Raw genomic sequence first — 1,153,433 nt, 5'->3', positions numbered from 1 at the left:
TGTTTGTTTTTTTGATATTGAGCTGCATGAGCTGCTTGTATATTTTGGAGATTAATCCTTTGTCAGTTGCTTCGTTTGCAAATATTTTCTCCCATTCTGAGGGTTGTCTTTTCGTCTTGTTTGTGGTTTCCTTTGTTGTGCAAAAGCTTTTAAGTTTCATTTGGTCCCATTTGTTTATTTTTGTTTTTATTTCCATTTCTCTAGGAGGTAGGTCTAAAAGGATCTTGCTGTGATTTATGTCATAGAGTGTTCTGCCTATGTTTCCCCTAAGAGTTTGATGGTGTTTGGCCTTACATTTACGCCTTTAATCCATTTTGAGCTTATATTTGTGTATTGTGCTAGCGAGTGTTCTAATTTCATTCTTTTACATGTAGCTGTCCAGTTTTCCCAGCCCCACTTATTGAAGAGGCTGTCTTTTCTCCATTGTATATTCTTGCCTCCTTTATCAAAGATAAGGTGACCATATGTGCATGGGTTTATATCTGGGCTTTCTATCCTGCTCCACTGAACTATATTTCTGAATTTGCACCAGTACCATACTGTCTTGATTACTGTAGCTTTGTGGTATAGTCTGAAGTCAGAGAGCCTGATTCCTCCAGCTCCATTTTCTTTCTCAAGATTGCTTTGGCTATTCGGGGTCTTTTGTGTTTCCACGTAAATTGTGAAATTTTTTGTTCTAGCTCTGTGAAAAACGCCATTGGTAGTTTGATAGGGATAGCACTGAATCTATAGATTGCTTTGGGTAGTATAGTCATTTTCACAATGTTGACTTTTCCAATCCAAGAACGTGGTATATCTCTCCATCTGTTTGTATCGTCTTTAATTTCTTTCAACAGTGTGTTATAGTTTTCTGCATACAGGTCTTCCGTCTCCTTAGGTAGGTTTATTCCTAGGTATTTTATTCTTCTTGTTGCAGTGGAAAATAGTAGTGTTTCCTTAATTTGTCTTTCAGATTGTTCATCACTAGTGTATAGGAATGCAAGAGATTTCTGTGCATTAATTTTGTATCCTGCTACTTTACCAAATTCATTGATTAGCTCTAGTAGATTTCTGGTAGCATCTTTAGGATTCTCTATGTATAGTATCATGTCATCTGCAAACAGTGATAATTTTACTTCTTCTTTTCCTATTTGGATTACTTTTATTTCTTTTTCGTCTCTGATTGCTATGGCTAAAACTTACAAAACTATGTTGAATAATAATGGTGAGAGTGGGCAACCTTGTCTTATTCCTGATTTTAGCGGCAATGGTTTCAGTTTTCACCATTGAGAATGATGGTGGCTGTGGGTTTGTCATATATGGCTTTTATCATGTTGAGGTAAGTTACCTCCATGCCTACTTTCTGGACAGTTTTTATCATAACTGGGTGATGAATTTTGTCAAAAGCTTTTTCTGCATCTGTTGAGATGATCATATGGTTTTTATACTGCAGTTTGTTAATATGGTGTATCACATTGATTGATTTGCCTATATTGAAGAATCTTTGCATTCCTGGGATAAACCTCACTTGACCATGGTGTATTATCCTTTTAATTTGCTGCTGGATTCTGCTTGCTAGTATTTTGTTGAGGATTTTTGCATCTATGTTCATCAGTGATATTGGCCTGTAGTTTTCTTTTTTTGTGACATCTTTGTCTGATTTTGGTATCAGGGTGATGGTGGCCTCGTAGAATGAGTTTGGGAGTGTGCCTCTCTCTGCTATATTTTAGAAGAGTTTGAGAAGGATAGGTGTTAGCTCTTCTCTAAATGTTTGACAGAATTCGCCTGTGAAGCCTTCTGGTCCTGGGCTTTCGTTTGTTGGAAGATTTTTAATCACTGTTTCAATTTCAGTGCTTGTGATTGGTCTGTTTATATTTTCTATTCCTTCCTGGTTCAGTCTCGGAAGGTTGTTCTTTTGTAAGAATTTGTCCATTTCTTCAAACTTGTCCTTTTATTGGCATATAGTTGCTTGTAGTTATCTCTCATGATCCTTTGTATTTCTGCAGTGTCAGTTTTTCATTACTAATTTTTCATTACTAATTCTGTTGATTTGAGTCTTCCCCTTTTTTTCTTGATGAGTCTGGCTAATGGTTTATCAATTTTGTTTATCTTCTCAAAGAAAGAGCTTTTAGTTTTATTGATCTTTGCTATTGTTTCCTTCATTTCTTTTTCACTTATTTCTGATCTGATCCTTATGACTTCTTTCCTTTTGCTAACTTTGGGGGTTTTTTGTTCTTTCTCTAATTGCTTTAGGTGTAATGTTAGGTTGTTTATTTGAGATATTTCTTGTTTCTTGAGGTAGGATTGTATTGCTATAAACTTCCCTCTTAGAACTGTTTTTCTGCATCCCATAGGTTTTGGGTCATCGTGTTTTCACTGTCATTTGTTTCTAGGTATTTTTTGATTTCCTCTTTGATTTCTTCAGTAATCTCTTGGTTATTTAGTACCGTATTGTTTAGCATCCCTGTGTTTGTATTTTTTTACCTATTTTTCCTGTAATTGATATCTAGTCTCATAGTGTTGTGGTCAGAAAATTTAATTGATACAATTTCAGTTTTCTTAAATTTACCAAGGCTTGATTTTTTACTCAAGATATGATCTATCCTGGAGAATTTTCCTTGAGCACTTGAGAAGAAAGTGTATCTGTTGTTTTTGAATGGAATGTCCTATAAATATCATTTAAGTCCCTCTTGTTTAATGTGTCATTTAAAGCTTGTGTTTCCACATTTATTTTCATTTTGGATGATCTGTCCATTGGTGAAAGTGGGATGTTAAAGTCCCCTACTATTATTGTGTTACTGTCGATTTCCTCTTTTATGGCTGTTAGCATTTCCCTTATGTATTGAGGCGCTCCTATGTTGGGTGCATAAATATTTACAATTGTTATATCTTTTTCTTGGATTGATCCCTTGATCATTATGTAGTATCCTTCTTTGTGTCTTGTAATAGTCTTTATTTTAAAGTCTATTTTGTCTGATATAAGTATTACTACTCCAGCTTTCTTTTGATTTCCATTTGCATGGAATATCTTTTTCCATCACCTCATTTTCGGTCTCTATGTGTCCCTCGGTCTGAAGTAGGTCTCTTTTAGATAGCATATATACAGGTCTTCTTTTTGTGTCCATCCAGGCAGTCTATGACTTTTGGTTGGGGCATTTAATTCATTTACATTTAAAGTAATTATTGATATGTATGTTCCTATTCCCATTTTCTTAATTGTTTAGGGTTTGTTTTTGTAGGTCGTTTCCTTCTCTTGTGTTTCCTGCCTAGAGAAGTTCCTTTAGCATTTGTTGTAAAGCTGGTTTGGTGGTGCTGAATTCTCTTATCTTTTGCTTGTCTGTAAAATTTTTAATATCTCTGTCAAATCTGAATGAGATCCTTGCTGGTAGAGTAATCTTGGTTGTAGGTTTTTCTCTTTCATCACTTTAAATACGTCCTGCCACTCCCTTCTGGCTTGCAGAGTTTCTGCTGAAAGATCAGCTGTTAACCTTATGGGGATTCCCTTGTATGTTATTTGTTGTTTTCCCCTTGCTGCTTTTAATATTTTTTCTTTGTATTTAATTTTTGATAGTTTGATTAATATGTTTCTCCTTGGATTTATCCTGTATGGGACTCTCTGTGCTTCCTGGACTTGGTTGACTATTTCCTTTCCCATATTAGAGCAGTTTTCAACTATAATCTCTTCAAATATTTTCTAAGTCCCTTTCTTTTTCTCTTCTTCTGCTGAGACCCCTATAATTCGAATGTTCGTGTGTTCAACGTTGTCCCAGATGTCTCTGAGACTGTCCTCAACTCTTTTCATGCTTTTTTTCTTTATTCTGCTCTGCGGTAGTTATTTCCACCGTTTTATATTCCAGGTCATTTATCCATTATTCTGCTTCAGTTATTCTGGTATTGATTTCTTTTAGAGAATTTTTAATTTCATTTCATTTATTGTGTTGTTCAACATTGTTTGTTTGCACTATAGTTCTTTTAGGTCCTTGTTAAAAGTTTCTTGTATTTCTCCATTTTATTTCTAAGATTTTGGATCATCTTTACTATCATTACTCTAAATTGTTTTTCAGGTAGACTGCTTATTTCCTCTTCATTTGTTTGGTCTGGTGGGTTTTTACCTTGCTCCTTCACCTGCTGTGTGTTTCTCTGTCTTCTCATTTTGCTTAACCTACTGTGTTTGGGGTCTTCTTTTCACAGGCTGCAGGTTTGTAGTTCCCAGTTTTTTTGGTGTGTGCCCCCAATGGGTAAGTTTGGTTCAGTGGGTTGTGTAGGCTTCCTGGTGGAGGGGACTGGTGCCTGTGTTCTGGTGGATGAGGCTGGATCTTGTCTTTCTGGTGGGCTGGACTGTGGCCAGTGGTGTATTTTGGGGTGTCTGTGAACTTATTATGATTTTAGGCAGCCTCTCTGCTAATGGATGGGGCTGTGTTCCTGTCTTGCTAGTTGTTTGGCATAGGGTGTCCAGCACTGGAGCTTGCTGGTTGTTGAGTGGAGCTGGTCTTAGCGTTGAGATGGAGATCTCTGGGAGAGGTCTCACCGATTGATATTACATGGGGCCAGGAGGTCTCAAGTGGTCCAATGTCCTGAACTTGGCTCTCCCACCTCAAATGCTCAGGCCTGACACCCAGCCGGAGCACCAAGACACTCTCAGCCACATGGCTCAGAAGAAAAGTGAGAAAAAAAGAAAGAAAAATAAAATAAAATAAATAACGTTATTAAAATTAAAAATTAAAAATATATTTTTTAAATAAAAAAAGTAATTAAAAAAAAGAAAGAAAAGAGCAACCAAACCAATACACAAATCCACCAATGATAACAAGCGCTAAAAACTAAACTCAGATAACCATATAAATCAGAAACTAGTCACTTGCAGACAGCAAACCCCAAGTCTACAGTTGTTCCCAAAGTCCACTGCCTCAATTTTGGGATGATTCATTGTCTATTCAGGTATTCCACAGGTGCAGTGAACATCAAATTGATTGTTGAGATTTAATCCACTGCTTCTGAGGCTGCTGGGAGAAATTTCCCTTTCTCTTCTTTGTTCGCACAGCTCCTGGGATTCAGCTTTGGATTTGGACCTGCCTCTGCATGTAGGTCGCCTGAGGGCGTCTGTTCCCCGCCCAGACTGAACGGGGTTAAAGGAGCAGCTGCTTCGGGGGCTCTGGCTCACTCAGGCCGGGGGAGGGAGGGGTACGGAGGAGGCAGGGCGAGCCTGCGGCGGCAGAGGCTGGCGTGACATTGCACCAGCCCCAGGCGTGCCGGTGCCGTGCATTCTCCCGGGGAAGTTGTCCCTGCATCACGGGGCCCTGGCAGTGGCGGGCTGCACAGGATCCCGGGAGGGGCGGTGTGGAGAGTGACCTGTGCTCGCACATAGGCTTCTTGGTGGCGGCAGCAGCAGCCTTAGCGTCTCCTGCCCATCTCTGGGGCCCGCGCTGATAGCCGTGGCTCGCGCCCATCTCTGGAGCTTGTTTAGGCAGCGCTCTGAATCCCCTCTCCTCGCACACCAGGAAACAAAGAGGCAAGAAAAAGTCTCTTGTCTCTTCGGCAGCTGCAGACCTTTTCCCGGACTCCCTCCCAGCTAGCTGTGGCGCACTAGCCCCTTCAGGCTGTGTTCACGCCGCCAACCCTAGTCCTCTTTCTGCGATCTGACCGAAGCCCGAGCCTCTGCTCCCAACCCCGCCCGCCCCGGCGGGTGAGCAGACAAGCCTCTCGGGCTGGTGAGTGCTGCTCGGCGCCGAGCCTCTGTGCGGGAATCTCTCCGCTTTGCCCTCCGCACTCCTGTGGCTGCGCTCTCCTCCGTGGCGCCGAAGCTTCCCCCTCCACCACCCGCAGTCTCCGCCCGCGAAGGGACTTCCTAGTGTGTGGAAACCTTTCCTCCTTCACGGCTCCCTCCCACAGGTGCAGGTCCCGTCCCTATTCTTTTGTCTCTGTTTTTTCTTTTTTCTTTTGCCCTACCCAGGTACGTGGGGAGTTTCTTGCCTTTTGGGAGGTCTGAGGTCTTCTGCCAGCGTTCAGTAGGTGTTCTGTAGGAGTTGTTCCACATGTAGATGTATTTCTGATGTATTTGTGGGGAGGAACATGATCTCCACATCTCCCTCCTCCGCCATCTTTAAGGTCCTCCTACATGGGCATTTTATTAAATCCAGAAAACCTGAGTGTTGTCTTTGCTTCTTTAAATAATAAAGCAAAGTTTTTTCTGGACAGGTCTTTAGATGCCTCTGGCTCTGCCCTGTGATTCCCTTTCCTCCGTGCATGTCCTTCACCTCAACTGCTCCTTGGAAAGAAGATTAAATTCAGTACTATTGTGAATTCTTTCCGCAATTTAATTCTCTGGCATAGAAAGAGAAGTATTAAAACATAAAGCCACTTCTTCTTTAAATTCAACCTTAAGAGGGTATGTTTTTTCACATTTAAAAATTATGTTAATGAAGGTTAATTGTATGTACATGTAAATATTCATGCCAAATGTGTTCATCCACATATATCATTATGTATGTTTTCCATTAAGTGGGTGACTCATCAGATGGGACGTGGGGCATCCATATCCCTCCAGGATAAATAGAAAGGACCAAGCGTGGCAACTGTGTAGTGAGGAGTAGCACGGGAAATGAGGAGGAGACAGAGTAATTTGGCTGATTCTCAACATGATTTTGAAACCAACTCTCCATTTTAAAGCTGCAGATATATCCCTAAAATGCTATGTAAAATGTAAGACATTCCTTAATTTATTAATTCTGGAGTTCACACAAAGATTATAGCAGATTCTGAAAGAAAGTGTCTATTTGCCATCTTATCATCTAGTGAATGTCATGGTGATGATAAAAGAAGCACACATTGTTTAATGTTTGGAGTTCAATCCAAAAGATATTAAATAGAAATATCTAGTGTGTGGGAAGCACAGTAGATTAAAGTTAATTTACTCATTTATTTTCAAAATGCATTTATTAAAAACTAATTACATATGTAGGTTACTTCTACCAATTCTAACAGCAACACATTTCCAAAGACATCAGGGTTTTCCCTGAATCTAAATATTAAAATACCAGTACCTATTTAAAAGTAACTTTAAGAAATTTTGTTTATGGCATAATCATATGTGGCACAGGACACAGTAACCAATGAAAGAAGAAATAAAATTCATCCAGGACCCATGGTGCTAAATGGGGTTTTTAAATGAACTATTAAAAAGCAATAAGGAACTAAATATACATATTCTATTTCTTATGTATCATCATAAGAAATTTGGAAGAAGTGAAATCAGCAACTGAATTGGTAGTTGTCTTGTACTGTTGTGCCTTAGTTGTCTATAAAGAGCTTTATTGCTATATAAATATACGATGAAATTTGGAATGATAGTCCCATTAGGCAGTGTAGTGAATAATTAGTAAACTCAGGAGTACAAATTGAGTTACACTTCTGCAGAGATTTCAAGAAAGCAGCAGCAATGAAAAAAAAATCATCACACTGAGAATGTTTAAGATCTAACTCACACAAACAAATATATTTCACCCAAAGTCATAAAACAAGGAAAAATATGTGGGGTACCAGTGGTATTGGTACTCAGGGGACAGTCAAGGTAAGCAAGAAAAAATGGATGAAATCACAAAGTCATGAAAATAAATATTTTCAAAGGACCAAGTTCATGATATGTAAAGCTGAAGGCCCATCAGTGGCCTGGGTTAACCCCAGTGAGATGTGAATTTCTAGAGGATTTAACAACCTTCACACGTGCTGGTGAGTCCTAACCAATCAGTAGGAAATACTGTGTGATGATCAGGGGACTGTATAGCCTGACACAAGAGTAGACACGATGCAGGGGGTTATAAACAAGGACAAGACAAATCTACAGTGCGATGCCCCTACCTTGCGTCACTTTCATTTTTAGAGAAGACCTAATAACGAGAGAAATCACTCATCTCTTGACTTGAGGAGAATAGAATAAGATATTTAATTGATATACTAGTGTTTTCTTTGTTAAAAATCTTAGATTTATTCATTCATTCATTTTAAACTTTGGTTGCCTTTCTTGTTCTTTTATTGTGACAGCAGAGGCAGGTGTGCCTGGTCCAGTCATGAAACATGAGTAGCCAAGGAATAAAGATGCATGAGATGGGAACAGGGAACAGGGGCTGGTTCTGCTCTCAAGATCTTTGCAGCTCCCTTCCACCTGCCTTTCTATTTATAGCCATATAGAAGTATTGATATAACTCAGAGGGCCTGTTAGTATATTTCTTAATATATATTAAGCAATATATTGTGGGAACATCAAAAGCATTTTGCATCAAAGATCAGCTACTTGGAGGTTCATAATAATATCTATCCTATGTTGTACATTCATGCCAACAATCTAAGGCTTTCCCTAGCATAAGGAAATAGAAGGAAAAAAAAAACAGTTAGGAAAAATATTTTTATTCCAAGCTTAACATTTTTTTGTGTGTGGTTAAAACACAAAATTATCAAGAGTGGCATTTTTCACTGGGAAAGGGAAAAAATTTGGTGTGGATGGAGTTTAAGTTTTATGAGAGAGAATGGCCAAGGAAGAGCCCAAAGGTGATGGTGAGTGGCAGACCTTGAAAGTTTTCCATTCATAAGCCAAGAAATCTAGGCTTTAATCTTGAGCCTGAGTGAGGGTGGGGACAGCCAAAGTTATTGAAGTGACAGATTCCATTTTGGTTTAGAAAGATATCTGCTGGTTGTGAAAGAATAGGTTGCAATGGGGAGAGGCAGGAAGACATCGGTTTCAGTGGTCCTTGTGAAAGGTGACTTGTGATCATGGAATTGAGAAAAAACAGTAAGAGAGCATGGGCAGTATTCATTGGCCAGTTGGGTATCAGTGATGATATATGAAAAATGTCAAGCAGTAACAATCTGGGCAGTGACATCATTAGCCACAATTTGAGAATGTCCTTTTGATAGAATGGATTCAAATAAAATTGATCATATGAAAATTCAGTGCTATGATTTCAGAGAACTAAGATCTTTACATACCAAAAATAAAAGTTGAACGTCCTTTTAACTGTGGTTCTCCCCACAGAAACTGGTTTAAACAATAAAAACAAACAAACAAAAAGAGTGGCATTTTCATAAAGTTAGTGAGAGTTATAAGCTACAATCAATTGATTTTTAAAAAAGTACCATTTACAGGTGTCCATGTTAACCACTTTCTTCTTTTCCATTTTGTCCAGTATCTAGTAGAATGGCTTCAGTTCCTCATTTGTCTAGGAAGAAGCTAGACAAAGATTGTCTGCTTGAAAATTGTCATAAAATATTGCCCAGTATTATAGTGTTCTAGAGTGATAATTCTTTATATGTTTCTCTTATTTTATTTATATGCAATACATTTCCCAGATGGATATATCTTAGGAAACATCCTTTAAGTTTCCTTGATTGGATTTAAAACTTTGTCAGTACTTCTATACCCTTTATATCTTTATACCCCAAAGCAGTAAAATTACCAAACTACAGAGAATATATACTTAGAAATTGACATTATATACATAATTATATATAATATAACAATTATAGTTATTATATTTGTATATAATTAACATTAATGTGTATATTAATATTAGATGTATATCTTGTGGGAAAGCATGCATTTCCTCTCAAGAGAACCCCATACGTCTTGGAAACTCTTATCGTGTACGTTGTGTTATACTCCACAGTAGATGCAGGGAGTGGGTTAAGGAAAACACATCAGTAGAAAAACAAATGTAAAATTTCTTTCCTCCAGTTTCCCTTCCAATTCAGCCACTACTGAACCAAAGGCAAAAAGACTGAAAAATTAAACACTTTCTCTGACCCTGTCCCACCCAGCTAGTGGGAGACAGAACTTTGATATCTTTGTCAAGATTTGAGATATGTATGAAAATCTAGATTGTCTATGCTTTTCTTTGTTTGGTTCTAAAGATTTACATCATGACCCACTTATTAAGAGCTCTGAGGTGGGTCATTATAAGTTCAAGTGCAAAAGAGGATCTCCATTTGCATTTGAATTGCCACTATCCTCAAATAACCAATCAAGAAATGTCTACTTTTGAAGGGCAGGTGGGTGGGAAGAGAGATTAGTAAATATCATTTAATTCCAGATGACATGCCAGACCTTCCCCCACATACAATTTTTCAAACTGGGGAAAGAATGAAGGAGTTGAGTGATTATTACTGTCCTTGCATTTGGAAGACAAGGAACTAGCCATGCAATCATCTTCCCCAGTTCATTTCCCTGAAGGAGAAGATCAATTAGTGTGGTTATTTTCTTTGGTGTATGGTAATCCTACAGAAAGTATGAATGAGTCTTGTCACTAGCTTAAATGTATACCACATATTATTCCACAAGATGCTCCAGTACGATGCATCCGAAAATTTTATCATTCTTGTTTAATACGAAAGCAGAAATGATGCTAGATTTTATTTCCCATCTGATCCCCTAATATTTCATGTTAATGATTAATGTTAAGATCATCATTTAATCATAATCAGTGAGCTAGAATTAAGTGGGGGAAAAATAGATGTTTTGTTGTGCTCTGTGTCAGAGTAAGTGTTGAAATGTTAAACAATTTTTCATCAGTGACTGAAAGGGAAAAGTATAAAAACCACACTCAATAGAAACGAAAAGAAGCATTTATAAAACTTGACAGTTTTCAGGATGCAAATATACAACTTGGCATGCATTAAAAAGATCCTAGTATGCATTATAGGATTAGTATACATTGCAGTGTATTCACTGATACTAATAACCATAGTGGCATTTAATTAATAGACTGTATTCCTATTAGTTATATTGAAAGTGAGAATAAAATTGAGCTCAATCTCTGGCTTCTTTAAAAAGACTGTGTAGGAAATATAATGAAGAAGCACAGTCCCTACAGCTTAACCAAATTGATCCATATATGGTTATATTGATGTTATTATAACAGCTAATTAATGAGCAGTTAATAATTGCCATTTGATCACCATAGGGCCAAATCAAATGCATTATTTCAAATGGCCCAAATAATGTGATAAGCCATTTCTTCATTTTGTTTATTAAAACCTATGTAAACAGTTGATCAATAATGCTATCAACAGGGTCTTAAACTTCAAATACTGCAATAATATCTACTTCTTATAAAAAATATTAAATCTAAATGATCTCAACATTGTCCTCATTCTACCCCAGAGCATAGCATGGCTGCATTCCGTACTTGAGTGCCAGATTTGTTGTCTGGCTGCTCTGAGATTAAGGTGCACCCAAATAAAAGCAAATGCTTAAAATATGTGGAGGTCTACATTCAAAATGCAATTATCTGTAGCGTTAAAAATGAATAGGACTCTCCATGAAGAGAACCACAAGGCAGCAGGAGATTTTGAACATCTATATGTAGCCACCGAGCGAAGAGCCATTTTTACTCCACACATCTCTTTAATCACGTTTGTGGAAATCAGCACTGAAAGCCATGCGGTGATTAAGCTGAGACTCAGACCCCAAATTTTCACAGTCAGTGCACATATATGGCATTTTGGCTACTTATATTCCTGACCATCTGTCAGAAATGGCAAAAGGCCCAATTCAAAGTTGCTGGACCCGAGCAAGTAGGAGTCAGATGGTTATGAGTTTCAAGGGATGTTTTAAATCATAAATAACACTTGTCAATTAAGCATCTCTGGCATTCAATCAAAAGGTAAATAGTATTATACTTCCTTTTGCACCAAACTAAGTAGTGTCTAGATAATATCATATTACCTAGCAGTGAAGTAAATAAATGGGAATATCTTGAAACAGTGGCTAAGAGTATTACTTCTGGATTTTTGCTTTAGTCATTACCTCCTTTAAATAGTTAAGTTTAAGTATTTTCCTGTTCAATAATGAACCTACGTTAATTAGCCTGAATTGGGCATAGGGGTGGGATTCGTGAAGGGGGACACTGATTTGGGGCCACAGTCTAAAATGGAAAGTCCAAGGGACATCCCTGGTGGTCCAGTGGTTAAGACTCAGCGCTCCCAATGCAGGGGGCACGGGTTTGATCCCTGGTCAAGGAGCTAAGATCTTGCATGCCTCATGGCACAGCCAAAAAAAAAAAAATCCAGGAATCTGGAAATCAAGCCCCGTGGATTCTTACATTTTTTTTGCCTTTATAAGTTTTTCAGCAAATCATTTAACAGGTCCAAGTCTCATTTTCCTCATCTTTAAAATGAGGTAATTAAGCTTAATAATTGCAAAAGTCTTTTTAGCAGTAGTACTTTATGATTCTAGAAAGCATAGAATACTCTCCATTCCTCATTGCCCACCTCAAAGCTCTTCTCTGTGTATTTTTTAAACTCCTTCCCCTCTGGGCCAATCAGGCGTAGTCCCTCCTTGTCATTCCTGTAGCACTTTGTTTATAAATCTGCAGTAATTTCTCATGTAAATTCATGGATGTTATGATCTGTCCCTGCTAAATATGTTGTGAGCTCTTTAAGAGCTGACACTAATGTTTTTTCATCCCTATATTTAATATGGTGCTTGGTGTGTAGTAGGTATGGAATAGATATTTATTACAGTAAATATAGATAAATACAAATAGGTGAAACATTAAAATGCAAATAAATAACTTTAGAAAAATAAAATAAAACCACATGCACACACATTATGAAATTTTTTGCAAATTTCAACACTCTGGGATGAATATATCTTGCCCCTAATTCCCAGGGAGTGAGTTTGTGAAATGATAAAACGTATTGCTTTTTTTAAATTTATGCATTGATAATAGCTTCTAAGATGTGTCCCTGCCAACATTTTAATGAGGTGAGAATTCTTACATTGTTTTAGAAGCTGTAACTAGTTATTGCTTTCTTCACAGAGACCTTTATATCCCTCTTTCTTCTTTCTAGACCTCATCAAAACTTGCTTGGGTTCCATTTCCAGACAAATGTGTGACCTTCTCCTACCTGCTGTCAACCCTGTTCTCTCAAGGATGCCGTATGGTCAACATCGCTGCGTTCGTTCTCATCACCTGCATGGTGGCCAGACCAAAGGGTCCTGGGCACATCACCAGACGCAGCCAGCCTCATACGCAGAAACTTACAGACCTCCTCTGAGTGTGGCATCCCTTGTAACAGATTTTACTGATGACACTAATTCCTAATATTCTGTGATATGGGAAAATGCGGTAAGTGATACAGGTGGGATTTGAACCCAGGTCGTGCCTTTCTCACAGCACAGACTTCCTTCTACTGGTTGTTCTTTCAACCATTGGATCTGTTGACAGTTGTCTGTATTATTGGAAACAAGCTCCTGTGTGGTAGTCGTGAGCTTACTCACTTGGTATCTGGCAACCTCAGGTTCAAGATGAGAAAGGGGATGATTGAGAACCTTGTAGGTCACACTAAAGGAATAAGCCTGGTGAGACCGTGGTATGAAAAGCATCGTGCAATTCTCATGAGCACAGTTCAAGGTGTAAGATCAAATATACACACTACTAAACATAAAATAGATAAACAACAAGGACCTACCGTACAGCACAGGGAACTATACTCAATATTTTGTAATAACCTGTAAAAGAAAAGAATTGGAAAAATAATATGTGTGTGTGTGTGTGTGTGTGTGTGTGTGTAAAACTGAATCGCTTTGCCATAAACCTGAAACAAACACAACATTGTAAATCAATAATACTTCAATTTAAAAAAAAGTGCTTGGGAAAGCAAAAAAAAAAAAAAAAAAACCAAAATGAGATCAAAGTACAGCATTACTTGTTGAATAAAATAATAAATTCGAATGCTTCCAAATTATTTTCTTGAAGAATATAATTATTAAATGGAACTATGCTTTCATTTCCTAAATAAATATTTCATAAAGGATCTCACAAGCCTTTCTTTGCATTATGTGTTACTGAAGGTTGGTCAAACATGTTGAATATTCAACAATAATGGGTCTGTGATGCAAAATGGTAATTTTGCTAGAAGCCGTGTTTTCTTTAGAGTTCTTCCTTATTGAGATAAATTCCCTTATCCTAGGCTTGATTCATTTTATTTTTACTCTACTTTCTTAAATGGCAATAAGAGAACTTTGGAGGCTAAATTATGAGGTTTGTGTTATAATATGCCTTATCATTTTTAGTCTCCCTCAATTTTTCTAAATAGACATAATCTATAACCGTATAGAATTTGTGGGGGTTTTGTAAAGAACAGAAAATATGAATCTAATTTGAGCTTGGATCAACATCTGAAATAAAATGTGGGAAAACCAGAAGTATGCAGTTTAAGCCAGAACCTGAACTTTAGCTGAAAAACTTTGGGTTTCTGAGAAGGAAATATCAAAACTTCAAGGAAGCAGAAGTGATTTAATCTAAACAATTTCAGTTTAAACAGATAGTAATTGAAAAAAAAATTAAAGAAGGAAAAATATGGAAAAGACTATGAAATACCTTTCCAGAAATTTTACTTCCCCTCGAAGGAAGACACCCTCTTGTCTTTCTTTCCATGATGTTAACATCGTGAAGTTGCCTAACTATTTACTAAGAAAAAATATGCCTCCTGGCTTGTGGCACATAATTTTCCAGATAAAATGGAATGTGGGCTATAGGCCAATGTTTTCATTTATTTCCTAAAATAGTAACTTCCTAAAATCTTTACAATGTACTTCAGGTTATTTCCAAACAAGGACCATGTTCCAAATAACTTAGTAGAAAAACTTCTTCAATTCTTCTATGAGAAAACGTGTTAGAGGTATTGGCACACAAATATCATTTAAAGTAGGCAAATGTACATCAAGAATTGACCTTTAAGTGGATATTATTATTTTTATTAGGCAAATATTAAAAGAAACTCACTCAGGGTTTCTTCTTTTAATAAAATCATGCAAAAGCAAATTACATATAAATGTATTTGAGTGTCTTCAAGTGATAATGAATTGTGTAGCTCAACAAAGCATCCATTCAAACGGGCCCAAGGCATTTCATGATGTTGTGGAGTGATGTTTAGGATTTGGATAAAAATGGGGTTCTACAAAGCTCTAGTTCTTTGCCCAGTTTTTTTATTCTTTCTTTTTTTCTTCCTTCCTTCCTTCCTCCCTCCCTCCCTCTCTTCCTATCTACCTTCCTTCCTTCCTTCTCTCGCTCCCTCCCTCCTTTCTTTCTTTTTCCTTCTTTCTTTCTTTTGTGCCTTTTCAAAGAGATTTAATCACCTTGAGTCTGATTAATTTACCTTCCTTTCATCAGAATGCTCTTTTGCAAGAGTTGGATATTTGATATCCAGTTATCTATTCTGGACCTTTTTTCTTTATACAGGGAAATGAATATTTTTGCCAAGAGCAAATGGAAATTGAATAGGAAGAGTTTGTGGGTTTGGTCTGCCGTTTAGTACGTTCCAAAGTTATAGAAATAAAATATAGTTGTGGTCTGAAATTTGTCCATACTCCCCATCCTCAAGGCCTCATGTAAGAAGTGGTCTTTTCCATAAATCTGTCTTAATCATACTTAGAAAGCCTTTAGCATAGACCACGCACTGCTCTGAACACTTGACACTTGCTAACTTATTTCATGTTCCTACCAAATCTGTGATGAGGACACCATTATGAGACCCATTTTATAGACGAGGAAGCGTTTAGTAACTTGCTCACGTCCACACAGATCTTACGGGGTAGAGGTGTCCCCAGGAGCTGTGCTTTTAGGCATTTTGCTGTACCAATGCTGGCCCGAGTTTTCAGGTTGGGAGAGTGATGCCTAAATTTGCTTCTGCAGTGAAGCGGCTACAGTGGGCAGCTCGTGAATTCCACTCAGCCACGTGGAAGTGTTCATTTGACCTGAGTCGTGCTCAGGAGTGGGCAGTAATTCCAAGGAAAACACGGAGCTTTGAGTCAATAAAATCAGGACCCAGGACCCCCCCGAGCCATCTCACAGTTCCATTAACACCTTGCTCTGTGGGTGCCTATTCCCAGCACAATCTTTTACATTACTTTCCATAATTTGGAACGTTTAGCAGACATCTCATTTTACCGCAAGTTTTGCCCATTTCAGGAATCTAGACAATTCCTAAAGGACTGTTCATCGAGAGTAGGATAGGCAATGTGCATAATATTTAAGGCTGGTGAACTACTTGCCACCTGCATGATTTGGGCCAAGTTGTTACACTGAAGTTTTTCACTGTAAAATAAAGATGATAGGAACACCTACATCATCAGCTTCTTCTGTGGTTCAAATAAGAGATGTAAAGACCTTCAAACAAGATAACATGCAATACTAAGTACAGAAGGACATTTGCATAAAGGGAAAATGTTTGCAGAGAGCCACCCAGCGGAAAATGAAATGTGCAGGGAGCAGCATGTGGTCTGGTCTGCTGTGGAATGAACTCCCGTCTGGGTCAGAAGGGAAGCCAACAGTTCCACGTGGGGCTTTTCTAAAAGACAGGGCCTAATGAGTCTTGTGTGAGGCAATGCCTGGCACAGAGGGAAGAACAGGGAGGGCATTTCCCCCGTTGCTTTAGCATAGGAAGAGCAGTAGGAGGTCCAGAAGCTTTGGGAGCCTCAGTGCTGGGGAGCCTGGCGTGTATGGAGGGGTCAGCCCTTGGAAGGGACATTGGATTCTCTCATGGGGGGAGGAGACTGATGGTAACAGGGAGGCCCCACCTTCCAGGGACGTGTAGGGAGGAGGAGAGATGTGGAAGAAGGGGGGCGGGGATGCAAGGACATGCAAGGGCTGTGCAAAGAACAGGGGAGACTCTCCTCTGTAATTTTCTAGAAATAGCAAGATGAAACCTTGAGGAAAACAAGCTGAGAGTTCTACTTTTTGTAGATAAATGTATATCTGTACACATTAGACAGTGATCCTATTAGTACCTGCCTCGAGGCTAGTAAAGTATATTAGGCATTTGTTTTGTTAGGCTAACTATATTGCAATGTCTTCATATGTAATGTGATTTCATAAACAGCCCCCAGTATGGACCCAGCACATAGATGGTTGATCATTTTTCCCTGCTCCGTCCTGTACAGTGCTTTGCATAGCGAGCCTAGAACCACCTCAGTCCTCAAGGAAATCTCGCAGTGGTAAGTTATCGTCTCAGGCTCCATCAGGGCTGATTTGGAGCAATTTTATTTTATCTTTCCTGTTTATTTTCTGTACCTCTCACCAGGTTTTGGGAAGTAAATGTTCTCAGGTTCTTTCTCAACCTCTCACTCTCAGCTTTCTAAGATCTCTGTTTCTTTATCATTCAGGGAGGGTTTCTTTGGGGCTTTTTTTTTGCTAGCTTAAGGTATTTTTCTATGATACAACATGTGTTCTAACATAAGTTTCCCTAATGCTGTGCAGAATATCCCTGAAAACAGTCCAAATTTGCAAAAAAAAAGGAATAAGAAAACTACATGGTGAGGTGAGGGTGATAGGAATGAATTCTATTTTATTTTTTCTTAAGCTGAAATAGTTAAAATTAACATCTTGAACTGAAGGTGTACAAAGAAGGGCTTACATAATTAATATAATTAATATTTTGGGGCTTTTCCTATGTGAAAGAGGTGACACAGTAGTAAAACTTCTGAAATGAGTTGGATTTACACCCAAGTGGAGGAGGATTATGGCACAATTAAAAAGAAGTATCTTCCAAGACTTTTTCTCTCAACATTGGATAAAATGATCATATTATCAGTTTTAACTGTAATAAATGCCATAAGAGGAATAAAATTTTAAAAGAAGAGGAGGAGGAGGAGGAGAAGCTGGGAGAAAAACCAGAGACTTCCATACATGACAGCAGTTTTAGGTCGATGCCGATTTTCTTCATTTCTGTACTGTTGTGCGATTGTTTTCTGGGGTCTCATATCACTGAGGCAATTCAAACTTTGCTTTCCTTTTAGGTGGGGGACGGTTATATTAAATCAGTGTACATTTTCACTTTCTTTCCTGGGACTTTCAAACAGTGGGAAAAAAGCTAACACTCTTTTCTCAACGTGAATTGCACCCGCCTAATGCATTTTTCTGCGTTCTTTCTTCCTGCATTTCTAACGGGGTTGCACCAACCCAGAGTACTTTCCCCAGTACATCCAAGAAGTACAGTGCGAATGCGGGCTGGCCCAATCATTTACGACTTCCGCTGCCTTCTTTTTCAGTTTTGCCTGTTCCCTCTCCCCTGTGTTGGCAAATAGATCAATTCGAGGTGTCTGCTTTCTTTCTCATGAGCATATGTAAGCATTTATTTATGGGTTTTCTCTTAATGCATTCCATATTAGAAAAGGCCAAGAGTACAACATTTCTTGAAAAATTCAAATTTCTTGAGAAACAAGGAGGTGCCGCGCAGGAGGGACTGTTAACTTGGCAGACGGTGCTTAAAATATTTTGCACACGGAGCCCCCTGAGGGGTCGTTCATTCAACTCCCACCATTTTGCTATGAGAAGTGAATGTTTTTTCTGGCTCTCGATTGATGGGATTCTTAAAGGTTCTCACAGGTTGAAATAAAGAAGAAATCACTGTTTGAATGTATCCTTGACTATCCAGGACTCAACTGTCTCCGTTATAAAGAGGATTTGGTTTTTGCTTGAACTTCCCACTTCCTTTTTTATTTTCCCTGTAGAAAGCATAATATATGGAAAGCTTTCATCGATATTCTAAGAATAACGAGAAGGAAGGAACCTCGGGTTTACGCCATAATTTTTTTCCCCTTGTTTGCATTTGCTTGATTTTGGAATACTATTCACTATATTAGTCACTGTCTCAGGAAAGCAACTACATCTTTGAAAAGCACAAAATAAATTCTGTTCACTGAGAGGGTGATTGTTCAAGGTCACCCTTTCCTTGTTCTGTCTTGATTGTTTGAATTAGAAGTTCATAATGGTACTGAAATGTGAATGAAGTATAAGCAATGGGGCATATTTTGGGGAGTGTCAGGAAATATTACAGGGCAATTAATGTTATCCAATAGCAAAGCTGTGTTCCCAGCAGATGTCCTATAATTACTGTGTTTAAAGAGTGTAAGGCTTAAACTAAGATTATAGCTTTTATATTGTCTGCCTTTAGAAGTCATATTTGGAATCTATTCAGTTTATTCTCCTGCCCTTTCTCTTTTGTTCTGATTCTGTCACTTACGTTTTAATTTAAATGTAGTCTTTTCATGAATTAAAATAAGTATCAGCAGATGGTACACAGTATAGGTGTTTATAAAATAGGAAAATTATTGCAGAGATATGTTAAATGACTATTGATAAATAGTTTATGTTAATATTATTTACTTGCTACTCATTTCTTAATTTCTGTAATTCAAATGTTTTTACATCTTAAAGAGTTCACAATCTGATATTTCTGAAAGTGTTGTCTGAATTTGTTCACTTTCAGCAGGGTAGTAAAAAATCATTTCAAGAAACGTTGAGTTATATATCATATATTATCTAGGAACTCCTAATTTTTAAAAGCAACACTCACTGCACATTTAATTTTTCCTTTCAACACTGACCTTCCATGTTGGCTTTGTTTCCTTAAGTTTTTCAGGAGAAGATTTCAAAATGAGTAGAGTGAAAATTCTTCCCTCCCCTGTAATAAGCAGTTTTGATTTTGCAGTTGGAGCCTCTGGAAACGGCAGGCTATGCATTGGTTGTTTCTGCTGTGAGTGTATTTGATGCAGCTAAGGTGGGGAAACGCTTTAAAAGCTCACTGCAAAACATACTTGGTCTCCTTTTATTGACGTGTAGATATGTGTCATTACAAGGCCAAGTGGACTATTTGGAAAAGTATTCTTATTTATACCTCAAGGTCGATTTATTTGGCCAACTATAAGTTATCGGAGGACAAAGATAGTGAGTGGATAGCAGTCTAGCAAAGACTGCTTATTTGTAGATCACTATCATCCTGAACCATATAGAAAGTTTAACAGAGTTAAAAAGACATAAACATAAATAAAGGACGAGGGTTAAGAAAAAAAATTCAAACATTATATCGAAAGATCTCCAGCTGACAATTAGAAAGGTTTGCTCACTTTTGTGTCTTCCACTGAATCCAGTAGATTATTTTGCTAATACAAAGGCTGCTATGGTTATCACCAGTGAGACCTGGAAATTTTTGTTGTACATAATTTTTCATTCTAATGTATTTGGGGAATTATAATTAGGGCTTTCCTAAGTATTTCTGAATAAATTATTCAAAAATAAATATTCTCAGAATTTTTGAAATAATTCTAGGAGTCATTTGAAGCCTTAAACAATTGGTTCTTGGGTCTTGAATTTGTCCTAACAAATGGCACAGCACAAAAAATGTTTACAGTCAGAACATCATGGCTGCTACAATTGACAGACTCATTGTGAGTATTAACAGTGAAGACGCATGTGCAATTTGACAATTTTTAAATATATTGTTTAAAAGTCAGCGAACAATTCTTGGGTACCTGCTCTGTGTCTGCACTGTGATAAACCTTCACAGAATGACAGTTCTACATAAGACACAGATTCTCCCCTCCAGGAAAAAAAGAGGTGCTCTCCTGTGGAGCAGTTAGGCCTAAGGTACATCCCGGGATCCAAAACAGGGCACGGCAAGGGCTATGATGGAGGCTTAGTGCCCACTGGATGCACGGAAGAAAAACTAATAGTACATCCCTTGGGGTAACAGGAGCAGGGTTTCATGTATGGAAAAATGGCCAGTGAGGTGGCTGAAGGAGGGAAAGAGGACCCTCCAGACCTAGAAGCTGGCATGAAATGACAGTAATGTGGAAAGAGTAAAGAATCATTTGTACCTAGAAAGGAGATGTATGACACTGACGAATAAGAGATAAACCTGGATGGTTTGCTTTGAGTTAGACTCTAGGGATTTAAATGTCACATACAGGAGTTTAAAGTGGTCCATCAGTAGTTGTGGGATTTTGAGCAAGAGAGTGAATGACCAAATCTATGATTAGGAGGTAATTTGGGAAGCTGGGTGAAGGATGGGATCAGAGGGAAAGGTCAGTGACAGAAATCAACAGAAACCTAACTGAAGCATTTCAGCTGAGTGATGGAGTCTTAGAAACCAGCAATTGTGTCCTTCAACATGGTTTCGAATCTCCTCACATCATCGTCTCATGTAGAAAACCTTTTCCTTCTCAACCCCATGGTCTTCACTAAAAAAATGTTTAACTTTTTCAATTCTTAAAAAAATTAAACTTGTATGTGTTAAACTTTCAAAAATGGATTAACAACTCAAGTTTATAATAGAAAACTGTGGTGTTCAGAGGCCAAAAAAAACAGAAAAAGAAACATTGAAGTGTCATTTAAATAAAAATTGTGAAATGGTGATTTGTGATATAATTTTATTGAGAGGAGGAAAAGAGGAGAGGTGGACATTTGGCATCATGGTGTAGAAGTGCACCACCGGTACTTATTATTTAGAAATTTTGACTACCTCTTTCTTCAGCCTCCATGTCACTAAATATTAGGTAGCACTGCAGTCAATGACTTCCTATATGTAACACTAAAATTAGCACTTTCAGTCTACAAAACACAAATGCTAGAGAGAGTGTGGAGAAAAAGGAACCCTCTTACACTGTTGGTGGGGATGTAAGTTGGTGCAGCCACTATGGAGAACAGTATGGAGGTTCCTCAGAAAACCAAATAATAGAATTACCATCTGATCCAGCAATCTCACTCTTGGGAATATACCCTGAAAAAACTATAATTCAAAAAGCTACATGCATCCCTATGTTTGTAGCAGCACTATTCACAATACCCAAGACATGGAAACAACCTAAATGTCCATCGACAGATGAATGGGTAAAGAAGATGTGGCACATATATACAATGGAATACTACTCAGCCATAAAAAAGAACACAATAACGCCATTTGCAGCAACATGGATGCAACTAGAGATTACCATACTAAGTGAAGTAAGTCAGAAAGAGAAAGACAAATACCATATGATATCACTTGTATGTGGAATCTAAAATATGGCACAAATGAACCTATCTATGAAACAGAAACAGAATCACAGACATAGAGAACAGACTTGTGGTTGCCAAGTGGGAGGTGGGATGGGGGAGGGATGGATTGGGAGTTTGAGGTTGGTAGATGCAAACTAGTATATATATATATATATATGTATATATATATATGTATAGAATGGATAAGCAACAAGGTCCTAATGTATAGCACAGGGAACTATACTCAATATCCTGTGATAAACCATGATGGAAAAAAAACTTAAACATAAGGATGTATATATGTGTATAACTGAGCCACTTTGCTGTAGAGCAGAGATTGGTACAACACTGTAAATAAACTATACTTCAATTTAAAAAAAGAAAAAAAATAGACAAAAAAATTAGCACTTTTGCATCATGATACCAAATGCCCACCACTCCTTTCTCCTGACTCTCAATAAAATTATATCACAATTTTTATTTAAACCTCAGTGCCCCCCTACACACTTTTTTTTTTATTTTATTGTGTTAGTATTGTTCTCTTTTGACCATGGTTGTTTACTAAGATCTGCACCCTTACTTAAATAAATCTTTGTTTTTCCTGGGGTTAATGATTGTCTTTTCTTTTTCTTTCATGACTACCTCCCCAAAACTAAAACACCTACAAACACTGTTTTGTGTATGTTTGGTTATGGTGGGTGACATCAGGTAATTTACTATTAATTTATTGGTTTCTTTTTTTTCCTGGATATATTCATTCTGGAGTCCTTCGTGTTCATGATCCCATATAGTCTGGGAGCTTCTAGGTCTTCAACATGTCTGCTGTCTTGGGATTTCTCTTCATCCTTATCCTAGGAATTCTTATCTCCTCTCCCTATTGTGGAACCATTTTCCTTGATCATATGTCTTCTTTATTTATTTACTCTGTTACTTTGGTGAATTATCTTTCCATGAAGTGTGTATCATAAATACATAATTTGAGATCTAATATATCTGAAGTTGGATTTATTTAACATTATCCTCTAATTTTTCTTAATGAAGCATAAAACTCTAGATTAAAATTAGTTTTCCTTCAGAAGCCTAAATGTTATATTCTAGTTCCCATTATAGGTGATCCAGTTTATCTCCCTAGAAGTTTTTTAGTATCATCTTTTCATATCCAGTGTCCTAAAATTTCACAGTAATGTATTTTTGAGTGTACATTTATTATGTTGGCTCTTCAGCTGCATTTTCATTTATTTATTCAACAATTATTCATTGAGTACTGTCAACATGCTAGGTACTGTCCTAGATGTGGGGAAAATTAGAGATTCATATTTTTAAATTCTTGGAAATTCCACTCAATTATTTCCTTTATTTTACTAAGGTTCTACTGCCATGGGAGATGAGAAATCCCCAAGAAGAGAGTACAGAGGGATAAAGAAGAGTCTGAAGGCAATGCTAAGGGGAAGGAAGGTCATCTGTTAGAGGCTGATAAGAAATGTCCGATAAGTGAGGTGAGGTTCATTCATTCACTCAGTCACTCAACAAACCTCTTTCTTCTGCACGTGGGTCCTGCAGTGGCTGGAAGTCAGCTGCTTCCCCTGCTCCCTCTTGGGTGGTAGCAGGGTGCCTGTGGTCATGGTGTGATCAGTGTCCCAGCTCTATCTCACCCCCAAGGACAGTGGCTATTCCCTACATCCACTCTTCCTATACTCTTTAGAATTTTTTTACTGCCTGTTAGCAAATCTCTCATTACTCCAATCCTCTGCTACAGTTAAAAACTATATTAAACATTTCCTGTTCAAATCACTGTGTGGTTCCCCTCTCCTGATTGGATCCTGACTGATACAGTGGATAAACAAAAATCAAATTATAAACGTGAATGAAATTATACTTCCCAAAATTATATTAATGGTAGTTGTCTCTGGACATATTGTCATTATTGTGTTAATCTGCATATTCTAAGTCCTTATAGCGAAAATGAATTATGCTGTAATAAGAAAAATACCAACTTACTTTTCTTAAACCTAAAGTAAAATATTTTAACCTACCTGTAGGCAGTAAAGAATGATCTTCAATTACTTCCAATTATTCAGGATGATTTAATTTAGGCATAGTCACATACTGCATGATAAATTTAGAGATAAATAATCACCAGAAAACAGAGACTGTGTCCTGTTTCCAGTACAAATTTATGATCCAAAATTGATTTACTGATGCACTAATGTTCATGGACCATTGTAACAAATTATTTTCAGAAGTAAAGTAGATGCATGCTCGGAACTTTAGGGTTTCAGCTTTCCCATTCCATGGAAAATTTTATTCCAATAAAATTTCCCATTTCCATGGAAATTTTATTCCAATAAAACTAAGTATTTCTTCATTGGTTTCAATGTCTAGTACATACTTAGGGAGGTTGCAGGGGAGTTTTAAACTTTTTGACATCTCCATTTGGATTTTAGTTGGCATGTTATAAAAATCAGCAATTGTACTCATCAGAAATACTCTAATTTTGAAAAAAACCCATCATTTAAAACTTTAGTTTCTATTGATGATATTTGTTTTTGAGTTCCAGGGCACAGAAACTCTGAACTGACGAAGCTCTTACCCCAGGAAAAGTTAGGAGTTGTACTTTATGCCAGTGTAAGTGTTAGGGAACACCACACAGTGAAGATAAAGTAGCTCTTTTAACGGTTGGTTCAGACCATAAAATGGTTTAGAAACATGGCCAATTGCTTCCTCTCAGAAAATACATTACTTTCGCCTTTGACTTAACTCTAAATTAACTTGCCTTATAGCTTCCACATTAGTGAAATCCAGTATTGCTGTATTTTTTAAAACTCCATCATTTCACTGTTGGAAAAACTTAATGGCTGCCACATCCTACATTTTCCTTTGCAATAAAACTGAAAATTACATTATTTGCATTTATGTGGTTCACTATTTCTTAGAGGTAATTATATTACAATCACCATAAGTGTGTCACTAGCATGTTAGCAGTTAATCTGGCTTTCCCTGATTTAGCCTGAAATTTCTGCTAAGAAAATTTCTGGAAAGAAAATTGGTGGATTTTTATCAGGGTACTTGATGGCAGCATTATGAATGCAGCAAAGGTGGGTTCTGGGATTAAAACACAATGTTTTCTTTCAAGAACTGAGAATTTCAGGTAAAATTTTAAAAATATGAAAAAGACAAATGACTAAATGAATTTTGATAACACGTCATTGTGCAATATCACGTATGAAATGTGTAGAACTGTTAAGGGGGACCAAGAGGACAATTTAACTTTTATATTATGAATTGTGCCAAACATCAGCTGTTCTTGACAATATTGAAACTCAGATCGGAGTCATTGCCATAGAGACTTGATAGGAATAGTTTCATTTTTGTCCCCTTGATTTGATTGCTGTTTTCAATATTTTCTACTTCTTAACTTACTAGAAAAATAACTGAGAATATTTAAGAGCTTATCTCTTTTTCCTGGAATAGCAACATATTTGTTTTATATTTCAACCTTAATTTGCTCATATTTAGTTACTGGCCTGATTTTTCCTAAATTTAAGATAATAATATCTTGTCCTCTCTGTTGTCATAATAGAAAAGATCATTTTATACACAATTTTGGTTGGCTTCTCGTTGGCTTTGTCAAATTTAGAACCACTTGAACATTGTGGTTTCTAAATTTAGTCAAACCCTTTGAACTTTAAGTTCCGTTTGGCACTGGCTGAACATAAGCTGCTGCTTTGAAAAAAAATTCCCTTGTTACCATCAGAATCGAGATGTGTGCAAGCACAGACCTCTCCTTATTTAAAAGAAATACATTCACTTTTATTTGAAAGTTGGGAGCTCCAAGGGGATAAATAATAAAATATGAAAGAAAAAATGGGTCATATTTTAGAACAGTTCTCAAGCAGAACTGGGCTCTTGGGCTTAGGGCATGGCATTCTAAAAAAAGAAAGCAAGAAAGCAAGCAAGCAAGCAAGAAAGGGGCCTATTTTAGTCTTTTTAAAATCGACTTGTTTTAACTTGATTCCATGAGTTAAAGCAAAATTTGTCCATTAAGTGCCATTCACTTGGTTTTACTAAAGAGGGTCTTGGTGAACAACTTTTTTAAAGAATGAACTCTTCTCCACTGTATGAGAGATAATTAGGGTATCTCAAAGTCAGACGGATTTATTTCTCTTTTCACATTTTTGCTACCAACTTAAAGTATAATGGTCATAAACTATAACATTCACATAGGAGACATGTCAGGCCATGTCCTGTTTACATGTATTCATTCATTTAATACAAGCATCTTTTAAGATATGCACTGTTGCCCCCAATTCACAGATCCGGAGACAGCTCTGAAGGGACTTTCTAAATGTCACACAGCTGGTAAGTGGGGGGAGCCAGGGTCAGAAGAAGAGACGCCATTCTGCAGAGCCCCCCCTTTTAACCCCAACTGTGCCATGTCTCAGAAAGCTGGACTAAGTTAAAAACCAGTCTCAGGGATCCAAGTTCTCCCCAGTCTGTGCACATCCGCCACGTTAGCCTGTGTTTAGGTAGCAAGGTTTTCTTCCCCTCTTGTGCCCTCAACCTTCACTTCAGGCTCAACTTCATCACACCTCACGTTCCAACTGTAACGGAACATGAGGTTGTGAAGTACTGACATCTTCCTGGTGGGCCTCGTTTGCCTACGAAACGTTGCATAATCTGTTCACTTACTTGGAAGTCTGTCTCTGGGAACCCACCAGCCCCGCCCCCTGCCCCTCCCCCCCCCCCCACACACACCTTCACGTGATTCCTCTCGTGTTTCCCTACACACCTTGTGGTCTTCCCCCAAAGGCATAGTAGATTTCAATACGTGCTAGTTGTGAATTCATGAACAGCCAGAGGAAGGACTGTTGATTCCCAGAGACCACGTCTCATGGTCCCTGAGATATTACTCTTTAAACACAAAGAGGGTGAGAGACTATTTTGTGGGCACATTCCTGAAAGCAGATTAAGTCTTCCCTTTGCCCGAGAACAACCACAATCTTGCTGGGGGTAGGGGCACAGACATAGTATTTTCTCTGTGCCAATTGCCCATCTTACAAGAAAAATTCAGAGTGGCCCCTGGAGAAATGGGAGGATCGCACTGAAAGGTCCCCAAGAATCCTTCTGAAAACACTTTGGGATAAAGCTCCCCACCTCCTATGAGCCTGTCTATAGGTAGCAAACAAGACAAAACACTTAGCTCCATTTACTCTTTCATGGGAGTGTCAACCTGATATGTAAAATTTCCTAAATCGTATTTTCTTTTGTTATTTTTGTCTTAGCTTTTTTACTCTTGTTTTTCCTTCATAAGGATAATGGAGGTCCAAGAGGTTTGTGAGCACCATGTAAAGGAATTATTTGACCGCAACCAGCCTTGCCCAGCAAAGAGGTACCCCCTTCCCCCTTTCTGTATTTAATCTGTGTCGTATAGTACTTACCAGAAGAACTTTTTGAATGGTAGCCCTAACACTGGGTACTCAATACATGTTTGTTGAGCTCCTATGGATTGAATATTTAAGCACTTAACCTTGATGACCTTGGAACACTATTCTCATAGCAGCAGATTGAAGTGCACAAGTTGTCTCTGTTTTATTCTGGATTATACATGACATTTCTAGGAAGTAAAAAATGGAGAAAATTGTAGAGGCAATACTTTTTTGAGTACTGGAGATAGAAATACCAACAAAAGGGTGCACTCCTAGCTCATTCTCTAACTCTGGGTAGTTGAGTTCTATTCTGTATCTTTAAGTTATTATTATTGCCATGTCAAAAATTATAGTGACCTTCCTATAGTTATTTCTTACATCCCTCTGTGGCAGAGGAAGCAAAATCACCAATGACACATTCTCTGTGCAGATTCCTTAGATGGGACTTAAAAAAAATTAATGGGAGTTGAATGAGAATAAAGGATAGAAGGGCTACAACAGCCAAAAATAAACACATTTGTAAAACTCTATCATCTTGCATCCATCTTTTTCATGCACTCCAATATACAAATCTCTTTTTCCCCACAGAGATAGATGACAGATTTCGTAAATGTTTAGGTACCATTAAAACAGTCACCATCTCAATATATGAGAAGAATAATACTAAGGAGTTAGTATATGACTGCAGCCAGGAGGAAATCGAGAAATGCCTACCCACCCTTCAAATCAGCGATATTTCCTTCTACTTCTCTTCCTTTTCCCTTTCTGAATTCTAATTTTCCTTTTTTTAACCTGGAACATACTGATTTCACAATAGACTTTATTATTAGCTCTTCTCTGCAAGTTTTGTTTGTTCCTGAAAAATTAGATTTTCATGGAAATTTGCTTTGGTGAGTGAACAGTAGTTAGAATATCATCTTGCTCAAAGTAGGCCTTCAAAATGTGATGGCATAAATTAATGAATGTGTTTTACTTCATGTAAATGCACCTTTTCAATTATACAGCTTTGAATAAGAAAATTTTAAGAAGAGATTATAAAGAGAGGGATCACACTTGAAATCCATTCTAGCTCTAAGCTCCTTTTCTGCCATCCTTTTTGGGTCATCTTGTCTAAAACGTCAAAATTAGTCTCTGAATATAGCGTGAAACAAACCTAATCTCTACTTAGTGAAGAAGAAAAATGTAGCTGTCAGAATGTGATAAAACTATCCAAAGTATGTTAAATCTGAAAAACAGTTGGCAAAACACACACAAAACTGCTAAATAGTTTACCGGGGGGTGGGGGGGTGGAGTGTGTGATGGGGGGAAGTTTGGGGAGAATTTAATCTCTCCCACTAGATTATGAATTTCACAGGGCAAGAGTCATATCTATTTGCCTCTATGGACCTAGCTGCTGGTAGAGGGCCTGACTCATGGTACAGACTCAAGAAGTACTTGCTGATTAAATGATATTTTATTCATTTTCTTCTGTTTTGGTTCCCACAAAGAGCAAATATTACTTTTCTAGTCATAAAAATCAAGATAATAAAAAATGTGCCATATGGTGTATTGTAGGACCTCCATAAATCTTTGTTGAATGACTGAATCCAAGCAAAGAGCATGAAATCACCCAGGCAAAATGTGACACATGAGTCACCGTTCTTTCACGGTATGAAAACCACACATTTTTCATCAGGATAAAATTGAAAACCTAACATGGGTATGCACAGATAATCTGTGATCCTGCCCTTCCCAAAATTTTATGTGATTGTCCTGGTGTTGAGGAGCCCAGAGCTTTCCAGTATGAGCTTAGTCAATGCATCTCTGCTCCACTCCAGATGTATCTCTATCTCCATGCACTCGCTTCTCTTTCCCTCCAGTTAGAGAAAGAAGTGCTTGCTGTTGTCTCCAAAGCTGATCTTTTCTCCCATGACCCTGATTCCAACCCCTCCTTCCCATTCCAGGCCTTGATTCTCTCAAGACCCCTCGTGTTTCTGGAATGCAGCTCCTTCACCATGGCTGCTGTCATTCAGTCCGCAGCCGTGCACAACTCATGTCTCCTAAAAATAAAAACCCAGACCCCCAGCATCCAAATAGTTGATCAAACTATTGCCCATTTGGCAACTTCTCTTCACCTTCCAGAAGTAAGTTATTCACTGAAAATCTGAGTAGTATTTAAAGACTCCGGGGAGACTAGCAAGGTGGATGGATAGCAACTTTGGTAGTCTCCTGGGACACGGCATGATGCCACCCACTAAGTTCGGCTGCACTCTCCTCCCTTGGGTACAGCTGCCAATTCATCATTTGGGTTTCCTATTCACAATTCTGATTAATTTATTGGCCTCAGGCAGCTCTGTACTGTCCCTAATTGGGACAATTGGTAATTAGCCCTGTCACTCCCCTGTGGTCCATGACCAGCTATGACCTGCCCCCTAGCTGCCCCTACCTGAATCAGTTTTTCCCAGTCTTGGGTTGCTGATAAAATAGGACAAAGTTTTTGTTTCCTGATCACACATTTTTGCCTTAAATCTTATGCTTTGGTTTCTGCCTTCACCACTTAATGAAATATTTCTAAGGTAACCAATGAGCTCTTAATTTCAAAATCAATGGTATTCTTCAAATTCATCATAATTCTCCTCTCTCAATCATTTTTTATTCGTGATGAAGTGGCATCCTGTAGATGAAATTAAGATTTCAAGTGTATTTTCTATATGGGCATTGTTTTACAAAGTGTACTTTTTAAGTCAATGATTTGATATGGGGCGCACACCGTTCATCGTGCCTCTGCCCCATCCCTTATTACTTTACACTTGGCTTGCTTCCATGATTATTTGTCTGACTTTTCAAGGGGTTTGAGTTTGTAACTCTTATTTAGAATATCTCTCCTTCAAGGTACTTTTCCAAGGTACTTAGGGTATTACTCTTGGTTTTTATTTATTTATTTATTTTTTAAATTAACTTTATGACCACTCTGTTCCTTCTCTCTCAACTTCTTCCAATTCTGCTACCTCATTACATCTTTGAAATGTAGATTCTTTCTAAAGATTTGCTGGTACTCTATTATCTTCACCCTTGGTGACCTCACCCAATCTTACACACCCAATGGCCACCTTGACCTGGAGACTCTCAGGAGTCTGCTTGTCCAAACTTGGTGGCCCCCCATGGGTTCCGCTGTGCATTTCACATCTTCACTCACAATCCCGAACATCCTTTAAGTTCAATATGTACAAACTAAATTTTTTTCCTTTTAGCCTTAAAACCTAGCCTTTTCCCAACATTCCTTATCCTTCTAGTTATCACTAATATCTTAATCACCTGGGTTTAAATATTGATTATTCTTCTCTTTCTCTGATGCCCCTTTATCATCAAGTTCTGTTTATTTCCATTTGTTACTCTTTTTTATTCAGAATTCCACTTGTCAAGAGTTAGCAAACAAAAGTTTAAATCCCCTACAAAATAATACATACCCAATATTTTCCTAGACCGGCTACTACCAATCTTTTTTTTTTAATTATTTATTTTTATTTATTTTTTTAAAAAAATTTTACATTGGAGTAGAGTGTATTAACAATCTTGTGTTAGTTTCAGGTGTACAGCAAAGTGATTCAGTTCTACATATACATGTATCTATTCTTCTTCAAATTCTTTTCCCTTTTAGGTTATTACAGAATATTGAGCAGAGTTAAGCTATTACCAGTCTTTTTAAGTGTATAGCCTTTGGAGGATGCTAATTTATGTACAGTCTGTCTTCCCTTCCTTTGTTGAGTATCATGGGAGCTCATCTCCCACACCTGAGTGTCTCACAGCCCATCTCTCCTTCTTACAGAGGCATTTCCAAAGAGCATCTTCCATTGTATCTGTGTGTAAAGGGAAGCCTGTAATTTTGATGTATTAAGGAACTGTTGAGTGATGGATCACCCTTCCTTTGCATATTGCAGTTTAACAGACAAAAGTTTTATTTTAAATTCTGAATCTGTGGTCATATGCTCTCCACCAATAATCATTATTTAATTCATTCTTTCAACAAGTTAATAAATGATTCACATTTCTCCCAAATCAATTCTTTTCTCTCCTTATTCATTTTAGAAGCCATCTCCAGATTAAATTTTCTGAAGTCTAGTTACATTAATATTTCTCCCCTGTTCAAAAATACCACCATGCTCTCCTCTTGTATATAAAATAATGTCCAACTCCAGAGTAAGCCATTCAGTTCCTCCTATGATCTCAATCCAAACTTCTTTTCCAACCTGATTGTATTGATGGTCATGTGTCACACTTTACAGCCAGACCAAATATTCACCTCCCACCCTGTGGAAGACAGACTCTAAAGTGGCTTTTCATAATCCCATCTCCTGGTGTTCACAGCTTTGCCCAGTACTGTCCCCAAGAACGTGGGCATGACTTGCGATTCTCTTCTAACAATAGGATACAGCAGTGGGTGCGAAAGGTCTCTGAGGACATCTCTGGGTCATCAGAGACCTCTCTGATGACATGTGTCACATGTAAAAACTGTGTCACTACCATGCTAGAGTCTATCTTTCCCTGATATGTTGCCATGTTGTGGGTTCCATGTTGCCTGGTCCAAATGGGAAGGAACACAGGGTGCCCTCCCTAGGCTGAAGGCCATTAAGAAACTGAATATTCAGTCCTTCAATGCAAGGAACTGAATTCCACCAACATAAGTGGATTCTTCCCCAGTCGAGTCTCAGATGACATTGTGGTCCTGGCCAAACCTGTCATTGCAATCTTGTAAGACCCTAAACAGAGGACTCAATTAAGCCATTCCCAGACTCTAGGCCCATAGAACTGAACCGTGGGATAATGTGTGCTGCTTTAAGATGCAAATTAGTGGTAATTTCTTACACAGCCACAGAAAACTAATACACATCCTATACCCCAGGCCTGAAAAGTCTTTCTCTATACAATCAGGAATTTTAATTCTACCATATCTCATATCTCAGTGCCACTTACCTTGAGGAATTCCCTCATGTCTGAGAAAGCAAACTTTTTTATTTCTTAACCCCAACACCACCTGATTGGACCTGCTTCTATGGAACATATTTCTTCTATATTTTTATATTGGATGTGTATCTTCTCTTTTAGACCAGAACCTCTCAAAAGGCAGAACTTGTGTTTGATTCATCTTTAGTATCAAGGAACCTAGCATATTGCCTTGCATGTGTTAGTAGATTAATAAATATTTTTAATAAATTAATAAAACTTTATAAAATAACTGAGCCTAAAAATGTAGGTACTGGGAATACTAAAATATGTACTTAACTTTCTGTTTCAAAAAAAATGACACAGATCAGTGGGTATCTGATTGGACTAGAAAATATTGCAGAGAAATAGACTTAAATTTTCAATCATTTATTTTTCCTAAATCTGCTCTAACTGCTTTGCACTATGAAATATAAGACGTTTTAGAAAGAATGATGGAAATGTACACTACTGGAGAAAACATGTGAATGTTTAGAAAATAATATTTACATAAATGGCAACAGTTATCCTAAAAGTTTTACAAGGCCCTAAATATTAAAACAGAGGCAGAGCAGTCTAACTTCATTTCCTCATGGTTTATGATTTTTTTAGTTTTCTATTCATAATGAACTTTCTATCTGCCCTACTCAAAACTCTTGCCTGTATCTGTAGGGTGATTTTAATTAACAAACACAGGAGCAATGATTAATAATTTAACTTTTTTCAATTCTGCAAAACAAAATGTGTAAAAGTAGAACGTGACATGAAATAAATATTCTATTTAACATGAAGACAGTCTAGCATGTGTGTATGCTTTGTGGAACATCGACACTGTATATGAAAGGTAGCTATGGTTTCATAAGAATTGCTAAATATTAAAGGAATTGTAATAACGTTTAATATTACATATGGTAATGCTGTTATAATATAAGGGGATTAAGAAATGTATTCTGCTAGGAATGTAGTTTCATGTGTCAGCTCTGCCTGTATTGTGAATGCATGATTATGATATCCATATTCTACACTAATTGGCTAATTCCCTAATAGTAGCAAGTGCCAGTGTATCCAGGGATATTAAATTGTTCTAAAAACTGCTTAAACGTCATTGAGATTCAGAACACTGTTCTAAACATTCAGTGATTTAAAATTATTCATTTGTAAGACTCTGTTTTAACAAAAGAACATTTTCAGATCTTCACCATATAAACCAGGAAGAACTAGTATCACAGCAACTTTGTTTTACATACAAATCTAAAGCACTTACGATAGGATGAAAATGATCTTTTGTAATCAGAGATTTCAAAGTGGAACTCTTTATCTCAAAAATCTCTAAAAATAAATAAAAAGGACAAAAACCCCACAACAAATTGATGCTTTAGTTTTAATATGCTTCTTTCTGGCATGAAACATGCCATTAGCATTCAGAAACTGCAATCAAACCAGCCTATATCAAAAGCATGTTCGCTTGCTAGAATTTATGTTGTCATTTTGGAAAATTATTTTAAAGCATGCATCCTATAGCATAGGAAATGCTATTGTCAAAAAAGTCATAATGTGATATTTAAAAGAACACGTTAAATTCTATGCTATTGGAAATATGTTTTTCATAATGGTGTTTGCTAAAATACTTATAAAATATCTTTGAGTTTTCAACAGTTTTTCATTGAATGGGAGAGTTTAAAAGGATATACTTTAATTTTGTGCATTTCTGCAAGGTGATAATTTCAGGATTATCATTATAATGAATACATTCTTTAAAATGTAAATGTCTAAATGCCAATATGCTTATAGTTGTCTGTGAATCTACATATACCTGTATCCACACATAATTCTTATGAATATAGATTTTGTCTGCTTTCCTGTCCTACAATTCATTTTCCTAAAAAACAATTAGAGATATGCATTTAAAATGAAGCCTAGGTCATGCCATTCTCCTACTCAAAATACTCCAATATCTCCCCACAACACTGGATAAATCCAAATTTATCTTATATGACTGCTCCCTCCCTGACCTCTCTCATCTCATTTCTATTATTCTTCTCCACTTTGGGTGCAGTGGTTACAGTGGCCTATCTTCTGGTCCTGGAATATCCCTCAATATCCCAAGATTCACCTCTTCGTTATCTTCTTGTGCTCATTTCCCTCTTGACATGCAAATCTTAGCTTCAATGTCACCTCCTCAGAAAAGTCTTTGTGGGTCAGCAACACTAAAGTAGCTGCCATCACCCAACCATTGCCCATAGGGTCGCCCTGTTTAATTTTTCACTTAGCTATCACTGTTTGTGTATGTGGGTGTGTGTGTAATTATTGTCAGTCACACCCAATCAGGCATAGACACAATGCCTGGAATTGAGCAGGTGTTTTGAAGGAATGAGTGAAGTATTAGGAGAAAAGGGTTTATGGTAGAGTTCTACCTCACTCTGAAAATGTGCCTTTCTCTTGCCTTTGCTGTATAACCTTAGGCAATTACTCAGATTCTCTAAGTTGATTCCCTATGAGCAGAAATGAGATCATAATATTTATAATATTTCCTAAGGACTGTTTGACTAATAAATGAGATAATACATATTCCATATTTAACCTGTTGATTGACACTTAGAAGTCAAAACTTGGTTATCATTTCATTGTTGGACATTATATATGCATATATGTATATATAGAGAAACAGTGACAGAGACAGAGATGGTAGACAGAGGAAGAAAGAGAAACAGAGGGACTCATTCTCAAGTTAACAAATAATGATATCTCATCTGAAGCTGATATTTTATGGCATTTATGAACATTTTAAAATTTATAAAATAACATTTATGAGAAAAGATAATAGTTTGATTTGTAGACAATATTAAAGGCTGTATTAGGATTTTAAAAATTTTGTCAACTTATTTTCAGGTTATTTTTCTCCTTAAATTTTGACCATATTTTATTACAAATATAAAAAAATCAAATAATACAGAAGTATATGAAATAAACTTCCAAAAGCACCTCATTACCATCCCAATTGTACAATTATCAGCTTCATCTTATATTGTTTATGCTTTTGTGAAAGCATGTTGATTCAAATGCTCTATTGCCTTTATTACTTCATGGCCTATTGGAGGTTAACATAATTTTTTAAATTGACCAGTGGGCAGACAATAAATGTTATTTGATAAAAGAAAAATATTACTTTTAAAATTTTTAAAATATGACTGAGAATTTGTTTCTATAAAATATATTGAGTTCTCATTTCCCCAGAAAATTTGAGTATCTCACATTTAGTTTGCTATGCTTCTATAAGAGCCTTCTGTTTTGTGATATCATTGGATACAGATTCTCTTTAAATATTCATTTAGAATGTTGATTTTAAAATTGCAAAATCAAACAAAAATAGGGCTTTGATAAAGACCTCTGGAGTTGTCAAGGGAAGAAAGTTTACAAGAATGAATGAATTTACAATATTCTGAGACAGGTAATTGTAGGTTGCCTTCACCAAAGTACAAACTGTGCTGATCTGTTTAAGTCAGTGTGCAAGTGTTGACTTGGGAATGAGATACAGCATGAAAGCAAGAGTCTTATACACCAACCAGCCACATGGCGGTCTGAACTTCTAAGAGATGGGTGGGGTCACCAAGCCTTTAAAAAAGCAAAGTCATCCCGCTTTTGATACGTCATATATGGCTTTCTTTAGTAAAAAATGTGGAGTAACAGCTATAAAAAGAAAGACTGATACCAATTACCTGACTGTTTTATACCACTCGGGAAAAGTTCTTAGTTACACTTATTCTTTTAGAAAAGTATATGTCAGACTGTAGAAGGAACCACAAGGGTTTTGGCATTCTTCTCTCCCCTCTTGCCAAACGAAACATGAAAGGTTTTACTGAAAAGAAGATCAAAATAAAGAACAAATTGAATTTTGCTTAAGTTTTTGTTAATAATCTCTAATAATTCTTTCTTCTTGCAAAGTTTAAAGACTAGGGCTAATTCAGTTCATGGCATTTGGGTTACAAGGAGATATTTCAAAAGTATCAAGTTCAACGAGTGTAGTAGAACTGAGTTCTGAAATACAGAACTCTTCAGATTCAAACTTGCATTCCATCCATGCTATGTTAAATTACTAATTCAAAAGTAAATATAGAGAGAGTACTCTATATATTTGCTTGTATATACGTTCCAGAAGGAAATTTATTGCTTGTTCATCATAAAATGATGGAAATTGGCTTTTGGTTCATTTTGAAAAAGAATGTGAATAACAAGTATGGGAAAAATTTGGGGACTTCTTCTTTTAAATGACGGGCTATTGTTCTATTGTGGATATGGTGAGGCTTAAAGAAGTTCCATATGGCTGGAGTATGGTAACACCACCAATGATTAAAGGCTGCACGATGTCTCTACTTAGCTATGGTACGGTACTATAACCATAATTATTTTAGGACTAGAAAGAATTATAGTTTTTCTCCAGTCCAACCCTATCATTTAACAGTTGAAGAAACTGAGGCTCATTTGGATGAATTTGCTCATTCAAGGCCACTTGGCAAGTTTGGCAGGGGAAGAGGGAATGGAACCCACATCTCAGAAGAGGACCTTTCCCTTGATTGCCTGACCTCTCCTGATAATGAAAATGGCATATATTTTAACTGCTTTATTGACATTGACTTTTATTTGTTTTCTCTAGAATGGTAGCTCTGAAGAATTAAAATGAAGGTGGCGATGACAGTAATTTGGATTAATTTTACTTTCAGTTACATGTACATTCTGATATGTCTAGAAATTCATCTTCACCCCTGAAAATCCGCTATATTTTTCTCTTCCACTTACAAGTTATAGCAGATAATAAATGAGTATCTCAGAAACATACATTTGTACATTAGTACTTTTTCCATGGTGTGTTTTTCATATCACTTCAAATTTTCAAAGTAAAACTCATAATTAAAGTCATTTGAGTAATATAACATGTATGATTTTCTTCCCATCAACTCTTCTCAAGCATCTGGCAATTGGATATACTTTAAATATGATTTTAAATAATTAACATAAAAGTAAACATATTCACTTTACATAAACACACTGTCTCATAGATTAGCCATCATAGAAGTTGTTTGTTCCTTCTTTCTTTCTCCTTCTTTCTTTTTTCTTTCCTTCCTTCCTCCCTTCCCCCCTTTCTCCCTCCCTCCCTCCTTCCTTCCTTCTTTCCCCCTTTTCTTCCTTCCTTCTTTCTTTCATCTTCCCTTTCTCTGTCCCTCTCTCTACCTCTAAGCCAGTCGTGTGTTCTAAATAAATCATTTTACTTTTATCTCCCATTTTTAATCTTCACAGTTCTCTTCCTTATGAACAAAAGTCAATGGCTTTACATCAAGCAATTAACTGAATGGATGGAAATGGTTTTATTTTAGTCAGGTTAACTCTAAAGCAGAAAAAGTGGATTTATGCTGCCTCTCCAGTTTGAATAAGTTAGGCTAAAAAATTCCAATTGTATTATCCAATTATTTGTAAGAATTAAGATAAATTATTACTATAAACTATGACTTCGTTAATCAGATTCGTTTCCATTCCCTCCCAGGTTTCTGATAAATAGAATGAACAGCATTCATGGCTTCCTTCTGAGTTGGTGGTTTACTGGGCAGCAGAATGGGGGTGGGGTAGCAGCACTTAACTAGAGGCAGAAGTGACAGAGAAAAAATTGTCAGCTCTACTGTTTTGCCTGAGGTTGGCCCTTAACATGAGGGAATGGCCTTCCTTCTTAGACTTTTAGGACACATTTTCTTTGGGCATGCTTCAACCAGACATGCCCAAATAAGATGTTTCTAACATGTTTTCCTTCCCTGGTTGTATGCAACCGTGGAGCAGACTAGTTAAAAGGACTCACTTTGCTGCCTTAAACATTTCATCAAGTCATGTTGGACTTCTCTTCTCCACCAAGACAGGGAACCCATTCTGCCCACGCCCTAGACCTGCTCTGTAATACTTCTTCATAATTTCAGCGATTACTTCTTGGTTCATGCTGTTCCAGAGTTTGGTGCCCAGTAACTATTTGGTTACTGTTAAGACTTTTCAGCATATAGCATCTTTTATCATTATATAATGCCCCTCTTGAATCATATCTTTCTTTTAGCCTAAATGACACCTTTTCCAATATTAATATTGAGTCTCCTACTTTTTTATTGCATTTTTTTCTTATTTTTGACTCACTCTTTTACTCTCAAACCTCCTGTGTCAACCGTTTTAAGTGTGTCTCATGTAAACATTGTGTACATTGGTATTATATTTTTACTTAATATAGTAATCTGCCTTTAATGGCAAAATTCATTCCATTCACATTTTGAGTGAAGATCAGCGTATTTCATGTTTATCGCTCATTTTAAATTATTCTCTTTTTTCCCTTTCTCCTGTTTTTTATTTGGCCAAATTGCTAGTTATTTCATTTTTCCTCTTGTCAGTTTGTATTTAAATCATATTTTCCATTCAGTCAGTAATGTTTATCCTTTTTTACTTGCTCTTCTATTTAGCTACCTATGCCTCTACTATTATTTGAAAAAGACAATCAACTGTTTTCCCAGTTGAGATGCACTGTCTCACCCAGCACAATATTCAATTTTCTTTGACTTCACCTGCACCCCTTACAACACCAACAAAAATGTTAAAACTTTAGAAGAGTTATACCAGGTCCTTATACTCCTTGCAATATGTCATTTCAATTTCAAGAGTTTTTATTTAGCATTAAGTCACCCACTACTAGATGTTTATGTATTAAATATAAAGATATAGATTGATAAAGAGATACAGTAGCAGACTGATGGATGGATATGTATATAGATCATCACCTTCTTTCCTCTTCATCTTCCTCCCTATAGAATTATTTTTTGATTGGTTTGAGTCTTTTTTTCAAGTTCATTTTTTTTTCATGCAGTGTACTTGGGTAATACATTTTCTAAATTCTTGTGTATTTTCGGATAAATAACATCTCAGCTGATTATAGGATTCTTGAGTTGTAGCTCCTTTTTTCTCTTTTCTGGCTGCTTCAACCATTACTAATAGGATAATAAGACAATGTCAAACACACTTTTTCCCCTTGTAGGTAACTTTTACTTCTGCTTGGAGGCTTGTGTGCTTTTAATCTTTTGACTTTAGGAATTTTACCAGGATGTGTTTGATGTGTTTTCTTATTCATCAGTTTGGTTTAGAAGTATGAAAGGCATTTCATTCTACAGACTTGATTCTTTCTCCATGTCAGGAAAATTCTCTAATCTAGTTTAATTAACTGTTGCCTCTCCTCGTTCTGTTCTTTTTCTCCTTTTGGAAATTCTATCATTTATATTACATCTTCTGGATCTCACCTTAAATTCTTTATCTTTTCTCTCATTGATTGACATCTCTCTCTCCATTTTTGCTTTGTGATTTGAAATTTTATTTGTACTCGATCTCATAGACCACTTATTGTGATTTCTATACTGCCCATCTTCTTTTTCAATTTAGATAATATATTGCTTACTTTGAAATAATGATTTTTGTTTTCTTTTTGTTATTGTTTTAGCACAAGAAAACTTTTGTATACTGAGTGTTCTGAATATGATTTTGTTATTTCAGATTTTCATCTGTCCCCACCAGCAGTTCTAATTCACTGCAAATGTGTTCTCATTATTCTTCCTGATATTTTCTCCCTAGCTGCTGGGAAACTTTAAAGAGGTTGCTATTTTTTCCTTGCTATGTCATGGATCTTAGGACTAGAGGTTGGAATTGCCTAAATGATTAGACTCCTGTTGGTAAGAAAAGCAGAAGAGTTTTGGTGCCCAGTCTAGAGGCACAGATGCCTGTTCTTTGTCAAAGCACCTGGAGGAAGGCTCCTCACTCTGTAGTTTCACTGAACTCTCCCAGCCTCCAGGACACATCAATTTCCATCTTGATCTTCTAGGGCTCTGGAACACCTTGCATACTCACTCAGAATGAGATCAGCTTTCTTTTTATGAGTTCCAAACTATAAAAAGATAGCAATCACAAGAGAAAAAAGTAAAAGAATTGTAGGCTAAGTCCAGAAGATATAATGTTGTCAGCCTTCTACCTGTGGGTACACATATCTCTGAAAGGTAGGGTCATCTTAGGATCTACTGTTTTGTGGTCCTTTCCCCTAGGCAATAATTACTTTTCCAGTAGCTTACCCTGGCCCAGTTCTTTCTGCTGTGATCCTAACAGGCCAGATCCCAATTATGCCAGTTGTCTGTGAGTTCCAAAATCTCTTTGGTCAACAGAGTCAAATAGCTTGGAGTGGGAGTTGATAGGAAGGGCAGGTAGCCCTACTGCCAGAATCTCTGCTCATGGCATTTATTTTCTATTACAGTCAGACAATGAGCTGGTAAAATACGACATTCACTCATTCAAGAAACATTTGGCCATTTGCTGTGATACCAGAGAACTATGCCTCGATTTTTTCCCCCCTCAACTAACATGTACGTTCAAGAAAGACAGGTGTAAGAGTCTATATTTCTTTCACAGCATAAGTGGTACTTTTGTGAGTGTTGAGTGTTGGAGGACCTAGTAACTGAGCTGCTCCAAGGATGTTCTATAAAGATTTATAGTGAAGCCAGTGAACGAGAGATGTTAAACATCTATTCTAATTAAAGAGAAAGTAATTATAACACAGTCTAGAACAATAAGAATATGAAAAAGATGCAGTGTGTGTATATATATACATATATATATATATATAATACACACACATACACACACAATGGGATATTAGTCATAAAAAAGAATGAAATAATGCCATTTGCAGCAACATGGATGGACCTAGAGATTGCCATACTGAGTGAAGTGAGTGAGACAAAGACGAATATTACATGATATCACTTATATGTGGAATCTAAAAAAAATGATACAAATGAACTCATATACAAACATACATAGACTTATAGACATAAAACAAACTATGACTACCAAAGGGGAAAACAAAAGGTGGGAGATAAATTAGGAGTTTGGGATTAACAGATACGCACTACTATATATAAAATAGATAACCAACAAGGACCTACTGTATAGCACAGGGAACTATACTCAATATCTTGTAATAACCTATAATGGAAAATAATCCCATATATATATATATATATATATATATATATATATATATATAAATTACTTTGCTGTACACCTGAAATTAACACAACATTGTAAATTAACTATACTGCAATTTAAAAAAAAAGAATATGATTCTACAGTGTAGTCATTCATGGGCAAAGTGTACTTCTACTTGTACACTGGTAATGCTTGTACCAGTGTTTCTGAGCATTTATAACCTATATCTCCTTCAAATAAATGTAAAACCTTCATACCCAACTTCATAAAACTTTTCCAGGTAGTACCCATTGAGAATTTATCCTACGTAATTTTCTCTTGAGTTTTGTTGAAGTTTGGATTTTAATCTTTTTCAAAATATAAAATTGTAACATGGAATATATTTTTCAAATTCTATTTCTGTCCTTCACCCACGACAATGGGTTTAGAATCAGTGACTCATGTCATAATCATTCGTTTAGCTTGTTAGTAACCTGCTACATCATGAATAAATAGATAGCTGTTGTGACCAATTTATGTTCTTTACTCTGCTGAAATTAGAGCATCCAAACACATTATGGTTTCAGGTTATTGTAGAGTTGGAAAACATCTTTGATAGCACATAGCGAGAGCTCAGATATAATGCTGTATAACTCTTATCATTTCTGTTTGGTTCAATATTTGCAGCAATGATTTAATATATGATTTAGAAAGCAACTTTAAGATGTGGCTCTGAATCAAAACCTTTGTGGAATAGGGGTGCTGGTGAAAAGTCGTTTTAAGACATAGAAACTTAAAGTAAGTCAACGCTATCTCTGGCTGTCAGACAAACAAGCCAAGAAATTACCCTAATTCATTGTTAGGCTGCAAGGGTGAGAAAATATCACATGGAAAGATGATGGCAGGTCTCACATCTAAAGAAGTATATTCACAGCATTAAAAACATGTATAGCAGGATGTCAATATTGCAAAACTAGAAGTAAATTTAAAGTACTTCTACTTTCACAGCACTTCTGATGTTGAAATTCCCTCTCTAATCAGACACCCAGACCACTTTGGGATCATAAATCATGTTGATGAATCAAACAGTCTCTAAGCCCTAAGCAGTGCTGGCTGAGGCTCTGCAGGCAGAAAAGGCAGCCCATACCTACAATATGTGTCAGTTCCAGCCAAGATAAAACGCTGTCCCTTCCAGGGTGGAAGAGGTCCAATGCAATCCATCTGCTACCAAGTAACTGGTTCCCTTTGAGGGTGATGTCGTATCAGGGCTCTGCACTGGTTCTGTTGCTGCCAGGCTGAACACTGGACAGCAGCAGTTGCTAGATCATTCTTGGTGAGTGGGAGCCCATGCTGTTGGGCCAATGAATAGCCTTCCTCACTGTCAAAACAGCTATTTTGCTCATGAGCCTCTGTGCTAGCACCAAGGCATCTGAAGTCAAGTAGCTGAGCCATTCTCTCTATTTTGTTTTTTTGTGTCTCTGATCCCAAATGTACCACTTCTGTCTTAAGATGCAATTGTGTGGGATTTTCCAGACCTTATGAATTTGTGGATCTGTGTCAGAAACCAGCTCATGGTGAACATCTCTGGTCACATGATCATTTGACCTTCCACACTCAGGTGTGTGCCTGGAGCAACCTCCCAAAAGGAGGCATCCTTTTGTCCAAGAACCATGGGAATCTACAATGTGACTCTCTAATTGGGACTTTTCATAAATTCCTCCATGATGTATTTTTATAGAGCAGTTTTCTCCAAAATAATAAGGTCTACCAGGTCTTATGGCTCCAGTAGCAGGGTCAGTTGTACTGCAGACAGGACCTTCTGTGGAACCATTTACTGCTCTAAGCCCTACTCAAAGCCTTTAGGGTCATTCAGAGTTGTATGGATTGAGTAGCACTCCCAAGTGCTAGTAGTTGGATGGGAGGTGCTACATGTAATAATCTTCCTTTATTTTGGAGAGACTATCTTGTCATGCTTAAGACCACTGTACCCCTAAGACCTTCACTGATGTGGAATTCTCCTCAATCTTTGTAGGTTTTGTCTCCACCTTCTGAGTATCATGTGACTTAAAAATTCTTCTGATGTATTTGCTCCTCCATGTGCATCCGGTCAAATTAACATGATGCCATTGATAGAGTGGACCAATGTCATGTTCTGAAGAATATCAAGAGGGTCAGACTCTTTGAACTATACTATGACAGTAGACATAAGAATTAGCATAGTATATAAGATATATGTATACTGTTTTCTGTCCCAGGTGGATACACACCATAAAGATGGAAAAGATTGCCTTTGTCAAGTTAATGACCACATAGGTTATGTGCATAGGGCCTTGCTCCTCTCCTCTAGCAAAGACATTTTATATGGTGCAGGGTCTGTAATTGAGATAAACTTACTCAAGTTGTAGAAGTCCACTGTCAAGCTCAAAGATCCACCTGACTTTTGTAGGTTTGTAAATAAATGGAGATATTTTGGCAGCTGCCTCCCATACATTCCTAGGTCTTGAAAGGTCTTGAATAGTGGTAATAATTGTTGCCATTTCCCAGAAAGTAGCATGTTTGGGATTTACTATCTTGACGGGAGAGTGGGACTGTTTCAGAGGTTTGTTTATATTAAGCCTTCCTTCTCACAATAGCTATTCCCCAACAGGCCAAGGAACCAAGGTGGGATTTCCTCCAGCTACAAAGTGTGTCTACTCTAATTCTATATTCGAGATCAAGGAAATGTCCCAAGGTGAGTCCATGGGCCTCACACCCCCACTGTGAGCTGGACCAATCCCTGGACCCAGGTTTAGGATGCAGCCCTCATTTGCTCTGACTCCAGTAGGACGGTGTGAGATTGCTTTCAGGCTCTGTAATGTATGTCAACTCTGGTCCTGTGTCCACCTGTGCTTGACATATTTGGATGCTCCCTTTTCCCCACTGAATATTTACCTGAGCAAATGGTCACAGGCCTTTTGGGGAAGGACTGGGTGATTGTTACCTACACACTTGCCAGGCTAGTGCAGGGTACTTCAGGCCGAGGACCTGGCCTCTGATCTGGTCAGCGAGTTCCAGGCCTGAAAACTGCCTCAAGTCCTGTAATAGACAAGAGATTGTGACTCTTTACTGAGACAGGCACCCTTACTCCCCTGATCATCCCTCCCTGAGTTTTGCAGCTTGTGCACACTGAGTTAGACCTTGTATCAGATGGATATCAGAGGTGTGATGAGAACATTCGGAAATACATGGTCTTATCAATGTCCTCTTCTGGTTGAGTGGAGAAGGTTTTGCAGCTCTCTGCATCTGAACCTCAGGTCACCTTGCCCACTTGGAAGTAAGAACATCGTCATGCTGGCACTGGATATGGCCACTTCTTACCTCCTCAGGAAGCCTGATCTGGCTTTGCCCTCAGGAGTCTCCACTCTTAGATTATTCTCTAAAGTGACACGTTTCCACTTTGCTTGGTTCTGAACAGCCTCAGAGTCCACTGTGTAAGATACAGTATCACCTGCTCTCAATCATTTCATCTCCCCACAAACTGACTCACTGAATTAGGCTGTGCCTATGTCCACATCAAGAGTAAGAATAAGCAGTGGAAACAACCTAAGTGTCCATCAACAGATGAATGGATAAAGTTGTGGTACATATATACAATGGAATATTACTCAGCCATAAAAAGAATGAAATAATGCCATTTGCAGCAATATGGATGGACCTAGAGGTTATCATACTAAGTGAAGTAAGTCAGACAAAGACAAATACCAAATGATATCACCTATATGTGGAATCTAAAATATAACACAAATGAACCTATCTATGAAACAGAAATAGACTCACAGACATAGAGAACAGACTTGTGGTTGCCAAGGGGGAAGGCTGGTGGGGGAATGATGGATTGGGAGTTTGGGATTAGCAGATGCAAACTGCTATCTATAGGATGGATAAACAGCAAAGATCTACTCTATAGCACAGGGAACTATATTCAATATCTTGTAATAACCTATAATGGAAAAGAATCTGAAAAAGAATATACATGTGTATAACTGAATCACTTTGGCTGTACACCTGAAACTAACACAATGTTGTAAATTAACTATACTTCAATAAAAAATGGTTAAAAAATAAAAACAATTTTAAAAAAAGAATAAGAATAAACAGAAGTGTGAGTGTATGTGTGTATGTGTGTGTGTGTTTCAGGTGGAGTGGGATGGGAGAGGTTGTGGTGGAACATCTCTCTCAAATATCTTTTTTTCTTTTTTACTGAGGTACAGTCAATATATAATATATAAATTACAGGTGTACAATATAGTAATTCACAATTTTTAAAGGTTATACTCCATGCATAGTTATTATAAAACAAAATATTTGCTATATTCCCCACGTTGTACAATATATCCTTGTAGCTTATTTTACACCTAAGAGTTGGTATCTCATTTTCTTCTATACAGCACCTCTGACTCACCTGTCCACTGTATTCTAGAACTGAGACAAATAAAAGGTAACTCTCTGGGTTTTCTTCAGAGCTCTTTCAGAGCTCTGACAATGCATACTGAACGTAGCTGTCAGAATGCATATTGATTTCTCAAAGGCATTTAATAGGTTTCTCATGATATTCTTGCCGATAAAATGAGTGACTGTGGAGCGGATGCTAATAAACTTATCACGGTAGCTTTGAGTAACCACTCCCAAAGTTTGTCCAGCTCTGAATCACTGTCACCCTAGTTAGGTTTCTTGTGACATGCCTTGGGTACTGTCATCTTCAATATTTTAATCACTGACTTGGATAAAAATAAAGGTATACTTATCAAAGCAGGGGCAGAGGGTAAATATTTAGGTTTAAAAATGGATTTAAATCGTGGTACAAAATTAATAAGGTGGACTTTAGAGAAGCACACTGCCATTAGAATTCTAGTGGCTAAAAGACCGGACAGTTCAAACCACCGATTTTATGGATGAGGAAACTGACACCCCGAGAGATGAGGTGATTTACCCACAGTCACTCAGCCTGCTTGGAACAGAGCCAGGCTTGAACTCCGGGTTGTTTTTCCAGTGCTATCCACACTGTTTTCATTTTTCTCACTCTTCAGATGTCCTCAAAAGTATTCTCAAAACTTGATTTTTTTTGTTTTCAATGTGGTCCTTTTTTTTTTTAAACATTGGGGTTTATTTATTTATTTATTTATTTATTTATTTATTTATTTATTTTTGGCTGTGTTGGGTCTTCGCTTCTGTGCGAGGGCTTTCTCTAGTTGCGGCAAGCAGGGGCCACTCTTCATCGCGGTGCGCGGGCCTCTCACTATCGCGGCCTCTCTTGTTGCGGAGCACAGGCTCCAGACGCGCAGGCTCAGGAGTTGTGGCTCACGGGCCTAGCTGCTCCACGGCATTTGGGATCTTCCCAGACCAGGGCTCGAACCCGTGTTCCCTGCATTGGCAGGCAGATTCTCAACCACTGTGCCACCAGGGGGCCAAAAATTGATTTTTGATTTGCTGAATTCTGAATAGATTTCAGAAACTCTGCTAATGAATGTAGAGTCCTCTATTTTGCCCCAGACAAACACAAATTCCTTGCATTCGTGCACGATGGACACAGCAAATATGGGGAAGACATGGGTTTTTTGCAACAATAAGTCTCTAAAATGTGATTTGACTTCATAAAGAGCTAATTCCACTTAGCAGACGCGAAGCGTTTGGATTGAGAGTGGCTTTTGTGCATTTGGTTCTGCTGTGAGAAGCCACTGTATCTAGGGTTGGGCTGCACCTTCCAACAACTTCACAAAACAGAACTTTCATCACAGGACCATCTGCAGGGAGAGGATCTGAAAATCATGACTGAAACCGAGTATTTGTTAAAACTGGCAATGAGATACTTGGCCTGGGGAAAACATGTACTTTAGTTACGTGTGTGCTTGCTTATTTGTTTGGTATAAGACATTGTGAAACAGCCATGAAGTGAACAAGTGACTTCCTTTTAATCATGTTCAGTTCTGTCTGAAGTGATCTAAATTTTCTGTAATAAAGACACTCTGGTAAAGCTGAATTCTTTCTGATAAAAAACACCGTTAATCCTCTTTGTTTTTATTAATCTAAAATGACTCAATGCCTCTTTTTTAAGAAACCACAGAGAGTTACATTTCTTTGTTTAGTACCTGAATATGTTACCCACTGAGCCAAAAGATATAAACCCCAAAGCACTTTTATTATTTTGGCTGTTGGGCTGTACAAGAGATCTGCGGTAGAAATTTTATTGGAGAGTTTCTCAGTTAACCTCGCCTGAATGTCTGTAGATTTATGAGTTGCCCCCTTGTAGTCATAGGCTTGTTTTAAATCTGTGAAGGGATTTTATTTCAAAGCATAACGTATTTTATTAATAAATAATATCTTATTTCTACATGGTGTTAGCAGGTAGCTCAAAAAGACACTGAAAATAAAGTATGCATTTTCTCTTTATTCTCTTGAAATATCTTTTCTCTCACAATGAGAAACATTTTAGATCTATTAGAAAAATTGGGTTGAACATATTTTATTAGCCAAAACATTCAAAGGCTATATGCATTCATATAAAGAAAGCTGTGATCAAACTTTCCCTAAGTGGAAAATTTTAAATATTGCTATGAACTGTCTAGAAAGCCAATTTTTCCAGTACAATTAGTATTGAAATAAAAATATAACTCACACTGATTTTTGTCAGTGATATAAGAGAAGATAGCGAAAAGAGTTAAGTTTAAAAACAAAGCCTAAACATTGATAAATGGCCTTTGACTCTGTTATCTAAACTTTAATGATAAAAGTACCATGTGCAGGGATGGCACCCAGTGCATTATATTTGTAACATGAACAATACACCCAACGAATCATTTAGGTATAAAAATTGTAAATTTCTTTATTTTTGTAATTCAACCAAATCTCTGTTTGCAGACCCTACTTAACTCATATCAGAAAATATAACAATTGTTGACTTTGAGGAAACTTAGTAAATACAAGTTTAAACCCAGTTATTTCAAGTTTTCCTACAAGCCTCTTTCTCCCTTGGATGCACCTAATTTGGGGAGATTGCGTGCCAGAGCCTCGGGGTGTTGTTGAGGGACATCGCTGGCGGCCACAGGCTGGGTGTGCTGGTCTCCAGAGTCCTCTGTTCCCTCCTGGAGCCATTGGGTCGGCCACGTTGCTGTTAGCCCACGCGTCCTCCGTCCTCCTCAGTCTAATTTCTCTCCCCCACCATTTCTCCCTGCCCTCAGAGGCAGAGGAAATTTCGGGGTGCAACCCAAGAGCACTCAGGACAGTGACAGATCAGGTTCCATCTGTCTGCATTTGGCATGCCGACACTTCAGACCATTTGCTGAACCATTTGGGGTTCAGGATTATCTGGAACTTACCCCACGTATCTGGTCCCACGTGGGAAAAGGCAAAGTCTTCTCTCTGAGTTCCTTACGCTCTCCTGACATCCTACCATTCATTCCCCCGGGGGCCGGTGCCTTTGCTCTTTCAAGAGATCCTCAGCAAAGTCTGACTTTCTGACTTTCTTGCTTCCTACTCCCATTCTTTTTCTCCAAGCCCTCAGAGGTTTTTAAATTTTACTTTACTCTCTTCTCCATTTGGAGCAAAAGAAATGACTTAGTGTTTTCCCAGTTCTTTCTCTCCTAAACCTTGATCATTATTTTTTTCATAAAGCCTAGGGTTTCCTGCCAGCATTATTTTCTGGCTCTGCCACAATACTTCTCCCTTGGGGAAAGAGAGTGTCAAGTCCCCATGGCAGCAAAGTGGAGAGCAAGGCATCACTATGTTGAAGGTGAAAGCGGGAAGGGGGAGGATGGATGAGTAGCAAAGCCCACTTTATACTTTATAATATTGTCTGCTATACATTTGTTTTCCTCTCCTTTTCTTATTTCATTTCATTTCTTTTCTTTTTATTTTCTTCTGTATTGGAGTATAGATGATTAACAATGTCGTGTTAGTTTCAGGTGTATAGCAAAGTGAATCAGTTATACATATACTTCGATCTATTCTTTTTCAAATTCTTTTCCCATTGAGGTTATTACAGAATATCGAGCAGAGTTGGAGATGATCATACTAAGTGAAGTCAGACAGAGAAAGACAAATGTCATATGATGTCACTTATATGCAGAATCTAAAAAAATGATACAAATGAACTTATTTGTATCAAATAAGAAACAGACTCAGAGACAGACTCAAATAAGAAACAAAACAGAAACAGAATCACAGACTGAGAGAAAGAATTTATGGTTACCAAAGGGGAAAGGAGGAGGAGGGATAGATTGGGAGATTGGGATTGACATGTACACACTGCTATATTTAAAGTAGATAACCAACAAGGACCTTCTGTATAGCACAGGGAACTCTGCTATACCTTCTTTATAGTGCTTATTGGTTTACTAAGGAGGTGCCTATGTGGAGAGAACACTGGTGTCTCTCACCAGGACGCAGCTCCCTAAGGGCAGGGAGCTGGCTTTGTCTCCTTGCACAGCTCTTGAGCAGTGCCTGCTGCAAGCACGTGCTCAGTCAACACTGGCTGAATGTCTGAAGGAAATGCTCATCCCATATCTCCATTGAAAACATTCTTCAGCTCAGCCCTGTGCTTCTCTGTGGACCTGAAAACAAATCAGATGAATGACAGCTCTATCTTAAAGCCAGACTGAAGCTTTGATCATTTCAAATTGATGAATAGGTCCATTTTAAGACTGCATCTTTGACATTATAGGTATCTCTAGTGGGTCATTTTGTGGTTGAACTCTCTGACAAATGTCTCAAATGTGAGTGCCTTGCTGAGTGATGAGAATGGCTATCCCGTCTGCCACGTCCCTAGACCCCGGTCACCTGGAACCGGCCCATGAGTGCCACACCACCACCTGGGCCCAAATACACAGAACAGGCAGGGTTGGGTCTAAAGGAAAAAGTCTGACCTTTATTCAAGTTACCTAACCTCTCTGAGCCTCAGTTTCCTCTGATGTTAAATTACCAGATATTGAAAGTAATGTATAGAGCATATGAAATCACCAAGTACATAAACCCATATATATATATATATATATATATATATATATATATATATATATGTAATGTTGACTGCCCAGCTATAATAAAATATTGACTGCCACACAGGTGCTGTTCAGTAATACTGGTTGTTATTATTACCTTATATGTAGAAGGGCTGATTTTGAACAAAGCTGTTTATGTTATTGGCATGTTAGTTCTGAAATGCACGTCAAGTTAAGCAGGAAAGAATTTCTCCCCATTTTAAGATATTAATTTGCAACCAATGTATCAGCTTCTTAAGGCTGCTTTCTGGAACCTGAAAAGGAACTCTGTTATCAGGGTATAGGCAAATCCAGATTCTTTTAGCCCATCTTATCTAATCCAGTAGCTATATCAAATAATTTAGAAGTAAAAAAAAAAAGTCCCAGAATAATATATGATTTTATACTTTTTCCGATCGAACCATCCTGTATGGTTCTTATCCGCTCTGCTTTTAGCAGTATGCTGAGCTATGCGCCTTGAGGAAATATTAATGACCTATAAAATTAAAAGAGTATTTTGAACCAAAGGCAGTTCCTGACTATGGAATTGCACATTACTGAGAGATTAATGAAGACTTTCAAAAGACGTGTGCATTGCTCATTCCTTTTCTTAGCTAGATTTCAATTGTTTATTTCTGCATAAAATTGTCCATTTCTCTTATAACGTGTTAGATTGAGAATCCCGGGCAGCAATGTGTTTTGAAAGCTGGAAGACGGTATTTGAGGGATGCAAAAGAAGGTTAGAATTTGCGTTCTTATTTTGGAAGATCGACTAGAAGATTCCAGGACTTCATTCTGAGAGATCATTGAAGATTTAATTAAGAAAATAATTTGGCATGAGAAAAGAAGGTCATTCAGTGATGATATCTAAATAATTTTGGCAGCTAGGGATATATTATCAGTATTATTTTTATTTTGCAGCACGTGATTAGCTGTGTTACAGTAGGGTGGTGTAACAGGATCCCTAATTTAAAAAAAAAACATATTCCATAATGTGGAGAGATTTTGCACAGGACCCAAGTGAAATAGAGGGTTTAGTAATCAACAGATTTATGCTCCCGTAATTTTTCTTTCAGAAGCCTAATAGTATTTACAAAGTTTGCATTTATAGGTACCCCTGATGGCTGAAAGAAACACTATTTGTTGAGACCCATTATTATCTCCCCCTCCAAATTATTTGGATTATCTAAATTGTAAATTAATGTTTATTCATTATCTAAAATCAAAATTCCATCTTAGATTTTAAATCACTTTTTTTTTTTCATTGTTCTTTTTCTTCCTGGCTATCTTTTTAAAACATAAAGATTAAGTGACATTTAATTGTCCCAGAATGGAATAGTCAAGACTGCTTGCTACCCTTCTACAATCTTAGGCTGTAATCGAACGTGAGGCTGTATTTCTCCTTGCACTGTTTGGAAAGAGTGCTATAAATTCTTCTTTAGACCTCAACGTATTATTTTTATTAAATTAGAGCTTGTCTTAACCATCTCATTCCTCGGTTTTACCTTCTCTTTGCTTATACTGTCCAAATCACTCAGGGCAGCAATGGGGACAGAGTAAGTTTTAAAAGAAATAAATCACTTATAATCCATCTTAAAATATTTACCTCGAGACAAGGCATAAGTGCGAGAGGATGGGTTTTAAACAATAACATTGGCCCCTTCATTAGAAAATAAATGAAATTCTCTTAGATTTCCCACGGCTGCCATTTACCGTTATGTTGTTTTGATAATGAGCTTGACCTGGTATTTTTCTCTTTGATTCAAACTGCTCTCCCCAGAGAAATAGTCCATAGGGAAGTAATCTTCTCAATCCAAATTTCCCATACCAGGACCATTGACAATCCTGGCATCCGAAACCACTAAAATCATTAAGTCAGATAATGGCTATTTACGTAAAGTTCAGAAGGTTGTTAAACTGATTCCAGATGTCTAAATAATCTGCATTTACATTATCTAGAGGCACATCATATATATATATACACATTAACCTACCACCTGTCAACTTTATCAGGAGAGTAGAACAGGATCAGGAGTAATAAAATCTTATTAGATGTAACCTGTAACTCTGAAGCTGATCTTCTGAAATGAGCCAAAATCATATATGATTAACTCACCTTTATCAAAATTGGTTTGAATTAAGGATAAGAGAAAAACCTTGGACATTAATTCCATTATAATCATGTCTATTCTGAACCTAAGGTAAAGTCTGAGAGGTATGTTGAAAAGTGAGGTGTCTGCTTTTCATTACTCATTCCCAGAGAGGATTTTAACTGTTGGAAACTTAGTATAATGCATTTCCTAAGGGTTCCTCAAGAATTGTGGACATTCCTAGGTATCTCTTTGTCTAAGAGAACGTGGATTGTTTGGGAAGATTTGGCCCATGGCATAAACTATCATGGGTTGGAGATATTGATGTGTGTTAGTGTATCCCCTTCCTCCGCCTCTAATAACCAAATGCTCCTGGAGATAAGATGGTCCCCAGTTCTGGTAGGGCCCCACTGTATGTCTGAAGTTACCACTGTCTTAGGCAGAATTCTAAATCACAATAATGTCTAACGGTTGTAAACAGAGATTTTAGATGTGATACACTCAGATATTCTCCCAGGAGTTATTTTTAAGATTAAGTCACCTACTTGGGGCTAGAATGATTTACGTTCTTGAAGGACCGTGGTAGCATTAATAAAAGGGGAAAAGAAATATGTGCTCCCTTAGGGCATAGGATTTTCCCCCCTATTTTCTGTTCAACAGGTCAGAAACAAATCTGAAGATACATAAAATATTTGAAAATCCACACTCTAAAATTTGGCATATTGCAATGAAGTAGAAATGATAAAATAATAAAAGCTGGTCTGCTGAAGGTAATATGTGAGCATCTCATAATTTTTCCCCTAAAGCAGTGATTCTTAATTTTTTTAGGGTTGTGGTCACTGAGGTAAGGAACTTTCTCACCATGAATGGCCCTGACCCCATTTCACATATAATTGACCACCTCCTAAAGTCAATCTCTGAGCTTCCTAGCAGAAACCCTCCCCCACACTACATCTTCCACATCCTAAAATATTTTACAGTTCAATCAAGCAGTTGAGACAACCACAAACAAATGTGATTTATGCCTCAAAAGGTTTGCAAGGAACTTTTATGGCAGTGTAAGTGAGGGGATTGTTATATACTGATAGAAGGATGTCAGAGTTTCATGCTGAAGATCTCATTTAAAATCAAACCAGGGAATATACTGGATTTCAGAAGAAACAGACTAGTTGAGCATATTCCAGACAGATGAACTCATGTGAGGACCAGACCAGAGAAAAGACGTCTCTGCCATGTTTAGTGATCAGGTTAATTCCTTAAACAAATGGGCCATGAAATGCAGTCATTTGAAAAAATGTTGGAAAGTTGATTGGGATCACATTCTTGGATATCAGATTACATTAAAAAAATTTTTTTTATTGTTGGTAAAGGCAGTCCATCGTAAATATTCAAAAAAAAAATCTGCAATGTTATTAGAGCTGCACTGGAGAGATTGATGTGATGAAAGTCATAGGATGGGACAAGAAAAAAAAATTAGAGGTGGGTAGAGAGATAAAAATCCAAACTAAGGTAATAACACTGAAGAAAGAGAGGAGTCAAACTGTGAAAAAACCCACAATTTGTGCTTGCTTAAATGTGGTTATTTAACTAACAATTGTAGCAGCTGCTTTGTGTAACAAAAGAGCCCAAAGCATGATAAAGTTTTAGAAGGAATTTCAAGGGATCTGAACTATTCTGCTCTGGAATGTTCAGAGCATTAACAAATTGAAGTCTAAAAGAAGCCCTGCTTAACTTTATCTCAGAAAGAAATTCCCAAACTTATTAGACAGTAGAAACTTTGACATGTGTGTAGTTGTGTGTGGGGCTTCCATGAATATTCTAAAAAATGAGTATTCCTTAGTACACACATTCTGCTGCTTATAGCCATAATAAACATTAATCCACAGTTCTGCCTTTTGTTGTGACATAGACTTATTTGCTTGTCATTTTTATTCTACACATATCATGGCTTCTCAATGTGTGCATCTTGGGAAGGGGGTAATTCTGAGCCATGTGGATTTTTGAATCATCAAATATTTTGAAATGGAAGATTTTTCAAGTCTAGCTTCATACAGGTGAAACTCATCTATTTGAAAATATCTTGGAAACTCATAATAGAGTGAAAACCATAAGAGCAAAGACTATAAAACAAGCAAAGATTATAAAAAGCAGAGCTCCTGTAAGTACTAGATTCATGAAAAATAATTCAAGTAAATCTAGCATTTTAAAAATAAGCAGGTAATGTAACTATGAACCCTAAGGATTGTATTACAATACTCTTTATAAAGAATGTAGACGTAGATCTACTAGTTTGTTTTTCCAGTTAATATGGGGTAATTTTATATTTAGATGAAAATTTTAAGGCATGTAAAAGACGCCTTGGCAAGTCTTATTTTACTAGAATAAAGACATCATAATTCTTTCATTTCTTACACAAAATGTAAATCTATGTCTTCATGTTTGTCCATCTAATTTTAATTTCTATTCTTAGGTCTATAGTTGCTACTACAAAATAATACATTAATTCATAAAGTATATGATTTAGAATCTAATTATCTTAAAATTCTACAAAAGTTAGCAAATACATAGGTAATGAAATGTTCTCGTTTGGATTTTTAGAAAAATGTAAAGAGTTATATTTTCCAAAAGAGCAAAACAAATAACCATCATGTTGTGACTTTGGGACAGAAAAGATTTTGTTTTCATTTTTGGTATTATCTGCCGATGTTCAACAGTTGCATTTTTTTTTTTCCCCAGATGAGAGTTGTGCATCAAAGTTCACATCCCAAGAGATGTTATCAGTCTGAACAGCCCAGTGAACAAATATTTGTGAACCTCTTTCTAAATGAAATGTTCTATAGAAAGGTGGAAGTGGTGAGAAACCGTTGAAACAGTGGTTAAGAAGGTAGGTCTTTGTGGTACTGATGGGAAATAGTCGTTAGGGAAAGCTGCTCCACCACACAGGAAACAGAAAAACTCTTGAAAGCATCTTGTCCAGCTGTGGCAGACAGAAGAATTTACATAGATAACATTTTCAAGCCCCAGAGTTTGTATGTACTCAACTGGTGACCAAGAAAGGAGGAGGTGCAGGGGGAGAGGGAAAGGAAAAGGTTTTAAGGTTACAAGAGCAGTTTGGTATGCATTTTGCAAATCACGTACCTACATAGCTTCCCAGAAAAGACATTTAAAATAAAGACCTATGCTTCATCATATTGAAAAGCTAGATGGGCTCCGATGGAGGTTAAAAAAAAAATAGGTTTGCAAGACAGATTCAAAGAAGCATTTCATAATTGAATAGAACTATTGTTGAATGGCTTGAAATTAAAATATTTATATTGTCTTTTATAGGTATTGAAAATATAGCAAATACAAAGATTTATAGTAAGAATGAAAAATGACTAAAACAAAGGTTGCCAATTTTTTTGCTCACTTATTAAGAGCTGCTTTGCTTTTGTGATTTCATTTAATTGTTTTGAAAATTAAATTAAATTACACCCTAGATGAGCAAACAAGGCTCAGAGTGGATGAGGTTCTTCACCGAGATCATAGACCTCAGGGCTTGAACCCAGGTGTGTTGAACTCTGAAATTTGTGCTTGTGAAACATGCTGGGCTATATCCACCATAATATTCTGAGCCATAATCAAGATCATTACATTCTGTTTTTGCTTAGTTATCTCTTCTATTTTTAGGGATTTTTTCTTCCACCGTATCATATATATCTTCCACATACATCCACATATTGTATCCTTAGAGAAAACTTTGGGAATGCTCTCTTGGAAAAGTGTTTTTGTGGTTGCTGATTTTCTTCATCACTCTCTATTTTAATGATTATTCTTCCGCAAGATTTTGATCATCCTACCCAATTCATTTCATTTTGAACACTTTGAAAATAAATGTGCTTCAACAATAATATTGTGACTGCACCTCAAATTCTCACCCTCATGTAAATGACTATGTATTTTGTTATGAAATATGCCGAGGGAAAAGAAAGCAGAAAATGACCTAGAAGTGAAACTCTTTAGCAGCTTGATGCAGTGAGTTTTCATCATGTTCTATTCGCCCAGTGAATTTATAATAGTTTAAATGTGCTGATAGTTTGTTTAAGCAATTCAGGTACCATTATCGGGGGGAAAATCCCAAAGGTAAAACCCTGATATACTGATCTCTAACTTGAGGCCATCTGCACAGACAAATAACCAGAGTGCATATTCCTTTTATCTTCTTGCCTACTTCATGGGTCTCCTTTTGGTAGGAGTTCTAGCCTAGCAAGAAAGCTGCCCCCTGCCCTCCGCCAGCTGACTTTTTCCCTTGCATCTAAAATCTACACAAAAATGTTGCACACTAGCCCTTCCTTCCCTTTGGCCCTGATCTAAGTACTTCAGGAGGTGATACTTGGTTTGTACGCCTGCTTCACCCATCACCCCATGTTTCACTGAAACACTGCCTAGTCCATTCCTAAGTCTTCTTTTAACTCCCATCACTCTGCCAATGACTTCTTGAACACATGAAAAGTCAATCTCTCTCTTTTTAAATAGAAGAGTTCTTCAGTACTTTTCCCAATGTTGCTGTGTATTTCTATATCATACTCTAATGGAACTTACATCAGCCTGAAAGCTAATTTCAACACTATTTTACTGCTTTTCTGTTTTGCTAAATGACTAGTTTCTAATAACACATTTTTGTGTGTTTTACAAGCATTCACAATTCATGTGTGATGTTTAGCTAGGCTTGTTTGGGCTTTCTTGAGGCCCAAGGTAGGCCAAAGATTGATGATAGATCACCCTCTGAGAAACAACCTTTTGTGCTGGAAAAATGGCTATACTTGTAAACATTTAATGCTTGTCTAAAACTCTCTGCAAGGTCCATAGTCACATTGTCATCAATTCCTTTAATGCAGCTCTTTTGGATTTTGAAATATAATAGATTCCCAGGATTAAACTCTTTAAATGAGAGGGACCATGTGGAGTAATCTAGTCCAATCCCCTCATTTTACAGCTGGGGAAAGTGAGACTCAGCCCTTTAAGTGCATTGAAGATTGGGTCAAGGATCCAATTGTTTTCTGATTTCCAATGCTGCGTACTTAATTTAGTATAATTACTATCAATTGGTTTCAGTCAATAAGGCACTGGGCCCAAGGGCTCAGGCCAGATTAAAAATAAATGTTCAAAATAGTCTGAATGTCTTTTAAATGCCCACATATTTCCATTTTAAAGAAAAAATATGAGGACATCGGAGGATTTGGTCAGATGCAATGTTTGGACGTCCTCATGGCCACCGATTGACATACATTCAAACCTTGAAGGCACAAATCTTTAACAGCATTTAGAGATGACCATATTCTTTTGCTCCAGTTGGATCCTTAAGGCAACGTCTAGAGAGAACCATATGAAATCACTAAAATGGAATAAGCCCCAGTTATTAGGAAGGACAGCACACACAGCCAGGAGTGAATAAATATAAATTCCATGACTAATGATTGAGGACTTAATACTTGACTTCTGTAACAGTGTCTTTCACAGAGATATTTCTTGTACTGCCCTTTAAATGTGGTTCTTTGTCTGGTCTAGAACAAGCTGGAGAAGAGCTGGCCAAGAGCCTTCAGTCTTCACAGTCTTTGAGTCCTCATGTGGTCTGTTTTCTAACTCCTGCCCTGTACTTTGTTGTGTTCCTTTCCTTAAGCCCATGAGGAAACACCAGCGGGATGACCTCTGCTGCCTTTGAAAAGAGCGTTCATTGTGATGTTTATAGTTGCATGCTCTTTCTCTGCATTCCACATCATAGGGAGATGTTTTGTTTTTCACTGTCTATATTATTTATCTTGATCCATTCTGAACAAATAACTGGCCTCCTCCTGCCAATTTCAATTAATTTCTTGTCAAATTAAAATGGCTCACACACCCACACAGGGAAGTTATGATCACTGATTGTATTCAAGGTTCATCTTATTCATGTGCACAAATAATAATTTTTGTGCTATGTATTTTCAGACGTGCATTCTTGGGGCCTGTGTGTATTTTGGAAAGCGATTGTGAATTTGCTATTGCTGACTGGTTTTATAGACATTACTGCTGAGACCAAGTACTTTGGAATCTAGAAGCTGAAATATGATGGAAATGAGTTTGACTAGATAGCTCTTGTGGACAGAATAGGGTAGAATAGCATAGAATAAGGCAAAGAGAAAGAACTTTATTGAGATTTTTTAAAACTGAGGTTTTAAAATTTAAGAAAGAATTGCAATATGCTAGAAAATACAAGAGGAATAAGTTGGGAAAGGACTAAAATAGAGTTAGAAGGAAATGCAAATTTAAACAAGTACAAATCTGTTAGGCAAAATGTAAGAATATTGGGAAAAAAGATAAGCAGACTGACTACTTTGGCTGTATAAAATAAAATATCTCTACCCATCTATATACCTATCTCTATAATAAAGAGCAGAGAGAACAAACCACAAGTCTGAAATATTGCTGCATGAAGAAATGAGAAATAATCACTGCCATTGCTATTTCTTTTACTTTTGGTCATATTAAACACAAATCATTGACTACAAACTGAATACAGTATTATTGTATTAATCAAAGTAATTCATATTTAATTCTACATCTTTTCTTCACTTTCACTCTTATAAAATGTTTATATTGCATTATTGTTCAGTCAATTTATTGCATAGTGATTATTATTCCCAGTCTTGTTTACATTTTAGACATTTCTAAAAGTGCAGAAATTTGGATTACTATGTAGTATCTGTTAGGATTAAATAAAGATCATTTCAAAAAAATATCTAGAATGTTTATCAAAAACACACCAACTTGTTTCTAAATCCCAGAGCTGCCTTACAAACACCTTCTTCTCTGTGAATGGGAAACATTTTTAAGTGTTTAGTTTAATACTTGAGATGTTTAAATTATCTAAATTAATTTTAGTTTATGTTTATTTGGCCACCAGCTCTTTTCTCGTGATCTGAATGACAATGATGATAATGAGGAGGAGAAGGAAAAGAGGAGGAAATTTTCTATAACAGTCACTTTAACTCATAACAGACCTCATTTCTGAATTATGAGGTTGTACTAAATAATCTCTAAACTCATCCAGTGGTCTAAATGTATTGTCATAGATATGGAGAACAAACGGATGGTTGCCAAAGGAGGGGGGTTGGGGGATTGGGTGAAATAAGTGAAAGGGATTGAGAGGTCCAAACTTCCAGTTATAACATAAAAAGTCAGGGGGATGTAATGTACAGCATGGGGAATATAGTCAATAATATTGCAGTAACTTTGTATGGTGACAGATGGTTATTAGACTTATAGAGGTGATCAACTCATAATGTATATAAATGTTGAATCACTATGTTGTATACCTAAAACATAATATTGTATGTCAATTATATTTCAATTAAAAAATTAAAAACAACAAAATAAAATAAAATTATGAGATTTGTTATGCCTATGTTTTAATTCCCAATTTTTATTTAATATATATGACCTAATTTTAAAAATCAATTCACAGGTAGACTACCCTAAGTGCAAACAGTTCAACCAGACTTGCTCACATTCAAAGAAAATCTTGATCTGTGGTTTTTTCTCTGTGGTTATTTTTGAAGTATTTGGCTTTGGGGATTAACAGATACACACTACTATATTCAAAATAAACAACAAGAACCTGCTGTATAGCACAGGGAACTATATTCAGTATCTTGTAATAACCTATAGTGGAAAAGAATCTGAAAAAACATATATATATGTATATATAACCGAATCACTTTGATGTACACCTGAAACTAACACAACATTGTAAATCAACTATACTTCAATTAAAAAAAAAAAACACACTATACTAAATCCTCATTATTTGAGTCAGCTGATTTTAAGTTATAGTGCATGGTTAGTCGAAAGAGCCCATCCCTTATTCACCAGAAAACTGTGAGTCTTCTCAGAGAAACTCAGTCACTTATTATCTCTCAGAATTTAAGGAAGTTTATCTATATTGCTGAGCACTTGTCTTTTTAGTTTTGAAAGGGAAGTTATAATATCAACTTTGAAATATTTTGGCCAGTTAAAACAGATTATACATGGATGTTATCTAGTGAAATTCAAAGATAAATAAATAATAGCTATTGTAAGTAAAAATATGTACATTTGTTTCTTTGTCTTAACATTACTAAAATTTATTAAAAACTGATTTTCAAATGTTATGTTCCTACAGTCCTAAATCTACCTCCCTTTTGCATTTCGTTAGGGTTTGCATGCTATTTCATAAATGGGGTTACATTTCAAATAGTGCCAAGTGTTCATATGATTTTACTGTGTCAATTACACAAACTTTTAATATTTGAAAAAAGTTATTTTTAATAAAAAATATCATTTTCAAAAAGATTATATTATTTCAAAAGTTGGACTGCTATTTGTTCATAATGTTTCCAATTATTATAAATAACCATTCAGTTCTCATTGAGATATGAATGAATCTTCATCTGTCTACTGGTAGAGATAAGAAATATGAATGTGTTTTGAGAGGAAATACACCATGCTGTTTGAGATTATAGTAACTGATTTTGAGTCTATAACATCCGAGAATATACAAATGAATAGATGTCTGTCAAGACATAAACAGATACGATTCTAACTGACTTGAGGTTCAGTATAAAACATGACTGAATCTAATTATGCGGTTTTGCGTAAATTGTGACCATGCTGCTGTTACTGTTTTTGATGATGAGGTTGCCTGAAATATTCCAGGTTTTTAAACTACAGGGGTAAGAAGGAAAAGGTAATGAGTTTTCTTTAAAGAGATGGTTGTGCTGAACTCAGTTTTTATCTGTCAGCCAAGGCATTTCCAAGCACGTTAAATTTTGGTTAACATAGGATAAATGTACTGAATTAGAAGAAATTCCACACTCAGAGACACTTACTGTAGGAATGAGCATCCTTGCATATACATTATTAGAAAATAAAATTGATGGACCCACTGCACGGTTGAAGTGAACACACTAATGCAAAATCTTAATGGAATATGCCAATATAGGAAGAAGCACTGAAACAGCAGAGGTGGCCACATCATACCAGCATTTCTGGTTTGGATGGTATGATGAATGGTTTTCTGGAGAGAAAAAGAGAGAGAGAGAGAGAGAGAGAAAGAGAAGAATTTGAAAAAGATATTTTGTAGCAGCACTGTTTACAATACCCAGGACATGGAAGCAACCTAAATGTCCATCAACAGATGAATGGATAAAGAAGATGTGGTATATATACATATATATATGTAATGTGTGTGTGTGTATATATATATACATATATGCATATATATACGTGTATATATACACACATTGTATATATATATATACATGTATATATACACAATATATGCATACACATTGTACATATATATATATATATATATATATATATATATATATATATATACAATGGAATGTTACTCACCCATAAAAAAGAATGAAATAATGCCATTTACAGCGACATGGATAGACCTAGAGATTATCATACTAGGTGAAGTAAGTCAGACAGAGGAAGACAAATACCATATGATACTGCTTATATATGGACTCTAAAAAAATTGATATGAATGAACTTATTTACAAAACAGAAATAGACCCACACACATGGAAAGTAAACTTACCAATGAAAGAAATTAAAGATAATACAAACAGATGGAGAGATATACCATGTTCTTGGATTGGAAGAATCAACATTGTGAAAATGACTATACTACCCAAAGCAATCCACAGGTTCAATGCAATCCCTATAGAACTACCAATGGCAGTTTTCACAGAACTAGAACAAAAAATTTCACAGTTTGTATGGAAACACAAAAGACCTTGAATAGCCAAAGCAATCTTGAGAAAGAAAAACAGAGCTGGAGGAATCAGGCTCCCTGACTTCAGACTATACTACAAAGCTACAGTAATCAAGACAGTATGGTACTGGCACAAAAACAGAAATATAGATCAATGGAACAGGATAGAAAGCCCAGAGAGAAACCCACACACCTATGGTCACCTTATCTTTGATAAAGGAGGCAAGAATATACAATGGAGAAAAGACAGCCTCTTCAATAAGTGGTGCTGGGAAAACTGGACAGCTACATGTAAAAGAATGAAATTAGAACACTCCCTAACACCATACACAAAAATAAACTAAGAATGGATTAAAGACCTAAATGTAAGGCCAGACACTATAAAACTCTTAGAGGAAAACATAGGCAGAACACTCTATGACATAAATCACAGCAAGATCCTTTTTAACCCACGTCCTAGAGAAATGGAAATCAAAACAAAAATAAACAAGTGGGACCTACTGAAACTTAAAAGCTTTTGCACAGCAAAGGAAACCATAAACAAGACAAAAAGACAACCCTCAGAATGGGAGAAAATATTTGCAAATGAGGCAACTGACAAAGGATTAATCTCCAAAATTTACAGGGAGCTCATGCAGCTCAATATCAAAAAAACAAACAACCCAATCCAAAAATGGGCAGAAGACCTAAATAGACATTTCTCCAAAGAAGATATACAGATTGCCAACAAACACACGAAACGATGCTCAACATCATTAATCATTAGAGAAATGCAAATCAAAACTACAATGAGGTATCATCTCACACTAGTCAGAATGGCCATCATCAAAAAATCTAGAAACAATAAATGCTGGAGAGGGTGTGGAGAAAAGGGAACTTTCTTGCACTGTTGGTGGGAATGTAAATTGATACAGCCACTGTGGAGAGCAGTATGGAGGTTCCTTAAAAAACTAAAAGCAGAACTAGCATATGATCGAGCAATCCCACTACTGGGCATATACCCTGAGAAAACCATAATTCAAGAAGAGACATGTACCCCAATGTTCACTGCAGCACTATTTACAATAGCCAGGACATGGAAGCTACCTAGGTGTCCATAGACAGATGACTGGATAAAGAAGTTGTGGCACATATATACAATGGAATATTACTCAGCCATAAAAAGAAATGAAATAGAGTTATTTGCAGTGAGGTGGATGGACCTAGAGTCTGTCATACAAAGTGAAGTAAGTCAGAAAGAGAAAAACAAATACTGTATGCTAACACATACATATGGAATCTAAAAAAAAAAAAAAAAAAGTTTCTGAAGAACCTAGGGGCAGGACAGGAATAAAGATGCAGATATAGAGAATGGACTTGAGGACACAGCGAGGGGGAAGTGTAAGCTGGGATAAAGTGAGAGAGTGGCATGGACTTATATACACTACCAAATGTAAAATAGATAGCTAGTGGGAAGCAGCCGCATAGCACAGGGAGATCAGCTCAGTTCTATGTGACCACCTGGAGGGGTGGGATAGGGAGGGTGGGAGGGAGATGCAAGATGGAGGAGATATGGAGATATATTTAGATGTATAACTGATTCACTTTGTTATAAAGCAGAAACTAACACACCATTGTAAAGCAATTATACTCCAATAAGGATGTTTAAGAAAAAAAAAAGGAAAAGAAACTTACCAAAGTGGAAAGGCAGGGGAGGGATAAAACAGGAGTTTGGGATCAATATATACAAACTACTATATATAAAATAGATAAAAAAGCAAGGTCCACTGTATAGCACAGGGAACTAAACTCAATATTTTGTAATAACCTATAAGGGAAAAGAATCTGAAAAATAATATATATATATATATATATATAAGATACATATTTATAATATATATAATTGAATCATTTTGCTGTACACCTGAAGTTAACACAACATTGTAAATCAACTATACTTCAATTAAAAAAAATATTTTTTTCATTGCCAAAATATTTAAAGATGAATTACACATAGATTGGAACTTAATTTTCAGGATATGACAGCACGTGGAGCATTCCCTGAAAGCTCAGTTCAACCTTTGATAATAAATTAGAAAAGTCGACATCATTTCTGAGGTAAGAGCAGGACTCTCTGGAGAAATTTGTGAATGACAGAGGACGCTCTAGTTCATCATTTGGCCAACCACTGAGTCACCAGCTGTCACTCCAGCCAGCTCGTGTGCAGGCTGATGAGTGTGCCTTGGGTTATCACAACAGGAGCAGCGAGAACAGGCACCACAAAGACAGGGTCTCTCGCTACAGAACCCATTCTGACAACCATTTGATCTTTTAGGAAAATAGAGATGGAAATAATTTGGGTAACACTCATATATTTAGCCATTCATTCTTTTTAATGACATGTTAATCAATGTGCAATGAGGAAAGTAGTATAAAAGGAGATGGAACTCACCACACTTAAATTATTCAGCTCAATGTCTGGTGAGTAGTCCATCTTTTTTCAGTTAATTTTCCCACAGAGCTGTTCCAAGAAAGCCTACTCATATCTAAAAGGTTCTTGAAGGTTACTTTTAATTTCCACCCTTGATGGAACTACTTTTGGCAATCAAAAACTTCCTATAGCTGAAAAACCTGAAGGTACTCTTAAAGACATAAAAATGCTCCATAGCAGTAACTACAAACACTGCTGAGTATTTGTATATTTGGGGAAGGATGAGATAATGTGAGAAAGTCAGGATAGCCTTTGCAGACATCTGCCTAAGTTAATATTTGCCATGGTTATCTTTATCCATGCATACAAATATATTACACAATACATATTATATTTAGGGCATAGTATGACAGTTCAAATATTTTGGGAATATGGAAGAATCACATATAATAAATACATTACAAATTCTATATTTAGTATTACTCCACATTCATACTTCATACTGTGGTTTTTCTGTGATATTTATATCAATAAATATATGTGTGTATGTACAAATACATATGCCAAAGGAAAAATGTCCAAATATGTACATCTCTTAGCTATAGTTTCCTCCAAAGACTTTATAAATATTCTCTAGTTATATTGTACAAAATGTTTATACAAAGAATCATTTCCTTTTTTTTCAGAGGATAAAAATTAGGAATTGAAATTCTCCTGTTTAAAAAGTGTAGTAGCACTTTCTTATTGTTGAGTTTTGCCTTGAATACATCCTTTTCCTTGTCAAGAGTTTTGTAATTTCCTCATAGCTATTCAAATACAATGAAACATGGTTTAGGTGTCTCATCATTTAGAATAGAAACACTGACAGGGAATGTTAGTTTATATGATTTATAATAAAACATAGGTTGTGATAATAACATTTTAAATTAGAATCTGATAAGTTCATAATTTTTAGACCCTTATTCAATATTGCTTTCAAAGCCAGAATGTGTAGGATGGGCAAATTCAGTGTGTGGTTAATGTCACAGTGATAGAAGAACTTAGATTAAGATTAACAGAGTTTAGGTTAATTAATTTAGAGTTAATCATATATGTGAGTATATGTGTGTGGAGGACTATAGATCTAGATTGGTCTATCTATCTGTCTATTTCTCTGGTGATTAATCAGAGATGGCAATATCAGATCAGCCATATCCTGGCTAGTTGCTTATCTCCTGTGTCACTTAATCACAGGAAATGTCTCACGTGGGAAAGACATAGTGGATAGAATAATTTAAATCTGCTCAGATAACTGTTTATAGGAACCCTTTTCTGCGTTTTTGTGTCTGGGTATACTTTCTATGTCAAGTTGGATAGGGAACAGCACCCTATTTCCTTTAGCATACTCAATTCATTTCCTGTAAACTTGTCTGTTTCACACCACTAAATCATTTGTTGAGTGCCTACAGTTTACACAATGCTAGGTGCTAGAGCCTACATATCCCCATTATATCCCCTAGGACTGAGTACAGTGCCTAGCCCATAGCAGGACTCAGAAATATTTACTACAAAAGTATAAATGAATAAGTGATGAAACAAGAAATTAGGCAGAAGGAACAGACATGCTCTCTGAATTCTGAGTTATCTAACTATAATCCTGATTTTTAGATTTAGAAAGCAACTGTTGCTCAACTGCTGGCCATAAGTGACTTTGGACCTCAAGAGTGGTGTGTCCAAAGTCACATCTGGATGACGTGCAGAGAAAGGCTGTGCTTGGTGTTCAAGTCCCAGCTTCTTATTTATCAGAATTGTCTTCTCCTAAGAGGGGCAGAGACCCAAGCTACAGGGACCATGACACGCATTTATTCTTTCTGAATTTCTGTGCTACTCAGACATCTGAGTTTTACACAATAAAGATGAATTTCTTGCTCCACTCACAGTCAATGCAGATCCTGGAGGTGGAAGTCTCTCTGTATATGCTCTCCACGGGCCAAGCTTCTTCTATTTGTCTCTCCCCTAAAGTCTGGAAGTTCTCGGTGGAATTGTCTCCACCCAGCTGGGTAACGAGCAAAGAGAGAGAACACGGAATGTGGCATGAAAGTGTTCAGAGGTCAGATCTGGGAATGGGGCCCATCCGTCTCATTCATCTACCTGCCAAGGTCTTTGGGAGATGAGTTTTGCAATGTTCCAAGGAAGCAGGAAAGCATGGCAGCCGCCATGATGGGCAACTCTCCAAGGTGGAATTGCACATCTAGGATAACTAACAAACCTGCACCATGTTATGAGTTTATTTTAATAATATGTATCTGTCACTACCAGGCTTAAAAAGAAAAAGGAAAGGAAAGGGTAAGGAGAAAGACATGTACAAACTGTCTACTGGCAAATGACAGCTGATTTTTCTTTTCCCCACTGCAATAACATTGGTCCCAAGTCTTTGGGAAGAGGATAGAAATTAGACTTACATAGACTGCTGGAATGAAGTTCTCCATAGGTTTATAGCTATAGAAAAATGACTTAAAGTAATTTATAATATGCAAGTGTTTATAACTAAATATACATATATATATATGAGTATATGTGTGTGAATATATATCTGTACCTATCTGTCTATCTATCTACCTACCTATCTATCACACACGTTCATATACTTCTTCTCAGGAGTTGCATACTTCTTGTATTAATTAAGGAATGAAGGTGTAATGGGTATTTTCCAGATTAGGAATAAGCAGTTCAGTGAGAACTTCAATCCCCAGTCAAAAGCAGTGCTTTATTCCCTCCTATTCTGGTGCAAACTCTCCCCTGAAGTCTAACATTTCTCTTTGAATTCTTTTTCCTTTTTTCTACGGAAGGAAAAATGTGTCCCCTGGAGGCATTCTCACAGGGTTAAAGCAACAGCTGAAATGTCTCACCCTTGCCTTTTTCAGGCCCTTGAAATCTCAAAGGCAGGCAAAGTCAACAGAGAGGTTTTGTTGCTTATGGTTCAGTGGTCCAACCCTTGCTCTGGGCAGGCCATGGTGACAGTACAAGTTTAAGAGGCTCAGCTTGTATTGAAAGTTTCCTAACACCTGGACAGCTAGGAGAGAATTAAGTAGAGTGTCATCTGCAAATACATCAATGCAACATTTGCCTAATACATGACATCTCTCTTTATAAAGGTTCCCTTGTACGCTGTGTGGTTTTATCCTAAAATTATTCATTTGCAGAAATGTCACTTTAGAATTTATTTTTCACTTTTATTATTTCCCCTATAGATTTCCAGATCTTACATTTATTATGATTTAACCTGTAAAAATAATGATATATTTAATACCAAAAGTAATTCAAATAATCCTTTTAATTGGTTTAGAATGTATTTGCTTTCTTTTTCTTTCAGTTATACCAGATTTAAAGGTTTAACTCCAACAAAAAAATTCAGTGTGGAATAAAAGGACTATACTAAGAAGACTTTAATTATTTGCCTGTGTTTTCATATAGTTGAAGTCAAGAAAGGCTATTAGCACTAGTTACTCTAGTAAAAACCCAAACATCTTTAGATCAAAGCTACTGCATTGTTGTTATGCTGTTGATCTGAAGTTAACTTACTATAAAATTTAATGAACTATATAGACTTTAAGAATATTATAGATACTTAAAATAACATTTATAAATATAGTCAATGAAATGAAATAGCGTCCTATTACATAATCTAATAAAAAATAAAGTTATAGTTTATTTAATATAGAACAATTACAGGTTAGTTATTAAATGTAGAACTTACCACATTTATTTATTCATCAAATATTTATTGATAGTCTATTATGTTTCAAGTATTACACAGTTATAATTTATAACATGACATATTAATAATTATAATGTAGTATAGTTGTTTTTTACAGTGTTCAGAGAATTTTCATATACAGTATCTTATTTGAGTCTGAGAACAACCAAATGAATTTCTTAAAAAAAATTCTGGGACCAAAATCTATGATTCTTTCTTCTAGTATATCAGGCTGACTCTATTGAAAACCCTCAAATTTCTCGAACATTTTATATAAGTAATCTTCTAACCAGAAGATATTATTTAGTCCACACTTTCTTCTTTCACTTGTCTAGACATAAGAAGTTCCATAGCTTGGAGAAAGGGTAGGGCTAAAGAATATCACCCCTAGGAAGGGGGTTTAAATTAATTGCAAAATCCATCTTCTGCTGTATACCACATGGTAGCATAAAAGTTTCATCATGTGCAAAATAGTAGGAAAAAATAGTTTCAGAGTTCATTTACTGCTTCAACATCCATAGCATGCAGTAGTGGAAAGAACACCAAGCTTGAAATCAGGTGGCCTGGCTTGGAGTCTTCCTACACTTACCAGCCACTGTACTGGACATGTCACTTAACCAATGTCCACCCTTGTGAATAAGGTTGTTTCTGTTGATGATGAAAATAATGATGTGATGTTGACAGGCTAATGATGACTGGGAGTTTCTCTCTGAAGTTCCTCACCTTGATGCTTAAAAATGTATCCCATTTAATAAAACTTATTTCATGGTAACTTGGTGTGCCTATCTACCATATACATATGTAAGTGTACTTTGACAAACACAGATCAAATGTCACTATATCTGAAGGTGTATTTAAAAAATATTAGGGTCTAAAGTTTATAAAGAAAAGTAAAAGATCCAGAATAGTCAATACAATATTGAAGAAGAGCCACAAACCTGGACAAATAACATTACCCAACTTCAAGACTTACTATAAAGCCATAGTTATCAAAATGGGGAGGTAACGGTGAAAGAACAGACAAGTAAATCAATGGAACAGATAGAAAGTCCAGAAATAGACCCACATAAATATACTCAACTGATGTTCAACACAGGAACAAAGCAATACAATGGAGAGAAAATAGTCTTTCAACAAATGATGGTGGAACAACTGGAAATCCACATGCAAAAAAATGATTATAAATATAGACCTTTCACAAAAATTAACTCAAAAAGAATTATAGATCTAAATGTAAAATGCAAAACTGTAAAGTTCCTAGAGGATAACATAGGAGAAAATTTAGATCAACCTTGGATAAGGTGATGCCTTTTTAGATATAACACCAAAGGCACGATCCATGAAAGAAATAATTGAAAACGCTGGACTTCATTAAAATTAAAAAATTCTGCTCTGCAAAAGACACTGTCAAGAGAATGAGAAGACAAACCACAGACAGTGAGAAAATGTGTGCAAAAGACATATCCAAAAGAAATATTGACTTCTTTTCCTGATATAGCACTGTTATCCAAAATATACAAACAATACTTAAAACTCAACAATAAGAAAACAAACAACCCAGTTTAAAACTGAGCAAAAGACTTGAGCAGACACCTCATGAAAGAAATATACACAGATGGCAAATAAGCATATGAAAAGATGCTCCACCTCATTAATGAATTGCAGATTAAAACAACAATGAGATACTACATATTAGAATGGCCAAAATCCAGAACACTGACAACACCAAATGCTGGTGAGAATGTGAAGCCACAGAAATTCTCATTCACTGCTGGTGAGAATGCAAAATGGTGTGGCCACCTTGCAAGACAGTCGGTCAATTTCTTACAAAACTAAACATACTTCTACCATATGATCCAGCAATCATGCTTCTTGATATTTACACAAAGGAGCTGAAAACTTATGTCCACACAAAAACCTGCACATGGATATTTGTGGAAGCTTTATTCATAACTGCCAAAACCTGGAAATAACCAAGATGTCCTCCAGTAGGTGAATGGAAAAATAAACTGTGTAATTGCAGGCTATGTAATATTTTTCAGTGTGAAAAAGAAACTAGCTATCAAGCCATGACAAGACATGGGGAAACTTAAATGTATATTGCTAAGTAAAAGAAGTCAATGTGAAAATGCTACATACTGTGTCATTCCAAATATACGGCTTTCTGGAAAAGGCAAGACAGCGGAGACAATATATATAGGGTGGATAAACAACAAGGTCCTACTGTATAGCACAGGGAACTATATTTAATATTCTGTGATAAACCATAATGGAAAAGAGTATGAAAAAGAATATATATATATATATATATATAAAAAACTATATATATATATAACTATATAAATAATATATATATAACTATATAAATATAATATATATATATATATAAAACTGGATCACTTTGCTGTAAAGCAGAAATTAACACAACGTTGTAAATCAACTATACCTCAATTAAAAAAAAGATCAGTAGATGCTAGGAGTTATGGGGTTGGTGTGGGGAGGAATACATCGTTTGAGCATAGAGGATTTTTAGGGCAATGAAAATACTCTGTATGATACTGTAAATGATGGATAAATGTCATTACACATTTGTGCAAATCCACAGAATGTACAACACCAAGAGTGGACCCTAATGTATCGACTTCGGTGAATTATAATGTGTCTTTGTAGGTCTGTCAGTGATAACAAAAGTACCACTCTGGTGGGGGATGTCGATAATGGGGCGGGGGGACGATGCATGTGTGTGGACAGAGGGTCTACAGGAAAACTCTGTCTTTTTCTGTCAGTTTTGCTGTGAACTTAAAACTGCTCTAAAAACTTGGTCTTTTTTAAAATGTCCACAGTGCCTGCTGTGTATAAAATGAAGACAAAGATAGAATCCCAGAAAACAGTTAGAAGGCAACTGCATTGGCTGAAAGGAGAAATAACCAAGGCTTAGACTAGAGTAGTGACAGTGGAAATAGACAGAATTGAATAAGTTGAAAATATCTTTTGGAAGTAGAGAGAAGAGAATGTTGCAGATTCCACGCAGAGGGTGTGGGAAAGAAAAATATCAAAGATAATGCCTAGCTATTTGTTAAGTAGGCAACTGGATATGAGTCTAAGTCAGGTACAGGGTTGCCAACATATAGATCTGTGGTTCATAGCAAGCATCGTATTACCATCCTAGAATGTTTGGAAATTTTATGAGAGCCTTTCCTGGATGTCACAATGATTGGCAGGTGCTACTGATACTTGGTTGGCAGTGGCTGGGGATACTGGATGACCTGAAATATGGGTGACAGTTTGGCAAAACAAATCTTTTTCTCATGTCCTGTACAACTTTTCAATGTTCGCCTCAATTAAATACCCTATAAAGATAAATTGGCATATATAACTGAATCACTTTGCTCTATACTTGAAACTGTCACAAAATTGTTAATCAACTATACTGCAATATAAAATAAAAAGTTAAAAATAAAGAAGGGGTATTAAAAATAAAGGGACCTTGAATAACCTGCAAACTGGATCACATATTACTAAACATTGGAAAGTTAATGGTAGTATTTTTAGAAGGACGTGATCAAGTTCTTAACACAGTATATGGATTAAATAAAAAATAGATATTACAAGTTTAAAAAAAAGATAAATTTGCCATAATTAAGTACATGATAATTTTTACAAGAAGTTACATAATAAGCCTTACAATTTATAAAAATGTTGTTAGGGAGAGGAAAACCTAAATAAACATAATGTCTGAAACTCATGAAATAAGTTTACCCTCTCTGTTTATCTGTCTCCTCCGTGTGTTATTGTACTTCCATCCATATATTTAGTGATTAAGGGTTCCGGTGCAGTAGCAAAGCTATTTAAAATTCCTGCCCTGCAAATAGGTTCATCTGTACCATTTTTCTAGTTTCCTCATATATGCGTTAATATACGATATTTGTTTTTCTCTTTCTGGCTTACTTCACTCTGTATGACAGACTCTAGGTCCATCCACATTGCTACAAATGACCCAAATGACTCATTCCTTTTTATGGCTGAGTAATATTCCATTGTATACATGTACCACATCTTCTTTATCCATTCATCTGTTGATGGGCATTTAGGTTGGTTCCATGTCCTGGCTATTGTAAATAGTGCTGCAATGAACGTTGGGGTACATGTGTACTTTTGAATTATGGTTTTCTCAGGGTATGTGCCCAGTAGTGGGATTGCTGGGTTGTATGGTAGTTCTATTTTTAGTTTTTTAAGGAACCTCCATACTGTTCTCCATAGTGGCTGTATCAAATTACATTCCCACCAACAGTGCAAGATGGTTCTCTTTTCTCCACACCCTTTCCAGCATTTATTGTTTGTAGATTTTTTGATGTTGACCATTCTGACTGGTGTGAGGTGATACCTCATTGTAGTTTTGATTTGCATTTCTCTAATAATTAGTGATGCTGAGCATCTTTTCATGTCCCTCTTGGCCATCTGTGTGTCTTCTTTGGTGAAATGTCTATTTAGGTCTTCCACCCATTTTTTAATTGGTTTGTCTTTTTTTTTTGATATTGCGCTCCATGAGCTGTTTGTTTTGGAGATTAATCCTTTGTTGCTTTGTTTGCAAATATTTTCTCCCATTCTGAGTGTTGTCTTATCATCTTATTTATGGTTTCCTTTGATGTGCAAAAGCTTTTAAGTTTAATTAAGTCCCATTTGTTTATTTTTGTTTTTATTTTCATTACTCTAGGAGGTGGGTCAGAAAAGATCTTACTGTGGTTTATGTCAAAGAGTGTTTTTCATATGTTTTCCTCTAAGAGTTTTACAGTGTCCAGTCTTACATTTAGGAATTTAATCATTTTGAGTTTATTTTTGTGTATGGTGTTAGGTAGTGTTCTAATTTCATTCTTTTACATGTAGCTGTCTAGTTTTCCCAGCACCATTTATTGAAGAGGCTCTCTTTTCTCCATTGTATAGTCTTACCTCCTTTGTCATAAATTAGGTGACCATATGTGTGTGGGTTTATCTCTGGGCTTTCTATCCTGTACCATTGATCTATATTTCTGTTTTTGTGCCAGTACCATACTGTCTTGATTACTGTAGCTTTGTAGTATATTTTGAAGTCAGGGAGTCTGATTCCTCCAGCTCCATTTTTCTTTCTCAAGGTTGCTTTGGCTATTCAGGATGTGCATGGACCTAGAGTCTGTCATACAGAGTGAAGTAAGCCAGAAAGAGAAAAACAAATATCGTATATTAGTGCATATATGAGGAAACTAGAAAAATGGTACAGATGAACCTATTTGCAGGGCAGGAATAGAGACACAGACATAGAGAACAGACATGTGCATGTGGGGGGGAAGGGGAGGGTGGGATGAATTGGGAGGTTAGGATTGACATATATAACTACCATGAGTAAAATAGACAGCTAGTGGGAACATGCTATAAAACACAGGAAGCTCAGCTCTGTGCTCTGTGATAACCTAGATGGGTGGGACGGGGGGGGGTGGAGGGAGGTCCAAAAGAGAGGGGATATAGGTATACATATAGTTGATTCACTTCTTTGTACAACAGAAACTAACACAACATCATAAAGCAATTATACTCCAATAAAAAATAAATAAGTAAATAAATAAATTAAATTAAATAAAATCAATGAGACCGGTTGCAAGTATGCAACAGATGAAACTCCTTGGAAGAGACTCAGAAGTGAATATTATTTAAGAGTTCAGTTTACTAAGGAATTTCATTAATAAATGTTAGAAAATATTTCAGATCCCTGCCAAGAATCTACTACAGTGAAAATTACATTCGGAAATGTGGTATTTGTTTCTGGGTTACATATTGTTTCTCAGTTTTGCTGTGATTCTGTCCCCTGAAGTCTAATATACAACTTTTCTATTGCCTCTTATGTGGCCACTTCTTTTCAAATCCGTCCTGTACTCCCAGTTGCCTGCTGAAAGTGAAATTCTGGATCTCTTAGAGTACTGTGGACTGACTAAATGTGTGCCTCTATTTGTGGTGGAATTTCAAGACAGGAAATATACTTGAGATTTTGAGATACTTTATTGCTACCTCATACCATGCAATAACTTAGGAATTCTTTTGATACTATCCTTAGAGAAAAGGCACAGCTCCTTTATAGGATATCAAACTTATTGCTTTATCTTGGACAGTTTTCTTACTTCCTTTGGGGTTATTTCCCTCTTCTTCTTATCATATATAAATGAATCATATTTATTGTAACTTATTCGAAACTAGTTTTTATTCTCATGCCCATTTCTACCTCTTTGTACTTTTATTTTCTTTTACTTCTCGTGTGGAATGGCTTCTGATTTTATCATTTCTCCTAAATCCAAACCTATTCATTATAAACAGGCATAAGCATTACCTATGCTATGTCTTCCAGTAAAGACATGCTTAAACATTTCCATGTGAAATGAATTATTTTATTTTAAATTAATTTCCTTTGATATTTTTCCTTTATCTTTGAGTTAGTCACCCTATCGAACTTTTGCCTAATTAAGTCTGGGGGTAAGTTATATGATCTACAAATTTTATGTGGGGACAGTAGAGAAGGCAGTGTTGTAAAATACGTCATCTAATAGAAAGCATTAAGTTCAGTAGGAATGAGATGTACTGATAAATGTCATTTTAGCCATATTACAAGATGAGATCATCCAGGAAATGTCATAGCTAGAAAAGAGAAGGAGGCCGACACCCCACTCTAAGGCACTCTAACACAGAGATTTGGGGTCAAAGAGGCAGACCAGCAAAAGTGATGGGGAGGGGTAGCCAATGAGATAAGGAAAAAACAGGAGCTATCAATTCATGGAAGCCGAGGGAAAGGGGTCTCCCCAAGAGGAGACGTGGTTTTCTTTGTTAAAAGCTGCCACCGTGACGTCAAAGATGAAGGGGCAAGTGTCTTTAGGATTTGGCAAGATGGCGGCTCTTGATGACCTTAAGAACAGTTTCCATGAAAATGTGGAGAAGCTAGATTGGAGTCATTTGAACAGTTACTTGGAGGTAGAAGCAGGAAAAAAAAAATTTTTTTTTACAATGGAAATAAAAATTATATCTAGTGAGGATTTCAGAACAGGGGAAGAATTTCCTAAGATGTGAGATATTAGAACGTAGTGGAAGTAAATTAAATTTTAGCAGTTGAATCTTCTGATTTTTTTTTTTTTTTGATTACACATTGAGCTTATAAAGGAGGATATGTTTGTTATACATGTTAACTAAGATTTTTAAGATAGTACAATTTTGAATTCTGGTAAAATAGGCATAAATATTAAAATGGAAAACTTGGAATTGAAATAAGAAAAGAAAGTCCCTGGCACATAAAAGTCACTCAATATGTTTTCAAACAAATAAACAGATTATTTGTAAATGATCGACATATTACTGTCCTTTGGAAAGGATGTAAATCCTGACTCTACTTTAGATGGTTTCAGACTTTCTGTTGGGACTGTTTTTCACTTTGCTACTTAAAGAGCAAAAAGACTCCCCTTATTTTGTTTTCTTCAAAGAACAAGTAGGTACTTGGTGAATATTTGATTAGCCATCTAAGTAAACATCATAGCTTAAATATCAAAACATTACATAGAAAATCATGTGTCTACTTGAAACTGGAAGTGGGAAAACTATACAATGACATTTCTTTTACTCTGAAGCACCTCACTAACATTTAGTGCAAGTATTTTAAGTTCTTGTCATAACAATATAGAACTTAATTTTAATTTATATTTAAAATTAATATAAATATAAATGTTAATTTGTATATTTAATATAGATGTATAATATAGAGTATATATGATATTAAAATTCTATATAAAATATAGAATAGTAATATAGAATTCTATATATTATATATATTATAAAAATTCTACAATTCCAGTAGAATTTTCACCCAATGAGATTTTCTCTTTAAGCAGAATAACTTAAAATACAATAATAAAACCTGTCTTTCCAGGCAAAGCAGCTTCTGTTGATCACCATAGTGCAGCCTCAGAGAGAATGGCTTTTTATGACACCTGTGTGCTTGGAGTTATTTTAAGATGCAAAGCCAGGTCAGCTTGGAACTTGGAAGCTAAGCTGAAAATTGATTGGAAGTAAGAGATTCTCCAGATGCCTTTGTCAAATCTTGGAGACAATCTTTCAAAAGCTTACTTAGTAGGGAGCTATATAAGTAGTTAAATAAGTAAATCTATGTGAACAGAAGGTGTTTCCCTAAATGGTTATTATTGGAACATACATTTCACAAGTCACTTATTCCTAAGGCACAGTGGTTTATCAACAGAAAGGCTTTAGTTTAGGTCATCCTGAAGCATGTGCCTGCTTTCAAGTTGTTTGCGTCGCTGATCTTGGCCTCATCATAATATTTACTGCTGGCTGAGGGGCGGTGGAGGTGGCAGTGACGCTGAAAATTGAACTGGATTCTTGCTTCTGATGACACTGTGAATATCACATTCCCATGAGAAGATCTGTAACATGTCTTGCTCCACAGGTCTTTCAATCAAAATCATAGAATCAGTCTATTATCTGCCACACCCTCCCAGGAATTCTCCATATGGAAATGACAAATTTATTCCTAAGAGAAAGTTGACTTAGACTGTTTTTGTGTGAGTCCAGTGAACTTGTTAAAGGTATGATTATTTTTAGGGAGAAGATCATAAACTCAAACATAGGGAAAAATATTTCCTCAATTACTGACTTGAAAGACAGTGATGATAATTAAATTTTTATAATGTAATAATAGTAATTCTTGCCCTACTATGTGTAGATCCTACAATAATTCAATTTTGTTCTTTGCTAAATTTGCTACTCTTAAAAGCAGTCCTTAAAATATGCATTATCTCTTTTTACACTGGCATTTCACATGTCTCTTTTCCCACCCCTGGGACCACAGACATGTCATCCATCAGTAGACAGTCCCTTGATCTTAAAAGTTCTCTCTGTGTCTCTCTCTGTCTCTCTGTCTCTGTCTCTCTCTATCTCTGTCTCTAAGGAATACCATATACTCTGATACATAATGTACTACACCTTGGGAAGTTCTTAACTTCAGGATCTCACATAATTGAAAATGAATTAGTTCCTTCTTTAACAATTTTTAAAGTTCAATTTTCTGCAGTTTAAGTTTGTCGATAATGAGTAATAGTTGTATTTATGAACACTCTGGAGAATACAATCCATTCTATTTAGAATGCTAAATTATTTATAAATTTATTCTAGACAATGTATCGGGTTTTTTCTGTAAATAATCAATTGTTCTGGGGATAGAAGCATATTAGTCTCCGTTCCATATGCTGTTGTTTGCAGTTTATGTTCAGATTTTCAAGTTCAGCCCTCAGGGGTTACTTTTTGGTTTCCCGTGTTTGAAAAAGTGGTGATTTTTCTTTCTATAAGTAAAAATGAAACGTAGTCATCATTCAGTTTGTAATTTTCCTAGCAACTTCTACTGTTTTCACAAAATGCAGCAGGTGATTTGTGAATCCGGGTCACTGTAGTACTTGGAAAATCTTATATAAATCACCTACTCTATTTGATAGATGAGAAAACTAAGTTCTGACAGGTGAAATGATTTCTTCAAGATCATAAATTTGGTTAATAGAAAGAGAATTTCTCAAAATTAATTTTCAAAACAAAGCACGTTTCATCACCTGAAAAAAAAAAAACCCTGAAAGTTGATTAATGAAACAAAAACACTTTAAGCAGGATGAAAGTCATTTCTTGTAGATGCATAAACTATTTAGAAAAATATTATTATTATTATTTCAAACACACACACTCATATATATGCACTTGAAATTTTCATTTCAGTTAAAGTTTCAACATTCTTTTCCTTCTAAAATTTACAGGAGCAGTGGTCTAGCTGTGCTCTTAAACATACCTCTGGCTATTTCTGCAGCAGAATCATTACATAACTATCCCTATTCCAACTGTGATCAGATGATGACCTTTGTCCATTTGTACTACACTTGAAAAATACATTTATACTGAGTTGCCATGTCACAGGACAACGATGATGGGGTCGAGATAAAACTCAGAACAGCACTTCAGTGAACTTGCTGCCGGCTATGAAGAAGTAGCCTTAAATTAAATCAAATACACTCTTGGTCTTACTGTAAATTGAGAGGAAAATTCTCATTTGGATGCTCATAGTTTAATTTAGTCCAAGAAGAATAAATTTCTAGGCACCATCTTTATTATAAATTCTCATTGCTACCTCTTTATTCCCATGTAAATCATTTTGTTTTATGGCTGAAATAGATGCTTTAGTATATAAATATTTCAAGTATTGCTAGAGTATTTCGGAAATGCTTAGATGTAGAATTTCATAGGCCGCTAACAAAGTTGGGATTTTTTTTTTTTTTTTTGGCTGCGCTAGGTCTTGGTTGCTGCACGCGGGCTTTTCTCTAGTTGCGGCGAGCGGGGGCTACTCTTCGTTGTGGTGCGTGGGCCTCTCATTGCAGTGGCTTCTCTTGTTGCAGAGCACGGGCTCCAGGCGCATGGGCTTCAGTAGTTGTGGCACTCAGGCTCAGTAGTTGTGGCTCGCGGGCTCTAGAGCGCAGGCTCAGTAGTTGTGGCGCACGGGCTTAGTTGCTCCGTGGCATGTGGGATCTTCCCAGACCAGGGCTCGAACCTGTGTCCCCTGCTTTGGCAGGCAGATTCTTAACCACTGCGCTACCAGGGAAGCCCCAAATTTGGGATTTAATCTTTAATAATCGTGCATCATAAATTGAATTCATCTGGTTGTTGGGTGGCTCAGTGAATGCTTATATAGTTTTAGTATTCAGTGAGTAGCTATGTGAATTTTGTTAAGCAAATGACCTCTGGAATGCAGAGTGGTGTCCATTATGGAGGTGACATAAATCTGATTGCTACACGGATAAAGGGCAGAATCAGCAAGGAAATATATGTATCAAGCCTTGAATCACTTTTTGAAAGAAAAGGTTAAAGTTTTTCAGTTTTATTCATGACTGGAAAATTTTATTGTATTAGGTTCAATGAACGAAATGTGAATAAAGTAATAGCAAGCCATGTTACAGATGTGTTTTGAACAATCAACAGTTTGAGAGAAAAACAGGAAACTCTAATGCTGGTCTCCTGCTGATGTGTGCCATTTTTTTTTTTTTTTTTTTACAAACAGGAAAGGTTATAGTCAGTTGATCTGACCTGTCTTCTGTGTAAGACCACACCTCTTAACTGCCTCATTCCCAGTTTTACTCAAAAGAAGACATTGCTGTGTCCCACCCAGCTCTTCCACATTATACAGTATCAGTTTGATGGCTCAGTTTATTAAATTTCCACAACTCGATGATTTTTGTTACCTAGATCTTAAAGATACATATCGTTGTTATTTTAATGATGGGTTTATTGCTTAGACTCTGAAAAATACATTTAAAGCCACTCAAAACACACATGCAAAGACCACATTATTCAATGGCACTTAATCCTTAGTTGGATATATAGACTCTACCTCACCAGTCTCATCTTTTTGTAAAAGGCTAAAAAATAAAACTTAAAACTTCCCTGCCATTTTTAAATTGCATTTAGACATTTATTAAAAGCAGAAACCAATCTTTTTATTATTTTTTTTAAACAGCAACTTCAAAAAAGCAGATAAAAGTGAATGCCAGGTTGTTTATCAAATGTGCTTGTTTCTAATCTTGGTTTGGTTTATCTGTAGTGTACTTCCTTTGGAGACCATTACCAGAAGTGGCTACCCCATGCACTTTAATCTTTCTAGTTTGTGATATGGTGTAACTGAATGTGAGATTAAGTCATTATATTATCCTATCTTCACATCAGGTGAAGAATTAACTTTGTGTATAAATAGCTTAAAATTTTAACCCTTTCTATGTAATATTGATTTAAAATTTTGTTAGGCTTTCCCATATATCAAATGTGAAATGTAATGAATAATTTAAGTTTGTATGGCTCAATTTCTAATCATAGATATGTAAAAGTATGTGGAGGATTAAACATATCTATAACTAGGAATATTAACTATAGGAAAACTGAAATGTATCTTTTATACTTCTGCTTCTTTGATTTACTGGTACATCACTTTGAAAAGACATCCTCAAAAGTAGATAACTTACAGGGACCTATGAAGGCCATCATTCATGCTGCATTGCTAAAACTACAGACTTGATAATTTGTTGCAAATGTGACTATAATGCTATGAGCTTAACCAATAGTTTTTTGGAGAGTTAGAAAGGATTCCAATAATCCGCTTCCCATCCAATTCAGAATGTCCATTCTGTACAGATTATCTATTCTGTTTGTACACACACTGAATATATTTATCTCAGCTTTCACATAAGAACTTTGAGAAAAACCAAATAGTCGTTATTATACCCAACCAAAATATTTATTTACAGTTGAACGATCCTGGTTCTTCTAAGCTCTCATCTATGACAATTTTTCTAGGATATCTTTATTCTAGTCATCCTTTCATAGGTAAGCGATAGTTCAAAACTATGTTTCAAAATCCTTTTGAAGAGAGTGTAGTATAGATAAACGTAGTATTTGTCATTTTCCTCTAGCTATGGAATATAGCTCTTCCTTTAATTAAACAATATTGAAGTAGTTGGATTTTTTCATTAATGTCCCTGTTGCATGAAAAGCATGGTTCCTAAAATGTTTAGATCCCAGTGTGGCAAGACACTCACATCGTTTGACGTCATCACAGGTGTCCATTTCCCATATCACTCACTCAAGGGGATATATTGAAATTGTGGAATGGCAAACACGATCATCCACATTATTTAAATTTTAATTCTCTACCCCATTAAAATTTTGAATGAGATTCTAGTGAATATATGAATGCACATTTCCTATCAAAAGTGACACCTTGAGAAACTGTTATTGAAACAATGCACTCAGTTTCTAAAACAAAGTGATAATGCCTTCATGTATATGTAGTCCTCCCACTTTAAGGAGGTAGTTTCTTTCTATTTTCTACATCCCGCCACAAGAAATCCATCCTCTTCTTACTTCCCCAGGTCCCTGAAAAATAGCACCTGTAAACCCTTATTGCTCCTCAGGGCCCTTTTTAAACTATCATCTCAATGTAAAAAAAAAAAAAAAGAGGGGGGAACTCCCTTTTTCTGCAATGTGCCTTTTCTGAATCTACATTTCTATATCTTACACCAGCATTTCTATCTCATAATTTGCATAGTATATATTTATCTTAACACCTAATTAATTGTCTTACTTTCTGCCCTGTCTGTCCACTGACATTAACTTTGGATGTTAACCATACAAGTTCAATACCTAGCTGAGGGGTAGTAATGGTGAATTAAAACAGCGTTACTTATCTTCCTTCCAAAAATCTCACTAAAATAAAAGCAAAGGGGTTTTTAATGTGGGAACATATAAGAACAAAGATAATGGGACTAGAGACAATTATAACTATATTTTGGAAGACAGACAGTATATGGATGGATAATAACTGAGCAATCTGGAAAAACTGAGTCCTAAATCTGTGATGGAAAAGCCAAGAAACAACTAATTTATGCTATAGAATATCGCTCCAAAATCATGAATCTGTAGTATTAGTTTTCTGTAGAAGTAAGAGTAAGGTGGACTAAAAAGAGGATGATTAGTTGAAAACTTTAAGAATTAAAACTACACAGCCAGGGCTTCCCTGGTGGCGCAGTGGCTGAGAATCTGCCTGCTGATGCAGGGGACACGGGTTCGAGCCCTGGTCTGGGAAGATCCCACATGCCGCGGAGCAACTAGGCCCGTGAGCCACAATTACTGAGCCTGCGCGTCTGGAGCCTGTGCTCCGCAACAAGAGAGGCCGCGATAATGAGAGGCCCGCGCATCGCGATGAAGAGTGGCCCCCACTTGCCGCAACTAGAGAAAGCCCTTGCACAGAAACGAAGACCCAACACAGCCATAAATAAATAAATAAATAAAATAAATAAACCCAAAATTTAAAAAAAAAGAGCACTTCTAGCTCTTAAAAAGAAAAACAAAAACAAAACTGCACAGCCATTAGAATGGCTAAAGTTATAAATATAAATACCATCAAATGTTGACAACGATGTGAAATACATGATGGTACCACCAATTTGGAAAACTGACAATTTCTTAGAATTAGAAGCACACCTAGATATTTATGAAAAAGAAATGAAAGCATATGTCCACATGAAGACGTGTGCATGAACATTCACAGCAACTTTATTCGTAATGGCTAAACCCAGAAATAGCTCAAGTGTCCATTAGTAGGAGAATGGATCAACTAAAAGAGGAACATTTATGCAGTGGAATATTATTCAGCAATAAAAGGAACAAACTACCATAAATGTAAGAACATGGTGAATATCAAAATAATTATGCTGAAAGAGAGAGCAGGAGACAAAAGACTACACACCATATCTCATGTATATAAATTGCAAAATCATCTATAGTAGTTGCCTGGGATAAAGACAGAAAGAGGGGTTGACTGCAAAAGTGCCAGGAGGACTGTTTTGTGAATAGCAGGTGTATAATGTATCTTAATAGTGTTTGTGTGATCATGGGTGAATGCAATTGTCTAAACTCATTGGACTGCACATTTTAAATAGATGGGGTTGATTGTCCACTATTCCTCAATAAAATTGAGAGTTTAAAAAAGTAATTTAACAAAGAACAGATGCAGACAGAGAGAACAGAAGTGTGGACACAGAGGGGGGAAGGGGAGGGTGGGATGGATCCGGAGATTAAGATTGACATAAATACACTACCATGTGTAAAATAGATAGCTAGGGGGAACCTGCGGTATAGCACAGGAAGCTCAGCTCGGTGTTCTGTGGTGACCTAGATGGGTGGGATTGCAGTGGGAGGGAGGTCCAAGAGGAAGGGGATATAGGTATACATATAGCTGATTCACTTCATTGTACAGCAGAAACTAACACAACATTGTAAAGCAATTATACTTCAGTAAAAAAATTTTTTTTAAATACTAAAAAAAAGTTAAACATCCAGAATAAATAAAGAACTGAGAAACAACTAGAACCTCAGATCTTCTCAATCATCGCATGTTGCCAAATGGCTTCTTTGCTTTTGTGTCAGCAGAAGACTGGAGGTAAGTAAGATAGAAGGTCTCTGGCTGGGGGATGCCAGGCACATTCCTTTGAACACGGGAGGATTAAGCAAACATTTACAATACTGAGTAGTAAGCCCCTAGCTTTCTCCCCAGTTTAGCTTCCAGAATGACAACAGCCAGAACTATATCCTCTAGGCAAGCTGTGGGAAGATCTATATATGGAGAATCAGCTCAACCAAGAGAAACAACATAAATATACTTATATTTTTTCCCCAAGGAAATGGCATAACCTATAGTGAAGATCACTGTAACAAGCTCCGTCAAGTTCAATATTCCCAATCAGCTTTAAAATTCCCCACTTTTATTTTTATGTATATTAATTTTATATATTCATTTGTTTATTTTTAATTTATTGAAGTATAGTTGATGTAACAATATTTTATTAGTTTCAGGTGTAAAACATAGTAATTTGATATTTTTATAGACATTCAAGGATCACTAGCCATTTACATAAAGCCTCCAAATTAAAAGACAGAGCTCAAAATAAAGAACGAAAACAAAGAAATCTGTGGAAACAGAGACTATGCATGGAAAAAGATCAAAATCTTTTATTTATATCCTTAGAGAAACACATTTTTTATGAAAAAAAGAATAAGGTGCTACTAAAAGTCAGCAAAAATTCTACAGAAATTTTAAAGACAAAGTTGAGGAAATCTCCTGCAAAGTGAGACATACGAAATTTAAAAAAAGGAAAATTAAGAGGAATAAAGAGAAGAAAATGAGAGGAATGGTCGAGGAGGTACAACATCCCAATAACAGAAGTGCCAGAAAGAAAGAAAAATAAAGACTGAAGGGAGAAAATGATCAATTAAATAATTCATGCATATTTCTCACAACTGTAGGACATGGGTCACCAGAATGAAAGAGGCCCCCTGTGTGCTTAGCAAAGTAGATTCAACATTGACCCCTATCAAGGCATATTAACATGAAATTTTAGAACACTGGGGGCAAAGATAAGATTCTATAAGCTTTCTCAGGGAGGGAAAAATATCAATGGGTCACATGAAAAGGTGCCGGAATTAGAAAGGCTTCAGGCTGCTTAAGAACAACTCTGGAAATGGGAGACAATGGAGCAAAGTCTACAAGATTCTCAGGGGAAATTAATTCAGACCTAAGACTTGACACCCAGCCAAACCATAAATCAGGGGTGACGGAAGTGACATTCAATGTCGCCAAGGTAATCTATCTTGTACCCTTTCTCAGGAAGCTACTGTACACTCTGCTTTGTTAAGACAAGGGTCTGCACCAATGAAAGTGAAGGCATTGGATGTAGGGGGAAAGAAGAGAGGAATCTGGGGTCATGATAAAATGGAAATTCCAGGGAGATAGCTGTGTACCAGGCATAAGGGAAAATCAGTGCAGAATGGGGCAGACCATGAGTCTTCAGAACAGATGTCACAAAAGATAAATTTTATTGCTTAAGTGATAAGTACTAAGAGGAGATTCAGACAATTGGTGGAGAGTGTGGATTTGAATTAGTGTTAATATATGAAAAAAAAATACACATCCAAAAGTAGGACAACTATTAACTCTAGAGGACAAAAAATTGATTAAAAAAGGAAAATATTTTTAGCGTACAATATGGGTCAGAATAGCATTTACTTCTTCATAATTATGTAAACATTGGTATAATCAAAATTACGTAAACTATATGAAGAGGATGGGAGAAGATTGCGTGTGTGTGTGTGTGTGTGTGTGGTGTATATTTGCGGTAAGAGCAAAGGGCATGAGAGTGAAAGTCAACAAAAATTCATCTTTTCTGGAGTGGAAAAGAAATAGGTAATACCTAAACTGGGACAAAAAGTCAAGAAATAGCAATATAATCCTCTATTTAAAGTATGAAAGTATATACCAAAACAATCAGCTAAAATTGTTGAAAATGATTGCCTCTATAGGTAGGCAAACTGGAGAAAAAAGGCACAAGGGTTATTGCCTATTTTCTTATGAGCCTGAAAGGACTTCTTGACTTTTCTGGCTTTGTCTGTGTACAAGTAAGTTTGATAGACATTACAGCCATTTTATTAAAAACCAAAGCTGCCATCCTGGCTTCAGGATTTCCCAACCATGTAATTTTTAAAGCCTCTCATCTCTACTTTAGCCATATATCATCATACAATCACACTTTTTACTTGGTCATCAGGTGGGGAAAATTGTATTTTCAGTGTTTTGATTTTAGATCTAAATCCAAAATCAACCTTTTAGCTTTTGATCACATATTTCTTTCAAATATCTGAGCTTGTTATCCTCATTATGACTTACAGTACTTTCCTATTAATTCTTTCCTATTCCCTATCCTTCAGAGCTTTCTGCTTTTTCTTGACCCCTTAATCACCCTAAGCTATGTATTTAGCCATACACTTTTGCTTCTGTAACAGCCAAGGGTCCCTCAGCTGCTCGAATTTTCTCTAGTATAAACCTCTAACTCCTTCTAGCTACATCCTTGACAGGTTCCAAAAGATCTTCAGAGAAGAATGGACTTCTTTACTAACTTATGTTGATTACCAGTTCTATCCTATGGACCTCAAAATACCATTTTCATTCCTGTCTTTTTCATATTTGGTGAATAATTTTAATTTCTCAACTTCTCATTTTCAGTTGATAATTTTTCAACTTTCCTCTTTTTTCTATAAAAGTGTCCCTAATGTTTCATCATTTTCTATCCAATAAAATATCCCTGACTTCCCATTTTTAATGAGGTCAGTTCCTTCTCTGTGTGCCATGGGCAGAATTCGAATAAGCCACCTCCTCAGCCCCAAGATTCCTTGTCCCTGGCGTATACACACTTCGTCCCAGGTATTCAATCAAACACTAATCTAGGTCCTTCTGTGAAGGGATTGCAGGATGCAATTAGTGTCCTAGGTCTTAATTAGTTGAGTTTAAATAAAGAGATTGTAGGGGCAGGTTGGGGGCTTGGGGACTGACCTAATCACCTGACTTCTTTAAGAGCAAAGAGTTTCTTCCATTCTGGTTGCAGAACAGTAAGTCAGAGATTTGAAGCAACATTGCTTGAAGATGGAAAAGGATGCATGGCCAGGATTGCAGGTGGCCTCTTGGATCTTGGAGCAGTGAGCTATATTTTAACTGACAAACCCTATTCTTTTTCTTCACTCTTTCTGTTTCTCTGCAGTGTTAATTCCTGGTTGACATCTCTGGTCATCTTGTCCCCCACAATGTTCTCTCCACTTCTGTTGACATGGAATTTTATACCCAGCAAACAATCTTTCTAAGCTAAGGACCAAATAAACACATTTTTATATACCAAAAAAAGAGAGAATTCCTTGCTAGCAAACTAAACCTACAATAAATTCTAAAAGACATTTTTTTAAACAGAAGGAATATAATACCTGTTGGAAATATGAATTTCCACAAAGGAATGAAGAGCACTAGAAATTGTAAAAATGTAGGTAAGTATAAAAGAGGTTTCCTTTCCTTATTCTTAATAAGGAACAATTGACTGTTTAAAGCAAAACTACTGAAGACTTCCCTGGTGGTCTAGTGGTTAAGACTCTGTACTTCCAATGCAGGGGGCACGGGTTCAATCCCTGGTCAGGGAAGTTTCACATGCCACACGGAGTGCAGCAAATAAATAAATAAATAAATAAATAAAATAAAGAAAACTAGTAACAATGTATTGAGGAATTTATAACATGTATAGTAGCAAAATGTATGACAAAAATTGTACAAAGGACGAGAGGAAAGGAATGGAGACAAACTATTGAAAGATTCTTATATATGAAGTGAGGTAAAGTAATAAAAATGAAAAACGTGCTAGGAAAAACACAGAGCAACTGGAGTTGTCATACATAGTAGAAACGCAAAGTGGAATTACCATTTGGAAACATTTTGAGAGTTCTTTATAAATTAAAATATTCACTTGCCTTATAACCCATCAGTTCCACTTCTAGATTTTCACTGAAGAGAAATAAAAATATGTATCCACACAAAGATCTGTAAGCAAATTTTCAGAGCAACTGTATTTGCAATAACCCAAAACTGGAAACATGCAAGCGTCCATCGATTGGTGAACGGGTAAACTGTAGTACATCCTTACAACAGAATATGACAGCAACAAGATGCAATTACTGATACAGGCACCAATATGGATGGGTGTCAAAAGCATCACACTAAGTGAAAGAGACCAGACACAAAAGTCAACACACAGTATGAGTCCATTTTTATGACATTCAGGAAAAGGCTGGTAGGAAACTCTACAAACAGAAAACAGAATAGTTGTTGTCAGGCGCTGGTGATAGGGTAACGGAGTATTGATTGTAAGAACTGAAATGTCTGGGGTAATACAAATGCTCTATGCTTTGATTGTAGCATTTGGCAAACTGCATTGAACTGTATATTGTTAAAAGCTGATTTTATTGTATGTAAATTATACCTCAATAAATGATGTTAAAAGTTAATGTATTCAGAAAGTTCATAATTCCACTTTTATAGATTCAGTCGATACCTGTATGATCATATCAGCATATTACTCTGGTCTGTCCAAATCTATTACTAAAATTAGAAACACAGAATCTTGAAATGAAGAAGTGTTCAAAAAATTGATTTTCCTAGATTTTCTAAAGAGGGTAGCAGTGCTATCAAAAGTGTATTGAGGTATTATTATTACTAACATTGGACAAGGTGCCATATAAAACCTATGGTTTTGTCTTCAGATTTCTGCTTTCCAACATGTTTATAAATATTGTGATTTTTTTGTGGCATCAGGTATTGGTGGAGCATATCAGCACCTTATTTTTCAAAGTGATTTTGACATAACTCTGATCATCCCATTTCAACTTTCTCCTTCGGAAGAATATGCTGCATTTTATTGCAAATAAGGAAGAGGAGACGTTCATGAAGAGAAAGGGAATGGGAGAATCATTTTATCTGCACGTAAGTGCTGGCGGTTAATTTTCCCAGTGAAAAGGACAGACCCTCAGAAATATACAGATAAAAGAATACCACTCATCTTTCTCCTACAAACTAACAAAAGCAAATCAGCATTTTAACTCCATGCTATGTGAAAGAGTAACTTTTCACTTCAAAAGATGCCTAGGGACACTGAACATTTGGTATCACTTATTTTCTTGAACATATAGAATAGTGTATATAAATACGTATACAGGTAATGGCTTACTTCCTTCATATAAATTTCAGCTTTAAAATATTTCCCAATTCATCCAGTTTCATAGTACTTTAAAATTATCTTAATAACTTTCATCCAACTCTCCACTCATAATTTGTGTTCATTTTAAATATAAAACCTGGGACTTCCCTGGCGGACCACAGGTTAAGACTCCATGCTCCTAAGGAAGGGGGCACAAGTTTGATCCCTGGTCAGGTAACCAAGATCCTGCATGCCGCAAGGCGCAGCCAAAAAAAAAAAAAAAAAAGAAGAAGAAAGAAAAGCTTTGTCTTAAAAAGAGTGTAAAACCTAATTCTAACTTTACTTAATTTTTGATGGTGATATTGGGTTGAAGTTGAACTAATTCCATTTTTTAAATGTATCTTCCCAGTGATCTAGAGCTGCATTTTGTATATGAGATGTTGACCGCTGTGATTTTTAAAATTATCATTATCTGGATTAGAGAGTCTAGAAATAAAACTTATCCCCATTTAGAATTCTTCACTTACCAAACCAGCAAAACTCAAACAAAACATATTGTCGTCATGTAAACAAGATTTTCATTATTGTTTTGCTGTCAAATTTCAATCCATTTTTCAACATAACAAGTCTTTTGGCTTGTTTCAATCATTTGTACACTCAAAGGCCTTATTATTCTGTCTTTAGCATTCATTATACTTTTTTTGTATTACACTGCAGAAATCTGAAAATAAATGATCACTGCATGTTGCTGAGTTTTCAAATCAATTCCCTCTTTGATCTGAACATCCAGTTTACAGTTAAATCACTACATTTCAATATTTCATGCAAATATCCTTTTTATTGACATGTAAAAAATGTGCAGTAGCTGATTCTTGCCTCACCTTTCATCACTTGACTGCAAGAGAAGATTCCACATATGCAACTTTTCCAGCATTAACCTCAGTCACTAAACCATAATGATCTAAGTAAAACTGGGATCTCCAACACAGGAAACGGATGTTTAATTAAAGATGACTTCTGCCATTAAGTCATTCTTTACATGGTGGCCAAAACCACGGTATTCTCCTGTCTCTCCATAATATTCACTTTTCTCTCCTCTACAATTTTTAGCTTTCAACTCTTTTTCTGGGAATATGGTGTGTGGACAGTAAATGTTAATGACTCTGAACTTACCAATACTACTATTTCTGGTGGCATCTTCTCCTGAGAAGTAGAACTGCTTCCCTGTAGAGCCTCTGTGGCTCCTTCACTTTGATTGCAGCCTAATTCTCCCTCCTGCCCTTTATCACCCCATCTCTAAGTATGCAGTGGTGTCTAAAGTCCATGAGATTTTGCCTTTTGTATCCCAAAGGGAGTCTTTGCACACTTCCTCATCTGTCCTGCTCTCGGGTTGAGGTTAAAACAAATACGTAGGAATGCAATGGATCCAAGGCCACCAAGAGTGTTGGTAGGTGTTGCTTTCCTCAAACTACTACATTGTATCGCTTTTCCTTTTCTTTTATCATGCAGTCACTTTGACCCTATTCTCAGTAGATATCTTCCTAGGACATCTCCTGAAATAGGTTATTTTTTTTCATCATTTTAGACATGCAGAGAGTCACGATTCCTAGCACTTTCACAGTCTTCAAGTTTTATAATCTGACTTTTGAAAGAAACTCCAATCCTAGTTTATTATTTTGTACATCATCACACTGAAACCGATCATAATGGTCCCCTTTATATAAAGGGAATAAATTATTCTCAATCTGTCATTAGCATCTACACTTCTTTTAGTATGAATATTTGAGAGACTACTTATATGTGAAATACTACGCAGCCCACAAAGAATTTTAACTGGTACCAAACTCGGAAAATAAGATATGTACAAATAAAATAAATAACCAGGAAGTCAGGGAAAATTTGATAACACTAAAATGAGTGTTGAGGTCAGAAAAAGATTTTGGCTACCAAATTCTAACTACATTTGTCATTTCCCCAACCTTACCAAAATGCTTGAAAATGTAAAATGGACTCAGGACTTGCCTTGTTCTTCTTTGAAGAAAAAAATCTATCGGTGTTTTGTATTCCAGTCGTGAGAAATAACTTTACTACTGCAAAGGAACAGCCACATGACTGAAACTACTCCTTTTTAATGCACCGAGATTCACAATGTCTAGCCTCACAGGCAAAATGTGGGCATAACTCCTAACCCTTTCCACTGGCCACATTTACATAATGGAAATGCTTGCCAATTAGAGGCACCAAATTAGTAGGAGGGATAACCAGAAAGGACTCAGCCAGGCATACCTAACAATTTCAAATCCATTCCCAAACTATTTTTAAAATGTTTACAAGTAATTAGGTTCCTAGTTTCACCACATTTTACCCAACAAAAATCAAGACTAAACGTTCCCATTTCTATTTACAAACAAGTATTAGCAGATAATAAGAGCAGTTTTTGCTAAATGTGTAAGATGTTGGATAAAAACATACCCAATAAAAACACTGGAGAATTTTACTGTGAGATAATCACCACTTTAGAGTTCATCTCACATTTTGAAGGACACCGCTGAAGCATCTACGTCCGCGGGGTGAGGAATGGTTTTTCCTGAGGGTTGTGTCAGCAGTTAGGTTTTCTGAAGAGTTCTGGTTTATGGCCACTAGGATGTCACACCTTGAATTTGCATTTTTTCTCAACATTCTACTCACCATCTTCCAATTTCAAAGTCAAATTCTCTATGTAAACTCTCATTATCACTCTCCTTCTTCTCTATTTGGGGATATTTTTGACAATCTTTATAATAGTTCTAATATCACTTCTTTTACAATTGTACCCAATTTTTCTCTTTCATTTTTTACACTCAAAGCTCCTATTTTATATTTCTTACATTCATCTATATATGTGTGACTTGGGGAAAGTTATTCAACCTTTCTGAGTTTTTTTCTTTTTCTCATTTGATGAAAAAATTAATAATATCTAAATTACAAGGTTTAATGAAAATTAAGGGGTTAAATGAGATAAGGTACTAAAAAGCAGAAAACTGAGAATGTCTCTTTCAAGCCAAATACTCTTTTCTGGTTTTCTTCTTTTCTCACTTTCTTTTATTTTTTTCTTAATTAGGATATTCTTTCTATAATACATAATACATTTACATTTCTCATTTGTGCATTTGATTCAAGTAGACTCCAATCAACTAGGTTGCACTCAGAGGTCCTGTTTTATATTTTTTTCTATTTCTTTATATGTCTGTGGTCTTATTTGTTTTACCTCCAACAGCTAGGAAATTCCAGAAGACCAGTGTATTTAAAATAGGCTTGATGGTGGCCAGGGCTGGTCAGCTGCCACAGCCTCAGCTCCATCTGTTTCAAAAGGCCTTTGCTAGAGCTGGGTGTTTCTGCCCCCCACTCCCCAGGGGAAGGGAGGGGGTGAGGGGTGTCCAGTGTATGTGTGGTATCACGGTCAAAGGCATTTTCGATTTCACGGCTCATACCTGGCCTACCATTCCTTCATATTCTTGATCATTGCCAAGTCACCCCCTCAAGACTGTCCCCTCCTGCCTCAGACACAGTTCCCCAGCTACTAAGTCACTGATTTGAGCTGCTTGGGGAGAAAAATGTGACCACACTTAATTCTATTATAGATCAACGTTTTCATCAGCCACGCAGGCTTTTTTTTACTTTAGCAAGAAAGAAGCAAACAAACGTGCTCTGTTCGCTTGTTTAGTCCCATAGGTCCCAAAGCTCTCTTTCGAGTAAGAATAAGAGCTCAAGTGTTGTGTTTTCTGTTTTTCGTTTTTGTTTTTGTTTTTCTCCAAAGAGACACCATCTCATGCCATTAGTTAAAGAATACTGAGTTTCATGGATTGAATTTAAAAATATGGATGCTTGCGAAGCATGAACCCTATTTATCCTGGTCAAACGTTGGGATGCCATTGAAATTGAAGTGGTATTGTGTAAAGTTTTTGCTGGATGGTTGTTTTATTTATTTTATTTTGCATGCAGCTTCTGCAAAGTTCGAACAGTAGCAGTTTGTGATGTGGCAACCACTCTTTCCAACAATACCAAGAATTAGTCTTTTGTCCACACACACCGAGGGCAATGCCGTCTCTGTCTGAGGGCACACTGAGGCTGTTGCCTATTTTCAGCTGGGTTGATGACTACATTCCAGACTCAGGAAAACTAAGCACTGCTGTTATGGTACAAACCCTGGGTTTTCCTCTTGGCAGCCCCTAAAAATAACCCAACGAATTTGTAATTTTCAAGATAATTTTGGCTTTGGTTTTATAAGTGATGGTATGTATCTGGACTATGTCTTTTACCCTTAACTTTGTTTCAAGCACTATCTCTGAATACATCAGCTCTCAATTGGGACTAAGAAAATGCATATTAAATTATTTTGGTTTAGTAGCTACGTGAAAAAAATATAAGTGCAAATATTTTAGAGTTTATTCAGCATATAGTTTACCTAACACTCATTTCATTTAAGAAAAATGAGGTGGAATAAATCAATGACTAGATTTTCGTTGTCATTTAATGCAATATTTTATCTCCAGCTACTTTTCTGCTGCTTCAGACATAGAAAAAAGAGGTGTCGTTGAAAGTAACTTAAGGTATTTTTAGGCTCTGTCAAATTTTCAAACTTTCATTCTTGTGGGGTGCTAATTATATGCACGGGAGGGTGAAAAGTCTTCCTCTGCCACCTTTGGGATCCTGTGACCACCAGGAAAAGGGATTTACAGCTGTCCTGCAGTCTCTGCTCAGTGGGAGGATGGCACATTGTTTAACAAGGAACTCGGGGCCTTTCCTGGCAAGCGGAGGAGGCGGCTGACACATCACCATCTGTCCCCGTGACCACAGACTCTACACAGATATGCTCCACCGGGTCATGTATGTCACCTGCGTGCATGATGAGAAAGGCTGGGGGTGAGACCAGAGGCTGGACAACCATGGACTTGCCCTCAAGGCCGGAGCAAAGCCAGTCCCTGCCCTGGTTTGCCTGATGCTGATCCGGAACTTTTCACGCTACCCATTCACGTACTAGATGGCTGTCCTGTCCTGAACAAGGAAGGTCAAACCACACGCAAAACGAATCTGGAATTTCAACTTGGTCAGAGTGGGTGGTGAAGAACAGAATGCTGTATTCGGACGTCAGGAAAGATGTATTATCTACAGAGAAATATTCAGCAAAACGGAGAAGTTCCTCCTTTAATAGCCCTTATCTCTCAGTAAGCTGGGAAAGCGTATAAGCTGATCTTTCCACATTTCGTCAAGCACTTAAGTTATGTTTTTATTGTGAGTATCTGGTAGGAAATGACAAATCTGTAAGTAGGTTTATCAGTGTTTTTGTTTTTCAAGTTATATGGTGATGAGTAAGAAGTGTAGGGTGGGGACCATCACCCTCAGTCAGTAATTGATCTTATCGCTAAGTCAGAGAAAGTCTGGTTAGGAAACACTAATGCCAGGATGAAGGTGAGAAGTGGGAACATCAGGGGGATGATGGAAGGATGGGCCTAGAATTTTCTTCCCTACTTCTTCCACAGGTAAGAAGTCCCCTCCAAGACACAATGGAAGCACCACTTTGTGGATCTACTTCACCTACCCCAAAGCAAAGATTTTTGCTTCCTCTGCGAGTCTCACAAGACATTATAGAGGTATCATTCCAACCTGACCTCTTGACACAGAAATTATTTTGTTCAGTCTCTCTCCTGTGGCTTCTCCAGAGCAGGACCCGTGTCTTGCTTATCTTTTCAAAAATGATTTGTTGTGTTGAGACAGTAATTTTTCTCAAAAGTAATGTGGCACAAAGAATGATTGTAGAAGCTTATGAGATGCAGAGAGAAAAATATCAAGAGGCTTTCAGAGATTATCAGATAAAACTTGACTAGCATAGAAAGGAAAGGGAAGATATAAATTAAGAGGGTTGAAGTGGGAGTGTGTTTAGGGAGAGGGGAGTGGGAGGGTAGGTTAGCGGAGTAGAAATAAGGAGGTAGAACATGGGAACGAGAGAAGGGGCAGCATGTGAAGCTGGGAGATGATGCGGGGAGACTGTAACTTGAAACTGTGGGAATCAAGTCGAGAAGAAAAGTTGGTTACTTTTCGTGAGGAGGGAAGGAAGGATTCGTGGGAAAAACATTGAAGGCTACACAAAAATGTTGGTTTGAAATGGAGTCAGTGGCCATGTAGTGAACTGGACCCCGCTGGATACAGTGGAGAAACACCAATAAATAAAAGATCTAAAAATGGCTCACGTTGTTACTAGGACTTCAGTCGTCAAAGGGATTTTTTTGAGCATTATTTCATTTGGTCCTTGTAATGGCCCTATAAAGAAGACAGAGCAATGATCAGTAACTTTAATTCATAAATGAAGACACTGGTCCTGTTCTCAAGACACTTACAACAAATTAGGTGAGAGATTGCAAAAAAAGAGGAGGAATTAAAAAATAACAGCAAGCAAGGGCAGTGCCTAAATGACAATAAATGTTTTATGTGTTCACAGCTGGCTGGCGGGGTGCTGCCACTGGCATCCAGAGTAAAGAGGTTAAGGATACAGCTAATCAAAAGTACAGAATAGCCCCTACAAAAAAGTACCAGCCAGTCTAAAATGTCAGTAGTGCCATGGATGAAAAATCTTGTTATACAGAAACCCAGTGAAGATACTTATTTAGACAAATTGTTGATAAAAATAGGTACCTTTGTTATATAAGCATTAGGTATTATTAGCACAAATTTCAAATGGCACTCTTCACTTGGGTGATATGGAGATAACTTGTTTTGGTTCAGTATCTAAAAAATCAGGAATTTTTAAAAAAATGTCATGTTTAAATAGGAAATAATCATTGTTTAAAATAACAAAATCCAAAATATGGGGCTCCCTACAGAATGAATGAACCAGTTTCTTCAGCAAATACATTATGGGGAAAACACACACAAAAGAGAAGGGGAAAACCATCGATAAGAAGAGACTGAAGATTATCGGCCAATTACAATGCATAAACTTTGTTTAAATTTTAATTTGAACAAAAACCTCCTTGAAAATTTATAAAACAATCAGAGCAACCGAGCACTAAATGGACGTTTGATAGTATTAAGGGGTTTTTGGTTTTTAGGTGTGATGATAATATAATAATATTATAGTATATTATAAAAAGAGACTTTCTCTTTTAGAAAGATATATGGAAATAGCAAAGGATAAAAGTATATACTCTCTGGGATTTGTGGGAGGAATTATGTGCTGGTGTATATGAAAAGTGACTGGTCATGAGTTGATAATTTTTGAAGCTGGGTGATGCACAATTTGGGTTTACTATACAGTACTATATTCTTTAAGTTTGTATATATTTGATATAATCACTAAAATAGTTTTTAAAAAGCACTTTTACCCATACATATAGGTCAACCTAATTTTTCATAAAAGTGACATCACAGTGCAATGGGAAATGTATAGTCTGGTCGATAAACGGTGTTGCATCAATTGTTTATCCATTTGAGAAAAAGAAAAACAGTATCTTAACCTCTACTCACCCAAGTCACAAAATTCAATTAAAACTAACTGTGATATAAGTGTGAAAGGTAAAACAATAACAGTTTTAGATGAACACATGGGTGACCATCTCCATGACTTTGAAATAGTATGATTTTTCTTACACAAGACATGCAAAAATAGCTGTAAACTAAAAAACAAAGTTAGATTGATAACTTCTGTTTGTCAAGTGACTAAATTAATAGAAAAGAAAAGGAAGATATTTACAAGATATTTACCCTACCAAAAATCATGTCTAGGCTATGTAAAGAACACCTACAAACCAACAAAGACAGAAAACCTAGTGGGAAAATGAGCAAAACACTTAAGCAATTCACATAAATGTAGGAGACGGTACTCATCTTTGTCATTTACTAATAAGATGCAAATTAAAACTACAGTGTTCTATGTCTACTACCTCGCTGGAATTGCTAAGATGAAACAACATACAGACAATATTTGACGTTGCTGAGGCTCTGTAACAACTCTAAGTTTTGTACATTGCCAGCATGAGATATAAGTTCATACAACCTCCTAGGAAAGCTGTCGGGCAGTGTCTTCTGAAGCTGAGTGTATGTATACCATGTGACCCAGCAACACAAATTCTAGGGATGGATTGCCCTGATAGAAAAGTATATGCATGCTTACCAAATTCCTATACCAAAATGTTCAAAAGTCTAGTGAAACCCTACCTATCAATAAAAATGAACTAATTACAACCATAAGCAAAACCGTTATCAGTCTCCCAAACATGATGTCAAGCAGGAAGCTACACACAACAAAGGAAATACAATATAATTTCATTGTAATAAAAGCTTAAAGACAGGCAAAACCAAGCTACGGTTTTAGAAGTTGAGAGCTGTCATCCTTGGGCAAGAGAATAATAAGCGGGGTGACATCAAGATGGTTCTGAGATGCTGGCAATTCCCTCTTTCTTGGTGGAGGTGGTGGTTAAACAAGCACATTCAGTTTCTGAAAATTCATTGAGCAGCACATCTAAGATATACATATGTTTATGTAAATATGTTATATTTCAATAAAAAATTGCCCCACAAGCACTCCCGGCTTGACTTTGTGTTAAAGCCGAGTAATTAAATATCCTAGAGGAAGTATTTCTTGTGATACTTCTGACAACGTGATGTGATGATAGAATAAATGTGTCCTTAAAAATAGAAAAACTAAACCATGATAAAAAAAATCAAATATTGCCATAGAGCGATGACGGATATTAGTTTTGATAAAATATCAAAAAAAACTGGAAAGAAAATTATTATTGTATTCTCATGATTTTAAAGTAATATTTCAATATAAAATGAATCAATCCACATGTGCAAAGATGTACTTGATTAAGCTATGTAATATCCTATGTAATTTGAAATATTAAAACTTGGAATATTTTTTCTTTACAAGTTCTTACTAAAAAACAAAGCAAAAGAGAAAACATTGTAATTGAAGCGGCATTTTGCAGAAATGCCATTATTTACAAACTAGGGATTACTCTTTTGGGGGGGAAATAATGCTTTGATATCTATCAGTCGGTTCTCAATAATATTTTTAATCTCAGCAGTGTGCTATCATGGCAGGAAAACAATGAAGTACATATTAAAAAGTATGTCATTAAGAAATAATTTCTCTCTAGAAAAAGACTGGTTATCATAAAACTATGAAATGGGAGGCACAATTTGATTAATAGAAGGGAAAAAATAAACTATATTGGGCGTTTATCATGTTCTAGACTTAATTCTTGGCCCCATATACGGTTTTTCTTTTAACCCTTAAAACAATCCATTGAGGTTGATAACATTGGCCTATTGTGCAAATCAGTAAGTTGCCTAAATATGAAAAACTAGTAAATGGTTGAAATATTGAGGTGTGAATCACACAGAAGGGCATGATCAGTGTGGACCAGAATGACCAAGGATATTTTCATAACTAATTGATTCTGAATTGGACCCTGAAGCACAGGTCATATTACATTTTGGAGAAGAGTTCATAGCAGGAGTAGGAGTTATAAAAGTAGATATAAACTGTGTTCACCTTACCTTGGAGGTTTATGGCAGGATGAAAACTGGTCCCCAAAGATAATCAGATCCTAATCCCTAAAACCTGTCAATGTTACCTTATGTGGGAAGAGGGTCTTTGCAGATGTGATGAAGTTAGAGATCTTGCGATGGGGAGATTCTCCTGGATAGTCTGCGTGGACCCTAAATGTGACCACAAGCATCGAGGGAGATTTCACGCAGAAGAGGAGAAAGCAACCACAAGACCAGGAAAGCCACCAAAACTAGAAGAGACAAGGAGTGGATTCTGCCCTACAGCCTCTAGAGGGAGCCTGGCCTGCGAAGACCTTGGTTTTAGCTGATAAAAATTATTTTGAACATCTGGCTTCCAGAATTTTAATAGAATGAATTGTGTGTGTGTGTGTGTGTGTGTGTGTGTGTGTGTGAGATGTTTTTAAGCAGCCAACTTTGTGGTAATTTGTTTATAGCTACCACAAGAAATAATACAAGGCTTAAATAACCTTAGTTTGAGCCCAGTGACAGGTCCAGAATTTCTACATTGTAGGGGCTGACACACAACAGTCTGATTGGAATGGGCCCTCGAGACTTCCCTTACTCTGTTTCGCAGTGTGGATGCTATTTTCACTTGAATTATAGGTTTCATGGGGAGGGATTGGCAGGAGAGGAAAAGAGTTTCTGGTCCCTTACATAGAGTCATGAAGAAGGCTCCAGATCTGTGATCCTGGGATAACACCCCCATCACGTTTTCATGTCTCCTTGGAAATCTATGTTTCTGCTGGGAAAAACACCACAGGCAACAGGGCTCTGTTCCCTGCATCTACTTGCACCTCAACTTATTATTGGTTTATTCAGGCTTCATATTGATCCAGAAGAGTGAAGGCAATTTACATAAATGCATACATAATAAAATAAAGCTTAAAGTAAGGGGTACTTCTGAAGTGTGTATAAATGTTGACCCTTCCGAAGTGTTCATGCCTTTTGACTTAGCAATAATGTTTTGAGAACTTTATCCCAAGGATAATACTTGAAGTCTGCTCAAAGTTTTATCTTTGTTTTTCATGTACTTGTAACTTCTTTTCTCTGCTTTTTAAATTGTGAAGTATCTTAATTAATAGAAGAGTGTAAAAATGTATATGTACTGTTAAAAGAATAATAATGAAGCAAACACTTGTGCATCCATCACTCATGTTAAGATAAAGAGCACTGACAGTGTTTTAGAAGCGCCCTCTGGGTCCTTCTACAACTGTATCCCCACCTCCGCTTCGCCACCAAATCTCTTATACATTAATAATATTCATATTATTAATAATATTATAATTATAATGTAATAATATTAAAACTATCATTTTGTGATGATTATTCCATTGCTTTTCTTTATAACTTTACCATTTATAAGTATATCCTTAAATAATATATACTTTTGTTTTGCCTTTTTTGAATTCTATAATTGATTTCTTATTCTAAATATTATGTTATTGAGATTTTAAAATATTGATACATATAACTGAATTTCATTCATTTTCTCTGTTCTATAGTATTCCCATATTTGAATATACCACGATTTATTTTCCAGTCTACTATTGATATTTGGGTTATTTCCATTTTTTCTATTATAAGCAATGCAGCTATGAGTATTATTGTATGTGTATAAGAGATTCCCTAGGGTATATACTTAGGAGTGAAATTAATGGGTTGTAGAGCACATGGTCAACTTTACTAGCTGGGAAGAGACAAGTGTGATTGTCTGATAAATGTGCTTGGGGATCAGGTTGCCCACCTCAAGGGAGCTGGAATCAGAAGCTCCCCCTTAACCCAGAAGGAGGGGCTGTGCTTTCACCCTGTCTCCCATAAGATCATGGGAAACGTGGCAGTGATGTTGCCTGATAACTCACTGAATAGCTGGCATCTAAAATTCAGATTGCTTGTGGCACAGTGGTTAAGAATCCGCCTGCCAATTCAGGGGACACGGGTTCGAGCCCTGGTCCAGGAAGATCCCACATGCTGCGGAGCAACTAAACCCGTGAGCCACAACGACTGAGCCTGTGCCCTAGAGCCCGCGAGCCACAACTACTGAGCCTGCGTGCTGCGACTACTGAAGCCCGCGTGCCTAGACCCTGTGCTCTGCAACAAGAGAAGCCACCGCAATGAGAAGCCCGAGCACCGCAACAATGAGTAGCCCCCGCTCGACACAACCAGAGAAGACCCGCGTGCAGCAACGAAGACCGAACGCAGCCAAAAAATAAATTAAAAAAAAAAAAAATTCAAATTGCTTGACTCACAGATATAGAGAACAAGCTAGTGGTTACCAGTGGGGAGGGGCAATTTAGGGATAGGGGAGTGGCAGAAGAGGAATTCTGAAGAATAGGGGGTCCTAAAGAATCCCATGGGCTTCTTGATAACCAAACTGTGGAACTGCCAATCCTAGTTCTCAAAGAGAAACTGCTTTCTGTCTTGACTTTCCTCAACTACCACTCGTGTAAGACAGTTGTAAAGATGGAGCAACTGGGCATGTAAACAGCACAGGTCACAAAAGCCAGACTGCAGCTACACTATTAAGGCATCTCTCTTCCTGCCCCGACTGCAAGCAGGGGAAGAGGCATCGAAGAAGATGACCTGCGGGAATGGCAAAGCTGCCCATCACCACCCAGCCCACCCCTCCACGCCCCACCAGCCTGAGCCTGGCAGGAACTAGGAGAGGAGAAAACACTCCTCCAAACTGATTGAGAGATGCAACCTTTAGGGCTGACCTTTCTTAACACGTCGAAGCCTAGAATGTCTCTGTCGTTTGTCCAGGATTTCATCTTGGGAGGGGAAGGAAACTTTGACAGTGTTTATGTAAAGAAGAAATAGTGAGAAAGAATAAAGTTGGTTTATGATTAGATTATTCAGTTTAACCTGTTACAAAAAAGTATTCCTCTGCATACTTCATTTCATTTGCACAACACTGAGTTTAAAAAGTTACAGAGTTAGCAAGGTTAAATAATTCAAAGTTATGCAGAGAGGGAAAAACAGTAAGAGCTACTATATGCTTTCTTAACCTGTTCTGTTCTTTGTTAAGCAGGGTGCTAGCTAAGGGCTTAATGGATATTATCTCATTTAATCCTCATGTAACCCCCAAAGGTAGGTAGTTTATCTCCAGTCATCATATGAAGAAACAGCCTTAAAGAAATTAAGTGACAGCTGACTGTAACAGAGCAGGGATTTACCTGCTTTACCTGTTTATCAAATTCCAAAGAACATGTGCTTTCTGCTTTGAAATGTGTAAAAAAATCTAACTAGATCTGAACTTTCAGCAGGACATAGGAATTCTCTGTCGATGGATGGGCTTGATTAGATTCATAAAAAGAAAGGATTAGGACTTGTGAAAGTCTGTATGGGAAAGGATTTATTTTGTGACTCTGGTAAATAAAGCCATCGCCAACTTCTACCTGGTTCTGTTTGAAAGAAAATCAACAAATGTATTTCAGAAAGGGAAATTCATTTAAAGTCGATTCATGGATACCTGTAATATTGCTACCGAGGTTTTGGTACTGCTGCAACACACTCCCATAATCTACTTAAAGGACAGGTAAGAGCATTAATGTTCTATCTGCAGAAAACTGGTGGGAATTGGATGATCAGTTCTGGATAAATACCCTCCCCCTTAGACGCAGATCAATGCATCAATGCAAATGAGGACGAGTCTGTGGGCAGTTTGCAAGCCCCTGGACCCTTGTCATGCAGGGTGTAACTTGCTAGCAGAAGAGCTGGAATCCAACGTTTCTAAACCCCTTCAATTCAGGACTGAAGCCGCTGCTCATGAAGGTCTTGGAGAAACTGTCCCATATGAAAGGCACAAGCCACCTTCCAGGTGGACACAGAATGCCTGGGTGTTTGCTGCTTGTCTAGGGAGCCATGAGGGTCTAGAGGAGAGAGATTTATCACAATACAGAGGATCTCCTGCAAATGAAGGAAGATTTTGTAGTAACACAAGACATAGATTCATCTATTTTATGATGAATATTGCAATCAATTTGCTCAAAGATAGTTTAGTGCCATCAGACATGGGATTGAAAGACCCAGCTTAACGTTCTTCTGCCGCTCCTTAGTTGGGTGATTTTTGACCAAGTAGCTTCTATCTTCTCAGTTTTCATCTTCTAAATTGAATATGTTAATGCTTATTTTCTACAACTGTGAGTAATTGCCACATGACATACAGATACTTTTAAAATGTTGACATAGCTGTTAGATTGGGGATTCCATCTCCCTCTGCAAAATGTTGCTTTTCTATTTCCCAACAGGTGAGAAGAAAAATGTAAATGTGACAGGATAAAGGAAAAGAAATGTCCTTGATGCATCAAAAAAAGGGATCCCGCCTAGGGTGATGGCAAGCTGCCTCGCAAATGGGAAATTTGGCTGGTGGGAGGCTGCATAGACATTGACCTCCCTTCTCAGCATTTGTACTGCTTTTTAAATAGCAATTACTACACATATTAGCATCAATTTTTTCCAATGTCATACATGCTAGTTCTCTCTTTCTAGCTAGATCATTAAGTCTTCAAGGTTTTGTTTCCTGGGTTAGACTTTTCTTTTCCTGCTATGTGCTAAACAGTGCTAGGCACATAGAAGTATGCAAGAGGTTTGCCATTGTCTTTCTGAAATAAATTTTGAGGAGAAGCACTATATACAGAGGGTAAGGGCGTGTTTTGACATTAGATAAATCTGAGTTTAAACTATGCCCCTCACAGCTTCCAGACCTTAGATGAAATGCATAATCTCTCTAACTCAGTTTTCCCATCTGAAAACTGGGGATAATGTTATAAACTAACTACGCCTACTACAACGAGGAGTAAGTAACATAATGCATGTCACATGCTTAGCCCAGTGTCTGGCACAGATATAGGCAAATGCCCAATAGATGTTGGATTTTTTTTTTTAATTTAATTTTATTTTTTATACAGCAGGTTCTTATTAGTTATCCATTTTATACATATTAGTGTATATATGTCAATCCCAATCTCCCAATTCATCCCACCACCACCACCCCACCTCCAATGTTGGATATTATTTGTTGTTTTCACCAGATTTGGCAATAAAAAGTGGAATGGTCACATAAGCCAGGGAAAACTTCTACAATAGCAACAAAACCCATTTCACACTTGCTCTAATTTCATCTTATTGCACTTCATTTGTGTTTATCGTCTGCCTCATGTTCTTTTGAAAATGCATAGTTTTAAATAAATAAAGTCAAGGAAAATGCAAGGAGCTATTTTTAAATAATTAGTTAATTTTAGGCACAAGCATATTAATGTTGTGAAATTTGGCGTATTTTGGGGTTCTGAGGTAATTAACAGTGAAAAAAATGAAGAGAAAACCATAAAATTTTTACTTTCATGTCTCTGTGAATGGGTAATATTTTTAACCTCCGTAAAATAAAAAATCAGTAATATTTCTAACAGAAGAGCAATATATGAAAAGAATAAACTTATCAAAAAACTTTTATAGCTAAGAAATCCAATCAGTATTGTAAATCTTAGTAAAAATTATAATTATGTATGTAATATATAATGTATATGTTACATTCTTCAAACCTATGTTTTACACATGTTTTGTTCATGCTCCATTACACTAATATTCAGAATAACATAAGGCAGAGACTTAGATATCATTAAATTTTATAGTCTCATTTCATAGGAAAGAAAACTGAGGGAAAAAATGGCTGAGACCCACCCAGATCATATTGGAAATTAAAAGCAGTTCTAGGGCCATAATCTCTTTTAATTCATGTTGTCATCGGTTTTTTTAATGATTTATTCACAACCACAGTCATACATCTAAATGTTAACATTCAACTAACCTAGTGCTTTTGAGCTCCCAATGTGTCTAGCAGTCCTGTGTAATGAAAAAGAGGGTGGATAACAAATGATTTATTCACTTGAGTCTATTTGTCAGCAAGTAAGGAGCCATCGAAGATTCCTTTTCAAAAGAATACCTTCCTATGCACCATGGATCCTGAAATTGTATTATTAGAGGATGATTTATTTGAATTAAATTGATTAAACATTCTGAAGATCTACTAAGATGAAAGAATTGGTTAGAGAAGAAAAAGCTATATATTTAGGGGTTATCAATCATTTACATTTGAAAGAACAAAGAGACAAAATTGGATCCATCAACTATATGATGCCTGCCTATCTCTATTACTGGACAATGGGCATTTCTGAGGACAGAGCTCAAACCTATTCATCTTTGTGCCATTCCCAACTCCCAGTATCTGGTACCAAGGCAGAGGTTAATTGTTGGATGATTTTTTTAATTGCTATTCATTGGGCCCCTACTATGTGCAATTCACAGTGCTTGGTATTTTTCAGTATGTTATTTCTTTTAAATTTAACAATACTTTGAAGTAGTCATTATTTTTCCCCATTTACAGATGAGCAACCTAAGACAAGGAGAGAACCTTGTCTAAGCTCATACGATTAGCAAACGGAGGTGCTGGAATTTGAATTCAAGTCTTTCTCTTACGAAGCATTTCTTTCCCTACCTCACGAACCACCACAAAGTCCAGAGAACCACGGACTCTTAGAGCTTGAAGAAATCTTCAAATTAGCTAGACACTCAAAACTAGTCATATTGGGGATTAAAGCCAGTTTTCTTCACTTCTTGCCCTCTCGTTTCTCCCTAATACTAGTGGAAATGAACTGATCAAATTGACTCCTTTCTCATTGTTCATTGAAAGCACATAAGTAAATTAATGATAATTTTCAAGTGGAGGAAACAAAGTGGAATAGTAGTAGCAAGCTCTCTCCATTTATATTGCAATTAATATGTGTGAGGGATATGTATTAGTTCCTTCCATCACCGTAGCAATGCTATGAGGTAGAAATTATTATCATCCTCATTTTATACACAAGTAAACTGAAACTTGAAAATATTAAAGAACTTTTCTAAGTCCGTATGTGTGTAATAAAGAGTTTGACCTCACCCAAAGAGAGGCCGAGCCTTTCCACTGACTGCTGAGAGGTAACCGCTAAACCCTTGGATTTCCCAAGTGATAGGTGTGTCTTCTTTATTCATAGTAGGTCCCTTGGACCACACCTAGTAACTGATTCTAATGATTCTAATGCCACAGAGTGGAGGAGGGGTGACTGAAGATTGAGTTCAACCACATGGGCAATTCATCAATCAATCAAGGAAATGCAAATTAAAACTACAATGAGATATCACCTCATGCCTGTTAGACTAGCCATCAAAAAGGTAAGAAAAAATGCTGAGGATGTGGATAAAGTGAATGCTTGTGCACTGTTGGTAGGACTGTAAATTGGTACAACCACTATGGAAAGCAATATGGAGGTTCTTCAAAGACTAAAAATAGAAGTATCTTATGATCTAGCAATTCCACTTCTGGGAATATATCTGAAGAAAATGAAAACATTATGTCAGGAAATATCTGCACCCTTGTGTTCATAGCAGCTTATTTACAAGAACCAAGGCATGGAAACAACCAAAGTGTACATCATCCACAGATGAATGGATAAAGAACTTATTTATATTATACATATAACAGAATATTGTTCAGCCCTAAAAATGGAGGATCTTGCCATTTGTAATAACATGGATGGAACTTGAAGGCATCATGCTATGAGAAATAAATCAGACTGAGAAAGACAAATACTGTATGATCTCACTTACATGTGGAATCTAAAACAAAGAAAGAAGCAAAACCCATAAAACACCCAAAACTCATAAAAAAAAAAAAGAAAGAAGATTGATTTCTGGTTATCAGAGGCAGAGGTGGAGGTGCGGGAATTGGATAAAAGTGGTCAAAAGGTACGAACATTTAGTTAGAAGATAATTAAGTCCTGGGGATGTGACGTACAGCGTGATGGCTACAGTTAGCTCCACTGTGTGGTAGATTTGAGAGCTGCTTAGAGAGTAAACCCTACGAGTTCTCACAAGGGAAAAAACATGTTTTTTTTCTTTTTCTTTTGTATCTTTTTTTTTTTCTTCAGATTTTAGGCCTATCCAGCCTCATTCACTTTATTTTTTAAATTAATTGTTATTGGCATATAGTTGCTTTACAATGTTGTGTTAGTTTCAGGTGTACAGCAAAGTAAATCAATTATACATATACTTATATCCACTCTTTTTTAGATTCTTTTCCCACATAGGTCATTACAGAATATTAAGTAGAGTTCCCTGTGCTGTACAGTAGGTCCTTATTAGTTATCTATTTTATATATAGTAGTGTGTATGTGTCAATCCTAATCTCTTCTATTTTTATGAGATGATGGATGTTAACTAAATTTATTGCGGTAATCATTTCACAATATATATAATCAAGTCACTATGTTGAACTCCTGAAATGTATACAATGCTGTATGCCAATTACAATTGACCCTTGAAAAATGCAGGGGTTAGGGGTGCCAACCTCCTGCACAGTCAAAAATCTGCATATATCTTTTGACTCCCCCCAAACTTAACTACTAATAGCCTGCTGTTGACCAGAAGCCTTACTGAAAAGGTAGGCAGCCAATTAACACATATTTTGTAAGTTATATGTATTATATTCTGTATTCTTACAATAAAGTAAGCTAGAAAAAGAAAATGTTCTCAAGAAAATCATAAGGAAGATAAAATACAGTATTGTACTTATTTATCAATACAGTAAATTAACATCATCTGTTTACAAGACAAATCATCTGTCAGTACTTACATCAATATTGTCTTATATAATACAAAACACAGTAGACTTTATACGTATTACTAATACTAGACATCAAAAATAAAAAGATAATGTGAAAAAAATTCATATTTATTTACAGGTGTAACCATTCATGCATTGATAATGTAGAAACAGCAATATGATTGCTTCATAGTAGCCTAGAGAAATCGGTACAATTACTTCAGCTTAGCCTATACACTAATGAATAAACCATTGTAAAAATTTTATGGCACATAGTAATACATATTCATAATACAGTATTGGAAACACTGTTACATTTTCTAAAACTGTATCACCTGGGATAACACAGTGATATGCAGTTTCTCTAATTATAAGACAGAGAGGCATACTGTATGCTAATGTAATTCTTTGAAAGCAAAGTTATAAAACAGTAAGAAAACTAACACATTATTACTTTTATTTTAAATATCACTCACCTTATGCTTATGTAAGGATAGACTAGTATCTACATATATTTTATGCATTCATGACATATGTAATATTTTCTTATTTTTTTCGATATTTCTAGGCTACATGATTCATCTGCAAGTTGTTTCCAACTGTTGCAAATCTCAAAAAAAATCCAATTATTTATTGAAAGAAACTCCACATATAAGTGGACATGCACAGTTCAAACCTGGGTTGTCCAAGGGTCAACTGTACATCTCGATAAAACTGGAAAAAGATCTACCAATCAACCATGCCTACATAAGGGCACTCCAGTGGAAACTCTGAACACTGAGGTTCATGGGAGTCTCTGGCATTGTCACCATCAGTACCGGGAGGGTGCCTTGTGTTTTGGACAATGGAAGCTTTGTACTTGGAACTGTCCTAGACTCCATCCTATGTGTCTCTTCCTTTAGCTATTTCTAATTTGTATCCTTTCCCTGTACCAAATACGACCATGAGCAGAGTGGCTTTCAATAAACTTTAAGAGTCTTCTTAGTGAATTACCAAACCTGAGGGTGATTTGGAGAAACCCTTAAACTTGCAGTTTTCTGAGGTTTGGCCTCAGACTGAAATGCTATGCTACTAAACTGCTCTTGGCTTACTGGTTCCACCAGACATCAGCAGTCACCTGGAAGTCACCACTGCTTCCTGGCACGCACTTGGGCTGTGGCTGCAACAGCTGTTTGCTGCATTTGCCAGTGTTGCTATGAGTTCCCACCCTGAATTCGGAACTCGAAACATCCCTGGGTTCTAGGCTGAGCTGAGTTCATTGCCTAGCTTCTAGATGACACTCTTGGGGATACCCCTTTATTGATGAACTTAGCTTATAATAGGATCCTCCAACGGGATTGAGATATGACTTCCCTTCAAGTGCCATGGGACTGGCTTGACCAGTTCACCAGGTGACACTGACAAGCGAGAGGTAAGCTGAGTTGCTGTTTTCGCATATATGTCACCTGCCCCATTGAGAGAGGGTGTGTGCATCTCACAGGCACCCAAGTGTCTGGAGCCATATGTGGAGTCAGAGTGAGGGCATTCACCTCGGGGACCATGGCATGGCGCCCACAAAAGGTGTGGTTCTGAACATAAACTCATGTTGTTGCTTGCCTTGCTGCTCTCCCACTTTGTCTCCTGACCCGGGGGGAACACGGGACACCAGTGCACAATGCTAATGAAAAAGGAAAGGGGGAGTGAGGAGGTCATGCAATTGATTCGGGAATGTAAGACACCCAGATGAGGCACAAGGACCTTATGAAGCCCTGCCTTTACCAGTAGGCTGAGGGCCTTATGCTCAAAACCCAGAGCCTCAAAAATACTGATGAGGCCACTGTCCATCTCCTGGAGGTGGGTCCAGACCCCAAAGAGATCGGTTAAGACAACCTAGACAGGAAGGTTACCTCCTATGTGTAGAGCCACTTGAAAACAACAAGGGATGGTCTGGTAACCACCCAGTGGGTAAAAACAGAGTCAGGAAATGTTTCAAACTTTTACAGAAAAACTGTCAAATGCAGCTACACACCGTTCTGTTGACTGTTGGTCTCATTCCGATTACGCTGGGTACTTTCACAGTTTTGTACTCCAGAGGCCCAAACCCTCCAGTTAAGCCATTGCTTCAACCAGACGTGTGTGGGCAGATACTGAGGCCCACATGCTACAGAACGTTACATCCCAAAGACCTCATCAGATAGCCTATCACCAACAAAACCAACAACTGAGGCAAAAGGCCTTATAGGAACTGGCTACAGACTAAACCTGGAGCCCCAAACTCAGGCACAGATATTTTAATTGATGCAACCTGACACCCTATTAACAAAATACTCTCAGATCAGGCCATATGATTTAAAACTTAACTGCAGCAAAACCCCTCTCACCACCTTTCTAAACCAACCTTGTACTGTTGGAAAATTTTAGATTTGTTCACCCCTAATGGGAGCGTTAGTGGTGCCAGTCGGTTCTGACAGTCCTTTATGACAGCATCAAGGATGCCAAAGTGATCTTTGCTAGCTGTGCAGCCACAGCTCCCTTGATTTAAAAGATATTTACAAGCTAACTGATTTGTTGAAATAATTCCAATGAATTGGGACCACTAGTACTAAGGATATGCAAAATTTATATTTTGAGTCCGAACTACAGATTTCCCTCTACTATATATAGACGGGTCCTCATCAGTCTTGGCCCCAGTGTTTGTTTATGTGGGTTTGTTTCCTAAAACTGTACAAATGTTAAATTTTTAATCTTTGGTGATATGATATTAAAAAGAAATTGCTTTTCTTCTGTTATTGTTCAGCTCAGTCATCTTCATATATGCTTAATCCTTACTAGTCACTTGTGCTATTTCATTTTCTTCTTCTTCTTCCTTTTTTTTCATTTCCCTTGGAACACCAGTGTCATTGTTACTAGTTTCTAAGAACCCATTTACGACTAAGGATGGTAACCATTTGTCATGCAATGCACATGAAATACCATGTTTTATTGCCACCAACTTACTATGGTGTTTTTTATTTTGGTTCTGTGTTAAAATATAATTATGGTGTGTTAATAAATAAATAAACAAACAAGCAAACAAATAAATAAATAAATAAATAAAATTTACAAGTCAAGATCCCAGGCCCAATGTTGCCTTCAAATCACACAAGTGGATCAGCCTCTTTATGATCCTACAGAGCCACAAAACAAGACCCCCCCATTAACCCGAGTGTGTATTTACTTGAAAAGGTTTCCCAGTCCCACAACCCCTTTGATATTACCCCAGCCTAAGACCTCATGGCTGGAGATGGCTTTGGCCCCTGCACTGAGGCTGATTCTACCCTGGACACTGAAACCTCTGCCCCAGTGACACCCGTGAACTGCCACTCCTCAGACACTGATGAATTGGATACAGGACATGGACTGATTTTCTTCCTGTGACATAACGGATTCTGATATGTTTCCTGAGCTTACTGTCTGTTTAGCCCATGATCCTAATATCTTCCCTGCACCCTGCCAAAACGCACACCCCTTCTCTCCTACCTGAATCAGGTTACTACTATTTGTGCCATTCTAAAAATCAATGGGAATTTTTGCTTTTCCCAGGAGACAACTACCTCCTGAAGGTCAACCACTGGACCTCCTGGGGAGAGGACTACTCACTCGAGTCAGTTTTCCTACTGCCCCGTCAGACTTTCCATTACTACTTCCAGCCCTGCCCTGTGTCTCCAGCCATGACCAATATGACCACCCTTTTCCCTTGGTCACAAGCAAATGTCAGTAATCTTTACATATACTTTACTAAACTACCAACCACATGCCCTCCACCACATAACTGCTGGACTTTCCAACATGACTCAAGAAAAACAGCAAGATATTATATAAATATGTGTGTGTAGATATATATTATACTTTATAACTCCACCATATTGCTAGAGATCCCAGAATTTTCATTTATTTTTTTGGCTAATGCCATGCAAGTGGGAAACTTAGTATGGGCCATCCTCCAAGGACTCTTTAAGCTTCGACTTGTATTCCTTCTTTCTACTCTCCTAATAAAATGTTTTATATGCTGTTGGGGGCAACTTATGTCCTAATCTTGACAGATCTCTTCTATCATTACCCCAAAGTTCCCTTAATGTAATGTCAAAGCATCACAGAGCCAACTGGGTTACCATGAATTTTATACTTTATTATCTGATGCTTTGATATCTGGGGTCTTATTGACCCTGGAAGGGACTGTCTCCCCACAAGGTTTTCCAAGTCCTAGAGACAGTAAACAACCCCCCACCCCACCCCGCCCCCTTGCCCTGAGAGCAGGGAGCACGCCTTTCAAATGCAAACCAACTAATGATCCAAAGCACAAACCCACCACCACCTCCTTTACCGGGCTTTTGATTTCTGAGCTGTTATCCACCTGCCCTAATTACACCTGGGTCAGATACCAAACATCTTGGTAAGGCCCCTATGCACCAAAGCCCCCTGAAATCATTCAAAATAGTCAACCTTAATCCTCCTAAGCCTGCCTTGCCTATTCCTTCCCACAAAAACTAAAATAAAGGCTCTTTCCCAAGTTTTCCCTTCTGAGCCTCCTGACCAACCCGGCACTTTCCTGTGCGCTCCCCTCTCCCTGGATGTGGTGCCTTTTCCTCATGGGAACTGAGAGAAGCAACAACTGTTTTTTCAATGGCAGTCATCTTCTGACCTAAATAATAATAAAACCTATTAAAACAGGAAGCTCAGCTTTTCCAAAGCAAAGGACTATGTTTATCACCCTTTTGCCCAGAAACACTCAATGGCTCCCAAGTTCCTAACTGATAAAACTCCCAATTTCAACACCCTCCATAACTGTCCCCATTTTCCTTTCCAGCCAGGCTGACGTCCACTTGGTTCCCTGTGCAGTCTGCGGAGAGGGACGAAGCCAAACTAAGTCTGAGCAAAGTTGTCCTAGAGACAACGTCTAGACTGAAATTTAGAGAATGAGTTGATACAACCAGGTGAGGAAAGCGGGGGTGGTCTGGGCAGAAATAATGGCAGAACATCAGAACTGGAGGAGGAAGAAAGATATACACGGGAGCCACAGAGAACTCAGTATTTCTAATGGGAACTGAGAAGTGGCCGGAAGGGAAATAGAGGGAGAGGCCAGATCATGAATGCTGTAGAGTAACCTTCAAGTGACCTTGGCCCATAATCAGAGGAAAAGGGTAGCCATTGTGGAGTTTTGTACATTAAAACAATCTGGTCAAATGGGAATTAGTTGTTGTACTCTGGAGTTTTAATTAAAGAGACAAAACAAAAGACCATGAGCCACTTAGTGGTTATTCCAGGAAAAACATACGTTACAACAAAGGTGTCAAATAGGTTAATGATACTAAGCATAGAGAAAACGTGCTGATAGAAATAGGTTCCGCCTTCCACAAACTTTTTTGAGAGGTACTGGGGAGAGATGGAGAGAGATAGTTAAGGTGGGATGCTGGGCAATACTTTTTTTTTACCTGGATGAGAACTGAAGTTTACAACTGTGCTGTAAAATTTCAGCAGAGTTGGAAAAGTTGGAAATAAGTGAGAGATGCAAAGCACGTGTGGGAAAGAAGAAGGGAGAGGAAAAACTCAAGAGCATCAGCTGGGCGTTTGAAGCAGGAGTGTTTCCTCCCTCCAGGGGCTATGTTGTGATTGGTCTGGGGTGGACATCAGGGGTCTGAATGTGCAGCCAGACTGGGAACCACTAGGGTAGCTTATTCAGTAGTTATTTAGCACCTACTGTGTGCAAAGTACTGTGTAAAGTCATTTGCATCCATTCAAACTCTGGCTCACACAAAATTTTGGTGTTGTTTTGGTCTCAACGGCAATGTGTTACCTTAAAGAACATACTGTTTAGTCATCAGAGCAAGACTCTCAATGTTAGGATTTTCCATTTCCGCTCTTGGTTTTTTTCTGCAAAATTGCTGAATACATAGTTGTGGACAAACCCTTAACCTCTTAAATAGGTCGTGTATTTTTTTCCTTATGAAAAAGACACATGTACTTATCTCTTCAGTAAAGGTTTTGAAACAATTTTCAGTAGTGTTTCGTCATTCTTGAATGAATGAAAACTTTCAAAACGGACCACATCTCAAGACTCCTGTTCTTAGAAAGTCCCCAACCAGAGGTTATTTTTTTTTTTTTATTGCAAAGTGAGGAACAATGCTGCGTGCGATAAGAGATGCCAGAATTAACATCCAAGGACCGATAGACCAAAGCAGACACCAGTTGTAGGGTGTTTTTCTGTAGAACAGCTTCCATGGTTCCAAAGGTGCCCTCTCGCCTTGGTGTCCTGCGGCTGTGTCTGTGGTGTTAATGTCTGTTGTCTCCACATCTGTTGACCACTGCTAACGTGTTGCTGTGGTGCAATGGATTAACTAAACAACTTGTAGTAATTTTTTTCAAAGATGACGATGCTACAACAGCACGATGCAGTCATCCTTTCTTTCTCTTCAAGCCCATATCCACAAGGATGACGATTTCGCAAATCATAAGATAAAATGACGGGGAACCAAGACTGACTCTTATGACGTTCAAGAGTGCATACCATTTAACTACGATAGGAAACAAATACTAACGACTTGTAAAGGTACCAATTTAATGATAATTTTCACAGTTTTCCTTTCCTTCCTTTAAAACTTTTCAATCAAGTTTCATTAGATCGACCCATTAACTTCATTTGTCAAATATTCACATGAATGTATAATAGAAGAAGATGAGGTAAGCAGCCGCAAGCAGCCAAGGGACAGAGTTAGAATTCCAATCCAAGGGTGTCTGACTTAAAAACTAATGCTTTTCTCATTATGCTGCATCCGTGAATAGGGTATTTGAAAGTATCCTGCATATATTAAGGGTAAATTAAGTGTCATATTTCTTTATTCTTCAAAAAAAAAAAAGATTCAGGCATGAACTGATAGCTTACTTTATAGTATCCTGGGCTTTTTTCTTTCCTGGTCCAAGTGTCTAACGCCTCCCATAAAGACATGTATCTTTACTGTTTGTTATCAGTTCAAGCTGTCATTCATAGAAATTCTTTCCAGTCTAAATAAGATTATATACATGTTCGCAAAGAAGTAGAGACATACTCTTCTCACTCCTTCTAAAAATCACAAAGTTTTGTATAAATAGTAGCTATGGGATTTTTACATGGATTATTCAAGTACAAAACAAAATATATGAGGTTTTGCTTTGTTTAAATAAACCATCTATTTTTACTACAGTAGAGGATCAAAGACATTATGTTTCTAATGATGACATGGAAAGGGATTAAATCATGGGTTAGGTGAAAGAGATTAAAGGGAGAGGCATGGCTTTGTAGGCTAATTGGTACCTAGATTCTGTGGACCTATGTTTTGAATGGTAATACTGTTAAAATTCTGCAAAAGGGTTTTAAACTTAAGATACTGGAATGAAACTATGTTATTTCCTTTTCTAAATTGCCTGCTTTGCGTCTCAATACAGAAGCTAATAAAAGCTAAGAGCATCCTAGTGAAATACCTACACTAGCTTTTTTTTTTCTGGCCTGGACCTACTCAACAGTAAATCAGAACAAAAACAGCTATTTCAATGAACATTAATAGCATACCAATGTTAAACATTAAGCTTTTGCATAAGTTCAAATGTAAAAGGTAAACAGAAAGCAACTATGGCAAAATGTAGTTGAAGGGTATTATTGTTCAGCAACATTTCGTACAATTGCCCAGGTTGCTACAGTTTTAGTCTAAGTGATTTCTATTTAACAATTAACCAAAATCTGTATTCTTATGTGAAACTTACATAAGGAAAGGTACACTAGTACCTGAACATTGGCCTTGATGGAGAAATTGTGTTGATGGTTCTCATTTTGCAATTAATAAAAATTGTTTCTATACTTCCACATGGATTTCATATTTTAAAATGACATTATTCAGATTAACCATGGTTGAGTACTAATTCCAAAATGTCCCTGTGAAAGAGCCAGGTTATATGAGCCTGGACCTCACCTCTATCTTTCTCCCCAGTCTTGCAAAATGAAACCCACACAACTTCAAACAACTCTAAATAGGTTTTAAAATGTTTCTTCAGTTAAACACCAGACTAATTGGAGCATAGCTTTCTGATTAGTTTACTTCAATATTTATTTGTTTTTGTTAGTACTTAAAATATTTCATAATAAGATGACTTTCCCCATTACCTTGTTAGCAGTCTGGAGCCAGAGCTTTCTCAAGTTTTGAAAAAATAAATTTAATAAATAACTGTTCTTGGGTTATACCCTGCTATTTTCTAAGTTGCTTTTATTTTTCAGAATTAGACTGATTATGTGTGTCATGCTCAAAGTGGCTTTGAGAGAGCAAATGTAATAATCTACCTGGAACTGAGCCAACCACTTTAGATACTACACTTCCAAGTGGCCATAAGAGTCTGCTCTCTGTGGGCACCTAGCAACCAGTCCTCAATGACAGGAGGTATTTTTGACTCTGTGGCTATAGAAAACCATTAACCAAAACCACCGTCTGAAAAGCAAGAGGAGAAAGACAGATAATTTTTTACATTCTATATAGTATATAAAAAATGACACAATCTCCGTTTTGTTCACTAGGGTGACAGACACCTGCTCTCATTGCTTTTAACCCCTTGGCAGATTTTTCATGAATTGATACTTTTTAATGGAGGAAAACCAGACGAAGATATCACAAAAAAGAAAATTATAGACCAATACCATGGATGAATATAGATACCAAAATCCTCAGCAAAATAGCAAACAGAATCCAACAGCACGCTAAAAGGATCATACACCATGATCAAGTGGGATTTATCTCAGTGTTGCAAGGATTCTTCAATATACGCAAATCAATCAATGTGATACACCATATTAACAAATTGAAGAATAAAAACCATATGATCATCTCAATAGATGCAGAAAAAGCTTTTGACAAAATTCAACACCCATTCATGATAAAAAAAAAAAACTCTCCAGAAAGTGAGCATAGAGGTAACCAACCTCAACATAATAAAAGCCATACACGACAAACCCACAGCAAACATCATTCTCAATGGTGAAAAACTGAAAGCATTTCCTCTAAGATCAGGAACTAGACAAGGATGTCCACTCTCGTCACTATTATTCAACATAGTATTGGAAGTCCTAGCCACAGCAATCAGAGAAGAAAAAGAAATAAAACGTATACAAGTTGGAAAAGAAGCAAAACAGTCACTGTTTGCCGATGACATGACACTATACATAGAAAATCTTAAAGATGCCACGAGAAAACTACTAGAACTAATCAAAGAATTTGGCAAGGTTGCAGGATACAAAATTAATGTACAGAAATCTCTTGCATTCCTACACCACTGTAATCAATGTAATAGGCATATCCATCACCTCCCAAAGTTTCCTGGTGTTTTGTTTTGTTTTTCTAAGAACACTCATGAGATCTACCCTCTTAACAAAATTTTCAGTGCATGATACGGTATTGTTGACTATTGGCATTATGCTGGACAGTAGATCTCTAAAACTAATTCATTAACACTAACAAGAGAAGATCAGAAAGAGAAAATAAGGAAATGATCCCATTTACTATCACAACAAAAAGAATAAAATACCTAGGAATAAACCTACATAAGGAGGAAAAAGACCTGTACTCAGAAAACTATAAAACACTGATGAAAGAAATCAAAGGTAACATAAACAGATGGAGAGATATACCATGCTCCTGGATTGGAAGAATCAATATTGTGAAAATGACTATACTATCCAAAGCAATCTACAGGTTCAATGCAACCCCTATCAAATTACCAATGGCATTTTTCACAGAACTAGAAAAAGAAATTTACAACTTGTATGGAAACACAAAAGACCCTGAATAGCCAGAGCATTATTAAAAAGAAAAATGGACCTGGAGGAATCAGGCTCCCTGACTTCAGATTATACTACAAATCTACAGTAATCAAGACAGTATGGTACTGGCACAAAAAACAGAAATATAGATCAATGGAACTGGATAGAAAGCCCAGAGATAAACCCACGCATATATGGTCACCTTATCTTTGACAAAGGAGGCAAGAATATACAATGGAGAAAAGACAGCCTCTTCAATAAGTGGTGCTGGGAAAACTGGATAGATACATGTAAAAGAATGAAATTAGAACACTTCCTAACACCATACACAAAAATAAACTCAAAATGGATTAAAACCTAAATGTAAGGCCAGACACTATAAAAGTCTTAGAGGAGAACATAGACAGAACACTTTATGACATAAATCACAGCAAGATCCTTTTTGACCCACCTCCTAGAGAAATGGAAATAAAAACAAAAATAAATAAATGGGACCTAATTAAACTTAAAAGCTTTTGCACAGCAAAGGAAACCATAAACAAGATGAAAAGACAACCCTCAGAATGGGTGAAATATCTGCAAACAAAGCAACTGACAAAGGGTTAATTTCCAAAATATACAAGCAGCTCATGCAGCTCAATATCACAAAAACAAACAACCCAATCCAAAAATGGGCAGAAGACCTAAATAGACATTTCTCCAAAAGACATACAAATGGCCAACAAATACATGAAAAGATGCTCAGCATCACTAATCATTAGAGAAATGCAAATCAAAACCACAATGAGGTATCACCTCACACCGGTCAGAATGGCCATCATCAAAAAATCTAGAAACAATAAATGCTGGAGAGGGTGTGGAGAAAAGGGAACCCTCCTGAACTGCTGGTGGGAATATAAATTGATACAGCCACTATGGAGAACAGTATGGAGGTTCCTTAAAAAATGAAAAATAGAACTACCATATGACCGAGCAATTCCACTACTGGGCATATACCCTGAGAAAGCCATAATTCAAAAAGAGACACGTACCACAATGTTCATTACAGAACTATTTACAATAACCAGGACATGGAAGCAACCTAAATGTCCATCAACAGATGAATGGATAAAGAAGATATGGCACATATATACAATGGAATATTACTCAGCCATAAAAAGGAACAAAATTGAGTTATTTGGAGTGAGGTGGATGGACCTAGAATCTGTCATGCAGACCGAAATAAGTCAGAAAGAGAAAAAATAAATACCGTAAGCTAATGCATACATATTGTATTTTAAAAAGCAGTACTGATTAACCTAGTAGCAGGGCAGGAATAAAGACTCAGACACAGAGAACGGACTTGAGGGCACAGCAGGGGAAGGGGAAACTGGGACAAAGTGAGAGAGTAGCATTGACATATATACACTACCAAATGTAAAATAGATAGCTAGTGGGAAGCTGCTGGATAGCACAGGGAGATCAACTCAGAGCTTTGTGACACCTAGAGGGATGGGATAGGGAGGGTGGGAGGGAGGCTCAAGAGGGAGGGGATATGGGGATGTACGTATACATATAGCTGATTCACTTTGTTATACAGCAGAAACTAACACAACATTGTAAAACATTTATACTCCAATAAAGATGTGGAAAAAAAAAATGATGCAATCTTCTTTTTCTCCACTAGGGTGACAGACACCTGCTCCCATTGCTTTTAACCCCTTGGCAGATTTTTCATGAGTCGATACTTTTTAATGGATGAAAAATGTTCCCTGTGGTTGTTGGGTTAGTAATTTGAGACCATCTTTCATATGCATTTAAACAAGCATATTTTATTTATTTTAATTTTTATTATCATTATTATTTTTGGAAACTGGGTTAAGGAAAGGAAGAAGTAAAACTGTCACTATTTGCAGATGACATGATACTATGCATTGAAAATCCTAAAGACACCACCAGAAAACTACTAGAGCTCATTAATGAATTCGGTAAAGCTGCAGGATACAAAATTAATATACAGAAATCTGTTGCATTTCTGTGCACTAAGAACAAAGTACCAGAAAGAGAAATTAAGGAAACAATCCCATTTACTGTCACATCAAAAACAATAAAATACCTAGGAATATATCTACCTAAGGAGATAAAAACCTCTACTTGGAAACTATAAACTGATGAAAGAAACTGAAGATGACACAAACAGATGGAAAGATATACTATGTTCTTGAATTGGAAGAATCAATATTGTTAAAATGAACATACTACCCAAGACAATCTACAGATTCAATGCAATACCTATCAAATTACCAATGACATTTTCACAGAACTAGAACAAATAATTTTAAAATTTGTTTGGAAACACAAAAGACCCTGAATAGCCAAGACAGTCTTGAGAAAGAAAAACGGAGCTGGAGGAATCAGGTTCCCTGACTTCAGACTATACTACAAAGCTACAGTAATCAAGACTGTATGGTACTGGCACAAAAACAGACTTATAGATCAATGAAACAGGATAGAGAGTCCAGAAATGAATCCACATACTTATGGTCAATTAATCTTCCACAGAGGAGGCAAGAATACACAATGGAGAAAAGACAGTCTCTTCAATAAATGGTGCTGAGAAAACTGGACAGCTACATGTAAAAGCATGAAATTAGAACATTCTCTAACACCATATACAAAAATAAACTCAAAATGGATAAAATACTGGCTAAAATACCTAAGCTATTGGTGTCACAAACAATGTGGACATAATTACTGGTATGTGACCTTTGAAGAGTCCCATTCCCAAATAGAGGTGGCTATTTTTTCCTAGGTAGATAGTCTTATTCTGATAACAGCTGAAAACTAAACTACTAGCAAAGTGGTAGCCTCAAGGATTCTCATCAACAATCATTCTTTGCTTTGAAACGCCTAGAACTCTGTTAAAGCACCATGGATGACAACAACGAGAACTGTTTCCTAATTCACTCACTATTTTACTTGACTTTGAGCAAATTACTTCCCTTCATGGTTCTCAGTTTCTTCAACTGTCATATGAGGAATGTCAAATTAGAAAAACATCAAGGGTTTTTACCTCTTAAAACTTCTAGAAAACCATGATTCTAAAATCTGCTATTTGATTTCCTCTCTACCTAAACGTTTTGAGTACTTATTATGTGCTAGACACTTTCTAAATGTTTTAAAAGTATTAAATCATAATATCTTCACAAAATCCTTATCAGGCAAATTATATTTGATACCCATTTTATAAATATTAGGAAGCATGTAGAGCTTAAGTATCACGCCTGCAGTCACAAAGTTAATTTGTCCTGAAAATGGGGTTTGGATCTAGTCAGTTAAACCTATGCATTAACTATTCCACTATACTTTCTCTAGATTTCTCCAAAGTGTTCTGTGAAACACTAGTTCTCTAAAATTATTGTGAAAAAAAAAGTTGTGGTCTATTAGTTAGGACTGTTTCGGTTTTAAGTGACAGAAATATTAATCCAAATCTACTTAAACAAAAAAGAAATTAGCTCAAGAAGCCAACATGTCCAGGGTGGAGGGTGACTCTGGCTTGATTCAGATTATATCATGATGATTTGACTACCCTGCCTTTACCTTTGGTGCTTCCTTGGGCTCCAGGCAGTGGGAAGATGGAGATAGCAACTCTAGTCCTTATATCCTTAGACCTTCTCAAAATTATGTCATATTATCTCTGATTGGCTCACATATCCATATCCAAATCCATCACTGGGAAATGAGTTGACTGGCTTTAAGCCTGTATCTGATGCTCCACCCTGGGATTCTTGGAGGAATGACATCACCAAAACCACATGGATGAAAAATGGGAGAGGAAGAGTTTTTCCAGACAGAAGTCAGGGTGTGATCACTAACATTGTTTGATAGATGTCAATAAATGTCCAAGACATGTAATTAAGCTTATTTTAAAAATATTTTATAACACATTTTTATTTCATAATACATTTCTATATAAGCATCTTAAAACCTCCAAGAGGTTCTGTAACAAAGAATTTGTTTCAACTCATTGTTTTCCAAATGTACTTGGCATGGTACAAATTATTCACGTAAAATTTATTAGCATCCCTTTGAACTAGTGTTTATGCAGAACTTATTTTGGGGGATGACACCAAAGTTCAGCTTCTGACATTTAGAAACTAACATAATATATAAGACATGCAAATGATCCCTCATTTCATGTTTCCTGCACTATCAACTTCCCCTGACTTACATAAATCTGCCTTATATTGAGCAGTATTAAAAATAAAACTCCTCCAGTATATAATATTTTTAACAATACAACTCATTAAGCCCTTCCAAGAGGTGCCTGTATGATTATAAAGCAAAATCACAAGTTAGAATGCAAAATTACAAAGTGAATCACAAGTTAGCAAAATCACAAGTTAGAATGTCTATATAATTTATAGGGAGTTTGTATTAGCTTTTGCAAAATTTGAACAAACTTTAGTGGTTTAAAATCACAAGTATTTATTATTTGTTATGACTTTGTAGGTTGACTAGGTTGTTCTTCTGGACTAGGTAAAATCAGCTGGACTGGGTGATCTAGGATGGTCTCAGGCTTTCATCTGGTCTTTGGTTGACTGGTTGATCTGCAATGGCTTATCTCTGCTTTATGTGGTCTTTCTTGCCCAAGTAAGCAAGCAGGGCTTCTTAGTATGGCTGTTTCACGTTTCAAAAAGATCAGTAAGTGGGGGAAAACATCAAAGTGCAAACACTCTCCTAACCTCTGCTTTCATCATCTGTATTGTCTTGGTTAATATCTCAATTGCTAAAGCAGTGACATGACCAAATCCAGCTCCTGATGAAAAAGGCTACAATGGCACATGGGAAAGCGGCATGAGAGCAGACTTGTAAATTGGGAGGAATCAGTGGCCATTTTTATAATCTACCACAAAGCTCTTAAAATCTGCTTACCTGAATCCTAGCTTTAGTTTGTTGATCAAATGGGTTAACTGCTTCAATTAGCTGTTAAATATCAAGCTTTCGTTTATTATCAGAAAGTATTTATTAAGCATATATTTGTATTTCTTCTTATGCTGATTTTCCAGCAGATTACAATAACTAGACTGGTCTTCACTGTTCTGTGTTTACAAATAGATATTGCTTTAGGCAATGTCTGTTTGTTATACGGATTTGATCAATTTGTAGCTAAAGCAGTAATTTTGAACAATATTACCACTAAGTACTTAGTCATCAATATAGGGTTCAACTGACAGTTTCGTCTTAATGACTAAAATGTCTATTTGACCAATTCAATTTGACCATTTATAAGGTAATCAATTGTTATCATTATTGACCTGTAAATTACATATCCAGGAAATCAAATAAACCTAGTCTCAGGCTCTTTATATTTCAGATGTACTTTTAGTTAATGTCTCTGATTCACAAGGTACCTATGTAGATTTGGGTCACATGAATAATTAAAGAAAATAAAAGTTTCAAGTCCTTTAGTTTGATTGTTAAGGTTGAAAATACAATTGGAAGTTTTGTGTGTGTGTGTGTTTGTGTGTGTTATAAAAGAATTTGAATTGAAACTCCAAGGACATAAATTCACATTGTTCTGGTTTGGCATGGAAATTCGAAGTTACTTCCAAAACTGAAAAATTCCATGTGTCCATCCTTATCTTTAGTTTGTAGCAGAAGTTTGGGTATTTAATAATCATTTATGCACCTTTTAAAAAATCAAATGCCAAGTACAATTGACTGTAACTGATCAAGAAATGAGGGAATTTCTATTTTCACTTAATTTACTTAAAATTTTATTTATATTAGGAAGAAACTATTAATTACAAATAGAACTTTGGGGAAATGGGGATTACAAAAAGAATAAGGGCAACAAAAGTCTATCAAAGTATTTTTCTTAATAAAAGTAGACTTCTTTCCTTAGGAATATTCTTCTATCCTCCTAAAATAGCCAACTAAAACTCTAGCCAGTATTTTTTTTACATATTACTTGTAGTCTCTGCTATAATGGGGAAGAGAGAGAGTTCTGGATAGACATACACTAAGATATTTTTTAAAGTTTAAAAGTATATTTCTGGGAAGGGGTACGTTACGAGGATCTTTTATGTATTACTTCTTTGTTTTGTACTTTCTGAATATTTTTTGTGCAATGAACAGGTATTGATCAGAAAAGGAAACTATGAAAGTACCAACAAGAAATGGGTGGATGATGCCTTCGAAAGAAAATTTACATATTCATAACAATAACTTGCATTTTTTTCAAAATTGCTTGATGTTTTTATCTGCAATTTCCCTGTGAAATAGATAGGGTACATAGTATTAACCTCATTTAATTTGTCAAGATATGGGCATATCAGTGATTTACTCAGAGTAGTGCATTGAATTGGAGGTGGGCTTGGGGTAGAATGGAAGTATTCAGTGTTTCTCTCTCCCCAGACATTGAGGTGAGAATCATAACTGCTACTTGATGTTTTTTGTTTTTTTTTTTTACTTTAATAGATCTTTATGGCAGTATAATTGCTTCGCAACACTGTGTTAGTTTCAGTTGCACAACAAAGAGAATCAGCCATTTGCATACACATGTCCCCACATCCCCTCCCTCTTGAGCCTCCCTCCCATTCTCCCTATCCCACCCCTCTAGGTCATTGCACAGCACCCAGCTGATCTCCCTGTGCTATGTTGCTGCTTCCCCCTAGCTAATATTTTACATTCGGAAGTGTGTATATGTCGATGCTACTCTCACTTCGCCCCAGCTTCGCCCTCCCACCCCATGTCCTCAAGTCCATTCTCTATGTCTACCTCTTTATTCCTGCCCTGTAAATAGGCTCATCAGTACCTTTTTTTATTTTTAGATTCCATATATATGCGTTAGCATATGGTATTTGTTTTTCTCTTTCTGACTTACTTCCTCTGTATGACCACACTAGATACATCCACCTCACTACAAATAACTCAATTTTGTTCCTTTTTATGGCTGAGTAATATTCCATTGTATACATGTGCCACATCTTCTTTATCCATTCATATGTCAATGGATATTTAGGTTGGTTCCATGTCCTGGCTATTGTAAATAGTGCTGCAATGAACATTGTGGTGCATGTCTCGTTTTGAATTATGCTTTTCTCAGGGTATATGCCCAGGAGTGGGATTGCTGGGTCATATGGTAGTTCTATTTTTACTATTTTAGGGAACCTCCATACTGTTTTCCATAGTGGTTGTATCAATTTACATTCTCACCAACAGTGTAGGAGGGTTCCCTTTCCACCACACCCTTTCCAGCATTTATTGTTTCTAGATTTTTGATAACGGCCATTCTGACCAGCATGAGGTGATATCTCATTGCAGTTTTGACTTGCATTTCTCTAATAATTAGTGATGTTGAGCATCTTTTCATGTGCCTGTTGGCCATCTGTATGTCTTCCTTGGTGAAATGTCTATTGAGGTCATCCACCCATTTTTTCACTGGGTTGTTTGTCTTTTTGATATTGAGCTCCATGAGCTGTTTGTATATTTTGGAGATTAATCCTTTGTCTGTTGTTTCATTTGCAAATATTTTCTCCCATTCTGAGGGTGGTCTTTTTGTCTTGTTCATGTTTTCCTTTGCTGTGCAAAAGCTTTTAAGTTTAATTAAGTCCCACTTGTTTATTTTTGTTTTTATTTCCATTACTCTAGGAGGTGGGTCAAAAAAATCTTGCTGTGGTTAATGTCAAAGAGTGTTTTTCCTGTGTTTTCCTCTAAGAGTTTTATAGTGTCTAGTCTTACATTTAAGCCTTTAATCCATTGGAGTTTATTTTTGTGTATGGTGTTAGGGTTGTTCTAATTTCATTCTTTTACATGTAGCTGTCCAGTTTTCCCAGCACCACTTATTGAAGAGTCTGTCTTTTCTTCATTGTGTGTTCTTGCCTCCTTTGTCATAAATTAGGTGCCCATATATGCGTGGGTTTATCTCTGGGAATTCTATCCTGTACCATTGATCTATATTTCTGTTTTTGTGCCAGTACCATACTTTCTTGATTATTGTAGCTTTGTGGTATTGTTTGAAGTTGGGGAGCCTGATCCCTCCAACTCCGTTTTTCTTTCTCAAGATTGCTTTGGCTATTTGGGGTCTTTTGTGTTTCCATAAGAATTGTAAAATTTTTTTTTCTGATTCTGTAAAGAGTGCCATTGGTAGTTTGATAGGGATTGCATTGAATCTGTAGATTGCTTTGGATAGTATAGTCATTTTCAAAATATTCATTCTTGGGGCTTCCCTGGTGGCGCAGTGGTTGAGAGTCTGCCTGCCAATGCAGAGGACGCGGGTTCGAGCCCTGGTCTGGGAAGATCCCACATGCCGCAGAGCGGCTGGGCCCGTGAGCCACAATTACTGAACCTGCGCGTCTGGAGCCTGTGCTCCGCAACAAGAGAGGCCGCGACAGTGAGAGACCCGTGCACCGCGATGAAGAGTAGACCCCGCTTGCCACAACTAGAGAAAGCCCTCGCACAGAATGAAGACCCAACACAGCCCTAAATAAATAAATAAATAAATAAAAATTTAAAAAAAAAATATTCATTCTTCCCATCCAAGAACATGGTATATTTCTCCATCTGTTTATATCATCTTTGATTTCTTTCATCAGTGTTTTACAGTTTTCTGGGTACAAGTCTTTTGCCTCCTTAGACAGGTTTATTCTGAGGTATTTTATTCTTTTTGTTGCAATGGTAAATGGCAGTGTTTCCTTAATTTCTCATTCTGATTTTTCATTGCTGGTGTATAGGAATGCCAGAGATTTCTGGGCATTAATTTTGTATCCTGCAACCTTACCAGATTCATTGATTAGTTCTAGTAGTTTTCTGGTGGCATCTTTAAGATTTTCTATGTATAGTATCATGTCATCTGCAAACAGTGACAGTTTTACTTCTTCTTTTCTAATTTGTATTCCTTTTATTTCTTTTTCTTCTCTGATTGCCATGGCTAAAACTTCCAAAACTATGTTGAATAAGAGTGGTGAGAGTGGACATCTTTGTCTTGTTTCTGATCTTAATGGAAATGCTTTCAGTTTTTCACCATTGAGTATGATGCTTGCTGTGGGTTTGTCATATATGGCCTTTATTATGCTGAGGTAGGTTCCCTCTATGTCCATATTCTGGGGAGTTTTTATCATAAATAGGTGTTGAATTTTGTCAAAAGCTTTTTCTGCATCTATTGAGATCATACGGTTTTTATTCCTTAATTTGTTAATGTTGTGTATCACACTGATTGATTTGCGTATATTGAAGAATCCTTGCAACCCTGAGATAAATCCCACTTGGTCATGGTGTATGATCCTTTTAATGTGCTGTTGAACTCTGTTTGCTAGCATTTTGTTCAGGATTTTTGCATCTATGTTCATCAATGTTATCAGTCTATAATTTTCTTTTTTTGTGATATCTTTTTCTGGTTTTGGTATCAGGGTGATGACGACTTTGTAGAATGAATTTGGGAGTGTTTGTCCCTCTGCAATTTTTTGGAAGAGTTTGAGAAGGATGGGTGTTAGATTTTCTCTAAATGTTTGATAGAATTCACCTGTAAAGCCATCTGATCCTGGACTTTTGTTTGTTGGAAAATTTTTAATTATGGGTTCAATTTCATTACTTGTGATAGGTCTGTTCATAGTTTCTAATTCTTCCTGGTTCAGTCTTGGAAAATTGTACCTTTCCAAGAATTTGTCCATTTTTTCATGGTTGTCTATTTTATTGACATATAGTTGTTTGTAGTAGTCTCTTATAATCCTTTGTATTTCTGCAGTGTCAGAAATAATGATTTCTGATAAAAAATAAAATTTAACACAATCTCAGGCTTTTTTGATAGATTTAACAAAGTAAGGGAAGACACAGTTTTCCCCTCTTTGATTTTGTGCTAGTTGGACTGCTTCTGGAGTTTGGTTAAAGGTTGTAAATGCCACAATAGAATGATGACATTGACAAATTGCATTGGTTACTAAGGAGTTGACTCCAAAAGGTGAGGAAATGTGATACCGTGTCATGTGAGGAGTAGATGAAGACAAGGCTATGTTTAGCCTAAAAAAGAAGTCAGTGGATATGTGATAGCTATCTTTTTAAATTTGAAAGTCTACTCCATAAAAACGGGATAGGTTTATTTTATGGGGCTACAGAGTCTGAATTAAAAACAGGAGTGGAAGCTATAAAGATTCCAGATCCACATAAGGAAGAATTTTTTATAATAATTAGAGGAATTGAGAAACACAGGAAATAGCAGTCTCCATACATATCTACTTGTTCAGGGTGTTGCAGAGGGTCAAGCATGATATCTGATCCCTTTTGCTCCATCATGGCCAAAATCTTGCCTGTCTTGATCTCCATTTTATCCCCAGTATTTGGTACAAAATCATCTCTTAAAAAATATTTTTCAATGCATCAGTGCACAAGATTCTAAGATTCTGAACAGTCAAATGTCTATTCCACATTTACCCGTGTTATTAAGGAAGAATTAAATTCATTTTTCTGCCACACTCAAGTTTCATCCACTTTAGACAACTAGGGAAAAGCCTGCCTCAGTCTGGTTAACTGTGATTGATAATTGAGAATTTGTTTTTACTAGTAAAACTGTGCTACTGAGAAACCTTGAGTTTTTACGATTTTTGCAAACAAATCACTCTTGAACGGTCCAAATGAGCAGGTCAATTGACTAAAGTCCAATAAGCTACTAGTAAGAACACATGTCAGAAAAAAGGCAAATTTCAAAAAGAATAAAGAAAATGAGGCAATTAGAAACAACCTTTACTGGTTGTGCATAGGGAAGTTGAAATATCTCACCCGCAAAAATGTACATAAGTATTTTTAAAATGGATATCCAAGGCCAATGCAGAACTATGTCTAAATATACATATTATATAATATATAATATATAAAACATATATTATATATATATAACTGAATCACTTTGCTGTACACCTGAAACTAACACTAACATTGTAAATCAACTATACTTCAATTCAAAAAAAGAAAGAAAAAGAAAACCTGTGCCTAAAAATGAAAAACAATAATAACCTCCCAGCCAAATGATGCATCATTAGAATTTAATTTACTTTAATTGTTATTATTTTTTGATCCATGTTAACATCTTGGGCCAGAGGAGGAAAGAAGGTTGGTGCTTTAAGCCTCTATGAAATATCTACCTTATTGTTCTACAGAAAACAGCACTGCATCAGTTAAGGCAGAGCAATAGGTGGTTCCAGTCAACACTGGGTTCCAAAATATTATAATTCCTCATGGTAAACATGCATTAGACTTCCCCAATAGGTAACTGATTTGGAAGCACATCATATTGATTGAGTTACATGTTAATTGAGATTTGTTTCTCTTCAGTAGATGTCCTACTTTTATTCAATTCCCAACAACAGGTATGCAAGTTTTCAGGATTTAGATTTAAGTTAGTGTCCTCATTAAGTACTGGTTAGAGATGGTCTTTCTTCTCTGCCTCTCATTCACCCTGGAAGAAATTGTTCTGATTGGTAATATTCCCAAATTAAACCCCTTTGTTTGTTATCCATTACAAGTTTCTCAGTTTCAGCTATTTATATGCTCTGTTTAACTTTTCTTAAGCATAGGGTAGTATAAATATATACAAGATCCTTCAGAATGTTTTGTTCCAGTGATTTATCTTCTGTAATACAGCTGTGGTTGAAAAGTCATAATGGTAACTAGATAACAAATTATAAATCTCCTGTAAACACCTATACATCTTAAATCACAAAACATTCCTGAATGCAGTACGTATTGAAAACAGGTAAATTATCCAGTAATAATTTGATATTCACTGGTAAACAAAAGCTTTTTCCAATTATTTTATCACACAGAATTTGTCTGATGCATCAGAACAGTCTGGGGAAATATTGAGTAAAGGCATCTTCCCTTCTGTTCTAAAATTAGGGAAATTAAGGCAAGAAATGAACAATTCATCTTTAGACATGCTTCGTCTATAACATTAACAGCTTATTTTTACTATACATTAAACATAGCTGGTGGTATATAATTCAGTATTTCTTTCAACAAGCTTTATATCATTGGACATTTATCTTATTACCTTGTGAACCAAGAATGTTATTAGTCGGTTCACATCATTTTAAATATTCTTGCTGCTTGACAACATTGGCATGCAACTGGGACTCTACTTTTGTGTTGGGTCCCATATATTTCAGGAACTAGACCAATGATGTGAAGTCTCCTGGTTTCTGTTTTCTTATTAACATCAACTTTATAGTTGGCTCCGCATTCTGCTTTCTTAGGAGGACCTGCACTTTTTTGCGCACACACACACTCACACTCATATGCACACTCACGCTCACACATTGCCCAGATAACTGGTTGGGGTATCAGGTTCAGAACCAGTGGAAACATTTCTCCCAAGCAGGAGGGATTTACTTGTAGGGTCAAAATATAATGCTATGAACGTGAGTGAGCAGATTGTCATAATGGCTTAAGAAAGTAGTGTGGTGAAGGACTGACCCAAGAAGTAGCGACGAGTAGGAGAAAGTTAATTTAAAATTATATGGATGGTAAATTGACATATCTTAGTGATGAGTTGCAAGTGGGGATCTATTACCCTCTCCTTTGCTCTCAAATGTGTTTTCCCTTGATTATTCTCTCCTCTCTAATATTTTCAACTATGCTTTATGTTTCTTTCAATTAATTGCAATACTACGTTTATCCTTTAAGTATTGATATTTCCCATGGATTTTTTCCTCAGTCTGAGTATTCACTGCCGTATTCATTCCTTCACTTATTATTCATAGTTACTGAGTACACACAACCCATTTTCTAAGGTACTCGAAATACAAAGAGTTATAATATTCACTTTCCATCTTGAAAATAAGCATCTAATCTCATAGGTGATAAGATCAAGTAAAAAACAAGGTAGTAGGTAAACATGAACTTGCACCCAGATATATCTCTCCTCTTGCTTCTCCATGTGTTCCCTGAAAGCAAGGTTTACATATGGTTTTCCTTTCCAGCCTAAATGTTAATATCATGCTTGACAGGTAAGAAACTAAGTAAACTTATTTTTCTGAATTCTTCACAATTTGTTGCTTTATTCTCATGAAATTGATTTTAACTCATTCTAAATAATTGGTGAGTTGCTTAAGTACTTACTAGTAAAGCTCAATGTCATTGGTCTTCATTAACTATTTGTGTTTCCTGGGCCACTTTAATCAATATAATCATAATGGCAGAAAAACAAGATGCCCATTGAATGTTTTTCTATTAAAATATCCAATGCTATTATTTTCCAAATGAAGTAATGATTATTATAATTACCTATGGAGTTATTCACATGTTTCATCACTACATCATCTTAGTGTTGTGTGTTTTCTTAAATATTGAATTGATTCTCAGAAGTCAGTAGAAGAGCCTATTAAGTGGTCATTTGGCCATTTGTCTGGTAGCTTCGTATTAGTTCATGCTTGATGAGTGATATGGAAAAAGGAGGACAATTTATTGTGACTAACAGTTGGTTGATTTATTTCGTCGTTTCTGTCCTCTTTCCTTAGCAGTTTAAATATGGAAACCGATGATTGACATGCTTTGATTGACAAATGGTGCACTGGATAACACAGTTGAAAAAGGAATGATTTTTTTTAGCACTACCATGTCTGAGACGCTCTATTGGACCCCTCTGAGATGAAGAAAAAGATACATGCTGCACATGTCTTGCATGTTAATATTATACAGAGACACAACCATAAGTATTTCTTCATAAAAGATCTTACAGCCACATCATGGATTTGATCTCTACTCTGAGGCCTCTTCTTAATTTTAAAATCTCTGAGAGACTAATAATGAGACTATTATGTTTAAAACCTAGCAAGGGCCCTGGATCCTTTATATTTAAAAGTTTTTCCTTTAGTTTACCTTTTTTTTTTTTTTCTCCCACACTTTACTATAAGCAGTAAGAAGAAGCCAAGTAGCACCTTCAATCCCCTGCTGGATGTCAGCTAGAGCATCCCATCCAGTAGGGTTATTTTTTATTTTCCTGGTAGCCTCTGGTAACAGTGTCACTAACGTTTGCCACTATATACCAAGCTTCCCTTCAGCTTCCCAAAATCTTTTCCTCACTTACCTTTTAGTCCTCACTAGCAGTTTCCTTGAGGGTCATCAAACATTAACTAACAAACAGTCTTTTTGCAGCCCTTTAAAATTTCTCTAACACTTTCTTCAAGGTCCTTCCAGCTTCTTTTCAGCTTTATTGTGGTCCCAAAGTGTCATGTTTTCAGTTGTGTTCAGGCAGTTTTCTACTCCTACTACAAAAATCGATTCCAGATACTATGAATCCATAACAATCTACCACAAAACTTAATGGCATAAATCAACCCTATATTATGGTCCTGGGTCAGGGTTTCAGACAGGACACCTAGGAAAAGGCTCATCTCTGCTCCGCTCGGTTTCAGCCAGGGATGGTCAAAGCCCAGAATTGAAATCATCTTAAGGCTCACTCACAAGTCTAGCAGGTGGTACTGGGAGGGTCAGACAGCTGAGGGCAAGAACCCCTGGGCTTCTCAGGGTCCTCCCTCAGTCTACACGTGCTCTGTCTGTGTAAGCTCTCCATCATGTGTCCTCAGGATAGCCACACTGCTTACATGTCAGCTCAGGGCTCCCAAAGCACATGTCCTGAGACAGAGTTGGGCAAAGGCTCTATCATCTGTCCTAACCTGTACTAAGAGGTCACACAGCATCATCTCTGCCTCATTCTATTCATTCATTCATTCATTCGTTCATTCTCACTTTCTCTGAATACTTATGTATTTAAAATTATGATTACCAAGTATATCATTCTGTTTTCACACTCTTTAATATTCTCTTCCATTATGGTTTATCATACGATATTGAATATAGCTCTTTATGTTTATATATATGTCCTATATGTTTATAGAGTAGAACCTTGTTGTTTATCCATTCTCTATATAATAGCTTACATCTGCACACCCTATTTATTAAAGGTAAGTCACTGAGGCTGGCCCGTATCCACAGGAAGGAGAATCAGACTCCACACCTAGTAGCAGAAATGTCAAGGAATTTGGAAACATGTATTAAACCAAGACATATAGGTATGATGCAGAAAAAAGAAACATGAGAATTTGACAACAAGAAAGCACACAGAATTACAGTACACAGCATGGAAAATCATGGTCCAAAACTGGGATCAATGACAGTGCAGTTTGGCTGCATGTAGTGTGCCCGTTGAGAAGTCTTGAGAGACAGAAATGCTGGTGGTGTTAGGCAATGCCTCTCTTACCAAACTCTCTATCTCATTCCCCAGAGCTGTCCCTATTTTTCCTTCCACATGTAGGCTCCCTCCTCTGCACGTTCGCAGGGCAAGCCTGCCGTAGGACAGGAGGTACTTAGACCTGGCAGTGTTAGCAACCATCGCTCGTCACTGCTTCACTCTTGAGCTATGAGTTGTTGAGACAGAATCCCTGGTCCTTATCTCCAGCCTCAGGTCTTATACATGGACTCTTGTTTTTATTTCCATTGTATCATTTTCTGAAGAATTTTTACTCTGAATTATCTTACCTATAGTTATGCTGGACTCTCAAATCAGACTTCTAAGGAGGGAAAGTAGTTCTGGTGAAGAGCATAGGAGGGAAGGCAGTTAATGCTCATTGAGTTTGGTCTCTGAAATAGACACTCACAGACACTATATTATTTAGGCTGAGAAACAGGGAAGTGAGTCCGTCTCCTTGGGTGAGGTTGGGCAGGGTTGGGAAATCAAAGAGGCAGCCCGGATTAACAGGAAAAGCTACAGTCTCCACAATGACCATGGCAGAAAGGGATCTGGGAGAGACACTTAGTCACAAAGACTGGATAAAATGGGAGATGTGTGGACTAGAGTTGTGTATGTGTGTAGATCTGTTGTCTATCAAACTTTGAAATCCACAAACATTGTTGAATTCATATTCATATCCCCAGGGCCTGGTTCTGGCTTTCAATAAACTTTTATGGAACTGAAAAAGAACTGAATTATTGAGCACATGGGTGCCAGTTCAGAGAAAAAGAGAGAGAAGGGGATCTATATAAGGTAAGCAAACACAGATGATGCTAAACTGAAAATCTAAACTGTTGAGTGAATTGGGTCCTTTCTATATTGTGAGGGTCGCTTCTCCCCGCAGAAAGTCAGCGGGACCGTGGTTATAGGTTGCAGGGCTGTAGTTCTCACAAGGAACAGGAAGAGGACTGCTCATGAAAGATCAGAGCCCTTGCCTTTCCTTTTCATTCTCCCTGAAAACTAACTTCTCTCGGAAGACTAGAATTCTGCTTCTTGTGAATGGAGACAAATACAAGAAAAGCAGGACATCACTCTAACGTCTTGCTGGCATGATGTACCTAGAAGTCGAGATCCCTTCAGCTGAAGTCCTCTGTTCCACTCTTGACCTGGGCTGAGATCAGAGGTGGTAATAATTCCCAGGCACATAGAGCGGCCTGAGTTCTTTCTTCAGTTCCAAAAATTCAAACACCAAAGTGAGCTTTAGAAAGGTGGGGGACTCAAGACAGAGGAGCAATTATACCCTGGAGATGGGACAGAGACGGCAAGCTATTACAATTTTCCTTTTACAGGACACACAGCCAGACTCTGTTTCCCAGCCTCCCTGCAGTTAGGTGTGCCCATGTGACTAGGTTTAGACAACAGACTGTGAACAGTGATTCAGACATAGTAAAACCCCTTCCAGTTTGATTTTGTCTGACACGGTGACCTTGGAAAGGTGTTGAAGATGACAGAGCCCTAGATGGAAGGTGACTGACCCCCTGGGTTGTCACTTGAAGGAGAGCTGCCTAAATAATTAGAATTCTTGCTTGAGATACTTGTAAATTAGAAATAAGCTGAAATGATGTGAAGCTTCTGAGGTTTGAGAGTATATTTTTTACATCAGTACCCATTCCCTTAACAGATAGAGAAGGTGCTTTTGAGTTAGGAAAACTAAATATAGAACTTCTGTCCTCCATGAGCTTTTAACATATTCTTGGAAGAGAAGCGTGACCATCTGGTAAGTTAATGAACAAAGGGGTATTAATATATAAAAAAAATACAAGTTCTGTTGTATTGTTTTCTTGGGTAGGTAGGATATTAGCTAGGGTTTTAAAAATTGGCAAAGTTTTTTATAGTAAGAAAGAAGGAAGGAAGAGTATTTTAGGATGTGGTACTGATGAAGGCACGTAACAAGAAGGGATGCCGGGTTCAGAAAATCATCAACAGATAAGGTTGGCTGGAGCTCATAGTGTGTGCATGATGGTAGAGCTCAGTATGTATGTAAAGGTATATTGAAAACAGACTTCAGAGATGCTTTTGTACAAAATAGGGAACTTATAATATTTTTATATGCAATAAAAATATTTTAGATAGGACTGAAATGGTGATGGAAACATTTTGGAAAAGGGGAGGCATGGGACAATGGGTATCTTGAATACCAGTGAGAAAAATATTGAAATTCTTGTAATATTGGCAGTAAGTTCCCAAACTAAGTTTCAGGACACTTCCTCTGTTAGACGGAGTCATTTGTAAGTGTCAATTTAAAAAATGCACAATGTGAGGGTTGTGAGTTAAGTTTTATTTGGGGCAAAATGAGGACTATAGCCCAGGAGACAGCATTTCAGATAGCTCTGAGGAACTGCTCCAGAGAGGTGGGGGGAAGGTCACTGTTATATATGATTTTAGTGAAGGGTAGACGTGCAGTGAAGCACACACATTGGCAGAGGCTTGCTGCTGGTCATGAGAAGCAGATGTCACCGTTAATGATTTTAGTGCTTTTCTAGGTAAGAAGAAATGCAAGAATTGGTCTCATAAAATCTCCTGAAAATATCTATCTGAAGACCTGTTCTGCCAATTTTCCCCAAAGCACAGATTTCTCATTCCCGATCTCTGCCCTGAACTCCTTTCAGGGGGTGTTGAAGGTCAGCAACCGCAGCAACTCATGATCTTGATCCAATTTGTAGCTAGCATATGAGACTAAGCCTCCCCCCCATAAGCAACTGTAAGACTTGGGGAAAAAAATATGAGAAATGGCTGTTTCAGGCATTAGACAACAGAGCGAACAAGAAGAGATTCCTGTAAGAAAGATACTGGTCTCTGGGAGTGCCACAGTGCTCTGACTGAGGACATTCTATCAGTGACAGTACAGCAAGCTGGTGTTCGAGAAGAATAGCGTGGTCTTGTTGAGAAAATAGAGGCAGAAACCAGAGAATGGAGTTGCTGATGTGAATGGAATCTATGCAATGAGGATTAGGAGCTGAGGATCTACACAGAGGAAGGGCCTCACAAGTCTGTGTGGAAGTTCCTTGAAAAATCCCACTTCCTGACATGAAAGCAAGAAGAAGGAAAAAATTCCAAACAGCTATCTATAGAGAAATAAAACTCATTACCAAACCTTCCCACAAAAATATCTCCAGGCCCAGGTGATTTCATGGGTGAATTCTATCAACATTTAAAAGGGAAATAATACGAGGCTGACATAAATTCTTTCAGAAGTTAGAGAAGGAGGAAACTAAGAGCAGAATCCCAATAACACACCATGAGAATGGGATTATAAGAAAAGAAAATTGCAGATTAATATCCTTCAAGAACATAGGTTTTGCCAATATCCTCAACCAAATATTAGCAAAATGAGTCCAGCTACCTAAAAAAGAATAAAACATTATAACCAAGTGGAATTTATCCAGGAATACCAGATTTGTTCAGCATTTGAAAGTTCAATAACATTCACCAAAGTAACAGAATAAAGGAGAAAAAGATCATGTAGATCAATGAGAAAAATAATGTTGATCAATAGTGTCCATAAATGGACCTACTTAATTGATTTTTGACAAAAGCTCCAACATATGCAATGCTAAATCTCTTGTCTTTTTCAACAAATGATGCTGAAACAACTGAATATTCATATGGGAAAAAGTTGACTTTGAATACTACCTTACAACACTTGAAAAATTAATTTGAAGTGGTCATAGACCTAATGTTAAGAGTAAAAGCTATAAGGCTTCTGGAAGTAAACACGGGAAAAAATCTTTGATTTGATGGCAAAGATTTCTTAGATGTAAAAAAGAACCGAAACACAGCATTAACCACTAGAGGTGTATCAAAGTTAAGGTGGTGACAGCGATTGCCCCTGAATTTAGGGGTTGCGTTATTTGTAGAGAATTTAAAAACAATAATAAAACTAGCTAAATTTAGTCTGCTTTTTTTTTTATCACCATGTATTCACAATTCTAATCGATGTCTGTGATAAAATATTCCTCAGGGGGTGGGGGGATGTCTTTTTATGGTTTAAGTTCTAAACAATCGCTATGATTACTTTGAGTTTTAATAATATCTAAGTAAGCTTCATATTAGCAATACTAATTATGGATCTTTCAGCAAACATTATATTCCACGTGGAAGTTAATGCAACACGGAATCATGAAACTCCTAATTATCCAGTCAGCCACACACACAGAATCAGCTACACGTGTTCACTTCAGAAGTAAGTTCGTTTTGTTTCAGAATTGTCCATGCTTGCATTGAGCTGAAATCATGATCACCCTTTGATATTACTCATACTCTTGTGTCTAAACAGTAGCTTTGAAATATAAAATGATAGCAAAGTGATTGTAAGACCAAGAAACTACCTGAGCTAATTCAATTCTGTCACTTCATGTGAACATTTTGAACTTCATTTGTGATAAGAATTTAAAACAGCGAAACAGATTGCGAATTGTGTGGTGTAATATTTTTACTTGTAAGTGAAAATTTTAGTTCATGAATGAGATATTTTCTGAATTTGAACACTACCTTTAAAATTAAATATTTCTTCTTTTAGTTGTTAATGATTTGTATTAAAACTAAATGATGACTCAAGAAAACAGAGATTGTAATATTATTAATTTCTGCAACAGACCAATAGGTTGATTAAGTTATTTTCCTTTTGTAGAAAACCTACTTTTGTATAGTTAAATGTACTGAGGCATTACGCTTTCCTTTTCTGCACTGTAATATTTATTTTTAACTTTATTTCTAATTGCTTATTTTTACGAGTATTGATATATATCAGTACTATATATATATATATAATATATATATATATAATTTATACTTTTAAATAGATACAAACACACACTGTGTGTGGTTCTATGCTAAGGTAAGAGTATACTAGGATAAATAAAACATAGTGTCTGCTTATACAGGATGGAAGACAGTGTCTATCCTCTAAGGAAAAGAGCTTTATTTCACCTTCCCCAAGTAGATACATAATAACTTCCTTAAATGCTACCTCTCTTGTGGTTTACATGTGACTATAGCATCTTTCACTTAACCTCTTCCTTTATTCAATGGAGTTCATGTTCAGAAATCAGTTATTATACACATGAACAATGAAGGCGTGGCCAAAAGGCATAAAACCCTAGGTTTGGAGACTAACATTTTAAAAGAACCATACAATCATGTTAAATAGAAAATGCTTTAAAAACATTTGTTCTTAATTTGCTTCATCTGTAAACTTAGTCTATCGGACAGGTCTCTGTCCATATTCACACGCTCTCAGCACAGCTTGTCACTCCAGCAAGTATTGTGGGAACCAGCTGTGCAGATGGGGATCCTCATAGCACGTCAGCCATGCTGACCACTGGAGTCCTGGAAACGAGAGACAGCAGATACCCAAGTGTTGGCACTGTGCAAGGGACAGGACCTGGTAACACTCCTGTCCTTTGGGCTTGGCAGGCCATGGAGATCTTCTACTGGGTTCCTCAGAAGGTCTACAGTGGGACTGGGCACCAGTGGTGTATGGTGGTGAACAACTCAGACACCAGCTCTGAACAACACACTCTTAAACTTTACTTGGACAATCAATTGCAACTAATGTGCAAGACAGTACAGAATAACATTTTCAATTACGTGATCCACTCCATGATTTCTATAGGAATCAAAGAAAGAGGCAAACGTGAGCTGATATATTCTAGAAAATCTTTGTGATTGTAATATTACTTGGATCTAAACCTTACAGAGTAAGAGGTGAGTGTAATCATTCCAGAAAAAATAATTCAAGAACATGCTTGATCAACAAAGATTCAACAGTATCATCCATGTGTCAATTCATTACAGAAATGGACAATTAATAGGTCTTGTCACATTTTTGCACACTTTTGTTTCCTATGGCATTTCTTTGACTCACGATTTATTTATGCTGTATAGCTGTATTGAGGCTAACAATTATAACCGATAATTTTATAAAACACAAGTTATGAACAACATAAGAAACAAACACTCAAACAGCTCAGACAGAGCCCAAACAGCAGTCAACAATCGGAAGACAAGTAAACGCTGAATTTTGATTATGTGGAGGAAAACTAAGTGCTTTTTTTTTCCGTTGGAGTATGGGGACAGTGTTCATTAGAATTAATTACATGAACAAAACATGTGTTTACAGGTTCGAATATGATTTTCAACAGTGCTTAACTTTTATTTTTTTGCATATGTTTTCAAAAGACCAGAAGACCTATAAGAGCAACCAGTGATTAAGTTGTGGCACAAGTCACAATTCAGAATGAACAGTGAAATATTATATTTACAATGGGTTTAACCCCACATGACTAGAATGGGAGAAAAAAAGAAATAGCATCTTTAATTAATTTGGGAAACTTTACTAACCTTAAAGCCATGATCTGGGAAGATGAGAAATGGACAGAATGGAAGAATATGATCCCTAAAAAAACTGCAGAGGAAAACAATAAGGAATATATATAGGGATATAAAATTTAACCTTACTATTATAGGAACTTCATACACAATGCCAAAAATTAATGCGCCAAAAAAGAAACAGAAGGTTTCTGGCTGTACATATAAGGAGTTTGAAAATTGCCTCTGTCTTAATAAGGAAAAAGCTGACCAGACTTAACAGCCAGCAACTCTTTTTGGATCTTTAAGAGAGAGGAGGGCACAGGGAAAAACACTATCCCCAAGACTGGAGGAACAGGACAGGCAAATAAGTGGATTAACAGCTCACAAGAGCAGAGACTTGAGTTAGAACCACTGTGAACAGCAGCGTGGGGGTAGAAAAATTGGAAACATAATTGACAAATTACTGAAGACCCAGCACAGACGACTCTTTGAGAGTTAAAAACTCCAGGCCGACCCAGTCACAGGCAGACCCCATAATACTGTGAGACTTATTCCCAGGAGCTCAATCAGGCTCCCACAGTAAATAGCAGAGAAAAATTCCCTTGTGCTTCCAGCAGCGGGAGGAGAAAAGGAACCATTTTGAAATTTGGCAGAGAACTGTTTTTTTAACAAGTCTGCCCACAGGGGAAGCTAGTTAACCAGAGCCTGACCTGCTGAGTGATGATCAGACCTTAACTACCTGCAAAAGGGAAATACCAAACTCCAGCCCATCCTACCCAATCTGTCCCATCAAGCTGTGAGAAAAAAAACAAAAAAACAAAAAAAAAAAACAAAAAATAAAAACTGAGAAACTCTTGTGAAGTTTACACCCCAGGGCAAAGGCTCACTAAAAGACTGAGACCTAATTATAGGAACAGAGAACACATCCCCTCCCCCTGGACTTCACAACCACATTACTAAAGGGCTATTTAGAGCAGTTCCTTTTACCCAGTACCTCATGTATGGCTATGAAGAAAAAATTACTATGCGTGCCAAAATACAGAAAACACAATTTGAAAAGACCAAGCAAGCATTAGAACCAGACATGGCAGGAATGTTGGAATTATCAGACCAGGAATTTAAAATAACTATGATTAATATGTTAAGGGCACTGATGGATAAAGTAGACGACATGCAAGAACAGATGGCCAATGTAAGCAGAAACATGGAAATTCTAAGAAAGAACCAAAAAGAAATGCTAGTGATCAAAAATACTGTAAGAGAAAGAAATCCTTTGATGGGCTTATTAGTAGACTAGATACAGCTGAGGAAGGAATCTCTGGTCTGGAGGATATATCAACAGAATCCTCAAAAACTGAAAAGCTAAGAGAACAAAGACTAATATAAAACAGAATATCCAAGGATTATGAAACAACTACAAAAGGTGTAATATACACGTAATGGGAATACCAGAGAAGAAAGAGAGAAAGGAAGAGGAGAAATATTTGACACAATAATGACTGAGAATTTCCTTAAATAAAGGTCAGATACCAAACCACAGATCCAGGAAGCTCACAGAGCATGAAGCAGGATATACGCCAAAAAAATACACACCAGCATATCATTTTCAAACTACAGATAATCAAAGATAAAGAGGGGGAATTGCTCTTTTGGGCCCCACAAGAAACCTTCTATATAAGGTTACTCCTTCAAGACCAGGAGACATACTGATCCACCTGATACATAGAAACAAACACAGAAAGTTAGGCTAAATGAGGAGACAGCAGAATATGTTCCACATAAAAGAACAAGATAAAGTCTCAGAAAATGAACTGGATGAAATGAAGATAATCTATCTGAAAAAGAATTTAAAGTCACAGTGATAAAGATGCTTACCGAACTCAGAAGAATGGATGAAGACAGTGAGAACTTCAACAAAAAGGCAGAAAATATAAAAAAGAGCCAATTAGAACTTAAGAATACAATAATTGAAATGAAAAATACATTAGATTGAGTCAATAGCAGAATAGATGATTCAGAAGAATGAATCAGCCGTCTGGAAGACAGGGTAGAGGAACTCGCCCATTTGGAACAGCAAAAAGAAAAAAATAATTTTAAAAAATAAGGATAGTTTAAGGGATCTCTGAGAGAACATCAAGCATACTAAAAACTGCATTACAGAGGTACCAGAAGAAGAAGAGAGAAAGACACATAAAACTTATTTGAAGAAATATTAGCTGAAAATTTCCATAATCTAGTGAAGAAAACAGATATCCGAGTACAGGAAGCACAGAGTCTCAAACAGATGAGCCCAAAGAGACCCATACAAACAAACATTATAATTAAAATGTCAAAAGTTAAAGATAAAGAGAGAATCTTAAAGGCAACAAGAAAAAAACAACTAGTTACATACAAGGGAACGCCCGTAACAATATAAGCTGATTTTTTCAGCAGAAACTATACAGGCCAGAATGGAGTGGAACTTTATCAAAGTGCTGAATTAAAAACAAACAAAAAACAACAAAAAAAACCCCCTACAACCAAGAATAGTCTACCTGGAAATGTTATCATTCAGAGTTGAAGGAGAGATAAAGAGGCTCACAGACAAGCAAAAGCTAAAGGAGCTCACCACCACTAAACTGGCCATACAAGAAATGCTAAAGAGACTTCTTTAAGCAGAAAAGAAAAGTCCATAGCTAGAAATAAGGAAATATATGAAAGGAAAAACCACATTGGTAAAAGCAAACATATAGTCAAGGTAGTGGGTCAACCACTTACAAGGCCAGTATAAAAGTCAAAAGGCAAAGTAGTAAAATAAACTAAAACTATAATAATTAGTAAAGAGATACACAAACAAAAAGATGTAAAATATGATGTCAAAAAGTAAAATGTGGGGTGAGGGAATAAAACTGTAGTTTTTAAAAGGCATTCAAACTTAAGTGATCAACTTAAAATAGACCGATATATATATAGATATATACATATATCTGTATCTATCTATCTATATATATCTAGTTATACACAAATCTCATGATAACTGCAAACCAAAAACCTATAATACACATAAAAAAAAAAGAGAGAAAGGAATCCAAACATAATACTAAAGAAAATCATCAAATCACAAGGGAAGACCAAGAGAAAAAAGGAACAGAGAAGAACTACAAAAAACAACCAGAAAACAATAAAATGAAGAGATGGAAAAAGATATTCCATGCAAATGGAAACAAAAGGAAAGCTGGGGTAGCAATACTTATATCAGCAAATTAAACTTTAAAACAAAGATTGTGGGCGGAGCGGGAAGATGCCAAGTTAGTGTCTCCCCACAACTAGGGCTCATGCTGGCTGCTGGTGGGGGGACCCTAACACCCAAGGAGATGGGAAGAACCCCCAAGTGAAACAGTAGGATGTGGGGGGACTGAGGAGGGAGGAGAAGTGGCGGCCAGACAGGATCAGTGCCCCTGAGGCCGGGGAGATCAGGAGAGGCCAGCAGGAGGGACCCTCCGGGAAGAATGGGAGAGGAGCGGAGGATGACTGCCCCACCCATTTGCGCCCAGGGAGACTGCTGAGCTCCCAGGCTGGTCCCCTGCCCGCCAAGGCCCCCCCTCCCCCTGGCTGCATTTATGCCGGGGGCATATGAAGGAGGCTGAGGGGAGACAGAAGAGGGCCCTCCGAGAGGAGCAGGATGTCCACTCTCGCTATTCTTATTCAACATAGTTTTTGAAATTTTTTCCACGGCAATCAGAGAGCAAAAAGAAATAAAAGGAATACAAATTAGAAAAGAAGTAAAACGGTCACTGTTTACAGATGACATGAAACTATACATAGAAAATCTTAAAGGTGCCACCAGAAAACTACTAGAACTAATCAATGAACCTGGTAAGTTTGCAGGATACAAAATTAATGCACAGAAATCTCTGGCATTCCTATACACCAACAATGAAAAATCAGAAAGAGAAATTAAGGAAACACTCCCATTTACCATTGCAACAAAAAGAATAAAATACCTCAGAATACACACGTCTAAGGAGGCGAAAGACTTATACTCAGACAACTATAAAACACTGATGAAAGAAATCAAAGATGATATAAACAGATGGAGAAATATACCATGTTCTTGGATGGGAAGAATGAATATTTTGAAAATGACTATACTACTCAAAACAATCTACAGATTCAATGCAATCTTTAACAAACTACCAATGGCATTCTTCACAGAATTAGAACAAAATATTTTACAATTCATATGGAAACACAAAAGACCCCGAATTGCTAAAGCAATCTTGAGAAAGAAAAACGGAGGTGGAGGGATCAGTCTCCCCAACTTCAAACTATACTACAAAGCTACAGTAATCAAGAAAGTATGGTACTGGCACAAAAACAGAAATATAGATCAATGGTAGACGATAGAATGCCAAGAGATAAAGCCACGCACATATGGGCACCTAATTTATGACAAAGGAGGCAAGAACACACAATGGAGAAAAGACAGACTCTTCAATAAGTGGTGCTGGGAAAACTGGACAGCTACATGTAAAAGAATGAAATTAGAACACACCTTAACACCATACACAAAAATAAACTCCAAATGGATTAAAAACTTAAATGTACGACCAGACACTATAAAACTCTTAGAAGAAAACATAGGAAAAACACTCTTTCACATAAACCACAGCAAGATCTTTTTGACCCACCTCCTAGAGCAATGGAAATAAAAACAAAAATAAACGGGACTTAATTAAACTTAAAAGCTTTTGCACAGCAAAGGAAACCATAAATAAGACAGAAAGACCACCTCAGAATGGGAGAAAATATTTGCAAATGAAACAATAGACAAAGGATTAATCTCTAAAATATACAAACAGCCCATGGACATCAATATCAAAAAGACAAACAATGCAGTGAAAATGTGGGTGGAAGACCTAAATAGACATTTCACCAAGGAAGACATACAGATGGCCAACAGGCACATGAAAAGATGCTCAACATCACTAATTATTAGAAAAATGCAAATCAAAACTACAGTGAGGTATCACCTCACACCACTCAGAATGGCCATCATCAAAAGATCTAGAAACAATAAATGCTGGAAAGGGTGAGGTGAAAAGGAGACCCTCCTGCACCATTGGTGGGAATGTAAATTGATACAACCACTATGGTAAACAGTATGGAGGTTCCCTAAAAAAGTAAAAAAAGAATTACCATATGACCCAGCAATCCCACTACTGGGCATATACCCTGAGAAAACCATAATTCAAAACGAGACATGCACCACAATGTTCATTGCAGAACTATTTACAATAGCCAGGACATGGAACCAACCTAAATGTCCATCAACAGATGAATGAATAAAGAAGATGTGGCACATATATACAATGGAATATTACTCAGCCATAAAAAGAAACGAAATTGAGTTATTTGTAGTGAGGCGGATGGACCTAGAGACTGTCAGAGTGAAGTAAGTCAGAAAGAGATAAACAAATACTGTATGTTAATGCATATATATGGAATCTAAAAAAAAAATGGTACTGATGAACTTAGTTGTAGGGCAGGAATAAAGATGTAGACATAGCGGATAGACTTGAGGACACTGGGTGGGAGGGGAAAGTTGGGTTGAAGTGAGAGTAGCATCGACATATGTAGACTACCAAATGTAAAATATTAGCTAGTGGGAAGCAGCAGCATAGCACAGGGAGATCAACTCGGGGTTTTGTGTTGACCTAGAGGGTTGGGATAGGGAGGATGGGAGGGAGCCTATAGAGGAAGGGGACATGAAGACATATGTGTGCCTATTGCTGATTCACTTTGCTGTACAACAGAAACGAACACAGTATTGTGAAGCAATTATACTCCAATAAAGATGTATTTAAAAAAAAAGGAATTGACTAGTTATTCTGGAAGCAAAAAAATAAAGGAAAATATAACTGAAAAAATTAATAAAACAAAGGTTACAATAAGAGACAAAGAAGTATGTTACATAATGATAAAGGGATCAATCCAACAAGAGGATATAACACTTGGAAATATTTATGCACCCAACATAAGAGCACCTAAATATATAAAGCAGATTATTAACAGACATAAAAATAGAAATTGATAGTAATACAATAATAGTGGGGACTTTAATACCCCACTTACAACAATGGACAGATCATCCAGACAGAGAATCAAAAAGGAAACATTGGCCTTAAATGATACATTATAACAGATTGACTTAAAGACGTATACAGAACATTCCATCCAAAACAACAGAATAAACATTCTTTTCAGGTACACCTGGAGCTTTAATATGTGATAGATCACATATTAAGCCACAAAACAAGTGTCAATAAATTTAAGATTGAAATCATATCAAGCATTTTTTTCTGATTTTGAGAGTATGAACTAGAAATCAACCAGAAGAAGAAAACTGGGAGAAAACACAAACACATGGAGGCTTAACAACATGCTACTAACAATCAATGGGCCATTGAAGAAATAAAAAGGAAGTAAAAAAAAAAACTTAAGTGAAAATGGAAACAAAACCTTCTAAAATCTGTGGGACACAGCAAAAATAGTTCTAAGAAGGAAGTTTATAGACATATGAGCCTGCCTCAAGAAATAAGTAAAATCTCAAATAAATAAAGCTTACACTTAAAGGAACTAGAAAAAAAATGAACAAAGCCCAACATTAGTAGAAGGAAGGAAATAATAAAGATCAGACAGAAATAAATGAAATAGAGAAAAAAAGTTAGAAGAGATCAATGAAACTAAGAGCAGATTCTTTGAAAAGATATACAAAATTGACAAACCTTTAGCCCGATGAGAGAGAGAGACCAAATAAATAAAATCAGAAATTAAAGAGAAGTTACAACTGATACCACAGAAGTAAAAAGAGCATATGGGACCACTACAAACAATTATACACCACAAACTGGAAAACATAGAGGAATTGGATATGTTCCTAGAAACATACAATCTTCCAAGACTGAATTAAAAAAATAGAAAATATGAATAGATAAATTACTAGTAATGAATTTGGATCAGTAAACCAAAAAAAAAAAAAAAAAAAAAACTCAACAAACAAAAGTCTAGGACCAGATGACTTTACAGGGGAATTCTACCAAATATTTAAAGAAGAGTTAACATTTATCCTTAAACTATTCCAAAATATTGACGAGGAAGAAAGCTTCCAAATTCATTCTATGAGGCCAACATTACATTGATACCAAAACCAAACAAGGACACCACAAAAAAAAAATTATAAGTCTATATTCCTGTTGAACATAGATGCAAAAGCCCTCAATAAAATATCAGCAAACCAAATTCAAAAACATGTTAAAAGGATCATACACCATGATCAAGTGGGATTTATTCCAGGGATGCAAGGATGATTCAACATCCACAAGTCAGTCAGTGTGATATATTCTATTAACAAAATGAGGATAAAAATTATACGATCATCTCAATAGATGCAGAAAAAGCCTTTGACAAAATTTAAAACTCATTTATGGTAAAAAAAAAAAAAAAAAACCTCTCAACAACGTGGGTATAGAGGAAATGTACATTAACATAATAAAGGCCACATATGACAAACCCAGACCTAATATCAGACTCAATGATAAATGGCTAAAACCTTTTTTCTTAAGATCAGAAACAAGACAAGGATGCCCACTCTTGCCATTTTTATTCAACATAGTATTAGAAGTCCTAGCCACAGCAATTAGACAAGAAAAAAAAGATAGCCAAATTGGACAGGAAGAAGTAAAACTGTCACTCTTTGCAGATTATATGGCATTTTACATAGAAAACTCTAAAAACTCTACCATGAGACTACTAGAACTAATAAATGAATTCAGTAAATTTGCAGGATACAAAATTAATATACAGAAATCTGTTGCATTTCTGTGCACTAATAACAAACTATCAGAAAGATAAATTTAAATAATTTAATTTATAGTTGCACCAAAAAGAATAAAACACCTAGAAACAGATTTGACCATAAAGATGAAAGACCTGTAATCTGAAAACTATAAGACATAGATGAAAGAAATTAAAGATGCCACAAATAAATGGAAAGATCCTACCCTCATAGATTGGAAGAATTAGTATTGTTAAACTTCCCATAATACCCAAAGATATATACAGAGTCAATGCAAACCCTATCAAAATATCAATAGCATTTTTCACAGAACTGGAAGAAATAATCCTAAAAACTGTATTGAACCACAAAGGATGACAAATAGCCAAAGCAATCTTTAAAAAGAACAAAACTGGGAATATCATGTGCCTTGATTTCAAACTACACTGAAAAGCTATAATCATCACAGCAATATGGTACTGGTGCAAAACAGACACATTGATTGATGGAATAGAATAGAGAGCCCAGAAATAAACCCACAGACATTTGGTCATTTATGATGAAGGAGGCAAGAGTATACAATGGGGAAAAGACTGTCACTTCAGTAAATGGTGTTGGGAAAACTGGACAACTACAAGTAAAAGAATGAATTTTGACCAGCATATTACACCATATATAAAAATAAAATCAAAATAGGTTAAAGACTTGAATATAAGATCAGAAACCACAAAACTCCTAGAAGAAAGCAAAGGCTGTCAGCTCTTCTACATTAGAGTTTGTGAAATTTTTTTGGATCTGTTTCTTCAGGCAAGAGCCTCAAAAACAAAAATAAACAAATGAGACTACCTGAAACTAAAAAGCTTTTTCACAGTGAAGAAAACCAGTAGCAAAATGAAAAGGCAATCTACTGTATGGGAGAAGATATTTGTAAATCATATATTCAGTAAGGGGTTAATATCCAAAATATATATAAAGAACTCAGGAAACTTAATATAAAAAATTGATAAAAACTGGGCAAAGGACCTGAACAAACATTTTTTTCCAAAGAAAACATACAGATGGTCAACAGTGACATGAAAAGATGGTCAACATCACTAATGTTCAGGAAAACACTTCAGAGTCTAGAGAATAATGAAAACACATGGAGATTAAAGATCTTAATTTAAGGTTAGCTTGGTTTCCATTTACACATCTTATTTGGCACACTTGAGCTGATATAAACTCTTAATTCTATTAAAACCATAGTAGTTCATGGCCACACAGGGAAAGACTTTGGGGAAAATATAAGGGTAATGGAGGAAATTACTGATATTTTCTGACAGCATGTCCTGCTATAGGGTAAAGGGTAAAACTTAGATTCTTTTTCTTTAGCAGCAAAAAAGCTCTGCCCTAGAATATTCATCAGCAATGTGAACAAAGCTTGCTTTGTGAAACAACTAAACACAACCTATTTTTGTTTGTTTGTTTTACTTTGGTGGATTCCTCACTAAAAAGGATTCCTTTCTATGGCTTCAACATAACAAATTTCCATGATTATTAAGGGTGAGATGTATTAGCCTTTTAGGCCCCTAAATTAAGGACAATTATTGTGGTTAATTTTAACGTTGACTTATATGATATTTTCTTTTTCCCTGTACAAATTAAGTCACAGGATTTTGCTTTAACTCCAAATCAGGTGAACTGGGTCTCGTTGCATCTAATTCCTCTAGCTAAATCTAATTAAATATTACCTAAGAACCCACTAGATGATGGCAAATCATCTATCAATTACCCTTTTAATATTCTCTCTCTAAAATTAAGTATGAAAGCATTTTTCCATTGCTGATACATCAGCTATTTACAGAAGACTTTTGAGGAGGTTTACAAATGAGGGCACCCCAAAAGGCATAAATCAGGAGAGTTAATTTTTCCTGTTTTTACTGTGAAACAAAGTTAATTTCTCCCTATCATGAATACCACAACAGTTTTTAGGTTGTAAATCATTTTGTGATCATCCCTCACCTATTTTCCTCTCAGATGTATACACTTTACATTTCACATCCATTGCTTAGATTAGCTCTTTCTTTTGAATTTTATTATAATAGACACATTGGGGTTGGCTAGTCCTTGTTCTATCCTTTCTTGTTAAGAACCCTGTCATCCTTGTGCAACGGCTTTGTATACAATTCAAATGTTGCCTTTCACAGAAGCAACTTTTAACCTGTGATGCAAACATCACCATTACGGGAAGGATGGGAACAAATGACAGCATGAGCTGGCTGTCTTCTGAACTGTGCACTCATTGACCTATTTACCAATTATAGCCATCTCGTTTTAACAGTGTACGTGAGGGGTATGCTCAAAGGACAGCAGATAACTCAGCTCCTATTTAAGAAGAATCCATATTAGCATGAGGTGAATTTACTCTATTTCCTGTAAAAATTTACCAAAGGCAAGCCTTAAGAACCCGTTGTGAGACTGAAGATCTGAATTAATCCGTAACTGTTTCTGTGCTGCAATGGTGGATGTGATGGACTAATTAGCATTTCAGTACACATTCGGTATACATTAATACAGGTATTAATGTTATGTACCTATGCTGCTCTTATAAAATAAGGGATGTTTGCCTTTTTCTTCTCAATGGTTAACTGAATAGGACTCCACAATTATCAAAAACATTTCAGAGCAATGTTACCGGAGTCATCTGTCACAAGCAGTTTCCAAGTTCACAACATGAGTAGTAAGGGAACCATGTTAATCAGCAGTGTCACATCTTTGCCATTTCAAATAAGACAGATGCAAATAGGTGTGTGCATGTGTGTGTGTGCATGTGAAAATAGATTAAAATGCACTTTGTACAATTAAGCTCAGTGAAGTCATCAGATGATATGAAAATGGATTAAAAACCAAACTCCATAATTCTCAAAATTTGAAACTATATTCATAAGAACCAATTTTAATTTAATTATCTTGCCTTAGAAAGTGCCAATAATACCTTAAATTAATTCAGGATTTCTTATACTTTGAAGATATTTTGACGTATACATTCATTCTTATTTTTTAGTCTTTTCAGAGGTATACAGTGGATGGAAATTACTCATGAAACACATATTATAATGTGTCTCAATAGTAGAGAAATATAGATAATTCATTATTTTATTATGAATATATAAAAAAAGTTAGCTTTATAAATATGTTAGCTAAATTATCAATAATCCTAGGCAAGAAACACATCTACCACCAAGAAAAAAATAAACTTTTGATTTTTGCCTAGAAAGGTTAGTAGTCATTGAAAAAGTAGGTCAGTGAAATAACTGGATTACTGAAAATAATCAGAACTGACAGGTAGACTACCAGAAAGTCTATAGGCTATAGATTTTTGGTATGAAATTTTTTGTAAAGATGGCACTTCTTTGGAGATAGATGAAAATTAATAAGATTATGCTAATTTACAGCATAAATTAAAATGTTTTATAAAACTAATAACATTGAAGATTTTTACTGAGCAATGTTAAAAAGTTAAGTAAATTTAATCATTCTGATTGTATATTCATTTTATATTTTTCAAAATCATTAAACTTCCAAAATTAATGCAGTTATTTGTAGATGCAAGTATCACTGGGATGAAATATTTTATAATGCTTAACCTCAAAATGATGGTAAAATTTCAATACTATATTTTCAAGTTCATGCAATGCAAGTAATCTAATTGATATAAAGAAAATAGGTATAAGCAAGTGTAAACATAATGTGTTATTAAAAAAGTTTCTATGTAGATTTAATACTTCTGTATTGTTATACTTTACAAATTTAGCATATTTAAAAATGTATCAGAAGGCTAGAATTTAGAGAAGAGTGATAATGGATTTACTTATGCAGGTCAATTTTAAATTCTGTATTATTCTGAAATGACTTCTTATGTTACTTGATGTGTCACTACATTCTCTGGATTTCAAATTGATGGTTAATGTCTTTACCCCCAATTGAAGATACCATGTCAAATATGTTGTCTGCAAAAAAAAAAAAAAAAAAAAAAAAATGCATCACTCTAAAGTGTGTTTTAAATATATTAGTAAGGGCACTTTCCACCCTGGTAATTTACATAGAACACAGTGAAGCAAAGAAGCATGCAATGCTTTCCAGCTAGATGCTAATAATGCCACAGGGAAAAAAAAGTTATTTCAAATATATTCTGCATAATACCCTGTGTCTTTCTCTGAAATAGGCTCAAGATTCCTCTATAGCTTATACTGAAAAAATTTAGAACACTTCCAAATAAAATATATCTTTACCACTTTTCTGAAGGAAATTATTACATGTTGCCCTTAACTGATCTATTTTTAGGAGCCAAAAGCAGCAGGGTATGTCAGAAAGGGCTGCTTCATGAATTACGTATTTATCCTTTTTCCACTTGGCCACGTTCCCTTTATTTTATGAATCCTTGAAATCCTGAGAATGGTAAGTTTTAGGTTGAAATTTTCAAAATTTTCTATCCACATGTTTCATTGTCCAGCTACATCTTTCTACTGGTCACTTGCTCCTGAGAGAGACCCATTGCAGACCTTTTCTCCACGAAGTACACTAAATAGATTCATTCCCTGAAGTGAAGGTTGTAGATCACTTGAACTTCTTTTGTTCACCTCACAAAGTTATTCATTCCTCCTCTTGTCATTTTCACCTTCCTAAAGTTGTAGTTAAGGGTTCATTCAAAGTGTATGAGCTTCTCAAGGCTTACGTGATATTATATAGCTCATATTTTAATATTGCCTTACTGTTTTGCCAGAAAACAACAACTTACTGAAAGTAAGTAAAAATGGAAAGGAATCGGGTTGTACAAATCCTACAGTTCCCATTAGTATAATTTTGTAGCTACAAAATTATAAAACCCATATGCACAGCTCCTCTATAAAACTTTGTTCAAGTAACACAGATAATTCTGCTAACATATGTGACTAATACTTCAGAAACGAGGGCCTTTTTTCTGCCCCCAAGCTGAATATTGAACACAAAAAACATTGATTTCCTCTTCATATTCGCATAAGAGCATTTACTCAGATGTGAGCAGGAAGGACTGCCTTACAGAAAGAAGCTCTCCCTGGGCCACTGCATCCTTTTGTCTTTATCTGATTCTGTCATCTCAGATACCAAAGACTCCCTTTCACAGTGGTTTGCGGTTGCTTGTCATGCATGGCCTTCTGTATTTTGCCTTCTCCTTTTTCTGTCCCTGGAAAAGCTAAAGAGGGAGGAAAAGTAATAGTTTTACTGCCTTTCCCAAAGCCCGTTCATGTTCACTGCTCTCACTGGAGCAGGTCAAAGGTGAAACTCCTTTTCGATAGACTGCGTTTTTTAACCTTAGAAGTCCACTTCGTACTTGATAATATATCAAATGTAATTTTAGCCTTTTAACCATGATTCTGAACAACAAAATTTGAAGAAGTTGGTTAAGATTTATTACAACTATTTTTTATAATAGTATTATAAACTTAATATGGTGGTAAGACTTTTTGGAATCATCTCTTTAGAGATTGGGGATTATGTTCGTTGATAATTTGTTTGAGAGTATTAGAAACATGACTTAAAATAAAAGTGCACTGTTTAAAATGAATAACGTTTTTCTTGCAGAATGATTTTCTCCTGTTAAAAGTCATTTAATTTGCAACAAATAATTATTTAATATTCAATAAAATAATTTTCTGGAATTGCTTTCCAATAAAAGTAAAATTTGTACTCAATTTTTTTCTATTCAAAATGTTAAAACTTTTGTAATTTCTGGTGACTTTAAATATAGCAATGATATGTCAAAACAAGGGTTAAGTATGAGCAGAAGTCAGTAATGTGAAAAGACAAAAAACAGAGTGTGTAAAGAGGAAATTTACAAATTATGACTCCTATAATTTAAAAATTATTGTTGGAGAAAAAGAAGTTATTACTTGTGTACACTTATTTTATCTTTTAACTAATGTTTATTGATTTTAGAATTTCTTCCAAGTATTTCTCTATTCTAATCTACAGTACTTCTCTGTGAACTTATCATACATTTCCTATCTTTAAAGTGAAAACAAAATTTCAAACTAGGATGGGCTATTTTTCACACATTATAGGTGAATGATTCATAATGAGCACTTACTTGATGGCTTTAGAAACTTTTCATCTACTTTTATTTGTCAGAAAACAATGTTTGTAACCAATGCAAGAGAGAAGCATCCCTCTTGGTCCCAATCTCTTATCTTTACAATACTCACACTTAATGTATATGATAAAGTTATGAGATATTTACAAGTGATTTACAGGCCCAAAGCCAGTTACTAACTTGATGTCTATTGGCCCATTTCATACAATGTATGTTCCATCAGTGCTTAAACTTTCTAGAAAAAAATAATGAAGTTCTTCAATGTAAGTACCAACAGAAGTATTCATATCTATTCATAAATAAACTCTTAGATTATTAAATTGAGATTGTTCTCAAACTGAGTTTTAAATTATACATTATTAATTGATTAGGAGAATTATATTTCTAAAGGAATAAATCACCTGTGGTTTATTAATTACAAGAATGTATTATGAACTGGTGGTATATACCTCCTTCTCTACCCTACTTTTTACTAAATTAAAGTGAATCAGAAAAAGAAAGCAGGTGGATAGTTGTAAACATTTTTCATTAAAAAAAAAAGCCACACTGCAGCACATTAAAAGGATCATTCACCATGATCAAGTGGGATTTATCCCTGGGATGAAAGGATAGCTCAACTGAGGCATACCAATAAATGTGATATATCACATTAATAGAAAAAAATCATAAAATCATCTCAATTGACAGAGAAAAAGCATTTGACAAAACTCAACATCTGTTCATGATAAAATCTCTTAATAAATTACGTATAAAGAAACATTCGTCTACATAATAAAGGCCATGTATGACAAGCCTACAGCTAATATCATACTCAGTGGTGAAAGATTAAAAGCTTTTCCTCTAATATCACAAACAAGACAAGGGTACCCACTTTCATTAATTCTATTCAACATAGAGCTGGAACTCCCAGCCACAGCAATTAGGCAAGAAAAAGAAACAAAAGGAATCAGAGTAAGGAAGAAAGAAGTAAAATTGTCTCTGCTGATGACAGGATATTATATACAGAAAATCCTAATAATGCCACCAAAAGACTGTTAGATCTAATCAACTAATTTAGTAAAGTTGTAGGATAGAAAATTAACATACAAAAATCAGTAGTATTTGTATACACTAACAATGAATTATCTGCAATAGAAATAAAGAAAATGATTCCATTTACAATAGCATCAAAAATAATAAAATATTTAAGACTAAATTTAACCAAGAGGTAAAAGATCTCTACACTAAAATCTACAAAATATTGGTGAAAGAAATTGACACACATAATTGTAAAAGTACCCTGTGCTCATGGATTACAAAAATTAATATTATTAAAATGTCTATACTACCCAAATCCATCTATAGATTCAATGTAATCTCTATCAAGATTTTAATGGCATTTTTTATGGAAGTAGAAACAACAATCATAATATTTATATGAACCAAAAAAGACCCCAAAGAGCCAAAGAATCCTGAGAAAGAAGAACAAAATGGGAAGTATCACACTTCCTGATTTCAAGCTACAGTAATCAAAACAGTATGGTACATACAAAAACAGGCACATAAACCAATGGAACAGAATCGAGAGCCCAGAAATAAACCTAAGCATTTACAGTCAACTAATATCTGACAAGGGAGCCAAGAATACTCAATGGAGAAAACACAGTCTCTTCAATAAATGGTGCTGGGAGAATTGGACATCCACAAGTAAAAGAATAAAATTAGACCTTTATACCACTCATAAAGATTAACTCAAAATGGATTAAAGACTTAAATTAAGACTAAAACCCATAAAACTCCTCGAGGAAAACATAGGGCAAAAGCCCCTTGACATGGGTCTTGGCAAGGAATTTTTAAATATGACACAAAAAGCATAAGCAACAAAATCACAAATAAACACATAGGACTACATCAAACTAAAATGATTCTGCACAGCATTAGAAATGATCAATGAAAAAGCAAACTTGAAAAGCATGCTACAAAATGGGAGAAAATATTTGCAAATCATATATTCGCTAAGGGGTTAATGTCCAAAATAAATAAAGAATGTACACAATTCAACAGCAGAAACCCACAAATAATCCACTTTAAAAAATGAGCTAAGCCTGAATAGACTTTTTTCCAAAGAAGATATATAAATGGCCAGCAGGTACATGAAAAAGTACTTAACATCACTAATCATCAAGGAAATGCAAATCAAAACCATAATGAGATGTCACTTCATGCCTGTTAGAATGGCCATCATCAAAAAGACAAGAAATAACAAATGCTGGCCAGGATGTAGAGAAAAGAGAACACTTGTGCACTATTGGTTGGATTCTAAATTGGTGCAGCCACTATGGAAAACATAGTATGGAGGCTCCTCAAAAAATTAAAAATAGAGCTCCCACATGATCCAGCAATTCCACTTCTGGGTATACTTCCAAAGAAAACAAAACACTGTATCAAAGAGACATCCACCCTTCCATATCTACTGCAACATTATTTACAATAACCAAAGCATGGAAACAACCTAAGTGTCCACTGATGCATTAGTGGATGAATAGATCAAGATTTGGTATATATATATATGTGTGTGTGTATATATATATATATATATATTATTCAGTCATTAAATATCAAGGAAATCCCATCATTTGTCTCATTTGTGACAACATGGATGGACTTTGAGGGCATTGTGCTAAGTGAAATAAGTCAGGCAGAGAAAGACAAATACTTTATGATCTCACTTATATGTGGAATCTAAAAAGAAACAAACTTATACAAAGAAATCAGCTTTGTGTTTTCCATAGGGGTTGGGTGTGAGGGGTGAGGAAATTGGATGAAAGTGGTCAAAAGGTACAAACTTCCAGTTACGAGATAAAAAAGTCCTGGGATATAAGGTCCAACAAGATGACTATAGTTAACACTGAAATGTGGTATATATAAAAGTTAAGAGAGTAGGTTCTAAAAGTGTTCATCACAAGGCAAAAACTTTTTTTCTTTTTTTCTATGTCTATATGAGATGACGGATGTTAATTTATTGTGGTGATCATTTCACAATATATGTAAGTTATTATGCCGTACACCTTAACTTTGTACAGTGCTGTAGGTCAAGTATATCTCAATACAACTAAAAAAACGAAAAAGAAAAAGTCACAATATCCAGAAAGAACATTATGTTCTTTGAGTAATAAGTTCAAGATTCTCTAATACTCAGACCGTTGCTGAATTTTATGTTATGTAGGATGTAAATGTGATAGAAACAGGTGAGCTTGCAGTAACTTTGCACATCCACTCAAAACAGAAGCATTATTTTTCCTAATGATATTCTTTATTATTAATCATCAATTGTGAAATGAGATTCTTTTTTGTTATGCTATTTCAAGTTGTAGTTTCTTCATTTCCTTAAACAATCCATTTTGCATACTGAATATTGCACTATATTCCCTGCTACAGAAATATAAAGATGAAACTGTTCATTATGTCCAAAGAACCTGGTTTTTTCAAAGATTACATAGATTGTTATCTAAAGCCACTCAGCAGTTATTTGTAGTGAGGTGGATGGACCTAGAGTCTGTCATACAGAGTGAAGCAAGTCAGAAAGAGAAAAACAAATACCGTATGCTAACACATATATATGGAATCTAAAAACAAACAAACAAACAAACAAACAAAAAAATGGTCATAAAGAACCTAGGGGCAAGACGGGAATAAAGACGCAGATGTAGAGAATGGACTTGAGGACACGGGGAGGGGGAAGGGCAAGCTGGGGCAAAGTGAGAGAGTGGCATGGGCATATATACACTACCAAATGTAAAATAGATAGCTAGTGGGAAGCAGCCGCATAGCACAGGGAGATCAGCTCGGTACTTTGTGACCACCTAGAGGGGTGGGATAGGGAGGGTGGGAGAGAGGGAGACACAAGAGGGAAGAGATATGGGGATATATGTATATGTATAACTGATTCACTTTGTTATAAAGCAGAAACTAACACACCATTGTAAAGCAATTATACTCCAATAAAGATGTTAAAAAAAATTGCCATGGCAACAAATGTGACATTAAAAATGCATAAAGAGGATGGATTGGGAGTTTGGGGTTAGCAGATGCAAACTATTATAAGTAGAATGGATAAACAACAAGGACCTACTGTATAGCACAGGAAATTTATTCAATATCCTGTGATAAACCATAATGGAAAATAATATGAAAAAGAATATATATATATGTGTGTGTATACACATACATATATATGTATACACACACATATATATATATATATATATCACTGAATCACTTTTCTGTACAGCAAAAATTAGCACAACATTGTAAATCAATTATACTTCAATAAAATACATTTCTTAAAAACTCAAAAAATAAAAAAATAAAGCCACTCAGCAAGTGTGTAAGGAAAGAGAAACATTGTTCTGAAAGTAAAAGCTATCTGCTTTGTAATTTTTAATATCATTTTTAAGGAGAGCAAATTATGTGTGTATATAATTCAAAACTTGTAAACAAAAAGCCAGAAATCAAGTAAAAAGGTGGAGTTGTTTTTTGGTTGTTTCTTTTTTTGGGGGGCCGCGCTGTACTGCATACAGGATCTTAGTTCCCCAACCAGTCTCCCTGCATTGGGAGCACGGTCTTAACCACTGGATCACCAGGGAAGCCCCCAAAAGGTGGAGTTTAAATGTTGAATCCAGTTCTCACTGAATTATTGAAGAAACAGCACAAAACAGGTGGCGAGAAAAGATGAAATCAGTAGTTAGGAAATCAAGTTGGTTTTGAATTAGCCATGGGAGTTGGCACTTAGCTTCTTGCGAGGTCGTCTTCTCTGAGTCCCACTCCCAATGAAGGGCCAGTTCAAGTGGTATCTTCTCTGTGGTCCTTTTCCACATTCCAAACAAGTCACTCACTTGATCATACTCAGCCCTTCATGCTAACACTGCAGTAACTAAGTGTGCATGTCTCCTCCATTAATTTATCGGCTTCTCAAAGAAAAGGACTATGTATTAGTCTTCTCTGGTGCTTCTAGCACCCAGCATAGTGTATTGAGTACCCATAAACGTATAGAAATAGAATTGAATTGAAAAGATATCATTACCGACCATTCATATGGGCGTGGGAAAACTTACTACTCTTGAATCTTGGCCAAAGATGTATTTTAAAATGAATGCCTTCTCTCCATACTTCATGTACATATACCAAATATTATCTTCAAAGAAGAAATAGGGACGTCAGCAACAGTAATTTAATTATTGCCAACTTCCTTGGCCATGAAACAACTTCTTTGCAAACTGGATTTACAGACCATAAGGAAATTTGGTCTATTTGATACCATTTTGTGTAAGAATAACTTAATGGCAACACTGAAAAAAGAATTCCACATAGAAGTCATGAAATCACCCTCTTTCACCCCTGTGCCAATGGCTCATGGTGTTTCTAAGACGAGAGGAAGGAAATAGTTATCCCTAATTATGTCTTGTTCAATTGTGTCATTTAAAGCATTAACCTGTTTTTAGCAAGGCTGTTTTTAGATATTCTATATTTACTAAGCAAATGCTGCTCTTTTTTGCAGTGTTTTCCCTGTGGAAAATAGTTTAGATTATTTGCCAATCATTAACATTAGACAAAATTAAAATATATGTATTAGCTTCAATTTCCAAGGTTTGGAGAGAACATGTCTGCGATAATAACTTAGGGATAAACTCAGGAAGCCTGGTGCATGGTAGAGCTCCAGTGTCTGTCAGATACGTATGTATTCAGAAAATATTGTTCACTGTAGCCTGCTTTCAATCTTTTACTGAGCCAACTGCATGTTAATGGCTGAGAGGAGTTATACTAAGAGAATACATTTGATTTGATTTGATTCTGGACTTCTCAACCTTGGCACTATTGGCATTTAGGGCCAGATCATTCTTTGTAGGTGGGGGATGAAAGTGGTGGCCGTCCTGGGCACCACACATGTTTAGCACCTCCTTGACCTCTACCCACTAGATGCCACTAGTGCTGTCTCCCCTCCCCCAGTCATCATGTTTCCAGACATTGGCAAATTTTCCCTGGTGGACAAAAATCACTCCTGCTTGAGAACCACTGATTTAATCCAAATTCTTCCCAAAGGCTTTTATCTAAGAATTTCTCATAAAAGTCGTATTAACACCAAAATAAGGCAATTGGAGAAATGTTACTGGAAATACCTTAATTCCTTTTGTACTACTAATAATGACTAACTCTTATCTACACCCCTAATTATGAGAACTTCACTCTTCTAAGCAGTTTTCACTAAATTCATGAAACTGACACCACAGTAACTCAAATATTTTAGTTCCTGTTGCTTTTGGATAGCTGTCTTACACATGAAGATGGACACAGAAATACTTATCTTTTTTTTTTAGTTTGTCTTAGACACAAAAAGGAGAGGGAGCAAGGGAATGAGAAGACAAGCCACAGACTGGGAGAAAATATTTGCAAAAGACACACCTGATAAAGGACTGTTATCCAAAACATACAAAGAACTCTTAAAACTCCACCTTAAAAAAAATGAACAACCCAATTAAAAAATGACCAAAATGAGATCTGAACAGACACTTCGCCAGAGAAGATATACAGATGGCAAATAAGTATACGAAAAGTCCCTCTACATTATATGTCATTAGGAAACTGCAAGTTAAAACAACAACGAGATAATGACACACCTATGAGAATAGTCGAAAGCTGGAATAATCAAAAGCTGTAACACTGACAACACCAAATGCTGGTGAGGATGTAGAGCAACTGGTGGGAATGCAAAATGGTGCAGCCACCTTGGAAGGTGGTTTGGCCGTTTCTTATAAAACCAAGCACATTCTTACAATACAACCCACCATTTGGGCTCCCTGGCAATTACTCAGAGTTGAAAACTTATGTCTACACAAAAACCTGCACATGGATGTTTATAGCAGCTTTATTCATAATTGTCCAAACTCGGAAGCAACCAAGATGTCCTTCAGTAGGTGAAGATATAAATAAACTGTTGTACAACCAGACAATGGAATATTATTCCATACTAAAGAGAAATGAGCTATCAGGCCATGAAAAGACAGAGAGGAACCTAAAATGCACATTACTAAGTGAAAGAAACCAATCTAGAGAGTCTACATGCCATATGATTCCAACTATATGATACTCTGGAGAAGGCAAAATTATGAAGATAGCAAAATTAAAAAATCAGTCCTTCTTAAGGGTTGGTGGCAGGAAAAGATGAATAGGCAGAGCACAGAGGAATTTTAAGACAGTGAATGTATTCTGTACAACACAATAATGGCGGATAACATGCCATTATACACTTGTCCGAACCCATAGAATGTACAACACCAAGAGTGAACCCTAATGTAAACGGTGGATGTGGGGTGATAATGACGTGTCAGTGTAGGTTCATCGATTATAACAAATGTACCATTTGGTGGGGATGTTGATCATTGGGAAAACTGTCTGTAGGTGAGGTCAGGGAATATATGGGCACTCTCTGTACTTTTCTGCTCGATATTGCTGTGAACTTAAATCTCTAAAAAATAAAGTCTGCCAGGAAAAAAAAAATGCAAGGTGTGTGATAGTTGAAGCCTGAAATCTTCAGGGATAATTACCATGCATCACCGTAAACTAGCCTTTCTGCATGCACGTTGTACCAAGTGTGCTTTCCATTTATAGGGACTCACAAGGAGCAGGTGGTTACTCTCAGGGCATGCACGGGGGGCCATGCACTCAGGGCCAGATGACTGCACAGTCAGAGAGGGCTAGAAAGGATCGCAGTGCCGAGAAAGAAGGACACAGAACTGAGCCTGCCTCCCAGGTACTCTCTGGCTCCTCCCAAATATCTCTTCAAAACATTACCTTTTTTCCCCCTTTATTATTTTTCTTCCCCTATTTCTCTCAAATGCTGAAAAAAAGAAGGATGACTATAGGCCCCATAAAGTGTAAAGGGGAAGACGTTTATGGCTGGGAAAATGATAGGTGTAGTTGGAATCTGGAGTGCTGTTAAATTTTTAACTCATTCTCCTAATTATAGCCCTCGTGACACTTTCTGCTTTTGAGCTCCATCAATGTAGGGTGGAAATGACCTCAATACATTTTGTTAACTAGATCTCAAAATTTTTTTTCCTTCTTTAGTCACTTAAGCAAAGCATCTCTCAATCCTGTCTCTCCTGTGAAAGGTAAGATCTCCTTCATGAATCTGAATGACTCCCTTGAGGTTTGAGGGTCATTTACCTTTGGTTAGGACAGCAGATGGAATGTCACATGCTTGGCTTGGGCTTCTGGCTCAGTGCCCTGGGCTGGGAGGCCAGTGGCTTCACTCAGAGGGTGGCTTCAGATTCATCCCTATCCCATCCTTCCAGGGCTCTAGGCTACCGGAGAAAGCTATGAACTACTGTCATTAAAATGTAGGTCCAGAAGTGGTTTCAGTAATAAATAATTGTTCAGGTGTTCAATAATAAATTATTGTCGTTTCATTTCTACAACTTAGAAATGGTGGGCCAATGTCTTAGAGAAATGAGAAAAAAAGAGTTCCTTATTTGGATACTTATTTCTTCTGCTTTTACTGTAGTTACATCAAAGCATCGGTACTAAACACCATATGTTTACCAAACAACTTAAAAGTCCAGAGAGAACATAACGCATGCCTCACAAACGATCAGAATTAGCTGAAATAGATGAGGTGATGACACTTATTGGGTGCCTGCTGTGTGCCATGGGTGGTGTTGCACTGTTTATAGGGTGTTATCATGTTTATGTCTCATAGCCACTTTATTGTTTTTCTCTCTCGTGGGCACATGAGAAATTGGAGACTTAGAAATGAGATGACTTTTCCCAAGTTTACACAGCTGGTAAATGACAAAATTGGGATACGAGCTCATCGTCTGTCTCTTATTACCATACTATCAACAGAAAAATGCAAGATGGCAGAATTTGAACCCAAGACTTCTGACCTTGAGTGTATTTTTCTTGTTTTTACTATGCCTGACATAGTCCTATAAAATATCTGAGAACTTTCTTGAGGATTCAATACAAAAATGGGAGTGAACACCAGAGTGTACTGAAAAATTCATGGATCTTTTGAACAAGACTCACCTGGGTCTAAATCTCAGTGCAGCAACTTAAGAGATATATGATTTGGGGCAAATTATTTCATCTCTCTAAGCCTCAATATCTACCTCTGAAAACCAATGATATCCACTTCATAGGAAGAAATGGACATAAAATCTGTAGTATGTATTTGATACTGTGAAAAAATGAACATAAAATCCTTAACGTGGTACTTGGTGCTCAGTTGTTCAATGTTCAATTATAGAGAATGGGTAATTTTCAAAATATCATTCTAAAATTGGTATAATATAAAAATATCTTGAAAATATAGTTGCCTTTCTGAGTCTATTGATCCAAGTTGGAGCCCAATAGCCTACAGGATAGGGGATGATCTGAAAGCAAAGATAACAACAGAGGTAGGAAACGAACTTATGGTTACCAAAGGGGAAAGGGGGGAGGGATAAATTAGGAGTTTGGGATTAACATATACACACTACTATATATAAAATAGATAAACAACAAGGACCTACTGTATAGCGCAGGGAACTCTACTCAATAACTTGTAATAACCTATAATGGAAAAAAAATCTGAGAAAGAATATATCAGTATAACTGAATCACTTTCCTGTACACCTGAAACTAACACAATGTTGTAAATCAACTATACTTCAATAAAAATTATTTTTTAAAAAAGGAAACTATTTTCTCAAATGCAAAATAGGAAGTGTAGGAAAGTAGTAACATTGTAAGACAGGCTAATGTCTTGAGAGAAAATTATCCAAATTTCTTCATCCTCCCTACCCTCTCCCATTTGAACATATTAACGACTAAACCGTCTCTGATGTGGGTGGAGAAAATGCCTCCACGCCTGTGACAGCCAGGCACCAGCAGCAGTGAGACAGTAAGAGAACCCAGAGGAGGCTGGTGCATTGCATCAGTAGTGCGGACGAAGAGCAGAGGCAGTCCTCCCATACCTCCTCTCCCAGCCCAGCCTGGAGGGAGGAATTGTGATCTGGATTTGAATCACCTGTGCTCTCTTGATTCTCTTTCCTGTGCTCCTGAGCCCATAAAGTAACACTCTTAGTTTACATTTTTTTTATCTTTTGTTTTTTGGTTATGCTCTTTTTTTTTGGATCCAATGATCTCTTCTTAAGCAAACTTTAACACCAGGTTTGAATGATTTTGCCCCAGGTTGGTAGTGTCTTCCTCAACAACAACAACAAAATAAATAAACAAAACAAAACAAAACCTAGCAAGCTATAGAAGGCCAGGGGCCTGGGAGTAAGCTCTGATTGGTCATGGATAAAATTTAAAAATCACATTTTCTCTACATAGTCTGGTTAAGTAGGAATAAATTTGCAAGTCTCTAAGAAAAGCTCTTTTCCTCTTCCCCCATTCCATCTTTTTTACATCTTTCAAATCAACTATACATTCTAATAGAGATATTTTATTTAGGTAGCTAGTGAGTGGTATTTTGATTGGTATTAGATGATGCTTTGAAATAACTCACCTGGCTGGATCATTTAATATTTTAATTATTTCTTTTTCTTCCCACCACCTTTTGCTTTCCTTTCTCTTCCTCTCATCAGCATGTAGTCAGCTCTGTGCTCAGTGCCTCAGGAGAGGGATGAGGCAGAGAACACAAAAGTCAGCAGCCATCGTTTCATTCGTTAAAAAAAAAAAAAAAAATTTCACTCTTTCAATATGTGGAACTCCTGAGAGAATTCCAAAATAGTAGCATCTTTTCCCTGTAAAATATGTTGGAAGAGTCATGCCAGCTCATTACACATGCTCATATTCATTTATTCAACAAGAAAATTTGCATGTGTGTGCATTCCTACTATGTGCCAGAGCATTCTGGATGCCTGATGCTAAAGATAAAGAGCAAGGGAAAAAAGTTCCACTTCATGGAGAGTAAGGGACCAGACAGTAAAAATAAAAACAAATATATATATGACAAAATATGAGCATTGAGGAAGGGACTGCCTTGATAAATTTTCTTTACCAAAAGTCAACCTCGAGGAGGGGAAGAAAAGCTGGGACATAAACACAGGAAGACAGAGCGACCTCAAAAGAAAACGATTTTCTTCAGAGAATGATCTCTCCTCCCATGAAGAGAAAAAGGCAATAATGAGTAGGCTGGTCTCTGTGGCAGAAGGCATCTCATCTCCTATTTCCTAGGAGAGCACATCAAAGAAACAAAATGGCTCATACTACTTCCAGGCAGAAGAGAACATACACCTTCTCCCCAAAGTTTTGCCAATGAACCAGAACAACGCTGATCCCGGCTGCTACCTGTGTACTCTGATGACCAACAACCAAATGGGGCATCCCCAACTCCTTAAGTAAGACCTCAAAACTCTAGCACAAGCCTGAGTAGAGGGACCTCAATAAGGTTTGGGGTTTTGGAGTTGGGGCCTTTTTCCTCCAACAGACTAGTGGGATTTGGACTGGCATCAGAAATTAGATAGTTTGTAAAAATAAAGTTATATGTCAGTGCTCTTGATTTCATGCATTGAGATTCACATCTAGCACACCAGTATTGTGCCTGGGTGAGTTGTCTTGACCTCTTTCTAACTCTCAAGGCCACTTTAAGGCAGTCGTCAAGTCTTGTGTGTTCATCCAAGTATCTCTCACCACGCTTTTTAAAAAAATTTTTATTGGAGTAGAGTTGATTTACAGTGTTGTGTTAATTTCTGCTGTACAGAGAAAGACAAATATCATATGGTATTGCTTATACGTGTAATCTACAAAAAGGGTACAAATGAACTTATCTACAAAACAGAAACACAGTTACAGATGGTAGAAAACAAACTTATGGTTACCAGGGGGTAAGCGGGGGGGCGGGGGGGCGGAGGGGGAGATAAATTGAGAGATTGGGATTTGACATATTTCTCAGCACTCCTGCTGCCCATCTTCATCGCTGTTCCCTTGGTTCATCTCTGAATCCCTACAATAACTCCTTAACCAGGTTCTTGCTTCCAAATCTTAATGTCCTTCAATCAATCCAATACCCAGAACATTTAATTGATGATCTGTATCTCATAACGTTACATCTCTGTTCCATACCATCCATGGTTTCAATTTGCCACAGCATCAAGGCATTGACCCAGAAGCCCTGCAGGGATGGTTCCTCTGTTCTCAAGGTGTCTCTAACCTTCCCTCACTCTCCACCTTTCACCGTGACTTCTGTTCCGGCAACAGCGAATGGCCACGTACTTTTCCCAGTTTCGGCTCCTTTGCTCATGCTGTTCTCTCCGCTTGGAATCATCCACATCCCCCACCCAGACACCCATGCTGACGACAGTAAGCCCCCTACATACGCACCTTCAAGTTGCGAACTTTCAAAATGTGAACGTGCGTCCCCATGTCCTGTCACGTAAGGTAGCTCACGGGTCTGGTGTATGTTGTCACGTGCGTGCATCCCCTACAAGTGGTTGTGCTTCTGTGTACTTTACTGTACAGGACTGTGTAGAGTACAGTAGTACAGTATCTTTATTTCAAGCCCAGGATTTCCGGAAGCAGGCGTAAAAGCAGCAGTGATGTAGCTGGTACTACTGTACTTTTCAAGGTACTGTACTGTAAGATTAAAAATGTTTTCTTTATTTTTTGTGTTTGTTTTTTATGTATTATTTGTGTGAAAAGTATTATAAACCTATTACAGTACAGTACTCTATAACCGATTGTGTTAGTTGGGTACCTAGGCAAACTTTGTTGGGCTTACGAACAAATTGGACTTACGAATGTGCTCTCAGAATGGAACTCGTTCATATGTAGTGGACTTACTGTATCTAATTTCTACTTACATTTTAACATTCAACTCAGGCATCCCTTCCATCAGGAAAGGCTCTGATCTCACTGAAGACCCCTCATGGAGTGCCACTATAATTTATGTAGTAATTGCACATAACTCCACTTTACTTTCTGTGAACATCTAATTGCGTAGCTATCTCTGCCCATAAACTGTGAGCTCTCTGAAGGCAGCAACCATGCTCACTTCTCTGAGTCTCTGTTGACTCCAGCAATGCCTGGTCTGTAATAGGCATCCAATTCATGTTTGTTGAGCTGGAGAAAATTATCTACACAGAAATCTGGTGACACTTCAGGAATCAGGAATCTAAATTTAGACAATCCAGATGTTCCCAGGCAAGCAAATTAATGTGCCGATAATTCTTCAGGGACCATCAACGTATACTTCGTCTGATGAGTTTAAGGACTTAGATGCTGCTTCCCAGATGGGAACCGTGTATAGCTGTTCCTAAGGCAGATGCTTTCATTACATGGATGTGCCTTCAGGTCCGCGCTCAGCTGTGCTCTTGTCATCACAACAACAAGAACCCCTTGCATTTACATAGCATCTCATAGCGTGCAAGGAATTTTCTTATCCATAAGACCCTTCAGAGATAAACAGGGTAGGCATCATTATCACCGCTTTATAGATAACTGAGGTTCGAAGTGATTGAGTGTGTCGTCTAAGACCTCAAGTGTATCAAATTGCAGAGCCAGGATCGAACTGCCTTGTTAATCTTTGATTCATGATGACTTTTGAAACTCAAATCAACTCTCCTGTTTTCCAGAGGAACTAGGAGTTTCTGATGCAACTGACTTTTTCTAATTTTAAATTTAGATGCAGGATGAACCTACAGAAAAATGGATAAACAGCTAAAGATTTCTGGTACATATCACTGCTTTGAAGTTCTCTAAATAAATCAGTTAAACTTCAGTCAATTTCTAGTAAATAAATGAGTAATATACAATAACTGCTGCTGAACATCTGAAGGCAAGGTAATGGCTACCTAGCTGTTTTCAAACCTGAACATAATATTTGCACAGCTATATTGGGACGAAGAAAGCAAAGTCTTCTGGGGGCTTCTTGATCTTATTTGTTGGTGTCTTCTCTCTAACTCTACATGATAAACTTAAAGCAACTAATCTCCCAATAAGTCTGTTCTGTGCCCATGTCTTATTTCTTGTCTTAATTGTCAAGCACCCTAAAGGTAGCATTAATATCTCATTCACTCTCATTAACATACTCAATAAAAATGAACTGAAAGTCAATTGAATGCCACAATTCTCAGATACTCTGGCCAAGGTGAGTAGGACCTAGCTAGTCTCAGCTCTTGTGTAGAGCATACCATACAGTGGGAGAAACAGGCCATAACAAAAGCAGTGTTTTTGCAGGTCGCAGAAATGTGTGATATCATAGCTATAGCCCAAAGAAGGAAGGAAATAATCAGTTCAGCTTGAAGAATCCCAGTAAGACATCAGAGAGGATTCCTATGACCCTCAAGCTTCAATTCCACCGAATCTCACCAAGAACATGGCATGTAGTAGGTGGGCAATAAATATCTGCTGATCAAATAATGACATAACCTGGCCCAAGTTAGCTATCAAACCATTATATTCCTTCTCCTAGAGGTGTTAACCTTGTAGCTCCACCTGAGTTTGTGGACTTAGGTTTATCTCTCTATAACCAACAAGGGCCTACTGTATAGCACAGGGAACTATACTTGATATTTTGTAATAACTTGTAAGGGAAAAGAATCTGAAAAAAATATGTATAAATGAAGCACTTTGCTGTATACTTGAAACTAACACAACATTGTAAATCAACTATAAAAAAAGCTTATCTCTCTATTCTAGAAACTTCAAGCATCTGCAAAGGAAGAGAGGATGATGATCTAGTGAGACATCCTTCCAGCTCTATTTGGCAATCACCTCCACACCTGTGAGTAGATGGGAATCCCTGTCTCACAAGCTCTTCACTCTGATTGAATTCTGCATCACTTTCCTGGGGACTGAGCACCCCCTACACAAAAGAGGTCTGTTTCTTATCCGATTTAGTTATTTTTTCTACTGTTCTAAGATTAAAAGTGTAGTAAATAGACGAGCTTCCCACCTACCCATTTCTTAGTCAGATGAATCAACATCTTTTGAAACAACAAAGGATTGATAATTACTTAAAATACTCTGTGATCTTTCAGAGTTGAGCCTAAATTTTTTTAACATCTTTATTGAAGTATAATTGCTTTACAATGGTGTGTTAGTTTCTGCTTTATAACAAAGTGAATCAGCTATACATATACCTATATCCCCATATCTCTTCCCTCTTGCGTCTCCCTCCCACCCTCCCTATCCCACCCCTCTAGGTGGTCACAAAGCACTGAACTGATCTCACTGTGCTATGTGGATGCTTCCCACTAGCTATCTATTTCACATTTGGTAGTGTATATAAGTCCATGTCACTCCCTCACTTCGTCCCAGCTTACCCGTCCCCCTGCTCGTGTCCTCAAGTCCATTCTCTATGTCTGCGTCTTTATTCCTGTCCTGCCCCTAGGTTCTTCAGAAACTGTTTTTCTTTTTTGAGCCTAAATTAAATATGGCTTCTCTAAATGAAGGCCAGAAAAACAAATGAACTGTCATCTATTATATTTCTCCTCCTTTGCTGACCTTCCCTAAACATTTGCTTTAAAGCAGATCTTTTTAGTAATGTTTATAAAAAAACAGTAGGAGGACCTTCAAGATGGCAGAGGAGTAAGACGTGGAGATCACCTTCCTCCCCACAAATACATCAGAAATACATCTACGTGTGGAACAACTCCTACAGAACACCTACTGAACGCTGGCAGAAGACCTCAGACCTGCCAAAAGGCAAGAAACTCCCCCACGTACTTGGGTAGGGCAAAAGAAAAAAGAAAACAAAGAGACAAAAGAATAGGGATGGGACCTGCACCAGTAGGAGGGAGCTGTGAAGGAGGAAAGGTTTCCACACACTAGGAAGCCCCTTCGTAGGCGGAGACTGCGGGTGGCGGAGAGGGGAGCTTCGGAGCCACGGAGGAGAGCACAGCAACAGGGGTGCGGAGGGCAAAGCAGAGAGATTCCCGCACGGAGGGAGGATCAGTGCCGACCAGCACTCACCAGCCCGAGAGGCTTGTCTGCTCACCCGCCGGGGCGGGCGGGGCTGGGAGCTGAGGCTCGGGCTTCGGTCTGATCGCAGGGAGAGGACTGGTGTTGGCAGCGTGAACACAGCCTGAAGGGGCTAGTGCGCCACGGCTAGCCGGGAGGGAGTCCGAGAAAAAGTCTGCAGCTGCTGAAGAGGCAAGAGACTTTTCTTGCCTCTGTTTCCTGTTGCGCGAGGAAAGGGATTCAGAGCGCCCCCTAAAGGAGCTCCAGAGACGGGTGCGAGCCGCGGCGATCAGCGCGGGCCCCAGAGATAGGCATGAGACGCTAAGGCTGCTGCTGCTACCACCAAGAAGCCTGTGTGCGAGCACAGGTCACTCTCCACACCACCCCTCCCGGGAGCCGGTGCAGCCCGCCACGGCCAGGCTCCCGTGATCCAGGGACAACTTCCCCGGGAGAACACATGGCGCCTCATGCTGCTTCAATGTCACGCTGGCCTCTGCCACTGCAGGCTCGTCCCGCATCTGTAACCCTCCCTTCCCCCGGCCTGAGTGAGCCAGAGCCCCCAAATCAGCTGCTCCTTTAACCCCCTCCTGTGTGAGCAAAGAACAGAGGCCCACAGGTGACCGACATGCAGAGGTGGGTCCAAACCCAAAGCTGAACCCCGGGAACTGTGCGAACAAAGAAGAGAAAGGGAAATCTCTCCCAGCAGCCTCAGGAGCAGTGGATTAAATCCCCACAATCAACTTGATGTGCCCTGCATCTGTGGAATACCTGAATAGGCAACAAATCATCCCAAATTGAGGAGGTGGACTTTGGGAGCAACGATATATATATTTTTTCCCCTTTTTCTCTTTTTGTGAGTGTTTATGTGTATGCTTCTGTGTGTGATTTTGTCTGTACAGCTTTGCTTTTACCATTTGTTTCAGGGTTCTGTCTGTCTTTTTTTTCTTTCTCTTCCTTTTTTTTAGTATAGTTTTTAGTGTTTGTTATCATTGCTGGATTTGTTTTTTCATTTGGTTGCTCTCTTCTTTCTTTCTTTCGTTTTTTTAATATTAATTTTTAAATTTTTTAAAATAATTATTTTGTTAATAACTTTATTTTATTTTATTTTTATCTTTTTCTTTCTTTCTTCCTTTTTTTCTCCCTTTTATTTTGAGCTGTGTGGATGAAAGGCTCTTGGTGCTCCAGCCAGGCGTCAGGGCTGTGCCTCTGAGGTGGGAGAGCCAAGTTTAGGCCATTGGTCCACCAGAGACCTTCCAGTTCCATGTAATATGAAATGGTGAAAACCTCCCAGAGATCTCTAACTAAAGGCCAAGACCCAGCTCCACTCAATGACCAGCAAGCTACAGTGCTGGACACCCTATGCCAAACAACTAGCAAGACAGGAACACATCACCACCCATTAGCAGACAGGCTACCTAAAATCATAATAAGGTCACAGACACCCAAAACACACCGCCAGATGTGGACCTGCCCACCAGAAAGACAATAGCCAGCCTCATCCACCAGAACACAGACACTAGTCCCCTCCACCAGGAAGCCTACACAACCCACTGAATCAACCTTAGCCACTGGGGACAGACACCAAAAACAACGGGAACTATGAACCGGCAGCCTGCGAAAAGGAGACTCCAAACACCATAAGTTAAGCAAAATGAGAAGACAGCGAAACACACAGCAGATGAAGGAGCAAGGCAAAACCCCACCAGACCTAACAAATGAAGAGGAAATAGGCAGTCTACCTGAAAAAGAATTCAGAATAATGATAGTAAAGATGATCCAAAATCTTGGATATAGAATGGAGAAAATACAAGAAACGTTTAACAGGGACCTAGAAGAACTAAAGAGCAAACAAACAATGATGAACAACGCAATAAATGAAATTAAAAATTCTCTGGAAGGGATCAATGGCAGAATAACTGAGGCAGAAGAACGGATAAGTGACCTGGAAGATAAAATAGTGGAAATAACTACTGCAGAGCAGAATAAAGAAAAAAGAATAAAAAGAATTGAGGACAGTCTCAGTGACCTCTGGAACAACATTAAATGCACCAACATTTGAACTATAGTGGTCCAAGAAGAAGAAGAGAGAAAGAAAGGGACTGAGAAAATATTTGAAGAGATTATAATTGAAAACTTCCCTAATATGGGAAAGGAAATAGTTAATCAAGTCCAGTAAGCACAGAGAGTCCCATACAGGATAAATCCAAGGAGAAACATGCCAAGACACATATTAATCAAGCTATCCAAAATTAAATACAAAGAAAAAATATTAAAAGCAGCAAGGGAAAAACAACAAATAACACACAAGGGAATCCCCATAAGGTTAATGGCTGATCTTTCAGCAGAAACTCTGCAAGCCAGAAGGGAGTGGCAGGACATATTTAAAGTGATGAAAGGGAAAAACCTACAACCAAGATTACTCTACCCAGCAAAGAGCTCATTCAGATTCAATGGAGAAATTAAAATCTTTACAGAGAAGCAAAAGTTAAGAGAATTCAGCACCACCAAACCAGCTTTACAACAAGTGCTAAAGCAACTTCTCTAGACAGGAAACACAAGAGAAGGAAAAGACCTAGAATAACAAACCCAAAACAATTAAGAAAATGGTAATAGGCACATATATATCAAAAATTACCTTAAATGAAAATGGTTTAAATGCTCCAATGAAAAGACATAGACTGGCTGAATGGATAAAAAAACAAGACCCATATATATGCTGCCTACAAGAGACCCACTTCAGACCTAGGGACACATAGACTGATAGTGAGAGGATGGAAAAAGATATTCCATGCAAATGGAAATCAAAAGAAAACTGGAGTAGCAATACTAGTATCAGATAAAATAGACTTTAAAATAAAGACTGTTATAAGAGATAAGGAGGGACACTACATAATGATCAAAGGATCAATCCAAGAAGAAGATCTAACAATTATAAATGTTTATGTACCCAACATAGGAGCACCTCAATACATAAGGCAAATGCTAACAACCATGAAAGGAGAAATCGACAGTAACACAATAATAGTAGGGGACTTTAACACCTCACTTACACCAATGGACAAATCATCTAAACAGAAAATAAATAAGGAAACACAAGCTTTAAATTATACATTAAACAAGAGAGACAATTGATATTTATAGGACATTTCATCCAAAAACAACAGAATACACTTTCTTCTCAGGTGCTCATGGAACATTCTCCAGGATAGATCATATCTTGGGTCACAAATCAAGCCTTGGTAAATTTAAGAAAATTGAAATCATATCAAGTATTTTTTCCGACCACAACACTATGAGACTAGATATCAATTATAGGAAAAAATCTGTAAAAAATAAAAACACATGGAGAATAAACAATACACTACTTAATAACCAAGAGATCACTGAAGAAATCAAAGAGGAAATCAAAAAATGCTTAGAAAAAACTGACAATGAAAATACGACGACTCATAACCTATGGGATGCAGCAAAAGCAGTTCTAAGAGGGAAGTTTATAGCAATACAATCCTACCTTAAGAAACAAGAAACATCTCAAATAAACAACCTAACCTTACACCTAAAGCAATTAGAGAAAGAAGAACAAAAACCCCCCAAAGTTAGCAGAAGGAAAGAAATCATAAAGATCAGATCAGAAATAAATGAAAAAGAAATGAAGGAAATGATAGCAAAGATCAATAAAACTAAAAGCTGGTTATTTGAGAAGATAAACAAAATTGATAAACCATTGGCCAAACTCATCAAGAAAAAAAGGGAGAAAACTCTAATCAATAGAATTACAAATGAAAAAGGAGAAATAACAACTGACCCTGCAGAAATACAAAGGATCATGAGAGATTACTACAAGCAACTATATGACAATAAAATGGACAACCTGCAAGAAATGGACAAATTTTAGAAATGAACAACTTCCGAGACTGAACCAGGAAGAAATAGAAAATATGAACAGAACAATCACAAGCACTGAAATTGAAACTGTGATTAAAATCTTCCAACAAAAAAAAAAGCCCAGGACCAGATGGTTTCACAGGTGAATTCTATCAAACATTTAGAGAAGAGCTAACACCTATCCTTCTCAAATTCTGCCAAAACATAGCAGAGGGAGGTACACTCCCAAACTCATTCTATGTGGCCACCATCACCCTGATACCAAAACCAGACAAAGATGTCACAAAGAAAGAAAACTACAGGCCAATATCACTGATGAACATAGATGCAAAAATCCTCAACAAAATACTAAAAAGCAGAATCCAACAGCACATTAAAAGGATCATACACCATGATCAAGTGGGGTTTATCCCAGGAATGCAAGGCTTCTTCAATATGCACAAATCAATCAATGTGATAGACCGCATTAACAAATTGAAGGAGAAAAAACATATTATCATCTCAATAGGTGCAGAGAAGGCTTTGACAAAATTCAACACCCATTTATAATAAACACCCTCCAGCAAGTAGACATAGAAGGAACTTACCTCAACATAATAAAGACCATATATGACAAACCCACAGCCAATATTGTCCTCAATGGTGAAAAACTGAAACCATTTCCACTAAGATCAGGAACAAGACAAGGTTGCACACTGTCACCACTATTATTCAACATAGTTTTGGAAGTTTTAGCCACAGCAATCAGAGAAAAAAAGAAATAAAAGGAATCCAAATCGGAGAAAAAGAAGTAAAGCTGTCACTGTTTGCAGATGACATGATACTATACATAGAGAATCCTAAAGATGCTACCAGAAACTACTAGAGCTAATCAATGAATTTGGTAAAGTAGCAGGATACAAAATTAATGCACAGAAATCTCTTACATTCCTATACACTAATGATGAAAAATCTGAAAGTGAAATTAAGAAAACACTCCCATTTACCATTGCAACAAAAAGAATAAAATACCTAGGAATAAACCTACCTAAGTAGACAAAAGACCTGTATGCAGAAATTATAAGATACTGATGAAAGAAATTAAAGATGATACAAATAGATGGAGAGATATACCGTGTTCTTGGATTGGAAGAATCAACATTTTGAAAATGACTATACTACCCAAAGCAATCTACAGATTCAATGCAATGCCTATCAAACTACCAATGGCATTTTACACAGAACTAGAACAAAAAATTTCACAATTTGTATGGAAACACAAAAGACCCTGAATAGCCAAAGCAATCTTGAGAAAGCAAAATGGAGCTGGAGAAATTAGGCTCCCTGACTTCAGACTATACTACAAAGCTACACTAATCAAGACAATATTGTACTGGCACAAAAACAGAAATATAGATAAATGGAACAGGATAGAAACCCCAGAGATAAACCCATGCACATATGGTCACCTTATTTTTGATAAAGGAGGCAAGAATATACAATGGAGAAAAGACAGACTCTTCAATAAGTGGTGCTGGGAAAACTGGACAGCTACATGTAAAAGAATGAAATTAGAACACTCCCTAACACCATACACAAAAATAAACTCAAAATGGATTAAAAACCTAAATGTAAGGCCAGACACTATCAAACTCTTAGAGGAAAACATAGGCAGAACACTCTATGACATAAATCACAGCAAGATCCTTTTTGACCCACCTCCTAGAGAAATGGAAATAAAAACAAAAATAAACAAATGGAACCTAATGAAACTTAAAAGCTTTTGCACAGCAAAGGAAACCATAAACAAGACAAAATGACAACCCTCAGAATGGAAGAAAATATTTGCAAATGAGGCAACTAACAAAGGATTAATCTCCAAAATTTACAAGCAGCTCATTATCAAAAATACAAACAACCCAATCCAAAAATGGGCAGAAGACCTAAATAGACATTTCTCCAAAGAAGATATACAGATTGCCGGCAAACACATGAAAGAATGCTCAACATCAGTAATAATTAGAGAAATGCAAATCAAAAGTACAATGAGATATCATCTCACAATGGTCAGAATGGCCATCATCAAAAAATCTACAAACAATAAATGCTGGAGAGGGTTTGGAGAAAAGGGAACACTCTTGCACTGTTGGTGGGAATGTAAATTGATACAGCCACTATGGATAACGGTATGGAGGTTCCTTAAAAAAGTAAAAATAGAATTACCATACGACCCAGCAATCCCACTACTGGGCATATACCCTGAGAAAACCATAATTCAAAAAGAGTCATGTACCACAATGTTCATTGTAGCTCTATTTACAATAGCCAGGATATGGAAGCAACCTAAGTGTCCATCGACAGATGAATGGATAAAGAAGATGTGGCACATGTATACAATGGAATATTACTCAACCATAAAAAGAAACAAAATTGAGCTATTGGTAGTGAGGTGGATGGATCTAGAGTCTGTCATACAGAGTGAAGTAATTCAGAAAGAGAAAAACAGATACTGTATGCTAACATATATATGGAATCTAAAATAAATAAATAAATAAAATGGTCATGAAGAACCTAAGGGCAAGATGGGAATTAAGACGCAGACCTACTAGAGAATGGACTTGAGGACACGGGGAGGGGGAAGGTTAAGCTTGGACAAAATGAGGGAGTGGCATGGACATATGTACACTACCAAATGTAAAATAGATCGCTAGTGGGAAGCAGCTGCATAGAACAAGGAGATTAGCTCGGTGCTTTGTGACCACCTAGAGGGGTGGGATAGGGAGGGTGGGAGGGAGACACAAGAGGGAAGAGATATGGGGATATATGTATATGTATAACTGATTCACTTTGTTATAAAGCAGAAACTAATGCACCATTGTAAAGCAATTATACTCCAATAATGATGTTAAATAAAAAATAAAAAAAAAAACAGTAGGAGAGCAAAAAAAATTCCCAAGGTTTAAAAGTTTCATGTTCCCCAAAATGGAGTCAAAAACTTTTGACAACATATATTTGTGGTTCCAGGAAATTCAAACAAAAATACAAGTGTTTGAAGACCTCAATAAATTCCCAATGAAGCTATGGTCTTATCGAACAAATGTGAAATACTTTTTGCCCTTAGGGTATATTTCTTTTGCACAATTCCTATTTTAAGAATTTTCTAGTGACACTGACTCTACTGCCATAACATTAGTTTCCTAGTATAAATAAGTCTGAAAACCAAGCCCACAAACAAACACTGGGCTGGATGCTTAAATGCTGAAATTAAATGAACCCCCATTTGCCACTTGCCTTCACCACCCCCCAGCCCCTCTCATCTCATGCCCAAACCAAGTTTCACAGCCTGAGAAACAGAGCTCAAACAACTGAAATATTAGTGATATTTTGGAAGTAAAAATACACAGATTCCAAATAGATGGAAAACTTTATCTGATTCTTGCATACATGACCACATTTAACTATTGCATTAATTTCTGTCAGTGGTTTTGCTGTTCTTTCAGCTTCATGACTTCTGCCAAAATAACCTTTCCAAAATGGGGAAAAATTCTTGTAAAATGATTAATATAGTATTTAAATAGAAAACCTTCAGAAAAACACTCTTCTTCCCCAAAAAGTTTATGTAAAAATCTAAAATATTAACTTGTTGAATATTATTCTAAGCCAGTGAGGTAAATAGCAAATAAAATAACCCTACTTTCAATTTTTATTTATGTCAGGTGAAAGCTGAGAGATTTGCTTCACATCAAAATTCAGGTTAGTGACATGACAGCTAGAAATGTTTTTTATTTTCTTCTTCCTTATATGAATAAACATTCAACTAGTATTATTATTCTATGATTAGTGAATTCAGATACAATTCAACTGTGCTTTCATCATTTAAATAAGGATGTCCAATGATCACATACTAATCTACAGTAAATTCTCCAGAATAAATGAGTTTAAATTTAACGATTTGGAATGTCAGTCATCAAAAGTAACATATAATATATTAGAAAAAGATGATGAATCAAAAAGAGCAAGACTTTAGTCTTATATATCTGCCACTTTTTAGCTGTTGGGGTATAAGAGAATTACTAAATATCTGTTTAAAAACAAAACAAAACATGAATATAGTTATTACTTCCTAAAAATCTCATTGCATTTTCATTGCTAGTATGATATTGTATGTAAAGGAGCTGTTGTATATACTTTACAGATAGTAGAAGGAAAATCTAAATCCATTTATAACACTTGAGACTGATAGAATCGAAATGGGCATATTATCCACAGAAATAATGGTTAAGACTTATTGAACTCTATCTGTATGCCAGGTATTAAGCACAACCTACCTACTAAATTATTATTCCCCAGGACAACCCTGATTCTCATCAACAGCTGAGGAGACTGATGTTAACAGTTCTTGGTTCTTCCTACTCTTCTGTTTGCAGAATCTCTACATTTGAGTATGGCTGTCAGATTTTCAGTCATTCACTAGTTAACACCAAGGTCTTCCTACAAAATAATCTCTAGTTGAATGAGGCTAAAGTTTCAGGTAACAAAGTGTTAAGTTTTATTTGTGGGTTTGATTCCTACTTCTAGATATCTACTTTTCTCACTTCCTCTGTCTCTGTTGATAGATGATAGATGATAGATAGATAGATAGATAGATAATTGATGGATAGATAGATAGATGATGTTTGGGTGGATAGATACATATAAAGAGAAATAGATGATAGATAGGGAGATAGATAGAAAGATAGATAGATAGATAGATAGATAGATAGATAGATAGATAGATAGATAGATAGATAGAGATATCTGTTTGTGTCCTGAACATGTCTATAAACAACTGAGCTGACCATCCTTGAAGAAACTATGGATCTCTATATATGTGTGTGTTAGAAGTGACTTTCAATTTCTTTCAAGCTAAAAGTTAATTCATATACATAATGGATTATTGTGGCATCTAAGAATGTTTTTCTCTAGACTTTTTCCTAAATTATATTTTATAACTTAGGAAACAAGAAAAACAAAAAGTACAATGTTGTTTCATCGAGAAGGCAATATGATTGAATAGCTTACACCATCAGATACATTTTTCCTTGTTGAAAATGTACAAATTGTCTTAAAACAAGAGATTCCATTGGCTTTGGTTGATGCATTATTATACTTGGCATCAAAATTCTGAATTAAAAATGTTTCTCTATATTTATTTTAAGGTATCTAATTTTGTGCTAAGTAAAAACCAGCTATTCAGAAATTTTGAAATAAAGATGTCATACTCTTTAATATTGATGCTTTCAGTAGTGAAAGGACAATTGATGTAACCACTTAATACTTTTAAAATGTTACCTTATTTTGAAGAAGTAAAGATTTCAATTTTTACTCAGGTATCTTGGTTCCAAGGAGACCAAACTTAAAGTGAACATGTAGGTTTGGATAAATGTCACCATATTATTTACAGAGTGTTAAATCTCTACATAGTCTAATTAAAAAATATGTTCAATATTTAGAGTATGTATTATAATATCAATATTATAGCGATATCAACCTGCTGGGAATCTTACATAAAACGTTCAATCAACTGATCTATGTGTATTCAATGGACTCAATATTGTACTAAGTGCCAAGAGGGCGATACAAAATATTTAAAAAGCCCCTGGCCTTCTGAGCTTGTAATGGAAGGAGGAAACATTGTAAATATGAAGTCATTTCAGCACTGTACTAAAGTATGTATAATTAAGTGTTCACCCTAAAGAAGTTGCCCATAAATAGAATATAGAGACAAGAATCTGGGATGGAATAACTTTTCAGATACATGTAAAATTTATCTCATCTCATTCTACAGAGTCTCTAACAGAAATAAATTATAAATTCTAATATTCACTAATCTGAATTCATGCATTCAATAACCATTTTAAAAAATCTATTACGTGCTAGGCTTTAGGTAATGCACTGTGGGGAAAACAAAGATAATTAAGCTAACCAGCTATTTGGGAAGGAAAAGAAAAACATGTATAGCAGTAAGTATCACACAGGTCAGAATGTGTCAACTGCAGTGAATGGCCTATGGAATTCAGGGAAGGGAGAATCCACTTCTAACTGAAATAAAAGAAAGTTCCAATGACATTTGGCTGAAAACTACAAGTGATGGAAAAGATGTTTTCAGGGATGGATACACGAAGAAGGAAGAATTAGAACAAATATACAGGGAAAGCAAACAAACTTATTTGGGGGAAGTAAAAGAGGTGAGATGAAAATCTCTTTTCATCAAGTAAGCAAGAAGCACAGAATTTTGTCCTTTGCTACCTGATTCCTGATTCTCACTAGGTCACCAGAAGACATGTATGCACAGAGGCAATGACCAACCAAAGAATAATCTTTATTTCCATGAGGCTGTGACTGTAATCACAAATGTAATGCCTTAGTGAACGAAATTGACCTAGGTAGAGAAATCCTTCCCCTAGGCGAGAGTCAGTCTCAAACTCAGGGCCAAAGTATGCAAAACTGTGTTTTTACCCTTTCCCCAATAAGATCATGCTCAGGATATGGGTCTTCCAATGACACAGAGAAAGGACTATACAGAGAATACCTGCAGAGTAAAGAATTAGGAGACAGTGAAACCATCAGAGGGAAAGCGGGAACCAGTGCTCATGGCCGTGTGTCTCAGCCTTCTGAGACGAGGGCCTTACAAAGAGGAAGCACAAAACCTGGCCCTTCTGGTTATTCCAAGCACATAAGAGAGTCCAGAGAGCAAAGACAGAGCCAAGGAGAAAGAGAGTTGGCTCTTCTAGCAAAGATTACTGGCTCAAAACAGGCTTTTGCAAATTACTTTCCTAGAAAACAAGGCTCAGTGGGTACCCTTTAACTTAACCAATTCATTCATTCAACAAACATCCATTAAACCCATGTACTGTTCAGCAGACACTCTTATAAGCCCTTGGGATATGTAGGTGAAGAAAGTAAAGATCCCTAAATGTAGTGTAGTGAGTTTAAAATTTATATTTGCAATATAGACATGCAAATATAAAAATTTTTCTTTAATTTTTACTGGAGTATAGTTGATTTACAATGTTGTGTTAGTTACTGCTGTATAGCAAAGTGAATCAGTTATACATATACATAAAAAAATCTCTTTTTTAGATGCTTTTCCCACATGGGCCATTAGAGAGTATTGAGTAGAGTTCCCTGTGCTATACAGTAGGTCCTTATTAGTTATCTATTTTATACATAGTAGTATGTATATGTTAATCCCAATCTCCCAATTTATGCCTCCCCCATGCCCCTTTCCCCCTCGGCAACCATAAGTTTGCTTTCTACATTTGTGACTCTATTTCTGTCTTGTACCACTTTTTTAGATTCCCACCTTCAAGCAATATCACATGACATTTGTCTTTCTCTGTCTGGTACATATAGACAATGGAAATTCCTCAGACATAAAAAAGAACGAAATAATGCCATTGGCAGCAACATGGATGGATCTAGAGATTTTCATACTGAGTGAAGGAAGTCAAACATAAGTTTCTTTATCTCTATATAATTTAACTAATCCATGAACTCACATGCTTTTCCCTTTCTGATCCAAGATATTCAATTTTCTAGCCTCCGTGGAACTATGTAGAGAGATTATCCTGCAGTTCAAGAGAAATGAAGAGCTCAATCTGATTCCAGCTAGAGAAACTAAAGTAACCAGCAGGGATGGGCCAACCAGTTGCCCCCGCAGGAGAGTAAAGAGAAGACCCTGCTGCTGGAGTCTTGGCTTGAAGGTCTTGGCTCCAAGAGACATCAAGGCAAAGAAGGAATGAAAGTTTCCCAAGGACAGAATGTGGGCTTTTCCAGAAAGAGAGCTGACCTAGTGTGATTTTACTTCTGCCAAGAATCCAAAGAAGGAAGTCTGCTCGAGTAGATCACTAAAGAGTAATCAAGGGTTAACTGAGAAAAATACATCATCTGTGTCATGTGAAGCACCTTTGATTATTCTAAATGAAGGAGAGATCTTTTAGAAAGGCATAAAAATACCCAGGAGAGAAAGGATCAGCTTTAAATACCTGCCAGGCCCAGAGGGAGTGAAATCATTCTATGACAGCACTGGTCCTGTAGGAATTCACCTGCCACCCCACACTTCCTCCCTCCCACATCTTGTGTTGACCCCAGTGGGAGGCAGAAATCATGGTTACCCAGGTAAAGTTGAAGGCACAGAGGTGGCAGGTCTGTCCATACCCCTATCCCCTGCCTACAGGGGGGATATCTGTAGGGGGGATGGAGGGGATATCTCCATCTGGGCAAAAGAGAAATTTTAATTTTAAATAAGCTTTGAAATGTTGAAGATTAAATGGCACTGAACATAATCAATGACGTGCTTTTCTGAAATTGACCATAAGACTTATTACCTAAGTGTGATCAGAAAAGTCATAAGCTTGCCTAAGTTTTCATTTAGGGGCAAAGAATCCCTGGATAAGCATTCAGTGGTAAGTGGGAGAGGGTACAATATTGATTCCTTTTCCCATCCCACAAGTCCTGCTTGGTTCAGCCTACAAGGTTACACCTTACTCTCAAGTGGAATTCAGAATTAACATAGACTTGTGTAAAACCGAAGCTTCTGGGCTTCCGCTGTCCTCCAGCCAGTGCTAGTCGCCCTTGGACTGTGAGATGCTCACCTTGCTGAATCAGCGGCTGAAGCAATTCACTACCTTCTCTCAAAGCCTGGGACCTGCACATTCATCATTTCAGGAGGGGCTCAGCAGCCCTTCCTACTCAGCCAACAACCTAAGAACAAGTGGGAAAAGCCTTCTCAGTGGAAGATCCCTTGATGTTGAAGATGGTGTGAATTCCTAAGACATGGCGTGACTCCCGCTCAGTGCCTGAGTGGTACGGCCCACTCTGCAACTCTGCGACAGCATCGTTTTTCTGCTTATTTCAGCTCCCATTCACACCCCTTGCTGGGGCACCTGACACATCGGATCTTCTTCACACATCATTGAACTTAGGAAGATGAGCAGAATCTCTCTGTCTCCATCTCTCTCTGTCTCTGTCTCTCTCCCCCTCTCTCTCACACATGTAGAACATTTTTTAAGGCTGCTTCCAACCAGATAGTAACATTTTCTCTAGAAAAAGATGTATGAACCAGGAGTACCAAGATTAAAACTTTGTTCAGTATGTACCATGAATTGGAGGTAGATAAGAAAAAAGATTCAGATTAAGTGAATATTGATTGACTGTCTTCTCCAGGAGAGGCAATATAACAAGAGAAAGGTACTAAAGGACTGGCAAAGAAGCAAGCTGAGGCAGAACTAGCAGGACTTGGGTCGCTGTTGGACATGGGAAAGAGGAGAACCAGAGGACTCCGTTTCTCCCCGAAGGAGCTGGGAGAAGGCTCAGGACATTAGCAGAAACATAAAGCCAGGAAGACGAGCAGATCTGAGTTCTGCTTGAAAGTGTGGGGTAGGAGGTGTCCGAAGGGCAGCCAGCAGGCATTGGAAATCAGGCTCTAAGTTTGGGCATGAGGTCAAGGCCGGCAACCTGCTCTTGACAGTTATACTAGAGCAGGTCATGTGGAGCGGAGGGAGAGGATGAGATCACTAACGGAGGAGAGAGCTGAAAGATATGGCCAAAGTCAGAACACTTGGAAGCCTCTATAGTAAGGGAAACAGGAGGAATAAGAACAAGTGAAAAAGAAAGAGCAACATAAAATGGTATCAGAGCCTTTTGTATGAAAGATACACTAGAATATCCTTCAGGGACCTTTTCCTCAGACTTAGATTGCATTCTGCAAACTGATTTTTAACAGACATGTTAAACACAAGATACACACCAATGAAATGCCCTGTTTTGGTTAAACAATAAAATGTGTCTATATCAATGTAATGTACATCTTTATGACAAATAATACGGTTTTTAAAAATAGTTTTCCTAAATCAGTGTGTCATTTCTTCTTATTTTTCCTAGGGATATGAAGTCGGCTCATTTCATCATCCACATCACTGGAAAATACGGGAAAGTAGGAAAAAAATGGAGAAACTAATTTCATATTTATAGTTTGTAGTAGCGTGTAGTGAAATGATCGTTCTACAGTCTCTCCAAGTTATTCTTGTATCTGACAGAGGGATGGTTAGGGAAGTAAAATGACTCATAGGATTTTGTTAAAGATGTGTTAAATAACTTTTCCTTTTCTCTTTTATATTTATGCCAAATACGTAAAGCCATATGAATGGAGAACAGGATGTGCTGCTGCATTTAGAATAGTTCCCATCACTACGTCTCCAATCACTGGGTACGATAATAAAATATATCACAGAAATTGAAAGAGGACATAAACACTACCAAGATTGATGCAAACATTTCATTGAGAGCTATAGAGATCAAGTGTGAGGGCTTCAAAATGGATTTCTTTTTCTTTTAAATTTAGAAATTATGGGAAATCCTCAAAAATAATTTCCTCTAGATTTGGAGGTTGAAGTTAGATTTTGATAGGATTAAGCTGGGGGTGGGGATAGAAGAAATGGATGTAGAAGGTATAGAATATTCTTTTATAAGGAGTAACACTGCAATGAAGAGGAAAATGGGATTTTAACTTAATGAGGTGACAGTGTTGAGGAAAGGCTGTTTTTTTTTTTTGTTTGTTTGTTTGTTTTAGCATACTAGAGATTTTTAAGACGTTTGTTGAATGAATGTCTGATTGAATGGATGGAGTAAGTGACCATGTGATAGACAGTGATGTCCACAGAGAATTACATGCACTTCCCTGTTTCTCCCAGCCTCCCTTGAGGTTAGGCTAGGCTCACATGACCAGTTCCAGCCAGTGAGCTGTGGGTAGGAGAGATGTGTGTCAATTCAGGAGGGGACTCTCCAAAGCCAGTCTCATGTTGCTATGGTGATACCACAAGATGGAGAATCCCTGGATCCCCAAGCTGCCAGGTGTATTAGTTATCAATCGCTGCATAACAGATGACCCACGAGCAAACATTTATTATGGCACAGTTTTTGTGGGTTAGGATACCAAGCACAGCTTAGCTGGGTGCCTCTTGTTCAAGCTCTCTCATGAGATAGCTGTTAGGCTGTTCTCTGGGGTCATCGTCTACTCTGAAGGCTCAGCTGTGGTGAGACAGGATCTATTTCCAAGCTCACTCATGTGTGTTGACATGCCTTGGTCCCTTGCTATGTGTGCCTCTCCCTAGGGTCCTCTCATAACATGGCAGTTGACTTCCCCCAGGGATAAGTGTTCCAAGAGGAAGTGAGAGATGAAAGCTATGGTCTTTTATAACCTAATCTTGGAATTGATACTTTGTACTTCTGCAGTGTTTTATTCACTGATGTGAGTCAACAAGTCCAATCTCTACTCAAGAAAAGGAGATGACTTATGGAGATGTAGAGGGCATAAATACAAAAAGGGACCACTGGAGACCATCCTTAAGGTTACCTATATTACCAGATGAAGGAGAGGACCCAATACTATAGTCTGAATGTTTGTGACCTCCCAAAATTCATATGCCAAAATCCTAGCCTTCAAAGTGATGGTATTAAGAGATGGGACCTCATGGAGGTGACTAGGACATGAGGGTGGAGTCTTCATGAATGGAGATTGTGCCTTTATAAAAGAGACCCAAGAGAGCTTCCTCACCCCTTCCACCCTGTGAGGTTACAGATAGAAGACAGTTGGCCACCAGTGAGGAGCCAGCTCTCATGAGACACCAGATCTGCTGGTGTGATGATCTTGGACTTCTCAGCCTCCAGAACCATAAGAAATAAATTTCAGTTGTATATAAGCCACCTAGTGTATAGTATTTTATTTTAGCAGCCCAAACGGACTGACATCCACCAACATGCAACTTTGTAGGAGTAAGAAGAAAAAATTTGTTTTATGCTTTTAAGATGTTTGTATTTGTTACTTCAGTGTAGCTTCATCTAACAGGAGATGGAATTGAACTACACAGAAACAAATCATGAATGTAGATGGAGATGATAGGGCAAATAATACATCCAAGTTGTATTCAAATATTAGGCTCATAAGAGACTTAAAAATAATTTGTATACCAATGGAATACTACTTGGGCATAAAAAGGAATGAAATAATGCCATTTGCAGCAACATGGATGGACCTAGAGATGATCATACTAAGTGAAGTAAGTCAGACAGAGAAAGACAAATATCATCTGATATCACTTACATGTGGAATCTAAAATGTTGCACACGGGAACTTATCCATGAAACAGAAACAGACTCACAGACATAGAGAACAGATTTGTGGTTGCCAAGGGGGAGAGGGGCTTGGGGAGGGAAGGATTGGGAGGTTGGGATTAGCAGATGCAAACTATTATATATAGAATGGATAAACAACAAGGTCCTACTGTATAGCACAGGGAACTATACTCAATATCTTGTGATAAACCATAATGGAAAAGAATATATAGAAACGACTGTATACATATATGTAACTGAATCACTTTGCTGTACAGCAGAAATTAACACAACATTGTAAATCAACTATACTTTAATAAAATAAATTTTTAAAAAACTGTATGCTACTTTAGACTACTATACTACTTTATACATATGACTATGTATACCTTTCTTTTTTAAAAATGATTCTTATAGAGTATCAAATACCACTAGCCCTCCTAAGTGACATTAATGTGATAGAATCTTTTTCCGTGGTGAAGATCTATGGTTGCTTGTATGTATGACTGTTAAAACATATCTAGAGACTTTACAAACAGATGGTTCCTTGGATCTTCCTACAGACTGCCAGCATGAGAGTGCAACTAACAGTTTTCTGTGATCTTCTACACCTCCACTTCCTCCTTTTAGTTACCAAAATTGATTTTACTTTTTTTTCACACCTCCAGTTTTGGTAATCTAAAGTAGGTCACTCTGTAGCATCTGAAAAACTCACAGTAGCTCTGTTCAGAGAGGGTGTGAAGTCAGACACTTTTAACTCATTCAAAGTGAAAGCCAGCACTGGGAACAGAAACATAAAATGTGTTTAAGTAGTTCTCTAACAAAGCAAGATACAACCTAGATCCTTTAATATAGTAGAATCTGCTAATAATTTTCAATGTGATTTCCATACAGCTTAGGATATACCTTGGGTTTAGTCATTATCAGAAGTCTTATCAACATCCTCTTGTTGGTTAGCTGCTCTCCCATACCTGTCATGTTTCTTGGCCCTGGAACGTGAGTCCGAGCCCCAAAAGACATATCAAAGAGAGGTACTGTTTTGAATAGTATTCCCCCCAAATTCACATGCAGCCGGAACCTCTGAATTTGGCCTTATTTAGAAAGACTCTTTGCGGATGTAATGGAGTTAAGATGGGGTCATGCTGGATTAGGATGAGCCCTATAAGATGTGGAAAATTTGGACACAGACACGCGCAGACACAGAGGGAAGGTGCCAATCCAAGATGGAGGTGGAGACTGCAGTGATGCACCTACAAGCCAAGGAGCACCGGAGAGTGCCAGCAACTGCCAGAAGCCAGGGGACAGGCCTGGGCCTCCAGAAGGAACCAACCCTGATGGAACCTCCATTTGGGATTTCTAGCCTCCAGAACTATAAATTCCTCTTGTTTTAAGTACCCAGGTTGTGGCACTTTGAAATGCCAGCTCTAAGAAACTAACACAAGAGGGGAAGAAGAGCCTTATGCCTGGGGGATGTTTGGCCACCTTGTCTCCCCGCAGTCCTCCACCCCCGCCTCAGCCCTGGTCCCAAAGGCCAGCACCTTCTGTAGCTCCAGCAGCCTCTCTGATCCTCAGGGTTGGCAAAAGGAGCAGTGAGAAAAAAACGCTTCAGGCACAGTCTCTCTTCTCTAAGGCCCCCCGAGCCTTTAAAAGCAAGTTAGTTGTTGTTCTCTGGAAATTCCCATCAGTTAAATAGCTTCAAAAGGGTCCCGCAAAAACACACTTCCTGCATTCAAAAGGCCTATGATGTTTTTTTCTTTCCTTCCTTTTCCTCTTTCTTTACTTTTAGTATTTCTCTTCCTTTTCTTTCAAAGAAATCCTTCTTTCTTCTATCTTGATTTTAAATAAAATCAAGAGAGTACAACTCTTAGAAGAAAATATAGGTGTAAATTTTTTCAATGTTGGGTTAAGCAATGGTTTCTTAGATGAGACACCAAAAACACAAGTGACAAAAGAAAAGAATAGATACATTGGCCTTCATCAAAATTAAAAAAAAAAAATTGTCTGCAAGCTATACCATCAAGAAAGTGAGAAAGTAATCCCTAGAATGGGAGGAAGTATTTTCAAATCATATATTTGATAAGGAACTTGTATCCAGAGCATAGAAAGAATTTCTTGCAACACTATAATAAAAAAAAATAAAGAAAAATAACCCAATTAGAAATAGGCAAAGGATTTGAATACATATTTCTCCAAAGAAATTATACAAATGGACAATAAGCATATAAATATTTGTTCAATATCATTAGACATTAAGGAAATGCAAATTGAAATATCAATAGTCTACCACTTCATATATAATACAATAGGATGACTATAATCAAAAAGACAAACAGTGTTGACAAGGATGTGGAGAAATCGCAACACTTGTACATTGACAATGGGAATGGAAACTGGTGCTGCCATTTTGGAAAACAGTTTGGCTGTTCTTCAAAGTGTTAAGTGTTAAGTTGCTGTATGGCCCAGCAATTCCCCTCAGAGGCATATTTCTATGAGACATAAAAAATATGTCCACACAAAATGGATATATACATGACCATTCTTATTGACATTACTCATGAAAGTCAAAAAGTGGAAACACCCAGATGTCTATCAGCGGATGAGTGGAGAGATAAGTGATGAGGTATATCCATACGATTGAAAATTATTAGGCCATAAAAAGGGGTAGGAATGAAGTACTGATAAGTCCTAAACATGAACGAAACTTGAAAACCTCATACTAAGTAAAAGAAGCCAATCACAAAACACCACATACTGTATGACTCCATTTATGTAAAATGTCCAGAACAGGCAAATCCATAGAAAGAGACAGTAGATTAGTGGTTGCCTAAAGCCTGGAAAGGGTAGGGTTGGAAGAAATAGGTAGCAGTTGTTAGTGGGTACAGGGTTTCTTTGGGGGATGATGAAAGTATTCCAAAACTGGATCGTGATGATTGTTGCACAACTCTGTGAATGTACTAAAAACCATTAAACTGTTTTAAAAAATCAAGAGATTATAGTTGAAGCTCTTTGTTATTTAAATTTAAATATTACAGAGCAAAATGAATTGTGAATAACATTCAAATTAAAAGTTTTGTGCAGCTTATGATGTTTTAAATATGACATTAAAAAGAAATTATCTAAAAGGCCTTATCTTTAGCACTCTTTTGGAATTAGTAGTGGAAATAAATTATTTTAATAAATATATTTAATGTGGTAAAAAAGTATTTTTTCAAGTGAAAATAATTTTTATAAAATTACCATTGTTTAGCTGAAGTTTCAAAATCAAACTTTTCTTTGCACTTATCTAGTGGGCATGACCTAACTACCAGTTTGTACATCAGCTGGTTTCTGCACATCAGCCTTCTCAGATTCGTAGACACCCACATGTGAGAGATTTTGTTCCAGCTTTCCTTTTCCTGTCGTTCTTACTTTACTTTTGCCTTGAGGTAGTGAATCAGAACAGAGAAAAGACAATTTGCTTCCCCTTGTTTAGCATTGCTTGGAAAACGGCATCCTGTGGTATGGAGCTAAAAATACTTCATTCAGAGTGATGCCATACTTTGACAGGGGCTTCTGTGGTTTTGTGTTTGAAATGGGAATCTGGAAACCAGAGCGTTCTTTGTAATATTCCTACATTTTTTAAAAAAATTGTGATTCAATGTAACTTTATTTCAAGGTATTCGTTTGTTCAATTTACTTAAAGCATTTTTGTGTTCTTGAGTTATTTTAAATTATGTCTCTCCAACTTGAAGAGTACTTTTGGTTGAAGATATGTGAATTTTCTTGGTAAGAGTCGACATGAATTGAGAGGAATCATTCTGTTTAAAAATCAAGGACCCTCCCGGTGCCTGGTGTGATTTTAAACTTATGCACAATGTAAGAATACCCACCGCGAACAGCATCCGTCATGGGCTTGTGGCTGAACCCCATACACCACATGCTAGAATCACGGTCCCCTGGCTAGGGGAGGCTGAGAGTAGTCATATGCAGTGAAAAGAGAAAAGGAAAAACCAAAGGATTCTTTAATAGAGATAGAGGCTACGGGTACTGAGTATTATGAACTCCCTAATTCCATAAAAACATGCAAACAAATTATTTTCCTTTCCCTAAGAATTTGTGAAACACTTCCTTCTCCGTTCTTCTGAAGTCCTACTGGGGAATTTTCCTTTTGAGGCTTTAGTGCCTAAGTTTTCCAGCAAAAGCATCCGTTTGAAGTCAGTCTGAAGCAGGTCAAACCATATGGGCAAGAACCTAAAACACTGAAGACTCTGTTTAAAAAGGGTCCTCTTTAAAATAATGAGTTGAGAGGCAGTAAGATGCTCACACTGCAAACGTTGGCGGTGTTTTTTTTGTTTTGATTTTGGAAGGTGGAGGGCTTATAACCTGTATTACTTTTGTTCTTAACTAGCACCAACGTAGGGCTCTCACATAGCTCTGGTTTAGAAGTGAGCATTTTCAGATTTATGCTGTATATGTTCCTTATTATAGCTTTTCAATTCTGAAGACAGATGATTTCAGGAAGTGTTTACATTTTTATACACATGTAAAGATTCCATATTTGATTTACACATTATTTTATACACTATACCTCCAAATGTTCTAGAAAATTCAGAGAACAAAAAGATTAATGACTGATAAAATCAAATTACAGCCTACATGAAGTTCACTAATATATGAATGTCACTCTGAATTGGTTGAAAAGAAGAGTCTGGGAATTTATTTATTTATTTATTTATTTATGGCTGTGTTGGGTCTTCGTTTCTGGGCGAGGGCTTTCTCTAGTTGTGGCAAGCGGGGGCCACTCTTCATCGCGGTGCGCAGGCCTCTCACTATCGCGGCCTCTCCTGTTGCGGAGCACAGGCTCCAGACGCGCAGGCTCAGCAATTGTGGCTCACGGGCCCAGTTGCTCCGCGGCATGTGGGATCCTCCCAGACCAGGGCTCGAACCCGTGTCCCCTGCATTGGCAGGCAGACTCTCAACCACTGTGCCACCAGGGAAGCCCGAGTCTGGCAATTTTTAATGACCAAAAGCTCTGGTTTTGTGTGGGTGTTTGGAAAAATACATTCGTATTTATTCTTCTGGAATCTCCTGTTAATTATTAGAGAAAGGATCATCCCATAATCCCTGTTTGCCGATTTGGAAAGATAATTGAGTAAAAAATGCAAAAGAGTAAAGACTTGTGTAATATATCATTATTATATCCAAGTCCTGCTGAGTATTTCCATCGTCATATTCTACTGGCATCTGAAATTCAAAATATTCCAACTTGCTATAATTTTATATGCTTCTTATTCCCAATCCCCAAATTTTTCATTCTAATCTTTATCTCAGTTAATGCTGCCATTTTTCTCTGACACGTCAAGCCTAGAAACTTTGAATCATCATTAATTCTTCTTTCTCTCTCCCCCACTCTATACTCCTCATTATTCTCCAAGTTCTACATATTCTATTTCTGTGTAGGTTTCACATGCATTCCCATCCACTCATTCCCACTGCCACAATTATGTCATACTCACACTATCTCCAATGTCTCTTCCCATACAAAACTGACATTTGTATTCTTTCCAAATATGAGTCAGAGGGTCCTGCTTTAAAAAAATTCAAAAAACATTATTTAATTTGAAAAAACAATGCCTTCAGCATCTGGTTTCATTGTATCATTCTAGCCTCATACTCTTTTAAATCCATCATGTTTTCTATGTTTGCCTTTATGCCAGAAATTTCAATCTCCTTTAAGTCTCTCTTACATTTGTCCATGGAGTTCTCTGACTCTGGAAGTCTCTGCCTATCAAAGTGTTACCACATTTTAACACGTTTGTTGGATAAGATACTTTCATCATTAAGCAACAAAGTATCAACTAAATATGATTTTAAAACTAAGGACCTCTATTATCTCACATATCAAGAAGTCTGGAAGGAAAGAAAGTCCAGAGTTGCTTCATTTAGTATCTCAAGGTGACGGAACGATACATTAACTTCCCTGAATCCTCCCAGTTTTTCCCTCATGGTGGCAAAATCGCTGCAGCTCTAATCATCACATCCTAACACGACTGTATTTAAAAGCAAGAAAGGTCACATTTGTAGCTTACATCTTTTCTCAGGGTTACGCTTGTAGCTTACTGACCACTGCTGCGTTACCTGCCCTGCCTAAGGAAAGGAAAGGAATTACCACGATTGGTTTTAAACAACAGGAATGATATTACCCCCACGCAAGAGGGCAATACCTGGTGGTTGGGAGGCAAAAAATTCTTACTCTCCTTATGTTCAAAGTATAGATGTACATGCAGTATACAAACAGATACACAGCACGTTGGTGGTATTAAATTTTCATGTGGAAGGGTAATTAGTATTAGGGAAAAACAAGTCTGAAAAGCCTCCTGAGGGGGTAAGATATTGAAAGAAAAGGTTGACAAACACTGGTGTAATCAGTATTCACCCCTTGACCAGAGGGTAAGGCCAGGGAAGCCCATGGCAACAAAACACTGAAATTAATCAGAATCTTATTTGCAAATAATGGCCATTGGTGATTTCTGCTGCAGACCCGACTAAAATGGTATAACGTTCGGGAAGGCGTCGTTTACCTCCTCCACCTGGAATTAATTTTGTCTATGCTTCTCTGTCATAAGCATGTATCTTGGGCCATTGCTGTTGTATTTAATTTATGCTGCTCTGTGTTATAGTGAGTTGTCTAAAGAAACTTCCCACCCCCACTCCAGCTGAATAATAAGCTGCCTTTTAATAAGGTACGGTGTCAATAATTCTTTTAGATTTCCCAAAGAGTCTTTAAAAGGCCCTAAAATATTTATAGAATTAAATTAAATAGATTTATTTATTTATTTATTTATTTTAATATATTTATGGGTATTACCTCCTAAAGGCCCCCATCTCCAAATATCATCATATTAGGGGTTAGGGCTTCTATATTCCTATTTATATAGATCTGCCTCAATTTAGGATAGGATTACATCCTGATGAACCTATTGCAAGTTAAAAATACAATAAGTGAAATAATATTTTTGAATGAAATAAAGTGGAAAATTAAAAAATTCATTTTTACCATAAATGAAAAAAATCATTTCATTATTATTTCATATTATCATAATAAAATTCGTTTAATGCACCTAACCTACTGAACATCATAGCTTAGCCCAACCAACCTTAAATGTGCTAAGAACACTTAAATTAGCCTACCATTGGAGAAAATTATCTAACCGAAATCCTATTTTACAATAAAGTGTTGAATATCTCATGTTGACTACTGTGCTGAAAATGAAAAACAGAATGGTTGTCTGGATACAGAATGGTTGTAAATATATCGGTGTTTACCTCTGTGATCACCGGGCTGCCTGGAAGCTGAGGCTGCTGCAGCCCAGCATCATGAGAGAGGGTCATTCCACACATCACTAGCCTGAGAAAAACTCCAAATTCAAAATTCAAAGCATGGTTTCTACTGAATGTGTATCACTTTCACACCATCATAAAGTCAAAAACTCATGAGCTGAATGATCACTGTAAGTCAGAGACCATCTGTTATCTATCTTGTCTGAACTGAATTGCTATGTTGAATCCCTAAACCCTGAGTGTGGTGATATTTGGAGATGGGGTCTTTGGGATGTAATCAGGGTTAGATTAGGTCATGAGAGTGGAGCCTTCATGATGGGATTAGTGGCTTTACAAGAAGAGGAAGAGAGAGAGGAAAAGGCCAAGTGAGGACAGAGCAAGAAGTCAGACGTCAGCCAACCAGGAAGAAAGCTCTTCCCACAAACAGAATTGGCTGGCACTTTGATCTTGGACTTCCCAGCCTCCAGGACTGCAAAATAAAGTTCTGTGGTTTACGTCACCACAGAACATGGTACGTTACACCACTACATGCTATGTAGTGTTACATCACTACATGCTATGTAGTTTTGGGATCCCAAGCAGACTAAGATGTATACATACATGTACACATATATTCATAAAATTATGTATACTTATGCTCATTTATAAATATACTTAATAATCTTTGTTATAATTCAATCATTTAAAGTAGGCAGAGCAAGTAGCATTAACCATACTATTTTTTACAGCTGAGAAAACCAGAGGTCTGAGAAAGTAGGTGACAGAGCTAGTCCATGGCAGAAGGGCTCCCAGTCCTAATTGAATTGAATCTTAGTTGAGAAAAATCACATCTCACACAAATGTCCATGTTTTCTAAACTACTATGCTTTAATTACTAATGATACTGCATCTGAAGGTAGTGAATATATGAACTACGTATTATGGATTATAAACTAGACAGCATAATTAGGGAAAGAAGTGGTCTTTTCAATAGAATATTTATATCCATCCCAAGACCAAGCAAAATGTAAATATTCAAAAATGTTTACTGACTGAATTTCCAATTAAAAGAAAACTCCTATTTTTTAACTTCTCTTAGTCACACATTAATTCCAACATATCCCAATTGTTGAACTGGGTCAAGCAAAGGCTCTGAAGTTAGTCCTGAGCTCTAATTAGAACATCACTAGTAACAGCTGTGTGACCACAGATGCGCACCATACCTGCCACATCGACGTGAAGGATGCGAGGTGCAATCATAAAAGCACCTCATTTTTATCCCTCCTGGTCCCATCAAGCTTCTTCAGTGGGGCTAGAACCTTTCTTGTCTCTTGGAGGAATCTAGAGCAAGTGTCAGGACTTTTCTTGCCACTCTCTATTAATAAATAGTAGCACCCTACTCCATGTCATAGTGAAAATCACCAACCTCGTTTGAAGAAAAACTTCTCCCTTTCCTTAACTCAGCTAATTTTTGGCCTGGCTATCTGCGTGGGCAGGTGACACTGTCGCCTATCTCTTAGTGCTTTCTATTGCTACTCCTCCTCCTCACTGGGCTGCACTGGCTCCTCCAGGGTGCAGGAGCTGAGGGGAGGTGGGGAGGTGAGGGGCAGCAGCCACGTCCACGTGGTCTGGATGCTCTCTGGGAGAGTACCAGAGGGGCTCTATTGGCCCACAGTCACTGATGAACTTCCACTTGCAGCCCCACCACAGGGGTAAGTAGCACTCCTGGGCTGTCACTTAAGACTCCTTTTGCTCCTAGGCTTTCAGCAGTACACTGGCAATTCCTTTTGTCCATCAAGGAGAAGGATGTGAAGCAACATTTTCTGATTTCTTTTCTTTTTCTTTTTTTGGAATGACTGAAACTTTGCCCCAGTGGTAAAAATCTATTGGAGGCTTGGTTACACTTGCTGACTCTTTGGGAGCATAAAAACACTGCAATAAGGTGGCATTGAAAATACTGTAAGAAAACAATGATGGATTTGTGGGCATCTGAATATACCAGCCTAGATTGTCAAATTAAGACAAAGTTTTCCTGGGCTAAGTCTTTTTCAGTACGTTAGCTTGTTAACAACAAACCCCATTTACTTTATGCCTTCAAGGACTGGCACAGCACTTCTCAGCCATTAAGATTTTACATGCAAAGTTTATTCTAAAAGGACTTATAAGAACAAAAACTGGAAAGCTCAAAGGGAATGCTGTATTGTTGACATACTACCGCTCCTTGGGTTTAATCTACTCAGCAATAGATGATTGTAAGAAATAACAAAATTATAGTTTTATTCTAAAGTGATCACTCCTAGACGAGAAAAATTCTCAGTTAAAATAACAGTGAGAAAGCAAAAGTATTTACAAGCTTTTTATTGACATTACTGAGTGTGTTTCTCCTAGACATGGCATTGAGTAAAATACTGTATTTTGAAGAATATAGCCTAAGAAATGTTCGTAAGAACTAAGCTTGAAAATGAGGAGGGGGCAAGAGGAAGCAGAGTGACCCTTCTCCGAGGTCTGCAACCATGGTCATCTAAACTCCTTTCTTTATGAAACTGGCCTGTAGAGTGAGTTCTGAAGCTCAGTCTGCATTTGCCATACTTCCCTATCCCTCGAAACATTTAAAATTAGGAGAAAACTAACGTACAGATGTTTATGTTGACAAAAAGTCAAAAAATGAAGGAGAGAGAACAAGACACAAGTTAACAGTAAAGAAAAAATCTTCCGTGCTGAGTTGGCTCATTCATTTCACCCACCTCCAACACATGCAGGCAGGCGCAGTTAATCCCCCAGTCAGGCATGACTGCAATTCTCGGTGCGCGTATTTTAGTCCTTAATGCACTTCATCACTCCCCTTCCTCACTAGACTATGTACCAGCCAGTGTGTGGCAGCACACAAGTGTGTCAGTAAAATGTTAAGGTTACAACTATTTTATAATGACAAAAAAAAGCTTAGTTTTTAAAATATAATAAATGCATTCAATTGGTCATTAAAGTGACCCATAAGCCTTTACATTTTCAGATTATATGTTTTTAATATTTGATAAAACATGAATGAAAATAATATTTCTATCTTATGAAATGTTTATAATTTGCTAATTTGATGAAAATTAATGTTCTAATACTATTTTCTCTCATATTTAAGTTCAAACTTTCATGGATTTCTTTTACAATATTCTTAAGAATGTTGAATATTTTAAAATAAATTTTCTGCCACTATAATGACCTATATATTTCTTAGGTACTTTATATTTAAATCTATGTATTTCATTAAAATATATATTTTCCAAAAATAATGACAACTTTTCTATTAAAGGTGGTGAGTCATCAGATTCATAAGACAGACATGGTAATCTAAATGAAAAAAAAGTTAAACTCACTAAATAAGCAACATAATAAAGATAATTTAGATAAAGTAATCTAAATGAAAAAAAAGTTAAACTCACTAAATAAGCAACATAATAAAGATAAGATGAAATTTGGATTTATGTGTCTGGTGAATATTCTCTTCCTCAGATGAAATATCTTATTTTTTCTTATTTGCAAGGGAAGGTTATCAAAAAAAAAATTAATGGGATCAAGAAAACTATATACATATTACACAGAAAATGATGACAAGATTTTTTGAAAGATGGAAAATGCAAAATAAGAAACAAAGTTATTTTCAGAGTTTAGTTATTTATAACATTATTGGAACAAGCTCCAGAAATGAGATACAAGGTCATTCAATTGTATCTGAAGTCAAAATGCCTCACTCAATCACAGAATTGCTTATTTTACAAGCCTGCCAGGAAACTGTCAACACTCTAATATGGGACTAATAAACATGAAATAAATAAAAGAGACAATGCTTGGTTAATAGCACAGTAAGTTCAACTTTCCCATTTAAATTTTTAAAACAGTTTTACTTGGATTTGTTATACAAATTCAGTATTCAGTATACCCCCTAATCTTTTGAATTTTATTTCCCTTTTCAAAAATTATTATTTAAAGAAAATATAATAATTTTTTCCCAAGCCTCATGTAGACGTTCCAAATCTACTACATTTTATCCCCACTGTGCTGTAGAAATATTACTATTTTCTATATGGTATTATATGGAAAAAAGTTCATTAATCATTAGAAAAGTGCTTCTCAATGGTAGGTATGTAGCTTATTAAGTAATCCATGCTGAAACCTGTAACCTATAACTCCTCAAACATAGTAATCAATAAATATTTGATAAATAAATGCAATGAATATACAAATGAATAAAAGAACACATCCTGGGGCTTCCCTGGTGATGAAGTCATTAAGAATCCACCTGCCAATGCAGGGGACACAGGTTCGAGCCCTGGTCTGGGAAGATCCCACATGCCGCGGAGCAACTAAGCCCGTGTGCCACAACTACCGAGCCTGCACTCTAGAGCCTGCATGCCACAACTACTGAAGTCGGTGCGCCTAGAGCCCGTGCTCCACAGCAAGAGAAGCCACTGCAATGAGAAGCCCGCGCACCGCAACGAAGAGTACCTCCCCTCACCGCAACTAGAGAAAGCCCATGTGCAGCAACGAAGACCCAATGCAGCCAAAAATAAATAAATAAAATAAATAAATTTATAAAAATAAAATAAAATAAAATGATATGAATAGTTATCTTTCAATTAAAAAACACACATCCTTTTATCTCTTATATAAAAGGTTTTCCAATGATCATCAATTTTTCCAATGGTTCTTTATTTCTTTAACTTTTTATGATAAAATTTTTCAAATATACAGTAAAGTAGAAAAGTAAAATAAACACCCATATGTTCACCACCCAGATTCAACATTTGATAATAATTTGCCACATTTTTCTTATGTGTGTGTATATTTAATGAACTACTTAAAGCAAATTAAACGAAATTTTGACACAATCTTCCTTACCCCACCAAACACCAAACATGCCTGGTAAGTCACAGATACATGAAATGAACGCTCAGAATCAGGATTAAAGAAAGAGTTTTGTTTTCTTCACTTCTACCATATGTCATCACTGTCTCTCTTTCTCTCTGTTTAATTATTTGATTTTTCTCAGTGCAAACATCTGTACGTTTGTTTTATTCTAATTTTACATGTTTCAAGTGACAGGAAAATATGGAAAACTTAGACTGAGCTTCAGAATCTCATGCAAACATCTCCAGCAAATAAGGGTTTTCTCCTCCATCATGACAATATCATTTTCAAATTTGACAAAGTAGAATTATTTAATATGTAATCCATATTGAAATGTACTACTTCTCCCCAAACATTAATTTTTCAGTTATTCAAATCAGGATCCAATCAATGCCACAAATTACATTTGATTGTGCTCCTTTTTTTCCATTAATTTCAGCTTTATTGAGGTAGATTGACAAAAAAATTGTAAAATATTTAAAATGTATATCATGATTTATAGGTATATGTATATAATATGAACTATGTATACTTCAATATATATATAGTGAAAGGATTCCCTCCATTGAGTTAACACATCCATCACCTCACATATTTATCTTTCTTTTTTTTTGGTGAAAACATTTAAGTTCTACTCTCTTAGCAAATTTCAATTATAAAAGACAGTGTAATCAACAATAGTCGCCATGTTTTACATTAGATTTTCAGACCTTATTCATTTTACAGCTGAAAGTTTGTACCTTTTTACCAACCTCCCCCTGTGTCCCCTACCCTCTAGCTCCTAGAAATCACTTTTCTACTATCTGTTTTGATAAGTATGACTTTTTTTAGATCCCACATACAAGTGATACCATGCAGCATTTGTCCTTATCTGCCTGACTTATTTCACTAAACATAATGCCCTCCATGTCCATCCACGTTGTCACAAATGGCAGGATATACTTCTTTATCATGGTCTCCCCTGAATACCATTCCATATATCATATTGATATGAAACATATGGAATGGTATTCAGAGGACACCATGATAAAGAAGTATATCCTGCCATTTTATATATAAAAGTATCATCTACTGTATCCATTCATCTAATGACTGGCACTTAGGTTGTTTCCATATCTTGGCTATTGTAAATCATGCTGCGATAAACATGGCAGTGCATATACCTCTTTGATATCCTATTTTCATTTCCTTTGCATATATACCCAGAAGTGGCATTGCTGGATCATATGGTAGCTCTATTTTAATATTTTGAGGAACATCCATATAGTTTCCCATTGTACTTGCAGTAATTTACATTCCCAGTAATAGTATACAAGGATTCCTTCTTATCCACATCCTCACCAAAACTTCTTATCTCCGTCTTTTCGATGATAGTCATTCTAGAAGATGTGAGATGGTATCTCATTGTGGTTTTGATTTGCATTTCCCTGATGATTAGTGATGTTGAGCACTTTTTCTTCTCTAGAAAAATATCTATTTGATACCTTGGTTATTTTCGTATCTGGATTGATTGTTTGGTGTTATTTGTTTTGTTTTGCTTTTTGTTATTGAGTAGTATAAGTTCTTTATATATTTTGGATATTAACCCATATGAGATAGATAATTTGCAAGTATTTTTCCCATTCTGTAGGCTGCCTTTTCATTCTGTTGTTTCCTTTGCTGTACAGAAGTTTTTTTAGTTTGACATACAGTTGACCCTTGAACAATGCAGGAGTTAATCTGCATATAATGTATAGTCAGCCCTCTGTATCCAAGGTTCCTCCACATCAGAGAATTCAACCAACCATGGACTGTGTAGTACTGCAGTATTTTCTATTGAAAAACTCCACATATAAGTGGGCCTGCATAGTTCAAACCCACGTTGTTCAAGGGTCAACTCTGGTCCCACTTGTTTAATTTTACTTTTGTTGCCTTTGCTCTTGGTGTCCTATATAAAACAAACAAACAAACAAACAATCATTACCAAGACTGATGTCAAGGAGCTTACCCCTTATGTTTTTTCTAAGAGTTTTATTGTTCAGGTCTTATGTTCAAGTCTTTAATAAGTGCTTTGTTGATTCTTATGTTTGGTGTAAAAGATGTCCAGGTTCACTCTTTTACATGTGGCTGTCTACTATTCCCAACACCATTTATTGAAGAGACTATCCTTTCCCCATTGTATATTCTTGTCTCCTTTGTTGTAAATTTATTGACCATATATGCATTTGGTTTATCCCTGTGCTTTTTTCTTCTGTTCCATTGATCTGTGTCTGTGTTTATGCCAATACTGTACTGATTTAATTACTACAGCTTTGTGTTATAGTTTGAAGTCAGGAAGCATGATGCCTCAAGACTTGTTCTTTTTGCTCAAGATTGCCTTGGCTCTTTGAGGTCTTTTGTAGTTCAATAGAAATTTTAGGATTGTTTTTTCTATTTCTGTAAAAAAAAATGTCATTGGGAGTTTGATAGGGATTATATTGAATCAGTAGACTGCTTTGTGTAGTATGTGTACTTTAACAACTGTAGTTCTTCCAACCCATGACCATGGAATATCTTTCCATTTATTTGTGTCTTCTTCAATTTCTTTCTCCAGAGCCTTATAGTTTTCATTGTACAGATCTTTCACCTCCTTGCTAAATTTATTCCTAGGTATTTTATTCTATTTGATGCAATCATAAGTGGTATTGTTTTCTTAATTTCTTTCTCTCTGACAGTTCATTGTTAGTGTATAGAAATGCAACTGATTTTTCTATATAGATTATGTATCCTGCAACATTATTAAATTTATTTATTAGTTCTAACAATTTTTGCTAGAGTCTGTAGGGTTTTATGACGTTTCCAAATAAAGACAGTTTTACTTCTTACTTTCCAATTTGGATGCCTTTTATTTTATTTATTTATTTTATTTTAAGATTTGCTTATATTTGTTTTTATTCCCATTACTCTAAGAGGTGGGTCAAAAAGGATCTTGCTGTGATGTGATTTATGTCATAGAGTGTTCTGCCTACGTTTTCCTCTAAGAGTGTTATAGTGGCTGGCCTTACATTTGGGTCTTTAATCCATTTTGATTTTTTGGTGTGTGTATGGTGTTAGGAAGTTTTCTAATTTCATCCTTTTATATGTAGCTGTCCAGTTTTCCCACCACTTATTGAAGAGGCTGTCTTTTCTCCATGGTATACATATTTTTAAATCTTTATTGGAGTATAATTGCTTTACAATGTTGTGTTAGTCTCTGCTGTACAACAAAGTGAATCAACTATATGTATACATATACCCCCATATCCCCTCCCTCTTGAGCCTCCCTCCCACCCTCCCTATCCCAAATCTGTAGGTTGTCACAAAGCATCAAGCTGATCTCCCTGTGCTATGAAGCAGCTTCCCCCTAGCCCTCCATTTTACATTTGGTAGTGTATATATGTCAAGGCTACTCTCTCACTTCCTCCCAGCTTCGCCTTCCATCACTGTGTCCTCAAGTCCGTTTTCTACATCTGCATCTTTATTCCTGCCCTGCCACTAGGTTCATCAGTACTGTTTTTTTAGATTCCATATATATGCATTAGCATACGGTATTTGTTTTTTCTCTTTCTGACTTACTTCATTCTGTATGACAGACTCTAGGTCCATCCACCTCATTACAAATAACTCAATTTCATTCCTTTTTATGGCTGAGCAATATTCCATTGTATATATGTGCCACATCATCTTTATCCATTCATCTGTCAATGGACATTTAGGTTGCTTCCATGTCCTGGCTATTGTAAATAGAGCTGCAATGAACACTGTAGTAAATGACTCTTTTTGAATTATGGTTTTCTCAGGGTATATGTCCAGTAGTGGGATTGCTGGGTCATATGGTAGTTCTATTTTTACTTTTATAAGGAACCTCCATACTGTTCTCCATAGTGGCTGCACCAATTTACATTCCCACCAACAGTGCAGGAGGGTACCCTTTTGTCTACACTCTCTCCAGCATTTGTTGTTTCTAGATTTTTTGGTGATGGCCATCCAGACTGGTGTGAGGTGATACTTCATTGTGGTTTTGATTTGCATTTCTCTAAGGATTAGTGATGATGAGCATCTTTTCATGTGTTTGTTGGCAATCTGTATGTCTTCTTCGGAGAAATGTTTATTTAGGTCTTCTGCCCATTTTTGGGTTGGGTTGTTTTGTTTCTTTGATATTGCACTGCATAAGCTGCTTGTATATTTTGGAGACTAATCCTTTGTCAGTTGCCTCGTTTGCAAATATTTTTTTCCCATTCTGAGAGTTGTCTTTTCATCTTGTTTATGGTTTCCTTTGCTGTGCAAAAGATTTTAAGTTTCATTAGGTCCCATTTGTTTATTTTTGTTTTTATTTCCATTACTCTAGGGGGTGGGTCAAAAAGGATCTTGCTGTGATTTATGTCATAGAGTGTTCTGCCTATGTTTTCCTCTAAGAGTTTGATAGTGTCTGGCCTTACATTTAGGTCTTTAATCCATTTTGAGTTTATTTTTGTGTATGGTGTTAGGGAGTGTTCTAATTTCATTCTTTTACATGTAGCTGTCCAGTTTTCCCAGCACCACTTATTGAAGAGGCTGCCTTTTCTCCATTGTATATTCTTGCCTCCTTTATCAAAGATAAGGTGTCCATATGTGTGTGGGTTTATCTCTGGGCTTTCTATCCTGTTCCATTGATCTATATTTCTGATTTTGTTGGATGCCCTTTATTTCTTTTTCTTGTTCAATTGCTGCGGATACAAATAGCATGTTGAATAAAAGTATTGAGAGCAGGCATCCTTCTCTTTTTTCTGATATCAGAGGAAAAGCTTTCAGCTTTTCACCATTGAGTATGCTGTTAGCTGTGGGCTTGTCATACATGATCTTTATTATATTGAGGTACATTCCTTTTATACGTACTTTGTGAGAGTTTTTATCATAAATGGATGTTAAGTTTTGTCAAATGCTTTTCCTGCACGTATTGAGATGATCATATGATTTTTATCCTACATTTTGTTAATGTGGTGTATCACACTGATTTACCAATGTTGAACCATCCTTGCATCCCTTGAATAAATCCCACTTAATACTGGTGTATGATTCTTTTAATGTTCTGTTGAATTTGGTTTGTTAGTATTTTGTTGAGGATTTTTGCATCTTTGTTTATCAGACTTATTGGTCTGCAATTTTATTTTCTTGTAGTGTCTTTCATTTTGGTATCACGGTAATGGTGGTCTTGTAAAATAGGTTTGAACATGTTTTCTTATATTTTTTGGAAGAGTTTGAGAAAGAATGGTATTAATTCTTTTTAAAATGTTTGTTAGAATTCACAGTGAAGCCATCTAGTACTGGACTTTTCTTTGTTGTGAGGTTTTTGATTACTGATTCAATCTCCTTACTAGTAATTAGTTTGTTCAGATTTTCTATTTCTTCATTGTTTAGTTTTAGTAGGGTGTCATTTCAAGTAATTCATCCATTTCTTCTTTGTTGTCTGATTTGTTGGCATACAGCTGTTCATAGTAATCTCTTATGATCCTTTGTGTTTGTGGGGTGTCAGTTGTAATGTTCCCTCTTTTGTTTATAATCGTATTTATTGAGGACTCTCTCTTTCTTGGTAAATCTAGCTAAATGTTTGTCAATTTTGCTTATGTTTTCAAAGAACCAGCTCTTAGTTTTATTGATCTTTTCTAGTGTCTCTTTAGTTTCTATTGGATTTGTTTCCACTCTGATCTTTGTTATTTCCTGCCTTCTGCTAAGTTTGGGCTTCATTTGTCCTATTTGTTGTTGTTGTTGTTGTTGTTATTTGAGGTGTAAAGATAGGTTGTTTGAATTATTTTTCTTAATATGGGCATTTATCACTATAAACTTCCCTCTTAGAACTGCTTTTAAAGTGCTCCATAAATTTTGGTATGTTGTCTTTCCATTTTCAATTGTCTAAAGGTTTTTTTAAAATTTCTCCTTTGACCCTGTTGTTCAGTAGTAAGCTGTTTAATCTCCACATGTTTGTGAATTTTCCAATTTTCTTTTTGTAATTGACTCCTGGTTTCATACCATTGTTGTCAGAAAGGATGCCTGATATGATTTCAATATTCTTAAATTTTTTAAGACATATTGTGGCTAATGTGTTCTATTCTGGAAAATGCTCCATGTATGCTTGAGAAGAGTCTGTATTCTTCTGGTGATAGATGGAATGTTCTATAAATGTCTGTTAAGTCCATCAGGTCTAACATGTCTTTTACATCCAATGTTTCCTTACTGATTTTCTGTCTGGATGATCTACCCATTGTTTAAATGGGGTATTGATGTCCCCAACTATTATTGTATTTCTGTCTATTTCTCCCTTTTGACCTGTTAATCTTTGCTTTATATATTTAGGTGCTCCTGTGTTGAATGTATAAATATTTACAAATGGTATATTGTCTTGCTGGATTGACCCTTTTATCATTATATAATGACCTTCTTTGTCTTTTATTGCAGTCTTTGGCTTAAAGTCTATTTTGTCCTGTATAAATATAGCTACCCCCACTTTCTTTTGGTTTCCATTTGCATGGAATATCTATTCTCATCCCTTCACTTGCAGTGTGTGTGTCCTTAAAGCTGAAGTGAGTCACTTGTAGGCAACATATAGTTAGTTCTTGTTTTTTGGTCTTTCTGTTTGTTTTTTTAAATCCTTTCAGGCACTCTATGTCTTTTGATTGGAGAATTTAGTCCACTTACATTTGAAGTAATTATTAATAGGTATGGACTTATAAATGCCATTTTGTTCAATGTTTTCTGGCTATTTTGTAACTTCTTTGTTGCTTTCTTCTCTTTGTCTCTTCCTTTGCAATTTGATGATTTTCTATAGTGGTATGCTTAAATTATTTTCTCTTTACCTTTTGTGTATCTACTACAGGATTTTTGCTTTGCAGTTACCACAAAGCTTATATAAAATATCTTATGTTTATAGCAGTTTGAGTGCATGCTAAAGCTCTATACTTTTATTCCTTCCCCCACATTTTATGTTTTTGATGTCACACTTCCATCTTTTTACCTTGGGCATCCATTAACAAATTATTGCATTTATAATTATATCTACTATGGTTTTTAACCTTTATAATCAATTTATAAGTGATTTATTCACCACCATTACATTAGAGTAATTTAAATTAACCTTTACTGATGAGATTTATTTATTATTTACCTTTACTGATGAGATTTACACTTTTATATTATTTCCTGTTACTAACTAGGATTCTTTTATCAGCTTGAAGAAATCTCATTAACATTTCTTGTAAGACTAGTCTAGTGGTGATGAATTCCTTCAGCTTTTTATTTTTGATTGACAGATTTTTTTTCTTTCAGCACTTTGGATATATCAAGCCCTTTTGGCTTGCAAAGTGTCTGCCGAAAACCCTACTTTTAGTCTTATGGGGGTTACTTTGTAAGTAACAGTTGTTTTCTTCTTTCTACTTTTAAGATTCTCTCCTTTAACTTTTGACAATTTAACTACAATGTGCTTTGATGTGGGTTTCTTTCAATTTATCCTAGAATTCTATGGGTTTTTTGGATCTGGTGTACATTTCTTTCTCCAAGTTAAGAGAATTTCTAGCCATAATTTCTTTGCATAAGCTCTTTGCTCTTTTCTCTCTCTTTGCTCCTTTTGTGACCCCATCACATGTATATTGGTCCACTTGATGGTGTCCTATAAGTCCCTTAAGCTATCTTCACTCTTTTTTATTTTATTTTTTTCTTTTTGATGCTCCAACTTGATGCAACCCACTTCCCTGTCTTTAAGTTTGTTGATCCTTTCTTCTCCTTAGTCTTCCACTGAATCACTTTATTGCACCTTTCAGTTCAATTGTGATTTCTGTTTGGCACTTTCTTATATTTTCCATCTCTTTGCTGAAATTCTCACTTTGTTCATGCACTGTTCTCTTGACTTCAGTGAGCATATTTATAACTGTTATTTTGATCTCTTTATCTGGTATATCATTTACCTCTGTTTCATTAAGATCTGTTTTTGGAGTTTCATCTTGTTCTTTTGTTTGAAACATAAACTCTGTTTCTTCATTTTCCTTGACTGTGTTGGTTTCTGTGCATTAGATAAGACAGTCACCTCTCCCACTCTGACAGAGTGGGCTTGTGTAGTAGGTGAGCATCATCATTTAGCTTAGCTTAGATGTTTCATTCAAATCCTTTGCTCCTCAGGGAGAAGCTGGGAGTTGAGAGTTCCTTCCTGACGGTATGTCACTGTGTCAGGAGGGGTGTTTATGGCAGAGTGCCTCTAAGTCTTTCCTACTTGTTTTGATGTAAGTATTTTCTCATTTGCCCAATGTGGAAGATTCACTCAGCTAGTTTCTGGATTTATTTCTGAGAGAATTGTTCCATGTGCAGCTGCAGATGTGGTGTGCCCATTGGAGAAGGTGTGTTCAGGAGCCTCCTATGTTTCCATCTTGGACCAGATCCTAAGTCTTTAATGGGGTGAAATTTTAAGGGTACTTGCCCTCTATTATAAATAATAACATTTGAAGCATATTTAATTCAAAAAATCATGTTAGCTTTCTAGAGTCAGTTATTAATACTTCTGTTTATGTTTGTCACTCTTAAAGATTATAGTTATTACACCAAATCACATTAAGGTGTTATTTTCTATATTTCCACCAAACAAGGGAATCAAACTGAAAGCTTACCAATATTTTTGCAGTAATAATTCAAAGGACCTTGGAATATGCATTTTGCATGCAAATGATTCTACTGTGAACCTACTGTGCAATCACATTTGAAATGTACTTCCTACAACACACATGATGCCATATAAAAGTATTATATTTGGACAAACCATAATATAACCAACATAATAAACTCAGATCCTCCAAGTAAATGAATCGAATTCAACTTACAATAAAGGAAAGCGATATTATGAGATGCTAACTAAATAATACAACTGATGTTAAAGCACCAAATACCCAAAATTAGTTTAAATCACTAGACCCAGGGTATGGATTTACCTGGTGCTTTTAGCACAACAAAGTTTTTTTTTTATGATTTGCTAATAAATAATATTCAACCTATGGGACCTTATTCTCTCCCTACAAAGTAAAGAAGTTTTGAAGGTTAGTAAAAAGTGGAATAGTGTCAATAATTGTAAATGAAGTACCTGCCATGAAAAAGAGGAAAAACAGGTGTTAAGAGTTTAAGTCAAAAGAAAAGGTTAGTGAGCCCCATGTTGCGCAGCATCAGTTATCAGGTGAGTTTACGCTGTGAATTTTGCAAGTCAGATTTACAATGTGATGGGTAAGAGTAAGTGGACCAGAAAGCAAACTTCCTTTGTCCTGCTTCTAACCCATCAATGGATTAAGAAGAAGTCAGGGCAACGTATGGAGGATTTTGTTTCCTTTTTTATTCGTCTTCTTCTTCTTCTTAATGCTATAGATACTTAAGTCAGGAAAGGTTTTTGAAAGAATTTACTGAGTTAATTCCTGATCAAGGACTTTTTTTTGAATAAACTTTTACTTAGGGACCCAAAATGTCAGCCACATAGCAGCTTTCAAAATAAAGCATTCTTAGTCATCTGGCAAAACTCACCAAACACAGAAAACTTAAACCTGCACAGAAAACAAGAAAAGGGTATTGTTGACCTGTATATGAAAGTGCATGCATTCATATTCAAATGACATTGTAGATTAAACAGATGTCACTGAATTATGGATTCTGTAGAATGCCCAGCTATTTTGGTGGAAATGAGGTCAGAGTTTCAGAATAGATTCAGAGTTTCATGGGTATACTCATGCTTAAGGTTTCTGAGCTTACATCTGGGATAAACCTTTAGGATAATTCTGCATTCTAATTATATACGTCATCAGTGTGATCTAGTTTCAAATTAAGTACATAAATTAAAAGCAAATACTATCTTTAAAAAAGTAAAACAATACAGTCTAACTTGAATTTGGGAAAGGACATTATTAATTGTAATGTAGCCTAACTAAACATGTCCATTAGTATTTTAAGATGAATTCAGTCTCTTTCATATTATCTTGAGAATGAGTCTGTTTGTTCACTGCTACCCCAGCACCTAGCATAGTACCTGACACCAGAATGTGCTCATGAAATGTGTTTGGTATAAAGGAGTGAATAAACTAATTAATTAACATTAAATATATATTTTTCCTAACTGGAACAAACCTATTTGATGACCAACTTCCTCTCCTTAACTGTGCACTAAAGTATAAACAAAGTTGATTTAATTGTTTTATCCATATTTTGAAAAGTTGAAAGGCTATCTTTTACTACTATTATGAGCAAAATTTGCAAAATATGCAAAATAGACATAAAATAAATTTATGGTCATATGACCAAGTTAAAAACACGGGATCCCTAATGGAATTACTTACTTCTAAATACTCAATAACACAAATTGGCTGTACATAATGAAAATGACATGGACATTTTAAATTTTAAGCTTTGCTTTCAGTTTGGTGATTTAAATAAATGATCAGTAGTTACTTTATCCTCTGCTACTATGAGAGAAAATCCATAGCAATGATCATATATACGAAGCCAAAAAAGATTATATAAAATAATTATAAACATAAATGTAATATTTATATTTTTTTCTATTCTGATCCATTATGTACCTTTTTTTCCTAATCCTGGATTTCTAAAATATATTATTTCTCATTTTCTTTAGTGTATCTGTGTATATCTACATCATGTCTGTATCTATGTCTATCTATATAGATACAGAATGAAAAAAATAAAAGGTAAAAGCTCAAAACAACCAAAGCTTAGTAAAATGACATGAGAAAACTTAGTTTACAATGAAACTAATCTGCTTCTATATAGATAGATCTATATAGATAGATAGTCATAGTTATAGGTATATGTGCAAATATTTTTATGTGTGTGTGTGTGTGTATATACACACACACACACATATGTATCTCATCATGTACCAAAGTACAGTACAAAAGAAACCAATTTCTAAGACCTCAGAGTGGGTCCTTTGGTACCAGGATGACAATAGCTAAGCTGATGGGAAGGGAATGTTCTTTTTAAATGCTCAAAAATTTGATAAAATTCAGCAGTTCCACACACATAATAAAATTCTGATTAGTATATTGGCTTAGGCTGGGAATAAGTCTGTATAACTTGCCATTAATAGATCACATAAGTTTGTTAGGACATTCCAAAATTTTAAATGATTCTAATTTATCACACTGCAGTTGTTCCACCTGCATTTTATAATGGAATTAGAATCTCACTTGGAATTTTTTTTTTTTTTTTCATTTGGTTGAGATTCCCACTGTAAGTAAAATCACAGCTACCACCCCTGAGGGCTGAGATACATTTTTAATGGGGATGCACGAGCTATTTAAAAAAGAAAGAACAGGAATTGTGGGGGTGGGCCAGACCAAAAAATCCATTGCGGGAGTTAACTGCCTCAGCCATGTCCAGATAAACTCATCAGCAACAGGTTCCCATCTAAACACAGAAATTATTTTCTCTGTGTGAGATTATTTTTTCAAAAGAACACAGTTTTCCAGAGAATAATAAGTACAACCTAGAAGAATATGAATTGATTCATCTTTGCCACATTACAGCTATCCATAGAGCATAAAAAATAAATTTAAAAAAAAAGAAAGGGTAAAAGCTCAAAACAACCAAAGCTCAGTAAAATAAGACTTGAGAAGAATTGTTTTATAATTGAACTAATCTGCTCCTAAACCTGTCCTGTTGCTCTTTGGTCAGCACCCCTCCGCCACTCCAGAATATGCACTTAAAAATAAAAACCAAGCTGTATTTACTGTATTGGGGGCGTCCTGACAAGAAAATAGTCACCAGAATTTTCTAAAAGATAATCCATTTTTAAAGAGAATCACACACATTTGCGTGTTTAGGGGATTTCCCATTACTCAAAATAAGGTCCCAGAGAAAGTATAACCAAGAGGCCATGAGGGCAGCCATTCCTCCACCCACAGAACAGCCTGGACACGTCATGTAACTTCTCCAAGTTCAGTGTCCTTATCTGCTAAATGGGGACCCTGATGACCTTACTGCAGTCTTATAGAGATTAAATGAGATAATTATCATCACGTGCTGAGTATAGTGCCTGGCATATATATAATCAGCAAGTGTTCTTTTTATTATTTGAAAGCAGAAGAAAAGTGCTGGGTTTTCTTTATTGAATGTGTCATAGTCACCTCTCTAACTAGCTGGGCACCATATGCAAATCTATTATCTATTTTTCCCCTTAGTTTTCACACTTGTAAAATAGAAACATTTTCTAGAAACTAGAGTTGTTGAGAGAATCAAATGAGAAGATGCATCTAAAATTTATCTATCAAATCTCAAGTGAACTACAAATGTCAGTGATTATCTCATATTCAGTGTCCACTGCCCTGATAAGTGACCTTTGACTAAACTGAAGAAATAGAAACTGACAAAACAGAGAGTGACTCTTTACAGGGGAATGTGAGCAAAGACGCGAGGTAAATGCTGAGTTATGGCTATCTTACTTCTCAAAAATTTTTATTTAATTACATTTAAATGACTCCTTTTGTTTGGAATAAATTTAATTGGAATGTGTAGCCATGTCCTCCCTATATTCTGGATTATACCTTTCTTGAGGTTGCAGAAAATATGCTGATTCCATATAACAAAAAGGCTGGTGTTCTCCTTCTCAGATCAATTTATGCAACTTTCCTGTTTTCTAAGGTAATGAGGAGAAGAGCATGCATTATTTCACATCTGTAGGTAACATTAAGTTGCTGAATTATTTTCAATTTCCTTCTCATTGAGCCCCTTACCAGACTTGCACACAGGTAAAAGATGAACTTAAATTTAGGTTTGTCCCATTTCATTCTCTTTTTAGGTGACGATGCAGTTTAAGAACCAAGTGAGTGAGTAAAATACTAGTGCTCAAATATTTCTGAAACTGAGCAATTAGTCCCTGAATAATTTAAAATGTACCATCTTTATTTTTTATTTATTGCTGTTTATTTTCAGTTTTCAAAAGGTTTAAAAATTATAAAGACCTAGCCTCAGTACAAAGAATAGGATATACTCAGATAATACTTACTGTTTTTCTCAGGTGTTCCAGAGTAAAAGCTATTGATGCTTGAATCGGCCATATTTCTGCATTATGGATATTTATATAGCTTGGTGCTCTGTTCTTTATAAGCAAAGGAATTAAAATTTCAAAAGAAGCTTGAGCTGGGAGCTTGTAATACAAGCTTCTTGGGACAAAAAGTTTGCACTGTGTGACCGTTTTTTATTTTAAATGAAAATACATATTTTCCCAACACGCCATTTCAGTTCCACAAAGAGAGGCAGTCAGGAGACTTTATGGTGAAATATTTAAAGAGAACCTTGAACCTTAGCCAAAAATATGCCTGTAAGCTCTCTTAAAACAACTCAGATCCAGGATTTTATTTGCTCGTTAGGTTTGTAAGGGGCTCAGGCAGACTTTTATAAAGAAAGAAAAATTCCTTTCTAGGTTATGACTCTAATGGCTTTGTGAATTATTTAAAACAAAAGCTATAGCAAGAGGGGCTTGTGGTTTCAAAAATGACCCTGGAAAGACAGGTAGCATACTTTGGAAGAAAGAATTCAGCAAGAGTATGCAAAGAGAACTTAAATGGGACGTAAATAAAATACACTGAATAAAAGAAATATTTTGCAGACAGTGAATTAAAATTAAATGTCCCAAAGAAGACTCTTTGTATGACCAGAGCTACACAGGAGCTGCATATAGATCTGGTAGATCACAGTTGGAACAGGGACAGTTAAGTTCCTGGCCTTGGTAACCATTAGAACTGACCATTCCTTGAGGTCAGTATGCCGTTCCAGGTGGTGAACAAGGAGGGATTCATAGTAGCTCTGAGATGAAAACCAGGATCCCATGAGCCGAGGACAGTATCACATCTTCGATCACTCTCGATTCAATGCCTCAGCTCTACCCACCCCAATCCCTTCCACCTCAAAGTCAACTCAGATGTTACTTCTCCTGTGAACACTTCACTATATTCCTGCAGAGCATTAGCCTCTGACCCATAAAGTCCTCCTTCAGGTTACTTGTATCTCTATACAGTGTTGTGCTTCATTAACTGGTCAATGCCTTTAGGGCCGGGGCCTATGTCTTCACGTTTTCATCATTTTCTCCCCACGGAGAGATTAACGCATTAGTGTGCATGGAATAGGTGTTCAACACGTTTGAGTTTAATCACATTAAATAAATTCAACCCAAATTTAAATAGAATAGCATGTCCTGTAATGAAGCATTTGAATATAAGCCCCAGGAGGACAGGAGCCTTCTGTGCAATTCTGCATCCCCAGCTCTTAAAGCTATGTCTGTCCTATGGGAAGTATTCTGTAAGTATTTGTTGGATGAATGTCATTAAATGTGTGAAAAATATTTACCTAATTTTTCCTGTGTGCAGTCAGAACTTGGTCCTGTAAGGAGATTCTGCATAAATGAAATTTGGTGGATGTTCTCAAGAAGTTTAAAAGCCCAAGAGTTAATACACATGACAACAGCAGAAATAATGTGGTGAAAGAAGGTAAAAAAAGCTGGGAATAAAGTACTGAGGGAATTGTCATGAAAAGGAAGAGAATAAGGCAGAGATAATAATGCATGGTTTTCTGAAAGGAGTCCCAACACCCCCTTAACCCTACACTCCAGAGTTTAAAGAAAGGAAAGATAGAACTGAAGGAAAGAAAAAAGAATGAAACTCAAGAGAAAAGAATATTTTCAAACCTGCAGAAGGAGAAGCTAGATTACCATCATATATAGATGGTTTGAGAAAAGCAGGAAATATAAAGAACATGTGTGTTTGGGTAATTCTTTGTTTATAATTTGATGGAAAGATAGAAGGATTAAAGTTTGTTGTTGGATAACTGAAAGCCTGGAGAGAAGTTGAAAGCAATACTTAAGGATTATTATTTCAGTGGTTTGATTCAGATTGACTCAAAAACAAACAAAATGTCCCCTCTGCAGAAGAGAATCTAATGAATTCATGACCAGTGGTAAAAGTTAATAGAAGAGTATGGCAAACCCACCCAACTGGGAGCATGAAGGGCTCAGATCCCTTAAAAAATAAAGGATTGGGTCATCTCTCCAGATAAAGAAGAGACAACTTGAGAGATTTTTTTTGAAGGCAAATGGATCATGAAACAATTAGTGCAGGAAGAAAGCATAAATATCAGCTATAGCTTTTTGACCAATTGCAGAAATAAAGACCGTGGTACCTACCTACCCAATATCCTTTCGGTGAATTTATTTTCATTAATAGCAATGACAATAATAATAAGCTGAAGTCAACTGAAAACATCAAATCAACATAGAAGTAAACAAATTTTTAAATGAAAATAGCTCTCCAGGTGCTAAGTAGAATTGCATTGTGGAATTTTATAATTTGGATAAAAAGAAAAGACCCTAAAACCTTCCAGAGGAAGAGAGAGAACAGAGAAAGGTCACCTTTAAAGGAACACGGGTCAGACTGGCATCAGTCTTCCATCAGCATCCTGAGAAGCACTGTTAGGATGCAAAATACACCATCAAAACCACAACCAGGGGCTTCCCTGGTGGCGCAGTGGTTGAGAATCTGCCTGCCAATGCAGGGGACACGGGTTCGAGCCCTGGTCTGGGAAGATCCCACATGCCACAGAGCAACTAGGCCCGTGAGCCACAATTACTAAGCCTGTGCTTCTGGAGCCTGTGCTCCGCAACAAGAGAGACCGCGATAGTGAGAGGCCCGCGCACCGCAGTGAGGAGTGGCCCCCACTTGCCACAACTAGAGAAAGCCCTCGCACAGAAACGAAGACCCAACACAGCCAAAAATAAATAAATAAATTTAAAAAAAAAAACCCACAACCAACAAAATCGTCTTCAAGGTACTTAGGTACCTTCAAGGTAAATGATCGTAAGTGCAGAGTTCCATGCCTTGGGCAAAGTATCAATTAATTGTGAGGGCCATATGAAGACATTTTAAAACAATCAAGGACTGTGTAAAATCACCTCCTATACATTACATTTCTGAATACTTAAGGAAGTATTCAGAAAATGATGACAACATTTGGAAGAGAAAAGTATTTGGAGTATAAAAATAAGAGAAAGTAATAGGCAAGAAGTCAGTGACCTGTAAGAAGATCTTAAGGAAGAAGAACTGAATGGACTTTAGAAAAAAAAAGAGAAAATAATCAAGGTTCTGGATAACTTTGGAGGCACAGTGAAGAAAATATAATGTCTTGTATTGACCAACAGGAAGAAAGCAATGAAAAACCCTAGAGGAAAAGAAAATTTAACAGCCTATGTAAGAAAGTAAAATATGGAATTAACCAAAAGAAGAAAAGAGAATTCCTTTTTGCTAAACACTAGGAAAAATCTTTCAGTTGGCAGAGGGGTGGTGCATTAGGCAGAGAAGGTAACTAGCACACACTGGACATTGCAGTGAACAATACTTATCTAGACCTAATATCATGTCTAGCCAATACATATCTAGACATAATAGTGTAAATGCTATTTTTATTTTCAACATTTACCTTCTAGAATCAGCACACATCTAAGAGATGGAAAACTTAAGTGTGGCTTCAGAACAGAATGAAAATTTTAACTTCCATAACAATGTGGAAAAATTTATAGGTGCCTAAAAATGGGAAGTGGAATGTAGGGAGGTGTGGTGGGCTGAATGGTGGCCTCCAAAATATGTCCATGTCCTAATCCCTGGAACCACTTAATATTACCTTATCTGGCAAAAAAAGAGTGTGATTAAATGAAGGATTTGTGGGAGAAGCTTATCCTGGATTATCTGGGTGGAGCCTAAATGCAATCACATGTATCTGTATAAGAAGGAGGAAAGAAAGTTAAGAGGCATCAGGGGAGAGGCAGTGCCATGATGTGAGGCAGAGATTGGGCTGATGCAGCCACACCTGGAGAGGGAAGAAGCAAGGACCAGACTCTCCTCTAAGGCTCTGAAGGGAGCCCAGATCTGTTGATACTTTGATTTCAGACTTCTGGTCTCCAAAACTGTGAAGGAATGAGTTTTGTTGTTTTAAGTTATGCAGTGTGTGCTAATTTGTTACAGCAGCCAAAGACAACAAATGCAGGTGGAGAAACTTGTATTTTGATGTAAATCAGAGCCAAATGTCACATGTTTAACCAAGAAAATAACAAGACAAACACACACACACACACCAACAACAACACTGAAAGTGAGAAAAGGTGCAGAGCTATCACTATGAATGATATTTTAAAATAAGATTATACTATATATAGAGATTATATGAATATGTTTGAAAATTGGGAGGAAATGGATAATTTTTAAAAACCTGTATGTTCCCAAAATTTTGTTAGAAAAAGGGATGAAGAGACTGGTATATATAAAATAAATTGAAAAGATAGCCAAACACTTATTTCTAAATAAGCACCCGTTCTGGATGCCTTTCAGGAAATTTTGTAAAACATTAAATATAGGTAATATCTATGGAAGTTAAATCAATGCATAAAAAATAGTATATTTTCTAAAGGTCTAACAGAACCACTTGTGATTAATACATTCATTCATTATTTACATATACACTAAATTCTTAAATAAAACATTATTAAAGGGAAGCTAGCAGTTATATCAAGAGACTAATATGTCCCATTCAAGTAAGGTTTAATCATAAATATAAAATATGTTTCAATAGTAGATAATAATCACTAGATTAAAACATTTGGAAAAATAAAAATTGGAAAACATGGCACAAAAGTTTGATAAATTTAACAGCCATTCATGATTCTAAATTAGTAATAACAAAGACTGGAAGAAAACTTCCTTAGATTGATAAAGCATATCTGAAATAAACCTATAGCAAACATCATTATAATGTTAAAATATCATGGTTAAAATAAGGCAAAAGCTATCCTCACTACTGTTCAACTTTCCACTAAGATTCAATAAGTACAGGGAAAAAAAAAATAAAGACTATTTGAAAGGATTATACAAAACTGACATTATTTGAAGAAAATATAATTATCTTGAAAAATTCAAGAGAAAAAACTTTTAAAAAATTAATTAAAAAATAATAGAGCTCAGTAAGTTGGCCAAATGAGCACAATAAAACTATATAAAATATTGGATTAAAATTGGCAAAAATGTTCAGGAGATATGTATAGAAAATTATTAATCTTTATTAAAGTAGAGAAATGAAGATCAGAATAAGTGAAGAACCATTTAAGTTCCCAAATTAAGTGACTCAATAATGTTAAATGTTTAATTTTTCCCAAATAAATGTGCAAGTCTAATAAAAATCTCAATAAAAATTCCAAATCTTTATATAACTTCACAACCTGATTCCTAAGTTCATCTATAAGAAGTAACATAATTAAAGAAAAATAATTAAAAATAATAGAGAAGAACTTGTTTTAGCAGATATTTATAAAAATATGTCAGAAACTGTAGTAATTAAAACAGCATGGTGTTGACACAGGTATAGATATATAGACATATATCATTTGTATAAATGTGAAACTATTTTATTCTGAAGGTAGCATTTTGAATCAGTGGTAAAGATGATTACTCATTAAATAGTGTTGAGATGTTGGCTATCTTGGTAAAATAGTAAAGTTAGGTTTCTCTCTCACATTGCATGCAAAAATATATTTGATTTATCAAAAATAGATGGAAAATATTAAAAGTAAAAATTATTAGAATGAAATAAGAGTGAATTTACTGTTTACCTAGTGAGGGAAAAAAGATCCTTTTTTGGAAAGACAAAGCCCCAAACACATTCAAAAACTGTTAAAGGAACCTAAACTGTTACAATCTTTTTGAAGACCTGTTATTTGACATGACATTATCAAGACAGAAAATGTACATATCACTTTTTCTCAGGAATTCTACCCTTATGAAACTACAAAGTCATCCTACAGAAACACTCATATACAGATTCAAAGATACCATTCACCAGAGTGTTCATTTCAGCATTGCTTTTAACACTGAAAAATTAGAAATAACCAAATAACTAAATGTGGGAATAGTTGAATTAATAATGGTTCATTTATACTATGGAATACTTAAAATATCTGAAGAAATAAAAATTGGAAAACATGCCACAAAAGTTTGATAAATTTAACAGCCATTCCTGATTCCAAATTAGTAATAACAAAGGCTGGAAGAATGCAGTCATTAAGATCAGGAAGAAGATAAAGGCGCCTACTCAGTCACTTTTATTCAACATAGTGTTTGAAGACCTAGACAGAGCAATTGGGCAAGAAAAAGAAATAAAAGGCATCTCAATTGGAAAGGAAGAAATAACACTATTACTATTTGCAGATGGCATGATATTGTATATGGAAAACCCCAAAGTCTCCCTCTAGAAACTGTTAGAACTAATAAACAGTTCAGTAAAGTTGCAGAATACAAATCAGTACAAAAAATCCGTGCATTTCTATAAAATAATAGTAAGCTGTCAGAAAGAGAAATTAAGAAAACAATCTCATTTACAATTGCATCGAAAGAATAAAATACTTAGAAATAAATTTAACCAAGAAAGTAAAAAACCTGTATATTGAAACCTATAAGATGTTAATGAAAGAAACTGAAGAATATACAAATAAATGGAAAAATATTCCATATTTATGGATTGGAAGAATTAATATTGTTAAAATGTCCATACTACCCAAAGCAATCTACAGAATCAATGCAATCCCTATCAAAAGTCCAGTGGAATTTTTCACAGAAATAGAACAAGCAAACTTAAAATTTATATGGAACTATAAAAGACCACAAATAGCCAAAGCAATCTTGAGGAAGAAGGGCAAAGCTGGAAGCATCACACCTCCTGATTTCAAATTATATTACAAAGCTATAGTAATTAAAATAATATGGTACTAGCATAAAAACAGATTCATAGATCAAAGGAACAGAATAAAGAGCCCAGAAAAAAACCCATGCATATATGGTCAGTTAATTTGTGACAAAGGAGTCAAGGATATACAATGCGGCAAGGATAGTCTCTTCAAAAAATGGTGTTGGGAAAAATTGGACAGCCACATGCAAAAGAATGAAACTGAACCACTCTCTTACACCATGCAAAAAATTTAACTCAAAATGGATTAAAGACTTGAACGTAAGACCCAAAAACATGAAACTCCTAGAAGAAACATAGGTGATAAGCTCCTCTACATAAGCCTTGGTGATGATTTTTTGGGTCTGACACCAGAAACAAAAGCAACAAAAGCAAAAATAAACAAGTGGGACTATATCAAACGAAAAAGCTTCTGTACAACAAAGGAAGCCGTCAACGAAATGAAAAGGCAACCTGCTAAATGAAAGAAAATATTTGTAAATCATATATCTGATAAGGGACTAATATCCAAAATATATAAAGAACTCATACAACTCAATAGCAAAAGGCCCAAACGATGGGCAGAAGACCTGAATAGATATTTTTCCCTTGTGCACTGTTGGTGGGAATATAAATTGGTGTAGCTACTATAGAAGAGAGTATGGAGGTTCTTCAAAAAATTAAAAATGGAACTATCATATGTTTCAACAATTCCACTTCTGGGTACTTACCTGAAGAAAATAAAAACAATAACTCAAAAAGATTTATGCACCCCATGTTCCTTGCAACATTATTTTCAATAGCCAAGATATGGAAACAAACTAGTTATCGTTGGAGAAATGGATAAAGAAATGGTTGTATATATACATATACAATGTAATGTTATTCAGCCACAAAAACAAATGAAATCTTGCCATTTGTGACAACATGGATGGACCTTGAGGACATTATGCTGAATAAAATAAGTTAAACAGAGAAAGACAAATACCAGATGATCTCTCTTATATATCGAATCTAAACATAGATAAATAATTTTTTATAAACAAAGCTCGTATATACAGAGAACAGATTGGTGGTTGCCAGATGTGGAGGGAAGGGGGGAGAGGGAAAAGTGGGTAAACTTTTTGTTTTTCTCTAGGTTAAATAAATTGAACTTTTAAAATGGCAAAAAAGTAATGTACTTAAGTAGGTAGGTATATATGGTCTAACATAGAGTCCTTAATATACTTAAAGGAAATCCATATGATATGATTTTATTTATGGTTAAACATCAAATCAGAAGGTGTGTGTATGTGTGTGCAAATGTAAATATATATATATATATATATATATATATATATATGTACACACACATATATGTAAGTGGAATAGGAAAAGAATTCTGTAAAAAAAATACACCAAACTGTCAAGTTTGTGGAGTGAAATGCAACAGCCTGTCAGAGCAAGTGTGAAATAATGGATAATTTCCGAGATTTTTCCCTAATTTAATGCTCCTTAAATGCTTCATGAAAATGCATTCTTTTGTTATTTTGTAATTTAAAAAATGAAAAGACAAAAACTAAAAATGGATCAAGAAATACAAATGGAGGAACAAGAACTACACTTTGTAGCAATGCTGATCTAAGCCTGACATGGCGAGTGCCCCCTTGATAAGACCATCTCTGAGGACGTCAGCGGCCGTTTGTCAAGCACTAACTCCAATCCAAGCAAAATAGGCATTAGATTAATTAATTCCCACAAAACAGTATAAAAATAGATGATGATTCTCATTTTACAGATGAGGAGATGGAGTTTTAGAAAAATAAATTATCCAGGATCACACTTTCATGGATTAAGTATTAAAATCCAGATTGTAGGACTGCCAACCCCTTTCCTTTCGCTGTGCTGCGTGGTTGCCAGCATAATAATCACTTAGGGTGACGTGTATGGAAAGTTGACTTCACTTCAGAAAATCTCTTTCTTGTCTTTATCTTCAAAAACATAGATAGGAACCCATATGTACCAGTACTGCTGAAACAAGAGCGTGAAGAAAATGTATAGTCTCAAGGAAAGAAACAAAAAGTAAGTTAAGAACTTATATTTTGCTAACAATCATAAGTGTTTTCCAACATTCAAGAAGTGAAACTCAAAACTGTTGTATTTTATATTTTACCATTGACCTATAACCTTGAGGGTATTTTTATAGTTTTATTAAAATAATACATAAAAATGTCATGTGTGACATATACATTTCAAAAATGTTATTTACTATTCTTTTTATTATTGTTGTCATAGATTAAAAAGCAGCAACTATAAAGGAAATACGTTGAGAAATAGTTTTTTTCAGAGCCTGGAAACATATACTAATACTGTCAAAAATCCAGAAATAGTAAAAAATAAAACCAGAGCAGTAAAATAATATTTAGTAAGAGTTTATTGTGCATATAATGTCACAGACTGGGAGCTTTTAAACTCAAAATATATAGGAAGCTCAGAGGCATGACTTAGAGGATGGCTGATAATGTGAAAAAGAGGAAGTTGTTTAAACTTTACAATGATTGGTTATTATAATTGGGTTTCCAGATGGCAGAGGATTGGTTAAAACTGATTATCTTATACCACTTTAGGAAAATGACATGTCTCTTTTATGATTATCAGAGACATATTCTAAGTTAATTTTTTCTTAAAGTTATAATATAAGCTAGATTTAGTTTTGTTTATGTGGCTTACATGGTTTTGTCGGCTCAGGGAATTCTCAAGTCTGATCTCCATTTTGCATTTAATTTTAACAATACAGTAAGTTACCAGCAATCTCAATATTATTTTTTTCTTTTACTTGAAAACTATCCATAGTCAATCAGCCTATCCTCTACAAAACTCTTGGAAACTTACCACAATTAATGGATAATCTGTTTTTATTAACTCTTTTTAAAAGATAGGCCACTTTCTGGAGTATCAATTTGGTTTTCTTTTTATCATCTTTATTAGAGTATGATTGCTTTACAATGTTTTGCTAGCTTCTGCTGTATAACAAAGTGAAGCGTCTCCCTCCCACCCTCCCTACCCCAACCCTATAGGTGGACACAAAACACCAAGCTTACCTCCCTGTGCTCTGCAGCTGCTTCCCACTAGCTACTATTTTACATTTGGTAGTGTATATATGTCCATGCCACTCTCTCACTTCGTCCCAGCTTACCCTTCCCCCTCCCCATGTCCTCAAGTCCATTCTCTATGTCTTCATCTTTATTCCTGTCCTACTCCTAGGTTCTTCATAACCTTTTTTTTTCTTAGATTCCATATGTATGTGTTAGCATATGGTATTTGTTTTTCTCTTTCTGACTTACTTCACTCCGTATGACAGTCTCTAGGTCCATTCACCACACTACATATAATTCAATTTCATTTCTTTTTATGGCTGAGTAATATTCCATTGTATATATGTGCCACCTCTTTTTTACGCATTCATCTCTTGATGGACACTTAGGTTGTTTCCAAGTCCTTCCTATTGTAAATAGTGCTGCAATGAACATTGTGGTATATGACTCTTTTTGAATTATGGTTTTCTCTGTGTATATGCCCAGTAGCGGGATTGTGGGGTCATACGATAGTTCTATTTCTAGTTATTCAAGAAACCTCCATACTGTTCTCCAGAGTGGCTGGACCAATTTACATTCCCAACAACAGTGCAAGTGTACCCTTTTCTCCACACCCTCTCCAGCATTTATTGTTTGTAGAATTTTTATGATAGCCATTCTGGCCGGTGTGAGGTTATACCTCATTGTAGTTTTGATTTGCATTTCTCTAATGATTAGTGATGTTGAGCATCCTTTCATGTGTTTGCCAGCAATCTGTATATCTTCTCTGGAGAAATGTCTATTTAGATCTTCTGCCCATTTTTGGATTGGGTTGTTTTTTGTTTTTTTTTTTTGATATTGCACTGTGTGAGCTGCTTGTATATTTTGGAGATCAATTCTTGTCAGTTGCTTCGTTGGCAAATATTTTCTTCCATTCTGAGGGTTGTCTTTTCATCTTGTTTATGGTTTCCTTTGCTGTGCAAAAGATTTTAAGTTTCATTAGGTCCCATTTGTTTATTTTTGTTTTTATTTCCATTACTATAGGAGGTGGGTCAAAAAGGATCTTGCTGTGATTTATGTCATGGAGTGTTCTTCCTATGTTTTCTTCTAAGAATTTCATAGTGTCTGGCCTTACATTTAGGTCTCTAATTCATTTTGAGTTTATTTTTGTGTGTGGTGTTAGGAAGTGTTCTACTTTCATTCTTCTACATGTAGCTGTCCAGTTTTCACAGCACCACTTATTGAAGAGACTGTCTTTTCTCCATTGTATATTCTTGCCTCCTTTATCAAAGATAAGGTGACCATATGCACGTGGGTTTATCTCTGGGCTTTCTATCCGGTTCCATTGATCTATATTTCTGTTTTGGTGCCAGTACCATACTGTCTTGATTACTGTAGTATTATAGTATAATCTGAAGTCAGGGAGCCTGATTCCTCCAGGTCCGTTTTTCTTTCTCAAGATTGCTTTAGCTATTCAGGGTCTTTTGTGTTTCCATACAACTTGTGAAATTTTTTGTTCTAGTTCTGTGAAAAATGCCATTGGTAGTTTGGTATGGATTGCACTGAATCTGTAGATTTCTTTGGGTAGTATAGTCATTTTCACAATGTTGATTCTTCCAATCCAAGAACATGGTATATCTCTCCATCTGTTGGTATCATCTTTAATTTCTTTCATCAGTGTCTTATAGTTTTCTGCATACAGGTCTTTTGTCTCCCTAGGTAGGTTTATTCCTAGGTATTTTATTCTTTTTGTTGCAATGGTAAATGGGAGTGTTACCTTAATTTCTGTTTCAGATTTTTCATCATTAATGTATAGGAATGCAAGAGATTTCTGTGCATTAATTTTGTATCCTGCTACTCTACCAAATGCATTGATAGTAGTTTTCTGGGAGCATCTTTAGGATTCTCTATGTATAGTACCATGTCATCTGCAAACAGTGAAGTTTTACTTCGTTTCTGATTTGGATTCCTTTTATTTCTTTTTCTTCTCTGATTGCTGTAGCTAAAACTTCCAAAATTATGTTGAATAATAGTGGTGAGAGTGTGCAACCTTGTCTTGTTCCTTATCTTAGTGGAAATAGTTTCAATTTGTCACCATTAAGAAGGATGTTGGCTGTGGGTTTCTCATATACGGATTTTATTGTGTTGAGGTAAGTTCCCTCATTGCCTACTTTCTGGAGGGTTTTAATCATAAATGGGTGTTGAATTTAGTTGCAAGCTTTTTCTTCATATATTGAGATGATCAAACGGTTTTTCTCCTTCAATTTGTTAATATGGTTTATCACATTGATTTATTTGCATAAATTGAAGAATTCTTGCATTCCTGGGATAAACCCCACTTGATCGTGGTGTATGATCCTTTTAATGTGCTGTTGGGTTCCACATGCTAGTATTTTGTTGAGGATTTTTGCATCTATGTTCATCAGTGATATTGGCCTGTAGTCTACTTTTTTGGTGACATCTTTGTCTGGTTTTGATACAGGGTGTTGGTGGCCTCATAGAATGAGTTAGGGAGTGTTCCTCCCTCTGCTATATTTTGGCAGACTTTGAGAAGGATAGGTGTTAGCTCGTCTCTAAATGTTTGATAGAATTCACCTGTGAAGCCATCTGGTCCTGTGCTTTTGTTTATTGGAAGATTTTTAATCACAGTTTCAATTTCAGTGCTTGTGAGTGGTCTGTTTATATTTTCTATTTCTTCCTGGTTCAGTCTCACAAGTTGTGTTTTCATAAGAATTTCCATTTTCTAGTTGCTTGTAATAATCTCTGATGATTCTTTGTATTTCTGCAGTGACAGTTATTCTCCTTTTTCTTTTCTAATTCTGTTGATTTGAATCTTTTCCCTTTTTTTCTTGAAGAGTCTCACTAGTGGTTTATCAATTTTGTTTATCTTCTCAAAGAACCAGGTTTTAGTTTTATTGATCTTTGCTATCGTTTCCTTCATTTCTTTTTCATTTATATCTTATCTGATCTTTATGATTTCTTTCGTCTGCTAACTTTGGGGTTTTTTGTTCTTCTTTCTCTAATTCTTTAGTTGTAAGGTTAGGTTGTTTATTTGAGATGTATCTTGTTTCTTGAGGTAGGATTGTATTGCTATACACTTCCCTCTTAGAATTGCTTTTGTTGCATCCCATAGGTTTTGGGTCGTAGTGTTTTCATTGTCATTTGTTTCTAGGTGTTGTTTGATATCCTCTTTGATTTCTTCAGTGATTTCTTGGTTATTTAGTAGCGAATTGTTTATTCTCCATGTGTTTTTATTTTTTACCGATTTTTTTCCTGTAATTGATATCTAATCTCATAGTGTTGTGGTCGGAAAGGATAGTTGATACAATTTCAATTTTCTTAAATTTACCAAGGCTTGATTTGTGACCCAAGATATGATCTATCCTGGAGAATGTTCCATGAGCACTTAAGAAAGTGTATTCTGTTGTTTCTGGATGGAATGTCCTATAAATGTCAATTAAGTCCATCTTGTTTAATGTGTCATTTAAAGCTTGTGTTTCCACATTTATTTTCATTTTGGATGATTTGTCCATTGGTGAAAGTGGGGTGTTAAAGTCCCCTACTATGATTTTGTTACTGTTGATTTTCCCTTTAATTGCTGTGAACATTTGCCTTATGTGTTGAGGTGCTCCTATATTGGGTGCATAAATATTTACAATTGTTATATCTTCTTCTTGGATTGATCCCTTGATCATTATGTAGTGTCCTTCTTTGTCTCTTGTAATAGTCTTTGTTTTAAAGTCTATTTTGTCTGATATGAGAATTGCTACTCCAGCTTTCTTTTGATTTCCATTTGCATGGAATATCTTTTTCCATCCCCTCACTTTCAGTCTGTATGTGTCCCTAGGTCTGAAATGGGTCTCTTGTAGACAACATATATACAGGTCTTGTTTTTTTATCCATTCAGCCAGTCTATGTCTTTTGGTGGGAGCATTCAATCCATTCACATTTAAGGTAATTATCGATATGTATGTTCCTATTACCATTTTCTTAATTGTTTTGGGTTTGTTATTGTAAGTCTTTTCCTCCTCTGGTGTTTCCTGCCTAGAGAAATTCCTTTATTATTTGTTTTAAAGCTGGTTTGGTGGTGCTGAATTCTCTTAGCTTTTGCTTGTCTGTAAAGGTTTTAATTTCTCCATGAAATCTGAATGAGATCCTTGCTGGGTTGAGTAATCTTGGTTGTAGTTTTTTCCCTTTCATCACTTTAAATATGTCCTGCCTCACCTTTCTGGCTTGTAGAGTTTCTGCTGAGAAATCAGCTGTTAACCTTATGGGGATTCCCTTGTATGTTATTTGTTGCTTTTCCCTTGCTGCTTTTAATATTTTTTCTTTGTATTTAATTTTTGATAGTTTGATTAATATGTGTCTTGGCATGTTTCTCCTGGATTTATCCTCTTTGGGACTCTCTGCACTTCCTGGACTTGATTGACTATTTCCCTTCCCATATTAGGGATGTTTTCAACTATAATCTCTTCAAATATATTCTCAGTCCCTTTCTTTTTCTCTTCTTTTTCTGGGTCCCCTACAATTCGAATGTTGGTGTGCTTAATGTTGTCCCAGAAATCTCTGAGACTGTCCTCAATTCTTTTCATTCTTTTTTCTTTATTCTGCTCTGCAGTAGTTATTTCCACTATCTTATCTTCCAGGTCATTTATCCGTTCTTCTGCCTCAGTTATTCTGCTCTTCATTCCTTCTAGAGAATTTTAAATTTCATTTATTGTGTTGTTCATCAATGTTTGTTTGCTCTTTAGTTGTTCTAGGTCCTCGTTAAAAGTTTCTTGTTTTTTCTCCATTCTATTTCCAAGATTTTGGATCATCTTTACTATCATTACTCTGAATTCTTTTTCAGGTAGACTGCCTATTTCCTCTTCATTTGTTTGGTCTGGTGTGTTTTTACCTTGCTCCTTCATCTGCTGTGTATTTCTCTGTCTTCTCATTTTGCTTAACTCTGTATGTCTGGGGTCTCCATTTCTCAGGCTGCAGGTTTGTACTTCCCATTGTTTTTGGTGTCTGCCCCCAGTGGGTAAGGTTGGTTCAGTGGGTTGTGTATGCTTCTTGGTGGAGGGGACTGGTGCCTGTGCTCTGGTGAATAAGGCTAGATCTTGTCTTTCTGGTGGGAAGGACCGAGTCTGGTGGTGTGTTTTGGGGTGTCTGTGAACTTAGTATGATTTTAGGCAGCTTCTCTTCTAATGGGTGGAGTTGTGTTCCTGTCTTGCTTGTTGTTTGGCATGGGGTGTCCAGCACTAGAGCTTGCTGGTCATTGAGGGAGCTGGGTCTTAGCATTGAGATGGACGTCTCTGGGAGAGCTTTTGCCATTTAATATTATGTGGGGCCAGGAGGTCTCTGGTGGACCAACGTCCTGAACTCAGCTCTCCCTCCTAAGAGGCTCATGCCTGACACCTGGCCAGAGCACCAAGACCTTGTCAGCCACATGGCTCAGAAGAAAATGTAGGAAAAATAAGAAAGAAAAAAATAAACAATAAAGTTATTAAAATAAAGAAATTTAAAAAGTGATTTAAAAAAAGTAAGAAAGCAAGAAGAGAGCAACCCAACCAATAAAAAAATCCACCAATGATAGCAAACACTAAAAACTATACCAAAAAACAAACAAGCAAACAAACAAAAAGAAAAATGGACAGACAGAACCCTAGGATAAATGGTAAAAGCAAAGCTATACAGACAAAATCACACAAAGAAGCATATACATACACACTCACAAAAAGAGGAAAAGGAACAAAAAAAATGTATATATTAAAAAAAAGGAAGAGAGCAACCAAATCAATAAACAAGTCAACCAATGATAATAAGCTCTAAATACTAAACTAAGATAAACATAAACCAGAAGCAAATTAGATGCAGAAAGCAAACCCCAAGTCTACAGTTGCTCCCAAAATCCACCGTCTCAATTTTGGAATGATTCATTGTGTATTCAGGTATTCCACAGATGCAGGGTACATCAAGTTGATTGTGGAGATTTAATCCACTGCTCCTGAGGCTGCTGGGAGAGATTTCCCTTTCTCTTCTTTGTTCGCACAGCTCCTGGGGTTCGGCTTTGGATTTGGACCTGCCTCTGCATGTAGTTCGCCTGAGTGCATCTGTTCCCTGCCCGGACAGGATGGGGTTAAAGCTGCAGATGATTAGCGGGCTCTGGCTCACTCAGGCCGGGGGGAGGGAGGGGTACGGAATGCGGGGTGAGCCTGCGGCGGCAGAGGCCAGCATGACGTTGTAACAGCCTGAGGCACACCATGTGCTCTCCTGGGGAAATTGTCCCTGGATCACAGGACCCTGGCAGTGGCGGGCTGCACAGGCTCCCAGGAGGGGAGGTGTGGATAGTGACCTGTGCTTGCACACAGGCTTCTTGGTGGCGGCAGCAGCAGCCTTAGCGTTTCATGCCCGTCTCTGGTGTCTGCGTTGATAGCCACATCTCGTGCCCATCTCTGGAGCTTGTTTAGGCGGCGCTCTGAATCCCCTCTCTTCGTGCACCCTGGAACAATGGTCTCTTGCCTCTTAGGCAGGTCCAGACTATTTCCCAGACTCCCTCCCAGCTAGGTGTGGCGTACTAGCCCCTTCAGACTGTGTTCACACAGCCAACCCCAGTCCTCTCCCTGGTGTCTGACCTCCGAAACCCGAGCCTCAGCTCCCAGCCCCCAACCGCCCCAGCAGGTGAGGAGACAAGCCTCTCAGGCTGGTGAGTGCTGGTCAGCCTGATTCTCTGTGCGGGAATCTCTCCACTTTGCCCTCCGCACCCCTGTGGCTGTGCTCTCCTCCTCGGCTTCGAAGCTTCCCCCTCCTCTCCCCACAGTCTCCGCCCATGAAGGGGCTTCCTAGTGTGTGGAAACTTTTCCTCCTTCACAGCTCCCTCCCAGAGGTGCAGGTCCCGCCCCATTCTTTGTCTCCATTTTTTCTTTTTTCTTTTGCCCTACCCAGGTACATGGGGAGTTTCTTGCCTTTTGGGAGGTCTGACGTCTTCTGCCAGCATTCAGTTAGGTGTTCTGTAGGAGTTGTTCCACATGTAGGTGTATTTCTGATGTATTTGTGGGGAGGAAGTTGATCTCCACGTCTTACTCCTCTGCCATCTTGAAGGTCCTCCCTGGTTTTCTTTTATACCTAAGTGAATCTCAGTGACAAGCTATTTCCTTCTGGTTTCCATTTCTTATATCTCAAGTCCTAAACCCACAGGAGATAAATGAGTTTTAAGACTTTGGTATCTATCTATCTATCTATCTATCTATCTATCTATCTATCTATCTCTTGTGTGTGAGTATTCCTGGATTTAAATTTAAAATCCTCTGAGTTCAGAATTCCAATTGTCTTGAGCTTTTAGGATGCCATTTTTAATATCAGAATTGTGCCTACCATAAGAACATTAGCAGACATAGGATAGAAATTAGGGTAAAACTCTCCTTGACCATTCACCAAAGTGTAGAAAACATAGTACATGTGCTTAATTTCTCCCAGATCCCTTCTATTACTCAGGGAATGTGCACACTGGGCCAATTATCTCTAGCTGATTTATTTGGCCAGTGCTTTACTGAGTGGTAAGTGCAGGATATTAGGGGATATTAAAGTTATTAAAAATATAACAAATATCAAATCAATAATCACAAATTTCAAAATATAACTATGGAATGAGGTGAACATAGTACTGTTTAAAAAGTCACAATTGTAATTCCCCAGATACACCTGTATTTCATTTTATTACTAAAAATAGAATAAAGTGAAAACGGATTATATTTAAGATTTGATTTATTTCGCAACAGTGGCTAAGCGTTTGCCAAATGCATAGAACACACTGAAAATATGGCAGACTTAAATTTTCATCATAATTAGATCCTTTTGGTTCTGTCTGAAATTGCTTACACAAGAAGCACTTAATTTTTCAGAAGGCCAAGGAACTAACAAAGTGTATTAGTAATTAAGAGTTACTGGCAAAAGAAGTAGATGGGGTGTGTAAAAGGAAGCATTTGTGGCTTAGTATTTGCAACCAAGCCAGGAAAGAAAATCCTCTCATTTAACCTCAAATACAAGTTTGATTTTTAATTAACATAATGATGTTATTCAAATTAGCTTCAAACATATTAACACGTGTACACTGTGCAAAGCTCCCAGTATCTATCGACACAAATGCTGATGACCTTCTCCAAGACTTGAAACACGTTTTTGCCTCTCGTTCAGAGAAAGGGGATCTTCCACAGTGGAGTAATAGCCTAAGCAGATTTCTCAGTAGAGCACACATTTCCAGGAAATAGTCAAACTTGGGTACACGTTCCTGGAGTGGATATATATTTATATATACTGGATGAATTTCAGAAACGCCAGGTTTCAGGCAGCAAAAGATATCTGCTTTATATTCAGAGAAAATGGAGGACATCTAAAATAAAATCGATTTAGGACCTAATGTAATGCAAAATTTTATTATGTGCAGGCTTTGTTATAACCCAGGTCCCCACTTCGTGGTGTGGGGACCATGATCTGTAAGTCTATAGACACAGAGTCTGTAAGAAGGTGTAAGACTATTGTCTTACACACTTGGTGTCAGGACTTAATTAAAGAAGGGTAAACTTTAAAGGTTGAGGAGTTTAAATTCCCTGGAGGTACAAATGCTTCTTTACTGCTTCTTTGAACCCATGAAAAATTTCACATAAGAATATTTAACGTTTTAAGACAACTTACATATTACTTACTTATAGAAAGCTTCTAGATTGTAAATTAACAGCATCCCAACCATTTTAAGAATATTTTTTAAAAAGTATTTGACCAAGAGCCAGCCTGTGGTTAAATCTAAATTGTGTAACATAGCAAAGAACCCTTTCAGTCTTAATAAAGTAGTGTGACAGTCACTGCCCGAAGTAAGAGGCTATGTCACCCCCAGGTACTTCCCCTTCAAGGAGTTCCTCATAGGAGCTAGGATATTGGTGAGAAAATTGTTTGGCAAGGTAAAAGGAAGTTAAATATGAAGGAGACCACAAAGCTAATGTGTTAACTCTTTGAGTCTTATCAACATCCAGGGAAGTTTATCTGCCAAGACCCTGTATTACCTACATTAGAAAGTCCTAATTTCTTGGCATGCGACATTCAAAACCATTGGCTTCATAATTGTCACCTGAAGCCAACTGTAGAGTCTTAGTTCCCATCTCCTCTCTGTAGACCCACCAACTACTCAGTGGGGATGTGGTGGGCACATTACATCAGTTCATACACCCATGAGATTGGTCCCCCTCCCTGGCCTCTTCCTGAAACATTCTCTGACATTCCTGACAACTGCTCGTCACCCTTCCAGGTTCAGATCAAAGTTTACCACCTTGATGACACTTTCCCTGAAACTTAGGCAGTATTAGTCACTTAGCTTTTTGTGTACTATTTACTAGAGCACTAGTTACATTTTTACTGTAACTATTTATATTTTTTCCTGAAAATACCAGACAGTACAAAAGGCAAGGACATTATATTATTCATCTTTGAATCCACCAAATTTAGCACAGTATTTATCAATGTGGCCTTTAGGGTATCATTAGGGTATATATGAAAAAAATTCAAAGTATTCTTGAAAATTATTCTATTAAACAAAATTAAACAGGTTTATTTCCTATAGGACTTCTTAGAATCCCCAATATGCTAATTTACACTAATTTATACTTAATATGCTAGGTAGCATAACATGCTGGATTTCAGTTCTTTGGTTATGGAGTCCTATTTAGAAGAAATCTTTCCCATAGAACATACCTTGCCGGTTGCCTTCTTAGGACATGGTAGATACCCTGAAAATGTTTGTTAAATAAATAAGTAAATAATTATTTTTTTATACTATAAGCTATTTATTTTATCATAGAGTTTGGATTTCTCTGTGGAAATACTGCTCAGTGGTTAACCTGTTCACTTGGAAAATTACTATTTCTGCCTTTTCTGGGCAATGGGATTTATGGCAAATCATACAACTTGTCTGCATCTCTATTTTCCTATGTTTGGAGCAGGTAATAATCACCTCGACAGTGCTTGGGAATACTTTTGAAGTGCTCTATCCTGCTGAAGTGCAACTTGCAGTGAAGACATATGATGATTGACTGAAGCCATTATATAAAAAATAACAGCTTGCTCGGCTATGGATAAAAAGACCTGGTCTGTGTCATTTTGCCTGAGATATAATCACTATTTTTGGCCATCATGAATAAGCCTTTCATTTTGGTTTAGTGGTAGTTCTTATATAGAGCAAACCATTTCCTTGAAAAAAAAAAAAAATGTCTCCTTACCCTAAACTGTCTACCATAACTAATTCTTTCAAAGTCATTGGGAAAAAATAGACATATTTTCTGACTTTGGTGTCTGGCTCAAGATCTCTCTAAGTTCCCTGAATATATTTAATTAAAACCTTCATATAAAAATCACATGAAACAGATTTTTGAAGCCCTATAATCTGGGCTATTTGTAGGAGCCATCACCTTGCTATAGACAGACTTCTCTTGGTGGAAAAACCCTCTTAACCAATTGTCAACTAAGGATCACTTAGAAGTATGCTGGGCCCAGTTTTTCATTACTTCTTATTTCACTGTGGGTTTTTCTTATACTTTTAAGCTAGCCATTAACCCCATAATTAAAATGTCTTTCAAATAAGGAAAAACAAACGTTTGTGTATTTTTCACTCAACTACAAATTAAATGCATATTTCTTTCTGTTGTTGATAAAAATTTTAATATTTTAGTTAGTTCTTAAATGCATATTTCTAACTAGATAGATTAGATGAAGTAGAACCATTTCACACTAAGGGAGCTTGTTGACAAGAATATCTGACCCTGGATATTTCAATTCCCCACCTGGAGGCTAAACTTCTGAACTGTTTATCCACTGTCATGGTCTTTGTTCTTTGTATTTCCTGGCAAGTGGTATCCATGGAGAATAACTGTTGCAACAAAACAATCTAATTCTATTGTATTTTTCTATTGTATTTGGTGAACTTTGTCGGGGGGGGGGGGTGTCCTGTGAAACCAACATATTCATTCATACTAACTAAATGAAAATTATTAAATTTGGATTCCATGACTCATTCGGTAAGTATTTACCACAGACCTACTGTGTGCCGGGCAACACTCTAGACACTAAAGATACAGCAATGAACCAAACTGACACAATCTCTTCCCTGATCAAACTTGCATGCTGCTCTTTTGCTCAGCAAAATATGATTTTTCTTCTGCTTCTCCTCTAGACCTAAGTATCCCTTTCCAACTTGTTACTTTTCTCCTGTGAAGTTCTTCAATTTTCTCTTTCTTTGAACCAATTCAGCTCTGGAATGAGAAAAATAATAATGCTAAACTCCATGAAACTGAGCAGAGACTCAGGTGATAACTTATAGGGGGAAACGAAATGATTTCACTCCATTTACAATGGCTTGAACTTAGTATGTATCTAAAGTAAGCTCACATGCCTGACCATGATCACTAAGGTAAAGAGACTTTATACCCAGTCTCCCAGCCTCCCAAATCTCTCCAGTAAGAGACAACCCTTCGTAACATTTTCACTCAAAACTATTTCTGAACCTTGTTCTAATTTCTCATGCATAAAAATACACAGGAATGTACGTGTATGTGTCAATCCCAATCTTCCAATTTACTGACACATACAAACTACTATATATAAAATAGATAACTAATAAGGACCTACTGTATAGCACAGGGAACTCTACTCAGTACTCTGTAATGACCTATATGGAAAAAGAATCTAAAAAAGAGTCAATATAGGTATAAATAAATATAATTGATTCACATTTCTGTACACCTGAAACTAACACAACATTGTAAATCAACTATACCTCAATAAAATTTTAGAAAAGAATACACAGGAGACTGGGAATTCATAGAGTGTAATTTTGCCTCAAATAAGTCCCTCTAGTATTGGTCTGAACCTTGCTCCCTCATGAAACACACTGTGTTAAAGGAGACCTTATAACCTTGTAGATTTAGATTCATCATTTTAGAGCCAGAGGAGACAACAGGGAACTTGTCCCCATCTCAGTTCTTTGTCCAGGCTGTATCCTCTTTATTCCCAAGTGTCCTTCATCAACATGGAGAACACTCTGCAAATCTCTGCAGCAGCCTATTATTATGATGAACCACTGAATCATCTGCATTTGTAAAACTAGTAGTTCAAATGTACATTTTTGTTTTAAAAACAGTGAAAGTTTAATTTCACAGAGAGATGATAAAGTTTCTTTTCGCCACCTCTGACAGTGCTGGCTTCAATCTACTAAGCAAATAAGCTGTTCAGTTATTTAGGAATATATCTTAACACCAATCCGAAGCCTTCACTTTTTCCTTCTCCTTTAGAAACCTCTCTCTGTTCCTTCATGCTCCTCCCCTGCTCAACTGGAGGATCTAATTTGTCTTCTTTCAAAGTCAATTTCCCTCTGCTCTTCTCCAGCCCCCAACCAATTACACCACTTCTCAGCTACTTGACAATTATAAATAAGTGCTTTGATCTATCTGCCTTTGTGTTTGCTAGGAAATGGGTCACACTTCCTTTAGAAAGTATAATTAAAGACTTGTTCTAGTCAAAATGAAATACTCCATAACGAGCTTCCACAAGTGGCTGGCCAGTAACAGAGTGCGTGTTTGTGTGTGTGTGTTCGGGCGCGCGCACGTGTGCGTGTGTGTGTGTGTGTGTGTGAACTTTAACACCCTGAGAGTCACACAAACATTCTATTAGGGATGGCTGGAAAGGCAAATGGGCTTTGGGGATGTATAAATGTGCCGCTTACCTCTACGGACAGCACTGCAATTTCTCTAACGCTCATTTCTAAGTAAACAAAAGCGGCTGTGACAGAAGTTCACAGTGATTGGTTGGCGATTTACCAATCCATTTTCTTTTGAATATCCAGCTCCATGTAAATGTGGATTCTATATGACTTAATAAGATCATATGGTCCTAGGAAGAAAGGTGTGCCTGGTTCTAGTTCTATTTATTCATATGTTGTATTCTAAGTAAACACCAAAAAAATTAATTGTGCTAACAGCGATTACCATTATTGAGTATTCGCCATATGCTTTAGAAATTGCATCAGATTGTATACATGTATATATAATAGTACACTTAATGTATCTTTTTTGTGTGTATATTAATATAATTTAATAAAATAAAAAATTATTAAAAATATTTAAAATTTGTAATAAATATTTAATAAAATATTGATAGATATTATCTCCACACCAACTTTCCTAAGATGAATTACTATCCTCATTTCACATTTTATATAGGAAGGGTAGGCTTAGGGATTTTAATAATTCGCCCAGGGCTTCCCTGGTGGCGCAGTGATTGAGAGTCCGCCTGCCAATGCAGGGGACACGGGTTCGAGCCCTGGTCTGGGAAGATCCCACATGCCACGGAGCAACTAGGCCCGTGAGCCACAATTACTGAGCCTGCGCGTCTGGAGCCTGTGCTCCACAACAAGAGAGGCCGAAATAGTGAAAGGCCCGCGCACAGAAACGAAGACCTAACACAGCCATAAATAAATAAATAAATAAATAAAAATTAAAAAAAAAAAAAAAAAAAAGACTGAATAATTTGCCCAAGGTCACAAAACTAGTAAGTGACAGAGCCAGGATATCAATCCAGGTAGACTCGGCCTGAAAGTCTTCGCTTGTTTTCCATTATTATGCTTGGGAACCCTCACCCACATTTCGTGGGTGAGTCACTGAATCTCATATTATTTTGCCTCCAGTAGCAAATCATCCAAAGTGGAGTTGTTAGAAACTAGGGTTCTTGGATGTCCTGAGCACTCAGCTCATAGCCACGTGGCTTTTCCTGTCATAGAAAGGCTCAAATATATTTTAGATAATAATAAATCTACTTGGCAAAATAGGTCTCGTAAGAATAGTGCTCTTTAAAGGCCTTGCATTAACTCGTTATCTCTCTATCTGTTAGAGTTGTATATATCCTGATTCTAGCCTCATACATGGAGAGTGTACGAGTTACTTCTGTTGACTGTGTTTTTAGGAACCCAAAGATTAAAATCGCATTGTGCAGACAGGATATAAACAGGTGAAAAGTTCACTAAATAAATAGCAATCAAAATAGCAATAAAGGACCTAGAACATTCACCGTGTCCAGATATGGGTGAGAGAGACATGGAGGTCAGCAGAGACGGATATAGACTGAAAGAGAAATACATCACTGGAATAAACTGATCTGACCATTTAAAAATTTAAAGGTGTGGATAAAACTTTGACAGGTAAAGAGGGAGGGCTAAAAATGTGGATTGAGGCCAGAATTTGGAGGATCTTCAATATGAGGTCAAGAAGTTTGGACTTTGTCCTATAAACTAGGAGACGTTAAGTGTGACTAAGTAGGACTGAAATTATCAAAGTAATACGGTAGGAATATTAGTTTGGTGACAATGTGGAGGATTACTGGAAATGGAAGAAATAGGGAATTTATGGTGGAGTGGAGGTGCCAGCCTGAGTGTAACAAGTGATGGATGGACGGCTCTCTAAGGTGAGTCCAGGGGAAAAAGGTATAGGTTTGTGGGTCTCACAGATACACTGACTTCTCTAAATGTTAATCTTGTGAAATTCAAATTGCTATTGCCTTAGATTAGCAAGGATAACTGGCAACATCTGGAGAGATTTGGGTTAGTCACATCTCCGGGGCCATTATAGGCACCTCGCTGGTAGAGGCCAGGGATGCTGTTAAACATCCTACAATGCACCGTACAGCATGGCACACACTCCCCCCCCATCAAGGGAGAATTCTTGGTTCAAACTATCAATAGTGCTGAGGTGGAGAAACCCTGCCTTAGAGTGGAGTGGTCTGCATTGCTGTTCTTTTGAGCTTGCTGTATTTACCACGTACATTTTTTTTTTTTCTCAAGAAACTCATACTTTAATAGAAGCATAAAATTATCTAGTTTGGATAAATATTTCATAATAAATTCTAATAGAAGGAGAGTGCTTTTAAAAACCTACTTATAGGGAATTACTGGAGTGAGGCAAGGAAAGAATGATTTTTCTGGTCCTTCTTACAATGGTCACTTATATTAAAACATCTCAATGACACTACATGAGGAAAATGTATAAAAAGGAGAAATCTTGACTAGGTCTGTTCTATAGGAACGGATCCATCCTCTCTTTTTATGGCAAATCAAATGTCCTTCGCAGCTCCACCCTTGACATAACCCAAAAGCTGTGATAGATAAGGAGACAATAAGTGTATGAGTGGCACTGCAGATTCTTTGGTCCAACCTGAGGCAAAATGATGCCCTGACTAAAGGTTTGTTTATTTCCCCGAGGTCAGTCCCCATCATAGATAACTCTTTTGCCCTTGTATCTGCCCTTCTCACCCTCCTGCAAAGATTTCCCAGATAAAGTACAGAAAAGAAACTGAGGAAGATCTGGGGTAGTGGAGGTAGTGTTTCTCATACGTCAAGAAAGTCCCAGGCCATTTCCATCTTCTGAAACCTCTGCTTCATTAATAAAATAAAATAAAATAAAAATGCCAAGACAACATTACCAAAAAAAATTGTTTTAATGTAATAATTTAGCAAACTATGACATTTTGTCCAAATAATACAATATTGTTCACAGGGACATTAGATTTATAAAACTATTAATTTATAGTCTATCTCAGAGAGTATGATCTGATAATGGGATGATGGGACCAGGTTGAAAGTTGTACAATAAAAAATGTCTTCTTTCAAACCTGAGCGTAGATCTCTGGAATGTATCTTTATCATTTCAAGATAGTATCAAAATGTCTAAATTTGTTAATTGAGTTAGTTACTAGTGAACTCTAGACACTCTCTCCCACCCGAACCCTCACGGTCTCTGAAGGAAGGAGGAAAGATGGAGAAGAGCACTGAGAAATGGCAGGTGAGCAAAGAGAGACTCCGTGGTCCTCCTCCAGACTCCAAGTGTGTGGTGAGTGCACAAGATCACGTTGAAAAGGGAGTGGCTGTCAATCACTACCTAAGTGGATGTGTCTGGTTTGATTGCCTAAGGGGGGAACACCCTAAACTGGAAAAAAAATCAATTTGAAAACTAATATCACTCTTTTATTCATTTAAGCTATTTTAATTTTCTAAATTACTGTTTTAATTTTCTTGATCACTATGAATAGTGACTTTCATACTATTAGAGATGTGGGAGATTTCCCACTTTCATTGTATTTTTCTAGATCTGGGAACACCAACTCCCTGCCCTCTCAGGATACCCCATGATGGAGTATGGGGTATGGAGTATCCTGATGGAGGCTTGTGTTCGAGCAGCCTTTCTTGGAAGCCCAGTTTCCAATCCTTCAGACGTAATCAGTGCTGATGTAACAGCCTCTGGGTCCACCAAGAAGAGCTCCTGCCAAAGCCTCCAGAGCCTCTGCTGTCGCACTCACCCAAGTTTTCAATGATTGACTCATTCATTCATTCATTCATTCATCCACTCATGAAATAAGTATTCATCAAGCACCAACTATATGTGTCAAGCAGTAAACTGATTCAAGACACAAAGATAAATAAGTTACAAGAAATAAGATATCAAAGTATTGTCCTTCTTGAGTGTTGGCCTGAGTAGACATTAGTAATATCAGTTGGTCCCAAGTCACCATCTTTGGATCTGGGTCATTTGTAATAAGCTCTCAGTGGGCCATAGTGGAAAGTAGTGAGATTTGCATAAGGCTAAATATATTAAATTTAAAAGACGGTTCTTTGTTCTGAGGGTATGTCCACTGTTTCTCTTTGGGGACATCAACTTTATTTCTTCTTTTATTAAATAATGGTAATCAGAGAGGGTAGTATATATTTTTCTTTGTTTTTTAAAATTTGTTCTTGACAAAATAAAAGTTGACACTTTCTGTTGAACGGCTTTTCTTGTTTTTAATTGTGTGGACCGTGAAATCTCAGAGTCTGAGAACCACTGATTTATACCTGAGGTCAGGCTCCAAGCTTTCCATAAATTCTGGGAAGTTGCCCCTTGGATGCCGTTGACACAGTAGATGTTTAATATCCCCCGGCACTGGCATACCGCGTTTAGTCGACAGGCGTAATTACACCTTTTGGTTCTCCTAAGTTTTCAGAATGTAAGTACATATTTTTGCCTTTCTAATTTACATCTTATAGGTTTATGTCCAATTCTTGCAGCCAGGGACTATAATTATACTATATTTAGCAGACATCTTAATTAGGAAAACAGCTCATGAAAGTTATTATGAGGGGAAATGCAATATATTCAGAATTAGCAAATTAAATGTAAAATAGCATAGGATAGCAAATGACCCCATTTTATAGTGTCTGAGGTCCTGATGCCAGTAGCTGTACATTTTACCTGATATTTGGAGAGATTTAAATATTTTGTCTGGGGTTTGAAGTCTAGTTACTGGAAAACTGAAAACCTGGTAATTACAACTATGTTTCTTCTCCCATCTAATCAGGTATAAAGCCCTGGTCACTGATCTTCCCTAGTGCCCCACTCCCACCCCCTTGCTCGCCTGTGTCACTCTATGCCACCCTCAGCATCCACCCTGACAACTGCACCCACATGATAGTCTCACACCAGGCAACGTCTCTCTCCTGTTTGCCACCTGCCTTGTCTGTACAGTCCTACGTCCATCCTCCAACTTGTATTTAGACGTCTGTAAACACGTCTCTCTCCTGTTCAGAGACTTCAAGGACTCTCTGTTACTGCCTGGATGGCGTTTAATCTACATTGCCCATCATTTAAAGCTCTCCCCCAGTTTAACCCTGCACACATTTCTGGACCTCCAACTATAATTTCCTCACTTACGATACAAATAAAATTATTTTCATTGAAAGAACAGGGGAAAGGAAAGCGATAACGATTGAGTCTCTCAGGTGCTGGACCAGTTTCGGCACATTGTCACATTTATCCCGCCTCAGAAATCCATGAGATGGCTGTAATTAGCACTATTTTGCAGATGAGGAATCTGGGGCTCAGAGACGGATATGTGAAACTTTGTAAAAATAATGAGTAGTGTGGCTAGATTTAAGTCTGTCTGCCCCTCCAACTTCTGCTCTTTCCACTTTTCAGCACCCCCTTCTTTTAATTAAGGAAATAAAACTTCTGTTCCAGCCTAAAGGAATGACCAGCATCAGTGGGTGGACACGGAGCATTTAGAAAAGGAAATGAAAGCTTTCCTGCAGCCTCTGAAATCACGGTGAGTGGCCGGTAGTGCACTTGCTGCAATGCACACAATAGCTCAGAAATTCCATCCCTCAGCTGGAGAATCTTCCCACGACACAGAGATCCGGGGTTGTTTCCATCTGACATTTCGGTGCCTGAGGAGGGAGCCTTAATGATCACGTCTGCAATTGCTGGAGGTTCAGAGCTCAGCTTATCTAACCCTTCACTTAACAAACACAGCCAATGGGATCCAGTGGGGCGAAGTGACCTCCTCAAGGTCACACAGCTAAGAAGGAAAGGGGCAGACAGGAGACCAGGAAGATCAACAAGCTTGATATATGTGGAAGTTCTCTATGACTACTGTATATGTTAATATGACACTTTGCTGAAACAGAAAATCAATGACCACCTGAGTGTCTTATATAACACAGAACATAAATGTATTTTAAAGTTTTGATCATGATTTTAACATTTAAAAGTTTAAAGCAGTAAAAATGCTGATAAAGATCAAATACTGTAATCCAAAAAAATTCATTAAATACACTTGGAAGACTTAAGAGCGTAACCTGAACAGGATCTTGAAGACGCCTTGGGACGTGTATAGGACAAGAACAGGAAACGTCTGCCTGGTGCCAAATGTCCCTCCTCCATCGTCCATGGTGACAGCATCAATTATGACCCTCGTTGCCCCCGAGACCTCACATGACCTCAGAGTCCTTCTGAACACTGTTCTCCAGGGCTCCACTAAGAAATGAAGTGATTTGGCATGCAAGATGCAAACTGTTTTCATCCCTGAGCTACCAGCGAGAGAAAATGGGCCAAAAAGACATCCACGTGGGACTACATGGGCCGGTCAAGGAGAGTAAAGTCGACTAGGGTACCTGCATCCAGCTTCCAAACAGCAGAGTGTGAAATTAGCATGGGGAAGGCTCTGACCAAAAGCTTCGAGCAGCTTTATTCTTTGATAAGTCTTCCCCGTGTTACAAGTCATCTCTCCAAGAATCTCATAGCACAGTTTTGAGAAATGTTTGAATTCCTGGACCATTACCCCTTCGTCCGTCAGTGAAGACACGGTTTCCCCTTTCCTTCCCACATTTTGAACAGGGCAGTTTGAAAGATTTGAACGTGTGCTGAGAGATTGGGGCAGGAGTCACTTACAGACTGAGGCACTCAGACAATTCTACATCAAGCTACTCCTCAGCGTCTGCACATGCCCAGATGTCTGAACAAGTAAAGACCTTTTTTTTTTTTTAAAGAGCGTTTTCAGCAGCTTCAAATTTCTATGCATTATACATTCCTGGAACCCTGATAACTTCCAAATTTAAGCACTCTGGAAAAATTTGAAGAGCTTGAATAATTTTAAATTGCTCTGTACATGGCTCAGAGCTTCTATACTTCACCAGTTGGAGAACCCTCTAGGATTTTGAAGCATTTCAATGATTTTAAATCAAAGCATGTGCATCTAGGCTTAATTTTGTATTTGAAGTTTGACTTGTAGCCACCTCACACAGGCCAACTGAGAAATAAAGACAATTTTCATTCTGAGACATTTTTCATCACTCACTTTCATCTTCAAGTGTGTTTTTAGTTGGGTTTCTCTCTTCTGTTTGTGATTAAATCAACATGGCCGAAGTAACACAGGCTGAAGAGGTATGTTTGCTCCACAAACAACTTAACCTTGACTGTGTCTGCTACACTTGAACTTGAAAATGTCAGTACAGCAATGTGCTTTGCTCAAAAAATTAAAGCCATATTAGCACTAAGGTTGACATTTGGCTGTTACACTAAATATCACAACTGGAGAGATTTGACAGCCATGATAAAACTTCACCTGGTTCTTAAATTGAACTAGCTATGATCATGAGAGACGGGGAGGGGGATATTCAAAATGTGAGACACTGAAGAGCTTTTATTTTAAAAGGTACAAATGATTGAATTTAGGGTAAAAAGAAGCCCCTGCGGTTACTTATCAAGTCTACAGAGTTATACTACCCGCCTAAATGAGTGAATAAAAGCTGTGTACATTGTAATTTTGGATGCACTGAATTAGCTAGCCTCCCACACCCCTTAAAAAGGAAAGATGTTTAAAGTAAAAGTGAAAGAGTCTGCCATTGAATCTCACAGAATAACTCCATGGGAATTCTCCACATGAACTATTACAGGATATGACCTGTACAATACATCGCCCTACACAGTCATAAATTAAATTTACTGTAACAACCATACAAACAGAGAAAAAGGAATCACAGCATCAAACAATAAAAGCAAGACTAAAATTAAGGGTATTGATCATTTGACTCAGAAGTGAGAGCACAAAACCGTAAAGTGATTAATAGTATTATTATTAGTTGAGCTCACGCAGCCTCCTATATTCCCAACAGAAAACTGACATTGTTTTAAAGGTTCCACCAACTGTAATTTTTTAATATGTCTTCCAAATGTTTTGTCTAATCAGAAATAATTTTTAATTCAATATAAGGATTTATTTAAAATAAGTGTTTAAGTTTCATGTTCGGTGGAGGGAAAGCCCACAGTTCATCTAATTCTGGATTTTTTTTTTTTTTTTTTTGGTTGCTTTCCTCTTATGTAGAATTCGTAGACAACATAGTGGAGTTGTTTTTTTTTTTTTTTTTCCTAAGTAAACATGAGTAAATCAAACCCAGACTCTATTCCCCAAATTGAGAAGATTGGAAAATGTCCTTTCCCACTCCAAGTTCTCAAATGATTAGCCATGGGTGCTTCTTAGCAGCTAGGACAAGGGGAAAAAGAGATACGTGGAAAGTATACCTCTGTTTTTAAATAAAAGTAAAGACTTGATTTTAAGTAGAGGTTAGGGTCAGGCCAGGTTCCCCCGGTCAGGCCTCTTCAGCCTGTGACCTACCAAGACAGGCGTCATGTTCTAACTCTTCCCTGACAAAAGCAGCAAAAACAAAGCATTTTAATACAATCGGGACTAATTAGGCTTCCAAGTTAGAATAAAGGGACACTTAAAAAAAAAAAGACATAAAGCCTTTCTTATTTTATGGCAATTAAAAAGTGCATTGTGATTAAATATGGCATGTGTGAAAAGTGACATGAAGCAAATTATCCTTGTTTCCAAATTTCAGGAAAATCATTTTCCCAAACTAATAGGATTACTCATCACAAAGAATGTTGAAACTCTGCTGTTTTATATGCCAGCAAATCCAACCATGGAAAAAAGAAAACAGAATGAACAGCCTCAAGAAGAAACATAATGGAAGAGGCTCATGGGGGGTTGTATTTGGCCCATTATTTACAAGTGAAAAATCCCTTTGTTAGCTGTATGTCTTCAACAGACTTTATGGCAAAACCTGACAGACCAGTCTCTGACCAAACAAAATCCCCTGTATTTGCAGGAATTGGACTTGTGTACACTTAGAAGATCTTGGTCTCAGGCTCCATTATTTGCAGGAAAGAAGTTTTTGTGTATATTATGAATAAAAATTATGCATTATTGATTATATAATGAACATTCCAGCATAAAATGCATGCCACCTCATTTTGAAATTTGAGACTTTCATGCCACAGAATTTCTTTTGTGCCCTTGAGGCATATTTAATACTTGTGAGGTTCAAGAAATGTTTTGTCTCTTTACTCTGAAATTCCTACTATGCTAACACTTTAATTTTCAGTAAATGAAGTTGGTCATATAAATCATCCAGTAAAATAATATTGAGGAAATAAACATTTTAGAAAATACTCAAAATAAAACTGTTGAAGGAATAACTTATATCCTATTACCATATACATCTTTATAGATAATGCCACTGCAAATATTTTAAAGAAATAGATAAAAAGAAATTTAAAAGTTATTTTTTCTGGTTTCATTATTTCTTTTCATGTCCAAACTCTGGGTACATTATTAAAATAAATTGTTTATTTCTCCATTTGCCTGAGCTGAATTATAATATAATTTTAGTCAAACCTCCCAAAACAGTAAAACCTCACTAACTATGTGATCATCTCCAACAAACGTGCTGGTGTGGTGTGTGTGGCGGGGGCTGGGGGCGGCAAGCTATCATATTCCCTCATCACACGGTTCAGTTAACAGTATAGAAAAGGTTCACAACTCAATGAGCTAACGCAGACCCTGATTTTTTCACACATTTCAGAGTCATTTCTGAATATGGTTGACACAACATAGAACGTAGTCAATGGTAGTAATGATTCCCTTTCTATAAAATGCACACCGGTTCTTATATTTATACGCTAGGCATAGATAAGGACAGTGTAAGTGAATGTAGAAAAAGAAAAGATAGGGTAGAGGAGCATTTCGGAAGGCAAAAAAAAATAGGTCTTTGTGATGGAATGAACACCCACAAGAAATAAATGGAGAAATCAACATTTAACTTGAAAATTTCAGGAAAAGAATATAAAAAAAGGAATGTATATATATATATATATATATATATATATGTATAACTGAATCACTTTGCTGTATAGCAGACATTAATACAACATTGTAAATCAGCTATACTTCAATAAAAAAAGTCATAAGAGTGGAAAAAAATTTTCATGGATGGAAGGTTGATATTAAAACAAAAGAATGAACTACAAGTGTAGCCTGAGGTATAAGCAGTACATGCGAAGTGTTACCGATATGTGTGCATTTATATTTCATTTCTTTTTCAGGTGGAGATTCTGAGATACATTTGAAAACCAGGAAACAAGTCAGTGGACAGAGGGAAGGGCTCAGTAAGCCCAACCAGAAAACCAGAAAACCAGAGAACATTTTTTTGCATTTTTCACAGATAACAGTGATTAAACCACAAGCCCAGAGAAAGAGTTTTTGGAGTAGGTGGCATGTAGATTCCTAGTTCCCTTTCAGTTGTTGGACCAAAGAGTTTCCAAGAACAGGTAGGAGAATGTCTAGCATCCTTTTGGAGATCCTAAGAGAAACTCCTTGGATTGTCCATGGGACCTACTGGAGCATTATCTTGGCACACCCCACAGAATATTTGTGTGACACAAATTAATTGGCTTATCTACTCCCACTTTGGGAAGTCACATATACACTAGACTCTGGCCTAGGTAAAAAGAAGACATTTTATTAACATGATGCAGGTATACTTTGCAGGTCAGGTTGGAACCCCACACTCTGTTGCAGAGATGACCATAAGTAACATGAAAAATTCATGAGTCTCTTCTATGTTGTATTAAGAGAGAAAGAAAAAAAAAACACTTCCAATTTAGATAGCATTGGTTCAGTGGTTTAGTGGAAGTTCACAATTTAGAATTTCAGCCTAATTAGTTTCGACGATCAGATTAACATTAGCACTAGCTTATATACATTAGCTTTCCTAATATAACTAAGCCTAGAGTGTTGATTTGAACCTCACCATACAGAAGCCTATGCAATGCCAATAATATCTTGACATTATTAGGTTGATTCTAATACAAGTGATTTGGAATGCTTTGCAAACATTTTGACCATTGATTACGATTTCAGATGAAGAACCCACAGCAAAATGAGATGTCATCACATTACTTACTTTAGCTACTCAGGGATAAAAGAAAGAATGGGCTATAGGCAGAGACCATATAGGATGATTTTTCAGGTCCTGAACATCTTGCAACATTCCACACCTCCTTCTTCAACACTTAAAAATATTTTCCTCAAAAGATCTTCACTCTATCCAAAATCCAAACATTAGTCAATCTATTTTGAGTGCCAATTTAGAAGATTTTTAAAAGGTATTAATGTGCCTCTCTAGAAAGAGAAACGTATTAAGATATCAATAACCATAAAGTCTTTAGGGCAAATTCATTTACTCGGTTACTCAGCCAATTATCTCGCAAATTCCAGTGAGCCAGGTTCATTTCAGGGTATGTGAGGAAGTCCAGGCACGATCTGGGCAGAGCAGGATTAAGACGTCAAGACTACGTGAAGGACCACGTATTGTCCCTCTGTTAGGAGGGGAGAACGAGTCTGGGCGGAGAGGAGATAATGACTAAGAGTTTTCCTAAAGTAATGAAAACACATTGACCCACAGATTCGAGAAGCTCAGAAAACCCCATGAATGAAAACTGGAAAAAAAATAACACACTTAGGCACATCAAAATTCAAATGCTGAAAACCAAAACCAAAGACAAAACCTTAGAAGCAGACAGAGATAAATGACACGTTACTTTTTAAAATGTGACGTTATATCTGATGACTAACTTTTGAAGATAAATAATAAAACCTAGGAGAAGGACAATGAAATTACATCTGCTAAGTGCTTAAAGGGGTGAAAATCTGCCACTTTATAATTCTAATCCCTCAATAAACATCCTTCAAAAACGGAGGCAATATAAACTTATTTTCAGATACCTCACCACCCAAAAAAGAGCTAAAAAAATATGTGCCAGTTGACCTGCACCATAAAAATTATTTAGAGTTCCTTTAGACTGAAATGAAATGATAATAAGTGGAAGAAGAAAATTCCAGAAGAAAGGAAGACCAGAAAAAGTAAACTTGTGGAGAAATATGTCACTGTGACTTTTAAAGCAAGAGTGATAACTCTGCCTTGTGAGTTTATAACATAAGAAAAAATAAAATATATATCAACAATACCAAAAACTGTGTGTGGGTAAATCGAGTTAAACATTTTTAAATTTTTTTACATCATTCAAAAAGTAGTAAATATTCTAATTTAAGGGAGATTGTAAGAAGTCAAGGATACATATTTTAAACCATGAAAATAAAAATGTAATATAAACAGCTAACAGAAGGTATAAAATGAGCAAAAAGTCACTAAGAATATAGAATATTTAAACATTATTAGCCAAATGGACTTAACTGATATTTATAGAACCTCACATATAAGAGTTGAAGAGTCGATATTATTTTATGGTACACCATGGACTATTCAAAATAATAGATCAAATTAGTGTTAGGACACACGTATGAACACATTTTAAAATACTGGAAGCAAATAAAGTATGTTCTGATAACAGAAATTAAATTAGAAACCAACAAAAATTTTAAAAAAAAACATAAAAATCGAATGGAAATATAACTAGAAAATTCCCACATGACGAAATTTAGCAGCACATTTCTAAATAACAATGAGTAAAGAAGATATCAAAATAAAAATTAGAAAATGAATGATAATGAAAACCTGCAGATCAAAATGTGTGGGATGCAGCTTAAACAGGGCTTAGAAGAGGATTTATAGAAGCAAACGCATATATAGAAAAAGAAGATTGAAAATCAATCACTAAGAGACCATTTCAAAAGACTAGCTGTCAGTGTGGCCAAACCCAGCTGTCAGTGTGGCCAGCCTCCCCCAAGAGGCTCGGGGGACAATATGCCTCTTTTTTTCTTCCAGCTTCTGGTGGCTTCAGCATCTCTTGGCATCCTTTGGCTTGTGGCTGCATCACTCCAACCTCTGCCTGTGTCTTCACACAGCCTTCTCCCTTGTGTCTCCATCACCCCCGCCTCCCTCTTAGAAGGACATTTATGAGTGGATTTAGGGCCACTGGCATCATCCAGGATGATTTTCTCATCCAAGATCCTTGATCACATGTACAAAGATCCTTTCTCCAAATAAGATTTACAGGTTCCAAGGATTTGAATGTGGACATATTTTTGAGGCCACCACTCAGCCCACTACAAACCTCAATAGGATTTTTTTCTTATAAATTAATAAGCTGATTCTAAAATTATACGGACATGCCTGGAATAGCCAAGTCAATTTTGAAGATGAACGAACTTGGAGACCTTCCACTATCTGATATCAAGACTTACTGTAAAGCAACAGTCATTAAGACAGAATATGTACAAAAATAAACCTATGAAACACAACAGAGAACACCAGAATGGTTTACAGTTTATAACAAAAGTTCCATGACAATTCAGTGGGGAAAAAAATAATCTTTCAACTAAGTGATTCTGCAGTAAGTGGATATCCATATAGGAAGAAACAAAGAAAGAAAAAGCAAATGACTCCTTGTCTTAGATCAGGCTTCAATAACAGAATACCACAGACTGGATGGCTTATGAACAACAGAAATTTATCACTCACAGTTCTGGAGGCTGGATGTTCGAAATCAGGGTGCCAGCGGGGTCAGGTCTGGTGGGGTATTGCTTCCTGCTTGCAGACTGCCAACTTCTCATTTTATCTTCACATGCTAGGAAGAGAGTAAGAGGGCTCTCTGAGTGTACTAATCCCATTCTTGAGGGTTTTTTAAAAGTCCTTTTTGTGCAAAAAACAGCAAAACTATGATAAAACGATTATTTTGTGTTGGATAGAACAGGAAAAACTGCAGAATTTACCTGACTTTCAACTTTCTTGTATTACTGAATGCATTATGTTTTTCAAATTGAGAAACTTAGCATTTTTTTTTCACAGGCAAAGATAGAAATCAGATGTCTGCTCTAATGCCTAAAACAGTTGATTTGTTCCAAGTTTTATTCACTGACCTAAGCTTACACTGGCTATGAATGCAAGGTGACAATTTCACATATGTCATTTTTAATGATTTATATTCAAAGCATAATAAAAAATAATCTTCAAAGCAAATTCATGAGAAAACTCTCATTTCTTAAGTCAGCACTCAAAACAGACAAGGAAGAAAAAAATGGAGGAGCATTTAAACTACATGTACCACAACAGGCACTGTAATAGGTATTAATTATATTTACTGTGTTTCATAAAGTTATGGATAAACATGGTGACCTGATAAAAAGGAAGGAAGGTCAAGAGACTTAGATGTTAGACTTTTCTCTCTACTAAGCTGTGTTACTCCAAGCTATTCAGTGAAATTGCTATATAACTTAGCTATCGCTTAGAAAAGGCCTCAACATACAACTGCATTACAAAATTTTTGTGATGTGGGCAACCAACATGCAAGCACTCTCTGTGTTGACGGGGATCTTCAAATGGTGTTAAAGCAGGGTCCTAACGCCCACCCTAGAAGCCAAACGGAAGGAAACGATTCTATTTATTCTCTGTCGATTGAATGACTGGTTTGTGGCTTAGGCTCTTGATCAGATCTTTGAATCTTAAGGAAGCAATGTAGAGATAAGAGTCAGCCCGATGTTTTCATGGGACAATGGTGGATTGGGAGCAATAAGGCAGCAAGAGTCCAGTGGTGACACCTGCTGATTTCTTGGCTGCTTTGCCTCAATTATTTCTAATACAATTTTCTGTAATGTGTTCTCTTGCCTTTCCATTGTTTCTGTGAGCTACTATAAATCAAGTCAATGTTTTTGCCTTTACCACTTCCCATAACAGGCATTGGCTTTTGCCATTTGCAGCCAAGAACCTTAGCAGGGAAAACAAAACATTTGTGGCATTCAACTCAGAAATGAAGCTGATAGAACCGTTTAAATGAAGAGTTACAATCTATAAAGAGTTTAATACCTAAAAAATTGAGACTACTTGCAACCATTTGCATTCTTATTTAATAATAATATATTATCAAGTGACTATTTTTTCAAATATTTTCACATAATCAATTCAAACTTGTGAGCTGTGAAGGGAAATAGATCTTAGCATGTATGTATGGCTTACTAATTTTTAAAGAAAATTTAAAAACAATAAAACTCACTATTCAGACACAAAATTCTCATTTCTCAAATCAAAGTTCTACCATATGAGTAGATTGTGATCTTGGAAAAATGACCTGCCATCTCTAAACTTAATTTTCCTCATCTTCAGAGGGGAAGTACTAAAATTTAATATTGGCCATGCTAATACCTGTTTTAAATAGTAAATATATTATGAATTTGAAAATCAAGCAAAGTCTAGAATATGGAAAGTCACTAAAAACAACAATAGTGATGATTTTCCAACGTAGTTGTGACTTAGTCCTCTTTTTATTATATGAACAATGAACTCACAGAAACCAGCTTTGAAATTAATAGCTGAACATGGCCTCTTTGTAGTTCACCACGACAAAGCTCCATGACAGACATCCTCTCTGCACTAATCTGCATTTTTCCCCAGAAGAAACCCTTCGTTTTATTTTTGCTCGTAACCCCTCAAAAATCAGTCCCACTTTCCCTCACTGAGATGCAGCCCCTCCCCCAGCACTTTCACAAAGACCGATTTCCTCCCAGAGCTAAAATGAACACCCAGTTCCCAAGGTGGCCATCCTCCATGCTGCCCTTCCTCCCCATCTGCCAGGTGAACTTGACCACTTTTTAGCTCTCACCCCAAAAGGTAGTACCCCCAGGCCACTTGGCTTCCTTTTTTGCTTATACTCTATGGGTCCATTCTGAAAACCCTCCCTGCCTTACCCAGAGCAGCCAGCATATTTGTTCTTTTGAAAATTTACAGTATTTCTGCCTAGCTCCCTGTCCCTGCTTCCCTATTCTAACCCACGGCCTCTCTAACCCCCACCAAGAACAACTGGCAAGAAAGCACTGATTGGAAATTCAACAGACCAGGTTTCCGAGCTCTACCCTGCTCCCTGGATCCCCTGGTGGTCTCAGTTCCTCAGCTGTTACTTGAGGGATGTTGATGTTGATTAGGACCAAACATTCCATGATTCTGGATTCTGAGAAGGGGGGAGGAACCAGATTCAGGCATGGGCAGGAGAGCAGACGAGGATAAAACCAGAGAGAGAGAGAAGAGGGGAGGGGAGGGGAGAGGAGGGGAGAAGGAATTTGGAATGAAGTAGAGGCAAGCAGTGATGGAGGGACTTCTCCCACATCAGCCCCAGAAACAGACGAGCCAGATCTGAAGACCAGCTCCACCCCCAAAGCCCCCACCCACCAAGCCCTGGCTTGTCCTCTGGCTTCAAACCTCCTACACCTGATGAGCAGGTCCCTGACTTGCTGGACCTCTCGCTCCACACGACTCAGGCCTCTCGCTCAGCTCCTGGTCTCCTGACTCCAGCCCCTGGCTGTCGGCCTCTGCCACTTCCTCCATTGCGTACCTCTGGGCCCCTGACTTGTTCTGGTTGCTCCTTTTCCTTGTGGTCCCCTTGGTGGTGGTAGGATTGGGGTGGGGGCCAGATGATAGATAGACATAAAGTATCAACACAGAACCTAGAGTTACAGAGTGTATCTCTACGTGCTAAAGGAGACTAGAGGGAAATGCCGTTACATCCGCCTGAGAGAGGTGGCAGGGGGCGTGTGAGAAGAGGAGATACAAAGTCCAGAAAAATGGGTCTTGCTGTAGCTTCAGCATTTCCACTTTCCCTTCTCTCCAAGTCATCCTCCAATCTACCACCTGGTCAGTCTTTGCAAAATGTTGCTTTAGTTTTGCAAGTTAAGCAAAAGGGAAAGATTGCTGTTTCCTAGATGCTAAGTCGGGCATTTTTATTTTTATTTGGAAGCAATGCATAGTCATTGTAAAAAATAGACATGAGATAGTAATGTTAAGTGGAAAGACTGCCTATAAATCCAAAGATTTGTGTCCTAAACTTGGATAACTGAGGTGTCCTGGAGGGGGTGAAGAAAAAAATTATATGTAAATATATATTAATTCTCTCCAGGGAACTCCAGTTATATATATGTATGGAATCTAAAAAAAAAAAAAAAAAAGGTTCTGATGAACCTAGGGGCAGGACAGGAATAAAGACACAGATGTAGAAAATGAATTTGAGGACACGGGGAGGGGGAAGGGTAAGCTGGGACGAAGTGAGAGAGTAGCACTGACATACATACACTACCAAATGTAAAGTAGATAGTTAGTGGGAAGCAGCTGCATCACATCACACGTGGAGATCAGCTAGGTGCTTTATGACCACCTAGAGGGGTGGGATACGGAGGATGGGAAGGAGATGCAAGACGGAGGGGATATGGGGATATATGTATATGTATAGCTGACTCACTTTGTTATACAGCAGAAACTAACACAACATTGTAAAGCAATTATACTCCAATAAAGCTGTTAAAAAAAAAAGAATAAATGAAAAGTAAATGATTGGATGACAGGCATAGGGGAAAAAGGAACAAAGAAGATGAATAGAAAGAAAGGTACACTAGAGAGGAAAATAAAGGGAGAGTCCAGCATTGAAATTTCTAGAATTAACCATTGGGTAAGGAAAGCCATAGGTCTAGATACTGATGTCTTCCAATATCCAGTGAAATGACACCATATACAATTGTGTTGATTGTTAAGTCAGGCATAAGAGTAATAACCACTTTACAATGAAGGATGCATTGAGTAGTCCCATGTTTTCTAGCTCTTTAACATTTTTGTATAAGGCACCATCTGTGAGATATTGTAAAACAAGTCATCACCTAAAATTACATGTCCTTATCATGAATGCTATTACATATATGTACATATACCAATTGTACATCTATACATATATGCAAATGGAAGCAAATTGTTGAATTTAATAAAAGAACTAGACATTTTTGCAACAGTTAAAAGTCCTTATTATAGGTCAATAGAATTCTATGGGAAAAAAATCTCCTTTCCTTAATTCCATCATTAGGAAAAAAGAATTCTGAATGTAGAATCAGTTTCTGAAACTGAATGTATGCAATGATTGATAATCATATTGGAATAAAAGTATCATTCCTCGACTTTATAGTGCACATGACTAAGTAACAAAGCTAACGCTACAGTATGGAAAATTTTCTTCTGCTTTCTGACATAAATTCCTCTAATGATTTGCCTGGACTGGAAAGCTATTTTTTCTAAGCTTTCCTCCTCATGTCTTATTCAGCATACATTTTGAAGACAGCTGGAGAAGCCTATAATGAGTTACATTAATAACCGAAGACGGGAAATGATGGGCATTCTTAAAGGGAGGGGAAGATAAAAACTGAGAATATGCAGATGTTTGGGTACAGCCAGGAGTGAATTAGTAATGAGTGTGGCATAACTAAGATCAGAGATGAAGATATAGTGAAAAGGATGCCTGTGGATGTGACTCTTCACACCATATAGCAACATCAGACATCCTGGAATGCCACTGCCTTGAAGCCACACAGCACATCAATTCAATTACTCCACCTGGGGTAGAATGGGAGCAAAAACTCACTCAAACTGATTCTTGTTTTTTTACCTCTAGGAGAATTTTGGTCAATGGGAAGCGGTTTTTATTTAAAAAGTCAGGCAATCTAGAAGAAGCCAGTGTTTCATTACATAAGAGGGTAGACCAGAAGGTAAAAGAACTTGAAAGAAAATTAATTTTCCATAAAAACTGGGATGGGGGTACATAGAGTAAGAATTTCACTTAGGCTTTCCATCGTAGTCAATATTTAATAAGAAAATGACAATCTCTTGTTAAATGATATAAAAAATTAAGCAAAAATTAGACTTTTATAAAATTATTTTTTAAAAGATTTCTAACCAGTAAACTTTGATAAAGGCATGCTATTTTCTATGCTTTTTTATATTTTGCTTTTAATATTTCTATTTTCTATAATGTATTTGTACCCTTGACTCCAATATTATCTGTCTTAATTTTATCTATTCTACTTAAAATTATATTCCTTGTCAATGCTTTGGGTTTTTTTATCCCTGGTATTTTCTTGGTTCAGTAAGATACTACCTATGATAAGGCGAAGATCTATTCATGCTCATTTAAATCTCATATAACTACTAGACCAGAGGTGAGAAGTTGGAAGCAGATAAATATTGATTTAAGTGTAATTCTATGTGCGTAGAGCATCAGATGACCATGCAGATTTTTACCAAACTCGATTTTCAGTTGTACTTTTAGGCCTTTTGCAGAGATAAAGGGGAGGAGGGAATGTTGTGCAAAGCATAAGTGCATGTATGTCTATGAAAAGCCCTTCTTGAGTGTGTCATGGAGGGCAGGAGGGATGTGCTGGGTTTATGTCCCTACCTGAATCTATCACTAATTGTATCCACTGCAAATGCAGGCGAGTGCATCTGTAATGGAAAATCTCAGGTTGATATTCCTCTGTTCTGGTTCGTTAAGGAGGATAAGTAATGCTCTGGGGCCAGATGAAAAATTAACCCAAGAGGAAACTCAAAAAGAAAAACATTCTCAGGGACTGAAGAACACTCGAAAGGACACGACTCAGCAGAGAAAGAGGATATAAAATAGATCTGGAAACTCTCCTATGGAGTAGGATTTGGGGCTTTCTGAAGGAGCTTCATCTTGCTTTCTAAGACAGTCAGTCCTTTATCTGTTCCAGCACAGCACATACAATTATTCTCAAATGAATCTCCTAAAGCATCCCTAGTTGTGAGCAAAGGCAGCATGTGATGGACTCTTATCACCTGTGTACCTTTAACTCCACCTTTTATTCATAGCTCTGCCACACACCCTGGGGGGGTTAGAACATTATGATTGAATTCCAGGCCTTCATAATCATATGCCAGATTCACAAACCCTAGCAACAAGAGGGAAGAATATTGCTACTTCTCCAAATTGAAGAAAAGCTATGCTAATTCAGTGACAGATACGAAAACGCCATAAGTAAATGGACATAACTCTGAAGCGGGCTGTGAAGTGTGGTGGCTGGCCTGCCGAGATGCATCTGACCAGTTAATTACTACCCGCCTCCGCTGTTCCACATGAGGGATGCTTGTAGGCAAATCTGAAATATGTGTCTGAAGACATTTACATTTTTGTTAGGGAATTAAGTAAATGGCTGCCTACATATATGGCGTGGCAGAGCAGGATGTAGTTTTTTACACATACCATAAAAATGCCATAAGCACAGACTATTGGCAAAAGATGCATTAGTGCATCTCAGGAAGCCTGCAAGAATGTGTTTGACAAATTCTTTCATGTGCTGGCTTGATCAAAATGTGTTTAAGGGCTTCCCTGGTGGCGCAGTGGTTGAGAATCTGCCTGCCAATGCAGGGGATACGGGTTCGAGCCCTGGTCTGGGAAGATGCCACATGCCGCGGAGCAACTAGGCCCGTGAGCCACAACTACTGAGCCTGCGCGTCTGGAGCCTGTGCTCCGCAACAAGAGAGGCCGCGATAGTGAGAGGCCCGTGCACCGCGATGAAGAGTGGCCCCCGCTTGCCGCAACTAGAGAAAGCCCACGCACAGAAACGAAGACCCAACACAGCCAAAAATAAATAAATTAATTAATTTTTTTAAAAAATGTGTTTAAGATGAATTTAGGTGTGGAGCTTCACAATGACCAGATAAAAATGCAAATATGAACAACGGGAATAGCTACAGAAAAAAGTAATTTGGTGAAGAAGAGACTCAGGAATTTCTGATGAGAATTAAAAAGATGAAAGTTGGAAAACAAATGTTATCACAGGTCTATAGACAAATATACTCAGGTCAGATAACAAAGTAAACAACAAAGGAAAGGAAATGAATCTCATTAGATGCCATTGAAAAGGTGCAATTTAGATTTGACTAAAATAAACTCAAGACTGGAATCCATCAATAAGGAAATATGCAATGTTTAAAAATAAAAATATCTTGGGACTTCCCTGGTGGCACAGTGGTTAAGAATCCTCCTACCAATGCAGGGGACACGGGTTCGAGCCCTGGTCCAGGAGGATCCCACATGCTGCGGAGCAACTAAGCCCGTGCGCCACAACTACTGAGTCTGCACTCTAGAGCTCATGAGCCACAACTACAGAAGCCCGCATACCTAGAACCCATGCTCTGCAACAAAGAGAAGCCACCGCAATGAGAAGCCCGGGCACCGCAACAAAGAGTAGCCCCCGCTTGCCACAACTAAAGAGAAGCCTGCTTGCAGCAATGAAGACACAACGCAGCCAAAAAAATAATAAAATGAATAAATAAAAATTAACATATCTTTAATAAAAGAAAAATAGTTTTTTTATATAAATAAATACCCATAAAACTGAATATGGGAGCATGGTGAAGATTATTTGTTTATGGATAAAAATAGAAAGAACCATAGGCATTCTCTTTGGAAAGTAAACTACACACACGTCCGTTAGAATTAAAGGGATGAACAATGTTTTGTAATATAGACCACAGCATGGGCACAGAAGTAAATAGTGACAGGAGGCTTCGAGAATTTATCAGAAAACATCTTTAAAGACAGTGGATCAAAGATTGCATTTTCCTACTTTTCTTTTAGAAAATATCCCAAAGCAATTTGCACAACTCATCTTTGATGAAATTAGGAGATATCTATAATATCAAATCCCAATATATAAAATATATGAAAAAAAGGCTGCCGAACTTAGTAAAAGGAAAATGGAGGTGCAGGAAGGTCTTTAAGGGGTGTAGATGTTTCGCAACTCAGGTATAGCTGGTAAGAAGCAGGAGAATTGTGTGCAGTGGCTGATGGTAGCCATTTTCCTGGATCCAGTTGGCATGACAAAACAGGTAGGATGCAGCGAATAGGGGATAGTACCTAGAACTCCTATGTGTAGAAGCCATCAGGAAGCAAGAGGATGGAGCTGAGAGAATCTGCAGTGGGAGCAGCTGCAGTCTCAGTTGGCCAAGACAAGAAAGTCTGAAAGAACTTCTTGCTCTTGCAAGAAAACCCACTTTCAAAATAACTAATCATCCAAAAGGAGCAGCTAACGATCTCTGCACAGTGACTAAAAAGTAAAGGAAAGGAGATACCATGGTATAAAACAGAAGTGATAACAAATAAGTAGAAAAACAGTTTAATGAAGGAATTGCCTTTACTGGAAAACAGAAGAGATACAAGAGCTCAAAGAAGATATGGTAAAAATAACAGGAGCTGGCAGGGCTCAAGAAAGATGTGGAATTGAAAAAAATCAATCTATTGCAGAACTGAAGACCACATTGAAAGCAACACAGCAGAGTATAAACCTGGCTGAAAACATAGTAACACATATGTGGACAAAGTGATGAAAACAGATAAGCTACAAGATAGAAGAACCATGACTGAAAAATGGTTCGAGAGAATATATAAGTATGCAAGGCTGATAAAGGAGATCCAACATATATATAGTTGGTGTTCCTGAGAAGAAAACCAATACAATAAATAAAAAATACACAAAATTCAAAGACATTTTCCAGAAATGAAAGTACCCACCATGTCAGAGGAAAAACTGACATAGAATGATCAGCATTGAGGCATATCCTAATAACGACACTGAACTTCAAAATTAAAGAATTCTTTTAATATCCAGACAAAAAGATTAAGTCACCCATAAGGGGAAAATAGTCAGGTGGGCCTCATGTTCTTCCACAGCAATAGCTGATGCGGAGATAACCAGTAGAATAAGATTAGAATTTTTCCAAATCAACAACAATAAAATATGTGGGCAAACAAATTGGAGTCAGCAGAACATACACACAAAGACTATCTCTATCTATATCTATCGGCCTATCTATCTATAGTATCTTTATATATTTATAATTATATGTATTATGTATATAGCATATATAATCAAATATAAAATATGATAGATGAATAAAGACTTAAGTAGTGTAATATCAAAGTAAATTGACTAAACTACACTTTTAAAAGTAGAAGATTCTCATTATTAGCTTCCAAAGCCAAACCGCAGCTATGCGTTATGTACGTGTGCTACACTTAAAACATAAGTGATCAGAAAGTTGGAAAAGAAAAGGGTAGGTAAACACATAGCAGCAAATGTGCACAAAAAGAAGATAGGGTCATGAACTTCATGATAGCCAAGGTCAGCATGTAACCAAACAAAAGGGCGCTTTACAATGGAGACTAACAGTTATGGATACACACACACACACACACACACACACACACACACACACACACACACGTATGTATATATATATTTATATTTCTAATGATGATATATATCAATACCTAAATATTACATAATATAGCATCAACATTAATAAAACAAAAATTATAGAAAAAAAAAGTAGAGAAATGTTTCTTGTAGGAAACTTCAGTTCACTTTTCTGAGCCATAAAGAAGAGGAAACAAAGAGAAAGGTGATAATAACAATAGCTAACCATTGTTAAGTCTTTCTATGCACAAACCACAAATTTAAGTGCATTAAAATATGTTAATGGGTTTAATCATTTTAAGAAACTAATGAGGTAAGATCTCTAATCATAACCAGTTTAAAGATGAGGGAAATTAGACACAGAGAGGTCAAATATCATATTTAAGGTAAAACGCTAGTAAGTAGTAAAGCTGGAAATTTACAATTCACTAGTTTCCTCCACAATTTGCCCTTTTAACCACTGTTACCTTCCATGGGAAAGAGGCAAGGGAAGTAATAATTATGTAGATATATTTGCTATGTGAAAGCTTCTTTCTGCCTGGAATACCTTCTTTCCAAATGCACATCTGTCACAAATATTGAACACATATTACTAGATCATGAAGAAAATCTCTAAACATTCCCCAAAGTAGACAGAGTACAGATAAAATTCTGACCACAAAGCAGTAAATCTCAAAATTATATTAAGCTATGAAAAAAACTATAAATATTTTAAAATAACATTCTCTTACATACCTTTTTAGATACAGAAGAAATCAAAATCAAAATAAAAACTGGAAATAATACCGATAATGAAGCACCCTTATCAAAATGTGTGTGGAACATTTAAATCAGTACTAGAAGAAAACTCTCTGGTCCTTTATTTAAAGCTAACTTTTTCATGTATACCTTAAATCATATCCCCCTTGCATTCTCAGAAATAATCCACTGTTGATTATCCCTTTTCTCTGTTGTATTTTCAAGCCCACCTTGCCCTGTAAGGCTTCTTCCCATTGGCTTTTAAATATGGACAAGATTTTCCCATTGGAGTCGACCTCTCAGCCCCTTCAGCTACTTGCCTCCTGTTCACAGCCAAACATCTTGAAAGAGTTGAACATATTTAATATTTTAGGTTTGCTATTCCTCAGCCCATTAAAATATGGCTTCCAGTGTCAATATGCCTTGAAACGGCAATATGCCTTTATACTCTGGAACAGCTTCTACAGCCATCTCCATGTTGCTAAACGAACATATTTAGGTCTTCTTCATTTCTTAGTCACAAGAATGCTGCTGATCATTTCTTCCCTCTTAAAATACTCTCTTCCTCTGGTTTCTGTGACACAGCACTCTTTGTTTTCCTTCTACCTCTCTGACCACTCCTCCATTTCTCCTGTAAGCTCGTCCTTTCATGCCCTGTTGTCTCTAGACTTGGATCCCCCACCCCCCTTCCTAGCTTCCAGCTTTTCCTTAGCTCCCAAGTGCTCTCATTCTACAGACTCTTCGTAGAAAACCCAAACCACATTCATGACTTTCGTCATCACGTTTATGCAGCTAGCTCACTTTTTTTTTATGGCTAGCCCAGAAGGCATTATCATAGGCATCCGAGCTGCTGTAACAGAACACCACAGATAGAATGGCTTATAAACAACAGAATCTAATTTCTTACAGGAGGCTAGGGGCCTCCTGTAAGTTCTGGAGGCTAGGACGTCCAAGATCAAGGTACCAGCAGAATTTCTGTCTGCGAAGGGCCCACTTCCTGGTTCTCAGGCAGCTGTGTTTTTGCTGCGTCCTTACATGGCATGATGGAAGGGCCCAGGGAGCTCTCTGGGGTCTCTTTTACAAGGGCACTAATCCCATTCATGAGGGCTCTGCCCTCATGACCTAATCACCTCCCCAGGGACCCACTTCCAAAACCATCACATTGAGGATTATGATTGCAGCATATGAATTTAGGGGGGACACAAATATCCAGTCCATAACAGTCATTGAGTTTCAGATCTATATACAACACTGCCTAATTTCAATGACAGCTCGAATTCAGTATGTCCAAAACCAAACCCACGATCTCTCTTCCTGTTCAACTGTCTCAGTGAAAGACACTTTCACCAACTCAGTTTCTGAAGCTAGAACTTAGAAGTCATACTGAATAGCTCTCTCTCCCTATACTTTTCCATGCTTAATCTGTTACAGAACTCTGTTGATTTTATTCCTTAAATGTGTTCTAAATCTCTCCAATTCTTTCCATATTCACAAGTTCTGCTATACATCAAGCTTAAATTGTTATAAAGCACTTAACATATATTACTAAATTCTGGATAATAAAAATTAAATAAAATATGCAAATTTGAAATAAAATATCACATGAAATCAGTCGCCATTTTCTTAATCTCAGGAAAAAAACAAAAACAAAAAAAACCTATTCTCTAGCAGTGATCAGCACAAGTGCAGCTCATGGGGGTAGATAAACTTTAACCAAAGGCATCTCAGGACACACTATGTAGTTAAAACAAATAAGCCATAATATATTAGAAAACTGAGCTTTAATACAGGGTTATTCTTGAGTTTGATAGCCCTTATACAATTTTTCCTGTTACCTTGTTGGGAATTTGCTTGGAAGGAGGAGTAGGGGTTAGAACATATCTGTGAGGCTCAAATATGTCTAATTTGCAAAGTAATTGAAGGATGTGTTCAGTCCTCATCTCAAGAGGTAAATGTATCCTGAACATAGTAGAAGAAATAATTTCCCAGGGAAGCTCCGTAGATAACATAACCCTTTTCTGGTTAAATGGCATCTCTTAGTGACAAAATAGGCAGCACAGACTTAACATGCTTGGCTTCCAAGTTCTGTCCTTAACCACTGTGCTGTAATATACTACTGTGGATGAAAAGTGTCACCTGACATATCAGTAAATAAAGGATGTCGTGGCCATCAAGCCAGCATCCACCACAGCCACCCCCAACTGTGCACCTGAGGGGACTCAGGATGGAGAGAAGCAGGATACTGGCCCTAGAGAGCTGAGGTGCATATCAAAAGAATGATTTCAATGAGCCCAGACTCTTGCATCTTCCCATACATAGAAAAAGCTCTAAGTTCATTAACTTGATATCTGATTTTCTTTAATTAACAGTAATCTTTTGATGTTCTGACTACCCAGTTTTTGTTGCAAAACTCGTATGTATTCTGGCTCCTCCCTTACCTCTTTGGAGCCGTCCCTCAGAGCTATCGGAGAGGTGGTCTTCCAGGCTTAAGACGTCAGTTTTGTCCACCAAATAAAACATAATCCTCAAATTCTAGGTTGTGCATTTTTTTTCAGTTGACACTACCTACCATTCAAAATAAAAACATGTGAACTGAAGGCAAGGACAAACCCTAAGGCAGAAAAGAATGTCATCAACTATTGAATACGCCGAGTGAGAGTGGATAGGGCTTAGTCTTTGGTACACGCAAAACATGTCCTTGGTAGTCCCAATATAATGGATCCTTTCAGTAAAAGTGAGGATAGGATGCTTCAGGAAAAAGCAACCCCAAGTTCTCAGTGGCTTAGAAAACAATGGTCTTTTTCTCATTATCTCTCTACAAGTCTACCATTGTCCTCTTTCAAAAACTCAGGCTAAGGGAGCCTCAATCTCTGTACCTTCACCATTGCTGAAGCAGGAGAAAAGGAAGATGACAAATAGTGTCCTGATCCTTGAAGCGTCTTCCCAGAAATGACATAAATTATGTCTATTGCAAAGCAGGTCCCCACAAAAGCGATGGAGAAGGAGGAGACTAAGGTATATTTGGTGAACAAAACTGATGGAAACAGTAATGACAATTACAACTTTATAGGATGCTGGGGTCCCAAATCAGCATGTTGTTGCAACACTCAGTGTAGGATAGGGAAGATTAGGGTTCACCCTGGGTATTTTTCTGTGCACTGTCTAGGCTATGGCTGCCGTGTACATCAGGGCCTGCAGCCGAGAAGGCAGAGCCAGCATGGTAGTAACCTGAGTGAGAATTTGAAAGTTGCTTGGTACCCACGAAATTAAGACAATGGGAATTAGTTAAATGGTTCAGATATTTCACAACTTTCAATGAAAATAACTTAAAGCATCCATTTCCACATTATGTTTTACCAGGGATATGACAAATTGAAACTTTAACATTGTCTTCCCTGGAGAGTGTGTGATTGGAACTTTTAAGCTTGGCTTTTGTGATTTGCTTTCTTCCATATCCAATGTCTGACCAAACTAATTTCAGAGCACTGCATTCCTTAGATATAATAACTCATTCAATCAGGTCATAATTTACTGTGGTATGTCTGGAAGCTATTATGTTTTTCTAAAATGACTGCACATTTTTCTGCTCTAATCCTTATACTTGATTCTATAGTTTATCTCAGGATTCAGTCCTATTCATTTCTGAATTATTGAGGAGCACCACGTGATATTCACCAATTCTTCTTTCTCTCTCTTGCAGTGCCTCTCCCTGTCTGTTCTACCCATCAGCATTCAAACATGCCATGATTTCTCCTATCTTTAAAAAAAAAAAAAAACTTTCTTGATTCCATATCCCCCTCCATCTACTGCCCCATTTTTCAACTCCCCATTTTTGCAAAAATCCTGTATTTCCAATTCCTCTCAAGGACAATTCCTCTGTCCTTGATCCAAGTCGAATCAGGTGTCCATCTGCATCTGACGGTGTCTACATGGTGTAAATCTAGCTGGCAGTCCTGAGTCTGCATTTAACTTTACTGCTGAGCAGCTGTTGACCCTTGATCTCTCACTGCTTCGTGAAGCGCTTTCTATGCCTGGCTTCCAGGACACATTTGCTTAGCTCTTGTCTTGGTTCATTGCCCACATTTTCCCAGCTTTCTTTGCTAGTTCTCCCTCATCTACTGACTTTTAAATGTTGGAGAGCCCCATCTCTCCCTCCCATCTCTAGCTACGCCCACTCCCCAGGTGCTCTCATCAAATCTCATGTATCTCAATGTCATCTCTGTGGCGAGAATGACCAAATTTTGATCTCATCCTTCAATCTCTCCCCTAAACTCCAGACTCATACTTCCAGCTATGACTTGACATCTCCTGTTGACTGTCTAAATAGGAATCTCAAACTTAAAATGCTCAAAACTGAACTTCTGATGACCACTAAACCTAGTCCTTTCAAAGATGCCCCAATCTTCCAACTGTTCATGACAAGAACTGTGGAGTCACCATCACTACTCATTTTCTCTCAACACCTGCATTCAGTACATCGTGAAGTCCTAATGCAATGTTTTCCGAATTTATCCAGGATTAAACCTTTTCTTCCACCATCAAATCTATTGCCTTGATTCAGTATGTTATCTTACACCAGAATTATTGTGGTTGCCTCATAATTAGTCTCCCCCCTTCTCCCCCTGCCCCACGCTCATCTATTCTCAACATGGAAGCCAGAGAGATCCTATTTTAAATGTGCTTCAGAGCATGTTATTCTTCTACTGAAGACCGTTGCATCTTGCTCACTGAAAAAATCAAAAGTCCACACAACGGTCTATGATCGAGGCTCCCCTAAAGTTCTGACATAACGCCCTTCTTCGCCTGCCCTCCACTCCAGTCTGTGCTGTTCTGTTCCACACAAAGTGGTTGCTGCCTCAGGGCCTTGGCGTTTCTGGTTCTCTTTTCCTAGAATGAACTTTTCTCACATAGCTCACGGCACATTCTCTCACCTCCTCCGAGTCTTGTTCAGATTGACCTTTCAGCAAAGTCTTTCTGAAAACCTTATATAAAACAGTAACGCTCCTTGGCACTACTTCCACACCTTCTACTTCTCATCCTGATAATTTATCTAGAGTGGCATCCTAGATTGTCGTTTGCTTATTTATTAACTTTTTCCTCGATCACAAACTCCGCGAGAGTAAACTTATCTGTGACCAGCTCATAAAACAATACCTGGCACTTAATAACCATTTACTGAATGAATAGATGAAATACTAATGACGGGAATAAATCAGGGCTGAGCCATGTCAGTGCTCAGTAATCCCCAGCAGCAGCCTTCTGTCTTCTCCTCACTTCCCTTGGGCTCAGAGTCTTTCTTGCAGCTTATTCTCATCACAGACATGGCAGTTCAGTTATACACAGTGAACTGTGGTCCCCAGTGCGCCACAGACCACATTTCCCAAGAGGATGATTCTGGCTGGATGCAGGTCAGAGCATTCCTGCACCTGCACCAACACCTCACTCTTTCTTATGAGTGCCCTGCAAATCTGCATCATTCTGGGCATTGACTGTTTTGCTGATGGGACCAGTGATGAATGAAGATTTCTCTGCCAAATTCACAAGACAATACTTCTTCTTCCTCTGGATTAGGGTTGATTATGTCCCCCCAAAGGATTTTGGTGCCCTCACCCCAGCCTGTGAATGTGAACTTATTTAGTAGTACAATCTTTACAGATGACCAAGGGTGGACCCTAAGCCAAAATGACTGGTGTCCTTACAAAAAGTGGAAATTTGGGACCAGACACAGACATGCACACAGAAAGAACACCATGTGAACAAGACAGAGGTTGGGCTGATGCATTTACAAACCATGCACTAGGGGTTCAGTCTTCTTCTCATCCTTAACCTAGGAAGGTCAAGATGCAACACTCAAGATTCAACTGTGTGCTCAGTTGTGTGACCTAGGATAATGTAAAGGAAGCTGCAGAAACAGTTTCACACGCACGAAAATAATTTATTTGGACTGTCCCAATTCTTAGGAACTGGGGAGATATCAAAGCTGTTGCTTGGCAGCCTGTCACCTCACAAGGGAAGCCTCATTATCATAGACAATTTTGTTCTTCTCTTTAAAGAAATCGGGCCATATCATCTCTCAGGAGGCTGTCCTAACTCACCTCTGTATCCTCGTACAGCCCTAGACTACAGTATTCATCTCCCAGAACTTGAAGGATTAGGAGTATAGAGATCGTAGCCTGCCTATCCTAATCTGAGTTCTGTCTTGTAATTTAAGAGTTCCATCCTTTTGTGGACTTGTTATGGGTTGACTGTGTCTCCCCAGATGATGTTGGTGTTCTCACCCCAGCCTGTGAATGTGACCTTATTTGGAAATAGAAACTTTGCAGATGATCAAGGGTGGACCCTAACCCAAAATGACTGGTGTCCTTTTAAAAAGTGGAAAATTGAGACCAGACACAGACATGCACATAGAAAGAACACCATGTGAACAAGACAGAAGTTAGGCTGAGGCATTTACAAGCTAAAGAATGCCAGAGGTTGCTAGCAAACCACCAGAAGCTGGAAGAGAGGCATGGAACAGATTCTCCCTCACAGCCTCAGAAGGAACTAAGCTTGCTAACACCTTGATCTTGGACTTCCAGCCTTCAGAATTGTGCGACAGTAAATCTCTGTTATTTAAGCCACTCAGTACGTGGTATTTGGTTACAACAGCCCTAGGAAACTAATATAGCACTGCAAATGCATTTCTCCCCTAAACCGTTAGGCATGGAACCTGCATTTGCCTGGAGCTGGTTTTCTAAGACCAACCAATCCCACTTAATTTGAATTAATCTTGCTTTGAATTCATAAATTTTTCCTTCAGAGACCAGATTTTCCTCAGTCTCACTTACTAAGATCTGATAATATCACTATTTCAAGAATTTCAGAAAATTCTTCCTAAAACTCTTTGATAGCATAATTTGTAGAAATCATTGTGACAAAAATAAAAAATATTCAGTAATAGAAAAATTGAAATTATATTGATAAAAGTCTACTGTGCACAACATATTCAAGATTTCATGAGCCAATACCTTAAGCTATGATTTTTCAAAATGCCTGGTCCCATTTAAAACAGGTTGAAGAATCAATGGATTGCATTAAACATATAGTAATAAAAACACTATTATCCAGATTATGTCGATAATACCAAAAAAATTGTCTTTAAATAGAAGTATTCTGGAAAGCTTTCTAGAAAGAAAAAATTATTTGGTCATAACTTTTGTGCTTAAAGTTTCATGGGTTTTTTTTTGTTCTCTGCTTTTTAATCTCACTGATTCCTTTTTTTTTTTTCTTTTTACTCCATGGAATATAAATTGCCTTGAAGGTTTCAATCAAAATCACACAAAGCAATATCAATAAATGATTATATCTGTCTATGACAAATATTTAATTTCCATGTGTCTGAAATTACATATGGTTTCGTAGAGAAGAAATCCCATGGACTGTAAATTATATTTAGTACAGGAGGGATCTCCACCTAAATCTGATCTGAATCTCTTCTTTAAAATCACTCCTGGGGGCCACTTGTTAAATAGCAGACTGTAGTAACAGACTACAAACAAAGTGTGTGTGTCCCCTCGTCCAGTGCATGTCCCAGCTCTTTCTCTGACCTGCACATGAGTGGAGAGTCCTGGGCCCAAGCCCCCAGGGTCAACCGCACTGTCTAGTCTTGGGCTGGCCCCCTGAAGCACACAGGCTGCTCCCCTGGTTATGCGTGCTGGCTGAGCAGGCAGGCCTCCACTGCCTGGGCTGAGCCTCTCAGGTCTGCCAGTTTCCTACCTGTGTGACCTGAGGAGGTCACTTACCTGAAAAGTGAGTGTCATATGGTATCATATGACTAGCATACTGCCGGGTACACAGGAAGCAGTGACGGGTATCAACTCAAATTACATGTCTGATATTTACCAGGATCCCAGTGCATCAGTCACTCGGCTGGACCTCAGAGATATGAAATGAATGAACTGATCACCAGCCCGACATTTTCCAGGGAATAGCTATACTTAACGCATTCCTTTGTAACCACTTTTTTGTCCCTGTAGTAACAAACCAATGGTTAAGTGCTATCACAGGTGTAGACTAATACAAGCAAGTTCATAGACACATGAGTGGCAGGTCAGTGTCATGGTTGAAAGCGTGAACTCCAGAACCTCCCCGACTGGGCTTGAACTTCAGCTCCTTTGCTACTGGCTGTGTGACCTCGGGCAGGCTGTTTACCTTCTCTGCACTTCAGTTCCTTCACTTGTAAAATGGGAGATAGAACCCACTTCACAGACCTCTTCTGAAGGACAAAAGGGTGAATTACGTGGAAAGCCAAGAACAGTTCTGTCACACATGGGGTGTGTTAGGGAAGGGTTTGTGGATCTCATTATGGACTAAAGCTGAAGCTACACAGAGGAGGAATACAATTCAGTCACCGTGAGGAGTTCAGTGAGGACTTCTGAGAGGAGTTTGAGGAGGGTCTTGAGGAATACAGTAAGCCCCCTACATACAAACCTTCAAGTTGTGAACTTTCAAAGATGCGAACGTGTGTTTGCATGTCCAATCACGTAAGTTAGTTCACGTGTCTGGCGTACGTTGTCACATGCATGCATCCTCTACAAGTGGTTGTGCTTTTGTGTACTTTACTATACAGTACTGTATAGAGTACAGTAGTATAGTATCTTTATTTCAAGCTTAGGATGTCCAGTAGCAAGTGAAAAAGCAGTGGTGATGTATCTGGTACTGCTAAGAAGCACCAAGAGAGACAAGAGGAAGAAGAAGTAACTGAAGAACCGAAGAGATTCAGGACGCAGGAAATGGCAAGGAGATTTTCTTTATTTGAGGAGGCACTGTTAGTTTTTGAGGCACAGGACCCAAACAATGAATGGTACACGAATATTGCAGCAGCCGTTCAGAATGCAATCCAGTGCTACTGTGTCATCTACGACGAGAAAAGAAGAGCTACTAACCAGACATCACTGGATCATTTTTTCAAGAGGGTGGATAGAATTGAATCCAGCAAGGAACCAGAACCTGTGCCATCAACGTCAGGCCTGAGTGAAACCGCAGCTTGCCCTCTGTCTCCTATTGCTGACGATCCTTCAGCCCTACCATCTCCCACCTCCTCTCCCTCCTCCAGTCAGTAACTCTTCCTGCTTGTTCCCTCGGTGCCAGCCCCTGTATACCAGCTATTGTAACTGTAATATTGTCCTTTTCAAGGTACTGTACTGTAAGATTAAAAATGTTTTCTAGGGGCTTCCCTGGTGGTGCAGTGGTTGGGAATCTGCCTGCCAATGCAGGGGACACGGGTTCGAGCCCTGATCTGGGAAGATCCCACATGCCGCGGAGCAACTAGGCCCGTGAGCCACAATTACTGAGCCTGCGCATCTGGAGCCTGTGCTCCGCAACAAGAGAGGCCACGATAGTGAGAGGCCCACGCACCGCGATGAAGTGTGGCCCCCACTTGCCGCAACTGGAGAAAGCCCTCGCACAGAAAGGAAGAACCAACACAGCTAAAAATAATAAATAAATAAATAAATTTAAAAAAAAAATGTTTTCTATTTTTTGTGTTTGTTTGTTTTTTATGTATTATTTATGTGAAAAGGATTATAAACCTATTACAATACAGTACTACATAGCTGATTGTGTTAGCTGGGTACCTAGGCTAATTTTGTTGGACTTAACGAACGAATTGGACTTACGAATGCGCTCTGGGAATGGAGCTCATTCATATGTAGGGGACTTACTGTAATTAGACAATGGGCAGGGGCAGATTTAGGAGAATGGGTGGGATGCATCGCAGGTAGAAGACACAGTGCTTGCAAGGACAGATTTGAAACACTGTAGTTTAAAGCAATAGCAAATAATCCCAAGGTTTTGGAACACAGAATGCTCAGTGCAGGGGAAAGACAGCAGGAAATTATGTTCAGAGCAGTAGAAGGTAGACACAGTACATGATGTCTGACAGCCCGAGGGGTGTGGATTCTATTTTACTGGCAGCAGGGGTGGGTATTGAAGGTGTTTGAGCAGGACAAATGCATGTTGATTCAGGACTCAATACATATTTACTGAGTGCCTCTTATTTTAAGCAACAAGGATACAAAGACTGATCAGTGAGACCAGGTCCCTTCTGTTTATAAATTTGCATTGTAGCAATGGGAGTTCTTCAACAAACAAGGTGCAAGTACATTAAGATAATTTGAGATCCTGTAATTAAGCAGGATAATGTGAAGGCGTCTCAGGGGGTTGGGATGTTTTGTATTGAGTGGTCAAGACAAGATTCTGTGAGAACATAACCTTTGGACTGGCACCAGGGCCAGCTGGTGCCAGCCATGCACCTAGAGAAAGGATGCAGCCAAGTAGAAGAGCAGGCAGGCAGACTCTAAGGTAGCAAAGGGCTCAGCGTGTTCAGGGAACAAGGCGGCCGCCATGGCTGAAGGCAGGTGCGTGAGCAGGTGTGGTAGGTATAACTAGCTGCCCTCTGAGCATGTCCCCTCCACAGTGTGGAGTTACAGCGAGGAAGCCACGGTCACTTCATTGCCTCTCGATGGGGCCAAGTGAGCTGCTTCCATCTGTCAGCTGGGTGTTCGTGCCCAGGGCAACCTTGGAAGTTTCCTGTTGAAGATGGATGGAAGAGCTTTGCCACGCTGGGTGCCTGAATGTCTGGGTAGGATAGAATCTTCTCCGACCCACCCACCCCATTGTCTTCCCTTAGACGGCTAAGTGAGCAAGAAATCAGTTTTTGGGACTTCCCTGGTGGTGCAGTGGTTAAGAGTCCGCCTGCCAATTCAGGGAACACGGGTTCGAGCCCTGGTCCGGGAAGATCCCACATGCCGCGGAGCAACTAAGCCCGTGCGCCACAACTACGGAGCCTGCGTTCTAGAGCCCGCGAGCTGCAACTACTGAAGCCCGCGCACCTAGAGCCCGTGCTCCGCAGCAAGAGAAGCCACCGCAATGAGAAGCTCGCGCACCACAACGAAGAGTAGCCCCCACTCGCCGCAACTAGAGAAAGCCCGCGTGCAGCAACAAAGACCCAACGCAGCCAAAAATAAATAAATAAATAAATAAATTTATTTTTAAAAAAAAGAAATCAGCTTCTATTACGTTAAGCCACTGAAATATTACGGTTTGTTAGTTATGGCAGCTGGAAGCCCCTTAACCAGTACATGGGGTGAGCAGTACAAACTGAGATCGGAGAAAGACCAGATGGTGTCAGGCTTTACAGGACACAGCAAGGACTTGAGAGCTATATTTTCACATTTCTCTGTGGGCAGAGTCCCATGAAATCCTTGAATTCACATCATAACCGACGCATCATTTTTTCTAACTCCCACTAGCTTTTCCTCTGTACTTTCCTCTTTTCCATGAACACAAAAATATGGAAACCTACTGGTTCCCGACGGAAGAGAGAGGATTGATGCAAGACGATGAAAGTGAATAAAATGCCTAGAAGAAGCATCCCACAAGAGCAGAATGCAGTGTGGTGTACTGAAAATTACTTTGGCTTTATCTTTATTATCAGATGCTCCTGTGTTGCTATCCTGATTCTACTACTTATCGGCTGAAGAATGGTGGCCGTGTACTTAACCTCTCTGGAGACAAATTCTATTAAATGTTCACCAGTGGCCTTTATGTCTAGGCCTGCTAAAAACCACAAGTTATACGTTGTGAATTGACTGCTCTGACTTAATTGGACCAATTTCAAGATGCTATCTATTCATTTAAAAGCATTAATCCAAATTTTTCAAAATATTTTAACTATGCCAGGGATTCTTTATTCACTTTACTTTTTTCTTAGATGAAAAGATCTATGCGATTCTGGAAAATTATTAACTGCATTTTCTCCTGATCTCATATCGGGAGTGCCCAGGTGACCTCAGAGCTAAGTGATGTCAGGCCTTAGTAGAAGGATTTCAATGTCAAGCTTAAGTGAGGCATTCTGGCCTTTTCTGATATCTAGTAATTTGTTTAAATGTCTCATATGTGCAGTGACCATCCTGGCCCTGAGGGTGCACAAGGAGTCTTCTCTAACAATTCTGAGCTGCAGGTAGAAGATTTTGCTTTTAATGTTTGGGAGCCTGGAATTTAAACATATACCGTCTTTCACCTTCTTCAATTGTGCTAGTCTAGTGTTGGCATACGGAAGACAACTGTTTAAACAAAGATGCTTGATAAATAACTTGTCTTTAGTATCAAGTAAAAAGGAAAATAGTTTGGGAGGTAAGCCATCAGAAAGTTGTTTTACGTTGTAATTAGAGCGTCATGTATACTTTCCATCTCTGACTTCTGTTTACATGCACGTTATTAACCTACAAAACACTAACGCAGCTACGTGTACAATCTTGAGTTTGGTTTCCTAGTGTTCGTAAGTGTCCTTCTCTTTCTTTCTCCCTCCTTTCCATTTACCACCTCTGCTCAGGTTAGCATAAAGAAATCTGGGTTTCGGGCTTCCCTGGTGGCGCAGTGGTTGAGAATCTGCCTGCCAATGCAGGGGACACGGGTTCGAGCCCTGGTCTGGGAAGATCCCACATGCCGTGGAGCAACTAGGCCCGTGAGCCACAACTACTGAGCCTGCGCGTCTGGAGCCTGTGCTCCGCAACAAGAGAGGCCACGATAGTGAGAGGCCCGCGCACCGCGATGAAGAGTGGCCCCCGCTTGCCGCAGCTAGAGAAAGCCCTCGCACAGAAACGAAGACCCAACACAGCCAAATAAATAAATAAATAAATAATAATTAAAGGTGCTAATAATTTAAAAAAAAAAAAAAAAAAAAGGAATCTGGGTTTCCTTTGGGGCTTCTCTACTAAGTAGCTGTGCAAATGTGACCAAGTTACATTAAATCTCTGGGCCTTGGTTTCCTCATCTATTGGATGTAAGGTCTTTCCAAACCTTAATTTTTTTTTTTTTTTAATTTTAAGAATGTCCATAAAGGGCAAATGAATAGAGGGGCAGTAGAGCAGAGTATTTAAAAGCATGTTTTCGGAATCACATTCAGTGAGTTCAACTCCCGCCTCTGCCAAGAGCAAGTGATGTGACCCTGGTCAAATTCCTTAATCTCCCCGGGCCTCCTTTCCATCAACAGTATAGTGTGGATAAAGACATCGTCTAGCTTGTGGAATTACATTCATTACCTGGTGCACATACTCTAGTGCCTGATATGGAAGAAGTACCCTTAAATATTGGTTTTTACCATTCTTATTGAGAGGGCTACCCCTCTGAGTAGATGATGCAAAAAAAGAGAGAAGAGTTTCCTCTGTAGGCAGGTTCGGTCCCTGGAGTGCAGTTTAGCCAGAGGACTGGGCATCCCTCCCCTGGGCGCTCAGTCCTGTGGGAGATCCTGACCATTAGGGATGGTCATGAAGCAAACAGGCTCCATGGATCTGAGGTTGCCGTGAAAGCAGGAGTATTTGGAGGGGCAGAAATGGAGGGCCTGGAAAGTGCACTTCTTTGGAGAGTGGACTGAAAAAAGACCCTTTGTTATTTGGAAGACTTCCTCTTAAAATTTAGAAAGAGGAAGCAATTATTTTACACATCTCTCTCATCTAATTGAACCCTCTTAGAATCTGTGATCTTTTCATCTGAGTAGAAGGTTAGAGAAGGGGAAAAAGATGGTAAGAGCAATCCTTCCACTGTGGATGGACGTAAGGAACCGGTATAAACGATGCAAATTGTAACTATTTAGAACTCAGAAAAGAAAAGCTTTCTGAATTATACAGTTTTCCTCATAGAAATATTAAAGAAAAAATGAAGTGTAAGACATGCATTGCTCATATTTAACACCCTTGTGAAACACAAGCACTGCCAAAGCACCCCAACCTTTTTTTTTTTTTTATGTAAAGAAAACAACTATTAATTGTTTCCTGTTTTCTGAAGATGCTGTGGTAGGCACAGTTTCTAAACTGGTCCCACCCAAATGTACCATCCTACTTCTGGGAAGCTGTGACTGATGACAAAGCTCTCCCATGATGATGGTATGCTACTATGGCACATTTGGCCTTAAAATATGGAGACCATCTAGGTGGGCCTGATATAATTACAGAAACCCTTAAAAGCAGAGAGCTTTCTCCCACTGATGGCAAAAGAGCAAATCAGAGATTCAGAACACTAGAGGGATACCCTGCAGCGCTGCTGGCCTGAAGGTGGAAGGGCCCCATGACAGGGAACTCGGGCGCTCTGCAGGAGCTGGGCCCTGGCTCTCCACCAGCAGAGAACTGTGGGCCTCAGCACCACGACTGCAAGGACCTGCACTTGGCCAACGATTGAATGAGGCTGGAGGCCACGTAGCCCCAGACCCTCCAGACAAGAGACCAGGCCTGCCCACACCTAGATTTCAGTCTTGCCTCTTGAGTAGAAAATCCAGCCATGGTGTCAGACCTCTGCCCTAAGGAAACTGTGAGATAATATATCTGTGCTGTTTAAAGCCTCTACATTTGTGACAGCTTATTATGCAGCATTCTCATCTAGGAGCTTGATTAGAGAAAAATCCACTTCCAAGATCATTCAGGTTGTTGGCAGAATTCATTTCCTGGAGACTGTCTGACTGAAGATGCCAGCTTTCGTCTGGTTGTCAGCTGGAGGCCACCCCCATTCCTTCTGGGCAGCCTTTAGTTCCCCGATGTGGCTGTTGCTTTCATGGAGCTGACAAGGGAGAGTCCCCACCATGGTCTGCTAACATAACCCACTCCGGTCTTACATAACGTAACGTAATCACAGGAGTGATATCCATCATCATCTTTGCCAAAATATATAACCTAATCTCAGGAGTGACACCACCTTTGCCACATTCTATTAGTTAGAAGAAAGTCACAGGTCCTGCCCACACTCAAGGGTAGGGGGCTATACAGGGTGTGAGCATGGCTAAGGTGTTAGCCAGCCATAGGCTCTATGGTCCCAATTATTCATAATGCTCCTGTGGGCAAAATACATTCACCGCTGGCAAGATCCAAGAGTCTCTTCCCACCATGCATAGGCTTAATGTCCAAAATCGCATCTTCTAATTCAGGTTCAGGGAATTCCCTGGTGGTCCAGTGGTTAGGACAGCACACTTCCATTGTCGGGGGGCGCGGGTTCGATCCCTGGTTGGGGAACTAAGATCTCACGAGCCGTGCAGCATGGCCAAAAGAAAAAAAAAAAACCTAGATCAGGCGCAGGTGTGAGGAGACCCCTGGTTGTAATCCATTAGGTACAGCTCCTGCATACAATTCCTCTCCATCTCCAGGCCTGTGAGACCCAGAGACGAGTAATCTGCCCCAACCCACCCATATACACTAGGAGGACAGGCACAGGGTGACATCCATAGACAGCCCAGTTCCAAAAGCAGGAAATGGGAGGTGAAAGGAGTCAGTTCGGAAACGCAGCTGGTTCAGGTCCAGCCAGGGTACCTCGGTTAGGTGTCAAGGCCTGGGATAATCCTCCAGGGCTCTTGGCTCTGCCTGGATCCCTCCTTACATCCTTTGATCACCCTTCCTTCTTCTCACATGTTTGTACTGAGTAATCATCAGTCTGACTGCAGGCAGTAGAAATTCGGAGGCTTGACAGCCTCTTTTCCTTTCATTCTCTCTGCGTCTTTCAGTCCAAGCTTAGCACTGTTTCTGTTGAAATAATTTTCTAAACAACTTTGTGGGGTTCACACCATTAGACAAAAGCCACATCCACAATTCTCTTTGAGATAAACCCTTCTGTAGGGTGGCCTCCTTCTTAGATGGCTGAGGAACAATTCCCTTCAACTTCCTAGAGGTTCCCTGGTTTGATTGAGGGCCTGTGAAGCACACCCTTCGTCCCTTGGGACTGAATACTCTGACCTTTTGATCTTTCTGCGGTTTTACCAAAAGTTTGTATCATCACATTCTTGGCCTTTTCTCTAATGCATGCTTTCCTGCCAGGAAAAAAAAAAAAAAAAAAAAAGGAATTCTTACTTTTAGCATCTTTTGCCATCTGGAAAGGCTAGGAATTTTCAAATCATCAAGCACGGGTTCCTTTTTGTTTGACAATTCTTTGCTCCATTTACTTATCTCCTCTTACATCTTACTATAAGCAGTGAGAAGAAACCAAGTAGCATTCCCATAGCTTTGCTTGGAAATCTCCTTAGCTGTGTATCCAACTTTACCACTTACAGGTTGGGCCCCCCAAACAGCTGAAGGAGACAATTGCATCAAGCTTTCTGCTACTACGTAACAAGGATTCCCATCTCTCTGGTTTCCAATACCGTGTTTCTCGCTTCCTCAAGCGTTCTTAAAGTCCAGGTTTCCATAACCAGTTTATTCAAGGTAAATCGGGTTCCCCATCACACTCCTCAAAATTCTCCCAGCCTCTGCTCACTGCCCAGTTCCAAAGCCACTCTCACATTTCAGGGGTTTGTTATAGCAGCACCCCACTTTCAGAAGCCCAGACCTGTATTCGTTTTCTCTTGCTGTGTAACAAATTGCAACAAATTTAACCGCCTGAAACACACACACATTTATTATCTCACAGTGTCCATGGATCAGTGGTCTGGGCAAGTATTAACTGGATGCTCTGCTCAGAGTCTCGGGCTGCAATGAAGATGTCAGCGGGACCTCATTCTCATCTGGAGACTCTCCTGGAAAAGAATCGCCTTCCAAGCTCATTTGGGTTGTGAGCGGAATGCACTTCCCTGCTGTCCTCTGATGGAGAGACAGGCTTTGAGCAGACTGTCAGCTGCAGACCACCACTAGGTCCTAGAGGCCGTTAAGTCCCCCCATCCTGGGGCTGCCTGCAGGTCTTTGAAAAGTGAGCTTTGTCAACCAGACTCCGTTACTCTATCAACCGAGCAAGAAGGATCTCCCACTGCAGTCACCTAAGAAAGAATCTTCTATAACATAATGTCATCACAGGAATTCTAGCCCATCACCACCTTCTGATTCTGCTAATTAGAAGCAAGTCACAGGTCCCTTCCACATGCAAGTGGTGGAGGTTATCCAGGGCATGGACACAGGGGCCATTCCAGGGTCTGTCAGCCGCACCAAGGCTCTTCTTCATTCCCTTTATTGTCATTGTTTGCACTATGTTATTAGAAAACAAGTACTTTGATATAGAAGGTGCCAGAGTCCCATTTGATCTGCTATAACAATTTATTGTAGACAGGGTGGCTCATAAAAAAAGAAATTTATTTCTCACAATTCTTGGGAGATTAGGGTGCCAGCATGATTGGGTTCTGGTGAGAACCCGATTCCTGGTTCATAGCGGTCTCCTTGCTGTGCTCTCACCCGGCGGAAGGGGCAAAGGAGCCCTCTGGGGTCTCTTAATAAGGGCACTAGTCCCATTCATAAGGGCTCCACCCTCATGACCTAATCACCTCCCAAAGGCCCCACCTCCTGATATCATCACGTTGGGGCTAAGAATTTCAACATATGAACTGTGGGGAAACACAAACATTCAGTCCATTGAAGAAGACATAAGAGGAACCGAAATTTGAGTCTCCTTTTTCCTCCTGGCAACCTCTACACAAGAAGTTGAAACTTTAAGAAATATCTGTTTATTTTCAAAAGTTCAGCTATCTGTGTTTTTCCTGGGCCCCATGACCACAGGTAACTGAGGTGATTACCTTCAATTTTAAGAAGCTTATTCAAATACATCACAGTCTGTACGTGCTGTGAGTCACATCCTTCAGGGTATCATTAGGACACTGTGAATATCCTTCGTAAGAAAGAGAAAGCACCTTTATTGGCTAAGAACTTCAGTTCTGAATGTTCATCATAAACACTATCTGGATAGAAACAGCTAGACTGTTAAAGCACAACTAGCGATTATAGAGAACCACATATGTTTGGGGTCCAATCACGTTCCTAAAGCATACTACCCAAAATAAAATGCCCTTTAGAAACCAAGAAATTGGATTTCAGTCCTTCAATCATCAATGCTAATTTAGAAGTTAGCTTAATCTTTAGTATTTGTTTGAAAAGCCCAGGGTCAGGGCTGTTTTAGCACCATTCTTTGCTTTTTGAAGATAAAGTGTAAAACATCAAGGTGATAGCAGAATAGCCTTACAGGAGAGATTCCTTTCCTGCTGGGTTTACATGGCTTAACTTCCTGCCTAGAGTCTGCTAAAGGTTAAGCACTGGATGGCCAGTGCCTGTTATCACACCCCTTCTCCCCACCTCCTCCTCCCTTTCTTCATTCATCTAACATTTATTGGGTACCTTTGATTCCTGGTGACACCTGGTAAAAAGTTTCACACATAGAGTGGGTACCCTCAGGTATCCCCCTGGGCACCTTTGTATGGTAGTTTCTGTGCTGTTCTGTTCTCTTAGCAGAAAAGTTTCATATCACAAAAAAGGTTCTCTTCAACATTTTATTGTTCTGAGATCTGGTTACCAAGTGGTTTTTGGAAGAATGAAATGCCAGCCATCCTAGTTCTCAAGTGGAACATTTGAAATCAAGGTTAAAAGTTCTCAAATATCATTGCTGATTGCTTGGCCATATTCAAATATCTGACCTAAGTTCAGAAGACTTTGCCAAGAAATTTTTCTTTTAAATTAGTACTATTTATGTCAATACAGAATTGTGACACAAACAGTGCTATTTCTTCCATTGTTTGATGCCCTATATAGTTCTGTCTCTCTAACAAGACCACAAGTGCCAAATGTCTGTGTAGGTTCAGGCCACGTCTTATTCTTATTAGAGCAATGTTGAGCACACAGTAGGCCCTCAATAACGCATCCACGGATAGAATGAATCTCTAACGTTCTAGTCCCACTTACTTTTTCCACTCTTAATTGTAGGACTAAGTCTACCTTGACATTGGAAACTCTTTGAAATATATGACATTTTTCCCTTGACAAGGTGAACACTTTAATGATTCAAACTAGAATAACAAAGTACAGGACAAATCTCCTAATCCAGCCTAGAACTTATAGTGTTTCATACAGTATTAACACTCTATCACTAGAAAACCATCAGGCAATAATGACTAATAAGGAAGGTATTTCCTGGCAGCTAAGGGCCAGCATAGGGGAGCTTGTTCTTGCACATGGGCCAGCAACCCTCAGCCCTGCTGGCTACTACCAAAACCGGACATGCCAGGCCGCCCTCAGAGGTTACTGTGTAGTTATTTATAAACTGTTAGTATAGTCACAAGGAATGGAAAATGAAGTCACGTTTAGGTGCCGTTCAGTTGAAAGTATCTGTGGGTGTATTATGGCACTTCGCTGTTGCAGTTGTATGCCCCAGATTTTTCTTCCCCTGTCTGGGTGACATGATATATATTCAACATTTAGGACTTTGAACATGAAATGAAGTTTGCTTTTGGAAGTGCACAGGCTATATAAAGGCAAGAACAACAACAACAGTATATAGCTAGCACTTCGTGAGAGTTTACAACCTTATGGGTGCCAAGGTCTATGAGAAGCACTTTGAATTGATGGATGGAATCCTCAGAGTGGCTGTAGAACACAGGGGCTGTGATTGCACAGGAAGGAACCAAGGCACAGATAGGAGAAAGCAACTTGCCCCCAATCCATAAGCACTCAGCAGCAGAGCCTGGATTTAAGGCAACGAAGTTCAATTCTACATTGCTTCAGGCTAAGTGACATTCTGCATGATGACATCTCCACCAACGGCAAAACAAAACAAAAACGCTTAAACAACTATCAACAAATTGTGAAAAAAACAAAAATCTTGCATGCCCCATTCTTGTTTCTATATAAGATCGCCTCAAATTTTTCAGTGGAAAACTATTCAGAAGTTATGAAAATGTTCTTCAGTTCATTTAGATAGCGCCTAACAAATGAGACAAAATAAACACTTGTTTCAATTTAAAAAGCACGTTGTCGACAAGACTGTTTTCACAATCTATGAAAATTCTGCAAGGTGTTTTCATCTCACCACGATCATTTTTCCAGAAGCTTAGAGTTAAAATTTATAAGTAGGGGGACAGAAGAATGAGACTTAGGGGACACAGAGGAAGTTTCCTTTCTGGAAAGATTTCCTTTCCTGAATGAAAACTTTCTTTACTCTTTTCCCAGCGACACTGTCCACTAATTGGCAATTCACTAGAGTTAACGAATTTCCATTATTGAAATACAAGCGCCCCTGGAGAGGCAAGATAGCCTGCTTATTAGTTCCTCCCACCAAGGTAAAAGTTATTCCAGTGAGCTTTCTCTTAATATCGAGCTAATGTCTCGCCCTGGGGTAATCTGAGTTGTAAATGATGGTCGGGACACAGAGTGAGAGCTGAACTCTTTTGGAACATGAGAATTTGAGTTGCTGTGGCTGTTGTGAGACGACCACAGTGGAGCCTCCAGCAGGATTGCAAGGTAGATGGGGACCAAGAAATGGAGAGGAGGGAAGATTTTATCAGGTGGGCAGCATCGTGGCCTCCAGATACATTTTTTTGTTTTTTGTTTTTTTTGAGATTCAAGACATTCAGACCCTTCTCTACTTTTTTTTTTAATTGAAGTACAGTTGATTTACAATATCATGTTAGTTTCAGGTGTACAGCACAGCGATTGTTATACATACGTGTGTGTGTGTGTGTGTGTGTGTATTCCTTTTCGGATTCTTTTCCCTTATAGGTTATTACAAGATATTGAGCAGAGTTCCCTGTGCTGTACAGTAGGCTCTTGTTGGTTATCTATTTTATTATATATAGTCGTGTGTATATGTTAATCCCAAACTCCTAATTTATTCCTCCCTCCAGATACATTTAGAAGCAAGGGCTTATATCTCCTCCAGACTCTCGACACTGGAAGCAGGTGACAGCAGGGCCACTGGGCTAGAAGGTCTCCTCCGACTTGGCCTGGTGTTACCGCAGCGGAGCCAAGGCCAGGCCCGCATGCTCTCCTGGCCCCTCCACCGTGCCCTCTGCCACCTGCCACCTGCTCCAGCCCATCAGGTATTCTCAGCTGAGCTGCTTTCAAGGTCCAAAATAGTTGCCAGTTGAGCTCAGGACCTGAGAAACTGTGTTGCCCTTTCTCTGTATCTGGAGCTTATTTCATTGCATTTAAAAAATTCAAAAGAGTCTTTGCTTGACTCAGAGCAGTCTACAGCTATGGCACAGGGATTTTATTTTTTTTTAACCTAAATGGAGCATAAGGCTTATTTGGGTCTTTGTATTTTCTGGTGTGTTCAAGCACAAAGAAGGACCAGCCCCCTGACATTAATAATGTTTTAGCTATAGGGCTGCTACTCATTGGTTCCTCACCTTTACTCTGCCATCACATACTTTGTGGATGAAGGTCACACACACGTCATTGCCCCACAGACATGCTGGATTTAAACATAAACAAACATTAGAGGTGACTTGTAATGCCGACAGCAGCTGTTGGTACAACGGCATTGGGCACTCCAGTGACAGAGCAGAGTGAAGCCGTGAGCTACGGGCAGCTTCTCAGGGGCATGATTGTAAAATCATTCTTTTCTTTAAAGGAAAAATATTCACCAGGTGTGAGTGGGTTATAGGATCAACTTTAAACCCACTCTCATTTTAGATTTTTTTTAACATGACTAGAAAACCTTTTTAAAATATGCCAGTTATTTAAATACTGATGAGATTTAAGTCAGGTAGTAACAAATTAGTAACAGATTACTTTCCACACCTCTCACCAAATATTGTCACTCACAGCATGTCATGACTCATCATTTGAAATCGCTGTGCTGACAAGTTAAAAGGCCAGCACCAAATCCGATGTGGGTCACTTTTCTATTTCAAAAAGTGTAAGTGAATCCAGAATTAATCAGTTTTGGGGGGGTCATTGTTATAGGTTGAACCGTGTCCCCCTCAAAAAAAATCCATGTTAAGGTCTCAACCCCCAGGACCTCAGAAGGTGGCTGTATTTGGAAATAAGACCTTTAAAGAAGTAATTAAGATAAAATAGATCCTATGGGTAGGCCCGAATCCAACAGGACTCGTGTCCTTATGAACAGAGGATGTTGGGACACAGGCACACACAGAGGAGAGGCCATGTGAGGACACAGGAGGTGACCATCTACAATCCAGGGAGAGAGGCCTCCAAGGAAACCAACCCTGCAGACAGCTTGACCTTGAAGTTCTAGCCTCCAGAACTGCGAAAAAATACATTTCTGTAGTTTCAGTGGTACTTTGTTATGAAAGCTCACACAAACTAATACAGTTATTGAATCTAAATGATCTAATTTTCCTATTATCAGATATCTGCTCTAGATTGATCATAATTTACTGACAAAAAAGGTCTGGATCGAGAATCAAACAACACGTGTTTTATTCATAGTTTTCTTACTGATTTCTTTCGTAAACTAAATGCCTCTCTGAGTCTAAATCCCCTCTTCTGTAAAATCAGAGATTTGACTACATTTGACTCCTTATCCTGCTTTAACCAGAACAACTCTACTTTTATTAATATTTTATATCATGGCCTTATGTAAGTTTTCATTTGAAAAAGATGACTTAAATTACTTAAGACATTTTTGAAAACCACTGAACTAAAGGATCCTTAAGACCAAAGCCAAATTCTACAATTCATTGTGCCAACCATCTACTCTAATTTCATTGTCATATGATGAGTGTCAATAATTTATTCTGAAACATATAAAATGCACTTCGTGAGTCTGTGATAGCGCCAGTATAAAGTTATTACTTCAGTGACTCGAGCCCCTTATATCCACTTAGGATTTCACTTCTGAGTCGGTCAATAGGCATTTTATAATTAGCAAATAAATGGAAATTAGATTCTATAAAAGTCCTTCTTACCCTCATGACTAATTCAAGATAAATCTGTAGGGCTGCTTCTCGTTTATTCCGTGCTTTTCATGTTTAAAAAATCATGTGGGCAGGGCAGGACTTTTAGGGACACTTTACATATGAAAATGGTTTACTCTGTTGCTTTCTGGATTTACTGGCCTTAAAGCAAAATGCAAAAGTCTGTCCCCATCTCCAGTATTCTCACTGATTTCCTAAAGCTTTGAATAGTCATAAAATCTAATAAATGTTGCTAGTGGCCTCTTGAATCTGGTTCAGTACATTTAGGTGCGGCCAGGGATGCTTTATTTTTTAAGCGCTTGTACCAAGTGGTCCTGCTATGGTATGAGGGTTGGTTCCAAGGAATCTCTGCATTTCACACAGCTGGTGATGGGGTGGGCCAGGGAGGTTAGGCAAGAGAGATGAGAGGTCAGAAAAACACTTTCTCCTGGGGTGGGTGGGCACAGTAAGGTACAGAAAGGGAAGTGCAGAGGGAAGGAAATAACATCGCGTAGAAACAACCTCCAGCTTATTCAACATTCCAACCTGAATTATTTTGATTTATTAGTATCGCACTGTGCTGAATTCTCCAAAAACAGTGAGCACTGAGATTCAAGTGAAGGTTCCATGGAATGACGCATCCTTTAACAAATCTTCCTTAAAACATGTTCCTCCCAAGGAAAGCTGATGTTTCGAGATTTTAAAGTTGCTGTTTTGGCTCTGATTCTGGCCATCGAGGGTTGCCGAGATGCAGATACAGAGTATCCTATTAGGTACCCAAGAGATGTTTTTAATGATTAATGTACACATAGATTTCCTTTTAATTTCTTAATCTTTCAGAATGCTAGACATCTAGAAATCGTGGAATGAGTCAAAATTCCCATTTGGCAGGAAACATTACACGCTGCTTGAGTTTGAGTTGAAAAAGTACACCCCCCTTGCACATGGAAACGTGGGTGACAGGACACTTCCTGGGTGGCACTGTTGACACCGCCCTGCAGCCCAGAGCGGCATAGTTACTATGTAACTTTTATGCCCACCATGCATCACGTGGGTGCAAGCATATAAGTAAAAGGAAGGGATAAAGAATCTCTATGCTGTATGCTTGAAACTAATATACTATTATATGTTAATCATAACTCAATATAAAATTAATTAATTTAATTGAGACAGATATTTAAAAAATAATCTTGCTTCCTCTCTACCAGGCATTCAAATCCAGATCCCTGTCAATTATAAACACTTCCATCTCTCTTCTTAGCTCTGCTCTCTTCTTTGACACCTTTTGGTCCATATTTTTCTCATCCATAATCATATTCTTCTATTATTTTGTCTAGAAACTCAACCAATCTGCAGAGCTGCTTCCTGGGAATTCTGTGCTTTTGGAGAAGCTCTTTACTTTGCCTCAGGAGTTGTACCATTTAACCTGTGGATAATCCTCCACAAACAACTCCTGTGACTCTAAAGAGACCCCAGCAACCTGGATGTGTCCTGCCCACATTTTCTGGGTTCTTTTATCCATCAGTAAGTCTCTGGAAAGAAGGGTCCAGCATTCTGTGGCCCTTGACACACTAGGGATCAAAAAAGAACAACTGACAACAAATATTACACTAACAATAGGTAGAGAAAGCAATTATTATTTTCCCATTATGCAAAAATTTATGTTATTGTGGGAGATTTTTATTTTTTAACCAAGTGATTTTAATCTACAGACCAGCACTCTTATGGTTGGACATACTATGTTCTACTTCATCTAAGTCACACTGATGTCTTCATGTATTTAAAATTTGTTCATAAAGTTCCCACTTTGTCCTAATTTAATGGTCCTTTTCCCAGACTCTAAAGAATTTTGATTACCTTACACTGGAACCAGTAGAACAATGAACGGGTTGAAATTCATTATTTTCTAGTCATCAGGTTTCCTATTTCTTCTAGTTCAGACTCTAAATATCTGTGTGCTCTTTTTGATTTGGTGTTTAGTCTAGTACTCTTCCTAATCCTGAGTTGTTGGCAGGCACATTTGGAAAATAAATAGTTGATCATATTATGTCTTAGACCATTTGGAGAAGTAGAGCGTCTCCACTTAGAATATATCAGCCTTGCTCTTCTTGATAAAATTCTTTAATTACTTAATCCCCTTTTCAAAACAGTGAGTTTAGCTTCTCAGTTTGCAAAATGAGAGCCTCTGCAGTTCAATTAGGAATTGAACCAACAATTCATTATATTTATTTACTGGCATGTTTTGATCTCAAAGTAATTTAGACTCCACTATTTTTAAATTGATTGCTAGAGTTACAATTTAAAAGCTACAGAAGAGTATAATTTAGGAAGATGTGTTGTTTGCCTCTGAAGTAGAAAATAAGTTATGAAACCATATGTAGCCCTATGTTCTCTATTTGTCCACACATGCTCTAATCAATTATCAAAAGTATGCAGGACATAATTACTATATCCTTGTTTTTTTCATATATTAAGAAAGGTATCGCCAACTCAGAATTTTGAATATTAAAACTCAGTATGTATTATCATACCAAATAAAATTTGAAATACTTTTCCAAAATTTAATCGTAGAAACCATAGCATAAAATTTAAAGCAATGTTTGCAATCAACGATTAAATGCAGTAAATATTCCTTAAATGTCCTTCCCATGATTTGTGTTGTTTCTTGAACATTTGAAGAAACTATATATTATATAGATCTTGGAAACATGTTTTAATAACTGATTTCAGTTTGTTAGTACATACTTTGCAGTTTAAGATAGATAATCCTGGAAATAATAAAATGCATTTCATTAAATATGTTCTCTTATCCAAACTTAACTCCACACTCCACTGCCAATCAATGTGATTTTATTATTATAAAATCAATGTGCTTTTATTAGAGTTATGTACCAAAAGACATTCACTTTCATAATGTAAAGGAATTTGAGCTGTAGAATTTTGTTTTAAAGTTAACCTTCCAAAAATATCATGTGGTCCCTATGCTCCATCTTTCTCCCCATTCATTTATCCATCCAACTAATATTTACTGAGTTTCCATGTGGAGATGACTGCTCACTTCTGGAGGTTTACACAGGAAAGACATGGACAAAGATCTTGCTCGATGTTCTTATAATTGGGTAGGTAAGACATGTCCATACTTCACCTTAATACATATTAGAAAATAACGACTGTCAATAAGGTTGTGTATGAATTTAGATGCGCTTCAAAGGTAGGGCCCAGGGAGGAAATGGAGAAAAGGTGGGCAGAGGAGGTGGTATCTGAAGCAAGTCTTCCAATTTGCATGAGAAGTAGAGATAAGAAAACAGTTCGGGGGGCTTCCCTGGTGGCACAGTGGTTGAGAATCTGCCTGCCAATGCAGGGGACACGGGTTCGAGCCCTGGTCTGGGAAGATCCCACATGCCGCAGAGCAACTAGGCCCGTGAGCCACAACTACTGAGCCTGCGCATCTGGAGCCTGTGCTCCGCAACAACAGAGGCCGCGATGGTGAGAGGCCCGCGCACCTCGATGAATAGTGGTCCCCGCTTGCCACAACTAGAGAAAGCCCTCACACAGCAACGAAGACCCAACACAGCCATAGATAAATAAATAAATAAAGTTTAAAAGGCTTTATGGTGCTGCTGTACCTACTATAAGTTCCTCAAGAAAAAACTGCTTTTTGAGATCTCTTTAAAAAAAAAAGAAAAAGAAAAAGAAAACGGCTCAGGAAAGACAGTAGCAAAGTCAAAAAGAGAGGAAAGCTTGTGTATGGAGGAAATAATTAGTAACCCATTTGGCTGTGGTCATGAAGAAGAGGCAAGGAAAGCACACCTGAAACGTTTGGAACGGCAGGCACAGGGTCCTTCCTGCCAGCCTGAGGTACCAGCGGGATAAGGCCCCAACTCCCACTTTCAGCTTCCCAGTGCCTGCAAGGCTTGGTCTTCACCAACTTTTCCAAAAGTGCCTGTAGTTGCTCAATTAAGTGTGTTGATTTGCACTGAGAGCGACTCCCCAACGGTGCACCCATGTTCTCTCCAGCCTCCGGGGACCGCCCCGAGTTTCCCACACACAGCCTGAGATCTCTGGCTCTGCGTGCTCGCTCATAGTTTACACCGTTTCCTGCCCATTTACTTATTAACGGGCTCTTTTATTCACCATCCATGGTTCATTCCTGATCCCCCAACTAGAAATAAATATCTCTGTGCTCTCTTTCATTTTTCCTAAACCATCTGTGATATCCTGCAATACAGTGCAATACCTTGATTATATTTTCTACCTTTTCTATAGGATTATAAATCCTTAAAATGCAAAGAGGAGGAAGTTTCCAATACTGTCATTGATTTTCAATGAAAGTATGCCAACAGTTATCAGTTGAATACCTGAGAAGATGAAAAGAACTGGGCTGTAGCTGATATGGGTCGAACAAGCACAGAGACGTTGAGCTACGGGATAGAGCACAAATGCCTTCAACGCTCAAATATGGGACAGAATCAAGACGTGTGCTGGGAAAACGTTGTGTTATGATTTAAACCTTCCAGAGAAATTGAAATCTACACTATAGAAACATAGGAATTCTATCAAAGAATCCCCAAACTATTACCTAGCTCCTCCTTTCCAGGAGGAGCAAAGGCAATCAAAGAAATAAAACAAATTCTACAGTTCTGCCACTTACACTCATCCAGGCCCAGTGGATGAGGAGTAACTTGCAAGTCTGCTATATGAACTCCATCTTTCCTGAGATAGGTTTTCATTGCCTGTGCCAGGAAACTGGGAAATCATTTAACTTATGAAAACTGATTGATCCAAAAGTGTGGCAAGGGTTCTGCTCTCCAAAAATACCAGGTGAAAGAGCAGACTGCCAGATTCGCACAGCTGGATGTGTTTCGCCTCTTCTGGGTCGTCCAAGTTCACCACATGTCAGTTCAGCAATTTAGGGTGGATTGGAGACAGTCCAGTAGAAAGAAAGGGAAAGCTGTGTCGGTTGCAGCCAGCAGATTTTCTCCTCCTCATGTTAATTCATCTCTTTCTCGGATGTTTGTGATTTGTTTGTCTTTTCAGCTGTGGCAGTGGGTAATACAGTTGATAGGAAGATAATGTGTCCAACCTGGGCAGATCTTTTGAAGTTGTAAGTTTACTGAATGTTAATCTACAGGTGCCCAAATATTAGCTATTTGAAAATCTGTGTCACCATTGCATAAACTCTTTAAGATTTGCATCCATCAATGGGATTTGCCAGGTTTTATTTTTTTTTAAATCCTTTACTACCCACTCAGAGTAGCTACATTTAGATTTGTTCCACTATCTGTTCTACTCATTTAAATAACTGCATTTGCAAGTTAACCTACAAAATAAAGACCTAGAATACGATGCTTATTTAGATCAAGCAATCTTAAATGTGTATAAGAAATAGGAATTTTCTAAGGGTCCTTAACAAGATAAGGGCAAGGCCGAATTTGGAGGACAAGGGGGAACCATGGTATCTGCTACTACCCCAGGCCTGGATGGTTCTACTTGTCTATAATTCCTCCACTGTAATGTTAATCTATTTCACTGGCTATTTAATCTCTTTCTCTAATTGAAACTAACCATCATTTTTTTTCCATTACCTTTTTTAGCACGTATGCTTTCTCACCTCAAAAAAATATATATATCTATCATTGTCTTTTTCTGTTCTCTCTATCACAGTGGTAAGCATCAAACAAATAGTAATGCTTGACAGTAGGTCCTTACTGATTATTCATTTTAAATATCACAGTGTGTACATGTCAATACCAAACTCCTTAACTATCCCTTCCCCCCTGGTAACCATAAGTTCGTTCTCTAAGTCTATGAGTCTGTTTCTGTTTTGTAAATAAGTTCATTTGTATCATCTTTTTTAGATTCTGCATATAAATGATATCATATGATATTTATCTTTCTCTGTCTGACTTACTTCACTCAGTATGACAATCAACCTAAAGGGGAAAAGAATTTGAAAAAGAATAGATACATGTATACATATAACTGAATCACTTTGCTGTACACCTGAAACTAACACAACATTGTTAATCAACTATACTCCAATATAAAATAAAAAGTTAAAAAAAATAGTAATGTTTGTATTTGGTTGTGTAGCTGAAACTTAGAGTAGTTTATTTGCTGTTCTGACACAAGGAATATAAAAACAGGGCATTCGGCTTGAAAAGGGCATTGCTACGTTGCTGTCTTTCCATGAGCCAACTGTATAAACCTGGGCAAGACATTTCACCTGCACAGGTTAAAGAACTCTCAAATCTAACATTTTCTTCCCTTTTTCCTGACAGCAGGGCCAGGGAGGTGCGGTCCTCTTCTACTTTTGATGGTTTCCATATACAAAAAGTGAAGATATGTCCAGAGAGTTATGAAAATTATAATACAGATTCATGTTTATACTTAAAAAATCTAACACCCATATATTTGGTATAAATTCATTTGGAAATAACACGGAAAGTCTAAAAATGTAGGCTCTTTGTGAATGTGAGACTTAGGCAAATGGCTTTTCCCCTTGTCCTCTAGTTTGGGCTCCACGTCCCACTGACCCATCTGTCTTCATCTGGGTTACTGGTTTGTAATGGTACTGCCTGCTTCTAGTCTGGTCTCCAGGCCAGATCTGTCCTTGATGCTGAGCCAAGCATCATAATAAAAATGTTTGACATTCCCCATTATTTGCCTACAACTCAATCATGATGAACTGCCTACTGTAGGTTTTAGGCCATCTCAATCTTTCAAACGTACATCTTCAAATAAGTTGTTCCTCTTCCTAGAATGTTCTCCATCAGGTATCTCCTTCTGTTTGAGATTCAAGACATCAAAGGCTGGAGGACACCTTTCCTGACACCCCATTCTTAGCAAGGCCACGCATCTACAAACATGGTACCGATGAACTTATCTACAAAACAGAAATAGAGTCACAGATGTAGAAAACAAACTTATGGTTACCAAGGGGGAAAAAGGGAAGGAGGATAAATTGGGAGATTGAGATTGACATATACACACTACTATATATAAACTAGATAGCTAATAAGGACCTACTGTATAGCACAGGGAATACTCAATACTCTGTAATGACCTACATGAGACTGGAATCTAAAAAAGAGTGGATATATGTATATGTATAACTAATTCAATTCAGTGTACACCTGAAACTAACACAACACTGTAAATGAACTATACTCCAATAAAAATTTTAAAAATAAACTCACCTTTGCATAAAATATCATTCTACTTCCCACCCTGAATTGTGTTGACTCACCACTTGCTTGTCTTCACACTATACTGTCAGCTCTTTAAGGAGAGAGCCTCTGTCTTCGATCTCTCCAGCCCTACAACCTTATTGTTTCCATCATTCATAGAGGTGATGAGGAAATGTCTGTTAATGATTTACGGTGATTTTGAGATACCCTGAGAACGTGCTTGACTCTCTCCTACCAGCCCCCAACCACCTTTGAGATAAAGTGAAAGATTTGGAAGGTCTGTAGTATAGGACATAGTTATGAAATAAATTCATGAAATACACATTTTATTTCAATTTTCTCCTCAGCCTTACCTCTGGCCAGTTACCTTTTCAAAAAGATTGTCGTGGTTCACACTTTAAATGCTACGTATAAAATTGTCTCATTTGTGTTTTGTCATGGGCATTCTGTTTCATTCCCTTCTGAGAATGAATAGAAGTTCTCTGAAGCCTGACATTACACATTACACAGCCCAAGTGATATTAAGTGTTTTTGGTTAGTACAGGCATCTTATGCTCCAGAATAGAATGCCTTTTATAAATCTACAGCTAACTAACGATCTAATCAAATATATATGAAAAAGTCTTTGGAATTTCAGTGATCAGATTGTTCACATTTTACCATATTTACATCACAATATGCCTTTCACAATTGGTATTCATTAAAATGATTTGGTGGCTAAGGAGAAAAATCAAATTAGAGAAAGAGTAGTAGGATGAGATAGATTATTCATAAATTAAATTATGTGGCAACAAGAACCTTGCCAAGCCATCTCATGTCCCCAAATCTGACTCATCGACTGGGCTTCCGGATTCTTCTTCAATACAGTCAAGCCCACCCACACCAGAAGCTGACTGTTATTGAGGATCAGAAATTCACTCGAGGGGCAAGTAAATGAATGATGCCAATGTGAACCTTTAGCTCCTCCCCAAGAGGAAGGCACATTTCAGTGGGGCTCAAAGTCTTAAGCCAAACTTAGAAATCCAAGACTAGCAACCAGGGTAACATTTTAAGCATTAGAGAATCAAGAAGGGAAAATGTGTGTGTGTGTGTGTGTGTGTGTGTGTGTGTGTGTCCACCCCATTCTCAGCAGTCTATAATGATTAAGTTAATTTTAAAATTTTGCTTATGTGTAATGCCTGATATTTGAGCATTCTCTTTTGACAAATTAGAATTGAATCTCTCGGAGGACCTGGACTAAGTCTTCTAATTCCCTCAAATTCTCCAATGTCGCTTGGCACATAAACATTTGATAAAATTATTGGATGAGCTAATTAATTAATTATTACTGTCTACTGCAACAGTAATGGTCAAGAAGAAAGTTATATTCTAATGCTTCGAAAGTTGTTTCCCCAGCAACCTAAGTGTCCATCAACAGATGCATCAATAAAGAGGGAGACGCAAGAGGGAAGAGATATGGGGATAGATGTATATGTATAGCTGATTCACTTTGTTATAAAGCAGAAACTAACACACCATTGTAAAGCAATTATACTCTAATAAAGATGTTAAAAAAAAAAGATATGGTACATATATACAATGGAATACTACTCGGCCACCAAAAAAAAAATGAAATAATGCCATTTGCAGCAACATGGATAGACCTAGAGATTATCATACTAAATGAAGTAAGTCAGACAGAGAAAGACAAATATAATATGATATCACTTATCTGTGGAATCTTAAAAAATGATACAAATGAACTTATTTACAACACAGAAATAGAATCACAGATATAGAAAACACATTTATGGTTACCAAAGGGGAAAGGTGGGGGGGATAAATTGGGAGATTGGGATTAACATACACACAATACTATATATAAAATAGATAACCAACAAGGTCCTACTGTATTGCACAGGGAACTAATCAATGTCTTGTAATAACCTATAAGGGAAGAGAATGTGAAAAAATGTATATATGTATATATTAACTGAATCACTTTGCTGTACACCGAGACTGCCACAACATTGTAAATCAACTGTATTTCAATCAATCATAAAAAATAACCTACAAAAAAAAGTTGTTTCCCCAAGTTACAAGCCCCATTTTTCTCTCTCAATGAGGGAAGACTCAAAGGCTAGCGATTGAACCAAGTGAACTTTCAAAGTTTCTTTTCAACTTTCAACACTGTGTGTTGGAGCGCCCAAGCTGTGACTTGACCACGACCCTGAGCACCGGCTCCTCTAAGGACCCTCACAAGAATCGCTGATTTGCAGGGCACAGGATCTAGATCAAGTACCTTCAAAGTCCCCTCAGTCAAACACAAATAGGATTGACTACCTTAAAGATCCAGCTTTTGACTTTAAGAGCCAAGAAATTATTTCTGGCTCTACTTTCAAGGAAAACCAGAAAACTTAAAAAGAGAGAGAGGGTGATAGAATATAAATATTGTTTCAAAATATTTATAAGATATAACATTGCTTTTGGCAGGACCAACGTTTCTTTTACAATAATAGAAGATGTTTTGTCGCCTTCCAAGTTGGCTCTGAGACGAGAGATGCTCGTATTCATGTGTCATTTGGGAATGTCGGAGCTGATGTCTCCCACATTGGTTCCTATGTCATTTCCCTGTGTTTCCACGCCTGCAAAATAATCTAACATGCACAAGGAAACAGGCAGCAGGAACAAAAGTTTTGGATACAATGACCCAAGTGCAAAACACCTCCCTAGCCTTGGGTGGAAAACAGCAGCAGCCTGACACTTCTCTAGAATGGCTCTGACGGTGACCAGACAAGTAGCCAATGGCATGCAAAGAACCTGAGAGCAGGGGGTAAATGCCAGGAAAAATACAAGCACAGGACACTACTTTGTACTTTATGGAGTCATAAAAGCTTTATTCTGGAAAGTTCAAAGCCCTTGACAGACCTTTCATTCATCCTCCCTCTCTCCTTTGAGGTACACAGGTGGCAAGTGTAATTACTGTCATTTTTACGAACAGGAAAAAAATGAGGCATGGAAGGTTAAGCAGCAGAATCAAAGTTACATAAAATCACAAACACAGAGGACAACACCAACCCCCTGCCCAATGCTTCCTTCAATGCCTTATGACCTTTTTCACTGTGTTGGGCTTATTTCATGCTTTTCCTCAAAGAAGCTGCCTTAAAAGACCTCTTCTACTCATATGTTGTTTCTCAAGTTAAAAACCGGGGGGTGAGGGAGCAAAAATCCCCCAAGGTCTTGGCATGTCTCCAACAGCCAAATCATTCTTTCAATGCTACTGATATTCCTCCTCATCTATCAAGTTTATTATACTTTCAACAAAACTCACAGTTTAGTTTCCTGTGCCACTATTTCATCTAAAAGCCTCCCTCAACCTCTGTTGCTCTGTCGCATCCTCAGATTCTAAAATCTGTATGTTAAAATAAACTTGTCACAACCCTGCTAAGCATCTGAGAAAAGATGAGTTGTAGGACCGGTTGTAAATGCCAGGAAAAGAGAATAAGATCCCCTTTTTCTTGACGACTGGCAGGCAACCACCAAGTGGAGATATTGTAACCCCGCACTGGTGCTCCACCTCCATGCCCTGAAAAGACATCTTTGCTTGGCGGCTCTTCCAGTTGAAACATAAGAAAAATAAATGGTAATAGCAACCAAATGGAAAAAGCTGGAAATTACTAGAGAAGAGGAAAATTTTAACTTCTAAGAAGACATTAGAAAGTGGAAACATTACAAAAACCCTTTTGCCAATGAGGTTGTCCAAAAATCAACCAAATTTATTGTAGAATAATAATAAGCAACATTGTACATGAATCAGTGATGATGTAAAACTATGCAGTATAAACATTGCTGCAGATTTTTTTTCTATTTCATTTACCTTCAAAGGAAGGCTTTAGAATGAGGCTCTGCACTGCATTTCATTATGTAACATGTTGACTTGTATATTACCTCGGATATGAATCTAATATAGTTTGATTTGTTATGATGAGACTAAACTGAAACATGTATTATTTTTTCATGCCTCTTTCATATAAGCACAAGGTGTAATAAATAACCAATTTAAATATGGGGAGTGTTGAGTTTGAGTTTTAAAGATACCTTTGAGGAGATGATTTTTATCTACTAGTTAGGAGAAATACTATGTAGCCAAACCCCTGTCTCTGTTAGTCCTAAAATATCAGAGTTGAAAACAAAATGTTTGCTTACCTCATGAGGATAATTTAATGGAATTTATACTGCCTAGTAATATGGAGTGCTTTTTCTTTATAAATGTACAAAATGGAAGCCATTAGACAAAAGAAAAAAAATTGGTTTAGCTTTATCCCATAGGTTACTAATTGCTCTCATATCAATATATGAACGTGTTTTTGTGTAGAAATACCACATTTCCCCTTTGTCTTTTGATATAGTAAAATAAATACAGATTTCTGGAAACTCTGACATTGAAGTTAGTCATAGACTATTTGAATAACTGTCAAATGTGATACTGATTTATTAATGACTCCCATATGGTAAAGAACAATCCTTTCCAGACCTTTAACATCTTCCAATTGCTGCAGCTAATTGTTGTGTTGAAATAATTTTCTTGATCATTCTTACCTAATTCCTCTGTATGAGATTGTACGTACTTATTTTACTTCCTAACAATTCACATTGCTTTGGAGTTCATTTCTTTTCTGCAAGAAAATACTTTATTCCTGTGGGAGGGAAACACAGTACTTATATATAATGCAGCTGTGAAACAAACGTAATACTTTATGCTCTATTGTAAAGAGGCCTTCTAAAATCTAATTTCCTGGGCTGATAGTGAATGATATCTATTTCTACACTTAACAATCTTTCAAAATACTTTCCTTTTCCTAACAAAAGCGTCTATCGGTATTGGCACATGTTATGAAAGAGCCTATTACAAGTTTCCAGTACATGATTTATAGTAGTAGTAATGCTTGGTGTGTTTTGTTACCACTACAACTGCTACTACTATTTATAATTAAATTTTTATTTCATGAATGACACAACTTGGAAATTTAACTTAAGATGACTGACAGATGGAAACCCTTAACCATTGAAACTCATTCTCCACATTATGAGGATAGCATTTTGATTTTTCTTTTGTACTTTTTTCTTTTTTATATTCCTAAATATACAGGCTTGGAAGTAATTGCTTCCCTGCTTCCTGGTGTGTGTCTCTCTTTGCCTGTGATATATTAAAGCATCTGCTCAATCTCAAGGTTCTTCTACAATACATTCTTTCTTCCATCTTGGCCATGTCCTCCTCCTCCTCACAGGCTATTACTCCAGAAAGACACTTTTTGTCCTCGTCTTCCATCTCCTTGATGTCATTGTCTAAATTCCTGAATCTATTTTCTACTGCTCGTACTAGATTCATTCCTCATTCACTTTTTATGTAATATTTCTAATGTGAAAAGTTATTTGGTGAACCCAAAATTATTTCAAAATTGACTAGATTATGAGCCATAGCATGGAAGAAGATACCTTTTATTTATCTTGGTAATGTAGTATCTTCTGCACTACCTGTCACATTGCAGGTTCCTAGGAATAATAGCAATAATAACAATAATGGTAATAATATCTAACATGTAAAGCACTTACTGTGTGCCAATACCATGGTAATCATACTATTATGATAATAATAATACTATTTAACACTTAAAGCACTTACTGGGTGCCAGCACTATGATACTAATAATAACAAGCACCTAAAGTACTTAATATGTGCTTACAGTTTACTGAGTGTTTTTCATGGAATGCTTACAAAGTCCTTACAATAGTACTTAGTATATGGGGTAAATAATATTATTATTCCCATATTCTGGATGTGGAAACTGAAGTTCAGAGCACATAAGCAATTTACCAAGGTGGCAGAGCTTGGTCATAAGTCGTCTGATTCTATGTTCTAATAGAATGTTCTAATCACTATAAATTTTGGTCGGAGATTATGTTTAATTGCTCACCATACTTCTCTTTGAGTCACACTCCCACCACCATGTGTTTGCTTTGTTCATTAATTCTCAAGATCAGCTTCTATCCAGAAATAAATAATCCAGAGGAAGGAAGGCAAATATATTTTAATTTTCTTGCTAACTGCCCTTTATGGCAAAAGATACCTTTAACACTTTACTTAGAAGAATTCTGAGGTTATGTAGAATGTCTGAGGAAAAGACACTATAGGCATAGAAAAGGGAACAACAACCAACTATTTGCCTCCCTAATCAATGTGTATCTCTATTTCCTGGTGTCAAAAAATTCTCAGGTCTCTGTCTACAATGGAAGCTGGACACCAGTACAGGTTGAAATGCAGCCAAATTCAACCCGCCAAGATAAAACTAGTGTCACATTAACATCTTCGCTAAGCAGCCAGGTAAAATAAATATGTTTGTCTAAGGTAAAACTTACAGCTTCAGACAAGCCATAGGAAAATAGGCTGATCGCCTCATCTCTACATAAAGAAATACTAAGATAACATTTTAATTCAGTTGCTAATCTTTAAATTCCCATGGGCATATAGAGTTTTGTTCTTGATAATAAACAGTGAAACATCAGTACAGATGTTGAATGTGGACATTTTCTAATATAAATAATAATCTGGTTTACTGGGAGATAATTTAAAACCAAAAACACATCGACTATGATGCTGACAGCATATTAACTATAACTTATCCTTCGATTCAGGATGTTCATGCCATCTGGTCATGCTATGAACACTGATTATAAAATATGATCCTGACAAAACCATAATTCGAAAAGATACATGCACCCCAATATTCATTGCAGCACTGTTTACAATAGCCAAGACATGGAAACAACTTAAATAACCATCAAAAGATGAATGGATAAAGAACAGATGGTACATATGTACAATGGAATATTACTCAGCCATAAAAAAGAATGAAATAATGCCATTTGCAGCAACATGGATGAACCTAGAGATTATCATACTAAGTGAAGTAAGTCAGAAAGAGAAAGACAAATACCATATGATATCACTTATATGTGGAATCTAAAATAGGACACGAATGAACTCATCTATGAAACAGAAGCAGACTCACAGACATATAGAACAGACTTGTGGTTGCAAGGGGGAGGGGAGGGTGGGGGATGGAAGGATTGGGAGTTTGGGATTAGCAGATGCAAACTAGTATATATAGGATGGATAAACAACAAGGTCCTACTGTATAGCACAGGGAACTATATTCAGTATCCTGTGATAAAGCATAATAGAAAGGAATATGAAAAAGAATGTATATATGTATAACTGAATCACTTTGCTGTGCAGCAGAAATGAACACAACATTGTAAATCAATTACACTTCAAGTTAAATAAAATAAAATTAATTAAATTAAAATAAGGTTCTGAAACTGAACAGAGGCAGTCTGCATGGTGGCAAAGAGCCGGAGCCATAATTCCTGGGTTGGTTTCTTTGCGCCACCATTTTTATCAGCTCTGGGTCTCAGTTTCCTCATAGGAAAAGTGGAGCTGATAACAATATTATGTACAATTCTTCAAACACAATCTACCACATAGCAAGCACTCCATAAGTATTAGTTATTATTGCCACTGTTATGTTATAAAGTAGAAAATTCACCCGAATTACTTTTGTAACTGGAAGACAAATACTGAAGTTGTATGTGTGTGTGTGTGTGTGTGCGCGTGTGTTCATGTGCAGGTGTATGTGTGCATATGTATTTATTTTATTTTGGCAAATCCATATTTTTGCCCATTTTCTTATCATGTTTCCCTTGTGACTACAAGAAAATTTTTTTCATGCACTATAGATATTTGCACTTCTTGATATTTGAGCCACTGAGATATTTTACTGTTTAGTTTACCATGTTATGGACTGAAAGTTTTTGTTCCCCCAGAACTTACATGTTGAAACCCCGCCCCCCAATGTGGTAGTATTAGGAGGTAGGGCCTTTGGGGAGTAATTAGGATTAGGATGAGGTTGTGAGGGTGGAGCCCTCATGAATGGGATTTGTGCCATTACATGAGTCATTAGATGAGCTTGCTTCCTGCCTCTGCTCCCTGACGTGGGAAGACAGAACACGAAATCATCAGTCTGCAACATGGAAGTGAGCTCTCACCAGAACCCAGCCATGTGGACACCCTGATCTCAGGCTTCCAGCCTCCAAAACTGTGAGAAATAACATTCTGTCATTTATAAGCAACTCAGTCTATGGTATTTTGTTACAGTAGTTCTAACTAAGATACTATATCTTCATTTATAGTCAGAAGGAGACAAATTTTTATCATATCTTTAGCATAAAGAAATGAGCAGGAAGTTTTAGAATGACAAACACTGATTTTTATAAAGAAATTATTTTTGTAAGTGTCAATTAATGGCCAACAGGTACATGAAAATATGCTCTACGTTACTAATCGTGAGGGAAATGCAAAAAACCACAATGAGATACCACCTCACACTTATTAGAATGGGTATTATCAAAAAGACAGCAAATAACAAGTGTTGGCAAGGAAGTGGAGAAAAGGGAGCCCTCATGCACTGTTGGTGGGAATGTAAACTGGTGCAGCCACTATGGAGAACAGTATGGAAACTTCTCAAAACAACTAAAAATAGAACTACCATACAATCCAGTAATTCCACTCCTGGGTATTTATCCAAAGAAAATAAAAACATTAACTCGAAAAGATATAGGCACCCCTATGTTCTTTGCAGAATTATTTACAATAGCCAAACTGTAGAAGCAACCTAAATGTCCACTGATGGATGAATGGATTTGTTTTTTAAATTATGGTATATATACCATAATTATATATATATATATATATATATATATATATATATGTATATATACACACATATATGTAAATATATATATATGAACATATACAATGGAATATTATGCATTATGCACATATACAATGGATTATTAATAAATAAATATTTATTTATTTTATTAAAAAATAAATATTACCATTTGCAACAACATGGATGAACCTCAAGGGCTTTAAATAAGTCAGAGAAAGACAAATACTGTGTGATCTCTCTTCTATGTGGAATCTAAAACAAACAAACTCATAGATACAGACAGAGAACAGATTGGTGGTTGCCAGAAGTAGGGGGTAGGGGGTGAGAGAAACAGGTGAAGAGGGTAAAAAGGTAAAAGAACAAACAAACCTGGGGTGGTAAGATGTGGTAGTACATGAAAGAAGACTGGCCATGAGTTAATAGTTGAAGCTGAGTGATATTAAATTGGGTTCATTATACTATTCTTAAGGGAAAAAAAGTCAATTGACCTCCCTTCCTAAACTCTAAAAATACTATTTTCACACTATTTCCCCATCCAGTGAGATGCTGTTTTATATGTTCTACTTCAAGAGGGGAGGACTTTTATTTTAGATGTCATGGGTTGAGCAGTGCATACGTGAGGTAAGTGGAAATTTTTACCCTGCTTGGGCTCTTTGCTGAAGGGTGCCGAGAATGATATTAGAACCGGTCCTGTATGCCTAATGAAGAACAGATTTTGATGTAAAAACAGAATTCTGTATTTGGTTATCTTTGATCTAAGACCACTAAAAGGAATAGTAATTGTGGTTACAGGCAAGTGTCTGTTAAAGATGGGCAAATTAGAACTTAAAAAATAATCACTGACTTCAAATATCCAAACCAATTTCTACAAAGAAATACATTATTTAAGTGTGAAAATATTTGACTTTTTTTCTTCTCTTGCCAGGGGTTTTTCTCATATCTGTCAGCACTCAAAGCCCTGACACACTATAAAAGTCTGTTTTGTCAGTCTCCAATCCCAAGGGACACTACGAGTACTAAATTCTTCAGTCTAGATATGTAGGTTTAGATAAGGTTTTGATAAGCATTCAAACACTTTGTTGATTAACCACATCAAATCAAAGCTGTGCATTTAGCCAATCACTAATGATTCCAAGGAACCTGGATGAGATCATTGTATGCAAATCTCCAGGGGGTTAGGGTTTAACCTAGCACCCTAGAACATAAAAGGCAAACTACCTCTTGGCTGAGTTCGCCTGTTGGTTGTGTGTAATTGTCAGAGGCCCTGGGAATCTGTCCAGCAGTCTTCCAAAAAGAGAAGCGTACACACTTCACCTACAGTTAGCACTGCAGCTACCTTGGAAGAGGAGAAAGTCAGGAGGTTTGCTTATGTTAAGATGCTTTGAAACTTTAACTCTGGACCAGTCCAATGACCTTTGGCATTGGGATTGTTGAGGTGTTTAAGAGAACTCCAGCTCCAAGTGCTGCATCTGGGAATGGCAGAGGAATGAATCGATGAGGCAGCGAAACTCAGAAGCATTCTCTTGGACGCTGCGTTGGCGAGAGTGGGAGGGGAAAATGTCGCTCTGCCAATGGTATTGCTGTAACTCACTGGGAGTCTTTTAAACCAAGGGCTCGCGGAATTCCAAAATTCCAGAAGCAGGGAGCTTGTAAGTGTGCACTGGTCACATGTGTCACAAGCACCCATGTGTGTAACCCAATAATTAGAAATCTTTGTAGGAAAAATAATGCCTTGTAGGCACAAGGTTCTAATTTGTACCTTAAATGTTTCATTGGTAGATTAGAAAGGTGGATCTTCTTGATTTTTAATCTTACTATAAGCCTGTAAAAATTGGCTGGCGACAAATGCAAAGTAACCTTGCCCCACTTTTATGTGGTGATTTCTGTGCACAGAAGGAAATAGGTATCATGGTCATTGGCCTTGTTTTGTGTTTGAAGCCAGTTATTTACACTATTCAAATATAACTTTGGATGAACCACCGAATTTGATTTGTTAATAAGTGACTTTATAAAATATACTTTTAAAGCTTTTCTGCCACAACTTAAGGAAGAAACGGTATTTAACAACTAAAGGTGGGCTTCCCTGGTGGCGCAGTGGTTGAGAATCTGCCTGCCAATGCAGGGAACACGGGTTCGAGGCCTGGTCTGGGAAGATCCCACATGCCGCGGAGCAACTAAGCCCGTGAGCCACAACTACTGAGCCTGCGCGTCTGGAGCCTGTGCTCCGCAACAAGAGAGGCCGCGATAATGAGAGGCCCGCGCACCGCGATGAAGAGTGGCCCCCGCTTGCCGCAACTAGAGAAAGCCCTCGCACAGAAACGAAGACCCAACACAGCCATAAATAAATAAATAAATAAATAAATAAATAAAATTTTTTAAAAAAAGAACTAAAGGTACATGATGTATATCAATCAAGTGATGTGTCAGTGTAAGAATGTATGAAGAGTTAGTTCTTAATGAATTAAAACTCAAGAACGTGAGTGGCGCATCTTCACAACTTTGTGATTTATTCTGAATTCCCCACAATAAAAGAGCCAAAGACAGCAAAGGCATCCTAGAATCACATTTTCTTTAACTCAGCAGTTTTCAAACATCCTGATTTGCTTTAAATAAAGCAGCGCCCACTGTAAGTGCCTTTTATTTTTCAACTTTTAAAAGAAATGCCATGCTTTCCAACTAGACAATCCCCAATCCTGAGTGTGCCAGGACAGGAGATTTCTCCCCAAAATATCTGAAAGACATAAGTGTTTCAGGACGTTTCCAGCAGAAATAAATCCCTGACTGTCTTAAGACATCATGAACCCAGCCAAGCCAGGATCAGCAGCAGCTGCTCCAGGGCAGGTGGTTCATTAGGTACCGTGAGTCCTTCCCCACACACCTCCAGGATCGAGTGCCTTCCATTTCTGAAAATTTAAACAATTTGACTATACTATGAGGGCATCTCAACAGAATATTCTTTCTTTTTTTTTTTTAACCAGTAAAATTGAGCACTGTAATTTATTTTATGGTTTTTTTTTACCACCTTTATTGGAGTATAATTGCTTTACATTGTTGTCTTAGTTGCTGCTGTATGACAAAGTGAATCAGCTATATGTATATGTATATCCCCATATCTCTTCCTTATTGCATCTCCCTCCCTCCCACCCTCCCTATCCCGCTCCTCTAGGTGGTCACAAAGCACTGAGCTGATCTCCCTGTGCTATGTGGCTGCTTCCCACTAGCTATCTATTTTACATTTGGTAGTGTATATATGTCCATGCCATTCTCTCACTTTGTCCGAGCTTACCCTTCCCCCTCCCTGTGTCCTCAAGTCCATCCTCTACATCTGTGTCTTTATTCCTGTTCTACCCCTAGGTTTTTCAGAACCATTTTTTTTTTTTTTTTAGATTCCATATATATGTGTTATCATATGGTATTTGTTTTTCTCTTTCTGACTTACTTCACTCTATATGACACACTCTAGGTCCATCCACCTCACTACAAATAACTCAATTTTGTTTCTCTTTATGGCTGAGTAATATTCCATTATATATATGTGCCACATCTTTGTCCATTCATCTGTCGATGGACACTTAGGTTGCTTCCACTTCCTGGCTATTGTAACAAGTGCTGCAATGAACATTGTGGTACATGACACTTTTTGAATTATGGTTTCTCAGGGTGTATGCCCAGTAGTGGGATTGCTGGATGTTACGGTAGTTCTCTTTTTAGTTTTTAAAGGAACCTCCATACTGCTCTCCATAGTGGCTGTATCAATTTACATTCCCACCAACAGGGCAAAAGGGTTCCCTATCTCCACACCCTCTCCAGTATTTATTGCTTCTAGATTTTTTGATGATGGCCATTCTGAACCATGTGAGGTGACACCTCATTGTAGTTTTGATTTACATTTCTCTAATGATTAGTGATGTTGAGCATTCTTTCATGTGTTTGTTGGCAATCTGTATATCTTCTTTGGAGAAATGTCTGTTTAGGTCTTCTGCCCACTTTTGGACTGGGTTGTTTGCTTTTTTTTGATATTAAGCTGCATGAGCTGCTTGTATATTTTGGAGATTAATCCTTTGTCAGTTGCTTCATTTGCAAATATTTTCTCCCATTCTGAGGGTTGTCCTTTCGTCTTATTTATGGTTTCCTTTGCTGTGCAAAAGGTTTTAAGTTTCATTTGGTCCCATTTGTTTATTTTTGTTTTTATTTCCATTCCTCTAGGAGGTGGGTCAAAAAGGATCTTGCTGTGATTTATGTCATAGACTGTTCTGCCTATGTTTTTCTATAAGAGTTTGATAGTGTCTGGCCTTACATTTAGGTCTTTAATCCATTTTGAGTTTATTTTTGTGCATGGTGTTAGGAAGTGTTCTAATTTCATTCTTTTACATGTAGCTGTCCAGTTTACCCAGCACCACTTATTGAAGAGACTGTCTTTTCTCCATTGTATATTCTTGCCTCCTTTATCAAAGATAAGGTGACCATATGTGCTTGGGTTTATCTCTGGGCTTTCTATCCTGCTCCATTGATATATATTTCTGTATTTGTGCAGTACCATACTGTCTTGATTACTGTAGCTTTGTAGTAGAGTCTGAAGTCAGGGAGCCTGATTCCTCCAGCCCTGTTTTTCTTTCTCAAGATTGCTTTAGCTATTCAGGGTCTTTTGTGTTTCCATACAAATTGTGAAATTTTTTGTTCTAGTACTGTGAAAAATGCCATTGGTAGTTTGATAGGGATTGCATTGAATCTGTAGATTGCTTTGGGTAGTATAGTCATTTTCACAGTGTTGATTCTTCCAACCCAAAAACATGGTATATCTCTCCATCTGTTTGTATTATCTTTAATTTCTTTCATCAGTGTCTTATAGTTTTCTGCATACAGGTCTTTTGTCTCCTTAGGTAAGTTTATTCCTAGGTATTTTATTGTTTTTGTTGCAGTGGTATATAGGAGTGTTTCCTTAATTTGTCTTTCAGATTTTTCATCATTAGTGTATTGGAATGCAAGAGATTTCTTTGCATTAATTTTGTATCCTGCTACTCTACCAAATTCATTGATTAGCTCTAGTAGTTTTCTGGTGTCATCTTTAGGATTCTTTAGTACAGTATCATGTCATCTGCAAACAGTGACAGTTTTACTTCTTTTCCAATTTGGATTCCTTTTATTTCTTTTACTTCTGATTGCTGTGGCTAAAACTTGCAAAATTATGTTGAATAACAGTGGTGAGAGTGGGCAACCTTGTAGTGTTCCTGATCTTACTGGAAATGGTTTCAGTTTTTCACCATTGAGAATGATGTTGGCTTTGGGTTTGTGATATATGGCCTTTATTATGTTGAGGTAGGTTCCCTCTATGCCTACTTTCTGGAGAGTTTTTATCATAAATGGGTGTTGAATTTTGTCAAAAGATTTTTGTGCATCTATTAAGATTATCATATGGCTTTTATGCTTCAGTTTGTTAATATGGTGTATCACATTGATTGATTTGCATATATAGAAGAATCCTTGTACTCCTGGGGTAAACCCCACTTGATCTTGGTGTATGATCCTTTTAGTGTGCTGTTGGATTCGGTTTGCTAGTATTTTGTTGAGGATTTTTGCATCTATGTTCATCAGTGATATTGGCCTGTAATTTTCTTTTTTAGTGACATCTTTGTCTGGTTTTGATATCAGGGTGATGGTGGCCTCGTAGAATGAGTTTGGGAGTGTTCCTCTCTCTGCTATATTTTGGAAGAGTTTGAGAAGGGTAGGTGTTTGTGAGCTCTTCTCTAAATGTTTGATAGAATTTGCCTGTGAAACCATCTGGTCCTGGGCTTTTGTTTGTTGGAAGATTTTTAATCACAGTTTCAATTTCAGTGCTTGTGATTGTTCTGTTCATATTTTCTATTTCTTCCTGGTTCAGTCTCGTCAGGTTGTGTAGCTGTGGCACATTAGCCCCTTTCAGGCTGTGTTCACGCAACCAACCCCAGTCCTCTCCCTGGGATCTGACCTCCGAAGCCTGAGCCTCAGCTCCCAGCCCCCGCCTGCCCCGGCAGGTGAGCAGACAAGCCTCACAGGCTGGTTAGTGCTTGTCAGCACCGATCCTCTGTGTGGGAATCTCTCCGCCTTGCCCTCTGCACCCCTGTTCCTGTGGTCTCCTCCATGGCTCCAAAGCTTCCCCCCCACGCACTCCCCGTCTCCGCCAGTGAAGGGGCTTCCTAGTGTGTGGAAACTTTTCCTCCTTCACAGCTCCCTGCCAGAGGCGCAGGTCCTGTCCCAATTCTTTTGTCTCTGTTTTTTTCTTTTTCCTTTTGCCCTACCCAGGTACGTGGGGAGTTTCTTGCCTTTTGGGAGGTCTGAGGTCTTCTGCCAGCGTTCAGTAGGTGTTCTGTAGGAGTTGTTCCACACGTAGATGTATTTCTGATGTATTTGTGGAGAGGAAGGTGATCTCTATGTCTTACTCCTCTGCCATCTTGAAGGTTTCCCCCTGGAATATTCTTTTTAAAATTTATTTGTTTATTTATTTGGCTGCACCGGGTCTTAGTTGCGGCACACATGATCATCATTGCTGCGTGCAGGATCTTTAGTTGCAGCATGAGGGATCTTTTAGTTTCATCATGCAGGCTCTTAGTTGTGGCATGCAGGATCTTAGTTGCAGCATGCATGCAGGACCCAGCTCCCCAACCAGGGATCGAACCCGGGCCCCCAGCATTGGGAGCACAGAGTCTTAACTGCTGGACCACCAGGGAAGTCCTAGAATGGAATATTCTTAACATTAAAAATATGTTCCCTTTATAGAGGTGAACTTCTGTTTTTGGTTTACCTGTGTGCTTAAATATTCTTTTTTTTTAATTCACCTGTTAAATTTTCTCTTCTATTCTTCAACTAAATTATTTAGTAGATGCATTAATCTGAGGCCTTGTTTGTGCCCTAAAATTTTTCTGATGGGCTCTGACTCTGCAGATGCCTTTTTTTTTTTTAAAACATCTTTATTGGAGTATAATTGCTTTACATTGTTGTGTTAGTTTCTGCTGTATAACAAAGTGAATCAGCTGTACGTATACATATATCCCCATATCCCATCCGTCTTGCGTCTCCCTCCCATCCTCCCTATCCCACCCCTCTAGGTGGTCACAAATCTGCAGACGCCTTTCAAAAGCTGCATGCTGTACTGCTCTTTAGAAGTCTCCTGATAAACCAGACACAGGTACGGCTGGAGTCAGCTAGAAATGCTCACCATTTAAGTGGAATAGAATTGGCTTCCATTTTTACCCTGTGCTTTCCCTGCCACTAACTTTAATACTTCAGTGACACGTGATAGTGACAGGGACATTAGGTGGCCCAGATTCCTCATCACTCAAAAGGCTGCCAATGACAACTAATATTCTCTCTACTGGCCTCATTTCTTCCATTCTTGCTCCTTCCCTATTATTGTTCTCAGGTTGGTGGTCTTGCCGCTGCTTCTTCTCTTTTTCAGTACCATTTCCTTCTGTTTGATTATCTTACCCAAAGAAGCTCAGGGTGAGACAAAGCTTATGAGGGGCCAGAGATTTGGGGGAACAACTTTGTAGAGTTTTCCCCACCTCCCAGACAGTGGGAAGGGCCATCAACTACTCGCACAATTTCCAGGGTCGTGGATGTGTACAATTACGTTTAAAAGACTAATAGGCAGTTATCAAACAAAACTAGCTATGGCAGGGTGGAGGGAGTTCTCAATTTTAGGATTTACATAGATAGTACATCCTTTTCCATATCCTCTCAGCAGGCCAATAATGAACATATTTTGACAATTGCATCTATCTGATCCATTCTAAGGATATAGTCTATGATCCTTTCTAATCAGAGATATTACTGGTTGATGTCACTAACTGAAACCCTCAAAGTGGATATTCGCCCTGGACTGCCCACCTGACTTCTTTTCCCATCTGCATGAACCCAAATGTGTGTTTTCTATTTATCACAACCTTCTCTTGCCCATCTTTCTAGGTATTCACTTCATTTTTCTCCTGAGGTTAAATATAAAATCTATTCCATCTACAAATTCCTTGATTTCTGTGTGCTCTGCTATCAATGTCTCAGTGTTGCCTTCTTAATTCTCCTCACCTGTGCCCTGGAATCTTACTTTTCAGGTTTACCACCATAAGGACTGCTCCCCCGTTAATCTTTCCAGTAACTTCTGTCCAATGCCTGTTTGCTCGCATGCCTACTACCACTGTCACCTGGATTCACATGTTGAAGTCTCTGTCTACCCAGGTTCTGTACCTCAGTGGACACAGATTTTTATTTGCAGACATGCAATCATGGCATCTCCTTGCAGCTTCCTCTCTAGAAAATCCAAGAAACCACTTTTACTGGACATCCTAGAGCAGGTGCTCTACTGTCACTAGAATTATCCAAGCTCGTCAAGACACACACAGTACATAAGTCTTTTGTACAAGTTTTACTGATAGGTCACCCAGAGCTATTAACTGCATAGAGGGCCATTCTTCCTCTATGAAAATGATGGTGTTTTTTTCCTTCTGGGGATAGTGTTATAGCTCTTGTGGTTTTGTCCTTTTGCTTCCAGGTGGTTTTGATTCCCCACCCCCCAAAAAATCCCCCATATCTTTGGTTTACAAATAAATGTTTCTTTGCTTAGACAGTAATTACTGCTTACTAGTTATTTAAACTAATGCTACTCAAAGGTCTTTGGTGTGTCTTTGCAGCCTTGATTTAGTCTTTGTTATTTTTTTTTTCCCAGTTTGAGGCACACCTGTTGGCCTTTTAGGCCATGTTTACATGTGTGTTACCGCAGCGTGGAATTGTTGACAGTATTACAGCAAGGCTGGTGGACCGGCTGCATTCCAGAGCTTTGTTGTGGGTGGTCCTATCTCGTCATTGGCTGGTGAACATGACATTAAGATTATATTCGGAAAACGACTCCAGAGGCAGTGAGTGTTTTCTATGACAGGTCCAAATCTCAAGCACCGTTTGGAAAAGCATGGGTTAGATGGCCTGTGAATACTATTATCTAGCCTCCTGCATGCTGGCTCTTATGACACGATTTCCAAATTCTTTATTTGTATATATTTGTTAGTCTTCTTCTAAACCTGCGGAAGCTGTTGCTTTTCGATTCTTCTGCTTAATTGAAGTTATGAATGTGAAATGCCTGTTATGAACTCTGCTGACTTTAAAGTAACACCATGTGTTTTGACCATGGGGGAAAGAGGAGAGAAGCATATAATATGTAATGATTTTCTAATTTTGAGGCCTTTATGTAGTGCTTTTTGTGTGCTTACTTACAGAGATGAAAGTGCTAAAGAGAGTCTGAAGTTTATATAGACACCCTCCTCTGGGTATCTTGCTTTAGCTTAATCATGGTTCTGTGAAATAGTTGAATAAATAGGTAACTATATGATTTCTTAGACTCTTCTTCAGTTATTCACATGACATAATGATTGATATCCATCTTTAAGCCAAGTATGTGCCGGGTGTTGGGAGAACAGAGCTGGGCTACAGTATGATAGACTCACCTTGGTGGACCCAGGAAGGTTTCATGGAGAAAATAACTAAGCTGAGTATTGAAAAATGGAAGGTTTGAGAGAGTTGGAGGTGGGGAAAGTGGAGAAAAATCGAGTCACAGGGGACATGTGTAAAAGTTCAGAGATCTGATTCAGAATAAAATGTTTGAGAAAATACAAACAACAATAGTGATTCTATTTACTTGTTGCTTATTATGTGCTGTGGTCTGTGCTATTGTGTGTGATGAGTTAGACTATTGATAGATAGATAGATGATAGATAGATAGATAGATAGATAGATAGATAGATAGATAGATAGATAGAGGATATTAATAGATAGTACATGTATATTTAACTCTTACAATACCCTTACAATCTGGATAAAATTGTCTTCATTTTATAAATAATAAAACTAAGAATCAGAGATATTGAGATACACATACAGTACATGTCAAGACTATCTCCAAAGCTGATGTTTTTATTCCTGTCCTGTACTATGCTTCTGTCAAATCATATCCATATGTGAAATCATAGTCACAACTCATAAAGATAAAGCAAGTTGTAACTTTTTCAAGGCAGTAACTGTATCTTGTAAGCCCTTTCAATTCTCATAGTGACTTTAACAGGACACAATAATAAGTCCTTTTAAAAAACTGCCTTTCAACTCTGGGTCAAATACAATAACTTTAAAAGTTTTAAGTAAATCTTTCGATTAGAAGCAGTTTTGCTAATCCAGTGATCTCTCCCTGGTACACACACACACACACACACAAACCAAGATCAACAGCTTTTAGAGACAGGTAAAATCTGGAAAACAAGACAACAAGGTAAAAATAAATTATAGTAGTACTAAAAAACATACCATGGACATGTAATAGGTGAATTCCCTGGGCTAGATTAAAAAAAACTAATTGGAATAACATATTGGTAGTAAATGCAAATACTTTTCAATATAAAATATCAAAATTATATAGGGACCAATTACTTCCTTTATTGGGAATTCATTTTAAGGGCACAGCCCCAACAAAAAAGACAACAAACTCTATGATTTATAATATTAAAATATTATACATAAATCAAATGTTTAACAATGGACCAACAATTAAATGATGACTGACCCCCTTCTCTACAGTTTGCCCCTCTGCTAGTGTTTACTATCTCAGTTTTCACAAAAATAAAATATCAGACACTTCATAATAAGGCAAAGGGAGGACAACTTGTCCTTTCAATGTCATCTTGGAATATTGTTGGATAGACTCACCCAAAGAGGTGCCTTGGTATGATTCACATCTGCTATTTATTAAAGGCTCACATTCTATGAAAGTACATGTTAACTTGAAGATTTTTGTTTTATCAAGATGCAAGTAGTTACGATTTTATTGAACTTGAGGTCATGAACAAGTTTAGTATCTAACCTAGTGAACCTATTCCAGCCTTCCTTCTCTGAGCCTATATAACCCCCAGCTCTTTCATTGTCCTTCAAACCAGGGTTACCTGTCTCCTGATTTTCTCACCCACAATATTTGTATGTTTTTAACTTTTTGAAAAATATCTTTTAACATAGTCAATGGCATGACTTGCCCAGGCTCAAAATCTTGAAGTTCCTTAATCTTTCTTTTTCTCGCATCTTACAGTTAACCCACGAATAAATCCCGTTGCTTCTAATTTTCAGTCTCACTACTTTTTTCTGCTCAGCTTCGATCATTACGAGAGTTGCCTGCTGGCTTTCCCAACATCACCTCTTGTCTCAGTCTCTGTAACCAACCTTCTACAAAGCACTCAATGTCTAGGTCAGGAGAACGATGCCCTCAGACCTCCAAAGACTTCAGACACACTAAGAAATACAAAGTCCCAAGTATGTGTCCTCAGCTCCAGACCGGTACAACTTAGCCTCCTGTTGACTCTGACCCTCTCATTGGGCCAACACATTCCATTTGGGCTGACTTCCTTTGGATTTCTCCAAACTTTAAGTGTGATAATACCTCAGGGCTTCTGTACTTTCTCTTCCCTCTGCTTAATGCTTTTTCCCAAGAGATTTTCATTCCTATCTCTATTTAAAGGTCTTCACTTCAGAGAGATCTTCCTGACTATCTTACCTAACAGAGCCTCTCACTCGCTGGTTTTCTATCCCCTTTTCCTGATACACTTTTCTTTTTTCCTTCAAAACACTCATCACTCCCCATCGTCTTATTACATAATTATTTACATATTTATTTACTTATTGTCTGTGTCTACTACTAAAATGCCAGCTCTATGAGAACAGAATTTTGAACCTTGCATTCTCTGCTGTAAGCCCAGTTCCTAAAACAGTGCCTGTAATGTGGTGAGCATTAAATAAATATTTGTTGAATAAATGAATGATTGGTTTAACCAGACGATGGAATCTTTTGCAGCCATTTAAAAGTTTGAAGGTGAAGTGAAATCATGTATAATACTTATATCATTTAAATGCAAACATACTAAAAATATGTTAAAATCATATTGCAAGTGATTTGTACATCCTATGCTTGCAAAAATAAATATAAAGGAAAATGCAAAAATGAAAATTGCTTTGTAAGAATAATAGTAGAAACAGAGGTGAGTCCCACTTTCTATTTTCTGGAACTTTCTTTTATTCTTATAGTGATTTTATTTTGTTTCAGGAAAATCATTATATAATGCCTTGAAAAATCCACTTTATAGCTTTACTCTCTTGCGTTTTTCTGCTTTCTTTCCTTGCATTTCTTTGGTTTTGGATGCCTTAGGCTATCTCGCCTACTATCCAGGACCACTCTTGGCAAAACTGTAAACCAGGGTAAGTTCCTTTACCCTCTTTCTGTCTTTTTCCCATTCCCTTTCCTTGAACCTACCGAGAAGATATTTATCCCTGCTTTTACTAATGACTGCATTCTGATAATACTAAAAACTTAATTTATCATGTTTCCTTGTGGAATATTTACTTAAGGGAAAAATCCAAATCTTAAAACAAAGGACTGACTTTTAAAAGATGGAATTTGAGGATCTGGGCTTATTCATTAAAGAGAGAGCTTGATCTTCAGGTTGTCCTTCAAGGACACTGCCCTTGTGCCTGTATCGAGGTCAGAGTTTTCTGTTTCCCTGAGAGTCAATCACACTGGCTTTGTCTGAAATATAAGTCTGTAACCTAAATTGCCACTTTAGTCTCAAATTCACTTGAGGAGGGAGCGAGCTGAGCATTTTTAGTAGCCATGGCTAGCCTCCCAATTTGTGATCCTCATAGAACTTCAACTTCAGACACGCAAGCATGTCAAAATACTTTATCTTTGACAAGCAATGCTTTCCAGAATGATGCCTAGTTCTAGCCAGTCAACGTGGTCTTGAAATGTAGTGTCATTTCTGGCAAGAACTTTCAAACCTGGTTAATGTCAACATCAATTGCCATAATGCACTTTGACACTATTTGGGATTTTCCTCTAGGTAATCTGACATCTCTCAAGTCAAAATTGAAGCACCGGAGAATACCTTAGAAACTGAAAAGTTCACATATAATCTTGAGTCTACTTGACTTTGGTATATGCTATAGTCACTATTGTGAGAAAAATCTATGACTTTGATATATGCTATAGTCAGTATTGTGAGAAAAATCTGACTCAAATATTTACATACTCACCATTTTGTCGGGGAGGGGTGCCTGATTTTATAAAAGATTTGAGGTTTTTTATCCCATTATATCACATTTTATAAATTCTCTTACATTCTTTTCTGGAGTAAAGTGGGGTATGAATAAATGAATATGTATTCTCCTTCCTATTTCTTTACTATATGTTTCCCTTAAATTATTTTACTGCATCATTTTGTTTTGTTTTTCTTTCCAATTTGAGGGTGAAGAGATTGATGGAACCCTCATTCTGATCTGTTCTTATTCAAAAGTTATGGATTTTTTTTTAAAAATTTATTGGAGTATAGTAGATTTACAATGATGTGTTAGTTTCAGGTATTCAGCAAAGTGAATCAGCTATACATATACAGTTTTTCTAGATTATTTTCCCATACAGGCCATTACAGAGTATTGAGTAGAGTTCCCCATGCTATACAGTAGGTCCTTATTAGTTACCTATTTTATATATAGTAGTGTGTATATGTCAGTCCCAATCTCCCAATTTATCCCACCCTTCCTTATCCCCTGGTAACCATAAGTTTGTTTTCTACAACCATGAAAAATAAAAAGTTATGGGTTAATAGTCTCTGTGATCTCATATATTTTCTCTGTGAAACAGTTACTGGGTCTAAGTACATCTCTTACACAGTATATGAGTTGATAAGATAATCGAATAATAAAGTGTCTCTTCCCGTAAGACAATTTGGGGGGAATGTAGAGAGTGGGTCAAAGTGGGCAGTCCTATTGTTTGACTGATTTATCAAACAAACAAACAAAAAATCCACTTGACTCACACAGCCTAAAAGGAGTCTAAATAAGCCAACTGCTAACATCCAGGTCCGCCCAAATGAAGGAAGACCAATCTTATGGCCTTAAGTCTTTTCCACCTCTATGAATAAGTAATTCTAAGATCTGATGAATATTTCTTGGATTTGACAAGATGGAGTTGGGCTCTATTTTGGAGGAATCACTGCTAATTTCTATATTCAATATCTGCGTGAGTAAAAACTGCCTCTGCACAACGTCCACTGTCACTTCTCTCCCTCTGGTACATCATTTTATTTTTTTCCTTATTCCTTTTTCCTTGCCTCTCCTCAATCTAGGAAGCCCCATTTCTAGGCATGTACATGTGGTTGACAGGACAGGGAGAAAAGAGTGGCGAGAAACTGAAGAAGAATAATTCCGGTGCCTACCTATTTCCTGATTGGTATGCCATCTTATTCTGCTGAAACACATGGAATTAAATGTTGAGATTTAGGGGCTAGTTTTATAGCCCCATCTGGCCTTAATTTTGCATATACAATTGTACATCATGAATTGGTCTACATATTTGGTTTATATCCCTCTATTTCTGTTTGATCTGAAAATGAAATTTTACTCTGCACTAAATGAAGAATTTGGCTACGAGTAGCGTTTATATTATTTTAAAATGAAACAGATAAAATTTTAAATCTTCCAGATTATGTGTGAAATAAAGGAATATTATCCTTGAAAACAATGAATCATATCTTCCAACATGTATCCACTACTGGATTGTCTTGAGATCAGTTCTTCCTTTTTCATTTATTATTAAATTTAGCAGTATTAATATCTATTAAACACCTTTGGGGTGCCAGTAACAATTCAGAGCATGTAACAGAGGTGGTCCCTAATGTCAAAAATCTTAAAAAAGCTGTTCTATGCTCTTCTGCTTAATCACATGCTGGCCAGAGAGGAAACGCTTTTACCATCACCCGTCAGAGCCGCTGCTTTTGTTTTCTTTTGTCAAGATGTATCCATCCTACAAGTGTAATTCTGGTTAAATGCTATGAAATCTATAGTAAATGATTTTGAGGATGCATATCTACATCCCAACAGTCAATTTTTTTCAACATTAAATTTAAAAAAAGAAAAGAAAGAAAAATGTTGAAAGCTTGTTAACAATAGCTGGGAAGGAATGAATCACAGGGATTGGTAGGACAGACCCTTCTTGCAATGGAAATGACACATAAGATCTAACTAAAGTGCACAGAATCTAAGTGTAGATAATGTAGGTTGCTTTTCCCTTTCAGCTTATATAGCACAAAGAAGCTTTAATGAAAGTTAGGGGAAAATAAATTTAGCACAGACATAAGGAAGTACTTTTTCATTCTGCAAGTAATAAATGTTTGGAATGGCCTTCTGGGCAGGGTTTTTGAGGTGAAGGACACTGGGGTTATTCAACAATTGGATGTCTTGCTGTAGTAAATTCTAATCTGCTAAATAGTTTTTTTCCCCCACTTCTTATGTTGCTATGACTGTACAATCAAGCAACAATTTTCAGGCCCTAATTAGAACCAAACCTAAACCCATGATGTTCGCAAGAAAGGATATGGGGGAGATGGCAGGAAATGAAGGGAACTGTAAATGCCTGAAACAAATCTATGCTCTTCAAATCTTAGTTATTAGGAAGACAATGTACCAATTCTTTACTTTAAGGACCATGAGAGGAATTTCAAGTGTATTAACTTTTCATCACTCAATCTATGGCTTTAGGACACTTTTTACATCTTTGCAATTTGGTAATTATATCAGCGCTATAGAGATCTGTCTTATTTATCCATCTATCTCCTTGTTTATTGAATTGTGTACATACTCTATATATAGAGAGTGATTGATTTATGATATATGTCACATCCAAATTAACAACAACAACAATGTAAATGCATGTGGAAAAGGAATTAATGAGACAACAGAGTTGAATCAAGTCCCCCAAGGTCACATTTGCCATGCAAACCCACTCACCTCCTGCCCAACACACATACACAAACACACACCAGGGCTGCATTATACAATTAAATAATGCTTACTTTTTGGTTAAAAAACCAGAATAGAAAAGTTGTCATCATCATAGTTCACACTCTATGTTACAGCTTGTGATGTTTGCCCACAGTGCTCTGAGGCTGCAGCATGGCTTTATTTTGGTTCTGGAAGTGTCTTCTAGGTCTAAGTAGTAAAGCTATCCTTCATTCATTCTTCCTTCTTTCCATGGGTGCTTCATGAACATTAACCAGGCTAGCCAGTAGGGATATAAACATGATCAAAACACCACCATTGACCTTTAGGAGTTTAATTGGCAATATACACAAATAAGAGAGTATAGAGAGGTGAATAATAATGATAGTAAGCAAGCAAGTACAGCATCATGAATCTATGAAAGAGGTCTACACACATTGTCCTGGGAGCACCAAGGAAGGGCATATAAATCACACCAGGAATTCAGAAAAGGATTCCTACCAGAGATAATGCTTATGCTGGTCTTAAAGGACAAGTAGAAATGAACTGAACAGAGACTGTAGCCAAGGACATTTGAAGTAGAGGGAACAAAATGTGAAAGAAACACCATGGTGTATTTGGCAAACTGTTAGCTTTCAGAGCATCAGGTGCAAAGAATCTGCCTAGGACAGTGGCAGGAGGCTGGGTTAGAGAGATGCAGAGTCTAACAGTAAAGGGCATAGTGTGAAACTCTTTCATTGACCTTTATCCTGGAGAACCATGGAGTCACTGAAGGACATGGAGAATGCCCAGATGTGAATTTGCCTGAGACAGAAAGGATAGTTTGGAGGAATGTTAGCCTAAGTCAGAGTTGTATTTATGATGATGAGAGATGAGAATTCTGAAGGACAGAGGTCTTACTGGGCACAGAGGGGAGCAGACAGATCCCCTGAGGTCTAATCTATGAAACTTGGTGACTAATTGCTTACCCAGATTATATGAGAGAAAGAGACCTGGTACCATTCTCAGTCTTCTTAAATGAGAAATGCAGGAACAAGAACAGATTTGGGGAAAATAATGACACATTTCCTGTTCCATTTAACGTTTCTGTGGCGTCTCCAGACAGAGATGACCAGTGAGCTAGGTACATATGAAGGATGTTTTAGGAGTCAGTGCTCGTTAATAGCATGGCTTTGGATAGGAGAGTGCATAAATGAGATGAACCGGAGTGCTGAGGAACGATGGCTGGAGATAAGGGTATGATGTTTCAATATGGTGGACTATTTCCAATAGGAAAAGAAATAATTCTACACAGTGCAATCTCAAAATTGAAGAGTACGGACAAAGGAGCGTGAATGGCCTCTCTTGTTAACACATGCTAATATATTTTATAGTTACACCATTTACAAATGGATTCCATTGTAGCCTACTCAGAAAGATTGTACTGGAAAGACTTCTGAAATACGTAAATGAAAAAAAAAAAAAAAAAAGCCTGATTGAAGTAACTGAGGCTAACTTAGTTTCTAACTAGGTGAAAACGACTCATGATCCCTTAGAAGGGGCAAACTTTAAGAGGTTTATAACCGCTTAAGGATTGAGGATCCTTACCAAGTGCAACTGTTCTCTCGTTTTCATATTTCTATGGAATGATGACCCTCTAGGGTTTAAGATGTCATATCTAGAACACCACCGAAACACCTATGCTTTCTCCGTAGCAGTGGTCTATTTATATATTCATTCATCTACACATATTTGTTGAGCACGTTTTAATGCCAGGCACTGTTGTCGGTGCTGGAGATTTACAATGACAAAAATCAACCTTGCCCCTGATCTCATGTAGCTCACATTCTAGATAAGGGTTTAAAGAGAGATTGCAGGATTTTGAGAGGGAGGGAGCTTCTTTTAGATAAGGTTGTCAAGGATGGTGTCTCTAATGAGATGACTTTCAAATGTAAGACTTTTCAAATGAGACCTACATGAAGTGAGAGGGAGAAGTACCTAAATATCTGATGCAATGTGTTCCAGGCTGAGGGGACAGCAGTGCAGTGGCCCCATGGGGAGCATCCTTGGTGTAGTCAAGAAATAACAAGAAACTCAATAGGATAAGAACTCAGTGATCAGTGGGGAGGACGGCATGAGATGGTGGCCAGAATCCAAATCATGTACGTCTTAGGAGATGCGGGGAAGACTAGAAATACCAAGAAGATGGGAAGTCTTTGGAGGGCAGAGTGCATCAGAACTGATTTTATTTAAGTCCCTCTGGCTACTGAGTATAGAATAGACAGCAGGTAGCCAAGAGTTGAAACCAGAAAAAATAGTTCAGAATTGATAAGCGGTCCCTACAAGATATTAAAAGACCTGACCTTAGAGGGTAGTGGGTGCAATTAGCAAGAAGCAATTAGGTTCAAGGTATATTTTAAAGATGGAAGTGACTGGCTAGGTGATGAGTTTGCTGTAAAGTAAGAAAGAGTCGAGAAAGGTGTGAATAGAGTTTACTAACTTAAACTATATTAGAGCCTAGAGGAGAGGGGGTGGGGAATGGTATAAACTAAGTCATTCTCTATCATAGCAGACATAAATAGTGACTAACAGTTGATAAATCAAAGAAGGTCAGTGCAAGCATATGTTAAAAATATGGAAATATCTTCTGGAAGAAACAGAAAAAATAAAAATATTTCTCTTGGCAAGTTGAAGTAGGTAGGTTGGAGGTGAAAGAGGGAATAGAGTTTGTAAAGTCTTTCTTTATAAATGTTTTACTGTCAGCTGATTTTAAAAATTAATGAGTATGTATTCATTTAATAAAAAAAGTGATTACCTATGCATATATAATGAATATATTTTTATATTTGTATAAACTGAATAAATGAACAATGGCAGCAGCAGATATAGATGACACATTTTAAGAAGTTTGACAGAAATAAGGAGAAAGATTGGATGAAGAAGTGAGGGTGGACCCAGAAGAGCCACCACAATATTGAAGAAGACCAGCAAAGTTGGAGGACTGACGCTATCCAACTTCAAGACGTATTCTAAAGCTACGGTCATCAAGGCGGTGTGTTGCTGGTGAAAGAACAGACAAACAGATCAATGGAACAAAATAGAGAGCCCAGTGATAGAACTCCGTAAATATAGTCAACTGATTTTTGACAAAGGAGCAAAGGCAACACAGTGGAGCAAAGATCGCCTCTTCAACATAGAGTGTGGCTGAAACCAGACATCCATATGCAAAAAATTCATCTAGCACAGACCTTATACCCTTCACAAAAATTAGCTTAAAATAGAGCGTAGACCTAAATGTAAAACACAAAACTATAAAATTCCTATGAGATAACATAGGAGAAAACCTAGAATGATGATGATGATTCTTTTTCAGTTGTAACACCAAAGACACAATCCATGAAAGAAATAATTGATAATCTGGACTTCATTAAAATTTTTAAAACTCTGCTCCTCAAAAGAAAATATCAAGAGACTTAGAAGACAAATCACAGACTGGGAGAAAATATTTGCAAAGGACACATCTGATAAAGCATGTTATCCAAAATATACAAAGAACCCTTAAAAACAACAATGTGGAATAGACAACCTGATTTTTAAAAATGGGTTAAGGACCTTAACAGACACCTCAACAGAGAAGTGCTACAGATGGCAAAGGAGCATTTGAAAAGATGTTTTACATCTTATGCCATCAGGAAAATGCAAATTAAAGCAACACTGCGATACCACTATATACCTGTGGAGAAAATCCAGAACACTGACAACACCAAATGCTGGTGAGGATGAGGAACAATAGGAACTCTTGTACAATTGCTGGTGAGATTCCAAAATGGTGCAACGACTTTGCAAGATGGTTTGGCAGTTTCCAACAAAACTAAGCATACTTTTGCCATACATCCAGCAATCGTGTCCCTTGGTATTTCCTCAAAGGAGTTGAAAACTTATATCTATGCAAAAACCTCATACATGGATGTTTATAATATCTTTATTCATAACTGCCAAAACATGATCGTGAGTAAGATGTCCTTCAGTTAAGTGAACAGAGACAATGGAATATTATTCAGCACTAAAAAGAAATGAGCCATCAAGCCATAAAAAAGACATGGAGTAATGTAAAATGTGTATTAATACGTGAAAGCAGCCAATCTGAAAAGGCTATATACTGTAGGATTCCAACTATATTACTTTCTGGAAAAGGCAAAACCATGGAGACAATAAAAAGATCAGAGGCAGGGGTGGGGGGAGATGAATAGGCAGAGCACAGAGGATTTTTAAGGCAGTTAAAATACTCTGTATGATACTATAAAGATGGATATATGTCATTATACATTTGTCCAAACCCATAGAATGTACAATGATAAGAGTGAACCCTAAGGTCAACTACGGATTTGGGTGATTACGATGTGTCAGTGTAGGTTCATCCTTGGTTAAAAAAAAAAAAAAAAAGTACCCTTCTGGTGAGTGATGTTGATATTGGGAACATCTATGGATGTATGGGGGCAGGGGGTGTACGGGAAATCTCTGTACCTTCCCTCTCAATTTTGTTGTAAAGTTAAAGCTGCTCTAAAAAACCTAAAGTCTTTAAAAAAGAAGCTAGAGTGAATAGAGCATGTTTCCTTGCATTAAAGAAATCTGAGGAGGTATTCATAACCCCATCCCATGTGGAGTTTAGAATGGACAAAAATATGTTTAGAATAGCTAAAAACATCAGAGTGATAAAGTTCAAACTACCCACTTTATCACTGATTAAAGCTGGATTGGAAAGTGTGTATCAGCCACCTTTAGGCGACTGTTAACACTCAACTCACGCCTAATCCAGAAGACCCATTCGTTGCTACATACTTGTTGAGAGCCAGGGGAGGAGACTGAAAGAAGTTGGCAGATAGACCTGCCTTTAGAAGGTAAGATATGCCCTGACTCTGGCTCACTTGCCATCTGGAATCTGGAGCAGAACCAAATATACATTCCTGCAGGCAGGCAGATAAGAGAAGAAAAAAACTCCAAAAGAATGAAAACATGTATCTCTATTTCCTTCTCCCAATCTGAACCAACTATGAGAGTTGGTTAACATCAGAGAGAAGACTGGAACAAACTTCCCAGACAGTAAAGAACAAATGGACTTCTCTACATAAGAAAAGCCGAAGACAATTTGAAAGAAATTAGAACCCAGAGAGGTGAAGGTGAAAAGAAGAACTTGAGAGTTTAAAACTGGATGATTTTCGAAGTAATGTGACTCAGTAAACCATTGAAAATGTTGCTCAGAGAGAAGAGATGCTTTTCTTCCTTGAGTTTGGAGAAAAGATAAACACAGGGATGATAAACGTTGAGAGGAAGCCCTGTTAGAGGGTTCTATGAGATGTTTGCCGTTTTCTCTCCAGAAAAAGGAGAAGCAGTCACCTGTTGTGTTGAGGGGGAAGGTTTGGTGGGGCTGGAAAAGAGACGTTTCAGAGAAAACATGTACTTATGAAACACTGTAAACAAGATACAATTCAATTAATTTCCACATTAGGTAAAAATAACAGTGACATATTTTCACAAAACATATGGATCGTAAGACATAATGAAAATAACATATACGTTGAGCATTTCCTTTGAGAGCAAGTGTGCCTCTCTGCACATCTTCTGTATCTCATTCTCCCACATGAACCAGGCAAGAAATCTCTTCCTACAGAAAGATCAATCTTCAAAGGGCTTGCATGTTTAGGAAGAGCACAGTTTCTAAAATGTGCCACACGGTCCTTTCCCGGGGGGCTCACGAGGAGTTAAGCCCCACACTCCCATCCCTCTGCTCTGTTGTTTAGCAAACACCATGGCTTCACGAAACTGAAGGAGTCCTGCTTTGCTCAACACTTGGCCCCATGTGTTACCCAGAACTGACTGCACTCATTATCTTATAAGCTGTGTCATATAAATGTCGTTTTCAATAAAAGAAAGATCCTCTCTGCATGTAGCTAACACTGCATCCTTCCAAGTGCTTATTAGAACTTGCTCAGCTAAACACAGCTGCCCTTTGACCTCCAAGGGAAGCTCTGAAGTGTATCGGGTCCAGGATTTGTGTCGTTTCTTTGATATTGGGCTTTGGTTTATCACGTGATGAGTTAACGTGTATTATCCTGGTCTGTTAACTAACTCATGGCTTTAGTTGATTAAATGTGTAAATATGTCGCATAATCTGCACTCCCCAAAAAAATGTGGTCTAAGCAGTCAAGATAAAGCAGCAAGGAATAGAGTAGAAGTATGGGAAGTTTTGCTTTGGAAGGAGGATGTGAGGACGGAAAGAGGGCAGAACTGCATCGTCGGTGAGAGAGAAGGAAGGATGGAAAGTCAGGCAGGAAACTGTAGAAGTGCTATCAACACACTTAGGACTCGTGGACGCCTTTAGGGTCTTATAGAAGAACTGAAATCCCTTTCAGAATAATACATATCTCCATCAATACAATTTTGCCTATAAGCTCATAACTGGAAGTTGAGATGCCTCACCTAGGGCACAGACACAAATGATGCATTTTAAAGACAAGCCATGGACCAAAGTACGTGGAAGACATAGCCGTGTTTTAAAGGGCGTATTCACGGTTGCAGAGATTAAGCTGCGATTTTTTAAATTTTTAATCCGAGGGTAAGAGGTGGTGAAAAATACATAGTCATATTCCCCTAAAGAAAAATGAACCTGAGTGTGGTGCTTCTGGACCAATGCCTACAGGCTAGTTAGGTTTCCCATCTCTAGAAATGAAACAAGTTATTTGAAAAGCCCTGCCAGACTCAATCCCATTTGCTTCACTTCTTTTCTGGCTGCACAGAAATTCCCGGAGGCAGTAAGAGTCTAACCCTAACCCTAACCCTAACCCTGGAAAAGGAAGCTTCTCGGGAGGACTTTGCCTGATGCTCACGGTCAACGGGGTCAATTTGGCATCGTTCCTGGTGACGATGACTAACGACGTCTAACCAGTTGTTACTTTCCTAATATTTCTATCTTTAGATACATGTTAGTATCAACCCAGAGTGACCTGTTTCTGGGTTAATGAACATGCAGACATAAATAGATAATCACAAAGAAATAGCAATTTTTCTTTAGGGAACAACCGTAAATTTAAGAGCTTTTTATGGTCCTGGATGCTAGACCCTCCTTTTTCTCAGTTAGCTAACATCTTCTCTGTCGTGTCTAGTAGAAATCATCTACAAATTGTAAAGTCACTCCTTAGTAAATTCGTGCGCATCTTGTAAGAATATCACACTTTGACTTTTACAGCGAGCTGTAGAACGCTGAGGTATAGGCAGTCTGTTCAGAAAACTGGTTGTCAAGGAAACTGCACCTTCATCCAATGAAAAACCAAAGGGATTTTCCAACAACATATTGGGGAGGAAATACTTAAGCTTTTACGGCCCTCATGCATGTTTTCCTTTGATCTATAGGTGGTTGATATGTGTGTCTTTATTAATGTTATTTCATAAATCAGTAAAAAGATGCTTTTCTCCATTTAATCATAAGTAGGAGAAAAAACTGATGTGGTCACAGGTATTAATACTTGTTTTACATTTCATGGTTTTTCTCAGAGCATTTTTAGTATATGAAGAAAAAGAATTAAACAGAAAAAAAATATAAATCTCTTTTATCTTACATGGTGAGCATTATGACTATTTGATATTCTAACTATCAAAACATCAATACAAAACTCCAGCACACTGTTGCTCTACTATCTTTTCTTCCTGACTAGCTCCATAGTTCTGACGTGTACAAAGATCAGATAATGAAAGCAATGCTGAGTGAAACAACTCCAGAGATATCTTGAGTTCAAGTCCCCGAGACAACATTTATTAAGTATCCCTTCATGGTGTAAGCCTCCCTTTTTCATCTGAAAAAGGAAAATAATTAAGATTTCATCAGATAATTGAGGGAATCAAGAGAGAGAGTGTAACTTGACAGTATTTCATAAAGCACAGGAGACCAAAGGCTATTATGATGGGAGGCACGTGCAAGGCAGTGTAGTCTAGGGGTTAGGAGGGCGCATGCAGAAGCCAGGTAGACTTGCTAGAACCCTGAGTCATCCACTTCCTGTGTAGCCCCAGGCAAGTTTTTCTCTGTGCCTCAATAATCCCACCTGAAAAATGACACGATAATATGTATGATTACTTCATAGGAGTGTTGTGAGGCTTTCATGAGATAAGGTACGTAAAGCCATTAGCAACACCTAGAGCGCTGATCACTTTCAGAAGCAAAGAGGCAGGTCAGGAGATCTCATTTCAAGTGGAGCCAACCCGAGTAAAATCATTGGGTCTTACTGCTTAAAAACCTGTTCTCAGGAAATAATGCGATAAACACATTCGAACTGAGGCCCTGAGAACACCCTCTTACCACCACCCGGACTGTTACCAAACTTGCGTCCCCTCACCCAACTCAGCAAAGCCAGTCTACTGACACCTGGATGTGATGAAGGAAAGTACAGTGTATATTGCAGGTGCCAAGCAAGGAGAACAAACAGCTCGTGCTTCCCTGAACTCTGTGATGGCTTCTGGGAAAGGGTTTTTAAAGGCAGTGTCAGAGAGAGGGTCACAGGGGGCCTGATCAGCTTGTGGACATTTGTCTGATTGATTTCTGGTTGGTGGTGAGGTAACTCGGTGTTGTTTTGGGAGTCAACATTATCAGTGTTACGGTTCCAAACGGTCTGGGGTCTGTGTGCTTTTGTCAGCACTCAGTTCACTTCTTCCATCTGGTGGTGGGGGGGGATTAGTATCTATAGAACAACTCACGGATATAGCTCAGAATATTATTTATAGCCCTTGAGTAGGAACTAAGGGTCCTTGACTTTTGTTTTAAAGCTAAACTCTTACTTTATCTTACTTGACTGTTTTCCTTTGTTTCTGCATTTTCTCACTTCTCTGATTGAATCTGCTCTTTGGAACTGGGGGGAGGCCTAGGAGGCTAAAGTTTTCTACAAACAAGAGGTGAGAGACATGGTGGTGGAGGGGAAGTCTGTCCCCTGCAAGGCCTCACAGGGTCCTGCTCCGGTTTAGGATCATTTTTTATTAGAATGGAAATTTAATGCCAAGTAATGCTGGCAGAACCCCAGCATCTAGATGCCTCTAGTCTAAAAAATAAATTTGGGGAAGGAAGAAAAAGGAAGAAGCAGAAAGATGCATTAGTCTTTACATCCAGATAGGGGAAAGAGCTCTGTGCTGCTGAAAGAATGAGGCTTCTTACGAGGGGCAATGAGAAGGGAGTTGTTTCATTTTGAGAGAAAAACTTGGGTTTAAGTAGAAGTCATCAAATGTGAAAGTTCTTCAAATAGCAGCGAAAGCCTTGAAGGAAGGGGTGGCTTTTCCATAGGATTTGGTTGTTTGGAAAAGACTATTGGCTTTTGGTTTGCCCTTCACAGCAACAAGTGCATCAGGGTGGCATTGTTGAGAGTTATGTGTAAATTTGGAAAGATGCCTTGTGTATCACACTTTTAAACACTTTCCCCTGCTGCCTCCCAATTCCAAATCCAGGTTTATTGCACTATCTTCCTTATTTTTCTCGTCCTTCACATCAGTCTTGCAAATGATTATCATATTAATATTACTAAAATAACACTTCTTACCATGGGATTCCCTGGAAAAGGAAGGAGGTTCTGCCATGGGTCCCATTATGATCAAGACCTGCTACAATCCCATCCAGCCCTGCCTTTGTAACCCTGTGTACTGCTTCCATCTGACAGGAAACCCCACCTCCTCCAGGTTATCCCAAACTGCCCATAGCATCCTTGGTACCCTTACGCCTTTTCCTCATGTATTCAAATTCCACTCATTCTGTTAAAGCCCTGATTCTGCCTTCTTATTAAATGCTTCCCCAACCTTCAGTCCCCTCGTGGTCTCACATCCTCTGACTTCTGATAGCACTATCTCCCTTCCACCTGGCACTCGGTCAGATATTTTCTTTCTTGTTTTTCAAATATTTTTGCCTAATCTCTCCAACGAGAGACAGTAACCATTTATTATTATTTTTTAAATGCTCACTGCTAGCACAATGCCTGGCACATAATAAGTACTCAAAATACATTTGTGGATAGATACAGCATTAGGAAACATAGCCTCTCACATTGTTTACATACCATCTATATTACATTTTCAAATAAATAGAATTCTCTCCACCCACACTAAAATTAACTGAAGTCTTCTAAATAAGTGTCTGAACAACAGACACTATGCTTTCAGACTCAGCTGTCAACTCTTACTTTGGAATAGCTAAATAAGCGAGTGATCTGACATTTCTAACATTTCAGTACGTATCCTACTTTCTTGAGTACAAGAAAAGGTCTGTGAACCTAAAATTCCTAGCTGTGAAATTCCCCTCTTTGCCTTTCAGCTCAAGTTTTCCTTGAATGAAATGTTATCTCCCACACATTTAACCTAAGAATAAAATAGCGACACATTAGAAGCCAGGCAAAGAGGCAGTCTTTTTATTCATGAGAGCAAAGGGCAAATTTAAGATCTTTTGCAGAAAGCAGGGTTTCCAGTAAAATTGTAGAATTAGAAATTCTTAGCTCCTAAGATAGGTCTTGTCTGACCAGTGCCTTCTTCTATTTCTTCACATATAAAATGGTGGCAATCAGTTTTTCCTACTTCTATTAGGTGAATTCTAAAGGGAATTGTTATGGCGCTATCTTCTTACACCTTGTAGAAAATTAGATTTAAATCAACATTTATTCAGTTTCCATACTGTTCTCTGGGATTTTTGACACAATATATAATGTGGGCATTCAGAGAGCTATCAGTCTAAAATGGGTATGGGTTAAATGAGATTAAAGAATATGGCGGGTAGAGGGTTGGATTGGGAGTTTGGGATTAGCAGATGTAAACTGGTATATACAGAATGCATAAGCAACAAGGTTCTACTGTAGAGCACAGGGAACTATATTCAGTATCCTATGATAAACCATAATGGAAGACAATATGAGAAAGAATGTATATATATGTAAAGCTGAGTCACTTTGCTGTACAGCAGTAATTAACACAACATTGTAATGCAACTATACTTCAATAAAAAAAATTTAAAAACATATATTAAAGAATATGGTGGGTAAAAGAGAAAGCAAAAGCAAGTTGGTGTGGACCAAAATTCTTCTAATATTAATCCCACGTAACATTTGCATAAAACTTGTGCTTTACAGAGGACTTTATTTATCCCATTTTGATCCTCATAAAGACTTTGTGAGGTAAGCCTTGGCTGTATCCATCTTCTCCCCACCCACCCCCTACTCCCGAAATTTTAAACACCTGAGGAAAATTGTGGTACCGAGAAGTTAGATAGTTTTTCCAGAATTTTCCAGTCATTAATAGCTGAGGCAGGACACCGGCTCATGAATGGCGACCCACAATCTTTTTGTGACTCAAGTGGCTCTGGGTGCAATGCTCTAGAATCAGAGAGACTGAAGGTGTACCTATTGCATCCTCGAAAGACAGCCCCTGACTCCACCCCTGCCCCTGACCCACCAGGTCACTGTTTAAAGGGACCTGGTTGATTCACAAAGGGCCGCTGTCGTTTTCTACCCTCCTCATCTCCCAACTCCCAGGAGCGGGGAGAAAAATAACCTCCGTATGAATTCAATGAAATGTTATGTTCACATCTAGACATTTCTAGAAATTTTATGCAGCAAGGTTATGACTGCAGAGCAGAGTGAGAGAGGGCAGACGTGTATGCTTGGGACATGGGAAGAGTCTGCCGCAGACCCAGCCCCAGACAGAGCAGATCCTTCTCACCTTCTCCCTTGACTTTCCTTTCCAACACTGGCAGTGCAGCAGCACACTGAGGCTGGGAGCCAACAGTGCCCAAATAAGGACAGTTCGTTCATAAGAGGGGAAGGAAGGACTTTTTTTTTTTTTTTGGAATAATGAGTAATTCTAATTTTCTTCTTCATGCCTTTTTTTTTTTTAAACATCTTTATTGGAGTATATTTGCTTTACAATGGTGTGTTAGTTTCTGCTTTAGAACAAAGTGAATCAGCTATACATATACATATATCCCCATATCTCCTCTCTCTTGCGTCTCCCCCCCACCCTCCCTATCCTACCCCTCTAGGTGGTCACAGAGCACCAAGCTGATTTCCCTGTGCTATGCGGCTGCTTCCCACTAGCTATTTATTTTACATTTGGTAGTGTATATATGACAATGCCACTCTCTCACTTCGTCCCAGCTTATCCTTCCCCCTCCCCGGGTCCTCAAGTCCATTCTCTACATCTGCATCTTTATTCCTGCCCTGCCCCTAGGTTCTCCAGAAACTTTTTTTTTTTTTTTAGATCCCATATATATGGGTTAACATATAGATATAGTATTTGTTTTTCTCTTTCTGATGTACTTCACTCTGTATGACAGACTCTAGGTCCATCCCCCTCACTACAAATAACTCAATTTCATTTCTTTTTATGGCTGAGTAATATTCCATTTATATATGTGCCACATCTTCTTTATCCATTCATCTGTCGATGGACAGGTTGCTTCCATGTCCTGGCTATTGTAAATAGAGCTGCAACGAACACTGTGGTACATGACTCTTTGAATTATGGTTTTCTCCGGGTATATGCCCAGTAGTGGGATTGATGGGTCATATAGTAGTTCTATTTTTAGTTTTTTGAGGAACCTCCATACTGTTCTCCATAGTGGCTGTATCAATTTACATTCCCACCATAGAGTGTTCTGCCTATGTTTTCCTCTAAGAGTTTTATAGTGTCTGGCCTTACATTTAGGTCTTTAATCCATTTTGAGTTTATTTTTGTGTATGGTGTTAGGGAGTGTTCTAATTTCATTCTTTTACATGTAGCTGTCCAGTTTTCCCAGCACCACTTATTGAAGAGGCTGTCTTTTCTCCATTGTATATTCTTGCCTCCTTTATCAAAGATAAGTTGACCATATGTATGTGGGTTTATCTCTGGGCTTTCTATCCTGTTCCATTGATCTATATTTCTGTTTTTGTGCCAGTACCATACTGTCTTGATTACCGTAGCTTTGTAGTAGAGTCTGAAGTCTGGGAGCCTGATTTCTCCAGCTCCGTTTTTCTTTCTCAAGATTGCTTTGGCTATTTGGGGTTTTTTGTGTTTCCATACAAACTGTGAAATTTTTTGTTCTAGTTCTGTGAAAAATGTCATTGGTTGTTTGATAAGGATTGCATTGAATCTGTAGATTGCTTTGGGTAGTATGGTCATTTTCACAATGTTGATTCTAAGGAAGGACATTTGAAGGGCATTTAGCCTTCAGGGACTTTACAAAAACAGAGTCACCACTGAGAGGTTTATGTGATGCTTTCTAGTCACACCCAAGAATGAGGCTGCTGGCTCTTGTTGCTGTTTGGAAGTGATTTTCACTGCTGTGAAATTTAGAAGCTCATCATTTTTAAAAAAATGGACACTCCTAAGAAATCCCTCTGTAACTCAAAATGAGACTTGCCATACCAGCATAACAATGGGAAGGTCGTATTTTAAATAAAGGGTATTCAATTCTTTCTTCAGCCTGCTGAACCCTGAAGGGTTGTGTTCACTGTAGTGGGGATTCAGTACTGCCAAGATTAGCAAAGGACCAGAAGTTGATGTCCTATCGTGAGCAGTGTATGGACCAGGCACAGCTCATAGGTGAGTTCATCCCAGGTGCTAGCTCATCCATCCTCCCCAGGTAACAAGACCAGAACTAGGAAGTGGCAGAGTCAGAATTCCAGTCCAGGAAATTTTTCTCCAAAGACTTTGCTCCCTGACCCTCACCATTTCTTTCATCCATGAGATTGTTACAGGACACCCTTCTCTCCAAAGTTTTGTTGAGATTTTAGGAGGCTGAGGGAGATGAGGAAAAAGTAGAAGACCTAGTGATGACCATCTCCTGTGGATGATTTCCGCCTATTTCTGCTACGCTCACAGAAGACCAGAGAAGCAGTGAGGACTGAACTGATCACCTGGAAAATCAGCTTAGATTAAGAAATGGCAAATCAGTGGGACTTGAGATGAAAGCAAAAAGGATTCTCCCCCACTCCTTTCATTTTCTATTTTTATTTTATAACATGAAAGGGAAAGGGATGGTATCCAATTTTCTGTAACAAACCATGCTTTGCTGTACACCCAGCAAGCCCCATTTACTCATATCATTTGCATTGTACATGCAAAAACTGCAATTCTTATAGAAAAAAAAAAAAAATAGCAAGAAGCTCCAAGACTACGGCTAGTATTTTGCAAAGATATATGTAATACAAGTACATCAGAGTCACTAATTCATATCTCACTATGCTATGAACCTTAAAATTCTCATTAAAAACAGCATTTCCTGAAGTGCCACCAGGATATATTGACTGTCAAAGGGCACTTTTTGATTGTCTACTGAAGCCCAAGAAAAGTATTTATTACACTGTTACATTCAGGTCTTTTTTTTTTTTTTCAGAGTATAATGAAAATACATTAATCTGCAGTAGCAGCCTTGATTCTTTCCTATTATATTTGTTCATCTAATCACCTATCTGCCAAATTTAATAGTTTCCTTGCCACTACAAAAATGTCTTCTGAACTTAAGTTGGAATAGGGATAAGTTGACTATTCACACTTCAGGAAAATGAATAGACGTCTGTAAATTCCAAGAAAGATTTTGTGATGCTTATACATTTCTGTAATTTGGTGTGAGACCTTGTTGTTTCCAGGATAATGTGATTTAAAATAATAATCATAGCTAACTTTTATTAAGCTGCTCCGTGTGCCAGGCACTGTTCTAACTCATTTAATCCTCACACTAACCTTATATAGACGGTACTATGGTTATCCCCATTTTACAGACCCAAACTGTAGATGATCCAGTGAGTTAGGAGCCTGCCTAAGATTCAAATTCAAACAGTCTGTCTCTCAAGTGGGTTTCTCAACCTCAACACGATTGACACTTGAGACCAGATAATTCTTTCTGGTGAGGGTCTGTCCCGTACAATGTAGGACATTTAGAAGCACCCCTGGTTTCGTCCCACTAGCTGTCTGTGGCATCCCTCTTCACACCCCACCCTGCAATTGTGACAATCAGAAATGTCTTCAGACATTGCCGAATTTCCCCTCAGGGATAAAAATGCTCCTGATAGCAAACCATTGCTCTGGAATATACATTCTCAAAGGGAGACAATATCACCCTCAAGAGGGAAAAATTTGGCTCTGGGAGGTACAAAATACTCCTAATTATGAAGCGAATATATAAGCAGATGTACAGTACATTGGTAGTAATAGAATTTTATGGGAGGGATCAGAAAAAAATTGTCTAAAGAGACCCCTTAGGAAAGAAATAAGGAGAAATGGATTGAGAAACAATGAGCTAGAGCTTGTGCTCTTTATCTCTGTGCTGTAAACTCTGAAAGGAACGTTTATTTGAATGACTCTCCCAAAATGATCAAGGCAATACACTCTCTGATCTCCTCCTAGAATAAGACCATTACCTTCACCTTCCTGAGGGTTCAACATCATCACCTTTGCCCTATGACTTCGAAAATTTGGGACTTTGAAATTTCGGTTCCACAAAACACTTCAGACTATTTTTCAAACACTTTCATTCCAGCAAAACCTACAAAAATATATTTGCCAAGAGCTATTTTTCTTAAACTTTTTAATCCTGGGTGTATTTCAAAGGATATTTATCCATATGGTTCTCATTCATTTACTCTTAATTCATCAAGATGGTGTTTTGTAAAAGCCAGTTGACAACCAAGGAGCCGTATGCATGTTTTTTTAACTTGAATGAGGAAGTTGGGTTTTGCGTGTGCTAAACAGAATTTAAAACCCCTTAAGTTTTCTATACTTGGCTAAATGTAATTTTTCCTCTTTCCTAATTATTAATTTGGAGTCTACCTTTTTGATGTAAAATGTTTTATGGTAGAAGAAATAAGAGAGATAGAAAAAAAAAATACACTCCACTGAGAGAGACAGAAACTTTAAAAACTGGAATATAAGACCAAGGATGTGGCCAGAAAATTGTATGTTTGCAGAATATATTGCTTCTGTAATCTGACTGGCACTAGGTTATACTTAGTAATATAAGAATTGCATACCTCTTTTAGAAGATGGGGTTGTAATTGCCAAGTATTTCTCTGTTTGGGCTAATACTGTATATTTAGGAGACTTGCTGGAAGACCCTCTCCTTCTCCCCCAATTCATGTTCCCCACAACCTTCTAGTTTTTCTTTACTTTGAACATAGACCCACCGTCACCACTGAAAGTAAATAGTGGGTTTAATTAAGATGTGCCAAATATAGTTGTGAAACATATGAAAGAAACAGGATAAAAATCAAACATTCATCTTTAAAAGGTGCTTTATATACTGCATGGAATAAATTGTTCAACATTGACTCTAACTGTAAATTTTAAACGTTTAGACATCTTATTAAAAAAAAAAAAAGACCAGTCAAATGCTTCGGAAGGAGTCTTTCAAAATCCTCAATAACTTAACTCTTAGTAACCCTTTTGTGAAGAAATGCACTATTTTATGTGACAGGAGACTGGGATCATCTCCTCTTTCTATTTCTATCACTAATTCAGCTTCTGTGTGTTAGGCAAATACAATAATATAAGCAAAGGCAAAAAAATTCAAGGAATAAATCATAAAACACTGAAGATATTTTTAACGCAATGAAAAAGTATAGAATTATGCCAACATAAGATTGATTTAGAGATATTTACAAATCTTTTTGTCACATACACATTTCTAAGTTAAGAAACAGGTACTCGTCCCCTCTCCAAATCTACCCAATCAACAGCTCTAGGAGTGGAGGCCAGGAATCTGCATTTTACAAGCTCCCCAAGTAATGTTTATGCATAGTCATGTTTGAGGATCACTGATTTAGGTAACAGTAGTAACTGGTTACCGGACTAACACAAAGGATTGAGTTATCAAATCAGACTTAGATGACACAGGTATCTTACCCAGTGTCCACTTCACTTAATTATTACAAGGATACAGGCATTCAGAAATCTTCAATGGAGCAGAGAGTGGCCTGGGACATTTGGGATGGGCCCCTCTGACCCTGAATAGATGGGTCTCTCAGTGAGGTCCAGGGGGTCACTCACACAGTGAGAGCAGTTCAGCCATAAAGCATCTCCATTCTGCCTCCAGAGAACTGTACAGACTACATGGCTGTCTAGGAGCTGTAATCTATAGCCAAGAACATTTTCAGAGACAAGGTCTCTTTCTCCTAATAAAATTATTAGTCTCTTCACCCAGAGTTCAGTTGAAAGGAGAAATGGCTCTTTGTTTCCCCTGGGGGTGTACCCTGGTAAAAGGAATAACTGGACCACAGCCTGGCTGCTTTAACTCCCTCTTCCCAAATATATACATAGAATATTCCTCAGCCCTGGGTAATCAGGCTTTAGTAATACTGGGACCCAGGACTGGACCTTCTCTACTCTGATTTCCATTCTCAACATTCATCCAAAGTTTCTTGGAATGAAGACTTATGATGTAACTAGGCTCCTTCTCTGACATTATTTCTAATATTTAGTTATGGTTAAGTTTTCTCATCTAAAGGCTAACTGTTCCTGATCAATAACAGCTTCCATTTATTGATATAACATCTGAGTTGGTAGAAATAGAATGAGTTAAATTAATCATCATTTTAAGATTTTGGTGATAAAAGGTAAATATTGTTGCTCTTTTCAGAGCTTAAATTAATTCTAGACATGATAGAGGTTCTCAATATGTTTGTAAGATAATTAAATACAAATACAATTTTTAAATAATTTTGAATACTTTCCTCTTGAAATGAAAATACCACCTTTTCATTTTACTAAATAGATAATATTAGATTAACATGGTGTAATTCCAATCCATTCATTATAAAAAGATTTTGGTTTCAAGCTTGGAAAACTTATGCTTCAACCTCACTGCATTTTAAAAATTCAAAATGACAAAACTCATTTAAGACTGACAAAGTATGTGTATGGCCACAGTACTACAGGAAGTTGTTGGAAACCATCATGATGATTCTGATCAATTTTTCAGTGGCAACCACTAACCCTGTAGTTTTTTTTGTTTTTTGTTTTTTTATATTGGAATATAGTTGATTAACAATGTTGTGTTAGTTTCAGGTGTACAACAAAGTGATTCAGTTATACATATACATGCATCTACTCTTTTTCAAATTCTTTTCCCATTTAGGTTATTACAGTGTATTGAGCAGAGTTCCCTGTGCTATACAGTAGGTCCTCGTGGGTTATCCATTTTAAATATAGCAGTGTGTACACGTCAATCCCAAACTCCCTAAAAATCCTTCCCCCCCACCCTTACCCCTGGTAACCATAAGTTCATTCTCTACGTCTGTGGGTCTGTTCTGTTTTGTAAATAAGTTCATTTGTATTATATCATTTGAGATTATCATACGAAGTGAAGTAAGTCAGACAGAGACAAATATCATATGATATCGCTTTTATGCAAAATCTAAAAAAAAAAAACAAAAAAAACCCCTGTACTTTATTATGTAGGAAAACATCCAGGGGAGCCTATGTCAGTGCAAATGGCAAGTGCAGTGTACACCTGCTTGGAGAAGCAGCAGCAGCAGCTAGTGACCACTTAGAGAAGTACTAGGTTATGGATTAGAGTTTGTCTCTCAGCACAGGGTTCCCCTGAGCAGTTCCTGTGTGAGCCCTTGGATGGCTCAGTTACTAGCATCATATAGAAAGCTCACAACATACATTCAAACATGACATGACAGTTCAGATGAACACTTAGAGTAGCATTCACCACAAAATTAGAAGGAAATATACTAAAGCACACAATTGTATGGTAGACTTGCCATAGAAGATAGAAGAAGGGTGAATTCAGGAGAACTGGGGAGAAGAATTGGGGAAGGCTGTATGAAGGTGAGGCTGTGCTAGGTCATTCAGACATTCTGCCCTTTTTTCTCACATACCTATCTGTTTTTCTTGTAGCCTGATGATGTGACATGAAACCGTTTTTCATATCGAATCATATGTTTTTTTGAGTTTTCTGCTTCAATGTCCACCGTAGGGAATTTTTACTAGAGAAATATATAATCCTCTTCTGGCCCGGTTTCTGAACAAAATGATACCTAGAACCTTAAGCTTTCTGTTGGAGACGTTGTTAGTACCAAAAGGAACTATTGGCTGGAAACTTCTAGCTCGCACAAGACCCAGCAAGGGAAGTTTAAAAAAAAAAGGTCATGACAAAGGGTTGTTTTTCAGTTTTTATCTCAAAAACATTAACTGTCAGGGAGACATGATCAAGAAAAAGAAATTAAAGTTGTTTACCAGCCCTGATAGAGTTACATGACTAATATATCTTAGGGTCGCTTATATAAAAATTGGAGCTAAGTATCATTCATAGAGCAGAAGTAAGATGTGAGTTTTCAGCTCTGATTCTGGATCTTTATCTTTCTACCTGAGAAAAAGGGAAACTGAGGTATAATTAATTCATCATTATTTCTGTAAACGAAACGACATAAGGGTTTTCATTCCAAATGCGTCCAAGGACAAATCTTGGATAAAATGGATATTTTTGACTAAGTGGAATAGAAAAGAAGTATTAATGGTTGTTTTCTTTTATAACTATACAGGCATAAAAGAGAAAAGTTATGAACATTAGAAACATAGGGAGAAAATGCACTTTTATCAAGGTGTTTTTCTTTAAAAATTTTTCTTGTATTTATACCCAAATATAGCACGGAAGACTCATCTGGAAGCTATTTAGGCAATCCAGGTAAGAAATGGTGGTGGTTTGGACCAGGATGGTAGTAACAAGGTGGTGAGAAGGATTGGTCAGATTCTGGAGAGATTTTGCTTTAATTTTTTTCCCTTATAGTCTCTTCTCAACAAAACTGTCTAAGTGATCTTGTTAAAATGAAATCAGATCATGTTACCCCCATGTTGAAAGTCCTCTGATGGCTTTCCAATTATATAAGCAAAACCCCAAGTCTTTACAAAAAGTCCAGTAACTCTATATTTTATTATCCAAACCAGAGCCTTGCTGAATGGTAAAGGCTGACTACTATTAATTACTCCAGAACGATGAGCTTAAATTTGGGCTACTCCATACAAAATGATATGATGCTGTATAAGCTGGGCTTTCACTACCTCTCTGACCTCATTTAGTGCTTTTCCGCTTGACAGCAGTAACCACACCTGGCCACCTGGGTTTACCCTCTGCTTGGAATGTTCTTCCTCCCCAGGTCCAAATGGTTCACTACTCAGGTGCCCAGATTGTGTTTCAAAGTTACCTTCTTAATGAAGACTTCTCTGGCCAACTTATCTCATACAGTGATTCTAATTACATTTTTATATCTTCTTTACTGCTTATTTCTCCCAGTGGTACTTTCCACTATATATTTTACTTCTTTTCTTTCGCCTGTTTCCTCTACTTGAATAGAAGAGCTATAAGAGCTGGGATTTTGTTCACTAATGAATCTCCATAGGCTAGAAAAATATACGACACATAAAGGGCACTTAATAAATATTTGTGAAATGAATGAATGAATAAATGAGTAGGAAATTTTGCCATTCTCTCTCTGTAAAATTTTTTTTAGGATTGGCCAATCTTAAGACCATGAATATTGGATTTCTATATTTCAGCACTAAAATATTAACACATTCCACTGCTTTATCAGAATATTAATTACATAGAAATTAAATGCCCCGACAGAAAACAAACTATATAGAAAAGACAAGGAACTGTTTTCTACATGCACCTCAATACATGTGTAGATTCTCCCGGGTGAAAAGAGGCATTTCTCTCTGTGAACTCTCAAACAGATTAACAAAATGATAATCAACAACTAAAATCTCTGGGATTTGAAGTAAAATGGTCATAGAATCTTTGTATTTTAAATTTACAGTGGTTGACTTGGTCGAACACACTCTTTTCTTCTATTTGATACATGCATCTCAGTTAATAAATTTCCCTGTAAATATCACTTAAGCTGCATTTCACAAATTTGAATATGTATTCCTTAAACTCTTGTTCAGTTTTAATATGTCTTCATAATACTTACATTATTCTTTATTTTAGTTTTCCATTTTTTATTTTTCAGGTATTTATTTTTGGTTATATTTTGGTTATTGGTTTTCAATTTTATTGCCTTAATGTTCTATAAAATAGTTTATCTCTATTGATTAGTTTTATAATGATTGAGATTTCTTGTGACCTATGGCCAATTTTTGAAGATATTCTATATGGATTGGAAAGAATTCATGTTTCTAAGCATCTGTTACTTCAAACTAGTTAACTTTATTGTGCAATACTCTATATTGTAATTGATTTCTATCTGATCTATCAATTTCTGACAGAGCAGTGTGCAATAACACCTCACAATTTATTAATCTACTAATATCTTGTCTGTCAATATTTTTTTTTAATTTTTAAGTTTTCTGGTTAGGTACTGTGCCAGTCATCCATTTACTGCCTCTGAACTCTGAACCCACCTTTCACTGTGTGCTTGTGATTCTGGGACATGTTTACCTTGCCAGATGACATGATGTCAAGCTTTATCAGTAGAGGGAAGTGGACAACTATCAGAGGAGTTTCTTCTCCTGGTTCCCTGTGCTTTGCTTCTTTTGCTCCTGAGTGCCAGGCTGGTGTGCAGGACACTCCATAAGCTCACTCCCCACTCCAGCTGAGTTTGGTCCTCCACCACAGGTGGATTCCCAGCAGCAAGTGGCATCCCTGGGGACAGTTTCTGGAGAGTTCTGTGGGTACCCAAACAAGTCTTCCAGCAACAGCTTCCAGTGAGTTGAATAGCACCCACTACCTCCACTGTTGGCAGGTTCCAAGCAGCTTTCCAGAGGGTACAGCACCCGTCCACAGGCAGCTTCCCAGGCAATCTTGTGGGCTCCCTCACAGCAATCCTCTGCCCTCCAGCTGTGCTTCTTTGACTTTGGACCAGCTCAAGGACAACCTGGTGAACTTCTCCTGTAACTGTCCCCTCTCTAGTGAAGTTTAAATGTCAGCCATGGGAGGATCCACTCCCATGAAGCCCGCATCTTCCAAGATTATTTCTTCCTTGGGTATTCTTCCTCAGTCCCAGGGTATTCTTAAAGGAAATTAGATTTTATTCCCTCTTAACTAATTTTTTATAATAAATCTTCTGTGTTAAAATTACCATGTTATTTCTGTCTCCTCAGTGTATCTGACTGATACCAAAGTATACATGTTAAGACTGAGATAGCTTCTTGTTAAGATGTTACTTTTATTATCAAGTAATGAATCTATTTACACTATAGTCATTGTTTCAAATAAAATTTATTACACATTAGTATTACTAAACAAAGTTTCTTTTGGATAGTTTGCTTACTACCATTTTCCATGCTTTCCTTTCACCTCTCTGCCATTATGTTTTATTAACCAGTCCCAGAATCTCCACTTATTTACAGATGAATTTCATCCATTTATATTTATTGTAATTACTAATACACTTTGTCATCCTATTTTAGTATTTCTACTTATTAGGACCATATTTTTTTTTATTTCTTTCCTATCTTAAAAATTATACTGAGTTTTCTTTTCTATGCCCCTTTCCACACTGTGGATATGAAAGTTATATATATTCTTTTTAACTTTTCAATCAAAACCTCAAATTATAAACACACACAATTAACAAAGAACAAAGTTAATCTCTAGCCTCATCCTCCTTGCTAAACTTATGATGACTTTAGAACACTTTAACTGTGATTTCCTCTTCTTTCCTATATCCAGTTAGTATTATCTGTTACTTCAGAGAAGACTTAATTTTTAACATTTTACCCCTTCACCTATGGCTGAATTTCCACTTAAAATCCACTTAGATTGCCAAATATGTCTAAAAATCCTCCCCCCACCCCCAACCCCTGGTCCCATTACTTCTCGTATTCTATTTTTTTCTGTTGGGTGGAACTTTTTTCTTACTAAAACTCACCCTTTCGGCAAAAGTCTGTCAGTAGTAAATTCTTTGTCTTTTTATTTATTGTTTTCTCTACTACTGAATGATTAGTTTAGCTAGGATTAGAAGGCTGGATCTGCTTTTGATCTAAATTTCGGTCCTTTCAAAATGATATGTTTTGGAATGTGACATCAGCAAGATGGCAGAGTAAGAAGAACCAGGACTTGCTCCTTCTCTGAAACACCAACTTAACAAAAATGTATCATTCAAAAAGCCTTTATGAGAATGCCAGAAACCAGTTAGGAATTCACAGACCTCAGGTAAGCTCAAAACTGAGAACAACAACATTGAAAGCATAATAAAAGCCATTTAATTTCATCTATATCAGTCCTTCCCTCAAGTCACCACATCTGCTCCCACTGGAGGTAAAGGAAAGAGTGAAACATCAACACTCCAGATTTTCTGGGGGTTTCCTGTCTCACCTGACTTGGAGCACTGACAGGGAACCAGCATACTTTGGATGTCTGGAAGTCATTTAGAACAAAAGTAGGTTCAGTAGCTGTGGTTGCACCAGAGAACCTGCAGTACTGCAAACAAGCACCAGAGTGAACAAGAGACTACAAGCTCCTGAAGAAGAAGCAGGGAACCTCCTTAATTGGGAAATTACACACATGCTCTGAGAAGATGCTTACCTTAGTAAAGATTCATTTCTAACCTCTCAGAATACACAGCATACATGGGTCTTCTTCAATCTGAAGACCCATGTCTTTCTTCAAGTATAATAATTCTTAACCATTTTTCCTTCAAATATTGCCTCCTCCAAAATTTTTTCATTATCTCTTCTTGAAACTTCTTTTAGAAATACGTGATTTCTCATTCTTTCTGTCATCTCTATTAGTGTTTCATTCAGATTTTCCTGACCTTTATCTTTCTGTGCTTAATTCTGAGTGATTCTTTCACAGATTTATGCTTTAATCCAGTAATATTCTAAACTGTGTTTAATCTGCCCTTAAATATACTCAGTACACTTTAATTTTACTAACTATATGTTCCTTTTCTACAAGCTCTATTTTTTATCTTATTTTCATTCTAATTTTATAGTTATGTTTTCAAGCCCTTGTTTTGTCTCTTTAATCACTTTAAACATTATAATTTTATTTTATAACCTCTCTAAATTTGTTCCATTATTTGGAGATTTGGGGAGCCTAATGAATAATCTGACTGCCCTTTGGGTGTTTTATTCTACATATAAGATTGGTAAATTGTTTCATGTGCAATCATATTCAACAGATTGGTTGTTGGGTTGTTTTTTTTAAATTTTCTTTTGCTTTTTCTGTTGGAGTTTCTTGTGTCATAGGTTTTACATATATCTTTGCTCTTACCTAGTGGTTTTTAAAGTCCTAAATGTATTGTTATTTTCTTGTTTTACTTGAAGTTCCTATAGTTTAGGAACAGATTGCCACAAACATTTTCAAATGAAGTTATGATATAAATTTTAGGAGAGACTGGGGGAACTTAAACATTATTGCTTAGATATCTGGAATTATTTTTAAGATAATTAAAATTTCCAGAAATCCCAGCAGCTTTGGGTAAACACAGGTGAGGGTGAAAAAATCTTATTTTTTTTTCCTTTTTGGCTTGTCAACTAGATGATGTAACAAGCACACTGAGGTCAGGTCTTTCTTGGTTAATCTAGCTAAAGGTTTGTCAGTTGTGTTCTAATGTTTAACTCACAGGACTATGTGGTTTCACAATACTATTCTTATTAAGCAAAATCCTAAGAGTTATGGGAGCTTTTACTTGAGAGTGAGTAACAAGCTTTGGGAAGTAACCAGAGTTTCATGACCATACTTCTAAATGACCCTTCTGACTACCAAAGGGAAGCTTGTGCGATGGAAGAATATTTTTCATTTTACAGTATGTAGAATAACATTAACTGCAAAATCTAATACTTCTATTACTTTTCTTAGGTATCAAAATCATAATCAAGCATAAAAGCTTAAGTTCTGGAATACTGTACAAGAATAACACAAGAATGATTTTGTATTGGTACCTTTTAAAACATGCATACATCTGATTTTTTTTTTCCAGTAAAAGGTATTAAAGTAGTAGTCTCTCCTACTACCATTGATTGAGTTATTACCATTTTCCAGGAAGTTTACCTTTTTACTGTATATATTTTACCTTCTTACTGTATATATTTTACCTTCTTACTATATTTCAGGCACTTGATTTAATTTCATAACTCTATAAGGCTGGAAAATGCCCTTTTCCTGCATTACAAATGAGAAAAGTTTTACCAAAAGAGAAGGATGGAGGAAGAGAGGGAGGGAGAGGGGGAGAGAGAGAGAGAGAGAGAAAAGAACAGATTAGAAGCTTATCCAAGTGCACATGGCTTGTAAGTGATAGAACCAGGATTTGAATCTAATCAGTCTGACTTTATTTAAAGCTTCAGTGATACATAATGTTAACGAATCAATGAATTAAATATATATATATTTTATACTTCATCAAGATATCTGATATAATATTTTATGAATACCTTATAAACTCCATGGAGTCAATAGCATAACTAGGTAGAGTTAAAACTTTGTAAGCTTTCATAACCAAAGAGTTCTAATTCATCCATTCAATACATGGTTACTGAGCATCTACTGTAGCCCCAGCTACTGTGTGGGGGTCTGGGGATATAGCAGGAATAAAAGAGGAAAAACGACTCCTACCTTCGTGGGGATGTTTAGTGGCAGGACACAGCCAACAGAAATAGTAATAAGTAAACTAGAGTATAAGCCAGATAATCAGTGTTATGGAAAAAAATAAAGCACTAAAGGGGGTAAGGAGTACCAAGGGTTTGGAGTGATAGGTTGTCATTTTTAAAAGAATGTTCAAGGAGGACCCAGCTGAGATGACACTTGAGCAAAGGCCTGAGGCAGTGAAAGAAACAGTCGTGTGCATCAAGGCAATTATGAGGGTGGACTCAACACTTTGGGTGAAAATACAGACGACCTATTGTTCTTACTTGCAGCCAATATTAAAGTATTTAGTAGCGATTTCTAGTATATTGTTTGATAAAATTAAGACATAAAGTATCACGGCATTTGAATATGAACCAGATTTAACTCAGTAAACTTTAGAATGAATAAACACACAGCCCTTGACTTGGGTAGAAAAGTTAATAACTACCTAACTATAGAAACGTGGATTATCAGTGACATATTGAGAAAATAACTCATAACTGTAGTCTAAGTTTGAGCTAGTTGACACTGGGATATGACTGCCAAAAAAAAAAAAAAAAAGCTAATTGGTTATTAGGCATCATTAACAAAAGTGATATCCAATAATATCAGATTATACTCACATGTCTTTGAATTATGTTTTAAAAGATGTGCAAACTGAAGGATGTTCATTCACAGAAAAGTGACAAAAAGTGTATCTTTACATTTAGGTTTCGATGCAGTTACATCCCAAGAGGAAAATCTCCCTCCAGAAAATATACTGGGTTGGTAATCCTGAAAATATTAGCCTTACAGAGTTTAGAATTATACAAAATTATAGACACTAGTTGATTAATTCAATCCCAAACAGGCAAACCTAGTTTATATAAGCACAAATAGAAGGAGTCCAACCTAGTTTTTGGTAGAAAAGTCTTCTTCAGGCTTTCTCAGTCAAGATTCCTACAGAGGGGAACACTAATTGTGAAATCAGCAAATGTAATTAGATGAAGCAAGAGAAAACTTGGATATGATTTGGAGAGTAATCATAAAACAGGCCCAAGTTGACTGACTGATAGGATTTCCAATTAGAAGCATTTCACTCAATAGAGAAAGCTTTCACAAAAATAAGGTCTCATCATAGAAGACTGGGAACTGAGAGATGACAACAATGGGGAGAAATGTACACAATGATCTATAATCCAATTCTCTTAGGAAGATGGTAAAAACATTTTTAAAACTAGATTTTTTTTTTCAAGGTCTGAAACTTGTAGTCAGAAAGGGGAACTATTTCGTGTGAAGTTTCAGCATTATCTATAGCTCTAGGCTCTCCATGAAAGATCTGTTAGTGTCTATCAGTAGAATTAATTAATTTTATCCTAAAATTCTGCTACCTGAAATTCAGAGCTAGTAAACTTCTTAGTCCACATAAGAATACAGATTTGGGGCAATCTACGAGTAAAAATTCTCCTGTAATACTGTCAGCAGGCTTTGTTTGACTCCAAATCCCAAGATTCTTCCCACTTCACCCAGATGGCAGATCCAAAAATGGTCACTGCAGTGTCAACTGGAAGAGTTATAAGCATCTAATATCTTCCAGTTAGAATATGGACAGAGTTCTACAACACTACCACCATACCACTTGCTGCTTACCACTGTTAACTAGGAAATAAGGCTATGACAGAAAATAATGCACTAAGATAAGATGATAGATTAAAATGAAAGAATCATAAAAATAAACTACAAAATAAAGCACTATAAATCCCACTTCCTTTCCTTACTGGCATATAAACTTGGACAAGTTATTGAAGCCTCTCTATTTCCTCATCTGTATCATGAAAATAATAATAATACCCACTTCAAAAGACTGTTGTGAGGATTGATGAGGTCATCCATATGAAGCCCTTAGACTAGTATCTTGTAGATAGATAACCATCAGCAAATGTTAGCATGCATTGCCTCTATTGTTTTAATATGTTTTCAAAAATACCACAAAGCAAGTGAAGAGCAACTGAAATATAATAAGTAGGTAGACAGATAGATAAATAAATAAGGTAATTAAAGCCATAGGAAAACAATAAACACCAAGATAAAATCAAAGATGATAAAAGCTAAGAAAAATTGAGACAGAAACTAAAAGATATAGATTTGAGCTAAAATTATGAAAAAACCCTTTAGGATGCGAAAATGTAAGACTAAAACAAGCTACCCACAGAGTGAAATAAGCAGAAGTACTATTCCAGTATTTTTAAACTCTTCTTCACAACTCTTTAAGCTGGGATATCGCCCACAGCTTAGTCCCTCTTTTAAATGATAAGAATGACTTAACCTTATACGTTTGAAAATCCCTCAAAAAAAATGGCAGCTAACATTTATTAAGTTTTTACTGTATGACAAGCAATGTTGTAAATTTACATTTATTACCTCACCTAGTTCTCACCACCATACATATGAAGTATGTATTATTAATATCTCTCTTTTACAAACATGGAAACTGAGGAAGGTAAGGAACTTGCCCAAGGTTAGACTTCTAGTATAGGATAGAATCAGGATTTCAATAGTCAAGTTCAAGATAAAGGAAAAGAGGCATGGAAATATGGGAGTGCTGAAGACTAGAACTTTAAAGGAAAGAGACAGTTATTTAAAGAGAAATTTTGAAATCTTTATGATTTGTCAGGTAAACACCCTTATCATCGCTCCAAGAAACCTATTGTAATGATCAATGCCAGTTTTCAGGGGCTTAGCATCAGATTTGTGGTTTGGGTGTGATTTGATGTGGACTGCAATGAATGGGAATGTCCAGATTGGTCTTTAAATTACAGCAGGACGACTCCACAAGGCTTATTACATGAGGTCACACAAAGATTAATGAAGGTTGTCAAAGCATAACCACATATTAAAACCAAGATGTTTGCACACATTCTCCACTTCTCCCTCCTTTTAAAGTAATCTCTATTTTAGAATGAATAAAATTATGCAAGTTAACATGACATGTTCTGTGATTTCATCAATAATGTATAGGAAATCCTTTTGCTATACAGTAAGCTCTAAACAAAAGGAAAAAGAAGGTCAAGGAGAGGAGAAGTGACAGAACTGATTGCATTCCGTTTTGAAATGAATCATGGGCAGAAGTTGCAAAGATGGGTGACAAAGAGTTTTGTCAAAGCATTTCTGTATATCTTCAGCCTTCCTGACACATTTTGTTTATAGCTAAGGAACAATGATAACAAGAAAAACCATCTCACATTTGGTAAACAAATGTAAAAAAAAACTCTACAAATTAAAATATAAGATATTTCCTTCCAGGAACAGGTTGTTCACCCATTAATTAAGTGAGCTCTGTATCATCACGGAATCAGAATGTTTTTGGTAAATTGCATCCTTAGATGAGAACATATTCTCTAATTTGTCAAGAGTTAAATTTTGGAAAGAATTTTGCGTTGCTTTAATCAATATAGAGTCATGTAATTAATAAAATAATTTAGTAAAGAATGTAGTGTTTCCTCTCCTTAAACTTTTCTTTATAATTACTTCTTATTTCTGCCTTTTCAAGTCAGCATTTGAAAGACAAAATGAAAAGAAAGATAATAAGATCATTTGATTCTTGGACCTGTCATATAAATGAACCTTTTCCAAGTTTGTAAAATAATGTCTATTATTATAATTAGGGCTTGGAAAGCTAATTCAGAGAATAACATCAAACTGAACCTTTTCCTGAACTGAACTGAACCTTTTAGGGTTCATAGGAATTCACTTCTTCTCAGAACTTTGAAAAATGTGCTGTTTTTAATTACAATGGCTATCAGAAGTAGTTCATTGTCATCATTCTGTATTAGCCAGGCATGTGTCAGACAAGCACAGTTCGATGCAGTATTTCAAGCTTCTTGCCTTTTGACCTCCATCATTTTCCTCATGCTTAGTGTCTATAAGTGATTAATTGATACACCAAGAAGATTGATGAATATAAATAACAACACTAAGATATGGAAGGTTAAGAACTTAAACATTTTTTTTAAATTCAGTAAAAAAATGAGTTTATACAACCTAAAGGAGGCCAAGAATCCTGAAATGAGTTGATATGCTTCCCGACCCCCTGGGATGCTCGCTGTGTTTTTGACCATGTGATTCCAATGGCTTTTATTTCCAGTTTGGGATTTTACTCCTAGCACCAAATTCTGAATTTTTTTATTCAAAATAGCCCCATTTCTGAAATTCCCCTTTTGATTTCAACTTCTTCATGTCCACATCTTCCATATCTTCTCTTGCATAAAAATTGTTCTTTAACCTTTCATTATGTCCAGTTGTTTGACCTGTCTAGCTAGTTGATATGATGGCAATAATGACTTTTACTAAGAATTTTTTTTTTTTTTTTTTTTTTTATTATTTATGGCTGTGTTGGGTCTTCGTTTCTGTGCGAGGGCTTTCTCTAGTTGCGGCAAGTGGGGGCCACTCTTCATCGCGGTGCGCGGGCCTCTCATCATCGCGGCCTCTCTCATTGCGGAGCACAGGCTCCAGACGCACAGGCTCAGCAATTGTGGCTCACGGGCCCAGCCGCTCCGTGGCATATGGGATCCTCCCAGACCAGGGCTCGAACCCGTGTCCCCTGCATTGGGAGGCAGATTCTCAACCACTGCGCCACCAGGGAAGCCCTAAGAATTTTATATATAGTTCCTCATTTAATATTCAAAGTTTTGTATTTTAATTTTCCCCATTTGGCCAGTGGAGAAACATTGGTGCAGAGAGGTTAAGTTTATCAGCAATGCTCTCTCTATGCATTAGGTCTGCCCAACTACAAAGCTCATGTTCTGTGCCACCATAAAATATGCCCTCTGTCATTTTTACTTTCATCCCTATCCATCCCTGATGTCACAATCAGCTCACCAACACAATATATAGTATCTTCAAGTTTTTCTCTTTTCTTTTCAAAGACTCACTGTTGCACTACTCTCAAATCCTAGATCAACCCATTTGTTTTCTCTGCTTTTGCTCTCAGCTCCTGAGAAATGTTAGAGAAAATGAAGTTCCTGTGTTCAAAGGCTATGTTATAAAAATATTATTTCAAACTTCAGTTAGAGGCTTAAATATACACAGCAACATTTTCACTAATTTTAAGCTACTTCCCTTTCTCATGCTCCATGCCAGCTGTCCAAAATCTACAAGTTTCTCAAGACCTCCAATTCTGCACCAACTTATCTTACTCTTAGAAGAACTTGGGTTCTTAACTTAAAAAAATTTTTTTTAAGTTAGGAAGTCCATAAACTTTCTTTCTTCCTCTAAAACTTAAAATAGAGGCTATCAGGAATTCTTTTTTTTTTTTTTAAAGTTTTTTTTTTTTTTTTAATTAATTTTTGGCTGTGTTGGGTCTTCATTTCTGTGCGAGGGCTTTCTCTAGTTGCGGCAAGTGGGGGCCACTCTTCATCACGGTGCGCGGGCCTCTCACTATCGCGGCCTCTCTTGTTGCGGAGCACAGGCTCCAGACGCGCAGGCTCAGTAGTTGTGGCTCACGGGCCTAGTTTCTCCACGGCATGTGGGATCTTCCCAGACCAGGGCTTGAACCCGTGTCCCCTGCATTAGCAGGCAGATTCTCAACCACTGCGCCACCAGGGAAGCCCGTATCAGGAATTCTTAACCCCTGCTTCAGGGACTTCTTCGACTTACTAAAATGTAAGCAGAAATTTGCGTTTATGTACAGTTTCTTTTTTTTTTTTTTTTAAGAAAAAGACAATAGTATCTATTAGATTCTCCAAAGGAATCTGTGATCCAAAAAAGATTATGCAGATTTTACCTAAATCTTCATTCTTCCTAACCTTCTCTTTAATTTCAGAAGCTCATGAACTTTTTTCCGAATTTAGAATTATTATATCTTCCTGGTAAATGGAAGTTTTGTATTATAATGAAATGCCTATTTTTAACATTAGTAATGCTTCTTAGGTTTGAAGTGCTTTTTTAAAAAAATTAATGTAGGTATACTAGCTTTCTTTTGATTAGTGTTTGCATGCGTAACTTTTACCATTCAATAATATTCAACTTACATTAAAGTTATGTGTCTTATAACATGAGTTGAGTTTTGAATTTTTTACAATCTCTCAGTTTTTGTCTTCAATTGAAGTATTAACTTAATTTCAAAAATATTGAGGCTTAACTCTGCCACTTACTTTTTCTTTTTATCCTATCTGCTTTTATCTCCCTCCCGCTCTTGCCTTCTTAAGGAGTATATATTTTATTATTCTAATTTTCTTCTCTACCATCATTTTACACACTTCTTTACAATTCTTTTTGGGTTGTCATGGAGATTTTGTATGAAGTCTTTACTTATCGAAGTCTAATATAAATTAGTACATTTCCACTTCTCAGGCAATGCAAAAATTTTAGAATAATCATTTATCTGTCTCCCAACTTGCATACTATTGTTTTCCTGAAACTCCCCAGACATCATTTCTTATATTTACTTAGATTTAAACACCTCTTTACTTTTTCAGTGTTCTTTAGGTCTTTTTATATCTCTGAGCATTCATCTGGGATTGTTTTCCTCTGCCCAAACACACTTTTCAGTACTTCTATATTGCACATCTACTGGAAACAATTTTTTTTATTTTTTATTATCTAAAAATGCCTCTATTTTACATTAATTTTTGAGATACATTTTTACATAGAATTCTGCATTAACAATTCAATGTTGACATTTATATTCTTTTCAGCCCCTTGAAATTATCATTCTACTGTTCCCTGGTTTCTATAGATCCTCTTGAGAAGTCCAAAATTGCTATTTTGAGGACAATATGTCTTTTCTTCTCTGTCAGCTTTTAACTCTTTATCTTTGTCTTTGGTTTTCAACAATTTATCATGAAGGTGTGGTTTCTCAAAAACTGATGAAAGACATCAAGCCATAAATTCAAGAAGTACTGTGACCTCTAAGTAGTATAAATACAAAGGACATCACTTCATTACTTAGGCAGCTTGTTAAGTTCTCAGCAGAAGTTTGTTCTGAACCATTGTTCCAATTACCATTGCCAGAAGTACTGTGAACTTCTTCCCACATTAACCCTGCCATCTGCATTTAGTTTCTTCATTTACTTTATCTCCTACTCAGGCTTTAATCATACTCAAATCTCTCCCATAGGAAAAATATTTTAAAGTCCTACCTCATCAAAGTCACCAAAGGCTTTCTTCATGATTGCCTAGCCAATGGCCTTCTTCCAGTCTACAATCACGTGGGCTTATCTACATGATCTGATGCTACTGATTCATCCCTGTTGTTAATCTCATTCATCCCTTGGCTTCTATGACTCTGCTTGTTCTTATTTCTCTTCTTTCCTCTCCAAATACCCTTTGTCAGCTCCTCTTCCTCTACTTACCTCTAAAATTTGTGTTTTTTTGGTTCTTTCCTCAGTCACTTTCACTTCTCACTATTTTCTTCCTTATGAAAGGTTACATTGCACATGTAACTTTTCAATTCTTTCTTCTGTGTTGCAAGTCTCAAATGTCCACATAAGTCATTTAAACTTCAATTTTATCATTACCTACCTCATCTTAAAAAGTCCCCCAAATAATGTACTTTCCTTTCTTTCTTCCACCAAACTAGTGATGTAGAGCTAGGTAAGAAACCATACTTTGTTCATATTTTTTTTCAACATTTAGCACAATATTTGGCACTGTGTATAAGCTGAACAAATATTTTCAAGTTAATTTGAATTAGTTGTCTTGCTACACAAGGGGGTAGTGTCACCTAGGGTGTACGTGAGGATAAAAAAGGGTAGGAGAGCATAGTGGTGAGCGTGTGGTTTCTGGATTCAGACTACCTGGTTCACATCCCAGCTTTACCACTTACTAGATCTGTGACTCTTCCTATATCTTCTTTCCTTAAGTATCCTCTTTGCGACATTAGACAATTCACAGTAACTATAGTACCTATTCAGAGGTTGTTGTGACAATTGAATGACAATACACATAAAAGTGTAGTCCCCGACACAAAATAAGCAATCGTTAAATTTTGTTGTCTTCGACTATTATCAAAGACAAATGCCTAGAGAAACAGAGATTTATATTTTTTAATTTTTTAATTTTTTAAATTTTTTATTTTATTTTATATTGGAGTATAGTTGATTAACAATGTTGTGATAGTTTCAGTGATTCATTTATACATATACATATACATGTATCTATTCTTTTTCAAATTCTTTTCCCATTTAGGTTGTTACATAATATTGAGCAGAGTTTCCTGTGCTATATAGTAGGTCCTTGTTGGTTATCCATTTTAAATATAGCAGTGTGTACATGCAAAAAGTTAAGGGACAGGTAAAAGGAGGTGGTGGGGCGGGTAGGCTGGGATGAGAAAGAAGCCTGTACAAGAAACTTAAGAAAAGCTGCTGGAGAGGTAGGAAAATGTGCACACACACACACACAGGAGTAGATAGTTATGGGACCCAAGGGAAGGGTGTTTCCAGAAGGAAGTGAGTCAATAGTACTGAATGTACCCACAACATCAAGAAAGATGAGCAATGGAAATTACTCCCTGAATTTAGGGAAAAGGGGGTTTTGTGGACTGGGAAGCAGTAGTATAAAACCAATTCAGCAGATTGAGAAATGAACAAAAGAAATGGAAGAAGTAGAGGTAGGTATAATAGACAATTCACTCAAAAAGTCCGAGTCTGAAAGAAGAGAGTATGATAGTTGAAGGAGAATGGTGGACGAACTGAGGGTTGTACTTTGTGTTTTGTTTTGTAAACGGGAGAGACTATTAATAGACTGAGTATCTTTCTTTAGGTGTTTTACAAATATCAACTCTTTTTTTTTGCACATATTTTAGGTAGATTGTGGTAAAAATAACCCAATACAAACTTGGAGGTTCAGGAAAATACAGGTGGAGTATTTCTGTGAAATAATTGGTTAACATAGCTGCCTTGTAAGGTATAAGAAAACATTTGTCTCTCTCTTTTATAAATGTATATATAAATATACATGTCCTGATTTGAAACAGGTGAGATATATGAGATATATATATATATATATATTATATATATATATATAATATATATATATTATATATATATTATATATATATATCAGGATCAAGGACATGTCATTCAAAAAAGACTGAAGACAAATGCCTAGTAAAGCACTGTGTTACAAGAAATCAATAGGGACTTCAGTGATGTATCTTCTGTATCACGGGGCTTCTAATCTAGAAGAAGAATATAGGAAATGCAGGGACATAGGGAATGTACATTAATAAGTTTAATACAAGGTAGTGAGTAAGAAGTGCATAGTAAACGCTATTGAGTTTAGAGAGGGAGAGAGCTGGGGTGGTCAGAGAAACTTTCCTGGGACAAGTGACCTTTGCCTTTGGACTTGATGAAAACTAGGATTTGGAAGTACAGGTCGTGGACTTATTTTATTCCAGGTAAAAGAGAAACGTTTCATAGAACACAAGAGATGAAAAAGCTATAAAAAGAGGAAATTGAAGAATTCCAAGAACATATATTTTCATATTTTACATTATTTCCACAAAAGGGTATTTCGAGTGTGAGTCACTTGAACATTAAAAAAAAAAGAACGAAATAACAACAAGCAAGATGATGGCCAACATGTGGACAGTGCAAATTACTGTCACACTTTTTGAACTGTCCTCTCCCACAGCTTGGAGAGCAGTAGACACCAGGAGTAACAATACCATAGGACCACGGGCCCTTAAAATTGAGAAAAGTTGCATCAGAGACTTCAAAAATCGTGGCAATAGAAACTCTAGGCATTATTATTGATAGTAATAATAAATATTAATATCAACAATATTAATTTTAATATTAGAGTTGATAGCATTCGTTTAATACTATTAATAATGACAGCGGTAAGCATCATAACATTAACATTAATGATGGTTAACAAACCAAAACATTGCCTGGCAACAGCCATAGCATGTCTTCTGAGGATGGACCACTAGAGCGTGTGCAGGGGGCACATAACGTCGGAGGTGAGGGCAGCTGGCTAGACTGATATATTTTACAATATCGGAACAAGTGTAGACCAGTCAGCATCTTAAAGACATTTCAAGACCTTTACGTAAAGGCTCTCATTGGAAGCCGTTCCCAACCCAGGCTGTATAAACCAATTTAGGTGATGAAGGTAACAGGGGCAGCAAGCACAAGGGATTTATTCATAAGAATATTTATAGCAAAAATTCTCTCTCTGTCTGCCCGTCCCTCTTTCTGTGTGTGCAGAATTATAGAAAGGACTAGTGCTCCTTACGATACTGAATTCAGAACTCATCTAATTTTTTAGCCATATATGGAGCGGCTGATATATTCAAAAGATTAAGGGCAATGTCTAAATTGCTTTTCTTTAATCAATTCACAAACGTTTGTTGGGACATTTAGAAAAATTGGAAACTGTAGGTTTGCCCGGTTTTGCACGGCTCTGAGCTTGGGAACTGAGCCTGCTGCCGTGTTCAGGTTTCATGAGAAGCGCGACTCAGGGTGTCTTGAAGGTTGATCCAGCATAAAGCTTCCTCCCACCTCCCTCTTGCAAGGCTGACTGGAGAAAAGCTTAAATAAGAAGGCAAGTGGAAGATGGGGGTGGCAGAGGGTAGAGGTGGGGAGGGGGAGCGTGTACAGCTGTGGGTCATTAGCAATAATCACAGCCCGCCAGCAGGAAAGGAAGCCGAGTGTGAGTATCCCTTCTTTTTCCCTTTCCCTGTAAGAAGCCATCTGGCCAAGGCAGTTTAGAATAAATGCTAGTAAGGGAATTTTATTCTGTTTGACTTTATTTAAAGTCCTAATGTAGACCACGCCTCGGCTTTGGCTTCGGCTTTGAAATGTGGGACTGAAATAAAAGCACACCTCTGGGTTTGCAGCACCACGACGTTGTCCTAAATGAAAGTTCACGGCAGGATGGGGAGCTTCTTGCCCTCACTGGGTGACAGACAGGAGAGTGAGTCACTGCAGTGGACCCGGCCCAGCGCCAAGCTGCATTCTGTTTGGGGTTGACTGACCAGCCCTATCTTTGCTGTCTGGTAGAAATGTTAATATGCTTATAATTGCCTCTTTACTTAAAAATCCAGCCCTAATATTTATTTAGAAATAAAAGACACTGAAGGAAATATTTTCAAGGAAAAAAAAGGGGGGGGTGGGTGGAGAAAGAACCAACTCCCAAATTTCTTCTGGAGTGTAAAATCTACTGATGGCTTCACATTTTTTGTCTCAAAAGTTGTCTTTATGTCACTCATCAAAGTCATTCTATGTGAAACTTCAAAATAAGCAAGCAATTGTAATTATTCACTTAATGCATGGAGTAGGGCTCTACTACTTGAAATTCATTTACCATCTTTGACATTTTTATTACACTTTGAGGAGTGCATAGAAATATGTGCAGTTGGGACTTCCCTGGTGACACAGTGGTTAAGAATCTGCCTGCCAATGCAGGGGACACGGGTTGGATACCTGGTCCGGGAAGATCCCACATGCTGCGGAGCAACTAAGCCCGTGCGCCACAACTACCGAGCCTGCGCTCTAGAGCCCGCGAGCCACAACTACTGAGCCCACACGCCGCAACTACTGAAGCCTGCACACCTAGAGCCCGTGCTCCCCGACAAGAGAAGCCACTGCAATGAGAAGCCCACGCACCACAATGAAGAGTAGCCCCCGCTCACCGCAACTAGAGAAAACCCGCACGCAGCAACGAAGACCCAATGCAGCTAATTAATTAATTAATTTAAAAAAAAAAAAAAGAAATATGTGCAGTTAAAACAATCCGTTTGAAGACACTGATTTCAATTGGCTATTTTCATTCCTTCTTACAGAGAAGTGACTTGTTCCTCTATGAAAGTCACACAGAATAATATTTTATAATGAAATCATAGAGGAACTTTAGTGGCCTCTTATTAGGAATTGAGTTGCTTTCTTATTATATTTTACAATACAATTTTTATTGTGAGTTTGACATTGAGAACCGAATGATGTGGTGAAGATTATTTAAATACTATAAGGATACATATGAATACTCTAAGTTAATCCTTCAACTTCTCATGAGTTACATGTTGGCTCAAAATTGTTGGCCATAAAGCAGCATCTTTGAGCCAATGGGTGAAAAACAGGATGCTGTATTGTGGCATGGTAGATGCCCACAAATAGTCAAACATGCAAAGCCCAGCTGGCAAATGTTGTATAAAATTAGCAAAAAACTTAGGCATTCTCACCCAAAAGGAGTAATTTTAGTTCCCAAAAGAATTCCATCTGTCTTTTGGTTGAGCATATAATATATGGTTGAGATTAGAGCAGTAGTATTGAAGATGAGAAAGGATTGTGACATTCAGAGAAAAAGATGATTTTTATACATTTTTACTCAGGAAAAAAGTATCCTTGTGGCATCTTCTGCTTTATGTAATTTTATAGCATGTTTGTTGTGTAATTTAGAATTTAAAATAGTGTAAGTTTTGTAGAACGACAGAGTATATATTTGGTAGAAAGAAATAAAGCAAATACAATTTTAGGTTTGATTTTTTTAAGACATTACTTAAAAGAGAAGAATAGATTTTGTTGTTGTTGTTGTTTTGGTTTTAGCACTAAAGAACACATGAACTTTTATTTTCCCTACTCTTACTTGATGTCTTTATAGAGTTATATATTTAGCCCTGTTTAAACCGATCAATCAAGACATGAGGCTAGAAAGCTGCTGATGGTGCCTTGACGTTCAAAACCTTTTTGTGTGAGGGTTGACTTAGTGAATTATGTCAGTTAGATTTTTCTCTTCAAGATCTAACTGGAGCTCGGTTTACAAAACTCAAAATGAATCCAACAAAAATAAGCTGAAAAAAGACTAGCTGTCCTCATTTGTCCTGCTGTCCTCTTTTCAAGTTATTTTTTTCCTTCGGTGGTAAAGTTTTTTACTTTGAGGTTTCTAAAATGCCATAGCTGGCTGTATTTACATTTTGAATACCTAGTCATGTGGAAGCTTTAATTCTCTACTGATACAGCTTTGAGTGACGTGTTTCTTTGAGAACAGTCCAAAGAGAATGTTCTGGATTCACAAACAGCTGATGCCACCCCTTATGTCTAAAATGGAAAAAAAAAAAAAAAAAGAATAAAGTCTTCACAGTAACAGAATGGTTCTATTGCTGCTAGAATAATTTGTACAACTAAAAATGATAGGCTTATTTTAAAGGCAATGTTGCTAGAATAATTTACTCAGTTCCTGTTGTGGTGGATGCCCTACCAGAGGGAGGACCCTGACAGAAATGAATGGTCATTGTCCAGAGATGCCATAGCAACACGACAGAATAAAAAGAAAGGACTTCACCTTGGCATCACCTAGGGAAGCTTTTTCTGGGAGGCAAGGCCACTGGCGGCCATTGAAGGGAGGTAAACACAGGACCAGAAGCTCTGCCAGGAAAAGAAACACCACCTGAGAATTTGGGGGTTACCAGTGAGTTTAAAGGGATGGCCTGTCTGAGTCTATGAGGTGTCTGGTACCAGATTCAACTGTATCACCAGCCCTTGGGGCAGTTTCCAACCTGAGCAAAAGCTATATCCAAACAGAAATAGCTGATGCTACAGCTGAAAATTTTCTTGCTTCACTTGTATTGAACTTGGTGCTGGGCATTCTTTTTTTTTTTTTTTTTTCTATAAAAACGGCTGTGAAGGAGCTCTCACCTCCACTTTGAATTCCATGACCTGATCTTGAGGGACAGTCTCCCCTGCAGGGCCCTTCACTCCTGCTAACCGAGACTCATACCCCAACGACCATTTCTGTGACTTCTTTCAGGGAGATACAGAATCCTAGCTTCCGTGTTTCGACCATGTACTACTTAAAAATCTTCTCTTGGATGTTTTAAAAAATACCCCCAAAATGTCCAAAATCCGAGCTTTTGATCTTTCCCTGAGCTTTTTCTGATCCTAATCTTTCCCATCTCAATAAAAGGCACCAGCAGCCCTTTACTGTCATCTCAAGGACTCATTCTTGACTTTTATCTTCCTCTGATGCCTTACATCCAATCCACTGCCAATTCCTATTGGCTCGACTCCCAGAATGTATCTTGAGTTCACCATCTCCTCTTTAGTGAAACCAATCATCTTAGATGCATGCAATAGCCTCCCCACTGGGCTCTCTGCTCCCTGCCTTGTGCCTCTACAACAGGGGTCCCCAACCTCCGGGCCATGGACCAGTACCAGTCTGCAGCCTGTTCAGAACTGGGCTGCACAGCAGGAGGTGAGTGGCGGGCTAGAGTGCGAAGCTTCATCTGTATTTACAGCCGCTCCCCATCGCTCGAATTTCTGCCTGAGCTCTGCCTCCTGTCAGCATTATGGTGAGTTGTCTAATTATTTCATTATATATTACAATGTAATAATAATAGAAATAAAGTACACAATAAATGTAATGCACTTGAATCATTCCAAAACCATCCCCCGCCCCCCGGTCTGTGGAAAAACTGTCTTCCACAAAACCAGTCCCTGGTGCCAAAAAGGTTGGGGACTGCTGCTCTACAACACATTCATCAGGCAGCATTCGGGGTGATGTCTTTCCTCTACTCTTAGAATAAATCCAGCCCCCTGAGCACAGCCTACAGCGCCCTCCATGAAACTAACTCACCTCTTCAGCTTCCTTCTGTTCTATTCTCCCTCTCATTCATTTTGTTAGAGCCCCCTTGTCTTTCCATTCTGACGTCTTGCTTCCTTAGATCCTAAGCATTTCCAGGAACTGAAACCAATCAGAGCTCGAGACCAAACAGACTCTGTACAGCCATCACACTTTTGTCTTTTTCTGTCCAACTCTGAGCACGCTGTTCTCTAGCGTTTCTCTCTCCAGTGTCACTCGTGCTCACATCATCATCATATTTAACGTCCATTTCTTTCAATTTGCATCCTTCTTAAGCCTTACTGAAGCAATGGATGTTCTCGTATACCTCCGTCCTTCAGAAACTCCTTTTTTGATGGCTTTGAATATTAGAGGAAACTTACCATGTTGAGAATTTTGCTGCCAGAGCTGCTGGGTTTTATGTCTAGTTCTATCACTTATTAAATGTATGACCTTGAGAAAGGTACTTAAACCCTCTGACTCAACACTCTCACTTATAAAATGAAGCAACTACTTGGTGATGTAACACACATAAGGTGTTCAGCACGGTTCCTGGTACAGAGTGAGCATAAATAAATATAAACTGTAATTTTTACATGCTTCAATAGGCAACTTTAGGGGAAAAAAGTACCATTGTGTATAATCGCAAGAAATCCTGAAATAATTATTATTTGATATGGGAGGAATACAAACTAAACCCTTTCAGGACAGTCAAAACCCATTTATTCAGCCATTGTGCTTTGTTGTCTCTGCACTTGAACTCTGGGTTGAGAACAATTTGCTCTCAAAATAATGACAAACTAGTGAATGCCAACAAGCCAAATTTTCCCCAGGCTGTAATTGTGATAAATTTAAAATGTGTTCTAAGAGAGTGATACATTGACCCAAATTCATTGAAGTCGTTCTAATTATGCTGTTGTTTATTACTATGACAAGTGTTTTAACCACAGGATTGATATTAGAAACAAGCAGAGGCTTTATTAACTGGCCATAAATTTTTTAAAGTATGTGGGCTGTGCTCTGAACAAAATGTGCAGCTCTTGTAATAGCAGGATCATGTTTTAAAAGTTCCAAGAAATACATAGATAGACAATCATTTTTATTTAAAAGGTATAAAAGGATAAAAAGGCTTAGAAAGATAAAAATATTTTCTTTGGTTTTTTTTTTTTTTTCATAATGAGAAAACTGCTCAGAGGCTGAGATAATCTATGAGCCTATAGGCTTCCAGCAACCCTGAGAGAATGATGAGAGGCCTCTGGGAGGTGGTAGATCCAGTGCAGGAAAAGGTGGGCGGGATTCACCGAGAGCCAGCAAGGTGTCAGCACTCAAAACCTAAATGTCCATCGATGGATGGATGGATAAAGAACATGTGGCACATATAGACAATGGAAGATTCCTCAGCCATAAAAAAGAATGAAATCATGCCATTTGCAGCAACATGGATGGACCTAGAGATTCTCATACTGAGTGAAGTCAGTCAGAGAAAGACAAATATCATATGATATCGCTTATATGTGGAATCTAAAAAAATGGTACAAATGATTTACGAAACAGAAATAGAATCACAGATGTAGAAAACAAACTTATGGTTACCAAAGCGAAAAGGGTGGAGGGAGGGGTAAATTGGGAGACTGGGACTGACATATACACACTATTATATATAAAATAGATAACTAATTAGGACCTACTGTATAGCACAGGGAACTCCACTCAGTACTCTGTAATGGCCTATGTGGGAAAAGCATCTAAAAAAAGAGTGGATATATATAAAACTGATTCACTTTGCTGTACACCTGAAGCTAACACAACATTGTAAATCAACTATATTCCAATAAAAATTAATTTTAAAATATTTTAAAATGAAATTATAACAAAAAACAAAAAACAAAATTAAAAAACCCACTTTGTTGATGGCTTCTTTTGAGCGTTGACCACTTGCAGCACCACCAGGGTTTCTCTCAGGGATTTGACCCCAAGATTTTCAAAACAAAAGAAGAAAGAAAGAAAGAAAAAGTATATACTGATTGAATACATTCCCTGGAGGCGCTTAAAAGCAAGGAGGGAGAGGGAGTTGAGACTGCTGTGCTGTCCTCCCAGACGTGGGGAGTGTGGACTGAGCCTCAACCAAGACTGAGAGGAAGCAGCATTTGGAGGGGGACCTCCCCACACACCACCCGCTCTCCCAGGGTGCGAAGCTGACAGTTCCTGGTATTGCCCATGAGTGCGTCCAAACTCTTATCTTTGAATCTAGACCTGAGCCTTTACTCACGTTTCATTAAATGGGCTAAAAACAAACAAACAAACAAACCCTACCTAATTTGGAATGGTAACCATAGCTCTCATAGCATTCTTCTATTTTTCCCTTTGTAATTTCTTTCCTCCCAAGAGGTCTTGTTTCCAGCTACAAATAACCTTCCATAAGCAGTAGAGAAGTATTTCTCAAGGCGGGATCAGTAACATCAGAGTCACCATGGTAACTGGCTAAACATGCAGATTCCTGGGCCCTGGCCCAGTTAAGTCACCTCTACAATTTGAGAGCTACCAGCTTCAAAAAAAAAAAATCTTAAAAACTTGAAGTCTCAGGACAGTAGGGTCTGTGTCTTGTTCATTTTTAAACCCTAAAATGCCAAGCAGAGTTGTTGGCATGTAAGAGGCAAACAATAAATGGTTGTGAAATAAAATGAATGAACAGTAGTTGAATTTCAGACACAGGGCAATCAGATGGGTCTCCCTGTGGCCCACAATTACTGTCTGGCTCAACCTTCCCACCAAGCAGGACGTGGATGTCTGCAAGGGGGGGCAGCTCCTTTACAGCAATGCTCCAGGGTCCCAGTTAAGTGACACGATGCGGCTGTTCTGATTTGCAATGTGAATGTCGAGGTACCTCCCCCAAGGACAGCCCTACAGATAGCAAGAGGAATACGCTTGCAGGGGAAGCATATTCATTTTCAAACTTGCACAGTTGATTGGGGAGTTCTTATTTGCTCCCAGAGGAATTAACTAAGTACTTAGTTGTACACTTCCGTCAACTGCTGCTTCCTGTGGGAGGATTTCTGTACAGTCTACTTCTAATAATTTTCATCTAAGGAATTTTGTCAGTTACTTTTGGCTCTCAGACACATCCAGGGTAATCTTACCTAATAGGAAAGTGTTTCGATCTGGGAATGATTTGCTAATAGAAATGTTTGCACAAACCCAATGGCTGATCTTACATTTGTGCAGCACTTTATGGGTTTTTCAAGAATGTTCATAAAAAAGATAGGAGAGTTTCCATTTCAAGGTAGAACCCCTGAAGTGTAGCTGGTTCAGTTGGGGTACCTTTTATCTTTCTCCTCCATCATGCATTCTAATTTCCCTTTCCCCTCAGCTGTCCCCTCCATTGGTCTCGGTGGTTTAGCTGGTGGAGTGACCCAAGTCCCCATTGCTCATGTCACCAGGACAAGATCGACATTACTACGTATAGAATGTGTTGTCTCCTGTACCAACAGCACCCTTTAAGAGATAAGTTTTTAGCAATACAAGACTACCTCAGGAAACAAGAAAAATCTCAAGTAAACAAGCTAACCTTAACCTAAAAGAAATAGAGTAGAAACACCAAAATCTGAGTTAGTGGAAGGAAAGAAACCATAAAGATCAGAGCAGAAATAAATAAATTAGAGACTAAAATCAATAGAAAAAATTAATGAAACTAAGAGCTGGTTCTTTGAAAAGATAAACCAAATTGATAAACCTTTAGCCAAACTTATCAAGAAAAAAGAGAGAGGGCCCAAATAAATAAAATCATATATGAAAAAGAAGTTACAAATGATACCACAGAAGTACAGAGAATCATAAGAGATTACTATAAACAATTATACACTAATAGAATGGACAACCTAGAAGAAATGGACGAATTCCTAGAAGTGTAAAATCTCCCAAGACTGAACCAGGAAGAAATAGAAAATATGAACAGACCAATTACCAGTAATAAAATTGAAATTGGTAATAAGAAAAACAAAAGAGAGCAAATATTCTATGACTTCATTTAGACAAAATGTCCAGCAAAGACAAATTTATACAGAAAGAAAGCTGATTTGTGGTTGCCTGGAGCTATGAGTGGAAGAGCAATTAACTGTGAATTGGCATAAATGGTATTACTGGGACATGGAAATGTTCTAAAATTGATGTATTATAATGGTTGCATCACTTGGTAAAGTTACTAAAAATCCTTAAATTGTACACTTGAGATGGGTAGATTTTGTGATATATAAAATATGTATTAATAAATTTGTTAAGGAATGTTCATTTGCTATTAAAAACCAAAAATATAACATTTTTATTGTAGGATTTAAAACAGATGTGGAAGTAAAATGTATGACAATAGCACGAAGACCTGGAGTGGGAAAAGAAATGTATACTGTTGTAAGGTTCTTATCCTGTACATAATGTGATATAACATTGCATGCAAGTAGACTGTGATGAATTAAATATGTGCACCTCAAATCCTTAAATAAGAACAAAATAAAACATTATAGCTGGGAGGAGCTTCAAGATGGCGGAAGAGTAAGACGCAGAGATCACCTTCCTCCCCACAAATACATCAGAAACACATCTACATTTGGAACAACTCCTACAGAACACCTACTGAACGCTGGCAGAAGACCTCAGACCTCCCAAAAGGCAAGAAACTCCCCACGTACCTGGGTAGGGAAAAAGGAAAAAGAAGAAACACAGACAAAGAATAGGGACGGGACTTGCACCAGTGGGAGGGAGCTGTGAGGGAGGAAAGGTTTCCATGCACTAGGAAGGCCCTTCGCGGGCGGAGACTGTGGGTGGCGGAGGGGGGAAGCTTAGGAGCCACGGAGGAGAGCGCAGCCACAGGGGTGCGGAGGGCAAAGCGGAGAGATTCCCGCACAGAGGCTCGGCGCCGAGCAGCACTCACCAGCCCGAGAGGCTTGTCTGCTCACCCGCCGGGGCGGGCGGGGCTGGGAGCTGAGGCTCGGGCTGCGGTCGGATCGCAGGGAGAGGACTGGGGTTGGCAGCGTGAACACAGCCTGAAGGGGCTAGTGCGCCACAGCTAGCTGGGAGGGAGTCCGGGAAAAGGTCTGCAGCTGCCGAAGAGACAAGAGACTTTTTCTTGCCTCTTTGTTTCCTGGTGTGCGAGGAGAGGGGATTCAGAGCGCTGCCTAAACAAGCTCCAGAGATGGGCGCGAGCCACGGCTATCAGCGCGGGCCCCAGAGATGGGCAGGAGACGCTAAGGCTGCTGCTGCCGCCACCAAGAAGCCTATGTGCGAGCACAGGTCACTCTCCACACCGCCCCTCCCGGGATCCTGTGCAGCCCGCCACTGCCAGGGCCCCGTGATGCAGGGACAACTTCCCCGGGAGAATGCACGGCACCGGCACGCCTGGGGCTGGTGCAATGTCACGCCAGCCTCTGCCGCCGCAGGCTCGCCCTGCCTCCTCCGTACCCCTCCCTCCCCCGGCCTGAGTGAGCCACAGCCCCCGAAGCAGCTGCTCCTTTAACCCCGTCCTGTCTGAGCGAAGAACAGAAGCCCTCAGGCGACCTACACGCAGAGGCAGGTCCAAATCCAAAGCTGAACTCCGGAAGCTGTGCGAACAGAGAAGAGGAAGGGAAATCTCTCCCAGCAGCCTCAGGAGCAGCGGATTAAAGCTCCACAATCAACTTGATGTACCTGCATCTGTGGAATACCTGAATAGACAACGAATCATCCCAAATTCAGGAGGTAGACTTTGGGAGCAACGATATATATATCTTTTTCCCTTTTTCTCTTTTTGTGAGTGTATATGTGTATGCTTCTGGGTGTGATTTTCTCTGTATAGCTTTGCTTTTACCATTTGTCCTAGGGTTCTGTTTGTCCGGTTTTTTTTACATAAAAAATATTTATTCTTAACAATTATTTTTTTATTTTAATAACTTTATGTTATTTTATTTTATCTTCTTCTTTCTTTTTTCCTCCCTTTTATTCTGAGCTGTGTGAATGAAAGGCTCTTGGTGCTCCAGCCAGGAGTCAGTGCTGTGCCTCTGAGGTGGGAGAGCCAACCTCAGGACACTGGTCCACAAGAGACCTCCCAGCTCCACATAATATCAAATGGCAAAAATCTCCCAGAGATCTCCATCTCAACACCAAGACCCAGCTCCATTCAAGGACCAGCAAGCTACAGTGCAGGACACCCTCTGACAAACAACTAGCAAGACAGAAACACAGCCCCATCCATTAGCACAGAGGCTGCCTAAAAGCATAATAAGGCCACAGACACCCCAAAACACATCACCAGACGTGGACCTGCCCACCAGAAAGACAATAGCCAGCCTCATCCACCAGAACACAGGCACTAGTCCCCTCCACCAGGAAGCCTACACAACCCACTGAACCAACCTTAGCCACTGGGGACAGAGGCCAAAAACAACGGGAATTACGAACCTGCAGCCTGCGAAAAGAAGACCTCAAACACAGTAAGTTAAGCAAGATGAGAAGACAGAGAAACACACAGCAGATGAAGGAGCAAAGCAAAAACCCACCAGACCTAACAAATGAAGAAGACATAACAGTTGTAAATATTTATGCACCCAACATAGGAGCACCTCAAAACATAAGGCAAATACTAACAGCCATAAAAGGGGAAATCAACAGTAACACAATCATAGTAGCAGACTTTAACACCCCACTTTCACCAATGGACAGATCATCCAAAATGAAAATAAATAAGGAAACACAAGCTTTAAATGATACATTAAACAAGATGGACTTAACTGATATTTATAGGACATTCCATCCAAAAACAACAGAATGCACATTCTTCTCAAGTGCTCATGGAACATTCTCCAGGATAGATCATATCTTGGGTCACAAATCAAGCCTTGGTAAATTTAAGAAAATTGAAATCATATCAAGTATCTTTTCCGACCACAACGCTATGAGACTAGATATCAATTACAGGAAAAGATCTGTAGAAAATACAAACACATGGAGGCTACACAATACACTACTTAATAACGAAGTGATCACTGAAGAAATCAAAGGGGAAATCAAAAAATACCTAGAATCAAATGACAATGGAGACACGATGACCCAAAACCTGTGGGATGCAGCAAAAGCAGTTCTAAGAGGGAAGTTTATAGCAATACAAGCCTACCTCAAGAAAAAGGAAACATCTCAAATAAACACCCTAACTTTGCACCTAAAGCAATTAGAGAAAGAAGAACAAAAAAATCCCAAAGCTATCAGAAGGAAAGAAATCATAAAGATCATATCAGAAATAAATGAAAAAGAAATGAAGGAGACAATAGCAAAGATCAATAAAACTAAAAGCTGGTTCTTTTAGAAGATAAACAAAATTGATAAACCATTAGCCACACTCATCAAGAGAAAAAGGGAGAAGACTCAAATCAATAGAATTAGAAATGAAAAAGGAGAAGTAACCACTGACACTGCAGAAATACAAACGATCATGAGAGATTACTACAAGCAACTCTATGCCAATAAAATGGACAACCTGGAAGAAATGGACAAATTCTTAGAAATGCACAACCTACAGAGACTGAACCAGGAAGAAATAGAAAATATGAACAGACCAATCACAAGCACTGAAATTGAAACTGTGATTAAAAATATTCCAACAAACAAAAGCCCAGGACCAGATGGCTTCACAGGCGAATTCTATCAAACATTTAGAGGAGAGCTAACACCCATCCTTCTCAAACTCTTCCAAAATATTGCAGAGGGAGGAACACTCCCCAACTCATTCTACGAGGCCACCATCACCCTGATACCAAAACCAGACAAAGATGTCACAAAGAAAGAAAACTACAGGCCAATATCACTGATGAACATAGATGCAAAAATCCTCAACAAAATACTAGCAAACAGAACCCAACAGCACATTAAAAGGATCATACACTATGATCAAGTGGGGTTTGTCCTAGGAATGCAAGGATTCTTCAATATATGCAAACCAATCAATGTGATAAACCATATTAACAAATTGAAGGAGAAAAACCCTATGATCATCTCAATAGATGCAGAAAAAGCTTTCAACAAAATTCAACACCCATTTATGATAAAAACCCTCCAGAAAGTAGGCATAGAGGGAAATTTCCTCAACATAATAAAGGCCATATATGACAAAACCACAGCCAAAATAGTCCTCAGTGGTGAAAAACTGAAACCATTTCCACTAAGATCAGGAACAAGACAAGCTTGCCCACTCTCACCACTCTTATTCAACATAGTTTTGGAAGTTTTACTCACAGCAATCAGAGCAGAAAAAGAAACAAAAGGAATCCAAATTGAAAAAGAAGAAGTAAAGCTGTCACTGTTTGCAGATGAGATGATACTATACATAGAGAATCCTAAAGATGCCACTAGAAAACTACTAGAGCTAATCAATGAATTTGGTAAAGTAGCAGGATACAAAATTAATGCACAGAAATCACTTACATTCCTATACACTAATGATGAAAAATCTGAAAGAGAAATTAAGAAAACACTCCCGTTTACCATTGCAACAAAAAGAATAAAATATCTAGGAATAAACCTACCTAAGGAGACAAAAGACCTGCATGCAGAAAATTATAAGACACTGATGAAAGAAATTAAAAATGATACACATAGATGGAGAGATATACCATGCACTTGGATTGGAAGAATCAACATTGTGAAAATGACTGTACTACCCAAAGCAATCTACAGAGTCAATGCAATCCCTATCAAACTACCACTGGCATTTTTCACAGAACTAGAACAAAAAATTTCACAATTTGTATGGAAACACAAAAGACCCCAAAGAGCCAAAGCAATCTTGAGAAAGAAAAACGGAGTTGGAGGAATCAGGCTCCCTGACTTCAGACTATACTACAAAGCTACAGTAATCAAGACAGTATGGTACTGGCACAAAAACAGAAATATAGATCAATGGAACAGGATAGAAAGCCCAGAGATAAACCCATGCACATATGGTCACCTTATCTTTGATAAAGAAGGCAAGAATATACAGTGGAGAAAAGACGGCCTCTTCAATAAGTGGTGCTCTGAAAACTGGACAGCTCCATGTAAAAGAATGAGATTGAAACACTCCCTAACACCATACACAAAAAGAAACTCAAAATGGATTAAAGACCTAAATGTAAGGCCAGACACCATCAAACTCTTAGAGGAAAACATAGGCAGAACACTCACTCTATGACATAAATCACAGCAAGATCCTTTTTGACCCACCTCCTAGAGAAATGGAAATCAAAACAAAAATAAACAAATGGGACCTAATGAAACTTAAAATCTTTTGCACAGCAAAGGAAACCATAAACAAGATGAAAAGGCAACCCTCAGAGTGGGAGAAAATATTTGCAAATTAAGCAACTGACAAAGGATTAATCTCCAAAATTTATAAGCAGCTCATGCAGCTCAATATCAAAAAAACAAAGAACCCAATCCAGAAATGGGCAGAAGACCTAAATAGACATTTCTCCAAAGAAGATATACAGATTGCCAACAGACACATGAAAGAATGCTCAACATCATTAATCATTAGAGAAATGCAAATCAAAACTACAATGACATATCATCTCACGCCAGTCAGAATGGCCATCATCAAAAATTCTACAAACAATAAATGCTGGAGAGGGTGTGGAGAAAAGGGAACCCTCTTGCACTGTTGGTGGGAATGTAAATTGATACAGCCACTATGGAGAACAGTACGGAGGTTCCTTAAAAAACTAAAAATAGAACTACCATAGGACCCAGCCATCCCACTACTGGGCATATACCCTGAGAAAACCATAATTCAAAAAGAGTCATGTACCAAAATATTCATTGCAGCTCTATTTACAATAGCCAGGACATGGAAGCAACCTAAGTGTCCATCAACAGATGAATGGATAATGAAGATGTGGCACATATATACAATGGAATATTACTCAGCCATATAAAGGAATGAAACTGAGTTATTTGTAGTGTGGTGGATGGACCTAGAGACTGTCATACAGAGTGAAGTAAGTCAGAAAGAGAAAAACAAATACCGTATGCTAACACATATATATGGAATTTTTTTAAAAATGGTCATGAAGAACCTAGGGGTAAGACAGGAATAAAGATGCATACCTACTAGAGAATGGACTTGAGGATATGGGGAGGGGGAACGGTAAGCTGGGACAAAGTGAGAGAGTGGCATGGACATATATACACTACCAAATGTAAAATCGATAGCTAGTGGGAAGCAGCTGCATAGCACAGGGAGATCAGCTCGGGGCTTTGTGACCACCTAGAGGGGTGGGATGGGAGCGTGGGAGGGAGGGAGATGCAAGAGGGAGGAGACATGGGGTTATATGTATATGTAGCTGATTCACTTTGTTATAAAACAAAATCTAACACACCATTGTAAAACAATTATACTCCAATAAAGATATTTAAAAAAAAAAAGTTAAAAGATGGAAAAAGATATATCATGCTAATACTAATAAAAATAAGAAAAAAAACCTGGAGTGGCTATATTAATCAGAAAAAGTTGATTTGAGATCATAGAATATTACCAGAGATAAAGAAGTTCATTTCAATACAAAGGTCAATTTGTGAAGAGGACATAACAATCCTAAATGTTTATGTGCTTTATAACAGAGCATCACAATATATGAAGGAAATACATCATGGAATATATGATAGAAATAAGAAGACATGAGGCAGCCAGCAGGTATAGTCAACAGTTTCCACATCCTTCTCTTAATAATTGGTAGACAAAAAATCAGTTAAGGCATAGAAGACTTAAACAATACTATTAATCAACTTGACCTAATTGAGATTTACAGAACATTTTACATAAAAATAGCAGGATGCACACTCATTTCAAGTGTACACAAAATATTTACCAATGAAGACTATATTCTGACTCATTAAAAAACAGTAAATTTAAAAGGACATAAATCATCAGGTTTATTATCTGATCACAGTTACTAAGTTGGAAATCAACAGCAGAAAGATATCAAGAAAATATCTGACTATTTGGCAACAAAATAACACGGGTCAATGAAGAAAGCAAAAGGAAAGCTGAATGAAATGAATTTGTGGGATTAAATTAGTATATAGATGAAAACTTATAGTACTAAATACCTACATTGGAAAATAAAGGTCTAAAATCAATTACCTATGCTACCACCTAGACATACTAAAAAAAAAAAAAAAAAGCAGAAATAAGGAAATAAAAATAATTATAATAATTATATATAATTATATATTGTAATGTATAATAAATTTAATTATATATTTAATAGTTATAAATGATTATCCTAATTATATATTTAAATAAATATACATTATATATAATAAAATGTAAAACCTAATGTTCTCTGTTGTTTATAGAGGAAAATCAATAAAAAACCTACAGTTGATTCTTTGAAAAGATCAAGAACATTGATAAACCACTAGCAAGATGTTAAAAAATAAAAAAGACGCAAATTGCCAATATCAGTAATGAGGAGGGGTCATTACTACAGAGCCTACAATTACAACTGTTAAAGTAATTGAATCTATAATTAAAAACTTCCCAAAATGGAAACCCCTGGCCTACATAGTTTCATCAGTGAATTCTATCAAATATCTAAGGAAGAAATTATACCAATTCTATACAAACTCTTCCATAAGTTTGAGATAAGAGAATACTTTTCAAGCCATTCACCAAGGAGAGAATTAACTGGATACCAAAATGAATCAAAGAAAACACAGGTTAAATAAGACTTCTTATCATTAGCCTTCGTGAAGATAGAGAAATTCCAAACTAAAATTTAGCAAATTGGATCCAGCATTATATTGAAAGGATAATATTCACGACCAAGTGAGATTTGTCATGGAATGTAAGACTAGCCCAATGTTTAAAATTTGATTAATATAATTCACCATATCAACAGCCTAAAGGCAAAAAAAATTCAGCCTAATGGAAGAGGAACAAACATCTGATAAAATTCAACATCCAGTGTAAATAAAAAAATCAGTCAGCAAACTAAGATAATAGAAGCTTCCACAATTTTATACAGAGAATTTGCAAAAAATCTACATCTAATATCATACTTAATTGTGAAAGACAATTATTTTCCAATAAGATCAGGAAAAAGCAAATACATCATCTTTCACTACTCCTGTTCAATATTGTACTGGGAGTCCTAGGCAGGAAAAAGGCAGACAAATTGGTAAGAAATAGAATTATCTCTATTTGTAGAGGAACAGTTGTCTAGGTAGAATTTGTTTTTAAAAATTACAAAATTGCTTCTAGACTTAGTTAAAAACGTTTCACAGTAAAAAGTCAAGTAAAAGTTCAATAGTATTTCTGTGTACTAACAATGGATAATTGGAAATTTAAATTAAAAGAGCATCAAAATATATGACATACTTTGGAATAAATCTAACAAATTCTGTGCAAAATCTGTACACAGAAAACTACAAAACACTGATGAAGGCAATCAAAGTTATAAATAAATGGAGAGACATACTTGGTTGATGAATCAGAAAACCCAGTATCATTAGTATGCCAATTCTTCCCATGATTATCTATAGATTCAATGTAAATTCAATCAAAATTCCAGCAGAACTTTTTGGTGGAAGTTGATGAGTTAATTTAAATATTTAGATAAAAAGGCAAAGGAACAAGAAGCGCCAAAACAATTTTGTAAAAGTGAAAAGTTGGAGAATTCACACTACCTCCAACTTCAATCATTTAAGATAGACTACAAAGTTGTATTAAGCAAGATAGCCTGATATGATGAAGGTAAAGATTTATAGGTCAACGAAATGGAGTAGTGTCCAGAAATAGATCCACATATACATGATAAATTGATTTTGAACAAAGATTCAAAGGAAATTCAATGAGGATAGTTTTTTCAACAAATTATGATGTATCAATTGGAAATTCACATATTTTTAAAATGAGCCTTCTTCTACCATATACATATTTCAACTTAGTATAGAGAAAATCTTCAAGACCTTATATTAGACAAAGCTTTCTTAGATACAGGAGTAAAAGCATTTGCCATAAAGAAAAACAGTTAAGTTGGACTTCATCAAGATTTAAAACTTCTGTTCTTCAAAAGATACTTTGTAGAGAATGAAAAGATAAGCCACAGATTAGAAGAAAATATTTGTAATTCACATATCTCATAAAGAACTTATATCTAGAATATATAAATACTCTAAACACAATAGTAATAAAAGAAACAAACTGATTTTAAGATGGGAAATGATTTGTACAGACACTTTACAAAAGAAGATATATCAATGGTAAATAAGCACATGAAAAAAATTCTAAATATTAATAGTTATTAGAGAAATGCAAACCAAACCCACAATGAGACACCACAGCATAGCTATTAGAATGGAAATATTAACAAACGAACAAAAACTGTCAATATCAAATGCTGGCAAGTATGTTTAGAGCAACTGAAACTTTTCAAACATTGCTGGTAGAAATACAAAATGTTACAGCCACTATGGGAACAGTTTTGCAGTTTCTGGTAAAATTAACATACACTAATTATATACATCAACAATCCTATTGCTCAGTATTTACTCTAGAGAAATGAAAACTTACATCTATATAAACATCTGCACATCAATGTTCATAACAGCATTATCCATGGTAGCCAAAACCTGGAAACAACCAAAATGTCCTTCATGTGGAGAATGGGAAAACAAATTGTGACTTCATACAATGGAATACTACTCAGCAAAAAGAAAAAATAAAGTACTGATATGGATAACAATATGGATGAATTACACATATATGCATATATGCAAATATGCATATATGCAAATATGCATAGTAGGTGCATCATGATAAGTGAAAGAAGGCAGACTCAAAAGGCTTCATGCTATAGGATTCTGTTCATATGATGCTCTGGAAAAGGCAAAACTATGGGGACAAAAATCAAATCAGTTGCCAGAGACTGGGGTTAGGGGAGATGGTGAAAATGCAAGATCATGGGGGAATTTTTGAGGGGTGGTAACTGGTCTGTATCTTGATTTTGCTTGCATATTTGTGAAAATTCACAGAACTGTACTCTTAAAAAGGGAAAATATTATACCTTGATAAAACAAGAGAAAAAGAAAAAAAGCCAGCTGAGTTTTTTTACAAAGTCATTTGTATGAAAATAAAGTTCTGATAAATATAATTAAAAAATTAAAAATTTGCTTTCTCACTAAAAGATATTTGTAACCCCCAATCTATACCAATGATACTTTTGTGGTCACAGGTGGACATGTGTAGGTGGCAAAAAATCTGAGTCGCCCAATGAACACGTTCCCAACTGAGGTCAAAGAGGGTGATGCTCCGTCTTCTTGTTTCAGGTGTCATAGTTTAGACAAGGGTCCTTTTCCTGGTCTATTTAGCGACGCGTTTTTCACATTTTTTGTGTTTTGTTGGTGATTTTGTTGTTTAAAATGACTCCTAAGCATAGTGCTGAAGTGCTGTCTCATTGATTCTGAACTTAGGAAGGCTGTGACGTACCTTTTGGTACAATCTTCTTATATGCAATTTAAAGAGCATCTCTACCTGTAAGTCAATTCTTGAATAAGCATGTAATACACATACTCTAATAAAATTAATGACTATAATCTTTCCATCTTTAAACTTAAAGAGCATCTACTTAATGCATCCTTCATTTTACCTCACTTTGAGATCACTGTGTATAGTGGTAGAAATAATACAAATTTAATAAGTGCTTTTATTGATACTTAATTGAATGCATTTTGCAGAATAGAGTTTAGTAATAATAGAAATTTTTAAAGTAGCTTTTTAAAATTTTACTTTTACAATCATTTTATGAAGCAGGCAAATTATTATCCAGTTTTAGAGATGAAGCATCTAGGTTCAGTGCGATAACACCTTCAAGGTGAAAGAGCCAGTACCTGAGAGAACTTGTTTTGTAAATGAATAAAACTTTGTTTTGTAAATGAATATTTATTCTTTAAAAAATAGTCCGGAATTTCAAAGTTTAAACTTCTTATTCCTAGGAGTTCACATCATCTTGGGATCACAGCCAACAAATTTAGTTGGGGACAAAGTATATATTAGAAAGCTGTTCCTATAGTATAATTATGTTGAAAATTAGATAATTCATTCTGTTTACCATTCTATTCATGCAGGAACATTCCCATGTGTTGTTTTTATAACAATTAAATGTCTTTTTCTTTCTAAATAAAACTTTCCATAATGCATTTTTTTCATGGGGATGGAGGTAGTGAGAGAATGATGTATAACCATCTAAATATATAATGTTTTCCAGTTTACACAAGGAACAAATAGCAAACTTGTTAGTCCAAGTTTCTGTTCATTGTATATGTAAATCTTGTTGGGTCTGATCAAAAAATGGACCTGGCAGTTCAGAAAATACCTGAGTTGTTCTGGTTGCTTTCCTGAAACTTACCCTGTAGTGTGCCAGCCTCTGTTGAATTATACAAAAAAATACACAAAAAAGGAAAACAGTTTATCATTTTTTTGTTTTATTTGGGCCTTATATGGTTAGTTTTGAGAGATAAATACAGAACATTCAATATAGAAAATTAAAGTCATTTTGAGAAGCCTGGGTAACATTAAGGAAACTGAAAATTGTTATTCTGAACTTACGCTTCCCTGGTCAGTGTGAATCCAAATCTGTAAACTTAGTGGTTGGGTGGGAGGAGAGGACCTTAACTCTGACTCTTCCTGCATGTGTCCAGTTATAAATTCTTGCATTCTCTCATCTCACTTTAAGCTTGGAATTGTTCATAACTGTCAAATGGGGAAACACTATTTAAAAATAAACCAATAAATACCAGTTATCAGAAGAAGTAATAAGAATTAACTCACAGCACTTAGGCACAGTGGCATTAATGCCCTAAAGGGAGCCCTTGGTCACTATCTGCCTTCATTACCTACTTCTTCTGGCTACAATATTTCCATCTTCGAATCATTTCAACCTATCTGTTGGCCACTGAAGTATTTTGCCAAATAAAGCCATTGACTTTACAAAAGCAGCACCAATAGTAATACATCAATAGCCAATAAGATTTTTTTTTCTTTTTGCAGTTGCAGAAAACATACAACAGCTGTGTTTATAATGGCAGAAAAATTGGGTCTTAGGTGGCGGGGCTGGGAATTGCAGATGTATAATATCATTCAGACATAGGGTGTTTACAGTCCATTTCCAAGGGAACATACTATTTATTATTTCCTTTGATGTCATTACTTTCCCAGATGTATTTCTATATCCCATCTTGTCCTCCTAAATCAATTTATCTTGAAATCCAATTAATGACTCTTCAAATCCACTTTGAAAACAAAATTGTGTTCAGATAGTAGTTATTTTTCTTAGGAAAATACAAATTATAGTAATGTCTAATTACTATACAAAGTATAGTAAAATATAAAAATGGAACTCTATAATACAAGAGCAAATAACTTGTTTTGGACCCAAAATGCATTTCACTAATACTGTGATATTTTGAAGTAAGCATTCTGTTAAAAACAAAACAAAACAAAACAAAAAAAAAGAGAGTCAAATAGAAGCAATGGTGGGGGATTAGATTTTTACATATTTTATAGAACTTCTTTCTTTTTTCTTCATGTAGACAGCTGCTACATTAAAAGCTTGCCCTTCCATTGGGAGAATGTATGAGGGGGCATTACCCCCAGGGAAGAAAGAACTCTAGTTTCTCATGCTTCTCCTTTGGCCTTGCATAATGAGACCATACACAGGGTGATTTTTGGCCTTTGGCAGGCTAGCAACTTTTGGAGTGAGACCAGTGAGTAGATTTGATTTTAAAACTTACCACAACTTTTCATTGACATTTATAGGCAGAGAGACAGATGCTAACTTGTAAAAACTTGAAAGCATAAGTCCATTCTCAGAGCCATGAACCAAATCTGAACTTTCCATGGCTGTTCTATTCATTCAGCCATAACTTTTCAGTATTTAATATAATTCAGTCTGGTAATTTACTGGAAACTCTTCCAATTTAGATTAGTTGAAATACTGCAATACCATCTTTTCACCTGTTTTACTGAGATATAATTCAAATACCATACAATTCACCTATTAAAAGTATACAATTCAATGTTTTTTAGTATATTCACAGAGTTGTGCAACTGTCACTGCAATCTAATTTTAGAATATTTTTATGACCCCCAAAAGAAACCCAATACTCATTAGCAGTCACCCATATTCTATCCCCCATCCCTGGGTAACTTATTAGTTTCTATAGATTTGCCTACTCGGGACATTTTATATAAAGAAACCATACAATTTGTGGTCTTTAGTGACAGACTTCTTGTACTTAGCATAATGTTTTCAAGATTCATCTATGCTGTAATATGAATCAGTAGTTCATTCCATTTTGTAGCTGAGCAATATTCCATTGTGTATATGTATATAGCTATAGATATATAATATTTTATGTATCCATTTATAAATTAGTGAACATTTGGGTTGTTTCCACTTTTTGGCAATTATGAATAGTAGTACTATATGTACTCATGTACAAGATTTTGTATGAATGTAGGTTTTCCTTTCTCTTGGGTATATCCCTAGGAGTGAAATAGCTATAGTAACTCTATGTTTAACATTCTGAGGAATGTCAAACTACTTTCCAAGGCAGCTGCACAATTTTAAATTTCCACCAGCAATGTATAGGAGTTCTCATTTCTCCACCTCACCAACACATGATATTGTCTACCTATTTGATTATAAATATCCACGTAGGTGTAAAGTGGCATTTCTTTGTGCTTTTGGCATGTATTTCCCTGTTGACTAATGATGTTGAACATATTTTCAGATGCTTACTATCCATTTGTATATCTTCTTTAGAGAAATGTCTGCTTAGATCTTTTGTGCATTTTAAAATTCTGTTGTCTTTTTATTGTTGAGTTGTACGAGTTATAAATATATTCTAGATACAAGTCCCTTATCAGATAAATGATTCACAATTGTTCCCATCTTGTGGGTTTTCTTTACACTATCTTGGTATTTTCACTATTATGGTATTCTTTTGTTGTACAATGGTTTTTAGTTTGCTTAAATCCAATTTATCTACTTTTTCTTTGGTAGGTTGGGCTCTTAGTGCTGTATTTAAGAAGCCATTACTTAACTCAGGGTCACTAAGATTTACTCCTATGCTTTCTTCTAAGAGTTTTATAGTTTTAGCTATTACATGTAGGCCTATGATCCAGTTTCAATTAATTCTGTGTATGGTGTTTGGAAAAGGTTCATTTTCATTCTTTGCATGTGGATATCCAGTAGTTCCAGCACCATTTGTTGAAAAGATTATTTTTCCCCATTGAATCATTTGACGTCCTTGTTGAAAATCAATAGACCATAAGATAACGGTTTATTTCTGGACTCTAAATTCTGTTTCATTGATCCGTATGTCCATCCTTATGCCAACACTATTCTGCCTTGATTTTTCTAGCTTTGTAAAAAGTCTTGAAATCATGAAGTGTGGTCCTAACATTTTTGTTCTTCTTTTTCCAGATCATTTTGGCTAACCTAGGTCCTTTGCAACTTCATATGAATTTTAGAACTAGTTTGTAAATTTATGCAAAAGAGGAAGCTGAGATTTTGACAAAAATGGTGTTAAGGCTGTAGACCAATGTGGTGAGTATTGACATCTTGACATCTTAAGTCCTCTGATCTGTGAACACAGGATGTTTTTCCATTCTTTTAGGTCTTCTATAATTTCCTTCAACAATGTTCTGTAGTTTTCTGAGTATGAGTTTTGCACTTCTTTTATTAAATTTATTCCAAGTATTTTATTCTTTTTGATGCTATTGTACATGGAATTTTCTTAATAATCATTTTCAGATTGCTTATTGCTAATGTGTAGAAATACAATTGATTTTTATATGTTGATTTTGTATACTGAAATGTTGCTGAATTTATTTACTAGTTCTAAATTTTTTTAGTGAATTCCTTATTTTCTATATTCAAGATCACATCATCTGTAAATGGAGATATAGTTTACTTCTTTCTTTCCAACCTGGGTCTTTTACTTCCATTGCTAGTCTAATTGCCCTGGCTGGAACTTCCAGTAAAATATTGAATGGAGGTGGTGTAAGTGGACATCTTTCTTTTATTCCTGATCTTATGGGGAAAGAATTCAGTCTTTCACTATTAAATATATTAGCTGTCAGTTTTTCACAGATGCCCTTTATCACTTGGGAAAACTTCTATTCCTGACTGTTGAGGATTTTTAACATGAAAGTGTGTTTAATTTTGTCAATTTTTCTGTCTATTGACATGATTATGTGTTATGTGTCCTTTATTCTATTAACATGGTATAATTAATTTTCACATTTTAAATCAACCTGGGATAAATCCCACTTGACCATGGTATATAATTTTCTTTTTTTTTTATGTTGCTAGATTCAGTTTGCACATATTTTGTTGAGAATTTCTGTGTCAATTATTATAAGAGCTACTGGTATGTAGTTTTATTTTCATGAGTTGTCGTTGTCTGGTTTTGGTGTCAGATTAATGTTGACCTCACAGAATGAGTTTGGAAGTGTTCCCCTTTCTCCTATTTTTTCAGAGGAGCCTGTGAAGTATTGGTAATATATCTTTTAAATGTTTGGTAGAAATTACCAGTGAAGCTATCTGGAAGTGGGACTTTCTTTGCAGAAGTTTTTAAATTTCTAATTCAGTTTCTTTACTGATTATAGGTTTGTTTACATGTTGCATTTCTTACTGAGTTTGTTTTGATTGTTAACATCTTTCTAGCACTTGGCCATTTCATCAAAATTATTTCATTTATTGACATACAATTGTTCATAGTTTTTCCTTGTAAACATACTTATTTCAGTGAAGGCAATAGTGATATCCACTCTTTCATTCTTGATTTTAGTAATTTGAGACATCTCTTTCTGGCATGGTCATACTAGCTAATCAGTTGTCAATTTGTTGATCTTTTCAAATAAATATCTTTTGATTTTGTTCATTTTCTCTATTGTTTTAATCTACAGTTTTTGGCATGTTGTGATCTCATTTTCATTTATCTCAAAGCATTGATATTTCCTCATTTCCTTTGTGATTTCTCCTTTGATTCATTGTTTATTTAGGAGTTCATTCTTTAACTTCCACATATTTGTGAGTTTCCCAAATTGCCTTCTGTTACTGATTTCCAGTTTAGTTCCATTGTGTTGGGAGAACATACTTTGCATGATTCCAATACTGTAAAGTTTGTTAAATAAATAAAATAAAATTCAAAAAAATAAAATAAAATAAAATTTGGGAAGAAGAAATAGGTCTTGAAAAAAAACTGTGGGGGCGGGGGCACCTTCAAGATGGCAGAGGAATAAGACATGGAGATCACCTTCCTCCCCACAAATACATTAGAAATACATCTACATGTGGAACAACTCCTACAGAACACCTACTGAATGCTGGCAAAAGACCTCAGACTTCCCAAAAGGCAAGAAACTCCCCACATACCTGGGTAGGGCAAAAGAAAAAAGAGAAAACAGAGACAAAAGAATAGGGGTGGGACCTGCACCTCTGGGAGGGAGCTGTGAAGGAGGAAAAGTTTCCACACACTAGGAAGCCCCTTCACGGGTGGAGATGGGGGTGGGCGGGGGGGTAAGCTTCAGAGCCATGGAGGAGAGTGCAGCCACAGGGGTGCGGAGGGCAAAGCGGAGAGATTCCCCCACAGAGGATTGGTGTGGCCAGCACTCACCAGCCTGAGAGGCTTGTTTGCTCACCCACTGGAATGGGTGGGGATTGGGAGCTGAGGCTCCGACTTCAGAGGTCAGATCCCAGGGAGAGGACTGGGGTTGGCTGCATGAACACAGCCTGAAGGGGGCTATTGCACCACAGCTAGCTGGAAGGGAGTCTGGGGAAAAGTCTGGACCTGCCTAACAGGCAAGAGACCATTGTTTTGGGTGCACAAGGAGAGGGGGTTCAGAACACTGCCTAAATGAGCTCCAGAGGTGGGCTCAAGCCGCGGCTATCAGCGCAGACCCCACAGACAGCTAAGGCTGCTGCTGCCACCACCAAGAAGCCTGTGTGCAAACACAGGTCACTATCCACACCTCCCCTCCTGGGAGCTTGTGCAGCCCGCCACTGCCAGGGTCCCATGATCCAGGGACAACTTCCCCAGGAGAACACATGGCATGCCTCAGGCTGTTGCAGTGTCACGCTGGCCTCTGCTGCCGCAGGCTCAACCCATATTCTGTACCCCTCCCTCCCCCAGCCTGAGTGAGCCAGAGCCCCCTAATCAGCTGCTCCTTTAACTCCATCCTGTCTAGGCGGGGAACAGATGCTCTCAGGCAACCTACACGCAGAGGTGGGGCCAAACCCAAAGCTGGACACCAGGAGCTGTGCGAACAAAGAAGAGAAAGGGAAATTTCTCCCAGCAGCCTCAGGAGCAGCGGATTAAATCTCCACAATCAACTTGATGTACCCTGCATCTGTGGAATACCTGAATAGACAACGAATCATCCCAAAATTAAGGTGGTAGACTTTGGGAGCAACTGTAGACCTGGGGTTTCCTTTCTGCATCTAATTTGTTTCTGGTTTTACGTTTATCTTAGTTTAGTATTTATAGGTTATTATCATTGGTAGAGTTGTTTATTGATTTGGTTGCTCTCCTTTTATATATATATATATATTTTTTCTTTCTTTTTCTCTTTTTGTGAGTGTGTATGTGTATGCTTCTTGTGTGATTTTGTCTGTATAGCTTTGCTTTTGCCATTTGTCCTCGGGTTCTGACTGTCCGTTTTTTGTTTTTTTTCTATTTTTCAGTTTAGTTTTTAGCACTTGTTATCATTGGTGGATTTGTTTTTTTGCTGTGGTTGCACTCTTCTTTCTTTCTCTCTTTCTTTTTCTAAATTTTTTTTTATTTTTAATAATTTTTTTCTATTTTAATAACTTTATCTTATTTCTTTATTGTTTCTTTCATTCTTTCTTTCTTTTTCTCCCTTTTCTTCTGAGCCATGTGGTTAACAGTGTCTCAGTGCTCTGACTGAGAGTCAGGCCTGACCCTCTGAGATGGAGAAGCCAAGTTCAGGACATTGAACCACGAGAGGCCTCCTGGCCCAATGTAATATCAAACGGTGAAAGCTCTCCCAGAGATCTCCATCTCAATGCTAAGAACCAGCTCCACTCAACAACCAGCAAGCTACAGTGCTGGACACCCTACGCCAAAAAACTAGCAAGACAGGAACACAATCCCACCCATTAGCAGAGAGGCTGCCTAAAATCATAATAAGGTCACAGACACCTCCCCAAAACACACCACTGGACATGGTCCTGTCCAACAGAAAGACAAGATCCAGCCTCATCCACCAGAACACAGGCACTAGACGCCTCCACCAGGAAGCCTACACAACCCACTGAACCAAACTTACCCACTGGGAGCAGACAACAAAAAAAAATGGGAAATACGAAGCTGCAGTCTGCAAAAAGGAGACCACAAACACAGTAAGTTAAGCAAAATGAGAAGACAGAGGAACACACAGCAGATGAAGGAGCAAAACAAAAACCCACCAGACCAAACAAATGAAGAAGAAATAGGCAGTCTACCTGAAAAAGAATTCAGAATAATGATAGTAAAGATGATCCAAAATCTTGGAAATAGAATAGAGAAAATACAAGAAACGTTTAACAAGGACTTAGAAGAACTAAAGAGCAAACAAACAGTGATGAACAACACAATAAATGAAATTTAAAATTCTCTAGATGGGATCAATAGCAGAATAACTGAGACAGAAGAAGGGATAAGTGACCTGGAAGATAAAATAGTGTAAATAACTACTGCAGAGCAGAATAAAGAAAAAAGAATAAAAAGAATTGAGGACAGTCTCAGAGACCTCTGGGACAACATTAAATGCACCAACATTCGAATTATAGGGGTCCCAGAAGAAGAAGAGAAAAAGAAAGGGACTGAGAAAATATTTGAAGAGATTATAGTTGAAAACTTCCCTAATATGGGAAAGGAAATAGTCAATCAAGTCCAGGAAGCACAGAGAGTCCCATTCAGGATAAATCCAAGGAGAAACACACGAAGACACATATGAATCAAACTATCAAAAATTAAATACAAAGAAAAAATATTAAAAGCAGCAAGGGAAAAGCAACAACTAACATACAAGGGAATCCCCATAAGGTTAACAGCTGATCTTTCAGCAGAAACTCTGTAAGCCAGAAGGGAGTGGCAGGACATATTTAAAGTGATGAAAGGGAAAAACCTACAACCAAGATTACTCTACCCAGCAAGGATCTCATTCAGATTCAATGGAGAAATTAAAATCATTACAGATAAGCAAAAGCTAAGAGAATTCAGCACCACAAAACCAGCTCTACAACAAAAGCTAAAGGAACTTCTCTAGGCAGGAAACACAAGAGAAGGAAAAGACTTACAATAGCAAACCCAAAACAATTAAGAAAATGGTAATAAGAATATAAATATCGATAATTACCTTAAATGTGAATGGATTAAATGTTCCAACCAGACTGGCTTAATAGATACAAAGAGAAGATCCATATATATGCTGTCTACAAGAGACCCACTTCAGACCTAGGGACACATACAGACTGAAAGTGAGGGGATGGAAAAAGATATTCCATGCAAATGGAAAACAAAAGAAAGCTGGAGTAGCAATTCTCATATCAGACAAAATAGACTTTAAAATAAAGACTATTACAAGAGACAAAGGACACTACATAATGATCAAGGGATCAATCCAAGAAGAAGATATAACAATTGTTAATATTTATACACCCAACATAGGAGCACCTCAACACATAAGGCAAATGCTAACAGCCATAAAGGGGAAATCGACAGTAACACAATCATAGTAGCAGACTTTAACACCCCACTTTCACCAATGGACAGATCATCCAAAATGAAAATAAATAAGGAAACACAAGCTTTAAATGATACATAAAACAAGATGGACTTAATTGATATATATAGGACATTCCATCCAGAAACAGCAGATTACACTTTCTTCTCAAGTACTCATGGAACATTCTCCAGGATAGATCATATCTTGGGTCACAAATCAAGCTTGGTAAATTTAAGAAAATTGAAATATTGTATCATGTATCTTTTCTGACAACAACGCTATGAGGCTAGATATCAATTACAGGAAAAAAATCTGTAAAAAATACAAACACATGGAGGCTAAACAATACACTACTAAATAACCAAGAGATCACTGAAGAAATCAAAGAGGAAATCAAAAAATACCTACAAACAAATGACAATGAAAACAAGTTGACCCAAAACCTATGCGATGCAGCAAAAGCCATTCTAAGAGGGAAGTTTATAGCAATACATTCCTACCTCAAGAAACAAGAAACATCATAAATAAACAACCTAACCTTACACCTAAAGCAATTAGAGAAAGAAGAACAAAAACACCCCAAAGTTAGCAGAAAGAAAGAACTCATAAAGATCAGATCAGAAATAAATTAAAAAGAAATGAAGAAAATGATAGCAAAGATCAAGAACACTAAAATCTGGTTCTTTGAGAAGATAAACAAAATTGATAAACCATTAGCCAAACTCATCAAGAAAAAAAGGGAGAGGACTCAAGTCAATAGAATTAGAAATGAAAATGGAGAAGTAAAAACTGACACCGCAGAAATACAAAGGATATTGAGAGAATACTACAAGCAACTATATGTCAATAAAATGGACAACCTGGAAGAAACGGACAAATTCTTAAAAAGTACAACCTTCCAAGACTGAACCAGGAAGAAATAGAAAATATAAACAGACAACTCACAAGCACTGAAGTTGAAACTGTGATTTAAAATCTTCCAACAAACAAAAGCCGAGGACCAGATGGCTTCACAGGGGAATTCTATCAAACATTTAGAGAAGAGCTAACACCTATCCTCTCAAACTCTTCCAAAACATAGCAGAGGGAGGTACACTTCCAAACTCATTCTACGAGGCCACCATCACCCTGATACCAAAACCAGACAAAGAGGTGACAAAAAAAGAAAACTACAGACCAATATCACTGATGAACATAGATGCAAAAATCCTCAACAAAATATGAGCAAACAGAATCCAACAGCACATTAAAAGGATCATACACTATGATCAAGTGGGGTTTATCCCAGAGATGCAAGGATTCTTCAATATATGCAAATCAATCAATGTGATAAACCATATTAACAAATTGAAGGAGAAAAACCCTATGATCATCTCAATAGATGCAGAAAAAGCTTTCAACAAAATTCAACACCCATTTATGGTAAAAACTCTCCAGAAACTAGGCATAGAGGGAACTTTCCTCAACATAATAAAGGCCATATATGACAAACTCACAGCCAACATCGTTCTCAATGGTGAAAAACTGAAAGCATTTCTTCTAAGATCAGGAAGAAGACAAGGTTGCCCACTCTCACCACTATTATTCAACATAGTTTTGGAAATTTTAGCCACACCAATCAGAGAAGAAAAAGAAATAAAAGGAATCCAAATTGGAGAAGAAGTAAAAATGTCACTGTTTGCAGATGACATGATACTATACATATAGAATCCTAAAGATGCTACCAGAAAACTACTAGAGCTAATCAATGAATTTGGTAAAGTAGCAGGATACAAAATTAATGTACAGAAATCTCTTGCATTCCTATACAGTAATGATGAAAAATCTGAAAGAGAAATTAATGAAACACTCCCATTTACCATTGCAACAAAAAGAATAAAATACCTAAGAATAAACCTACCTAAGGAGAGGAAAGAACTGTATGCAGAAAATGATAAGACACTGATGAACAAAATTAAAGATAATACAAACAGATGGAGAGATATACCACATTCTTGGTTGGAAGGATCAACATTGTGAAAATGGCTATACTACCCAAAGTAATCTACGGATTCAATGCAATCGCTGTCAAACTACCACTGGCATTTTTCACAGAACTACAACAAAAAGTTTCACAATTTGTATGGAGACACCAAAGACCCCGAATTGCCAAAGCAATCTTGAGAAAGAAAAACGGAGTTGGAGGAATCAGGCTCCTTGATTTCAGACTATACTACAAAGCTACAGTAATCAAGACAGCATGGTACTGGCACAAAAACAGAAATATGGATCAATGGCACAGAATAGAAAGCTCAGAGATTAACCCATATGCATATGGTCACCTTATGTGTGATAAAGGAGGCAAGAATATACAATGGAGAAAAGACTGCCTATTCAATAAGTGGTGCTGGGAAAACTGGACAGCTACATGTAAAAGAATGAAATTAAAACACTCCCTAACACCATACACAAAAATAAACTCAAAATTGTTTACAGACCTAAATATAAGGCCAGACACTATAAAACTCTTAGAGGAAAACATAGGCAGAACACTCCATGGCATAAATCACAGCAAGATGCTTTTTGACCCACCTCCTAGGGAAATGGAAATGAAAACAAAAATAAACAATTGGACCTAATGAAACTTGAAAGCTTTTGCACAGCAAAGGAAACCATAAACAATACCAAAAGACAACCCTCAAAATGGGAGAAAATGTTTGCCAATTAAGCAACTGACAAAGGATTAATCTCCAAACTATACAAACAGCACATGCAGCTCAATATCAATAAAACAAACAACTCAATCCAGAAATGGGCAGAAGACCTAAATAGACATTTCTCCAAAGAAGATATACAGATTGCCAACAAACACATGAAAGGATGCTCAACATCACTAATCATCAGAGAAAAGCAAGTCAAAACTAAAATGAGGTATCACCTCACACTGGTCAGAATGGCGATCATCAAAATATCTACAAACAATAAATGCTGGAGAGAGTGTGGAGAAAATGGAACCTTCCTGCACTGTTGGTGGGAATGTAAATTGATACAGCCACTATGGAGAATAGTATGGCGGTTCCTCAAAAAAGTAAAAATAGAACTACTATATGACTCAGCAATCCCACTACTGGGCATATACCCTGAGAAAACCATAATTCAAAATGTGTCATGTACAACAATGTTCACTGCAGCTACATTTACAATAGCGAGGACATGGAAGCAACCTAAGTGTCCATCAACAGATGAATGGATAAAGAAGATGTGGCACATATATACAATGGAATATTACTCAGCCATAAAAAGAAACGAAACTGAGTTATTTGTAGTGTGGTGGATGGACCTAGAGACTGTCATACAGACTGAAGTAAGTCAGAAAGCGAAAAACAAATACTGTATGCTAACACATATATATGGAATCTAAAAAAAAAAAAAAAAAAAAAAATGGTTCCGAAGAACCTAGGGGCAGCCCAGGAATAAAGACGCAGACATAGAGAATGGATTTGAGGACACAGGGAGGGGGAAGGGTAAGCTGGGACGAAGTGAGAGAGTGGCATGGACATATATACACTACCAAATGTAAAATAAATAGCTAGTGGGAAGTAGCCGCATAGCACAGGGAGATCAGCTCGGTGCTTTGTGTCCACCTAGACAGGTGAGATTGGGAGGGTGGGAGGGAGAGGCAAGAGGTAGTAGATATCGGGATATATGTATATGTAGAGCTGATTCACTTTGTTATACGGCAGAAACTAACACACCATTGTAAAGCAATTATACTCCAATAAAGATGTTAAAAAAATTTTTTTTAACACTTGCTTTAAAGCTCAGCATGGGGTCTATCCTGGATAATGTTCCATGTGTGCTTGAGAAGGATGTGTATTTTGCAGAGTGGAGTATTGTATATATGTCTATTAGTTCTAATCGTTTCATAGTGTTTTTAAAGTCTTCTGTACTCTTAACTGATGTCCTAAAGAGTTGTTCTATTTATTATTGAAAATGGGTTATTAAAGTCTCCAACTAGTTTAATTGTCTATTTCACACCTTCAGTTTTGTCAGGTTTTGCTTTATGTATTTGAGAGATCTGTAGTTAGATGCATATGTGTTTATAATGTTTATATGTTCCTGGTGAATTGACCTTTTTTCATGATAAAATGTCCTTCTTTATCTTCAGATACTCGTACTATGCAAGTGTTGGTGTACTACATTTCTCAGAGGCTCTGTTCATTTTTATTCATTCTTTTTGTTCTCTGTTCTTCAGATTGCATCTTTATATATTTCCAAGTTCACTGATTCTTTCTTCTGTCAGCTTAGATCTATTCTTCATCCCCTCTTGTGAATATTTCATTTTGATTATTATACTTTTCAGTGCCAGACTTTCCATTTGGTTCTTTCTCATAATTTCTATCTTTCTTTAATAGAAAGAGAGATAAAAATTATGTCTACTTGATGAGACATTGTCATTCATACCCTTTATAAAATTCTTTAATCATAGTTTCCTTTAGTTCTTCTAACATGTTTATAACAGCTGCTTGGATGTCTTTATCTTCTAACTCCAAAATCTAGGCCACTTCAAAGGCAGTTTCTCTTGTCTAATTTTTTTCCTGTGTATAGTTCAAACTTTCTTTGGATATTTCACATTTTTTGGTAAAAACTGGACATTTCAGATAATATATTGTAGCCAACTCTGGATGCTGATTTCCCCATGAATTTTTGTTTGTTTGTTTTCTTGTCTAGGGATTTAGATGGACTAGTTCAGTGAAGTCTGTCTCCCCATCTTTGCGTGGCCTCTGAGGTTGTTCCTCAGAAGGGGCTGGGGTAGGTGTAATCAGACCCCAGTGTTCTCAGTCTGTCATGCTTGAGGTGGAGCTTCCACCCTATGAGTGGGTCTGGGTGGAAGAAGAGAGCTCTCAACCTCACCTACCTGAAATAGAGTTTCTGCAACTTGGGGCTAGGGGTGATGACAATTCTGGTATCTTGACTCTCCCAGGGAGAAATTGTTGGCCTAGATTGGAAACTAGGGATCAAGTGAGCTCCATCTTCTTGACTAAACCCACCCAGAAGAGTGTTTCAATCCCACTGAGCTGGTTTTGGGGCATGCCTTAAATATTGCATGCTTTCACAGTTCTTACTCAGATTAGTAGATTTTCCTCAATACATAATTTCACTGTCTGCTTATATTCTTAGCAAAACTTCCAGAGACTTTAGTTGATTTTTAAAATAATTTTCACCAGTTATGGTTGTTTCATTGGGAATACGGTTCACAGAGATACTTACCTCTCCATCCCACAAGTGTTGCTGCCAGACCACCTTGCTTGTCTTCATTGGAACTTGAGAAAATTTATAAGTTTTTATCAGTGGCAAAACAACACAGTGCATGGCCAATATATGCTCCTTGGATTACTCATCTCTGACTCCTAATTTCCTTTCTGACATGGCAAGATGTGACGAAAAGAGGGAAATATAACACTTTTTTTTCTCACTTTATACTTTCAATTGCTGACTTGGAAAAGATGGTGCAACTGAAGGACCCTAAGCCCTCCCAGCTATATTCAGCTTCTCATAGCTCTTACTAAACAGACTGCTGTGTAAGCATAAATCATATCCATAGCAGCACTCTTATTGGGTAAATTGATGATGCTTTTAGACCACTTTGCTTAAAGTTCACATGAATGTGGGCTGAATATATCTGGATTAAAACATACTTAAATATATCAATGGCTGAGAGAAACTCATTATGTCAGTCTGAATAGTTTGGATGTTTTTCTCCCAGTCTTCCAATAAAAAAAAAAAAATCTTGTCCCCAACCCTTTGAGAGTTCTTGAAAATTTATACCACAAATATCATCTGTACAGGTTTAAGAACCATTACTGTGAACTACATGTGTTAATGTTGCCAAGAAACAATATTAGAAGTGCATAAAACAATTTTACTACATACATTAGCCACTATTGCCTCTATTATGGTAGCTATTAGGAGTGTAACTCATAGACTAATACAAGACAGGTGATAATGTAGTTAATGTATGTTTTTTGTTTAAAAAAATTGGGACTTTCAGTTTCAACTCCAACATATAAAGAGCTTTGAAGTAATCACTCCAGATCTTACAATAAGAAAAGATTTGAACAAATTGGAAGGAAAAAAAAACAAGAATATTCTTGAGGTTGCAGGGCAGACTGGCATCCAAAAATCTAGAGAGACGAGAAGTACAGCTGAGTTCCGCTTAGTTGCTGGAGCCATAAGTTTAAAGGCAAATTTACAGTTGAATGGAAATTTTGATGAATTGCTGGAATCTGAGCGTGGACTTCATTGAGAGTGAGAAACTCCTCAGGGCTGTAATTTTAGGGAATTCCCAATACTTTCACAGATGTTTACCTCCAGAAAACCCACCAGGTTTGAAGAATGAAGAGAAATCACTTCCTATCTTTGGCAGGAGGGTGGTGAAAATAACCATTTTGAAGTATAACCAGTGCTACCCCATAACAAAGTCGATTCTCCGTTGAAAACGACTTTACCAGAGCCTTATCTCACGGAGGCAAGAAGGTCACTTCAACACCCTGTAGCCTTCCTAAGGGGTGGTTGTGGGGAGGAGACAAAAGATAAGAAACACCCGGGAAGGTCATAGCCCAGGGACTTACCATCAGAGGTTTCATGCCTCACTTGCCCGTGGAGCCAGTTAATGGCAGAAGTAAGATGTCAAAGCATTTTTAGTAGTAGCAAAAGGGACATTCTTGAGGACTTTAACAGAAACAACCAGGTTTAAAATAAAAATATTTCAGGTTTGGAAAATAAAAATAAAACAATTCCCATTTATCAGTGTAAATAATAATAGCTCAAAATACTTAACTGTATTTTGAGACAGAGCAGCAAATATTTGTAGATTGGCAGAAGTCCCTGGAACCAAATCTTTCTGGAAAGAAGTGTTGAACAAACTATTTTTATTTGGTCAGTGGCAAAAGGTAGCTATAAAGTAATACAACAAATTTTCAAACATGGGCTATAAATTAGTTCCAAAGGAGTAAAAATTCTAAAAATAAGTTAGGTTTCAAAAGTAATTGGTGTCTTTCCAGACTGCATCAATCTAGAGAATATATTAAAGTCATTGTAATGGAAACAAACTGTTCTCATTGGCTCAGCTCACGTCTTCAGAACTGCTGTCTCTGCTGACACTCCTACCCTCTGTTCTGGTCCCACTAGAACAGTGAGAAACCCCAAAGGATGTCTCATATAATGGCCATCACAGACCTCCAGCGACTTGCCCTTTATTATGCTCCTATCTAATCATCCCCAGGGATGATTCCAGGGATCCAGGGCCACTGCCTGTAGAGGTCCCAGGCCTGGCCCAAGGGGCAATGTCCCTCCACAAAACAGTAGTTCCTGCTCCTTGCTCAGAAGTCCTCATTATGGCGGTATTTGTTTAAACGGCCACTGCCTCTCTCCAGGGCACTGGGTCAGATCTTGAATTGTGGATGATGAATAAAAGAGAGAAAAAGGTCCACACTAAATCTGAGTAATACACGGTATGATTTTCTCAGTATCTTTCCATCTGTGCTTGGATGCGGATACATTTCTCTCTCTTACAGCGAATTTCTTCCCATGAAAAGCTTACTCCTTCCTACAAATAGAGCTAAAGCTGTCTTAGAGATAAGGTTAGTTAAAGCTGTATTGTCAGTAGTTTATATTTTTAGATCTGGAATCTTTTGATATATTAATACAGATAAAAAAAGTAAGATTAGAAGTTACTGGATTTTTTCCAACATGAAATGTGTGCTATTATTTTCTTAACAGAAATATTTATATTTAACATGAGCAAAAACCTGTACAAACAGAAAGGAAATAAAGAAGTTTGTTTTGCTTTAGAAGTTTCTGACTTACCAGCACATACTACCAAAAAAAGTTATTTTTCCAGAACAGAATAGAAACAACTCATTCAAGGTTTTGAAGATTGTCTTTACAAAGCTTCTTCTGAATCACAAATTAATACCTTAGATTAAAATTTCTCTACTATTACTTTTCCCGGTATTAAATGCTAAGCACTCATCTGTTCAAATGAGACACATCACTGTAGTCCTAGATTGACCTATAAAGTTTACATTTCTTAAGGTTTATTTATACTATGACTTGAATTCAAGACGGCTAGTAGGTAGGAAAGAGCACTTAGATTCCTTTCATTTCTGAAATTCTACATTCCGAGACCTAAAGTAAATCTCCTACGATCAAGGGAAAAAAATATGTTGCTTTTCCAGGCCTATTTAGCTTAAAGCATTTATTGAGCACAAACTGTGGGACCAAATTACTTTCCATAAGATGCAGTAACTTGCAGATCTTGCAGTCAGTTTGGAAATAAAAATGCGCATGTAGGTAAAATAATTTGAAGTATTGTATCGCGGTAGGAAAAAATTGTCTATTAAGAAATGATAATGCTATAATGAATGGGTGGTAGAATAGAGCATATTTTCTTTCCAAAGGACAAATTCCACAAATATTTTCTGTAAACAAAATTTTTTTAAAAAAGCTTTCTATTTTGAAATCTCATGGGAAATGAGTATTACTTATATCTCCTTTTCATTTTTGTCTATAATTACTTGCTTGAAAATAGTTTCTTATTATTAATTGTTAAGGTTAGGTTAACTCTCTTAGTGCATATATAAATATGGAGGGTTAATAGTATCTCATTTCAGTATTGTGAGTAATGAGAATTTCTTTCTCCTTATTGTTATTAAAGGTGCATCTGTTGCTTTAACAGTACTGCTCTCTAAACATGAAACCAATTGTTTAGACTGAAGATGTGAAGGTCAAATGTTGACCATATTGTAAGTTAATGTCAGAATTGGAATAGACCTACTTATGCCTATTCCTCTTACTAAGAACAACTAAAAACCCTTGGACATTATGTGTAAAAGAAACATAAGAAGACTCTGTACATGGAGAGGAGACTGACTAAGGACCATGGGAACCAAGGAATGACATGGTGGTGAGTTTCTTGGGTTTCCTTGTTGTCTCATATATCCTAGATTGGGTGCTAGATTCTCTAGCACCCACAGATACCATCAGACACAGGCACAGGTATCCCAGGAAAAGTCTGCTCTCTAACCAAAGGACCAGGAAAGGGGCCTGGCAAGGCCAAACACTTTTAGACAATAACCTCCCACTCCAGTGAAACATCAAAACAAACAGTCCTTCAGCATCCCCTGCCAACTCTATCAGCAAAGGCTAAGAAGGGATCCTGGACTCCACCATCCTCAGACTATAACAAAGTGTCCAAATTCCCCACCCATTAGGGTGTCAGAGAAGGATGAGTAGCAAGGAGCTGGAAATTTTATTCCCACCCCAAAGTAACACCCCACCCCTCTGTGGTGTCAGTGGAGGCCATGTGCAGAGGCTGGACTTACACTCTGACATGGGAGTAATGAGATGCCCAATTCCCTCCTTGCTGAATTAGTGTCAGAGGAGGTTAAATAGGAATCGAGGGCTTTCATGACCTCCCAGTGGTAAGGAAGACTGCCACCCCATCCCTGTATCAGTAGAGGCCACATGGGAAGCAGTAACAAGGCATCTTTCCTCCTCAGGGTATCAATGAAGGCCAGGTGGTGAAACATTCCCACCTGGCAGTAATGAGGTATTGCTACATTTCCTCTGCCAGGGCAGTGTCAGAGTCGACCTGCTAAAATAGAAGATTTAAATATGACCCAGTCTCATAGCATAATACTCCAAATGTCCAGAACACAATAGAAAATTACTCATCATACCAAGACCCAGGAACATCTCAACTTGAATGAGAAAAGGCAATCACTGTCCAACTGAACAGAACCTCAGGGATATGTGGGGCTGTAGCAAAGGTTGAACTTCCGTTTCATTATAGTAGAATCCAGGAAGGAATGGAGAAAGAAAGTGGTACTGAAAAGAGTACTTGAAGAAATAATGGCTGCAAGTGTATCTAATTTGGCAAAAGATATAAACTACAGATTGGAGAAACATGGTGGAACTTAAACAAGATAACCCCCCACCACCAAATTCTATGCCAAGACACAACATAATATTACCTCTGAAAATTAAAGAGAAAGAAAAAATCTTGAAATCAGCAAGAGAAACTACACCTTAGCTATAAGGTAAAACAATTTGAATAACAGCAGATTTCTCATCAGGATTCATGGGGACCAGAAGAAAGCAGTACATTCTTCAAGTGTTGAAAGAAAAGTACCATCAAATAGAATCCAATATCTCATGAAAATATCCTTTAGAAATGAAAGATAAATCAAGACATTCTTAGAAGGAAAACTAAGAGAATTTGTTGCCAGCAGTGCTATGCTGGGGAAAAAATGGCTAAAGGAAGTTCTTGAAATAGAAAGAAATAATTTGTTTTAAAAAATTTTGAAACATCAGAGCAATGGAAAGAGCAACAGAAAGAGTAAAAATATGGGGAAATGCAATAGACTTTCCTTCTCTTCTTAAGTTTTCTAAATTATGTTTGATGTTGGAAGCAAATATTATAACACTGCCTGAAGTGGTGCTCCATGTATGTAGAGGAGATATTTAAGACAATTTTATTATAGTCACAGGGAAAAAGGGACTTAAAGGAGACAAAGTTACTATACCTTATTCAAACCGGGTAAAATGTCAACTCTGAGAAGTAGAATGTGGTAAATGTGAGATAAATAGATAGATAGATAGATAGATAGATAGATAGATAGATAGATATCCAGAACAATCACTTTAAAAAAATCTATACAAAGAGTTACAATAAAAAATAAAACACAGTAAGTACATCAAAATGGAAGTCTACAAAAAAGTTCAAGTAACCCACAGAATAAAGAAAATAGAGAAGTGAAAAATAGAGGGAACAAACAGAAAATAAGAAACTAAAATGTCAGATTTAAACCCTAACAGATCAATCATATTACAGCAAGTGTAAATGGTCTAATTACATCAACTAAAAGACAGAGATTCACACGGTGGATTACTATTGATACAAACAACCACTTGATGAATTTCAAGGACAGTATGCACCTCCACAGAACGCCAGTGAATGCAGCTGTCAAGGTGCCTTAACTACCTGTCCCAGGAAACAGCAGCTTTGGCAATGTCATCATGGGTCTCACAGAGCCACCAACTGTGGTAGCAGTGATGAGGAAGAACACTCAAGTGGCCTCCTAAGTGGCTGACAGTAGTAAGGGGGAAGGAGTAAAAATGACAAAAAGGAGTGAACATAACTGAGACCCTCATGGTTTTCCATATAATGACTAGGATGTATTCAGCTTTAATTAAGTTAATGAGGCACAAAGAAGGCTATGATGACATGATACTATACATTTTATTGGTGTTATTTTTCACTTTCTTCCATCAAATTTTTTACCAGAGGGGAAGATGGAGAAGAAAAATTCCCAGATGAGTAAACATACACTGGACTCTGAAAAAAAATATGCAAAAAATAACACACAGTTTCAGGAGGTGTTACCTTGTAGACAAAGTTGTCTATAGACCAATATATATATTATGAGTAATACATTAATAATATTAATAAGACAGTTAATTAAAATACATTGAGGCTTTAGTTCAGCACAATAATAAGCTTCAGAGGATTCATTGTAACTTGATGTGATTAGACTCCTGGTCAGCATGAAATGATAGGCGTGTAACTTAATTCAAACAGGCATAATTAATGTAGGTGAAACATTACAGTAGCCCAATTTAAGAAATTATAAGTCTTCAGTTGAAACCCCATGAATCTAAGCATAGATGTATTTGCCCGGTATTTATGAAAGGATAAAAAAGGAAAGATGCATAGGACTAGTGTACTTCAGGCATACACTACAAAGCCAGATACAAAAAAATAAAGGTTATTTTCTGGATGCAATGCACAAACTTCACAAATTAATGTAATGTTGCAGAGATTCAAAACTAGCTGTATGACTCCTTTTGGAAAAAATCAAAATATTTAAAAAATCCTTTCCTTGTCTTGCTGACAATTTTAACTCTTATGAACTATATTTTAGTGGGGAATAAAGGCAATAAACAAGTAAACAAATAAGACAAAACTAGTTAATGATAAAGTTCTCTGAAGAAAATAAAGGTATGCTGATAGCAAAAAAAAATACATAGCTGCTGTTTTCACTGACAAGAGATTATACAAAGATATCTGTGTTTTTTAATACTTTGCTTCTAATATCTCTGTCAAATAAAGTTATTTTTCACACCAAAAAGAATGAACACACTTTGATAGAATAAATTTAAGTCTAAGATTGGTAAGATGATAATAAAACAGCATTTTGAGTCTCTCCTTTAAATCTCCAAAATACGTTATAAATGGAATGGAACATGTTATATACCAGATTAATATGTTGTCATCAGGGTAGACTGATGATGAGTCAAACCTAATGTGATGTAATCTAATGGCAATACATATAAAAACTTCCACTTGTGGCCAAAAACCCCGCAACTGAACAAGAACAAGATAGGGAAGACATGCTGTCTTTTATATCCTATTTCATCACCAGGCAAGGTCATTATAAAATGTGAGTGATGAAAGGCTAAGAGCAAAGATAGTAATAGCAACTGTTGTGTTGGATTATAGGGAATGGGGTGATATGGACTTTGGTAAGAAGCCAAAACCTTGTCAATGATGAAGTAGAGACTGGTTTGGTCAGATACTGTGTTCCCTTAAAGAGACGTATCAAACTGAAGGATGGAAACCCCAGAATCAGAATCCCTAGGAAAATCAGTGATCAAACTATAAGAGGACAAAATACAGGTCCCTAAGCAGGCATGAGAACAATCTGTACAAATAGCTATGAACAGCATTTCTGCTGTGTCAGTAATTTTCTTAAGGACAGAAAGCTTTATCACTGTACCTAAAATTTAACATGACCACAGAAAATCTTTAGAGGTTTTGATCCTAAGACAGCCTAGTTTGAGTTAATATTGGGATGCAGATACCAAAAAGTAATAATAATAAATGATAATAATATTTATTAGTATGTATTAAGAGAAATACAGTATGAAGAACTAGAGTGTGCTGCTGGTGTTTCACTACTGTGTTCTATTTCAAAGATCCGTGAAATTTGTACTGGGAGCCATAACTTAAGAGAAGTGAAAACCAGGAGGGTTTTCACAGGACAGTAAACTTAATGAAGAATGAAATCAAACGTTTACTCTGGATTAAAGAGACCTCAGTAAAACCAGGTAGCTGTGTTCAAATACTTGACTTATCATAAGGGGGTATGATTTGTTCTATATAATCTCAAGGAGAGGATCTAAGACTAGTGGTTGATCTAAAATAGGTACCTATCTTAATTAAAAGTGAACTCTGAGGATTTTTTATTTCAAAATTGAATGAACTAGATCAGGATATAGTGAGTTAAAATAAAAGCATAGATTGTAATAAAAACCTTATAGGGAGAAGAACTAAAATACTGAATAAGGAGATTCAAGTAGACAACTAGGACCTTTTTGACCCTAAGATTCCATAATTGTAGTCATTAAGTGTCAAAGTGACCAATTTGAATTTTATTTTAGGCCATTGACTCAGCATTTGAAGAAGTATAGAAAGGGAGACTATGGAGAAAAGAAAGTACATGAAAAGCAGAAGTAATTCCAAGAAAAATCAGTCTGTTCTCACGGTCTTTTTTTTTTAAATCTTATCCATCATTATCAATACTATAATCATTTAATTCTCCTTAAAATTCTTGAATGGTACTAGACTTCTCATTCAGTAGAACTTCTCAGCCTGGTGTTCAAATGTTTCTAATAATTAATCTATAACAACTCTCCAACCCAAGTTTTTAATTCAAGTCAAATTCATTCTCATGTTTCAAACCTTCCTTCCTCACCAGTGTCCTCTATTCTTACCTAATTTGTTCCCACTAAGATACGTAGCAAAATACTGGTCAGAGAACAGATTTTTTCTTTTTTTTTTTAATTTTTTAATTTTATTTTATTTATTTTTTTATACAGCAGGTTCTTATTAGTTATCCACTTTATACATATTAGTGTATATATGTCAATCCCAATCTCCCAATTCATCACACCACCACCACCACGACCCTGCCGCTTTCCCCCCTTGGTGTCCATACGTTTGTTCTCTACATCTGGGTCTCAATTTCTGCCCTGCAAACCAGTTCATCTGTATCATCTTTCTAGGTTCCACATATATGCGTTAATATACGATATTTGGTTTTCTCTTTCTGACTTCACTCTGTATGACAGTCTCTAGATCCATCCACGTCTCAACAAATGACTCAATTTCGTTCTTTTTTATGGCTGAGTAATATTCCATTGTATATATGTACCACATCTTCTTTATCCATTCGTCTGTCGATGGGCATTTAGGTTGCTTCCATGACCTGGCTGTTGTAAATAGTGCTGCAATGAACTTTGGGGTGCATGTGTCTTTTTAAATTATGGTTTTCTCTGGGTATATGCCCAGTAGTGGGATTGCTGGGTCATATGGTAATTCTAGTTTTAGTTTTTTAAGGAACCTCCATATTGTTCTCCATAGTGGCTGTATCAATTTACATTCCCACCAACAGTGCAAGAGGGTTCCCTTTTCTCCACACCCTCTCCAGCATTTGTTGTTTGTAGATTTTCTGATGATGCCCATTCTAACTGGTGTGAGGTGATACCTCATTGTAGTTTTGATTTGCATTTCTCTAATAATTAGTGATGTTGAGCAGTTTTTCATGTGCTTCTTGGCCATCTGTATGTCTTCTTTCGAGAAGTGCCTATTTAGGTCTTCTGCCCATTTTTGGATTGGGGTTCTTTGCAAACAACTGCAAAGTAGGCAATAACTAACCATGCTCTATAGCCTGAAGCTGCATTGCAGAGTGGAATCCTTATAGGGTTCACTTTTCCTCCAGCCTTATGAATCCCTAGGAACATCTATTTAGCTGTGGAATCACTGATGAACTTATAATGCACTTTTCCATCAGTTGATACCTAGGCATAGCCAGTTTCAACCATAGAAACAAATACTTACTGAATACCTTAATATCAGAGATACAACAGCACGGGCCCTAAAAGGAATGCATAATCAAAGAGGGAAGAAAGAAAAGAAAACAGAGTGTAAAGTTACAGCAGGAGATCTCAGTGTGCACTGAGGGAGTCCCTAACAGTGGTGCTTAAACATATTCTTATGATAATCAATCAAGGTCTTATAACATGAGGTAAATCTAAGTTGATCTGAAGGGTAAGACTTAGCCAGGCAATGAAAAATGGTACAGAGTCTGGAAGCAAGGGGAACTGTATGTACGAAGCCCCAGGAACAAGAAGAGGTGGCATATTCAGTGATCTGCAAATTTTTTAGTATAAAGGAGAGATAAGAGATGAGGCTGAAAAGGTGAAAAGGAGAGTGAAAGATATTTGATGCCATGCTAAAAAGTTTCTTTTTTGTCTGTAAAAGATAACCCGTAAGACAGTGTTAACGTAAGAAGTTTTTGATCCATGGAGGAAGACGCTGTCTCAGTGTCTTGTTATTAGAGATTTGTGTCTTTAGGTCTTCAAGACTTAAGTTCAACTGTTTATATCATGGTGTCACTAGTACTAAGTCAATACTGGTAACACTTCAGTCAGTGTACAATGGTTGCAAATAAGGCCAGGCGATAACATAACTCAGACCATGTACATAGGGGTCAGGGGTGGTCTTCCTGAGAGAAATAGAAGGTTAATGAAAGAAAAGTGAAAAGTTTTGTTCTTCTGTGATTTGTAGGTCATTGGTTGGAACTCACAAGCATTTCTTCATGTAAACATTGTGGCAAACCGTGGTAAAACCTTCTGCTTCTTCCCTCCTTCCAACAAACAGGAGCCAGGAACACTGGCTTCCTGGACCTAAGGTGATGCTTTATCAGTTAAGACAGAAAATGAGATGGATAGAGGGTATGGAGAGAGCAGGTTAAGAAACAGAAGGCAGAAGAGAGAACAACTACTCCAGGGAGAGGTACCAGTAAGTGCCCAGAATGTGCTTCTTATGTAACTCTCTGGGGACCTTTCTCTTCCTCCAGCCCCCGTCTTTTGCTTCTGATCATCTATACTTTCCCACCCAAGCCAATCTGATATTGGAAACAGTCAGCCAGCCTTATGTACCTCTGAGAGAGTGTGCTGTGTATATGTGTGAGATTTTCTAAGGGTGTTGTTATTGTTATGCTGTCTTTCTGTCTTCAGAGAATGAGATAAGGCCAATTCAGTAGACTAAGGCACAGAACATCAACCCTGTTCTGTTTCAAGGGTTTTTTTTTAAGATTTTTACTGGAGTAGAGTTGATTTACAATGTTGTGCTAGTTTCAGGTGTACAGCAAATTGAATCAGTTATACATATACATACATCCACTCTTTTTTAGATTCTTTTCCATACAGGCCATTACAGAGTATTGAGTAGAGTTCCCTGTGCTATACAGTAGGTCCTTGTTAGTTTTCTATTTTATATATAGTAGTGTGTATGTGTCCAAGGGTTTTTAATCTAAGGAGGAAGTTATGCAAGGTGTAAACAGGGAAAGGGTATGAAAGAGAAAGTTCAACTTTTTCTTTTTCCCTCCCCTTTCTTTTTGTCATAACTAGTCTTTCTGCCCAATTCCCTGGCCTGAACTCACCTTGGGGTGGAATGAGAAATTCAAACTACACTTCTATGGAAGGCAGAATTAGAAAATTGTGCAATTAAACATTGAAAACTAAAGACTTAAAAACAGCCTTAAATACTGATTTTTTTTTTTTACTCTAAAGGACTGTTTAAAATACACTTAATTTCAAAATTATTCTGCTTTTAATAAAACATACAATATAAAGACAAAGATCAAGATAAAAAACAAATTCATGGTTTATAGCTGTGTTTAAGTTATTTTCCTTGCATAAATAGGCCTTAGTATCTTTATAGTTTTGGTCAACTTTTATTAACTGGAACATAAGCTCTTATTTTTGGCTACAACTTCAATAAAAATGCCTTTTTAATGGGGGAAAGTATCTTCCTGTCTGACAAATGCACAATGCATAAAATATTAAAGATCTTAAGATAGAAAAGTGGTGTGATCCCAGAGAGAGGACTTCTTTATACACATGGTACTTCCCTGATCAAAACAGATATATTCTGTCATCTCTGAGCTGGGATTTGGTCTCCTTGACCTTACCCAACCTGTGCAGTAAACCAACAATGTTTTAAGTGATGTTTCCAGTAGCTACAACATTTTTAACATGTAAGAAATCAAATCCCAGATCCAATTAATAAAATGCAACTTCAATATTGAACTATTAAACAAAATTTCCAAAAACCACGTGAATCCAAAGAAAAAGAAATTATCTTAATCAAAAACATCATTAGTATAAATTAACTAATTCTATCCAAGGGACCATAAGCTCTTTAAAAACACAATTTTAATAAAATGATAAAACATTGATTTAAAAGATATATATAATTAATCACAAATATCAGCTGTTAAAGTGGTATTAAGGGAAACTAAATGCTTTAAATCACAAATTACCACCATTTAGAATCTAACACAGTAAAATTAAATGTTTAAGAAGCAAACTGATATCTCCAAAGTAAATAAGATGTTAGTATTTTTATTTTTAACACTTTCCATACAACAATGACGTTCTGCTTTTCTTTTTCTAATAATATGTCTGTTTAATTTTTTCTGGGAAAAAAAGCTTTAAGAACCAGGAGAACAAGCATGAATTAGATTCAATTCAATTTATGGAAATTCAGTCTTATGATACTCTTCAAAGATAGCTAATACTCAAGAACCATTTTCCCTGGTCTCTTTATTTTGTTATACTCTTTACAATGTCTTCTCTGTTAATAAGTTGCTACAGGCCTTTCAAGTTTTTTTACCATTTAGTTTTGACTTCCACGTCACATTTCTTGACATAAAGGCTTCATCAGGTATACTGCAAGCTGAGTTTCCCACTGCAGTATTGGCCAAGATTACTACTCAGCTGCCATAATTGAGGGTTCCATTCCTATTCTCTGAAGATAGAGTATGGTACTCTCTGTGGGTCAGTGATGTTGAATAAGTATGTTTGTCACCACTTGATTGAATAGTTCAGTATTCTTGGGATTTCGACTCCCATATTTTCTGTGATGTGGACACATCAAGAGCCGAATTGCTCTGTTCGATGAAAGAGATCACCCTGGCAGCAGTCATCAAAGCTACCACTGAGCAAAAAGACATGCTAAGCACATTGCCCGGAAAGTTTTCAGATGTGTTAGAGGAATAAAAGGAGTTCCACTGGTTAGGATTCTGCAAATATTGGGTTGGCCAAAAAGTTCATTTGGGTTTATCCATAACATCTTACGAAAAACCTAAACAAACTTTTTGGCCAACCCAATATTTATACCTACTTATTCTTTCTCAATGACTACATTCACAGTCCTTACCCCTTCTTACCTCGTCCTATGAGGAGCTTCCAATCTTGATCAGTAATTAATATTCATTCAGCAGAGAATAATTTGTGCATGCTGTAAATACGGCAGGTAGAATGATTTTATTTTGGGGAAGACTGACAACAATATAGCACTTCTGTAATGCTTGAGGTCAGGGAGAGACATTAGATTAATATTTATTTAGTTCTAACTATGTGCCAAGCACTTTCACATATAATATTCCATTAAGACTTTCATCTGAAGAGTAGCCAAGATGGTGGAGTAGAAAGACCCTTAACTCACCTCCTCCCATGAACATACCAAAATCACAAATATCTGCAGAACAATCATCAATGAAAAAGACTGGAAACTACAGGAAAAGATCTTCTACAACTAAAGACATAAAGAAGGAACCACAGTGAGACAGGTAAGAGGGGTAGACTCACAATATAATAAAATCCTATACCCCCTGGGGTGGGCAACCCACAAACTGGAGAATAATTATATTGCAGAGGTTCTCCCATAGGAGTGAGAGTTCTGAGCCCCATATCAAGCTCCCCAGCGTGGGGGTCCAGCACCAGGGAGATGAGGCCCCAGAGCATTTGGCTTTGAAGGGTTTAGCAGGGCTTAACTGCAAGAGCCCTACAGGATTGGGGGAAACAGAGACTCCACTCTTGGAGGTCACACACAAGATCTCACATGCATCAGGACCAAGGGCAAAGCAGCAATTTGATAGGAGCCTGGGCAGACCTATATACTGGTCTGGTCCAGGCTCCTATCTCCTGGAGAGGTGGGGGGTGTCATAGGCTCACCCTGGGACATAGACACTGGTGCAGACATATTTGGGAACATTCAGCTGCGTGAACCCTGCTGCTGCTGGCAGCTGACATCTTGGCTCATTAGCACCAAGACCTGGCCCCACTCAACAGCCTATAGGTGCCAGTGTTGCCAGGCCAAACAACTAACTGGGGAAAAACAGCCCCATCCATCAGTAGACAGGCTGCCTAAGACTTTCTGAGCCCAAAGCTGCTTCTAAGCACAACACAGACATGGCCCAGCCTACCAGAGGGCCAAGACCCAGCTCCACCCACCAGTAGGCAGGCACCAGCCGCTCCCACCAGGAAGTCTGCCCAAGCCTCTAGACCAGCCTCACCCACCAGGGCACAGACACCAGAAGCAAGAAAACTATGATCCCACAGCCTGCAGAACAAGTCTGCCAACACAGGCCAGACCCTACCCTGTTACCAGGTGGCCCCTGGCCCTGCTCACCAGCAGGCCATTGGAACTTTCAGGATACCCTGGACCCCATACCCAACTGTCTCAGGAACATTCCCCCCTACCAATGATCTGAAATGAGCTCTGGAATCCCTGGGCCCTATAGCCAGACTCCAAGAACCACCTCTGCCTGCCAGTAGTCTGGCACTAACCGCAGGATCTGGCTCCACCTGCCAGTGGGTGGGCAATAGCCCCAGTACTTTAGGGAATCTGACTCCACTCAGCAATGATACAGAACTAGCCCCAGGGCCCCTAGGGTTTCACAACAAGCCTTCTCTTGACGAGGTCCCACACAACAGCAGCCAGCAGCATACGAACAAAGTAGGGCCTGGCAACCAACCGGACTAGGGATCAACTAAGCCTACCAGACCACCCACATAGTCAGCCCACCACAAAAAAAGGCCCCATGCAGCCCTCTTAGGGGGAACCCCTAGAGCTCTTAGGGGGAACCTCTTAGGGGGAACCCTTGGGTGATAAGAGGGGAGTGCATGGCTGGGATGCATAGGACATCGTTATAGAGTGCCACTTCTCCCAGATTGAGAAACATAGCTAACCTACCACATACATAAAAATACAAATAGAAACTTTGACAAAATGAGGCAGCAGAGGAATATGTTCCAGACTAAGGAACAAGATAAAACCCCAGAAGAACTAATGGAAGTGGAGACAGGCAATCTACCTGAGAAAGAGTTCAGAGTAATGATCATAAAGATGATCAAAGAATTTGGTAGGAAAATGGATGCACAGAGCGAGAAGTTAGAAGTTTTTAACAAAGAGTAGGAAAATGTAAAGAACAACAAAACAGAAATGAAGACTACAATAACTGAAATAAAAAATGCACTGGAAGGTATCAATAGTAGACTAAATGATGCAGAAGAACGGATCAGTGAGCTGGAAGACAGAGTAGTGGAAATCACTGCCCCCAAACAGAAAAAAGAATAATAAGAAATGAGGAGTATATGAGACCTCTGGGACAACATCAAGGACACTAATACTGACATTATAGGGGTCCCAAAACGAGAAGAGAGAGAGAAAGGGCCTGAGAAAATATTTGAAGAGATAATAGCTGAAAACTTCCCTAACCTGGGAAAGGAAATGGTCACCCAATTCCAGGAAGCCCAGAGAGTCACATACAGGATTAAACCAAAGATGAATACACCACAACACACTGTAATCAAAATGACAAAAATTAAAGATAAAGAGAGAATATTAAAAGCAACAAGAGAAAAGCAACAAATAACATACAAGGGAACTCCCATAAGGCTATCAGCTAAAGATTCAACAGAAAATGCAGGCCAGAAAGGAGTGGCACGATATATTTAAAGTGAGGAAAGGGACAACCTACAACCAAGAATACTCTACCTGGCAAGTCTCTTGTTCAGATTTGATAGAGAAATCAAAAGTTTTACAAACAAGCAAAAGTTAAAAGAATTCAGCAGCACCAAACTAGATATACAAAAAATGTTAAAGGAACTTCTCTAGGAGAAAAAGAAAAGGCCACAACTAAGAACAAGAAAATTACAAGATTAAAAAGCTCACTGATAAATGCAAACAAACAGTACAGCTAGGAAATCATCCACACACAAAGCTAGTAGAGAGGTTAAAAGACAAAAGTAGTAAAATCATCTGTATCCTCAATAAGCAGTTAAGGGATACACAAAACAATTAGATGTAAAATATGATATCAAAAACAGTAACTGTAAGAGGAGGAGCATACAAAAGCAGGGTTTTTAAAATGTATTTGAAATTAAGAGATCAGCAACTTAAAACAAGCACGTATATATAAACTCCTATACAAAAACCTCATGGTAACCAGAAACTAAAAATCTATGATAAAAATACACACAAAAAGAAAAAGGAATCCAAACATATCACTAAAGATAGTCATCAAGCCACAAGTTAAGAGAACAAAAGAAGAAACGGGAAAAAAAGACCTAGAAAAACCAATTCAAAACAATTAACAAAATGGCAATAAGAACATACATATTGATAATTACCTTAAATGTAAACGGACTCAATTCTCCAGCCAAAAGACATAGACTGGCTAAATGGATACAAAAATAAGACCTTTATAAATGCTGCCTACAAGAGACTCAATTCAGATCTAGGGACACATACAGACTGAAAGTGAGGGGAGGAAAAAGATATTCCATGCAAATTGGAATCAAAAGAAAGCTGGAACAGCAATCTCATATCAGACACTCATATCAGGCAAAATAGAATTTAAAATAAAGACTGTTACAAGAGACAGAGAAGGACTCTACATAATGATCAAGGGATCAATCCGAAAAGAAAATATAACAATTATAAACACATATGCATGCAAAATAGGAAAACCTCAATACATAAGGCAAATGTTAACAGACATAAAAGGAGAAATTAACAGTAACACAAAAATAGTGGAGGACTTTAATACCTCACTTACATTAACGGACTGATCATCAGACAGAAAATCAATAAGAAAACACAGGCCTGAAATGACACATTAGAAAAAATGGACTTAACTGACATTTATAGAACAGTCCATCAAAAAGCAGCAGAATACACATTCTTTTCAAGTGCACATGGAACATTCTCCAGCACAAATCACATGCTGGGCCACAAAACATGCCTTGATAAATTTATAAAAATTGAAATCTTACCAAGCATCTCTTCTGACCACAATGCTATGAGACTAAGAATCAACTACATGGAAAAAAAACTGCAAAAAGCACAGACACATCAAGGCTAAACAATATGCTACGAAACAACCAATGGATCACTGAAGAAATCAAAGAGTAAATCAAAAAGTACCTAGAGGCCCTGAACCAAGATGGCAGAGTAGAAGGATGTGCTCTCACTCCGTCTTGTGAGAACACCAGAATCACAACTAGTTGCTGGACAATCATCGACAGGAAGACACTGGAACTCACCAAAAAAGATACCCCACATCCAAACACAAAGGAGAAGCCACAATGAGACAGTAGGAGGGGAGCAATCAGAGTAAAATCAAATCCCATAACTGGTGGGAGGGTGATTCACAGACTGGCTAACACCTATACCACAGAAGTCCACCCACTGGAGTGAAGGTTCTGAGCCCCACGTCAGGCTTCCAAACCTGGGGGGTCCGGCAATGGGAGGAGGAATTCCTAGAGAATCAGACTTTGAAGGATAGTGGGATTTGATTACAGGACTTTGACAGGACTGGGGGAAACAGAGACTCCACTCTTGGAGGGCACACACAAAGTAGTGTGCACATTGGGACCCAGGGGAAGGAGCCGTGACCCCACAGGAGACTGAACCAGACCTACCTGCTAGTGTTGGAGGGTCTCCTGCAGAGGCGGGGGGTGGTGGCTGTGACTCACTGTGGGGACAAGGACACTAGCAGCAGAAGTTCTGGGAAGTACTGCTTGGCGTGAGCCCTCCCAGAGTTCGCCATTAGCCCCACCAAAGAGCCCAGGTAGTCTCCAGTGTTGGGTTACCTCAGGCCAAACAACCAACAGGGCGGGAACCCAGCCCCACCCATCAGCAGTCAAGTGGATTAAAGTTTTACTGAGCTCTGCCCACCAGAGCAACAGTCAGCTCTACCCACCACCAGTCCCTCCCATCAGGAAACTTGCACAAGCCTCTTAGATAGCCTATTCCACCAGTGGGAAGACAGCAGAAGCAAGAAGAACTATAATCCTGCAGCCTGTGGAACAAAAACCACATTCACAGAAAGATAGACAAGATGAAAAGGCAGAGGGCTATGTACCAGATGAAGGAACAAAATAAAATCCTAGAAAAAAACCTAAATGAAGTGGAGATAGGCAACATTCCAGAAAAAGAATTCAGAATAATGATAGTGAAGATGATCCAGGACTTCAGAAAAAGAATGGCAGCAAAGATCGAGAAGATGAAAGAAATGTTTAACAAAGATCTAGAAGAATAAAAGAACAAACAGACACAGATGAACAATAAAATAACTGAAATGAAAACTACACTAGAAGGAATCAATAGCAAAATAACTGAGGCAGAAGAACGGATAAGTGACCTGGAAGACAGAACTGTGGAATTCACTGCTGTGGAAGCAAATAAAGAAAAAAGAATGAAAAGAAATGAAGACAGCCTAAGACACATCTGGGATAACATTAAATGCAACAACATTTGCATCATAGGGGTCCCAGAAGGAGAAGAGAGAGAGAAAGGACCAGAGAAAATATTTGAAGAGATCATAGTTGAAAACTTCCCTAATATGGGAAAGGAAATAGCCACCCAAGTCCAGGAAGCACAGAGAGTCCCATACAGGATAAACCCAAGGAGAAATATGCCAAGACACATAGTAAACATTGGCAAAAATTAAAGACAAACAAAAATTATTGAAAGCAGCAAGGGAGAAATGACAAATAACATACAAGGGAACTCCCATAAGGTTAACAGCTGATTTCTCAGCAGAAACTATACAAGCCAGAAGGGAGTGGCATGATATACTTAAAGTGATGAAAGGGAAGAACCTACAACCAAGATTACTCTACCCGGCAAGGATCTCATTTAGATTTGATGCAGAAATCAAAAGCTTTACAGACAGGCAAAAGCTAAGAGAATTCAGCACCACCAAACCATCTCTACAACAAATGCTAAAGGAACTTCTCTAAGTGGGAAACACAAGAGAAGAAAAGGACCTACAAAAACAAACCCAAAACAATTAAGAAAATGGTCACAGGAGCATACATATCGATAATTACCTTAAACGTGAATGGATTAAATGCTGCAACCAAAAGACACAGGCTTGCTGAATGGATACTAAAACAAGACCCATATATATGCTGTCTAAAGGAGACCCACTTCAGACCTAGGGACACATACAGATTGAAACTGAAGGGATGGAAAAATATATTTCATGCAAATGGAAATCAAAAGAAAGCTGGAGTAGCAATACTCATATCAGATAAAATAGACTTTAAAATAAAGAATGTTACAAGAAACAAGGAAGCACACTATGTAATGATCAACGGATGAATCCAAGAAGAGGATATAACAATTATAAATACATATGCACCCAACATAGGAGTACCCCAATACATACAGCAACTGCTAACAGCTCTAAAAGAGGAAATCGACAGTAGCACAATAATAGTGGGGGACTTTAACACCTCACTTACACCAATGGACAGATCATCCAAAATGAAAATAATAAGGAAACAGAAGCTTCAAATGACACAATAGACCAGATAGATTTAATTGATATTTATAGGACATTCCATCCCAAAACAGCAGATTACACTTTCTTCTCAAGTGCGCATGGTACATTCTCTAGGAGAGATCACATCTTGGGTCACAAAACAAGCCTCAGTAAATTTAAGAAAATTGAAATCATATCAAGCATCTTTTCTGACAAGAATGCTATGAGACTAGAAATGAATTACAGGTAAAAAAAAGAAAAAACACAAACACATGGAGGCTAAACAATACGTTACTAAATAACCAAGAGATCACTGAAGAAATCAAAGAGGAAATCAAAAACTACTTAGAGAAAAATGACAATGAAAACACGATGATCCAAAACCTATGGGATCGGGCAAAAGCAGTTCTAAGAGGGAAGTTTATAGCTATAAAGCCTACCTCAAGAAACAAGAAAAATCTCAAATAAACAATCTAATGGTATACCTAAAGGAACTAGAGAAAGTAGAACAAACAAAACCCAAAGTTAGCAGAAGGAAAGAAATCACAAAGATCAGAGCAGAAATAAATGAAATAGAAACAAAGAAAACAATAGCAAACATCAATAAAACTAAAAGCTGGGTCTTTCAGAAGATAAACAAAACTGATAAACCATTAGTCAGACTCATCAAGAAAAAGAGGGAGAGGACTCAAATCAATAAAATTAGAAATGAAAAAGGAGAAGTTACAACAGACACCGCAGAAATACAAAGCATCCTAAAAGACTAGTACAAGCAACTCTATGGCAATAAAATGGACAACCTGGAAGAAATGGACAAATTCTTAGAAAGGTATAATCTTCCAAGACCGAACCAGGAAGAAATAGAAGATATGAACAGACCAATCACAAGTAATGAAATTGAAACCGCGATTAAGAATTTTCCAAGAAACAAAAGTCCAGGACCAGATGGCTTCACAGGTGAATTCTATCAAACATTTAGAGAAGACCTAATACCCATCCTTCTCAAACTCTTCCAAAAAATTGCAGAGGAAGGAACACTCCCAAATTCATTTTATGAGGCCACCATCACCTTGATACCAAAAGCAGACAAACATACTACAAAAAAAAGAAAATAACAGACCTATATCACTGATGAATATAGATGCAAAAATCCTCCACAAAATACTAGCAAACAGAATCCAACAACACATTAAAAGGATCATACACGATGATCAAGTGGGATTTATCCCAGGGATGCAAGGATTCTTCAATATATGCAAATCAATCAATGTGATACACCATATTAACGAATTGAAGAATAAAAACCATATGATCATCTCAATACATGCAGAAAAAGATTTTGACAAAATTCAACACTCATTTATGATAAAAACTCTCCAGAAAGTGAGCATAGAGCGAACCAACCTCAACATAATAAAGGCCATATACGACAAACCCACCACAAACATCATTCTCAATGGTGAAAAACTGAAAGCATTTCCTCTAAGATCAGGAATAAGGCAAGGATGTCCACTCTCACCGCTATTATTCAACATAGTTTTGGAAGTCCTAGCCACGGCAGTCAGAGAAGAAAAAGAAATGAAATGAATACAAATTGGAAAAGAAGAAGTAAAACTGTTACTGTTTGCAGATAACATGATACTGTACATAGAGAATCTGAAAGATGCCACCAGAAAACTACTAGAGCTAATCAATGAACTTGGTAAAGTTGCAGGATACAAAATTAATGCACAGAAATCTCTTGCATTCCTATACACTAATGATGAAAAATCTGCAAGAGAAATTAAGGAAACACTCCCATTTACCATGGCAACAAAAAGAATAAAATACCTAGGAATAAACCTAGCTAGGGAGACAAAATATCTGTACTCAGAAAACTATAAGACATTGCAGAAAGAAATTAAAGATGATACAAACAGATGGAGAGATATACCATGTTCTTGGATTGGCAGAATCAATATTGTGAAAATGACTCTACTACCCAAAGCAATCTACAGATTCAATGTAATCCCTATCAAATTACCAATGGTCTATTTTACGGAACTAGAACAAAAAATCTTAAAATTTGTATGGAGACACAAAAGACCCCGAATAGCCAACGCAGTCTTGAGGGAAAGAAACGGAGATGGCGGAATCAGACTCCCTGACTTCAGAGTATACTACAAAGCTACAGTAATCAAGACAATATTGTACTGACACAAAAACAGAAACATAGATCAATGGAAAAATATAGAAAGCCCAGAATTAAACCCACGCAACTATGGTCAACTAATCTATGACAAAGGAGGCAAGGATATACAATGGAGAAAAGACAGTCTCTTCAATAAGTGGTTCTGGGAAAACTGGACAGCTACATGTAAAAGAATGAAATTAAAGCACTCCCTAACACCATACACAAAAATAAACTCAAAATGGATTAGAGACCTAAATGTAAGACTGGACACTATAAAACTCTTAGAGGAAAACATAGGAAGAACACTCTTTGACATAAATCACAGCAAGATCTTTTTTGATCCACCATCTAGAGTAATGGAAATAAAAAAAAAAATAAACAAATGGGACCTAATGAAACTTCAAAGCTTTTACACAGCAAAGGAAACCATAAATAAGACGAAAAGACAACCCTCAGAATGGGAGAAAATATTTGCAAACGAATCAATGGACAAAGGATTAATCTCTAAAATACATAAACAGCTCATGCAACTCAATATTAAAAAAACAAACAATCCAATCCAAAAATGGGCAGAAGACCTAAATAGACATTTTTCCAAAGAAGACATACAGATGGGCAAGAAGCACATGAAAAGCTGCTCAACATCACTAATTATTAGAGAAATGCAAATCAAAACTACAATGAGGTACCACCTCACACCACTTAGAATGGGCATCATCAGAAAATCTACAAACAACAAATGCTGGAGAGGGTGTGGAGAAAAGCGGACCCTCTTGCACTGTTGGTGAGAATGTAAATTGATACCGCCACTATGGAGAACAGTATGGAGGTTCCTTAAAGAACTAAAAACAGAATTACCATATGACCCAGCAATCCCACTACTGGGTAATACCCAGAGAAAACCATAATTCAAAAAGACACATGCACCCCAATTTTCATTGCAGCACTGTTTACAATAGCCAGGTTATGGAAGCAACCTAAATGCCCATCGACAGACGAATGGATAAAGAAGTTGTGGTACATATATATACAATGGAATATTACTCAGCCATGAAAAGGAATGAAATTGCGTCATTTGTTGAGACGTGGATGGATCTAGAGACTGTCATACAGAGTGAAGTACACCAGAAAGAGAAAAACAACATGAAAAGGAATGAAATTGCGTCATTTGTTGAGACGTGGATGGATCTAGAGACTGTCATACAGAGTGAAGTACACCAGAAAGAGAAAAACAAATATCGTTCGTATATTAATGCATATATGTGGAACCTAGAAAAATGGTACAGATGAACCGGTTTGCAGGGTAGAAGTTGAGACACAGATGTAGAGAACAAACATATGGACACCAAGGGGGGAAAGCGGCAGGGGGTGAGCATGGTGGTGTGATGAATTGGGCGATTGGGACTGACATGTATATACTGATGTGTATAAGATTGATGACTAATAAGAACCTGCTGTATAAAAAAATAAATTCAAAAAAATCAGGAAAAAAAAAGTACCTAGAGACAAATGACAATGAAAAAAACGATAATCCAAAACCTATGGGACACAGCAAAAGCATTTCTAAGAGGGATGTTTACAGTAATCACAACTTCCCTCAGGAAATAAGAAAAATCTCAAATAAACAACCTAGCCTTACACCTAAAGCAACTAGAGAAAGAACAAGCAAAACCTAAAGTTAGTAGAAGGAAAGAATTCATAAATTTAGAGCAAAACAGAAGTAAATGACATACAGATTAAAAAAAAAAAATAGAAAAGAGCAATGAAACTAAAAGCTGGTTCTTTGAAAAGATAAACAATACTGATAAACATTTAGTCAGACTCATGAAGAAAATAAGGAGAGAACTCAAATCAATAAAATTAGAAACAAAAAAGAAGTTACTACTGACACCACAGAAATGCAAAGGATCATAAGAGACTACTACAAGCAACTATATGCCAATAAAATGGACAACCTAGAAGAAATGGATAAATTCTTAGAAAATTACAATCTCCCATGACTGAACCAGAAAGAAAGAGAAAATATGAACAGACTAATTACCAGTACTGAAATCGAAACAGTAATTTAAAAACTCCCAACAAACAAATGTCCAGGACCTGATGGCTTCACAGGTGAATTCTACCAAACATTTAGAGAAGAGTTAATATCTATCCTTCTGAAGCTATTCCAAAAAAATTGTAGAGGAAGGAATACTTCTGAACTTATTCTATGAGGCCACCATCACCTTAATACCAAAACCAGACAAAGATATTACAAAGAATACAGGCCAATTACAGGCCAATATCACTGATGAACATAGATGCAAAAATCCTCAATAAAATACTAACAAACTGAATCCAACAATACATTAAAAGGATCACACACCATGATCAAGTGAGATTTATCCCAGGGATGCAAGGATTTTTCAATATCCACAAATCAATCAATGTGATGCACCATATTAACAAACTAAGGATAAAAACCATATGATCGTCTCAATAGAGGCAGGAAAATCTTTTGGTTTTAAAATTCAACATCCAAGTCAGGCATATTTTTAAAAGGCATTTTTCTCTTTGTTATTTCTCTTTATTTTTGACAAGGATGAACTAGCTACAAAAAGAATGTGATAGATAAACAGTATATTTTAATCCTATATTAATGAATTAGAACAAATAGGAGAATTTCTATTTTTACATATTGTGTATATACCCACTTATACGTCAGAAATATAATGGCCAGAGATAGATGGTACTTTATTCTTAATTGAAGCATGAAAATTATAAACTAAGAAATGTATAACTCTTCAAAAAATAGAATATTACTTATCATCAGCATTATGGACTGAACTGTATCCCCCCTCAAATCCATATGTTGAAGACATATCCTCCCCCAGTACCTCAAAATGTGACTGTATTTGGAGATAGCCCTTTAAAGAGGTTATTAGGTTAAAATGAAGCCCTTAGGGTGAGCCCTAATCCAATCTCACTGGTATCCTTATAAGAAAAGGAGATTCGGATATACGAAGAAATACCAGGGATTCAGGCACACAGAAAAAAGACCCTGTAAGGAGGCTGCAAGAGGGCAGCCATCTGCAAGCCAAGGGCAGGCTTCAGAGGAAACTAACTCTGCAGGCACCTTGTTCGTGGACTTCCAGTCTCTATAGCTGTGTTTAAGCCTTCTGGTTTATACTGCTTTGTTATGGCAGCCCTAGAAAAGTCATATGGTCATCAAGCCAGAAAGAAGAAAATTTGCCTTGAAAAGGAAAAATGAGGCAAAGAAAAGTAAGCAAAAAAATGTTAAAGAGAGTTATTTTATCTTGGCAATTGTTTGGTTATATGCCCTTTCAACTCTTTCATACTATTGGTCTTTCAAAAATAGTGGAGAGAGTAGAAATGGACCACAAAGTCTTCCCTCAACTAGTAAGTTCTTCTAACAAATCTCTCTTACATTCACAGTGTAATGAGGCAAGTTAGAAGTGAGAGTGAGTGAAAGAGTCAGAACCAGTGTTTCTCAATACTTGTTGGGCTAATTTTTATCACCTTGAGGCAGGGCTGTAGATGGAGCGAAAGCACACAGCTGATGCCTCTTCTTGCCTTGTGAACCTTATCAGACTTCACCAAACCCCTGCCTGGTGTGAGACAAAATATATTCAATCAACAGTAGAGAAACCACACTGAATTTGCTAATGTTCTTTTAAGACGCTCATCACATCAAATGTTAAATACTCCCTACACTTCAAAATTGCACTGTCCAATATTGTAGCCACTTGCCAGATATGACTATATCAATTTAAATTTATTTTTATTAAATTTTCAGCACCTCGGTCCCACTAGCCATATTTTAAGTGCTCAATAGCCACATGTGGCCAGTGGCTGTCATATAACATTCCCATCATCACAGGAAGCTCTGCTAGCACTGCTTTAGAATATAAAATTTGGCCAACTTTATAGCTATAGCAGCCATCTCCATTTAAATTAATTAAATATCTGTATGATGTGTACCTTTCTTGTAGTTTTTCCTCTGTTTCAGGGAACATATGATTTCCCTCTGCTTGGGTTTAAAATAGAAATACAAGTTTTAATCTGTACACAAAAATATGTCAGCAACTTCTGAGTGAAAGCAAATGTGGTCCGAGTGCCTCCTGCATTTGTCCCTCCCCAGAAAGATGGTCTTTCACACAGTGTTAAAAATCGTTCCAGTTGGTTGAGTCCAGACTATTCACTTACAGACACCTGCTGGCCACTCAGGGCCATCAGAGGGGCTCGTGGGGTGGGTGTTTCCGGTGGTCTTAGCTTGTCCACCGGCACCTTTGGAGAAACAGAGGGTGCAGTGCCCTGTCCTGCAGCACCTGCATCGGAGCATCAAAGTAAAGCCCACATTCCTCACCACACATTTAACTCTGCAATCCTACACCGGGAAGTGTTTTCCCTGACCCAGACTGGTGATCAGCTTCTGCCCTAAAGCATGAGAAAAGGACCATTAATTCTACAATGAACTGGGTTTTACAAGGATCACTTCAGTATGAAAAACAGAATACAAACAGCCTTTAACTCGTGTTTCTATGTCCCTCCCATTAACATGGAACATGGGAGGGTTTATACTTCTTTTTATTTTAAAAAGAAAGCAATATTGACCCCAATCTAGAATATTGCTGGATGCTGTGTAGAGAAATGGAAATGTGAGAGGTTCAAGTGGAAAGTATCTAAGTGTCTTGCAAGGGGCGCACTGTTCTTTCTTCTCTTGTAACTGCAAAATGTATAAAAGGTGTTAGGGCTTACAGAACCTTTTTATTGTTTTGTTTTACAGCTCAAAGAATGGCCCACGGAGATTTAACCCCCTTTACCTCTAAGAGAAATGTGAACCTTCCCATCTGAAGGAGGGGGGAGGGGAAGAGTCAGGAAGAGAAGGATCGCTTTCTAGTCCTTGGCATGAACTGCCCCAAAGCTGGCGTGGGTGGCCGCCACCCAGATGGCTGTTCCCTTTGCCGGCGCACTGGAGAGCAGACCCCTAGGGCTGCTGTGAGAAGGGAGAGCTCCCGTCCCACCCGGGGCAGGTCAAAGTGCGCTGATGTCAACAGTCTCAGAATCTATAGGGAGGCTGGGCCAGGCCTGGCATGCGGGGGAGATAGGGGAGCCTGTTGTCTTTGGCAAAGCTCTGTCTATCTGAGGAGCCACCACCGCCTCTAACACCCTCCCCGTGGACATAGTGCGACTTAGGGGGAAACGCGGGCCTGAACGCTGCAGGCATGGGGCCCGCACGCTGCCTGCTGTAATCAGCCGGAGGTCATTTAGGCTCCCTGATTTCCTCTAGTTCTTCAGCTGCAAAGCAGGGATGATAAGATCCATCCCATCACATCGCTCGGAGGAAAACTAAAATACGTAAAACTCCCGGGCGCGTAGTAGGTTTCCAATCAGTGGTGGCTCCGAGGGTAGTCACGACTCTGGGGGTGCTTTTCCTGGACCCACAGAGACTCTGCCCTAGATTCTCAGCGTCACCTGCACCCAACTACTTAGGGCTCTATGTTCAGCTTTCGGAAGTGACAACTGTGCTGGGGCAAAAATTAGTTTTTGTCCAAAACGTCAGATGTTTAGAGTGTCCCTCTCAGGGCCCTCCGCTTCTGCACCCCCGCAGGAGAGGTCTGCCGGCTCCACACCAGCTCTCTCACTTTGGGCTCCCGTGACAGGATGTCGTCATGAAGCGACTGCACGTGGTGGTGAAGCAGAGAAAGGGGTCTCTGTGCAAAGGCAGGAGTCATGGCCGGAACTGGGAGAATTTTGCCGCCGAAGGTAAGGAGCAGCTGTGGGTGCAAAAGAAAGAGACGCAAGAGGAAAGGGGGCTTGTAAGAAACGTTGCAGGGAGTTTAGAAATGTCAGGTGGGGGGGAAGCTACTACTTTGAACGTCCTGCTCTATTTGCCAGGGTGTGTTCTGACTACATCACCACACCAGCATTAAGCCCCGCCCTCACCTTTTCAGCTGGGTTTACGGCTGGGCGCGGCCCGCTGACCGCTCTGCGCAGGCGCGTCTGAGGGGGTGGAGCCCTCTCCGCTCTCCTGCCGCTCAGGCCCCTCCAGGCGGACGCGAGGCTCTGCGGGCTGACGCGCCCCGTCTCCCCTGACCTCAGCGGGGGCTACTTCAGACCAGGAGAAAGGTACGAAGGGGGTCTTTGCACACTCTGGGTACCCCTGGTGCACCTCAAATCCGTGCTGTTGTGCGTGGCATGGGGGAGACGGGAAGGCTGGGGGCCAGGCCCCTTTCAAACGTGGGACGTGTTATTAGGAGACGGGAACCGCCCTGCGGGCGGAGAGCTGCTGCGTGCTGGTGCCGGCGCCCACAGGAGTGGCCTCAGGTTTGCAAATATCCTTTCCTGTCCGTCCAGCACCATGTGTCCGCCTTCGGGGTCCAGGGCAGACATGCTCAGAGAATGTGGCGTCCACTCTTCCCTCGGTTTACGGGAGTTTAGAACCGCAGGAAACTGTGAACGCGCTTTGAAACTCCCAGGTGGGGCATTGACGACCCTTCGGGAGCCTTAAGCACAGAAACATTTGTGGTTCTTCTCCCACGTGTATTAAAAAGAAAAACAATTCTTAGTTTATAAATGAAGACTGAGATAATGCAACGGAGGGTTTTGTTTAATGTTTAACTTCTTTGATGCTTCTAATTGAAATATCAAATAACATCCTTCAAAAATAGTTTTGGGGTCTCTAATTTGTTGGCACCCTAAGTCTGGGTGTAGGCTAGCCGCTGGGTAACTTTTTGCGCCGACCTGTGGGTGGAGAAAACATGAAGGATGAAGCCGCCTTGTTGAAAAAAGGGAGCGGTGGCTGGACCCCGAAATTCCGGAGCGTGACAACCAGGTGGAGATCATTGTAATTTCTAAACTAGATGAGAGAATCTAGCCTGTTATTCTGTCTCTCTAGTAACACAAAAGGACTTTTCTTTATGGCAGAGTTTTCCCTAATAAACCTTTTTTTGGAAGTATTCACTATGGCATAACAAAAATATTTCAAAACCATTTGTATTTTTTAATTTTCTCCCAGTTATATTGCCAGAGGCCAGAAAACTGATACAATAATCCTTATTACAGTAAGACTGGTATTACTATGATAGGAGTGATGGAATCACAAATATCTAACAGTTGCATTGTACTTTATAATTGACAAAAAATGTGATTTTCCAAATATCTTATCATTTGAACCTCATATCAGTTGTGTGATGTAACAGGAGAGTTATTAAAAGTCCTATAAATTTGAGTTAATGAGCCAACCTCTTTCACATTTTAATAGGGACTTTCTGGAGATGGAATTTCTTGACACCCAAGATCAAAGCATTGTTGCTAGCTTATAATCATGATTTGAGATTTGATTTTTTTTCAGGGGAAAACGGAGAGGCCCCATTTGCCCAATAAAGAACACACTAGAAAAGGTACCAGTACTTCTCACAGAATCCTCATTCTTTAGGGCCTAGGGAAACTGTTACCTCCACTGGGAAGCCTGCCTTGCTGCCCAAGGAGCATTCTTTGTTCTCTCCCTTGCTGCCAGAGGTACTTGATCAAAGCTTCTATGTCTGTATCCTCTGTGGATTGTGAGTTCTTTCAGGATTATATTATCCTCTCGTACATGAGCAGCATGTAAGCCAGTACTTAGAGCACAAAGTAGATGCTCAGTAAATAATATTGACTGACTCATGATGTAAATGAGGAAATGAATTAATAAATGATTCATAAGTGGAACCACTTCTGTTTGTTGAAGATGGTTCACCAAGTGAAGGCTTCTAAATTTAGCAAGGATTTATAAACTGGAGGATCAGGAGGGGCTCTGAAGTTTTAACTCAGAACCCCACTTGTCAGGGTCAAGTGTAGCTTGACATCAGCACCCTGAAAGCTGCATCTTTTGAAATGCTTCAAAATATGAGTAACAGTCTTAAGAGATATGCAGATATACAGAAAATGATTAGAATATTAGATGTGACTAATGTTCCCTACGAGGACACCTTATAATTCCGTCCTTTCCATAAACTAAGAAATTCATAAGGAATGGAATGCATTCTGGTTACTTTTTTAAAGGCTTGCAAACATCCTCAAAGGCAGCCACTTGCCGGCAAGGCTCCTGACAACAGTCTACTGATTTCTTAAGTATTCAGTTCTGAAAAAGGGAAGGCAAATGTGGAAAGCGTCTTCTGATCCTGGCTGCTGAAACACAGCGGTTATCATTAGCGCTGATAAACTGCTTGTCAGCACTCTTGACTCCACGTTATACCAAGCTGCAGGCTCTCCTTTCTGATTAGCATGAGAGCTAGTAAAAGGCTTAAATAGCAACATTCGAGACAGATCTTCTGTAGCTTCAAACACGGAGTCAACAGAGTTCTTTATGGAAGCCCAGCTGAAGTTCATACTTCACATCTTGGTAGATTAAAAACATTAATTTCACTCAGCCTTTATAATCAGAGAGTCCCACCTACAGACATTTATTTGAAGATGTCTGAGGGCCTGCACAAGTAGGGAAGTAATAATACTTCTTCTAAAGAAAACTGCTCCATGGAAAAGGTAGAGATTAGGAAGAGTAATAATTACACCTGAAATGTTAATAACTGGATATCTTTTTCTGAACTCTTACAAGTATTTACATTTAAAAAGATAAAATTGCTAAAAAAAAATTAGAAGAATAAGCAGTATCAGTGAAAAATGGGCAATTTTCTTTTTTGTTGTTGATGTTACTGCCTAGTTTCCTTAGTAATTCTTCTATGTGAGCCTGGAAAACTGAAGGAGACCATTATTATGCAAAGCATTCTGGCACAAATGGCATCACATATCTCATAGATTGGGGATTTCTTGAAAAAAAAAAGAGAAAGAAAAGAAAAATGAAGCATTCAGTGTTGGGGGTTTTCAGTGAAAATTCATTGCTGTGCTTGCCAATACTATCCTGCAGCTGGGTGTATGCTACTGCTACATCCCGTTTCATCCCCAGGAGGGGAGAAACTAGAAATTCAAACAGCTTCATATTAAGCTCTTAAATTCAAGTTAGGGGACAATAGAATATAACTTTTAATAAATTTTAACATTTCTCCCTTCACAAAGATCACGTAAGAAATATTATTCAGAGATTGGAGAGTATAGGTAGAAAACATCAAATGTCTTTAAAATTATTGTGAGATAATGTTAGTGAAAATGAGAAAAGCAAGCACTGTAGGTTTTTAAATTCAATGTAAAGGAAACAAATGATGTAGTCCCATTAACAAAGCAATGAACTCAGCTACTAAGAACTCTACAGCTGTAATATTTGCAACATCTATCTGTAGCTTCCCTCTTGGCCCAAATGAGGGTTGGGTTTACTCAACGTAAAAAGAAAATCAATCATGTCTACTTCAAATTTAGATTCAAGGCTAACCTGTCTCAGAAGAGAAATTCCTGGAGGGCTGCTGGGTTATGACAGCTCTTCCCTTTGACCCTGTGCCAAGGCTAAGCTAATCCTGTCTCAGTCCTTTGTTGCCATCTTCCTCATCCATAATCGTCAGTCTGGAAGGGGGGAAGGAAACATAGTTAAGAGGGAAATGTTCGTATATTGGGATCTCCAATTCTATATACATTATATTCCAAACTACTTAGAGATCTTAAAATGCTTCGTGATGTTATTCAGTAACACTTATAGTAATCTTGAAGAACGAAATAGTCATCAGAAGGCTAGAGAAATGCAAATACTATTTGGATTTTTTAAAAATCTTTTTTATTATTGAGAATTTCAAACATATTTGAAAATAATATAACAAAATCCCGAAAACTTATCACACAGCTTCAGCAATTATCCACTCTTGTACTCTACCCCATCGCCTATAATGTATCTACTTTCTCCAGCCTGTAAACTTTTGAAGTAAGTCCAAACATCTTAGTATTTCATCTCTCCATTTCAGTATATGTCTCTAAAACAACTCACTTATTAATATAATGAAAATATCAATATCCTAGCTAAAACATTGAACACTTTAAAAAATATTATCAAATATCCAGTAAGCGTGCAAACTTCCCATTATCTCATAAATGCTATAAATGGATTTATTTTATAGTTTATTTGAATCAGCACCCAAGTAAGTCCATATGTGACAGAGGATTTTTTATGTTTCTTTCAATTGTTGGTTTTCTTCTCTGTCCCTACTTCTTTCTCCCTCTTTTATTTCTCTCTCTTTTATTTTTTGTTGTGTTGTTGTTAAAGAAACACAGGTTTTTTTTAATGTACTTGACCAGCTTCCTCTGTCTTCTGTATATCCTGAACATTGGTAGTTGGATCTAGAATTTTGATCAGATTTGGATTAGATATTTTTCCAATACAGTTTCATGGGTGGTGGGGTGTTTTATCAGAAGGCAAAAAATGTCTGATGTTCTCTCTTTTGTGATGTTAGCAGACATTGATATTCAATGCTTAGATCAAGTAGTTCTTTAGGGAAGAAAATAGTAATATTCAAGCTCTGTTCGTTCTTCTTCATTTATTAGGTGGAATACTAGTATAAAGTGAAACTTCCTCTGATCTACTCTTAGGTTATCCAATGGTATATTAGTATGGGAAAGGCAGGATAAATGTTTGATTCTTTCTCTTTATGTACCCATTTCCAAAATAATGATTTCAGTTCCTAGCATATTCTGACGATGATCAGTTAGGTCTTTTTATTGGTATTATAATAAAGTCATGGAAGTAAACATTTAATATATTTCTGTACATTGCACCTATTATTTTCATTGGTGTTCAAATTAAATCACGTTAGCCCATGGGAGGCTCTTCAATTTGGCTCTTGAGATCTTTTGAAACTACTTGAATAGTTGTTGATAGATTCATGGCTATATTGTATTACAAGATATTTCAGCCATCTTTGCATGTTTCCTGTCCCAGACCTGGAAAACCTTTTTGCTAAGGAGCCTCAGGTTCTTTTCCATAGGAAATGGTCCAATCCGTAGAGAACACAGCTTGGATTTTAGGTACTAGTTGCATGTGTCACACCTGGGTTGTCACACTCATTGTTTCAGTAGACAGAAGTAGGTGTAAGTTCTTGCTTTTTAAAGAGAAAGTATTTCATGCCTTTTCAGTAGACAGAAGTAGGTATAAGTTCTTGCTTTTTAAAGAGAAAGTATTTCATGCCTTATATCAAATTTTCTTTTAATATTCAGGTTTTTACATTTGTATTTCCTTTCTCCTATGCTATCAGTCTCAATTTTAAGGACAGTAGTTTTTATGTCAATGTGTTTCTAGTCATTTTTATTCTTTGAAGTTCATTTTCTGGAAGGTTCCTCAGGAATGGTGTAAGGGTATTCATCATGAACTTGTATGTTGTTAACAATTTGTTGGTAACTGGATATAAAATCTTGTCTCACACTTTGTTCTTTGGGCATCTTAAAAATTCACTCCATTGTCTTCTGTCATTGCTGCCCTTCAGTAGCATTGCCATTGTAAAGTCTAATTGTGTTCCAAATTTCTTTCTTGCTTGGAATTTTTATCTTTAAGGTCCAATGATTTTATTAAATATTTTTGGTGTGTTAGATTTTTATTGTTGCTGTAATAAAATACCACAAACTTAACAGCTTAAAGCAACACAAATTTATCCTCTTACAGTTCTCTAGGTCAGATATCCAAAATGGGTCTCACTGGGATAAAACCAGCATATCAGCAAAGATGCATTCCTTTCTGGAGGCTCTAAGGGACAATCTGTTTCCTTGCCTTTTCCAGCTTCTAGATACCGCCCACATTCCCTGGGTCATGGACCCCTTCCTTCCTCTTCAAAGCCAGCACCATCATATCTCCCTCGATCCGTTTTCAGTAGTCACATTGCTCTCCCACCACAGCCAGGAAAAGTTCTCCTCCATTCAGGATTCGTGTGATTAGATAGGGCCCACTCAGCACAGGATAGTCTCGTCTCAAGGTCCTTAACTTTAATCACACCTGTAAAGTCCCTTTGTCATGCAAGGAAACATACAATTCTGAAGATTAGGGTGCAGACATCTTTAAGGGGTCATTATTCTTCTACTACACTTGATACTGTTTGTTCTGGGTCAATTTCCCAGGAACATGGTGGATCATTTCAATATGGAGTTTCAAATCTTAACCTTATGTTTGAAACATTTTTTTGAATTACAGGTTTTTATTGTCACTATTGTTCTATTCCACTGCATTGCTTTACTTTTGCAGAGACTCCTGTTATATAGGTTGAGCTTCTTTACTTGCTTCTAATTTACCAATTTCACTCTAATACTTTTTATTTCTTTCTCCATTTCTTTCATTTCATTTTTTTCTTTTCACCTATTTCTCTTAAGTTATTATATATTGTGTTTATTTACTCTTGTGTTCTTTTGGTTTAATCTTTATTTCTGAATTTTTTTCTTTTATTTTAATCCTCTTCTGGGTTCTACCACTTAATTTATATTAGACTTCTTTTTTAGAATAGTTTTAGATTAACAGAAAAACTGAGCAGATGATAGAGTTCCCATAATCTCCCCTCCATTTATTAGCATCAAATATTAGTTTGTTATATCTATCACAAATAATTAACCAATATCAATACGTTATGACTAACTAATGTCCACAATTTACATTAAGGTTCATTCTTTGTGTTTTATAGGTCTTGGGTTTTAATAAATGCATAATGTCATATATCCTACATTATAACACCCTTCAGAATCGTTTCTCTGCCCTAAAAATCCCCTATGAATAGGTGTTCCATCTATTCAGCTCTCATTTCTTCCCCTAATGATTTGGAATGGTTTCCAAACCATTCACCTTTTACGTTCTCTATAGTAAGTTCTGTCTCCAGAATGGTCATGTAGTTGGAATTGAAGAGTATTTAGCTTTTCAGATGACTTTGTTCATGTAGTAATATGCCTTTAAAGTTCCTCCATGTGTTTTCACGGCTTTGTAGCTCACTTCTTTTTATTGTTGCCTAATATTCCATTGTATAGATATACCACAGTTGGTATATCCAGTCACTTTCTGAAGGACTTCTCGGTTGCTTCCAGTCTCTGACCCTTATGAATAAAGCTGCTATAAACATTCATGTGTAGGCTTTTGTGTGGATATAAGATTTCAACTGCACTGGACAAATATCTAGGAGTACAATTGCTAGATAGTAAAACTATGTTTAGCTTTCCAAGAGACTGTCAAATGGTCTTCCAAAGTGGCAGTACCATTGTATATTTGTACCAGCAAAGATGACAGTCCCTGTTGCTCTGCATCAGGGCCAACACTGTCAGGTTTTTGGAATTTAGCCATTCTAATAGGTTTGTAGTAGCACTTCACTGTTGTTTTAATTGGAAATTAGTATATGCTGTTGAGCATCTTTTTTATGCATATTTGTAATCCATACATCTTCTTTGTTGAAGTGTTCAATTCTTTTTTCCATTTTTCAGTTGGCTTGTTTTTTGTTTGTTTTTTCATTATTGAATTTTAAGGGTTTGTTGTATATTTTGGATGCAAGTTCTTTATCATATGTATGTTTTGCAGATATTTTCGTCCATCATATGGCTTGTCTTTTTATTCTCTTAAGAATGTCTTTAAGTAGAGCAGAAGTTTTTATTTTTAGTAAAAAGTATAAATTATTAATTTTTTTCAAGGAAAGGGCTTTTGTTGTTGTATATAAAAACTTATTGTCAAATCCAAGGTCATCTAAATTTTCTCCTGTGTTGTTTTCTAGAAGTTTTATAATTTTGTGCTTTACATGGTCTATAATGTTCTATGATGTATTCTGAGTTAATTTTTTGTGAAAGGTGTAAGTTCTGTGTCTAGATTCAACTTTTTTTTTTTTTTGCTTATGGATGTCCAATTGTTTTAGCATCATTTGTTGAAAAGACTATCCTTTCCTCCATTGAATGACCTTGTCTCCTTTGTCAAAGGAGACACATTGTCACACTATACTTGTCACACTAAACTTGTGTGAGTTTATTTCTGGGCTCTCTATTCTGTTCCATTGATCTAGTTGTCTAGTCTTTAGTGAGTACTAAGTTGTCTTGATTAATTTAACTTTGTAGTAGGTCTTGAAGTTAATTCTCCAATTTTTTTTCAGCATTGTCTTGACTCTTCTGGGAATTTTGCCTTTCCATATAAACTTCAAAATCAGTTTGTCATATCCACAAAATGAGATTTTTGATTGAGATTACATTAGATCTAGTTAGGAATAATTGACACCCTAATATTATTGAATCTTTCTACCAGTGAACATGGAGTATCTCTCCATTTTTTCAAATGTCTTTGATTTATTAGAGTTTACAGTTTTCTTCACATAGCTCCTGTATAGTTTTGTTAAATTTATAGCTAAGTAATTATTTTGATGCTAATGTAACTAATTATGATTTTAATATCAAATTCTAATTGTTTATTACTGGTATATAAGAAAGAAATTGACGTTTGTATATTAACCATATGTCCTACAACCTTTATATAGTTGCTTATTAGTTCCAGTAGGTTTTGTTTTGTTTTTCTATTCTTTGGTTTTTTTCTTCATAGGACACTCATGTCATCTGCAAACACAGCTTTATATCTTCCTTCCCTATGTGTACACCTTGTGTTTTTTTTAAGTCATATTGTATTAGCTAGGACTTCTCACACAGTATTGAATAAGAATGGTGAGAGGGATTATCCTTGCCTCATTCTCATATTTAGGGGAAAGGCATCTAACTTCTCACCACTAAGTATGATGTTAGCTATAGGTTGTTCGCAGGTGTTCTTTATCAAGTTGAGGAAGTTCTCCTCTGTTCCTAGCTGATTGAGAGTTTTTATAATGAATGGGTGTCTAATTTTGTCAAATGCTTTTTCTGTATCTATTAAGTTTATGATTCTTCTTCTTTAGCCTGTTGATGTGATTGATTACATTGACTAATTTTTGGATTTTGAACCAGCTTTGCATACCTGAAATAAGCCCCACTTGGTCATGCTGTATAATCCCTTTTACACATTGTTTGATTCAATTTCTTAATATTTTGTTGAGGATTTTCACATCTACCTTCATGGGAGATTGGCCCCTTCTTTTCCTTTCTTGTAATGTCTTGATCTGGTTTTGGTATTTTGGTAATGCTGGCCTCATAAAATGAGTTAGAAAGTAATCCCTCTGCTTCTATCTTCTAGAAGAGATTATAGAGAATTGACTTCATTTCTTCCTTAAATATTTAGTCTAATCACCAGTGAAATCATCTGGGCCTGGTGCTTTCTTTTGGAAGATTACCAATTATTGATTTACTTTCTTTCATAGATATAAACATATTCAGATTACCTCTCCTGTGTCAGTTTGAGTAGTTTGTGTCTCCCAAGGATAGGTCCATTTCATCAAAGTTAGCAAGTTTGTGATCACAGAATTGTTCATAATATTCCATTAATGTCCTGGGACCAGTAGTGATCTCCTCTCTTTCATTTCTAATTTGAGTAATTTATGTCTTCCCACTTTTTTCTTAGTTTATAAATTTTATTGATCTTTTCAAAGTATCAGATTTTTGGTTTAGTTGATTTTCTCTATTGAGTTTCTGTTTTCAATGTTATTGATTTTTGCTCTAAACATATTGCTTCTTCTACTTGCTTATATTTATATTGCTCTTCTTGCTCTATTTTCCTAAGGTGGAAATTTATGTTACTGATTTTAGATTTCTCTTCTTTTGTAATATATACATTCAATGCCATACGTTGTCTTTAAGCACTGATTCCACTGCATATCACAATTTTACATATGTTTTATTTTCATTTTCATTTAATTAAAAATGTTTTAAAATTTTTTTGAAACTTCTTTCCCACCCACGTGTTATTTAGAAGTAAGTTGTTTAATCTCCAAATATTTTGGGATATTTTTTTAAATTTTTATTTTATACTGGAGCATAGTTGATTAACAATGTTGTGTTCGTTTCAGGTGCACAGCAAAGTGATTCAGATACAACTATGTTTGTTATTGTTTTCTAGTTTAATTCCTTATGGTCTGAAGGCATCCCTTGCATTATTTGTATTCTTTTTAGTGTCTTAAGGTGTGCTTTATGGCCCAGAATGTGGTCTATATTGCTGAATGTTTCATGTGATTCCATTGTTGTTGAATCTAGCTGATTGATGGTGTTGTTAAGGTCAACTATATCCTTAGTTATTTTTTGCTTATTGGATCTATTAAGATCAAAAGAAGCATATTGAAGACTCCAACTATACTTGATAAATTTGCCTATTTCTCTTTGAATTTCTATCAGCTTTATTCACATGCATTTTAGTGCTGTGTTTTTAGGTATATGCATGTTCAGTATGGTATTTTACTCTTGGAGAATTGACTCCTTTAACATTGTGTAACGCCTGTCTTTTTTCCTGATACTTTTCCTTGTCCTGAATTCTGCTTTATCTGAAGTTAATATAGCTATTCCAGCTTTCTTTTGATAGTGTTAACATGGTATATCTTTCTCCATTCCTTTACTTTTAAGCTATCCCTGCCTTTCTATTTAAAGTGGGTTTCTTTTAGGCAATATATATATATATATATTAATGCACTTTGACAGTCTCTGCCTTTTAATTGGTATAGTTCGGCCATTGACATTTAAAGTTACTTGTATAGTTGAGTTGATATCCACCATAATTATAATAATTTTATATTTATTGCTCTTGTCCTTTATTTTTTCCCTTTGTCTTTCCATTATCTGCTTCTCTAATGTTGTTTGAACACTTAATATATTTCCATTTTCTCTGTTCTCTTAGCAATGCAATTATACTTCTTTTTAAAATTTTGTTAGCACTGCCCTAGAGTTTGCAGTATACATTTACAAATAGTTTAAGTTCACTTTCAAAGACACTAGTATTTCACAAGAAATGTAGGTACTTTATAACTGAGTATTCACAGTTCTCCCCTCCCAATATTGCTGTCATTACTTATCCATGTAATATAATCATCCAATACATTGTTTCTCTTATTACTATGAACAAGTCACCATCTGTTAGATCAGTTAACACATTTTTGACCAGAGACCTGTTATGGCCACAGGCATTAGTTTCTGCAAAAATCCCCTGGTCAATAATGTGTTAAGAATCCAAAAAAGAAAGAAAAGATTTAATTTATCTTTACCTTTATTTATTCCTTCCCTAATGTTCTTCTTTTGCAGAGATATGAATTTTTGACCTGTATCCTTTTCTTTCTTTCTGAAGAATTTTAATTTTTTATAAAATTCCAGAAAAGGCATTCTTCATTCGTTACAGTGTTTTTGATTTGTAGCACTTCTTTTTGTTTCTTTTTTAAAGTTTCCACCTCTCTGCCCACATTACCCATCTGTTCTTGCATGTTGTCTACTTTTTCCATCAGAGTCCTTATTATATTAATCATGGTTGTTTTAAATTCCTTGTCGGATATTCTGAAATCTACATCAAATCTAAGACTGGTTCTGATGCTTGCTTTGTCTGTTCAGACTGAGTGTTTTATGCTTTTCAGCATGCCTTGTAGTTTTTTGTTGTTGTTGTTGAAAGCTGGAAACAATATATCGTGTAATAGAAACTGAGGCAATTAGGCTTTTTGTGTGAGGTTTTATGTTAATCTGGCTAGGAGCTGAGCTGTGTTTACCGTTTGCTGTAACTGTAGATGCCAGAGGAGTCAGTATTCTCTAGTTTTCTTGTTTTGTTTTCTCCCCTGGTGTCTTTGGATTTGCCTGAGAACTTCTTGAAGAGTGTTTCCTGCAGCTCTTTCCGTTGTAACTCACTGTCTAATTATCCTGGAGCCCTATCAAAATGGTGGGAAGGTGATGGGAAGGAGAAATCATGACATTTAATCTTCTGATTAAATCTGTTATTTAGTGAGCCTGACCTTCATAAGTGCTTCTTAGCCTTTTTTTGTGTGTGTCACCCCTTATTTGAGATAGGAAAGCTGGAGGAGATTAGAGCTGACCAGGTGCCCCTCCTGCATGTAGATAAGACTGGTGATACAGTTTTCTTTGGAGGGCAGGACTTTGTTATGGAGAAAGATCTGAGTATATTTTAAAATGATTACTTTTCCCTTCTTCTGCCAGAAACAGGAGAGGATTTTTCTCTAATTGTAACCATGAGAACCTAGTTGGGTTTTTGGACATTAAACTCACTCAAGTGTGAGAGTCCACTGGCCCCAGGAGTTTTTAATCTCTCATGCTAGCCTACTCTTGCCCTCCAGAAATTCATCAAAATTACCATTTAACTGTTTCTGGCAGTTGCTGGCTCCAAAAGCTTCTGTTTCAGGTATGCTGATCTCCACTTGATTTTCTGTGTGCACATATCTCTTCAGAGTTTAGCTAGGCAGCCCTGTAATCTCAGTTCTCTGATGAATCTAAAAAAATCACTGATTTTCAGTTTGTTCAGCATTTTTGTTTCTGTGAGGGAGTGATAACTTCTAAGATCTTTGCGTATTGGAGATAAAACCAGAAGTCTTCCTTTATTTATTTTTAATTCTGATTTATGTTTTTGTTTTCATATCTTCTATAATTGTCTTAATTTCCTTTAACTAATTTTGAAATATGAGGTTACAGTTTTTAATTTATTTTGTGAGCATGCCTTTCTGGCATTTTTCTCTTCTTGTAAGGGTGTTATCTTGTTTCTTATTATTCTTTTACCTATAGTGAAATTACTTAGGATTCAACCATGTTTATTTTTTTTTTAATTGGAGTATAGTTGCTTTACAATGTTATGTTAGTTTCTGCTGTACAACGAAGTGAATCAACTGTATGTATACATATATCCCCTCCCTCCTGGACCTTCCTCCCACCGCACCCCCCCATCCCACCCATCCAGGTCATCACAATTATTTTCTGTTGTTCATTTTTGCTTCCTAAACTTTTAAAAGGGAGAGAATGGGTCAAGATAGCCATTTTAACTTTATGACCGTTCTGTGTTCTATTATTTTCACAAAATGTTAAACTTCATATAATATGTAGATGTATGACCCTGGACTTCTTGAGATTTCTTGTCCTTGTTCTTCTTCCCAAGTGTTTTCTAGGACCTCTATTTCGTTTGACTGATGGACTGAATCATGTCCCCCACCCAAATTCATCTCTTGAAGCCCTAACACCCAAAATGAATGCACTTAAATGTAGGACCTATAAGAGGGTAAAAATGGTTAAGTGAAGTCATAATTGGGGCCTTACTCCAATAGGACTGGTGTTCTCATACCAAGTGAGAGAGACACAAAGGATCCGTGTTTCTTCATGTGCACACGGAGGAAAAGAAAGGTCATGTGAGGACACAAGAAGCCAGAAAGAGAACTCTCACCAGAATCAAATTTTCCAGCATCTTGATCTTGGATTTCTATCCTCCAGAAAATAATTCCTGTTGTTAAGCCATCTCATCTGTGGTATTTTGTTATGGCAGCCCCAGCTGACTAATATACCCCCTTATCAATGTCCTATTCAATTTATTTTCTGTTGCTATGAGTTTCTTCTTAGTGTAGGACTTTGTCTTAGAGGGGAGATTTGGATAGTTAGTTTTGGGACATTATAGGGCCTGTACTGCTTTCATTTCTGCACACCTCACTCACAGTTTTAGCTGCTACTAAAATTGGCCCATCACACTGTACACAGTGTGTAGCGTTGGCTATTTGGGGTTCTCCAATTTTCAGATTTTTCAGATATCCCATTGCTTCCCTCTTCTTTTTTATGCACAGATACTATATGGTTCTGCCCTACACCTACCCCTAGTCTAGTTAATATGTTTGTTTTGATGGTTAACTTGGAAATATTAAAAAATGATATGGCCATTCCTATATTTTCAGAATTTTCAATTTTTAAAAAAAAGGGGACACTGTAAATTAGTTATTACTGGACTTAATATTAATAACCATTGATATTTTAGAATTGAACATTAAATACATTTTTTCCAAGCACAAGGCAAAAGAAGTAGAGATTAATAGGTGACAGGAGTTGTCATACTAAGTTTATTTTTTAATATGGTTATCAAACTATTAAAATACCTTCATCAAAGTGTTCTTGATATTTTCAGTAATATATGGAAAGAAAATATTTCATTATCTCAACGACAGTATGATATACTAGACCAGATTTGTTAAATTGCAGCGGACAGAAATTTAACTCAAGCTAACATAACAGAAAGATTTTTTGGCTCGGGAAACCAAATTGGTTTTCCTTACAGTGAGCTAGGTCCCTGTAGGGATCTTACAGAAGGAAACCAGAGCCTCAAGGCAAAGAGAACTCTCCCTTTTTTATACATTTGCCTTTGCTTGACCTTGTACTCAGTATAAATTTTCCTGATATAATAAAAAAAAGAAGACTGCTAGCAGTCCCCAATTTTCATCTTTCCAAGAATATACTCAAAAAAAAAAAGTCCCTTGTCCTCCAACTCTAGATAAAACAACCCTGGAGAAGCACTCTCTTGGCCTAGACTGAGTCACCTGCCCATGCTGGAACTATCACTGGACAGAGAAATTAAATGCTTTGCTTAGACCTGGATCAGTGGTTCAACTTTGTGTCTGTGGAGGAAAGGTATTGCAGCTCCATTTAGCACCACAGCTATAGAGGGAGAGGAGCAGATTTTGGATGGAAACAACCTCCTAATAGAACTAGGCATGATTGAGTTTTCAGCCAATAACTAAACATGATGTATTTGAGATTAACATAGTAATTGTACACTAAAAGTGTTGATTAGGATTCATGACCTGTTGGAGGTTAAATTCTAGTGGTGACCAAAATGATGTAGTGCTTACCAAATCTGATTCCAAAACTTTACCAATTGCAGTGGAATTAATAAAGGTATTTGAATAATTTGCAGAAGCCACAAACCTTGAGGGGCATAACTAGTGTGCTTGTAGATACTAGTCTTTATTTTTATATTTGTCACTACAGATTGATATTTATTCATGGAAGTATAAATACAGTGATAATGGACACATCTTAAATATACAGGTTGATAAGTTTTGACAAACATAACTCAAATTTTGGTCAAAATATAGAGCACTTTCATGACCCAGAAAGGTTCTCTTCTGCCTGTATCCATTCAGTTCCAATACTGAGAGGCTGCTGCTTCTGCAATTTCCATCACCATGGATTAGTTTTGCCTGTTTCTGAACTGCACATGAATGGAATTATATGTAAGCACTCTTTTGTGTTGGATTCTTTCTCTCAACATAATGCTTTTGAGATTTATACATATTATTCTGTGTATCAGTTGTTCACTCATTTTTATTGCCAAGAAGTCTGTTCTCATAAATTTTGTTTCTCAATTTTCCCATTGTTGAATGCAGAAATTGTTTCCATTTTTTTGGCTTTGAAGAATAGTACTTCTTGTACAAGTCTTTTTGTGGACATAGGTTTTCAGTTCTCCAGGAGTAAAATTGCTAGGGCATGGGCATGTTTAACTTTATAAGAATCTACCCAACAGGTTTCCAAAGTGATTGCACTCCCACCAGCAATATATGAAAAATCCAGTTGCTTCACATCCTGTTGTCAGTTTTCTTAAATTTAGCCATTCTTGTGGGCATGAAGTATCTCATTTTGGTTTTAATTTGTATTTATCTGATAACTAACACTACAGTATACCTCACTTAGTACTTAGTAGCGATTTTATGTTTTTTTTTTAAATAAGTGTCTGTTTAAGTGCTTTATTTACTCAGGAGTTATTTATTTTAGACTTAAGTTCTTTATTAGATATTTGTAATATGCATATTCTTTCAGCAGACAATGAATTCTTTAAGGTTTCATTGACTTTAAAATGTCTTTATTTTCAAAGGATATTTTTGCTAGATATGGATTTCCAGGTTGATAAAGTTTCTTTCTTTGACACTTTAAAGATGATGTTTCATTGCCTTCTAGCTTGCATTTTTCTGATGAGAAGTTAACTATCATTTTTGTCATTGTTCACCTAGAGGTGAAGTGTTTTTTTCCTCTGAATTCTCTTAAGACTTACTCTTTATATCTTATTTTCAGAAACTTGATTATGATGTGCCTGGATGAGGCTTTCTTTGCATTAACTATAATTGAGGTTTATTACATTTCTTGAATTTCTGAGTTGAGATTTTAAATTAAATTTGGAAAACTTCTGGCTGGCATTTCTTCAAGTCCTCTTTTACTTCCTCATTCAGTCTCTTCTCTCCTTCTGGGACAGCAGTTACAAATATGTTAGGTGGTGTGATATTATCTCACATATCACTGAACCTCCCTTAGTTTTCTTCAATCTTTTCTTTTTATCTTTGCTTCAGTATGAATAATTTCTATTGTCTGGTGGGTTTTCTTCGAATAACTATGTTTTCTCTTGTTTATGATCACATTTTCCTGCTCTTTGTATGTCTCATAATTTTTTAATTATATTGTGTATAAAATTATAGTGGATATTGCTGTATAGTTTTGCTTTGTTGTTCTCCTTATTTCATAAAAGAATGCAAGTCTTCCTCTGTGTCTAGTGGTTAGGGTGAGGGTCTATGAGAGCAAGCATTCTGGGCACTGGGTCTGACCTTCACTTGGATTGAGCTCAGTGACTGGCTGTGCTAAACCCCTATAGCGCTATCGCCGCCTTTTCTACAAGTCAGTATTTGAGCTGAGAGGCAACTGGGTATCAGTTTTTTGTTTTTTTTTTTCTTTTGCTCATCTCTGGATTCAACTCCTCACAATCCAAGAATTTTGAGACTGTGGAGGTGTTGCTATTTCCCTCTACTTTTGAGCCTGCCCTCCATTGCTCCTTTCCTGGCAAAATTCAGTGATTGGTTAGGGCAAGAGACTAGTTGGGCCACATAATTTGTACATTTGTCACTCTTCCAGATTCCCCCAAGCCCCACCACTCCACACTGTCCTCTGAAGTTCAGCTTATTTCTTCTCATTCCTACACAGTCTCTTTGTTTATGTGAGACTTATCCCACCACCATCCAGGTGTTCTCAGACCTGAGAGTTCTGAGAACTCTCAGGTTTAGAAGGAGCTGAGGTTCTCTCCTCACTGTGAAGGGCTCATTTCTATCTAGAGTTCAGTTTGACAAGGATCCTTGCATCCTATTCTTTGCTATTCTCATAGAAAAGTATTATTTCTATGTTGTCCAGGATTTTCTTATGATTACCGTGGGGCCACAGGTATTTACATTCTACATCCTAACTGGAAGCAGAAGTTTGATAAACAGTATAAAGATGTTAAAATGTCAGACTGAGCTTGAAATATAACCAAAATCACCAAAAATAAAATTTTCTATGTGAAAACAACACTTTTTTCTTACTAAAAGTCTTAATAGAAAATTTACAAAACACAGAAAAATTAAACTTGATACAATCCATAATCTCATCTTGCTAAGTAAATTGTTCTTAATATTGTAGTAGGTTTATCTAATACAAGAACACACTCAGATACCTACAGCTACATGTTTATAAAAATTGGGATAATATTATTCTTACAATTTTGTTAATATTTATTAAAATTTAGTTCAATTTAATTTGTTTTAATATTTTTAAGTACAAATATATTAAGTACTAAGAGTGGAAACGTGCAAGACCCAGCTCCTAATCTCCAGGATTTTGCCATCTGATGGGAGAGAGATAGATATGGATACAACAAAGTGTATGACAGTATTTGTCCTTGTCTATCTCAAGGACATTTGACTAGACTTTGATGTCACATTAAGATTCCATGAGCATGGGTGTGGGCGTTGTATTGTGTGTGCGTGTGTGTCTGTGAACACCTGTGTGGTGAGCAGCTGCTCAGAAGAGGGATGAAGACATTTCAGGTAGGGTGAGTGATGTAGAGGCAGAAACATTTAGGATATACTCAGGGAGCAGCATGCCGTGTCCTGTATGGCTGGAGGAGAGAGTCTGTGAAGGGGCTGGTGGGAAAGTAGTAGATGAGGGTGGACAGGAAGATCAAAAGCAGATTGTGAGAGGGTGTGGAAGCCTGGCCAATGATTACAGATTATTCCTTATAATAAAGACTTCGCATCCCTAGGGAGACATCTCAAGTTTTTAAGCCCAGGAATCATATAAATATATCTGTAACCTAGAGATGTAGCTCTGTCTACAGTGTGAATGTCCAGGTCAAATGAGAAGAGACCAGACTGGAGGCAGGGAGGTTCATACTCAGGCTGCTTCAGTAGCTGAGGGTGAGGATGAGGAGACACTGAACTAAGAGGCCATGGGGCATAAGGGTTAAGATGTACTCAGAGCAGACTGCCTGGGCTTATACCCATACATTAGACGGTGACAGCGGGAGCCCCATGTAGCCTCTCTGTGCCTCGAGGATAACAAAAGCATTGTTCCTTGTGGGGTTGTTAGGAGGATAAAATGAGTTAGCATTTTTAAAAATTTATTTAATTATTTTCTCATTAGTCATCCATTTTATACGTATTAGTGTATACATGTCAATCCCAATCTCCCAATTCATCCCACTACCACCACCATGCCCCCCACTTTCCCCGCTTGGTGTCCATACGTTCTCTACGTATGTGTCTCAGTATCTGCTCTGCAAACCACTTCATCTGTACCATTTTTCTAGGTTGCACATATATGTGTTAATATACAATGTTTTTCTCTTTCTGACTTACTTCACTCTGTATGACAGTCTCTAGATCCATCCACGTCTCAACAAATGACTCAATTTCGTTCTTTTTTATGGCTGAGTAATATTCCATTGTATATATGTACCACAACTTCTTTATCCATTTGTCTGTCGATGGGCATTTAGGTTGTTTCCATGACCTGGCTGTTGTAAATAGTGCTGCAATGAACACTGGGGTGCATGTGTCTTTTTGAATTATGGTTTTCTCTGGGTATATGCCCAGTAGTGGGATTGCTGGGTCATATGGTAATTCTGTTTTTAGTTCTTTAAGGAACCTCCATACTGTTCTCCATAGTGGCTGTATCAATTTACATTCCCACCAACAGTGCAAGAGGGTTCCCTTTTCTCCAAACCTTCTCCAGCATTTGTTGTCTGTAGATTTTCTGATGATGCCCATTCTAACTGGTGTGAGGTGATACCTCCTTGTAGTTTTGATTTGCATTTCTCTAATAATTAGTGATGTTGAGCAGCTTTTCATGTGCTTTTGGCTATCTGTATGTCTTCTTTAGAGAAATGTCTATTTAGGTCCTTTGCCCATTTTTGGATTGGGTTGTTTGTTTGTTTAATGTTGAGCTGCATGAGCTGTTTATATATTTTGGAGATTAATCCTTTGTCCATTGATTCATTTGCAAATATTATCTCCCATTCTGAGGGTTTTCTTTTCGTCTTGTTTATGGTTTCCTTTGATGTGCAAAATCTTTTAAATTTCATTAGGTCCCATTTGTTATTTTTGTTTTTATTTCCATCACTTTAGGAGGTGGATCAAAAAAGTCTTGCTGTAATTTATGTCAAAGAGTGTTCTGCCTATGTTTTTCTCTAAGAGTTTTATAGTGTCCGGTCTTACATTTAGGTCTCTAATCCATTTTGAGTTTATTTTTGTGTATGGTGTTAGGGAGTGTTGTAATTTCATTCTTTTACATGTAGCTGTCCAGTTTTCCCAGCAGCACTTATTGAAGAGACTGTCTTTTCTCCATTGTATATCCTTGCCTCCTTTGTCATAGTTTAGTTGACCATAGGTGCGTGGGTTTATCTCTGGGCTTTCTATCCTGTTCCATTGATGTATATTTCTGTTTTTGGGCCAGTGCCATATTGTCTTGATTACTGTAGCTTTGTAGTATAGTCTGATGTGTGGGAGCCTGATTCCTCCAGCTCTGTTTTTTTCCCTCAAGGCTGCTTTGGCTATTTGGGGTCTTTTGTGTCTCCATACAAATTTTAAGATATTTTGTTCTAGTTCTGTAAAAAATGCCATTGGTAATTTGATAGGGATTGCATTGAATCTGTAGATTGCTTTGGGTAGTATAGTCATTTTCACAATATTGATTCTTCCAGTCCAAGAACATGGTATATCTCTACATCTGTTGGTATTATCTTTAATTTCTTTCATCAGTGTCTTATAGTTTTCTGAATACAGGTCTTTTGTCTCCCTAGGTAGGTTTATTCCTTGGTATTTTATTCTTTTTGTTGCAGTGGTAAATGGGAGTGTTTGCTTAATTTCTCTTTCAGATTTTTCATCATTAGTGTATACGAATGCAAGAGATTTCTGTGCATTAATTTTGTATCCTGCAACTTTACCAAATTCATTGATTAGCTCTAGTAGTTTTCTGGTGACATCTTTAGGATTCTTTACATATAGTATCATGTCATCTGCGAACAGTGACAGTTTTACTTCTTTTCCAATTTGTATTCATTTCATTTCTTTTTTTCTCTGATTGTCATGGCTAGGACTTCCAAAACTATGTTGAATAATAGTGGTGAGAGTGGACATCCTTGTCTTGTTCCTGATCTTAGAGGAAATGTTTTCAATTTTTTACCATTGAGAATGATGTTTGCTGTGGGTTGGTAATATATGGCCTTTATTACGTTGAAGTAGGTTCCCCCTATGCCCACTTTCTGGAGAGTCTTTATCGTAAATGGGTGTTGAATTTTGTCAAAATCTTTTTCTGCATCTATTGAGATGATCATATGGTTTTTATTCTTCAATTTGTTAATATGGTGTATCACATTGATTGATTTGCATATATTGAAGAATCCTTGCATCCCTGGGATAAATCCCATTTGATCATGGTATATGATCCTTTTAATGTGTTGTTGGATTCTGTTTGCTAGTATTTTGTGGAGGATTTTTGCATCTATATTCATCAGTGATATAGGTCTGTAATTTTCTTTTTTTGTAGTATCTTTGTCCGGTTTTGGTGTCAGGGTGATGGTGGCCACATAGAATGAGTTTGGGAGTTTTCCTTCCTCTGCAATTTTTTGGGAAGAGTTTGAGAAGGATAGATGTTAGCTCTTCTCTAAATGTTTGATAGAATTCTCCTGTGAAGCCATCTGGTCCTGGACTTTTGTTTGTTGGAAAATTTTTAATCACAGTTTCAATTTCATTACTTGTGACTAGTCTGTTCATGTTTTCTATTTCTTCCTGGTTCAGTCTTGGAAGGTTATATCTTTCTAAGAAATTGTCCATTTCTTCCAGGTTGCCCATTTTATTGACAAAATTTGCTTGTAGTAGTCTCTAAGGATGCTTTGTATTTCTGCGGTGCTGTTGTAACTACTCCTTTTTATTTCTAATTTTATTGATTTGAGTCCTCTCCCTCTTTTTCTTGATGAGTCTGGCTAATGGATTATCAATTTTGTTTATCTTCTCAAAGAACAGCTTTTAGTTTTATTGATCTTTGCTATTGTTTTCTTTGTTCCTATTTCATGTATTTCTGCTCTGATCTTTATGATTTCTTTCCTTCTACTAACTTTGGGTTTTGTTTGTTCTTCTTTCTCTAGTTCCTTTAGGTGTAACGTTAGATTGTTTATTTGTGATTTTTCTTGTTTCTTGAGGTAGGCTTTTATAGCTGTAAACTTCCCTCTTAGAACTGGTTTTGCTGCATCCAATAGGTTTTGAATCATCGTGTTTTCATTGTCATTTTTCTCTAGGTATTTTTTGATTTCCTCTTTGATTTCTTCAGTGATCTCTTGGTTATTTAGTAACGTATTGTTTAGCCTCCATGTGTTTGTGTTTTTACGTTTTTTTCCCTGTAATTGATTTCTAATCTCATAGTGTTGTGGTCAGAAAAGATGCTTGATATGATTTCAATTTTCTTAAATTTCCTGAGGCTTGATTTGTGACCCAAGATGTGATCTATCCTGGAGAATGTTCCATGCACATTTGAGAAGAAAGTGTAATCTGCTCTTTTTGGATGGAATGTCCTATAAATATCAATTAAATCTATCTCGTCTATTGTGTCATTTAAAGCTTGTGTTTCCTTATTAATTTTCATTCTGGATGATCTGTCCATTGGTGTAAGTGAGGTGTTAAGGTCCCCCACTATTATTGTGTTACTGTTGATATCCTCTTTTAGAGCTGTTAGCAGTTGCCTTATATATTGCAGTGGTCCTATGTTGGGTACATATATATTTATAATTGGTATATCTTCTTCTTGGTTTGATCCCTTGATCATTACTTAGTGTGCTTCCTTTTTTTTTGTAACATTCTTTATTTCAAGTCTATTTTATCTGATATGAGTATAGCTACTCCAGCTTTCTTTTGATTTCCATTTGCATGGAATATCTTTTTCCATCCCTTCACTTTCAATCTGTATGTGTCCCTAGGTCTGAAGTGGGTCTCTTGTAGACAGCATATAGATGGGTGTTGTTTTTGTATCCATTCAGCAAGCCTGTGTCTTTTGGTTGTAGCATTTAATCCATTCACGTTTAAGGTAATTACCGATATGTATGTTCCTATGACCATTTTCTTAATTTTGGGGGGTTTGTTTTTGCAGGTCCTTTTCTTCTCTTGTGTTTCCCACTTAGAGAATTTCCTTTAGCATTTGTTGTAGAGATGGTTTGGTGGTGCTGAATTCTCTTAGCTTTCGCTTGTCTGTAAAGCTTTTAGTTTCTTCATTGAATCTGAATGAGATCCTTGCTGGGTAGAGTAATCTTGGTTGTAGGTTCTTCCCTTTCATCACTTTAAATATATCATGCCACTCCCTTCTGGCTTGTAGAGTTTCTGCTGAGAAATCAGCTGTTAACCTTATGGGAGTTCCCTTTTATGTTATTTGTCATTTTTCCCTTGCTTTCAATAATTTTTCTTTTTCTTTAATTTTTGCCAATTTGATTACTATGTGTCTTGGGGTGTTTCTCCTTGGGTTTATCCTGTATGGGACTCTCTGCGCTTCCTGGACTTGGGTGGCTATTTTCTTTCCCATGTTAGGGAAGTTTTCAACTATAATCTCTTCAAATATTTTCTCTGGTCCTTTCTCTCTCTCTTCTCCTTCTGGGACCCCTGTAATGCGAATGTTGTTGCGTTTAATGTTATCCCAGATGTCTCTTAGGCTGTCTTCATTTCTTTTCATTCTTTTTTCTTTATTCTCTTCCACAGCAGTGAATTCCACCATTCTGTCTTCCAGGTCACTTACCCGTTCTTCTGCCTCAGTTATTCTGCTATTGATTCCTTCTAGTGTAGTTTTCATTTTAGTTATTGTATTGTTCATTTTTGTTTGTTCTTTTATTCTTCTAGGTCTTTGTTAAACATTTCTTTCATCTTCTCGATCTTTGCTGCCATTCTTTTTCTGAGGTCCTGGATCATCTTCAGTATCATTATTCTGAATTCTTTTTCTGGAAGGTTGCCTGTCTCCACTTCATTTAGTTGTTTTTCTGGGGTTTTATCTTGTTCCTTCATCTGGTACATAGCCCTCTGCCTTTTCATCTTGTCTATCTTTCTGTGAATGTGGTTTTTGTTCCACAGGCTGCAGGATTGTAGTTCTTCTTGCTTCTGCTGTCTGCCCTCTGGTGGAATAGGCTATCTAAGAGGCTTGTGCAAGTTTCCTGATGGGAGGGACTGGTGGTGGGTAGAGCTGACTGTTGCTCTGGTGGGCAGAGCTCAGTAAAACTTTAATCCGCTTGAGTGCTGATGGGTGGGGCTGGGTTCCCTCCCTGTTGGTTGTTTGGCCTGAGGCAACCCAACACTGGAGCCTACCCGGGGTCTTTGGTGGGGCTATTGGCGGACTCAGGGATGGCTCACACCAAGGAGTACTTCCCAGAACTTCTGCTGCCAGTGTCCTTGTCCCTTGGTGAGCCACAGCTGCCCCCTGCCTCTGCAGGAGGCCCTCCAACATTAGCAGGTAGGTTTGCTTCAGTCTCCTATGGGGCCACTGCTCCTTCCCCTGGGTCCCTATGCGCACACTACTTTGTGTGTGCCCTCCAAGTGTGGATTCTCTGTTTCCCCCAGTCCTGCTGAAGTCCTGCAATCAAATCCCACTAGCCTTCAAAGTCTGATTCTCTAGGAATTCCTCCTCCCATTGCCAGGCCCCCAGGTTGGGAAGCCTGATGTGGGGCTCAGAACCTTCACTCCAGTGGGTGGACTTCTGTGGTATAATTGTTCTCCAGTTTGTGAGTCACCCACCCAGCAGTTATGGGATTTGATTTTATTGTGATAGCGCCCCTCCTACCGTCTCACTGCAGCTTCTCCTTTGTCTTTGCATGTGGGGTATCTTTTTTGGTGAGGTCCATTGTCTTCCTGTTGATGATTGTTCAGCAGTTAGTTGTGATTCTGATGTTCTCGAAAGAGGGTGTGAGTTAATATTTTTAAAGCACTTGGAAGAGTGGCTGGCGCTCAGTAAGAGTTATGCATTTGCTAAACAAAGTATAAATAAATACAACTAAACAAATAAGGCAGTAAATATTAAAGAAGTCAGGTATGGGGCAATTTCAGGAGAACGGACAGTATTTGTTGATTTTGTAGATATGGCTATGACTCTGAATTTTCTAGCTTCAAGTGTAGATTGTGACACCAGGACATGAGAAGGAAAGCAGAGTATCCCATGGTTTAGAGGAATGAAAATAAGTTCAGCTGAATGTACTATTTTACATTTGTTTTTGTCTTTGTTTTTTGATCATTCCTACAAGGCCAGGATTGAAGAGGCTTGTTGTGAAAATAATTTACATAACAAACCCACAGGGGTTGGGTGACCACAAGCTTCTGTGAGCAGCACTGAGGCTTGGCTTAGTCTGAGTTAATAGACAAGTGATGTTTACCCTGGACTCGACCTGAGCTGGACTGCATTCTAAGGTACAGTGTTGGAAATTTCGGGCCCCACATGAGGTCTGGCATTTACACTCTGGAATGTAGCCAGAGAAAAGTGGCAGACAGTGAGAAAGTGATTTACAGTTGTGTATGTTGAATGTTTAAATGTCCTGGGAGTATTTGGTCTATGTATCCCCATAACACTTTGCTTCTACCACTTGTATAACATAACAAACCTCACATTATGGTGTAGTTAATTACATTTGTATCTGCCACTTCCAGTTTATTATAATCCTGTTTTTCATTACTGAGCACCTACTATATACTTGACATAGTCATGGGTGGTTCACAAAAATTATTGTATTCAACTCCTACAGCAAACTTATGTGGAAAGTATCATAAATAATCAGTCATGGAATGGATTTTCTCTGAGTATACAAATATAAGATAAACACACAATACACTAGAACTGAGATTAGCAAAATCATCTGAAAGAGGTAGAGGGTTATATGGGCCTCACAATTAACACACTTAAAGAGATGGAATTTTAGTCAGAAGAAAGCTTGATTGTGGAGGTATAGGAAAAGAAATATTACAGAAGTGAGGAAGTCTTGAATTTTCTGGTCCCAGTGGCTCAGGCTCTCATTAGGGTAGAGATGATGTAAAGTTGGCAGCATTAGCCTTCAACTGTTTCTGCTCCCATGTACATAACCACCTTTATGGTATATTGAGTGCATCCAGAGTCTTTGAATGGTTTGATGCCATTAAATATCCTTGAGGACACGGGTAGTGGGGGGAGGGGAAGCTGGGGCGAAGTGAGAGTAGCATCGACATATATACACTACCAAATGTAAAATAGCTAGCTAGTGGGAAGCAGCAGCACAGCACAGAGAGATCAGCTCAGTGCTTTGTGACCACCTAGAGGGGTGGGATAGGGAAAGTGGGAGGGAGACGCAGGAGGGAGGGGATATGGGGACATATGTATACATATGGCTGATTCATTTTGTTGTACAACAGAAACTAACACAGCATTGTGAAGCAATTATTCTCCAATAAAGATGTATTAAAAAAATTAAAAAGAAAATATAAAAGAACTTATACTGAAAAAAAATATCCAGTTCTTTGTACTTCCCTTATTCTGTTTCTGCACTCAACACAGCATTCTCATCCCCACACACGTTTACCTACAAGGAAAAAGCACTAATCGTATAGGTATTTTTGTCCTGCTTCACGGTAATTTTTCCTGAGAAATCAGTAAAGTGGTTCTGATTAGGTTTTGGCTTTCCTTGCAGATTGACTGCAGGAGAGCATTGCCGAGCAGATGGCCGGCACATATTTCTGGTCTGTATGACAGGAGTTTCTCACTGTAAATCAGTAAGTTAGCATCCTGATGTCTGAGCCCATCTTGTGTATGTTTCTGTGCTCATGAATCAGGCTGTCAGGGTCTGATCACCCCTTGATATGACAGGAGTTAGTCCCTGGGTCTTCCAAGCAGTAGGTCAGAACACACTACTGATTTCCTTTAGATCACATTGATATATATATTATAATATACACACACACACACACATACGTATACATATATGTATATCATATATATTCTTTACTTTTATTTTTTTAAATTTTTTATTGGAGTATAGTTGACTTACAATGTTGTATTAGTTTCTGCTGTACAGCAAAGTGAATCAGTTATACATATACATATATCCACTCTGTTTTAGATTCTATTCCCATATAGGTCATTAGAGAGTATTGAGTAGAGTTCCCTGTGCTATACAGTAGGTCCTTATTAGTTATCTGTTCTATATATAGTAGTGTGTATATGTCAATCCCAGTCTCCCAATATATCCCTCCCCACAACCCACTTACCCCCCTGGTAACCATAAGTTTGTTTGCTACATCTGTGGCTCTATTTCTGATTTGTAAATAAGTTCATTTGTATACTTTTTTTAGCTTCCACATATAAGCAATATCATATGATATTTGTCTTTCTCTGTCTGACCTACTTCACTAGTATGACAGTCTCTGGGTCCATCCATGTTGCTGCAAATGGCATTATTTTATTCTTTTTTTATGGCTGAATAATTTTTCATTGTATACATTATACCTCATCTTCTTTATCCATTCCTCTGTCAGTGGACATTTAGGTTGCTTTCATGTCCTAACTATTGTAAATAGTGCTGAAATGAACATTGGGTGGTGTGTGTCGTTTCGAATTTTGGTCATTTTGTTACATGAAATAAAGCACGATATAGACTGTAAGCTGCATGAGGCCCACATCTATTTTGTTCGGCCTGTTTAGTCTGTGGTTTGTGAAACCCTGACTTGTGTCAGAAGCTTCATGCCTGTGTTTTCCTGATTGACTAATCAGCATGTTTGCTAAAGAAAAACTAGAGAATGTGAATAAGCAAAGAGAAGACAAGAAAACAGAGTTCAGATATGTGGAGACAAGACCAGAGGCAGCCTAGGCCGGGGGGCAGCAGAATGTCTCTGTAAAGGGCTAGATAATCAGTAGTCTTGCCAGCCTGCAGTAAGGTCTCTGTCACAGCCACTCAGTTCTGCGGTAGGGATATGAAAACTGCCACAGATAATATGTAAATGAAAGAGCATGGCTATGTTCCAATAAAACTTTAAACAGGTAATAGGCCATATTTGGCTCATGGGCTGTAGTTTGCTGACCCCTTGTCTAGACTATTGCATCCTGGAGTAAGGATGATGAGAAGTTGAAGCTTATGTTCATAGATGCTAAATACACAATGTACCAGCAGGAATCCAAGGTTTAAGAATGTTGGGGTATGTTTATCATGTACAACCTCACATCTACTCACTCTACTCTCTCCCTTATCCCTTCCCCACTCCATATGAATTCCCTGAGAGGGTCCAGAGGATACTTCACAAAGCCATTGAGGAAGGCACCAGGCAAGGACACTGACATTCTTGAAAAGCTGTGTAGGGTCTGTCCTCTGTAGAGGGAGAATCTGCTTTGGGGATGGGCTCTTTTACTTCATGGGGATCATGGGGTCCTGGAGAGCCCAAGACCAATGTGGCAGCACTTAAGTGCCAGGAACATGATGGCACATTGACCATAAAGGGAAGCAGGGATGAAATGGTAATAAGAGTTTGTGACCTTCAGTGGAATTCCACGTTGTCTAGTTAGTTACAGTTTCCCTGTGGACTTGTGACCCTCTCTATGGATGTCAGTAACCTTTTCCCCCAGAATCCCCAGTGTTGCTCAGTGGGCTCAAGTACAAATTATTCTTTGTAGGTGGGATAAAGTTCATGTATGTATTTAACAACAGGGACATCCCTTCACAAAGGCTTTATATAAATACTGTCACTTGCCAAGTGCCTAACTAGCCTACAGCATAGACCAGTGCTCAACCCTTGGTATGGACCATTCTCTAAGGAAACCAACTAGCCAGCTGGTGGCAGGTTGAGCAACTTCCATCATGCAAGTGGAAGAAATTCCTTACTGTAATAAACATTTATTTGGAATATAGATTTTCTTTCCTGTTAGCAGTACTTTTTGCCAGCATAATTGCCCATGGACTTGAAGAAGTTCTGATTCAGTGTCATGGTCTTCCACACAATGTTGCTTCTAACCAAGAAACTCATTTAACAGAAAAAGAAGTACAGCAATAGACTAATTCTCAAGAAATATCTTGATATCAGTTACATACCTGATCACCCAGCCATAGTTCGACTAATAGAAGATTCAGTTAATATGCTGATTAGAAGAAATACTTGCAGGATTGGGGCATTATTGCATACGATATGCCTTTAACAAGCAACCAGTAAAACACACGGGTCTGAAAGCAAACAATGAAAGTTGGAGAAGCACCTCTTGTTATTACACAAAATGGACCATTTGAATAACTTGGACTTCCTAAACCTGCAACTTCAGGCTCTAGTGATTTATATAGCTTAGTCTTCAGGAGAGAAAAGCTTCTACCAGCAGACTCAACAATTCAATTCCATTGAGTCGGGGGTTGATACTCCACCTGACCATATTGGTCTCCTCATGCCACTGAAATCACAGGCAAAGAAGGGAATGTCTCTGCTGGCTGGAGTTGTTGACCCTGATCATTAAGGAGAAAGTGGGTGCTTGGAGCAAAATGGGAGTAGGGAACACTATATCCAGATTCCAGGAGATCCTGGGTGGGGAACTTCTTAGTCTTTGCATTTTCCTTTTTCTGTAGTAAACTTTAAAAGACAACTAGAGCAACAAAATAAATACAGTGCTTCTGATAATTCATATTCTTGCAAATAAAGTTGTGTGTCACTCTACCAGGTATAGAACTATGACTGGCTGAGGGCAAAGGGACAGGGAATAGATAGAAGAACAAGGAAGGTATGAATATCATCTGTGTTCTTGAGACCAGATTTACGATTGATGACTGTAACAGCTAAGCATGTTTTCCTCATCATATTTCATATATAATAACTAGAATTTCCTTTTATTAACTTTTCCCCTATCCTTTTATGTAGTGGTTGCTTTTGGTGGCAAACTTAGTTGTTGTGTTACAGAATATTCAGGTGGGGGTATGAGTGAATTAGAAGAGGAATAAACATCATCCAGAGATGGGAGTGGTAAGTCTTGGAACTTTGTATCTTCTCTTTGTGGGGAGATGAGAGAGGTTTTGTCTTTATGAAGGATCGTTGCATCTTGTTAGGAAGATGCATGCACTTGTTGTTGCTCTACAGAGGTTTAAATAAAGGTGAGAGAATCCATAGGAATGCTGAGGAGCCAAAAAGGTAGATTTTGCTAGTTATCTACCTGTTGTGTCTGAGTATCAAGCTGACCCTTACATACTTCACTTTTTGACACTGGGGTTGGGATTCTATAAGTTACATTTTCCAGACTACTTTGTAAACCTCTTTCCAGTTGATTTTTGCAAATGGTGGTCACTGATAGCAGGCGGGAGGGAGAGAAAACAGGAAGAAGGATTTATGTTCTGTTCTGAGCTCTGTCAGATTTCTGCAGGCAGTCAAGGACAGCTGTGGCTTTAGTCTCCAGCTTCATTGCACCCTCATTACCAGTCGTGCCGGGCCCCTTCCGAGTTCCAGAGCCAGCTGGGCACTCAGCTTTTGGTGGTCCATGAACCAGTTACACAGCATCCTTACCCCCAGGGAAAGCTGAGCACCAGCTATGCTGTGCTGCCCGCAGAGGTCTGAGCGCCCACCACGAGGTGGCACAATTCTGTTAGCTCCACCTCTTCCTAATGGTGACCACTGCTTCCTGCAGTTACTAATGTCTGAGTTAGCTGAGCCGTAGGGGTAGTAACTGCTTCCTGTAGATACTAATAACTGGTGACCTCAGCATCCTAACCCTTTTAGCCTTTCAACCCTTAGTAGTCAGTTCCCTGTATTAAATCCTACTGGCTTGAAATTTCTACTATACTTTCCATCTCAATTTTTTACTTCGGGGGGCTAACCCCTGGCTGGTATGCTACTTGAGGACAGGCATTAGCTCTGTTTAATCTTTAATTCTTGGCACTTAGCCCAGTACTTGACACATAACATCGCTGAATAAATGCAAAAGGTGAGGCATCACAGGTTTTCAAAGCACTGCCAGATAGATGAGGGAATAAGGTTTTCAAGCATTTTGTCTGGTTTTACTAGAAATTAAGGAGAAGATTTCAATTCAACCTAAGGAGCAAATTTTTATTTCCATTAGCAGAATAAAGTACCTAAAAATCACCAAATTGCCCATCACTGATATAATTGAAGCAGAAGTTAAGTGACCCTTTGTCAGGGATGCTGTAGAGGGCGATTCCTCAAATGTGTTGAAGATTAGAAAACATCATGTTTGGAGTACATTCTAGACTAAGATTCTATGATCCTTGTTTATGAAATATATCCTAATTCAACACCAATATGCTCTTTCTCTTGATAACAACGCTGACACTGTTACAGCACAGGAATATGATAATCATTTATATATTTGTAGAGTGCTTTACTATTTGCAAAATGCCTTATATTCATTTTCTTTAAATTTCACTAGTTTTTGTGAGGTATAAAGAACAGTAATTATATGTTACAGTTGAGAAGACTGAGGTTCTGAAGGTACAACTCATCCCTTGTTTGTTTACCTTAAAAAAGGTCAAGATTGCAACTAGAGCTTTGTGTTTGGACTCTAAACTCTGTCCCTATGGGTGAGTAGGGGTGTGTGTGTGTGTGTGTGTGTGTGTGTGTGTGTGTGTGTGTGTGTGTGTGTGTGTGTGTGTGTGTGTGAGAGAGAGAGAGAGAGAGAGAGAGAGAGAGAGAGAGAGAGGGAAGAGATGAGAGTCAGAGGGCACCAAGATAGAATTTGGAACTTCTGGATCCCTAGAGGCTTTGAACTTTGATTTGTAAAAATTTTTTAATGTCACTTTCCAAACCATTATTCCTGTTTTCCGGTACAAAATACATTTTAAGATCTAGCCGTTTGCCCAGAATTCCAAGAACGGCTGAGTTTTTGTTTAAAGAATGTTTTACTAAAAAGCAAATTTCATACTCCACACTTGGGGAGTATCTGTTTTTGAAATATTGAGGTTAGGACTATTCCTGGTTTTTGACCTTTCTTCTGCCTTTGTCTCAGTGGTTCTCTGAATTTAGTTTTACATCTGAGAGCTAAACGGTGTAACCCTCTGATGATTCTATGTATGCAAAAACAAAGGAATGACACCAAGCAAATATTTCTGCTAAAATGCAGAGGCTATGTAAGCATTCTTTGGCACAAGTATCTTCAGAAGTCAGACTTTTCTGCCTTCCCCAAACAGTGTGGCATTTAAACACTGAATGCACACAAGTACTTAGTGTTCATTAAAATTAGTAACAGAAAACACAGAGCTTTGGAAGTCTGCTCAATGCTGAACCCAACACTAGGAGTTTAATATGCACTTGAACTAGGAAAGATACCAGAAAATGTAGTTTTAGGCCCAAGAGACATCTTGTAGGTTAATAAATATTCCCTCTGGTTCAGAGATACCCTCCTAAATTTAAACATTGAACTATATAAAATTATATATATATAAAATTATATTTGTGTATTTCCCTGGGCATTAAACAAATATAAGCATACACCTCTATTCCATAACTTTTTCTTTAACATGTGTTAGAATTAATAAGCACTGATGTCAGGAAATAAGCCAGTTGGCCCAAATCTATATTTCACTTGCTGGTTAATATTTGAAACTGCTTCTCCTCACTGTTCACAGTGATGTAACAAATATATGAGGTATTGCTTGTCCCCCTGGGGCCTCTCTGTGCTACTCTTAGTAGTAGGATGATAGGCTACTACTAAGAGAGAAATGGGTCTCAGGGATTTTAAGTCAGTGACTGGACCAAATCCATGGAGTTATTAAATGGTGGAGCAGGAATTAAAACCAAAGGCTTGAGAGGTCTCCAATAACTTTTGAGTTATTCTGCCATACTCAAGTTCTTCCGTCTATTTTCTTAAATTACCAAGCAAATATTCATTGCCTCTTCCCATTGAAAAGTAAGTGATTTTGGCAGTTTGTGCTGGGTAATACATGAGTTATCGTTCTTCTAATTCTTTCCATTTTGGAATTACCTTTGGGCTATTTTTGTTTCAACTCATAAATATTTATTGAGTGCCTACTCTTTTTGACACTAAGCGTACACTAGCGGATAAAATAGATCAAAGAGAGGGAGAGAGGCCAAGCTGGTGGAGCAGGAAGACCCCGAGCTCACCTCCTCCCACGGACACGCCAAAACTACAACTATTTACAGAGCAACTATCAATGAGAGTCACACGAAGACTAGCAGAAAAGACCTTCTACAGCTAAAGATATAAAGAAGAAACCACAAGGAGATGGGTAGGAGGGGCGGAGATGTAGTACAGTCAAGACCCATACCCCTGGGTCGGTGACCCACAAATGAGAGGCTAATCACAATTGCAGAGGTTCCTCCAAGGAGCGAGGGGTATGAGCCCCACATTGGGCTCTCCAGCCAGGGGGTCCTGCACTAGGAAGACAAGCCCCCAGAACACTTGGGGCCAGCAGGGCTTGCTTTTGGGAGACCCAGAGGGCTGTGGGAAATAAAAGAGACTCCAGTCTTAAAGGTGCACAAAAATCTCATGCACTCTGAGACCCAGGGTAGATGCCGTAATTTGAAGGGAGCTTGGGTCAGACACATTTGTTGATCTTAGAGAGCCTCCCAGAGAGGCAGGAGGCAACTGGGACTCAGCTGGGGGGCAAGGGTGCTGGTGGCAGCCACTTTGGGGAGCTTTGTCTACCACGAGGACAGTGGGGCTGGCAAGTGCTAATTTGGAATCCTCCCTCTAGCTTATTAGATATATGTCATAAGCATGGTATATCTTTCAATTTGTGTAGCCTTCGATTTCTGAGTACAGGTCTTTTACCTTCTGAGTTAGATTTATTCCTAGACCTGTAGTCAGAAATCGAAGGCTACACAAATTGAAAGATATATCATACTTATGGATTGGAAGAATTAATAATGTTAAAATGATCATAGTACCCAAGGCAAACTACAGAGTCAATGCAATCTCTTTTAAAATAACAAGCATTTAAAAAAAAGAATAACAAGCATTTTTCACAGAACAATAACAAATGATTCTAAAATTTGTGTGGAACCATAAAAGATCTCCAACAGCCAAAATACTCTTGAGAATAAAGAACAAAGCTGGAGGTATCATGCTCCCTGATTTCAAACTATACTACAGCTAAAGTAATCAAAACCATATGGTAGTGGCAGAAAAACAGACACATAGATCAATGGAACAGAACAGAGAGCCCAAAAAGGAACCCAAACTTATATGGGGCAATTAACCTATGACAAAGGAGGCAAGAATATACAATGGGGAAAAGACAGCCTCTTCAATAAATGGTGTTGGGAAAACTGGGCTACTTTATTGCACCGTATACAAAAATAAACTCAAATTGGATAAAGACTTAAACGTAGACCTGAAACCATAAAACTTCTAAAAGAGAACAGGCAGTATGCTATTTGACATCAGTCTTAGCAATATTTTTTGGATATGTCTCCTCAGGCAAGGGAAGCAAAGCAAAAATGAACAGGTGGGATTACATCAAACTAAAAAGTTTTAAACAGTGAAGGAAACTATGAACAAAACAAAGAGGCCAACTACTGAATGGGAGAAGATATTTGCAAATGATATATCTGATAAGGGGTTAATATCCAGAATATATAAAGGACTCATACAACTTAACATTAAAAAAAAAATTTTAAATTGGGTAGGGAACCTGAATAGATTTTTTTTTTCAAAGAAGAAAGGAATGGCCAAAGGGCACATGAAAAGATGGTCAACATCACTAATCATCAGGGAAATGCAAATCAAAATCACAATGAGATATCACCTCACACCTGTCAGAATGGTTATCAAGCAATTATACTCCAATAAAGATGTTAAAATAAATAATTAATTAATTAATTTAAAAAAAAAAAACCACAACAGTTAACAAGTATTGGCGAGGATGCAGAGAAAAGGGAACCCTGGTGCACAGTTGGTGGAAAAGTAAATTTGTGCAGCCACTATGGAAAACAGTATGGAGGTTCCTCAAAAAATTAAAAATAGAACTGTCATATAATCTAGGTATTTTCCTCCTGTGTATTCATTCAAAGAAAACAAAAACACTAATTCAAAAAGATAGATGCATCCCTATGTTTACTGTAGCATTATTTAAAATAGCCAAGATATGGAAGTAACCTAAATGCCCATCATTAGATGAATGGATAAAGAAGATGTGGTATATATTACAGTAGAATATTATTCAGTCATAAAAAAATGAAATCATGCCATTTGTAACAACATGGGTGGACCTAGAGGATATTATGCTTAGTGAACATAAGTCAGAGAAAAACAAACACCGTATGATTTCACTTATATGTGGAATCTTAAAAGAGCAAACAGAAACAGTCATAGATACAGAGAACAAACAGGTGGTTGCCAGAGGGGAAGAGGGTGGTGGGGGGCTTAGAGAAATAGGTGAGGGAAATTAAGAGGTACAAACTTCCAGTTATCAAATCAATTAGTCATGGGTGTGAAATGTACAATGTGGGAATATAGTCAATAATTATGTAATATCTTTTTAATCTAAGATAAAAAAGATTGCTGTACAAGCAGGTTAGAGGTAAATTGCCATGAGAGGGATATGCTTTGTAATCTTTTCTGAACATTTTGACCACAGAACTCTTTTAACATGAAGCGATTATTAAGATTAATTTGCAAGGCGTACACTTTGAGAAATGCTGTTCTGGGTTTCATACTTTCTGGTAACACACAGTGTCATCCCTAAATGCAGCTCCAGTCCCAGCATTAGCACACCCCACTGAGCAAAGAACCACTGTAAAGTCCTTACCTGACCTCTACAATTCCTGTAGGAGGCAACTGGCTTTTGAGTGCACGTGATAGCTAATATCAGCGGGAATTTCACATATGAGAAATCAGTTGAGAATTGGTTCACTCACTTTTCCAGTCTTCAAACCTAAACTGATGACAGCTATTTTTTACTCTGTCTACATGGTTCTCTGGAGTAAATATAATAGTGATAAAGATAGGAATAAAGTCTAAAACAGGAGACAGTGGGACATTGGGTGCCCTGTTGGCATTCCCCATCCATCTCCTTAATGCATTCTCTTTCCTATTTCTAATTTAGTCTTAAAGAGGATGTCCTACTATTTTTCAAGGATGAGGCGCCATCTCCTTTAACCATGAGACATTTATTTGCTTTTTATGTAATTTTTCTGATCTTTGCAACACTTAAGCCATGCTTAGTTCGGTACGCCCCTCTTATTATCAAAATAATGCTTCAAAAGATATATTTATCAGATAGAAAATAAGGACAATATGGCCAAAATCATGGGCAACATTCTTTACAATGTATACATGGAGCAATGCATAAATAACATTCCTATTTGCAGCCAAAGAAGTTGAGTGACAGAGGACTTAAAGGACTTACTTTAGGTCAAACAGAAGTCAGTAAATGAATACCTGACATAGTAAAATGGAGGGTTGTGATATATAGTACAAAATGATTAGTTATTCACCTTGTGTCCTGCTATAGCAACACCCGAGCTCCCAACACCAACCAGATAGAGAGTTAGAATATTAAATAATGACATGTAATATAAAAGTGAGGCTTAAGATAGGTGTTCAAATGGGTCATTCCCTTCTCTGCTTTAAAATCTATATATGACCCTGATTCAATTCGTTGTGCTTAAGGCAGACAGTGGAGCCAGGAAATAACCATATTTAAAGGAAACTGTGTCCCACAGGCAGAGAAAAGGGAGGATGTTCAAGGGGGACAGACCTTGGGAGCATGAGGAGAGCAGCTCTGGGAAAGAACGGGTGGTTCAGAGGGTATGTACAGAGTTCAGGCAGCATTATGAGCATTTCGGGCACCGTTTGCCATCCTAAGCTCTTGGGATCCTTACAAAACCAGAGTCCAATTGTAAAGTGAAAAGTTTAGGATTCATTTGGCTTTGTATTCTTTCTCAAAGTGGAAAAGCCAAGCTTCTAACGTACATAGCAACACAGTGATAATTCATTATCAACTCTTTCTCTATTATATTGTGTTGCCATTTTGCATTTTAATATTTTAGTTTTATTCATGCATCCAGTCTGTTGAATTAAAGACCTTTAACGTCTTAGAAGGAAACGTGTGGAATCCAGATCTACTTAACCGTCTGTGAAAGCAGGAAACGTACACTGCAGATAAAGTCTATCAATCTAGATACATGTCTTCTCCTTTAGATTTATGAATAAATCACTGATATCAGTAATACAAATATCTTCACGACAATATTTACTTAGCAAGATTTAGTTCTACTTGTGAAATTCTACCAAAAGATCCTCTTGGGGAAGGTTTTGAAAATTATTTCTTATGAGGAATCTCTAATAAAAGCAAAACTTTGTAGGATGAAAGGCAGTTTTGGTCACTAAATTTCTTATGGATGTGTTTTTTCTCTGGTTTATGTGAAATAAAAACTGCATGTGCTAAACAGAATAATGACCCTCTAAAGATGTCCATGTACTAATCCCCAGAGGTTTGATTTTGGTATGTTACATGGCAAAGGGGAATTGAGGTAGCAGCTGGATTAAGGTTGCTAATCAGCTGAATTTAATACAGGTGGATTTTACTGGATTATCCACATGAGCCCGATGTAATCACAGGGGTCCTTAAATGTGGAAGAGAGCCAGGTGAAGAGGTCAGAGTGGTGAGATGTGAGAAGGACTCAACCTACTGTTGCTGGCTTTAAAGATGAAGAAAGGGGGTCATGAGTGAAGGAATGTGGGCAGCCTTTGGAAGCTGGAAAGAACAAGTAAATGAATAAAATGCAACTCTGCAGTCACCTTAATATTAGCCTAACGAGACCTGTTTCTGTCTTCTGACCTCCAGAATTGTAAGATAATAAATGTGTGTGTTTTTTAATTGAAGTATAATTGGCATAAAAAGTTGTATTAGTTTCAGAGTACAACATAATAGTTCCACATTTATATCAATACATTACGAGATGATGCACCATGATAAGTCTAGTACCATCTGTCACCATTTAAAGTTATTACTGTATTATTGGCTATATTCCCTATTCTGTATTTTACATTCCCATGACTTATTTATTTTATAACTGGAAGTTTGTGCCTCTTAATCCCCTTCACCTATTTTGCCCAAACCTGCCCCCTCCTTTCTGACAACCACCAGTTTGTTCTCTGTACCTATTCATCTGTTTCTTTTTTATTTGTTTTTAAAATTGCACCTATAAGTGAAATCATATGGTATTTGTCTTTCTCTGTCTGCCTTATTTCACTTAGCATAATACCTTCTAGGTCCATCCATGTTGTTGCAGAAGGCAAGATTTCATTCGTTTTTATGGCTGAGTAATATCCCATTTTGTGTGTGTGTGTATGTATTACATCTTCTTTATCCATTCATCTATCAGTGGGCACTTAGGTTGCTTCCATATCTTGGCTATAGTAAATAATGCTGCAATGAGCATTGGGGTTCATACCTTTTCAAATTAATGTTTTTGTTTTCTTTGGGTAAACACCCAGGAGTGGAGTTGATGGATTGCATGGTAGTTCTACTTTTATTTTGGTGGGAACCTCCATACTGTTTTCCATAGTGGCTGCACCAATTTACATTCCTACCAACCGTGCAAGAGTGTTCCTTCTCCACACCCTCATTAACACTTGTTATTTATCTTTTTGATAATAGCCACTCTGACTGGTGTGAGGTGATATCTCTTTGTAGTTTTGATTTGCATTTCCCTGATTAGTGATGTTGAACATCTTTTCATGTGCCTGTTGGCCATTTCTACTTCTTTGGAAAAATGTTGGTTCCGGTCCTCTATCTACCCATTTTTTATAGATTGATTTTTTGGGTATTAGGTTCTATGAGTTCTTTGTATATTTTGGATATTAACCTCTTATTAGATATATTGTTTGCAAATATTTTCTCCTGTTCAGTAAGTGGCCTTTGTTTTGTTGCTGGTTTCCTTCTCTATGCAAAAGCTTTTTAGTTTGATGTAATCCCATTTGGTTTTTGTGGGTTTTTTTGCTTTTGTGGCCCTTGACTGATGAGTCAAATTCAAAAAATTATCACTAAGACTGATGTCAAAGAGCATACTGCCTGTGCTTTCTTCTAGGAGTTTTATGGTGTCAGGTCTTACATTCAAGTCTTTGATCTACTTTGAGTTTATTTTTGTATATAGTGTGAGATAATGGTCCAGATTCATTCTTATGTATGTAGCTGCCAGTTTTCACAACACCATTTATTGAAGAGGCTGTCTTTTCCTCATTGTACATTCTTGCCTCCTTTGTCATAGATTAATTGTCCATATAAGTGAGGGTTCGTCTCTGTGATCTCTATTCTGTTCCATTGATCTATGAGTCTGTTTTTGTGCCAGTACCATATTGTTTTGACTACTATAGCTTTGTAATATAGCTTGAGGTCAGGGTGCATGATACCTCCAGTTGTGTACTTCTTTCTCAAGATACTTTTGGCTATTTGGGGTGTTTTGTGTTTCCATACAAATATTAGGATTATTGGTTTCAGTGAAAATGCTTTTGGTATTCTGACAGGGATTGCATTGACTCTGTATTTGCTTGGTGCAGTATAAACATTTTAACAATATTAATTCTTCCAGTACATTAGCACAGTATATCTTTCCATTTATTTGTGTCATCTTTGATTCCTTTCATCAAAATCTTATAGTTTTCTGAGTATAGGTCTTTCACCTCCTTAAATTTATTCTGAGGTATTTTATTCTTTTGAATGCAATTGTAAATAGAATTGTTTTCCTAATTTCCTTTTTCGATAGTTTGTTATTAGTGTATAGAAATGTAACCCATTTCTGGGATTTAATTTTGTACTCAAACTTTACTGAATTCATTTATTAGTTCTAATAGTTTTTTGGTGGAGTCTTTAGGGTTTCCTATATATAGTATCATGTCATCTGCAAACAGTGTCAATTTTACTTCTTCCCTTCCAATTTGGATGCTTTTTATTTTTCTTTTATGACTGCTGTGTCTAGGACTTCCAATAATATGTTAAATAGAAGTGGTAAGAGTAGGCATCCTTGTCTTATTCCTGATTTTAGAGGAAAACCTTTCAGTTTTTCATCGTCGAGTATGATGTTAGCTGTGGGTTTGTCAAAAATGGCCTTTATTATGCTGAGATATGTTCCCTGTATACTAACTTTGATGAGAATTTTTATCATAAATGGTATTGAATTTTGTGAAATGCTTTTTCTGCATCTATTGAGATGATCATATGATTTTTGTCATTCATTTTGTTAATCTGGTGTATCACGTTGATTGATATGCAGATGTTCAACTCTCCTTGCACTCCTGAAATAAATCCCACTTGATCATGGTGTATGATTCTTTTAATATTACTGAATTCAGTTTGCTAATATTTGTTTAGGACTTTTGCATCTGTGTTCATCAAGGATATTGGCCTGTAATTTTATTTTTGTAGTGTATTTATCTGGTTTTGGTATCAGGGTAATACTGGTCTCATAAAATAAGTTTGGAAACTTTCCTTTTTTCTTCAATTTTTTGGAATAGTTTGAAGATAGGTATTAACTCTTCTTTAGTTGTTTTGTAGAATTCACCTGTGAAGCCATCTTGACCTGGACTTTTGTTTGTTGAGAGTTTTTTGGTTACCATTCAATTTCATTACTAGTTAAAGATCTATTCAGATTTTCTATTTCTCCCTGACTCAGTCTTAGAAGATTGTATGTTTCTAGGACTTCATCCCTTTTCTTCTACATTTTCTAAATTGTCGGCATATAATTGTTTGTAGTAGTCTCATGAGCTTTGTATTTCTGTGGTAGTGGTTGTAACTTCTCTTTCATTTCTGATCTCATTTATTTAGTCCCTTTCTCTTTTTTTTTTTTTCCTTGATGTGTCTGGTTAAAGTTCTCCCAATTTTGTTTATCTTTTCAAGGAAACACCTCTTAGTTTCATTGATCTTTTCTATTTTTTTTTTTTTTAGTCTCTATTTCATTTATTTCCATTCTGATATTTATTATTTCCTTCCTTCTACTCACTTTGGGCTTTGTTTTTTATTCTTTTTCTAGTTCCTTTAAATATAAGCTTAGATGGTTTATTTGAGATTTTTATTGTTTATTGAAGTAGGTTTGTATCACCATAAACTTCCCTGTTTGAACTGCTTTTGCTGTGTCCCACATACATTGGAATGTTTTGTTTCCATTTTCATTTTTCTTCAGGCATTTTAAAATTTCCTCTTTGATTTATTTGTCAATTCATTGATTATTTAGTAGTATATCATTTAGCCTCCACGAGTTTGTGTTTGTCTCCAGTTTTCTACTTGTAGCTGTTTTCCAGTTTCATACTGTTATGGTCAGAAAAGATGCTTGATATAATTTTAATCTTTTAAAATTTATTGCGAATTTTTTTGTGACCTAACATTTGATCTGTACTGGAGAATGTTCCATGTGCACTTGAAAAGAATGTGTATTCTGGTGTTTTGGGATGGAATGTCCTGTATATATTGGTTAGGTTCATTTGCTCTAATACATCATTTAAGGCCAGTGTTTCCTTATTGATTTTCTGTCTGGATAATCTATCCATTGCTGTAAGTGGGGTATTAAAGTCCCCTACTATTGTTGTGTTGCTTTCCATTTCTCTTTTTATGTCTGTTAATATTTGTTTTATGTGTGTAGGTGCTCTGATGTCCAGTGAATATTTACAATTGTGATATCTTATTGTTGGATTGATCCCTTTATCATTATGTAACATCCTTCTTTGTCTCTTCTTACAGTCTTTATTTTAAAGTCTATTTTGTCTAAGTATTACTACTCTAGCTTTCTTTTTGCTTCCATTTGCATGGAATATCTTTTCACATACTTTTATTTTCAGTCTGTATATGTCTGTAGGTCTATAGTGAGTCTCTTTTAGGCAGCATATATGTGGGTCATGTTTTTTTTTTTTAATCCAGTCAGCCACCCTGTGTCTTTTGATTAGAGCATTTATTCCATTTACACTTAATGTAATTTTTGATATATATGTACTTATTGCCATTTTGTTAACTGTTTTCTGGTTGTTTTTGTAGTTTTCTCTGTTCCTTTTTTCTTCTCTTGCTCTTTCCTTTTGTGATTTAATGACTTTCTTTAATATTATATTTGAATTTCTTTCTCTTTATTTTTTATGTATCTATTATAGGTTTTTGGTTTATGGTTGCCATGAGGTTCATGTATAATGACCTATGTATATATTAGCCTATTTTAACCTTAAGTTTGAACACATTCTAAAAACACTACATTTTTACATCTCCCTCCATGTTTTACATTTTTGATGTTATAGTTTACATCTTTTTGTTTTGTGTATCCCTTAACTAATTATTGTAGTTATAGTTGATTTTACTACTTTTGGCTCTTAACCTTATATTAGCTTTGTAAGTGGTTGATCCACTACCTTTATTGTCTGTTTGCTTTTACCAGTGAGATTTTCCCTTTCATGTGTTTTCTTGTTTCTGATTATGACCTCTTTTTTTCCTGTTTAAAGAAGACCCTTTAACATTTCTTGTATAGCTGATTTAGTGGTGATCAAATCCTTAGCTATGTTCCTCAGGAAAGTACCTTATATTTCCTTTAACTCTGTATGATAACCTTTCTGGGTAGACTACTTTTGTTTGTAAGCATTTTTCCTTTCAGCACTTTGAATATATTGTGCCATTCCTTTCTGATCTGTAAAGTTTCTGCTTAAAAATCAGCTGATCATCTTACGGGGGTTTCCTTGTACCTAACTAGTTGTTTTTCTCTTGCTACTTTTAAGAATATCAATGTTTAACTTTGAAATTTTAATTTTAATGTGTCTTGTAGTGGATCACCTTAAGGATCCACTCATTTGGGACTCTGTGCTTCCTAGGCTTGGCTGTCTGTTTCCTTTACCAGGTTAGGGACGTTTTAGGCCATTATTTCTTGAAATAAGTTTTGTGCCCTTTTCTCTCTTCTCCTTCTAAGAACCCTGTGATGAGAATGTTAGTATACTTGATGTTATTCCAGAGATCCTTTAAACTACCCCATTTTTTTCTTTTCTCTTTGCTGTTCAGTTTGGTTATTTCCACTTCCCTTTCTTCCAGATTGCTGATCCATTCTTCTGCATTTTCTAATCTGCTGTTGATCCCATGTAGTGCATTTTTCATTTCAGTTATTGTATTCTTCAACTCTACTTGGTTCTTTTTTATATTTTTAACTCTTGGTTGAAGTTCTTACCATGTTTATCCATTTTTCCCCCAAGCTCAGTGAGCCGTATTTATGACCATTATTTTGACCCCTTTATTAGGTAGATTAGTTATCTCCATTTTGTTTACTTCTTTTTTCTGAGGTTGTGTCTTGTTCTTTCACTTGGAACATATTTCTCTGTCACCTCATTTTGCCTAACTCTGTATGTTTATTTCTGTGTATTCAGTAGATCAGCTACATCTCCTGTTCTCGAAGGAGTGGCTTTTGTAGGTTTTCTGTGGGGCCCAGAAGAGCAATCCCCATGGTCACTAGAGTCAGGGGCACCAGGGGTGTCCCCTGAGTGGGTTGCATGCAACTCCCCCCCTTTTGAGGTGGTGCTGTGGTTACTGCAGGTGCATTGGTGGGTGGGGCTGGCCTCCATCCTGTCTGGCAGTGAGGCCTGGCTGCAGGCACACTGGTGGGCAATAAATGTGTTCTTTTAAGCCACTAACTTTGTAGTAATTTGTTATGTCAGCCATAGAACACTAATAATATAACACATAATCTTCAAAATGACATTGATGATAACTTTAAATAGAAGTCTATAATGGAGTGTTCCTTCATGAAGATATGTATTTTATAAATAATGAAGTATTTCCTCATAATTAAATCCTATTTTGTGTAAGTTACAATTAAACTATCATATATAGACCTTTGACATTTTTTAGTTTAAAAGTTTTGTGCACTCTGTAGTTCAGTACTCTTCTTTTGGTTCATAGAAGGTGAAATTTCCAAATCTTATGTCCTTTTATTACTAGTAAAATAAAAAACATTGTCCAGATCAAAGCTTATATTTCTCTCCTAGTAATATCAATTTCTACTTGCTCTGTCATGAACTAATTCACCTACCTTCCCAGGAATGGAAAATGAGGCAAGGGAAACTTTGCAATGTTACAATTAAGATATTCATTCAATTTCTGAACTTTCATTCCATTTCTTAAAAAAAGAGCAAGCTGGGTATGGGGGATGAATTGGGAGATTGGGACTGACACATTATTGATACTATGTATAAAATAGATAACTGAGGAGAGCCTAATGTATAGCACAGGGAACTCTACTCAATGCTCTGTGGTGACCTAAATGAGAAGGAAATCCAAAAAAGAGGGGACATATGTATACATATAGCTGATTCACTTTGCTGTACAGCAAAAACTAACAAAATATTGTAAAGCAACTATATTCCAATAAAAAAAAAGAGGAGGCAAAGATGGATTTTTTAGTTATTTTTTCAATTCATGCTTTCAAAATATCATAATTACCTACAAAATCCTGTTTTGAACCTCAAAACTAACTTAAGAATCCCTTAAATATTGAGAATTGATTTTTTTGGATGCTGTATTCACTAACAAATTTACTAACAAATAAATTGAGAAAAGGCACTTTTTTGTCTCAGATTCTCATCCTGCTTCCTCTGAGACTAAGAAACTTGGGCCCATCATCTCCAGCTCTTGGATAAAATCCTACCAATGCCAGGAGGGAGCAGCCCCATAAAAAAAGGCTGTGTCAGCGGTTCTACATGTATTCTTATTTTCAGTGATTCCTAAATTTGCCATAAAAAATCTACTGTAGGTTGAAACTTGACACACCAAAACCTCAGTCTGGGAGCAGTTTTATTTTTCTTCAATTTGCAGAAAAGCATCTCAATGGATTGAATTTCTAGAAACATTAGAAGTTAGGTGTTTCAAAGCTGTCTTGTGTTTTCTTATAATAAAACGCCTTTCTTCTTTTAATTATAGAAAACAGGGACGATGCTATCAGTGTGAATCCCTCCCACCCAGCAAGGGCCATAGGTTGGCTTATTTATTGGGTAACTGGTGGCTATGAAAACACTCCACTGCTGTCTCTTAGTTAAAATAATGATTAAATGACATGAAGTTGCACTTTTCAAAGAAAGTCTTTTACTGTAAACCCTCCCATAACAAGGCCATTCAAAATCCTATCTGATAATCTGTGGCCAAATGAAAATAGCGTCTAAAATGAAACACAACAATGTTACTAACTTGAACTAAATGACAGGGGGCAAAGGCCAAACTGAATTAGTCTGAACTTGCAATCTTTTTAAAGAAATGAACATCATTAAGAGAGGAATGAAAGCTCAAAATAGGCAAGAAGATTAAAAGAGACAGTTGTTTTAAATGAATTCAAGACTCTAGGCCCACGCAGATTATACACCAGGATATGGAAAAAACCTGGATATGGAGTTGCAAGACCGCTGTTTGTATCTGAAGAAATGTGGAAGTTGCCAGAAGTCTTTAAAAGGGCCAGTGTCGTACAGGCTTCAAAAAAGGAATAGATGGGTTTAGAAAATGACAAATCAGGAATAGGTTGTCTGCCTTCAGAAATATTAGAGAAAAAATTTAGCAAAGATTTGTGTGACCTTAGAAAATAACCAAAGGAAAGCTCTACTCATTAGGAATCCGTATGAACAGTCCACCTGCGACTCCACTCGGCCTTTCATCTCCAGCTCACCTGCTGCCCCTCTGCATCCCCCATTTCTCTGAATGAACCATCGTCCGCCCTCCGTTTCCAGGCTCAAAGCCAGGCCTTCCTTAGCTTCTCCTTCTCCATATTCAGATCAAATCGCTTGGAAGACCCTCTGAGAGTTATATGATCCAGGGCCTTAGAGGACATTTTTTAGAATGTTTTAGGACAATTTTCTGTTCTCTCTGTGAAAACCTTAAAGACAACAATTTCTACATTTCACAAATTTTACTACAGGCATTTGAAAATGCTACTGTTATGCTAATTTTTTTCATGACCATTTGAAGCCTTCCTGGGTTTAGTTAAAAATCAACTTTTATTTTTCCTTTTGATTCTTTATGAACCTAAGAGAACAAGTAATCAACATTTTCCTCCTAAGAATCCTTTTTTTAAGGATGCCATCTACTAGGGTGTTCTTTTCTACTCCTTCCTTAACCTTCTGTAATCTTGCTCCTGTTCCCATCATTCTGATAAAACTGCTTTCTCAGCACTCACTTATGACTTCATTATTGCCAAATTTGGTACATTCTTCCATCTTAATTTTTACTTTGACTTTTCTGTAATATTTGACACATTCTTGAAGTAGTCATTAGCAAGTGCTTATCCTAGACTATTAACCTCAAATTATAACCTCTATGCAGGTGGGGACTACATCTGTTTTTTTCATCAATGTACACCCAGTTTCTTACTTTAACATGTGGCAAGGTCTGAGTAATAATTGTTTAACAAATAAATTACGTTCTTGACACTCACTTAAGCTCTAGTACTTGTATACTTTTCAGTTGAACAACTCGCCATTGCCTTGAGTATACATATTAAAATTTAATTAATGAATACTTGTCCCTTTCCAACCCAGTTTCTCTTCCTCAATTTATCATCTTATCCAGTGACATAATCACACAGTATATAAAATTTAAGACTAGTATTTAATTCATGACACAGAAACTTTACCTTCGCCAATAGTCTTTCATTCACCAGATCTTGCTGATATTTTACTATGTTCCCCTCCTTTCTAGTTTTATGGACATTTTAGACCACTGGTTTCTATTCTACTAATCTACAAGGATGAAATCTATCCATTTATGAATAAACTAAAATTAAAGAAAATACAAATGAATCCGACAAAATTTTGACCACTTTTTATTTTGAACTATAGAATAAGATAATCAAAATAAAACCAGCAAAAAAAAAAAAACAAAAAAACAAACTATCATCTATCTACCTTTGTCAATTTCATTTTTTTTTAATCTTGGGTTTTTTTAGATTTTTTAAAAAATTTTAGTTCGTATTGGAGTATAGTTGATTAACAATGTTGTGTTATTTTCAGGTGTACAGCAAAGTGATTCAGTTATACATATACACATATCTATTCCTTTTCAAGAATTTGAAAGAATTTGAAAAAATCTCATGTTGAAAACCCTAAGCCAATTTGACCTTTCACAGTTGTAGGTCCTTTGATAAATGTCGGTAGCCTGTGATAATTGGAAGCAAGTAGGGAGTGTGTGCCCCCTTGCCCACACTCTTACCACCTGTTATGATGTTATGAATCCAAAGTCTAAGGATCAGTTTGCTATGAATGCAAACATTTATTAGTAAACAGCCCCCCAAACAATCATAAGGCCAGTTCCAGGAGGAGGGCAAAGCCCTCTGCTTTCTGGCTTTTCAGACATTCCAATAAGCACTTGGCAACAAAGGTTACTCCAAGGCGGAAGCAACATGACGCTTTTGGCAGGACCAGTGGACCTTTTCTTGTTCGTCCTCTCTTCGGTGGAAGGAGCCAAAACCAGTTTTCTCTAAAGGTGCTAGGTTGTTGAATTTGCTATTCTTATATTTTTTTCATGCAAAGATGTAGATACCTACACAATCTTCCCAGGCAATGACATGTCTTGAATACTGCTCAGTTGACCAATTATTTCTAATATCCTTTAATTAACAAGGCTTCTCATTCAGTCATTCATATTTAAAACAGTTGCCCTAGACTCCTCTGTGTTGTGGATTCTTGATTGCCAAGAGCAAACTATGCACCTTGTAGTGTCGATTCTGGATTAGGGTACTTTATATGCTAACAACTTATACAGATCCTCAGCTAGGGTACAGATTAAAGAAAACTTATACATCTATACATACTGTTTATACTGAACTATTTTAAAGGGAAACAATAGACCATCATGTTCTAAAAAAGTTTTTAAAATGTTGTAAATAGGATTGCCATATTATTTATTAAAACCAGGATATTTAAAAAAAAACAGCAACAAATAGTAACTTGTAAGATCTCAGGGAAATTGTGTCTGGTCACTCTACATACAAAGGATAGTTCTTTAAATAACATTATATATGTAGTAGTATCTCATTTGATAAATTTTATTAATTTGGTTGTTTGTTTTCTTATTATTGAGTTGTAAGAGTTCTCTCTATAGTCTCAATTTAAGTCCTTTTTGAGCTATATCTACTATAAATGTTTTCTTCTGGTCTATGGTTTGTATTGTCCTTGTCTTAACAGTGTCTTTCTAAAAGGAGAAGTTTTTCATTGTGATGATGACCAATTTATCATTTTTTTTTATTTTATAGTAATCATTTTGTGTCCCAAGAAATCTCTGCCTACTCCAGAATTACAAAGATTTTATCCTATGTTTCTTTTTAAAAGTTTTATGGTTTCAGCTTTCACATTGAGGTCTGTGGTCTATTCTAGTTAGTATTGTGAAGGCATGAGGTAAGGGCCAAAGATTTTTTCTCCATGTGAATTAGTAGTTGTTCCAGCTTCATTTGTTGAAAAGACCTATTCTTTTCTCCATTAAATTACCTTGGCAACTTTGTTGAAAATCAATATAAGTATCAAGTTATTTCGGTACTCTCTATTCTGATCCATTGAGCTATACTTTATCTTACACCAATACCACACTGTTTTGATTACTGTAACTTTATTATAAATCATAAAATCAAAAGTGTAAAACCTCCAAATATGTTCCTTTTCTTTTTAAAAATTGTTTTAGCTATTTGAGGTCCCTCCAGTTGATTCTACAAAATAAAACAAAACAAAACGAAACTGAAATTATATTGAATCTAAGGATTAATTTGGAGAAACTGTACCTTAATAATATAATCTCCCAATGTCTAACCATGATACAGCTCGCCACTTCTTTAGGATTTCTTTAACTGCTTTCAGCAGTGTTTTATAGTTTTCAGTGTAGAGTTCTTATACTTCTTTCTTAATTTATCATTAAGAATGGTATGTTTTTGACTCTATTATACATGGAATTATTGTATACATTTAATTTTTTATTTGTTGATAGGATACAGGAAAAAAATGGCTTTTGTTTATTGACCATATATGCTGTGACCTTGCAAAATTCAGTTATTAGTTACAATAGCCCTTATGCAGATTTCTTGGGATTTTCTACATACATAATCATGCTGTATATAAATAATGAGAGTTGTACTACTTTCTTTCCAGTCTGAAAGCTTTTTCTTTTTCTTGTTTTACTGTTCAAGGGCATCCAGTGCAATGTTAAATAGCAGTTGTGAAGGACAACATTCTTATTTTTCTTAATATTAGGGTTTCATCTTTAAATATGGGTTGTCTCTTGATTTTTATAAATACTCCTTATGAGGTTGATGTAATTCCTTTCTTTATCTAGTTTACCAAGAGATATTATCTTGAATGGATGTTAAATTTTGTCAAATGCCCCATATCCATTGAGATGGTTATGTTTCCTGTTTATTCTGTTAAATGTAAAGAATTACATTAATTTTTGTTTGTTTTTATTTATTCATTTATATTTTGCCTTTATTCTGATGAGGTGATAAAATACATTGATTATTGATATATGATTATTTTTTAATGTTAATATTTGCATTAATGGGATAAATTCCATCTGGTCTTGATACCATAAATTGTATTGCTAATATTTTATTAAGGATTTATGCAACTGTGTTCAGGAAGGATGTTGACCTCTAATTTTCTTTACTTTTAATATCTTTCTCTGGTTTTAATACTGGGATATATAGGTTTGAGAAATGTTTCCTTCTCCTCTACTCTCTGAAAGGGTTGCAGAAAGATTTGTATAATTTATTACTTAAATGTTTGATAAGTTCACCAGTGATTCCAACCTGGACCAGAAGTTATTTTGAGAGAAGATTTATATTACGAATTCAATTTTTTTCTTAGGTATGAAGCTAGTCAGAATTTTTATTTTTTAATCTTCCAGTTTGGGTAACTTGTATCTTTCAAGAAATCCATTTATTTTATCTAAGTTGTCAAATTTATTGGCATAAATTTGGTCATAAAATCTCTTATCTTTACATGTCCATAGGATCTGTAGTGATGTCCTATCTTTTATTCCTGATATGGGAAGCAACATATGTTAGAACACTTGATATTGTTCCAGAGCTCACCAATACTCTATTCATTATTTTTTCCAGTTTTTTCCCCCCCCTGCTTCAGTTTGGATAATTTCTATTATAAAGTCTTTAAGTTAACTGATCTTTTCTTTTGAAATGGCTAATCTAGTAATCCCATCCAGAATATTTTTTTACTTCAGATTATTTTTTTTTTCAGCTCTAGAAGTTTCATTTGGTTATTTTAAATCTTTCATTTTCCTCCTAATTATGTTAAATTTCTTTTAAATCCTTGAAATTTATAAACATTCCTTTCATTATACTTGGGTCTGTTTCTAGTGACTGATTTTTCTCACATGTCTAGCAGTTTTGGATTAGATGGTTGACATTATGAATGTTACATTGTTGAAGATCTGTATGTTGTTCTCTTTTAAAGATCTAGATAGGTTTTGTTTGTCTGGTAGGCATGTAACTTATTGTGGGTCACCCAAATTTTTTGAGGCTCATTTCTAAGCTCTATTAGGAAGGTTCTATAGTAGTCTTTAAAGATAGTTTAGCCCTATTAGGTTTACCTTTTTAAAGCCTCTATTTAGTATTTGGCCAAAGACTCAAGACTCAAGACTATTTAGTATTTGGCCAAAGACTCAATCACACTCCATGTGATTTTGGATTTTCTTTTTTATGTACCGCTTTCCTTTCTGGTGCTCTGCCTTTTAAATGCCAGCCATGTTGGCCTCCCCACACACTCATTACTCTGCTATATGCAACGTGCTCTGTTTAGATCACGCTTCCTTGCATTGCACTGGAAAGTGCCTCCAGCCAGAAAGCCAGGGTAATATTAGGGCTTGTTTTTCCTCCCATCTTAGTAATCACACACTTGGGCTGCTTGTTGTTCAGTGCCTGTAAACAGTTGTTTCATATTGTTGACCTGAAACAATTAGGCTGTCAGATTATTTTTCCAGCAAAGACGGGTTTATTCGGGATCAGCAGAGAATTGCAATTTGGGATCTGCAAACATGGTGAGCCACCTGCAAGCCCCCACATGACAAGGTTAAGGAGATTGCTTTTACAGAGAGAAAAAGGAAGTCGGGAGGGCTCTAGTAAACAAGTAGTCCGTGGCTTTTCATTGGCTGAGTCCTTGCGAGTAAGGACTCTTTCTTCTTCCTGTTGGGCTCTGCTCTTGTCACAGGGTGTGAGAGCTCCCCCTTCTGGTCTCCCAACCCTATTTAACTGAGGTTTCTGTTTATTAACTTTTTAGAATATTTAGTCCAGTTTTCCAGTCATTTCCTATCAGGCAAATCTGGTAACAGTTACTCCATCATGACTAGAGGTGAAAGTTAAAATTATCTTTTAGAAATACATACTTTTCATGACACTATTATGAGGGAAATAAAATAATTTATAAATCTGTATGTTCATTTGCATAGTAGTTTATTAATATGTACTCACAGAAGACAAGAAGCATGTATATAAAAAAATAATGATTGTGGGGATTGGTAGTGAAATTTTTGTTGTCTTTAGTTTTATTTTGCAACTTTTCAATAGCCATTATGCCTTTATTTTTCAATTAGATGCTTTTTATGGAAATGTAGTTGATTTACAGTTTTTTAGGTATACAGCAAAGTGATTCAGTTATATATAATTTTTCAGATTATTTTCCATTATAGGTTATTACAAAATATCGAATATAGTTCCCTGTGGTATACAGTAGGCCCTTGTTTATCTGTTTTATACATGGTAGTTTGTATCTGTTAATCCCAAATTCCCAGTTTATCCCAACCCCCCTTTCCATTTTGGTAACCTTAAGTTTGTTTTCTATGTCTGTGAGTCTATTTCTGTTTTGTAAATAAGTTCATTTTTATCATTATTTTAGATTCCACATATAAGTGATACCCTAAGATATTTGTCTTTCTCTAACTTCACTTAGTATGACAATCTCTAGAAAAATGTTATTTTAAAAGTTCTGTTTGATATAGAATATGGTATGGTCTTTCTGTATCATCCACTTTTTAGTAAGCATTATTAACATGACGTTAAATAAATAAATAGATGCTTATGAATTTCAATTATTAAATTTAGGGAGACTTTCTCTACACACCACATTTGAAAAGTTGCGTCATTGTTAATTTAAGATTAATAACGGTCATGGACTTCAGAGTTGACAGGAACTTCAAAAGCTCGTCTGGTTCAATCTCTGTAAGTAACTGATGTTTTATGAAGTAAAGTGATTTCGTGGAGGTTTGATAGTTAGTTAATAGCAGAATCAGGACTAATTTCCATTTGTAGGGTTTTTTGATACTACTCCAAGCTGCGTACTTCTTTGAAGAGGTCTGGAGGTAACTTATAGGTTAATAGGCCATTACTAAATTAAAGATTTAGGGGTTCATTAGCATTAAGTAAGAAAGGAAGCAGGACTAGATGCTACTAGCTATCTACGATTGTAAAACTGGGCAGAAATTTAAGATTTCTGTTGTTGAGCCAAAATTGAAAACACTTCCAGCTAGAATAAGCATGCATTTTTATATTTATAGAGGCACACTTTGGGGGAGTATTTATCATAAATAGGATTTTACTGTGTGAAAATGCACTCATATATATATTTATAACACATTAAATGACTCATTTGTAGTTAACAGTATCAGTTTAACACATTTATGTGCAAATGTCACGGAAAGAGTACTTCTAAGTAAGTTAAACATCTGCAATATCATTTGTATTAATAATTTGCTGAGCAAACCTTATCTTCAAATAGCATAAAATAGTAAGCTCTAGTTCAGCTCAGATCAAAATAAGACAAATTCTAAATCAATTTATTCAGAATAAATGAGATTTTTTTAAGGGTATTAGTGATTCATATTCTGGTGTACCCTTAATTCTCTGTGTAAGTCCCTCTTGTAGCTTCCACACTAAACTCAGCCAAGTCAGGCAAAGGTGGGCAAAGGTAGCCCATTTGGGTCAATCACATTTGCACTCCACCAGCATTTCCACTTCATCAAGAATGCCACAGAATTCTTTTTGTTTTAAATTTATTTATTTATTTATTTATGGCTGCATTGGGTCTTTTTTATTTTTTTTTTATTTTATTTATTTTTTAATTCAGACAGAAAGTCACAAAAATTATACTCATCCTCATCAGTTCACTCAGTCCCATGTAATTAATTTTTTTTTTCATCTTGATCTTTTGTTAGCACTTTTATGAGTTCATCAGTTTTTCATTAGAGTTCTGAAAATGCTTATTCATTCAGTTCAGCAGTACAGTCAGTTACCAGAAACCTGTACTTGTCAGAGTCTTTTCCATGAATTTCTTGAAGATGAAACCCTTTTATAGGAACATATTTGCAAAAGCATCAGAGTACACCCAGAACTGTCTGTAAATGACAAAAGACTTAAAAATGACCACGGTTAAAGATTTGATGAAAGTTCATAATAATGCAGTTGACTGCATTGGGTCTTTGTTGCTGCATGCAGGCTTTCTCTAGTTGCAACGAGCGGGGGCTACTCTTCGTTGCGGTGCGCGGGCTTCTCTTTGCGGTAGCTTCTCTTGTTGCAGAGCACAGGCTCTCGGCACGCAGGCTTCAGTAGTTGCAGCACGTGGGCTCAGTAGTTGTGGCTCGCAGGTTCTAGAGCGCAGGCTCAGTATTTGTGGCACATGGGCTTAGTTGCTCCGTGGCATGTGGGATCTTCCCAGACCAGGGCTCGAACCCGTGTCCCCTGCATTGGTAGGTGGATTCTTAACCACTGCACCACCAGGGAAGTCCCAGAATTCTTGATGAAAGGAGGTAATAATTAGAATTGATTATTCATCTCATCTCAAGATGCAATCAGGATTAATCCTATTATTCTCTTCATTCAAAATTATTTTAATCTTCACAAGAAGCCCAGATTCAGTCTCATCCTCAGACCCCTCCATTGTGCCTATGAGACACATTACTTTTCACGGGTAAAATCCCTATATGCTCATCACGATGGGTCTGTGAAAGTATCTTTACCTTCTTCTACCTGAGCGTGGATGCTCCCTGAGGACACTGATTCCACAGAAAATGATTCCTTTCCTTTCACACTCACATACAGTTGAGTTGGGGGAAGGGAGTTAGTGTTCTTATTCTTAGTAGCTGCTTCTGGAAGGTTGCTTCTTCCTTTTTCCGTAAAATGCCCAGAGACTTTGAATTTTCGTCATCTACTCCAACCAGATTGTGCAGGGGCACAGGAGTGCCTGCACAGTAATTTCCAATCTGACGGGAACGCCGGACCTCTTCTTGCTAAGCCAGAAGCCCTGGCTCAGGGACGCATCCTGTTGAGTGAGATTCCTGTTTCTAAGGGGCTCAAAGGAACCATTCACTTCCAAGTCGACCTTCTGCATGGCAATGTCTGTCCAGAGGGGGTGCTGGGGTGTTTGTTTTTTTTCTAAAAACAGAAAAAGAAAAACAAAAGCATCGTATGGGCTGGTGGTTCTGGCTTGTCATGCACAGATGTCTGGGTCCCTCCCCAACTCTCCTCAAATCTTTTACGATCTGGTTTATGGCTGGTCTCTCCAAAACTACCACTATCATAATCTTGGTGATTCTTCACCTCAGATTTTTCCTTCCGTGCTTATTATTCCAACATCTGCACTGGTTCCACAATCTCCAGACATTCCCCTCTCTGACTTCTACTGCCTGCGCTTCAAGCACATTCACTCCAGTATCTAAACTCCAAAAATGTTTGACTCTGCTGGGATTTCCAGGCCACTGACCATTCTTTACCTTATATCCTCTCTTCCTTCCTTACGCAGTTTAGATTCCGTGATCCATCATAGAAATCACTCCTTAAAGCACATCTCTGATTATCTTACCCCTGTCTCTCTTTGTCCTACTTTCTGGTTGAAACGCCAACCCTGGCTAAAATTCAACTCTCCGTTTGTTCTTCACCTTCACCCAAATAATTGAATATAACTGAAGAAAAACAAACTATGAGACCGATTAGTCTCACTTTCATATGATGACCACAAACCTTACAGAGGCCTTAGGGTTAACCGTGATCCTACTGCATTTTCTTAGTCCAGAGATTGGCCCTCTTCTAAGTGATTCTTTCCCGTTATCTCCAACCAAGCAACACCTCATCATATCTTCACATGTTCAACTTCTTATTTCAGGAGAAAATAGGAGCAATCTGATGAAAATTCATACAAGTTCCCACCAATAAATATGAAAACCGTATATCGCATCTTTCCGTGAGTTACAATGCCATGCCCAGATTTGAGTCCAACTTTTCCACTTGTGTACTAGATCTTATCCCTTCACCTACTAAAGGGCTTTACAGATACACTTACCTCCATTTATCCTATATCATCCATTGTCCCCAATACACTGGATAATTCTCACAAGAACACAAAAATGTGATACATCTTATTTTAAACCTTTAATATTACCGTGAGGCTGGGTTAAGGGAACACGGGATCTCTGTAATACTTTTGCAGCATCTTAGGCATCAACTGTCATTTCAAGATTAAAACTTAAAAATATAATAATCTTTCGCTTTACCCAAATCTATGTCTAGCTGCACCTTATGTATCTACTCCTTTTATAGTAAATCTCCTATAAAGAACTGTACATACTTACTGTTTCCACTGCTCCTTCAATTCTCCTGAACACACTCCAATGGCTTTAGTCCCCACTACTCTGTTGAAACTGATTATGTTAGTGTCTTCAATGGCCACCTTATTGCCAAAGTCAATCCATAATTCTCAGTCCTTATCCCATCCTGCCTTTCAGCATCGTGTGACCCAGCTGAACACCATCTAAAAACTCCGACACACTTTGGCTACCTGGACTTCAGAGATAGAGGAGCAACACTTTTTCTTTTTCTCCATCCTCTTCTCTTCAACTTATTTTGACTAAACTTTGAAGTGCCCAGGCCTCAATCCTCGGATCCCTCTCTCTCCCTTTCTCTCTCTCTCTCCCACTCCCTCCCTCTTTCCCCCAAGCTCCCTCTCTCTCTCTCTCTCTAATCTCACCCATTTTCTTGACTTCTAGATTCACAGCCCCAGTGTCACATTCTACCCTACACTGCTGACTCTCATTTTTACCACCTACTCCACACTTCCACCTGTATGTCAAATAGACACCTCAAAGTAAACATGTTTATAGGGCTCAGGACATGCTACCCCAAATAGGGCACCTTGACATATTAAATACCTTAAGCCGCAGGAATTTTCTAAAAGGCAGAAGCAGGAAGGGCACTCTGACCTGTTCCCCCCTCCCCTCTTCTCTGAAACAGGTCATGAAACTCCCACGTGAAATATACCGTCCCTGTATCTGGAGGAGGGAACACATTCTTATCACCAGAGACAGGGAATTGCGGGCTGAAAAATCTTGCTTTCACAAGATTAGCAAACCTTGTTAAACTAACCTTCATCTTCCTAGCTACCACTTCACCATTTACTACCCCTCACCCAAATGCCTTAGTCTTGTCAGTTCTTCACAAATGGATTGTTTGTTTGTCTGGAAGGTATAAAAGCTTCCTGCTGTGGTCACTTCTTCAGGTCTTCATTGTCTTGTGAAAACTCCCATATACATAAAAATTTAATACAATGTATATTCTTTTCTCCTGTCAATCTGCCTTTGTCAGTTTAATTTTTGGACCCAACTGGGGACCCTTAGAGGGTCAAGGAAAGCTTTTCCTCCCCAATAATGTCTAGAGCAGAGCTCTTGATTCATCTGCTCCCTTCCTTACACCCCCAAACTAGCTCTTTCCTCGGTGTTCTCTTCATAGGATGGAGCAGGACCACTTACCAAGTTTGTCAAGCCCCAAATCCCGAAGGAATCTTTAATTCAGATGTGCATCTCACCATCCATTCCATTCCGTTAGGAAGTCCTGTGTTCTCTGTCTTCTAGATGAATCCAGAATCAGTCCACTTCTCCCAGCCTGGGTCTAAGCCCCCAGCAGCTCTCTCCTGCACGATCGCGGTGGCCTCCTAGCCAGTGCTCCGGTGGTCACCGGGAGCCCATACAGGCTTTTCTACACAGCGTTCAGAGTGATGCTTTAAACACTAAAGTCATGTCAATCATGATTTAATATCATATCAATCTTATGTTCCAAAACCTTCTAATGAAATCCCATGACACTTAGAATAAAATCCAAAACCTTTGTCATAGACTAAAAATACCTGCATAAAAGACTTTTCAGACCTAATTAGCTGCCATCCCCCTTCTTTACCTACACTGCCTCAGTACTGTTCCTTAAACACAGTGGGTACCATTTTGCCTCAGAACCTTTACATTTATTGTTTCCTCTGCATGGAATGGTCCCTCCTCCCCTCCAGCCCTGATATCTGCATCATCTGTTTCACATATCCTTTTAGATCTTTGCCCAAATATGACCTTATTTGAGGTGGTTAGACCTTTTGGAACTGCTCTCTGTAAAAGACAATACCCTCCCAATCTGGGGTCCCTCTCTTTCTCTACTTTGCTTTATTTCCTTCAGACGACTGATATTTTCTCTATTTATTTGTTTTTTATTGTCTTCATTCTCTATTAGAAAGTAAGCTCAATGGGGAATTTTTCGCTTCTGTTCACTGTACTAAAGCTAATGCCTAGGCGGTGCTTAGCATATAGTAGGTGCTCAAGGAGTATTTTTGGATGACTGATTCACTAATTGAATGAATGAATGAACTTTAAGGCCCAGCTCTACCAGGACACAGTTTACTCTTTACCTGCCTTTTCCCCCACACTTAACATTTAATGAACATCCAAATGCTACTCTGGGCATCAGTGATACAAAAGTAAAAAAACAGTAAAAAATTTATAAACAGACTATAGTAGAGAAAAAGAGAAAATTGACATCTATTGAAATAAATGCAACTTGTGATTCATTCTAACAGTGACACAAGGTACTTGGAAAGCCTAAGGAAAGAGATAACTAACTTAGCCTGAGGAAGGAAGGATTCTAAGAGGAACAAATATTTGGCAAAGGGCAGTTGATGAAGATGATTATAGGATATAAAATCAGAGAAAACAGGATATAAAAAGGCATTCTACATGCTTGTAAGGGTTGATAGGGTCTCATGATATTTACCATAGTTGGAAAAATAAAGTAAAATCAGTGCTGAAATCTAAGCAGCCAAATATAATTTGGTCTTTGGCCAATTTATATCCTTTTATTCCTTCTTCATCTTTCTGCTTGTTATTTGCAGAGACTCGTTTTCAAGAGACCTAATTTGGGAAAATTGATATTCAGAGTCAGAAAATTTCAAGGTCATTTGGAATAAAGACCTAAGAGACCTAATATTTAGGATTCCCTTTACCTATAGGTATCTAAATACTGACTTTTTTTTAGATGTCTGTGCTTCCTTAGGGTACCTTGCTCTATGCTTTGTGTTTTTTTTAAATTTTTAATTGAAGTGTAGTTGATTTACAACATTATATTAGTTTCAGGTATACAGCATAGTGATTCAATATTTTTATAGATTATACTCCCTTAAAAGTTATTACAAAATAATGACTGTATTTCCCTGTGCTGTACAATATAGTCTTGTTGTTTATTTTGTACACAGTAGCTTGTATCTCTTAATCTCATACCCCTATTTGCCCCTCCCCTCTTCCCTCTCCTCACTGGTATCGACTAGTTTGTTTTCTTTATATATCGTTTTGTTATATACATTTGTTTGTTTTATTTTTTAGTTTCCATATATAAGTGATGAAACAATATTTGTCTTCCTCTGACTTATTTCACTAAGCATAATACTCTCAGGGTCCATCAACGTTGTTGCAAAGGTCAAAATTTCTTTTTTTTTTTTTTTAACATCTTTATTGGAGTATAATTGCTTTACAATGGTGTGCTAGTTTCTGCCGTATAACAAAGTGAATCAGCTTTACATAAACATATTTCCCCATATCCGCTCCCTCTTGCGTCTCCCTCCCACCCTCCCTATCCCACCCCTCTAGGTGGTCACAAAGCACCGAGCTGATCTCCCCGTGCAATGCAGCTGCTTCCCACTAGCTATGACTAATATTCCACTGTGTGTACACGTGTGTGTGTGTGTCTGTGTGTGTGTGTGTGTGTATACCACATCTTCCTTATCCATTCATCTGTTAATGGACACTTGGGTTGCTTCCATATTTTGGCTGTTGTAAACAATGCTGCTGTGAACACTGGGGTGAATGTATGTTTTTGAATTAGTGGTTTTGTTTTTGGATATATACCCAGGAGTGGGATTGCTGGATCATATATATGCTAAAAATAAGGTGTTCTATAAAATATGAAGCTCTCTTAAAATTTTGTTAATACTTAGCATGACACATAGTTAAAACAGTAATATTTAGTGAAGTGTGACAATATTTGGAAATAGAAACCAAGGTTTTATACCTGTGTTTCCTTATATTAGTTAACCTTTCTCTAATTTGAGTACTCAGGCCATTAAGCTCTCAATGCCTCAGGGAAGAGATTTAATATAATACAAGTGGAGGGAAAAAGAGCCATCTCTACCTTTTTATCGCCAAAAGCAAAAGCTTCCAAGGGGAGGTGTGGCCCAAACAACAGATTCAAAACACCTCTGAAGAACTCAGAGTAGGGCTCCCTGTCTAGAGACAAATTTTACTTTTCCCACATTGGGGTGGGAAGCTCGTTAGAAGGAAGCCAGGAGAGAGTAAACTGCTGGATTTGTGAGGAACTGCTCTCTCCATTTGGTGCGAGTCCGACACCCATTGCAGAAATGCAGAATCCTAGGTAGTTTTGCAGAGCCAACAGGAGCAGAAACTATGCCGCTGCAGCCTGCTACAACAGACAGAGCAAGGGCAGTCATACACACGCTCAAGGGTGACCTACAAGTCAGTAGGGTGTTAATTCCAGAGGATTTCCATGGCTAGTGTTATCTGGGAGCAAGAAAACGATGCTCATGCACTAAAGAGAGGCACCAAAATGTCAAGGGCAAAAGCCCACCAGGCCTTGAGGTTAGGAATGAGGGACAATGCAAGTCAGCCTTCCAGCCTTACAAGGGACAATGCAAGTCCTGGATGAAGGACCAGAGGGCATGAGGATGTGACAGTGGATACATAATACAGTGGATAAGCAATTTTAAAACCGGTGACCAGATCAGACCTCCCCCACCCTCAACCTTTGATCTCCTCTTAAAGAACTAGAACCAAAATGAAAACTGAGGACAACTGAGGTTAAAAATAGAAAGTGAATTCAGTGACAGAGAAGGAAAGGAAGTTCTACTTCGTACGCCTTTGAGTTGTGGGCTAAGAATTGGACTTGCTACGTTTGTTTTCACACACACACACACACACACACACACACACACACACACAGCCATAAGCAAATGTGTAAACGTTTATAAGTCGTGTCTGTTACAAATCCAAACATACAATCGTCTCTTACTTTGGGAATTGAGCACAAAAGATAGTAGGGATTTCCTCAACTTGGCTCATTCATTATCTTTTTAAATCTACATGTTCTTAGTGATATTTGAGAAACAGTCAATGTTTTTTGACAGAGAAACTCACTAGAGTGGATACAGGAATGCAAAGGGCCTCCGAATGTTTTCCTCTTAAATGAGTTTTAAGCACTTAATTTATATAAAAATGGTATGAGACCAGCTGAGAAGACAGGTCTAACTTGCCGTCATGAAAAAAAATTTTTTAAGTTCCCAGAGCTAAGATCCTACTTAAAATACAGACCATCGAAGATTGAAAGCATTTGTCAGGCTTTAGGAGAAACATATTCGAGTGTTTGAAGAGCTTTAGCGTATTATTATTACTAACAATGCAGCATTTGAATGCTGATCTCAGAGAAGCCATCCACTTGGCAAACAAATCAGCAACTCCCATTTCCAGAGCAGCTGAGATGAGTGTCAATTCCCTGACGAGGCAGATTAGTTTCCCGTGAACACGTCATTAAAGCCAGCTCTGTATGCAACACGCAATGTCTCGGCAATCAAAGATCTGTGGCGTCCCGAATATGGAAGAGCAGCAGCTAAGATACAGTTTACTCCTAACTAAAGGAAAAGTGATCACCCAGGCACAAAATCCTGTGGGAAAGAAAACATGCAGGATGGGGCCACCTGAGGTTTTGAGTCACTTGCTTTTATCGTATTTCTTGGGACTCGGCTGCTGTGTTTTGTATTTCCCTTGAGATTAGCTGTGACGGACCACTGGGGAGATTTGGAAGGTGTCCTCTAAGTATTTATGCAGAAAAGCATGGAAATGTCAAAAAAGTCAAATGGTTTTTATGTGCTTCTTGCATGTTCTCATATAGTGCCGTAATTTAAAATAGCATCTACTGCACAGTATGCAATGTATTAACCAGCTGGAATCTATGGTCCTTGAGATTGAGAGAAAAGAGGCAGCCACATGAAAACTGAGAAGAATAGAAGCCTAGTGTGCTGCCCATCCAACAGAGAGCTGCCTGGGGATACTTTATCAGAGGGGTCCATGGAGCTCTATGACCACAGATGAAGTCCCCCAAGAAAAGCCACACTGTGGCTTTCACTACGTTTTGTGTCTTTCATGCAGAGGATCACATTTGTTGCTGTGATTCAGTGCACTCATTGCTCTGTCATTAGAAAAAGGATTTCGGAGTAGCTCTTATACTTGAACTCTCTAATTCACTGTTATGTGATAATCTATAACTAAGTTATTGGGAAAAGGAGGGGCTCTAATTTATTGAATACCTGGTATCAGTCAGATCTCTTGCTAAATATTTGCATGTGTTAATTCCTTAAGCATCTGAAGTAGATATTGCCTCCTGCTTACAGATAAGGAAAATGGGGTTAAGAATGTTCCTGGTCACAGAACCAAAAAAATAACAATGCTGAGTCTCAAAGGCAGGTCTCTTGGACTCCAAAGTCCTTGTTTGTGCTACTGTGCCACATTCTTCCTTTTCTTAAAGACAGAGTAGTAGTAAATATCATGCTAACCTTAACAGCAGAGACACCGAGTTGAGGGGAATATGTATACCTTGGGGTGCAGCGTTAGATGAGCTCTGTGGGAAATCAGACACATGCTCATTTCCCAGGAGCCCCACTGCCAGCACCCCCTGCCTGGTGGGTTGACATCTCTTGTCCAGATTGTTCAGAGGAGCTAATATTATCCCTTGAGCGGGCCTCACAAGATACCAGCTGAAAAAGGAACAGAAAACAAATCCACTGAACATTTAAACACAAAACTAACAGAGGAATAGGCATCAGGGGCTCTCTGTAAAAGGAAATTACACCGAACTAACCTCTGTCAGTTCTTGGAGTAGGTCAATAAAATGCAGATAAGGGAGAAAAAGGGGCCCTAGTTGGAAATGGATTTGAGGCTTTCAAAAATCTGTCTCCAGGGCTTCCCTGGTGGCGCAGTGGTTGAGAATCTGCCTGCCAATGCAGGAGACACGGGTTCGAGCCCTGGTCTGGGAGGATCCCACATGCCGCGGAGCGACTGAGCCCGTGAGCCACAATTACTGAGCCTGCGTGTCTGGAGCCTGTGCTCCGCAACAAGAGAGGCCGCGATAGTGAGAGGCCCGCGCATCGCGATGAAGAGCGGCCCCTGCTCGCCGCAACTAGAGAAAGCCCTCGCACAGAAACGAAGACCCAACACAGCCATAAATAAATTAATAAATAAAATTAAAAAAAAAAAAAAAAAAAATCTGTCTCCAGTGACAACTGTTGGGCAATAGAATTACCGTAAGTCCTGCGGCCTATTTTGCCATGCCTAGGGAGCCTTAGCAAAGATGGAAGCCAGTGGAGGAAAGAAAGAGATACTTCATATAATGGAGAAATGTGAGTGGTATGGTACCCCAAGGATTAATGCTTGGAAAAACTTTACTTTTAAAATTTTATGCATAATCGTAAGGAATAAAAACTCCACATCGCACACAACAACAGATTCTAATTTGAAATACTAAGATAACAAGCTGGCGAATTTCTCCAAATCATGTGAATGGGCTGGAAGACGAGAGATGAATTTGAAGTAGTCAAGAATTAACTAACATATATTCAGTCATTCATGTTTTAGGTTTGAGGCCAGACACTAGAAATAAACAAAAGGTTCCAGCAACAAATTAATTCATGACCCTTGGTTTGTAAGTACAACATTGTGATCTGTGGTGCCAGCTAATTTGAATAAAGTGGATAAAAGTTTCTTTCTCTAAAGGGTATAAAGTATAGATACAAACAAAGAACTATAATACAACGTGGTAAGTATAAGGACAGATACACATCTGATAAAGAATGCTTTAGCACAAGGCTTCTCTGCCGTAGTATTACTGGCATTTTAAGCTGGATAATTTTTAGTTGTTGGGGAGTGTCCTGTGCATTGTAGATGTTTAGCAGCATCCGTGGCCTCTGCACAACAGATGCCAGTGGCAGCGCCTCCCTACCACATTTTGACAACCAAAAACGTCTCCAGACATTGCTAGATGTCACAAAGGAGGGATGTGAAATTGCTCTCCCTTGAGAACCTCCATTGCTTAGCCGTTTGTACAAGGGGCATCTAACTCAGCCCTGAGATGATTGTGGGGAGGGGGAAAGAGAGGGGTCGGAGGCTGGAGGAAGGCTTTTGGAGGTGATGCCTAAGCAAAGGTGTTGAGAGCGAGTAGGTGGTAGCCCGCCAGAGGGAAGACATACCAGATCAGAAGCATTCCTGAAAGCAGAAGGTAAAGAAAACTCCGGTTCCTCAGTTTGGAAATTCAATTTGCTCTACTTTGTTGGACATTTATTGAGCGCCTACCATATGCCAGGTGCTCAGAAGACAAAAGTTCAAATGAGCTCCCAGCCCAGTTCAGCGATCCCCAGTCTCAACATCTCCCCACACTTGTGTATTGTAATGTTGTGATTGTCTGTGGGGTTTGTCTTACATAATTTGTTACTAATACTTCATTTTAAAAAATGTTCGGTAGTGGTTTACTATTACCAATAAGTTATCTCTGGAGTGAAATCATTTTCATTCCCTGGCTTTCTGATATTTGTTTTGAGTGATGGGTAAAGGGGTGGTGTTCAAGGAAGGCTATCTTACTGGGAAACATGGTTCATCCTAAATTTGCCTCATTTAAGATACAGCTCAGAGATGGTTGCCCGAGTGCTTATTATTAGTTTTGGTGGACAAAAGCCTGAAATCTATTTAAATTAGGGGAAAGAGACAACTAAAACAGAGTGTGATAAAACAGAAATAGACTTGCAGACATATTATAGAAAACAAACTTATGGTTACCAAAGAGGAAAGTTGGGGGGGAGGGATAAATTAGGAGGTTGGGATTAACAGATACAAACTACTACTGTATATAAAACAGATAAACAACAAGGACCTACTGTATAGCACAGGGAACTGTATTCAATGTAATAATAACCTATAATGCAAAAGCATCTGAAAAAGAATATATATAACTGAATCACTTTGCTGTACACCTGAAACTAATGCAACATTATAAAACAACTATACTTCAATAAAAATAATAATTAGTTAAAATAGAGTATGGGCAGAAGATCTAAATACACATTTCTTCAAAGAAGACATACAGATAGCCAATAGGCACATGAAAAAATGCTCAACATTGCTAATTATTAGAGAAACGCAAATCAAAACTACAATGAGGTACCACCTCATACTGGTCAGAATGGCCATCATTAAGAAGTGTACAAACAATAAATGCTGGAGAGGGTGTGGAGAGAAGGGAACCCTCCTACACTCTTGGTGGGAATGTAAATTGGTACAGCCACTATGGAGAACAGTATAGAGATTCCTTAAAAAGCTAAAAATAGAGTTACCATGTGATCCAGCAATCCCACTCCTGGGCGTATATCCACAGAAAGCCATAATTCGAAAATATACATGCACCCCAATGTTCACTGAAGCAGTATTTACAGTAGCCAAGACGTGGAAGCAACCTAAATGTCTATCAACACAGAAATGGATAAACAAGATGTGGTACGTATAGACAATGGAATATTACTCAGCCATTAAAAAGAATGAAATAATGTCATTTGCGGCAACATGGATGGACCTAGAGATTATCATACTAAGTGAAGTAAGCCAGACAGAGAAAGACAAATACCATATGATATCACTTACATGTGGAATCTAAAAGTGACACAAATAAACTTATTTACAAAACAGAAATAGACTCACCGACAGAGAAAACAAACTTATGGTTACCAAAGAGGAAAGGGAGTAGGGATAAACTGGGAATTTGGGATTAACATATACACACTAGCATATATAAAATAGGTAACCAACAAGGACCTACCATATAGCACAGGGAACTACACTCAATATTTTGTAATAACCTATAAGGGAAAAGAATCTGAAAAAGAATATATTATATATATATATACACACTTGTATAACTCAGTATCACTTTGCTGTACACCTGAAACTAACACAACAGTATAAACCAACTATACTATAACATAAAAAGAACTTATACCCCACTAGAAAGAAAAGTGTGATAAACTCACCTACATATGTTTGACAGTTTTTATCTTGTTTTTATCTCTTCTTTTGGTTTCTTTGGTATCATCTTTCCTAGTTTTCCTTCTTCCTCTTCAACCATTTTCTATCTGAGTCTCTCTTGGCATTTTCTATGGTTCTGGTCTGTGTTCAGCACATGATTTTTTGAGAGCCCACTGTGTGAGGCTACTATTTTAGGCAGTTTTGGTGTTTCTCAGGGATGCCTGCGTTTACGAATCTACATTAGTGGCTCAATAACTTGGGGGTGAGATGGAGGCTATGAAAAATGTGTCTATTTTGTTTTGGTGGTGTTGCTGCCCCCCTCACACTCACTGGGGTGATCTTGCAGCCACGCTCAAACCCATGGCAGGAGGGGAGAGCTTCTGATGAGGGGCATATGCCTTAAGCTTCCAGAATATTGGGCAAAACAACAAGAACAAAAGAGGTTTAGAATCCTAATTGTTTGAAATATGCTTCTAGAACAATCATCCAAACCTCTGGCTTCAAATACCACCTACACCTTGCTGACTGACTCTCTGACTCATCCAGACCTTCTTCCCAAGCCCCAGAACCATCTCTACATGCTCTGGGATGTCCCCCAGGCACCACTGCAAACTGAGCACATCTGGAAATTCATATATTATTTATTACCCAAATCTCCTGTCTCCTCCTGCAGTTTCTACATCAGTTAAAGTCACAACCCTCCATCTAGTACCTCAGCCAGAGATCTGCTCATCTGACATTCCACCCTCCGTTGTTCCTACTTGTCACTCATCGAGAGCTGAATATTCTATCTTCTTAATATATTTTCTGTCATCATATCCTCTCTTTCTCTTTCTCATTGACTTATTTTTTAAAAATCCAGACTGCCTTTGCTCTTTTGGTCTTCTACATGGTTCTCATAGAATACTCAGATCAAGTCGCATCCCAGCTTAAAACCTTAAAATTCCGTATTTCCCTATAGCTGTAAAATAAATCGATCCTTGCCACCCAAATTCTCTTACATTTTGCCATTCCTATCATATATCTGTCTGTCTTCAACACCAAGACCACAAACTTAGCCCAAATCACTGTCATATCTTGCCTGGGCAAATAAAGCCTCGCTTTTGTTTTCTCTGTGGTCATGCTTGTCTCATAATCTGTCCTCCACATGGTGCCCAATGTAATCATTTAAAAATATCATCCCTCTGTAAAACCCTTAATAGCTTCTCTGTGAACTAAGGACAAAATACAGTCTTTAACTTGCCCACAAGTCGCTGCATGGGCCAGCCCCTCCCAGCCACCCAATCTGACCTGCGTTCCCTCTCCTGCTCCTCGGGATACTCCAGCCACAATGCTTCCCTTCAGGTCTACAAATGTGCCTCTGGTTCCTTCTTTCCCCAGGGTCTTCCCACACACTGTTTTCTCTGCCTAAAATACTCTTCCCTCCACGTTTTCCCCAGCTAAGTCTTACTCATCCTTTGGGTATCATCAGACCACATAACTTGTGGTTTTTCAAAAATGCTGGGCTATTTATGTCACCATTCCTTGCTTTTTTTTTTTTTTTTTTTTTTTCATTTGAAATAGTCTTTCTCCCACCCAACATCGCATTACTCTGTCCTAAAGAACTTGGTTCATTAGTTTTCTCATTTGGGAACACTTTCTGGAAACCTTAGGCTGACATAGATATCCCTCCTCCGTGATCCTGTGGATTGTGATCTAACTCTACCCCGTTTCAATTAAAGTCTCCAGAGACATTTTTCTGTATTGAACTTCTCCTTAGTCGTGAACATACTAACCAGCCACGTTCATTCAGTAAATACTCCAGTAAGAATGCAGTGCCGACTTTCCTGGGAATTTAGTTTTAAAAGTTGGAACTTCGCTTTTATGGCTCAAATTTAGTGACTTTTCTCCAGCGACCCATAGCACAAAAATCATAAGGACCACTTGCTTAATTGAACTTATATTTCCATCTCTTTGGAGTAAAATTATTTTGGATGAATCTGAGTTTTGCTAGATTCTTTTTTTTTTCTTTTTAAGATTTGAAGAGAGTTCTAGGAGAAGGGGAGAAATTTTGTTTTGCTTATGTTTATTATTGTTTTTGTTTCAATAACTTCATATTTTGGGGGCTCTCATGAAAAAATCTTTGCTCTCCCTTGTATTTCACCACCTTTGAGTCTACCAGGAGTCCCTGCTGGTCAGTCTTCACAGGGATGCAGGGCTTGTTTCTCTTTTTGCACATGACAGAGGCCCTGGAGCTTTCTGCGGGAAGCACTCCTGGGGACAGCATTTCTCCCAGGGATGGTGGGACTGGTTTTCCTCAGGCAGCCCCACCACGTGGTTGGCATTTTCAAAATGCTCCACCTAAACTGATTCAGTGACCCCCTCTACTATCTCCAGTATTCAGTAACAATTATTAGAATGCACTCAAACAAGGATCATACTGGTAAAACATATTCTGATTTATCCTTAGAAGTCATTACAGCTTTTGGCTCTGTCACCCTCTCTCCTTCTCTTTCTTTTCCTTCCTAACTCTTTGGCATCTAATCAATGTATGAGACTTGTATCTGTGTCCATTTTTCAACGTTTGTTTTTAGTTCTCTTTAAATATGTTTTCTGTCTCAGTACTTTTGTTTTCTTTCTCAGGAATATCAATTTTATATACATTGAAGCACTTCTGTATATTTTTCACGTGCTGTTATTTTCTCTGCTTCTGTTAAACTTCTTGTTCATTTCTGTTTTACTTCTTTCTAAAATCTCTCATGTCTTCCTGGCTTGGGGCAGTGTCATTTCTCCTTTGTGCTGATGCTAGCGTGGCCTTCACATGTGTGATCACTTTGTTTCCCCCCCCCACCCCCCCCCCGATCTCTTGACGGCTCATCTGCACAGATGCTTCTCCACTCAGCCTCTCTGACTCACTGGTTCATGCAAATGTGGCTTCTTTCTCTTGACACTTGCATTCATCACATGAAGCGTGATACTTTCATCAAGAATGTGGTTCCTGCTGTCAATTACCATTTGGGAATCAGTCGAACAATGTGTTTTGAAAATGCACATTCTATCACACCATGGTTTATCCTCTCTTGCAAGTGATAGTTTATTTTCTTTCTTGACAAATTGTTTATAAATTCTCCAGGATGATTGTACTGTGAGAAGGAAGCAGAGAAGGTTTTACAGACGAGGAGACATCTAAATTTGATTTTGAAAGATTAGGAGTTTTCCGGGACAATAAAGCTGGACACAGGATTGCTAAGCCAATAGAACATTGTAAACAACCCCGGCACTTGTGCTTATCGGATTTTAATGATTCCCCTTGAATCACGGGCCATCTTTGAACTGGTCACAGTGTTCTCCATGCCTGAGTCTGGTTTATGTAGCTGATGCTGTTTGGTTCCTGGGATGAGGCAGGTCTCACCCCAAATGACATGGAAAATAAATGGGAAAGAAATGACTTTATAATAAATAGTCAACTAGAAAAAATGGGAATGGACGTTAGGAAGGAAATAACGGTACATATCTAATGTGATCTAACTCCTGGCTACTTACCATCCACATAAATTCTTCTTTCAATATATAGAATTTCAAAAACTTTTCCATCTAATTTTATGCAATTGTGCCATCTACAAGAGATTATGTATTCACTCCCTCCCAAGCAGGAGAAAACCGAAGTCATATCCAGGGGCATTGAACTCCAAGTCTAGGAACTCAAGGGAACGTTCATCCACCTTCATCACAGCCAGTGTAGCTCCTCAGAGTCTGGGGACCTGTGGAGAGAAAGCTCAGTGCCACCACTGCCAAACCACCCACCGCCTGGTAGAGGGAAGGCAGGCATATGCAAATAGAAACTCACATTTGCAGTTCACAGCTCCACAGATCATTGCATATGCTGCCACAGTGAGCAAACAAAAGTTGACCAACCTTGATTCTCATAATTTTTCTTCTTGTTCATTGTTCTCTGTGCCCACATTAGAGATGGGCACTGAGAAGGTGCTCGTCTGAAGACTCTGCCTCTTTGGGTGCAGGTTTGGAAGTCTGAGGAGGACCTTAGCGTTTCAATAATTAAGCATAGGTCTTTGTTTTCTAGGCTCTGTGTTTACCTGGTGGTTTTAGTCAATTTTCATTTGTTGACTCATGTTAACCAAAGTCAGATCTTATCACATGGTTGTCCTTAAACAATGGCTTGGGGTGATCCATCTCTTAAAAACTAGGCTCAGCGCCCTCTGTGCAAACCTCAAGCCCTTAGAAGAATGGCTTCCATGTTAGCCAACATCTCGGGTCAATGGAACGCCTTCTGGGAAGAAAGATAGACTTACTCGTAACAAAATGTATTTTCTTCCATTTTGCTGTTCTTCAGCTCACGTTTTGTCTTTCCCGTTGGATTTTACTGAAAGCGTCAAGGAATTATAATCACAAACCTGACACTCTTTATGAAATTACTCAAGCGCCAGGCTCAGTGAAACACAGGGTTTGTATCTCCAGAGACAGCAGGCATCAGCTGAATCCATTTTTCCCCTGACACATAAAGGAACTGCCCATTTCCCAGTTTGAGACAGGAATATTCTCACTGCCCAGAACTTCATCTTGATGTAGACAAGCCTGTATTTTAGAAGCCATCATGTGTAACATTCTACTTCCAAGTACTAATTTCTGTACGAAGTTTTTTAAAGACGTAAATGACAGAAACTCAACTCAAACTGACTTGCACAAAAAAGGCTTTAAGCTGAATCCAGATGTGCAGTGAGGTTTTCTCCATCTACTGCATCCACTTTGTCCATGATGACTTTATTGTTTGGCAAGGTGTCCCCTAGTCATGGCATTAATAGTCTGGTTTGCATCACCCAGATTAGCAGCTTCAGCAAGAAAAGGTTCCCTTTCCCAGTGGTTCTAGAAGAAGTGTTCTGACATTTCCTAGGTGTATTAGTTCCCTATGACTGATATAACACATGACCACAAACTGAATAGCTTTAAGCAATAGAATTTTATTTTTCTCATAGTTTAGGAGGCTAGAAGTCCAAAGTCAAGGTACTGGCAGGGCCATGTTCCCTCTGAAGTGTCTAGGAGAGCATCCTTCCTTGCCTCTTCTGACTACTGGTGATTCCTGGTGTTCTTTTGCTCGTGGCAACATAACTCTAATCTCTGCCTCTGCCTCTGATAGCAGATGGCCTTCTTTCCTGTGTCTATGTCCAAATTTTTCTCTTCTTACAAAGATACTAGTCATTGGATGAGGGCACACCCTAATCCAGTATGACCTCATTTTAACTTGATTATATCTGTAAAGACCCTATGTCCAAATAAGGTCACATTCTGAGGTTCTGGGCACATATGAATTTTGGTGGGGACATTGTCAACCCAGTATTTGAGGTATCACCAGACTCTTTCTCTGCCTAGAGCCTTTGCACCTGCAAATAACTAAAATTCTCTAATTCTATCAGAACATATTAAATGTCACATCCTCAGAGAGGAGTATAATCTAAGGTAACCTCTTCTCATTATTCTCTATAGTGTATCTATTTGGCTTCTTTCTTTGCATTTATCACAACATGTAATTATTTGTTTGTTTACTTTCTCCTTCGGAAGAATACAGTATCCCTGAAATTGCAGAGCCCATGTCTGTTTTATTTATTCTTTTATCCTTAGCATCTGGCATTATTCTTGACACATGGCAGGACATCAATAAAAAGTGATGAAGAAATAAATCAATGGATGAATGAATGTATGGGTGGATAGAAGGGTGGATGGATAGAATAACTGATTATAAACAATAGGCATGTTCTACTTAATTATATTCATTCAATCAACATTTGCCTTTTGCAATAAATAATTATTATATTTGTATACTTATCTGTTTGTATCTGAGTTAATATCTGCAGAAAATATTGAGGGCCTTCGACAGGGGCAATGTCCAGGAGAAAAAAATGAGAACAACCTGGATTCAATACTTGCTCCCAGAAGCATATGATTTAAGATAGAAGAAACAGATTAAAAAAAAGAAAGAAAACAATAATCACCCTTAGGATTTTTATCTTAATGATGGTATTAATTCAGCATATTCAAAAACACTGCAAAGTTTTAGGTTCATATATAGTTCACATTCTTCTAAAGTTTACACTGAGTAGCAATAAACAAGGCTCTCTCAAAGGGTCTGGCACATAATAAACACTCAGTAACTATTAGTTGGATAAATTAATGAATGAATATTTTGTAAAGAGGCAGAGGAATCCAATCCTTATCTCTAAGGAACAGGCACAGTTTTTGCAGAGCTTAAACTGGCAGGAACCATTAATACTTATACTGTTCATGAGGGCCTTTCCCACCAGAATGCCTGGTTAGACTGACTTGTGGCAGAGTTTGTCTTGCTGTCTGAAAATTTGCAAGAAAGAATCCAAAAGTGACAACCGACTTAGCGGGGCTCCTCTCTTTTTAATTTGGGAACATTCCATGATCCCTTTCAAAGAGGGATTGATTAGTAGATTTTTTTTTTTTTAGTTAATTAAATCCTCCATCTTGATAAGCAAGGAAAAGCTTGGTAGTAAACTGAAAAATCTGTGATCTGAAAAATAGCATGTTTCATATAACCTATGGGCTAGATTGCAATGGGGCATTTTAAATATACATATTTCTTGTTCTCCACTAGATAAGGAGAGTGAAATCTGACTTTTTTGACGTACTACATGACAGACACGTCCCATGACAGTTTGAGCCACGGTGTTGGCAGTTTTCTTGGCAAAAAGCCTGAGGCTGTATTACTAATTTATCAGCATTGCCATGCACATCTGAGCTGGCTTTCTGCAGTTTTCTTGCTCTCATTCTCTTGGACCCTTACATGTATTCTCCATCTTGGGAGTTAACAGTGTTTCTCCTTTTTACTGCACCTGCCTTTGGATGAATAATTTTATCCATCACTCTCCAGGAACCCTTTGAAAATTCCTTTGTTGCTCAGTCACACAGCTGTATCCTGAGCCTCGGACCACATGGGAAGCCCTTGGAAACCTGCTCTCACAAATCCTATTGTCCATCTCGGGAAGTGCCTCTCCTTGCATGTATGTTTCTTGCAAATAGTGTCTTCTTGAGTTTCTGACATGTTCCCAAACAGTCAAGCTGGCGCTTGCTTTATTCTGGGGATGAAGGAGCAGGAGTGATTAGTTTCTCTGTCCTCCACCCCTCCCAATTTGCTCAAATATGTGAGCTGCTAAGAGAGGAGGTCGGCCTACACGTGTCACAGGCACTGCCAATTAGGGTAATAGACAAGCAGGCAGGACCCCGGCGTTGAACTGTGTCATGTGTGACGCTGGTTTACACATAATGAAAACAGGAGAGGCAGGATCTCTCTGACTCATGATGTGTTCTTTTCGAAGAGGGCATTGTGATTTTTGACAGAGGAAGGAAGGAATTCGGACAAAACAAGGGAAGGAAGAATTTGTTATTTCCTTCCACCAGCCAAGTCTCTGGTTCCTGTTGCCAAGAATATAACGTTAATTTATAAGACAAATACAAACCTAATTATATATCATTTAAAATTTAATTCAGAGTAACACCATATCTTTGGAGTCAAGTTCTCTATTTTGAGGTTAAAAAAAATAGGAACATGAGACAGATAAGAATTCTGACGGGTCCCCTAATGCAAATTCCATCACCTGTGTGTGTGCTTAATACAAATATGGGTGTTAAATAAAATTTCATTTCATGAATTATATCTATTTTTAAAGTAAGTCTGCTGAATATATATACCATGCTACAATAAGGAATATGTTCTGATTTTCAGCAAAATACATAATAGGAAGAAGGAAAGTAGAAGAAACAAGGTAAATATAGGCTGGAATTATTATATGACAATGTTGTTGTCAGGATACAGCTTAAAACCTAGGACCATGTTTCACTGTGTCATCTGCAAATAAGTCACAAACCATTACATTAAAAACACATGAGAAACCTGAAATCATGCCAAAGAGATTCTTTCCTGTTTTGTTCATCCCAAAGTAAAACATCCCTACCAAAGCTCACCATTGAGAAAATGTCTGTAAGGAATATATTTCAGTGGAACTGGCCCTTATTTTCTTCATGCAATAGTTTGCGTGTCACCACGAAGGCTTTCTGGCATGAACACTTCTAAGTTGCGAACAATTAGCTTCAAGAACAAAAGAGTGAATGTGTGCACAAGCTACCAGCTAGTCAGTCTCAGTTGACAGTTCATACAAACGCAGCCACCTGAAGCAAATCAACTTGTTTTTGAGAATGAGCTTTAGGGCTAATGCTCTACTGACTTCCATTGTTAGTGAACATAGGTGTTGGCTTTTCATCTTTCTGTACACATGTGAATAAAATCATAGAAGATGTGAGCAAAAGATATTAAGACAGATTTTATGTTCAAATAACATATTCAGGAAATATCACCATTAAGGTCATTTTTAGCAATGTTAAATTGAGAACATTGTACACTGCCTTTTCCCGGAATTACATATTAGAGTGTAAAAATTATTCTAGCATACTGTGTAAGTGGAATGTGATCAAATTAACACTCCACTAACAAGAAAACCCAATAGAGAAAGAGATAAAACAACCATAGATGATCCAGTATTTATTTTACTTTTACAGAGAAAAGTGAGCAAAAATGATAACTATTTTGCATTTTAATAGTAATGTTCAGTGTTCGTGTCTCCCCATAGATCTAAAAATACTTAGGAGTTTCTTAAAGTTAGTAAATCTATGGTGTTATATTTTGGATTAAAAAAACATTTATTCTATGGTTATGTTTGTTTATTTTGAATAGAACAAGAGCAAACTCTCACTGCATTTTCCTATGAGAAATTTCTATTTCTAAAAGAACAATATATTTTCCCACTTGGTAATTCAGCAGTTTTCCAGGGGTCCTTGTGTTCTCAGACATTTTTGTGGTAAAAGGGCACTTCTGCTGCCCCATCACTTCATGCAGCAGAAGCAGAACACAACACTCCTGTTTGTAAGACAGCAATGCACCTTTGGACTGGTGCATGGAAAAATCCATCAGTTAAACACACTGCTTAGAAAGTTATGAAACTTAAAACAAGCTATAGTATTTGGGTGACTGGAATTTCTAGATTAAGTCAATGGCAACAGGAATCATATGTATTTGTGATTGAAACAAGGTTTCACCAGAAAAATCCTCTACGAGGGCTTTCCTTGTGACAGTGTCCCATGTGCTTCCTGCATATATCTTTAAAATTTCCCTTTTAGCTGAATCAGACTATAACCTTATAATAGTTTCTGTCATGAGGAAGTCCCTCGACCTCCCATTCTCCTTCCAGCCTCTGCCCCATTTCTCTGTCCTGCATTACAAAACTCATAACAAATATTATCCCTGTTCCCCGTGTCCAGCTCTCTTCATCCGCAGCCTCTTTAACCCACCAATCACACTTTAGTTCCTGCGGCACCCCTGAAACTGCTCTGCGGAGCTCAAGGTCACCAACGATATCCACATTCTCCATCTGAGTGTTTCATTCTCAGTTGCTGACATTATATGCCCAAAGCACCATTTGCTAGAATGGATCACTCCTTTATGAAAAACTTGTCAGCATTTGTCTTGCATAAGCAAGTGCTCTCTGACTTCACTGAATGCTTCCTGTCAATGTTCTTTTAGGGAATCCTCCCTTTATCCACTCTGGCTTCACAGATGATTTTATTCAACCGTGTCCTTCCTTTTTATTTCTCCCACATAAGGGCACTACTATTCTGACACCTGTCACATAAACCTTAGGACGAGATTTGCTTGATTTCTTTCACTTATCATCGTGGCACTGCGAGTCATTGCTGCTTTTGTTGCATTATCAGTAGTTCGTTCTTTTACATTGTTGTGTAGTACTCTGTTATATGAATATTCCAGTTTATTTCCTCTGTCGCTGATGAAAATTTAGGTTGTTTATGACTTGGGGATATTATGAGTAAAGATACTATAAATATTCTTGACCATGTGTTTGGTTGGATATAAGCACTTACTTTGGTTGGCAATGTGTTCAAGAAAGGAATTGCTCAATTCCATTCTTGGACATAGGTATATTTATTTTAGTTGGTACTACCAAAGAGTTTCCTGAAACATTTGTATCAAGTTACACACCTATAGTCAATGTAAGAGAGCTTCATTTAATTCAAATTTACACCAAACTTGATACTGATTTTTAATTTTAGCCATAGTGGATGTATAGTGGTATCTCGTGATTTTAATTTGCATTTTTTCCTAATGCTGAATGATACTGAGAATTCTTTCGTATGTTTAAAGTCCATTTTTATAACTTCCTTCCTGAAGTGTCTTTTTAAGTCTTTCCTTATATTTCTTTTGAATGATCTTTTTTATTATTAATTTGAAAATTACTTTTTAGCAATCCTAAATGGCTTTATGTATTTTATATAAATATTTGAAATATCTTTTACTGGTCTGTGATGTGCTTGCCTTTTACTTTTTTAATAGTGTTTTTGATGAATAGAAATTTTTAACTTTAATGAAGTCCAATGTACTGATTTTCTTTTATCATTAGTGATTTTTATTTTTTATACTGTTTTATTTCTTTTTTTAATTGAAGTATGGTTGATTTACAATATTAGTTTCAGGTGTACAACATAGTGATTTAATATTTTTATACATTATAATCCATTTAAAGTTATTACAAAATAATAGCTATATTTTCCTGTGCCATACAATATATCCTTGTTGTTTATTTATTTTATACATAATAGTTTGTATCTCTTAATCCCCTACCCCTATCTTGCCTCTCCACCCACACAGTCCTCTCCCCACTGGTAACCACTAGTTTGGTCTCTATATTTGTGAGTCTGTTTCTGTTTTGTCACATATATTTGTTTTATTTCTTAGATTCCACATATAAGTGATAGCACAGAATATTTGCCTTTCTCTGTCTGACTTATTTCACTAAGTGTAATACTCTCTAGGTCCATCCAAACTGTTGCAAATGGCAGAATTCTATTCTTTTTTATGGCTGAGTAATATTCCACTGTATATATGTACCACATCTTCTTTATCCATTCATCTGTCGATGGGCACTTACATTGTTTCTATATCTTGGCAATTGTAAATGATGCTGCTTTGAACATTGGGGTGCATGTACCTTTTTGAATTTGTGTTTTTATTTTCTTTGAATACATACCTAGCCATGGAATTGCTGGATCACATTGTATTTCTATTTTTAGTTTTGTAAGGAAACTTCACACTGTTTTCCACAGTGGCTGCACCAATTTACGTTCCCACCAACAGTGTACGAGGGTTTCCTCTTCTGCACATCATCACCAACATCTGTTATTTGTAGACTTTTGATGATAGCCACTTTGACAGGTGTGAGGTGATATCTCATTGCGGTTTTGATTTGCATTTCTCTAAAGTTTAGCAATATTGAGCATGTTTTCATGTGCCTTTTGGCCATCTGTATATCTTCTTTGGAGAAATGTCTTTTCAGGACTTCTGCCCGTTTTTTAATTGGCATCTTTGTTTTTTTGATATTGAGTTGTGCGAGCTGTCTATAAATTTTGGATATTGATGCCTTATCAGTTATATCATTTGTAAATACTTTCTCTCATTAAGTAGGTGGCCTTTTCAGTTTGTTGTTGGTTTCCTTTGCTGTGCAAAGGCTTCTAAGTTTAATTAGCTCCCATTTGTTTATTTTTGCTTTTGTTTCTTTTGCCTTAGGAGAAAGATTCAGAAAACATTGCTACAATTTATATCAAAGAGTGTTCCACCTCTGTTTTCTTCTAAGAGTGTTATGGTTTCAGGTCTTACATTTAGGTCTTTAATACATTTTGAATTTATTTTTGTATGTGGTGTGAGAAAATGTTCTAATCTCATTTTTTTCCGTGTAGCTGTCCAGTTTTCCCAGCACCACTTATTGAAGAGACTGTCTTCTCTCCATTGTATTTTCTTGCCTCATTTGTCATAGACTAATTGACCATAAGTGTGTGGGTTTATTTCTAGGCTCTGTTTTCTGTTCCACTGATCTATGTGTCTGTTTTTATACCAACACTAAGCTGTTTTAATTACTGTAGCTTTATAGTATAGTCTGATATCAGAGAGCGTGATACTTCCCCGCTTTGTTCTTTTTTCTCTTGGTTCGGCTGTTTGTCTTTTATGGTTCCATATAAATTTGGATTATTTGTCCTAGTTCTGTGAAGAATATCATGGATATTTTGATAGGTATTGCATTTAATCTGTAGATTGCTTTGGGTAGTGTGGCCATTTTAACAATAATAATTCTTCCTATCCAAGAACACAAGATATCTTTCAATTTCTTTGTATCATTTTCAAATTTCTTTATCAATGTTTTGTAGTTTTCAGAGTATAGTTCTTTCACCTCCTGGGTTAAGTTTATTGCTAGATATTTTATTCTTTTTGATGTGATTGTTAATGGGATAGTTTTCTTAATTTCTCTTTCTGATAGCTCATTATAAGTGTATAAAAAAGCAACATATATGAATCTTGTATTCTGCAACTTTAATGAATTCATTTATTAGTTCTAACAGTTTTTTTGGTGGAGGCCTTAGGGTTTTCTATGTATTGTGTCATCTGCAAACAGTGGCAGTTTTACTTCTTCCCTTCAATTTGGATGCCTTTTATTTCTTTTTATTGTCTGATTGCTGTGGTTAGAACTTCCAATACTATGTTAAATAGAAGTGGTGAGAGTGGGCATCCTTGTGTTTTTCCTGATTTTAGAGGAAAAGCTTTCAGCTTCTCACCATTGAGTATGATGTTAGCTGTGGGTTTGTCATATATGGCCTTTGTTATGTTGAGGTATGTTCCCTCTATATCCACGTTGTTGAGAGCTTTTATCATGAATGGATGTTGAGATGTGAGATGCTTTTTCTGTGTCTATTGAGAAGATCATGTGATTTTTTATCCTTCCTTTTGTTAATGAGGTGTATCACATTGATATGTGAATATTAAACCATCCTGGCATCCCTGAAATAAATCTCACTTCATGGTGTATGATCCTTTTTATATATTGTTCAATTCGATTTGCTAATATTTTGTTGAGGATATTTGCATCTATATTCATCAGAGATATTGGCCTCTAATTTTCTTTTTCTGTAGTGTCTTTGTTTGATTTTGGTATCACAGTGTAATGGTGGCCTTGTAGAATAAATTTGGGAGTGTTACATTCTCTTCAATTTTTTGAAATAGTTTGAGAAGGATAGGTATTAGCACTTATTTATGTTTGTTAGACTTTCCCTGTGAAACTGTCAGGTCCTAGACTTTTGTTTGTTGTGAATTTTTTTTAATTACAAATTCAACTTCACTATTCGTGATCAGTCTGTTTAGATTGTCTATTTCTGATTCAGTCTTGGAAGGTTGTATGTCTCTAGAAATTTGTCCATTTCTTCTGGGTCGTCCAATTTGTTGGCATATAACTGTTCATAGTATTCTCTTATAATTTTTTGTATCTCTGTGGAATCAGTTGTTTTCTTCTTTCATTTCTTATTTTGTTAATTTGGGTTCTCTGTCTTTTATTCCTGATGAGCCTAGCTAAAGGTTTATTAATTTTGTTTATCTTTTCAAAGATCTAGCTCTTGGTTTCCTTGATTTTTTCTAATTTTTGTCTCTATTTTGTTTCCTCTCTGATCTTTATTATTTCCTTCCTTCTGCTGGCTTTGGCTTTGTTCTTCTTTTTCTGATTCCTTTTGATGGAAGGTTAGGTTGCTTATTTGATATTTTTCTTGCTTCTTGAGGTATGCCTGCATCACTATAAACTTCCCTCTTAGAACTGCTTTTGCTGTATCTCACGGATTTTGGAAAGTTGTATTTCCATTTTCATTTGTCTTGAGGTATTTTCTGATTCCCTCTTTGATTTCTTTATTGACCCATTGGTTTTTTAGAGCATGTTGTTTAGTCCCCACATGTTTGTGTTTTTCCCATTTTTCTTGTATAATTGATTTCTAGTTTCATACTATTGTGGCTGGAAAAAATGCTTGATATAATTTCTATCATCTTAAATTTGTTGAGGTTTGTTTTGTGGCCTAGCATGTGATATGTCCTGGAGAAAGTTCCATGTATACTTGAAAAGAATGTGTATTCTGCTCTTTTTGGATGGAATGCCCTGTAGATATCAAGTCCAACTGGTCTGTTGTATCATTTAAGACCACTGTTGCTTTATTGATTTTCTGTCTGGATGATCTGTCCATTTATGTAAGTGGGGTGTTAAAGTCCCCTACTATTACAGTATTGTTGTCAATTTCTCCCTTTATATCTGTTAATATATATATATATTTTTTATCTGTTAATATTTGCTTTATATAATTAGGTGCTCCTGTATTGGGTGTATACATGTTAACAAGTGCAGTATTCTCTCCTTGTGTTGATCCCTTTATCATTATATAATGCCCTTCTTTGTCTTTTCTTAGACTTTGTTTTAAAGTCTCTTTGTCTGATATGAGTATTGCTACCGCTATTTTCTTGTCATTTCTATTTGCATGAAATATATTTTTCTATCCCCTCACTTTCAGTCTGTGTTATGTCTTTAGTTCTGAAGTGAGTCTCTTGTAAGCAGCATATAGATGAGTCTTGTTTATTTTAATCCAATCAGCCACCTTATGTCTTTTGACTGGAGCACTGAGTTCATTGACATTTAAAATAATTATTGATAAGTGTGTACTTATTGCCATTTTGTTAATTGTTTTCTTGTTTTTTGTTTGTTTTTGTAGTTCTTCTCTGTTCTTTCCTCTTTCTTTTACTTTCTTCCCTTGTTGTTTGATGATTTTCTTTAGTAGTATGCTTGTGTTCCTTTCTCTCTTACTTTTTTGTATCTGTTGTAGGTTTTTGATTTCTGGTTACCATGGGGTTCCTATATGTTGACCTATATCTGTTTTAAACAGGTAGTCCTTTAAGTTCAAACACATTCTAAAAGATCTACATTTTTTATTCCTTTCCCCCACAGTTTTTTTTTTCTTTTTATTGAAGTATAGTTGATTTACAATGCTATGTTAGTTTCTGGTGAACAGCAAAGTGAGTTAGTTTATACTATATATACATAAAAGTATATATATACTTTTCCATGTTCTTTTTCATTATGGTTTATTATAGGATATTGAATATAGTTCCCTGTGGTATACAGTAGGACTTTGTTGTGCACACTTTGTATTTTTGATGTCATATTTTACATCTTCATTTTTATGCCTTTACTGATTATTGTAGTTATTCTTGATTTTACAACTTTGTATTTAAACTCCATACTAGTTTATTTAAGTGGTTGATCCTCAATCTTTACTATATATTTGCCTTAACTACTGGAATTTTTCCTTTTATATAGATACTTCTTGTTATACCCTTTTCCTTTCCAGTTAGATGACACCCTTTAACACTTCTTTGAGGGTCAGTTTAGTATTGATGAACTCTTCTAGCTTTTGATTGAGTAGTTTTTTTCTCTCTCCTTCAAGTCAAAATGATAATCTTGCTGGGTAGAGTATCCTAGATTGTAGGTTTTTCCCATTCAGCACTTTAAGTATATCATGCTACTCCCTTCTGGCATACAAAGTTTCTACAGAAAGATCAGCTGATAGCCTTATGGGGGTTTCCTTGTATATGACTCTTTGTTATATATGACTCTTGCTACCTTTAGACTTCTCCATCTTTAACTTTTGCCATTTTAATTGTGATATGTCTTGGTGTGGGTCTGTTTGGGTACATCTTGTTTAGGACCCTCTGTTCTTTCTGTACCTGGATATCTGTTTCCTTCTTCATGCTTAGTTTTCAGCCTGAATTTTATTAAATACATTTTTAGCCACCTTCTCTTTCTCTTCTCCTTCTGGGACCCATGTAATGTGAATGTTGGCACACTTGATGTTATTCCAAAGATCCCTTAAACTGTTTTCATTTTTTTAAAATTTGTTTTTCTTTTTGATTGGGTGTTTTCTATTATTCTACCTTTCAGATCACTTATGTGTTCTCTGTGATCTAGTCTGCTGTTAATTCCTTCTAGTGTATTTTTCTTTTTAGTTATTGTATTCTTAAGTTCTGCTGGCTCTTTTTTATATTTTCTAGTTCCATGTTAAAATTCTGTGTTCATCTGTTCTTTTCCTGATTCAGTCAGCATTCTTATTACTAATGCTTTGAAGTCTCTATCCAGTAAACTGTGTATTTGTTTCATTAGTTTTTTTAGGGGTTTTCTCTCTGTCTTTCAATTGAGACAAATTCCTCTGTCTTTTCATTTTGCTTATCTTTCTCTATCTCTATGAAATTAGGAGAAACTATTACCTATGGTGCTCTTTAAGGGTGTCCTTATGTGGGAACATCCCTATATAGACTGTGTGTGCCCAATGCCTTTGGTGGGAGAGCTGGATTTGACATGAACACAAGTCACATCTTCCTCAGGGTGTGCTGGCAGCTATCACCTTGGTAAGGAGCGGGGCTGGAGAAGGAGGGGCTAGGGCTGGATCCAGGTGTGAACTAGGGCTTTTCCTCTACTCAGTGGCCATCAGTGCCCTCTAGGAGGCAGGGTCAGGTCCCAAGTTGCTGGACCAGGAGAAACCCTGAGGGTCAGGTCCTAACTAACTCAGTTCCCTCTAATTGTGTGCTCTTCCCTCTCCCAGCACCGGTATCCTCAGCTCTGGAGAGGAGCAGTGCCGGAGCAGGAGGGTCTGGTGCGGGTATTCAGCAAGGGTCGGAGCACCGGGTGTGGCGATCTGTCTGCCATTAGAGATCTGGTCTGCCTCTGACGCATCACCTGTGCAGTCACCAGTAACGGCTGCCCCTCCCTGCGCAGACGCCGCTTAGGGTTTGTGCTGCCACAGCGTCTCATGGTCAAGCTTTTCCCTCAGTCATGGCAGCCGCCGCTCCAGTGTGGAGCTGCAACACGAGGCAAACACTGCTGGAGAATTCGTTCAGCTCAGGCTTGGATGTGAGTGGGGTGGTTGTGGGAAACCAGTCAGACAGCCAGGTGGTTTCAATCCACCCTTTCCACCCTCTCTGCCCTGCTTCGGGGGCAAACATGCATCCGTGCACTCCTCACAAGTGGAATCCATGCTTCCCACACAGAAGACCTCCTGTTAGTCCCACTAGCCCTCCACCCAGCCAAGGGGGCTTGCCGTTCCCTGGTTGGACCCCAGCTCTGTGGGGACCGATATGTGGCTTGACTGCTCGCTCCCCTGGGAGGGTCACCACCTGTGTAATCTCCCTTTTCCTCTGAGTCCCCTCCCAGGGGCATAGGTCCCCTCCTGATCGCTTCTCTTCCCTTCCTACCTGACCAAGCATGTAACTGTCTTACAGCCTTGGTTGTACAGGAGTCTTTCTGCCAGTCTCCAGTTCGTTTTTGAGTGAGAATTGTTCCACATGTAGATGTACGTTTAATGTATTCTTGTGGGGAGGTGAGCTCTGCATCTTCCTACTCTGCCATCTCGATTCCTTCCTTGTCCTGTTGAAAAAAAAAAAAAAAAAAGCCCATTCCAAGGTTATGAAAATATTACCCTATGTTTTATTTTAGAAGAGGTCAGATATGGGTCTATTTGTGTTTTGGTGGGGGGGTGGTGGCTCAGGTAGTGATCAAGGTTCATTATTTTCCACATGGATGTACAATTGGCACAGCACTATTTATTATAAATAGCAGCCTCTCCCTCAGTGAATTGCAATGGAGCCTTTGTTGTAAATCAGATAACTGTATACGTATTTGTGTTTCTCTCCATTTTGTCCCACTGGTGTATTAGTCTATATTTGTGGCAGTCCCGTTATTTTAATCACTGTAGATGTAAGTAAGTCTTGATATGTGCTAATGTAAATTATCCTGCTGTTATCTTCTTTGATGCTGATTTTGCTGTTCTAGGTCCTTTGCCTTTCCATATACATTTTAGAAACAGCTTGTGTATTTTCACAAAAAAAGAAACAAAATTAACAACAACAGAAAACCACTTGTGACTTTCACATGGATTGCATTGAATAGAGAGATGTGAAGAGAACTAACATCTTAACAGTTTTAAGTCTTCTAATTCACAAGCATAGTAATAAACTACCACTTATTGAGGTCTTTAATTTTCTTAATAATATTTAATAATTTCCAGGGCAGAGTTCTTATAAATCTTTGTTATATTTACTGTTAAGTATTTGATATTTTTGATGTTATTGTGTTACTGGTTTTTAAATTTCATTTCCATTCATCCATTGCCACTACCTAAAAATACAATTAATTTTTGTATATTGGCCTTGGGTTCTGAGACCTTGCTAAATGGATTTAATAGATGTAGTAGCTTGTTTTAGAATTATCAAGATTTTCTAAGTCTATGAATAAAGTCAGTTTTACTTTTTGTTTTACCTTATTTCAGTAGCTAGTTTTTCCAGTACAGTGTTGAATAGAAGTGATGAGAACATATTGCTTTGTTCCCAATATTAGGGAGAAAGCAGTCAGCCTTTCAACATTAAATGTGGTGTTAGCTGTAGGTTTTTCATAGATGACCACTTTAGAAAGTTTAATTCTGTTCCTATACTTCTGTGTGTTTGTGTGTGTTTGTGTTTTAAAATCATGAATGGGTGTAAATTTTGCCCAATGCTTCATCATCTTTGAGATCATCATATTTAATTTTTAAAATTCTGTTAATATGATGAATTGCATACCTTTTTAAATGTTAAACCCACATTCTTGGACTGAACTCTACCTGGTCATTTTATTAGTCAGGGTTCTCCAGAAAAACAGAATCAATAAAAGACATATAGAACAACAAAAGACATATATATATAAAATAAGAAATTAGCTCACACAGTTATGTAGTCTGAGAAATCCCATGATCTGCCATCTGCAAGCTGGAGTCCCAGGAAGGCTGATGGTAGTAGTTCTGAGAATCAGAGTGCGGACGGTGTAAGTTAGTTTCAGCCAAGGGCAGGAGAAGACGTTGTTTCAGCTCAACTAGTCAGGCAGAGAGAGAATTCAGCCTTCCAAATTTCCTCCACATTTTTTTGTTCTGTTTGTGCCCTCAGTGCATAGATGATGCTCCCACATACTGGGAAGGGTGGTAGCTTTACTCAGTTCAATTCAAATGCTAATTTCTTCTGGAAACACCCTTATAAATACACCCAGAAATGACATTTAACCAGATATATGAGCATACTCTGGGCCAGTCAAGTTGATGCATCACAGTAATCATCACAGTCTTTAAATACTATAATTTAGGTATTTTAGATATTGTTGGATGTGATTGTTAAAATTTTGTTAAAGATATTTGTATTCGTGAGAAATATTTGTAATTTCCTTTCTTGTAATGTCTATCTAGTTTTTGTATTAGGGTAATACTAGCCTTCTTTGATTTTCTGGAAGCATTTGTGTAAAAATGGCATCATTTCATCTTTAAAAACACAGTAAATTCAGGACTTCCCTGGCGGCCCAGTGGTTAAGACTCCACCCTCCCAATGCAGGGGGCACAGGTTCAATCCCTGGTTGGGGAACTAGGATCCCACATGCCATGTAGCACAGCCAAAAGATAAATAAGTAAAATAAAATAAATTTTAAAAATAAATAAAGTTTAAAAAATAAAAACGTGGTAAATTCACCAGTAAAGCCTAAAGTTTCCTTTTTTGGAAGATTTTTAACTATGAACTCAATTTCCTTAATAGATATGTAGCTATTCAGATGATCTATTCCTTCTTGACTGAGCTTTGGTAGTTTGTATTTTGTTATAGAAATGCATCAGTTATTTGAGTTGTCAAATTTATTGGTATAAAATTATTTACAGTTCCCTTATTATCTTCTTACAGTTTGGAGGATCTGTGGTAATAACCCACTTTCATTACTGATATCGGTTCATTGTGTCTTCTCTTTTTTTCTGACCAGTCTGACTAGAGGTTTATAACATTATTGATCTCATTAAAGAACTAGTTTTTGTTTTCACTGATTTTTTTCAGTTATTTTTTCTATTTCCTATTTTTTTATTTTTTCTTCCCATATTCTTATTTTAAGTTTATTTGATCCTACTTTTCTAGTTTCTCAAGGTAGAAACTTATATCATTGATTTTAAGTGTTCAAGCTTATAGATTTTCCTCTAAGAACTGCTTTGGCTGCATTTCACAAATTTTTATGTGTAGTTTCTTTATTTCACTCAATCCAAAATATTTTCTAATTTTCATTGTGATTTCTAAATATTTTGATCTATTATCTTATTTAGATGTGTGTTGCTTAATTTTCAATTATTTAGTGATTTTCCAAGTAACATTCTATCATTAATTTCTAGATTATTTCCATTGTGGTCTTAGGATAAACTCTGAATGATTTCAGTTTTTTTAACTTATTTTAAAACTTTTGATGGTCCAGAATTTGGTCTATTTTGTGACTATTCCAGGTGTACTTGAGAAGAATATATATCCTGTTGTTTTGGAGGTAGAATTGTGTAAATCTCAATTAGATAAGTTGGCTGATAATGGTTGGTCAATTCTTTTGTATACACTTAACAGATTTTTTTTGCCAACTTCCCGTAACTATTACTGACAGAGGAATACTGAAATTTTCTACCAGAATTGTGGATTTTAAAAATTTCTTATTTAGTTTTATTAGTTTTTGTTTCATGTGTGTTGAAGCTCTGTTATTAGCCTTGTATACATAAAGATTGCTATATCTTCTTGATGAATTGATACTTCTCTTATAGAATATCCCCTTTTATAATAATCTTTGTAAAATAGACCTTGGCATCCAATTGTCTTTTCTTCCATTCACTAAAATTCATTCCACAGTAAAATTCACACATTTTATTGTACAGCTCCATAATTTTTGACAAGCACATATAATTGTGTAATTTCCACCATAATCAAGACCTAGAATAGTTCCTCCCCAAATTTCTCCATGTGTTTTTTGTAGTCACCTCTTCCTTCCACCAGCATCTGGTGACAGCTGACCAGTTTTCTGTCATAGAATTTGCCTTTTCCATAATGTCCCACAACTGGAATCACATAGTATGTTTCTTTTTGATTCTGCATGATTTCCTTAACGTAATGATTCTGGGATTCATCCATGATGTTGCATGGGTCAGTAGTTCTTTTTGTATTTCTGGGAAGTACTCAATTGTAAGGATATGCCAGGCACCACTGCCACCTATTTTCAAATTATGCTCTTTCCAAATTCTTGACCATCCAGCCAAACTTTTAGCCACTGGACATAAATCAGCATAGATCTGTACCTCTGGCCACCTTTTCCTATAGGAAAATGAACAGATATCTGTATTGCTTGAAATTCTGCCCATGGGAAGGATTTCTCTTCACAATTGTCCTTAAGAGTTACTCCTGGTTGGAGCTCTAGTGCTCCAGCTGTTCAGTTTGGGTAGTGCCAACATTTCATGCAGAACTATCTATAAACTAAATCTGACTTTTTAATTCTCAGTCAACTGGTTATAGCAAATTCCCCTGGAGGTCATAGGTGTAGGTTGAAAAAGAGAAGAAAATCTAGCAAGAGTTGAAAATCTGGGCTACTTTCTCAGTAACTTGCTTGTGCTTTCAGTATCTGCTCATATGTGATTTCATATGAACCACTTCTTAATGAAGAAGTTCAGTGATGCACACCCAACTTTATGGCTTTGGTGATGGGCAGCTCATATTGCAGGGTAGCTCGGTGACCTGTGATCAAGGGTTCAGTCTTCAGTAGGATCCAGTAGCAAGTCAGAAACTGTATCTTTAAAAAGTAGAATAATTATCTCCAAAGAAAGGCATAACTTTGCTCCCAAATCTTAAATGTCTGTACAGGTTTATTCTGCGTCCATGCTTTCCTCACGCTGCTCCCAGCAAATGTTGAGTGCTGCATATACACTATCGGGCCCATTCCTGAGAATAAAACTCTGAGAGCTGGCTTTAGCTTGAGATCTTCTTGACGGCCTTGCTGAACTTTTATTAAAGTGTATGGCTATTTAGGGCATTTTCACCAACCACCCTTCCCTCTCTCCTTTAACTGGGGTCAGATTTGCATTGTGGTTGGACAGACTGCCTCCCTATTTTCTCTTACACGGCATTTTCCTCATAAAATACTTGCATGTTTAATCTTGTCATGGGATCTGCTCTCAACGGTCTCTTCTTAGTTCAAACAATTGTCTTCCCAACCTGGGCAACTGCAGTAGCCTCCTAACTAATCTCCGTGTTCTCCTCCAGCCCCCAAAATCTATTCACTGATATTTTCACATTTCTACAGTCAAAACCAAAAGATCTTATATAGTCATGAAGTTTATGATTTTCTTCCAGACATATAAATCGATCAGTTAGTGCAACAATTCTGACTGTCTTATTCTCATCAAGGTGCTTTGTGGCTGTACAAAAGTCATGGTTTCTTTCAGAAATCTTACTCTTTTTACAGAGAGAAAAAATAATGTATAATAACCAAAAATAATGTGGATTTTCATAAAGTCAGAGACTTTGCCCTTTATGTTCCTTACTCTTTCTCAGCTCCTAGAACTGTGCTTTGCACACAGAAAGTTCTCAATAAATATTTGTAAAATGAGTCACTAAGGTAATACACAGCCAATTGCAGGGTTATTCCTTCCTTCAACAAATGTATACTGAGCACCAACTCTGTGTCAGGTATTATTCTAAATGCTGGAGATAAAGCAAGGAATAAAGTGGGCAGAAATAACTGTCTATAAAGCTTATGTTTGTGCATTTGTGTGCCAGACAATAAATCAATAAAATAAATCAATAAAAGAGATAGGTTAGATAGTGATCAATAAACATTATGATGGAAAAAAAGCAGGAAAGAGGGATAGGGAGAGTGCTGACGGTGGTGGTGGACCTTTCTGAGATGATGACATTACAGCGAAGCAAGAATGAAGAGGAGGTGAGGGGGTAGCTGAGCAGGTATTTGGGGGAAGATCATTCCAGGTAGAAGAAAGAGCAAGCACGAGTGCTCTGAGGGCGGGCACATCTTTGGATGGCTTCCTGGGCCACTGTAAGGGTGTTGGTGTTTACTCTGAACGAAACAGGGAGCTTTTGGAGGGTTTAATTTAGGTTGATGTGGTCACACAAATGTAGCAGAGCTTCACAGACACGGAAAATCAGCAGCAGTTGGGCCATCTTTGTGGAGGAGATCAATCTCCAGTGAACGGGGGTTCTGGTTTACTTCTTCATACCATATACCAAGCGCTATTAGTCTGCATCAGCCACAGGATGAGGACTCATACTGCAGAGCCAAGTGGCAGTTCCTACTGATGGGAGAATTTAGTAGGGTGAGTGGTTAAAGTCAGCAGAGAAGGCTTGCAGGCTAACAGATGCAGATGTTTCTGAGGAGGCCGAAGGGAGATTGGAGGCACAATCTCTCAGCACAGGCTTGGGGTTTGGGGAGTGAGGCTGAGCAAGTGCCTGTGTGATGGCATTATTTTCTCTGGGAAGCAGGAGACGAGGTCTCTGCTGAGAGTGCAGGAGGACGCTGAATGTGCTGATAATTTATTCATGTGCTCAGTGATTGAAAAGTCTCTGAGTATGAGTCTTTGTGGTGGCCAGTTCTGTTGGCGCCATCTGTCTCCAAGCATAAGGCATTTAACAAAAAACAACAAAAAAACCCTCTGTGATCTTTATAATGATGACTGTGGTTAAAAACTAGGAGCTGAGTAAAAAAGCATTATTGGATGGATGGATGGATGGGTAAGCAGACTTAGATTTCCTCACAAGTCCTGGCTACTGTGGTGTTTTCCATGGAGTGTATTTTTAATATCACAAAAATTCTGTAAGATAGTCTTTTACTATCCCAGTTTATATATGAAAACTCTGAGGTTGAGAAGGGTTGGTAACTTTCCACACTTCACCACAGCAGAGTTAGAATTTGAAACCACATTTGTTTGACCCCTGAGCCAGTTTAATTGTCAACTAATTATATGCCCAGAAAACTTGACCCAGGGTGGAAAATCCTAAATAGGAGAGAAACATAAACGATTAGGAAGAAGGAGACCAGAGGAGAACAATAAAGACTACTATGGGGTAGGGACACAAGCTCTGTGGGGAAAGGCAAAGTGAGGCCCACAAGGGAAGATGAATTCCCCCAACAAAGGGATGGCTCATAACAATTTTCAAACACGTGGACCTTTTTCTTAAGGAGAGAATCAAACCATCATTGCTTAAATGTCAATAATCAGAATAGAGTAACTCACCATTGTTATATGGAACGTAACTGGCTACTGCAAACGTTAACTAGCCCGGTTCCTGTTGACCATGTGGATGCAGAGACTTCCCACACAGCCTGGTAATGCTGTGAAAGAAGCCATTATGGGGTGCCAAGGGAACACAGAATGGGAACCCCCAAGCCAGACAAGGATGGAGGTATCAGGCAGTCTCCCCATGAAGGTGAGGGAGTAGGGCACATTTAGAGAACTGCGGTCATTAATTAAATAAGGCTGAGAACAGGATTCAGGCAGAGTGGCAAATGAGCCAGAGGTAGGCAGGGGCCAAGTTCACAGGACATTTGTTTAAGACTGTGAACCCCTGAGGAGCCAGGACCGTATCTTGTTCGTCTTTGCCCAGCCCAGCACTTGACACATGGTTGACTCTACAATCGTACCGATGAAGAGATTGTCTTATTCTAAAGGCAAAGGGGCTATTGCAGGATGACGTGCAGGGAGCCGCGTAATTATAATAGATTTCTATTTCACAAAGTTTGAGGGTTTCGTCCAGTGCCCTTGGGATGTGGTGGGGTGAGGACCCCAGGCTCGGGAACAGAGGGGTCAGGGCTGGTAGCAGTGAGAGATCATTTGGTGGGGGGCTGCTGATGGTGATCTTTCAATGCCAGAATGAGCAGTTTGGACTAAACTGACATAAGGAAATCGAAAGCCATTGTAGGGTGATAGATTGAAAATGTGTCTTAGAAAACTTGATTAGACAATGAATTGTAGGGGCAGGAGCCTAGAGGTTGAATGTTCAGTTTGGGGGCTTCAGGGAGGTGATTATGCACTAGATGGTAGAAGTTCAAGCTGGGGTCTTGAGCAGGAATAAAGAGTGAGAGAAATTTTTATAGAAATAGAACTTGGTAATTACATTCATTTCCTCATAATTCTTCAATTTATTCATTAATATGCCATATCATTCAATAAAGAATTTAAGTGACATATGAACAACAGAAAATAAGTTAAAGAAACCTTCAAGGTTTTCCCAGAGAAAACCATAATTCAAAAAGACACATGCACCCCAATGTTCACTGCAGCACTATTTACAATAGCCAGGACATGGAAGCAACCTAAATGTCCATCGAGAGGAATGAATAAAGAAGATATGGTACATATATACAATGGACTATTACTCAGCCATAAAAAGGAATGAAATTGTGTCATTTGCAGAGACATGGGTGCATCTAGAGACTGTCATACAGAGTGAAGTAAGTCAGAAAGAGAAAATCAAATATTGTATGTTAACACATATATGTGGAATCTAGAAAAATGGTACAGATGATCTTATTTGCAAAGCAGAAATAGAGACACAGATGTAGAGAACAAATGTATGGATACCAAGGTGGGGGGTGGTGGGATGAATTGGGAGACTGGGACTGACATATACACTACTATATATAAAATAGATAACTCACAAAAAAATTAAAGAGAAAAGAAAGCTTCAGGATTTTGATCCTGGGGAGAAAAGTGCCACTGTGCTGAACAGAAATTTACATGTGAATAATGAGGAGAGAGAAATTTAATTTGTGCATAATAATAATAATGATAATGTAAAAAGATAGAAAAACTTTTATCAAACACGTGCAATGTTCCCCTCACTCTGCTGTGCCTTACGTACATTATTTCCTTCCCGTGGCTCGGTGATATGGGTTCTCTTACTGGTCCTATTTTGCCCTTGAGGAAACTCAGTCTTGGAGGTTATCTAAGTTGCCCAAGGTCACAGAGCTATAAATGGTAAGACTGGGATTCAAAACAAGCTAGATGATTCTAGAGCCACACTTTGAGCCAGTGTGTGACACTGTTCTCCCCTACACCCGTGGTTCTTAGGTGGTAGCTAGGCATCCGAATGGAGATATTCTGGAAGAAGCAGAATATCTGGCTGAAGGGCTCAGACAAGCTTTTTTCCCCTTAGTTGTCAGCAATATGGTGATGATACTTGATGTTGAAAGTGTGGATTGTATTTTCAAGTAAGTGGGAGAAACAGGTCAGTGGAAACTAGATCTGAAACTATTTACAGCATTGCCTTTTTAGGGGTTGCAGGAGGTTTCTACGTTTTAGGGTACACGTTGGTTTTTTTTTCCTTTCTGGGAGAGGTCCCTTCGGAATGTGGTTTCAGTCAGACGGCTGTAAGTTAAGTACATAGTGGTTTGGAAAGCTTCCTTCAGAATTAGTAATTCAAGTCCTCTGCTTAGTAATCTATATTGGGTTGCTTAGCAGAGATACTTTTCTTAAATATGAGCTTATATTTCTGTGTCTGTGGAAATTACAGTTTGGGAAGAGGTGTGTGTGTGTGTTCTGAGCAGCAGGCCCCAGGAAATCAGGCTTACAGACCAACAGGAAAGGACAGAAAAGCGGAAGGTGCATCTTCTACCTATTCTGGTAGCAAGAGGCTGGACATGCAGCCCTGGAATCTTCACCTGGGTGATTTGCTTGTGCCCCAAATACACTGTGATTTTGAATAACTATATTAAACTTTGGGATGGACGGACTCGTGGGTTTTGTGATTGCATTCTCAGGAAGAGAGCAGAAAACTAAACACGGAGCTTTGTTTTCCAATCTCAACCCTGATCTTGCAAAACCCACTTAACGTCTTCTCTGTACCTGCAATACTATCAATAATGGTATTTACCTCACAGGGTCAAACACGTGTGAAGTTCTAACACTGTGCCTGGCACAGCACAAGCACTCCACAAATGCTTGCTCCTGATTGTTAGTGATACCTCATATGTAGAGAGTGCTTATAACAAGCAGGCACGATACCAAGTACTTGAAGTGCATTATCTCATTCACCCGCTGTATCAGCCCCATGATACGGATGACATCATTTCCTCATTTTAGTCGTGGAGACACTGAGGTCCAGGGAGCTGCCATGACTTCCTCACCGTCACACAGTTATAAGCAGGAGGCCTGGGATTCAGACTCATCTGAGCTCAATCCATGTTCATCATTCTCTGTTAACCATTGTTCCGCAGGAAAGAGACCTTGACATGGAGTAGGCAGTGACTTACACTTTTCTCTGGGTCCCAGGAAGTTTGGTTCTTTCCCATTGTAGATGCTGAGCTACGTGAAAGCCCCGAATGCTAGGCTTGGAACAGTGGGCCCTAGGACTAGCCTTTTCTTAGAGCCACTTCCGTTGCTACTCTATGTGTACTTCAGTCATCCCCAAGCCTTCTGGAGGAATAGGTTAAACCTCCCAGTGTGTCTTGGCTTTCCTTGGGTGGGATAATACAGGTGTACACCAGGCAACATCAGCCTGGAGTAACCAGTTATCAGATGGTGCTGAAGGGTCTGCAGGACCCTATGGCTATAATTGCTTAGGCTATAAGAGCTGCAGCTATCGTGAATTTGTGTAACATTATAAACACTGATGTAGCGAGAATTCCCAGAAATTATATGAGAAGGGGAAAGTAAGAGGATCGGATTTCCTGCCATTTTAGACTTTGAAAATGGTGTGCTACAGTAGCACAGCTCTAAAGGCAGCGTTCACATAGGCCTTGTGCTTCAGAAAGAGCCAATATTTAGAATGCAATGTGAGTGGTACTCTCCAAAATTGTATAATGCAGCACCCCCGTGTAAAGAAAAATATTACACTCTGAAAATTGGAGTGATTAGGGACATTTGAATTGCATCATTATTTAGTTCTGACTATGAGCTGGGCCTTGTACATTCATTATAGTGCTAATCCTTATGACAATGCCTCTGTATTATCTCTGAAATACTGAAATAGAAATGGAGACTTCAAGGGGTTAAGTGACTTTCTCAAGGTCACATGGCTAATAAGTGTTCAAGATGGAATTTAAACCTAGGTCAACTCATTCTATGATCTGGCCTTTTTTCATCATACTCTCTTTAGGACTGAGCCTTGGGCAGCAGCAGAAGAAGCAAAACAGGGGAGAGTCTTAGACGAAGTAGGAGAGGCAGAGAAGTTGGGAGCAATGGAAGCTGTGGGGACTTCAGGATGGAGGCCATGATCAGTGCTGGGAGATGCCACGGAAGGTGAAACAGCACCAAATAAAGGCAGGAACAACAGACCATGATTGCAATTTTCAACGTGAATAAAACCATATTTACCTTAGAAGTGGCAGGGTAGTCAGAAAATAGCGGTAACGTCTAAAAAAACCTTCCATTTAAGAGATTAGGAATTAAATAAACTAAAAACAAAACAAAAAAACAGAACAGTAAGTGTAGCCATCAGAATAAGCCACAGTAACAGCCTTCAAACCTTAATGGATTAGGGACTTCCCTGGTGGTCCAGTGGTTAAAAATCTGCCTTCCAATGCAGGGGACGCAGGTTCCATCCGTGGTCGGGGAACTAAAGATCCCACATGCGGCGGGGCAACTAAGCCCGTGTGCCACAACTACTGAAACCCGTGAGCCACAACTAGAAAGAAGCCCGCGCACCGCAACAAAAGATCCCACATGCCGCAACTAAGACCCAACGCAGCCAAAAACAAATAACTATTTAAAAAAAAAAAAAACGTTAATGGATTAACCAAAGTTTTCACCCACCATCTGTCCTTTGGCTGGCATCCTGCTCCACGGCTCCTCTCTTTGGGTCCCAAGTTGATGGAACATCCACTTTCTCAAGTATTGACAGGTATCAGCAGATGGAAAGGGGGTTCTGGGCAGTCTTGCTTGGACAACTGTGTATCCTGGCTCAGAAGTGACATATGTCCCTTCCACTCGCAACTCCTGATCCTCGTGACTGTCATCACATGGCCCCACCTAATCATAAGACTTTCAGCCGGGGTTACAAACCAGACATAGGCAGATGGTCCTAGTACCTCTTTATAACATGGGACCTAAAAGGGATGATAGTACCCAAGATTTTCTTTTCCAAAGGCAAGCTTTATTTTCTTTTGGCTTTGGATACTTGAAAGGAAAAGGAAAAGAGCCAGTTGATTGAAATAGGAAAGATTGTAAATATAAAAAAGCACGTGTCAGTGACGGAGCAAAGTCCTTAAAGCTGGAAAGGAACACAGGAAAAGGATCAGCCTGAGAATGGACAAGCCTCCGAGACCCTGGAGACTATGAGAGCGAGATGTATATAAAGAGAAACGTTGGAGGGAGGAGAGAAGAGACGCCTGAAGCAGTTACTGTGAGAAATGGACTGGAGAGCCTGGTGATGCCTTGTCAGCCCAGCCAGGGCCACACTGAGCACACGCAGCTGAAAGCCGAGCCCCAAAGGACAGATGAAACTGTAAGTCTAGCTGGCACCTGAAATAGTGTCTTACTTGCATTTTTTGCTTAGGAAAAAAGAAAGGCATTTTAAAGTTATATGGTTGCCTTCATGTTTGAAAATGACAACCACAGCCAGAATCCTGCAGCTTATGATATTTTATCCATGTGCATAAATGTTCAAAAGGAGACCATTTCATGGGTACGAGAATTTTCCTCCGTGGTCCCATCCATCTTCATTGGGCCACATCTTAAGGTAAGACTGGACAAGCAAACACTCTGTATGTTGGTTTTCTTAGATAGCATGAGAATTTGACTCATACTTCTAAGGAAAAGAGTTCTATTTTTAAATGTGAGCAGAAAATTCCATAAAATAGTTTAATCAATGCCTGGGAACATATTCTTTTTCCAGAGTCAGAACACAAATGTGATTTGCTATATATATATTACTCAAGACTTAGTTCCAAGTAGCAGAAAACCCAGTTTATACTGACTTAAGCAAACAGAGAATGTTTTGTGTCGTACAACTAAAAAATCTTGGGGGTAGAATGAGGCTCCCACAGCATCTAGGGGTCCTTTTTCTTCTCTCCATCTCCCTCTCTCTCACTTCATCTCTGAAACCTTCTTTCTACTCTTTTGGCTTTATTCTCAAACAAGCTCCCTTACATGGTACCAAGATGTTCACCAGCATCTCATGTTTACATTCCATAAACTTTAAAGAAAAAGACATTTCTTCCTAATAACGTCAACAAAAATTCCACAGTTGTGTTTCACTGGCTCTGATTGGCTGGCTTGGGACACATGACCATCCTGGATACATCCTGTGATGCATCCTCATTAGGCAGATCCAGATCACATGCTCCCCCTCCAACTAGGGGTGGGGAGAGGGCAGGGATATTGTCCTAAGTAAAAATCAGTGTCAATAGTAGATGATGAAGTAACAGATGCTGTTTAAGTCAAAACAATGTCTACTACATTGAAAAAAATTTAAGTATAATTTCAATACTTTCATCTGTTCTGCAAAATTTTGGACTCATGGTAATGATGTCTCTAGTCAAAGAGAATAACATCCATGGTTTTTAAGACTCACCTACTTTTCTAAAGGTGGCTCTTTAAATAAGGACTGTATTGAAATAGTCAATAGACAAGCAGAAGGTAATAAGAAAAAAAAAGTATAACCCAACATAAGTTAAAGTCAGAATATTTTCAAAGATGGCTAACTAGAATTATTCTATAATTACTCCACCATGGCCCTGAAATTGTCACCAAGGACTGAATATTTATAAGCTTTCTGACCTCAAAAAATTCAAAATCTTAAATGAGGTCACCTAAGGAGACTGTGGAAAACTTCCATGCAACTTATTGGCAGATGATTTTAGTTCTTATTTCAACAAGCTTGGTATGAAATGCATGCCATCTGGTTACTGGGAAAATTCTAGTCCGTATTAACTGCTTGTGTGAGAGACATTCCTGCCATTTAGTTGTAAATGATTGCACCTGCAAATGAAAAAAAAAAAAAAAAGCACGTCTTGTCACTTGCTCCTGGGGCTGGAAGATTTGATGACACAATACTGCTATTTTATCCACTTTTAGAATCTGTGTCTGATCAGTACAGCTGTTCTCCTGCACTATTTTGAATATACTGTGTTGTATGATAGAACATAGGATTGTGGGGGGGGAATTTTCAAATAGCACAAAGTAAAGATTGCAATGGTCCCGTCTCATTTCTTGAAGGCAATTCTAACTACTTCAGATAAAATGCAGGTACTTCTGATTTTGATTTTAACCCTGTCAAAGAAGTATATTTCAGGAAAGAAGGCTTTGCATAATTCTATGCTTTCCAGACTTGATTCACCTGAGATTGTTGGGAGATCTCTGCCTAAGATGAGGTCATGTAGGCACAAGAGAAAAATCCGCATGGACATCATCACTTTCCCAGTGAGACAATGGAGATAATCCAGGCAGCCAGCCTAAAACTGGGAGATTCACAGACTTTAAAACTGTAAACCCTGTTACAAAGAGCCTGGCAGTACTACAGTCCATTTTGTGGACCCAAACTTTATTGCATTGGTGATGCACTGTGCATTGCCCTCAATATTGCAAACCCATCAGAGAGCAAAGGAGTTCTTGGTACAGTGGAAAGATGATAGAATTTAGAGTTTAAATAGAGTTTATTCATATCCAAGCACTGCAACTTATTAGCAGTGTAATCATAAGGAAAGAGGAAGAAATAAAAGGAATCCAAATTGGAAAAGAAAAAGTAAAACTGTCACTGTTTTATGCATAGAAAATCCTAAAGATGCTACCAGAAAACTACTAAAGCTCATCAATCAACTTGGTAAAGTTGCAGGATACAAAGTTAATACACAGGAATCTCTTGCATTCGTATACACTAAAAACAAAAGATCAGAAAGAGAAATTAAGGAAACAATCTCATTTACCATGGCATCACAAAGAATAAACTACTTAGGAATAAAATTACCTAAGGAGGCAAAAGACCATTACTCCAAAAACTATAAGATGCTGATGAAAGAAATTGAAGATGACAAACAGATGGGAAGATATACTGGATTGGATTGGAAGAATCAATATTGTTAAATGACCATACTACCCAAGGCAATCTACATATTCAATGCAATCCCTATCAAATTACCAATGGCATGTTTCACAAAATTACAACAAATAATTTTAAAATTTGTATGGAAACACAAAAGACCCCGAATAGCCAAAACGAGCTAGAGAAAGAAGAACAGAGTTGGAGGAATCACACTCCCTGAACTTCAGAGTATACTACAAGCCTACAGTAATCAAAACAGTAGGGCACTGGCAGAAAAACAGACACAGAGATCATCGGAACAGAATAGAAAGCCCAGAAATAAACTCACACACCTATGGTCTATTAATCTATGACAAAGGAAGCAAGACTATACAATGGAGAAAAGACCATCTCTTCAATAAGTGGTGCTGTGAGAACAGGATGGTTACATGTAAAAGAATGGAAGTAGAACATTCTCTAACACCATGTACAAAAATAAACTCAAAGTGGATTAAAGACCTAAATGAAAGACCTGACATTATAAAACTCCTAGAGGAAAACATAGGCAGAATACTCTTGGACATAAATCACAGCAATATCTTTTTGGACCAATCTCCTAGAGTAATGGAAATAAAAACAAAAAAACCTAAATTGCACCTAAATAAACTTAAAAGCTCTTGCACAGCAAAGGAAACCATGAACAAAATGAAAAAACAACCTATGGGATGAGAGAAAATATTTGCAAATGATGCTACCGACAAGGGATTAATTTCCAAAGGGAACACTCCTACACTGTTGGTGGGAATGTATATTAGTACAGCCACTATGGAGAACTGTATGGAGTTTCCTTAAAAAACCAGAAATAGTTACCATATGATCCTGCCATCCCATTCCTGGGCATATATCCAGAAAAGATGAAAGCTCTAATTCAAAAAGATACATGCAACCCAGTGTTCATAGCAGCGCTATTTACAATAGCCAAGACATGGAAGCAACCTAAATGTCTATGAACAGATGAATGGATAAAGAAGATGTGGTACAAATAAACAATGGAATATTACTCAGCCATAAAAATAATGAAATACTGCCATTTGAGGCAACATGGATGGACCTAGAGATTATCATGACAAGTAAAGTAAGTCAGACAGAGAATGACAAACATCATATGATATCACTTATGTGTGGGATCTTAAAAAGTGATACAAATGAACTAACTACTTACAAACCAGAAGTAGACACACAGACATAGAAAACAAACTTATGATTACCAAAGGGGAAAGTGAGGGAGAGGGGAGAGATAAATTAGGAGTTTGGGATTAACAGATACACAGTACTATATATAAGATAGATAAACAACAAGGACCTACTGTATAGCACAGGGGACTATACTCAATCTCTTGTAATAACGTACAATGGAAAAGAATCTGAAAAGAATAGATACAGATAGAAATAAACAGACATAGATATATCTGAATCACTTTGCTGTAGACATGACACTAACACAACATTGTAAATCAACTACAATTAAAATATATATATACCTAGCTTGTATAATTTTAAATTAATTTTTCTTAAGGGAAGAAACAAAATTTTCTGTAAACATCTGATATTCCAATAGTGTAGATTTATTAGGTGTGAATATCTTTAAGGATTTAAACTAGCAATATAATATTTTTCAACCACTTATGCAATTCTTCCTACAAATTTTTCAGAGATTCTCTGACATTAATAAATAATGATTGTGAAATACAAAAAAGAGTAAAACATTTTCTAACAATCACGGAGGTACTATTTTGCAATTTATGAAATGGATACCATGGTGTAGAATTGATATACTTAATTAAATTTTTCAAAAGCAGCCCAAAGAAATGGTCAAAACTCAACAATATATATTGAATACATACTGTTTTCCATACAACAAAGAGACATACAAACAAAATAGAGGTCTTTTTGACTGAGAAAATAATTTAAGTTAAAACTGAAAAAGAAAAAAATCTAAATTATTTTTATAACTTCTCTGCTGAAACAAGTTTTGGTAATCAACTTAACCAACATCATTTGCCTATGTCAACATAATGGAGTTGGTGGTTCTCAACTTTTCCCAATCCCATATCCTAACTGCTTGTCTCATTAAGAAGTCAGGAACACCAGACTAAACAAATGAGAAAAAAGGCAGTCTACCTGAAAAAGAATTCAGAATAATGATAGTAAAGATGATCCAAAATCTTGGAAATAGCAATGTGATACCATTTCATATCCACCAGAATCCCCGAAGTCCAAAAGATCAAGACCAAGCATGCCAAGGGTTGGAGATAAGGAGTGACCAGTATTCTCCCATTTTGCTGGTGAGAGGACAAAATGGGTAAACTATTGTACTATAGAGAACAATTCTGCACTTTCTTACTGTTAAAAAAACTACCTTATGACCCAGCAATTCCATTCCTACCCACTGATCCAAGAAAAAATATATATATATTTTTATAAAATATATAAAAGTCTTAAAGTTTTATAAAAAAGACTTGTACAAGGATGGTCATATCAGCATTATGCATAATAGCCAACCATTAGAAACAACTCAAATATTCACCAACAAGGATATACAAAGTCTCCTGTATTTATAGGATGGAATGCAACTCAGGAGAAAAGGAACATATTTCTGATACAATAAGGTCGAACCTCAAAACTTTTCTTAAGTGAAAGCATTTGGACACAAAAGAGAACATGCTCTATGACTATTTATGTTAAGTCCAAGAACAGGCAAAACCAACCTGTGGTGATAGAAATCAGAATATGGTGCTGGGAGGATTTCAGGGGAAAGGGAACAGCTCACAGGATAAGGAAACTTTATAGGGTGATGGTTTATATCGTGTTTTGGAAGTGTGGGAAGTTACACAGGTGTATCCTAACTGAACACTTAGGATCTGTTATTTTATGTAAATTCCATCATTTTTAAAAAATATCTGGGCTTCCCTGGTGGCGCAGTGGTTGAGAGTCTGCCTGCCAATGCAGGGGACATGGGTTCGAGCCCTGGTTGGGAAGATCCCACATGCCGCGGAGCGACTAGGCCCGTGAGCCACAATTACTGAGCCTGCGTGTCTGGAGTCTGTGCTCTGCAACAAGAGAGGCCGCGATAGTGGAAGGCCCGCGCACAGCGATGAAGAGTGGCCCCCACTTGCCGCAACTAGAGAAAGCCCTGGCACAGAAACGAAGACCCAACACAGCCATAAGTAAATAAATAAATAAAACCCAAAGTTAAAAAAAAAAAAAATCTTTATTGGAGTATAACTGCTTTACAATGTTGTGTTAGTTTCTGCTGTACAACAAAGTGAATCAGCTATATGTATACATATATCCCCATATCTCCTCCCTCTTGAGCCTCCCTCCCACCCTCCCTATCCCAGCCCTCTACGTGGTCACAAAGCACCAAGCTGATCTCCCTGTTCTTTGCAGCAGCTTCCCACTAGCCATCGATTTTACATTTGGTAGTGTGTATATGTCAATGCTACTCTCTCACTTCATCCCAGCTTCCCCTTCCCCCCCGTGCCCTCAAGAAAGTTCTCTACATCTGCGTCTTCATTCCTGCCCTGCCACTAGGTTCATCAGTACCGTTTTTTGTAGATTCCATATGTACGTGTTAGCATATGGTGTTTGTTTTTCTCTTTCTGACTTACTTCACTCTGTATGACAGACTCTAGGTCCATCCACCTTATTCAAAATGGCCATCATCAAAAAATCTAGAAACAATAAATGCTGGAGAGGGTGTGGAGAAAAGGGAACCCTCTTGCACTGTTGGTGGGAATGTAAATTGATACAGCCACAATGGAGAACAGTATGGAGGTTCCTTAAAAAACTAAAAATAGAACTACCATATGACCCAGCAATCTTACTACTGTGCATATACTCTGAGAAAACCATAATTCAAAAAGATACATGTACCACAGTGTTCACTGCAGCACTATTTACAATAGCCAGGACATGGAAGCAACCTAAATGTCCACTGACAGATGAATGGATAAAGGAGATGTGGCACATGTATACAATGGAATATTACTTGGCAATAAAAAGGAACAAAATTGAGTTATTTTTCATATCAATTTTTTAAACTCTGCTTTCAGAGTGGTTTTGAGTTTGGAATTGCAGGTGAAGGACTATGGATCTGTATTAAATGCTTATTTCCCGACAAATCTTGCCTTTGATGGAAGAAGTTAAATACTTTCTGCAGCACAGAGGAATTCTGTTGCTAGAACTTCTGGCCTGGTGTTTCCATACTTAGTGACTGTTTGACTTTTCACAGACAAACCATACATAGTTGGGTTTGGTAAACTGTCTAGGCATACTTCAAAGACAGAAAATGTGCTTTAGCATTTAAAGCCTCAAAGTACACCTGAGTCTAATAAACCTCATATTGAATATTTACATCTTCAAGAAAAGGCCCAGAGACTTTTCTAGCTACTACATCTCCTGCACTCCAAATCATAGTTTATTAGCTTTCCTACTGATTGGGAGAGTGAAACTGAGCAATGACACTTCACTTGTTCACACTCATTACTGAGGGGTCCACAGATGGGGCACCTGCTGTTCACTTCTCCTGTGGTCCTATCAGCCTTCTACATGCCCAGTCATACAGCAATGCTAGGCCTTAAACTTCCTTTTTGGATTATGTTCCATATTGTAGAATAAACACACGACTCCAATGGGAAAACTCTTCCAGCTGGCAGGTAGAGCAGTTGCTGCAATTAAGATTCTTTGGGGAATGTCCTAATGAAGACTTTCAAACCAGATATTGCTGTCTTCATTTAAATGTGGCTTTGAAGAGGGTGGAAAGCTAGGAGCACCTCTTATACAACTGTCAAAAGTCTAAATGTTTGTATCTCTGCTAAAGAAAATTCAAACTTGGAATAATATTAAATCTTCAAATTGTGTGATGTGTTTCTTAAAGTTCATTGAGAAAAATATCCTTGTTTACTTTATAATATCCTTGTCCTCATTTAGATTGTAATCTGGGTGAGTGGTAGAAAAACTATATATATATATATACATACTAATGATAATTATGTTATTAATTACGTTAGTTATACAAATCTTAAGACAATTCACTCTTTACTCCTGAAAGTAAGAGGCAGTGTGGAATAGAGGAAACCACACAAGTTTGGTGGTAGCTATCTTTCTAGCTATGGAACCAGGACACTTTTCTGATACTATTTGAGTCCTAGTTTTCTTATTTGTAAAGTGAGGATGATAATATTTACTTCAATAAGTACTTTGAAGTTACTGAAAGAACTGATGAAGAACCTGTTTATAAATGTCAAGCAGAGAAATGTCACATTTAACTCCTCCTGGCAAATTCTTAAGCAAATGATTTCATTTCTCTTTGCCCCATTTTCTCATCTGCAAGATAGGAATAATATCAGTACCTGACTTGTAAGGTAAAATTGATATATGTAAAGCAGTTGAAACAATGGCTGACCCCCAAAATAAATAAATAGAAGGCACTTAATATTAGCACAGTTTCTCTCCATCCCTCCCATCTGTTGTGACATGAACAGTCTAATGTTAATTTCCTCACCACGATTGCTTTGGCTCTTCAGCCATCATTGAGAATTAAGGTCCAGAACTGCTCCAGGTCTGAATAAGTATTAGACTGACACTTCAGTCCTCATCACACAAAAACAGGGTAATAACAGTTGACACTTATTGCAAGTCTGTTATGCATAAGACACAATACTGCTTTACGTGCATTATGTCATTTAATCCTAACAAAACTCATGTGATGTCAGTGATATTATTATCCTCACTTTACAGAGGCAGAAGCTTTAAATGTTATCCTATCCATGAATAGGCAGCAAAGAATTAAGCTCCAACCCACGTCTGATAACCCAAGAAGCAGAATGTATAACCAAAATGTAACAAGTCCTCATCAGGAAAAAGATGCTTTAACTGGGAGTTGGGTTGGGGGATCAGGGCAGACCCCGAGCATGAGTGGAGGAGAGGAGAATCACAGCACCTCTCCTGAGCACATCTGATTGGGAGAAAAACTGCCTTTTCATCTCTGATGATCCCCAAAGCCCAGCGGAGCCCTTGGTACCTACTATGAGTTATGATAATGGGTGCTAAGCTTAGTATCCTGTTCAAAATTCCCTCACCTAAGGAGAGCTTCCCTGAATCACCCTGATAGGATTAAATACACCTAAACACAGTACAATTTAGTGATTTGCATTAAGACTTTTAAAGGCATTCATACACTAATAGAATAATGTCTCTTCCCAAAACACACTCTTAAAGAGACAATCAGTTGTGAACCAAATTTGTTGTAAAAGGGTATTTCATGCAGAATTACTTAAAAGAGAATAAAATCTAAAACACAGGATATTAATGCTACTGATCTCTGGAACACACTTTGAGTATTTAAGGGCATTCCCAGGTGAAAAATGTTAAAATCATCTTTGCGACCTGGATCCTGGAGGTGACCTGATTAGAAAGGCATTTCTTCTACAGGACTGGAAGTTTGAGCTGAATTTTTGGATGGGTTTGGAGAAGAAGGACTTCAATGATTAGGACAAGAAAGATCCAGGGCACAAAGGAATGGCTGTGATAGGGGGTATTTCCCCTACTGAGAACTGGAAATCTCGCAGCCCACAGTAAAGCAGTGTTTTAAAGTGGTCTGCACACAGTTGTGACAGAAGGATGCAACAGAAGGATGTGAGCTCCCCTCTTCTTTCTATGAAAACACAAAATCACAACTGAACAACCACTGACAAAAAAATGCTGGAACCTACCAAAAAAGATCCCCTACAGCCAAAGGCAAAGAAGAAGCCACAGTGAGACGTTAGGAGGGACACAGTCACAATAAAATCAAATCCCATACCTGCTAGGTGGGTGACCCACAAACTAGAAAATAATTATACCACAGAAGTTCTCCCACAGTAGTGAAAGTTCTGAGCCCCACATCAGGCTCCCCAGCCTGGAGGTCTGGCAATGGGAGGAGGAGCCCCCAGAGAATCTGGCTTTGAAGGCCAGCGGGATGTGATCACAGGAAGTCCACAGGACTGGGGGAAACAGAAACTCCACTCTTGAAGGGTGCACACAAGGTCTGGTGTGCACCAGGACCCAAGGAAAAAGCAGTGACTTCATAAAAGCCAGGGCCAGACCTACCTGCTAGTATTGGAGGGTCTCCTGCAGAGGTGGGGAGTGGCTATGGCTCAGAGTGGGGACAAAAGCACTGGCAGCAGTAGTTCTGGGGAGTACTCATTGGGGTGAGCCCTCTTGGAGGCTGCCATTTTCTCACCAAGACCTGGCCCCGCCCAACAGCCTGTAGGCTCCAGTGCTGGGATGCCTCAGGCCAAACAACCACAGGGCAGGAACAAAGCCCCACACATTAGCAGACAGGATGCTTAAAATCTTCCTGAGCACACAGCTGCCCACTAAACACACCCCTTGACATGGTCCTGCCACCAGAGGAAAAAGACTCAGCTCCACCCACCAGTGGGCAGGAACCAGTCCCTCCCACCAGGCAGCCTGCACAAGCCTCTTAGATCAGCCTCATCCACTAGGGGGGCAGACAGCAGAAGCAAGAAGAACTACAGCCCTGCAGCCTGCAGAACAGAAACCACAATCACAGAATGTTAGACAAAATGAGATGGCAGAGGAAAATATTCCAGATGAAGGAACAAGATAAACCAGAAGAACAACTAATTGAAGTGGAGATAGGAAATCTACCCAAAAAAGAATTCAGAGTAATTATAGTAAAGATGACCCAAGATCTCAGAACAAGAATGGAGACACAGATTGAGAAGATACAAGAAATGTTTAACAAAGACCTAGAAGAACTAAAGAACACACAGAGATGAACAATAAAATAACTAAAATAAAAAATACACTAGAAAGAATCAATAGCAGAATAAGTGAGCCAGAAGAATAGATAAGTGAGCTGGAAGAAAGAATGGTGGAATTACTGCCATGGAACAAAATAAAGAAGGAAAAGAAATGAGAACAGTCTAAGAGACCTCTGGGACAACATTAAATGCACAAACATTCACATTATAGGTGTCCCAGAAGGAGAAGAAAGAGATAAAGGGCCTGAGAAAATGTTTCAAGAGATCATAGCTAAAAACTTCACTAACATGGGAAAGAAAACAGTCACTCAAGTCCAGGAAGCACAGAGAGTCCCAGGCAGGATAAACCCAAGGAAGAACATGTCAAGGAGCATAGTAATCAAATTAACAAAAATTTAAAGTCAAAGAAAAAATATTAAAAGCAACAGGAGAAAAGCAACAAATAACATACAAAGGAATTACCATAAGTATATCAGCTGATTTCTCAGCGGAAACTCTGCAGGCCAGAAGGGAGTGGAAAGATATATTTAAAGTGATGAAAGGAAGACTCTACAGCCAAGAATACCCTACCCAGCAAGGCTCTCATTCAGACCTGATAGAAAAATCAAAAGCTTTGCAGACAAGCAAAAGCACCACCAGACCAGCTTTGCAACATATGCTAAAGGAACTTCTCTAGGTGGAAAGAAAAGGCCACAACTAAAAATAAGAAAATTACTAATGGAAATGCTCACCAGAAAAGGCAAAGATACAGTAAAGGTAGGAAATCATCCACAAACAAATATGATATCAAAACCAGCAATCGTGAAAAGAGGAGAGTACAAATGCAGGATATTGGAAATGCATTTGAAATTAAAAGACCAGCAATCTAAACAATCTTCTTTACGTATAAACTGCTATATGAAAACCTCATGGTAACTGCACACCTAAAATCTACAATAGATACACACACAAAAAAGAAAAAGGAATCCAAACACAACACTAAAGTTAGTTGTCAAATCACAAGAGAACAGAAAAGGACAGGGGAAAAAAAGACCTGCAAAATCAAATCCAAAACAATGAACAAAATGGCAGTAAAAACATACATATCAACAAATACCTTAAACATAAATGGATTAAAAGCTCCAACCAAAAGACATAAACTGGCTGAATGGATACAAAAACAAAACCCGTATATATGCTGCCTACGAGAGACCCACTTTACATCTAGGGACACATATGGACTGAAAGTGGGCGGATGGAGAAAAGTATTACATTCAAGTGGAAATCAAAAGAAAGCTGGAGTAGGAATACTCATATAAGACAAAATAGACTTTAAAATAAAGCCTGTTACAAGAGACAAAGAAGGACATTATGTAATGATCAAGGGATCAATCCAAAAAGAAGACATAACAATTGTAAATATATATGTACCCCACATAGGAGCACCTCAATATATAAGGCAAACATTGATAGCCATAGAAGGAGAAATCAACAGTAACACAATAATAGTGGGGGACTTAAACACCCCACTTTCATCAATGTACAGATCATCCAAACAGAAAATCAATACAGTAAGGAAACATAGGACTTAAATAACACATTAGACCAGGACTTAATTGATATTTATAGAGCATTCTATCCAAAACCAGCAGAAAATGCATTCTTCTCAAATGCACATAGAATATTCTCCAGGATAGATCACATGCTGGGCCACAAAGCGAGCTTTGGTAAATTTAAGAAAATTGAAATCATGCCAAGCATCTTTTCCAACCACAACACTATGAGATTAGAAATCAACTACAAGGAAAAAAAAAAAAAGTAAAAAGCACAAACGCATGGAGGCTAAACAATATGCTACTAAACAACCAATGAATCACTGAAGAAATCAAAGAGGACATCAAAAAATGCCTAGAAACAAATGACATGAAAACACGATGACCCAAAACCTATGGGATGCAGCAAAAGCAGTTCTAAGAGGGAATTTTATAGCAATAAAATCTTACCTCAGGAAACAAGAAAAATCTCAAATAAACAACCTAACTTACACCGAAAGCAACTAGAGAATGAAGAACAAACAAAACCCAAAGTTAGTAGAAGGAAAGAAGTCAAAAAATCAGAGCAGGGATGAATGAAATAGAGATGAAGAAAACAATAGGAAAGATCAATGAAACTAAAAGCTGGTTCTTTGAAGAGATAAACAAAATTGATAAACCATTAGCCTGACTCATCAAGAAAAAAAGGGAGAGGGCTCAAATCAATAAAATTAGAAATGAAAAAAGAGAAGTTACAACAGATACCATAGAAATACAAAGGTTCATAAGAGACTACTAGAAGAAACTATATGCCAATAAAATGGACAACCTAGAAGAAATGGACAAATTCTTAGGTACAATCTCCCAAGACTGAACCAGGAAGAAATAGAAAATATAAACAGACCAATCACAAGTGCTGACATTGAAACTGTGATTTAAAAACTTTCAACAAACCAAAGTCCAGGACCAGATGGCTTCACAGGTGAATTCTATCACACATTTAGAGAAGAGTTAACACCTATGCTTCTGAAATTGTTCCAAAATATTGCAGAGGAAGGAACACTCCCAACTCATTCTATGAGGCCACCATTACACTGATACCAAAACCAGACAAAGCTACCCAAAAAAAAGAAAATTACAGGCCAATAACACTGATGAACATACGTGCAAAAATCCTCAACAAAATACTAGCAAACCAAATTCCACAGTACATTAAAAGGATCATACACCATGATCAACTTGGATTTATCCAAGGGGTACAAGGATTTTTCAATATCCACAAATCGATCAGTGTGATACACCACATCAATAAATTGAAGAATAAAAAACATGATCATCTCAATAGATGCAGAAAAAGCTTTTGACAAAATTCAACACCTGTTTGTGATAAAAACTCTCCAGACAGTGGGCACAGAGTGAACCTACTTCAACATAATAAAGGCCATACATAACAAACCTAGAGCAAACATCATAATTGTGAAAAGATGAAAGCATTTCCTCTAAGATCAGGAAAAAGACAAGGGTGTCCACTCTCATGGCTTTTATTCAACATAGGTTTGGAAGTCCTAGCCATGGCACTCAGGGAAGAAAAATGAATGAAAATTGGAAAAGAAGAAACAAAACTGTCACTGCAGATGACATGATACTATACACAGAAAATCCTAAAGATGCTACCAGAAAACTACTAGGGCTCATCAGTGTATTTGGTAAAGTTGCATGATGCAAAATTATACACAGAAATCTATTGCATTCCTATTCACTAACAACAAAAAATCAGAAAGAGAAATTAAAGAAACAACCCATTTACCATCTCATCAAAAAGAAGAGAATACCTAGGAATAAACCTACCTAAGCAGGCTAAAGACCTTTACTTCAAAAACTATAAGATGCTGATGAAAGAAATCGAAAATGACAAAAACACATGGAAAGATATACCATATTCTTAGATTGGAAGAATCAATATTGTCAAAATTACTATACTACCCAAGGCAATCTACAGATTCAGTGCAATCCCTATCAAATTGCCAATGGCATTTTTCACAGAACTAGAATAAAAACTTTTTAATTTGTATGGAGACACAAAAGACCCTAAATAGCCAGAATAATCTTGAGAAAGAAGAACAGAGCTGGAGGAATCATGTTCCCTGATTTCAGAGTATACTACAAGGCTACAGTAATCAAACAGTATGGTACTGGAACAAAAACTGACATATGATTAATGGAACAGGATAGAAAGCCCAGAAATAAACCCATGAACATATGGTCAATTAACCTATGACAAAGGAGGCAAGATTATACAATGGAGAAAAGACAGTCTCTTCAATAAATGGTGCTGGGAAAACTGGACAAGCTACATGTAAAAGAATGAAATTAGAATATTCTTTAACACCATACACAAAAATAAACTCAAAAGAATTAAAGACTGAAATCTAAGACCTGATACTATACAACTCTTAGCGGAAAACATTGGAAGAACACAATTTGACATAAATTGCAGCAATATCTTTTTGGATCCATCTCCTACAGTAATGGAAATAAAACAAAAACAAACAAGTGGGACCTAATTAAACTCAAAAGCTTTTGCACAGCAAAGGAAACCATAAATGAAACGAAAAGATAACCTACAGAATGGGCTAAAATATTTGAAAATGATGTGACCAACAAAGGATTAGTTTCCAAAATATACAAACAGCTCATGTGGCTCAATATCAAAAAAACACAAAAAACCCAATCCAAAAATGCGCAGAAGACCTAGAGAAACATTTCTCCAAAGAAGACATACAGATGGCCAACAAGCACATGAAAAGATGCTCAACATCGCTCATTATTAGAAAAATGTGAATCAAAACTACAATGAGATATCACCTCACACCAGTAAGAATGGCCATAATCAAAAAATCTGGAGAGGGTGTGGAAAAAAGGGAACCCTCCTACACTGTTGGTGGTAATGTAAATTGGTACAACCGTTATGGAGAACAGTATGGAGGTTCCTTAAGAAACTAAAAATAGAACTACCATATGATCCAGCAATCTCAGTCCTGGGCATATAGCCAGAGAAAACCATACTTCAAAAAGATACATGAGGAGCATTAACCAAGATGGTGGAGTAGAAGGACGTGCTCTCACTCCCTCTTGCGAGAGCACCATAATCAAAACTGGCTGCTGGACAATCATTGACAGGAAGACCCTGGACTTCACCAAGGAGGACACCCCACGTCCAAGGACAGAGGAGAAGCCACAGTGAGATGGTAGGAGGGGCGCAATCAGAGTAAAATCAAATCCCATAACTGCTGGGTGGGTGACTCACAGACTGGCGAACACTTATACCACAGAAGTCCACCCACTGGAGTGAAGGTTCTGAGCCCCACGTCAGGCTTCCCAACCTGGGGGTCCTGCAACGGGAGGAGGAATTCCTAGAGAATCAGACTTTGAAGCCTAGTGGGAATTGATTGCAGGACTTCTACAGGACTGGGGGAAACAGAGACCCCACTCTTAGAGGGCACACACAAAGTAGAGTGCGCATCAGGACCCAGGGGAAGGAGCAGTGACCCCGGGGGAGACTGAACCAGACCTACCTGCTGGTGTTGGGGGGTCTCCTGCAGAGGCAGGGGTGGCTCTGTTTCACCGTGGGGATAAGGACACTGGCAGCGGAGGTTCTGGGAAGTGCTCCTTGGCGTGAGCCCTCCCAGAGTCTGCCATTAACCCCACCAAAGAGCCCAGGTAGGCTCCAGTGTTGGGTTGCCTCTGGCAAAACAACCAACAGGGAGGGAACCCAGCCCCACCCATCAACAGTCAAGTGGATTAAAGTTTTATTGAGCTCTGACCACCACAACAACAGTCAGCTCTACCCACCACCAGAGCCTCCCATCAAGCCTCTTAGAGAGCCTCAACCACCAGAGGGCAGACAGCAGAAGCAAGAAAAACTACAATCCTGCAGCCTGTGGACCAAAAACCACAGTTACAGAAAGACAGACAAGATGAAAAGGCAGAGGGCTATGTACCAGATGAAGGAACAAGAAAAAACCCCAGAAAAACAACTAAATGAAGTGGAGATAGGCAACCTTCCAGAAAAAGAATTCAGAATAATGATAGTGAAGATGATCCAGGACCTCGGAATAAGAATGGAGGCAAAGATTGAGAAGATGCAAGAAATGATTAACAAAGACCTAGAAAAAATAAAGAACAAACAAACAGAGATGACCAATACAATAACTGAAATGAAAACTACACTAGAAGGAATCAATAGCAGAATAACTGAGGCAGAAGAACGGATAAGTGACCTGGAAGACAGAATGGTGGAATTCACTGCTGCGGAACAGACTAAAGAAAAAAGAATGAAAAGAAATGAAGACAGCCTGAGAGACCTCTGGGACAACATTAAACGCAACAACATTTGCCTTATAGGGGTCCTAGAAGGAGAAGAGAGAGAGAAAGGACCAGAGAAAATATTTGAAGAGATTATACTTGAAAACTTCCCTAACATGGGAAAGGAAATAGCCACCCAAGTCCAGGAAGCACAGAGAGTCCCATACAGGATAAACCCAAGGAGAAACACGCCGAGACACATAGTAAACAAAGTGGCAAAAATTAAAGACAAAGAAAAATTATTGAAAGCAGCAAGGGAAAAACGACAAATAACATACAAGGGAACTCTCATAAGGTTAACAGCTGATTTCTCAGCAGAAACTCTACAAGCCAGAAGGGAGTGGCATGATATACTTAAAGTGATGAAAGGGAAGAATCTACAACCAAGATTACTCTACCCCGGCAAGGATCTCATTTAGATTTGATGGAGAAATCAAAAGCTTTACAGACAAGCAGAAGCTACGAGAATTCAGCACCACCAAACCAGTTCTACAACAAATGCTAAAGGAACTTACTCTAAGTGGGAAACACAAGAGAAGAAAAGGACCTACAAAAACAAACCCAAAACAATTAAGAAAATGGTCATAGGAACATACATATCGATAATTACCTTAAACGTGAATGGATTAAACGCCCCAACCAAAAGACATAGACTGGCTGAATGGATACAAAAACAAGACCCATATATATGCTGTCTACAAGATACCCACTTTAGACCTAGGGACACATACAGACTGAAAGTGAGGGGATGGAAAAAGGTATTCCATGCAAATGGAAATCAAAAGAAAGCTGGAGTAGCTATACTCCTATCAGATAAAATAGACTTTAAAATAAAGAATGTTACAAGAGACAAGGAAGGACACTACATAATGATCAAGGGATCAATCCAAGAAGAAGATATAACAATTATAAATATATATGCACCCAACATAGGAGCACCTCAATACATAAGGCAACTGCTAACAGCTATAAAAGAGGAAATCAACAGTAACACAATAATAGTGGGGGACTTTAACACCTCACTTACACCAATGGACAGATCATCCAAAATGAAAATGAATAAGGAAACAGAAGCTTTAAATGACACAATACACCAGTTAGATTTAATTGATATATATAGGACATTCCATCCAAAAACAGCAGATTACACGTTCTTCTCAAGTGCGCACGGAACATTCTCCAGGATAGCTCACATCTTGGGTCACAAATCAAGCCTCAGTAAATTTAAGAAAATTGAAATCATATCAAGCATCTTTTCTGACCACAACGCTATGAGATTAGAAATGAATTACAGGGAAAAAAACGTATAAAAGACAAACACATGGAGGCTAAACAATACGTTACTAAATAACCAAGAGATCACTGAAGAAATCAGAGAGGAAATCAAAAAATACCTAGAGACAAATGACAATGAAAACAGGATGATCCAAAACCTATGGGATGCAGCAAAAGCAGTTCTAAGAGGGAAGTTTATAGCTATACAAGCCTATCTCAAGAAACAAGAAAAATCTCAAGTAAACAATCTAACCTTACACCTAAAGAAACTAGAGAAAGAAGAACAAACAAAACCCAAAGTTAGCAGAAGGAAAGAAATCATAAAGATCAGAGCAGAAATAAATGAAACAGAAACAAAGAAAACAATAGCAAAGATCAATAAAACTAAAAGTTGGTTCTTTGAGAAGATAAACAAAATTGATAAGCCATTAGCCAGACTCATCAAGAAAAAGAGGGAGAGGACTCAAATCAATAAAATCAGAAATGAAAAAGGAGTAGTTACAACAGACACTGCAGAAATACAAAGCATCCTAAGAGACTACTACAAGCAACTTTATGCCAATAAAATGGACAACCTGGAAGAAATGGACAAATTTTTAGAAAGGTATAACCTTCCAAGACTGAACCAGGAAGAAACAGAAAATATGAACAGACCAATCACAAGTAATGAAATTGAAACTGTGATTAAAAATCTTCCAACAAATAAAAGTCCAGGACCAGATGGCTTCACAGGTGAATTCTATCAAACATTTAGAGAAGAGCTAACACCTATCCTTCTCAAACTCTTCCAAAAAATTGCAGAGGAAAGAACACTCCGAAATTCATTCTATGAGGCCACCATCACCCTGATACCAAAACCAGACAAAGACACTACAAAAAAAGAAAATTACAGACCAATATCACTGATGAATATAGATGCAAAAATCCTCAACAAAATACGAGCAAACAGAATCCAACAACACATTAAAAGGATCATACACCACGATCAAGTGGGATTTATCTCAGGGATGCAAGGATTCTTCAATATACGCAAATCAATCAATGTGATACACCATATTAACAAACTGAAGAATAAAAACCATATGATCATCTCAATAGATGCAGAAAAAGCTTTTGACAAAATTCAACACCCATTTATGATAAAAACTCTCCAGGAAGTGGGCATAGAGGGAACCTACCTCAACATAATAAAGGCCATATATGACAAACCCACAGCAAACATCATTCTCAATGGTGAAAAACTGAAAGCATTTCCTCTAAGATCAGGAACGAGACAAGGATGTCCACTCTCACCACTATTATTCAACATAGTTCTGGAAGTTCTAGCCACGGCAATCAGAGAAGAAAAAGAAATAAAAGGAATACAAATTGGAAAAGAAGAAGGAAAACTGTCACTGTTTGTGGATGACATGATACTATACATAGAGAATCCTAAAAGTGCCACCAGAAAACTGCTAGAGCTAATTAATGAATATGGTAAAGTTGCAGGATACAAAATTAATGCACAGAAATCTCTTGCATTCCTATACACTAATGATGAAAAATCTGAAAGAGAAATTATGAAAACACTCCCATTTACCATTGCAACAAAAAGAATAAAATACCTAGGAATAAACCTACCTAGGGAGACAAAAGACCTGTATGCAGAAAACTATAAGACACTGATGAAAGAAATTAAAGATGATACAAACAGATGGAGAGATATACCATGTTCTTGGATTGGAAGAATCAACATTGTGAAAAGGAGTATACTACCCAAAGCAATACACAGATTCAATGCAATCCCTATCAAATTACCAATGGCATTTTTTACGGAGCTAGAACAAATCATCTTAAAATTTGTATGGAGTCATCAAAGACCCCAAATAGCCAAAGCAGTCTTGAGGGAAAAAAATGGAGCTGGAGGAATCAGACTCCCTGACTTCAGACTATACTACAAAGCTACAGTAATCAAGACAATATGGTACTGGCACAAAAACAGAAACATAGATCAATGGAACAAGATAGAAAGCCCAGAGATTAACCCATGCACCTATGGTCAACTAATCTATGACAAAGGAGGCAAAGATATACAATGAAGAAAAGACAGTCTCTTCAATAAGTGGTGCTGGGAAAACTGGACAGCTACATGTAAAAGAATGAAATTAGAATACTCCCTAACACCATACACAAAAATAAACTCAAAATGGATTACAGACCTAAATATAAGACTGGACACTATAAAACTCTTAGAGGAAAACATAGGAAGAACACTCTTTGACATAAATCACAGCAAGATCTTTTTTGATCCACCTCCTAGAGTAATGGAAATAAAAACAAAAATAAACAAATGGGACCTAATGAAACTTCAAAGCTTTTGCACAGCAAAGGAAACCATAAACAAGACGAAAAGACAACCCTCAGATTGGGAGAAAATATTTGCAAACGAATCAACGGACAACGGATTAATCTCCAAAATATATAAACAGCTCATTCAGCTCAATATTAAAGAAACAAACACCCCAATCCAAAAATGGGCAGAAGACCTAAATAGACATTTCTCCAAAGAAGACATACAGATGGCCACAAAGCACATGAAAAGCTGCTCAACATCACTAATTATTAGAGAAATGCAAATCAAAACTACAATGAGGTATCACCTCACTCCTGTTAGAATGGGCATCATCAGAAAATCTACAAACAACAAATGCTGGAGAGGGTGTGGAGAAAAGGGAACCCTCTTGCACTGTTGGTGGGAATGTAAATTGATACAGCCACTATGGAGAACAATATGGAGGTTCCTTAAAAAACTAAAACTAGAATTACCATATGACCCAGCAATCCCACTACTGAGCATATACCCAGAGAAAACCATAATTCAAAAAGACACATGCACCCCAATGTTCATTGCAGCACTATTTACAATAGCCAGGTCATGGAAGCAACCTAAATGCCCATCAACAGACGAATGGATAAAGAAGATGTGGTACATATATACAATGGAATATTACTCAGCCATAAAAAGGAACGAAATTGAGTCATTTGTTGAGAAGTGGATGGATCTAGAGACTGTCATACAGAGTGAAGTAAGTCAGAAAGAGAAAAACAAATATCGTATATTAAAGCATGTATGTGGAACCTAGAAAAATGGTACAGATGAGACAGTTTGCAGGGCAGAAGTTGAGACACAGATGTAGAGAATGGACATATGGACACCAAGGGGGGAAAACTGCGGTGGGGTGGGGATGGTGGTGTGCTGAATTGGGCGATTGGGATTGACATGTATACACTGATGTGGATAAAATTGATGCCTAATAAGAACCTGCAATATATATAAAAAAACAAAACAACTAATACTAAACTTTCATTGGGTTATTTGTATGTAAATATGTTAATATAAATGTTTCAGACATTACATGAAATTTCTAAAAATCTTATATGTTCTGGTATAATGTTATAAGTAATAATCCTAGTTATTACTTTAAAATGTATATCTCAGAAATAACTAATTTTCTTGTCAACTGCATTATTATGAACTTTCATCAAATCTTTAACTGTGGTCATTTTTAAGTCGTTTCTCATTTACAGACAGTTCTGGGTGTACTCTGATGCTTTTGCAAATATGTTCCTATAACAGGGTTTCATCTTTAAGAAATTCATGGAAAAGACTCTGACAAGTACAGGTTTCTGGTAACTGACTGTACTGCTGAACTGAATGAATAAGCATTTTCAGAACTCTAATGAAAAACTGATGAACTCAAAAAAGTGCTAACAAAAGATCAAGGTGAAAAAAAAAATTTAATTACATGGGACTGAGTGAACTGATGAGGATGAGTATAATTTTTGTGACTTTCTGTCTGAATTAAAAAAAAAAAAAATCCCACAAGGACTCAGAGGCAAAGAATATACAAATCAATTTTCACTGCAAAGTAAAGGAGCTGTTACAGTGGAGGATTACTGGACTGAATGTCAATATTATGACATAGTATGAGTGTGTTTCAGGTTTGGTAATTGCAATCATTGTTGCTTTTGTTGTGGTCATCCAAGTACAATGCTTCGTGTCAGTCTATTTATCTCTTGTAAAAATAAAATACAGTGTGTGTGTGTGAAAAAAAAAAAATACATGAACCCCAATGTTCATCGCAGCACGATTTACAGTAGCCAAGACATGGAAGCAACCTAAATGTCCATCGACAGATGAATGGATAAAGAAGATGTGGTACATATATACAATGGAATATTACTCAGCCATAAAAAAGAATGAAATAATGACATTTGCAGACACATGGATGGACCTAGAGATTGTCATACTTAGTGAAGTCAGACAGAGAAAGACAAATATCATATGATATCACTTATATGTGGGATCTAAAAAATGATACAAATGAACTTATTTACAAAACAGAAATAGAGTCACAGATGTAGAAAAGAAACTTATGGTCGCCAGGGGGGAAGGGTGGGGTAGAGGGATAGATGGAGTTTGGGATTGACATGTACACACTGCTACATAGCACAGGGAATGATGCTCAATATTCTGTAATAACCTAAATAGGAAAAGAATTTGAAAAATAATAGATACATGTATATGTATAACTGAATCACTTTCCTGTACACCTGAAACTAACACAACATATACCTACTGTATAGCACAGAGGATTATACTCAATATTTTGTAATAACCCATAAGGGAAAAGAATCTGAAAAAATATATATATATAACTAAGTCAATTTTCTGTACACTTGAAACTAACACAACATTGTTAATCAACTATACTCCAATATAAAATTTTAAAAAAACATAAAACCCAGCAAAAGTAAAAGAGTTACATAAATTGTGGGAACACCTTAACATGGGATATTATAGAAATTTTATAATGATGCCTTCAAAATTTATTTCATAACTGAAAAAATTTATGAAAAACCATTAAGTGAAAAAGAACTTCTATATACAAAATGCTGGTTGTATAGATAACACGACCACGATTTTAAACCACAAAATATATGCATATAAAACATAATTATATGGACACAAGCATATAAAGACAAATAAATTATTCTAAAATATGAATGGTGACTGTATCTGACAAGCTCTCAGGTAATTTGTATTTTCTTCTCTTCCATTTTTATGTATTTCTAATTTTCTACAGTTTTATAAATAAAAAGAAAACACTCAAAATCAGAAACTACATTGAAGAGCTAGAAAATTAAAAAATAATTTATGCTGTGAACTTGCCTGTGTCTCTATTGCCAAACAGGGAGATAGATAGATAGATACATAGATAGACAAAAATAGCATCCAAGGTTATTTCATGAAGAATTACTTTGTGTATATATATATGCATACACACATACACTTTACATATGTATGCATATATCTATAAGTCTCCACTTCATAGAATGACAGTTTAGTGCTAGCTTTGCCGTTTTTACCACATAACCATAGCCTAGTTGTCTAATGGCCTAAGGCTTTTATTTCTTCGTTTTTGAGAACAATTTCTGCTATTCAGTGTTGTTGACAGGATTAGAGATAGTACATGGAAATATGGAAACAGTCTAGAATAGTATGGTTGCTCAATGAATAGAAGTTCTACTCATTATCATTACATTGTCTTACATTATTGTAATTTGATTTTTATGTCTAAATTAATTATAATCCCAGTGAGGAGAGGGATTATCATATTCCCCACAGCACTACGCATAAAGTTTTGGTAAGAACAAGTCTTAAAAAAAAAAAAAGAACAAGTCTTCAAATGAATCCACAAAATAAAGACTAGGCAATTAAAGAATACTTGAAAAATACTCCCAGTTTAAATTTGTCATATCTACAGCCACATATAACATAGAAAGGATCTCACACACAGGGATACAGGTACAGTGACTCACAGTATTCTCTCCTCTCCCAGTAACTCAGAATATGATTGATAAGGCTGGGCTTAGAATTCTTTCTCTGAAGCAAACTTGAATAAGTAGAGAGTACAGTAAAAAGCAAGCCAGTTCCATCTTTCAAAATATATATAATTGAAGATAGAGAATTTTGTATTTTGGGGTAAGGCATTTACCAATACAAATTATCTTTCAGCTTCCTCTCCTAAACCATAGGTCTTTCTACTGATTTTCAAAGTACATATATATATTTCAAACTATGATTACCTTCAAGGTCTTACATGTTAAAGAAATCTCAGAAACAGAATTAAAGAATAAAATTATATTTGTCATAAAAATTTCCCACCAAAATATATACCTAATATTTTAAACCATGATTGTATTTTCTTTTTCCATTTATCATTAATTTTCAGATTATTTCACACTTTTCTATGTTGTGTTATAAAGCTTATATTCACAAACCATCTGTCATTTTTGCACATTTTAGAAGATGTTTACTAAAACCTGGTTTAGTGGCAAGAAGAGGGGTTTTGGAAACAGAGGCTGGGATTTAGACTGCTGCTCTCCACTTACTGGGTGTACTATCGTGGCAAGCAAATCCCTTTGAGTTGTTTCCTTAACTGTAACATATAAATTTAAATGTCACATTTTAAGCAATAAAAATCATTTAGTCTGTGAGAACTAAATGAGATTGTATATGTGGAAGCATTTTAACTGACATAAATGCTTTTATTACCATCAATGATTTAAATATGCACTCATCACCAGTCCCTCCCATTAGGAAACTTGCACAAGCCTCATAGGTAGCCTCATCCACCAGAGGGCAGACAGCAAGCAAGAAGAACTACAATCCTGCAGCCTGTGGAACAAAAACCACATTCACAGAAACACAAGATGAAAAGGCAGAGGGCTATGTACCAGATGAAGGAACAAGATAAACCCTAGTAAAACAACTGAATGAAGTGGAGATAGGCAACCTTCCAGAAAAAAAATTCAGAATAATGATAGTGAAGATGATCCAGGACCTCGGAAAAAGAATGGAGGCAAAGATCGAGAAGATGCAAGAAATGTTTACCAAAGACCTAGAAGAATAAAAGAACAAACAAACAGAGATGAACAATACAGTAACTGAAATGAAAACTACACTAGAAGGAATCAATAGCAGAATAACTGAAGCAGAAGAACGGATAAGTGACCTGGAAGACAGAACTGTGGAATTCACTGCTGCAGAACAGAATAAAGAAAAAAGACTGAAAAGAAATGAAGACAGCCTAAGAGACCTCTGGGATAACATTAAATGCAACAAAATTCACATTATAGGGGTCACAGAAGGAGAGAGAGAGAAAGGACCAGAGAAAATATTTGAAGAGATTATAGACGAAAACTTCCATAACGTGGGAAAGAAAATAGCCACACAAGTCCAGGAAACACAGAGAATCCCATACAGGATAAACCCAAGGAGAAACACGCTGAGATACATAGTAATCAAATTGGCAAAAATTAAAGACAAAGAAAAATTATTGAAAGCAGCAAGGGAAAAATGACAAATAACATACAAGGGAACTCCCATAAGGTTAACAGCTGATTTCTCAGCAGAAACTATACAAGCCAGAAGGGAGTGGCATGATATGGTTAAAGTGATGAAAGGGAAGAACCTACAACCAAGATTACTCTACCCGGCAAGGATCTCATTCAGATTCAATGGAGAAATCAAAAGCTTTACAGACAAGTAAAAGCTAAGAGAATTCAGCACCACCAAACCAGCTCTAAAACAAATGCTAAAGGAACTTCTCTAACTGGGAAACACAAGAGAAAAAAAGGACCCACAACAACAAAAACAAAACAATTAAGAAAATGGACATAGGAACATACATATCGATAATTGCCTTAAATGTGAATGGATTAAATGCTCCAACCAAAAGACACAGGCTTGCTGAATGAATACAAAAACAACACCCATCTATATGCTGTCTATAAGAGACCCACTTCAGACCTAGGGACACATACAGACTGAAAGTGAGGGGATGGAAAGTGAGGGGATGGAAAGTGAGGGGATGCAGCAAATGGAAATCAAAAAAAGTTGGAGTAGCAATACTCATATCAGATAAAATAGACTTTAAAATAAAGAATGTTACAAGAGACAAGGAAGGACACTACATAATGATCAAGGGATCAATCCAAGAAGAAGATATACAATTATAAATATATATGCACCCAACATAGGAGCACATCAATACATAAGGCAACTGCTAACAGCTATAAAAGAGGAAATCGACAGTACACAATAATAGTGGGGGACTTTAACACCTCACACCAGTGGACAGATGATCCAAAATGAAAATAATAAGGAAACACAAGCTTTAAATGACACAATAGACCAGACAGATTTAATTGATATTTACAGGACATTCCATCCAAAAACAGCAGATTACACGTTCTTCTCAAGTGTGCACAGAACATTCTCCAGGACAGATCACATCTTGGGTCACAAAACAAGCCTCAGTAAATTTAAGAAAACTGAAATCATATCATGCATCTTTTCTGACGAGAACGCTATGAGATTAGAAATGATTTGCAGGGAAAAAACCATAAAAAACACAAACATATGGAGGCTAAACAATACCTTACTAAATAACAAAGAGATCACTGAAGAAATCAAAGAGGAAATTAAAAAATACCTAGAGACAAATGACAATGAAAACACGACGATCCAAAACCTATGGGATGCAGCAAAAGCAGTTCTAAGAGGGAAGTTTATAGCTATACAAGCCTATCTCAAGAAACAAGAAAAATCTCAAACAATCTAACCTTACACCTGAAGGAACTAGAGAAAGAAGAACAAACAAAACCAAAGTTAGCAGAGGGAAAGAAATCATAAAGATCAGAGCAGAAATAAATGAAATAGAAACAAAGAAAACAGTAGCAAAGATCAATAAAACTAAAAGCTGGTTCTTTGAAAAGATAAACAAAACTGATAAACCATTACCCAGACTCATCAAGAAAAAGAGGGAGAGAACTCAAATCAATAAAATTAGAAATGAAAAAGAAGTTACAACAGACACCGCAGAAATACAAAGCATCCTAAGAGATTACTACAAGCAACTCTATGCCAATAAAATGGACAACCTGGAAGAAACGTACAAATTCTTAGAAAGGTATAACATTCCAAGACTGAACCAGGAAGAAACAGAAAATATGAACAGACCAATCACAAGTAATGAAATTGAAACTGTGATTAAAAATCTTCCAACAAACAAAAGTCCAGGACCAGATGGTTTCACAGGTGAATTCTATCAAACATTTAGAGAAGAGCTAACACCCATCCATCTCAAACTCTTCCAAAAAATTGTGGAAGAAGAAACACTCCCAAACTCATTCTATGAGGCCACCATCACCCTGATACCAAAACCAGACAAAGATACTACAAAAAAAGAAAATTACAGACTAATATCACTGATGAATATAGATGCAAAAATCCTCAACAAAATACGAGCAAACAGAATCCAAAAACACATTAAAAGGATCATACACCATGATCAAGTGGGATTTACCCCAGGGATGCAAGGATTCTTCAATATATGCAAATCAATCAATGTGATACACCATATTAACAAATTGAAGAATAAAAACCATATGATCATCTCAATAGATGCAGAAAAAGCTTTTGACAAAATTCAACACCCATTTATGATAAAAACTCTCCAGAAAGTGGGCATAAAGCGAACCAACCTCAACATAACAAAGGCCATATATGACAAACCCACCGCAAACATCATTCTCAATGGTGAAAAACTGAAAGCATTTCCTCTAAGATCAGAAACAAGGCAAGGATGTCCACTCTCACCACCATTATTCAACATAGTTTTGGAAGGTTTAGCCACAGCAATCAGAGAAGAAAAAGAAAAGGAATCCAAAGCAGAAAAGATGAAGTAAAGCTGTCCCTGTTTGCAGATAACATGATACTATACATAGAGAATCCGAAAGATGCCACCAGGAAACTACTAGAGCTAATCAATGAATTTGGTAAAGTTGCAGGATACAAAATTAAGGCACAGAAATCTCTTGCATTCCTATACACTAATGATGAAAAATCTGAAAGAGAAATTAAGGAAACACTCCCATTTACCATTGCAACAAAAAGAATAAAATACCTAGGAATAAACCTAGCTTGGGCGACAAAATACCTGTACTCAGAAAACTATAAGACACTGCTGAAAGAAATTAAAGATGATACAAACAGATGGAGAGATATACCATGTTCTTGGATTGGAAGAATCAATACTGTGAAAATGACTCTACTACCCAAAGCAATCTACAGATTCAACGTAATCCCTATCAAATTACCAATGGTCTTTTTTACGGAACTAGAACAAAAAATCTTAAAATTTGTATGGAGACACAAAAGACCCCAAATAGCCAAAGCAGTCTTGAGGGAAAGAAACTGAGCTGGAGGAATCAGACTCCCTGACTTCAGACTATACTACAGAGCTACAGTAATCAAGACAATATGGTACTGGCACAAAAACAGAAACATAGATCAATGGAACAAGACAAAAAGCCCAGAGATAAACCCACCCACCTATGGTCAACTAATCTACAACAAAGGAGGCAAGGATATACAATAGAGAAAAGACAGTCTCTTCAATAAGTGGTGCTGGAAAACTGGACAGCTACATGTAAGAGAATGAAATTAGAACACTCCCTAACACCACACACAAAAATAAACTCAAAATGGATTAGAGACCCAAATGTAAAACCAGACACTATAAATCTCTTAGAGGAAAACATAGGAAGAACACTCTTTGACATAAATCACAGCAAGATCTTTTTTGATCCACCTCCTAGAGTAATGGAAATAAAAACAAAAATAAACAAATGGGACCTAATGAAACTTCAAAGCTTTTGCACAGCAAAGGAAACCATAAACAAGATGAAAAGACAACCCTCAGAATGGGAGAAAATGTTTGCAAACAAATGAACGGACAAAGGATTAATCTCCAAAATATATCAACAGCTCATGCAGCTCAATATTAAAAAAAACAAACAACCCAATCCAAAAATGGGCAGAAGACCTAAATAGACATTTCTCTAAAGAAGACATACAGATGACCAAGAAGCACATGAAAACCTGCTCAACATCACTAATTATTAGAGAAATGTAAATCAAAACTACAATGAGGTATCACCTCACACCAGTTAGAATGGGCATCATCAGAAAATCTACAGACAACAAATGCTGGAAAGGGTGTGGAGAAAAGGGAACCCTCTTGCACTGTTGATGGGAATGTAAATTGATACAGTCACTATGGAGAACAGTATGGAGGTTCCTTAAAGAACTAAAAATAGAATTACCATATGATCCAGCAATCCCACTACTGGGCATATACCCAGAGAAAACCATAATTCAGAAAGACACATGCACCCCAATCTTCATTGCAGCACTATTTACAATAGCCAGGTCATGGAAGCAACCTAAATGCCCATCAACAGACGAATGGATAAAGAAGTTGTGGTACATATACACAACAGAATATTACTCAGCCATAAAAAGGAAAGAAATTGGGTCATTTGTTGAGACGTGGATGGATCTAGAGACTGTCATACAGAGAGAAGTAAGTCAGAAAGAGAAAAACAAATATCGTTTATTAACACATATATGTGGAACCTAGAAAAATGGTACAGATGAACTGGTTTGCAGGGCAGAAATTGAGACACAGATGTAGGGAACAAACTTATGGACACCAAAGGGGGAAAGCTGTGGGCGGGGTGGGGGGGTGGTGTGATGAATTGGGCAATTGGAATTGACATGTATACACTGATGTATATAAAACTGATGACTAATAAGAACCTGCTGTATAAAAAAATAAAATTAAAACTTTTTTAAAAATAAAAAATTAAATAAATATGCACTCATCCCACCCAGTATTTGTGCTCATGACACTAACTACTTGTATTGATTGATTGATTGATTGAAGTATAGTTGATTTACAATGTTGTGTTAGTTTTAAGCGTACAGAAAATTGATTTATTTATACATATATATTTTTTCAGATACTTTTCCCTTATAGGTTATTACAAAATATTGAGTATAATTCCCTGTGCTATACAGTAGGTCCTTGTTGGTTATCTATTTTATATATTAACTACATGTATTTAAATACCAGTAGTATTTAAATACCAGTTAGAAGCCCTGTGATCTGGCTTCATCTGTGTTCCATGATCATCGCATGTCAAGTTCCTCTGGAGTCTCTGCCCAGTTCTCTAGTCTTCACTACACCCTCAAACGATGGCCAATATTGTTTTTAATGCCTCAAATGCTTCCCCGCCCCTCCTTTTCCTTCTTCATCCCTCCCCATCCTTTCGCTCTCAGCTTAGGTGTCACTTTTTTTTTTTTTTTTTAACGGTTGTACACAACATTTATTGTTTTTGCATTTGCTGCCAGGAATGTTTGCCACGAGTTCGGGGCCAAGTTGTAGATAGTGACCTGTGACTCTTGAAGCATGACGGTGTCCACTCTTCCTGAGTTCATACCTAGACTCAGTCTCCACTTGGCTTGTTTGGGTTGGTTTAAGCTGTAAGCTGATTCAAACCTTTCTACACAAGCTGTGTATACATTCCAAACACAGACCATCTATCACCCTGGTGGTGAAATCTGACAAGAACAACATAAAGTGTTTTATAGCACTTATTGATTTTAACTTGGCTAATTTCCCAAACTAGTTAGGAGACAAGGCAGTGCTCAGCAAACTTCTGTTATCTGCCTACCATAGTCACAGTTTTTGTTGCATGTATTACTATTGTTTATAATCAATATTTTTCTTTAAATCTATTTCTTTTTCTTTTTTTGAATTCTATTTTTATTTTTTTATACAGCAGGTTCTTATTATCTATTTCAGACATATTAGTATATACATGTAAATCCCAATCTCCAAATTCATCCCACCACCACCACCTCCCCCGCCACTTTCCCCCCTTGGTGTCCATGTTTGTTCTCTACATCTGTGTCTCTATTTCTGCCCTGCAAACTGGTTCATCTGTACCATTTTTCTAGGTTCCACATACATGCATTAATATACGATATTTGTTTTTCTCTTTCTGACTTACTTCACTCTGTATGACAGTCTCTAGATCCATCCACTTCTCAACAAATGACTCAATTTCGTTCCTTTTTATGGCTGAGTAATATTCCATTGTATATATGTACCACATCTTCTTTATCCATTCATCTGTTGATGGGCATTTAGGTTGTTTCCATGACATGGCTATTGTAAATAGTGCTGCAATGAAGATTGGGGTGCATGTGTCTTTCTGAATTATGGTTTTCTCTGGGTATATGCCCAGTAGTGGGATTGCTGGGTCATATGATAATTCTATTTTTAGTTCTTTAAGGAACCTCCATACTGTTCTCCATAGTGACTGTATCAATTTACATTCCCACCAACAGTGCAAGAGGGTTCCCTTTTCTCCATACCTTCTCCAGCATTTGTTGTCTGTAGATTTTCTGATGATGCCCATTCTAACTGGTGTGAGGTGATACCTCCTTGTAGTTTTGATTTGCATTTCTCTAATAATTAGTGATGTTGAGCAGCTTTTCATGTGCTTCGTGGCCGTATGTATGTCTTCTTTGGAGAAATGTCTATTTAGGTCTTCTGCCCATTTTTGGATTGGGGTGTTTGTTTCTTTAATATTGAGCTGAATGAGCTGTTTATATATTTTGGAGATTAATCCTTTGTCCATTGATTCGTTTGCAAATATTTTCTCCCATTCTGAGGGTTGTCTTTTCGTCTTGTTTATGGTTTCCTTTGCTGTGCAAAAGCTTTGAAGTTTCATTAGGTCCCATTTGTTTATTTTTGTTTTTATTTCCATTACTCTAGGAGGTGGATCAAAAAAGATCTTGCTGTGATTTATGTCAAAGAGTTTTCTTCCTATGTTTTCCTCTAAGAGAGTTATAGTGTCCGGTCTTACATTTAAGTCTCTAATCCATGTTGAGTTTATTTTTGTGTATGGCTTAGGTGTCACTCTTTAAAGAAGTCTCCCTAGATATTTCTGACCTAAGGGAATCCTCCTACTATAACGTAGCAATGCACAAAGTAGCTCTCCTTCACTGATGTTGTCACATGTTTCCTTTTTACCATGCAATGCCTGTTAGTCACTCATCGAAAAACTGTGAGAATGATGAATAAGAAGCTCTTTACAGGCTCGAGTAAGGTTAGACTTGGGGTCCAAAATAACCTCCAAGATCCAGCTAAATCCAGTGCCACTCCATTAACACTGTGCTGTACCATGAACTCTATGACTTTGGGGAAATTATTTAACTTCCCTTGCTTGTTCTCTCAAGAGACACTTGGTTATATCTGGAACTAGTAGAACTGGCGTAAGTCAAATTTGTTGGCTCAAGTAATAGTGAAGAGAATTTCCCCACAGTGCAACCTCCTACGTCTAAACCATAACAGCATCTGTTGCCCTAGACTCTGCCCTCCTTCCTGTTACTATCTATTTTCTTATAAAACTAGAGATGAACTATACATTTCCTTATAAGACCATTCTGTGCTTATGCCCTCAATTCCATCCTTCTCCCTCCTGCTTAAGGAACTGGATCCAGCAATTCTTCCTTCTCACTCATTTATCACCAGTTTTTCTTTCTTCTAGATCATCCCCATGGACCTAAAAATATTCTATGATTTCTTTTGTCTTAAAAAAGAAAAAGAAAAAAAATTTTTTTTAATTGAATCCTTCTCACCAGCCAAATGATGACTTATTTGTTTCCCTTTGCAGCAAAAATCTACAACAAAGTTGTCCATCCTCACTCTCTGCCTCCCTCTCCTCCCATGATCTCTTAGGTACACTTTAGTCAACCTTTTGCTCTGGCTACTTCACTGAAACCACTTCCAGGAAATGTCTCGGGTCAAGGTCAACAGTGGCTTCCACACTGGCCCACGTGACATAGCTGATTATTCCATCCTCTCTGAGCCACTGTGGTCACTTGCCTCCTACTTCACAGCTCACTCCTTCTCAGAGGAAATCTGCAGCTCCAAGACTTCTTAATTTGGACTACCCCAGGACTCTGTTCTCCTGTCCTCTCTCCCTACATGTATTGCTTTGGCAAGCTCATCCATTTTCATGTCATCAAATGCCAAATTCATTCCTCTGAGAGACTCATTCTCCTAACTCCAGACTCAGATATCCAATTCCTCACCATCATAGCCACTCAGGTATCTAACAGATGCCTTACTCTTAGCATGTCCAAAACCAAACTGCTCCACCCACAGCCTTCCTCACCTCAGCTGATAGCAATACCACTTGCTAGTTGCTCAGGGGAAAAAAATGATATCATCATTGATCCTTCCCTTTCCTTCCTTCCTTTTCCATCCAATCCCTGGGGAAATGCTGCTGGCCCTGCATTCAGATCCGTCATCCAACCACTTCTTACAACCATGTCCGAGTCACCAGTAATTATGCCTTCCCTGAATTATTGCAATAACTTACGTATTAGTTTTTTACTTCCACTGTTGTTCACCCTCATAGTCCTTCTCGAGAAATCCTTTAAATGTATAAGCCGGATCATTTCACTCTGCCACTCAAAACCTCGCAATGGTTTCACATTTCACAAAGATAAAAACAAAACTCTCCCAAGGGCTGCATGGCCCCACATCATCTGGACCTATCCCCCTTTTGCCTCTCTGACCTTCTCTCTTTCAATTCTCCCCTCAATCAATTCCAGCCACACCAGGTACCTTGTCACTGGGCCACACCGGGCACGCTCTCACTGCTGGTTGCGGCACTTGCTATTTCAGCTCCCTGGACCACTCTTCCCCCAGATGCCTCCCCAGATGCCTGCTTGGCTCACTCCATCCCCTTTCAAGTATTTCAAGTATTTGCTGAAACACCTACCTTGACTCTTATTTAAATTGAAAGCTGCCTACTTCCCGTCCCCCAGCCTTGTTAATTTCTTTACCTTCCTCTATTCCCCCCACCCCAAAGGATTATCACCCGCTAACACATGATGTAATTTACTTAATTATCATGTTTATGGTCTGCCTCTCCCTGCTAGATTGTCAATCGCATGAGGTAAGTGCTTTTAACTCTTCTGAATCCCAAAAACCTAAATAGTGCTTGGCCCTTGATCTAGTAGGCACTCAATAAGTGTCTGTGGGTGAGGGGGTAGATTAGAGGTAGGCTGGGCTGCAGGGACAACTGGTCCCACATCAGAACCTTGTTGTCTATGAAGGCTTTCTGTATCCCCTGTCTCTGTTGTGTGTCTGACTCATTCCTGCCTACCACCGATAAATTTCATTTGTAGTGTGGTGGGGGGGTGTGATGTGGACACAGTCACAGAGAGTCCCATGTTTATCTTGTCCCATCTATTGATCGAAAAATGAAGAGACAGCTTTTCTCTTTAGGGGTCAATAGAATTCCAGGGAAGGACTCTGATTCATTTGGTCAACGGACAAAACAATTGGCCATGTCTGGGTCACAAGGCCACCCTCCTGGGGGGTAGAACCTGTGACTGACAGCCTCATTGGAACCACATGCAGGCCAAGTGGTATCACCAAAATATCATAGAATCGAACAGGCTAGAAATATCAAAAGATGATCGCTCCACTGTCTCATTTCTCTGAATTTTTTCTATTAGCCTTTTCCTAATTTCATTTTGTTCCCTCTTCTATTAGGGCATATGTTGTTTGTTAAAACCATGTCTCTAATCAGAATATTGAAAACCTGGAAAATATCACACGAGCCTTAAGATACAGAAAAAAAGAGTGTGAAGCTCAACACTGGAAAAGGGGGTATCACACTTTCACGGGTGGTGCCTGATAAATACGTGATGACAATCACAACAATAACTTCAAGTGTACAAAGGATGCTCACATACTAATTATAAAGATTTTTAAGATAAGTTATCATTAACCACATTTTTATGGATGACCAACCTGAGGGATAAAATGTTTCTTTTTCCAGGATCATGAAGCAATGAACTGGTGGATCCTGGATTGAAGATCTGGCCCTTTTGAGTCTTTATGTTACAAACTTCTTACTACACAGCACTGCTTGCTCAGAAAAATTCTACTAGCGAGTAACATTTTTTCTATCACTTTCAAGTTTTCACAGTGGCCACATTCTTAGCACCCAATTATCATCATGAGTAGATAACTCTCCACGCCAGACCAAGTGCAGCTCTTGGTAACATAGCCAAACATATGCTTTTATTTTTTCCACAGAATCCATACAAGAGACACTGACATGCAAGAAATATGTGGGCATTCTATGCTTTCCATTCAATCTTCATGATCAGTACCCTTAGAAAATATTTTTTCTACTGTGACTGAATCAGTCCCAAATCATTAAGAAATGGAAATTCTTTCTAAGATGAACTAGAGGAGAGACTGTTCAGCCACACTGTCCTATTGTTGTCCTCTCTGTTGCAATGATGCATCATAGTTTCAAGAAAATGTTTCGTGAAAGACTTTTAGACACAGATTCATACTGGCTTGGTGTATGAATGTATACTTCCTACTAATTCTGGGCAAGAAAATGAATTTTATACAAAATTAAGTACTAGTTTTTAGAGAACATTTTCCCTTCCTACACAACAGTGAAAATACAGTCACTGAAGTGCTCAAAGGAGTATAGGATAGGGATTAAGAACATAGGTCCTAAGGCCAGAATCCCCCAGTGCAAATCTCAGTTCTGTCCCTTACTAGCTGTGTGACTTTGAACAAGCTACTTCTCTTCCCCTTCCTCTCTCTCTCTCCAGCTATAAAAAAGAGAATTGATAATAGATCCTACTCCATAGGAATGCTCTGAGCATTCAACAAATTATATGAAAAGCATTTAGAACAGTGCCGGGAAAAGAATAAACGCTATATACGGGTGGGCTATGACTGTATCCAACCCCGTCATTTTACAGATGAGGAAACTTGGCAAAAAGAGGTAAAGTAACTTGCCCAACATCATAAATCTAGTGTATAAATGTCTGCCAACTCTTAATCCAGTTGTTTTTAACATGGATCTTCTTTCCTTTTATAGCCTATCTTTTAACACATCAAATATTTTCCATTCATTAAAGCAAATGTTAAAAAAAAACACCAAAACTGTACACTACATGAGAAGCAACTTCGTCCACCTGAGTATATACCACACTCTAGGTAGTAAATGCTTCCAGATATGTAACTGAAGGACTCTGAGAATGATGCACAAGCCCAGTCATATTTTAAAACCCTGTTAACCATCTTGATGAGGTCAGTGAGGGACAGGTGTCTGGTGTTTCTGGGATTCTAATTTCATTGCTTTGCAGGAGTAAAGTCCTATTCTTTTCTTATTCGTTTCAGTTAATTTGCTCTGCAGATGGACATCAGCAGAGGTACACTTAATAAAGTGTGAGACATAAAAATGGACAACTTACTATTCATTCCAGCCACATAGATGGGAGAGAAACAGGGCACTCATGGCTCTCGCCGTGCATCCATCAAGGTGCAGTGTCAAAATCAAGTGTGTTACAGTGAAGAATGTTGCCTTCAAAGGCTGGCCTTGCCATATAAAGCAGAACATGAAAGCCCAATATGCCATCCAGGCTGTGAATTACCTTTCCCCTTCCTGCTCACCTCCCCTTCCCTTTTATCTTAATGATAATGAAACTCTGAATCAGGTATTCTGTGTCAACCTAAGGTATGTGTCTTCAATGCCCTTGCATTTGTCACAAAACACCCCAATACACACTTGCAGGCTGTGCTGCCTTTCTGCCAGGGATGATGCATGAGGACAGAGCAGACAAATCCGAGGTTGACAATCAGGCACACTGACGTAATGTATATAATGTGTCACGTTGACAAGTCACCCCGGGAAATACTGAAGAGCCCAGCCGACACTGTTTTTGCTTTTTAGAGGGAATTTATGTGCAGACAGAGATTGATCTCAAGATGGGCTGAAGGTAAAAGAATTGATATCACTTCTGAAGAAAAGCTAATACTGTTCCCTTCACTCTCAAGTAGTTAGTTATGCTTCAAATAGGTAGTTTTTCTTAGAATACTGGCTTAGTTTTATTTTATAATATTAAGCAAATGATATGTTTGAGTGTAAAGAATCATAAGAAAGTTGACCTGGACATCTACAGCCTAAGAATGCATCTGAATTGACCAAAGTAACCTTCAGTGACATTCACTCTCTCTCTTCATTTGCACATTTATTCACTCACCTATTCACCAGGTACTTATTTAGAATTTGTAGTCACTGTGTGAGGCCCCAGAGTCAGACACCCATCATCTTCTCCACGGGGCTCACTGACTAGTGAAAGACGTGAGAATGTTCAGGTAACTTCACTGCACCATTCCTGATGTAGCGAGTGTACTCAAGCATGTCTTTGAATAGATGACCATCCACAATTTATTAATACGACTTCATACCTGATATAATATAGGCACAAATATGGTGCTGAGGGAGGAGAGACTACTGCCCCCAGGAGTGAGAGAAGGGGTCAGAGAAAGGGTGACCTATGCGATGAGTCTTGAAGGACTAATAAGGTCCTTCAAGGAGAAGACGGAGGAAGCACATGTCACACATAGGGACCAGTCTGAGCAAAAACCCGAGGGGGTAACGTGCTTGCGGCCTGGGGAGGAGCTCCTTCGTGGTACCTTTGCTCACATCATGGAGAAAACAGAGCCAAAGGGGCAGGCTAGAGTCGGACCTTATTCCACATGAAGAACTTTTTTATTTTATCTTATGGTCATCAGAGGACCACCAAAGAGTTTAAGCAAGAGTGGGCTTTGCCATTTTGGGGAAAAGTAGTCGGCAGCAGTAGACAGTCCAATGAGATACAGCAACATCAGGAAGCCACGCACAAGACAAGTGCAAGAGATGCCCCAGCCAGACATGCTCAGAGTAGGCACAGGAACATAAGAGCTGAACTCAGAGAAAAAATAATCCCCTTTCCCAAGAATGTGATTTCATTCTTCCAAATAAAGACATCTCCATGACAGTGCAGCACCTGGTTTGAGCAGACTGTTTGGGGAAAAGATATTATAAAAACATTAGAAAAACAGAATGTGAGGAGTTTTTAGGTAAGAGTATCATATGCTGGGAGGCAGGAAGCTATAGCATCTGATGGAGTGATGGGATGGGTTATGCAAATTAGACACCTCACAGCAATGTGTAAAACGAGGGAGGATACTCTCAATAATGCTCACCCATTTCCAAAATGCTTAGTGATGAATTTGGGGGCCAGGGAGGTGTAGCAACACCCTGAAGGCTGAGGGCTGCCTGAGGCTAGGCTGGGTGTTGTCTCCTGGGGTCATGGCAAGATTAGAGCAGATCTCAGATTCGAACCACAAACAAGGAGAAGGAGAAACAGAAGCGTACACCCTATGACCAGAAGCTGTTAATGACGATTAGCCCAGTGGGTCAGAGCAGAAAAGAACAGGAAAACAGGGGTGGAGGGAGCAGCCATCGGATGCAGAGCTGATGGTCTGTAGGCTGATCATCCTGGGTCTGGTAGGCACAGGTGGCCCACAGCCATAATGAGCTGAAGTCACAGTACAGTAAGTACCTTACTTATGAACCTTCAAGATGCGAACTTTCAAAGATGTGAACGTGCTACGACCCAGACATCCCTGGATTGTTTTTTCAAGAGGGTGGATAGAACTGAATCCAGCAAGGAACCGGAACCTGTGCCATCAACGTCGGGCATGAGTGACATTGCAGCTTGCCCTCCGTCTCCTGTTGCTGACGATCCTTCAGCTCTACCATCTCCCACCTCTTCTCCCTCCTCCAGTCAGTAACTCTTCCTGCCTGTTCACTCGATGCCAGTCCCTGTATACCAGCTGTTGTACTGGACTACTGTACTTTTCAAGGGACTGTACTGTAAGATTAAAAATGTTTTCTTTATTTTTGTGTTTGTTTTTTATGTATTCATTTTGGGAAAAGTATTATAAACCTATTACAGTACAGTACTTTATAGCCAATCGTGTTAGTTGGGTACCCAGGCTAACTTTGTTGAACTTAGGAACAAACTGGACTTCCAAACGCACTCTCGGAATGGAACTCGTTCATATGCAGGGGACTTACTGTACAAAGACCCTAAATTCTTGCCTTTACAGACACAGCATCGTCCCTACTTCCCAGAACCTTTCAGTTTCACTCTTGGGCGTGATCAGACTGGAAGGTGTTCACTGTAAAGATGCGTGTAGTGGGTTGAATGGTGGTTCCCCCAAAGATATGTCTACCTGGACCCTTTAAATGTGGACCTTATTTGGAAAAAAAAAAAAGGTCATTGCAGATGTAATTAAGGACCTCAAGATAATCTCATCCTGGATTAAGGTACGCACTAAATCCAACGACAACTGACCTTAGAAGAGAAGGAAAGGAGACACAAGGGGAGAACCTGGGAAGACGGAGCAGAGGTTGGAGGGAAGCATCTGCGCCCAGGAATGTGAACATTGCCACAGCCACTGGGAGCTGAGAGAGAGGCAGGGAGCAGACTCTCCCTCAGAGCCTCTGCAAGGAACCACCCCTGCAGACACCTTGACTTTGGACTCCTGGCTTCCAGAACTGAGAAGGAATACGTTTCTGTCGTGTTAAGTCACCTACTTTACAGCAATTTTTCACAGCAGCCACAGAAAACAAATACAGTGCGCAGTTCTAAGGCATCAGTTGGCATTCCCCAATTGAGAAGTCATAGTTATGCTCGGCATTTGAGGTGTTCAAACTTGAATCTACCTGGCTTGTCCTAAAATGCAACTGCAGGTTTTAATTTGAGGACAATAATTTTAAAAAATATCAGATGAAGTATTTAAATGCCACTCTGAAAACAGTTTTCTCCATGTACGTTAGAAGAAAACGCTGCTGTGGGTCCATTTTGATTTTCTAGAAGTTCTAGTTGAAGTAACATTCAGTCTCCACGGAAGGACAGAAACGAGACTAAACCATTGGTCCCATCAGCACCTAAGCTAGCCAAAGCAGATCCCTTTTGTGACAAGGTTGCCCTCAATTTTACTTCTACATTTATAATGACTCTCATTACCCTTTCCACTTGTGACATTCCTATTTGCCACTAATTGACCAAATTAATCAGTGGGACGGGAAATAATCGCTCACTAGCTGTCAAGCAAACCTTGTCACTTCGTGACTTCTAGGGGCTCAAAGCCATTCAATTCAATTAGCCTCAGTGTTTTACATGAGGCGTTATACATCCATTTGGAAAATTCCTTAGTGTTTTGTTCCTTTTTTTCCCATTAGACTATGATACATCTTAATAAATATGCTAAAAACAGATACAGAACCAACAACGGTAAAAAGCGCTGCTTTTGAAAGAGTCACCATCCTCTGCTTCAAAATTAACCACTACAGAAGTTCTATCCTTTCTGAGTGCCCTTTTCATGTCTGGAGGAAAAACCAGATTTTCTGGTTGTCCAAAAAGATCAGTAGCTAATTACAGCTAATTACAGTCAACTTGCACCTCTCCTTGCTAATGGAGGGAAGCACTGATGCAGGCAATCCCCAAATGGCAAGTCTTCCATTAGGTTTCAGCAAATGAAAACACAACAGACGTTGCACTTCAAGGTTTTTCTCACAGTTCTTCGAGAAAACTCCCGATCAAATCAGGGGTTGACTTTTAGATTGTCTGAAGGTAACATGGACATGTTTCTAGGACCCACTGGACGTACCGTCACAGTTGCACTTATACGAGAATTAAAATGTAATTTATATCCTTTAGCAGGGCTGAAGAATGAATGGGAGGAACTCAGAGAGCTCCTGGCACATAGAACTCGTAACCTGCACTTGGACCACTAGTAATTAACAACAACAACAACAATAACAATTCCTGTTACTGAGTACCTGTTGCCTGCCAGGTACGTTATCTTCATTAGCTATAATCGTGGTAACAGTCCTGCAAGGTGTTATTATCTTCATTTTAGAAACAAGAAACTGAGTCCTGGAGAAGTTATGTGACTAACTTTGCTACCTGAACAGTAAATAACCAAGGTAGGTTCAAGCTGGGTCCTACTCCACACTCCACACCTCTCCCACGAGGCTGTCTGGATGACGCAAGTGGACAATGTTTACTGATCAGTTTAAAATTCTCCTGTTACAATTACAGGTGACTGGTGCCTGTGCTAGTTAAATGGCTTTACAAACCTAGACCTCTGAGTGATAAAAATATACTAATATCTCTCTAAAGAGCAGAATTTATTGTAAGACAAATGCAACTTAAGGGTTCAATTACTGAAATTTTAAAAGAACCTAGTTAAAGGTTTTTTTTTTTTATTTAGAAGGCAACTGATGGTAAAAGACCAGTGAAAGGCCCTTTATATCGGTAAACAGACAGTGACAGGCCTGCTATACCAAGACCCTGGGTGTACAAAAGTGTCATCATCTTGCCACAGTAACTTTATCCACTGCCTGGTTGAGTTCTAAATGAAAAATATTCATCAAGTTTAATTCATGTCTTCTAACTTTGTAAAAATTATTTTCTAAAAATGAACTTTTCTTTTAAAATGATTTTAAAAGTAGATATGCTATAAAAAGTTAAATATAGGAATCCTCACTAAAGAGAAATTACACTTCTGCAAAATAAAAATTATGATAAAGACATCAATGTTTTCTGTGTTCCTCAATCAGCTCATTATCCTTGAATAATACTGACTCAATTAAAAATTTCATGCCATGATGGTGGTGATTAAACTATTATCAGTAAATGCCATGCCTATCCACACGTGTGGATTGAGTCAGGTGCCATGCTAAGTGCTGGAATACAGAAATTATTAACAGTCTCTGACAACATTCTAGCAGAGGAGACACACCTACAGATGATTATATGCAAAAGTATAGTTTCTGTTGACAGCACCTCTATCCATAATGCCCCTAAAGCAGAAATTTAGAGATAATGATTCCTTACCCTCTGAAACCTCTGCTTTCAGTCATTCTCAATGTCTTGATAATTTTACTTCATAAATGTTTTCAACTCTACCTCTTCTTTTCCATCTGCACTCTCACCACCTTGGGCCAGACCTGTGTCATCTCTCACCTAGACTTTCATTGGCCCCTTGTCCAGTCTTCCTATCTCTAATATATGATCCATTCCCGTATTTTTCTCCATAGATTTATCTAAGTTGAACATCTGACCATGTTAATTCTCATGTTTTCAGTCAGTTAATGAATGTCTTTGTGATACAAATGGGATTTAGCCGCAAAAAGAAGTTCAAATCCTGGATTTTCCATGGATGAAATGCATGATCTTGGGCATTAGTTGTTCTCTTTGAGCCTTGTTCCTGATGTGTAAACTGTCAATAATAATACCTTGGCACCTTCAGGGATAAAAGAGAATATTATAAATAAAACACAAGGCATATAGCAATCACTCAATTAAAAAACTCAATAAAAAACTCAATCACAGTCATTATTTCAAGCTCTCTAGCTTTGCATGCACAAGTCCTCCAGCATCTCTCTGCCTTGTACTCTGTGTTCTAGCAACATATAAACATTTGCAGTCACCGGAAAATGCCATGCTTTCCCACACCACCACAGCTTTGCCTATTCTAATAGTTTAGCTTGGAATGTCCTTTCTTCTTGGGAGAGCAGTCAGCAGAGAGCCACCTCACCTGAGGTTACAACTTTCCTTAAGCAACCTACAGCTTGTGCCTAGGCTAAATGGAAGTATTAAAAGCCCAGCCATTATGGCCCAAATTCTGTCGGGCACAAATAGTCATAGAAATGGCTGGAACCAGAATCAGTACATTGTAGGACAGAAATGTTGCATCTGAAATCAAGCCCAAGTAGGGCCAGAGAGCACAAGCAGTTAGTCCAATCGCCCAAGTCACATCCCAAAGTTGCACCAGTGCCCTTCCCTCAGCTCACACCGAAAACCATATGGGCATCCCATAAGACAAGCCAATGGAGGAAGGGGCAGGGGGGTGGAAAAACAATTTTTGTTCACATGGTGATTGGCCAAGTATGTGAGTAGAAGCCAAAAACAGATAATGACTTCATTCTAGCCACACTCATGGGTGGCCTTGAAGGAGAGTAAAGAGGGGGATTCTTCTTAGTGGGTGGAATAGAAAGTGGCATATCTGGTCATCCATGCTGTGTGGAAGCAAAAGTGGGTCAGGTTAGTATACATGCAGCTTCTGGGCAGTAGCCAATAGTCTGATTGTCCGATCAAGGATGTAGAAAGAAGAAATGGAAGATGTGGGCGTGGCACATGGAAATGCAATGAAAGTGTGAAGATTTTTGTATCACATCTTAATGTCCACCAGAAATCATACACCAGGGGAGAGGCAGTAAAGAACTAAGAAAACAACTCACCCCACTGATACTATCCAGTCATCATAACTGGCAACCCCAAAACTAACAAGGGCAAATGACAGGAACAGCCATGGTGGGAGAGGTGGAGGCTATGCATGGGTCCAACAGCATGGACCTACACCTCCGAAGATTGATCTAGCTGCTGATCAACTGATCTCTGAATGCCCAACCTGCTAACCATATAGACCAACAGTCCACCCCCAATATGACACTCTTGCCTAAGAAGATCAGCTGGTCTGTTGGTGGCCAGTTGACTACATTGGGTCCCTTCCATCCTGAAAGGGCTAGTGGTCAGTATTCAGAGGGACAGATACCTCTCCTGGGTATGTTTTCGCCTTTTCTGCCCAGAGAACCTCAGCCAGCACCACAATTTGAATGCTTATAGAGTCCCTGATCCCCAGCCATGGGATCCCATGCAACATAGCATCTAGCAGGGGATTCACTGAACAGTGAAGGAAAGAGTAGACTCAAGACCATGAGGTTACCTTGTCAAATCATTTACTGCACCATCCAAAAGCAGCCACCCTCATATAGTACTGGAACTGTCTTGAAAATGGGACTGAAGTGCCAACTTAGAAGCAATACTCTGTAGGAATACACACTTCATTAGAGAACCTCAATACGGTGCTGTTTCTAATAGGAAGGATACATGAGTCAGGGAACCAAGGAATAGAAGCAGGAGCAGCCTTAACTATCCTCACTCCTAATGACCCATTGAGGGACTTTATGATTCTCACAACTGCAACTCCGGGCTAGAAGTCCTGGTTCCCAAAGGAACACACTCTTGCCAAGGGACACACCATGAGTCCCACTGAACTACAAATCATGGTTGCCGCTGTGCACTCTGGGCTTGTTGCACGCAAAGACCAGCGGACAAGAGGAGGAGGCATCATTGCGGCAGAGACATTTGATTTTGATCACCATCAGAACACAGTGCTTTTTTCACACAGTTGATGAAGTGAAGAACACAGGTGGAACCCAAGTGACCCACTTATTTCACTTAGGATGAGCCACTCTTTGCCCAGTTGGAACTGTGAACGTGCAACAGCCCTGACCCAAGAAGGTTATGATTACCAGGGGTTCAGCCCCTCAGGAATGATAGTCAGGATTACACCATAAAGCAAAGCACCAATACTTGCAGAGGTGATGGCTGAGTCAGGGAGAATTTGGAATGGCTAACAGCCAAGGGAGATGAGGAAAACCCAGCACAGCCCTGAGACCAACTACAGTGGTGGGGGCTGCTTTCCTCCACACTAACCTCCCTCTCTCTGTCTCCCCCTCAGGAGCAGAGGTACGCCTCCATGGCTGAACAGGGCTGTGGACATGTTGCTGTGGGAGGGGTATACTGAGGCAGCTATGGGGTAACCACTCAGCTCTCCCTTCAAGATGGAATTTGCTAAAAGGAGAGTCACTAGTTGGTTCACAGCCTCCAGTGCTACACCTTAGGGGTCCACCACAGCATTCACGAAAGCCCCACTCTCCCAGGGCTGCTTCCAGCCAACGACCGAGCACAGTGGGTGGCTGGGCGGGGAGTGCTGGATCCCGACCATTTCTGCCCCCTGTTGGGACTCTGGGACTCTTCCAACAAGTACTTGTGCTCTGGAGCCCCCACAGACCTGGTCAAGATGGAGAGCTTCTCCAACTCTGTCCTTCTTCCTCTTTACTCTCACAAGCGTTAGGTTTGCATCAAGCTCTGAGACTCTTCCCCAAGGCTCCTGCTTCCTCTCCTCTTTATCCTACACAAGAATTTCCCTCGATAAATCTGTTTCATATCTGCCCCTATCTTGGCATCTGCATTCTGGAGGACTCAGCAAGCATAATCCATTTTATCTGTTTTGCATTTCTGGGTCCTTCAGGGTGCTGTTTTGCCTGCCCAAAGAGCGGTCCTCCCCTGACCTAGCTGGCTTTGACTTTTTTTTTTTTTTTTTGTATTTTTTCTGGCTGGCTTTGACCACTTTGCAGACAACAGATATCAGTGTAGGCATCACCTCCTTCAATAAACCTTCCCTGGCCTCTCCACCACCACCAAAATCTATGTTGGATGATACTGCTAGGGGTTCCATAGCACCAGGTACACTCCCATCCAGCCCTCATCCCTCTGATTTGAAATTTCTTTTTTTGTGTGTGTCTGCATCCCTCCGCAAACTATAAATGTCATGATGAAAGGGTCTGTATCTATTTCTTCACCATTGTATGCCTATCATCTATCACAATGCTTAGCATTTTTTAGGGACTCAATAAATATTTGTTGAATGGATATCTAGACACAAAGCAAGAGAATGAAAACCACGGAAACCAATCAAGGGAGCACCCTGGGAGGAAGGGCCCAGCTAGAACTTAGAAGAATTCCACTGAATTAAAAACACTCTTCAGACATTTTTAAAAGGTATCACATAGAAGATGGCAGAGTAAGAAGACCTGAGCTTACCTCCTCCCATGGGCACACCAAAATAACAACTATTTACAGAGCAACTATTGATGAGAATGACATGAAGACTAGCAGAAAAGATCATCTACAGCTAAAGATATAAAGAAGAAACCACAATGAGACAGGTAAGAGGGACAGAGACGCAGTACAGTCAAGACCCACACCCCTGGGTGGGTGACCCACAAAGGAAAGGATAATCAAAATCTCCCCAGGGAGCAAGGGGCCCAAGCCCACATCAGACACCTCAGACCAGGGGTCTGGCACCAGGAAGATGAGCCCCCAGAACCTTTGGCTTTGAAGGCCAGCAAGGCTTGTTTTCAGGAGTCCCAGAGGCTGTGGGAAATAGAGACTTCACTCCTAAAGGGCACACACAAAACCTCACACACTCTGAGACTTCGGACAGAAAGAGTAATTTGAAAGGAGCCTGGGTCAGACCCACTTGCTGATCTTGGAGAGTCTCCCAAAGAGGTAGAAGGCAACTGAGACTTACCCTGGGTGGACACAGATGCTGGCACAGCTATTTTGGGGAGCTTGTTCTACCACGAGGACACTACGGCTGGCAAGTGACATTTTGGAATCTTCCTTCTCGCTTATTCGCACCAGGACCTAAACCCACTCACCAGCCAGTCAGCACCAGTCCTGGTGCTCCCCCCCAGGCCAAGCAGTTAGCTTCATGGGGACACAGCTCCATTCGCCAGTAGGCTGGTGGCACCCATAGGCCTCCATGAGCACCCCAGGCACCCCAGGACCCAGCCCCACCCATCAGAGTATCAGGACCTGGTCTTGCCCACCAATGGACCAGCACTAGCTCCAGTTCTGGCTTCACCCACCAGTGGGCAGGCACCATCCCCCCGGGTCCTGGCCATGCCCACCAGAGAGGGGACATCAGCTCTAAGATACCTTGGGCCCCTCAGCCAGCAGACCTGGGACCCAGATGCACCCACCAGGAGGCCAGCACCAGCTACAGGACCCTGTGTGCACAGGCAGCCTCCCTGGAACACAGCTGTACCTACCAGCAGGTCAGCACCAGGTTCAGGACCCCCAGGCTCCCAAAGCCAGTCACCCGATGACCTGGTCCCACCCATCAGCAGGCTGACACCAGCTCTGGGACCTCTGGACCACAGCCAGCCACCCCAGGACCCAGCTTTGCCCACCAATGGCTGACAGCCTCTGCACTAGGTGGGGCCTGGCAACCAACCAGGCCAGGAGCCACTCAGGCCTACCAGTGTGCCCACAGTAGTCAGCCCACCACAATAGAGGGGCCCATACAACCCACATAGGGGGCACCCCTAGAGAATTTAGCTCTGGTCACCAGAGGGGAGTGTGCTGCTGGGCCCCATAGGACATCTTCTACATAAGGCTACTCCTCCAAGATCAAGAAATGCAATTAACCTACCTAATACATAGAAATAAAAACAGAGAAAACAGGCAAAATGAGGCAACAGAGTAATATTTTTGAAATGAAGGAACAAGATAAAACCCCAGAAGAAGATCTAAGTGAAGTGGAGATAAGTAATTTACCTGATAAAGAGTTCAAGGTAATGATAAAAAAGATGCTAAACAAACTTGGGAGAAGAATGGAATAACAGAGTAAGACGTTTAACAAAGAGTTAGAAAATATAAAGACAAATCAAACAGAACTGATGAGTACAGTAACTGAAATAAAAAATACACTAGAAGGAATCAACAGTAGATTAGTTGATACAGAGGAACAGATCAGCAAACTGGAAGACAGAGTAATGAAAATCACTCATGAATAGAAAAAAGAAAAAAAAAGTGTTATAAAAAATTAGGTCAGTTTAAGAGACCTCTGGGACAACATTGAGCATACAAACATTCACATTATAGGTGTCCCAGAAGGAGAAGAGAGAGAGAAGGGGGCAGAGAACATATCTGAAGACATAATAGCTGAAAACTTCCCTAACCTGGGAGAGGAAACACATCCAGGTCCAAGAAGCACAGAAAATCCCAGGTAAGATCAACCCAAAGAGGTCCACACCAAGACACATTGTTATTAAAATGGCAAAAATTAAAGATAAAGACAGAATATTAAAAGCAGCAAGGGAAAAACTACCAGTTATATACAAAGGAACTCCCATAAGACTTTCAGCTGAATGGAAACTCTGAAGGGCAGAAGGGAGTGGCATGATATATTTAAAGTGATGAAAGGAAAAAAACGTATAATCAAGAATACTCTACCCAGTAAAGCTATCATTTAGATTTGATGGAGAGATAAAGAGTTTTACAGACAAGCAAAAGATAAAAGAGGTTATCACCACTAAACTGGCTCTACAAGAAATGTTAAAGGGACTTCTTTAAGTGGAAAAGAAAAAACCACAACTAGAAATATAAAAATTACAAAAGAAAAAATCTCATTGGTAAAGGCAATAAAGGTAGTAGATCAACCACCTACAAAGCTAATAGAAAGGTTAAATAACAAAAGTAGTAAAATCATCTATATCCACAATAAGCAGTTAAGGGATACACAAAACAAAAAAATATGTAAAATATGATGGCAAAAACATTAAACGTGGGGGGAGTAAAAAATTCAGGGTTTTTAAAATGCATTTGAACTTAAGAGATTATCAACGTATAAAAATCATATATATATATATAGAGAGAGAGAGAGAGAGAGAGAGAAAGAGAGAGAGAGAGGGAGAGCTATGTATAAACCTCATGGTAATCACAGGCCAAAAATCTATAACAGATGTACACACATAAAAGAGAAGGAAATCCAAACATAACACTAAAGATAGTCATCAAATCACAAGGGAAGAGAAAAAAGAAGAATGGAACAAAAATGAACTACAAAAACAAAATGAAAACAATTTACAAAATGGCATAAATACATACCTATCAATAATTAAATGTAAATGGACTAAATGCTCCAATCAAAAGACACAGAGTAGCTGAATGGATACAAAAACAAGACCAGTATATATGCTGCCTACAAAGACTTACTTCAGAGCTAAAGACACACACAGACTAAAAGTGCACTGCTGGTGGGAATGTAAACTGGTGCATCCACTATGGAAAACAGTGGAAATTCCGCAAAGAACTAAAAATAGTACTACCATACAATCCAGCAATTCCACTGCTGGGTATATGTTTGAAGAAAACAAAAACCCTAATTCAAAAAGATATACACACCCCTATGTTCACTGCAGCATTATTTACAATAGCCAAGATATGGAAGCAACATAAGTGTCCATCAATAGATGAATGGATAAAGAAGATGTGAGACACACACACACACACACACACACACACACACACAAAATGGAATATTACTCAGCCATAAAAAAGAACGAAATCTTGCCAAATGTGACAACATGGATGGACCTAGAGAGTATTATCCTAAGCGAAATAAGTCAGACAGAAAAAGACAAATACTATATAATATCACTTACATGTGGAATCTAAAAACCAAAATAAGTGAATGAACAAAAGAGAGACAGACTCACAGATACAGAGAACAAACGTGGTTGTCAGGGTGGGGAGGAAAGAAATAGGTGAGGGAGATGAAGAGGTACAAACTCCCAGTTACAAAATAAAAGAGTCACAGGGATGAAATGTAGAGTATGGAGAATATAGCCAATAACAATGTATGGTGACGTATGGTAACTAGACTTATTGTGGTTATCATTTTGAAATGTACAGAAATATCGAATCACTATGCCATGTACCAGGAACTAACATAGTGCTGTAGGTCAATTATACTTCAAAAACAAACAAACTCACTCATAGAAAAAGATATCATAATTGGGGTGTGGGGGATGGAGGAGTTGGATGAAGGTAGCCAAAAGGTACAGAATTCCAGTTATAAGACAAACAAGAACTAGGGATGTCATGTACAATATGATAAATATAGCTAACACGGCTGTATGTTATAGATGAAAGTTAAGGGAGTAACCCTAAGAGTTCTCATCATAAGAAATTGTTTCTTTTTTTTTCATTTTGTATCTATATGAGAAGATGAATATTCACTAAACTTACTGTGGTCATCATTTCACGATGTACATAAGTCAAGTCATTATGCTATACAACTTTTAAAGTGCTGTACAGCAATTATATCACATAAAACTGGACAAGAAAAAAATGTATCCTGAAATTTCAGAAGTTGGCAGAGTGGAAAATATTAAGGGCACTGACCCAGCTCAGCACAAATCTTCACAACGCTGGATTCCAACCATGACATTCCTTTCATTGGCAACGTGATCAGTTCTTACTGAGCTGGAGATTGATGCTATCTCTGCATTCCGGAAATAACCCCCAGCCAGATGATGCCACGTACAAGAACTGCCAAGGGTCACTCCTCTATTTTGGCCAGTGATAAGAGTCACTCTGTGTATAAGCAGGTTATGGCACCAAGTCAAACTCACGGATTTACATATGCAACTTAGAAAAAGATACAAGGAAGCTCTCCAGGAAGATGAGCCTTGGGACCTTCTCTCATTTCATCTTCCAATTTGCTGGACTCTTGTCCTTATTCCCATCAACTTGATCCCAGATTCCATACCTGCTTCTAACACTATAGGATTTAGTGACTCTGAATTCCTTCCTTGCCTTTTCTACCAAGGTTTGTATTCTCCTATGGATTGGGGCTTTTTCTGTTCTAGCTATTTCTGTGTCCATTGTTACTTTGAGAAGATCCTCCATTCTTTCCCAAAGGAAACCCGGCCCTTGTCTTCATAAATAGACTATATCATTTGAGGCAAAGAAAATTATCATTGTAATAATATTTACTTTAAAATCTTATCATGTAGAAGCCATAAAAATTACATTCATTTTTCTGAGTTAAAAAAATTACATGCATGAGTACATAGGAAAGTCTACTAAATCAACAATGGTTTGAAGGTAGTCACATGAAATCCTCAGAAGCTGAGGTCACTTCAATTAGACATCAAAAGTTGATGTCCCAAGACATACCCAAGAATGTAATTTATGCAGTAAATTTTGGTCTTAATGTATCACTTTCAAAACACCTTAAATTCTCAGAGGAATGTCTGTTAAAAAGAGAAAGTGTGCCTGATGTAGAAGATTTTCTAACAGCATCCTTTCTTACTTGCCAATCTATCCTCCTTCCACAGCAAGGAAGCTGTGTAGGTTCACCAGGAGGCCACACAACTGATAGAGCTGAACAGGCAGCATAAGCTCTTAAGCTACCTCAACACAGAGGGCAAGATCTAGAAAAGCGTCTAAGCAGGCTTTCAAGCACAGAGATCTTAGGGGGCAAGCAGCGCAAGGGTGTCTGGGGTTGAGGAGGAAAACCAGGGACTCAGAAAAGGAATAGCGGGTTTAAAAGAACAAGTAAGAGGAGGACCAGAAAAATAATACAGACAATAAATTACAGCCCACAGCCCAACCCAGATGTCAGTTTACAGCCTTGCAGTAGCCGCTGCATGGAGAGTTTAGTGAACTACATTTAACATGTGTGCATTTCACTTTATTTAATGTTTAAGCTCTTTAATTCTTTGTGTCTATGAACAGTCACAGTCAGAAAGTCCAGATGGGCTATATTAATCAGAGCACATAATTTTAGTGGTAGACATGCTTATTCCCAAAGCCTGGATATATTCCTAGAGCCTTTGCAGTGCCCCGTTGTCTCGAGGTAAGAAATATGGTTGGCTCAGCAGCATTTGTTAATTTATGTAAGAAGGAAAATGAATCACATATAAACATATGGAAATATCCAAATGCCAATTTTTTTTTTTTAGGTTAGCTCTTTGCGTCCTCATTTTCCTTCTAACCTGGGATTTATGCTATCAACTATTAACACTAAACAGATTCCTAGCTTATTCTTAGTTTTCAACTTATACATATATAAATTTAAAAGATATATATGTATGCATGCATATATATATATATATATATACACATATATATATATTTTTTCAGACTAAGTAAAATTAGTGTTTTATTTGGATAGAAAACTGACAAAGGACGGGAACTCCTTCCTTCAGGATATTGCAATTAAGGGTTGTGAACATTTAAGCAGGAGTTACTGCCATCCAGAGGCAGAAAGCCATGAGCTGCCATATCCTGTTACAGTTTTACTATAAAGGAAGTAAGCCAAGAAAAAACGTGTGTATTGTTGCAGTTTGGCTCATTAAATCATCAAAGAATGGGAAATTAAGACCCAGAATCAGGTGTCACGGGGTCTGCAATCCCACTGCCCTCATGAATGGCGGAACATACTTTGGATTCTTCAAAGCTAGTCATAGTGAAAGAGGACGCAGCTTTCTGTGACATAAGGCCAACCATTTCCAAAGACTCCTCAACGTACAAAAGCATAAAATATCTTGAAAATGAACTCTTGTACATTTCTTAGGAAATCTATATTTTTCTTGTTTTGAAGCCATATGATACTTCAGTGGAGACACTGAAAAGGATGCTTCTAGTGTCTGATGAAGGCTGCCCATCACCCTCAGCAGAGGTAAAATATAGGGTTTCCTGGCTATGAAAAGTCTATCGGGACACTAGGAGACCTATCACAGAAAGTGGTGCTCGGCCTTTGAATATGAGCGTCCAAAAAATATTTGCAGTGTATGCAGTAAATAATTTTAGTAGAATTAGTAAGTAACATCCTGAAAGACTTTGCATAGCTGAAAAGTGTTGGGATTACACGAAGAGAGTCCCTTATTATACAGGCTCTGATTTAGAGAAAATATGTTATTCTTCTAGGACTTGATCATTTGACGTTACTATTTGACCACTTAAGTTTCTGTAGCCATTCCATAGGCTGAGTTCCCTCTGTCAATAAATGAATAAACAAATGCACTAACTCGCGAATATTTCTGCTTGTTCACGTTTTGTTAGAAACCCAAATTCAAAACATGCATCAGTTTGGGTTTTTAACAACAGGAACAAATAATGACTCCAAATTACACTTGCTATTCACAGACACGTTACACACCCATGACAGGTATAGATATAACCTTTTGAATATGTTTTAAAACATTGAATACACATACACACACAATCTGAAAAAATAAACCAAGTAAAAATACGTCTCTTAACCAAGCCTACCTCAATTTTCTAACCAACTTACACAGCTCAAAAGATTTCAGTCTGGACTCTAATGAAAAACTGATGAACTCATAAAAGTGCTAACAAAAGATCAAGATGAAAAAAAAAAATTAATTACATGGGACTGAGTGAACTGATGAGGATGAGTATAATTTTTGTGACTTTCTGTCTGAATTAAAAAAAAAAAAAAATCCCACAAGGACTCAGAGGCAAAGAATATACAAATCAATTTTCACTGCAAAGTAAAGGAGCTGTTACAGTGGAGGATTACTGGACTGAATGTCAATATTATGACATAGTATGAGTGTGTTTCATGTTTGGTAAGTGCAATCATTGTTGCTTTTGTTGTGGTCATCCATGTACAATGCTTGGTGTCAGTCTATTTATCTCTTGTAAAAATAAAATACAGTGTGTGTGTGTGAAAAAAAAAAAAGATTTCAGTCTGGGAACACTTTGAATCAAATAAAATAGTTTATAATTAGATGAGAAAATATTATTAAATTACTATTTTTCACCTCTACCAAGATCATTTATTGTGTATATTAAAATATTTTTTAGAAGCCCACATTCAAATGCGCTAAAGTCAGGATGGGGAGGTCCTACCCATTAGGAGTATAAATAGTTTTGACTTTCAAAAAGAAAACCCCAAACTGCATTTCTGAAGTTGCACTGTACTATGATCTCTGTCTTAAAACCCTATTCCACTTTTTGTTTGTTTGTATCTTTACGTGAGACTTCTTGCATCTACAGGGTTATCAGTGCCCTCTACTGGTTTTCAGCCTGAAGTTTAAAATGGAGAAAAAGAAGAAAAGGGATGAAACAGTCATTCAAATCCTGGGAAACTGCACTATCCTAATGAAATGGGGAAAAAAGGGGGAGACTTACCTATGCTAATGTTATTTGTTTACTTGCTTGTTGTCTTAATAAACTATTATACAAAACATTGGTTGTGACGTGGGTTGTTTCTGAGGAGTTCCAAATCATTATTAATTCTTAATTCAGTTCCAGGAAAGAAGTTAGCAACATAAAATAAGGGGGGGGGGGGGGGAACTGAAAATAAATTGCAAAAAATATATTATTTTTTAAAAATTATTATTTATAAATTATTTATAAATGACATAGGAAATGGTTTGATGACACATACACACTAAACTGTTAACAATGGTTACCTCTGAAAAGAAGATTGGCATTGGAGACAAAGGTATAGAAGCCATATTTTCACTCCTTACTTACTATAGACATAGTTTAAAATTTTAACCAAGAAAATTTTAACCAATTTTAAAATTGGTTAAATTTAAATTTAAATTTAAAATTTAAAATTACCAAATTTAAATTTTACCAAATTTAAAATTTTAACCAATTGTATCCTGAATCCCTGCAATTCTCACCTGCTCTCCAGCTACCATTCTCTTCCAGGCTACAGTCACCCCTCATCAGGTCTCTTAACTGTTCTCCCTGTGTCCTTCATTATCTTCCTCGAGTCCAGTGTCCGAGAGCAGGCAGTAATTCTTCTTACATATGACTTCCATCATGCCTTTCCCCCAACAAAGCCAGTCAATGGCTTCTCATCATATTTAGAATAAATTTCAGCCTGTTTTGTTCCCTGATTCCCCAGAAGCTAGAATTATGCCTGGCCCATAGTAGGTGCTTTAAAAATGAGTCTTTACTGAATAGATGGATAGATAAACAAGAATGTACTGAGGTATTATCTGTGCAAAATGTTAAAAGAAAGAGCATTCAACTTGGAGAATAGGTGAAAACTGGTCACTAAGAGTTAGGCTTGAGTAAATTTTCTTTACCTTTGGATCTTATTTGTCATATGGATGAATAATGGCCCTAGTTATAAAATTTTAATGGTTCAAGGTCTCCAGCTTTTGCACCTAAACACACACACACACACACACACACATAATGTGTGCTTAGTATAGAAGGAATCCTATCTTGAGCTATTTTCTGATGACATTACACTATACAAGTGATAGAACTCTGAAGAATATAAGTGACATTAAATACTTGCTATATGCCAGTGCTATGCATTTACAAATAAATTTAGAACTTATGATATAGTCACTTATTTATATTTCAAACAACCACTGTTTTGGTGCTATTATAATTATTAACTTACAGAGAGGGAAATGAGACACAGAGTGATAAAATATCATTCCTAGAGTCGTATAATTAGCAAGTGACACAGGGGGATGCAAGCCCCTTCTGTCTGACTACATCACCCTAAGCCACCCCAGACCAGTGATATTCACCAAAGGAATGCCAGGTGCCAATTAGCTTTGTCAAACCCGTCTCCACCCTGAGGTTAGGGATGGACAGATTTTCCCGAGTCACACAAAAGATGTGTGGATATTTGTACAAAAATTAGGGTTCTGTTGGAAAGGAAAAAGAGGTAAATGGATGCTGTATGAATAAACAGTAGTGCTTCATGCAAAATGAAGACTTCCTAACAACATAAATGTTCGTCACTAACAGAGAGTTAAGTAAATGATTCTACATCACAAAGGTAAAATATGATGAAGCCACTAAAAATGAGGACAACATTGAACAATAAGAGAAATGCAGAGAGAAAAATATGGAAAGCACTATAATTATAATTATGCAAAATTGTACATGCATACGAACAAGAGGAGAAAAATTGTGTTTACCTTTTTATTTTTAGATTTCCATTATTTCTGATTTATTATTGTTTGTGCAGCAAAGAAAAAGAAAACCAGTAATCAACATCAAATTTCCTGAAAATCTACTCTAGACCAATGATCTAAATATAATATAGCCTGAGCAATAGCACAGAGAAAACTATGAAGAATGTTTACCACATACTGAAAATACGGGTCCCCACGAACAAGAATTTGTTATATTCCTCCTGCATCTTCCCTCCTATCATTTCCTTAGAGTGATTTTTTTTTAGTACATCTCATTCCTCAATACCAGCGCCTCTCATTATACTTATCTCGAAATTTAACCCATGTTTTCCCTAGTTCAAACCACCCAACAGAGTTTATTCTACATCCTGTTGGCAATTCAGTGTATGAAATATTTCACACTCATAGAATTTATCATTAATGAAGTACTATGAAATCTTGAATATTGTATAGCAACTGTAACTGAATGAAAAGCCCACAGGTAATATATTTTGTTTTAGAAATATGAGGAAGAAGTGGGTTTGGTGTACAGAGTGGAAGTGTAAGATTACTTCCTGGAATTTTAAGCTATAATTTTTAAAAATGAAAATTACATGATTTTCCTGTACTTTATTAAACTATATGTCTATGTATATATGTATACACACATGTGATGTATCAGGTTATGAATGTTTTTATTTGTGCTTAAGTGTGTGTGCTCCACAAATAGATCCATTTGAGTTACAATTAATTCGGCTTGGTGCTTTGTTGCTGTTTTCCTCCCTCCAATGATTAAAACTCAAAATACAATCAGTATCTTCACACTGATCAGGGTGAAATTTGAATCATACCCACACCAGAAAAATATTTTCAACCGTACAATGTTTGGCTCAAAGGATTCTTTATCTTTCAATATTGTTTCAATATTCTTTATCTTTCAGTATTGTTTGCCACAAAATGGTGAGAAGGTCAGAAAATACTTAACCGGATTTGAAAGAGAAATTCTCCTAACTAGAAAAAGCAAAAGTTCACACACCTGGTTCAAATATTTGCAAAATGAGGTTGATAAAATTATCCATTAACAAAACAAAAATGTATATTTAGGAAAAATATTGTGAAAATAACAAGGTATTGTATAATTTTATATTTAGTGTTTATAAACTTGCAAAAGCAATAAATCTAAGTCTTATGAAAAACAAATAAAACTTTAAATCAACACAAGAAGCAAACAACAGGTTTTGACTCCCAAAGATTTTAGATCATGGATAATCAGTTGCAAAACATAAAATAGAGATGCTTAAAATATTTTTTAAAAACAGAGATTATTCACAAACACAAAAGCCTTAAGCTACTACTTAGAATGCCATTTACATTAAGGCGGGAAAAAACCCTAAAGAAAGGAAAAAATACAATCACTGAAATTAAAAACTTAGTGGAAAATTATACAGCAGATTGCATTAGCTGAGAAGTAATGAATTACAATCAATCTAAATACTAACCCAGAGAACCGCAGAGACAAAAAGATGTAAATTATGAATAAGAAGTTAATAGTTATGGAGAAAGGGACATTATGTCTAACTGCAGTAACAGAAGTATAGAATAGAATAAACTGGGGGACAGGCTATATTCAAAAAACATATACCTGAGAATTCAGATTCAAGAACCACTGTAAAACACAAGCAGGAAAAATAAAAAGTCCACGCCTAGACAAATTAGAGTGATACAGCAGGACTCCAAAACAAACAAACAAAAAAGACAGATTTTTAAAGCAGTCAGAGAGAGAAGACATATTACTAGAAAGGTATGATAATTAAATCAACAGCATAATTTTTAACGGCAAAAATACAAGCCAGAGGACCACAGAAACATCTTTAAGAACAAGGACAAAATAAATACTTTTTATTCAATTAACATCTCTGAAGATTTACCTGTAACAGATCTCCCCTAAAATAAGTTTTAAAGAAGTACTTCAGGAAATTGAAAATTATTCAAGAGAGAACGAATAAGAAACAAGAAGGAATGGAACAAAGAAACAAAAGTAGATAAGATGGAGAAAATGTTGACTACATAAGACAATAATAATAACAATTAATATGGGACCTAAATGAAGACGATATTAAAACTTGAAACAAAAATATATGCAAGAAATGGGGGTTCATTTAAGAGTTTAAAATCTTATATTGTTCATGAGGAGAGTGAGGAAAATTACTAATTTCAGACATTGTCAACATAAACATACATCTGTCACAAGTAATAAAATTTAAGGATAAGCACTTTGGTAGATTGATTGATGGCCTCTAATGTTTTAGACCTCCCTAAATCCATAACTTTGGTAGTACCCTCCCATACTTATTTTGGATTTTCCATGTAACTTTCTTTGGCCAATGAGACAATAACAAATTTGATGAAAGCAGAGCCTTTAAATGGGCTCAAGTGTTTCTTCCTATTATTATTCTTATTTTCCTCCTCCTCCTCCTCTTTTTTTTGCCTCCACCACCTGTATCTCTATGTCTCTTTCTTTCTCTCTCTCTCTCCCTGACTTCTCTGTAGTTGCTATAAGTACATGCATGAGCTAACATGAAAATATGCTCAGACTAGCCTGTTGGAGAGAAGTAAGAACTTCATGGAGAAAAACTAATTCATCCCCAATAAAATTATCCCAGACCAACCAGGCTTTCTCCTCCCTCACCCAAGCAACCTACCAACTTACTTTAGAAGTGTGAGGCAGGCTGGCTAAGTTGAGACCAGCTCAAATTAGCAAACTACTCAGCTGACTTGTAGAATCATGAAAAATAATAAATTTGTGTTGCTTTAATTTACTAAGATTGGGGGTAGTTTGTTGTGCAGTAAATCCAACTGATGCAACCAGAAAAGAAAAGAGAGAGAGAGAGAGAAAATTCCAAACTAATAGAGAAAAGAAGGGATTTTTTTAATATATTAATATGAGATTATCAAAAGTTATAAGGTGCATGTAATTGGAAATAAAGAAATGAAACGGAAAAGAGAGAAAAGGGTAGAAGAAATACTTGACATAATAGTGACCAAGAACTTTCCAAAATTAATAACAGATACAAAAGCCACAGATCCAAGAAGCTCAGAGAACACTGAGCAGGATAAATACCAAAAACATCACACTTAGACATATCATATTAAATGTTCAGAAAGCCAAAGAAAAAGAGACTATTCTAAAGAAAACAGAGGAGAGGAAAAAGACATTTAATCTATAGAAGAACATGGATAAGAATTACAGCAGACTTCTTGTCAGAACTATGCAAGCAAGAAGAAAGCAAAGTAAATTTTTAAAAGGTTGAAAGAGAATAAACATAAGTCTAGAGTTCTATATCTAGAAATTACTTCTAGATTTCCTCAACCTATAAATCATCTTTAAATGTAAAGGAAAATTAGAGACTTTCTCAGACAAACAAAAACTGAGGGAATTCACCACCATCAGATCTTCCCTTCAAGAAATATTAGAAGAAGTTCATTGGTCAAAGAATAATATAGGTTAGAAACTTTAATCTACATAAAGAAAGGAACAGCTTCAGAGGAGGAATAAATAAAGGTAAAATTGATTGTATTAATTTTCTATTCTAAATTGATCTAAAAGATAAATATTTGTTTAAAGTAATAGTGATAGTATAATTGGGTCATTATAGTATATGGGTAATGAAATAAAAGAGCAATAGCACAAGAAATAAAAGGAGAAATTGGGAATATTTAATTATAAGTTAGCTGCACTATACTTGAAGTGGTATAGTGTTATTTGAAGATGGGCTTAGAATAGTTAAAAATGTATATTGTAAACTTTAGGACAATCACTAAATAATTTTAAAGTAAGTATAACTGATATTGTATAAGGGGATAAAATGGAATTATATAAAATACTCAGTATAAACAAGAGAAGTCAGAAAAAAGGCTTTTCAAAAGAAACAGAGAATAAGGGCAATGAATAGAAAACACTTACAAACATGGTAGATATTAATCCAACTATGTCAATAATCACTTTAAATGTGAATAATCTAAAAGACATAGATTTTCAGAGTGGATTAAAAAGGACAACTATATTTTGTCTACAAGAAACCCACTTTAAATATAACTCAAGCAAGATAAAATAAAGGGATGAAGAAAGATATACTATGCTAATACTAAACAAAGAAAGCACTATACTAATTTAAGGCAAACTTTGGAACAGGGAACATTATCATGAATAAAGAGTGTCACTACATCATGATAAAGGAGATAATTCTCCAAAAAATCACAAGAATGCTAAATATGTATGCACCTAACAACACAGTGTCAAAATACATTAGAAAAAACCTGAAAGAAGAAATAAACAAATCTACTAACATAGTTGGAAACTTCAACCCCTCTCTATCAGTACTGACAGCTCAAGCAGTGAGAAAATCAGTAAGGATATAGAAAACCTGAACAACACTATTAATCAATTTCATCTAATTGCCCTTTATGGAATACTCAGTCCAAGAACAGCAGAATGCACATTCTTTTCAAGTTCACATAGAACATTCTACGATAGACCATAATCTTTGTCAACAAAGAATAACAGATCTAAAAGATAAAACTCAAACAATATATGTTCTCAGACCACAATAAAATTAAACTAAGAATCAATAGCAAAAAGATAATGTAAAATTCCCAAATATTTACAGATTTTACAAAACACTTTAAAATAACACAGGGGTCACTGAAAAAAAATCTCAAAAGAAATTAAAAACATTTTAAACTAAAAGAAAATACAAACTAAATTAAATTTGTATTGAATGCAGTGAAATCAGTGTCTAGAGGGAAATCTGCAGTATCAAATACAGCTAATCATGGTCTTATCATACAATTCAGCTATCACATTCCAAAATATTTACCCAACTGATATGAAATCTTAGGTTCACACAATAATCGTCATGCAAATATTTATAGAAGTTTCATTCATATGTAAAGTATACAACAATAAATTTGATTTTAAAAACAAGTATATAAAAATAAATTTCATTCCTATACAATAAAATTCTCTTTTTAATAGACCCTAAATAAGTGGCAAGATATACCACATTCATGGATTGGAATATACAATATTGTTGAATTGTTCACAAGATATCTATAATTCAAATAAATGCAATATTAATACAGTCTAAAATCATATGGAATGTAGGAAAAATCTAACAAACGATATGCTATATCTTAAGGAATAAATATAAACCTTTATTTAAGTACTTTGTTAAAGAACACAAATAAAATGAGTGCTATATTATGAGTGATATATTATGTTCATAGATAGGAATATGTAATATATCATTTCTCTCAAAATTAGTCTATAATTATAATACAGAATCTCAATAGAGGTTTTGTGAAATTCTGCAAGTTGACTTTAAAATATACATGTAATTTGCAAATGAAGCAACTGACAAGGGATTAATCTCCAAAATATACAAACAGCTCATGTGGCTCTATTTCAAAAAAAACCAAACAACCCAATCAAAAGATGGGCAGAAGATCTAAACAGACATTTCTCCAAAGAAGACATACAGATGGCCAAGAAGCACATGAAAAGCTGCTCAACACCACTAACTATCAGAGAAATGCAAATAAAAACTACAATGAGGTATCACCTCACACCAGTCAGAATGGCCATCATCAAAAAGTCTACAAACAGTAAATGCTGCAGAGGGTGTGGAGAAAAGGGAAACTTCCTATACTGTTGGTGGGAATGTAAATTGGTACAAACACTATGGAGAACAGTATGGAGAGTCCTCAAAAAACTAAAAGTAGAGTTACCATATGATCCTGAAATCCCACTCCTGGGCGTATATCCAGAGAAAACCATACTTCAGAAAGATACACAAACCCCAATGTTCATTGCAGCACTATTTATAACAGCCAAGACATGGAAGCAACCTAAATGTCCATCGACAGAGGGATGGATAAAGATGTGGTACATATATACAATGGAATAATACTCAGCCATAAAAAAGAATGAAATAATGCCATTTGCAGCAACATGGATAGACCTAGATATTATCATACCAAGTGAAGTAGTCAGACAGAGAAAGACAAATATCATATGATATCACTCATATGTGGAATCTAATTTTTTTAAATGATATAAATGAACTTATTTACAAAACAGAAACAGACTTACAGACTTTGAAAACAAACTTATGGTTATCAGGGGGAAGGGTGCAGGGGAGGGATAAATTAGGAGCTTGACATTAACATACACACACTATTAGATATAAAATAGATAACCAACAAGGACCTATTGTATAGCACAGGGAACTCTACTCAATATTCTGTAATAACCTATACTGGAAAAGAATCTGAAAAAGAATGAATATACATATATGTATAACTGAATCACTTTGCTGTACACTTGAAACTAACACAACATTGTAAATCAACTATACTCCAATAAAATCTTAAAAAATAAAATAAAATATACATGTAAGAATGAGAGTCAACAGTCAAGGTATTCCTGTAGAAGAAAATGTTAGGGGTTTAGCCCTTACAGATATCACATTTTATTATAAAACTAAAACAATTAAGATATAGTGGTAATGGCACATGAATGATGAAATAAACAGAAGAAAAAGTTCAGAAATATATTCATGTATATATGTATATTTGACACACAATAGCTCTGGCACTGCAAATCAGTGTAGAAAAGGATGAAATAATCAGTAAGTAGTGCCACGTCAATTGTTTCTGCATAAAAAATTAGGCCTCAGTGTCTTATCTTATGCAAAGATAAATTCCAAAAAAATTAAAGAACTAGATGTGAAAAGCAAAGTTAATTTTTAAGAAGTAATGTAAGAGGAGAGATATAACATGTTCTTGGATTGGAAGAATCAATATTGTGAAAATGACTATACTACCCAAAGCAAGCTACAGATTCAGTGCAATCCCTATCAAATTACCAATGGCATTTTTTACGGAACTAGAACAAATCATCTTAAAATTTGTATGGAGACAGAAAAGACCCCAAATAGCCAAAGCAGTCTTGAGGGGAAAAAAATGGAGCTGGAGCAATCAGACTCCCTGACTTCAGACTCTACCACAAAGCTACAGTAATCAAGACAATATGGTACTGGCACAAAAACAGAATCATAGATCAATGGAACAAGATAGAAAGCCCAGAGATAAACCCACGCACCTATAGTCAACTAATCTATGACAAAGGAAGCAAGGATATACAATGGAGAAAAGACAGTCTCTTCAATAAGTGGTTCTGGGAAAACTGGACAGCTACATGTAAAAGAATGAAATTAGAACACTCCCTAACACCACACACAAAAATAAACTCAAAATGGATTAGAGACCTAAATGTAAGACTGGACACTATAAAACTCTTAGAGGAAAACATAGGAAGAACATTCTTTGACATAAATCACAGCAAGATCTGTTTTGATCCACCACCTAGAGTAATGGAAATAAAAACAAAAATAAACAAATGGACCTAATGAAACTTCAAAGCTTTTGCACAGCAAAGGAAACCATAAACAAGATGAAAAGACAACCCTCAGAATGGGAGAAAATATTTGCAAATGAATCAACGGACAAAGGATTAATCTCCAAAATATGTAAACAGCTCATGCAGCTCAGTATTAAAAAAACAAACAACCCAATCCAAAAATGGGCAGAAGACCTAAATAGACATTTCTCCAAAGAAGACATACAGATGGCCAAGAAGCACATGAAAAGATGCTCAACATCACTAATTATTAGAGAAATGCAAATCAAAACTACCATGAGGTATCACCTCACACCAGTTAGAATGGGCATCATCAGAAAATCTACAAACAACAAATGCTGGAGAGGGTGTGGAGAAAAGGGAACCCTCTTGCACTGTTGATGGGAATGTAAATGGATACAGCCACTATGGAGAACAGTATGGAGGTTCCTTAAACAACTAAAAATAGAATTACCATATGACCCAGCAATCCCACTACTGGGCATATACCCAGAGAAAACCATAATTCAAAAAGACACATGCACCCCAATCTTCATTGCAGCACTATTTACAACAGCCAGGTCATGGAAGCAACCTAAGTGTCCATTGACAGACGAATGGATAAAGAAGTTGTGGTACATATATACAATGGAATATTACTCAGCCATAAAAAGGAACGAAATTGGGTCATTTGTTGAGACGTGGATGGATCTAGAGACTGTCATACAGAGTGAAGTAAGTCAGAAAGAGAAAAACAAATATCGTATATTAACGCATATATGTGGAACCTAGAAAGATGGTACAGATGAACCTGTTTGCAGGGCAGAAATAGAGACACAGATGTAGAGAACAAATGTATGGACACCAAGGGGGGAAAGTGGCGGGGGGGGTGGTGGTGTGATGAATTGGGAGATTGGGATTGACATGTATACACTGATGTGTATAAAGTGGATAACTAATAAGAACCTGCTGTATAAAAAAATAAATAAAATAAAATTCCAAAAAAAAGAAGTAATGTAAGAAAATTTCTTTTTGATTCTAAAGTAAAAGAGGAAAATTTTTTTAAAACAAAAATTTTAATTTATAAAGAAAAAGACTGATTTGACTGTATTCATATTTTAAAATATCTGTTCATCAAAAGACATCAAACTCAAATTGAAAAAATAAGCCCCAGTCTTGAAAAACACATTTTGGATACATATAATTAATAGTCAGGACAAGTAAAGAACTTCTACAAATCAATAATAAAAAGACAAATAACTTAAAATGAGCTCTCATTCAGAAAATGAACAAAATATATGACGAGGCAATTCACAGAGGAAGAAAACAAATGGCACATACCTTTGAAAGGACGCTCAATCGGTGACAAGGAAAAATGTGAATAAAAATCACACGAGGAATCACTTCACACAGTCAGATTTACAAAAATAAATGTAAAAAGAAGTTTGACAATACAAAGGTACGTTATAGGACAACAGGAATACTAGTGTGAATATACATCAATACAAGTGCTTTGCAAATTCATTTAGACCTATAGCTGCCCTTCCTATCCACGGATGGGGAACCCATGGATACAGAGGGCGGACTGTACTGTACCATTTTCTATAATGGACCTGAGCATCCATGGATTTTGATATCCACAGGGGGTCCTGAAACCAACCCTCTTCAATACTAAGGGATGACTGTCTCTTAAATTTGAAGATGCACACCTTACCACTTGTCATTCTACCCCTAGGAAACTTTAAGATATGCATGAAGAAAACCAGCACATAAACGTTCGCAATAATATCCAATAAATGGAGTCAATAAGAATACCTACCAAATAGAGGATGGATAACTAGTTTATACCATATTCTTGTAGCACACTATATAATTTAAAAGTGATGAAAAGCAACTCTTGTATCAACATGGATAAATCTCACAAAAATAATGGAGCAAATTCCAGACAGATACATACAGTATTTATACAAAATTCTAATTTAAATAATGTTTTTAGATATTTAATTTAAAGCAATAGGATATATTGTTTAGAAATAAATTAGTATGCATTTAAGAAAATAAATATATGGGAAAGATAGTCACAAAATTCAGACAGTGGCTACTTCTAGTGGAAAAAAAGGAACAATGGGATTAGCAAGAGCAAGAGCAAAGAGGGTTTCAATTATCTCTTAAGCTACTTTGTGTAGCTTTTTGTGTACTTTGTGTGTGAGTATTATATTACTTTTGTCAGCTTTTTATATCTAAATTTTTTCACTAAAAAAGTAAAGAGTATATATATATATATATATATATATGTAAAACCGAATCACTTTGCTATACACCTGAAACTAATACAACATTGTAAATCAACTATACTGCAGTAAAAAAGAACATATAATCTAGAATCAATGTGTGAATCCCAGCTCCATCATGACCATGTTACTTTGAACCAGTTAATCAACTTGTTTGAGCCTCACGATCTGACATACATACAGTTGCACTAATACCTGACTTACGGAGTTATGGTGAGGATTAATGCACTATTGTTAACATATGTGAAGCACTTACCATAATGCCAAATACAGAAATCACTCAATAAATGGGAGCTATTATTACCTGTATGTGTTTCATCCCCTGGGGAGTTGTCTCTTGAATCTAATTATTATGAAATCATGTGTATATTGTAGTGCATTCAGAGTTTTCTCAAGAGGATACACACTCGTTTCCATAAAGCTTCTGGTGCATTTAACACCTTGTCAATTGTGTCACAGGGAAAAAAATAGTTATTGTGAGTACTAAACATTGCACCACATTTAAGCAGACTACTGACATTGAGCTAATGTATGACTATATTAGCAAAATTATCAGAAAAATCTCACTTCTTTGCTAATTGCAAAATAAGCAGCTCTCTAGTCAAGAACTAATTCTAGACTAGCATTTAAGCAAAGTAGGTAAATGAGCTATTCACGGAGCCTTAGAGGTTTTTAATAACTTTCCTCTTCTCCAATAAATGAATGTGTTGCTCTTGGGAGTACTTAAGCTTTGCATTAACAGGGAGCTTGGAGTTTCTTACTGCACTGGATTTTCTACAGAAATGAGAAAATAAAAATACCTTCTAAAGATAAGCAAGTCAAAATCCAGTATAACTTCTGTCCTTTTAAGAAGAGAGGGAGAGATACCAGGATGATTGCACACAAAGAAATTGCCATTTGAGGACACAGCAAGCCAGTGGCCATCTGCAAGCCAATGACAGAGGCTCAAGAGAAACCAAACCTGCCAACACCTTGATCTTGGACTTCCAGCTTCCAGAACTTTGAGAAAGTAGCTGTTGTTTAAGTGACACGGTCTGTGATATTGTTATGGCAACCCTAGCAAACTAATAAAAATGTTATTTTATTATATCACCAAAAAAAAATAATAAAATAAAATAAAAATAAGCAAGTCAACAAAGGATATTCCCTCTGCTCTTTTGACCCGATCCAGTTCCCAAAATACCTTATAGTGAAAAAGAGAAAAGTCCTTTTATGTGCTTCATCAATACTGCCAAATTTATGATTTTATGTCATTATATTTCACTTCTACTTAAAAAAGAAAAAAAAGGATTTTTGAATATTAGCATGCCAACCACCACAATACTCTATTTGTTCTTGCTCTATCTAGCTGTAAACAAATATATAAAATTGCTGGATAAAAATATTTTTAATGAAAATGAACACTAGATTCATCATTGTAAAGTCAAACTCCAGAAACAAAAACAGACTCTCTTGCTGGCCGGTGGGCAAAACACATCACTATTATTTGCAAAAGTCCATTTATATCTCCCTTCCGAATCCAAAGAAAATAATCAATTAGAATCCTCCAAAGATTGTACATGTTAAATTTTAAAAATTCATTATTTTTCTCTCCTCTTCACCTTTCCAATGTTTTGCTCTTCTGAGAGAAAACAAGACTTTCTGTCCTGAAGTTGTGTAGTCTGGTTAGAACATGAAACCAAACAGATTATCTTTAGAGGTTAAAATAATGCAACCTGTGAGTACTCTGGCTGAACTGGAAAAAATGTCACCTCAGGGGAGGCCCTCAATATGTACATCCCAAATGGGAACGAGACATGTATTTACTCCATCACTTTGCGCAGTCTGCTCTTGAGCCAGACTTCCTCTTGTTTCAAGAGGAGCTCAAGGCAGCCTGAGTTCCTCTTCCGTCTAATGAATCTGCCATCTCAGTAGGGCAAAGATGTAACAGGCAAATGCAGTTTTTAAGAAGCAGGGATTGTTATATTAATATTAAACAGAAAGAATACAGACAAAGGTATTAAATGACAATGAAACACATTATAACGTTGAAGACTACAACTCACAATGAAGGATAAATGAGTCAATATGTATACACCCCAAACACAACAGCAACTTACATACAGAAGCAACTGCAGGAGATGGAAAAAATGGAGTGAAATGCAAATTATAAGGGATTTTAAGTACCTCTCTCAGTCCAAGACAGATTTAGGGGAACGTCAGTAAAGATAGAGAAGACCTAAAAATCAAAATCAATAAGGTGTATATTATACGTAAATACTATAACCTGATACTTTGACAGTAGAGAATATATGTTCTTTCATGTGAACATAGAACATTCATAAAAATGGACTACATATAATTCCACACCCAAAAATTAATAAATTCAAAAATAGAGCTAGTTTTAAAATATTAAAATAAATAGTACAAACAGTATACTTTGACGATATACAATAAACCAGGAACTAATAACAAAAATTTTTAAGTCTCATCTACTTGCAATTTTTTTAAATGATATTAAAGAACCCTTGGATCAAAGGGAAAAACAAAATGAAATTACAGAGTTTCTCAAAAATAATGACAATGAAACAGCTTTTGGGATCTAGTGTGACATTGCTAAAGCAGTGCTCAGAGAAAAGAATGAAATACTTACATTTTTCATAATTATTTATTAACAAAAAGCACCTCAAAACAATAGTAAAAGACCAAAAAACTAACAAAATAAACCATAAAGGGCAAAAGGAACAAATTTTCAAAATGAGAGATTAATAAAATAGAAACCATAAGGGGAACAGAAGTCATAAACCAACCAACCTAAAATTGGATCTGATCTTCACACACTACAACAGAATAAATTCCAACTGGAACACAGGTGTGAATGTAAAATAATTACAACTAAACAAGTTCTAGAAGAAAACATGAACATATCCCCTTAAAATTGATTGGAAAAACATTTCTAACCATGCTTTGAAATCCAAAAGCCACGGAAAATAGTAACTCTGACCATATAAAACAAATACCATTGAATAAAGGCCAAAGCTAAATTATCAGTGACAAACTGGAGAAGAAATTGTAATTTTATCACAAAGGGATTATATCCTCCAAGCATAAAGGACCCCTAAAATCTGAGAAAACAGCTTGTTAAAAAATGGGAGGGGGGTAAAGGTGCTTAACAGTATGGACAGATGGAAACTAAACTTTCCAGTGTGTGTGCTGGGCACACTGCAGTGTATACAGAAGCCAAAACATAATATTGCACATGTGAAACAGATAATACCATAAACCAATAAAACTAAGGAAAACAAAAGGTAGGGAACGCCAGTTTTCTGGTTCTACACGTAAGGAGCTTGGAAGACGCCATTCCATCCTAACAACAACAAAAAGCTAAACAGACTGAAAATCAACAACCCTTCTTGGATCTATAGGTGACGTGAAAACACAGGAAAAACCACTGCATCCCCGGTTGAAGGTAGAAAGGCAAAAACAGGAGTAACAGCTTACCTGAGCAGAGACTCAGGAGTGGAAATCACTGTGGGGCCCAGGCCGGGGCAGGAACAGCTGACGTGTGACTGACGAGATCCTGGAGGCTCAGGAGGACACGTCGGAGAGTTAGAAACTCCAGGGGGACCCAGTCGTGGGGGGGCCCTGCAATCCTGTGGGATTTACCTGCAGGACTCAACCTGGCGGCCGCAGTCAGTACCAAGGCCTCTCTGGCTTCCGGCTGGGGGCGGGGAGAAGGAGACGCTTTGAAAGTTCCCAGAAAGCTCTGCGCTTCTTAACAAGGCTGCCCTCAGGAGAAACCAATTACCCAGAGCCTAACCTGCTGGGGGTTATCGGAATCTAATTCACCTGGGGAAGGGAAATACCCAGCTCCAACAAGCTCTACCCTTCTCGTGGGAGAAGGGAAAAACACAGCCTTAGGCCCTCTGGCCATCTTCTCCCACCTACAGGGGAGAAAAAAACAGCAACACCTGTGAAGGTCACAGTCTAGGGGCACAGGCTCACTAAAAGACCAAGACCTAATCACAGGACTATTAGACTTAGTCATAATAATTAATACTATTATATGCTTACCCTCCCCCAACACCTCACCACAATATTTATTAAGGCCCATTTATAGCAGTTACTTTCACCCAGTATGTCGTGTCCAGCTATCAGGAAAAAAGTACGAGGCATACCAAAGGCAAATAACACTATCTGAAGGGAGAGAGCAAGCGTCAGAACCAGACATGGCAGGAATGTTGGAATTATCAGATCAAGAATTTAAAACAACTGTAATTAATATTCGCAGCACTCCAACAAATAAAGTAGACCACAGGCAGGAACAGGTGGGCCGTGTAAGCAGAGAGATAGAAATCCTAGAGAGAAACCAAAGGAAGTGCTGGACATAAAAACACTGTAAGAGAAATTAAGAATGCCTAAGTAAACTAGACATGGCTGAGGAGAGAATCTTTGAGCTATAGGCTATATGAAAAGAATCTTTAAAAACTGAGAAGCAAAGAAAATAAAGACAAAAAACAAAAAAACAACAACAACAAAAAACAGAACAGAATATCCAAGGGCTGCAGAACAACTACAGATGGTGTAAGGTACACGTAACGGGAATATCAGAAGGATAAGAAAGAGTGAAAGGAAGAGCATAAATATTTGAAACAGTAGTGACTGAGAGTTTCCTTGAGTTAATGTCAGACACCAAAGCAAACCGTGGATCTAGGGTGCTCAGAGAATACCAAGCAAAAAATGAGATAAAAGAAAACAAAACAGAAACAAACAAAAAAACCTGCACCTAAGAATATCATCTTCAAACTACAGAAAACCAAAGATAAAGAAAATATTCAGAAGGAGGAGAGAAAAAAAAAACTTACCTATAGAGGAGCAAAGATAAGAATTATATCCGATTTCTCAGAAACCACGCAAGCTAGAAGAAAGTAGAGTGAAATATTTAAAGTGTTGAGAAAAGAAAATAAGCACAAATCTAGAATTCTGTACTCTGTGAAATTATCCTTCCAAAGTGAAGGAGAAATAGACTTTCTCAGACAAAAATTGGGTAACTGTTATAAGTAGAACTGCCTTGTAGGAAATGTTAAAAAAAAATTCTTAAGAAAGAGAAAAAAATAATATAGATCAGAAAGTTGGATCTTCATAAGTAAAGGAAGAACATCAAGGAAGAAGTGAAGGTAAAATAAAAACTTATTTTCCTTATTCTTAATTTATCGAACAAATAACAGTTTGTCCAAACTAATAATAGCAACAATGTATCTGATTATATATGCTTATGTGAATACATATACATATTACGTATACTATGTATAAGCATGCATTATATATGTGTATGTGTGTGTGTATATATATATATATATATATATATATATATATATATGTTTTTCTATACTTGTATGTAAGTGGACTGAATGACCTCAATGACACGAGGAATGAGAGGAAGAAATTAGGATTATTTTGTTATTGGAAGGTACTCACATTACCAGTGAAGTGCCGTAGTGTTATTAGAAAGTGTACTTGGACTAGCTGTAAATGTACATTGTAAAAACTAGGGCAACCATTGAAAAAAAGAGTATAAAAGTATACTTTTATTGAAACATAAAAAGTATAAAAGTATACTTTTATTTTTTTATTAAAGAAGTATAAAAAATAAAGGCGAGAAAATGGAATCATATAAAATGCTCAATTAAAACCACAAATGATAGTAAAAGAATGGGAAACAAAACTGAAACAAAGAATAGGAGCAACAAATAGAAAATAGTAACTAATATGGTAAATATTAATCCAACCATATCAGTAATTACTTTGAACATCAAAGGTCTAAATGCACCTATTAAAAGACAGAGATTTTCAGAGTGGATCGAAAAACAAGACCCAACTATATGTTGTCTACAAGAAACCCAGTTTATATATATAGACACATAAAGATTAAAGGTAAATGAATGTATAAACATATACCATGCCAACACTGATCAAAAGAAAGCTGGAGTCACTATATTAATTTCAGGCAGAACAGACTTAAAAGTCAGGAAAATTATCAGGGATTAAAAAGGGGCATTGCATAATGATAAGGTTGTCAATTATCCGGGAAGACATACAATTCTTAATGGCTATGAGCCTAGCAACACATCATCAAAATACATGAGGCAAAAACTGACAGAACTGCAAGGAGAAATATAGGAATCCACTGTCATAGTTGGAGGTTCAACACCCCTCTCTCAGAAGTGGACAGACCCAGTAAGCAGAAAATCAGTAAGGACACAGTTAAACTCAACAGCACCATGAATCAACTAGATATAGTAGGCATTTGTAGACTACTTAACAAACAGCAGCAGATTATATGCATTTTTCCCAAACTCACTTGAAACATTTACCAAGATAGATCTCATTCTAGACCACAAAACACACCTTCACAATTTGAAAAGAACATAAATCATACAATGTCTCTTCTCAGACTAAAATGGAATTAAACTATAAATTAATAACAGAAAGATAACTGGAAGTTTCCAAAATACATGGAGATTAAACAACATATTTCTAAATAACACATGGGTCAAAAAAGAAACCTCAAGTTAAATTTAAAATACTGTGAACTAAATTAAAATGAAAACAACTTATTAATATTTGTGGAGTGTAGCAAAAGTAGTACTTACAGAGAAAAGTATGGCATTGAATACATACATTAGAGAAGAAGAAAGATCTAAAATCAATAAGCTAAGTTTCCACCTTACAAAATTAAATCCAAAATAAATAGAATAAAAGAAATAAGAATTAGAGCAGGAATCAGTGAAATTGAAAACAGGGAATCAAGGGACTTCCCTGGTTTTCCAGTGGTTAAGACTCCACTCTCCCAATGAAGGGGGCCCGGTTTCCATCCCTGGCCAGGGAACTAGATCACGCATGCTGCAACTAAAAGCCCACATGCTGCAACTAAAAAAGATCCCACATGCCTCAACTAAAAAAAAAGATCCTGCACACTGCAACAAAGATCCCACATGCAACAACTAAGACCTGGAGCAGCCAAATAAATAAATAAATAAATTTTTTTTTAAAAAAAAGAAAAGAAAACAGGGAATCAACAGAGAAAATCAATAAAACCAAAAGCTGTTTCTTTGAAAATATCAGTAAATTGATAATCCTCTAGCCAGGCTAAGGAAAAAAGAGAGAAGACAAAGAATAGGAACATCAGGAATGAAAGAAAGGACATCAGAACAGATGTTATGGACATTAAAAGGATAACAAAGGAATACTATGAACAACTTTATATGCTCAAATTTAATAACCTGGACACAATGGACCAATTCCTTGAAAGATATAGTCTACTGAAACTTACACAAGAAGACATAGGCTATCTTAATAGGCCTATATCTATTTTAAAAATGGAATCAATAATTAATAACCATCCAAAACAGAAAGTACCAGGCCCTAGATGGTGATGATGTCTTTATAGATACAATACCAAAGACACGATCCATGAAAAAAATAACTGACAAGCTGGACTTCGTTAAAATTAAAAACTTCTCCTCTGTAAGATAAGATCAAGAAAATTAAAAATCACAGACTGGGAGAAAATATTTGCAAAAAATTCCTCTGGTAAAGGACTGTTATCCAAAATGTACAAAGGGCTCATAAAACTCAACAGTAAGAAAATAACCTGATTAAAAAGTGGGCCAAAGACCTTAACAGACACTTAATCAAAGAAGATATACAGATGGCAAATAAGTATATGAAAAAATATATCATATGTATTTTGAGAGAAATGTAATTTAAAACAGCAGTGAGATACCACTACACACCTCTTATGGTGTGTGGTCATTTGAATGACCAAAATCTAGACCGTTAATGACACCAGAGGCTGACAAAAATGTGGAGCAATAGAAATTCTCATTCATTGCCAGTGAGAATGCAGAATGCTACAGCCACTTTGGAAGACAGTTTGGTGATTTCTTACAAGACTAAACACACTCTTAGCATTTGACCCAGCAGTCATGCTCCTTGGTATTTACCCAAAGGAGTAGAAAGCTTATGTCCACACAAAAACTTACTCTTGGGTGCTTATAGCAACTTTATTCATCATTGCCAAAACTGGGAGCAACCAAGATGACCTTCAGTAGATGAATGGATAAATAAACTATGATACATCCAGACAATGGAATGTTATTTAGTGCTAAAAAGAAAGGACCTATGAAGGTCAAGTCATGACCAGACATGGAGGAACCTTAAATGCATACTACTAAATGAAAGAAGCCAATTTGCAAAGACTACACACTGTATGATTCCAAGTATATGACTTCCTGGAAGATGCAAAACCACAGGGACAACAGAAAGATCAGGGGTTGCTGGGGATGGGGGAGGGGAGAGAGATAATGGGCAGAACAGAGGATTTTTAGGGCAGTGAACATACTCTGTATGATATTATGTCATTATCCATTTGTACAAATCCACAGAATATACAACACCAAGAGCAAACCTTAAGGTAAATTATGGACTTTGGGTGATTATGATTTGTCAATGTAGCTTCATTCTTAGTAAAACATGTACCATTCTGATGAGTGATGTTGATAGTGGGCATATCTATGAATGTGTGGGGCAGGGGGTATATGGGAAATCCCCGTGCCTCCCTCTCAATTTTGTTGTAAAGCTAAAACTGTTCTAAAAAAATAAAGTATTTTTAAATGGGGGGGGGGTATGTATAGCTAAATCACTGGAAAAGAAATAAAAATGTCTATTAAATATGTGAAAAGATGTTCAATCTCACTCACAAGAAAAATACTATTTAAAACTACACAATGATACATCTCTCCCTGTCAGACTGACAAAATGCCAAACTATGAACTATGAAATCATACTCCATCGATGAGACTGTGGAAGCTTCTTTTACATTGTTGGTGGGAATAAAAACTGGTACAAGTTTAAGGAGGGGAATTTGGCAATATCTAGCATAATTACATATAGATAGATAGATAGATGATAGATAGATAGAGCTCCTCACCTTCAGTAATCTACCCAAAAGTTCACTGGCAAAAATACTAAATGACCTATACCCAAGGCTATTCATTGTAGCATTATTAGCTATAGCAAAAGCTAGGAACAACCCAAACATCCATCAGCAAGGTACTAGTTGAATAAACTATGGCACATCCACCCAATGACATAATATGCAATATAAAAAGGAAGGAAAACCCTCTATAAGTGATATGCAGTGATCTCCAGGCTACATCGCTAGTGAAAAAGCAACCTGGAGAACAGCATCTCACTTCCAGGAGCAAAATCTGTTATAGTTATCTATTGCTACAAGAAATACTACCCCCAAATCTGCTGGCTTACCACAAATATTTCACAGCTTCTCTCCGAGTCAGGACTCTGGACAGAGCCTAGACTCTGGCTTACAGTCCTCATGAGGCTGCATTCGAGGTGTGGGCAGGCATCTCAAGGCTGGGCTGGGGATGGTCCACTTCAAGCTCACTCACATCGTCCACAGGCCTTTGATCTCTGTTAGCTGTTGGCTGGTGACATCACTTCTGTGACACAAGGACCTCTTTCCTTAGGGCTGTGCATAGCATGGCAGCTGGATTTCTTAAGAGCTAATCAGCTATCTTTTATGAAAAGGAAGGTATGTGAGTGAGTGCGTGCGTAGAATTAGAGAATAACCATTTTGCAATCCCAAATGAGTTAATGGGTTGAGGCAACAATTGAGGAATTTTGAAATGGAAGGATCAGGCAGACAGCACCTAAAAAAAATGCTTAATTTCAGCGTCATTAAAAGTGAACAATCAGACATTGTGTTCCTCATAATGTATTAGATACATTTTTGAAAAATGAAATAATGTAAAATGAAATGAAATGAAACTAGTCAAGTCTTTAGATTTAACTACCAGTTTACATAAAATACAGGAATGGAGGAGCAAGATGAAAGACGTAACAAGGAAACAATCAGCATAATGCAGAACATGGGATTTTCTAAAAAACGAAAGACCCATTTTTCTCCAAAAAAATCATGGGCATGAAAAAAAGGGCATGGTAGTAGGGACTGTTGTAGAATAAGAAACTTTTGAGACAAAATAACCAAATGCAGTATGTTATTGTTGGGATTCTGATGCAAACAATATTAATTGTCTGCCAAATTTTCAAATATTCAGAGAAACTTAAACACTCTATTTGCTGTTTCATGAAATTAAGAAATTATTAACTCTGTTAAGTGAAATAATGAAATAGTACTTATATACGTAAAGAGAATTATTCTTATTGGTTAGAGAAGAATATGATGTCTGGAACTTGCTTTAATATAATCCAGAAAGAAAAGTATACATGGGTGAGGGGGATTAATGAAACAATATTGGAAAGATGTTGGTAATTATGAAAACTGAATAATAGGTAAATACAGCTTTATTTTACTATTCATTTATTTTTTTGTGGGTTTGAAAATTCCATAATAAATAGTATAAAAAAAATTCTAAAAAAGCATTTTGTTTGCCTTCTTTTCAAGAAGTTAAAAGTACTTTAAGAAAGGAATTGTGGGGTAAGGAAAAAATAGAGTCTTTATAATGTTCTTCATGGGCTCTGAACTCTGTGTCACTAAAAATTAAGAAAGGGGGATATATGAAGATTTCATATACCTTTACTAGGCATCTCTTAATGCAGTTTTACAAAATAGGTGAGAAAAATAATTACTTCATGGTTAATAAAAAGATGTATCAATAATATGATTCTTTTTCTCTCAGTGTGATTGGAAATGTTAGGTCAAACAGCTAAGGAAAAAATTTCTAGATTGCAAAATGCATTAGTCAGAAGAGGTTAGACTGTGTGGAAGTAACAAACAGCCTTAAGATCTCATTGATTTAACAACAAATGTTTACTTTTTGCCCATACTTCATGTCCAGTAAGAGCCAGTGTGCTCAGGGAAGCAGCTGCTCCAGTGGGAGCACTGACCTTCTCAGCCTTCATGGGGTTGGGGGTAGCCTAGCGCACCTGTCACCATGCGCTCATCCTAAAGTGACACGGACAGCTGCTGCATTGAGCCCATGGACCAGAGTGCATCCTGTGTTCAAACCCAACTGAAGGGGATGCGAGGAAATAAAGTTTCCCCATGCATCCAATAAGAATAAATTAAAACAGAACTTTGAAGATACATACTATATCTGCTCTAGTTAGGACCTCCTTCCTGGTATAAACTCAATATTGAGGTACCCCTCATATGGAAACTTACAAACTTTGAAATGGAAAGAAAAAAATTATTCTATAAAATGAACACTGTTGTGATTCCAAGTAGATAATCAAGAAAGATATGGACACTTCCCAGGTCTGCAAACCTTGGGAAGCTCATCTCAGCATTGTCCCAGATGTTCGATTTAAAGATTTATTTATTTATTGTTAATTTATTTATTTATTTTGGCTGGGCCGAGTCTTAGTTGCAGCATGCAGGATCTTTGTTGAGACCTGTGGAATCTTTAGTTGCAGCATGCAGACTCTTAGTTGCAGCTTGCGAACTCTTAGTTGTGGCATGCATGCATGCGGAATCTAGTTCCTGACCAGGGATCGAACCCGGGCCCCCTGCATTGGGAGCACGGAGTTTTACCCACTGGAACACCAGGGAAGTCCCTCAGATGTTAGATTTATACTGTCTTACTATGAGGATTGTATTTTGTCTTTGGGGTATGTGTGTGTATGTGTGCGTGTATACAATCATTGAAGACATAAGTCAGCACATCTTTCTTTCACTCTGGCAAAGACCTTGATGGACTCTCCATAAAAAATACCCAAGTCCACCTGGACCATTCTGCTGAAATGCCCTCCCATCCACGAATTACCATTCATTTCGCAAGTACATGTGCCAAGCATCCTTCTAGGTGCTGGAGGTACAGTGAACAAAGAGAAGACACTCATCCATTGATGATACTCTAATCTGCTTAAATTTGGACTTTAAGAAATACCCTGCAGGGGCTTCCATGTCTGCAAATTACCTGATGGTGGGATGGAATTGATTCCAGGGTGAGACCAACTCCTGTGGAGAGAAGTAGAGGGCTTTTCTACAGAGGAGTAGAAATTTATACGGTGAATAATTCAGGAAAATGTTATGCATATTAGCATAGTTCCATCAAGAAGTCAGATCTCCAAATCTGTTTTCCTAATTAAAGAAAATTAAAGGTCTCCCCACACCATTAATTTTTCTGAATGTTTCTGCTTACTGTATGCTATATTGTCACACCAGTTAGCTTGTATTTTGCACATGTATCAGAAAAGCATAAATCAAAATGTGTTAAATCGTTCAATATCCACATGCTATTTCAATAGGGAGGCTTTCATTCCCAAGCAGCAAAAGCCTTTCAGAACTCTTGAAATAAACTCTCTCTTTTCTGCTTGAAGAATAATTTTTTTTTATTCAGCATATTGTTAATAGCCAAAGAGCTCAACAGTTAATTCTACATGCCATTAATGTAATAAAGAGGAAATTAAGTGATTTATGTAACTAGCAGTGTATGTGGAAAATACGTAGCCCTTTGTGACAGTAACAAGTTAGAATAGACACACACTGCTTTTCACATTGAAAAGAAAAAGCATATGCTATTCCCGGGACACTTTGTAATTATGATATATAATATGGAAAGATAAATGGGAATATATTTCCCTTTCAGAAGGGAAACTGCTGTGTCTATTCTAAATTGTTCCCAGGCTAAGATTCAGATGGTGGTGGATTCCTGGCCTCATTTTCCCCTTCCTCTCCCTTGTTGTTTTGATATGTCAGGAAATGTAATCCTAAAAAAGAGTAGGGGAAAGGTAGGCTATTTTTCTACTTGATAGCTGATCTAATAAAAACCTTTGGAGATTTGTCATTTACAGACAGTTCTGGGTGTACTCTGATGATTTTGCAAATATGTTCCTATAAAAGGGTTTCATCTTCAAGAAATTCATGGAAAAGACTCTGACAAGTACAGGTTTCTGGTAACTGACTGTACTGCTGAACGGAATGAATAAGCATTTTCAGAACTCTGATGAAAAACTGATGAACTCATAAAAGTGCTAACAAAAGATCAAGATGAAAAAAAACTATTAATTACATGGGACTGAGTGAACTGATGAGGATGAGTATAATTTTTGTGACTTTCTGTCTGAATTAAAAAAAAAAAAAAAATCCCACAAGGACTCAGAGGCAAAGAATATACAAATCAATTTTCACTGCAAAGTAAAGGAGCTGTTACAGTGTAGGATTACTGGACTGAATGTCAATATTATGACATAGTATGAGTGTGTTTCATGTTTGGTAATTGCAATCATTGTTGCTTTTGTTGTGGTCATCCATATACAATGCTTGGTGTCAGTCTATTTATCTCTTGTAAAAATAAAATACAGTGTGTGTGTGTGGAAAAAAAAAAAAAAAAAAAAGAAGCAAAACGACAGGGTGACAAGCATGCCATAATACTCACATTGGCCCTACCAGCCCTCCACAGTGATTTATCCAGGGCTCTGGGTATTAAGAATACATGGAAGAATCCAAAAAATAAAAAATAAAAAAAAATAAAAAATAAAAAAATAAAAATAAATCCCAAATAGATTAAAGGAAAAAAAAAAAAAAAAAACCTTTGGAGAGAGGAAGATTATACCTTTTGGAGAAAATAAGATCAAGGAATTTAGGTAGATTCAATGTGTTTTCATCACTTCAGATATATTCTACATTTGTATTTATATTAATTCAAGTAGTTGTCATTTTTTAAGCTCTTGTTCATACCCAAGGATGGATCATGTTTGAGAAAGAAAATCTTTCAATGGTCCCCTTTTTATCTGTTGGTTATTTCTATACACCTATTTTGTGACAGTTGTAAATGAATATACATAATATGTATTTTTTGAACCATGTGAAATTTGCAGTTAAGTTTATATCCCTAGTCTACTGTTTCCAAGAGATTATTTCTTTACACCATGCCTCACAAGATGGGTAGACTTCTGCAAATGGGCTAGAAGAAAATAATAAAGCACTTTGCTGTTTAGGTTGTTAGATGAGGGCTAGGAAACCTTAACTTAGTCTCTAGATTTTCATTTTCAAGCTCCTACATTACATTTGTTTCATCCCTTTTCACCTGATTTTTTTAACATTAGGCAATATTCATGAAAAGAAGCTTCAAAACTCTCATTCATCTATTCTGTCTATTAGTTGTTTCTTTTTTTATTGACGTATAGTTGATTTACAATGTTGTGTTAGTGTCAGGTATACAGCACAGTGATTCAGATAGATAGATAGATAGATAGATAGATAGGGATAAAAGAATCTTTTTCAGATTCCTTTCCATTACAGGTTATTACAAAATATTGAGTAGAGCTCCTGTGCTATAGAGTAGGTCCTTGTTTTTCATCTATTTTATACATAGTAGTGTGTAGTTGTTTTCTTTAAGGCAGAAGTTGTATGGAGGAGCAATTTGTGAATGTTTCTAATAGCATTTTTTTCAAAACAGTGAGACAAATTTTAAGGAAGGATCTTGAGGCTATTTGTTTCATCTAATGTTCTGATAAAACTCTTTCAGGTGAGGGGAAAAGTGGCCATTGCACATAATTCATCTCTTCCACTCAGTAAGAAGTCCAGTTGGATATCTTATTGCTTTCACTGAACTACCTACCAGAAAGATATTTAATGAAGTTGGTCATTTGAGAGGACAAGTCGCAGGCTATGTGCCACCAAACCAAATACCTCCAGTGGAACATTGTGTCAGCTCTGCCTCTATCATGAGACGATCTATTTCAATAGCATGTGAGAAACAATTGATCTTGAAGGTAATAGATAACTCCCAAGTAATAGCATCCAAGAAAAGCAGAACAGAAATCACTTGAGTACCAGCTTCTAGTGCCTGGGATTGAAAATGAGCTTTTGTGTGAGCCTAAACCTAAAAAGGTTTTCCAGGATATTTATATAATCTGCTACATTTTAAAATCTATGTATCTTGATCAAAGATAGAAAAAGCAATGGATTTTGTTATATGTAAACTGTGGCCATGCTAACACTGTCCACAAGATTGATGGGCTGATTCTCAAAATCCTAGATGTAATTTTCCACCACATTTGACCAGCTAAATACACATATTATAAAGAGTTTTGGCAACAGTTTTCACTTCATTGTCGGTGTTTCTTTTAAACACAGACAGAAATAGAGAGGAAATCCTCAAAAGAATGAAATCATTAGAGTAAGTTCTATTTGTATATTTTTAGACAATCAGAACAATTCTTTGAAGGCAGTTTGTGGTAGTAATTTTATGCATGTTTCTTTTATTGCCTGTGCCTGGAATCTGCCCTGATCTGGCTTCCTGGCTGGCTGCCCTCCTGTAAACACTGCAAAAATGAAATGCTGCCACAAGGAATTGTCCCCGAAACAGGCCACTCCACGGAAGCACATGCCACAGTGGCAGTCTGAGTTAGGAAAACAAACCACTTCATCAGACTCAAGAAATTACTACTAAACAAATCGTGAGCCTTTTTTCCTCTAACTAGAGCAGTGACGATTAGGATGACTGTATACTGAGTACCTAGGATCAAGCACTGAGTTAAGCACTTAACCTCTTCCTCTTAACAGCGCATCAGTACTGATGACCTTCTCCCAACTTCACAGGTGAAATCAACAAAGGCCAAAGAGGTGAAGATGCTTGTCCAAAGCCTCCTGGCAAGTGACATGTCCCCTACCCAGCACCCAACTAGAAGAGCTAGAATTGTAACTCATCCTGCAGTCAGCCAGATGACAGGCTCCTAAAGTCAGCAGCAACAGTCAGCTGAGTCCGGAACAAAAATAATGCATGATAGAATAGTGCTTCCCTCAGAGAAGGAGTGATTTATATTGTCAATTCTCTTTTAAGCCTGTTAACATGCCTCCCAGAAGTTGCCTGGGTCTGAACAAAAACTAGAGAAAAAATAATAAGAGAAAAGTGTGAAATGATGTGTGACGTGAAAACCACAAAGAAGAACATTTAAATCTACTTTGAAAAATAACATTCAATTCTATCCAAGTTAATTGCATATCTCTTTAGTGAATGTGAGTGACTTCTGATGCCCAATTATACGAACAGGGAAAGAAAGGTATAAAAGACAATTTGAAATGAAATAAACTGTGACATGACCTTCAGTGCATGTAACAAAATACTTGTTTTCAATATAAAATTATGTATTTTTAATCAATACAAAATTACTACTGGGGGGACCTTCAAGATGGTGGAGGAGTAAGACGTGGAGATCATCTCCCTCCTCACAAATACACCAAAAATACATCTACATGTGTAACAACTCCTACAGAACACCTACTGAACACTGGCAGAAGACCACAGACTTCCCAAAAGGCAAGAAACTCCCCACGTACCTGGGTAGGACAAAAGAAAAAAGAAAAAACATAGACAAAAGAATAGGGACGGGACCTGCACCAGTGGGAGGGAGTTGTGAAGAAGGAAAAGTTTCCACACACTAGGAAGCCCCTTCACTGCTGGAGACAGGGGGTGGCGAGGGGGAAGCTTTGGAGCCACGGAGGAGAGCAACAGGGGTGCAGAGGGCAAAGCGGAGGAATTCTCACACAGAGGATCGGTGCCGACCAGCACTCACCAGCCTGAGAGGCTTGTCTGTTCACCCTCGGGGGCGGGTGGGGGCTGGGAGCTGAGGCTCGGGCTTCGGAGGTCAGATCCCAGGGAGAGGACTGGGGTTGGTGGCATGAACACAGCCTGAAGGGGGCTAGTGCACCACAGCTAGCCAGGAGGGAGTACAGGAAAAAGTCTGGACCTGCCTAAGAGGCAAGAGACCATTGTTTCAGGGTGCGTGAGGAGAGGGGATTCAGAGCACAGCCTAAACGAGTTTCAGAGACCCGTGTGAGCCACGGCTATCAGCTCGGACCCCAGAGATGGGCATGAAAGGTTAATGCATTTCTCTAAGCAGGAAACAGAAGAGAACGAAATGATGTACAAAAACAAACCCAAAACAATTAAGAAAATAGTAATAGGAACATACATATCGATAATTACCTGAAATGTAAATGGATTAAATGCTCCAACCAAAAGACACAGACTGGCTGAATGGATACAAAAACAAGACCCGTACATATGCTGTCTACAAGAGACCCACTTCAGACCTAGGGACACATACAGACTGAAAGTGAGGGGATGGAAAAAGATATTCCATGCAAATCGAAATCAAAAGAAAGCTGCAGTAGTAATTCTCATATCAGAAAAAGTAAACTTAAAAAATAAAGAGTATTACAAGAGGAAAAGAAGAACACTACATAATGATCAAGGGATCAATCCAAGAAGAAGATATAACAATTGTAAATATTTATGCACCCAACACAGGAGCACCTCAATACATAAGGCAAATGCTAAGAGCCATAAAAGGAGAAATCGACAGTAACACAGTCCTATTAAGGGACTTTAACACCCCACTTTCACCAATGGACAGATCATCCAAAAAGAAAATAAATAAGGAAACACAAGCTTTAAATGACACATTAAACAAGATGGACTTAATTGATGTTTATAGGACACTCCATCTGAAAACAACAGAATACACTGTCTTCTCTAGTGCTCATGGAACATTCTCCAGGATAGATCATATTTTGGGTCAAAAAACAAGCCTTGGTATATTTAAGAAAACTGAAATCATATCAAGTATCTTTTCAAACACAATGCTATGACACTAAATATCAATTACAGGAAAAAATCTGTAAAATATACAAACACATGGAGGCTAAACAATACACTACTAAATAACCAAGAGATCACTGAAGAAATCAAAGAGGAAATAAAAAACTACATAGAAACAAATGTCAATGAAAACATGAAGACCCAAAACCTATGGGATGAAGCAAAAGCAGTTCTAAAAGGGAAGTTTATAGCAATACATTCTGACCTCAAGAAACAAGAAAAATATCAAGTAAACAACCAAACCTACACCTAAAGCAATTAGAGAAAGAAGAGCAAAAAACCCCCAAAGTTAGCAGAAGGAATAAAATCATAAAGATCAGATCAGAAATAAATGAAAATGAAATGAAGGAAACAATAGCAAAGATCAATAAAACTGAAAGCTGGTTCTTTGAGAAGATAACCAAATTGATAAACCATTAGCCAGACTCATCAAGAAGAAAAGGGAGAAGACTCAAATCAATAATAGAATTAAAAATGAAAAAGAAGAAATAACAACTGAACTGCAGAAATAAAAAGGATCATGAGAGATTATTACAAGCAACTATATAGCAAAAAACTGTACCACCTGAAAGAAATGGACAAATTCTTAGGAAAACAAAACTTTCCAAGACTGAACCAGGAAGAAATAGAAAATATAAACAGACCAATCACAAGCACTGAAATTGAAATTGTGATTAAAAATCTTCCAACAAACAAAAGCCCAGGACCAGATGGCTTCACAGGTGAATTCTACCAAACATTTAGAGAAGAACTAGCACCTATCCTTCTCAAACTCTTGGAAAATATAGCAGAGGGAGGAACACTCCAAAACTCATTCTACGAGACCACCATCACCCTGATACCAAAATCAGACAAAGATGTCACAAAAAAAGAAAACTACAGGCCAATATCATTGATGAACAAAGAAGCAAAAATCCTCAACAAAATACTAGCAAACAGAATCCAACAGCACATTAAAATGATCATACACCATGATCAAGTGGGGTTTATGCCAGAAACGCAAGGATATTTCAACATACACAAATCAATCAATGTGATACACCATATTAACATATTGAGGATAAAAACCATATGATAATCTCAACAGATGCAGAAAAAGCTTTTGACAAAATTCAACACCCGTTTATGAAAAAACTCTCCAGAAAGTAGGAATAGAGGGAACTTACCTCAACATAATAAAGGCCATATATGACAAACCCACAGCCAACATCGTTCTCAATGGTAAAAAACTGAAACCATTTCCACTAAGATCAGGAATAAGACAAGGATGCCCACTCTCACCACTATTATTCAACATAGTTTTGGAAGTGTTAGCCACAGCAATCAGAGAAGAAAAAGAAATAAAAGGAATCCAAATCAGAAAAGAAGAAGTAAAGCTGACACTGTTTACAGGTGACATAATACTATACATAGAGAATCCTAAAGATGCTACCAGAAGACTACTAGAGCTAATCAATGAATTTGGGGAAGTAGCAGGATACAAAATTAATGCACAGAAATCTCTTACATTCCTATACACTAATGATGAAAAATCTGAAAGAGAAATTAATGAAACACTCCCATTTACCATTGCAACAAAAAGAATAAAATACCTAGGAATAAACTTACCTAAGGAGAAAAAAGACCTGTATGTGGAAAACTATAAGACACTGAAGAAAGAAATTAATGTTGATATAAACAGATGGAGAGATATACCATGTTCTTGGATTAGAAGAATGAACATTGTGAAAATGACTGTACTCCCCAAAGCAATCTACAGATTCAATGCAATCCCTATGAAACTACCAATGGCATTTTTCACAGAACTCGAACAAAAAATTTCACAATTTGTATGGAAACACAAAAGACCCCGAATAGCCAAAGCAGTCTTGAGAAAGGAAAACGGAGCTGGAGGAATCAGGCTCCCTGACATCAGACTATACTACAAAGCTACAGTAATCAAGACAGTATGGTACTGACACAAAAACAGAAATATAAATCAATGGAACAGGATAGAAAGCCCAGAGATAAACCCACGCACATATGGTCACCTTATCTTTGATAAAGGAGGCAAGAGTATACAATGGAGAAAAGACAGCCTCTTCAAAACCTGGTGCTGTGAAAACTGGACAGCTACATGTAAAAGAATGAAATTAAAACACTTCCTAACACCATACACAAAAATAAACTCAAAATGGATTAAAGACCTAAATGTAAGGCCAGACACTATAAAACTCTTAGAGGAAAACATAGGAAGAACACACTTTGACATAAATCATATCAAGATCCTTTTTGACCCACCTCCTAGAGAAATGGAAATAAAAACAAATGGGACTTAATGAAACTTAAAAGCTTTTGCACAACAAAGGAAACCATAAACAAGATGAAAAGACAACCCTCAAAATGGGAGAAAATATTTGCAAATGAAGCAACTGACAAAGGATTAATCTCCAAAATATAGAAGCAGCTCATGCAGCTGAATATCAAAAAAACAAACAACCCAATCCAAAAATGGGCAGAACATCTAAATAGACATTTCTCCAAAGAAGATATACAGATTGCTAACAAACACATGAAAGGATGCTCAACATCACTAATCATTAGAGAAATGCAAATCAAGACTACAATGAGGTATCACCTCACACCGGTCAGAATGGCGATCATCAAAAAATCTACAAACAATAATGCTGGAGAGGGTGTGGAGAAAAGGGAACCCTCTTGCACTGTTGTTGGGAATGTAAACTGATACAGCCACTATGGAGAAGAGTGTGGAGGTTCCTTAAGAACTAAACATAGAACTACCATATGACCCAGCAATCCCACTACTGGGCATATACCCTGAGAAAACCATAATTCAAAAAGAGTCATGTACCACAGTGTTTGTTGCCGCACTATTTACAATAGCCAGGACATAGAAGCAACCTAGGTGTCCACTGACAGATGAATGGATAAAGAAGATGTGGCACATATATACAATGGAATATTACTCAGCCATAAAAAGAAACGAAATTGAGTTATTTGTCATGAGGTGGATGGGCCTAGAGTCTGTTATTCAGAGTGAAGTAAGTCAGAAAGAGAAAAAGAAGTACTGTATGCTAACACATATATATGGAATCTAAAAAAATAAAATAAAATAAACTTCTGATGAACCTAGGGGCAGGACAAGAATAAAGACACAGACATAAAGAATGGACTTTAGGTCACAGGGAGGGGGAAGGGTAAGCTGGGACGAAGTGAGAGAGTGGCACTGACATATATACATTATTAAATGTAAAATAGATAGCTAGTGGGAAGCAGCTACATAGCACAGGGAGATCAGCTCGGTGCTTTGTGACCACCTAGAGAGGTGGATTAGGGAGGGTGGGAGGGAGATGCTAGAGGGAGGGTATATGGGGATATATGTATACATATAGCTGATTCACTTTGTTATACAGCAGAAACCAACACACCATTGTAAAGCAATTATACTCCAATAAAGATGTTAAAAAAAAGATACTACCAAACACCACTTGATGAAGGATGAACAATATTTTGTAAATGTCACTTTGGAGGGGTTCCAAATTATTAGGAAAGTAGGGATAGTTTACATACCTTGTTTTATTCATCTACTTATTTATTCATTCATCCCACAAAGAGTTATTAAACACTAGCACCTAAGGATAAAGTAGTGGGCATATAGCGTAAATCATGGTCTCTGACCCAAGGATATATAAATGTTATTATTTAAACATTTATATAAAAAGTGTTCATTATGTTCTTCTGTGTGCAAAGTACTCTGTCTTGTCCTTAGAATGAGAAGGTGGAGTACACAGGGCGCCTCCTTCAGACCATTTGAGCTAAGGACAGAAGGAAGGAAATCGAATTGCAGGGGTTCAAGTAGAGAGAGCAGAGATGGTACACACTGAGCTTACAGCGGGTGTGGGCCGTCCAGGGTGTAGGTGAGCAGGCTTGGGGGAGACCGTCCACTCTTCAGCCCGACCACTGTCATGGTTGACAATGGGCAGGAAACCGTACTGCACAGGAGTTTTGAACGAGGAGGAAGGACACCTGGCTCCGGTCCCAGGACCAGGGCTCACCTGCAGGTAACTTGGCTGCTTCCTTCTCAGTCTCCTCATCTGTAAAGTGAGAGAATTTGGATCAGGTTGTCTGTGCATTCCCCCCAATTAATTTAGGCAATGCGAAACTTTTTTTCTACTTTATTCTGGGAAGGGATTATCAATGGTAAATACATTTTTATCTCTAAATTCAGCAACTTAACTTTCCTCAGTGGAAAGACTTAGTATTCCAAAACATGTATCATGACCATCTCCCAAAGCATCTTTTAAACACTTCTTTGCCAGTGGCAGCGAGCTGATCTTGGGAGCTTATTATTCAGGTAAAAATGATAAATAACAGGCATATAATATCCATCTATATGTTATTGAAACCTGTGTGTGAAAAGTAAAAGATTCGATGGACGATGCCAGTATTTTCTCAGTGCCATGCCTTCCATGAAGGAACTCCTCCTATTGGGTGCCTTGACAGTCGCCCACCTGCTGTGATTTGAGGACTCTCTATTTCTAAATTATATCTGTCACTCTATCTGCAATTCTACCATTACTGGTTGATGTCTTCGTGTTAAGACATTATCTCTGAGATTTCTCATTCAAGATGCAAATATCCTTAGAGAGTTTACTGCAATAAGCCATGAGCCAAGAAGAGATTAAGGAGAGAAAATGTTAGGTGTATACATTTGATGAGTAAGAGAGAAAGAAACTCAGTAAGAAGTGGGCTGCCTTGGGGAGGCCCTCCCTCCACAAAGAGAACCCCCAGTGATCAGAGGCCAAGTGAAAGCCCTTCGTTAGGTCAGAGTGGAGATTTGGCTGCGTCAGGAAAAGAAACGCTGAACAAGGTGGGAGAATGCAGAAGACAAACTTCATTCACTTTATAATTTTTCCAAGGGTTAGTCCTAGTGCCAGATGTTGGTCATGTAGTCAGTCAGACTTGGGGTGATTGAACTTTTCATCTTTATGCTTGAAAAATTTTCATTGTTTACATATGTTCATGGACATGTCAAGAAAGGTTGAAATTAAATGAGATATTGCACATGAAATGACTTGTATCAACTCTAAAGTATGAACCAGATGTGATTGTTTTTATTTGATAGAGAAAGCAAGGGCAAGGGGCTTTAGAGGATAAAGGGTAAGGGAAGTAGCTATACAAATACATAAAATTGTATCTGGCAGCATAAGCTAATTTAGCCCCAAAAGCATTTTTCCCTCTCTTCATCATAACATCCATCCCTCACTTCAGAACAGAAACATAGGTAGGTCTTTTGGAGAAAAGCTTTCCCTGCCTGAACATAGCAGGGCAGTAACAGAGCAAGATGGTCTCTGGTCAGGAAAAGAGGGGATGCAGGAGCAGTTAACCCCCAGCACATCCAGAAGACATCAGGGTTTCACCTGAGAGAAACTCTGTTCTCTATCAGGAGGAAAAAATGTGATCCAGAGTAAGTTCCAAATGTCAGAAGAATTAATCAAATTATTCCAAGTCCATTTACGCAGTGTTATGTGAAGGACACTAACAGTGGGCTGATTATGAGTCTCCCATATGGATAAGCTGTATCCTGCTTTTGTAGCCACAGTATCTGCAACAGTTAGAGAATGATGGCAAAGCATCACCATTTCTGAAAGTTGATCACAAGGCCAACTTCAGCAGTAGTTAAGACTAGTTCTCCACTCTCACTGTCTGCAACGATCACATAAAGTCTTTTGAAACTTCTGGCTCACAAAAGCAAAATGAACAGAAAGGAGATCCAACAGAAAGAAGAGACGAATTCTGGTTCCTATAGAAAAATCTCAATAGTTTTCTTCCACAGTTTTATGATGCTTCAAACTTAGGCTCACGAAACTTGATTCCCCAACATAGTTCCAAGAATCAGATCCTATTATTCCAGGTTCAGTTTCCATTTCCCAAACCACTGCTCCATCCTCCATTCTATTTGCTCCTTTGTTTTTATTTTTTTTCACAATCAAGTAGAAGGAAACCAGGTGTTCACCCTGATTTCAGAGAGAAAATAACCAGAATGTTCCACCTGTGAATCCCCATACAGTCAAACTCTCCACCTGAAGATGCTTTTAGCACAGCAAATACCCCAGAGACAGAGGTAGTGCTAGAAGCAGTTAAGCTGTGACTAGAGAAACATACAACACTGAAGTCTATTGCAGACAGGTCCAAACTCAGCACCAGGTCTCCTCAGAATTTCTGGCTCTGATTACTAACCTAAGTCCCCAGAAGAGAGTTCACCAGCTGCTGAGGTTTTATGGAGGTATTACCCACGTGACACCAGCCTGGCAAAGAGTAGCCTATGATGACTCAACCAGAGTGTCTGGGCGATTCCTAGCCATGCTCTGCAAGCCATAATCACCCCCAAGTAAGCTTGTGAGGGGACAGGGCCCAAAGAAGGAGAATCCTCCCACACCACACCCCTCTCTGATGGCCACACAGAATGAGAGGAGAGACATCCTCAGGGAAATTAGAATGAGAGGCAGCTGGGTCAACTATTGTCACTCTTCTGTCAGGGCCCTTGCAGACCTGGCTGGTAAAAACAAGGAGAAAGCACTTTACACCTATTAGACTAAAAAAAAATGGAGAGCTGATAATGCTAAGTAAAGAGAGATACAGAGGTATGGGGAGAGTGCAGAATGGTATAACTTTTCTAGAGAACAGTCTGGGAGCACTTAAATTACACACATTCCTCACAGCCCATTGGTTTCAATTATATAAACATGCCACACACACACAAATACATGTATATGCCATATAGGTCCTTTTAGGGATAGTTATTTCCATGGAAATTGGGAGTCAGGAAATTGATGGCAATTTGAGTATCTATTGGGATACGAGAGTGAATAGGAAAAAACAGTGGATGCACACATTCATTTAAACAACAAATTAGAAGTACATATATTAACATAAATAGATCTTATACATACATATGGGGGGAATTAGCAGAATGAAATAAATAATGCAACGCCATTTGCATAAGTTAAAAATATAGGCTCACAAAACCACGGTATCCATTTGGGAACAACGATGGCAAACAAAAGCAGCCACATTAAACACTACAGAAAGTTGTCTATGGGGAAGGGGAGGAAAATGAAAGTAGGAAGTGGGTATAAAAAATAAGGAAGGAAGGAAATGAGGGAGGATCCTTATACAGAATTATGATAATTTTCCATAACTGGAAAATATGATTAATGCAATCATCTGTATCTGAGTCCAAACAAATCCTGTCTGTAGAGTCTGACTAACATGTACTGCGTTTCTCCTCTCTTACCTCCTCCTCCATATCAAGAGTCTTGTATGGTATAAAACCATATGCTTCGGGGAATGGGAAGGGTAAGCTGGGATGAAGTGAGAGAGTGGCATGGACATATATACACTACCAAATGTACAATAGATAGCTAGTGGGAAGCAGCCACATAGCACAGGGAGATCAGCTCGGTGCTTTGTGACCACCTAGAGGGGTGGGATAGGGAGGGTGGGAGGGAGACGCAAGAGGGAGAATATATGGGGATATAAGTATATGTATAGCTGATTCACTTTGTTATACAGCAGAAACTAACACACAATTGTAAAGCAATTATATTCCAATAAAGATGTTAAAAAAAAACACAAAAAACAACCATATGCTTATTACAGACATCAGAAAGGAGAGGTACTACACCAGATGGACCCCCTTGCAGATCCACCGGCCTCCCTCCACACACTGGGATATCCAGAGCCACACCCAGAATTCTTGTATAGACTTTGTAAAAATCACTGCAGTTTAAAGCTGAATAAGAACTTAAATATCAGTCAAATTTTACATTTTACAGATGAGGTGGCTGGAACCCCTCAAGATGACAAGTGACCCAGAAAGAGAATGCATGTCCCTTAACTCCAGCTGGGAGATTTCCCACTACATCCTTCAACTACACAATTTAGCACTGAATGACTTTACCTTCTATAAATTTTTTAAATTAATTTATTTATTTGTTTTATATTTTTGGCTGCATTGGCTCTTTGTTGCTGCACGTGGGCTTTCTCTAGTTGCAGTGAGTGGGGGCTACTCTTCATTGCAGTGCGCGGGCCTCTCATTGCGGTGGCTTCTCTTGTTGCTGAGCACGGGCTCTAGGCATGCAGGTTTCAGTAGTTGTGGCACACAGGCTCAGTAGTTGTGGCTCGCGGGCTCTAGAGCACAGGCTTAGTAGTTGTGGCACACAGGCTTCGTTGCTCTGCAGCATGTGGGATCCTCCAGGGCTCCAACCCATGTCCCCTGCATTGGCAGGTGGACTCCTAACCACAGCACCACCAGGGAAGTCCCATCTTCTATAACTTTTTGAGGGCAGTGGCAATGTCTTATTTGCCTCCCTAATTGGATCCAACTCAAGAAAAATTTATATCACTGAATAGAAATTTATTTATCCCTGTATGTCTATCCGTCTAACCTGCTATTGACAAGGTTATACATTCAAAAACTGCAAGGATCAATTACTTCTGTTCAAAAATGGATTCTACTGGTCATGATGAGATCTGGGTCCATAGCAGACCCTTATGAATTTTAGTTGAATCTCAATTAAATCAGTGAGTTTTTACCATAATGAGGAACAAAACTGTCTCTCTAAGATGATTTTTGTTTCACCCCAGTTCTCACCTGGAACACAGCAAACTAATTAAGCCGCAACGCAAGATAGAGTTCAGTACTTTCAATCTGCTAAATCCCTTGATTTAATATTGAATTAACCTCCCTGGAGCCCTGCCATATTGATTTTTCCGTCACATCACACCATGGAATGGGAGGTAGCAAACAAAGCGTTTAAACACACTCTAGTAATAACATTATTCATTCTCATGGACGCCATATTGGTTCACACCTGTGTGTCTCTGCCATGTCCCCCAGCAGCCAGGAGGATCCCATCCTTCCAGACTCAACTCGAGTTGAGTCCAGGAAAACTCCCTGAGCCCTCACGACACATCCAAACAATAATCTATTTACATGTCTCTTATTCCCATCAGTAGAGCTACAGGAGTGCAGGAACTGAGCCTTTTTCTTTGTTCCCAATAATATCTACCCAATTCCTGACTCAAAGTAGGGGCTCAAGAATTGAACACAATAAGGGAAAAGAATCCAAAAAAGAGTGGATACATGTATATGTATAACTGATTCATTGTGTTTTACACCTGAAACTAATACAACATTGTTAATCAACTATACTCCAACAAAAAAATTTTTTTTAAGTTATTCAGTAATCAATATTAGCAAGGTGTCTGGACTATAGAGAGAATATTTAAAAATTTTTTTAAGAAAAGAATTGAACAAAATGGATATAAGAGAGGCAAGATAGGGACCCAATTAGTTTTTTTCAGATATGTTAATTAAGAGATTATAGTCCACAGGACAGAGTAGTAGCTTAGGTTCAGGCAGGCAGAGGGTACAGCTCTATGTAGGGAAGAAGGTTCTATTGGTCTCTCGGGTCAGAATCTAGGAATGGTTGATGAATGTAGACTTTAAACAAGAAGAACAGTTACTCAGGCTATGAGCATCAGCAGCAAAATGTCAGGATGCTGGGCAGTAAAGGGGTGGGGTACCAGGAAATGAGGGCTGGAGACAACACCAGTGACTCTGAGCTGGGGGTTCTCTATAAGCTGTAAGCCAAGTACAGGGGCAGGTCTCAGAATACCAGCCAACCCCAAATCCAAGTTGGCAGCAAGTCAAGATAAACTTTAGTGTGGACACCAAAGAGACCAAGAAAAAACTGGTTTGGAAATAACTTACACGTAGCTCAACATGAATTCAGTAAAACAAGGCTACATCCTAATATCTCTCTCAAAAGTGTGTAAGATTGAAGCTCTTATAGAAATACAACATAAGCAGAGTATAGCCTTATAAAACTCCCAGTTTTATTTCACTGCATATTCTAAAATATTAAAATAATGTTATTATTCCAAAATATCTATATTTAAGACCTACAGAAAAAAAATGTTGTTAAGTCATTCAGAAGTAGTATATACATTCTATAAGGTTTCTGATATGATTCTAGCACATATAATTTTAATTCTTATATGATAAAACTGCTTATTCAAATCAATAATGTTAACTTAAGCTTTTAAATTTTATCTCCATTTTTATGTGTTTAAAAATGTGCCTTTAAATTTTTTGATCTACATCTACAGATTTATCAGAAAATCTAGCTCAGAAGTGAAGAAAACGGCTTCTAAGGATATTCTTTAATAGCCTGCAAAGTAATTCTTTTTGCAATGTTGTCTTCTTCTACTATCACCTGAGTATAAACCTTTGCTGGTGGATCAGTCCTTTCTCCAAAGTCCAGTACAAGGAAGTTTCTCACACAACTGTCAGACAACCTTGACACTTTTCCAGAATGCCAGGGAGTCATATCCTTTCCAGAAAATATTTTGGGAGAAGAAAATAACCTCTATCTCAGCGTATAATGTAGTAGCAATAAAAGAAAAAATGATTTAGAAATCTTTAAGAATGGGGTTTTTTTCCAGAAGTTTCCAGAAGCCATTACCAAACTCCTTTGCCCAAAAAAAGTATTCTGACACAAAAAGAACTGCTAACATGCATATCTTGAGCTTTGTTTCATAGGGGACTGGTTTAATGCCCTTTTAGAGCAGTTCACCAATATTCCAGCAAGAACCTTCTTGAAAACTACAGATTACAGAGGATAGGTGATTGAAAAATAATTTAAAATGTTAGAATGTTTACTGGGTTATTAGGGATGGGAGAAGGGGGATAGAGTTCAGGGCTTCAGAGAGTCACTCATGTGTGCAGCTTCTTCTTCCTGCGCACTTGCATGAATGAAATGAGGAAAGCCAGAAAAAGGTTTAAAATTATCTCACAGACAGTACAAGTCGTTTCCTCCAAGGCTCCCTCTCACAGGAACAGGTGTTCTTCCTCCACTTGGACTTGGATCTGGGGTTACATATACACAATGCACTCTTTATGGAAGGCAGACATTTGTTCCTAATTCTAAAATTTTATTTTAATGAAAATTTTGTCTAAATGCAATGTGGTATCCCAGATAAAATCATGGGGAAAGGATATTAGTGAAAAAACTGGAGAAATTTGAAGAGTCTGGAATTCAGTTAATGGAGTGTACAAATGTTGGTTTCTTAATTTTTCCAAACATGCCAGGGTATCATAGGATGTTAACAAGGAAAACTGGGTGAAGGTTGTATGGGAACTCTCTGCACTTTCTCCAAAACTTTTTTGTAAATCTAAAATTATTCAAAATTAAGATGTATATTTTTTAAAACCCTTTGATATCTTTGTTAATAAGCGTAGTATTTACCATTCCATGCAAAACTTATTTCACTCATGCTGCCTTTGAAATGCACATAAAATAAAGCTCCTAGTAGCTAAATTCATGACTCTAACTTGTCTTGGAAGAGCAGATATTTACCAAGGTTTCTGGAGATTCTGTAATCTCATTGTAAATCAAGTCGTAGAGAAAAGAGGATTCATAAAACAGATGATAAAAAATGCCAAGATATTCATATGGCTCTTGAAATTCAATTAATGGGGATTGTGAATTTCATATTTCTATTAAAAAGTAACTTTTATAAAAGGTAATTGAAATTCTTTTTTACTATGACATGCTAAACAGAGCAAATTATTAATTTATTTCAATTTAATCAAGATGTATTGAAGGTGGGAGACTCACTGCTCTGATTTGTGGTGGGGTACTAAGTAATCATGAAAACAGAATACTAAACCTTCATTGATTCAGAAAATCTACAAGGGTTTTTCCCAGTATATGTCTATAGCTTGAGCCACTGAAAGAACAAACTTGATAAATAAAAATAAATAACTATATAAAAACTATTTTAAAATGAATATAGAAAAGTCAGATTTTATATTATAAATTTGCTTTTTAAATCTTCACTCCAATGAGTTCCTATTCTATCAAAAGGCAAGGGGAAAAAACTGTATTAAGGTCTAATAGAGTGATGATTGGAGGAACGACAGTAAAAGCAGTGATAGGTATTGACAGATGCCATCCGCAGTAATCTGCTCATAGCAATTCCCCACGAAAGGCCATGATTCATCTTCCTGTTGGAAATGGGTTTGTCCATAATCACCCTAGATAATTCATCTTCCTCCCATGTTTAAAAGATCTCCAGGAAGGACACCAAGATGGCCTGTACCTTCCAACATTTAGCAACCCTCATTGCCAAGGAAGTTTTCCCTGTTTAGCTTCCAAATTACTACGTAATTCCAGGTAAGGAAAACAGAGAAGATATTAGTCTATTAGGTTTTCTAGCAATCTTTTATCTACTGGTAAAGAATGAATTAATCCCTCAAAGATGGGTGCTCCCTAGATGAATGAAGAAAATAGTTTCTGAACTAAAAAAAGAATTACCATATGATACAGCAATTCCACTCCTGGGCATATACCCAGACAAAACTATAATTCAAAAAGATACATGCACCCCTATGTTCATAGCAGCACTATTCACAATAGCCAAGACATGGAAACAACCTAAACGTCCATGGACGGATGAATGGATAAAGAAGATCTGGTACATATAGACAATGGAATACTACTCAGCCATAGAATGAAATAATGCCATTTGCAGCAACATGGATGAAACTAGAGATTATCATACTAAGTGAAGTAAGTCAGACAGAGAAAGACAAATACCATATGATACAATTTATATATGGAATCTAAAATATGGCACAAATGAACCTATCTACAAAACAGAAAGAGACTCACAGACATAGAGAACAGACTTGTGGTTGCCAAGGGAGAGGGTGGCGGGGGGGAGGGAAGGACTGGGATTAGCAGATGCAAACCAGTATATATAGGATGGATAAACAGCAAGGTGTTACTGCAGAGCACAGGGAACTATATTCAGTTTCCTGTGATAAACCAAAATGGAAAAGAATATTTTACAAAGAATGTCTATATGTGTATAACTGAGCCACTTTGCTGTACAACAGAGATTGGCACAACATTGTAAAGCAACTATACTTCAATACAAAAATATTTTAAAAATATATTTTCTGTGGTTTATTCCCCTGGATGGTGACAAACAGACTTCTCCATATGAGCCCAATTCTGACTCATTCCAACACATTGCAAAATATAACAACAGACCTGTGAAATCCACCATGAAATAATCAATTTAGTCTTCCTAACATCATACTGCTCTTTAACCCAATGTACATATTTATAAAAGACATAGACAACATTTACAAAAGGGTTAAACATGGCTGCCTTTATTGAGATTTGGATTAGGACTATGGCAAGACAACCCAACCACTCTGTGATATCTAATATGGCATAGGCTTCTCATTAACCAAATTCCACAATAATACCCCAAAGAAGGCAGCTTATTAGGCAATTATTGTCCCATAAACCACTTTTCTGTATACGCTGTAATCTTCATGCAAGCTTATTATAGTTTCTTTAAAATACTTTTTCATATTAAGGAAATTGAGAAATTTACTTCAACACTAAAATTAGCAAATTACCTTGGATTTGCAATTCTATTAATTGCTCTTCCCTTGTATTTCTTGGCAGACTCTGAAAACTTTGTAAAATTTAGCTCTACCTCACATTAATGAAATATTTCAGGCCACTGAAAGTGTCACTAATGTCATTTTCCAGGTCAGTTTCAAATTGAAAACATGTTCATACTTTACACTCAATTTTGTCACCCAACTGCTCCTCAGTGAACTTGTAGCAATTCCAGGATATTCTTTAAATAAGGTTATTTGTGGGTATGACATGTGACCATTTTTGACAGACTGAGTGAAAAATAGATTTATTCAAAAATGCCCATTTCTTTTTATTTAAAAATGTTTTAAATGTTAACTTTATGCAGCAAACTATATTTTCAAGCCATTTCTAAATTATTATTTCAGTGTCCAGGTTACTCAGTATTTTTTCCACTTTATCTATGGAAAAGTGAGATTAAAACACATTGTTAAATGCATAAAAAAGAGGAATAGAAAAGTGATCTTAAACTTTGAATTCTAGCTCAGTGTTATGCCCATAAGACCTTTTTCGTAGTAATAATCCACATTTTTCCATTATAGTGAAACTTCTCTATAGTTGGAGCCATCTATGACTAGAGCCATTGAAAGAACAAACTTGGTAAGTAAAATAAACAACTGTATGAAAAATAATACACAAAGAAAAATAAAGGGAGACGAGATGTTGGAATAGAAGGACCCTAAGCTCACTTCCTCTCACAAGCACACTAAAATCACAACTAACTGCCGAACAACCATCAGTAGAATGACTGGAACCTACCAGAAAATATGTTCTACATCTACAGACATAAAGAAGAAACCCAACGAGATGGTAGGAGGGGTGCACTTGTGATATAGTCAAATCCCATACCCTCCAGGTGGGCAACCCACAAACTGGAGAACAATTATATCACAGAAGTTCTCCCACAAGAGTGAGAGTTCTGAGCCCCATGTCAGCTCCCCCAGCCTGGGAGTTTGGCATCAGGAGGACGAGTCCTCAGAACCCCCCAGTGGGTCTTGATTGTAGGAAGTACACAGAACTGAGGGAAACAGAGACTCCATTCTTGGAGGGTGCACACAAGGTCTTGTGCACACCAGGACCCAAGGGAAAAAGCAGTGACTACCTAGGAGCCTGGGCCAGACCTAACTGCGGGTCTTGCAGGGTTTCCTGGGGAGGCAGGGGGCAGCTGTGGCTCACTGTGGAGACAAGGACACTGGTGGCAGAGGTCCCAGGGAATATTCATCAGTGTGAGCTCTCCTGGAAGCCGTCATTTTGGCACCAAGACCTGGCCCCACCCAACAGCTTGTAGGCTTCAGTGCTGGGATGCCTCATGCCAAACAACCAACAGGGCAGAAACACAGCCCCACCTATCAGCAGACAGGCAGCTTAAAGTCTTCCTGAGCCCACAGTCACCTCTAAACACACCCCTTGACAGGGCCTTGCCCACCAGAGGGACAAGACCCAGCTCCACGCACCAGTGGGCAGGCACTGGACCCTCCCACCAGGAAGCCTGCACAAGTCTCTAGACCAGCCTCAGCCACCAGGGGGTAGACATCAGAAGCAAGAGGAACTACAATCCTGCAGCCTGCAGAACAGAGACTGCAAACACAGATTAGAACTTACCCTGGGATCAGCTGATCCCTGGCCCTTGGGTGATGAGAGGGGAGTGTACTGCTGGGACACATAGGACATCCCCTACAGAGGGCTGCTTCTCCAAAACTGAGAAACATAACTAATCTTCCACATTTGTAAAAGTACAAGTAGAAATGTAGACAAAATGAGACAGCAGAGGAATATGTTCCAGATGAAGGAACAAGGTAAAACCCCAGAAGAACAACTAAGTGACATGGAGATAGGCAATCTACCCAAGAAAGAGTTCAGAGTAATGATTGTAAAGATGATCCAAGAACTCAAAAATAATGGAGGCACAGACCAAGAAGATAAAAGTAATGTTTAACAAAGAGCTAGAAAATATAAAGAACAACCAAACAGAGAGTAACAATATAATAACTGAAATGAAAATCACACTAGAAGGAATCAGTAGCAGAATAAATGAGGCAGAAGAATGGATAAGTGAGCTGGAAGACAGAGTGGTGGAAATCACTGCTATAGAACAGAATAAAAAAAAAAGAATGAAAAGAAATTAAGACAGTCTGAGACCACTGGAACAATGTCAAACATACCAACATTTGCATTATAAGGGTCCTAGAAGGAGAAGGGAGAGAGAAAGGGCCTGAGAAGCCATTTGAAGAGATAATAGCTGAAAACTTCCCTGACATAAGAAAGGAAACAGTCACCCAAGTCAAAGAAGCACAGAGAGTCCTATACAGGATTAACCCAAGGAGGAACATGCTGAGACACATAGTAATCAAACTGACAAAAATTAAAGATAAGGTAAAAATATTAAAAGTAACAAGGGGAAAGTAACAAATAACATTCAAGGGAATCCCCATAAGGTTATCAGCTGATTTTTCAGCAGACACTCTGCAGGCCAGAAGGGAGTGGTATGATACATCTAAAGTGATGAAAGGGAAAAACCTACAACCGAGAATACTCTACCCAGCAAGGCTCTCATTTAGATTTGACAGAGAAATCAAAAGCTCTACAGAAGAGCAAAAACTAAAAGAATTCAGCACCACTAAACCAGGTTTACAACAAATGCTAAAGGAAATTCTGTAGGCAGAAAAGAAAAGGCCGCAACTAGAAACAAGAAAATTAAGAAACGGGAACTCTCACCAGTAAAGGCAAATTACAATAAAGGTAGGAAATCATCCACACACAAATATCTAAACCAGTAACCATGAGAGGAAAAGAGTACAAAAGCAGGATATTTTAAATGCATTTGAAATTAAAAGATCAGCAACTTAAAACAATCATGTATATATCAATATATAGACTGCTATATCAAACCTCGTGGTAGCCGCAAACCAAAAATCTGTAATAGATATACACACAAAGAAGAAAAATGAATCCAAACACAACACTAAAGATAGTCATCAAATCACAAGAGAAGAGAACAAAAGAGGAAGGGAAGAAAAAAGATCTACAAAAACAAATCCAAAACCATTAACAAGATGGAAACAAGGGGACTTCCCTGGTGGTCCAGTGGTTAAGACTCCATGCTTCCACTGCAGGGGACATGGGTTCAGGCAACTAAGATCCTGCATGCCATGCAGCACGGCCAAAAAAAAAAAAAAGATGGAAATAAGAACATACATGTTGATAATTACCTTAAGTGTAAATGGATTAAATGCTCCAACCAAAAGACAAAGACTGGCTTGAATGGTTACGTAAACAAGACCCATATATATGCTGTCTACAAGAGACCAACTTCAGACCTAGAGACACATACAGACGGAAAGTGAGGGGATGGAAAAAGGTATTCCATGCAAACGGAAATCAAAAGAAAGCTGGAGTAACAATACTCATATCAGACAAAATAGACTTTAAAATACAGAATGTTACAAGAGACAAGGAAAGACACTACATAATGATCAAGGGATCAATCCAAGAAGAAGATATATCAATCATAAACATACACGTACCCAACATAGGAGCACCTTAATATGTAAGGCAAATGCTAATGGCCATAAAAGGAGAAATTGACAGTAACACAATAATAGTAGGGGACTTTAACACCCCACTTACATCAGTGGACAGATTGTCCAGACAGAAAATAAATAAAGAAACACAGGCCTTAAGTGACACATTAGAACAGATTAACTTAATTGATATTTATAGAACATTCCATCCAAAAGCAGCAGAATACACATTCTTCTCAAGTGCTCATGGAACATACGCCTCGATAGATCACATGCTGGGCCACGAAGCAAACCTTGGTAAATTTAAGAAAATTTACTGAAACACAATTCATGTTCCAATTCACAGACTCACAGACATAGAAAACAAACTTATGGTTACCAAAGGGGAAGGGTGGGAGGGAGGAATAAATTAGGAGGTTGGGATTAACATATACACACTACTTTATATAAAAAAGATAAGCAACAAGGACCTACTGTATAGTACAGAGAACTGTATTAAATATCTTATAATAAACTATAATGGAAAAGAATATAAAAAGCATATATATATATATATCTTTGATGTATACCAGAAAATAACACAGCATTGTAAATCAACCATAATTCAATTAAAAAACAGCAAGAACAACAAAAAAAGAAAGTGTGGTGTGCAGAAGCCATGTCTCGAAAGCGGAGTGGTCACTGTGACAGGATGCTGAGCAGCCAGGAAAGGTGAGGACTGAGAACTAAATTGTTGGACCAACTTGGGTGTCTCATTTATCTCTGAATCTGCTGCACAGGACCTGGTAAGCAGTCAGAAGTTCTTTCTGGTGTGTGTATCACAAGTGTATTAGATAATACAACACCAGAAGTGATTTGGAATGTAGTGGAGGTGGGAAAGGGGCAGATGATTTATACTACAAGGTACAATTCTTAGCAGTGTTTTGATATCTGATTCATCATGATGTATATGCCTGTGCCATGTCTAAATGGGCAAAGATGATTTGTATAAGGGCAATTTATTTATGCACATTACTTTTATATTGGCTAAAAAACCTTACTAAATATTTTCATATTGCTTTTGGAGAGCTCTCACTGGCTTTCATTGATATAATTTGCCTGCCTTTGTTACTTTTTAGGTTCTCCAAAAGGAATCAGATCATTATTGAAAAACATAGTAAAACCCTGAGCAAAGGGGATGGATGAGAAATTAGAAAGTGCAGTGAAATTTTAAAATACAAAACTTACCAAACATTCATAGACTTTAAGTTGGGAAAAAGCAATGTCGGTAAATAACAAACTCAATAGAGGTAAGGTATTGAGTTTTACTAGGACATTTGAAACACTGCATTATAAAGTCCTCTAGGAAGATGTTTCTTAACATCTTAATGCTTTGGTTAGGCAACCTATCACTGACATTGAAATAAGTAATGAAAAATATCAACACCATGAACTGAGAGAAGATAGCTAATGGGATGACAAAAGGCCAGGGGTAAGTCCTGTTTTATGTAGCTTGATTTATGTATTTGGAAAGAGGCGTAAACATTTACAGATTACATTCTTAGACGGCACTAACTTTGATGATGCTACAAAAGTGATTAATAGAGGAAAATAAAATGCACCAGAGCTTGGAAAGTTACTTTTTCTACTTTGGGGTTCTAAGACTTTGTAGATGTATAAATTTGGATGCTCAAACCACATCATGTGCACAGTGGCATTGGTCAAGGGAGTTGAAGTGGTAAGGAGAATTCCTCCAGCCACCTCTCCTCTCCCAAAACCCAGGCAGAGACAAGCTTCCTTGTCTTTTTGTGCTGGTGGTAAATTTTTTTTCTAGCCCCCTCTACTCGAGAGTGCAGATTGTTGTGGATTTTAGTTTTATTTGGGGGTTCTAATTTCTAACTCTGTTTCAGCTGGTTCTGAGAGAGTATGTCTTCTCCTCTGAGACTAGTACAGTTTCTCTCTCCCTGCTCCCTGCCCCACCCCAGGTAGTTTCCAATGAGCAATAACGTCACAGCTAAACTTTCTTTTTCAATAGAGAAAGGGAAAAAGACATGGTGTTGGCTTAAACACTAGCATTTTCTGCTATAGCATATTCCTTTGGCCCCATGAAATATACACTCCCTCCTCAGAAAAGATGATCCCAGGAACTCATCTAATAACATGCAGCTCAGAGCTCAAGATTTCTGCAATGACTGCAATGACTGATTTCTGCAATTTCTCAATGACTGGTAAAAGACAGTCATTTACAAGTCTAAGTATGGTGCTTCATGTCCCTATAAACCAAAGCACAGTTTATCCACTCCTCTCTTATATGTCCAACATATATTGCTGGAGAAAGAACAGGATAACCACAATAAAAACATTTATTTAGGGAAAGAAGGAAGGAAAATCAGAGCAGTCATTGGTCTATAGAAATTTTCTAATGCTAAATGGCTGGAATTTCCAAACTCCCTGGTGATAAGTTCCTTGGTCCTGGTCTCCTTAAGGGATCTCCTTGTCTACTGTCTATCATGGCCCCAGTGTTTTCCCTCTGAGAAGTTTTCCTTTTTCCCTAATGCTCCATGACCACATCTAATGTGGATATTTAAGAGTATGCTCTTCTTAGGGGCTGTGCAGTTTTTTTTTGGCTCATTTACTGCTAGTGCAGGACTATAGTTTAGGGGCTTCTTTAGGAATCAGGGGGAAAACACCATAGTTTTTGCTAGCCAGGCTCGTGGTTCCTTTGAAAATACAATTTTCTGAAAAAGAAATAGTGGGTTTTTAGTCTATTTTGTATCCATCAGTTTCATATGCAAGCCCAAAATCTTATGTAGACTTAAAAAAAAAAAAAAACAGTCTTATTTCCTGACCTCTAGCCCCTACCATCTCCTCTTCTCAGTTTAACAATGGTTCCCTTGATCCATGTAAAACAGTAGACTTGAATAGGAAGACATTGTTCAGATGATCTTTGCAATAAGAGTAGCTCAAATTGTCTGATCCAGAAGTCTGAAAAGGAAGTGATTTTTTTAATGCAAAATAAGTTGTTTGAACATAGTTACTTCCTATTTCTTGCTGCAGTTCCTAAAATAATTAAAATAATTTCTTTACTTCTTGTAGTACTTCTCACCAAAAAAAAAAAAAAAAAAGTGTTTTCAAAGTGGGTCTTTGTAGGCAAAATAAACTGAGTCTTTGTATGCCTGAAAATATTTTTATAATACCTGAAGTTAAATGAAAATTTGGCTAGGTATAAAATTATAGATACAATGTGGATTTTTTTTCTTTATAGCTTTAAAAATACTACTATTTTTTTTCTTCCAAAAAAAGAGAGAGATCTGTGATTAATGTGATCCTCCTCCTTTGTTCATGGTCAGCTTTATCTCTTTAGAACTTAATAGAAGTTTCTCAATATAATGTTTTAAAATCTCATTATAATGTGGTTATGTTTGTATTTCTCCTTATTCACACTTGTACACTTCGTAATCTATGAAGCCAGATGTCATTCATCTTTTCTTTCTTTTATGGGGGAATTAATTTTTAAATTGAAGCATAACATAAAGTGTACACATCTTAAGTGTATATCTCAATGGTATCTTTTATTTATTTATTTATTTATTTATTTTTGGCTATGCTGGAGCTTCATAGCTGCGTGCGGGCTTTCTCTAGTTGTGGTGAGCAGGGGCTACTTTTTGTTGAGGTGAAGGGGCTTCTCATTGCGGTGGCTTTTCTTGTTGCGGAACACAGGCTCTAGGCATGCAGGCTTCAGTGGCAGGTAGTTGTGGCACACGGGCTTTGTTGCTCCGCGGCATGTGGGATCTTCCCGGACCAGGGATCGAACCCGTGTCCCCTGCATTGGCAGGTGGATTCTTAATGACTGGACCATCAGAGAAGTCCCTCAATGATATCTTTATATGGTGAATATACCCACATAACCACCACCCATATCAAGGTATAGAATATCCCCAATACTCTAGAAAAGTAACTATTTTTTTACTTCTAGCACAATTTATTAGTCTTTCCTGTTATTTATACAAATGAACTCACACGATGTATACCTTTTCTATCTGACTGTTTTTTTACTTAACATTATATTATGTCTGAAGAATTCACTCATCTTGTGGTTACAACAGAAGTTCATTACTATCATTGCTGTTTAACATGAATATATTGCAATTCATTATACTTTCCTCTTTTGATAGACGTTTGGGTGGTTTCTAGTTTGGGACTATTATGAGTACCGCTCTAAGCATTTCTGTTCATGTATGTTAATGTACATAAGTGTGAATTTCTGTTAGGTATATACCTAGGAGTGGAATTGCTGGATATGCATATGATTTAGTAGATACTACTTTAATATATATTGTCAAACAATTTACCAAAGTGGGTATACATTTACACTCCCACCAATCCCATATAAGAAATCAACTATAGCAAAATGTTGATACTACTAATTCTGCATGGTGGATACATAGATTTTATTAAATTATTGTCCAATACTTTTCTTATGTTTGAAAGTTTTCACAATTTTTTAAAAATGTAAAAATATAAAAATTAAAAGTAATTTCAGGATGAATGTTCAGCAAGATGGGGCAAGATTATTTTAGGCTGATAAATTATTAATACTAAAAGTGTTCCATATTCTTTTAATCATGCTGAGGTTCTAAAGTGAGCTGTTTAAATACTTTTATCCTTTGCAACCACTTCTCTGTATTACTCGTGATTTTCTTGATACAGTTTAACCAAAACAAAACACAGAAATCAATAGGATGGTGACCCTGATGTTAGTGTACAGCGGCCATCCTCAGCTTCTAAATATAATTTGTGCACGCTCAAAAATGATTTTATAAATAAATGTTATCAATTTCAACTACTAAAAAGACATTTATACAAAAGAAGTAGCATTGTTATCTATTCTGTATAATGGGGCTCCAATTAGAGTTTTCCTTGAAAAAAAGGATCCTGATGCTTTGAAAATTTAAGGATTAGTCTACTACACCAAGCCATTTAGCAAATAATGGTACCTGGCTGTGAAAGAAAAATGAACATTTATTGAATAAACAGACTACTTTGTAAATTTCCATTGTAACAAACTGAGGTAAAAATACATTTTATTGAGCTCCATTATTCTCCAAAGCAAAGTCTTAAGAGAAATACTATTATATTCTCAAAGGATACTTCATCTGTAGCATCCTCAAGTGAAAGAAGAAAGAATTTAAAATGGGGTTGAGTTTATAAAACTGGATCACTTTAGTCAATATGTCATTGCATATTTCATTGTCCATTTGTAGCATTATTTATAATAAAATATGAGGAAGCTTGATGCATTCAAGCACAAAGCAGTCAATACCATGAATGTGTAGAATATTATTTAGAAATAGCCTCTTACCAATATAAAATATCATGGTATATTGTATTTAATGAATAACACAATCTACTCTCCTTCCTCAAAGCTCAACGACTCCAGACTGTTTCTTCACCTGTCAAATATATGTGATAGTTCCTCTAGAGCCAGTCTCTCCACTGGTACCCAAATCCCATCCCTCCCACCCACTCAAGGACATCCCTGCATCAATTCTCCACACCCTCTTCTGTGCCATCATCTCTTGCTCTCTACTGTGTCTTTCTCATCAGGATCTTTATATTTGTCTCACTGAAAAGAAACCTCTATCCTCCATGTCCCCCACTAGCTGCCACCTCACATTTATTTCTCCTTTTTACAGTAAAACTCCTCCAAAGAATGGTCTGTATATGCTATCTCCAATTTCTCTCCTCTGTCCTCTGTTAAATCCTCTCCACTCAGCCCAACTGAAATGATCGTGTCACCATCAGTCCATCCCTCTTATCAAAGTCACCATCACCTCCACATTTTATATCCAGTGGTCATTCTCAGTCCTCATTTACAGACTCAGCAGCGACATTTGACAACACTTCTACATGTGGTTTCCAGGACATTGGAGTTCCCTGGACATTTTCCATCTCAAGGCTGTTCTTTCTCAGTTTCCTTTGTTAGTTCTTCCTGCCCCTCTTCCTTACCTTGTCATTTGTCTTTTCTTCTTTACAATAATTCCCTTGGAGATTCCATTCAGTCATGATCTTAAATAATATCTATGTGCCAATAACTCTCAAATTCCTATCTCCAGCCCTGACCTTCTCCCAAACACCAGATTAGTTATCCAGTTGCCCACCTGAAATCTCTCTTTGTCTGTTCAACAAATACATCAACTCATGGATTACCAGACCTACTCCACCTACAGTTTTCCCCTTTTGCACTGATGGCAGCTCCATATTTTTAAGATGCTAGTGCTAAAACCCCCAGAATCCTGCTGAATTCTTACTTACAGCCATTTGATCCTAGAAGTTCTTCCCATCTTGTTAACAATATTTTGACCTATGGGGGTTATTACTTTGAAGACATTTGACCTAGACTATATATGGTTTTTAAGTGCTGTTGAGTACTTTTAAAACTCGTCCTTTCAAACATTGTGTTTTTACTCAAAAGCAGCACTATTTCAGGGAAAGTATGAGCTTTGAAGATAGGCAAACTGAGGCTTTGTCAATTATTAGCTGAGTGGCAATAATTATAAACTAAATTTAAATTATATATAATTTGTTCAAAAATTATTAAGAATTTTAAGACAATGAGAGCAGAGCATTAAGCCAAGCATTGGGCCCATTAGAACAGAGAAAGATTACATAAACTATTTGACAGTCAGTTTTGTCATTTATAAAATTTGTAAAAGTTTACGACAAAGTTTTTTAAAGTTTCTAGCGCATATTTTTCAAAATCACCTATCACAATAGGTGTGTCATCACATTGTTACAACCTAACACAATTTCCAACATTCTAGTTTAGGGTCCCACTAATTGGAAATGACATTTTGACATCTGTAGTGGATTTGGAAAGGCTCAAATGCATTTGTCTGTAAAACTGTAGCTCTAGATTAGAGTGAAAGACAATTGAACTATAGGTACCAAATATTAGTAACTACGGTAACTAAAAATTAGTAAGGATATAAACAGAGAAGCATAGAGCTCCAGAGTATTTATTTAATTAGACCAATTGTTGTACCTTCCTGCCTGATTTTCTTCATGTATAAAAGTCAGAGGATTGAACTGAAAATCTTAAAGCCTCTGTTTCCATCAAAGGTACCACATCCAAGAAGGAGAGGACTCAGGGTGCCCCCAAGTAGGTACTCCCTTGGTGGAGATAATAGGTTCCAGGTCCTGCTCCTCAGCTTTTCAGATTCAGAAAGTATCTTTGATTAGTTAAACTCAAAGAGATTTATTCACGCAAACTAAAATTGCAGGAGTCTGTTTCATAAAACAAAGTGCCAATTGTTAACTTACAATAGAAGAAGTAATACCAAGTTCACCGCCTTTGGTCATTAGCTCAGGGTGTTTCTTCCTGGTGGACCAATTCAGAGACTAAATTATAGGTCAGAAGTTTGCTTGAAGAGCCCAGAATCATTATATAGGGGTTAAATTTTCATCAGTGAAGGAGAGCTATGTGAATTTGATTGGGGGTATTCTTGCCCCAGGAATCAATATTAGCCTTTTGGATGTAGAAGGACTTCTCTCCTGCACTAACCTGAACAATATTTACTATCTGCACATCCATCCTTTTTCTTTTAACCTCTATGTATGTTGTTACCCTTCTATTAATACTTTTCATCAGATGGTTATATTTGGTATATTTAAGTCACTTCTCAATTATGGAAATATATTCTAGTCCCATTGGTTGACCTGAGCTTCCTAATGCACACATTTACAAATCATCTTTAGGGAAAGAGAAACTCCATAGTTATCTACTGTAGACAGATTCAGAACACTTGCTCTGGGATCAGACAGAGTTGAGGTAATTTATAAGTAAATTTAGGCAAGTTAATTACCTTCTCTAAGCCTCAAAAATCCTCATTTGTAAAATAAAGTACAAATACCTACTCTTCAGTTTGGTCAAAAGGATAATGAAGTAATATTTATGAAAGGCAAAGTAAGGACTCAACAATGAAAAGATATGGTCATCAATACTTTCAAACATTTTACATTGTGTTTCTACTCTTGTGGGATTTTTTTATTCCTTTGTCTCAAAATAGGAGAGGCTCCTATATGACCCTTCATGTCTTGACTACACATTTCAGCATTAACTTTCTGTAAGTCAATGTGGTATAAAGTCAAAGGCAGGTGAACTTTCAAAGGCAATGTACTCTTCATAAACTTAATTGCAGTGAACTATACATTCACAAGCTAATAACTAATTATAACTCTTTGTTTTGCCAGTATGGCAATGCGTTACGCTATTTCGTCACACTGCAAATGTTACAGAATTGAACCCATCATTTCATGAACACAAGTTCGGCATCCCTTTATCATACTTAATAGAAATCAACTGTACAATGAAATTCTGTTTGATTTAAGCTCGTGATCATTACCAGTGTGGACCATGCAAACTTTGGCCTTTTAACTCCAAGACCATTTTTATTATAGTTCTTTGTTAGAAGGATCTGTTTGTATATAATTAAATGTGGCTTCCTTAAACCTTTACAGTTGGTAGCTTAATGTAGTTTTGTTTTATTCTGAGTACAAAGGCTATATTATGCTTTTGTTGGCTTCAATGCTAGTTAGTATGGCAGCTAAATAATTTTGTTCTCTGCAATATGTCAGTATTTGAGTGCCGTGGGCCCAACAGGTGGTGCTAGATAAAGTTCTGGCAAATCAAACAGGTAACGTGGTTATTTCTTTTGTCAAATTATAATTAAAAACAGAGTCTTTGTAAAATGAGACATACTTTTTCCTGTTTTAAAAATGGCTCAACATCCAGTACAAATTACTTTCTAAAACAGAGACCCATTAGGAAGGAAGCATATTGTCTGTATAAATGTGTAACACCTTCTCACCTATCTTTTTAATGCTCTTTGTAAAGTTTACTTTGTAAACCTGAAGTGTAAGCATTGTTACATAAGGTCGTGATGTTTCCACCCTTCTGTAATTCAAGACTATGTATTTAAGGCCATGCCAAACATCTATCAGGAAATTTAAACATTGTTATCTACTATTTTATAAAATATGAAGAAATTCTTTTTTTTATTTTATTAAAGTATATTTGATTTACAATGTCGTGTTAATTTTTGCTGTACAGCAAAGTGATTCAGTTATATATATATATATATATATATATATATATATATATATATATTCTTTTTTATATTCTTTTCCATTATGGTTTATCACAGGGTATTGAATGTAGTTCCCTGTGCTATACAGTAGGACCTTGTTGTTTTGAAGAAATTCTTTGATATTTTATTTGAATGATCTGCTTAAAAACATTTCCTTTGTATGCTCTGGTATCCTCATCCTTGATTATAGCAGAGGAAAGACCAGTTCTTCCATGATCAAGAAACGGGGAACTATATTCATTTTCCTGTTAGATATATATATAACTGAATCACTTTGCTGTACAACAAAAATTAACACAACTTTAGTAGAAATCAACTGTACAATGAAATTCAACTATACAATGAAAATCAACTATACTTCAATAAAATAAATTTTAAAAAATAAAGGCCATGTGTAACTAGTAAAAAATTAAATTTAATTTTAAACATTGTATTTTCTTAAAAGAAAAAGAAACTGGAAAGACCCTCAGCCCAAGAGTTAGGGTTCCTCTCCTACAGTCTAAAGTCCAGCCTGAGGGAGAGGGGGCATTTCCCCACAGTGTGATGAGAGACTCATACACCTGACCATGTCTCTGAAAGTTCTCGCTGATGAAAGCTGCTTCTGCAGGACAGGCATATGTGCTGCTTGGCTAGTTGCTTTTGTGTGCTCAACATCACTCCAGAAGGAACAAACCAGATGGTGGCTATGGGCTGCCTTTGTGCCCAAGAAGAGGCCACTGTGGTCCTCCTGCAGGTCAGAGTATATTTAATATTCTGGTTTGGGTTTTATCATACTAAAATCAAGACCTGTTAGAAAAGGAACCTATTGTGTAGTTCTTTCATTTCAACAAAATTTGATCCAAGAATAGTAATTCACTTATCTGCACCCATATAGCAGATTATCTGAAGAAAAGTCAAAGGAAACCAAAAATATTCATCTAACTTCTTATCTCTGTACAAATGTCTTGATACTTAGGAACACTGGATATTTGACATCATATAGACACGACACACAGAAGGCCAAATGAAACTTCTCCAGGAATTGGAGAAGTTTTTCTCCTTTCAACTGAATTTTCCTTGTGCCCCATAATAAGAGATAACTCATTTCAATATATTTTAATTTCCTCTAAGTCAGTAAGTTTTCTAAGGTCTTCATATAACTAACACTCATGAATTATTATGTATAAATATTCTTTAGTTCTAAGATGAAGGTATATAGTTTTGACAGACTATGCAGTATCTATTTGTATTGTGTGTCTATATTTGGCTTTATTTATAAAGAGATGTCTGTATCTGGCTACAACAGAAAATCAGCTTTCCAGACTGAAAACCAAAGATAATTAAATTTTGTATAGATTTTAAACTAGTATAGATTTTAAGTTAAAGGTTAAGCAGATTGAATGTATATCACAACTAGTATAGATTTTAAGTTAAAGGTTAAGCAGATTGAATGTATATCACACATTAAACATTAGACCATGCTTCTGGTTTAACACCACTATTATCAAGCTGAGCACATGGGAAAATCCTCTGCTGTTCATCAGTTTCTTCAGCTATAAAAATTAGGGTCTAGGGGCTTCCCTGGCAGCACAGTGGTTACGAATCTGCCTGCCAATGCAGGGGACATGGGTTCGATCCCTGGTCTGGGAAGATCCCACATGCCGCGGCGCAACTACGCCCGTGCACCACAACTACTGAGCCCGTGAGCCACAACTACTGAGCCTGCATGCCGCGCGCCTAGAGCCCGTGCTCCACAGCAAGAGAAGCCACCGCAATGAGAAGCCCGCGCACCGCAACAGAGAGTAGCCCCTGCTCGCCTCAAGTAGAGAAAGCCCACGCTCAGCAACGCAGACGCAACTCAGCCAAAAATAAATAAATAAATTTATTTTAAAAAATGAGGGTCTGGACTAAAACTAGAGGTTTTCAGTGTTTGAAATCAGTACCTCTCCTTCTTCAAGCTTAAAAAAAAAAAAAAAAAAGCATAAGGCGTAAACCTAATCCATACAGCCGAATGGCCAGTGTCCCCTGCTGCATTTTCACGTCTCCCGCTCAGGACCCCAGTTCTACCCCTGGCTCCAAGAAACACATAGGAAATACATAGAATTCCAAGGACTAGCGGACTAGCTAATCTCTGAGGTCCTGGTCCAGCCCTACAACTTCATTACTCCAACATTACATAATATCAAGCATTTTGTAAAACACTTTACAAAGTATATCACGACAGTTTATGTTCTTCTCAATCCTCTGAAATAAGTAGTGTGGGTATCATTATTCCTATTTTAGAGATGAAAAAGTTGAATCTCAGAGAGTTAAAGGAAATCTCTATTCCACAGTGAATAAGGGCTAAAACTAAGAAAATAGAGTGAAAAACTCTCAGTGTTCTGTTTCCCACTTGAGTCTTTTCTATATAGCTCACTGTCGTAGGTTTTAATGCTTTATATTTTTGCAAGATTCAAATAAGCTCCTCCAGCTTTGACCAGAATAATGAAGACAAGACTTTACAGAAGCTTAGAAAGAGACACAATCAAAACTGATAGTTAGTGGGAACCTGCTATATAGCACAGGGAGCTCAGCTCGGTGATCTGTGATGACCTAGATAGGTGGGATGGGGGATGGGGGTGGGAGGGAAGTCCAAGAGGGAGGGGACATATGTATGCATATAGCTGATTCACTTCATTGTACAGCAGAAACTAACACAACATTGTAAAGCAACTATACTCCAATAAGAAATAAAGAAAGAAAGAGATACAATCAAATTACCAAATTCAATAGGCTGAAGAAACTCTTTACCATTCACTGTTACACTAAAAAACAGTTGCTGGGATTAATGACTCTCGGTATCCTCACAGGGTTTTAATGCAGAGATATGGCCTTTAGATACTTTATATTGAAGGTGTACAATACTTCATTAACCCTACTCCATTAAGGAGGCCGAGAGGCCAAAATTTTTGTCCCACTTTCTCAGATATTGGGGTAATATCGAAGAGAAAAATTGATATTGTAATGATTCTCTCCACATATCTTTATAAACAATACAATTCCCCCAAAATTCTAACAGGATGCAGTTAAAACAGTAAAAATTATTTTAAATTTTAACTGAAAAAATGTGTGAAAATAGCTACAAAACTTTCGGGGGGGGGGCAGGATAAGGACATTATAGTACAGAGTGTTAAATGCACTGTAAACATACACTAAATTCAAACAGTGAAGTACTAGTTAAGGAGGTAGATAAATAAACAGAAGAGAATAGAAAATTCTGTAAATAGACTAAAGCAGCTGTTCTTAAAATGTGGTCCAAAGACCCCTGGGGGCTCCTGAGACCTGTGAGAGGTCCTTCCTTTCCCAACTATATATCTATGTGAGCCCAGATTTTCTTCATATTCTTCAAGGAAAACAAGATATCACAGCAGATTGACTGAACAAGCAGATATGAGAATCTAGCTATCTTCTGTGAAGCCAGACATTAAGATATTTGCAAAAACAGTGAAACAATGCCACTGTTCTCACTAGTTTTGTTTTCTTTATAGGAAAATAGAGGCTTTTCTCATAAATAGATGTTATTTACATTAACATGTAATAGCCATATTATTTTAATGAATTAATAAATATTTTAAATACTTCCCAGTTTTAATTTCTAATATGATAAAAAGCAATAGATATAACCTACATAAACCAAAGCTCTTTGAGATCCTAACAAAATGTTAAGAGTATAAAAAGAACATATAAAAAAAGAATGTATATATATATGTATGTATAACTGAATCACTTTGCTGTATAGCAGAAATTAACACAATATTGTAAATCAACTATACTTCAATTTTTAAAAATTTCCAAAATGTTAACAGTGCAAAAATGTCTGCAGCCAAAAACTTTGAGAACTACTTGCTTAATAATATATCAAAGTTTAATATATGACAACATTTCAAAGTAGGGAAAAGGATGAAGTATTTAATATTGTTGGAACAAGAAGCCAATTATTTGGGGAAAGTGTCTCTGTGTCTAACTAGAGGCAAACGACTATCTAAAAGGAATTTCCTTCTCAGTGTGAGGTGCTCTCTGCACCACTCGCTGAATGGAAGTTGGGTGGTTAATATTCAATCAATCACGTGTCCCCATTCTACATCTGTTTCCACAGATGGATCCAATCCCACCTCCTGTTTAAATGACTGTCACACAATAACATGTACCACTGTAGCCCACCAAATTGGGTATTTTCTAATTTTCCTTAATTTCCAATTCTGAGTTTCCACCCGCAATAGGCTGATGAGAAATTTAACCTCAGTCACAGTTGGGGCTATCCCCCTTTTTCCCAGGGTTCTGACAACATCCTGCAGTGTCACTAGTGCCAAAGTGTCATCCTTTCATACCGGGTACCATGGAAACAACCGCTAGCTCGGTCCACGAGGTCCCTTCAGGGTCAGTGCCTTCAGACACAGACCACTCTTCTGTGATATCCAGCTACCTCCCCAGCATGCTGCCAACACCACTCACCTGGACCCACACACATGTGAGACCCTCCTCCCTGACCCATCTCAGGTGTAATAACCATCATGTTATTTTCTGCATTTAACGCTTCTCATCCTTTTATAGGCCCTCCCCCAACTGCCGCCCTTGTTTATCACTTTGGGCCCAGCCGTGCATCCCCGCTCTGTGAGAGATGTTGCTTATACTGTACATTTCAAACATCTGTGCACGTCCTGTGTACAACAGTGAGGGGCTTCCCTCTACCCACTTCTCACTGACCACGCTCAAGAAAAGACCCAGAGTTCTTTTTCTTCTCTAACCCTGTGTGTTTCCCCGTGAGGTCCTGTGTTGCAGGCCATGCCTCCCACATCCAGAAAGCTGTGAGTATAATAACTTCTGTGTCTGCGTGTCTCAACACACCTAATGAAAACAAATCCTGAGTACCATCTAAAACACGAGAGAATTCCCTTTCAGTCTAGAAGTTCTTCCTCTCTCTTCAGGGCCCCCTTGGAAGCAACCTGATGCTTCTTGCCACCGACCTGGTACTCACGTGAAGCCAGATTTTGGTAACGGCCTTCGTTATCACACCTGAGTCTGAGCCCAGTGACCTCCTGTCTGTCTTTTCTGCCTTCATCCTTGGATTTTGGTATCAGCCTGGGATCTTTCACCCTTACCAGCTCTACGCACTGTCTTGTCTTCTCCAGTCTCTCTTCCATATTCCATTGGTCTTATTACCCAAAAGCAAACCTCCCCCACTTCCATCTGTTGCTCTTAGCTAGTCTAGTCTCCAGCCTCTTCCTGATTCACTGGTTGAGAAATATCTCCTGGGCACATACTCAGTCCCAGACATCATGCCAGGAGTTGGGTATTTATCAGTAAAACAAAGAGACATGGTCCCTGCTCTGTGGTAAGATTGAGATTCCCAATCTTGAGCTCCATGATATAATCTTTCCCTGTCTCCAATCTGCGACATCCCCTGGTTATTTGCCTGAGCTTGATGGGATGGTGGACATGTGTTTGGGGTTGATATTTCATGTTTTCCTGTCCACGAAGGTAATTATAGTTTCCAATCTTGACATCACTCCACCTCTCAATCCCACTATAGATCAATGACCTGGCCAAGCAGAAGCCCAATCTATGCCAAGAAGAGGTGATATTCTGTATCTGAGGAGAGTGAGAGAGGTTTGGAACAGCAACTTTAAGGAACAGAGTAGGAAATTAGCTGCGACTGGCAGCTCAGCTGAGGTTGGAAATATGAACATGTTATTGACATACTTTTCAATAGAGTTTAATTTGTTCATCTCGACGTCTTTGTGGCTTAACACAAGTTTGATATGGAGTCGGGTGTCATGAAGAAAAATGAATTAAAGACTAACAGTTATTGAGCTACAGTTATATTACACAATCTTTGTTTCATTTGATACATCATCCCAATGAGATTGATATTGCTAGATATGACTATCCCCATTTCACACAAGAGAGCAAAAATTAAATAACTTACCCAAGATCACCCAGGGAGTAACTGGTAATCTTGGGATTAACCTAAATCTGTAGAGTGCCAAGTCCATGTTGTAACTTTTTAGGACATTTTCCATCACTTTATACGTGGATATTTCTATGTAAAATGTCACATTGCTGACCCATTTCACAGGTTAGGAATGTGTTTATTATGTATTGAATATTCAAACTAAAATTGCTGCTAAGCATAATTTACTACAGAGCTTGCAAACAAATTACACTCATTTTATGAAAATGCTTGAATTTGCATTGTTTTGTTTTTTTACTTAAGATACTGTTTCACTTGTGAAAGGTTTTTATGATGGTCACAGCCAAGCTCTTTCAGTGTCTCTCATACTATCACGAGCAGGGGAAATACTTGTGGGGGTTGTTAAAATGCATATTCTGATTCAATAGACCCAGGATGGGAGTAGAGAAACTGCATTGCTGTATTCGTTAATATTTATTGAATTGTAACTATTTTCCAGGCAACGTTTTAACCACTCCATGTGGATTGATATCTTTAATCCTTATGACAACCATATTGTATAGGTACCACTAGTGTATCCATTTTCCAGTGGAGAAGAGTGAAGCACATAGAGGTCAAGGAACATGCTCAAAGTTATAGCTCTGTAATAACCTAAATAGGAAAAGAATATGAAAAAGAATAGATACATGTATATGTATAACTGAATCACTTGGCTGTATGCCAGAAACTAACACAACATTGTTAATCAACTCTACTCCAATATAAAATAAAAATTAGAAAGAAAAGAACCTGCATTTCTAACAAGCTCCCAGGTGGTGATGACTCTACTGGTTCACAGAATATACTTTGAGTAGCAACATCCTAGCCGATTCCCTTAGATTTTGCAGATTAAAAAAACCAAGGCTTAAAGCAATATTGAGAACGAAAAATGGAGCTGGAGGAATCAGGCTTCCTGACTTCAGACTATACTACAAAGCTATAGTAATCAAGACAGTATGGTACTGGCACAAAAACAGAAACATAGATCAATGGAACAGGATAGAAAGCCCAGAGATAAACCCACGCACATATGGTCACCTTATCTTTGATAAAGGAGGCAAGCATATACAGTGGAGAAAAGAAAGCCTCTTCAATAAGTGGTGCTGGGAAAACTGGACAGGTACATGTAAAAGTATGAAATTAGAACACTCCCTGACACTATACACAAAAATAAACTCAAAATGGATTAAAGACCTAAATGTAAGATCAGACACTATCAAACTCTTAGAGAAAAACATAGGCAGAACACTGTATGACATAAATCACAACAAGATCCTTTTTGATCCACCTCCTAGAGAAATGGAAATAAAAACAAAAATAAACAAATGGGACCTAATGAAACTTAAAAGCTTTTGCACAGCAAAGGAAACCATAAACAAGACAAAAAGACAACCCTCAGAATGGGAGAAAATACTTGCAAGTTAAGCAACTGACAAAGGATTAATCTCCAAGATTTACAAGCAGCTCATGCAGCTCAATAACAAAAAAAACAAACAACCCAATCCAAAAGTGGGCAGAAGACCTAAACAGACATTTCTCCAAAGAAGATATACAGATTGCCAACAAACATATGAAAGAATGCTCAACATCATTAATCATTAGAGAAATGCAAATCAAAACTACAATGAGATATCATCTCACACCGGTCAGAATGGCCATCATCAAAAAATCTAGAAAAAATAAATGCTGGAGAGGGTGTGGAGAAAAGGGAACCCTCTTGCACTGTTGGTGGGAATGTAAATTGATACAGCCACTATGGAAAACAGTATGGAGGTTCCTTAAAAAACTAAAAATAGAACTACCATAGGACCCAGCAATCCCACTACTGGGCATATACCCTGAGAAAACCATAATTCAAAAAGAGTCATGTACCAAAATGTTCACTGCAGCTCTATTTACAATAGCCAGGACATGGAAGCAACCTAAATGTCCATCATCGGATGAATGGATAAAGAAGATGTGGCACATATATACAATGAAATATTACTCATCCATAAAAAGAAACGAAATGGAGTTATTTGTAGTGAGGTGGATGGAGTAAGAGTCTGTCATACAGAGTGAAGTAAGTCAGAAAGAGAAAAACAAATACAGTATGCTAACACATATATATGGAATCTAAGGGGGAAAAAAAAAAAGGTCATGAAGAACCTAGTGGCAAGACGGGAATAAAGACACAGACCTACTAGAGAAGGGACTTGAAGATATGGGGAGGGAGAAGGGTAAGATGTGACAAAGTGAGAGAGTAGCATGGACATATATACACTACCAAACGTAAAATAGATAGCTAGTGGGAAGCAACCGCATAGCACAGGGAGATCAGCTCTGTGCTTTGTGACCACCTAGAGGGGTGGGATAGGGAGGGTGGGAGGGAGGGAGATGCAAGAGGGAAGAGATATGGGAAAATATGTATATGTATAACTGATTCACTTTGTTATAAAGCAGAAACTAACACACCATTGTAAAGCAATTATACTCCAATAAAGATGTTAAAAAAAAAAACAAAACAAACCAAGGCTTGTATAAGATGAATAGACTCTTGGATAGCAAATTTGTTAGTGGCAGAGAAAAACAAGACCCCAAACTCTAGTTTCCTTTTTACTATACTACACTCTTTATATTACAAAAAATAAAATATTACTTAAGATTACAAAACACAACATCAAATACATTCATTTGATATATTTTTGCATTTGGTAATGAATAAGGAACTAGAAAAACATTATGTATTAATGATAAAACTCCCTTCCTTATATTTCTCAAAAAGAATAAAAAATGTTAAGTGTAATAAAAACCATGGGTATAATCTTCTGGAGAATGTGTTTATTATGTATTGAATACTCAAACTAAAATTGCTGCTAAACATAATTTACTACAGACCTTGCAAACAAATTACACTTATTTTATGAAAATGTTTGAATTTGTATTGTTTTGTTTTTTTACTTAAGACAATATTTCACTTGTGAAAGGTTTTTACGATGGTCTAAATCTTTCCCTCAACAATAAAACTTTATATGCTTTTTTATAAAAATGATTTTCCAAGTCTCAAGTCACAAGGTGGGTAATGTTAGAAAATGTGGTAAGCCAATATGAATATGCATAAATAAGCAAATATGTAAATGTAATTGTTTCCCAGTTTTTACGCATGTTGTATATTAGAGCATAATAGTTTCCTATTTTTCTTGGCCCCCAGGAGTAATTTTTTTCCTAACATTGTTTGTTAGAAATAAATACAACATCAGTTGACATCCATAACAAGGAAAGAAAAATTCAATATATAATAAACTGTGGGGATTTTTCAGTGATTTATATTCAAATGTTTAAATAAAGGCATTGCCATAATAGAGCAGTCATCACATTAAGGTATGATTTTTAGACTAGTGTAATTTAAAATGATGTACAGTTCAAGTAATGATGTGATACAATCAAGCCAAACTCCTTTTTATGTAAAAAGGAGTTAGCTGTATAATCAAAAGCGAAATTGAAAAAGAATGTATTGATTTTAGTTTTTTTTTTTTTTTCTTTTTGGAAACATTCATTATATTTGCCTTTCAGCAGTATCATAACTAGCCTCTTAAACACATGGAAATTGTCAGTTACCAATATTTTAGCACATGAATTGTCCAAAACTGACTCTACTCTTCTTATCCCTTTTGAAGTTCCTTTTTGGTGCCATTGCTGGTTAAAATGTTGACCAGCACGTTGGACAGCTGGAGCACGGCATGTCCCTGTCATTGATTTTGTTGTTTAGCCATGAATTTTTATTCTTTATCTGTTTTCGGTAAAGATCTGTTTGAGGAAGATTTCAAAAAGTTGCTGAACCATTGTTTGGGGAATTATCTCTGGCTTTATTAAAATGGTAGAGTGGGACATCCCTGCAGTCCAGTGGTAAAGAATCTGCCTTCCAATGCAGGGGACGTGGGTTTGCTCCCTGGTTGGGGAGCTAAGATCCCACATGCCAAGGGTCAACTAAGCCCGCACGCCACAACTAGAGAGAGAGAACCCGCGTGTCACAACTAGAGAGAAGCTTGTGTGCTGCAATGAAGAGCCAATGCAGCCAAAAAATAATAATAATAATAAATAAATAAATTTTAAAAAATAAATAAGTAAAATGGTAGACTGCAGTAATTACGTAAAGAGTATGTACTCTTGAACCATATGGCTAGAGTTTGAATTCTGGCACCACCAATAAGCTCTGTGTCCTTGGGAAAATTGTTTGAACTCTTTATTCCTTAATGTTCTCATCTATAAAGTGGGTTAATAGTGATAATACTTACTAATGCAGTTATTTTGAGAAATAAACCAGTTGATAAATAATTATGTAATAGTTTGAAAACTTGGACTTGAGTCTTCTTAATTTGAGCTATTTATATTAAGAATTGAATTCTTCTTTTGGATGATAACTTTTTAAGGAAAAAAAGGAATATTAGGGCTAGAAATAACATCTTATTAAGTTTCTACTACCTAGAGCAGTAACTAGTGAATTTCAAGCAACCAGAGGCTTAAAAAAGAAAATGACAACCATAAACAAAATGAAAAGACAACTACAGAATGGGAGAAGATATTTGCAAATTATGCGATGACAAGGGATTAATTTCCAAGATGTACAAACATATCATACAACTCAATAACACAAAAGCAAACAACCCAATCAAAAAATAGGCACAAGATCTAAATAGACATTTCTCCAGAGAAGACATACAGATGGCCAACAGGCACATGAAAAAGATGTTCAGCATTGCTAATTATTAGAGAAATGCAAATCAAAACTACAATGAGGTATCACCTCACTCTGGTCAGAATGGCCATCGTAAAAAATTGTGAATAATAAATGCTGGAGAGGGTGTGGAGAAAAGGTAACCCTCCTACACTGTTGGTGGGAATGTAAATTGGTGCAACCAACATGGAGGACAGTATGATGGCTCCTTAAAAAACTGAAAATAGAGTTGCCATATGATCTTGCAATCCCATTCCTGGGCATATATTGGAGAAAACTCTAGTTCAAATAGATACATGCACCCCAATGTTCATAGCAGCACTATTTACAATACCCAAGACATGGAAACTACCTAAGTGTCCATCAACAGATGAATGGATAAAGAAGATGAGGTATATATATATACAATGGACTACTACTCAGCCATAAAAAAGAATGAAATAATGCCATTTGCAGCAACATGGATGGACCTAGAGATGATCATACTAAGTGAAGTAAGTCAGACAGTGAAAGACAAATATTATATGATATCACTTATATGTGGAATCTAAAAAAAATGATAAAAATGAACTTATTTACAAAATAGAAATAGACTCACAGACATAGAAATAAAACTTATGGTTCCCAAATGGGACAGGGGATGGGGGAGGGCTAAATTAGGAGTTTGGGATTAACATATACACACTACTATATATGAAATAGAGAATCAACAAGGACCTACAGTATAGCACTGGAAACTTTACTCAATATCTTGTAATAACCTATAACGGAAAAGAATCTGAAAAAGAATATATATATGTATAACTGAATCACTTTGCTGTACACCTGAAACTAACACAACATTGTAAATCAAATATATTTCAATTAAGAAAATTAAAAAATTAAAATTTTAGAAAAGACTACATTCAAGACTTTGCTTCTTCACATTTGTTCCATTTACTATAATACATTCAGCCTCTAATATTACTGATATTCAATTTAGTGTCACTAAGTATTCTGTGTATTGCAATGAATTTTCATATATGTATTTAAATATTTAATGCTGAATGAAATGAACAACATATTTAGAGTGTGTTTGTTTAATGCAAATCGATCCAAAAATATTTGTCACTATATATAGTCTGATAATATAACTATAATAGGTAATTATTATGCAACACGTATTTATTTCCTAGAGCTGTGTTCACTAAATCCTTCCTCCCTTCTCCAGAAGTGAGGGTAGATCTTTTACGTATGATATATATTTATTTCTACTGTGCTATTCCTCCAAAGGGGTTTAGCCTTCTTAAGCTATAAACCGTAGTTCCAGGGAACATACCTTACAGTCTGGATGCGGTTTGGGTGTGTTCCCTGCGACTATGGTTTATGTAGATTAAAAATCTCTGGGGAATCGGACTATCTCAATCATACTAGTTTCTCTCATCAAGGCTCAGCCCTGTGCCTGCCCAAGGGAAACACACATTAATGTTTCACTGAGTTGACTGCTTCAGCTTAGTCCTTTGGGTGAGGAAGAATTACCGAGAAATGGGCCGCCTAGTTTCTTTTTTTTTTAACATCTTTATTGGAATATAATTGCTTTACAATGTTGTGTTAGTTTCTGCTGTATAACAAAGTGGATCAGCTGTATGTATACATATATCCCCATATACCCTCTGTCTTTTGTTTCCCTCCCACACTCCCTATCCCACCCATCTAGGTGGTCACAAAGCACCGAGCTGATCTCCCTGAGTGATGCAGCTGCTTCCCACTAGCTATCTATTTTACATTTACTATTGTATATATGTCAAGGCTACTCTCTCACTTTGTCCAGGTTATACTTCCCTCTCCCTGTGTCTTCAAGTCCACTCTCTAAGTCTGTGTCTTTATTCCTGTCCTGCCCCTAGGTTCATCAGAACCTTTATTTATTTATTTTTTTAGATTCCATATATATGTATTAGCATACAGTATTTATTTTTCTCTTCCTGACTTATTTCACTCTGTATGAGAGACTCTAGGTCCATGCACCTCACAACAAATAACTCAATTTCGTTTCTTTTTATGGATGAGTAATATTCCATTGTATACATGTGCCACATCTTCTTTATCCATTCATCTGTTGATGGACACTTACATTGCTTCCATGTCCTGGCTATTGTAAATAGTACTGCAATGTACATTGTGATACATGACTCTTTTTGAATTATGGTTTTCTCAGGCTATGTGCCCAGTAGTGAGATTGCTGGGTCATATGTTATTTCTCTTTTTAGTTTTTTAAGGAACCCCCATACTGTTCTCCATAGTGGCTGTATCAATTTACATTCCCACCAACAATGCAAGAGGGTTCCCTTTTCTCCACACCCTCTCCAGCATTTATTGTTTGTAAATATTTTGATGACGGCCATTCTGACTGGTGTGAGGTGATACCTCATTGTAGTTTTGATTTGCATTTCTCTAATGATTAGTGATGTTGAGCATCCTTCCATGTGTTTGTTGGCAATCTGTATATCTTCTTTGGAGAAATGTCTGTTTAGATCTTCTGCCCATTTTTGGATGGGTCGTTTGTTTTTTTGACATTGAGCTGCATGAGCTGCTTCTATATTTTGGAGATAAATCCTTTGTCATTTGCTTCATTTGCAAGTATTTTCTCCCATTCTGAAGGTCGTCTTTTCGTCTTGTTTATGGTTTCCTTTGTTGTGCGAAAGATTTTAAGTTTCATTAGGTCCCATTATTTTTGTTTTTATTTCCATTTCTCTAGGAGGTGGGTCAAAAAGGATCTTGCTGTGATGTATGTCAGAGTGTTCTTCCTGTGTTTTCCTTTAAGAGTTTTATAGTGTCTCATCTTACATTTAGGCCTTTAATCCATTTTGGGTTAATTTTTGAGTACGGTGCTAGGGAGTGTTCTAATTTCATTCTTTTACATGTAGCTGGCAGTTTTCACAGCACCACTTACTGAAGAGGGTGTTTTTTCTCCATTTTATACTCTTGCCTCCTTTATCAAAGATAAGGTGACCATATGTGCGTGGGTTTATCTCTGGGCTTTCTATCCTGTTCCATTGATCTATATTTCTGTTTTTATGCCAGTACCATACTGTCTTGATTACTGTAGCTTTGTAGTATAGCCTGAAGTCAGGGAGCCTGATTCCTCCAGCTCCATTTTTCTTTCTCAAGATTCCTTTGGCTATTCGAGGTCTTTTGTGTTTTCATACAAATTGTGAAATTTTTTGTTCGAGTTCTGTGAAAAATGCCATTGGTAGTTTGATAGGGATTGCATTGAATCTGTAGATTGCTTTGGGGAGTATAGTCATTTTCACAATCTTTGTTCTTCCAATCCAAGAACATGGTATATCCCTCCATCTGTTTGTATCACCTTTAATTTCTTTCATCAGTGTCTTATAGTTTTCTGCATACAGGTTTTTTGTCCCCTTAGTTAGGTTTATTCCTAGGTATTTTATTCTTTTTGTTGCAATGGTAAATGGGAGTGTTTCATTAATATCTCTTTCAGATTTTTCATCATTAGTGTATAGGAATGTAAGCGATTTCTGTGCATTAATTTTGTATCCTGCTACGTTCCCAAATTCATTGATTAGCTCTAGTAGTTTTCTGGTAGCTTCTTTAGGATTCTCTATGTATAGTATCATGTCACCTGTAAACAGTGTCAGCTTTACTTCTTCTTTTCTGATTTGGATTCCTTTTATTTCTTTCTCATCTCTGATTGCTGTGGCTAAAACTTCCAAAACTATGGTGACTAATAGTGGTGAGAGTGGGCATCCTGTCTTGTTTCTGCTTTTAGAGAAAATGTTTTCTGTTTTTCACCCTTGAGAACAATGCTGTTCTGTGGGTTTGTCATATATGGCCTTTATTATGTTGAGGTAAGTTCCCTCTATGCCTACTTTCTGGAGGGTTTTTATCATAAAAGGGTGTTGAATTTTGTCAAAAGCTTTTTCTGTATCTATTGAGATTATCATATGGTTTTTATCCTTCAATTTGTTAATATGGTGTATCACATTGATTGATTTGTGTATATTGAAGGATCCTTGTATTCCTAGGATAAACCCCACTTGATCATGGTGTATGATCCTTTTAATGTGTTGTTGGATTCTGTTTGCTAGTATTTTGTTGAGGATTTTTGCATCTATGTTCATCAGTGATATTGGTCTGTAGTTTTCTTTTTTCGTCACATCTTTGTCTGTTTTTTTTTTTTTTTTTTTTTTTAAATTTTATTTATTTATTTTTGGCTGTGTTGGGTCTTCATTTCTGTGCGAGGGCTTTCTCTAGTTGCGGCAAGCGGGGGCCACTCTTCATCGCGGTGCGCGGGCCTTTCACTGTCGTGACCTCTCTTGTTGCGGGGCACAGGCTCCAGACGCGCAGGCTCAGTAGTTATAGCTCACGGGCCTAGTTGCTCCGTGGCATGTGGGATCTTCCCAGACCAGGGCTGGAACCCGTGTCCCCTGCATTGGCAGGCAGATTCTCAACCTCTGCGCCACCAGGGAAGCCCTGTCTGGTTTTGATATCAGGATGATGGTGGCCTCGTAGAATGAGTTTGGGAGTGTATCTCCCTCTGCTATGTTTTGGAAGAGTTTGAGAGGATAGGTGTTAGCTCTTCTCTAAATGTTTGATAGTATTCGCCTGTGAAACCATCCAGTCCTGGGCTTTTGTTTGTTGGATGACTTTTAATCACAGTTTCAATTTCAGTGCTTGTGATTGGTCAGTTTATATTTTATATTTCTACCTGGTTCAGTCTCGGGAGGTTGTGCTTTTCTAAGAATTTGTCTATTTCTTCCAGGCTGTCCATTTTATTGGCATATAGTTGCTTGTAGTTATCTCTCATTATCCTTTGTATTTCTGCAGGGTCAGTTGTTACTTCTCCTTTTTCATTTCTAATTCTGTTGATCTGAGTCTTCTCCCATTTTTTTCTTGATGAGTCTGGCTAAGGTTTATCAATTTTTTTATCTTCTCAAAGAACCAGCTTTTGGTTTTATTGATCTTTGCCATTGTTTCCTTCATTTCTTTTTCATTTATTTCTGATCTGATCTTTATGATTTCTTTCCTTTTGCCAACTTTGGGTTTTTTGGTTCTTCTTTCTCTAATTGCTTTAGGTGTAAGGTTAGGTTGTTTATTTGAGATTTTTCTTGTTTCTTGAGGTAGGATTTTATTGCTATAAACTTCCCTTTTAGAACTGCTTTTGCTTCATCCCATAGGTTTTGGGTCATTGTGTTTTCATTGTCATTTGTTTCTAAGTATTTTTTGATTTCCTCTTTGATTTCTTCAGTGATCTCTTGGTTATTTAGTAATGTATTGTTTAGCGTCCTTGTGTTTGTATTTTTTACAGTTTTTTTCCTCTAATTGATATCTAGTCTCATAGCGTTGTGGTTGAAAGGATTCTTGATATGATTTCAATTTCCTTAAATTTGCCAAGGCTTCATTTGTGACCCAAGATATGATCTATCCTGGAAAATGTTCCATGAGCACTTGGGAAGACAGTGTATTCTGTTGTTTTTGGATGGAATGTCCTATAAATATCAATAAAGTCCATCTTGTTTAATGTGTCATTTAAAGCTTGTGTTTCCTTATTTATTTTCATTTGGGATGATCTGTCCATTGGTGAAAGTGGGGTATTAAAGTCCCCCACTATTACTGTGTTACTGTCCATTTCCCCTTTTATGGCTGTTAGCATTTGCCTTATGTATTGAGGTGCTCCTATGTTGGGTGCATAAATATTTACAATTGTTATATCTTCTTGGATTGATCCCTTGATCATCATGTAGTGTCCTTCCCTGTCTGTTGTAAGAGTCTTTATTTTAAAGGTTATTTTGTCTGATATGGGAATTGCTATCCCAGCTTTCTTTTGATTTCCATTTGCATGGAATATCTTTTTCCATCCCCTCACTTTCAGTCTATATGTGTCCCTAGTTCTGATGTGGGTCTCTTGTGGACAGCATATATATGGGTCTTGCTTTTGTATCCATTCAGCCAGTCTGTGTCTTTTGGTTGTAGCATTTAATCCATTTACATTTTAAGTAATTATCGATATGTATGTTCCTATTACAATTTTCTTAATTGTTTTGGGTTTGTTTTTGCAGGTCATTTCCTTCTCTTGTGTTTCCTGCCTAGAGAAGTTCCTTTAGCATTTGTTGTAAAGCTCGTTTGGTGGTGCTGAATTCTCTTATCTTTTGCTTGTCTGTAAAGGTTTTAATTTCTTCTTTGACTCTGAATGAGATCCTTGCTGGGTAGAGTAATCTTGGTTGTAGATTTTCCCCTTTCATCCCTTTCAATATGTCCTGCCACCCCCTTCTGGCTTGCAGAGTTTCTGCTGAAAGATCAGCTGTTAACCTTATGGAGATTCCCTTTTATGTTATTTGTTGCTTTCCCCTTACTGCTTTTAATATTTTTTCTTTGTATTCAATTTTTGATAGTTTGATTAATATGTGTCTTGGAGTGTTTCTCTTTGGATTTATCCTGTATGGGACTGTCTGCGCTTCCTGGACTTGATTGACTATTTCCTTTCCCACGTTAGCGAAGTTTTCAGCTATAATCTCTTCAAATATTTTCTCAGTCCCTTTCTTTTTCTCTTCTTTTTCTGGGACCCCTATAATATCAATGTTGGTGCATTTAATGTTGTCCCAGAGGTCTCTGAGACTGTCCTCAATTCTTTTCATTTTTTTTTTTTATTCTGCTCAGCGGTAGTTATTTCCACTATTTTATCTTCCAGGTCACTTATCTGTTCTTCTGCCTCAGTTATTCTGCTATTGGTTCCTTCTAGAGATTTTTAACTTTCATTTATTGTGTTGTTTATCATTGTTTGTTTGCTCTTTCATTCTTCTAGGTCCTTGTTAAATGTTTCTTGTATTTCCTCCATTCTATTTCCAAGATTTTGGATCATCTTTAATATCATTACTCTGAATTCTTTTTCAGGTAGACTGTCTATTTCCTCTTCATTTGTTTGGTCTGGTGGATTTTTACCTTGCTCCTTCACGTGCTGCATATTTCTCTGTCTTCTCATTTTGCTTAACTTACTGTGTTTGTGGTCTCCTTTTCACCAGCTGCAGGTTCATAGCTCCTGTTTTTTTTTTGGTGTCTGCCCCTAGTGGATAAGGTTGATTCATTGGCTTGTGTAGGTTTCCTGGTGGAGGGGTCTGGTGCCTGTGTTCTGGTGGTTGAGGCTGGATCTTTTCTTTCTGGTGGGGAGGACCATGTCTGGTGGTGTGTTTTGGGGTGTCTGTGAACTTATTATGATTTTAGGCAGCCTCTCTGCTAATGGGTGGGGTTGTGTTCCTGTCTTGCTAGTTGATTGGCATGGGGCATCCAGCATTGGAGCTTGCTGGCCGTTGGGTGGAGCTGGGTCTTAACATTGGGATGGAGATCTCTAAGAGAGCTCTCACCGACTGATATTACCTGGGGCAGGGCAGTCTCTGGTGGTCTGATGTCCTGAACTTGGCTCTCCCACCTCAGAGACTCAGGCCTGACACCAGTCCAGAACCCCAAGACACTGTCAGCCACACGGTTCAGAAGAAAAAGGAGAAAAAAGAAAGAAAAACTAATAATAAATTAAAAAGTAAAATAAAATAATTTAAATTTAAATTTTTTTTAATTATTAAAATAAAAAAATTTAAAAAGTAATAATAATTTTAAAAATTCAGAGAGCAACCAAACCAAATTGCAAATCAGTTGCAGAGAGCAAACCCCAAGTCTACAGTTGCTCCCAAAGTCCACTGCCTCAATTTTGGGTTGATTTGTTGTCTCTTCAGGTATTCCACAGATGCAGCGTACATCAAGTTGATTGTGGGGATTTAATCCACTGCTCCTGAGGCTGCATGGAGAAATTTCCCTTTCTCTTCTTTTTTCGCACAGCTCCTAGGGTTCAGCTTTGGATTTGGCCCTGCCTCTGGATGTAGGTTGCCCTCTGGTGTCTGTTCTTTGCCCAGACAGGAGGGGGTTAAAGGAGCAGTTGATTAGGGGGCTCTGGTTCACTCATTACAGGGGGAGGGAGGGGTACAGTAGTTATAACTGGAACGCAGGGCGAGCCTGCAGTGGCAGAGGCCAGCGTGATGTTGCAACAGCCTGAGGCACGCCATGTGTTCTCCTGGGGAAGTTGTCCCTGGATCACGGACCCTGGCGGTGGCAGGCTGCACAGGCTCCCGGGAGGGGAGGTGTGGAGAGTGACCTGTGCTTGCACACAGGCTTCTTGGTGGCTGCAGCAGCAGCGTTAGCGTTTCATGCCCATCTCTGGTGTCTGAGGTGACAGCCGTGGCTCACGCCTGTCTCTGGAGCTCATTTAGGTGTTGCTCTGAATTCCCTTTCCTCACGTACCCCAAAACAATGGTCTCTTGCCTCTTAGGCAGGTGCAGCCTTTTCCCTGGATTCCCTTCTGGTTAGCTGTGGTGCACTAGCCCCCTTCAGGCTGTGTTCACACCGCCAACCCCAGTCCTCTCCCTGCAATCTGACCTCCGAAGCCCGAGCCTCAGCTCCCAGCCCCTGCCCGCCCTGGTGGGTGAGCAGACAAGCCTCTCAGGCTGGTGAGTGCTGGTCAGCACCGATCCTCTGTGTGGGTATCTCTCTGCTTTGCCCTCTGCACCCCTGTTGCTGCGCTCTCCTCCGTGGCTCCAAAGCTTCCCTCCTGCCCACCCACTGTCTCTGCCAGTGAAGGGGCTCCTAGTGTGTGGAAAATTTTCCTCCTTCACAGCTCCCTCCCAGAGGTGAAGGTCCCGTCCTTTTCATTTTTTGTCTCTGTTTTTTTCTTTTTTTCTTTTGCTCTACCCAGGTACGTGGGGATTTTCTTGACTTTTGGGAAGTCTGAGATCTTCTGCCAGCATTCAGTAGGTGTTCTGTAGGAGTTGTTCCACATGTAGATATACTTTTGATGTATTTGTGGGGAGGAAGGTGATCTCCACCTCTTAGTCCTCTGCCATCTTGAAGGTCCCCCCGGGCTGCCTCTTTTATTTAATGTGTTTTGCTTTCAGGAATGATTGGATTGCCTTTTAATTTTGGTCTGAAAGTATGGTAGGTTTTTCTCTAAAAGCATAAAGTATTACTTTCATAAGAAAATCCAGAAGAGATTTATCACTGTGGCTATAAAAGTGAGCTTGGCCATCATCCCTCCCCTTTCTCCATCCCATTGTCTGGCTCTTTCTTGTAAGCACATTGGTAGCATGAAAATACGAACTGTCTGCTGCACTGATTCTCCCTTCTCATGACCCTCTCTTTCATTGCTAGTGTTTCCATGGAATTGGTAGTGAGTGGTGCAAAGAGAAATTCTTTAACAAATAGAACGTTTATTTTTTAAACATGATATTTATCAAAGGTTCCTAGCCTTCAATATTATACAGACCCAGTATGATGTTAATACTGAGATGTATTCTACAGTGACAAGGTTGAGTAGCTGTCTTGGGATGTCTTTCCCAGTGTGAGAAGCTTGTTTTACGGACTTAGTTATGTGCAGACTGTCAGCTGTCAATCTATCAAGTTCCGATTACAAAGACCAACAGAAGCAGAAAACAGGAATCATCTTATGCTTTCTGGTTAATGTACTGTATACAAATTAAAAGAGCAAATGAAGGTGATTTTAGGGGGAAAAATGGGTCAATATACTGTTAAGTTTTCCATGAAAATTTGTTGTAAATAAACTTTAATTGGATTCATATTGTATTTAGTCAGCTATATTTGAAATATCTTTGAAGTGAAGAAGATCACTGACTCACATTTTTAGAAGAAATGATTGAAGAGTAACTTTTTAAAAAACTCATGAATACAAATGGATTTTAATGGGGGTCTAGTATCGCCTCAATGCTTGTTTGAAACTTCATTAATATTAATGAGAGTTAGACATACACATTTATGTGAGATGAATAGACTCATTGTGTTTACTACAGGATTGTTTGGCTTGTCCACAAATCTGTAGTGTTGAGATTAACCAGATTTGCCAATAACAATGAATATAAAGAAAAAAGGAAACTTCCTTTAATATTTACCCCTTTTGCCCTCACTCTTTCTTAAGACATTTCCCATTTCCTACAGAAATGGGAAGCTTTAAATATCTGCATTTATTGGTTTGTAAAATTTTGCTTCAAGTGGCAAGCTCATATCCTGCATAAATAATTAATAAGATAGAAATGAATATGTAGTAGGCTGTTTTCATTCCTCTAAGGGTTAAGTTCCACTTCTGTAAATTGGTTTGTACCCAATTTCAGTTCTTATGTGTCTGCACATCTGGGCATTTTCCTTGGCTCTTCTTTGCTGCACTGAGACCACCAGAGACTTGCTAGTAATTGACCTGTTTGGATTACACATGAGTGACATCTGTTAAAAGACAATGCCATCCTGCATTTCACTATGCAGGTCTGGCCACATTATTAACTTGTGGCCAAACCACTATAAAGACTCCTGAAGACATCCTCTTCCTTTAGACGACTTCATTTTGTTCTCATTGTTATCTCCATCATAAATGAAGCACTTTGGCCCAGAACAAAGATTTGCACGTCCTGCAGCTTGTCAGCCCCTCATACGAGGTACTTCATGATCCAGTCCTTATGGCTTCATGTGTAACCACCCTCTTCTTCCCTCCACGGGCTCCCCACCCCAAGAATGACAACCACTGAGAATCAACACAGCTCTTCCCAGGAGAGAAAGGATCAATAGAAAGTGAAAGTCAGATGAGTTAACCCCCACCACTTAACTTAAATGATGAAGTAGCCACCATTCACAGATCATTTTCGTGCTTCAGAGTACGGGTGCATCTCGCAATTTCTTTCCAAATGTCCAGACGTGCCTTGTTTAGTAGGAAGCACGTGTCAGAGCAATCCTTGCTTTCCTTTTGTCATACTAAGGGATGTCAATCTGAGCTAAAATTTGCACCGAAAAGCCAGAGGTTAATAAGGAAACACAGACACTCTCTTGGATAGAACGAAACAGCAAAATTGCTGATCTACGCATTTAAGAATAGCAACCCAAATAGAATAGTATGAGGTTGGCGATAATCTAGAGCTGAATTAACTGTACCTGAAGGGAGAGCACTCTTTTAATACTGGTAAACTGAATTCAGTTCAAGTCCCTTTAGACCAATAACCGTGTTTAGACAACCTGACTAAACATTGCTCAAAACAGAGACAACTATGTTTAAGCAAAAAGATAAATGACGTCATATCAGTTATAGTATAATTTCTATGTCAACTGATTATCAGAGTGATACAGAGGTAAACTCAAATTTCTGTTGAAACTAAGCAGAACCCTGTGAGGCCCCCCAAGTACAAGGTCCCTCGGTGCCCCCTGCCTCTTTTTTGTAGAAAAGCTGAAGTCTCCCAGGCCTCCCTGAGTCACAAAAGAACAGGTTCAAGCAGTTAATAATTAGGACAATAGAGTCACAGACTCAGCATCTGATGAACATTCCTGAGTTGTTTTACAGACACTATAACACCAGAGGAAAAAGCTAACTGCATGATAACCAGACTGTAGCCATGACATAAGCTGCTCCAACTTGAGCAGTACTGAACCTATGGCCAGCACAACTCCAAGAGCTGGCCTCAAGAGAATGGGATTAACACTATTGCTCATAATAATCTGTATCTTTGTGGGCATCAAAATAATTGTAGTTTGCTCTGCCCGTATATGTAAGCAGACAACTAAAACTGTCAGCAAAGAGGTGCTACAGACCCAAGTCAACATATTCCACTCTGAGAATATGGTGCCCTACGTCAGCATAAAGTAGTTACAGAAGAGGGACCTTTGCCCCTAATCCCATAGAGATGGAATGATGTCTGACAGTGGACTTGTAGGCAGCTTTTTTCAGTAAAGAGCTCTCTGTAGGAGGCCCCTTTTGTCTTGTCACTTTAGCAAGGCTATATATTAACTCACCTCCAGCCCAAGCACATCTTTCAGATCTTTTGATCACATAATACCTTGCCTAACCTGTTGATTCCTTCCACAGATCAAAGAAGTAGAAACAAAGAATAAGTAATTAACAGATGACTAGATCTTTTCCCCAGGTTCCCCTTCAGTTATCTTGTGAACAAGCTGTGAATGAGACAGTATCTAAAGAAAGATCACAAGGAGTCGACAGGCCTGCACACAGTGGGGGACGGTGACACCTCTGACCCCTCGCCTCAATGATTCACTGAGATTACCTCCCCTTTTTTCCTTTAAAACTTTCATGGCTGAGCAGACTCTTCAGAGATGGTTTGGGACGTGAGTCCACCTTCTCCCCAGATTGCCTGCTTTCTGATTAAAGCAAACTCTCTGTTTCTACCAGCACTTGCCTTTTGAGAACTGACTTTCAGCTGGCAAGCAGCCGGACCTGAGTTTGGTAACACTCAAATTTAACTTCACTCAAGTTTAACTTTGTTTAACTTCAAATTAAGAGACTAAAAAGTGATAGTAAAAAAAAAAAAAATTAGTTAAAAATGACCTGGTCTCTAAGGAAGCTATGTGTGTATCTATCTAAATAGAAATAATACAAATTATATATTATTTTTTTAATCTTTCCAGTTTGAAGAAATATGTAGTGGGACATTTTAAATCACAAGGTTTTAAAACACCAATTATAACATCATTTTGAGTGAAACTGATATTTTAGTATATTTTGATTAAATAATCTGTAAAATACTTAAAAGTATAAGACTTAAAGTTATTGATAACTATTAATTAATAATAATAATCCCTTGTGGATTCGCTGGAAGGGAAGAAGCAGCCTTGCCAGCCCTCTAGCAGGATAAGGGACTTTTCTCTCAGAGGATATGACAATAATCAGACCATTTAACAGAGCATCCACAGGATCTTGGGAAGGTCAGATGTTCAGGTCCAGCAGGTAAGTGGAGAATCAGGAAAGAGGAACTAATAACCTGTGGGGTTGTTCCATGCAGGGGGCCTGAGGTTCAGATTACAATGTCCAGCACCATGTGTTTGGACCGCTGGAAGGTGCTATTGGGGTTCTGGATGAGGATGGGGATCCAGCTGGTTAAAAGTAGGCACCCAGACAGCATCTGGGAGACCTTGTGCCTAAGGAAGACTGTCATGTCTGAAGCCACAGATAGAAAGAGCCTGGGACCCCAACTGACCATGAGAAGCAGAGTTCACACAAATTCACCCCCATCTGGTACCGAGTGAGTGCATGAGTGAAAGTAAACATCTATCGTCTTGGGCCACTGTTACAGCAGCCTACATCATCACCTCGCCCCATATGGCCCCAATGCCCCTGTCAAGCTCCCCATCCAGAAACACTGGTCCATGCCACACACAGAATTCAAGAGTGGGGTGGGAAAGACAGTGGCCCCACGTGTCCCCCTGCCTGACCAGATTCTGCCAGCAAGTCTACTTTGATCCTACCGTTCCCGTGATGAAGTGCCAGTCAAGACACCTTCCTCCCGCACCCCCAAGGGGAAAGTAGAGGTAAAAACACCCCCCAAGCTGCCCTCATTACTCAAAAAACTCCCCTATCAGACTCTAGAAATCAGAATGCATGTCTGTCCCTCGTGTTTTTCTACCCAGAACTTTCTTCTTCAGAAAAGGTATATTTCCCTCTCTCTTCCTTTTCCTGGGGACTCCCTTTTATAAAACATTATGGTTGACCTAGAGGGGTGGGATAGGGAGGATGGAAGGGGGGCTCAAGAGGGAGGGGATATGGGGACATATGTATGTATATGGCTGATTCACTTTGCTGTACAACAGAAACTAACACAGTGTTGTGAGGCAATTATACTCCAATAAAGATCTATTAAAAAAAAAAAAAAAGTTATGGTTTCACCAGCAGCAGCTATAAGAGGAGTTAGAAATTCAGATGCCCTTTTTGTCAGGTAATATCACTGCCTGCAAAACTACCATTCTGATGCAAAATCATATTTTCTTTAAGAGTAGCAATTAATTATCCCTTAATACTTTTCCTTTGCAATCCTCCCATAACACATTTTAATCTACCCCTAGGCAGAAGGAAGTTTTCCAAAAGGCAAATCTATCTTAATTTTCAAAACAGTTGTGTATGTAGATTGTACAGAATAGTACAAATAAATTTTTAATGAAGTATCATTTGATAATGTTATAAATAAGTCTTATATGAGTATAAAGTCATTTTATTTTATCAAAATGTGTTAAGTGGTTATCTAATTATTAATGGAGTTTGAAAATGAGAAAATCATAGCTGACGTTAGTTTTCAATTCTTGCAAGTGTTGCTGAAAATATTCCTTGTTTTGCCATCAGACTGTTTTTTAAAATCAGGAAATACCAATTTTTCATTCTTTGAGTATAAGTTAAGCTTTCTTATAATTGCTGCCACTCCATCTTCCGTACAGAATATTCAAATTACCATAAATCTCTCGCTTTTATACTGTACTATGATGTAATTTGACTTTCATTTAGCACTACTATAATTGTAAACACAAATGCTAATGTGGGCACTAAAACTGCATCGTGATTCTAGGTTATCTAGATTATGCCTTTTTAATTCCTCTATATTGTTTTTTAAGTAAAAACAATAAATTAAAATTTTTTCACCAGGAACTCACAGGTCCCAATAAACAGTAAGATATCTCACTGAAACCTTAACATATAAAACCTTAACATCCTGGGGTGAGCATCTATTATTTTCTAGGCATTATACTGGTATTTTAACATACATAACTTTATTTAACCCTCACATGAGCTTGGTTTAGTTATCTTCATTTTATAGGGATTCAGAAAATTCTAATAACTTACATATAAATGGCAAAGTTATGAATAAACAACCTCAGATGCCAAATACCGTGCTTTTTTGCACCACAATTCTATGCCTTCTGTTTCGTATTATCATATGCATGCATGATAATACTATAAGTAGCATACACATTAGAATCTGGAAAAGAACAGCTTTTTTTACTATGTCAACATCTAGAATATATTCATGTAGAATTATTTCTACAAGGACCCAGTGATTAAAGATGTGATGCTAAAATTAGTATGATCAATATAGATTTGGAGAGTGTTACCACCAAATTTAAAAAATACAATCACTACCATGAGCTACGTAAGTATTCCAACAACACAATCTTATCTCCCTAAACTTGAACCAAAGGCATTCTGCATAGAAGGTTATAAAATCTGTAACCTTGCTTACATGAAACAGATCACCTTGTAAGAGTCTAAGGAACACCTACAGTATAAAACTTCCACCTTCCTGGGACTTCCCTGGTGGCACAGTTGTTAAGTCTCCGTGCTCCCAATGCAGTGGGCCCAGGTTCGATCCCTGGTCAGGGAACTAGATCCCACATGCATGCCAAAACTAAGAGTTCGCATGCCACAACTAAAGAGGCAGTGAGCCACAACTAAGGAGCCCATCAGCCACAACTAAGAAGCACACGTCCCGCAACTAAGGATCCCACTGGCTGCAACTAAGGAGAACACATGACGAAACTAAGGAGCCCACTTGCTTCAACTAAGACCCAGCGCAACCAAAATAAAATTAATTAATTAAATAAATATTTTTTAAAAAGCAAAAAACAAAAAATCTTCCACCTTCCTTAACAGTGTCAATCACAGTTCAAAGCCAACCTCCAGCTTTTACAGTTCAGCAAAAGTACTGAAATAGGATTGAGATCAATTTAATAAGATTTTCCTTAAACTGTGAGAGAAAAATATCTTAAAGTCTGTCTGCTAATCATTAAAGAAAAAGCACATTACTTGTGCATAGCAAATTGCATTTTAAATTATTTGCTCTGGATTTCTAGATAAAACGGTAAAGTTCAAGCCTGGGTATAAGGAAAGGAAAAAAGAATAGTTAGCAAATTTAACCTGCTCCCATGGTGAAAAAGCATCATTGTTGAAGTAAGATTGCATTTCTTTTTTTTTTTTAATATAAATTTATTTATTTTTTATTTATTTATTTTTGGCTGTATTGGGTCTTTGTTGCTGCGTGCGGGCTTTCTCTAGTTGCAGCGAGCGAGGGCTACTCTTCGTTGCAGTGCATGGGCTTCTCATTGCGGTGGCTTCTCTTGTTGCAGAGCACGGGCTCTAGGCGTGCAGGCTTCAGTAGTGTGGCACACTGGCTCAGTAGTAGTGGCACACGGGGTTAGTAGTTGTGGCTCGCGGGCTCTAGAGCACAGGCTCAGTACTTGTGGCGCATGGGCTTAGTTGTTCCGTGGCATGTGGGATCTTCCTGGACCAGGGATTGAACCCATGTCCCCTGCATTGGCAGGTGGATTCTTAGCCACTGCACCACCAGGGAAGTCCAAGATTGCATTTTTTGATTGCAGTAGCAATATACAACAGTGGGCTATGTCTACATCCCAACTATGAAATATAGGAAGAAAACTACAATAAATTTATAAGAAATATAATTGATTACACATGGACACTATTGCCCTTCATTGAAGAAGAATAGCTTGGATAGAATAAATAATTTACTTTGACAAATAAATGCAGTTGAAGCCCTAATTAATCAGTTTGCTTGCTTTTCACTCCTGCTGCAGTAAAGAGTCACCTATCCATCTTTACCCATACATGTACCTATGTCTGGGTTCTGGTTTTTAAGTCAATTAGGAAATGAAGTAACCATCCTGTCAAAAAGAGAAATGCGTATACCTCTTGAGTAGCTTTCTAGGCACTTGAATTGCAGCATTAATGGAAAGTAATTCTCTTTAGTTCAACATAGATAAATAAGAATCCCTGATTGATAAATGGCATTATTCTCTTTTTCTTTCAATACTCGGCCTCAGTCTGACCTCCAAGAGACCTCCCTTCACATCATCTCTACTTATCCCTTATTTTAAAATATGGATCCCCTAAATCCATCTGCATTTATACTTTTGCACACTATTAATTTCTGTTATGTAGATGTGTTTCTATTATTGCTATTGTCACTAATGGTTAAGTATCTGTTCTCCCTCCAACTACAAAAACTTACATTAATTTCATATTCATGTATTGTACTACTGAGCATAGTGCTATGACACAAAAGTCACACTTTAGATGTTAAAATTGTCACAATATTGGGAGATATTGCTTGCTACCATCAAAGGGACCTAGCACAGGTAGTTTCATTCCTAGTGGGAATCCATGCTTCAGTAGAAGTTTCTTTACAATACACAAACCTTTGAATGATGTCAGGTCCCTCTCTCTGTAGCCTAATGATTGTTTTTTTCATTGATAAGCTTTATCAGGAAAATACTTGATCATTTAGCAACATTTAAATGGATAACTTGGATGACAAATCTTACTAAGGTTTCCAAAGAAGGCTTTTCTATCTCAAATTATCAGAGACAAAAAGACAATAAGCTGAAATCATGATGTTAGGAAGGTTACTGGCAAGAGAAAATTGTCTTTAAAAACATAGGAAGCCTGAGGCTTCTGATTCATGTTTAAATCACACAGAGAAAAAAATGTATACAGCAAATAAAATCTTACTTAAAGTGACTCCATTTAACAATTTAATCCAACATAAATTATCAGTGGTAATCCATGGAAGAATGTGTCTCTACTACTTGTTCAGAATTTTATTATCGCCTAAAAAAAAACCAAAACAAAACCCTTTATCTATCATCCTTTATTCCACCTCCCTCCCCAGACCTGACCTAAGAAAAGACTAATTTACATTCTATCTATGTGGATTTCCCTATTCTGGACTGTCACATGAATAGAATCATATAATATATGGACTTTTGTCTGGCTTCTTTCACTTAGCATGTTTTTGAGGTTCATTTAAGCTATAATGTGTATTAGTACTTTATCCCTTTTTATGGCTGAATAGTATTCCATTGTTTGGATACACCACATTTCATTTATCTATTCATCCACTGACAGACAATTGGGTTGTTGCCACCTTTTGGCTATTATGGACAATGTTGCTATTAACATTTATGTAAATTTTTTTGTGCAGACATATATTTTTATATCTCTTGGGTACATACCCAGGAGTGAAATTGCTGGGCCATATGGCAACTCAATGTTATTATTTGTTTGAGGAATTGCCAGATTCTTTTCCAAAGCAGTTTCACCATTTTATATTCCCCTCAGCAATCTAAGAGAATCTGACTTCTCCACATCTTCATCAAAACCTGTTATTGTCTGACTTTTTGATTCTAACTATTCCACTGAATGTGAAATGGTGTCTCATAGAAGTTTTGATTTGCATTTCCCTGATGACTATTGATATCAAGAATATTTTCATGTGCTTATTGGCCATTTGTATATCTTTGGAGAAATGTCTATTCAGATCATTGGCCTAATTTTTAAAAGGTTATTTTGTCTATTTATTATTGAGTTGCAGGGGTTCTTTATATTTCTAGATATAAGACCCTTATTAAATATATGATTTGTGTATGTTTTCTCCTATTTATGGGTTTTTCACTTTCTTTTTTCCAACTTTATTAAGATATAATTAACATATCACATTGTGTAAGTTTAAGGCATACAATGTGATGATTTGATACACATATATATTGTGAAATGTTTACCAAAATAAGCTTACTTAATACATCTTTCACCTCACATAATTACCATTTTATTGTCGTTATTGTTAAAGTGAGAACGTTTAAGATCTACTCTCATAGTAACTTTCAAGTATAAAATACAACTTTGTTAACTATAGTCACCATGCTGCACATTAGATCTCCAGAACTTATTCATCTTATAACTAAAAGTTTGTACCCTTTGATGGATATCTCCCCATTTTCCCCAGCCCCAGGCCTGGTAACCATCAATCTACTCTGTTTCTATCAGTGTGATGTTTTTAGATTCTACATATCAGTGAGACCACATAGTATTTGCCTCTCTTTGTCTGACTTATTTTACTTAGCAAAATGCCCTCAAGGTCCGTGTTGTCACAAATGGCAGGTTCTCTTCTTTTTTATGGCTGAATAATATTCCACTGCATATGTGTACCACATCTTCTTTATCCATTCATCCATTAATGGGCACTTAGGTTGTTGTTTCCATATCTTGGCTGTTGTGAATAATGCTGTAATGAATGTGGGAGTACAGATATCTATCTGAGATACTGATTTCATATTCCTTTGAAATCAGAAGTGGGTATGTAATCGGAAGTGGGATTTCTAGATCATATGGTAGTTCTATTTTTTATTGAACTATAATTAACATATTATATCAATTTCAGGTATACAACTTAGTGATTCTATATTTTTATATGTTACTAAATGATTACCACTAAGAGTCTAGTAACCATCTGTCACCATAAAAAGTTATTACAATATTATTGACTATATTCCCTATGCTGTACATTACATCCCTGTGACTTATTTATTTTATTGCTGGAAATTTGTACCTCTTAATCCCATTGTAATTCTATTTTTAATTTTTTGAGGAACTTCCATACTGTTTTCCATAGTGGCTGCACCAATTTACATTCCCACCAACAGTGAACAAGTGTTCTCTTTTCTCCACATCCTTGTCAGCATTTGTTATTTCTTGTCTTTTTAATAATAGTCACTCAGGTGTGACATGACAACTCATTGTAGTTTTGATTTGTATTTCCCTGATGATATGTGATGTTGAGAGCCTTTTCATGTACCTGTTGGTCATTTGTATGTCTTCTTTGGAAAACTGTCTGCTCAGGTTGTTTTCCCACTTTTAATCAGATTTGTTGTTTTGTTATTGAATTGTATGTGTTCCTTATATATTTTGGATATCAACCCTTTATCAGATATATGATTTGCAAATATTTTCTCCCATTTGGTAGGATGTCTTTTCATTTTGTTGATGGTTTCATTTGCTGTGCAGAAGCTTTTTAGTTTGATATAGCCCCATTTGTTAATTTCTACTTTTGATGTAGTCCCATTTGTTAGTTTCTGCTTTTGCCTCTGGTGCTTTTGGTGTCATACCCAAAAAATCATTGCCAAGACCCATGTCAAGGAGATTTTTCCTTATCAGGTCTTATGGTTACGTCCTTAACCTACTTCAAATTAATTTTGTGAGTAGTGTAAGATAGGGGTCAAATTTCACCTTCTTTTACATGTGAATATCCAATTTTCCCAGCTCCATTTATTGAAGAGACAATTATTTTTCCTTTGGAGTATTCTTTACTCCCTTGTCAAAATAAGTGACCATGTATGTGAGGGTTTATTTCTGGGCTCGTGATTCTGTTCCACTGGTTTATGTCAGTGCCATACTGTTTTCATTACTATAGTTTTATAATATAGTTTAAAAGCAAGAAGTGTGATTCATCCAGGTTTGTTCTTCTTTCTCAAGATTACTTGGCTATTTGAGGTCTTTTGTGGTTCCAAATGAATTTAAAATTGTTTTTTCTATCACTGTGGAAAAAAAATGTCATTGGAACTTTGATAAGGATTGCATTGAAGCTATAGATGGCTTTGGGTAATATGCCATTATAACAATATTAATTTATTCCAATCCATGAACATTGGATAGCTTTCCATTTATTTGTATCTTCTTTAATTTCATCAATGTGGTATCATTTTCAGTATATAAATCTTTCACTTCCTTTGTTACATTTATTCCTAAGTAATTTATTGTTGTTAATGCTATTGTAAGTAGGATTTAAAAATTTTTTTATATAGTTACTTGTTAGTGTATAGAAATGCAAATGATCTTTGTATGTTGTTATTGTATTGTTGTCTATTACTTTCTTCAGTTCTATTAGCATTTGCTTAATATATTTAGGCACTCTGATATTGGGTGTATTATATATTTACAATCACCACATTCTCTTGTTCCCTGTGAACCCATCAAAATAAGGTTTCCTCTTTATGATATTACCATTTTGCTTAAGCCATCCAATAATTTGACAGGATCCCAAATCTGATATAAAGGATGACAATGCAAAGCCTCAATGTACACAACTCTATTCTTCTAGCTGATTTGAGAAGCAGAGGTGTGTAAACAGTGCTAGATATTGAGGACTAAAAGCATAAATGACTCCTTATTTGGGTTTATTTTTGTTCACAACAGGACACAGGATGAGCCATGTTGGGTAAGGATGGAGGACACAGGATGAGCCTTGGGGATGAGGCTAGAGGGACACAGGATGAGCCATGGTGGGTAGGGATGGGGGACACAGGAGGAGGCTTGGGGATGAGGATAGAGGGACACAGGATGAGCCATGGTGAGTGGGGGTGAGAGACTCCTGTGAATCTAGTTAAAGAAAGCAGAGGTAGGAGGAACAGGTAAGGACTAATGGAGAAGATTCTTACATGAGGCCCTCCTTTGACCAGTTCTTTGACTAGAAATTGAGAGTGCGGATCACGGTCTCTGGTGTGGATTCCCTGACCACCACCTTTCTGGCTTTATTAGATAGCATTTATTTGAGGGATGATGAAAAGAGATAATTATATATTATAGAAAGAGGTATTTAATCAGAAAGGAAAGAATCCTCCTCTAAATTACACATGCAATGTCTTGTCAAATTTCTAAGATTCAATAGTTAATTTTATACTTAAAACTTCAAAGGAACATTTTTTAAGTTGTAACTCATTTGCATTCATGCATTGTTCCTTTGCTTCCAGGGCATAATTATAATAAATTTAACTTCCCACAATTACAGGTGGGAATTAATCCCACAATTAAAACAGGTGGCATGTTGTTTAGGGTATATTTTAATATCGAGTTTTTGCCTTTAACAACAGGTTTGATATTTGGAAACAGCAAAAGTTATTCTGGGCCAAATGTACTCAAGAAAGTAGGTAATCAAGCCACCCAATACTGTTTTGACAAAAAAGAAAAAAAATAACTTTATTCACACAGTATTTGACAAATATTTCTTGAGTCCTAGTAGGTGCCCAGGTACTGTCCTAAGTGCTGGGGACATAGCTGAGGACAGAACAAAGCTCCTGTTTTCATAGAGTTTACATTCAAAATGGGGAAACAGACAATAAAATATCAGATGTTGGGGAGTTCAGTGAAGAAAAATGAAGCAGAATGACAGGACAGAGAGTAGAAGGATAGGGGGTATTTTAAGTAGGGTGGAGGGTCAGAGGAGCCTTCTCTGATGAGGTGACATAAGAAGGGACAGGGAAGGGACTTCCCTGGTGGTCCAGTGGTTAGGACTCCGCGTTTCCACCGCAGGGGGCACAGGTTCAATCCCTGGTCAGGGGACTAAGACCTAGCATGCCACGCCAAAAAAAAAAAAAAAAAGGAGGTAAAGAACTATGGTGTTTGTGTGTATATATGAGCAAATCCCATCCGTTCAATATACTGGCTACACTTCTCGATTCTATATATACCAATTTCACTATTAGAATGCATTGCTGTGGCACCCCTTTCTTAACAACCAAGCCCTGACTCCTTAGAAATATTTTCACATTCACCCAGGAAACCAGATTAATATTCAGGCATTCCCACCACTTTGTCCAAGCTGCAACAATCTGGAAGAGTTTTATTTCATCAAGTACAGATAAATAGATAGTCACAAGTAGGATCTGAATTTTATTATTAGCCTTCTGCCTCCCTAGTTATAGTTTTCTGAAAGTGTTATGATGGAAATTTCCCAAAAATGAAAATACAGAGCTTACTAGAACTTTAAAAAAGCATCTTTTTCTCGCTCTTCTCAACCCATCTGAGAAAGGTATCTGTCCAAACCTTTGTCTAATCATTTGTTTAAATTCCCTAGAAGAGACTGTACCCACCCCCCCTTCTCCTTTGGCTTTGCCATAAATAAGGACATAACTAGTAACAGACACTTTGGCCAACTGAAACCATTATTTTGGGTTTTCTAAAAACATGCATTTTAGATATACTCTTCAAACAACAAATTATTTATGAAAAGCTCTATTCTGAAACCCTGCTTTGTTCAAAGTCTAGCAAGTCACCATTTCCACTGAGGACTCAGTTATTGCCAGAACTGTTTCATCCATTGCAAACCATATTAGGCAGAAATTTGGCTCTTAACATTTTAGACCAGATGCAAGTTTCAAAGTTTTTTTTGTCTGAAAATGCATTAACTATTTTCTGATTTGAGAGTTGAAATGAATTTATATTTCCCACCCTTCAGACTTAAAGTCAGAACTGTTGCCTCAAGAAGCAGCTTTGAAATTCTATTAATTTGATATTTACCAGTATATTTATAAATGCAGTGATCAAAGCAGATATCTTTTTAAAAATTCATTATTATATTCTGGAACCAGTGAAAAATTTATCCTTGACTAGTGACTATCTCTGTTGCCTAATTAGGGTTTTGGCCTAGTTATTGGTTGGTTTAAGATGTGTTGCTGTGTGTAGCTGATGTTACATTATGCTGTTTTCCTTTTTACATGTCTCTGTTCCTCGCTGCATGCCACAACCCTACCCCTCACTCTGTACCTTCAGAAATCACCGGAAGCCTTGAAGACGGGGGAAACCAGGAGTTTCAGAGAGGAACAAAAGAAGTTCTAATCTGTAGCAACATCATAGCCAAGTGCTGTCGAAAGGAACTACATAAATAGTTATAGGTGGCTTTTGCTTTATTATTATTTATAGTAAAATGAGACCACTTGTTTATCTGAACTATCACCAAAACTATTCTATTCCAGGGAAATTACCTCTATAGATGCAGTTTCTATAGATGCAGTTTCTTTGCATCCATCCTTAAATAGAAATGAGCATGCATAAAAGATTGGGAAAGATTGGCTGCATGGATTACACTGAGATCTAGCATTTTCTTGATTAGTCATATATGGGCTCCCAAACAAAAAGTAAATCTCATTCACATCCTATTCTTTTTTCTAACAAACATATGATCCTCTCGAAAATTATTTGCTCTCCACGAGGAAATTTATGGTGCAAAATATAACTCAGGAGAGAAACTAAGCAAAGAAAACCCTAAGATAAAAAGGAAGAATAAAAGGCTATTTTTTTTACATGCATTTTAATTCATCCCCCTTCTGTAAAGCAGCCACTAGCTTTGCCCCTCGCTTCAAATCTCAGGACAGGTACACCAACCATGGACTAAGGGGCAACTGAGACCACAAGAAAGCAGGGTTGGGTCTATAAAGAGTAGAAGTCAAGTCTCCCTACTAAAAAACGTCAGGAATGCATTTGTACTATGTGGATACCCACCATAAAACATTATTTGACACATTTTAAGCAAGTCATCCTCAAATAGGAGTTTTTTCTTCTTCTTGAAAATATAGAAATCAACCGAATTTTTTTAAATGACCCTTTTATTCAATGTCTTCTTCCTTGTTTAGGGCCTAGCTTTATGCCTCCAATACAGATGGCAGATGTACAAGCCTTCTCTTCTACCCACAGAGCCAAATGTGAAGGGAATGGGGGGCGGGGAAGGGGGACCGCAGGAAATCAGTTACTCCACCCATTCTGAGTCTCCTGAGACTTCATTATGAAGCCCTACATATACTTTGCATACATCTTATCAAGCATAAAACATTACTCAGATTTGTTCAGGAGCAACGTATTTTCTCACTTCTACTGACAGGTAGTTTTTTGTACCCCCTGAACCATCATTATCAACATTTTGTGAACCGCCCGCAGGGCGCCCAAATCCAACGTAATTTAAAGTTGCACATCCTTCTCCTTAAGCAATGTTTGGGTGTCACCAATATACTGCAAGACAGATGAGCCGCGCTCATCGCAGCACAGCTTTTAACCTTTCCTCCCCTCTTCCACGATGCGGGTGAATTACCGTCCATGATGGGGGCCCCGTCTGCAGCGGGGACAATTGACTTGACCTGACTGCCTCCCGAGTGCTAATGGACTTTGTGGCCTAATCCCCCAAGATATAAAATATGTCGAAATGAATTGGGGCAGGTTAAAGAACAGATCGGCTTTCCATCGGAGCTCCAGCGATAATACATCTCCCAGTTGTTCGGGGAAAAAGATTAAAAATGATCAATACCCAAATCATTTTTTTCCAAGTGTTGCCCTCAGTAAATCTATTTTGGTTATTTTTCTCCCTCTGCCAAGCCTGATTTTACAAACCTTGAAAAGATCCTTTTCTTCAGACACAGAATTGCATACACGCTCTCTTTTCACTTTATTTTTATTTAATTTATCCTCATCTATCCAGTATATTGATGACGGGCTGTACAAAACTTCTTGGGATTTAGATAGTGAATTTCTCGTTCTTCGAGTTTACACTGAAGTTTCTATTTGCAGCGAGAAAAAGCTTATCAAAGAGGAAGGAAATATGGAAGGAAATACGTTGGGCAAACAAAAGAGAAAGTAATAAAGAAAAGGTGGTCCAGATAAAGTACAAGACATAGACAAAAAAAACTAGATTATAAAAAAATGATTGTTTTCCAGGTTGAATTTTTTTTTTTTAATTCACATGATATGTAAGAAAAAGAAAAAGTCATGGCCAGGGTATTTTTAAAATGCTAAATTAATTCATTAATGGTATAAGAAGTAAAGAACAATAACAAAAACAAAATTTTCATTGTTTCCAATGAAAATGAAGCCCTAACACTTGTCTCTCGTGGCCATTAGAAGAAGCGACACATACCCCAAGGGGAGATTCATGTACAGAGAAAAAAATGGAAAAGAAAACATGCAGTAAACCAAGGAAAGGATACTTTGATGAGATGCTGTGTGAATCAAGAGAAAAGCTGGTGTCTGAACAACAATGTCATTGGGTCCAGAGCTTCTTAAAGGGTGTTATCCAGCTCTGTGTTCTGGGAAACAATGTACAAGGTGGCTTTTGTGTCATCTTGAAAGTATATCGCAAAAAGTAACCTCCTAAAAATAAATTTTCTTTAAAAATGCAATTAATGAGGTCAGTGATGTTCATTCAACGATTATTGAGCAATGCCCTTGACAAAACGCTGTGCTGGATGAGAAGGGAGAAAGTAGGGTGAGAGACACCTATCCTGTTCCTTGAGGAGACTGTAATCTAGCTGAGAAAAATATAAGCACTAATGATAACATTAAGCCAAAGCAAATATTGTGAGTGCTCTAAGAGTTACAATGTGTTCTGAGTGTCAGAGTAGGGAGGAGTGTCACTCCCTTGTCAGAGCAAAGGAAGCTTCGAGGAGTCTGCATATTGTCCATAACCAATATGCAGCTCAAACAATTTGAAAGAGGCAGATATTTTCAGAAACAAAGTATACGAGAGAGAATGATCTCCATAAGTGAGCTATGTTATGTGTGTAATTATACTGCCTTTCTATGGCTGAAACACTGAGCCTTCAATTAGGGGCCAGTAAACTATTCTACAAAGGGCCAGATAGCAAATATTTTATGCTGGGTGGACCAAATACGTTCTCCATTGTACCTGCTCCACCTTAGACAATACGTAAGTGAATGAGCATGGCCGGGTTCCAATAAAACTTTACTTACGGACACTGAAATCTGGATTTCAGATAAATTGCACATGAAACACAATATTATTCCTTTTTATTTTTTCCACTATTTAAAAGTGTAAAAGCCATTCATAGCTCCCAGGCTGCAAAAAATACAGATGGTGGGCTGCATTTAGTCTATAAGCTGTAGGTTGTCAACCCCTGTTATGCTTTAGAGCTTTAGTATCTCATCCCAGGCACACACATTTCTTGGTAATTTTCTACCTGTCACATCTTCCTCAGAGCTCATCTTTCCAAATCATCTTCATAGTACATCCAAAGAAAAAGAAAAACCACTTCCATTTCTATATATGTTTGTAGTTATACTTTTTGGAAACATTTCAGCTCTTTTCTGATTTTCTTGGAATGAGCTGGGAGTATGTACATGGTATATGGCATATTATATTCTAGAGTTTTTTTAAAAGGGCAGTGCTCCAATTTTTGTTTGGATTTTACACTCCAATGCCCTTCCAGATGACAACCAATATTTTTCTGAATTTTTTAAGCAACAACATATGGGTCAAAGATGATACATGTTTAATATGCTGAAGTGCTCATTCGAAGCACAGAATGAGATGAAGCACAAAGGATATATGGACCCTAAAATGGTATTTGAAAGAACTTTCTCGCATGGATGTTCATCTTATAGGTACCTGAGGACCCACTCCTGTGACCTTCAGAAAAGAACATTTATGGGATCTATGCTATGAATCACAGTTCTAGGTTACCTCGTTTGCTCTCATCCGATCCTCACTTTAACCCTTTGAAGGATATGTTATATCGTTTCCACTTTTAAAAGTTTGAAGAGATTAAGTGACTTATCTAAACTGACATAGGAAATGGTAAAAATAAACTGTAAAGCTGGACCTCCTGCCTCCAAATTCCAAAACCATTTTGTTTTGCTGTTTCACTTCTTCTGATCTGGAAGAAATCAAGGTTATCTTAGCCTGTCTTTTTATATAATTAAATATTAAGAAACTAACCAAGCAGATGGAATGCACACATAAAAGCAAATCCATATTTATTATAGTCAACAGGTCAGTCATTATTGAGCAAATATTTAGTACTTAATAAATATATCGTGTTATATGGCAGATGGATAAGCATCTCCTGAACTCCAGTAAAGAGGTTTAACTCTCTACAGCAATTCTAATTTTCTTTACAAAGTAATTCTGACTAAGAAAGAAAAGAGTTTATGGTTCTGATACTTTGTTACTAAATAAATCACCTCCTCTCTGCACAATGATTCATTCATATATATATATATACACACACACACACACACATAGACACATGACATCATTTTCACCTGTAACAAAAACTAAGCTCAAAAAATAAAATTTTCAAGGACTACTTCAAGATAACATTAGAAATATGGTATAGATATGAGGAACAGAAATATGAACTGCCACTCCTCCTGGGATAGTGCCTGAAATTCCACGCAATCACAGAGTATCAGAGGTGCAATAGCTAAAGGGGATTTCAGTTCAATCATTCTTGAAGAGAAGCTATGAGCTTAAATCAGAGAGTCCAGAATTATTAAAAATTTAAAAATAATATTGTACATGTTAATGAAAAAGCATAATCTCTACTTTCCAACAATGTTAAAGGGATATGGAGTTACAGAATCTATCCTAGAGGCCAGTAAACCAAGCCAGTAGGAGCCATTTCTTGAGATTATAGGACTTTAAGTGTTTCGGCCCTTTTGATTTTCAGAATACTTCAATAAAGTTCTTTTAAGGGAAAAAGTAGATTCTCTTCAAATTTCTAATTGATTAATAACATTATGATACATGAGGAAGTCAAAAGTCAAAATAATGAGAAACTTTTAACTCAGGAATAAAGGAGTTTCCAGATGTTCCATTCCTCCTCTAATTAGTCCCATTGCATTCCTCCAGAAAGGTTACAGCATTTATTAATAATTTATGGGTATTTATAACTTCATAATAACTAGATAAAATTATTCAGTTTGGTTTAATTCTACTAAATGTAGGGTGCTGTTTTGTTTATCTTATTGTCACTTTCTCTACAGAATCCAGTGGTACCTATACACAATGTTTCCATAACGATATTTTGCTCCCCGGTGATGTAATTCACAAAAAAGAATCATTTTCTTCTATTGTATACCCAGACTTCTGTGAATCAATTGCTTTTATATAATTTGCCATACGTCTGCTTAAAAATTAGAGATCCAGTAATCAATTAAATTTCTTCAAACAACCTAATAGTAACCAATTAGCTGTACATTTGATAGAATTCTAGACTATTTACCCAGATATTTAGCATAACATTGATACAGATGTTTTCCATTTCTGATTCATCTTCTTCACCTGGACTACATGTGCCTTTTTTATATTATCTCTCACTTCTCCTTTTTTATCCCAGGACCTCACGATGTAGTCTCTAGAAGTCCTTTCCAGCAGGGCGGGGCAGGCATGGAGAAGGTAGCATAGAGATGGAGAAATCACTCTTAATGGCTGGAGGTTGTGTGGGTATATTTGAGCGGGTTTTTTAACTTACTTTGTTCCTTAACTTGTTTTAGTGGACCTCTTTGACAGACCTGGATGCCAACATGTAATTTTTATAAACTTCTTAACTGAAATATAACCTCCGTCCAGAAAAGATATTAATCTTCAGTGTAAGCTTAATGAATAACAGTGAACACACCCATGAAACATCCCCTAACGAGATACACAGCATCACCAGCATCCTAAAACATGCCCTCTGGTCCCTCCCAATCACTACCTCATCCATCCTCTCCACCAAACAAGCACCACTGATATCAGTGCTTGGTCCTTTTTAATGTTATTTAAATATACTCATCCACCATCATGTCATTGACACATCTTGTAACACAGCATATTGAACTATTAGTAGCTTGGCCTCCAGTAAGAAAGATGTGGCTCTGTCTCTTATCAATTTTGTGACCATGCACAAGTCCCATAACTCTCTAAGATTCAGTCACTTCCTCAACAAGATGTAGACCATCATAGTATCTACCTTTGCCAGGTTATCATGGGGAGTACATGAAAGACCGCATGTAAAGTAGTTAACACTCCGTCTGTTGTTTAGTAAGAAAACAACAAATAACAATTTTTATTATTATTTGACTTTCTACTAGTCTGGCATAAATATGGACAGTCAAGAAATATCAGAGTCCCTACCCTGGACTCTGTGTAACTTGGCTTATATAAACTATATAAACCTCCATATGTACATAACCTGATTCACGCTCTAATTTCAAATGTAATCAAGACAATTCTTAATCTTAAATATCAGAAACTCTTCATTATTTCTAAAACCTAGTTCACAACACATATATATTTGTGTGTGTAGCTCTCCTAAAATGAAATACCGTCCACCTGGTTTCCTCCCAAAAATCTAACTATATTTTAAGACTCATCTCAAATACCACCTCCCTCTGTAACACTTTTCTTAATCCTCTGATCATAGGTAACCTCTCTGTCCTGTGGATTCCTAAAGCCCAGAACTTCCATTGTCTGTCTCAGATAGAGAGGTTTACAAGTGACCATATTGCACCTGCTACAGGATGGTCACCTTGAGCACAGAATCTGTTTCCAAATCCCTTGCAGCCAGCCCAGCATTATATTTTACACATAGTAGCAATAATATAGTAATAAATATACTATCAAATAAGTGTATATGAGTTTACATTTTGCTTTATTTAATTCTGATAGCAACCCTCCCAAATATGCCAGTTAAGTATTATAATTATTCTCAGTTTACAATTATTTGATTTGGGAAACACTTACATAGCACCAAGTATGCCCAGGCAGTGTTCTAAGTGCTTTACACAGTATCAATTCATTTAATCCTACTGCATGAGATAAGTATCATTATTTTCCTATTTTGCTGATGAGATTGAGACACAAAGTGATTGAGTGGTCCGAGGTCACCCAGTGCCATAGACTAGATGTCTATGTCCCCCACAAATCCATATGTTGAAATGCTAACCCCCCCCAATGTGATGGTATTAGGAGGTAGTCCTCTGGGCAGTGATTAAGTCATGAGGGTGGAGCGCTCATGAATGGCACCTTTTAAAAGATGCCCCACAGGGACTTCCCTGGTGGTCCAGTGGTTAAGACTCCACGTTCCCAATGCAGGGGGCCTGGGTTCGATCCCTGGTCAGGGAACTGGATCCCGCATGCCTGTCGCAACTAAGACCCGGCACAGCCAAAAAAATTAAATATTTAAAAAAATAATAAAATAAAAAAATAAAAGACGCCCCACAGGGCTTTCTCACCCTTTCACCATCTGAGGACCCAGAGAGCCATCCAAGAACCTGGGTCTTCATGGACGGCCGTCTGTGAACAGAAAGGGGTTTCTCACCAGATGCCGCAACTGCCGGCACCTGGATCTTAGACTTTCCAGCCGGCAGAGCTGTGAGAAGTAAACGCTGGTCGTTTAAGCACCCCCGGTCCAGGATATTTTTGTAATAGCAACCAAAATGGACTAAGACACCCAGGTAGTATCAATACATTGCACCCCTGGGGTTCACCTCCAGGAAAGCCAGCTCTGGTGGCAATACACCTAACCACCACGCCCAATCTGTCATGGGCTGCTGCCTGCGTGTGGTAAGGGGCCAACAAATAGGTGAAGAAATTGATTGAAGATGAATAACTAATGCTTAGTTGTATACTTCAGGGGAGGAGACGGGATGGCGGAGTAGAAGGACCTGAGCTCACCTCCTCTCACGAACACACCAAAATCACAGCTGACTGCTGAACAACCATCAGTTAAAAAGGTGTATAATTCAGCGTGTGAAAGAGAGAGATTTTAAGTGTTTGTGGGGGGGAGGGGCCGGGTCTCTCTTTCCTGCCTTAACCTCACCTTCACCTGTCTCCTGCCCAGGTGGGCCCGGCGTACTAGTGAGCCGGTCCCATGCACAGCGCTGTGGCAGGCACACAGAGCAGACACCTTGGGGTCCTCGTGCCCTGGAAGCAGGTAGATCTAAAAAGCATTTACGTGCTTTTTTAAAAAGACTTTAACAAATACTTCTTCTTTTTCAAAAATCTAAGACACTTGGATGACAGGAAGAGTAATCTGCTTTCATGTTCAGTATTTAATGATGATAATTTTTCAGATCTGTAGCATTTCCAATTACCAGGTATCTCCTCTGTACATTAGCTTTTTTTAGTATTATCATCAACACGTTTATGAAATACCTGCTCTGTGCTTTGCACTATCCAAATTACCAGCGATACAGACATAAGATATTATTTCAAGTGGCTTATTATCTAGTTTTCTCTTTTATGCTATATCTAGAAAAATAAATGCCATCTTAAAGTGAAAAAAAGTTATCTTTTTGCCTTAATTAACTGGTTAATTAAAATCAGATCTATCAAGCATTTTATATTTCTTTGAAAGGAGGTGATATAATGTTTTCTGTAAGCATTGCATTATTTTAAATGTCTGGGAAGAATATATTTTAAATTGCTATTTCTATTTGCCTCTTTCCTCCTGTTGAAGTGAACACCAATTCTTTATAACGGCACGTTTGTTCTGTTCTGTGGGCTACAGTGGGTGACCTCTTGGGCCTCTGTTCTTGTACCAGAAACAGTCGGGTGTTGCTGGCCTCCTATCCCCTTAAAGGCCAGGGCTGAGCCCTACATTATCTGGGCAGACGACACCTGATTCTTATTCCTCAACAATTCTAACAACTCATAGACCCCTCTCAGCCCCTTTATGAACACAGATGTCATTTTAATGGGGGGAGAGCTGAAGTGACAAGAAGGTGACCTGTGAGTGAACCCAGGAGTGGGTGAGGCCTGTCAGTTTTTAATCTGAAACTGGTGTCAGGTCTGAGGAATGGCTGGTATAATCACGTTTGTAACTGATCTCCTCTAAACTCAGCAAACCTTCACAGGATGGCCATGGTGGGCAATATGAAATTAACAATTCATGCAGGTCTCTGGGCACCTAACTAAATCACACGGAGCATTGAAAACGGTATAAACATCACGTGTTTCCCAGGTGACAAGACTGGCATCGCAAAAAAGTACTGATTGTGCTTTTAATGAAAGATTTTGGGGGGCATCAATTTATAAAAATGGCATTTTTAAGAAGACATTTGCTGTTTCAAGGCATAAATTTAACTTATCACATAGTCCAATAGAAAATGTGTGTAAAATTAAACTCATTTCTACCATCACATAATATTCATCTCCAAAAATTACACCCTAATATATAATTTTACATAGTGTTACCTGCTTCAAATTTCTTCTATTCAGTCCCTCAAGACTTCCTTCAGCAAAAATTGATTCTAAATATTAGTAGTGCTATTCAATAATTGTACCTTAGACACAATTTCAAAACTTTACATTTAGTAGAAAATTATTCTAACTGGAGACTTGCCTACAAAAGTCAAATTCAAATGTTCTATAAGATTATGATGTATCTCTACCAAACCTAGAAGTATCGCAAAGCTCTCCAGGGTGGAACGTCCTTATAGGTTTAGAGGGTGATGTGGTATTTGACATCGAGCAATGTCAACTGATATTGGAACAAGACTGTCAGAGCACATGGGATTTGTCCCTTTTCTTCCACTGATTTAGGATGGGAGAAGAAATAATAATAATAATAATAGTAATAATTGGTATTTTTAGTAATTGTTTGCCAGGAACTGTTCTAAGCCCTTCATGTCTTGATTCATCGATCTTCACAACAACCCTATGAGAAAGGTCTGTTGTTTATTATTATTATTATTATTATTATTATTATTATTTTACAGGTCACGGAAGCTGAGGCACCACACACTTAAGACACTTACCCAACCGCCAAGAGTGGAACCAGGATTTGAACCCAAATCTGACCCTAGAACCTTCATTCTTCTCTTCTCTTCATCATGTGCTTGGTCAGACACTGCAGACCGTGAACATGTGGTCTATTACCAAAACATCTTAAACTGAGGGACATGTGAGAGGCACTGACAATTATGTACTTCCATAACATCCATATGTACATAACGTCCATATGTTCACAATGTCCATAATATTCCCATAAGAACAATGACCTGTTCTTATCGTACCTCCTTAGAACTTGGTCTTCTGAAGCATCGTGTCAGGTGACACCACTCCCTAAATTTTAGACATGTGGAATCCCCTTCACTTCCAGGTACTCAATCCCATGATCTCACCTCTCCCAAGCTGCTCATATGTCTGACAGAAGAAAACATGGTATAAGGAAATGAGCCTAGATTAAAGGGTCAGAGAACCTAGCTCTGAATCCCAGATCTACAGTAGGTTATTACTCAGATTTACAGTAGGTTATTGCTCACTCATTAATCAATGTATTCATTCATTCAATAAGCATTTTTGAGTACCTGCTATATGTCATTTAATAGTAACTCATAAAAATGAATAGGGTATGGTTTTCTTCCTTGAATAGTTTATTGTACTATAATTTCATATGAAGCATTTGTAGAAAACATCGTAGCACAAAACCAGAAGAGTAGTCTGATGGCTAAATGTTTATAAACCACTGGGTCAGGTGTGTATCTGGAGAGCACACAGCCAAGAAATCAATGAAGCACCTTCACTCCTCCTCTCATCTTCACGATACTCATCAGGCAGAGATCTAAGTCCCGAGGGTGCTTCAAAAGGATTTTCCTTTTCTTTTCTTTTCTTTTTTCTTTTCTTTTCCTTCCTTCCCTCCTTCCATCCTTCCTTCCTTTTCTTCCTTCCCCATCCTTACAATCATTTTGATTCTTGTATTTGTTTGCTAGGGTTGCCATAAGAAAGTATCACAGATCAGGTGTTTATTTTCCAACAGTTCTGGAGGCTGGAAATCTCAGGTCAGGGTGTCAGCAGGGTTGAGTTCTTCTGATGTCTCTCTCTTTGCCTTGTAGCTGGTCCTATCTTCCATGCCTTCACACGGTCTTCCTTTTGTGTGACTGTCTGTACCCTAACCTCCTCTTTGTAAAAAGACACAGGTCATTTGGAAGTAGGACCCAACCTAATGACCTCATTTTAACTTAATTACCTCTCTAAAGACTCACCTCTAAATACAGTCACATTCTGAGGTCCTGAGTGAAAAGGATTCAACACATGGATTTTGCAGGGACACAATTTAGCAGATACCTATCTCTGTCCTATATCCTCCTACAATCAACTTGTTTAAAAGCCTGCAGCCACAGAGCCACTCCTCCCTTTGACTGGGCACAAATCTACAATACCAGCTCCATAAAGAGAGTTTAGAATAATGAATGCACTTTGGAGAGACTTGGGAAGTTTAAAATAACAACAAGAAGAGTGGTACTGCATCTTGTACCTGGAGATCTGATTTTACTGGTTTGGGAGGCAGCCTGGGCATGGAGATCATTAAAATCTCCACCAAAAGATTAAAATAGGTAACCAGGGATGAGAACCGAGGAAGGAACTCTTCAAGTTAAGATGGGTACGAATTTCAGATATCAATTCCAGAGGGGATTCTGTGGGTTCAGATAAAGAGAGAGCCAGTTGAACATTTCTATTATACAACATACTTCAGGAGAATTAAGACCTAACTCACCTTACTAGCATCTACAGCTGTTTCCCACAATCAGTACTGACCTGATCACTCCCTAGTACTAAATTAATCAGTAAGAAAGCCTGCCAGTGAGGAACCCTGTTGTAGCCGACACTCCACAAGATGCTCTGGCGTGAAGAACCAGAAGTTGGAGTGGGAGAGGGGAGGGGACAGTACATCCACTCTTGTGGTCCCCCCACTTCAGGGAAATATGGATGCCAAACCCAAAATAAAGTATTTTGAGAGAGTCCTTTTTTCTTCCATTTTTCCCATTCCTGAAAGTGCTATTTTTAATCAATGTCATAAAGTTAATTTAATAAAACATTGTTGAAACTCTGATGCCATTTATAAAAAACTAGGTTTTTAACCGATTCGTTTACGCTGAATTCTCATTATACCCTTCACTCAGCTGGTACATAAGTAGGGCTGGTTTCTCCCAAAACATCAGCAGATCCTTGTGAGTCAAGGTCGGATGCTACATCTGAGTTCAGAAAAACGAAACAGAATTTACAGAAAAAAAAGAATCAGATGTATAAAATTGTTAATGTCTGCAAAAACTAAAATTCCTGGCTTCCAGAGTATCTGACTTTGAAATAGTTGCCATTTGCTTAGAACTCTTTATTCATTTCCCAGACAACTGATAGTCGAAATAGAGGTTGGAGATGTGGAGGAAGACAAGAGAGAAAAGAAACTTTCTTTTAGTTCAGCTTAGTGGCAATGAAACGCACCTTCATAAATAGGAAGAGACGCTTGAAAGTTTTGAAGAAACTTCAAAACTTTAGTGTTTCTAAAAGAGCTTTGAACTGTATCACTATAAGGTTTACAAAGGCTTCAACATCATATTTAATTTGCATGTAATTCATGTTTTACCTTCAGAAAAACTTAGGGAAATATTCCTGGCTCCCGAAATTCATATGTTTCTTCCTCATATTACATATGAATTGTGATTCTCAAATGCCACCTTCTTCACTGGGAATTTCTGTCCTCTGTTCCATTTTACTTCCATACTTATACACACACACACACACACACACACACACACACACACGAGTCTACCAAAATTACCAAAATGAGAATTACTTCTATATACTAGGGCGAAATATAATTGCAACCTGACAAGCCAATGTAGGCAATCCTCAACTTACAAACTAGTTTTTGCTTCAAGGTCCATGTGTGATGTGATAATAACTTGAAAACTATTTTCCTCTAGAAATAGCTTATAAACAGTTGTCATAATTTCAGGCCTGTCAACAACAACAACAAAATAATTGAGACCTGTGCTTTATTATTAGACATTATCATGCTAGTGTGGACTTGGTTAGTATACAGTGATGCCAAGGGCTATATGAGAAAAAGGAAGGGGAGACTTGCTTCCTCCTTCCTAAGTTCCAGAATCACCCATCTATCCTCTCTCTCAGTCAAAAGGTACATCCTCTCAGTGTCATTCACTTTAACCAGAAAGCACAGGTTACTTCCCTTCATCCTTGCAGCAGCAGTGAGGATTTACTTCCATCTTACACTTGAGTAAACTATGGGTCGGAAAACTTGAGAAGCTTGCCTGAGACAAAACCATCAGAGCTGGTAGAGCAGGGATTCAAGTTCACGTTGGTCTGACTCCCAACCAAATCACAGGAACCGAGTAGGACTTCCATACACTAATGTATGAACAATGGCCTTTCCTCACCTGGTCTCTGGGCATCACAGTTCCCATATCCAAAGGCCTCTTTTTGGTCCTTATTTGAGGCATGTGTTACTTTTTGTTAATCCCTCCTTGTTGGCTACTACAACAACCAGGCTGAGTGTTTTCCTCCCTCTTTTCCCCGTCTTTCTCCTCAATCTGTTGACCTCCCTGACCTCTCTACGTCTGTCAGGCCAGAAGTTAACAATTTTTCATTTTCCCTAAAGTTAAATTAACCACATTCTTGTCTTCTCACCCAACATACTCCATGTTGAGAGTCTGAACCATTCCGCTATTTCAATTATCATCCGTGGGCTCATTATTATGAATACTACCTCTAGCCTAGATTGATGAGTTTTAGAACTTTCTTTCCAACAACCTACTGGAAGTTTCCACCTGATAAGTCATAATTACCTCAAACTCAACATTTTCAAAATTGAACTCAGTATCTTCCACTAAATACATCTGTGCTTCTTGAGTCCCAATTTGATTTAATGGCATTATGATCAGCTATCCAGTCTTCTAAAAACCTAATCTGATTCATTCTTGACCTCACATCCTCCAGGCATCAATCCTATCAAACCTACTTCCTGGATAGATACCTCCTGAATGTATCTTATTCTGTTTATTCCCACTGACTACATCATTTCTCATTGAAACTATTTAAATTTTCTTTTAAGTGGTGTTTCTGCTTTCAATCTCACTTCACTCCAATCAAGCTATTTCGACACTATGACATTTATTAAAATATTAAAGATTGTATCCAACAAATATTTGTTAAGCACCTATTACATGGCAGCAGTGCACTGGGTCCTAAGGATACAACGTAGAAGAAGGCATAATCCAATCTCTCAAAAAGCTCACAGGTTCTACTAGAAAAAAATATAATAATAAGAGAATATCTTTTAGGAAGTATTAAAATAGAAGTAAGCACAGGTTTCAGGAGGGTCAGAGAGAGAGGGCATTTGACCTCCACGGGAAGCAGGTTTTCTTTCTTATGTTCCCAACACTTCTCACATATCTCTATTTTAGTTTGTTTAGCAAGGTCATTGTTAGAAGAGCTTGGAGCTGCATCCAATAATCATAAGTAACAAGAATCAGGCAATAAATAGACTAAGAGAATCTAATCAAGTGGTTACAGAAACTGAGTGTGGGCAGTAGAATTTCATCCATGCAAGTGATTAAAGTTGTATTAGGTTGGGAAATGTTGAGTAAGAGGATAAAACCCAGGGCATATAGGTTGCAAAAGGAATCTCATCCTGAAGGCTATATAGACTTGGAGTTTTCCTTTGTCATAGTGACTACAAAATTGTTCCTTTGTCCATTTGTGTTCAGGATAAATCAATAGCCAGGTTTTCCTTCTCAAACTCAAATCCCATGGCCAGAAACTGCCCTAGGTGATAACCATGTGAGAGTCATGAAATGCTGAACTAGCAACCCCAGCTCACCTATGACGACACTTGTCTCTTTTAGAAGGTAAGTATCTGGGAAGGCTTGGAAATAAACACAACAATTATGACATAAAGAAATCCCATATTACTAATTATGTTTGGTCAAATTGATGATAATCTGTGTTTTTAAGTATTTGCCATATTTAAAAGATAGATCTATTAGAGAATCTGACAGATTTATCTTGTGATTCTAATTTAAATAAATGATTGAGTTTGAAGTAACAATTTTTAAGCTAAAAGGTATGCAGAAACTGGTTAAGTTTGCTTAGAGTGTCAAACCATTTTTTTAACTTGATTTTCTTTCCAAGTGTAATTGATTAGATTTTCAAGAGTTGTTTAAAGTACTTGGGAATTTTTATTACTAGAATTCTAGTTTCCCAATTATACATTTTAAATGGTTAAAAAGAAAATATATTAACTTTACAAATTATTTTAAAATATTTAAGGGAATTCCATTAACAAAATTCCTAAAAGAGATCAAATTGTTAAGGGGATTTAATCTGTTTAAGATAATCAGATAGACACAAAGAAAAAGTGGAAAAGATTGTAAAACAGATTTGCTCAAGCTTTGTGAGTTAAACATAAACTTTAAAGGAAATCCATTTTAATTTTAATATAAATTTAAAATAACTGCAAATAGTTCTCTCTGATACAAAAGCTAACCTCTGACACAATAAAACTTATTTTGATAATTATATTATGAAGTTTTATTATGTGTCTGTCTCCTCAATAGACTGTAAGCTCCTTGGAGACCAGAGCTGAAACTAGAAAATGCCACATTGCCTGATAAAATTGATACCTGCTAAATATTCACAAAAAGACAATTCCCTAGTCCTACCCTGTGGTAAGCTTACATGGGTCTCCTTCCTGAATCTTATATTCTCTAGGGTCTTATCATTCTTTCTGCTTCTGCTGCTATGTCCATCTGGACTGTCATTTCTACTTACCCCCAACTCTCGACTTCACCTCTGTACATTCATACTCCAGTCTAAGCATAGTACCACCATACAACCATATAATGATCCAAAGCAGAAAGTACATATATACATATGTATAAGTATAGTGTGTATTAATACTCATGACATAAGTGACAAAACTATTCCTTGATTGTTTAAATCTTATTTCCAGAAAAACACTCTTGTTTGCTTTTACAAAAGAAAATATGATGAGACATTATTAGTCAGCTGCACCTTTTCAAGAAGAAAAAGCATTCATGACACTAATCCTACTGACAAAAGCACATGATTAGGAAACATCAAATTATAATTCTGTTTACAACATTTGTATCATTAAACCATCCTACCTTTATTTTCTTATCTTTAAAATGTGAGTATTTTAAAGGCTTTCTAATACACTAAATCTAAAAAATCTTACAATTATAAAATGCAAGAAATGTGTGAAAAGGAAGTCCTAAGTTCACAATGTTTCATCATGAAATATCTTTGTGTCATTTTCTTTAATAAGAGTTTTAAGTTCCATTTTTGTCACTTTCTGGGGTTATACACATACATGCCAAGTGTTTAGATGTTGGAAATTTGAAAACCTTTGTACCCCTAGTGTTAACTTACTTCTGTTACCAAAGAAAACTAGGCTGTATTAGGCAATGTCCAAATGGAGTTATATTGTTACTAAAATTCCCAATGCCATGGAAAATTCTTAATTAAAAATAGTGGCTGGTCATGCAGCTCAATATTAAAGAAACAAACAACCCAATCCAAAAATGGGCAGAAGACCTAAATAGGCATTTCTCCAAAGAAGACATACAGATGGCCAAGAAGCACATGAAAAGCTGCTCAACATCACTAATTATTAGAGAAATGCAAATCAAAACTACAATAAGGTATCACCTCACACCAGTTAGAACGGGCATCATCAGAAAATCTACAAACAACAAATGCTGGAGAGGGTGTGGAGAAAAGGTAACACCCTTGCACTGTTGGTGGGAATGTAAATTGATACAGCCACTATGGAGAACAGTATGGAGGTTCCTTAAAAAACTAAAAATAGAATTACCATATGATCCAGCAATCCCACTACTGGGCATATACCCAGAGGAAACCATAATTCAAAAAGACACATGCACCCCAATGTTCATTGCAGCACTATTTACAATAGCCAGGTCATGGAAGCAACCTAAATGCCCATCAACAGACGAATGGATACAGAAGATGTGGTACATATATACAATGGAATATTACTCAGCCATAAAAAGAACGAAATTGAGTCATTTGTTGAGACGTGGATGGATCTAGAGACTGTCATACAAAGTGAAGTAAGTCAGAAAGAGAAAACAAATATCATATATTAACGCATGTATGTGGAACCTAGAAAAATGGTACAGATGAATCGGTTTGCAGGGCAGAAGTTGAGACACAGATGTAGAGAACAAACATATGGACACCAAGGGGGGGAAAACCACAGTGAGGTGGGGATGGTGGTGTGCTGAATTGGGCGATTGGGATTGACATGTATACAGTGATGTGTATAAAATGGATGACTAATAAGAACCTGCAGTATAAAAAAACAAACAAACAAACAAACAAAAAACAGCTAATACTAAACTTTCTTTGGGTTGTTTGTATGGAAATATGTTAATATAAATGTTTCACACATTACATGAAATTTCTAAAAATCTTATATGTTCTGGTATAATGTTATAAGTCATAATTCTAGTTATTACTTTAAAATGTATATCTCAGAAATAACTAAATTTCCTTGTCAATTGCATTATTATGAACGTTCATCAAATCTTTAACCGTGGTCATTTTTAAGTCTTTTGTCATTTACAAACAGTTCTGGGTGTACTCTGATGCTTTTGCAAAAATGTTCCTATAAAAGGGTTTCATCTTCAAGGAATTCATGGAAAAGACTCTGACAAGTACAGGTTTCTGGTAACTGACTGTACCGCTGAACTGAATGAATAAGCATTTTCAGAACTCTAATGGAAAACTGATGAACTCATAAAAGTGCTAACAAAAGATCAAGATGAAAAAAAAAATTAATTACATGGGACTGAGTGAACTGATGAGGATGATTATAATTTTTGTGACTTTCTGTTTGGAAAAAAAAAAAAAATCCCACAAGGACTCAGAGGCAAAAAATCAATTTTCACTGCAAAGTAAAGGAGCTGTGACAGTGGAGGATTACTGGACTGAATGTCAATATTATGACATAGTATGAGTGTGTTTCGTGTTTGGTAAGTGCAATCATTGTTGCTTTTGTTGTGGTCATCCATTTACAATGCTTGGTGTCAGTTTATTTATCTCTTGTAAAAATAAAATATAGTGTGTGTGTGTGTGTGTGTGTGTGTGTGTGTGTGTGTGTGTGAAAAAATAAATAAATAAATAAATAAATAAAATAAAAAGAAACTGTCAAAAAAAAAAAATAGTGGCTGGGAATTTCTGCTTTTAGCCATGGTGGAGTTAACTAGAAACAGACCAGCTTTCCTGCCATGAACTAGGACACTGGACAAAATCTATGAAGCAACACTTTTCAGATGTTGGGCAGCAAGCAGCACAGGACTGTGATCTCTGAAAGAAGGAAAACACACATACAAGGTAAAGCCCACCGTATTTTCTGCCTAAAAGAACTTTCCAGACTGTGGCACAGAGTGGTGGAGACCAACCAGGACACGGTGGTCTTGCTAAACTGAGAAGGCAGGAACCAGAGTCAGGGCTGGGGAAGCAGGCGTCATTCACAGAGCACACTACCAGAGAGGAAGCCTCCGTAGGAAGAAGGAATTCCAGAAATCGCCAAGATCAGGGAGAAAAAACACGGTGGAAGCTCAGTGGTATTTCTGAAGGCTAAACAGTATTGAGAGACATAGGATTTCTGACCAACCAGACAGGAGAGATCTCACCCCAGGCATTCAAATGAAGTGCCAAAAACTCCCAGATACTAGGAGTAGGGCCACATTGACCCTAGAGTAAAGACTACTCCGGATTCACCCTAACAAAAGTTAAAACAAGTCTCACATGGAAGCAACCTAAGTGTCCATTGACAGACGAATGGATAAAGAAGATGTGGCACATATATACAATGGAATATTACTCAGCCATAAAAAGAAATGAAATGGAGGTATTTGTAGTGAGGTGAATGGACCTAGAGTCTGTCATACAGAGTGAAGTAAGTCAGAAAGAGAAAAACAAATACCGTATGCTAACACATATATACGGAATCTAAAAAAAAAAAAATGGTTATGAAGAACCTAGGGGAAGGACAGGAATAAAGATGCAGACATAGAGAATGGACTTGAGGACACAGGGAGGGGGTAGGGTAAGCTGGGACGAAGTGATAGAGTGTCATGGACATATATACACTACCAAATGTAAAATAGATAGCTAGTGGGAAGCAGCCGCATAGCACAGGGAGATCAGCTTGGTGCTTTGTGACCACCTAGAGGGGTGGGATAGGGAGGGTGGGAGGGAGACGCAAGAGGGAAGGGATATGGGGATATATGTATACATATAGCTGATTCACTTTGTCATACAGCAGAAACTAACACACCATTGTAAAGCAATTATACTCCAATAAGGATGTTAAAAAAAAACAAGTCTCAAGAGGAACATGTTGATCTACCCTTAAATCAACTTCTTGCCAGAGCAGAGCTTAGCACTCCTTAAGGGTAAACTATAAAACACAGACTCTCAACAGTGTAGTAGCCATGCTTTCCACCACCACTAAAAAATGACTGGATGGATAAAGAAACAGAAAAAATAACCGATACCAGGAAAGGAAAAAGAAAAAATTCAATAGAAACTGACCCATAGATGACAGAGCTGTTGGAAATGGCAGAGAAGAACATTTAAAAAGGCACTGTGAATATATTTAAGTACTTCAGGTGAAATACAGACACATCAAGTGAAGTCAAGTAGTTTCTCAGTAGAGAAATGGAAATTATTATTTTTACAATACAAATTAAAATTCTACATCTGATGTATTTTAACAACATTGATAAAGAGAGACCAGGCCTTACATTTCTGTGGTTATTAGTGTGTGAATTTGGAGGCGATGTGAACTGTTACTTAAAGGAAAACGCACCGTGGAGGCTTTTAGCAGCTCATTTCTCTGAATAGAACAGAAACTGACTTCTACAGGATGTTTGTTTGAAGGATTCTTTTTTTTTTTTTAACCAGGGCTGTTCTAAAGAACCCTTGTGATTACACTGGACTCACCTGTATAATTCAGGCAACTCTCCCTATTTTAAGGCAAAAGAGACAAGCCAGTAATCGGGTGCTAAATGCAGCATAAAATTAAGTCTCCTAAAGAACACACAGAGTGTCTCCTTCTCCAGGGCCTCACCTGGCTCTCCCCCTGTTCCAGCTGGTAACAGTTTATGAGCCCACTGCAGTGTTAATACCTTGTTAAGGTGGTTTCAGCTGTTGGGTCTTTGAGACATCAACATCTGGACTGTTTTACCGTGAATCCTTAATGGGTAGGGTAAATCCTGGGATATGCTGAACCTCCACCTTCTCCCACTGCACACATGTCTTCCCATGAGGTGGTGTTGCTGGCAGGGAGCGGGAGGAGACAAGATGGTGGAGTAGAAGGACTTGAGCTCACCTCCTCTCATGGAAACACCAAAATCACAACTAACTGCTGAACAACCATCCACAGAAAAGACTGGAACCTACCAAAAAGGATACTCTACATCCAAAGACAAAGGAGAAGTCACAACAAGATGGTAGGAGGGGTACTTTCACAATGTAATCTAATCCCATACCCGCCAGGTAGGTGACCTACAAACTGGAAAATAATTATAGCACAGAGGTTCTCCCACAGGAGTGAAAGTTCTCAGCCCCACATCAGGCCCCTCAGCCTGGGGATCTGGCTTTTGAGCTGGAGACGCCACAACATTTGGCTTTGAAGGCCAGCAGAGCTTGATTGCAAGAGCTTGACAGGACTGGGGAAAACAGAGACTCCACTCTTGGAGGGCACACAAAAGGTTTCACATGCACTGGGACCCAGGGTGAAGCAGTGCTTCCATAGGTGCCTGGGCCAGACCTACCTGCTGATCTTGGAGGGTCTCCTGGGGAGGCGGGGTGGCTGTGGCTCACAGTGGGGGCAAGGACACTGGAGACAGAGGCCCCAGGAAATATTCACTGGTGTGATCTCCCAGAGATCACCATTTTGGCACCAAGACCTGACCCCACACAACAGCCTGCAGGCTCCAGTGCTGGGGCACCTCAGGCCAATCAGCAGGGTGGGAACACAGCCCCACCGTCAGCAGAAATGCTGCCAAAGTCATTCTGATCTCACAGACTCCTCTAAACACACCTCTTGACATGGCCCTGCCCACCAGAGAGACAAGATACAGCTCCACCTACCAGTGGGAAGGCACCAGTTCCTCCCACCAGGAAGTCTGCACAAGTCTCTGGACCAACCTCACCTACCAGGGGGCAGACACCAGAAGCAAGAGAAACTATGACCCTGCAGACTGCAGAATGGAGACCACAAATACACAATGTTAGACAAAATGAGACAGCAAAGGATTATGTCACAGAAGAAGGAACAAGATAAAACCCCAGAAGAACAACTAAGTGAAGTAGAGATAGGCAATCTACCTGAAAAAGAATTCAGAGTAATGATAGTAAAGATGATCCAAGATCTCAGAAAAAGAATGGAGGCACAGACAGAAGATACAAGAAATGTTTAACAAAGACCTAGAAGACTTAAAAAACAAACAGAAATGAACAATACAATAATTGAAATGAAAAATACACTAGAAGGTGGACTTCCCTGGTGGCACAGTGGTTAAGAATTTGCCTGTCAATGCAGGGGACACGTGTTCGAGCCCTGGTCCAGGAAGATCCCACATGCCATGGAGCAACTAAGCCCATGCACCACAACTACTGAGCCTGCATGCTGCAACTACTAAAGCCCATGTACCTAGAGCCCGTGCTCCGCAACAAGAAAAGCCACCACAATGAGAAACCCATTCATTGCAACGAAGAGTAGCCCCTGCTCGCTGCAACTAGACAAAGCCCATGCACAGCAATGAAGACCCAACACAGCCAAAAATAAATAAATTAATTAATTTTTAAAATAAGGACAATTATTTTTAAAAAATACACTGGAAGGAATCAATAGCAGAATAAATGAGGCAGAAAAACAAATAAGTGAACTGGAAGACAGATTGGTGGAAGTCACTGCCATGGAACAGAACTTTAAAAAAAAAAAAGAATGAAAAGAAATGAGTACAGTCTAAGAGACCTCCGGGATAACACTAAATGCACCAACAATAAATGCAACATTAAATGCATTATAGGGGTCCCAGAGGGAGGAGAGAGAGAGAAAGGACCTGAGAAAATATTTGAAGAGATCACAGTGGAAAACTTCCCTAATCTGGGAAAGGAAACCCTCACTCAAGTCCAGGAAGCACAGAGAGTCCCAGGCAGGATAAACCCAAGGAGTAACACACCAAGACACATAGTAATCAAATTGACAAAAATTAAAGACAGAGAGAAAATATTAAAAAGCAACAAGGGAAAAGCAACAAATAACAGACAAGGGAATCCCTATAAGGTTATCAGCTGACTTTTCAGCAGAAATTCTGCAGGCCAGAAGGGAGTGGGATGATATATTGAAAATGATGAAAGGGAGAAAACTACAACCGAGAATACTCTACCCAGCAAGGCTCTCATTCAGATTCAATGGAGAAATCAAAATCTTTATAGACAAGTAAAAGCTAAGAGAATTCAGCACCACCAAACCAGCTTCGAAACAAATGCTAAAGGAACATCTCTAGGCAGAAAATAAAAGGCTACAACTAGAAACAACAAAATTACAAATGGGAAAGCTCACCAGTAAAGGCAAACATACAGTAAAGGTAGGAAATCATCCACACAAATATGATATCAAAACCAGAAATCATGAGAAGAGGAGAGTACAAATGAAGGATATTGGAAATACATTTGAAATTAAGAGACCAGCAACTTAAAACAATCTTGTTTATATATAGACTGCTATATCAAAATCTCATGGCAACTGCAAAGCAAAAATCTACAATAGATACACACACACACACACAAAAAAAACAATCCAAACACAACACTAAAGATAGCCATCAAATCACAAGAGAAGAGAACAAAAGAGGATGGGAAGAAAAAAGACCTACAAAAACAAATCCAAAACAATTAACAAAATGGCAATAAGAAAATATATATCGATAATTACCTTAAATGTAAATGGATTAAATGCTCCAACCAAAAGACTTAGAAAGACTGAATGGATATAAAAACAAGACCTGTATATATGCTGTCAACAAGAGGCCCACTTCAGATGTAGAGACACATACAGACTGAAAGTGAGGGGATGGAAAAAGGTATTCCATGCAAATGGAAATCAAAAGAAAGCTCGAGTAGCAATACTCATATCAGATAAAATAGACTTTAAAATAAGGACTGTTACAAGAGACAGAGAAGGACTCTACATAATGACCAAGGGATCAATCCAAGAAGAAGATATAACAATTGTAAATATATATGCACCCAACATAGGAGCACCTCAATATATAAGGCAAATGCTAACAGCCATAAAAGGAGAAATTGACAGTAACACAGTAAAAGTGGGGACTTGAACACACCACTTACATCAATGGACAGATCATCCAAACAGAACATCAATAAGGAAACACAGGCCTTAAATGACAAATTAGACCAGATGGAGTTAGTTGTTATTTATACAACATTCCATCTGAAAGCAGCAGAATATACATTCTTCTCAGGTACACATGGAACATTCTCCAGTATAAATAACATGCTGGGCCACAGAGCAAGCCTCAGCAAATTTAAGAAAACTGAAATCATATCAAGCATCTTTTCCAACCACAAAGCTATGAGATTAGAAGTCAACTACAAGAAAAAACTGTAAAAAACATAAACACGTGGAGGCTAAACGATATGTTACTAAACAACAAATGGATCACTGAAGAAATCAAAGAGGAAATGAAAAAACACCTAGAGACAAATGAAAATGAAAACACAACAGTCCAAAACTTATGGGACGCAGCAAAAGCAGTTCTAAGAAGGAAGTTTATAGCAATACAGTCTTACCTCATAAAACAAGAAAAATCTCAAATACAACCTAACCTTACACCTAAAGCAACTGGAGGAAGAAGAACAAACAAAACCCAAAGTTGGTAGAAGGAAAGAGTCATAAAGATCAGAACAGAAATAAATGAAATAGAGATGAAGAAAACAATAGCAAAGATCAATGAAACTAAAAGGTAAACAAAATTGATAAACCTTTAGCCAGACTCACCAAGAAAAAAAGGGAAAGGGCTCAAATCAATAAAATTAGAAATGAAAAAGGAGAAGTTACAACGGACACCACAGAAATACAAAGGATCATAAGAGAAAACTACTAGCAACTTTATGCCAATAAAATGGACAACCTGCTGTAGAGCACAGGGAGCTCAGCTCAGTGCTCTGTGATGACCTAGATAGGTGTGATTGGGGGGGGGGGGTGGGCAGTGGGGTGGAGGTCCAAGAGGGAGGCAATACGTATATACATATAGCTGATTCACTTTGTTGTATAGCAGAAATGAACACAACATTGTAAAGCAAATATAGCCCAATAAAAAAAAATTTTTTTAATGGACAACCTAGAAGAAATGGATAAATTCTTAGAAAGGTACAATGTTTCAAGAGTGAACCAGGAAGAAATAAAAAATAAGAACAGATCAATCATAAGTACCAAAACTGAAACTGTGATTAAAAAACTCCCAACAAACAAAAGTCCAGGACCAGATGGCTTCACAGGCAAATTCTATAAAACATTTAGAGAAGAGTTAATACCTAGCCTTCTGAAACTATTTTAAAAAATTGCAGAGGAAGGAATACTCTCAAACTCATTCTCTGAGGCCACCATCAACCTCATACCAAAACCAGACAAAGATATTACAAAAAAAGAAAATTACAGGCCACTATAAATGATGAACAAAGACACAAAAATCCTCAACAAAATACTAGCAAACTAAATCCAACAATATCTTAAAAGGATCATACACCATGATCAAGTGGGATTTATCCCAGGGATGCAAGGATTTTTCAATATCTGCAAATCAATCAGTGTGATACACCACATTAACAAATTGAAGAATAAAAACCATAAGATCATCTCAATAGATGCAGAAAAAGCTTTTGACAAATCCAACACCCATTTATGATAAAAAACTCTCCAGAAAGTGGGCTTAGAGGGAATATACCTCAACATAAAAAAGGCCATACATGACAAACACAAGCCAACACCATACTTAACAGTGAAAAGCAGAAGGCATTCTTTCTAAGATAAGGAACAAAAGAAGGATATCCACTCTTGCCACTTTTATTCAACACAGTTTTGAAAGTCCTAGCCACTGCAATCAAAGAAGAAAAAGAAATAAAAGAATCCAAATTGGAAAAGAAGTAAAACTGTCACTGTTTGCAGATGACATGATACAATACATAGAAAATCCTAAAGATGCTACCAGAAAACTACTAGACCTCATCAATGAATCTGGTAAAGTTGCAGGATACAAAATTAATATACAAAAATTTTTGCATTTCTATACACTAACAATGAAAGATCAGGAAGGGAAATTAAGGAAACAAGCCCATTTACCATAACATAAAAAAGACTAAAATATCTAGGAATAAACCTACCTAAGGAAACAAAAGACTTGCACTCCAAAAACTATAAGACGCTGATGAAAGAAATTGAAAATGACACAAACAGATGGAAAGATATACCATGTTCTTGGATTGGGAGAATCAACATTGTCAAAATGACTATACTATGTAAGGCAATCTACGATTCACCACAATCCCTTTCAAATTACCAATGCCATTTTTCACAGAACTAGAACAAAAAAATTTTAATTTGTATGAAAACACAAAAAAACCCAAATAGATAAAGCAATCCTGAGAAAGAAAGATGGAGCTGGAGGAATCAGGCTCCCTGACTTCAAACTATACTACAAAGCTACAGTAATCAAAACATTATGGTACTGGCACAAGGACAGAAATATAGGTCAATGGAACAGGATAGAAATCCCAGAAATAAACCCACGTACCTATGGTCAATTAATCTATAACAAAGGAGGCAAGAATATACAATGGAGAAAAGGCCATCTCTTCTATAAGTTGTACAGGGAAAAATGAACAGTTACATGTAAAAGAATGAAATTAGAACATTCTTTAACACCATACAAAAAATAAACTCAAAATGAATTAAAGACCTAAATGTAAGACTGGATACTATAAAACTCCTAGAGGAAAACATAGGCAGAACATTCTTTGACATAAATCACAGCAATATTTTTTTGGTTCTATCTCTTAGAGTAATGGAAATAAAAACAGAATAAACTAACAGTACCTATTAAACTTAAAAGCTTTTGCCCAGCAAAGGAAATCATAAATGAAACAAAAAGACAACGCACAGAATGGGAAAAAATATTTGCAAACAAAGCACCCGACAAGAGATTAATCTCCAAAATATACAAAGAGCTCATTCAGCTCATTATCAAAAAAACCCAATCAAAAAATGGGCATAAGATCTAAATAGACATTTCTCCAAAGAAGACATACAGATGGACAAAAAGGACATGAAAATATGCTCAGCACAGTTAATTATTAGAGAAATGCAAATCAAAACTACAATGAGGTATCACCTCACACCAGTCAGAAAGGCCATCATCAAAAAGTCTACAAACAATAAATGCTGGAGAGGGTACTGAGAAAAGGGAGCCCTCCTATACTGTTGGTGGGAATGTAAATTGGTGCAGCCACTATGGAGAACAGTATGTAGGTTCCTTAAAAAACTAAAAATAGATCATAATCCAGCAATCCTACTCCTGGACATATACCCGGAGAAAACCATAATTCAGAAAGATACACGCACCCCAATGTTCATTGCAGCACTATTTACAATAGCCAGGACATGGAAGCAACCTAAATGTCCAGCAATAGAGGAATGGATAAAGAAGATGTGGTACATATATACAATGGAATATTAGCCACAAGAAGGAATAAAATAATGCCATTTGCAGCAACATGGATGGATCTAGAGATTATCATACTAAGTGAAGTAAATCAGACAGAGAAAGACAAGTATCATATAATATTATATATGTGTAATCTAAAAAAAATGATACAAATGAATTTGTTTATAAAACAGAAACAGGGGGCTTCCCTGGTGGCGCAGTGGTTGAGAATCTGCCTGCCAATGCAGGGGACACGGGTTCGAGCCCTGGTCTGGGAAGATCCCACATGCCGCGGAGCAACTACGCCCGTGAGCCACAACTACTGAGCCTGCGTGTCTGGAGCCTGTGCTCCGCAACAAGAGAGGCCGCGACAGTGAAAGGCCCACGCACCGCGATGAAGAGTGGCCCCCGCTTGCTGCAACTAGAGAAAGCCCTCGCACAGAAACGAAGACCCAACACAGCCAAAAATAAATACATAAATAAATAAATTTAAAAAAAAAAAAAACAGAAACAGACTTCAAACTTATGGTTACCCAAGGGGAAAGGTGGGAGGAGGGAGAAATTAGGAGTTTGGGATTAACATATACACACTACTATATATAAAATAGGTAACCAACAAGGACCTCCTATATAGCACAGGGAACTCTACTCAATATTCTGTAATAACCTATATGGGAAAATAATCTGAAAAAGAATATGGATATATGTATATATATAACTGAATCACTTTGCTGTACACCTGAAACTAACACAACATTGTAAATCATCTGTACTCCAATATAAAATAAAAATTAAACTAAAAAAATAAAAATAAAATTCTCCATCTGGAAAAACAACTGATAGGAAAAATGGCGAAACAGGAACACGGGAAGGATAAATGAGAAAACAATGAGGTAGTTACTTAGAAGACATAGTGGGTGGTGGGAAACAGGTGGGAATATAGGAAAGGGAGTAGAGCTTCTAGATATATAGGAATGGATGCTTAATAAAATTCTACATATTCTAAAAAAGTATTGAAAGGGGAAAATAACTAAAACTAAATGGAAACAAACCATTAAATTCAACTGAACTGCATTTAAATTGAGTAAGCTAATCACACTTAAGAAAATAATTCCTAAGATTGCGTTTATATTAAATCCTAGAACAGGTCATAAAGATGAAAGAAATCAGAAGAGTGGCTGCCTGGAAAAAGGGGGGTCGGAGCGGAGTGGGGGGGTTTGCAGAGTTTGCCTGGGAAGAGGTTGGAGGAAACTTTCTGGGGAGATGAAAACATATTGAATCTTGATACAGGATGTGGATTACACAGGTGCCTACAGTTGTTAAAATTCCTTCAACTGTAACACCACATTTCAACAGTGTGTAAATTATACCTCAATTTTTAAAAATAAGAGGACAGATAATGGCCTGGCTTTATAATTGCAATGTAATAATAATCAGCTTTTTCACATCATCACCGAGGAAGCTCTCCTCAGTCTCAGCCCCTGAATGTATATAAAAGACACAGTTAGCAAACTTGCAGTCTTTTCCTCCTCAGTTAGTGTGAAATTGCTTGTAAGTATTCTTTTCACTTTCGCCACTTCCTTACACCTGCTAAAAATTTCCACCATGGCCAGCTCCTCCCTCGCCATTCTAGAGTAAATGATGAGCTAAAGGAACAGGAGTAAGGTCTGTCTGACCTGCTGTTAGCTGTAAAGAGAAACATGAGCCATCTACCTTGAGTCTTAAGCCACATTTCTTTTTCTTAGTGTGAATACTATTATGTGGTATATGCAAGTCCCATACAATGCAATTTACACAGCCGGGTTGCTCTCACTGACAAAATGCCTTTTAAAACAATGATCTATCTCTGCTGGAAGTTTCACATACCCTAAGAGAGCGGAGGGAATGAAGAGGAAAGTCATTTCTTCTGAAAAAAACTTCTGCAAGGAAACTCGCATGTTAAAAATCTAGCAGATCGCATGTCGAATTATCTCTTACTACTGGCAGTTAAAAACTACTTTGCCCAGGAATGGCATTCTGCAAAACAAATGACTACCTTTATCACATTGTCTGGTCTGTTGTTCTCTATGTGCAATAACTCCTTAAATAAAAAAGTCCAGGACTCTTCCCTAAAGATGATTTCAACTTTATAACCTGCATTGTATTTCCTAAATCATCTGGACTCCACTACCTTAATTATAACAAAACAGTCACCTTTATAACAAAATATTTTGTGCTTAAAATTTCCTATTGGCGCAGTCAATTCTTTTGCATAATTTTATGGTAATAAATGAAATTTTGCTGGGAGTCAAGATAAAAACAAAAAATTTAAAATCCATTCTACTTGTCAATTATCAATACTTGAGTCTTACAACAATACCACAGTTTCAACACTTTTACACCATCACATGTAATAGTTCATATCAGAATAAGCAGATGAGAACTTTCCCAGAGTACCTCTCAAGCAGATAAGTGAATATCCAAAAAGAAATTAAGGTAAAAAAATAATAACAAGCGTTACAATTCTGTACAGATATTTATATATTTTCAAGCTTTTACTATCACGTCAGTGTATTTCAATCCTTTCCAACAAACTAAATAAAACTAAATTTTTATATGTGGTCTTTTCTTCACTTCAAGCTACTGTACATTCTTTCAAAGCTCTATAAAGGGAGAATTCTTCATTTCCAGAAGCTTCCCATTCCTATCATTTTACTACTATCTAGTGTTAAAACTCTGTACTTAGGACAATGGTTTCTCAAATGTGATTTTTTTTTTTCCATATAAATAATATTCTGAAGGGGGAAAAAGAAAACATGGCTGTAAACAGCACCACTGGCTTATATCCACTAGATGTCAGTCATGCTGTTAACATCAATTTACATTCTTAATCCTGAACGACACAGACAGAAATTCTATTAAATCTATCCCTGATTCCGTATGAATATACCACACAGGCACCTAGGATTTGACACGATGTGAACTAAGCCTTGTGCCTAGAAAAACTACGGTTCTGCCATCAATGAGATACAGGCTTTTGCTAACTGCCATTGTTAGTTGAGGACAGTTGGGTTGGGGGCACTTGTGACAGTAATCAGTTTACAAGAAAGAGTGATGTGCTGATAATTTCAGAGAGAAATGTTTTCAAAGACTTGGCTTGTAGAAACAGGGACGCAAAAAGCCGATCATTTCTTATATACGTAAGAAATTCAGAATATTTAGAATAGTTCATAGAACAGCCTTCCTTCCCCCTCAAAAATGCTGACTGTATTGAAAATAAAACGTTCCCTGGGAAACTGATTTAAGAAGATAAAACATCCTTGATTGTTGCCACCAAAATCACAAATTAGTTCTGTTCTTAAAGATACCTGAATTCCTCTTCCCAGTAAAGTAGTGTGAGTGAGGTTTGTAAGAAAAATTCTTAAGCATTCTCACAGAAAAGAACCATATAAGGCACTTACTGTCTCTGGGAAGGCAGTAAAATGACTGTTTACCCAATTCTCGGATCATCCCAGGCCAGTTCAACACATTAATCGTCACCGTGGACTTTGCAGTCTCACCATAATACCAAACATTCCACACCATCCCCTAAATAAATGTGGGAGGTGACATTAAAAGAAAACCCATAAAAGTCTTTGGGAAAGTCCTGATATCAGCGACAGTAAAATTAAGAGACTGAATGAGATAGTCTCGCATTTTCTTCTAGCTCTACCATTTTGTGCTTCTATGATGCAAACATGCTCTTTTCCTCAAAATAATCATCTTTTCTGAGGACTAGCTGTAACATGTTAATTGTTCCTGAAGATAGAAAAATATAAATATATGTTGTCAATTACGTTAACTCAGCGCGATCCCTGGCTTTTGTGATCGCAAAGTTTATAGTTCTTCCCCCCACCCCACATCCAATGCAAGTCAAGGATTTCTTCCCCAGAATTCTCTTCATGTTGCCTCGACTCCCATTTCTCACCCCCTAACCACCCTTCTTACACACCCCACACCACACAGGATCCTCTCTGAAGAAATATTAGTTTGCAGATTTAGGGAGATCCTACCCCATCTAAATTGTGCTGCAGGTAAATTCCCAGTGAGGACCTATTGTATTGTAGTATGTTTTCTACGTGTTGGAAGCAGCATCGGATGCCTTCGGTATAGCACTGCTTTCATCATGACATGGCCAACACCTGATTTCATTACTGAGAATGAAATAAGCACGCCATCTGAGTGTCACATATGCTGGGAGGAACAAGAAGTGGAACTGGGAATTCTAAGATGAGTAGATCCAACACACGCCCTTGGTCTGGGTATCACCCCATTTCTGGGCACACCGTTAATGAGATCGTGTATTCATTCAGTTTTTCAACAAATATGTCGGCCCGCTCTATGCCAGGCGTTGTGCTAAGCATTGAAGAGGGAGCTGTGAAACGGGCAGGTGCAGTCTGTTCTCAAAGAATTTAAAGTCTAGTAGAGGATAGTGATGAATTAAATCACATAAGGTTCTAATGAGAAATACAGTCGCTGGAAGAGTTACTACAGTTACAATACTGCAAATTCTATGGTTACCAGTATAAATGTAACATAATCCTGCACAGAACAGAAATGTAGACGCTCCCAAGTAATGTGCCCTAAATTGCGGGATGATTCTAATATAGATTCCAGAACTATAGTTCTGGTGAGTCTAGGGTGCATGGACCTGGCACTTCTAGAGCATTCCATCGTTTCAGTCACTCCTTGTGAATTCTGGGGGCCTGGATGAACCTAAGGAAAAAAACTGCTCAGGGGACAGATTCTAGCCCACTGTTTTCATTATTAATTTAATTTGTATTTCCTCAAAAACCTTATCAAAGGATGTTACCAACTGCCAGAGAGAGAGAGAGAGAACTGAGATGAAAAGCCATCCCTCTTTCCTTTATACTTTTGATGTTAGACTCCCTAGAAAAGACTCTAAGGAGAAACCCTGGAAGACCTCAAAACCAATACTGCTGTCACTTTGCACAACTTATAGGGGAGAAAAGTAGCTAATAGACTGTCAGAAGAGAGAGGTTTATTAAACCAAGCAATTAGCCCTTTAAAGGGATGTGGTGAGACTCAATGAAGTCAAGCACACAAGGTGATTTAAGCTTTTTGAAAGGAAGGACGGAGCATTCAGGGCTGTAGGAATAAAGGCTCAAAGATTTAATGAACGTCTGTCTAGCACTTTCCACTTAGTAAGTGGCTTTCACTTATTTTATTACCTTCTCACAGTCGCCCTGTTAAACAGCAGGGAGGATACATGTCTTTCTGTGATCCCTGAAGGTCACAGTGAAACACACACTCCATGAGTTTATATAAACACACAACGAGGGGGGCGGGCACTGATGGAGACCCAACCAGTTACCTTACAAGGCTCAGCAACCTGAAGGATGTCGGCGAGAAACGGGAAGGGGCAGACTTCTGGGCGAGTGTGACCCTCAGGAGGCAGATTCAGGATGTATTAGCCGTACGTGAGCCATGTCTCAGGCAGGTTAAAGTGACTTGGTTAAGACTGGACCCAGCCTACAGACATAGAAAACAAACTTAGGGTTACCAAAGGGGAAAGGGGGAGGGGGAGGGACAAATTAGGAGTTTGGGATTAACAGATACACACTACTATACATAAAATAGATAAACAACAGGGACCTACTGTATAGCATAGGAAATTATACTCCATGCTTTGTAATAATCTATAAGGGAAAAGAATCTGAAAGAATATGTATATATATATATCTGTATAACTGAATCACTTTGGTGTACACCTGAAACTAGCATGACATTGTAAGTCAACTATATTTCAATTAAAAAAATTAGACACAGCCCTTAGTCTTTCCAATATACAATATTTTCTCTTAAACAGGTCTTAAAGCAAGGAAAGGGGTGAGGGCATTAGCCTTTGTTGAAGTCCTACTATGTGCAAAGAGCATTCTAGGTGCTGGGCATCCCTGACCTCATTTCATTCCCATCACAACCCCATAAGACACCATTATGGACTCAATTTTACAGACAAAGAAACTGAGTCTCAGAATTTAAGTAACTTACCCTAGGTTATTTGGCTCAGGAAGATATGAAGCCTAGATCTGAGTACAGTTCTGTCTTTTTGAAAGTTTGTGATTTTTGTGGGAATGTAAATTGGTGCAGCCACTGTGGAAAACAATATGGAGGTTTCTCAAAAAAAACTAAAAATAGAATTACTACATGACCCAGTGATTCCGCTCCCGGTTGTATATCCAAAAAACACAAAAAACAAAAACACTAATTTGAAAAGATACATGCACCCCAATGTTCATAACAGCATTATCTACAATGGCCGAGATATGGAAGCAACCTAAGTGTCCATTGACAGATGAATGGATAAAGAAGATGTGGTACATATATACAATGGAATATTGCTCAGTCATAAAAAAAAGAATGAAATTTTGCCATTTACAGCAACATAGATGGACTTGGAGGGTATTATGCTAAGTGAAATAAGTCAGACAGAAAAAAACAAATACTGCATGAGATCACTTATACGTGGAATCTAAAAAATAAAACAAACTAGTAAATATAACAAAAGGAAACAGATTCACAGATAATAGAGAACAAACTAGTGGTTACCAGTGGGGGAGGAGGGAGGGGCAGCATAAGAGTGGGGCAGTGGGAGATACAAATTATGGGTGTAAGACAGGCTCAAGGATGTATGTACAACACGGGGAATAGAGCCAATATTTTGTAACAACTGTAAATGGAGTATAACCTTTAAAAATTGTATAAAAAATTAAAAATAATAAAAAGTTTGTGATTCCTTTAAACGATGTTGTTGCCCATCCTACTATGTTTACTTTTTGTGTTTATCTCATAGTACGTCTCTCCACTTTAAGAAGTGTAATATACATTTTCAGAGCTAGAACCATGTTTGCTAGACCTTGAGATACTTGAGGCTGCTTCCTGCCAAGTTATCCAAACGGACATTGAAGAAAACATTAAAATACATAATTCAAAAAGCAAATGAATGCGTGGACACAAGATATTACATAATAGAATTAAATAGGTAATTGAATAAATACCTAAATCAGAGATTGAGCAACTTGGATAATCTAAACTTTTAGTTACCTAAACAAATGCATGCTTTTAAGAGATTAGGCAATTATTTTGGCATCAGCTTGTTCACATCACTTAACTAAGTTGATTAACATTTCTAGGAAATATGAAATCATATTGATAATATTAGAAAAATTTGCATTTATCATAAAATCTATCCACAAGGAAATGTTTTTGGCAATATACACTGCTATATCAAAGGTATCTGAATATTCATTTTTCTTAAAACTTAAATTATATTTTCAGTGCCCTGTAGGAAAAAATTCCTATTGTCAATTACCTTAGAAAGTGAGAAACTGTGTTATGAAGCAAGTAGTTTACTCCTTATCCCAATTTACCTTCCATTGTCTTTAAGTGAACTCTTCAGATGCCAGTCACATCCTGGCATGAAAAACAATTTGCCCTTAGAAAAAGGAAATTATAAACTGAGCCCCTACAGACCCCAAAAACACTCTACCCAAGAGCAAACAACCTGAAGCTTATTCCCCATCCGGAAAATTGTTCATTCACATCCCCTCCCATTTCCTCAATACTGTGACCTTACCCCAGCTGGTGAGCTAGCCCCACAATCCATTTAGACTCCACCGCAGAAATAAAATGCACACATACTGTGGCTGTAATTCAATTAATCTTCTCCTTGGGTTTCCTCTGCTCCGTGCCAGGGTCATTTGTAAGGCCATCACTCACTCCAAACTGTTGCACCTGTGATTCTATGGAAACACCCCCTTCCTCCCTCCCCGTCTCTATCCTCCCAGGCACCCGTGCCCTAATCACCTTTTTCTCAGGCACAAAAGCTTTCCTCTGCAAACGAGGAAGGCTAGAATTCCCCCAAGCATTGGCAAGGAAATATTTAAATGTAATCAGAGGATCTCCCTTTGTTTTATTTTTTTTTTCCTGGGGAAATTAATCTCTCTAAGGTATTCGATGTATTCTTTTGCTCTTCCGTGAGGCCACATCATCACACAGTGCCCGAGTGGTCACAGCTTGCAAAGGCTAAATATTTTCTTCTCTTTTCGCTGCGGACACAGATGATACGTGCCTGCTTCCCTCAAGCATTTCTAATTGAATACTTTGCTTCATGTAAACTGTTTTAAACTTGGCTGTGAGGAATGTGTGCTTGGGCACCCTACTCCTCCCCCAGCTAGACTGTGGATGCAGAATCCCCGGCAGCTGCTGCCCCCCTGACAGCCGCCCCTCCCGGCCCGCGGTTCCCTTGCCTCCAACAAGCTTGAGAAACTTCTCAGCTCACTTCTCCCAAAACACTGCGCGTCTCGGGACCTTGCAATTTCATGGAGTTCCTAGTAGAAAACCTCAACTCGGTTATGTATTTTTATAAGGTCGGAGGTCAAACTGGCCTTCAGTTTCTGCTCTACCACTTTGGAGCTATGTGAGCTTAGACAAATTGCTTGGCATTTCTGAATTTCAGGTTCATTATTTATAAAGTGGGGGGATAACGTCCACGACATGGGGTTGCTGTGAGCATTAAATGGGATAATGGATGGATATGAGGTGTCTGACATAATACCTGGCCCATACTCTGCACTTAATGGATGTGACAGCCCTCCTTCCCATATTGTGACTTAATTCCTGGGTGTCCTCAAATTATGATTAGATAGAGCAGGCAAAGATGCAGACAGATCTGACCCCATCACTCTCAAAACAAGAAGCAGACAGACCTGAGGGTTCTGGGGGTCAAAGCTCTGGGACCGGGGGTCCTCAGGCTTCAGCCAGCATTGCAATCACCCGGAGAGCTATGAAAACACGGGCCACCGGGCCCCTGCTCCGGACCCTCGGATTCAGAAGGCCTGGGCGGGCCTTTGAGAATCTGCATTTACAAGAAGTTCCCTGTGTTGCTGCTGCTGGCGTAGGGACCGTATTTTGAGACCCATCGCTTTACAGGATGTGACAATAAGCAGTTTGGGGGAAATAACTGACGTGATGGGATAAACAAATATCTCATGTTGGAAAGAATCAACGTTTTGGAGATTCGAGGGAGCCTTGCCAAAGGAGATCCCCTGCTTCACAACAGTGCCTGGATTACCGAGGCAGAGCTCCCCGAGTGAAACACACTCTCCCAGCCCCAGCAGAGAGACACTAGGTTTTCGTTTTTCTTTTTTTTTTGGAGGGGGGGGGGGGCGGTGCTGGTGGTTGGTGGGCGGAGTGTTGTTTTTCAGATGAGCATTGTTTATTTCCTCTCCCCTGCATATTTTGGCCATTAGGGCCAAGGTTAAAGCTTACCATTAATCCTGCAAAGTGCTCTATACTCTACTTTGATCATAAACAGAGGCTGACGACCATCACCTCCGACAACCTAGTGTGGCAGTGATGGTGGTGGGACCCCAGGCAGGCCTCCCAGCTACCCAGCTGCTGGGAGAGAGCAGGGAAGCAGCGGGTGGGATCCCCGGGACAGCAGCTTTGGGGCTTCTACGGACTCTCAATTTAATCTGGGATTCTGTGAGGCAAATGCGACCATTTCCACTTTAAAAATGGAATGGAATAAAAAGATGCATGCACCCCAGTGTTTACAGCAGCACTATTTACAGTAGATAGCCAAGACGTGGAAGTAAGCTAAACGTCCATCGACAAAGGAATGGATAAAGAAGACGTGGTACATATAGACAGTGGAATGTTAGCCATAAAAAAGAATGAAATCATGCCATTTGCAGCAACATGGATGGACCTAGAGATTGTCATACGAAGTGAAGTAAGTCAGACAAAGACTTATAAGTGATATGATATCACTTATATGTGGGATCTAAAAAAAAACGATACAAATGAACTTATCTACAAAACGGAAGTAGAGTCACAGATATAGAAAACAAACATGGTTACCGGGGGGAAGGGGGGAGGGATAAATTGGGAGATGGGGATTGACATACACACACTACTATATATAAAATAGATAATCAACAAGGACCTACTGTATAGCACAGGGAACTCTACTCAGTACTCTGTAATAACCTATATGGGAAAAGAATCTAAAAAAGAGTGGATATAAGTATATGTATAACTGATTCACTTTGCTGTACAGCAGAAACTATCACAACATTGTACATCAACTATACTCCAATAAAAAATTTTTAAATAAAAATAAATAAAATGGAATAGAAATTAAAGCTCAGACAGCATAAGTCACCTCCCCATTCCCCCCCATTATTAAGTGATATAACCTGGTTTTTTCAGGTTTGAAAAAGCTACTCTCAGTAGCTTTTCTGTAAGATGAAGGGGACTGAACTCGGACTCTGTTTCCTTCTGGCCGGTTCATTCTGTGATTTACCAGCTTTCCTTTCCAAATTTACAGTAAAAATTTTTTAAAAGTCCATACATTCCCAACACAGCAACATAAAGAGTGTCACCCTTTTAAACTATCAAACATCAACTCAGAGTGTTTAATAACAACAGAATTTTTCCCACCTGTGCTTGGTCTTAAGCCTCTATCCTTCCCTCAGGTTGCTGAGACTGAACCAAAGGAACTTTTTGCCTCTAGGTTAGTTAATGACCTCTAAGGAAATTATGTGGGTTGTAAGTGGAGTTGTCAGATTTAGCAAGTAAAAATACAAGACACCCAGTTAAATTTGGATTTCAGATGAATCACAAATAATTTCTAAGTATGTGTTTACCTCCGTGCAGTATGTGGAAGACAGTCATACTGGAAAATTCTTCTTTATCTGAAATTCAAGTTTAGCTGAGCATCCTGTATTTTATCTGCAACCTGCCATAAAGGCTTCCTCATTAGGCTCTGTATTGTCAGAAGACAACATGTGAGATAAAAACAGGGGATGGAGGGAAGCCCCTTCCCCCTCTGAGGGCTGCTCCTTCCTTCTGCACGTCCCATGTGGTCAGGAGACATGTTAACTTCAGCTCCAACACAGGTTTATAAATCATCACTCGCTTCCTGTCCGTTAACATTGTCAACCAGCAGAGACAACTTGTGACCTATTATCCTCCAGTCAAGCCCTTGCTTAGAGGTGCATCAGGAATGTTAGCTCGCTAAGTAAATTTGTACATTTTAATACAGACTCGCTCTTCCCTAAGTCAAATCCTAACCGCCCCCAACTGTTACTACTTTTTTTTTTTTTTTACCCATAGATGCCCTGACTTATTTTCCTCTTTCACTACATCATTATCAAATGACCAAAGTTTCTAATTTTTATCATTTTCCTCATCAGCAGCAATAAAGCAAAGATGTTAAAACACCTAAAACCATCAGATAATGCATAAAGTTAGTTCCAACCAGGAGATCTGCTCTCAGGAACTGGGTTGAGTGCTGAGGATATACAGATGAATAAAATACCTGCCAGGGACTGAATAGCCCCCCTCCTCATTCATATGTTGAAGCCCTAACCTCCAATGTGATTGGATTTAGTATTTGGGAGATAATTAGATGCAGGTAATTCCCAATGAGGTAAATCTTCATGATGGGATTAGCGCCCTTTTTAGAAAAGACACCAGAGAGCTTGCTCTGACTCTCCATCTCTCTTGCTACTGAGCCGAGCAAGAAGGCAGCTGTCTACAAACCAGAAAGAGAGCCCTCACCAGAACCTGGACCTCCAGCCTCCAGACCTGTGAGCAAACACACTTCTGTTATTTAATCCACCCAGTCGGTAGTATTTTGTTGTGGCCACCTGAGCTACCTAATGCAATATCCTTTTGTGAACCCCTTTAAAATATGTAGGAAATTTAAAATGATTTGGAAAGTATCCATCAGTCCTCTTGTTGGTCCCTGATGCCCATTCAATGCACAGTTATACTTTTCTTGGAATTTCCTCCCCCTTCCAGAAAAGCAGATCCTGGAAACCATCTTAAGTGGCTTCTTTGTGTCCCCAGCAGCTTGGCCATGACTAGTTGGACTGGGTGCACTCCTGATGTAAGTGGCATCGATCTGATCTCCACACCTGGAAATTTGGGGGTTGAAACTGAGAAACAGCAACTCAGCCTCTGAATGTGGTCAGAGGTAGGATGTGGAAACTAGAGTGCTGGGGAAGGAATTCATGCCCTCACTGTGCTAGAAACACAGAAAACGTCAGTTACAGAGAAAAGGTGGAAGCAGACAGAAAGAAGAGAGGGTGGCTATATTTTTTTTTTTTTTACTCATCCATCCATTCAAGATACATTTGTTAAGTGCCTGCCACAGGTCAGACACAGCTGTAGACTCTAGGAACAGAGCAGTGATGAGACAGCTGCTGCCCAAGGCTAACAATAAATAGATAGAAGGAAGGAAGGAAGGAAGGAAAGAAGGGATGGAGGGAGGGAAGGAGGAAGGAAGAGAGGAAGAAAAGAAAGAAGGAAGGGAGGGAGGGAAGGAGGAAGGAAGGATGGAGTGAGGGAAGGAGGGAAGGAAGGAAGGAAAGAAAGAAGGGATGGAGGGAGGGAAGGGGAGGAAGGAAAGAAAGGATGGATGGAGGGACGGAGGGAGGGAAGGAAGAAAGGAAGGAAGAAGGAAAGAATATGATATGTCAGATAACTGCTAAAAAGAAAAAGAAAAATCAAACAGAAATAAGAAGCTCTAGAAAGGTGTAGGAAAATTTCGAATAGAGTGGTCAGGAAGACCACTCGCTGAGAACAAGATGTTTCAGAAGAGACCTGAGAACGAAGCAGTGAATGCCTTAAGGGGAGATAATTTGGCACTTTGGAGGTATTCTGAACTCAACCAGCTGAGACGGCCAGCTTCATCATTTAAAGTCTAAAGTACCTTTGCAAACACCTTGCAGTAGGACAGCCATCTCCTTTGCCTTTGGCAAGTATTCAGCAAAAACCCACTGTGTGTCTACTGTGTGAAGTCAAAACAGGCAGCTAGATGGAGTGGATGTAACACAGTGACCTGGAGTGCTGACATCAAGGACAAGAAGAGGCAGAGTGACACATGGCAGAAGGAAGGGCTTTGGGTACTCAGTGCTGGGCACCAGCTCACAGCCCCCTACAGATCATACAGAATCCGTGTCCCAGTCCAGAACTATGCAGGACATGAGAAAAAGGGCTGCCACCACTCAAGCCTGCCCATCAGAGAAGCAATATCCTGGGGGACATGTCAACGTTCAGTTAAAAGATAGAAGTGGTCCAGAACCAAGGTCAGCAGAAGACACCATCATGAAAGACCTTGTATGAATGGGCAGCTGAGAATGTTTCATGCTGCTAATGATCTAAAGATAAAATATATTTTGTGCTCTGCTTTATTTAAATAAAGATGCATTAAAAGAAAGCCTGCCTCTATTTGTAGATCAGACTATAATTCAACCTAAAATACGTTTTTATGATGTTATGAAGTCAAAATAATTTGCGTAAGCAGCAAGTAACATTTCCTTTGGATGAAAAAATAACGGATGGCAAACTTGAGTCTTCATGGGTTAATAAGCGAGTTACTGAGAGCAGAGAAGAGGGGGTGATAATACAGTAAAGGAAAGCAAATAATGAGAAAGAGCAAATCATTTAGACAAGAGTGGAGGGGCGAGCCTGAAATTGAGGTACTAGGGCAGCTGCCAGCAGCCGGGCAGCCGGTCATGACTGCAGATGCTAAAGACGGAACAGTTCCCTTTCCTCTGGGTGTCTACCAGTCTCAGGAGCCACCACAAGCAAGTGATCCATCTGAATTATTATGCAGCATGCAGTATTTTCAATCATTTCAGGCTTCATTAGGTTACAGTATCACATAAGTCATATAATGCTGTGCTTGGGAGAAGTGGCTCATATTTGTTCCTTTTCTAGGAGTTAAAATATGGGTTTCTCCCCGTTTCTTTTAAATATGTAAATATCAAAGCTCAGATGACTTCACTTTATCCAATATATCAACATAAACCTTTGGCATAACTATCACTCTATCACAGTGAGGTCAATATGAACCAATGGTGTAATCCCTCCAATCATGTTTTGCTCCAAATAATCTCAGGTTTAGGATGGAGTTGGGGGATGGGGGAAGGTTGCAGCACAGAAAGAAAGGAGAGGACATTACTGGAATGAAGGAAAAATCAAGACTGGAGGTAGCAGAATTGGGGGGAGGGAAGAATAGAGACCACCATCACACAAGAGTGTGACACCAACATGGCCTGGCCGATGCAGGCAGCTCCACCCGCCTCTTGTCAGAATGACACACTGCAGGTGTTGTTGCACCTGAGGATTTCAAAATGTCTCTCACATCCGTATAGTTAGTTTTCCTGCTTTTTCTTTCCTAAATGACCTGCCCTGTTGTGCACTCACAAACACTATCTCTCAAGATACAGCTCAATCAACAACCCCCTAGAATTTTTGAATCATTTTCCTCCCTCCCCCGAAATGTAGAACTGACCACCCCCTCTGCTGTGCCGGTACACAGTCTTAACAAAACACCAGTTATATTTTACTAAACTCAGATGTCAATTCTCTTCCTACCAGATGGAAAGCTCCCTGAAGGCAGGAATGGTGTCATTCTCATTATGACATACTTAGCAAGATCTATCAACTAAAAGACAAGCGATTCAGTTATATTCAGTCTTAATTCTCATGAAATCAACTGGTATCTTTTAGATAATTCTCTGATCAATAGAGAATTCAAGCTAAAACACACGATGCCTTCTTTTCAAGCCAACAAACTGAGCTTTAACCTCCAAATGATCCCGAGCACAATACATCTGGAAATATGCTGTTAACAAGCCAGATTCCAGCTACAGGAGGTCACCCTGGGCCTCTTCAGCCCTTTCTGGAAGAACAGCAGTAAAGCAAAGAATGTTCAACTTGTCAGTTACTTACACTTGAAAGACTGGAGGAGGGACTCTGTGTGGTCAGAGAGCGAGCCCCTAGCTTTTCCGAGAGGAAATTCATTTCAAATCTTTATCTCCTTAATTCTAATTCCGTTGTATCCGCTAACTATTGGGTATTTCCATGTGGAAGCTCTGTAGTTACTTCAAACACAGCTGTTCCAAATTCAAGCCCATCATTGCCTCATTTAATCATCTCCTTCTACCAATAACCTCCACTTCTTGGACCACCTGGCTCAGATACTGGGATCACTGTTAATTTTCTCTTCTCCTTCACACTAGTCTCACACACTATCATGTTTATCTTGCATTTGCGTGAGGCATTAGAGTTTTTTAAACTGGCATATAAATTGCCTCATTTAATCCTTACAGTAAACCTGTTAGAAATAAGGAAAATGAAAATTGGAAAAATTGATCAATATCACTAAGTTAGTAACAATGGCATATCTGAGATTCAAAACTTGCCTTCTGACTCCAAACTCAAGTCTCACGTGCAAGCACTAATAAGGCCTATTTCATTCTCTTTGAAACGCCAATCTCTCCCGTAGACTCCTACTGCTATGCAACTACATTGGTGTTGGCTCTCAGATCCTCAAGCCTGGATCTCAACATGTCTCCATGCATTAAAATTCACTCATCTCCATCCATCCTCTTAATGGTAATGCCAAACTAATATGCCTCAAACACTGCATTTGTCATATCCATAACCATACAAAAGGTTTCAGCAGAATCTTATTGCCCTGAGAATAGGCTCCAAGGAAGAGCAGTGTTTGGAAATAGGGAGAGGCACTCCCATATGCTTCTGGTGGTAATGGAGATGGGTATGACCTTTCTGGGAGAAATTTGGAACTATCCATCAACATTCAAAATATGAATACCCTATTCCTTAGCAAGTTTACTTTAAAGATTTATCTTATGGAAAACTTGCTTAAGAATACAAATATATATTACAATTCATGATTGTTGCGGAATGGTTTTTTTATGTAAAAGAAATTTTTAAATTAATTTTTATTGGAATATAGTTGACTTACAATGTTGTGTTAGTTTCTGCTGTACAGCAAAGTGAATTAGATATACATATACATATATCCACTCTTTTTTAGATTCTATTCCCATATCAGAATTGTTTTTAACAGTTAAAAATTAGCAATGTAAATTTCCGTCAATGGTGAAGTCATTATTTAAATAAGGTTTCATCTATACAATGGAATACAATGTAGTTACTTAAAAGACTGTTATAGATCTACACGCATCTACATGACAACATGGTCTATATAAAGTGAAGTAGGCAATAAGGGAAGTGTATTATGACCCATGCCCTTGTGTTAAAAATACATGTATGTGTGTCTGAATAAGATATATGTATTATGGTTATATTCATGTACATAATATTCATTAAACTAGAAATCAATAACAGAAAGATATCTGGAAAAAACCCAAATTTTTGCAAAATAAAGAACACACTTCTAAATAACCCATATGTCAAAAAGAATATCTCAAGAGAAATAAAAATATTTTAAACCGAATGAAAATTAAAATGCAATACATGAAAATACGTAGTTTTGCAGCTAAAGCAGAGATTAGAGAGAATTTTATAACATCGAATACATATGTTTTTAAAAAAAGGTCTCAAATCAGTAACTAATCTTCTCCCTTAAGAAGCTAGAGAGAAAGCAAATTAAGAACAAGGAAATCAGAAGGAAGAAAATAATAAAGAAACAGATAGAAATCAATAAAATTGAAAAAAGGAAAACAATACAGGTCAAGGAAACCAGAAGTTGATTATTTGAAAAGATTAATAAAATTGATAAACCTCTAGACAGACTGACAAAGAAAAACCAGAGAAGACCCAAATTACCAAACCAGGAATGAAAGAGAGGACATCACTACAGACCTTGAGACATTCAAAGGTTAATAAGGGAATACTACCAAAAACTTTATGCCCATAAATTCAACAACTTAAATGAAAAGGATCAATTCTTTGAAAGTCAAAAACCACCAAAATCAGTCAAGGAGAAATAGATCATCTGAATATTCTTATATCTATTTAAGAACTTCAATTTGTAGTTTAAAGCTTTCCAAAAAAAGAAATTTCTAAGTCCAGATAATTTCATTGGTGAATTGTACCAAACATTTAATGAGATAATAGTAACAATTCTGCATAACGTCTTCCAGTAAAAGGAAGACTTCCCAACTCAGTTTATAAAGCCATCATTACCCTGATACCAAAACCAGACCAAAGAATTATTTTTAAAAAGTATAGATTAATGTCCCTCATGAACATACAGGCAAAATAGTCAACAGAATGTTATCAGTCAAAACAAGCAATATGTAAAAAGAATGATAAATATCAACTAAGCAAGTTTTTCCCAGGAATACAAGGCTGCTTCAACATTAAAAATTAATATCCGCTTTCCGTCCCTGACGCCGCTGAAGTCGCACGCGCGAGGCTTCTCCGCCGCCGCCAAGATGCGCTACGTCACCTCCTACCTGCTGGCCGCCCTCGGGGGCAATTCCTCCCCCAACGCCAAGGACATCAAGAAGATCCTGGACAGCGTGGGTATCGAGGCGGACGACGACCGGCTCAATAAGGTCATCAGTGAGCTGAACGGAAAGAACATCAAGGACGTCATTGCCCAGGGCATTGGCAAGCTGGCCAGCGTGCCTGCTGGCGGGGCTGTGGCCGTCTCTGCGGTCCCAGGAGCTGCAGCTCCTGCTGCGGGTTCGGCCCCAGCCGCAGCAGAGGAGAAGAAAGAGGAGAAGAAGGAGGAGTCAGAAGAGTCAGATGACGACATGGGGTTCGGCTTGTTTGACTAGAGTTCCCCTCCTGCAAATAAAACCCTGTTTACGTATAAAAAAAAAAAAAATTAATATCCATGTAATTCATATTAGTCAAGAAAAAAGGCATATGATCATCTCAATAGATGTGGAAAAAAGCATTTGAAATCAATAGCCATCCATTATAAAAACTCTCAGCAAACTGGGAATAGAAGAGAATTTTCAAAACTTGATAAACGGAATCTACAAAAATCTACAGTTAACATTATACTTAGTCACAAAATACTGAATATCCCCCCAAGATAGAGAACAAGACAAGAGTGTCCTTCCTCACAACTCCTATTGAATCTAGTACTAGAAGTGCTAGTCAGTGCAATAAGGGAAAAAAAAAAAAAAAGGAATAAAACATTGAGATGCTAAAGGATAAAATAAGACTGTTTCTATTAGCAGACAACATGACTGTCTATAAAAAAAAAAATTTCCAAATAACCTACAAAACCTATTAGAATTAATGAGAGTTTATCTAAATCATAAGGTCACTATACAAAAAGAATTTGCATTTCTATATAATGGCAATGAATAATTAGAATTCAAATTTATTTTTTAAAGTGTCATATATAACATCACCAAAAAGCAAAAAGGAAAAACAATACTAAGATATAAATCTAATAAAATATGTACAGAATCTATATGCTGAATACTATAAAATACTGATAAAATAAATCAAAGTAGACCTAAAAAAATGGAGTCCTAAAAATCTGTTCGTGGACTGAAATACTCAGTATTATAATATTGTATTGAAATATTATATAATACTGTAATATTATACAGTAATGTAATTATATTATAATGCATTGCATTATATTGCAAGTGAGTTGTAATTTTATTATAATTACAAAATATTATAATATTGTACAATATTGTTTCATAATGTTGGACTGTATTGTAAAGATAATATTGTGGAGACGCAAAATTAATCTATCAATTCATTACAGTCTCAATCAAAATCCATGCAAGATGGGTTTGTTTTTTGCTTTTTCTTTTTCTTTTTCTTTTTTTTTCTGGGGCAGTGGGGTGTAGAGATTGGCAAGTTGATTTTAAAATGTTTATGGAAAGAGAAAGGAACCAGAAGAGTCAAAACAATTTGGAGAAAGAACAAAGTTGAGGACTCACACTGCTCAATTTCAAGACTTATAAAGTGTCAAAAAAGAAACAACAGGCCCCAAATGGAGTCTCTTGTGCTCAGCCCCACATCAGCAAACCAAGACTTAACACCTAACCTAACTGCAGTTTCAGCCTCTCCTGGGGATGTGACCTTTAACCAATCAGTCTGGAATTAGCTGTTCAGCACTAGTGAGGTAATCTGCCTGATAGACCCTATCTTACCCCAAAGGAAGGTGACCTTGCCTGAAACACTCTTTGCTAGAATAACTTCCTTGCCCCACCTTGTACTGCCTAGAAAAGTCTTCCATTTTGTACAGCTCCTCAGGGCTTCTTTCTGTTTGCTGGGTGGGATCCTGCATGATTCATGAATCTTTGAATAAAGCCAATTAGATCTTCAAATTTACTCAGTTGAATTTTTTTAACAAAAGTGACAGTAATAAAGACAATATGGTAACAGTGAAAAGATAGACTCAGCAATCAGTAGAACAGAAGTCCAGAAATAGATCCACACAGATATACTCAACTGTTTTTGAAATTAAAACGTTAAAAAATACACTTAGAATCTGCACTTAGTTTTACCTTAATATTCATTGGATTTCTGTACCAGCACAATTCTCATAGTGATACATACAGTTGTTCTGAGGAAAGCTTGTTTGATTTGGTAACAGCATTTTTCTATATATTCTTCCTGAAACGTAAAGGAAATATTTCCATTTCAAGGGAATTGGTAAAATGGCCAGATTCAGAGAGAATGATACAGATTCTCTCCTAGAAACCTCCAGCACCTCAGAAGAGTAGATAAAACCTTGGGAAATCTTTCAAGAGTTTCCTAAAATTAGACTTGTTGAATGGCATACATGTTTTGGATATGTATTATTTGTGTTTCTTCTCAAAGGGTTTTTTGTTCATTACCTTAGGGAATTGAGGACAAGCTTCTTTTTTTTTTTTTTGAGAAGTTACACTGTACGTTTACAATATAGCTTTCAACAACATCATTGGTGAGATTTTATAATTTTGATAAATGCATGGAAGTCTCAATATGCTTGATAAAGGTCCTTACAAGACAATATAATGGAATTATTAACATATTACAATGTCTATCTTGTACTTATGGGCATGTATGAGTACTATTGCAAATATTTTTGTATCCTGGGTACCTTTAGTGAAATCCTCAGCATATTCTGTAATTCCCAGGCCTCCATTTCCTATGAATGTTCAAGATCATCTAGCAGCGATGGTGTGAATGAAACACTATGACAAGACAGTTAATAAAAATTATGCTAATGACTTTGCAGGGCACAGTCTCTCTGGGTGGTCTTTTGGTCTTTATTCTTATAGAACCTTTAGCTCACTTTCTTAAACATTTAAATCAGTTGCTATTGTAACTCTACAAAACCTGCACAAGAATTGGCATCTCTGAGCTGGTCTGCAGGTATTCTGGAGCATGGTTTTCTGGTATTGAGCTGTCCCTGTTACACCATGCAGTGTAATGTATGAAATGACCAGGGGCTTCCCTGGTGGCGCAGTGGATAAGAATCCGCCTGTCAGTGCAGGGGACACGGGTTCGACCCCTGGTGCGGGAAGATCCCACATGCCACGGAGCAACTAAGCCCGTGCGCCACAACTACTGAGCCTGCGTTCTAGAGCCCGAGAGGCACAACTACTGAGCCCACACGCCTAGAGCCTGTGCTCCGCTACACGAGAAGCCACCGCAATGAGAAGCCCGCGCACCGCAGCAAAGTGGAGCCCCCACTCGCCGCAACTAGAGAAAGCCCGCACTCAACAACGAAGACCCAACACAGCCAAAAAATTAGTAAATTAAAATTTAAAAAATATTAAAAAAAAAAAAAAAGACCAGTGTTTCTATTAAGTTACTCTCTTAATTATTCTCCCAGGTATTGGTGAGGGTCCCTAACCAAATCTCTGACTCTTCAAAATTTTATATTTGTTTCAGGGAAAAGATGAGCTTGGAAAATATCAATTTCACATTCACATTTTAATGATCAGGCAAAGTAGCATTTTTTTTAAATCTACAAAATTAGAAATGCCTATGCCTTATAAGTAGCAGTATTCTCATAAGGCTCTTAGTAGTGATTATGAGATATTTGCAATGAGAGGTGATGCTGGCACTATTTATAATTATAAATTTATAAAATATTATAATTATGGAATTTTAATTTCAATTATATCTTAAATATTTTAATGCCTTAGCTTTGAGGGTTCCACACAAGTAAGTATCACAAAGTACTTCTTTTCAGTGCTTACTGTTTTATCTCCTTTGGAGAGAAGATCTACAAATTAATCTAGAAAACAGGATTAAGCAGAATCACTATAACCACACACAGCCCAAGCATTTTAAGCACAGAGTATCAGCAGTTTCAGAGTAGAGATTTTATTCAATAGTTGGTTACATTTTTGTTAAAGAATTTATACTTTCCATTTTCTTCAGATTCCCTTTGATCAGGATCCCATTCTTAATGCCAGAATACCTACCGGGATAGAGAAATGTAGATTTTGAGGAACAAACATGAGATAACTGTGCTTGTTTAGATGAAAAACACATCAGGGCTAATCACATCTTAAAATCTTCAAGTCTACAAGGTAGCAACTCAGAGGAACAATTCACTAACAACATCATTGTTTCCAACGTGTGTAACAATGATTCTTGAGACAATAAGAATCTTAGAGGAAACAGTAGCCACTAACTTTGTCAAGGTAGGTCATACCCTATGCTGTCAGGTCTCCTGGAATATTTACCTAAATTCAAACCCAGAAGCTGTCCAGCAAAAGGGAGAAAGTCTGGCTTTGCAGATGCAGATGAGGATTGGCATTTACTTATGTTCAGAAAATAAACTCCCATCATGTCATACTGGGCAGGACTTTCCCATAAATTCAACTCTAATTGTATTCAACCCACAAGTCAACTTTGTTTCATTTTCCACGTTTTTGTTTTTCATCTAAGTTAGAGCCTCTGTTCCCTGGGGTGTGGCAACCTCAGTGGTCTTACCATCTCAAAATGCCCCCCCCCCCGATCCCCTTAGCTTCAGCAAGCACCTTGAACCCTTTCTCCAATGATCTGTCTTCAACAAATACATAACTCACGCTAAGAAGACCTTTTCCTTCTGATTTTTAAATCCACATCTTTTTGAAGAAGTTTATATATGCCTGTTTACCCTCAAATCACCAAGAGAATTGATAGTGGCAGTGATTTGATCACCAGGAAAGCTTTGTAAGCCATTGATACATTTTCAGAAAACTTTTAAAGACATTTTTAATAGAGGAAATTGGGTTTCTTTTGACTGTAGCTAATGTGAAACTTCAAATCTCAGCTCATCTGCATCTACGTGATTGAAACAACCTCTAAACTCGGAGACAAGCATTTATTTAACCCACAAGGCAATTTCTTTCCTCCATATTTTCTAATCAAATTTTAAAATGTTTCACAGAGATACGGTGGAAATACTATTTCCAGAGCAGCCCAATTTAGACATATGCAGACCTACAATACTCCTTCAGTGTGTATTTTTTTTTATCGAAGTATAGTTGATTTACAGTGTTGTGTTAGTTTCAGGTGCCCAGCAAAGTGATCCAGATATATATATATATAGATATATATAGATATATAAAATATTCTTTTCCAGTGAGTATTTTAAATGTAGAAAAATCTGACCTCTGAACTACCAGTTCCAGTGAGAACTGTGAGATACAAAACACCAATCTCTGGTCTTTAAAATATAATTTTGGGTGAACTCAGTACTTAGGAAATATGAGTGAATTAATGGAATTAACTCAAATGTATAAAGACGGTTGAAGACACCTTAATTAGAAATCACACATATGCGTCAGGTTCTCCATTTCTGAACTTTCTTAAAGAATCTACTGTTTTACCAGAGCTGAGATGTTCTCCTTTTAATATAACAGCAAAATAACAATTCAGTATGTTCCTAGAGTAAAAACCAGGATTGTGCTGATACCATATTTACAACCACTGCTCCCCCGTGTTATTCTTTTCTCTCTTCCTCTGCTAGAGTCTTTCATCAGTCAGTCAGCGAAGGTCAGACTCACCTCAATGGCTCAGCACCCCAGTCTTCTTTCCATTCCATTTGGAGGCAAGAAATCTGAATCTTTACCGTGCTGACCTTATTGTTTTAGAAACTATTGATTTTGGCTACCAAGTCCCAACAGTTCACTGGCGTCAGTCTCTGGAAAAAGAGAGGCAGAAAGAGAAGCCACATTCCTCTGCCTTCTCCGACCGTACTGACCCCTCCATTAGTTAGGTTTGGGTGTAATTAGACTGACTCACCGCAGGGTGCAGCCCCTTGTCTCTTCCAGCCCTCCACTCTGCTTCACCTGGATTTTTGGCCATACATCAGAGTACATGTCTGGTATGTAATGAGGAATGTACAGAGCCGATAGGGGAGGTCAGCGAGAAGTGGATGGGTCCTCCGTAGCGATGATTACGGAGTTACTGACACACAAATAAATGGCATGTATCCCACTCCAGAACACTCAGGAAGCGTAAATCTCATATTTGACGTACCCTTTGGCGAGAGATAGACTATATGAATCTTTTTCACATCACTAGAGCAGCTTTATACAAGGATACCCTGTCCTGGCATAACTCTCAACCTCAAAATGCTTTCCTTATCTATCAGGAGTATGCTTTTTCACTGTAATTTTTTCAATGTATTAAACATTTCATACAATAATCATTAAGCCACAGCACTTCTGCTTCATGTGTGATCTTCTTCCTGGGCCACTTGCTTTCTAATCTTGTGATTCCTTTAATAATACTACTACTTATTGAATGCTTGCAATATTCTAGGCATGGTGCTAAGTGATTAACATAATTATGTCATTTAAACCTCAATAATCCTACAAGGAAGAGTTGTACTATTATCTCCACTTCATAGATAAGAAGGCTGAGGTACAGTGGGATTAAGTGTTTGCTCACAATCACACAAGCATTAAGTGTCGGAAACCAGACTTTTAACCCAGGAAATAAGTCTCTGTACCCGATTGCCTCCTTTTCGTTAAATGAATGAATGAATGAACTAAGCAACTACCACCCTCCCACCAACTCTGTGCCTGATCTGGTTGCTTGGTGCTGGGAATACAAAGGTGAATCTCTCATTGTCCCTGAAGTATTCCCCAGAATAACAGCAGTGTGTGCCCATGCAGTTTTATCACAAGGGTACAATTATAATAAACTAGCTAACATGCATTGTTTGTTACATGCCAGACACTGCTTGAAATGCTTTACCTTCCTTTCCTGACACAAACGTCACAACTCACCAAGGCAGGCAGTACTGTTATCCCCATTTTACAGGTAAGAAAAACAAAACACAGGAGAGTATAGCTGACTTGTCAAGGACAGCTAGCTATCAAGGTGTGGATGTGAGACACAAGGTAAAGTGGAAAAAGCCACAAAACATGTAGATAATGGGGTCGATTTCATAAAAGAACATGTTTTCCTTCAGTGGAGAAAAATCAAGGAAAACTTCATGGCAGAGATGGCATTTGATCTAGACCTTGAATTCTAAGAAGAAATAAGAGGATGAGCTAAGACATAAATGTAGAAAAATAGGGCAAATACTGCGAACAGTAAATACTCCAGAGTGAACCATACAGAAAGCAATAATAAGTAAAGGCCATGCTTATATGAAATCACATGTGTGAAACTTTTGAAAATTGTAAAGCACTATAGAATTTTTTTAAACAAAAATAAAATAAAAATAAAGCCATCTAGGTAGATTTTGATCCTCATGGTATCCTTGAATTGGTGCTCTTAAATCACACAAAGGTAAACAGATTACAGAATTCAACTTGTAATCCACCTGTACAAACAGAGATGAACATGCTTTTAGGAAATGATTACACCCGTTTTCCACATTTGACCTGGATTCTGATGTGAGTTATAGTGGAGTGGCAGCTCAGTGCCTCCCAGCTGCTATCTCTGTCACTGGTGTGATCTCAGGGCAGATTTTCTCACCTTGTTCTTATCAGGCACTGTATCAGTCAGGGTCCCAACAGGAAACCAAAGGCACAGTCCAAATGGGATGATTTCTTGGAGGCTTTGTTTTCATGGAGCCTATTATAAAGCTGTGAGCGCAGTGTCAAGTCAGCAGTAGGGACAGTGCCGGAAACTGAGACCAACAGTCCCAGAATCTTTCCCTGGCTCAGCTTGCAGGCACGAGAGGGAGAACTGAGGACCCAAAATGTGAGACAGCCCATAGAGGAGGTGACCTTGAAGGCAGCAGTGACCTTCAGTGGAGGGCAACAGCCAGTCTGAGGAAAACTTGAAGGGAACCAAGGGGATAAATGCTTTATTTCCTTCCCACCTTTAGATCTGGCGGTGGGTAGATGGGACTGCCCACTGGCCTGAGCCAACCGGGAACCCTAGGGCATGGGTACCACAGGTGCTGTCCAAATAAGTCAGCAGTGAGAGGATGTGATGGGGGTGCCTGGAGGGGCAAAAGGAGCACATCTTGTACATGTACATAAAAACGTGCTCTGCGTGTGTGGAATGACTGTCGATTTTTCAGGAATATGTGGTTTGAATAATCATTAAAATATGAGGAGATGGTCCTGATTTATATCGACTCTTTTAGATGATTACATAGGATCACTTGAACTTAATGACTGACTACCCTTTAACAAATGACTTCTAATGCTTCCAAAGTAAATATACACTCCAGGTACGAAGATATTCAAGTAATTATGTTGTAACTCTTGATTCAGACAAAAGAAACTCCAGAAAAATAATTTGGCATTTGATATTTATTTTAATGGTTGAAGGGTTTTTGAAATAGGTATGGCGTTTTGTATGAAAACATTCACTTAGGCCAGTGGTTTGTAAACTTGATTATACATTGAAATCCCCTGGAGAGCTCTGAAAAGCACTGATGCCTGGGACCCACCCCCAGGATTCAGTTCTAGGGATCTGGTTCCAGCCTAGGCAAAAGAAGTTCTAGATATTCCCCAGCAGAGTCTAATTTACAATCAAGGATGAGCATCACTGATTTAGCCTATAACGATGATTTACATAATATGATTGTATTATTTATCAGATTCTCGTAATATAATTGTATTATTCCTGTTAACTCATATGACATTTAGTCTTCTTCAAATATCAATCATAAGACAGTTAACTGTATATTCAACTCAATCATGAAATAAATTGAAAGTAGCAAATGAACCCTGCCACCATCCCTTTAGTTTCACTCCATGTCAACCTCACCTGAATCAAACAATTATATTTTACATGGAGAGCCTACATTTTATCCTAAAGTTGCTAAGGAAACAAGTTATTGAAGAATTAACATGTTTAAACTATTATGATGATATTCGGGGTATAAGGAGAAATTACAAAAGTGAAAATGCTAAGGGAGATTGCTAGACATAAATGAAAAAGCATGGACTTTGATATCCAAAAGCCCTAGGAACTAATTCTGATACCAGCTCTTTCTACCTTGCTCTTCCAAGTGTGGTTCATGGACCAGCAAGCAGTTTCAGCATCACCTGGGAGCTTAACAGAAATGCAAATTCTCAGATCCCACCTCAGACCTACTGAGTCAGAATCTACACTTTAATAAGACCTCCAGGTGATCTGAATGCACATGACAATTTGAGAAGCAAGGATATACTGGATATAGAGTATATTGATCAGGGTTATGTACAATTGCAGGTAGAAATATGCAAGCAATAGTGGCTTAAACACTATAAAAGTTTATATTTCTCTTTTATTCAAAAGAATTCCAGAAGTAGGTGGTCCAAAGCTGATATCATGTTCTGTACTGTAGAATCTATACAGTCAGGGCTTTTCAGTTCTTAGTAATGGTTGTCTCCTCACAATCTAAGAAGGCTGTTGGAGCACCAGCCATCGTATCTATGTTCCTGCCAGAGGAAAGAAGAAAGTATCGGGGGGAGGTGTCAGAGATACAGTCTTCTGAGACACTTCTCTGAAGTCACACACATTTGTTAACAGCTCATTGGACAGAACATAATCCCATGGTAACACCTAAATGCAAGGAATGCTTGAAATGTAATCATTATTCCAGGTATTCTTATAGCCAGTTAGGAATCAGGAGGGTTTATTACTGATGAAGTTGGAAAGAGTAAATATTGGGAAACAACCTGCATTTCATGTAACTTTGGGCATATTATTTAACCTCCCTGAATCTCATATTCCTCTATGCAAAATGTGAATAACAAAACCCACATAACAAAGTTATCACGAAGATGAAATGAAATGAATATAAAATATCTCACACATAGTAAGGACTCAGTAAGTAATAGCTCTTATTTTAGAAGGAATGCTTCAAGAGCTCACTCTTTATACAATATATAATGCTGGTCAAAAAAGATAGCAAGTAAACGTTAAACGTTATTGCAAATATTGAAAATTGATTACAATTTTGTCTTTTAGAAAATTCAGCCACAAGCAGATCCCAAGGGAGGTTTTATCGACCACAGTGGTATTCTTCCCTGGGCCACACCACAGCAGTCCTATCCAGCATCCTTTATCACTTCTAGATGAGGGTCCATGCATGAGAAAAAGCAGCACAGCATAGGAGTTAGGGGCTGGACTCTGAAACCAGAAAGTTGAGGCTGAATTTGGCTCCATTGCTTTACAGCTACGCTATTTTTGTCATCACTTTTCAGCTTCTGTAAAGCTGGAATAATAATTCCCATCTCACAGGGTTATTGTGAGGATTACCTGAGTTAGTATAAGTAAAAGCACCTAGAAAAATGCCGAGCTCATAGTAAGAGTGAAGTGTTAGCTATAACTATCAACCATGCAACTTAGGGTGAATTGTGTGCTAGGGAACAGTCTTTTTCTACAGTAGGACTTGTCTCTTAATAACGCAGCAGTTTACCAGCTAGGATTTAGTTAACATGCAAAGGTCATTCATACAGCTAATTCTTGGCTTTAGAAAGTATAGGGAAAAAATCAATAAATACACAATTAAAAAGAAAAGGAATTAACGTTTTCATGTTTACATGGCTCTCCCTCTTAGGAGCCTTCTTGATAAATACTTGCTGATACTGCAATCGATAAAGGGAAGGATTTGAAGATCACACCCTGCAAGAAATAGGCAGCAAATGGAGAAAAAGTTCACTCAAGTCCTCTAGGATATGAAAGAATAGAGTTAATTTCAGATAAAATATTTAATTGAATGAGGGTGATTCAAAAATTGCCTTGGTTAGAACACTTTGAAGTTTGTCCCACTGTGAGGAGACAGGTTCCTGCCCCATTTGCATTCATGTGGTTTATATTGTTCTTACCTAATGAGATACAGAAAACCTCCCAAACACTGACACATTTAAAGCATGCTTCACTCAGCATGAAGGTTTGAGACGTCAAGGATACCCTGAGCATCCTCAGATTCCAACAACTTGTCAGACAAATTAACACCTTCTCAACCAAGGGTAAAATTGAGTTTCACATTCCTCCCTGGTGGGGGAGAAAGAACGAAGGGGAAAATCACCCTGGTTTAATGCTTCCTTTGTTAAGACAAATACAGAGAGCCTTATCATCTCTGTATGGCTCTCCCCAACCTCCTGATTTTTAATTCATTGGTTTTAAATGATCCTGGACAGTCAAGATCCTTTTGTCAATTCTTATGTTCTTACCCCAGAAGACAGACTCTCTGACTTTTATCAGTCAAGCTTATTTCTCTTTGTGTGCGTTTAACAAGCTAGTCTTAAAGAAAAATTTAAATTGTGCTAACGTGATGAAAAAAGTAGGTCATAAATCGTAAATAAGATCTTAAAATGTTATACATGGTCACTTTTTAAATTTTACAGACGTTTTAAAAATTCAGTTGCATCCAGTTCGTGGTCCAAGTTAACCATTTCAGGGAGTAAGAGGGTCACACTCATTGCTTTAAAATTTCTCCATGCGAGCTTGAGAAGAATGCCACCTTGCACTTGTGTACAAAATTTACCATGTTCCTCCTTCCTTTCTTTTTTCTACAGTAACTTTTCATTTTGTAAACTGGGATAAAATACATGAAAAAAAAAAATGCTTTGAAAAGTATTTTGTGTGTTATTGTCATTATAGTAAAAACTATATCTTTCTAGAGACTAATCTCGTAAAACCTCTAAGCTCCAGAAAAACTTCAGAAACCCCTCCCAAAAAGAACCTCTTTAGTGATTAATCAAACCCTACACACCTGGCAAGAGATGGACATTAAAAAAGCAAAGCTGGTGTCATCAGGGAGGACCTGGCGGGGGTCCATCTCTGACACCCTGACTGGCCCACTCACTCTGGGGGAAGAAGGATGAGCTTCACCAATGGCCAGGATCTATTCTTAGGAAGACAGTTTTTCAGTGGAACCCAAAGCAGGTAGGAGAATGAATCAAATGCAGAAGAGGCAAGAAGAAGAATGAGAGAAGAAGAATCATAGAGTTAGAAAACTGGAAGAAATCTGGGAAATCACCTCCTCCAATCCCCTCATTTTTCAAAAAAATAGGAACCAAGGGCCACTAAGTGACTTTCCCTTGGTCACATCACTACCCTGACTCCCAGTAGCAGGAGCTGCAGGAAAGGCACTATATGAATGTCACTAGTGGGTGTTCCCCCACTTCCATGGCAGAGAAGATGACCAGCGACAGAGGAGGAGGCAGGAGGGAGGCTCCCGGGTGAGGAGGCAGGATGGAGGCTCCCGGGTGAGGAGGCAGGAGGGAGGCTCCCGGGTGAGGAGGCAGGAGGGAGGCTCCCAGGTGGGAGGCAGGAGGGAGGCTCCTGGGTGACAAAGCAGGATGGAGGCTCCCGGGTGAGGAGGCAGGATGGAGGCTCCCGGGTGAGGAGGCAGGATGGAGGCTCCCGGGTGAGGAGGCAGGAGGGAGGCTCCCGGGTGGGAGGCAGCAGGGAGGCTCCAAGCAGGTGGCCCCCCCTCATGTGGGCGGGTACACAGTCCACACTCTCATCCTGAATAGAACGAAAGGCTGAGAAAGAGGGAAATCCTCCTGCCTGACAATTGAGCTCGACATAGGTCTTTTTTGGCCTTTAGCCTGTAAAACATCGACTTTCCTGGTCTCCAGCCTGCTGACTGCAGGTCTTTGGGACTTTGCAGCCTCCATAGTCATGTGAGCCAATCCCTTATAATAAATCTCTCTCTCTCTCCCTCTCTCTCTCTCTCTATATATATATGTATATATATACACACATATATATAAAGAGTATATATAGTGTGTGTGTGTGTAGAGAGAGAGTATACATATTTATAGAGAGAGTATATGTGTATATATGTGACTGTGTGTGTGTATATATATATATACATCCTGTTGGTTCTGTTTCTCGGAAGCACTCTAATACATACAACGTAATTAATTTTTAGCTGAATATATACTCCCTTTCCTATGAGAGTTCAGCTCTTTGTGGCTGGAACCAATCTACTTCTCAGAATATTAATTAGTCCAGTGTTATTCACACAACTGGTACCCCAAAACTCCAACTACACTGATACAGGCTGAGAATTTGAACAGTTGATATGTCAAAGCAAAAGGGGTTAAAAGGTTTTTGGAGGGATAAACCCAAGGCTACTTTTGGATGAAGATAGGAGTCAGGTAATAATATTAGAACTCATCAAAATGATTTAAAAATAGGAGGCAATTCTAATTTGGCTTCTGACCCAGTTGACCATGGGAAGTGCTGGCCTGGCAAAATGCTCCCAAGACTATAATAGCACTTCCCATTTAAAATGGGTGAGAAGTAAATGTGCTCGGGGAGATGACTTTTTGTTTTCCATTCTATCTGGAATAAGCACATCAGGGCAGTTATTTGAATTCACAATCAACAGGCTTGGACATTTTTACTGTCATTATGACATCATTATACTTAAGCTTCCTAATTGCTTAAAATTTAAAATTAAAATTAAATATGTAGGCGGTACAGCAAACTTTAAAAGTTATTTTCCAACCATTAAATGTAAGCTGTAATCCTGGACTGGATCCTGGGCCTGAAAAAGATCACAATTAGCAAATTTAACTAAGATCTGAAGGCGACTGAGTGGAATTAAATCCGCGTGAATTCCCCGATTTTGATCATTGTATCAGGCTCAGGTAACGTTAACATTGGGAGAAGCTGGGGGAAGGGCATATGGGAACTCCTCGTTTCATTTTTGCAACATTCTTCTAAGTCTAAAATTATTTCAAAATAAAAAGGTAAAAGTTTTAAATTAAATCACAAAGGCCAAGTTAACCACAGAGTTGTGGCATTAGGTGCTCCATAAGTTAGCTCTCTCCAGAGCTGTTGCCCTCAGTGAGGCTGACCACACTGCAACAAATTCATTATCCTCATGGTGTTTTCCTTAATTTACTACTTCCCGCTTGCTGTGACTGAAGTATCCCAGTTGAGTTCATTTCCAATTCCGCGAAAGAGAAGAGGAAGCTGTTGAAAGCAGGACGTGATTGTGATACCACAGCAGCCTCGGTGTGCTGACCGGCTGCCAAGGATGCACTGCATTTGGGAAACAGGGGCCCGCCCTTTCTAATGTGTGCACATCCTAAGCAATTACAAATTTAAAAAAGAACAAAAAACACAAAAATCTCAGTGGTGTGAATTTCCTGAGGAATGTCAAAATGTCATTCTTCAGCAGAAACCAAGCAAGGAGAGTTATAACAGAAACATGGAAGCAGTTTCTTTCTCTGCTGTTTTCCTTAGGTACCACACTGCCATTTCTTCTTTTTTTTTTATAATTGAAGTATAGTTGATTTACAATGTTGTGTTAATTTCTGCTATACGTATACATACGTTCTTTTTTATATTCTTTTCCATTATGGTTTATCACAGGATGTCGAATATAGTTCCCTGTGCACCCAGTAGCACCTTGTTGCTTATCCATTCTACATATACTAGTTTGCATCTGCTAATCCCAAACTCCCAATCCTTCCCTCCTTCACCCCCACTCCTTGGCAACCACAAGTCTGTTCTCTATGTCTGTGAGTCTGTTTCTGCTTTATAGGTAGGTTCATTTACATCATATTTTAGATTCCACATATAAGTGATATTATATGATATTTGTCTTTGTCTGACTTACTTCACTTACCATGATAATCTCTAAGTCCAACTATGTTGCTGCAAACGGCATTATTTCATTCTTTCTTATGGCCGAGTAGCATTCCATTGTATGTGTGTACCACATCTTCTTTGTCCATTCATCTGTCCACAGACATTTAGGTTGTTTCCATGTCTTGGCTATTGTGAATAGTGCTGCTATGAACACAGAAGTGCATGTACCTTTTGAATTATGGTTTTGTCCAGATATATGCCCAGGAGTGGGATTGCTGGCTTATATGGTAACTCTATTTATAGTTTTTTGAGGAACTTCTCTACTGTGTTCCTTAGTGGCTTCACCAGCTTATATTCCCACCAAAAGTGTAGGAGGGTGCTTTTTCTCCACACCCTCTCCAGCATTTTTTATTTGTAGACTTTTTTAAAATTTTATCCCAAACAATCTAAATTCCACTCACCATGACACTATCAAAATGTCCTCAATGAGGTCAAAATTTCTTTTAAATTTTCAGTTCAAATGAACATATTTCAATCCTAATTCTGTTTGCCAGATGACAACATTTTCTCCCATTTACCAGTCCTATCGTATCACCTTCCTAGATGTCTACAGTCTCATTCCCTCCTGAGAATTTGTAGACTTTTTTAATGATGGCCATTCTGACCGGTGTGAGGTGGTATCTCATTGTACACACTGCCGTTTCTGGCTAGAAGATTCATACCACAAACCAGGATGTTCATCGTCTCCTGGTTTCAGGTGACACAGTCAGACTCTCTGAACCTCATACCATTCTGTCAACTACATTCTATAAACCAACAATCAAACTGCTAGAATGCTTGTACATCATTTGTAGCATAAAAAGTTTTTGAGTGTTTTTTTGCATGCTTCTCAGGGGAAATAAGTGAGTGGTGGTATGCGAGGAATACTTGAGCCTCCCTCCCCACCCCGACTGTTTTAGAAGAAATAGGTATCGTTTTACACCTCCTGCACTATGGAGAGGACCCCTCATCAGGTGCAAAAGTTACACCCATGGTCTGATCCTAACACTGGCCAGAAAGTCTTGGGTAGGGTTACATCTTATAAAGAACAAGAGACAGTTCGTTAACTAGATGAAGACATACAGCCTCTTAAACTGTGGGTCCACAACTGTGCTATTTTGACCCAAACGATGCTGCAAATTTCTATCCCGACAGTGGGCTGTCTCTTGGTCAATCTAGAAAAATAAAGAATCAAGAGGAGTCTTCCAAGTGAAACCTTAGCAAGGGTAAAGGACTTTTTAGGTCATCTGTCCTCTCATGATTTAAATGTGTTTGGTAGAGCTGGGGAAGATTATGTTTTGAGAAAGGAAGGTAAAAAATGCAAAGGTACATTTTGAACTGTTGCAGAATGCCAGGAGTGTTACAAAATGGTCCGTGGTTCTCATGTAGGTGTGGGTATCTAGTAAGGGCACAACCTGTGGAACTTTTGCATGCAGCTTTGTCTGTACACAGATGAAGACAACTGGAACAGCCACAAGCAAATCATAAAACAAGGAAATTTGCCTTGAATGACTCTGTCTTACCTCTTCTGCCCCAGTCCCTGCACTTCAGGAAAACTGGAGTTTTCTGTCCCCAGAGAGCCTGCCCCCATCAAACCAGAAAAGCTCTGACACCCATATTTACCTCCCTGCCCATATCCCGTTACATCAAGATGTGAGCTTTTCTAAGTGTGTTCAGCCTTTTAATTCTGTGGACTAGGAAGCTTTGTTTTCTTTTAAAAGGACAGGGGTGGGGAGAGGCAGGGACTAGTTTTGCTGAGAAGCAAAGCTTTCTTTCCTGACTCCATAGAAGCAAAGGTTACACACTTGGCTTCTTTTAAGGAACCAGAGATGCTGAATCAACAAGTGAGTCTCCCTAACTCCTTTCCTGGAAAAGCCTTAGCTCCTCCCCCAACCCTCATTCTCCAGCTCCCTTTCCTGTTAGCTCACCCCTCCTCTCTGTCCATCGCTGTCTGGGCTATTTCCTCTGCTTCCCATGCTCCAGCACCTAGAAAAACCTACAGATTAAGGTGGGAGAGAAGAAAAGGGGCTCATGAGCTCTGCTCAAAAGCAGAGGCTCTCAGGAGATTTGTAAGATGACAGAAAGAACCCATGCCTTTTAAGGCTGGATTAAGAAATTATTAAAAAGTGATTGAGGTCAAAGTAACCCCCATTGTGAAAGAGTAACGTAAAAATTTTACCAAAAAAAAAAAAATTGGGTATACCTGAGTGATAGTAATGATAGAAGTCAGGATGAAACAGAACAGGTTATTTGGAGAAATTTCTTGATTATGAAGACGAAGTTACACAATGAAATTGGACTGGGTAAAATGTTCATGATCTTATTAGATTTTGAAAGAATTATAGAAATTATCTCATTTCATTTCTTATCCAAAGGAGGAAAATTGTATATTCTAATTAAAAACATTTATTTCCAAACTGAGGAGGTGAAGAGGTATGAATCTTTCCTAGCTGTGTGTTCTCAGGCAAAAGCTTACCTTCCCTGGGCCTGAGAGAAAGCTAGGGTCATCTGAATCCAGCCAGCCTCTCAAATTCTATGGTAGGACGCACATAGCTTTCAATCTATGCTGATTTATAAGGTGTTACAATGGTGTTTATAAATTTTACTAAATATATATTAGACTTAATGTACATTTAGTTCAACATAAGAACAAAATCTTCATCGTTTAAGGTTCATTACTTTGAGTATCATTATCTGCTGTTGTAGCAAAATGCACAATCAAAACAAAAAGAATCCTGTATTGTGTGTAATGTTGCCTTATTGACACATGTTAATGATGTTGAGCTCCTGACCATAAATAATTCATATTTCTGGAGGAGACCAAGAGTCTCTTGGAGACCCCTTCTGTGAGTTTCTGAGTTCTCACCCAAAACTTTGAGATAACCAACATCAAGTCTCTAAATACAGATGGCCAACAGGCACATGAAAAGATGCTCAACATCACTAATTATTAGAGAAATGCAAATCAAAACTACAATGAGGTATCACCTCACTCTGGTCAGAATGACCATCATCCAAAAGTCTACAAATAACAAATGCTGGAGAGGGTGTGGAGAGAAGGGAACCCACCTATTACTGTTGGTGGGAATGTACATTGGTGCAGCCACTATGGAGAACAGTATGGAGGTTCCTCAAAAAACTAAAAACAGAACTACTATATGATCCAGCAATCCCACCCCTGGGCATATATCCAGACAAAACCAGAATTCAAAAGGTACATGCACTTCTGTGTTCATAGCAGCACTATTCACAATAGCCAAGACATGGAAACAACCTAAATGTCCATCAACAGAGGAATAGATAAAGAAGATGTGGTACACATATACAATGGAATATTACTCAGCCATAAAAAAGAATGAAATAATGCCATTTACAGCAACATGGATGCAAATAGAGATTATCATACACAGTGAAGTAAGTCAGAAAGAGGAAGACAAATATCATGATATCACTTATATGTGGAATCTAAAATACAACACAAATGAACTTATCTAAAAAGCAGAAACAGACTCACAGACATAGAGAACAGATTTGTGGTTGCTGAGGTGGAGGGATTCAAGGAGTGATGGAGTGGGAGTTTGGGGTTAGCAGATGCAAGCTAGTATATATAGAATGGATGAACAACAAGGTCCTACTGTATAGCACAGGGAACTGTATTCAATATCTTGTGATAAACTATAATAGAAAAGAATATGAAAAAGAATGTATATGTGTGTAAAACTGAATCACTTTGCTGTACAGCAGAAATTAACACAACATTGTAAATCAACTATACTTCGATAAAATAAATTTTTTAAAAATTCTTTCCTCTTCTATCTCCTCTCTGCCAAAGCTGTCAAACAAGGAGGGACCACCCATTAGCCAAAAAATAAAAACTAAAAAAACACACACACATTTGGACTTCCCTGGTGGCACAGTGGTTAAGAATCCGCATGCCAACAAAGGGCACATGAGTTCGAGTCCTGGTCTGGGAAGATCCCACATTCCGCGGAGCAACTATACCCATGTGCCACGACTACTGAGCCCATGTGCCACGACTACTGAGCCCATGTACCACAACTACTGAAGACCATGCACCTAGAGCCTGTGCTCTGCAACAAGAGAAGCCACCGCAATGAGAAGCCCGCGCACCGCAACGAAGAGTAGCCCCTGCTCGCCACAACTAGAGAAAGTCTGCGTGCAGCCACAAAGACCCAACACAGCCAAAAATAAATAAATTTATTCTTAAAATACACACACATTTAGCTACCGGAATATGTGTCCTTTACTTAAGAATGTATGTCAGATGAAGGGGAAAAAATACAAAGAAATTCCATGTATATGATACAAGCTCTCCACCTTCACTGGACGCTGATTGTGATTGACTCACAAAACACCCTCTCCAACTCAAACTGAGCAAGGCTACTTAAACATGACACTTTTAGAGCTTTTTAAGGAGCTAATTAATTCATTTGTTGGTTCCATACAAATAAGGTCCATTTTTATTTTCTTAGCCTCAGGCCTAGACTCTCTGAAGGCTGTAAAGCCTGCATAATGACTTCATCTGAATTTCACTGTTTTGGAGCTATTTTGGAACAATTACATGACCAACTTATATTGGTCATCTCAGAGAAATCTCAGATCAAGTTCCCACACGTACCCCTGCTCATCCTGCTTCCTTCTGTGTCACCACCGAGATGAAGGAGTTGAAAATTCCAGCATTATGAGTTGATGTTATTGGCCTTCTGGATCTTTTTACGGTTCTGTTCCTGGTAAACTAATATAAATTATCGTATAACCAAAGTTTAAGAAATTTTAGTGCATTACACAACATTGTTAATCAACTGTATTCCAACATAGAGAGTTTAAAAGAGAAAGAAATGTTAGTGCATTTATAAAGCTAAAATTAAACTGAGTCTTAAAAAATAAAATTACACTTACTTCGACTCGCATCATTTGGAAATAGTCTACTATGCCAGCTACCCCTTCCTGATCTGGCCTGAGTTAACTCCAATTAGGAAGTAACTGTTAGTGGCCTTTCACACTAGTAATTGCTAATGAGCAACTCACTCCAGATATATTGGGAAACTCAAAGAAGTCAGGTTATTTGGTTGGGAAGTTACCTTTGTTGTGAATCATTCTATGAGCCTCCCAGACAACAGAACAAAGTGGCTTAGATATTAACCTAGCATCCGCCTGACTCAGCATAATCAGTGTCATTTTTGAAAGGGAGAAATTGGTTTTATAAGCTTTCTTGCTTTCAGAAAAATAGTCCCAGGGACTTCATTCTACCATAACCCAATCAGACTCTCTTATTTTCTTTTTTCTTCTTATTTTTCTGCTCCTCTTTCTGTTCGCCCACAATCCAGCCCTGTCTCCGGAACAGCAAAGGACTACACTGGTAAAGAACAATGAACATACTTTGTAGCAAACTGGGAAGTAACTTTATTCATTAGGTAAAAGCACTGCCTTCCCCACCCTTCAATAAAATTGCACCAGGATTCTTTATTATTCCACCCTGCATTTCTAGAAAATACCTAAGTCTAAAAAAGTGTCCCTGCCTTGTGAGTTCCAAGAATGGAATACTTATTTATTTTTTAAAATTATGACTAAAGAGTCTACAAGTGCAGTTGCAAATCACCTGGCGAATATTTTACTGAGGCATGAGAGGAGGATTTGTATAATGTTTACAGCAGAGTAATAGTTTAAGTTTCATCCTAGGCTCCTGGATGGCCTTTCTGAAATCAGAATCTGTTCTTCAAACATCCCCAAAATGATAAACACCAAACATCTATCTATCTTAGAGACAGAGGGTGGGAACACCACAACCCAAGAGTATTCTAATAGGGAAGAAACTTTGTATTCCATTACAAGTCAATCACTAAAGGGATATTGCCTATAAGCTTAAATTATACATAATGGCCCATTTCTGGGAACCCTACCTCCCAGGTAATGAGTGTTCAGCTAAAATAACTTTGTTGAGCTCACAGGAAACCTCCTGACCAGGCCCACCTGTGAATGGCTGCAGGAAGAAAGAAATTAACACGTCCCCTCTGAGTCTGGCCAGAACTAGGACTTTAGCCACACCCCCCCTTTTAGAATAAAAGAAGCCTGAAGTCTAACTCCAGGAGATGGTTCTTTGGGACACTAGTCTACCATCTTCTCTGCCTGCTGGCTTTCTGAATAAAGTCATTGTTCCTTGACCCAGCAACTCATCTCTCGATTTATTGGCCTAATATGCAGCGAGTGCTAGGAGCTTGGACTCGGTAACAGGATCACAAGTTCCTGGAGGAGATGCAGGTGTGTTCGCATCTGTGGCTCCTGTTCTAAAATACGGTAAGCTTCCTGGGCAGATATCTAAACCACTTTACTCATCAAGATATGACTGCCCTGGGCTAAGGAGTCAGGAGGACTTTCTGGGGAAAATATTCACAGTCTGAAGAATGGGTAGACGTGAAAAGTGAAAGATGGCCAAGGGTGGTGAGGATTTTAGACCTGGGGGAACAAAATGTGCAAAAGTCCTGTGGCCAGCAGAGCAGGGACGTGGCACATCCTCGGGGTCGGAGAGGAGGCCAGACCGCAGAGGACAAAGGGAAGTTGCAAGAAGCCCCTGGTGATGTGAGTAGAGACCAGTACATGGAGGTTTTGTGGTCATTCACCCCCTGGGAGTAAGACCACACTCGACCTCACGTCTTGTCTCCCCTGTCGTCGTGCCCCGTTAGACCTAGCACCCAGCCAGGAGCGGTTTTCTTCCTAGCTGATTATAAATTCCACAGAAAAATGCTGCACTAGCAATTGCCTTAGGTACCAGAAGTGACAGCTGAGGCTAAAAGGGGCTGGGCATCTATCCAGCTGCTAAGGGTTTCCAAAGAATCCTTGGCCTCTGGCTCCATCTAAGGAGGAAAATTGGACTCCAGTTAATGAAGGATAAGATTTCTGAGGTATTAGCCCCTGCTCTTTTTTTTCTGGCATTTTCCCTTTTACCTTCAAGCAGTTCCCAAATGTGTTCTTTGTCTCTGGGCAGGGAGGTACCAGGCAGAAGACAGAAATAAAACCTGCAAAGATATACACCTCCTAAAAGCACATTCTTCTAGGGAAACCTAAAGAACTAGAGTTTGGCTGATTCAATGTGATATTAAATAGATTAACCTAAATGAAATTAAAAATTCAATTCCTAAGCCACACCAGCCACATTTCAAGTGTCCAGTGGCCACAAGTGGCTGTGATATTGGACAGCACAGATGTAGAGCATCCCCACACCAGCTGCACTGGTCAGTGCTGCCCTGGAGCAGAGACAAAATATCTGTGAGAAGCAGAGGCGCAAGACAGGTAGTTTATCCTCCGATAAACTACCAACTTCTGTCTTTAAGAGAGCTGGAAAAAGACATTTATGCTCCCTTCTTTCCTCACTAATCACTCTAAAACAACAACAAAAATAAGCAAGTGAGATGTAATTTCCACTGGAGGAAAAGATTGCGAGAATCTAACAGGTCCATGGGATACACCAGAACAAGACATCTGTGGCTGGAGAAAGCCTACAGAGAGTGGCTCTCAAGGTGGTGAACAAGGCTGTGGAGTGATTCCAAGTTCTCTCCCTGAGTGAGAATTTGGGGGAATTGGATGGGGACCTCCCTAGGATCACGTCTGGCAAAGCGGAGGAGCAGAGTGTGGGCTGCATAGGAACACACAGATGCTTGGTCTTTGTTGAAAGTCATCTGCCAGGAGGCAAGGCATGAGGAGAGGGGCTCTGGGTAGACAGCAATCATGTAACTGCTGGTCCCCTTCCAGGGGGAAAAATAACTTTAAAAGAACTCATTCAACCACATAAACTGGTGCCATGAGGAAATTTCCTAAGAGCCAGAGAGAGTACTGTTCGCATAGGAAACCACCCCGGACCGTTCCCCATAAACCTACTAAGAGCTGGTCCAGAAAGAACTCATCTCAGTTCAAGATTAGTAGTAGTGGCCGCGATAGTGAGAGGCCCGCACACCGCGATGAAGAGTGGCCCCCGCTTGCTGCAACTAGAGAAAGCCCTCACACAGAAACGAAGACCCAACACAGCCAAAAATAAATAAATATAAATAAATAAATAAATAAATAAATAAATAAATAAATAAAAGAAAGGAATTCCTTTAAAAAAATGCATATTGTAATCCTCAAAGCAACCACAAAGAAATAACTCAAAATAATTCAACATGGATGAATCTCAAAATAATTATCTGAGTGAAAGAACCCAGAAAGAAATTACATAAGTGTCATTCCATTTATATAAAACTAGGAAATATAAACTAATAAAAAATAATAGAAATCAGATCAATGGTTGCATGGGGATAAGGAGTGGTGGGAGGGGTGAGAAAGAGACATGAATATATTCACTATCTCGATTGTGGTAATTGTTTCACAAGTATATACATATGTAAAAAGATCAAATTGTATATTTGATTTATATATGACAAATATACCACAATAAAGCTGTTAAAAAATGAAAAAAAAAAAAGATTATTAGTAGTAGTAGTAGTAGTAGTAGTAATAGAACAAGCACAGGATCTGTATACAGATAATATAAGGGGAGAAAAAAAGAAGGAAAGGAACAGAAAAACAAACAAACAAATAGTGGAAAAAGAAAGTTTGCCAGAAAAATGTTGCCACGTAGCTGATAAAAATTAGGACTGAATGTACTTCTATAAATTAATAATAATAATTATAATAATTCTTTAAAACAAGAGCTAAAGCAAGTTCAGATAAGACACAGAAAGAAAATAAAAGATGAGCAACTAGAGTTCAGGAAAAGTTGGAAGGAGAAAACCCATTATGTAAATAAAAACCATGATGGAAACAAAAATAGACAAATATGCACTGCATACAGCATGGTATAGGACAAGAAGCACAGAAGCTTTGTAAAAAGTGGGCAAAATAAATGGAAATGAACAAATAGCTTTAAAGGAATGGAGAGAAATTAGTAAATACAAAAGATAGACAGAAAAGATGAATTATACATAATTGGTGCCACCAATAGAGAATAAGACAAACAGAAAAAAAATACAAAAAAACACATAATTCAAGAAGACATTACTATACTTAGGAAAAAATATTGTTGGAGAACAGCATCATTTTATAAATTAAAAAGAAGGGTATTAAATGACCTTTAAAGCATGCACAGTGTCACAGATACTGTCATATTCCTTGGTCCTCTGTGTGTGCTCACTGACCTCTAGCCATCGGTACCAATGTCTCCATGCCTGAGGGCATTCCTCCAACCGTGAAGGGCTTCTCTGTCCATGCACAAGGCAGGCCGAAAGTGCCAGAGGATTAATATTAATTATTAATGTAATATTTTATTATTGTACTGATTAATATTTATATCATAATTAAAGTGAAAGGTTGGTGGGAATGTAAATTGGTGTAGTCACTATAGGAAACAGTATGGAGTTTCCTCAAAAAATTAAAAATAGAATTAACATCTGATCCAGTAATTCCACTTCTGGGTATTTATTTAACTGAAGAAACAGAAAACACTAACTCGAAAGATATCTGCACCTTATGTTCATTGCAGTATCATTTACAATAGCCAAGATATGGAAACAACCTAAGTGTCCACTGATGGTTAAATGGATAAAGAAAATGTGGTGTACATATATATATATATATATATATATATATATATATATATATATATACACACAATGGAATAGTATTTGGTCATAAAAAAGAAGGAAATTCTGCCTTTTGTACAACATGGATGGACTTGGAGGGCATTATGCTAAGTGAAATAAGTCAGACAGAAAAAGACAAATACTATATGATCTGACTTATATGTGAAATCTTGAAAAAAAAGAAAAAATGAGCTCATAGATACAGAGAACCAGATGGGTTGTTGCCAGAGGTGGGGCATGGGAGGTGGGAAAAATGGGTGAAGGTGGTCAAAAAGTACAAACTTCTGGTTTTAAAATAAATAAATCCTGGGGAAGTAGTGTACAGCATGGTGACTATAGTTCATAATACTGTATTGCATATTTGAAAGCTGCTAAGAGAGTCTTAAAAGTTCTCATCATAAGAAAGAAAAAATTTTGTAACTATGTATGGTGACAGGCGTCAGCTAGACTTATTGTGGTGAGTATTTTGCAACATATACAAATATTGAATCATTATGTTGTACACCTGAAACTTATATAATGTTATATGTCAATTATGTCTCAATAAAAATTTTAAAAATTAAAAAATTAAGTGAAAGGTGATGAATATAAAAATCAACTGGCGAGCACAATCCCAAGATTCCCAAAAGAGGGCACGCAAAAAAGCTCCAGGTCATGGCTGGTCTTTATATCTTCTGAGAGTTTACAAGAACCTTCCTGGGAAGATCTGTGGGCAAGGCTGTGAGTAAGTCCTGGAAAAAGGGACTCATCACAATTAGGGGATCTGTCAAGGACGACATGTGGTCCTGGTACAGGACATCCAGCAAGAACATGCATGGGAGAAAGATCCTGTCCCTTCTCAGCGTGCTGTGGTCTTTGGTTCTCAGAAGGGCAGATCACAATGGGACAAACAGTGAAATGAGTACCCTCAGCTTATCCGGGTTGCAGGAATGAACACAAGGGGAGTTAGCTTGTTCTACCAGATATCAAGACTTACAAAGTAGTAGCATGAGAGGCAGTGTGGTATTGGGACAAGAAGTATCAAACAGACCAATAAAACAGACAAGAGAAACCAGACACAGACTGGAGAGTTGATTCATTATAAACTTCAATTGCCGAGAAATGTCTTCATTTAAGGACAGTGGTGTCTTCAACTAATGGTGCTGGGTCAATTAGATCAGCAGTCCCCAACATTTTTGGCACCAGGGACTGGTTTCATGGAAGACAGTTTTTTTTTTCCATGGATGGGGGAGGCAGTGGCTTCAGGCAGTAATGTGAGCGATGGGGAGTGGCATGAAGCTTTGCTCACTTACCTGTGGCTCACCTCCTGCTGTATGGCCCGGGGTGGAGAGCGGGGAAGGGCGTTGGGAAGCCCTGAATTAGATATTCTTATGGAAAACAATTAAAACTAGACAGCTGACTTAATAGCTAAGAATATATATTTTAAACAAAATTTCAAATGGATTGTAGACATAAATTTCAAGGGCTAAACAAGTGTTTAAAACAAAATGTAGAATATTTTCAAGATTTCAGGGTGGGGAAAGTATTTTTTTAATGGAACACAAAAATACCAGCATTAATGTTGGTGGGAATGTAAATTTGTGCAGCCACCATGGAAAACAGTATGGAGGTTCCTCAAAAATGTAAAAACAGAGCTACCATATGATCCAGCAATCCCACTCCTGGGCATATATCTGGAAAAGGCAAAAACTCTAATTTGAAAAGATACAGGCACCCCAATGTTCACTGCACCACTATTTATGACAGCCAAGACATGGAAGCAACCTATGTGTCCATCAACAGATGAATGGATAAAGAAGATGTGGTACATATATACAATGGAATATTACTCAGCCATAACAAAGAATGAAATATTGCCATTTACAGTAACACGGATGGACCTAGAGATTATCCTACTAAGTGAAGTAAGTCAGACAAAGACAAATATTATATGATATCACTTACATGTGGAATCTAAAAAATAATGCAAATGAATCCATATAACAGAAACAGACTCATGGACATAGAAAACGAACTTACGGTTACCAAAGGGGAAGTGAAGGGAGGGATAAATTAGGAATTTGGGATTAACAGATACACAGTACTAAATATAAAATAGATAAGCAACAAGCCTTTACTGTATAGCACAGGGAACTATATTCAATATCTTGCAATAAACTATAATGGAAAATAACCTGAAGGAAAGTTACATATATATATAACTGAGTCACTTTGCAATATACCTAAAACTAACCCAATACTGTAAATCAACTATACTTCAATTTAAAAAAGAACATATCAAAAATACCAGTGTTAAAGAAAATTTGATAAATGACACCAATTGGGAAATAAAGAATATACATTCATTTTCAAATTCTATTAATAGAGTATAAAAACATACCATGAAATTGGAGAAGGTATTTATGCACAAATAACTCTTTAAAAGGCTCATATCCAGAATATTTAAATAAATTTTACAAATCAATAAGAAAATAACAGAAAAGTGGGGGCAAGGGGAATCCCTGGTGTCTTAATCCAGTTGGGCTGCTATAACAAAACACCAGAGACTGGGTAGCTTACAAAGAACAAAAATTTATTACAGTTCTGGAGGCTGAAAGTCCAAGATCAAGGTGCCAGCAGGGTCCTATTCTGGTGAGAGCTGACTTTCAGGTTCATAGCTGACACCTTCTTGCTGTGCCCAGAGCTAGGAAGCTCTGTGGGGTTTCCTTTATAAGAACACTAACCCCATTCATGAGTGCCCCACCCTTACGACCTAATCACCTTCCAGAGGCCTCACCTCCTGATGCCATCACCTTTGGGGGTTAGCATCCTAACATACGAATTTGGGGGGGATGGTAACATTCAGACCATAGCACTTGGTCAGGCACTTCTCAAAAGAAAAAAAACAACCATTCAATTGACATGAAATCTTCATAACGGATCAGGGAATTGAGACTGAAAGCCACAATGAGCCGCCAGCACAAGTTCACCACGATGGTTAAAATTAACACATCTGACAATACCAAGAACTGACGTAGAAGGTGTTGAGCAATGATTAGTTTCATACATTGCTTGTGGGACTATAAATGGGTGCAACTACTTTGAAAACCAGTTTGATATTATTTAAGTTAAAGATATGCTTACCTTACAACCAGCAATTCCATTCCTAGTATATACCCTAGATTAAGGGTCAGGAAACAAGGACCTCAGGTCAAATCCAGCCTGTAGCCTGTTTTTGCAAATACAAGTTTATTGGAACACAGTCATGCACATTCACTTCTGTATTATCTGTTATGTCTATGAGTGCTTTCTCACAGATTTCAGTAGTTGTGACAGAGACCATATTACCTGAGAAACCTAAAATACTTACTATCTGGCCCCTTACAGAATAAAACTTACCAACCCCTGCCCTAAAGAAAGGCATGAGCATATGCAGCAGAAGATATCAGAATATCATGGGAACATCATTCATAATAGACCCAAAGGAGAAACAGCTCCAGCATCCATCAAAAGTATAATGGAGGGGTCTGGGCAAGATGGCGGAAGAGTAAGACGCGGAGATCACCTTCCTTCCCACAGATACATTAGAAATACATCTACACGTGGAACTGCTCCTACAGAACACCCACTGAATGCTGGCAGAAGACGTCAGACCTCCCAAAAGGCAAGAAACTCCCCACGTACCTGGGTAGGGCAAAAGAAAAAAGAAACAACAGACACAAAAGAATAGGGACGGGACCAGCACCAGTGGGAGGGAGTCGTGAAGGAGGAAAGGTTTCTACGCACTAGGAAGCCCCTTCACGGGCGGAGACTGTGGGTGGCAGAGGGTGGAAGCTTCAGAGCCGCGGAGGAGAGCGCAGCCACAGGGGTGCGGAGGGCAAAGCGGAGAGGTTCCCGCACGGAGGCTCGGCGCCGAGCAGCACTCTCCAGCCCGAGAGGCTTGTCTGCTCCCCCGCCGGGGCGGGCGGGGCTGGGAGCTGAGGCTCGGGCTGCGGTCGGATCGCAGGGAGAGGACTGGGGCTGGCGGCGTGAACACAGCCTGAAGGGGTTAGTGCACCACAGCTAGCCGGGAGGGAGTCCGGGGAAAAGTCTGCAGCTGCCGAAGAGGCAAGAGACTTTTTCTTCCCTCTTTGTTTCCTGGTGCGCGAGGAGAGGGGATTCAGAGCGCCGCCTAAACGAGCTCCAGAGACAGGCACGAGCCGCGGCGATCAGCGCGGAGCCCAGAGATGGGCATGGGACGCTAAGGCTGCTGCTGCCGCCACCAAGAAGCCTGTGTGCGAGCACAGCTCACTCTCCACACCGCCCCTCCTGGGAGCCTGTGCAGCCCGCCACTGCCAGGCTCCCGTGATCCAGGGACAACTTCCCCGGGAGAACGCACGGCGCGCCTCAGGCTGCTGCAACGTCACGACGCCTCTGACACCACAGGCTCGCCCCGCCTCCTCCGTACCGCTCCCTCCCCCCGGCCTGAGTGAGCCAGAGCCCCAGAAGCAGCTGCTCCTTTAACCCCGTCCTGTCTGGGCGGGGAACAGACGCCCTCAGGCGACCTACACGCAGAGGCGGGTCCAAATCCAAAGCTGAACCCCAGGAACTGTGCGAACAGAGAAGGGGAAATTTCTCCCAGCAGCCTCAGAAGCCGCGGATTAAAGCTCCACAAACAACTTGATGTACCTGCATCTGTTGAATACCTGAATAGACAACGAATCATCCAAAATTCAGGAGGTGGACTTTGGGAGCAGGCTATATTAATTTTTCCCCTTTTCCTTTTTTTGTGAGTGTATATGTGTATGCTTCTGGGTGAGATTTTGTCTGTATAGCTTTGCTTTTACCATTTGTCCTAGGGTTCGGTCTGTCTGTTTTTGTTTTTGTTTCTTTTTACTTAAAAATTTTTTTTCTTAATAAATTTTTTTTTTATTTTAAAAAATTAAAAAAATTTTTTTCTTAATTTTTTTTATTTTTTATTTAAAAAAATTTTTTAAAAATTTTTTAATAAATTTTTTCTTAATAATTTTTTTCTTATTTTTATTTTTAAAAATTTAAAAATTTTTTTCTTAATAAATTTTTTCTTAATAATTTTTTTCTTATTTTTTATTATAAAAAATTAATCAATTTATTTTTTAAAATTAAAAAAAATTTCCTTAATAAATTTTTTCTTAGTAATTTTTTTCTTATTTTTTATTATAATAGCTTTATTTTATTTTATTTTATTTTATCCTCTTTCTTTCTTTCTATTTTTTTCTCCCTTTTACTCTGAGCCGTGTGGATGAAAGGCTCTTGGTGCTCCAGCTAGGCATCAGGGCTGTGCCTCTGAGGTGGGAGAGCCAACTTCAGGACACTGGTCCACAAGAGACCTCCCAGCTCCACGTAATACCAAACGGTGAAAATCTCTCAGAGATCTCCATCTCAGCATCAAGACCCAGCTTCACTCAATGACCAGCAAGCTACAGTGCTGGACACCCTATGCCAAACAACTAGCAAGACAGGAACACAGCCCCATCCATTAGCACAGAGGCTGCCTAAAATCATAATAAGGCCACAGACACCCCCAAACACACCACCAGACGTGGACGTGCCCACCAGAAAGACAAGATCCAGCCTCATCCACCAGAACACAGGCACTACTCCCCTCCACCAGGAAGCCTACACAACCCACTGAACCAACCTTAGCCACTGGGGACAGATACCAAAAACAACAGGAACTACGAACCTGCAGCCTGTGAAAAGGAGACCCCAAACACAGTAAGATAAGCAAAATGAGAAGACAGAAAAACACACAGCAGATGAAGGAACAGGGTCAAAACACACCAGACCTAACAAATGAAGAGGAAATAGGCAGTCTACCTGAAAAAGAATTCAGAATAATGATAGTAAAGATGACCCAAAATCTTGGAAATAGAATAGACAAAATGCAAGAAACATTTAACAAGGACGTAGAAGAACTAAAGAGGAACCAAACAACGATGAAAAACACAATAAATGAAATTAAAAATACTCTGGAAGGGATCAGTAGCAGAATAACTGAGGCAGAAGACGGGTAACTGACCTGGAAGATAAAATAGTGGAAATTACTGCAGAGCAGAATAAAGAAAAAAGAATGAAAAGAACTGAGGACAGTCTCAGAGACCTCTGGGACAACATTAAACGCACCAACATTCGAATTATAGGGGTCCCAGAAGAAGAAGAGAAAAAGAAAGGGACTGAGAAAATATTTGAAGAGATTATAGTTGAAAACTTCCCTAATATGGGAAAGGAAATAGTTAATCAAGTCCTGGAAGCACAGAGAGTCCCATACAGGATAAATACTAGGAGAAACATGCCAAGACACATATTAATCAAACTGTCAAAAATTAAATATAAAGAAAACATATTAAAAGCAGCAAGGGAAAAACAACAAATAACACACAAGGGAATCCCCATAAGGTTAACAGCTGATCTTTCATCAGAAACTCTGCAAGCCAGAAGGGAGTGGCAGGATATACTTAAAATGATGAAGGAGAAAAACCTACAACCAAGATTACTCTACCCAGCAAGGATCTCATTCAGATGTGATGGAGGAATTAAAACCTTTACAGACAAGCAAAAGCTGAGAGTTCAGCACCACCAAACCAGCTTTACAACAAATGCTAAAGGAACTTCTCTAGGCAAGAAACACAAGAGAAGGAAAACACCTACAATAGCAAACCCAAAACATTTAAGAAAATGGGAATAGGAACATACATATCAATAATTACCTTAAATGTAAATGGATTAAATGTTCCAACCAAAAGACATAGACTGGCAGAATGGATATAAAAACAAGACCCATATATATGCTGTCTACAAGAGACCCACTTCAGACCTAGGGACACATACAGACTGAAAGTGAGGAGATGGAAAAAGATATTCCATGCAAATGGAAATCAAAAGAAAGCTGGAGTAGCAATTCTCATATCAGACAAAATAGACTTTAAAATAAAGACTATTACAAGAGACAAAGAAGGACACTATATAATGATCAAGGGATCGATCCAAGAAGAAGGTATAACAATTGTAAATATTTATGCACCCAACATAGGAACACCTCAGTACATAAGGCAAATACTAACAGCCATAAAAGGGGAAATTGACAGTAACACAATCATAGTAGGGGACTTTAACACCCCACTTTCACCAATGGACAGATCATCCAAAATGAAAATAAATAAGGAAACACAAGCTTTAAATGATACATTAAACAAGATGGACTTAATTGATATTTATTGGACATTTCACCCAAAAACAACAGAATACACATTTTTCTCAAGTGTTCATGGAACATTCTCCAGGATAGATCATATCTTGGGTCACAAATGAAGCCTTGGTAAATTTAAGAAAATTGAAATCATATAAAGTATCTTTTCCGACCACAACGCTATGAGACTAGATATCAATTACAGGAAAAGATCTGTAAAAAATACAAACACATGGAGGCTACACAGTACACTACTTAATAATGAAGTGATCACTGAAGAAATCAAAGGGGAAATCAAAAAATACCTAGAATCAAATGACAATGGAGACACGACGACCCAAAACCTATGGGATGCAGCAAAAGCAGTTCTAAGAGGGAAGTTTATAGCAATACAAGCCTACCTCAAGAAACAGGAAATATCTCGAATAAACAACCTAACCTTGCACCTAAAGCAATTAGAGAAAGAAGAACAAAAAAATCCCAAAGCTATCAGAAGGAAAGAAATCATAAAGATCAGATCAGAAATAAATGAAAAAGAAATGAAGGAGACAATAGCAAAGATCAATAAAACTAAAAGCTGGTTCTTTGAGAAGGTAAACAAAATTGATAAACCATTAGCCAGACTCATCAAGAGAAAAAGGGAGAAGACTCAAATCAATAGAATTAGAAATGAAAAAGGAGAAGTAACCACTGACACTGCAGAAATACAAACGATCATGAGAGATTACTACAAGCAACTCTATGCCAATAAAATGGACAACCTGGAAGAAATGGACAAATTCTTAGAAATGCACAACCTGCCGACACTGAACCAGGAAGAAATAGAAATATGAACAGGGCTTCCCTGGTGGCGCAGTGATTGAGAATCTGCCTGCCAATGCAGGGGACACGGGTTCGAGCCCTGATCTGGGAAGATCCCACATGCCACGGAGCAACTGGGCCCGTGAGCCACAATTACTGAGCCTGCGCATCTGGAGCCTGTGCTCCGCAACAGGAGAGGCCGCGATGGTGAGAGGCCCGCGCACCGCGATGAAGAGTGGTCCCCACTTGCCGCAACTAGAGAAAGCCCTCGCACAGAAACGAAGACTTAACACAGTCATAAATAAATAAATAAAAGAACGTGAATTTCTTTAAAAAAAAAAAAAAAGAAAAGAAAATATGAACAGACCAATCACAAGCACTGAAATTGAAACTGTGATTAAAAATCTTCCAACAAACAAAAGCCCAGGACCAGATGGCTTCACAGGCGAATTCTATCAAACATTTAGAGGAGAGCTAACACCCATTCTTCTCAAACTCTTACAAAATATTGCAGAGGGAGGAACACTCCCAAACTCATTCTACAAGGCCACCATCACCCTGATACCAAAACCAGACAAAGATGTCACAAAGAAAGAAAACTACAGGCCAATATCACTGATGAACATAGATGCAAAAATCCTCAACAAAATACTAGCAAACAGAATCCAACACCACACTAAAAGGATCATACACCATGATCAAGTGGGGTTTATTCCAGGAATGCAAGGATTCTTCAATATATGCAAATCAATCAACGTGATACATCATATTAACAAATTGAAGGAGAAAAACCATATGATCATCTCAATAGATGCAGAGAAAGCTTTCGACAAAATTCAACACCCATTTATGATAAAAGCCCTGCAGAAAGTAGGCAAAGAGGGAACTTTCCTCAACATAATAAAGGCCATATATGACAAACCCACAGCCAACATTGTCCTCAATGGTGAAAAACTGAAACCATTTCCACTAAGATCAGGAACAAGACAAGGTTGCCCACTCTCACCACTATTATGCAACATAGTTTTGGAAGTGTTAGCCACAGCAATCAGAGAAGAAAAAGAAATATAAGGAATCCAAATCGGAAAAGAAGAAGTAAAGCTGTCACTGTTTGCAGATGACATGATACTATACATAGAGAATCCTAAAGATGCTACCAGAAAACTACTAGAGCTAATCAATGAATTTGGTGAAGTCACAAGATACAAAATTAATGATCAGAAATCTCTTGCATTCCTATACACTAATGATGAAAAATCTGAAAGTGAAATTAAGAAAACACTCCCGTTTACCATTGCAACAAAAAGAATAAAATATCTAGGAATAAACCTAAGGAGACAAAAGATTTGTATGCAGAAAATTATAAGACACTGATGAAAGAAATTAAAGATGATACAAATAGATGGAGAGATACACCATGTTCTTGGATTGGAAGAATCAACATTGTGAAAATGACTCTACTACCCAAAGCAATCTACAGATTCAATGCAATCCTTATCAAACTACCACTGGCATTTTTCACAGAACTAGAACAAAAAATTGCACAATTTGAATGGAAACACAAAAGACCCCGAATAGCCAAAGCAATCTTGAGAACGAAAAATGGAGCTGGAGGAATCAGGCTCCCTGACTTCAGACTATATTACAAAGCTACAGTAATCAAGACAGTTTGGTACTGACACAAACACAGAAACATAGATCAATGGAACAGGATAGAAAGCCCAGAGATAAACCCATGCACATATGGTCACCTTATCTTTGATAAAGGAGGCAAGAATATACAGTGGAGAAAAGACAGGCTCTTCAATAAGTGGTGCTGGGCAAACTGGACAGGTACATGTAAAAGTATGAAATTAGAACACTCCCTAACACCATAAACAAAAATAAACTCAAAATGGATTAAAGACCTAAATGTAAGGCCAGACACTATCAAACTCTTAGACCTAAACGTAAGGCCAGACACTATCAAACTCTTAGAGGAAAACATAGGCAGAACACTCCATGACATAAATCACAGCAAGATCCTTTTTGACCCAACTCCTAGAGAAATGGAAATAAAAACAAAAATAAACAGTGGGACCTAATGAAACTTAAAAGCTTTTGCACAGCAAAGGAAACCATAAACAAGACAAAAAGACAACCCTCAGAATGGGAGAAAATATTTGCAAATGAAGCAACTGACAAAGGATTAATCTCCAAGATTTACAAGCAGCTCATGCAGCTCAATAACAAAAAAACAAACAACCCAATCCAAAAATGGGCAGAAGACCTAAATAGACATTTCTCCAAAGAAGATATACAGATTGCCAACAGACACATGAAAGAATGCTCAACAGACACATGAAAGAATGCTCAACATCACTAATCATCAGAGAAATGCAAATCAAAACTACAATGAGATATCATCTCACACTGGTCAGAATGGCCATCATCAAAAAATCTACAAACAATAAATGCTGGAGAGGCTGTGGAGAAAAGGGAACCCTCTTGCACTGTTGGTGGGAATGTAAACTGGTACAGCCACTATGGAGAACAGTATGGAAGTTCCTTAAAAAACTAAAAATAGAACTACCATACGACCCAGCAATCCCACTACTGGGCATATACCCTGAGAAAACCATAGTTCAAAAATAGTCATGTACTAAAATGTTCATTGCAGCTCTATTTACAATAGCCAGGACATGGAAGCAACCTAAATGTCCATCGACAGATGAATGGATAAAGAAGATGTGGCACATATATACAATGGAATATTACTCAGCCATAAAAAGAAACGAAATGGAGGTATTTGTAGTGAGGTGGATGGAGTTAGAGTCTGTCATACAGAGTGAAGTAAGTCAGAAAGAGAAAAACAAATACAGTATGCTAACACATATATATGGAATCTAAGGAAAAAAAAAAAAAAAAAGGTCATGAAGAACCTAGTGGCAAGACGGGAATAAAGATCCAGGAGAGTGGCATGGACATATATACACTACCAAATGTAAAATAGATAGCTAGTGGGAAGCAACCGCATAGCACAGGGAGATCAGCTCTGTGCTTTTTGACCACCTAGAGGGGTGGGATAGGGAGGGTGGGAGGGAGGGAGATGCAAGAGGGAAGAGATATGGGGACATATGTATATGTATAGCTGATTCACCTTGTTATAAAGCAGAAACAGACACACCATTGTAAAGCAACTATACTCTAATCAAGATGTTTTAAAAAAAAAAAAAAGGAAATGGTCAAAAGTAATGAAATCTAGGGACTGGTTGTAGAACTGATAGTATGAGAAAAGTATTATTATTATTTTGATTTTGATTGTTAATGTCTTTTTCACTGTTTATTTTTCTGTTTATACTATTATTTGGGCAATAAATATTAATAAAGTCATATTCAGATCATATTGAAAAAAATAAGTGTCGAGGACTAACAAGCCCCGGGCAGTGGGTGCCAATTGACATCCAGCTTTACTGTAGGGTGATTGGCTGGTCCATTTGGGGGGCACCCTGTGACGTGGAATCTTTAGGTCTTTTCTCTGGGGCTGCTCCTGCTCTGGTCCCCCTGAGAAGGCTCCTCCGATCTCCTGCCTGGAGGGTAAGGGCTGAGCTGCAGAGTTCTGGGATCCAGAGCAGGCTCAGGAGGCCTGAAGGTGTCAGCTTCAAACACAAAGGTCTACGGATCCCCTGGGCTGGTGGAGCATCTGCTCCATCACCCACTCCTGGGGCGCCCAGCGACGGGCTTGATTTCACTTCCTCCCGAGCCTTGAAGCATTCATGGGAGCCGCCCAGCAGCAAACCGTGGAAAAGGGTATCTGAGGATCTCACAGTTTTCAGTAAACTCTTCTTGCTTTGGCCCCCAACGCCCTTTTACCCCACTTCCGGGAACACCTGGTACTGAGCCTTTCTGAGCCTTCTGAATATTCTGCATCTGATTGGACCTTTCTTTCCACCTTTTGAGTAAGGATTTGGATTTCTGGGGTCTGTCAAGCCCGTTGTCACCCACCCATCTGCTTTCCAGATTTCACATGTTCTACCTTCTCCCATTTTCTCCATCCCGGTGGTTTTATTTTTCAAAAATCTCTTTATTGTCTTTTCACTGAGGTTTCAAAAGAAGTAAAGTTATATTCAATATGTTCAATCTTCCATCTTTCCACAGAAGAAGTTTTCATTTCTTAATTTCTAAAATGAACATAAAAATAAAAGATGTAAGCTATTATGTACGGAATGGCTAAATGACAAGATCCTACTGTATAGCGCAGAGAACTATATTCAATAAAAAGAATATATATATGTATGTATAACTGAGTCACTTTGCTGTACAGCATAAATTAACACAACCTTGTAAATCAACTACACTTCAATTTTAAAAAGTAACCATCTCATGGGGTTGGCTTGACTACTAAAAGAGATTTATGTATTTAAAGCAACCAGTTTCTTTCTTTATGGCTATTAAAAAAGAAGGACTTGGGGCTTCCCTGGTGGCGCAGTGGTTGAGAATCTGCCTGCCAATGCAGGGGACACGGGTTTGAGCCCTGGTCTGGGAAGATCCTACATGCCGCGGAGCAACGGGGCCCGTGAGCCACAACTACTGAGCCTGCGCGTCTGGAGCCTGTGCTCCACAACAAGAGAGGCCGCGATAGTGAGAGGCCCGCGCACCGCGATGAAGAGTGGCCCCCGCTCGCCGCAACCAGAGAAAGCCCTCGCACAGAAACGAAGACCCAACACAGCTAAAAATAAATTTTTAAAAAAAAGAGAAGGACTTAATGCAGGTGAAACCACCGCCCCAGCCCCTACACACACACACCCATCCTCGCCTCTCCTTCCCCTGCCCAGGAAGACCATGTACATGGAATCAGTTCAGATGTGGATTATTCAGATATGGAGCTTATTGTGAAGATGGGACATTCTTAATCCATGATGAGGAAACATAATTGACTACAGGAACCCTGAGAGGACATTTAGACAAGAAGCATCAAACTTTCTCTTGAAAGACACTATTAAAACAGGATGCACAATCGTAATCAGTTGGGTATCTGGGGAGATACTGGGACTTGAATAGGGCAGTATTAGTGAGTGTTAGAATGTGGTCTATTGCCTGACTTGTGAAATATAGCAGTAAAAGAAGATCACAGTTCCCTGTTAATTAGGACCAATTGCAGTGTTGGAAACCTTTCTGGGTGATCAAAGAGGAGGCATACTTAACACGGGAGATGTTGACAAGCTCTCCAGCTTGTTAGCATAATAGAACTTTCGACTGCATGCTTGATGTACAAACTCTTTTATGCTCTGCCATGGTTTGGGTTTAACAGTTTTTAAAGAAACTGTTACCTAAACAATAAAAGTTAAATGGGAATTTGATTTGTGCCCGTGCCCATTTATGTATCATTTAATATTGAGTGTATTTTTGGAATATTTCTTCTCACGACAAGAATCTCAAAATACTTTAAGATAGTAAGAATGTTATTTTCATTTTTGAATCTGTAACTGAATCCATAAAGATCCAAAAGGGACAGGCTCAGATTACATAGAAGATCACCTGTTTCCCCTCATCTTCTTCACAACAACTCAAATACTGGTCTCTAATGTGAAAACTTCAGGGAATTGAGAAAAATGCATTCTTGGCAAGGAGTCTCATATCAATGATTTCCTGAGCTTGAGAGAAAATTTTTCAAGCCTCTGGTTTATATAAATAGTCTGTGTGGCACAACAGAAAGATGATTTCCTTTGGATGAAATAAACATGACTCAACTGCCCATGCCACCACTTACTTCCTGAGTGCTTTGGGGTATGTTGCTTCATCTTTCAGCATGAAAAACAAGGGTCATAATACCAACTTTTAGAATTGTGTGGAGGCATGAAGAAGAAAATAATAAACCACCTGGCCCATTTGGTCCCTCCATAAGTTGCAGTTATTACTAATAAACAGACACTCGATCTGTGTTCTTTTTTCCCTTAAACCAAGAATAAAAGTATCATAGAAGGGGTTGAGGTACTAGTAGAAAAGAACTATTATGTGGTATTTAAAATAAACTTGTACATAGTATCATTTAAATGATTCCACTTCCTTCAACCTCCTAACTACTAAAAGACATCAATCAGTGAAGTTCATTTTGTTAACAAATATCTCTTGAGCACTGAGGTGCCAGTCAGTGTGTGGAGCTGGGTTGTGGTGGAGACCCGGGCCGTCCTGATTTAGCAGACAAAGGGGGCTCCCTGGCCATTCTCCTCGTGGCCGTGCGTCGGTCCTCTGTGAGCTTATGGAATGGGTACCAGTCCCTTTCCACATCCACGATGTAATGTATAAACAAGGGAAGGGAGCGCTAGTCTATTTACTCTTTACATTTCTCACGAAATGTTGACTGTGGCTTTGTGATATCTCCGTTAGAGAACAGAGATGGATGAAATGAAAAAGTAATATAAAAACGGTGCATCATAAACTGCCTATTATCTTGAGTATAAAAGAGGCGGCAAGTCACCTCAAGGGAAGAAGCCCTGCTGAAGGAGTGCCTGTGAAGCTTCTCCCCTCCCTCTGGGTCCCCTCTGCTCCACGTCTGCAGTTCAGGGGCCAGAGGTTAAGGCATGGGGGCCAGTTTGTCAGGAAATGGGGCTGGAGGAACAGGCTGGGGCCAGGCTGGGGAGATAAGGCCTCATGCTTGAGGCACTAGGGGGCCCACAGAGGTCTTGAAGCAGGGAAGCCATGTGATGAGATTAGCTTTTGGGGACAACTCTTTATTGTGGAAAATGGAACAGGGGGTGGACTGGGGTGGTGGAGATGTGCTAAGGGAACCAATTAGGAGGCCGTTGCCTTACTGGACTCTTACACAATAACTATATGTTATTCTATAAAGTATCTCTAAGGACCTCAGAATCCTGTAACTTTTCATGTTTATTTAATATTCGACACAATTTTATTCCCTAAGCATTTTCCTTCCCTCCTCATTAGTATATGTTGAAATGCTATCCTAATAGAAAATAAAAATTCAATCCAACCTCAACTTTAAGATATGCATGCTAATCTCCACTCTTTCAAAAGAATTAAGTAAATAAAATATGCACGTTCACTCTGTACATGGACATGAAAGTCTTAACTTTGAATTTAAAAGATCCTATATCATTCGCAAAGATGTTTGCTTCGTGTTGCATGGTACGATGTGTCTATTTTCCAACATAAACTAATGTCATAGATTTAGATCTTAACTAGATGTTAAATTGTACAGCATCAGACTATGCTAAGCTGGCCATCTCCGTCTAGAGCACTCTGTAATAAGTCTAAATATACTTGTGTGTATATACTGGCGTATCTGAGGGTTCCGCTGAGCCTAAACCATCTAATATAAAATTACCAGCAGAATTTGCTCAAGTCGCACTTTGGAAATTCTTTCTTTTTAGAAGTTGTAAAGTATTCATAAAAGCTGAAAAACTGTGCAGAAATTTGCATTGATGGATGTTTCCTTATCCTCCATCAGGAAATGATGTACTTGAAACTCATTATAGATCTTCATAGAAACTCGGCTGAACGTGCCTTGGGCTTTGTGCTCGTCAGCACATACTGAGTTGACTGCATAATTCATATCTCTTGTGTCACATTTAGTATATAACATGTATTTCCTGTTAATTATGAAAATAAAAACACATCATATATTCTAAGAGCATAATTACAAAAAGGCTGTAAAAAGTTGCAAGTCTGAAGTCTATTAGCCAATTTCTCTTTTAAACTTACAAGGGGAAAGCCGTTATTTTCTTCCGCTTTTGTAAAATCAGTTTCACAATGCTTCCTTTTTCCCTTCCACCTGACTCTGCAGAATGATATAGAGGCTCCATAACATAGGAAACAGGAAATAATAGAGACAGAGGAGCTAACAACTCTATCATCTCGAAACTTTTAGACAAATAAATAAAATGAACTCAGGACTTTCCAGGACAGAACTGAGATTGTTCGCTGGATAGGAAGACCAAAGCAATTCACCGATTAGTGATTAATTATTTTTTCTCTTTCTCTTTCATAGAGACATCATTTTTTAATATGTTTGTAGTTCATGGAAAAACAAAATTCCACAGAGGCCCTGATCCTATAAACCTCCTGCAGTCAACGCTCCCTTAGATAACATCTTCCTCTATAAGGAGGAAATATATCATGTAATTAAAATTCTGACTACTTAATAATTATAATTTGTCTTGAGAGGACTTTTTAAGTATCATGTAGGGTTCATAAATCTTGAAATGCCTGTGAAGTTATAACCCCTAGTGTAGTCTAAGCTTTCACACCTACATGATATACAAGCTCTGCCATGTGAGGCAGGCATCACTCTTTGGTTACTAATTAAACAGGCATGATATGAAAAATTAATTAGCTACACAATTAATATTGCATGCTTGTCATTGGTATCTTTTCCCTTGACTCAGGAGGGAAACTTTTCAGCATTAAACTTACTTTGAGACACTGCTTAAGAAGCGGGCTGGATTATTAGCAGACAACAACTTCCCCACATAGAAGCTGAAGAGACAGACTCTGAGTTCCCTAAAATGACTGTTTTGCCACCAAAAACCCTCTCTAAGAAAACAGTGTGACTTGTTTATTAACGTATATGACATTCATAAACATATTCACTCATTGATTTGTTGGTTTATCTGCAAGTGCCATCAGAAGCTAACATGTTTATAAAAGTGAATATAAAAATTTTTCTTTGCAGAAATGGTGAACAGGTTTTATCTGACCTCTTACTTCTGATCTCTTGGCATTAACTGCCTACCATACTCATCCGAGTTCAGCAAATATTAATAATAAAAATAGCTATTATTAATATTTTATAAGAATTAGGTCCTATAAAGGAAGAATGAAGATGGTGATCTGTGAGTCAAATATTTGCAGACCTATAATAAAGATTCCAGAAGCTTGTACAACATACAGTAAAGGTACCAAAAAGAGAATAATCTAGTCTCCTTATGGGGTCATATTAAAAGTATCTCTTGGTGAGTTAAGACGCCCCAGAAGAATTCCAGTAGAGATGACCAGTGAGCAAGAGCTAAGGAGAGGTTTGGGTTTGAGATACAGATTTATGAGTTACAAGCAGATTCTTGAAAGATATGGAAATGTTTTCTAGGTGGGCCAGGCTGGAAAGATATCCCAGGCAAAGACGCCAACTTGAGCAAAAGAACATCCTTCTCAACTTAGTTTAGAGTTCGTTACCATAGAAGCATTAGATGTATTTCCTGGGTGATGGGAAGCAAGTGATAAAGCATTAGAAACCTATTTGTCTCAAAGAAAACATTAATCTAGAATTTTGCTCTTCATCAATTTGTGTTTCTCAGAGATGAAATGTCACCACACTTAGATCTTAGTGTATTTATATTATAGATTTACATACTTTGGCGCTCCTCATTGTTAACTTAAATAAGTATGAAATCCCGTTACTCAGTAAACTATTCTCTTTATTCAATTATAACTGCTCTTTTGTGAACCTTGTCAACTTAATATATATTTGAGATAATAACTCCAGTGTATCACCCCCATTCAATAATGAAAAAAACTTGAATGATATTTTAATAAAGGTTTTCAAATGCACTTATATACTTAGGGTTTTCTAATTAATAGAATTCTTGAATACATGTAGGACAGATACACAAACCTTTAAGGGTTTGCTTCAGTGTGTCAAGGCACAGTTCAAAAAAACAAGTGTAGGGGTTTTTATTGGACAAAATTGGTTTCTAAGCCTGGGCAAATGGCTTACAGTTCCCTAACATCTGCTCCTTCTCAATTGAAAAAAATAGAATGTAGAGAGGATAAAACAAGATAAAGCATGTGCAGCGTGAAAATGCTAATAAATGATGACTGTACTCTTATTGGAGCATCTTATTATGAAATGATGTACATGTGCTATACAAAAAGCCAAGAATGTGCTCAAATCATCCTCAGGTTTAAATGCAGCCTACATTAGAACCTATATCGTGTAGTTCCTTTTAAGCAATTTACAATCGAGTGATGTAATAAATAAAAGATGTCAAAGCCGGTTTGCCTTAGGAAAGCGACTAGTGTACACGATATTGTCCAACCAAAATCTGGTCTATCAGCACTTTACGGATGATGGCTTTTGTAGTGTAGGAAAAAGACCTACAGAATCAAATTTTTAAAAATTTCTTTTAAAAGAGTAACTTTTAAAAAAGTGATTTCAAAATTTTGGAATTATGTGATTGCATGAAATAGTGGATTTTAAAAGGCTTACAATATTTGCGTAAAACCAATTATCTCTTCGACTCAAAGAGTTTTATATTTGTAAGTTATTTTTAAGCCCCCAGTGGAGACACACTCTCATTAGTCAAATGAGAGATTGATTGCGGTTAGGAACATTCTAGTTTGTCCTCAGAATGGAACCCTCTCTCCCCCTGTTTCCCTTTTTCTCCTCCTTCCTCCACAGATTTATTTGGATTTGTTTCCTGCTTTCCCGTGATTGATCATCCAGGGCCTGGTGTTTCACATTCATTACACCAGGCTGGGTGCAGCACCGGCAGAAGACATGAGGAACTTAGCTGAGGACTTCCAGGTGGAATTGGGGGTTCTTTTGCTTTTGTTATGTCACAGTCGGATCAAGGGACTTGCTTCACTGTCACTTTTCTCTCACCTTCTCCGTTAATATTTGTTTTTTGACATGATTTAAATACATGATTTTTTTTTTGAATTACATTGCCTTTTCTTTTTTTTTAACATCTTTATTGGAGTATAATTGCTTTACATTGTTGTGTTAGTTGCTGCTGTATAACAAAGTGAATCAGCTTTATGCATACATATATCCCCATATCCCCTCCCTCTTGCGTCTCCCTCCCACCCTCCCTATCCCACTCCTCTAGGTGGTCACAAAGCACCGAGCTGATCTCCCTGTGCTATGCGGCTGCTTCCCACTAGCTATCTATTTTACATTTGGTAGTGTATATATGTCCATGCCACTCTCTCACTTCGTCCCAGCTTACCCTTCCCCCTCCCCATGTCCTCAAGTCCATTCTCTACATCTGCGTCTTTATTCCTGTCCTGCCCCTAGGTTCTTCAGAACCATTTTTTTTTTTTAGATTCCATATATATGTGTTAGCATATGGTATTTGTTTTTCTCTTTCTGACTTACTTGACTCTGTATGACAGACTCTAGGTCCATTCACCTCACTACAAATAACTCAATTTCATTTCTTTTTATGGCTGAGTAATATTCCATTGTATATATGTGCCACTTCTCTATCCATTCATCTGTCAATGGACACTTAGGTTGCTTCCATGTCTTGCTATTGTAAAAAGAGCTGCAATGAACATTGTGGTACAAGACTCTTTTTGAATTATGGTCTTCTCAGGGTATATGCCCAGCAGTGGGATTGCTGGGTCGTATGGTAGTTCTAATTTTTGTTTTTTAAGGAACCTCCATACTGTTCTCCATAGTGGCTGTATCAATTTACATTCCTACCAACAGTGCAAGAGGGTTCCCTTTTCTCCACACCCTTTCCAGCATTTATTGTTTGTAGATTTTTTGATGATAGCCATTCTGACTGGTGTGAGGTGATACCTCGTAGTTTTGATTTGCATTTCTCTAATGATTAGTGATGTTGAGCATCCTTTCACTGGTTTGTTGGCAATCTGTATATCTTCTTTGGAGAAATGTCTATTTAGGTCTTCTGCCCATTTTTGGATTGGGTTGTTTGTTTTTTATTACTAAACTGCATGAGCTGCTTGTAAATTTTGGAGATTAATCCTTTGTCAGTTGCTTCATTTGCAAATATTTTCTCCCATTCTGAGGGTTGTCTTTTCGTCTTGTTTATGGTTTCCTTTGCTGTGCAAAAGCTTTTAAGTTTCATTAGGTCCCATTTGTTTACTTTTGTTTTTATTTCCATTTCTCTAGGAGGTGGGTCAAAAAGGATCTTGCTGTGACTTATGTCATAGAGTGTTCTGCCTATGTTTTCCTCAAAGAGTTTTATAGTGTCTGACCTTACATTTAGGTCTTTAATCCATTTTGAATTTATTTTTGTGTGTGGTGTTAGGGAGTGTTCTAATTTCATTCTTTTACATGTAGCTATCCAGTTTTCCCAGCACCACTTATCGAAGAGGCTGTCTTTTCTCCATTGTATATTCTTGCCTCCTTTATCAAAAGTAAGGTGACCATATGTGCGTGGGTTTATCTCTGGGCTTTCTATCCTGTTCCATTGATCTATATTTCTGTTTTTGTGCCAGTACCATACTGTCTTGATTACTGTAGCTTTGTAGTATAGTCTGAAGTCAGGGAGCCTGATTCCTCCAGCTCCGTTTTTCTGTCTCAAGATTGCTTTGGCTATTCAGGGTCTTTTGTGTTTCCATACAAATTGTGAAATTTTTTGTTCTAGTTCTGTGAAAAATGCCATTGGTAGTTTGATAAGGATTGAATTGAATCTGTAGATTGCTTTGGGTAGGACAGTCATTTTCACAATGTTGATTCTTCCAATCCAAGAACATGGTGTATCTCTCCATTTGTTTGTTATCATCTTTAATTTCTTTCATCAGTGTCTTATAGTTTTCTGCATACAGGTCTTTTGTCTATTTAGGTAGGTTTATTCCTGGGTATTTTATTCTTTTTCGTTGCAATGGTAAATGGAAGTGTTTCCTTAATTTCTCTTTCAGATTTTTCATCATTAGTGTATAGGAATACAAGAGATTTCTGTGCATTAATTTTGTATCCTGCTACTTTACCAAATTCATTGATTAGCTCTAGTAGTTTTCTGGTGGCATCTTTAGGATTCTCTATGTATAGTATCATGTCATCTGCAAACAATGACAGTTTTACTTCCTCTTTTCCAATTTGGATTCCTCTTATTTCTTTTTCTTCTCTGATTGCTGTGGCTAACACTTCCAAAACTATGTTGAATAATAGTGGTGAGAGTGGGCAACCTTGTCTTGTTCCTGATCTTAGTGGAAATGGTTTCAGTTTTTCATCATTGAGAACAATGTTGGCTGTGGGTTTGTCATATATGGCGTTTATTATGTTGAGGAAAGTTCCCTCTATGCCTACTCCATTAATATTTTGGTTCACAGTCACAAACACCTTGGATATTCTCTGCATGGAGAATTAGGCAAATAGTAAGAAATCATAATTTTAAAGCAATGGGATAAGAGAATTATTCCCAAGCACAGGATAGTGGGGCATAAAAGATGGGGTTAACCCACCAGCATCTTACATATGAGTAGGAATTACCCAGAAGAAGTGTGGGGGGCAGAGGGTGGGCTGGGTTAGGAGCAGAGTTCAACCAAGAAATGCATGAGCTAAGACACAGCAATTTTTGCTGTTTGGTGCAGCTGAAACTGGCCAGTGAGTAGATTGGTCAGATTATGGAAAGAAAGCCTTGTATGAAATGTTCATGTGTATAAACCATAAGTCATGGATATTTATATATAGAGAGAGAAAAGACAGGAATCTCAGCTCCTAAATACCCTACCCCACCATTAGAGGTTCAACGACAGTCATATCCAAAAGTTCAAGAAAAGAAACACACTATATTTATTTTTCCTCCATATTCATTCCCTAGGTGATCTCGTCTGATCTCATGACTTTAAGCACCATCTGTATTTAAATGACTCGTGGCTCCCAAATATCTATCTCCAGCCCCAGCCTCTCCCCTGAGCGCCAAGCTCACATCCAGCGTCCTACTTGATTTCCCATCAAATGTCTAAGGGAGACCTCAAACTTGAGGTCAGAGCAGAAGTTCCAACACCCCCTCCTGAGCTCCCCCTTCCCCACTGTTCTCCTATCTCGTTAGATTGAAACTCTGACCTTCTAGTTGCTCAGGAGGAAACACTGCCTCTCATCACCTTATCTCATCTGTGAGGACAGCCTGCTGGCTCTTCCTTGAATGCCTGAGCAGAAAACAGCTGCGTCCCACCTCTGCAGTGGCCAACCTGGTCCAGCCACTCTCTCTTACCCCCATCATTCCAGCCGTCTCCCAACCGAGCTCCTTGCTTCCAGGTTGTTCTAAAGCAGATGCTCCACACAGCAGAGAGAGGCTTGAAAAACAGGAGTCAGATCACACGGCTCCTTCCCGTGCCCCCCACTCCACTTAGGGACCAAAGTACCTACCGTGACCTACAGGGGCTCCTGGTGGGCTCCTTCCACCCCTCTGCCCTGTCTCCCTCCTCTCTGCCCACTGCGTCCTCTACTGCAGCCCCACCGGTCTCCTGGTTGTTCCTCAGACACCCCAAGTTCTCCCCGGCCCCAGGACGTGTGCACAGATACTCTCTCTGCTGGGATGCTCTTCATGAAGCGCTTTCCTCCTCACTTCTTTCAGGCCCCTTTGGGAGTGTCCTCTTATCAGCGGGGTCTTCACACACACACACACACACACACACACATGGAACTGATGATTCTCCTGTAACTTACTTTATTCTACTCCCTAGTACTTCTCATCACCTGTCCACATACTCATGTGCAGGTATGTGTCTAAATCTAGGTCTGAGTCTCTACAAATGGATGAATTTGAGGCTCCATCTCAAATGCACACTCTCCTAGTGAGATGCTCTAGACTCTTTCTGCCTCTCCTCCCAACCCCCATCCCCAGATGTGAGCTTTCTCATTCACTCTTCATCTCTGCACCCAAGTTCCCCCCAGTGTCCGCTGTATCTGGCCCAGAAGACACAAGCGTGATTTCATGGATCCCTTTACACTTCTGAACCACTATAATAAGACAATAATTACTACTTCAGACAGAAATAACTCTTTCTTCCCCTAAGCCTAACTTACCCTTCTGATGAAGAGGATACACTGACCCAAGTCACTCCACGTAAGAAGGTGGACCCTATGCCCCCTGCCCCATGCAGCAGCCCAAAGCCCCCTTCTCTCCCTGCTCACATGGGACATGAGTCTCCAAAGTGGCCTGGAGGTGAATTTAGTGTGAGGCTAATGAAGTACGAAACAGGGCTCCTCAATTTCACGGACACCTCCTAAGGCCCCAGGCCTACTTGTCTATTCATAATTTTGTATTTTCTCTCTTAAATCTTTTAAACTTCAAACCTTGCACCACCTGGATGAGGTGGGAATTCTCCTAAGACACAATGAAAGGAGAAAACGTCACCCTTTGGGCTTGATATGTGCACATACATGTCACTTTCCTACCTCTCACCTCATCAGCCCCTACCTGTTCATCTTTCCACTTGAAATCCACCATGTTTGGGACTTCTGTGGTAGCGCAGTGGTTAAGAATCTGCCTGCCAATGCAGGGGACATGGGTTCGAGCCCTGGTCCGGGAAGATCCCACATGCCGTGGAGCAACTAAGCCCGTGAGCTACAACTACTGAGCCTGTGCTCTAGAGCCCGTGAGCCACAACTACTGAGCTCACACGCCTAGAGCCCATGCTCCACAACAAAGAGAAGCCACCGCAATGAGAGGCACATGCACCGCAAGGTAGAGTAGTCCTCGCTTGCCACAACTAGAGAAAGCCCGCACGCAGCAACGAAGAACCAACGCAGCCAAAAATAAAGAAATTAAAAGAAAAAAACCCACCATGTTTGAGAACACCTGTCCTTGACATTTTTAAAACCTAAACTGATTTCGTCTCTTTTCTTATCATTATACATAATAATTTCCATTCCCGATTTTTTTTCAAAACTCTTTAGCTACCTTATTTCTTACAGACTTTGTGTCCCACAATCAGACAATGATTTTCATTGTATTGCAGGTTTTCTTGTGCTTCGTTTTTCTCATTCTCTGAGGCGTGGTGGGTTTCTCACTATTGTTTTCATTTCCTTCTTTTAAGTTTCTTTTTCTAATGTGTAAGCTTGATGGTCAGTGTCTGTCCATGGAATCTATGATTTATTGAGGAGCCTACCATTTGTCAGCTTTATCGCTCCTTCTCTGGCCTGTTCTCCACTGTGATGTTTCCTTTCAAGGCCTGACGCAGCACTTGGCATTAGAGGCCCAAGATGAATACACAAAATGTAAATCTAGAGGAAATTACCTTTGAAAGGCATATGCTGCCAGTTCCCATAAGGACTTCAAAGCTGCCTGTTCATTCATAAATTCAGAATCCCCAAATTGTATTATTCATAGACTCACCCACGACATAAAGTTGTCATAAATTTAACATTTATGGAGCGGAAGCCAGAACCTGGATTGCCCCACAGACTTTAGGGTCGAGAAACTCAGAGAATTCACAATTTCTTAAAAATATTTTTAAAAAGAAGAACTGAAGACCTTCAGAGTAAAGGGCACTTAAACTTATAAAGTTACACATTCAATCAGCCAGGACTTTATTTACTGATGCCAAAGGCTTAACAGGAGTGGATCCAACGTCTAAAAGGTGGGATCTCTGGTTGTCCCAGCATTTTCCATCCCTATAAACTTCCTTCTAGAACATGATCTGTATTTTAAGCAATGTGATTTTTGTGATATTTCAGGAGAGAAAAATGATTTTACCTCCATAATTTACAGATCAACACAGAGAACTTCACATAGAGCCAACCCCACCATTTTCCTTAGGAAGAACTCATATTTAATACGTGCACAACACATTTCCATGTGTTAAGTAGACTGCCGCATTCACTCGTTCTACTTTCTTGACAATCCTTCTCCACGGAGCCTCTGGTTTGCTCGGAAACAGCTGAAATAATAGAGGAGAAACAATGGCAATCACTTCTCTCTGAATCTTGTCTCCAATGGAGGAAGTAGGTAGCCCTTCCTCACCAGACGCTCGAGATTTCTTTCTTTTCTAGCTTGACATCTGCATCTTTTAGAGTCTTGTTTGGGACTGGACCACTGGGGTATGGGTGCCACCAATGATATGCAGACACAAAATTGAACACTATAGAAATTACACTAAGAGGAGCATTCTCTGTTTAAGTCTTTTCTACTCTTTAGGAGTGAATCAAGGGGAAATTCTCAGTTTGGTGCTAATAGGATGTGAAGTCCTCCTACCTCTCACTAATACTCCTTTTTCGCGAAAAGAGTAACCCTCAGGCTCAAAGCCCTCAGCATGTCACAGTTAACCAGCTCGAATTCAATGACATGAGTCACTCGATTGACTGCTCATATCTTTTTAAAAGAATTTTATTGGAGTGTAGTTGATTTACAATGTTGTGTTACTTTCTGCTGTACAGCAAAGTGAATCGGTTATACGTATACATATATCCCCTCTTTTTTAGACTCTTTTTTCATGTAGGTCATTGCAGAGTATTGAGTAGAGTTCCCTGTGCTATACAATAGGTCCTTATTAGTTATCTATTTTATATGTAGTAGTGTGTATCTGTCAATCCCAATCTCCCAATTTATCCCTCTTCCCCTTTCCCCCCTGGTAACCATAAGATTGTTTTCTACATCTGTAACTCTATTTCTGTTTTGTAAATAAGTTTATTTGTACCATTTTTTAGATTCCACATATAAGCAATATCATACGATATTTGTCCTTCTCTGTATGACATACTTCACTCAACATGACAATCTCTAGGTCTATACATGTTGCTGCCAATGGCATTATTTCATTCTTTTTTATGGCTGAGTAATATTCCATTGTATATATGTACCACATCTTCTTTATCCATTGACATATCTTCTATTGAAAAGAATCTGAAAAAGAATGAATATATGTATATGTATAACTGAATCACTTTGCTGTGCACCTGAAACTAACACAACAATGTACATCAACTACACTCCAATAAACTTTTTTTTAAAAAAAGAAAAACAATATTGGTTTCCCATTTGTGGGAGCAACTGAAATTTTCCTTTAAATCAAAATCTAAGCAAACATAAAAAGTTAATTTAAAATAATATTACAGAAGTAATAGACCTGGCAGAAACCCTGAAGATTGTCTGGGAATAACAAAAAGTTAAGAAACAGGAGGCTGATTCAATGGCATTATTCATGGAGGTCTTTAGGAAAATATTCTCTACCTGGAGTGGGAAAATGGCTTTTGTGGCTCCAAATTGTCCTGATCACCTGGATTACTTTTTCTTGTAAGTGATTGGTCTTTTTGCAAGGAAAGCAACAACATCACCCTCATAACTATGGGAGGGAAAGTGCTTTGGTTGTGATTGAGGAGGAGACAAAGGAGCATGGGTAGCATGGGTCTGGGGGGGCAGCAGCAGTGGGAGGACCAAAGAGGGCACCTTCACATCCTGCCCTGGAGAACGTGGCATTGTGCCCCCTGGGAGTGGGGAGATGGTGGGCTGTTTGGGAGTAGATACCCCAAGGTTCTCCCCTAGAGGTCAGTGTGCCCTGGAAGGCGGGAGACTTGAAAATAAAAAGATGCCCATCTTCAGGGTGGAGAGGCAAGAGCAGCGGCATCCAGACAACTTCCAAGTCACTCCCTACTCTCAACTGCTCATCTCTTAATTCTCAGTCATCTCTGCGGACCCCAGACTCTACATAACCCCCTCCCTGACAGCCTTCACTGCACACGTGGACCAGGAGACCCCAGCTCTTATATTCCCACTGCATTCCAGGAAGCCTTCCAGAAACGTAAAAATCATGAGTAACCATCTCTCTGCCACACATGTGCTGTCTCACTCTGCCTTCTCAGCAGCACCGTGTAAACAGCATCCAAACCACTGGGTCCCCCACCCCACCTCGAGAAATTACCATAGACTTCATGGGGTGGGGGACAAGGGGGGCAATACAAATCGAGCTCTGACAATAAAACACAAATTGATGATCTCTTAGAGAGAGTGAAGCCTGTAGGTTTGCCCAAGGTCTGAAGTTTACAGATGAAGAACAAGACTTACAAACTGGGACCTCTCCAATAAACATGTTAAAAAAAAAAAGAAAGGAAAAGAAAAGAAATAGAAACTGGGACCAGAACTAGGGGAAAGGCAGCAGGAACAGAATTTTAACTGAATTGGAAGGTTCACCGAGACCTCGAGACATCAGTTAGTCTTTTTCTTACCGCGGACTGTTTCTAGAATAAAATTCAACCATCTGCAGGTTATTTCAATGAGCTTTGCACTTCAACACCTAAAAAAATAATAACAACGGTTGCTGATTGGATGTGTTATTCGAGCACTCTTTAAAATTCTTTCCAAAATTAATGAGGGCACATAGTACATAAAGTTGCACAGAGCGAGACATTTGAACATCTCACCTAAACACAGCTGGTAAACAAGTTCACTACACGCATAAAAATGGCAGTGGGCTCCTCTCTGTGAGAAGACCTCAGAGGGATTCGCAGCCCCGGGTAAAATTAATAAGTTTTGCCACAGACTTTCAGGCCTATTGTGATATTAAACTGACTCTTGGTGCCTGCATAAACAGTTCATTTTATTTTTCCGTTTAATTACATATGGTGATGGCTGAATATTAATCTCTTCCCCTTTTAAAAGGAGAATGTCTATTTTTGCCTGTCATTCAGAGTTTTTATAAATTCTTCAGATTTGAAGCAAAGTCATCCAAAAACATGCCCCTACCCCGACTACCTCTGGGTTGCCAACAGTCCATACGAATAGGAGGTAGGATGACAGCAAGGGACCTTGGACTCACTAAGTGTTTTATGAGTGATCCCATTTCCAAAAAAAAGGATAAATTTGTTTTCCAGGTCCACTCTCTCTCCACATGTGTCCATGATGAAAGAGGCAGGCGTTCTTTTATCTTACCGAGAGCTTTGTTTTATAGAAGATACGGAAAACAGAAGACAATTTTTAACAATGAAGTTAATGCTTCCAATGTTAAATTACATTGTAAACTCCTGCACCAATCGAAAATTACCTAAAATGAATGTAGCTATGAAGATAGCAATGACACCATCACATATTAGTTTATCCCTGACAGTAGAGTATCCAAACATGTAAGGAAGCAGTTTTTTCTGTCTCTTTATTAGCTCCTAATAGTTTACTTTTTCATGGAGAATGTAAGAATCACTGAATTCTGGTGAGTTCTGCTATCTTGCAGTCAGTAAGTTTACTGCCCCTCTTTTCCTCCATTGCTACCTATAAAGTTCCATGTCCCCAGGACCCAGCAGAGGTATAAGAAAGGATCTGGGGTGTGTACCAGGGAGTTATCTAACACAGCACACAGAGAAGAGACAGGTTTATAGAGCACAGCACGGTCAGACAGTTAGAAGTGACAGAAAGAATGGTTTAAAGACGTAACTTTGGCTCTGGACTCAAACAATAATGAGAAAAAAAAGAAACCTCATCTACAACTTCGAATATGCAGACCGCCTTTCCAGTGCTTGGCTAAGTTCCTTGCAGCCTTTAAGGATTCGCAGACATAGTATTTTCATTACTAATAAATGGTTTGTACAATTCAAATTGTTTTTCTGACAGCCCTTTGAGCTGGAGAGCACACAGAATTACCGTTTGCCTGGTCCTGAATCAGAGCCATCAGGTAGAGTAAGGTTGCATGTCAGCGCGCGGATCCTTTGTTTTATGATTTACTCAATTCACCCTAATATTTCCCTCTACTACGTGACTCTCCAACAGCATTGATCTGCTCTTTCCCAAAGCAGGGAATCCAGATCCGAATCGAACCTGTCTCTGGCAGTCACAGTCTCTCCAGGAGACGGTTCTATTTAGACTGTTTCGTGGGCCGTCTAGTTATTTGTTCATTGTTAGGGATGGTGGGAGAGACTGTAATAGCCGAGCAGCCTCAGCTGGCTGCTGGAAGGAAGACCAGGGCTGGTATTATTAAAAGGATAGATGGTATATTCTATGCCCTATGGAAAATAGTTTGATAATACATCTTGACCCAGAACTTATTAAAAAATCCATTACCTTTTTAATTCAAGTTCATAATGCCCTTTGGAATTTCAATTTAGGCATTTCTTACCAAAATAATAGGTAGCTTTCTTACTGGACACGGGAAATAGAGTGTCTCCCACTGACAATTCTAACATGATGGTTATTAATTTATTATTGACGAATTTGTGTTCTTCAAAAAAAAAAATAATAATGGGGGTGCATATTCTTTTCTTGGGAATATACCTTAGATCAACTTGGCCGTTTCCTTGTGTTAACCTTATGGTGGTGCACAAATTCTATTTATTGGGCTGTTAATCTTTGCCTAACAGGACCGAGATCAATCCCTCGGATTGTTCATAAAATCCACACCCTGAGGACAGTGGACTTTGAAAAGAACCGTACACAAATATTGAGAAAGGACGGCAACGTACACGGAATCTGGAAGATCATCGTTTCATTTGCGATATCAAAGATGGCGCGTGGCCACCTCTGTGGCCAGAAACCCAACACCTACACCCCTTCCAACAATACACATACAAGACAAACACGTGTCCCACCGAAAATAACACCACTGGCTCTGACCTGTTGTCTTCCCACGCACCTGGCTTCAGACTGTCCTTGTGTTGGGGGGTTGGGTCCTTCAGTATATCTTGGTACCACTGCATGGTGGACCTCCTGGAAGCCCAGCTGGCGGACTGGCCATGACATCAGCCACTCAGAGCATCCTCCCATCTCCAGAACCAGGTTGATCTCAAGCCTTTTTCCCCCACTGTGTTCCTGAGTCTTTTAGGTCCCTCTTGGATGTGCTGACACAACTAAACATTCTCATAACTGTGGTTAAAATCAGCTGAAGGCAATGTGGTACCTTCCCCACCCTGTACCATCCAGCTAGTGAAGGTCTTTTCGAACTGATTCTCCCTCCTTCTTTTAAAATAATCTACAAGCAGAAAATTGTTTATCTCAGTATTGGGTGTTCTGATGATTGTTCTAACTGACCCAAGGAACTAATGAATCCAGTCTAGAGATGTAGCGTGATTACGCAAACTTTGCTTATTACTTCACTGAATTTGGGCCACAGATTCTACACATGCATCTCATGGGTCAAGCGTGATTATAATTTTGGGCACAGCCTGGAACCCTTGGAAGGGCTTCGACCCATCACAAATGTATCGTTATTAAAAGGAAAGCATCAAAACAGCAGGTACATCTCTACGGTGATTCTAAGAAATATGTAAATTATCATTTAAATGACTCTACCTGTCTTTCGGGGGAGAAAACCTGAGGCAATCGGTTCTGTGTTGGAGGAACACGTGTTCGACACCCTCTCATTTCTGGGCTTTTAATGAGTGGTCAGTGGCCTTTCTTCACGTCTCAGCCCCAGCCTTTCCCAGGAGGAAACGGTGAAGAAAACAAGTCCATTTAGCATGAGTTCCCCAGAGGCAGGGTCAATGATGCCTTTTGGGGGAGGGAGGGAGTGCTTCAAACAGTTAGCACTTAGGGACACATTAGCTTTGTCTTAAAGGTTCCTCCTTAAAATGATGGGAAAATTACCAAGGGGGAAGAGGAGGGGAGGGATAAATTGGGAGATTGGGATTGACATGTACACACTACTATATATAAAATAGATAACTAATAAGACTCACTGTACAGCACAGGGAACTCTACTCAGTACTCTGTAATGACCTATATGGGAACAGAATCTAAAAAAGAGTGTATATATATATATATAACTGATTCACTTTGTTGTACAGCAGAAAGTAACACAACATTGTAAATCAACTATATTCCAATAAAAATTAATTTAAAAAAAATAAGGGACTTCTCTGGAGGTCCAGTAGTTAAGACTCCAAGCTTCCACTGCAGGGGGCACGTGTTCAGCCCTGATTGGGGAACTAAGATCCCACATGCCGTGGCCAAAATAAAATAAAATGATGGGATAAAAGAGAAAGTACCCTTTTGCCTTAATTTTTTTCTTCATTCATGTTCTCGTAATGTTCCACCATCACTACTGCTATTTCTTGAAGAATGTGGTTTTCAGCACTTTTTCAGCCTTTTCCATTCTTTTTCCTTACAGTGTCCTTTTATTGTTATTGAAGTGCAATCATCCATTTCCCTTCTAAGAAAAATGACTTTTAAAAAATTAATGAGGCAATATTTTCCCCTTGTTAATTTAGAGAATAAGAGAGTGAGAAATTCCCCAGTAACTCTGCAGAGAAAGTCAGAAATAGGTGAGGTGCATTGAGAGTAGGTCTCATCACATTTAAAGGAAGCTTAAGAAAATGTTTAAAGAATGGAACATAATAGCAAAAGCAGGTCCACCAGCGGTGGGCAGATGTGATGTGTGTTAGAGAGCCTGGGAGAGGTTCTAGCATCAGAAGGCCAGCATTTTTTATTTTTTTATTTTTTTTAAATTTAACTATAGTTGATTTACAATGTTGTATTAATTTCTGCTGTGCATCAAAGTGATTCAGTTATACAAATATCTATCTATCTATCTATCTATCTATCTATCTATCTATCTACATTCTTTTCCATTGTGGTTTATCCCAGGATATTGAATATAGTTCCCTGTGCTATACAGTAGGACCTTGTTGCTTATCCATTCTATATGTAATAGTTTGCATCTGCTAATCCCAAACTCCCACTCCATCCCTCCCCCAACTCCCTCCCCCTTGGCAACCACAAGTCTGTTCTCTATGTCTGTGAGTCTGTTTTTGTTTCCTAGATAGGTTCATTTGTGTCATATTTTAGATTCCACAGATAAGTGATATCATATGGTATTGGTCTTTCTCTTTCTGACTTCACTTAGTATGATAATCTCTAGTTGCATCCATGTTGCTGCAAATGGCGTTATTTTGGTTTTTTTTATGGCTGACTAGTATTCCATTGTATGTATGTGCCACATCTTCTCTATCCATTCATCTGTCGATGGACATTTAGGTTGTTTCCATGTCTTGGTTATTGTGAACAGTGCTGCTATGAATATTGGGGTGCAGGTATCTTTCTAAATTATACTTTTGTCTGGATACATGCCCAGGATTGGGATTGCTGGATCATATGGTAGCTCTATTTCTAGCTTTTTGAGGAACCTCCATACTGTTCTCCATAGTGGCTGTACCAACTTACATTCCCACCAAAAGTGCAGGAGGATTCCCTTTTCTCCACACCCTCTCCAGCATTTTTTACTTGTAGACTTTTTTATTAAACAAATATGTAAGACCAACAATCGAGTATAGGGGATAAAGAGCAGTCAGCCTCAAATTTCTGTGGGCCTGGAATTTAATACATATGCTTTAAGATTCAGAAACCTAATAAGAAGGCAAATGACCAGCACTAAGTATAATGTTGTAAATTGCTTTAAAAATGAATTCTTATCACAGCTAAAATAGTAAGTCTAGCAGAGCAACATGAACAATTTAATTGGTAAATTGGTAAATGCTGTGAAAGTCAGAAATACTCACCTATATTGACAAAGAATATTTGGAAAGGAAAATATAATTTGAAGATATTTCTTTAGCAGATTTGCACAAAGCATTCAGTAATACCAGATCTTCTCACAAACCCAGTCAAAACATTTCAATCTAAGTAGTGATTTCTTTTTTTTTTCTTTTTTGTGATTTCTTTTGAGTCATGTTATTGAAGAAGGTATTCTAGGGTCTCCTGCAGCCATGCCTCAGAAACACTGGCCCAACTACTGTGCACATGAAGAACTGAGGACCACGGCATTGGAAAGGAACCACACGCCAGGTGGCTAAGCAGATAGTAATAACCATAGCCAGCTCTTGTACAATATTACTGTGCACAAGGAGCTTTTTAAAGCACTTCTCATATATTAGCTCATTCAACCCTCCTAACAATTCCATGAGGTGTATATTTTTATTATCCCTATTTTCCCAATAAGGAGATGTACCACCCATAGCTTAGGCAGCTCACCATGTTTAAACAACTAGTCTGTAACAGAGCTAGGATTCAACCCCTGGCAGGCTGGCTCCAGCGTCTGTGGTCTTTCCCACTATACTATGTTGCTTTTGAAATTTGTCATAACCTTTTTATACAGCAATATATCTCTGAAAGTTAACAAATTAAAGATAATGTTTCTTACCCTGTTGACTTCTTCTCAATGCTATTTTCCACTGAAATTAATAATTAAATGGTTTACTTCACTGGCAAATATCCACTAGTATGCATTAATGAGAAGTCACATTACTAACAGTTTTTTCTCTAAAATAAACATTAAATACTCTATGAAATGTAGGTATGGCAAGTTAATCCATACAAGAAACGGGTACAATTTACTTTAGAATAAATTAAGTGATATTTAATCCATTTGTTTGGGTCAATATGCAGTTCTGTGTAATTTACCAAAATTACGGGAAAAGTGGAAAACAGAATAGAAAAGAAAATCTACCTTCATACTAAGATAGAACATTATTAAAAAAATAATAAAATGAAACTAGAGACGGCATCTTCCTCAGGACAAAAGGCAGTTCTGCTCACAGACAGGAGGGAGAGTTGACGTCTCCCTGACCCAGCGGCGGTCAGGCACGCTTGCTGCCCATCAGGGAAGACCGGGGTTTCCTGAGCTTAAGGTCCCTCTCCTAGAACAGAAGCCACTGCACGGCCAGCTAGCTCTTCCTTGGCTGGAGGAGTCGGGGCTCTGGGAATGAGGAAGACAGTGGCTACTTGGTGACTTGCTGATGCTGTGACTTACAGACTGGTCTTCACCTCTAACCAGGAGTCATGACGTTGCTGCCTGTCACACAGCCGTCACAGTTGTTGACCACCTTCTACACATCCGCCGCCACACGCCGGACACGTAAGCTCAGTGGGAGCCAGGTCCTGGCCCATCTGTTTACTGCTGCATCGGCAGTGTCTAAACACTGCGTGTTCACAGTGGGCGCTCCATAAAAGCTTGTTAAATGAATAGAAAGAGTTATGTATTTTCATTGACTCATTGAAAACTAATCAACAACCAACCATAGGACTAGATCTGTAGACTTCCATACAATCAAACCAATTTTACATTAGACGGTTTTTGACTTTTTTTTATTACTTCTAAAATACATATTCTAACGATTAAACCAAAAAAATAATAATAATAATGTAAAAGTATGGAATTCTTATCACATCACTCATTATTTAAGAACTTAAGCACAATGTAAATATACTTTTTTAAAAAAATTTTATTGGAGTAGAGTTGATTTACAATGCTGTGTGTTAGTTTCAGGTGTACAGCAAAGTGCATCAGTTATACGTATACATATATCCACTCTTTTTTAGATTCTTTTCCCATTTAGGTCATTACAGACCATTGAGTAGAGTTCCCTGTGCTATACAGTAGGTCCTTGTTGGTTATCTATCTTACATATAGTAGTGTGTATATGTTGATCCCAAACTCCCAATTTATCCCTCCCTCCTTCTCCCCCCTGGTAACCATAAGTTTGTTTTCTGCATCTGTGACTCTATTTCTGTTTTGTAGATAAGTTCATTTGTACCATTTTTTTAGATTCCAAATATAAGCAATGACATATGATATTTGTCTTTCTCTGTCTGACCTACCTCACTCAGAACAACAGTCTCTAAAAAATATGGAACACTTCACGAATTTGCATGTCATCCTTGCACAGGGGGCCATGCTAACCTTCTCTGTATCATTCCAATTTTAGTATATGTGCTGCTGAAGCGAGCACCACAATGTAGATATACTTAACACTACTGCATCCTTAGAAGCAGTTGGGATGGTAAATTTCAGGTTATGTGCTTTTTACCACCATTAAACATTTAAACTTTTATTAAAAAAAAAAAAAAAAAAAAACACTTGGACACCCTCAAGAAGTAAATCTCTTTAGTATTGCATGCTGCCCACAGAATCGAGCTGACATTGCCCGGCGCTTTCGTCACCCACACACCCCCAGGGCCCCTGAGCCTTTACAACAAGGAATCAAGAAGCCCTGGCTTCTCAAGAGAACTTTCTGGATTCCCCTTAGGCTTAACCACTTTCCCCTATTTTTCCACTGGTCACCTTGATCAGACCGTACCAGCTCTCATCCTGGTCTCTGTGGGGAATATGGACTATGGGAGATATGGAAAATATAAAATATGAAATATGGAAACTACTTGTCAAAATTCACTAATCAGCAAAGATATGGTTCCCTCTAAGCAGTGCTGTAAAATGTATCAGTGCTCACAGATACATCAAACTTTGGGACCTATACACAGCTTTGTTAATGGTATCAGAACTGGCAGGCATGCGCCTACACGGGAAAGGACGCGGGCAAAAAGAGATGTGGAAGGAAGGAAGACAAGGGGAAGGAAGGAGAGAGATCATAAGAAGAACTGGGGCAGCAGGGCAGCAAGTCAAGGTTTAATTTCCTTTTTCTCAGAGGTACAAATTTGCTCACTCTCCTGTACATGCTAAAATCAATGGGCACTTCATAAAAAGGAATGAAATAGTGACATTTGCAGAGATGTGGATGGACCTAGAGACTGTCATACAGAGTGAAGTAAGTCAGACAGAGAAAAGCAAATATTGTATAATATCGCCTATATGTGGAATCTAGAAAAATGGTACAGATGAACTTATTTGTAAAGCAGAAACAGAGTCACAGTTGTAGAAAACAAATGTATGGACACCAAGGGGGGAAGGGGGGGGTAGGATGAATTGGGAGATTGAGATTGCCATATACACACTACTATGTATAAAATAGATTAACTAATGAGAACCTACTGTATAGCACAGGGAACTCTACTCAGTGCTCTCTGGTGACCTAAATGGGAAGGAAATCTAAATAAGAAGCGAGATATGTATATGTATGACTGATTCACTTTGCTGTACAGCAAGAAACTAACACAACATTGTAAAGCAACTATACTCCAATAAAAATTAATAAAATAAATAAATTTTTTAAATTAAAAAAAAAATAAAATCAATGGGCACTTTCAAAAATGAAAAGGTCCAAAGGGGACCCTTTTCTCACTGAGCCTGCATCTCCCTCACCTAATGGCCTGGTTCCTTCAGCTGCTTCCAATGGCAAAGAGCCCCAGACTGGGCACCTTAAACAACAGGTGCTTATTTTCTCACAGTTCTCGAGGCTGGAAGTCCATGATCAAGGTGTAAGCAGCTTTGGTTTCTCCTGAGGCCTTTCTCCTTGGCTTTAGGCAGCCAACTTCTCTCTGTGTCCTCACATGGTAGCCCATCTGTCTGCATGTTGTCTGTGCCCTAATCTCTCCTTCTTATAAGGGCACCAATCATATTGGATTAGGGCCCACCCATATGACCTCATTTTCCCTTATTTACCTCTTTAAAGGCCTTGTCTCCAAACACAGTCACATTCTGAGGTGCTGGGGATTAGGACTTCAACATATCACTTTGGAGGGACACAGTTCAGCCCACACCTGCCTCATCAGAGTTACTGAAGGGGCCCAGGGCAGGGTTACAGGTCAGCCTGTAGCACCTGTCTGAGCCTCCCTGGTAAATATACTTATGGATAAATTTTTTTCTTCCTCTGGACCTATTCTGCAAGCCAAAGAAAAGAAAAGAAAAAACTAAATTAAATTAAATCAGAAATAATGTAATAGCCTGATATAGGTGAATTTACTATTTTGACTATTTTCTATTTTCCCTATTTTGAACTATAATATATGGACCTGGATTCTTCCCTAGAATTTTACTCTTTTGACATTTTCTCCTCCAGACCTAGCACAAGTAGATTGTCTCTTTTGTATTGAATACAGTAAACACAAACAGGTCCTGTCATCTACAAATATAAGTTTTTCAGTCCTCCCTAGATATAGACAGATATAAGCCCAAGTTACGGGATATTCTGTTTATGGCTCTCTTCTGAAATGATTTGGATATTGAATGGTTCATGCAAGAAATATTGTAAAATAAAATTTCTGTATCAATAAAGCATTTTGATAGGATAATTTACATTTAGACCTATTAATCATCAAACCAACTTGTTGAGACATTTCATGAAATTGAAGATACATAGACCCAGCTATAAAGATTATATCATTTGTTATTAGCATTAGAATAGAGTTTAGGAAAGCAGATCCTTTTTTAAAAACCAGTATATAGTTACATGTATCATTTTACTGTTTTGTGGTCAGATAATGAATTTACCAGTTCACACATATATTTTTATTAGACTTCCTTCATCTGAGAAGACACAGATAAAGGAAATTGCTCATTTTTTCTCTTCATGTAGAGTAAAATGTAGACCAGTTATTTGAAGGGGTGAGTATACTATATTCCATATTTTCTATGATGTAAATTAATTGTGTACAGTACCTAAAGGAGTTGTACTGATGTATTTAATGACACTGCATCTTGGGATGCAAAGTATTTAAAGGAGAGGAAAGGAGAGGGAAAGGAAGTGTGAAATATACACATAACATCTTTGTTCCGTTTGAGTAATCAGGCAAAACAGAGAAAAATCGTGCTATTGTGTTATTGTAATAAGCATTCTTAAAATTAAAACAAAAAAAGTTTTCTTCTTAAATAACTAAAGTATTTCTGCTGCAATTGTAAGTAACCTGCAATTTTACTTGGGGCGGTAGTAGGGCGGGGGGTGGCGTGAGGAGTTGCAAAAGTTCCAAGAGGCTTGAAGCTTCTGCCCTCGGGAAGCCCACCTGTAGTCTCCTGAATTGCTTTATTTTCCCTCCATCTTACCCTGTAACGTATCCTGTTCTATGTTAGGTGTTCCCTCTCGTACCACAAAAAAAAGTGAGAAGTTTCAGAGTCAAACAGACCCCTTCCTGAATCTCAGCTCCACCTCTAGGTAGCTCTGTCACCTTCATTAAGCTTCCTAGTCCTCAAATTCTCAGTTTCTTCACCTGCAAAATATGATTAATAAAAAAAACTTAACATTTCCCGAAAACATAGAGTCCTTACCTTACTCTTCTTTAAAATTTTACTTTAATTGTACCTTTCCAAAGCCCCCAAGGCTTTTGTTCAATAATCCTCCTTCAGTTATTCAAGAGTCAACCATCCCATTTATAGACGGTTTTAAATTTGTAGCTTCGTCCACCTGCTTTGCTGTTACTGACCCACTGGCCTGAGTCACCATCAGGTACACAGTTAGAGCAGAGGAAATTAATCAACAATTGCATTCAAAGCCGGGAAATCCTGAGAACAGGAGCCAAACTATCTTGTGTGTTTCACAGACACTATCCTCCCTAGAACCCATTACTATTCTTCACAAAACTTCAGAAAATATTTTTCTTCTTCACCTTCTCAGACCCCGTCTTCTCTTCTTACGCCAACCGCAGTGTGCAAAATCTGCCTGTTGGTTCCTGTCTCAAAGTGGATTCCTCTTTTATTATATCTTTTGTCCGTTTGAAACATCTTGCTTGTGACACAATATGTTATCATAAATGTCATCATCAAGAAAGCATCTCCAATGTAAGAATGACATTAACACATAATGAAAAGATAAATACACAAAAAGAACTGACTTGAGCCATCCATAAAAGCTCCTCTTTTCTCTCTGGGCCATTTAAGCGTTTTTATTTTCACTTTGTATTTACATAGTTGTCAAGTGCACCCAAGAGGAGCTCTCCAGGTTGAACCTGGAGGATCTAGGAAGCTGTTAGTCTCTGCTCTCACTACAGGTGGAAAAGCCAGATCCACATAAACCAACGAGCCACCACACAGCCACCTGACTCAGGACCCTGTTCACCAGCATCACTTAAAGATGGCCCACGCGGGATGTAAGATAAAGAGCACGTTTTAAAGGGGCCATGATCTTCACCCAAAAATAAGACCAGATCTCTTTGAAATGGAGGTTCATAGCAGACGGTGTAGGTAGTGGGCAGAAAAGACCCCTACCGTCTCGGAATGCTGCCTTCTTCTCTCCACCCCTGCTTCAGCTCCTTCCCAGGCATTGGTTTCTCCTTCAAAGAAAACTGACTTTTCACTGAAGTGGAAATAATCAGGTGTTGTACACCTTATTGTCCAAGTAATGTATGCCTACTTACATGCCGAGGAAAGTCTTGCCAATATTTTACAATAACTATAAATGGAGTATAACCTTTAAAAACTGTGAGTCACTATATTGTACACCTGTTAACATATAATATTGTGCATCAACTATACTTCAATTAAAAAAAATAGATATCTGAAAAGATCATGGCTTTGGCTTAGGAAAAAAAAAAGAGTCTTAATGTAGGCACTTTGTGTTCATCTCTAAAAAGGATGTTATTGTCCGTATCTGCTGTATCAGTGGAGAAAGAAGTCCTTCCACACAGAAGCAAGTTTGTCTGAAACTTGCTCGGAGCTGGTGAGTGAGGATGCGGAGGGTCCCCTGAGCTGTAGCCCTTCAGTCTCACCATGGGGAGACATTCAATATAAGGGCTGAGTTATCAAATCAAATGATTTCTTTAAGAGTGAGTTCAGGGCAGCACCATCAACGTGGTGCCACAGCAGCAGTCCAAGACTACACACCTGTGAGTGATGCGGTAACCATGGGAACCGTGTGGGGCTAGAAGGAGTCTGAGTCATCACCCCAAGTCCATATCTGAAAAGGCGTTGACCTTGGATAAGTCAGTCACTTGGAGACCAAGCCTCTCTTCTAAAATGTAAAATCATGGAAGTTGCCCTCTAGCTGACACTGATATTTTAAGTGAAGCACAGTGACCTTTAGGAAAATAAGTTAGACTCTAGGGAAGAAAGGAGCTGTGTAAACCCAGGGTTCTAACACAACTAACCAGTGTAGATTGATGTTGTTACACAAAGGCTAGGTGATCATGTCCCTGGCACCATACAGGATACTTTATGGAAAGTATTCTACAGATTCCTTCAAACTCACAACAAGTTGAAATGACCTGAAAGTGTCTCAGCAGAGACTTAGAGAGGCATAGATTAAATTGCAATACTTAGAAAGAATCACAAGTGCCAGATGCCTCATAGGAATTGTACTCTAAATTCTCCATCAGACAGGGAATTTCCAAACTGAGAGGGGGACAGAAAGGGAATTCAGTATAATTATGATTACTTTGTAGCTTTTGTTATGGTCCTAAGTTGGAACACTGATGTATTTAAGACATGTGGGGCACAGTCCTGGGCCTTTTGGGGGTTTGAGGGAGCTCTTAGAACTATTACATCACTCACATTTGATCCAATATGGCACGGGGAGAATTGACCATCCACATGGTGCTTTGGGATATACTGTGAATGAAATAGTAAAATTCAATCTGGCCTAGTGCACAGTTTGGCAATCTTTCAGCAGAGACGGACGCTAAGTTGCTGACTACAGGCCCTGAGAAATAGAGGGGGTTAGAGTGGGGAAAGCAACGGGTCCATGGAAGGTCCCTCTGTTCAGAAATCCCTCCCTAATTCAAGTTTCATTTGCAATAAACGTTCTCCATTTTTTTTTTTTTTTTTCTTTTGGCCTCGCCACTCAGCATGTGGGATCTTAGTTCCCCGACCAGGGATGGAACCGGCGCCCCCTGCATTGGAAGCACGGAGTCTTAACCACTGGACCGCCGGTGAAGTTCCATTTTGCTTTTAAAATACAAATATTCCTTGAGAAGTAGTTCCTTCGATCAGCTCAATTTCTGGCTTGGTATAGGTGGGTCTCAAACTGAGAGGAGTTTTGCTCGGGGACCGCTGGGGTGAAGGGAGAAGGATCATTTGGAACGTGAGTCACTTTGGAGGCAGCGAAACCTGAAGGGCTGTGAAGCATTAGGGGCTGTGAACAGCCAAGGACGGCGAGGAGAGGGGGACCAGGCAGGGGAAGGGGGTGTCGAGCCCCGGGGGACGTACAGTACCAACCCGGCAGGATGTTCTAGTACAGCTGGCCTGGAGCCACTGAGAATCCTTCCCTGTGAGTCCAGGGTCCCCCGAACGGAGGGATGTTGACTCCTGTCAAAACGAACCCCTCACAGCTCTTGTGTCTGTCTCACCCTAGGCCTCTGCCAGGTAGGATGGTTCAGATACGCTTTCACCAGTCTGACTGGGGTACTTGAAGAACAAACGATTGAATTAGAGACACAGACATAGAGAACAAACGTATGGGCACCAAGGGGGGCAAGTGGGGGGCGGGGGGTGGTGGTGGGATGAATTGGGAGATTGGGATTGACATGTATACACTAATATGTATAAAATAGATAACTAATAAGAACCTGCCGTATAAAAAATAAATTAATTAATTTAAAAAAAGAATTTCTGAACAACGCTAGAAATTTAAAATGAAAAGCGAAAATCCCATACGTGACTATGTTCTTGTAACCTCTTCTGTCAAATAAAAGTAAGCTGCTTTTGTGTACATTTTTAAGAAATAAGAGTCTTGGGACTTCCCCGGCGGTCCAGTGGTTACGACTCCACGCTTCCACTGCAGGGGGTGCGGGTTTGATCCCTGGTCGGGGAGCTAAGATCCCACATGCCTCGCCGCCAAATAACTAAAGCATAAAACAGAAGCAATACTGTAACAAATTCAATAAAGACTTTAAAAAATGGTCCACATCAAAAAAATCTTTAAAAAAAAAAAAAGAAGTAAGAGTCTTAATGCCTAGAAATTCAGTGTTATTGGGAAAGTAACATCGTCCTCTGCAGAATAAGATGCAAAGTGATTTTAGTAGAGATCTAGACCCTTTTTGGGAGGTTTAAGAATAGGGGAGCAGTAGAATAGATTACTCCCAACCAGGCAGACTCCTAGGATAATATGCATTATCTCATAATCTTTTGGGAAGAGACATAAAGCTCATCTTTTTTTAAGTATATGAATAAACAGAAGGAAATAAAACAGCAAGCCTTCATAAAACTTTCATTTCTTTTTAATCTCACAGAAAAATATTTAATTATTTGTATAAAAAAGAAAAATTTTGCAAGTAAGAAAAAAAATATGCATTATCTCATGTAATCCCCACAGCAGCCTGTGACATTGCTATTAGTACATCCTTTTTTTTTTTTTAATGAGAATAGCATTTTAATCAACCAGTGGCTATTTAAGCCACCTCAATTTCAATTTACCAGCATAAAGTAATACACTTGATCTACACAAAAGCAACACAAAATAAAATCTTATTAATTTCGATGCATTAATACAACAGGATAGTTATTTACTTATATTTTACAGGAGTGTAGTTACTGTATCTTCAGATATATCTTTCCATTCCTGTGAAAAACTTATTTTTGAATGTGTGCTTTCTTCTTTGTCTTTATTTTTTTATTAATTTTTATTGGAGGGATTTCCCTGGTGGCACAGTGCTTAAGAATCCTCCTGCCAATGCAGGGGACACAGGTTTGAGCCCTGGTCCGGGAAGATCCCACATGCCTCGGAGCAACTAAGCCTGAGCGCCACAACTACTGAGCCCGCATGCCAAAACTACTGAAGCCTGCGTACCTAGAGCCCATGCACCGCAATGAAGAGTAACCCCTGCTCACTGCAATTAGAGAAAGCCCACACAGCAATGAAGACCCAACTCAGCCAAAAATAAAAATAAAATAAATAAAAATTTTATTGGAGTATATGTATAAGTGTGGCTGATTCACTTTGCTGCACAGCAGAAACTAACCCAACATTGTAAAGTAATCCATTTTTTTTATAGATCCAGAAACTGAAGCCTAAAGAATACCTGCACCAGGTACCACAGCCAGTAAATGCTGAAGTCAGAATTCAAATCCAGAGAGTGTGAGACAAAAGCCCACACACTTAACCAGGGGTTGGCAAACTTTTCCCATAAAGGGCTTGATAGTAAGTATTTTCAGCGCTGCAGGACATACAGTCTGTCTCACAACTATTCGAGTCTTTCATGGCAGTGGGAAGGCAGCCACAGACGATACATAAACAAATAGGCATGGTCGTGTCAATAAAGTTTTATTTACAAAAGCAGGCAGACAGAGGACTAGATTTGGTCCATGTGACTCTGGAGTGCCTGACTTTAACCACTATTATCTGATGCTGCCTCTTAGTATATTTAATTTTATTCTGAAAAGCTGAAATTATTTGTTGCTTCTGTATCTTGGTTGCTATGTGGCACACACTGACCTCCTGATTTGTTATTCTGCTAAGTAGCCCAAGATACACTGGAAATGCGTGGGTCCCTTTTATAAAAGCTTGGGTTTTAGCAATTGCTGCCATTTGAAGTATCTGTTGGGACATCCCATAACTTACCTTCCTGAAAGAGAAGCACAGAGGCTATATTTTATACATGAGCAGTCCTCCAGGACGTTTGATGAGCAAGAAAACACTCTGTTAGCTCAAAAGCCTGCCTTCCCATAGGGCATCCAGCTTGGTCATTAGGGTGTTTGTTTCCAAAGATCAAGCGACAGTGTAATACAGCCTGATGTTCCAGGACAGATGTGGGGATAAAGTCTAAGCTGAAAATATTACTGGGGAACTTAAACTAAGATCAGAGGCATTTCCACCAGGCATGTGGTAAGTTGGAGTTTGGAAAATGTGCTCTGTCTCGGACGATTTCCACGTCCCACTGAACTCCCCACCCCACCTTTGACACTTACAGCTGCAGCAGGAGGAGGTCAGATTTACAAGTGGTGTTGACCTCGTTGTCAAAGGAAGTAAAGTCGATTTGGTTGCTCTCTCCTCCCTTTAACCTGACAGAAGGGAAAGGGCTTCTGCCAAAAATCATGAAGCTGACCCTCGTGTGCCTCCTGCAATTTGGCGTTGTGTATTTATACCTCTATTCTTCACTATCTCTTCTTTGAAGATGGCTGCATTCGTTTTGTTTGGGCGCTGCACATATGCCTATGTCCTGGAGAAACCAGGCATTAACAATAAACTGTTCACAGTGACAAACTAGCAAAGACGTTGGCCAATCTACTTCCCAATGTATTAATTCCTAAATCATGATATTAGTATTTAAGCATTGCAGCTAGGTTTGCAGTTTTCTTTTTCATATTCTATTTCTCTCTCTCTCTCCCTCTCTTTCTCTTTCTCTCTTATTCACTACCTGGTTACCTTGTTTCTATAGCTACTAATAGCAGAGCTACCTTCGGAACTATAATGGAGTTTGCCTCTTTCATTCTTATTTTAAAGAAAATAGAAAATTGAGTCCTTTAAAACTTAGTGAATTTCTGCTTTTTAATTGCCCTGCTTCTGATGGAAAATCTACTTTACCATACCTGATTTTATATCATTTGAAATGGGGTTGCCATCTTATACGCATTTAGATGATGGGACAGATAAAGTTATCTTTTCTTGAACTGAATTCTGGAAAATAAACAATTATCCTCATTTCCAATAGGAAGTGGTAGATAATAAAATCCACCTGTATTTGCACAAATCTTTTAGATATCACTCTGAATTAAGAGAAAATCTGTTATATTCACTTGGGCAATTTCAAATTTCAATTAAATGTTCTTTTTTCAAAAGTGCCACACTGTGTACTACAAATAAAAACGGCCCTGTTTTTGCCTGGAAGGCAGAAAATAGTCCAGCAAATTTATGGGAAAGCAAATTTTTTTCTATCGATCAATCCCTAGAGGGGCATTAACTACTCTTAAGGGAGCTTATTGCAGAAGATGGCATAAGTGACATGCACAAAAGACAGGCTAAGGATGCTGAGAAGTGGAGGAGAAAATGGAAGACTTTAACATTAAATCCTGGTCGTACCAAGGTCCATTGACCCTGTGTTCATTCCAGGTAATTAATTTACAACACGTTAAAACCTCGATGTGAAGAAGGCTGTCACGCGTCAAATGTGTAGGAATAAAAAGTGTTATTGATTTAGGATTTCTATTGTATCATATGCTGACAGAAAAACCTCCTCCACCGAGTTATGGCTCAACGATGGAACAAAGCTTTGCTGAAGGACGAAACTGCCCAAGAAGTGCTCTCTGGAATACACTCAGCTGGAACAACACAGCCTGCAAGGGATTCTGTGGGATGAATTAGGAAACATCATTAGAACCAACCCATGCATCTAATAAATATTGATAAATAAGCACTGTAGAAATCAAATTTGGGGACGTGATAATGATCTTCTTTACAGTAAAGGTCTAAAATAGCCCCCCTGCCCTCTGCCAAAGCCAACCATTAATATTTATTAAATAAAATATGAGTATACCATTAATTTTAAACAACTGACATAAATCGAAGCTCTCTTCCTTTTGAAGTGTAGAAATTATAAGGATGAGGCCACACAAGCTTGAAGCCATGATGATTTGGAGAGACTAAAAGAACCAGTTCTAATTTTAAAAATTAAGTGGCTTCATTAACTAGTAGAACTGGCATATTGGGGGAAAAAATAGACAATGACTATTTGGGGTCTTTTGTGTTTCCATACAAATTTTAAAATTTTTGTTCTAGTTCTGTGAAAAATGCCATTGGTAATTTGATAGGGATTGCGTTGAATCTGTAGACTGCCTTGGGCAGTATGGTCATTTTAACAACACTGATTCTTCCAATCCAAGAACACGGTATATCTTTCTATCTGTTTGTGTTGTCTTTAATTTCTTTCATCAGTGTCTTATAGTTTTTGGAATACAGGTCTTTTGCCTCCTTTAGGTAGGTTTATTCCTAGGTATTTTATTCTTTTTGATGCGATGGTAAATGGGAGTGTTTCCTTAATTTCTATTTCTGATATTTTGTTGTCAGTGTATAGAAATGCAACAGATTTCTGTATGTTAATTTTGTATGCTGCAACTTCACCAGATTCATTGATGAACTCTAATAGTTTTCTGGTAGCATCCTTAGGATTTTCTATGTAGAGTAAATCTACTATACTTCAATTAAAAAAATACCAATGAGTAAAATTATTTGTCAACTCCTCGGTGACCAAGGACAAGTCGCTGAGCATCTCTGAAGCCTCAAAAATTGCATCTAACAAAGCAAAAATAACACCCACTCTACTTGACTCATAGGGCTAATGACAGGAATAAATGAGATAATACATATGAATGCGATTGAAAATAGTATTCAATCCTATTTAAATGTGTTACTGAAATTATTTTATTTGAAAATTGATTTTTAAAGAAAATAAAATGACAAGGACTTTTTTTTTAAAGGTGAAACATTCTACATATGGCTTTCTAACGTATCACATATTCTCTCCATCTTTTCCTAATGATAATTTAATTTCATCTAAAAGGACTTATATGGGAATTTCCTGGCGGTCCAGTGGTTGGGACTCCACGCTTTCACTGCCGAGGGCCTGCGTTCAATCCCTGGTGGGGGAACTAAGATCCCACAAGCCATGCAGCACGGCCATAAATAAACAAATAAATAAATAAATGGACTTATTTTAGATAGAAAAAGTAGTACAGGATGAAGGTGTACATAACAGAGGCAGAATAATAAAGTTACAAAAAATATTACTTAAAAATTTGCGTGCCCATGACTCCATGGGTCAAATTAATATGACCTGAGTTCTTTCATTAATTCAAGGTTCTCTGTATGTATTAAAGTACTCCATCACATGTAATTTCCCAAATGGTTTTTTCTTCTTCTCCATACTACCTATCCAAATACCTTTTCTGCATGTAGCATTTTCAAATCTACAATAGAAAAATGACAGGACCATCAGTAGGGAATTATACTGATCCTTACAAGTTCTTCCTATACTAAAAATAGGATTACTATAGAAATGCATTGTCCAATATGATAGCTGCTGACCACGTGTGGATATTTAAATTTAAATTAATTAAAAATTAAATTTAAAAATACAGTTCCTCAGTCACCCGAGCCATATTTCTAGTGCTCAACAGCCGGACGTGGCTGGCTGGTAGCCATAGTATTGAATGGAGCAGATATAACATATCTGTCCTCACAGAAAGTTCTAGTGGATAGTGCTGCTGTAGAGGGTCTTTGAAGTCATCGCCCCAGCTCAGCATCTCTGGGTATCCAGCCTCAGCCATTTCTACGGCAGTAAGCTCTTCTCCCGCTTCTCTGAGGAACATTGTGAGGCCCTGCCCTTCCAGATCCTCAAAGCCCAAGTTTCTTGCAGGGTATGAAACAATTAAATAGTTTTATTTAGTTTTTCTAATAGTCATAGCACCTGGTTGGAGAACCATGGTTATGAGGATAGGAGCATTTATGCAATGAGAAAAAAATTAGAAATAAAAAAGGAAAATCGAGTAAATAAATGGTCTACCTAGGTTTTCTGGGGTCCACCTTTTAAATGGCCTCCTAAAACTTAGGTGATTTTTTTGAACACTGAATAGATTTCCCTGAGATGTTAAATGGTTGTGTCCACTGTACTCACAGACTTGGTGACATCACCGAGAAATTGTAGAATTTGCAGAGAGATTAAGAGTCAGAATAACATCCAAATAGCTGAGAGGATGCACTTATTAAAGACCTACCAGCCAATGAAACCAATGAAAGCATGGCTACTGGCATAACCAGAGTGAACAATTTAGAGAGGAGCAGAAGAGAACTAGCATTTACTAAACACCTAGTATGTATTCACATACTATGAATTGGGTACAATAAATCCCATTTAGTAGAATAGAAAACTCATGTTTGCAGTAAAATGTTCTCAAAGTCACACAGCTATCTGATGTATATACTATTTAAATCTATATCTATCCAGCTTCAGGGCTCTTATTTTTCCATAATACTTTAAAGACCTCCAAAGGGAATACTACTGTCATTGAAATCTGGGATTCCTGCCTTCTAATCATGGATGAAATTAGACCTAAGACTTTCCTCAGAGGACAGTTGGCTAAGAACAAAATAAACCGTAAGGTGAAAATGTAAGGGCAATCAAGTGTGCAGAAATAGTTCACAAATATGTAGAGTTGTTTAAAAGCAAGATACTTCAGGAGCAAAGAAGCTTTCATAACAAAGGTTTCAAGGTTTGTATAATAGTACTTAGATGCTGATCAAATTCAGAGGGGATCTTTCATTGTAGCCAAAAATGAGGATTGACATAGAACTCAAAAATATCTAATAAGGCAAAAGGGTATAAGATAAGGAGATGGAGTGAGCATCTGATTCCAGGAAACACACTATAGTCCCTGGTAAGTGGATATAGAAATGAACAAGACAAAAACAATAATACCCCAAATGCCTCGTAAACATGCAGATTAACCATAGCAGTTTGAGGATCTTCTCAAGGAATTTATATTTTTCAAGTTGAAGAACTCATTTCTGCTTGAAACCATCATGGAGTAATTGGAATTGCCCTCCCACTGTAAACAGTTAGAAAACTGGGCAAAGTACATGAAATAACCGTTTTCAGTCACTGGACATGGAAAGCACTGGACTGTGTCTCTGAGAAAAGGAAACAAACAAGGTAACCCCTACAGTTGTCCCAGCTGTCTCTCTAGAGGTTCTTTTTAGATTGTAGTGCAGAGAGGGGAAACTCAAGCAGATTATAGTGGTTGTCTAGTTGAAGATATAGAAAAGGGATTTCAGAGAGGGTGAGGTGCCTGGAGTTTGAGAGGCAGAGAACCAGAGAGCAAAAAGATCAAGCTGAACTGCAACAACCTCCCAGAAAAAAATACAACATTCTTCAAAGGAAGACAGAAAATCAAATACTTAATAAACTAATATTTATAATCCTGCACCCAATAAAAAATTATTATACAGGCAATGATGCAGGAAAATGGAATCCATAACCAGGAGAAAAGTCAGTCAATTAAAACAGACCTTAAGATGGCAGAGATGATTAAATCAGCAGATAAGGACATTAAAATTTATTATAAATATGCTTAAAGATTTAAAAGAAAACATGAACATAATGAGGAGAGAAATGGAAGGTATAAGAGGGAAACAAATGGGCCTTAAAGTGGTGAAAATTACAATATCTGAATTGAAAGATTCACTAGCTAAACCAAACAGCAAATTAGATATTGCAGAAGAAAAGATTAGTGAATTTGAAGACATAGCAGTAGATTCTATCCAAACTAAAAGACAGAAAGGAAAAAACCTGGGGAAAAAACTTAAAGTCTCAATAACTTGTGGAATAATATTAAATGGTCTAACAAATATATAACTGGAATTACAGAGGAAGGAGGAGGAACAGAAAAAAATTTGATGTGTGGCATAATTTTTTTCAAATTTGATTAACATAAACCTAAGAACCTCAAAGAACCTCAAGCATGATAAACAAAAACACACCAAGTCACAACATAATCAAGTTCCTAAAAACCAGTGATTAGAGAATATCTTCAAAGCGGAGACAGAAAAAAAAGACATATTATATACAGGAGAACAAAGATAATAATAATCTCACTTTTCTCAGAAATAATGCAAGCTAGAGGACAATGAAACAACATATTTAAAGTACTGAATTTTTTTAAAGTCCACTAATATAGAAAAAAAATGGCCTTCAAAAATGAAGGGTAGAAAATCTTTATGACATTGAGTTTGGCAATGATTTCATGAATATTACACCAAAAGCACAGTCAACAAAAGATAAATTGAACTTCATCAAAATTAAAAAAATGTATGTATCAACAGATAATATCAAGAAGCAACTTACTGAATGGGAAAAAAACAATCTACTGAATGGGAGAAAATATTTGTAAATCATACATCTGATAAGAGATGGATATTAGTATATAAAGAAATCCTAAAATTCAACAACAAAATACAAACAATCCAATTTAAAAATAGGCAAAGAACTTGAGTAAACAATTCTTCAAAGAAGCTATTCAAATGGCCAATAAGTACATCATTAGTCATTAAGAGAATGCAAATCAAAAGTACAATGAAATATCACTTCACACCTACCAGGATTGTTATAATTTTATAAAACTGGAAAATTACAGTGTTGGCAAGGATGTGGAGAAATTGGAATACTTGTGCATTGCTGGTGGGAATATAAAATGGTATAGCTGTTTCTCAAAGGCTTAAATATAGAATTATCATATGATCCAGCATTTCTACTAATAGGTATATATCCAAAAAAATTGAAAACAGGGACTTGAGCAGATATTTGTACACCAATGTTCGTAGCAACAGTATTCACAAAGGACAAAAAGTAGAAACACAGAAGTGTCCATAAACAGATGAATGAATAAACAAAATGTGGTGAACACATGCAACAGAATACTATTTAGCCATAAAAAAGACTGAAATTTTGATATATGCTAAAACATGGCCGGACCTTGAGAACATTATGCTAAATGAAATAAGCCAGATAGAGAAGGAAAAATTTTGTATGATTCCACTTATTTGAGGTACCTAGAATAGGCAAATTCATGGAGACAGAAAGTAGAACCGAAGTTGCCAGGGACAGGGGAAGCAGAAGATGGGGAGTTATTGTTTAGTGTGCAGATTTTTGGGCAGATGATGAAATGGTTTGAGTACAGATAGTGGTAATGTTTTTGTTTTTTTTTTTTTTAAATAAATAAATTTATTTATTTATTTATTTATTTTTGGCTGTGTTGGGTCTTCGTTGCTGCTCGCGGGCTTTCTCTAGTTGCGGCGAGTGGGGGCTACTCTTTGTTGCGGTGCGCGGGCTTCTCATTGTGGTGGCTTCTCTTGTTGTGGAGCACGGGCTCTAGGCCCGCGGGCTCAGTAGTTGTGGCTCTCCAGCTCCAGAGCGCAGGCTCAGTAGTTGTGGCGCACGGGCTTACTTGCTCCACGGCATGTGGGATCTTCCCGGACCAGGGCTCGAACCCGTGTCCCCTGCATTGGCAGGCGGATTCTTAACCACTGCACCACCAGGGAAGTCCCCAGATAGTGGTAATGTTACACATGACTGTGTATTTAATGTGACTGTATTTAATGCCACTGAATTGTACAGTTACTAATGGCTAAAATGATAAATACTATGTTATGTACATTTTATCATAATAAAAAGGGAAAAAATGACAAAATCAAAAAATGTAGATGAGCAAAAGGAAGTTAAAAATCATCAGTTATCAGATGAACCGGTTTGAAGGGCAGAAATTGAGACACAGGTGTAGAGAACAAACGTATGGACACCAAGGGGGGAAAGCAGAGGTCGTGGGACGAATTGGGAGATTGAGATTGACATATATACACTAATATGTATAAAATGGATAACTAATAAGAACCTGCTGTATAAAAAAATAAATAAAATAAAATTCAAAAATTCAAAAAAAAAAAAGAACTACAAATGTTTTGTGGTTTTCAGAATATAAGTTTTGCACTTATTCATTAAATTTACTCCTAGGTAATTTATTCCTTTTGGTGTGATTGTGAATGGAATTGTTTTCTTAATTTCATTTTCAAATTGCTCATTGCAAGTGTACAGAAATACAGTTAATTTTTAAAATAAAAATAAAATCATCAGTTATCATCCTGGCATCTGAAGATAACTGCAGTTATATTGTTATTTTTATGTAAAAATCTTTTTCTGCATGTTTATAAGTTTAATAACAAAACTGGAAACATACTCTAGGCATGAATTTTTATTAAACAATAAACATATTCCCATGTCATTAAAAAATGAAGGCTAAATAATGATGTACTCAGATAAGCCAAAACTGAGGGAATTTGATACCCACAGACGTGCCCTGTAGGAAACATTAAAGGAAGCTCTTCACGTAGCAGGAAAACAATGCATGATGGGAACTTGGATCCATACAAAGGAACGGAAAGTGCCGGAAAAGGTAAAGATGGGGGCAAAGACGAAAGCCTTTTCCTCTCACTTTTAATTGCCTTTAAATTGAAGAAGTCACTTTGAACATATTAATCCAAAATACATAAACTTGTGTCACCCCATCTGCCCATTGGTGTGTTCTTCATTCTTTCATTTACTTATTTATTCATTTATTTACTCAGTACCTGCTATTCTGGGAGATCCACTCTGCTAGGCACTGACTTGTTAGTGCAGAGTAAAACTGACAAAGTTGCTGTACTCACAGAGCTTTCAATCTACTGGCCAAAAGCCAGTTATTATTTACAAACACACAATTGAAAAATATAATTAGTGAACGAGATAAGCGCTGTGAAGCTGAGAAAGAGAATAAGAAGTTTGGAGAAGAAAGCGTAAGAATGGATCCCAGCGCATCTCCTGCTGCCCCGACTTCCACTTCGTGGTCCAGCGACGCCCATCAGCTCTGCCGTCCACGCACCTCCTACTCAGTTTCTCACACACGTGTTTTGGGTCTTCTCCAATAATTTGTGTAGGCGAAGCTGTCTCTGATTCCTCACTTTACAATTCACTATTCCCACCTCTCATATAGGTTTTAACCCTAACAGACGTATTCTTATTCAGATGATGTCTTGAGTGGATTCCCCAGGAGCAGAGCCTGAGATGGATATTCCTTGCAAATGATTTATTCATGGAGTGCCCTCAGGAAAACGGAGTGAGAGAAGCATGATAGGGCAGAGAGGGAAAAAATCTAAGCAGGGAGCGTCATCTCCACTGGAGATGAGCTTTAGCCAAACCCACAGGGATTTCTGCCTGTGGCCCCACAGAGACAAGAGGTGGGCAACAATGAGGGAACATCAGGACAGATGTACCGCCTCCCAGACTCCTATCTCCACTGCCATCCTTCCTCCCATATTTAAACAGACAGGGATAGGTTTCTCCCCTTCCTCTTGTGTGCCAAAGAAATGCAAATTAAAACAAGATAACTACTTTTTTTTTTTTCCTGCCAAACTAGCAAATTAGTTTTATTTGAAAATACTCATTGGTGATGAGAACGAGGTGGAATTAACATTGTCATATAACATGGCTAGGAGGGTGATAGGATACCATCTCTCTGGGGGAAAGTATCTGGCAACCTGCATCAGTCACTCCAATGCAGTAATTCTACTTCTTTGAATATATAGTTTTTAAACCTGCAAAGCACAGATGAAGGTTTATGCACAGCAATACTCATCATAGTGGCATTGACAAAATCCAAAATTAAAAATGACTAAATCCCAACCAGTATGAGATCGGTAGTAGACCATATGGTATATCCAGACCAGGGAATATAATAATTTAAAAGGTTAAATAATTTGGAATCGCTTACATTGTAATATTCAGCTAAAAAGAGAGAATTATACTTTTCCCCAAAATTCTACATGCTACATTGTTTCAACTAAGTAAAAAAACCGTATACCTAAAAACTCTGAAAGTCAATGTAGCAAAATGTTACTTCTGAGAGGTAAGCATATGGGTGCTTTTCTTTGTTCTGCATTATACTTTCTGTAGTTTTCATATTTTTTACTTTCACTTACTCATTCTATACAGTATTAAGCATTATTATATACCATCCATTGTTGTAGACATTGGGGAAACAGCAATGGAAAAATAAAACACTCTGATTCAAAAAGTTACATGTACCCGGATGTTCATAGCAGCACTATTTACAATGGCCAAGACATGGAAGCAACCTAAATGTCCATCGACAGATGAATGGATAAAGATGATGTGGTACATATATACGATGGAATATTACTCAGCCATAAAAAAGAATGAAATAATGCCACTTACAACATGGATGGACCTAGAGATTATCATACTAAGTGAAGTAAGTCAGACAGAGAAAGACAAATGTCAAATGATATCACTTATATGCAGAATCTAAAACAAATGATACAAATGAACCTACTTACAAAACAGAAGCAGACTCACAGACATAGAGAACAAACATGGTTCCCAAAGGGGAAAAGGGGGGGAGGGATAAATTAGGAGTTTGGGATTAACAGATACACACCACTATATGTAAAACAGATAACCAACAAGGACCTACTGTATAGCACAGGGAGCTATATTCAATATCTTGTGATATCTTCAATCTTGTAATAATCTATAATGGAAAAGAATCTGAAAAAGAATATATAGATAGATATATATATCTGGATCACTTTGCTGTACACCTGAAACTAACACAAACATGTAAATCAACTGCACTTCCATTAAAACACAGAATGATATGACCCCTTGCTCCAGCCCTACTGACCTCTTTGCTGTTCTTTGAACACCCCAGGTACCCCTCTCAGAACTTGGCACCTGTTGTTTCCTCTGCCGACAGCACTTCCCAGCCCGCCACCTGGCTCGCCCTCATCTCCTTTAGGGCCCTGCTCAGATGTTTCCATCTCAGGGAGGCCTTCCCTGACTGTCCTATTCACACTCACACTCTTCACCCTCTCACTGGCGTTCCCAAAGCTTCTCTCTTGTTGTCTTGTTCATTACAGCATTTAATTATTTTCTCTGGTACTATATATTTGAATTTTTTATTTGTTTTGTTTCTTTTGTCTTGCTTTGTTTGTTTTTCTGTTTATCTTCTCAAAGAGGCAGAAGTTCCATGAAAGTGGGAATTTTATCTGTTTTTTGTTTTTTGGTTTTTTAATTCATGTCATGGCCAAGGCACCATCAGTCTGGGGGAAGCAGGGTCTTTTTCTATGGGAGCAGCTTTGCACAAGGTGCTGTCAGTGATAAGGAAGGTTTCTTCCCTTCCTTCCCTCCGTTCTCCATCCTTTCTTCCATCGTGATGGGCCACTATCTGCCTAGGTATTAGATATGCAATGGTGACCATGGCAAGGTTTCTACACTCATGACTCTTACAGCATAGTGGGAAATGGGAAGAGATAAAGTATAACACCAGGAGGAAAATGCAGTGCTATAAATAAGAAGTAACATAAACAGAATAATTAACTCAGCCTGAAGAGAGAGAGGAGGACGGTGGGCAGAAGAATTCACTTTGGAGCTGGGTTTGAAGCACCAGTTGGAGTTTGCTGGATGAAGGAGAATGAGGAAGAACTCGGGAGAGGAAACAGACACGCAGAGGGTGAGAGGCGTGAGCCGCCCCTGGAAAGCACTTCTGCTCCGACCCGAAGGAATTCTCCTCGTCCTGCTCTGCACCTGGCCTCAATGTGGGCCCACAGACTAAAACCAGTTTTGAATAAAGATTTGAAAACCATGTTATGTTCCACATCCAGGAAAAACATCATTCATGTAGCATCAGTAAGCTACATTTTCATCTAGAGTCTACCTCAACAGAGGCAAAATTACGTGGCATTAGAATCGCACATAATCTAAAACCAGGCAGGGGTCAAGCAAAAAGAGGAACAAGTTTCATTTTAAAGCAGAGTCAAAGCAGAAGAAAAAAATGCATCATTTAAATTGGAAAAAACAAGGAATTCCCTGGTGGTCCAGTGGTTAGGACTACGCACTCTCATGGCCGAGGGCCTGGGTTCGATCCCCGGTCCAGGAACTAAAATTCCACAAGCCACAATGTGCGGCCCAAAAAAAAAAAAGAAACAGTAAATTGGAAAAAACAAAGCAGTTCCTTTCCTTCCACTTCTCCCTCAGTCTGTATCCTAATTACCCAATCACTGGAGCTCTTCCCAGCTCTCCTGTTGTGTGGAGACAGCTGTCTCTGTGCATCTTAGCTAAAGCTGGGTGGAGGTTATGGACCACATTTGTTTGTGGATCTCTTCAACACACCTGAGAAGTGTTTGCTTAGGGAAGAACCCGGGGGCTACCAACACAAGAGCTCAGCCACCCATCTCTTCATACTACAGGCTGGTCCTCTCCAAGTGCGGTCTGAGGTCATTTGTGGGCCACCAGAGACGATGAATACATGACTGATTTTATGAGGGCTGCCAAGAGATAAGGACCAGCCTGCAGCTTAACTGCCGCAAGGTCAAATTCTTGGCCAAAAGTGAAAACAAAAATGAAGTTAGCAGAATGCTGCAAATGACAGAAGGAAGAAAAAAAAAAGAGAAAGAGTGAGGAACTCTTAAAATAATATGATATAAAGGATGCACTGAAAAATAATCCTATTAAGGTCACTTTCTGAATCTTTGTGTGGTTTCTATTCTGCCCTTTTATGATCATCTCAAGTAACTAAGTACATATGGCATGTTTGTAAGTAAAGCAGTCGATGAAGTTGGTTACACCTCTGCATTTATTACCAGGCCCCTGAGTATTATTAACTTTTACACTCCCCATAAAATATAATTTATCACTTAAATAATTTGCTTTGTGTCAGGGTTCAGTGTGCTCCAGTGCTTTTCTGCTCATTAAATGAGATATTTTTACTTAATGAGCCAAGGATGTCCTTTGTATTTAACATTTGAATTGATTTCTAACACTTCATTTATATAATAGTTCTGTGTGTAATTCCGAAAAAACGTGGGTTTCATTTCACCATGTCAAAGGACAACAATTCAGAAAACTATTAAATACATGTGGCATTTCCAGTGATAAATGGTCTTATCCTTAACTAACCAGCAAGATGGAGCGTACAAAAATCATGAAAGTATGCAATCATAAAATAATTCTTTCTTTACATAAGCAAATCTGGAATTTGAGAACTGAAGTATGTATTGATTGTTCAAAACAAAATTCAAAGCCACTCAGAAAAAAAAGTTAGGATGTGATGGGAAATAAGAGAGTCTTAAGTCGAAGCTGCTCTGGTTAACTGAGCAACTGGGATTGTTTTCAACATGACAGCTGCATTCCAATTCAGGATGGTGCATATAAAAAATGACTGGCTGCTTGGACATTTCTGTCCACTTAACAAACTAAAGCTTGAGAATTGAAACCCCATGTTTCCTCAATCGTTTTCCACTCCTTTAGTTTTCTACACAACTGAGGATACTTACTGTCACCTTGTCACCAGGCAAGGGAAGAGGGGAAAAGTTCTTGGATCTGAGTACTACGAACAGAAGTGCTATATTAATCTAACCTATTTACAATTCACAATACATACATATATGTATATCTCTTAATTTAGAGCTTCAATGTTGGGTAACTGCACACTGGATGTATCATTTGTTAAGCATCTATTATGATCCTTTAAAAAGATACAGGTGAATATATCATTACAGTACATTACAGAATCATTAAGGAACACAGGACTTAAAAAATCTGAGAATAAAGCAGTCCAATGCCCATTTTCATCTTATAGTTTACAGAACTTGAGTGCTCTGTCCTTGTTCCTTACTCAGGATTCTCTCCCATTTCCCCCATTTCCATGGTGGGATAAGCTTAGGAAGTAATGCCTAACCTAGTCCTCATTTATAGATTCACAATACACATTAGCATTTTTTAAAAACTGAGAGGTCCTACGAAGGAAAAACTTGTTTATCCCAGAGTTTCTCAAACTTAGACTATAGAAACTTTGGGTCCAAAAACACCTCTGAACATCTCTTTGAACTACCTTTTCTTCTAGAGACTTTGGGAAAGCTAAACAGTTGAAGTAAAGTAATTTAATAACCAGTTGATTCAGTGAGAGTCTATTTTTTAGAGGACATCCTTCCCCAGGCCCTACATCCCAGCCCCAGGGCAGCCACTGTGCCCAACTCCAAGGATCATTGCCTTTCAGATTTTATTTACATAAATGGTGCCCCCCTGGAGTTGCCCCATGTAGGGCCTGAGGAGCAGTGTGCCTCCAACCCCAAATCTGATTTTTCTAAACCTTGGGGTCTGTAGCATATAGACGATATCTGTTCTATATGCAATATAGAAATCAATTTGTTTTAATATTTCACTAGAGAAATAAAGTGTTAATAGATTGAAAGGTAAATATGACTTGGAGAAAAGTTTAAATTATGAAATATTTCAAAGAAATGTAAATTTATTATTTGAAAGAACATAATTTGTATCTTTGGGATCCATGCCCTGGAGGATCCAACTTTAATAAATGGAACGGTAGTTATTTTAATTAGTACATAAACTATCTTCAATTAATTTACTATTAACACTATTATTCATTTAGAAAATTACCCCAAGTCCTAATGTAGTATTAATTCCAAGTTGACACAGTCCAAAATAATACAAATTTTGTAAATCTTGACATCTTGGGTAAAAATGTACATTAAAGAGAAACAGAGCATTTATAAATAACTTGATTCACTCTTTAAAAAGTGATTCATACAATTTAGATTATTTGAGTCATTGATGAATCACTTTTCTCATACAAACAGAGGCAATGAATGAGACTTTAAAAGATGTACAATAATGTAGTTCTAGAAAATGAAGTTTGGTCCCAAAAAAATCTTTCAGTTCTCTAACATATTGAAATTCAATCCTGTCAAGTGATTGTAACTCTTTTTTTTCATTCTCATGTATATATAATCTTTAAAATGTATTCACATTTTAGTTTTACATCGAGAAAAATTACTTTGAATGGCTGTCATTGGAAAAGCCCACACACTGTGAGATGTCCCAGCCCAGAAAGGACATTTTATCTCTCATCCCTCCTGACACTCTTTGTCCTCCAGCAAAACCAACACTCCTCCAGGAAGCCTTCCTTGATCAACTCTTGCTCCATGCTGGACTCAGGACTCAATCTATAACTCTCAGTAATATCTCATGCATATCTCTTTTATTTTACTTCCCACAATTTATCAGAATTATCTCTTTATTTGTTAATCTGTGGAAGCTCAAAACAATGGTGCCTAAATGAAGGATGGAACAAATGGCAAAACTCTTAGAAATAAAGTCAACATGCAATAGTCCAGGTTTGAGTAAATTGATCAAAGGAACCCAACGCTGATGATACCTCATGGAATAGAATGGAAGCTGTTATTGTTTCTCTGGAGGTTTTGGCTTTATTTGTTTACTTTTATTTTAAACTAAAGTAAATGCTATACTCATTTTTTTTTTTCCAGAATAGTTTCTATTAAGTTGTACTTTAAGTCAAAGGCATGAGTTTGGTCAAATTCTCAAGCTTCCTTTAAGAGTATAAAATGCTACCACCTGCCTTCATGTCCTCTCAGCATTTCACAGACTTTCTTGCATTACCATAATATAAGAAGCCGATGCTGATTTAATTTCTCTACATTGTCTTTAAAATTGTGGCCCAATGTAATACTCTCTACTGACCCCTGATTTTCTCGACTATCCCCCAGGAGTTTCCAATATCATTATCCATGTCTGCTTAGGAGGAGGTCCAGCATATTCAGTATCTTGAACTGAAAAAGAAAATTATCCACAAACTTGTTTGCTTGAGAAAGTGTAACCAAGTTAGGTCCTTGGAGAAGAAGAAGGCCTCAAAAGCAGAACACGTCACATAGTCTTTCTCTGTTACCCAGTTTCTTCCTTTCTAGAAATGGCCCCTTTCCTGAAGCCTCAACAGAAGCAGTAGTGGGTACAGAACCCAGGTTTACAAACTCAGCCGTGGTATCTTTCCATAAGCCCTTATTTCAATGGATGCAAAAAGAAAAAAAAAGGATATTCTTAGCTATCATCAATAATCAAAGGTCTCCTATTAAAATTACAGCTTTGGGACTTCCCTGGTGGCACAGTGGTTAGGAATCCGCCTGCCAATGCAGGGGACACGGGTTCGAGCCCTGGTCCAGGAAGATCCCATATGCCACAGAGCAATTAAGCCCTTGTGCCACAACTACTGAGCCTGCACTCTAGAGCCCACAAGCCACAACTACTGAATCCTGCACACCTAGAGCCTGCACTCTGCAACAAGAGAAGCCACCGCAAAGAGAGGCCCACACACTGCAACGAATAGTAGCCCCCACTCTCTGCAGCTAGAGAAAGTCCACATGCAGCAACGAAGACCCAACGCAGCCAAAAAGTAATTAATTAATTAAAAAAAGAAAAGATTGACACAGGCATCTGCCTTAAAAAAAAAATTACAGCTTTTTGATATCGCTAGATATTTCCTCTGGTGTTTCATAAAAAAAATACTGAGTCCCTGTGGTATCTCTTATTTATATACAGAAGATGCAGTTTGCAGTTTGCCCAGTCCAACATCTGGGAAAATGTAAGGGCTTTTTATTGTATCAGAGCAAATATTCATTGTAAAAAGCAGGCGAAAGAAGCTTCAACTTTCAACCATCACCAAGTTCTCACCCTTTATCTGCACCTGGCTTTCAGGTAAGGATGCACTGATGGAGGAGGAGGATGCTGGTCCTTCTAGCTTTCAGGTGAAGATGCAGCCATGGAGATGGATGAGGCTGGTCCTTGTATTGCACCCCCCACACAGCATCACTTTCATGCCATCGTCTTTGGTACAACAGCTCCATGTGAAAGCATAGTTCTTCCAATAAGAGCGAATGTGGCCATACCTTGGCAGAACTATGCCGTTTACAAGGGAAGTGGTGAGATATTACTGTGGAAAAGCTAAGCAATGTTGTACCAGCCTTCGGATCCTGCTCGTTCACTCTCCAACATGCAGTTCTCAACTCTGCAGGAATAGTAGCTGTGAAATACGTGGGGGGCTTAGAAAAGTATATAGCCCAGGTCTCAACAGAACTTTGCAGTCTTTCATTCTAAGCTTAGTCAAAAGTGAAGTGTACGCTGCTCAAAAATGAAATTTACAAATCAGATTTTTGCCAGATTTGAATTTTTCTTCACAATAGTCCATCTTGTGATTTCATTAACAAAAGTGATATGCTAGTTCAAGTCAGATATTTTGTACCATTAAAACATCCACAAGCAAATTTGTTTTACATAGCAGTTGAGTAACCCTGTAACGAATGAAAGCCCAGGGGAACAGAAAGTGAAAATATAGTTTTAGCAGCATGATTTAAATTAATTAAACAAGCATTAATACCTTCAAGCAGTGGCACACTATTGCTTCAGTCTTTGGTGGGAAAAAGCTATAACTTACATGTTCAATCATTTTAATACTGTCTCTGAATTAGATATCTACAGTAGCTGTGTTAGCTGATGCTATAAACAAAGGATACAGTCGAGAACACATGCTATAATAATTAAAATGTTATTATGCTGAGCCATCTTTCTTCTAGGATCCTGTAACATCTGTATTGACTGTGATAAGCATTGATTATCTCGAGTGATATAAATATTTGGGGAGTTAATAACAATGAGGAATTCAGTGCATGCTGAGACACCAAAGATAAATCACAGGAAATTCAGATCAAAGCGGGTTTGCGAATAAGCTTGTTTTTATAGTTAATGACCAACTCTAAAGTGCATATACACATTTTTCTCTCCAATGAAATGCACAAGGAAATGTCATAAAGAAACATCCCATTCTGTGTGGCATTTCTGTACATCTGTCGAACTTCCATATGTAGAGAGGAAGATGTCAACGCAGACCTACTTCAACTACAAAGAAGGAATTGATCCAATCCATCAAGTACTTAACAGGCACTTTTCAAATCATTAAAAAGTTCTTTGAATTATTAAGACCTTTTTTCAAAAGAAAAGAAAAGCCCACAACTTATAAATCTTGCATTTCCTGAGAGGTTAATTTAAGGATGCTGGGGTCAGCAGTTATCGAGTTCCAGCAAAGATTCTGAAATGTCCCTTCAAGTATGACCCAATAACTAAGTTGTTGGTTTGGTTTTTTTTTAAGAAGATCTCATGCAGCCTCATCAATTGGACACCTTACACTCAAGGGAGCCCTATTTTGAAGACGGAACCCATGTTTAAGGCACCAAACGGGGGCCCTTTTCAGTTTATCAAAATTAGTACAGAAATAACTGGTGGTCTATGATCTACTCCTCACATGCATACATGTAAGTGCACAGAAGCTTTACAGAATATAAAGTAGCTCTAAAATGAATCTAAAACCCCACCACGATCTATCTCCTTCCTCTCTCTATCCTCACCCGTGACCATTGAGCTTCTTTCAACAGGGAACAGCCTGGCATCTCCTGAGTGACCACCCAGTAGCCTCCTTCCATCTTCTCCTCATAACCTGTTCCTCTTTCTTGGCAGTGAGGCAGGGCCCAGCCTCCTCTGGAGTAGCTTAGTTTCTGCATAATTTTAACTGATCTCAGGGAGTGTCCGTGAGGTGCAGAGGAGGAAGGGACAGAGGTGCTGAGGGAGTAGGGCTGAGAAGTCACCCACACCCTCCAGCATGGCCTTTGAGCCAGGCCTTAGGGACCGTGCCTGTCACTTGTGGGTGCCCTTTGTTACCATTTGTGTGTTTGAATAAAGTCTGAAATGCTGTGACCCTTTTGTTTCTCTCCCGTCAATAAAGACGTGAAACAAACAAACAAAAAAAGCTATTTACAATCTCCCGCCCCCAACACCTCATAGGAAACTCTCTGCCTGCAACACACGTCCCTCTACGACTTGCTGTTTGACTGTTCCTGGGTTCATTATAGCATTACTTAGTCTTCCTCTCCTCATTTTGGGTCAAGTGCATTTTCAAGGTACCTGTTTGTCTCTACCGCATTGCATTGAAATAGCCATTTGTCCTGTCTGTCTGTCCACAGGCCTATGAGCTCTTCAAAGCAGGGGCCGAGCTTTATTCATCTTCACATTCCCAGGGCACAGCATAGAGCGTCCACTCAGTGGAGGGGAAAATAAGCCAATGACACATTTATCCTCATGATATAATTTGACTCTGAGAAAGACCCTCCCAGAAGTGTCCCCAAATCTGGAATAGAACGTGGATTTATTCTAAGCAAGTTTCAGGGATCCAAAGTGTCCTGGAGGGTCCTAGCCCTTGAGAGAGGATGTAAGTCCTTGTGAGCTCGAAAAGCAAAGTAAGAAGGAGCCATGAGAAAAATTAAGATCAGTCTAGATTTGTACCCTAGAACAAAGCTGGTAGGTAATCAGTGTGATAACCAATATTTTCCAAAATAACATGAGCTACTAAAATGCTTCCCAAAAGCAGCCGCATAGCACAGGGAGATCAGCTCAGTGCTTTGTGACCACCTAGAGGGGTGGGATAGGGAGGGTGGGAGGGAGACGCAAGAGGGAGGAGATATGGGGATATATGTATATGCATAGCTGATTCACTTTGTTATAAAGCAGAAACTAACACACCATTGTAAAGCAACTATACTCCAATAAAGATGTTAAAAAATAAAATAAAATAAAATAAAATAAAATAAAACGCTTCCCAAATCTGGTTGATTCCACTCCTGAGTGTTTACCCCAGAAGTAGGGGATGGGAGGAGGGGAGGGGGAGGGGCAGGAAATATGTCCACAAGGAGACATATACTAGAATGTTTACAGCCACTATATTTATAATAGCCAGGAATTGGAAACATCCCAAGTGTTCCTCAAGAGGAGAACGGTGAAACCTTCTGCAGTATCTTCATAGTATGAAATGCCACTTGGCAATAAAAAGGAAAAAACTACTGATACAGCCAACAGCAGGAATAAATCTCAGAACACTATGCTGAGTGAAAGAAGCCTTACACCAAAGAGCACACACTGTGTGATTCTATTTCTATGAAGTTCTAGAATAGGCAAAATTATCTGTGGTGACAAAGAAAATCATAAGAGCAGTTATCTGTTCTGGAACAGGTGATGAGGAAAGTTTCCAAAGTGGTGAAAACGCTTTATATCTTACAGACATCATCTGTGTCACCTGTAGTTTACACCGGTGTATATATTTGTCAAAATGTACCAAATGGTACATTTAAGAGTCGTGCATTTCACTATATGTAATTTTAACCTAAAAGTCACAAATAAATGAGTTCTAGTTGGTGATACGCCTGCTGAAATATTTAGGAGTAAAGTGAACTAATGTTCACTTACTTTGAAGTGCAAGACGAATTACACGGCAAAATGTTCATTGCTGACACCTGACCATTGGTACCCGGGCAGTCACTATAATTCTTTCAACTTTGCTGTATTCAAAAATTTTATAATACAATATTGGAGGTAAAGTATATATTCTGGGTCTTCCGTTCCAGAGTTACTGGGGCAGAAATGGGGAACTGAGGTATAAACCTGCATTTATCTACATTTTGTTCAGTTTGCCAAGTGGCATTTCATAAGGCCATCAGCTACAAGTTTACAGTATTTAATATTTAGGACTTACTGAAATTTGGCCGAATCTAATAATATTTTGAGGACACGCACCCCAACCTCACATTTTTTCTCCCACCTGTCACTAACTGGTACCTGAAATTTCACCAATATAGATTCACTTCATGAGGGGAAGGTAAATAGGCCAGTAAATCAGTCATTTACCCACAATGGCAAAATAATATCTATTTATCTGCGAATGTATTGTCATGGCAAGTATGGCAGACCTAGAATGGAAAACATCAAAGAGAATCAGAGCACGTGAAAATGCCCGTGATAATCTTGCCTCCTCTGCTTCTGTTCCTGAAAGGTGCCATCAGTGAAATAACCAAGCACAGCAACTCACTGGATTATTGTAGAAAAGCTATTTTACCCCTCAGGGCCTTCATTACTCCGGCTGTGGAAGAGAGACCATCTTTCCTAACTGTTAGCCATCATGGTTCCAGGACAGGGCTGCCAGATAAAATAGAGGATGCTTGGTTAAATTGGAATTTTGCATAAACAGTGAATATTTTTACCATAATTATGTCCCTACTATTAATGGTACATACTTACACTAAAAAAATAAAAAAAAAATCCTGAAAACCAGGATTTACCTGGTATTCAAATTTAACTGAGCATGCTGTTTTGTTATTGTTGTTTGTCTTTTGCAGCATCCGGCAGCCCTGTTCTGAGGGAATGCAAGCATTAGAGCTTTAGCCCAGAATCACTGGTATTTTGATAAAAAAATGCCTTTTGACTGGGCAGCCAGAGATTCATTTGGAAAAATGAGATTATTGTGTGTGCAGAGGATTTCGTTGCCTGATGCAGATGGCATTTCAAGCGGTAGGTCACTCAGATGAGGCCTCCTGGTTCTCCTGAAGCCCAAGGCTGGATCCTTCAGAGGCCTCACTGCGCTCAGCCCGAAAGCAGCAGTGAGCGCTTCTCTGCACGTAGGGAAGCAAAGATGTGCCCCAAGATATGGGAATCCATGCCGCTGTCTCCGTGGGTAAAACTTGGCATATGACTGGTGAGAATGAGGGGCAATGCTTGACCTGAATCAGATGTACATCTACTTCTTGCAACCTGGAGAAGGATTGCTGTAACGGAGCCCAGCTCCAGCTAAACCCCTTTACCCCAGCTGAATGCAGGAGCAGGAAGATGCTTCTTACCTGTCTGAAATCACAGTGAGTCCAACTGACCATCGACCCTAAATACCCACCTGGAATCTGGAAGAGGTCACTGGGGCTAACTGAATACTCCACTGTTGTATTTTAAAATCCGATGTGAAACGGTGACCACATGGATGAAAAATGAGGTTTTTCTAAAATGCTGATGGAGGGACTTCCCTGGTGGTCCAGTGGTTAAGACTCCACACTCCCAATGCAGGGGGCCTGGGTTCGATCCCTGGTCAGAGAACTAAATCCCGGGTGCAGCTAGATCCCACGTGCCACAACTAAGACCAGGCACAGCCAAATAAATAAAAAATAAAATAAAATAAAACTCTGGGGCTTCCCTGGTGGTGCAGTGGATAAGAATCTGTCTGCCAATGCAGGGGACATGGGTTTGAGCCCTGGTCCCAGGAAGATCCCACATGCCATAGAGCAACTAAGCCCGTGCGCCACAACTACTGAGCCTGCACTCTAGAGCCCGCGAGCCACAACTTCTAAAGCCCATATGCCTAGAGCCCGTGCTCCGCAACAAGAGAAGCCACCGCAATGAGAAGCCCACGCACCGTAAGGAAGAGTAGCCCCCGCTCGCCACAACTAGAGGAAGCCCACATGCAGCAATGAAGACCCAAAGCAGCCAAAAATAAATAAATAAAATAAAAATTAAAAAAAATTTTTAAAACTCTGATGAAATCTGTTTTGGGAGGAAGGGATGGGAAGCAAAGGCAGCTGAAATCTCTCTGCTGGACCATTCAGCAACAGGGTGGGGAAGCTGACCATTTCACATTTCACAGTTGAGACCAAATTTCCAAAATCAGGTCGGTACCTGATTTTGAGGCCTCTGGGATAGGCGTCAGATCCAGAAGTGTCTTATTTATTCTTGTTTATTCTCATGAATATAGGGCAAGGTGAAAGAAGTTTGAAAAGCGTTGAAAGTCATATAGAAGTTGCTACGAGATAAAAGCTGGCCATCAGAGGGTACACCAGCAATTTCTTCTGGGCTCCTCACTCCTTTATGTGGTGGGTGAGAATTCTGAGTCAGGAGTATGTGTCACGTAGTCGAGACTTTTGAAATCTTGCCTCCACACCACCTGCAGTCACGCCTAAAGAAATAAAAGTGTTTACCTACCTGCCATCTTGTCTTCACATATACCTCGACACAAATTTATTTCCTATTTTCTACAGACGTTTGCAATTCCTTTTCCCCGTCTTTAGAGCACAATGCGTTGTCTTGTGCTATTTTAATTTCTCAGCTATTATTCATTCTACTGACATATGCTCTACATCTAGGCTTTTGATTTTCTTTTTGAAGACTATGCATTAACTTCTCTTTCTATAACCTCTGTGCAGCTTTTCCTTTGCTTCTCCTAACAGTTCGTACTGTGCAGAGGCACCAGGATTAATTGTGTCTCCAGTCATTATCTTGTCCTTGTTTTTTTCAGACTTGAGGTCTCGGAAATTTTTCAAAACAGCTCACGGCCTAAAAAGACATCATCTTCACAATAGCATAAACGAATGCTCGGTAGACCCAACAATGGATGTTTATTGCACCTTACAAAACAACTTTAATTACCTTCAGATTGCTGGTTTTATTCAAATAGATCCATTCTCATCTGAGGACTCCTGTGGACATTTACTAAAAAAAAGTCTTTACAAGGCAAATGCTCAATGAAGAGCGACTGTAATATTCTCCCCTGGCTCATGTTTTTTAAAAAATGAAAGAAGGAAATGGATTTGTATTAAGTTAAAAAAAAAAAAAAAACTTTAGGTATTAATGTAACAGAGAGGCTTTATCACTGTATATCATGTGAGTTGAAAGCCTGGTACCTTAAGACTTAATTTTGTCTCGGTGGGTCCTGACCTTGTTCCCCAACAACATCATGATCAGGTTAACACATATCAGTCTGTTGAGCTTAACCAAGCCTCCCATGTATGCTGACCCATTTATTTAGACATAATATAATATATATGTATTTCTTTACCCTTGGCATCAACCGAAAAGATAAGATGTTTGTGTATATCTACCCCCATGTTACTTGAGTGTATACTCCACATCACTGCAAAAAAGAAGCAGTTTATTTTAATTTCTTATTTTATAAATAAAAATAAGGTGGCTAATGTGTATTGAACACTTAGTATGTCAGATGCTGTGCTACTTGCTTCATTGGCTTTACTTCATTTAACCTTTACAGCATCTCTATGGAGGTATTTCTGTTATCCCCGCTCTACAGATCAGGAAACTGAGTCCTAGGGAAATTCAGTAACTTGTCCAAAGTCCAAAGCAAGTGGCATAGTTGGGATTCAAAACCAGGACCCCAAAGCCTACTACGCACTCAATCGTTTTTTAATTATACAGATATTCAATTATATATCTACACATATATTCAACTATACTAATTATAAAATATTTAATTTCTAAGTTGGCTAATATATGATATAATTTTACAACTGCATATTTATTTCTATTGTATAGAAATGAATACTGATAATGCTAAAGGGGATCTAACTTTTCTTACAACTCTAAAAGCCTATGATTTTAACACTGTAGCTAAAAATTAATTTATGTGTGACCCAGTTCATGTAAAAGAATCTCTATAGATGTGTGAATCTGAAGGTCTTCTCTGGCCACCATTCACTGTACCATGAATTAAAATCAATTCCAACATAGGCTTAGCAGTTGAGAGCTGTGCTTGCCTTCAAAGCAATACCTGTGTGTGCATATGCTGTGTGGCATCGCTTTGTCAGAGAAGCAATAAAAATGATTGGGACACATGAAAACGTGCCCCTCAGAGGAAAATCATTACTAACCATGGTCATCCTGCACTGACATTCCTACCTTTTAAAAGGTGGCAGGTCAATTGAGATGAAAAACGCTTCAACTCTGTTTAAATCAGCCGTCCCCAACATTTTGGGCACCAGGGACCGGTTTCGTGGAAGACAATCAATTTTTCTACGGACGGGTGGCAGGTAGGGGCAATGGTTCAGGTGGTAATGCCAGCGATGGGGAGCGGCAGATCGCTGCTCACCTCCGGCTGTGCGGCCCGGTTCCTAAGGCCCAGGGGTTGGGGACCCCTGGTTTAAATGGTCAAATTGGTTTTGTCTCCAAACACAATCCACACTGTCCCTTTTCAAAGGTTTCATGATAAGACACAAGAAATTCAAGACTTCCTTAATATATAAAAATATTAAATTGCTCAAATGTCTTGACATAAGAGCTTCACTGAAATTAGTTTTCAGATATCAGGAGTCACATCTAAAATTTCCTGTCTGCATCGCCTGCCCTGATAGAGATTTTAATCTAGCACTAGGCTTTCTAATGTACAGTAATAGTTTCACAGTTAGTCTGAGGCAAAATCGTGAAGTCGGATTGCTTAGTGTTTGGCCTCTGTGATCCTGTAATGTATAAGAAATATATATTTGGTCATTCTCATATATATGTGGTCTCTGCTCACAGCTCCTGGCTCACAGCTTGGAATTTTGTAAGTGAGGAAAGCTGGAGAGGTGTCTTTTGTTATGTAAACAAGGTGACTTTTGGACCCCATCTAGGGAAGGGAACTGGTTGCCATGTGAACCAACTTTTAGTCCCACCTCTCTGCCCTCCAGGGAGAGGTGAGGCGCTAGATGTTCAATCAATCGCCAAAGGCCAGGGGTTTAATCAATTGTGCCTGTGTAATGAAGCTTCCATAAAAACCCAAAAGGACAGGGTTCTGAGAGCTTCTATTTTGGGGAAACACGTGGAGATTTGGGGAGCTTGGTGCATTCAGAAAGGGCAGGGAAGCCCCACATTCTTTCCCTATACCATGACCTATGCATCTCTTCCATCTGGCTATTCCTGACTTGTATCCTTTTATAATAAACCAGTAATCTAGTAAATAAAATGTTTCTCTGAGTTCTGTGAGCTGCTGTAGCAAATGATCCAAACCAAGGAGGGGGTCATGGGAACTTCTCAGGTATAGTCAGTCAGGGCACAGGTAACCTGGTCTCGAGACTGGCATCTGAGTTGGGGGCAAGGGGGCTGGGGGTACAATCTTGTAGGACTGAACCCTTCGCCCATGGAATCTGGTGTTATCTTTGGGTACATTGTGTCAGAATTGAGTTAACTTCTGGGACACACTGCTGGTGTCTGAAAATTGCTTGGCCTTGTGTAGGGAACCCTATCACTTCACTGGTTGAGAAAAGCAACAAGATTACTAGTCAAAGGCAATGCCAGCTTTCAGGGAGATTTTTAGGCACTAAGGCCCTGAATAGGGAGGCATTTGGGATTAAGAGAGTCTCAGATCAAAATAGTCTCTACCAACCTCTTATATTATTCCTGCTGGGATCAGTCTACTGATAAGTAGCTGTAGTCAATACCTCCTGCCCTTAAAGTTGTGGAAGAGGGAAAAAACCCTTGCCTTTAATATTTCAAATAGAAATCAAAGTCAAGGGAATTTGCAGGAAGTATAAGTAATCCTTAGTTGGCCTTCATTCTAAAGTAAGAAACCCTCCAAAACTAAAAGCAAAATAACGAGTCCCATTGCAGTGTTTGGCAGCATTAAAGAAGGAGTCAAGAGAACCAGATATCTCACTAGGTGTAGCTCACATTCCTACCGTGAACTTCTAAGACAGAGATCTTCAAACAGGGGGCCAGTTAATCCCCAGTGGAAGGCATATTAATTGCACAATGATTAGTAAAAAGCTTTTAAGTGTAAAGGATAAAATGTGAATTTAAGTGAGAAAATAAATGGTACATTTCAACTATAAAGAAGAGCTTTTCCGAAAAAAACCACAGTTACAGAAAGATAGAGAAGATGAAAAGGCAGAGGGCTATGTACCAGATGAAGGAACAAGAAAAAACCCCAGAAAAACAACTAAATGAAGTGGAGATAGGCAACCTTCCAGAGAAAGAATTCAGAATAATGATAGTGAAGATGATCCAGGACCTCGGAATAAGAATGGAGGCAAAGATTGAGAAGATGCAAGAAATGATTAACAAAGACCTAGAAGAATTAAAGAACAAACAAACAGAGATGACCAATACAATAACTGAAATGAAAACTACACTAGAAGGAATCAATAGCAGAATAACTGAGGCAGAAGAACGGATAAGTGACCTGGAAGACAGAATGGTGGAATTCACTGCTACGGAACAGACTAAAGAAAAAAGAATGAAAAGAAATGAAGACAGCCTAAGAGACCTCTGGGACAACATTAAACGCAACAACATTCGCATTATAGGGGTCCCAGAAGGAGAAGAGAGAGAGAAAGGACCAGAGAAAATATTTGAAGAGATTATAGTCGAAAACTTCCCTAACATGGGAAAGGAAATAGCCACCCAAGTCCAGGAAGCGCAGAGAGTCCCATACAGAATAAACCCAAGGAGACACACGCCGAGACACATAGTAATCAAAGTGGCAAAAATTAAAGACAAAGAAAAATTATTGAAAGCAGCAAGGGAAAAACGACAAATAACATACAAGGGAACTCCCATAAGGTTAACAGCTGATTTCTCAGCAGAAACTCTACAAGCCAGAAGGGAGTGGCATGATATACTTAAAGTGATGAAAGGGAAGAACCTACAACCAAGATTACTCTACCCGGCAAGGATCTCATTTAGATTTGATGGAGAAATCAAAAGCTTTACAGACAAGCAAAAGCTAAGAGAATTCAGCACCACCAAACCAGCTCTACAACAAATGCTAAAGGAACTTCTCTAAGTGGGAAACACAAGAGAAGAAAAGGACCTACAAAAACAAACCCAAAACAATTAAGAAAATGGTCATAGGAACATACATATCGATAATTACCTTAAACGTGAATGGATTAAACGCCCCAACCAAAACACATAGACTGGCTGAATGGATACAAAAACAAGACCCATATATATGCTGTCTACAAGAGACCCACTTTACACCTAGGGACACATACAGACTGAAAGTTAGGGGATGGAAAAAGATATTCCATGCAAATGGAAATCAAAAGAAAGCTGGAGTAGCTATACTCATATCAGATAAAATAGACTTTAAAATAAAGAATGTTACAAGAGACAAGGAAGGACACTACATAATGATCCAGGGATCAATCCAAGAAGAAGATATAACAATTATAAATATATATGCACCCAACATAGGAGCACCTCAATACATAAGGCAACTGCTAACAGCTATAAAAGAGGAAATCGACAGTGACACAATAATAGTGGGGGACTTTAACACTTCACTTACACCAATGGACAGATCATCCAAAATGAAAATAAATAAGGAAACAGAAGCTTTAAATGACACAATAGACCAGATAGATTTAATTGATATATATAGGACATTCCATCCAAAAACAGCAGATTACACGTTCTTCTCAAGTGCGCACGGAACATTCTCCAGGATAGATCACATCTTGGGTCACAAATCAAGCCTCAGTAAATTTAAGAAAATTGAAATCATACCAAGCATCTTTTCTGACCACAACACTATGAGATTAGAAATGAATTACAGGGGAAAAAACGTAAAAAAGACAAACACATGGAGGCTAAACAATACGTTACTAAATAACCAAGAGATCACTGAAGAAATCAAAGAGGAAATAAAAAAAATACCTAGAGACAAATGACAATGAAAACACGACGACCCAAAACCTATGGGATGCAGCAAAAGCAGTTCTAAGAGGGAAGTTTATAGCTATACAAGCCTACCTAAAGAAACAAGAAAAATCTCAAGTAAACAATCTAACCTTACACCTAAAGAAACTAGAGAAAGAAGAACAAACAAAACCCAAAGTTAGCAGAAGGAAAGAAATCATAAAGATCAGAGCAGAAATAAATGAAATAGAAACAAAGAAAACAATAGCAAAGATCAATAAAACTAAAAGTTGGTTCTTTGAGAAGATAAACAAAATTGATAAGCCATTAGCCAGACTCATCAAGAAAAAGAGGGAGAGGACTCAAATCAATAAAATCAGAAATGAAAAAGGAGAAGTTACAACAGACACTGCAGAAATACAAAACATCCTAAGAGACTACTATAAGCAACTTTATGCCAATAAAATGGACAACCTGGAAGAAATGGACAAATTCTTAGAAAGGTATAACCTTCCAAGACTGAATCAGGAAGAAACAGAAAATATGAACAGACCAATCACAAGTAATGAAATTGAAACTGTGATTAAAAATCTTCCAACAAACAAAAGTCCAGGACCAGATGGCTTCACAGGTGAATTCTATCAAACATTTAGAGAAGAGCTAACACCCATCCTTCTCAAACTCTTCCAAAAAATTGCAGAGGAAGGAACACTCCCTAACTCATTCTATGAGGCCACCATCACCCTGATACCAAAACCAGACAAAGACACTACAAAAAAAGAAAATTACAGACCAATATCACTGATGAACATAGATGCAAAAATCCTCAACAAAATACTAGCAAACAGAATCCAACAACACATTAAAAGGATCATACACCACGATCAAGTGGGATTTATCCCAGGGATGCAAGGATTCTTCAATATACGCAAATCAATCAATGTGATACACCATATTAACAAATTGAAGAATAAAAACCATATGATCATCTCAATAGATGCAGAAAAAGCTTTTGACAAAATTCAGCACCCATGTCTGATAAAAACTCTCCAGAAAGTGGGCATAGAGGGAACCTACCTCAACATAATAAAGGCCATATATGACAAACCCACAGCAAACATCATTCTCAATGGTGAAAAACTGAAAGCATTTCCTCTAAGATCAGGAACGAGACAAGGATGTCCACTCTCACCACTATTATTCAACATAGTTCTGGAAGTCCTAGCCACGGCAATCAGAGAAGAAAAAGAAATAAAAGGAATACAAATTGGAAAAGAGGAAGTAAAACTGTCACTGTTTGCGGATGACATGATACTATACATAGAGAATCCTAAAACTGCCACCAGAAAACTGCTAGAGCTAATTAATGAATATGGTAAAGTTGCAGGATACAAAATTAATGCACAGAAATCTCTTGCATTCCTATACACTAATGATGACAAATCTGAAAGAGAAATTATGGAAACACTCCCATTTACCATTGCAACAAAAAGAATAAAATACCTAGGAATAAACCTACCTAGGGAGACAAAAGACCTGTATGCAGAAAACTATAAGACACTGACGAAAGAAATTAAAGATGATACCAACAGATGGAGAGATATACCATGTTCTTGGATTGGAAGAATCAACATTGTGAAAATGAGTATACTACCCAAAGCAATCTATAGATTCAATGCAATCACTATCAAATTACCAATGGCATTTTTTACGGAGCTAGAACAAATCATCTTAAAATTTGTATGGAGACACAAAAGACCCCGAATAGCCAAAGCAGTCTTGAGGCAAAAAAATGGATCTGGAGGAATCAGACTCCCTGACTTCAGACTATACTACAAAGCTACAGTAATCAAGACAATATGGTACTGGCACAAAAACAGAAACATAGATCAATGGAACAAGATAGAAAGCCCAGAGATTAACCCACGCACCTATGGTCAACTAATCTATGACAAAGGAGGCAAAGATATACAATGGAGAAAAGACAGTCTCTTCAATAAGTGGTGCTGGGAAAACTGGACAGCTACACGTAAAAGAATGAAATTAGAATACTCCCTAACACCATACACAAAAATAAACTCAAAATGGATTAGAGACCTAAATATAAGACTGGACACTATAAAACTCTTAGAGGAAAACATAGGAAGAACACTCTTTGACATAAATCACAGCAAGATCTTTTTTGATCCACCTCCTAGAGTAATGGAAATAAAAGCAAAAATAAACAAGTGGGACCTAATGAAACTTCAAAGCTTTTGCACAGCAAAGGAGACCATAAACAAGACGAAAAGACAATCCTCAGAATGGGAGAAAATATTTGCAAATGAATCAACGGACAAAGGATTAATCTCCAAAATATATAAACAGCTCATTCAGCTCAATATCAAAGAAACAAACACCCCAATCCAAAAATGGGCAGAAGACCTAAATAGACATTTCTCCAAAGAAGACATACAGACGGCCATGAAGCACATGAAAAGATGCTCAACATCACTAATTATTAGAGAAATGCAAATCAAAACTACAATGAGGTATCACCTCACTCCTGTTAGAATGGGCATCATCAGAAAATCTACAAACAACAAATGCTGGAGAGGGTGTGGAGAAAAGGGAACCCTCTTGCACTGTTGGTGGGAATGTAAATTGATACAGCCACTATGGAGAACAATATGGAGGTTCCTTAAAAAACTAAAAATAGAATTACCATATGACCCAGCAATCCCACTACTGGGCATATACCCAGAGAAAACCGTAATTCAAAAAGACACATGCACCCGAATGTTCATTGCAGCACTATTTACAATAGCCAGGTCATGGAAGCAACCTAAATGCCCCTCAACAGACGAATGGATAAAGAAGGTGTGGTACATATATACAATGGAATATTACTCAGCCATAAAAAGGAACAAAATTGAGTCATTTGTTGAGACGTGGATGGATCTAGAGACTGTCATACAGAGTGAAGTAAGTCAGAAAGAGAAAAACAAATATCATATATTAATGCATGTATATGGAACCTAGAAAAATGGTACAGATGAGCCAGTTTGCAGGGCAGAAGTTGAGACACAGATGTAGAGAATGGACATATGGACACCAAGGGGGGAAAACTGCGGTGAGGTGGGGATGGTGGTGTGCTGAATTGGGCGATTGGGATTGACATGTATACACTGATGTGTACAAAATTGATGCCTAATAAGAACCTGCAGTATAAAAAAACAAACAAAACAACTAATACTAAACTTTCATTGGGTTATTTGTATGGAAATATGTTAATATAAATGTTTCAGACATTACATGAAATTTCTAAAAATCTTATATTTGTATTTGTATGGAAATATGTATGGAAATATGTTAATATAAAAGTTTCAGACATTACATGAAAAAAAAAAAAAAAAAAAAAGAAGAGCTTTTCCATGTATTTTTTTAAATGGGTGATAATGAGTAACAAATGGCTCAGATATTTGGATCCCATAGGATAAATTTAGAAGAATGATGTAGCAATTTATTTTAGTTTTAAGGTCATCAATTTCAGACCCACATATGCCATCTATACCCTCCTAATCTGACCTGCTCAAGAGCAAGTCATGGTCAGCGCATCATACCCATTCTCCTTTCCCACCCTCCTCGCACAATTACCCTTACCCACCTGCCCTTCCGAATCTTATTTCAGTGCATTGCCCCTGGGGTATGAATGCTTTGAGGCAGCAAAGGGACAACATGAAATGTGTGTGCCTGTTAGTCAAGATGTGGGTCTGCTTCTCGGTTGTATATTTTGCATGTATTCAAGGTGGTGAAAAGTTTCACGTGGACCTTTGACAGCTCAATATTACATGTTGGGTAGAGGGAACACAGAGGGCTGGGGGTTATATTTTATTGGCCATGTGTTCAAACAAATAAAAGAAACATTTTCACTACTTTTCCAAAAGAACATTGGGTAGAATATTCATTTGTTTCCCCCTTGATCTGGTCTCCAGCTTACCCTCAACCTTTTCTCTGATCACATATTTATTCCTCCAATACACCTATTTAACTTAAATGTACTCAAAAGGTCAAGATGTCTTGGCTCCAAATGTTACAATTGCTCTTAAAAATAATGCAACTTTTGTAAGCGCTGGCTGTACTTCCCAGCAGCCCAATAACTTCTCTTCCTGTAATGTTAATTTTTCTTGAATGTTGTCTCAAAACCAGCAAGAGTGATATTTATCCATAGACACATGAACTAATTGAAGGGGAAAAACAGCCACATTCATCATCTGAAGTGACACCATTTCAATAAAATTTTACTTTCAATGTCTAGTAATTATCAAAATGTGAGATATATTAGTTACTGTTTTGATCAAGTATGTACCAACAATAGTGCAATATATTTACTATTATTGACTATATCCACTTTTATTGACTATTATTCACAATAGTCACAAAAGATGTTTTCAACATCGGCATTTAAAAATATTTACCATTTTCAAAATTCAAGCAAAATAAGTTTTTAAATAATTATGAATTCATTTTATGATAATGATAAACCCATTCATGTTAATATCAATTTCATGTTTTATGAAAGATAACTCCACTTTCCAAACCAAAACAAGTTAGTAAGAAGAGGGACACTATTTTACATTTTTACAAATGTCTTTAACATCTCGCCCAGAAGACAGCTGCATTCTCTTATCTGCTTCTGCATGTGACCTGTTACAATAATACGTTTGGTTGAAGTAGATGAAGAAAATCCAGTCTCTCAAAGATATGTAGCTGGAAAAGGGAGGAGTATATTAATAGCCTTTTTGTATCACTGTGGATATTCTTCTTTGACACAACACCAAAACTCAACAAGTGGTAACTTCTTAAATGTGGAATCTGAAACCAAACAAAGTTATACTTTTTACATTGGAGTCCATTGATCTATCTTGCACTTTGAATGTGTTTTACAGATGCGTGACTTTGTAACATTATGCATTGGTCACTCAGAAAACATGTTGCCACTGAGTTAAGCAGATCATCCAAGTGTTGACAGTCTCACTCTACAATATTAAAAATTTACATTAGTTATCACCACTAATCTCATCAGATAATCTTAAAGTACTGGGAAGCCGCCATGTTCCTAGTGGCAATTACAAATTTTCCAAAATTTAAGCTTTGCTTAAAAACTTTGAATTGTATCACTGGCAACAAATACTGTCAGTTGATTTTCTTGACATGACAGGCTCACTTGGTTCATTTTTTTTAAATGTCCAATAAACATCCAAGTCTACATAACCATAGTTTGTCAATAGTTCTTTCAGGTAAAAATGGGTTCCCATGGGAAAAAAAGAGGCTAGTTCAGCTGTCAACATTGCACACATGCTTTTCCTTGAAATGACTGTGTGTACTTCCTATGTTGTCCCACGAAATATCAAAAAGATATATACTCAGGGTCAAGATTTAATAAAATTAAAGAAGTTCTTAGGTGCAACTAGCATATTTTTCACCAGACTGTGTGGCAGCGAAGTAAACACTGACTAATAACAAGCGCTGTTGGGTGCCACTGGCTGCTTCACGCTCAGGTGCCAGCAGTTTCAGCCGCTGCTTTTGCATCATCAATGTAAATGCCCATCCAAGTGACAATGATCATCATGAAAAGAGCATTGACCAGAAAGGGGTCCATGGACCACATTTCAAGACTGTAGGGCTAAGCTATTTTGATTCCATTGGATGCATATAAAGAGTAATCTAATAAATTTACATTACAATTTTAACATTTACAATTCATCAAAAATTACTACTATTGTACTTTGGGCATTAATGCAAAACAAAATTGCACACATCAGTTTAAAAATGTGTCACAGAGTCCTTAGGCTTTCAAAGCTCTTTTAGGGAAGATATGAGTCAAAATTTTTGCACCTCATTCCTGAACCCAGGCAAGCACACGAAAGTATAGCAAATGGAGCCACATTTACTTTGCTCTTACCTGATTTTATCTCGATGATAGTTTTCCAACAAAAAAATTCACTGGAGGGTTCAGAAATATTAAAGTGTCTTTGTCTTCAACTCTCCATAAATTCCTGATCTGTTAAAATTAAAAATAGCACATTAAAATTATTTGAAGCAATAGTAAATCCCATAACACTACTGCCTTAATACAATTCTTATTTTCATACATTATGCACAGTTAAGCACCCACATTTTACTTAGATGAAATCACAGTGTACAGAACCATTCTAGAATTGTAGAAATTTTAAAATATAAAGCAAAAGATAAAGAAAATAATGCTACCAAGAGACATATACTGTTGACACTGTCTTATTTTCTCCCAGCCTTTTTCTCTATGTATGCACATATTTTACATGGACATACACACAGACTCACAATTAGTATCATTGTGTGCCTATGTTTGTTTCCGTTTCTCCTTTTCTTCAAGTTTATAGGTATTTTGCCACCTGTTTAAATGCAATAGCCACATTCATCATCTGAAGTGACACAATTTCAATAAAATTTTACTTTCAATGTTTAGTAATTATCAAAATCTGAGATACATTAGTTACTGTTTTGATCAAGTATGTACCAACAATAGTGTAATATATTTACTATTATTGACTATATCCACTTTTATTGACTATTATTCACAATAGTCACAAAAGATGTTTTTGTTCAAAGCTGAGAAAAATGCCATCTCCAAAGATCATTTGTTTCTTATACTTACTTTTTCTTATGTTTTTAACCTAAAAATATTTCATGCTTGTGAATTTTATCTTTTACCAATAAATACTATTCTTGGTTCAATTCCATTCTATTTGTCTTATTTTTTAGTAAACCCAAGGTTACCACTGCCACCCCTTTCATTTTGTAATGAATGTTTTTCGTCATTTAATTAAAACTTTTGTAGGGATTATAAATAATATTATATATACATGTATGTTAGATTTTGTTTTTTAACTTTGAGAAATTTTGTCTTTTAATTTGAAATTTTAACTCATCTAGTTTTGATTACTGAAACATTTGTTTTTACTTTCATATTTATTTTTTGCTGACATTTTAAAGAATTTTTTTAATTTTTATTTTTTATTGAGATATAGTTGATTTACAATGTTTCAGGTGTACAGCAAAGTGATGCAGTTATATATATTTATATTGATATATATGTATTCTTTTTCAGATTCCTTTCCATTATAGGTTATTACAATCTGACTTTTTCCTACCTTTTTCTGCATGAATTGTGCTTTGTTCCTGCATCTCCCTCATACAAGACCCCTATGTGCTCTTACCACCTGGATCTTTTCCTCCCCCCTCATCCCTACTTCTCCCCCAGCTCCCAGGTTATTACACGAAACAACTGTTACGTTTTATGTCTTTTCTTTTAAAAATGGTATTTGTATTGGCATTAAACTCTTCCACAAATACTTAAAAGTATTTATTCTAAATTCTATACCTAAAAGTTTTTGCAACTCACTGCCATTTCTTTTATAGCACGAAGTGTCCATCCTTGAACTCAAATCTCTCTCATCGACCTGGTGACAGATGTTAAGCAATTTTTTTCAAGGTAGAAAAAAGAATCGTACAGCTTGGAGCACTTGAACTTGAATTATGTGTCTGGGTATAAAATTTGGGAGTCGACGTCTTTTTCCCTCAAAACTGTCTTCTGATCTTTGATATTATAGGAGAAAAGACTTAAAGCACCTTGATTTTTTACAAGTCATTTCTTTTTCTCCTTACATGCATATAAAATACTTTTTGTTTAACTTTTTAATGAGTTATTTGCCAAAATACGTTAACAGCCTGGTTTTTCCTAACCAGTTTTGGTCATATCTAATCATTTTGCACTTTTCTTCAGAAATACTTCTTGACAATAATCTCTAGACTTTATAATCACATCTGCTTTCTCTCACCATTTTCAACCCTTCACCTCTTACTCTGTATTATGGGCAGTTGCTCTCCAAATCAGCAATAAAGTTTTCAAGAGCACACTTTTAATTTTTCTCATGTGCACTGCTGTGGTCTGAATGTTTGTGTGCCGCCAGATTCATGTGTTGAAACCTAACCCCCAATGTGCTGGTCCTTTGAGGTGGAACGTTTGGGAGATAAGTCGTGAGGGTGAAGCCCTCCTGGGCGACATTAGTGCCCTGATAAAAGAGACACCCTGTCCCCCGCTGCCAGGGCTCCCACACCCCTTCCTCCATGTGAGGACACATCGTCTTTGAACCAGACACTGCAGGTGACCTGAGCACGGACTTCCCAGGCTCCAGACCTGTGAGAAATGAAGTTCTGTGGTTGATGAGGCACCCCGTCTGTGGTATTCTGTGACAGCAGCCCGAACAGATTAAGACATGCACCTTGAATATTAATCTTGCTATTAAGATTTTAGATTCATACAAACCCTTTCCTCTCCTAACTTCTTTATACTTTATGCAATTGCCTTTTCATTTCAGCTTCTTCTCTTAAGTTTTCTGCTGTAGTTTCACAGTGTTCATGTTTAATTGAATTTTAGTGAAGATGCCAAAGGATATAAACATTTTTTCTTCTGACTCACTCTTCCTTTTACTTACTGATATTTTATATATAGATGTAGACATATGTACACACATTTATATAGGAATATATTTACATATCCCTTCTCAACACTAGGTACATATATATGTGTACATACACACACAAACACACATAACATATAAGAAATTCACTCAAGAGTCAGAAGACTTAACCTCCTATCTTTTACGGAGTTTTAATTTTTACCTACAACAGTGTTACTTAAAAGAGATGATTTTCCTCCAGTAAGTCAGCACTGTGATCCATCAGAATGAACATCTTCTTTCTTCCTTTTTGTTTCACAGAATTCAAGTGCCAGCAGAACAAATAAAAGAGAAAATATACATCACCTAAACACCATCTTCTTCTTCTATAGAGTTGCCTTTACAAGCAAGCAATTAATAAAATATTTATTTGAGATCCCCTGAGTATTAAGCTATGCAAAATCCTACTGACAATCAAACAAGGTTCCAATCCTCAAAAGCAGTTGAACTTTCATGATGCTGTATAACATTTGTTCTGGATTTCATCCTTAGTGTTCAGCTGTTTCAAAGCCAGAATTATTCTTTTTTCTGGTGTAATTTCTCTCCCTTCCCTCCAAAAATACAGTGATATAGGAAGCAATACGGAATTCTGAGGTGTTAATCATGGAACGAAATTTCTATTCCTGGAACACTTGTTGCCAAAAAAAAGCAGATAATACATGCCCCTTGTTCACACATGTGAAAAAGTAAACAAGTAACTCATGGATATATTTTTTGGTTTGAGATAAATGACATTGTAATAAATAGAGACAGTATACTAATTTCCATATCCTTGGGATTATTTTGTTGAATATGAGAATCACTCAATATCTGACTCTATTCATTAATTTTTTTTCTCATTTCTCCTTTTCATATTCTCTTCTTTTAAAATGATGTAAAGTAGTAATTAGCAAAGTGGGTATGGGCCAGGGAGAGCAGAAGGAAGTTCACCAAGACATTAACAGACATTGCTTACTGGATAATAAGGTTACGAGTAATTTTCTATTATGCCTTTCTTGATTTTTTTCCCATTTGAAACAAAAAACACATCTTACTTTTTTAGTCAAAAGAAATTGTTCTAAATTATTTAAATGATATGCCTTCTGCTTCGTTGAGCACCATAACATACTTTCCCATGCAACAGAAATACTGCTAGCCTAACTTCGCCATTGCATTCTGCTGCCATCCTGTCTCCAAGCATCCCCAGACCTCAGGCTGGCCTCCAGAGTCCTTGGGTGAGCATGGAACCCATCCACGCCACACAGTGACAAGACCAAGGCTGTGTGGACATGGAAAGTCAAGAAGAGCCATTGGTCAGGATGAGTGTTTGGAGCCTTAAGACCACCAACCAAACTCAGCTCAACAAGGGCTTTCTACAGACACGGGGTCCTGCGGGAGGGTTCTCTCTTAGACAAATTTTCCGGAGTCCTCAACTTGCCCTGCAGGAACTCTAAATCAATATTCAATTGCTTATGACTTTCTGTTTTCAATGAACATGTATCTCAACCGGATGGCTGAATGGTCTTTTGTACATTGGGAAATCATTATCGGGGGTGTTCTTGTCAGTTCCTTGAAAGACATGTACTTAACTATTGAGTAAGTGTATGGTCTACATCATGTCAGACCCCCAGACACCCAGTGGGAGAAATTATTAAACAGATTAGAACAAATATCTAAAAATTTTCCATGGTCACTTTAACTAAATCGCAGCCAGGTAAGAATAAAAATACATAACCATATCCAAGAAGAGTTAGAAGTCTCACACACACACACAAAGTATGCTCTGAAACTATATGTTTATCCACATAGATCTGGCATGCAGCATGTTCAAGAAACAGTGAAATTTTTGAGAGGCTAAATTCTTCACTTTTTAGAAATAGTTGAACAGCTTCAAGAAGTTAGACACCCTTCAATACACCAAAAATGCAACTTTCAAATGACTTGACAGAATAACTACATATAAAAGAAGAATGTGATTAATTATTTTTATGTCTAAAACCAGGAAGGAAAAGAAGCATTGTCAGTAGTGGCAAAACACCTACCATTTAACAGGCAGAATGCTCTACACCAAACATCCTGCTAAGAATCTCTATAAACGCTCTTATTGACCAGGAACGTAGGTGTCATGATCTCTAGTCTCTGGACAAGGAAATTACGTCTCAGAGAGTGTTACACTCAGGATCCCCCAGGCAGTGATGGTAGAGTGGAGATCAGAATCCAGGCATGCCACCCTCCAGAACCAATGTTCTTTCTAAGGTCTGACCACCTCGCCAGTGAGGGATTTAGGATTACAAATACAAGTGGGATTTTTTTTCCCCTAATCCCATTGTGTTACACATTTTTAAAATATTTATGTATGTCCAACGTTGATCATAACAAAAGATGTGAAATGACCAGCATAATTATGTCAATACAGACCAGGGTGGCTGATGGAGGACTCCGGGTCCTCTTCATTTTTACGTTACACAGAGACATCTACAGATGGAACGAGACCTCACCACATCCACGCCGAAAGGAATTCTTAATATCCTGGCCCGTGTGGATGCTTTCAATCATTTGAAACCGGCTTTTGTTAATTGCCAAAATGTCTGCACGCATTTGTTTCTAAATCACAGAAAGATTGTGAAGGAAGTTAAATAGAAAATTAAGAAAGAAACAAAACACAACAGCCTCTATACTGTTGACCTCGATTGAGAACAAATTATTTATCTGTGAGCTAACATCATCCCAGCCCTCCTTCCAGCACAGTTTTTCTTTGTTTGGTGCGCTCTGCTCAGCTCGAACAAAGGGAAATTGGTAGGAAGATAATTAGATCTTCTTTGTAAAAACGTCCTAGCCATAGCAACTTTAAAACCACCTGCATCTTTTCAGCAAATGAAATAATACATAAATATAAATGTTTCATGCTGTTATCAAACATTGATAATGAAGGTTTTAATATTTATTGTTACCTTTGGCCAAAGCCCGAGCTCACTCTTGAGCAGGAGAGACACAGAGAGGTGAGGATTGCCTTTGGGTACCACTGATTGGGATGGTATCAGTATTAGAGGATCCCCGTGGAAAAGGGGGCTTGGCCACAGCACTCTTAATCCTCTTAACATTCCTTTCTCTGCATCCATGTGTAATCAGCTTTCTCTCAAATTCTAATAGATTCTTCTTCTTCTTCTTCATCTTTAATATCAGACTCTGTGCTTCTTCCCAATCAGGGATATTTAAATGATCCTAGACTCTTCTGTAGTCCACAGAAGGGGTTTTCCTGGCTATTCCCTGGAGATTCCATTGTCCCAACGCTCGGAATGACTCCAGGCAAAATGGTTTTCTCTGAACATCAAAGTATTTTGAGCAGTTACCCAGATACCTTATGAATGTGAAGTTAAAGTGTTTCTATCTGCACCTCTCCTCCGCCGCTGGTAATTGAAGCAAGGTCGGGGTGGAGAGTCTCAGCCATGGTTGGATGGAGTGCAGACCTGGCCATTAGATAGAGGGGTGTACTTCGTGCCAGGAGGCATTCTGGAAGCTTCACTTTGCAGGCATTAAGGTGCCTAGTCCTCACAACTACCTTACAAGGTAGGTACACATCATTATGTCCATTTTAGAGATGGTAAAACCGAGGCCTGGAGTCATTAGGAAACTTCCGCAAAGGTCACATAACTCATAAATGGCAGAGCTGGGGCTTGAACCCAGGCAGTCAGGCTGCAGAACCAGAGCCCTCAGGCATGTCCTATGCCGCCCTGGCCCTAGCAAGGAGCCAGGAGGAAAGGAAGCTCCCCATCTCGTTTGAACCTCGGGGTAAAAACCCACTCCCACCTACTTACTACAATTCTTTATCTGTCACCTCAGAGAGAAGAGCCGCACAGCACACCTGAGCTGCACCTGCTGCCCGCAGACCCTCCGCCCTAAATTCAAGTCACCGAAGTGAACTCCCAGCAGCAACCCTCGTGCTCACATCCAGGCAGATGAATGGATTTCGGTCCTCACTCTCCTCTCTGGCCTTAGGCCGCCCTGGTCGTTCATGCTCTTTTCAAGCATTTTTTATATTAAACTCTGTTTCCAAGCAACACTTTCCGCCCAGCACCCTCCTCATCTCGGGACGCTCGCCCTCCCCCCGCCTCCCTGCCAGCCCCACGGTCTCCACCACCCACTTCTTGTCTCCTATTAGGACTATTAAGGTCCACGCCCTGCTAACTGGTAAGCAGGGAAGAAACATCTTTTTCTTCTTAGTCTTTCTCTCAGCACCTTCCTTTTGTTACTTGGGTCCTCTCCCCTCTCTCTCCACGCTCAATAACGATGAAAAAGAAAAAGAAAAGAAGGGCATGCATTCCAGCCACAAAGCAGGAACCATATTTCCAACCGTATTTTGCACTACGAAATTCACCTTTTTGAAATACTGCCTCAATTTATTTTCCAAAAATATTTTCCTTTAAAGTAATGCTTATAGTTCTTTGACACAGGTGGAATTGCAAAGGATGATGTAGTGTCATGATAGCTGCTGTTATACCCTGATGGGGTTTGATTTACAGACACTATCATGATAGAAAAAAGTATCTGTCACAGTGATGTCGATTGGTGTTTTGACTGGGGAGGTTAAGCCATCGAGGGGTGCTGTCAGGAGGGAAAATGTAGGGAAACTCCTCCTTGTTTGATAGCTTCTAGCCTGGAGAGCCATTCCAGACAGAGATTTGTAAATAAAAACAGAATGTGGCACTCATTGAAATCATGTTCCATAGGGTCTCATCAGACATCCTACCAGCAGGGTGGCCAACCAACTCAGTTTAGTATCAGGGGCTTTATTTCCAACCCTCCTCCCACTACTGAATTAGAAAGCTGTGAACTCATTGACAGATCGAATTATTCAAAACAACTGCAATTGTGTGTATGACAATCTCAGTTATTCAGGAGTTTCCAGTTTTGTGAGATGTTTTGTCTTCAAATGTCTTGTTTCACTGTCGACTAGATACTAAAATCTTTTTCTTTATGCATCGATGGGGCCAACGGGGGAAAGGAAGAAAATTCAATTTAGTCCGAAGTCATTACACCCAGAGACTGTCAAGACATTGAAGAGACCTTAGAAATGATTTAGTACACCACCTAATGTTGAAAATGAAGAAAGTAAATATCAGAGTAAAGAGACTTTCCAGGGCTTCCCTGGTGGCGCAGTGGTTGAGAATCTGCCTGCCAATGCAGGGGACACGGGTTCAAGCCCTGGTCTGGGAAGATCCCACATGCCGCAGAGCAACTAGGCCCGTGAGCCACAATTACTGAGCCTGTGCTCCGCAACAAGAGAGGCTGCGATGGTGAGAGGCCCACGCACCACGATGAAGAGTGGCCCCCACTTGCCGCAACTAGAGAAGGCCCTCACAGAGAAACGAAGACCCAACACAGCCATAAATTTAAAAATAAATTAAAAAAAAAAAAGAGAGACTTTCCAAAAACACATATCTCATTAGTGATAAAACCGATTAATAATTCTGGAAACCAACCTCCGCAAAGAGTATTTTCTTCTAGACATAAAACGGTACTTATTAGAAGCTCTTCTTAATAATGACTGTTGAAGATTTTTAAAAATCCAAAATGAGGATGACAATCTTATTTTTCTATGTGACTCTGAAGTTACCAATTGACACAACTGTCGCAAATATCAGTTAGATAAACATTCTGGAATCACATCAACCAATGTTTTTCCTTGTTCTCCTTTCTGTATTTCTCTTTAGAGCCTAGAAATTATGTACGTGAAACAAAATAGCCTGTAAATAATATCTTCTTAATTTCTTAAATCTCCCCCTTCACTTTGACATATCAGGGGGAGGAGTTTTAAAGGGACAAAGGAAGAGAATGAAGATCGAGGGACTCAGACCCACCCCAGTAAATGCAGAAGGTACAACCCCAGACCTGTTATATTCTCCTCTCCGGCCAGGTAATTCACCCCCAATACATGGTCCATTCCCTCCCTTTGCAACCTCCAGGACCACCCATCAAACCTCAGCTTCCTCCTTCCCTTGGGCTTCTCCAGCCTGTGGACCACCTGTGAATAGACAGCACTTTGAGGTCCTCGAACACAGACAAAACAATCAGTTGAGGAGCTCCTTTTGTCACTTTTAAACCAACTGTATGGCATTTTCTAGGCACAAAGCAAGAAGTTTAATTCCTCATCCTCTTTCCCCTGTCGTCCCTCAGAATAGAGTTGTAGCCTGTTGAAAGGAAAAGTGTGGAAGAATGAACTTGATGTGTGATAAGAAATGATCATCCAGATAATCAGGGTTGTGCTTCCTTTATCTCCTTTGATACGAAGATAACTCCGTTATTCATGTCTCAAATGACTCAAAGATATATTGGATTACTCGGCTTCCTTATTGGCCAATCAACACCACATAGGTTGAGTGAGGGACCACCCTCCCCCCTCTGCCCTTGGGATTTCATCAAAGAGGCCACCCTGAAGTTTCCGGCCGCTGCAACAGTGATGTGAAACTCATCTATCACTGACCACCGTCAACATCTCTTATCCACCCTCCCAAGATACCCATCCCCCCAACCCTGCCTGCACTCATAGATGCTTAAGTTTCTTGACACACAAAAATACAAATAGCATAAAATATATTAATGAATCCCACAATCTTGCAGTCTTTGATCCATGTCTTAAAAGAATACAGTAATAAAACCATGACACTGTAATATAGAGAAGTTTTTTGTTCTAGACAGGATATAACAGCTATTTACTTTTATTTACCTCTTAACTTTTTCCATTTCTTGAAGGGAACCATTCTGTTTTACTGTAAACCTGCTAAAAATTCAAGTGTGTTTAAAGCACTTGCATTTTCAGATTTAATATTAGGGGAAAAAACCTAAAACGGTCATTGGATTTCTACTGTTCTGATTATCTTATAATTCTCCTTCTTTGTAAGAATGTGCTTTTAAATATATTTTAAGAAATATCATTTTTTAAAATGACTAGAAGTATTTCAACATAAAGACTTACTTTCTAACTCAAAGCTGGATTTTTTTTTCCTTGAGTTTCAGAGAAATAATCTCCTTATGGATGTGAATTGTCTGGTTTTTATTCATTTAAAAAATTATATATTAATGAAAGAAGAAAATGCCACTAAAATATTTTATGTAAATTTTCTGAATGTGACCTTTTGAGATTTTTTCCCAATATTTTCATGTTTAGAATATTTTTTAACTTGCAACATAAAGATTTTTTTCCCCAGAGTCAAGATATTGACTAAGATATAATTATGGCACTAGAATACAGTTTCTTTAGAATTAATTCCTGGAGGGTTAAGAAATTTCTCTCCCATCCCCACCCAAGAATCTTTTACAAATATCTTCAAACCTTTTACAAATATGCCCTGCATATAAATATAACCTTTAAGATAATATGAGTAGTAAAAAAAGATAAAAGTTATATGAAGTCTCCAGTTTTTCAATCAATATATTGAAGCTATAGTATGTTTACAGACTGCTTTTCACTTTAGGGAGACCCAGAAGAGAATCCGTATCTACTGTCAGGGAAATAGACAAAACAACAAGAGTTTCAGCTACTGGGCACCAATTAGAGAATAATGGGAAAACTTTTATGCAGCTAAAAACCTTCTGGGACTACTTGCTTTTAATTGACAGTAACCGTTTTGAAACACAATCTTTACAGGTTCTGTACGGAGGTCATTTATTTTTTGGAAGTTTACTTGAGTTTTTTTTCATTCACAGGGTCCAATCGTAATCACTCATTCATTCATTCAATCAGCAAATTTTTTTTTTAGCATCTACTATGGGCCAGGTGCAGGATATATAGAAAGAAAAATTACAGCCTCTGGCCTCCCTGAGCTTATAGTTAAGAGATGACACAGAGTGGAAATCAATGATCTGTGCATGTCAGATAAAGGTTATAATGTGGGCACATTCCATGTGCAGTAGACACGGGGGTCGGTACCTAAGAAATGAACACCTGGGTGTCAGATGCTGTGCTTAGCATCAGGATTACAAAGATGAAGAAGAAAACAAAAGTCTACCACGATGTGACAACTGCCGTAGCAAAGAAGTGCAGAGATGCCCTATTAACACAGAGAAGGAGGCCTGGCACAAAGGAGGGGAGATATACATTAAGACATTGCCAGGATGTTCAAATATACCTGAAGTATCAATACTTGCATTTACAGATTTAATATTTGGGGAACAAACTTAAGACACGAGTTGAATTTCCACTGCTTTAATTCTCTCACAATTTGCTTTCTTCATAAGCATACACTTTGTTTCGAGCCAGGATGCCTAGAAAACAGAAGGTCTTCTGGCTTGGGAGAGGGGAGAGCCACATCTGGGAAGTGAAGGGTTTTGCGTGGCTTGAACGCAGGGGATCCCTGACGGAAAAGATCAGACCTGGGGAGGAAGTTGGAGCTAAGTCCCAGCTTTGAACGCCAACCTGAGTAATTCGGATTCCATCCCACAGACCATGGGAGCCACCGAAGGTTGTAGGAGGGGGAGAGGTGTGGTCAGGCTTGCATTTTTAGAAAGATCACCCAGCAGTTGTGAGGGGCTTGCCCTGGGTCTGACTCAGACCCCACACACAGGGGTCAAATGGGGCTCAGTCCAGCCCCGTTTTTTAGGACACACCCTCACCACGGGCAGGAGCAAGAGAAAGGTACCAGTGTACAGTCGGGCTGGCTGCGGTCCCGCGCTCACCTGGAAGCCTCCTTCTCCCAAGCGCCCTTCTGCCTTTGCAATCCCTCCTCTCCACCCTCTGAGGACACGGTCCTTGTCCCAATCCCGCAGCTTTTCTGCCTTCAGCCTTGGCCTTTTTAGCCTCTGCTTCTGCTTTCTTTCTCTAAGAGACCCTATGTCTCAGATCTACGGATCAGATCCTGCCCACGGTTCCCCATCACTACAACCTAGGAGTGTCAACTGAGGCCCCGTTCGGTTTTCTTCTCCCCAGGTCCCAAGTCCCCCTCCCTTCTGGACCCTCGTCCACTGGTCCGGGCTCACGACTCCTGCCCCTACCTGTCGTTGCTGCCCTGTCCGTGTGCCAGAGGAGAATTCTCCCCCCAAATGGCCACCGGCAGAAATGACCCTCTAGTCCCAGTCCCTAGTGTCCCCATCCTCTCCAGTTCCACATCTGTCTGAATCAAGTCTTTACCTTTTGAGCCCTTTTTTTCTAACCGTGATCACACTGTATCCCCTGCGCTGGCTTCCCAGACCCAAACCCTACAAGGCTATACTTGAACTAAAGGATCCGGGCAGAGCAAGGACCCAGCTTTGGTCTCCCTCTTTTCTCTCACTAGGTCTCTGAGATTGAGGACCTTCCCAGGCCTGCCGGAGTAGATGGCTTCATAACGGCCAGGTGATAACAGGGGCTCCCACCCTCGGTGGATTCACTACCGGGAACAGGGCGATGCCCTTTACGGTCATTGTTTCTTTTATCCTCAAAGCAACTGTGTGTCAGAGGCACCACAAGCAACATGTTACAAAGGAGCTACCAGGGTTCAGAGAGATGAAACAAATTTGCCATTGTGAGAAGTGACAAGGTCGCTGAAGTCCACAGCCCTTTACCAACAAGCTATGTGGCACAGCCTGTGTCTCCGGGGCTACAGGACCCCAACCAGCATTGCTCTGGGTGCCCCTTCTAATCAGCCCGCAGCATCCTGAGTACACCCAGGAGCCGCAGAGGAAAGGTTGGTGCTGGTCTGAAATTCCCCGAAGGAGCCGGGGACACAGCCAGGTGGATGTTTCCGTGCAGCCCTTCTAGACTCGTTAATTCATAAAGGGCCTGGAACCCAGAAGACACAGCTTTTTTCCAGAGGGTTTTTTCTTTCACCACTAGTGGCTGACAGTCTCTGATGTAAATGATACAGTACCTGGGTCTCCCCTCTGCTGCTCTCCCGGTGGGGTCCAGGTTATGTAAGTGCCTTACCCCGAGGCCTTTCACTTTCAGGAATAAAACTATCTTGGATTTAAGACAGACTCTTTTCACCACTAAAAAAAAAAAAAAAAAAAAAATGAAATAATGCCACTTGCAGCAACATGGATGGACCTAGAGATGATCATACTAAGTGAAGTAAGTCAGACAGAGAAAGACAAATATCATATGACATTGCTTGTAAGTAGAATCTTAAAAAATGATAAAATGAACTTATTTACAAAATAGAAACAGACTCACAGACATAGAAAACAAATTTATGGTTACCAAAGGGGAAAGGGGCAGGAAGGGATAAATTAGAAGCTTGGGATTAACATATGCACACTACTATATATAAAATAGATAATCAACAAGGACCTATTGTATAGCACAGGGAACTCTACTCAATATTTTGTAATAACCTATAAGGGAAAAGAATCTGAAAAGGAATATATATATATGTGTGTGTGTATATATACACATATACTACCAACTGAGAGTACTGTAGAAATTTAATGAGTTGACATAGGACAAGTGCTTGGAACCATGGCTGGTAGATATCTATCTATCTGAATCACTGTGCTGTACACCTGAAACTAACACGATACTGTAAATCAACTCTACTTCAATAAAAATTTTTAAAGAAGGAAAGTAATCCATTTCAATACAACAGTTAAGAAATATAGAAACAAATAAATGAGCACTAAATAAGCAACAACAAGAAAAAAGACAGACTCTCTTCGCACAAATCCCACCAATGAAAAAACACCTGAAGCAACTTCCAAATGTGGTAGACATTATTTTTTTTAGAAAATTTAAGGTGAGGAAGATCTGTCTGCAATCTTGCTGACTCCTCTCTCAACTTGTGTCGGCCTGTTCTGCTTTCTCTTGTTCTAAAAGGCCCTGAGAATTTAGGAGGTGTCACATTGCACTGGACAGAGGCAGTGATAGGTGTGATAGGTGAAACATCTTTCTGACTGGATGATATATCCATTCACTTGTATTTATAAAATGCAAGTGACCTTTTGAATGTGAAAGGTGGGAAAGTCTTTTAATAGATTATCCCTCCACATCCAGCTGGTGTAAAACAAAGGCACATTTGCTCAGGATAAGGGGATAAATGACAATAAAGTCACCGAACATCAATTTGCTATCAGACAGAGATTGCTTTGTGAAAGTTTCCCCTAAGATGTTACAGAAACTATAAAGTAGTCTACACACTTAAAATCATACACAACTTGATTTTCTATGCCGGAACCTCTTAAAATACATATACATAATGACATTTTCACTCATATCTACTGGACTATAAAGCAAAAGCACAATTTCTAAAGCTGTTACCCAATTTTTTAAAGGAAGAAATACGTAACAGAAAAAAATCAGTTCAGACATATCCCTTTCTTAATGGGTAAATTAAGTTGCCATTTATCATCTGTCTACTAGATATTGGGCAGGATGCCAGGTGCTTTATACATATATTATATTAACCCCAGCAATAATTCTCTAGTAGGTTAGTAGGTATTGTCTTTTTTTATAGGTGAGAAAACCGAGAAGTTGTATGACTTCTCCAAGGTCATATAGCTCGTAAGAAACAGGTCAAGAATTCAAATCCAAGTCTGCTTGCGTCTAAAAGCTGTGCCCTCTCTACCAAGCGCTACAGCTAGCATGAGCCCAGGAACCTTATTGACTGGATTTTCATCCCAACTGTGACATGATGTGATGTTGGGTTAGTTACTTAACCTCTTTGTTCTCCAGTTTCCTCATCTATTGAAATAGGAATAGAGCACCTACCAACTAAGAGTATTGTAGAAATTTAATGAGTGGACATAGGACAAGTTCTTGGAACCATGGCTGGTACGTACTAAGTGCTCAGAGATGGATGGGGTCAGTATCATCGTTATTACTGCTGTAACAACCACACAGGGCTTCCTGCGTTCCTCCCCAGCCTCTATCCCACTTCCCGTGCCCCTTCACAGTTACACTTACTGAAAGAAAAGTCCATACTTTCCTTGTCTACCTCCCAAGTGCACATCCACAGTCACGGCTGCAGCGTACACCACCCCTCCACTGCAGGGACTGTTCTTGTGGAGATCCCCGCGTGGAGACTACCATGTGTTCACCAAACCCCTCAGCTTTACCTTCATAGGGACGCGTTCAGACCACAGCTCCCAGCCTCCTGGCTGGTGGGCGTGGCCACGGGATTCAGCTCCAGCCCGCTGAACGTTGATGAAAGTGACGTGGTCCCTGAAGAAGCTTCTACCTGTGATCCTTTCTCTCTTCCTCCATCTGCAGACCTGAGGTTGGCAATCCACCTTCAGAGTTCAAAGCCCCAAAGTGTCACAGAGCCACAAGGTAAAAGGACTGCATCCCCATGGGACACTATGGAACAGGGCACACGCCCCCTGCACCTCAAGCCAATTGCAAATTGCACAGAGTGTTAGTTAAGCCCTTGAAATGTTGGGGTTGTTTGTTACAAATGCCGAGTTGCTTACCTTAACTAGCATGCCCACGCTGGCTTCTCCATCCTCTCTCTTCACCTTACCTAAGCTCTCAGAGAACTTTGTCAAGCACGTTCTTCTGGTAGCTTCTGTGACATCACGCTCATTTCCCCCTGACGCCCCTGCACATTCCTTCTCAGTTTCCTCTGCTGGCTTCATATCCTCCACTTCAAGCTTTCTCTCCAAAAGCCTAGATCATAAACATTTTAGACTTGGTGAGCCATGTGCAATCTTGCATATTCTTCTTTGTTTTCTTTACAAGCCTTTAAAAAAACAAAAACAAACTAACAAAACCTTTCTTAGCTGGCAGCCATACAGAAACAGGGCCACAGGCTGTGGTTCGCTCACCTCTGCTCTAGCGAACTATCAAGACAGAAGGGCCCTCTTTCCAGCTCAGCCCTAACCTCTCCTGTCTTTGCACTGTCCAATCTCTCTGGAGAACCTTATCCAATCCCATGCTTTAAACACCCGGGTATTAATGTCGCTTAGATAAATATCTCCAGAGCTGACCTTTCCCTGGTGGCACCAACCTAATTGGACAGCTGCTTACTTGCCTTTTCCCCTTGGATACCTACTAAGTCTCAAACATAAAAAACAGAAAGAGGACAGCTAATTCTCCTTCACACATGTTCCCAGATCTATAAAGATACCTCCATCCTCAAGCCAACACTACAAGACCCATCCCTGATTCTCCTCTTCCCTCACCACCCCGCCAGCCCAATCCATCTCTAAGATCCACTGGTTCTGCTCTCACTGTACATCTGGACCCCATCTCCTCCTCGCTCTCCCCATGACCATCACCCCAGTGCAAGTTCTCACTGCCCCCCTTCTGAACCCTTGCAGTAGCCTCCTTGCCTCTCTTTCTGCCCCCCCCTTCTCCTTCTCATCGTGGGGTCTCCAAAGAGCAACTATAGTGAATTTTTGAAAATTGCAGTCAGCTCATGACACTCTTCACAGCTGAGTGGGTTTTGCTTGCTCTGAAAATAAAACCAAGAAGATGGAAAAGAATATGTACGTATACATATAACTGAATCACTTTGCTGTATACCAGAAACTAACACAACATTGTAAATCAACTATACTCCAATGGGGGGAAAAAAAATAAAACTCTGAAAAAAAATAAAATAAAAATAAACAAGTCATTACTAAAACAAATTTTTCAATAAAATAAAATAAAACCAAACTGCTCACCCTAGAGGACAGTCTCTCCCTCACCTTCCACTCACCACCTCACCCCCACCTGCAGTCGACTGGCCTAACTACTTTCACACATCACTCGCTTTCTTTCTCAGTAATGTTCACCAGGTGCAACTTGCTTGTATTTTCATTTATTTACCGGTTTGTCTCTCCTCCCACGAACACGTTCCTTCCTGCACAGTGGAACGCACCCTCCACGAGGGTAGAGATCTCACCTGCCGTATTTACCAATGTAACACCCCCAAAATTACCCGGCACATGGAGCGTTCAATGAATATTTACAGGACAAGGAATGAAGACGTGGCTGAAGAAAGGAAATAGACTAATGAATTTTAGTGACAGAATTTATTCTGACTTGGATTGGCTGATACCAACATGAACTTCGGATAAATGATCGACAGTTACCGGTGGTATTTTTCAGCTCAGACTATTTCACGGTGATGTTTGCCTGTTCCTTACTTTTCATAAACCCCAATGTGAGGTCAAGATAAGTGAAATATTGTGAACCTAATTTTACACAGGAAGACGCTGATATGCAAACAGGTTGGTTTCACCAAATCACAGTGAATGGGAAGATAGGAATTTACTGCAAGCCTCTGCTGTTCTAGGTTTACCCAGTAGACACTGGACTCTGTGAGACTCAGAGAAAATCATTACTTATCCCTATTCCTCCGCTGTTGTCAGGGCCCTGACACTGGTCCCAGAAAAGCTGACCTTTAAAGGTAATTTGCTGTTTAAAACACCGAGTGACAAAGTTTGGTTCTGTGCACTGAAGCAAGAAATTAGGAGAAAGTGCAGCCACAAAGATAGTGTTCTGGAAGGGATTACAATACTTAAAATATGAACTATATAAACAAGAGTACAAGGAAGATTGTAAAGTCCTCTCCTGCTGAAGACAGAGTTAACCTGAGGCCCATTCACTAGAGCATTGTGACATTTTGAGTCCTGGAAGTTGTGAAAATCTTCAAGAGGACTCTAGGGAGAACAGAGCAATAATTAAAAGTGTGGCTGGCAGATTAAAGGCTAAAGGAATTGATACTAAATTCCCCGGAAGAAGAGGCTTTGGGAGGGGTGCCACTAGATCCAGCTGCATTCTGCTGCCACTAACGAGAATAATGGAATTCAATTATAAACTAGAGTGATTTCAGCCAGATGGGGGAGAAAGAGCAGATTTTTTTTTAATTAATTATTTATTTATTTTTGGTTGCGTTGGGTCTTCATTGCTGCGTACCAGCTTTCTCTAGCTGCAGCGAGAGGGGGCTACTCATTGTGGTGCGTGGGCTTCTCATTGCAGTGGCTTCTCTTGTTGTGGAGCACCAGCTCTAGGTGTGCAGGCTCAGTTGTTGTGGCACTCGGGCTCAGTAGTTGTGGCACACAGGATTAGTTGCTCCGTGGCATGTGGGATCTTCCCAGACCAGGGATTGAACCCGTGTCCCCTGCATTGGCAGGTGGATTCTTAACCACTGCGCCACCAGGGAAGTCCAGAAATAGCAGAATTAATGAATCTTTGCCTAGGCTTTTTATCCCCTGGGGATATTTCATTACCAGAGAATGCACCCAGACTTGGGCACCATGTGAGGGTGGGGAAGCTCTTCCTGAGTATCCCTGGCCTCCAAATTTCTGACCTATAACTGGACTCTTTCTCCTCCATGTTGTAAAATGAACACTTAGATACTTCATTCGTCATGGACTGGAAAAGAGCCTCATTCCTTTAAGACTTACCCTTCTCAAATACATTTGCATTTGAATTAATGCTAAAGAAATGAGGTTCTGTTGGTAGAATTTCAGAAATCAGCCAAGTGGTTGAGAGAATACATGAATGGAACTTGAGAAGTTCTGCTCTAAGTGTTCCATGCAGGGGGGCACTTTGAACAAGGACCACAGGGGATGGAGGGAGATGGGCCAGGAGAGGATACTGCAGTTCCATAATAGACCAGCTGATTCATTTCCTTGCTAAAGTAAATTCAGCTCTTAAGCATGAATATTAACCAATATTTATTAAACAAACTCTGTGCCAAGAATTGTGCCAACTGATACAGGAAATAAAATGATACAAAGGCCCAGCCTCTGTTTCCCAAAAGCAAACAACGGAACAAGAAGAAAAGTCACATGTTCAGATAGCTCTGATTCACAGCAGAGTTTGGAGAGCATTATTAAAATGAGGGTGAAATGGCAGAGATGGGAAGGGAGATGAATTCCCGTTGGAGATGTTCTAATTCATCAAAAAATTTGCTAAATATAGAATGGTGTGTACAGGCAAAGATCACAAATATTCAAAGAATTAAACCAGGATAAAATATACACTAAAATAAATAAATAACGATAATACTTTTTCTCTGATGATTCAGAAATGACTAGACGTTTTATAGAAATTTGGGACCTCCCCCCATAACTGTCAAATGTCATTGAACTTTAGATGTAAGATGCGTAGTTTCATAAAATATTTGGTTAATAAATTTCTAACCATTCATCTGTTATTTCTGGGACACATACCCAAGCTGTAGGATGCAGGCAACTAACTGTTTCTCATTTTTTATATGTTTAATGACTTCTTTAGATACATAGACTAGAACTCGAAATGACATTCAGAAATTCCTGGCTTTGGAACAGATGGAAAATGCACAAAAAAGCAAGGATTGGGTAAACTGTAAAAAATGGAAAGTTCAGAGAATAGACCATTGTCATTAGATATCTATATCCTAACAACACGAAATTCCTTATAATTACTTAGGTTCTCTCTATCACTGCCACACACTCTACATACATTCTGGAGAAGAATGGTGAGTCTCTGTGACTCAGGCAGAGCAGGGGAGATGCCAGCTCTGATCCGAGTGGAAAGGGACCCAGCGACGGTGCCAATCTGGACACGTCATCGACCTGCTCAGCATCCCTAACAGTTTCCTTAGTTCTCAGGGTGAAATCAAGCCCACCCTCTTGAAATGTTGTACAGAGCTGTTTAACCCCCCTCCCAAGTTCTATTCCCTATCTTTATCACCCAGAGTCTGAACCAATCTGAAAACCAACTTCCAGCCCTTAACACCTTTCTTTTCGTATCTCTATAACTCCCCAAAACTACAAGGTAAGGAGGCAAGCTGGAGAGAATGGCAACATCAGATCCTGGGAGGTGAACCCACCATAAATAAGAGTGTCTTCAGGAAGACCGAGGGCAGAGCCCTGCTGAGCTGCGCATGGTGCGGACTGGAAAGTTTCTCACACCCGAGAGGTTCAGAATGTGGAAGAACCAAGCCAATGAAATAAAATCCACATGGGAAAAGACAGAAAAACCAAGGAAAACATTAAAAACACATAATGTAAAACGGTGAAAGACCAAACATTTTAGAAACCCAAAACATACAATTCTTTTATGAAAAGAGTGTAATTTTCAGATTAGGTTTAAAAAAGCTAAACTCTATATTTGGCTTGATTAAAATAAGAGACAAAGGGCGACTTCTCTGGTGGTGCAGTGGTTAGGAATCTGCCTTCCAGTTCAGGGCACATGGTTTGAGCCCTGGTCCGGGAAGATCCCACATGCCGCGGAGCAACTAAGCCCGTGAGCCACAACTACTGAGCCTGCGCTCTAGAGCCCGCGAGCCGCAACTACTGAGCCCTCGAGCCACAACTACTGAGCCAGCGCACCTTGAGCCCGTGCTCTGCAACAAGAGAAGCCACCACAGTGAGAGGCCCGTGCACCGCAACAAAGAGTAACCCCCACTCGCCGCAACTAGAGAAAGCCCGCATGCAGCAACGAAGACTCAACGCAGCCAAAAATATAATTAATTAATTAATTAATTAATTAAGTGTATTTAAAAAAAAAAGAAAGAAAGACAAAGGGATCCACGCAAGGTGGGGACCTGAGTCTGGTCCCAGGCTTGAGGCCTGGGTCTGGGGTGAATTCCTCACCATAGCCGTGGGTCAGGAACTGGCTCAGAGACTAGATCTAGATCAGCCCACAGCCACCAGCTGGTGCTGGAGGGATGGACGGGTGGACGCAGACGCTACATCCCTTGATGGAGGCAGGTGAGCAGAGAGGAGGGACTATGAAGAATCCAAATGCCAGTAGGCCTCTCAGACCGGAAACCGGACGCAGACACCACTGAGCAAACTAACGAAGGTTTTCTAACCAAGGAGATTTAGGCGGCAGTCCCTGCAGTTGGGACACTCAACATTTTAGACAGAGGCGTAATTTCCCAAATGCCCCCAAAACACCTCACCAGAAGGCCAGCATTACAAATGGTAAGGCTAAGGCAGTGAGGGTCCCATCAGACATTCTAGAAGCTTGGCTGTTCCCCTGCCAAGCTCAGCTTTACAGACGAGGTTATAGTACATGAAGCTTCTCACATTTGACTGTTTTTTTACCTACACTATCTTAAAACTTAACATGTACAGCAAAAGCAGATTGTCATGTGGGCAAATCTGGATGGGAGCTAGGGACCACTGCACCTGGCTCACAGAGACCATCCAATCAGTGTTATTCAATGTACAACGTCACCAGAACGTGATATATACTACAGTACCATGAGGCACGGACACAAGCCTCATTTATTACACTCAGTCTTTCTCAGCCAGAAGAGTCTGATCCAAGTGTTTCCCTGCATAATTAGAACCAAGTTCAGACACGCAGTTGTCTCTGAATGCATTCAATAATGTTATGGGGGATTTTTGACTCAAGCAGAAAAAGAACATATATATATATATATATATATACACATACATATATATTTCTAACTTTGTATGAGAAATGTAGAGTATTTGCGTAGGAAAAGGAACTAAAAGAAATGTGCTGGGTTGTAGTAGCATAACAAAATGAATACAATTTTCCTCTTTATTGTTTTTGGTATTTACAATTGTTAAAATGGTTGCATATTAATTTTATAATCATGAAGTAGCAATACCTTAAAAAAATTATTCTGGTAGTAATGCAGAAATGGATGCAGAGGGTCAAGGAGACCACTTAGGAGAACTTGCAGTTGTCAAGACAAGAGAGTGGTAAAGTCCTGAACAGAGGAGAAGGAGTTAGGAGTTATTAAAAGGGCTTATTTCATGTAGAAGGTGAATACAAATTTTTGGGCTGGCACAGCTGTGTAGGTGGCAAGAGCATTAATTAGGAGAATATACGTAGTTGAGAAGGAAGTTCTCAAGAAAATGATACATTTTATTTTTGACCTGTGTTTTGGGTGTCTTGAGATGTGCAGGTGGAGATGCTGAATAAACATGATAAGAAACAGAAGGGAGGAAACAAGGCAGGGAGGGGGTGGAAACACAGACACAGGTCAGGAGCTCAAGGCAGAGATTCGGGCTGGAGAGGCTGCGTGACAGTGGCAGTAAGTATATAAACAGTCCTTGACACTGTGTAGGTCGATGTGACCCCCGTGGAAAGTGTGATTGTGCAGCCTTCTTTTCTTCTAGAACAGGGTTTCCCAATCTCAGCATGGTTGACGTTTGGAGCCAGATGATTCTTTGTTGGGGGCCTGTCCTGTACCTGGTAGGATGTTTAGCAACATGCCTGGCCTCTGCCCACTGGATGCCAGTAGCACCACCCTCCCCTCAGCTGTGACCACTGAAAACGTCCAAAGTCAAACATCCGCCGGGGGCAGAACACTTCCGGTAAGGACCACTGGTCAGTGTATCCGAGCAATGAGGCATCACGTCATTCCCCTTACCAGGGATCCACGCATTCAGAGGAAGAGGTTCTCAGGTAAAGGTTTTTATTGGATAAGTCAATGCCAGGCCCTGCGCTGAGTTCTGGGGATACAAAGGGAAATAAGACAGGCACAGGCTCAAGGAGTCAGACGGGTGGAGACTCAGAGAGAAGCAGTGAGGATGTCTGGGAAAAGTACTTCAGTCTCAGCAAACAGAAGATACTCTGGTAGCAAAACCGAGAAAGCTCTCCGGACAGGAGAAGAAGGAGTCAGAGAGAAAGTGACATTTGGATCTTGAAAGATAGGTATGAATTATGAATCCAGCGAGTGAAAGGATGGGGAAAGGCGTTCCCAGAGGAGTTGATGCAGAGAATAGTGTGTTAGGGTGGGGCGGGGGTGGAGGCTCCGTCCGGAACACGTGAGCACTGACCTCGCTTCATTTTCCCTTCAACCTCGTGCTGGCATCATCTCCAGTGAACTACTAACGGCCCAGGATCTATGTCAAGACACATTTTGTTTTGCTTGCGGATGATTCCTGTCTCTCTAGGCAAACAGCATCCCACTTACAGGAAACCAGCATCCAAAGTGAAGTGCATACCTTACCAAATGTAAACAAAATGGTACTAACTGCACCTGGCGAGAGAACAGAGGTTGTCTTTACAGCTACTGGGGTTCCCACGTGTTGCCCGAGCACTTAAATTGACCTCGCAGGGGCCCTCAAGGAGGGCTTCCATTCCGGTCAATACCTCAGGGGCAATGGGGCTCTTCCCCTGCGTTACAAGGTAACCCCTCAGTGAGACTAATTAGATTTTTTTTTCCCAAAAACATCCAGCCTATTGATTTGAGAATTGAAACGAGTATTGATGTATGGTAGTCAGTTATATCTGAAGAAGCATTAACTACAGAATTTTTTAAACGAAGCAAAATATGAAATGTCTACAATTTTTACTGCTATGAGAGTTCACTTTTTAAAAATTCACTTGTAAACCCTCTTAGAAAATCTGGGATTCTTAAGCCAAAGAAATTACACAATAATTTTTTTCAAATGCCTTAAAATTTAACTTGACTGTCTTGTTATATTGAAATATTTTTTGTTTATGCCTTTATATAACATTTGCTTATTTGACGGTTTATCATTAAAATCTCTTAATGGCATTGAGATTTGCTCCGCCTTTACTATGTATATACTTATTCATTCAACAAATATGTACTAAATGATACACAAGGCCAATATATAAATGCTTCTCAAAGATATTGAAATAAGAAGAACTAAACAGATTGAGTCCTGCCCAGGTGTCAGTCACTGTGCTAATGTTTTACATGCTGTATCTCATTTAATTCCTAGGTGAAAATTATTATAATGATCTCCATCTTACAAATGAGCAACTAGAGAGTTTATGTAACTTGCCCCAGAACCCACAGCTAAAATGGATAACTTAGAAATAGACCTACCCATCCTCTTTCCCTCTCTTTCTAGACCCTAAAGAGTAGAGATACCCAGTGGTGACTTGGATTTAGAACAGGAACACATTTTCCATTTCCTATGTACAAAAACATAAAGAAATTTTGAAACTGTATTAACAAATGCTCCAATTAGAATATATTAATTCTAAAGCAATTATACTCCAATAAAGATGTTTTTTAAAAAAAGAATATATTAATTCGAAAAGGTACATAACCCCTACCTTCATGGAGTCACTAAGTCTAAGAGTTATACATATTTTTCAATCACACTTTCTTGCGTTCGTACTCTATAAATATGCATTATAAATATACAAATATTTTCTAAAAATATATAATATAAATGTACAAATACAAGTTTTATTCTATAAATAGATTCAAAGATTTGTAAAACTCTAAAAAAAAGAAGAGTAGAGATACCCAGCTCGACACTTCATTTTCTTTCTACTTCCACTGCCCCAGAGTGGCCTCTCTGGTCCTCAGGACTAGACCTCCATCCACGTTCCTCCAAGTTCTCAGCCTTCGCACTGCCTTCCTTCTTTTCGCCGAAGGTCCTGGCTACCCCGTAGGGTTTTGGGGGCTCCGAGGGGGAGGTTAACATTCTTCCCCACCTGCTGGTGGTGGGTTAGTCCACATCCAGCTCTCCTTCTGTCTCTTAGGGATTTACCCTTTTACAATACGTGGCCATAGATGTCAGTTATCACTTGATCCTAGACCTTGTCTACCTAAGAATCTCTCCCTGTCTCGTTCTTTTAAATACTATCTTATGCTATGTATTTTCAAAATTTAGATTTCCAGTGCAGACTTCCCTGAGCAATACAGCTGTCAATAGATTGAGCACGGAAGGGTGATAGTGGGGGGATTTATGCAGAGATACAAAGTAAGTAAATATATGTTATACAGGCATAGCCCCACACACACACATCTTTTACAAATACGAAGATACCTAGAAAGCTAAGTATTTCCTAGGATATGGATAACCACACAAAGCCAGACAGCAAGTACGTTCAGATAAATAATAAGTGAGCAGCAGAGAAGATGGTTTCTAGTCAAACAGCTAAGGAATGACTCCTCCGAGATTTTCTTGGGAAGATATCCATAAGCCGGGTAATCGTGCATGACCCATGGGCTCCAAACAGTGTCGTAGAGATTAGAAAAAATAGAGAAAGGGATGTATGTGAAGCTCCTGAAAGAAAAAGATATTTAAATATATTGTCATAGAGCTGATTATATTGGTCAAGCAAAATTGAGACCACTTTCAGCGAGATTTAAAGGGAAACTCCCAACGGAGTATTTTCAGGCCAAAGAATGTTTGTCCTGAATTATATGGGTGTTATTTCGACCCTCCACTTGAATGGCTTTTGAGGGCTGTATTGGATTGTTAACAATAAGAGCCCCACTTCCTAACTCACTAACTGGAGACCTGAGCAGCACATTGTGCGTCTGTGAAAGCAGCTTTCTTCTGGGTGGGTATGGAGACAACAGGATTCAGTTCCTCTGGTGAGAACACAGTTGGTAGGAAGGCCGATGCCTGTGGCTTTTGGGGATACACCTTGTTGAGCTGGGAAAGGTCAACGTCACCTCAACAACACGACCAATGTTTTTGCTGAAAAGGTCAGTACTACAAAAATCTATCTTCAGTGTCAGCACACTAAAGGCCACTAATAATTCAATCATAAACAAATTTGCAACGTACTTAGACTAGGAAAATCACTTGGTAATTTTCACAAATTTACAGACGTGTAAACGCATGTATTTCAGAAAGAAAGTTTAATGCTGTCTTGATTCCTTCTGTGCAAAACCAAAAGAAGTATATTTTATTCTCTATAGATTTCAACCCTGTTTTTTCTTTCTGAGAAGTCTGCATTCTATTTCCTGATTACAGCTGGTAAAGATCTGCACTTTTTCTGAGGACGTAGTCTGGCTTGAAAAGAGATTGAAACAAAAAATAACCAATTTTTTAATCATTAACTAGTTTCATCATTTACATCTAGGGTTCCTAGTTTCTTTGATTTTATATCATGCTTCCCAAAAGGTTTTCCCATTAATATTAACAGCTTTATGAATCTCATTACTCTGATTTATGCTTTTTCAATTTATTTAAGGTTGTGTCAATATTAAATTATCTGTCCCTTGTGAGCAACTTCAATAATGTTTAGATGCGAAATAGTCTTGAACATTACCTAGCAGGCAAAAATCCATGTTATTACTAATAATGCCATCTTCCCTAACAGAATTAACTAATAATTAATAAGCACTATATTGAAGAATTCAGAGCCAATCTAAATACTACAGTAAAAAATACCACAAGCTGTACTGCCACTTCTGACTTTAGTTAACCTCAGATGTACTTGCTCTTTTAAAAAAAAAAGTGTGTGGGAGAAGGGGGTTGGAGGTCAAAAGATGAATTTCAATGTTTGAAACCACTGCCTAGAGGAAGCGCTGAACAAAATTAAGTGAATATTTGTCCCAAAATTTCTATTTGAGGAGACTTCCACTTCTAAGAAGATGGAATAGGCATATTTTTCTCCTATTCTTCCCTCTAAGTTCAACTACGAGTCCTGGGTGTTATCTATAAAACAAACATAAAACTGAAAGTTGGAGGGAAGAGGCAGACAGCCCAGCAAGGGAACTTAGGACTAAAGAAACAACACGATGTGAGCCCCCTGGGTTGTTTCTCCCCCATGTAGCCCAGATTTGCCAAAGAAGCTGGCAACCTGGAAAGGCCAATGCAGAAACCCCCAAAAAAGAAAGAAAATTCTGCTCCTTCTAGCCAAACGATCAGGGCAGGGTAAGACTAGCAAGACCAAAACAAACAAGCAGACAAACAAAACTTTTAGACAATAACCAGTCTACTCCCATCAAACACCACCAGGAAAACTGTGGTCCCACGCCCACGTGTGCCAGCAAAGGCCACGGGGTTGGGGGCAGGGAGGATGGGAGGGAGGGGTTCTATAGAGGTGGGGGCAGTGGGAGGTACAAAATATGGGGTGTAAGACAGGCTCAAGGATGTACTGTACAACACGGGGAATAGAGCCAATAATTTTGTAATAATTGGAGATGGAAAGCAACCTCTAAAACTTGTATAAAAATCTTTAAAACGGCCAAGTGGGGAGCCTAGAGTCCACCTTCACAAGACTGCTGAGGCACCCCAGCATGCCCTCAAGGGTGATGTCAGAGGAGACCAAGTAGGGAGCTGGGACATTCAGCCCCACCTGCCAAAAGTGAGCCCCCCTTTCATGGAGTCAGTGGAGACCACATGGGAGCCTAGACTTCCTCCCCTACTTGGCAGTAATGAAACATCCTCCCCTCTCCTCTGGGCTGGTGTTAGAGGAGGTCTACCAGAGTCAGGACCACTATCATCACCCAGAGGAAAGGAGGTCAACGCCTCCTGTGCTGGCAGTAGACGCAGAGCGGGGAGCAGAGGGGGAGAGAGCGGTAAAGAGGTGCCCTTACACCTCCCTGGCAGGCAGGTGTCAGTGAGCCAGAACTCCCACCCCCTCCAGCCATGATGAGGACTCTCCACCTCTGTCGTCAACAGAGGCCAAGGGGAAGGTGCACTTACACTTAAACCTAGCCCTGGGACTTCCCTGGTGGTCCAGAGGTTAAGACTTCGCCTTCCAATGCAGGGGATGCAGGTTCGATCCCTGGTTGGGGAGCTAAGATCCCACATGCCTCAGGGCCAAAAAACCAAAACGTAAAACAGAAACAATAACGTAACAAATTCAATAAAAAGACTTCCAAAATGGTTCACGTCGGGCTTCCCTGGTGGCGCAGTGGTTAAGAATACGCCTGCCAATGCAGGGGAAATGGGTTTGAGCCCTGGTCCGGGAAGATCCCACATGCCGTGGAGCAACTAAGCCCGTGAGCCACAACTACTGAGCCTGTATGCCACAACTACAGAAGCCCATGAGCCCAGAGCCCGTGCTCTGCAACAAGAGAAGCCACCGCAATGAGAAGCCCGCGCACCGCAACGAAGAGGAGCTCCCTGCTCGCCGCAACTAGAGAAAGCCCGCGTGCAGCAACGAAGACCCAACATAGCCAAAAATAAATAAATAAAACTTTTAAAAAATGCTCTTAAAAAAAAAATAAGAACGGTCCACATCAAAAAAAAAAATCTTTAAAAAAAAAATAAACCTAGCAGTAATGAGGCACCCCCACCCCCTTCCCCAGCCTGAGTGTTACCAGAGACATCCAATTAAAGCAGAAGGTTTAAATAAGATCTAGAATCTCAGAACTTAATATCCAAAATGTCCGGGTTCTAATAAAATAAAAGAACTAGGAAGCCTAAAACTCAATGAAAAATGATATTAGAAAAAAGAAAAAGTCTCAAATCAATAATCTAGACTTCCATCTCAAGATCCTAGAAAAAGAGCAAAATAAGCCCAAAGCAAATAAAAGGGGAAAAATACAGATAAGAGCAGAAATCAATGAAATTGAAAACAGAAAAATAATTGAGAAAATCAATGAAATGAAGAGGCTTGTTCTTTGAAAAGATTGTAAAATTGACAAACTTCCAGAAAAACTGACAAAAACAAAAGAGAGGACAATACTAGGAATAAAACAGTGTTGGGGTATCACTGCAGACCCTGCAGACAGTAAAAGGATAAGAGAACACTATAAACAACGCTACACACATGAACTGAACAACTCAAATGAAATAGACCCATTCTTCAAAAACCACAAACTATTACAGTTCATCCAATATGAAATAAATCATTGGAATGGTTCTACAGGTCTTAGGGAAAATGAATTTGTAATTTAAAAAACTCCCAAAGAAGAAATCTCTAGGCCCAGAGGTTTTCACTGGAGAATTCTACAAAACATTTAAAGAACAATTAACACCAGTCTTACACAATCTCTTCAGAAAACATAAGAGGTGAGAATATTTCTCAAATCATTTTATAAAACTAGTATTACCCTGAAACTGAAACTAGGCAAAGACAGTACACTATAAATGTAAAATTCCTTAAGAAAAAACTAACAAACAGAATTCAGTGATATATGGAAAAAATTATATATCATGACCAAGTGGGGTTTATTCCGGTGATGTAAGGCTGGTCCAATATCCAAAAATCAGGGAATTCCCTGGTGGTGCAGTGGTTAGGGCTCTGTGCCTCCACTGAAGGGGGCACAGGTTCGATCCCTGGCTGTGGAACTAAGATCCCACATGCAGTGTGGCATGGCCAAAAAAATCCAAAAATCAATTAATATAATCCACCACATAAACAGGCTAAAGAAGAAAATTCACATGGTCATACCAACCAATGAAAAAAAAGGACTTGACAATTGCATATTCACTCATGATAAAAAATTCTCAGAAAAACAAGGCAGTAGAAATTCCTCAACTTAATAAAGAGTACCTACAAAAAATAAAAATTAAACACTATAGTCAATGTTATACTTAATGCTAAAGACTAAATGCTTCCTTAAATTTGAAAACCCCTAGACGTATGGTCAACCTGATTCTCTCACTGATAGATTCATTAGCTATTGAAAATAAATGTTTCAGTAAAAATACTACTAATAATAATATAAATAAATAAATAAATAAAAGACTAAACGCTTCCCCTAAGATTGAGAAAAAGACACGAATCTCTACACTTGCTACTGTTATTCAACATAGTGCTGGGACTTCTGCCCACTGCAATATGGCAAGAAAAAGAAATAAAAGGCATACAGATCAGAAAGGAAGAAATGAAACCATCCTTATTTGAAGATAATATGATTGTCTATGTAAAAAATCTCAAGGAATCTACAGTACAACTTCTAGAACTAATAAATGAGTTCAGCAAGATTGTAGGATACAAGAAAAACTTTCAAAATCAGTGGTATGTCTGTATACTAGCAGTGAGCACAGGGACATCAACATTAAAAATACAATACCAGGGACTTCCCTGGTGGCGCAGTGGTTGAGACTCCGCGCTTTCTCTAGTTGTGGTGAGCGGGGGCTACTCTTCGTTGCGGTGCATGGGCTTCTCATTGCAGTGGCTTCTCTTGTTGCGGAGCACGGGCTCTAGGCACATGAACTTCAGTAGTTGTGGCACGTGGGCTCAGTAGTTGTAGCTCACAGGCTCTAGAATGCAGGCTCAGTAGCTGTGGCACACAGGCTTAGTTGTTCCATGGCATGTGGGATCTTCCCGGACCAGGGATCAAACCCATGTCCCCTGCACTGGTAGGCGGATTCTTAACCACTGCGCCACCAGGGAAGTCCTATGGTCAAAATTTTAAATTGAGAAAGATAATATTCAAGAATAATGGATTTAAGACTTATAACTAGGGAAGAATGAAGAAAGGAAATAAGAAAATAAGTAAGTGAAGAAAGAAGAGAGGAAGGAAGGAGAAAAAATCTTTACTTAGAACTGCTCTATTTCAGGCATTGTCACATAATTATCTCATTCTGAGCTCACTGAGTCCCTGAGAGGGAGGTATTACAGTATCTGCCATAAAGATTAGCAGATCAGTGACCGCGGAGAATGAGTCAACTCCCTCTAAGAAGGGAAATTCAAGACAGCAAATATGAAATAAAAGAAGGTACAGAGAAATTCCACTGTATTGATATTTCAGAATATTATAAAAATATTTTTAAATGAAATATTAAAAGGTAACTATTTTAACAAACCCAAAAGGGATGGAGAGATGTCAAGAAGTAGAGACACATAGGCTTAGAAAACAAACTTATGGTTACCAAAGGGAAAAGGTGGAATTAGGAGGCTGGAATTAACATATACACACTATTATATATATAATAGATAATCAACAAGAACCTACTGTGTAGCACAGAGAAGTATAGTCAATATCTTGTAATAACCTATATGGGAAAAGAATCTGAGAAAGAATAGATATATATTCGAATATGTATAACTTAATCACTTTGCTGTACACCTGAAACTCACACAACATTGTAAACCAACTACACTCCAATATAAAATTTAAAATGTTAAAGTAAATAAATAAAAATTAGTATCTAAAAAAAAAGAAGTATATTATTATTTGGGGTCTCTAACATGCAAATGGGGAATAAGTGACCGAACGAGCAGACATGTCCTGTGTAACCAGATTTGTTGATCTTTGTCTTTAAATTCTTTACATGATTAGCACCGTTATTAGTAGTAATCATTTACTGACCAGAATGTTTTTAAACATTCTTCCTTTCTCAGACATTTTTGACTTCATATTTCCTTGAACGCTGGATGTTTGGGGCGAAGAGAATGTTCCAGGAATACTCTTCTGTTCTTTTCCTTCTAAACAACCAAATAAATACAAGAATAACTGTGCAATATGTAACCAGAGGAAATAAATCTTCTCCAGCTCTGACCCGCTGTCTCGCCCCTCTGTGACTGCTGTCTCAGCAAACATATGTTCTGCTCTTTTATTTTAGGTAGCAATAAACACCAGAAGTGCACGTCAGTCAACAATGCACTTGAGGTGAGAAGAAAGTGTATTTGAAATCCTTTTATCCACGTGGAAATTGTAAAATAATCTGCATTAATCATCTGGTGTACTCCAAATGAAGTATGTGTCCAGAGAGACTGTGAAAAGCGTTTGTTGTCATTGAACATGTGGCTTGTTTTCAATATCTCCCTGATTATTTTCAACACACACATAAATACGAGAGTAAGGGGAAGTTTATTCTGCTAGATTTTAAAACAGATGTCAATTATATTGAAGTGTTCCATAAAGGGCACTAACTTTGTTATTGACTTTGTAATGGAGACAGCCGACTACTGTAATTAGCCGTCGATCTCCGCGGTTATGTAGGTTTGTAGACAAATGAAGAGAGCTTGAATTCCATTCATAAGGTACATCACCTCAGTACTGCTCGGCACCTGTTCAAAGTGCCATGTGCAGAAAAAAATTAAATGTGAATCTTAATCGTAAATAACAATTCTGGCAATGAATTACTTAAGCCCTCATTTAAAAGGGGTAGAGAGCTAAGTTGGATGGTCAAAGGAAAGAGAATTAAAAAAAGTTTGCTATCTCTCTAGTGTCTCAGGTGATAAAAAAAAAAAAACAGAAAAATTCTTGTTTTCAAGAGACACACATTATTTCTTTTTTAAATTGAAGTATAGTTGATTTACAATGTTGTGTTAGTTTCTGGTGTACAGCACAGTGGTTCAGTTATACATACATATATATATACTTTTTTATATTCTTTTCCATTATGGTTTATTACAGGATATTGAATATAGTTCCCTGTGCTATACAGTAGGTCCTTGTTTATCTACTTTATCCATAGTAGTATGTACATGTTAATCCCAAACTCCTAATTTATTCCCCACCCTTTTCCCCTTTGGTAACCATAGTTTGTTTTCTATGTCTGTAAGTCTGTTTCTGTTTCACAGATAACTTCACACTTGTGTCATATTTTAGATTCCACAGATAAACGATATCATAGGGCATTTGTCTTTGTCTGACTTAGTCCACTTAGTATGATCATCTCTAGGTCCATCCATGTTGCTGCAAATAGCATTATTTCATTCTTTTTTATGGCTGAGTAATATTCCATTGTATATATGTGCCACATCTTCTTTATCCATTCATCTCTTGATGGGCATTTAGGTTGCTTCCGTATCCTGGCTATTGTAAACAGCGCTTCTGTGAACACTGGGGTGCCTGTATCTTTTCAAATTATAGTTTTCTCCAGATATATGCCCAGGAATGGGATTGCAGGATCATATGGTAGCTCTGTTTTTAATTTTTTTAAGGAAACTCCATACTGTTCACCATAGTGGCTGCACCAATTTACATTCCCACGAACAGTGTAGGAGGGTTCCCTTTTCTCCACACCCTCTCCAGCATTCATTATTTGTAGACTTTTTAATGATGGCCATTCTGACCGGTGTGAGGTGGTACCTCATTGTAGTTTTGATTTGCACTTCTCTAATAATTAGCGATGTTGAGCATCTTTTCATGTGCCTGTTGGCCATTTGTATGAGACACACATTATTTCTGAATCCTGTCATTAAAAACAAGTAAACTTATTAAGAATGAGATATTTAGGTATAGGAATCCTGAGAAAATGGGTACTGTGGGTACAATATGCCTATGTTTACAACTGGGGTGAGAAGAGTGTGTCTGGTACACTTCCTATGTTGATGAACGTTTATCCAGTGAACCAAGCTAGAAACACACATTCTTGCTCCATCCCAGGCGCGCCCGTCCAGTCACTTAGGAAGCCTTCTCGAGGCTACCTCCTCAGTGTTCCTTCTCTCTGTGCCCTCTTTCCAGTTCTGACTCATTTCAGGATATCTGCATCCTTCCATTATGCCCATCCTTACGTTAAGATGCCATGGTCTCTTACCTAAGCAACTGTGGGATCACCTCGGGGTCTTCAACTCACCCACCAACCTGTCTCTCTAACCACAGGTCTCGTGTGTCAACCTGCCCAGCTGGATTCTGCATGTGCTCTTTGGAGCAACAGACGACACATGCGGTTTATGGAGAAGAGCCCTCCAGGTTGCTGGAGATTTCTGCCAGGTGCCCCTTCAGTCTCTCCATCTGAGACAAAGCACGTCCTTTTCTTCACGGTTCCTCATGGTAACTGTCAACCAGCGAGCAGGGAAGGGCGGCATCCGACACCACAGCATCTTCTGGATGAACTGCTTTGCGCTCAGTTGTCTCAACTATTAAATAATAATAATAATCTCTTTCTGGGGTTTTTTTTTTCAATTTTGTTAAAAGGACTGAATAAGATAACATAGAAGCAACTTGTTTTAAAGTAGAGGAACAATACAATTATTTCTTAATATACTTAAGACGTTTAGCTTCACAAGAAAAACAGCATAGAAGCAAGACCTTAACTACATCTAATCATCGGAGGAGAGAGAGAGAGAGAGGCAGGGGAAGGGGGAGAGAAAGAGAGAGAGAGAGAAATTTCATTTCCCCTGGAAATAAAGACAGGTCCTGATGGTCCAAGTACGACCCTACCTTTGAACCACCCCATTTCCAGCCTCCAGTCATATTTCTTTCTGCAGTTCCTCAAAGATGCCGTGCCCCTTCCCATCATGACCTGACACTCCCCAGTCTTTGATTTCCCAGTAAAAGGCAATGTCACCCTCTAGGCGCTCAAGCCAAAGACCCAGGGGGCCTCTTTAAATCTCCTGTTCTTCTTGCCCAACCACATCCACTCAGTCCAATAGGGAGGCCTGCCAGCTCCACCCCCAAAACAGATCTGAATCCATCCACTTTCGTCTCTCTCTACGAACCACCAACCAGGGTCCTCCAAACTGCCTTCCTGTTTTCACTCTTGCTGCCCTGCTCTAGTCGCAGCAGCCAAGGTAGCTTTTGAAAGGATTATGTCTGGCATGAAGGGGCCAAAGTGCGTTCGCTCTAACTTAAGTGTGCAGAGGGGAAATTTATCTCCAGTTACTGAACTCAGCTCTCGAGCCCCGTTTTGCCTACAGAGCAGACAACTGACTCCATCTCATCCTGATACTAAGACTGATGAGAGGATTTTTCAGTCAAACCCAAATATCAGTATCTCCACCACTATCCATCGAAGCTTGCTCTCCTCTCCTGGGCTCTGGCTGCCCTGACTTCTCCTTCCCCTCGCCTAAGAGTGTCATGTGGTCCCTAGTGATTTGGGTGGCCTATATGAGTCTGTGACTGTGGTTTCCCGGCAAAACGTCTGGCACCTGCTCTACAAATAATTTTGAGTGAATGAAAGAAGGCATGAATGCAAATAACTAGCATTGCTGTGAGAGATGCATCGACGCACAGGCCACTAAGTATCAACAGGAAAGCCAGCGGGACCCAGCCTCTTGGTTCCTGGGTTCTGGAAATACAAGAAAGCAATTTTCCTTACAAAAAGAAAAAAAACCTGTTCCCTTGCTGCATCCTAATTTGTTTTCTTCGGGTTAGTCCCGTTTGCAGAACTTTTGAATTAAGTTGTTCCCTGCCACTGCTAACTCTTTCTAACAAGCTGGAAACTCTGAGCACATCTGCTGCTTCTTCATGCAACTCTTCTTATTCAACAAAGACAGTGATCCTCTATCTTTTAGCATGACAGGGCCTTTTGCATCTTACTGCTGCAGCATTATAAATTTTCCCCAAGCGTGTCATAAGTGCCCTACAGGGCAGTGTGTACAGATTTTTTTTGAATGACCCTCAAGAAAAAAAAAAAAAAAAAGTCCTGTGCAGGAGGATTAAAAAATCCCTCAGGGAACTTCCTTCCTTTAACAGATTTTCCAGAAGGAATGTGCTTCAGGCTCTTGATTTGATTTCCTGCCCCAGTTAGAAGCATCGTAGTGTAAGACATGTTTTATCCCCATTTTTCACCTTATAAACGGTGTTTACCTAAAATGAATGCCTGTATTGGCTCAAACACAAAGTAAGCAGTGATACTGGCTAGACTGTCACATGCTCAAACGTGTCCACAAAGAAAAGCATTTTCCTTTGGGGCAAACTGAGTTTGAATCACAGAAACACTGTATCTTGAATTTGTTATTCACAGGCTCTGTGACCTGGGTAATAGGTGTTGAAGCAGAGAAAACTGGGAAGAATCCTAGCAATATAGATGCTGTCCTCGCTTTCCAGGGAGGGGGTGTTGACTGTACTTTCCCTTACTACTCCCCCAAACCAGCAAATGGCCACCGATACTTTCCATGTACACAGACACGCATGTTTTCTAAGGTAATACCTGGCCACAACTAATAGATCCATGTTACCTTAAGATTGGTACAAGATTTTGTCCTTTATTACGTTTCTAAAGAAAAAAATGACAGCCATTGGGGGTTGAATGGTGTCCCTCGAAAAGATGTATTCAAGTCCCAAACCCCAGTACCTCTAACTGTGACCTTATTTGGAAATAGGGTCTTTGCAGATGGAATCAAGTTAAGATGAGGTCAGACTAGATTAGGATGGGCCCTAATCCAACAACTGGTGTCTTTATAAGAGGAAAGACACAGAGAAAGAGAGACGCCAAGCGTCAGCACCCTGCTTTCAAACTTCTAGCCTCAAGCACTGTGAGAGAATAAACTTTGGTGTTTTAAACCACCCAATTTGTAGTAATTTGCTGCAGCAGCCCTGGGAAACCAACACGCTAGCAGGAAATTTCCTCTTTCGTATCTAGGTAGGTGCCATTTTGCAAAGATGTGCATCTCTTGCTGGGTCTCTGTAACACCCAAATAAGCTGATTGACAAACTAATTCTCCTGCTTTTAGTCCCTCGGCTCTAAATTAGAGTCACGCTCTTCCGATTTCACCAGTTTTATATGCACTGGTTTACGTGTGTGTGTGTAGTTATATGCAATCTTATCACGTATGCACATTTGTGTAATCACTACCATAATCAAAACCCGGAACAGCAAAGCCTCCCCTATCCCACCCCTTCATTCCTTAACAACTCCTTCCTCCCTCCCCTTCCCTGAACTTTGACAGCCACTAATCTGTTCTTCATCATTATAATTTTGTTGTTTTAATACTGTTACCTAAACAGAATCATACAGAATGTCATTTTTTTAATTCAGAAAAATTCCCCCAAGATCCATCCAAACATCAGTGGTTTATTCCCTTTTATTGCCAAGGACCATTCCATGGCCTGGAAGTGCTACCACGGTTGGTTTAACCATCAACTGTTGAAGGACTTTGGGTTATTTTCATTTTGGGGCTATCATAAGTAAAGCTTCTATGAATATTCACGTGCAGATTTTTACATGAAGATAAGTTTTCATTTCTCTGGGATAAATGTCCAAGAGTGAAAATTCTGGGTTATATGATAAGTGCATGTGTAGTTTAAAAAAAAAAAAAAAAATCCTGTCAAACTCTTCTCCAGAGCAGAGGCACTATCGAATATTCCAACCAGCAAGGTATGAGCCATCCAGTTTCTCATTCCCGTCGGCATTCGGGGTAGTCACTATCTTTTAATTTAGCCATTTTGATAGTTGTGTAATGATATCTCGCTATAATTTTAATTTGCATTTCCCTAATGACTAATGATGTTGAACACCTTTTCATGTGCTTATCTGCCATCTGTATACCCTTTTTCATATCTTGTGTCTGTTTTCTAATTGGATTGTTCAAGTGTGTGTTCTTTTTGGCTTTTTGTTTTTTACTGTTGAGTTTTGAGAGGCCTTTACGTAGTGTAGGTACAAGGCACTTGTCAGATATGAGATTTGCAAATATTTTCTCCCCAATCTGTAGCTTATCTTTTCATCTTCTTCATGGGGTCTTTTACAAAACAAATGTTTTTCACTATGATGAGGTCCAATTTCTCAATTTTTCCTTTTATGAATTGTTCTTTGGGTGTCACGTCTATAAATTCTTTGCCTAGCCCTAGGTTCCAAAATTTTTCTCCTATGTTTTTTCTGAAGGTTTGATAGATTTTCATTTCCTATTTTGCATGATACATTTTGAGATAATTGGGGGGCTTCATCTGAGGTTCATTTATCTGCCACTGATGTCCTATCGCTCTAGCACCATTTGTTGAAAAAATCTACTCTTCTTTCATTGCATTGCTTTTGTATTGTTGTCAAAAACCACTGGACATACTTAAGTAACTGGAATAAGAGTTACTTAATGGGATTTTTAAGAGAAATATTGACATTTCCATGATTTTTATTCTACAATAAAAAAATTCCTTCACTTTTCTTCTTGAAAGAAAATCGTCTTTTGCATACCAGTGCAAACTCAGTTCATCTAAGCTGTCACCCGGTTCTCAGACCCAGACAGAGCAGGCAAGCTCACTGAACATTCAACAAATATTTAATTACAAGCTACCTTAAACTACACATTGTGGTCTGTGCTGAGGATGGAGCAATGAAAAAAAACAAACAAACAGTCCATGTCCCTGAGGATATACTCTAGGAGAGGATACCAACAAGAAACATGTAGGTACAAAGTGTGCCTTGTAATAGCAAACAGTGTAAGTGTTATACAGAAATCTAAATCGGGATAGAGAGAATGAGTTGAGAGGGGAGGTCTTTGAGGATATGAGACATAATGGAGTGACGATTTGAGTCATGCAAACAACTGGAGGAAAATTATTCCAGCCAGAGGGAACCGAAAGAGAAAAGGCCTCTGTGGTAGGAACGGGCTCAGTATGCTTAGAAATAGGAAACTGGCCTTTAGGCTTCGAGGGGGGGATCTAAGGCAAAGGATGGGCGACAAGGAAAACACGGCCTTATTAGTCACACGCTGAGGCTAAATACCCCAATCTGTGTGTGCATCCTGACCGAAACAGCCCAAGAAAGAGAGCAGAATGAACCCCATCTCTGTACTGGGCTTTACTGGCTTCATCAGAAACTTGCAACATGGTTTAGGGAACATCATTCACTCACTTGATAAAATTTGTTGTATCCCTACTATGGGCGATGGATGGTGGTAAGTCCCCCGCATGCACGGCAAAACAGAGCATGGCCCCTACACCTGATGAGTTCGCAGGACAGTGGGGCTGGGGGACATTCAATGACAGCATGATGCCTACATGTGATAATTAAATATTTGTGAACACAGAACAAGAATGTTGTTGTACACAGCGCTATATTTAAAATGGATAACCAACAAGGGCCTTCTGTATAACACAGGGGACTCTGCTCAATGTTATGTGGCAGCCTGGATGGGAGGGGAGTTTGGGGGAGAATGGATACGTGTATATGTGTGGCTGAGTCTCTTTGCTGTGCACCTGAAACTGTCGGCTATACTCCAATATAAAATTAAAAGTTTTTTTAAAAAAAAGATCAAGAATGTTGTGAAAACACTGAAGTGGAAGACTTAGGGTTCACAGAGTTAGGCTGGGGCATCGGTAAGTGTTTGAAAGGATATTTGAATTGGATTTGAAGGATGGGTAAGAGTTTGTCAGAAGACAAAAAACGCTTTCAGGAGAGGAGCAGGAATGGCCAAGGCGTGTGACGTCAGGCTTGTTCTTATCTCCGTTACTTAACAGAGAGAGTTACTCATTTTCCAGTCGTGGAAACATGCCTCTGACGACCAGGGTTATCTGTTTCACTGGATATGGTTCAACAGAAAAGAATGCCAGGCTCATTAAAAATTCTGACAGCATTATGACTCTGCGGTATATTATCTCAAAATTTACTTCATGTACCCAAGATGTCCTAACCTTAGACAGAAGCCTAACTATTCTGCTTAATATCACCCAATCTCTCTTTCATCAGGCAAATTTGCCTAATAAATTCGCCTCCACTGGCCTTCCTCCATGTGACTCGTGCCCTGGGTATAGTATTAGAAGGAATATCCCTTCCTTGCTGAGACTGGACACATCTCACAGTCTCAAGTCTGAGTGCCTATCTGACCACTCCAATTAAGTGAACTGCTTTCTATAATCGTCTTTGTCATCGTCATCGTCACCATCATTATTGGCAACATTCCGAGAATCGTATTAAGCATTGAACAGGGACAAGAAATTTCCCTCCTTGGACCTCTATTAAAGGAACTGTAACACAACATTGTAAAGCAACTGAACTCCAATAAAAATTAATTTAAAAGAATAAAGTCATATGGCACAGAAAAAAAAAAAAAAAAGGAACTGACCATATTACTGGGGAGAGAGGTACCAAAATTATGAGATAATCGGGAAACAATCACGGTCCCTAAACAGAGCTGGCCACAAACGTTGACAGAGTGGTACGTCTCCTCCAAAGGATGCCTGCCGTGCATACGCTGAGGATGTACTATCTAAAATTTAGTGAGAGATCTGCTTCTCTGCATTTTCAGTCTCCCCTTTGAAATGAAAATATCTAGGAAAGAGTAGAATTTCTGAAGAATGCCCTAAAATAAAAGTGTCAACTGAGTTCAGGAGAAAGGTCTGATTTTCAAGCGTCTTATTGTTCTGGAAGAAGTGAGCCTGAACAGACCCCCTCCCTGAGGGTGTAGTATGTGCTGTACGCCGGGAGAAGGGGAGGTATCAGAAGGAAGAGGTGGGTGGGGACCAGATACAAAATCTGCCTTTCTCACAATCTTGTATTATTTCATAATAAAATTTGTAGCTATTTTTAAAAGTAGAATGAATTTACCCTTTGGGCAAGTAACCAAAGTTATTTGTATATGAGATATAAATGCAGCTATTGTCAATCAGCATTTAAGATACTTAATTACATGGAAAACCATTCATAAGTAGCAAAAGAGCAGCTAGAAAACCATCTGCCGAGCAATCATACCCCAAAGGAAGGAAGACAGGAGGGAGAAGAAACGCACCACAGTGTTCCTGGTGGTGATGGATCGATAAGGTGTGTTTCTCACCCTGAGCCTTTTTAAGATTTCTGCAATGAACGTGCTTTACTCCAGTATTAAGAGAAATAACAAAACTTAGTTAAATGGGAAAAAAAAAAAAAAGACTCCGGTATCAATCCTTATACCAGCTGCATGAATTTTAGACATAAGCCATCACACCCAGTCACCAATGTTGTGCCCAACGGTCTACGTAGTTCAGGCTGCTCCTCCCCTCACATGCCAGGCAGCTCCGATTCTCACTGCGGACTCACTGTCTCGCCTGGAATGTGCACCATGGTCAAGAGGGGAAGGGATTTTAAGTACTCATGGTTTAAAATGACATGATGAAATACTCCGAGGGGGATGACGAAGGTGGACGGTATGTTCCCGAGCCCTCAGAACAGAAGTTCCAAAAATGAATTTCTTTTTCCTTGAATCTATTGTTTATTTTTCTAAGTATGATGTGAATCAGAGGACAAGGGACTCTCAATCTCAAGATAAAAAAAAACAACCTGGAGATCTGATGAAATTTATAGTATTGCAACCCTTTAAATATTTTTAAAACATCTAATGGAAGAGAGTTATTGTATCTAAATTTTTTGTATTGAAGTATAGCTAATTTATAATGTTGTGTTAGTTTCAGGTGTACAGCAAAGTGATGCAGTGATTCAGTATATTCTTTTTCAGATTCTTTTCCCTTATAGGTTATTACAAGATAATGAGCATAGTTCCCTGTACTATACAGTAGGTCCTTGTTGGTTATCTATTTTATATGTAGTAGTGTGTATATGTTAATCCCAAACTCCTAATGTATGCTTCCCCCCCATCTTTCCCCTTTGGTAACCATAGGTTTGTTTTCTATGTCTGTGAATCTATTTTTGTTTTGTAAATAAGCTCATTTATATCATACTTTACATTCCACATATCAGTGATATCAGATGATTTTTGCCCAGAGATAAACTAAGATGACATGTAAGGTAGTATTTGATGCACATTTTGGAACAATGAGTTAAAATGGTTTTGAGTGGTTTAAATTATTTTTAATAACTACTTCTCTCTCTCTCTCCATATATTATATATATATACACACATATACACACACATACTATACACACATATATATACACATATACACATATACACACTACTTCTCACAAATATATATACACATACATACATGCATATATACACATATACACACACGGATATACATAAATACATATATTTACATATATATACCTACACACATAAATATATATACACACATATACATACATACACATATATACATACATATGAACTTAACATCTCCACATCGCCATCCTCTATCTACGTTTTTATCTGACCAGGCCAAGAACACCAGTATCTGTCTAGCAAGCACCTTCAGACCCCCGTGAACACGCATAGCCCTGCACAATCGATGATAAAGGCAGACAGAGCTCATCCCACTGCTTTCCATTGGGTCCCACCTGACACTGCCGTCGCCTGAGTCCCCGCTTCACCTTGTCCTGGCTCACACGTGACGTAGCCGGAGCGCTCAAGGGGACGTGTGGTGTTCGGGCAACACCGATAAGGTCCTGGGAGTAGACCTTCCAGGAGGTCCCAGAAACCTCCAAGGAGTGGTACCAGGAAACTCAGGTCCTCACCATGACTCAGCTTCTCCTGTGGTCAAGATCGCATCAATAATTCACAGTGTTCTGAGTGTGGAGATAAAGAGTGTGGTGGGGGACTTGCCCACAGTTACCATCTGTTCTGATAAACGTCGTTAGAACCTTCTCCAGGCACGAGGCCAACACAAACGCAGCAAAGTCGGGCACGAACACCAGTGTGGATGGAAGTAAGACCATCCCCCAACCCCGCCCCAGCCAGGGCGGGAAGAAACCTACAACAACCCCACGGAGGATACTTGACCAAGAAACCAAAATGTCCCGGGAAAGATCAACGTGCCTACCTCTAAAGAGAACATTTTGCACAACTTCACATAAATTTAAGGTCACCGAAACTTCTGTTCAATTTACAGTGACGGTGTAGCATCCCAATGCTGTGTGTTTTACACTTCGTTTCAAAACAGGCAACGTTGCGGCACCCTCATTTTTCAAATCAGGAAAAATAACACTAACGTGAATCACATGTGTTCTCTGAATTTTCAAATACACACTTGCTTCCCCACTTGACATTAGCTTCTCCTTCAGAAATTGGAATTTGAACTCACTCAAGAGCCAGGAAGGATGAATACATTTTCCCCAACTGCTCCGAATTCCACATTACCACCTCTCCATCCCACATCCACTGATTTCTTAGTGGGGCCGACTTTAATTATTTGAGATTTGTGACTGCTAGGGACAAGAAAAATGGTGTGAATTAAGGGGCCGTGAAATGAGTTTTGAAAGAATCCAAAAGTGAATCTAATGTCCTAGAGCTTAAACAAGAGAGAGAAACCCCCAACGTGACCTACAGCCTTTAAAAGCATTTCTTTTTGTTTTTTCTTTTTTTTTTTTTTTTTGAGGGATTTTTCTCTTTAAATTTGAAAACTTCCTATTTTCAAAATACAGAAGAACATTTCATCTCCTCTCCTTGCCTCTTATTTTGTAAGAATTGTCCAGTTTATTATCCTCTTCCTTAAGGCCAGAAGTGAGAAGAGAGCTGCTTTGATGTTTGTTTGGTTGGTTAGTTTTCATTTTTTATTTTTTTACTTTCTAGTATCTGTTGGGAAACAATGTCAAGATAAAAAGGACAAACAGAGACCCCACGCCTGATCGCAATAAAGAAATCTTGGTTTCAAACATCACAATTGGCTGACCCATTTTTTTTTCCTATGGGCCAACAGCTGCATGAGTCACTGCTGTATGTTTTGCCTGCCTTAGCAATGAGAGGGTTGATGTAAATAGGAAGTGATGAGGGAAATCAATTTGGGGCAAACACATTTTTTTCAAGGCTGTAACAGGAAGAGATAGGAAGCCCAGGAAGATACTTGATAGATATTCAACTCTGTAGAAAGGAGGAAGTAGCATGTTGAAGCACTCGGCTAGTTATTTTGAGTTGTTGAACGGAAACGGGATACAACAGAGAGAGAAGGCAGATAGGATGCATTTTGTAGCATAGCAACGCAGAGGATGGAGCCCCTGCTCAGAGCGGAGACCATCTGTCTGCATGAAAGACGAGGGAAAACGCTTGTGTAAAACAAAAAATAGAACGAGGTGAATAAAATACATTACAAAAAAATCCATGAGGTTCCATATTCCTTTTTGTGGTAATATAAAAATAATTCTATGAGCATTTCAAGGTTATTTCGACAAGTTGATTTTAATAATACATGAAGTGTGATGCGACAACCCTGACTTTGTACTTTGCTCCTTGCTTTGGATCAAGCACTTGTCTCAAAACTTTCAGCTTTAGTTTGGTGACGTGCGTGGTGTTTGTGATCTTTGGGAGACACAATTTGGCCCCCAAAGTTAGTGTCCAATAAAAATGAGTGGTCCGTGAAACCTCCCAGCTAGTTATAACCCAACGGAGCAAGGCTGTACTTAGAAAGGATGAGGATGGGGCTTTGCTACATTTCAGATGGGAAAGGGGGTGTCTGATGAGAAGGGACAAGGGCACAGTATCAAGGAGGCAGAAGAGGTAAGATCTGGTCCCCTAGAAACAGCCACACACAGTATCTGCCTGCGCGTTCACCCAGCCCGAACCACGCAGGGGCCTCTGGTAATCCCTCCACCAATATTCTTCAAGGCTTCCTGGGGTGGAAGGGATAAGCTGGGTCTGGAAGGATTGTCTGGGGCTGGCCAGAGCCTCCTGGTTCAGAACCCCAGCTCACACAGGGACCATCTGAATTCTGTGTGTCTAAAGCTTAGAGAATTCCAGCAGATGACAGTCCAGACAAAATTAGTGGTCAGTTAGCTTAACGACAAATTGATGGTGTGGGCTGACACGTGTGGAGGGGAGTGAGAACGTTCGCCCCCCTCTCTCCTGGGTGTGAGTCCCCACGGGGCTTCCTGGGCAGCCACTGCTTTCACAGAGCCCTGCTGAACACACAGACGTGGGGTCCACACAACAGTGTTTCCCTCTTAGGAAGCCCCTCCTGCACGTGGGGAAATGTGCAAAGTGGATAAGTCCTTCCTTTCTGGACAGGAAGTGCTCTCCAGAAATAACGTCCAATTTCCTGCTGCCAAAGACTATCAGCCCGTGGCTGGTTCTGCTTCCATAGCAATGGAATCGTCTGCTTCCTTCCCTCCGCCCCTGGCATGCCCCAAACCTGCCCCTTTCCCCACCCCACAGAACTATCAAGCAACACTTGTCCAGGGACCTAACCTCTGTGGCTCCTCTTACACCAGTTGGTGGCCATATCTTTGCTTCTCTCCCACAGTGGGCCAATCCGTGTTCTCCCGCCACTGGCACCACATGCATTATTTCAGGGAAAATCACGGTCCCTTCCAAAACAGAGAGGGCTTACTTCACAGAAACCTTCACTTTGGTGGTGCCCAAGCAGAGCCTCATCCCCAGCATTATTCTGCTTTGGAGGAGGTATTTATATGACAGTCCCTGGGGTAGAAACCGTCAAGGAGAAAACCAAAGATTTAAGAAGGGGACAAGCCAACACTGACCCGGGAAAGGATGTGAAGCAGGAGTAAATGTTTGTCTGTCTCCCACGTTTATCTTTCCTTTTAGCGTTAATCTTTTTGCTGTGTATTTTTTTTTTTTTTTTCAGTATTCACACTGATGTTATAGGTGAGCAGTTATGGCTAAGAGCCAAAGCTTGGGAGTCAGAATACTGGGTTCAATTCCAGATCCCCTCTCGACCAGGCTGATGGCCTCTGGGTTTTCTCATCTGTAAAATGGGGATAATCAGACCAAGTACGTCATGGAGTAGAGGATTTGGAAAAAACGATTCACAAAAAAAACACAAACATAGTAAGCATATACATACATAGTAAGCGCTCATTAGATATTAGCAATAAGTATTTTGCAAATCAATTTTGGAAGATAAAGTGAAAAACTCCACCCAGACCCCTAGCTCACAAGTAATCACTCTTTCTTTGGTCCTCAAGGAAAGATCCCTGGACCAGACTTGAAGAGAGGTGTGTGCCCCTCAGGTGTGAAGGAGAGACATACATTACTTTCCACGCCCTGCTCCAATCTGTGCTTGTTTAAATATATTTTTTTATTCATGAGGAGTTCCAAAGGATGATTTGAAAAGTTAGACTCTTTTTCATGCATATTTGAGACTTGCTCATGACAAGGTCTCCACCACATACATGGTACCTCTAGATACGTAATTTGCAACCCAATTTATATCAATGTAAACACATTCCCACAGGGAAATACAGGAGATGCATGTGTAGCATTTGCTAAAAATTCTCACCTTTACCATGTACCTTATCTCCCACGCCAAGTTAGAAAGTAATCTAGGAAAGCTAAAGCTATTACATCATATGGGCTGAGTATAAAGCTGTGGCCGAATTTACTAGTTAATAGATGGTAACTGTGTTAAAACATGTGCATCACTCCTGGTTAAAAGAAAGCTCTAGTGCTCAGAGCAATGCTGTCAGTAAGAAGCACAGCACACCTCACTGCTGTCACGTGAAGAAGTTTTAGTTACAACTGAAAGGGTTTTTTTCTACAACAGGACTTCTACTGCATGAATCGCCCAATATTTCAGAGATTTAATATAACATGGAAAGAACTAGGCTTCATTTACTCAGCCAGTCATATTTTTAAAGTATAGATTTGATATCAGATCCAACAACCCATGCTCCCAGATATTTTATTTGAAACTCTGATCATCTTGAGCGCCCAATTTGTTTAAAAATATTAAAACATGAAAACTCAAAACAAGAACCGTTAAAATTAAACCATGAGAACATTAAAATATGATTCCTATAAATCATCAGGGAAACTAATCCAGTTGGCTGATAATGATAAAAGCTACGCTTAAGTTTAAATGTGAGATGGACAGACCATGTGTGTGTGCATGTGTGTGTGTGTGCGTGTGCGTGTGTGTGTGTGTAGAAGATTACTGTAAACTCCCAGCACCTGAGTTTCCTCCTTTGTCGTGAGAACGACAATTCCCGCTTAGTAAGGCTGCATGGAGATCCCTCGTCCCTGGCCTGGCACAAAGAAGATGCTCAACAGATAAACAGCCACCAACATCCTTTTATGATGATGCGTTCATTCTCCTCTTGAATGCAGACGTGGTCCCATTCTCCTTCCCCAGAGAGCCTAAGACAGCCTTCTACATACACACAGGGCACCTTCACAAAACGCCTGTGTTCCTCACCCACAAATACTTTTTAAATGCCTGCATCATGAAAGCTCATTTTTGCTTCGAACTTTATAAAACACTTTCCTGTACATTATATGATTTGAACGACCACTCGAGGGGACTGAGTCCCGACAGCCCCCTGCAGAGGAGGAGACATGGGTGACTGTCCCCATTTTTACACCTAGAAAATGAGGGTCCCGAAGGCCCAGAGATTCGCCCCAGCTCTTGTGGTGGCCAGTGTGGTCTGCTCTTCAGCCCCTGAAGTCTCGCTGGTCCCCGCTCAGCCTGGACTTCTCCTGGAGGATGAGTTTTACAGAAGCTGGTGTTGCCTAGGACCCAATGCAATCTCCTGTACTTCCCTGCAGAGTGAGCATGTGCCTACCAATTATTACCATGTACAGTGTAATGGAGCATTTAAAAAAGAAGATAGCATCTTACTCTAATGATCACCTTTCTGCCTGTGGTCAGATTAAAATCCCCAGGAAAAAAAAAATAGAGTATTTCAGAAGATGAAGCACAAATAGCATCCCTTGTTCTCAGCATTTGATTCCATTTTAATTCCTCTCCCTGACTCTGTTTGAAATGAGCAAACGGCGAAGCCGTCATTTGCAGGCACCCAGTATGTTATTGTTGAGGAAATAACTGCGTTGAATCTGTCTTAGCTAATTTATTGTCACATACTGTGCTGGGCTGAATGGCCACAAAGAGCGACCTTGCCAGGATCCTGCAGAGCGCAGGGTTGCCCACCCCCAGTCCCTAGAACACCTTCGCTTCTGCTGCAGACACTGACTTTTTACAGGAAGTTGTTTGATTCAAAGATTTCATGGTTTTGAAAAAGAAGGGAAACAAGAAACTACTGTATAGCACAGGGAACTACATTCAATATCTTGTAACAACCTATAATGGAAAAGAATCTCAGAAAGAATAGATATATATCAATATATAATATATATGTATAACGGAATCACTTTGCTGTACACCTGAAACTAACACAGCATTGTAAATCAACTCTACTCCAGTAAAAACAAATGGTTAATAAACTTTTTATTCTTTTGTATGTGTTTGAAATATTCTATAACAACAGGTTACAAATACAGAAGAAATATAATAATGATTTTTAAAATAAAAGATCCAACTTTTTAAAAAAATGGTCTCAAAGGTGAGGAAGGCAAAGACAACTATTCCATCTGATTATGGGTTTGACTAAAAGAGAAACATGGCACATGTGGGGAGTAAAAGAGAAGAGGATACCGGATGGTAAGAATAAAATTTTGCATTTCTAAATTCTCTGCTGTCTAGAACAGCTCATGACACCTTGCAGATACCAGTTTATTCGTACAGTTTTCTTTAGAGAACACAGAAGTGTTTGTGTGTGTGTGTGTGAAGACCCTTCTTTTTTTTTTTTAATTTGTTAATTTATTTGTTTTTATTTATTTATTTATGGCTGTGTTGGGTCTTCATTGCTGCACGCGGGCTTTCTCTGGTTGCGGCGAGCGGGGGCTACTCTTTGTTGCGGTGCATGGGCTTCTCATTGCGGTGGCTTCTCTTGTTGCAGAGCATGGGCTCTAAGCGCACGGGCTTCAGTAGTTGTGGCTCGTGGGCTCAGTAGTTGTGGCTCGTGGGCTCAGTAGTTGTGGCTTGCGGGCTCTAGAGCAGAGGCTCAGTAGTTGTGGCATGCGGGCTCAGTAGTTGTGGCTCGCGGGCTCTGGAGCGCAGGCTCAGTAATTGTGGAGTACGGGTTTAGTTGCTCCATGGCATGTGGGATCTTCCCGGACCAGGGCTTGAACCCGTGTCCCCTGCATTGGCAGGCAGCTTCTTAACCACTGCGCCGCTAGGGATGTCCCAAAACACCACAGAAGTTTTATTTCTGTATTAGAGTGTGGAAACTGAGGTGGCGGAATTGCCATCAGCCTGCAGGAGTGTTGGGGAGCCAGCTGTGTGACTCCCGCCCACAGGAGAGAGAGCACATTGAAAGGAGAAGTGAGGGAAAGCAGAGCCGGCTTCCTGAAGGCAGAGGCGGACCAGGCAGGCAGGGAGGAGTCGGAGGAGGCGTGGCCCCGTCACTCATCCGGGAAGCAGACAAACCTGACTGTGGATTGACAGTGAAAACAGGAGGAAGCTGGGTAAACAGACCCACCAGCCACCGCGTGCCTCTCCTGGTCATGGGCAAGAGTGGAGGGAAGCGGGGGCTGGTTTCTTCCCAGCCAGACAACATCTCACTAACGGGGTGCTGTCTGCATCCGCCTCTTGATGTGCTGCTTGCTGACGCCTGCTGTGGCTCCCCACCTTTCCCCTTCACGTCAATTATTTTGCATTCTTATCTTAAGGCTGCCTTAGAAGAAAAGTTAATAAAATATAAATTAATATTATATGCATATTCCAGCACTACTTACAATAGCCAGGACATGGAAGCAACCTAAATGTCCATCGACAGAGGAATGGATACAGAAGATGTGGTACATATAGGCAATGGAATATTACTCAGCCATAAAAAGGAACAAAACTGGGTCATTTGTAGAGACGTGGATGGACCTAGAATCTGTCATACAGAGTGAAGTAAGCCAGAAAGAGAAAAACAAATATCGTATATTAATGCATATATGGGGAATCTAGAAAAACGGTACAGATGAACCTAGTTGCAGGGCAGGAATAGAGATGCAGACATAGAGAATGGACGTGTGGCCACGAGGGGGAAGGGGGATGCGATGAATTGAGAGATTAGGATTGACATATATACACTACCAGGTGTAAAATAGATAGTTAGTGGGAACCTGCTATATAGCACAGGGAGCTCAGCTCGGTGCTCTGTGATGACCTAGGTGGGTGGGATGAGTTGGGGGAGGTCCAAGAGGGAGGGGATATATGTATACATAGAGCTGATTCACTTCATTGTACAGCAGAAACTAACACAACATTGTTAAGCAACTATATCCCAATTAAAAAAAAAATTATATGCATATTAAATTCACCTATTTGCTCACTTAACAAATACCCCAGCCTCCCTGGCACGTACCAGCAGCGCGTGCTTGGGATGCAGCCATGAGCAAAGTGCAGGCAGCCCCGACCTCACGGAGGAGTGACGTTGTGCTAGAAAGAAACAGGCTGCAAATACTTGACCTTACTTTAATTTTTAACGCATACCCATTTTTAAGCAAATTGATACATATCAATTCGAGACCTATGTTAATGGGGAAAAAATGTAGTGTTTGAAAGATACTGTCAAAGAGTTTACATTTTCACTAGGTACTCTAAGGAATTCAAAACACACAGGTTCCCTGAGCTTCCTGCTTCTTCCCGGAAGAAATCCACCAGAATCCGGGGACCATTCATGATACGGTCCTCGCCACCTCCATTATCTTACTTTAAGCATCTCTGATACTGCAAGACGGGAGTATTCGAAGTGTGGTCCCCACACCTACATAATCAGCATCACTCGGGAGCCTGTGATATTAAATCTAGTCGGCTCCAGCCTAGACCTACCAAATCAGAAACTCCAGGGGTGGGGCCCGGCAATCCGTGTTTCAGTAATCCTGCGGGGTGATTCCCATGCACAGCAGTGTGTGTGAAAGCCACTTCTGTGAGATAATGTCAATCAAAGCCGCCCCCGATGGCAAGCTCTTCGCGTCCACAGATTCCCTAGTCCCTATTCCCCACACCTGGAAGCCCTTAAACATCATTTATAGGCTGATCTGGTCCTTAGGCAAGAAAAATACGGGGACAAAAATTTGACGGCTCAGCATAAACCGGGCTTTACCAGGCTTCCCCTCTGAGCTTTGAATTCTGCTCTGAGCACTTAGCTGTTTCTGTGTTCTCTCGGTCGGGCCTCGCTCGCCCTGTCACTCAGCTCCAATAACCCTGCCATCGTGCCCTTTCTTGAGCCTCTGCTGTGGGTCCCCTCCCCAGTATCTTTTTTTTTTTTTTAATTTATTTATTTTTGGCTGCGTTGGGTCTTCGTTGCTGCACGTGGGCTTTCTCTAGTTGCGGCGAGAAGGGGCTACTCTTCATTGCGGTGTGCGGGCTTCTCATTGCATTGGCTTGTCTTTGTTGTGGAGCACGGGCTCTAGGTGCGCGGGCCTCAGTAGTTGTGGCTCGCGGGCTCTAGAGCGCAGGCTCAGTAGTTGTGGCGCACGGGCTTAGTTGCTCCATGGCATGTGGGATCTTCCGGGACCAGGGCTCGAACCCGCATCCCCTGCATTGGCAGGCGGGTTCTTAACCACTGCGCCACCAGGAAAGTCCCCTCCCAATATCTTGACACCTTCCTTTCCTAAATGCTCCAGGTGACGGGCCTCCTGCCCTGAAAACCAGATTTAGGCTCTACAGTTCCACCCCGGCGCCCAGGCTTTCGTCTGACTGGCCCTCGCTGCCGGATTCTTTGCCTCCAGCCTGCTGTCTGTCATTGGCCCGGCATCACCCATTACATCTCCCGCCTGCCGGCCGCTGCTCCCACAGTATGGCTCTCCTGAGCACAGACGGTCATGACAGGCAGGCGGGACCGCACCTGACCCTGGACAAGAGGCCTAAAGTATGTTCTGTTTCCAGATCTCAGGGCCTCGCGGAAAAACACCTTCCTATAATTTTAGTCGACAAATGAAACTATATTCTAGGTGATGGAAAGAGAGAGAATTGTGTTGCACAGGACAGCCTGTATTAAATATCTCACAACCTGAAATATGTGGAAATCTTATAGGTAAAATGTGTGTTGACAATCCAATAACCTACATCTTACCGATGGAACAAAAATTACATCCACGTGCCACCTTGAATGGGTTACCTGGACTGAAGTCCCCAGAGTCGCTGGTGGGTCTCACATCCTTGTCGGCCTCTGCCGTGTCCCAGTGTCTAGCGTGATACACGACATGGGTGGCACTCAGTAAACTGGTGTTGAAAACACAAAGATATGGTCTCTTCCCCATCTCTTGCTTTCCAGCTAATTGATAAACTAGCTTAATCATCATGATCACGTGCCTGTTAAATGTCATCAGGAGAAGCATTAGGACTGAGAACCACTGCTGATGCACAAAGAGAACAGAGAAGGTAGTGGGTCCCATACCACACATGCACACTCTCTTGGGAATCAGACAATGAGACTCCCCCCCCCAGCTCAGCCTCTGTGTAACGAAGCCACCTGACATGTGAGGTAAACCGGATGTCTCAATTTCCTCATCTGCAAAAGGACGAACCTGGATTCAAGAGTCTCAAAATCCCTTTCTGGCTCTATTATTCTAAGATCTCACAGTGGAACACAGTTCCTGATTTTTCATTAGAATCCATAAATAAAGGTAGCTATTATACACTAGACTATCAGTGCTATTCCACTTGAGAAAATCATCAGTGAATGTGGAATCTAAAATATGACACAGATGAACCTATCTACAAAGCAGAAATAGACTCACAGACATAGAGAACAGATTTATGGTTACCAAGGGGGAGGGGAGATGGGGAGTTTTGGATTGGGAGTTTGGGATTAGCAGATGCTGACTATTATCTACGGAATGGATAAACAACAAGGTCCTACTGTATAGCACAGCGGACTATATTCAATATCTTATAATAATCTATAATGAAAAAGAATATGAAAAGGATCTGTATATATAGATGTGTATAACTGCATCACTTTGCTATACACCAGAAACTAACACAACATTGTAAATCAACTACACTTCAATTTTAAAAAAAAAAAGAAAAGAAAATCATCCATGAAGGGTTTTTATTTTTTTATGTTGAACATCCCCATACCTAGAAGCAAAGTGGAAAACACCCATTTTTTTTCCTAGCTGCTATCAAATACTTATGCATTCTAATTGTACTAAAATGAGAAACTGGCCTGATGCACCTAAACCAAATAAAGCTGCAGGAGAACAGGCAAAGAGGGGAGAAGATGTCGAGGATAAGAATGAATATTACTATTTGGTCTTGACTGCTTATTTTAAAATCAGGACCACCCATCTTATAATTGAACTTCCTTAATGTGGCCTCTCAGACCCACACAGTTCTGTCCCTCTCACTTCTGTAGCCTTATCTCCTACCCAGCTCCCCCCATACTCTATTCCAGACACGCTGACCTTCTTCATTCCCCAGGGCATTTGCATGAGCTCCCCTCTCTGCCTCCAATGCTCTTGGCATGGCTCACCCCTTCACAGCATTCAGGTCTCGGTCAAACATCACCTGCTGTCTACACTATTCAGTACTGCCCACCTATGCCCCAGTCACTCTCTGTACCCTTTCCCTGATTTATTTTTCCTCATAGCACTTATCTGAAATTACAGTATTTATTTTTAGCTTTTTTAATGATCTGTCTCTCACACCGCAATGTGGCTTCTTTAATAAAAGAGAATATGTTTCCACAGTGCCCAGAACAGCATCTGGCACAGAGAAAGTGCTCAATAAATATTTGTAAAATAAATGAATAAATATGCAGTTTTTCATATATAATTTAGGGGGAAATTGCAAAAGGGATTAAACAAGGCAAACAAAACAACTTAGCTTAAATTACATAACATATTCCATAAAAATAGATTAGAAGCCTGGAAATTATTTACACTAAGAAAAAAAGATGAAGACAGAATCTTCAAGCATGCGCTTCAAGCTACCACCATTGCTTGAACTTCCTAGATTTAAAATCTCAGTTCTATTTACTCATTAGATAATTACTGGGTGTTTATTATGCATCAGGCACTGTTTTAGACTCTGTTGATATGGGGGTGAGTAAACAGACAAATTCTCTGCCATCAAAGAGCTCACGTTCTAGTGAGGGACACAGATCATACACAGTTTTTAAATATAGTAAACAAAAAAATAAGTAATGTAACTTCAGATAAGACAGTGGAGAAAAAAGGCACAGAGCACATATGCCTATTCAATATAAAATTATCGGATGCATGGATGGATGGGTGGATGGACGGATGGTTGGATGGATGGACGGATGGATGGTTGGATGGTTGGATGGATAGACGGATGGATGGATGAATGGTTGGATGGATGGATGGATGGATGGATGGATGGATGGATGGATGGGTGGATGGATGAATGGTTGGATGGATGGATGGATCCACATTGAGGGTCTTTGAAAACACCTGGAAATCATCACCGTGAGGGAAGAATCACCTTCAAACTCTGGTCAAACTTGTTGCTATCAGCCCACGACAGACCAAGACGCCCTGCTCTGCCCATTACCTCTCTTTCAATCTCTCCTCTGACTCTAGTGCAGCCAGAGACAGCCAAGCAAGGGGGGGTGAGGGACTGATGGACGAGAAGCAGCTGAGAAAACCCCCCCTTTCTCAGTGCTTCTAGAAGCCTGAAGTCTGCCCCAGCGGAACAAAGAGGAACCTCAGCATTTCACTGAAGTTTAGGATTTTCTATTTTTATAATAAATTCAACATAATGCCAACATGCTACATCATTTGCTTATTATATTTTTTATTACCTGCCTTCCTCTACCAGAATATAGGCTGAGAACAAAGAATGGGCCTATTCTGTTCACTCATTAAGCACTGGTACTAGAAGAGTTTCTACTTAACATTCAATGCTTAATAAATATTTGTTGAAATGAAAAAACAGTTACATTCATGAATAAGATGCAAGAAAGTTAAAAGCAAAACCACAAGTGGGAAAATATATTTACAACACATATCACAAATGATCAGCATACAGAATATATGAAAATACCTGCAAATTAATTAGACAACAAATCCAATAAAAAAGGCAGCAAAATTACTTGAATGGACACTTGACAAAAGAAACAATACAAACATATTAGTTAGATGCTTATGCTCATTAGTAATAGAGAAATGTAAAATAAACCACAATGAGATTCTGTAACACACCCACCAGAGTGGCATACATTTAAATTCCGAGCAACATCAAGTGTTGTCCAGCATGGAAGACAGTGGGAACTCACACACACTGCTGGTGGAGGTGGGTTTAGTGAAACCACTCTGGAAAACATTTGACGTTGGGGCTTCCCTGGTGGCGCAGTGGATAAGAATCCGCCTGCCAATGCAGGGGACACGGGATCGAGCCGTGGTCCGCAAAGATCCTACATGCCACGGAGCAACTGAGCCCGTGCACCACAACTAATGAGCCTGTGCTCTAGAGCCCGTGAGCCACAACTACTGAGCCCATGTGCCACAACTACTGAAGCCCGCACACCTAGAGCCCGTGCTCCGCAACAAGAGAAGCCACCACAATGAGAAGCCCGTGCACCGCAACGAAGAGTAGCCCCTGCTCGCCACAACTAGAGAAAGCCCGTGTGCAGCAATGAAGACCCAACACAGCCAAAGATAAATAAATTAAATAAATTAATTTAAAAAAAAAAAGCAAGGAGGAATTCTTACCAGAGAGAAACTTGGGAATGCCCAACCTTAATTTAAATACACACACACACACACACACACACACACACACACACACACACACACACACACACCCCTCCTGTAGAAGTCCTTTTAGGAGTTTCTTGAAACAAGATGGAAATAAACCGCAAAACACCACTAATTAAGGATGAGAAACAACTGGAATTTGTGAAGCATCTGAATTATAAACATTCTTGAAGTACAGATTCATTCCTTTCAAGTACAAACAACATAATTAACATAGAGAAAAAAAAATCACCTGATAGAGATCTTTAGAAGATTTCAAATTGCAATTGGCACATCAATTATCCACATAGATATTCTGTTTCTGAAGTACTTAGTGGAATTTTTTCAGTGCCTCAAAACATGTATTCTGTTGAACAACTTAAAAATCTCCTCCCACCCTCAGATCTTGTTTACAGATTTAATGTATGGTATCTCTAAATTATTTGCTTAGTAAAAGAAACCTCAATACTGCTCCCAGCTCAACCATCACCAGTTGGAAATCACCCAAGTTCCAATTCCATTTGGTTTGACTCAGAGGAGATCACAGTAAAGCAGTGAATGGGAAGAAAAGAGTCTCTAAATTCAGGTCTCAGAATTAAGGCTCCTGGGTGTTCTGATTCTGTACACCTGCCTCGTGCTCTTTTCTGCCCACAAGGATTACGCTGGCCCGTGTCAGTGCAGCCTGAAAACTTCAGGACTCCCCGCAGGGAAATTCCTCATTAAAGCTTGGCTTTATCCAAACCAGATCTGATCCTGTTGCAGTCAGACTCATGTCCTATGTCTCTGTCTTGCCATAACCGAACTATCCTAGGTAATCAGAAGCAAAAGTCTGCCAGCCATCCACATGTTGAGTCCAATCTCCCACCACAAACACACACACACACACTCACACACACACAGCCCTTGTAAATCACAGTGCCCTCCTTAGCATTTTTTTTTTTTTATTTATTTTTGGCTGTGTTGGGTCTTCATTTCTGTGCGAGGGCTTTCTCTAGTTGCGGCAAGCGGGGGCCACTCTTCATCGCGGTGCACGGGCCTCTCACTGTCGCGGCCTCTCCCGTTGCGGAGCGCAGGCTCAGTAGTTGTGGCTCACGGGCTTGGTTGCTCCGCGGCATGTGGGATCTTCCCGGACCAGGGCTCGAACCCGTGTCCCCTGCATTGGCAGGCGGATTCCCAACCACTGCGCCACCAGGGAAGCCCCCTCCTTAGCATTTGAGCTCACAACTCAGCTCTTCACATGGGGCTCCCTGTGGGCTAGAGAACCCTCAATTTCACAAGTTACAGGGAAAAAGAGAGATAGAGAAAATGAGCCCTGAAGACCAGGCAGAGAAGGGAGGCAAGGAAAGGGCAATGAGAGGGTTAGAAGTAGTTCTTAGATGAGGGGGAGCAGAACAGCAATTGTGTTACAACCAAAAAAAGAGGGGGTGGGGGAGAGAGAAACTAGGAGTTTGGGATTAGCAGATACAAACCACTATATATAAAGTAGATAGGGAATTCCTTGGCGGTCCAGTGGTTAGGACTGCACGCTTTCACTGCCGAGCACCTGGGTTCAATCCCTGGTTGGGGAACTAAGATCCCACAAGCCCTGTGGTGCTGCCAAAAATAAATCAATAAAATAAACAACAAGTTCCTACTGTACAGCACAGGGAACTATATTCAATATCTTGTAATAACCTATAGTGGAAAAGAATCTGAAAAAGAGTATATGTATAAAGGAATCACTTTGCTAGACACTTGAAACTAACACAGCATTGTAAAACAACTATAGTTTGATAAAAAAAAATTTTTAAATAAAAGAAAAGGAGTGTGAGATAAAGGTCATAAAGCTGTTCCTCTAACAGTTAAGCAAAAGAAAAGGAAGCTAAAGGAAAGAGGAAAGAAACTGCAAAATGTGTAACAGGAAAGACACAATATTTTGCATTGTAAACAAAATTCGGGCAAAGTACTTGATTTCACATGGTCAAAACTCAATAATATTTGTTGAATGAATAAGTAAATGAGTGATTAATTTTGAAGCAACTGCAATAAAACCAAACTCATCATTTTCTCTCCAAAGCTCATTCTTTCTTCTGTTAATAATATAATCATTTTCTCTGTTGCCCAAACTCAGAACCCCTGGTATGACCTGTACTATCCATTTTGCTCTACCCTGTCAACTTCAGCCTTTCAGGTATAATTAATTCTTTCCTCGTCAGGCCTTTTTATCCATCCTTCCTGTGCACTCTGACCCACTCAGCCTGCATCTTAATTGTGGATTCAACGAGTGTTTCGTGTGTACACATTACACGTTCTTGACCCCGTCTACGCATCTTACACCACAAGATGCTCTTGCCTCCAACGAGTTCAAATCAGACATATAAGCAAATAACGCAACATGACAAAAATCACCTGGGAGCTATTTACCAGAAACTGCCTGACCAGCTCATAACTGAATTATTATTATAACCCCACTCTCTAGAGCCTCTTCCCTTTGAAATAATATTTTCAGCTCCCCTATCCTGAGGGATTATTATGTGCCCAGCACTCAGGAAAAGCACCAAGCGCTTTACATACTTCACCTCATTCACTTCTCACGATAACGCTAGAGTTGTTTAAAAATGAGGAAACAGTGTTTTTCACCACAATTAAAAATACAAAGTAATTAATTAAATTTTGTTAATGAGGGAACTGAGGCCCAGAATGGTTAGACTTCTAGCCAAAGTTGACGCAGCACCAGCTCTCCTGCTCTCGTCCCCTGTGCAGACTGTTCACGGTCACCAGATGCATTTCCTTAAAACACTGTGTCACTCGCTTCTCCAAAACCCATCCACTGCAGGATCCCAGGCCTTCGAGGCCCTCGTCACCTAATCACAGCCTGCTTTACTAGCTTGACTCTCCCCAACACAAACTTCATTCCCTTCGGAATGATCTCCACCCACCCCTGCACCCCCCTGCCACTTTCCAGCTCATTCTAATCTGTTCCTTCCCCAAACCCAACATGGCCTGCCCCTCTCCAACTACTTACATCTTGTCTGTGCTCCAAGACCCAGTTGAAGTCACCGCTTCTCCCTAAAACATGTTCTCCACCAGCAGAAGCCCACGCTCATGCCCTCTTCTCTGGAATCTCAAAATCTTGATACGTAATTAACTTGTACATAATTAGAGACTGCCTTGAATCGCTATTTAACTTTTTTTTTAATTGAAGTATGGTGGACCTACAATGTTGTGTTAGTTTCAGGTGTCTAGCAAAGTGATTCAGTTATACATACATACATGTCTATTTTTTTCAGATTCTTTGCCCTTATAGGTTACTATAAAATATTGAGTAGAGTTCCCTGTGCTATACAGTAGGTCCTTGTTGGTTATCTATTTTATATATAGCAATACATTTTAATCCAAAACTCCTAATTTATCCCTGCTCCCCTTCCCCTTTGGTAATCATAAATTAGTTTTCTATGTCCATGGGTCTATTTCTGTTTTGTACATAAGTTCTTTTGTATCATTTTTTTAGATTCCACGTAGAAGCCGTATCATATAATATTTGTCTTTCCCTGTCTGGCTTACATCACCAAATTGCTATTTAACCTACAAGCATCTATCCTTCACTGTGAACTCCAAGAATCAAGGATCCTAATCTTGACATGTCTTTACATCTCTTACCTTTGCCTTTTACAAAGAAGCGACTTAAATAAATTGAACACTAGGACATCAATAAATGACTCATCACTCAGCTAACATTCTTTGGGGGTTATAGGAATCAGAAATATAAGAAGTAACGCTTGTCGAAATGATAAAATGCATATCAGCAAGGAAAATGTCACAAATAGAGCACTGAAGTGCATACCTAACTTATAATTAATTTTCCAGTGTATAAGTGTATTTTAATATGATATTAGCATAATCTCACTGATGTAAAAAGCTGTAAAAAAAAAAAATCCAGCCTAAAATAGTATTTCACCACAGAGTTACACATTTTTAATAACATCAAAAGGTGCTCCACGATATGCTAATTAACCCAACCCAGATTTGCTGTCAGCATCTAGACATCAGAAGAAAAGGAAAATTGAGGAATAACTGCCACAAGATCCTTCTAATTCTTACTCCACTGAGGACAGAAGAAAAAGAAAGAGGCAAAAGTGAGATATAAGGTAGAACTCCCTTACCTAACCTGGTGCTTCTGAGAAGTTATAGAACCAATTACTTTGGAAGTCTCTAAAAATACAGGAATAGGACTAGTCCTTTCAAACATCCGGAACATGGATTAAATGATTTCTCAAGGACCTTGCCAAATTATTCTTTTTTTCCTAAGACAGCAGAGTTAGAGACTTTTAAGGGGCTGTGCAACACCTCAACCCTTGCCCCACTTTCCTTCCTGCTGCCAGCTCTCCACCCTCAGCTCCGGGAGAGCTTGATCTTCCTAACGATACACCCAATACCCATCACCCCAGAAATAGTGTTAGCTGAGTTATGGACCTCTTAAAGTCCCCTGCAGCAAAATGGCAAATCCTGGTTCTGATTTTACTAAATCTTTAGTAATACACCTGACACAGCGACCCAGGGTGAAGCTTCAGTACGAACTATGAAATGCATGCCCTACAAATAGAGACAACTTCCCGTGTAATATCAGCACACTCTATTTGCCCTGAAAATACTTTATTTGATCTGCAGGATATACTGCTATTCAGCCTTGCTTGGAAACAGCTTTCTGTTTCATTAAGTGGTTAAAGACAGAGCTTTCATGACAAGAAGGATTGATGTGCGCCCCTCAACTACACTCTGAGAGCCATGAGTATGAAAATTAGGCCATTACAGCCAAACTCAGTAGCACATTTTTTGCAGTCATTGTCAGTAGTGTCAACCTGAGAAAGACTCATTCCCTGACACGCAGGAGAGAGGACAGCATGGTCGGGTCCAAAAGCGTATGGTATTAATGCCAGAACATCCTGGGCCAAACTGCAGCTGCACCACTTAGGTCCTATGTGGCTTTGGACAAGGAACTTGGCCCCTCTGAGATTCAGTATTTTCATCAGGAAAATGGGCAAGATAATTACCAACCCTGCATTGCTGAGTGGATTAGAGATCAATATGCGTGCAGTACTTGACAATTATTAGAAGCTACAAATATGGAAGATGGTATGATTGTTACTATTATGAGTGTCATGAGAATCAGAAAGGGCAGGAAGTGAGCACAAACTTACCCAGAGTGAAGTTCAGTAAAAGGTGTCATAAATATACTTTCAGAAGTGTGTGTGGTTCACAAGCTTCCTGCAAACTGATTCGATTGAAATTTTCTTTTCAAATTCCCAAGTGGTTCCTGGGCAGAATACAGGTGTGAGTGTTTTAAGAGACCAGGACAATACGTAGACCAGGTAAGTGTAGTCTGACTACCAGGTACCATCAAGGTCCAATTCACAGTTCACAGTGGTCAATTTAAAGTGAAACCAGTCAGCAGAGTTATGTGTTAATATCAGAATATTTGTTTTTAAATACTTCAGCATTCTAGATGCTCATTCTATAGAGATATAATTTAAAGGACTCTGTAGAATAATATTCTACTTTGAACAAAATGGTTAATATTATTAAAAATATCCAATACCTAGTATATTAGACGTATGAGCTTTTAGAAAGAGCCAAAAGTCTTTTCATCTACATTTCTGAAACATGTATTAATGATAAATTCAACTGTGTTTGGTTTTACTTTCATGTCAAGAAATGTCTCTATCTTGAATACCAATCTTACCCATCAATATAATTAGAGGAATCTCTAGAGATGATTAGTATGAAAAAAATAAGGAAGAGTTAGAGGGATGAATGAGGTTGCCAAATATATTTTATGAGTAAATTCTTGTACAACAGACTTGACAAATAAGATAACTCCTTATAGTTCATAATCTGTGAAAGCTACGAGTTTAAACAAAAAGCTTGTGGAAATGTTTGCCATAGATTGTCAGTGATTTTCAGACACTGAGAACAATGGATTTTTGAGATCTCTCCAGGGTATGAATTCTAAAACTCATGTCACTGAAAAATAGTTTCCTGAATTACATTCTACTTTGTACAAAATGGTTAATATTACTAAAAATATCCAATACCTTGTATTTTAGATGTATGAACTTTTAGAAACAGCCAGAAGTCTTTTGTCTACATTTCTGAAGCACGTATTCATGATAAAGTCAACCGTGTTTGGTTTTACTTTCATGTCAAGAAACGTTTCTATCTTGAATACCAATCTTACACATCAATATAATTAAAGGAATCTCTATAGAAGGAGAAATCATGCCACTGTCACTGACAATGGAACAAACGAGGCTCTGAGTGGCTTAGGAACCACAGCCCTACGTCCAGTCCACACCCTTCATTTGTGTGGGCTCAGGAAGTAAACGCAGCTGAGTTTAAAGTAACAGAAATGCAGGCTGTGGGCAGCAAGATGGTGGCCACATTCTTCATTCTCCTGCGGCGGAAGACAACAGCACAGCATGTAAGACATTTTGAAATGCCTGACCAGCTACTCATGTGACATGGCCAAACAATAAAGAATTGTAACTACTGAATATCTTTAAAAAAACAAAACAAAGCAAAAACATTTTTAAACTGTTTTCCGAAAGAAAGCCTTCGCATTGTACTTTGTAGCGATGAATATCTACAGCGCAGAATCCACTGACAGGTAGTGGTTCCTTGCAGAAAAAGCAGTTTGTTGGCTGGAGCGGTCACGAGAGGGTACGTATCCCATGGGGATACCTGCTGCGAAGAGCTTCAGGTCGCGATGCTCCAGGAAGATGCATAGAGAGCTGAGACGCAGATGGAAATTCAAAGGCGATGTTGCTACACTGAAAGGCAATTACATTGCCCCACTGCTACATTTCTAGGTCCAAGACTTAAGAACAAAGTTTACCCAAACGATTATGTAAAATATCATGTGTATACAAAGATTTTTAATAAAAAATACACATTATTCATTAAGTATTTTTTTCTCCCCGTAAAAAAGAGACCTGCTCTTTGTGGCTCCTGCATGCTGACCCCGGGTCCCTGCCACCTCATAGGCCCTCTCAGTGTGCCCTTGCATCCCCGGCAGATGGGAACTTCTGGATGTTCTGCACACTATGCTGTGTGTTGAATAAAGTCCGCCTCCTGGGACACCTCTCTCTGCCAATGGCATTTCTATATCTTTACCACTAGCCCAAGTGTTGTCAGGTGTAGTCGTGTGTGTGTGTGTGTGTGTGTGTGTGTGTGTGTGTGTGTGTGTGTGTCTGGGGTGAATAAAAGGGGCGAGACATACATGCTGTCACCTGATTTCTTTTTTTTTTTTTTTTTGGCCACACCACGCGGCATGCAGGATCTTGGTTCCCCAGCCAGGGATTGAACCCAGGCCCCCTGCAGTGGAAGGGTGGAGTCCTAACCACTGGACCACCAGGGAAGTCCCTGTCACCTGATTCCTTGCTGGTCTCCAGCTGTGATGTCCTGCTGCTGCTCCCTGGGGAGTATAGCCTCTCTCTTCCCTAAACCATCATTGATGTCACTAGTCTCACCTGGTCTTTGATAGTGTCAGCCTCCACTGCTGAATTCAAATGGCCTCAGGGACACCCTAGTAAAGACGTCCAGGAGGCCATTGGAAATCCTTTTTCTTTTTTCTTTTTTTAAAGCTATTTTTCTGCATCTATTGAGATGATCATATGGGTTGGTATTTTTTTTTTAATTTTTTTTATTTATTATTTATTTATTATGTTTATTTTTGGCTGTGTTGGGTCTTCGTTTCTGTGTGAGGGCTTTCTCCAGTTGCGGCGAGTGGGGGCCACTCTTCATCGCGGTGCGCGGGCCTCTCACTGTCACGGCCTCTCTTGTTGCGGAGCACAGGCTCCAGACGCGCAGGCTCAGTAATTGTGGCTCACGGGCCCACTCGCTCCGCGGCATGTGGGATCTTCCCAGACCAGGGCTCGAACCCGTGTCCCCTGCACTGGCAGGCAGACTCTCAACCACTGCGCCACCAGGGAAGCCCGGGTTGGGTTTTTTTAATAAATTTATTTATTTATTTATTTAGGCTGTGTTGGGTCTTTGTTGCTGTGCGCGGGCTTTCTCTAGTTGCGGCGAGCGGGGGCTACTCTTTGTTGCGGTGCACAGGCTTCTCTCATTGCGGTGGCTTCTCATTGCGGAGCATGGACTCTAGGCACGCAGGCTTCGGTAGTTGTGGCACACGGGCTTAGCTGCTCCGCGGCATGTGGGATCTTCCCGGACCAGGGCTCGAACCCGTGTCCCCTGCATTGGCAGGCAGATTCTTAAGCACTGCACACCAGGGAAGTCCCAGCCGTTGGAAATTCTGATTCAGAAAAAAAAGTTCCGGAAATCTTCAAAGTGCACAGTAAATTTGATACTGATGGGAATGACTGAGATCATCCAAGGAAAACAAGGCTGAATTCCTGTGCTCTTACACCCAACTCTGTGTAATCAATCCCCATCCTTCTGTGAACTCCAAGAGGGTGAAGAACATGCCTTGTCGATGTCCAATTCCCCTTGAACTGTGCTCAGCACGGAATCAGGCTCAGTAGATATCCAAGACTGAACTGCCAAGTCCTTCCTTTCTTGGTGGGTGGTAAACAGCAAGTCCCATTGGTCCCTCTTTCCAGAGTAGAAAGCATCTCAGTTTGGCAGAGGTGGTTCCTCTCTTTGTGAGCCTTCCCTTAAGATGGTCAAGAGCCTGGTACCTGGAAAACAATGTCTGGAGACCTTGGGTGTGTGGGTGTGAATCAAGGTCTGCCCTGGAAGTCAGGGGTCTGGAGTTACGTCCTGACCCCTCCAGAATGAGTCACTCACTGATCTTTCTGCTTCCGCCCTCTCCTGGCCACCACCACAAGCAAATAGGAGCAGAATGCTTCTCCTTTGTCTCAGTCAATATACTGTGAGTGCTTTAACAGTGTGGTTTATAAACATCCTAGAGAGTCAATGTAACCCACTCTACAACAGCATGGAGGCTCCTGGGTGCAGAGTTTGTCTCGGATCACCGTTCATTTAACTCTTCAGGAAGCAAGAGACAGGAGACACCACAGGGTATCCTCAGAAATAAAATGTAAGTGGGAGTCAAGCCAAAACAGTCGCCCACTCTTTTAACTTAATTATTCAGAACAGTTTGTATTTCTCCCAAACCTCTTACTCCCCAAAGCCTTTTCACGTGCTGCTCTCTCTGGCTGAAAGACCTTTAGGTTTCTCCTTCCCCTATCAAGTTCCAGCTCATTCTTCAAGGCCCAGATCAAAGTTTCTCCCTTCTGGGAAGGGACCTGTGACACAGTGCTTCAATTAGAGGATATTTTTAAACTTACATTAACACCTATTCATACTGGCTTCCCCCACTTACACTTTGAACTCTTCAAGACTGGGACTATATCATTCTTGTTTTAAACCTAGAACCTGAGTCTCAGAATTAATACACATTGTTTACAGAAAGTACTCAATAGTTTTAATGACACCTCTGGTCCTTTGCACGTGGTCTGTAGTCTGATGCTTCAGAATATTCTCACGCAGAAGGAAAAAGTGAACCCAGGCATGAGCTGTACAACTCACGGGCTGGAACCCCTCTCTCCCTTTGTGGTAGGCGATATAAGATACTAGGCTGAAAGACCATAATGTAAATTTTTGGCAGGTTCAAACCCAAAGCTAAGTTTCCAGAGAAGCATCTCTGGTACTTTTTCAAGCATTTAATCTTCTGAGAATTTGAAGACAATAGAAGGATGTTTCTGGCTTTAGCTGATCGTAAAGTTGTCATGATGCATTCTGGCATTTTCTAAATGTATTCAAAGCTGATGAAATGGAGATTTTAGATTTTGGCATTGGAAAAGGACCTTGAATTTCAGCCAGCAAGAGAAATAAAAGTGGTTTATATTGAAACCTAGGTAGGAAAATGTATTGGACATTCAAGAAAGATTTCAAGGTCCATAATCATTGACTTCACCAACAGGGGCTAAAACATTGTCCCAGTGGCCCGACGGGTGATAGTTCATTGCAGTGTCACTTTAGAGCGACCGCTCTCAACCACTGTCTGCATCGGAACCAATGGGGAGGGGAAGAACTTATTACAAATAATAAAGTACTAACATTTGCGAATGCTGTTTTTATATTAAATTACTGTTTAGGTTCAAGATATTTCCCATCGATATGCTATCGTAATTATTCCCTGGCATTTTTCTGAGTTGCAGATGAAAATTATAGTTTCAGATAATTCTAAGGGATCAAATGTAAACTGCCATCTACCTTGTCTATATCATGATCCATAGTTAATAAGCTTTAAAGGGAATTGGGAATTATTTCCGTGCTTCATTTCTCCACAAATTGGGGGTAAGGAGGAGATTTTTCAAAATGTAAATATGCTCACGGGCATATGGTGTACCTTTGAATGTTAATTAATGTGTGTTAGGACAGAAAAAAAACATGTGCTTCTAAATTCCAGAATGTCTACCAAATTAATGAGAATAACGGCATAAAGAACTAAAGTCTACACCTCCTTGAGTCAACATCCTGATTCCAGGTTTCTAGCGTTTTAGGATTGGAAGGAGAATCATCTTGAAGGAAGGTGTCTAAACTCAGTTAAAGTCAAGATAAGATCTGCCAACTCCAAAAATGTCCTTTTTTCTCCCAGGAGGAGGGTTTGTAGTCATGCTTCAGGAATTTTATATGAGTAGAAGCTTCATAGTTATTTATAGGGATGCTTGATAGGTTTTGGTCTCTCCAAATATGTCCATTCTCCTGAAAAAAATAACAAAGGCAAACAAATTTGGTATGCTGGGAAGATGGTGCTTTTATTTTTCATCAATGATATTTTGAAGTTATTTGTGCACTTAACAGATCACAGTTATTACTGTAGAAATGTTCCCTCCTCACTCTTTGGGGCCTTGCCCTTTGGCCTCTTCCGTCTTTGTCATCTTTGCTGCTCTCACTGTCATTCTTCCCTTGCCTTTTGGTCAATCACGCATCCTTTTCCTTTTTGATCCATCCTTCCTGCTCTTGGTCTGAAATTAACATCCTCAAGCCCCAGTTACACCACGACTCTTCATTTTCAACCACCTTGCCTTCTTGCGCTCTTTTTTGCCCTCTAAATCCTGTATCTTCTATAAAATCCATGAGGTCAACACTGAGACTCAAGTGGCAAGAGATGATGAGTTTTAAATGTCAGACGTTCTGAGCAAAAGAGCACTTTAAAGATGTGTTTTGACTCAATCTCATTTCCTTGATATTTTTCTGCTGTCATAAGAAGTTACAATTCCAGATCTATTTTAATCTATGAGAGATGTCTAATCCTACGGGAGTCATGAAGACTGGGTGACCTTAGGAAACATTAGGAGATGGAAAATTATGCTTTTGAGACCACAATAAATATATTCAGTTAAAACCAAATTTTTTATGCTTTTCCCTGATCTTTAATTGTTTGTGATTACTACTAAATATGTATTGATATTTTAACTAAAATTTCACCATGCAACAGCCAGCTTCCTTTCATATTGGAAAAGCAGGCATTTATCAACCACCTACTGTATACTTGACATTGCACAAAGCACTGGGAGATACAAAAACAAAAAATATCTGATCTCATAGCGCTCAGCCTAATAAGACAGACCTACAAATATATAAGCAGTGCAGTGTGGTACATGCATAACCCAATATCTGCCAAAACAGTGAATGAACCATGGCAGGTAGGTGGGGAATTCAGAGATAAATCAGAAATGCACCCTGCCCTTAAGGAATTTACAGTCTAGCAAAGAAGAAAAGATAGGTACAGGAAAAATAAAACAGGTTAGAAAATGAAAACCTTGGTGAAAATGTAAAGCAAAGGGGCAATGAAATTTTGGAGGAGAAAATTTTCATCCAGAGAAATCCCAGATTTCATAAAGATAATGGTATGTGAGCTGGAACTTGAAAACACAGCAATGAAAACTCCCTGTACTTTCAGTTCAGTTTTGCTGTGAACCTAAAACTGCTCTAAAGAATAAAGTTTATTAATTTAAAGAGAGAAAACATAGCAGGAGAAATGGGTGTGTATAAATAAATGCATTTAGGTAGAGCAGAGTGGTAGGAAGTACCAACATCCCAGGGGATGGCCTAGGAAGAGAGAGCCCATACGGGGCAGGGAAGTGACGTCAAGAGTAGAGAAGAGGGACTTCCCTAGCGGTCCAGTGGTTAGGACTCCACACTTTCACTGCCAAGGGCATGGGTTCGATCCCTGGTTGGGGAACTAAGATCCCGCAAGCCACTGAGCACAGCCAAAAAAAAAAAAAAAAAGAGTAAAGGAGAGGCAAGAGCACAGCAAGAGATCAGGAGCCAATAAATCAGAGAGTTTCAAGGAGGAAGGTGGTTTTCTGGCTATCTATTGTTATGTAACAAACTTACTAGCTATTTTATTATATCTCTCGATTTCACGAGGCCGGAACTAAGGCAGGTTTGGGCTGGGCAATTCTTCTCTCCCAGGTGGTACCGGTGGACACACTAGGGACATTCAGCTGGTGGCCGGGCTGGTCTGGATACACCCAGACAGCTTCACTCACACGTCTGATACCCTGTGAGGACGGCTGGAAGGTTGGGCTCAGCTAAGCCCCTGCCCTTCTCCACGTGGCCTCAGGGCCTGTCCACGTGGTTCACAGCAGGATACCAAGATTTCTTACAAGGTGACTCACGGCTCCAAGAGTTAGTCTTCTAAGTAACAGGATGTGGAAGCTGCCAGTCTCCTAAGACCTGGGACCAAAAATCGGCACTTCATCTTTCCATCATGTTTTGTTTTTGTTTTTGTTTTTCCGCTGTGTTGGGTCTTTGTTGTTGTGCGCGGGCTTTCTCTAGTTGCAGACAGCGGGCACTATTCTTTGTTGTGGTGCGCGGGCTTCTCATTGCAGTGACTTCTCTTGTTGCGGAGCACGGGCTCTAGGCGCACAGGCTTCAGTAGTTGCAGCATGCAGGTTTCAGTAGTTGTGGCATGCGGGCTCAGTAGTTGTGGCTCGCAGGCTCAGTAGTTGTGGTGCACGGGCTTCGTTGCTCCACGGCATGTGGGATTTTCCTGGACCAGAGCTCGAATCCGTGTCCCCTGCATTGGCAGGTGGATTCTTAACCACTGTGCCACCAGGGAAGTCCCTCCCTCCCGTCATATTTTAATTATCAAAGCAGTCACAGAACCTGCCTAGATTCAATGGGAGGGGACAGAAAGACACCTGTATCTCGATGGAAGAAGCGTCAAAGAATTCTTGAGCCTCTTTAATCTCCAAAGAAGGAATGATTAAACAGTGGTATACACAGCAATAGATCACTAAGACAGGAGTTGGAAATGTACACTGAATTTGACAATATGAAGTCCAATGGAAACCAAAATGACATCAGTTCAGGGCAGCAGTTAAAGCCGAAGTCAAGTTCACGTGCATGAGAAATGAATCGAAGTTTATTATACTTCAGAGATATTCATAGAAGGGAAAGGGAAAACTGAGTTGCAGCTGGACGAAGAGAGAGGGATTTTAGGAAGGCAAAACAAAACAAAACACTGCTAGGTTGAAAAAGGAATCAGAGAAGGAAGGAACAGCTCAAAACAGGGTGGAAAAGAGATAAAGGAGGTCCTATAAGAAGTCAAAAGGAAAGGGGTGAAAAGCACAGATGGAAAGTTTATGCCTGAATGAGAGCAGAAATGTCTCAGCTTCTGAGCAAGAGGAAAGGACGTGAGGGTCGATGTCACTATGGGTAATTTTGTACAGCAAGTGTCAGGAAATGTGAACCCTTTCGTTCCACCCCCAGGAGGAGCATCTATTGGACTGATATACCCTGAAGACCTGCAGCCTTTCACAATTCAGCTGGCCTTGGCTGAGTGCCATACTGGACATCCCTCTGCCATGACCACCGGTGTCTTTGTGTGATGCGGCTGGGGAAGGTCTCTTCTGCAGAACTTTTCTGTAAGTATAGAATTTCAGGTTCTTCTAATCACAGTGTGACTCAACCAGGTTTTAGAGCATCTTAGTCAGGCATGTACATGGCACAGGGAGTGGGGTACAGAGACCTCTTTCTAAAACATTATTCACACTAGAGCTTGTTAAGCGAGGTGTCCAAACATCCTGGTGCCCAGCAAATGGATGGCAGATGATACTAATCCCAGGCACACTCAGAGCAGCTAAACTGGCTTGGCCCCGAGCCCGTCATTTCCATCCGTAAACAGCCCCCTCTGAGGATGCGCCACAGGGTTGAGGGGCTGTGAGTAGAGCCTGTCACATCTCAGAAGTGGCTGCAGGGGACAAGCAAAATGAAGGCTATCTGGCGCTTTTGCTCCACCACCCACTCTGCATGGCCAAAACAGCTCTACTGCCTGGATCTTGATTTCAGGAGCCAGCTCTCTCTATTATTTCAAAATAATAATAAAGCTATTTTACAGAATGTGCTTGCCTTCTTAGAACGGTCGCTTAGAACACATCAATACTAGTGGACAGATGCATCCAACACACATGGTGACAAAGATTCAAGTTGCTCCCTGCCCGGCGCCTGCGGGAAACTACATCAGTCTCACCACCATCCTCCACCCTAAACCAATGGCCGGAACGTGCCTTAGGAATCCTTTACGTAAATGCTTCCAGTACCTCCAGGAGCCCCTTATTTCAGGGGTTGGATGGGGCTCGTGGCAGGCACTGGGCTTGCTAGCTTAAGTCTCTTGTCATCACGTATGTCACTTAGGTGACAAAAATCTGCCCATTTAAAAAAAAAAAAAAAAATCTGCCCATTTGCTACCAACCACTCTAACAATGCAAGTGAATTCTAGAAAATGTCACTTTATTTTTATGGTGAAATATCTGATAGGAAAACATTTTACAGAAATCATATTATCATAAGAAGTCTCAGCATTAAATACATTTATAAGTGGAGGAGAAGGAAAATGTGTTGTTTCCAACAGAATTCAAGTGTCATAAATTTTTTTAATAATTGTAAAGAGTGGCTTAAAAGTTTCATCATAGGGACCTCCCTGGTGGTGCAGCGGTTGAGACTCCGAGCTCCCAATGCAGGAAGCCCAGGTTCAATCCCTGGTCAGGGAACTAGATCCCACATGCATGCCACAACTAAAGAGTTTGCATGCCACAACTAAGAGTTTGCATGCCACAACTAAGGTGCCAGCGAGCTGCAACTAAGGAGCCAGCGAGCCACAACTGACCCAGTGCAACTAAATAAATAAATAAAATTTTTAAAAAAATTTTTTTATCATATAGTTGCGGGAAGAGAGTCTACTGTCAAGGCTGACTAAATATGTTGAAGAGACTATTATTAAAAAGTCAGAAATTGCATAGAGCCATTTTAACTATAAATATTAACCTGATATTAAAAATTTATGATCAAGGGTACAAATGAACTTATTTACAAAACAGAAGTAGAGTCACGGATTTAGAAAACAAACTTATGGTTACCAGGGGATAAGCGGGGGCAGGGATAAATTGGGAGATTGGGATTGACATATACACACTACTATATATAAAATAGATAACTAATAAGAACCTGCTGTATAGCACAAGGAACTCTACTCAATAGTCTGTAATGGCCTATTAGGAAAAGAATCTAAAAAAAAGATACATGTATATGTATAACTGATTCACTTTGCTGTACACCTGAAAGTAACACAACAATGTAAATCAACTATACTACAATAAAAAATTTTTTTAAATTTATGATCATGAAAGTAAGTTTCTCATTGACATTTTTGAAAATATTTTATTTGGTGGCTTTATATGTAATAGTTCCCCTAATGCTTTGTAATTTCTTTTCTTCTCGTAATCATTTAACACAAAAAATAATGAACCCCCCCCTCCTCCCCATTTATTCCAGTGTGCAGTACAACTGTCACTTTTCTGTGTGTGCCGTGACAGCGAAAAAGGTTGACAGGCACCTGATTTACACTGATACCAATTGAACATAAGATTTGCAGAAAATGCACAAAGGAGGAGCTATTGATAGAGCATGGTGTCTCCATCAGAGCATTCCAGAGAAAGACACACCCCTTTCTCGCAGCTACAGGGAAATGGAAGAGAATTCCTGAGGCGTTACAGAAGAACCTCGATTCTTAAATTCTTCCTCCTCCTAATTCCTTAATGGTGCATTCTCATGTAATTCTCTGTGGCCTTTCGAGCACTACCAGGAAACTAAATTAATGTAGTAGCTGCTCATCTAAAACAGCATCAAATATGTGTCTCGGGAAGAATGAAAAAGAAATTGCACTACAGACACATGGGCACTGAACCACCACGAGGGTTACAACGTCCCAAAGAAGGTTCAGAATGGTCCAAAATGGAAAAGGTCCACAGAAAAAGGTTGGGCCATCTTGGAAGCAGCTTTACACAAAGGATGAGGGCAAGGCGGGCCAGAGCACACAGAGAAGAGCCTCAGATCTTGACCTGTATAATCTTTTGTGACTCCAAGATCAAGTAAATAAATAATAGGCAATAACAGCTTCGTTTGGGTCCATTTAAGCTGATCGCCTCAGTCCGCAGCCCCGTAGATGCCCCAACGCAGATGGGACCTGACCACAGGCGTCTGACAGCCAGGCTGTGGGTAGGAGGGCACGTGCAGGAAGCAGTCGCCTGAGCCCCAAAGCTTTCTCCATGGATGCCTGTTTGAAAACTCCCAGAGCGTTTCTGCGAACGATTAAGGGCGAGCAGAGTTACCAAATGCGGCTGTTAAATCCATTAGCACGTGCTTGGTCTAGCTCAGCTTCACTCGGGGCAGGGAGCTGAGGTTGCTGTCTGAGGTCATAACCCATAGCAACACGGTCGCTCCATCCCACGCCACAGGGAAAGGCGGAAGGCTCCTCCTACACCATCGCTTTGAAAATAAAGATTCATGACTGTCGTTTGTATCTGCAGCTCTGCCAGCTGATGAGGATGGGCTGTAATGAACCCGCCTCAGGCAATGAGCTGATGACCTGAGGGGCTGAGGATCGATGGTCTCCACCCAAGTCTGGGGATTTCACACATCCTGAAATGTGCTAGGAAGTTGGGAAATCGTTCATACTTCAGGGCAAGTCCCTCACTGTAGGCAAGCTAAGCTGGATCTTATATTCAGAACTCTCAGGAAGTTTCATGTGCCAGAGTTTGCTAATCTACATATTGTCAAACGCAGCATTTATCTGGGTAAAATACTACTTAATCACGACTGGATCCCAACTGATTTATAAGGCTCTACCAAAATGTATGCATCTTGGGCACCTCCATTCAAGTCTATTTTTCCTATTATCAGAAAAAAAGATAGTGATGGATAATAGCTAGTCTTACGGTCGTGATGTCTGTGAAGTGTATACAATTATTATGTTTTACACCTGAAATTTATATGTTATATACCAATTGTACCTCAATTTTTTGAAAAAAGGAAAAAAAGATAAAAAGCACTTCTGCTCTCTCTATAAAGACAATGATATCCTAAATATTCTTTAAGTAGGATTCTTACAATTTTCTCAAATCTTGGGGTCTCAAGTTGTATGCTAATCACTTCATAGGAATGGAACTTGCTTTGTACTAATGCTTTCTTTAATTTCAATTGTATGTTGTATAAAGTAAATGGCCTAAAAGATAGTAGCCTATATCTATGTGGAAATTTTTAAAGTAAAAAAAAAAAAAGAAATCGATCAGTCATTTAGAAAACTGGCAAAGGAATGTTACTCATCCAGAGATTTCTAAATATTAATTTTTTACTTCTCATCTGGAATTTGGGTTTGGATAAACTTCTCTTAGTTGTTTTGAGTATTTCCTTTCATCAGGCAAATTGTTACAATTGTTTAACCAGTTGCAACTTTGTTGCATGGGTCCCAGCAAGACTTGGGGGAAAGAATTTGAACACCCTGGGATTTTTGTTATCCTTGGGAGGTGGGGATGGTTGTTTGCTTTTCATTTTATTCCTTAAGAGGTTTTGTTTAAAACTCCTAAATTCCATCCTCTGATCTCTCTCTGTCTCCTGCGTCCTTTCCTTCCCCTTCTTTGTTTTCTCATCTTTGCTGTTCTTCTATACCCTAGCCAATAATTATAATAGCTGTCATATAGTAAATGCCTAATATGATACAGCCACTTATGCAGAAAAGCCATTTATCTGAAGTGTTAACTTAAATGATGACAACCAGAAAAGTTACATAATGTGATCAATGTCGTTAGTTTCTGAGTTTTCTGCATATAGAATTTGAACCCAGGTCACGTTTATTGCACTGCCTAAGCCATCTCTGCTGCTTCTTTTTTTCTATTTCTTGACCTCAACTCAGATCCAATACAACTCACTTCATGTATATGTTCCTCTAAAAGAGTTTGCACAACTCGTTGGAAGTTGGGAGGCTTAAAACAATGCTGTAGAAAGAGAAAAAAATCACTCCCCTCCTCCACACCAGCCTTAATTGTGGTGCCCTGTTAGACTCTTCAGTGTTTGGTTTTTGAATCATGCTGTGTTGCTAGTGCATCTAAACAAAATTTCTGTGCCCATATTTTCAGTTCACAAAGAACTTTTGCATATATCATCTAACAGGGGTCACTTTTGATGCCAAAAAAGAGAAATGTTGCTTACAAACTGAAACTTTGTAGTAAGATGTTTAATAAATACCTTAAGATTTTCTTCTACCTGGTAAGTCGCCAGATTTAGCAAATAAAAATACAAGACATCCACTTAAACTTGAACTTCAGACAAATAACCAATACTTAGTTTAGTATAAATATGTTCATGTAACATTTGGGACACACTATACTAAAAATTATGTTTTCTATCTGAAATTCTAATGTAATTGGGCATTCTGTATTTTACCTGGCAACCCCATTGGTAAAGAATAACTTAAAAATTCTCTTCTAGCCATGCTTTCTTTTTTTTTTTGAATTTTGAATTTATTTATTTTTTTATACAGCAGGTTCTTATTAGTCATCCATTTTATACACATCAGTGTATACATGTCAGTCCCAATCTCCCAATTCATCCCACCACCACCCCCACCGCCCCGCTTTCCCCCGTTGGTGTCCATACGTTTGTTCTCTACATCTGTGTCTCTACTTCTGCCCTACAAACCAGTTCATCTGTACCATTTTTCTAGGTTCCACATATATGCATTAATATACGGTATTTGTTTTTCTCTTTCTGACTTACTTCACTCTGTATGACAGTCTCTAGGTCCATCCACGTCTCTACAAATGACCCAGTTTCGTTCCTTTTTACGCTAGCCATGCTTTCTAACAAGTCATTTTTTGAGTAGAGAACAGTAGGAGGCCTCCCTTTTTAAAGGAAGTCTGGGTAAGTATGTATGGAGCAAGGACTCCCTCTGTATAATAATCCTGCCCCAAAGTGTCACTTTTGCACAGTTGAATTTTTGTTTAGTGTTTTTCTCAAAGTATCTTACACCTTTGAAAGTGTAATTTTAAAATAGGGAGAAAGACTCTTCTTGTCTGTTTCAGACTCAAACAACACAGAAATGCATATTCATAAAAGGATTAAGGCAGCAAAGAAAGTGATGAGCTTCAAGTATCGTAAAGACAAAGACATCAGAACAAATGAGGAAGAAAAACTGCCTTTGCCAGACATCAGTTTAATCAACCAGAATATGACGGACTCCATGGTATTCTGCTCTTTAAATATGATATACTAAGGTTTTACTCTGTTCTTGGCAGCAGGTATAATATGTATGTAAGATAAGCTTAAAGACTGTAGAAGCTAAGTGATTCAGTGTTTGCAACACTGTGTTTCAGGGCAGATAACTAGACAGGTCTTAAGAGGAAATCCAAAACGATATGGAGGTTGGAATACTCAACATAAAGAGTTGAGGGACCAGGCTACCCTGGTGGCGCAGTGGTTGAGAATCTGCCTACCAACGCAGGGGACACGGGTTCGAGCCCTGGTCCGGGAAGATCCCACATGCCACGGAGCAACTAAGCCCGTGCACCACAACTACTGAGCCTGAGCTCTAGAGCCCGTGAGTCACAACTACTGAGCCCGTGTGCCACAACTACTGAAGCCTGTGCACCTAGAGCCCGTGCTCCGCAACAAGAGAAGCCACCTCAACGAGAAGCCCGTGCGCCACAACGAAGAGTAGCCCCCGCTCGCAGCAACTAGAGAAAGTCCGCGGGCAGCAACGAAGACCCAAGGCAGCCATAAATAAATAAATAAATAAATAATAAATTAATTTAGGAAAAAAAAAAAGAGTTGAGGGTCCACTAGCAGAGGCCGTATTATTCATCCTGCAGAACATCCCTGACATCTGTCTCCATGGAATCCTTCATCATTGATGTTGTCAGAAAAACAGCTTTCACTGTGACGTAATGCTGAGCTCACCCAGCTTGACACACCAGTGTTGGTCAGGGTCTTGTATTCAGATTAAAAGTTACTTTTGCTGGAATTATTATTCTAGAATTCTATAAGCAGAACTGACTTGGAGAAGGAAAAACTGAGGTCACATTCACCTCAGACCTAAACAGTGTTTAGAAAAGATAAGAGCAATGGTGTTCTCCCAAGGCATCCTTGGGAAAGCCCAGCCACCTCCGGGGTATAAACAGGGCGGCTTCCCTCCCCAGGGGACTTACAGAGCGAGTGTCCTCTTCAATCATGGCTGCAAGAGGCTGCAATTGCATTGTTTTGAAGCTGAAGGTCATCAGTATTCTTACCAAATTATCACAGTTGTGATTTGATTTTCCTAGAACTTGGTTATTTAGAAAGGTTATTCCATAATTGTTTCCATCTGTTTAGGACATGAAGCTCATGTCTGACCAACAGAAACAACCAAAGGGCAGGTCATGTATTAGAGATAAAACCAGAATAGGGGAAAAACTCACAATATTTAGGATTCAGATATCTTCTCTATGTAACAGTATGAGACAGAAGGGGCTCTTGTTATACCATCGTGGCTCCCAGAAATGTAAAATCTGTGGCTATTTCTGATGGACTTAATTATTTAAGTAACAGAGTGTAAAAAAATAAAACCACATCTTTTCCTTCCTCAACTGTCTCTCTTTTTTAATTCCTTGAGTTCCAATATGCCTGCTTCTGACTCACTAGGAGTAGATAATGATCATCAAACCAACCAAAAAATACTTAGCACTTACCATGAACTTGGCCACAGGATGGAATAAAAAGGTAAACAAGGTATAGTCCTTGGCCTCTCAGAGCGCAACTTTACATTCTAGTAAAGGGTTGGCCTACAAAACAGAAATAGTTATGGTGTAAATTAGAATGTGGTTAGTGCCAAGGAGAGAAGGAAAGTGCTATGAGAACATACAGAAAGAAAGTTTCATTTAGGTTTCCAGAGAGATGGGTTCTGAGTCTTAGGAAGTGGGTAAGATCTCATTTGGCAGGTTTGGGGAAGAAACAAAAATTCTAAATGTTGGACGTAGAATGGGTGAGAAAGAACAGGAAGGATAATTCTGAGGACAGATTGTAAATAACAGATCGATTGCCCATTGGGATGGAATTGGAGTTTGTGTTTTGTTTTGTGTTGCTGTTGTTTGCTTACCCAGTATCTGTTTCCAGTATCCATTTTCCTTATTCTGGCAACAGCGTCTGATTTTTCCTTTAAGGAACCTCTCCTCCCCATAATCAGTCACAGCCCTAGTCAGGCTAAGAGAGAATAGAGTGGGAAGAGGGGTGTTCCAGGAGAGAGCCTCTAATGTCCTCCAGCATCTAATAACTGCATGGAAGAAGGCAACCCACAGAGGGGATGGAACAGGCATGGCAGAAGATGGGGGAACAAGATCAGGAGGGTTGGTACCATGGAGGCCAAAGCTAGGAAGTGTTTCTAGGTGTGGAAGGTCAACAAGTCACCGTGGGTGAGATCCCAAGTACATGGTAACTGAAAAATATTCACCGGATTTGCTGACAGGATAATGTCATCGATAATGTAAGGGAAAAGAGGGAGAGGTGTTTCTACCCAGTGCTAAGGCTGGAAGCAGGGTCGAAGTGGGCTGGCGAGTAAGTAGGAGGTGAGGAAATGGAGACTGCAGGACGGACAATTCTTTCCAATCTCTAAGGGCATTTAGCTGTGAAAGAAAGATGACTGATCAGGCAGGGACCCGGAGGCACGTGGGGATTGGTTTGTTTTTACTTGGATGTACGTAGGCATGATTAAAAATGGATGGGAAGAATCTGATTGAGAGAAAGGGTGAAGATGCCTGAGAAAGAAGAAATAATCAAAATCATCAACAGTGTGAGGTTCCTGAAGGTGGGACGGCATGTGACCCCGAGCAGAGGTTGGCAAGTCCTTTGACAGGATAGGGACGAGAAACAGGTGCAGATGTAAAGAAGGTAACATGTTTGGTATCCAGAAGAAGAGGGCATTCTCCAGCGACGGCATCTGTTTGCTCTCTTCAGCAGGAGGGGCAAGAGGGATGTGGGATCAGGGGCCACAGTGGACAAGAGAGAAGAGGGGGAAATAAAGTTGGAGGAGAGGAATAAGCTGTGACAAGAGCCTCCAGAGGTTGATTTTTTTTTTTTAAGTCTTTATGGAATTTGTTACAATATTGCCTCTGTTCCATGTTTTAGCTTTTTGGCCTTGAGGCATGTGGGATCCCAGCTCCTCGACCAGGGATCAAACCCATGCCCCCCACATTGGAAGGCAAAGTCTCAACCACTGAACCGCCAGCGAAGTCCCCAGAGGTTGATTTTTTTAATACAAGTTTTTATCTGCACATTGACTTGGAATACCTGTCAAAGAAGCTGAATGGAAGAAACATATCTGGGGATACTTCAGAGTGTTTCTCTCACTCTTAAAAATAATAGCAGGGCTTCCCCGGTGGCGCAGTGGTTGAGAATCCGCCTGCCAATGCAGGGGACATGGGTTCGATTCCTGGTCCGGGAAGATCCCACATGCCATGGAGCAACTAAGCTCGTGTGCCACAACTACTGAGCCTGCGCTCTAGAGCCCGTGAGCCACAACTACTGAAGCCCATGCGCCTAGAGCCCGTGCTCCACAATGAGAGAAGCCACCGCAATGAGAAGCCCACACACCGCAACAAAGAGTATCCCCCGCTTGCCGCAACTAGAAAAAACCCGCGCGCAGCAACGAAGACCCAACACAGCCAAAAATAAATAAATAAATAAATTAAATTTTAAAAAATAATAATAAATAATAGCACGTGTGCTGCCAAAGCCAGCATGACCCACTCTTGAACACAGGTTAAGTAAATTGCAAGTAAAATGATGTTCTTAACCCTCTAGCTTTAGACAATGTTCAGAGATCTGGGTAAATACAGTTTTAAATGACAAACTGAAAACGAGTTTCGAAGACAACTAGGGTCAGAATTGCCCATTGGTTAATATGCTCATGGTGTGAGATGCCTTCATTTTGATAAGTTATATGAACTGCAGCTACCAACAACCACACCAAACATTCAAATTTAATCAATATAGGATAAGCAGATTGTTTAAATAAATAAATAAATACATAAAAGAATGGCTTTGTCTTTGGTGCTTGTTTATAAAAGACTTATTCCATCACAAATATTTTAAAGGTATCATAAACAACCATCCACTAACACAAATCCTAGCATGTACCTTGCAAAGCAATATCACTGATGTCTATTACCTGGTTGTGATTGATTATCTGCTTACCCCAAACTCATCTAAGTGCCAAACCAGATTGCACACTTATAGCAGGTTTGGTTCTAAAACTAGGGGGAAAAATTTTTTTAAAGCCAATGCATGCATGGTTTATAATTTTTAATTTCTCATCTTAAACATATTCACCAACAGGAATAAAGGTAATTGTTAGGTTATAGCATCATGGTAGCCAGAGTAACATGGGAGATGGCCAAGATGTCTGCGTGATGCTCTGGAAGGAAGTTCCTGGGATACAATTTTAAAGGAAGCTTTGTTAGGGACTTCCCTGGTGGTCCAGTGGCTAAGACTCCGCGGTCCCAATGCAGGGGGGCAGGGTTCGATCCCTGGTCAGGGAATTAGATCCTGCGTGCCACAACGGAGACCCGGAGCAGTCAAATAAATAAATAAATATTTAAAAAACAAATAAATAAAGGCAGCTTTGTTAAATTGCCATTCAGTAAAGGCCAAGAAAAGGCTCTATTCAAAGTGCCAGGCACGTACTTATCTTGCTGCTGCGTATCAGTTTTTCACCAAATCAATCATTTTATCACTAGTTTTTAAAAAAATCTGTCAGTGATTATGTGCTATATTTAAATGTTCTGACTTTTACTCCTCTCTCTTGTTTAGATTTTTTTTTTTTTTTTTTTTTTGGCTGAGCCACGCAACCGATGGGATCTTAGTTCCCCAACCAGGGGTGGAACTCGTGCCCCCTGCAGTGTAAGTGTGGAGTCTTAACCACTGGGCCACCAGGGAAGTCCCTTGTTTAGATTCTTTCATCTGTCTTCTCATTCATGATTATCTTTTCATCATCTGTCAAACCCAGTTTAAAATGCCATCTCCTTGGTGAAGCCTTCCCCAACTCCAATTAGAAAGTTAACCCCACCTGCTCCTCCAATGCTGTTATGTATATAGTTACATACCTCCCTCTGCCACTAGACCTTTTTGTATCCCTAGCACTGCAATTGTAGTCTCAATAAATGGAGGATTTTGAAAGTCACAAGAATATATGTAGGCACTAACATAACTGTTACATCTCAAGCAGTTACTTTATCTCCACCCGAGTTACCCATCACGTCTCCTCAGTCACACCCAAAATGCAAGCCCTTCCAGACACACATCCTCTTGTGGACTCAAACAATTCTTTTTTTTAAGATTTAATTTTATTTATTTATTTATTTTGGCTGCGTTGGGTCTTTGTTCCTGCACGCAGGCTTTCTCTAGTTGTGGCGAGCGGGGGATACTCTTCGTTGCAGTGCACGGTCTTCTCATTGTGGTGGCTTCTCTTGTTGCGGAGCACCGGCTCTAGGCACACGGGCTTCAGTAGTTGTGGCACACGGGCTTCAGTAGTTGTGGCACACGGGCTCAGTGGTTGTGGCTCGTGGGCTCTAGAGCGCAGGCTCAGTAGTTGTGGCACACGGGCTTAGTTGCTCCGCAGCATGTGGGATCTTCAGGGACCAGGGCTCGAACCCGTGTCCCCTGCATTGGCAGGCGGATTCTTAACCACTGTCCCACCAGGGAAGTCTCAGACTCAAACAACTCTGTATGTACAACTGTGTCCTCTCATATTCGTACCCGTGTTCCTCGTGTTTCTCTCTCTCCCTCTCTCTCTTTCTCTCTCCAGAATTTATATCTCTACATCTGCAGGGAAGAGGTCAGTGTTCTCTTAGCTGCTTCTCTCCACTCTCAGACTATTCTCTCGCCCTTTTGTCCACAAAACCCTCTTCCCCTGAAGCTCATGCTTCTCCCTCTCCTTGTCAATTTCAATTACCTGTTTCGAGCCACCGCCCAAAAGTCACGGATGCCTTTGGCACCCAGTTGACCCTTTTCCTTTCATCTCTTACATGATTGCAGGTGATTTCAACAATGGTGTGGAAGCGTTAAAAAATAGTAAAAAACACTAGCTAACATTTTTGAGCACCTTCTACGAGCCAAGCGCTGTGTAAGTTTGTTCCTGAATTATCTTGTATAATCCTCCCACCAATCCCATAAGGTGTGCTACAATTAAGCCCACTTTACAGATGAAAAGATGGAGGCTTACACACTCCATCTGACACTTGGTCAAGGTCGCACAGCTAGTAGGTAGCAGAGCTGGGAGTGAAGCCCAGGCGGCCTGACCACCAAGCTGCACGTTAAACTACGTCCTACACTGTCTCGAAATTAACCGAACAGCGTGGCCACACAGCTCTTGGGCTTGCCAACCATAGTGCTCTCTACATCCACGACAAGCTCCTGCTCCAAACCCAGGAGTCTGTGGACACCGGGAACCGCTCCACATACGAAACCTTAATCTTCCAAATTGCAGGGCACATTATCCTTCTACCACCCCGTGCCACTTGTTCCTCTCCCCCACGAGGGACTCCAGTCCTTTTAACCACTCCCTACTGGTGTTGAAAGTTTGGCCTCTGTGCACTGGTGCCAAATAGGATCTCAGAGACAGAGTTTTGGGTGAAGTAGAAAGGAATAGCTTTAGAGCTGTGCCAGGCAAAGCGGGACACAGCGGGCTCCTGCACCGAAAAACGATGTGTCCCAACCTGGCGGGATTTGAGGAGTTTTATAGCAACGGTTCAAGGGTGGGGTTGTTGTAAGATTAGGGTGTGTGCAGGGCCTGCAACTGCTCTAATCTGGTCTCAGATAATCTTCTTGATGAGCTTTTCTGGTTCCTGGCCTCAGGTGGTCTTTCTCTGGTATGAAGATTGTTGACATCTTCCATTTATTGGGCTTTAATTCTATAAAGAGCTTAAAGACATTGTTATGTGTATCCCTTGAGGTGGAATCAGGGCCCTGCCCCAAGGCTGCACTATTGTTTTTTGGCTGCCCCTCCCTTGTCTTTGCATTCCCTCTCTTCCCTGATTAGTAACTGTCTGAATCTGCCCTTTGGAACTCAGGGAAGGTCATGGAGGCTGGAGTCTCTTCCCTACAAGAATTGGGGACAGAAAGGCTCACATCCCCAGGAGCCCCACAGTGTCCTGCTTGGTTTCACTACTGAATCTCCCTTACTTTTACTTTCTGAACCATTAGGAACCATTTAACCAGCACCTTCCACAAGCTAAGCCCCTGTCCTCCAGCCTTACCTGCTCCCCGAACTGCTAACCATTCATTTTGACCACTTGCCTTTCCCATCCTGCATCCAGGTCTCACTCCACCGCACCTCTCTGCAGCATCTGACTGTGATGCGGTCCCAACACCGTATAGTGCTTGGAACTGGGCTCTCCTGGGTTTTCTTCTACTTTGCACCCTCTCTTTCTAATAATCCTTATTTGGCTCTGCTGCCCAATCTTTCGATGTTGGTTCCTCAGGGTTTCTTCACTGGTTCTTTTACAATTTTAAAATAATTTTTATTATGATCTATTTCAAGAGCACAGAAAAGTATAAAATATAATACGACAAACACCAAAAAGACATGGCACAGATTTGTCAGAGTTTTTTAAAGAAATAAATTACAAACACAATAGGATTCTTCTGGGTACCCCTCACTTACACTATCCTCAGGCTTCACTTTCCAGATGTAACCACCATTTTCACATTGGTGTTCACCACCCTCATGCTTCTGTTTACAATTCATGGCAGTTATTAACTACTTATGTACACATTTAGTAATTTTGCAGGTTTTTTAATTTTATGGTACCACTGCTAAAAAGAAGTGAGCTGTCAAGTCTTGAAAACACATGGAGGAACTTTAAATGGATATGACTAAGTGAAAGAAGCCAATCTGAAAAAGCTACACACTGCATGATTTCAGCTATATGACATCTAGAAAAGGCAAAATTACAAAGACAGTAAAAATATCAGTGGTTGCCAGGGATTGGGGGTGGGGAGGAGGTGAATAGGTGGAACGCAGAGGATTTTTAGGGCAGTGAAAATGCTTTGTATGTTACTATAATGTTGGATCCATGTCCTTATACATTTGCCCAAACCCATGGAGTGTACAACACCAAGAGTCAGCACTAATGTCAGCTATGGACTTGGGGTGATGAGCAAGTGTCAGTGCACATGCATCACTTGTAACAAATGTACCCTCTGTGAGGGATGTCGGTAACGGGGGAAGCTGTGCATGTGTTGGGCAGGGGGTATTAAAGACTTTAAAAATCTTTATAGTACCAACTATGCATGTCTTTCCACAACTTGTCCTTTTCATTCAAATATTCAACATTATTTTTTAGAAATCTAGAACAATTGATCTTTTCTCCTACTTAGTGGATTTGGGCTGTTCCGTGCCTTTTGCAACTGCAAATAATGCTTCAGTGAGCATTCCTTTCTTTTTGTGCACGTGACAATTTCCCAAGGATTTTCAAGCTGCTTGGACTCAGGACACCTTTATACTCTTAAAAATTACTGAGGACCCCAAAGAACTATTTTCTTAATGTGGATTATATTTATCAATATTTATCATATTAGAAATTGAGAGAGAAATGTTTTCAACACAAGAATTCACAAGCACACTAGCCATTAACCATCACAGCAATGACGATCGTACACACTACGTAGTCTCTGAACAACTCGACCATACTGGTGAGGGAATGAGAGTGAAAATAAATAACTTCATAATAGTATTATGAAAAGCTTTGATCTTCCAGACTCTCCAAAGGGTCTCAGGGGCCACCAAGGGTCCCAGGCCATTTTGAGAGCCGCTGTTCTCGGGTATACAGAAGGTGAAGAGCTCTGTGTTTACATGATGCCGTCAAATTTCTCTCCAACGAGGCTGTCTCAGATACACTCCCAGCATCTGGCAGTTCTGCTTTTTATTTTTGCCTAACTGATGGGTATGAATGACCTCTCATCTTAATTTGCATTCCTCTGATTTTCAAGGAGATAGTTTATATATGTGTGGGTATAATATATATATATATATATATATCCTTGCTGCCTTGCTAGAACTTGTAGGCCTCCAAACAGATTTTTAAATATTTAGTTGAGTTTTTCTAATGTGCTCAGCAGATTTTTTTCTACAAGAATGTCTACTGTGGGAATCCCCAGTGGTCCAGTGGTTAGGACTCCACACTTTCACTGCCAAGGGCCTGGGTTCCAACCCTGGTCAGGGAGCTAAGATCCTGCAAGCCACCTAATGCAGCCAAAAAAAAGAAAAAAAAAGAATGTCTACTGTTACCACAAGCAGAAATTATGTTGCAGGTACATTTTAATATTCATAATACTATTTAATATTCATATTTGAGTTTACAAAATATAAAATTAATCAATAGTTCTATCCTCCTGAACAATACAATGACTTAAAAACACTTTAATTTTAATATCTCTTTTATTGTACCAGCTGTGTTTGTCCAGAATTTTAGTACTAACTTATTTTTATATTTCCCATATTAGTCATTGTTGTGTGTATATATCCATATATACAATATATGTATACATATTATATATACATATATTTATATGTGAATTATATATATAAAATTTCCCTAGTTTAAGGAAATTATATACATAATATAGTACATATAATATGATTATATTTTCATATTTTATAGTTGTGTTTATGTTTTATATATTATATAATTTTATAATATTATTTATTATATTATTGTACATGTTCATATTTTATATATTATATATGTCACATACATAATATGTATAATTTCTCTAAACTGTTTTCTGGGTTATTTTCACAAAAGTATCTTCCAGGTCACTAATCTTCTCTTCAGCTATAGATTATTTGTCATTTCATCCATTCTCTGAGTTTTCTTTTCTGCAGACCATATTTTTTATTCCTAGAAGTTACTTTTTTCTTTTTCAATCTATCTGCTCTTTTCTCAGAGTGTCTTATTCTTTTTTATATTGTCAGTAATTTATTTTGTGAGTTTAGTCATTTCAAAAATTCTTGTTTCTGGCTTCTACTAGATTATTTGATTACTTAAAGTTCTGGAGAGTATAATCCTGGCTTTTTGTGTCCATTGACTTTTTCTTTTGATGGCTCCTTTTTTGGAATTCCTATGAACTTTTAGAGGTGATGTAAATGTTCTGTATCTTTTTTGATTATTGACTATGGGGCTCTTATACATTTGTCGAAACTCATCAAAATGTTTACTTTAAAAGAATGAAATTTACAGTCTGTAAATCATACCTCAAAAGTAACTTAAGAATGTTTTAACCCCAAACCCATATGGGTAGAAACTATTGTGTAAAAATTCCCACATGAGACTTTCTTTTTTAATCTCAAAACCAGAATGAGACCATTTAATTGTCTTCTTTCTATGCCAGAGGGGATTTTTTTTCCTAATCCACCCTTTGAAGTGCATAAATCCATTCAGGGGTCCCAAATGGGTTTGAGTCTCAATTCCTTACTTCAGTGGGGACAAAAGCTTCATCCCCTGATCCCACATGTATGTTACGACCCAATCTTCTAGGTTATTGGGAACCACAAAACCTCCACTTCACCCCAGCAGGCAGGCACCATCTCAGCTTATTCATTTACCATGCCAGTCATTTTCAGGGAGGTAACTTGGAGGGAGTGGGGCAGTTTTCCACCCCCTCCTCATGTCTGGTCCCTGGAAATGCCCATTACTTTCTTTTTTTTTAAATTTATTTATTTTTATTGAAGTATAGTTGATTTACAATGTTGTATTAATTTCTTCTGTACAGCAAAGTGACTCAGTTATACACATATATACATTCTTTTTTTTTTTATATTCTTTTTCATTAGGGTTTATCCCAGGAGATTGGATATAGTTCCCTGTGCCATACACTAGGACCTTGTTGTTTATCCATTCTAAATGTAATAGTTTGTGTCTACTAAACCCAAACTCCCCATCCATCCATTACTTTCTGAGTGCAGCTCTGCTCTAATAAGCTTTGCTGCCTTGTATCTTACATGTTTGTGTGTTTGCAGTTGGTGGGTTCTCGAGTTCCCGTTCTGCCATATTTCAGAACTGTAAATGCTCTCCTTCCCTTTTCTATAAACCATCAGTGGGTGGCATTTATTCCCATGGCTTCAGCTGCTGTCTATAGGCTGATTAACTCCCAAATCTCTATCTCTGACATGGACATCTCATTTCGGTCCCAGAAATATACTTCTAATGGACAAGCAGACATTCCCACCTGAATATCCCATAAAAATCTCAAACTCTCTATGTTCAAATTTATACTCACTCAAAACTGCATTTATTTTTTCAACTAATGGTATCACCATCCCATCAGTTTTCCATGCCACACATCTGCCAGTCTTCCTTTACTTTTCCACTCCCTTATCCCCTGTCAATTCCACAATTCCATTCCTTAACGTTCCCCAAATAAGTCCCCTCCTCTCCATTCCCACTGCCTTAATTCATACCTTCCTGTATAGTCTCCCCCATACTATTCTTTACAGTTAACAATCCACCTTTTTTGGGAATTTCCTCGTAGCCCAGTGGTTAGGACTCTCACTGCCAAGGGCCTGGGTTCGATCCCTGGTCAGGGATCTGACCCCACATGCTATATGGTGCAGCCAAAAAAACAAAACAAACAAAAAAATCCACCTTTTTTCACTTTTACCAGAAAATGACAAATCTGAATGTCTCCTCAAAATCCCAAGTAACTCCCCAATGGCATATATGTGGAAGTCCACACATGCTCCCTAATTTTTAATGTCGCCTCTTCTCATGACCTAGAGATTCTAGGTCGTGAGAGGAGAAATTCTTATTTTTTTCAGTCTCCACTCCTGTTAACTCCCTCACAATCTCTAGCCTTATTGAACTTCTTACTTCCCTAAATGCAAAGTGCTCTTTGACGCTACCAAACCTTTGCACTTGAGACTCAAGCTGCCTAGAATACCGTCCCCACCAGAGATTTCCCGGCATCCTTCAAATATCCGTTCAAGAGGCATTTCCTCTCTGACATCCTTCCCAGCTCCACAGAACCCTGCCCCAGGCAGTCCGAGGGCCCCTCTGAACCCCCAGGGTACCATGATGCCAAATGACACATCACATGCTTTTGAAAAACTATTTAAATTTCTGTCTCCTCTACTATATACTGTGAACTCCTTGAGGAAAGGGGTACTGTGTAGTATTCATCTTATCCTAATGCCCAGTGTCGTTCCCGTCCCATCATAAACATTCTGCTGACTCACTGATAAAAACTGTCATACTTGCAATTTAAGAAAGACTCCATGATTTATCATCTTACATCATCCATCAAGTGTCAAAATAATTTTCCCTAGAACCCCACAGGCAAAATATGCATATTCTTTTCTTCTTTGTAAGCCCTAGATTATAGGCATCCTGAAATGTAGCTGTGACTACATAGGCTGCCACCTCCAGCTTCAGTCTGTTTTTTAGAATTCAGAGGGATATGTGTACATTATCCTCTCTTGGAGCAAATGGCACTTCAGCTTGACCAGATTTAATGTCCATATAAAAATCAGAAATGCTGCACATTGAGGCATGTAGAAACATTTGCCATCTCTCCTTCAAGCTCTGTCTGCCATCTGCATCCCACATCACCACTGCTATGCTGCGTCTGACCACTTTCGGTCTAGAAACCTCATTCTCCGTGGAATACTTGAATCAGAACAAATTACAGCAATAATGAAAATGGTCCTCTGAATGCATGCACTGCACAACAAGAATACTTTGACCGGATTACTTAGCCGTGGCAGGCGGGGTCTGTTAATGTGCTCTGCCTGGCTTCCCTGCAGACAGACTTCAGAAAATGTAAGCCTGCAGTTAAAGTCATAGAAGGCCAAAGAAACCTGGAGACATAAAGAGTCAAATTCATCTCCTTGGGAATATGTTTTAAAACAATCCACTAGCGGGAAGAAGAGATTTAAGAGGTTCATTTCAGAGCAGATGTCCAGCCGAAGGCAGGGTCAGTTTTGTAGTTTTTGTTCACTAGCTGGCTTTCTGCTGTCTCCATTTGCCACTGTAGTTTAGAAAAGCAGCCTGAGACGGCGCTCAGAGTGGAAAGTTGAGCTGGGTCTCGTGATGGGTCAAGCTCCTCTTCTGTGTAGCACGCCACTGAGATGGAAGGGATGGACCAGGGCTTTCCCTGGCTGTTTCTCCCTCAGTTATAAACTGTCTGAAGAGAAAATGGCATAAAAAATCTTAATTCATTATGGTGTTGCCAAAGCATAAAAGTAATCAGCGTGGTCTTTATCTAATCCTATCAAGACAGAAGGAAATATGGTAATAAACAGAACAATGTCTCAAGCCAGAAGGCATATTTCATGGTAGTTAATACGCTGGACCATGACTCAAAAGAGAGCTGGGCTTAAACATAGCTCTTCCATTCACGGATGTAAGAACTGACCCTCTCCGAGCCTCGGGCCTCTGTCTATAAGAAAAGAACCGATTGCAGTGCACCTGAAACTAACACAACATTGTAAATTAACTATAACTCCAATATAAAAAAAAAGAATGGAGCTCTTAACTAAGCTCCAAAGAAACATATTCATCAATGAATTAAAATTATCTTAGCATCTGTTCATTGGTAGTACAAGGTAACAAGTAGTATAGGAACAAGAGGATGGGTCTATTATTTCCTTCCTTGGTGAACAATGCAAAAAACTTTATATAAATGTCGGCCACTTGGCTCAGCGACCAATGCAAATGCAGCAAACATCTAAAGAGGTCTCCCAGGCACCTTGCACCTCTCTCTCTGACTCATGACTTCACCTTCAGTGAACCCTGAGTGAATCTAGTCTATGACAGGATTTATCAACCTATGTGATAAAGATAATATATTTGAAATGCTGTTTGTAAACTTTGGCATCATTCCTCTGATCTTCAGACACAAGGTTCTACCAAATTATCATCAATGCTAAGTGTGCAGAACATGAAAGAAAGCATTTCAACTATCAAAGTTGAAGTCAGGAGCTCAAACCAAATTTAATTTAGGTCTGATTTGAAAACATTTTGGTGTTATGGTTCTGTGGTTTTAGAAAAAAAATACTCACCACCAGTTCTGGTTTAAACAGGTTGAATAGGTTAAAACTGAAACATTTCTCCATGGGTTTGTGGTTAACTGATTCATATATTGTTTCAGAAATTGAAGTTGGTTAACCAGCCTCTGGTTTGGGCTCCTGGCTCGATTCAGTTCAAGATCTTGGCAAATGCATACTCAGAAAAATGTACGATTCCTAAATTACCATGTGCTAAATATCCCAGCCTCCTCAAAACCCACAAGTCTTCCACAAACCTCCTTTCCACTGGTAGGATAACAGAGAAATGTCCCAGCCAGAAGCTGCCCAGTATAACCCAAAGTAGCGCAGAAGGCAGGCATCACCTAGTCTGAGAGCAGAGAGGACCCTATGGGTCCACTTTCAACAGCGGGTGATAACTGAAGTAAAACATGCACCTTTCTTGAGCATCAGAAATCTCTACGTTGGCAGCTCTCAACAGTGATGTCTGGACACAAAGGTGTCCTCTTTTAGTTACGCAACATGTGTCAATTAGTCATTTATAAATGATTGATTTTTTGCAAGTTGATATGTTGATACACACACATACACATTCACACAGATACTGATTGTATAAAAGGACGCATTAACAAATTATTCTCAGTCATCCGCGTTCTGATGGGCGTTCTTGTCTAGGAGCAAAATGCACAGGCTACAGGGTACATGTTTGGGAATGTGTCCTGCATGTGGGCATAAAGTGCTGTGTGTGACAGCAGGAAAATGTGATACTTTGTTGGGCACTCCCTTCTTCCTGTTCATGCCATAAGATAAACTTGGAAATCAAGACAAGAAATTTGCACAAGGCTAAGGACTGAGGTGTGCCCCAGGCATCCCAGGTCTTGGACTCCCTGAAGCATGGGCGTGGCTATGAGGGCAGCTCAGCCCATTAAGCCAATTTGCCCTGAGAACAACCAGCTCTGACAAGAGCACGGTCCCTTGATATGACCGCTCACAAGTCTAGATTCTTAGTTTGATTCTGGCTTAAGAGAAAGATGGGACTGTTTGGTTTCCTCAGTCAGGTCCCTGTCTGTGTTTTCAGTTAGATTTCAAGTTCTCCCACGTCGAGAGCGGGCACAATACCAGGTGACCTCGGTTAATGCAAATTTGCAAGGAGCTCGAGCAGAAAATACTGAGAAAGGAACCTTCTCAGTATTCCAAATGGTGCAGCTGAGAGGGAATTTAGATATCGCCTCCTTTAGTGGTTTCTAAACTTAGCTGGCCACCAGAATGAGCTGCAGAGCTTTATTAACAAATAAAATAAAATAAATCTATTGAATAAGAATCACCAGTGCCGCAACCTGGAAATCTAGGATTTTAGGAAGCGCCTCCTGAAATTCTGATGACCACTAGTAGGCTGTGGACCCCACTGATCTAGCTCACCCCCCTTCCTCCATTCAGAAGGATGCAAATGCAGACAACCCCTCGGTTGCGGGAATCACAGCTAATATGTGTGGGGTGCCCACTGTGGACCAGACACCTTAACCTGCGTTATCTCCGGTCCTTACAACTCCTCCTAAATTCCCGCTGCGAGCAGACAACTTCCTACAGTCTCCTCTCTCTAGATGTTCGGTGCTGTTCTCAGGTAGTTAATCCTCGATGGACATTATGAAGTTTCCACGTGTTGCCCCAGCAAGTCCTGCCATCTAAGCCAAGAAGATAAAGTGATTAATTTGCATTTCTCATCAGCAGCAGGTTCTCAGGGATCTTTTTTTTTTAATTTTATTTATTTATTTATGGCTGTGTTGGGTCTTCGTCTCTGTGCGAGGGCTTTCTCTAGTTGCGGCAAGCAGGGGCCACTCTTCATCGCGGTGCGCGGGCCTCTCACTATCGCGGCCTCTCCTGTTGCGGAGCACAGGCTCCAGACGTGCAGGCTCAGTAGTTGTGGCTCACGGGCCCAGTTGCTCCGCGGCATGTGGGATCCTCCCAGCCCAGGGCTCGAACCCGTGTCCCCTGCATTGGCAGGCAGATTCTCAACCACTGCGCCACCAGGGAAGCCCCTCAGGGATGTTTACTGGAACCTTAAGGGATACACGATACTGTCCTCAGGCTGGAGGCACGGCAGAGATTAAGGAACTCATAGGAAATGAATGTACTCATGATTCTCAAGCCAGTATGAATAACCCCATGCAAAGCCACGTGCTGGGCCATCAGGCAGCTGGAGGGGCCAGGGCTCCCAGAATTCAACGACCCCGTCTGACTTTCAGCCATTTCCATGAGGGCTCAACTCACGATCTGAATTGATGGGACCACCCAAAGCGTTAAGACGTCTGGCTATAGGACTGATTTTCATACACAGAATGGTTTGGCTCTTATAAAGAATATTCACAACAAAACAAGTTTAACTTCAAGCAATTTTGTTGCTGCTTTTTCCACTGCTGCTTGTTTCCAGAATTTCTAGCAAAAAAATACTTTCACTTTAATCAAAATGCATGTATTCAATACATATTTCACTTTGCAAATGGCTGTATGGCATCCTCCAGAGAATTTACCTATTGAGCATAGTTTCCCAAGATGATAAAATGAAGTAAGTCAGCATCTGACGCCACCCCTGGCACCACTGCCACCAGCACATGCCACTTGCCCTCCGCTCCTTTACATCATTTCTGAACCCCAATCAAAGCCTCCCAAGGGAACATTTTGGCAGCCCGAAGACACAGCTAATCCCCTTATAAATAGTTGTTCTTCTAAATTGCCAGAAAATTGAATGGATTATAACACAATAGAGTTATAAAAGTTAGTGCCTCCATAATAAATGTCAACTACACTTCTCTTGTGATTATTTAATCTCCTTCAGTCGATTTTATAAACCATGTTACCCAATGGATGAAACAGGAAGGAGATACAAAAGATTATTCTACAAATTAAACTTCATGAGCTCTGCAGGCATTCCTTGGAGATATTTCCAGTTCAGTTCCAGACTACCACAATAAAGCTAGTCGCATGAATTTTTTGGTTTCCCAGTACATATAAAAGTTATGCTTGTACTATACTGTAGTCTATTACACATAAAATAGCATTATGTCTAAAAAAAAGGTACATACTTTAATTAAAAAATGTTTTATTGCTGAAAAATGCTAACCTGAGCCTTCAGTGAATCATAATGTTTTGCAATAGGAGCAGCAAAGATCACTGATCACAGATTGCCATGGCAAATGTAATAATAATGAAAAAGTTTAAAATTTTGCGAGAACTACCAAAATGTGACACAGAGACACGAAATGGGCAAATGCTGTTGGAAACATGGCACCAATAGTCTTGCTCAACGTAGGGTTGCCACAAACCTTCAATGTGTAAAAAGCACAGTTAAAATGAGACATGCCTGTATTTACAGAAACATGGATACTTAAAGGACTTCAAAATCACTGGGTCTTAGCTCACTTTAATTCTCCAGGCCCATTCATGGACTCTGTCGTGCTTGAGCCTCACAGCAATTATCAAAGGAAGCAGCCCTGGACGATGGAAGATGTGGACTTGAAGCAGACTTGAAGCAGAATGCTTAAGTTTGAGCCCAGGTTCTCACCGTACTTGCCGCCTGATAAAAAGTTACACTCAGCCCTCAGTATCCATGGGTTCCACATCCACAGTTTCAACCGACCTCAAATGGAAGATACTCAGAAAAAAAATTCTGGAAAGTTCCCCAAAGCAAAATTTGAATTTGCCACCTGCAGGCAGCCATTTACATCTATTTACATAACAATTTACATTGTATTAGGTATTATAACTAATTGATAGTTGATGTAACGTATACAGGAGGATGTGTGTAGGTTATATGCAAATACTGCACCACCTTCATTGAGGGAGTTGATCATCCACGGATTTTGGCAGTCGCAGGGGTCCCAGAACCAATCTCCCCACAGATACCAAAAGACGACTGTATTTAATCTATCTGAACCTCAATGTCATTACCTGTGAAATGGGGGCTGGTGATAGCTACTTTCATTTACTGAAAAGACCAAATGACATGAATACCTAAAAACATCTAGCTCAGTATTCAATTTATACTTTGTGTCCATGCAAATCCCAGTGGGCATTTTTTATCTTGACAAAATGATTCCAAAACATAACACATTTGCAGGAAGAGCCAGTAAAAAAGCTTTAAAGAGTAATAATAGGAGACTATCACGTGGTACATTAATTACCTTAATGGTCTCAATTTCTCTCTCCCTCCCTGCATGCACCTTCTTTGCAAGGTGCCTCTGCAGTTTCTTCCATCAAAAGGTAAAGTATACTTCCCTGCCCCTCAGGGCTGAGTTCAGTCATGTGACTTGTTTTGGCCAATGAGATGTTAGCAAACTTGCTGCAAACAGAGGTTTGAAAATGCTCTGTGTTTGCTTCCTATCCTGCCCTCTATCCCTCACGGTACGAATGCCTGGGCTGGCTCGTGGAGGATAAAAGATGTGCGACCTGGTTAAGTGCATCTCCCCAGCCCACGGCCAGCAAACCACCAGACTAACAATGAGCCCAGCTAAAACCAGTTTAGCCTAGCGTAAATCAAGCTGCAGATTCATGAGCTAAATATATGTTTACTGTTTTAAGCCATACCTTCTCAAAGGGGTTTCCATGAGAAAATTAAGTCCTATAGAAAAAATATTTGAGTGACAATTTTCTCAATTCTCCCCCATGCAGCACAGTTAATTTGTTACATGTAATAAATGGCTTAGGGCATTAAGGCTTAACTGCTTGCTGAAACCCTATTAAAAAGGGCTATTTTAAGCCATTGGATTTTGGATTGTTGTTATACAGCATAATTGCAGCAATAGATAACTGTCACAACCATATATTAAATACATCTATATATAAATATGTCAATATATATTTAAATGCCTTATAAAGTCACCATTACTAAAATACAGTGGATCCTTGAACAACATGGGTTTGAACAGCACAGGTCCACTTATATCCAGATTTGCTTTCAATAGCAAACACTACAGGCTACGCAATTTGTGGCTGGTTGAATCTGCAGAGGGGGTAGGAGCCCTAACTTCCTCATTGTTCAAAGGTCAACTCTAATGTGTCATCAAAATGACAGAGCAATAGGTCACCAAAATGACAGAGCAACAGAGCAAAATTAAATCTCAAAAAAGCCTGAAATATACATAAAATAAAAAATAAAAGTGGCATGATAAGTCTTTGGGGAAGAGATGGAGCATTCAATAAGGTCTGTTGGGAAAATTAGGTATTATACGGAGAACAAAAACTTCACTACCTGACATCTCGCCATCAAATACACTCCATATGGTTAAAAATCTGATATTTTGGGGACTTCCCTGGTGGCACAGTGGTTAAGAATCCACCTGCCAATGCAGCAGACACAGGTTCAATCCCCAGTCCAGGAAGATCCCACATGCCATGGAGCAACTAATCCCGTGTGCCACAACTACTGAGCCTGCGCTATAGAGCCCGCGAGCCACAACTACTGAGCCCGCGTGCCACAACTACTGAAGCCCGTGCGCCTAGAGCCTGTGTTCTGCAACAAGAGAAACCACCACAACGAGAAGCCCACATACCGCAACGAAGACCCAACGCAGCCAACAATAAATAAATAAATAAAAGATTCTTTAAAAAAAATTAATATTTTGTTAAAGTTTCTATATCATAAAAAACAGATGAAAATTCATATCATCCTCTACTGAGAGAGTCCTATTTAAGCATGGTGCCAATAAACCAAAGCAGAGAGACTGATAGAGCTAACAATATAAAATTTTTAAACATCAGTACATATTTAAAGTATTAACTTTGGCACAAAATGCTTATATTTTGATATGATGTTAAAAGGCAAACAAAAAATGGAATTTGGTCATAGGTATTACCTATATATGCTTTCATAGCAAATATTTATTGAGCTTCTTCTGTATGTCAGAACTGCATCTGGAGATAAAATAAAAAGCAGAAACAGGCATAGCTCTTATCTTCATGGTACCTAAGGTCTAGCAACGGAGCCAGACTTTAAGGAAGTAAAAAACGAGCAGCGGAGCATTCCAGTAAGAAGAAACCACAAGTGCAAAGGTCCTGTGGTGGGAGGGGCTTTGGTGTGTTTGAGAGACTGAAATAAGGTCACAGGGGCAGAAGCACAGGAAACAGATGGGAGACTGGCTTCAAATGAACTAAAGAGAAAACCAGGGGCCAGAAGTTGCAAAGTTTTACAAGCCATGAGAAAGACTTTGGATCTTTCTCCTAAAAATACAGTCACTTGAAGGGTTTTAATTAAGCAGGCGACATGATCAGATGTGCGTTTTGTGAAAACCTTCTGACTGTAGAAGAGGTAACTGATTCAAGCATTTGAAGTGAGTGAGTTACTAAGGAAAGACACATTAGGAATCTGGTCTGGGGTGGGTGGTAGTGAGGACAAGTGACTGGATTCAAAGATGCTTTAATGATTCAAACAAACATAACACTGGAGTTAGGGAGTGAAGGAAAGATAATTGTTCCTTGTGCCAGAATGGGGTAGGGGCACCCCTGTAGGGAAACCAGGTGGGGGAAGAGGTAGATTATGAGTTGTATCTCAAACATAGTAAGGCTGAATTGTCTGTGAGGCATTCACTTAGAGGAGCACAGGCAGCTGTTCAATATGGAGCAAGGACATGAGCAGCTAGAAAAGCAAACCTGGGTCTCGCCAGCATCTGACAGATGGCTGAACTGGAAGTGTGTGTTTGAAGCTGTGAAAAGGGCCCTCAGAAGAGAGCCCTTGAGTAAGATGAGTGGTCCCCAGGCAGAGCCTTTAAGAACCCCAGGGAGTGATGGCCGGGTAGAGTCTAGACTTGAGAAGGGATGGGCCAGGGTGGGAGGGGACCAGCCTGGAGAGACCGAAGTCACCGCAGCCAACAGCAGAGAGAACGTTGGGAAGGAGTGACAACCATGTCCAGCTCCATGGAGAAGCCAGTGGAAGGAGGACCTTGAGTCGGTGACAAGGCAGGATCCCGGGCAAGAGCGACGAAGGAGCTCAGGGGTGAGACTGCAGAAGCGTCTGGGAGGACGAGGAGAGATTATCGAGGATGCGGATAACTTGCCCCAGCTGCTCTGACCGCACTGCTCGGCCCTGAGTCTGCCATAGGTGCTATTTTTATAAACAAAATCCCCAAGGCTATGAATACTGTCAAATTCAGTACTCCAAGATGTCTTGTCAAGAAGGAAAAATACGTATTAGTTTAAAAATCTATGGGAGATTTCTGTAACACCCAGTACGTGTCAGTCTTCTCATGGAGTTTGTAAGAAATAAAAATTAAAAGTAAATTTTTTATTGAGATATAGTTAATTTACAATGCTGTGTTAGTTTCAAGTGTACAGCAAAGTGATTCAGATATATATATATGTATATATATATATATATTCTTTTTCAGATTCTTTTCCATTATAAGTTATTATAAAATACTGAGTATAGTTCCCTGTGCTATACAGTAGGTCCTTGTTGTTTATCTCTTTTATATATAGTAGTGTGTTTATGTTAATCCCAAACTCCTAATTTATCTTTCCCTTCCTCCTGCCACCCTGCTTTCCCCTTTGGTAACCATAAGTTTGTTCTCTATGTCTGTGAGTCTATTTTTGTTTTGTAAACAAGTTCATTTGTACCATTTTTTTAAATTCCACAAATAAGTGATATCATATGACATTTGTCTTTCTCTGTCCGACCTACTTCACTTAGTATGACAATCTCTAGGTCCATCCATGTTGCTGTAAATGGCATTATTTCATTCTTTTTAATGGCTGAGTAGTATTCCATTATATATATGTACCACATCTTCTTTATTCATTCCTCTGTCGATGGACATTTAGGTTGCTTCCATGTCTTGGCTATTTTGTTTAATAGGACGTTTTATTTATTTATTTATTTATTTACTTGTTTATTTATTTTTGGCTGCTTTGGGTCTTTGTTGCTGTGCAACAGGGTCGCATCAAGCGGGGGCTACTCTTCATTGCAGTGCGCGGGCTTCTCATTGCGGTGGCTTCTCTTGTTGCAGAGCATGGACTCTAGGCACGTGGGCTCAGTAGTTGTGGCTCGCGGGCTCTAGAGCGCAGGCTCAGTAGTTGTGGCACATGGGCTTAGTTGCTCCGCGGCATGTGGGATCTTCCCGGACCAGGGCTCGAACCCGAGTCACCTGCATTGGCAGGCAGATTATTAACCACTCTGCCACAAGGGAAGTCCCCATGTCTTGGCTATTGAGGTAAATTTAACGTAAATAGCCAAATGAGATAAGGTACATAAAGTTCTTCGTTTGGTGCCTGACACAAATATCCATCTTCTCTTTTCTCTTTCATATGAATAATACTGAAGTCTAAGACAATTGAAAATGTTTGTGTGATGTTGAGTGTTCTGCTCTATCAATATTAATATCAATTAGATAAATTCTACTTTTTTCACCTCTTTCATATCCCTTTAGTACTTATACTCTTCTATTATAATTAATTATAATTAAGTTAATAGAGATTTAATAACCAAATATTTTATAAGATACTATTCAATAGTTTTGGTTGTGGTGTTTTTTTTAAAAAGACATTCAGGCCACAGTTTATGCACATACACATATGATGACTGGGGAAATGGATGCAGAAAAATATTTAACCTGTTTAAGGTCAATAATAAAATCGAAAGAAGCAGCAAATAAGTTCTTTTCTTCCTGAAAAATCTGCCTTAGCCTGAAAAGCTAGAGGCATCCGCGTGCCACTTGGCATTAAGAGTGCATTTCATCAGGGGCCTCAGGCACAAGAAAATTAGATGTTCCTGGTTTGCTCATTTACTGGACATAAACCAACACCTCACTGCAGCAAAGGCCCCCTACAGAACGAACCTATCGAATCCCTTCCAAAATGTCCTAAATAAGAAAATACAATAGGTAGAATTAAAGCTGTCCTGAGCTAGGGCACGTTTATATTTCTGACAAGTATGGATTATTCAGTAATACCGCTCAGTGCACCAGTAAGGAGGGAAGCACGGAGAGCTAATAAAAGTAATGAAGTCTTTGTCGTACGTGAACTCCCTGCTGTTAAATCTCTTCTGAGAAGTAGAATGAGCCTGGCAAGTCCGTGGGAGCACGGCTGGATCCGTGGGCCACTGAAGTGAAAATACGTAGAGCCTTGCTTGTGGTCACCGTGGCTAAGATCACGGGTGTTCAAGCTCAGAAGTGGAGAGCTTTATCTAGCCTTCAACTTTAAGGAAACGTGATGATGACATAAAGTCGGGCTCATTGTAGTTGTACATTTCAGCAGAATCTAGAGATAAAGACCACAGTTTGATAATATCCAAAGCTTGGAGGTATCATGTGGTTTCCAACACTGAGCCACATCGTGTAAACTTTGCATTCTTCATCCAGCAACTGATAGCATTCACCACCCCCCACCCCCGTTTAAGGCCTGTTGGAGTTCACCCAGGGTCCCTGAAAAGCCATGATGAGGTTGAGGTCTGTGGAAGGTGGTCTGTGGAGTGATGGATGGGTCAGGGACCAAGTAGAAACCGGCACACAGCAACTGAGGACGGCTTAATCCACAAAAATGTGGGCGGAGTACAGGGAAACTTCAGGACCGTGCAGGACCCCGGGGGGTGGTGACACCCGGCACATGCGTCACCCCTGCGACGGAAGTGTCAAGGCAAGAGAGAGGTCACTGGAAACTTGGGATAGAAAAGGCTCTGCAGAAAAGAGCTCCCTCCAGGAGCTGTGACTTCAGAAGAGGGACACGGCCAACCTACAGGCACCTGCAGGAGGAGGATGGAGGGGTCCCCAGGCTCTCTTCCCTCTGTTCTCCAGCAGGTGGCATTGACTGAACCCCACCAACATCCGGGGGACATGGGAGCCCTTTGAAGTCACCTTCAGGGGCACTGAGCAGGACGGAGTAGCAGGGAGAGCAGATTGAAAGGGGCCAATGAAAGATACCCAGTATAAGTGGAAAGACAGAATTATTGTTTTAAATAATCTCTGGTGTCACCTAAGTCTTTATATCAGTAATTCCCAAGGTGACATATTTGCTTGGTTCCCCCTCCAGGAGGACTAGTATTTTTTTGGTTTGTTTTTGTTTTTGCTTTTTCATGTATCTATCTTTATTTATTTATTTATGGTCATGCCTCACAGCATGTGGGATCTTAGTTCCCTGCAGTGGAAGTGCGGAGTCCTAACCACTGGACCACCAGGGAAGTCCCAAGGAGGACCAGTTTTAACACAAGAGTGAGTGAAGGACATTACTTTCCACTCATCAATTTCCTTAAGCATTTCCAGGTCACATTATCTCCCGCTTCTCCCCCCAAAATCAAGCATTCTCACTTCAATCCCCAGAAGAATATTTATTTTCATCCTACAAAGAACACCTATTGTTGATTGGTGACATTTTTTTTTTAAAGAGAATAATCAGAGCTCTCAGTTTTCCCTTTTACAAATCAGGTGAGCAATGTACTTATTTTGACCGATGGCAGTTTTTTGGCTGCTTGGGAACCCTGGAAATATTGATCAGTTAAAAATATTCGGACGCTTGCATCTCCTGAATTTGCTTACTGCAGCCCTTCTTCCTGGTCTGTCAGGAGAGCTCCAGCAATTTTGTTATCATGATAAATTATCCTCCCTGGTAGGTCACTCTTTTTTACCTAAAGTCACAATTTGCTCCTTCCTCTAGGTCACAACCTGATTTTTCAGGGTGACAGATTTATTGCTTGCTTTGTGTTCCAAAAAACAAATAGCCAACATTGCTCAAAATACCGTCCTGTCACAATAACTTTGGCTATTTCCCAACGGGAATGAGACCCAGAATTCATGCTCCTGTTTGCATGTGGTGGAGAGAAAGAGGCTGTTTCCACATTTCTGTGGCTCTGGGTTGAAAGGACAGTAGTTAGGTTTAAGCCAAGCTGCCAGTTTAAGCAACAGATAAGCAAGTATTTGTTGGCATGGTCTTGGGGGAGCTTTTCTTCTTTGGAGGAAGCTCAAAAAGCAAAGCAAACAGCTACTTGTGACCTCCAAAGCAAGCTTTTTCACTGATGGCACATTTTCCTCAGCTCTTGTCCCCCATAAATTGTCCCTAAAACCTGAGAATGAAACTGTGCTGTTTCCACGGTCAGGTCAGGTCACGAAGCAGAGCTCACACAATGGAATGTGGACCAAAGCGGTGAGAAACACTTCCAAGCCTGTGCATCACTCACTCCCACTCCGTCTTCCAGGTTTCCTCCCCCACCTGCCCCCTAGGTGTGCTGTCACTGCAGCCCCCCACCCAGCCCAGCTCTGGCACCCAGCGCCGCTACAGGCACTGTTCCTGCAGGAAGTCCCAGCCCGCTGCACACGGGGCTCTAATCTGGCTGGTCTCCGACCCAGCCTAGCACCCTCGGTTCTGATCTCCATCCACTAACCCGAGTTCATCCTCTTCCCCCAGAGAACCCATCCTTTTCGTACAGTTCGGATCCCAGTTCAGTGGCATCACAGGCAACCAGAAAAACCTTCTAGAGCCTTCTCTCTTCCTTGACTCATCCGTCTGAAAAATTATCAAATGTCCCAAATGTGCCTCAGATCCATAAGGGGGTGGTGCCTTCGTACAACGAAATACTGCACCGTGGTTAAAAAAAAAATAAGTCAGGGACTTCCCTGGTGGCGCAGTGGTTAAGAATCCGCCTGCCAATGCAGGGGACACGGGTTCGAGCCCTGGTCCGGGAAGATCTCACATGACGCGGAGCAACTAAGCCCGTGCACCACAACTACTGAGCCTGCACTCTAGAGCCCGCGAGCCACAACTACTGAGCCCGAGTGTCACAACTACTGAAGCCCACATGCCACAACTACTGAAGCCCGCACGCCTACAGCCCGTGCTCCACAACAAGAGAAGTCACCGCAATGAGAAGCCCACGCACCGCGACGAAGAGTAGCCCCGACTAGCCGCAGCTAGAGAAAGCCCGCGCACAGCAACAAAGACCCAATGCAGCCAAAAATAAATTAATTAATTAATTAATTTTTTTAAAAAAATAAGTCAATGATAAAATTTTAAAAATAAAGTCTAATATTAAATGAGTGAAATGTAGCTGCATGTTTCATTGTGGAGGGTCCTGAACAACATGATATTGAAAGGGGAGAAGGCACAGTTCGTACATACTGTAGGATTCTGTTTGTATATAGCATGAAACAGGAAAGAGGAAGCCATACTTCACTCTGTGGTGAATGGTATGCATAGAAGGCTGTGTGACAAAGCCAAACAGAGATGGCCATTGCCCATATCTTTTCTCTTCCACGTTATTACTGGATTCTTAAAAAGGGAACATCCCTAAATGGTTGACACCAGTGTCTACACAGGTGGGACCCTGAAAATTCTGTGGGTAGAATGCTGAAAGTCCAGTCGAACTCTCTACGTGACGCCATAAAAACCAAAAACATCTGGAACAAAAATTAAAGTCATTACTCTAAAAATGAATTAAATTAACGATAATAGACATAGTTCACGTGATTTGCACTCCCCACCCTATTCTACAGCATGTTTTCTGTATCATCTTTCTAAGCATTTATTAAACTCCGACTCTGTGCCAGCCACTGTGCTAGCTCTGATAATACAAATATGAGGGACTTCCCTGGTGGTGCAGTGGTTAAGACTCCGAGCTCCCAGTGTAGGGGGCCCAGCTTTGACCCCTGGTCAGGGAACTAGATCCCACGTGCCACAACTAAGGAGCCCGCCGGGTGCAACTAAGACCCAGTGCAACCAAATAAATAAATAAATAAAATTCAAATATGATTGAGACAAATTTCCATTCACAGGGGATTTACTGCCTACTGGGAAGGGATGAGAAAGCGGCAAAAATATTTAAGAATCACGAAATCAGGTAGCAAGTGCTATAATAGAAATGTGGAAGGGTTCTATGGGAAAACAAGAAAAAACACCCAATTCTTCCTGGAAGCAGAGCTGGGAAGGCTTCGCAGGTGAGGCTTTGTTTTGCTTTGTACTATTTCTTGTTTGGGGTTTCTTTGGGTGTTTTTTGTTTTGTTTTGTTTTGTTTTGGCTGTTGGAAGAAGTTCATTTGTAGAGAAAAGTGGAGAAGGACTTATAGGAAGAAGAGCTTGTGCAGAAGTGTGGAAGGAAAGCTTCACAGTGTATCGGGGAAATAAAAATAGGGGAGAATGAGATCAGAAGATGAAGGGGCTTGTACAACATGCCTTTTGATACTGAAGACCACAGATCACCTAAGTAGAGCCTGTCTTATAAATAAAGCTTTAGTGGTACCCAGCCCTGCCCGTTTGTTCCTTGTATTGTCTATGGCTATGATGCAGAGTTAGATCAGAGTTACAACAGAGACCCGATGACCATCTAGAAAAAGTGGGCCAAGCTTTGCGACAGTGAGGAACAATATAATGGTCGTAGGAGGGGGTACAAAGGTGTGAGTTATATCCCACACAGGACACGTACACACAGTGCGCAGGGCCAGGTATCAGAGCAGTGGGGCTGGAGGCTGAGTCATAATACGATGGAGTTAGAATACTTCTCATAAGGGAGGAGAGACGAGAACAATCATTTAGTCCACTTCATAAATGCTGCAGAGTAAGTAGCCCGCAGTGTGAATAGACTCCAATTTACTTACCTTTTCTACTATTAATGGACATTTGGATTGTTTCCAAGCTTTTTCCTCTCTTTTACGACCACTGCTACTCTGAATCTTTCACTTTGAATCTCTTAGTCCACACGTACAAGGATTAGTGACTCTGCAGTGAAGACCGGGAAGAATTGCCAGGTCACATGGTCTGCACATGTTCAACTTCACGAGGTCACACCAAACTGCCTCAAAACCAGGTAAACATGGACGACGTGCACTTTTCCAGCCTCCATATTGTCAGGGGGAAAGAGTAGAGCAGAGGTTAAGATCATAGACTCTGGAACCAGTGCATGGACCTTCAATCTATAGATGTTAATCTATAAAGGAATTTTCAAAAAAGATCCCCCAAATACTGGAAAGTCAAGGCCCTAATTACTGGAGTGAAGTTTTCCAAACAGACTGACCACCAGCCTTCATAAGACAATTGCCAAACCTTCCCCTTTGGCTTTTTACTAAATCAAACTGGACTAAACATCACACCAAGCTCTTAAATCAAAGTAAATTTGTAATTAATAAGCACCCATAATAACACACTCAGGGATACACAGAAAAATAAAGCACGATTCCCGCCTTCATCAGGTTTCACATCTAGTTCTGATGAAAGAGTAACCCCATGAAAAGATATCTCAAATCAGAAGGTAATAATATCATCTTCAGGTGGTATGCACCACCGTATAGATCATCATAATTCATTCCTATGTTCAGGAAACTCATTTCGTTAAGTCACACCAACAAAGAAAGCAAAAGGATGAAAAACTCATTTCCTGCCCTGTTGATGGGAACACTTGAAACGTCATAGTTTGTAATGTCCAAACCACAAAAGAACAGGCTTGTTGAATTAGTGGTCCACGGCTGGGGACGTTGCCATAGGTTCTGTGTCTGAGAGGTCAGCCCACAGCTAAACTCCTGCTGTCTCATCCTCACCATTCATTTATGGTTCCAAACTTATCGTGCATATTGGGCAACTCCTGGCCTTTAAAATACCTCATTATCTCAATTCTTGTGAACATGATGATTTCTTCATGAGAGTTACTTGGGTTGTTCAAGGATCTTTCCATACAACTCTTCAGTGACAAATGAAGTGTTTTTATTCTTCATTATTTTGTGATTGAAATATGGCCTCTGTGGACCCGAAATATTTAAAGTCTACGGTGTTCGTTTCAATCATTCCAACCTTGGTCCTGAGTTCAATATCAGTAAACAGAGCACAAGAAATATTTTAAAACACAGTTTTCTCTGGACATTAAAAATATCACGTTTTAATAGTGTGTATATGTCAATCCCAATCTCCCAATTTATCCCTCCCACCCTCCTTACCTGCCCTGGTAACCATAAGTTTGTTTTCTATATCTGTGGCTCTATTTCTGTTTTGTAGAACTCTGCTCAATACTCTGTAATGACCTATATGGGAAAAGAATCTGAAAAAGAGTCTATATATGTATACTTATAACTGTGCTGTGCAGTGCTGTACACCTGAAACTAATACAACATTGTAAATCAACTATACTCCAATAAAAATTTTTAAAAATATCATATTTTAATCATCAAAACTTATTCCAGAGTTCTTATAATAATTGATAGAAGCCAAAAGACCAGTTGGCAGAACAAGCATTTAAATTCGGATTTATTGTTTCAATTAATATTTACATTAATAATAATAATAGCTAATATTAAATGAGTGTCTTTGTGCCCAGCCCTGAGCAAAGCACTTTATATCAATTATTTTCATTTATTTTAACAGTCTCCCTATATGCTAGGTATTATTAGCATTCCTGTTTTACGGTATCTATATCTGAATCAGGACTTATCTATTCAAGTCAATAAACATTTCTCATGCACCTGTTATGCATGAAGCAGTCCTAGACAGTTTGGAGGCTATAAAGATTGCAACACAAGCGATTATGCTACAAGACAGTACACAGCCGTGAGGAGTCGTAGGAGAAACACAACTGCTCTGGTAACTCAGAGGCAGGAGTGACCATATCTCCAGAGGAATCAGGAAAGATTTCGTTGAGCAGATGTTAGCACATTATGGCTTTAAGACCAAGGAAGCCCCTCTCCTTCCTTCCCTCCCCACAGAGACCACAAGGGCTCTGCCCTGGGCCTTTAGCAAAGGCAACCTGGCAGCGGAACACGGTCCACAGCACTCCATATGTACCCTGGCACAGGATTTCTAACCTCTATACTCCTGACCGTATGCTCTTGGTGACTCTGATTTTGTGTCTCTATTCTGCTTGCTGGTGGTGTCACCTGTTCATGAATTGGTTCTTGGTCATGACCCATTCTGACCTCAGCCTGTCCCACATTCACGGAAAGATCTGTTAGGCCCAACAGATCATGTCCATATAGATCTTTATGTAAGGAAATATACAGAGATTTAAAGGTATATCAGGAATTCCCTGGCGGTCCAGTGGTTAGGACTCGGCCCTTTCACTGCCGAGGACGCGGGTTCAATCCCTGGTCAGGGAACTAAGATCCCTCGAGGTGTGTAGTGTGCCAAAAAAAAAATTAAAAATTAAAAATTACTAAATAAATTTTAAAAGGTATATCATTATACCCCTGAAACTAGGTAGAAAAAACTACAGATAGCAAAATACATTGGACTGTAGTAGTGACATGCAAGACATTTGGGGGAAATTTCTTGGGCACATAATGACACCCATGGCTCCAACCCACTCATATTTTTTCCATTTACATTTTGTAGATGATCTGTAATAACATGCCATCAAAAAAATAAGTACTTCCACAGGAATCAGCAGAATTTTCCAAGGTCCCATCCAAACCACTCTGTACACATTCATAATCTGAATCACAGAATTCCTTTTCTTCTGTCAATCACCGCGTTTGTTTTCTTTTTGTGGCCATCAGAAGCTACCAGTGAGATAACCCAGAAAACATCATGCACAGAGAGCTAATTGGAATGGACTTTCCTTGGCTTGTTTGAAGAAGCCCGCCTCGGGCAAGGAGTTTCAGAGGATGCAGTATGACTCAACCAGCCAGATGTCGTAATTCGTAATTCGTAATTCGCCTCCTCTGGGTGTGATCAACTCACAGGGAAGTAATAAAACTACCGCTGATTCTCAGTGGCGGGTACTAGGGGTCTGTAATCATCCTCACTTGGGGAGACGTGTGGTCCAGTGGACAGATGGGTAAACTCAAAGCAGAAAGGGCTGAGACCCAGTCTGCCGTTAAATCATCACAGTCCTCACCTAAGTCAATCCTTTGCTTTCTTCTGCTGTAAAGGGGTGGGGAGTTCATGAACTAATCTTTGAGATTCCCCACAGTTTTAACATTTTCTGACTAGATTACTTTCCATTCTAGACGTGGCCATTCTCCCACGATACGCATCAGGTGTAGAGGTGCTAAGGTGCTCTTAGAAGTGGCAGAAGTTAAATTTCAGGTCAAAATCATTATTAAAAATTAGAGTTTTTCTCTGTGCACCAAGATAAAGCACCACCTCCCCGTCTGACAGGGACAAATTGACTCTCTCCGTGATAAATGCAAATCAAACTCATAAACATTTTCATAGTCACATGTAAAAGCCTTTGGGCCAATCCTGTTACTGTATCATTGAGCCATTCAAATACTTAAGAATAAAATGCACTTATAGGGCTTCCCTGGTGGCGCCGTGGTTGAGAACCTGCCTGCCAATGCAGGGGACACGGGTTCGAGCCCTGGTCTGGGAAGATCCCACATGCCGCGGAGCAACTAGACCCGTGAGCCACAACTACTGAGCCTGCGCGTCTGGAGCCTGTGCTCCGATGGCTGTGATAGTGAGAGGCCCGCGCACCGCGATGAAGAGTGGCCCCCACTCGCCGCAACTAGAGAAAGCCCTCGCACAGAAACAAAGACCCAACACAGCCAAAAAAATAATAATAAATAAATAAAAGATGCCTCCTGCAAGACTGCCCACACCTTTCCTTCCTATGGACTCCAGGCCGGGAGTCGGGGCGGCGCCTATCCTGGCCGCCCTTCCCAACACCCCTCCCCCCAGGCCCCATCCTCTCTCTGCGCTATTTTCCTTTTTAGTACTTATCAACACCTAACGTAGGATATATTTCATTCATTTCACTTACTCTCTGTCTCCTCTCCATGAAAGCAGAGTTTTGTCTGTTTTATTCATTGCTGAATTTATAGCACCCAGAAAAGTACCTGCCACATAACAGGCACTCAGCAAATACTGGCTGAATGCGCAAATGAGTATTATTTACTGTTACGATATGACAATTGCCATTTTTAAAAGAGGGATATGTCTCAGGCATATAACCAAAATAAAGACAGCCCCTGCCTTCCGGATGCTTTCCAGCTTCAGATTACAGGAAAGACCCACTTACCTCCCACTGAAAAAATGAAAGAAATGAACACATGGCCAACTATGACATAGTCAGAAGTCTGTGACATAAATCAGGGGATGTGGCCTCAAGATGATAAGAGAATCAGATAAACGCGTTATTCTGGAGTGTTTTCAGTCCGGGCCCAGAAGACACACAGAGTAAACACAGGTATCTTAAAGCCTTTTCTGCTGGAGAAACGTCAGTCTGCTTGCAGCCTGGGTTTTCCTTAAGTCCAAATTGTAATGAATCGCCCCACAGCAAAATATTACTCGGGTTCTGTCCTACAGTCCAGGAGAGAAGAAAACCAGAATCTCTTCTAAATTACCCCCCAACCCCAGCGCCGGATGCAAGCTGAAGGGGGCAGGCAGTGACAGGCCCACTCCAGAGCAGGATGGCCGCTCTGATGTCATGTACATCCCCCATGGCTCCACTGCCACCCCCAGCTCTCAGCTCCCAGGCAGCTTGAGAGCGCTGTGGTCCAGCCTTCCTGGATCAAAATCATTGCCCTCTTTTTCCTCCCAAAGATCCAAACTATCTTGTCAGCTACTGATACACAGAGGTTTGTTGTTTGTTTGTTTGTTTGTTTGTTTTTTCCCCTTTCCCCTTGCTCAGAAAATATTGGTTGATCACTTCTAGGAAGCTCAGACCTGGAAGCTCAACGACATTATTTACTATCCTGCAGCCCCCGTCCTTCCCCCTACACACACATTCATTTAACAAGTCTCCTTCACCCCTCTATCCCCAAACTAAGTCCTTGTTGCTTCCTTGGCAACAGCAACTCAGGTGGCTCTCAAGTGACCCCATTTTCCTGTTTACTGTCTGGAAGTCAGGCTTTCTGTCTCTTTACCAATTTCCCACCTCCAGGCTCAACCTTGTGGTTGGCAGAATTCAGAGCCTTGCAGTTGTGGGACTGGGAATCCCACTTCCAGGCTGGTTGCCAGGTAGGGGCCCCTCTCAGCTGCTAGACACTGACCACCTGTGTGCCACGTGGTCCTCTCCATCTCCAAGCCAGCAAGAGGACCTCCAGTCCTTCTCAGGTGGCCTAGAAGGACATGGCAACCCACCACAGTGGCCCAAGCCAAGAATTTGACCATCTTCCTTAATTCCTCCTTCCCCCTCAAGTCTATTGAATTCTATCTCCATATATGTATCAAAGGTATCCACTGAGCCCCATCCCACTGTCACCATTCTGGTCCAAGCAGCCATCATCAGTCCCTTGATATTTTGCAACAGCATAACGACTCTCCTTGCCTCCCTATAATCCAGTCACCTTAGTGTATCCAGAATGTTTCTTGCTACCATAGATCTGATCTGATATTTTTTGGGGGGGCCTCACCGCGCAGCATGTGGGATCTTAGTTCCCCGACCAGGGACCGAACCCACGCCCCCTTCATTAGAAGCACAGAGTCTTAACCACTGGACAACGAGGGAAGTCCCCTGATCTGATTTTTTAAATTGCCTTCCGAATTCTATCCTCAAGATAAAAACCAAATTCCCTAGCCTAGTTTACAAATGGCATTCCTAATCTAAGCCCTGTTGATCTCTCTGATTTCATCTCTAACTCTCAATGCAAAGTAGAAGAAAATCCAGAATCTCCCTCCTAAGTTTTCTTCTAATTACTCACAAAGTTTTTCCCTGCCTCTCGGCTCCGGCCTTCCAGAACTCCTTTTTGTTCACCCGACACGCTGTACACTCTGCCACCACCACCGAGCCTTTGCACACACAGTTTCATTTTCCTAGAACATTCCGTCCTGCCCATCAGCTTTCTTGGATATCACCTTAGAAACCATGTCTTTCAGAAATCTTCCCTGACTTCCCCAAACCTTCAGTTCTGCCATCATGCTGTACTTACCTCCCCATGCCACTCACCACATTCTGGTATCATTGCCTATCTGTCTGTACCCCCATCCGATGATAATATGCCCTTTTAGGTGGGAACTATATCTTGTTCTTTAGTGTATCTCTTGTGATAAGAAAGTGACTAGCAAATACGAGGCACTACATTTTTTAAAAAATTAATGTGTGTCTGTGTTACCAATGATCACAAGTTGGTTTCTGTGGAAAGTAAACAATAAAAGGTAAGGAGCCCAAGATATGTACTGGGGAGTAACACCTATGAAGCAAAGGAGGAAAAGCCAGGTGGGCAGAGGGAGATGTCAGGCTGAGATGCACACCTGACCATGTCTCTGCCAACTCAGCAGGGAGCGTGGAGTAGAGATTGCCCATCAAAGGAGACTCACACTGGGCAAAGCAGCTGGACCTGAGGCCTTGCTTAGACATTGGTGGGGACCTCTCTAAGAAGAGGCTGACTTCAACTTGAAAGCTGAAGCCAATTCTGAAAAGCCACCAAGTGGAGCTGTCAGCTAACCACACCCACAGCAGCTGGGTAACAAACAAGTCCTTTCCTGAAGGGGGGTCCTGGCTACCACACTAATAAAAGAATCCGAGGGTTGTGCCTTGGACCTTGGAAAAATATCAAAAGATGGGTTCCAAAAATAGCTTGTACATTGATAACATCATTATACTAAGTAAATTTCTTCCAAAGTAACTATTTTTGAGGAAAGAGCATTATTTGAATGCAAATAATGGTGTATTTGGTTTTCAAAAATTTAGTCCTATTACTTTAGACTTGCAACTCCTACACATACAGGATGGTGTTATTTGTTTTGTTTTTTTCCATTTCATTAACATAGATTGGTGGAATATCTTGAATGGACTTTTTTGACCCAATATTTCTTTTTTAACAACTTGTATAGGAATAGTAAAATGGTAAAATTGTCATATTGTCATAGCATAGTATCATGCTAATAAAATCTAATTTGAACTCATGCAACCCAGACCCTGCAAAACATTGATTGTTTAGTGGTAGTTTGATAAACTGAGCAGAATATACAAATTCCACTAGATATAATGAGAAGAAAATACTTGAATTTTTGCTTTTAGCATTTCATGTGTCTATTCAACTTTCTAACTATAAATTATTAAATGAGGTTTAATAGAATCTAAAAACAAGTTTTGCTAAATTTTCAGAAGCCACAGGTAATAGAGACTTTTCAGGAAAATATTCTATGTGAGCCAGGTTTTTTCATGAGACCTAGATTAGAAAATGCCATTTTAAACATCTTGTGTAGAAATACTATGACCATACGTATGCAGTTTCACTAAACTTAATAAGATATGGAGAAAATAGTTCAAAGGTTCCCAGAAGTTTTTTTCCCAAGCATTAAACATTTTGTGCTCCCCTTCCCAAATCATCTTTGTAATTTGTTCAGCCATTTTTAGAAATTTTAAAATCTTGGTTTTTCTATGCACTGTACACATACTCAAACCTTGCTTCTAAAAGGATAACATCCTTGGGCTTCCCTGGTGGCGCAGTGGTTAAGAATCCACCTGCCAATGCAAGGGACACGGGTTCGAGCCCTGGCCCGGGAAGATCCCACATGCCGCAGAGCAACTAAGCCCGTGCACCACAACTACTGCGCCTGCACTCTAGAGCCTGCGAGCCACAACTACTGAGCCCACGTGCCACAGCTACTGAAGCCTGCACGCCTAGAGCCCGTGCTCCACAACAAGAGAAGCCACGACAATGAGAAGCCTGCTCGCTGCAACAACCAGTAGCCCCCGCTCACCGCAACTAGAGAAAGCCTGCGCACAGCAACGAAGACCCAACGCAGCCAAAAATAAATAAATAAATAAATAAATTTTTTTTTTTTAAAATAAAAAATAAAAGGATAATGTCCACATCTTCCCTCATAAGGGAAGGATTCTGTTGGTCACCTACAATGTTTGGAAGATAAAATTATCGGTGGGGGGATGGGCAAAGTTGATTCCACCCTACGATCAGGTACTGAGCAGTAAGTGACACCAGGACATGAAGCTAGAATCTGACCTCTAGTGTCTGCAACTTAGTGAAGAAGAAAAAGACACTTAACTAGTGAAGAGTGAGTCTGTTGTTACCAAAAGCATATCTGAAGTAAGAAGAGGGGATTTTAACAAAATGTTTACGTGTGAGGTAAGGACACGTAACATGAGGTCGACCCTCTTAATAGATGTTTATGGGTACAGTCCAGTGCGTTGTCTACAGACACAGTGTTGTACTGGCCTTAAAACACAAAGGATATAAAACAGCTGCCTTCCCTGACAGGCAGGGTCAACGCCCCTACTCAGCCTTGAAGCAGTTACAGAAGACGACCATCGCCCTTCTGCTTCCCATAAGAATATGGGAGTAAAATCTCTGAGGGGAGAATGAAACAGGAGAGAAGGGGGCAGGGCACAACCTTTGAAAGAATGACATAGCCCAAGGACATGACATAAACTGATTAGAACCAAATGGGTCCAAGATGGCAGACGAGTCGACTTCCACTAGACCGTGAGCCTCAGGATACGCTCACTGTAACACATCAGCAAGCTGAATGACACACCCACAGGTGCCATGACAGTTCCAAGGCCGACCAGAAGGATCAAAAAATGGGTGGTGGCCCAATTCCTGGAAATCCCCGCCCCTTCCTGAAATAGCTGGAATGCTCCTCCCACTCATTAGCCTATGAAATTACCCACCCCTATAAAAGCTGACAGCCCCATACCCTGGGGCCTTTCTCACCTTCCGAGACGGCCCACACTCTGCCTGTGGAGTGCGCTTCTCTCTAAATAAATCCACTTCTTACCTATCAAAACAATAAAATAAAAATAAAACAGCTGCCTTTTAAAGGTGTGGTTGAAAAATGGATACTACTATCATCACCATCAAAAAATGTCCCCTCGCCCCAAATGTTTGCCATGTTGCTATCAGCCCATGATTATCTTGTGAGCTTCTCTGGGTTGTTCACACCTTTAGGAGTCATATCACCTCTTTCAGAACCCTAAACTCTTACTGTGGATTAACACACTTCTGATAGTTCTTCACTTAATGGTTAACTTCTCAGAGCAGTGGTTCATGGATCAAGAGAATGCTCTTCACCCAATGACCATTCATTGAGCGCTTACTGGGTGTCGGGCTCTCAAGAAAAAAAATTATGTCAACTCTCTAGGAGTTCATCTTTTCCTCCAGTTTGCAGTTATATACGTGTTTGTGTCATTACTTATTTGAAGTCTGGCTCCCACGTTACACTGTAACTTCCTTGAGGAAATATAACACAGCGGCTAAGTTACAAGACTATGAAATTACACTGCCTGCATCCAAATCCTGGCTCTACCGCTTCCTTGCTGTGTGACCTTGGGCAAGTCTCTCAACCTCTCTGCACCTTAGTTTCACTATCTGAAAAATATCTACCTCTTAGGGTTGTTGTGAGAATTAAATAAAATCTTTAAAACCCTTAGTATTTCTATGTGCCTGCCACACAGAAATGCTCAATAAGTGTGAGATATTTTTAGGGCGGCAGCCATTTCCCCTTAGCTTACCAGTTTATCCCTTGTGCCTGACACCCGTAGGTGCTAATGAAACAAATTAGTTCATTTTGGTCACATAATAGGACACAGAGCAGGTGCTGAAAGCACAGCTGACTCCCTTAATTCATTCAGTGAAAATTTGAGTGCCTAATATGTGCCAGGCACTGGAAATACACCAATCAATAAAACAGTCAAAAATCCCTGTTCTTGTGGATCTATTAATATAATGGAAGAAAGAGCAAAAACAATGCACATGGAAATGCTATACTATGTTTGAAAGTGACGAGTGCTGGGGGACAAGACAGAAGAGGCTAAGGGGGATTTGGGAGTGCAGAGGATGGGGTTGCAGGTTTCAATAGGGTGGTCAGGGTAAGCCTCCTTGAAAAGGTACCATCTGAGCAAAGACTTAAAGGAGGTGAAAGAGCCAGCCGTGCAATTATTAGGCAGGGGCAAAGCCTGTGCAAAGGGCCTGCGGGAGCAACATATCCAACCAAGAAGTAGCAGAGGGCCAATGGGATTGGAGCAGAGTGAGTCCCAGGAGATGGGCAGCAGGTAAGGGTGGGATGGGAAGGGACATAGTCCTTGTGGGGTCCTGGAGACCATCGTGAGGCTCTGGCTTTTACTGAGTCAAACAGGAGCCACTGTCAAACAGAAGGACATGATCCAACTGACACAGACACAAATGTAGATACTTACCTGGATATTTAAGAATCAATCTGGACTTCCCTGGTGGCGCAGTGGTTAAGAATCTGCCTGCCAGTGCAGGGGACACGGGTTTGAGCCCTGGTCCGGGAAGATGCCACATGCCGCGGAGCAACTAAGCCCCATGTGCCACAACTACTGAGCCTGCGCTCTAGATCCCATGAGCCACAACTACTGAGCCCGTGTGCCACAACTACTGAAGCCCGCACGCCTAGAGCCCGTGCTCCACAACAAGAGAAGCCACCACAATGAGAAGCTCTCGCACCACAAGAATAGTCCCCGTTAGCCGCAACTAGGGAAAGCCCGCGCACAGCAACGAAGACCCAACACAGCCAAAAATTTAAAAATAAGATTAATTAATTAATTATTTTTTAATCAATCTGGTTGTTTTCTTGAGAATAAATCGGATGAGGAAAAGAGACCAGTTAGGCAGCGATCATAATAAACCAGATGAGAGATGATGGCGGCTTAGACGAGAGGTGGTAGTGAGTGATCGGATTCTGGATGAAGACACAGTTATCAGGATCCCCTGACAGATTGATGTGTGTTACGAGAGAAAGTGGGAGTCAGGGACGTCACCAAAGTTTTCAACGTGAGCAAGAAAAAAGATGAGGTTGTCATGACCCAGCGGAAGCTGTGAGCTGTCAGAACGGGGGAGGGGGTAAGGGAGACCCGGAGCTCAGTTTGGGACCCGTGAAGTTGGAGCAATTAGGCTTTCAAGTAGAGAAAGCTGAGAAGGCATTTCGGAGTTCAGGGGAGAGTTCACCTGGGATTTATAAATGGGAAGGAAAGATGTATGATAAAAAATAAAGGCACGTAAACGTTACAGGATAGGAGCAAAATGCCGCCAGAGTTCAAAATAAGCAGCTCTGTCCAGGAGGGGAGAGGCAAAACGGTAGAATCTTGGAGAATGAGCAAGTTTCCTGGGTGAGGAAGGGAGACAGGGCATTCCCAGAGGAGAGCACAGCCAGGAGCCATGGGGAGGTTGGAGAGGAGTAGGGGACAGCCAGAGGCTTCAGGGGCTGGAAGGTCAGACAAGGCGATGGGCAGGGGGCAGGGGAGAAGACAGACAGGACTGTAGCCAGGTTAAAAGGGAAATGGAGAAACTAACTGCAATTTAAGACTCATGTTTCTGACGGTCTACTCTTTGCTTTATACATCCTTTCATTCTGGTTGTTTTATGATCATTGAAAATAATGCTAAGGGCTTCTGGTTTCTAGTTCTACCTGTAAGGAGCTTGGAAGACAGCAGTCTACCGGGGGGAAAAAAGGTAAAAACCTGAACAGACTGAAAAATCAACGACTCTTGTTGGATCCGTAAGAGAGGGGAGGACAAAGAACAAACCCCAGAACTTAAGATCAGAGAGACAGGCAAGTGGCTACAGGGAGTCGGAGCTTGGGGCGGTGGGGAGGGAGGAATGGCCGTGGGAACCAGTGCTGTAGGAACCCCTGAGCTGAGATTGACAAATTGCTGATGGCTCAGTGCAGACGTCTCTGAGAGGTAAAAACTCCAGGGGACACAATATTGTAAGACTTTCCTCCAGGACTCAACCTGATTCCCACAGTAAATGTTGGAGAAAAATCCCCTCTGGCTCCGGCAGGGGGAGGGGCAAAGGAGCCATTTGAAATAGACCAGAGCTCTGCTCTTCTTAACCAAGCTGCCTTTAAGAGAAACTAGTTAACCAGAGGCTAACCTGCTGGGGGTTATCAGAGCCTAACTGACCCAGGGGAAGGAAATAATGAAATCCAGCCCACTCTAGCCATCTTGTTCCATGTAAAAGGGCCCAGGGTGGGGGATGGGGGGGGGGGGAAGAAGATATAGGAATTCTTTAAAATCAATAAGAAAGTAGACAATCTAAAAGAAAGATGTACAAATGAACAAGGCATCTCCTAGAAGAAGAAACCAATGGCAACTAGACATGGAAAAAGATATACAAGACTCATTAGTTTTCAGGAAAATGTAAATTAAGACCACATTGAAATTCCGTTTCACACCTTCCAGCTTGCAAAAATTAAGAAGTCTGAAAATGTGTGATCTCTGATGTTACTATGTAATTGTTTGGGGGCACCACAAACCATGCCCCTATAAGACGATGAACTTAAATGATAAAAAGAAAAAGACTGAGCCCAGATCACAGGGCTGTGGAATACTTCCCCTCACCCACACCTCTCCCCACATTCCTAAAGGCTCATTTACAGCAGTTCCTTTAACCTCGTATATCAGACCAGTTATCAAGAAAAAATTACAAGGCATACCAAGAGGCAGAAAACACAATTTGAAACTACACAGCAAGCATCATAACCAGATATTGCAGAGATGTTGGAATTATCAGACCAGGAATTTGTAACACTGTGATTGATATGCTAAGGGCGCTAATGGATAAAGTAGCCAGCGCGCAGGAGCAGATGGTCAGTGTTAACAGAGAGATGGAAATCCTAAGAATCAAAAAAGAAACACTACTGATCAAAAACACTGCAACAGAAATGCAGAACACCTTTGATGGACTTCTTAAAGGAGGCAGAACACAGCTGAGGGAAGAATCTCTGAGGTACAGGATATATCAATAGAAATATTTCAAAATCCAAAAAGCAAGGGAAACAGAGACTGAGGAAAAAAACAGAACAGAATATCCAACATCTATGGGACAGCTACAGAAAGTATAACATATGTGTATTGGGAATACCAGAAGGAGAGGAAAAAGAGAAAGGAACAGAAGAAATATTTGAAACAACAATAACTGAGAATCTCCCCCAAATCAGACACCAATGTCAGACACCAAACCACAGATTCAGGAAGCTCAGAAAGCACCATGCAGGATAAATGCCCCCAAAAAACTACACTTCAACCTATCATTTTCAAATTACAGAAAGATTAAAAAAAAAAAAAAAAAAGCCTGAAAGAAGCCAGAGGGAAAAAACCTAACTACAGAGGAATTAAAATAAAAATTACACCCAACTTCTCCTTAGAAACCCTGGAAACAAGAGTGGAATGAAATACTTAGAGTGGTGAGAGAAAAACCCATCAACCTAGAATTCCGTGTCCTGTGAAGTTATCCTTCCAAAGAGAAGAATAAATAGTGACTTTCTCAAACAAAAATTGAGAGAATTTGTTGCAAGTAGACCTGCCTTGCAAGAAATATTAAAAGAAGTTCTCAAGAAAGAAGGAAACTAACACAAGTCAGATCTACATGAAGAAAGGAAGACATTGAAGAAGGAATACGTGAAGGTAAAATGAAAACTTTTATTTTTCTTATTCTTCATTGATCTACCAGGTAACAGTTTGTTCAAAATAATACCAACAATGTGTTTGATTATGTATGCTTATGTATATATCATTATATTTATATACATTTATGCTTATGTATACATCATTATATTTATATATATTTATGCTTTTATATACATCATTATATTTATATATATTTATGCTTATGTAAGCTTATATATGTGAAATGATTGACAGCAATGATGAGAGGGGGGAATTAGGGTTACTTTGTTATTACAAGGTACTTGCACGACTGATACTGCTACAGTGTTATTTGAGAATGAACTTGGATTAGTTGTAAATGTATATTGCAAGCTCTAGCGCAACCACTAAACAAAGTAAAAAAGTATAACAGATATGCTAAGAAAGGAGAGATAATGGAATCTTATAAAATGCTCAATTAAAACCACAAAAGGCAGAGACGGGGCAAAATGGTAAAGGGGGTTAAAGGTACAAACTTCCAGTAATAAAAATAAATAAATAAGTCATGAGGATCTAATGTGCAGCATGGTGACTATAGTTAACTTTCAAATACGTATTACGTATTTGAAAGTTGCTAAGAGAGCTAATCTTAAAAGTTCTCACAAGAGGGACTTCCCTGGTGGCACAGTGGTTAAGACTCTGCCTTCCAATGCAGGGGATGCGGGTTCGATCCCTGGTCGGGGAACTAAGATCCCACATGCCAGGAGCAATTAAGCCCCCACTCCACAACTACTGAGCCTGCACGCCTCAACTAGAGAGCCCATGTGCTGCAACTAAGACCTGACGCAGCCAAAAAAAAAAAAAAGTTCTTACAAGAAGAAAAGAAAATGTGTGGGAATTCCCTGGTGGTCCAGGGGTTAGGACTCTGCACTTTCACTGCCGAGGGCCTGGGTTCAATCCCTGATCTGGCAACTAAGATCCCGGAAGCCGCGTGGCGCGGCCAAAATAAAATAAAATTAAAATTAAAAACAAAAAACTGTAACTATGTATGGTGACGGATATTAAGTAGACTTGAGGTGATCCTTTCACAATATATACAAATATCAAATCATTATGTTGTATTCCTGAAACTAATATGACAGTATGTGTCAACTATACCTCAATTTAAAAAATAAATACTAAAATTAAATTAAAAACCGTGAAAGGAAGAAAGAATGGGGAACAAAAGTAGGAACAAAGAACAGCAAATAGAAAACAGTAAGGAATATGGTAGATATTAATCCAACTATATTAATAATCACTTTGAACGTCAATTAAAAGATTGTCTGAGTGGATCAAAAAGCATGACCCAAACTGTATATTGTCTACCAGAAACCCACTTTAAATATAAAGACACATAGAAATTAAAATAATGCTAGAGACCGAGATTTCTTATGAAATCAAATATCCACAAGGACAAGAAATTTGATCTACTCCTGATGTGCTGAATTTTCACCCAAAATTTGAATATGAAGAAAAATGAATATATTTCTTACCATCCAGCTCACTTTGTCCTTCAGTAGTAAAAGTAGAACAAAGGGTCCACAGTGGCCCTCCTCTAGGTGACCACATCAGAAAACTCTCCAGATTGTCACCCCTGAAGGAGAAAATCATATGAAGGAGTTGGGAAAAGATATCTTTTAGATCCTTGTAGCTTTGATTTATTCATCTGACATCTATCTTATCATTTTTTTAAGTTTTAAAATGTATATTTATTTATTTTTGGTTGCCGTTGGGTCTTCGTTGCTGCACGCGGGCTTTCTCTAGCTGCGTCGAGCGGGGGCTACTCTTTGTTGCGGTGCGCGGGCTTCTCACTGCGGTGGCTTCTCTTGTTGCGGAGCACGGGCTCTAGGTGCACAGGCTTCAGTAGTTGTGGCATGTGGGCTCTAGAGCGCAGGCTCAGTAGCTGTGGTGCACGGGCTTAGTTGCTCCGCGGCATGTGGGATTTTCCTGGACCAGGGCTCGAACCCGTGTCCCCTGCATTGGCAGGCGGATTCTTAACCACTGCGCCACCAGGGAAGTCCGTGGTATCTATTTCACTGAGGGCCTTTTATGTGTCCGGCACTATTAAAGGTGCTGATACAAACATAAAGAAGAAAACAATACAAACCTCTGCCCTCATGGGACGAGTTTCCTCTTCTCCGAGCCCATCATTCTGCAGAACGACCCATCCGAAGGCAGAGCTGAAATCCTGAGCATTCCCAAGGGTGAGTCCTTGAGCTCAGTCAAATAAGTGAGCTGGTAACAAGATTTCTCTGGCTTTTCCTTTGCTTGTTAGGTCTTTTTTTTTTTTTTTTTTTTTTTTTTCTTTTAATCCTTCAGTGGAGAATTTGAAACAAGTGGTCAACCTGACCGCTTTCTAGAGCATCAGCAGGTGAGAAATCAAGGTGGAACAGAATTCTCACAAAACTTCCCTCCCTAGGGAGCTCCCCGGAAGAAAGGGCCAGAGGCCAGTTTTCTAGCTAAAAGGAAAAGATGTTGCAACTACTGGAATCAATAAATGCCGGCCTCCACCATCTCCACGGCCGCGTGTGTGGAAGCACCCTGGCAGCACGGGCACTGTTGGTGCTAGCACGAGCACACTCAAGGAAAATCAAAATGTCCTCTTTAAGGCTGTCGGGCCTCTTCAAAGCTTCCCCCTCCCGCCTTCTCCTCTATGAGATTGACGTGTACACAAGGTAATAATGGAAGAGAGGGTCCAGCCCCTTCCATCTACAAGAACCACGGCTAAAATTGTCTATACCACCTCCTCCCCAGGTCATTGTAGATCACATCTGCCCAGCTTCACACACAGAAGGTCGAGTAATGGGGGGAGACCCAGTAGATCACACAGCCAGCCTTTCTGGATCACAGACGGTGGGCACCTTGTGTTCCGTTCCCTGAAACCCCAACCCCAGGATGTTCACTTAGCTGGCTGCTTCTCCCAGAAGCTTCTGAAGCTCTTACTTCACGACAGAAGAGCCTTCCACAGCCACCCCTTCTAAAGCGGGGTCTACCCTCACCCTGCCATCCCCCCCACCCCGACCCCGCAGTGAGACGACTGCCCTCTTGATGCAGCTGCACTTGTCACTCGGAAATGATCTTGATTATTCGTTTTTGCAATCTTCCTGGAATATAGGCTCCATGAGGGCAAGCGGCAGGTCCATCTGGTCCTCCACTGCAGGGCCGGGGCCAGCACGGTGCCCAATGAAGATTTATTATCCAATGAGCAAAGGCTGGACCTTCATTGCCTGAGTGGCGGAAGTCTGAAGGTCATTTTTCCAATGGCTGCATTTCAATGGGTTAAATCCCTCATAAGCAAGTCAAAAGCAAAGACTGTGGCAATTAACCAGAGAGTGTTCAGGTGCAAAAACCCCACTTTGACTTCAAATCTCCATTTCAAGAGAAGGTGCATGTTTCCAGTTCCTTCAGTTCTGGACTTGACTTTGTGTAAATCTGCCCACAAACGGCTTCTTTCCTTCGGCCAGTGGGCAAGGGGTTTTCCTCCTTCCTCAACAACTGGGGGAGTTTCAAATGAATGAAGCGCTAATGCGTTATGGATTTGTGCGCAGCAGGTTTTGGGTGTTGGTTTTGTTTTTTACTCTTTACTTAGGAAAGAATTGGAACAAAAATGGACTCAGCTGCTTCCCAGTTCTGAGACCCCGCCCACTCTCCACCCCAATTCCCTCAGTCTTTTGAATAACAAGGGTTAACTAATAATAGGCAAAGCTTCTTCCACCTCTAATAATTACATATTTTTCTATAATTCTAAGATGTTTTATGAGCAAGTGTCTATCTTTTTATTTCAATATTAGCGGAGAACGCATAGGGGTTTTTTTTTTTTAACCATTTCTTAAAAATGTTTCCCCCTCTGCTGAATTTTGTTCACCACAAAGTAAGGAAGATTTTTGTAAACAGACTTTCCTGAAAGGATTTTATAATTATCATTTACACACCCAAAGGCTTCAATCAGATTAAAGAGGTAAATGTGCCATTAACAATGACCCCCATTTATTTGCCTTGCACTTACTGTGTGTTTCAAAGTATCTTACAGATGCTTTCACATAATCCCCACCTCAACTTTAGGAAGCAGGTGATGATATAAATCATTTCTGTTTTACAGATGAAGAAACTGAGGCACAAAGAAGGTAATGATCTGGCTTCAAGTCACAAAGCTTGTACGTGCCACGTGAGGATGTGATCTAGGCACAAGCCTCCGGGGCTCACAAACTTATTCACCCTGGTATATCGCCTCCGAGTGCAAGACTTTTTCAAACCTTGAAAGCGGAAAGAAGACACAAGCCTTAAAAAACAGGGGGAAAAAAATTTTTTTCTTTGTTTTTTTTGGTGAATTTTTTTTTTTTTTTTTACTTTTTTGGCCAAGCCGCAGGGCTTGCGGTATCTTAGTTTCCCACCCAGGGATCGAACCCGGGGCCTCGGCTGTGAGAGCACGGGGTCCGGACCACCAGGGAATTCCTTCAAATGCTTTGATATGTGGATACATCTACCTAAAAATGAAAACTGCTGTCTGTCAGAAAACAGCATACATATAACTTAAAATGCAAATAAAATCTGGGGGAAATATGTGTAACATTTATGGCAGACAAACTATTATCGTTTTTATATAGCACTCTTTAAATAAGTAAAGGATCAATACCAGAAAAGAAAAATGGGCAAAGGATATGAATGTACAATCCAAAAAGAATAAATACTAACTGCAGACAAAATTTGAAAGTACCTTCAAACTCTTGGCTCTCAAATTAAATGCAAATCAAAGCAACACAATAATTTTTTGCCTATAAAATTTAACTTTTTTACACTCATATTTTTAACAAGGCAGCTCTTGGAAATATAATAAATTGGCACAACCTTTCAAAACCTGAAATTTTTTTAATGAGTACCTGGAACAGTAAAAGTAATCATTCATAAATGGGGAGAAATATTGATAACTGTGAAAATCTTGATAACTTGAAACTCGGTGGCAGATATCCACGGATTCATTGTATTAGAGTCGACTTCTGTGTTTGCATTTTTTTCATATTAAAAACATTTTCAAGGAATATTTTTGTGTGTGTCTCTTTTTTTCCATTGAAGTACAGTTGATATCCAATGTTGTGTTAGTTTCTGGTATATAGCAAAGCGATTCAGATATTTTTTTTTTTCAGATTCTTTTCCATTATAGGTTATTACAAGATACTGAATATAGTTCCCTGTGCTATACAGTAGGTCCTTGTTGTTTATCTATTTTATATATAGTAGTTTGTATCTGCTAATCCCAAAGAGAAATTTTTTAAAATTTAAAAACACTCAATTCTTTTTATGCAACAACTCAAAAAGCTTATATACAACATTATTCATCTTAGTCTTATTTATGATAGCCAAAAAAACCACTCAAAGGACATTTTTAACAATAGGAATTTGTTTTGTAAATTAATTAATTAATAAAATGGAATATTAAGCAACCATCAAAAAAGTCATATTTACAAAGAATGTTGCATGACAGGAGAAAATATTCCTGGTAACACATCAAGTAGAAATAAAAGGAAGCTACAAGATTTTATGTTTTCCAAAAATACATTTGTGTTTCCAAAAAAGCTGAATGAAAAAAAAAAAAAACCCTCAAATTAACACACAGATTTTCTTTGATGGTGGGATTATAATTTTTTTTAAATTTTTTACACTTTAAAAAATATTTTCTGCATTTTTCTACAATATTCATGGAGTAATGTTACACTCAGGGGAAAATGTCATCTAAACTCTCAAGACACGAAAAAAAAAAAAAAGAGTAAGGAAGAAAAAGTCACTGATGTAAAAAGTAATCCTATCTGAATCCATTTTGTTGAGTTTCCCTAAATGTGCTGCTATCCTGAAGAGAGGTTTACAGTAAACAAGATAACATCATGAGACTCATCTTCTGAAAGGCCTCTTCTCTTTATCAAGTCCTAGAATTTTAGATGTGCTGGCATTTGCCCAAACAACAAGCACTGCAGACTCCAAGTTCAGATGATGCAGGGGATACCCTCCGAACAGCACGTGTCAAGCCCGTGCGGGCGAGAGCTGAGCTGGACCACAGGTGATGGATTCAGCCTCTGAGGCCACACAGAGCTGACCCCACAGTGAGCGCTGGCTGCCCATGTGGGATCTGGGCAGGCTTTTCCTCTTGAGCACAAGAGGAAATGTATAATGATAAGATGTATATAATGTATACATTATATATATGATAGGATGTGTATAATGATAGGATGCTCGCCGAGGGATTGAGACTCTATATGCAACAAAAGTAATCTTGACAGCCAATGAAAGAAATCATCGGTCCTCCTTGTATTTCATTAGTTTCAATTCCCACTCTTTTTTTAAATGTCATTTCAAAATGGAAACCTAAAAGAAAAAGATACAAACACAACACTGTTAATCCACTATACTCCAATATAAAATTAAAATTTTTTAAAAAGAAAAAGGTACAAATGAACTTATTTACAAAACAGAAATAGACTCACAGACATAGAAAACAAACTTATGGTAGTATCAAAGGGGAAAGGGTGGGGGGAGAGATAAATTAGGAGTTTGGGATTAACAAATACACACTACTATATATAAAATAGATAATCAACAAGCACCTACTTTATATCACAGGGAACTAAACTCAATATTTTGTAATAACTTACAAGGGAAAAGAATCTGAAAAAGAATATATATATATTACTTTGCTATACACCTGAAACTAACACAACATTGTAAATCAACTATACTTCAATTTAAAAAATAAAAAAAAAAAAGGAAATCTGCATGACCCAACTCAGCAGGTATATGTTATACTTTTTTCTATGGCCAGCAACTGAATGTCCAGGATTTGAAGGTAGACAAGATGGCTGTGGTTGTCTGACCAATATGCTACTTTTCCAGATGGAAGAAATTTGAGAAAACGCAACAGAACGTCAAAATATTTATAAGAAATATGAGATGAGAGAATCCTGCGATACAGAACAGATAGACAAAATAAACAAATTTGGTCCTTTGCTGCCTCTTAGGTCTCATTACAAATCCCTTAACTCCCTGAACTGTGTGCCTGAATTTCCTCAACCTGGGGGGAGAATTGAGGTGACCCAAAAAGCATACATAAAACAGTGAGGAAGATCTTGTCCTGAATGATGCAGAACCTGCTTCCCTCCTCTGGTCCTGCACATCCGGGTGTTGGGTACCAAGAGACTCTCTTCTGCATCACCTGGCCAGGTGTAGGACTATAAGTCTGGAACTTGCTTTGTAGAGAACACCAACTCGTGTGGCTGGCTGACAAATAGGACTTGGCGATTGGGAGATCCATCGTGATCACGGTGATATATTTTAAGGACTATTTGAAAGGGGACAGCCCAAATGACAAATGATAGAAATATAATTTTTAGGATACCACGAGCCAAATTATTTCTAAGAGGATGGTTTAAAGAAGCAAACATGAGGTTCTAAATCACAGATGAAAAATCAAATCCTTCACATCTTTCTGCCTAAGAGGTGTGCATTTTAAAGGTTTTACCTTCTCACAGACATAGAAAACAAACTTATGGTTACCAAAGTGGTGGTAACCATAAGGTGCAGGGAGAGGGGTGGGGAGGGATAAACTAGGAGTTTGGGATGAACAGATACACACCAGCATGTATAACACAGGTAAACACCAAGGACCTACTGTCTAGCACAGGGAACTCTACTCAGTATCTTGTAATGGAAAAGAATCTGAAAAACAATACACATATTATTATATATATCATACTACATATTATATATACTCTATATTACTATATTATATATACTATATTCAGTTATATATATAATATAATATATATTATATTATATATATAACTGAATCACTTTGCTTTATACCTGAAACTAACACAACACTGTAAAACAACTATACTTCAATAAAAAATTTAAAAAATAGAAAAAGTTTTACCTTAGTTATCTCAATTTAGATCTTTAAAAGAAAGAAACTTATGTAGCTCTATTACTCTCTTGTGTTCTTTCTTTAATCTTTTTTTTTTTTTAAATAGAGTTTATTTTTTGAGCAGTTTTAGGTTAGCAGAGTGGAAGGTAGAGAGATTTCCCACTACCTTCTCGGGGGATGGGGGGCATCTGTGGGATAGCCTCCTCCACTATCAACATCCCCCAGGCGTGGTATGTTTGTTACAATTGATGAAACTACACTGACTTTATCATCATCACCAGAGTCCTAGTTCACATTAGGGTTCACTCTTGGTGTTATACATCCTATGGGTTTGGAGAAGTATATCTCCACATGAATCCACTATGGTAGTCTCATACAGAGTAGTTTCACTGCCCTAAAAATCCTCTGTGGTCTTTGTTTTGTTTTTTTTCTGGGTTTTGTTGTTGTTGTTTTGGCTGCGTTGGGTCTTCGTTGCTGCGCGCGGGCTTTCTCTAGTTGCGGCAAGCGGGGGCTACTCTTCCTTGCGGTGCGTGGGCCTCTCACTGTGGTGGCTCCTCTTGTTGTGGAGCACGGGCTCTAGGCACACGGGCTTCAGTAGCTGTGGCTCGTGGGCTCTAGAGCGCAGGCTCAGTAGTTATGGTGCACAGGCTTAGTTGCTCCACGGCATGTGGGATCTTCCCAGACCAGGGCTCGAACCCGTGTCCCCTGCATTGGCAGGCAGATTCTCAACCACTGCGCCACCAGGGAAGCCCTGGCAGGCGGATTTTTAACCACTGCACCACCAGGGAAGCCTCTTGTGTTTTTAAAAATCCAAATAAATCCTTCACTATTACCCTACTCAAGAAAAATACAAGGCCAAAATTCCAAATGTATCTACAATGATATCTGGCGTTCAAATCCAGAGAGCTGTTGGAGAAGATTAATAAGTGAAAAACTTAGTTTTCCTTTAGTTATTTAGAAAAAAAAAAAAGTCTGGCTTTCAAGGTTGTTCATAATCAGACTTCAAGTTCCTCCCTCTAATCTCTACCCCAGCCTGTCTTGTTTAATCACTGCTTTTTCAGCACATTTTGTTCATTCAAGCCCCTTTATCTTTCTTTAGGCTGCTTCTCCATCCGTCAGCTCATCACCCATCCATCCTTCAAGGCCCAGGTGTGTCTTAGCTCACTTAGGAAGCTGCTGCCGGTTCCTCCACCCAGCAGTGATTTTCCCGTCTCTGAACTCTCACTCGGTCACTACTCCATCATTTGGCTTCGATTCATATACTGGTTTTTACTGCTAGTTAAATTTTTATATGTGACGGTCTTGTCTTCCCAACTGAATTGTAAACAACTAAAACACAAGGGCTCTGTTCTCCCCTTAAGGGAAAGCCTCCATCCATGCTTAGAGATGCAGCTCATGAAATTCTTTGCACATTTCACTAACTGTCATCAACCCAAGTCCATGCTGTTTCTACCGTAAGAAAAGTAGGTACAGTCAAAAGGCTATAAAGGCCACCTCTTTATGCCTTGGGTGAACTAGAACAGAGCCATAAACCTGAACTGGTTTGAGTCACGATGACTAATCCAGATTTATCTCCAAGCGAAGCTTCCCAATCAAGAAGCAAGCACAGTGATTCCACCTTCACTAGATAATTAAATAACCTACAGCTAACCAGGCCGGCCTTCCCCCAAACTCCACACCCAATTGGCTCACCACGTTGCTGCACAGATATCTGGAATTGTACATGACAGATAAATTATTAGCACTGTGCTATATGTCCTCTAAACCAATTTGCCCTGACATGCCTTATCAGAAGCCAACTCCTGGTCCTTCTGGAAAATAAAGTACTTTAAAAATATTTTTGTAGAAGCAAATGTATTTTCGACATAATCTCTCATGGAGTTCTATAGAGTGGAAACAATTATAGCATAAAAGGACGGAATTGAGAAAGGCGTGTTTGTGTAATGAGGATAAACTGTCTTGGTTGACATAAGGCTATTTTTTTGCTTCAAAGCTGTTTTAGTGCTGTTGTAAGAAACCCGCCCCCCTTTTCTTTTTCAAGCCCATCCCTTAGAAGAAAAGAAAATACAGTCGGTGATCATTAGCCAGTTTTATTTTATTTACTAAGATAAGATTTACAGCTTTCGAGTACGACTAAGCTCTTGTGTACTACCCACAATTACCTTGTGACACAGAATATGGTGACTAAGTTTCTTTGTAAATGCTGGACTCTCCCGAGACAGTGAAAATTCCTGGACACCGCTTGCCCCAGTGACCTCAAAGAAATGGTCAAATCATAGCTCATTACTGATTAGAACAGTCACATAACAGAAGGTAAGGTGTGGAAAATCAGTTATCACAAGACAATAGAAAAGGGAAGATTATTTTTAAATGGTATTATGATAACTAGATAACTTTGTGGACAGGAAAAAGGAGGCAATGATTTATATTAATGCACAAAATCAAACTCCAAGATAGAGTACATTAAATAGTTTTTAAATCATTAAAAATTAGCAGAAAACCAATTAGGTCTTTGGAAGAATGATCATATGTTCCTCATTCTTGACACAATGGAAGAAAATCTGAAAGAAAAGATAACTGGATCAAATAAAATAAAATATTTAAATTTCTATACAATAAAAAATTCAAGATCAGAGGAAAATTAGTATACATGTCAAATAAAGAGTGTCATAAATATCTCATCTTAAGGTTTAAGAATAACAGAACCCCGAAAACAAAAAGACAAAAGATGGAAACAGCTAAGTCACACAAAAGAAAATGAAAATTATAAAACAGTACATGTTAGTAGTTAAGGAAATAAAAATAAATACTAATAACAACAATAAAAATAAGTAACTTTTGCTACGTGCTGGGCACTGGGCTGTAAATGTTATATTATTTAATCTTAGCAATAAACCTAAGAGTATACACTTCCCTTCCCGTTTTATAGATAATAAAACTGAGGCTTGAAAATGTTATCCAGATCATATAACTAGTATCTGGGGACACAGAAACGTGAACAAGCAGTTGCATACATTACAGATCTGCATACATTCAGGATACCTATTTACAACCGATTTTTTGTAATGTAGGCAGATGGTGGTGAAAACAGTCAACTTATATGTTGATCAGTACAAACCGATGTAACTCTCGTGAGAGAAATGGCAACAGGCATCAAGCCATAATGGCACTTGTCCCATTTGTACTGATAATCTCATTTCTTAGGAATTCATCCTCATAATTTAAAAGAAGGAAAAAAAAGATGATTTCATAAAGAGGTCTACTGCATATTAATTCAAAATAACAAATAATTGGAAACCACCATTCTCAGGAAGATAGAGATTATCAAGTAAATGTTGGCACAAAGGCACGGTGGAGCACAGAGGACCATTAGGCAACTTTTAAAAACACCTTTATAAATACGAAGTAGCAACATAGAACAGCATAGGAAAATGTTCAAATATAAGGTAACACCAAGATAAACAAGTGTTATTTTTAATCATTATGATTACAATGATCTAAAATGTAAATAAAGATTGAAAGGAAACACAGAAAAGAAGGAAACGTCTATAGTATTTGAATGTTTCCTAAGCATCTCAAACTATGACCAAGCTACACTTAGAATCTTTATCCAAATTTTGCAAAATAAAAAAAAAAAAAAACTACATAAAAAATTCTGAAGTTTTCCTAGAAACACAGGTAAGCATGATCTTATATCCTAGTCATCCTCTTTTCTTGTTTCATTTGAACCAATGCATTTAAAAACTAACTGGGGGGCTTCCCTGGTGGCTCAGTGGTTGGGAATCCACCTGCCAATTCAGGGGACACAGGTTCGAGCCCTGGTCTGGGAAGATCCCACATGCCACGGAGCAACTGGGCCCGTGAGCCACAATTGCTGAGCCTGTGCTCCGCAACAAGAGAGGCCGTGATAGTGAGAGGCCTGCGCACCGCGATGAAGAGTGGCCCCCGCTTGCCTCAACTAGAGAAAGCCCTCGCACAGAAACGAAGACCCGACGCAGCCATGAATAGATTAATAAATAATAAATTAAAATTAAAAAAACAAAACAAAAAAAATGTAACTGCGATAGGGTTAAAAAGTCCTACAAAATGCCTTAGATTTAGTAACAGCTACACGAATGCTGGCTGAAGTGCAGGTTGCTGGGTGATATTGTAGCCCATTCTCCCAAGCACAAGGTATCAGCAAAGAGCTGGAACAGTTTTCTTCCACTGCCCATTATGGGGCAATCTTGGTTTTTAATTTGCTGCAAGAGATGACAGACTGTGTCAGAGATCACATGCTAGTAGCGGGCCTCTGGAATCCACTGAAAATAAGAAAGGTAGCAACAGTTTAAGCACCCCAATATTTTCAAAAGTCTCCAAAATGACACTGATGAATTTCTAGAACAACGGCACTCAACAATCCAATCAAGGCCATCATGTATTAGATCTCCTGTTGCTGGAAGAACAAGTCTCATCTGATTTGAGCCCAGTTTTGGATCCTTAACGTGAATGTAATATATATACGTGATCCAATATATTGGTCCATAATATGCACCAGTGTTCACTTCCTGCTATCTTGATTCTGATCCCTTCTTCTGGTATCTTGTTCATCTTTGTCATCAGAATTTATCCATTCCCTTAATATAACATTTTGGCAATAATATTAAATGTGAAAGTGAATGCAGTACATTATCTGACTACTTCAGCTTGGTTCTGCCTCAAGAGTAAAGGTAGTGCAGTCCAGCTGAGCTCCCTGCAAAGATGGTAATGTTCCCCTCCCACATTGTCCATTATGGTAGGCACTAGCCATGAAGGGCTATGAAGCCCTTGAAATCTGGCGAGTGCAACTGAGGAAATAAATCTCATTTTAAATGATTTAAATTTAAATTTAAATAGCCAGTAACTGCTGTATTGGGCAATACAAGTTTAGAGAATCTTCATTCATTGCTACACTGATGGCTTGTTATCTTTTCATACTTGAGCTCTTCTCATCTCTGGAACCAGAAAAGCCATCTTCAATATCAAATAAACACATATTAAAACAATTCCAGTTCCCACTTCAAAGACACAGCCGAAGTCCCCAGATTAGATGAAAGGTATTCCACGTATACACTGGTTTCAGTGTCATCACAATTCAGTCGATTTGTTCATTCCAGTAGAAGCCTACTAGTTTATAAGGTAGCATCACATTTAAAACTTAGATTAAATGCTTTGGAATGATCCAGGGCAATATACAGAACTAATTTTAGTGTTAAATTAGTCCGGCCAACTTACCCATCTCTGCCCCACCATAGAAAGCCACCATCCTGCACTACACTGCTGGCTGCATACCGTGCTCAAACTGAGACAGTGGTTTGCATCAGATTGCATGGATTTGGATGTTCTCTGGAGAAACCCAGTGCTCTGTAACAGCTATAATTTAGTCCTGCAGCACAATCATATCTTGCCCCAGTGGTAGCAAGAGTCTTCGAGTTGGCCCAGAATGTCGGAAACTGCTACTTGTCTCCAAATATCCCCTCTGTCTTCTCATTGTGAGTAAAATCCTCCTATTTAACTAGAAATTAACCACAGAAAAATAAATGAGAAAAAAACAATTACATGGAGACTAAAAAACATGCTACTAAAAAAAAAAAAATAGATCCACGATGAAATCAAAGAAGAAATTTAAAAATAACTCGAGACAAATGACAATGAAAACACACCCATACAAAATCTATGGGATGCAGCAAAAGCACTTCTTAGTGCAAAGTTCATAGCAATACAGGCATTCCTCAAAAAAGAAAAATCTCAAACAATCTAACCTACCACCTAAAAGAATCAGAAAAAGAAGAACAAACAAAACCTAAAGTCAGCAGAAATAATAAAGATCAGAGAGGACATAAATAAAATAGAGATTAAAAGCTAGATATATGATCCTTACAATAAATAAATGTTTTTCCCAGCCACCTTTGCTGCCACATAGCTGTATATCTAAGATCTAGCCAGTGGGATACAAGCAGAGGTAGTGTGTGCAAACCCCAGGATGCACCACGCTCTAATTCACCCTTAACTGCTGGGTGGAATGTGGCTGTATCATCAGTATCTTTGACTGTGTGGTGAAAGGCACATATTGAGAGAAACAAGAACCCTGGGTCCCTGATGTTCGTGGTGTGGCCATAGCAGACGCAGATCACCCACATTTGTGTGAGAGGAAAAGGAAGCGCTGCCTGGTTTGGCACAGTTGAGCCAAGTCCTAACTAGCACACTCATTACACTCGACGCAAAAAAATTGTTGCATTTCTCAGAGTTTCTTTAGGACTATCTTCAATGTAGAAGGCATCTTTTTTACTATCAGAAGAAACTATATCAATGCTTTGGTCCAGGATATCTGTAGTAATCAAAGCTGCATTGATAAAACTGGAAAGTCTGCTTCTGATTCCCTGAAGTTTCTCTGGAAGGCATCAAAGCAGACATCTCAGCAATGGATGTAAAGCAAAGCTATTTTCTGGTCCACAGGGTGGGCGTTCTCTGGGAACTCTGAGAAAGTTGAAGACTTTGTCCTGAGAGCAGCCTTTGATCTGTAAATATTCTGCAGGGCCAGGGCTCACCCAGGCATTTCCCCCGCCAGCCGGGGATGGTGGGAGGTGGGGGGGAACGGATGGCTGAGGGCTGGAAGCCTCCCTTTCAGGTCGGCACTTCCCCCACAAACTCCTCGGAGCTTCCCTCTTCCTACAGTTGACCCTTGAACAATCCGGGTCTGAGCTGCGTCTGTCCACTTATATGTGGATTTTTTTCAATAGTAAATATCACAGTACACGATCGGCAGTTGGTTGAATCCGCGGATTTGGAATCGCGAATACGGAGAACCGCAGAAGGGAGGAACTGCGGAGAGCAGGGCCAACTGTCAATTATACATGGCTCTTCCACTGCGCAGAGGGCAGGCGCCGCTGATGGCTGCTTTGTTCAAGGGTCAACTGTACTTCCATCCCTGCCTCCAGGGCAAAGAACCAATGACCCCTGGAGCTTGAGGTTAGTCAGGAGCACGTGGGAGAGAAGAGGCTGAACACACCTGGAATTTCAATCCGAGTTTGTTTGCCATCTCCTCCTCTGGGCTTTAAGCTCCATGAAGGAAGGGCTAAGTCTGGGTTCTTTACTGAAACATCCTCATGTTTACAACAGTGTCTGCCCATGGTAGGAACTCTTAAACGCTTTTTGAAATTTTACTCATTTCCTCATGAATGTTAACTCATTAATGAATGAGGTATGCTCCTGGGATCATGTGTTATAACCTTTTTTCTTTTATGATATTATAATATTCTTCTTACAGGATTAAAATTGGAGGCTTGGGGAGGGATAAATTGGGAGATTGGGATTAACATATACTAACTGTCAATACTATATATATAACAGGTAACCAACAAGGACCTACTGTATAGTGCAGGGAACTCCACTCAATAATCTGTAATAATCTAAATGGGAAAAGAATCTAAAAAAGAATGGATATATCTATATGTATAACTGAATCACTTTGCTGTACACCTGAAACTGACACAACATTGTTAATCAACTATACTCCAATATGAAATAAATTTTTTTTTAATTGGAGGCTGGGATTCACTTGCATAATATTTTTCCATATAAAGCCAGTATCATGAGGGAGAGATGACATTTTTATCCCACAAGCATTTGAGTGGTTATTACATACTAGGAACTGAACTGCCTGCATGGGAGGACACAGGGATAAATAAGACAAAGTCCTTGCCCCCCAAAATCTTGTCTTATAGTTCAGAAAAAAAAAAAAAAAAAAAGACATACACACACAGAACCACCACAAGGCAGCAAGTGACAAGTGCCGTGAAAGAGGTCAGAGGACTCACTCCTCGCTGGGGGAGCTCAGTGTCTTCTGTGGACATTCCATACCCAGTGACCCCTCGTTTCTGATTAACTGCTTGCTGACTTGCCTCAATCGCATACCGAACTAGAAAAATGCCTAGAAAATCAGGGTTTATGTTTTTATCTACCACAGTATCTCCAGAACCACTGTACCCATTTAGAATAAGGCACTCAATAAATATTTGTGAAATAACTAAGTGAAGGAACTGAAGGGCCACAAGACCCTTTATCGAGGCTCCTTGCTCTCCCTCCTTCAGGTGTAGCCCTGGTTACTCCTCAGGATGAAGACCATGGGGCCATGAAAACCGGTTTAAATCTGAAAACTCCATAATGGACACAAACTCCAGTTTGACAAGAACTAATAAAGCAAGATTGTAAGGACTGTTTGTGAAAGGACAGCTCAGAAACAGTTAAATGGCAAGAAAATATGCCCTGAAGTCCCGCTGTGACAGCCAGTTAACCCAGGAGTTCCATGTGAAGCTGGCGGGCTCTGGCCTGTAGGGGTGACCATACCGGGCTTTGCAGCCAAAGTGGCCGCATCTCCAGGAGAGCAGAGGCCAGCAGAGTCCCTCAACAGAAGGGTGAGATCACCGCACTTGATTTCACTTGACATATATGTAATTATTTGCTGAGTTTAGACTAAAGCGGGAAGAAGAGAGAAGTGAAAACAGCAGCTCAACTGGTTTGCTGTTAGGTATGTCGAAAATAGCCATCTTAAGGAACCAATTGTACATGATATGTGATTAATTAAGATTAATAAGAGTAAAGTGACAATCTTCATATTCCATATGGGTTGGTGCTCTTATTACAAACTTCTAGGTCTTATTCCTTTTCTTAAAAATCACCAAAGGGAGAGAGAATGATTAAGTGAAACAGTAAGAGAAGAGGATTAACATGTCATGGTCCCTTCTTGAGTGGCTCTCTGTGATGTACAAATTCACAGATCACATCTTGACAAGACCTGGCCCTTGGGGGCATAGGAGGGAGGCCGGAAAGATCAGGAGAGGCAGGCGGGTGGGGCCTTCCCAGACCCCAAACCAGAGGAGCAGGAAAGGAGAGGAGGGGTTTGCCCTGCCCACTCGAGCCCAGGAAGCCTGCTGGGCTCCCAGGTGAGGTCCCCTGCCCTCTGAGACCAGGGGTGGAGGACACGCCTGGGCTCCTTCTGTTCCTTGAGCCTAAGCCCCACCCCACCAGGCTCCCAGGGCCTTTTCCAGCCCTGTGGGTCCTGAGCATTGGCCCCACCACCACCCAAACATCACCCTTGCTTAGGCCCCGCCCTCCACAGCCAAGGCCTCCCCCTGCTTTTTTTTTTCTTTTCCCTCTTCCTCTTTTTTGTGGTACTGATGTACCTTCCAGTTGTTGATTCATCTATAATTTATTTTTATATTCTTCCTAACATATCTCTTAGTTTCCTAGTCTAATTTTATTTTTTACTTTGTTATTGTTCTTTTTTTTTTTTTTTTTTTTTTGCCAAGTGGCTTGCAGGATCTTGGTTCACAAGCCCTGGGTTGGGCTGAAGCTCCTGCGGTGGGAGCTCCAAGTCCAAACCACTGGACTAACAGAGAACCTCAGACCCCAGGGAATATTCATCAGAGTGAGGTCTCACCGAGTTCCTCATCTCAGCACCAAGACCCAGCTGTACACAATAGCCTACAAACTCTAGTATTGGAAGCCTCAGGCCAAACAACCAGTAAGACAGGAACACAACATTCGAATTATAGGGGTCCCAGAAGAAGAAGAGAAAAAGAAAGGGTCTGAGAAAATCTTTGAAGAGATTATAGTTGAAAACTTCCCTAACATGGGAAAGGAAATAGTCACCCACATCCAGGAAGCACAGAAAGTCCCACACAGGATAAACCCTAGGAAAAACACACCAAGACACATATTAATCAAACTAACAAAAATTAAATTCAAAGAAAAAATATTAAAAGTAGCAAGGGAAAAACAAAAAATAACATACAAAGGAATCCTCAGGGCTTCCCTGGTGGCGCAGTGGTTGAGAATCTGCCTGCCAATGCAGAGGATACGGGTTCGATCCCTGGTTTGGGAAGATCCCACATGCCACGGAGCAACTGGGCCCGTGAGCCACAATTACTGAGCCTGCGCGTCTGGAGCCTGTGCTCCGCAACAAGAAAGGCCGCGATAGTGAGAGGCCCGCGCACCGCGATGAAGAATGGCCCCCACTTGCCGCAACTAGAGAAAGCCCTCACACAGAAACGAAGACCCAACACAGCCATAAAAATAAATAAATAAATAAACCCAAAGTTTAAAAAAAAAAAAAAAAAATTTAAAAAAAAAAAAAAAAAAAAAAAAAAAGGAATCCTCATAAGGTTATCAGCTGATATTTCAGGGAAAACTGCAGGCCAGAAGGGAGTGGCAGGATATACTTAAAGTGATGAAAGCAAAAAACCTACAACCAAGAGTACTCTACCCAGCAAGGATCTCATTCAGATTCGATGGAGAAGTCAAAAGCTTTTCAGACAAGCAAAAGCTAAGAGAATTCGGCACCAGCAAACCAGGTTTAGAACAAATGCTAAAGAAACTTCTCTAAGCGGGAAACACAAGAGAAGAAAAAGACCCACAAAAACAAACCCGAAACAATTAAGAAAATGGTAATAGGAACATACATATCGATAATAACCTTGAATGTAAATGGATTAAATGTCCCAACCAAAAGACACAGACTGGCTGAATGGATACAAAAACAAACCCGTAGGGTTCACGCCAAGGAGTACTTCCCAGAACTTCTGCTGCCAGTGTCCTTGTCCCCACGATGAAGCAGAGCCACCCCGCCCCCCGACCCTGCAGGAGTCCCTCCAACACTAGCAGCCCCTTATGGGATGACTGATTTTGAAGAACCAAGAAAGGAGGAGAATTTTCTTTCTTAGAATTCTCCTTCTGAACCTTCATCAGTGGGAACATTTCCTTAGGAGGCATATGAATATGGTGAAAACCCAATCGACGTTCCCGTAGGAATTTAAAGTTGGGAACAGAATTGTTTCCTTTGCCAGCTTAGTCATTTGTCTATGCCTGAATTTCCAAACATCAGGAAAAGTCAGATAACTTGCTCAGAGGGAGTCTATGATTTTTCAGACTCCTTAAATACAATTATCAGGGGAAAGAAACATACATCTGTGCAAGAAATATGGTGGATGAGAAAAAACATGCAGGTGGCTAGGTCTACCTTAGCATTGTTTAGCTCCAGGAACATGTAGATTGGGTAAGCCTAAGCCAAAATAAATTATGACATAGGAGGTTTATGGCTCCTATAATTCTCTTTCTGCCCTTTTCCCTCCGTCTGAAATTATTTAGGACCTCATTCCTCAAAGTATATATACTCCATGCTCCATTCTCTCAACATTGATCAGTTAGAGCTAATCTGATAAACTAAATTTATTGCTCTTTTATTTATTCTTCACTCAAAAAATTATTGGATTTGTCGAAGAATGTGAGAAAGCTATGTAGTATTCTTCTCACTTAGATATAAATAACAAGCTGCCATAAATATCAACAGATGTAAACACATATTAGGGTTGGTTTTTAGAGGTGTTTTCTGCTCTCCCAGAACTTGAATTTAAAATTAGCTAGAAAAGGTTGTAGTACCTTGTTTGATGATTAATAATTGATTATCAGCTGCTTCCTTTTATCGAAAAGTACCATGTTTCAGATACTATGTGAAGCATTCTGGAGGCTTTATCCTATCTTTTTCTTTTCATAAATCCCCCAACGAGGAAGCAATTTTATCACAATTTTACAGATGTGGAACTGAGCCTAAGAAAGTTTCGGTTACCCAGGTGAGACATTTCCAGCTTGAAGTGTACTCAACAATGAGGAAATTCAGGGATTTTAACCCGTGCTCAGTCATTTTTGTCCATATTACTCGTTCTTCTCAAAATATGCAAAAGGAAAGAAACATTTAATGAACATCTTCTATTTATCAAGTGCCATGAGAATCATGCTCTCTGTGTTATTTTAATTTTCAGAACCATCTTTGGAGATAGTATTAATATTTCTGCTTTACAGATGGAAACATTGAGGTTCACAGTAATGAAGTCATTTGTCTCGTATAAAAGAGCTAGTGAGATGTGATGCCAATAGTTGAACCAAGAGGGAGGTGGTTTCGAGGAAACAAGAGCAGAGAGAGAAATCAGTCACTTACAATCTCGTAGGCGTTGAGGGGGTGCTTGGCCCTTGGTGGAGGTGGTAGGCAGAGCCCGTGCATTTCCCTCTGCTGTAAGAGAGAATTCCTCTCCATTTTTACTCTCCAGTGAAATGAAACATCCAACCATCAAGCAGGTTGGCACTTCCCTTTTCCTGGTGAGCTGTGAAAGCTTGTTTACCCCCTCTCGCCACCCCAATTCTTTACTCACTTGGACCTACTCTGAGTCAAGGCTGACTCAGGAACCATCTATCCTTACAGACGCTTCATGGGAAGTGGGAAGAGTGTGTAAGTAACAGACAGGGACCTGCCATTGTGGAAGGTTGGGTCCACCTCAAGAAAGAGCCCACCCTCGCATGGACTTCAAAAGGTAGTGTGGAGGGACTTCCCTGGGGGCACAGTGGTTAAGAATCTGCCTGCCAATGCAGGGGACACGGGTTCGAGCCTGGGTCCAGGAAGATCCCACATGCCATAGAGCAACTAAGCCTGTGTGCCACAACTACTGAGCCTGCGCTCTAGAGCCCATGAGCCAAAACTACTGAAGCCCGTGTGCCACAACTACTGAAGCCCGCGAGCCACCACTACTGAGCCCGCATGCCACAACTACTGAAGCCCGTGTGCCTAGAGCCCATGCTCTGCAACAAGAGAAGCCACCGCAATGAGAAGCCCACGCACCACACCAAAGAGTAGCCCCTGCTCGCCACAACTAGAGAAAGCCCTCACGCAGCTACAAAGACCTAACTCAGCCAAAGATAAAAATTAATTAATTAATTAATTAATTAATTTTTAAAAAACACCATATATATGCTGTCTACAAGAGAACCACTTCAGACTTAAGGACACATACAGACTGAAAGTGAGCAGATGGAAAAAGATATTCCATGCAAATGGAAATCAAAAGAAAGCTGGAGTAGCAATACTCATATCAGATAAAATCGACTTTAAAATAAAGACTGTTACAAGAGACAAGGAGGGACACTACATAATGATCAAAGGATCAATCCAAGAAGAAGATATAACAGTTATAAATGTTTATGCACCCAACATAGGAGCACCTCAATACATAAGGCAAATGCTAATAACCATGAAAGGAGAAATCGACAGTAACACAATAATAGTAGGGGACTTTAACACCCCACTTACACCAATGGACAGATCATCCAGACAGAAAATAAATAAGGAAACACAAGCTTTAAATGACACAATAGACCAGATAGATCTAATTGATATTTATAGAACATTCCACCCAAAAGTGGCAGAATACACTTTCTTCTCAAGTGCACATGGAACGTTCTCCAGGATAGATCACATCTTGGGTCACAAATCGAGCCTTGGAAAATTTAAGAAAATTGAAATCATATCAAGCATTTTTTCCGACCACAAATCTCTGAGATTGAAAATCAATTACAGGAAAAAAACTGTAAAAAATACAAATACATGGGTGCTATAAACAGTGCACTACTAAATAACCAAGAGATCACTGAAGAGATCAAAGAAGAAATAAAAAAATACATAGAAACAAATGACAATGAAAACAGGATGACCCAAAACCTATGGGATGCAGCAAAAGCAGTTCTAAGAGGAAAGTTTGTAGCAATACAATCTCACCTCAAGAAACAAAAAGAATCTCAAGTAAACAATCTACCCCTACATTTAAAACAACTACAGAAAGAAGAACAAAGAAAACCCAAAGTCAGTAGAACGAAAGAAACTAACACGGTATTGTGAAGCTATTATACTCCAATAAAGATCTATTATTAAAAAAAAAAAAAAAGATCCTTTAGTAATGACAATAACAGCTACCACTAGCAAGAACTCTGATAAAAGTCCCTGTGTTGGGGGCTTTAAAAGCACATTTCTTCATCCATCTTAAATTCTGCGATATGAATATTATCCCCATTTTACAGATGAAGAAACTGAACTTCAAGCGTGTTAAGAAATTTGCCCAAGATCGGGCAGCAAGGGACTGAGGATTTAAACCCATATCAGTGTGACTCAAAAACCCATGCTCTCTTCCTCAACATGACTTCGTAAAGTGAAAGGTGTATGTACAGACATGTAGGAACTCACATCCACGCAGCTGCTGGAGTGGATTTGTAAAGACGGTAAGAACAGTGTCCACTCTGCTTACCATTTGCATCTGTTCCATAAAACCTGTGTTCTGTCTCCTAACCCTGGGCCCGGGGAGTCCCAGTCACCCTGCCCTCTGCCCCTCCTTCCCTCCTTGCTCTCCCGTCCTTCACGGGGTAACTCCGTTGAGCGTTTCTTCCTGAATAAACGCAAGCTCCTCAACGCAAGAGTGATCGTACCTAGCTCATCTTTGTACCCTGATAGCACTGAACACAGAGATAAGCCTGCCGCATTGGTAGAGGCTGCTCCACCCTCCGTGTGTCTCAAAAGAAGAATCAGACATAAGCAGAAGCCTTTAAGCCCAAGGATATGATCACACACATCCTTACTTCCCATTCTGGTTTTCATACCCACTGTGTGCTTCACCTTGCTAAGTAATAGTCATCATCCGATGCAATCATCACCACAACTCCGTGACGTGAGTACTATTACTACTACGAATAAAGGCGCAGGGGCTAAAGGAAGCTTACGTGGTGGAGCTGCTATTCAAATTCAGGCTCCAGAGCTCACACTGTCCATCACCACGTCGGAGAGCGTAGGCTGGTCTCTCCCGTGGTTCCCATCTCTTTACCTCCAAACTAACCTCCAAGCCCCAACTCGAGGTTTAGAGGCTGTTTAACACCAGACTCACATCTCATCTTGGTCATTATTGCTTCACGTCCTTTCCTACCCTCCACTCGACTCTGATTTCCTAAAGTACAAGACTCAGCTCCCTGCCTCATTACCCACAGGGATAAACACACAGTAGGCGCTCCGCAGAATGCATGCGGGTCAACACTCAGAGTAACGCCACGCTAAGGCAGGCAGTGGACGGAGTGAAAAACAAAAACAGAAACGGAGGCTGAGAGCCAGACATGCCTGGGAGTAACTCTGGTTCTTACTAGTTGAGTAACTTGGGGAATTTATTGACCTGCCCTTAGACTCAATGTCTTCGTCTGCAAATGATGTAGATGCGTGCCTCCTTCGGGTTATGGTAAGTATTAAATTATTAAATGAGGAAATCGTCTTCAATACTTATCCTAATGTCTGCCACCCTACAGGGCTCACGGATACAGCTAATACAGATTCCTAAAGCCTGTTTGTAATCATCAGGACAGGCCAGGTCAGGCTGCAGTAACAAACATGGCTGTCATCTTGGCGAGTTCTTCCTTTCTCACGTGCTCGAAGTCTCTGCAGGGACCACGGTCTCGGACGCAGCGAGGCAGCCGTCCATGCTGGGGAAAGCTCCATCATCCTTACTGTCTGGGAGACACAGCTCTTGGGCAAAAAGAGCTCTGGAGAGTCTCACACCGACAACTGCATGTTTTGTCCCAGAAGTATCTCATAATTGTGTCTTCTGCCCACATTTTATTGGCCAAAGAAATTCACAGACATGGCCACGCCCAACTTCAAGGAGGTGAGTACCACAGTAGACAGGGGGGTAATTCACGGTGAAAGAATTAAGATGGAATGTTCTGTCACCACAGAGGGAGCACAGACACACTAAACTGACCACTCTTTGCCAACTTTGGGGGAGAAAAGGGCGCTGCGATGGGGGAGGGTTTGGGTCTGGCCCCAGCTCAGGTGCGAGCTAAGTGTGCAGGCGCCATGGGTCACTCCATCATCTGTGCTTTGCTCCCTTACACACAAAAATGGAGGAATAGATAGAGCCCAGCTCCAGTGTTTTGTGCAGAGTCAATGGGTATGATACTAAGTGAAAATTTAGAGCAGATTGTCTTCAGCACCTCAGGATGGACTTTTATTTACAGGAGCAGGAAACAAAAATGAAATGAAAAGAAGGGGGAATATCCAGAAACCTGATTCAGTTGGCACGTTCTCTGGTTGTGATCTGATGGGGCTGAACAGAAGCTGTCCTGAGGAGGAATGTGCCCTGGGCGGCTTTCTCCTACTTCGCTGCGGTCACGGCTCCCAGACGCTGAACTTCCACGCACAAGTCAATGGGTCTACGTTTGCGGCTTGATCACGCAGCTTTCTGTCTTCCCCGCCAGCTCTGCTGCGGGTGTGGGATCCGGTCTCCTCCTGTGTGTCATTTACTGCTCTCCTCCAAGCAGCAAGAACTTTGCTGCTGATGATAAAAAATACCTTCTGCAAAGACTGATTTCCTCTCTCCACTGGCTTCATGTGTCTTTAGGCCGACCCTCGGGGGATACGTCATAGACGAAGATTCTACCTTAGAGAAAATTCTAAGGAAATCGAGGGCAGGCCAAGTCTCATCTGCACAGTCAGCCTCGTCTGTCCCCCCATCCTCCCCCCAGCACTGTTCTTCTCAGCTCAGGTCCTGGAGCCAGGCCACCTGATTGCTAGACATGTCAGTCACTGGCTGTGTGACCTTAGGCAAGTTGCTCAGCATCTCTGAGCTCCAGTTTCCTCGTATATAAAATATGGTCATAACGGAACTTACTTCATAAGGATGTTGTGATGTCGTGAGGGTTAATTAACACTTTTGACTATCATATGGTAATGATCAAGAAATGTCTAGTCTCACAATTATCAATAATGATGATAATAATAATAATAATAACAATATTATAAAGAGCACATTGACTCAGTCTCCCATCCCGGTGCCTTGTACCCACTGAAAACCTGCCCATAGCATTGCCTATACACTAAAATCATAATGGGCTGGTGTGTTGTACCCTTGACTTTTATATAGGTCCTCGTGGGAATTGTTTGTTAATTTCACCACAGGCTGGGAACTTCAGACACTGTGGCACTTGTACCTACGAACAAATACTTTTGTCAGCATCCCATGACTTAAAGGTATTTTTTGGTTACTTTGATACTAACCAGGTAATAAAGAGCTAGCTCTACTTCAGTAATTCATCAATTAATACCAGCAGAGAAGTGCTTCAAAACCTAAAACGATTTTTATCTAATGAGAATGAGATCAATTCAAATTCCAGCAATCTGTATGCAAGGCCTTATGCCTTTGAGGGGCCGCAAAGAATTATAAGTGCCAGTTCTTTTCCTTGGGAAATTCACAAATGGCACAATCTTTCTTAAGGAATACAAATTTAAGTGTACACGAATAAATAACAACACAATAAAGCTGAGAGAAAAAAGATTAAATAACAATACAAAATACCGACAGGAAAAACCTGCCACATTATATAATTAATTGCTAAATGAGAGCATAGACAATAAATATGTCAAAGCATTGATGAAGCAGATTAAGTAATTTAATCAGAAGCAGCCTGTATATTTGTGAATTAGAGAATTGACGCTAAAATAGTTACTCAGGGGACTTCCCTGGTGGCGCAGTGGTTAAGAATTCGCCTGCCAATACTGGGGACACGGGTTCGAGCCCTGGTCCGGGAAGATCCCACATGACTCGGAGCAACAAAGCCCGTGCGCCACAACTGCTGAGCCTGCGTGCCACAACTACTGAAGCCCGCTCGCCTAGAGCCCGTGCACCGCAACGAAGAGTAGCCCCCGCTCGCAGCAACTAGGGAAAGCCCGCATGCAGCAACGAAGACCCAACGCAGCCAAAAATAAATAAATGAAATAAATAAATGAAAACTAAATAAATAAAGTAGTTACTTGGGAACTGCCTGATGACTCAGGCAGTGAACTCAGGATTGGAACCACGAGGCTGGCTTTTGCTGATTCCTGCACTGTGCTGAACCCAACCCCTGGCCTCGCTGTGTTTCTATTTCTTGATCTGAAAATTGGAGCCAGCAGGTTAAAGCAGCCCAGAGATAGATTCTGAAAAATAATTAATCTACCAGAAGGACAGGAAAAGGCTTTTCTAATGTTATGGGGAAAAAAAAATCCCTACACTATGGCATAAGTTCAACGGACGCAAAGCAGCATGTGCAAATTACACCCCATTTAAAAAGCAAAAACGTAGAAACTATGGAAGACCCCAAATGGGCTCCTGTGTTACTGATGGTATTTCATGAGCCATCCAAATAAGGTCAGTTTCCCCACTCCAATGGGATGGTCTTTTTATTTTACATGAAACATCAGGCACTACTGGATTGTATAGTTTTCTGGAAGCTACCCTTTATTTGGATTGCTGTTCAATTAAAAATAGAAAATTCATAGAGATAATTATGAACCTAAAGGGACAGGATTTCAGTGTTTCCTATCATGTGAGAAAACAATGTATTCTTTGTAGCCTGTAACTTTCCCAAGGCTCATCAGGAAGGGCCCTGAAAATAGATAACTAACATCAAATTGTACCTTAATGGACACTAAGTATTGAAATAGACCGCGAGGTTTAACTCAATGAATACAAGATATTGCCACAATTCAATTTTACTCACAGACAGACCAACTTCAGAAAGCCTTATGATTTTCAGGGACACTGGATTGTCAGCTAAACAGTGTTATCTGACATGGTCAGGTCAAGGCAAGTTATCTGCCCGGTCTAGGGGCATCCTAACCAACTCCCAGGTCCTTAATAATCTGGTTCAACCTGAGTCCTTTTCTTTTTTCCTCTAAGCAACCAGTGGAAACCCATATAATTCTCATCTTATAAAGGAATTCATTTAAAGGTGGTTTGAAAGTTAATGGTTAAACCCATTGTTTGTGGTTCCATGAATATAGGTCACAATAGTAACAAGCCTTTAGACAGAAGGTACATAAAGAGGTAGCGAGCAGTTCAGGACCTTATTACAACATGTCTATCAAACCCAGAGGAACAAACAATGTGTCCGATTGATTTAAAAAAAAAAAAAAAGTCTGGCAGACAGCTCTCACTGTGCCTTTAGCCCCAAAACTTGCCCCAAATTAAAACCAGAAGTTGAAGAAAAAGCCTTCCTGACTCAACTGCCCAGGACCCACTTCCTTACATGCAAAAACTCTCAGTTCCATTCAAGATTCTCATCTTTGCTCTCACAGGTTCAGCTGCCGGTGACCCAGAAATGTCTACCCATCAACAATTGTCCCAAGGATGGAGAGATCTCTGGAGAACAAGACCCACCCACCCTGCCCCCAACCACAAACAACAGAAAAGCTCCTTTTCACGTTGATCATTTCTGTTCCAATCAACCTCTTGTCTTGTTATGGGAAAAGCCAAATACTAACACCGCAAACGAACAATGTGCAAGAATGGCCCCTTCAGAATAATTTAGGAAGAGGAATATAATTTCTTTTTTTTAATATTTATTTATTTGGTTGCACCAGGTCTTAGTTGCGGCACGTGGGCTCCTTAGTTGTGGCCTGCGAACTCTTAGTTGCAGCATTCATGTGGGATCTAGTTCCCTGACCAGGGATTGGACCCGGAGTCTTATTGAGCTCAGAGTCTTATCCACTGCACCACCAGGGAAGTCCCAAGGAATATAATTTCTGAGCAGTAATTTTTATTTCTCAAACTAAGACCACATCTCAAGTCTCCCAATACCAGTTACTCGGACCCTCTGAAGCCCATAGGTAATATGGTGGCAGCTCTTATCACAATATATTTTTGTCTCCCATGTGACCATGAACTGTCCCCTTGCTCTTCTTATCACCAGCACTCCGGCCAGCGGGTGTCATTCAAAAGGTGCCTGGTAATGTGTGTTTGGTGAGCAGCTCTGCAGGCTACACTGGTGTAAACTCAGCTGGTCGGGGATTGTAGATTAAAGGTACAAAGCATGTAACTGAGTGTAAAAGAATATTTAGATTCAAACAGATAAAGGAAATGCAGTTGCAAATGGTGGAAGATTAATTAAAAGACCATATGGGTCTACTCTAACACTCACATTTAAGATTTATAAAACCCAGGCAACTGAATAGTAGAAATTGGATGTGGGCGTTGTATAAGCTTTTATAAATATTTTCCAATGTCCATATGGTATGAAAGAGGTCTGCATTTATGATTATTTATAAGAAGAATTGTCTTACTATACTTTCAAAGCCAAGAGAATCAGAAACCAGAGATCTCAGAGTACATAAATGCTATACTCGGATATAGTACTTTTACATTTTATTTTTCTCACTGACCAGGTGAAAAAGGAATTAACTAGCTTAGCAAAATACCAAACCAAACTCCCTTCCCCCCACCCCCAAAACAGAAACAAACAAATAGACTCTCTTCAAATGCTGTAAGTTCCTTGAGGGCAAGGATAACGTCTTAGGTGTCTACTGTATTTTCCATAAAAAGGACCAACATGCTAGAGGATGCTTGATAACACTTTGATAAGAGAAGCTGAGTGATCAGTCTTCTATATTTGAAAATGTAAGTCGTATCCACTTCTATAACCACATACCACTGTCTAAATGTTTGTAGTTCCCTTAAATATGAAAAGTAAGTAAATGAAAGAGGATTTAATCTTTTTGAAAGTGCAGAGACTTTTCTTGTGGTGCTTTTTGGAGGTGATAAGCTATGAGAATGGCTCGTCAGGCATCCATTCCTACCAAAGAGGAAACACCTAAACATCAGCAGCTTGATCATTAGTTCTTATAAATGGAAAACTTTTCTTTTTAAGATTTCAAACTCTCTTTTGCTTACTATTGGCACCAAAGCAAGGCTACCAAACTCTGTCAAAAAAACAAAAAAAAAAAAACACAAAAAACCCTCCATAACTTGAGAAAACAGGGCTAGAAAGTGATGAGCAGTGTGAAACCTAGGAGAAAAGAACCCAGAAACATTTGGAAGAGGAGGATGCAGGGTGCTTCCTCTATTTTGTCAAAAATAGGAGAGAGGGTGGTTGAGAGGTAGAAGAAATGGAGGATTTTTTTTGTCCTGGATTATTCTTTCAAACTTTCATTTTAAAATAAATCAGAAATAATCATTTATGAGCAAATTTAGTTATGCCTAATACATTTGTCTGTTTCTAAAAATAACAAAACGTCTTTGACCTTAAGATTCTAACTATATTTACATACTAACTATGCCACTTATTGAAAATACTAGGCTTTTTTCTTTATCTATCCCTAAAGTGCTTATTCCCCAGTAGCTTAAACATTCTGGGTATTTTATCTCTTTCTCTCTTTTGACTAATCAGGTCCAAATCAAGATACTGTAAAGACTGAAACACAGGCAGCTGGGCTGAGCTTTACCTTCTGGGTGGGCAGCTGCAGCTCGGCCATGTCTCAGGGAGAAAATGGGCCTTGCTGTTTGCTGGTCCCAGATGCAAAAGACTCACTTGGTTCCTGAGGAGAAGGACAGGTACAGTGGTCTTCTCTTGTTCGTGGTTTCTTAGTTCCCCAACCAGGGATCGAACCCCAGCCCTGGGCAGTGAAAACGTGGAGTCCTAACCATGGGCCACCAGGGAATTCCCTGTGGTTTCTTACAAAGGTACAAAAAGAAAAAGGAAGAATCTTAAACCCGGCATCACCGAATGGAACTCCCACCTAACCTCATGATAAAATGATTCGGGGACTCTGGGATTCTGAAGTTATCCTTAACAAATCAGAGAGGTCTCGCCTGCTATTCAGCAGTACCTTGAACAAGATTCAAGTCAGGGGTACAAAAATGGTGCTTCTACGAAGAGAGAAGTTGAATTGTTTAAATGTATTGCTGGTACAGAGGGATTTGGGGTTAACGTTCCGGCATCACAGGTGTGACGGGAGTTGTTTGCTCTTTGAAAGGAGTTAGGAGAGGACCTACATTTGCTGGTTTTCAGATGTGAAACAAGGGAAGAGAATAACCAGGTTTTTAACGTTAAACCAGTGTGAAAATGCAGCAGAAACAAGGTCAGGCTTCTCAGGGAGGCCATCCACCTGTGGGTAGTATCATACAGGACCAGTGAGGGGGCTGAGCGGGGCCAGACACCCCCGACCCCTGTGGGTCACCACTTACACAACCGTAGCCCCGCCATTGATTTGTTGCTCTGGCTTTCACAGCGCAAGCACTCAGGCCCGAGTTTTTCTATCTCATTAAGGGAAGGTAATGCTATTGGTGCTTTTCTCATGGTACAATGGGAGATGAAGCGAATGGAGTACAAGTGTTAAGATCTTGGCAATCTAAAGAAAGACATCTTTCAGGCTCCCTAGAACACAACTCAGCAGAAAGTATAACATATATATATATACACACACACACATATATATGTGTATAAATATATATGTATACATATATGTGTGTAACTGTGTACATGTATATGTGTAGATATGTGAGAGTGTGTGTGTGTGTGTACATATATATACATGCCAAATCAAAAATCATCCCGAGTGACATCAGGTGAGGTTTACATTCCGTAATTTAAAATAGAAACGCGATGATAAAAATTAAACACCGTATCATATGATATCACTTATATGTGGAATCTAAAAAAAATGATACAAAGAAACTTATTGACAAAGCAGAAACAGACCGACAGACATAGAAAACACACTTATGATTACCAAAGGGGATATTGGGGGTGGGGGGAGGGATAGTGGTAGATAGAGGGATAAATTAGGAGTTTGGGATTAACAGATACACACTACTATATATAAAATAGATAAACAACAAGGACCTACTGTATAGCACAGGGAACTCTACTCAATATCTTGTAATAACCTATAATGGAAAAGAATCTGGAGAAGTATATATATATATAACTGAATCATTTTTCTGTACACTTGAAACTAACACAACCTTGTAAATTAACTGTACTTCAATTTAAAAAAATAAAATAAAACAAAATTAAACACTAGCTAGCTTTCAAAGTGATAAGATTTTAAAATTCCAAGATAGTACTTTGTGTTTTTGATACACCCACATGCACACACACACACACACACACGCACAAGTGTGTGTCTCTAGCTACAGAGTTATATTTTAAGCTAAGCCAAGAAGAATAAAATATTTAATATAGATTGTAGATTATAAGAGCTGTAAAGAAAAATTCCCTAAAGTTATAAAGTATAACTTCTATGCTGAATGTAGAAAAGTAATTAAATATTCCGTAAAGGGCTCTGGAATCATTTCCATCAGCCCTTCCAGGAGTCTGAGACAGATTTATAATTGTAACCAGTTTGTACAGATGAGATAACTAAAGTTGAATAAAAGAAAAAGCATCATCACAAAAAATTCAAATTTAAGCTCTTGAAATCCCACTCCCCAGTGTTTGGATATAACAAAAGAATTTGTTTTCAGATTCACAATTTTATTGCAAGTTCAATTAAATGTCTTTAGATGTTTAGATCAGCATTCAGAAATGTTCTTGAACCCTGTTTTTTTTAAGAAGCTGCATTTAAAGCATGTTTGAAATTATCTAATAAAATATTTAGAAGGTGTTAACACGATAGCAGTTCACATAAAACTTCAAAAGTTATCAACACAATAGGTCTTTTGTATCTCTTAGTGACTTGAGGACTGAGGCAGATCCTTGCAGTAAATCTAAATTGTCCAACCACCTTCCAGGACACTGACAGGCGTCAACTGAGGCTTAAGACGAAGTACAAAGTATTGTGGATTCCTAAATTGGGCCAACTTTTGCTAATGCTTTTACTGATATCAAATAAGATAAAGCCAGGAATACCTAATTTGTTATCAAATTGTTTGGAAACCCATTCTTCAAAAAAAAAAAAAATTTAATCCCCTAACTCATTTCACACATGCAAGTATTTCTTGATTTTCTGCCTTTTACCTTTCACTTTTAAATGTGGGCGAATCTCACACACTTTCACTGAACAAATAATGAATGGATGGATACTTTCTATAGAAAATATGACACCGTCATGTGTAGATGGGAAATAGACATGTAGGCCAGGGTACATGAGGATGCCATCTGTGCTTTGCCAATCTCACCAAGTTCTCACAAGCTGAGGCCAGGTCAGCAAAGTCAGGGACACCCCTCTTCCCCCCAGCAACGCAAAAAGAAAAAGAACGTCTGAGTACACGCTGCCCCACTTCACCAGACTGCTCTCCGAATTCCATTTATGCCATATCAACTTTGATATCAAAAGAAGGTCTAGAAAGCAGCTTTTACCACAATGACAATTCCCAGAACTTTTCCCAAGCAGACATTAAGGGGTTTTTTTTCATACATAGGTTTAAGATGAATAAATGATTGTTGGAATCAATTCCAATCAATATTTAATAATTTTCTTGGACTTCCCTGGTGGCGCAGTTGTTCAGAATCCACCAGCCAATGAAGGGGTCAAGGGTTTGAGCCCTGGTCTGAGAAGATCCCACATGCCATGGAGCAACTAAGCCCGCGAGCCACAACTGCTGAAGCCCGCGCACCTAGAGCCCGTGCTCCTCAACAAGAGAAGCCACCTCAGTGAGAAGCCCACGCACCCCACTGAAGAGTAGCCCCCACTCGCTGCAACTAGAAAAAGCCCGCGCGCAGCAACAAAGACCCAGCGCAGCCAAAAATAAATAAATAATAAATAAATAAATAAAGTTATTAAAAATATATTTAATAATTTTCTAACTCTAGTCAAAAATGTTTGCCTTGGAAGATCTGAGTGGTTTGCAAACAATGGGGAAGAAGTAATAACCAACATTTGTTGTTACTATGTGCCAGACTTTTGGTGTAATTAACCCATTTAATCCTCACAACAACCTTAGGACATAGGTACAACGACTATCCTTCTTGCACAGATGAAGAAATTGAGGCACTGAGGTGTTAACTTGCCCAAGGTCATCTGGCACAGCTGAGTGTACATCAATACCATTGGCCTTGGGACCTGAGTACCAACTCCAGCACTTTACTGCCTCTGGACAGACACACACACACACACACACACACACACACACACACACACACACACACACACACGTTGTTAACTCCAAAGGAACACCCTCTTTCCCATTTGGTACTCGGAATGTACCTTCTTCGTGGACACGCAGGGGACATTGTGACCTAATAACACTCCAGACCCAAGTAAGGAACAAAACTGTGACGATCCTACAGGTCCAAAGTCTGCTGCTCTCTTATTCTGGCTCAGTGTTTCCGCAACAAAGCCCAGGCCAGCTCTGGGAGGACCTCGTAAGTTCTCAGTACTGCCTATTAATTTGATTTTAATAATACTGAAGGATGGATGATGGAACTTAAAAAAAAATCAGCCCAACCGCTGAAACTTTGTGTAGCTGCTCGGAATCCAGCCAGCCAGTCTAGATAATGACCACGGCGTGGACAGAGTAACCTGGGGGCAAGGAAGTAGGATGTGACTGCGGGATCATTTTCATTGTTGTTCAGATTTTTAAAAAGTATTGCCCAGTGGTCAGATTTGTGGCTCTCAGTCTTAAGGGAGTGTAGAGAGGTACTCTGTGTGACTTAGTGAGGGATTGAGGAAAGAAGAGAGTTGAGACGGATGGAACATGGGATAAGAGAAGAGGAGGAAGTGTCTACACCGCAGACCTGATGCCCGACACTGCAAACGTCTGAACGCATCAATTGGAAAGCAGATATCAACACTGCAGAAACAGTTTCCATCTTGTGAAAGGAACACAGATTTGCACTGAACAGCAAGTACTCTGTTTTTATTTTGCTAAATTTGATTTATGTCTAAATGTTTTAAAAACAAACCTATCATATAAAGCAAGGTAGGTCTATATTCAGTTACATTTGCAAAAGTTTGATCTGCATTATTTCCAGAGTTTTTGGACTAGATGCCACAAGTCCTACGCTGTGGCTCAGTTTTATTGCTGGGTCATTTAGATATTAAGATTGGCCTTTTCTTTTTTTTTTTTTAATAAATTTATTTATTTATTTATTTATGGCTGCGTTGGGTCTTCGTTGCTGCGCGCGGGCTTTCTCTAGTTGCGGCGAGCCGGGGCTACTCTTTGTTGCGATGCATGGGCTTCTCATTGCGTGGGCTTCTCTTGCTGCGGAGCACAGGCTCTAGGCACGTGGGCTTCAGTAGTTGTGGCACATGGGCTTAGTTGCTCCGTGGCATGTGGGATCTTCCCGAACCAGGGCCCGAACCCATGTCCCCTGCATTGGCAGGCGGATTCCCAACCACTGCGCCACCAGGGAAGTCCAAGATTGACCTTTTCTAATTAAATATCTTTACAATACAAGAATAAAAGCCCTAGGTGTAGGTTTTAAGGGTGTTCTAGGAAAATGGTGACTTAAGCATTCAAATATAATCATCATAGCCTCTAAGGCTATTTCTAAGGCTATAATCATCAATAGTCTCTAAGGCTATTTCTCATCAGAGAGTACACACACACACACACACACACACACACACACACACATACACGTATTGGCTTGGCCAAAAACATCCATAAGATGGTACAGAAAAACCCGAACGAACTTTCTGGCCAGCCCAATATAATGTCTGATTTCTAGCTCTATATTTATTAGAGGTGTTAACCAAAGTCTCTCTGGATTTTCAATTTAAACTTAGGAGATGTTGTGAGATGCAAAACAATCATTAAAAAAAGACAGAAGACAAAACAAACAAACAAAAAAAGCACTAGTGAGAAAACGAATGGCCAAAGCATGTTTTAACATTCTCCTGTATTGAGGTTAAATAAAATCCCTGATAAGACAAAAACTTATCCAAGTGTCATCGGTGGCAGGTTCAAGCCTCCTAAAGAGACAGTAGGTGTAGTGGTTCAGCGCAAAAACCATGGGATCAGAGTTCCTCCCATTTACAGTCTCTTCAACCTTCTGCAAATCACACAAGCTCACCGTGGGTCAGTTCTTGGTCTTTAGAATGGGAACGATTGTGGCTCTTACCTCGCAGGGCTGTTGAACAAATAAGTTAATTGATATAAAGTGTATGTACCAGTGTCTGGACATAGTAATTAGTACTCGAATGTTTGCTATAATTAGTGAGATAGAAGATAGGACAGGAATACTCAAGTGAGATCATTTCTATAAAAGCACCACGTACATTTTGGTCTGCTCTCTACCAGCCTCCCGGTGGATGTTTCAATGAGCCCAATTTTAGTTTTGTTCTGCACAGTAGCTGTACATCCTGATAATGACTGCCCAAGTCAGTGAATTGATGGCGAATTCTACAGCTCTGTATCACCAACATAAAAATCCCAGGGGAAACAGGAAATTTCCAAGCTTCTGTAGGGCCTGAAGCTCATCTTTGTTTCTCAAGGTTCGTACCTCTTGGACATCTGATCTCAATTCAGTTGGGTAGGAAATGGTGGTGTGTCAGTAAGTGTGACCTACCCGCTAACCCACGTCTCTGATCTATGTGCACGTCTCTCACCTCGTTTCCGAGTCACAGTGTTAAATCCCACCCCCCCACAGACTGTTCCATTCTCCCTTTGCAAACTGTGTCTTGCCTACATAGGTGAAATTAATGGTGGCTAGCGTGGCACAGGTGCTCAAGAAGGTAGCAAGAGAACAAAACTTCAGGGGCAGGGCTGACAGTATATGTTGCTTACCCTGTCCATTCTCTCTTGCTTCCTTGTCAACAGAACCCTCATTTCTCCCCACTGGAAAAGTGACCCCATTGTGAGCTCAGCTCAAGGCTAAGTCCTGAATATTCTCACGGCCACGCCACCAGGGACGGGTTTAGGGACGGGCTTGTGACCAAGATCTCGCCCACGACATGGAGAGGAATCTTCTGGCATGTTACTGGGAGGATTTCTTTCCTGATGGAAAGCTAGAAAACAGGACACCCTCATCTAATGCACTGGACCTTGTTTCTTTGTCCAGTGTGATTCCTGGGACGGCTGCGGCCCCCTGGCAACCATGACGCTGCCAGAGGAGAGGGCATCATGTTGGCAACGGCAGAGACAGAGAGGACCAGGGCCCTGGTGACATCAGCAAGCCATGAGTGACCCAGCCCTGGAGTGGCCCCATCGCTGACTCTCTTAGGATGGGAGAGAGACGATATTTTCCTTATTGTTGAAGCAGTTCAGGCTGGGCTTTCTGTTACTTGCAGCTTCACTAAACCAAGGGGAAAGCAATGCCTTTTTAAGATAATCTAGAGAGAAGCCAGTTGGAGCCTGTGACATCTTGTCATTGTCTGAAGATTCTTCAATCACTATGTCAAGTGACACAGATGTTTCTCTTCCGTCATATGATGAAGATCAGGGATCTAAACTTATCCAAAAAGCTAGAGAGGCACCATTTGTCCCCACTGGAACAGCAGGTTTTGCAGCAATCGTTGCATATGGATTATATAAATGGAAGAGCTGGGGCAATACTAAAATGTTCACCTGATCCACATGCACGTGGCAGCCCAAGGCTTTGTTGTGGGAGCAATGGCTCTTGGTATGGGCTCTTCCACGTATCAAGAATTCTGGGCAAAACCTAAACCTTAGAAGAGGAGAGGCTGTCTTGGTCTTGTTGGTGATGCTTGCTTTAGTTAGACATCTCATATTGAGGTTATATGTTTATGTTGAAAATAAATTCTGTGGGTCAAACAATAACATGGTAATTTGAATATTGGCTCCCTTTCTTGCAGGCTTGATTTGCCTGGTGATCAAGTTACTGGTGACTAGTTCACTAGCTAGATCATTCAGGGGAGTCAGGTTAGCACAAAAACATGTCACTTTTAAATGCACTTGATAGTGGTACAATGTCCACCTTCTTAAACTCTTCTGATAAAATTAGTTGTAAAGAGGACAACATGCCAAACCTGAAAATGCTCCCAGTTGCTGCAGAATATCATATGCTTTTGATGTAATGTAGGAATCCTATTTACCCCAGTTAATTTAACTCTTTCTGACTGCCTTGTGGACTGAGTACTGTTTTTAAGGGCTGGTTGGCTCTTGAAGAACGCTTTCAGAACAGTGCACAGAATACAACATTATAAACCTCCCGGCAACTATGTGTGTGTTTTTAAACCAAACCTAAAGAGCTGGTAACAGCTGCTTTGAAATAGTATCTATTTCAGAATCATAGTTGTAAACATGAGAATAACTTAACTGTAGATCCCCGTTTAGCTCTTTTGTAATTGCAGAATTATAGTTTGCTGTTGTTATATTAGAATAATTTTTAAATGGCATTTTGAAATAGAAATGTGTATTTTAAGTGCTAATGCAAAGGTAAATGAAAAATACTTTTTAAAAATAAAATAATAAAATAAAATAACCTAGAGATAGACCTGGAGAAAGAGAGTGAGAAGGAGAGGGATTGGGGGAGAGATATGAGCTGCTTAATGATGGATCCAGGATATATTTTCATCTATTATTTTAATTGTAAGAATGGCCTATCCTTTTACTTACATAAAGGATGATTTTTAACATCCCCTCAATAAACTTTGTATGAAAAATATTTGGTGGGGGAGGGATAAATTGGGAGATCGGGATTGAGATATACACACTACGATATATATAAATAAAACAGATAACCAACAAGGACCTACTGTATAGCACAGGGAACTCTACTCAATACTCTGTAATGACCTATATGGGAAAAGAATCTAAAAAAGAGTGGATAGATGTATATGTATAACTGGTTCACTTTGTTGTACATCTGAAACTAACACAACATTGTAAACCAACCATACTCCAATAAAAATTATTTTTAAAAAATACTTGGGGTCGTACAGACTACAGAAGTGTGGCCTTTATCCATGGTGCAGACCAAAATCACTTTAAAATATTCGTCAAACGCCTCAAGTTTATAAGACAGTCAAATTGGAAGTAAAACCTGGCATCCATCCCACATTACGAAGTATGGAACTTAGTCATTATTATGAAAAGAAAATCAATGTTAATTGTTCAAATCATTCGCTCTCATTGACACCCCAAATCTCAGTGATTAGTGTCAGACAACCCAAACCAACCATGGTAACCCGTTACTGAGACTAAATTTGGGAGAATGTAAAAGTGTCTTTATTTCTGATGAACTAAATAAAGGGGAAAACATTCCTCAAATTTTCCTCCAGTTCGGTAGCCTCTTTGCAAGAATCTAAACTCCAATCATATCAGAAATGGGAGCACTGCCAGCTCTGATAAGCCCCTAAAAATTGTATGTCCAACTCAGAATTCAGAACTAAGAGATGCAGAATCAGGGCCAGGAAGAATGTGTAGTTATTTCTGGTTCTGCTGCAATTACCCTATCAAAATGGGCTGAAATGCAGCTAGAAAGCCTGGTGCCCTCAGCCTAAAAGCTCTGCTCTTTTATTTTTTTTAAGTGATTTTTTCATTTCTGGCATCTTAGCTGTGGCTTTCTTGAAGCTTACATGTTTGGGATTTTTAAAAATATATTCTCAAGTGTTTTAGCCTTTAGCTTCTCAAGTGTTGAAGGTTTCCAGGTTCATATCCCTGTTCAAAAATAAAATCGGTTTTGGTTTTGCTATGAATGTCTCCCTGTCTGGTGAACCAACGTCGTGCTACCCCTCCACCACTAAGTACAGAAAAATGCCGCCTCCTGTCCTGTGTCTACACGTCGTCCTCAATTTTCTTGTCTTTTCGTTGATGACTCATAAGCCAGGCAGGCCAAGCCGCACGGCTATCGATGAAGAGGGACATGACCACAGTGTACCTTTCACTTGGTCCACTGAGACCAGGCTCTTTCTGCCATCTCTCGGGGGACATCCTGACCTTCTTCGTTTGGTTTCCTACTACAGGCTCTGTCTCTTCACGGATCACCGGGGAGCGCCATAAGAATGTCAACGACCATATGCCAAACTATTAACGGAGAAGAATACTGAGAGCCAGGCTGGCTGTGTAATTTGCCATGGTGACTGATGGGACACACTTGACCTTACTGGAGAAGCACTGAAGCCAGGTCTGGTCCGAGCTCCGTAAAGGATTGGAGAAAGCAGAGCAATGAACGCCCAGGCCCTGGGACCAGACAGACCTGCGAATCGCACCTCCGTTCCTTAGCTGGTTGACTCTGGGCAAATAATTTAGCTTCACAAATCTCCAGTTTCCTCATTCTTTTTTCTTCCATTGAAGTATTTACAATGTGGTGTTAGCGTCAAGTGTATAGCACAGTGATTCAGATATATATATGTTCTTTTTCACATTCTTTTTCTTCATAGGTTATTACAAGATACTGAGTAGAGTTCCCTGTGCTATACAGTAGGTCCTTGTTGGTTCTCTGTTTTATATATAGTAGTGTGGATATGTCAATCCCAAACTCCTAATTTATCCCTCTCTCCCCTTTCCCCTTTGGTAACCATAAGTTTGTTTTCTATATCTGTGAGTCTCTTTCTGTTTTGTAAATAAGTTCATTTGTATCTTTTTTTTTAGATTCCACATTTAAGTGACACCCTATGATATTTGTCTTTCTCTTTCTGGCTCACGTCACTCAGTATGACAACTCTAGTTGCATCCATGTTGCTGCAAATGGCATTATTTCATTCTTTGTTATGGCTGAGTAATATTCCATTGTATATATGTACCACATTCGCGGTATCCATTCATCTGTTGATGGACATTTGGGCAGTTTTCTCATTCATTTTTAATTTATTTTTTGCTGTGCCACGCAGCTTATGGCTCTTAGCTCCCCGACCAGGGACTGAACCCAGGCCCTCGGCAGTGAAAGCACAGAGTCCTAACCGCGGGACCCCCAGCGAATTCCCAGTTTCCTCATTCTGGAAATAGTTCTGGGAGATATTTCCCTCATGGAGGAATTAAAATCATTTACCTAATACAGGGTGCTCTTTAAAAAATTATTTATTTACCTTGGCTGTGCCAGGTCTTAACTGCGGCATGCGGGATCTTTAGTTGCGGCATGCGGACTTCTTAGTGCAGCATGCAGGCGGGATCTAGTTCCCTGACCAGGGATCGAACCTGGGCCCCCTGCATTGGGAGTGCAGAGTCTTACCCACTGGATCACCAGGGAAGTCCCCAGGGTGCTTGAAATGAGTCAATGAGACAACCTGTACTAGAACTTAGCCCCGTGCCTGCCACACAGCAGGGACCCAAAAGTTAGCGGTTAATTGTGTACTGTAGCCAACCCTGCACCCTACTAGCCAGAGTTTCCTCACTCTGATTCTTTCCCCAAGTGGTCAGCCCCAGTTCACACTACCAAGACCCTCACCATATCTTCACACTATCTTCCCTTTTTTCACCTTCTCCATTTCCCTAACATTTAATCCCACTTCCCATGACCATTTTTTAAAATTAATTAATTAATTATTTATTTATTTTTGGCTGCGTTGGGTCTTTGTTGCTGCACGCGGGCTTTCTCTAGTTGCGGCGAGAGGGGGCTACTCTTCGTTGCGGTGCGCGGGCTTCTCATTGTGGTGGCTTCTCTTGTTGCGAAGCACGGGCTCTAGGCATGCGGGCTTCAGTAGTTGTGGCTCGCGGGCTCTAGAGCGCAGGCTCAGTAGTTGTGGCACATGGGGCTTAGTTGCTCCGCGGCATGTGGGATCTTCCTGGACCAGGGCTCGAACCCGTGTCTCCTGCATTGGCAGGCAGATTCTTAACCACTGCAACACCAGGGAAGTCCCCCATGATCATTTTTCTTTTGTCTTTTTCTTTCTTGTTCTCTCAAATAACCTTCATCTTAGATCTTCTTTCTCGATACTCTTCCTTCCCCAGATATTCACTGAGTGCCCACAGCGTATAATCCTTGTGTCGGGAGGTGGGGACAGACAAACAAAGGACTCACCTCTTCACAAACAAAAGAGAAAATAGTCCAACACAGTACAGAGACATAAGTCCTGTATATAAGATATAATATAGATAATAACATAGCATACAATATATAATAGAGTATACGCTGGGCGCCATCTGAGCACAGAGGAAGAACATTTTATGGAGACTGGAGACTTGAAAACACCCAGGGAAAGTGGACTAAGGGTCTGTGGGGTGTCAGGTATCACGTTAACCACTTGGAACATTTTGTTTAATATTCACACAGTGGTCTGAGGGAGGCACTGTCATCCTCAGTCTAGAAGAGAAGAAATTTTCATATGCTGCTTCAGACAGCTTCCAAAGAGAGAGCTTTTAAAAAAGAAAAAAGAAAAGAAAACAAAAGCAAACAAATGAAAAAACAAAGTGTTTATTGAGTACTTTCTTTGTGCCAGCCTCACTTACAAGGAAATACGTTTTAAGTCATTTTACTCTTTTTTTTTTAATATTTATTTGGTTGTGCCAGGCTCCTCAGTTGCAGCAGGCAGGCTCCTTAGTTGTGGCATGTGGACTCTTAGTTGCAGCATGCATGCAGGATCTAGTTCCCTGATCAGGGATCAATCCCGGGCCCCCTGCATTGGAAGCGCAGAGTCTTAACCACTGCGCCACCAGGGAAGTCCCCATTTTGCTCTTTATAACAACCCTATACTATTACTATTTCCATTTTACTGAGGTACAAAAAGATTAAGTAAGCCGTCCATGGTCACACAGCTAATAAGTGACAAGGCCAAGGTTATTTAAATCAGGAAAATTAATGAATGAACACTGGATGTCCAACAACAAGAGAACGATAAATTACAAAAGAGCGATCTAAAGGAACAGCAGCCAGAAATTAAAAATCATGATTTAGAAAAAATATAATGGGATGGAAAAATATTGATCATATAACGTAGATGTTTAAAAGGGCAGAATATAGGGACTTCCCTGGTGGTCCAGTGGTTAAGACTCCATGCTCTCAATGCAGGGGGCACGTGTTACGATCCCTGGTTGGGGAACTAAGATCCCACATGCTGGAAAAAATAAATAAATAAAATTAAATAAATGTTGTAATATCTATTAAGCAAGAGTTGTTATAAACAATTTTTTTTAAAGGGCAGAACATAAAACAATATATACAATATGATACCAAATTTGTCTGTATTTAAATCCTTAAATACATAGGAAAAGATTAGAAGAAAATATTTCAGAGCTTTAAGATCGCAAGACGTCAGGATTACAGGTGATTTATATATCTTCCCTTTATACTTGACTGCATTTTCTAAGTTGCTTTAATCTCTTTATTTTATTTGTATACATATCTACATGTACACAGATTTTTACCTAAATGCATAAATGTGATCATACGCCTCTATCATCTTTTCTTCTCTTTCGCTTGGTTCTCCCACTCACACGATTACCGTGCTTTGCCCATGCAGCAATAAATACTTCACAGGAATCCCTCCAAGCCATCCAGTGAAGGCTCTGCTTAGCCTTTTTTTTCCAATGGCTGCATTGTAGCCAGTGAAGTGGAGATAGTATCATTTATTCAGCCATCCCCAACTGTTGGCCGTTCTCTCTGTTTGCATGTTTCCACGCTCCAAGGACGTATCTTAAACACAGGCCAGGCTTTGCACCTGTGGAATGGGGTTAGGACCCCGAGCACTCCACAGCCCCTCACGCTTCCATGGCTGGTGAGAACTGCTTCCTCTCAGGAACCCCCTTGTCCCTCGGCTCACTCTGCTTTGGCCTCAAGGATCCTCCAGCCCCACTTCCTCCAGGACGCTTGCCATTCATCTCTCTCAAGATGGATTAGGGACGCCTGCGTACCCCCAGCACCCTAAGCTCTGATAATTAATTCTCCTCTTTTCTCTCTTCCACCAAATCGAACCTCGCGAGGTTGACTCTTTATCCCCAGCATCATTATAGCCTCTTGTACATTTTAGCTGATGAAGCAGATGGATGGATGGATAAATGAACAAATGAAGAGATGAGTGAACAGACAGAGGCATGAAACACTATGATGTTTTGAGGATTGACAAGTAGTTCTTTATAGGTAGAGTACAGAATGAATGAGAAAGTGGGGGAGAAGATAGAGAAGTTTAAAAAAAAAAAAGGTCAGATCCTAAAGAGTCTTGTGTAATAAACTTAAACGGTATGAACTTTTTATCCTAAAGAGTATGGCAGGGCTTCCTTGGTGGTGCAGTGGTTAAGAATCCGCCTGCCAGTGCAGGGGACATGGGTTCGAGCCCTGGTCCGGGAAGATCCCACATGCCGTGGAACAACTAAGCCCGTGTGCCATAACTATTGAGCCTGCACTCTAAAGCTCGTGAGCCACAACTACTGAAGCCCGCACACCTAGAGCCCGTGCTCTGCAACAAGAGATGCCACCGCAATGAGAAGCCCGCGCGCCTCAACGATGAGTAGCCCCCGCTCGCCGCAACTAGAGAAAGCCCCTGCGCAGCAACGAAGACCCAACACAGCCAAAAAATAAATAAAATAAAATAAATACATTTATATAAAAAAAAAAAAGAGTATGGCAAACCATTGAAGAATTTTAAGCAGCAGAATCATTATTCAATTTTTTAAAATCCGTTAAGCAGGAGTGTGGGAAAAGGCCTAGAGGAAGCCAGAGCAAAGACAAGGAACCCTTGGGAGGTGACAGAAAGGATCAAAGGGAGAAATGATGAGTGGCCTGTATGTATCAGTCATCAGGCTACACCTGCCCCGTGAGTTTTCATCTAACCTTCCCACCATCTCAGGAGTCGTGGTTCATGTTGCACCCACACTGAGAAAACAGAGTTAAAGGGAACACAGAATTCACCAAGGGTCACCATGTTAATCAATGATGTGCCCGGACCAGACCTCGAGTCCCTCTGGCTCAAAGCCCGTGAGCTGTCCAGTGTGGATGTCGGAAGCCAAGGCAATGACAGGACCAGAGGACAGGATGCCATTGAGGGATGTTATTGAAACAGAATGGACTGAACTGGGTAACTGAACAGACACAGCAAGTCAATCAGAGGGAGATTTTTAGAATGATACCCAACTTTCCGATTTAGCAATTTGGTGGTGTCATTCATCCAAAAAAAAAAAATGGCATTTGAAATGAAAGATAATGAGTTCCATTGGGACATGATGAACTGGATCTGCACTTATGATTTGTTGATATGTATATATATTTACATCATTTAAGGACATCATGCATTACCAATTCTATGTTTAAAGGTCTTTGCATTTCCCTAGTGTAAATCTTCCCAGCCATCAATACTAATATTGTCAGCTGATATTTATTGAATAACCGCTGTGTGCCAGGCATATATATCATTTAATTCATAATAATTAGTTTTAGAACTAAATGATAGAGCATATGTAAGGCACTTCACAGAGTGCCTGGCATATAGTATGTGCTCAGTAAATGGAGAAATGATACATGAGGCTATAGAGGTAAAGAGAGGTCGAAAAAGTAGTTAAACATCACATATCTAGTAACAACTGTTCTAAATATCATATATATTCTAATATTAATATTATATAATTAATATGAATAAAGCTTTAAGATCATAATAAAGGCCAAAAATGGCACTAAATTTAAAAACAGCACATTTAAATTTGGGTGGTAATGGAAGTTAATGAAAGAGAGAATAGATAATTGAAAGCTCACAACAATTTCAGTTTTTTTATTTACCTGTAATATCAACTCTTTTTTCTCTTAATTATTAGCGTAAAATAGAAAAATTGGATGGTTTGTGGCTTTCTGGGAAATGCAAAAGAACTTGAAAAATCTAAAATACATTAGTATCTAAATAAAATATACTTGAGGGTATAACTTGCTATTTTCATGGAAATAAAAATAACAGGTAGAAAGTATGCCTCCCTCTTTGAAACTCATTTTTGTTTTTCTCAGTTTCATGTAGTATAAGATGACCTTTCTAAGTATCTTCAGTTTTTTTTCAATTAATCCTTTCTTTTTTGGTTTTATCTTTCCTTTCCCAAAATGTAATGTGTATTTATGCCATTATTTTATTACAGTCAGTAGATTGATGATTGATGTTTTGACTAATCATAGATTGCTGAGTTGAGAAACTGTTTAAGGAATAGATATTTTTAAATTCTACTTTATCATTTTTGATTAAACATTTTTTTTTCACAAAGGATTGAGAGGGCCAAAAAAACAATAAAACAATGTATATTAGAATAACTGAAACGCAATCAAGATTGAGTTATATGTCCCCATATAAGATTTAACCATATAAAATATTCCATTCTAGAGGAACACTTATTACTTGAAAAAGTGTTTTATTCATGTGGTCAACGAGATAATGTCAGGTAATATATAACCTTCAGTTGCATGAATTAAGCATGTCTGAGATCTATTTTGTGGCTCCATATTTTTTAGAAAATAATTACTATATAACTCCTAGGGAAATCACTTTGGGTGCGCTACAGATCCCTCTTTTAAAAACAGTTTAGATAATTTAGTTATTTGCCTAAATGTTTTAAAAGGCCTTAAATGGAAACAAAATGGCACTGAGTTTATTTCATTTGCTCTAAATAAAGATATGAACCGTAAGTCAAATCACAGATTGTGATAAACGTGGGGAACTCAACACAAGCCTACAGAAGAATAAAGTCTTAAACATTTCAATTGCTGAAAGATTGACTAAGGCTCTGTTTAATTATTAGTGCTATAAAAAGTGAGTAATATTTACCTGGCCATAATAGTACTGTGTAAAAGTGACTTATCTTTCCCGCCAGGTGCCACATTTCTCACAGTTATTAAAAAGAATGAAAAGAAATCTTTACATAGTCATTATTTTTCCAGATCTGCCACCCCATCGTCTTATATAATCTGGGGCTTGGGGGTTGTTAAAGAAGCTGATTATTTACTGATTGATTTATTCGGTGCCAGTGCTAGCCCAGGTCTTAAATGAAATCAGTGACAAATGGCATTGTTAGTGAAGGGTATCAGCAAAAATGCCCCAGTAAGCCATGGTTTGGCAAAAACTAACTGGTTCTTCTTAGAAGTCCTCTGTAAACTCCCCAATATCTGGTGCAATCAGTCCATTTGAATGATGAGTCATTTCGGGTGCTTGTTCTTAATAAATCCAAGTATAAACGTACCCACAGGGCCTTTCTGGTATATGCCTATGCACGGTGCTGATCAGAAATCCGATTTTACAAGAATATCCATTCCTAACAGATATGTCATAATGTCTTGGAAGAGTGTATTCAGGAAGTTTACAGTGACTGTAATTCATTAACTGAACTTCAACATCCTCATGCAGTACGGGTTCAGATGACATTACCGAATGCCTTCTGGATTTTGGCAGAGATGCCTAGGGGTCATTAGTTATCTGTCAATCATTTACAAATCCTTTCTGAAATCAGTTAGCAAATAACGTTTTATCATTATCAACATGTATCCTTGTACATGAGAGTCAGTGTAACCGTGCTCTGTGGGGGTATCTGAGTCCCGTGGGCTAATGAGGGGGATTAAATGCCCACATTCACCAAAAGCAAGTGGTTAGACTGCCTTGATTGGGAAAAATAATTCCTAAACATTGAGGTGGTAATTTCTTTTGTGCTTTTCCCCCAGCCCGGTTGGAACCTAAATTGTTCATTAACCCATCTTTGGGGCTGAGTTCCGAGCACCTGTTATTCATATCACATGTGAATGTTATTCCAGCCTTTCTTTCACAAAAATATGTTCATTTCTCACAAACTACTGAGTATCTATTTCTATTCAATTAGCCTCCTAGATAAGCTTCAAAAGACCAAAGTAACTCATTAATGCAACGTTTCCTCCACATGCCAGCAAGTTCTACAGGAATGTGAATAAGAGTGACAGATAGCAAATAGTATGTTTTAAAGGTTCTGGTGGGAGTTATTAGGAACCCAGTAATGCTATCATCCTTTAACATTTTTTTTGTATATTTTGTAAATAATTCTGTCTAATCAGAAGCATGTAACAAAGCATGAAATCCAATCTTTTTTATTGTTCCATGTTTTATTAGCCATACACAAAAAAGAAGAGAATCAAAGCAAAGCACTACATAATGCTATTAAATTATAAATCATGGGAGGTCTTCTATAGGGTGTCAAGTAGTATGTGACTAAACTAAGAACTGGGGTCAAAAACAAAATACAAAAGAAGAAACTTGCGTATGTTTTCCAAAATTCCATTATGGAAGATGAGTTTCTCACCCAAGAACCCAAGTCACACGGTCCATACTGGTTTTTAATGACATCAAAATATGTATTGGACACTTTCTATATACGATCTCATTTACTTCTCACAACAAACACTATGGGATTCCGTAATTTTTGTCATTTTTACTTGAAGACTTTAATGCTCAAAGAGGTCAAGCATTGCTTTGCCCCTGAGTAGGGAACAAAGTGAATATGGCAATTGTGAACTTTCTGATCCCAAATCCCAGATGCTTAACTACTACCTTCATGGCGACCATGATCTTATAATGTGCTCTCCTGGTTTTTCAGGTAAAGACAATCAGGTGTACAGCCAGCGTGTTGGGAGGATTTGATGTGCAAGACTATTTGATGGGTTGAATAATATGTAAAGCCTTAACAAATGTGTGTCCAACACTCAGGCATGTGTGAAAGAAGACCTACATCTTCCAAAGCAGTTACAGGTGTAACATATGCCTGCAAAAATATATGCTCCTTCTGGGTTTCTATCTGAAAATTAGAGAAGAAATCATTGGTTTCAATAAAAATTGTATTTTGAAATCCATGATATATTTAAAAGAAAAAAAGTAATCTAAGTAAATAATACCTAATGTATTCATGCAAAGTAGAGTGTACACAAGAGCTTAAAGCTCAGAGAAAAAAACAGCATGTTTATCAAATGCCATCTCTGGACCACAGTCATGGCCACTGCCAATTCTCACCCTGATTTCCAGGAGTCACCCAGGTCCCATGCCACCCAAACCGGATACAGAGGAAAGTGTGCGTCCAGTAGGGCTGGGAGCCAGCAACACAGCTAGAACGCGGCAGAGAGGGAGGAGGTGAGAGGTCTTCCTTTATTCTCATTTCTCTTCTAACTGGTCTTTCCATATAGCACTTTTATCATTCCGATGCAGTATTCCAACATTTCAACCAAAATAACATGAAGCAAGAGGAGAAATGAAAACATAACAGTAATCAGAGTAAACAACAAAGAAAAAAAGGGGGGATAATGAATTCTATAATGTGACTCTTCAGACAATGACTGCTTAATATATTACGGTATATAACGTGTGAAATTATGTTACAACCAACGTCCATATATTCAGTTATAAATGATCTGTACACATACATACGTACCCCATTTACTGTTTAAAAAAAGCATCCACACTACTATATATAAAATAAATAATCAACAAGAACCTACTGTATAGCACAGGGGACTCTACCCAATATTCTTGTAATAACTTATATGGGGAAAGAACCTGAAAGAGAATGGATGTATGTATATGTATAACTGAATCACTTTGCTGTACACCTGAAACTAACACAACATTGTAAATCGACTATAATATAAAATAAAAATTAAATTAAAAAAAGAAGCATCAATGTTAATATCATTTAAAAGCACTTAAAGGCTTGAAAATATTGATACATGGGCTTTAGTCACTGATTGAGAAAGATTCTCTTCCAGACACCTAAAAGAATAAAATAAAATTTCAATTTTAACATGAAAATTAGCTAGTGTCATAAATTTATATTCCAACTTACCCAGTACCCCCATCCAAGCAAAAATTTCAGAAAAGGTCACTTTGTTTTTATTAACTGCACAACAGTATATTGTACTGATCCTTTCCTAATTAAGGCCCAAGTCTGTGAGTGTTAGCTAGCAATACTATGTGTCCATATGATCTTGCAAATAATTTTTCCATTTATAAAACTTTAAAACTTCGACTTTAGCCTTATTAACATTTTGATTTAAACAACTGATCTAATTAGGTTATAATGTGTTCAAGTGCGTTCTCTATGTCTGTGAGTCTGTTTCTGTCATAGATAAGTTTGTTTGCATCATGTTTTAGATTCCACATATAAGTGATATCATATAGTACTTGTCTTTGTCTGACCTACTTCACTTAGTATGATCATCTCTAGGTCCATCCATGTTGCTGCAAATGGCGTTATTTCATTCTTTTTTATGGCTAAGGACTATTTCATTGTATATATGTACCACATCTTCTTTATCCATTCATCTGTCGATGGGCATTTAGGTTGCTTCCATGTCCTGGCTATTGTGAAGAGTGCTATGAACTTTGGGGTGCATGTATCTTTCTGAATTATAGTTTCTTCCGGATACATGCCCAGGAGTGGGATTGCTGGATCATATGGTGTTGAGTTTCCTAACTTTACTCCCCTAAAGGAGTAACCCTGAGGTGTAGGGAATTATATTTTGAAATTATCTTGACATTTATCTCACAGACAAGAAAAGTCATAAAAACAGCCCGAATCTCAGGTCCCTATGGTGAGTATCCAGCTCTTCCAAGTTCCAAAAATCTTTCCACAACCTGTTCGGAACAGGCAGCCCTGGTTAGGACGTGGAGGTTGATGGGACCAGGAAATGTTTCTGTTCACAGAAGAAATTCCAAAGCACTTTCTTTTCAAACTTTTGGGGGGGAATATGGCTCATAATATTTAACAGAAGAAGATATTATCTATTTTAATTGCATTCAGATCTCTTCCATACCCCCAATTTCATGCAAATGTAATTATGAAAGCACATTTTTAAAACAGACCAAATTAACAGATCTTTTTTTTTTTTGGCTGCGCTGCGCAGCTTGCAGGATCCTAATTCCCCGACCAGGGATTGAACCCTCGTGCTTGGCAGTGAAAGCGCGAAGTCCCAACCACTGGACCACCAGGGAAGTCCCAACAGACCATTTTGTTTCATAAAAAATTCCAAACATTGTATTCTCTGACCGGAACAATCACGTATTCCATATATGATTTGGCTGGTAAAAAATTATTAACACGCTACTCTTATAGAAAGGATGGACAACAAGGTCCTATTGTAGAGCACAGGGAACTATATTCAATGCCCTGGGATAAATCATAATGGAAAAGAATATAAGAAAGAACATATATACATATATATGTATACATATAACTGAGTCACTTTGCTGTACAGCCGAAATTAACACAACATCGTACATCAATTCTACCTCAATTTTTAAAAACCATGTTACTCTTGAAGAACGTGGCAGCTTTCTTTATGAAATGTTATTTTTACATTTTGAGAATGGCTGACAGACTATGGTTATTTAGACATAGGTATTTTGGAGACATTTCTTGAATACGAAGTAACCCTATTACTTCAAGGAAAAAACTGAGAGTACTTTTTTCACTGATAAAACTCAGGCTTTCAAGTGAACATTTGGATTTGAGAAAATCTGTATATTCCACTGAGAGTTGGACAACTTCCCAGTATTTAAAGACTTCTGATGAGATCAGTGGTGATATTAGTGAGTATAAGTTTTGATATTTGTCAACATTTGGAACATTTGCCAAATTTGATGAACATATATTTTTCCAAATCACCAGTGTAAGATGTAATAAAATCATGCACAGGAAAAGGTGCATTTGAAGTGTAAAAAAGGTCAATGAATTTTAGTGCAATAGAGGACAAAATGTTCACAGATTTGGTTAAGGATTCCACATTTCAACTACGAAGAAGATATCACTTGTGGAATTTGGGTGTTATCAAAGAAAAAGATCCATAATTATCTGAAAAAGCTATTGTAATACTGCTCTTTTCTTCTGCCTTCATATTCTGAAGACCATGTTTTTATTATTATTATTTTAAAATTTTATTTATGTTTGGCTGTGTTGGGTCTTCATTGCTGCGTGTGGGCTTTCTCTAGTTGAGGAGAGCAGGGGCCACTCTTCGTTGCGGTGCGCGGGCTTCTCACTGCGGTGGCTTCTCTTGTTGCAGAGCACGGGCTCTAGAGCACAGGCTCAGTAGTTGTGACACACGGGCTCAGTAGTTGTGGCTCACGGGCTCTAGGATGCAGGCTCAGTAGTTGTGGCGCATGGGCTTAGTTTCTTCACGGCATGTGGGATCTTCCCGGACCAGGGCTCAAACCAGTGTCCCCTGCATTGGCAGGTGGATTCTTCACCACTGCGCCACCAGGGAAGTCCCATGTTTTTTATATACTTCAGCCAAAACAACATATCACTACAGACTGAATGCAGAAGGAGATGTGAGAATCCAGCTTTCTATTAAGCTAGACATTAAAAAGACTTCTGAAAATGTCACTTTTTATGGATTATTTTGTTCGGGAAAACAGCTATTTTCAATTTTCAATGTGTTATTTATAGTAATATACTTTAACAACTACAAATTAATATATTTATAAATAATACTTTTTTAGAACGGATATATATATATATAACTGATTCACTTTGCTGTACACCTGAAACTAACACAACATTGTAAATCAACTATACTCCAATAAAAATTTTAAAAATAATAATTTTTTTACTTTCTCAATTTTAATGTCGAATAAAATAAATACTAATAGATATAATTCACATAAGCAAAAAGCTTTTAGAGCCTTATAATTTTTAAGAGAATAGCTGCTTTTCAGGGTCATAGGTCCTTTACTATCTACATATGTACATTTCTGGTATTATGCCACATTACTGTTTGACTGTTTAAAGAAATAACAACAAAGAACTGACATGGATGATTATAATTACCTAATCCTTGTTAGTTTGAAATATACATTTACTTGCCCAGCTATATACTTCACTCCCCAGCCTCCCTTGCAGCTAAGTGTGGGTATGTGTCAAATTTCTGCCTAGTGAGCTGTAAGCAAAGTGTTTACATGGCACTTTCAGGAAATGTCCTGGAAAAGGAATATGTGTTTTCTCCCTTCCTCTGTACTGCTTCCTGGTAGTGATGGCTGACCTCTAGCAGTCATTTTGGAACATGAGGAGAAGAGACAGAGGAGAGTAAAATGGAAAGAACCAGGTCCTGGACAACTTTGTAGGGCCACTGTACCATCACTACCTCTGAATTTCTTTTACAAGAGAGAAATAAATGTCTTATTTAAACCACTGGCATTCTGCTTTTTCTATTAGATGCAGTCAAACCTAATCCAAAAAAATTAAAATTTTGATGGGAAAAAATGCTATACATAAACATTCTGGGTTTTCCAAATAGAATCTCAGGCCAATAAAAAATTTAAAAAAAAAAGTTTGCTCCATTAGCAAAATCAAAACATACAAGAAAATAACTAACTGTTGTTCCACAACATAGGAAAAGACATACATTGCTCTAAGAATCCAGACTTTATTACTTTAAAGAACAACAGGGATATTTCACAAGAGCCTAAAACTACCCTTGGTCATTTGAGTAATAGTTCTTTCATGGTCAGGAGTAATCCAGATTTTTTTCCATGGATTCAAGGAAAGAATGATAATTTTTAAATTATGGAAAACGTATTACACATTCATCATTTTGCCAGCATTAACCTCAAAGTATAAGTTTTACTTTATTGGGGTAAAGAGATAGGCTGCCCTTTTAATCAACTGACCAATGTACAAACAAGCTACGGTTAACTCCTCAGCTAATGAACAGGCATGATAAAAAAAGTTGGTTGACAAAACATGAATAAATAAATGAGCACAAGCTCGGTAATGCTACCTGTAGTTTTTCAAAGTGTCAATCATATCCCTAGTCATCACTTAAAGAATGAATGTCTGCCAACGTTATCATCTAAAATATATTTACAGAGGTCAGGAGAGCTACATCTGTCCTCCTCTATGCAAAGAGGTGATGACATCAAGGGGGTATGTCACAAGCCTAAGTTTAGTTAGTGGATTTAAGCTGGTTTGGAGTTTTATCCACTAAGTACGATCTTCTGACCCCTCAGTTTTACAACTCTGCACTCTCTGAGCTGCACTGCACCTCTCCATTTCTGAGTTAATCATTTGTTTGCCATTATCTGCCAAGAGTTCTTATCTCTTTTGCTGTCACTTTATAACAGGGTCCTCTTATCAACCTGCATAGAGTCATGTGATTAGTCCAAGCCTATCAAAAGTTTCCATTCCTCTGATTAGAAACCATCATGAAACTGGATACATTGTTTACAGCAGGTCACTAATGCTGGAAAAAGTACAGAGTCCAGGGAAATACTTGCTTGTAACTTTCTGGATTCTTGGATTTTTTTTGTTTCTAGTTTTTTGCTTTTTCTTAACTTTCACTAAGGGTTACTGTAATCTGATGTGTCCTCCCCAAGGCTACAAAATTTGACAAGCTGCACTTTTTCTTATGCTCAATGATTTCTGCTTTAAGCCAAAGGACTGCCTATAATTTCATTAACAATGTCTTCTAATTCGGATACTGGGGATTTACAAGAATCTCTAAAGCACGGACTTACACCTATTGGTAAGTAGGAGTTGCTCTTTTTATCATCTATTTATTATCCTGCTACTACACTAATACATGTAATTTAATCTCATCGATGTATTTACTATTATAAGTCACTGCTTTTCCAATTGTGTTTATTAAAAGCACATAAGTCCGCATATATATCACACATTTATCTTTCTTGAAGTTCAAAAAAGGCAAACGCATATTTCAAATATTCATTATATCCTCTGTTTTTGCATGTCATCCTATTAGCCTAAAACAGCCAGAAAACAAAATGTACAATATCTCACCTTCATCCCTAATATTTTCTGATAATTTTAAATGAGAAATAATAAACTAAAATTTGAACAACTTGAAACAAGTTAACCATATGGAGTCACCATTGATCAAACTTTAACAAGTGCTTTCACGTATCTGTGGAGTTTCAAGCCACATCACAGTATGTCTCATTCATTGCAGATATTGTAGAAAACTTTTGTTTTTCGAGCCAAAAACAAAAACAAACAAAAAATATCATCATTAGTTAAGGATTAAAAGTTAAGGGTGACTGTTTTTCAAAATAATGAGCATGTCTTCTTTTCATAAACAGAGTAAGTAAACAGTTTATTTTCATTTTTAAAAAATAATGGCGAGTCACAAACGTTAACGTTACAGCAAGAATACCTTTAATTAATCCTGAAAGTCAAGGACTAAAGGGAAGTAATTCCCAGGGGTCTGTAATTATTAGTCTGTTGGAAATCTTGCCCTTCTTCCTTCCCACTAGTTTTTGAAGGACCTAAGCCCTTTCTTGTAGCACTTTCTTAGACTTTCGAAATGGAATTTCCCTGTAATTCGCAGAGGCCTGTCATCGGCGCTGAGTTCCAGCGCCGCTGGAACAAGAAGGAAAATCAAGGCTCCGGCTTTTCCTCTTTCTCCCTTGATAACCAGCTGACTCCACTGAACGCAGTGATTGCTTTTTTTATGGGCCAACTACACCCTAAAGTATATCAATTGAGGAAACGGTTACAAAAAAAATGTTCTGTACTTACGAAAAAGAAAACACCGGGAAGGCAGGCAGAGTGCAACAGAGAATCAATTGCTCTGCTTATAAAAAGAAAATACGGGCACAGAAGGAGCTGGAAGAGAACCCAGAGCGATTGCAAATCTCTGCCCGGGGCGCAGCCGCCTGGGTGCATGGGCGAAGGGTCCCTACAGGCAGCGGCCCCGCTGGGCCACCGCGCTGCTGGCGTCCGCGGCGCGCGGCAAGGGCGCGCTCGGGCCGGGGATGCGGGAGCGCGCGGGGAGAGGCGCGCTCGGGCCGGGGAGGCGGGGGCGCGCGGGGAGAGGCGCGCTCGGGCCGGGGAGGCGGGGGCGCGCGGCGAGTGCGCGCTCGGAGACTCACCGCCCGCGGATGCGAATTCAGGGCGAGGGGATTCCCGAGACCACACACGAGGACCCCCACGGCGCGGCGCAGGCCCAGGGTGAAGGAATGCGGGTGAGATGGTGGAGGAGCCTCTGTCGCGTTGCCTCGGCTACCGCGGAAGAAGCGTATTTTTCACCCGACGCCCGGCACTCAGCACCGCGCCGGGTCCGTCCCGGGCGTGAAGCTGGACCACCTGCAAGTCTGGGGTCCGCCGGGTCCGGAGCGCCGGCAGCCAGCGGGGCGTCCGTCTAGCCCCGGAGGGATCGCTAGAGGCTGAGCCTCAAGAAGGCCCCGAAGGAGAAGCCCAGGGCCTCCGCGAGCCCACCCCCGACACCCGAAACCTGTGCGGGCACTTCCGGGCGCCAGATCCTGGGGTGACAAAATAACAGTGAATTTTCCGGTTAAAAACCCCCTCTTTCCGGATCTCATTCGCAGCCACCGCCCCCTCCCGGCCCAGGCACGCTCTCTCCCCCCGTCCCCGGGTATTGCAGCCTCACGGTTTGTTGTGAGGTGTCCCTATTTTGAACATCTTGGTTACCCGGAGGCGGCTGCTGGCACTGAGGGTCGGTCTGTTCCACAGTGTAGCCTCCCGGGGGTGCTGGGGGCCATTCCCGGGGTTCTTGGCTAGACCGTCACCCGGAGGGACAGTGGAGCCATCAGGTCCTCCAGTGGGTCCCTGAAGGCCAGTTGCCTCTTGGATGGGGTCTGACCGCCCCAGGCAGGCCCAGTGAGGAGAACCCACGGGTGCAGCTCGGAGGGTCAGAGGTCCCGGTGGCTTTGATGGCAAGTTGCACGTTGGGATGGAGTGGGGAGAGGTTCCCAAAACTAAGCCCAGTGTATGTACAGCTCAGTCAGGGTTTGAATTGTACGTCAGCTCATTTGTGTTCTTCTGGGAAATGTGCCTCTGTTTATCTAAAAAGCTGTCTCTATGGGTCCTAGAGACATGGCATGACATTTTTCTTTTATGCACACTGGTGGTTCCATGAAAATTGCATATAGACGTCTGTGCTCATATAGAAAAGTGAAAATAAGATGCCGTTGTTCCTTCTGCCTACCTGCAAGATAATCTGTGCAGTGTAAGAGCAGCTGACTTGGGTTATAACCAGATCGTTCCCTTAAAGTTAACTAGCTCTGGGATGCTGTCCAGATTCTTGGTTTCTGGCTTAGGCTTTTTTCTTTCTCACAAATGGGGTGATTTTACTGAATGATACGCAGTAGGACTTTGAGAGAGAGAATAAAGTACCTGTCTATGTCAGCAAAAGAGCCAAATCTGTGCGGTAGGAAACATGTCATGTAACGAGTATTTACTGACCCTCTTGCAATGTGCTCAACGTTATGTTTGATTTGTATTAAATTTATGTAATTCTTTGATTTAAGTGCATTTTTGAAGAATATTATACAGTCCATATAATGTTGCATCCTGACCACAGGAAGTTCTGTCTGTGTAGTTAGGGGTACGTGATACACAGTGCACATGCTGTCTTGAGACTGTGATATAAACGTTGCTATCTGGTCCCCTTAGCACTCTCGGAGTCTGATTTGATTCCATTGATAACCTCCAGTAAGCTCTGTGCCCTTAAGATCTCTGGAAGTCAACGTCACACAGTGGAAAGTGAGAAAGCCTGTTATGTCGCCCTAACCTCTAGCCAGCTTTATTTGCAGTGCTGTTTAGAGCACCAGTCACCCAAGCCCCATGGTCTGATTCTTGCTGCTGGGCTCAGGCAGCCAGTTCCCTCCAGGAAGCGAAGCCTTGGAGCCTTGTCTCCTTCCCGGCTCCTGCCCACTTCCAAAACAATGCTTCTCAGATTCTCTTTGCTGGCCTGGATCCTCAATTGTGATGGGACTTAAAGAATTTCTTTAATGCCTCTTTTAATAAACCAAGAGAGATGTATGGATGAAGCCAGAACAGAGGCTTGGGAATGCTTTTTTTCTTTACTTGACCCCTCCACGCAGACACAATGTCTAGGGTTATCTTGGATTCAGCCTTGAACTTGAGCTGAGCTAGAGAGGGGCTCTGGAACAGTCTCCCGCCAGTTTTCCCAACCTCCCCAAACACCTCCAGGGATGCCCTATGCAGGGCAAGAGTCAGACGTCTTTACTCCCCAAGTCCAGAACCTACCTCAGGATAAAGCTACTTATTTGAGGGTATGTCTTCACTCTTCACCTTGCTGGAACAACTTCTCTGAGAAACCCACTTGGCTTCAAGGAACTTCAGGAGTTTGGGGGGGGGGGCATTGTGTGTGGGAAGGGCCTGGGGAAGAGCTGAAATATGACCGGTGTATGAGAGATTGAGCCTGGGGAAACATGTGGACTGAAATTGACCAGACCGATCAATAAAGGCTGCCTCTTTCTCAGTCTTTGAGGAAGCTCTGTTATGTGTGTTTTTGTGTGACTGACAAGTAAGAAAAGATATACTTTACTTTTAAACCTCAAATAAGCTGAATATCTGCGGGTAATGTGATTGAGTCCTGAGGACTGTGTCGAACACTGCAAGATGGTGGTGTTGGCAAGAACCTCCCACTGGAAAGATCTATTTTTAATGGTCCTTAGAATGGTTAGTGATTCCCTTCCTAGTTGTTTTCCTTACAGAGGATGGTTTGGGGGAAATTAGGGAGCAAGAGAAAAAGATAAAAGAACTGATATTAATAACAGTGTGGTGGGCTGCTCTCCTGACACGATCACCTGTGTATAAAGTTTATTTTGTTTGAAAAAAGTTTTCTTTGTTAGCCTTACTTTACCGATGAAGAAAAAAAATGGACTCAGAAAGGTCAAGTGATTTACCCAAGGTCACTCAGTTTGTCAGAAGAGCGGGCTGTAAATGGAAATCATGGATGTGACTCTGAAATCCATGCTTTTTCCTCAAGGTAGTATCTTTTTGCCCTTGTTGATATAAAGAAAGTATGATTACAGACAATGTTTGTCTACTCAGACTTTCTTCCGAAAGGCATTTTGGGCTTAAGTAAGACATTTGTCAATCGCTCTGTATCTTCCTCTTCAATCCGCAGTGGAAACCCCGAAGAATTTGGAAGGGTGGGCTGGGGCTTGGCGTATGGGTGGGGTGGAGCCATCTGGAGCCCTGAGAGCTGAGCAGAGATGGGGGGGGCGGGGAGGCACTTCTGGTCTCTGACTCCGGAATTTCCTGAAAGGATCTCTGGAGTTTGACGTTGAGCTTGCAGTTCTGTGGCTTATGGTAGCAACTCGCGGGGCTCCTGAGTGGATGAAAAGGAAATTCACTGCATCCACTTGTTATAGAGTCAGTGATATGAGGACGGCAGGGAAATCACTCAAAATGAGTGAGTTTGGAGAGGAATTTTTATTCCTAAGAAACGAGTAAAGATCTCCTGGGGGGAGGGCATAGGGAAAGAGATAGTTTAAGTACCCCTCCCCCGCCCTTTTTAAGCACTTTTGACAAAGCCGGGTGTGTCTCCTGCAGGGAGATGCTGGTCCCACGCCCGGCGCTAACGTTTTTTCACAGTTAATGCTGCTGAGGCTTGCTCTGGACGTCCGCAGCCTCAGGGCCCCAAAGCTCCGCCGCCTCCAGCGGTGTCTATAGGATTAGAAAGAAAACTGCTCGGAACCCGCCACCAGGTCCCCGAAGCGGCGCCCCACAGTGTCCAGACAAGAAACCCTGGGGGAAAGCGAAAGAATTCGTCCCCAAGGCTCGGCGCACGCTGGCCACCACCTCTTAACCACGAAAGTTGTCTGCAAGTTGGAAAAGGCGCTGACACCCTCCGAAAAGCGCGATCCGCGGCATCTCGGGGCCCCTAACACTCTCCCTACGCCCGCGCGGCAAGTCCCAGGGGGACGAGACCACCCCGAGTGCCGCCTTTCCAAACCCACTCTTTCTTTGTTGTCCAAGAGGGACCTGAATTGCTCGACGGCCGCAGTTCTGCGGGTCCGGCACTCTTTGAGCTTAAGAACCAGAACACCCTGCGCGGGGGCTTCCCTAAGGCAGGAAGCTCCCGATGGTCCATCCCCGCGCGGCCACAGCCGGGGATTCGGAAGCTGAGCGGCACGTCGTCCCTTCCCTCATGAAGCTTCCAGTCTGGCCAGATTCAATGGGATGTCAGCCTAGAATCACCTAGTGCTCAGATCTGAGTTCCCGGTCCAGGTTGAGGCGCGGGAGGGGCTATGGGGAGTGGAGTGGCCGTGTGAGCGTTCAGCAGGTTTCACCCAGGGCTTGGTGGCCTGCAGGCGCCAGCGTCGTCCTCGAGAACGTCACTCAGTGTTCTGGTTTGTCCCGAGAATGGACAGGAGTGGTTCCGAGAGTGGGGTCTCCAGTGTTGAGTTGGAGCTGACTCACATCTCCATTTCAATTACAGAGAGGAAGAGCTAGATTAGATTGGACCACCTACCCAAGGTTATTTCCCAGCCGGCTCCTTTCTCCAGACCGGATCTCCCCATTCACCTCGAAGGGCACCGGCTCGACCAAGGTGGGACGCGCCTAGACCCCTGGGCAGGGGCAACTCGCCCCAAAGAAAATGAAGTCTAAGAAGTTCTCTACAGGGAAGCCTTATTACCGAGAGCTGTAGATTCCGATAATACAGGCCAAAGGCTCCAAAAACCTGACCTGTCCTTCAGGGAAAGGATGCGAGTTTGTTTGGAGGGGTGTGGAGGAGTCTTGATTACCCAGATAACTGCGGCACCTTGCGTTTTCCTCGCTGGTAAAGACGGGGCCCTGATATACTAAGATACCCCCATAGTGACTGTCCGTCAGTCGCCATTGGCTGGCCGCCCCCTACCAGGCGTCTTTCTAGGGGTAGAAGGTCTAGACTGGCCGCAGTTTTTCCTCCTGGACTACAGGCTGTTTACTCAGGCAGCAGAAAGGGATTTTTTTTTTTTTTAACATGACACGACTTCTCACCTATTCCAGTTTATTTTCTGCAAGCTTCAGCCAATTCGATGCTCTTTGTTAATTTATATGTCTGCACTAAAATTTAACCTCTCTTAAAAAAAAAAAAAAAGTGCTTCGAACGCGGGGGTGGAGCGCCTAGAAGCGGGGGTGGGGCGGGGTGGGGTGGGTAGCCCAGCACCACCCCCCCTTCCCGGCTCCAGCTCAGGAGCGGAACTCTGGAGTTCTAGCTTAACTTAATTTTCAGAGGAAAGCAAAAGTGGCTTCTGATGGGCTTTTCGAGTGGGAGGGGCGGAGAACTTAGGCAGAACCCGAGCTTCCGTAGACTGATAAACTTGTTTCTCTTTCCCCTCGGGCTATCCCGGCCTGGTTGTGGAGAATTTCGGGGGGGGGGGCGGAAATCTAGGTTTCTTCTGCGGCTAAAGAGTAGGCACGTGCTACGAGAAAAGTATTCTGGTTTCTCGAAAGCACCAAAAAGTAGGAATGGAGGAGGTGTTAGACATCGTTTCCAAGGATGTAGGTTTGCAAGTTTCGTGCGGGGTTGGAGACATTGTTTCCAAGGATGTAGGTTTGCAAGTTTCGTGGGGGTTGGGCGGGTCGTGCTGGGTCGTGGGAGGCTTCTCCCACCCAGGCGGGCGGGAGACGTAGGTCTTCCACGCTGTTCTTCCGGGGACCCGTGTCTGCCGAGCCCAGGAAACTTGAACCAGTCCTGAAAATCATTCCCTCTTTGCACGCGGGAAGCGCGCGGGGCCGCCCGACACTTCTCAGGTCAGGTCAAGGGCAGGCTGTGCCCGGCGCGCGCTCGGGAACGCGGCGTGGACCCACGGGAAGGCGGCGGCGGGAGACCAAGGCAGTCGCATCCTCGCGGGCGGGGACCGCGAGACCCCCTCCGCTCCTGCCCGCGGGTGGACGGGGCGCACGGCCCCGTGGCGCTGAGTCTGGATAAAATATGCCGGGACTGCGCTTCTCGGGCTCATCAAGGCTGCGGGAGCCTCCCCGAGGCATCATCCTTTGTAATTGCAACCGTCAATCAACGCTCGAAGACACAGTCAGAACCGGGAAGGACGACCCTGGAGACCAGCCCCGTAGGAAAGGAGGTGGAGGAGCGGGGGAAGTGGGGGAAAAGGGGTGCGAAGTTTGCCAGGAGTTGGCAGGGGAGCGGGGAGCGAGTTGAGAACGCGCGGGGTGGCTCAAGCCGGAGCTGTCTCACCCGGCCTCGCGTCCCCACCAGTTAGTTAAATGCCCCGCAGCCGGGGTGGATTCCTAAGTGCGCTCCCACTAAGAGGCAGTAGGTGAGACTTCCCCGGAGGAGGGTGGGAGGCGTCGGCCCGCCCGCCGGGGCTTTATCATTCCAAGGCGGTGGGTGTATCTCTCCGTGAACGCAGACCACCGCGAGCCAAGACGTTTAGACCACACAGGCCCAGTCCCCCATCCCCATCTCAGGTGCCTCCCCTCCTGGCGTCCGCTTCGCCCTCCCGCCTCGCGCGGAGGCTTCTGCCACCTGGAACCATCCCCAGGTAACCGACCCGGCACCGCGGGCGGGCTCGGGCACCTCCTCCCCCAGCGCTCCTTCCGCGAGGGTATTCTGGGAGACGCCCAGGCCCATCCCAGGTCACGGGGCAAACGGGTCCCGGGCTCCAGTGGGGACTCCCAGCCCAGCGGAACTGAAGGGGCAAAGGACCAGAGTAAGTGCTGGGGGGGGGGCGAGGATGGGGGAAGGATGCACTTGGAGGGCGGTAAGGAGCGCGAGGTCGGAAGCCGAGGCCTGCTCCCCCCCCCCGCCTCTGCGTCTGCTCCCCTAAACCCCACGCAGAGCGCCCGGGGCAAAGGTGACTGTACTCTCCGGTCTCTCCCGCGGGAGATTTCCCGCCTTGTCCACCGAAGACGCGGTTTCGACGTCCCCCGCGGGGACCTGGATAGGTCTGGGGCCCTCGGGAGCTCCTCCGTTCCTGGAGCTGGAGGCCTGGGGCACTGGGGGCTTGGGGTTCCTTTGGTTCTCGGAAAGGGAAGTTTTCTCTCGGCTTGAGACCTCGTGCGCTTTCGGTGCCCGTTGGGCTCGCAGCTGACTAAGCAGAGCCGTCAGCCTGGAGTACAGCTTCAACTGTGGATTCTCTTAAGGGAGGATTTTTAAAACCTTGACCCCAGCCCCTATTCTCCCGCCATCGCCGCTCGCTTTTGTGAGGAGACAAATGGATGCCAGCTGGCCCTTTGTCACCGTCGCTCCAGGTCTTTGGGGGTGTGATGGGAGGGCAGACTGGCCTAGACGGGAAGAGGCGTCAGGTGTGGCCTAAACAGGTCCCTTCTGGGGCTGAGGCTGGGCCCTGAACATGAACACAAAGTTTGCCTCCAGCCAGGTCAGGCTCAGCCGCCAAGTCCCGGCAAAGATTTAGGCCACACTACAAGTCCCTGGTGCTGTCAGATCCTCTGTCCACTTCTTTCAGCTCTCCTAACCTCCTCCTCCCGTTCCAGCAACCAGAGGGCCTTCCCTCCCACAGAGCTCCAGCCTGGTGTTGGGAAGGCGTTGCAAAAGTGCCCCCCTGTGCTGTTTGGTTGCTGTGGGATGGAGGTGCTCTTAAATTAAGACTTTGTAATAAACTGAGGCTCGAAGTTCACCTGCATCCATAAGGAAAGCGTAGCGAGCACTGATTTGAGCCCTGAGACTTTATCCCCTTTCTGAATTTAATTCACAGTGATACTTAAAATAACTATAGGAAATCCTGCAAATGGACCGACTGTCCCCAAAATCTGAGCATCTTAAGGGTCACTAGTTTTGGCAACTTCAGCCCACTCCCCTTTACAAACTAACGGGCAGCCTTCCCACCAGGGTTAAACATTTTCATGAAACCTGCAGATGCTACTAACACCGACATTTAAATAACTTGGATTCTGCATGCTGCATGTTAAACGGCAAAATGACAGATCAGTTTCGAGAGGCAACAGTATCTGCATCGCCAGGCGCGGGGAGGTGATGAACGACCCATCTCATATAAAAGTGTAGATGATGCGTGGCAATGATGGGAGTATTTTTCAAGTCATCAAATACTGGACTGGCCAGTTTGACTGTGTGATCTCTATAGCATTCAAGTAGAATAAATTCAGAGCCTTTGAGATTCAAATTCACCCCCTTGTGGGTGGACTCTGATAATTACCGGGTCTCATAGCAGACGCGGAATATGAGGCATTTCACATGCAGTCAGGACGCTGGGGAAAAAAAAAAAAAATGTTTTCATCTTGTTGGGATGAGATCTGAAAACTTAGAAGATGGGGCTGGGCTGGTGGAGGAAGAGCTTGCATAACAGATGGTTCTTTAAAACTTTTTTTAAAGTGCTGGGCCTCTGGGCCTCTTGTGAATCGTCCCACCCAAGAGGCAGCAAAATGAAAAAGAAAGCCCAGGCTGCTCTTCGCATTCTATATGGAAACCCAGTTCCCCAAAATTTAGGGAGTCTGCCGCCAAGATAATCTTGGGCTCGAGGTGGGGCGCGGGGTGGGGGGGGGTGTTTATAAGTGAGAGAAGGAACTGGGGAAGAATGGGGAAACGGGGATAGCCGTTCAGATTCCCGGCGACACGGCTGTCCCCTCGGTGAGCAGGTGAACCGTGACGCTCCGCCAACTCCCGGGGGCCCGCGGACTGAGTGCCGAGGGGAACGAGGCCGGGAGACCCTCAAGAGCAGGCCAGCTCTTCTTTTCATTTCTGGGTTGTTTAAATGTGTTTAACTCCTCCTGCAGCCCCTCACCCGGCGCACACGGGGGCCGCCCCCTCACCCCCACTCCCACTCGCGTCCCTCTGGCTTCCCCTCTGCGCGCGGACACCTCCGCCCGAGCTTCTCCTTGGCCGCCGCGCTCAGACAGAGGTCGCCTCTTACTCGCTGTTAAGACCCGCCGCGTGCGCATCCCCCGCCCCGGGCCTGGGTGGGGTGGGAGGGGGCGAGGCGGGGTGAAGAGGTTGGGGCAGGCGAGGGGACTGGAGCCTGCGCCTCGTCCTCATTGGCTGGCGCCTGGTGTCCGACCCGAGTCCGGAGCCCGCGTCCCCATTCACTGTCATCACCCCTCATCCCCTCTTCCCCTACCCAGCCCTACTCACCTCCCTTCTCCTCCTCTTCCTCCCCTTCTCCTTCCCAGCCTCGCCTCCCGGGCTGGAGAGGACTGCTCCCGGACTGGCGAGAGGAATAGACGAAGCGACAGAGGGAGGCTGGAACTTCCTAACTCCAAGCCTGATAGTGAGCGGGAGGGAAGCAGAGACGGGCAAGGGGCGGAGAGGAGAGGAAAGGCGAGGAGGGAGAGGAGAGTGAGGCCAGAGAAAGCGCGCGCGAGAGACCCTGCGGATCCCGAGCGCTGGGCGGCGGAGGGCGGGGTGCAGGTTGCCCGAGCCGAGCCGTCCGGGAGCAGCGGCACCGCCGCGGCGGCAGCAGCTCGGCCGCCGCCTCCGCTGCGCGCCCGGAGCTCGGCCGTAAGCGCGTTCGCGCCCCGGGCAGCTGCGCCCTTGCCGAGCCGGACCGGGGCGCCCGGACGCGGTCTTCGCCTGCAGCCCGCTGCCTCCTCCTCGCGGTTCGGGGGCGGCTCGGGAGCCGCAAGCCTGGACGGGGCTCGGGGGTCCTGACGGCAGCCCCGGAGGCGGCGGAGGCGCGCTCCTGCCGGCGGGCGAGGAAGCAGCCACCCGGTCGCCCCCTCCTTCTTCCCGGCGGAGTTGAAGCTGTGCCGCCGGCGTCCAGGTGCTGGGCTTCCGGACCGGCACGGACCCCCTACCCCGCCCGCGGCCGCTTTGTCATGCTGCCCAAAGTGGAGACGGAAGCTCTGGGACTGGCTCGGTCGCATGGGGAACAGGGGCAGATGCCGGAAAACATGCAAGGTAAGGAGGCGCTCGCGGCGCTTGGCTTCCGCGGCTCCAGCGCCCCGGGCTCGCCCCGCGGGCTGCAGCCGCCCGCCCCGCGCGGGAGCTTGACCGGCCGCCGAGCGCTGGTCGCCGCGGGGCTGCCGGGCTGCGGGGCGGCGCGCGGGCTTCGGGCCCCTTCCCCAGGGGCAGGCATAAAAGTTTATGGCTCTTGAACAATGCGGGGCGGGGATTTTCCAAGTAATGCCTAATTGGCCACTTCTCATTAAGAAAAGAGAGGCTTCGAGCTCTGGCTACTAGAGCGGGGCAGCTTCAGGCTAAAGATCTTGTTATTCTAAAGATCATTCTAAGGAACGGGATGTCTCGCGGGAAACCCGAGCAGGTTCCCAGTCGTTGGAATCGGCGGGAACTTGAACCAGGGCTCTTGAGCGGTGGAAGAACACTGCCTGGGAGAGTCAGCTGCAGAGAGAGATGGAGCCTCGGGGAGAGCGGGCTTAGCGGTGTTAGGACGCATGGGCACCCCACAGCCCAGGCGCACCCAGGGAGCCGGCTCGAATTTGAACAACTTCATAAAACTGCAGGCAGAACTGGAGAGAACCAGTTATTCCCAGCCCATCCTCTGGTCGGGCGCTGCGGAGTGAGTGTTGGGCGGGGGCGGCGGTTTAGCCTCAAGCCCTTCTGTCTGAGACCTGGGAATCTGGAAGTCCTTTTTCATATCCCAGGTTTTGATTGCTAACAACAACAGCCAAAAAAACAGTAAATCCCGTAGGCAGTATTTTCGCCGCATTCCAAAATAAGCGAGTCTAGATCTGGACGTATTGAGCCCTTCAGAAGTTTATCGCAGTTGCTCGGGGCCGGGGAGGGAACAATGCTAGGAAAAGTCACCGGTGCCCTTCCATCCTCGCCCCTGCCAGCGCGCAGGATGTGCGGGCCGGCGGGCCTGTGATCCCGGAACGCTTCCTGCCATCCCCTTGAACGAACTTGAAAGGGCCGGGGAGGCGTTGAGAGCAGAGTTCAGGGCTGGTGCACGCGGCTGTGCGGGAGAGGCGGTGCTGGGCCCGGGGCCTGAGGTCGCCCCGCTGCTTTGAGAAGAGGGGGCGGCGGGAAGGCGTGCGTCCTGCTGGTGGGGTCGGATACCGCTCGCGGATCCTGGGGTCTCGCTCAGCCTCCAGGGAGGGCCGTGGACGTCCCCTGGGCCCGAGGCCCTAGAGTCTAACTTGTAGGTTGGCTAACGAGGGGACCCGGTTGGCCCAAAGAGGTTTTCCCTCTGGCACCTGGGATTCCGCGAAGGGGGTCGCAGGGGAAGCGGCGCCGGGGAGCTGCCTCCGAAACCCTCCGCCGCCAGCGGCCGTGAAGGACTATCCTTTGGGCGTCCTTGGGGCCGGCGAGATTCTTGGGCCAAGGGAAAGTTTCTGCTTCTCCTTACCGCGCGCGTTTCTGGGCGACTCGGGAAAAGCAGCGGAGGGAGAAGCTGGAGCAGGAAGCCGGGGAGGCAAGAATCAGGGTTTGGGGGGAGATGGGAGGGAGATGCCATTGCAATATTTTCTTTGTAAAATTCGAGAGGGGCGTTCTCGACCCGATCTACTGCCCCAGAGCAGAAAGCTGGCTTTCCCTGGTGCCTAGGGCTCCGGGAAGCCTCCGGCCGCTGGCTCAGCCCCGGGGTCGAAAGCGGGTGGGCAGCGCCCGGGCGAGGCTTCCTCCAGGCCACGCGGCCTGCCGCCGGAGGGGAGCCCCTGCGGACAGGCACCCCAGGACCAGGCTCGCTTTGGTCTCGGCCGGGGACGCACCGCCGTCCGACCCGCGGGGCGGAGGGCCGGGGGGCAGAAAGGGGACCCGCTACCGGGTCCCGGGACAGTTCGGGGAACTTGTCCGCGCGCCTCTGAGGCCTTCGCTGTCCAAGGCCCCACCGCTTCCTCTACTTTCTCAAGACCGGGACTTATTTGCTCGGATGCACTCCGTGCTCCAAACGCTAACTTGGGTTAAGAGCACCTGGGCGCCTCTGAAAGGTGCCCCGGTCTCGCACGGCAGCGTCGGTCTCCCCACACGGCCTCTGTCTTTGAATTTTCCAAGAGGGTCCCCACCCCCGGCCCCGGTCTTTTGGGTGTCGGATCCCCGAGGCGCGCACCGGATCGCCTGGAAACGGTTGCCTCTCCGAGCCTCTCAGATGCGAAGTTAAAGTTTACTTTGTTGAGGAAAGGGGGAGGGAGAAGAGAACACACTTGGTAAAGCACACCTTTTTCCGTCCCTAAAACGTGCCTCAAGACAATAGTCACGAGCTTTAGGAGGGATGGGGCTATTAACAAACTTCTGGAACTCTCAGCCTCGGCCAAAGCCCCAGGTTCCCCAAACGCGAGCGCGGACCTCTCAGGGCACCGCCGGGAGAACTGCGCTCTGCGTCTCTTTATTTCTGTTTCTCGGAGCCCACACGTCTGCCTCGGCTGGAACATCTCTTCCCGGGACCCCCACCCTCACCCCCCAAACTCTGGCTAACTCACCCAGGTTTATGCCCCAGCCCAGGGCTCTGAGTCCCTGGGAGAGAGCCGGCCCCACTCTGCCGGTCGCGGCTCAGCCGAGAAGCGCTGCAAGGACCCTCACCCCGACGGCCCTTTCCGGAGGCCCCCAGAGTCCGTAAAGAAAATAGAACTTTATTTTAAAGAGAGAAAAAGAAAATCAGTAATCATTGGCAAGGAGGCCACTATGGTGATAGAGCGGCCGAGTACTTTGGGGGTGGGCTGGGGGCTATTTCTCCCTTTCCTATTTGGTAAACAAATCAGAGGAAGCTTCTGCCCGGCCCTCGGTTCCCCGTCCACCCCCTCCCGCCCCGCCCCGCCCCCTGCAAATGCCACTGATTAACTTAAAACAAACTTGACTGGGGCGTTTGTGCGCCTGTGTGTAGCCGAAAGTTGAGCAAGGGGCGAGAGGCGAATGCGCCCGGGGTTTCACCGGAGGTGCCGGGAGGCTTCGGGCGGCGGCCGGGCTGCGCGGACCTGCCCTCGCCATCCGTCCCCCGCGGCGCGCGCTGCGAGGCTCGATCGGCGAGGACCGAGTCTCCGGGAGGGACCGGATCAGGTATTATCTGGGGTCTCCGGGCCACTGCCTCTGCTATGCAGTTTATCCATCTTGGAGCTGTGAAGACGCCTTCGCGGCGCTGCGTCGGAAGGAAGGCCGGTTACCCGATCCCTGCAGGGAGCCGCGCAGAGCCGCGGCCTGATTTCTGTTTAACAGGGCGAACTCGAGGTGTTTATATTTTGCGGTGATGATCGGAAACATGTGAAGTTCATTAAACGACTTCAGTACTTCGCGACGAAACCAAACCCTCGTGTGTATCTTTTCCTTTCCTTCTTTTTCTTCTTCTTCTTCTTTTTTTTTTTTTTTTCGTCCGGGCGTCCTGCCTTTTGCCTTTTTATTTTTACAGGAGATTTTTGCAAAGTGTGGAGGGGAAAGCCCTATCAATACGTAACTGAATGTTTGGATTAATCTAACAGATCTGAACGCTGGGAGCCGCAGGCTGTGGTTAAATTGGGGCTGCTGAGAAGGTTTCTGGGGCATCCGTTCACCTGCCAAGTGTTTGCATATTGGTGTTGCTTTCTCCAAGCACCCTTATAGTTCGGTGCACTTTGAGCAAACTCATTCCAGTGGGAAGATAACGCCGTGTGCTCCTTTCTTTCCCTTAGGCAAAGGTGACATTTTGGAACTTAACGTCAAGAAGGTTTAAAAGAAACTCAAAGTTGTTACTTTATGCAATTCTTGTTTCTATTCTGATCTGTTGCTTTGCAGAGTTAGGGGGACTCGTGTTCAACAGTGGTCAGCTTAAGAATTTTTAACGCCAAGAAATTAGAATTATTTTTAAGTTAAAATAATGCAAAGCGCATGCCAAAAGATGTTTTACTTTCACTGTATGAAAATAGCTCTCTGCAGTACATCTGGGTAACACATTTTTATTTTCTATTTTACCTGGTGATGTTTGCCCACTAGTCATCAAAATGGTTTTTATTGCAGGATTAAAACCTACCTAGTAAATTAATCGGATATGTGCATGCATTTCTCTCTTGTTTCAGTGTCTCAGTTTAAAATGGTGAATTACTCCTATGATGAAGATCTTGAGGAACTCTGTCCCGTTTGTGGAGATAAAGTGTCTGGGTACCACTATGGGCTCCTCACCTGTGAAAGCTGCAAGGTTTGCCTTCTCCGTTGCTACCTGAGAAATACAATGTTCAAAACCAAAATAAACCATTGGATTACTTCTTAAAGCTAAATATAGGCTGTCTTTTTCGGACTCAATTAAAAATGAGAGAGGGAATGAGTGAGTCTTAGTGAGATGATTCTTCGAAATATGTGTCCAGTTTAATTCAAAAGGCAAAGAGATTTATGCTGTTTAGAAAACTTTGCCAGTCTCATGGCTTTAAAATAGTTTATGGTAGGAAGGTGATAGAGCTGTAGAAAGACTTCTATTTCTAACGGTCCAAAGTATTGATTTTGCTTGACTTATATATAGTTAAAGCATCGTTGTTCTTGAGAGTGAACATGACAGAGTATTTCCCAAATACATTTTAACTTCAGAGTATTCTGTGCTACACGTCCAAACATTTTTTACCCACAGACATAAAAGTCTAAATTCCCAACTGCATGATTTCATCCTGATTTATTCCAAAAATAATTTTTAAGATTTTTTTGAAATCTATATCATAAAGAATTAGAAACCAGATCTTAAGTTTATAATAAGAGTAGTTTTCATAAATATATTATATGACCTGTTTAAATGCAAGAAATTTTAATATGTAAGATGTACTGTATTATTACTAACAATGTCAACTATACCTTAAGGATTTATCTCAGACCTTTTTCATATATTCCCAGTAAATCTGATACCCCCTATTTTTCAACATTTTTAAAAGTAGAAAACTCAGTACAATTACTTAAACCACTGCCAAGAAAATCCGTTCTTTCTTTATAACAAAGTAAGATGGTTTCACTTTGTGGCTAGTAGGACAAACAGAATATACCATCCAAGCTGTTATTATGTTACAAAGCTACAGATTTTATTTTTGATTAATTCTTGTGGGTGAAATATAAGGAAGGCATACACTCTGCTAAAATTCAGCTCTCTGCTATATATGCTTTTTTCCCTCATGAGTTTCACCTTTTTCTTTACACAGTTCCCCAACTTGAATGTATTCCAATGGAATTATGAACATTTTCCCATTTTATTCTTTAAATCCTTTTGCTTTTAACTATCTAGTGCTGACATTTGTAAAAAATCTGAGGTGTTTTGCTATTCCATTTTTCCATTGCTATTTTACAGTAGTTTGCCACTGAAATTGTATCAGACTACTTAAAAACAATGCCGCTCTCTATATAAGTGCCTTATCTGGAATATGAAGGTTAATAGGAAAACAGATTTTCTTCAAAAAATTACTGGTTAATATGCATGTATTTTCCCCTGAATGTTGAGATAAGATGGTGTGTAGCTAAAGCTCCCCAAGATTTGATACGATTCTTGAAATATAACTCTGATGCCAGAAAAATCTCTACCATATCCTGGTTTTGGAGGGTTGATCTTGTTAAAATGTAAAACAAACCACAGAACCACATAAGGGCTCAAACGGTGCAATGAAAAGATTTACTGGTGATTTCCTTAAAATGAAACAATGGAAGAGACGGGTGTTAGCTTTATAATATGTCTCACTATTTTCTCTTATAGGGCTTTTTTAAGCGAACAGTCCAAAATAATAAAAGGTACACGTGTATAGAAAACCAGAACTGCCAAATTGACAAGACACAGAGAAAGCGTTGTCCTTACTGTCGATTTCAAAAATGTCTAAGTGTTGGAATGAAGCTAGAAGGTAAGTTTTTTCTAAAGACCACTGCCTGTTAAAACTCTCCAAGGACATAGGATTTAAAACAACATTGTACTTATAACATGGTAATAGTATTTTCCTAGTCTTTTAACACTATTGACAATAAGATCTTTTTGATGTTTTGTCAGCAGAATAGTCCGAGTCTCATTTAAATGCTGGTGAAATTTACTAGGAAAAAAAGTCTAATACCAGAGTTTCGCCTCCTCACCTCTTTTTTTTATTTTGAGGAGCATATGCATTTCATAGGTTAGATGAAAGGTCAGGTTAGATGAAAGCAAGACTAACATGATTCAGCTGAGAACAGGTAAAAATAATTTGCCAAAATATTTTTTAAAATCCTTTAAGTTTTCAAATCAGGAAAAAAAGTTTGATTTTAATCTTTTTAAATAGGTACACTTGTCATAATTGTTGCTATTAGTTTCATGATTCCTGAACAAGAGTTAAAGCCTTTAATTATAAAAAGATTTTCTCATGTAGAGTATCATTTTTGATTGTGTGGGAAAGGACATTTCTTTTTTTTTTTTTTTTAAGATGATGATTGAGTGCAAAATAAAAAAAATTTTTTGAGAAGCAGGAAACATGAAAAATAATGAACCATTACATCGGTAGCATTGGTATGACAAGAACAAGAGAATGGTTCCTCAAAAGCCACATTAAACTTTACGTTGAAAAAGTAGAACCTGCATTTACGATGTACAGATTGGCAGGAAGTAACGTTTAATATGTGACTTCTGTAAATAATTTGTAGTTCATGGACTATTATGATGTGTTGCTGTTTTTCAGCCTCTGACCTACTGACTTTCCAGAGATTAAATATATTGTAAATAAAGTAACAAGAAGTGATACAGATCCCTGAGATGTGCCAGATACAGGAGTGCATTTTATTTGATCAGTGAGGCACAGACTAGTTGTGTTTGGGGCTTTTCTGTTGTGTGGCACTCAGACCTGATGGCAATACTCAAAAAATTTCAGATACGTCTGCTGAATTGCTAATAGGTTCCTTCCCAATAGAAGTAGCCACTTGGGTTATCAGGAGGACTGTTAAGTCAGTGTTGCTTTTAAGAAAAGATCGAGAAAAGAAATAACTGATTCTTGTTAATTTCTTCGTTACCAATCCCTGTTATTATTTTCCAAACAGCAAAACAGTGTGGTAGATGCTTACTATAGTATGAGACTCAGAAGATAAAATGTTAAAAATTAAATGTTGTGATTGCATATGTTGATTCCTTTTTTTCTTAACAAAGGGAAAAGGTTACATTTCTTTACCTTAAAAAGTGTGCTTTCTTAACAGTAAGTCACTTGCACTGCATGCTCATGCTTTGTTCACAGTGATATGAAACAATTAAGTATTCAATAAATTATCATCCAGATGAAAAACTCTTTATTATCTTGTGCAGTGTTCTGGATACCTAGCATTCACAATAAATTTTTAATGCTATACTAATCCGAAGATGAAAAGCTCAAAAACTTAACCTCCAGCAATTTCAGTATGTCACAAGCTGTCAGAGGGTTGCTGGGTCCTATCTAATTGCCACTGGCCACCATGAGCTAGGAGAGTCCCGCTAAGTAAATTACTAGACGTGGCCCCAGACGCCACATAGCATTGTGACGGTGGACCGTTTTGACAGCTTCTGAAATGAATTTGCTTTAATTATGTCCAGTTCTGCTTAAGTGAAAAACAATAACTGGTGGCTCCCTGGTGTGTGCCCGTCAAGTCCAGGTGAGGATGATTTTCCAAGAAGAGCATGTACCTAACACTTTTTGCAGCAAATTAACCAAAAGACTTTGAGAGAGAAAGATGTTCTAAGGAAAAATAGTCACAATTGAATCCAGAAATGGCTCCTTTGGTTTTTTTTTTTTTCCCCCTTTTAGCAGTTTGGGTTTCCATAAAGAGAATCACAGCATCCCTGGCATGACAGACCCTGATCCTCTTCCTTAACAACATGAAGCATCTCCTGTGTGTAGCAAAAATTAGGAAGTCTCTGCAGTCGCCAAAGGGTTAATATGTCCCTACGTATCCGAAATATTTTTTTGATGACAAACACACTTGGAGGAAAGAATTCATAAATAAAGAGGGCATGGCTCTTTTTTGGCTATTGTAGTGAAAACAACCACACACAGACCACTTCCGGTCCATTTTCAGCCTTTCTAACTATCTGGAGATCTGGAGAATGCTAATAATTTACATCTTCTTTTTACCCTTACTTTCTTTTTTTTTCTTCCCCCATCCCGACAGCGGTAAGGGCGGACCGAATGCGTGGAGGGAGGAATAAGTTTGGGCCCATGTACAAGAGGGACAGGGCCCTGAAGCAACAGAAAAAAGCCCTCATCCGAGCCAATGGACTTAAGCTAGAAGCCATGTCTCAGGTGATCCAAGCCATGCCCTCCGAGCTGAGCATCTCCTCTGCAATTCAGAACATCCATTCTGTCTCCAAAGGCCTACCTCTGAACCACGCTGCCTTGCCTCCCACAGACTACGACCGGAGTCCCTTTGTAACGTCCCCCATCAGCATGACAATGCCACCTCCTGGCAGCCTGCAAGGGTACCAGACCTACAGCCCCTTTCCCAGCCGGGCCATCAAGTCTGAGTACCCAGACCCCTACACCAGCTCCCCGGAGTCCATCCTGGGCTACTCCTACTTGGACACTTACCAGACCAGCTCCCCCGCCAGCATGCCACACCTGATCCTGGAACTGCTGAAGTGTGAGCCCGACGAGCCCCAGGTCCAGGCCAAGATCATGGCCTATTTGCAGCAGGAGCAGGCGAGCCGCAGCAAACACGAGAGGCTGAGTACATTCGGGCTCATGTGCAAGATGGCAGATCAGACCCTCTTCTCCATCGTGGAGTGGGCCCGGAGCAGCGTCTTCTTCAGGGAGCTCAAGGTACGTGCCAGCCCTGGGGGGCTTAGAGCTCCCCTTCCCGGAGACCCGGGGCTCTGTGGTCCCTGCTTAATAGGGTCTTGGTGCGGAAAACACGTCTTCCTTACTTTTCTTCTTCGTAAAATGATGTTTTCGACCTTGACTTCAGAACTATTTGCAGCTTAACTTTATGGGGCTTTTCTTGCCTGTAGCTCTTCATCTGGGGACATGGCATTTCATGTCACATAGGGGGGACAGTTGGTTGTTGTTGTTTTTTTTTCTGAGTAGGAGAATGTCTTTACTTACTCCCTTTAATCTCAGATGGTTTATGGCTAAAAAACGGAAGCCAGTGTGAAACAGAACCTAGTAAACTTTAAAAATATTACCCAGTAAAAAGCTCTGTTATAATGGTGCCATTTTAGAAGGAAAAAAAGGCCAACATTTAGTTGTGTTTAGACGCTAAAGAATGCAAGTGGTACCACTGGTTAGTAGTTAGCAAGTAGGTATTTACTACCTGTTTACCTTGACATTAGGTTGGTAGAGCCTTTGTTTTCGGAGCAGATTCCAGTAGGATGTTTACTGCTGTTGGCTGGGGAATGGGCCCATGGCAAGTGCTAGCCTGCTTGGCTGGGCTTTGCTACTCATACCCCGTGTGTGTCGTTGATTTTAATGGATTGGTACATTGTAAACACAGCCCTTGTTTGTCTAAGGATCTCTGTTTAACTACATAATTATTTTATTTCCTGAAACTGAAGACCGAATTAATATGGGAAAGTTATAGGGAAGTTTGGGATCCGAGAGTAGCTACCAAAACTGTATTTGGTGGTCAGTGATTTCGTTCTCTGTGTTGAAAACAAAACTGAATCCTGGGTTTGATTTCTAGTCTGTCTGTCACAAAATCGATTTCTTCCTGTTCCTGTGGCTGCTTCAGACACCTAGGACTTTGGGAGGAGATTTAAACATCTCTGAGAGAAGGACAGTACAAAGCAGACTTTTAATTTAAAGGTTTCTGTTTAAAGTGGTGTGTGCGCGGATGGGCTGGGGAACGTGGAAGCCACGTGCAAACGGAAGACAGTGCTTTCCGTGGCCGTCTTCACCTGGCACTGTGATCTGCAACAAGAAAATTATCTGAATGGATCCGAGTAAGTTACTAGGCTACCACCAGCCTGCTGTTAGGATGCTGAGCGGTCCAGCCCTACTGTCTAGGCCTCTATCCCGCGCGTACAGACAGCTGATGGCGGGGATCACTCGGGGGGGGGGCGAACAGGGTGCACTGTTAGCTGTCAGGCCAGACCCTCTGAGTATGGAACCACCCTGGGATAGTCAGGGCGTTTGTCATCAAAAACGAAACCAAACCAAAGTTTCCCGGCGCTCTTAGGTTCACGACTTTGTCACTTAAGAGAACAGGTAAGAAATTGGAAAATGAAAATGATAATGTTACATACAGCCTGAAAGGTTAGGAAATGTACAAGTGAGGAAAGCACAGCCTTCCAAGTCAGAGGAAGCCAGTTTGCATTAGATCTTTGCTACTTAGTAACTGTCTTTGTGGGCAGGTCCTCAATCTCTGAGCCTTAGTTTTCTTTTTTTTTAAAATATATATATATATTTTTTAATTTATTTATTATTTTTGGCTGCATTGGGTCTTCATTGCTGCGCGTGGGCTTTCTCTAGTTGCAGGGAGCGGGGGTTACTCTTCGTTGCAGTGCGCGGGCTTCTCATGGCGGTGGCTTCTCTTGTTGCGGAGCATGGGCTCTAGGTGCGTGGGCTTCAGTAGTTGTGGCACACGGGCTCAGTAGTTGTGGCTCGTGGGCTCTAGAGCGCAGGCTCAGTAGTTGTGGCACACGGGGTTAGTTGCTCCGCGGCATGTGGGATCTTCCCAGACCAGGGCTCGAACCCGTGTCCCCTGCATTGGCAGGCAGATTCTTAACCACTGCGCCACCAGGGAAGCCCGAGCCTTAGTTTTCTTGTAGGTAAAATTGTAGGTGTGGTGTTTGGGGGGTGATGGAGGGTATGGAGGGAATAGCAATACGTGTATTGAAGAGGTTTTTCGAGGAATAAATGAGACTATATGGGCAAAGCATCTAGTCCTGGGAACCCGGCCTATATTATATACTCAATAAATCAGTGCTATTTTAAAATTGCTCTTATTGTTTTATGACAAGTCTGTGGAGGCTTTACGTATTACTCTTATATTCAGGAAAAAAACATGCACTTGTACTCTGATTAGTTTGACATTGGAAAACAGTATTACCACATGTGTGGCAGAAAGTAAAATTGTATAATAGTCATTAACTACTGCCAGTTGAGGACCTCAAATTTGTCAGGCAGTTAGTTGGTATAAGATGGATGCAAAGTGGAATAAGACAGAATATTTGCTCTCAAAGATTTTATGATAAGACAATTTCATAAATACCTATTCCAAAAAAAAAAAAGACCGTTGAAGTTTGTTTCACAAAAGCGTGGGGAAAGAAATCATGTGTATTAATTACATGTGAAAAAAGAAAGGGAGGTTATAAAGTGAATATAGAGCCCCCCAGGTAGGACTTTAAGAGTGCTAGGAAAACACTCTCTCCAAATTTCTCTTTTCTTTTCCCTGTAATTAAATGGTATGAGATTCTTTTCTAGGGCATGAGAGTTCATATTTGGCTAAAATGTAAACACTTTTGAGAACGGGACATATTAAAGTAATATCAGTCATTTATACTGTTGTTTAAGGCATTTATCAGTCTTTCATGAGAATATGCTTTTAAGAGGGAAAGGGAACAGATACAAACCCTGGGGGTGACACCTGTACAGGGTGGGAGGTGCCCCCAGGAGAAAAAGACAAACTGGACCCACTTCACCATTTGCCTTGGGCTTACATTGATTCCGTTTAAGTATTTTCCAGAGAAAGAGAAGTAGAATTTCAGAATAACTTAGGGGTCGTTTAAATATGGAGTTGTGAGGTGACCATTTGCTTCAGAAAAACTCCTTTTCCTTTGTTTATAAATTTACTTTGTGGAAACCAGACCAAGGCGTTTGAAGCCAGCATGGAGACGTGCATTGCCGTGTATTTCTCCAGGGCAGAGGGTTTCAAACTTCTGAACTAAGACCTGCAGTAAGAAATATATTCTACCCTGAATCCTGGTGTACCAAACACATCACACACACATACACAATGCACACACGCACACACGCATACAACTGAGCCAGAGTTCCACTAGACAGTACATGATTTTGTCCATGCCATGCACTCTGATATTTTCTATTCTGTTCTGCTTTAGTCTAATTTATTTCATGCTTTTTAAAAATTTCTGGTCATGACCCACTAAATTGATTTCACGACCCACTAATGAGGTATGACCAGCAGTCCGAGAAACACTGCTCCTGGAAAGGTGTCATGGACCTTCTGGGCGTTGTCTACCTGCCACCACTAAGAACGACTCCTGGACAAGGCCTCTCCCCAACACCACCACCCCCCACCCCCGCCCCCCGCCTGGCCTCCAAGACATCCCTGAAACCTGCAGCCCGGTCCCTGCCTACCTTCCTGCAAAACTTGTGATTTTTTTTTTTTTTTAACTTGTGATTTTAAAAATATCGTTTGGGAAGATGAATGCTCCCCTTTACACATTTGTCTTTTTCTTGTTAACGTCACTGCAAATTACCCATCAAGCGATATACTTATAGGGCAGATCAGATTGCTTATACCTCTACAACCCCAAGATGAAAAGGCACATATTTGCTCCCGGAGAGTAATAGGATAATAAGGCAATTTTGCAAATGACCCCTTGCTTGCTCTCCCAGGACAAGTTACACTCTCTCCGTGGATAAGAAGAGGGCATACAGATTCCATTTGTTTACTATTTAAGGGATCAGAAGGGCCAGAGGAAATTTGGTGGGTTGTTTTGTTTGTCTACATAGTTACAAGGTGCAAAAAGAGATATTCTGGTTCCCATTCAAAATATTGGAACGGGAAAGAGGAAAGTATAACTCCCAAACACGCATCTTGAGACATAGCACATGAACAGCAAAAAAGAAAAAGAAAAATACAATATACTCAGAGAGAGCGTGCAATTTCAGAGCTGGATGATGAGCAGGGAAAAAGAGATAGAGGGTACATGTAAGTGAGCTGTTTCGTTTTTCTCTCTACCTGTAAGGAACAATCCTGATCTCCATCCAAAAGCATGGCATGGAAAAGATGAAATTAACACCCTGAAACTAGTAGGTTTCCGAACAGCACATGTGCATCCAATGATACCCCTTGCCTAGAAACCACAGATTTTCCAGATCTGGAAGAGACGGTGGGGGTCGTTTGATTCTACCCCCTCCATTTACATACGAAGAAGCTGAGGCAGGGGGCCTGTGGCTTGTACCAGATTATACAGCTACCAAAGGGCAGAACTGGGACTGGTCGATTCAGGTTCCCAGAAGCTGTGCTTCTCCGCAGCCCTGCCCCCCACCCCCCAATGCACACACACAAAGAAGCCGTGTAACCTTTGACTCCAAAAATACACGCCTTTGCCAGCGAAGCTAAAGCAAATCTCCACGTTATCAGAAGTCCATCACTACCACCCAATTACTAAATCACTAATAATCAGGGAGATAGATTTTCTCTGAGCCCAGACGACCCCCTGGGAGTGAGTGAGTCACTTTAGAAAGCTACTATAATTCTCGCAGGCCACTGGGGCATCATTCAGTGAAGTGCATCTACCAGCCGGCACTTCTGAGCCCTGGAGGAGTGTCCAGAGCTCTCTGAGTGCCTTTCCCTCTGCACACAGCCCTCTCTCTGGGAGAATCTGGTGTGGCAACCACGTGCAGTTCTGTTCTGCAGGAAAATGGCTAAAGGAAGTTATGTCCTGGGTCCTACGTGATGCTGGGTGTAACAGCATGGGTTCCTTTTTATGTATGTTTGCGAAAATAGGAAGGAAGAGAATTTAGGATTGTAACCAGTTGATAGATGGGCCACGAATTACTGAAGTATGACGATATTTTTGGGGTAGTATCGTACATTCACTATACCTTCAAATCCTTTTTCTTTTTTTTGGCTGCCTTGGGTCTTCATTGCTGCGCGCGGGCTTTCTCTAGTTGCGGCGAGCGGGGGGCTACTCTTCGTTGAGGTGCACGGGCTTCTCATTGCGGTGGCTTCTCTTTGTTGCGGAGCACAGGCTCTAGGCGCGCGGGCTTCAGTAGATGTGGCACACGGGCTCTAGAGCGCAGGCTCAGCAGTTGTGGCGCACGGGCTTAGTTGTTCCGCGACACGTGGGATCTTCCCGGACCAGGGCTCGAACCCGTGTCCCCTGCATTGGCAGGCGGATTCTTAACCACTGCGCTACCAGGGAAGTCCCTCCCTTCAAATCTTTAAACCTTGTTTGTCTTACAGTGGCCTATACTCTTGACTTTTCCTTGTGTTTTTGGAAATCAAGAGCGAATTCCAGAATCCCCCCTTCCCCCCTGCCCCGCCATATCATAGAAAGCACTGTCTTTGTGAGTCAAGAAGATTGTGCTTTTTTCTTTCCGTTATTTTCCTTCCATCTGTGTCTTGAGTATCTCACAAACACAAGAGCAGTGAGAAAATAATTCCCACTTTGTTGAACAACTAATGAATCTGGAGGATCTATTTGATCTTCTAATGAGACCAGATGTCTTCAGAGGATTCTGGGAATGGATATAGAAGAACTTCCTCTCCGTGAATGATCCTGATACATGGAGGAATAAAAAAAAATTCTAAATTAATCCTGAGTGAAACACATAACTAGTGTTCCTGTGGAAAATAGGGCTCAGAGGCTCAGGGAGTTTGTGCCAAAGGAATTCAGCCGTGCCGAAGCCAGTTTTCTCGAAAGTGAGGAGACTGGGGGTGGGAGCAAGCCTCTGCTCTGGTGCAGAAGCTTTTTGAGCAGAGTTTTATTTATTTATTTTTAACACCCTAGATCACTTTTCCCAAGCCTTAGTTCACTTCTCCCAACCAATATAGGTCTGCGGTTTGAGATTTCGTTGGATTTGCCCCAATTTTTTTTTTTTTTATTGGAGTACAGTTGCTTTACAATGTTGTGTTAGTTTCTGCTGTGCAACGAAGTGAATCAGCTCTATGTAAACCTATATCCCTTCCCTCTTGGACCTCTCCCCCTCCCCCCGTCCCCCCCATCTAGGTCATCACACAGCACCGAGCTAAGCTCCCTGTGCTATACAGCAGGTTCCCACTAGCTGTCTGTTTTACAGAGGGTAGTGTGTATATGTCAATCCTAATCTCTCAATTCGTCCCACCCTCCCCTTCCCCCCCTGTGTCCACATGTCCCTTCTCTACGTCTGCATCTCTATTCCTGCCCTGCAAATAGGTTCATCTGTACCATTTTTCTAGATTCCACATATATGTGTTAATATACAATATTTGTTTTTCTCTTTCTGACTGACTTCACTCTGATGACAGACTCTAGTTCCATCCACATCCCTACAAATGACCCAATTTCATTCCTTTTTATGGATTTGCCCTAATTTTAAGCCATGTTTAATGGACTTGCTTAACCCTTCTTTTCTGTGTGTGTGTGTGTGTGTTGGGGGGCAGTGCGTGCATCATGTTTTCCCACATTCACCCGCCGTCCTGCTCCCCTTTGATTCCACCTGAGCTTTGGGGTTCAGGGTCACATACCCAGAATTATAGTCTGTCACTTTACTTACCTGTGTTTTCATTTCTTGGGATGCAAAGTAGTTCCTCCTGGAAGCAAATGATCAGCATTGAAGTGATTTCCCATCAAGAGGGGAGAAGTGTTTCTATCTGAAGGCAAATTAAAATATCTATGACCATTCAACCTACTCATCAAAAAGAGATCAGAAGAAAAGAAACCCGACCCTTCGTAGGTTTACAAGGAAATGAGAAAACTGGCTTTTCTTCCACGGGGCTGGGAAGTTTTGTTCTGCCTTTGAATTTGGAGGGAACATTGGAATCTGCAGGTCTGATACCATGACTCGGGGCTCTCCAGGCATCAGACGTCTGTTTCTGTGATTCCCTCCAGGCAGACCCGGCACAGCAGCCTCTGGGCTGCTTGATGGTGCTGAGAATGTATACGATTCTAGCCTTCCTCGCTTGTACAGGCACGGGGCTTACTGCACCCGTGTCGGTTACTGATTGAGAAATCCATTCTTTAGACTTTAGCGTCCTCTTGGTCACCGTCCCATCAATGCCTGTTTGTGCTATAGGTGTTGTTCTTTGGTGGAAATGGCCCCCTGACTGCGGAGATGTGGCTTCTCCACCTTCTGTGTTCCTTTTTAAAGTATTGCATTTGCTTTGTTTAGAGAGGATGCATCTGCAAACTGCAGACTCGGCTTAGACTCTAACTTCTCGAAGCTTGGTTTCAGCGTAGCCAGGCGCTAGTCGTTTCCATGCTAGTCGTTTCCTCCCTGGGAAGCCAGGAGACGTGGTCGAAGCAATGATGATGGCTTCATACCGGGTTTGCTTGTTCGCACACCCGATACGCTTCCTGTTCCTGTTAATCTATTTTTTTTTTTAATTTTTGACTGTGTTGGGTCTTCGTTGCTGCTCACGGGCTTTCTCTAGTTGCGGCGCACGGGCCTCTCATTGCGGTGGCTTCTCTTGTTGCGGAGCACGGGCTCTAGGCACACGAGCTTCAGTAGTTGTGGTACGGGGGCTCAGTAGTTGTGGCTCGTGGGCTCTAGAGCGCAGGCTCAGTAGTTGTGACGCACGGGCTTAGTTGCTCTGCGGCATGTGGGATCTTCCCGGACCAGGGCTTGAACCCGTGTCCCCTGAATTGGCAGGCGGATTCTTAACCACTGCGCCACCAGGGAAGCCCCCTGTTTAATCTATTTGTTATCTACCAGCATCGTGGGGAGCATGGGAATAGCCAGCTATACCCAAGGAACCCGTGTTTAACTGGCTGGGCCATTGTCAGGCGTCTGAAATGAACAATGAGGGTAGGAAGAAAATGGGCATCTTCCTTGCTCTGCTCAAGGTCAGGTGGTGAAGGGAAGAGAGCTCCCTTTTATTGGATGCTCACTCTTTGCCTGCTCTAGGACTGGGTGCCTCAGGCCCTTTTCTGGTCCTCTCCTTAGGGCAGCTCCGGGAAACGAGGACAGGACAAGATCTCCTTTGGTCTTAGGGAGAGGGAAAGCCCTGCACCACTGCTGTCACATAACGTGGTCCTTCCAGAGGACACGTCCATCCCTCCCTTATGGGCCCAAAGAGACACGGAGTTCATTGATTAATAAAAGTTTGTTAACTAGGTTTTTATTTTTTAATTTTTTTAAAATTTATTTTATTCAGGTATAGTTGATTTACAATGTGTGAATTTCTGCTGTACAGCAGAGTGACTCAGTTATATATATTCACTTTCATATTCTTTTCCGTTATGGTTTATCACAGGATATTGACTATAGTTCCCTGTGCTATACAGTAGGACCTTGTTGTTTATCCATTCTATATATAATAGTTTGCATCTGCTAATCCCAAACTCCAAATCCATCCTTCCCCCAACCCCCCTCCCCCTTGGCAGCCACAAGTCTGTTCTCTATGTCCGTGAGTCTGTTTCTGTTTCGTAGATAAGTTCATTTGTGTCATATTTTAGATTCCACAGATAAGTGATATCATATGGCATTTGTCTTTATTTGTCTGATTTACTCCACTTAGTATGATAATCTCTAGGTCCATCCATGTTGCTGCAAATGGTATTATTTCATTCTTTTTTATGGCTGAGTAGTATTCCACCATATATATACATATGTATATATATATATATTACACACACATGCACACACACCACGTCTTGTTTATCCACTCATCTGTCGATGGACATTTAGGTTGTTTCCATGTCTCGGCTATTGTAAACATTGCTGCTATGAACACTGGGGTGCGTGCATCCTTTTGAATTAGAGTTTTGTTTGAATATATGCCCGGGAGTGGGATTGCAGGAAACTCTACTTTTAGTTTTTTAAGAAACCTCCACACTGTTCTCCATAGCGGCTGCACCAATTTACATTCCCACCAACAGTGCAGGAGGGCTCCCTTTTCTCCACACCCTCTCCAGCATTTATCATTGTAGGCTTTTTAGTGATGGCCATTCTGACCGGTGTTAGGTGTTACCTCATTGTACTTTTGCTAACTTGGTTTTTAAACAACCAAGTTTTTTAGTCAAATAATCTGTTAGTACCAGCAAAATTAACCGAGGCACTTGAATCAGTTCGGGGATGGGTGGGGATCAGGAATGAGAAAGATGGAGGAAGAAACAAAGACATGGGGATAAAAAACCTCAGCAGGTAACCTGCCCCCGAGGCTTGGAGCTCCATTAATAGGTGAGGGTTTAGGGAAGACTCAAGGCTAACAGAAAATACTTCCATTTTTCCTCGACTGCAGAGTTTGGATAATAGGTGAGAACAATACCCGCCATTTATTGAGTTTTTACTGTGAGTCAGACAGTTGTTAAGTGCTTTACCAGTACTGCATCTCACTTAATACTAATTAATCCCTGGGCAGCGGGCATGTTTGCTCCCAGCGTGCAGAGTAGGCTACGAAGACCTAAAGACTTTCACCGATTTGCCCCAAGTCCCATGGCTAATAAGTGGTAACTATGTCATCGAAACAAAAAATGTATATGGTGGTCTTTTGTAAACTATGCCCATCTCAATACCGCTTTACAATAGGTCTTAAAGGACCTCTGTGACTCTTAAACTACAGAGAGCAGTTTCTTAAATTGGCCCAAGAACATGTAAATTCTTTCTTTCTTTTTTTAATTGGAGGGCGACCTTGTAGGGCTGGAATCCGGAACCGTTTGCTTCCGGAGAAGGTGAGGAGTTTGCCATTGGCGGCAGACTCTGGAGCTTCTAAACCTTCATCTGTAAAAGGGGCTGTAACTGGGGGGGCCGCAGAAGGAGGCCATCGGGTGCAGCAGGGGTGTGGTCTTCTCGACTTGGGGACACGGGGCAAGCTGTCCCCACCCGCCCACCGCCAATGCCCAGCACCGGTTCCTACCACATAATCATTAGAGGCAGGTGCATCAGTCTGTCTGCTTAGAAGCAGGTACACACTGGTTTGCTGAGAACAACGAGGGTCCCTGCTCACTCCAAGACCTGCGTCCGCCCAGCAGGACACACAGACTGCTCACAGATCTTACAGAAAGTCCGAGATGTTCATTCCTCAGTGTCGGGGAGGGGGAGCTCCCTGAGCCCCAGGACCCTGTCTGCCCCACGGTGCCTGCTGTTATACAGAGTCAGGTAATGGGTGACAAAGCCGAAAACATGACTCATATGTACACTCCTTAACACAATTTGAAGGACTTTGCCCTCTGAACCTGTGAGGTAAAATAGGTCTTTCTATTTTCCAGGGTAAGTGAAGGATGACTTTACTCTGACTTATTCTTCGACAACTTGGGAGGTCGATCATACAAATCTTTGAGGGCTCCACATCCATGTGCAGAATGGCTGCATGGAAATTGGGCATTTGTGCTATTGTTCACGTTAAAGACATTAATGTCTAACCCAAGAATACCGCCCACACTCGAGAACAGAGACGTACACGGCATCACCTCTGCCAGCAGCTGGGTCTTTCTTAAATGTCTGATGCTTAAAACCTAATTCTCTCTGCACTTCTGCCTTTTCTGTGCACCAGGCGAAGCTCAGGCCGCCTGTGCATGGGTCCCCAGCCAGCTTCTCTGGAGACACTCGGACCCTCTGTATCATTTTCCTGATTTTCTCCACTTTCCTTCACCTCCATCTCTCCTTTTCGATCTGCCCAGACTGCCTTTCTCTTTTCTCACTCACGTGGCTTCTCCTCCTTCCCTCGGGATGCCTCAGCTTCCTAGAGGCACCTGCAGGCATTGCTTTGTACAGCGTCGTGATTCCTGGGACCCCTGTCCTCGGCTGCATCTGCATTTTCCCTGCAGGTGGAATGTGCTGGACCAGGAGGGCACCCGAACCCCGTAGGTCTGAGGATGGATGGAGAAGCATGAGAAACAGTTGAGTTACATAGACCCTAGGAGTGGGCTGCATTCAAGGACAGTAGATGGAACGTCTATGTGGCCCTGTCTCTGGGTGAGGGAACCCCATGCAGCGGGGTTTTCTGTTGGGGGTAGCAGGTCACCTTCAAGGGCAAGGGCAAAGGAGACTGAGCGGGGGAATGTGTGGACCCCTGTAACGCCCACGCAAAGACAGCTTCGAAATTCTCCTTGTTTCTCAGCAGCGGCGCGTGGCAAGGCCCTGCTACCTATGTACGTTGTGTAGCGACATCTCCACACAGTCCCACAAAGGGCTACCGATGTGTCCCTCCCTTTTAACTTCCTCCCTGGAAATCATTTTCAAATGCCGTGTTTCCGACCTCCCAGGACCAAGTCTGTGAGTTCTTCACATACAGCGTCCTCTGAAGGAACAGCCAAACACCTGGAGGAGAAATTGTACAAATCTGAAGTGCGCAGGACTGCTGGGCCCTGCTGCTGTTCATTTCTCTCCAGAAACTAAAAGAACACCACGTTAGCTTGAATATTTCGAAGTGTCACCAGGATTACACAACATTCGGGATTAACTTTACAACCAACCTTGATCCGACTTCTAATTCTGTAAGAATGCTTTTTCTTTACATGGCAAATAGACTAATTGGCCAATAGTTCTAAAGTCTGTCTTTATTGCACAATAAGAGCGTTGCAAAGGCAGAAGGTAACCCCAGATGGGTGCCTCTTGTCTTTCATTTGGGGAGCGCAGAGATAACTGGCCTTTCATCCAATGGCTCACAGTGTTGATTTTTAAAGTCTACAGCGGGACCACCTCCTGTGAATTGACTATCACATTTCTAAATACCCTGTTTACAGAATACTTTACCTGTGAGAGCAGGATAATTATTTCATTTAAATTAAAAACATATTTTTAGGGGGGGATGAAACACAGACGGTACCAGATCCGTGTTGAATGGATACACCCAAGATGTGGAGGAGGAGGATGGGTTGGGAGGGATGGGGGTAAAGGCAGCAGAGATAACATTCTGTCTTCACTTTTAAGCGACATTGAATTGCTAATTGGTAATCGGAAAATTCTCAGGATGTTTTCAGTGTCTTCTTAAGCAGTGTTCCTGATGTGATTGATACAGACACACTCACATTCATTTGATAAAAAATAATTCCACTCACATATAGGTTTTGGGTCCCACGTGGATAAGTTTTGGGTCCCACGTGGTTCCCCAGGGCAGATCTTGTGTGTATATATCACGGACTTTTGAGTACATATCCTGTTTTCAGATGTGTTCTCTGAAATGTTGGCTCATTCTAAGACCTGTTTTATTTTGACCACTGTATCTTGCCTCGTCTGAAATCACCACAAATCCTTCTTTACCACACACATCCCAGCACCACGGTTGTGCTTTTTTGATCTGAAGTCGTGATGGATAAGAGGCTTGGCTTACTGCCTAATTTAAAAAAAAAAAAAAACCTACTAAATATTACATTTCCCCTTGTAAAATAATGATATAGATTATAGTGTTTGTGCAGAAGTGTTGACAACAGAATTCTTCAAAAGTTTTCCTTTGGGTGATGAAAGCTGTTATATTATTTTGACTAGCTAATCAAACGTAATTGGGGAGCTTGAAGTGCCTTAGATTTTCCTTGTACAGTTATCAAAGTGGGAAATGTAACTCGTGGAGCTGATGAAAGGCATCTCTCACGGTATTCTTTCAATTATAAATCTTACAGAGGGAAGAAAGAACAGTGCGGTTGCTAAAAACTCAGGGCTTGAAATGCCCCTTAATGTTAATTGCTGTATTAGCTAGTTAACACATTATTATACATTTTAATTGATTCTTGCTCCAGTTTTGGAGAAAAAAAAATCTGGATCTGTTTGGCAAGTAAATTAAGGAGGGAAGATGCTTAAGCACAATAATATTACTGTTTATATTAGGTTTAAATCATGCCAGATATTTGCAGTACAAACAGTAGCCCTCACTTTTGCGGGGTCTAACTTGCTTTAAAAGCATTAATAGTTTGCACTCATGTATTGGGATTTGTGGTTATGAATGTTTTCAAAGGAGTTTTATTTGACCATTGAGAATTCCTTTTACGGTTTTATCAATGACATGTCACAACCTTGAAAACATAACTTCATTCCAGTCATGTATTTGGATGGGTCCAGCTGAGGGTTGGCTTTTGAAAAGAATCAAAACATATTACACCTGCATTTCATTCACCAGGATGTAGCATTTTTCTTTAGGGTTGAATCCCACTCTCAAGCTACCTGTAAAACATTTCTGGCATAAATGATGAGTTGTGACCTAGGATTAGGACAGATTTCAGCTTTTATTCGTTTATGAATTCACTTGTTCACCCCCTCATTCGTCAAACCTGTAATGAGTTCCTACTGTGTGTCGGTCCCCTTGCTACATTACTGCAGACAAGACAAAAGTGGGCCTGGCCGGACACAAGTTACATCCTCTTGGGCACTTTTCTCAATTAAAGTAAATGCAGCACCAAACACCACAGCCAACCCTGACTCTGAAAGCTGGTGCAGCTACTTGTGACTATGCTTCCGCTGATGTTTGAAATGTATTGGAACTGGAAAAGACGATTGACTTCTCACAGACAACAGGCCGACCTCTGAGAAACATGGCAGTAGTCCAATAATGACTAAAACTGAGAGATAGAGGTTTGTCCAGAATGTAGGGTAAGCTCTTGGGGGGCGCCTACCCAGCCTGGGGCAGGGGAGGGGGAAGTCTTGGAGGATGAGTAGGAGATGTCAACCAGCTGAGCAGGTAGAAGTGAGGGGAGTCAGGGAGGCGTCCCCAGCAGAGAACAGCTGGTGCAAAAACATAAGGCCTGTGCGCTGTACTTTGGGGACCAGCGCATAATTCCTGTGGTGGGAAGGTGAGCATGTAGGGAGGTGGCTGGACAGGGGACAAAGGTCACTCACATGGGCTCCTAAGTAAGGATTTTATTCAAGGCAAAGGGAAGCTACCATGGCAAGTTGAGAAGGGGTGACCCAGAGGGATTGGAAGTGTACCACAGTGACTGTTGGATATATATGCCTACTGTTTCCTTTTTCGTTTTGTTTATTGATTTATCTTTGGCTGCGTTGGGTCTTCGTTGCTGCGCATGGGCTTTCCCTAGTTGCGGTGCTCAGGCTTTTCACCGCGGTGGCTTCTCTTCTTGCGGAGCACCGGCTCTAGGTGCGTGGGCTTCAGTAGTTGTGGCACACGGGCTCAGTAGTTGTGGCTCGCGGGCTCTAGGGCGCAGGCTCAGTAGTTGTGGCGCATGGGCTTAGTTGCTCCGCGGCATGCGGGATCTTCCTGGACCAGGGATCAAACCCGTGTCCCCTGCATTGGCAGGCGGATTCTTAACCACTGTGCCACCAGGGAAGTCCTGTTAACTTTTTTTGAGTTCAGCTTTGGTGTGGTTTTCCCTCGTTTCCCCGCATTTAGCTGAAATACATTTCAATGATTTCTTTTTATGTATCACTTAAAACTTTGTTGTTGTTGTAAAGAAGGCATATAGTTGATATCTTTTCTGTATAGTTTGTTATTTCCGCTATTCTTTCCAATAGGCCTTTTCCTTCTAGGTAAATTCCAGTTAATTGGTGACATGGATATATTTGGGGTCTCGGTCTTTGTTTCATGTTTAATTTAAACAAATGTGACATTTGAAAATTTCTTCAGTATAACATGTGTTTTGACCAGAAAGCTTTTTCTTTTTAACCTTACACTTATCTGTTGCTGTTTATTTCATAGTCATTGATTTAGTGGCACCAAATCAGCTTATATTCACGTTATTGGGGGGAGGGTGCTGTCTCTAGCCCGACGGACCTAGAGCTATCACATACCAGCTTTTAAAATTATTTGTTCGAATCATTCATTCATTTATTCATTCAATACATGTTAATTAAATACCCACTAAGTGCCAAGCCCTACTCTAAACCAGAGGGTGCTGTTGTGAACAAGACCAACAGGGTACCGTTTTTATTGACACTCACTTTGTAGTGGGAGGGAAGCAGATGATAAACTGCCAAGAAAGATAATGTGAACAGTTAGAATAAATGAGTGAGGAGGGTAGATAGGAAGAGAGGGAGCAGTTAGAGGGCTTCAGAGAAGACAGACGTGAAGGGTGGACACTTGAACTGAAATCTGAACAGCAGGAAAGAACCAGTCTTGCTAAATCTAGTGATGCAGCAGTCCAGGCACAGGAACAGCAAGTGCAAAAGCCCTGAGGTGGAAACCAGCTTGGTATTTTCAAGAAACATGAAGAAGGCCAAAGTGCATAAGTCAAAGAGTTGGCAATGTGCAGCCCACGTAGGGCTTGGATTTTATTGTTTGGGATACGAACTCTTAGGATTTTAGGCAATGGAGTGTATTCATCGAATTTCATTATAGGAAATGTTGCTCTGGCTGTAGGTGGGAAATGGGTCAGGAGGAAGCAAGAAAGGGTGTAGGAGATTCTAAGCCCAGCGGCTTAGACAGGGCATGACGGTGGGAATGGGGAGAAGCGGATGGACTCAGGACACAGGTTGAGGTAAAGCCGACAGAATTTGCTCAAAGGGACTTTGGGAGAAAAAGATGAGACAAGCACAACTTGGGTATTTGGCTTGAGCCGTTGAGAGCCATTTGTTGAGAAGGAAGGGGAACCAGCATCTCTGGGAGCAGGGCCTGCAAACTTCCTAAAATGCTCCTGGAACAGACAGACGCAGAGGCCAGGGCTGGTCCTTCGATGCCTGCTTTGGGAACCACTGATTATTCTGGAGAACACAACTAAACCACCCCATGCAGATAAGAATCCAAGCTCTTCTACTCCCCTGCAGTCTACTTCAGAGTTTAGCAGCAGTCAGGATGCTCTTTGATTTGCAACTTAAAACCCTTCCTTCTGCAGAAGTGTCACCCCCTCTGTCATAAAGTCAAAACAGGAGGGTACCCTTGGCTTGATTCTAACCTGTTACTGAGTTACAGCTTGTTGAGTTGCAGCTCCATGAAAACCTACAGATATTGTCATTAAGGGATTCAAACTGATTTCAGCAATCAAGACACAGGAGTCTGGTTAAGACTGGACCCCTCTGCCGACACAAACTGACCAGGATGCAAATTCAATCGGAGTGGCACCTCAGGGAAATTAGTGGCTGAGGACATTCACTGCTTGATCCCACGTGACTTCCCCCTTCCAAGAATGTAAAACAGATTTGGACCATCAAACCTTTAAAAGGATTTTTCTTACTTCAATATGGATTCTCTAGAATTTGACCCCAAAGTTTGAGTCACCACCTTGACATGTACTCAATTTGTTTTCCTCCACAGTCCTTTTTATGAGGAGACAATTGCTAGTTATTTTAAATATTCTTTCTAAGCTTTATCTCCAATCCTTTCATTATCTTTGTTGCTTTTCTAACAACTTTCGCTTTCTTTCCTGTAGTAGAAGTCAGAGATAATGTAAACTATAGTCTCTCCAAAGCTTCTCTCACCTCAGCGCAGAGCAGTGGGCAGTGTTTGGATTATAAAACAAATCCAGGGATTTACCTACAAAATTATAGATGGGCATGAATATGCCAGACATACCAGAATCAATAACCCTGCCAGCAGCAATGAGTGTTTTATCTACTCCGAAAGGACTTTGTTTCCCACTGCTTATTACCTTACTTAATTTACTTCTAGGCACTGAAAAAACCCTGATACTGTTTTGTCCAGTATCTTTGCAGTTGAAACAACTTCTTGCCCACTCACTTATTAGCCCAAGTCAGTGGTCATTTGCAACACAGACTGACCTCAGCTTTGTAGACCCTGAAACTTACACAATTTAGGAAGCACTCGAAAAAAAAACAAAAACAAAAATATCTTCTCTTTTGCACATTTTACAAACTTTAGTCCTTGTGCATAGAATTGCTTGGATTCCCTCAAGAGTCTGGAGAGCGCTTATACATGGGAAGGTTCCTGAAGCTTAAGCTCATTCGTTTCAGGTATAAGTGCCTCTGATTTGCTTTCTGCCAAGGAATTTCTTGCATAGATTATCACTGCGGCTAGGAGGAAGGTGGGGATAAAGAATCTGCATGGTGGTCAAATAGGATTTAAGCGTGGACCACCCAAATTGAATAACACAGATATGAAGCCCAGACGCCTTGACCGAGTTTTCTTTCTAAAAATAATTCCTCATTGGTCATGGGACAAAAGACAGTCTTGCCTGTAGACTGAAGACGTAACTACAGCATCGTTAGATGTTCTCTGGCTGGTCCACCTTCTCCTCACCTAGGCTCACTGACTGGCCTCTCTGACACATCATCCTGTTCCTCCGACTCCACTCTCCTTGCCCTAAGACATGTCTCATACACATATCCAACCAGTTTATGCAGAAAGTGCCGTTAAGTTCTATTTCAGTTTTGATGAAGGATTCATAGGGAATTCAGACTCTCCGATAACAGTAGTACTTCGTGTACATGTAGGTGCCACAGTGATCTCATGAGAAACGTTAGGGGTTTCCCATGGTGAGATGATGAAAGAGGATATAAAGGTTTGGGGGTCCTCAGATTGGAAAAATTCAGTTTTTTCCTTCCTCTTAGAATCACATTGTAAACTATTACGTGATCATACATTTCCTGTTTGATTTTATTTACCCAGTCTTGACTTACACATCTGAGTAAAAAGATCAGAGCTCTGAAGGGATTCGTTAGGAAGAACATTGGAAAATAGAATCTCTAACTGGGTCTCAGTACTATGCACGCATCCATGAGTGGTTACCTCTAAGCTGGACTTGTCGGCTTTCAAATGGGACCTTGCAGAACGTTTTGATGAAGAGTTTAGTCTCGAGAGCTCAACACTCAAAATAAAGTTTAAAGGTTTTGAGAGGTTTTTAAAAAGTGAATTTTACTCACTTCTAGTATCGCTAAAAGAAATGAAGTGAATTTCTCAAGTGTTTTTCATTTGTGAGGTGGTATGACTATATAAATTGTGCAGAAGAACTTACATGTTCTTGCCAAAACAAAAATAAAGAAAGAAATGGGGTGATGGATGTGTTAATTAACTAGATGGGGGGGAATCCTTTCAAAATGTAGCAGGGAGGGATAAACTGGGACATTGGGACTGACAGATACACACTATTATATATAAAATAGATAACTAATAAGGACCTACTGTATAGCACAGGGAACGCTACTCAATACTCTGTAATGACTTATATGGGAAAAGAATCTAGAAAAGAGTGGATGTGTGTATACGTATAACTGATTCACTTTGCTGTACAGCAGAAATTAATACAGCATTGTAAATCAACTCTACTCCAATAAAGTTTTTTTTTTAAAAAGTAGATGTATAATCAGATCATCACAATGTACACCTTAAATATCTTACAATTTCATATGTCAACTGAATACATCGATAAAACTGAAATAAATTCATTTATTTATTGTACAGGGGACCAAAGGAGTATGGATTTGTTGAACGGATGGGTAACAGGGTCCCTTTGTGCACTAACTATGGACTTTTGTTTTGAGGAGTGATTAAGGTAGAGAGGAAAGACAGTCTAGCAAATTCTATGAGCCAAGTCATATTTTGGAGTGTCTTGTGTTTTTTATTTCTAAATAAACTACAAGTCAAGAATCTCCTTTAAATAAAATGATCAATCAGGAGGTTTCATGGACTGTTCCTGCATAATAACATTTAATAGAAAATCTGTTCTAAAAATTGAATGTATCGATGAATCTGGATTAGAGCTGGTTCATGTTGCTGACTCTGGCTTCGTGGCAGGATATCCTACCTCGTGACGTATGAACATGAGTCGTGGTGATAGTCAGTAAATGAGAGAATTCTGGAAGAATTTGTAGGGCGGAGGAGAAACGCATTGACATCCTTTGGAACAAGAGAGTGAAAATGAATTTATTTATTTTAAAAAATTTTTATTGGAGTATAGTTGATTTACAATGTTGTGTTAGTTTATGCTGTACAGCAAAGTGAATCAGTTATACGTATACCTATATCCACTCTTTTTAAGATTCTTTTCCCATATAAGCCATTACAGAGTATTGAGTAGAGTTCCCTGTGCTATACAGTAGGTCCTTATTAAAATGAATTTATTTTTTGAAATGAGAACAGACTACCCACTTTTCCAGATTCCTGTCCTTTTATGAGATTTTTTTTTTTTTTGAGCCATTTTCTTCTTTGGTTAGGAATTATTTACCCAGATGACTACCTAGTGAGAAATTAGAGATCAGTCACATTATGTATAGAACCATTTAGATGAACGTTCTTTGATTTCTAAATCAAATGTGCCACACAGAACACACTTTCACAGTGTTATATCCGTAAAATACTAGATATATCACGGTGCTTATATCCACAAAATAGTATTTCACGTGCTTTTGCAGTAGGTTTTTCCACGGCTTTGAGCCCTAACCCACTTCACTTCAGGAGGAAGGAAAAAACCCCACTAAATCAATGATTAGCTTAGATCTGAAAGCACTTTGCTGCAAAGGTGTAATATCTTTACAGAGGTTTCTGAGGTAAAGAGTATTTGTTTAGCTTTAACTTTATCAAAATAGAACACTAGGTAAAAACACATTGAAAGGGCACTTGAAACAGCAAAGCTGCCCCGAATCTATTGTTCCGTTACATTTGAGTGTTGGGCAAATCCAGTTGTTAAATTATCTCATGTTGAGAATTGGTAAATAAATGTTTATATAATTGCTCCCACTTTTCCTGACTCTCTTAGTTCGATCAGTTTTAGAGTAGAGAAGAAAAAAAAAATTTATTAAAAGAGAGCTTTTGAGATTGAATCCTCTAATTAGCTGCTGATTATTTATCTAAATAGACTGTCTTCTTTTTTTCTTGTAATATTACTTCACTTATTTATTGCATGAAAGATTCATTAAATTCTATAGCACTTCACAGTTTTCAAAAGCTTCACACACATGATTTCATATAATTGCAGAATAACCCTCCCTCCTCACCCCTATATTGCCCCTCCCCCCATCAAACTGGTAACCACTAGTTTGTTCTCTGTATCTGTGAGTCTGCTTCTTTTTTGTTTTATTCACTAGTTTGTTGTATTTTTCAGACTCCATATATAAGTGATATCATACAGTGTTTGTTTTTTTTTATCTGACTTATCTCACTTAGCGTAATGCCCTCCAAGTCCATCCATGTTGCCGCAGATGGCAAAATTTCATTCTTTATGGCTGAGCAATATTCCATTGTATATGTGTACCACATCTTCTTTATCCATTATCTGTTGATGAGCACTTAGGTTGTTTTTGTGGCTTGGCTATTGTAAATAATGCTGCTGTGAACATTGGGGTGCATGTATCTTTTCGGATTAGTTGGGGTTTTTTTTCGGATGTATATCCAGGAGTGGAAATTCTGGGTCGTATGGTAGTTCTATTTTTAGTTTTTGAGAAATAGACTATTTTCAATTTTTAAAAAACCACTTAATTGTCTCCATTCTAGTGGATTTAAAGCTGTGATGCAAAGCAGAGCTGATATTCAGGAAGACCGCAGGGGCCGGTACACCTGGGTTACTCAGCATCTCACTCCTCCCAGACAGAGCCAATCATAATATGTAGCAGATATTTTTTTCTGAAGGTCTTAAAAGTTGATCAATTTAAAAACAGACGTACACAGGCTATCTTGCATTTGATTTTGTGATTAGAACAGTCTGTGTTGTGTTATGAAGGGATCCAGGGACATGGAATGCTGCTTCAGGTTGACAGAATGTGCTTGTCTGTTGTCTTAGATATGAGGGAGAAATTGATTTATCTTTGCTATGACTGTCTTCACAAGGAAATACTTGTAAACAGATAGGCTCTAACTCATCAAAAATCAAGGTAATAGATGGGAAAAGAATTTGAAAAAGAATAGATACATGTATATGTATAACTGAATCACTTTGCTGTACACCTGAAACTAACACAACATTGTTAATCAAACTATGCTCCAATATAAGATAAAAACTAAAAAAAAAAATCAAGGTAAAGAAACACCAGAAGTAAATCTGGCAAAATTGATCTTCCTGATTTTAGATACTTCTTATACCAGAAAACCCATTGGCTACAAAGGGAATCCCTAGGTGGGACCATTTACAGAGACTGTATTCCAGCAAGCAGTTTGGGGGACAAGGTGGGGGGAGAAAATGAGGCTTTTTTTTGGCTGTGTTGGGTCTTCGTTGCTGCGTGCAGGCTTTCTCTAGTTGTGGTGAGCGGGGGCTACTCTTCGTTGCGCTGTGTGGACTTCTCACTGCGGTGGCTTCTCTTGTTGCGGAGCACGGGCTCTAGGCATGCAGGCTTCAGTAGTTGTGGCACATGGGCTCAGTAGTTGTGGCTCGCAGGCTCTAGAGCACAGGGTCAGTAGTTGTGGTACACGGGCTTAGTTGCCCCACGGCATGTGGGATCTTCCCGGACCAGGGCTCGAACCCGTGTCCCCTGCATTGGCAGGTGGATTCTTAACCACTGTGCCACCAGGGAAGTCCCAAGGCATTTTTTAATATTATATTTTTAACCATATTATATAGCAATCAGATATGTTTTTAAATGATAGTCCGTTGATTAATAAACTCCTTGTGGGTTAGTTATAGTAGCAACTTTGCTTCAATATTCAAAAGACAAAATTTGAGTGATTTGAGGATACATGAGCTGCCACATAAGGTGAGATTCTTTTAATCAAAACATCTAAAGGTCAAATAATAATAATTCATATAAAATTTGGAAAGAACACACAGTTGTATACCCCTCCCACGCCCCACCATTGAAATCTGTTTTTAGTTAATAGGAAATGGGAGTAAAATATTTTATTGAGTCTAAATATAGGCTTTCATATATTAAAAGAAATGCTATTTACAGGTGATTTGTTACTAAATAAAATCTTGGAGGGACACTTTTAATTACCAAAATGGTAAGGTAACAATAAACACAGGAAATATAAATGAATAAAGTGTTCACAGACTCACACTGCTATAAATAACCCCCCAAGTCTGCTACTATTATTAGCATGGATGAACAAAAGAAGAATCCAGAAATAGAAAGGGGAAGAGCTTCTCGGAGAGCCTTGTATTCCATGGCATAGGAAATATTTCTAACAAGCTCATGAATTTAGGGGGTTAATTGATTTTTAAAGAGGACATTTCCATGCTATCTGTTTGCCAAGGAAATTCTTTTTACTGGCATGTTTGTAAAGTTGGCAGGCTGATATTTCCTCTGGGTGACAAAAGGTGTGATGAAGAATTTTATCTTGACCTCCTTACTAAAATCGGCACTGAGGGCTTGCCTTTTTGTTAACTTATTTGGTTATTATCAGATTATATCTCTAGAGGATTAGTTGATGTGGCTGAAGTTGGAAGGGGGAGTGGACAGCCCTGGACCAGGAGTCAGGTCTCAGCATCACCTGAGCCACCAGTGAGCTTTGGGTCAAAGCACTTATAGATGTGTCCCTGTGCCAGTTTCCTGATTGATGAATGTAGCAAACATGTATTGAGCCGCCAGGCCCAATGCTAAGCAGTGGGGTTACAAGGTAAATAAAAGTACCTTGTTCTTGCTCACAGGCCATTTGTGGCTGGGAGGGCAGACCTGGAGTTTACAAAGAATGTATCATAGAGATGATCCCTATGCAAGAACACAGGGCAGAACTGTACTCTATCTAAGGAAAGGGCACCCAGGAAAACTGTGTAGAAATGGGCCATCTGAATCAACTCCATCTGGAAGGATGCGTCATTATAAAAAGGGATGAAAATGGCTGTACTTGGTTATCTTACAAGGCTCTGGTGAGGAACCAATGGCATGATAAAGGTGAGTTGAAAAACATAAAAGACAATATAAACATAGGCTACTACTGTCCCATATGACACATACAACAAATTTCTATTTTATTTTTTATAACAAAGGATTCACATGCATGAATAGTATTATACATTGTCTGCTAAGTTTTTTTTTTCTTTTTTCATAACTAGTGATGAGTGCAATTATTTGAGAACTGATTATAAAACTGTAGTTAAGTGACAGAAAAACAAATCTCAAGTACTTTGTTTTTGTTTTTCATCAGTATGGCCCAGAATCAAAAGAAGAGAAGATAACTTCCCCAAATACAGCTATATTTTTCCATATGTGGTAATGATAGTAATTATTTTTAAAACAGTTATATTCGTGGTGATTTTCAGGATATGAAGTTATGACGATGAGGTATTTAGTATTAGTAGATTATTTTTTTTAAACATAAATTACTTATGCACAAACTATGTGTCTTCTGGTGAAAAAGGTTATCTTTCTTAGGCAAATTAAGTATTAGGTTTATCTCTGTCCAGTAGAAATTTATTATTTTCTTATCCTCAGTTGGATAGCTGACTCTGACTTAGTGATTTATTCAACAAGTATTTTTTGAGTGCCTATTATGTGCAGTGTCAAACAGGGCAAACAGTATCTTATAGAATACGTTCCAATATGTCTTTTTAGAGTGAAACATTTTTTTAAATTAATTTTTATTGGAGTATAGTTGATGTACAATGTTGTGTTACTTTCTGCTGAACAGCAAAGTGAATCAGTTATACATATACATATATGCGCTCTTTTGTAGATAGAATGAAACATTTTAAAAAATACATGGAAGTCAGGCATTGATTGCGTTTCCCCTCAGCACCTCCATGCATATAAGTGAATCAGGGAAAAAACAGGGAAGCCTCTGCTTCAGCAATATGCAAATTAATTTGGAGTATGCAAATAATTTGAGCAGACAATGCGTTAGCATTTAGAATTACCATTGTGAATAACTTTTACTCCCGATATGGTTTTTGTTTAAAAGTAGACGTGAAACAGAGAAAAGGTGTAGAACAGAGGAGAAATCTCTCCTGTGTCCTTGCACAGCTATTGATAGGTTAGCATAAACCATCGCTGGTACAGCCCAGGTTCAAGTTCAAAGGCACAAGCCCCAGGTCTGCATCCTGTGTCCACCCCTCCCTGTGTTCTATTCACACTGGCTTTTCTCCTGGAAGCTCTTTCGCCTTCCTTCTTTTAACAGCTTGGACTGAGGTGAGGATTCTCTAGGAGCCTTTATGAGCCCTGTGTTGCCAGGTTTCTAAAAAATGTAAGCATGGTAGTTTGAATTTAGAAAAAAAGCACCAAAGTGTATATAAAAGCTCTTCTGGTTTCATTTGATTTTTTTGTTAAGAAACAATGGTGTTTATTTATCATGTTTGGCTTAGAATTTCTTTGGTTTCTCGGTTCTCTCAATTTTTTCCAAGAAACTAAACTCAATCACAACCTTAGCAAACAAAATAGCTTGCAGTTGAGGGTGGGTGAGGAAGTTATATGAAGATTGAGTGGGAACATCAACCCAAGGACATAATAGACAAGAAACCATGTTTTTCCTCCCTTTTCTTCAGAAGTAGTCTTCCGCATGGTTTAATGTGCTAACATAACCCCGGTTCCAATATTTCAAAAGATACAGAACTTCCCAGCACGATGATAAAGTTTTCCTGTGTTCCAATAATAAAACCTCAACGTACCAGTGACTTCCAGTTCCTCTGTGGCAACTACACCAACCAGGGCCTGAGTCCTTAGCCTGCAGTATCAGTGTAGGAGTCGGAAACAGATGTTCACGGGACAATGCCATTTGTTGTCACCGTCGATACTACGTGGCAACTTTCCCAAACGAAATTGTTTGTGGATGGAAAAGAATGTAAGCAGTGATTCATGCCCAGGAATTTTTTTTTCTTTTTTTTTTTGCTTTTTTGGCTGCAGGCTAACCATATTTTTGTTTTAAAATCATAGACCATTACTGGATTAAAAAATTTAGGATAGCTTATTATTAGCAGATCTTTTCCATTTTGGGGGTCCAGCATTTCCTTCTAAAAGGAGCAACTATTTTAGGTGGTTTACTGGAAGTATTCAATGCCTTACTTTAGTCTGAGGATTCAGGTAATTGAATGGCATGCCTTGCTTTGTACTTTTGTTCATAATTTGGAAGCAGAGAGAATTCAAAATAAACATTAAGTAGAAACATATTTATTGGTAATAGGCAGTGTTACATGATCTTGATTTGAAATTTTCATGAATATTCCAAAGGCGCATCCACGCTTACCGTAAGAGACAACGGATTTATCTGTGCAAATTAAATATTAATTTTTAGAGAAGCTTAAACTGTGCTTACAATGAAATAGGTACAACAAAGCTACTTAAAACTTAGGCGCACCCTGTCCTACGACACACACACACACACACACACACACACCATCTATTTCAGGAAGGAAACCTAACAAGAATTCAAGGCATCGTATCCATCATTCTACTGCCGTTTTTGTCAAAACAAACTCTAATCCGCAAAGGAAAGTCTTTTAATGTTTATTCATAACAGCAGATGCCGAAGGCCGTAATTATAAAATGTTCTATGCTTTTTAAAATACGTAGGTATCTCTTAGAATTAGGTTTCTGTATCACAGAGAAATTATTTTAAGGGACATGACACAAAATCTGACTTTTAAACAACAGTCAGTGGAAAGATTGGGATCACATGTAAGGGAGGAGTCCTAGGTTAGGAATCAAGAGTCCGGAGGTCTCATTTCACTAACTAGCATTTTATTATAAAATCGTGGCCATGTGGCTGCCTTTGTCAGCCTATTTTGCCTCATCTGCAAGACGACGGGTCAGGCTGGGTGACCTTTAGGGACCTTTCAAGTTCTCACAGTTCTGGATTCTAATTTGGTGGTAAAAACTTCAGGGCTTCGAATTCTAGTTTCTGTCAATCGCTGTTCACCTTCTTTGGATCACAGACACCTTTGAGTATCTGATGAAAGTTATTATGACTCTTCCCAGAAAAATGCATAAACAGGAGTTTGCACGCCATCCTGGGGCTTCATAGACCCCCTGGAGCCCAGGGGCAGCCCCTGGTTAAGAACCCTGTGTCTGGGTAGTTTTGTGTTTCTGTGAAAATTAAGGCAGGCATTTAAAAATGGCTCAAGACTTCAGCAGCAGAACTTTCTAATTATTTAAGTTAATTATTTTTATTTTCTAACGTGTTCACATGGTAGACATTTGACATTGGTGTCAACCTGCTTGAAGAATGGAAAGTCACGTTACCTGGCCAACTAAAGACCAATACGTATGACACTTGGAAGAGATCCTGTGTGTACACAACTAGAGGAGGGGGTGACAAAGGGTGTCGCACCTCCCAGCTGAGGCCTTGCTTTAGAGCAGGAAATGAATGAACCGAGTTCTGCTTGCACCTCCCAATCAGTGGATCAAGACGGTTGTTGTTGTTTTTAATTTATGAAAAATTCAAAATTAAATGCTCCTACCAAAGAGACAAGGGGCCTAAGGGAGGACTGTTTCCAGCCTTGTTCATTTTCTGTACCCAACACAGAATATTCAAATGCACAAAGTGACTGGAGAAAATCATAATTCAAGTAATAAATACTAAGTAGGAATTAATTCTAATTCAGTTTTAAGAATATCTAAACTGCTAATTTCCTTCCAGCAAACATCTCTTGTGTTTTTAAGCCACCTAAGGGTAATTCGACATTTTCCTAAATTCTAATGTCATTTGGAGAAAGGTTTGGACTTTTTTATTTTTTTAATTTATTTTTTATTTTTGGTCACGCTGTGTGGCTTGTGGGATCTTAGTTCCCTGGCCAGGGATTGAACCTATGCTCTCAGCAGTAAAAGATTGGAGTCCTAACTACTGGACTGCCAGGGAATTCCCTGCACTTTAAAAAGTACTTTCATGTAGATGATCTCATTTGATACTATCATTTTTTTTTTTTACACATGATACATACATAACTAAATGTGTACGATTCCTTTTAATGAGTGGTGTGAGCCTCAAAAAATTTACTAACCCATTTCTTTCATCCAGCAAATTTATAATTTTCAGTAAAACTTTGTTTTTACCATCATAACTGTAGCTTTTAAGTTCTTAAGTGGACACATCTTCGTGTGCACACTTGTACATTTTTCGAATTCTGTTAACTTCTCTGTATTAAGGTCAAATTGATAGATTCATGTTGCCTACTTCTGTCATTCACAGCAAGTCAGAGGCACTCTCCAGAAAACGGAAATCTAATCCTGATGTTACAGGAGGGCCCCAATACCACTTGACAGAAATTATTTCAATGAGGGCGCCCCGGCCTTACCTTTCCTATTTCACTAGAACAAATGGTATTGGTATTAGGGACATCCTTGGGTACCAGAAAACCCACTCGCTCTGTGGAGCAGAGTTCCTTAGAGCGCTCGAATCCCATCTTTGATCTCCGGCGATATTTTTCTCTGTTATGTCACAGAGGTCACCTGGCTCATGTGTGACAAACTGCCTGCATAAGTCACAGTGCCAGTGGCAGAGATTTGTAACCATGCCCCTGGTCCATTGCCTTTGAATTATTTCACAGGCCTGCTGCTTTACATTTACACTCTGTCGGAAGATGAACAGGGGAAGGGAGTAAAATCAAGGGCAGGGTCTCATCCTGAAGGACAAGGGGAAACAGGTGGAAGGTTAATGGCCTTGGAGCGATTCCACAAGCCGCTCAGGCTTGATATATGGGCCTCGGGCCTAAAACGGGCATTGGCTTTCAAAGATATATTATTTCATTTGGGGAGAGACATTCTGGAGTTCCTGCATTTGTCTGCTGATAGATGACCCCCTGTCCGCAATTGGTTATGGCGTGTGAGTTTTCCTTGGGCCTGCTCCCGTACATAAAAATTTTGCTGAGCTCTCCAACCTCTCACGGGCCTGAGGAACAAGAATGGGACGTGTGCAAGCCGCCTACCAGGCTGCGGCTGGATTTCTGTTGCTATTTTAGTAGTTCCTTTTGAACCATGAGGCAAGTGGGGGATGAAAGAGACTTCTGTTCATTCATACGGTACTTGATAAGGGTGGCCTTGCCCAAAAAAATGAGGGCGGAAGGGACGGTGGGTATCAGACGTGTGTGTGGGTCGTGTAAGGTGGACCCAGGGGGATATTCGGTCATTAGGGTTTCAAAAGTTGCTCGCATGAAAAGACAGATGCCACCAAACAGCTTTGGACTTTCTGTTTTGCACTCCCCCTAAGCTTTTAATAAAGGGCTTAGTCTATTTTATTATTGTGTTCAGAAAGTTTGAGGTGATTTGGGGAAGGGAGAGAACAAGACCTTTGCAAAAAGATGCTTTACACACAGACCGATGATGGATTTGCCTAACGAGAACCACTGGTCGACACCGCCAAAAAATATGTCTGATGGCTCACATGGTACAAGTGGATTGAACTGGACACCAGATTAATGGAACCAGTGTCTCGCATCAACCTTGTGTGGCCTCTCAGAAGTTGTACTACAGATTCTAAAGCTGCAGAAGTCACTTATCTCTGCCTTCTAGTGTTCATAGATTTAATGATCACTAAAATATTAGGAATTCTAATATGCCTTAACTTATAAGTCTTCTGAAATTAATTATTAACTCTGGTTGGGGGGTGTGTGTATATATAAAATCTTTGACTTTGTAATTCCTGATAACTGTTATACTAGCCTTGTCAGAGAGATAATGCTTATTTTTATGGCAAGCATTCAGGAGAAATGAGTTCTGTAAACTCACTATCTAAACACAAGGTGAGTTTTCTTTCCAGTTCTTTTGTGTTCCACTGCCCTTGTGTTTGGTGAATACTCACACCACTGTATGAAGTGTTAAAGTTCTGTTTGTGGACATTTTTATTACACTGAATAGCTTTGTCAAAGGCAAGTTCATTATCATCATAGATACATGGGGATTTATAAGAAGTTAATATTGGGCAAACAGTCTGATAATATATAAGTACCAATAGGAATTTAATTTTTGAGTGAGAGATGCAGCTGTGCCACAAATTATAAATAATTCACATATACTCTACAAGGCACCCTTGTCCCAATCCTTATTCAGGCAACATCAAGCCCAGCCCTCAGTAGAAAGATGCACTGACCACTGGCCCTGCTAATAATAGGCTTATAGAGATGTTCATTTGTTTTCCTCTGGAATATTGCAAAAGCGCAGGTTAGACCAGACTGGGGGACGTGTTTAGTACCTGCAGGAAGAAGATGGCCTGAATTTTTTAAAGGAAAGCTTCAGAATCACTAAGTAAAGAGACAGTTGGATGGTGAGTGGAATCTGCTTTTCCACTTGTTGCTTGGATAGAATGAGGCCCCCAGTCGGGGAACACCGTAGATAAAAGAATCCCAGCAGAAGGGCATGTCCCAAACCACACCAGGATGCTTTTCAGTCACAGAGTGTAATGTGGTTTTAGATTTTTTTGCTTGTGACCTAAACGCCTCATTTTCACGTTGGAAGAGTTACCAACTTTATTTCAGCCCTATTCACCCTTCCTCCGCAGTATTTCCCCATCAGTAGACCATCATCCTGTGGGTGATGGCCGTGCCTAAAGCAACGATCAAATCTCACATAATGGGGGCTCACTCTGAATTAGTGAGGAGCCCCAGTCTTCTGCATCTGTCAGGTCTCCCACTCAGATGGACTCTTCCAGAAGGCCAGCCAGAGGAAGCCAAACACTTGCAGTCTCTTAATTGCTCATTTGCAGTTGGACAAAATGCTAAGCACAGAAAGGCTTCAAAGCCAATGGAATCTGCATTGAAAACAGGATCTCAATACCCATAGTTGCTTATTGTTGCAAAATTAGAATAACAAATGTTCCCAGCATGAAGCCAACATAAACTTGCTAGAGTATTACTCAGCCTGAGACAGATTCAACTTTTTTCTTTTTTTTCCACAGCAATAGAAGACACACACTTTGCCCTCTGTTTGTTATTCTATACTGTTCATTTTAATGATATATTTAAGTCTCCATCACACTTTGTATTTTTACGTATAATTACCCGTATTAAAAAAACACTCATTAGTGTTCTGTTCCACTGACTTAATTATGTCCTTAATTAAATCTTGACTAACTGGGGGTCACTGTGGTGTCAGTGGGATTTGTCACTGTTTGTCAGCAGGTGTCTGGTTGCTTCTGTTTCTGGTTTTCCTCTGGTTTGAATCTGTTTAAGAGCTTGCTTTTTTCCTCAATGCCACAGAGAGAGAGTTCTCATTGGAGGGAAGGAACAGTATATATTTGACAGGCAACTGCTCCCCGAAAGCTCGTTTGTAGGAGGACATTTTTGTTATCATTAGTCTAAGAATATCTCTGAATTAGGGGAAAGATGCTGAAAAAAGACCTGGATATCACAGATGCACTTTTTAAAAGATCAGTATGTTTACATTCTAGAAATCATAATCATATTCATGTATACAATTCTAAAATTTCCTTGAAGAACAAAAAATGATTTTTTGTGGTTGTTATGAGACCATCACATTAGATGTCTTGCACCAGGGTACTTTGTATTAGTTAATTATTTGACTGACATTTGTCATTGTAAAAATATAAAGCTAATCACAAAATCAGGAATCAAACTGAAACAAAAAAATATCTTTTATGTATCTAATGTTCACATAAAAGTCAACTCATTATTTGGAAGGACTTTTAATAATTAGACTGCTTATACCTTCACATTTCATATTAGAATGTTTTAGACTCCTGATTTTAGTACATTACTTAAGGGAGATAAAATTCCCATGTTTATGTCTGTAATAGGCACGTAATGTTGATCTGAGTAATTGATTAGTCCAGTCAGGTTTTTATAATTAGTTGTCAGCTTTTCAACATAGACCCCCAAAACACTTGCTGTGAATCTACAAAGCTTTTATATTTATTAATCAGTTTTTCATCTAAACATGTATGCAAGCTACCTGAAAATAATTTATATTTTTTTCTGGAATTAGGATGGCCTTTCTAACATAAGCTCTAAGAAACTAAACTCAGACTAGATGTCTCTTAAGTTTTTCAGTCTAGAAATTCCTTTTTTTTTTTTAAGATTTATTTATTATTTATTTATTTTATTTTATTTATTTTTGGCTGCGTCGGGTCTTAGTTTCGGTGTGCGGGTTTTCTCTCTCGTTGAGGCGCGCGAGCTCCATAGTTGTGGCGCACAGGCTTAGTTGCCCCGCGGCATGTGGGATCTTAGTTCCCCCCGATCGACCAGGAATCGAGACCAGGGATCGAACCCGCGTCCCTCGCATTGGAAGGCGGATTCTTTACCACTGGACCACCAGGGAAGTCCCCAGTCTAGAAATTCTGATTTTTCGAATAGCATTTATTTTCATTTAAAGGTAAAAAGTCACAATTTTTCTACCAGTTAAGATGTTTTTCAGAACTTAGATTTCTAATGGTAACTTTAAACAAGACAATGGGTTACAGATATCAGACTATCAACAACATAAAACAGTATTGTCACCTTATTGTCATTATATTTTGATGTTTCATAAACCATTTAGATTTACCTACTAATAGGGTAGGGCAGAGTAAGAAGGAATTTTTAAAGAAACGTATACCGTAGTTCAACTCACTGTATTTCTGAAATCAAATCAGTTCATTTCATCCTAAGGCATGAATTCCAGCTGCCTCTTCTTGAGTAAAAAATATTCTCTTTTGTTATCCAAATTATTCTCAATGCAAATCTCATTTGAGGTTTCCTTTAAATTTTCTTATCAACTTTAGAAGTAATTTAAAATTTAAATATGTGAGCATACCTGGTTTTTAAATCAATTCAAACGGTGAGATGATACCAATTTTTATGGATTCCGGTACAGCCTCTTAATAGTCCCTGGAGAATGAAAGACTGGATCCTGTGTGTAACCTCAAGCAGCTACCGAAGCAACACGAATCCCGATTTCCTTACACTTACACAGCTGAAGTCACAAAGGTACAGCTGAGCTACCATAGCGTTGGTCAGATAATTTTAAGATTCCTTCTTTCATTCAGTAAATACTTATCAAAGGTCAGTTGTGTGCCACTTACATTTTAGGACTTAGAGATTCAACATCCCTCCTTTTGAGGAATATATTTTATATGTATTTTAGTGGTTATGAAATTTTTTTTGAATAATTACACTGACAATAAAAGCATTTCAAATTTATCAAACTAGCCTAATCAAGGATTAAAGCTACAAATCATGGAATGTTTCTGCTCCTCCTCTGTTTAAGCCTCTAAGAGTTCTCCCACCCAATGTATGAGTTCAAGTACATTCCCTGGATATGTTCAAAGATTTTTTTTTTTTTTTTTTGGCCGCACGGTGTGACATGCGGGATCTTAGCTCCCCACCAGGGATCAAACCCGCACCCACCCGCTGCAGTGGAAGCACAATGCCTTAACCCTGAACTTCCCTGGACCGCCAGGGAAGTCCCAAAGTTTATTTTAATAGTTAGTGTTCCTTTCTGAAGCTCAGAGTCAAGGTAAAAAGGAACAGTAATGGTTAAGGAGAATAATAATTTTTTTTTCCATAAATTAAAAGTAACTTTTTTAGGTGAACTAGTCAGAGAAGGGTGGAAATCATACAAATAAACAGTGATTTTAAAGCCTGATGGAATCTCTAGAAATTTTTTTTCCATGTGACAGCTAAATGATACCCATTTGTAGACTTTCATTTGTAACCTCCACAGAGCTGCCATTATTCTTAGAGAATAATGAGTTACGCAGTTTCATTAAAATTGCATTAATCCTTTTGGAGTACCTTCTCTAATTCATCGATTTGATAATATAAGCACAATAAACATTTTTGGCATCACAAAATGCAGTACCAAAGTGTACTCTACCCATAAGTACAAAATGTAAATGTTGGGTTGAACAGTGCTAAAATCTAATATTGAAACCGAGCAGGAGCCTTTGGGGCCCTCCTGGGTACAAAAGTTCCTCTGCGTCCCCCGTTTCATGTTTGTAGAAAAAAGGCTGTAGCCTCCTGGGCCTTTCCTGAGTTCCAAAGAGCAGACTCAAGCAGTTACTGATTAGGGAAGTCAGGAGATGCAGAAACAAAGGAAAAGCAGTCAGGAAACAAAATAGTTCAGCAATAAAACAGAGTATGATTAAAATTCCCCAAACATCACCCCATTACCTCAGCACCAACCAATCAGAAGAAAGACGCACACCCTGCAGCCCTCACCCTAAATGTTACCTTTAAAAATTGTTCCCTGAAAGCCATTCGGGAGTTCTTCAGGTCTTTTGAGCACGAGATGCCCGTTCTCTTTACTTGGCACCTTGCAATAAACGATGTACTTTCCTTTACCACAACCTGGTGTCAGTAGATTGGCTTTGCTGCATGGTGGGCAAGCGGACCCAAGTTCGGTTTGGTAACGATGTACTAAGAATTCTGTCATCGGGCCATATTGTAAGCAGCTTTGTACCAGGTCAAATGACTTGAAAGTCACGGGCAGTAGAAACATCCAGGCTCTGCCCCAAGGAGGCTCCAGCATGAGTTACCCCAGATCTGCATCTTTTGGGAATGGAGAGGGTAGTGGTCAGAGCTGGACGTGTCCCCTCTCCCAGTCGTGGGTCAGGCTCCCCCTCTGCAGAACACAAGGTTACTTCTTTCACAGGCGTTATGGAGGATTACAGGACTTCACACAAATCAAGTTCCTGGTAGTCTATGATCAGGAAATGTCAATTTCTTCTTTCCTTAATTGATGCTGGATGGTCTGGTGCTGTATTTGATACAAATTCTGGGCTTGGTGCAGGGCGCTGGGTAACTCGTTACTTCCCTCTGATCACAACAGAGGCTTCCTGATGTGGAGATTACATGGGCTTTGGAGTCAGACTTGCCTCGAATCCTAGCTCTGCTGCTTTCTGGTCATATGCTCTTAGGAAAGGGACTTAACTTTAGCGTCCTTGTCTATATAATAGGGATCATGCACTACTGACGTGGTATTTTAAAATTAAATAAAATAATATTTGCAGAGTACACTGTGCGAGAATCTGGGTGCACAGAGATGAAATGGTCTCCATCTTCAAAGAGGAGGGCTCGTGTGTGTAAAATATGAGAGCACCAGTGCTGCTTGGGGGCTGGGGAGAGAGGCTAGAACACTGTTCCCCAACAAGAATTACATTTCTGAAATTCTAAAATAGAGAGATACCCGGTAAAGACCAACACAGTTTATTGTTCAAACCAGCAGATGTGTTATTTGTATGCATCTGGTATCTGCTGTGTAGTTAAGCAGAATTTTACGAGACAATTCTCTGAAGTCTGTATCACTCTCTCCCGTTTCTCTTGGGTCTGATGTAAGAACTGCTCAGTCCCTCGTCCCCACTGAAGGATGGAGGGAGGGGAGGATGGCTGTGAGACCATCAGTTTATCGAACTCCGTGGTCAGGAGACAAATGCTGGGTGCACTCAGGCTGAAGGGAAGGAAAAGAACTACAAGAGCCAAATATGATTCACTCACTGTTGCTAAGTGACTTTGTGCTTCCTTTTATTAGTATGTCAGACAGGCTTATTTATGCCAAATAATTATGTCTATTATTAATGGAAAGGTATGAGGGTAGGGAGAGAATGAGTTCCGGAAACTTTTTTAGAAATTTAAAAAAAAAAAAACCCTCAGATAATTGCATTACAATATGATGAGTGCAATAATAGAGGTCCCCCGAGGAGAGGAAAATCTCAACACATGGGAGTCCCTTTTTTTCTCTACAACCCTGACCTGGGTTAAAACTGGGACAAAGAAGCAAAGGGCAGGCAAATTGTAGTTTCTGAAGAAGCTGGGGGCTTTGTTCAGGTGATTTCTTTTAGCTCTGACCTACCTGCCGTGTTTTAGCCACAGGTATACTCCACGAATGCACACGCCCGCCCGTCAACACACACACACACACACACACACACACACACACACTCTCTCTCTCTCTCTCTAAAAACCTCTCCTCCAGAAAGGCTCATGTGTGTGCTTTCAGCTCCATGTCACCTCTTCCTGTTGTGAAGTCTGAGGGTCCCTTCTCTTCTCACTTCCCACTGTTCTCTTCATCCCACTTTCTGAGAGAACATCTTCTGTCAGATTTTTCATTCCATGTCAGCTCTTTTCAGTCTTCCGCCTCCACTGGGTCCCCTCACTCCACAGGGATGTGCAAGTCTCCACTCCTAAAAAAACAAAGCCCACCTCTCTGATCCGGCCTCCTGTCTGTCGTCATCCTGCCTTTTCCCATCACGGTACCTGCGCCCTCGGCTCTGCGCCTGGTATCTCCACAGCCGGGAGGTCTGGAGCTGGACCAGCACGGGGGCTGTACCCACACTTCTCAGTGGAAACGGCTCACGAATCTCAGACATTCCCGGTGACCTTGACCACATCTTCTCCAGCCTCGTCTGCTCTCCGTTTTGCATCCCTGAGGTTCCCGGGCACCAACTCTTGATTATTCCCTCCCTGGCTCCGCTCCCTCTACCCAACCCCAAAACAATATTTTCCTCTAAGATCTGTTGTTGGTCCCTTCCCTTCTCACACTACACGTTCTTGGTGATACCGCCCATAAACCTTCTCTTCCAGACTCCGCAGGAGCCTGTGCACTGCTTGCAGGACACAGACGCTCAGTCACCAATGTCACCGCTCAGAGGTCTCCTTCAGTCGCCCCCAGTTTTTCCTTCCCTGACTCTCAGCACATTCCTTCCAGCTGTTATCCTGGATTTTCTGATTTCATCACACGGCTCTCAGCTGTGCGCTGCATGTGCAGAAAAAGTTAACAACCCCTCAGCAGGCATGTCCGCATCTCCACCTTTCCATCTCCCTCCCCAGTCTAGACACACCCAAGTCCTCACACTTTCCCACCTCTGCAACCTTCCCACCGCTATGCTTGGCTCACAACGAGACCCCTTCACAGCATTTATCAGACGCGGCTGAGCTAAACCCCAATTCCAGGAACCTTCCTCAGTGGCTTGACCTGGAATTAATTTCCCTCCTTCCTATAATATTTTGCTTGTTCTCTTTTAGCTAATATGTCCATCTATTCCACCACCAACACCACCACCAAACTCGAAGCCATCGATGTGACAGGTGTAAATGTAGTCGCAGAACTCTCTGGAATTGGGGCTGTCTGACAAAATCTGGGACATACGTTGATCATCTTACCCTCTTTCCCCCGGTGGTATTTACTTATGTCTCTCTCTCCAGTTCGTCCCCACCCCTTCTTTGTCACGAGGATCCTCCCACAAACCCTAGCAGGGTTTTGAACTCACTGCACAGGATTGTTAACTTGTCAGAAACTCACCCATGTTAATATGAAAATGATTGATACTGATTTAAAGCAGCGGTCTCAGGCTTTTCGATTGCAAGACCCTTTGCACTCTTGAAAATGACTGTGGACCCCAAGACCTTTAGTTCATGTGAGTTTTAACTCTATTAATGTCTTAGGAGTTAAAACTGAGAAATGGTTAAAGCACAAGAATTCACCAGCACACATTCCGTCTGCCACAAGAGTGACGTCATTTCATCCTGGGGCCTCTGCACTGTCCTGAGAGGCAGAGGGTCAAAGGGCAAATAGCATCTGAGCACAAATGGGAAGACAATTTTCACCTCTTAGACCCTCTGACCGCACTTGTAAAACCAGTGGTTTAAACATCACTCCTGTGGGTATTTACTCTCGCATAGGGATTAAAGCTTGATGTCAGCTGAATGCAGTTCCCAAACCAGAATTTTCACATCAGCAAGTCAGTGGAGACGCCCAGGGGAACAAAGCCCTTCCGGCTGTCAGTGGTCGAGAAGTCGCTCTCCGGGGCCAGGGCAGGGATGCCAGCAAGGCCAGGGCAACCATGGGGGCAGACGGATGTGTGTGGAGGTCATGGTTTCCCCTGCCTTGGCCAGCCCTGGCCCCTCCCCAGCGCACACGCCCTCACTCACCCCAGTGCCGCCTGCGCCTTGATGACTGAGAGTGGCCGGTAAAGGGACAACTGGGTACCATGGCCCTCGTCCTTCTGAGGTCAAGATCCTCTGGGTTCGTGCAGCAGCTACAGTTTCTGTCTGGTCAGCCCCCGGGACAGGGAAGGAAGTTACTGGAGGGACCACGTCCCAACAAAAGCCTGGAGTTGTTGCTTTGGTTTTTGTTTGGGTTGAACTCTTGGTTGGTAGTAACCGTTGAGCTGAGGGTGACGGACTGAGCCAGACTTTTGTAGAAGCACAGTGGTGTCCTCTAGACAGGGCAAGTATTTACTGAGCCCAAGCCTTGCCCAAGTTCCATGCATGCGCTAGCTCAGTGAAGTCTCCTCCCAAATTCAGGGTGTCAGTGTTAATTAGAATTTGATGGGAGCTGGGGCAGGAGGATAAATCAGGAGTTGGGATTAAATCCACACACTACTATACATCAAATAGATAACCAACAAGGACCTGCTGTAGAGCACAGGGAACTCTACTCCAAATTCTGTGATAACCTACATGAGAAAAGAATCTGAAAAAGAATAAATATATGCATATGTATAACTGAATCACTTTGCTGAATCACTAACACAACATTATAAATCAACTATAATCCAATAAAATTAAAAAAAAAAAAAGAATTTGATGGAACCTGGACTAAAGTAAGGCTCAAGGAGTTAAGTCCTTTGCCCAAGGTCACCCTCTTGTCAACCACGGGTGGAGTCTGGCTTTGCATCAGGCCTGTCCGATTCCCAAGCTCTCACCCTTTACCATCTCTGTGTATTTTCTCGTACCATATTCCTGTGCCCAAAACGATGGTGTGTGAGTGTATGTGTGAGGCCGTGTGTGCACACACATGCACACGTGGAGGGGAGATACCCATCTTTTTGCTGGAATTTTCTAGAACTTTTTATTCAAGGGGTGGTGATTCCATCAGTGCCGGCCTCACTGGTCAGCTCGTTAGATGTGCAGGACCCCAGTCCCAGAATCTGCTGAATCAGAACCTGCATTTTAACAAGATCCCAGTTAACTGAAGGTGCCTTGAAGTTTGAGAAGCACAGGGGGTGAGCACGACTACATCTCCCGAGCTCTTAAGGGAGGATGAAGTGAAGCTGTTATGAGGCTTCCTGCTTAGAGAGACATCCAGCACCTTTAGTTTTAAAAAAAAAGAAGAAAGGAAAAGGGTGCTTCTTAAGAGAATATGCTTTCAAAGCAGGCACTTATGCTGTCTTGCCCATAATTTCAGACAGAATGTACAAATCCTTCAAGACCTAGTCTGTAGAGAAGATGCACTGTCATTTCTCATAGTCATCTTTGAGGTCTGCCTGCAGTGTGCTTGGTTAAAGCAAGCAAAGACGGAAGGGCCGCACCGAAGAATGTGGTTTGTGGTGGAGTCTGATTTGTGCCACTGGGCAAAGGTCACGGAGAGGAGCTTTTTCATGTGCTCAGTCCGGGACGAGATCCATCTGCATACTTCCCCGTATCGATCTGAGCTCACGGGCGCTCCCCTCCTTGAAGCGATGGGCTCACGTGTGGATGGAGGTCTCTCCGAGCTGAGGAGTCCAGCAGGGGCGCCACCCAGGGCAAAAGGTGGAGGTTTTAACACCCTCGTTTAGGTCCTCCTTTCGGTTCCAAGTGACTTGTGTATCAGTTACTCAGAAAAAAAGATTTTAAAACACATAGGTTGCTTTTCTACTATGAGGAGTATTGTTTTTCTTCTGTAGTTTCTATAAATCATGTCTGTTCGACGTAGGGGTTAAATGTATTTGAATATAGGCAGATGGCTTGCTTTCAAGTATAACGTGAATGGTACCAAAACACAGCTCATTTCTCTCTTTTTTTTAACTTTAATTTTTTTAAACATCTTTACTGGTGGCACATATATACAATGGAATATTACTCAACCACAGCTCATTTCTTAATTAAACAATACCTGCTCGGTGTGGTCTTTAGGGCCCAGGAGTCACTCCCGTGTTCCTTTTTTGTCAAAAGTCCCTGCCATTCCTGTATACAGTCATCCTTTCATTGCCGGAGCACTGAGGAAGCAGTGGCTGGGTGAATCCAGCTCGTAAAACATTTATGTGACCTTTGTGTACTTCTTCCTGGAAGTAATGGGCCATGGGAATTCTAGAGGTGAGGTAGAAACAAGCCAACAAGCAAACATTTCCCATCAGAAAAAAAAAAAGTGTAGATTCCAGGTTCAAGCTGGACAGGGGCACACTCAGAGCCCTTCTGACTCTCAGGCAGAGTTTCCAAGGGCTCTTGGGCAAACAGCAGCCCCCCAGCCCTCCGTATTTCCATCCCATGTGGTGACAAACTCTTTGAGAAGTGTTTCCTGTTCACCCTTGACCCCTCCCAGCCCCAGCACGGTGCCGTGCACGGCAGTGAGCAGTCGCTTTAGAGACACCATGGGCTTCTCCTAGACTCCATTCTGCTAATTTTCTCCCAAAGCAAAAGCAGATTTTGCTTTGGGAGAGAGAGTCAGGCTTGAGTCGGAGGCAAGTAGACTTAGGTCAAATTTTTGCAACCTAGAATTACACCTCATTCTCTGGATAGGGATTTCTGAAATTGACATCTGTAAAATACCACTTTGGAGTTATTTTTCCCGTTGAAAGTATTTTTCACAGGAAAAGTTGCCTCTTTAGACCTTTGTAAGATTCCACATCTTAGGCTGTACCTCTTACGTCCCCCGTCCGCCACCTTTCTGAAGGCAGGAGGTCACAGTAAGGAACAATCTGCTGTGTCTGAGCTCCTTTTCCAGGCTGCTGGAGAGGAAGCAGCAGGTAGTTGAGAGCACGTTGAGGTGGGTCCCAGGGAACCGGGATGGGACACGGCTACACCATTCAGCTCAACTTGCGGCCTGGCTAGGTCCTGCGTTGGTGGATTTTTTTAGGCCCTCTAGCCTAGGAGTGAGTTATGATTATTTGGTATCTCCTAGGTTCTGAATCACAGTCAAGAAAGATTTTTAAAATATTTTTTTGGGGGCAGGGAAAAGTCCCAATTGGTCATAAAGAAATAATAGGAAAAGTACTGCATGTTGGACCTGAAAGGCCTTTGCTTTCTAACTTGTGTGCAATGGCCAACATCATTAAGACAAGACATGTGACAGACTAATTCTAAAGACTTGTGCTCCTGTTGCTGCATTTTTGTTATTGCAATGGTCAGAACCCCGCTCACACCACAATGCTGCTTTCTTAACACCCAAATGCAATCAGGTGCTCATTGTATGACCAGCTGTGTGAAAGCAGAAGTATTGTGTGATTGATGGGTAGTCATAACCCATCTCTAGGCCTGTATCCGTCCACACAATCTAGAAACTGTTGATCAGTCCAATTAAAAAAATTAATCGACTTCATGAGTTGGCTGAACTACTTTCCTGGTGGATGTGAATTGACCAGCCTATACCAAAAATACAGCCGACCAGCTCACGCTGCAGACACAGACTGTCATGGGACACTCAGGAATGTGGGATGTATGAACAAGGATGTGCCTCTAAAAACAGAACCACACGGCTCTCCTTCTTTCTCTGAGGAATGCTCTCCCTCGAAGAACCAGGTCGCATGCAGAAAATGTCAATAATTCGTTCCTATTAATATTAGGCCCATTTTCTATGTGATCCATACTTAGAATAAAATGCAAACAAAATTAATCACTTAAACTGTGTATTACTTCTGTTGTGTGAAACCCAGAGTCAGTGGAAAAGGACACAGTTCTCTCATTCCCTCTTCTTTCTTGAGGATGCTTAACCCGCCCCCCGGCTTAGAGAGCTTCCTTCATTCCCAAAGGTAGTTCTCCCGTTTTACAATGAGAATAATTGGGAGAATGGAATTCAGTATCTGCCTTTCGCTTCTCAGCCGTCTTTGCAGGAACTTCTGGGTAGCAGGGTAGCTTTGCTATGCATAATTCTCTCAGATCTTGATTTGCTATAATATATAATAATACAATGATCTTTCATCATTATATTCAGATATAAACCCTGTAGTTGTGCAGTTTACTTAGAGTGAATAAAGGAAACACTACCTAGAAATACCGGAAGGCATAAAGGGATTGACTTGGGACTGATCTGTAGGACGCTGGCCTCATGGGGAAGATTCAACGGGGCAATACAGCATCAGAGCCCACGCGGTTCTCTCTGAACCTGGAATAGAAAGAGTATGAAAGTAGAAGTAACGGGAAAAGTATTGTAAGGCCCGTCCTCCTCACACAGGTGCAAAGAGCTAGGGGTGGTATCGATAAAAATCTAGCTCGTGTGATTTTGATTCCAGATATCACTACCTTGCAGCTTTGTAGGATGTTTTCTTTCCCCTTTTAACTGGCCAGAACTGAGGAACTAAAACATTATCTGAAATGAGTGCCGATACAATATTGGAAAATAGTGTTTCCATGATGCTGATACCCTTCATGTTTCCCTTTGGGCCCTGTAGTGGAGTCGAGGAGTCCTGTGTCCCAGCGGTCCCCAACCATTTTGGCACCAGGGACCGGTTTCGTGGAAGACGGCTTTTCCACGGACGGGGGCTGGGGGATGCTTCAGGTGGTAATGCAAGTGATGGGGAGCGACAGATGAAGCGTCACTCGCTCACCTGCTGGGCGGCCCAGTTCCTAACGGGGGTTGGGGACCCCTGCCGTATCCCTCCCTGCTGAGCTCTAGGAAGGGGCGCCGGCAACCAGGAGTTATGTGACGACTCAGTTTGCCTTTGGGTCTTCTGGGACCGGGCGGCACTAGGAAGCCAGGTGCATGGCTGTGGAGGTGCAGGGCCGAGAGGTTTGAGGGAGGTGACCCCAGACGCTGCTCCAGGGACACAGCTGGGAAAAGGTGGTCCCCACAGATGGCTGGCCAGGTGCCACTCTTTCTGTCATGACCAAATGGACACATCCTATGAGGTTATATGTGGGCTATTAGGAAAAAGGCCCCGGGATCAAATTAAGTTAATATTTGCCTAAGTTTCTTGAGGGAAAAATGTAGTCAATAATATCAAATCATAATCTGTGGGTTTTCAAAAATAGGAAGAGAGGGTACTCCTTTTTCTTTTTTTTTTTTCTTTTCTTTTCTCTAGGCCCTGTCTCCATTTTGATTCTAGTTTACCCAGAAGAACCGTATCCCCATTTCAATTGGGGCACAGAACAGATCCCCTTGGGATTAAGTAAATGCCAGGTCTTAGCTCACCCTCCGTTCAAGTTACCTTCATAGTCTTTCCCCCAAAATAGGAAAGAGCATCTATCTAGATTTTATGTCCAGATAAAAAAATCCAAGCTTCTATCGTTGGGTAACCATATTTGTTGTATATTTCCAAAGGACTTTATTTCTCAAGTCAACCTTCTTCACATTTGAAATAGAGACATTAAATTACCATTAATATATTTCCTTGCAGGAAATAAATTGAGGCAATGTTCCCTTTTTAAAAACATTTTAGAGAAAAAGATTGTTCTTTATTCCTGTATGAAAAAGGCTTAGTGACAGAACACTGGGCTAGGATTCAGAACACCTGGATTCCCACTCCTTTTCTGGCCCCCGACTAACCTGCTATATACATCACAGCCCACCTGACCAGAATGGCCTCCTCTGTAAAATGAAGTCTTTGAACTAAAGGTGGGTACTGGGTCCTTTCAGCACTGACCAAGCAGACATTAATTAGGCAAAGCGAAAATGGTTTGGTTTACCTAGAAATAATCATCCTGCACTTTTCAACTCCTGGAGTTTTTAGTTGCCACCACTTCTGTGAACATATTTCTGGGCACCTCTGAAGGCGCAGGTTCATGTATCTTCAGCACCGCGACCTGAAGGGGGAAGTTGAATCCTGTGAAGGGAGCATGTCCTCCTGTGTCACTGGGGAACCGGGTGGAGGGATTCTCCCAGGAGCCTTCGTACCCAGCGAATTCCCATCACTGAACGGTCCTGAGGGACCTCTCCTTTGCCTCTGCCCTAATGTGGGTTGTATTTTTGGTGAGTGATATTTAGGCCACTTGGGTTCTTTCCTCCTTTCTTTGGCCAAAAGCCTGATTGAAGCAGCCAGCCAAAAAGGACCCAAGGACATTTTAGCCTCTCAAAAACTTTTTTTTTTTCTTCTGGCTTTGAAATGCAGTCTACCAGGAGGAGGAAGCTGCATTCAGACCTTACGGGAGTCACAGCTCATGCATCTTCCTTTCTTCTCCATCTGGTGTCCCAAGGACTCCAGCAGTGAGTCCATTTCATGGCATGTAGTGCTGCCAAAAACCTTCCCTAATTTATGCCTTAATCACTGTTGTCCAGACAATGGGCTGTTGCATACCTGGAATTCTGTGGCTAGTGTCATTATTGTCTTTAAGGCAGTGTCTGGAAAATGAAGATTATAATCTTAACCTCGCTACCCTATTCCGAAAATGACAATCATATTCACAGATGCTTTCTGGACATTCCAACCAGGCTTAAAGGGCTTTGTCCTCATGGCTGGAAGATCCGCCTGGTCAGACATGTGAGGAACATTGCCTTAATTATACAGAGGAGATTTCTGAACTAGAGAACAGGAAACAGGCAGTGGTCATAAATGAAACAATACCTACTAGGAGAAAGCACTGGAAAATATTTCACATTAATCTGCCTTAAACTATTTCTTTTCTTGTTCAGCAACCTTTGCCATCACCTGAAATCTTTTTCCTCTGTACTTCATTCAGCACCTCTTATATTTGGCCTTCCTTTGTTTATTGAGATTCAGGTTTCCTTACCATTAATAGGGTGTCTGCCGTGTGCCAGCCATCCAGCTGGGCACACTTGTGTTTATCCCATTTAACAAAAACAATGGCTTGGGAGAGCAGCTGAGGTTTAAGGAGTTTGAATTCTTTGCCCAAAGTTACATGGTGAGGGCGTCAAGGCAGAAACCCAGGTTTCTGAGCTGTAAAGCCCATATATTTCCTTCGTAGTGTCTAATGGTCCTGAACTAGGCCGTAAATGAAGGGGCCTAAAATGTATACCTTTTCTCCATTTCTGGAGTGTCTCAGGTTATCTTTGGACAACAGACCATCAGAAACTTGTGTTCTAGGACCAGATTATCTTGGCTCCTCTTAACATTGTCATCGGCTTCACAGGGAGCGTTCGCTGTGAAGCTCAGTGTCGGCTCTGGAGGGGATGTCGTCAGAGCCTGGTTTCTGTGTCATCTAGAACCCTCCTGTGGAAACGCACGTGAAGTTTCTCTCGGGAGTCCAGTACATTTCGAATGTCACGTGTGCACAAATCATGTTAGCAGTGGTACTCTGGTGACGAGGAGGCCCAAACTGTGGCCCTTTGCCAGCCACTGGAACAGCCCTTATCGAGCTTGTTTTGGGAACCGATGCTATTCTTGGCTTCGGCTTATTTTCCTATCTTTATTTTCCCTTGATCTCCATTTTCTCCCTTCTGTCATTTCATCTTTTATTATTCGTATGTACAAACTGCTTCAAAAAAATTTTAGGGATGTTGCATTTTATTTTATTATTATTTTTTAATTTAATTTTTATTTTATATTGGGGTATAGTTGATTTACAATGTTGTGTCAGTTTCAGGTGTAGAGCAGAGTGATTCAGTTATATATATATGTTTTTCAGATTCTTTTCCCATATAGGTTATTACAGAGTATTGGATAGAGTTCCCTGTGCTATACAGCAGGTCCTTGTTGATTATCTATTTTATATACAGTAGTGTGTAGGATGTTTTATTTTACACACACACACAACACACATTTATTTATTTTCTAATCATTGGTTCCACGGAGTTTAGCACGTTATATGTTACCCTGTGCACTGGTTATTTTGCATGGATATGTCGTGTTTGCTCAGTTCGTTTGTAAGTTCCTTGAGCATAAGAATTAGGTCTTATTTCATTCAAGTCTCAATGGCACTCAACACCAATCTGTGTTATTTGATTGATTGTTGATTGGGAAATGTCCATAACCTGACAAGATGAATGAGTCCTAGGTTAAGCATGCCCTTGTACAAACCAACCTTTTTAATGCCAGTCTCACTAAATCCAGAACTGGGTTGGCCATGAGGGTCACCAATATGCTAATTCCTACTTCTTGACTTTGTAAGACTGCCACCTTACGGAAGAATCACCCCTGTCGTGCTGACTGAATTGTCCTGTCAAAGCCCCTCTTAGGGGAATGATGGACACAGCTCACCTTCTCTGAGTGGCAAAAACCCCCTTTTCTTCCCATCTCTTTGCATATGAACATGCTTTGACTTTTTTTTTAATTTTTATTTTATATTGCAGTATAGTTGATGTACAATGTTGTGTTAGTTTCAGGTGTAGAGCAGAGTGATTCAGTTATACATGTCTATATCTATATCTATATTCTTTTTCAGATTCTTTTCCCATTTAGGTTATTACAGAATGTTGAGTAGAGTTCCTTGTGCTATACACAAAATATTTAAAATTTGTATGGAAACACAAAGACCCCGAATAGCCAAAGCAATCTTGAGAAAGAAAAATGGAGCTGGAGGAATCAGGCTCCCTGGCTTCAGACTATACTACAAAGCTACAGTAATCAAAACAGTACGGTACTCACACAAAAGCAGACACATAGATCAATGGAACAGGATAGAAACCCAGAAATAAACCCATGCATTTATGGTCGATTAATCTACAACAAAGGAGGCAAGAATATACAATGGAGAAAAGAAGTCTCTTCAATAATGGTTGCTGGGCAAACTGGAAAACTGTAAAAGAATGAACATGCTTTGACTTTGAAACAGCAGAATGTGATCAGTTCCTTAGACCACAAGGAAGAATGGTCTCTTTACCTCTTAGCGCTCAGCTTAGTCAGATCACGTAAATTCCATGTGGCTGGACATAGAAACCTGAACAGAAAACACTACCAGTACTACTGGGTGCAAACTCTTAATTGACCCCACAAGTACGATGAACGTACTGTTAACTTATAATTAATTCATATTTCAATAAGAAGCTGTTTGAAATGTGGATAAGATGAAGAGGAAAATCCGGGCAAAAGTTATCCTTCACTTTGACAAATTCTGAGAATGTAGCTACATTTCTCTTTGAAAGAAATTGGTTAAATTACATCATGTTGTGTGGTGATGACATAGACCTCAATAGTGATATTTCACGTTTACATACACCATGCAGTCTTTTTCTTCCAGACCTCAAAGGTGTCTCTCACTGATGTAATAACTTCACATGTATATAAATGAAAAAAGTCGGCATTGAATATCTGGCATTAGCCCATCTTTAAATAAAAGAAAATTGAATTCAGCATCCCTGGGAAATAAGGCGTACCAGGCATCTGAATGTTCCGGATAAATGAAACTTACCCTTGGAAGCGTTCGTCTTTGAAAGAAATTTAGTGATTGTTGATGGAAAGCCTCCAACACAAATCACATGATTCCCTCGCTTCCTAACCGAGGATTTTTTTGAGCCTGTGCTGACTCATCATGGTCCAGGGCGCCGGCTCTTGGACCCTGGGTTCAGGGTGGTCCCCTTAGGGCTCCCTGAGGTCTCGTGCCCCTGACGCCTCTGCTGCCACTGGATTGAGATGTTCAAGAAGTAGATTGAGGGCTGGTCTGTTTTATCTTCTGTCTCCTTCCTCTGCTGACAGCTCCCGTGTTCACTTCCCAACCACTTTACCCCTGATGGTGTGGAGGTGGCCCATGTTCCCGGAGGTCGAGGCTATCAGCTGTAGGGCAGCCATTCGACCCCCTCAGTTCCTGGATGATGGGCCAGTGGGCACACTGATCGGTGTCTGATCCCCACACGCTGGTCAGGGAGGTTTGCTTTGGGAGAGGTCTTTGGAGGGAAATCTAGGGAATGTGGATGAGGTTTCTTCCAGAGGAATAGCTTGACCGAAATAGATCGTTCTAGTGACAGTGTATGTGATGAATGACAACTAGATGGAGAAGCCCGTGGACTCACGGGGTCCTAATTTCCGTGGCCTCTTGGTCGTGACCTAGATGGGAAGGAGTTGGTGGGAGTGGAAACACAGGGCAGGTACCCTGCAGTCAAACCTCTCTGCCTCCTGCTTCCCTCACCTGGAAGAGAGTTTAGATCCCAGAGGGAGAAAAAAATCCTTTGTTGGTCCACTGGAGAAACGGAGAAGGGGCCAGAAGAGCTGAGTCCCTGGCTAAGTGTTGCCAGGCAGGTCTCTGTACTCTGGACTGACAGCCCGCAATTAACAAATACACAGGAATCACTTCAGTTGTCTCTGAGCGGGGAAGAACTTCTGCTCATAAATCTGTTGGGTTTTGCAACAATTGACAGGGGAGTTAGGCTGTTATTTCTCTTGTACAGTATTGTTCTTAGTGCTTGTTTAATCATTGTTAGTGTGAAATCATTTTTTCTTGGACTTTGTAGCAGTTTATTACAGAGGTTGCAGATAATCATCAGTGTTGTTTATAAAGCCAGTAAAGGATTCAAGCAGTTGTGTGTCTCTCTTGACCAAAGTAGGTTCTCATTAGGAGTTGCTAAGTTGATGCTGATTTGTTTGGGTTTTGATTTTTCTCTCCCTGCTTCTGACTATACCTTTATAACTGTCATCATTGTCACAAAAGAAAGTATAAGGAAATGGAGGTCCACCTGCAAGGATTTTTTTTTGTTTTGTCCAGAAATAATAGCTGGATGTTATTTGTAATGGTTCTGAAGAATCTTCACGTTTTTTTAAAATACTTTGTTCCAAGCGTTGTTTTAACAGGAGCTACTGAGAAAAAAAAAAAGAGTTTATTAAGTGGTTCTACAACATTACGACCTGCTTAAACGTACCCTTCTCGGAAGCTTCTGTGACCCCCTGGAAGTCTCCCCAAGAAACGAAGCAGGGTAAAGTGACCCCCAGCTTCTAGTGCACATGGGGTTATTATAATGGATGTACACTTCTGTCTCCTCTCCTTGGAGTGTGACTTTCTTAAAGGCAGGGATTGTGTCCTGGCCACCTCTGTTTTCCCCCAACTTTCTCGCACAAGGCCTGGCACACACCAGATTTAACGATCCGAAATTAGAAATGGGTTCATGTCCACTTTAAATTACCAACCCATGTCAGTTGAATGTTTTCCTAAACATATCTTCCTTAAAGCTTAACCACAATGATTCATGATGTCGATTTTCAAATAAATGCCCCTGCGAGAGGGAAAGTGGAATAACAGTTCAGTGGCCAGACTGAGCAGAGGTAAATTTGAGGGGGCAACAAAAAGGGTCTGATAAGTTCAACCTGGGCTTGAGAAAGATCTACACATTTTTCTTCTTCTAATTGTTTGCCAAATTCACTCCTCTTATGAGAAAGCACAGGTTTCTAATGATTAACGTCCTGGGTTGTGGGAAGGTGTGTTCGCAACAATATGAGCCCTGTGTCCCCTCACACGCTCATCTGTGATACCAGTGTGAGTCGTTTCTGATGAGTGACTAGGGTTCTGAGATAAGCCCTTCTTTTTATTACAGCTGATAACACAGGATTGTACGAGGGGGTATTACCAACTAGTGAGAGGTTTTGATATGTCATGGAAGTTACACTCCCTCAGTCCCCTGTCTGGGCTCCCCAAATGCCACCCGAAATTGTTTGTTAACAGACAGCATTCATACCCGGAAATTTACTCAAAAGTAGTAGATTATTTTTCTCCTCTTCTCCCCACCCCCTCCACCCTATCACCTATAACACTCCTTCCTAAAGAGAAATTATCTTCAGAATTGCCAACATCTCTTATCTGGAGATAAGGAACAAGTTGGTCATCATATTTGCCTTGTCCTTTCATTCATAGAGCTGCATAAAAACTATGTCACCCAAAGCCCCATGAAGCTGCATACTCTCCAATTTCAAGATAACATAAAATAACCACATAATCAATTATGGAAATATTGAAATGGAACGTCAGCCTGGAAAACCTCCTCAGAGAGCCTTAAAGCAAGGAATCAATTGCCCGAGAGGGGTGTTAAAATTACAATCAGTCAAGAAGTCTTTACCGAGGGCCAGCGGTGGGTCCAGACCTGCCGGCCCGTGTGGGGAGGGTCACGCGCGTGTTCATCACCGGGTAAAGATGACCCTTCCCTCCACGAGCCCCGAAGGAGTCACTTTTGCCGTTGTTGTCTATGTACCAGAGACACCGGCCAAAAGCAGACACTTGCAGGAGTGAAGGCACCACGGTCAGTCACGTTTTCCTTCATTTATTTCACAAGCGTTTCTACTGGGGCTGCACTGGACCCCACCCCCCACCCCCGCCGGGAGCTGCGGCTTCCAGACTGCCCTGGCCTCAAGGAGGGGGACAAATAAACAAGCACTTACAGGACTTGGTGGAAACAGAAGAAATGATGACATGAACGGCACAAAATACAAAACCAAAAATGAGGTGCTAGTTATGGGAAATAGACATGCTCAATTTCATCCATTCCTGCAACTTCTGAAGCAGCAGAGGACCCAGGAAATATAGACAGATTTTCAAAGCCAGTCCATCTCCACACACACACACACACACACACACACACACACACACACACACACAGTTAGGAATAAGGTCTGAAAATGATACACTCCACTCTTTTTCTGAGCATGACACACAAATATATCCTTATTTGGAAGTGTATCCTGATCACAAAAGAAAAGAAGGCCAGGGAAAGTGAGGTTCTTATCTTACAATTTGAACAGGCTTCGATGCTGGCAAACTGTTGCCATAAGTATTCCTCTCGTGTTCTATACCAAGGATGGGGGCCACCTCATGCACATGAGGAGGAAAAGCCCGTCACTGTGATGGCTCCAGGAAACAGGCTGCTTTTAATGGTCACTCGCCTTTTCTTCTCTTCTACACGGCAAGAAGATCATCTCTTAGCTTTTTCATTTTTCCACCTGCAAGATGGGAATCATAAATCTTCCTGCCGCGTAAATAGGTTCTTAAGCTGGAATTCCGTCCAGATGTCTTGAACCACGCTTCGAGGTTATTCCCCAATTCTTGGCAACCTTTGGGTATGATAACTGTTTCTGGGGAAACAATCTCAAAGTGTAGTATTTTCAGCTTCCCTGGAAAGAGTGCTAATTAAATAACTAAAGCTTCACATCACAGAAGAAAATGTGCAGGGGAACTGAATTGCCACCGTGGACTGATAAATTTGAAATAAGATGCTGATAGGGTATGAGCTGGAATGAAGTGTAGTAAACCCAGTAGAACCAAGTGCATTTGGTTCTGAAGTTGCCCCGAGCATCTGAGAGGGATGGTCCCTGAAAACTTCTGGGCATGAGGACACCCAGGACGTTTGTTAGGACGTTTGGTTGCAGCTCCTAGTGTGAGCTGTGTGCAGAGAGCAGCAAGGTGGGTCTCCAGCTGCTGCCCACAGCCCGACGTGTACACACAACACTGGAGATTTTCCTCTGAAGAAGAATGAGCTCCCTCTGTCACCCACCCACTCACCCGTGTTGGTGAGCGTTCTCCCCTAGGAGGGTAATTTCCACAAGGTAGGGACTGCTTCTACCTTGTTCACCATTATACCCCAGACCCGGCACTTAGACTCAACAAATAAATGGCTCTTAACATCTATTTACTTAATGAATGAAATTCTTTTGGTCAGAACAGATCATTTCTGACGGAGATGTTTGGGGATGCCTTTTCCTGATCACAGAGACTGACTGTAGCTTCAATCTCTGCAGTTACCCTTTTCCTTCTCAACAGGATCAATATGGTCTTCCAACTGGGAGCCTTGTGTTTGGCATTGTTTCTTCATTCGTGTATTGTTTCACTCTTTATTCATTCCATCCTCAAGACAAAAACTCTCTCTTGTATTTTTAGGCGAGAAGATAAGGCTTAGAGAACTAAATGGCTTGGCCGAGCTCTCAGAGCTGGGAAGTGCACAGTTGGACCTCGAATGCTTGCTTTAGTCTAAGTTTAGTACTGTCTTGTTTTCTAGACTTATGGAAATAGTCAGCCCTAAGCTCCCATCACTGGTAATATGTGAGCGGAAACTTCCTAAGAATCACCCAGCCGTCCAGAATCTCATTAAATATCTGCTTAAAGATGAATTTGTTGTAAGTGAGTTAAATTAATTCAGTTTAGAAAATTCTAACACCTCTTTTTCTTTTTTGTAAAAAAATGGGTATAGTTTTTTTTTTTTTTGAAAGATGGCAAATGCAGGTCTTTTTTTTTTTTAATTTTTATTTATTTATTTATTTATTATTTATGGCTGTGTTGGGTCTTCGTTTCTGTGCGAGGGCTTTCTCTAGTTGCGGCAAGTGGGGGCCACTCTTCATCGCGGTGCGCGGACCTCTCATTATCGCGGCCTCTCTTGTTGCGGAGCACAGGCTCCAGACGCGCAGGCTCAGTAGTTGTGGCTCACGGGCCCAGTCGCTCCACGGCATGTGGGATCTTCCCAGACCAGGGCTCGAACCCGTGTCCTCTGCATTAGCAGGCAGACTCTCAACCACTGCGCCACCAGGGAAGCCCAAAAATGGGTATAGTTGATTTACAATATTGTGTTAGTTTCAGGTGTACAGCAAAGTAATTCAGTTATATATATATATTTTTTTCAGATTATTTTCCATGATAGGTTATTACAAGATACTGAATATTGATTGTTCCCTGTGTTATTACAGTAAATCCTTGTTGCCTATCTATTTTATTTAGTGTATATTTGTTAGTCCCATACTCCTAATTTATCCCCACAACCCTCTGGTTCCCTTTTGGTAACCATAAATTTGTTTCTTAGGTCTGTGAGTCTGGTACCTCTCCATGTAATTTGGAGACATCCTAGAGCTTGAGAGAGAGAAAGAGAATCCTCTAGGTGTACCAGTTAATAGGTCTCTGAGACCATATTTTCTCATATGTAAATTGAAGAAAGTGATGCCGGTTCTGCTAACTCCACGGGCGGGTTCTCTGAATTAAATCTAAAACAATATGCAAAACTCTTCAAAACTGTTACATGACATCTAAATGTCAGGTGTTGTTGGTATAAATGCATGACGTATTGGGGCACACCAAGATCTTTGGCTGGTACGTATTACAAAATGAAAAGAAACTGTCACAAATAGGCATGGAAATGGATCAATATGCCCTCCACGTTTGACCGTGGATATGTGGCCTGTACCTGAAATAGGTATGTTACTGTCATTAAAGAATGCAGTCCCCTGGGGGGGGGGGGCGACACCATGTGGATAAAATACTCACCATGACGCAGCCCTCTTCATTTTACTCGCCACTGCCATCCTGTGAGGGGGGTACTGTACTCGGCCCATTTTTCAGATGTGGAAACTGAAGTGTAGGGGGTTTGTGGGAAAATTGTCCAAATCATAAAGCAAGTGCAGGTGAACATCAAGACCAAGCTTGGTGATTGTTCTAGTCAAAGTCTAGCACAATTTGGACTTTGGGTGAACACGGATGACAAACAACGGCCGTGTGCTTCTAAATTCAAAAGTCACTTGGGGGGCTTCCCTGGTGGCGCAGTGGTTGGGAGTCTGCCTGCCGGTGCGGGCGACGCGGGTTCGAGCCCTGGTCTGGGGGGATCCCACGTGCCGTGGATCAACTGGGCCCGTGAGCCACAATTACTGAGACTGCGCGTCTGGAGCCTGTGCTCCGCAACAAGAGAGGCCGCGATAGTGGGAGGCCCGCGCACCGTGATGAAGAGTGGCCCCCGCTTGTCGCAGCTGGAGAAAGCCCTCGCGCAGAAACGAAGACCCAACACAGCCATAAAATAAAAAACAAATTAATTAATTAATTTAAAAAAAAAATTAAAAAAAAAAAAAAGTCATTTGGGCTGTACTGCTGATCGCCTCTCATATAAATCCTCACAGTTTGGTGGCTTGCTAATATCCATATCCTATTTCAGCTTGGGCTCAATGTATTAACCTCTACACAAGCCTGGGCTATTTGGGGTCATTCTAATGGGGTCCACTGAGGACAGTCTTGAGGCGCCTGTACCTCCCACAAGCAAATGCTAATAGATCTAACGATAGACCCATCTAATAGAGTACCTTTTCCTAGCAGCTCGTTGATTATAAATATTTAGTTTAAGTATTTATATGTGGCCTAAAAAGTATTTGTCCAAATGAAAAGGATGATTTTCAGGAGGAAGGATGGAAATTCTGAGCATCTGTGCTTCGGTGACCTTTGGTGGTCCTTCCTTGCTTATAGTGGGTTCTCAGGTAAAAAATCATGCAAAAAAAAAAAAAAAAAAAAGTACTGAGTTACAGTGTCATTTTTTTCTATTTCTTTTACAGGTTGACGACCAAATGAAGCTGCTTCAGAACTGCTGGAGTGAGCTCTTAATTCTCGACCACATTTACCGACAAGTGGTTCACGGAAAGGAAGGATCCATCTTTCTGGTTACTGGGCAACAGGTGAGTGTAGACACCAAAAAAAAAAAAAGTGTCTTTTCATTAAGCACGTTCAAGATGGCAGGAATTTAACTAGGTCAGGAGCACTTTTGTGCTTTGAAAGGGACATTGGCTGCAAGTAATTTAGAAAAGCTGACTTGGTGTGCTTCGTTCCTGCTTGGATGATTACAGTGAAACTTGTAAAAGCCGGCGTGATCACAAACAGCCTGCCGCTTCCAGGCTTCTGGGATTGAAAGTTGTGCTTTGAAGGGTCAAAACAATTGCTCAGTCAAAATTAATGGTTAGTACCTAGGGTTTTTTCCTCAAGCGTCTGCATGAATCTACCACACTTGTTTGTCTGCCTTTTTAAAAAAAAACCCTAGAAATGGTGGAATCCTCACTATTTTGGAATCATGTTGGTGGAAGAGACCGATTCAAATATCATATATCAATCATCTAAATATTTGGCCTAATGGCAAGCAAGTGAGAAGGGAAGGGAGTGATAGTGTTAGTAAGAACCAGTCATTATTGAAAAGGAAGGTGGAAAGAGGAAATTACGGTGAGGTCCTGCTCCTTTCTGAATAGATATTTGTTCGGTCAACAAATATTTACTGAGCATCCTGCAGGGTCCAGCCATCATGGAGCTTAACACTGTCGCAGGAGAAACTGACAATAATCAATAATCCTAATAATTGTTAGAGGTCAAAGTGCTATTGAATTTTTTTCTAAAAAAGGAACTGTTGTGTAAAGGAGAATCAACGTACATCCGTGGTTGTGTTGCTGAGTGACCCTTGGGTTGCAGTGTTAATAGCACTGGTTGGTTGATCCTTATTGAGAAGGTGACATTTGAGCAAAGGTTTGAAGGAAGAGAGACGCTTGGCCTTCTGGACACCTGTGGGAAGAGAAAGTCTACTTAATGGGCCTAACTCCAACTTTACAGGATTTTGGCCTGTCCCTCCCATCTCTTAGCCTCCGTTTTATAACTGGTGTGTTATTAAAATGGATGCAAGGAATGCAGAGATCTGTTTACTCCATTGGGCTGTTCCAGGCATGTGTTGAACGGTGCTTCAGGACTCGGGGACTCAGGCACTGTGATCTTTTACATCGGCCATAAATGTTTATGTGCTGTGAAACCCCAGCAGCGCATATTTGAGGCTGTCTCCACATCTTTTGCTGAATTATAAATAAATCACATGTTCCCAAGCAAATTAAAGGAAAGCATTCTTTCAGAGTTTTTGCGGATTGGATTAGTCTGATCTCTGCTTTCCGCACTATTCATGAGAAAGGCTTTCTAGAATCAAGCCTCAGTGGGCTTGACTTCCCGATCTTGTGAATTTTTGTTGAGCCTTTTCATCCGGTGGCTCAGGTCTTTGGGAGAAGTGTACCCATTTTCAGAGTTGAATCACGGGTCTGATTCCCAACCCCCTCCCTCCCAAACCCGACTGGGAGCTGCATTAGAAGAACAAGACTCAGCCCACAAATTAATTTGATTTCATCCTTCTGAGTTCCAGAAATCAAATGGGTTTGTGCCATGCTTTCTCAGAGCACTTCCATTCCCGCTCTTTAGAAATGCTCCTTATTTCACGTTTCATTTTGCCTTAAGTGCTGCCCCCAGGTAAAGGTAATTACCATGTAAAAAGTAGAGAAAGTGCATTTCTTTCTCTGATTTTCCAAACCAAGAACAGTCAAGGAGTAGATGGCATTTCTGGTCTTTAGTATCAATTATTGCGACTTTGCGTTTTGCCAGCACAACGGGACTTCTTACTTAACCCTAAAGTTAACTATTTTAATTCTGTCTTTTCGTCTGGCTTCTATAAGTGTACATTAAATAACCTTGTTAAGCCAAAAGGAAATAATGATTATCAGTAACGTTAAGCACTGCCAAATCAATTCCAAATATTTAGCATCTTATCACTATGACAAAAATTCGTTTGTATCCAGTATTTTAAAAATACACGCACACAAAACATACGGCTGTATGTGTATATATAAAACAACAGTAGAGGATTTTGATGTGGCACCACTTTCCGTATTTGCATATTGTAGCTAATTAACAGCCGCTGTAACATTTTCCTAAGGGAAAGGACTACTGGCACCTCATTCATTACCTTCTATTATTGCGTATTGTATTAAAAAGACAGGCATCTTACAACGTACAAGTCATCAAAAATTTCAGCTATTAGAACTAAAAGCAATTTAGCTACAACTGTTGCTACCTTCATGGTGAGTGAGATTTATCCAAAGGGGATATCCGCTTATAGTATTTCTTCAATATCTCTGTTGAATTTAATGGCACACAGAGTCCATGTAAGAGAGCGATAAATTAATTTTACTAAGTACATAAAAGACAAGGCCAGCTGCTCCTGAAATGAGGGCAAACTCCGCATTCAACAATGAAAATATAATTATGTTTGTAATAAAATGTCAGGAAGTTGCCGACCTGGGCTCTGTTTCAGGAATAAATCACAGCCCCTCCTTCAGAGCCATGCAATTTGATAAATTATCCTTGAAAGAAATGTTATCTGAGCCCCCATTTCATAAGCATGTTTGGGCTTTCAAATTAGCATGTAAATAAATGTATAGCGATAAAGTTGTTGGTGTGACAATTGATTTCCTGAAGTCCTTCTAAGTACAGAATCCTGTGAAACCATTTCAGTCCCTTTCCATTAGAGCATGTTATTTTCCAAGTATGAAGTTCTAATAGTTGAACTTATTTCATACCTGTTCAAGTTACACACATAGCAAATTTTTATCCATATTTTTAAAAAAATTAATTATTTAGAGTCCTTTCAGTTACAATGTACTACATTTGCAACTGTGAAGTTCTAGTATTTGAACTTACTGCCTACCTGTTAGAACCACAGACATAGCAAAATTGAATTAACCCCATCTTAATAATGAAAAATCAATTAATACCAACATAATTCTGGCTTATTTTAGTAGTACACCTTCCTGGTTTAGGGATCCACTAGTGATTTTTATTAAAATGTGTTCTGTACCTGGACTTCCCTGGCGGTCCAGTGGTTAGGACTCCACGCTTCCACTGCAGGGGGCGCAGGTTCGATCCCTGGTCAGGGAACTGAGATCCCGCATGCCACACGCTGCAGTCAAATAAAAAAAAAAAAGTGTTATGTACATTCTGAGCTACACCAACGATGCTTTCAGCAATTGATTCCAAGCTTAAGTTGGCGGTGTTGTCCCAACTACTCTCATTTCTTGATAACAGTGGAAGTGGGTGGCACCTTAGTATTATCCAGCTGAAGTGCCTCACTGAGAGATGGGGGCACGAAAGATGGAGCTTCTTGTGACTACCCAAGGCTCTTGCTTCATCAGTGGCTGCACTGGCCCACACCCTCTCCTGTCTTGTCCCAGGTTTCCTCTACCTCTGGCCCTGGCTGCCATTCCCAATTCTACCCCAGTTGTCCCTATAGGATTTATATTACTATTATGTGGAGTAGTTAGACCATGTACAGTTTCTAAGGGACTCAGAGCTCAGCCGCTCCTGTTAAGTAAGAAGAACATCCTTGGAGTAGAAAGTTCTCCTGTAAGAGGACTGGTACAGTGATGGTTGGGACATCCCTGGGTGTGCCAGGCAGGTGACCCTCACGTGGTCCGTGACATCCATCCACTTGTCCTCTCTGCTTCCGGCTCAGGGTTCAGGCTGCCTGTGTGCTGGCCCTTCCTCTCACACAATCTGCAACAGAAACCACAGGCGTGCTTAGGACAGTTGATGTTTGAACTTAGTGGGGAGATGTGGGCACCTGGACCAGGCAAGTGGGACAATGCAGTGGTGATGCGGGGGCCTCCCCAGGACACGTACAGACTGGGGCTTTTTCACGCGCAGTTGACCCTCTATAAACTGATTGACACCTTTGGGGGGGCCGTCTTTCCACTGACTCATAATTTTTCTCACTCTCAAAAAAAGGTTTCTGTACACCCAGTATTCTCAAGTTAAAGCTGAAAATTCAACTCATCATATTTACACAATAAAAAAAAAAAAATCCATCCTGCCTTGTTTTTAATTGCAAATTCTCCTCAAGGGACTCATTCTCCTGCTTAGAAGGCAGCCCTGTGCCTTCTCCTAGAGAAGCAAGTGCAGTCAATTATGGTAATGAAATGTCAATAAATATAAAAATTTAATACAGTCTGCTCCGGGTGAGTGGCAGATGAGGGCTTGCCTCCCAGACAAATTTGCTGCTGCTGCAAATATTAAATGCACCTAAAAGAGTATCTGGTTGCCTGAGAGCTTGCCAGTAAAAAAAAAAAAAAAAAGGATGGGAGCGTCAAGTACCAACTGGGCTTTCCCATTATGCTGTAATTGCAGCCGCAAAGCCAGTTCTGCCATTGATAACCACCCCTACATCGTAACTTATTATTATAAATTGAACTTTTGGTGTCCCCGTGAATAATCTGAGATGGATGCATTGCAGCACCTTTTTTTTTTTTTTTTCAATGAAGAAGGAAATAAACCTTTTTTGTTTTCTGAATCAAGAAATTATTCTTCTCATAAATAAGATCACTGCTGTCATTAGAGAGAAATGTATTGACAATCATAGGAAAGTAGCTAGTCTTTGTAGCTTTTGAGGAAGCAGCAAACCAAAGAATAATCTAAATGTGATTCTTTCATCATCCATAAGCATGCAATCTTGAGCAATGATTACTTTAAAATGAAGTCTCTTAATAAAATTTAGAAACATATCTCTGCCTTCACTTGCCTCATTAATTAACTTCATGTGCATATAGAATGCCACCCTGGATTCACTTTTTATGGACAGTATATTTTTCTTTAAACTTATTCATGAGCTAACAATTTTCATCTTAGGTGATAATCTCACTTCACAGTAGGAAAAAAGATAAAGGTATCTACATGTACAATTGAGGCAGTCAAGACCTGCTTCCTACAAGGCTTATCAAAATGATAAGATTGGTTAGGATGATTATGATACAGTTTATAATAATAGAATGTGTCTCAAACTGTTTTCATGGGGAAAGTCCCCTGTGTTATGAATGTATACTGCAACCTGATTTTTTACCCACAGTGCTTAAAAGTCTCAAGGGAAATATATATGTATACATATTTTTAATATATGTGTATATACATATATAAATTTTAACGTAAATAGTAAATAAATATAGAATTTCCGGTTCTGAAAACCCCCTAAACTGATCCTGTGTTGCAGGTGGACTATACCATCATAGCCTCACAAGCAGGGGCCACACTCAACAACCTCATGAGTCACGCACAGGAGCTGGTGGCAAAGCTTCGTTCTCTACAGTTTGACCAACGAGAGTTCGTGTGTCTGAAATTCTTGGTGCTCTTTAGTTTAGGTAAGGAATCCTTTTCTCATAAAAATGACTAAATGATACTGACCTTTAAGTGTCTTGAGGTCCATCCATGTTTTTGGTCTTCCAGGATAATAATGACCTTCTTTTCTAATCGTGAAATCTTCCAGCTCGATTATGTTTTCCTGTGTGTGTTCCTGGCTGAGTCATAGCCCTGTTGTGGGTGGTTTGGCGTATGGGGAAGGAGTTATGACTGGAGTCCTGAGTGTTCTTCCCTGATGGCTGTAATGAGTGGGTGACGCTGATAGACAGCCGTGACACAGGGTTAGGAAAGACGCGTGGTGTCACGTTTTGGCCACCTTTCTGCTGTTGGTCGTTTCTCTGCACCTTTTGTTTCAGCTTGCAAGCTACTGCTGTTTTTGTTCTTGTAAAATATGGATGGTAATTAAAAACCTGTTTCCTAAATCTCTATCAGGATTAACTAGAGAATGTTTATAACCAGATGCACCACTATGCAAGCATAAAAGATGACGGTTGTCAAGGGGAAAGGATGCTTCTTTAGGAAAGCTTTGGAGAAGAAAGATAACTAAGCAAGACAGATTAGCTAAATCAAGGCTCCCAGTGAGTCAGTTGAGAAAAATCACCACTGCTTGGAATAAAAAAAGGATTAAGGAGATGGATTTTTATTGACTTCAAAGGAACAGATTTTTCTGCCTGTCCCGTACTTGATTTCAGTATTTTGTTGGCTTAATAAAGCCAACTTAAATAAACTTTTTGCCAAGTCCATTTATTACTTATTGGCAGACAGCTGAGGGAGGCAACTTCCCTTGAATGAAAAAAATGCAGAAATCAGATTTACCAACATATGTTTTTTCTTTAGTCTTCAGTTATAAGATAGTTGTGAATTCATATCCTTAGAAATAAAACAATAAAACATACTGCAAAGTAAAACAGATGTGTCTACACTCCAAATTTGGTACTTTCATTTTAAAATGCTTCTTGACAGCACTGCACAACTGTTGCTAATAAAGGGATAGTTTGAAGTAATAGAACCAGAGTTAATTTTTCACATGTAGTCAACATTTAAAAGAAAAGGAACATTTTCATATTTTGGAAAATGTGATAAATATAGCAAAAAGAAATGTTACTGAAAATTTAAAAAGACAACAGAATTTCATAGATGTAGTGTTCAAAGGTTTACCATGCCAGCACTGGGTCCTGTATGGTTTCTGTATTAACCACAAGAAATAGGAAAGTTCTATTTAACTAAGTCTACGTGTTTTAGTCAAGAACAGTTTTTTTTTAAATCAAGAGGAAGATAGCATAGGCCTGCTTGCTGTCATCTCACAAATTATTCTGGTTTATGGCAAGATCTTCATCTTTTCAACTCGTACGTTTGATCAGTAATTAAATGAAAAATGTGGTAATGTGTGTGTAAGAAATCTTATAGCATCTTGGTGATAAAATATTTAAAGAGATTCATCTCACTTCAGTGGTATTTTAAATTAGTTGAAGAACTGCATGACATTGGAAGATGTAGAGATTAACCATCAGCCATGTTTAGTTTTCACCCCTTTTATCGTTCCTTCATCATTTTTCCGAATTATTATATCTCTGCCAAACATTATGGATGGGTGGTCAGGGTGGGGTTCGGGTGTTCCCGAAGTGCTGTCAGCACTTGAACCTCACAGATCATCTTCCTGAACAGTTAGTTGGGTCGTGTGTTTACCAGACCCTCAACCACACAGAACTCTCTGGTTTAATAAGGGTGTTAACTGTTTCAGGGTCCTGGGCACCAGGGAATACCTAGTTGAATGTCCCTTAAAACTATGTCTGTTTGTTGTTTAAGGAGGAAAGGACAGCGTGGCTTTCCGATCGATCAGAGGTAAATCAAGTTTGGCCAAGAGTTTATTTTTAAAGAAGCAAGAATAAAGTAACTGGCAGTAAAGTTCAGGTAGTTTCCAATTTGTGAATGGAAAGCTTTTCTCCCCCCATAGAAACGATGAATAATCAATCTTTGGGGGACAACTTCATTGAGGGATGTGGATAATTAACCTTTGGGTACCCAGGCCAGCCTCCAAAAGCCTGTTTTACCTGTGATGGGAGTGAAATCATACCAGGGCCTCCCTCGAAAGCCGAGCCTGTGCCCCCGAGTCTGAAACCTGCTGTGTTCTGATCCCAGCCCAGCCTTGAGCCTCTGGGATCCTGGAGGAACACGAGGCTTCTGTGGACTGATCCAAGGCCAGGGGCCGTGTAGAGAGAGACCGTGTGCTCTTGGTGAAAGATGAAGCAGGGTTTCCTGATGGACGTGGTGAGAGAGTAGGTGTGAGCCCACGCAGGTACAGTCTCCTAAGCCTCATGGATGCCTGGGGCAAAAGCACGGAGGCTAGAGGGCAAGATGGATTCAAGGTCCGGACTCTTGGGAGACCAGTGTGGCTTGAGGGAAGCAGCGGACGTGCTGGAGAGGCAGGTGAGAGACATTCCGCAGTTACTGAGCACTTCCTGTGAGCAGCCATCGGGATATAGCTGCGACCAAAACTGGGTACCACGGATTCTTCATCCTGCAAACAATCTAGACGGACGGCAGGATTCTTTAAAGGGGGATGAGGTGCGTCACTGAAGTTGATTTGCCTTCCTGGTAGTCGTGTGAAAAAGGGACTAGAAACTGTGTTCCGAGTGGCTTTAACGCCCTTGGAGACAGGAGTGAGATGGGGTGTGGACATGTTACAGGGTGCAGACCATGGGATGCGATGGGGTTCGGAGGAAACACCTGGGATGCGTCTCAGGTCCTGGGTGCTTCAACCAGAATAGGAAACTCTATAGGAACGGCGGCTGATTAGTTGAGGTCCAACCACCTTCCTTCCAAAAGTCATCCTTCACTGAAGCTGGGTCCTGATTTCATGAAAAGCTAATGACAGGACTAAAGTAAAAAGTACAGTTGACCAAAATTCTTCCACTCTGCTGCCTGATGTTTTTCCTCCTCAAATAGTATCCGTGAGCAGACATCAGTTGGGTAAGCTGGTTGAAAAAAAAGGAATAAAAGTAAAAAATGCCATCTCCCAGGATATTTCTCTGTGTGTGATGTAACAGACTCTGGAGGCGCAGTCTTTGCTGGTTGGAATGTTTTCTTAAAATCCTATTACTCCCCCCTCCCCCTGACCCTTTTTCTCACCTAACTGTGAGATAATTTGCATCCATGGAGATAATTCTAAGTTGGCCAGTTAATACTGACGACCCAAGAGAGGCCAAAATAAAATTTTTGTCTATTTATTGGTTTGTACTCCCACCTTTTAAAGAGGAGTCAAAGTGACTGATGAAATTTGCTGTCACCCACCAGGGCAGAAATAAATCTCATAGAGGAAGAGGTGTGTGGGATCATGATTCCCAAATACCATCATTATCGCATGCATTCCAGAGACCAGTAGAATTCCCATTAACTGTATCTCCTGAAAACAAACGCAGAGCTGAGAAGCAATCACCTGGTCTTTAACTGCAGCTTCCTGAATAATGTCATTACATGGTCGAGCCCATCAGGAATACACATGTGGCCTAAGTGCTCAGAGCAGCAAGTGACCAGAATGTGCCAGCTAAGAGGTTACTCTGGCTTGGGATTTTCTCAGCCTTGAGGCTCCGTGGCTAGACGCTGCTGGACTCTTGTTCGATCCCAGGTGGCAGGAGAAAGTAGAGGCATGTTGCATCCTGTTTCCCCTGATGAGTGCCCTTGACTGGTTGTGAGTTATTCTCTTCTCTGGTCAGCCAATATTTCTGAAGGCATTTTTTCATACTCAGCTGAGTTAAAGAGATTGTTTATTCTCTTTGAGAGGATTTCCCCAGCGTAAAAAGCAGATTGGGGTTAGAAATTGTCCTTTATGTTTCTCTACATCCCAGATTTCTAGCACATTGCTCAGTACACCGGAGGGACTTAGGAAATGTTGCTGATAAAATAGATGCATCAATAGACTTACACTTAGTTTTTTTTTAAGCAGATAGTTTACTTAATGTTTATTTTATATTGGAATATAGTTAGTTGATTTACAGTGTTGTGTTAGTTTCAAGTGTATAGCAGTGTGATTCAGTTAGACTTACTCAGTTTTAAACTCAAGGCAAAACCTTTACCAAAGTAGCTTGTGATCTGTAATAGGAAGTGGTTAAGCTGCAAAGTCCTATCCAAGTGCAGGTTAGTTTCGGAGACTAGTTTTTCCAAAGAACTCTCTAACAGCTGTTTTCTTTTTTTTTTTTTATTGAAGTATAGTTGGTTGACAGTGTTTCAGGTATACAGCAAAGTGATTCAGTTTTATGTGTGTGTGTGTATGTATTCTTTTTTAGATTTTTGTCCATTATAGGTTATTACAAGATATTGAGTATAGTTCTCTGTGCTATACAGTAGGTCCTTCTTGGTTACCTATTTTATATATAGTAGTGCATATATGTTAATCCCAAACTCCTAATTTATCCCTCCCCACCCTTTTCTCCTTTGGTAACCATAAGTTTGTTTTCTCTGTCCGTGAGTCTACTTCTGTTTTTTAAGTAAGTTCATTTGTATCATTTTTTTTTAGATTCTACATATAAGTGATATCATATGATATTTGTCTTTCTCTGTCTGACTTACTTCACTTAGTAGGATAATCTCTAGGTCCATCCATGTTGCAAAATTACATTATTTCTATTACCAGTTTGCATTCTGCTCCTGGCCTACTCTCTGACACATAGTAGGTTTTTAAGAAATATTTATTGCATTCATAAGTGAAAGAAAGCCTTTCCTTCCAACTTCTAGGTTAAAAAAAAAAAAGTAATGGGAACTGGAAAAACTAGTTTAAAAAAAATGCACAAAATTTGAAGAAAGGGAGACTAGAAAATATATCCTATAATACGTATTAGATAATTCGACATCTTTTAATTTTAGAAAATAAGGATATGTCTTCACATTGTGAAGGGAATTCTTATAAGGAAAGTAGAGACTAAACAGAATCTTCTCCTTTGGGAATAAAATAATTAATGGAATTAAGGACCAATGATCAGTATTTAGATTCTGTTGGAATTGTGACACTAAGCAGGTCAGATATCAAAGTGAGCTACAGAAGGAGGGAGCAGGAAGGCTTCTCTTCTGTAGTGTTAATAATAAAATACTTCAAGAGGGTAAATCATTTACTATCTCCCTTCCATTTTGCATTTGAAATTTAAAAAATTAGGTGATTTACCCCCAACATTTTAGGCTCAGAGCCAGGTCTGGAACTAACGACCCCAAATTCCAGTCCATGTTTTCTCTGCTACAGTACACTGTTCTCTTCAGGGACATATGAGCTCATCAATCAATATTTTTAAAATGCTCCCTACATCCTAAGGCACCATCTATACAGACAGAATGATGTAGGGAATTGGGACCATCATCTGAGGACTATGGACCGAAAAGAAAACCAGCCTCTCCTGGGTAAAAGCAGGGAACTGCTTTACATGAATCTCCAGTTTTTACTGAATATACTAAATAATTGTGAAGCTTTTTACTTCCCTTGGTTTCTAAATGTGAGTTGTTTGCATGTGTGTGTCTGTATGTCTGTGTGAACTCTGGGTTCAGGATTTCATCAAGCTTGTTGAAAGCATTGGCCTTAAAGCCTTGGTACCTCCCTCTCGGAGAATCCCTCCTTGTGGTTTTGTTGTTGCCTCTTAGGTTTGTCATTTTCTTTGGACCATTCACTATGCATTAGGAAAGCTGCATGATCATAAGCTTTCATTACTTGTATGTCTACTTTCTATCTATTTGAACTCTGATGTTCAAAGGAGAAAATAAGCCAAAGTAACTTGACGGTCATTCTCCGCTTCCCCTTTGGTGGGCTTTGGCATTAGAAACCCTAAAATAGAAAAAGTGGAGCCATAGGTGTCTGGGAGGTTCAGGGCATGAAGCTCCTTGGTGGGGAGGGGAAGAATTAGTAAGTTCTATCTTCAGGTACAACTTTCTGCTTTGCTAAAGGGTCCACCCTGACTCTTGCAATATGCTGTTGACATTGTTAATAGTAAATAAAAGTGCACCGTGTTTTCTACCTGGAGAATATGGATGGTGAGTTCATAGTCTTTGGGGTTAAGGAAATGTATTTTCAGTCATTGGTTTTCCAAAGGGCTTAGTTTTTGATAGGATAGATATTTTTTTCTGGTTTGAATTTTGTCCAGTAATTCTTCGGCTTGGGGCTTTACATAAAGATCTATCTTTGTTTTCTTTTCCTACATATGTCCTTTCTCCTCCTGGCTTTCAAGGTCAGAACGTGGCCAAGACGCCCTGTAATAGCTCCCCGCAGAGAAGAAGGCAAAGCAAAATGCCAGTAGGGAGGTGACCCACGTGTAGTCAGGGCCTCTGTGCAGAGCTTGGAACTTCTGTCACAGAAGGGAACTCCCATCGCTGTCAGGACCAGATTATTTATATCTGCAGATTTCAGTTGAAACATGAACGCTTTATAACGGGCCAGGAATTGCAGAGCAGCTATTGCCCTCACATCTCATTAACCAGAGGCCACAGGACTTGCAGGAATAGCAGACATTCCGTCCTTAAGTACGCACACAAAAGGCTCCCGTGTTACCGGCCTGGAGACCACAGCAGTTCAATCCTGGCCCCCTTAAGGGAGGACTCGTTTCTTTTGCTGCTGGATGACAAAGACCACCTTGAAGCTACCAGCACAGATGGCACGTGCTCTCCTATAGTAAGAGAAGACTTCACCGTGCACACCCGCTTCCTCCCGTCCGCCCGGGTGTTTGCAGCCCTGAGGAGGATGGCAGAGGAGGGCATACGTAACCTCTCTCGGCTAAACTGCATTCCGTTTGCCAGTCCCAGTCAGGAGGTCAGCGCTGCATCAGTGTAAGTCCCCGCCTCCCAAGGGGAGCAAGCAGTTTTTGCAGCCTCCCCTGATGATTGGCGAGTTGTGGGGTGGTCAGGTTGTTCTGCCCCGGCTGTGCCCGGACACCCCGCCCTCCCCCAGCTGGGCATCCCTGGCGGGGGGCGCACATGTGGACACAGCAGAGGCCCCGTGCTCCGTCCCCGCCCCCCGCCCCGCCCCGGCACTTCTAGACTAGCCTGGAAATAGCGACGAGCGCCTTTGGAGAAGGGAATGCCAGGGGTTACAGAAAAGGCTACTGTTTTTGCCCACCTCTGCAGCAGAGGTCCAGCAACTTGTTGGGTCTGAGGGGTTTTTTTGCCATAGAACTGTGTGCCCCTATTGAGTTGGAAGGGGCAGTGGGGGGAAGAAGACACAAATCTAAGAAAACAGGAACAAAGGGAAACTCGAATGCTCCTTTGCTTTTTTGCAACATTAAATCCAGTTCATGAAAGAGGTTTCCAAATCCAACAGACAGATTTGATCACAGTGATTAAACACTGTTTGCAGTGCCTAGAGCAAAATGAACTGATCACTTAGTCAATCAGACAACGACGCACCAAGTGTATGGACCGCTGTGGAGCAAACCCACGGCCGAGCCAGGACGCGTTTGAGGGCCCATTCCCATCCTCAGCTCACAGAAGCACTGGAAGAGCTTCTGAGGCTGGAAAGCTAGCAAACATTTGCATTTGTGCATCACCATGTATATCTGAATACTGTATTAATTCAATTCTGAAACAAGCACAACTGTCCGCATGTCATAAAACGCTGCTTACAAAGTATCTGCATAAAAGATGAAACAGCAAAAACCAATCTTCCCATGATGTGGTAATTGTCCTTCCTGAGGCTGGTCACAATATTTGCTTTATTGTAGCCTTTCAATATACTTCACGGAGCAAACCCTCACACGTGCGCATGCCTGTGCACACGCGTGCGCACACACACACACACGCCATCACCAACTGGCCTGCAAAGTCTAGTGATGTATACATTCCCCTCACATCTTCACCCAAGTGCATTGGTTAAATTGTTCCTCAGGAAACAGATAAGCAAAAGAGAGCTCCCTGGGTTCTTCTTACAATTAGCATTCAATCTCAGTTTTTCCCTTTCCGTATATGATACTCTAATTTAGAAAAACACTCACTAGACACTTGTCAAATAACCACACTGATCTCCATATCAATGCCTGGCTGATATATATGTAGCAGAGGGTAATGCTGGCAAATAAGCATTTCCTAAAATTTATGTAATCATTTGAAATTCAGAAAGGATCGATTAGCATTCAAGGGATACCGTCGTTCAATATTTACACCATAGAGATTTCACAGAAGCAAATAATGGCACATAAAGTTAATGCTTGTCTTAATTAAATGCAGTGTAATAGGTGTGTGGATTTTTTTTTTTTCTTTCAGTGAGCAAAGCAGTTTAGCAATGACCAGATATAATTCATTTTGGAGTTCTAAGTTTGAACTGAATCAATACGAATTTACAGCCATGGAAGAAGTGATTATCATTTGTTATCTGCTGGCACAAGAATATAATTGCCCAAGTAGCATTTATTTAAGCATATTTCTGAATAGCTTATGCCTAAAGATATTTATCATTTTTCAGTTGTTCATACTAATATCGTCATTTTGCTAACTACTGCTATTTAGTGAGATGATTTTTCAGAGTTGTATTGGCCTAGCAAACTGGGAATAACATACGAGGAAAGGGGATGAGAATGCTGAATGTACTAGCTGATGTTTTTCCTGCTTTAGTCCTGCCAGCTGCTCTGTTAAAATCCCAGAATAAAGTGGCTGTCTTAGGGACTTCCCTCATGGTCCAGTGGTTACGACTCTGCCCTTCCAATGCAGGGGGCGCGGGTTTAATCCCTGGTCAGGGAACTAAGATCCCACATGCCACACGGCCAAAAGAAAAAATTAAAAAATAAAGCGGCTGTCCTAGTCTTGACTCAGAAGAGGTTAGTTGGTTAATGTGGTGGTCAGTTCATGTCCTGCACACGAGTTAACTCCGAACCCCCCAGGCCTCAGGGTCATTCTAGAATGGAGCCAATCCGTGACTCACAGCCGAGTCATTCGTATGCCTTCTTTCTAGTTGACTGATAAAATCCAGTCTTGAGTTCTGGGTAATATTTGGTTAAGACAGACCAATTCAAGCCGGAACCAAGAGCAGATATAAAAGATAAATGCCTTTCATTGCTTTGAAGCATTAAATGACAAAACATACTAAGCGCCTACTATGTGCAAAACCGTTGCACTGGGTGGTATCTGAGCTGGCAACATAGTCTTTCCAAAGAGAAGGAAGCCCCCCATATGATACAGAACTTCACTTTGGACCCTGGGGACACCCTTCCAGAAAAGGCACACTCAGGGCTGCACTGCCTGATGCTCCGGTTGTCATGGCTACCCGGCCCCCTCCTTCCTTCCCTCCTTCCTTCCCTCCTTCCTTCCCTCCTTCCTTCCCTCCTTCCTTCCCTCCTTCCTTCCTTCCTTCCCTCCTTCCCTCCTTCCTTCCCTCCTTCCTTCCCTGCTTCCCTCCTTGCTTCCTTCCTTCTCTCCTTCCTTCCTTCCTTCCCTCCTTCCCTCCTTCCCTCCTTCCCTCCTTCCTTCCCTCCTTCCCTCCCATCTTCCTTCCTTCCCTCCTTCCTTCCTTCCTTTCCTCCTTCCCTCCTTCCTTCTCATCTTCCTTCCTTCCCTCCTTCCCTCCCTCCTTCCTTTCCTCCTTCCTTTCCTCCTTCCCTCCCTCCTTCCTTCCCTCCTTCCCTCCTTCCTTCCCTCCTTCCTTCCTTCCCTCCTTCCTTCCTTCCCTCCTTCCTTCTTTCCTTCCCTCCCTCCTTCCCTCCTTCCTTTCCTCCTTCCTTCCCTCCGTCCTTCCTTCCCTCCTTCCCTCCTTCCCCTCCTTCCTTCCCTCCTTCCTTCCTTCCTTCCTTTTTCTCCCTCCCCCTGAACCAGTGCATATGCCACACACATGCCCGTCTCACCAGTCCTATCTTGTCAATGAAAAGGCCTTTCTCAACCCTCCCATGGCACAAATCTGACCTCCATCAGAGGCAGGAGGAATTGGGAAGCTGGCTGGGGGGTCCCCTCTAGGACTGCTCCCACACACCCCACACCCTGAGCTACCTGGATTTTTCACAGAAACTTTGGCCCGAGCCCTGAAAAGAACCTGCACTGTGGCCAAGTCCAACCACTTCTCCCTCCTGGATGAGGAAATTGAGCTGAACAGAGGTCAAGTGACTCGTGCATAGTCCCACAGGGTCAAGGTCTGAACTGAACATTTTGGACTCCACACACAGGAAAAGAGCACAGACGTGGATTTCAATACTGACAATTACCGCTGTTGCGTTATTTCAAAATTAGATCAAGATATTTCTTGGCCAAATTTCTTAACTGAATCTAAAAATGTCATCATTGTGATGCATACAAGTAATTTCCCAGGAAAGCAAGGAATGCTCGTTGCCTTTTATTACATTCTGGAGGGCCCTGCAGCGCGTGCCAGGTCCTGGGTGTCCCGGCTTTGGAAGAAGGCACCGGGCACATTCATCACACTTTGATTCCCCCAGCTTTGCCCCGGGGTCGGGGGCAGTGGGGGGGTCGGGGGGGCCATCCATAAAGGCAGTAGTGTGACCAGAGTGGCAACACTGACCTCCAATTGGACAGTTCTGCCTAGTCCCTAGAGGGGAATGACCACATTCAAGGTGTGTATAATTTTGTCCTGTCTTAGTAATACATAAGCATTGATAGCACACCTGAAATAACCCTTTCTCTCCACTCTTTGTCCTAAGAGAAAATAATGATTATATTAGTATTACTATCATCTCTGCAGGATTGTTTTTTAAGGTACAGATTTTTTTTTCTCATTTAAAATTTTTTTTTAAATTGTGGTAAAATATACGTAACATGAAACCTACCATTTTAACCATTTTTGAGTGCTCGGTTCAGCGGCATTAAGTACCTTCAGGTTGTTTTGTAACCATCACCACCATCCATCTCTAGAATATCTTTCATTTCCTAAATTGAAACTCTGTTCCCATTAAACCAAGGGTCCCCAACCCCCGGGCTGAGGACCGGTACCTGTTAGGAACCGGGCCGCACGGCAGGAGGTGAGCGGCCGGCGAGCGAGTGAAGCCGCTCCCCATCGCTCACATTACCGCCTGAACCACCAACTACCCACCCCGCCCCATCCGTGGAAAAATTGTCTTCCACGAAACCCGTCCCTGGTGCCAAAAAGGATGGGGACCGCCGCATTAAACAACTCCCCCGCCCCCTTCCCTCCAATGCTTGCTACTACCGTGTAGAACTTTTTTATTTAGAAAGTACTCTTTACATATAACATAACAAGTTAGAGTCATTTTAGAACGTGGCTAGGTTCAGAGACTGTGGCTGTCGTGCCCAAGGCCACACAGCTCGGAGTCTGAGAGCCTATGACCCCAGCCAGGTTTTCTAATTCCAGACCTGTTGTTACCCGTCTACACCCACTGGAAAGGAAGTCTTAGGATTTGGGTCCTGACGTTGGAAGAGGGGAAGGGGGAGGTGGTCATAACCAGCTTATTACTACCAAGGTGGGAAAGGCTGCAGGCTTGAATCTAGATGTCTAGGCACCTTAGCTCTCCTGTTTCCCCATCGGTAAAGGTAAAATCGAAATAGTAACGTTCTCCCTAAAAGCACTATTGTGAGGGTTAAATGCAGTCATTATTATGAACTTAGCACAGCACCTGGCCCATGGTACCAATAATTATTATCCAAAGCCTCTCTATTTACATTCAGCAAAAGTCATATAAGTGAAGGCCCCTTATTGGGAAATTCCTCTTCCCCGAATACAATCTCTGGTGTACAGATTATATGAAAACGATCTTCCCTGTGACAGCGGAAACTACTCTGTTAATTCAACACCAAGACATAGTTTGAAATCTTGGATCTACTAACCCAAGGCGCCATTATCACCTTTGATATTTTGAAATCTGTCAGAGGAAGCAAGCTGAAGCCACTTCCTTTTAGTTCATCTACCATACATCCCACAATCAGACCAAAGTCACACAATAAACAACCGGTCCCCTTTCTAGGCTGCTGGGGCCCCAGTGATGACATTGTAGCAACGTGGAATTGCTGGGTTGACACCTGCTCCCTGGAGAATGTTTTCCCCGGGAAATTCTTCAATGTTTCCCTCCCATTTTCTCGAATTATCAATGTTCTGTAGTTAACTTTACCTAAAAAGGTTGTAAATTCTTCTTTCAAACTTACTAATACTTCATCTCTAATTCTAATGGCTAAATAGAAATTACAGCTTCCAATATACAAAACGGAAGATTTAACTTTGAGAAAGAAAGCTATTTCTTTTGGAATGAAAATCCTGGGTAACTTATTCCTTCCAAGGGAAGTGTTGAAATTTGAGAACTAAAACCTTTCAGAGAAATTAACTTTGTTCTTTAATGACCGTATTTTAAAATAATAGGATGCTTTATTAATAACAATTACTAATAGTGATTCTAATATTATCAGATCCACCTCACCCCCCCCACCCGAGTATTGCTGGCTTCAAACTCAAGAAACTCAGTGGAGTAGGAAAAACGAAAACATGAACTTGTACATGTTTTAAAATATTTTTGGTTCAGAGTCCTGGGTTCTCCCACCTGGAAGCAGGGTGGGTTGGGGCAGGGGTGGGGGGAGCCCCGGCTGATGAGCTGTGAGCATCCCTCGCGATGTGAGTCTCCCTGGAACTTCTGCTCCCTCGACTGTAAAACCACGGACACCACGGTGTGTCGGGTATTTGTGTGCGGGTCACCCTTCACATCTCAGGTCAAAACCACCTTCTCTGACAAGTCTTCTTTCTCTCACTTCACAGACAGATCCACACTTCTTCCTCTGAATTCCTGTTGCTTCTTTCACAGATCTCCACCTACCACAGTATTTTGTCATTGTGTTGTCTGCCCTGCATAGAACGCCAGGCCTCTTTCCCTTCTGCATTCCTAGCACTTAGCACCATGCCTGGAAAATATAGTTCCTGTTAGAAAAAATTACTCACTTAGCGAGTGTGCTCAGTGATTAAGTGTGTAAACCGTAAGGCACCATACCAATGCTTGTCATTTAGGATAGTGACGACCCAGTCTAAATAGACCAGTCGGGAATCTGGAGGATATCTGATCCTTCCACATCTTTCTTGCGACAACAAGGGGTGGAGTACCCGCCCTACCTTCTTCGTGGCTGGCAAGCCCTCTCCCCAACATCCCGCTCAAGGCTGCCACGTGGGGTTTCACCCAGGGCTGCTTTCTACTGACCAGTTTTAGGAATGGGACGGCAAGTTTTCTCAATGCAAAGTCAGAAGCACTGCTGAAATTTCAGGGCACTTCGGGTTCATGCTGACTTGCTGATTCTATGCAGATTTTTCTTTTTAATGTGAAGAAGCATCTGGTGTCCAAATTCCTATCCTCCAAATCTTTAAGGTAAACAGAATCTTATAATTTATCAGATATTCTGAGCCTGGACCATTAACAGATTCTCCCTTTCCTACCATAGCTAGCTTCAGAATCAAAGGACTGAGCTTAGTAGCGTGGGAGAGTAGGAAATTGAGATGAAAAGGCGAATGTGTGCAGGTTTTACAGTGTTTTAAGAATAACCGAAATTAAAGTTTTCATCATAAAAATCTTTAGTACATTCCTGATACTCATAGTCAGGATAGAGTTGTAGTAATTATCCATCTCTTTTAAAGTTTTTTTTTTAAAAGTTGTTGTCATTATTGCTCGCCACAAGAAATTACAGGGCAAATTGGATAACCACATGTTCTGGCATTTGTCCAGAACAACCCCTATCAAAAAGGATTGGTTGCATGAATACTGTAACAGTATCGTTTCTAATTATAACTTCAAGAAACTTCCTCTCTCAAAGCGGTAGCTGCAGAAACTTATTCTTATCTTACAAAAGAATTGAGGCTTTCAGGATTAAAAAACATCTTCATTTTCCCTTTTCGCTCCATGTTGTTTTCCAGATTCCTATTTTTTTTTTTTTAATTTTTATTTATTTATTTATATTTATTTTTGGCTGTGTTGGGTCTTTGTTTCTGTGCGAGGGCTCTCTCTAGTTGCGGTGAGCGGGGGCCACTCTTCATCGCGGTGCGCGGGCCTCTCACTGTCGCGGCCTCTCTTGTTGCGGAGCACAGGCTCCAGACGCGCAGGCTCAGTTGTTGTGGCTCACGGGCCCAGTTGCTCCGCGGCATGTGGGATCTTCCCAGACCAGGGCTCGAACCCGTGTCCCCTGCATTGGCAGGCAGACGCTCAACCACTGCACCACCAGGGAAGCCCCAGATTCCTATTTTGATTCTTGCAGATCTGGAATCCTTCATAAATCCAGAGCCTGAATCATCAGTTTCACTGGACCATAGATTTCGTTATTTAATGTACCACAATCTATTGATTCATTCTCCAGGTGGTGGATATTTATTACAAACCACACTAAGGGAACATTTTTCTACATGTCTTCCTGGACATATATGGCTGAGAATCCTTTTCAGTTCTAGAAACTGCCACATTGTTCTTCACAATGCCTGGACCAAATTGCATTCCCAGCCACAGTAACTGAGAGTTCCCATTTCTCCATGTCATAAACACTATCATTGAATTTCTGTCGTTCTGATTACAAGTGAGATTAGGAATCTTTTTACATGTTTCTCTGAAGGTACCTGTTCGTGTCCTTTGCCCATTGGGATGTATGCCTTTCCTTTCCTTATTGATTTGAAGGGCACTCTTAGATATAGATGTAGATATAGATATAGATACATACATAAATACATAGATAACATAGATAAGTTTGGCTTTTCCTTTCACTCTTTTAATGTATCTTTTCTTTCACAGAAGTAGCCATATTCATTCATATTTTCCTACAAGGTTTTTGCTTTTTGTAGCTTCTTTTAAGAAATCCTTCCCTACCTTTGAGGTCATAAAATTCATTCTCCTTTAGCTTTTTCCTAATATATTAAGACCTTGATTTTCACATTTAGATCTTTTAATACACCCAGAATTAATTTTTGTGTATAGTATGAGGTAGGGATCTAGTTTTTATTTTATTTTGTCTTCTTTTCTTTACAGGTAGTCAGTTTCCCCAACACTCATTAAATTGAATAGCTTGTCTTTCCCACTATTTTTAATGCCACCTTTCATGCATACTCAAAATCTGTATATGTGTGGATCTCTTTCTGGACTTTCTGTTTTGTCCTAATGGTCTCTTTGATGATCCCACATGTTTAAGTAACGTTATACTTTTTGTCCCTCTACCTTTTATTTCAAAATAGTCTTAATTATCCTTATGCTTTTGCTTTTCCATATAAACTTTAGGATTGGCTTGCTGTAATTTTACAAGGAGTCTGGTTGGAATTTTGAAAAGAATTGCCTTGTATTTAGAGATTAATTTGGGGAGAATGATTATCTTTACAGAATAGAGCCCTTCCCATCCATGAACGTAGCTTATCTTTCCTTTAGTCAGGTGTACATTGGTGTCCTTCAGTAATGCCTTCTCATTTTCTCCTCAGTGGTATCTTTGTAAATTATTTATCCTAGCTACGTATAGAGTTTGTTGTTATTGTGAATGTAAACTTTTCCTCTTACATTTTCCAATTGGCTAATGTACATGTAACTATTTTTTTTTAACATTGAACTTGTGTTTAACAAACTTGCTGAATTCCTGCATTTGAAGTGGCTTTCCTGTAGTTTATCTTCCATACAATAATAGTCTGCAAGTAAATACAGATTTATGTTTTGCCCCTCAAATTCCTTTTCTTGTCTTATTTTATCGACTAGATAATGTTGACTTGAAGCTGTGATAACAAGCCCTCTTTAAATTTATTTATTTATTTATTTTTGGCTGTGTTGGGTCTTCGTTTCTGTGCGAGGGCTTTCACTAGTTGCCGCGAGCAGGGGCCACTCTTCATCGCGGTGCGCAGGCCTCTCACTGTCACGGCCTCTCTTGTTGCGGAGCACAGGCTCCAGACGCGCAGGCTCAGTAGTTGTGGCTCACGGGCCCAGTTGCTCCGCGGCATGTGGGATCTTCCCAGACCAGGGCTCGAACCCTTGTCGCCTGCATTGGCAGGCAGATTCTCAACCACTGCGCCACCAGGGAAGCCCAACAAGCCCTCTTTATTGAAGTCTTTAATGGGAATGCTTCTAAAGTCCCACAATGTACTATGAAAAGTTTTATCTATTTACCTTTTTTTCTTTAAAAAAAAAAAAGCTGTCGTTCTGATTATCCTTCATTTTTTCCTTTATCTTCTGCTCTTTATTATTTTGTTCTTCTCATTCTCGCTTCTTGAGTTGAATATTCTGTTAATCTGTTTTCAGCCGTGCATTTCAGTTATTCTTCATGAGTGCATTCAGTGTTAGGAAGTTGCTGCTTGGCATGGCCATAGCTGAATCTGCAGCAGGTCTGATGGGGCAGATAAATTGAATTAAATTGAATGCAGACCTGCCTCAGCGGTCACTCTACCGACCTCTAGGGGGCGCAATTCTCACCATTGTCTATGTCAGTGTGTCCCTTAGAGCGGTGCACAACCTGGACAATCCTATCAGCTATAAATGCTTCATGATCTCCATTCTGATACGTTTTTTGAAATGCATGATTTATTTAATAGTGGGTTTTTAAATTTCCAAAGAAATGGGTACATTTTGACTACCTTTTCATTTTTGGATTCTAATTGATTGCATGATGAGGTTATGCATATTGTTGATTGATTGAAATACGTTAGGATGTCCTTTATAATTTGATATTAGTTAATTTATCTAAATGTGGCACGTGTACTAAAAAAAAAAATACAGTGTCCGTTAGGTGCCAAGTTTTATTTGTTTATATTATTCTTGTTACCTTTGTTGTATCTTCTTGGTGGGTTATTTCTTATATTAACTTACTATAATGTTCCTCTTTTTTTAATGCTTTCGTCTTAAAATCAGCTTTGTCTGATATTGAGTGTTTTATTAGCTTTTAAAAATTAATATTGACGTATTTTTTCCCCATCTCTTTACTGTCGACTGTTCAGTTGATTTGGTAGGATTTCTTGTGTTTCTGTGTTTTAGGTGGGTGACTTGTAAGCAGCATGTTGCTAGACTTTGTTTTGTTTTTACCCAGTCTGTCATCTCTTTTGAAATTTAATTTTGAGAACATTATATATTTACAGGAAGTTGCAAAAAAAATCTTACTGGGAGATTCCACGTACCCTACATCTACTTTACCCAATGCCAGCATCTTGCATAACTATACTCAGTGTAAAAACCAGGAAATGACATTGGTGCAGACCAAGGAGAGCTTATTCAGTTATTCAGTTTGCTTATTTCACCAGCTAAACACTCGTTTGTGTGTGGTTCCTGCAATTTTATCACGTGTGTAGATTGGTATAACCACCAGCACAATCATGATACAGGACCTTTCCATCACCACAAGGCTTTTTGGTGCTACCCTTTTGTACCCACACCCACCCCTTCCCCCATTCTTAACTCCTGGTAATTGCTCATCTGTTCCTCATCTCTGTAATTTTGGTATTTCAGGAATGTTATATAAATATAATTATACAGTTTATAACCATTTGGGACTGGCTGTTTTCACTCAGCAGTATTCCCTTGAGATCCATTCATGAGTGTACCAATAGTTTGCTGTTTTTATGGCTGTGTAAGTAGCCCACGATGTAGATGGACTACAGTTCATTCCACTCTTCATCTGTTGAAGGACATTTGGGTTGTTCCCAGTTTAAGGCTATTACAGATAAAGCCGCTATAAGTATCCTATACAGATATTTGTGTAAACTTGAGTTTTCATTTCTCTGGGATAAACGCCCAAGAATGTATTTGCAGGGCCATATGGCGAGCATGTGTTTATAAGCCGTATTTTAAGAAATGAGTTCAATCTGTTTACTGGTAAACCATCCTAGTCTGTGTATGCATGAAAATGTTTCAAATTTTGCCTCATCTTGAATAGTTTAGTTGGATATAAAACTTTAGGTTGGCAAGATCTCTCAACACTTGAGAAGGCTATTGGAGGTCTGCTGCCTTTTCTCCCTGGGAACTTATAAGGTTTTCTCTTTATTGCTGACATCTTACACTTTCACCCCAAGATGTCTAAGTACAGTTGACCCTTGAACAACATGGGATTGAACCACATGGGTCCACATACACGTGGATTTGTTTCCATAAATACATACAGTACTGCATGATACACAGTTGGTTGGACTTGTGGATGCAGAACCGTGGATGTGGAGGGCCAATTATGGGACTTGAGCATCCGTGGATTTTGGTATCCGTGGCGGGGGGCGGGGGGGGGCATGGAACCAATCCTCTGTAGATACTGAGGAGCGACTTATACAGTATCCAGCTAGAGGATACTGGATGAAAGAAAATTATTCTCTTTTCATATGTTACTTCTTTGTAAATCTCTCTGTTAATTCCTATTACTCTATCTTTTATGTCTCTCTCTCTTTTTTTTTAAACTTATTTATTTTATTTATTTATCTTGGTTGTGTTGGGTCTTCATTGCTGCGCACGGGCTTTCTCTAGTTGTGGCGAGCAGGGGCTACTCTTCGTTGTGGTGAGCGGGCTTCTCGTTGCGGTGGTTTCTCTTGTTGCGGAGCACAGGCTGTAAGCGTGCGGGCTTCAGTAGTTGTGGCATGTGGGCTCAGTAGTTGTGGCTCACAGGCTCTAGAGCACAGGCTCAGTAGTTGTGGCTCACGGGCTTAATTGCTCTGCAGCATGTGGCATCTTCCCAGACCAGGGATCGAATCCGTGTCCCCTGCATTGGCAGGCGGATTCTTAACCACTGTGCCACCAGGGAAGTCCCTATGTCTCTCTTTTTCATGCCTTTTCCCCCCGTTGTCTAAATGTGCTGCTTTTTTGCATTAATAACATTTCATTCTCTCTTCAACCATATCTAGTCTAGCAAGTATCCCATCAATTAAGTTTTATTTGAATAATTATTTTTGATTTTAAAGATTTCTAAAAAATTATTTTTCGTATGTGTCTACTAGTGTTTAATTTTTGCCAGTTGGTTTCATATTTTTTTAATGAATAGTATCCCTTTATTTACCTCTTGAACACTCTGTGCAAACTAATTTGAAAACTCTCATCCAAATCTTCCACAGAAACAGTTCTTCCTGGAGTGAATTGATGTTTTCATTGTCGTTGTTGGCTTCATCCTTAGCAATATGTGTCTTCTTGGTTTTTCACGATGATTTGCAGACTGGTCTTGAGTGAGATTTTTGGTGGTTATTGTTTCTGCCTCTTTCTCTTCTCTGGCTTTTGGTCTCTAGCCCACTTTGTGCTGATCTTTACTTGGCATTTCCCCATTTTCTTCCATCTAGAGCTTCCAGAGCCCTAGATGGAGCCAGGTTTTACAACGGTGATAAGGCCTCTGTACTATGGCAACACTGAAGGCAGGTCAGATCCAGGCACAGAGACGGGGCATGAGCTGCCTCAGTTCATCCAGGGGTAGGTTTTCCCTGCTACCTTTCCTAGTTCCACAGCTTGCCAGAATGTGCTGCTCAGGCAGTAAAGCAGGAATAGTTTCTCTTCTTTCTCTCTCTCTTTTTTTGAGTCCCTCACCCGGCCCCATGCCATGCCCTGACCTCTGGGCCTGACCACAGCACTTCAGCCCTCACCACCCTCCAGAAGCTGGACTCCAGCTACTGTTGACCGTTTCAGCCTTGGCCACTGCCCTGCATTTCTGTTGTTGCTGACAGAGACATTGGTATTGTTTTTGAGCCTAGCTGTGTCGTTTTTCTCTCACTGAATATTCTGTTGTTGATGAGTTTGAAGCAGGAAGGGTGTATCCAAATGTGAACTCACGGAGACTCTGGACTGAAGTCCAGCAGGTCCCTTCTCTTTCCAAAGATCCCGACATCCTTCGATCCCTACACCACTACCACCACGGACACACACGCACACACACAGAATAACACGTCCAGCCGGGATTTCGTAGTAAAGCCCTGTGGAGTGGGACTCCGGTCTGCCTTTCCCAGTTTACGCCCCACTGTTTTCTATTCCCTCCTCACACGTGTTTCCCAGCAAACCGGACAGTTGGGTGTTCCTAGACCCTATAGGGCATCTTACTATCTTGCTCTGCTCATCTTGAAATACCATTCATAGGTCCCCTCAGTCTTTCAAGCTCAGACAAACGCTTTCCTCCCTCACTGAGAGACAGACTTTCCCAACCCTCCTCTTTGGGAAACAATTTCTCTCTCCTACTAATCAATGTGTTTTTCAATCTCTACTACAGCATTTGCAGTAATCTGAAATAGCATTATAAAACATGGTACCCAGGCTCAATGACTTAAAATAGTCTTATACTGTCTAACTATACATACATAAATTATATAAACGCATAACTGAATCACTTTGCTGTACACCAGAAATTAACACAACACTGTAAATCAACTATACTTCAATAAAATTTTTTTAAAAATAGTCTTACACAGAAGATGGTACTTAAAGTAATATTTATTAAGAAACTACTGTGTGCCATGAGCTGCCCAAGACATTGTTATGTCATGTAATTCTTTCACCAATTATGATATGGTGTGAAATGTGCTCATTTTACAGACAGGAAAACTGAGCTTGAGTACGTTCCGTAGGATCAGCGAGCACGTGGTGAGGAAGGGACCATCCAGCCTGGCTCACCCCAGGCCCACGCCCCACACCCCACTCTGTTTCACACGTGTCCATACCCAGGACTTGTGCAATTGCTGTAATGGCTGTTCGTGTTGTTCAGACGTGAGCCCCTTGGGCCACTGTCTGTGGACCCCCCCGTGTCAGCATCACAGGGTCCTTATGAAAAGCACAGGTTTCTCAGACCTACTAAATAGGAAAACCCAAGGACAAGGCCCAGGAGTGTGCATTTAATCCTCTCAAGCACTCTAGGCCTTAACAGTAATTGCTAAATTTTGTTGCTCATTAGAATCACCTCGGGCATAGGTTAATATGCCCAGAACTACCGAATCAGAATTTCCAGAGTGATGTCAGTATTTTAACAACTTCTCAGGCGAGTCTGAAGCAGATGGTCCACTAACCCTGATCTGAAAAATATTAACCTAGGTAATGTCTTAAATTGGTGGCCCATTAGTAAAATTTGGACCCTTTTTTTTTTTTTTTTTAAGTAAGAGAACCAACATAAAATGTAGATTTCAGGTTCCTTCTGAAAAATTAGAAGGTCTGACCACACTAGGTCCTCACATTGCAGGTTCCTGGGTGCCTTGATGCCACAAATAAAGAAAGTGACCCTAAGAAGGGCTTGAGCATCAAGGAAGAATTCACATACTAGAAGAATGCTGTTTACCATACAGATGGCGATGTGAGCCCTGGAGATTTGAGATTTCAACATAAATAAATATTTGGGACAAATATACTGGATAAATGATTGTAAGCTTTACTAAGTATTACCAAATATAACTGTATTCTTCAAAAATGGATATATATATAGTTATACACATACAACCTCTCACTGTAATAAAAAGCAAAATAAAACTGGGGACTTACCTGGCGGTCCAATGGTTAAGACTCCGCACTTCCACTGCAGTGGGGGGCACAGGTTCGATCCCTGGTCCAGGAACTAAGATCCCACGTGCTGCACAATACGGCCAAAAAAAAAAGATTGGAAAAGCAAAATAAAACTACAAATAAAATAAAAATTATAAGGTTACCAAATATTAAAGACTATGAAATCCAAATACAAGATTACTAAATATTAATAAGGTTGCTACATATTGACAATGTGTCTTGAGTTGCTAATTTAGTTGTGGAACTACATCTACGAGGTTTGCAGTGTTATGTGGAGAATTCTTTGAGATGAATGTGAGCTGTCTACAGCCCTCCAAATATAGATACGGAAAAAGAGTAGGTTTGCTTTCTTTCTCCCTCCTTAGTGCATCCCGTTGCTCTGGATTGCTTAGCCGAGGCTACCGTAGGAAATCTTCTGTGGAGGAAGACACAAGACAGTGGCGTTGGCTTGTTTGTTTTAACACAATACAGCCGTGATTTTAACAGCCTGTGTAAATGGCCATCTGTAGGCACCATGGAAACCTTCTGCCATCCTTTATCTCTGGGTACTGGAGAGCATAGCATCTAAGGCAACTTATGATATATTTAAGATCTAATTTTCTACTAATAAAAATATCTTAAATATTAAATGAAATCAAATTAGAACGATTTATTAAATAACTGCCATGTGCAAATTGTTAGGAGAAGCACACAGCAATGCCCATCCCGTCCATCTCTGAGAATCATGGCTCCCAGACCACCCAAACTACCCCAAGAATTTTCAGTACTTCTAAGACTCCATTTAGAAATTGTACATTTACCTACAATAAGATTGCCGAGGCTAAATAACACAAAATTTCTTTCGTTTTTACTTAATGATAGCGAGTCAGTATACCAATAGTTATCTCATGCTGAGTAGGTGTCTGGCTGGCAGTATTGTTTTCCATTGGTTATAAAAAATAGAAGTTTGGTTAATTATTAGTTAATAACCACATGTTCGTAAAAAAAACTTTCGAAAATGGGGAGAGAAAACAGTACAATACAGTGAAAAAAAGTGAGAAAACACTGATACAGAAGGGAAAAGGTCTGAATCAAAAATAAGATACATACACACATGAAACTAACACATTGTAAATCAACTATACTTCAATAAAAAAATAAAATTTAAAAAAAGCATAAAACAAAAATAAAATATACATAGACTGTATATCTGAGCAAAAAGCAAGTTTTGAAAATAAAAACCTCCCTGATAAGCTTTAAATGTATTAAAATCACCATTTCTACATGAGTGATTTTCTCTTTCTTTTTATACATTTCATTAGCTGAACAAATTATCTATAAAAATCAAATAAAAATTGATCTCCAGGCACAAGGAAGGGTGAAGGGGACCCTGTGGGCATGTTCTGGCCTCATAAGGGTGGAGATGATTCCTTCATCGTCTCGTGTCCAGCTCTTGGTTCAATCCTTGATACACAGCACGCTTGTAGACAGGGTCTATTTGTTCGTACTTCTTAGAGCTGTAAGTTCACACCCTGTATTCAAAAGAGTGACCACGACCGATGACAGTGGGTTTTGGTAAGTGGTGTGTGACCAAGGCTGCTTCCCACCCTGCATGGCCCCGGCTACACCCCGCTCCAGGAATTACACATCCGGTGCCGAGGCCAAGAGCCTCCTTGTTTCTGATCCCGACCCGTCAAGTCAGTGCATCGGCCACTGCGTCACTGCTCTTTCCCAGCCACCTCAGCTGCGTTTTCACATCCACCCATATCCCCCTCAGCACACCGCAAGCGCAGTGGAGGGGATGAGATCAGGGAGGAGGGGCCTTTCTGCCAGGGAGAGGTGTGCGGGCAGAGGGCCCTGGCACCTGAGGCTGATTGTAGCAAGGACGTGGTGCAAACTCAGAAAGCCCCGTGTGCCGCTGTGTGTGTGCGTCACAGAGCTGGGAGCACATACACCATGAGCTCTCCACCGGTAGGGAGCCCATCCTGCGGTGCTTTATATCCCAAGGGCGCGCATAGTGCAGTGCCGACCGTGCAGGAGATGGTCCCTGTCTGTGTGACTTAGCTTCTGCTTCCACCTGTCGACTCCTGTCGATCCCCTAGGGCCCATCTTCTTCCAAGATCCCTGCTTGACTCCCCACGACATTTTCCTACCGACTTCCACATAGTAGTTGCAATTATCTGTTTGTACTAAGATTTGCACCCCTTGCTGAAGTCCCCAGTCTTGGCAAATAGTAGGTGTTCAAGCAGCCTGGAATGGATGGATGAATGGATGGGGGGATGGAAGGATGGCTGGATGAAACATTCATTGATTAGAAACCATGTCAAGCAATTTGAAGCAGCAATCTCTCACACACTTTCTTTTTTTCTATCCCAATTCATTCTATCCCCAGAATGACACATAAAAGGGGACCAAAATCAAATGAAAAAACTAAGAACCTAACCCATATACTGTCATCCTTGGTACATACTTAGTGGAGGAAATATGAAATTGGGCTACTCGTTCAAAGAGTTAATAGGTAAACCAGTTTATGCATCACTAGCTTGTTTTTATAGCATCAATCTGATGTAGAGACAAAAACAATCCTGGATGTAAGTATCATTTATATTTCATGCTTCTGTGTTTATAGCAGTAAGACTCTGGATGATTATCGGTACCACTTAAAAATATGGCTCCTTGTTAAATCATTAATACATGTGATGTGGAGAGCTTCAAACAATGCTCAGAGATCCAGTAATTAATGGACTGATTACAAGATGCTTGTAAAATGGCTTAAACACGGAGAGTACAGAATAGGTGTAATTGTTGTAGAGTTAACCCTGTGTATTTAAATGTGGGAAAATGTTCAGTGAAGCTGGTGGGGGGTCGGAGACAGAGCGAAAGAAAGGTCATAAGATAGCACGTTAATATAAGGGTCTTAGTTATTGAGTTAAGATTTTTTTAAGGTTCTATAAAGGCAGAATGCAGGCATTGTTGATGCCCCAAACGTTTTCTGAGCATGATTCTAATGACATAAGAGCATCACCACGAGTTACAGGATGCCATGTACCTTTTTGTGTTTTTAATTTTTTATTAATTTATTAATTTATTTATTTTTGGCTGCATTGTGTCTTCGTTGTTGTGCCCACGGACTTTCTCTAGTTGCGGTGAGCAGGGGTTACTCTTCGTTGCGGTGCGCGGACTTTTCTTTGCAGTGGCCTCTCTTATTGTGGAGCACGGGCTCTAGGTGTGTGGGCTTCAGTAGTTGTGGCACGTGGACACAGTAGTTGTGGCTCGCAGGCTCTAGAGTGCAGGCTCAGTAGGTGTGGCGCACTGGCTCAGTTGCTCCGTGACATGCGGGATCTTCCTGGACCAGGGCTCGAACCCACGTCCCTTGCATTGGCAGGTGGATTCTTAGCCACTGCACCACCAAGGAAGTCCCATGTACCTTTTTGAAGTCAGAAACTGCCACAGGTCAGGTCCTTTCAGCCTAGGTACCTTTTCTGACCCCATAACTAAAATACTCTTATTACCAGTGCCCAGCTCTCACACTGTTGGGTGTTAAGAATAAGTGGTACTTCGTGATTTTCTCTCTGTTGTTTGCTGACCTCAGAAATGACCTACCCTCTGAGCTTTCTTAGGGTCTCTGACATGTCAGCTCTTTTCCGCCTAGAGAAGTTCCCTTAGCGTTAGTCATAGAGCTGGTTTGGTGGTGCTGACTTCTCTTAGCTTTTGCTTGTCTGTAAAGCTTTTGATGTCTCTGTCGAATCTGAATGAGAGCCTTGCTGGGTGGAGTAATCTTGGTTGTAGGTTCTTCCCTTTCATCACTTAAAATATATCGTGCCACTCCCTTCTGGCCTATAGAGTTTCTGCTGAAAAATCAGCTGATAACCTTATGGGGATTCCCTTGTATGTTATTTCTTGCTTTTCCCTTGTTGCTTTTAATATTTTCTCTTTGTCTTTAATTTTTGTTTGTTTGATTAATATGTGTCTCGGCGTGTTCCTCCTTGGGTTTATGCTGTATGGGACTCTCTGCGCTTCCTGGACTTGAGTGAGTGTTCCCTTTCCCATGTTAGCGAAGTTTTCAGCTATAATCTCTTCAAATATTTTCTCAGACCCTTTCTCTCTCTCTTCTCCTTCTGGGACCCCTATAATGCAAATGTTGGTGCGTTTAATGGTGTCCCAAAGGTTATGACATTTCAGCTCTAGAAAGAGGAGGGGGAACGGGAAAATGGTCCTCCTGACGGCACACCACCCAGCTGAAGTGACCCCCACTCACTCGCCCCGCAGAGGAAGAAGGGCCTCTTGAGAAGATGAAACATGGTCTGGTGCCCTTTAGCACTTTCCTGTGCAGTCAGTCTGTTAGAACGTATTGGGCGATTATAGGACAGTCTTTTTCAGGAAAGCCATGGGTTTCGAGTTAGCAGGAACAATCTATCAATTCCTAAGATTATGCCGTGATTTACTGTCAGAGCATCATGTATTCTCTGATTTTCTGCCTCCCATGAAACATTGTGCTTTCCTTTTCTATTGATGTATCAACTATAGTAGTTACAAGCAGCTACAGAAAAATCAATAGCGAGCTTTCATTACCGTGTACATCAAGCAAAGAGCCGCGGCAGCAGAAGCATACCTGGTGAGACCCAGCGCACCAGCTGCGGAAGGTGCGCCCACGTGACCCGTTTCTTCCAGGCTGAACGGAAAATGGTGGGATTCGGCACATCAGTTGTAGGGAATTTTAGCAATGCTGCTGTATTTGAAACAGAAGAGTAGAGAGAGCCTGGGAAAGCCACTCAGAAGGCATGGAGAGCCTAAGCATCTTTCAAAACAAAAGCAGGCTCTTGCCCAGATGGACATAAAGATGCTTCACCTGTGGGTTCTGGTTTGCAACTGTCCCCTTCAGGTCCTCAGGGCAGCGGGAGGACGTTCCAGGTTACTGTGTCCCCAGACTGACTCTCTGAGCAGGAAGTGACCGCTGCTGAGGGGAAAGGTACAAAAGTTACACGTCCACCCGGCCGAGGACGCTGCAAACCGTGTCCCTGTAAAGTGATATCGCCAGCGTCTAATCAGCTCAGGAGGCCCGACAGACACGTGGATGAGTTGAATTCTCTTACAGAGCACACGTTGGGGAGGTGGGGGGGAGACTTGGGATTTTAGAGCAACAAGTACCTTTATTTGCCTTGAGAGCATCTTGGTTACCAATCCATGCCTGGGAGACAGGCAAAGCCTCAGATCTTCTCTAGCATTTCGGCACCAATTTGGGCAAAAGAAAGAGGAGATCTACAAAGCAGTTCCTAACAAGTCTCGAATCTGAGCTGTGTGCAGTCATAAGTCCTACTAAATTCCCAAACTCAAAATATATGTACAATGAAATGCACACACACACACACACACACACACACACATATTCATTACTTTCTGATAGTAATGATCTATACGGTAAGTCCCCTGCATACGAACCTTTAAGTTGTGAACTTTCAAAGATGCGAACGTGTGTTCGCATGTCCAGTCACGTAAGTTAGTTCACGTGTCTGGCATACATTGTCACGTGCGTGTATCCTCTACAAGTGATTGTGCTTCTGTGTACTTTACTATACAGTACAGTATAGTAAAGTGCAGTAGTACAGTATCTTTATTTCAAGCCTAGAATGTCCAGAAGCAAGCGTAAATGCAGCAGTATATAGCCAGTTGTGTTAGTTGGGTACCTAAGCTAACTTTGTTGGACTTGCAAACAAATTGGATTTGCAAACGTGCTCTCAGAACAGAACTCGTTTGTATGTGGAGGACTTAACCATATAAAGGTTTTTCATATTTCACTACTATGCTCCAACTACAAACCCCCATTATAAAAATTATCTTTAGAGATAATATATTTATCGAGAAGGTAGAAACTTGCACCTGGATAATTTTTGCATTTGTATAAGAGTCTTAAAGAACTACAGAAATATTTTTTGGAAATGTCACTCAACATTCAACAAACAACAAACAAACAAGCAAAAACCTTGAGCAGGAGATCAACCTCCCCAAAGGAGCATTTAAAGATGAATCTGAACAAGTGGTTTGACTTCTCTGGGTTTGTTTGTTTGGGAGTGGGGGGCAGGGAAGGGAGGGAGGAAAATTTCAATGATGAAGTTTTCAAATATTCTATTTTCTTTCATATTATTCCCAACTTCTGGGTTGTTTTTTTTTTTTCCTTCTGTGTTTATATGCTACCGGATTCTGTGTGAGAATGTTTTAAATTTCCCTTTGAAATTCTGACAACAGAATGGACAGGCTTCTGCACGATGGCCTCAGAGATAGATGCTCCTTTTCCTGGCTAGTCAGGTGGCTGTGACATCCACGAAGTTACCCTTTTTATTTGTCAGTGTCCCCAACAATTAAACCTGTACAGATAATTCATACATGGCCAATCTCTAATTATATTCTTGCTCTCATGTATTTCTTTTGCTATTTTCCTGGTTGATGTTTTGCACGTTAGTTACGTGCAGTATTTTTTTTAACCTGCTTTAGCAGTGGTTGTCCTGACTGTAATTGGAGATCTAATAAGTCAAATGGAATATCATTTGGACGGTTTTCAACCAGGCATCATTACACAATCCCTGTGAACTCAGCTAACACTTCTCTCCATGTCACACCCGTGCTCTTTTTTTAATAATTCTGTCGTCTGGTGGCCGAAATGCACTCTTTCCACGTACTTTATTTCGCGTAGTTAAAAAGAACTCTTTCCATGACACACTGAATGAACCCTAGCACCAAACACGCTGGGGCTGCCCCCGAGCTGCTGGCGGCTGCAGACAGAAGGCATAGGCCCTGGCAGGAAACCCCGGAGCAGGATATTGTGCCTGGGAGGGGCCTCCCAGCCCAGCTTCCTCAGCCCTGTAGGGTCAGATTAATGGGGAAATCCAGAATGACAGCGAATTTGCCATCAACTCATCTGGCTCCCCGCCAGAGAGGTTGCTGGTCCGACATCCACACGTGCAGTGGGTGTTGGATGTTTTTTAAAATAGGTGCAGTGAAAGAGAATACAGTTTAAGCAGGAATTGAGAATGCAGTAAAAATGAGGTGATAATGTATGAGAAAATAAACAAGGTGGAGGATCAGTTAGTAGTAGAAAACCAAATATACACGAAAGCAAAGGAACGATTATACTTATTTCATTCCCTAATCATGTACGATTTGAATTTTCTTCCTAATTGAGAAAAAAGAAAGGAAGTTCATATATCAAAAAAACTACTCTGGAATTGCACTGGCATAAATATTATTCTGTGATCCAGTTGAATTCTTAAGTTGGTGCATTCTTTATGCAAATTAGTTAAGAAAAATAATTTGGATATTTTTATATGTTTCACAAGTATTCTTTCCACTTTCACCCCATTACGAGGTCTTCCCATCACAGGGATCCCCGTCTGCCCTGCTTCTTCCAGCTTCTCAGTGTAGGACCCTTGCAATCTGTCTCAGCGTACAGAAGCCGAGCATGTGAGCGTGGTCAGGAGTGCTTGTGCAGGAATGTTCTAGGACCAGCCTCACAGATGGTGTGATTTCCTGAGCTAGACTGCCCCCCTCGCCAGTGGCCGTCCTCACACTTGACATATTTGGGAAGGGACAGGCTTGTCCTAAGGCAGAGGCTACGCACCTCTCTTCACCGCCTCTAATCCAGCCACAGGGGAGACACTTGCTGACCTTTCATTGGTTCAACTGATCGCAATGGTCACAGGCCCCGTGAGTGTCCACAGAACAATGAGTGACACCCAAGAGACAGAGGGAACCCTCTCCTGGTGGTCCCACAGCAACCCACCGCTCGGAAGTGCACACCCTGATCGTAAAGGGATTATGGGAACCCCAACCAAACGTTTAGGAAGCGTCTTACCAGAGACAGTGATGGACCTGTGCTCAGGAAGCTGCCTTGTTTTTTCACTGATGCCTGATTTCTGTTGACTCCAGTCTCACATCTCCACTCTTCTGACATCTGCCCGAGCGGCTGGAAAGCTCTTTCAGAAGTTTAAAAAGATTTCATTTCACTGACGCATCAATTCTGCACTTCCAGCCTCTCAGGGGGACCCCCTTTGTATATGGGGCTTTAGGAATATCAATGCTGCAACTTTGGGACCAGAATTCAGCCGTGCTTCAGGAGGGTGGAAGGAACTTTTTCTCCCTCACCTCTACTCCCACCAAAGACCTAGTCTCCCAGTAACAAAATGCAGGGCATGATTAAAGGCACAGAGGGCAAAACTTGAAAATCCAATGGACCCGGATTCTAATCCAGTTCCCAGTTCTGCCACCAACCTGCACCAAAGTGGAATAATAAAAACAACAATAACGTCAACCTACTGGGTTATCTTAGCCTTAAATGAGATAATGGGAGCATAGATAGAGACCTCAGAAATGTTTCTTGCTGATATTATTAGTTAATAGGCCATTCACCATAAATATACAAGGTCCATACCTTACAAGCTGAAAATGTTCAGATGGCTGTTACAGGATAATATGTATTTCCATATATCCAACTGATTTCCTTTCCACCATGACTTTTGTTTTAATCAGAGAAATAAGAACTGTTCTTGATTAGATGATGAGGGATTTGTTTGCTTTGAAATAGTGAAGATAAACAGTTGCTCTGGTCACCTCATACAATCTAAGATGTATACCTTTTTAAAAAGAGACATCTCTATCCACAAATGTCATATTCATAGAGTTTAAAATAAAGCTCAGAAAAAGATTTTGCATTTTTCACTATTACACAATAGACTGGGAGAAAGATAAGCATCTCAAGAATCTTTTTTGTTTTTTTTTCTGTTTTGAGATGTGTTTAATGCTTTGAAGAAGTGTTTCTTTAAAATTTAGGAAATGGAAGCTTCCTTATTTCTTCACAACCAAAGAATAACCACAGCGCAGTTCACTCTTGGAAGAACCTCACCGGTTCTGGAGTCATTGTTGCCTTTGGTCACAGTCAGATCAGCTCCCAGATTGCTGTTTGTGATCTAATGTCACTCTGGAATTTTAAAAATTATCCCCGATTTTCTCTGTTAATGAAGGCTGAAGGACAACAAATAATCAGCAGATTATCCAAAAATCAAATCTTAAACAGCTATTTCAATCCTCTGCTTCACAAGATGAGAGCTGTTATGAATACCACCTGCACCTCGGAGGCGCTGAGTGGTGTGGAGCTGCCCTTGAACTTGATGTGGGTCCAGTCATTGGGCCCCCACGAGGCACAGGGGAAGTGTATCTGGGGTTTTGTCTCATGCACTGAATACTTAAGGAAATGCCCATGAGACACGGCAGACACCACCCAGGGCTCCTCGGGGCCACGGGAGCGACGCCCTGACTGCGGGCATTAGCGCAGGGAGCAGGTCGCCATCTCCACCACTGACCCTGACCCTTACCAGAGCCGCTCTGGGGGATGCCTCGGGTCAGGAAGAACCTTCTCTGCGCTGGAGATACTTCTCAGCAAGGAGGTCATCACTGGATGAAATGACTAAAGGTACTCTACAGCCTAGGCACCGTCCTGCCTCGTGGGAATGACTGTTAAAATACATTTGAAAGATGAGGAAACTGAGGCTTGGAGCCTTTTCCTCGTCCCAGGGTCAGCTGGCCAGTGAGAGGTTCACAGATTTAAAATCACCTCTTTTCCCTTTTCCCAGCGGTGGAAACGCAAGGATCAATAATTCCCCTAAATAGTCAAGAGTTGGCTATAATACAGCCCCAAGAGCGCCAACCTCTGCCGACTCTTAAATTCATGATACCTGGGTGTGGAAAGGTATGGTCACCACCTATTCATCGTTCCCTTGCTCTGCAGGGGCTTAGAACTGAGCACAATATTTTCCAGAACAAATATGATCAAATATAAGGTATTGTAATATCAGCGCTATCACTGTCTTAGCAAAACCCACAATCACATCAAGGCGGGCAGGTGGGGTGTGGAGAGCTTCCTTTGCAAAATGTTTCAAGCTCTTAAAAGTTCTCAGTCTCATCTTTCCTGTTACTTTCTCTGCCACATCGTTAAACAAATACAAAACAAATTGGTGATGGATTTTCTGTCTTTCACGTACAAATACATATCCCTAAGCAGTTGGATGAATTATTAACTTATGTCCAAAAAATTGATAAATATTTGGCTTTAATGATCTTGTTAGGTAATCAGTTTCCCTTCCCCCTTAGTTCTCACCCCAAAGACCTCTCTTTTCTTTTTACAGTCAAATGCTTCAAAGTAAGTCTTGGTTCGGCCGAATGATTTTTTTTTTTCCCCCTTCATTCAACCTCTGATCTTATTGAGCGGAATTTTAATAAGCTGAGGAAAATGATGTAATGATAAGTAACAAGTGTATCTAGCTCTTAAAGAGTAGTTTTATTTTAACGCTACAAACTAAAAAAAAAAAAAAACCAAACAAACAAACCTTGGATGTTTAGAACAGACGTATACAAATACCAGTTCTCATATGGGCCTAAAGTTGCAAGCATTTTCCTGATTGTGATGTTACTTTTTAGTACAAGTGGAAACAGAACATGCAAAGTACAAGAAACCTCACTAATTCAACTTGGCAACAGAAAGCTGAATTCACATGTAATTAAAGAAATGCAGTTTTAGTGATCTCACCCCGATGCTTTCTCCAAAATAATAGAGTTATCACAGTGGGGTACAATTAAAAGAGGATTGGGGACCTCAGATGCAGCATTAAAAAATTCCCAATTCTGACAGGTTTTCCACCCAATTCTATCATTAACCCATGGTGTGTCTTTCTCAGAAGGCTGGTGCCCGGCCTGCCAGGAGTGTTGGGGGAGGAGAGATAAAAATAGATGAAAAGGCTTTGATAAGAGTTCAAAGCCCTAAACACATGTTTCATTCTCAGAAATTGTAAGACACACTAAGCCTATATTTCATAAAATACCTTACAAAAGGCCTTTAACAGTTAAAAAATGGATTTTAAAATAGATGACGCGTAAAGAGTACTTTTAATTCCTTGAATTTCTGATTCTGCTGCTGGTTTCAGATAGAGTTTATTTCTCCCGAGTTAGATATTTACACTGTGATTCAGAAAGGCATGCTTTAAACTTCCGATCAAAAATAAAACCCAACTTGCAGAGAGCTCAAGTAGCAGAGTGTTAATTCCTGCACCAGCCACAGACAGGGCTGGAGTTTCCCATAGTCTCTATTTCTTGCCGTTTGGGAGGCAAAATCCCTTACCTTGTTACACATTCTTGTATCGACTTAACTGTAATGTGTTTTCCTTCTTTTAAAATAACCAAGACTTACTCTTTCAAATGATGCCTGTGTTACATTCACATCTTGGTTTCTGTTGAAATGAATGGGATGAGAACCGGTCCACCGGGTGTTTGATTCTTTCACATCTAATCGCAGCTGCCACTGGGTGGGAAGTATGGAAGCCAAGTCTCAACAGTGATATCCCCGGGGCCCTGTCACCCAGGGAATCGGGTCAGAAGCACAGCTGGATGGTGGAGACACATCTGTGTCTTTCTGGCACCAGAGAGTCCTGCCATCTGGTGGCCTTGGTACCAGAGAAGATTCCTTGAGGTTCCTGCCCAGTCAGCTACAGGCCCTGAGGTCTGCGTAATACAAGTGATACAGAATAAACGGGTTATTTGGGGGAGATTGTCGAATGCCTTTTTTTTTTTTTGACATTTCCACCCGCTCTTTAGTTGGAAGGAAACTTCTCCCTCTTCTCCCCCGCTCCCCCGGACCCTCAGCCCTTCTCATCCCTGGCCCTTTCCATCCCTCGCCACCTCCCAGGCCTGGAGGACAGAAAAAACAGGCTGGAACCACCAGCCTTGTGTGTAGAACAAGCCGCCCCTGGCAATGCAACTGCGCTGCTGCCTGTGGGCTAAGAGGAACCCTTTAAAGAAAAGGGTTTCTTTCAAATGCTGAATTATGAAGGCGTGTTGATTGTATGGGTAGAAATATCTAGAAGATTACATCTTCTGTCTTCCAGACTATGGCTCTAATGTGGAAAAATGTTTGAAGTCAACTGTGTACTGCGAATACAGTACCTTGTTTACTAAAAGTACATTTATATTCTCAAATGTTACCCTTTCTTTTTTCTCTTAGAAATAATCTCTCCCAGAGTCCGTAGGAAAGTTGTGCAACACTAACTAAAGCTGAGTACAGCGGACTAAGTTGGGCTCTTTTTCACTCACTCTGCCACAAAATAATATTCTAACTGGCTCAGCTAATATGGGATCCAAGTTCGCAAAAGTTTGAAATCAAATAATTAAATGCAAATACGGTCTTCATCCCAAAGACGATAAGAATGCCTTTAAGCTAATATTTTTAACAAGAACGGTTGGACAGCCTCTCTTGTAAATTTTATCATACCTGAGGCAGTTTTCCTCATTCGATTAGCTGGAAAGCTGAATTTATCCTGAGGCAAACCAGACATGGAGCCCAGGCTAAATTCAACAACTGGAGCTTAAGTTTGGCTTAATATATCCCCACTTGGATCTGCCTGTTTAATTCTCTTTCATATGATAACGTTGGTTTATTCATAGGCTTTGACTTGCCTATGAACAAACTGAAGCCCATACCTTATTCGAAGAGAATAAGAAAGCTTGGCCAAAACTGCAGACGTGTCTGAGTGGAAATCAAAAATGCAAACGTATGATTCAAGAACTGTTTTAGGACGTGACTACGAGAGTGGGGTGAGGAGCTTTTCTCTGAAGAAGGACAGCTTTTTATGCATGTGGACATTTCCTATTCTGAGGGGACAGATGGTCTTTATAACAAGATAAGGACCCAGGCTCCCAAGGCCGGCCGGCCAGGGCAGCTGCAACTTGAAATGCTACCTATTTTATCAAAACGTTGTATGTATTTGCCCTTCATATTAAGTCTGTTTGACAGACAGCTTTATTTGAAATTTAGGGGGAAACCGGGAAATTGCCTCATCCTGTGCCCCTTTAAATTCTGTTTCCTGGTTCAAAATATTCCATCGATTCCCAGCCAGAGACCTTTTTTTTTTTTTCCCCCTTTCATTCTCCATGCATTTTTATGTGGCTTTCAGTATCATGTGGCATGTAGAGGTTGATAAAACTTACAATCTGTTTCAATTCTTTATCTTAAAACCCCTGTAGTATAGCCTTCCTTCCTCATTTGTATCCCTCGGAATTCTGGAAAACAAATTGCAAATGTATATAGAGAAGGAAAATAATGAATGTCGTATGTCAGCGGTCGGTCCCTGACGTAGCACACAGCCCCCAGATAGACTTTTCTCAACATCTTCAGATTACGTACCACTTCATAACATCAAACAAACCAAATGGTCTTCCTTCTCCTACACATTGAACTCAGTTTCTTCAATTTTGTATCAAATTGTGAAATTATTTTGAGTCAAAAATTCCTCATTGTTTAGAGAGGAATGATAGGAAACGTGTTCCACTGTTATAGCTGAAATTGGTTATGAGTTTAACCGAGTGAGGAACTCGGAAACTGCCTAAGGGTCTGGTAGCTGGGACCTGGGCTCATGGGAGGCGTTCAGTCCATCCTCAGGGAGTTACTCCGCATATGGTTCACATTCGTGGGAGCTTAATTCAAAGTAGCAAGTTTCCTAGGATCTGTATTGGGCATCTGGGCTTCCACGAGGATGCCGTCTAGGAGGACAGGCAGGACACAGGGACTCTAGGTTCAGGGAGGCCTTCCAGACACAAACAAGGCGAAGATGGATGTGTCAATTAATGTGAAAATGTATTCTCTCGTTTAACAAGTGTGAAGGGGGTTCGACTTTGTCCAGGCACCGTGCTAGGCCTGGGGAGGGGTGACCGTTATCAAGGTCACCTGTCCTCACAGTTGACAGGTAACCAGGTGACATCTAGCGCCCCCTGTGATGGGCTTGGGGGAGGCTTCCTGGAGGCCGGAATGTCTGTGCCGAGGCTGGGGGACATTGGTCTGAAAATCGGTGCAGGAAAATGAGCGGGGCAAGCTCCTGGAAACCAGGGAATGGAGTGTGTGGTGTTACACACCCGGGTTTGTGACGCCCGCTGGCCATTCAGGCAGGGTGTCCAGGACGCGGCTGGATCTACGAACGGAATAAAGCCATACCCTGCAGCCTTCAGCCTGGGGCCTTGAGTGCGCGGGGAGGGTGGACGGCGCAGCAGAGGAAATAAATGTTCTACACGCGGAAGGTGCAAAGGAGGCAAGAAACGCCGCTGCCTTGGCGCTGCAGGCAAAGCACGCAGCCAGAATCCCCACTGAAACCGCGTCCCTAGAAAGCACAACACAGAGTGGAGTTGGTGCTTTTTGTTTACGATTATGAAACAGTTCTGCACGAAACAAAAACAGAGTCTGCCGTGAGTTTGATATGGAAGCATAACAGCATGTCAAAGGCCCCCAGAAAAAAGAAGAAGAAGGAGGAAAGAAAGATTTTGGTTTAGGGCCAAGCAGTATTTAACCAAGAAATGTATTCTTTCATTCATCCCTCACATATTTAGTGAGGGTTTTCTCTGTGCTGTGCACTGGCCTAGATGCTGGGGCTCAGCTGCAAATTAGACCAAGTCCCGGCCTTCACAGCTTTCCTTCTTCATTTTTATTTATTTATTTATTTTGGTTGCGTCGGATTTTGGTTGCAGCACGCGGGATCTTTGTTGAGGCACGAGGGCTCTTCGCTGCAGCGCACGGGCTTCTCTCTAGTTGCGGCGTGTGGGTTTTCTCTTCTCTAGTTGTGGCGGGCCGGCTCCAGGGCAAGTGGGCTCTGTAGTTGTGGCATGCGGGCTCCAATTGAGACACATGAGCTCAGTAGTTGTGGCTCGTGTGCTCAGTAGTTGTGGCACGTGGGCTTAGTTACCCCGCGGCATGTGGGATCTTAGTTCCCTGACCAGGGATCGAACCTGCGTCCCCTGCATTGCAAGGTGGATTCTTTACCACTGGACCACCAGGGAAGTCCCACAGCTTTCCTTCTTGTGAGGATGATAGGCAAACGTAACAATTAGACAAATAACCGTATACTGTAAAGTCAGGCAGGCATCAATAAGAATGTACAGTTTAGGGATGTGAGGGAAGAGGAAACACAAAATGGATAGCGGTCACTCTACGGCATCAGGAATTGGTTCATGGAAGGAATACACAGGTAAGCTAGAGGGTGCCGGTGGCCATCTGGCTCTGCAGAGCAGTGGATTCTCAGGTGTCTGCTACATTACGTTTAATAACCTACACGTACAGTACATTATTCAGTGTTTAATTGTGGTAAAATACGCAGAACATAAAATTTCTTTCTTTTTTTTTAAATTGAAGTATAGTCGATCTACGATGTTGTGTTAGTTTCTGCTGTACAGCAAAGCGACACAGTTATACGTATATATACATTCTTTTTCATACTCTTTTTCCATTATGGTTTATCCCAGGACACTGACCCTAGTTCCCTGTGCTGTACGGTAGGACCTTGTTGTTTATCCATCCTGTATATAATAGCTTACATGTGCTGACCCCAAACTCCCACTCCACCCCTCCCCCAACCCCCTCCCCCTTGGCAACCACCAGTCTGTTCTCTGCAGAACGTAAAATTTCTCACCTTCGCTGCTTTTAAGGGTACAGTTCAGAGGTATTAAGTCCATTTACGTTGTTGTCCAACCAATCTCCCAAACTCTTTCCATTTTGCAAAACTGAAACTCTGTACCCATTAAACTACCCCCATTTCCCGCTCCCCCCAGGCCCTGGCAGCCACCCTTCTACTTCTGTCTCCATGAATTTGACTGCTCTGGGTACCTTAGATGAGTGAAGTCATACAGTATTTGTCCTTTTGTGACTGGTATACTTCACCTGGCATCATGTCTTCGAGGTTCATCCACGTCGTCCGTGTTGTCCACGTTGTATCAGAATGTCCCTCCTTCTCAAGGCTGCTCACTATTCCATCGTATGTAGAGACCACATTTTGTTTATCTCTTTACCCAGTAATGGGCACTTGGGTTGCTTCCACCTTTTGGCTACCGTGAACTGTGTGTCTGTGAACAAACACGGGGGCACGCATGGGTCTTGCACACATGGCATATATTTTTAAGGAAAACTAAGGCAGAGTGAGGGGCCAGAGTGATCTGATGGTGAGGCAGCGCTGTTTTAGAAATGGTTCTCCACAGAGGCTTCTCCAAGGGGCTGATGTGTGAGCAGAGACTCGGGTGACGTGAGGGAGAGAGCCCCACGTGATCGGGAAGAACCATCCAGAATGCAGGAACAGCAAGTGTGAGGTCCTGAGGCAGAAACAAGCAAGAGGACCACTGTGTCCAGAGAGGAGCTCGGCAGAGATGTGGTCTCAGGGTTAGACTGGGGCAAGGATGTCCGTCTTATCCTGAGAAGGACATGTATGTAAACTCACGGAACAGTGTTTAGTTCGACGTATTTAAGTGACGCCGTTTGTATTCAATCTATAATCTGTAGACTTCTGGAAAGGGTGCCTGACCCGTGTCAGCACCCAGAGGCAGCTTTGCAACTTCTGCAAGCTTTGTCCTCAAGTCCATACGAAAGCTACACCCTTCCTTGTAAAGGGGGGCGCTGCTAGGACATAAATGAATTCAGGTACCCTTTTCCTGTGGCACGGTGTGTCAAATCATGGCTGCATACTAAACAGAGTTAGAAATAATTTGTAATTCAGGCCAAAAACCATCTTGGAGAATCGAAGTCCTATCCGGACAGTTGAGTGAAAACGCAGGTAATGGGGTGGGTGAAGAGCGATGCTTGTCCCTACTTGTTTGTTGACGACACCAAGCCAGCACCTTCCTTCCAAAATTTGGGCTCAAAATCACGCAGTTGTAGACTCTTAGAGTTGGGCGACAAGAGATCGTCAAGTCCAGCCCTTGCCCTTCACAGGCCAGGAAACTTGAGGCCCCAAAGAGTGGCACACTCGTGATCTCACAGTTGGAGACAGAATCAGGACTAGGAATCACGACATTTGATGAGTGAGGAATGTTGTTCTCCTTTGGGAAAAAAACCACTGCCTCTTGGGGGTGACATATTATGAACGCGAAACTGACAAAAGGGCCGGCCCACTGCGGGTGACATTCTTTATGCAGTGGTATTTCCTGAGCCTGTACTTTTCAGCAACCATGTGAGGCACTGCATTAGTAGCCTTTTGTTCAGAGTGTCATATGTGTTTGGGGAAATTGGGCTTCAAAATTAAGAAAACATGGTGGAATATCTTTAACTGAAACTTAAGCCTTGGCCATGTTTTCCTGAATATTCTTTGTGATTGAGGGTAGGATAAACTTGCAAGTGATCCCTCTACCTTCCATTAATTTTGGAAAACCGCAACATCAGAGATTCTGTTTTGTCCATGAAACTTTATGGCAGGAAAACGATCACATTGCTGTGTATGTAGAAAGGTTACCTTCCAGGTGTATATTGGAAGCAAACAAAATCTCCAAATTTTATCAGTAAATTTATAAGAAAAGTAAGGCCCCGTGAGTATACAATGCTTGTACACTTTTTAAAGTTTATTCATATTTAAGGTATCATTTTACTTTTAAGCGATCCTAAGAATTATTTCCCCATTTTGCAGATGGAAAAACTGGCTCAGAGGGGACTGAGTAACTTGCTTGAAACTAGATTAGACCACCATTCCTGTCAAAACTCAAGTGGCTCTTTCAGACTTTTTAAATTGATGAAACCCTCTTTTCTAAATATAAAGCATAGGATGGAGAAACTTATTTCTTAGTCCCGGCACCTCCACAGCCCCGGTGGCAAGGGCTGGGGTCGGGCGTGCCCAGAAAAGGCCCCCAGGAGGGCGCCTGTGACGCTGGACTTTGCTCAGTGTCGGCTGTGACTATTTTTAACCATGATCTGTGGCATTAAGACGATTACGGTGTGTAATACGTCAGTATAAGTGTCAGGAGTATGTTATTTTCATTCAAATTCTCTGAAAACTCTTCATTCAGGGATCATGAGACCCTTTAGAAACTGAACTATTGGACCAACCAGCACAGCCCTTTCTCCAGGTCCCGCAGGTGGCAGGAACTTGTGGGCTGTGACATGGGGGGAAAGCTCTGGGACTGGGATGTCCCCAGCCCTTTGGGGCTCAGGTCCCACCTCTGTGATCTCGTGGGGAGAAGCCCAGGGGTATTGAGGGAGACACCAATTCCAGCTCAGGACGTGTGTGACGCACTGAACCCCTCTCAGCCTGTTTCTTTCCCTGGAAAATGAGAATCATAATACCTTCCCCATAAGATTCTTAACAGTATTAAATGAGATATGTAAAAAAAATCCTGTGCACGTTGACAAGCGCAGGCTAAATGTCAGCCGCTCCCCCATTCTCCGGGTGTGTCCTTAACTTAGAGATCGTGGAAAAGCTGTTTAATCTCTCTGAGTCTAAATCTCATAACACCTGTAATGCCTTCTCAAGAAAGAATCCTTGGCAAGTTGGCTGTCTCCAGAATCCCACCACTGACCCCTTCTCTTCTCTGTCCACACGTTCCCACCGACTCCGGGGCTTTCATCCATCACCTGTCCACTGACGGCTCCCAGATCTGGACACCAGGCCTGCCTCTCTGCTGCGTCTAGACCTGTATCTCCAGCCGTCTCCCCTACGTCCCCAGGGAATGTCCCACATGCCCCTTAAACTCACCATCGCTGCCCCTCCAATCTGTTCCAACTCCTGCTGGAGGCATGGCCACAACCCGCCTGCCTGCCTGGTGTCATCCAGGACCTTAGCTCGCGACTAATCCGGGGCCAACAAGCTCTGTAGTCAACCATCTTGATGCCTTTCAAGTCCATCCCCACCCCCACGACCACCACGCTTGTCACCTGTATTCCTGTGACAGCCTTTCCACACACCTGCTCTTTCTGACTCAGAGAGCTGACCGCGTCCTTCCTTCTTAAGATCTTGCAATGCTTCTGCATGGCTTCCAGAACAAAATGCAGACTCTGTCTGATGTGCAGCGCCCTTCACAGTCCTAAACCTTAGGGTCCACCCTTACTTTACACCCTGCTCTCCTCCATGGAAGGTAAGCTGCTTTGCAGGGCTCCAAGGAACCCGTTTCCTGTCTCAGAGGCTTTGTGTGTGGGTCGCCGTCTCCTGTCACCTTTTCCTCCCCGTGTTGCTCAGCTCACCCATTTCTCAAAACCTCTCAGGTGTCACTTCCCCCAAGAGCCCTTCTTGCCCCCAGGCCCTGGGTTAGGTGCCCATCTTGTGTGTGTCCAGGGCACCCACTTCTTGTCTCTGAAGCACTGGACACACTAATAAAAGACTGTGTCTTTTATTCCTCTATCTTCAACACCTGGCACAGGGCTCTTTGAATGAATGAATGAATTCATAGATTGTGTATACATAAGGTATGAAAGAATAAGTGAAGCATGGTAGCATGTTTTGTAACTTATGAAGTACCAACCAATTGTAAGGGCTTCTTTCTACATACAGAAGTAATACGTCTGCTATATGTCCACATTTTTACACACAGTTTCTGTCAAAGAGTTGCATTTTCTCATTAGTAATTTGTATATGAAGACATTGAATTGTATGTTCTGGTCACTAAAAACAGCTCTTGGCTAATAATCATACACATGTGCACACATATACACACACACACATTTATGTAAAGGACTTACCAGTAATTAATTTAAAATCTTGAGTTTAAGTTTTGCTGGAAGCAGAGTAGAATCTAATCTCAGGCATCTGCACTGAAAGTGTCCTGTCTGCCCATCTCCAACCCCTAAAGAGCCCTCACTATTAAGTGAACTTGGTTCATATGAAAAGAGCTAGCATGTTGCCCTCCAGAAGTTCCTACAAAATTTTTTATACAAATTATTTAAATATAGCCCTTTAAAAATAATTTTAAAATGAATTCCTTATAGAAAATTCATTTCCTTTCTCCTTTGCTGGCCTATCAAAGGAAAGGGTCTTCTGAGGACAAATTGTGAGCCAGTTTACAGATGTCACCCCTCCAAAAGCCGCAGGGGAAAGAAGTGTTCTCCGGGTGCAGAATGGTACCTCTTTTCCCCACTTTTGTATCTTTGAAAGGACAGGATGAGATTTTTTTCCCCACGTGTGGGAAGTGAACAAAGATAATTATATTCTTGGGCCATTTGAGTCTCCCGGCCCCCCAGCCTCCTTGCTCAGCAAAGGACCAGTCTCTGAAAAGAGTGTCCTGACCGGGAGGATTTACAGCCTATGCCACATGGCAGGTACCAGGGAGATAGAAATCAGTATCTTCATCTTCAGAAAGAGCCTGAATGCCACGTTAAGACCGAAAAGCCAGCTGTAATATATTCAAGAAGACCTAAGGGTTTACTTTCCACTAAGGATGGAAAAAAATCTGAGTACCCCACTGTGAGCTTATCGTAATGCTGCCTCATATAAAAAGTTGGTAATTAGTCCCTGAGTGAATAAAGTAGAATAGATGATAAGAGATTGATACTTAGAGGAGAAGCTCAAAATGATTTTGCCAGTCATCAAAATTTAAAGGCGCTGGAGAAAGGGTTGGATGCCTCTGTCTGTTTACATACTGTTTCCAACTCAGACTTTGTAATGATAGGGTTCATTAACTTGCGTTTCTAAATTGTATTGAGATGAAGTTTACATAAACGTCAAAGAAACACATAGTGTGCCAAACGCGGGAGACTTTGGGATGAAGCACCACAGAAGAACTGGGGGCGGAATATCAGTTCATTCACGAATTTCCTGTGTTATGGACTCCTGGTAGGGATGAGCTAAGACTCCCAAGCATGCCAGCACCCGTTCATTAGAGGAGGGCTTGGTTGGTAGGGGAGCATCCCAGAGGAAGTGGTGAAGATTTAATTTTTCAGGAAAGGGCATTGAGTAGCATAAAAAGGATTCTATGAGCATTATGGGAGCTCACTTAAATTTCTGGACTCTTCCTGAAAAGTACATACAAGTGAGCTACGTGAAAGAGAAAATTCCAGGTCTTCCGAGGGGTGGTGGCACCTGTGTTTTGGCACTTCTCCAGTGGCTTTTTTTTTTTTTTTTTTAATTCACAATTTTTAAAGGTTATATTCCATTTATAGTTATTATAAGATATTGGCTGTATTCCTTGTGTTGTACGATATATCCTTGTAGCTTGTTTATTTTATACGTAGGAGTTTGTACCTCTTAATTCCCAGCCCCGATCCTGCACCTCCCCCTTCCCTCTCCCCACTAGTAACCACTAGTTTGTTCTCTGTATCTGTGAGTCTGTTTCTTTTTTGTTATATTTATATTCACTAGTTTGTTGTAGTTTTTAGATTCCACATATAAGTGATGTCATTACAGTATTTGTCTTTCTCTGCCTGACTTGTTTCACTTAGCATAATACCCTCCACGTCCATCCACGTTGTTGCAAATGGCAGAATTTTATTCTTTTTTATGGCTGAGTAATATTCCATTGTATATATGTACCACATTTTCTTTATCCATTTGTCTGTTGATGGGCACTTAGGTTGCTTCCATATTTTGGCCATTGTAAATAATGCTGTTATGAACATTGAGGTGTATGTATCTTTTCGAATTATTGTTTTCGTTTTTTTCAGATATATACCCAGGAGTGGAATTTCTGGGTCATACAATATAGTTGTAGTTTTAGTTTTTTGAGAAACCTCCATACTGTTTTCCACAGTGGCCACACCAATTTACATTCCCCATAGTGGAAAAACCAAGGTCTGCCTGTCAGACCGAAAATGAAAGACACTCAGGAACCCAGGGGCTCACAAAAGAATTCACCACAGGATTCTTTGAACAGGACACACTATTCCATTTAAAATATTTCAGGGAGAGGTCTATTGTATAAATCAGTTTTTGAAAGCTGCTCTCAAATTAGAAAAAGAAAGGAGGTAGACTTAAAAGATACGTAACAGCTAATGTAATAGGTCATTTTATAACTAATCAACCTTGGACAAATACACCACTGATATAAAGCAAACATTAATTGGAGAAATCCCTGGGGAAGCCTTGACTAAAACACATAATATATAACACGTCACCCGAAGATGCTGGCAGTGTACATAGGGAAATGGGCGATTAATAAAGGAGGGCAAGATGCAGTGAGAGAGACAGGAGCTGAAATAGATCAGCCAGAGCAATGTTCCAGGAACTTCTTGGTCAGTGAATGAGAGTAATTCAATCAAAATCTTCTTCTTTCTTTCCTTCCTTTTTTTTGGGGCCCGTGCCACGTGGCTTGTGGGATCTTAGTCCCCGACCAGGGATTGAACCCACGCCCCCTACAGTGGAAGGGCGGAGTCTTAACCACTGCACCACCAGGGAAATCCCTCTTTCTTTCTTTTTTTGACCTTGTAGCTTACATATCAGAATCATTGCCACTAAATTACAAATTGCCTGTACAGACATAGAAAACAAAATAGACATTCAGTTAGTAAGTACCTTTGGGGCAACTAGCAGCATAACTTTGTTTGTGTTTAATGATAAACACATTATAAAAACACAGTATTTTCCTTCAGAAGGAAAATTGCATGTATTTTTAAACTTTGGGGAAAAAGGTGGCAGTTTGGACCAGTATTCACAGAAATTATCCAGCGAATGCTGATCTGAAGATTTTAATGATTATATGTACTAATAGTAAGTGAATAAACCAGAACTTGTGATCCATCCTTTGTTTTATGTTTGTTAGCAGTTGGCTGTTTTTGTTTTTTTTTTTCTTAACAGAGTCCCATAATTTATCACAGAAGGTTGAACCTCGTTCTCAAAAAATACATTTATCAAAAAAAGAAGGTTTCAAAAACAACTTTCTGAAAAGACTATTATTCGTTTATCTTGCATTTCATTCCGTGCAAATTCCTCCCTATAAACCTCTGTGACTATTGCTAGCTTTTCTTGCTGTGAGAATATCTTTCATTGTAGCATAAAATAGTATTCCATTTCGATTTTTTTCCTGTGATTGTGTTAAAATCACTGTAACACTGGAAGTTGCTTGTTTGGGTTTTTTTTTTTTTTTTCAACTTCTTACTGGTAAATAAAAGAGAAAACTAAATTTTTCCTTACGTTTTATGTTTAAGTTTAAATGTTTTCTTTAGGTTGAGTGGAGGGTAAAAAAGAAGCAGCACTAAGAAGTTGGTCAGAATTCAGATGAACTGTTTTGCGTTACCCGTTCTCTGCTGTGAAGCTTTATGAAGGACTGTTGTCTGTAAGCAGAGTGTGAGCCTCCTAAAGTATAAGAGCATGGCAGAGAGCCAGGCTAACGTGAATATAGATTTTTCTGTCATCTGCCCAGGTACAGCGTAGTCAAGGTACTTCCAGTTGTTTACATTTTGTAATTTTGAACCAAATATAACTAATATTTCTAAGTATTTTAAATAACTTAAAATAACTTTTAAGACATTTTAGATGAGATAGATGGAAACTGCTTTATTAACTGTCAAGTGCCACCTGGGTACAACGTCCAGTGGGTAACAATTTAAATGTCAGTTTAAATGCCACAGGAAGGTGTGAGCTCGTAGTGTAGCATTTGTCTGTTTGTACATCTCATTAATAAATAATCAAATATTTCTGTTTCTCCCATCGTACTTTGAAATAGATGTGATCCCGAATGCTCACACTATGTCGGTACTAATTCCCCACTGTTTTTAATTTGGGGCAGAGATTTGGGGACGGAAAGGGGGAATGCATGTTTCATGCAAAGTTACGGCTCAAAATGTAAACACTGAAATCATCCTGGACACATTTCAACAGCAAATGTAAGGCAGCCTATTGTAACAGCATTTAGAGATACCAAAATGGACCCCCACATACATACAGGCTAAGGTTAACAACATATAGAGCCGAAAATATTGCATAAGAGTTATTTTGGTAACTCTTAACTGAGTTTAGCACATTTAACCTTTTAGTCATAGTATTATGTGGTTTTCTATAGAGTCGTTCTTATTTATTTTTCTCCAGTTAGAAAATAAAGCGGGGGGAGGGGTGGGTGCATCTGTTTACCTTCTCAGCATGGACGTCTGTAAACACACACACATATCCATGCATTTCTTCCAGAGGCTTCTATATACACATTGTGTAAAAGTTGTACAGTTAACATAAATAAACTCCACAAGAGAAATTCCACCACAACCGTTTTCCCTTGCTCATTGTCTGTGTGTGTGTGTGTGTGTCGGTCTGTCTTTTGACTCTGTTTCCCTCTTATTCAGCATTTATGAGGACCTGTAAGGCAGAGGATCTCCAGGAGTTAGGCTGGGTGAATTGCCTGCATCCGTCTCCTCTGTGTGAGCGACTCATGTCCAGAAGGAAAAAGAAAGAAAGGGAAAAAAAAAAAAGTGAAGTATCAGACTTTAGAAACCACATTCAGGTTAAAGGGTGCCGGCCATCCTGGCTTGAATTCTGCCTAAAGGACAAGGCTTTCATTTGATAAAGATCATTAGTCACCGAGACATATATTTTAGAGAGTTCCCAGCAGCGACTATTCCGCTGGCAGTCACTGGAGTGTACAGATGGTTCATTAGCATAGGCTAGACAAGTCAAAGGCTTTCAGAATCATTTAGAAAATGTCAAACAGAAACAAGAACCCTGTCACTTTTTATTAGAATTAACTACATCATACCCTGGACACAGATTTCACCTTGGGTCAGAAAAATTAATACAGAATTCTATGAATTGTGTCATATACTGGGTTAAGATAGGTCTTCCTAGAGGGACTCATTTGCTGGCAATATATTATGATCCCTCTGCTTTAGGAATCCTTAAACCTTTCCTTTTGTGAGATATGAAAAGAATTGACCTTGCTCAGAATCCATTGGTGTCTAATTGATTTGGAGGTGTAGGCAGAATTTCAACAAGACATTCTTCTAAAGCTCTTTTGTGATCGTTTTCCCAGGAAGCTTGGTGAGTGGGGCTGACTGAATATGGAGCATTGTATCAAGTCTGCTTTATGTCGGGAGGAAAATACCTCCTTTAACTGAACACACTGCTGGGGTAAACAGGAATTAAAACATCATCGAATTATTGTGGGTTTGTTTTTGTTTTTTTTTTTAAATCCAGATGTCAAAAACCTGGAGAACTTCCAGCTGGTCGAAGGTGTCCAGGAGCAAGTCAACGCTGCCCTGCTGGACTATACAATGTGCAACTACCCACAGCAAACAGAGAAATTCGGGCAGCTGCTACTCCGACTACCTGAAATCCGGGCCATTAGCATGCAGGCCGAGGAATACCTCTACTACAAGCACCTGAACGGGGATGTCCCCTACAACAACCTGCTGATTGAAATGCTGCATGCAAAACGAGCTTAGTTACAGCCCCTAGGAGTGCGGCTTACCAAAACACAAAGAGATCGGTGGTGGGGAAAGAAGAACAGGAAGAAAGGGGAAAAAAAAAAAAAAATACTCTGAATGGCTCCAAGCAACACAAATTAAACACTTGGTTTAAAGATATTGAATTTAATAAAGCATAATAATCAAATACTTAATAAGCCAATAAATGATGGATCAGGGTATTTGTATTGCAGACTGTGAATCAAAGGCGTCACATCCCCAAAGAATTCCGTATAAAAGACATTGGAATGGAGTGAATTGAACTCACAGGTGGATCCCAACACCACATCAGGATGGAAATGGACGGAACAGTTCTTGTATGTTGAAACTGATCTCCGCTGTGAAGAAATCTAGGAACTGATCTGTGTTATCCGTTAGGCTTTCGCAGCAGCGGGGGGGGGATTTGAGCTTACAGAATTCCTCCGTGGTAAAGCTGAACTGAAGCCATTCTCAAGAGTTCATCAGCTGCACCGATCGTAGCCCTTCCCTCTTCCTTTCAAGGACGCAGCACCTTCTGTCCCGTGATCACGGAATCTGTACTAAGGACTCTCGCTCATCCACACCCACTAGTAGCTCCACCAAATCATGAAAAGCCTAATCTTGAATGTCTGTGTCTTAGACCTGCAAACAGCTAATAAGAACAGTCTATGAATATGTTAGCTTGCCATTTTGACTATGTTCTGGTTTGTTTTGTCATGTGTTCATGTTAAAAAAAAAAAAAAGCAGGCGGTATCCCTCTTCTGGTCTTATATAAGCATTAATTAATATTAAGGGCAACGAGTACAAACTTTGCAAGCTTTAGCTTTAGCATTGTAGGATTTCATAAAAGTCTCCAGCAGAAAGGCTTGTTAGACTACATCAGCCTTTTAAACCATCAAGGTTTGTAGTTCATTAAAAAATACAACATGAAATGTATTTTGCTGGGATGTCAAGTAGTTTAAAACAAAACTGAAGCGTGGTAAGCTATGCAAAATAAAGGAAGGGATGCGCAGGTAAATTGACTCGTTGCAATTGATCATCCCCTAAACGCAGAGAGGAAACAGTGATCTTTACATATGGCCTGGAAAGATAGTAAAGTGATTCAAATCTTCCCCAAAAGGGAAAGGAAGAGAGTGATACTGACCTTTCTAAGTCTAAAAGTCTGTTGTTGAACAAATTGGAGGACAGAGAATTGTGAAACAAACTCTCCAAACGACGCTGTCAGTATTATTAACAGGCGATGCCACAGATAACAGAAGTCTTGCCTTACTTCACAATTCTCAAAGGTAGCTGTGCAGATGTGGATCAACATTTGTTTAAAATAAAGTATTAATACTTTAAAGTCAAATAAAATAGAGTGTTTACATTCTTTAGGTCCTCTAGGGGGAGGGGGGAACCTGTGATATGACAAAAGAGCTAAAGCAGTAATTTCCTTAATGTTATTTTTCTGATTGGTAATTATTTTTAACAGTACTTAGTTATTATATGTCGTGAGACACTAAAATCAAAAACGGGAATCTCATTTAGACTTTAATTTTTTTTGAGATTATCGGCGGCACAATCACTTGTAGAAACTGTAAAAAAAATGAAAGTATCTCCTAGTTCCTTAATTTTTTCATAAATGTTGCTGGCTTTTGAATAGTTTATTTATATTGTATATCATAGTTTCAACTGTAGACAATTATGATGCTAATTTATTGTTGCTTGGTTTCACCTTCGTCTAAGATAGCCAAGACTGAAGAAACCAAATATATGTGTGTATTGTAGCATGTCAAGTTAGCGGAACATAGTTCAGAGACAGAGAGGGGTCTTAATGAATTAAAATCATTCACTTGATTAAATGTCTGTAAATCTTCATAATTCTTACTGTAGTTTATTTAATATCTATTGTAAATTATGTGACTTGTAACCTCCTCTGTTTTCAAGTAAATTTAACAAGGGTGGAGCCTTACCTGGTTTTTCTTTCCAAGCGTTGTAAGTTGTATACCAAAGATATTAGTTATTACTTCTGTGTGTACAAAGAGGATTATTTTATTATTTTTATTAATCACCTCTAATACGCGTCCATGTGAAGGGTACCCATTAGCTAAGCCGGGCGTCCGCAGCTCCTCATGCAGAGCTTGGTCACCCGTGTCATCTCCGTGGCTCAGAGGACAACGGAAAAATAGCTGATCAGAGTCTATATCCAAAGCAGTAAATAAAACAGTAGCATCTTTGCTCTCCCCAGTTAAAAACCAAGTTGGAGGGGAAGAGTGTCAACAGTTAATGAAATGGTTCCATCAATGGGTATGGAACATGGGTGGAAGCAATTTCGAGATTTGGGACATAGTTATTTGGAGGGTCCTTAACATTGCAAAAAAATTTTTAAAAAACAAATACATTGATTCCAAAAGTCCAGGTTTTATTTTAAATATACAGTATTCCCCACTGACTATTAACACCTAAAAAATGTCACATATTGGGATGTTGTTGACCTAGTAAATGACACCATGAAAACAGCTAGAAAGAGGGGCAACACGGAGATTACAGCCACGCTGCTGGTGCCATTAAAGGCAGAAGCTGATAAACAACAATGCCAGCCGCTTGGCGTCCGTGGCCCATGCGAAGCCCGCAAGCGAATTTTCTCTAGTGTTCATCGTTAAGTGGCTTACAACCAGACATTGACTTAGCAACTGCTTTATCAACTACAGGATTTATTAGTAAAAGCAGACTCAAATCTGGAGGTTTGGGGCTTGGCCTGGTTTATTATCGTTGGTCTATGTTTATAAACAGAAAATCTGTCATGTCTGAATATTTGTCTTACGGATCTTCTGCTGTTCCCTTGGATCTGAACCCATGCAATGTTTAGAGTGTGAAGTTGGTTCCTCGTTGACATGACTTACTGTATCAGTGAAATCAAATTGTCCTGTTGGTTCTTGCCAGGAATTTCTCAACAAAATGGAATTTTTTCTCAGTATTTCAATAAATGTTGATATGCCCAGCCTGATCATTTTTAGAAGTTTTTATGGTGTCCTCATTCTATTGGGTTCTAAAGCTTCCACGTAACTGAGATCCTTGACTAGGAATGGAGTCCAAAGAATTCCACACGAAGAGATACTTTTCCTTCTCTAGATACTTTCTCAGGTGCTCCACTGTCCTTAGTTGGATACTTGAAGCATTGATCTCAACCTGTGCATCGCCTCTCCATACACGAAACAAAGCAATTTGTATCATTAACTGTTACAACTGATGGCAGAAATCTCTTACGGTATCTGTCTTCGTAGAGCTCACTGTGCCCTAGTCACATCGCCAGGTGTTTGGTTAATTCACTTGATCCTCAGATCAGCTCCACGAGGTCTCCTCCTCCTCCTCTTACAGCTTCTTGCTCAAAGTGATACACTAGTCAGTGGGAAGTGTGGATCTAAGACCCACGGCCTTAAACGCGACAATATGCTGTCTCTAAATGAGGGTGTTGCTTAGGGTTTGCTTCAAAAGGAAAAGAAAATCAGGCATCAGGTACTAAGTTACTGATACTTGATGTCAGTGTTACCAATGATACCATTGATAAAAGCCTTTAAAGATTTTTGGAGTTTAACCCTAAAATTTAACATCTTTTTGTTCGAGACATTAGCCTTCTCTATTTATTTATTTAGCTATTTGTTTATTTATGGCCACACGTTATGTGAGATCTTAATACCCCGACCAGGGATCAAACCCGTGCCCCCTGCATTGGGAGCGTGGAGTCTTAACCACTGGACCGCCAGGAAAGTCCCTAGCCTCCTTCAATACCATTGAGCCTTTGGAGATGTTTGAAGCAAGAAAATACCTCCACAATCCATTTTGGAATTTAACAATTATCTCTATTACAAAATAGTGCAAGAGCCACAAAACACTTAACAAGGCTTATGATATGTGGTGGTCCAGCCCTCCCCCTTACACACCCTGCTTTCCCCTACCTCCCCCTGCCAAGACCAGCAGGAGGTGTCATGCCTTTGCCAGGCAGACACTGATTCTTCTTACGGTCCCACCAAAGGATACCAAGGAATCAGATCCAAAACGCCATACCTAGAGTCTAGTAGATTGCGGAGTTAAGATTTTTAATCAACTAAACAGTGGCCCACAAAATACATCTCCCTTGTCAACCTCTTACTAGGAAGAACTTTTAAAAAAAAAAAATTCTTGGCTTCCCTGGTGGCGCACTGGTTGAGAATCTGCCTGCTAATGCAGGGGACACGGGTTCGAGCCCTGGTCTGGGAAGATCCCACATGCCGCGGAGCAACTAGGCCCGTGAGCCACAACTGCTGAGCCTGCGCGTCTGGAGCCTGTGCTCCGCAACAAGAGGCCACGACAGTGAGAGGCCCGCGCACCGCGATGAAGAGGGGCCCCCGCTTGCCGCAACTAGAGAAAGCCCTCGCACAGAAACGAAGACCCAACACAGCCAAAAATAAATAAATAAAATAAATAAATAAATTTAAAAAAAATTCTTGCTGACATTCCATGGCATATGAAAAAATATGTATATATTCATACTTAGTTGGAAACTAACTTCACATATAGAAACGTGTACAGTTTGATAAACTTTTACATATGTATACACCCAGGTAATCATCACACAGGCCAAGGAAGACATAGAACATAATGTTTTTAATGTTTTTATAAGTGGTTATATACATTTTTTAAAAAATTGGTGAAGGGGGAGTTTTTCTGAAGCCCAGCCCGACAGCCAGCAGAGGTGATTCTGATGAGCAGATATCTCCCTCACATAACTTAGAATTTCTAACTCTCACAAAGTTGTTGAATCCATCAGCATGAAGCAGCCCCTGAGGGGGGGAAGAAAAAAAGGTTCTCGCTGATGTGCATTTGATTGTTATATTCGATATTCACAAAAACTTTGAAGAGGTTTGTACCTTTAACTAAGTTTGACGTTCGGTTTGAAGCCATCTCTGATGTATATTTTTATGAGAACCATGTGGAGAGTTTGTTCTCCATAACACAGGTCAAAATGCTACGACACTCAGTGATCTTGACATTTCCCTGGAATAATAAAGACCAATTTTCCTTAAGGCTGAACAGGAAGTGTATGGTTTAGTCACTCAAAATAAATATTCCTGCAGTACTTTAACTGTTTCACATAGGCATTTGTTTTATGTTAAGTGAGGAATTAATAATTCAGTGACTGAGATCAGCCTGTGATGGTGGTTTTGTTTGTAGAAAAGCTTAGAACCAGTCTGTGAAACGTCGCATATTTAATTGTTGCTAGGAAAGAGGGGAAGAGGCAGAAGGGGTGTAATTAGACTAATCGCTGAGTATCCCTGATGTGAGTTTGACACTAAACGGTCAAGAAGCCAGTAGACTGGTGATTGCTGCGCCCTTCACGCTCCCCTCCTGAGCTGAGGCCAGCATGGGGCGGACCCTGGATGCCCCAAGAGGTTTTGTGGACCCCAGCCCAGCCTCCCTGGGACACTGGGCTGAGACTGTCCCCAGGACCACGTCTGTGAGACAGAGCCAAGGGGAGACAGGAGGCGTCCATCCAAGGGTGACTTTTCGAAAAATTCTATTCATTCATTCAAAACTGCTTCTCCAGCATCTGCCGTAGAGTAGAGGCAACTTGTGGTGGTGGAGCTGCTGGTTCCCCACATACACCTCCTCTGGGCCACAATGCCCTGAGGTCAGATGAGGTGACCCAGGAAGGTTGCTGGTACTTGCTTTCCCAGCCCTTCCTCAGAGCGCTCCCTGCCAGCTGACAACAGAGAGCAAATGAAAGAGGTTGCACTGGGGGCTTCCCTGGTGGCGCAGTGGTTAAGAATCCTCCTGCCAATGCAGGGGACACGGGTTCGAGCCCTGGTCCGGGAAGATCCCACATGCCACGGAGCAACGAAGTCCATGCTCCACAACTACTGAGCCCACGTGCCACAACTCCTGAAGCCCGTGTGCCTAGAGCCCGTGCTCCGCGACAAGAGAAGCCACTGCAATGAGAAGTCCACGCACCACAACGAAGAGTAGCCCCCACTCGCCACAACTAGAGAAAGCCCGTGCGCAGCAACGAAGACCCAATACAGCCAAATATAAATAAATAAATTTATTTTAAAAAAAAAAGAAAAGGAAAGAGGTTGCACTGGAGAAACCCACGCCATCCACAGCAACGTCTTAACTGAAAGAAAAACAATTTGCTTACTAATCCAGTATTTCTCACCTGAAAAATACTGAGCATCTACTATGTTCCAGGAAATGATGTCATTGAGGAAATGCATCCAAAGAACACATATTAGAAACGATTCAAGAAAATAACAGCATCTCTCTTTAAGCATTTATTATGGGCTAGGCATTGTGAGCTACATACTGTGACAGACCTGTTAGTTGTCTCCCCAAAATCCATCCTTCCTGGTTTCCTGGACACATGGCTCCCCAGTGAAAGACTACATTTCCCAGCCTTCTTTGCAGCTGGTGTGATCATGTGCCTAAGATGAGCCAATGGTGGTGGAACGTGGCGGAAACGATCATCCCACTTCTCAGCCTTTTCCAGCGTCAGAGACTAGCCGCTTTCCTTGGACTTTGGCTCTTACCTCCTTCCCTGCCTGGACCCAAGGTGTGGACTCAGGTGAGAGAGAAATTAACTGCCCTTATCTAAGCCACTGTATTCTGGAGTCTCTTTGTTTCAAAAGCTTAGCATTGCCCGTAATATACAAAAATGATATTATTGAATCCTCGAGGCAACCCCATCTTACGACAAGGAAACTGACATTTACAGACGTTAAGTAACTTGCCCGGGTCTTACAGTCAGTAAGTAGTAGGGCAGGGTTCCCATGATTCTGTTTGATTCTAAACCCCGTGCTTTGACCCCCCTGGAAGCACAGACCAGGCATCCTGCAGGACCTGTGTTCATTACTGAGCCTTTTCTTTAGGACTCAAAAGAAGCAACGGTGACAGACAGTTTTTTCAATAGTGGCACCCAAAACACAAAAACATTCTTTGTCTCAACAAGAGTGGGAGTGATCGGTTATAACCACTGACATCTAAAACAGGTGTCGATTGCCCAGGACCTCGGGGACATCCACAACATACAAATTCTTTGAGTCTTACATACACAAGAATCGGGGGCTGTAAACCTTTAAATAAAGGTACACCTTCTCAACAGGAAGCAGCACCATCGTCACCACCCAAATGTTAGTCCTGACCGTGTTGTAACTTTAAGAGCTCCCCTAATTTTCTCATACTTTAGTCCGACTAGTAGTTTCCCTATTTATTTCATCACAAAATCATTCAAGAAACATCGTATCTGCATTCACTATTCATAACATCCTGTCTACGAATCCAAGGCAATAATGTTTACGAAGAAAAGACATTTTGTGCCTGTCATTTCGGCTCACCTACCTTTGCCATCAGCCCACTTACTAAAGTACTCACTATTTTAAAAAAAAGAAAAGAAAAAAAACTTGTCCCAAGGATTTTCCCCAGAAGTAAATTAGGACTGTCAAAAGCTCTCTGCCACTGAGGTGGAACAGCTTCTATAAATAAGCGTGGAAACACGTGTCGCGCTGGCCCTGGTGTGGCCGTAGCAGTTTTTACTTCCCCTCTGTTCCTGCCGTGTGGCCTTGTGTTATTCCAGTGTCGAATGTTCCTACAACTATTGTGCGGCCTGGATTGCGGCCAAGTTCCCGGGGCGATGCCCAGCCGGTGCTCACCCAGCCTCCTACCTCCCCTTAAAGGAGAAGAAAGCGTGCAAGTGCCCAGGGGAGGCCTCACATCTCCTACACCCACCCACGCACCCACTCCCAGTCTCATTGATGAGAAAAGGATGAGGACGGAGAGCCGTGATTGTGCCCTGCACCATGCTGAGCTCTCATTTAATCAGATCATCTCCTTTGATTCTCACAACAAGCCTAGGAGGTGGGCATTATTTATCACTGTCGCATCACAGATGAGGAAACTACGGCTGAATCACTGTGGTTTCCTAAGGTTGCACAGCTGCTGGGTGGCAAGGCCGGGGTGCCAACCCATCTCCCATTTCCCCACGGAGCCGTGCGTTTCACTCGGATCAGTACAGAAACTGCAAAACAACACAGGAGGAGGTGGGGGCTAAGCTCCGCGTCTGCTTTTTTTGTTTCATCATCACGCTGCCTGATTCTTTGGGACGAACCCTCCCTTTGCCCAACTTCAGGTGAGATCTATATGCATATCAAGAAAAGGCAAGAAAACACACCCCGATCATGTGATAATCTCACATCTGTAAAAACCACCGTGGCATAACGAAGCCCAAAAGTAAAATTAGCGTGCCTCAGTGGTTTCTGCTTTTTCTCTGCTCATTTTCTCTTGGTTCGCTTTTGCTTTGTTTTGTTTTAACGTAAAGCAACTCAAAGGAGGAGCTGGGTTGTTTTCAACACTAAAATGCAGTCACCTTCCCCAGCCACATGGGTGCCTAGAATGTTACTGGCCAAAGAGGATTTGGTGGAAGGTGCAATATTTAGATGTGGGTACTGCTCACCAAGGCACGAAGGGCTGAAACTCGGGTGAGTGCTGAGGAACGAGAAGTAGGAACCAGGTGCCGAGGGAGAGTCACAGACATGAGAGCCCAGAAGGACAGAAGGATGAGTTCAGAACGTAGAGGGATTAAAGGGGGGGTGGGGGCAGACGGGATGTGGCCGCCCCCTTGCAAAAGAACAAGCCTGTAATCTGGGATCAGCCAGGTAACAATGAGAAGTGTCATTGTTCTCCTGATATTAACACTGTCACTGTATGACCTCATTCTGTGAAAAACTGTGGCCAAATAAGGAATGACATCAAATGATCTTAGCCGTGTGTAATTATTTTAGTTCCACCGAAGCGTCCTCAGAACTTCCTGCGTTTATTTTCATGCAGGGCAGTTAAGAGCTTCCCTGGCACTGAGAGTCAGAAGAAGGGGGTTTCCATCCAGCTCTGATTTACGACACACAGAGGTGCCAAGTTCCTGTTTTTCAAGCTCTGCGGGAAACTTTCCCAAATACAATCTGATGTGCAACAGAGCCACCTAGCAGGTTCGGGGATGGGAGGGGACTGCGGGGGACCTCGGGGCTACGAGTGTTTTTATATTGTGAACACAGTTCATGGTCATCAGGGGGAATAGGGAAACCCAAAGCCTGCTTCTTTTGTAATCCATTGGTAAAACACTTGTTGTTAATCATCTATGTTTGCTTCCGAGCCCTCCAAGCCGAATAAAAAGCCTGGGACCTCCCTTCTGTCTCTCAGGAGGGCAGGAATGGAAAGTAGCTCCTGTCACCCCCTCGGTGTCTACAAGGGGGTCCCGGCTCCCTTCAGCCCCCTGGTTAGAAGTGTGGATGGCAGTGGCTTTGCAAACATGGGGCTGCACACCTGACACTTGTGTATCTGGGGACACCCCAGAGAAAGTGTCAGCCTCCCAGAGATGGAGGGAAGGGGGGGGAAGAGTAGCTGTGGAGGGGCTCATCTCCCCACCCGCCTCACCTTCCCGCTGTGTCATCAACTACCTTTAAATCGGGTAACTGTGCTCCCCCACACAGGCTAAGACGTTGTCCCCAGCTCGCTGGACCTTGCTCTACATCTTGGGTGGACAATTTCAGTCCCGTACTTTTCTTGACCAGAGGAACGTGAATAGGCTATTTACCCATCTGTGGTCAGAGCTCAAGACAGCAGTGGTCCCAGTCCCGGCCCAGATGCCCAAAGGCGACGACCTGTCCTTCCCGTCCTCCCTTCCTACTTCCTTTCTGACGAATTGCCTGCAAAATAGCACTCACAAATCTCCCAGCCCAAAAATACCCATGTCCCAGTTGGGTAATGTGCCATCACATGGGGCTAAAGAATTAAAAAGGAATTAAAGTCTACTGAACGCCCCCTGTGTCTTCCACCAGGGAGCTGTGAGTGGTCAGACCCTCCGCCAGGGACCCAATCCTGCTCCCAGCCTTAACTGCTTGTAACTCTATACCTATTCATAATAGGTGCTTAATAAATGCTTCTTGGGTTGAATCAAATATTTAATGGCTTTTCTCGGAATTTAACATATATTTGAAAACACACATAATTTGAAAAGCAGTGTTAACAGATCTTTCACCCTGAAAGATCCTGATTTGTATGAAAATCCTCCTCTTCACCTTTCTTGTAACTGCTTCCAAAGAGAACCTAATAATCTAAAATTGTACTTTCACTGATAACTTCTATGTCAATAGATTCTTGATTATCTAGGATAGAGGAGATATGACTTAGAAAATAATTCTTAAAGCCGTTATGGTCCAAACATGAAAACCTACTTGACTTTTCATTGTCAATTGACTCACCATGAATGTTCATATTGTTTGAAAGTTAAAGCAGTCAGTACCTTTAGCACCTAAGATACAGATGCTATGAGCTTCATCAGTCCTTGCAGTCATTGCATCATAGACAACAGAGTTCTTACTTAGATGAATGTTTTGTTTGGCCACTCTTTGATCTGAAAATCCAAGTGAGAAAGACCTTATTTCTTCAAATCTAAGGTCAATTCATTTCATGTCAGTTGTGAGATAATGCCATGATTGTACACACCACTGAAAAGGAAACATGCTTCTGGCATTGTTAGACATACTCTGACTTGGAATAAGTTTCATTGGGAAAACGTATGTCTTAGAAGTGATGATATAAAGTCTTCCTTGGCTACACACTCCTCACCGTCAAGTTCCAGAGCCCCAAATCCTCGAGCCACGGAAGGACCAAGCGTCAAGCATTGTACCTATGACTAGTTACATCCAATATAAAATGACCGATGGGTTTGTCTTAGGGTTTATATATGTATATACGTTTCCTTATTCAGAAGATATTCCTTTGTACCTAATATATGTGTTAGACACCGTTCCTGCCCGCAAGGACTCACAGTCTAGAAATATATGACTTTGATTTAGGCCAGGGATCAGCTCACTATGGCCCATGAGCCAAATCCCGCAGACCTGCTTTTGTATACTTTTGTTGCAACACAATCACACGAATTTCAGTAGGGTCTACATCTGCTACCCTATAAGCACAGAATGGCTGCAGCAAAGACCACACGTTGCCTGCAAAAGCCTGAAACATTTACTCTCTGGCCCTTTATAGCAGACGTTTGCTGATCCTTGGTTTGGGCTAATGATTTGGGACTTGCTGGGAGTCACTGAAAAAAGCATTCATTGGAAATAAATATCTCATCAGTTCCAAGTGGCACAGACCCTAAAGTCTAAGCAGGAAAATTGGGGAGGAGGGAAGGACTGGGAGTTTGGGGTTAGCAGATGCGAACTATTACGTATAGGATGGATAAACCACAAGGTCCTGCTGTACAGCACAGGGAACTATATCCAACGCCCTGGGATAAACCGAAATGGAAAAGAATATAAAAAAGAATGTGTATAATCAACTCTACTTCAGTTAAATAAATAAGAAAATCAATAAATAATTTTTTTAAAGGAAGGAAAATTGGGAGGGAAGGGGAATAAATAAAGAGGATGTAACCCTAATAGAGAATAAGCAGTAGTGATTATTTAAGAACTTCCTGCTGTGTCTCCTCCTTGGCTGCTACCCGTGGCCTTCCAAGAATTACACCAACATGGATGAGGAAAGAAAGATCTCTAATCCGACAGTACGGCAGCTCATTAGCAGGTCTGGGGTTCAGTCCCTTGCAGGTGACATTTTATTAACGACAGTGGACTTGAGTCGTGCCCCCCATAATCCTCGCCAGTGACGCCCTCAGAGCCTGCCCTCCATACTCCATTCAGCACTCCAGTCACCCGATACCGATGAAGCAATTGCTCTGTGCCAGGCTGTTCTGGGCACGAGGGTGACACAGGGGACACCAGGACACACACTCTACTGATGGAGTTTGAATTATAACGGGAAGAGACAAAAGTAGGCAGGGTCATAAATCTGTACATATGGGGCGATGGTGACAGTTGCCGAGATGAAATCCAACAGCATCAGGAGATGGAAAGGGACTGCAGGGGGCAGGAGAGACGGGGCGGGGAGGGACTCTGCCGCCTGCGGACAGAAGGAACAAGCCGTCTGGACCGGTTTCCAGGGTGGGAAGGGTGTCCTGCCCTGAGGCGGGAGCTTCGCAGGCCTGTGTGGAGGGGTGGCGCACAAGGGAGCTGGAGCGGGGAAGCCAGAGGGGAGAAAGCCCGAGAGGGTGCGGGGCTGGGCCTGGGCGAGGACGCAGGGTCCGCCAGGGGGAGGCAGGAGGCGAAGGCCCCGGAGGCGGGGGGCGGAGGGGCGCGATCCCTCCGCCCTGGGTGGAGACCGGAGGCTGGGCGGTGGGAGAGAAGAGCGGGGGACAGTTGGGGGCTGCTGTGATAACGAGGGGTCTAGGATAAGGGAGACAGAGGGAAATGTAGGGCGCAGCGGGCGGTCTGGGCACCTTCCAAAGGTGATGCCTGCAGGGTCTGCTGATGGGTTGGCTGTGGACATTCACAGAAAAGGACACAAGGAAGTTAACCCATTCCCTGTAATGGACAGCTGACATTTCCTCAGCCCTATATGAAATGTGGACAAATGCCTCTCTAGAAAAATCGAATGTGAACTTGGTCACATGTAATCCAAGCCGTGGTGTGTTGTCACACAGATGCAACTTCAAGACAAATTGTCTGGCCCCTCTTCCAGCCAGAGGGCCTCCCTAAGCCCCTCCTAGGAAGAAACGCATAGTTTGTTAGTCACACTTCACTCAGGCGTGTGGTCCTTTTTACAAGCAGAAATTTCCTAAATGGGAAAATAATCTGAAAAAGAATAGATAGATGTACATATGTAACTGAATCACTTCGCTGTACACCTGAAACTAACACAACATTGTACATCAACTATACTCCAATATAAAATTAAAATTTTAAAAGAAATTTAAAAATATGGGAGGGTGACGCAAGAGGGAGGAGATATAGGTATATATGTATACGTAGAGCTGACTCACTTTGTTATGAAGCAGAAACTAACACACCATTGTAATGCAATTATACTCCAATAAAGATGTTTAAAAAAAAAGAAATTAAAAAAGAAAAAAAGAAATTTCCTGTATCTGCAATAGCATCAAATGTAAATGAAATTTTATTTTTTATTAAAAATCACTCTTGAAATTAACATACTAGGGTTTTAGTAAAAACTTTTTAACAAATTAGCTTAGAATAATACACTTGTATTTCAAAAAAGGGTTTAAAAACCTGAATTACAGAATTATTTTAAAAGAAACGCCATCGCTTTACTTTCAGTTATCTGAAGCAGTGCTTTCAAATCTGAAGGGTCCCACAGTCACCTGGAGATCTTATGAAAATGCAGATTTTGATTAGTGGGTCTGGGGAGGGGCCGACATTCTGCATTTCTAACAAGTTCCCAGGTGACCCTGGTCCTCGGACCACACTTCAAGGAGCAAAGACCTACAAGCTAAGAAACAAGGCTAAGAATAAATTGACTAGGAGATGGCCTTTTTTAGAACAAGTTTAGTAAATAGATACGAAGCTCTTATTCAAGAAATATTTACTGAGTGCCCTCTAAGGACCAGGAAGTGTATTAGATGCTGGGGTTCAGAGGTGGAAGCCGGTCCCTGGTGTGAGGACTCAGGCTGATGAGGGAGAAACCACCTGAATCAGCAGTTACAGCTGCCCTGGGTGCCCCGATGGCCAGGCTCTGTGGAGGCCAGAGGAAGAGTGAATGGGGCAGGACACGGGGGTGATGAGACCCGTGAGTGGTCTCCTGAAACACAGATAAGGAAGAGGACACAGCGGGGAACGATGTTGCTGGTGGAGACCCCCTGGTACAGCCCTGGTAGCTCATAAGTCCCTGTGTACTTGCAAGTAGTTCGGCGTGATGGGACTCGAGTGCCCAGGGGAGGGGGACAGCGGGGAGGATGGAGGGCAGGCCAAGGAACCAGAAGGGGTGAAGGATGTTCGCGGAGAGTCAGGTCTGCATCTTGAAGACACCGTGGGATGCGGGGGAGGACGGGGCACGTGCTCTGAGCGTCACTGACACTCAGGCAGCTTCTTTCTATTGGGACATGAAATGCAAACATTTTTTTTTTAAAGGAATTCCTTTATTATTATTTATTTATTTATTTATATGTATTTATTTTTGTCTGTGTTGGGTCTTCGTTTCTGTGCGAGGGCTTTCTCCAGTTGCGGCAAGCGGGGACCACTCTTCATCGCGGTGCGTGGGCCTCTCACTATCGCGGCCTCTCTTGTTGCAGAGCACAGGCTCCAGACGCGCAGGCTCAGTAGTTGTGGCTCACGGGCCTAGTTGCTCCGCGGCATGTGGGATCTTCCCAGACCAGGGCTCGAACCCGTGTCCCCTGCATTGGCAGGCAGATTCTCAACCACTGAGCCACCAGGGAAGCCCGAAATTCTTACATTTTTAATCCATTTATGTGAACTTGATAACGAGTAGTATACACAGTAAAGGCGATGGGATATAATTAACACAGCCATGATCTGCAAGATAGTCATCTACCCAGTGCTTGAAAAAAAGTTTATTCTATAAGAAGGATAAACACTTTAATCTGCTCGCTAAGGCTGAGGGTAAAATTCAAAATAATCTCTGCCCTAAAAATCACAACTTCCAAATGGATAAATTAAAACCAGAGTGACGTAAACCGCTAGCTTCTTTTCCTGCCTTCGTTCTGCTCTGTGGCCACCGTGCGTGTGAGTGAGTGCGGCCACGGCCACGGCCATGGCCACGCCGGGTTTGCCATCAGCGCTGAGCTCTGAACAGCAGCCGAGGATTCCAGCAATTCAGGTAACTGTGCCCCACGAAACCACATTAGCGCCTTGGTTATAAATTGGATTCCTGTGACATTTCAGTCTGATGCACGTATGTATATGAGGGTGAATAATTCTGATTTCCAAGACTGAGATCTGTCTCCCACACAGGAAGAGAAAGAGAGACAAATCCCGCCTCATAAACAGAGGAAAGAAGCCAGGTAAGCTGTGGATACCCTGAGGCAATTTGTCTGCAGCATCAAAGCGGCCTCAGGACAAGGAGGCCGGAGGCTTCTTCGGAAACCACAGTGTGGTCCTCCCGTCACAAAGCCTGGCCACACTGGGGTTTAACCCAGCAGGGTGAGAATCGCACAAGGAGGGAAAGTCTAAATAAACATCATGCTGATTAAGAAATCAGACATGAGCAGATCAATGATAAGCAATTTTTACTGGGAAAGACCCAGCAGGGTCCCACATGTACCGTTTGTTTTCCCTGGTGTTGAGGCCACGTTAAAATTCCAAATTGCATTTACAGTCTATGTAAATAAGGAGAATAAGAATAAAAGTAGCCACACTTACAGCAATAACAACAGGTCTCCTCAGGAATTAATTTTATCCGTTGACTGGACCTGCTCCTTATAACCATCTGGAAAAATCCGGGCAGGAGTTTTTCTCCACCTATTTTACAGAGCGGAAAACTGAAGTCACAGGTCACTCTGGGGGAGTACTTTCTTATGCCTTCTCCACGGCTCTGTGACACTTAGTTCTTGAGCAGTGACAGGGCAAATATCCACTCTTTCCAAGCGAGTTGGTGCTTGCGAAGTACACACATATTCTATTTTTTCCATTTATTATTTATTTATTTATTTTGGCTGCGCCGGGTCTTAGTTGCGGCACACGGGATCTTCATTGCGGCATGTGGGACCTTTAGTTGCTGCACGCGGATTCTTAGTTGCGGCATGTGGACTCTTAGTTGCGGCATGTGGGATCTAGTTCCCCGACCAGGGATGGAACCCGCGCCCCCTGCATTGGGAGCACAGAGTCTCACCCACTGGACCGCCAGGGAAGTCCAAACATATTCATTCCACCAAAAATATTGGCAGATTTTACTCCTGTTTTCCCACAGGTGGCAGCTCCTGCTCCCACACCCCTGAAAGACGCGTCCTTTCCGAATCATAGCATAGCTGGCAATAGTTAATAAACAACTTAGAAAGTCGCTATAAGACATAGCCATCTGTGCCAGAAAATAAGTGACGTGGAGTTACAAGAGTGCAGCCTAATGGCGCGACCAGGAAGGTGGGCGTGGCGGTGGCGGGGACAGGGCATCATGTCACCCCCCCCATCTCCGACGTGCTGCTTCCCTCCATCCAGAGGAGGCCTCCCCAAAGGCGGACCGGATCCCAGAGGAGCCAGGCTGGCCCCGGGCTCGCCCGCGGCGGTGAAGATGGAGCGGAGCTGGTCACACTTGTCCCTCCACAGCCGCGGGAGCCTCCGGTACAGCCCCTTTCATCCTGGCGGCTCCACCGATCTCACACACCTGCCACCAGGCCTTGTGGCGTAGCCAGTGCATACCCAGCCCCCTCCCCGAGTCTTCAAACACAGCCGGCACTCCCCTCCCCCCACGGGTCCGCATTGCAACCTCGAGGCCCCATGACCCACCCCTCCCACGTCCCCGTCCCTGGGAAGGTAGTTTCACGTGTCGGCCTGCCTTGGCTGCAGAGCCCAGTCACTTAATCAAACACTGATCTAGGTGTTGCTGGGAAGGTATTTTGTAGATGGGGTTAACGCTACAGGCATTGGTTTTAAGTAAAGAGATAATCTTCGGTAAATGTGGGTGGGCTTCATCCAATCAGCTGAAAGGCCCTAAAAGAGCAAAAACTGAGGTTTCTCAGAAAAAGAAGAAATTCGGCCTCAAGACTATAGCATCGACTCCTGCCTGAGTTGCCAGCGTGCCCTACAAACTTCAGGCTTGCTGGCTCCCTTAAAATAAATGTATTGATGCGTGTGTGTGTGCGCGCACACATATGTGGTTGTGTGTGTGTGTGTGGTTCCCACACTCCAGGCACACCCGTGTTGGCAGAAGGGATGGATGGCCCCTTGCCCCTCGCTGCCCCTCCACTTCATAGCTCATCTGTGCTTCTGTCAAACCGTAAATGACTCGTCCTCCAGCTCGGCCCCACGCCCCCTTGCAGGGGGGCTGCTGTCCCCCACTGACAGCCCGGCGGCTCCCGTCCTTCACTGAAGAGACTCTGGTCCCAGGGTCGCCAGCTTCTGCGTCCCCGCCCACAGCACCACTTACCCCCACGCACACATGTTTCTCACCTGTCCTGGCCCTAATTTCAAATGTTCACTTGACTCTCTTCCTGAGCATGTCACATCCAGTCCATGCGAATCCAATGGATTCGGTCTTCGCTCTACACTCAGTTCTGCAAGGGTCCCAAGTTCAACGTGTGGCCCATCCATCCGTTGAGTTACATGAGCCCAAACGCAGAAGCTTTTATGCCTCCCTCTTCTTCGTCTCCTTATTTCTTAAATACCCCTCAAATACACCTCTGTCTTCATCTCATCACCACCCTAGCTCAGACCACCACTAACTCTCATTTAGGTTATTGGAGTAGCCTCCTGAATTGGTCCCTTTGCTACCATGGTGCCAGAATAATCTTTTCAGATGCAAATTTGATCATCCTCTCTGATTAAAATCTTTGCACAGGGACGTCCCTGGTGGCACAGTGGTTAAGAATCTGCCTGCCAATGCAGGGGACATAGGTTCGATCCCTGGTCCGGGAAGATCCCACATGCCACAGAGCCACTAAGCCCGTGAGCCACAACTACTGAGCCCATGCGCCACAACTACTGAAGCCCACATGCCTAGAGCCCATGCTCTGCAACAAGAGAAACTACCACAATGAGAAACCCGTGCACCGCAACAAAGAGTAGCCCCCACTTGCCGTTAGAGAAAGCCCGCACGCAGCAACGAAGACCCAACGCAGCCAAAAATAAATAAATAAATTTATTTTTAAAAAATCGTTGCACAGGTAAAGATTTGAGGATAAAGTAAACAAACAAACAAAACCCTTCCTTGAATTGAACAGTGTAGCACTACCTCCCCTCCCAGTTCATTTCACATCATGCACCCCTTCTGCCCCTCTGCCCCAAGCACCCCTCCTACTCATTCTACAGCTCAGCAAGGTCAGACCCTCTGGGAAGAAGGTGCCAAAATGGAAACAAAAGTGCAGGAGATTTGCCAAGGAAACTCCTGTGAAGGATAAAGAGAGAAGGAGCAGGGAGCCTTCAGAGCAAAACAAAGGTCTGACACTTGTGAAAAAACAGAGGAAGAAAGGACAGAGGAAGAAAGGGCTGGACAAGAAGAGCCTCAAACCAAAAAGGGAAAAGGGAAGCCTCCTATGCTGTGGATGGGAATGTAAACTGGTGCAGACACTATAGAGAACAGTATGCAGGTTCCTTAAAAAACTAAACATAGAATTACCATATGATCCAGCAATCCAATTCCTGGGCATGTACCCAGACAAAACTCTAATTCAAAAAGATACACACACCCCAATGTTCATTGCAGCACTGTTCACAATAGCCAAGACATGGAAACAACCTAAATGTCCATCAACAGATGAATGGGTAAAGAAATACAATGGAATATTACTCAGCCATTAAAAAGAACAAAATAATGCCATTTGCAGCAACATGGATGGACCTAGAGATTATCATACTAAGTGAAGCAAGCCAGAAAGATAAAGACAAATATCATATGATCTCACTTAAATGTGGGATCTAAACTGTGACACAAATGAACTTATCTACGAAACAGACTCGCAGACATAGAGAACAGACTTGTGGTTGTCAAGGAGGTGGGGGAGGGGCGGGGGAGGGATGGATTGGAAGTTTGGGATTAGCAGATGCAAACTTCTATGTAGAGAATGGATAAATAACAAGGTCCTACTGTATAGCACAGGGAACTATATTCAATATCCTGTAATAAACCATAATGGAAAAGAATATGAAAAAGAATGTATATATGTATAACTGAATCACTTTACTGTACAGCAGAAACTAACACAACATTGTAAAATAACTATACTTCAATTTAAAAAATAATTAAAAAAAAAAAAAGAAGAGCCTTATACCACAGTGTAGCTCTGAGGACGTCGCAGCCATCTGGGGTGAAAGCAGCCCTGGGTGTATGTGATGCTGGGTCCAAAGGGGCAGCGGCTGGAAGCTGTCTGCTGACCACCCACCCTCCTCTCGGCAGCCTTTCTCTTGAAGGGAGAGCCGTGGGGCACACCTCCAGGACGGCCACAAGATCTCAGCTCAAACAGTGCATTTTTCAGCAAAAACCTTTTCCTGTATTTACAGTCGATTCCTTAGATTCTAGAGATTACCAGGGCAAGATATAGAAACATTTCAAAGGTTCTTGACACATGTTACTAACATTCTCAATCCCTGAGAAGAGACTAAATCACTTGTGCTACACTGTGTTTAATAAGATATGCAAGCATACCAATACATTTTATAATATTTTGAATAATAAAGTTAAAAGGAATGGTAGGGGGAAGCTTTGGAGTTAGCAAGTTGAGAAAAAGGAAATTCGATTACATTCTCTTTTCTAAATATTCTACAAAATCTCAGTTTTATTATAAAAAGATGAGAGCTATAAATATGTGTGTTTGCTGCTAAACAGTTAGAACTCTTACCCTTTCCATTCAATTTACCTTCTAAATAACAAACCCCAAACTAAAGATTGAGGTTGGATCAAGCTATGGTTCAGAATACACCCCTCCCCCCCATTTTTTTTTTTTTTTTTTAAATTATTAGCACCTTTAATTATTATTTATGTATTTATTTATTTGGCTGTGTTGAGTCTTCGTTTCTGTGCGAGGGCTTTCTCTAGCTGCAGCAAGCGGGGGCCACTCTTCATCGCGGTGCGCGGGCCTCTCACTATCGTGGCCTCTCTTGTTGCGGAGCACAGGCTCCAGACGCGCAGGCTCAGCAGTTGTGGCTCACGGGCCCAGTCGCTCCGCGGCATGTGGGATCTTCCCAGACCAGGGCTCGAACCCGTGTCCCCTGCATTAGCAGGCAGACTCTCAACCACTGCGCCACCAGGGAAGCCCCCCCCCATTTTTTTTAACAACACTTACTTTATGTTTCCTGAAAAGGTGAAGAGATACATATAATACAGTCCTGCCCTTGGGGAACCATATCCCAGCCAGAGAAAAAGACATGTAAATAGTTAACAATCTACCACACCACAATGTGCATTATGATAAAGAGAACAGAGAACTAATGGGACACAGATGAGAGAGGAATATTTTTCAGCCAACATGCAGAGAGAGAGAGAACGAGGAAACAGAATGATTCACAGAAGTGACTTACACACTGGTCTTTGGAGAACGAAGATGAGCTGGCCAAGAAGAAGGTGTTACCAACAGAGAAATGGGTACATGTTAAGGCGTGGAGGCACCAAGTGTGGGCAGTGGTAGAGGGCTGCAAAGGTAACTAAGGGCAGGGCGTGCAAGGGTTTGCTCCGGTAAGCTGAGGAGTTTGCTTTCACCTCTATAAACAGTGCAAGTGTTGAAAGGTTTTTGCGTAGGTAAGTGTCATATTCCGAGCGTTGTAGAAAGACCGTGCCGGTAGCAGCATGGAGGAGGGGTTGACTGGGAGGAGGCCAGTGAAGCTGTTGGAATAGTCTAGGTCAAGAAGAGTCAAGAGGATGGAGTTGAATCAGAGAGTAGTGGAGATGAGGAAATTAGAAATGGACGGAATCAAGCAAGCTTTGGGATCTAAGCCTGGGTCTTATGAAGCCGTAGAAGGTCTAAGTCTGGTCTCTAGACTCATGGCTCCAACCTGAGCTGGACTGCACACAGCCCGCATCCCTGAGAACAAGGCCTTGAGAATCATCTCTCCAAGATTCCATGGAACCACTTTACAGCCTGGCATCTGCTCATTCAGATTCAAAGGGCTTAAAAGAGTTAACATAATCTTCCGGCTTGTCACCAATACATTCTCAAATCTCACGTGGTTCCCTGAGCCTCGGGTTCAGAGTATGAAACCTTTTTAATGACTTGGGTGAGATCCACACCATCTCTATAAACAGCTGAGGTGTGTTACAGTAGGAAGAGGGAGAGGTGGACCTGAACATTCCCACATGTGGACCACCTGGCTCTTAAAGCAGACAAAGTGACTCTTCTTACTCCCCGTTTGGTGAAAACACGCCATTTCCTTCTCATTTAGATACACACTTGGGATACAGCCACTCCACTATTTTCAAGAAGACCCAAATTAATCAACCAAGAAAAGGACCTCAGAATGAAATGATGATCCAGCATTTATGGTCCAGAACCATGTGTGGATGCAGAGCTCAGTGGAGCATGACCAACGGCCACTAGGGTCAAGCGGACTGTGCGGACGGCACTGGCGCTCTGCAAGAGGTGGCCTCTTAGGGAGCTCAACACACATGGAAGATGCAGACTAAAGGTTTTAATAGGGTGCCCACCTTCGGCTTCTAGAAGCTTCTTATGAGTAACTGAGAGTCGTGTGCTGTTTCAACATACACTCACATCTCTGATGGCCCGACAGCCGCCTCCACCTCGGGTGTCTCACTGACTCCCCAGAGTCAACATCTAATCATCTTACTCCTGGGATAGCTCTTCCCCCAACCTCCCCAGGACTGTTTACGGCCCATCACTTGTAGCCCTCATCCGTCTTTGATTTTTCCCTTCCCCGCCACACGCACGAGTCAGATACCCAGTTACTCTATTTTTTTTTTTTTTTCCAGTTACTCTATTAATTCTTCCTCTTCTGTGGCTCTTCTTTTCTCTCCCTACTGTCACCACCTTATTTTTGTTCCTGGTTCCTCTCACCTGGAGTATAGTCCTCCAACAAGCTCTTAACTCTCTAATCTCGTCGTATTCCTCTCCATCCAGTTTATGATTCCTAAATTAACCTTTCTAAAGCAAAGCTTTAGAAAATTCAAAAATAGTTTAATGGTTTCACCTTTTCTACCAAATAAATTCCCGACTCTTTAGTCTGATAGTCTAATGTGTTACCAGTCTGGCTCCAAACTTCCCCTCAGCCTAAACACCACCTCAAATTGCACAACTACTCTTGAATCACACCCTACAATCCTTTCTGGATCCATGGTCCTGTTAAAGCTTTCCTCTGCCTAAAATACCTCTGCCCTCTCCACCCATCAAAATCTGGGACCTACTTCCTTAAGATAACATTGACTAAAAAAACAAAATAAACAAGTGAAAACAATACATTAGTACCCCCCCAATAAACATGCATATTCTCTCTTTCTCCATCGATCTACCCACCAGTCTACCTAGAAAAAGGAAATTAGGTTTTCGGAGATATACACCAAGTTGCTACATTGTAAATCAACTATACATCAGTTAAAAAAAGAAGATATTCAGGTTTGGTAATTGCAATCATTGTTGCTTTTGTTGTGGTCATCCATGTACAGTGCTTGGTGTCAGTCTATTTATGTCTTGTAAAAATAAAATACAGTGTGTGTGTGTGAAAAAAAAAAGAAGATATACACCAAGTTGCTAAAAGGAGATCTCTTTTGGTGACAAATCCTAGGTGGTTTTTTTTTTTTCTTTCTTTCTTTTTATTATCGAATTCTCTATTTTTTTTTGCAGAGAGCATGTATTATTTTTATAAGAAAAAATACTGTTTTATACCAATAATTAGAATTTAGAATTTTTTAAATGCCTATCCATCTTCAAGGCTCTCCTCACATGGAACCTCTTTAACTTTCTTGACGATGAAAGGTGTGTACAAACTCCCCTTCTTTCAACTTCCTGGGTAGCTTTACAAACACACACACACGCACACACAGAGTCATGTGGTCAAGAGCATAAGTTTTGAAATCAGAAACACAGTGCAAAGTCACTTTTGACTGTCCTGTTTGATCCGTCCCTGAGTGTCCCCACCAGTGCGCACCATGCTGATGGGGGCTGCACGGAGCCATCCACTGGTCAGTTTCAGCCTGGCTGATCTCACCATCTCCACTTTGCAACACACAACAGCACACTGATTTTTTTACTTTACAGTGGTGCACTTTTTTTTTGAATTTTATTTTATTTATTTTTTTATACAACAGGTTCTTATTAGTTATCTATTTTATACATATTAGTGTATACATGTCAATTCCAACCTCCCAATTCAACACAGCACCACCACCCCACCCCCAGCTTTCCCCCTTTGGTGTCCATACATTTGTTCTCCACATCTGTGTCTCTATTTCTGCCTTGCAAACCACTTCATCTGTACCATTTTTCTAGATTCCACATATATGCGTTAATATACGATATTTGTTTTTCTCTTTCTGACTTACTTCACTCTGTATGACAGTCTCTAGGTCCATCCATGTCTCTACAAATAACCCAATTTCGTTCCATTTTATGGCTGAGTAATATTCCATTATATGTATGTACCACATCTTCTTTACCCATTCATCTGTCGATGGGCATTTAGGTTGCTTCCATGACCTGGCTATTGTAAATAGTGCTGCAATGAGCATTGGGGTGCATGTGTCTTTTTGAATTATGGTTTTCTCTTGGTATATGCCCAGTAGTGGGATTGCTGGGTCATATGGTAATTCTATTTTTAGTTTTTTAAGGAACCTCCATACTGTTCTCCATAGTGGCTGTATCAGTTTACATTCCCACCAACAGTGCAAGAGGTTTCCCTTTTCTCCACACCCTCTCCAGCATTTGTTGTCTGTAGATTTTCTGATGATTCCCATTCTAACCGGTGTGAGGTGATACCTCATTGTAGTTCTGATTTCCATTTCTCTAATAATTAGTGATGTTGAGCAGTTTTTCATGTGTCTCTTGGCCATCTGTACATCTTCTTTGGAGAAATGTCTATTTAGGTCTTCTGCCCATTTATTAACTGGGTTGGTTTTTTTTAAAAATATTGAGATGCATGAGCTGTTTATATATTTTGGAGATTAATCCTTTGTCCGTTGATTCATTTGCAAATATTTTCTCCCATTCTGAGGGTTCTCTTTTCATCTTGTTTATAGTTTCCTTTGCTGTGCAAAAGCTTTTAAGTTTCATTAGGTCCCATTTGTTTATTTTTGTTTTTGTTTCCATTACTCTAGGAGGTGGGGCAAAAATGATCTTGCTGTGATTTATGTGAAAGAGTGTTCTTCCTATGTTTTTCTCTAAGAGTTTTATAGTGCCTGGCCTTACATTTAGGTCTTTAATCCATTTTGAGTTTATTTTTGTGTATGGTGTTAGGGAGTGTTCTAATTTCATTCTTTTACATGTTGTAGCTGTCCAGTTTTCCCAGCACCACTTATTGAAGAGACTGTCTTTTCTCCATTGTATATCCTTGCCTCATTTGTCATAGATTAATTGACAATAGGTGCATGGGTTTATCTCTGGGCTTTCTATCCTGTTCCATTGATCTATATTTCTGTTTTTGTGCCAGTACCATATTGTCTTGATTACTGTAGCTTTGCAGTATAGTCTGAAGTCAGGGAGTCTGATTCCTCCAGCTCCTTTTTTTTCCCTCAAGATTGCTTTGTCTATTTCAGGTGTTTTGTGTGTCCATACAAATTTTAAGATTTTTTGTTCTAGTTCTGTAAAAAATGCCATTGGTAATTTGATAGGAATTGCATTGCATCTGTAGATTGCTTTGGGTAGAACAGTCATTTTCACAATCCAAGAACATAGTATATCTCTCCATCTGTTTGTGTCATCTTCCAATCCAAGAACATAGTATATTGATCCTTCCAATCCAAGAACATAGTATATCTCTCCATCTGTTTGTGTCATCTTTGATTTCTTTCATCAGTGTCTTATAGTTTTCTGAGTACAGGTCTTCTACCTCCTTAGGTAAGTTTATTCCTAGGTATTTTCTTTTTGTTGCTATGGTGAATGGGATTGTTTCCTTAATTTCTATTTCTGATTTTTTGTTGTTAGTGTATAGGAATGCAAGAGATTTCTGTGCATTAATTTTGTATCATGTAACTTACCAAATTCATTGATGAGCTCTAGTAGTTTTCCGGTGGCATCTTTAGGATTATCTATGTATAGTATCTTGTCATCAGCAAATAGTGACAGTTTTACTTCTTCTTTTCCAATTTGTATTCCTTTTATTTCTTTTTCTTCTCTGATTGCCATGGCTAGGACTTCCAAAACTATGTTGAATAATAGTGGTGAGAGTGGACATCCTTGTCTTGTTCCTGATCTTACAGGAAATGCTTTCAGTTTTTCACCATTGCGAATGATGTTTGCTGTGGGTTTGTCATATATGGCTTTTATTATGTTAAGGTAGGTTCCCTCTATGCCCACTTTCTGGAGAGTTTTTATCATAAATTGGTGTTGAAATTTGTCAAAAGTTTTTCTGCATCTACTTTGAGATGATCATATGGTTTTTATTCTTCAATTTGTTAATATGGTGTTTCACATTGATTGATTTGCATATATTGAAGAATCCTTGCATCCCTGGGATAAATCCCAGTTGATCATGGTGTATGATCCTTTTAATGTGTTGTTGGATTCTGTTTGCTCGTATTTTGATGAGGATTTTTGCATCCATATTCATTGGTGATATTGGTCTGTAACTTTCTTTTTTAATAGTATCTTTGTCTGCTTTTAGTATCAGGGTGATGGTGGCCTCGTAGAATGAGTTTGGGAGTGTTCCTTCCTCTGCAATTTTTGGGAAGAGTTTGAGAAGAATGGGTGTTAGCTTTTCTCTAAATGTTTGATAGAATTCACCTGTGAAGGGACTTCCCTGGTGGCGCAGTGGTTAAGAATCTGCCTACTAATGCAGGGGACACAGTTTCGATCCCTGATCTGGGATCTGAGCCAAAAATAAATAATTAATTAATTAATTTAAAAAAAGAATTCATCTGTGAAGCGTTCTGGTCCTAGACTTTTGTTTGTTGGAAGATTTTTAAACACATTTTCAATTTCATTACTTGTGATTGGTCTGTTCATATTTTCTGTTTCTTCCCAGTTCAGTCTTGGAAGGTTATACCTTTCTAAGAATTTGTCCATTTCTTCCAGGTTGTCCATTTTATTGGAATAGAGTTGCTTGTAGTAATCTCTTATGATGCTTTGTATTTCTGCAGTGTCCATTGTAACTTCTCCTTTTTCATTTCTAATTTTATTGATTTGAGTTCTCTCCCTCTTTTTCTTGATGAGTCTGGCTAAAGGTTTATCAATTTTGTTTATCTTCTCAAAGAACCAGCTTTTAGTTTTATTGACCTTTGCTGTTGTTTTCTTTGTGTCTATTTCATTTATTTCTGCTCTGATCTTTATGATTTCTTTCCTTCTACTAACTTTGGGTTTTGTTTGTTCTTCTTTCTCTAGTTCCTTTAGGTGTAAGGTTAGATTGTTTATTTGAGATTTTTCTTGTTTCTTGAGGTAGGCTTGTATAGCTATAAACTTCCCTCTTAGATCTGCTTTGCTGCATCCCATAGGTTTTGGATCATGCTGTTTTCATTGTCATTTGTCTCTAGGTATTTTTTGATTTCCTCTTTGATTTCTTCAGTGATCTCTTGGTTATTTAGTAGGGTACTGTTTAGCCTCGATATGTTTGTGTTTTTTACGTTTTTTTCCCTGGAATTTATTTCTAATATCATAGCGTAGTGGTCAGAAAAGATGCTTGATATGATTTCAACTTTCTTAAATTTACCAAGGCTTGATTTGTGACCAAAGATATGATCTCTCCTGGAGACTGTTCCATGTGCACTTGAGAAGAAAGTGTGATCTGCTGTTTTGGGATGGAATGTCCTATAAATATCAATTAAATCTATATGGTCTATTGTGTCATTTAAAGCTTGTGTTTCCTTATTAATTTTCTGTCTGGATGATCTGTCCATTGGTGTAAGTGAGGTGTTAAAGTTCCCCACTATTGTTGTGTTATTGTTGATTTCCTCTTTTATAGCTGTTAGCATTTGCCTTATGTATTGAGGTGCTCCTATGTTGGGTGCATATATAACTGTTATATCTTCTTCTTGGATTGATCCCTTGATCATTATGTAGTGTCTTTCCTTGTCTCTTGTAACATTCTTTATTTTAAAGTCTATTTTATCTGATATGAGTATTGCTACTCCAGCTTTCTTTTGATTTCCATTTGCATGGAATATCTTTTTCCATCCCCTCACTTTCAGTCTGTATGTGTCCCTAAGTCTGGAGTGGGTCTCTTGTAGACAACATATATATGGGTCTTGTTTTTGTATCCATTCAGTAAACCTGTGTCTTTTGGTTGAAGCATTTAATCCATTCACATTTAAGGTAATTATTGATATGTATGTTCCTATGACCATTTTCTTAATTGTTTTGGGTTTGTTTTTGTAGGTCCTTTTCTTCTCTTGTGTTTCCCACCGAGAGAAGTTCCTTTAGCATTTATTGTAGAGCTGGTTTGGTGGTGCTGAATTCTCTTAGCTTTTGCTTGTCTGTAAAGCTTTTGATTTCTCCCTCAAATCTGAATGAGATCCTTGCTGGGTAGAGTAATCTTGGTTGCAGGTTCTTCCCTTTCATTACTTTAAATATATAGCGCCACTCCCTTCTGGCTTGTAGTGTTTCTGCTGAGAAATCAGCTGTTAACCTTATGGGAGTTCCCTTGTATGCTATTTGTCATTTTTCCCTTGTTGCTTTTAATAATTTTTCTTTGTCTTTAATTTTTGTCTCTTTGATTACTATGTGTCTCGGCATGTTTCTCCTTGGGTTTATCCTGCCTGGGACTCAGTGTGCTTCCTGGACTTGGGTGGCTATTTCCTTTCCCATGTTAGGGAACTTTTCGAATATAATCTCTTCAAGTATTTTCTTGGGTCTTTCTCTCTCTCTTCTCCTTCTGGGACCCCTATAATGCGAATGTTGATGCATTTAATGTTTTCCAAGAGGTCTCTTAGGCTGTCTTCATTTCTTTTCATTCTTTTCCGCAGCAGTGAATTCCACCATTCTGTCTTCCAGGTCACTTATCCATTCTTCTGCCTCCGTTATTCTGTTATTGATTCCTTCTAGTGTATTTTTCATTTCAGTTATTGTATTGTTCATCTCTTTTGTTCTTTAATTTTTCTAAGTGTTTATTCTTTAATTCTTCTAGATCTTTTTTAAACATTTCTTGCAACTTCTTGATCTTTGCCTCCATTCTTTTTCCGAGGTCCTGGATCATCTTCACTACCATTTTTCTGATTTTTTTTTTTTCTAGAAGGTTGCCTATCTCCACTTCATTTAGTTGTTTTTCTGGGGTTTTATCTTGTTCCTTCATCTGGTATGTAGTCCTCTGCCTTTTCATTTTGTCTGTCTTTCTGTGAATGTGGTTTTCGTTCCACAGGCTGCAGGATTGTAGTTCTTCTTGCTTCTGCTGTCTGCCCTCTGGTGGATGAGGCTATCTAAGAGGCTTGTGCAAGTTTCCTGATGGGAGGGATTGGTGGTGGGTATAGCTGGGTGTTGCACTGGTGGGCAGAGCTCAGTAAAACTTTAATCCACTTGTCTGCTGATGGGTGGGGCTGGGTTCCCTCCCTGTTGGTTGTTTGGCCTGAGGCAACCCAGCAACTACAGGCCCTTTGGTGGGGCTAATGGCGGACTCCAAGAGGGCTCACACCAAGGAGTACTTCCCAGAACTTCTGCTGCCAGTGTCCTTTTCCCCGTGGTGAGCCACAGCCACCCCCTGCCTCTGCAGGAGACCCTCCAACACTAGCAGGTAGGTCTGGTTCAGTCTCCTATGGGGTCGCTGCTCCTTCCCCCTGGGTCCTGATGTGCACACTACTTTGTGTGTGCCCTCCAAGAGTGAGTCTCTGTTTCCCCCAGTCCTGCCGAAGTCCTGCAATCAAATCCTGCTAGCCTTCAAAGTCTGATTCTCTGGGAATTCCTCCTCCTGTTGCCGGACCCCCAGGTTGGGAAGCCTGACATGGGGCTCAGAACCTTCACTCCAGTGGGTGGACTTCTGTGGTATAATTGTTCTCCAGTTTGTGGGTCACCCACCCAGTGGTTATGGGATTTGATTTTATTGTGATTGCACCCCTCCTTGTGGCTTCTTCATTGTCTTTGGATGTGGGGTATCTTTTTTGGTGAGTTCCAGTGTCTTCCTGTCAATGATTGTTCAGCTGTTAGTTGTGATTTTGGTGCTCTCACAAGAGGGAGCAAGTGCATGTCCTTCTACTCTGCCATCTTGAACCAATCTCTGTCAATGGTGCACTTTTAAAATGGGTGATTATTGATCAAAAAATCTTTTTAGGGCTTCCCTGATAGTGCAGTGGTTAAGAATCTGCTGGCCAATGCAGGAGACATGGGTTCAAGCCCTGGTCGGGGAAGATCCCACATGCCGCAGAGCAACTAAGCCCGTGCACCCCAACTACTGAGATCGCGTGCCACAACTACTGAAGCCCATGTGCCACAACTACTGACGCCCATGCATCTAGAACCCATGCTCCACGAAAAAAGAAGCCACCACAATGAGAAGCCCGTGCACCACAAAGAACAGTAGCCCCCTCTTGCTGCAACTAGAGAAAGCCAAAGCACAGCAACGAAGACCCAATGCAGCCAATAAATAAATTAATTAATTAATTTAAAAAAAAATCTTTTTAGAACAAACTTCTGTGTACACTTCCAGTTCAATAGTGAGAGAGTCTTCTGCTGTACTTCCATCTTTAATGATGGAAAAAAGGCTTGTCGAAGTGAGAGGAGCACACATTCATTACCCCCTTTTAGGCTCCCCTGACCTCCTACCTAAACAGCTCTTCTGCCTTGACTTACCTGACAGTAAATAATTCCCCTCTGAATTTACCACTGTTCATTATTTGATGTTCAGAGCTTCTGATATTTGTGGGTATCCCCATTGTCTTCAGTCAGTGTTAGGTTTCAATTGTCAGCATCCGCATAAATCTGGCCACTGGGTGTTGGGTTTTGTTGGGGGGTGGGGCGGACAACTAAGAGGAACATTTCTACAATCTTTTCTTAAGTACTTTCTTAGGTGGAAGCATCCTTCATTACTGCCGTTCCCAGGCCAGCTCTGTCCAGAAAGAACCCTAGGAGAGGGGTGCTGTCCCCTTGCCTCATCCAACCCTGTTTCTGCTTTTTTCATTATGTCTGTTCCCTTGAATATGTATTAAAAATATCTGACTTTTGCCATGACTTTCACAGAGAGTCAGCTTCTGAAAGCAAGAACATTTTTATTAGTATTAATACACTAGTTCCCAATTGCATTTAGCTGAAACCAAGGGTACAATTCCATTGATTTAAACACAATTTCTTAAGAAGGTACTTGGAGAGAAGGTCAGTAAAACAGGGCTGGGAGAATTTCCCTGTACCCATTATGCCTCTCTTGGTCCACACAGAAGTCAAGAACTTTCAAGTATCAGGACAGAATGTTCAGCATTCCAATAATTAGCTGACAAGAACCTGGAAATGAAAAGGGAAAAAAAATAAAACAACTCACTCAGAAAATAGAAATAGTGCATTTAGACCCCTCAGCCCCTCAGCACAGATCCCCAGCTGAACTGCAGTTGAGCTCTACACATTTGGCTGAAAAAGAAAAAATCTGAGACCACATATTAAGCATTTTCAATTAATTACAGTATTTAAAATACAAATATACGCTTTTTCTTCTATATTTGAACCTCACTTCTTTTTTGCTTTCTAATGTGGATTACTTGGCAACATGCAACTTAAGCATTACATGGCCAATTATTTTTGTTTTGTTCAATTGTTTTCCTCAAAATCTTATGTTTTTTCTATCAATTGGAAAATTATATCAATAACTTTATAACATACTTATAAGTTCTTTAATTTTTTAAAAAGATCTTAGTTTAAGAAAAGAAGACCTAGATGTATCTAAATTATAAAAATGATAAAAAAAAAAAGTCTTCCTTTAGTAGGGGGGAAAAAACAAGGTGATATAGTGGAAACAGTGAAGTGTGGAATCTATGTACTTAGGGTGCCTTGGATTAAAGTCTGTGACAGATCAATTCTCATTTTTAAATTCCCCTAATGATAAACTCAGATTTTAGTAATTATTTAAGGGTCCCCTAAGGAATGTAAGGAAGATAAAATTCCAATTTCAAGACTGAAATTAAATGAGGATAATTTCATGAGGAATTTGGGATAGCTCTACAAAGACGAGAATATAATATGGAGTTTTAGACTTTTTTTTTTTTCCTGTAGCTATTTCATTATATTAAACAATCCGTGAAAACCGTAAGTAATGGCAGGAGTGAGACTATTGATTTTTCTCGCTTGATTTGTCCTGCATTGGTGTTGACCGAGCATTCGAAGCTCTCTCTCCCTGAGCTACAGCCCCTGACATGCAGGGCGTTTTACTGCTGCGCTCAGGGGAGTTTAGCATGCAGACATCCAGCCTGCAGGACCGCTGGACTGTGGTAAAATACACCATTACGTGAAACACTGGATGGGGAAGCTGGCTCATTGGGTTGTGATTATAGTCAAAAGAAACTCTTTGGGATGCTCATAGATTAAAATGAGTGGTTTAAATGTCCAAGATAGACCTCTCGTTGTCATCAACAGCAGAACAAAAGACCCAGGTAACATCTCAGACAGCACATGTTGTGGTTCTGGCCCAGTCTTGGATCTTGGACAATCGTTTGCTTCCCTAAACCTCAGTTTGTTTATCTGGAAATGAAAATGCATCACGGCATCAGCTCAAGAGTTTCTTCAGCTCTAACATCCTGGGATTCAATGGGTGATAAATCTACACGTATCATATTACACAACCAGGAAGAAATGAATTCTCAAGGGGAAAACAGAGTATGAAGTGATCCAACCGTTAACGTCTTAATGAGGGTAGAAAGAACAGAATTTAAGTTCACAGAAGTTAAATAGAGAATGGCTAAACATATTAAAAGATGCTCAACTTTATTTCTAATTTTAAGTTGCAAATAAAAACAAGGATATACCCTTTTCGCCAGTCATATTAACTAAAATGAAACATTTAGATCTCCAGTGGTGACTGGGTGTCGGGAAACACACTCTCAGTGCTCTGGGTACGAATGGAAATTGATGCAGACTTCTCGGAGGTCAACTTATTAACATCTACGCAAAGTTAAAATGCATATAGCCCTTGAACAAGTTCACTTCTAGGAAATTAGCTTACAGATATACTTGTAAAAGTACACTATGTGTACAGCAATGTTCATGACAGAATTGTTTGAAATACAACCATGAATATAACATGAATGTCCATGAACAGGAAAATGGTTAAGTAAATTATAGTGCATCCATTTAACGGGATATTATGCAGCTGCTAAATGAAACTTTGTGTGCCAATAGGGAAAGATGCTGCGAATATCACTAAGTGAAAAAGCAAGTTGGAGAGCAATATACATAATATGAAACAATTTGTTAATAAAAAAAATAAAAGGATAGATAGATGGTAGATACATAGATACTTGCATATACGGAGACATTTTCCAGACCTCTACCATTTTGGTCACCTTAGGGACTCGGGGCTGGTGGTTAGGGAATTTTATAATAACTTTCTATTTGAATTTTTTTACTGTGACTGTTTACATTTATATATATAAAGAACTACTTAAAACAAGAAACAGCCTTAGGAAAGAGCAAGGAAGGAATGTCACAGAGCAGCAGTGTGTAGCCTGATGCTGGGGGATGTAGTGCCAGGGGGCCAGTCTGATGGGGGAGCAGATGCCCGGGGGTTGTTGTCTGATGGGGGGGCAGGGGTGTGCTCAGGGACCAGTCAGGACATCGGCTGTAGGTGCAGAGATGACAGGCTCCTTGGCCGCAAGCACACTGGCACACACCTGTTCTCTTCACCTGCCCAGCATCCCTTTCCCCTTCTCTTTGGAACGAGACCTATTTTCCTTTTGGACACCAGGCTCCTTCCACCCTCCATCCGAATGTTTCTGGTTGGGGAGCTGGACCTTAACCTCCAGTTCCAAGAGTGAGCCTTGACCCTGGCCTGGCCACAGCACCACAGAACGGTCACGATCGCTTCAAGGACGGACACTGACCCCACACGGCCACTGAGAGCACACCCTCAGCCTCGTGCTGGAGCTCCTGGACAGAGGTGCCCTCTCTCCCTCTGGGCTCAGAGCGACTGCAGCTAACTGTAACTGCAGTGGCCGTTGCGGGCACCACCTGGGTAGAAATTTGCCTGAAAATCAGACACAACAGAGGAAAGCAGAACTTCTGTGATAAGAGTCAGCTTCTTGTGAACCCAGAGCTCGTGGACAAGGCAGGCAGGAGCCTTTTCCATTGCTTTTCTGTTCTCTTAGGCTTGGCCTGAGTTGATAAAGTCTCATTCTTTCTGGAGCTGCTTTGAGCTGGGCTCCTATGAGTTTCAACCAAGAGCCCCAACAAACATAAGCACCTTAGGACTTCCTTCAACAGCTGGCAGGGCCATACTGCCTTTTCAAGCCCTCGCCCGGCACGGTGGACTCCCAAGCAGCAGCACATAGAAATATTTTTTGTCCCTCTGCCTATGATTTCCTATCCCCCCACCCCAGCCCTAGACAAGAGGAGAAGCTCAGAGGAAATTCTGCTGCGTGAGGTGTTGGCTCTAGTTTTCAGGATGCCAGCAGTGCCTCTGTGTAAGCCATAAGTAGGATTTTGTGTCCATATTTTCTTACATTTTGGGTCTTTTCAGGGGTTAAGACTATGAGATAGAAGAATTTGAACCACAGACTGCTAAGCTCCAACCCTTGACTATGCAGCTGTGTTTGCAAAACCTAAATGATCAAGCTCAGCCCTCCCCAGCTGAGCCACGTGAAGCCCTCCTGAAATCTGTTACTCTCATGCTTGGGCTTTTTTTTATATTTATAAATGACAATAATGGCGTGAGCATTCTAGGGATGGAAGGAGTCTTCTAATTGGTCAGTCCCATTTATTATTTTTTCATCATACTTCTCTTGTTCTTGATTTCTATCTAGAAGGATAACGAATTCACAAAAGACTTTCTCAACCTAGAGTTTTAGAAATTGAAACAGATGAAAATGACATCATATACAGACAGCTGATTCACTTCGTTGTACAGCAGAAACTAACACAACATTGTAAAGCAATTATACTCCAATAAAAAAATAAATAAACATAAAATTCACTTTCACAATTTACCTAAAAAAAAAAAAAAAGGAAATGACATATCCTCTCAAGGTTCCATTTTTTTTCCTAGTTCTAATAGCTGTTCAATATTTTCTTTTAGACACACGATGAATTTGGGGCCAGGCGTACGAATTCTGGTTCAACACCCACTGACCAGACTCTTCTGGTCCAGGAACCTGCTGTACGTGACATGGAAATTCTATAATTAGGCGCTCGTCACTCCCACTGCATCTGAAGCAACACGTTCACTACCTATCACTCAAGGTACATTTCACACTCAGGTGTAAACACAGCCATCCCAGAACCGTGACCACGAGGGAAACTTCACAGATCCCTGGAAAACGTCCCCAGTTCTATCCTTCCGGGCGCAGGTCTCCTTAGGGGCCAGGCGCTCAGGGCGCACTGCTCACCGTGCTGGCTCTCCAAGATCAGGGCCACCCCGCTGCCCCCTCACGCCGCACCTGCGCTATCTCCCACTCCTCCAGCCAGTTGTAAATCTTGGGAGATTTGGGGGCCCTGCCAGGGGCCGGCTCTGAGGAGACACCGTGGTCCCCTGCCGCACCTATGGCAGACTCAGAGCCGCCCGACAAGGCCTGCCACAGAGAGGGCCGGTCTCCACGAGGCCCCTTGCAAGCTCGGATCAAAGGAACTGGCGAAGAGGCATCTGGTGGTCCCGACCCCTCCTCCTGCCACTCTGCCGGCAGGGTGAGCGACCGGCTGTGACCCCGTTGCAGCCACAGCTTGTGGCAGCGCCCCTGACTGCGTCTGGCTGTCAAGACCCACAGGACTCCTGGGGACCCCAGAGGCTGCCGGCTTCGTGTTTCACTGTTAGACTTTTTGGTCTCAGTAAACTCAAAGGCAGGTGCAAAAATGAGAGAATTGGAAGGGCCCAGAAGAAAAATACCACTGGCATGTTTTACTCAGCTGTTCTTACGACTCCATGACATTTAAGCCAGGTCCCTCCTAGTCCTGGTGACAGCGCCAGGGGTTCTGGTCGTATATGACTAATAATAGCTGGAAAAAAACATTGCAACCCGGGGAGGTAATGATGAAACGCTGGCCTGCGAGGAAGAGCCGCTGGCAATGCACCTTGTTTTTCAATCTGCTAATCCCAAATTCCAGATGTATCCCTCCCTCCCTTGCCACTTTGGGAACCATAAGTTTGTTTTCTATGTCTGTGAATCTATTTCTGTTTTGTAAATAAATTCATTCGCATTATTTTTTAGATTCCACATATTAGTGATATCATATGGTATTTGTCTTTCTCTGACTTACTTCACTTAGTACGATCATCTCTAGGTCCAACCATCTTGCTGCAAATGGCATCATTTCATTCTTTTTTATGGCTGAGGAACATTCCATTTCTGTAGATGTACCACATCTTCTTTACCCGTAGCAATGCATCTTGATTCTGTTTCGGGTGATTAAAATGCTCCTTAGTTCAGAGGTCTGCTTTTCCCGATTTCCTACATACACTTACTGTCTTGACTCCACCTCCCTGATTCCTCTGCTGTCAGTTCTGTCTTCCGTCCACCCTGCCCCACTTCCACCTGCAGAGTCACACTCACCTGAAAACATGGGGCTTGGGACCAGGCAGCCCAGGATTCAATCGTGTTATTCTCCTCCAAAGAATGCGTGTGCTTAGCATGATGGGCAGAGGTGGTGAGAGCACAAAAGAACTGTATGTTCATGGTATTTAAATGATTCCTCATTGGCTGCAGGAAAAAAAAAATCTGGAAGCTTCTTAGCCATCCGCTACCTGGGATCCTCTTAGTACTCACGAAATTGCCCCTTCCAGGCAAACAGGCTCAGTGACGGCCCCCTTGTACTGCAGCTCTTACTATTCCATCCCCCTGGGAAACTTCCATTCTTTTTAGTAATATCCCTATTAGGTTCAAAGTATCTTGAATGCAGAAATCATTTTACATTTATCTAGTCTGATGTGAGATAAAATATAAGCATATAGAATAATAAGGGATTCATAACTTCTTGAATTGATTGATTACTCCTCTTCAGCCTTGAAAGACAGAGTTCAAATCCCATCACTTCCATAAAGCCTCCCGGCCCTTCTGCCCTGCAGTTTCCCTTCCTCCTTTATTCCTCAGCCATAAAAGAGAATGAAATGATGCCATTTGCAGCAACATGGATGGACCTAGAGATTATCATAGTAAGTGAAGTAAGTCAGACAAAGACAAATACCATATGATATCGCTTATATGCGGAATCTAAAAAGATGATACAAATGAACTTATTTACAAAACAGAAATAGACTCACAGACTTCGAAAACAAACTTACGTTTACTGGAGGGGAGGGATAAATTGGGAGTTTGGGATTAACATATACACACTACTATATATAAAATATTCAACAAGGACCTACTGTATAGCACAGAGAACTCAATACTCTGTAATAACCTGTATGGGAAAAGAATCTGAAAAAGAATAGATATATGTGTATGTATAACGAGTCACTATGCTGTATGCCTGAAACTAACACAACACTGTAAATCAACTATACCCCAATATAAAATAAAAATTAAATTAAAAAAAAACTACCCTAGTATCTATTATCTGTACAGTTCATTTAGCAACCAACCAAGAGATACAATTCTTTTGCTCTTTTTTTGTGCTGTTATTTCTATTTTTCATGAGTTAATGCTTTATCTCCTCAGGCACCATGAAATGTCTTCCCTACTACAATCTCTGAAGTCCTAAATAGGTCTTTCAATAAACACAAATAATACTTCTCTATTTAATTTGCCAGTGTGAATTCTAATCGTGTATGTTAATTCTAGACAATTAATATTCATTATTAATTAAAGCCAGATAAGTTTTTTTAAAGCATACTAAAATTTTGTAACCCTGCGTTGTTTTATAATAAAGTCAAACTCTCGACATTTTCTAACAGTAGTGAATGACACATAAAACATGACCATTCAGCACTAAATTTGGAAATTGGAGTATAACTCCTATAAACGTAATTTTAAAGGACACGGCTTCTGATTTGAGTCGCCGTTTAACTCCCAACAATTCGCACTTGGAAGACACTCAACAAATCGGTTTATTTAACTTAATAAAGGGCAGTTCGGTCCTTGATTTGAGGGCTATCTAAGTGCTTCTTGCCTCTCATACCTTCTACCATGTTGTCCTAAATTCCCTCATTCTCTGTCATCCCTTGAGAAGCCCTCTAACCGCAAATAACGCACTAAATGAATAGCATCTTAATGTGAGTTAATTTATCCAAAATTAAATAGTCCATTGCTTTGCAAGACCCCAAGAAAATAAGGCAAGAAACAGATGAGTTGTAAAAAAGGAAGAAAGTTCCAGAAACTTCCCTTTTTTTCCCAGGCTCTGAGCTCTTTGTCTGACAAGAAATAGTTATAATAAATCGTAAGACACAATTCCTTCCCACTGTAAAGTGAAAGGATTACTGGACACTAATTAGTTTTCCATCATCTAGACCAGCAGCCCCCAACCTTTTTGGCACCAGGGGCCAGTTTCTTGGAAGACAATTTCTCCACGGACAGGGGATGGGGGTGTGGGGGATGGTTCAGGCAGTAATGCGAGCGACGGGGAGCTATGGGGAGAGGCAGATGAAGCTTTGCTGGCTCACCCACCGCTCACCTCCCGCCGTGCGGCCCGGTTCCTGACAGGCCGTGGACCAGTACCAGTCCACAGCCCAGGGGTTGGGGACCCCTGATCTAGACTGATCAGGACACCAGTCTACAACCACACTCTTTTTCCCATTCTCATTTTTCCAAAACATGCTTTCAACCAGGGGTGAACCTAGGTTTGGGGGACCTGAAGCTAGTACAATTTCGGGGAACTTGCTTACGAAAAATATGTAAAAGTACAAATACAAGTGTCTGTGATCATTATGAATACGAAACACCCGCAGCTTCTCCAACATCAGCCAACATGAGGAAGTGTGAAAGGGGTTGTGATTACAGTTTCTCACTTTTTCAAGTTTTGCACGAATGTCAACGTGATCCCACACGACCATGTACACACCTGCACTGTTATGTAAAATCCACCCAATCCTAGGCCAGCTCTGCCTTCCAATTCCTGCAGAAAGGGCCATCTCTTATTTCACGTGGAATTGTCAGCTGTCTCTCTCAGGCCAGCACTGTCCCTTGGTATGAACTCTCTCTTTTTCCTTTAGCTCTGCGACAGCTCGTTTTCGAATCTTCTCGTGCACCGTAGTTGTCTCCACCATCAGTCCGTCAATAAATCAACACATCGTCTTTAGTTTTAGTCATTGTTAGCGAGCCGCCCCGTGCGCCCGGCTCTGTCTTAAGCCCTGGGACACAGGCAAGAACACGAGAGACCAGGTCTAGGCTTTTGCCACTAGGGTTTCCAGGAGGAAGACAAGAAACAGATCAATAAGCAATCAATTATCAGGGAGTCATAAGACATGCACGGCAGGGAAGGGTGGGAAAGAGTGCCCAGGTGATCTGCGACAGCCTCTCTGAGAAGGTGGCGTCTGAGGTGAGACGTTAGAGGTAGCCATTCCAAGCTGGTCAAGGTCATCAATTCGTGTAAAAGCCCTAAGGCAGCAGCGAGCCCATTCAAGGAACAGGAGGAAGACCAGCGCAGCCCCACCAAGGGTCGGGGCTTCGGGGACCAGGGTAACGAGTTTGATTCTACTCTAAGTGCAGTGCAGAGCCTCGAAGGGAATGAAGTAAAATGGCTACATGGTGGGATTTGCATTTTTAAATAATGACTCTGGCTGCCGTGTGAAGGATGGCTTTGTCACGGGAGCCGGAGTGGAAGCCTGGAATCCTGGGAGGAGGCTGGTCAGTAGACATAAGGGGCAAAGTCGAGCTTCTGGTCCCCAGCTGAGCCACCCCCCAGGGACCCCCTCCCTCAACCACAGGTCAAGCCTTTGGCAGGACCCTGAGGAACTAAGACAGCTGCCAGAAGCCTGTAACACTGCCTAAGCTTCCCCAGATCTGCTCCTTCAAATGCCTCCTCTTGATACTGTATACCCAGGAGGTGGAGGGGGAGGAAAGTGGGGAGGAAGATGAGACGACATCTCGTTCTCCATTTTCCCTTCTAAGAGAGGAAAACATCATTCCCCTAAGCTGGGGACACGAAATCAGAAGGAGTCCACCCACCCGGCTCTAGAGACAGACAGACACGGGCTCCAGTCCCAGCTCCGTCACTCCCGAGCACGTCACCTCGCTTCCCTGCTAGGAACCCCAGGTTCCTGATCTCTGGAATCAGGGGCGTAACGTCCGATGGCGTCTCAGCAGGGATGACTTGAGATAATGGCTGGTGCTGGGCAAAGCGGAGGCATGTTCCTCCCCCACCTCGTGACAATTTGGCCCTGGGCACAGGTTCTAACAGGGTCAGAGGAGCCATCTCCCTGCCCTTCACCTGCTGCACAGACCCACCCTTCCCGGGCTAGCCTTCGAAGCCCATCCAATCTCACAGAACTGCCTTGTGGGCGAGACATCTCTGAGAAGTTCAATTGTATTTTGGTCCAGAATCATTTGCCATTCTCCGTCCCTAACACACAGGTCCCTGTGTGTTGATCTAACCAATTGGTGGTGTTTTGAGTCATACATCATGGGGCCAATGGCGCCTTAACCACGAATTACATTAATATATCATCAAAGCCACGGCATTGTTATGATGTATGGCTTGAATACATCATTGCAGTGCCGGGCTGCTAATGATATATTACTCAAAACCATAGCAACAGCTAGAAAGATCAAGATAAGTTTTGTATTTTTAAAACTTATTCTCAATAAATACGATTTTTTTTTTCAGTTTCCACAATAAAATACGTGTTCCAAGGATATACGAGGATGCAAGTTCACCTGATAAGTATCGAGATGTTTTCTTGGTTGTCCTTCTTTCACTGTTTAGTCTATACCCTGCTCCTAATTTCACTTCTAAATACCATATCCAAGTCTCAGAAAAATAACATCACTGCTGAGGGTACGATTCTCTAAGTTTTCCAGGGGTCTCCAGTTCAGTGTCACAACTGCACATTTGTAGAGCAGTCGTTTCACTAATGGAAGTTCAAGCATTTTCTACCCAACTTTCCGAAGGATCCTAGGCTATGTCGGGGCAGAAATGCCCTTCAGTCAACGTATGGGCAAGTCTGCTTTATACAACGTGACGTGGGAAACGCCTGCATCTCTTCTTCCTCCCCCTCCTCGTTGTCACCTGAGTGTGGATACTCAGGATACACCTGAATGTAGGCTCTCCCTAGAGATTTCCAACATGTCAGAGGGATTTAAATCTAAATCTCAAATCTTCCACCCGGCAGGCCGGAGCCGTTGCTATTTTTAGCACAATGAGAATTGGCAAAGAAATGAGAATCGTATAATTGCACCCATTGCAGCAATAACGCCATCGCTAACAGGGAAATCTTTTAATCCAGATTCTCACTGCGAATCTCAGCTGCGTGACACGAGTTCTGGTCACTCGGGAATGGTCTGAAGAGCAAATAGGCACTTAGCATGTGCACATACATATAAGCACACACATGCACGCTCACATATACACACCACACACACACACACACACACACACAAAGCGGGAGAATGAGACATTAGGGCCAAGAAGCTGACCCCAAAGCAGGCCTTCTTAAGAAGACGCTGATATTCTAATAGCCACAGGCCCTTGGATCGACTTTTAAAATTCCATTCTTGAGAAACTTCAGAATCGGTGTCATTTAGAGAGGGGTCACCCAGTCCTGCGCAGCGGTGGGAGCATATTTCTGAAATTTCTCAAGTAGACTTTTATAGTCTCAGCATTTGGCGTGTTGTGAGATTTAGAAACATCCCATAGCATCTGGATCTCTGAGTGTGGGTGCCTCTCGCCCTTTTCCCGGGGAGGCAGGGGTCTTTCACCCCAGGGGCCTCTGAACCCCTCTCGGGGCAGGAAAGCCTGTTCTCATTCCAAGTGCCTGACGTAGGAATTGAAGTCTGTCCCCTTCTCTCTCTTCCTCTGGGCTGGAGGCTGCAGGGGAACCAGCTGCGTGAGGACGGATTAGGGAGAAATGATGATTCAGCACCTACGCTTCCTGCCAGGACCTCAGTGATCAGTTTAGTCTCAATCAGCAGATAGAGAAAGAAAACGCCCGGAGCAGAGACAGGAAGATTCACACCAGAAAAGGGAAGAGTGGCAAAGATCCTGGACTCAGAAATGGGAGATTTGTGATGCGCTTGGGCTGAAGGAAGAATCTCCCGGATGTTTTTGTACTTTGTTCTTGAAGGCAACCAGAGAAAGGGAGATTGGATGTTTATAAACCACAATTAACCGCAGAGCTACGAGGGGCCTCAGAGACTGGAGTACAGACCCTGGTTTTACAAATGAGGCACACGAAGTGCCAAGGGTGCCTGCAATTCCTAGACCATTGTTTTTTCCAACATGACAAACTTTTTGTTTTATTTCTTTTTCCTTGCTGGTTATTTATTTTCAATATAGCAGTGTGTACATGTCAATCCCATCCTGGACCATTTTTGGAGGCATTCATTCATTATTACATTCTATGGGGTTCAAATAGGAGTGGAAGCTTTTCTCTGCCCAGAATGACCATCCTCCTCATCTTCTGCACTTGGCCTGAGTCCCACTCCCCCTTTAAAAGCCAAGCCCAAGTCCCCTCTCCTCCAGGAAGCCTTCCTGACTTCCCCCAGCCTGTAGTGATTCCCCGCAAGGCTGACTATCCCTGAGTTTTACCCACTGGTGCTTTGTATTATCTCTCGCCCTTTCTAAGATACGCCCAGTAAGTTCAACTTCAGAAAGGGCACCCTTCAAGGACCGACAGCCCTGCTTTGGGTGGGGTTGGGAGTGGTGGGGAGGGGAGGTACAGAGGAACAAGCACCTCTCTCAGAGCAGCTGTCTAATGCAGGGTGTTGATAAAGGCGGGAAACAGACAGTGTGATACGATCTCTTGTAAAGACCGAAGATATTCCTAATGCCATTCTGTATATGTGCCTGCTTCCTGCTTCATGGACAACCTGACTATGTGAGCTATTTGCAAAGAGGAAGGAAGTTCTGTTGCGAGTCCCTTAATCAGGGTGCAAAGTAAAACTTTTGTGCCCTTTTCACCATTATACAGTAATCACTTCTTTCTAAGGTTTTAAGCTGGATTGCCACAGTGTCATTTTTATGTACAGTTAAATATATGATGATATAGTTATATGGGGGAGAGATATATATGCAATCTGCAGTTTTCTACCCTAAAGAATAGTTTGGAACATATACACATATAAACACTACAAAGTATTGGGTAATTTTTGTCTAGATTCTTCAAAGAAAATTAGAAATTCATGGCTATATCAGAATCCTTATTAAGAAACAGATATTATTATGTGGTTTCCTGAGGATTCTTGTCTTTTTTTTTTTTTTTTGGCCATGCCACATAGCTTGTGGGACCTTAGTTCCCTGACCAGGCATCGAACCCGCACCCTCGGCAGTGAAAGCAGGAAGTCCTAACCCCTGGACCGCCAGGGAATTCCCAGGAGTCTTGTCTTTAATTGCTTCAAGTAAACAAAAGTTGCTCACACTCATCCAAATAAAACGCTTTCTAATTCTTCTAACTTTTCCTGCAAACCATCCAGAGAGCTCTTGGGAATCAACTGAATTTTCAAGATAAGAGAAAGGCACATTCATTGCACAGTATCCATCTTTCAAATTTGTAAAACATGTTCTTATGAGATGACACTTTGGAAAAGGATCGGCCAGCTGCTAAATTAAAATATGCTTTATATTCATAGAAGACTAAATACCATGGTTTATCACGTAGATACAGAGAACAGAGTAGCGGTTACTAGAGGGGAATGGGGGAATGGGCGGGGGTGGGAGGGTGAAACGGGTCGAGCGGACCAACTGTATGGTGATGGATGGAAGCTAAATTTTTGGTGGTGAACATGCTGTGGGGTAAGCAGAAGTGGACCTATAATGTTTCACATATGAAACGTATAATACTACAAACAAATGTTAGTTCAATACAAAAATAAATTAAAAATAAAAAAATGCATATATCTCATGGTTTACCAATCCAGCAAGACAGCACAGTGAATTGGTTTCACTAAATCTAATTCCATGAACGACACCGAGTGCATCCCCTTCTTCCTTTGGAGTATTCAGACGTACTCCACCGTTCAGCAAGAACAACCCAAAGCGGAGTTTCCCGTCAGGGTCAGGATGTAGCATTTCTGCTTCACGGACAATGAACAGTCTCCTTTCCTCCTTCACTTTCCAGCGATCGTGTGTGCTGGGCAGATACACACAGCACTTCCGCAACCTCCCCATCAAGCCCACGTGACACCCTCCTGAGGCCAAACACTTCTCCCCAGGAAAAAAACGTGGCCAGGCATTATATGTTTCCCCAGTAACTCTAGGCTCTTCTGACCTTCCTTCCTGCTGGTGCTACATCCTTTGTTACCAAGATAACTTGTTTATAAAAGTGCTTGTATCATTTACGGAAAACAAGTGACACATGCTCTACCTGGGGCGTGCTGCAAAAGTAAATGCCAGAATCAAGCAAGAAACCAAAGGCTCTCATTTCTGAATCTGAGGTTCCGTGACAAGGAGAATTTGAACTCACAAAACTGTCATTTGGACACAAGAACTTCCCCAGGGTAAAGGTTTCGCTCTGAAAACTACAAATACTTTACATTTCTTTCCTTTTTATGAGTTTCATCTTTCATAATAGTACATTCTCCTGTTTCTGAAGATTAAAAATGCATTTGTGCATTCGGGTATATGCACATAATATGACAGATATTAATCAGACTTTCTGTAGTGGTCGTTTCACGATATACACAAATAGTGAATCATTATGTCCGCCTGAAACGAATAGGATGTTATATGTCAACTATACCTCAATTTTAAAAAATTTTTTAAAATTTTAATTTCGTTGGTGTATAGCTGATTTAAGATGTTGTGTTACTTTCAGGTGTACAGCAAAGTGATTCAGTTATACATATACATATATTCACTCTGTTTTTAGATTCTTTTCTCTTATAGGCTATCGCAGAATATTGATACCTCAAGTTTTAAAAACGCATTCGTGCGTTGCTCTATCACACAATTTGCGCATCTTGGGAACACCGCCCCCCTCACTGTTTGCTGTGTTCACACCGCACTGCCGTCCCCAAACAAGCTTGTTCTCCCGTGACCACTGACCCGCACTTAGGTAAGTCCCTGCACGTGGAATCCTCTTTCCATCCCTTCCCCTGCCAAACACTGCTTGTACCCAAGTCTCCCATCAGGCTTCCCTTCCCCCCAGGAAGACTCCCTTTCCCAGGACAGATGCTTTTCTCCGTGTCCCCGCAGAGGTTTATCACACGGCATGGCACGCATCCGACACATCCGTATCCTCAAGCATCCTCCCACCTCTCTCATTACTGTGCACCGACTGCGCCTAAGCGTGCTTGACCCTGGTGGATGTACTCACCACATCTTTGGAGAAAGGGTCGGTGACCGTGACCTCTAACTGCCTAAACTAACTGTTCTGGGGCTGTACAAAGAGCAGCGGGGCTACGTTTCTGCACAAAAAGCCGAGTGTGTGTTAAACCCTGCTCCCTCTCACCCGCTGCCCTGTCTCTCTTCCTTGAACGGGCTCCGCTCTTTCCTCTCTAAAATCCCATCCTCCAGATCTGCGTGTGGTGGATGCCGTCATTCACACCATCTCCTCAGAGAGGCCTCCCCTGGACGCTGGGTCTAAATGAGCTACCTAGCCCCTGATATCCTTTCACCTGCTAGAGTTCTCTGCACAGCCCTCTTCCTACTCTGATATTGCATTTCTGTGTTTGTGTATCTTGTCACTCTACCACCATCAGCGTGTAAGCCCATGAGGGTGGGGCCCTCGTCTGCCTGATTCACAGCCATATCCCCAAGCCTGAAACTTCACTGCACATAGTAGATGACGAATGAATGAATGAGTGATTAAAAGATTTAAAAGTTCTTCCATCTAAGTCGAAAATTATCATAAAACATTCAGAAAATGCTTCTAAGTCAGCTAGAAAAACCACTAGATTTACATACTAATTATTGATGGTAAAGCCATCATTTTGTGTTTGTATCTGAGTCACCTGGTGTGAACACAGGCAAGACACTCAGAAAGGAGGGAGTCGGTGACCCTCAGTGCCTGGTTGAGGAGCTGACCTGGTGGAAGGCGAGCCCTCCTCGGGGAAAGGCTCTCTTGCCTGTATGTAAAGACCTGAGAGCATGCCCAGGTTGGTGTGAAGGAATCCCAGCTATCCAGAGGACCAATGCCTAGAATAGGCAAGGCCCTTGACAAGAAGAGCTACAGAGAAGAAGTTGAGTTCTTTGAGGACCCATAGGGATTTGAGTCTTACCAGGATGTCTCAAATCAACCAACAAGTTCAGATATTGGCACCCCTAGACATTTCCTAGATATTACAAGGCATAAACCCAAGATCTGGATAAATATGCTTCCCACTAGGGAGACATGAGGGATCCCAGGAGCATCTATAGGTTCCAAGAGCTGGAGTAGCCCCCAGAGACTCACTGGTGTGAAACCCCAGCTCTCAGGACAATCTGTAGTCAAACTACAAAACACATTCCTATTGGAGCTCAAGGGCCAACCGCCTCTTTCCTCCAAGAGCATCCAATACCCTCAAGATCTTCAAGGCACAGGAAAATTCACAGTCGCACAGAGCCCCAGAACTAGGAATGGCCCAATTAGCCATCCCCAGCTCAGATGAGCAATACTGCACAGGCTAAGCTGGCTTTGAATCCAGGCTCCCCCACTTATTAACTGTGTCACCTTGGGCAAGTTCCTTAACCTCTCTGAGCTCCCATTTTCCATCTGTTATAAGATAATGGAATAATACTCTCTCAGGGTTATTGGCAGGGCTAAATGAGCTAGGGTATATAAACCACTTAGCAAAGAGGAAAGGCTCAATAATTTTTGGCTATGGTCATTATTATTGTCATTAATAAATAAAAGTGGTTGTTATAGAGAAACAAATGTTGCAGAGTAGAGGATTGTGACTCAGAATTTTGAGTTACGTGCATCCATTTACAAAAGAGCCACCAAAGAATAGTTCAACATCCAAAGCTCAGATTGCTACCTGCTGGTTCTTTGTCATATGTACCCTTTTAAAGAAACCCCTTTGAAACTGGGGGGATATAAGCTAATATGGCCTGGTATTAACAACATGTCTTTGCTTCTCTAAAAGGAATTATATTGTGTATCCGCAGGATGACACTCACCACTCGGGGCTATAATTAGTCCATGTCTGTTAAATAGCAGTTGCACAACTTCCTAGTAATTTACTGGAATCCTAAATTATAAGGCTGCTTTTTGAAAATGTTTTTGCCTGCATCATCTTAACCGCCCAGTCTCAATTAGGCTCGGGTCTCTTAAACCAGAACGCGAACTAGCTGCTTTTTTGCATAGTAGAGAAATTCTAAAAGCATCCATCTAACTCTATCCTAAATTTCACCAACAAGGGAGAGAGAAAGTTTATGTGTCAACTGAGACAGTAGTACGGCAAAGGGAACCTAACAAGTCGATCTTTCCCGTATCTCCACGGAAACACAGTTGTAAGAAATATCATTCGTGTGTGTGTGATATCTCGTGATGTTACATTGATTATAAACAGATTGATTAGGTAGAATGTGCTGTGTTGCGCAAGAAAATGTAAATCAATGACAGACACTATCCAAAGGTCTTTAAAGAAGATCATCACTTTTTAATAATAAGAGAAAAGGAATGCACAGATTGGTATCATTTCCAATGCAACTGCAAGAAAACAGACTCTAAAAATCTTTAAGTAAGATACATCATGAATGTGAAAAGCAGAGCCATATTTAGGAAGAGAGAGTATCTTATGTCAAAATGAAATAAATTTGCATTCATTTAGAAAATTTAAAGTAAATCAGTACAACATAAATTACAGGTACTGGAAATAGTGCAGCTGGTTTTAAAGGAAGATAATGTACACTACTCTTTATTACGGTATTAGACAACATAACCAGAAAGCACAACCTGGAAATTAAGTCAGATGCAAAGCATACTGATCGTCCTATGTAATCGGTACCCCTAGAATGTACCTGAGCAATGTAAGTGACATTCAGAGTAAGTGACTGATGGGTAACAGGTGTACTAAGTCATCAGTGATCAGGCCTGAGCCTTGCTCTTGAGGGTCAGCCGTTGCGAGATGGCGGGAGGGCCTCCTTCTCCCTGTTCTCTCATCCACGCCACTGCACTGGAACAAGTTTCATTTCCATTTTCTCATCCAATTACATCTTGCTCAGTTCCTCACTAAAATTTATAGCAAACTTTGCAAAGCTTTTGACCTGTAGCATCTTATTAAACTTTTATGAAAAATCAATGGAGTTCCATCTTACCGAGGCACTGTCCCTCATGCCGTTGTCAGGGGTGAGTGAAGCCTATTTACCCCCAGATCTGATGAGAGAGATTGGAACCGCAAGAAGTTTTCATCTCGCAGGCCAGGGCGCCGTAAATAGGAAACGCTCGTATTTTTCTAAAATACGGCATTTCAAGAAATGCCACCTTGTGAAAATGAGTCTGAAAAGGTAAGCGAAAGAGCACGTCTTTAATCATTTGTCTTTTTTGCTGGTGTTCTCATCTCATTGCTCTCCTTCGGAATAATGCATCCGTCTCTGGGCCACAGAGGACCCGGGGAGCCGACGGGCCCGCAGAGCTTTGCCCAGCAGGGAAAGAAACCGTGCGGGGCGAGGGGGGGACTCAGGGGCGAGGGGGGACTCAGTGTTGAGGCGCCCAGAGCCCCACCACCTCCCCTTTGGGGCTTTCCTCGGGTTCACATTTTTTAAGAACTGTCAGATTGCCTGTCACCACTTCACCAGGCAGCACCGCAATCCCTCCTCTTCCTCTGCTGAGCCCCCCAAAGGGCAGCAGAACAGGTTCCAGAGACTGTCAAGAGGCAACTTCTAGCCCAAGTCAAGAACTGGGTAGGGAACCAGCGTCAGAGGGCAGGCTTGTCTCCCCGCCCCGATTCACTGTGTAGAACGTACCACGCGGAGTGCTTCGCTTGGCCCTCTCCCCGGAGCCCTGGCTCTGTCCGTCCAGCCACCTACGGGACACCTCCCCTCGGCTGCCCTCTGGGTTCCTCGTAGGTGACACACCCGACCCTCCTGGACAAGCCCGATCCCACCGTCCTCCTGCCCTACAGCTATCTCACCACCGGTCACCCGATCACTTGGACCAGAAAACTGAGAACCAGCCTAGAATCATCTTACCTCCTAAATACTTCTTGAATCTGTACCCTTGCCCACTACCCACCCCTCAATCCCAACTTTGTCTTTACATCCAACACAGTAGCCCTCAAATCTCTCTCCTAGACTCTCGTGAGTAGCTTCCCAACTGTGCTCTCGTTCTCCCGTCTAGGCCACATAAATCCATGATAAACTCTGACTCATAAAGACCTCCCCCTGGCCCCCAGGCCTGACCACACACTCCCTGCCCTGAAGCCCTTCTGGGTCTCCATCAGTCACCTCCAGCATGAGGTCCAGACCCTCCGTGATGGGGGCCCGACCTCCCCCTCGGCCCCGGGCTTGGCCACCATTTCCTGAGCACTCTGTATGTGCAAGGCCACAGGGTTTTGGGTTTTTTCCACATAAAATGTTTGTCAGAGCTATGGGTTCACAGACCCCTTACAAAAATGCGTCTCTCTTGAAGTCTAGGACCCAGTGACTTGAGTTTGGTTTCTGTGGAGATTGAAAATTTAACAAATCACAAGAGAGTGTGAAACCCATACTCCATCCTTCTTTGGCCAATGGTTTCTCTCAAGTTTTCTGAGGGAGAAACAGCTGCAGTAAAAAAAAAAAAAACAGCTAGTGACCACCTAGAGGGGTGGGATAGGGAGGGTGGGAGGGAGACGCAAGAGGGAGGAGATATGGGGATATATGTATATGTATAGCTGACTCACTTTGTTATACAGCAGAAACTAACACACCATTGTCAGGCAATTATACTCCAATAAAGATGTTAAAAAAAAAAAAGTCCACCAACAGGACTTCCCTGGTGGTCCAGTGGTTAAGACTCTGGGCTTCCACTGCAGGGGACATGGGTTTGAACCCTGGTTGGGGAACTAAGATCCTACAGGCCATGCAATGTGGCCAAAAAGTTTTTAAAACTTTACAAGAAAAAAAAAAAAAACGTGTTTCAAAACAACCCAAGACCCTTCTTTCTCTTCACCTTCCTGAAGTCTGGCTTTCCCCAGGATTTCGTCCCAGACCTGCTTTGTTCTCCTCCACAGTTCCTTCAGGAAGTTCACGCACTCCTCTGCGAGAGTCAGCCTGTTTGGTTCTCCACCATGGCCCTTCTCCTGGCAGAATACTGATTCCCACTCAAGTCCCCACCTCCTGCCTGTCTAGACCACTGACCCCACCTGGGCCCAAACTCTTCAGGTGGGCAGACTGAGAGCTCTGGGAACGCCTCTGTGCCTTGTTCTTCCAAGAGACACACTTCAGACCCGACATCTCTTCTCTGGGACATTGTCAAATGTGTCCGTGAATGAGGCTGGTGGAGCCGATGGAGCCCTTGGCCACCAGCCAGAGGAGGAGGGGCACAGTAGCCCCAGGCAGAGAAATAAGGCTACAGCCCCAGAGAAGTAAGGCTACAGCCCCAGATGAAACAAGCCTGACTGCCAGCCTACCTCTGGGCTCTTTCATTCTTCTGAGCTAATAAATCTCATTTTTGAGTCAGTTTGTGCTGGATTTCTGCAGTTCCTTGCAGCCCAAAGTATTCTGACTGATGCACGTGGCTTTGATCACCACCCATAAGCTCAGATGGATATCTCAGCTTTGTCCATTTGTCTCAGCTTTTGTCCAAAGCTATACTACAAAGCAAGAACCTTCTTCCTGAGCTCCTGACCCAGATGTCTGGATGCTAACTGACTCACCTCCAACACTTCACAGGCGACATAACCCACTGCCCCTCCCATTCCATTCTCTCTCTCCCTTGATTAATACCACTATCCACCCAAATACCCCAGCCAGAATCCCGGGGACCCCCAACCCCTCCCTCTCTTCCAGTAGGTCCTTCCCCTACCCCCACCATGTCCAGTGGATCACCGGATCCTGTTGCTTTACCTTCTAAATCCCCCATAATTTATACCTCTTCCTCCCCACCTCCACGCCTTAGTTCATCGTTTATCCCCTGGATTAATACAAAAGGGTAGTTAGTTACCTGGCCCCAGGGCCTCACCAGCCACACCAGAGTTAGGACGATAACAACAGCATTTACTGAGCACAAGTGCTAAGAACTATTAAAGCATTTCACATGTATCACCTCATTCGATCCTCAGAATACCGTCTTGAGTCAGGTGCGTTCGAGACAGGAAAAGAGAGGCATTTAAAGTGACAGGGATGTTGGGGGGTTATAAATTAGGAATTTGGGACTAACAGATACACACTACTATATATAAAACAGATAAACAACAAGGACCTACAGTATAGCACAGGGAACTATAGTCAATATCTTGTAATAACCTATAATGGAAAAGAATCTGAGAAAGAATAGATAGATATGGATAAGTGAATCACTTTGCTGTACACTTGAAACATTGTAAATCAACTGTACTTCAAAAAAATTTTTTTTTTTTTACATCATTTTCCTTCTTCCTGAGATGCTTTAAATGTTTCTTTCATGGCAGGTCTAAAAGCAATGAATTGCCTAAGTTTATGTTTGCATAAGAATGTCTTTTTGTTTGTTTGTTTTTGTTTGTTTTTATTTCTGAGATATACATTTTAAAGTAATAACTAGGATTATTACTTATAACATTATACCAGAACATATAAGATTTTTAGAAATTTCATGTAATGTCTGAAACATTTATATTAACATATTTCCATACAAATACAAATATAAGATTTTTAGAAATTTCATGTAATAAGAATGTCTTTATTTCTCTTTCATTTTGAAGAGTAATTTCATTGGATATAGAATTCTAGGTATATTTTTTTCTTTCAACACTTTAAATATTTCACTTCACTTTCTTCTTTTTTTTTTCTTTAATTAATTAATTTATTTTTTATTTGACAAAGTCTTTTTTTTCCTTTTTCTTTTTACCAAAGCAAAGACATTGATAAAGCAAATACAATCTGCAATAATAAATACATCTGCAATAGATGCTAAATATCATTAAATTATTACATAATTTAGACAGTAAATATGGTCTATTTTTGCTTCTTTCCCATAGGATACATTTGATTACATTTTTTTTTAATACATCAGGTTCTTATTAGTCATCAATTTTACACACATCAGTGTATACATGTCAATCCCAATCGCCCAATTCATCACACCACCACCACCCCACCGCGGCTTTCCCCCCTTGGTGTCCATACGTTTGTTCTCCACATCTGTGTCTCAATTTCTGCCCTGAAAACCGGTTCATCTGTACCATTTTTCTAGGTTCCACATATATGCGTTAATATATGATATTTGTTTTTCTCTTTCTGACTTACTTCACTCTGTATGACAGTCTCTAGATCCATCCACATCTCTACAAATGACCCAACATCATTCCTTTTTAAGGCTGAGTAATATTTCATTGTATATATGTACCACATCTTTATCCATTCGTCTGTCGATGCTCATTTAGGTTGCTTCCATGACCTGGCTATTGTAAATAGTGCTGAAATGAACATTGGGGTGCATGTGTCTTTTTGAATTATGCTTTTCTCTGGATATATGCCCAGTAGTGGGATTGCTGGGTCATACACTAATTCTATTTTTAGTTTTTTAAGGAACCTCCATACTGTTCTCCATAGTGGCTGTATCAATTTACATTCCCACCAAGAGCGCAAGAGAGTTCCTTTTTCTCCACACCCTCTCCAGCATTTGTTGATTGTAGATTTTCTGATGATGCCCATTCTAAATGGTGTGAGGTGATACCTCATTGTAGTTTTGATTTGCATTTCTCTAATAATTAGTGATGTTGAGCAGCTTTTCATGTGCTTCTTGGCCATCTGTATGTCTTCTTTGGAGAAATATCTATTTAGGTCTTCTGCCCATTTTTGGATTGGGTTGTTTGTTTTTTAATATAGAGCTGCAAGAGCTGTTTATATATTTTGGAGATTAATCCTTTGTCCGTTGATTCATTTGCAAAAATTTTCTCCCATTCTGAGGGTTGTCTTTTCGTCTTGTTTATGGTTTCCTTTGCTGTGCAAAAGCTTTTAAGTTTCATTAGGTCCCATTTGTTTATTTTTGTTTTTATTTCCATTACTCTAGGAGGTGGATCAAAAAAAAATCTTGCTGTGATTTATGTCAAAGAGTCTTCTTCCTATGTTTTCCTCTAAGAGTTTTATAGTGTCCAGTCTTACATTTAGGTCTCTAATATATTTTGAGTTTATTTTTGTGTATGGTGTTAGGGAGTGTTCTGATTTCATTCTTTTACATGTAGCTGTCCAGTTTTCCCAGCACCACTTATTGAAGAGGCTGTCTTTTCTCCATTGTATATCCTTGCCTCCTTTGTCATAGATTAGTTGACCATAGGTGCGTGGGTTTACCTCTGGGCTTTCTATCTTGTTCCATTGATCTGTGTTTCTGTTTTTGTGCCAATACCATATTGTCTTGATTACTGTAGCTTTGTAGTATAGTCTGAAATTAAAATTAAAAATCAAAAAAATTAAGTGACAGGGATGGGATTTGAACCCACCTAGTACAGCCCTTAACCATCAAACTGTCCTTTCTTGTCATGTCACTTGATCACCTAAAATCCTCCAGGGCCTCCCATTTTGCCTAAAGACCCTTCACGTCCAAGCCCCTGGGTGGACCCTGAACCCTCCTCACCTGCACACACTGTGGTTTGTTCCTGAAGTTGCCCTCTAACCTTCACGCTTTCTACAGGCCATTCCTTCCACCAGGAACTTTTATTCCATCATGAGCACGTTCAGATGACTAACTCCTATTCTGACTCAGCCCAGGTTCGCTTTCTCCCTAACTCTCCCAGGTATTAAAAGCCAGCCCCTACATCTTGCTTTTCACACTGTAAGGTGAATGTTAGTTGTCTCCCCTATTAAACACTAGGCTCTCTGGACGGTGACTTACTCCACCGTGTCAACAGTGAATGGCATATAGGAGGTCTAAATAAATATCCATGGACTGAATGAATTCATTATACTTTCAGCTGTCCAAAGGACAGGAGTGCCTTGTATTAGAAACAAGATTAGGAGGCCTGACCATTCTTAAGAATTGACCTGTGAATACTAAAATTATTTTACAGCTTCAAACACATTACTAAGTTACTAAAACTCTGTTGAAACTGTGAGCACTGAACCAAACAAATCTTATAGCAATCTTTATAACAAGCAATTGAAGAAAGATAACATATAGTAATAAAAGAAACAGTATACTCTTGCCTTCAGGCAAAAGGTATTAGAAGTCAAGATTTTTCTCAAGAAAAAAGTCGACAAACATCTTGGCAGTGAAATGGGAAAGTCAAATTTAGTCAAGATGATATCATGGAAAGAACTTGACCCAGTAGGCTAGTCTTCTAAAACTATTCAGCTCATCTTGATGCAGTCTCTGGAGGGAATATAATTTTTCTCTGACTTTAACCTTGATTACCATGGGGAAAAGCTTTAAATGGGATGCTCTTTTGGTGATAGATAAAACGTGTGCTGATGCATCACTGAACATGAGCGCGATTCTCCAAGGATATAAGTGTTTAGTCATTGTACGGCCAACGGAATATCATGGCCTATTTTTATGAAGCTATGTTTATAAATATGGCTGATTGTGGAGTACTTGCTGAGATGCTGAATTTTTACTGCCTTTTAATCAATTAGCCATATAACACAGAAGTAAGACAGTTCATGAAAATTTTCTTTAAGAAAAAAAAAAAGGGAGCGTAGGTAAGCAGTATTGTCCAGTATTCTAAATATAAACCGTTCCAAGCTGTTGATAATAGGAAACCATGGTACAATAAGGACATTTGGGAAAAGACTTTGTGTATCTAAAGATGAGGGGGAAGTAATTTGAGAAAGTAGCCAAATCATACTATGTTAGAACAAGAAGGCTCCTTACAGATCACAAGACCTTGATTATTAACTACATTCCCAAGGCCCAGTAAAATCAACAACCAAGTGCAATAATATTCCAGCTACAAGCTTTTCAATCCCGTAGAATCTTATATCTAGACCTGGATGTATTTCAGCCCTAATCAGATAAATAATTGCTATACTTTTAATTCTTTGCAAAACCACTAAGTCTTTCGTATTTCTTTTGAAATTATACTGGGATAAAATCCCTTGACTTTTTACTGCATGTTTACTGGTATCACACCATATATCAGATATGTTATTGGGAAACCTAGTGTCAGATTAATCCAATCTTTCCAACTTTAATCTTGTGCTCTTTTATAAATCAGAGTGCAATGTGTTGAAACATTTCCCCATCAATTACTACAAAGCAAAAATATTCCTCTTAGTGTAATAATTAAGGCAGAAGCTACAAATAAATATTGCAAATGTTATGGAATCAAAGCAACAATCTTCAATCAGAATGCTCATTTTATCAGCTTTTCGATAAAAGCCTATCACCATTTATTTTACACATTTTATACTTTCCTCCCCCAAATACTTGAGTGACATTTGTTGCCCAGGACACCTATGGCCAGCTTATAGGAGTAGGTGAACAGGAGAAAACTGGAAACTGGGACAGCATTTAAGTTTTTGTTTAAAATAGGTACTTTTTAAAAAGTCAATAAAATTTTTAAAAGAATGTAACATTCATAAAAATGACTTTATGAGATTCAAAAATGTTTGAAAGGATGGTATAGTTTAGGGGAAATAAGAAAACGAAAATAAGGTTTCCTTTCTGTTGAGACAAAATTAAGAAATAAGGTCATCAGATGATTTTGGACGGGGGGAAAACATAGACATCTCAAGTGTGTAACTTCTCACTACATAACAGTAAACTTGGACTGTATGTAAATTCAAATTTTTTTAAACAAGCATACTACACCATCTAATAAATACAAGAGAGTACAGCATAGATCTGGGTTTAAAGAAACAAATTTTTAGTTGTTATGATTACAGGGGTGCTGAGAAATTTCGTCATGCACCCAAAATACCCCTCCTACCAAGTTAACTGAAGCCTAAAATTCCAAATTTTTATTTTCTTAGCTTAGAATTGTGTCTTATTTTAAAGTACAAATAGCCCTAGAAAAGGTCGACTACTCAGCAAACTATTTATACTTGAGTGTAAACTAGGTTGTCATAATCTCTCCAAGTGTTGCTAAGAGACAGGCAGAAGTGATGGAGAATCTGGATACAGAAAGGTAGACGGAGGCAGATAGAATGAGGACCACACAGGGTGAACTTCAGCTCACTCGATAGTTGGCTGGAGCTAAAGAGATTTCTAAATTTTGACCACGTTAGTCAAGACAAATGAAAGAACTTCTTCCAATAACTAGACAGACTTTAACTGTTGTGCATGTCAGGTTATAGACCCAAAGGCTTGGAAGGGAATCAACTTGACCTCCATCTTCGCTGTTTCCTAAACTCCCTGATCAGGTTTGTTTTGCAAAGGTCACTTAATTATTACTCTGGGTAACAGTTATAAATTAACATATCTTCTCCCAGATAATGATAGCATTTTGCATGCGTTAAGTCAAACAGGAATTAACGAAATTCCGATGGCTTACTTCAATGATAAATAATGAGCCACTTTAAGGAAACGATCTCCTGGGGTGTGTGGAAAAGGCTGCCCGCTGAAGCAGGCTCCTGGGTGTGGAAAACAGGAAACGGAGCAGCCCACGTCTGGAAGGACAGGCAGCTCAGCGTGGGTCACCCAAAGTGGGCACGAGCCCGTGCTCTGGCTTTGTTACATTTTCTTCTTTTTTCTTTTTTGTGCTATCCATATTTTTTTAAAAAAATCCAATCACTCTGAGACATCTACAAAAATACCACACATACCAAGAGCCAATAAAATGATCTCCCTAATCCAAATTATAAAGGTGCATATCGTGTCCACGGCTCCCACGCTGCCTCCCTGAAATAACATTTGACAAAACTATTATCAGCGAAAAATTTCCAACTCTTAAAAGCCTGTAGGGAGGGTCTCCATGTTTCTGTTTTAGTAGCATCACATACAGGAAATATACTGTTCTAGGTTAAATTTTTATGGACAATACCTTTTTCTTTCATCTTAAACCTGGGAGCTTAAAGCTTTCAATTTCATGTGATAATGTAAAGAAGGTCTATAACCTATAAAAATATAGGAGATCAAAACCTATTCCTTATCAAATCTGTTGAAATGATCTGATTCTTGTTCCCAAGCAATAGAGGGGAGCCGTCTTTACTGTGTCCCTAACAACCTCACATCAATCTTGCTTTGAGGACATTACATACCGTCAGTAAAATTCAGTTCTCTATCACGTCACATGACATTGCTCCATACCCACCTTGACCTTAACTTAAAGGTTGTTTCTGGAGAAAATGGGCCAACAAGTCATATTTTCTTAAACATTTTACTTTAATCATTTATGAGGTCACCCATCTTGAAAAATACATCAGAAAACTTGAAACATGGTAACTTAGAAGTGACACAACAAATAATGCCTATTTTTTTTAAATGTTTATTTATTTATTTATTTGGCTGCGCCGGGTCTTAGTTGCAGCACGCAGGATCTTCATTGCAGCTTGCGGGATCTTTAGTTGCGGCGTGCAGGATCTAGTTCCCTGACCAGGGATCGAACCCGGGCCCCCTGCATTGGGAGCGTGGAGTCTTAACCGCTGGACCACCAGGGAAGTCCCAATGCCTATTTTTTAAATGCATAAAATTTAAGCCAAATATGATATAAATTGGTTTAAATTATCTATTTATATAGAAAATAATTATTCAAATTATTCTGTTGAGTGTCTTTCTGTTCTCGTAATAGTTCGAATTTCAGGGCAAATTAATATACAATATGCTTTTCGTATTTACTCATTTTTCAAGTATGTTACAATGAGAGGAATTGGTACTGATTACAAATCTGAGTACGGGGACAGTTTTTCCAGATTCTTCTTTAACAAAAAACTAGCTGGACATCTTTCCCAACGGTATTGCTATGAACAGCAGTACAACACATCTTGAACAACATCGGCAGTGCATCTGGAATTTGTAAGGGAGGTGCCATGAAGAGGTCAAGGGAAGAAGACAGAAGAATGTAGGTCTGTCCCTCATGCAGACAGGGCCTGATAGCAGAGCGTCTCAGAGGACGAGGACAGAACCATTCACAGCGTAAACATCCCCAGCTAGGAGCTGAGGAGACCTCTGTCTGCAGAGGCAGATAGCGGGGCCTCGGACCGTCCACCCCTGACACCCACCCACTGGAGGCGAGGGTCCGCTGTGCGTTCATCGGGTCCAGGGCCGAGGCTGCAATCAACGGTCAATAAAACAGAATTAGGGGGAGTTCCCTGGTGGCCTAGTGGTTAGGACTCGGGGCTCTCACTGCCACAGCCCCGGTTCAATCCCTAGTCGGGGAACTGAGATCTCGCAAGCCTCGCAGCGCAGCCAAAAAAACAACAACAACAGAATTGGGGCCAAGCCACTTAGGACGTCTGCAGTGGCAAGACTAGTTACCATTATTCCATCTCCTACGTTACTGTCCGAGTGCAGGGACACCAGCGACAGGACTCTGTAAAAGGCCGGTCCTGGCTGTGGACAGGGCCAGGCACCTCGGTGGTGACACAACATAAACTTCACTGCATGAAATCCTGGAAGTTGATGTAAACAGCTTTTAATAGCAGTGAACATTTGTCGGCTTTGTTTAGACCATCTGGATGTTCCATTGTGTTCGGCTGAACGCCGACTGCCTCTGGGTGACAGTTGATGTATGTTAAGTACAAGCAAAGTGCCTCGCCCGCTCTGGGACCCTGAGAGAGAACTTTCAGGGTTTTGTGGAATATTCTGTCAGATCTGCATCCTTCATGGCGCCGTGCCAAAGTCCTCCGGCCTTTTTTTTTTTTTATCAAAGGAGAGGTTTGCTTTTACTGTTTAAAAGGTTAGGAAAACTATGCCAAAGTTCTTCCAGGCAGCTTGGAGAGCTCGGGCTGACAGGAACGATTTTCAATATGGAGGAAAGAATAAAGAGACCCTGGAAGGATGCAGGCTCTGCTTGTCTCGCATGCAGTACGTCTGAGGAACAAGCCATTACAGCGGCACCGAGGAAACCTCGCCAATAAACACAAAGCCGCTGATGATGCGGAGAGGAGAGATGGTCCCTTAAAAGCACAGCCTATTCCACCTGCACAAGCCAGCACGGGATGCGCAACTGTGCGCCCGTAGGTGCCCCTTCTAACCCGAAGCGGCTCCTCCTCTTGGCCCTGATGCTGCACAAGTGAGAAACAGCCACGACAAAAAGAGCAGGAGAACTAAGCTCGTGACCCAGCATACAATTTACACAAGCACAGCTGGAGACCCGCAGAGCAAAGGAAGGGCTTAGAAGTCTTCCCGACTCGCGCTCCCCAGCCCGCTGGCCTTATGGGAACATCTGTGAGATGCTCCACATCCCCTTCTGTCGCACCCACTGCTGGCGCTGCCGCCTGTGTGAAACTGGGGGATGCGGGCCCCGGAGCAGGGAGTGCTCGAGATGAAAACACTACTCTTTTTTTTGTTTGGTTTTTTTTCTTTTTACTATGGCAGTTTAAAAATGGTTTAATAAGTGGGATTTCATTTTACTGTACAAGACGGAGAAACTAGATGATGGATATGTAATGACTTGATCTCAGATTGTTCACGTGGGAAACGTGCTGATATCCCCCTGTGTCTGGAGCATTGCCAAGTCTCGACGGACAGTAGAAATAAGGGGCAGAAGTTCCACGCGTAAGCGAATTCTATGATTTATGTAACCCTGGATACGTGATTCAGACAACACGTGGTTCTTACAAGGACCACAATTGCTGTGCTGCCCTTCTTTATCTTGGAGGGCATGCTATAAGTCCGGAGAAGCCTGCAGGAAAAGAAGAAATGGTGAGAACCAGATAGACTAATCTGTGAAATGGGTATAGTGCACCATCGTACAGTCCTTCTGAGGATTAAGGAGACAGTGCATGTAAAGATGTCATGTACAATACAATGTAATGTATTCCAACAAAAGGCTGAAAAATTATCATTATTATTAGAAAATCGGTACTGAAAATTTGATTATGTAAAGTTGTTACATGGGCAAATAAGGACCCACAAATACCGTTTTTTAAAAATACATTAATAAACAGGTAAAGAAGTTATTTTTTTGAGAGAGAGCTCTATGTTATGTTCTTTGGAATAATTTATATCAAATGTTCTAAGTTACACTATGGATTAACTATGTACCAAGAGCAAAATAAACCTTCCAAGGGCTTCTAAAAATTGCCCTTATCTCCTAATTCTTTTCACGATTACAAATTAAACAAAGAAACCCTACAAAATAGTTCAAAAGAAAGCACAGAGAAATGTATTGCAACCGTTAAATAAAATTTATACGTACATTATTGTGTACATTGAAAGTACCACTCTGAGAATCATTTTCGAAGGGCCTAGAACAGTGGCTGGCACAGGATAGAAGCACAAGTATTCACTGAATAAATGAGAGAACTCTTAAAGATCCCAGATACATAACGCTACAATGCAGTCATCGACTGTCAGCAAACATCGAACGTTATTACCACAGCAAATGAGTTTCTAATGTAACAACATACAACAACAACAAAAACTGACAAAAGAGTTAAAATTTTTGGAAACAGCGTGGCTTCTTTTCATCAGACCCTAACTGATTTTCAAAGGATGGTGAAGTAGATATTGACTAAACAATTGTTATGATTTTTTTTAATTCACAGTTTTTATTTCCCATTGAATCTTACATTATAGATTACAGATTTCAAAGTGCTTTCACACTCATTATCTCATTAGGAATGACCTGTCTCGAAATTAACACAACATTGTAAATCAACGATACTTCAATAAAATAAAAAATAATAAAAATTTGAAAAGAATGACCCGTCTTTATGCCCTTCTCTCTGAAACAAAACACAGCTTAAAGTATGCTGTTTAAAGAATAACTATAGTTGAATTATTAGAATCTTGTTTGATTTTCCATTCACTTCTCACCTCTCTCAAATTAAATCACACCCAAAATAACATGTGTTATGCAAAGGGATTGGACAAATGGTTTCTGTGCCAAACTGTGTCACCCAAAGATGGCTTCAGCATCTCTCATTCCACAAGCTCTTCTGAAACCTGACCTTGATGCTCCCCTCTCCTCGAACCTGAGTAGACCTTTACTCCTGCTTCAACCAAGAGTATGGCAGAAGTGACGCTGGGACTTCTGAGGTTAGAGTTTTTAAATGCCGTGTACTTTGCCTTGTTATCTTGGGACACTCGGTCTTGGAACCTGGCCATCGAGCTGGAAGGTAACCCTCGGGGAGGCCCACCTGGGGAGGCTCCCGGCCCACAGATCGGGCTGAGTTCCTAGCTGACAACCAGCACCGATTTGCCGACCATCTGAATGAGCCGCCTTGGAGGTGAAGCCTCAGCCCCTGGTCCAGCAGATGAACCAGCCCTAACTGAAAATACATGAGCAAAATAGATGGTTTCTTTGTTTCAGATGACTAAGTTTTTATGCAGAAGAATACAAGCAAGCATTCTAGCACTAGAATTCTAAGATCCTGCAAAAACTGTTCTATGTTTTTTATTTATAATATTTTGCTTACGTGGTTGATAGAGTACAATGACTATTTATGGACTTAGAAATAGTGAGTTAGATTTTAGTACTAAACAGACTATACTGAAGCTTTTTTTTTTTTTGAAAGGAGCTTACCCTTTTATTTTATTTTATTTTATTTATTTATTTATGGCTGTGTTGGGTCTTCGTTTCTGTGCGAGGGCTTTCTCTAGTTGCGGCAAGCGGGGGCCACTCTTCATCGCGGTGCGCGGGCCTCTCACTATCGCGGCTTCTCTTGTTGTGGAGCACAGGCTCCAGATGCGCAGGCTCAGTAGTTGTGGCACACGGGCCCAGTTGCTCCGCGGCATGTGGGATCTTCCCAGACCAGGGCTCGAACCCCTGTCCCCTGCATTGGCAAGCAGATTCTCAACCACTGCGCCACCAGGGAAGCCCTATACTGAAGCTTTTATCTGAACTTCCTATTTCCCTTCACCTACAAAACACAAGTAATAATGTAGGTTTCCCTTATGCTTTCCAGAAGCTGTTCATGACAGAGGCTGTGAAACTACAACACAGCTTCAAATTATTAAAGCTTATAAATACTATTAAGTCAGCTGAATAAACTGAGCCAGAAGTATATTTTAAAAAATTATAAAACCTTTCTTTAGGGTATAAAGCTTCATTGTTGATCAAATGAAGGAATGTAAATGGAAAAACACTTCGTAAACTATGAAACATTTTACTAGAGAAGTTGAGATTTAAAAAAAAAAAACTTACCATTTCGAAGTCTGTTAGCTCCAGTTAGATATACATGATCAAAACATTGTAAATAATACATTTATAAATTCATTAATCCTTTTTAAAATTCCAGACTAATGAAAAATTGTGCATTTTTAAACAGCTACTTTGGCAACAGGGGATTGGATTAGATGACCTCTCAAAGTTTTTTTCAGGGCCCATGAATCTGAGAAATGCAAGCTGCCTTGCTATCCACAGACACCAGATCACAGAGGATTTTAAATCTAATTTCATTTACTTAAATTCTGTGTATTCTGCAAAACTGAAGAAGTTCACCTCAATGCCTATATTAATGAAGTAATAATTAAATCAAGCTTCGTAACAAATATCACCAATGTAAAGATCATTCGTTTCTCAAAAACATGAATATTATTTTCCTCTGATTTTATAAATTATCATTGAGTATTTTTCATTTTTAAAATGCAACACTCTTACAAGAGCTACAGAGAAAGTGGGATTATAAATCAACAGAATGTAGTCTTCAAAAGAGCGTAGTCCTAAATAATCATATTTCATGCAGGTCCCCAAAATAAGTAGTAAAATATTTCTTAGAATCCTGTTGAAGATATTTTACTGAGGGGATTTTGAATGTGTTAAGTGGAATCAAATTAATATTCATGACTTCATCTGCATAAGCACTGGAAGAGCCTTATTTGATTCCTCAATTATCTGTATAAATATGTGTTTAAATATTTGCTACCTCGGAAACAAAACCAGCAACTCATTAGATGTTGGGAAAATTAAAGCAAAACCTGAAAAGCAAATTTTGATCCAACGTAGCAGTAGGAGTTGATTCCCAAGCATCTGTACCGTAAAATGTAATGTCCCCTAGTTTTTTAAAAAGTGAAGATGCTAATTCTGCTGATGAAGATATTGTTTCCCCCCTCTTGTGCCCTATTCATTATGCAAGGCTGCAGAATATGAAGTGTGGCGGTGTGATCCGGCCGATCTAATGATCTCCCACACCTGCTCATCTGGTACCATTTTAATTAACACTCCAAGGAGGTTTGTCAAGAGTAATCAAAAACATTGTCGCTTATAAAGCTGTGGCAACAAATCAATAGTTTTCATCAGAAAAGGTGAGGTCTGGCATAACTGAACCATTTAATTGCTTCATTCCAATAAACAAAAACTGCACATTTTAATGACTTGATTCGGGAGATCAATATCGAGCCGCAGATCGCATTAAACAGCAACACGTGGTGGGGTATTCGCCGCCCTCTCCCTTCCGAAAGCCGCATTCCTCTTTTTTATTTCATCCCCGAGTGGCAGTGGGTGGTTGCACCCATGCGGGGCTGTGATTTATATCCGAGGGGTGACCTCTAGGGCCGTAAGACTGGGACGGGTGACTAGTTCTCAATGGTAAGCTACTGGCACTTGACAAAGTGCCTGAAGCAGAATGAATTTATTTCTCTTTTCCTCAGTCATCAACAGGCTCTGCCCTGACCCCTGCTCTGACTCCTATAACAAGATCTCCTGTCGCCGCCGGAAAAATTTACTGTCGTGTCTCCTCTCATTGAGCCCGAGTGAGGACTGCTGTCACCTTCAGTGAACTGAGTCCGCAGGAGATTTAACTGAACACCAGTCCTCGTTTAAAAGCTAAGGAAGCGCATTTCCTACAAAGCAGGCGGCGTTCAAAGGCATCTGTTTGCCAACGGCATGATTTTCTAAAACGTGAAATCTTTCTTCGGGCTACATTTAAGGCAAAGCAACACTGGGGCCCCCAAACTCACTGATTCGTGTGGTGCCGTGAACGCAAAGCTCTCGTGAAAACTACAGACCTTAGAACTCTCTGTTCATCATCAGTTGCCGTAAGAAGACCAACGTCCCCACGGCATTTAAGTCATTTTGAAGGTTACTCGAAAACAGAAATTCTTAACCGTTGAAAAATATTGTATGTGATATGCATAAACGGAACCCTGCCAAATCCTGCTGCCATAAATACGCAGATATGCAACAGGAAATAAAGACATCAGGTTAAGCATTTTAAGCAGTCTGATGTGCTCTTGCATCTTTCTTCATGGAGATATTTTTAAATCCATTGTCAAAAAAGACTTTTCAACAGTGACTTCAAAAATACCCAGATATTAAGTCTCAGCCTGTTGGAACATTCACTACTGAAACACAAACATGAAGCGTAAACCCACGTTTATAAAATGTACACGATCTTAATAATCTGCTTAAAATAATTAAGCAATCAAAATGAACATTTGCAAACGCTCGTGTCAACAACAAGGCAATTAAAAGACTGACGTTTGATGGTTTCTTCCATCTCACTAAAGCCTGACACCAAATTTCCACTCCCTCTTTCATTTTCAATTCTTCCACCCTCCCTGCTTCACAGCTCCTGGCTATTGGCTTTTACAATCTGTCCCCAGGGAGTGAGGAGTTATTACCCCTGTCGATGGAAGAGAAAGGGATGTTATTCCCTTGTCACCCTCTGCGGCTGCAGCAGATTCCGAGCGCTGATGGATAGCCTTCATTGGAGAAAGGTGCCTGAGATGCGGTTAGTCCTCAGGCCTGTCAGATCCATCCACCTGTGCCACTGGCATTACTTACTGGAGTCAGAGTGACACTTGGTGTCTCCAGAGTCGACCAAAAACCTCCAGGAGCAAACACTGCACGGGCCATTCTGCTGCCCTGGGGTAAACACCAAGACAGATGTCCAAAGATGCTACACCCTTGCATCTTTGGCATGAAGGTAAATGCAAAAGTTGATTGGCAAAGTCCTTCAGAATTGCACCAAGTTTATTTTTTTAAGATTTCTTCCTTTTAATTAATTAATTAATTAAGTTATTTATTTATCGGCTGCTTTGGGTCTTCGTTGCTGGGCGCGGGCTCTTTCTAGTTGCGGCGAGCGGGGGCTATGTTTCGTTGCGATGGCTCCTCTTGTTGCAGAGCACGGGCTCTAGGCGCACGGGCTTCAGTAGTTGCAGCACGTGGGCTCAGTAGTTGTGGTGCATGGGCTTACTTGCTCCGCGGCATGTGGGATCTTCCAGACCAGGGATCGAACCCGTGTCCCCTGCACTGGCAGGCAGATTACTATCCACTGTGCCACCACTGAAGTCCCACGCACCAAGTTTATTTTTTAAGGCACTGAGTATGAAGTAAACATTGTGACAACTTATGAGAAAGCTGAGGGAAGCTAATACAAAACATTTGGGCATGCTACCGCCCTTGTCAGACTGTTTTCCATCATTTGATTTTTCTTGTTACTGTGATTTCATCATTTCTTCATGACAGTTAGGAGACTGGAAATCTCTACTTAATTCGTAACTTTCAGGCCCACATTTCTCTCTTTTTCTCTCCGATTTAAAATATGAATAACTGCTTCAGTCAATTGTGAAAAAGTCATTATGTACAAAATGATTTCTTAAATTTTATTATGACAAACGTAATATTTTACAGGGCAAGAAAATAAATATTAATTTCTAGAATTCAGCCTTGAGTTTCCCATCCCAAGAAATGTCTTGGCAGGCTCTAAGCTGTGAGGATTTTCTTAACCAAGGTACAGAGAACCTTTTATTCTTTCTGTCTCTGGTTTGCCCCACATCTGTCCCTCTACCTGCTGTGTTTACCCCGAGGTGGGTGACCAGTGGGAACTCGGCAGTCACCACACACGGCACCTGAGGACCAGCCTGTGTATTGGACGCCAAGATTGTTTGGCCACAAGACTTACCAGGAGCCTGAACCCTGTATATTATTCATTTATAAATATATAATATACAGCTACAGGTCCCAAACCCTCAGCCAAAATCCTCAGAACCAAACATGCTTCAGAATTTTTCCGATTTCAGCAAGGTAATAGGGTGCGTACACCACACATCACGTTACGTTCCTTGGAAATCAAGGGCACCCCCCAGCCCCGCCGTGAGGAAACTTCAGGACTTCTGCACAGAAACGTATGATTATTCTGATGACTTGCATGAATTGGGCTCAATATAAGCTATAAATAGCCACACACCCATTCCGGTCAGTTCAGGCTGAGCTGACAACTGGATTAAAAAATAACTTGTGGCTTTTGGAGCTGTTGGACACCAGGATAAGGGACTGTGAACCTTTACCACTACATTAGTCAGGCTGTGAAACTTAGACCAAGAAACGGATAAAAGGGAGATGAGATAAAAATAGAAAGGGAAGCTCTCCCATTTTCCTTTTGTGGGCCTTCACTGCACACACTTCACTTTGGAAACCACTGGACTCCAGTAGACACACTGCTCTCAGGTTACAGGAGGTGTGGGCACGGCTGAAAGCTGCTGCAAGCAGGAGGACACGGGGCCACGGAACAGCTCCGTGGTTCTCCCTGCCCGCACCAAAAAACACCAGGTTTTGCATAACAAAATTTCAAATAACAAATTTCAAAATTTCAAATAACAAATTTCAGAAAATGCAAAACTTCCAATTGTCTACCACTGAAAGCCAGCCGACACCCAAGCCGCCGGTCCAGCCTCTAACTCCTAAGGCTACCCGATGCCTGCCTAGGTAGACTTACCTATAACCAGGAGGGAGGAGGAGAGGTCACAGCTTGAGTTCAGCACGGTGACTGGAGAAGAACAAGTCCTTTGCTAAACTGACTTGTTTATTCATGACTGGGGGACGTACAATCGTTGACGGTGTGTGTTTACTAGAACTCTTCCAAGTGACTAGGATTAACACCAGTTTTACCTCTCTAGAATTGACCCAGCCTTACCAGGTCTCGTAGTAACATTTTAGTACGAGGCGATAATAATCCATTTCCCAGACAGACCTCTGCTCTCCGCCCACCTCCGCCCCCCGCCCCCCCACCAGGGGCCAGGTGAATTGAGGAGAAAAAGAGGCTGAAGCACACAGATAAAAGGTAGGTTTTTGCTTGAAATCCTCAGTGAAGGAAGTTTAAAATTGTAGCATAAAGCGCTTTCCGCAAAGAGCTACCATTCATCATAAGTGGCTCTTCCCGCAACCCTGATGGTCAAGCCCTCGTTCGCTCTTATTCACATTTTATTTTTTCTTTTTTTATAATCTTTTATTTATTTATTTTATATTTTTTTATTTTTGGCTGTGTTGGGTCTTCGTTTCTGTGCGAGGGCTTTCTCTAGTTGCAGCGAGCGGGGGCTACTCTTCATCGCGGTGCGCGGGCCTCTCACTATCACGGCTTCTCTTGTTGCAGAGCGCAGGCTCAGTAGTTGTGGCTCACGGGCCCAGTTGCTCCGCGGCATGTGGGATCTTCCCAGACCAGGGCTCGAACCCGTGTCTCCTGCATTGGCAGGCGGATTCTCAACCACTGCGCCACCAGGGAAGCCCCACATTTTCTTTTAAAGAGAAGAACCATAAGGAGGCCAAATGAAGGACTGGTGATGTCAGGGAACACCTCGACTACTCCTAAAGGCGATAATTGTCTTCCCTCTCGATTTTCCCTTTGGCTTATACTTATTTTGCGTCTGCTTAGACCACAGGGGCAGTGCTTTTCCCGCCACTGGTCCCTGCCCCAGTGACAGTACTAGGAACTCAAGCAGAGAGTGGACTCCACCATCCCCCCTCACCCCTCCAATCTCCCCCAGGGAGGGCCCTGGGCCTGATGGGACAGAAAAGAATCTTTGTTGATTAATGCAGAAAGTTCTAGAAGTTCACACCAGCTGTGCTCTTTTTATTTTTTTTAATTTTTTAACAAATTTATTTATTTATTTATTTTGGGCTGCGTTGGGTCTTCGTTGCTGCGGGCAGACTTTCTCTAGTTGCGGCGAGCGGGCTTCTCATTGCAGTGGCTTCTCTTGTTGCGGAGTACAGGCTCTAGGCGCACGGGCTTCAGTAGTTGTGGCACGCGGGCTCTAGAGCGCAGGCTTGTGGGATCTTCCTGGACCAGGGCTCAGACCTGTGTCCCCTGCATTGGTAGGCGTATTCTTAACCACTGTGCCACCAGGGAAGTCCCACCAGCTGTGCTCTTATTCACAAGCACCTCAGTGTGACCCTCACAAGTACCAATTAAAGGAGCGATATTACAAAGCTTTTTTAACTCCGGAGTCAATATTACACGCCCAGAGGAATTCCATTTGCATATAATTTGTGCTTACTTCACATCAGCATTTATAAAAATGTCTTGAGCCTCTTTTCCTTTTCAACAAAGAGAGGCTTTTTACACCCAGAATTTTGAGATTTCCCCAAAGAGGTCTGATCGATCTCAGACCCAAGTACGAAAACTGCCCTAAATACAAACTCTCCTAAATATCAAGGAACATGGAGATTTAAATTCACCAACAAAATTTCTCCTGGGAGAAAAGTGAGATTGACATCCTTTGTTACCTGCATTGTGAAATGTGTTTCTTGGTTTATTATATGTGTGCCTCCCCTTCATGTCATAGATTCAGCAAAAAAAAATCCGCATTGTGGAAAGACAGTGTCTGACTCAAACTGGACGGTCCAGTAGAATCAAGTTCAGGACCTTGTCAAAGTGTCAGACCGATTTCCGCCACATTGCCAGGAGGTAATTCTGTCCCACCATTGACAGAGATGTACAAATAAATGTCATTTCATCCATGGTGCTACCTTGAGTTCCAGAGTAGCACTGCCCAGTAGAAACGCGCCAGCCACATAACAAAACTTTACATCTCTTGTAGCCACATTAAAAAAGGTAAAGAGAAATGGCTGAAATTTTACTCAAATATTTTATTTAATTCAAAATACTATTGTCTCAACATGTGATTTACAGAAAAAAATTATTAATGAAGTGTTTTATGGTCTTTTTTTCACACTGAGTCTTTAAAATGCAGTGTATATTTTACAGTCACAACCTTTCTCAATTTGAACTATAAATTTTCATCAGAGATAGTGGATATGGATTTAGGTTTCATAAAATTTAAAGTCAAAAATGTAGACTCACATACTCAAGTTGTTCCAAATCATACTTAAAAGTTTTCCAATAACCGACTCGACTTATCAGTTTTTCTTACTTTTAATTTTAATTTGTTACAACTTAAAATTGAGTTCCCCGGTTGCAGGAGCCGCTTTTCAAGCACCCGGTGACCTCATGTGGCCGAGTGGGTCTGAACTGGGCCCAGCAGCTCCTGAGTGAGTGACAGGCGGGAGGTGGGAGCAGCCTTCCCCCTCCTCACTGAGGACCCCCTAGCAGGGCAGGTGGCCCGTCCATGTCTGCTCGTGTCCTTCGAGGGGACTTCTGGCTACCATGTGTGCTGTGGGGATGGCTTCCGTCCTGCCATCCAATCCCCTTGTAAGAGCCCATCTCACTCAAGCTTTGATCAGGAAGCAGAGCCACGCTGAAGATCAGGAACCAGGGGAGTTATTGCAGGACCTGGACGGTCCCCAGCTGGGGAGGACATGGAAGGTCAGGGGAGCGTCAGCACTGGCCCTCCTGAAGCTCTGGCACAGGGGTACACAGGTGGGGAACCAGGCTCAGGGCGGGGGCTGCCAGAGGTGGGCGTGGAGGGGAGCTGAGCTGGCGGAGATGCACAGAAGCGGGGGGGCCAGGCCGCCCCTGTCTTCAGGGCAAGGTGTGGGCAGAAGGGACAGACGTGCAGGAGAGCGGGCACCAGCTGGAACCTGCCAGCAACCTTGGGTCTGCCCCTCCTGTGTGGACTCCGCTACCTGCAGAGAGTAAAAGCTGCTGGTCCCTCCCGCCTTCTAAGTCAGGCACCACTTTCTCTCTCTTTCAGCCCGTTCTACCCAGAGCCACCCAGGGAAGCAGATGCTGGGAATCCAAGGTGCCCCTCAGCCACGGTGACATGACAAGACACCACAGATGCCAGGAAGAAGTTTCCTCAACTCCCAGGACAGAGGGAAGTATTTCTCTTAAGAAAATAGTTTGCTTTGATCTCATGGACCCCATGAATCATCTAACTGATCCCTTTTCTCTCTTTGCTTTGGCTGCTAGGAAGCTCCAAACTAAGTCTGTAGACCCTGCTTACAAGGGTACAGATGTTAGGACGTGCATTTTGCGGCTCATCTTCTGCCAGCTTTATTTTCTTTGTCGAGTTGCCCCCTCTTCTCTCCTTGATTTGCCTCATCCTGTTAGGTGTATGTTTATAAGCTGTCCCACATGACTTTTGATGGGAAGGTATATACATCAATGGATGGGTGGACAAATACAGACAGGGACAGGTGAACAGGGGCCCTGGCTGCAGCCGGCCTCTGCAAGCTGTCTTATTCCACTCTCCTCCCTCGGCCGCAGCTGTACTGGCCTCATCCCCCGAACTCACCAAGTTCATGACCGTTGACTGGGGCTGTGGCTCGTCCTCCGGGAAGCATGGTGTTCGGGCTGCTGCAGGACTGTTCTATCCAACAGATCGTCCTACCCATCCCCATGGCACAGTGACTGTGTCAGCTGTTTCCTTCGCAGCCCTTGTCACAATCTGAGTACCACATTCAACGACTGCCTCCTTAGAAGAATGTCAGCTCCCTGAGGGCAGGGACCTTGTTCACTGGTGAATCCCCAGAACCAGCACAAAGTTGGCTCTCAACACCCATGTGCATGTGATGAAGGAATTAAGGAACGATGTGCAACTGGCCAATCAATGAATACAGAGATACCCACTGTTTATTTTAAAGTAATTTAAATAATTTGATGTTTTACCTCAAATAACTTACCACCCATAATTGTTTAAAAAGGAGTTGGGGGCTTCCCTGGTGGCGCAGTGGTTGAGAATCTGCCTGCCAATGCAGGGGACACGGGTTCGAGCCCTGGTCTGGGAAGATCCCACATGCCACGGAGCAACCGGGCCCGTGAGCCACAACTACTGAGCCTGCGCGTCTGGAGCCTGTGCTCCGCAACAAGAGAGGCCGCGATAGTGAGAGGCCCGCGCACCGCGATGAAGAGTGGCCCCCACTTGCCGCAACTAGAGAAAGCCCTCGCACGAAACGAAGACCCAACACAACCATAAATAAATAAATAAATAAATAAATAAATAAATAAATAAATAAATAAATAAATAAATAAATAGAGTAGCTATTAATTTAAAAAAAAAGGAGTTGGGGTCGGGGGGGAAGGGAGAATGGGACTACGTTTAGTCTATTTCACTTGCCTAAATAGCGTAACCAAAAGGCAAGGACATTTTCCCCGTCTCTCCTCTCACCAGACAAGCAGTTGTCGGAGGTTTCCAGGAACATGCGTGCTTCTGTTATAATTCCGTGCTCTACTGAGTGTCAGGAACTGCCACAGTTTGGGTTGATTTTTGGAGCTACTTGTTCTGAGCCTGGGCTGTGGCGAACTCCACCTACATCTGATTCTTTTACCAGAGAAATCAAACTGGAGTATGAGGAATCTAGAAATGTTTTCACAAATAGCGTTTGCCATTCACACCAGTCCTGGCTTTTTAAAGGAAATTTTAATATTCCGTCTCTTTATTGGAAGGATGGAAGTCAAGGTCTCCGGCAGATTCTAGCAACTACTCCTGGAAATTCTAACGGCCAAGAAGTTTGGTGCCTATTTTTAACTGCATCTGACTTTCATGTTAGATATTGCCCTGACCCACATTTACATCACAAATTAAACAGTCTGAGAATATTTGTATTAAGATCAACAAGTTCAAAAAAATTGTTTAAAAAGATATGTATAAAAGGATAAAAAGTGTATGATTCTACTTATATGATGTGCCTAGAGTAGTCACATTAATAGACGCGAAGTAGAAGGGTGGTTGCCTGGGGCTGGGGGGAGGGCGGATGGGAGAGAGTGTTTAATGGGGCAGAGCTTCAGTTTGGGAAGATGAGAAAGTTCTGGAGATGGACGGTGGGGATGGCTACACAACAATGTGAACGGACTTAAAGCCACTGAACTCATGACACCTAAAAATGGTTAAAGTGGTAAATCTTTATTCACCACAGTTTTAAAAAGCGGGTGGTTATTGAGTCTGCCTCATTACACAAATGTACTGCTCTATGGAATTGTACAGCGTTGCCTTTATACTCTGTGGTAAGCTGGATAATGGCCCGAAAAGGCACCCAGGTCCTAATCCCTGGAATGTGAGAATGGTACTGTATATTGGCAACATGGACTTTGCAGGTGTGATTAAGATACGGATGATGGGTGTACCCTAGATGCGATCGCTGTGTCCTTACAGGAGACAGGTAGACAGAGATCTGACAGAGGAGAGAAGAAAGTCATGGGACGAACAAGAAGGAAGCAGAGTCGGAGGACAGCTGCTACCTGTTGGCTCTGAAGGTGAGGAAAGAGCCCTGAGCCCCGGGATGCAAGAGTGCAGCTCTGGAAGCTGGAAGAAGAAAGGAGGTGGGCTCTTCCCTGGAACCTCGGGAGGACCACAGCTCTGCTGACACCTTGATTTTGGTTCTGTGAAACTGATTTCAGACTCTGACCTCCAGAAGAGTGAGAGAATAAATGTGTGCTGTTTGTAAGCCCCCCAGTTTGTAGTAGTAATTTGTTACAGCAGCCATAGGAAACTAATATATACATATATGATCATATACGTATATAACAAATATCTTCTTTTACAATACAGTATTATTAACTATAGTCACCATGCTGTACATTACATCCCCAAGACTTATTTACATTATAACTGGAAGTTTGTACCTCATATTTTAATAGTAAACTATTTTAATAGTAAAACTATATTTCTGATAAAAAACACCTTATATATTAGGTACAGTCCCATTTTTCATCTTAGAAAGCTTTGTATTAAAGGTATTACATTAAATGGTATTGGTATCTCCAAACTATAATCAAATAATTCTATTTGAAAATTCAATATTTAAAATACTCAGCATAGACAGAACACTCACATAAATCACAGCAATATTTTTTTGGATCTGTCTCCTAAGGCAAAAGAAATAAAACCAAAAATAAACAAATGGGACCTAATTAAACTTAAAGGCTTTTGCACAGCAAAGAAAACCATCAACCAAATGAAAAGACATCCTACTGAATGGGAGAAAATATTTGCAAATGCTATGACGGACAAGGGGTTAATATCCAAACAGTTAATATCCAATACAGTTCTACAAGTCAACAGCAAAAAAGCAAACAACCCAATTAAAAAATGGGCAGAGACCTGAATAGGCATTTTTCCAGAGAAAGCATACTGATGGCCAACAAGTACATGAAAAAATGCTCAATATCGATAACCATCAGAGAAATGCAAAGCAAAACCGCAATGAGATATCATCTCAGACCTGTCAGAATGGCCATCATTAAAAGTCTACAAATAACAAATGTTGGATAGGATGTGGAGAAAGGGGACCCTAGTACACTGTTGGTGGGAATGTAAATTGGTGCAGCCACTGTGGAAAACAGTATGGAGGTTTCTCAAAACACTCAAAATAGAGCTACCATATGATCCAGCAATTCAATTCCTAGGCACTTATCTGAAGAAAACAGAAACACTAACTTGAAAAGATTCATGCATCCCAGTGTTCATAGAGCATTATTTACAATAGCCAAGACATGGAAGCAACCCAAGTGCCCAACAACACACGAATAGACTAAGAAGATGTAGTGTCTATGTACAATGGAATACTACTCAGCCATAAAAAAGAACGAGATTCTGCTGTTTACAACAACATGGATGGACCTAGAGAGTATTATGCTTAGTGAAATAAATCATCCAGAGAAGGACAAATACTATATGTTATCGCTTATTTGCGGAACCTAAAAAATAAAACAAACGAATGCATATAACAAAACAGATATAGAAAACAAACTAGTGGTTACCAGTGGGGAGAGGGAAGCAGGGAGGGGCAAAATAGGGGTTAGGGATAAAGAGATACAAACTACTATGTAAAAAATAAATAGGCAAGAAGGATGTATAGTACAGCACAGGGAAATATAGCCACTATTTTGTAAGAACTTTAAATGGAATCTATAAAAATAATGAATCCCTATATTGTACACCCGAAACTTCAATAAAATAAATAAAGAATAATAAAATGCTGAGGCAAAATCCACCAGAAGCAAATTATTCCTGACATATTAATCACCTAAAATAGTCTAATATGTCTCCAAAGGCATTTAAAACCAAAATCAGATTTCCTTTAAATGGAAGAGGGAAACAGAATATAAACTCCCTTAAATTTGCATTCATTATAGATTTAATACACATGTAGGTAGGAACAGCTTCTAAGACTGGAGAACATGAAGTGAGCAGACCCTTAGTTCCCAGCGAAGGGCCTAATACCCTCCTAAACTTTGGAAAAGCACCGTAAAATTCATCCCCAGTCACGTCGGGAGGCTTGCAGTCCTGAAGGCATCTTCCTGGCTCATTTGGTATTCTCTGTGTGAGCCACTGAGCCCCTCATGGAAATCTAAAATGATCATATTTCAGAAACAGGTGGAGTTTTCAATGCCCAAATTGTGAATTGTTATGCCCTCACGTTTGGCTGGTTCCTCTCATTCCCAAATGACGACACAGGTGCAAACACAGAACGTGGTCTATGCAGGCAGTGACTCGTTCACTGCCTTCAATGCACCGGCTAACTGGCTGGGGTCTCCTCCCCATCCTTCAAAGAGGGTCACTGAAACAGAAAACCACTCTTCCCTCCAAGCTCTGGGCCTCCACTGGGAAACCCACCAGGGGGGCTGCGTAGTTACACGTAATATGTTGATACTCAACCGAGAAGCTAATAAATAATACTAAAGGTCTCTATCCAATCATTAAGCTCTGCAGATTTTCTCTCCTAACACAGCTCAACCATGTCCCCTTCTCTAAACCTCCACACCCATCGCCCCAGCCTAAGTCACCATGATTTCAGGCCTGGTTTATTGCAAGATCCCCCTTACCCCATACTGATTTCCCTTCATCCTCCTTTGGGACCTTCCAACCATTCGCGCACCAGCCTGAACTCTCTGTGCTAAACATAACCTGGTGGGATCATCCGTTCCACATCCTACTTAAGGCGCTTTGACGGCTTCCCGTTGTTCTCAGCGTAAATACCCTCCAGCTGACCCACCCAGCCTCGGTCATCTCCGTGGGCGTTCCACCCTCCAGCGACAATGGATGGATGCCTTTCAGCTGCCCAAGGGCACCATGTCCCTACCCATCCAAGGCCCTTCCTGGGCTGCTCCCTAAGCCTGTGGCCACAGCCACCACCATCTCTTTGCGGGGTTAGTCGTCAGTGAGAGAGGAGTCGTGAGGACCAAGCAGGTCAGTGTTGGTGAAGCCCTTAGAGCAGCCCCCAGCAGCACGTGAGATCTACGGGTATGACTGGTGTTAGTGGTGGTCGTATCATTTATCTGTCATCCTTAAATCTCAGGTCCACGGATTCCATGGCAGAGCTGCAGACTCCACTGTCTAAGGCAGATTCCCTTGGTTATGCCCTCCCAGAACCGACTTCAAGGGATTCTATCTCAGTTTGTAATCATGCAATTTACTTACGTGGTTATTTAAGCCCATCTTCCCCATTAGACTTTAAAGCCCCGGGCCCTAACCAAGGTTTAGTACAAACACATAGTACTATACTTTCAAAATGGCTAAACTCATTCAAAATATAGTCTTAATACAAGACTCTGTGGCACAGAGAAAATTCACTCAGA

The 1,153,433-nt window shown here is 39.3% G+C and overlaps 2 protein-coding genes, 4 long non-coding RNA genes and 2 pseudogenes across 13 annotated transcripts; 6 read left to right on the top strand and 2 right to left on the bottom strand.

Moving 5' to 3' along the window:
• Positions 1-26,493: 26,493 nt before the first annotated feature.
• On the top strand, positions 26,494-61,652 carry LOC309646631 (uncharacterized protein). Its single transcript, XM_082433151.1, has 4 exons — positions 26,494-27,174; positions 29,155-29,334; positions 43,839-43,922; positions 55,029-61,652. The coding sequence occupies exons 2-4, from the start codon at positions 29,206-29,208 to the stop codon at positions 55,158-55,160; spliced, it is 345 nt and encodes a 114-aa protein (XP_082289277.1). The 5' UTR covers positions 26,494-27,174; positions 29,155-29,205; the 3' UTR covers positions 55,161-61,652.
• Positions 61,653-458,873: 397,221 nt separating this feature from the next.
• Positions 458,874-468,127, bottom strand: LOC309643311. Its single transcript, XR_014253677.1, has 4 exons — positions 468,059-468,127; positions 462,209-467,742; positions 460,428-460,586; positions 458,874-459,842 (listed from the first exon to the last, which is right to left on the bottom strand). It is a non-coding gene; the product is annotated as an uncharacterized lncRNA (long non-coding RNA).
• A 7,922-nt stretch (positions 468,128-476,049) lies between these two features.
• LOC309643316 lies at positions 476,050-495,906 on the top strand. The gene is made up of 2 exons (XR_014253683.1): positions 476,050-476,103; positions 476,403-495,906. It is a non-coding gene; the product is annotated as an uncharacterized lncRNA (long non-coding RNA).
• Positions 495,907-553,556: 57,650 nt separating this feature from the next.
• On the top strand, positions 553,557-942,547 carry LOC309643287 (HIG1 domain family member 1A, mitochondrial-like; annotated as a pseudogene). Its single transcript, XR_014268329.1, has 2 exons — positions 553,557-560,484; positions 937,485-942,547. The product of XR_014268329.1 is annotated as an HIG1 domain family member 1A, mitochondrial-like (transcript).
• LOC309643296 (large ribosomal subunit protein P2 pseudogene) lies at positions 686,057-686,514 on the top strand (annotated as a pseudogene). Its single transcript has one exon. The product of its transcript is annotated as a large ribosomal subunit protein P2 pseudogene (transcript).
• Positions 688,503-710,302, bottom strand: LOC309643312. Its single transcript, XR_014253678.1, has 3 exons — positions 705,567-710,302; positions 691,893-692,057; positions 688,503-691,791 (listed from the first exon to the last, which is right to left on the bottom strand). It is a non-coding gene; the product is annotated as an uncharacterized lncRNA (long non-coding RNA).
• On the top strand, positions 816,935-824,992 carry LOC309643321. The gene is made up of 2 exons (XR_014253685.1): positions 816,935-820,168; positions 820,199-824,992. It is a non-coding gene; the product is annotated as an uncharacterized lncRNA (long non-coding RNA).
• Positions 942,548-942,583: 36 nt separating the features above from the next.
• NR5A2 (nuclear receptor subfamily 5 group A member 2) lies at positions 942,584-1,081,826 on the top strand. 6 transcript variants are annotated; one of them, XM_082425686.1, is made up of 7 exons: positions 942,584-954,477; positions 969,603-969,721; positions 971,246-971,387; positions 973,639-974,285; positions 1,026,991-1,027,110; positions 1,032,267-1,032,414; positions 1,078,599-1,081,826. In XM_082425686.1, the coding sequence occupies exons 1-7, from the start codon at positions 954,414-954,416 to the stop codon at positions 1,078,844-1,078,846; spliced, it is 1,488 nt and encodes a 495-aa protein (XP_082281812.1). In that variant the 5' UTR covers positions 942,584-954,413; the 3' UTR covers positions 1,078,847-1,081,826. The 6 variants fall into 6 exon arrangements, with proteins under 6 accessions (XP_082281812.1, XP_082281813.1, XP_082281817.1 ...); XM_082425687.1 differs by lacking the exon at positions 942,584-954,477 and adding an exon at positions 964,962-965,562; XM_082425691.1 differs by lacking the exons at positions 942,584-954,477; positions 1,078,599-1,081,826 and adding exons at positions 965,387-965,562; positions 1,053,425-1,060,785.
• Positions 1,081,827-1,153,433: the final 71,607 nt, after the last annotated feature.

This window comes from Balaenoptera physalus (genome assembly GCF_965194825.1).
Source record: "Balaenoptera physalus genome assembly, chromosome: 1".
NCBI classification, from domain to species: Eukaryota; Metazoa; Chordata; class Mammalia; order Artiodactyla; family Balaenopteridae; genus Balaenoptera; species Balaenoptera physalus.
This window is presented reverse-complemented; position numbering and strand designations above follow the sequence as displayed.

What these genes read in the sequence shown, in the direction of transcription:
- LOC309646631 (XM_082433151.1), top strand. Translation starts at nt 29,206, where the DNA reads ATGGCTGCTGTCATTCAGTCCGCAGCCGTGCACAACTCATGTCTCCTA. An exon ending in CTTCTCTTCACCTTCCAGAA is followed by an intron (nt 29,335 to 43,838) that starts GTAAGTTATTCA and finishes ATTCCCCAACAG; the next exon opens with GCCAAGGAACCAAGGTGGGA. An exon ending in GATCAAGGAAATGTCCCAAG is followed by an intron (nt 43,923 to 55,028) that starts GTGAGTCCATGG and finishes TTTTTTCCCCAG; the next exon opens with ATGAGAGTTGTGCATCAAAG.
- NR5A2 (XM_082425687.1), top strand. Translation starts at nt 965,481, where the DNA reads ATGCTGCCCAAAGTGGAGACGGAAGCTCTGGGACTGGCTCGGTCGCAT. An exon ending in TGTTGGAATGAAGCTAGAAG is followed by an intron (nt 971,388 to 973,638) that starts GTAAGTTTTTTC and finishes CCATCCCGACAG; the next exon opens with CGGTAAGGGCGGACCGAATG. An exon ending in TTCTGGTTACTGGGCAACAG is followed by an intron (nt 1,027,111 to 1,032,266) that starts GTGAGTGTAGAC and finishes CCTGTGTTGCAG; the next exon opens with GTGGACTATACCATCATAGC.